The 892,705-nt window shown below is 44.1% G+C and overlaps 367 protein-coding genes and 3 non-coding genes across 370 annotated transcripts; 207 read left to right on the top strand and 163 right to left on the bottom strand.

Annotated features, from left to right (window-relative positions):
- On the bottom strand, window positions 1-881 carry V1516DRAFT_443907 (uncharacterized protein; the record flags this gene model as incomplete). Its single annotated transcript, XM_066919046.1, has 1 exon — window positions 1-881. A coding segment is annotated over exon 1 (602 nt), but the record flags the coding sequence as incomplete, so codon positions are not given.
- Window positions 882-2,481: 1,600 nt separating this feature from the next.
- V1516DRAFT_665239 (uncharacterized protein) lies at window positions 2,482-4,060 on the bottom strand (the record flags this gene model as incomplete). Its single annotated transcript, XM_066920661.1, has 6 exons — window positions 2,482-2,640; window positions 2,701-3,432; window positions 3,481-3,629; window positions 3,682-3,795; window positions 3,854-3,912; window positions 3,966-4,060. The coding sequence occupies 6 exons, from the start codon at window positions 4,058-4,060 to the stop codon at window positions 2,482-2,484; spliced, it is 1,308 nt and encodes a 435-aa protein (XP_066777080.1).
- A 1,660-nt stretch (window positions 4,061-5,720) lies between these two features.
- Window positions 5,721-7,098, top strand: V1516DRAFT_443352 (uncharacterized protein). Its single transcript, XM_066919045.1, has one exon. The coding sequence runs from the start codon at window positions 6,025-6,027 to the stop codon at window positions 6,919-6,921; it is 897 nt and encodes a 298-aa protein (XP_066777079.1). The 5' UTR covers window positions 5,721-6,024; the 3' UTR covers window positions 6,922-7,098.
- V1516DRAFT_639889 (mitochondrial 54S ribosomal protein uL13m) lies at window positions 7,060-7,948 on the bottom strand. Its single transcript, XM_066920090.1, has 2 exons — window positions 7,824-7,948; window positions 7,060-7,764 (listed from the first exon to the last, which is right to left on the bottom strand). Exons 1-2 carry the CDS (start codon window positions 7,842-7,844, stop codon window positions 7,291-7,293), a joined length of 495 nt encoding a protein of 164 aa, XP_066777078.1. The 5' UTR covers window positions 7,845-7,948; the 3' UTR covers window positions 7,060-7,290.
- A 151-nt stretch (window positions 7,949-8,099) lies between these two features.
- On the top strand, window positions 8,100-10,689 carry V1516DRAFT_677805 (uncharacterized protein). The gene is made up of 2 exons (XM_066922655.1): window positions 8,100-9,460; window positions 9,508-10,689. The coding sequence occupies exons 1-2, from the start codon at window positions 8,532-8,534 to the stop codon at window positions 10,439-10,441; spliced, it is 1,863 nt and encodes a 620-aa protein (XP_066777077.1). The 5' UTR covers window positions 8,100-8,531; the 3' UTR covers window positions 10,442-10,689.
- Window positions 10,690-10,749: 60 nt separating this feature from the next.
- Window positions 10,750-13,150, top strand: V1516DRAFT_665235 (P-loop containing nucleoside triphosphate hydrolase protein; the record flags this gene model as incomplete). The annotated part of the gene is made up of 2 exons (XM_066920660.1): window positions 10,750-12,040; window positions 12,795-13,150. The coding sequence occupies 2 exons, from the start codon at window positions 10,750-10,752 to the stop codon at window positions 13,148-13,150; spliced, it is 1,647 nt and encodes a 548-aa protein (XP_066777076.1).
- On the bottom strand, window positions 13,039-13,910 carry V1516DRAFT_677802 (uncharacterized protein). Its single transcript, XM_066922654.1, has one exon. It carries the CDS (start codon window positions 13,805-13,807, stop codon window positions 13,256-13,258), a length of 552 nt encoding a protein of 183 aa, XP_066777075.1. The 5' UTR covers window positions 13,808-13,910; the 3' UTR covers window positions 13,039-13,255.
- Window positions 13,911-14,185: 275 nt separating this feature from the next.
- V1516DRAFT_677797 (uncharacterized protein) lies at window positions 14,186-16,238 on the top strand. Its single transcript, XM_066922653.1, has one exon. It carries the CDS (start codon window positions 14,635-14,637, stop codon window positions 16,159-16,161), a length of 1,527 nt encoding a protein of 508 aa, XP_066777074.1. The 5' UTR covers window positions 14,186-14,634; the 3' UTR covers window positions 16,162-16,238.
- V1516DRAFT_677795 (uncharacterized protein) lies at window positions 16,239-17,071 on the top strand. The gene is made up of 2 exons (XM_066922652.1): window positions 16,239-16,693; window positions 16,761-17,071. The coding sequence occupies exons 1-2, from the start codon at window positions 16,321-16,323 to the stop codon at window positions 16,967-16,969; spliced, it is 582 nt and encodes a 193-aa protein (XP_066777073.1). The 5' UTR covers window positions 16,239-16,320; the 3' UTR covers window positions 16,970-17,071.
- V1516DRAFT_677794 (protein-tyrosine phosphatase-like protein) lies at window positions 17,072-18,585 on the top strand. Its single transcript, XM_066922651.1, has one exon. It carries the CDS (start codon window positions 17,377-17,379, stop codon window positions 18,415-18,417), a length of 1,041 nt encoding a protein of 346 aa, XP_066777072.1. The 5' UTR covers window positions 17,072-17,376; the 3' UTR covers window positions 18,418-18,585.
- V1516DRAFT_677792 (uncharacterized protein) lies at window positions 18,409-22,095 on the bottom strand. Its single transcript, XM_066922650.1, has 4 exons — window positions 20,889-22,095; window positions 20,723-20,838; window positions 20,595-20,675; window positions 18,409-20,545 (listed from the first exon to the last, which is right to left on the bottom strand). Exons 1-4 carry the CDS (start codon window positions 21,844-21,846, stop codon window positions 18,704-18,706), a joined length of 2,997 nt encoding a protein of 998 aa, XP_066777071.1. The 5' UTR covers window positions 21,847-22,095; the 3' UTR covers window positions 18,409-18,703.
- A 146-nt stretch (window positions 22,096-22,241) lies between these two features.
- V1516DRAFT_677791 (nineteen complex-related protein 2-domain-containing protein) lies at window positions 22,242-23,615 on the top strand. The gene has a single exon (XM_066922649.1). It carries the CDS (start codon window positions 22,357-22,359, stop codon window positions 23,554-23,556), a length of 1,200 nt encoding a protein of 399 aa, XP_066777070.1. The 5' UTR covers window positions 22,242-22,356; the 3' UTR covers window positions 23,557-23,615.
- Window positions 23,547-24,789, bottom strand: V1516DRAFT_677790 (uncharacterized protein). Its single transcript, XM_066922648.1, has 2 exons — window positions 24,220-24,789; window positions 23,547-24,168 (listed from the first exon to the last, which is right to left on the bottom strand). Exons 1-2 carry the CDS (start codon window positions 24,611-24,613, stop codon window positions 23,621-23,623), a joined length of 942 nt encoding a protein of 313 aa, XP_066777069.1. The 5' UTR covers window positions 24,614-24,789; the 3' UTR covers window positions 23,547-23,620.
- Window positions 24,790-24,839: 50 nt separating this feature from the next.
- V1516DRAFT_677784 (ribonucleoprotein LSM domain-containing protein) lies at window positions 24,840-25,747 on the top strand. The gene is made up of 5 exons (XM_066922647.1): window positions 24,840-25,024; window positions 25,076-25,147; window positions 25,204-25,278; window positions 25,329-25,361; window positions 25,412-25,747. Exons 1-5 carry the CDS (start codon window positions 24,992-24,994, stop codon window positions 25,427-25,429), a joined length of 231 nt encoding a protein of 76 aa, XP_066777068.1. The 5' UTR covers window positions 24,840-24,991; the 3' UTR covers window positions 25,430-25,747.
- A 283-nt stretch (window positions 25,748-26,030) lies between these two features.
- Window positions 26,031-29,479, top strand: V1516DRAFT_692037 (uncharacterized protein). The gene is made up of 2 exons (XM_066923870.1): window positions 26,031-27,249; window positions 27,305-29,479. Exons 1-2 carry the CDS (start codon window positions 26,303-26,305, stop codon window positions 29,322-29,324), a joined length of 2,967 nt encoding a protein of 988 aa, XP_066777067.1. The 5' UTR covers window positions 26,031-26,302; the 3' UTR covers window positions 29,325-29,479.
- Window positions 29,480-31,097: 1,618 nt separating this feature from the next.
- On the bottom strand, window positions 31,098-33,820 carry V1516DRAFT_665225 (uncharacterized protein; the record flags this gene model as incomplete). Its single annotated transcript, XM_066920659.1, has 2 exons — window positions 31,098-33,313; window positions 33,370-33,820. The coding sequence occupies 2 exons, from the start codon at window positions 33,818-33,820 to the stop codon at window positions 31,098-31,100; spliced, it is 2,667 nt and encodes an 888-aa protein (XP_066777066.1).
- Window positions 33,821-34,529: 709 nt separating this feature from the next.
- On the top strand, window positions 34,530-35,713 carry V1516DRAFT_665224 (uncharacterized protein; the record flags this gene model as incomplete). The annotated part of the gene is made up of 2 exons (XM_066920658.1): window positions 34,530-35,496; window positions 35,553-35,713. 2 exons carry the CDS (start codon window positions 34,530-34,532, stop codon window positions 35,711-35,713), a joined length of 1,128 nt encoding a protein of 375 aa, XP_066777065.1.
- A 1,636-nt stretch (window positions 35,714-37,349) lies between these two features.
- On the top strand, window positions 37,350-40,518 carry V1516DRAFT_443098 (uncharacterized protein). The gene is made up of 3 exons (XM_066919044.1): window positions 37,350-37,639; window positions 37,708-37,936; window positions 38,019-40,518. Exons 1-3 carry the CDS (start codon window positions 37,555-37,557, stop codon window positions 40,177-40,179), a joined length of 2,475 nt encoding a protein of 824 aa, XP_066777064.1. The 5' UTR covers window positions 37,350-37,554; the 3' UTR covers window positions 40,180-40,518.
- Window positions 40,519-40,559: 41 nt separating this feature from the next.
- V1516DRAFT_639857 (nucleotide-diphospho-sugar transferase) lies at window positions 40,560-42,430 on the bottom strand. The gene is made up of 2 exons (XM_066920089.1): window positions 40,920-42,430; window positions 40,560-40,852 (listed from the first exon to the last, which is right to left on the bottom strand). Exons 1-2 carry the CDS (start codon window positions 42,309-42,311, stop codon window positions 40,787-40,789), a joined length of 1,458 nt encoding a protein of 485 aa, XP_066777063.1. The 5' UTR covers window positions 42,312-42,430; the 3' UTR covers window positions 40,560-40,786.
- A 75-nt stretch (window positions 42,431-42,505) lies between these two features.
- V1516DRAFT_677767 (NO signaling/Golgi transport ligand-binding domain-containing protein) lies at window positions 42,506-43,742 on the bottom strand. Its single transcript, XM_066922646.1, has 4 exons — window positions 43,414-43,742; window positions 43,148-43,348; window positions 42,903-43,094; window positions 42,506-42,847 (listed from the first exon to the last, which is right to left on the bottom strand). The coding sequence occupies exons 1-4, from the start codon at window positions 43,471-43,473 to the stop codon at window positions 42,728-42,730; spliced, it is 573 nt and encodes a 190-aa protein (XP_066777062.1). The 5' UTR covers window positions 43,474-43,742; the 3' UTR covers window positions 42,506-42,727.
- Window positions 43,728-45,116, top strand: V1516DRAFT_653238 (WD40-repeat-containing domain protein). Its single transcript, XM_066920288.1, has 4 exons — window positions 43,728-43,968; window positions 44,023-44,076; window positions 44,124-44,196; window positions 44,246-45,116. Exons 1-4 carry the CDS (start codon window positions 43,849-43,851, stop codon window positions 45,067-45,069), a joined length of 1,071 nt encoding a protein of 356 aa, XP_066777061.1. The 5' UTR covers window positions 43,728-43,848; the 3' UTR covers window positions 45,070-45,116.
- Window positions 45,117-45,669: 553 nt separating this feature from the next.
- On the top strand, window positions 45,670-46,587 carry V1516DRAFT_616051 (uncharacterized protein; the record flags this gene model as incomplete). Its single annotated transcript, XM_066919341.1, has 1 exon — window positions 45,670-46,587. A coding segment is annotated over one exon (918 nt), but the record flags the coding sequence as incomplete, so codon positions are not given.
- A 1,119-nt stretch (window positions 46,588-47,706) lies between these two features.
- Window positions 47,707-48,674, top strand: V1516DRAFT_442945 (uncharacterized protein). The gene is made up of 2 exons (XM_066919043.1): window positions 47,707-48,080; window positions 48,137-48,674. The coding sequence occupies exons 1-2, from the start codon at window positions 47,784-47,786 to the stop codon at window positions 48,473-48,475; spliced, it is 636 nt and encodes a 211-aa protein (XP_066777059.1). The 5' UTR covers window positions 47,707-47,783; the 3' UTR covers window positions 48,476-48,674.
- A 1,493-nt stretch (window positions 48,675-50,167) lies between these two features.
- On the top strand, window positions 50,168-54,570 carry V1516DRAFT_665217 (PLU-1-like protein-domain-containing protein; the record flags this gene model as incomplete). The annotated part of the gene is made up of 3 exons (XM_066920657.1): window positions 50,168-50,545; window positions 50,623-51,315; window positions 51,370-54,570. 3 exons carry the CDS (start codon window positions 50,168-50,170, stop codon window positions 54,568-54,570), a joined length of 4,272 nt encoding a protein of 1,423 aa, XP_066777058.1.
- Window positions 54,571-54,738: 168 nt separating this feature from the next.
- Window positions 54,739-55,986, bottom strand: V1516DRAFT_625484 (mitochondrial 37S ribosomal protein uS2m; the record flags this gene model as incomplete). The annotated part of the gene is made up of 2 exons (XM_066919706.1): window positions 54,739-55,535; window positions 55,602-55,986. The coding sequence occupies 2 exons, from the start codon at window positions 55,984-55,986 to the stop codon at window positions 54,739-54,741; spliced, it is 1,182 nt and encodes a 393-aa protein (XP_066777057.1).
- Window positions 55,987-56,877: 891 nt separating this feature from the next.
- On the bottom strand, window positions 56,878-57,114 carry V1516DRAFT_626249 (60S ribosomal protein eL29; the record flags this gene model as incomplete). The annotated part of the gene is made up of 2 exons (XM_066919740.1): window positions 56,878-57,009; window positions 57,061-57,114. The coding sequence occupies 2 exons, from the start codon at window positions 57,112-57,114 to the stop codon at window positions 56,878-56,880; spliced, it is 186 nt and encodes a 61-aa protein (XP_066777056.1).
- A 1,825-nt stretch (window positions 57,115-58,939) lies between these two features.
- On the top strand, window positions 58,940-59,369 carry V1516DRAFT_606791 (Rdx family-domain-containing protein; the record flags this gene model as incomplete). The annotated part of the gene is made up of 3 exons (XM_066919277.1): window positions 58,940-58,998; window positions 59,049-59,203; window positions 59,263-59,369. Coding segments are annotated over 3 exons (321 nt in total), but the record flags the coding sequence as incomplete, so codon positions are not given.
- Window positions 59,370-60,114: 745 nt separating this feature from the next.
- On the bottom strand, window positions 60,115-61,582 carry V1516DRAFT_665214 (Metallo-dependent phosphatase-like protein; the record flags this gene model as incomplete). Its single annotated transcript, XM_066920656.1, has 4 exons — window positions 60,115-60,662; window positions 60,759-60,989; window positions 61,216-61,222; window positions 61,403-61,582. The coding sequence occupies 4 exons, from the start codon at window positions 61,580-61,582 to the stop codon at window positions 60,115-60,117; spliced, it is 966 nt and encodes a 321-aa protein (XP_066777054.1).
- A 512-nt stretch (window positions 61,583-62,094) lies between these two features.
- V1516DRAFT_625666 (uncharacterized protein) lies at window positions 62,095-64,734 on the bottom strand (the record flags this gene model as incomplete). Its single annotated transcript, XM_066919715.1, has 3 exons — window positions 62,095-62,557; window positions 62,603-62,873; window positions 62,928-64,734. The coding sequence occupies 3 exons, from the start codon at window positions 64,732-64,734 to the stop codon at window positions 62,095-62,097; spliced, it is 2,541 nt and encodes an 846-aa protein (XP_066777053.1).
- Window positions 64,735-65,763: 1,029 nt separating this feature from the next.
- On the top strand, window positions 65,764-68,094 carry V1516DRAFT_677740 (uncharacterized protein). Its single transcript, XM_066922645.1, has one exon. It carries the CDS (start codon window positions 65,878-65,880, stop codon window positions 67,807-67,809), a length of 1,932 nt encoding a protein of 643 aa, XP_066777052.1. The 5' UTR covers window positions 65,764-65,877; the 3' UTR covers window positions 67,810-68,094.
- A 1,007-nt stretch (window positions 68,095-69,101) lies between these two features.
- Window positions 69,102-70,675, top strand: V1516DRAFT_625760 (uncharacterized protein; the record flags this gene model as incomplete). Its single annotated transcript, XM_066919719.1, has 2 exons — window positions 69,102-70,337; window positions 70,394-70,675. 2 exons carry the CDS (start codon window positions 69,102-69,104, stop codon window positions 70,673-70,675), a joined length of 1,518 nt encoding a protein of 505 aa, XP_066777051.1.
- A 713-nt stretch (window positions 70,676-71,388) lies between these two features.
- On the top strand, window positions 71,389-73,641 carry V1516DRAFT_677735 (uncharacterized protein). The gene is made up of 2 exons (XM_066922644.1): window positions 71,389-72,140; window positions 72,186-73,641. The coding sequence occupies exons 1-2, from the start codon at window positions 71,514-71,516 to the stop codon at window positions 73,383-73,385; spliced, it is 1,827 nt and encodes a 608-aa protein (XP_066777050.1). The 5' UTR covers window positions 71,389-71,513; the 3' UTR covers window positions 73,386-73,641.
- Window positions 73,642-74,574: 933 nt separating this feature from the next.
- On the top strand, window positions 74,575-77,102 carry V1516DRAFT_677729 (PRMT5 arginine-N-methyltransferase-domain-containing protein). The gene is made up of 2 exons (XM_066922643.1): window positions 74,575-76,158; window positions 76,215-77,102. Exons 1-2 carry the CDS (start codon window positions 74,948-74,950, stop codon window positions 76,993-76,995), a joined length of 1,992 nt encoding a protein of 663 aa, XP_066777049.1. The 5' UTR covers window positions 74,575-74,947; the 3' UTR covers window positions 76,996-77,102.
- Window positions 77,103-77,838: 736 nt separating this feature from the next.
- On the bottom strand, window positions 77,839-78,723 carry V1516DRAFT_607297 (uncharacterized protein; the record flags this gene model as incomplete). Its single annotated transcript, XM_066919280.1, has 2 exons — window positions 77,839-78,392; window positions 78,615-78,723. Coding segments are annotated over 2 exons (663 nt in total), but the record flags the coding sequence as incomplete, so codon positions are not given.
- Window positions 78,724-79,225: 502 nt separating this feature from the next.
- V1516DRAFT_677726 (uncharacterized protein) lies at window positions 79,226-79,543 on the top strand. Its single transcript, XM_066922642.1, has one exon. It carries the CDS (start codon window positions 79,245-79,247, stop codon window positions 79,461-79,463), a length of 219 nt encoding a protein of 72 aa, XP_066777047.1. The 5' UTR covers window positions 79,226-79,244; the 3' UTR covers window positions 79,464-79,543.
- Window positions 79,544-81,574: 2,031 nt separating this feature from the next.
- On the top strand, window positions 81,575-81,648 carry V1516DRAFT_t50. Its single transcript has one exon. It is a non-coding gene; the product is annotated as a tRNA-Val (tRNA).
- A 1,921-nt stretch (window positions 81,649-83,569) lies between these two features.
- Window positions 83,570-84,910, bottom strand: V1516DRAFT_677717 (cyclin-domain-containing protein). Its single transcript, XM_066922641.1, has one exon. The coding sequence runs from the start codon at window positions 84,761-84,763 to the stop codon at window positions 83,804-83,806; it is 960 nt and encodes a 319-aa protein (XP_066777046.1). The 5' UTR covers window positions 84,764-84,910; the 3' UTR covers window positions 83,570-83,803.
- Window positions 84,911-86,257: 1,347 nt separating this feature from the next.
- Window positions 86,258-87,322, bottom strand: V1516DRAFT_677713 (uncharacterized protein). Its single transcript, XM_066922640.1, has one exon. It carries the CDS (start codon window positions 87,259-87,261, stop codon window positions 86,641-86,643), a length of 621 nt encoding a protein of 206 aa, XP_066777045.1. The 5' UTR covers window positions 87,262-87,322; the 3' UTR covers window positions 86,258-86,640.
- A 62-nt stretch (window positions 87,323-87,384) lies between these two features.
- On the top strand, window positions 87,385-89,408 carry V1516DRAFT_441600 (major facilitator superfamily domain-containing protein). The gene has a single exon (XM_066919041.1). The coding sequence runs from the start codon at window positions 87,509-87,511 to the stop codon at window positions 88,934-88,936; it is 1,428 nt and encodes a 475-aa protein (XP_066777044.1). The 5' UTR covers window positions 87,385-87,508; the 3' UTR covers window positions 88,937-89,408.
- Window positions 89,389-91,794, top strand: V1516DRAFT_677707 (uncharacterized protein). Its single transcript, XM_066922639.1, has 2 exons — window positions 89,389-90,052; window positions 90,116-91,794. Exons 1-2 carry the CDS (start codon window positions 89,881-89,883, stop codon window positions 91,639-91,641), a joined length of 1,698 nt encoding a protein of 565 aa, XP_066777043.1. The 5' UTR covers window positions 89,389-89,880; the 3' UTR covers window positions 91,642-91,794.
- V1516DRAFT_442046 (uncharacterized protein) lies at window positions 91,700-94,165 on the bottom strand. The gene is made up of 2 exons (XM_066919042.1): window positions 94,148-94,165; window positions 91,700-94,093 (listed from the first exon to the last, which is right to left on the bottom strand). Exon 2 carries the CDS (start codon window positions 93,870-93,872, stop codon window positions 91,758-91,760), a length of 2,115 nt encoding a protein of 704 aa, XP_066777042.1. The 5' UTR covers window positions 93,873-94,093; window positions 94,148-94,165; the 3' UTR covers window positions 91,700-91,757.
- Window positions 94,166-94,881: 716 nt separating this feature from the next.
- On the top strand, window positions 94,882-95,772 carry V1516DRAFT_677703 (mitochondrial 54S ribosomal protein bL27m). Its single transcript, XM_066922638.1, has 3 exons — window positions 94,882-95,195; window positions 95,247-95,314; window positions 95,377-95,772. Exons 1-3 carry the CDS (start codon window positions 94,949-94,951, stop codon window positions 95,692-95,694), a joined length of 633 nt encoding a protein of 210 aa, XP_066777041.1. The 5' UTR covers window positions 94,882-94,948; the 3' UTR covers window positions 95,695-95,772.
- Window positions 95,707-97,075, bottom strand: V1516DRAFT_677702 (Gtr1/RagA G protein conserved region-domain-containing protein). Its single transcript, XM_066922637.1, has 3 exons — window positions 96,973-97,075; window positions 96,874-96,920; window positions 95,707-96,816 (listed from the first exon to the last, which is right to left on the bottom strand). The coding sequence occupies exons 1-3, from the start codon at window positions 97,006-97,008 to the stop codon at window positions 95,889-95,891; spliced, it is 1,011 nt and encodes a 336-aa protein (XP_066777040.1). The 5' UTR covers window positions 97,009-97,075; the 3' UTR covers window positions 95,707-95,888.
- A 104-nt stretch (window positions 97,076-97,179) lies between these two features.
- Window positions 97,180-99,090, top strand: V1516DRAFT_677697 (uncharacterized protein). Its single transcript, XM_066922636.1, has one exon. The coding sequence runs from the start codon at window positions 97,311-97,313 to the stop codon at window positions 99,030-99,032; it is 1,722 nt and encodes a 573-aa protein (XP_066777039.1). The 5' UTR covers window positions 97,180-97,310; the 3' UTR covers window positions 99,033-99,090.
- Window positions 99,091-99,279: 189 nt separating this feature from the next.
- On the top strand, window positions 99,280-102,260 carry V1516DRAFT_439456 (kinase-like domain-containing protein). The gene is made up of 2 exons (XM_066919039.1): window positions 99,280-100,937; window positions 100,995-102,260. Exons 1-2 carry the CDS (start codon window positions 99,527-99,529, stop codon window positions 102,107-102,109), a joined length of 2,526 nt encoding a protein of 841 aa, XP_066777038.1. The 5' UTR covers window positions 99,280-99,526; the 3' UTR covers window positions 102,110-102,260.
- Window positions 102,215-104,537, bottom strand: V1516DRAFT_677693 (uncharacterized protein). The gene has a single exon (XM_066922635.1). It carries the CDS (start codon window positions 104,275-104,277, stop codon window positions 102,412-102,414), a length of 1,866 nt encoding a protein of 621 aa, XP_066777037.1. The 5' UTR covers window positions 104,278-104,537; the 3' UTR covers window positions 102,215-102,411.
- Window positions 104,538-104,622: 85 nt separating this feature from the next.
- V1516DRAFT_677691 (DNA-directed RNA polymerase) lies at window positions 104,623-105,501 on the bottom strand. The gene is made up of 3 exons (XM_066922634.1): window positions 105,231-105,501; window positions 105,085-105,182; window positions 104,623-105,025 (listed from the first exon to the last, which is right to left on the bottom strand). Exons 1-3 carry the CDS (start codon window positions 105,402-105,404, stop codon window positions 104,824-104,826), a joined length of 474 nt encoding a protein of 157 aa, XP_066777036.1. The 5' UTR covers window positions 105,405-105,501; the 3' UTR covers window positions 104,623-104,823.
- Window positions 105,502-106,016: 515 nt separating this feature from the next.
- V1516DRAFT_626233 (uncharacterized protein) lies at window positions 106,017-106,995 on the top strand (the record flags this gene model as incomplete). The annotated part of the gene is made up of 3 exons (XM_066919739.1): window positions 106,017-106,103; window positions 106,156-106,238; window positions 106,290-106,995. Coding segments are annotated over 3 exons (876 nt in total), but the record flags the coding sequence as incomplete, so codon positions are not given.
- Window positions 106,996-107,709: 714 nt separating this feature from the next.
- On the bottom strand, window positions 107,710-108,888 carry V1516DRAFT_677688 (uncharacterized protein). The gene has a single exon (XM_066922633.1). The coding sequence runs from the start codon at window positions 108,624-108,626 to the stop codon at window positions 107,814-107,816; it is 813 nt and encodes a 270-aa protein (XP_066777034.1). The 5' UTR covers window positions 108,627-108,888; the 3' UTR covers window positions 107,710-107,813.
- A 136-nt stretch (window positions 108,889-109,024) lies between these two features.
- V1516DRAFT_692006 (mitochondrial 54S ribosomal protein uL14m) lies at window positions 109,025-109,960 on the top strand. Its single transcript, XM_066923869.1, has 3 exons — window positions 109,025-109,151; window positions 109,198-109,261; window positions 109,318-109,960. Exons 1-3 carry the CDS (start codon window positions 109,110-109,112, stop codon window positions 109,602-109,604), a joined length of 393 nt encoding a protein of 130 aa, XP_066777033.1. The 5' UTR covers window positions 109,025-109,109; the 3' UTR covers window positions 109,605-109,960.
- V1516DRAFT_677681 (uncharacterized protein) lies at window positions 109,680-110,390 on the bottom strand. The gene is made up of 5 exons (XM_066922632.1): window positions 110,292-110,390; window positions 110,112-110,240; window positions 109,990-110,035; window positions 109,849-109,935; window positions 109,680-109,797 (listed from the first exon to the last, which is right to left on the bottom strand). Exons 1-5 carry the CDS (start codon window positions 110,318-110,320, stop codon window positions 109,753-109,755), a joined length of 336 nt encoding a protein of 111 aa, XP_066777032.1. The 5' UTR covers window positions 110,321-110,390; the 3' UTR covers window positions 109,680-109,752.
- Window positions 110,391-110,504: 114 nt separating this feature from the next.
- Window positions 110,505-111,303, top strand: V1516DRAFT_653173 (mitochondrial 54S ribosomal protein bL12m). The gene is made up of 2 exons (XM_066920287.1): window positions 110,505-110,659; window positions 110,718-111,303. Exons 1-2 carry the CDS (start codon window positions 110,604-110,606, stop codon window positions 111,163-111,165), a joined length of 504 nt encoding a protein of 167 aa, XP_066777031.1. The 5' UTR covers window positions 110,505-110,603; the 3' UTR covers window positions 111,166-111,303.
- V1516DRAFT_677677 (CTD kinase subunit gamma CTK3-domain-containing protein) lies at window positions 111,254-112,229 on the bottom strand. Its single transcript, XM_066922631.1, has 5 exons — window positions 112,014-112,229; window positions 111,789-111,965; window positions 111,637-111,725; window positions 111,512-111,584; window positions 111,254-111,458 (listed from the first exon to the last, which is right to left on the bottom strand). The coding sequence occupies exons 1-5, from the start codon at window positions 112,170-112,172 to the stop codon at window positions 111,300-111,302; spliced, it is 657 nt and encodes a 218-aa protein (XP_066777030.1). The 5' UTR covers window positions 112,173-112,229; the 3' UTR covers window positions 111,254-111,299.
- Window positions 112,230-112,345: 116 nt separating this feature from the next.
- V1516DRAFT_696445 (pyrroline-5-carboxylate reductase dimerization-domain-containing protein) lies at window positions 112,346-113,330 on the bottom strand (the record flags this gene model as incomplete). The annotated part of the gene is made up of 3 exons (XM_066924038.1): window positions 112,346-112,536; window positions 112,591-112,876; window positions 112,926-113,330. The coding sequence occupies 3 exons, from the start codon at window positions 113,328-113,330 to the stop codon at window positions 112,346-112,348; spliced, it is 882 nt and encodes a 293-aa protein (XP_066777029.1).
- A 315-nt stretch (window positions 113,331-113,645) lies between these two features.
- On the top strand, window positions 113,646-114,598 carry V1516DRAFT_677670 (uncharacterized protein). The gene is made up of 4 exons (XM_066922630.1): window positions 113,646-113,843; window positions 113,905-114,057; window positions 114,114-114,436; window positions 114,485-114,598. Exons 1-4 carry the CDS (start codon window positions 113,754-113,756, stop codon window positions 114,555-114,557), a joined length of 639 nt encoding a protein of 212 aa, XP_066777028.1. The 5' UTR covers window positions 113,646-113,753; the 3' UTR covers window positions 114,558-114,598.
- V1516DRAFT_677668 (uncharacterized protein) lies at window positions 114,229-115,530 on the bottom strand. Its single transcript, XM_066922629.1, has 2 exons — window positions 115,282-115,530; window positions 114,229-115,237 (listed from the first exon to the last, which is right to left on the bottom strand). The coding sequence occupies exons 1-2, from the start codon at window positions 115,399-115,401 to the stop codon at window positions 114,578-114,580; spliced, it is 780 nt and encodes a 259-aa protein (XP_066777027.1). The 5' UTR covers window positions 115,402-115,530; the 3' UTR covers window positions 114,229-114,577.
- A 206-nt stretch (window positions 115,531-115,736) lies between these two features.
- V1516DRAFT_686441 (uncharacterized protein) lies at window positions 115,737-117,829 on the bottom strand (the record flags this gene model as incomplete). The annotated part of the gene is made up of 2 exons (XM_066923662.1): window positions 115,737-117,589; window positions 117,637-117,829. 2 exons carry the CDS (start codon window positions 117,827-117,829, stop codon window positions 115,737-115,739), a joined length of 2,046 nt encoding a protein of 681 aa, XP_066777026.1.
- Window positions 117,830-118,245: 416 nt separating this feature from the next.
- Window positions 118,246-121,637, top strand: V1516DRAFT_677660 (alkaline-phosphatase-like protein). The gene is made up of 7 exons (XM_066922628.1): window positions 118,246-118,544; window positions 118,607-118,812; window positions 118,867-118,911; window positions 118,966-119,260; window positions 119,309-119,813; window positions 119,866-120,801; window positions 120,855-121,637. Exons 2-7 carry the CDS (start codon window positions 118,631-118,633, stop codon window positions 121,505-121,507), a joined length of 2,616 nt encoding a protein of 871 aa, XP_066777025.1. The 5' UTR covers window positions 118,246-118,544; window positions 118,607-118,630; the 3' UTR covers window positions 121,508-121,637.
- On the top strand, window positions 121,638-122,346 carry V1516DRAFT_677659 (DNA-directed RNA polymerase). Its single transcript, XM_066922627.1, has 2 exons — window positions 121,638-121,793; window positions 121,864-122,346. The coding sequence occupies exons 1-2, from the start codon at window positions 121,741-121,743 to the stop codon at window positions 122,171-122,173; spliced, it is 363 nt and encodes a 120-aa protein (XP_066777024.1). The 5' UTR covers window positions 121,638-121,740; the 3' UTR covers window positions 122,174-122,346.
- Window positions 122,153-125,165, bottom strand: V1516DRAFT_712822 (condensin complex subunit 2/barren). Its single transcript, XM_066924296.1, has 3 exons — window positions 124,637-125,165; window positions 124,009-124,585; window positions 122,153-123,961 (listed from the first exon to the last, which is right to left on the bottom strand). Exons 1-3 carry the CDS (start codon window positions 124,955-124,957, stop codon window positions 122,424-122,426), a joined length of 2,436 nt encoding a protein of 811 aa, XP_066777023.1. The 5' UTR covers window positions 124,958-125,165; the 3' UTR covers window positions 122,153-122,423.
- A 1,034-nt stretch (window positions 125,166-126,199) lies between these two features.
- On the top strand, window positions 126,200-129,843 carry V1516DRAFT_439729 (Sodium/calcium exchanger protein-domain-containing protein). Its single transcript, XM_066919040.1, has 4 exons — window positions 126,200-126,551; window positions 126,630-126,893; window positions 126,942-129,341; window positions 129,395-129,843. The coding sequence occupies exons 2-4, from the start codon at window positions 126,666-126,668 to the stop codon at window positions 129,761-129,763; spliced, it is 2,997 nt and encodes a 998-aa protein (XP_066777022.1). The 5' UTR covers window positions 126,200-126,551; window positions 126,630-126,665; the 3' UTR covers window positions 129,764-129,843.
- V1516DRAFT_677651 (serine-threonine protein kinase 19) lies at window positions 129,832-130,802 on the bottom strand. The gene is made up of 2 exons (XM_066922626.1): window positions 130,396-130,802; window positions 129,832-130,338 (listed from the first exon to the last, which is right to left on the bottom strand). The coding sequence occupies exons 1-2, from the start codon at window positions 130,595-130,597 to the stop codon at window positions 129,923-129,925; spliced, it is 618 nt and encodes a 205-aa protein (XP_066777021.1). The 5' UTR covers window positions 130,598-130,802; the 3' UTR covers window positions 129,832-129,922.
- A 514-nt stretch (window positions 130,803-131,316) lies between these two features.
- On the top strand, window positions 131,317-132,325 carry V1516DRAFT_677645 (uncharacterized protein). The gene is made up of 3 exons (XM_066922625.1): window positions 131,317-131,540; window positions 131,598-131,764; window positions 131,828-132,325. The coding sequence occupies exons 1-3, from the start codon at window positions 131,348-131,350 to the stop codon at window positions 131,978-131,980; spliced, it is 513 nt and encodes a 170-aa protein (XP_066777020.1). The 5' UTR covers window positions 131,317-131,347; the 3' UTR covers window positions 131,981-132,325.
- Window positions 131,975-133,395, bottom strand: V1516DRAFT_639757 (Tim17/Tim22/Tim23/Pmp24 family-domain-containing protein). The gene is made up of 3 exons (XM_066920088.1): window positions 132,799-133,395; window positions 132,565-132,741; window positions 131,975-132,513 (listed from the first exon to the last, which is right to left on the bottom strand). Exons 1-3 carry the CDS (start codon window positions 133,124-133,126, stop codon window positions 132,353-132,355), a joined length of 666 nt encoding a protein of 221 aa, XP_066777019.1. The 5' UTR covers window positions 133,127-133,395; the 3' UTR covers window positions 131,975-132,352.
- A 72-nt stretch (window positions 133,396-133,467) lies between these two features.
- V1516DRAFT_677639 (Sedlin) lies at window positions 133,468-134,416 on the top strand. The gene is made up of 4 exons (XM_066922624.1): window positions 133,468-133,610; window positions 133,665-133,753; window positions 133,803-133,864; window positions 133,910-134,416. The coding sequence occupies exons 1-4, from the start codon at window positions 133,515-133,517 to the stop codon at window positions 134,086-134,088; spliced, it is 426 nt and encodes a 141-aa protein (XP_066777018.1). The 5' UTR covers window positions 133,468-133,514; the 3' UTR covers window positions 134,089-134,416.
- A 223-nt stretch (window positions 134,417-134,639) lies between these two features.
- Window positions 134,640-136,059, top strand: V1516DRAFT_707986 (uncharacterized protein). The gene is made up of 2 exons (XM_066924185.1): window positions 134,640-134,927; window positions 134,985-136,059. Exons 1-2 carry the CDS (start codon window positions 134,858-134,860, stop codon window positions 135,962-135,964), a joined length of 1,050 nt encoding a protein of 349 aa, XP_066777017.1. The 5' UTR covers window positions 134,640-134,857; the 3' UTR covers window positions 135,965-136,059.
- A 227-nt stretch (window positions 136,060-136,286) lies between these two features.
- On the top strand, window positions 136,287-137,458 carry V1516DRAFT_677632 (histone-fold-containing protein). Its single transcript, XM_066922623.1, has 3 exons — window positions 136,287-136,595; window positions 136,752-136,784; window positions 136,849-137,458. Exons 1-3 carry the CDS (start codon window positions 136,588-136,590, stop codon window positions 137,117-137,119), a joined length of 312 nt encoding a protein of 103 aa, XP_066777016.1. The 5' UTR covers window positions 136,287-136,587; the 3' UTR covers window positions 137,120-137,458.
- A 1,199-nt stretch (window positions 137,459-138,657) lies between these two features.
- On the top strand, window positions 138,658-145,570 carry V1516DRAFT_665178 (acetyl-CoA carboxylase; the record flags this gene model as incomplete). The annotated part of the gene is made up of 4 exons (XM_066920655.1): window positions 138,658-138,780; window positions 138,896-141,535; window positions 141,587-143,168; window positions 143,220-145,570. The coding sequence occupies 4 exons, from the start codon at window positions 138,658-138,660 to the stop codon at window positions 145,568-145,570; spliced, it is 6,696 nt and encodes a 2,231-aa protein (XP_066777015.1).
- Window positions 145,571-146,048: 478 nt separating this feature from the next.
- V1516DRAFT_665177 (uncharacterized protein) lies at window positions 146,049-150,229 on the top strand (the record flags this gene model as incomplete). The annotated part of the gene is made up of 3 exons (XM_066920654.1): window positions 146,049-146,536; window positions 146,594-149,187; window positions 149,238-150,229. 3 exons carry the CDS (start codon window positions 146,049-146,051, stop codon window positions 150,227-150,229), a joined length of 4,074 nt encoding a protein of 1,357 aa, XP_066777014.1.
- Window positions 150,230-150,297: 68 nt separating this feature from the next.
- V1516DRAFT_677624 (uncharacterized protein) lies at window positions 150,298-151,981 on the bottom strand. Its single transcript, XM_066922622.1, has one exon. It carries the CDS (start codon window positions 151,777-151,779, stop codon window positions 150,493-150,495), a length of 1,287 nt encoding a protein of 428 aa, XP_066777013.1. The 5' UTR covers window positions 151,780-151,981; the 3' UTR covers window positions 150,298-150,492.
- Window positions 151,982-152,071: 90 nt separating this feature from the next.
- On the bottom strand, window positions 152,072-154,031 carry V1516DRAFT_437748 (aldehyde dehydrogenase domain-containing protein). Its single transcript, XM_066919037.1, has one exon. It carries the CDS (start codon window positions 153,789-153,791, stop codon window positions 152,277-152,279), a length of 1,515 nt encoding a protein of 504 aa, XP_066777012.1. The 5' UTR covers window positions 153,792-154,031; the 3' UTR covers window positions 152,072-152,276.
- A 298-nt stretch (window positions 154,032-154,329) lies between these two features.
- On the bottom strand, window positions 154,330-158,370 carry V1516DRAFT_665174 (uncharacterized protein; the record flags this gene model as incomplete). Its single annotated transcript, XM_066920653.1, has 3 exons — window positions 154,330-155,989; window positions 156,047-157,979; window positions 158,040-158,370. The coding sequence occupies 3 exons, from the start codon at window positions 158,368-158,370 to the stop codon at window positions 154,330-154,332; spliced, it is 3,924 nt and encodes a 1,307-aa protein (XP_066777011.1).
- Window positions 158,371-160,306: 1,936 nt separating this feature from the next.
- On the top strand, window positions 160,307-162,279 carry V1516DRAFT_677619 (uncharacterized protein). Its single transcript, XM_066922621.1, has 2 exons — window positions 160,307-160,995; window positions 161,051-162,279. Exons 1-2 carry the CDS (start codon window positions 160,601-160,603, stop codon window positions 161,940-161,942), a joined length of 1,287 nt encoding a protein of 428 aa, XP_066777010.1. The 5' UTR covers window positions 160,307-160,600; the 3' UTR covers window positions 161,943-162,279.
- A 295-nt stretch (window positions 162,280-162,574) lies between these two features.
- On the bottom strand, window positions 162,575-163,786 carry V1516DRAFT_625579 (uncharacterized protein; the record flags this gene model as incomplete). The annotated part of the gene is made up of 3 exons (XM_066919708.1): window positions 162,575-162,714; window positions 162,778-163,007; window positions 163,281-163,786. The coding sequence occupies 3 exons, from the start codon at window positions 163,784-163,786 to the stop codon at window positions 162,575-162,577; spliced, it is 876 nt and encodes a 291-aa protein (XP_066777009.1).
- A 933-nt stretch (window positions 163,787-164,719) lies between these two features.
- On the top strand, window positions 164,720-166,076 carry V1516DRAFT_677615 (uncharacterized protein). The gene is made up of 4 exons (XM_066922620.1): window positions 164,720-164,961; window positions 165,064-165,148; window positions 165,205-165,242; window positions 165,303-166,076. Exons 1-4 carry the CDS (start codon window positions 164,895-164,897, stop codon window positions 165,863-165,865), a joined length of 753 nt encoding a protein of 250 aa, XP_066777008.1. The 5' UTR covers window positions 164,720-164,894; the 3' UTR covers window positions 165,866-166,076.
- A 9-nt stretch (window positions 166,077-166,085) lies between these two features.
- On the top strand, window positions 166,086-168,671 carry V1516DRAFT_653109 (uncharacterized protein). The gene is made up of 2 exons (XM_066920286.1): window positions 166,086-166,393; window positions 166,463-168,671. Exons 1-2 carry the CDS (start codon window positions 166,235-166,237, stop codon window positions 168,527-168,529), a joined length of 2,226 nt encoding a protein of 741 aa, XP_066777007.1. The 5' UTR covers window positions 166,086-166,234; the 3' UTR covers window positions 168,530-168,671.
- Window positions 168,672-170,029: 1,358 nt separating this feature from the next.
- Window positions 170,030-171,547, top strand: V1516DRAFT_625752 (uncharacterized protein; the record flags this gene model as incomplete). The annotated part of the gene is made up of 2 exons (XM_066919718.1): window positions 170,030-170,746; window positions 170,798-171,547. The coding sequence occupies 2 exons, from the start codon at window positions 170,030-170,032 to the stop codon at window positions 171,545-171,547; spliced, it is 1,467 nt and encodes a 488-aa protein (XP_066777006.1).
- A 61-nt stretch (window positions 171,548-171,608) lies between these two features.
- On the bottom strand, window positions 171,609-172,832 carry V1516DRAFT_677608 (uncharacterized protein). The gene has a single exon (XM_066922619.1). It carries the CDS (start codon window positions 172,592-172,594, stop codon window positions 171,947-171,949), a length of 648 nt encoding a protein of 215 aa, XP_066777005.1. The 5' UTR covers window positions 172,595-172,832; the 3' UTR covers window positions 171,609-171,946.
- V1516DRAFT_677607 (uncharacterized protein) lies at window positions 172,793-176,960 on the top strand. The gene is made up of 3 exons (XM_066922618.1): window positions 172,793-173,118; window positions 173,193-175,651; window positions 175,703-176,960. The coding sequence occupies exons 1-3, from the start codon at window positions 173,043-173,045 to the stop codon at window positions 176,774-176,776; spliced, it is 3,609 nt and encodes a 1,202-aa protein (XP_066777004.1). The 5' UTR covers window positions 172,793-173,042; the 3' UTR covers window positions 176,777-176,960.
- V1516DRAFT_677605 (putative serine esterase-domain-containing protein) lies at window positions 176,961-180,159 on the top strand. Its single transcript, XM_066922617.1, has one exon. The coding sequence runs from the start codon at window positions 177,187-177,189 to the stop codon at window positions 179,842-179,844; it is 2,658 nt and encodes an 885-aa protein (XP_066777003.1). The 5' UTR covers window positions 176,961-177,186; the 3' UTR covers window positions 179,845-180,159.
- V1516DRAFT_436992 (uncharacterized protein) lies at window positions 180,049-182,424 on the bottom strand. The gene has a single exon (XM_066919036.1). It carries the CDS (start codon window positions 181,973-181,975, stop codon window positions 180,254-180,256), a length of 1,722 nt encoding a protein of 573 aa, XP_066777002.1. The 5' UTR covers window positions 181,976-182,424; the 3' UTR covers window positions 180,049-180,253.
- A 1,346-nt stretch (window positions 182,425-183,770) lies between these two features.
- Window positions 183,771-185,379, top strand: V1516DRAFT_612403 (histone deacetylation protein Rxt3-domain-containing protein; the record flags this gene model as incomplete). The annotated part of the gene is made up of 2 exons (XM_066919307.1): window positions 183,771-183,898; window positions 184,764-185,379. Coding segments are annotated over 2 exons (744 nt in total), but the record flags the coding sequence as incomplete, so codon positions are not given.
- Window positions 185,380-185,478: 99 nt separating this feature from the next.
- V1516DRAFT_677600 (uncharacterized protein) lies at window positions 185,479-186,632 on the bottom strand. The gene has a single exon (XM_066922616.1). The coding sequence runs from the start codon at window positions 186,485-186,487 to the stop codon at window positions 185,570-185,572; it is 918 nt and encodes a 305-aa protein (XP_066777000.1). The 5' UTR covers window positions 186,488-186,632; the 3' UTR covers window positions 185,479-185,569.
- Window positions 186,633-186,645: 13 nt separating this feature from the next.
- V1516DRAFT_677598 (uncharacterized protein) lies at window positions 186,646-188,109 on the top strand. The gene is made up of 2 exons (XM_066922615.1): window positions 186,646-187,435; window positions 187,502-188,109. Exons 1-2 carry the CDS (start codon window positions 186,683-186,685, stop codon window positions 187,874-187,876), a joined length of 1,128 nt encoding a protein of 375 aa, XP_066776999.1. The 5' UTR covers window positions 186,646-186,682; the 3' UTR covers window positions 187,877-188,109.
- On the bottom strand, window positions 187,944-189,662 carry V1516DRAFT_677597 (uncharacterized protein). The gene has a single exon (XM_066922614.1). It carries the CDS (start codon window positions 189,486-189,488, stop codon window positions 188,022-188,024), a length of 1,467 nt encoding a protein of 488 aa, XP_066776998.1. The 5' UTR covers window positions 189,489-189,662; the 3' UTR covers window positions 187,944-188,021.
- Window positions 189,663-191,500, bottom strand: V1516DRAFT_712796 (topoisomerase II-associated protein PAT1). Its single transcript, XM_066924295.1, has 2 exons — window positions 191,275-191,500; window positions 189,663-191,175 (listed from the first exon to the last, which is right to left on the bottom strand). The coding sequence occupies exons 1-2, from the start codon at window positions 191,346-191,348 to the stop codon at window positions 189,849-189,851; spliced, it is 1,401 nt and encodes a 466-aa protein (XP_066776997.1). The 5' UTR covers window positions 191,349-191,500; the 3' UTR covers window positions 189,663-189,848.
- A 202-nt stretch (window positions 191,501-191,702) lies between these two features.
- Window positions 191,703-193,027, top strand: V1516DRAFT_639703 (40S ribosomal protein eS4). Its single transcript, XM_066920087.1, has 3 exons — window positions 191,703-191,805; window positions 191,905-191,971; window positions 192,060-193,027. Exons 1-3 carry the CDS (start codon window positions 191,792-191,794, stop codon window positions 192,762-192,764), a joined length of 786 nt encoding a protein of 261 aa, XP_066776996.1. The 5' UTR covers window positions 191,703-191,791; the 3' UTR covers window positions 192,765-193,027.
- On the bottom strand, window positions 193,018-195,254 carry V1516DRAFT_677589 (Metallo-dependent phosphatase-like protein). The gene has a single exon (XM_066922613.1). It carries the CDS (start codon window positions 195,170-195,172, stop codon window positions 193,241-193,243), a length of 1,932 nt encoding a protein of 643 aa, XP_066776995.1. The 5' UTR covers window positions 195,173-195,254; the 3' UTR covers window positions 193,018-193,240.
- A 152-nt stretch (window positions 195,255-195,406) lies between these two features.
- On the top strand, window positions 195,407-196,799 carry V1516DRAFT_677588 (DnaJ domain-containing protein). Its single transcript, XM_066922612.1, has one exon. It carries the CDS (start codon window positions 195,456-195,458, stop codon window positions 196,752-196,754), a length of 1,299 nt encoding a protein of 432 aa, XP_066776994.1. The 5' UTR covers window positions 195,407-195,455; the 3' UTR covers window positions 196,755-196,799.
- On the top strand, window positions 196,799-197,969 carry V1516DRAFT_677585 (ubiquitin-conjugating enzyme/RWD-like protein). The gene is made up of 4 exons (XM_066922611.1): window positions 196,799-197,036; window positions 197,122-197,295; window positions 197,359-197,556; window positions 197,631-197,969. Exons 1-4 carry the CDS (start codon window positions 196,967-196,969, stop codon window positions 197,687-197,689), a joined length of 501 nt encoding a protein of 166 aa, XP_066776993.1. The 5' UTR covers window positions 196,799-196,966; the 3' UTR covers window positions 197,690-197,969.
- A 2-nt stretch (window positions 197,970-197,971) lies between these two features.
- V1516DRAFT_677580 (V-ATPase proteolipid subunit C-like domain-containing protein) lies at window positions 197,972-199,512 on the bottom strand. The gene is made up of 3 exons (XM_066922610.1): window positions 199,300-199,512; window positions 198,675-198,783; window positions 197,972-198,612 (listed from the first exon to the last, which is right to left on the bottom strand). The coding sequence occupies exons 1-3, from the start codon at window positions 199,353-199,355 to the stop codon at window positions 198,286-198,288; spliced, it is 492 nt and encodes a 163-aa protein (XP_066776992.1). The 5' UTR covers window positions 199,356-199,512; the 3' UTR covers window positions 197,972-198,285.
- A 176-nt stretch (window positions 199,513-199,688) lies between these two features.
- V1516DRAFT_677575 (CNH domain-containing protein) lies at window positions 199,689-204,044 on the top strand. Its single transcript, XM_066922609.1, has 2 exons — window positions 199,689-202,302; window positions 202,360-204,044. Exons 1-2 carry the CDS (start codon window positions 200,077-200,079, stop codon window positions 203,764-203,766), a joined length of 3,633 nt encoding a protein of 1,210 aa, XP_066776991.1. The 5' UTR covers window positions 199,689-200,076; the 3' UTR covers window positions 203,767-204,044.
- A 389-nt stretch (window positions 204,045-204,433) lies between these two features.
- Window positions 204,434-206,187, bottom strand: V1516DRAFT_677574 (uncharacterized protein). Its single transcript, XM_066922608.1, has one exon. It carries the CDS (start codon window positions 205,742-205,744, stop codon window positions 204,761-204,763), a length of 984 nt encoding a protein of 327 aa, XP_066776990.1. The 5' UTR covers window positions 205,745-206,187; the 3' UTR covers window positions 204,434-204,760.
- A 3-nt stretch (window positions 206,188-206,190) lies between these two features.
- V1516DRAFT_436359 (uncharacterized protein) lies at window positions 206,191-208,023 on the top strand. The gene is made up of 3 exons (XM_066919035.1): window positions 206,191-206,906; window positions 206,973-207,029; window positions 207,078-208,023. The coding sequence occupies exons 1-3, from the start codon at window positions 206,637-206,639 to the stop codon at window positions 207,936-207,938; spliced, it is 1,188 nt and encodes a 395-aa protein (XP_066776989.1). The 5' UTR covers window positions 206,191-206,636; the 3' UTR covers window positions 207,939-208,023.
- V1516DRAFT_677571 (N-terminal C2 in EEIG1 and EHBP1 proteins-domain-containing protein) lies at window positions 207,801-209,230 on the bottom strand. Its single transcript, XM_066922607.1, has 4 exons — window positions 208,797-209,230; window positions 208,691-208,737; window positions 208,555-208,634; window positions 207,801-208,473 (listed from the first exon to the last, which is right to left on the bottom strand). Exons 1-4 carry the CDS (start codon window positions 209,196-209,198, stop codon window positions 208,109-208,111), a joined length of 894 nt encoding a protein of 297 aa, XP_066776988.1. The 5' UTR covers window positions 209,199-209,230; the 3' UTR covers window positions 207,801-208,108.
- Window positions 209,219-216,058, bottom strand: V1516DRAFT_677568 (uncharacterized protein). The gene is made up of 13 exons (XM_066922606.1): window positions 215,820-216,058; window positions 215,379-215,759; window positions 215,106-215,328; window positions 213,025-215,052; window positions 212,439-212,973; window positions 211,679-212,391; window positions 211,432-211,622; window positions 211,156-211,378; window positions 210,411-211,098; window positions 210,231-210,355; window positions 210,094-210,179; window positions 209,827-210,037; window positions 209,219-209,775 (listed from the first exon to the last, which is right to left on the bottom strand). Exons 1-13 carry the CDS (start codon window positions 215,993-215,995, stop codon window positions 209,392-209,394), a joined length of 5,964 nt encoding a protein of 1,987 aa, XP_066776987.1. The 5' UTR covers window positions 215,996-216,058; the 3' UTR covers window positions 209,219-209,391.
- Window positions 216,059-216,189: 131 nt separating this feature from the next.
- V1516DRAFT_677565 (general substrate transporter) lies at window positions 216,190-218,122 on the top strand. The gene is made up of 3 exons (XM_066922605.1): window positions 216,190-216,740; window positions 216,788-217,077; window positions 217,129-218,122. Exons 1-3 carry the CDS (start codon window positions 216,335-216,337, stop codon window positions 218,098-218,100), a joined length of 1,668 nt encoding a protein of 555 aa, XP_066776986.1. The 5' UTR covers window positions 216,190-216,334; the 3' UTR covers window positions 218,101-218,122.
- Window positions 218,123-218,352: 230 nt separating this feature from the next.
- On the top strand, window positions 218,353-219,553 carry V1516DRAFT_691958 (ubiquitin-conjugating enzyme/RWD-like protein). Its single transcript, XM_066923868.1, has 3 exons — window positions 218,353-218,485; window positions 218,534-218,613; window positions 218,671-219,553. The coding sequence occupies exons 1-3, from the start codon at window positions 218,459-218,461 to the stop codon at window positions 219,344-219,346; spliced, it is 783 nt and encodes a 260-aa protein (XP_066776985.1). The 5' UTR covers window positions 218,353-218,458; the 3' UTR covers window positions 219,347-219,553.
- Window positions 219,444-220,148, bottom strand: V1516DRAFT_677560 (Rhodanese-like domain-containing protein). Its single transcript, XM_066922604.1, has 2 exons — window positions 219,929-220,148; window positions 219,444-219,874 (listed from the first exon to the last, which is right to left on the bottom strand). The coding sequence occupies exons 1-2, from the start codon at window positions 220,049-220,051 to the stop codon at window positions 219,575-219,577; spliced, it is 423 nt and encodes a 140-aa protein (XP_066776984.1). The 5' UTR covers window positions 220,052-220,148; the 3' UTR covers window positions 219,444-219,574.
- A 162-nt stretch (window positions 220,149-220,310) lies between these two features.
- V1516DRAFT_677553 (uncharacterized protein) lies at window positions 220,311-221,175 on the top strand. Its single transcript, XM_066922603.1, has 3 exons — window positions 220,311-220,504; window positions 220,676-220,803; window positions 220,851-221,175. Exons 1-3 carry the CDS (start codon window positions 220,454-220,456, stop codon window positions 220,900-220,902), a joined length of 231 nt encoding a protein of 76 aa, XP_066776983.1. The 5' UTR covers window positions 220,311-220,453; the 3' UTR covers window positions 220,903-221,175.
- V1516DRAFT_677548 (uncharacterized protein) lies at window positions 221,117-222,116 on the bottom strand. Its single transcript, XM_066922602.1, has 6 exons — window positions 222,045-222,116; window positions 221,927-221,956; window positions 221,715-221,871; window positions 221,491-221,631; window positions 221,345-221,440; window positions 221,117-221,286 (listed from the first exon to the last, which is right to left on the bottom strand). The coding sequence occupies exons 2-6, from the start codon at window positions 221,939-221,941 to the stop codon at window positions 221,258-221,260; spliced, it is 438 nt and encodes a 145-aa protein (XP_066776982.1). The 5' UTR covers window positions 221,942-221,956; window positions 222,045-222,116; the 3' UTR covers window positions 221,117-221,257.
- An 833-nt stretch (window positions 222,117-222,949) lies between these two features.
- V1516DRAFT_t51 lies at window positions 222,950-223,023 on the top strand. Its single transcript has one exon. It is a non-coding gene; the product is annotated as a tRNA-Ile (tRNA).
- A 1,009-nt stretch (window positions 223,024-224,032) lies between these two features.
- On the top strand, window positions 224,033-226,162 carry V1516DRAFT_435993 (uncharacterized protein). The gene is made up of 3 exons (XM_066919033.1): window positions 224,033-224,471; window positions 224,542-224,771; window positions 224,822-226,162. Exons 1-3 carry the CDS (start codon window positions 224,435-224,437, stop codon window positions 226,088-226,090), a joined length of 1,536 nt encoding a protein of 511 aa, XP_066776981.1. The 5' UTR covers window positions 224,033-224,434; the 3' UTR covers window positions 226,091-226,162.
- On the bottom strand, window positions 226,163-228,616 carry V1516DRAFT_436001 (major facilitator superfamily domain-containing protein). Its single transcript, XM_066919034.1, has 2 exons — window positions 228,292-228,616; window positions 226,163-228,231 (listed from the first exon to the last, which is right to left on the bottom strand). The coding sequence occupies exons 1-2, from the start codon at window positions 228,323-228,325 to the stop codon at window positions 226,235-226,237; spliced, it is 2,031 nt and encodes a 676-aa protein (XP_066776980.1). The 5' UTR covers window positions 228,326-228,616; the 3' UTR covers window positions 226,163-226,234.
- Window positions 228,617-228,802: 186 nt separating this feature from the next.
- On the top strand, window positions 228,803-230,391 carry V1516DRAFT_677536 (rab-GTPase-TBC domain-containing protein). The gene has a single exon (XM_066922601.1). It carries the CDS (start codon window positions 228,919-228,921, stop codon window positions 230,248-230,250), a length of 1,332 nt encoding a protein of 443 aa, XP_066776979.1. The 5' UTR covers window positions 228,803-228,918; the 3' UTR covers window positions 230,251-230,391.
- On the bottom strand, window positions 230,340-231,807 carry V1516DRAFT_677535 (P-loop containing nucleoside triphosphate hydrolase protein). Its single transcript, XM_066922600.1, has one exon. The coding sequence runs from the start codon at window positions 231,726-231,728 to the stop codon at window positions 230,466-230,468; it is 1,263 nt and encodes a 420-aa protein (XP_066776978.1). The 5' UTR covers window positions 231,729-231,807; the 3' UTR covers window positions 230,340-230,465.
- A 14-nt stretch (window positions 231,808-231,821) lies between these two features.
- On the bottom strand, window positions 231,822-234,679 carry V1516DRAFT_435184 (kinase-like domain-containing protein). The gene is made up of 2 exons (XM_066919031.1): window positions 234,171-234,679; window positions 231,822-234,117 (listed from the first exon to the last, which is right to left on the bottom strand). The coding sequence occupies exons 1-2, from the start codon at window positions 234,474-234,476 to the stop codon at window positions 232,051-232,053; spliced, it is 2,373 nt and encodes a 790-aa protein (XP_066776977.1). The 5' UTR covers window positions 234,477-234,679; the 3' UTR covers window positions 231,822-232,050.
- On the top strand, window positions 234,480-236,255 carry V1516DRAFT_677531 (uncharacterized protein). Its single transcript, XM_066922599.1, has 4 exons — window positions 234,480-234,676; window positions 234,730-235,102; window positions 235,151-235,259; window positions 235,314-236,255. The coding sequence occupies exons 2-4, from the start codon at window positions 234,795-234,797 to the stop codon at window positions 236,187-236,189; spliced, it is 1,293 nt and encodes a 430-aa protein (XP_066776976.1). The 5' UTR covers window positions 234,480-234,676; window positions 234,730-234,794; the 3' UTR covers window positions 236,190-236,255.
- Window positions 236,039-239,613, bottom strand: V1516DRAFT_712774 (rab-GTPase-TBC domain-containing protein). The gene is made up of 2 exons (XM_066924294.1): window positions 238,634-239,613; window positions 236,039-238,581 (listed from the first exon to the last, which is right to left on the bottom strand). Exons 1-2 carry the CDS (start codon window positions 239,354-239,356, stop codon window positions 236,275-236,277), a joined length of 3,030 nt encoding a protein of 1,009 aa, XP_066776975.1. The 5' UTR covers window positions 239,357-239,613; the 3' UTR covers window positions 236,039-236,274.
- A 545-nt stretch (window positions 239,614-240,158) lies between these two features.
- V1516DRAFT_625613 (protein bir1) lies at window positions 240,159-240,815 on the top strand (the record flags this gene model as incomplete). The annotated part of the gene is made up of 3 exons (XM_066919712.1): window positions 240,159-240,287; window positions 240,336-240,620; window positions 240,666-240,815. The coding sequence occupies 3 exons, from the start codon at window positions 240,159-240,161 to the stop codon at window positions 240,813-240,815; spliced, it is 564 nt and encodes a 187-aa protein (XP_066776974.1).
- Window positions 240,816-242,490: 1,675 nt separating this feature from the next.
- On the top strand, window positions 242,491-245,091 carry V1516DRAFT_677517 (uncharacterized protein). The gene is made up of 3 exons (XM_066922598.1): window positions 242,491-242,834; window positions 242,895-243,782; window positions 243,840-245,091. Exons 1-3 carry the CDS (start codon window positions 242,649-242,651, stop codon window positions 244,848-244,850), a joined length of 2,085 nt encoding a protein of 694 aa, XP_066776973.1. The 5' UTR covers window positions 242,491-242,648; the 3' UTR covers window positions 244,851-245,091.
- A 349-nt stretch (window positions 245,092-245,440) lies between these two features.
- Window positions 245,441-248,228, top strand: V1516DRAFT_625450 (SNF2 family N-terminal domain-containing protein; the record flags this gene model as incomplete). Its single annotated transcript, XM_066919705.1, has 4 exons — window positions 245,441-245,739; window positions 245,787-247,412; window positions 247,460-247,597; window positions 247,652-248,228. The coding sequence occupies 4 exons, from the start codon at window positions 245,441-245,443 to the stop codon at window positions 248,226-248,228; spliced, it is 2,640 nt and encodes an 879-aa protein (XP_066776972.1).
- Window positions 248,229-248,573: 345 nt separating this feature from the next.
- V1516DRAFT_677511 (uncharacterized protein) lies at window positions 248,574-251,129 on the top strand. The gene has a single exon (XM_066922597.1). The coding sequence runs from the start codon at window positions 248,701-248,703 to the stop codon at window positions 250,696-250,698; it is 1,998 nt and encodes a 665-aa protein (XP_066776971.1). The 5' UTR covers window positions 248,574-248,700; the 3' UTR covers window positions 250,699-251,129.
- V1516DRAFT_677510 (uncharacterized protein) lies at window positions 250,980-253,072 on the bottom strand. The gene is made up of 3 exons (XM_066922596.1): window positions 253,040-253,072; window positions 251,923-252,945; window positions 250,980-251,898 (listed from the first exon to the last, which is right to left on the bottom strand). The coding sequence occupies exons 2-3, from the start codon at window positions 252,611-252,613 to the stop codon at window positions 251,462-251,464; spliced, it is 1,128 nt and encodes a 375-aa protein (XP_066776970.1). The 5' UTR covers window positions 252,614-252,945; window positions 253,040-253,072; the 3' UTR covers window positions 250,980-251,461.
- Window positions 253,073-253,206: 134 nt separating this feature from the next.
- On the bottom strand, window positions 253,207-254,693 carry V1516DRAFT_665131 (uncharacterized protein; the record flags this gene model as incomplete). Its single annotated transcript, XM_066920652.1, has 3 exons — window positions 253,207-253,410; window positions 253,481-253,729; window positions 253,785-254,693. 3 exons carry the CDS (start codon window positions 254,691-254,693, stop codon window positions 253,207-253,209), a joined length of 1,362 nt encoding a protein of 453 aa, XP_066776969.1.
- Window positions 254,694-255,434: 741 nt separating this feature from the next.
- On the bottom strand, window positions 255,435-257,823 carry V1516DRAFT_665130 (uncharacterized protein; the record flags this gene model as incomplete). Its single annotated transcript, XM_066920651.1, has 2 exons — window positions 255,435-256,622; window positions 256,678-257,823. The coding sequence occupies 2 exons, from the start codon at window positions 257,821-257,823 to the stop codon at window positions 255,435-255,437; spliced, it is 2,334 nt and encodes a 777-aa protein (XP_066776968.1).
- A 1,101-nt stretch (window positions 257,824-258,924) lies between these two features.
- V1516DRAFT_677506 (uncharacterized protein) lies at window positions 258,925-260,464 on the top strand. Its single transcript, XM_066922595.1, has one exon. It carries the CDS (start codon window positions 259,046-259,048, stop codon window positions 260,237-260,239), a length of 1,194 nt encoding a protein of 397 aa, XP_066776967.1. The 5' UTR covers window positions 258,925-259,045; the 3' UTR covers window positions 260,240-260,464.
- Window positions 260,465-261,040: 576 nt separating this feature from the next.
- Window positions 261,041-263,302, top strand: V1516DRAFT_625646 (Nup53/35/40-type RNA recognition motif-domain-containing protein; the record flags this gene model as incomplete). Its single annotated transcript, XM_066919714.1, has 3 exons — window positions 261,041-262,877; window positions 262,968-263,147; window positions 263,229-263,302. 3 exons carry the CDS (start codon window positions 261,041-261,043, stop codon window positions 263,300-263,302), a joined length of 2,091 nt encoding a protein of 696 aa, XP_066776966.1.
- A 2,029-nt stretch (window positions 263,303-265,331) lies between these two features.
- V1516DRAFT_625689 (major facilitator superfamily domain-containing protein) lies at window positions 265,332-267,463 on the bottom strand (the record flags this gene model as incomplete). Its single annotated transcript, XM_066919717.1, has 2 exons — window positions 265,332-266,702; window positions 266,915-267,463. The coding sequence occupies 2 exons, from the start codon at window positions 267,461-267,463 to the stop codon at window positions 265,332-265,334; spliced, it is 1,920 nt and encodes a 639-aa protein (XP_066776965.1).
- A 1,547-nt stretch (window positions 267,464-269,010) lies between these two features.
- On the bottom strand, window positions 269,011-270,664 carry V1516DRAFT_434567 (uncharacterized protein). Its single transcript, XM_066919030.1, has 2 exons — window positions 270,064-270,664; window positions 269,011-270,009 (listed from the first exon to the last, which is right to left on the bottom strand). Exons 1-2 carry the CDS (start codon window positions 270,362-270,364, stop codon window positions 269,375-269,377), a joined length of 936 nt encoding a protein of 311 aa, XP_066776964.1. The 5' UTR covers window positions 270,365-270,664; the 3' UTR covers window positions 269,011-269,374.
- Window positions 270,665-271,246: 582 nt separating this feature from the next.
- V1516DRAFT_686378 (P-loop containing nucleoside triphosphate hydrolase protein) lies at window positions 271,247-272,547 on the top strand (the record flags this gene model as incomplete). Its single annotated transcript, XM_066923661.1, has 2 exons — window positions 271,247-271,387; window positions 271,504-272,547. The coding sequence occupies 2 exons, from the start codon at window positions 271,247-271,249 to the stop codon at window positions 272,545-272,547; spliced, it is 1,185 nt and encodes a 394-aa protein (XP_066776963.1).
- A 3,583-nt stretch (window positions 272,548-276,130) lies between these two features.
- Window positions 276,131-276,307, top strand: V1516DRAFT_608603 (uncharacterized protein; the record flags this gene model as incomplete). The annotated part of the gene is made up of 1 exon (XM_066919285.1): window positions 276,131-276,307. A coding segment is annotated over one exon (177 nt), but the record flags the coding sequence as incomplete, so codon positions are not given.
- Window positions 276,308-281,273: 4,966 nt separating this feature from the next.
- V1516DRAFT_435536 (uncharacterized protein) lies at window positions 281,274-282,769 on the top strand. Its single transcript, XM_066919032.1, has 2 exons — window positions 281,274-282,516; window positions 282,567-282,769. The coding sequence occupies exons 1-2, from the start codon at window positions 281,485-281,487 to the stop codon at window positions 282,603-282,605; spliced, it is 1,071 nt and encodes a 356-aa protein (XP_066776961.1). The 5' UTR covers window positions 281,274-281,484; the 3' UTR covers window positions 282,606-282,769.
- On the top strand, window positions 282,756-284,435 carry V1516DRAFT_677485 (uncharacterized protein). Its single transcript, XM_066922594.1, has 2 exons — window positions 282,756-283,153; window positions 283,220-284,435. Exons 1-2 carry the CDS (start codon window positions 283,052-283,054, stop codon window positions 284,225-284,227), a joined length of 1,110 nt encoding a protein of 369 aa, XP_066776960.1. The 5' UTR covers window positions 282,756-283,051; the 3' UTR covers window positions 284,228-284,435.
- Window positions 284,436-284,492: 57 nt separating this feature from the next.
- V1516DRAFT_626104 (glycosyltransferase family 20-domain-containing protein) lies at window positions 284,493-287,098 on the bottom strand (the record flags this gene model as incomplete). The annotated part of the gene is made up of 2 exons (XM_066919732.1): window positions 284,493-286,531; window positions 286,588-287,098. The coding sequence occupies 2 exons, from the start codon at window positions 287,096-287,098 to the stop codon at window positions 284,493-284,495; spliced, it is 2,550 nt and encodes an 849-aa protein (XP_066776959.1).
- Window positions 287,099-288,654: 1,556 nt separating this feature from the next.
- On the top strand, window positions 288,655-288,963 carry V1516DRAFT_626166 (uncharacterized protein; the record flags this gene model as incomplete). The annotated part of the gene is made up of 1 exon (XM_066919735.1): window positions 288,655-288,963. A coding segment is annotated over one exon (309 nt), but the record flags the coding sequence as incomplete, so codon positions are not given.
- A 1,729-nt stretch (window positions 288,964-290,692) lies between these two features.
- Window positions 290,693-291,770, bottom strand: V1516DRAFT_677479 (uncharacterized protein). The gene has a single exon (XM_066922593.1). It carries the CDS (start codon window positions 291,669-291,671, stop codon window positions 290,760-290,762), a length of 912 nt encoding a protein of 303 aa, XP_066776957.1. The 5' UTR covers window positions 291,672-291,770; the 3' UTR covers window positions 290,693-290,759.
- Window positions 291,771-291,811: 41 nt separating this feature from the next.
- Window positions 291,812-294,550, bottom strand: V1516DRAFT_677472 (Enolase, C-terminal TIM barrel domain-containing protein). Its single transcript, XM_066922592.1, is given in 7 exon segments — window positions 291,812-292,904; window positions 292,954-293,023; window positions 293,448-293,507; window positions 293,826-293,827; window positions 293,846-293,980; window positions 294,041-294,172; window positions 294,431-294,550. The coding sequence occupies 7 exon segments, from the start codon at window positions 294,474-294,476 to the stop codon at window positions 292,042-292,044; spliced, it is 1,308 nt and encodes a 435-aa protein (XP_066776956.1). The 5' UTR covers window positions 294,477-294,550; the 3' UTR covers window positions 291,812-292,041.
- Window positions 294,551-294,861: 311 nt separating this feature from the next.
- V1516DRAFT_712755 (P-loop containing nucleoside triphosphate hydrolase protein) lies at window positions 294,862-296,354 on the top strand. The gene is made up of 3 exons (XM_066924293.1): window positions 294,862-295,131; window positions 295,199-295,268; window positions 295,326-296,354. The coding sequence occupies exons 1-3, from the start codon at window positions 294,925-294,927 to the stop codon at window positions 296,288-296,290; spliced, it is 1,242 nt and encodes a 413-aa protein (XP_066776955.1). The 5' UTR covers window positions 294,862-294,924; the 3' UTR covers window positions 296,291-296,354.
- Window positions 296,276-297,551, bottom strand: V1516DRAFT_677465 (Peptidyl-prolyl cis-trans isomerase B). The gene is made up of 6 exons (XM_066922591.1): window positions 297,344-297,551; window positions 297,187-297,281; window positions 297,019-297,122; window positions 296,953-296,970; window positions 296,767-296,893; window positions 296,276-296,704 (listed from the first exon to the last, which is right to left on the bottom strand). Exons 1-6 carry the CDS (start codon window positions 297,476-297,478, stop codon window positions 296,452-296,454), a joined length of 732 nt encoding a protein of 243 aa, XP_066776954.1. The 5' UTR covers window positions 297,479-297,551; the 3' UTR covers window positions 296,276-296,451.
- A 181-nt stretch (window positions 297,552-297,732) lies between these two features.
- Window positions 297,733-299,280, top strand: V1516DRAFT_677459 (uncharacterized protein). Its single transcript, XM_066922590.1, has one exon. The coding sequence runs from the start codon at window positions 297,817-297,819 to the stop codon at window positions 298,831-298,833; it is 1,017 nt and encodes a 338-aa protein (XP_066776953.1). The 5' UTR covers window positions 297,733-297,816; the 3' UTR covers window positions 298,834-299,280.
- On the bottom strand, window positions 299,024-299,713 carry V1516DRAFT_626307 (adenylate kinase-domain-containing protein; the record flags this gene model as incomplete). Its single annotated transcript, XM_066919743.1, has 2 exons — window positions 299,024-299,567; window positions 299,664-299,713. Coding segments are annotated over 2 exons (594 nt in total), but the record flags the coding sequence as incomplete, so codon positions are not given.
- A 483-nt stretch (window positions 299,714-300,196) lies between these two features.
- On the bottom strand, window positions 300,197-301,893 carry V1516DRAFT_677454 (uncharacterized protein). The gene is made up of 2 exons (XM_066922589.1): window positions 301,591-301,893; window positions 300,197-301,524 (listed from the first exon to the last, which is right to left on the bottom strand). Exons 1-2 carry the CDS (start codon window positions 301,847-301,849, stop codon window positions 300,506-300,508), a joined length of 1,278 nt encoding a protein of 425 aa, XP_066776951.1. The 5' UTR covers window positions 301,850-301,893; the 3' UTR covers window positions 300,197-300,505.
- A 171-nt stretch (window positions 301,894-302,064) lies between these two features.
- V1516DRAFT_432629 (uncharacterized protein) lies at window positions 302,065-306,782 on the top strand. The gene is made up of 2 exons (XM_066919027.1): window positions 302,065-306,314; window positions 306,369-306,782. The coding sequence occupies exons 1-2, from the start codon at window positions 302,237-302,239 to the stop codon at window positions 306,470-306,472; spliced, it is 4,182 nt and encodes a 1,393-aa protein (XP_066776950.1). The 5' UTR covers window positions 302,065-302,236; the 3' UTR covers window positions 306,473-306,782.
- Window positions 306,783-307,295: 513 nt separating this feature from the next.
- V1516DRAFT_433439 (uncharacterized protein) lies at window positions 307,296-310,242 on the bottom strand. The gene is made up of 3 exons (XM_066919029.1): window positions 309,596-310,242; window positions 308,033-309,065; window positions 307,296-307,487 (listed from the first exon to the last, which is right to left on the bottom strand). The coding sequence occupies exons 1-3, from the start codon at window positions 310,055-310,057 to the stop codon at window positions 307,459-307,461; spliced, it is 1,524 nt and encodes a 507-aa protein (XP_066776949.1). The 5' UTR covers window positions 310,058-310,242; the 3' UTR covers window positions 307,296-307,458.
- Window positions 310,243-311,258: 1,016 nt separating this feature from the next.
- On the bottom strand, window positions 311,259-312,644 carry V1516DRAFT_432780 (nucleophile aminohydrolase). Its single transcript, XM_066919028.1, has 4 exons — window positions 312,314-312,644; window positions 312,101-312,225; window positions 311,777-312,031; window positions 311,259-311,720 (listed from the first exon to the last, which is right to left on the bottom strand). The coding sequence occupies exons 1-4, from the start codon at window positions 312,471-312,473 to the stop codon at window positions 311,667-311,669; spliced, it is 594 nt and encodes a 197-aa protein (XP_066776948.1). The 5' UTR covers window positions 312,474-312,644; the 3' UTR covers window positions 311,259-311,666.
- A 19-nt stretch (window positions 312,645-312,663) lies between these two features.
- On the top strand, window positions 312,664-314,884 carry V1516DRAFT_677444 (WD40-repeat-containing domain protein). Its single transcript, XM_066922588.1, has 2 exons — window positions 312,664-313,150; window positions 313,213-314,884. Exons 1-2 carry the CDS (start codon window positions 312,817-312,819, stop codon window positions 314,502-314,504), a joined length of 1,626 nt encoding a protein of 541 aa, XP_066776947.1. The 5' UTR covers window positions 312,664-312,816; the 3' UTR covers window positions 314,505-314,884.
- Window positions 314,885-315,933, top strand: V1516DRAFT_677440 (uncharacterized protein). Its single transcript, XM_066922587.1, has 5 exons — window positions 314,885-315,041; window positions 315,190-315,191; window positions 315,242-315,265; window positions 315,319-315,442; window positions 315,512-315,933. Exons 1-5 carry the CDS (start codon window positions 314,974-314,976, stop codon window positions 315,663-315,665), a joined length of 372 nt encoding a protein of 123 aa, XP_066776946.1. The 5' UTR covers window positions 314,885-314,973; the 3' UTR covers window positions 315,666-315,933.
- On the bottom strand, window positions 315,871-317,534 carry V1516DRAFT_677436 (insulin-induced protein-domain-containing protein). The gene is made up of 3 exons (XM_066922586.1): window positions 316,652-317,534; window positions 316,434-316,600; window positions 315,871-316,376 (listed from the first exon to the last, which is right to left on the bottom strand). Exons 1-3 carry the CDS (start codon window positions 317,360-317,362, stop codon window positions 316,250-316,252), a joined length of 1,005 nt encoding a protein of 334 aa, XP_066776945.1. The 5' UTR covers window positions 317,363-317,534; the 3' UTR covers window positions 315,871-316,249.
- A 180-nt stretch (window positions 317,535-317,714) lies between these two features.
- On the top strand, window positions 317,715-318,245 carry V1516DRAFT_696385 (uncharacterized protein; the record flags this gene model as incomplete). The annotated part of the gene is made up of 3 exons (XM_066924037.1): window positions 317,715-317,918; window positions 317,983-318,084; window positions 318,141-318,245. The coding sequence occupies 3 exons, from the start codon at window positions 317,715-317,717 to the stop codon at window positions 318,243-318,245; spliced, it is 411 nt and encodes a 136-aa protein (XP_066776944.1).
- A 5,097-nt stretch (window positions 318,246-323,342) lies between these two features.
- V1516DRAFT_677427 (velvet factor-domain-containing protein) lies at window positions 323,343-325,778 on the top strand. The gene is made up of 2 exons (XM_066922585.1): window positions 323,343-324,449; window positions 324,499-325,778. The coding sequence occupies exons 1-2, from the start codon at window positions 323,505-323,507 to the stop codon at window positions 325,369-325,371; spliced, it is 1,818 nt and encodes a 605-aa protein (XP_066776943.1). The 5' UTR covers window positions 323,343-323,504; the 3' UTR covers window positions 325,372-325,778.
- Window positions 325,688-327,381, bottom strand: V1516DRAFT_677425 (uncharacterized protein). The gene is made up of 3 exons (XM_066922584.1): window positions 326,713-327,381; window positions 326,532-326,649; window positions 325,688-326,470 (listed from the first exon to the last, which is right to left on the bottom strand). The coding sequence occupies exons 1-3, from the start codon at window positions 327,238-327,240 to the stop codon at window positions 326,004-326,006; spliced, it is 1,113 nt and encodes a 370-aa protein (XP_066776942.1). The 5' UTR covers window positions 327,241-327,381; the 3' UTR covers window positions 325,688-326,003.
- A 241-nt stretch (window positions 327,382-327,622) lies between these two features.
- On the top strand, window positions 327,623-330,481 carry V1516DRAFT_639584 (acyltransferase-domain-containing protein). Its single transcript, XM_066920086.1, has 2 exons — window positions 327,623-328,523; window positions 328,578-330,481. The coding sequence occupies exons 1-2, from the start codon at window positions 327,720-327,722 to the stop codon at window positions 330,339-330,341; spliced, it is 2,568 nt and encodes an 855-aa protein (XP_066776941.1). The 5' UTR covers window positions 327,623-327,719; the 3' UTR covers window positions 330,342-330,481.
- An 8-nt stretch (window positions 330,482-330,489) lies between these two features.
- Window positions 330,490-332,490, bottom strand: V1516DRAFT_626388 (Cupredoxin; the record flags this gene model as incomplete). Its single annotated transcript, XM_066919745.1, has 2 exons — window positions 330,490-331,293; window positions 331,372-332,490. 2 exons carry the CDS (start codon window positions 332,488-332,490, stop codon window positions 330,490-330,492), a joined length of 1,923 nt encoding a protein of 640 aa, XP_066776940.1.
- A 1,073-nt stretch (window positions 332,491-333,563) lies between these two features.
- Window positions 333,564-336,372, bottom strand: V1516DRAFT_626191 (kinase-like domain-containing protein; the record flags this gene model as incomplete). Its single annotated transcript, XM_066919736.1, has 3 exons — window positions 333,564-333,664; window positions 333,719-336,017; window positions 336,175-336,372. 3 exons carry the CDS (start codon window positions 336,370-336,372, stop codon window positions 333,564-333,566), a joined length of 2,598 nt encoding a protein of 865 aa, XP_066776939.1.
- Window positions 336,373-338,643: 2,271 nt separating this feature from the next.
- On the bottom strand, window positions 338,644-341,222 carry V1516DRAFT_665099 (uncharacterized protein; the record flags this gene model as incomplete). Its single annotated transcript, XM_066920650.1, has 2 exons — window positions 338,644-339,593; window positions 339,656-341,222. The coding sequence occupies 2 exons, from the start codon at window positions 341,220-341,222 to the stop codon at window positions 338,644-338,646; spliced, it is 2,517 nt and encodes an 838-aa protein (XP_066776938.1).
- A 2,201-nt stretch (window positions 341,223-343,423) lies between these two features.
- V1516DRAFT_677409 (lysophospholipase catalytic domain-containing protein) lies at window positions 343,424-345,855 on the top strand. Its single transcript, XM_066922583.1, has 2 exons — window positions 343,424-343,542; window positions 343,635-345,855. The coding sequence occupies exons 1-2, from the start codon at window positions 343,491-343,493 to the stop codon at window positions 345,626-345,628; spliced, it is 2,046 nt and encodes a 681-aa protein (XP_066776937.1). The 5' UTR covers window positions 343,424-343,490; the 3' UTR covers window positions 345,629-345,855.
- Window positions 345,856-345,935: 80 nt separating this feature from the next.
- Window positions 345,936-347,992, top strand: V1516DRAFT_677408 (acyl-CoA dehydrogenase/oxidase). Its single transcript, XM_066922582.1, has 2 exons — window positions 345,936-346,111; window positions 346,172-347,992. The coding sequence occupies exons 1-2, from the start codon at window positions 346,067-346,069 to the stop codon at window positions 347,795-347,797; spliced, it is 1,671 nt and encodes a 556-aa protein (XP_066776936.1). The 5' UTR covers window positions 345,936-346,066; the 3' UTR covers window positions 347,798-347,992.
- A 17-nt stretch (window positions 347,993-348,009) lies between these two features.
- V1516DRAFT_696377 (phosphoesterase family-domain-containing protein) lies at window positions 348,010-349,803 on the bottom strand (the record flags this gene model as incomplete). The annotated part of the gene is made up of 1 exon (XM_066924036.1): window positions 348,010-349,803. The coding sequence occupies one exon, from the start codon at window positions 349,801-349,803 to the stop codon at window positions 348,010-348,012; it is 1,794 nt and encodes a 597-aa protein (XP_066776935.1).
- A 1,369-nt stretch (window positions 349,804-351,172) lies between these two features.
- V1516DRAFT_677405 (uncharacterized protein) lies at window positions 351,173-352,586 on the top strand. The gene has a single exon (XM_066922581.1). It carries the CDS (start codon window positions 351,269-351,271, stop codon window positions 352,475-352,477), a length of 1,209 nt encoding a protein of 402 aa, XP_066776934.1. The 5' UTR covers window positions 351,173-351,268; the 3' UTR covers window positions 352,478-352,586.
- A 51-nt stretch (window positions 352,587-352,637) lies between these two features.
- V1516DRAFT_677403 (uncharacterized protein) lies at window positions 352,638-355,147 on the bottom strand. Its single transcript, XM_066922580.1, has 2 exons — window positions 354,701-355,147; window positions 352,638-354,613 (listed from the first exon to the last, which is right to left on the bottom strand). The coding sequence occupies exons 1-2, from the start codon at window positions 355,070-355,072 to the stop codon at window positions 352,799-352,801; spliced, it is 2,187 nt and encodes a 728-aa protein (XP_066776933.1). The 5' UTR covers window positions 355,073-355,147; the 3' UTR covers window positions 352,638-352,798.
- Window positions 355,091-357,101, top strand: V1516DRAFT_677402 (uncharacterized protein). Its single transcript, XM_066922579.1, has one exon. The coding sequence runs from the start codon at window positions 355,406-355,408 to the stop codon at window positions 357,008-357,010; it is 1,605 nt and encodes a 534-aa protein (XP_066776932.1). The 5' UTR covers window positions 355,091-355,405; the 3' UTR covers window positions 357,011-357,101.
- V1516DRAFT_677401 (GrpE-domain-containing protein) lies at window positions 356,935-358,287 on the bottom strand. The gene has a single exon (XM_066922578.1). It carries the CDS (start codon window positions 358,012-358,014, stop codon window positions 357,265-357,267), a length of 750 nt encoding a protein of 249 aa, XP_066776931.1. The 5' UTR covers window positions 358,015-358,287; the 3' UTR covers window positions 356,935-357,264.
- On the bottom strand, window positions 358,288-360,330 carry V1516DRAFT_712729 (glycoside hydrolase superfamily). The gene is made up of 2 exons (XM_066924292.1): window positions 360,024-360,330; window positions 358,288-359,931 (listed from the first exon to the last, which is right to left on the bottom strand). The coding sequence occupies exon 2, from the start codon at window positions 359,903-359,905 to the stop codon at window positions 358,598-358,600; it is 1,308 nt and encodes a 435-aa protein (XP_066776930.1). The 5' UTR covers window positions 359,906-359,931; window positions 360,024-360,330; the 3' UTR covers window positions 358,288-358,597.
- Window positions 360,331-361,340: 1,010 nt separating this feature from the next.
- V1516DRAFT_431159 (putative adipose-regulatory protein-domain-containing protein) lies at window positions 361,341-363,250 on the top strand. Its single transcript, XM_066919026.1, has 3 exons — window positions 361,341-361,778; window positions 361,840-362,036; window positions 362,098-363,250. Exons 1-3 carry the CDS (start codon window positions 361,764-361,766, stop codon window positions 363,128-363,130), a joined length of 1,245 nt encoding a protein of 414 aa, XP_066776929.1. The 5' UTR covers window positions 361,341-361,763; the 3' UTR covers window positions 363,131-363,250.
- Window positions 363,251-363,370: 120 nt separating this feature from the next.
- V1516DRAFT_625775 (uncharacterized protein) lies at window positions 363,371-364,221 on the top strand (the record flags this gene model as incomplete). The annotated part of the gene is made up of 2 exons (XM_066919721.1): window positions 363,371-363,881; window positions 364,013-364,221. The coding sequence occupies 2 exons, from the start codon at window positions 363,371-363,373 to the stop codon at window positions 364,219-364,221; spliced, it is 720 nt and encodes a 239-aa protein (XP_066776928.1).
- A 1,491-nt stretch (window positions 364,222-365,712) lies between these two features.
- On the top strand, window positions 365,713-367,467 carry V1516DRAFT_691899 (WD40-repeat-containing domain protein). The gene is made up of 2 exons (XM_066923867.1): window positions 365,713-365,985; window positions 366,041-367,467. The coding sequence occupies exons 1-2, from the start codon at window positions 365,761-365,763 to the stop codon at window positions 367,448-367,450; spliced, it is 1,635 nt and encodes a 544-aa protein (XP_066776927.1). The 5' UTR covers window positions 365,713-365,760; the 3' UTR covers window positions 367,451-367,467.
- A 38-nt stretch (window positions 367,468-367,505) lies between these two features.
- V1516DRAFT_430975 (exocyst complex component Sec10-like protein) lies at window positions 367,506-371,098 on the bottom strand. Its single transcript, XM_066919025.1, has 2 exons — window positions 370,304-371,098; window positions 367,506-370,227 (listed from the first exon to the last, which is right to left on the bottom strand). Exons 1-2 carry the CDS (start codon window positions 370,746-370,748, stop codon window positions 367,694-367,696), a joined length of 2,979 nt encoding a protein of 992 aa, XP_066776926.1. The 5' UTR covers window positions 370,749-371,098; the 3' UTR covers window positions 367,506-367,693.
- V1516DRAFT_677387 (vacuolar ATP synthase subunit S1-domain-containing protein) lies at window positions 371,058-373,010 on the bottom strand. The gene is made up of 2 exons (XM_066922577.1): window positions 372,831-373,010; window positions 371,058-372,290 (listed from the first exon to the last, which is right to left on the bottom strand). The coding sequence occupies exons 1-2, from the start codon at window positions 372,938-372,940 to the stop codon at window positions 371,450-371,452; spliced, it is 951 nt and encodes a 316-aa protein (XP_066776925.1). The 5' UTR covers window positions 372,941-373,010; the 3' UTR covers window positions 371,058-371,449.
- Window positions 373,011-373,425: 415 nt separating this feature from the next.
- Window positions 373,426-375,864, top strand: V1516DRAFT_639544 (chromatin remodelling complex Rsc7/Swp82 subunit-domain-containing protein). The gene is made up of 2 exons (XM_066920085.1): window positions 373,426-373,862; window positions 373,908-375,864. The coding sequence occupies exons 1-2, from the start codon at window positions 373,529-373,531 to the stop codon at window positions 375,719-375,721; spliced, it is 2,148 nt and encodes a 715-aa protein (XP_066776924.1). The 5' UTR covers window positions 373,426-373,528; the 3' UTR covers window positions 375,722-375,864.
- Window positions 375,865-376,303: 439 nt separating this feature from the next.
- On the bottom strand, window positions 376,304-377,838 carry V1516DRAFT_626113 (major facilitator superfamily domain-containing protein; the record flags this gene model as incomplete). The annotated part of the gene is made up of 3 exons (XM_066919733.1): window positions 376,304-376,367; window positions 376,431-376,595; window positions 376,646-377,838. The coding sequence occupies 3 exons, from the start codon at window positions 377,836-377,838 to the stop codon at window positions 376,304-376,306; spliced, it is 1,422 nt and encodes a 473-aa protein (XP_066776923.1).
- Window positions 377,839-379,358: 1,520 nt separating this feature from the next.
- V1516DRAFT_686336 (uncharacterized protein) lies at window positions 379,359-380,082 on the top strand (the record flags this gene model as incomplete). Its single annotated transcript, XM_066923660.1, has 2 exons — window positions 379,359-379,795; window positions 379,848-380,082. The coding sequence occupies 2 exons, from the start codon at window positions 379,359-379,361 to the stop codon at window positions 380,080-380,082; spliced, it is 672 nt and encodes a 223-aa protein (XP_066776922.1).
- A 168-nt stretch (window positions 380,083-380,250) lies between these two features.
- Window positions 380,251-382,939, bottom strand: V1516DRAFT_712720 (kinase-like domain-containing protein). Its single transcript, XM_066924291.1, has 4 exons — window positions 382,598-382,939; window positions 382,236-382,498; window positions 382,024-382,174; window positions 380,251-381,967 (listed from the first exon to the last, which is right to left on the bottom strand). The coding sequence occupies exons 1-4, from the start codon at window positions 382,610-382,612 to the stop codon at window positions 380,723-380,725; spliced, it is 1,674 nt and encodes a 557-aa protein (XP_066776921.1). The 5' UTR covers window positions 382,613-382,939; the 3' UTR covers window positions 380,251-380,722.
- Window positions 382,940-383,056: 117 nt separating this feature from the next.
- Window positions 383,057-385,526, top strand: V1516DRAFT_430186 (glycoside hydrolase). Its single transcript, XM_066919023.1, has one exon. It carries the CDS (start codon window positions 383,502-383,504, stop codon window positions 385,320-385,322), a length of 1,821 nt encoding a protein of 606 aa, XP_066776920.1. The 5' UTR covers window positions 383,057-383,501; the 3' UTR covers window positions 385,323-385,526.
- Window positions 385,449-387,018, bottom strand: V1516DRAFT_430359 (Thiolase, N-terminal domain-containing protein). The gene is made up of 2 exons (XM_066919024.1): window positions 386,348-387,018; window positions 385,449-386,299 (listed from the first exon to the last, which is right to left on the bottom strand). Exons 1-2 carry the CDS (start codon window positions 386,929-386,931, stop codon window positions 385,576-385,578), a joined length of 1,308 nt encoding a protein of 435 aa, XP_066776919.1. The 5' UTR covers window positions 386,932-387,018; the 3' UTR covers window positions 385,449-385,575.
- Window positions 387,019-387,105: 87 nt separating this feature from the next.
- V1516DRAFT_625416 (helicase) lies at window positions 387,106-389,862 on the bottom strand (the record flags this gene model as incomplete). Its single annotated transcript, XM_066919704.1, has 1 exon — window positions 387,106-389,862. One exon carries the CDS (start codon window positions 389,860-389,862, stop codon window positions 387,106-387,108), a length of 2,757 nt encoding a protein of 918 aa, XP_066776918.1.
- A 545-nt stretch (window positions 389,863-390,407) lies between these two features.
- Window positions 390,408-391,929, top strand: V1516DRAFT_677372 (uncharacterized protein). Its single transcript, XM_066922576.1, has 2 exons — window positions 390,408-390,859; window positions 390,911-391,929. Exons 1-2 carry the CDS (start codon window positions 390,524-390,526, stop codon window positions 391,877-391,879), a joined length of 1,305 nt encoding a protein of 434 aa, XP_066776917.1. The 5' UTR covers window positions 390,408-390,523; the 3' UTR covers window positions 391,880-391,929.
- On the bottom strand, window positions 391,922-393,103 carry V1516DRAFT_626074 (uncharacterized protein; the record flags this gene model as incomplete). Its single annotated transcript, XM_066919731.1, has 2 exons — window positions 391,922-392,464; window positions 392,516-393,103. 2 exons carry the CDS (start codon window positions 393,101-393,103, stop codon window positions 391,922-391,924), a joined length of 1,131 nt encoding a protein of 376 aa, XP_066776916.1.
- Window positions 393,104-393,652: 549 nt separating this feature from the next.
- On the top strand, window positions 393,653-396,234 carry V1516DRAFT_665076 (glycolipid 2-alpha-mannosyltransferase-domain-containing protein; the record flags this gene model as incomplete). Its single annotated transcript, XM_066920649.1, has 2 exons — window positions 393,653-393,726; window positions 394,056-396,234. 2 exons carry the CDS (start codon window positions 393,653-393,655, stop codon window positions 396,232-396,234), a joined length of 2,253 nt encoding a protein of 750 aa, XP_066776915.1.
- Window positions 396,235-396,256: 22 nt separating this feature from the next.
- Window positions 396,257-398,630, bottom strand: V1516DRAFT_677365 (NOL1/NOP2/sun family-domain-containing protein). Its single transcript, XM_066922575.1, has 2 exons — window positions 398,180-398,630; window positions 396,257-398,130 (listed from the first exon to the last, which is right to left on the bottom strand). The coding sequence occupies exons 1-2, from the start codon at window positions 398,486-398,488 to the stop codon at window positions 396,565-396,567; spliced, it is 1,875 nt and encodes a 624-aa protein (XP_066776914.1). The 5' UTR covers window positions 398,489-398,630; the 3' UTR covers window positions 396,257-396,564.
- Window positions 398,631-398,690: 60 nt separating this feature from the next.
- V1516DRAFT_677364 (uncharacterized protein) lies at window positions 398,691-399,221 on the top strand. The gene is made up of 3 exons (XM_066922574.1): window positions 398,691-398,835; window positions 398,884-398,974; window positions 399,025-399,221. The coding sequence occupies exons 1-3, from the start codon at window positions 398,798-398,800 to the stop codon at window positions 399,175-399,177; spliced, it is 282 nt and encodes a 93-aa protein (XP_066776913.1). The 5' UTR covers window positions 398,691-398,797; the 3' UTR covers window positions 399,178-399,221.
- Window positions 399,111-400,176, bottom strand: V1516DRAFT_677362 (actin-related protein 2/3 complex subunit 3). The gene is made up of 4 exons (XM_066922573.1): window positions 400,044-400,176; window positions 399,943-399,988; window positions 399,455-399,885; window positions 399,111-399,395 (listed from the first exon to the last, which is right to left on the bottom strand). Exons 1-4 carry the CDS (start codon window positions 400,047-400,049, stop codon window positions 399,336-399,338), a joined length of 543 nt encoding a protein of 180 aa, XP_066776912.1. The 5' UTR covers window positions 400,050-400,176; the 3' UTR covers window positions 399,111-399,335.
- A 78-nt stretch (window positions 400,177-400,254) lies between these two features.
- V1516DRAFT_677356 (cyclophilin-like protein) lies at window positions 400,255-401,903 on the top strand. Its single transcript, XM_066922572.1, has one exon. It carries the CDS (start codon window positions 400,320-400,322, stop codon window positions 401,805-401,807), a length of 1,488 nt encoding a protein of 495 aa, XP_066776911.1. The 5' UTR covers window positions 400,255-400,319; the 3' UTR covers window positions 401,808-401,903.
- On the bottom strand, window positions 401,830-402,849 carry V1516DRAFT_677354 (inorganic phosphate transporter Pho88). Its single transcript, XM_066922571.1, has 3 exons — window positions 402,574-402,849; window positions 402,334-402,455; window positions 401,830-402,280 (listed from the first exon to the last, which is right to left on the bottom strand). Exons 1-3 carry the CDS (start codon window positions 402,746-402,748, stop codon window positions 402,005-402,007), a joined length of 573 nt encoding a protein of 190 aa, XP_066776910.1. The 5' UTR covers window positions 402,749-402,849; the 3' UTR covers window positions 401,830-402,004.
- A 100-nt stretch (window positions 402,850-402,949) lies between these two features.
- Window positions 402,950-404,646, top strand: V1516DRAFT_677353 (Striatin family-domain-containing protein). The gene is made up of 4 exons (XM_066922570.1): window positions 402,950-403,257; window positions 403,333-403,415; window positions 403,494-403,597; window positions 403,669-404,646. The coding sequence occupies exons 1-4, from the start codon at window positions 403,203-403,205 to the stop codon at window positions 404,546-404,548; spliced, it is 1,122 nt and encodes a 373-aa protein (XP_066776909.1). The 5' UTR covers window positions 402,950-403,202; the 3' UTR covers window positions 404,549-404,646.
- Window positions 404,360-405,584, bottom strand: V1516DRAFT_677351 (PIG-P-domain-containing protein). Its single transcript, XM_066922569.1, has 2 exons — window positions 405,504-405,584; window positions 404,360-405,454 (listed from the first exon to the last, which is right to left on the bottom strand). Exon 2 carries the CDS (start codon window positions 405,319-405,321, stop codon window positions 404,644-404,646), a length of 678 nt encoding a protein of 225 aa, XP_066776908.1. The 5' UTR covers window positions 405,322-405,454; window positions 405,504-405,584; the 3' UTR covers window positions 404,360-404,643.
- V1516DRAFT_677348 (uncharacterized protein) lies at window positions 405,480-407,476 on the top strand. The gene has a single exon (XM_066922568.1). The coding sequence runs from the start codon at window positions 405,586-405,588 to the stop codon at window positions 407,284-407,286; it is 1,701 nt and encodes a 566-aa protein (XP_066776907.1). The 5' UTR covers window positions 405,480-405,585; the 3' UTR covers window positions 407,287-407,476.
- V1516DRAFT_428760 (glutathione synthase) lies at window positions 407,451-409,330 on the top strand. The gene is made up of 2 exons (XM_066919022.1): window positions 407,451-407,950; window positions 408,006-409,330. The coding sequence occupies exons 1-2, from the start codon at window positions 407,649-407,651 to the stop codon at window positions 409,195-409,197; spliced, it is 1,494 nt and encodes a 497-aa protein (XP_066776906.1). The 5' UTR covers window positions 407,451-407,648; the 3' UTR covers window positions 409,198-409,330.
- Window positions 409,331-409,462: 132 nt separating this feature from the next.
- Window positions 409,463-410,903, top strand: V1516DRAFT_665066 (uncharacterized protein; the record flags this gene model as incomplete). The annotated part of the gene is made up of 2 exons (XM_066920648.1): window positions 409,463-410,471; window positions 410,608-410,903. 2 exons carry the CDS (start codon window positions 409,463-409,465, stop codon window positions 410,901-410,903), a joined length of 1,305 nt encoding a protein of 434 aa, XP_066776905.1.
- A 777-nt stretch (window positions 410,904-411,680) lies between these two features.
- V1516DRAFT_677344 (major facilitator superfamily domain-containing protein) lies at window positions 411,681-413,972 on the bottom strand. The gene is made up of 2 exons (XM_066922567.1): window positions 412,966-413,972; window positions 411,681-412,907 (listed from the first exon to the last, which is right to left on the bottom strand). The coding sequence occupies exons 1-2, from the start codon at window positions 413,584-413,586 to the stop codon at window positions 411,738-411,740; spliced, it is 1,791 nt and encodes a 596-aa protein (XP_066776904.1). The 5' UTR covers window positions 413,587-413,972; the 3' UTR covers window positions 411,681-411,737.
- A 193-nt stretch (window positions 413,973-414,165) lies between these two features.
- V1516DRAFT_677343 (P-loop containing nucleoside triphosphate hydrolase protein) lies at window positions 414,166-415,563 on the bottom strand. The gene is made up of 4 exons (XM_066922566.1): window positions 415,443-415,563; window positions 415,328-415,392; window positions 414,976-415,263; window positions 414,166-414,913 (listed from the first exon to the last, which is right to left on the bottom strand). The coding sequence occupies exons 1-4, from the start codon at window positions 415,544-415,546 to the stop codon at window positions 414,282-414,284; spliced, it is 1,089 nt and encodes a 362-aa protein (XP_066776903.1). The 5' UTR covers window positions 415,547-415,563; the 3' UTR covers window positions 414,166-414,281.
- A 138-nt stretch (window positions 415,564-415,701) lies between these two features.
- On the top strand, window positions 415,702-417,159 carry V1516DRAFT_677339 (FMN-dependent dehydrogenase). The gene has a single exon (XM_066922565.1). The coding sequence runs from the start codon at window positions 415,751-415,753 to the stop codon at window positions 417,098-417,100; it is 1,350 nt and encodes a 449-aa protein (XP_066776902.1). The 5' UTR covers window positions 415,702-415,750; the 3' UTR covers window positions 417,101-417,159.
- Window positions 417,160-417,210: 51 nt separating this feature from the next.
- On the top strand, window positions 417,211-418,482 carry V1516DRAFT_626163 (P-loop containing nucleoside triphosphate hydrolase protein; the record flags this gene model as incomplete). Its single annotated transcript, XM_066919734.1, has 2 exons — window positions 417,211-418,006; window positions 418,163-418,482. The coding sequence occupies 2 exons, from the start codon at window positions 417,211-417,213 to the stop codon at window positions 418,480-418,482; spliced, it is 1,116 nt and encodes a 371-aa protein (XP_066776901.1).
- Window positions 418,483-419,569: 1,087 nt separating this feature from the next.
- V1516DRAFT_707907 (Alpha/Beta hydrolase protein) lies at window positions 419,570-420,944 on the top strand (the record flags this gene model as incomplete). The annotated part of the gene is made up of 2 exons (XM_066924184.1): window positions 419,570-420,237; window positions 420,280-420,944. The coding sequence occupies 2 exons, from the start codon at window positions 419,570-419,572 to the stop codon at window positions 420,803-420,805; spliced, it is 1,194 nt and encodes a 397-aa protein (XP_066776900.1). The 3' UTR covers window positions 420,806-420,944.
- Window positions 420,945-420,967: 23 nt separating this feature from the next.
- Window positions 420,968-421,776, bottom strand: V1516DRAFT_677336 (uncharacterized protein). The gene has a single exon (XM_066922564.1). It carries the CDS (start codon window positions 421,594-421,596, stop codon window positions 421,117-421,119), a length of 480 nt encoding a protein of 159 aa, XP_066776899.1. The 5' UTR covers window positions 421,597-421,776; the 3' UTR covers window positions 420,968-421,116.
- Window positions 421,623-423,146, bottom strand: V1516DRAFT_428466 (histidine kinase-like ATPase). Its single transcript, XM_066919021.1, has 4 exons — window positions 422,951-423,146; window positions 422,871-422,893; window positions 421,742-422,813; window positions 421,623-421,680 (listed from the first exon to the last, which is right to left on the bottom strand). The coding sequence occupies exons 1-4, from the start codon at window positions 423,089-423,091 to the stop codon at window positions 421,639-421,641; spliced, it is 1,278 nt and encodes a 425-aa protein (XP_066776898.1). The 5' UTR covers window positions 423,092-423,146; the 3' UTR covers window positions 421,623-421,638.
- Window positions 423,147-423,275: 129 nt separating this feature from the next.
- Window positions 423,276-426,884, bottom strand: V1516DRAFT_625304 (uncharacterized protein; the record flags this gene model as incomplete). The annotated part of the gene is made up of 3 exons (XM_066919701.1): window positions 423,276-426,530; window positions 426,586-426,675; window positions 426,744-426,884. 3 exons carry the CDS (start codon window positions 426,882-426,884, stop codon window positions 423,276-423,278), a joined length of 3,486 nt encoding a protein of 1,161 aa, XP_066776897.1.
- Window positions 426,885-427,180: 296 nt separating this feature from the next.
- On the top strand, window positions 427,181-428,142 carry V1516DRAFT_677331 (uncharacterized protein). The gene is made up of 5 exons (XM_066922563.1): window positions 427,181-427,355; window positions 427,414-427,454; window positions 427,510-427,538; window positions 427,591-427,630; window positions 427,690-428,142. Exons 1-5 carry the CDS (start codon window positions 427,332-427,334, stop codon window positions 427,778-427,780), a joined length of 225 nt encoding a protein of 74 aa, XP_066776896.1. The 5' UTR covers window positions 427,181-427,331; the 3' UTR covers window positions 427,781-428,142.
- A 132-nt stretch (window positions 428,143-428,274) lies between these two features.
- Window positions 428,275-431,413, top strand: V1516DRAFT_639473 (exocyst complex component Sec5-domain-containing protein). Its single transcript, XM_066920084.1, has 4 exons — window positions 428,275-428,593; window positions 428,656-428,790; window positions 428,845-428,990; window positions 429,047-431,413. Exons 1-4 carry the CDS (start codon window positions 428,404-428,406, stop codon window positions 431,330-431,332), a joined length of 2,757 nt encoding a protein of 918 aa, XP_066776895.1. The 5' UTR covers window positions 428,275-428,403; the 3' UTR covers window positions 431,333-431,413.
- A 36-nt stretch (window positions 431,414-431,449) lies between these two features.
- V1516DRAFT_677322 (Gcd10p family-domain-containing protein) lies at window positions 431,450-433,327 on the top strand. Its single transcript, XM_066922562.1, has one exon. It carries the CDS (start codon window positions 431,594-431,596, stop codon window positions 432,905-432,907), a length of 1,314 nt encoding a protein of 437 aa, XP_066776894.1. The 5' UTR covers window positions 431,450-431,593; the 3' UTR covers window positions 432,908-433,327.
- On the top strand, window positions 433,328-434,904 carry V1516DRAFT_677318 (beta-lactamase-like protein). The gene is made up of 7 exons (XM_066922561.1): window positions 433,328-433,531; window positions 433,596-433,746; window positions 433,805-433,932; window positions 433,992-434,080; window positions 434,129-434,145; window positions 434,201-434,503; window positions 434,558-434,904. The coding sequence occupies exons 2-7, from the start codon at window positions 433,675-433,677 to the stop codon at window positions 434,801-434,803; spliced, it is 855 nt and encodes a 284-aa protein (XP_066776893.1). The 5' UTR covers window positions 433,328-433,531; window positions 433,596-433,674; the 3' UTR covers window positions 434,804-434,904.
- Window positions 434,905-435,238: 334 nt separating this feature from the next.
- V1516DRAFT_625133 (uncharacterized protein) lies at window positions 435,239-436,237 on the top strand (the record flags this gene model as incomplete). Its single annotated transcript, XM_066919694.1, has 3 exons — window positions 435,239-435,461; window positions 435,699-435,923; window positions 435,984-436,237. The coding sequence occupies 3 exons, from the start codon at window positions 435,239-435,241 to the stop codon at window positions 436,235-436,237; spliced, it is 702 nt and encodes a 233-aa protein (XP_066776892.1).
- Window positions 436,238-436,268: 31 nt separating this feature from the next.
- On the bottom strand, window positions 436,269-437,608 carry V1516DRAFT_428362 (uncharacterized protein). Its single transcript, XM_066919020.1, has 3 exons — window positions 437,588-437,608; window positions 437,395-437,535; window positions 436,269-437,347 (listed from the first exon to the last, which is right to left on the bottom strand). Exon 3 carries the CDS (start codon window positions 437,333-437,335, stop codon window positions 436,301-436,303), a length of 1,035 nt encoding a protein of 344 aa, XP_066776891.1. The 5' UTR covers window positions 437,336-437,347; window positions 437,395-437,535; window positions 437,588-437,608; the 3' UTR covers window positions 436,269-436,300.
- An 800-nt stretch (window positions 437,609-438,408) lies between these two features.
- Window positions 438,409-439,539, bottom strand: V1516DRAFT_639463 (emp24/gp25L/p24 family/GOLD-domain-containing protein). Its single transcript, XM_066920083.1, has 4 exons — window positions 439,202-439,539; window positions 439,112-439,150; window positions 438,659-439,044; window positions 438,409-438,605 (listed from the first exon to the last, which is right to left on the bottom strand). Exons 1-4 carry the CDS (start codon window positions 439,421-439,423, stop codon window positions 438,587-438,589), a joined length of 666 nt encoding a protein of 221 aa, XP_066776890.1. The 5' UTR covers window positions 439,424-439,539; the 3' UTR covers window positions 438,409-438,586.
- A 283-nt stretch (window positions 439,540-439,822) lies between these two features.
- Window positions 439,823-440,258, top strand: V1516DRAFT_696345 (chaperonin 10-like protein; the record flags this gene model as incomplete). Its single annotated transcript, XM_066924035.1, has 3 exons — window positions 439,823-439,825; window positions 439,891-440,151; window positions 440,202-440,258. 3 exons carry the CDS (start codon window positions 439,823-439,825, stop codon window positions 440,256-440,258), a joined length of 321 nt encoding a protein of 106 aa, XP_066776889.1.
- V1516DRAFT_677306 (Flavinator of succinate dehydrogenase-domain-containing protein) lies at window positions 440,235-441,139 on the bottom strand. Its single transcript, XM_066922560.1, has one exon. The coding sequence runs from the start codon at window positions 441,062-441,064 to the stop codon at window positions 440,576-440,578; it is 489 nt and encodes a 162-aa protein (XP_066776888.1). The 5' UTR covers window positions 441,065-441,139; the 3' UTR covers window positions 440,235-440,575.
- A 177-nt stretch (window positions 441,140-441,316) lies between these two features.
- V1516DRAFT_677304 (uncharacterized protein) lies at window positions 441,317-447,492 on the bottom strand. The gene is made up of 4 exons (XM_066922559.1): window positions 447,161-447,492; window positions 445,786-447,087; window positions 442,952-445,731; window positions 441,317-442,901 (listed from the first exon to the last, which is right to left on the bottom strand). Exons 2-4 carry the CDS (start codon window positions 447,071-447,073, stop codon window positions 441,573-441,575), a joined length of 5,397 nt encoding a protein of 1,798 aa, XP_066776887.1. The 5' UTR covers window positions 447,074-447,087; window positions 447,161-447,492; the 3' UTR covers window positions 441,317-441,572.
- A 539-nt stretch (window positions 447,493-448,031) lies between these two features.
- On the top strand, window positions 448,032-449,175 carry V1516DRAFT_677301 (uncharacterized protein). Its single transcript, XM_066922558.1, has one exon. The coding sequence runs from the start codon at window positions 448,366-448,368 to the stop codon at window positions 448,960-448,962; it is 597 nt and encodes a 198-aa protein (XP_066776886.1). The 5' UTR covers window positions 448,032-448,365; the 3' UTR covers window positions 448,963-449,175.
- Window positions 449,094-451,552, bottom strand: V1516DRAFT_425990 (uncharacterized protein). The gene is made up of 2 exons (XM_066919018.1): window positions 451,061-451,552; window positions 449,094-450,997 (listed from the first exon to the last, which is right to left on the bottom strand). The coding sequence occupies exons 1-2, from the start codon at window positions 451,280-451,282 to the stop codon at window positions 449,225-449,227; spliced, it is 1,995 nt and encodes a 664-aa protein (XP_066776885.1). The 5' UTR covers window positions 451,283-451,552; the 3' UTR covers window positions 449,094-449,224.
- Window positions 451,553-451,748: 196 nt separating this feature from the next.
- V1516DRAFT_686304 (uncharacterized protein) lies at window positions 451,749-453,417 on the bottom strand (the record flags this gene model as incomplete). The annotated part of the gene is made up of 2 exons (XM_066923659.1): window positions 451,749-452,750; window positions 452,803-453,417. 2 exons carry the CDS (start codon window positions 453,415-453,417, stop codon window positions 451,749-451,751), a joined length of 1,617 nt encoding a protein of 538 aa, XP_066776884.1.
- Window positions 453,418-454,145: 728 nt separating this feature from the next.
- Window positions 454,146-455,188, top strand: V1516DRAFT_652835 (U3 small nucleolar RNA-associated protein 6-domain-containing protein). The gene is made up of 2 exons (XM_066920285.1): window positions 454,146-454,341; window positions 454,405-455,188. The coding sequence occupies exons 1-2, from the start codon at window positions 454,309-454,311 to the stop codon at window positions 455,101-455,103; spliced, it is 732 nt and encodes a 243-aa protein (XP_066776883.1). The 5' UTR covers window positions 454,146-454,308; the 3' UTR covers window positions 455,104-455,188.
- V1516DRAFT_677291 (Tubulin/FtsZ, GTPase domain-containing protein) lies at window positions 455,135-457,205 on the bottom strand. The gene is made up of 7 exons (XM_066922557.1): window positions 457,075-457,205; window positions 456,999-457,007; window positions 456,885-456,916; window positions 456,785-456,811; window positions 456,645-456,720; window positions 456,454-456,591; window positions 455,135-456,394 (listed from the first exon to the last, which is right to left on the bottom strand). Exons 1-7 carry the CDS (start codon window positions 457,097-457,099, stop codon window positions 455,352-455,354), a joined length of 1,350 nt encoding a protein of 449 aa, XP_066776882.1. The 5' UTR covers window positions 457,100-457,205; the 3' UTR covers window positions 455,135-455,351.
- Window positions 457,206-458,867, bottom strand: V1516DRAFT_677286 (XPA protein C-terminus-domain-containing protein). The gene is made up of 5 exons (XM_066922556.1): window positions 458,748-458,867; window positions 458,387-458,678; window positions 458,222-458,338; window positions 457,987-458,166; window positions 457,206-457,925 (listed from the first exon to the last, which is right to left on the bottom strand). The coding sequence occupies exons 1-5, from the start codon at window positions 458,781-458,783 to the stop codon at window positions 457,555-457,557; spliced, it is 996 nt and encodes a 331-aa protein (XP_066776881.1). The 5' UTR covers window positions 458,784-458,867; the 3' UTR covers window positions 457,206-457,554.
- Window positions 458,868-459,541: 674 nt separating this feature from the next.
- V1516DRAFT_625905 (uncharacterized protein) lies at window positions 459,542-460,285 on the top strand (the record flags this gene model as incomplete). The annotated part of the gene is made up of 1 exon (XM_066919726.1): window positions 459,542-460,285. A coding segment is annotated over one exon (744 nt), but the record flags the coding sequence as incomplete, so codon positions are not given.
- Window positions 460,286-461,559: 1,274 nt separating this feature from the next.
- Window positions 461,560-462,935, top strand: V1516DRAFT_677282 (Deoxyhypusine synthase). The gene has a single exon (XM_066922555.1). The coding sequence runs from the start codon at window positions 461,633-461,635 to the stop codon at window positions 462,752-462,754; it is 1,122 nt and encodes a 373-aa protein (XP_066776879.1). The 5' UTR covers window positions 461,560-461,632; the 3' UTR covers window positions 462,755-462,935.
- A 692-nt stretch (window positions 462,936-463,627) lies between these two features.
- Window positions 463,628-467,686, top strand: V1516DRAFT_677281 (uncharacterized protein). Its single transcript, XM_066922554.1, has 2 exons — window positions 463,628-467,165; window positions 467,223-467,686. Exons 1-2 carry the CDS (start codon window positions 464,102-464,104, stop codon window positions 467,396-467,398), a joined length of 3,240 nt encoding a protein of 1,079 aa, XP_066776878.1. The 5' UTR covers window positions 463,628-464,101; the 3' UTR covers window positions 467,399-467,686.
- Window positions 467,687-467,854: 168 nt separating this feature from the next.
- Window positions 467,855-468,864, top strand: V1516DRAFT_665038 (Brix domain-containing protein; the record flags this gene model as incomplete). Its single annotated transcript, XM_066920647.1, has 2 exons — window positions 467,855-467,994; window positions 468,054-468,864. 2 exons carry the CDS (start codon window positions 467,855-467,857, stop codon window positions 468,862-468,864), a joined length of 951 nt encoding a protein of 316 aa, XP_066776877.1.
- A 772-nt stretch (window positions 468,865-469,636) lies between these two features.
- Window positions 469,637-472,577, top strand: V1516DRAFT_604030 (uncharacterized protein; the record flags this gene model as incomplete). Its single annotated transcript, XM_066919266.1, has 6 exons — window positions 469,637-469,777; window positions 469,850-469,973; window positions 470,035-470,220; window positions 470,278-471,054; window positions 471,115-471,599; window positions 471,975-472,577. Coding segments are annotated over 6 exons (2,316 nt in total), but the record flags the coding sequence as incomplete, so codon positions are not given.
- A 2,324-nt stretch (window positions 472,578-474,901) lies between these two features.
- Window positions 474,902-476,635, bottom strand: V1516DRAFT_665036 (major facilitator superfamily domain-containing protein; the record flags this gene model as incomplete). Its single annotated transcript, XM_066920646.1, has 2 exons — window positions 474,902-476,262; window positions 476,320-476,635. The coding sequence occupies 2 exons, from the start codon at window positions 476,633-476,635 to the stop codon at window positions 474,902-474,904; spliced, it is 1,677 nt and encodes a 558-aa protein (XP_066776875.1).
- Window positions 476,636-478,688: 2,053 nt separating this feature from the next.
- On the bottom strand, window positions 478,689-480,572 carry V1516DRAFT_427086 (JmjC domain, hydroxylase-domain-containing protein). The gene is made up of 2 exons (XM_066919019.1): window positions 480,084-480,572; window positions 478,689-480,028 (listed from the first exon to the last, which is right to left on the bottom strand). Exons 1-2 carry the CDS (start codon window positions 480,209-480,211, stop codon window positions 478,909-478,911), a joined length of 1,248 nt encoding a protein of 415 aa, XP_066776874.1. The 5' UTR covers window positions 480,212-480,572; the 3' UTR covers window positions 478,689-478,908.
- Window positions 480,573-481,748: 1,176 nt separating this feature from the next.
- Window positions 481,749-482,686, top strand: V1516DRAFT_626198 (ketose-bisphosphate aldolase; the record flags this gene model as incomplete). Its single annotated transcript, XM_066919737.1, has 2 exons — window positions 481,749-481,835; window positions 481,898-482,686. The coding sequence occupies 2 exons, from the start codon at window positions 481,749-481,751 to the stop codon at window positions 482,684-482,686; spliced, it is 876 nt and encodes a 291-aa protein (XP_066776873.1).
- Window positions 482,687-483,392: 706 nt separating this feature from the next.
- Window positions 483,393-485,543, top strand: V1516DRAFT_677267 (uncharacterized protein). Its single transcript, XM_066922553.1, has 2 exons — window positions 483,393-483,894; window positions 483,950-485,543. The coding sequence occupies exons 1-2, from the start codon at window positions 483,698-483,700 to the stop codon at window positions 485,469-485,471; spliced, it is 1,719 nt and encodes a 572-aa protein (XP_066776872.1). The 5' UTR covers window positions 483,393-483,697; the 3' UTR covers window positions 485,472-485,543.
- A 201-nt stretch (window positions 485,544-485,744) lies between these two features.
- V1516DRAFT_686291 (Adenylylsulfate kinase-domain-containing protein) lies at window positions 485,745-486,397 on the top strand (the record flags this gene model as incomplete). The annotated part of the gene is made up of 2 exons (XM_066923658.1): window positions 485,745-485,857; window positions 485,908-486,397. 2 exons carry the CDS (start codon window positions 485,745-485,747, stop codon window positions 486,395-486,397), a joined length of 603 nt encoding a protein of 200 aa, XP_066776871.1.
- A 143-nt stretch (window positions 486,398-486,540) lies between these two features.
- On the top strand, window positions 486,541-488,009 carry V1516DRAFT_425113 (Phosphoadenosine phosphosulfate reductase family-domain-containing protein). The gene has a single exon (XM_066919016.1). It carries the CDS (start codon window positions 486,934-486,936, stop codon window positions 487,792-487,794), a length of 861 nt encoding a protein of 286 aa, XP_066776870.1. The 5' UTR covers window positions 486,541-486,933; the 3' UTR covers window positions 487,795-488,009.
- Window positions 488,010-488,269: 260 nt separating this feature from the next.
- Window positions 488,270-490,618, top strand: V1516DRAFT_425497 (major facilitator superfamily domain-containing protein). Its single transcript, XM_066919017.1, has one exon. The coding sequence runs from the start codon at window positions 488,680-488,682 to the stop codon at window positions 490,327-490,329; it is 1,650 nt and encodes a 549-aa protein (XP_066776869.1). The 5' UTR covers window positions 488,270-488,679; the 3' UTR covers window positions 490,330-490,618.
- A 229-nt stretch (window positions 490,619-490,847) lies between these two features.
- V1516DRAFT_677264 (ubiquitin fusion degradation protein UFD1-domain-containing protein) lies at window positions 490,848-492,148 on the top strand. The gene is made up of 2 exons (XM_066922552.1): window positions 490,848-490,909; window positions 490,966-492,148. The coding sequence occupies exons 1-2, from the start codon at window positions 490,907-490,909 to the stop codon at window positions 492,067-492,069; spliced, it is 1,107 nt and encodes a 368-aa protein (XP_066776868.1). The 5' UTR covers window positions 490,848-490,906; the 3' UTR covers window positions 492,070-492,148.
- Window positions 492,149-492,374: 226 nt separating this feature from the next.
- V1516DRAFT_652793 (chaperonin GroL) lies at window positions 492,375-494,745 on the top strand. Its single transcript, XM_066920284.1, has 2 exons — window positions 492,375-492,738; window positions 492,798-494,745. The coding sequence occupies exons 1-2, from the start codon at window positions 492,484-492,486 to the stop codon at window positions 494,283-494,285; spliced, it is 1,743 nt and encodes a 580-aa protein (XP_066776867.1). The 5' UTR covers window positions 492,375-492,483; the 3' UTR covers window positions 494,286-494,745.
- V1516DRAFT_677260 (histone H2A) lies at window positions 494,746-495,882 on the top strand. The gene is made up of 3 exons (XM_066922551.1): window positions 494,746-494,974; window positions 495,047-495,116; window positions 495,195-495,882. The coding sequence occupies exons 1-3, from the start codon at window positions 494,882-494,884 to the stop codon at window positions 495,422-495,424; spliced, it is 393 nt and encodes a 130-aa protein (XP_066776866.1). The 5' UTR covers window positions 494,746-494,881; the 3' UTR covers window positions 495,425-495,882.
- A 371-nt stretch (window positions 495,883-496,253) lies between these two features.
- V1516DRAFT_677259 (Six-hairpin glycosidase-like protein) lies at window positions 496,254-498,658 on the top strand (the record flags this gene model as incomplete). Its single annotated transcript, XM_066922550.1, has 2 exons — window positions 496,254-497,028; window positions 497,096-498,658. Coding segments are annotated over exons 1-2 (1,682 nt in total), but the record flags the coding sequence as incomplete, so codon positions are not given.
- V1516DRAFT_677258 (uncharacterized protein) lies at window positions 498,471-499,991 on the bottom strand. Its single transcript, XM_066922549.1, has one exon. The coding sequence runs from the start codon at window positions 499,679-499,681 to the stop codon at window positions 498,527-498,529; it is 1,155 nt and encodes a 384-aa protein (XP_066776864.1). The 5' UTR covers window positions 499,682-499,991; the 3' UTR covers window positions 498,471-498,526.
- On the top strand, window positions 499,757-501,328 carry V1516DRAFT_677257 (uncharacterized protein). Its single transcript, XM_066922548.1, has one exon. It carries the CDS (start codon window positions 499,857-499,859, stop codon window positions 501,069-501,071), a length of 1,215 nt encoding a protein of 404 aa, XP_066776863.1. The 5' UTR covers window positions 499,757-499,856; the 3' UTR covers window positions 501,072-501,328.
- Window positions 501,072-504,219, bottom strand: V1516DRAFT_677255 (peptidase family M1-domain-containing protein). The gene is made up of 7 exons (XM_066922547.1): window positions 503,946-504,219; window positions 503,649-503,889; window positions 503,411-503,594; window positions 503,200-503,364; window positions 503,068-503,146; window positions 502,806-503,018; window positions 501,072-502,757 (listed from the first exon to the last, which is right to left on the bottom strand). The coding sequence occupies exons 1-7, from the start codon at window positions 504,151-504,153 to the stop codon at window positions 501,178-501,180; spliced, it is 2,670 nt and encodes an 889-aa protein (XP_066776862.1). The 5' UTR covers window positions 504,154-504,219; the 3' UTR covers window positions 501,072-501,177.
- Window positions 504,220-504,332: 113 nt separating this feature from the next.
- On the top strand, window positions 504,333-505,439 carry V1516DRAFT_677250 (uncharacterized protein). Its single transcript, XM_066922546.1, has 2 exons — window positions 504,333-504,871; window positions 504,922-505,439. Exons 1-2 carry the CDS (start codon window positions 504,391-504,393, stop codon window positions 504,990-504,992), a joined length of 552 nt encoding a protein of 183 aa, XP_066776861.1. The 5' UTR covers window positions 504,333-504,390; the 3' UTR covers window positions 504,993-505,439.
- On the top strand, window positions 505,440-508,379 carry V1516DRAFT_677249 (RNA12 protein-domain-containing protein). The gene is made up of 5 exons (XM_066922545.1): window positions 505,440-505,738; window positions 505,794-507,293; window positions 507,351-507,581; window positions 507,638-507,871; window positions 507,933-508,379. Exons 1-5 carry the CDS (start codon window positions 505,519-505,521, stop codon window positions 508,241-508,243), a joined length of 2,496 nt encoding a protein of 831 aa, XP_066776860.1. The 5' UTR covers window positions 505,440-505,518; the 3' UTR covers window positions 508,244-508,379.
- On the bottom strand, window positions 508,007-508,976 carry V1516DRAFT_652772 (uncharacterized protein). Its single transcript, XM_066920283.1, has 2 exons — window positions 508,834-508,976; window positions 508,007-508,771 (listed from the first exon to the last, which is right to left on the bottom strand). Exons 1-2 carry the CDS (start codon window positions 508,951-508,953, stop codon window positions 508,280-508,282), a joined length of 612 nt encoding a protein of 203 aa, XP_066776859.1. The 5' UTR covers window positions 508,954-508,976; the 3' UTR covers window positions 508,007-508,279.
- A 184-nt stretch (window positions 508,977-509,160) lies between these two features.
- Window positions 509,161-511,350, top strand: V1516DRAFT_665019 (Cofilin/tropomyosin-type actin-binding protein-domain-containing protein; the record flags this gene model as incomplete). The annotated part of the gene is made up of 6 exons (XM_066920645.1): window positions 509,161-509,460; window positions 509,529-509,706; window positions 509,794-509,953; window positions 510,827-511,051; window positions 511,107-511,155; window positions 511,207-511,350. 6 exons carry the CDS (start codon window positions 509,161-509,163, stop codon window positions 511,348-511,350), a joined length of 1,056 nt encoding a protein of 351 aa, XP_066776858.1.
- A 554-nt stretch (window positions 511,351-511,904) lies between these two features.
- On the bottom strand, window positions 511,905-513,471 carry V1516DRAFT_665018 (uncharacterized protein; the record flags this gene model as incomplete). The annotated part of the gene is made up of 2 exons (XM_066920644.1): window positions 511,905-513,297; window positions 513,350-513,471. The coding sequence occupies 2 exons, from the start codon at window positions 513,469-513,471 to the stop codon at window positions 511,905-511,907; spliced, it is 1,515 nt and encodes a 504-aa protein (XP_066776857.1).
- Window positions 513,472-519,645: 6,174 nt separating this feature from the next.
- On the top strand, window positions 519,646-522,610 carry V1516DRAFT_424686 (OPT oligopeptide transporter protein-domain-containing protein). Its single transcript, XM_066919015.1, has 2 exons — window positions 519,646-519,893; window positions 519,945-522,610. Exon 2 carries the CDS (start codon window positions 519,951-519,953, stop codon window positions 522,519-522,521), a length of 2,571 nt encoding a protein of 856 aa, XP_066776856.1. The 5' UTR covers window positions 519,646-519,893; window positions 519,945-519,950; the 3' UTR covers window positions 522,522-522,610.
- A 3,531-nt stretch (window positions 522,611-526,141) lies between these two features.
- Window positions 526,142-528,233, top strand: V1516DRAFT_422236 (Sodium/hydrogen exchanger family-domain-containing protein). The gene is made up of 2 exons (XM_066919013.1): window positions 526,142-526,494; window positions 526,546-528,233. The coding sequence occupies exons 1-2, from the start codon at window positions 526,411-526,413 to the stop codon at window positions 527,977-527,979; spliced, it is 1,518 nt and encodes a 505-aa protein (XP_066776855.1). The 5' UTR covers window positions 526,142-526,410; the 3' UTR covers window positions 527,980-528,233.
- On the bottom strand, window positions 528,139-530,713 carry V1516DRAFT_677222 (general substrate transporter). Its single transcript, XM_066922544.1, has 2 exons — window positions 529,914-530,713; window positions 528,139-529,848 (listed from the first exon to the last, which is right to left on the bottom strand). Exons 1-2 carry the CDS (start codon window positions 530,275-530,277, stop codon window positions 528,488-528,490), a joined length of 1,725 nt encoding a protein of 574 aa, XP_066776854.1. The 5' UTR covers window positions 530,278-530,713; the 3' UTR covers window positions 528,139-528,487.
- An 817-nt stretch (window positions 530,714-531,530) lies between these two features.
- On the bottom strand, window positions 531,531-534,133 carry V1516DRAFT_696316 (uncharacterized protein; the record flags this gene model as incomplete). The annotated part of the gene is made up of 3 exons (XM_066924034.1): window positions 531,531-533,646; window positions 533,697-533,860; window positions 533,969-534,133. 3 exons carry the CDS (start codon window positions 534,131-534,133, stop codon window positions 531,531-531,533), a joined length of 2,445 nt encoding a protein of 814 aa, XP_066776853.1.
- Window positions 534,134-537,833: 3,700 nt separating this feature from the next.
- On the bottom strand, window positions 537,834-538,298 carry V1516DRAFT_625283 (mitochondrial 54S ribosomal protein mL59; the record flags this gene model as incomplete). Its single annotated transcript, XM_066919698.1, has 1 exon — window positions 537,834-538,298. One exon carries the CDS (start codon window positions 538,296-538,298, stop codon window positions 537,834-537,836), a length of 465 nt encoding a protein of 154 aa, XP_066776852.1.
- Window positions 538,299-540,294: 1,996 nt separating this feature from the next.
- On the top strand, window positions 540,295-544,404 carry V1516DRAFT_639358 (uncharacterized protein). The gene is made up of 3 exons (XM_066920082.1): window positions 540,295-541,361; window positions 541,513-542,552; window positions 542,613-544,404. The coding sequence occupies exons 1-3, from the start codon at window positions 540,577-540,579 to the stop codon at window positions 544,073-544,075; spliced, it is 3,288 nt and encodes a 1,095-aa protein (XP_066776851.1). The 5' UTR covers window positions 540,295-540,576; the 3' UTR covers window positions 544,076-544,404.
- A 746-nt stretch (window positions 544,405-545,150) lies between these two features.
- V1516DRAFT_665011 (uncharacterized protein) lies at window positions 545,151-548,440 on the bottom strand (the record flags this gene model as incomplete). The annotated part of the gene is made up of 2 exons (XM_066920643.1): window positions 545,151-547,192; window positions 547,249-548,440. The coding sequence occupies 2 exons, from the start codon at window positions 548,438-548,440 to the stop codon at window positions 545,151-545,153; spliced, it is 3,234 nt and encodes a 1,077-aa protein (XP_066776850.1).
- An 831-nt stretch (window positions 548,441-549,271) lies between these two features.
- On the top strand, window positions 549,272-550,055 carry V1516DRAFT_677202 (40S ribosomal protein eS30). The gene is made up of 4 exons (XM_066922543.1): window positions 549,272-549,346; window positions 549,442-549,499; window positions 549,672-549,734; window positions 549,791-550,055. Exons 1-4 carry the CDS (start codon window positions 549,344-549,346, stop codon window positions 549,859-549,861), a joined length of 195 nt encoding a protein of 64 aa, XP_066776849.1. The 5' UTR covers window positions 549,272-549,343; the 3' UTR covers window positions 549,862-550,055.
- A 169-nt stretch (window positions 550,056-550,224) lies between these two features.
- V1516DRAFT_665009 (uncharacterized protein) lies at window positions 550,225-550,856 on the top strand (the record flags this gene model as incomplete). The annotated part of the gene is made up of 2 exons (XM_066920642.1): window positions 550,225-550,728; window positions 550,791-550,856. 2 exons carry the CDS (start codon window positions 550,225-550,227, stop codon window positions 550,854-550,856), a joined length of 570 nt encoding a protein of 189 aa, XP_066776848.1.
- Window positions 550,857-550,899: 43 nt separating this feature from the next.
- Window positions 550,900-553,548, bottom strand: V1516DRAFT_422351 (ribonucleases P/MRP protein subunit POP1-domain-containing protein). Its single transcript, XM_066919014.1, has 3 exons — window positions 553,278-553,548; window positions 553,125-553,215; window positions 550,900-553,073 (listed from the first exon to the last, which is right to left on the bottom strand). The coding sequence occupies exons 1-3, from the start codon at window positions 553,429-553,431 to the stop codon at window positions 551,063-551,065; spliced, it is 2,256 nt and encodes a 751-aa protein (XP_066776847.1). The 5' UTR covers window positions 553,432-553,548; the 3' UTR covers window positions 550,900-551,062.
- Window positions 553,549-553,571: 23 nt separating this feature from the next.
- On the bottom strand, window positions 553,572-555,552 carry V1516DRAFT_677196 (CRAL-TRIO domain-containing protein). Its single transcript, XM_066922542.1, has 3 exons — window positions 555,356-555,552; window positions 555,129-555,136; window positions 553,572-554,853 (listed from the first exon to the last, which is right to left on the bottom strand). Exons 1-3 carry the CDS (start codon window positions 555,359-555,361, stop codon window positions 553,914-553,916), a joined length of 954 nt encoding a protein of 317 aa, XP_066776846.1. The 5' UTR covers window positions 555,362-555,552; the 3' UTR covers window positions 553,572-553,913.
- A 1,075-nt stretch (window positions 555,553-556,627) lies between these two features.
- On the top strand, window positions 556,628-558,178 carry V1516DRAFT_665006 (histidine phosphatase superfamily; the record flags this gene model as incomplete). The annotated part of the gene is made up of 1 exon (XM_066920641.1): window positions 556,628-558,178. One exon carries the CDS (start codon window positions 556,628-556,630, stop codon window positions 558,176-558,178), a length of 1,551 nt encoding a protein of 516 aa, XP_066776845.1.
- Window positions 558,179-559,076: 898 nt separating this feature from the next.
- V1516DRAFT_625202 (sphingolipid long chain base-responsive protein) lies at window positions 559,077-560,142 on the bottom strand (the record flags this gene model as incomplete). The annotated part of the gene is made up of 2 exons (XM_066919696.1): window positions 559,077-559,957; window positions 560,025-560,142. 2 exons carry the CDS (start codon window positions 560,140-560,142, stop codon window positions 559,077-559,079), a joined length of 999 nt encoding a protein of 332 aa, XP_066776844.1.
- A 2,203-nt stretch (window positions 560,143-562,345) lies between these two features.
- On the bottom strand, window positions 562,346-566,249 carry V1516DRAFT_665004 (uncharacterized protein; the record flags this gene model as incomplete). Its single annotated transcript, XM_066920640.1, has 2 exons — window positions 562,346-566,098; window positions 566,160-566,249. The coding sequence occupies 2 exons, from the start codon at window positions 566,247-566,249 to the stop codon at window positions 562,346-562,348; spliced, it is 3,843 nt and encodes a 1,280-aa protein (XP_066776843.1).
- A 331-nt stretch (window positions 566,250-566,580) lies between these two features.
- On the top strand, window positions 566,581-569,731 carry V1516DRAFT_707867 (glycoside hydrolase superfamily). The gene is made up of 3 exons (XM_066924183.1): window positions 566,581-567,307; window positions 567,365-567,464; window positions 567,521-569,731. Exons 1-3 carry the CDS (start codon window positions 567,024-567,026, stop codon window positions 569,330-569,332), a joined length of 2,196 nt encoding a protein of 731 aa, XP_066776842.1. The 5' UTR covers window positions 566,581-567,023; the 3' UTR covers window positions 569,333-569,731.
- Window positions 569,496-570,569, bottom strand: V1516DRAFT_677179 (GRIM-19). Its single transcript, XM_066922541.1, has 4 exons — window positions 570,417-570,569; window positions 570,245-570,351; window positions 570,015-570,185; window positions 569,496-569,967 (listed from the first exon to the last, which is right to left on the bottom strand). Exons 1-4 carry the CDS (start codon window positions 570,474-570,476, stop codon window positions 569,898-569,900), a joined length of 408 nt encoding a protein of 135 aa, XP_066776841.1. The 5' UTR covers window positions 570,477-570,569; the 3' UTR covers window positions 569,496-569,897.
- A 1,565-nt stretch (window positions 570,570-572,134) lies between these two features.
- On the top strand, window positions 572,135-576,021 carry V1516DRAFT_625398 (Mus7/MMS22 family-domain-containing protein; the record flags this gene model as incomplete). The annotated part of the gene is made up of 3 exons (XM_066919703.1): window positions 572,135-575,357; window positions 575,410-575,639; window positions 575,692-576,021. 3 exons carry the CDS (start codon window positions 572,135-572,137, stop codon window positions 576,019-576,021), a joined length of 3,783 nt encoding a protein of 1,260 aa, XP_066776840.1.
- Window positions 576,022-576,270: 249 nt separating this feature from the next.
- On the top strand, window positions 576,271-579,334 carry V1516DRAFT_686260 (dynein associated protein-domain-containing protein; the record flags this gene model as incomplete). The annotated part of the gene is made up of 3 exons (XM_066923657.1): window positions 576,271-577,443; window positions 577,492-578,470; window positions 578,517-579,334. 3 exons carry the CDS (start codon window positions 576,271-576,273, stop codon window positions 579,332-579,334), a joined length of 2,970 nt encoding a protein of 989 aa, XP_066776839.1.
- Window positions 579,335-580,165: 831 nt separating this feature from the next.
- On the top strand, window positions 580,166-580,603 carry V1516DRAFT_613542 (uncharacterized protein; the record flags this gene model as incomplete). Its single annotated transcript, XM_066919316.1, has 1 exon — window positions 580,166-580,603. A coding segment is annotated over one exon (438 nt), but the record flags the coding sequence as incomplete, so codon positions are not given.
- A 1,226-nt stretch (window positions 580,604-581,829) lies between these two features.
- V1516DRAFT_703142 (uncharacterized protein) lies at window positions 581,830-583,340 on the top strand (the record flags this gene model as incomplete). Its single annotated transcript, XM_066924138.1, has 3 exons — window positions 581,830-582,201; window positions 582,248-582,359; window positions 582,402-583,340. 3 exons carry the CDS (start codon window positions 581,830-581,832, stop codon window positions 583,073-583,075), a joined length of 1,158 nt encoding a protein of 385 aa, XP_066776837.1. The 3' UTR covers window positions 583,076-583,340.
- Window positions 583,135-584,271, bottom strand: V1516DRAFT_615033 (uncharacterized protein; the record flags this gene model as incomplete). Its single annotated transcript, XM_066919336.1, has 2 exons — window positions 583,135-583,321; window positions 583,382-584,271. Coding segments are annotated over 2 exons (1,077 nt in total), but the record flags the coding sequence as incomplete, so codon positions are not given.
- A 410-nt stretch (window positions 584,272-584,681) lies between these two features.
- Window positions 584,682-585,690, top strand: V1516DRAFT_677161 (Prefoldin subunit-domain-containing protein). Its single transcript, XM_066922540.1, has 5 exons — window positions 584,682-584,977; window positions 585,040-585,055; window positions 585,104-585,199; window positions 585,250-585,351; window positions 585,396-585,690. The coding sequence occupies exons 1-5, from the start codon at window positions 584,835-584,837 to the stop codon at window positions 585,603-585,605; spliced, it is 567 nt and encodes a 188-aa protein (XP_066776835.1). The 5' UTR covers window positions 584,682-584,834; the 3' UTR covers window positions 585,606-585,690.
- V1516DRAFT_664994 (Alpha/Beta hydrolase protein) lies at window positions 585,676-587,663 on the bottom strand (the record flags this gene model as incomplete). Its single annotated transcript, XM_066920639.1, has 13 exons — window positions 585,676-585,987; window positions 586,043-586,166; window positions 586,218-586,356; window positions 586,409-586,597; window positions 586,659-586,744; window positions 586,789-586,822; window positions 586,868-586,948; window positions 586,991-587,044; window positions 587,092-587,161; window positions 587,211-587,269; window positions 587,318-587,350; window positions 587,406-587,555; window positions 587,624-587,663. The coding sequence occupies 13 exons, from the start codon at window positions 587,661-587,663 to the stop codon at window positions 585,676-585,678; spliced, it is 1,371 nt and encodes a 456-aa protein (XP_066776834.1).
- A 182-nt stretch (window positions 587,664-587,845) lies between these two features.
- Window positions 587,846-589,028, top strand: V1516DRAFT_677151 (uncharacterized protein). The gene is made up of 2 exons (XM_066922539.1): window positions 587,846-588,793; window positions 588,858-589,028. Exons 1-2 carry the CDS (start codon window positions 588,260-588,262, stop codon window positions 588,939-588,941), a joined length of 618 nt encoding a protein of 205 aa, XP_066776833.1. The 5' UTR covers window positions 587,846-588,259; the 3' UTR covers window positions 588,942-589,028.
- On the bottom strand, window positions 588,893-590,782 carry V1516DRAFT_677149 (uncharacterized protein). Its single transcript, XM_066922538.1, has one exon. It carries the CDS (start codon window positions 590,594-590,596, stop codon window positions 589,274-589,276), a length of 1,323 nt encoding a protein of 440 aa, XP_066776832.1. The 5' UTR covers window positions 590,597-590,782; the 3' UTR covers window positions 588,893-589,273.
- Window positions 590,783-593,694: 2,912 nt separating this feature from the next.
- Window positions 593,695-595,820, bottom strand: V1516DRAFT_421232 (uncharacterized protein). Its single transcript, XM_066919012.1, has 2 exons — window positions 594,443-595,820; window positions 593,695-594,393 (listed from the first exon to the last, which is right to left on the bottom strand). Exons 1-2 carry the CDS (start codon window positions 595,578-595,580, stop codon window positions 594,161-594,163), a joined length of 1,371 nt encoding a protein of 456 aa, XP_066776831.1. The 5' UTR covers window positions 595,581-595,820; the 3' UTR covers window positions 593,695-594,160.
- On the bottom strand, window positions 595,740-596,681 carry V1516DRAFT_677139 (mediator complex, subunit Med21). Its single transcript, XM_066922537.1, has 3 exons — window positions 596,376-596,681; window positions 596,292-596,321; window positions 595,740-596,242 (listed from the first exon to the last, which is right to left on the bottom strand). The coding sequence occupies exons 1-3, from the start codon at window positions 596,509-596,511 to the stop codon at window positions 595,980-595,982; spliced, it is 429 nt and encodes a 142-aa protein (XP_066776830.1). The 5' UTR covers window positions 596,512-596,681; the 3' UTR covers window positions 595,740-595,979.
- Window positions 596,682-596,859: 178 nt separating this feature from the next.
- V1516DRAFT_677135 (concanavalin A-like lectin/glucanase domain-containing protein) lies at window positions 596,860-599,044 on the top strand. Its single transcript, XM_066922536.1, has 3 exons — window positions 596,860-597,139; window positions 597,269-597,608; window positions 597,665-599,044. The coding sequence occupies exons 1-3, from the start codon at window positions 597,007-597,009 to the stop codon at window positions 598,737-598,739; spliced, it is 1,548 nt and encodes a 515-aa protein (XP_066776829.1). The 5' UTR covers window positions 596,860-597,006; the 3' UTR covers window positions 598,740-599,044.
- On the bottom strand, window positions 598,869-600,239 carry V1516DRAFT_677133 (P-loop containing nucleoside triphosphate hydrolase protein). Its single transcript, XM_066922535.1, has 2 exons — window positions 600,079-600,239; window positions 598,869-600,020 (listed from the first exon to the last, which is right to left on the bottom strand). The coding sequence occupies exons 1-2, from the start codon at window positions 600,165-600,167 to the stop codon at window positions 598,982-598,984; spliced, it is 1,128 nt and encodes a 375-aa protein (XP_066776828.1). The 5' UTR covers window positions 600,168-600,239; the 3' UTR covers window positions 598,869-598,981.
- Window positions 600,240-600,368: 129 nt separating this feature from the next.
- Window positions 600,369-601,892, top strand: V1516DRAFT_652699 (uncharacterized protein). The gene is made up of 4 exons (XM_066920282.1): window positions 600,369-600,633; window positions 600,687-600,729; window positions 600,789-600,972; window positions 601,038-601,892. The coding sequence occupies exons 1-4, from the start codon at window positions 600,521-600,523 to the stop codon at window positions 601,610-601,612; spliced, it is 915 nt and encodes a 304-aa protein (XP_066776827.1). The 5' UTR covers window positions 600,369-600,520; the 3' UTR covers window positions 601,613-601,892.
- V1516DRAFT_677129 (Aldehyde/histidinol dehydrogenase) lies at window positions 601,702-603,795 on the bottom strand. The gene is made up of 5 exons (XM_066922534.1): window positions 603,427-603,795; window positions 603,109-603,375; window positions 602,982-603,053; window positions 602,821-602,933; window positions 601,702-602,774 (listed from the first exon to the last, which is right to left on the bottom strand). The coding sequence occupies exons 1-5, from the start codon at window positions 603,664-603,666 to the stop codon at window positions 601,808-601,810; spliced, it is 1,659 nt and encodes a 552-aa protein (XP_066776826.1). The 5' UTR covers window positions 603,667-603,795; the 3' UTR covers window positions 601,702-601,807.
- Window positions 603,796-604,566: 771 nt separating this feature from the next.
- On the top strand, window positions 604,567-606,455 carry V1516DRAFT_677128 (WD40-repeat-containing domain protein). The gene has a single exon (XM_066922533.1). The coding sequence runs from the start codon at window positions 604,644-604,646 to the stop codon at window positions 606,384-606,386; it is 1,743 nt and encodes a 580-aa protein (XP_066776825.1). The 5' UTR covers window positions 604,567-604,643; the 3' UTR covers window positions 606,387-606,455.
- Window positions 606,456-606,462: 7 nt separating this feature from the next.
- Window positions 606,463-607,281, bottom strand: V1516DRAFT_686244 (uncharacterized protein; the record flags this gene model as incomplete). The annotated part of the gene is made up of 1 exon (XM_066923656.1): window positions 606,463-607,281. One exon carries the CDS (start codon window positions 607,279-607,281, stop codon window positions 606,463-606,465), a length of 819 nt encoding a protein of 272 aa, XP_066776824.1.
- An 802-nt stretch (window positions 607,282-608,083) lies between these two features.
- On the bottom strand, window positions 608,084-609,778 carry V1516DRAFT_652692 (26S proteasome subunit RPN7-domain-containing protein). The gene is made up of 5 exons (XM_066920281.1): window positions 609,387-609,778; window positions 609,194-609,339; window positions 608,636-609,145; window positions 608,521-608,579; window positions 608,084-608,462 (listed from the first exon to the last, which is right to left on the bottom strand). The coding sequence occupies exons 1-5, from the start codon at window positions 609,720-609,722 to the stop codon at window positions 608,326-608,328; spliced, it is 1,188 nt and encodes a 395-aa protein (XP_066776823.1). The 5' UTR covers window positions 609,723-609,778; the 3' UTR covers window positions 608,084-608,325.
- A 161-nt stretch (window positions 609,779-609,939) lies between these two features.
- V1516DRAFT_677123 (peroxisomal biogenesis factor 11) lies at window positions 609,940-611,324 on the top strand. The gene is made up of 2 exons (XM_066922532.1): window positions 609,940-610,645; window positions 610,747-611,324. The coding sequence occupies exons 1-2, from the start codon at window positions 610,292-610,294 to the stop codon at window positions 611,098-611,100; spliced, it is 708 nt and encodes a 235-aa protein (XP_066776822.1). The 5' UTR covers window positions 609,940-610,291; the 3' UTR covers window positions 611,101-611,324.
- Window positions 611,136-613,380, bottom strand: V1516DRAFT_677121 (HAD-like domain-containing protein). Its single transcript, XM_066922531.1, has one exon. It carries the CDS (start codon window positions 613,065-613,067, stop codon window positions 611,508-611,510), a length of 1,560 nt encoding a protein of 519 aa, XP_066776821.1. The 5' UTR covers window positions 613,068-613,380; the 3' UTR covers window positions 611,136-611,507.
- A 313-nt stretch (window positions 613,381-613,693) lies between these two features.
- V1516DRAFT_677117 (uncharacterized protein) lies at window positions 613,694-615,034 on the bottom strand. Its single transcript, XM_066922530.1, has 4 exons — window positions 614,818-615,034; window positions 614,737-614,766; window positions 614,614-614,686; window positions 613,694-614,560 (listed from the first exon to the last, which is right to left on the bottom strand). The coding sequence occupies exons 1-4, from the start codon at window positions 614,822-614,824 to the stop codon at window positions 613,810-613,812; spliced, it is 861 nt and encodes a 286-aa protein (XP_066776820.1). The 5' UTR covers window positions 614,825-615,034; the 3' UTR covers window positions 613,694-613,809.
- A 467-nt stretch (window positions 615,035-615,501) lies between these two features.
- On the top strand, window positions 615,502-615,586 carry V1516DRAFT_t52. The gene has a single exon. It is a non-coding gene; the product is annotated as a tRNA-Thr (tRNA).
- Window positions 615,587-615,624: 38 nt separating this feature from the next.
- Window positions 615,625-617,594, bottom strand: V1516DRAFT_677116 (EAP30/Vps36 family-domain-containing protein). The gene is made up of 2 exons (XM_066922529.1): window positions 617,407-617,594; window positions 615,625-617,359 (listed from the first exon to the last, which is right to left on the bottom strand). The coding sequence occupies exons 1-2, from the start codon at window positions 617,508-617,510 to the stop codon at window positions 615,766-615,768; spliced, it is 1,698 nt and encodes a 565-aa protein (XP_066776819.1). The 5' UTR covers window positions 617,511-617,594; the 3' UTR covers window positions 615,625-615,765.
- Window positions 617,595-617,721: 127 nt separating this feature from the next.
- V1516DRAFT_639285 (Cys/Met metabolism PLP-dependent enzyme-domain-containing protein) lies at window positions 617,722-619,144 on the top strand. Its single transcript, XM_066920081.1, has 2 exons — window positions 617,722-618,032; window positions 618,092-619,144. Exons 1-2 carry the CDS (start codon window positions 617,831-617,833, stop codon window positions 619,078-619,080), a joined length of 1,191 nt encoding a protein of 396 aa, XP_066776818.1. The 5' UTR covers window positions 617,722-617,830; the 3' UTR covers window positions 619,081-619,144.
- Window positions 619,145-620,121: 977 nt separating this feature from the next.
- Window positions 620,122-622,944, top strand: V1516DRAFT_626345 (Muniscin C-terminal mu homology domain-containing protein; the record flags this gene model as incomplete). The annotated part of the gene is made up of 2 exons (XM_066919744.1): window positions 620,122-621,688; window positions 621,803-622,944. 2 exons carry the CDS (start codon window positions 620,122-620,124, stop codon window positions 622,942-622,944), a joined length of 2,709 nt encoding a protein of 902 aa, XP_066776817.1.
- Window positions 622,945-625,839: 2,895 nt separating this feature from the next.
- Window positions 625,840-628,525, top strand: V1516DRAFT_677107 (uncharacterized protein). Its single transcript, XM_066922528.1, has one exon. The coding sequence runs from the start codon at window positions 626,205-626,207 to the stop codon at window positions 628,086-628,088; it is 1,884 nt and encodes a 627-aa protein (XP_066776816.1). The 5' UTR covers window positions 625,840-626,204; the 3' UTR covers window positions 628,089-628,525.
- A 96-nt stretch (window positions 628,526-628,621) lies between these two features.
- Window positions 628,622-630,948, bottom strand: V1516DRAFT_664975 (Dihydropteroate synthase-like protein; the record flags this gene model as incomplete). The annotated part of the gene is made up of 2 exons (XM_066920638.1): window positions 628,622-630,244; window positions 630,298-630,948. 2 exons carry the CDS (start codon window positions 630,946-630,948, stop codon window positions 628,622-628,624), a joined length of 2,274 nt encoding a protein of 757 aa, XP_066776815.1.
- Window positions 630,949-631,180: 232 nt separating this feature from the next.
- V1516DRAFT_420438 (uncharacterized protein) lies at window positions 631,181-635,010 on the bottom strand. The gene is made up of 2 exons (XM_066919011.1): window positions 633,693-635,010; window positions 631,181-633,640 (listed from the first exon to the last, which is right to left on the bottom strand). The coding sequence occupies exons 1-2, from the start codon at window positions 634,568-634,570 to the stop codon at window positions 631,297-631,299; spliced, it is 3,222 nt and encodes a 1,073-aa protein (XP_066776814.1). The 5' UTR covers window positions 634,571-635,010; the 3' UTR covers window positions 631,181-631,296.
- Window positions 635,011-635,044: 34 nt separating this feature from the next.
- Window positions 635,045-636,477, bottom strand: V1516DRAFT_677101 (uncharacterized protein). The gene has a single exon (XM_066922527.1). The coding sequence runs from the start codon at window positions 636,347-636,349 to the stop codon at window positions 635,207-635,209; it is 1,143 nt and encodes a 380-aa protein (XP_066776813.1). The 5' UTR covers window positions 636,350-636,477; the 3' UTR covers window positions 635,045-635,206.
- Window positions 636,478-638,934: 2,457 nt separating this feature from the next.
- Window positions 638,935-640,830, top strand: V1516DRAFT_639271 (uncharacterized protein). Its single transcript, XM_066920080.1, has 2 exons — window positions 638,935-639,684; window positions 639,736-640,830. The coding sequence occupies exons 1-2, from the start codon at window positions 639,378-639,380 to the stop codon at window positions 640,692-640,694; spliced, it is 1,266 nt and encodes a 421-aa protein (XP_066776812.1). The 5' UTR covers window positions 638,935-639,377; the 3' UTR covers window positions 640,695-640,830.
- On the bottom strand, window positions 640,662-642,204 carry V1516DRAFT_639267 (band 7 family-domain-containing protein). Its single transcript, XM_066920079.1, has 2 exons — window positions 642,068-642,204; window positions 640,662-642,011 (listed from the first exon to the last, which is right to left on the bottom strand). Exon 2 carries the CDS (start codon window positions 641,890-641,892, stop codon window positions 640,966-640,968), a length of 927 nt encoding a protein of 308 aa, XP_066776811.1. The 5' UTR covers window positions 641,893-642,011; window positions 642,068-642,204; the 3' UTR covers window positions 640,662-640,965.
- Window positions 642,205-642,359: 155 nt separating this feature from the next.
- V1516DRAFT_652658 (Mob1/phocein) lies at window positions 642,360-643,798 on the top strand. Its single transcript, XM_066920280.1, has 5 exons — window positions 642,360-642,512; window positions 642,575-642,753; window positions 642,807-642,900; window positions 642,960-643,087; window positions 643,139-643,798. The coding sequence occupies exons 1-5, from the start codon at window positions 642,493-642,495 to the stop codon at window positions 643,384-643,386; spliced, it is 669 nt and encodes a 222-aa protein (XP_066776810.1). The 5' UTR covers window positions 642,360-642,492; the 3' UTR covers window positions 643,387-643,798.
- V1516DRAFT_677089 (OSCP/delta subunit of ATPase) lies at window positions 643,787-644,869 on the top strand. The gene is made up of 4 exons (XM_066922526.1): window positions 643,787-643,988; window positions 644,175-644,483; window positions 644,538-644,630; window positions 644,679-644,869. The coding sequence occupies exons 1-4, from the start codon at window positions 643,857-643,859 to the stop codon at window positions 644,790-644,792; spliced, it is 648 nt and encodes a 215-aa protein (XP_066776809.1). The 5' UTR covers window positions 643,787-643,856; the 3' UTR covers window positions 644,793-644,869.
- V1516DRAFT_677086 (NUDIX hydrolase domain-like protein) lies at window positions 644,678-645,903 on the bottom strand. Its single transcript, XM_066922525.1, has 2 exons — window positions 645,629-645,903; window positions 644,678-645,547 (listed from the first exon to the last, which is right to left on the bottom strand). Exons 1-2 carry the CDS (start codon window positions 645,831-645,833, stop codon window positions 644,889-644,891), a joined length of 864 nt encoding a protein of 287 aa, XP_066776808.1. The 5' UTR covers window positions 645,834-645,903; the 3' UTR covers window positions 644,678-644,888.
- A 187-nt stretch (window positions 645,904-646,090) lies between these two features.
- On the top strand, window positions 646,091-649,933 carry V1516DRAFT_703099 (Fusaric acid resistance protein-like-domain-containing protein; the record flags this gene model as incomplete). Its single annotated transcript, XM_066924137.1, has 12 exons — window positions 646,091-647,124; window positions 647,174-647,540; window positions 647,591-647,695; window positions 647,743-648,341; window positions 648,389-648,430; window positions 648,481-648,591; window positions 648,637-648,761; window positions 648,815-649,170; window positions 649,218-649,287; window positions 649,337-649,375; window positions 649,422-649,583; window positions 649,640-649,933. The coding sequence occupies 12 exons, from the start codon at window positions 646,091-646,093 to the stop codon at window positions 649,735-649,737; spliced, it is 3,108 nt and encodes a 1,035-aa protein (XP_066776807.1). The 3' UTR covers window positions 649,738-649,933.
- Window positions 649,934-650,059: 126 nt separating this feature from the next.
- On the top strand, window positions 650,060-652,044 carry V1516DRAFT_664966 (uncharacterized protein; the record flags this gene model as incomplete). The annotated part of the gene is made up of 4 exons (XM_066920637.1): window positions 650,060-650,262; window positions 650,331-651,498; window positions 651,544-651,957; window positions 652,006-652,044. The coding sequence occupies 4 exons, from the start codon at window positions 650,060-650,062 to the stop codon at window positions 652,042-652,044; spliced, it is 1,824 nt and encodes a 607-aa protein (XP_066776806.1).
- A 1,920-nt stretch (window positions 652,045-653,964) lies between these two features.
- V1516DRAFT_712612 (uncharacterized protein) lies at window positions 653,965-661,039 on the top strand. Its single transcript, XM_066924290.1, has 9 exons — window positions 653,965-654,069; window positions 654,127-654,210; window positions 654,264-654,463; window positions 654,517-654,628; window positions 654,675-654,751; window positions 654,803-655,466; window positions 655,522-656,374; window positions 656,424-656,704; window positions 656,754-661,039. Exons 1-9 carry the CDS (start codon window positions 654,022-654,024, stop codon window positions 660,999-661,001), a joined length of 6,567 nt encoding a protein of 2,188 aa, XP_066776805.1. The 5' UTR covers window positions 653,965-654,021; the 3' UTR covers window positions 661,002-661,039.
- V1516DRAFT_677067 (exocyst complex component Sec6-domain-containing protein) lies at window positions 661,006-663,749 on the bottom strand. Its single transcript, XM_066922524.1, has 6 exons — window positions 663,602-663,749; window positions 663,518-663,545; window positions 663,356-663,460; window positions 663,234-663,299; window positions 663,012-663,183; window positions 661,006-662,957 (listed from the first exon to the last, which is right to left on the bottom strand). Exons 1-6 carry the CDS (start codon window positions 663,631-663,633, stop codon window positions 661,051-661,053), a joined length of 2,310 nt encoding a protein of 769 aa, XP_066776804.1. The 5' UTR covers window positions 663,634-663,749; the 3' UTR covers window positions 661,006-661,050.
- Window positions 663,750-664,012: 263 nt separating this feature from the next.
- On the top strand, window positions 664,013-664,923 carry V1516DRAFT_686223 (CENP-Q, a CENPA-CAD centromere complex subunit-domain-containing protein; the record flags this gene model as incomplete). Its single annotated transcript, XM_066923655.1, has 4 exons — window positions 664,013-664,395; window positions 664,442-664,526; window positions 664,575-664,739; window positions 664,795-664,923. The coding sequence occupies 4 exons, from the start codon at window positions 664,013-664,015 to the stop codon at window positions 664,921-664,923; spliced, it is 762 nt and encodes a 253-aa protein (XP_066776803.1).
- Window positions 664,676-667,297, top strand: V1516DRAFT_418883 (uncharacterized protein). Its single transcript, XM_066919007.1, has 4 exons — window positions 664,676-664,739; window positions 664,795-664,884; window positions 664,956-665,040; window positions 665,292-667,297. Exons 3-4 carry the CDS (start codon window positions 665,029-665,031, stop codon window positions 667,047-667,049), a joined length of 1,770 nt encoding a protein of 589 aa, XP_066776802.1. The 5' UTR covers window positions 664,676-664,739; window positions 664,795-664,884; window positions 664,956-665,028; the 3' UTR covers window positions 667,050-667,297.
- V1516DRAFT_418884 (uncharacterized protein) lies at window positions 667,298-668,921 on the top strand. The gene is made up of 2 exons (XM_066919008.1): window positions 667,298-667,309; window positions 667,362-668,921. Exon 2 carries the CDS (start codon window positions 667,598-667,600, stop codon window positions 668,810-668,812), a length of 1,215 nt encoding a protein of 404 aa, XP_066776801.1. The 5' UTR covers window positions 667,298-667,309; window positions 667,362-667,597; the 3' UTR covers window positions 668,813-668,921.
- Window positions 668,922-668,949: 28 nt separating this feature from the next.
- Window positions 668,950-670,806, top strand: V1516DRAFT_677058 (uncharacterized protein). Its single transcript, XM_066922523.1, has 5 exons — window positions 668,950-669,121; window positions 669,181-669,235; window positions 669,289-669,386; window positions 669,434-670,097; window positions 670,154-670,806. The coding sequence occupies exons 1-5, from the start codon at window positions 669,041-669,043 to the stop codon at window positions 670,528-670,530; spliced, it is 1,275 nt and encodes a 424-aa protein (XP_066776800.1). The 5' UTR covers window positions 668,950-669,040; the 3' UTR covers window positions 670,531-670,806.
- On the bottom strand, window positions 670,591-671,022 carry V1516DRAFT_664960 (uncharacterized protein; the record flags this gene model as incomplete). The annotated part of the gene is made up of 3 exons (XM_066920636.1): window positions 670,591-670,674; window positions 670,728-670,868; window positions 670,921-671,022. 3 exons carry the CDS (start codon window positions 671,020-671,022, stop codon window positions 670,591-670,593), a joined length of 327 nt encoding a protein of 108 aa, XP_066776799.1.
- A 408-nt stretch (window positions 671,023-671,430) lies between these two features.
- On the top strand, window positions 671,431-672,163 carry V1516DRAFT_625295 (uncharacterized protein; the record flags this gene model as incomplete). Its single annotated transcript, XM_066919699.1, has 5 exons — window positions 671,431-671,513; window positions 671,572-671,685; window positions 671,749-671,814; window positions 671,865-672,020; window positions 672,070-672,163. The coding sequence occupies 5 exons, from the start codon at window positions 671,431-671,433 to the stop codon at window positions 672,161-672,163; spliced, it is 513 nt and encodes a 170-aa protein (XP_066776798.1).
- A 217-nt stretch (window positions 672,164-672,380) lies between these two features.
- V1516DRAFT_419439 (uncharacterized protein) lies at window positions 672,381-673,900 on the top strand. The gene is made up of 3 exons (XM_066919009.1): window positions 672,381-673,438; window positions 673,501-673,826; window positions 673,895-673,900. The coding sequence occupies exon 1, from the start codon at window positions 672,518-672,520 to the stop codon at window positions 673,436-673,438; it is 921 nt and encodes a 306-aa protein (XP_066776797.1). The 5' UTR covers window positions 672,381-672,517; the 3' UTR covers window positions 673,501-673,826; window positions 673,895-673,900.
- An 86-nt stretch (window positions 673,901-673,986) lies between these two features.
- On the top strand, window positions 673,987-674,690 carry V1516DRAFT_696284 (uncharacterized protein; the record flags this gene model as incomplete). The annotated part of the gene is made up of 2 exons (XM_066924033.1): window positions 673,987-674,061; window positions 674,169-674,690. The coding sequence occupies 2 exons, from the start codon at window positions 673,987-673,989 to the stop codon at window positions 674,688-674,690; spliced, it is 597 nt and encodes a 198-aa protein (XP_066776796.1).
- A 202-nt stretch (window positions 674,691-674,892) lies between these two features.
- Window positions 674,893-679,180, top strand: V1516DRAFT_677038 (trafficking protein particle complex subunit 10; the record flags this gene model as incomplete). The annotated part of the gene is made up of 4 exons (XM_066922522.1): window positions 674,893-675,689; window positions 675,738-675,834; window positions 675,885-678,595; window positions 678,661-679,180. Coding segments are annotated over exons 1-4 (3,659 nt in total), but the record flags the coding sequence as incomplete, so codon positions are not given.
- On the bottom strand, window positions 679,084-680,837 carry V1516DRAFT_677037 (domain found in IF2B/IF5-domain-containing protein). Its single transcript, XM_066922521.1, has one exon. It carries the CDS (start codon window positions 680,551-680,553, stop codon window positions 679,297-679,299), a length of 1,257 nt encoding a protein of 418 aa, XP_066776794.1. The 5' UTR covers window positions 680,554-680,837; the 3' UTR covers window positions 679,084-679,296.
- Window positions 680,838-681,035: 198 nt separating this feature from the next.
- On the top strand, window positions 681,036-683,208 carry V1516DRAFT_677036 (SCA7, zinc-binding domain-containing protein). The gene is made up of 3 exons (XM_066922520.1): window positions 681,036-681,368; window positions 681,459-683,081; window positions 683,131-683,208. Exons 1-2 carry the CDS (start codon window positions 681,314-681,316, stop codon window positions 682,850-682,852), a joined length of 1,449 nt encoding a protein of 482 aa, XP_066776793.1. The 5' UTR covers window positions 681,036-681,313; the 3' UTR covers window positions 682,853-683,081; window positions 683,131-683,208.
- V1516DRAFT_677031 (uncharacterized protein) lies at window positions 683,032-684,023 on the bottom strand. The gene is made up of 5 exons (XM_066922519.1): window positions 683,938-684,023; window positions 683,803-683,888; window positions 683,622-683,683; window positions 683,498-683,563; window positions 683,032-683,443 (listed from the first exon to the last, which is right to left on the bottom strand). The coding sequence occupies exons 1-5, from the start codon at window positions 683,950-683,952 to the stop codon at window positions 683,274-683,276; spliced, it is 399 nt and encodes a 132-aa protein (XP_066776792.1). The 5' UTR covers window positions 683,953-684,023; the 3' UTR covers window positions 683,032-683,273.
- Window positions 684,024-684,140: 117 nt separating this feature from the next.
- Window positions 684,141-687,110, top strand: V1516DRAFT_677027 (RHD3/Sey1). The gene is made up of 4 exons (XM_066922518.1): window positions 684,141-684,461; window positions 684,565-684,737; window positions 684,788-684,873; window positions 684,920-687,110. Exons 1-4 carry the CDS (start codon window positions 684,361-684,363, stop codon window positions 687,005-687,007), a joined length of 2,448 nt encoding a protein of 815 aa, XP_066776791.1. The 5' UTR covers window positions 684,141-684,360; the 3' UTR covers window positions 687,008-687,110.
- V1516DRAFT_677024 (Isochorismatase-like protein) lies at window positions 687,021-688,142 on the bottom strand. The gene is made up of 2 exons (XM_066922517.1): window positions 687,721-688,142; window positions 687,021-687,649 (listed from the first exon to the last, which is right to left on the bottom strand). Exons 1-2 carry the CDS (start codon window positions 687,840-687,842, stop codon window positions 687,100-687,102), a joined length of 672 nt encoding a protein of 223 aa, XP_066776790.1. The 5' UTR covers window positions 687,843-688,142; the 3' UTR covers window positions 687,021-687,099.
- Window positions 688,143-688,308: 166 nt separating this feature from the next.
- On the top strand, window positions 688,309-690,242 carry V1516DRAFT_707836 (Hydroxyethylthiazole kinase family-domain-containing protein). The gene is made up of 2 exons (XM_066924182.1): window positions 688,309-688,763; window positions 688,818-690,242. Exons 1-2 carry the CDS (start codon window positions 688,481-688,483, stop codon window positions 690,092-690,094), a joined length of 1,560 nt encoding a protein of 519 aa, XP_066776789.1. The 5' UTR covers window positions 688,309-688,480; the 3' UTR covers window positions 690,095-690,242.
- On the bottom strand, window positions 689,998-696,252 carry V1516DRAFT_677019 (chitin synthase-domain-containing protein). The gene is made up of 4 exons (XM_066922516.1): window positions 695,544-696,252; window positions 693,138-695,458; window positions 691,714-693,084; window positions 689,998-691,660 (listed from the first exon to the last, which is right to left on the bottom strand). Exons 1-4 carry the CDS (start codon window positions 695,777-695,779, stop codon window positions 690,300-690,302), a joined length of 5,289 nt encoding a protein of 1,762 aa, XP_066776788.1. The 5' UTR covers window positions 695,780-696,252; the 3' UTR covers window positions 689,998-690,299.
- A 388-nt stretch (window positions 696,253-696,640) lies between these two features.
- On the top strand, window positions 696,641-701,551 carry V1516DRAFT_686209 (chitin synthase-domain-containing protein; the record flags this gene model as incomplete). Its single annotated transcript, XM_066923654.1, has 4 exons — window positions 696,641-698,630; window positions 698,681-698,800; window positions 698,854-700,814; window positions 700,877-701,551. 4 exons carry the CDS (start codon window positions 696,641-696,643, stop codon window positions 701,549-701,551), a joined length of 4,746 nt encoding a protein of 1,581 aa, XP_066776787.1.
- A 33-nt stretch (window positions 701,552-701,584) lies between these two features.
- On the bottom strand, window positions 701,585-703,279 carry V1516DRAFT_677015 (mitochondrial carrier domain-containing protein). The gene is made up of 3 exons (XM_066922515.1): window positions 702,901-703,279; window positions 702,680-702,849; window positions 701,585-702,612 (listed from the first exon to the last, which is right to left on the bottom strand). The coding sequence occupies exons 1-3, from the start codon at window positions 703,082-703,084 to the stop codon at window positions 701,941-701,943; spliced, it is 1,026 nt and encodes a 341-aa protein (XP_066776786.1). The 5' UTR covers window positions 703,085-703,279; the 3' UTR covers window positions 701,585-701,940.
- Window positions 703,280-703,449: 170 nt separating this feature from the next.
- On the bottom strand, window positions 703,450-705,466 carry V1516DRAFT_677010 (uncharacterized protein). The gene is made up of 4 exons (XM_066922514.1): window positions 705,294-705,466; window positions 705,128-705,239; window positions 704,951-705,079; window positions 703,450-704,896 (listed from the first exon to the last, which is right to left on the bottom strand). The coding sequence occupies exons 1-4, from the start codon at window positions 705,380-705,382 to the stop codon at window positions 703,679-703,681; spliced, it is 1,548 nt and encodes a 515-aa protein (XP_066776785.1). The 5' UTR covers window positions 705,383-705,466; the 3' UTR covers window positions 703,450-703,678.
- Window positions 705,467-705,621: 155 nt separating this feature from the next.
- V1516DRAFT_677007 (regulatory subunit of cyclin-dependent kinase) lies at window positions 705,622-706,527 on the top strand. The gene is made up of 5 exons (XM_066922513.1): window positions 705,622-705,925; window positions 705,976-706,002; window positions 706,063-706,211; window positions 706,264-706,291; window positions 706,339-706,527. Exons 1-5 carry the CDS (start codon window positions 705,828-705,830, stop codon window positions 706,358-706,360), a joined length of 324 nt encoding a protein of 107 aa, XP_066776784.1. The 5' UTR covers window positions 705,622-705,827; the 3' UTR covers window positions 706,361-706,527.
- Window positions 706,396-708,119, bottom strand: V1516DRAFT_677005 (glucose signaling factor 2-domain-containing protein). Its single transcript, XM_066922512.1, has one exon. It carries the CDS (start codon window positions 708,014-708,016, stop codon window positions 706,712-706,714), a length of 1,305 nt encoding a protein of 434 aa, XP_066776783.1. The 5' UTR covers window positions 708,017-708,119; the 3' UTR covers window positions 706,396-706,711.
- Window positions 708,120-708,702: 583 nt separating this feature from the next.
- V1516DRAFT_703037 (pyridoxal phosphate-dependent transferase) lies at window positions 708,703-711,134 on the bottom strand (the record flags this gene model as incomplete). Its single annotated transcript, XM_066924136.1, has 2 exons — window positions 708,703-710,300; window positions 710,700-711,134. The coding sequence occupies 2 exons, from the start codon at window positions 711,132-711,134 to the stop codon at window positions 708,912-708,914; spliced, it is 1,824 nt and encodes a 607-aa protein (XP_066776782.1). The 3' UTR covers window positions 708,703-708,911.
- Window positions 711,135-713,281: 2,147 nt separating this feature from the next.
- V1516DRAFT_677000 (uncharacterized protein) lies at window positions 713,282-716,030 on the top strand (the record flags this gene model as incomplete). The annotated part of the gene is made up of 3 exons (XM_066922511.1): window positions 713,282-713,436; window positions 713,514-715,425; window positions 715,479-716,030. Coding segments are annotated over exons 2-3 (2,258 nt in total), but the record flags the coding sequence as incomplete, so codon positions are not given.
- A 1,044-nt stretch (window positions 716,031-717,074) lies between these two features.
- Window positions 717,075-719,064, top strand: V1516DRAFT_625583 (uncharacterized protein; the record flags this gene model as incomplete). The annotated part of the gene is made up of 3 exons (XM_066919710.1): window positions 717,075-717,152; window positions 717,223-718,879; window positions 718,940-719,064. The coding sequence occupies 3 exons, from the start codon at window positions 717,075-717,077 to the stop codon at window positions 719,062-719,064; spliced, it is 1,860 nt and encodes a 619-aa protein (XP_066776780.1).
- Window positions 719,065-719,197: 133 nt separating this feature from the next.
- V1516DRAFT_664940 (Alpha/beta hydrolase family-domain-containing protein) lies at window positions 719,198-720,600 on the top strand (the record flags this gene model as incomplete). The annotated part of the gene is made up of 3 exons (XM_066920635.1): window positions 719,198-719,534; window positions 719,597-719,699; window positions 719,751-720,600. 3 exons carry the CDS (start codon window positions 719,198-719,200, stop codon window positions 720,598-720,600), a joined length of 1,290 nt encoding a protein of 429 aa, XP_066776779.1.
- A 796-nt stretch (window positions 720,601-721,396) lies between these two features.
- V1516DRAFT_625770 (Alpha/beta hydrolase family-domain-containing protein) lies at window positions 721,397-722,671 on the top strand (the record flags this gene model as incomplete). Its single annotated transcript, XM_066919720.1, has 1 exon — window positions 721,397-722,671. One exon carries the CDS (start codon window positions 721,397-721,399, stop codon window positions 722,669-722,671), a length of 1,275 nt encoding a protein of 424 aa, XP_066776778.1.
- A 14-nt stretch (window positions 722,672-722,685) lies between these two features.
- Window positions 722,686-724,033, bottom strand: V1516DRAFT_676991 (uncharacterized protein). The gene has a single exon (XM_066922510.1). It carries the CDS (start codon window positions 723,835-723,837, stop codon window positions 722,818-722,820), a length of 1,020 nt encoding a protein of 339 aa, XP_066776777.1. The 5' UTR covers window positions 723,838-724,033; the 3' UTR covers window positions 722,686-722,817.
- V1516DRAFT_417274 (uncharacterized protein) lies at window positions 723,888-726,010 on the bottom strand. Its single transcript, XM_066919006.1, has one exon. The coding sequence runs from the start codon at window positions 725,622-725,624 to the stop codon at window positions 723,987-723,989; it is 1,638 nt and encodes a 545-aa protein (XP_066776776.1). The 5' UTR covers window positions 725,625-726,010; the 3' UTR covers window positions 723,888-723,986.
- Window positions 726,011-726,396: 386 nt separating this feature from the next.
- On the bottom strand, window positions 726,397-727,817 carry V1516DRAFT_696272 (peptidase M24, structural domain-containing protein; the record flags this gene model as incomplete). Its single annotated transcript, XM_066924032.1, has 2 exons — window positions 726,397-727,562; window positions 727,613-727,817. The coding sequence occupies 2 exons, from the start codon at window positions 727,815-727,817 to the stop codon at window positions 726,397-726,399; spliced, it is 1,371 nt and encodes a 456-aa protein (XP_066776775.1).
- A 190-nt stretch (window positions 727,818-728,007) lies between these two features.
- Window positions 728,008-730,671, bottom strand: V1516DRAFT_676988 (uncharacterized protein). Its single transcript, XM_066922509.1, has 8 exons — window positions 730,381-730,671; window positions 730,133-730,285; window positions 729,953-730,083; window positions 729,868-729,906; window positions 729,711-729,814; window positions 729,608-729,664; window positions 729,207-729,562; window positions 728,008-729,153 (listed from the first exon to the last, which is right to left on the bottom strand). The coding sequence occupies exons 1-8, from the start codon at window positions 730,428-730,430 to the stop codon at window positions 728,199-728,201; spliced, it is 1,845 nt and encodes a 614-aa protein (XP_066776774.1). The 5' UTR covers window positions 730,431-730,671; the 3' UTR covers window positions 728,008-728,198.
- A 211-nt stretch (window positions 730,672-730,882) lies between these two features.
- On the bottom strand, window positions 730,883-733,304 carry V1516DRAFT_676979 (EF hand associated-domain-containing protein). Its single transcript, XM_066922508.1, has 9 exons — window positions 733,173-733,304; window positions 733,109-733,124; window positions 732,638-733,058; window positions 732,477-732,585; window positions 731,703-732,430; window positions 731,530-731,649; window positions 731,356-731,484; window positions 731,087-731,307; window positions 730,883-731,035 (listed from the first exon to the last, which is right to left on the bottom strand). The coding sequence occupies exons 1-9, from the start codon at window positions 733,210-733,212 to the stop codon at window positions 730,915-730,917; spliced, it is 1,905 nt and encodes a 634-aa protein (XP_066776773.1). The 5' UTR covers window positions 733,213-733,304; the 3' UTR covers window positions 730,883-730,914.
- Window positions 733,305-733,449: 145 nt separating this feature from the next.
- V1516DRAFT_676977 (WD40-repeat-containing domain protein) lies at window positions 733,450-735,988 on the top strand. Its single transcript, XM_066922507.1, has 5 exons — window positions 733,450-733,727; window positions 733,827-734,949; window positions 735,000-735,285; window positions 735,337-735,516; window positions 735,569-735,988. The coding sequence occupies exons 1-5, from the start codon at window positions 733,580-733,582 to the stop codon at window positions 735,707-735,709; spliced, it is 1,878 nt and encodes a 625-aa protein (XP_066776772.1). The 5' UTR covers window positions 733,450-733,579; the 3' UTR covers window positions 735,710-735,988.
- Window positions 735,955-737,877, bottom strand: V1516DRAFT_676972 (spinocerebellar ataxia type 10 protein domain-containing protein). The gene is made up of 6 exons (XM_066922506.1): window positions 737,583-737,877; window positions 737,363-737,536; window positions 737,258-737,316; window positions 737,006-737,207; window positions 736,257-736,951; window positions 735,955-736,207 (listed from the first exon to the last, which is right to left on the bottom strand). Exons 1-6 carry the CDS (start codon window positions 737,744-737,746, stop codon window positions 736,029-736,031), a joined length of 1,473 nt encoding a protein of 490 aa, XP_066776771.1. The 5' UTR covers window positions 737,747-737,877; the 3' UTR covers window positions 735,955-736,028.
- V1516DRAFT_676963 (uncharacterized protein) lies at window positions 737,878-739,322 on the bottom strand. Its single transcript, XM_066922505.1, has 2 exons — window positions 738,824-739,322; window positions 737,878-738,763 (listed from the first exon to the last, which is right to left on the bottom strand). Exons 1-2 carry the CDS (start codon window positions 739,205-739,207, stop codon window positions 738,149-738,151), a joined length of 999 nt encoding a protein of 332 aa, XP_066776770.1. The 5' UTR covers window positions 739,208-739,322; the 3' UTR covers window positions 737,878-738,148.
- A 38-nt stretch (window positions 739,323-739,360) lies between these two features.
- On the top strand, window positions 739,361-743,327 carry V1516DRAFT_652581 (uncharacterized protein). The gene is made up of 3 exons (XM_066920279.1): window positions 739,361-740,010; window positions 740,065-742,574; window positions 742,637-743,327. Exons 1-3 carry the CDS (start codon window positions 739,614-739,616, stop codon window positions 743,033-743,035), a joined length of 3,306 nt encoding a protein of 1,101 aa, XP_066776769.1. The 5' UTR covers window positions 739,361-739,613; the 3' UTR covers window positions 743,036-743,327.
- A 32-nt stretch (window positions 743,328-743,359) lies between these two features.
- Window positions 743,360-744,950, top strand: V1516DRAFT_676954 (uncharacterized protein). Its single transcript, XM_066922504.1, has 3 exons — window positions 743,360-743,967; window positions 744,022-744,218; window positions 744,278-744,950. Exons 1-3 carry the CDS (start codon window positions 743,611-743,613, stop codon window positions 744,888-744,890), a joined length of 1,167 nt encoding a protein of 388 aa, XP_066776768.1. The 5' UTR covers window positions 743,360-743,610; the 3' UTR covers window positions 744,891-744,950.
- V1516DRAFT_676950 (nucleophile aminohydrolase) lies at window positions 744,922-745,994 on the bottom strand. The gene is made up of 3 exons (XM_066922503.1): window positions 745,752-745,994; window positions 745,216-745,683; window positions 744,922-745,154 (listed from the first exon to the last, which is right to left on the bottom strand). The coding sequence occupies exons 1-3, from the start codon at window positions 745,845-745,847 to the stop codon at window positions 744,966-744,968; spliced, it is 753 nt and encodes a 250-aa protein (XP_066776767.1). The 5' UTR covers window positions 745,848-745,994; the 3' UTR covers window positions 744,922-744,965.
- A 207-nt stretch (window positions 745,995-746,201) lies between these two features.
- V1516DRAFT_686190 (Spc98 family-domain-containing protein) lies at window positions 746,202-748,827 on the top strand (the record flags this gene model as incomplete). Its single annotated transcript, XM_066923653.1, has 4 exons — window positions 746,202-746,354; window positions 746,403-746,499; window positions 746,549-746,724; window positions 746,782-748,827. The coding sequence occupies 4 exons, from the start codon at window positions 746,202-746,204 to the stop codon at window positions 748,825-748,827; spliced, it is 2,472 nt and encodes an 823-aa protein (XP_066776766.1).
- V1516DRAFT_676948 (uncharacterized protein) lies at window positions 748,743-749,654 on the bottom strand. Its single transcript, XM_066922502.1, has 2 exons — window positions 749,501-749,654; window positions 748,743-749,453 (listed from the first exon to the last, which is right to left on the bottom strand). Exons 1-2 carry the CDS (start codon window positions 749,587-749,589, stop codon window positions 748,919-748,921), a joined length of 624 nt encoding a protein of 207 aa, XP_066776765.1. The 5' UTR covers window positions 749,590-749,654; the 3' UTR covers window positions 748,743-748,918.
- A 125-nt stretch (window positions 749,655-749,779) lies between these two features.
- On the top strand, window positions 749,780-750,936 carry V1516DRAFT_676942 (thioredoxin-like protein). The gene is made up of 3 exons (XM_066922501.1): window positions 749,780-749,991; window positions 750,057-750,688; window positions 750,747-750,936. Exons 1-3 carry the CDS (start codon window positions 749,860-749,862, stop codon window positions 750,790-750,792), a joined length of 810 nt encoding a protein of 269 aa, XP_066776764.1. The 5' UTR covers window positions 749,780-749,859; the 3' UTR covers window positions 750,793-750,936.
- V1516DRAFT_676941 (ABC1 family-domain-containing protein) lies at window positions 750,799-753,061 on the bottom strand. The gene has a single exon (XM_066922500.1). The coding sequence runs from the start codon at window positions 752,760-752,762 to the stop codon at window positions 750,924-750,926; it is 1,839 nt and encodes a 612-aa protein (XP_066776763.1). The 5' UTR covers window positions 752,763-753,061; the 3' UTR covers window positions 750,799-750,923.
- V1516DRAFT_676940 (uncharacterized protein) lies at window positions 753,001-757,026 on the top strand. Its single transcript, XM_066922499.1, has 3 exons — window positions 753,001-753,959; window positions 754,022-754,457; window positions 754,513-757,026. The coding sequence occupies exons 1-3, from the start codon at window positions 753,417-753,419 to the stop codon at window positions 756,714-756,716; spliced, it is 3,183 nt and encodes a 1,060-aa protein (XP_066776762.1). The 5' UTR covers window positions 753,001-753,416; the 3' UTR covers window positions 756,717-757,026.
- V1516DRAFT_676938 (eukaryotic porin-domain-containing protein) lies at window positions 757,027-758,878 on the top strand. Its single transcript, XM_066922498.1, has one exon. It carries the CDS (start codon window positions 757,381-757,383, stop codon window positions 758,533-758,535), a length of 1,155 nt encoding a protein of 384 aa, XP_066776761.1. The 5' UTR covers window positions 757,027-757,380; the 3' UTR covers window positions 758,536-758,878.
- A 22-nt stretch (window positions 758,879-758,900) lies between these two features.
- Window positions 758,901-761,092, top strand: V1516DRAFT_676935 (uncharacterized protein). The gene is made up of 2 exons (XM_066922497.1): window positions 758,901-760,595; window positions 760,661-761,092. The coding sequence occupies exons 1-2, from the start codon at window positions 759,264-759,266 to the stop codon at window positions 760,907-760,909; spliced, it is 1,581 nt and encodes a 526-aa protein (XP_066776760.1). The 5' UTR covers window positions 758,901-759,263; the 3' UTR covers window positions 760,910-761,092.
- Window positions 761,093-761,988: 896 nt separating this feature from the next.
- V1516DRAFT_686184 (PhoG like DNA-binding family-domain-containing protein) lies at window positions 761,989-763,563 on the top strand (the record flags this gene model as incomplete). The annotated part of the gene is made up of 1 exon (XM_066923652.1): window positions 761,989-763,563. The coding sequence occupies one exon, from the start codon at window positions 761,989-761,991 to the stop codon at window positions 763,561-763,563; it is 1,575 nt and encodes a 524-aa protein (XP_066776759.1).
- A 408-nt stretch (window positions 763,564-763,971) lies between these two features.
- Window positions 763,972-765,152, bottom strand: V1516DRAFT_625158 (Pex12 amino terminal region-domain-containing protein; the record flags this gene model as incomplete). Its single annotated transcript, XM_066919695.1, has 4 exons — window positions 763,972-764,394; window positions 764,443-764,712; window positions 764,761-764,996; window positions 765,050-765,152. 4 exons carry the CDS (start codon window positions 765,150-765,152, stop codon window positions 763,972-763,974), a joined length of 1,032 nt encoding a protein of 343 aa, XP_066776758.1.
- A 1,856-nt stretch (window positions 765,153-767,008) lies between these two features.
- Window positions 767,009-768,851, top strand: V1516DRAFT_413815 (EXS family-domain-containing protein). The gene is made up of 2 exons (XM_066919005.1): window positions 767,009-767,472; window positions 767,533-768,851. Exons 1-2 carry the CDS (start codon window positions 767,319-767,321, stop codon window positions 768,615-768,617), a joined length of 1,239 nt encoding a protein of 412 aa, XP_066776757.1. The 5' UTR covers window positions 767,009-767,318; the 3' UTR covers window positions 768,618-768,851.
- Window positions 768,612-769,820, bottom strand: V1516DRAFT_676927 (nucleolar protein 12-domain-containing protein). Its single transcript, XM_066922496.1, has 3 exons — window positions 769,616-769,820; window positions 769,364-769,533; window positions 768,612-769,301 (listed from the first exon to the last, which is right to left on the bottom strand). The coding sequence occupies exons 1-3, from the start codon at window positions 769,765-769,767 to the stop codon at window positions 768,850-768,852; spliced, it is 774 nt and encodes a 257-aa protein (XP_066776756.1). The 5' UTR covers window positions 769,768-769,820; the 3' UTR covers window positions 768,612-768,849.
- A 489-nt stretch (window positions 769,821-770,309) lies between these two features.
- V1516DRAFT_686181 (uncharacterized protein) lies at window positions 770,310-771,730 on the top strand (the record flags this gene model as incomplete). Its single annotated transcript, XM_066923651.1, has 6 exons — window positions 770,310-770,462; window positions 770,513-770,601; window positions 770,665-770,706; window positions 770,774-771,071; window positions 771,132-771,273; window positions 771,435-771,730. 6 exons carry the CDS (start codon window positions 770,310-770,312, stop codon window positions 771,728-771,730), a joined length of 1,020 nt encoding a protein of 339 aa, XP_066776755.1.
- Window positions 771,731-773,158: 1,428 nt separating this feature from the next.
- V1516DRAFT_686180 (uncharacterized protein) lies at window positions 773,159-775,654 on the top strand (the record flags this gene model as incomplete). The annotated part of the gene is made up of 1 exon (XM_066923650.1): window positions 773,159-775,654. The coding sequence occupies one exon, from the start codon at window positions 773,159-773,161 to the stop codon at window positions 775,652-775,654; it is 2,496 nt and encodes an 831-aa protein (XP_066776754.1).
- A 743-nt stretch (window positions 775,655-776,397) lies between these two features.
- Window positions 776,398-776,917, bottom strand: V1516DRAFT_676917 (uncharacterized protein). Its single transcript, XM_066922495.1, has one exon. The coding sequence runs from the start codon at window positions 776,817-776,819 to the stop codon at window positions 776,607-776,609; it is 213 nt and encodes a 70-aa protein (XP_066776753.1). The 5' UTR covers window positions 776,820-776,917; the 3' UTR covers window positions 776,398-776,606.
- A 703-nt stretch (window positions 776,918-777,620) lies between these two features.
- On the top strand, window positions 777,621-783,824 carry V1516DRAFT_664915 (uncharacterized protein; the record flags this gene model as incomplete). The annotated part of the gene is made up of 4 exons (XM_066920634.1): window positions 777,621-778,716; window positions 778,774-778,963; window positions 779,016-781,467; window positions 781,515-783,824. 4 exons carry the CDS (start codon window positions 777,621-777,623, stop codon window positions 783,822-783,824), a joined length of 6,048 nt encoding a protein of 2,015 aa, XP_066776752.1.
- Window positions 783,825-784,049: 225 nt separating this feature from the next.
- On the top strand, window positions 784,050-785,658 carry V1516DRAFT_676913 (uncharacterized protein). Its single transcript, XM_066922494.1, has 2 exons — window positions 784,050-784,294; window positions 784,357-785,658. Exons 1-2 carry the CDS (start codon window positions 784,244-784,246, stop codon window positions 785,359-785,361), a joined length of 1,056 nt encoding a protein of 351 aa, XP_066776751.1. The 5' UTR covers window positions 784,050-784,243; the 3' UTR covers window positions 785,362-785,658.
- V1516DRAFT_676912 (PQ loop repeat-domain-containing protein) lies at window positions 785,659-787,322 on the top strand (the record flags this gene model as incomplete). The annotated part of the gene is made up of 2 exons (XM_066922493.1): window positions 785,659-786,083; window positions 786,131-787,322. Coding segments are annotated over exons 1-2 (1,214 nt in total), but the record flags the coding sequence as incomplete, so codon positions are not given.
- Window positions 786,977-789,213, bottom strand: V1516DRAFT_676911 (pseudouridine synthase). Its single transcript, XM_066922492.1, has 3 exons — window positions 788,955-789,213; window positions 788,706-788,888; window positions 786,977-788,648 (listed from the first exon to the last, which is right to left on the bottom strand). The coding sequence occupies exons 1-3, from the start codon at window positions 789,080-789,082 to the stop codon at window positions 787,349-787,351; spliced, it is 1,611 nt and encodes a 536-aa protein (XP_066776749.1). The 5' UTR covers window positions 789,083-789,213; the 3' UTR covers window positions 786,977-787,348.
- A 17-nt stretch (window positions 789,214-789,230) lies between these two features.
- On the top strand, window positions 789,231-789,998 carry V1516DRAFT_691725 (uncharacterized protein). The gene is made up of 3 exons (XM_066923866.1): window positions 789,231-789,424; window positions 789,479-789,758; window positions 789,814-789,998. The coding sequence occupies exons 1-3, from the start codon at window positions 789,282-789,284 to the stop codon at window positions 789,934-789,936; spliced, it is 546 nt and encodes a 181-aa protein (XP_066776748.1). The 5' UTR covers window positions 789,231-789,281; the 3' UTR covers window positions 789,937-789,998.
- V1516DRAFT_676905 (uncharacterized protein) lies at window positions 789,946-791,668 on the bottom strand. Its single transcript, XM_066922491.1, has 5 exons — window positions 791,187-791,668; window positions 791,071-791,139; window positions 790,834-791,026; window positions 790,638-790,782; window positions 789,946-790,591 (listed from the first exon to the last, which is right to left on the bottom strand). The coding sequence occupies exons 1-5, from the start codon at window positions 791,547-791,549 to the stop codon at window positions 790,051-790,053; spliced, it is 1,311 nt and encodes a 436-aa protein (XP_066776747.1). The 5' UTR covers window positions 791,550-791,668; the 3' UTR covers window positions 789,946-790,050.
- Window positions 791,669-791,852: 184 nt separating this feature from the next.
- On the top strand, window positions 791,853-793,754 carry V1516DRAFT_696249 (P-loop containing nucleoside triphosphate hydrolase protein; the record flags this gene model as incomplete). Its single annotated transcript, XM_066924031.1, has 3 exons — window positions 791,853-791,884; window positions 792,146-792,215; window positions 792,240-793,754. 3 exons carry the CDS (start codon window positions 791,853-791,855, stop codon window positions 793,752-793,754), a joined length of 1,617 nt encoding a protein of 538 aa, XP_066776746.1.
- An 834-nt stretch (window positions 793,755-794,588) lies between these two features.
- V1516DRAFT_676900 (uncharacterized protein) lies at window positions 794,589-795,914 on the top strand. Its single transcript, XM_066922490.1, has one exon. The coding sequence runs from the start codon at window positions 794,937-794,939 to the stop codon at window positions 795,561-795,563; it is 627 nt and encodes a 208-aa protein (XP_066776745.1). The 5' UTR covers window positions 794,589-794,936; the 3' UTR covers window positions 795,564-795,914.
- Window positions 795,915-795,990: 76 nt separating this feature from the next.
- Window positions 795,991-798,248, top strand: V1516DRAFT_676899 (uncharacterized protein). The gene is made up of 3 exons (XM_066922489.1): window positions 795,991-796,080; window positions 796,137-796,389; window positions 796,463-798,248. Exons 1-3 carry the CDS (start codon window positions 796,060-796,062, stop codon window positions 798,109-798,111), a joined length of 1,923 nt encoding a protein of 640 aa, XP_066776744.1. The 5' UTR covers window positions 795,991-796,059; the 3' UTR covers window positions 798,112-798,248.
- Window positions 798,249-798,505: 257 nt separating this feature from the next.
- Window positions 798,506-799,991, top strand: V1516DRAFT_413720 (uncharacterized protein). Its single transcript, XM_066919004.1, has one exon. It carries the CDS (start codon window positions 798,900-798,902, stop codon window positions 799,971-799,973), a length of 1,074 nt encoding a protein of 357 aa, XP_066776743.1. The 5' UTR covers window positions 798,506-798,899; the 3' UTR covers window positions 799,974-799,991.
- A 170-nt stretch (window positions 799,992-800,161) lies between these two features.
- V1516DRAFT_676893 (PFK26 6-phosphofructo-2-kinase-like protein) lies at window positions 800,162-802,933 on the top strand. The gene is made up of 2 exons (XM_066922488.1): window positions 800,162-800,961; window positions 801,013-802,933. The coding sequence occupies exons 1-2, from the start codon at window positions 800,493-800,495 to the stop codon at window positions 802,845-802,847; spliced, it is 2,304 nt and encodes a 767-aa protein (XP_066776742.1). The 5' UTR covers window positions 800,162-800,492; the 3' UTR covers window positions 802,848-802,933.
- A 1,239-nt stretch (window positions 802,934-804,172) lies between these two features.
- V1516DRAFT_625671 (fungal-specific transcription factor domain-containing protein) lies at window positions 804,173-807,347 on the top strand (the record flags this gene model as incomplete). Its single annotated transcript, XM_066919716.1, has 4 exons — window positions 804,173-804,256; window positions 804,367-804,437; window positions 804,773-806,392; window positions 806,846-807,347. 4 exons carry the CDS (start codon window positions 804,173-804,175, stop codon window positions 807,345-807,347), a joined length of 2,277 nt encoding a protein of 758 aa, XP_066776741.1.
- Window positions 807,348-807,456: 109 nt separating this feature from the next.
- Window positions 807,457-809,559, bottom strand: V1516DRAFT_676887 (GPI transamidase subunit PIG-U). Its single transcript, XM_066922487.1, has 7 exons — window positions 808,999-809,559; window positions 808,880-808,944; window positions 808,648-808,826; window positions 808,487-808,587; window positions 808,030-808,438; window positions 807,850-807,974; window positions 807,457-807,790 (listed from the first exon to the last, which is right to left on the bottom strand). The coding sequence occupies exons 1-7, from the start codon at window positions 809,132-809,134 to the stop codon at window positions 807,558-807,560; spliced, it is 1,248 nt and encodes a 415-aa protein (XP_066776740.1). The 5' UTR covers window positions 809,135-809,559; the 3' UTR covers window positions 807,457-807,557.
- On the top strand, window positions 809,445-810,669 carry V1516DRAFT_676881 (uncharacterized protein). The gene is made up of 5 exons (XM_066922486.1): window positions 809,445-809,791; window positions 809,843-809,963; window positions 810,019-810,230; window positions 810,281-810,325; window positions 810,394-810,669. The coding sequence occupies exons 1-5, from the start codon at window positions 809,741-809,743 to the stop codon at window positions 810,616-810,618; spliced, it is 654 nt and encodes a 217-aa protein (XP_066776739.1). The 5' UTR covers window positions 809,445-809,740; the 3' UTR covers window positions 810,619-810,669.
- A 65-nt stretch (window positions 810,670-810,734) lies between these two features.
- V1516DRAFT_626391 (RNA pol II accessory factor, Cdc73 family-domain-containing protein) lies at window positions 810,735-811,933 on the bottom strand (the record flags this gene model as incomplete). Its single annotated transcript, XM_066919746.1, has 2 exons — window positions 810,735-811,379; window positions 811,430-811,933. 2 exons carry the CDS (start codon window positions 811,931-811,933, stop codon window positions 810,735-810,737), a joined length of 1,149 nt encoding a protein of 382 aa, XP_066776738.1.
- Window positions 811,934-812,533: 600 nt separating this feature from the next.
- Window positions 812,534-814,696, top strand: V1516DRAFT_625128 (thioredoxin-like protein; the record flags this gene model as incomplete). Its single annotated transcript, XM_066919693.1, has 3 exons — window positions 812,534-813,125; window positions 813,198-813,721; window positions 813,770-814,696. 3 exons carry the CDS (start codon window positions 812,534-812,536, stop codon window positions 814,694-814,696), a joined length of 2,043 nt encoding a protein of 680 aa, XP_066776737.1.
- Window positions 814,697-815,556: 860 nt separating this feature from the next.
- Window positions 815,557-816,609, top strand: V1516DRAFT_625904 (kinase-like domain-containing protein; the record flags this gene model as incomplete). Its single annotated transcript, XM_066919725.1, has 4 exons — window positions 815,557-815,967; window positions 816,016-816,164; window positions 816,213-816,444; window positions 816,496-816,609. 4 exons carry the CDS (start codon window positions 815,557-815,559, stop codon window positions 816,607-816,609), a joined length of 906 nt encoding a protein of 301 aa, XP_066776736.1.
- Window positions 816,610-816,661: 52 nt separating this feature from the next.
- Window positions 816,662-817,638, bottom strand: V1516DRAFT_676869 (Atp23p). The gene is made up of 3 exons (XM_066922485.1): window positions 817,370-817,638; window positions 817,043-817,299; window positions 816,662-816,986 (listed from the first exon to the last, which is right to left on the bottom strand). Exons 1-3 carry the CDS (start codon window positions 817,587-817,589, stop codon window positions 816,759-816,761), a joined length of 705 nt encoding a protein of 234 aa, XP_066776735.1. The 5' UTR covers window positions 817,590-817,638; the 3' UTR covers window positions 816,662-816,758.
- Window positions 817,639-817,875: 237 nt separating this feature from the next.
- V1516DRAFT_625102 (Aspartate/glutamate/uridylate kinase) lies at window positions 817,876-819,477 on the top strand (the record flags this gene model as incomplete). Its single annotated transcript, XM_066919691.1, has 5 exons — window positions 817,876-817,921; window positions 817,978-818,165; window positions 818,226-818,336; window positions 818,392-818,662; window positions 818,711-819,477. 5 exons carry the CDS (start codon window positions 817,876-817,878, stop codon window positions 819,475-819,477), a joined length of 1,383 nt encoding a protein of 460 aa, XP_066776734.1.
- A 684-nt stretch (window positions 819,478-820,161) lies between these two features.
- On the top strand, window positions 820,162-821,289 carry V1516DRAFT_676862 (40S ribosomal protein uS8; the record flags this gene model as incomplete). The annotated part of the gene is made up of 3 exons (XM_066922484.1): window positions 820,162-820,218; window positions 820,485-820,625; window positions 820,903-821,289. Coding segments are annotated over exons 2-3 (369 nt in total), but the record flags the coding sequence as incomplete, so codon positions are not given.
- A 114-nt stretch (window positions 821,290-821,403) lies between these two features.
- Window positions 821,404-827,297, top strand: V1516DRAFT_712548 (uncharacterized protein). Its single transcript, XM_066924289.1, has 4 exons — window positions 821,404-821,751; window positions 821,808-821,926; window positions 821,976-824,418; window positions 824,486-827,297. Exons 1-4 carry the CDS (start codon window positions 821,488-821,490, stop codon window positions 827,138-827,140), a joined length of 5,481 nt encoding a protein of 1,826 aa, XP_066776732.1. The 5' UTR covers window positions 821,404-821,487; the 3' UTR covers window positions 827,141-827,297.
- On the top strand, window positions 827,298-828,527 carry V1516DRAFT_652486 (acyl-CoA N-acyltransferase). Its single transcript, XM_066920278.1, has 3 exons — window positions 827,298-827,388; window positions 827,445-827,665; window positions 827,716-828,527. The coding sequence occupies exons 2-3, from the start codon at window positions 827,497-827,499 to the stop codon at window positions 828,087-828,089; spliced, it is 543 nt and encodes a 180-aa protein (XP_066776731.1). The 5' UTR covers window positions 827,298-827,388; window positions 827,445-827,496; the 3' UTR covers window positions 828,090-828,527.
- On the bottom strand, window positions 828,074-831,610 carry V1516DRAFT_652483 (uncharacterized protein). The gene is made up of 2 exons (XM_066920277.1): window positions 830,561-831,610; window positions 828,074-830,508 (listed from the first exon to the last, which is right to left on the bottom strand). Exons 1-2 carry the CDS (start codon window positions 831,320-831,322, stop codon window positions 828,148-828,150), a joined length of 3,123 nt encoding a protein of 1,040 aa, XP_066776730.1. The 5' UTR covers window positions 831,323-831,610; the 3' UTR covers window positions 828,074-828,147.
- Window positions 831,504-832,376, top strand: V1516DRAFT_625580 (methyltransferase domain-containing protein; the record flags this gene model as incomplete). Its single annotated transcript, XM_066919709.1, has 3 exons — window positions 831,504-831,565; window positions 831,613-832,208; window positions 832,273-832,376. 3 exons carry the CDS (start codon window positions 831,504-831,506, stop codon window positions 832,374-832,376), a joined length of 762 nt encoding a protein of 253 aa, XP_066776729.1.
- Window positions 832,373-833,519, bottom strand: V1516DRAFT_639082 (eukaryotic translation initiation factor 3 subunit G-domain-containing protein). Its single transcript, XM_066920078.1, has 2 exons — window positions 833,406-833,519; window positions 832,373-833,332 (listed from the first exon to the last, which is right to left on the bottom strand). The coding sequence occupies exons 1-2, from the start codon at window positions 833,420-833,422 to the stop codon at window positions 832,468-832,470; spliced, it is 882 nt and encodes a 293-aa protein (XP_066776728.1). The 5' UTR covers window positions 833,423-833,519; the 3' UTR covers window positions 832,373-832,467.
- Window positions 833,520-837,141: 3,622 nt separating this feature from the next.
- On the bottom strand, window positions 837,142-839,259 carry V1516DRAFT_676846 (uncharacterized protein). Its single transcript, XM_066922483.1, has one exon. The coding sequence runs from the start codon at window positions 839,068-839,070 to the stop codon at window positions 837,211-837,213; it is 1,860 nt and encodes a 619-aa protein (XP_066776727.1). The 5' UTR covers window positions 839,071-839,259; the 3' UTR covers window positions 837,142-837,210.
- Window positions 839,260-842,895: 3,636 nt separating this feature from the next.
- Window positions 842,896-845,435, bottom strand: V1516DRAFT_676840 (uncharacterized protein). The gene is made up of 2 exons (XM_066922482.1): window positions 844,901-845,435; window positions 842,896-844,768 (listed from the first exon to the last, which is right to left on the bottom strand). Exons 1-2 carry the CDS (start codon window positions 844,987-844,989, stop codon window positions 843,325-843,327), a joined length of 1,533 nt encoding a protein of 510 aa, XP_066776726.1. The 5' UTR covers window positions 844,990-845,435; the 3' UTR covers window positions 842,896-843,324.
- A 2,755-nt stretch (window positions 845,436-848,190) lies between these two features.
- On the bottom strand, window positions 848,191-848,567 carry V1516DRAFT_664887 (uncharacterized protein; the record flags this gene model as incomplete). The annotated part of the gene is made up of 2 exons (XM_066920633.1): window positions 848,191-848,359; window positions 848,434-848,567. The coding sequence occupies 2 exons, from the start codon at window positions 848,565-848,567 to the stop codon at window positions 848,191-848,193; spliced, it is 303 nt and encodes a 100-aa protein (XP_066776725.1).
- Window positions 848,568-852,049: 3,482 nt separating this feature from the next.
- On the top strand, window positions 852,050-855,119 carry V1516DRAFT_410538 (rab-GTPase-TBC domain-containing protein). The gene is made up of 4 exons (XM_066919003.1): window positions 852,050-852,240; window positions 852,313-852,430; window positions 852,492-852,668; window positions 852,724-855,119. The coding sequence occupies exons 1-4, from the start codon at window positions 852,209-852,211 to the stop codon at window positions 855,019-855,021; spliced, it is 2,625 nt and encodes an 874-aa protein (XP_066776724.1). The 5' UTR covers window positions 852,050-852,208; the 3' UTR covers window positions 855,022-855,119.
- On the bottom strand, window positions 855,027-857,376 carry V1516DRAFT_639069 (uncharacterized protein). The gene is made up of 5 exons (XM_066920077.1): window positions 857,202-857,376; window positions 857,076-857,142; window positions 856,929-857,005; window positions 856,756-856,879; window positions 855,027-856,696 (listed from the first exon to the last, which is right to left on the bottom strand). The coding sequence occupies exons 1-5, from the start codon at window positions 857,246-857,248 to the stop codon at window positions 855,218-855,220; spliced, it is 1,794 nt and encodes a 597-aa protein (XP_066776723.1). The 5' UTR covers window positions 857,249-857,376; the 3' UTR covers window positions 855,027-855,217.
- Window positions 857,377-857,978: 602 nt separating this feature from the next.
- On the top strand, window positions 857,979-860,459 carry V1516DRAFT_676812 (armadillo-type protein). The gene is made up of 3 exons (XM_066922481.1): window positions 857,979-858,284; window positions 858,456-858,561; window positions 858,615-860,459. The coding sequence occupies exons 1-3, from the start codon at window positions 858,222-858,224 to the stop codon at window positions 860,312-860,314; spliced, it is 1,869 nt and encodes a 622-aa protein (XP_066776722.1). The 5' UTR covers window positions 857,979-858,221; the 3' UTR covers window positions 860,315-860,459.
- A 1,475-nt stretch (window positions 860,460-861,934) lies between these two features.
- On the top strand, window positions 861,935-862,792 carry V1516DRAFT_613507 (dual specificity phosphatase; the record flags this gene model as incomplete). Its single annotated transcript, XM_066919315.1, has 1 exon — window positions 861,935-862,792. A coding segment is annotated over one exon (858 nt), but the record flags the coding sequence as incomplete, so codon positions are not given.
- A 97-nt stretch (window positions 862,793-862,889) lies between these two features.
- On the bottom strand, window positions 862,890-864,877 carry V1516DRAFT_676807 (uncharacterized protein). Its single transcript, XM_066922480.1, has 2 exons — window positions 864,364-864,877; window positions 862,890-864,310 (listed from the first exon to the last, which is right to left on the bottom strand). The coding sequence occupies exons 1-2, from the start codon at window positions 864,724-864,726 to the stop codon at window positions 863,090-863,092; spliced, it is 1,584 nt and encodes a 527-aa protein (XP_066776720.1). The 5' UTR covers window positions 864,727-864,877; the 3' UTR covers window positions 862,890-863,089.
- A 1,520-nt stretch (window positions 864,878-866,397) lies between these two features.
- V1516DRAFT_702865 (Sec39 domain-containing protein) lies at window positions 866,398-869,100 on the bottom strand (the record flags this gene model as incomplete). Its single annotated transcript, XM_066924135.1, has 3 exons — window positions 866,398-867,420; window positions 867,469-867,625; window positions 867,675-869,100. 3 exons carry the CDS (start codon window positions 869,098-869,100, stop codon window positions 866,685-866,687), a joined length of 2,319 nt encoding a protein of 772 aa, XP_066776719.1. The 3' UTR covers window positions 866,398-866,684.
- Window positions 869,101-873,196: 4,096 nt separating this feature from the next.
- Window positions 873,197-875,473, top strand: V1516DRAFT_676792 (OPT oligopeptide transporter protein-domain-containing protein; the record flags this gene model as incomplete). The annotated part of the gene is made up of 1 exon (XM_066922479.1): window positions 873,197-875,473. The coding sequence occupies exon 1, from the start codon at window positions 873,318-873,320 to the stop codon at window positions 875,469-875,471; it is 2,154 nt and encodes a 717-aa protein (XP_066776718.1). The 5' UTR covers window positions 873,197-873,317.
- Window positions 875,474-878,894: 3,421 nt separating this feature from the next.
- V1516DRAFT_676783 (OPT oligopeptide transporter protein-domain-containing protein) lies at window positions 878,895-880,995 on the top strand (the record flags this gene model as incomplete). Its single annotated transcript, XM_066922478.1, has 1 exon — window positions 878,895-880,995. Exon 1 carries the CDS (start codon window positions 878,929-878,931, stop codon window positions 880,993-880,995), a length of 2,067 nt encoding a protein of 688 aa, XP_066776717.1. The 5' UTR covers window positions 878,895-878,928.
- A 3,254-nt stretch (window positions 880,996-884,249) lies between these two features.
- On the top strand, window positions 884,250-886,351 carry V1516DRAFT_676772 (OPT oligopeptide transporter protein-domain-containing protein; the record flags this gene model as incomplete). Its single annotated transcript, XM_066922477.1, has 1 exon — window positions 884,250-886,351. Exon 1 carries the CDS (start codon window positions 884,284-884,286, stop codon window positions 886,348-886,350), a length of 2,067 nt encoding a protein of 688 aa, XP_066776716.1. The 5' UTR covers window positions 884,250-884,283.
- Window positions 886,352-888,802: 2,451 nt separating this feature from the next.
- On the top strand, window positions 888,803-891,206 carry V1516DRAFT_676760 (OPT oligopeptide transporter protein-domain-containing protein). The gene has a single exon (XM_066922476.1). It carries the CDS (start codon window positions 888,920-888,922, stop codon window positions 891,068-891,070), a length of 2,151 nt encoding a protein of 716 aa, XP_066776715.1. The 5' UTR covers window positions 888,803-888,919; the 3' UTR covers window positions 891,071-891,206.
- The last annotated feature ends 1,499 nt before the right edge of the window (window positions 891,207-892,705 follow it).

Here is an 892,705-nt window from a genome sequence, read left to right as displayed (position 1 = left end):
TGTTGTTGTTGTTGTTGTTGTTGTTGTTGTTGTTGTTGTTGTTGTTGTTGTTGTTGTTGTTGTTGTTGTTGTTGTTGTTGTTGTTGTTGTTGCTGTTGCTGTTGCTGCGCTGCTTGAGCCTGCTGCATTTGCTGCAACTGCAGAGCATGCTGTTGAGTCAGAATAGCTTGCTGTAAAGGATGAGATTTATGCTGGACTAGACTCGGACTGGGCATGGCATAAGAATTTATGGGCGACTGGCTGATACTCTGACCCGGAGCGGCAGCATTAGGGATGATATTGATTCCATTGGGGGACATTCCGACAGGAACAACTGGGGTCAAGGAAGATTGGGAAACAAGCTGCATGGGGTTGGCCGGTTGCTGAGCTACACCATTCATCATTTGCTGCTGCCGTAAAGCCTGGAATTGTAGCATTTGTTGTTGCTGCTGCGGGGTCATCTGAATTTGTTGCTGTTGTGATGGTTGCTGTTGTGGTTGTGGTTGCTGTTGCTGCTGATCAGACTGCTGCTGGAGAACAAACGGCCGCTGAGTGGACGACATGTCATGCTGTTGCTGAAGCTGTTTCGATTGGGGTAGATGATACTGATGTTTTATGTACATCTGCAGTAGCAGCGTGAGTTCTGTAGGCGAGACCTGGACAAGAGTTCAGAGAATCAGCGAGTAAATGCAGCCCCAGGACTAGTAGAGTGGGGAGATTCCTTGGATACGTTTGGCTCTGCTAAAGAAAAGCACATGCAAGCTTAGAAGGAGAGGTTCAAAATTGACTGGACGCCGTACACGAGATCAGGCACAGATTCCAGTTGTTCAGGGTCGCGTCGTTCTGGCAGGCTAGCACGAATAGACGGCGAGGCACTGCAGATGAGATTAGATTTTCAGAGCGAGGTGGAAAGCGAAACCGAGAAATAACATACCTGCGAGCAAGACAGACGTATGAAGAACGGAGTCAAGGCCGACAGAGGGACCTAGAGCTGAAGATCAAACGTCAAAAAGGCAGCGTGTGCTGATGGGGTGTCTCGACTGGGAAAGCCGATGGAGGTTATCAGGACGCCGAGTGGGACCTCCTCACGGGACGGTGAACGGGAGACAAGAGTACCGATTCTGGTGGATGGAGAGAGAGACGGACGGCGAGATCTCAAAGACGAAGTGCCAGTTAAGGAATGCGAACAATGAGTGAGCTGGGAATCGACTGTCCGGGTGAGAGAGGAAGGGAAAAAAACGTGGACTGGGTACGAGGGACGATGATTCGATGTCGCGACGACGGGGACCGGGCAAAGACTGAATGCGCCGTGGCTGGCCAAGTGGGTTTGTAGCAACTAGCTACCTGAAATGGATTTTTTCCGCGAGTATCTGAGAAATGTGGTATAGATCTGCTCTTAGAGACAGTCGATAGCCAACAGGATGTGTGTAAGCCCTACTCGACTTGTGGTCTTCAAGGGAACCAAGGCGGCGATTTTGCCTGTGATTTCGATGTTTCTGGCGCTGGTTACCGATGTGGACGGAGTTTGGATCTGGGATGCCAGCCACGACCAGGAGTTACTGGTTGAGCCTTGGATTGTAAGCAGCCGCGAACGGATGAGGGATCAGTGTACTTTGTACCATGTGCTGTTTTGATTCTACAAGTCATTAGCTGCGCAATTGCAGACCACAGATTCTTTCTCAGAAAAGTGCAGTAACAGCTAGCAGGGTTACTTCTAAAGCACGTAATAGTGCGGTAGAAATTGCCGATGTTAGGCATAAAATTGGAAAGGTTCGGAAAACCTGACAAGGCTGTGGACTCTCTGGACCAGAAAACTTTGCAAATATCGAGTTGATTGGCGTCGTTCAATTGGCAGCATCATCTGGTTATTCGTTTACAGTGGAATGTCAGACTATCGGCATGTTGGTAGCAAATGCAGCCAATAATTCGTCTGATTAGACAGCGACAGATCCAATCAGTCGAATACAAACGACCTTCTGCGTAGAGAAGCAACTGTCTACCGTTCGGCATCGTCTGAGTTCAGTCCCAGTGGAGGCTAGGGCTTGACAGTAGGGCTTCTTCGCAGCCAGAGAACGGCTGGGGATAAAGTGCAAATCTCTCGCTTCCAGAATTAGTTTCTTTTCTCTTTTTTTTCTACATCATCAGGTTCGTAATTTCCCCCCTCTTCTCCGCGCAGACGGTAGTCAACATGCCGTGTGCTAGAATTCCTCACAAGCTGATTACTAACTCGCTCTGCAGTAGTGGTTATACTTAATCTTATAATTAATGTATAATTACAACAGCGAGCTGCATCCATTGATGCACAGTTGAGGGCTTCTCTTTTTCACTATAGGTAGTCTTCCGTTCCCTGCTCCCTTGATTAACGGCGATTTTTATCATCCTTGATCCTTTCGGTGTGACTTTGTTTGTGTTTTCTATAGCAGCAAGGCGAGGGATTAATGCAACATTTTTTTGGCTTTTCTGTGTGCAGCGTAACAGTTCTTAAATATACATGTGTATTTGCTATTTTTTGCCTTGTTTGGTGTGCTCGAAAATGGTTTTGATCATCTCGTTTCCGAGCTTTGTAGCGTCCGCAAACCGCGGCGAGAAGAACTCTTGCGTTCGCTCGAACTTGTCCTTATATAAGTGGAAATTGCCGAACCCAATAATCTCGCTCCATGACTAGATAGTTCCCGCATTAGTTTCATTGTTATGGGCGTTTTGATATCAAACAAAACTTACTCGTGCAGCCACCGTAAATTCCAGATCGTCAGATCGAAATGTGTTATTCTCCAGGGCGACCTTCATGCAGTCCTCCAACAGGCCAGGTTTCTGAAACAAATATTCCGTGACTCCGAGCCAGATTCTGAACAGCGGCGTACTGCAAATCATGTGGTCGTACGGTACGATCCCGAGCTTCCACCAACAGTCGACCATCGCCAGCAGACTAAGATGTGAGTTGGGTGTCCGTTCCTCGGGCGGCACGTTTGATAGAGAAAATTGGTCAAGCAAATAGTCCGACAACAGCAGTTCGTGGCTGTCTGGCAGTCCACCGAACACAGCTTTCTTTGCGGCATAGATGCGGTCGCGGAACTGCTGTTGTTCGCCTTCAATCATGAGCTTGAACAGCTCCGTCACGGACTTTGCATATTGCATGATCTGTGCATGTGCAGCCGGATTTAGGATCGCAAGACCTGCATAGACGTGCCACTTATTTGAGAATATCCGTAGTGAAATGTTGATTTTTACGTTTTCGATCCCACCCACATACCGGGGAACTTCCCAGGGAAACTGTTGGTTCGCATGCCAGGCGAGTCCCATGCTCATGAAGGCGGCATGTGTAGCTGCTTGAGTGTCGGCCGTGATTTTATCGTGCTCGGCGGCTGTTAAATATACTATCTGCGAGTTAAAACACGATAGGATCGAGCGCACGAACTCCAGTGATTCGTCCGACGCTCGGTGTTGTATCAGAACCTGTAGAATCAGTACAATTAACTCCAAAAAGATACGCGTCGTTCTTACTAAGGGCTGTCCACGAGTGTCAACATTTGGACCATGTAAAGAGTGACATGACACGATCTCGACGTCTTCGGGTAAATGCTTCTCAAAAGCTCGAATTTCTGGCGCTTTACATGAGGTCTGGCCACCGACTATGCCTCCGACTTTGGTAGCTATTTCATTAAGTCCTGCTATTTGAAAATACTTGTTGAATGCTTGACTTACATGGACCGTAAGCAGCGACAATTTTATCAATATTCTCCGCTTCAACAGAATATATAATATAATCACTCAGGCGAGATACATAATGACCATTGCGAAATATATTAATTTTCGGGTCTAGAATGTCAGATGTCCGAAAGGAACCAGCTGGCGATGAGTCCTAGCTTCAACTTACTTTCACTGAACTGTTCCTCTAATGAATGAAATTTCTCTTCTCTGTCACAGGCGTTGATTCTAAATACTCCAGATTAGCTACTCCAGTCTTGTGTTGTCTTGATGTACCATACGTGAATCCGGCCGCTGAAAGACGACGGGCATACATGCGACCCATATCGCCCATGCCGATGATCCCTACTTGAACGTTTTCGAGCGCGATAGGCATTGTGAGTTGAACTAATGATAAATTAAATGAATGATGTTTATGCATACAAATGGACGACTGCTCAAATTGAAAATGGCTTATATTGTATGGAGTTAAGAAATCTTCGGAAGCCGCATTATAGGCTGGGACTGCTATGCTCTTTCTAACATTGTTGCAAACAAAATGATTTTGAACTGCACTAATATAATTAAGTGATTTAATATTTTTATTATTCAATATGAGGCAGCGAAGTCACCTGGTGATCCAAGACTTGCACAACATTGTAATCTAGCAATTCAATCCGACAGAGAAATATCCGTCTCTAATTTTTTGTGGGATTATCAATATCCATCACTCAAACTCAACGTTATAATCTGATCTCCCCTAGATGCCGAAGCTGAAAGCCTTACTTTTCTGACGGCAAGTCAGGGAGAGTAGTCATTATGCAAAACCTCATGTAAAGTAGCGCCTTCAGCCATGTTCCTGGATTTCTCAGTCGCGAAACATTGCGATAAGCAACTGCGATAAGGATCGGCAGTAGCGGTGTACCATGGACAATCAGCCGATATCGGATGATCGGACAAACAGTAAAGTAAACAAACATCGGGAATTCGAGAGAGTTGGCAGTCTCTGAGCTGGATTAGAGAAAGTGCTTGTCTGTCGTCGACCTACGGGCAGATGCGTGGACAACGTGCGGCGAAGTGCGCGAACAAGGAACATTGGGCATTGAACAGCGGTAAGGTAGGGAAACAAAAGCACCTAGCAGGACGAGCAGAGAAGAAATCAACGAAGATGAATCGATTGTGGAGTGATCGTGTGCGACAAGAATGCCAAATATTGCTTTTATTGCCATAGTCTGCAAGATGCAGAAGCGGAGCCGGAGGGAGCACCGAAAACTAGAACCTGGACCAAACAAGGATATGCAGAACTACCGCAGAATCAACGCCTGGCTAAGCCAGTTCACGGAACCTCCGGCGGCCGCTTCCATCGAACGGTCTGATACGAAAAGTTCAGCTTACATTAGGACCTGCCAATCTGCAGCGTCTGCTGATAGGCGTTCTTCTGATAAGAAGAAATTAATCTGGGTCTATGGACGAAATCTGTAGAGTCAAGACGATGTGTGAAACGCATATTACGGCGTTCACCGGGCATACAGTTGGTCCCTCTTTTCCAAACCAGGCACCTCAAAAACACAGGCCACTGATTCGTCGAACCAGGGCTACACCTAAGTCTGTCTGTCTCACTGTTTAATCGTTTCCAGCTAAATTATCTAATCCGCCGTCGTATAGCTATGATTATTATGATAATCATATTGATTGTCATTGCTTGTGGTATCGTCCACTGCAGCTCGTATTGATAGATCACATCACACAGTATGTCCATTTCGACATCTACTAAAGATCCTCCACCACCTTCACGACCCAGGGGAATCCAATTCTCCTCCTCGACTCGTCGACCCAGCTCCCTAGACGTACATTTTTACTACTATGTGCGGCCATATCCGAGACCCGACTCGCCGCAGACGGCTCGCCACGTCGGAACTTGACTCAACTATAATGGAGCTGGTGGCGCGCAGTTTCTGACCCGGTAGGGCGATGATCTTCCCCTTCTTCCCGTTGTTATCGATTCCGGTCCCAACTGCGGGCTTCTGCCATTCTCGTTTCCGTCATCGATCAGCTGGCTGTGCGTTTCTCGAGGTAGATTGAACGTCGCAGGACTGAATTAGATTCCGGACATTGGACAACTCGCCTTCGAGAACGCTCGTACGATCCAGACGCGCTCTTCTCCGCGTCTTATCGCTCTCTTTCGTCAACCCCTCCATATTCGACCCCTCCGGTATAACTTCTGAGCACTATATAAGCAGCACTTTGCTCGCCTTTAAATTAGTAATTGTTTGTACACACTACTTCTCATCATAAGCATTCCGCTCTACTCGATCCTCTCAGCTCTCTCAGTTTACACAAGTAATCTCATCTGTCCACACAATGGTTGCCCTCACTGCTACTCGCTACGGAAAAGACAACATCCGTCTTCTCAAAGTCGAGCGTCACCCTTCTAATCCCAAGCTCCAGTATGTCTACGAATTCACGATCAGAGTCATGCTGGAGGGCGACTTCGACATTGCCTACACTGAGGCTGACAACGCTCCCATCGTTACCACAGACTCGATGAAAAACACAACCTATATTCTTGCCAAAAAAAACCCCGTCTCGCCTCCAGAGCTTTTTGCTTCCATCCTTGGCACTCATTTTGTCACTACCTACTCGCATGTCCATAAGTCTTTTGTTCACATTGTCCAACACCGCTGGACTCGCTATTCGGTTGATGGCAAGCCTCATGAGCACTCTTTCATTCGTGACGGAAATGAAGTCCGGATCGTCGATGCTGAAGTCGAGGAATCTGGCAAGATCACGATCTCGGCTGGCATCTCAGACCTTCTAGTTCTGAAATCTACCGGATCCGCCTTCTACGGGTACGTCCAAGACAAATACACCACTCTGCCCGAGACCCGTGACCGCATCATGTCGACCTCTGTTGATGCAACCTGGAATTACGACTCTTTCGAGAATCTTGATGCTGTTCGTAACTCGCTTGGTGCTCTCGAGTCCGGATACCAGTCTGCTCGTGAAATCACACTCAGCACGTTTGCTACGCATGACTCAGCTAGTGTCCAGGCGACACTGTACCTTATGGGCAAACGTATCATTGAGGTCAACAAATCTGTCAATAATGTCTCGTACAGTCTTCCAAACAAGCACTACTTCGACATCGACCTCTCCTGGTTTGAAGGTCTAAAGAACACTGGCGCTGACGCCCAGGTCTTTGCTCCTCAGTCCAACCCCAACGGACTTATAACGGCCTCTATTTCCCGAACTGATTAATCTTGTTTCAGTCGTTAATGTATATATATGTTTTCTTCTTCCCCTCAGACTTATGGTTTGCGATTCTACCTTTGATTTCCCGCATTGTATAACAGTTTATGCGGTTGACTTTTTGCTTTGATGGATATGGGTGTTGCTTTGGTTTTTAATAAATTATAATCTATTATTTTTACTGTAAATGAATTTCATGTGATCCAAAAATCAATATTTCGCGTGATAGCTCAAATATGATCATTGAAGTAATTTTATAAATCATAGTTAGATCTTTCGATTCATTTAGCATCGTATATCCTGTATTATGTACAATCAACTCAACAAGTCAACGTAAATAATTTAATTAGTTACAACCAACTTGACAAGCACACATTATTATTCAGATTTCTGACTCTTCCGAAACACCTTGGAAGTTTCAATCAGCTCTGGTGACTCTGTCCAGAACTTAATTGTATTCACCAAGTGTGGAGATTCGTTTCCCTCCGCAGTTTTCAGCCTGCTCAACCGCAATCCTCGCAAGTGATTTTTCGGTAACATTCCACTAACTGCTTTTCGTAAGGCTTCACCCATACCTTGCTTAGCGGCTAAGCGCTGCATGTTCATTTCTTTAAGACCGCCGGGTCTCATCGTATGTTTCCTATACAGTTTCTGTTCAAACTTATCACCCGAGGTTTTCAGTAAATTGCAATTTGTAACGACAACGTAATCCCCACAATCATTTCCCGGATGAAATATTGGCTTGTGTTTGCCCATTAATGTGATTGCTATCGCGGAGGCCAGTCGTCCTAATGTTCGTTCCTCTTTCCGAAGGTCGACGTGGTGCCATACTCTAGAATAAGCAAGCCTTGTCTGTGTCGGTCAGTCACAATGAACAAAAGTCTGGGTTTGCTTGCCAGTAGTATACGTACTTTTCCTGTAATATTCGACATCTCAACTGGAATTTAATGCTCTTCGCAAACAGTTTATATTCTAATTCCTTTCGAGGTAGAATATTTTTTTGGATTTCCACCACCTCTTCCAAAAGGACATTCGATATATATGACAAAACCTTTCATGCTAAGAATTTGCCCTACTTGTAGGCATAATGCACGCACATTTGCTTAGATACGCCTCAAATACAAATGCTCATTCTGATTTCTGCACTGTCCCCTGCCCTCAAATCCCCAGCAAAAACTACATACACTAAGCAATAGAAGCAAATCAAGCACCACAAAACACATCCAAAAACAATATCACGCCGGCTCTAGTCGCTCTTTCGCTGTCAGTTTTCAGGAATTCAACCGAGAGACCTAGTGAGTGCTTTCTACCGGAGGTGTGCCATCAACAGAATTTTTTCGCCGTACGCGCTCGGCATCGAGTCTGGTCGGTTGTTGAACGAAGTTTGATACGCGTTGATTTCCAGCCGAAAAAGAGAGACAAATAGAAGAACCACCAGTAGCAGACGGATTTATTCATCTCCACGCGCCACATAATAATTGGATTTGATTACTTGAACTTGCTGGCCGTGTGGAATCATTTCCACTCATCGATACGGCAATTATTATTAATATTTCATTTCATTTCATTAGAAGTCAGATTTCAATTCACAGATCTTTAAAGCACTCCAAGAACATAGAATGGCTGTTTCAATGAATCGCATTGCTCTTGCTATCCGCTCAAATTTACCGGACGAGATGGATTGGGCGCTTCAAACACTAGTTCATTCGTCGTTCGAGAATCCAGATGCTCTAATATTTGAGAGATTTCCAAATCTAGCACCAGCGCTGCTCGAAAAACTGTCGAGCATAGATACGGTTTACGACTTGGAGCAACTCTCGAAATCTGATTTTGACGTTTCTGATGACGACCTTGGATTTGGAGTTGGATCGAAATCCAAAGGTAGACAACTGCTTGATAAAATTTTGGAAGCTGCCTTAGTCTTGAGAAATGCTGCAATCAATCCGGACAATGCTAGATATTTAGCTGGTATTAAACTTTGTCAGCTGGCTCTTATAAAGTGTCTCAATCTTCCTGAAAGACCAAGTTTGATTGAGCTGCGGCAATATTGTCTTGATATTGCTGAGTCCGTTACTCTATTTCTCCATCCTCGGTCGAGCCAAGATCCGCTATTCAGAACCTTAGTTGCATTCTTAGGGACCGAAGATCGCGGCGTGCTTATTCCTACAATGCGAGCAGTTGCTAGAAGTGTTGTCGCAGTCGAAACGAACTTGCTACAATCCGTGGATCCAAAACTAGTAGCCCGCATATGTTCTTTGGTGATGCTCGATGATGAGGATCTGCTTGCTGTGTCACTCGACTTTTTATACCAATACACATCATCCTCTGAAAACATCGAAATCAGTTCTGATATTGTCGACTGGCGTGACTTAATACAACAACTGATTCGTCTATTGCTTTACCAAGCCCAGGAATGGTCAACACAGGTGTCTGTGACCGAGGTTGCTCAAGTTAATCGAACTCCTCCAGCAGCTGCTCCTCCAGCACTGCCGCAGGATTTATTACATGGATTACTGCAGCTTGCAGAGCCCGAGCGTGCTACACAATGGTGAGCAGATTAATATTTTGGTTTCGTATGTAATTCTAACAATCCAGGATGCGTGCCTGTTTCGAAGAAGACTCAGAAGGGGATGTCACACAGATAGCTTTATGGAAAGCTTATGAATCACAATTTGAAGAATATGTAATTTTAGGGAAGCGTTTACTACCTGCCGCAGATTTCATCAAGAACGTCACAATGGCGTACAAACATGCCGCAGCCATGGTCGTCACGCTTCCCAATGGCCAGCAGAAGTTTATCATTAAAGGTATTCGACCAAGAGAAGCCCCGCTGTCTTTAAAGGGCGAACTATACATTGACTGCCAATGGACAACATCCCATGGACAATGTCCTAACAAGTTCCCTTCAGTCAAAGATTTGTATAAACATATCCTTACAGTTCATGTTCCGTTATCTCTACAGTCTCAGTCTCCGGTCTCTAACGGCAACGGAATTCTTTCACCAACGACTGCGAACACGAACGCAATATCAAATGGATCATCGGACGAAGTGCTGATCGCTGATGCTCCTACAATAGCTGCGATAGAGAAGCCTATATATTTCTGTAAATGGAAGAGCTGCACCAGGTTTGATCCTGATGGAGTCGTGAATCGACATATTGTGGCTGCGCATATCCGAACACATGTGCCAGACCCGGAAGACAACAAGCCCATTCCGTATGCAGTTCGGATTGGTATTATTCCCGAGACACCAAAATATCCCTCGACGAACCGGAATGACCTTAAGGTCCAACAACACGCATTTATCAACAAATCTACAATTGTCGACGAGCGTGGCGACGCAACTGGTATACCTGTAACGTCTGTCCTTGTATTGCGCAATATCGCACGTAGCGATCTCGGCAAGAAGTACGTAAAGGCATTGGTGCCAGAAATTATCAGTGTTGCAACTGTTAATGTACCTTTAAGGAACTACGTTGCCGACCTTCTCACTTTTGTAGAGGAGAAGCAAGGCGGCGCTATTCTATAGAGATCCAACTCCTCCTAAGAATGTCATATATATTTGTATTTGTATGTATGTTAGTGAACGATGCAACTGATTTAATTAAACTGTTACAAGTTTTATAGACCTCATCTGATATATGCTGCTACAGAAGATATGGTACTTTCTCTTATTGTTTATGCACCCTTCGGGATAACCCCTACCCTTGATTGGTTTGCCACTAGAAAAGTTTTTCCGCTGGGAGAAGAAACTCTTCCAGCTAGTAACCTCAGACTGTGCTGCAGGTCTGTTTGTTAGACAGAATTGTGAGAACTTGTGAGAATTATTTGTGGAATATGAGTTACAGAGGATCTTCATACGGTGGAGGATCACGCAATGGTGAACGCGGTGGTGATCGCTACAGTGATAGAGGCGGTGATCGCGGTGATCGGTATGGAAGCCGTGGCTATGGACATGGGGGTGCCCAAGGAGGCGGCTATGGAAGTGGAGGATATGGAGGAGGTGATAGAATGTCGAATTTAGGAAATGGTTTACAAAAGCAGGACTGGGATTTGGAATCTTTACCTCGTTTTGAGAAAAATTTCTATCATGAACATCCAGATGTCACTGCTCGCTCGGAGCGAGAGGTACAGAAATTCAGAGACGAGAAAAAGATGTCTGTTAGTGGAAATGATGTCCCTAAACCTGTGGAGACTTTTGACGAGGCTGGTTTTCCAGCCTACGTTTTATCCGAGGTCAAGGCCCAAGGTTTCTCGGCTCCCACTGCTATTCAGTCTCAGGGTTGGCCCATGGCATTGTCTGGTCGTGACTTGGTCGGCATTGCTGAGACTGGATCTGGAAAGACGTTATCGTACTGCCTTCCAGGTATTGTCCATATTAATGCTCAACCACTGCTTGCTCCCGGAGATGGTCCTATTGTTTTGATTCTGGCTCCTACCCGTGAGCTTGCTGTTCAAATCCAACAGGAATGTTCTAAATTTGGCAAGTCTTCTCGTATCAGAAACACTTGTGTTTACGGTGGTGTTCCTCGAGGACAGCAAATTCGTGATCTTGCTCGTGGCAGCGAAATTTGTATTGCTACTCCTGGCCGTCTAATTGATATGCTTGAATCTGGAAAGACTAATTTGCGCCGGGTGACTTATTTAGTTCTCGATGAAGCCGATCGCATGCTTGACATGGGTTTCGAGCCCCAGATCAGAAAAATTGTTGACCAAATACGTCCCGATCGACAGACTTGTATGTGGTCCGCTACTTGGCCTAAGGAGGTGCAACGCTTGGCCAATGATTATCTTCATGATTATATCCAGGTAAATGTTGGCTCTCTTGAGCTTTCTGCGTCGCATAACATCACGCAGATTGTGGAGGTTGTGACCGATATGGAGAAGAAAGATAGGCTGATTAAGCATCTTGAGAAGGCGATGGAGAAGAGTGATGCAAAGACACTTATTTTTGCTGGCACTAAGCGTATTGCTGATGAAATTACGCGTTATCTCCGTCAGGATGGTTGGCCTGCGTTAGCGATTCATGGAGACAAGGCGCAGAGTGAGCGCGACTGGGTTTTAAACGAGTTCCGCACGGGCAAGTCACCTATTATGGTTGCCACGGATGTCGCTTCTCGTGGTATTGGTAAGATATAATTCCCTACCGTTTTGTCCGTTATTTTTCAGATACCCTGATTTTGCTACAAACTGATTGATACCCTTTAAACTGTTTCTGGATTGATGATAGATTGGATCACCATGTGTGTGATACAAAGGTATACCTGAGTGTTTTAATGATACGATGTTCCGGGGTGAAGAGGAATTGGATATGACCGTTAAAGTTAGTACACTATTGAAAATTCTCATGCGGAGGATTGTCTGGCCCACTTTTGTGAGTGATATTGTTAATCTTGAAAGTGACTTTCAAGTTGCAAATTATCATGCAAACAGGAGAATATGAAAGACCAATCTGAGTGAGAGAAGTTATGAATAGGCGAGTAATGAGTTATCTGTCCTTGTACTATTCTTAGTGTTATATCCGATTAGAAATGAAGTGATTTTATATCATTATTTCTTTGTACCAAGCCAACCTCTTTTGCAACTCCATGTGAGCATGTCTGACCTTTTTTCAGAAGAATCTTAGTTTCTTGTGGATGAGTTCTATTATTGAAAAGCATAACTCAGGTAGTTTTACCATTTTGTATCGTAACCTGGCTCCGAGGACCCGCTTTTACTGTCGGGACCCGAGGGGCAATGAGTAAGGGCATGGTGGCCAGATTTTTCATTGTAAACAAAAGCAGGGAAGGTGTTAATAATGAAGACTAGCACGGCGGTGGAAGGCAATACATGCTGAGACTGCAGCAAAGTAAACAAGAAGGTTAATACTAACCATTATGCAGATGTGAAGGATGTTAAATATGTGATCAACTACGACTATCCAAATAACAGTGAGGATTATGTACATAGAATTGGCCGTACAGGACGAGCAGGTACGACGGGAACTGCAATTACTTTTTTCACATCGGACAATTCAAAGCAGGCTCGGGATTTGGTGACGATTCTGTCGGAAGCGAAACAAGAAATTGATCCTAAGCTTGCGGACATGGCGCGGTATTCGCGTGGAGGCGGCGGAGGTGGTCGTTGGGGTGGTGGGCGTGGAGGAGGACGAGGAGGTGGATACGGGGGACGTCGGGGTGGCGGCGGAGGGGGATACTCTGGATCGAATAACGCTCCATTAGGGAGTCGGAGATGGTAGGAGATCGAGCAATTTAGGTTGAAAATGTGTGAAAGTGTGAGAGTGATTTGGTTTTAGATGATTAGAATGAGTAAGGTAAATAAAGAAATCTGTTGTTTAATCGACCTATTTGCGTTCTACTGACTTGATCGCTGCTCTAATTTGATGTGGATAGACTGCTTTCGAAGATGTAGATGCGACTTTGAATTCCATCTCAGACGCATCTTTATTCGGTGTTCGTGAAGTTTTTGTTCTGCGTATCGCCTCTGCGAGGATTCGGGCGAATTTCTGGCGTTGATCATGTGGAGCAGGAGCATGGGGATAAACTGGTCTAATTATCGGAACCACGTCGTCTCCGTCCCCATTCCCGTCTTTAGCTTTGGAATTTAATTTCTGTCTTTTGTTCAAGCTCTGTGTCGGGGAACTGATGGTAGACTTCACGTTCCATGTGCTCTCCGCTGTGCTTGAAGGATCAACAGTACTAGCAGTTTCATCAGCACCAAAAAGCTCCTCCATGTCGATTTCAGTTCGCTTAGATCTTGCTTTTGCGTAGTCTTGTATTGCTATACTTTTTGAATCGGTTTTGATATTAGTTTTTATCCTGGAGTCTGCTTTGACATTTGAATTAGACAAGATATCAATTTCTGAATCGGCGGATGATTTATCTTCGATCCTCATTTCTGAAGTCACCTTTGGATTGATATCTGAGCTGATGTCCAAACTTAACTCTGTATTCAGAATACGTTCTTTCTTAAATAAAACATGATTGTGTGACTGTAAATTTATTTTGTCATTTGACTCAGTTTTCCGTTCTAAAATTGATTCTACTGCCACTGCCGCCGAATCTGAACCGTCAGATATTGCTGCAGAGACCACAGCAGCCTGGAGGTCGCATGACAAAATGGAGTGTTTGAATAAGCAATTTGGGATACAACAAGATTTGACATTCGGACAGGAAAATGCAGAATATAGCTGTTTACTGCTTTGAAACATTTTCCATTATATTTATTTGGAGAATTGGAGTTAGAGGTTTGAAGATTAAGGTTCGACGAAGTAGGCTCGAATTGGGACTTATTCGACTATATAGATACAATTACACTTCTTCCTTCCGATTTAATTAATGAAGAGAATAAGGGATGGCATATAGTGATTAGGTACTAATATAATGTCATCGCGATCATTTCTTGAGAGGATTATAAGAAGTGTAACAGCAGTCATAGAAGATCATCTGAATGAGAACAATTAGACAACGCAGTCATATCTACACTGAATTCCAAATCCAGCGTCCTTAAGATAAAATTGTAAATCATAGATACCAACTAAATTACATCTTTCATTAAGAAACTTAGAAATTGTGAGTAACTACTCCGCTAATTTAGCTACCAATTTATTCAATATCGACGCTCGCCGCAGAAGACTTCTAGTGCTAAATTGACACTCAATCAGTACTTACACTATTTCGGTATCATCGCATGATATTGTATTGTCTATAACTTAATACTCATATGCCAAAACACCATGGTAACTCCAATACGCTTACAAAGCACTACGCAGCCCTGAATCGCAGTGCAGCAGTCCGGACAGAACAGCAGAAAAAAAGACAACAGAAAGAAGTAAGTCCACAGACTGTAACCGACCGAATCAACAGTTCACGTTGGCGTGAAGCCCAAGTTGAGGCAGCTCGTGCCGCAATGGAGTCGTCGTCGTCCATTAATGGGGACGGGGAAATGAAGAGCGTGATTCACCAAAACGAGACGTATACTCCATCGTTGGTTGCGTATTTATCCGAGCTCGACTCGGTCGAGCAGACTTTGCGGTTCATTCTGGACGATTTTGACTTTACAACCGAGGACGATGCTGCATCGGTTCGGCAGACACCAACGGATGGAATTCCCTCGACATCTCTACCAGCTGGTCGACCACAAAGAAATCATCATAGACTAGCTGGACCTCCTCCGCCTCCGACATGGGTAGCAGAAGACCGACAGCGTCGAGCAGCGATGGCCGGCAGTATAGAACCTGTCGTCAATGGCCGGCGAGTCGTGACCAGGCAGCATCCTGATCATACGGCCATGCACGCGGTCCGACGTCAAGCTGCCGAGTTTCTCAAATTTCGCTCCGAGCGCAATGTGCTCCGAAGTAACTTGCCGGCTGAGCCCGGACTATCGGTTTTGAACAGCATTCTGCCGCGCGAAGGCAGTCTTGTGCATTGGAGTCTGGTGAAAATCTCCCGCGACTGGGAAATCAATGTTCAATATCTGAAATATTACTTACCGACACTTGAGCCCGGTATGAAAATGGTTCTCGTTTCATATCTAGGTCTCTACAGCCCGCATGGCGTTGGTCCCCTCGGACTCAAACTGTTGTTTGGCACAGAATCAGCGAACCAATCTGGTAGTACCTTTCAAGAATCAGGCCAGGACGCGTGGGAACACTGCGTTCCTGTCGATGACGATAATGACCGAATAACTTCTTTGGATCTTTCATTCCAGATCGATGACGCGCATCTTTCGCTTTCTTCACTGTCGAAATTTCTGGTCCCTTCGTCGAGCAAGTCCAAACTCGGAACTTCTTGGCAACACACAACACCTACACGTCGGATATTTCCTTTTCTATCTGCTCTCTCTCTCTCGTATCCATGTTGCAACTCTCCTACACAACTCTGGTCTAGTCTGCTGACTATTCTACGGAACAACCCGACACTTGTCGCGCTCGCTTTGGCGAACTGGCCTATCCCACCGGAAATGTTTTACACCACGCCTGATTCCAGTGCGCAAACATACCCACCGAAGTCGCCAATTGCCACTCTGCGAGGACTCAGTCGAAATAGCACGGCTTTGAGATGGGTCGATTTCAGCTACTGTTCTTGGCTTGACGAAAAGGCGGCAGTATCATTGGAATGGGACGGTGGCTGGAGACAGCTGCGGACAATTGTCATGCGAGGAGTATCGCTGGATGTCTGTGATAGGATACAGGCAGAAGTGGCAAATATTAGAGGGGTAAAGGGTGTTTCCATCGAGGTTTTGTCGTAATGTTGCATTTTTCATTTCGTAGATTTTTTGTAACCCCGCCGCAGTGTATGTCTTCTATTCCAATGCTAAAGCCAATTTTTCTAATTGAATTTCATTCTACAATCATTTGGATTCCAATTGATTTACCAATATTGTAAGTTTATTTATGTCCAGTGGGAAATGGTGTCAAGTCCACAGGCAACGAGTGCGCTTCCTGAGATAGTCGAGAAAATAGTTCTTGAGCCTGGGGTTCTGACAACAGCGTTATCGGCCATTGAAGTTGCCGATGCGCTTCCCCGCGGATACCAACCGCCCATGATTTTTAGAGAAAAATTAGTTCAAGAACGCGTACATGAGGCAATTGAGCTACAGAGAGGCTATTATTTGAAATCGAACAACGAGTTTGTTTGGATGTTATTGAAAGGTGCAATGAAGGACATGTTCACACCCTACGAGATTGTGAACATGTTGTCTGTGCCCTGCCTAGCAAATACATTCGCTGTGTCACTGTCGGCAACAACAGCAATTGCGTCAGTTACGTGGCTCACGGAACGTATGTCTTAAAGTTATTGCAAACTGCTAATCAGATGAATACTGACACATTCGTGCGTCTTTTCCAGGAAACCCGCTCCGTGCGCAGAAGTACGCAGCTCTCGCGCTCATGATTGTTCCTTTCCCGGCCTTCTATCTGTGTAAGAAACGTTTAGGCCAATCGAGATGGACGTCCGGTTTGGCTGAGGTGATGAGTTCGAAAGAACAGGGCTTCTATGAGCCTCCGCCAGTGGCGTCTGCAGAGTCGAGAGAATCTACGAACGACAGACCGCTATAGTTTGTGACATCTTGATAATCTACACGCAACTTGTACATAAAATTCTACCATTATTTATTTAATAATCACATTTTATTAATTTATAACATTTACCAATATTCCACTCACAGGTCCAATTTCAAGAGTCAACAAATATCATAAAAGGATCTGCGGCTCGCAATGACCAAATGCTATCATATCAAAATTCAGCTGTCCAAATTAATTATAAGAACTAGTTGAATGCTTAAATGGATAATTGCAGAAGTGGATGAATAGCGAATTATTTGGCATCAGCATGTGTGTTGGAGGATTTTGAAAATAATACTAAAAGGAACTAGCACTGATCTTGATTATTTTCTGGAATCCAGCAGCGACACCAATAGCAACTCCGATTTGGCTTTTTCGGTATCGTCGTAGTTGTTCTCGTGATGCATACTCGAAGACAATTTACCACGCTTCTAGTTTCTGAATCACCTTCCCATATTGCTCACAAATTTGAGCAAATCAGAGCAACTTGTACAGACCACATTTACTCTTCTGAACCTGACTGGACTTCGACTAATGCAGAGCTGCACCCTTCCAAGAATAGATACACTAACGTCCATCCCTGGGACCGCAACCGTGTGCGCTTGCCAACGAGTGATCCTTCTCAAAATTATATCAATGCATCCCATGTATACCTGCAGGCTCCCGGCGGAGAAATGCACTGCTACACGGCTGCCCAGGGTCCAACAACGCATACAACTGCAGACTTCTGGCTCATGATTGCGTCTGATGTTGGTGCGGTCTCAGTCATTGTCATGTTGACACAGACCTATGAGGGTCACGTTGAAAAATGTGCACAATACTGGCCGACAAATGATCGGCCGTCAGCTACATATCGGGCCATCGACAACTCATATAAGTGTGTTCTCACGCTTACCGAAGTTGATATTGACCGCACGGCAAATTGCACAATTTCAACAATGACACTCGACTTATATCGACCTGCTCTATCTCTGCAGCCAACTTCGTCTAAAACAGTTCGGCATATCCATTTTAAACATTGGTCCGACCATTCCGCACCAGGCGCTGCCGGCTCTGAAGACTCGGTTCTTGCCCTTGCACGCCTTGCCAATCGATTGAACACTGCCATACCACCGCCGCCAATAACGGTTCATTGTTCCGCCGGAATTGGACGTACAGGAACTTTCATTGCTATTGATTTCCTCCAGTCTTGCTATTTGAATCCCGCTCCTTCTCCATCCTTAACTATATCCCCTTCAGCATCGTCTGCGTCAAAGTACATTGTCAATTCATCTGCTCTGCTCTTCCCCAACTCGACTATCTCGGATGCTGAGCTTGATTCAGACCCTATCTACGACACGGTCTCCGCTCTGCGCCACCAGCGAATGCTCATGGTCCACAACATCGCCCAATACAACTTTATCTACAAGTCAATCGCTCGGCTACTGTGTACTGCTCCCTAGATAACTCATAATAGAAAACTAGAATTACACGTTTAATACTTTACACGGTAGCGCTGCCAAAATATAAATCCGTAATCACTTGGCCCTTGCTTGCAAACAAATCAATCATATCTCAAAACTAAAACTCCATGACCCCAGAACAACTTTAGAACAAATAAAACTGTGGCCGACCCAAGACGAAATCTAACATAACAAAAAAATAAAATAAAAAGCAAAAGCAAAGGCAAAAAAGCAAAAGCAAAAGTAAAAGCAAAAGTAAAAGCAGAAGGAGAAAGCTAGATCAGTCTCAATTAATCTTCTTCTTTTTTGCTGCAGGTATGTTTCCTATCGCACTTGCAAATGTATGTTCGGAACTCCTTTTTCGAACAACTGTGATTTTACCGGTCGGCGGCAATCGTGGCCGCTGATTCCGCTGTTTGGGAGGTAGAGCCTCATCCTCAAGAAGTACGTTATCCCTCTCAAACTTATCAAATCTCTGCATCAGAAAACCTCGTATCAGCCCGATCTGCTTCTCTACTCGCTCTCGCGTCATTGGCTCGAATGGCGGCGCGCTTTCAATCATATTCTGTGCTGTTGGAGCTATTTGGACATTCGCATTTGCATGAAGTCGACTATGAAGCAAATGTAATGGCACTGATAATGACGAAAGGCCAAATTCCTCGTCTAGTCCGAGTTCCTTAAACCCAAAGAAATCTTCGCCAATCTCGTCAGAGAATCCGCCGCTAACAAACTCCTGACTTCCATCATCAAAGGCGCTATCTGCAGATCCACCAGGTTTCCCTACTAAGGCTGGCCGAAGATAGTCCGCGAGAGACATACCCATTCGTTCCCTCACATCCTGTAGCTTTACTCCAAGCCGATCCACGTCCTCACGAACATAAGTCTCCAAATCTCTGAGATTATACACTCCATTTTCATACAATGTCTGCATCACTGTGTCCTCTAAAGAATATCTCGTTGCTCCCCGATTGGCCTCCAAATAGAGGCTCAAAGTCCGGCCGAGTCGTTCCATAAACTCACCTGCAAGCGCTGTTAATCCTTCCATGGCTAACAACTGGCATTCCTCATATCCCACATGCATGGCTACTTTCGAAATTGACCTCCGCATACACGCCTCCGCCACTTCTCGTGGAATATCTCCATGGCCTGGTAATCTCCCTTCGGGCTCCATATCCTTCTCGATAAGTTTCTCGGGATTGTACGACCGCAATTGAGCCGTATACAAATGTGCTTGTTGCTGCATTCGCTTGATTACTGCAATTTTAGAAGTGATTTTTCGAATTTGTTGGATCTCTGCAAGGTTTGCATTCATCTTCGTCGTCAGAGAGCCTTTGCAAGCTAGAAATGGTGAATCCTCAGATGACAAGTCAACTGCTGTCTCGAAGAGCTCGCTCTCCATCAATTTTTGCTTCTCGTCCACGTTCCACAATGATTCAGGCATATTTGGAATCACGTCGTAGACAAAATCCCTCATTAAAACGTCCTCACTGTCATCTAATCTTCCCTTGTCAAAAATACTCTTCTTATGGTCTGTTAGGTCCCCAGATTGAGAACCACTCGCAGTAGCTTCATCACCTTTTTCTCTCTCATCGGCAGCCGCAACAGCTTCCGCAGCCGCCTCGGCGGCTGCCTTTTCGGCTTGTAAAGCTTCATGTTCAATCTCAGCCTTTGTTCGGATAGTAATATCTGGAATTAAAGGCATCAAAGACAGAGTCTTCTTCTTCATAGCGAGAGCGTGCTTGCGTAAATAATGGTTGGGATCAGTGTTGAACTCGAAGCAGTTGTTCCAAATTAACATGAGATCGTCGACAAACTCCTGTTTACTCCGATACTGGAATAGCTTCAGCTTCTTCATGACGGTACTAAGATCCATAGGATTTTTAATCACGTTAAAATAATTCGGCGCGTCTCGCTTATTGACTCGATTCAGAAACGCAGTAGAATGCTCAGTAAATGCTCGAAGCTCAAGAACAACCTTTTCAGCAGCTTCGTATAGCTCTTCCTGGCCTACCCTCTCCTCACTAGCCCACTTGGAGCGGTTCTTTCGTACATCTGAAATGAGATTTCGAAGCTCTAGATCGGATATTGATAATCCCTGCCTTTTTTCGTCAATGACAGAGAGGAGATGCTAATAGTACTGTTAGTATACGCCTATATTTGCCAGCATTTCTAATCACCTTGAGACTTAAATTTGCGGCTCCAAAATTGACTTGACTTAGTTTAGTAATAGTGTCAAGTGATCTATTCGCACCCGGATCCTAGGATTGTTAAATAAAACTAGTTAAAATTTGATTTAGTGACTTACTAATGGTTTGGGTCGTGTGTACCGACCACTGTCAGTGTCCAATGTTTGATATGTGTTGTTCCAGTCAAATTGTTGGATAGCATCATCTAATTGTTTGATGTCTGAGGTTGGAGTGTCTGGGAGGGCCAGTTAGCTTTAGCCCAGCACAATTGAAATATTTACAAACCTGCTGGTGTTATTATGCCATCATTAATCTTTATACTCAAGTCATCTGATGACTTCGCCGGTGGGGTCACCGTTCGTGAATGTGATGCGGATGCCGATTTAGTTTCGGCCGATATAACCTCGGGTTGTAACACTGTAGAGGATTGAGAAGCTAAACTATCCGCAGGAAGTTCGCTCGGTTTCGAACCAGCCAGGTTATCGTTAATTTCGTCATCGTCATCGTCATCATAATCTCCTTCATCAACCTTTCGAATTGCGGGAGCATGGGTATCATTCGAGGTAAGTAGGTCATTCGAGGAATAATCGTCACTTTCGCTTTCGTCGTCAAGAAATGAGAAATCGACGTCGAACGAAGTAGACAATTGACGTACAGGAGATGCAAAAATGTAATCAATGGATTTTTCATAAAGCATATACCGCACCTTAAGTGAGAGATCTAGCATATCAACTTTAGGGCCGGTATCTGCGTCCGACTCTGTAGTGGAATTATTGAGTGTATGCAGAGCAGGAGGTGGCAGAGAAGGAGAAGCACTCCTCGAGGGTCGCTTAGATTCTGGTATGCCGTTTAGCCTGGGCGAAGGCCAGGGCGCAGCGGTTGCAGAAGTAGTGTCTCGAAGAACATCAGGATCAGTCGAAGGTGCGCCTTCGACCGAGGTAGCCGACGAAACTGGCTGTTCAGATGAAGTAGTATTTCCTGATATCGACGAAGAGGAGGACGAAGACAAGGACGAGGGCGATGCAGACGATATTACGGCAGCATAAGTGGCAGCCGGGGAAATCAGGTTTCTCCAAGCATGTCCGCCCTCGGCTAGGGCTTTAGCGAAAAGAGCATGTTCATATGGATTCAGATGAGTTCTCCAGGCATCGCGACTTTCAATCTGACGAGCAAGCTGATAAAGACGATCAGGATTGCCCGAGGACCAGAGTTTTGAAGCCGTCGCAGAGAGCGAGGACGCCATTGCTGGCTGATATGTATATACAGCTAAATATATATATAAATATGTATCGATATATAGACGGCTCCTTGCACAAACTCAAGCACGGTAGCAGTTAATAGACAGCGCGTATCTAGCTGGCCCAACCACACATCGCAATGCAGCAAAAAGGATACGAAATTTAAGCTTGCAGTCCACTGAAGATGGATCGCATAAAATAATAGATGGATTTTCACTCTTCGGCGCGATGTTGTTCTTCAAAGCTAGTTTCTCTCCGTTGGGCGGTGAATCGCTCGACAGAGTCTGACTGGCAAACAGCAGAACAAAACCCCCAAATTACCCAAACCCAGTTGTCTTGTTTGGGACTGGCTCCTTGGGACAATTGCGATCCGAATTTGGATGGCTTTAGATGACATTGAATGTTTTGAAAAGCTGTTCATAAAGCTTATGGCGATTTTACAGTGTTTGCAGGAATAATAAATATAGGCTAGTAAGAGAGGGATATTTACATATCTGGTTGCAAAGAGCTTAATAATGGCCTCAATTGGCCCTTCGCAAAGGTTTAGAAAGACGGCTGCGACCAAGGCTAGCAAGGCCAACCGCCGTGCTCGTATTTCGTTTGACCAGGATGTCGGACTTGATGCTGAAGTTGGTCCTATAGCAGAAGAAATTGACAAAGCTGTAGAGACAAAATCTGAAGAGCCTCAATTAATTACTGCTGCATTTCTAAGGAAGGGCCTACGCCGGAAACAAGGACTGACGGCAGATCTGTTGAAGGCGCGTCTACGCGAGCGACTTGCGCCTTCCTCTGACGAGACACGGCTGTCGAGTCCTTCAAGTTCGTCGATTAATTATTCGAAAGAATATTTGGAGGAGTTGCGGAGTCAGACGCCGAGCAGACCTCCGGAGCCATGCCTTGCCCAAGAGCCGAATGATAAGACAACTACAGCGGATGTCCAGGTCATGGCAGATCAGCAAGGAATTGAGACTAAAGAGTCGATGACAGAGGATATCGATATTCCGGACGAGGCATTCATAACGCATATTATTGAAAAACGAAGACAGCTTGCAGAGTCATATTCCGAGCGATCGAATGAGCGCAAGACCGACGAGTTTATTCCACTTGAAGATGAATATGGTGAAGGGCCCATTAGAATGGAAGGCATTGAACCTGCGGAACTGCGAGAGGATGATGACGACACTGAAACTACTCGGCTACAACGGGAAGATGATATTGGTGAGAACGAGTATGATATGATAGCCGAAGGAAGCGATGGACGTATTCCTCTCAGTGCCAAACAACAGGCTGAGCAACATCGAGATAAGCAGCGATTAATGCAAGAGGCTCTTGAAGAACACGAGGAAGAGGAGGAATATACTGCACATATAGTTGGTATCAGTGACGACTCAGATGATGACTGGGAACAGGCACAAATCATGAAGGGTGCGTTTGGCGTAAAAAGTGCATCAATCGAGAGCATTAAGTCTAAACCTACACAGTCGTCAAAGTCAGCTGCCACTCTGCGAGAAATCCCCGATTTTGAGACTGTTCTGAAACGTCTGAAATTAACACTGGAGAAACTTCAAAGACATCGAGATGATAAGATCCAGTCGCTGCGCGAGCTGACTGAGGAAGAGCATCGTGTTGGGGAGCGGAAGAAGCAGCTACAATTATCTCTAGAATCCCAGACGCTTGACAACCTACAAAACACGTCGACCGAAGGGTCGGATTAATATAAAATTTTTATAATCTATGTACAATAGCCGAAAATGGAATTACAATTTAACTGAAATGATTTTACCATTGCGCCTTTTTCACCTCCTTTCCGTCTTTGAATAATGTTAGCTGACCACCTTGGATCGTAACTGCGTTCATTCGATTCAGGTCAAGGTATCCTTGGAATTTCACAACGCATTTGGTATCATTTTCAGTAAGCCCGCTTTCCGTCGCCTGACGCCGTAGAAATGAGCCTTGGATCACCGCTATTCCAGTAACGTTAACCCAGGTTTTACTGTTCATCCTCTCCAATCGAGTCAGTAGTTCTTGCAGTACATCTTCCTCGTCTTCATTTGCAGTTATGCCAATGGCACTTGAGATTGGGGTAAGCAGAGCCGTGTAGGCCTCTTCGAGGGAAAATATTCTCACGCTGAAGCGAGTACTGGGAAAAACTGCATGGGCAGTCTTGCGATAGACTTCGATTCCCTTGACAACGTGTTCTGCGGGCCGATCTGAGGGGAACTTGAACTCGATATCAGAAACCGATTCGATCATTAACGGCAATCCGACGATGGCAGCTACGGTATCCTTATATGCTAAAGATTCCAGCAATGCATCCCGAGTTATGTCTACTGCTAGTCAGAACAAACTTCACTGTTATGAGCACATGATCTGCTTACTTCGTAGATCTTCCAGTTGGTCCTCCGTGAGAACTTCTTCAAACACATACGGCTTCACCCAATACGGAAAAAAAGCCTCGTCATTCAAAAAGTATATCTTATAACTACTGTATCCTAGTATTCCGAGCGTTACTCCGGACAGTAGCAGAGTAGGAATCCATGGACCAACACCAGCCTTCTGTTGCAGGGAGTGAGAAGCGGCAATGGTTTCCCGAAGACGATCCTCGGAAAACCGTCTCGGTGGGAGCATCTGAGATCGTGAATTCACAGTCGAAAAACGGCGGATCGACTCATAGATCGGAGAGCTGGCGTTCGAGATCCGCTGCGATCTGATCGAACAACCAAGACATGAGACCTGATCTAGACAACGAAGGACTGAGATGCGATTCAGCATTCGCAGTATATGCACCACAGGGAGTCTTGCTATAGGATCTTATATACGACGTCTAACCTCTTATATCTAGAGGCAATTTTTTTCGAGTCTTAACCGTACCTCTGCCAATGGAAGTTTGTCAAAATTAATGAGATCTCATAGCGGATCCCATTAACTATGAAGTTACATGCAGAGGGGTTTGAATACAGCAGAAGTCCCGAGTAAAAGATATAGAAGTATTCGAAGTTTGACTGAATCTTGTGGAAATTATCAGAAGATAGATAATTAATAAAATCAGGCAAGGAGAAGTTTAAGATAAAAGTCTAGACCGAATCTTCTGTATTTCCGTGCGTATTATTCTGTTTAAGCAATCTCTGCATACTTTCGGACACAGCCATCATGTCAAAGCCCTCCACGCCCGAGCTGAAGAAGGTAAGAAAATGACTGATTTACAGAAAGCAAGTTTTTTTCTAACATTTTAAGTACATGGATAGACGGCTGTTGATTCAGCTGAATGGTTCTCGAAAAGTGACTGGCGTCTTGCGTGGATACGATGTATATTTCACTGTGTGATCGGCTCTTAAACCGCACTTGTTAATTTTGATATATAGGTATTTTTAAATCTGGTTCTAGATGATGCCTTTGAGGAAAAATCAGGAGACGAAAAAATTAAAGTGGGAACAATTGTGGGTGAACTCATCTCAGACCAAGTTTTGCATAAAATTAACTATAGCAGGTAATTCGCGGTAATTCGGTAGTTACTATGGAGGTTAGCTGAAGATTTGTGTGTATTCTAAACATAATTCTAACATCAGGTAGGCACTGGAGAGGGTATAACAGCGAGCTTAAGCTCATAATTTTTTTATCTATTTTCGAGGTTATACTGGACCAACGGATTCTTTGACCTCGAGTTATTGCGAACGACATTAGACGCTGGCCTTTTTTTATGAACTTGAAGCAAAAGTTATTCATACTTGTACATTATTGACTCATTTATGCTAATATAAATGCTTGATACTCTCTACTTAGCTTTCTCTATCGATCTAAAAACCTGCAAATTGTTCCTCTAAGCCTGTTCGGCTCGCTCTCCAGCTGCATTAGTAGTCAAATCATAATTTTTATAAAGATAAGTTTGTTCTTTATACCAAAACACTCTCTTTATTTAGGTATATATTGCCGTTCATTTCACTGCGAACACTCGTTCTGGAGGCACTTGAAGCTTTACCAGTTGTATGTTGGATCATTGAAGCGTAGAACTGCTCAAATCACATATTGGAACATTTGTAAACTCTCCAACTGCGCTTGACAGTGCCAACTCGGACTCTAAATCGAAAATGTGCAGCATTGAAACATTTAATCTCTCGCCTTCCCACCTTTCATTCTATCTTCAGAGAATTTCACTCTCAGTTCATAAGGCCTACAAACTGGTAGGGTTAGGCTACCTCGGCTCGCGTCGGGATATGAATTTCTGATCTACGCGTTCTCCAAGGTGAAGTTTAGCCAGCACTTCCGGTTTAATTGACCTTAGTTTCGAGAGAATTTGTACAAGAATCGAATACATGGAACTGCTATTTGGTTTAGCTTTGTAAGGTATGCTGTGAGAGCAGTTGTGGCTCGCATTGATGTTCTGGAATTTTGATTCAATTTGCGAGCACTAACAAAATTTCAGCAATTTCACAACCTTCCTTTCATCTCCAGCACAGCACCAACATGGCTGTGGAAACACAGACGACCTCACAAAAGGAGTCTAAGGAGACTGTTGCGGCCAAAGCTCGTCTTGGTTGGGTCGTCAATGGCTCATTGCTTGTTCCGTTGTGGTTTCTATCTCTAACGGCTGTTGCAATTACATTGTTTTCGTTTGGATTTCTATTAACCCGTCCCACTTTACCGAACATTGCGAGAAAATCCGAAATATACTCGGATCCTGAGATTAATCTTCCTCGGCCCTTTAAGCGAGCGATTGTTGTAGTTATTGATGCGCTCCGCGAAGATTTTTTGACGGGTACATCTGATTCTTTTTACAGCAATGCGCTCACTACTCCGCTTGGACTTGCTGTTGCCGAACCTGACAAGGCCGCCATTTACAAACTTATTGCTGATCCTCCCACAACAACCTTGCAGAGACTCAAGGCACTAACCACGGGATCATTACCTACTTTTATTGATGCCGGCTCGAATTTCAATGGACAAGCTATCAGCGAGGATTCTTGGATACAACAGTTGATTTCGCGGCATGGTCCTAATCGAATTGCCTTTGCTGGGGACAATACTTGGACTTCTTTGTTTCCGTCTCTGTTGAATGGTTCCAAGTTGGAAACTCCGATCGTCTTCCCCTTCGAGTCCTTTAATGTTTGGGACTTGGACACCGTAGACACTGGCGTTTCGCAGAATCTGATTTCTCTGCTTGAAAAGAGGTCCGAATGGGACGTCCTAATTGCGCATTACCTAGGTGTCGATCATGCAGGTCATAGGTATGGGCCCGACACCGAGCCGATGAGGAATAAGCTGCTCGAGATGGACATTGCTGTTCGTAATATCGTGAGTGCGCTGAAAGATGACGATGAGACCGTTCTGTTTGTCTTAGGGGATCATGGGATGGACGAGAAAGGTGATCATGGAGGGGACTCGAAATCTGAAGTCGAAGCTGGATTATTTCTGTGAGTTTCATGAGATTGGGAGAATGTCTAGTGCAATATCTAACAAATTTTCTAGGTATTCCAGCCGACCGTTTTTGTCTCCTAAGCATGCGATTAGTACGATCAATCAAATTGACATTGTTCCGACACTATCTATTCTTCTTGATCTTCCTATTCCATTCAACAATCTAGGGTCGCCAATTGTAAGAGCTATGCTTGGCGTGGATAACAATTTTAAGCAGCTTGCGTATGCTTCTAGGCTGGTTACCGAACAGATTAATAGGTACCGCTTATTGCATCCATCCTTTGTTGAGGCAGCCGAGGCATCTATGCTGTATGAATCCGCGAATGAGATTATATCCACTAAGGATTATAAACTAATAAGCGAGATCAATCTTGCGTTTCACTATGAAAATCTCCGAGTCTGCAGAGCAAAGTGGGCTCGTTTTGATTTGATGAGCATGAGCTTTGGTATTGGAATATTTGCAACAGCTGTGATCTGCATGATAATATTTTATGGTTCCTCCTCGGGAGAGGATGAGTCTGTCCTAGACCATTTAGCTTTTATTTTTACTAGACTTGCTATATTGGGGCTCTTAGGAGCTGTTTTTGGTGGGATAATTGGGGTCGCCTATGGTCAACGGCTTTCTGGATCTCTGCTAGGTTATGCGATAGGGAGTATGCTAGGATTTGTTGGAGGCCTTTTTTCTGTGAAATCATTCTCTGCCATATCCTTACCTTCTCGCTGGACATTGCTTGCGTTTCTCCTGACACTGCTTCATGGAATACTTTTTGCTTCCAACTCATTTGTTGTCTGGGAGTCTCGTTCGTTAGCATGGATTCTCATTTCATTTGGTTTTATAGTTCTTTCAGCATCTTGTCGAATTGAAAATCCAACTCTGCGCGCATCGGCCATATATAATACAGTGATGTTTATCGTCTGTACACGACTGGCAGAATATCCAAAAATTTGCCGAGAAGAGCAGCTACCTTTTTGTCAGAGTAATTTTTACTCTTCCCCGTCTTCGACGCTTTCTTCTTTGCCGGCAATTGGTGTCATGCTTTCGGTTTCCATTTTTTTACCATCCTTAGTTCGATCTTTCTTGAGAACATCGGCTTCGTATGAAGGCTCAGCTGTGCTATGGATAGGTTCGGGTTTGCGATTGCTCTTGTTTTTCTCAGTTATATATTGGGCTTTAGATTACGCCGAACTTGATCCGAGATCTCTTTCAACAACAGAAGACATCCAGCCTTTCAAATTTATAGTGTCGCGACTAGTCATTGGTGTTGCTCTTGTCGGTGCTCCTTTAACTTGGTTTAGGGCGTGTCCAATCTGTATTCGCATTGAGATGACAAACAACCAAGACCGAATAAAGCGTGCTGCTCAGGAAGGCGATTATGAAACTGTGGAGAAACTGAAGCCAGTTTCAGTCGAAATCATTGGATTTGCAAATGCTTACGGAAGTTTGTATTTGCTGTTTGTGTTGTGCATTTTCGCAGCGCTTTTTCTATGCAACAAGCCTCTTGGAGCGATCTCGCTGGCTCTGATGTTATATCAAATTCTATCTCTGTTTGAAACTAGTGATGCTTTAGAAATTCCCCAGAAATCTCTACTCTTAGTTCCGACTGTCCTAGGAATGCTTGCAACACAATACTATTTTGCGACCGGCCATCAAGCAACACTAGTTTCGATCCAGTGGGATATTGCATTTATATTTACCGACAAGATAGTATTTCCAGTGACCCATCTTGCCTTAATTTTCAATACTTTTGGACCTTACATCCTCGCGGGTCTGTCGCTACCTCTAACGGTATTTTATAAACTTTCGCCATCGCCTAAAAACCTTCGGGCCTCCGAACTTATTGTCAGTAAAGTTGTCAAAGCAGTGTCTGGAGGAATGATTCACGTCGCGTTATTATCGCTTATTAACTGCGTGATGACAGCGGTTCTACGTCGTCATTTGATGGTCTGGAAAATATTTGCTCCTAGATTCATGCTTGCCGGGACAGCTATGTTGGTTTTTGAATTGGCGGCCTTGATAGGTACTTATGCCGCTGGTCATACTGTACGTGGCATATTTGATATTTTTGGGTGAACTTCCTTGGGGATGCCATGCTAGAAAATATTGAATTATCATTTGTAATTTGTGCATAATCTGCTACGTGTTATGAATATTGTACATCACATCTCATTTTGGTGACCATCTGTAGGTATTAGTCAATCAAAACGTGTACAAAATTGTATAGATAATTTCTGTTGATGCCGTAAGTTACATCTTCGCAGCTCTCGTCTCATTTCCTAAATAGATTGGCTCAGGGGTGACACATTAACGGGCGATGAAGCTATACGGGAACTCTGAAACGGATTCCATAGCTCCGTTTGCTATCATTTGCAAAATAAGAAGATTTTTAGTGTTTATGAACTTGCTTTTTATTTACAGTATTGAGAAGTGAAGTGATACGTGTTTGCCCGCTTAAGAAATCTTTGAACTATGTCTGTACTTGATTAATTGCCACATAACATTATGAACAAGTTAGCAGGTTAGAGCGGAACTATCAAAACTCTCGTGCAATGCCATAATACACTGCAAAAATTTATTTTTGTTGGATTCAGTCGAGTTGAAAAGTCTGTGATTTGTGCTCTAATTCGTCATGTTCTGCTAGACAAGACTGACTTTAGTAATATAATGCCAATATTAGTCTATAGATTCGTTAAACTAGATAACTATCATATCTATCAGAAATTATATTTATTGTCCAAAGTATTTCTGAAACTGACAATCAAACTTTGACAAGCCGATCTTCGTTTGAGGAAAAACACGAACTGAGTACATGGAAACTGCTGAAATCTAATAGACTTAAAAGTTAGTTGGGCAGCTCATACAGAAACAACAAAAATTTTGCTTTGCTCGTGTTATATATGCAAAAATATAAAATCAAGCTTTTTCTGAGAAGCACTGCATTTTTTACTGTTTCATCTTAATACATGGCTGAAGATATGAAAACCAACTCTGAGACTGTTGACAACAGAAGGACTCATTTGCTGAACTTCTGCTTGGTACTCTCTTCCGTTGGCAAAATATTACATGTTGAATAGAATCGATAATTTTTTAACACACGTACACACTTTGCAGAAATTTCTATTTATCAAAAGGACTTTCTTCTATCTAAACAGTTACTTATATCCGGCTGTCTCATTTTCGCTCCGCTAATCTGTACACTGACTCGAGAACACATCATTAATTTAGTAAACTAAGTTTTCGCTTAATTCATTTAAGCCATGGCGGATTCGTACCCTTGTAATTTACTGGTCAAGAACGGAATACGAAATGTGCTACCCTAGATCATATTCTGTTTATGCCTTCAAGATAGGAATAGCAGCCACTGATTGTAAAATCTGCTTGTAACCTAACATTTTCTGATATTTCTAGTCATGATTCAACAAACTTTCTGCGGATATTGAACAAGCTACGGTTTTCATTCAACTCCTCGTGTTCCTCGGTCATCACTGTTGCTCTCATTGCAAGTCTTCGCAAGAATACAGCCGCAACTATGGAGCGTACATAGAGTAGAAGACTATAATAATAGTAGCTCTGTGAGAAAGCGAAACAATTTTTTTCGATGCTGAACTGGTCGACAAGCATATGTGCAAACCAATTCGAAGTGAAATTTACGAACTAAAATATAGAATGTGTCTTGTTTTGCAAGATGAGTAAAATCAAGTGGAAAAAGATGTCAAATGGAAAGTTTAAAATGAGTGGACAGTCACAACATTAGCAAGAAAAAAAATCAATTTTGAGTGGATACAATTAAAACTAGATACTCATGCAATCGTCAAAGATCAAAGGTATCTGAATAAAGCATCATATCTACATGATCGAATATAATAGATACGTTTTCTTCCAGCTTACGTCGACATGTTTGGCAATCGTCTGGTATACTGCATCATCTTTCAGCTCGGCTTCAAGCTCGCCGACAATGATCTCTTTTAAGTTGTCGACATTGATAGAAAATATTTTGCCAAAATAAAGAACGTCGAATAGTAATTGTATCCAATGATCTTTCGCACCTTCTGATAAGTTTATATTTGTATCGTCGGATTCGGATGAGCTAGCGATGTGGTCTTTAGAATGTTGAAGAGGATCATTACCAGGATGTACCGTCTCCATGGTAGAATTTAGCTCTACACTGTCTTGTAGGGACTGCTCGGTAGTCGGCTCAACCTCGATATTGGTGTCCGAATGGATTTTAGTCAGTCCATCTGAAGTCTCAACAGGCGACTGGTCAGAATCGGCAGCGATTGTGGAGCCGTCAAAAGCAGTAGCATCTTGATTCCGTTCCACTGTCTCGGCATTAGTTGGCTTCACAGAGCACAAATATTTTGTCAAACACTCCTGAATCGCGTTTGACCATCTCAGACCAATACTTCGTCGACAAGTCTGCACGCCAATCGTCGCATTCAGAACTATATCTTGACAAGAATCTTGAAGAATCGGCCTGGCATAATTTTCGTAGACCCGTTCGGATAACCATGGCGACACATATATAGGAAACGGACCTGTCTCAGAATCTCTTTCCCATAGCGACTTAGTCACCGGAGCCGCAAAAAAACGGATAAAATCTTCAACAGTCACTGCAGTATGAAATATCTTGAACGAAAACGCCTGATAGGAATCCTCGACCATCTTGGAAACGCTATGCACGACTTGCAAATTTTTAATTGGTAGCTCACCAATTCGTCGAGCTATACGTACATGGGATTTCACCTTGTATTCGTCATCAGAAACTAACGGTAGCAACTGGTTCATCGTATCGAGAAGCTTCATTGCACCGCCTGGTACAACTTCTTCATCTATGACTATCTGCAGCTGCTGGGCTTCCAGCTCAGCACCTTCTCTTAAAGATTCAATCCACTCTTCATCCTCCGTACCTAGCGAATCGTAATCATAAACACTACTAATTTTGGATATGACTTTCTTGATACTTTCAATACCCGACCACCATGTCCTGATATCATCAATAACTGATCCGCAGTTTGTCGAACGACTGTCTAGAAGACTAGTGATTGTGTCTCTGAACTGCGATGCGCCTCGTGTAATGTCCAATGACATCCACTGATCGTCCCAGAATCCTGTGGGCCCTCGAACTGACTTGGTACTAGAGTCCATATTAAGAATTACAGACGAAATAGATTTTGAAAGTGTCTCCGAGTCTGTGAGATACATTAAGCACAGCTTCTTTAGCTCAGGCAACCAGGAATTATTCCAAGTCGTAGAACTGCTGAGCAACAAAGGCTGAACGGCATGCCTATCGACAAGTGAAAGGAAAATGGTTCGTCGAAGATTCAGTAAAAGTTGCAACGACGTCTCGACAGAGTTCCGCAAGGGGACTGTTCCGACGATGCTAGCCAATACATTTTTAATACCAGTGTCAAAGGCAGACACCACCTTGCTTTTAAAGGGCCCAAGAACTTCAGAGATCTTAAACGAAGTGCCAACATTGTTGGTCTGCAGCGTAAATCCTGATACTTTCTTGTCCGACCATACACTTAGCAGCGCGAAATCAATGTAAGGCAGCTGCCGGATCTCCGAATCCTCGAGCACGGGCAAAACTGTAGCGCGATTAAGAGATCGGTTGAATTGAGTTGGAAACAATGAAGCCGCGATGCTCAGGGTTCCATCGAACATTTGGATTGCTTCTAGCAACTTTTCAGAAGTGTTTGTAGATAAAAGATCATTGATCACAGAAAATCGCCGGTCAAGGAAGAAAGACAGTGAATTCGAGGCCGTTTTTCCAGTGAACAGACTATGGGAAATTAAAGCGTCTAGGATGTGAGGAAGCGTATTTCCTCGTAATGTGGATTCAATGCTTGCAGTGTACTCGTTTTGCAAGAGCTCTATCCGTGAGTCGAGTAATGACTTAATGTTTGCATCTGGATCGGATAGAGTAGATATAAATTGTTTCGAGAACATGATTAGTTTGGCAGCTGGCAGCACCGTGGTAGGAGATTTCAGCAGTGAGTGAATCGCAAAAAAAATATCGTCCAAACTCTTGACCAATGCCACAGTCTTTTTCAATTCAAGCTCTATTATAACCTTCGTTAATACGTGGCTCAGCCAAGATGCAGACGAATGTACGGACCTGAGTTCTGAATATTGTTTTCAAATGCAGAGACATTAGCAACCCGTTTGCGCAAGCTTCGAGATCCACAACCTGAACTAAGCTCTCTGAATTGCTTTTCCATGTCCGCTACTGTTTCATTCATTCCAATAATGGAATCAGCTGTGGATAAGAGATCCCGATAGCTCTCACCCACGAGCTTTCTCAGCTGTTCTCGCTTTGCCTGAGCCTCATTTCTGATTTGAAAGGCAACTACTCGGACTTGTGGAGGCTGGTAGTGTTCAAACACAGTTTCCCATGAATCTATCGAAGCCAGATCAAGGGGTGCTTGACTCTGGTGACCGACCGACGAGCTACTGACAGTTCGTCTTTGACCAAACTGAGGGCGCAGCGAGCGAAAAGACTTGAGTGACGAAATTGAGGTCGACGAGCTCGATGGTTTGATCGCCGGCGAAGAACTTGACGCAGCCATTACTTACGCCTACGTTTCGCTTTCAACAAACGCGTGACGGGCTGTTGTCGAACGATTTGGCAGATGCTGCTACCGTCGAGATATCAATAAAAATTTTGGACTATAATGTTTGACAAGCCAAATGTGTAGATACTCTTGCAAGAGTATTCAATCCGTAATTGGACTCTCACTTAGGAAATCCAGAGCAAGCAATTCAATGCTTGAGAGCTTACTCTGCTGCAGTCCCTGCCAGACAGACGGCTCTAATTTACAAAATATAACATTTTGAAGGCGTTTGTATTCAAGAGAAAGCGGACAATACTACAATTACCTGTTGATTTTCAAATTTCTGGAGAAAACTCTCAAAGCTGTAAGCTCGACTACTATAAACCTCAATATTTAAGTAATCTGCCAATTTGTTTATTTCTTATTCAGAGATGCATGAATAGCTGTCTATGGATATCCACTTCACACAATCCCCGTAATACTTGTCAGCGAAGCTCCCAAAGTTGAATCCGGACTAGTATTTCGGTCAACCCCACAAATCAATATCACACTGGTAGACCTTAATTTAGCTCTAATTAATCTGCACCGAATTGAATCCGAATATATTCGAACGAGAATTTTGCTAGAACGAGATAATTTGGGATATGAATGATAGAAAAAAGCACAAGGTTTAGGAATTAATACGTCTGGTGGACAGCACGGACGAACAATGCGAATTGGCATTATGGCGGCGAGAGCAATTCCTCAGAAAAGCATTGGCAAACTTGTTGGTTCAGGTTTAAGGTTGCTGAGAGTTGGCTCAGCTACAATATCCATCACAATTTTCAAATCTATACACACTTTTCCTTATCTACGACGGCCGATGAGCTTTCCTCAGCCTTCGAAAGACGTATGGATTGCACCAGGAGCCGGATCAACGGGCCTTACGGCCGTGTCGGCTGGACCAGCCGAGAGTAGCATTGTTAAATCAAATAAAGGGGTTCCTGCTGATGAGGATAATGTTAAGAAGCTCAATGAGCTTTCGAACGATATTATAGATGCTGAAACCCAGAAACCTTACAGAGATGTGTCTCTACATGTTATGAGCAGAGAGATTTCTAGCGGAAATATGGGTCCATCCGATGGACCCAATGGTGGAAGTCACGATTATGATGATCCGAATGGATCTGGCGTGCTAACTGTAATTCCACCGACTATTCGATATCCTCATCATTTTGATACCTATAAGACGTTCAAGCAGCTACAGACGGCAGGCTTTACCAATGACCAAGCTGTTGCAATAATGAAGGCTATTCGCGGACAGTTGGTCGAGCATCTGCAACAAGCTCAAGGATCATTACTATCGCAAGCAGAACTGGAAAACGAAGCATATTTGTTTGATGCAGCATGCTCAGAGCTTCGAATAGAGATACAAAATAATCGCAAGGCTTTAGCACAGCTGGAACAGACAGAAATGGCAGCTCTGCAAAGAGAATTTGGTACCATAGAACGAAACTATCAAGAAGTCAAAGACGTTATGAAGAACGAAATCAGCATTTCAGTGAATGACTACAAAAATGCAAACAAAATCGACTCCAAGGCTAAGGAAATCCAAATTCAGCAGCTACGAAACAGGATCGACATCTCGATAACGTCGGATCTACGCGGTGAGGTCGAGGCATTACGTTGGCAGACTACACGCCGAGGCTTAAGTAAGTATAATGTATAAGGGAGTGCAACCTTTGGGATGGTATGCTAATCGGGCTAGTAACAATCGGGTTCATAGCGATGCTGATCCTGACTGCATTATCAGTTCGCGAACGTCGAATAAAAGCCGAGAAGGCTAAAGAGAAGGATTCTGGCAAGGTGGATTCTGGCTCCTCCAGCGAGTTGCCAATAGATGTTCCGGAGTTGTTGTATCTCAAATAGAGCTCAGAAAGTCAGTGTGGAATATTGACTACTCATACAAAGAGAATGCTATCTGTAGAACATTATAGTTAGGTCACTCGGCACTTTATTTGCCGTAGATCCAAGGTCCCAGGAAGTCAGTCAGTCTCTTAGCAGAACCTAAACGCTGTATTACACGTGTACGGTCAGGTGCGTACTTACTATGGGTCTTGAAACCACCTGTACAGACGACGCTAGAGACTGACTGAGTAGGGCAGGACTTCATAGTGAGAAATGAAACTTTGCTCTGCGTATTCAACGCCTGCACAGAGAGAAGACTAAATCTCAGAAGCCGATCAATCTGACTGTGAAAGAGCGCCGCGTTTATAGCGACTCACCAGCTTAATGTACTTACCTGCCTACATGGACATGCATCGGCATAAAATGCGTAGATCTGATTCCGGATGAGCAGCCTCCAAGAAATAGCGGCAGATCCGAAGAGTTCGGGCAGATAAAGATCAGGCTGCAGACACAATCTATGGTAAGGAGTATACTATTTAGCACCATATTATAGCTAGCACAAACATTGCAGTTCACATCCCGCTCAAAATCGAGCCTACGGAGTCGCTATATGGTAGCTAACCGTAGCGGATTACTCAGTTTCCGCTGATAAACGAGCACTCGGCCGTTCGTGACTACACGCAATCCAAATATCTACAACCCAGTTTTTCGCATGCCTTTTAGCGTTCCCTTTCTGCGTTATCTGCGATTTTCAAATCCAATCCTCATCTGGTTATCTTTCTATTAAATTCCTGAACTAATCTTTCACGTAAATAACAAGCAAGTCCAGTGGCCAGTATCATACACAGTATAACACAGACCGGTCTGTGTTTTACGCTTAAACCTGGTCTCTGAACTTATATGCGCTTATGGCATAAATCGGAGATGCGAGGAGGCTTCTACCACGCCACACCCCGTCCGTCGCCGCCCGAGAGCGGGCCCATCCAACTTACTTCTCCCCGTTCTTTTAGCAGTCCTTGCGAACCAAATCCCCCCTCCAGGCCACTGTCAAGCCAGCCTTATCGGCCAATTTGCCTTGAACAGTCCTGAAAGCGCAATTATTCTCTCACGTCGCAACTTTGGCGCCCAGAAATGAACTCGGACACGTCCCTGGCCGCGTCCAGCGCTGGACCAACGAGCTCTTCTCACGGTCCTGTTGCTCTATCGCAGCAAGCACTGCAACAACAGCAAAATCAGCAAAATCAGCAGCAGCAACAAGCTCAGCAGCAACAGCAACAGCAAATCGGATCTTCCCAGATCCCGGGCCAGCAGTTGCAGGGTCAGCCGACTCCTCAGCAGTCCCAATCGCAGCAGATCCAAGGTTCTGCTAACCAATCCGTTCAGCAGCCGGGCCAGCAGCAAAATCCTAATGGACCTCAGAAGCAGGCTGGATCTCAGCCATCTTCTCATCATAGATCCGAGCAAGATTTTTTAAATGCCTACATCTATGACTATCTTTGCAAACACAACTTCCACCAGTCCGCCCTGGTCTTTGGCAAAGAAGCAGATATTCAGATCCACCCCGTTTTAAAAGGCGCCCCTATAGCCCAGCCTGGTTCAAATCAGCAAGCTTCTCGGGGAGATCAAGAACAAGCTGATTTTCTTTCAGATCTGAAACCGGAACCTCGTATGAATGGTGAGACTCCGAGTGGCCCTGGCAATGGCCCTTCTACCTCCAGCCAGCCTAAGTCCGATCCGGATCAGTCTTCCCACACTTCTTCGATTTCCAATGCCGAAGATCCTTCAAGTGTAGCAACTGGTTCTAGTAATACTCTTTCAAAGTCTGTTGGTATTATTGACGCTCCAGAAGGCTTTTTGTTTGAATGGTGGCTCATCTTTTGGGACCTCCTGTTTGCGAGATCAAACAAACCTTCTTCGCTTCCTGCACAGCATTTCATCCACGCCCAGGTAAATCTGTGTTCATTTTTTTCTCTGGTGTTATACCTTTTCTAACTAATATTAGCGTCTTCGTCAAGAACAGGCTGTCCGTGCCGCTCAGCTTCAGCAGCATTCTCTTGGTAACGGTATGGGTGCTCCTGGCCAGATTGTTGGTCATATGCCTTCGTTTGGTCACACTCCTTTTATCAATCGCTTCCCTAATGGCATGAGTCAAGACGGTTTACTTTCTGACCACGAGAAGCAACTTCGACAGCAGCAACTCGTCCGTCAACAGACCATGCGCAATCGTGCTGGCGTTCTAAACGCGTATGTATTACCCTAACATCACTGGTTTGATATCGCCATTTCAGCGACGGTACCAGAGAGCTGACAGAGGACTTTTATATAGTGCACAATTCCAGTCTATGAAACAACAGCAGCAACAACAGCAACAACAGCAGCTATATGCTAATCAGCAGCAGCAAATTCATCATCCTAATCAGCCGAACAGTGCGCCGCAATCTCAAGTTTCCCAGTCCGGCCAACCTGCCGACACGACCACAACAGCACGATCTTCTCCCGTCCAATCATCTAATTCACCTTCTAAACGGCAACGTTTGTCCCCCGATGGAACTTATGCCCAAGCACAGCAAGGTCGATTCGTTAATTCAGGTCAGCAGCCGAACCAGCATAATGCTGCCCTCACCCAGCAAATGCTTTTGAATTCGGGCATGAATAATATGAACTTGGCTCAAATGGGCGCTCAGCCCGGAATTAATGCACAGATGATGCTCAAGCAACAGCAACAGCAGGTTATGGCTGCTCAACAACAGCACGCTCAACAGATTCAGCAGGCACATCAGCAGGGCCATAATCCTCAGCAGGTTGGTCCACATTCGTCTGTGCAAGTGCAGCAGATTCAGCAATATTCAGCCAATCTTGCCAATAATCACAGGAACCTGATGAATGTTAACAAGGTTCCGGCAGGAAATTTTCCTCCTGGAGCTGCTCATCTAGCTGGTGGCCAGCCGATGGTTCCTCATTCATCTGGAGAGCAAGGCCATCCTGCAATGTATGTTACTGATTCGTACGGTGGTAATGTTGTGGCTGGAGGTCAGATGAGAATGCCTCCCACTGGTCAGCAATCTGTCGGAGGAAATACGAATGCCCTGCAAGATTATCAGATGCAGTTGATGCTTCTTGAGCAACAGAATAAGCGACGGTTAATGGTTGCTCGTCAAGAGCAGCAGGATGCTGTAATAAAGCAGCCTCAAAATGGTCCTAATAGTAACCCATCTGTTGGTCAGGCTAATGCGCAATCTGCAGAGAATACATTCTCTGCTATTTCACCACAGCAAATACGACCCGCACCGTCTCCGCAGCCTACAATGGGTATGGTTAAGCGTCCGACTCCTAAGATTGCTAATCAAGCAATTCCGGGATCTCCCATGTCTGATAATCAAGGCCATCCGATCAACCAAGGCCAGCCACAGAGTAATTCTCGCAACTCATCACCGAATATTGCGGGTAATTTCTCGGCTATGGACCAGTTCAACGCTTTGGTCGGTAATAACAACCAAGCGGGCAATATGATACAAGGACGGGGGGTTCCGCAGGCTCATCCAGTATTTAATAATATGCCTCAGCAAATGCCTAATGACCAGATGGCATCACGACAGCAGAATGGCGGTCCAGCTCGAGGACAACCAAATGGAGGTCTTTTGTGGAATCCTCAGCAAACCAATGGACAGTCTATGGCACAATCTCAGCCGACACAGTCTGCTGTTGCCCAAGCGAGCGGCCAGCAGAATTTGGCAGGCAATCCTGTTGCTGGTGCTAATCCTGTTGCTCAGGTGCGACAACAGCAGCAACAGCAAATGCCACCTCCACAGGCACCTTCTGTGGCGCCTCGAAATTCAGGTTCGCCGTCGCTAGCGACTACTCCGATCACTGCTCCAACTCCTCCGCCTGCTAAAATGGCACCCAAAGGAAAGAAAGAACCAAGAGAGCCAAAAAAGAGAACGAAAAAGCAATCCGCGGTGGCCGCCGCTGCTGCTGCAGCGGCGGCGGCAGCAGCAAATTCTACGAATCCTGTTACACCTTCTGCTACACCGGGACAAACCTCCGAGCCACCAACCCCGACTACGCCTATTACACCTCAGCATCCGAATTCGTTCTCCAACGCCCCGACGAGTAATATTAATGGAAGCGGTGCAGTTCCCGGTAATAGTAGTAACACTAACTCACTATTACTTAAAGCTACGACGTTTTCTGCTTCGCAGAATGCTGCAAACTCGACGGTTGCGCCGAGTGCAGTAACGACGGCGGGAATGTCGAATGCGACTATTTCTGCGCCGCAGATTCCTGAAGTACCTTCTTTCATGGATGCGGAAGCGCCATCATTGTTCCCTGATTTCAATCCTGATGCCGAAGGCGAGATGCAGGATTTAGATTTTGATATCAACACCTTTTTCAATACAGAAGATGCGACTGGAGGAGGGCTGGCGTTTGACTCGGCCGGGACATTTGCATCTTGGAATGAGAGTGTCGAAGCGACCGGAGAAGTCTAGATCTGAATATGTGCTTTTTAATTTTTGAATTGTTTTTGCCGTTTTTGGTTTCGTGCTTGCAGCAAAAAAAGTGTTTCGAATTGAAATTATGTTTAATCTGTACAGCGTGGTTTGCGACAGGAACAAAAGATAGCATCTCTATCGTATACAATTTTGGCCACTCGTTCGAATTTTGTTTTAATCAAGTTTTTTTTCTTTGAGTTTTCGTTTTTGTGCTTTGTGTATTATGCTATGTGCTATGTGCTTTGTGTTTCCATGTCTGTCTTATTGGTTTTAGTGTATTTATTATCTGTGAATTGTTCTTTGTCTTTTGATGTGTGAAAGTAATAAGTGACTCACAGTGTATATTAGAGTGCAGATATTATGTTGATTATTTATTTCTCTTTATTTTTTATATTTTTATTTATTTATATTTTTTGGGTGTTAATGGTGTTTGGTATAATTGTGCGAATATTTCCGACGTCTGTTTTGTTGAGTCATTATGTGATATTAGTAGTGACCGCGACGCCAGTCATATGAAGTTGGAATTGAATATTTATTTAGTATTTCTATGTAAATTGGGTCTCATTCAATGGCTGGAGAGTTGAGCATGCGTTAGTATTAACGATTATTTTGAGATCTCTTTCTCGGTGTCAAAAGTCAGTCCCTTCGTCCATTCCAGATTTTCACCTGCCTATTTATATAAACCTTGTTAGTAAACCTAGATGACATAATAATGGAGCAAAGAAAAAGAATCTTACGTAGGATAATAAAGGTGGAACTTCGACACCGAGTATGGATTCTGGAACATGAGCACCTGAAGCCAACAGCCAGCGCTTGCCTTGTTTCATAAGGTCAGCGCGAGAAGAGTCAGCATCATCTTCGCCGACAGTTCCGGCTTTGTTTTTGAGAGGGGAAAATTCATCATCTCTAGAGACCTCGAGATTTGCAAACTCTGACATATTTAGTTGCGGAAAACAGTCGAAAATGAATTGTTCGAGTTTGATTCCGTTCGGAGTTGAGGGTGTCAAAGTTTCGCCAGAGGAGAGATCAATACAGGGGATTTTCTTTTTCGCAACATGATACGGAAGATAATTTTCCCTCCAGGTTGGAATGGTTTCTAGATACGCTAGCGAGTAGTAATGATTAACGATGTTTGCGGTTCGGAACGCGAGGGCGCTAGTGCCCTCAACAGAAGCGACTGTGCGATGGGCCATTTCGTCGGAGATCTCGGAATATTCAATCACAGCGGGATGATTATCTTTTGATACGATCAAACCGACATTTTCCGTAGGATTCCTTTTGGGCACCGACTTAGTAGCAACACTGACGTTTCTGGAAGCGGCAAAACCAAGAAAAACCGGATCTGCCATTCGAACCAAACAGTTATCCACGCAGTACGCATGGAGATGCCTGATTCCACGCTTCTTGAGATCTTTCAGCACGCCGGCCTCGGTAAGCGCTCGATAGATTCCACCATTACCATCTGGTGCAACTGCCACTTTTGATTTCGTCTCTAGCATGATCTTACCGGCGTTATCGATACAAGGAAGTACACCTTGTTCAAAAAAAATGATGTTTTCTTCCTCAAGTCCAAAATACGAATGCTGCTGAAAAAAGGCCTGCGTAGGTGCTCTCGTTGGCCCCGAGGTCATAATATACCAAGGAATAGTCACCTTCCCTGAGCCTGTGGAATGTGCGACTACCTTCTGCAGTGACAGGATCCTCTCAGCTTGCAAGGCAAATAACGATTTATGCGACGGCAGACCAATGTCAAAACATCCCTTGGGGGCCGTTGATCCGAGACGAGTTCCCTGACCACCGGCAAGCAAAACTACCGCAACAGCGTTCTCTGCAATCAGCGCAGTTCCCTTTTTCTTCCAATCAACAATCTGATCCGCTGATGCCGTGAACAAGGAGGCAGTCGCGGAATCAGGCAAAGGAGTAATTTCTGGACCGACTGAAATTATGGATTCATTAGAAATTTCTGGTGCTAAAACTGTCTTTGCAATATTTGTAATGCGATGTGGATCAATAGACTTTAACTGCGCTAGAAAGGTAGATTGCTCTTCAGAACTGAGCTGGTCGTAGAATGTGAACACATGGTCTTGACCAGCAGCAGTGTATGCTGCCTTAATTTCATTATATGACATGATATTTGAGTTCCTATGTTGATACTAATGGACTTCGGTCAATTGTACTCTAATCTAGAGAAAATTAGTCGAATCAAAACACAACTGTGGTCGAATTAGAAGGATTACCCATAAATAGTTGATCCTACGCGGCTGAGCTGCTCTTACTACGTACATCTTATGAGCTCAGCCTCACAAGCCAGAGTGTGTTGAATGTTAGACCAAAGATGGACGAAGGATATATTAAAAATATCTGTATTTATAGTGCAATATCGAAATATCATGAATTCAAGGAAAGGTAAGAGTGGGCGATAGGGATGTCACGAAAGGAAACATGTCTTTAGAGCCGTAGAGCGAAATCTCCACGTAAGAGTACACTGATAGCAAAACAGTTAATTAAATATAAGTAGATATGTACTAATTGCTTCCATCTGTATTCACTCATCGCCAACAGGCATTTCATCTTCCAAAACGCGAATCAGTGTCAATTTCATCTCTGTAGTGTCTTGACCACGTAAAACATCGCTGACAAACTCGACTTCGACTTGTAACTGAACCTAATTCAAGTTAGATAAAAATTACTACAGCAGAAACATATATGAATCAGCTTGCCATTTCCAGAGCACCACGCAAGACTCCGCATAGCATGTTTGAAAACCATAGCTCATTCATGGCTTTACCGTCATCGGGGAGCTCGACAAAGTCTGCGAGAGGGTTTTCGTCGAATATTAGACTAAACTGCTTATTGTCTGACGACCAGTTCGCAACTACTGGAGTGATGTTTAAATATATCTTGAACCCAACCTTAACTTCAGTTAGTTGTTTGAATTGAACGAATCATTCATAGAAAAGTGTACTTTTGATATTATTTCTGCTGTATCTTTGAAAGATCGGCACCGATCTGACGACGTCCGCGCAAGAAAATCTTCAATCAATCGAATTCCAATATTGTAACCCATTTTGTCCAATTGTTCGTTCACTTGCACGTAATCATTACTAAAGTCTTTACACAGCTGGGCCACAACAGAGCCGTATGTAAGTGTCACCAGCTCGGCATTCTTGGAAAGTTGTTAGCAACGCGGACTTTGACATGGAACTCAAATATATGCGGATATTTACATACAACTTTCTCAATTCTTGTCTTCCAGACATCTTCACCAACTTGTCTTGGTGTTCTAGACATTACGGCAGATATTGTCGTTTTAACAGCCGTCCAGTTTCTGACTGACGACTGTGCCAGGGATGGATTAGATATGAGCGGAACTTTTCCGAATCAATAACTGCAGGAAATCAGACTAGTCTATAAATATCAATAGTAGCTGTAATATTTTATATGCCTAATTAAAGTTATTCGCAAGAATTGGCCAAATGTTAGAGAATTTAGTGGATCATAAGCCTTTACTCTGCATCCGCAACTTCAACTAGGTCTGCGGCTCTGATTCTGGGTGGATTAAGGACATCAAAGAATTCTTCACTGAGTACGACACGGGCGGAAACACAAGAAATACGACGGATCTGGTCAGCAAAATACCGAAAGTTCAGGGTAGTTTATAATTTAATGTCGGATAAACGAAAAACTGGTCCAGAACTGGAAGGTTCCGCTGCTAAACGGCCGAGAGCGACGTCATCAGTTGCTGTTGTCAACACTTCTGTAAGCTCAGGTCCATTGATTCAACAGGTATTTAAAGTGCACATACATTAAGTCGGATTCGACTCGCTCATCAAATATCAGGTTCAGCGTAGTTCTAATCTTCAAGCGCCAATTATCCAACTCTCCGGCCATCAGGTAGGACGCTCTGCCAATCTTTTTGCTGTGTATATTAACATTTCCAGGGAGAGGTATATGCGTGCCGCTTCGATACCTCAGGCGAAATAATAGCCTCGGGGTCACAAGACAAAACGATATGTAAGTTCGTAATTTTCTTTCTATTTTACAGTATCCTAATTAAACCTAGTGCTGTGGAATACCTATGGATCCAATGACAATTTTGGTGTGATCAAAGGTCATAAAGGAGCAGTTCTTGATCTTGCCTTTTCAAGGGATTCGCGCAGTCTGTTTTCGGCCTCTTCAGATGCGACTTTAGGCGTGTGGGATATAGACAGCGGTGTAAGAGTCCGTAAACATGTTGGACACGAAGATATTGTCAATTCCGTTGACAGAACGAGACGGGGTCCAGAGCTTCTTCTGTCCGGCTCCGATGACGGTTCAATAGCTCTATGGGACCCTCGGGTTAAAGAATCCATAGAATATATGGAAACTGATTTTCCAATTCTGAGTGTTGCCTTTGGAGAATTGGGTAATCAGGCGTTTTCTGCTGGTATCGACCATGAAATCAAAGTCTGGGACCTCCGGCAGAAAAACGTTATCTACACTTTACCGGGACATACCGATGCAGTTACTTCTTTGAATGTGTCTGATAATATGCAGTTCTTGGTTTCTCGCTCAATGGATAATACTGTGCGCACATGGGATATTCGACCGTTTGCACCCGAAACGCGGCAACTCAGCATCTACGAAGGAGCACCTTCTAGCGATCTTGAAAAAAATCTGATTCGCGCAAGCTTCAGTTCAGATGGATCTCGAATCATTTCCGGTGCCGCTGATCGTACTGTCGTAGTCTGGAACGTCGAATCAAAGAAAATTCTATACAAACTGCCGGGTCACACTGGTTCAGTCAATGACGCCCGATTATCGCCCACCGAACCAAATATCATTCTGAGCAGCTCCACTGACCGCACTTTAATGCTTGGTGAAATCTCTATTTCCGAAGCTTTTTGATTGCTGCTATATGTTTTGTGTTGTACAATAGAAGATTCCTCATACAAATAGTGATCGTAGATTAGATAATCATTACGATCACATGGCTATCTGCGGCGTTGGCGGTAGTTTGTCGAGAACTCCGTTGTTATAGTAGAGCGGTCAGGGCGACTTTGCAGCCTTAGAACCGAATCGTGAAGACAGTTTTCGAGGGCAATTTCTTTGGATAGAACTGCAAAAAGTGAAATAAGGTGGATCTGACGTTCAGACGTGGAGCAAAGAGTGAATTTTGATTGAAAACTATTTCCTCCTGTCCTCTGGTTCTGAATGGCTGGCGACGACGAGTCTGAATCTACTGCCGTCGATCCACTGCCTCTGAGCGGAGACCATTTTCCGGGCTCATGGAACGATGGATCTGACTTTGATGACCAGAATATAGGGAATGAATGGTCAAGTGCGATATCATCAAATTCTGCAGTTGCAAAATCACAACTCGTGGGAGTCGCCAGCGACACTGCCATGGATAGCGGTATCACTACCGGTAACAGTACAGTAACGACGGAAAATACAGCAAACAACATTTCCCCCCCTTTTACTGCGGCCGATAATGGCTTTGCCGACGAAGATGATGAGTTTGGTGATTTTGGTGAAATGCAAAGTGCACTACCGTCTACCCCCGCTCCAGTCCCAGTTTCCGTTTCGAGGTTTCAGACAACCGTCAGACCCTCAAATCAGTCGGAACCTCTACGGATACTCACTCTTGATGACTTTGCATCGCCCGAAACATTGGAAGAAGCAACAAACATAATTGCTGATAAAATTTATCCCGGCGTACGAATGCTCACCGCTACACGAAGCGGTGCGGAAGATTTACCGCCGATCCGCATGGGAACGTCGGTCCGTACAACTCGGCACGGATCAGAGTTCTGGACGGAACTCAATCAGAAGCGTACACCTCATGAAACTGATTGGCGGACCTCTCGTATCCGTAGAGCATACTTGATCAATCTCGGATTACCAGTCGATCTGGACCAAATTTTGCCATCGGCCGGAAAGCAAGAAAAGTTGGTTGTCCTGTCTGGTGTTTCTGGGGCTCGGCGAAAGTTAGGACAGGAATCTACAGGAAGTTTACTGAAAGAGTCCGGAAGAGAATCTACAGAACAAACACCAGGTTCTCCTTTGAAAAAGCTTGCCCACACTGCTTCAGCGCCTGTTTCACGGGTATCTTCCCCAGCTATCGACTTCGACCTCAACTACGCACGAAGACTATCACGGACTAGCTCTATCGTACTTGACAGAATGACTGTTCAAGACTTGCAATCACATATCGCCGAGCTCGAAAGAATCAAAATTGAAGCGGCAACATATCTAGGTTACTGGATCGATCTCCGGCAAAATGCTGAGGACGACAAGGAAAAGTACGAAGGTGTCATTGCAAGTTCAATAGATTACGCTGAACGTTTGCGCAAACATACAACTGATAAGGCATTTTTGCCGAGAAAGACTTCTCTTCTACGGTCCAAATCGCTACAAAAGTGATTTTTTTCCGACTGCAAGCGTCTGGTACGTTCGAACAATCGGGCTTTCCACTAATCCTTATGTATATTTTGGTTGAAATATGTTTCTTTAAAATTCATTCTGGTTCAATTCATGCTTCTGACCTTGTTTATAAAACCTTTTTCAGCTCTCAACGAGCCTATAACGCACGTCATAGTTTCTGCAAACATTTAAACTTGCAGAAATAGGAATTAGTAAATCAGAGATTTGCGACCTGTGTCATGGATATAAAAAAAAATCATCCCTAAGAATGCTGTATCGTCCTCAGGGCTTGCAGATAGCGAGATCAAACAATTCAAGGTATAAATAAACACCTGTCCTATCTCAAATCTAGATCTCAAGTATTACAATTAATTTAAAATTGTATTGTCAACTAAACTTTCATTGAACTAGAGCGCTGGATTCTGGTAGATTTGAACTCCGCCACCTCTATTGCTCCATGGAAAGTGAGCCAAAAAACTCCACACTTCTTTGCTTACTTTCAAAGAGGTATTGCCAGCTTGACAGGCAGATCAGGCGTTTTTCAGATGAGGACTACCAATGCAGGTATTTCTGTGCTGGTGACCAATGGGAGAAATGTTATTCTGAGAAGTAATGGCTGGGGCACGATTTGAAGTTCCATACTTTAGATAATATCAAATGACCAGTTAGATTTTTTAGGGAGTAAAATAGCATTGACAAAGCCTAGTGGACATTTAGTATTTCATCTCTAGTACGCTTAAGGCATTCAACTACTAGAGTGGAGGGAGCTTCATATGCCAGTTTGTGGATAGCACTACGAGCGCACGTGTGTCGTGTCCAAATATGGCAATCAGGGATATTGCCGAACTACCTGATCTGACGAAGACCTGATGTGAATCTTTTCTATAAATACCACACTTTCTTTATAGAAGAAATGCTAATTTAGATTATTGCCGATATTCAATAATCACATGGATTTTTCAGGCCATTATGTATTCTTGCTCTCGTGCTTAACGGTGTGATCTAGTTTCAAATTGAGAACACAGATACTGGCCAGAGGCAATATGAATCTTCCCTGTCCGTAAAAAAAATAAATCCCATTCGGCCTTTCATTGTTGTTTTTTTCTTATAACTTTTCCAATTCAAGTCTCTGTGCTTTAGATATTGACTTTCCAAGATATATGTCCATGCGTTGGCCAAGTTCATAGCTTCCTACCATGTTGGTTGAGCAGATAATGCCTATCATCCAGTCGAACGGACTGCCTCGACTAGCACCTAGAGAGTCTTCCAAGTTTACAACTAGAGCTAAAGCATCCATAGAGCTTGAATCTGGTCAGCTGGCTTTTTTAGATGCACTTGCTTTTGATAAAATGAGCGTTAGTCCGCATCCTCTGCAAAATTCGTGTCCTCCAGAGCTGAACTGCAGCTCAACTAATAGCTTTCAGATCAACTCAAAGATAGTCCCGGATAATTTGCACAAGCATTCACATAGGACAAAGCCTCGGATTTTTAATGTGAGTTTTAATGAGTTTCGCGATAAGTTTACGGTAGAGCTAATGCTGGGTTTTAGACGAAATCTTCTCAATCTGGAGCTCTGCTATACCGGGCCAAGCATTTTAAGAAAGTCAAGCGCAAATCTTTGGTTCCCTTCCTATTGGCAAGGCCTTCGAGAGTATCTGCCCCAAACTATATGTTTCTATCTGTCTCGACTATCAGCCGAGGAAGATTCCGGATTCATCTCAGACGACTGCAGCTTGACTTGCCTCGGGGCATCCAAAAGAGTGCAATTCTGCCTAAGTGGGAGGCTGCTGCTGCTGCTTCTGCTGCAGCCACTCTTATTCAATTTCGCAAGTCTCTTCTAATCCCTCCTCCTTCTCCGCAAACACCCACAATACTTTCTTTAACTTGATATCAAGTATTTCATTTTGGTGAAGTGATTTGTCTTCGCCGTGCATAACTTCATATAATAATTATTCGCTAGTTGGCTTTTATTTTAGTATTTTGTAGATTTTCTAAGCGCGCTCTGTGATATCCATTCCTACGCTGTAGTCAATAACAGCGATGGATATTGTCAACGCGTGGGTTCTGGTTCTCTACTTCACTTATCATAATATTTGGTGACTACTGAAATACTTTTGAGTCTATGAGCTTTGTCTATAGCAATTTGGGAAGTTTGTTTTCTCTGTTCATACCAAAAGTATTCAGAGCTAGTTCTCTAATAAAGTCGGCAGAAAGCACTCACTTTTTGTTTAATGGTTGATTTGCAGGATCAGATTATCTGCCTTTGAGTGAGTGACCATGACAACCTTACATGATACGGTTACAGATAGCAATACTTAGACAATCTAACAGTGTCTGTCTTGAGACTGGCAGTATCTTGAAGCTTACTGCTTTGTTAGTCGAACGAGTCCGACTAGCCGGCGGAAACAGCTAGTAAGTGTTTCGAATTGTAGACTTGGTGGCTCAGAGAGTAGGGTAATAATATCAAAACTTCTATCACTTAGTTAAAGTTTCATATGTCAAAGTCGATGGAAGTTTATTCTTTCAGATCTTCTATAGTTTCAAGAATGGATTTTCATATACTTGATATAAAAAGAACTAATGTATAGGTTAACGGTGTTGCAAGTTTACTAAATTATTATACATTTGGCCGAGGAGTAACTCCTAATGAACTACTACTGCAATATAATAAATATCAGAATCTCTCTGTGGCTGCATGTGGAAGTAGTTTGTCGTGCTCTCTCTATACTGCAAGATTATTGTGAACAAATCCCATATTCATTCTTATCTAACAGGATCGGATCCAGTCTGTAGCACCGAAATCCTCACCCTCAGGAAATAGGATGCAGCCTCACCTTCAGCTTCAAGCAAATATACTGGCATAGTAATATTGCTTCTAGTTACATAAAAATTAAATAAGACTTTGGTTTCGCATGGTTCTTGAAATTAACAGCAGGGTACAATAAGCCGACAGAATGATTACTTGATCAATCGTAGCTTCACGTGATTAAATCTCATTAGATTACTAGAATAGGATAATATGCTGTGACGAAGGAAAGCACCTTCAGGCCGTCCTCTTTACCAAGATATTTGCTATTGAGTTAATTATAAAAATATTCTCTTAAATTTTGGGAAATAATATTTTCTTGCCAAGAAAATCTTCTTTAAGTCGTATCGGCATATGATCGCCAGCTCTAGTAAATGTATAAATGCGAAGATACTGCTCGTTTGAACACTAAACGTACAACTTCTGTTTAGTTGAACTTGAGCATTTCATAGAGAGCGTCATCTAGATCCACTTGCACTAGGAACCTCTTTTGGACCAGACAATTGGTTCTGTTTCCTCTAGCTGTGACCTGCTGTCGACAGAATTCAGGCTGATTGAGCTCGTGTGTTCATTATTCAGTTGTTAGATCCTCCAAGAGCCTCTTTCTACGCCCGCGAAAGTTGCCATCTATCTTAACTTCTCGGCACTTATCGGTTCGCATAAGATCCTCACACCACTCTTTATATCGGGATTTCTTTGGCGGCTGCAACAGCTCTCCATTTCATATCTATACCACATCATTATATCGTTCAGCCTCTTCCGAGTGTTTAAGATATGGTGCCCGAGTTTGGATCTTCGCCGGCTACAGAATTGTCGGGATTGAAAGCTTTCCGAGCCAAGTCTCATAATACCACGCATCCTATTCCTTTGTCAGAGTTCAACTTACCGGCTGTTAATGCGCGTCCGCGCTCCAAGTCTCAAGCTCTGGATCTTAACTCAATAGAAGGTATTAAGCCTCGCGGAGCTAAGCCTGAGCCAAAGATATCCAGACCTCTTAATCTTCAAGAAGCTCCAACATACTACCCCACAGAGCAGGAATTCAAAGACCCTTATGCCTACATAAAGAGTATTGCATCGGAAGGTCGAGAATATGGAATTATTAAGATTGTTCCCCCGGATAGCTTTAGGCCTAGTTTTGTCCTTGACACGGAGGTATGAACATATACAATTATATGCATTTACGTATTTTCATATTATCGTTCTTTCGTTGCTGACTGACATTTTTCCAGAATTTCTGGTTTAAGACTCGTAGACAGGAGCTGAACTCCATGGAAGGAAGTACTCGAGCTGCTCTTAATTTTTTAGAGCAACTTCGCATGTTTCACAAGCAGCGTGGTATGACAATGAACCGTCTTCCTAGTGTCGATCGAAGACCTCTGGATCTCTTTCATCTCAAGAAGGCCGTTGATATGCGTTCTGGGTTTGAAGTTGTCTGTAAGAGGAAGCTTTGGGCTGAAATTGGGCGTGAACTGGGATACAGTGGGAAGATTATGACCTCATTATCCACCTCTCTTAAGGCGGCCTATCAAAGATATGTATATCCGTATGAAGTTTACCTACAAAGTGCAAAGCCAGTCGTTCAAAAACAACTTGAAGAAGAAAATGGTGGCCCGCTGACTCCTATGAAGCGACAGAGAACTATCTCTGGTGCATCAACGGTTTCTGAAGCAAGTCATCCTTCTCCTACTACACCGACAGATGCTGTTTCAGGTGACAATCGTCCTATCTTGATGACTGTTGAAGCAAGATCTGACAGAGATCTGACGAGTGAAGATGTCCATGCGAATAAACGGCAGCGTACAAATGACGAATCCACCGAGCAGCAGCATCCTACTGTAATGAATTCGAACGCGATAATGCATCGCAAAACTGGTGCCGTTAAGCGCCTACATAGTATGGCTTTAAACCGCCGGCCAGGCGAGGTAAGTAATCGATTCCTTCTGGTAGATAATTGCAATCCCTAACTTCGACTTTAGAATTGTGAAGTATGTGGTCGGGGCGATGATGCTGCTTCAATGCTGTTATGTGACGGTTGCGACAACGGCTATCATATGGCATGTCTCAAACCGCAGCTAAAGTCTCTTCCCGATTATGACTGGTACTGTGACAAATGTCTCGTTGGCACTGCTGATTACGGTTTTGAAGAAGGTCAAATTTACAATTTACGGCAATTTCAGGAGAAGTGTAAAAATTTTAAAGACCACTACGTTACCAATCACAGAACGAACGGAGGAAATGAGCTTAATTCGAACGAAGCCATGGAAAATTTCATCGAAACTGAATTTTGGCGGCTTGTGGAAAGTATGGATGAAACAGTTGAAGTCGAATACGGTGCGGACATTCACTCTACTTTACATGGTTCTGGATTCCCTACCGTAGAGCGACAACCGCTAGACAAATATTCGCTAGATCCTTGGAATCTCAACGTTATGCCTTTGACTGAAAAATCATTGTTCCGATATATCAAGTCTGACATTTCGGGGATGACTCTACCATGGCTTTATGTTGGAATGGTTTTTTCTACTTTTTGCTGGCATATGGAAGATCATAATACCTATTCAATTAATTATCAGCACTTTGGCGCGACAAAAACGTGGTATGGTATTCCAGGAGATGATGCGGATAAATTTGAAAATGTAATGCGGGAAGAAGTTCCAGAGTTGTTTGAAGGTCAACCAGATTTGCTTTTTCAATTAGTCACAATGTTGAGTCCAAAAGTATTAACCGAAAAGAAGGTTCGATGCTATGCTATTGACCAGCGGCCTGGTGAATTTGTTGTCACGTTTCCACAGGCATATCATGCGGGATTTAACCACGGTTTTAACTTCAATGAAGCAGTTAACTTTGCTCCGACTGATTGGGAACCCTATGGACGACTAGGAGTTGAAATTTATCAGGATTATCGAAAGTTACCTGTATTCTCACATGATGAACTTCTGCTCACCATTGCTACTCAAGATACTACCATCGACTCAGCAATCTGGCTTGCGCCTGCGTTGAAATCGATGGCTGATCATGAAGTAAAAATGCGACAGCATGTGCGAGATATGATTCCTAAGTTAAAAGAGATACAACTCGATCTAGAACTTCAAGAAGAGGAGTTTCAATGTGCGTATTGTAACGCGTATTGTTTTCTATCCCAAGTTCTCTGTTCATGTACATCAAATATTGTTTGCTTAAATCACTACGACGAGTTATGTGACTGTGAGCGGACAACACGAGTTTTACGAGTTCGCATGTCCGATGAAGAGCTAGAAAAGACTGTTTACAAAGTCAGCGCAAGGGCCACACAACCTGAGCAATGGATGAAGAAATACGAAAAGCTTACACATAGTCCCGAAGAAAAGCCATCTATACGGTCACTTCGGTCATTGCTAGCGGAGGCAGATAAAATTGCTTATCCGATCAAGCAGATAGATGATTTACGTAAAATTGTCGAGACTGCGAATGAGTGGATTGAAGAGGCTCAGGGAATAATAGCACGAAAACTACAACAGCGTCGACGGGCAGAGCGAGCAAATTCGACTACTTCTATTGCTAGCAGACGTGCTAGTGTTCGATCATTGAGCATTACAGATGATGGTCGGGAGACTTCGTTACCGCCTTCAGCTCCCCCTGGGAATAATCGGAAACCGGAATATATTGATGACTTGCTTGAACGTGTAAAGAATATGCCATTTGTAGCTCCCGAGATTGAGCAGCTTGAGGAGCGGCAAGAGCAAATTGAAGAGTTTTTGGAACGTTCTCGAGAGATATTAACGGAACTGCCGGAAGATATGAGTTTATATGTCGCCATGATTGAAACTGGTTACGGTCTTAACGTCGAGTTACCCGAGATTGAACAGCTGGAATGGCGACAAGCTCAGCTGCGGTGGAAAGAGAGAGTTATAGATGCGCGCAAAACTTATATGTACTTGCAAGACGTGATCGATTTACTAGCTGAAGGTCAAGTTTTGAAATTTACGGCTGATAATGAGCCTATTTATGCCAAATTGTTACGAGCCGAGCAGAGAGGATTAACCTGGGAAAGAGAGGCGAAGGCACAACTAGAGATGGAAGGAAAACCAGACTATGACTTGTTAGAGGATAAATACGACGATGCAACGACTACGCCAGTGACGAAGGAGACTTATGATGCGATAGGGCGATTACTTGTGAAGCATCGAGAAGTAAGAGACGCCTTATCAAATTTTAGTCGAGATGCGCAAAAAGATTCAATTTTTGAGCGCTCGAATTTGAAGGAGGTCAAAAAGATTGCTGAGTTATTAAAAGATCCCATGCTACGATTTGATCGGACGCAATCTTTTGACGAACTAGTTTCAGTGACTGAATCCTGGATATCTAGAGGCCAACAAGTATTTCCCAATTATGAGACAGGTTCTCAGTCATTTCTTTCTTTCCTCGAGTCGTTCTCGAAAAAGATTAGGACTAGTTTGGCAGCTGAAGATGTGCCAACAAAAAATCCGGAACCTGTTTTGGGCAAGCATCGATCTAAGCCATTATTTTGTATCTGCCGAATGCCTGAGTCGGGATTAATGATCGAATGCGAGCAATGCCACGAGTGGTATCACAATAGATGTTTGCGACTTCCACGAGGCGCAGTTAAAGACAATGATGATTATTTCTGTCCTATCTGTGTTCCATTAGCTGGTTGTACTTCAGTTTTTGGAATTGAACTGGAGCGTTATCGTGCGGATCTGGCGCCCATACGAGAATGGTATTTGGAAGGTCTGAATATTCCATTCATGACGGATGAGATGAAATATCTGAACCAGATTATTCAGACGGCATCTAAACTAGGTGATGTAATGGAACCGATATTGAATCAATCGCGAACGTTGCTGAAAGAAGGATTACCTGCGACTGAAGATTTGAAATCTTTAGCAAGATTTTATTTGCGGAAGCTGGCTGGGTCTGGAATATATATGGCTGATACGGGAGACATATTAAGATGCGTGTTGAGCAGTAAGTCAGGACTAGAAACAGATTCAGAAGCGCTAGTAGTCTCTACGGTCGTAGTACCTTGCAAAATGACATTGCCATTAGCAGTGGTCGACAGCGCGGAAGTAAAAATCCCGAAGGTGAATGATATTTCTGCCAATTCAATCGCGAAAGAAGTTTCGTGCGATGATGAAATTGTAGTGCACGATTCAGATATTGAAGTGAAGGTGCTATGAAGACTGATGGGTCATGGGAATTAAATGGGTTATGGAATATCTAATAGTTTTTTTCACGAGATCACGAGAAGCAATATTTTGTCTAATTAGATAAATCTTAAACAGAGATGTATGTACAAAAAAATAATGACAACCAAACCATAGATGCGGGTTGCAAGGGAAATTGACTTAAGATCTACGCTGTCTCCTTGCTTGGGATTGCCTTGCTGAAGTCTCACTAGTAGCGCCTACATCGGGATACAAGGGAGCTTTGAGACGCCTGTTGAGGCCCCTCTGGCCCGCCTTTGTCAGCATACTAAGGATGAGTTCAACGGAACGAAGCGAGTCGTCGTTGGCTGGAATAGGATATGTGACCCATCTAGGATCACTGTCTGTGTCGATTATTGCGACGGTCGGAATGTTTGAAACCGCGGCCTCGTTCAGCATGACTGTGTTTTCGCGGGGGTTTAGAGAGATAATCAGGTCAGGCTTGATAGAGTTGACAGTGATATCAGTGGGAACTTCATCGTACTCGCCAATAACAGACTCGTCATGCATGTCAACCAGTTTAACTTTATGAGTTCGATAGACCGAGCCAACATTTGTGATCGACCCAGGAATCCAGCGCCTTGTGATCGGATAAGCGCGGATCCTCTCTGACGCGCTGGTAACCATTTGTTCATGGCCGTCCCGCGTACCCACAATAAGGACAATACCACCTCTCTCGACTACACCTTCTACTACTCGACACGCCCGCCGGAGAAAGGGAATTGTCTTATCGAGATTGATCACATGAATTCCTTCCCGGATGCCCAAAAGGAATGGCACGTTTGCAATCTTGAGACGCTGAGTGTTATGACCCAGATGTGCTCCCGCAGAAGCCAGCATCGAAATCGTGACATTACTCGCATCGGGACTCTTGCGGAAATATTGGTTAGGCTTATAATTTCGTGCAGATACAGTCCCAATTGAATCTCCAAATGAAGCTATACATCAGGAAAACCAAGGGTTAGTAAAAAAAAACGCATGACAATTTCCTTGGGTATACATACCAATAAGCCTCTTGCGAAGATACAATTCATGAGAAGTGTACGGCTCGTCGGGTTGCGACCATAATCCCTCTTTACGCAAAGACTCAGATTCGCTTTCCTCGGTTGTTACTTTGCTTTTTACCGATCGCTCCTCCAATATAGAAGCCTTCGCAGCATTTTCAAACCCGGTCAGACCGCCTGACCCCTCTGGCTTTTCCCGAGAATAAAACAAGTCCATCTCTGTCGAGAGAACAGACGCAAGGTCAATCGAAGGGTCGGAGAGAAAATTGACAGCTTCTGTGAAAGACTTTTCGTCAAATGTGAACTTCTTTGCTGATTCTGAAGACGAATTCTCGACGTATTCGGTCAACTGCGCATGACGTAAACGGCCTGCTTCCCAGAACATGTCCTGTCGAGTTCGTTCGACCTTGATTAATTCAATTGCATCTCGCTGGTCATCGTCCGCAGCTACATGAGCGAATTCCTCGGAAGTCTCCTGCCCTTCCCGTCGTAGTCGCTGAACAATCTCCGCATCTGTTTCATCTAGAGTATCGGAACGAAGCTTTTCCTCAGCAGATGAAAACATCACGTCCTCGTCCAATCCAGCATCTTCCACATCTCGCAAATCCATCTCGCTCTCCATGTCGTATTTAGATACTATCCGTTCTCGCGAGCTACCCTTCTTCTTCGATCCTTTTAGATCCTTAGTCCCTGCAGGCGAATCGCTGCTACTCGCTCTCGTAAACGCAAGTCTCGCGACCCGAGTAGAGGGTGCTCGGACACTAGCAGACGACAATAGCAATAGGCGACGCGCGATCATGATGGTCCGGCTTCCTGCTTGTTTGAATTGTCAATTCTATTCTTGACGTCTGACAGAAAAACAAGCAATCGCGAGCCTTGGTCCAACAATTACTTCCGTGTCAACTTAAAATCTGGCTAGCTGAACTCGACTTAGACAGTCAATTTTTTTGGGCCGGCCCTTTGACCTACACCGTTCGAGTCACGTGAAAAATCTTCATACATTAATCGAAATGAAATATTATTCGAACTACTGTTCAGTAATATCCAGAACTATAAGCACTCATAGAGTAGGATGATTACTAACTTGGTATATATACTACGATAATAATAAAATAGAGTTGGCAAGCTGCACTAGCCGTGGCCGGGGATTGAATTATACATACGCCTAACAAACACATCTAAAGGAATACAGCTCCACAGTAGATCATTTTCTCCACAGAAGCCCTGTAAGCATTTTCATCGTCCAAACACGCATGTCCATCTAACGTAGTCAAACTTAAGCAGATTCCTTAGCCTCTCTGAGAGCCTTAGCAGTACCGTGGAGAGCGTGTCTGTGGTTTCTTCGGAACTTGGGATCAACACCCTTAAGGGAAGGATATCTCGAGGTCTTAGGCTTCTTGATACCGTTCTATAAAGTATGTTAATACTCAAAACAGAATGGACACTTAGAGAAACATACACGGTGAGCCTTCTTGATTTGGTTGTGATTTGTGTGATTCTTTGATTTAGACATCGCGAAATAATACTGTATAATCGACACCTTGACTGGTAGAAAAATGCCAGAATCGGGTCATGCCAAACTTGAGTGAGGGGATAGAAGAAAACTGATTGAAGTGTTGAAACCAGCTGAACTAACATCGACAATAAAAGTGCACGCTTATGCATTCCGTCGAATTTAGCTTGCCCACAGTCTCACAGTTTTAAATGATATCATTTCGAATACAAATCTCTGATGCAGTCTCACTTCATTGCATTTAATCTCTTGTATCCTCTTCTATTTTGATATCCAAATCTCAGCAGTTCACACCCGATTCCTCAGCACTTGTTAAACCAGTCAAGATAAAGAGCGTTATTAAATGTCTTCCACAAAAACAAAGGAAACTGGAAATACATACCTGAACTTCAGACGACTAGTGAATAATCTTCCAAATTGTTATTGTTCAAACTGTTAAACCAACTAAATTGGAAAGTTCCAAAGCCTTTTCGGCTGGTCGCTCACGCCGCAACCTCTAATTATAGCCCTACGCTTGTGTGACTGCTAATTGTAGGTCTTTGACTCGTAAGAACAAAGTGTCTGTGCTCAAACTCAATTGCTAGGGGTAGTTCTAGTGGGAACTGGAGTCTGGAGAACCTGGAGAACTGATGGTGAGGGGCGAATTCCATCTTAGACTGGACGAGGGATATCTGGCTATTGACAGACAAGTCGAACTGAACTGCCTTATATTTTTTGTATTTACTGTTTATCTATATGATTCGAATGGTTTGAATGTTTCAAAGATTGCGATGACAAGTAGGATTTACCTAAATAGCTTTCTTCTCCAGAAGTTTCGAAAGTTTACTTCTTCAGAATTTATCGTCATTGCTCATGATTTTCATTGGCTTGTTACTGGATCCAGTCGAATGCTGAGATATATATGTAGGTCAAGAGTATTTTTGAGAATGTAGCTTCGAAAAAACGCATTTCTATAACCATTTTGTAGGACTGCCGGTCATGAAATTCATCATCACTCGAATTCCGTCAGCCCAAAGCAGATGTGTATCTGACAGCTTACTGAACAGCAATAAAATTGACCATATATTCCGTAAAGAAACTTCATTATATAGAATTCGATGTTGTTTCCAAGCAATGTTCTGCTTAGTTGTAGGGGTTGGTATTGTTGTTCGATAGATGACGTTATGTAGGATTGTCCTGACATATCGAATAGACGTAAAGGATTGCGCGGGTAACTGCCTATATATGCTATTCAGATCTTCTCTTGTTCAGTTACCAAAAGAAATTTCGAAGCTTTTGAAAACAGAACAGTTGTGGATGTTCTGTAAGTTATATATCTATATCTGTCTTCGTACGGGAGCACTTACAAGCAAAGCTTCATCTCGCCAGCTCTCATTAGAGAGGCATGGAGTATAGATGAATTGAATTTTCGAAGCCTGACTTACATGTGCAAGCCCGTGTAATTATTTCTATTTTCTAGATTCGTTGTCGAACAGATAATATGCCTTTATGGATTAGAAAACCAATTCTGACTCGGCCAACTGCAAATCTAACTGCCAATCCGCCGCGTTTCTTATCTGCTCTAGTCGCTTCTTCCAAATATGGCTGTTTACTACATTATTTCACTACATATTTGGGAAATTGAACTTTATTGTATTCAGCATACTGTTGTAGCCCTATCTTGTAGCCACAGAAGCAGTATGTAGCTATTGCAGTAGAACTAGTAAGTTCCAACAGACGTCGTGAAGTTCCCAACCTCCCAAGTCTTGAGATCAATCTAGTCAACCATACGCAAACCAGCCTAGCAGACATGGCTGATAACAAATTTAAGGTCCCCACGTTACGATATCCGCGAATTTCGATCGAGTTCTGTACCGCTTGTAAGTGGAATCTGAGGGCAGCATGGTAAGTCAAGCGCATATAGTAAGTCAGCGGCGGACTAACAGCAGAATGAGGTACGCTCAAGAGCTTCTGTCCACGTTCTCGACCGAGATTGGAGAAGTATCACTGTTGCCCGCTACAGGTGGAACATTCAATATATGTATAGTTCCGGCGGAAGGTCAGTCCGAGATAATAATCTGGGAACGAAAACGGGACGGCGGATTTCCAGGTACAGTTTATTGTTTGAGAAACCGGTTCAAATCACAGCTCTCACATATATATCACTAGATTCTAAAGATTTGAAACGACTTGTTCGTGATGTCATTTTACCTTCGAAAGATCTCGGCCACGTCGATCGACACGTAACTAAACCAACGCCAGAACCGGAACTCCAACAGTCAGATATTTGCACAGATTGCCAGCCATGACCATCCTGCTTAGTTCTTGACTTTTCCAGACTTCGAAAAATTTGTTACTACTACTCGATTACATTTTTGCCGCCTAATTCGCTCACTGTCCTCCGGTCGTATTATCCTGTTACAGAACTTTTGACAGTCGATCATCGTTAGTCAAATTGCAATAACCGCCTGACAAGAAAAATCTACAAATCTAACAAACTCACAACATCTTTTATCCTAATTTCTGCCAAACCTCAAGAAAAGAAGGCCGTACCTATTCTAAAGTACGCGAGGGTACTATCTCCGACTAGAGGAACAAGGACAACGAGACTCGAGGATAACAATTAATAGAATACAATTACAAGACAAAACTCAAAATTGTATCATATTAAATAGAGAAAATGGGATGGAAAAAAAGCACGCAAAAAAAGCATAATAACACATAACAAATTTGTCATCCCGCCTCGAAATGCTCGCACAGTCGCGCGATACGCACGACACGGCTTGTCGTCCTTTAGACCTGTTCCTGCAACAAAACATATAACGGAAAACAAAACAAAACAATCAAACTCACAAACCCAAACCAGATTTAAATAAAAAAGGACGAAACACGCTATCCACAATAACCGAACTTGTTTATATAATAAAACGAGAGAATCGATCTACGACCCGGACAACATTGATTCTTCAACAACGTAGTTCCGTGATTGGAAATATAATAATTGGTGTCAATTTGTATGTCTTATTTAGGACCCTTCTTCACTTTGCGTGGATTACCGCCCATACCATATCCATATTTCACTTTCTTTTCTGCTGGCTTAAGAATCTGGAAAGAGCACAATAAGCTCTCATCAACACTCATCATAGCTCCGGCATTGTCAAATTCACCGCAATAATTAGGCGCGGAAAACAGCGTCACTAGCTGGCGCTTTGAGAAAAACTCATATCCATCTTCGACTACCTGGTGTGCACGGCAAATCAAATCAAGATCATGCTTCTGGAGAAAGCGGCCAACAACATCTGGACCAAACGTAAACGAAACGCCACGATCATTCTCACTCCAGCCCGTAATGTCCTTATCCGGATCAGACCAAAGCAAATCACAAAGGAGACCGCAATCCGGAATGTCAGTCGGTCTCATGATTCTGCGGATCTGTTCCATACTGTTGAGATCGGGCGACAGTCCACCATGCATAGTGAAAATTTTCTCGTCAATGATTGCTGCAATTGGCAGACAGTTGAAGCAGTCTGTAAACGTCTTCCATAATTTGATATTGTATCGTCGTTTGCCTATACCCAGGAAAAGAAAGCAATGGTTAGTTTCGGTGAGTGAGAGACAAGCAGGTGATTTCTATAAAATCTACCTAAAATAGTAATTACACGTACATTCATCATAGAAACCGTAGATACGATTGATGGCAGCACATTCGTGATTGCCGCGGAGAATAAAAAAGTTTTCTGGATATTTGATTTTGTATGCGAGTAGCAAGCAAATGGTCTCGAGTGATTGTTTGCCTCTGTCAACATAATCACCTAAAAACAGATAATTCGCCTCCGGAGGGAATCCGCCATATTCGAAAAGTCGGAGAAGATCGTAGTACTGTCCATGAATATCACCTAAACGGAAAAAAGAAAAAAATTGTTAGAAATTATTTGACCACAGGGTGAGACGAAAGAACAAGGATGCAGAAGCGAAAATGAATAAAACCTCAACCGGCACGGAAGGCGGGAAAGGGAATCAGGCTGACGATCACCCACAACACGCAGGGAAAAACAAAACAAAATGCAATAATTGTCTTGCGCCAGTATCCGAGTCATAAATAGAGGATAAAAAATCACTCACCACAAATCTATAAAAGCCAAGTCAGCAAGATGAATCGACACAGACGCGTCAAACAAGGCATGGATGCATGACAAACGAGAGCTCTCGCCGCCAACGAACCAACTGTGCTTGCTTCGGACGAATCCATCTCAAGCAAACAACACAGATATACCCTTAAGACAAAAGCAAAACAAATCTAAAAACATACCTTTATAGGAGCCTCCAGCTCTAATAGAATCGGCTGATGGATGAAAATCTCACGAGCCTTTGTACACAAAAAGCGGATTTCAGTCTCCTGGAGGTTGACCTGATTGCCCGGCCGCGACCCGCGGACTTCGAGCAGACGATCGATGATTGAGTCTAGGTTGAATTCTACAGGTTCTGCCATGTTATGGCAACTTGCGGAAACTGACTAGATGATGACGAGATATTGGAAGGTGATGAGCGGACGATGATTTGATTAGTGATGGATGGGAGGGGGAAGAAAGGGCCTTTCCCTCCCTCACCATAGCTCTCTCTCTCTCGCTCATACTCTTTCTTGTCCAGGCAGCCTAGCAATTTTGTAGTACAAATACCTCAGTATGTAACTACGCCCGCGTCCTCCTCCCGCTTACGCATTCAAGGGGACCGTGGCACTCCGGGCGGGTCGGCTGTTCCCGGTCGGACCAACTGTAGTCATTTGATACGGCTTGTTACTCAGTATATATACAAAATTTAACATACATACACAAAAACACAAAAATAGAGCATAAAATAAATACTAAGCATATACAAATCATGAACTCCTAAAATAACTCCACCCAAATAATACATAGTCGACTCCTAGCCCTGCCCTTTTGTTCCACTAATAAAAAATAAAAACAACGATAATCATCACTACAACCGCAAATGCAGTTTGACCTAAAATATCCACATGTCAACCGCCCATTCCTCAATCCCGCTCTCCAAAGCAACATCCCAATCGTTAGAATCCTCTAAAACAACCATGTCTCCATCCTCGTCACGATACTTCAGTCGATAGCCCTTTCCACCAGATCCGGTAACACCCGATGCTTTGTTCGTAGCAACCATCTCCTCGAATGCCGGTCCATTGCATAGTCGCAACTTCTTCTCAACCTTACTTACCATGCTGTCGAATGTGACATTATCAGGTAACAAAATCATATACGTGTCCATGTGGAATGAAAGACGCAACTTCAAAGTACCCGGAGGACGCGATGGACCTGTCGCCTCGGGGATACCATTCATTCCCGTAATGCTGGACGAGTAAGTCGATCGACTGCCAGCAGGCACCGAGCTAACGTTGGACATAAATGATGATGTAGATGCTGAGTGCCCATGCGTCGGTATAAAGACCGATTGACTACCACTACTCGCAGTACCTGTTTCAACAGTGCCATTACTAGACAATACAGAAGGGCTTTGCACCGATTCATGGCGCATCTGTCGGTCCATAATAAGCTTCTTCAGAGTAGACTCCCATTGCCGTAAGATTTCATCGTTTCGGAATCGGATGGAAAATTTGTTCGCCTCGCTCACTTCGTTTGTTTGGAACCTCCAAAAAATGGACAGTATGTATTCACCAGTTGCCATTAGATCGTTTGAATCTCGTTTTGTTGACGTGGCAGAAACATCAGTAAGATTTTCAACGTAGACCCTACCTTCCAATTTCAGCGATCCTGGAATAATTGGGAGACTTATGTGAAGATTGTGAATACTATGTCCGTGAGAACCTCCCGAGCCGCCGTTTAAAGATGTGGATGAAGATATTGAGTTAGCACTTGTGAACGAAGTAAGAGATGATTTCTTGCCAATTGAGCTCTGCAAGATATGCTTCTTCTTTTTCGCACTTTGTCCGCTGTACTGGCTTGATAGCGGATTCGATACCACGCTAGACACAGCACCTGCTGCGGAAGCCAAAGAACCACCAGAGCTGGAACGACCGTTAGCCCCTCCCATATAAGCTCCTAGCATTTCCTCTTTGCAGAAAAGTAAAATGTTCTCAAATAGATATATGTGGTACTCTTTGTCAACCTCTATCATTTGATAAACACCATGAAGTAGCAAATCTCCAAACTGATCTATATTGTGACCTTTCCAGTCCTCTATTCGCGCATTGAGAGAGGCTGCAGTTTCCTTGTTCTCTGTTTTGCGTTGGGTTTCATTAACACGGTCTGTCACGCGCTTCATGGCATGAAATCCATCAACAAGTTCTTGATGGTTTTCGTCCGTCTCCGCAGTATACTTCAACAATTCCTTGAGCAGAAGAGGATATCGACATATCCGCTGGATGGGCTTGATGAGTAAAGATGGGAGTTCATAAGTGGGCTCAATAACTTCAGAGAGTCGACCTAATTTTGGAGATTCTCGAATCGCTAGATCGGTAGACCTCTTTTGTTGTGAAGCGTAAGTTTCGTAAACAGAAAAATTCGGTTCAGCGGACACGAAGAGACTTCCAAAATGCTGCTGAGACGGTGGAAGCCGAGCATTTGTTTCGAGACCAACCAGAAATTTGCGTTGAAAATCCACGAGAGACTTGAGATTTGGAAATAATGAATGCACTGTGTCGGCAGGAAGAATTTCCTCTGTTCGAAGCTGATTCATATAGAGTTGGAGTCGTTCTAAGTCTTGAACATATTTACGTTCGGTTTGTAGGATCTCAAGAATAACCTTTGAGCGGTGGTCATATGCCTGCATTCCATCCGTGGAATCCGGTGGAGAATTATCTGCCGGGGAAACAAGGCCACCTTTGTGCGCGACATCCCAGAGATTCAAGACGAGATTAACCGTTCGAGTAACTTTGAGTAAGTCAGAAGTATCATCGGAGAAAACGGACGTAACAGTGAATAAATCTTCGTCAGAAAAATCCAAATTCGTTTTACAAGCAAGAATAAAGTCATAGACTGCGCGTTTACAAACTTTCAACTCCTGTTGCGACGGAGGCACCAGCTGAGGATTCGGGATGGAAAGAGAAACCGGTGCAGCCGAAGAGGATATTGAGGCAGGTGAAATCGGAGTAGGAGAATTAGCAACCAAAGCAGCTGAAACTTGATTGAATAGAACACATAAAGAAGTGCCTTGCCGGAAGAACCGCCATAGCTGGGTAACGGGATCTATGTCGTTAGCAAGATTGAAAAGACTCTCCTCTGAAGATTCGTCTGGCCCGCCATGAGGAGTAACGGCCGCATCGAATGCAGAGGCAGACAATAGCATGGAAGGAGTGTCTGTGGGCGAGGCGCTACGCGCATGCGCAAGATAAATGCGAAGAGCATGAACTGCAGAGAGTCTATCAATGAGAGAAATACATATTTGAAACAGAGATGAGCCAAAGGAGTCCAGACGAGGTCGCATGGATGATTGGCGAATAGCAGCTGCTGCTGCAATGAGAGAATGAGAGGACGAGGACGAGACGGTTGAGGTAGACGACTTGGATAGAGCAAGCGGTACAGAAGAAGGGCCAGAGGAAAGAGCAGTGAAGTTTGAAGAAACAGGAATGGAAGAAGAAGAATCAGACGAGTCGTGCGTGTAAGGAGGCACCATATCAATGGTGGACGAATCCGAAGAATCAGCTGCTGAAGAAGAATTGGACGGTGAGTAGAAGGAGAGAGGGAAAAACGATGAATAAGATGAGCGACAAGAGTGGTCTAGTGAGTAGGAGACACGAGACGAGTGTGAGGAAGGAATGTGGTGGTGACGGATACTAGAGCTGGAGCTAGTGGAATCTAAGCCAGCAGGGAGCGAGCTAAGGTTGCGATTGTGATGACTGCGGTAGAACAACAGTTCAGGTAGCTGGAAATGTTGAAGACTGCGACGAGAGATGCTGTGGGATGGATTTCCGCCGTTAGAGAGACGGTCGTGGTGGGAGAGAGAGCGATAGCAGTCCAATGGAGCTTGCTTCTGAAAAAAGGGGGGAAGAACAAAAAGGTTAGTTTACTGGGAGAAACCGCGACGGGAAGATCAGGACTTAGTGTTTGCAGTAGTAGCAACTACTACAGCTCCTTGATCTACAGAAAATGAAGGGATAACACACCATAATTGGCTATTGAATAGTAGAAACGAGAAGATTAAAATCTCAATATGTGTATAGTGGGCGGGAAAGAAAGCTACAAGAAAGAAAATCTACTGGATCCGGGTGTCATGAAGACGCTGAGTTTCTGTCTCGCATGGCAGCCAAAGCACTCCTGTAAAACAACCGTCCAGCGCATGTCTCGGCCTGTCTTGTCGCAGCCCCAGTTCCGCGAGCTGATCCACCATGGCTCCAGCCTCGGAACATCTTGACTGATCGACCGCCTTGAGCACTGCTGTTTTATTCTTCTATTGGGGCCGTCAGAAACCCGTAATCATCTTCTGACTGATCTGTATGTCGTCGTTCTGGGAAAAGCGACGAAAACCACGCTGTCTGCACGCCCCTGCAGCAGCCGGACATGGTAAACATGGCATAAGTCCTAATGCAGGAACAGAGATGGTGAGTAAACGCGAAGCGGCTCCACACTTATTTCACGCCGCATCTCACACAGTCGCGTACCTAGCTGGACTGTTTATATATATTTGTAGAAGGACAGAGAGTCCAGCCGGTCGTAAAAAAGCACATCGAGCCGAGTATTCAGTTTGCTTCGAAAGAAAATTATAAAGCAATCCCGTACGATTTTCGATTGCATGAGATCTGCACCGGCATAGTCATCAATGTTGGCTCTTGTCCGCGATGCCGTGCTGGACGCAGCTCTCAGCACTGCGGTTAGGCAGAAATCCACCCCTATACCAGCAGTACTGTCTGTAGCCCAAATCTCTACTCTTCGACAGGATTCTGAAAGTTTGGTTTTACGTCTGAATTCCATCACTCGACAGAGAGCTCTTTTGACTGCAGCAGAAACCGCGTCCAACCTCGATCCAGCCTCACAATCAGCTCCTGATCCTCTGCTGTTTGCTTTGTCGGAAGATCTCATTCGCGCGCAGCAGAAGCTTATCGACACTCGCGACATCCAACTAGGTCATTATCTTGCTTTGCTACAGTCGGTCGCCGATTCTTATGTGTTTCCTGTGTCGTCAGTACTTTCGGCAACCTTTGTCGAACATGGAGCAAAATCGAGGGCGGAGGATACCCCTAATTTCGATGCCGACTCATTGCTCATGTCTGATGCATTGTCTGACGTCCTAGGTTCAGAAGCTTCTGATTCTCCGGATCTTTCTCCCTGGATCATGTCTGGTATGCTGCAATTACAAAAACCAGATGTTTCCACTTCTGTCGAATCTCTGCGCACCCAGCTTCTTCAACGGGATGCTCAAATCCAGAACTTGTCAAGTACATCTCAACCGGAAACCGACAGACTTCAATCTCAAGTCCAAGAGCTGGAAGACAAAATAAAACAGATTCTGAAGAGTGATGCTCAACTTCAGATTGCTCACTTAAAGCAAGAGCTTTCGGAGGCCCAGCAAGAAATCATTGCTGCTCAAAACGAGCTAAAAATTAAGGAGGAAGAGCACATGCGTGACCTTGCTTCTGCGGGCACACTTCTTGCTGCCGCGGATTCGTCAAAACGGGAGGAAGTATCTAAACAACAGTACGAACAAGAAAAAGCTTCGCTTATACAACAGCTGGATACTTTTCGAAATGAGCGAGACGCGCTCACCTCCCAGCACGCCACGGAAGTTGCTACCATTTTAACGCAGAACGCTCAACTGAATGACCAAATTAATTCTATGAAAAATAGCCATGAAGCATTTGTCATAACACATCAACAGCAATTGGCCACTATTCGAAGTGAGCTGAAGCAATCCCAAGCAAGTTTTTACTCGCTGCAACAGCAATTGGAGCAAACTAATGTCCAGAGAGATCCACAAACTGGGCCAATTTCAAAAAGTATTGGAGGTGCTTTCACGGGAGCTGGTGTTGGCGGGACTGTATTAGACGGAACCACGTTGAATCCGGCAGAAAGGTCGCTAGCTCAAGAGAACACGTCTTTAAAGCGACAGCTTGATGATCTACAGGCTAAGCTGGATGAGAACACGGAGGAATTTCAAACTGTCCTAATGCGTAATGCAAGTCTGAATGAAAAATTAGCAACGGCAGATGCTCGATCGACAAATCGTAACTCGGTATCATCTTTGACTGCAGTCACCGCTATTTCAACTCCGATTGGCATGTCGCCCACTAAAAACTCTCCATCTAAGTCACCCAGCAGATCGCCTATAAGAGGTTTATTTGGAGTTAATAATAATAATAGCTCGTCTCCTGTGCCTATAGCGTCAGACGATGGCGGTCGCGATCAAAGAAGATTACAGGCTGCTTACGACAATTTGCTTAGTTACTCGCGGGAAACTGATCGAGAACGAGCTTCCTTGGAAAAGGACGTGGACAACATGCATAGTCAGATTTCAGCGCTGGAAACTCGCTTGAGTGATCTGCAGGTGCAAAATCTATCCCGTTCACAAGTTGGATCCCCGACTATGGGCGACACGACGTCAGTCGCTGTCTTGCGTCGTGAGTTCCGGACAATTGTGTCGGAAATGCGATCAAACCACGTGAGGGAGATGAAAGCGCAGCAGGAGGAGCGACGAAGGCTGGAGCGCACCATACGAGATTTGCGACGTGCTGAAGGTGGTGTGTTTTCAAGCTAAATGGAATAGATACACGGAATCAATGGTTTGATTGTGAATAATTAAATTTTTGTACATTAGAATAAAGAAGATTATATTTGCATATCCTCTACTGATCGTCACCACCAGGAAGCCCCGGAAGTCTTGGACCGGAAAGCACAGAGACTGGATTATGGTTGCTGGCAATTAGCATGTAAATAGAGACATATGGGTTCCGACGATATCGCCGATGAAGTCTATTGTAAAATCAATCGAAAGAGGATAGGCATTGCCGCAGGTACACGTTCCTGGGCCGGGGAAATGTGAATCACGTTTTCCGGATGAAACCAACACAGCGGAAAATTCTCTGATTGGATTTCGCGGAATAACGTCTGGCCGGATGCGGCATGGGATGACGGACTTGGGTGCAGCAGCCGAGTGCGTCCCATTACCGAGAATAAGCAAGCCGGAACTTGGATCCAGAAATCAAAAAGGAACAGATAACTTTATCCAGATCAACCATATTAGCCGACATAGACTCGTTCTGGAGCTTGTTCTGGGGTGTAGTGTCGCTAGGCCCGTTGTTGCAGGAATCCGCCACCGGACATCGCTTCAACCAATTTTCCGCTTTCCGGGACTTCTTGCCGTCACGTTTGCTGATCGAGCACTGGTGGTCCCGCAGTATTTGGCAAGCGATAGCAACGGACGAGCTGCAACGTTGGCTCGCGCTATTGACGGCAAACTAAGTTTCCTCTTCTCATTTCTGCAGTGTGCCTGTTCCTCACTCAATCAGCACAGCTTTTTGCTCGCTCTGGCAGTCTATCGCGCCACTCTCTACTCATTGGGCACGTGAAATCCTGCACAGGCAGCGCTCTTCCTTCCCTCTTCCCAGGCACTGTCTTCCCATCTCTCTGCTCTTCTCTTAGCATCTTGATTCCTTGCGTGACCTGTTTACTGCCCTCCGAGTAACTACTTCACGGCGATAGTCGGAAATTGCGTAGCGCAAAAAGTCCACCAAAGACGTGTCCAAAGCATGGCCTTCACCGCGTGCTACTTCGACCCTCTGGTCGCTTCTCCGGGAACACTTAGCTGCTCTACGATGACATTGGAGAAGTTGTCTCATTCGAACGGAGCTTTTAAGCCCAGCGCCATTGCTACGACGAACTCGCCGAATTCGATCCTCGAGCGGAATCTCACGCTTGTGTCTTCTCAATTTACTCAAGGTATGGCTTGTTCTTGCGGGTCCTTTCAAGACCTCTTGTTGTATTGTTTTCGATGGTTTCTCTTCGACCGAACTGATCCTTCGGCATTTCGGCGACTACCCTGCGGAACTTATGGACTTATTTTGGCCTTGTTATGTTTTACTGATACTAACACCCGATACAGTGTTCGCAGCTCCTTCGATTCAGCACTGCGTAGATTATATCCACAACTGTCATGGCTCTGCGCCGGTAGTTTTTTTCATTAATCTGCCTTCCAATCTCTCGACAGTCGATGTGTTTCGCCAGTTTCAGCGCAGTTCGAGGTCACCGATTGTGCTCCCAATTGCTCTAGTCGACGATGAAGATTCTGAAATGACTCGGTTGATTGCTCTCGGTGCCGTTGATGTCATGAACAAAGAAATCGACTCAGCTCGATTGAAGAGTGTATTTGTACAGGCCCACCGATCACTGCAGTCTGCGAGCTCAGGTGTGCCGAGATCTGGCTGGGTCAGTGGGCGGACATATCCTAGTCGAATTAGCACGGCGGAAGAGGATTTGGTCGCTTCATTATTTGACGAGATGTTTTTCGACATGTCAATTGAAGTATCCTCTATGGAAACGAAGAGATCCGAAGACCGAAAACGGTATTTGCAGTCTGTCGTCGCGCAGTGGGATTTCCCTGCAAATTTACTATCTGACGATGATCTTGCACAATGTGCATACTTAATATTCGAACATGCTTTCAAAATGCCAGAAGTTAGCGCGCTTGTGCTTTCTCCTGTAGATCTACAGGCTTTTCTGATGGTTCTACAGCGGACCTATCAGCCTCGAAATCCATACCACAACTTTCGGCATGCAGTTGATGTGCTGCAGGCTACATTCTGTTTTCTGCTAGCGATAGGAATAATACCATCGTATCCCTATGGAACCGAGTGGAGTCCCAAAGTTCAAAGCAAGAACTGCGAATGTGCCGTGGAAAATGTGTTTACATCAGGCGATGCACTAGTGCTATTAGTGGCGGCGATTGGCCACGATGTAGGCCACCCTGGAGTGACAAATGCTTTTTTGATTTCTGTTCGATCGCCCTTGGCCCGGATGTACAACGATCGAAGCGTCCTTGAGTCATTTCATTGCGCGGCCTTCAGTCAGATTCTGTCGAAATACTGGCCTGTCATGCAGCAGAAGGAGATGAAAGAATCGATTCTGGAAGCCGTACTGGCAACAGACATGGCGGTTCATTTTGAGTATATGAAGAAACTCGATAACTTGGGTGAACAAGTGGCCTCGGCGGACAAACCGGCCAACAACACCAAATTAAAGCACTTAGTGGGATCGTTATTGATGAAGTGTGCGGATATAAGCAACGTCGTAAGTTCATATCTCGTGAATTTTAGTTTGTAGGATGGTGGTATTGACAAGCATAGGCCCGTCGATTTGATATTTCGACACATTGGGGGGAAGTTCTTGGAGTAGAGTTCAAAAATATGGCTGATCTAGAAGTGAGTTTAGGACTCAAGCCGGCAGCCCCTCCTTCGACCGACGCTCCAAGAGTCGCGTTGGCCAAAGGTCAGATTTTTTTTATCGATTCATTTGCGTATCCTCTATTTTCTGCTATGAGTAAAGGTATTCCAGAACTTCAATTTGCCGCCGACGAAGTACACAAAAACAAGCAGCTTTGGGAGGCTGAATTAGTTGCTCTCAGTTGATATTTCTGAATTATTACGATTACTGTTAGTTTGATCCGTTGTTATCTTGCATACTATTTTCGACCGCGAGTCGTTCAAAAATAGTCTATCTGACTTTTGCGAAGTTTGCAATTTTTGGGTGAGTTTAAGCTTGTCGGGCTTCATTGTGTTAGTATTACCATTTTTTGGTATTGTTTAATCGGTACTTGGATTTTTCTCAGCATTTCATCGCTGCCTCGATGATCCACTAGGTGTAATTTTAGATGTTAGAACGTATATACAGAAATTGTATTAGTATGAATGATCTTGATATTAATAATATTGCTTTTTGATGCAATTATTGTAGCCGGCTTTGATTTATCGCGTCGGTAAACAAATCATCTCCAGTTGTCGACCAGATTTAGAGAGTAGCTAGTGAAAGCTACTTCTAGTCGCCTCTAACAACGTCTCTGCCAGTTTGCAACCCAGGTAAGGTTAATCTGCAAGGAATGATATCCTGAAGGCTACTGAGCGTACGACCGACGAGCTATTTCAACTTTACGCATTATGATTTGCAAAGGGGCAACAAAGCAAAGGATAACAGCCCTTTTTCTAATTTATCTTAATGTAATTGTCCTTTAGTAGCCCACCTGATAGTAGCAGAGCGAGCTCACTGACGATGGCAGTTTACCTGTCGATCAGTTTTGATAGATCCCAGCAATGTAGACTCAGTCCGCATAGTGGGATGAAAGTGTAGTTTGGGAATATAACAATTTGTAGATATATATACATATATATCAAAATATGCTGGTGCCGTTCAAGAATTTCCTTTCCTGTATCAATTATTAACCGGCTTTCTTAAACGACTTTCTTTGTCCTGATGAAAGTAGTTTCTTCCAGCCGTAGCTCAGCGGCTCCTGCAACCTCGAGTAGGTTAGCCGATCTTAGAGGTGTCGTCAAACATGGTGCCAATCGCCGACTAAGTAAAACTAATCCACGGCGCAAGCGGAAACGGAAAAGAATCTTTGCTAATTTCACACGGTCACAATCCGGCGATGATAGTGAGGATCTCGATTATTCTGACTCCGGCTCGAGTTCGGATGATGATAACGAAATTGGCGAAGGTAGTTCATCTACAACTAGTTCAAATACAGTTCACAATCCCTACGATGGCGAAGCAATGGACTATTTAGAACATTACGATGCTGATCAAGATTCAAACACTCCACTGCGCGCTCTCAGAGTTTCCCTAGAGCAGCGGAAAAGAACTACGAGGTCGAGCCAGGGAGCTGTCCGCCGACGAAACGTGCCTCAGGCTGCTGATCCCATTCCGGCAGCTGTTTCTACGGTCGATCCGGACAAATCATATATCCTTCGCCTACCAATTGAGCTTCTTCGCATGATCGTCGAAGACTGCTTGGACTTCATAAATTGGGAGTCGATGTCGTCTTTCGAGAAACAGCAGGTTGGTCATTATTCCTTGGTCTGTAAAAGGTTTGCAGATATCGTAAGTGGCTCTAATTTTGCTTAGTCTTTTGTCTAACAGGTACAGTTACAACCAAGACTGTTTGAAAAGCTACGTCGCGTCAAACTTAGAGGCTTGTATCAATTATCGACTATTCTCGAGCGCTCCCCTGTAATCAGCTCTTACGTCAAAGAACTTCATCTTCTTGTGAACTGCTCTGTCCCAGAGGAATCAAACATGGTCGCCTCCGCTATGATGTCCACAATCCCTCATATGCCTAATCTCCATCGACTGGAACTCGATCTTACCTCACCCATGGGCTATCAAGTCATGTTTCCAAACCTACCACATAATTTCCATGCACCGTCCGTCAGATTTCTCAGAGTATGTACCTTCAAATCTCCCTTCCAGGTCTCCTTCGTCTCGTTCGTCAGCAAATTCAGATCTCTGGAGTGCTTCTATATCGACAGCTTGAATTTCAACAAACTCGCCTTACACGAGAATCCCCATAAGACCTTGTGCAAATCCGTGAAAGAACTGATCCTAAATGGCTGCAGCATCACACAGACAATCGTCGAATTGCTCCCTACAATCTTGCCGAATCTCGAAACTCTAGTTCTCGCTTCTGTGGATGGCGACACCAAGGCCTTTTGTCTCTCTCTACTCAAACACACCCCTTCCTTCAAGCATCTCGTCATCTACAATACCACCTCGGCTCGTGAGCCGAAGCAACACTCGAAGCCAGTTTTTGTACTGCCTCTTGAACTGTGGACTTATCTGTCCACAGTCAGAATATACCAGAACGCAAATCGCGAGTCTGTAGTTTGTCCAATCTTACTCGACAATCAGGTCGATCTGCCTGATTTCTCAAATCTCGAAAAAGTTGAATTGATTTCTTCTGTCCATACCTTCTTCATCAGAAGCCCACTCGCACAGCATCTGGTCAACTTCGCCCGGGCCCTCAACAGAAATTCAAATATTGCTGTCCCTGCATTTACGGCAGCTGACAGGCTCAATGACCCCACTCAGTCTCTTACAAACCCACCCCCGATCTTACCAAATAGTAATATGCGGAGCTTCAATATTCGCATATCATTCAAACAGGCAAGCCTACCGGCATCTCAGAATATTCATGATATCTTGGATGAAAATTCGGACTATCTGTACAATATCCGGAAATTAAGCACACCAGTTCTAGATTCTTTTCAAAATAAGATTTTTTCTGGGACTTGGGCTGTGGTAGACAAGAGCGCTCTTAATCTATTCAAAAATGTAACTTACTCTTAGTTTGCTCATTGTACTTTGTTAGTGAATTAGACATCCCCATGGAGGACGTTTTTCCAAAAATTCGATGAATCAATCTAAGTTATAGATAGTCATTCCTTTCACAATTAGAGCATTTCAAACAAGAGAATTTTTATACTCACGGTATGAATACATATATTCAAACATACATATACAAACGTCGCCATGATCATAACGCATCTGGTCAAACAAGCCAACTGTTTTTGTCAGCTTTAATCCATGTCCGTGCAGGTGATGGATCTCAACCAGACGCAACTACATATCATATCAGAAGACATGCATGATGTTCAGACTACAAGTGTATAATTAGTTCTAAAACTCTAATCATACTAAGACGACCGCCATGAGACAAACACTGTATAGCATCCGCAGACCAGCCCTGACTAAACTTTTTTTGTTTCTATCCAATCAGACTGTGGAACGGTTAAAAAATGTCTAGTAAAGCAAAAAAACTTCCGCATGTTAGAATACTAAAGGTCATTATCTGCGCTCTCAGTTTACGAGTAAAAAAAGGCGCAGATAACTATGTTGACATAGTATCTAGTGAGGTTTAGCACAGATAGGCATTACAGCAGACTTAGTTAGAGTTTTCTTTGATGTCTACACCAAAGACGTGCTGGAGATTGCTGCCAACAGGAATCAAAAGCCCAGTCAGCCGGAACAAGCATGCGTGCCATATAATTTGCTTGGCTCAGTCAGTCTGAGAAAACAGGAAAGGCACCTCGAAGCATGGTTCAAAGACTAAGCACATGAAAACGCTGTTGAATGAAGTAAATCGAACATATGTAATCCCAATTATTCCGTCGAGAAACACAAAGTTAGCCGAAAGATTTACCCATCCAGCTACCAGCACAAGCAACTCTCCAAGCTCGCAAGCCCAAAAAGATGCAAACCTTGTAGAAACACTTAAGTCAACAATCAGGGTTGAGGGTGAGCCGACTGTCACCTCGGTCTCGCTTCTTAATCAGATAGAAGCATTTTCCGCTTCTGCATCAGTTGTCTCGTATGACGGTTTTCAGTCAGAGAATATGGGTGCAGATGTTGAGACTATAGCAGTAAACTACAATAACTGACGCGTGAAAGTGTTCGAAAATACCTAAATATCTTAATATAAAGGCACCTCGCATTTGATAAGACCACGGATCATCGTGAAATGGAGACTGAGGGAAGTGTCGGATCGGGCCGGTTGTTCTTTCAGCGGTTATTCATGGCTGTTACATTTCTGCTTTGTCTTACAATGCAGGCTGTAACAAACCAGTGTTGCCTCAATGGCACGAGTTTTGAAAATTGAAAGCTAACGGAGCACTATCAATTCTCTGCGAACTGAGATCAAGTTGAAAGAGTTCAGGAACAGTCGCGCTTTTGGGCCTTAGAAGCTAAATCTGGTGGGGCTCTCAGGGGTGAAGCGCGTATTCTCACGTGCTCTCGCGTCAAGCCCCAGGATTCCATCTTTACATTTAGTAAGTCAAGATAGACCATCCTTTGAGTAGACTCTCTGATTCTCCAAGTATAACTTTACTTGTTGTCTGGAAAAGACTTTGATTATGCAAAGCACTAATGAGCTATCTTTTAAGACTGCCAGTTGCGCGACAAATGCTAAAGCATTTATTGTTGGTTTTGAATTGGACAATACTGAAGAGCTAGTCGATTCTGATGCAATATGCGATGGCAGAAGACTTGGCTATGACATAGCTGTTGCGTATATTACCAATTTAAAATACAAGAACTTATTCTGCAAAGAGGAAATTTTTCAGAGCACAATTACATCGGAAGGATGTTCTGAGACTAATAAACTTGTGGTCCAGCCAACACTATCACATGTTGGAATCGATCCGCATAATGAGATGGCAAAATTTATATTTGGAATGACAAGTGATAGCACGCAGATCAATTCTCAAAAACATGAACAAATTTTGTTGAATGAGATCTCCTATGCTCTTTTCTGTGGATTATCTCATGTGATAATATCTGGTCCAAGCAGTCTCGCTACTGTGTTCTCTCATGCGAGACGAATATATGTGGCACTAATGAAGTTTCCGACTATTCATATTATATTACGACTTGAAATGAGGAATTATGATGATGTTATCAGTCAGCACGTGGATGAGTTCAGAAACTGGATAATTTGGAATAATATCAGAACTGTTTGTGCATATTCATCACGATTATCACTTGCCCTGGATATCCCCAAAATCTTACCTTCCACGAGTCTGATTTCAAGATGGTATTCTGAGCCTGTGTCAACTTTATTCATACCTATGGATAGGTTTATAAAAAATGCGAAAGGTTTTCCGGTATTACCAATTGCTACGCAGAAACTTCTGTACAAATTCTTCACTTTGAATCCATACGTAATCATTAGTCAGAGCACTCGAGCCGATCTTTCTGCTTCTGCTGATTATTTAATATATATCCGTCATTTATACAAAAAACAACCAGCTCTTAGCGCTATAGAGGAATTCGGTCGAGGATACGAAGATTATTTGCAGAATCCATTACAGCCGTTATCAGACAATTTGGTACGACAGACTTATGCAGTATTTGAGCAAGATCCAGTCAAGTATAACCAATATGAGCGTGCAATTCATGCCGCTGTACAAGAACGAGATGGAATCTCGAAATCGACTCAGATGGTGATTGCGGTAGTTGGGGCCGGAAGAGGGCCTCTTGTTGACCGGGTATTAAAGGTGGTTTCGGTCTTATCAATCGATGCTAGAATAATAGCTGTGGAGAAGAATGCTAGTGCTTTTGCATAGTGAGTATTTATAGTAGCTGCTGGATAAATCAGGATCAATTACTGATGTTACTTAGCTTGCAGCAACGGGCTGTTTCAGACTGGAATAACCGAGTTGAAATACTAAACATTGATATGAGGACCGAGAGATTTGCAGTTGACGATTCAAACACTGGACAAATTGATATCATGGTCAGTGAGCTTCTAGGCAGCTTCGGTGATAATGAACTATCCCCTGAGTGTCTAGATGGAGCACAACAGAGTTTAAAGCCCGATGGGATAATGATTCCTCAGAGCTACCTCTCGTTTTTTTCACCGATATCTGTTCCAAAACTCCATACTACATTAAATTCCTATAATAACCAAGATTTCTGGCATAGACCTTACGTTACATTCCTACGTTCATGCGATCTATTATCACCTAACATTCACACCGCATGGGAATTTAAGCATCCAAGAACACACCAGTCATCAAACGAGGCATTCGCAAGCAAGACATTTAAGGTCCCTAACCAGTCAGTGATGCATGGATTTGCGGGCTGGTTTGAAGCTTGTTTATACGCAAATATTCGAATAAGTACTCACCCCCAACGACTGAAAGAAACCGAATGCGAAGACATGGTTTCTTGGTTCCCCATCTGGTTCCCCATCCGAGATCCGCTGCCAATATCAGCAGACAGCGAAATCGGTATATCCATCTGGCGAAAGACTGACAAATTCAAAGTATGGTATGAGTGGGCTGTCGAGCTATTTTGTGTGACAAGCCTGCCAGGGGGAATGCAGAAAGAACGAACAGTTTTGTCCTGTACGCCAATACACAATTTTATGGGAAAGCATTACGCCATGAATTTGTATTAAGAATTTTGTATATTAAATTATTAAGTTCATTTCATACCCAAATGATTTGTAATTTGCATTATTCTGTAGCTTGCCTCACAGAATGAAAGAGCATGCTGATAATAACATTCGACGAGCCAAAAGCTTCAATCAAACGGTAGCTATGATTTTCTCAAGACCTGCTCGAAATAAAGTTAACATCGTTTTAAGAGCTAATGAAGAAATCCTGTATCAGGACACTCAATATTTTTCTGGTAAATTTGATCCGACAGGCGAATAATTCCGAAGAATTCGTGAACAGACTAGGAGCTCCTAATTTTCATTATTTGTGGGTAGAAGCAGATATGTCTGTGAAAAACGTAGACTCGAATAAAGAGAAGTGAGTCACAGTTCAGGAAAAGAGTAATAATTAACGATCTTGGAATATGATCGCACAGAGAAATGAATATTACATCATATTATCTCGTTTATGAAATCATACTCTGATTCATTAGTGATAAAAGATGACTTCCCTGTGGATGCTTTCCATTCAAAGGAAGGCATTCGAGCTGATGCGGTAGGTGATCGTCCACTAGCATATAGATCAGTACTTAAATCTTCAAAACAGGTTCTCTTATTATTCGTAAAATCAGGGATTGGTGAGCCCTCTGAACGGGCCTGATTATCGTCATCACATAAATGCAAATGTGAGCAATCAGCAATACGAGTCATATCCCATCGTCCAATGGCTGCCGTGGCCGACGATTGCTCAAGATCCGCTTCTTCGGCCAAATCATCAGGCATAAGAACACCATATCCTGATCGATCACGTTTCTCTCCTCCATAGCCATATCCAAGAGAAAACTCATCTTCCTCATCGCTCCGACGAGGAACAGCCACGGATAGACTAGCGAGACCATAGTCAACCAGTAATTGCTTCCGGGACAGAGCCGAAACCAGCGCGTTACAGCCGGCTCCGTGGGTTACAAGAATTATGACATTAGAACCAGAGGACGATACAGAGGAGGTGCTAGAATAAGACGCAATTAGATTTGACAGACCTGAAGCAAATCTAGTGTTCATCGTTTTCCAGCGTTCTCCATATGAGCCTGATTTTCCGCAGGCAGACAGAGGCCAAGTCAGGTCGAGGAAAGGTCGCCCGCCGTTTGAAAGTAGCCAGGACGACGAGGAATCTGCCAACGAAATGTGACCATCTTCAGGAGGAGGAGACGTATTAGCATAATACCCTGGAGTGAGCCATTCGCCAAGAAAAGCATCAAAGCGAATGCGGATATTAAGTTTGAGAGGAAACTGTTCAGATGAATCCGCTACTTGTCGCGCAATGCGAAGTGCAGTCATGGCACACCGTAGAAAAGGGGATGAATGTATGCAAACTGTAAGAGATTGTGTAGCAGATGTCGATTGAGCGATGTTAGATGCTAATGAGGTCGAATAAGTAGACCCAGTGGTAAGAGATGGGGAGGAAGAAACAACGGTAGCTGTATCGTCAATGCTAGGTGAGGATATTGGAGACTGAACAGGCGTAGATGTGGTAGAATTCGTAGAATTCGTAGCTGCTTTCGCAGCTGCTTGAATAATAGAATCATAAGCGGCAGAAACTTCGGCAGTTACTGCGCGCCCTAAAGAGTCCGCCTCTTGACACCCATTGTTAGAGAGCGGTGGGTCATAAGGTGTCGGGGAAGAATCGCGCCATCGGACATCTTCAGAGTCACGACGAGTCGCATGACGAACGACGAGAATACGTGCAAGAGACATCGTCGCGTCTATAAGTCCCTGGCAGACAAAAAATTAAGGACTATAGGCGGGTACACCGCATGAGAAGAGTAGACCAGGAAGAGAGTGTTGAGGAGGGCGAGCGGACCTAGTTTAATAATACAATAGATGGATGGTGAACTAGAGTGTAGTCCAGGTATTAGCGAGCAATGAGCAACAGTCGGGTCTTAGATAATCCTAAAATTATAATAAACTTCCAACAGTTTGCGTATTTGTGCTCGACTGTTGGCCTGGCAAGACGTTTGTACCACTATTAGAGTTTTTTTTTGCTTTGACGCCAGCTCGTGATCCTCCAAACTGCTAAAAACGTGCCAATAATTGCCTGTTTGAGTAATATCACATGCCTTAAATCTTCACATGCGAACCATTTTCACATGCGCTGCTGCGGCCGAGAACCCCCCTCTCGCAGATGCGACTTGCCGCAACAAGACAAAGGTTGCGAATATTGAATATTCAGGTGCGCAAGCGTGTCTTACATCTCGACTTGGATCTAAACTATGGGTAATTATGATTCATTCTCTACAATAATTTTTTTAATATCAGCGCTCTTCTGTTTAATTAATAATCTCCTAGAATGCAGTCAGAGTCAGCAAGTTTCAGCGGTTAAGTTGTCGTGTTCGGACTCGCTCTCCGATGGTATGTCCGCACCCATGTGCGGCGGTTATGGGTTCTTTATCGTGGCGCGTGTTGGAAACACAGGAACAACAGAGAACTGAGGATCCTATTGTTTGCGGTCCTTTCTTTGTTTCTTGCAATAGTCACCGATGATTACTACTTTCACTGGTATGATTCATTCGTTTACCTTTTTTATAATCTAGGTAGTGTTTAGCTGATAGGTCGGGAGATATCCTGAATGGCATAGATGGTGCCATTGAGTCAGGGGTCAATCTAGTTTTGGTTCGCGGACCCTAAAGTCCCGCCGGAATCCTTCAATTCTCTTACCGCGCGAATTTGTTCTTGCAATACCCACTGTCAAGGAGGATATACATCCCCCATTATTCTACCCCCAACCCCATTTGTGTTGGGATGTTGTGTTCTGTTCAGTAATGACACGTTTATACACTGTGGACATTAATACGCTTGTTGATCTAGATTTTCACACGTTTAGAACCTGTCAACATCTGTGAGCTTCCCAAGCAACCAGCTGTAGATGTTCAACAAGTAATCAGGTGTTTTATGTTGGGACAGTAAAGTCAGTAAAGCTGTGCTCGCTAGTAGTTTAGCTGTTGTCATATATTAGCTGATGGCAGGCTCGAGAATTTTTGATCTCCAGTATTATTTATCAGTGAAAGAACTTAAACTCACAAGTGATGTTTCCTCTTGTCATAGAACATCAGCTATTGTATTTAAAATTCAAAATTTCAAAGCTTTGCTGACATCGCCAATCTATTTAAAAATTGTTGATCTAGATTTGAAGAGTCGTGTTATACAAATTGGATCTATAGAATAGATATGTGGTATAAAATTAGATGAGGACATAGCAGAATAGTTTTATATCAGACTGTCCTCATTAATCCTACAATAATTTATATGTAAACTGGTGCGCGTCATAAACAGGAACAATGGACTAGCTTCATTGATCTAGTGATATGAGTAAGTGCGGTGGATCTCATCGTGATATCTCAAGCCGAATGTCGACTTGATATCCAAAAGCCGAAAGTTTTCTGCAAGATGCAAGAACAGGTATGTGAGATAAGTAAGCTGAAGGTTGCTATCCAAAATGGCCAGCAAAGGCTGTGAATTTAGTTTCGACCTGAGAGACCACTGGCTGTCTATTGAAAAAAATGAATAATTTTAAGAAATAATACTTGTCTAAATAATTTAGAATATTATTTTTGCGATTCATTGAAGTCGAATTGTTTCGGTAGATGCAAGGCCAAGGCGTAGATAATACCTACTATGTTCATTTTGGTTGCGTCCAACTTGGGAACAGGAGGATCTTTGAATAGAAACTTGAAATAGAAACTTTATAGCAATTTATCTACAGCATTTTACGATCTTACAGAAATCAATAATATTAGATAAAATAATAATAGATAAAATCAATTCTGTTAGTAATATAACACAGAGAATATTATTTTCCCAGTCGACCTTGAATCGTAATCACTCATGAAATAGGAAATCTATCCTGGAGGACTCCGGGTATATTCATCGTCTTCACTAAGACCAGCACGCGCCGAAGCCCAATCTGGAGAGCCAATACGTTAGCAGTAACCGCCACGATCACTGTTATAAGTCACTGCATACGACAAGAAGTACGTATAGCAGGAATTTTTATTATCCGGATCTTTTCGGACGGTGGAAGTTGGTCCTGGGGTTTGCCACCTATATATACTTCGTCGCACGTTTGCTTCTCTTATTTGGAAATATTACCCGCTCTCCAGTCAGTGCCGTACAAGCATTGGATTTTATTTCGGAAGAACATTTTTTTTAAGTCGAGAACTCCGAAGGAACTAGGATCCGATTCGAATTCTATTCTCCGAAATTCAGTTCAGCCGGTAGGACTGATTCTATGAATGGAATCGCCAATATCTGTATTTGATGGTTTTGTAAGTATAGGAAAGATCTGGTACTATTTGCTCTCCATAAACTTGCCACTATTTCAATCATCAAGTAAAAGAAGTGTTCTTGACCTACTCAGATTTCATGCGTAGCGCCTTAGCAGATTATTTGAAATCAAACCACAGCATAATTTATTTCATAATATAGAATTGATGATTGAATGCTCCGTAAAATTTACATTGGGGTCTACAAAGAACAGAAGGAAAATTACTCTGTACATTCTGAGCTTTATGATTGGTTCTAGATCCACTCTTATAAAACGATTGGTTCGATGGTCTAGTCGGTTATGGCATCTGCTTAACACGCAGAACGTCCCCAGTTCGATCCTGGGTCGAATCAGATTTTTTTTATACTTTCTCTGAATAGCTATCTAATTTTTCAAGATAAAAGAATAATTTAAAAGATATTTTCCAAAATTTAGTTTACCTGCTGCATTATTTGTCGTCAGAAAACAAAAGCATTAATCAAATCCTATCAAAAAATTAATTCTAAAGATACGGTTGGAACGTGACAGCTGCGTATTCGCAGATCGGGCCGCGGCCGTCAGAGACTACGAGGACCTAAAAAAAACCATCCGAAACAGGATCGACAGAGTATTTGCGACGAATTGCCCACTGTCGAACACAAACAACCCAAAAGAAGCTAAAATAAAGCAGATAGGCAGATGAGACATGGACATGGACCAAGAGTGCGAAGAATGAAATCACACATAAATAGTGTAGATCAGACAGGCACCAAGAAAAGATCGGTATGGATATGAAATAGAATGGCATGGGAGTAAGCAGTGTGGAAATGAGTAAACATGCTGGTAAGATTGACATTTTAGTGTGCATGTGTGGGGGAAATATGTGACGATGGCCCTCCACATCCGGGGGAAGGGAGCAGAGCATCATAAGAGGAAGCGACCGGTAGAGGGTCAGCACTACCCCAGGTATCCCAAACTAGCCGAAAGTGTAGAGAGCGCGGCAAGAACCGGGGCACGAGTATAGGCAAGATGTTAATTTTTTTTCCACGGATATCATAATAACGATGATATTGGGTGACGTTAGAGATATTGAGGAGATTGTTGTTGACAATAGACCTTCAGGTGTTGATAAATAATTGTGACTGGAATGTTCGGCTGTAGATCGGCTGGGCTCGAACAGTTCACAATGTGGAGCAGCTACCAAATAAAAAAACACAGGAGTGGCATATGCGATGAGATGAGCCGGCAGACAAGTGAACGAGAGAGATGAACGTGAAAATGACGACGTGGGAGCGAGACAGCGGCCGAGTCAGCCAAAAGAATAGCAGGATGAACGGGATGATGGCGACAAGTTGCCGCGGCAGAACGGTCCACAAGCGACGGTACGCAGAGAGAGAGAGGTATAGAGGAGCAAAAAAGGTGGCCGAGCTAGAGAAACAAAAGGGAAATCGGTGGGGTTACTCATTTGCCCACACACAGTACAAGTAGGCGGTAGAAATCACAGGCTCAATTGAGTGGGCTAGAAATAAACAGCAAGATCTCGTAGCATCAACACTAAGTGGAACTAGAGTAGAACTAGAGCAAAACTAGAGTAAAACTAGAGAGGACCGACATGTCTTGCAAATACGTCACGATAATATGTCGCGTGGCATAGATCCGGGGTAGGTATCCGAAAGTCCAGAGCCAGTCGCAGAAGCTGCCCATATTAAACTGCCTTGTTATTATCGCCAACTGTGTTCCTCCAGAACATTGCTTTCAGCCCTTCAAAAACGAAATTAACCAACAACAGCACGATCTCTTTTCCACCAATAGCCTTCTACGATTACCTAAGCCCGATGTCGACAAGACGATGAACCCTAAACTAGCGCATGCCTAGCTAGCTCAGGCATCATCTTGCTCAGTCGGGCAATCCAACTCGGGCGCTTAGGCTGCCGTGGAAGCGCTTACTTGCCCTGGCTACTGCTACAGATGCTGGCACGGCCGCCCGCACGTTTCCTTTCTTCTTTTCTATCTTCCCGCAGCCATCCCTTCCAGGTCTGGCATGGAAGCATCGAATCACAACTTTCGCGACGTTAACACTCAGACTCGTCCACCGGATGTTTCTCGGCCGTCGCTTCGCTGCTTCTTTCTCTGCTGGCTGTACGCACACAGCACAGTGGTCAAACTGCTGCTTCGAATCGCATCGTGTTTCCGCTGCAGCCAAACTCTATGATCGCACAGCGGACCGTAAGAGGGCCAACGCGACTGCTACTGGCCTGCTACTGGTCTACGCCTGACCTATTGTGAGCGATGATGTAAAGAGAGAGAGATAGCCATGGTAGATAGTCATGTTAAATAGTCATGTTAAATAGTCATGGTAGATAGTATTAGAAGAGTAAAACAGTCATAAATACAAACGTAATTCCAACCCAAATCATTATATAAAAGACCCCAGAAGACAATTACAACACATAAAATCAACGCCAACACCGGCCCCATGCATGATGAAATATCCAGATATAAAAATGAAAGATTGAGTGTACATCGTCATCAGTTGTGGTGGTTGGTTGCTTGTTCCATGGACGCTGCATCTTTCGCCGTGGCAAGACCTTCTAGAACAGCAGCCTGCTGCTCCAAAATGTCAACATCCACTCGTAAGTCAAAGCCCATCAAAAACAAGAAGCCGATCTCCAGTCGTCCAAGTTCGGCGTCCGATAATCCTCCTACTTTTGCGAACCGTCGCTGCGGATGGTTCACGTCCTCTAACGTCTTACTGGCCACCCGAAGAGCAGCGAGAACTAGTCGATGCACGTTCAACGGGGTCAAAGGAACAGCGCGATGCACGACGCACAATCTCCATAGATAAACAGAAGTAGTAAGATAAACAGCGGGGGAAATCGGACAATATTGATGGAGTCGCTCGACGTATTTACCGATGTCTATGCCAGGCACCGACTTTGACCAAAATCGACGCGAGATGATCACGCGTTGGTTCGCGCGCTCGATCTCGAGCTCTAGACGTTTCCGAGGCTGCTCGCCATCGACAATATCTGGCTGGACCCCAGTGCTTGCACACGCTGGCACGTACGAGGGCTCTGGACTGCTTGCAAACGCGGGGGCAAAGGTAGTCATGGGTGAAAGTTTTTCGGGAGTAGGAACAGTGGTGACAGTGGAGACAGTCCCAGGCGGAGAAGGAGACCCTGATGAGTCGGCATCTAATGGAGGAGACATAGGTTCTGAATGTGGAGGCGAAGGCATGTAGTCGGAAGGTGAAGTCGTAGATGCATTTGAATGGTTGCAGGGAAAGGACTTGATCCATGGAGGACATGAACTTGACGAACACGACAGGCAAATATCGCAAGATGCATCCTGACCAGAAACAACAAATAAATCGAGAATGCGCTTGATGTCCATGATAAGAAGCTCCAGAGCTGCATGCGGGTCTACATGGTCGAGAATAGCCGACGATGCAGGCCCCGAGTCTATAGAAGACGGACTAAGTGGTGTCATTGCGCACTAAAAAGGCACGATAGTACTCGGCGCAAATAAAAAAAATGAAAAAGAAAAAGAGAAATCCGCCAAAACAAAAGGCTATAGCATGAGTGTGTAATCGCGCTGGAAAAGATGAAAAGATGATTTGCAAACGAAATCTGGAGGAAGATGGTCGAATGAACAAATCCATGGGGAAGGCCAGATATTTGAGCCAGCGGACAGCCGGCGTGTCGTTCTATGTCGAAGCTCCAAGGCGGCGGGCGGAGGACACTGAAGCGGCTAGCGTGTCGGAGATATCGACAGAGCTGCCGATGGCTCCACACGTGACTGTGTCGGGAGCATGAGGAAACGCTGCTGAGTACGGGCAAGGCAGGACGAAAGCAGCAGGCGTTGTTAATTGCGCTTATGACTGTGATTAGTTTTTCTCCTGGGTGCGGCCGAATATAATTAATGGGGCTATTTTGGTATCAACGTATTTACAAACTGGGCAGAACTATGTCTGCCAGGGATGGAATGAGTTTCGAATTGGGGGTCGAATTGGGGGTCAGATTGCGTAGACGTGGGACGTAGATCTCAGGCAAAGTCACTAGGAACCGAACAAACCTCGACTGTTTAGGAAGCGCAGTCGTCGCAGTACATTCCGACCCTTACCCTGCTGGAGCTATTTTGGGCAAGCCTAACCTTGGTATGGCCGAGGAGAGAACAGCAGAGCTGTAAGTGAAGAGGGTCGGGGGTTGGGAGCAGCAACAAACTGGTGCTGCAGCAATGATAGGGATAATTAATTACGTCGATGCTATGAGCGGCAGGCAGAGCCAGCGGCGGTAACAGAGAGGAGAGGTCATAATAGGAGGAAGACCAGGAAATGAAGCAATTGTCGGACTCAAGTTGCTTCTTGCAATCGAGACTCGATTGTCCGTAAAAAGGGGAACAGAAACGACAGACACAATAATAAACTTGCCGTGGAGTAGTGGAGCGAATGCATGGACTGAATATAGATAGCGGCTCAGTGGACAGTAGCAGCATGGCAGCATAAACAGCAATTTGCAGCAGCAGTCTGGAGGCTATCTGTCGAGACCTGGCGCACTGTAGAGCTCAGAATCAACAGCAGCGGCAGCAGCAGCAAGAGTAGCAGAAGCGACTTGCCAGCAAAACCTGCCTCAGGTAAATTGTGGCCATGGAGCAGCTGATAGAGCTTCTTGGTTGGCCTACTACTAACCAGAACTGCAAAAGATATGACTAATCTAATCGGAGATAGTATTCAATCCGTCCAGTTAAGAGTGCCGAGCTGTGTCGACAATGAATTTAAAAAATTCAATGGAAATATAGTATATAGGATCTAGTTTGTGTACTATACATATATATATAAATATTATATATAATTTTAAATAGTCTGAACCCCCGTATTACACGGTCGCATCCAGTTAGCTCGACCTGGCTCGTAAGAGCTCCAAGCACCCTATCCACTTACTGCTCCTCTTTGCACTGGTCGGCCCAACTGCGGAGCCCACTAATCACCTTAGTCAGCCACTCTGTGACCCATCCTGACCATTCACAAATCACCTCTACACATTCTACAAAAACCTCATCTACAACATTTGTGATCCTGCTGACCGACAAAACACGTGACTATCAACAGCGTCAGCAGAGGGGTTTTTAACGATTACGGGGATCTCCTTCTGGGTTTGTACGGACGGACCTAAAGAGGTCAATAAAAAGCAATAGTTTCAGGATTGCAGCTGGGCTAGACAACGAAGAAAGAAAAACCGGTTTTGTAGCCAATTTTTTAAGCCTACTACTAGTTTTGCAGAGCCGATCAAATCGAGCCGTCCAGTTTTACTTCTCAGCATTGGCCTTTCCGCTCGTGTTTTCTTTCGTTGAATAGTCTTTCATGTACATTAGATTCCTTTTATCAATCTCGATGGCTCTTCTGCTCTGTTCAGCTCTCTATCAGCCGCCAGCCAGGGCTGGCTCCCTCGGTTGAGTCGTCTATCACGTATTGCAAATTTATTCTCCTTCTGTAGGCCCATTGTTGGCTTCCTCTTTGGCCCCTGCGCCCGACGCCACCCTTTGGAGCCACGGCTCATCTCAGCGTTGCCTGTGCGGCACACGATTATCCCAAAGACAGCATAGAGCGCAGTAGGCAGCAGGACAAAGCAGAAAGACAGGAAAATCTTCGCGGATGTCGTGCTCGCAGTCAGAAGGGGGTGGTAACTTGCGCTGCATGGACGAGTACGCAGACATGTGCGTGGATATTGCTCGGGATAGCAAAAGAGCGCATACATAAGACAACTGATAAGCGCAGATAGCCAGGGGACTAAACTCGGCAAGCTCAAATGGAAGCAAGAACCCAGGGCATGGCGGCGCCGTCGTCGATCGATCTCAGATGCTTCTCTGTTCATCCGTAACGTAATAGCAGTCGCAGCCGCCGACAGCTCTCTCCGAGCACCAGCGGAGAAAAATATGCCTATCACTACTGCCATGTGCTCAGCACTAGCACTCCTGTCGTGTCTCTCCATCTTGATTGCTTTCACCGGTTACAACAAACCTGCTCAGGCTCCACTATCGCTCGCTTTTTTCTTTCTTCCCTGTCTGTCTATATCTTGATCTGATTTTCCCGCCATCTCTGACTGGTCATTGTCCGTCCCCAGATGTCGCGCTACTGAGTTTGCTTAAGTTTCCCTGTTTCCCTGGTTCACATTTTTTTTCTTCGCTGCCCCCCAAGCTGAACTTCTGGTCTCTACCGCTGCAAACTAAAAATTCAATATGAAGTTATCCGTCGGAAAAAAATGGCCCATCATAGCCACCGGTGCTGGCCTCTTCTCAGATGGATATCTTAATAATGTCATTGGATCCGTCAACACAATTCTAAAAATTCTCTATCCCAAAGAATACGCTGCCTCTCCAGCTACTCGCAACGTCTCCTCCATTGCCTTCGCAGGTACCGTACTAGGACAGCTTTCTTTTGGCTTCATCTCTGATTACTACTCTCGCAAGCATGGCATGATCATCTCCACCTGTATCCTCATTCTCTTTTCAATTCTCTGCTCCGGCGCCTGGGGTGCTAACGGATCCATCCATGGCATGCTTGCTGCCCTCACTGCCTATCGATTCTTCATCGGTGTTGGCATTGGCGGTGAGTATCCTGCCGGCTCTGTCGCTTGTGCTGAGGCTTCCAACGAGGTCAAATCTGGCCAACGCAATCGCTGGTTCGTTCTGTTCACAAATTTCATGATCGACTTTGGTTTCGTTGTTTCTGCCTTTGTTCCGCTCGTCATGCTCTGGATCTGCTCCGAGAACCATCTCACTACCGTCTGGCGTGTTTCTCTCGGCTTGGGTGCTATCCCGCCCATGTCAATTTTCTATCTTCGCCTAAAGCTCCAGGAACCAGAGCAGTTCCGTAAGAACACCATGCGTCATTGCAGAATCCCCTACCTTCTGGTCTTACGCTTCTATGGTTTCCGTCTATTCATCGTTGCTATTATCTGGTTCATTTATGATTTTTCAGCGTACTCGTTCAGTCTGTATTCCTCTACTATTCTGGCTGCTGTTATTCCTGATGGATCTCTCTACAAGACCTTTGGCTGGAACGTCGTACTTAATCTGTTTTATATTCCTGGCTCCTTCCTGGGTGCTTTCAGCGCGGACTATTTAGGGCCTCGTCTGACTCTTACTATCGGCGTCTGGCTGCAGGCGATTGTTGGATTTATCATGGCTGGCCTTTACGACCATCTCAAACATCACATCGGTGGGTTCGTTGTCATCTACGGTATTTTTCAAACTCTCGGTGAGTTTGGTCCAGGTGACTGCATTGGACTGTTAGCCTCCAAGACATGTGCTACCTCTATCCGCGGTCAGTACTACGGAATTGCCGCTGCTGTGGGCAAGATTGGTGCTTTTGTTGGAACTTATGTTTTTCCGATCATCATTTCTAACGCTGGAGGTGAAGAGACAACGAAAGGTCTCCAAGCACCATTTTGGGTCTCGTCCTCACTCTGCGTCTTTTCTGGTATTCTTGCCATCACCTGTCTGCCGCGTCTTAGCCAAGATGTCATTGAGTCGGAGGATGAGCGTTTCAGAGAGTTCCTTGCTTCTCATGGCTGGGATGTTTCGCAATTAGGCGACGGAGGATCGATGGATGAGCTTTACAATCCCGAGCAGGAAATTGATTTTTCAAAGGAGTTGAAGGAGTAATTTTTAATTTTTAATTTCTTGCTTTCATTTTTGCACAATTTATTGATTTATTTCCACTTTAAATTCAGTAGTAAACTTTTTGAATTATATAACGGCCAGAATTCAAGCCTTCTGCAAACATTGAACTTACAATTTCTATACGTTGCAGCTGTTATTTTGACTAAGGCTACTAGACTGCTGAACTGGTTTGAACTTTAAACTGGATAATCGATAATTCATAATAACATGAGGCGTGTTGTATAGGACATGAATAATCGCTCACACTCGAGAAAACAGCAAATCAAAAGCAGCATTGACTTACACCTGGGAGTGTGGCAGATGGATCTATGACAGTACTATCAATTATTAATAGAGTTTATTCGTTCTGCGTTATTCTTCTCTATCTGCTTGAGGGCCGCAGGAGTACTAATTTTTTCCCTTGATTTTCACTCCTTCTCAGTTCAGAGTCGTCTCCGCACTTGATAAATGTATTGACGTGTGCAATTTCAAAGTGAGCTTTTGATAATAAGAATTCAGCGCAAATCCCAAAATAGACATGTCCAAATTTTCGAAAACTTCCCACGGCTGGAAAAATAGTATTTTCTCATCACTAGATGTTTCTGATCTTTTTAAACTTTTGGATCTTCCCCACAATCTACCCAATACGGATATTGATCCAAATCTTATAACGACAGAATCATACAGTTTTACATAAACAAAATTATAAAAGGTTCGATTTTTAAACCTCTCGAAACAACAAAAATCTCGTTAGTATCAAATGAACTTTGCACGACGACAAATTACTAGAAGTTTTCAAAACGCGAGAAACCCGAGAAAACTATAGTTATTATACAAACCCCATAATGACATATGGGCTTGTTTACACAAGCATCAGACGCGTAAACAAAAGGAACGACAAAATTATCTGATTTCATTATCTTTCCTTACTTCATCGGTAAGACATTATGGACACAGGAGACAGGAGCCTTTTGAATTCCACTCCGTCAACGTTGTATCGGTGGGCTAGCAGTGGTTCTAGTGATGAAGATAACGACGACGAAACTAACTCTCGAGGAAAACACCTATTTGATCACGGTAATTTTATTGGCTCTCAATCTGCTCAACGTGCTACAACAGGTATGTTAAGCTCTGAATTCAGAAGTACAATGACAAAAAGATTTACATGTTTACTCTCTGAAGATAAGAAACTGGGGGCCGATCGCGCTACTATTTTGGCGAAACTACTTGATACAATGGCTTCCCCTCGACATCAGACACGTCATGATCCACCACCTGAAGATTCTGCGGCGGATTTGGTGAATCTAGATGAGCGACCTACAGATTTGAAATCTCGATTTTCAACATCATTAACGGATTCTTTCGTGTTTAAGGCTGTGAAAGAGCGTCAAAAAGTACAACCTGAGCCTGAACCAGACCCGGAAAGTGTGGACAAGCTGACTGAAATGAGCCATCCAAAACCTGCGGCGACCCTGGCATCTGACACCCAGGAAGTCAGAAATTTGGAAGAAAAGCATAAGAAAGAAGATTTTACATATGTTTTGGACCAACTTCGGCAACTGAGTTCGCAATGCGACGCGCGAGATCGCTTGATTTCGGATCTACATATTCGACAAGAAGAAAATGATCGGCTAAATCTAGAGAAGGAAAAAAAATACGAACAAGAAATCAGCAGTCTCCAGAAGCAGTTGCAGAGCATTCAACTGAACTCTCAAGAGAATGTAGAATCCGTCCATGCTGCTCCGTCAATGCCTTCTTTTCCTTCTATGGAATCGCCGTTGCCGAAGTCAAAGGGTACTTCCAATGAACCTACTTCGTTTGAATCTGAAGAAGAACGGGTTTTACATCAGCCAACTCCACATCGACCTAGTCGCATATTGGAGCCTGATACGCCTATGCCTGAACGATCTTTAGATTCTTCAGGTCGAACGCATGAAGAAATGCGGCTTGTCGAGTCGCTGAACGAGTCACTTCGACGATCTTTAGCCTTAGAACAAGAACTTGCGAATGCACAGGCAGAACTTGCAGAGCTTCGAGCAACTGTGACAGAATTATTTTGCTCTACAACTGCCAGACCGTCTGGTCCTGATATGCCTCCGACACCACCGTCAGTTCGAGCATTGGACTCATCAGCTAGTTTGCGGTTGGGCTCGACATCCAGACAGCAGCACACAATATCCTCAAGCCGGTTGCCATCGTCCTTTTCATCCACTGAACCGCAAGATATCATCGACGAGCTGGAAAAACTTTTAGCGGAAGCAGATGAATCGATCAAGCATTTGAGAGGAAATGCGGACATCATGGGTCCAGGAACTATGAAGGACTCTCAAGATTTTCGGATTCCAGCCGAAAATAAAATCTATCATCGTCTGGAAATGTATCGCATAGACGACTTGGGTGTTTCCGAGCTGGGCAATATCGTAAAGGTGAGCTTCTTTTATAGAAAGGAGATATTGGTGGTAGGACTAATCGGAAATAGAATATCTTGTTACAACTTTCGGTTCCCTTCACACAACTTCAACAACGGATATGTTCACTATCTACGCAAAGCCAACGGGCCGAGTTCGTCTACATGCACTTTGCGAACGACGTGCATAGAGCACTGTACGATGGAGCGCAGCTTGATCCCACGAATGACCCACAGCTGCCTGTATCAGGCGATGAAGAGAAGTGCTTATCGGAGATGGCCCTGCGAGTTGAAAAGCTAGCTCGCGCTGCAAAAAGAAGAGATGAACGTGCAAGAAGATCATGAATGATCAAAAATTAATTGATGAAAAAAATTAATTGATGACTGTATAATGCGAAAGCAAACAACAAGACCCGATCACTGTATATTATTCTGTAGTTTGAACACATCCCAAGCGTGATTCAGCGCGACAAATACCGACTGCGCAATCATCTTCTGCTCTGTCGTTGCATCGGGAGCGACTTTATCAGGATGTGTCTTCGCGACTGCTTTCATGTAATTAATTTTCACCCTTTTGGGTACCACTAGATCCGCAATCGTTACTTTTTGCCACCCTGTTTCTGCCCACAAAATAGTGTCGAGCGAGCCTAGTAAGGCACGCAGATTTTCTTCTTTGCCATATTTCCACGTATTGACTTTGGCTTCTACTTTATCAAATAGACTGAATTTTTCTGCTTCCGCAGCATCATTCTGCTTGTCTGCTTCGCGAAGGCGCTTAAGCGCAGCTTGCGCGGCAACGCTATCTTCAATTGATGTAGCCAGAGGTTGAGATCGAGGAATTGCTGCAGAAGTAGGTTTCTTGGCCACTGGAGCAGGTGTAGTTCGAGCAGATGTGGCAGGCGAGGACAACCTTGACGATGCAGAACTACCTGCTGGAGATGGAGAATCTTTCTCTAGAGCTAGCTCACATCTTCGCCGACCATCGAGCGCAACCTTACCACCCATGCTATTCTGGACCAACGTATCCCAAGCTGTTCGAGCTTCTTTAAATTTTTCCAACTGCTCCAGCGCCTCCGCTCGCCGCTGTGCAAGCTTACCCCAGATGTCGACTAACGGCTTACCTGGCTCGACCTGTTCATTCGTTCCTCTAGTTGGTCCTATTATCGCAATACCCTCATTCGCATCAACCAATGCGGATTTGGGATCACCTAATCTGAGATGTGCAGCTGCTCGGTTGGAAAGTAGTACACAGCGGAGCAAATGCTGAGTCGGAGTCAGGTCTAATGCTTGCGTATATGTTGAACAAGCTAAAACGAAGTCCCCTCGTTTGAACGCCTCCGTTCCTGACTTACGCGCCAAACTAATTTCGTCAAGCGTCATCGTAGGAATAGATACAACAGGCCGAACAGGCATATCAGAAGACTTTTGTTTTAGAGTCGAGTTGGATGTTGATTTTTTAGGTGAAACGGGACCGTTGACTGTCTCGGGGATAGGTGTTGATCTAGATGTCGTCGGAGCGGAAGCAGGCGCCCGTCGAGGGCGACCTTGACGTGCGGATGATTGATATTGTGGCATATCATCGAATTGGGAAGCACGAGTCATTCGCTGTGATCGTAGCGAGGCTGCACTTGATGGTCGCGACGCTTGCACATCGGCAGTATCAGTAAACTTAGGTCGCGCCGGCATTGGTGGAGGATGTCGCGAACGATCATTATCTGGTAATGTAGCTAATCTCTGAATCCCTGGTGGTGGTCCTTGTTCCTCTAACAGTCTAGCTTCGAGGGTTTGTGCAATGCGGTCGTTGTGATGTGCTTTATCTTCTGGCATCGGAGCTCGAAAATTGATTTCCTTGGCGTCTTCATCATACGAGGAAGCATGATGCATCCAACGAGGCGTAGAAATATCACTTTCAGCTCGACGTGAATCTGCAACAGAGTGCTGATACTCCTCCATCGCTTTTGACGCCATTTCCTTGCCTTGCTTCCAGAATACTTCCGCGCGATTACGGAATTGCACCGAAAGCTCAGACGCTAATTTGCCTAAATCCTGAGCATTTGCTTGAGCCCGAATTTGTGATAGTTTCGATGCAGTAGAGGATTGATTTTGTCTTGCTCGAGTAGCTCGTGAGTCGCCGTCACTGTACGTCGGCATATCTTGCCATCTAGACTCTTCATCACTTGAATTCGCGGCTACCGATGCCCGATATACCTCTTCCTTTTTCTTCCATCGAGTGGATTTCTGATCCTCGGGATGCGGTGGAAGTGCTTCTCCGCTGTTTGCTAAATAATGAACACGCTCACTGGGATGAGCCGGAAGAATCTCGGAGTCTTCTACAATCCCTCTCGACCGAGGGGGCTGGCGAGAGCGTCTGCCAGACTCTATCGAGGATTGTACATGTTGGGACTCATATTGTTTTGTCCTGCGACTCTTGCCGTGTGCGTCGTCGAGTAGGATATCGACTGCTTGCTGCACATTATGACCAGTATCCGTTCTCCGTAGAGCATGACGGGCTTGCACAGCCGTGAATCCCATATCAATCAATTCTGCAATATCAGAATCTATTTTAGAAGTCTGCTGCTTGCTAGACGACTCCGAAGTGGGAACTGAAGATGTAGTAACGGAGTGCGGACGTGGTGGTTGAGTAGGCGGTCCTTCAGACTGAATACCCGATAGAGAAGGAGCATTTTGAGCAAGCGGGCCTAGAATATCTGCATATTCACCATCTTGCGACGCTGATGGCTGAACAGTTTGTTCTGAATATAAGTTGTTCTGACCGGAGACAAACCTTGTATACAATGAAAACTTACTTGTCTTGGTTTCAAATATATCGAAACCTGACGCCCAGGAATCATCCACCGTCGATGAAATAGTAGTCTGGTTTCCAAAAAAAGGAATTTCCCGTTCTTTCTGCTGCTGATTGAGACTCTTAGTTGCTTCAGCATTTCTCTGTGCACTAGAGAATGACACTAGAGATGCGAACGAGTCCTGTCCTGAGGTTGTGGATTTCGTCTTACCAGAAGCATCAGAGCCCAAAGTATTTGTCTTTGAAACAGTTGACGCTGGTCTAGAAGCAACCTGAGATAATAGTGAGTTTGAATTCCATGTTCCCGTACCAGAAATAGATAAACCAGATGAGGAGGTCGACTCTCCGGACGGAATCAGCGGCGGGGCATTGTTCGACTTTGGAGTCGAAGACCCGAATGAGAGATCTAGGAGGTCTTCCATAGGAAGCAGATCTAAAAATCAGCAAATACCAACGAAATACAGTGATCAGATCAAAATTATACCGCCCAGAATACCATTAGATATTGTGATGAAGGTGAATTGTTGATTGTTGGTTAATGGTGATCATTAGACTGGGCACCAAGGGTGCAGCGAAATGTACGGCGCGGCGCAGGGATATTATGGGTACTAATAAACTAAAATATTCACTATACAATGTGATATTAAAACCTAGAAGTATCCCCATAATAATGTAGTACAGCACATTCCGAAATTTATCTACAGTTTTCAGTTTTAGATATTCCGCTCAGACTTCGTAATAGGTTCTTACAGCTCAACAGCACCAGTTATTCTAGCATTCAATTTTTCGGAGTTTGTTAAATCCCATGTCTTTTGTCAAAAGCGCACTGAGCTGTCTTAATCGCGCTCCTTCGGCAGCATTAGCACGTACAGCTCCTGCTGTAAGCATAATTTTGGCTGATGTTCGAAATACAATAGGAATTATTCAAAAGTCAAGCTCAAAAAGCATTGGGCCTCTTCAATTTGTCCGATATGCTACTAAGCGAGCGTCTTCCACTCGCACTAACGATGAAAACTCGAGTGGAAGGAGATTAGGCTTGAAAGTTGCCGAAGGTATATTTCATGATTGTTTGTAACCGTTGTAATATAGTTTTGACAATTCAGGCGGATTTGTACTCCCTGGCTCAATTATTTTTCGACAGCGCGGAACTAAGTGGTATCCTGGGGAAAATGTAAGTCAAGGCATTATCACGAGAGAATAGAGAGACCGTTCATATATTGACAGACGTTGCAGACGACCCTGGGAAAGAATTATAATATTCACGCTAAAGAGCCTGGATTCGTTAGATACTACCGAGATCCTTTTCATCCGAAACGTAAGTTTATTGGAGTTGCACTCAGTCGTGATTCAAGACTTCCTTCTCCACATTGGGAACCTAGAGATCGTCGTTTCGGACGGTATGCGATCCAAGATGTGCTTGAAGCTGATAAGGAACGAAAAAGGCTGTCGAGAAAGGAATACTATGGCTGGATCGAAAAGACAAAGCAGTACAATGACAGAGTCGCTAAACGAGAGGTAAAGTCTGCCTCTGCTGAAAGTGATAGCCAATGAAGATGTTTCGAGTTTGAATTTGCAAAAATGTACATATAATAACAATCTAAAATTACAATCCCACGAGCTTGCGCCTATACAAAATAACATTGTAGAATCAAGTGAAAGAAAATAAAATGCTAAACTCCAAAGAAAATCCTTAAATGATGTGCACTTCACCTTGAAAGCTAACGAGACCAGTCGTTTCAATCCCTCTAAGAAGATTCTAAATTCATGTTCTCAGTTTTCTCAAACATTTTTCGTGCAATCTTGATATTCGCAAGAATAATATTATTTTCGGGCTCATCTGCAAACGGATCATCACCGGTAATACTCATTCCAGTCAGCAAATCCGAAGATTCAACGTTTTCCTTCTTATTTGTCATCACTACCATGATCATCGTACTTGAAGTCATCGAATCTAAATACGCTGAGCAGTCCGTGCCACGAAGCCATAAAGATTGGAACTGAGACCTAAGCTTGCCGCAGCTCTGCTTGAATTGTTTAATAATGTTACTGATTCGCTCGAACCTGGTCGAATCAGACTCAAATGCCGGCGAGCGCTCGTTCGTGACGTGCGAAATAACTAAAAATGTAGTCTTTTCAAATAAAATTACTTCTTCGACCTCCGATATTTCAGCAAACATAGATAGCAACTTTTGGAATGAAGCGACATTCGGAATCAGCGAACACACTATACTTGACCAGGCCTTGTATAACGACTCATCCCAAATTGTCGTCGCAAATCCTTGAACTTTGAAATGGAACATTTTTGACGTGTCTGATAAACTATTCATCAGAGCAGTATAGACATCTTGGCGCTTTTCCATCACAACTAAATCCATTTTGTGGACTAAAGCAAAAATCCTAGCTGAAGGCGAAAACTCATAAAGATTCCGTAGACAGTGTACAAACGTCTCAATATCTTTTCTCAGCTCTTTCGATTCCACGTCAAATACAAATATCAGCGCTTCCACCATCCGAAATATATTATCTCGTTGTGACGTGAAGTAGTTGTCCATATATGCGTCCTGTCCTCCGCAGTCCCAAAGATTAAGCATTAGATTCCCGAGAAATCGCATGTTCGCGTGCTCGACCTCAATGGTAGCACCCAATCGTCTAGTATCAAAAGCAGAATAATTACTGCAGAGAAAGTATTAGTTCTCCGCATTAGATGCATTTCATTGCGCACTCTCATACCTGAAAATGATATTCCTCATTGACGACTTCCCTGATCCACTACGCCCCTATGTTCGTTAGAACCAAGCAGCAGAGAGCAATAAAAATCACAAAGCACACCATCAGCAAGATCTTTCTTCGCACTGATCCCGACATCCTTGTCTATTTCACTCGATTTTGATCTCTGCAAATTAAAAATGAAGTTCATTGCTGAGACTAAGACAGTGATGCTAAACATGTCACCAGTCCCTTGGTTTCATGCAGTGTTCGATAAGAACTTATCGAGAGCACGCGATAACAGATATCATTTATTAGTATACTGAGACACAGCTGAACCTCCAGCTTATTCTTGCAGATGTGGAAATTTGGCCCGCGGGTTTCGTTGCGTGGTTGGCTTGATTCGAACCTGGAATATATCGGAATCAGCGATACCACCTCTTGCTCGCTCTCTGCGGAAGATGGAACCAACCGATCGAGTAGAAATTCAAGAATCTGCAATTGCCGGTTCACTTATAATGCACAATGATATGGCAGAAAACTCTGCAAATAGAGCTGGAAAAGCATATCATCTTTCCAGTTCTGATGACGAATATTGGAAGGACGTATATGGGCCTGTGACATCGGCGGAGAAGTACGGCGACGAGTCTTCAGACTATGATATCGATATATACTGGGTTGACAGGCCAGCAAACCTTCGTCTTCGAAATAAGCGACTAAAACACGTATGTCGCCGACTAAAACGTGAATACGAGGTTCGACTCGCAGAATCTAATGAAGAGCTTATTTCAGGACAGAAGTTTCCTGTATTTCTCTACGAAGAGAAATGGGGACTTATCCGGTCTCAGATTCCATTACGCAATGGAGAGTCGCCAATAGTCAAACTGCCGATGGAGATCTTGCAGAACATATTTCGTAAAATGTTTTGCCTGCTTGAACTTGATTATTACCGAAAAAGTGGCGTATCGAATGTCGCCCTGGTCTGCAGTCAATTCTATGAAGCGGTGAAACCTATCTTGTACGGTCGCCTGTCAATCTTCAAAGATCATTCTATGGAATACCTGGCTCGACTATTGGAGCGCGACATGAGCATAGGCCCGTTTGTGAAAATTCTTCATTTTCGATTTGAGTGTGCTAGCCATTCGAAAGCGACTGAGATATCAAGGGACTTACTCCGTATATTTAAACAGACCCCAAATCTGCAAACCGTTTCCGCAAATATGGAGGGCCAGAATGGTGTTATGGTGATACCAACGATGAAGGATGCCACTACTAGTAAGTACGAGTTCAGTGTGCGCAACCTAAAATTGCTATTTGGAGACTATACTGTGCCCTTCACAGTGTTTGCGCAGAGATTCAATAATCTCTCAGTAATCCACCTGTCCCGGGTCGATATGCGCAAAATGAAAGTAACTCCGGTTGATTTACAAACTCGATTAGACAGTGTTCAATGGTTACAATTAGAATCGAGCAAAATTGGAGAAGCTGGAATCGCGTTACTATCTTCAGCGCTTGGTAATGTCAAAGGTGTGACAGCAAGTATCATGACCGACGAAGTTATCGACTTGTTGGAAAGGTTAGCTGCAGAACATGATATCCTGCGGTACGTCAAATTATTTAAATGTAAAGAGGAAGCAAAACCAATTCGATTCTCCCGGAGACTCTGGGAAATGCTTGAAAGTGTTGAACTACGGTGGAGCGCGCTTTTATCTGCAGAAATGTTTCCCGGTAAAGAAATTGAGATCAGCTATTTACCTCGGTTGAAAAATCTGGTGGTTTTAGCCGAGATTAAGTTGCCAGCTCGAACTCAGGACTTGGATCGTCTACTCATAGCCGTGAATGAACTACCGCGAATAGTTAGCAAATCCTCAGGAATTTGGATTTCAAAGGAAGACCCTAATGCCTTACCTAGTGGTGTGAACGTCTCTGTTATTTGTGATACCTGTCCTGCGTTTGACGTGTTTGGAGAAATGGCACGAAACCCCCGGCACAAACGCAGGAATGGCGAGAAAGACAGATATATCTCAATGCCGTCATATCTGCACTGTACAATACTGGACACTGTAGGGACTGTAGAAGAACCACGGGTATGGCGAATGGACAGTAAAACCAGAGATAGATTCAAAATGGATCTTGGAACGTTATGGGCCAACGACCGGGCAGGAAACGGTCAATGGTGGTAGCTGTATATTGACTTTTTTATTTCTATTTTGCATCTGTAATCTAATACTATTTCAGTCAGTCAACCTTTCGTAAAATTGGAAGTCTGAAGCTAGCAGATAGACTTTCCAAACATGGCAATTCTTTGGGAAGCCGATATACAAACGTAAGCTAGCCCTGGAACCAATTGAACAAACACAATGGAGTTATGCCTTAAATTTGGCAGGGCGCGCCGCTTAAACGTTTGGCGAGCGGCACTGCAGTTCGCGAGACTTAGCTCGACTATGCCGTGAGACTGTGGTAGCAAATACAGACTTTTCTGCCCTATTTTGGTGATTGGAGGGGGATTCGAATGGGTTTCCTACGAACTAGTCGAAATACTCGCGATTTCCCGGTTTTTTAGAGTTTTTTGTAGCTTTTTCTCCGAGTGGTTGAAATAGTCTGCTACGCTCATAACATTTCCTCTCGAGTTCACTGACTGCACCCGTCTCCTTAATAGCCCACTAGATCGGCAAGTATGGCATCTCTCCAGCAGTCTGCTCGTTCGACATCAGCATCGCAGAATCTGGTCAGTTCGGCCTTGCAGTCGTCATCTTCGTCGTCGTCGTCCTCCTCGCAGCAATCAACACCGCAACAGCAGCAGCAGCAGCAATCTCACTTCCCTTCGCGAATTCGTAATTTTTTCCGATTCTCGTCGATGTCGTCGCAGATTAGTCTCGATTCCAACCCAGACTCGAACTCGAATAGCTCCTCACTTTCAGCGGGACCAACAGCACAAACGGGAACCGCGACTAGTCCGCCAACTTCGCCATTGTTGTCGCCTGAAGACAAGGCCAGCTACTCGAGCCGCCCGCTCTCACCTTCTCTGCCGGCTCCGCCGCCTATTCCAGTCTCACATAGCCCGAAGAACCGTTTTGCACGGCTGCGTTCTCCCTCGAATCCAACTCCTCGCGTTTTCGCTTCCCTAGCAGGAAGCTTTTCTGCGGCGCCCTCCGCATCCTTGTCGGACTACTCTTCTGTCGTTCCTTCGCCTCCTCAGAGTCCTCCTGTGCCACCTGTCGCTGAGACCCTTGCCTCCCTAGACCAGGTTACCGAGCACAGTCTAGGACCAGTGCCACCACGAACTACGACCCCCAAACCAGCAGACTCTTTACACATGAATGGCACCAGTCCATCGCTGCCGCCGTCTCAGCAGCCTCTACACTCTCCAGTATCACCAATGCCCCGTCCTCAAAAGTCATACATGCCGGGCCAAGTAGTCAAGCGCCTGCGACGCGTTGCCTCTGCTCCCAATGGTTTCCAGAAAACCCATGAACCGTCGTCTTCGTCTCAACAGACGTCGTCCACTCTTTTGGACTCTCTCGTGCTAGACGAACAGGATGAAACAGCTCATACCACTTCCGAAATTCTGATTTCTAAACCAATATCTACGTCGACGCCACCGAAGATTATCTCAATACCTTCTCCAGATCCAGGCTCCCCAGGCCCTCTGACTGTTCCAAATCCGACTTCTGTCGGGCGTGCTTCACCAAACGGACGACTAGACTATTTTGGCTCTGATAGTCCCCAGAGACTAACACCGCCAATTCAGCTTCCTGCCTTTCGACGGACTTACTCCTCGAACTCGATTAAAGTTGGCAATGTGGAGGTAACTCCAGCTAGTTTCGATAAGATCAAGCTGCTTGGGAAAGGAGATGTTGGTAAGGTCTACCTAGTGCGCGAAAAAAAATCAAGCCGTCTGTATGCAATGAAGGTGCTGTCCAAACGAGAAATGATTAAACGCAATAAAATCAAGCGTGCGCTTGCCGAGCAGGAAATTCTTGCCACTGCGAACCATCCGTTTATTGTCACCTTATACCATTCTTTTCAGTCTGAAGAATATCTCTATTTATGTATGGAATATTGTATGGGTGGAGAATTTTTCAGAGGCAAGTAAAATATGGTTTTAAATTTTGGAGATGTACATTACTCATATTCTTCTCTAGCTCTCCAAACTCGGGCAGGAAAATGCATTCCTGAAGACGATGCCCGGTTTTATGCTGCCGAGGTGACAGCTGCTCTAGAGTACCTTCACTTGATGGGCTTCATATATCGGGATTTGAAGCCGGAAAACATACTGTTACATCAGTCAGGACATATAATGTTATCGGATTTCGATCTCTCAAAGCAATCGGATGCCGGCGGACAGCCCATGATAGTTGGCGCAGCTAATGGCAGGGGAGGTTCACAACACGCCATGCCGGCAATAGATACGAAAGCATGCATTGCCGATTTTCGGACGAATTCGTTCGTTGGAACAGAAGAGTATATTGCCCCGGAGGTTATCAAGGGCAATGGCCATACCTCTGCTGTTGATTGGTGGACGCTTGGTATTCTAATTTATGAGATGTTATACGGAACAACACCGTTCAAAGGAAAGAATCGCAATGCTACATTTGCGAATATTCTTAAGCATGACGTGCAATTCCCCAATTATCCTCCATCGGCTGCGACGGCGCCGAATCCTCCTCCGCCTATTTCGAACTTGTGTAAATCGCTAATTCGCAAATTACTTTACAAGGACGAGAATCGACGACTTGGGTCTCGAGCCGGGGCCTCAGATGTAAAAGCCCATCCTTTTTTTAAAACGATGCAATGGGCACTACTTCGCAATATGACACCTCCTATGATTCCCACACCAGGAGAAGGGGTTGATGCTGTGAATTTCAGGTCGCTGAAGGAAAGTCGGAGTATGGATATAAGCAAGAGCAAGAATGCATCTGCTGCTGCCAGCCCATCTGTTCCTGTGAATAGCAATCTGGCAGGCAATGCTCCTGTGCTGTCTTCGAATGGTTCGTTCGTGGTTAATTCTATGAATAGTACGAACGGCGCAAGTGGTACCAGCAGCAGGACAAATACAGGTGCGCATGAGCGATTGATCATGAACACGACAAATGGGCTGAAATCTGGGAGCCCTACGACTATCAATAGTTCCAAGTCATCCTCTGACGACCAATACGATCCTTTCCATGAGTTTAATTCAATTACCTTACATCATGACGATGAGTACGACTACATGAACGGGTCCTACAACAGCAATTTAGCATACGGGTCTTCATAATTGTCATATTTCATTTTGTTTACGCATTTTCCATATATATATATATATATATATATATATATGTGAACATAGTTACCAGATTTCGACATATCTGTGACTATTGTCTCTATATTTTTACATATATTTTGTCATTCTTCATCTGCTTTGTGATTTTGTTTGTTTATAGGAGGAGGATGTCACTAGTGTTGTACAGCAAATATTGCAATTTTTTTGATTAGGAAGGCGCATGATATTTTGGGACGATTTACCAGTTTAGAAAGTCTTGGAGAACAAAATAAACATATTCAACTAATATTGCTAGTTTACTTGAACGAAGGTACAATAGAGGCACATGCATGGACATAATCTTGAAGGAGTTCGACCTCTCTAGTCTTTGTGCCAGTCCAAAATATCGTCCACTTCCGGTCTGGCTGCACTCTGAGAGACCCCTTTGACCGGTCAAAGTACCAGCGATTGATAGGGTTCTCTGTTCTCGATCTCCATATCAGTTCTTCGGGGAATAAATGTATCATAGCTTTAAACACTATGTCTGCTACACCTGCAGAGCCTTGGTTCTTGGACAGCACGGCAAACTTGTCAAGGTAGGCTACCCGTGTACCAGATGAAGGAAGTGTCTCCCAGGTAATGATTGCGCCACCCTCGTAGTCGCCAGCAATGATCAGCGCTGCGACTTTGCCATTGATTCGCGAAAGGTAATGCTCGACATCAAGCTCACGACGAAATGAGTTCTCAATCAAACCAACAAATTTCACCATATCGATCTCTGCGACTGCACCTTGAGCTACTTCGGCGGTGCCGTTGAAAATGCGTGAAGCGACTCCAGAGTTTCCCGGCCAGGAGTAGGTCGAAAGCTGTGGTAAAGACATGCCCTTAGGACTCGATAAGATCATTACAGGCATACCGTGGCGGAGGAGCGTGGTCGACTCAGCTGTAACCTTCTTGCCGTCTACCGGTAGGGACGACGAAATTACAGGTCGATCAGTTAGCAAATTATAAATCAGCGGGTTTCGCGTAGACTGCAATGCAGCAATTTCTGGAGTCGTGATTAGACCTGTAGTTGTACTCGGAGCTGCGGCAAGAACTTGGCGGAACGACTGCAAATTCTCAAGATGTATCTTTCGAGCAGCTGAATCGAGGCCAGACTCAGTAGATGGAAAACGCAACTCATTAATAATGGTTTCAGATTCTTGTTCAAGGTTGACGAGAATATGTGCACTAGACTTACGTTCCTCGCTTGGAATTCCGCCCAGCGGATCGATATATATGACTTTTTCCACATTGATAATTTCCGGTGCGTCAGCGCCTGTAATTTTATCTACAACCTGGTAAACGACGTCATTAGCATTAGTGAATGCATAACGAGACTCGTCTTCGACATAGACAAGCGGAGAGATAATTGGAACAGTCTTGTTTATCATGGCGATGAGAAGCAAATGCGGTAAAGTCCATTGGATAGGAGAGCCGATTGTCTGCTGCGTGAATAGGGCAGGCAGCGCTTCAGACGCCTGGCTCGGTTTTGGACCTTGATAGAAATCAATAGCAGTCTCAATCCGTCGGGGTGGAGTCTCAATAGATTTTGCAATCCGAAGACAAATATCGTTAAGTTGTCTGCACTGATCGAGGTTTGCGTACGGGCCTCTGCAGTCGATAATATCATCTTTAGGGTCAACAATAATGACCGGACTGAGGCCTAGTCTAGCCAATCTACGGATCGTACGTCCGATCTGAGCCAAGACGTCATCGCTAATGGCACTGAAATATCTCACTTTGATGAGTGCGACCCGCATCATATCTCTCAACTCAATCGGAGCAGACCCGTAAAGATCAAATCCGGCTGCGGCCTCAGACACAGAATTAAGCAATTTTTTTGCAAAATCATTTTTAAGTCTCATAGGATGCGTACCAGAATATTTGTTGATGTACGCGCGCGCATCACGCTTGGTTGCATTTGCGCGAAGAACGGACAGAATCAGCTCTTTGCTTTCCGCGACCTCAGCCAGCACGTTTTCGTTTTCTGATTCGTAACGAGCAGCAGAAATTTGACTATACCAAACATTGCGCGCAAGAGGCAACCGACATTGCAACTTCGACCGACCTGTGACGCCTATCCCGCCTCTCATACAAATCTCGTTCGCAGTACATATCTGTTTCAGGACAAAGTTTTTCATTCGCTGAAAATAGAGATGAATGTGTGTGATTTAGTTTAAATTCGAGTTCCAGATAGAGCGCTCGACAAAAACAAAGCAAAAACACAAAGCACAAAATACAAGCTGTCGACGATCCTAAGACACTAGAAATAGTCTTAAGGTCAAGGAAATAGTGAGATTGCAGTCTCTACTAATAATCAAATTACAGAGAACTTAGAAGATTCTCGCAGATTCTTGGATATTCCTTAAATTCCTGGAATTCCGTGGAATTTAAAAGAAATAATCGAAGCTTCCAGGAGGAATATAATTTTTTTTGTGGGGAAACTGGCCGTTAGATAGACCCTAACCAATATGATTATGTAACTGGTCTACATAATATTATATAATACGGCTTTAGCTATCCACAAATATGATTATAAAAATACTGTTGATACGACAGTGCTTTCTAACGCCAACACAGTTAAATCATTTACGAATTGACAAAAACCGATCAAAAAATTAGATTAAGTTAAAAACGCCGAATCATGACAGTGGACAAGAACAAAAGAGGATACCAAAGTGATCTAATTATGGTTCTGTTCTCGAATAATCCTTAGTCTCTACAACAGATCGAAATGAGTCTTCGACAACATCACATAAAGCCATCAGATCGTCTAATCCTTTTTCTAAAGCCTGCACAGCGGTTACCTCGCCATATGTCTGGATACGCAAATTCATAGCTGCTTCGGAAGGATGTGGGATCGAATATCCGCAAAATTCTACTTCTGGACTAGATATTGTTAAAATAACGTGGGCAAATAGAGATAAAAACAAATAACGGTAACTCACTTTTTCATGATGATATACCGCAGGGCATTACCGAGTGTGTGGTCTTCCTGTAGAATTCTGAATGAGGCTGCCGTGCCGTCTTCCGAAGCTCCTGGAAGCTGCAACTGTTAGCGTAAACCAAGACAATAAAATCAATTTAGACAGACAATCTGGATTTTATTTGTATCTAATTCGCTGTCGAAAAACTCCTCTGCGTCTTGCATGACTGCATCATCCTTTATTTCCTCTAACGGTAAGTGTATATTCTCTTCCGCCGGAAACTCTGTTCCCTTATTCAAAGAAGACTGAGATTCCATTCCTGATATAACTTCTTTCGCCATAGTTCTATCTAATTATCTTCAATTCTAATCGATTGTGTGGAATCAATAGAAATCGTTCTTCATCTCCAGGTCATCAAAAGCTCGAAATTTTTCTGAACTGGGAAAGGAAGTGAGCCGCGCCATTAATAGTGATCACATGACTGAATTTTGGGAGTGTCTTGGTACCGGGAAGGAAGACTAATTTGGCCTAAGTTAAAGCGAAACTACCAGTTGTAAAGGCAATTAGCTAGTACTGGCCAAATTAGAGATTGCAGATAATAATTAAACTATACCAGAACATACGATAAGAATGGCTTCGCAATTTGCGCGACTAGCCTCAGACGAAGCAGATCTTTTCATACTCCCAGCGCTGGATGGAGCACGACAGGAAGATCTTCGAGATCCGGCGGCAATGAAGCGAAACATATCCCAGTATCTTTCACGAATTCCTGTTCAACAGAAAATATTCGGCGGTGTTGTTCTTGCGGTATTAGGAACGGCTGGCTTGTTAGTGCTGATTTTTCACCGTGCGATATTCGAATGGATGCAGTCATTTTGTGAGGCCTGGAGGTGAGCAGTGATGAGATCAGATGAGACTGCAAGCTAGACAAGATTTTGCTAATTTCTGGCAGCGAATTGCGCGGAGGAACGTTAATCCTGTTTCTTCTGATTCTGTTGACTAGTTTCCCACCATTCATGGGATATACGACTGTGATCACGGTACGTATTTTACTTTGAATCAAGATCCCGCATGCTGACGTATTCCCTTTAGCTGGCTGGCTTGGTTTACGGGCTCGAGAAGGGGTGGATTATCTCAGCACTCAGTACTGTGCTATCATCTTATTTGTGTTTTGTGTAAGTTTCGTTTTCTGCAAAGATTCTATTGAATCAATATTAATAGAACAGCGCTTGCCGCGCATATTTCTTTGATTTTGCACAACGTCTTGCTCACGGCAACCGGAATTTTGAAGCGCTGGCACTTACTTTAGAACATGGTGGTTTGAACTTGCTTTGGTTGATCCGCCTGTCACCGCTGCCGTTTTCATTCAGTAATGCAGCGCTATCGACGATCCATACGATTACACCACATAGTTTTGCAATTGCGACAGCATTGTCGACACCGAAAATCTTGATTCCGGTATTTATTGGGTCGCGACTACGAACTTTGGGCGACGACTCCGTCGATACGACAGCGAAGATCGTGAATGTTTTGTCGATAATTGTCAGTGGCGCGCTGGCTGCGGGCACCGGCTGGATCATTTATCACCGGACTACCCATCGAGCGCAGTTGCTTCAGGCTGAACTCGAACGAACTCGTGAATTACGTGCTGGAGCTGTGCAGTCTCCATTTGAAAGTGGCAGGCCTTCTTTGTCTTCCGAATTTGATATCAATGCCTATGGACAAGGACGACAGCTCTCATATTGCGATGAACCCAGAACAGATGGCACAGGATCTAGTACTGGTCGAGGCTCGACAAGTTTGCACGATTTTGGAGATACAGTCTCAACAGGCGATGCGGAAAGCCTGCATGATGCTTTCATTCCTAGCACTGATGTGAACATTAACAGTGTACCTGACCGTGGTAATTCTGACAGAGCGGATTTGCTTTGAGAATTTTTGGGTCCGTTTGTCTCCTATTTCAATAGATATTATGCTCTATCCCCTAGTTGTGATGTTATAGTAATTAAATCCACCACAGTGCAAATAGCAGTAAATGGATTCGCCGCACCGACTGATCAGAATACCGTCCTAGATTGATATTCGAGTACAGCCAGTCCTAAACCGGTCTAGGATACAGCAAGACCAAGAAGAGAATCTTCCACAATGTTTAGAATACAGACGCTAAACGGTGTGACAATCAATGTGTCTGAAAACGCAAACATCTCGCTGCCATTGCGTCGAGGGTCTGCGTTCGAGGCTGCGGAACGAGATAGGATAATGGCTCGGGAGCGGATGCGTAGACTACGACAGAAACGCAAGGAGGAAGGTAAATTTATATTACATTTGAGATTTTGAGAAATTTTTCGGCAAAGATAAAGAATTGTATATACTGATTGAGTCGGAATAGCGCTGTTGCTATCGTCACTACGGAAAATCTCGCCGTCGAATTCGGCTCTGTTCCACAGACATGCAATAACACCGTCCAAACAAACAACCGTCCGAGGAAGTAGATCAATGTCAACGTGGAAGACATATTTTACTGGGGACGAGATATCGAAACTACTCGAGTTAGGGGATAAGGGATGGGAATGGGGACGGATAGCGCTTCTTCTCAATGGACTTAAGACAGCTGAAGAAGTCAGACGCAAGTACGAGGAAATGAGAGGCTATTCAAGAGGAGTACACGGATAAAATGGAAATTAATGGCATGGATTTCTATACACAACACATATACATCTATAGGCAGGACTGGAAAGGATGGTACCAGATCAATATACGTTTTCCGGTTCCTCGTCCAGAATGTCGTCCCAACGATTCATTAATTTCTTGCGCTTAGCCTCAGTTTCATACGAGCCACCATTTTCACTGGGATTAGGTCGAGGACTAGCATCATTAATGACCGAAGTCATAGTATAATCCCACCCTGAAGTGAGTGTGGTGACCTGAGATGCACGCATGGTATTGGTGAGGAAAATCGACGAGATGGCCGAGGTACTATACAGAGGTTTTGTGTTTGTCGTCGTGATGGTCGTTCCCGGCTGCCGTTGCATAGGGGCATATTTTGTAAGCCAATCAGCCTGGCTTATATATGGGGTCGTGAAAATGTTACCCGAGGTGATCGCTGTCGTGGTAGTACTGGTGTCGTGCACCTCACGATCTGGTCCGTCGAGAGAGTCGCCATACGTCGGCTCCAGCGTTCCCGTCATCTCAGTAATCTGAAACCGGTCAGAGTAATTAATCACATATCCTCCGGAAGAAATTATGGAGGTCATCTGGAAATAGAAGTATCCACTCGCTGCCAGTGCAGCATCAACTGTGAACGAGTAAGTCCCGTCTAAGCTTGACAGAGTCTGGCTGTTGAAAATTGTGTATAAAGAGTCGATCGCATCATCAGGCCCAGTGCAAAGATTCAGAGTAGCTGTCGTCAGGTCAGAGTAGGCCGGATCCTCACCGGAACTTTCCCAGGTAATAGTGATCGCGGAGGATGCGCTATAAGAGTCAGCTTTCGCAGGCGTGACAAACGACACATCGGCCACAACTGCACGACAAACCAATAGAGCAAGTACAAGGAATTGCAGCATTACTGTGGCTATCGCGTTTATTGCTACTGTAATTGCTGTTGTTGGTGGTAATACTGTAGAGGAAACTGTAATCTCGAGCGATTTTACCGACCGCGCGGCAGATCAGACTATTGATAGATACGACCGAGCAAGGTTAAAAATATTTGGTGCTCTTTTAATACTCCTGTTGATGAGTATATTTGATATAATAGCGATTCCGTCCCGATATTCACTGATCTAAGCAGATAATAAATAAAAATTTAGAAATGAAGGCTGGAAAAAAGTTGCGGTTCTTTAGACGCGTAACGGGATTCTTGTAACTATCTTTGGACCTTCCAGTGATTCGTGGACATGTGATTTGAGCAAACACGCTAATGATTTTGCATATATGCTTTTGTAAAGCAGATTAATTCTCAAGCTTTATTTGATATTTCACTGTATATGTTTGGTATATGACTTAAAATAATATTAATAATAGTTCGGTAATTGATTGACTTGAATAAAATGATTTTTCTGAAAACATTATTGAATGTTATTGACAATTCGGTGCGGTGATGCTGATAGGTGTAGATATCTTTCTAACAGTTTTCAGGGTGCAGCAAGAGTCGAATGTGTTACTATACTTCGAAAAAACAACCGCAATTTTGCTCGAGTCGGTATGAGTGTGACTGAATGTATAGGCTATTTCGTGATAATTTGCTAACGACTATAGGCGATCGTATAGTGGTTGTTGTCCAAGAATTGCGAGGTGCACGACTCCTCTCACAGACTTCGGCGGCTAATCGTGTTCAGCGCGGTGATATTCGACATGCCGTCGTTGTCAGGACAAAGAAAGAGTGGCAGCGGCCGGATGGAACAGTCGTTCGGTTTGACGATAACGCATGTGTCTTGATCAATAAGCAAGGCGAGCCTGTCGGCTCTCGCATTATGGGAGTTGTTGCTCGTGAACTTGCTTCTGGATATTCAAAAATCGCTTCTCTTGCTCCTAAGCTGGTTTAGATTTTTTTCCGACTGGTTGAAATTTTGTTCTTATTTGGGTTGTCCTTTCCTCATCTACCATCATTATTCTCTAGGGTTGCATTATCTGTACATATCAAATTCATATTCTAATCCTACAGCTCCTATCGTACATGTATTCCATCCCAGGCTAATTAAATATTTTGTTGCAATTTGTACATACATAAAAGAGAACCTAATATGATATTAGTATAATCTTAGTGCAATGTCAGAATCAGTATTATACCATGTTCGTTTCTGCCTTTCGCTGCTGGCTCTGAAAAAATACAGCTTCTTTACCGTGACAACGAGGGCATTCCTTGTTTGACCGAGGCTGCAGATATTAGTCTCTTGTGCTTGCTTAATTTGATATTTGATGAAATCTTACCAATGTTGGATCTGAAGCTACGTCGAGAGTGACACCTGCTGTTTCACTTTGATCTGTTAGCCTGATCTAGAATTGGATTTTCGTCTGAGAGCTTTGAATATGACAATCATAATTAAACACACCTAACATCAGCTAAGATCTCGTTCCTATAAACTCGCGCATCAGAAGCAAGTTCTCTATAACTGCAATTTCGACAAGCATATAGTAATCGTTGGTTTTGTTCGTCGACTTTGGGATACAGCATGTTGTTGCTACCTTTGTTAGCTTTAATGAGATGTCGAGCTTGGCTTTATCCTACTTACCATTCTGCGCAAAACCTGAATGACGCCATATTTAATGCTTGTTGTGAGGATTTATAGATTTTATTTACAGATATAGAAATACAGCCAAGGATATTACCATAATATCGAATGGATAGAGAGTTTAAGCAAATAGCAATACTCTTGCGCCTTAAATATCACACGATTTTACACTTACTTTGAACCAAAAATTCTCGAGAATCCCGATTCTGTTCTATAATAAAATACGTTATTTTAACGCACTATCATATTGCTTTGCATTATTCCCACTAAATTTGCCTTGCTTCAATACTTCGGCATTCAAAACAAATCATAATGTCTGCTTCTCTCATTCGATACGCTGTTCGGACGGCTTCTCGTTCCAGTTTGAGGTAAGTATTCTCGAACCGGAATAATTCCAGTCCAAATGCCAACTCTACGCGCGAACAGATACTCGGCTTACAGCTCGATTCGTTTAAATAGCACAGAAGTTAGTGTCGATCCGAAAATTTCAAGCATAGTGGACCAAATTGCTGGATTGACTCTGCTGGAAACAGCGGACCTCGTGTCGCATCTCAAGACAAGGCTGAATATCCAAGATATTGCGATGCCTGTTGCAGCAGCTGCGCCAGCTGCTTCGGCTGCTGCTGCTGCTGCTGAGGCCGAGCCCGAAGTTGTCGAGAAAACGATGTTTAATGTCAAACTAGAGAGCTTTGAGGCAGCGTCGAAACCGAAGATTATTAAGGAAATCAAGGCTCTACTTGGTCTCAACCTGGTAGAATCCAAGAAATTCGTTGAGAGCGCTCCCAAAGTACTTAAGGAGAACCTTGTCAAGGAAGATGCGGAAAAACTTAAGGCTACCTTGGAAGGACTTGGTGCAAAAATTTCACTTGAATAGATGTCTGACTGGTTTTGTTGGAGTGGTTCTACTTAGTAGATCTCTGGGTTCTGCTCTTGTCTTATGTCTAGATTATGTATATATTGAACTACATTCTATTGATATTATATAACATATATAATATATTATTAATCCTACTCCGTACACGATAGCTGCATTAATTCGTTCTCCTCCTGCATTTTGTCATAATCATCTTCACCCAGATCGCTAGTTGTGTTCCAGTATTCTTCAAACTCGATTTGAAAAGCATCACCCGATGGAATAACCCAGATGTTTTCTCGTAGACGTTTATGCTTCAGTACATTAGTAGGAAACTCTTTAATTTGCAAATAGATTCAGTGTATACTCTTTCGCGGTCTTCATCCATACGTTCAAGAATTTCAATTCGGGTGAAATGAGCATTTGCTTTTTGTTGCCGACTGTTCGTTAGATTTTTTTTGTATGTATATAGTAATCGTATAGTGTCCATACTTAGAAATCTCCCTTTCATCTAAAATCGATTCTAAATCTGTGACTTCATCGTCGTTGATGATTGCCTTGCCTCGTAGATTTTCCAAAGCCTTGGTCGATCAATATCAACCTAAGGCCAATGACATTTCAAATATGTATATCAAACTACACACCTTTCTTGCAAGCGCAATATTTGCCTGAGAGCCTTGCGACTTCGGAACGACTTTCTCAAGAATATCTTTTAAGTCACGCTTGATCATCTGTACGTAATCATCTGCGCCAGAGCGAAGACTGCTTTCGCAAAGCGTTTCGAGAAAATATAATATATTTATTCTTGAATTAAGCGAAGACTGGAACGTTAGTTTATAAATTTCACTTCAAAATCATTTTAATCTTACCTGGTCTAATTCCTCGACAATACAAGAATATAGATCTTCGCTGAGATCTTGATATCTGATCGCGAACTGTGCGCACTTCATGGCCGACTGAACAGAGGCGTTGAGATGGCGTAAAAGTTCCGTAAATGTGAGTCTGGCTTCGAAAGCGTCTAACGGCATTTTTGCTGTAATTTTAGACTGGTTACCATCTTTAGGAAGATTGTAAAGTAATGTAATTGGATACTAGATATAATAAGACAAAAAATGATTCTGCGGCGGACATTCACATGCAACAGTAAGCTTATTATTACAACATCTAAGAAATCCTAACAAGTTATTAACTATTTACAAATCTACTTTTTTTTTCCAAGTCCAGAAGCGATATTCGTCGCCTCTTGGATTGACCGAGCAATCGTACTGCGGATCTTGCCGTCTTCCATTACCAGCAATCCTCCAATCGTGCATCCGCCTGGAGTAGACACGGAGTTACGGATTTGTGCAGGATGATTACCTTCGAGAACCATTCTTGCAGCTCCTTGCATGGCTAGCTAAGTTAGAGACTTTCTCATATGATATAGCTTTCGTATTATAGACTTACTCTGAGCTGCCAGTTCCTGGGCTACCGTAAACGGAAGACCCATCATTACTCCGCCATCCGTCATGGCCTCAAGCATGACGCACGCAAACGCTGGTCCGCTTCCACACAGAGCAGTGCACGCGTCGAAATGCTTTTCATCAAGAAAAACGGCCCTGCCAATCTGCGAAAATATCCACTGGACCAGCGGCTTGATGCTGGCAGGAGGAATAGAGGCTGATAAATCTGCGCTTGATGACGCTGGAGAGGGAGGGGATGGAAAGCAGATCACAGTCATACCTTGCCGGATCTGGATTGTTAATCATTCTGTAATTATCGAGGTCGTACGAACGACTCACCTTGCATGGTGTGTTCGGCATCGCTCTTAAAACAAGCGTATCGGGTCCAAGTATGTCCTGGATCTGGTTGATCGTCGTACCAGCCAAAACACTAATCAGAAGCTTTCCTCTGAATGCTTCCTTCATGGCCTTGGCCGTTAAGATTTCCTCACAGAGTTGCGGTTTACATCCCAGAACAACGACATCTGCGGCAGCAACAGCTGAAGCATGATCATGTAGAAAGACCTCCACTTTGTCGCCATATGTCTGCTTGATTCTGTCGGCAGACTCCGGTCGCTTAACACATGCGAGAAATCGCCCTGGAATTGCTACATCCGTTCCAGCCTCTGTCCTGGACGACAACAATGCAAGTGAGTCCAAAACCCCACTCAGAACGGCAGAACCCATGGTTCCACATGCCAACATACATAAGGTATAGTTAGTTTGAATTTGAAACTGCGCTGATGAGACAGTCATTATAATTCTTTGTCTGATTTTAAGCTTGAATATTCCAATACGAGGTCGGCCAAATTCTTCTTAAGAATTTTGTATTATTCCTGGCAATTATTAGCGAACACTGAAATAAAATCCTGTAATATATCGTACTATTTTAAGATTTATTGATATTGCTTTGAATAATTGTCTGTTAGCGTAAAGATAGCTTAAAAATGGATGAGGCGAAATTGTTCTCGACTATCCGAAGTTGGGAATTCTTGAGATCGTGATCAGCTATGATCGACTGGCAGTTTAGATTAAATTCAACTTACACTGTCAGTATCAGTACAAATAGTAATCTTAGTATTTAACAATATTGGTAATACTAGTCTATAGTTCTTCAATATCCAAGCGATGCCAGCAATCACAGATTCACAGGCAGATACGCCTGACTCTAGCGTGCTTCCTCAAGACGTCATCAGTCTTCTCCAATCGACAAGATATGTTAGTATTTCTAGACAAGGACCAGCCAATGTAATTTGGTGATGGAAAACTAACAGACTAGCTTCAACTCGGCACCTCATATCAAGATTATCCACACGTTAGTCTAATGAACTACACTTATATTCCTCCTGGAAGTGCTCTGCCATATGATGCGGAAGGCGTAATTGTCATGACGACCGAGCGACATACGAAGAAGTTCTTCAATATCACAGCGGTGCGTATTTTTATTTATTCAGAGATCTTTGCCCGTGATTAATTCAACACAATCAGAACCCTCGAGTCTCGATTCTGGTTCACGATTGGGTCTCGAAACAAGCAAATCCGACATCCACTAGCAGTCCGACTAGCGGACCGCAAGGTCTTTCCCAGCTTTTGCTCTCTATGAACCAGGCCGAGTTATCGAGCATTTCAGCAACCTTAAATGGAATAGCAAGGATTGTCACTAATCCTGACGAAGAAGCATTTTTCAAACAACGCCATTTGGCCTCAAACCCCGTCGACGCGCGAACGTTCATCGATGCCGACGATATTGCACTAATTGTTGTTAAGATATCGAGCGCTCGCGTTGCTGATGTCGAGAACAATGTCGTCAAGTAAGATATTTCCGTCTGTCCTTTATAAAATTCTAACAACATCCTTAGATGGAAGGAACCAGGGGCGGCGTCTACTCCTCTACCCGGCGGAGTTTATCAAAATGGTAACGGATATGCTTGATCTACATTGTATAAAAATAATCACTTTTCACTTCTCATCGCGTTTACATATGATTGGTCCATCTCCAACCCATCACTGTTGTCGCCTTCGTCGTCGTCCGAGTAACTCTGCGCCGGTCGAGCAGATCTTATCGACTGATAACTCTCATTTCCTGTTGGAAAACTTTCCATTTGACTACCCTCTGGTATCTCGTCATCGATGTCGCTCTCCCCGTAGATATCCGTCGGACCCTCAAGATCATCGTCTTGGTCGTCTACTTTCTTAAATGCCCGTAGCTCGTTCATTGTCATCGTTACCAGTGGACGGATTTCGTTCAGTTCCATAGCACCAACGTTATCCAGCTGCACATACACTGCGTCTAGCGCTCTCAGTCCTTCTCGGACCTTTGACTGCCGAATCTCTCGCAAGTCTCTTAACAAATTTCTAACTACATGCGGAGCACAGTCCAAATCATCGGCCGCACTGCTCAATATCAATTCTCCAATTTCGATCCAATTCCACGGTAGATCAGACGAGAACCGGTGCATGTCTCGCGCTTCCGAGTCGTACGCTTCTAGTAACCGCTTCTCGTTCAACCACTCGGGCATTATAATGTTGCACCGAGACTGCTTCTTCAAAATCATGGCTATCCATATCGGAACTTCTACCCGCCGCATCGTCCGTAAACTAGACATCTCTCCCTATACTGTTAGTCTGGAATTTGTGTAATCATCTTCGCCCCTACTCCTATCAACTCGATCGACGACACATTCTGCCGCGGAATTATTGTCACTACACTGTCTTCCGCCAAAAATGTTAGCTCAGACGGTGTGAAAGTGCCCATTTGCTTTTCGGGTAACGCCATGGCAAATTATTTACTGATTTGCCTCAATCTTGGATAGCTAGCATTCAAAATACTTGTGGTCGTTTTTCACGCGTCTTCACGCGTTAGGACTATTTCCCAAAGGACCCATTTTCCTGTTTAGGAAGTCTCATCAGTAAAACATCATTATATTTTGGCATTTCTACTTTCCCACAGTTACTAACATAAAGCCTGTATCTCCTGTGCAAACAATAAATTCATGCATACCAAGTCATTCTAAATTAACATACTCATACTCCTTATAATCAATCAAACAGCTATCATTATGTCATCATCAACACGCTGACATTTCAGATTTCAAATCCTCTCTTCTTTTATCAATCTCTTGCTGGACTCCCATTCACCATTACAGCCCCTATCGTACTCGTCTTGTATCCATTTGTATTTTGTTGGAATCTGAACGAAATCTTGCGAACAGCAGTCGTCTCCATCGCATGTCTAACTCCAATAGGAAATGTAAATGCCTGAATCTCAAATGGAAAATTCAGATCATATTCATATGTCCCAACTTTGACAAAATTCTTGGGTAATATGACGCGGCCATGATTTAACTTCATTTCGTTATATGAGAAATCTGCTACGGATAGTTCAGATAATGCCCGCTGAGTATCCACATCGCTAACTTCGACAAAAACCTCAAACTTCGTTGCTATCGCTCGTCCCTTGGATTTAGATAGTTCTTTCGGTAAATTAGCGATGGCTACTTGTTCTATATAAATTGGCTCCGATAAACAGATAGTTAGTGTGGCTTCATCACCCTGAAACAGCCAACCATTAGTTATGGCAAGCTCGTCTAATAGTGCCAATTCAAAGGTTCGTTCCTCCTGATTGCTCAATAAATTTAGAATCGGATGATAGTAGAATCGACTAGACAATTTTCTCTCACATAGTGTTTCGCTTGTCAGTTCTCTATCTGTCTGAGATCCCCGAATATTTGACCCATAGTTGCCTTTACTCAAGCTCTTGCTTGCAAATTTGGACAGCGCTCGTCCTAGACCAGAGAGAATTACTTCCCTAGTAAGCTCTGTTTGTTTAAAGCCAATTTGGAATATTTCATATAAAACAAGCGTGATTTTACGAGGAGGATCAACAAAATTGAGAACGATGTCACCAATATAGGAAGTGAGCTCTTGATTGACAAAATTGATAAATTCATCTCGATTGAGCACAGCGGCATTAACCGCAGACGATTCATAAAATTGCAAGTACTCGACAGCTCGAGCGTTCGTGTATAAATGTAACAACCAAAGTTCATTGAAAACTCCGTCGGCTATTTCCGTGCTAGGATAGTAACTATCAAAGAATTCTTTCGTTGCAACAAGGATATCAAGAGAGCTATCGAGATTCTCATGTTCTAAAAGGGAAGACTGAAAGCTTTGTAAAAAATTCGGATCAAGGAACAGAGCTTGGCTGTTTGGTAGTCGTCTAACAGCTATGTATTCGGGAAGAGCCTTTGCAAGACTTTTCAAAACACGGTCCTGTCCTCTCTTGACAAGAAGCATTGCAAACCCACTTGTCATTTGTTCTGTAGGGTGTACGGAATGTCTGTACGATTCTTGAATTGACTTAACAATATCAAAATATTCAGTCGACGTAGAGGAAAAATATTCCCCATATTCTTGTACAAGGAAACCAATATCGTCTAAATCAGCTTTGTGAGCTTGCTGATCAGCAGCAGAGAGAGCATTAAATTTAGCAATTCCTTGCTGCGTTGCTTCAATATAGTCCATCATTCTTCGGCGATGCCGCCAAAGCTCGAACGATGCAGAAGAAGAAGAGTTTAATAAAGTTTGTGCTTGGTATGAGCCCTTAAGACAGTTTGCCAAAGCTTTGACAGCTTTGTATCCGCTAGCATCAGAAAAGTGGGATACACAAACAGATTCTGAATCAGCAATCTGGGCAATATCTGTACGAAGGGCGGAGTCAAGTATACCCGCAAATTCAAGTCTATTTTGCAATAATGACAGGGCATTCCAAAAATCAGTAGAATTCTCGATTTTACATTCTTGGCATCCCAAGTAATGTTTTATACCACCTTTCAGCTGTGACAAATTGGAAACGTGAATAGCACCGGCAACAAGGTAAAGGATAAGAGCGAAGAAGGAAACCAAGAGAATCAAAACAAAACGGTTTCCCTGTCTATTTCTATTACAAATAGAGCTATGATAAGCTAAGGATATCAGTTGTTTATCGTTGTAGTTTGAAGGACGAACAAACCAGAAGCTGGGAAAACGAACGTCTCGGTGGAACAAGAATCGAGACTAAGCTGAGAAGAAGCAGAACATGAAACAGAACGCGTGGTATAACGATGAGGAGGAAGCTTGGCCTGCAAAAGATTGAGCGATTGGTGAGAATAGGTAGGAGTAGGAGATGAACGAAGGTTCATTTGAGCGCCACGGCGGATTCCCATAATGAAGCAAAATCAAAAATTCAATAGACTCAGAATGGAGATCAAAATTGGAATCAAGGGTGATGTATGAAGACAAATAAGACAAAAGACAGAAAGAAAGAGCAAGTCAAGGAATGAATATACTCAACAGGCGGCCACCATATGGCAATGTCGCACCAAATGGTAGTCCTCTGCAGATTTGAAATCGGCCCGCAAATAGTCAGAACAACAACAGCAACGGCAATAAAGCTAGCGCGTCAGCACAATGACAATGGATCAGTAAAATAATATCCAAACGCATTGTTCTGTAGAATCGATCGAAAAACATATACAGTGCTAGTCACAGTGGTATCATGAATGTCCGTAGTGTTCAGTTGAATTAGTGATATGTCAAACAAGTAGCGTCAACCTTGACCAAGCGATGCTAGCAGGGATGACACACGACAATGCTTGCTTTTAAACAAAACTGTTACAGATTGGTCAAAAAATGACTTAACTTGCTTTAAGCAGCACGCTTGTAACTTGTAATCTTCTCCGACGGTGATCTCAAATTCTTGACTTGAATTTTGGGACTTCCATGCTTTCATGGAGCTGGAATTCCACGTCGACCAATTTCAGTTCCACTCCTAATAACCAGTGAATCTATAGAATATTGAATTTATAGTTGATTAGATCGCTGAGACAACAATTGTCTTAACATTGCGTCTTTTTTGGCTCAATTGTTAAGCAGAATCTGGTAGGCATTTTTCATAAACAAACCAAATCTACAGTCTTCCCCTTCTAACTGAACTACGTCAGAGGTCTAACCGACTGTGATCTGCCATGGTTTCGTATAGTTTACTCACGGCTTTACTGTTGCCATTACAATGCCTGGGCTTGTTATATTTTGCAAAGGGATTTTTCCCGTACAAACCAGTGTTCCATGGATATGCGCCGTCAGAAGTGGAAACACCAGCGGCAGTATTCGACGGTGTAATTTTTATGCTAGTGGATGCGCTGAGAACGTACTAAGTGGATTTTTATATAATTGCTGTTGAATTGAATCTGATATTTTTTAGCGACTTTGTATATTCAAATGAGTCCTCCATGCATTTTACGCAAAGGTATGTTCCGGACTCCGTGGTATCAAGATGAACAATCTAATTGCGATCCTCTAGTTTAATAGCTTCGGGTCATGCTGTGCCATTTACTGCTATTGCCTCCCCACCTACTGTGACACTGCCCAGAATCAAAGGAATCACTACAGGATCAATACCAAACTTTCTCGACGCAGTGTTGAATATTGCCGAGTCTGACGAGACTTCATCCTTAAAGACACAAGATAGTTGGCTAGCACAATTGAAACGCAGACCAAATTCAAAGAAGCAGATCATGTATGGTGATGATACGTGGTTAAAGCTGTTTCCAGAAATGTTTGACCGTTATGAAGGCACTTCAAGTTTTTTCGTCAATGTATGTGGTTTATAGTCAAGAGATTTCAGCTTATAACTTACCTGTTAGGACTTTACGGAGGTTGACAATAATGTGACCCGACATATAGATAAAGAACTCTCCACAGAGGACTGGGACTTGCTGGTTCTACATTATTTGGGTGTTGACCATATAGGCCACAAAAGTGGTCCAAAGAGTCCGTTTATGCCTGCCAAACTGGCAGAGATGGACAGAGTTGTTGAGAAATTATATGCCTATACTGAACTTCAGATGCAGAAGTACGGTAAATCGATATTATTTATATTATGTGGAGACCATGGCATGAACGAAGTTGGAAATCATGGTGGCTCTTCATCGGGAGAGATATCGGCAGCTTTGCTCTTTGCAGCGCCCTCGTTTGAAAGGTTAAATTTAGCCAATGCGATATCTCCCTTACCTGTTAGTTCAGACTTTCATTACTACGACAAGGTTTACCAAGCCGATGTTGTACCTTCTATTTCTGGACTTCTAGGAGTTCCATTTCCGCTCAACAATATTGGAGTATTTATTCCGCATTTTCTATCATTATTTTCAGGTCGGTTTTTCTTGAAACTTAGTTTACTCTGATTTTTTGCTAAAGTATACAGAGGATGACCAGATCCTGGTGCTAAAACAAAATGCAAAGCAAATGTTTCGAATACTCAAAGCTGCGTTTGCAATATTTGACAGACCAGTGTACAATAGAGCAAAATTCTTGAACAGTGATGATGCACTGGAAAATATTCGAGGAATGTGGGACGAGATAGAAGAGTATGAATTTGATAATTGCGAAGATGCTATTGAGAGAATGTACAGATTTTTGATTCAAAGTCGAGAATTACTTAGCCGAACTTCATCTAATTATGATATTCCTAGTATGATCTTCGGAATATTTACTGTTGCCTGGATAGCTTCTATCACCGTTCGACGTGTATTTACAGCTACATATGAAGACAAAGCTAGTCGACTATTTTTCACTGTTCTATTAGCTTTGCATGGAATTTCGCTTTTTGGAAGTAGTATGGTTGAAGAAGAGCAATATTTTTGGTACTGGATTGCTTCTGGTTGGATCTGGACACAAATCACAATTAGCGCTCAAAGTAAATCAAGAGACTCTTTATTGCTTTGGTTTGGTCAATTTTTTATGTTGACATTCGTACGACATTACCACCATACTGGACAGAAATTTGTACCATCATTTGATATTTGGCAGTTTTTTTCCGAAGACTGGTCGCGGGGTTTATTATGGACTCTTGTGATAGCTGAACATCTCCAAATAGCAAAAAATTTGCGATATTACGTTTTTTCTGATTCGGCCGCAATTACTGGGTTTGTATGCACTTTCACTCCAATTATTAGTTTATTTACGTTTAAATTATCGGTTGCAATTGAGCAGGGAGAGAATCTGCCCCCTCTATTAGCAATGATATCCTCTTCAAATACCGATAACGATAGCATTCGAAAGCAAGCCCAAGCTGCCTTTATATCTGCAGGTCTTTGTTTGGTATTTCACGTTACAGATACGATATGGAACAAGAGAAAAAGTAAGCTTGGCGGTCAAGATGGTTCTTTCGAGAAACTTGTTAACCCACTATAGATCCTTTCAAATTCATACGTGGAGTGTTCTACATCTTCGAATTAATACTCGTTATGCAGACCAGTCTTGATAACATTCCGCTATTTCTGGCATTCAACGGGGTCCACTCGGCTTTGAAGAGGTACTCTAAGCTATCTGGCGCATCTCCACTAGCGATTGCAGTGTCTGGATTGATCTGGCAGCATGTTGCCTTCTTTGGCTCGGGCAATTCGAATTCACTTGCATCTCTCGACCTGACAAATGCATATAACGGAATTTCCGGGTATTACATGCTCCCAGTTGGGATTCTACTTTTCATCAGTAATTTCTCGGGGCCTATATATTTCACTTTTTCTGTGTTAGTACAATTAGGTACATGGAGCATGTCACGAGCCAAATCAATCAGCATCAGATCAGATCCCGACTCCCCATCAGAATCCCAGATTTTGATTGAAGATCTGGTGACGTCGAATTATCTAACCGTTATCCATGCGTTCAGTTCGGTTTCATTGCTCTCGGTCATGGTTGCATGTACAGTTCTTAGGACTCATTTATTCATCTGGACGGTGTTTAGTCCCAAGCTACTGTATACGGCTGCTTGGTTCGTGCTACAACAAGGTGCTATCGACACTTTAGGCTGTATATCTCTGTCAGTGATTGCAGAGATGTTGTAAAATATTTGTATTATATATTTGTGTAATGTCATTTTGCCTACTTCGAATTCTGTAGTGACTCTCTTGATAATTGAATAATATCCCTGAGCCGCTGACAAGTTCGGTGACATTTCTGTCAGAAACTCGTGATCTTTGATCCCATGTGAGATCATCACTGTTCGATTTAAATGAAACTTGACATTTGTTATGTCCAATCCAAGAGAAGATAGGAATAGAAATCGCTCTAATCTAAGATGAATCAACCAGACAGGTTCGAGCTGTTTCTTCTGCCAGATGGCATGAAGAAGTGAGTACTCTTATTTCTTAAAATCGTTCGCGCAAAAAAACTCTGCTAACCTAAATCCTACTACGTTTAGACTAGACATCGTCGCCGATGCACGAATTCCAAATGCAGTCAACATCAAGTTTGAGCGAGAAGATCATACACTGGGAAACCTACTACGGTGTGCTCTGCTACAAGATCCTCGAGTTATTTACGCAGCTTATAAAGTCGAACACCCCCTTTTCGCGAACTTCGTTCTTAGACTTCAAACTGAACCTGAACATCCTCCTACAACTGTATTGCGCGACGTAATTATGGTCATTATTAGTCAACTCGAGGAGTTCAAAACGGAATTTATTAAAGAATGGGAATTGAAACGAATTGCTGACTCCGATACTTATTAATCTCGCTCTGGCTCTGACTCCACTCACATCTCTCTCAAATTGTATACTAGTTTCGACTTTGTTCATTATTTTGTTTTCATGATTCGGATTTCGGAAAGTATTTTTCAAGTATTTGCTTGTATATTAATAGATCTTAACTTTGGCATGGTATTGCTCAATTAACTGTATCCGTTCTAAATTACAATCTCACATCTTTCTGTTCACAAACTCGAGGAATTCTACCTCCTTATATCTTGCCTCTCAAAGAATTTCAGTATTCATCTATAATTGCTGTCGGATCCTTCCGAATCGACAAGTCCGAAAAGGAGTCATTATTCTCAATTGTCAATCCTTTCTCGTTTGCGAGATGTAGCAAACAGATAAAGCAAAAACTTGTGGAAATATCGCTCATCGCCTTGTTGGAATACAAACTTTCCAGTTGTCCCACAATTCCGGAAAATGTCTTCTCGTGCTCGGTGATTCCCCCGCTAGACTTGCTCAGACTTTTAGAATCTGCAGTAATGTATTTATTATCATCTTCGTAATCTAGCTTGGACCAAATGTTCTCCTTCAGCTTCTTAACGTCAACTTTCTTGGCCACCCGTGCATAATTAACATATTCCGCCTTGAATCTTCGGTTATTGTTCACAACCAATTGGCTTCCAAATTCGAACTCTTCCTGCGCTTCTTCTCGTCTAATCATTGTAGTCAGATTTCCAGGATGCATTTGAGTAATATCGGGAATAGTTTTATCAGATTCTAGGATGGCTGGTTCCTCTTTCACTGGAGTCATTTCTGCACTTCGATCTAGTGACTCTAAAGCATCGACAAACCCATCATCATCGAGCTCATCATCTGCACCTATAGATTGATTCTTAAAACCATCATCTTGGAAGAAGTCGGCATCATAATTTGGTAGAGCTCCATTGTTATCAGTATTGAATAATGGCACATCTCTATTGTTGTAATCGGAATTGGCAAAAGATCTGCTTTGTGTGCTTTGAGGCTGCTGGAGTACAAATTTTGGTCCTTTGGCCTTGGTTTCCTCAGGCTTCAAAAACCGAAGCTGCACTTTCGGCTTCAAGAATAATCGTAATAAAATCTTTGAATTGAATCTAATATCATCTGGTAAAAGATTTCTTGATTCCGACATCCACTGGGACTTGGGCATTGAAGTACTGCTAGAACTTGCAGGCTCAAAGAGAGTGTCTTCACTGACTGAGGAATCAAAATCCGTGAAATTTATTACAAGCTCTTCCTTCTTTTTGGTTTGCTTTGATTGTGCAGATTTTTTTGCTCCTTGAGACTTGTATCTTTGTATCTTCCAATGTAGAGCCCCAGTCCAGTTCTTCTTAATCCGTTCGTCAAAGTAGGCAAAGAGGTCGTCATCTGCTTTTTTTTGCTCTTGTTCACGATTGACAAACTGCAAAATGTAAGATCCTGGGACTTGAGCACCCTCGTTCTCCATGAGATCTTCCATTACGACATGTTCATCATCAAAATCAGGTAATTCGGTACCTGCCTTTACATTGGCAAGCCATTCATCACCTCCTGCGCCAAACTCCTCCTTTGGCAGAAATGTGTCGTAATCATCCATACTTGTCTCCTGAATAGGATCATTGTAGTCTTGGTCGCCAAAGGAAGCCATATAATTATCTTCAAGCCCCTCTTCTTCTAGATTCTCAAAAGTTCGCAAAAATGAAATATTTGCTGGAACTTGATTTGGATCAGCGGGAAATTCAAAATCCTTCAATGAAGGACTAATGAAGCGACTATCTAGATTCTCTAGATTTTCTCCAAAGTAACGGTCTACTATGTTTGTAAATGATTAAGAAACTCAGAAACTTTGTGCTTACCTCTTAATGAGTTTAAGTCTAGTTCCTTAAACTGTAAAGTGTCAAGTGGAAGAACAGACTCGTCGTCGACATTAACTTTTGCATCCTGGCTCGTATCAAAAACAACTCTACCAGTACTGTCTATGTCAAGTTGATTCAACAAGAGTCCCTTGGTACCACCTTCATCAAAATCGGCTGTAGCTTTTTTGAATAGAGGATCGACAGAAAACTCCAAATCGAGTTTCTTTAACTGAAGAGCATTAAAATCTTTGGCTAGCGTATTTTCCGATCGAACCCGGCGTCTGGATTTGGACTTTGTATTGTCTTCACCCCCGTCCTCCGTGTCTTCTTCCACCGTCGAATCATCATAGTTCGCATTTTGTTGAGAATGTTGTTTGGATGCATTTTCAGAAAGTCCACTCAGAAGTTTTCCAGTTTCGCTAGCGACGGAATCGATTCGAGAAGTATATATTTTTACACATCCGTCGAGTGTGCACGAAGCCTTTTGAAAGTTTATGCCATTTCCTTCCTTTAATAACGACATATCATGAAAGTAGTCGATTAAAGCAAAATTCCATGTATTTGCAGCATTGATTTTCTGAATAGTGTGAGCTTCTCCCCCTACGTCCAATCAAAGCTCTAAACTTACATTATCAGTGGCTAGTTTCATCCATTCTTCAAAATTCGAGAGACTTGGAGGACGAGGTGTACTGTCTGCAGACGAACCATCACTGCTTATACGCCGACTTGGTGTAGCAGCCGCGATAATACTTCGATTCATTTCTTCCAAGGCAGTTCGTCTTGAACTTGCTCGCATTAGCTTTTCCGATTGATCGTCATTTAGAGCTGAAGAATTCGACATTGATGATAAACGCTTGTTTGGTGATAAATTTACGGTTTTTTTAGATCTGCGAGAAGTGGCAGCTGATGCATTAGGCGTTTCAATGGTCGAGTAGGACAAGCGTGGCATTGTAGAAATCGGGTAACGCACAAACGAACAATAGCTGAATAATAATAGCCTCTCGTTCAGGTATTCTCAATGGCCTGAAACAATAAATAATATATAAAAAACAAAACGAACTTAAGAAATTTTGACGAGATCAAGGATCCAGTTCGTTTAGAGCTCAAGACCTGTGATGGAACTCGCAGCTCTAGTTTCGCGTAAGGGAAGTGTGGATTTGTTTACCCAAGATACAAGGAAAGTGTTTCCATAGCAACAACTGAACCAAAACCAGCCCCATTATGAAACCGAACTAAAAATTCCCAGCAAATTCTCTGCAAATGTCATATGATCGTTGGGACGGATAACTTTAAAGCACAGGCAAGCGGAGACTGAGCATGCCTAATTGGGTAATTGTTACCAGAAAAATGTATTGCTGAAGCAAAAAGCAAGACATAGGAACTGTCGCCGAAGAAAATTACTGCATGCGTACTATAAAAATACTGAGAAGGCTAATTGAAATAGGACAGCCAGCAATTGGGGAAATGGGAGATAATATCGAGATTCATTGACGACTGCGTAGGGTTGCAGAGAGAAACTGAGAGTCGAAGTGCACCCATCTCATCTCGTAATGTATACTGTGCTATTGTTGTAAGAATTCCGCTGACCAAAGCCTGTTGACTCTAAGAATCGGGAGATCCGAATTCTGTGCTAATTTGCATCAAGAGGTGAGCTTTCTTTCGTCTCCTACCACAACTCATACGTAACAGAGCAATCACGAGATATCTGCTATTATCTATATTCAATATTACTATATATCTTCTACATCTCCTCCTCTGCCAAGCGATCTGTTGACAACTATTTCATTATACGCAGTCCCTGTCGTCCACCCGAGATTATAACCTAAGCCGGGAATAAATCTTCGGTCAGATCGAGAGACTGCGCCACCATTAGAAGAGCATTGATGTCTAGAGCTCGAGATATTACAAACCCGAGATATACAACGACGTTCCCTTCAGATTTGTGTTGTTGTCGCACTCTCGATTTCTTGTCAAACTTAGTCCTGCGATAATTGCTGTCTACAAGTGCCATGTCTGCCATACTCCGCGCGTTCTATTTCGCGAGCTGCACGAGCGCTTCTCGAGAAGTTCTCATGCTTGTAAATGCTGTGCGTGTGACAAGCTTGTTCGTTCGTCCCATCTTGCACGTGCTTTCCGAAGTCTAAGCATGTGCATGTCCGAGATCTCATGTATTTGAACACCTTCGTTCTAATCGTAGTTGTAGTAGTCCCTACTCTTCTCTTACCGTCAGCATTTTCAAGGAACAGATCGATAATCACATAGACTGAGAGCTCTTCTGGTGACAGTCTCGTCGGAACCTGGAAGAGAGCGTCGAGCGCGTTCAACGGAATATCAGTTCGTTGTTCTCTACGTCACATCGCTTTGGACGTTCTTGCGCCAGCTGCACCTTCTCCACATAGAGCCCTATCAAGGAGCAACAGTGCACGAATTTTTTAGCGTTTTCAAACGAAGAAGTAAGTCGACTGTGCTTGCTTTTTTGAATTCCTCTTACTTGCTGGTTTTCCGTGACCGTTACGTCGAAACTTAATATCCGGTTCTCAATTGTAACTACTCTATCCGCCTTGTCTTGTTTGTCTCTTTCTCCATTCAAGGGGACTACCGACATTTTTCGTTCTACTTAGTATCTTTTCAGACTATTTTTCGACCAGATAAAGGCAATGATCCCAAGACATCTTTCTTTTAAAAGGCGCGAGAGCCAGAAGGAGCTTTTACCTCTTTTGCGACCTTTTCTTTTGCTCTTGTTTGTCCTTGGCATATGGTACACAAAATCGGTGCTCACTGCAGCGATTTCCAATACTAAAATCGCCCAATCATCTCCATTCGCGACTGTCCAGAAATCGCCTCACTCTCTCTTCTCTTTCCATACTGCTGAAGACGGACTCGAGGTATGTATGAAATTAGCCCTAGATGAATCACGATAATGACTTGCTCAGTGTTTAGATGTCCGCAATGCGACAGATCAATGCGCGTTCGTCAAGCAATATTGCGCTGAAGATGTAATAGGTATATTCAATTACATTGAATTCTATTACTGCGTACTACCCGATTTGAGAATAGTTCCGATTGTTATCATGGTGGTCTGGCTCATCATTGTGTTCACCACCATCGGTATTACTGCTTCGGACTTCTTATGTACAAACCTGAGCACGATTGCGAATATATTAGGCATGTCTGAATCCTTTGCTGGTGTCACACTTCTAGCTCTTGGAAACGGTTCCCCTGATGTGTTCAGTACATATGCCGCCATGAAAGTCGGAAGCGGATCTCTTGCTATCGGCGAATTAATTGGAGCTGCTTCCTTCATCACTTCTGTTGTTGGTGGTTCCATGGCCATTATTTGCCCTTTTGTTGTTCATGGAGGTTCCTTTATCCGTGATTTAGCTTTCTTTACCATTTCCATCGGCTTTGCGATGTATTGTTTGAAAGATGCGCGAATTACCTTATGGGAATCGGCAGCTATGGTTGGTCTTTATATTGTTTATGTATGTTTCGTTGTGGCTTGGTATTGGTGGTTGGCTCGAGTGGAACATCTCGAGTCACTGCGTCAGGTTACTACAGATCACCAAACTGCCAATCACGCTTCCACGAACATTTCCAATGATTCATTACCTTCTTATCACTCGGATGTGATCAATAGTGGCGGTATCATTGAGGAGGAAGAGGAAGTCCCTCTCCTTGCTGGCGAGGAAGGCGACGAGCATACCTCGACTGTCCATAATGAAATAGAGCGAGCCATTGATAGATATAATTTTCGCGGCCAATCCGAGGAAATTGGACATACTATTCGTCCTCGATATAGTGAGTCACCGACCAGCATCACCTCTTCTACGCCTATTCGACCGTCGTTGATGAGCGCTCTCGAATTTCAGTCTGCTGTCGAACGAGGTCGCAAAATGCATCATCAACTTGATGAGGAAGTTGTTTCAAAGCATTTCAAGCGCTATCGATCTTCTAGTCAAAGCGGACCTGTCCATTCCACTGAGTATAGAAAGGATCGAATTGGACATCACAAGCACAGCAATTCGACTATTTCTCACAAAACCCATAATAGACATAAGGCTAGTGCCCATGTTATCAGCTCCTCGAACAAAACGAAAAAGCATTCGCGTCAAGGTAGTGTGGATCCGGATCTGGCTTATTATAGCGATAGCTCGACGCGCTCAATATTGAGCCCTGGAGTTCGTTCGGGCCATCCGTTTGTATCCAGAAATCCTTCTACCAATCCTAGCGGTGCCAATGAAAGAGTTGCCTCCTCGCTTTACTCTTCTGATACTCTGTACACCGTTAGGCGGAATTCACCAAATAGACCTCCATTATCTATTGTCACAGGAGGTCGTCATCGATCGGACTCAAGTTTAACAGGATCGTCGTTCCTCACACCATCATCTCCACGGAGAAGCCGAAGGTATGCAGGATCTAGGTCAGCTCGGTCACCGTCGCCATACGATCGTTTTCTGGCGTTCCAGCCTGCTTCGGCTTTTGTTCAAGAACACCACGAAAGCCAACTCCCTGTTGGGGCAAGTAGGCTGCATACTGATGACTTGGTTAATGCAGCACCGGATCGACAATTAGAAGCACAGACGTTATTGTCACCTCTTTTACCATCAACAGCGCTACCTCAGCAGTTGACTATTCCGGCTCAATCTTCCTCAACCGATTTGCATTCCGATGTTTCAATGGATGACACTTCATTTTCGACCATAGACAAGAACCCCTGGCCATTTGGCTGGTTGCCCTCTCCAAGTGAACTCAAACAAACCTTGTTTCCTACGTTGGAGCTTTTAGAGGAGAAAACGTTGCTCAACAAGTTTATCAGCATCGTTGCCGTTCCAAGTGTTTTTTGTCTTACCGTTACAGTTCCAGTGGTTGAAATCGAGCATGCTGAGTCGGAGCCAGAAGTCACCATATGTTCAGTTCCAGAATTGCACATCGAAGAAGCAGATAGTGACCATAGGTCCGAAGATATTAGTATCAAGGAATGTTCTGAATCCTCTGGCGGGAAATATAAGGGATGGTGTCGGTGGCTTCTTGCGATACAATGTATCTGTTCTCCGATGGTTATGTATTATGTCAATATGTATGACGACGTAGAATTGTCAAAGCATCTAATCTGGATGTTTTTGATTGGTCTTGCGATGATGGCTGCGATTTTATACTTCACAGAGTCGCGTGATCCACCATTGAAGCTGCTTCCTATTTTATCTTTTCTAGGATTTTTCGTCAGTATTTCATGGGTTTCCGCTATAGCAGTTGAAGCAGTAGGCGTTCTCAAAGCGTTTGGAGTTATGTTCGGTATCAGTGATGCCATTCTAGGATTGACAGTATTTGCCTTGGTGAGTTCGACATAATTTAGGCCGGTATTTGAATACTAATATTCATGCCTTAGGGAAATTCGCTTGGTGATTTTGTTTCGAATGTGACGATTGCTCGGATGGGGTATCCAATGATGGCGATATCGGCATGTTTTGGAAGCCCGATGTTGAACATTTTGATTGGAATTGGGGTTTCAGGATTGATTATTCTTCCGGGGATTACTGACTACGAGGATGACGACGCGTATGAACTGGATATCTCGCCCACACTGGTTGTTTCTGCATCCACGCTTTTCTTGAACTTACTCGTTTATCTGTCATTAGTCCCCTTGAGCGGCTGGCGAATGACAAGACTGATTGGAATTGTTAGTGTTTCCTTGTGGTGCGCGGGGACAATTGTGAATGTACTTCTTGAAGTTCTGGAAGGTCGGAATACTCCATGACTTGTATGTCCTATCATTGCACTGTTGGTTTGTTCCGGCGCTTTGGGTTTTGGTGGAGTAATTTCTGATTATATATAATTAATTTTATTGTTTTACTATTTACAAAAGCTGAATTCCAGTTCTTGGCTCTCCCAAATATGGTTCCAGTTTCAGCGTTGATTATCTCTTTCCAGTTAATCTCCAACCAATTCCTATCGGAGTTTCAAAAGGCTCTACCCAGCCTGCGCCTTTACATTCTAACATGACCCACTCGAATCTAACACCTTTAAAGTCTCTCCAATGAGCATTAACAGCGGCATCCCATCGTTCATGAATATTTTTTTCGAGCATTTCTTTGAATTTTGACCGTTGGAGTAATGAGATGAGCCATTTCCTGGTGTTAAAGACAAGTTTATGAAATAACCCAATATTCGGTAACGACACTTTGTACACGCCGGCGTGTCCTTCGAGTACGAGAAATCCAGACATGGAAAGTAGCCCAACATCAGAGTCGTTGGAAATAGACACAATCTCGAAGTCGTCGTTAGTTAATTGCGTTGACTCTGGTTTAGACCTGAGTAAGGCTTCAAACCGGTCTATAAGAATTAGTATGCCGAATCCGTCTATGAAAGGAGGATCTAATACTGCCCTACCAAAAATTTCTTGGCTCGGCCGCGGATATGATTTTTTACTCGTCCGTAGAATTCGAAAATAGTATTTGCTTTCGATAACGATATCGCCTGAATTGTTGTTTGTGGTTATCTTCCGGACTGATCCGGCCTCGATAGCTCGTTGCAGCTCTCGATCGATGTATGTCGGATCCGTAGGGTAGATGGCGTGTAGATGTGAAATCATAACTATTGGCGGAATTGACTTCAATGAAAATTAGTAGTGAACTGAATGCGGTGGCTGAGCTGCTCTCCTACCTTTCTGAATCGCAATAAATTTGCAATTCCCTCGCCGTTCAAACGTGATCCTCGCTCAGGAATATCATCCCACATTTGGATCAGCGACGAGTTTATTCCAAGAATAATATCGGAGAGTTCGTTCAGTTCGCCTTCTAGTTCACAGGTTAATCATGGTCGCATTTGTAAGGAACTAGATGTCTTCATACTGATCTTCACAATGCGCTCAATCACTATTAGCTTTGCCTCTTTGACTCTCGGTCTCTTTGATGATAACGTCACCTCATGTGATTCAGTATCGCTTTCGTCATCAGAAATAGGTCGAGCTGTTTCAGAACCGGGTTCGTTGTTTGTTGTGGCCTCACTGACGAGGCGGTTGAGTTCGTCACCGAGATTTGAATCAAGTTTGCGCTTCTGCCGGATTGTGGAAGATTTGGATGCAGTTAGGCGAACTGGCATATCTCTGTTTCTCGCAATTGTGTACTTGTGCGTTTCCGGATCCCTTTTCGTGCAGAGGTTTGATTTTGTTCAAAAACTCGCTTAGCACAATTATGAAGTCACTTAAAGATTCAAATGTCTCTCAACATAGCTACGCGATTGTGCGGCTAGTTCACGAATATCGGTAGGTTAAATCCAATCCAACATTTCCTTAAAATCTTTTCATCGTCGTCTTCTCAATAAAGATTTTAAAAGCACTAAAATGGCTCGTGGATCATCCAAAAAGCAAGCACAAGCTAACATCGAAGCTCTTAAATCGTTGCATATTTCAGCAGCAGCCATCAATGGCTTGTATCTACTGTCGCACTTTCTTCTCCGTCGCCCAAGTTCCATCAAGCCCTACATCATTTTTTCTCTGCCTGCTTGGATTATTGAATATCAATTGGAACGGATAGGTATGCACTCTATATCAGAGCGAAATTATGAAATATGAATATTTAACATCCAATCAGGTCGACCAAAGTTCTCGTCTTCAAATGGATCATTAATCTCAGCTGGCGAAGATCTCACACAGGCTGGACTTACCGAATGGCTATTCGACATTGTCTACGTGACGATGATCATCGATATTTTGGCAGTTGTATTTGGGCGATCTTGGGTCTGGTTTTTATATCTTGTGGTATGTTGCAAAGTTTACTCTCTGACGAGCTATCGGGAAGACGTTAACTTTAATGATTTATAGATCCCGGCCTATGGCTCTTATATGGCATATTCATCTTTCATTGGTCCGATTTTGAAACAACGAGCAGCTGCTAGTCGAGTACAGGAGGAACCAGAATCGGAGCCTAATAGTCGGAAGAAATCAAAGAAGGAAAAAGTTAAATATATCCGTTAGTTAGATTACTCGAAGCGAGCTATCCTAAAAGATATCACTTGAGTCTCCAAATAGGAATTAAGCTGCAATTGAAGTTTTACGTTTATAAGGAGACTTCATAAAGGGATTAATATGTACAAATTTCGCATCCTCAGTACAGAGAAAACAAACTGCGAGAAGAAAGACGTAAACAAGAGGAGGAATTCAGAAGCAGAACAATTTGTAACACCCAAGACTAGAATTATAAATACAGCAGAGCCAAAACTGTATTGAATATTTTCGTTTTCGTTACAAGCCGAATTGAGTTTGGAACTGAAATGAATGCGTTTGGCTCGATCACCATCCAGGCCAAAGGGAAAGTAGACGGCATTTCTAGAATGAAAAATTAGCCTTTTAAAACGCGCTGTTGATATAATTCCATAGACCCATTGTCCCGCCCATAACTGCAGCTGAGATAGCCATGGGTCTGAAGCCATGACCAAGACGGTAAAAACCACCAGTAAGAGCACCTGCAACCACCGAATTATATATATCATGATAACTCCGCGTAACATCTATCTATACGTTAGAACATATTAGATTCCGCAAAAGTACAAAAAGTATACCTAAGAATCCATTGATCATATTGTACGAAATAGCAAGAACACCAGTCGTATTGCCAAGAAAGGGACCTCTGCGAGTGATTCCATTGAGAACCGAGTTCAGTTTAAGCTTCGCAGGGGCATTAGGAGGCTGCTGACGGAGACCTTCTGCAAAACCATATACACCACCGATACCAAGACCTGGGTTGTTCCATTAACATGAGACCAAATGGGGAACATAAAATATAAGTAACATACCTCCGAGATATAGGAAACCGGTTCCGTAGCACAGATCGTCGACAAATCCTCGAGATGCAAAAATACCGTTGGAACCCGGTAATGAGCTAAGTGCATCATCCTCAAAATCCAGAATTTGGAGATCATTTCCCAGACCTGCTAGAGGATGCAAAGTTGAAAGGTCAATGTCAGTCATAAACGAAGGCAATTCTGGTGTGCCTGTGGAAGCTGATGATGAGCCAGTCGTAGTTGTAACAGCGGGTGAACTCGCATCGTTGACAAACTCAGAGGGACTTGCAAGCGAAGGTTTCTCGCTCGTGGCCGATTTAGATCCAAATGGCCAAACCATGATGGATTTCAATATTGAATTATGAAGGCGCAGAGTTGTCGATGTCTTACGACAGATTCAATCTAGATACTAGACTAATATATAATACTCAGTCGCCACGGAGAAAAGCAGCAAATTTTCCGAGTATAACAGGTTAAAACAGATTATAGCTCCAACGCTGTTGAACTATTTTCTTTAAGAATATTCAGCCAAATGTCTGGTCTCGCTCTCGATTCTGCGCTGAGAGTAGGTCGCGGAATTTTTTTGGGCTTATGGCATGGTAAACAATGGGGATTGTGTAGAGTGGCCCTATTGAATCGAAGGCAGCAGCAATTTCTGCTGAAGACTGATACAATCAGAAAGAAAAGAACTGATCGGCAGTTACTTTCTGGAGAAGAAATATACGGCAATGTCGTTTTATTTAGCTATAATTGGGTCTAAAGACAACTCTGTTTACGATCTTGAGTTTGGCACGTACAGACTGGGTGGTGATGGTACTTCAAGAGTAGGTTTATAACATGAATGCCATGTGAGGAGAGCTAACACTACAAATTATCAGTTCGCACCAGACATGAAACAGTTGTGTCCATTTATTGTTCATTCTTCTTTAGATATTGTCGAGGAGGTTCAGTGGACGAACAATGCAATGTGAGTCGCCAGAGTGAATCACTGAATTACATGATGTTTACTTTAATAGGCATTTGAAAGTTATCGATAAATTCTACAATTATTTAATTTCTTCATACATCACTGCTGGAAGTATGCTAACCGCGTATATAATCTGAATATTAGCTAACTCTTTAGATATAAAATTTCTGCTTCTGCATGAATCGCGTGTCGACGACGCGATCCGACAATTTTTCATTGATATCTACGATCTCTATGTGAAGACTTTGATGTCTCCTTTTTATTCAGTTGATCAACCCATAACGAGTAAAGTATTTGATCAACGGGTCCGCATGCTGGCCAAAAAGTACCTGTAGGTCAGACCGATTACGAATTGGTATAATGTAGACATTCAAAAGGCGTTAGGTGCATTTAAGGTTTCGAGTTTTGTTTTGATAAAAATACATCGCGATATTATTAAAATTATTTTATCAAGCTCTGAAAAACGATAGTGACTCAAGGTAGCGAACGTGAATGGCGGTTTGTGTTCTCTAAAAAGGTTGCAGAGAATTACTAAATTGCTCCTTTTATCCACAGACTACCGGTATATGTGATGTTCTCTGGCTTGATTCTTAGTAGAATTCCCGTATATTGTTTGTTTTCAATTTGTTACTGAATATACAATAAATGTAATATTCACCGGAGGGCCTTCGCATATTCATTTAGCTCTCATTTGGCAGCCACGGATTGGGCATTCAAGTTAGCTTTATTTCCAGAGTTCCAATCAAATAAATTCCAAATCTTGATTCCTTTGAATATTGTCAGACTCCAAACTTCAACTATCTGTTCTTAATTTGATAGATAGTTGAGGCTTGATCCAACGGACAATCTTGCACTACAACGAATCACGTGCACAAGCTATCAAGCTGGGATCAAGACTGTTGAACTTATCAGCGATTAAAAAGCTCGGGAGAATGGCTCGAGCGTAATAGGCAAGAGGATATAAAGACTGATTGGAGACACGTTTGCCTACAATTTAGTGACTTTGAGTCAAGTTCAGACTAGTTTCGGCTGAAATCAAACACTCAAGTAAAGTGAGAGATCTGTTTAAGAGGAAAACGTGGTATTCGTTATTAACGCAAGCAGATGGATAAGAAAACAAAGTTGCAGTTCATTCAAGACCTTCCAAAGGTGGAGCTCCACATGCATCTGGAAGGTAAGAAGATATTCACGGACTACGACTAATTGGCTCAAAATCTAATGACCAATCCAGGATCGCTTGAGCCCGAATTAATGATGGAATTGGCAACCAGAAACGAAGTTCCAATTCCATTCAAGAGCGCAGCCGAAATCCGCAAGGCTTGTGAATTTGAAAGTCTGGAAGAGTTCCTGAAGCTCTACTACCTTGGCCATTCCACTTTCAAAACACGTAAAGACTTTTACGACCTGATCTACGCCTATTTCAAGCGTGTTTCGACTGGCAACTTGAAATACGCAGAATTGTTTTTCGAAGCACAGGAACATTATGAACGTGGTGTTCCTTTGGAAGAAATTGTCATGGGCTTGTACGAAGGATGCCAACAGGCGGAGAAGGATTTCGGAATCAAAAGCGGCCTAATCCTCACACTTTTGAGACAATATTCTGCCGAGAAAATGATGACTTTACTCAAGGATGCTGTGAAGTACAAAGAGTACATCATTGGTGTCGGCTTATCGTCTAGCGAAGCAGGATGTCCTCCCAAATTGTATATCGAGGTTTGCGACTTTGCTCGCTCTGTAGGGTGGCACGTAACATCTCATGCGGGAGAGATCGGTCCCGCAGAGTACGTTCGCGACAGTATTGAATTGCTGAAGATCGAACGCTGCGACCACGGCATTGGATGCCGTGATGCTCCTGAGGTCGTTAAGTTGCTCGCAGATAAACAGGTCGGAGTTACCATGTGCCCGATCTCAAACGTTCTGCTTAAGGTCACCGAGTCGATTCCCAAGTCTCCCATCAGACAATATTTGGACGCAAAAGTCAAAGTATGCTTCAATTCTGACGACCCATCATACTTCGGTAGCACGTATATCGACGAGAACTACGAGGCGGTCGAATTGGAGATGGGTCTCTCGGTGGCAGAGTGGGTGAAGGTCGTCCAGGACGCAATCGATATGAGCTGGGCCGCAGACGACATCCGAGCCGATCTCCAGGCGGATCTAGACGCTGTCAAGGAGAAATATAATCTGAAGGAGCTGTATGGAATTGCCTAGACAGACATGCAATGGGGGCGTAAATAGGTGGTTTTTGTATAGAGTCGGAAAATCGAACACTACATATTGTATAATGAATGTTGTATAGTATATTATGATTCGTATGAAATCTTGTAAAGTAGCTCATATTTACTTCGGGCATACAGACTCTTTCCCAGCTAGCACAGTCGCCAGCAATAATCAATCAAGGACTCAATCCCAGTCTCCTTCCTCAAAAATCCACGTGATCTGATCCATCACAAAACACGTGACCAAACATTGTCCGAAACTTCAAGGAAAATTGCGCTCCCGTTCGTCGTGCAAAAGTGAGCTTGTTATTTGAGAAAAAGCGGCGGCGAATTTGGGAATAAACGACTGCGCTTGTGATTGGCTCATTGTGGGCGCGGCCGGCCGCGGGGAGGCCCTGCTGATGCGGAATGATCGAGTTTCAGTATAAAATGGCAGGGATTTCCCACTTTTTCTATTTTGTTTTTCTGTTGCCTGTCGTGCTATTTTCTGTGCTCTGTTTGTGTGAGAATCGCATAAACGCAGCTAAATTTATTTAATTTCCTCGCTTTACGATATTCTGTTTAGCCGATTGTTTTTTTAATTCCTTGTTATTTTATTTATCTGATAATTAAATCATGTCTGGGTATGTATTTTTGTGTTTTTCTGCGCGGCCGGAGCTGGTGTTTGAGTTGGTATTTGCTGCTTTATCGTCACCGTCACCTTCGCTGCTGCTCTCAGCGTCAGCTTCTCCCGCGGTCTTCCTCACTCAGGCAACAAAGCAACTAACGCTCCTTCATAGACGTGGCAAAGGAGGAAAAGGACTGGGCAAGGGGTAAGTTAACATCTTGTTACATAATATATATGTCATCCATCACATGACTGACGTTCACGTGCAGCGGTGCTAAGCGTCACCGTAAGATTCTGCGGGACAACATTCAGGGCATCACGAAGCCCGCTATTCGTCGTTTGGCTCGTCGTGGAGGTGTCAAGCGTATTTCTGCGCTCATCTATGAAGAGACCCGTGGCGTTCTGAAGTCCTTCCTTGAGTCGGTCATTCGCGATGCGGTTACCTACACTGAGCATGCGAAGCGTAAGACTGTGACTTCGCTTGATGTTGTCTATGCACTCAAGCGCCAGGGACGCACTCTTTACGGTTTTGGTGGTTAGTTTTCTCGAACTGTGTTTGATGATGTGGTTTGTTGTTTACTATGGCTGGCGTTGGTTTGTGGTTATTGCTCGTGTCGGCTGTGCTGTCGATGGAGTTCTCTATAATGTACGATGGTGAGGGTAGTAAGGGTAGAGAGGGTAGTGGAGGTAATTATGGACCTTATACCTTATTTTTTTTTGTTTTCTTCAGATATCTACAGCTGCAATGCAATACATTCTTATATAGTTAGTTTACTTTCTCCTTGCTGCTGCCGGATTTGGCTCCGTTCCGGCTCCCGGATGCTCGCTTGTCTGTGTTTGCGCTGGCGTTGCGCTCGTCTGCCGCATCCCAACTACGTACTCGGTATCAAGCTTTGCTCTAGTACTGTGCCGTACTCTACCATGGTTTACCTTACTGTACAGTAAAGTGCCATACGAAGTGCGGCGACCACAAGGTGCCGTTCAACCAACCTCCAGCAACTGCTACACTACTGAGCCGGAGATCGTAGTTGCCAAAAACCACAGCCAGCCTGGGTGGAGAAAAAAGTGGAGGGGAATTCAGACAGGGTCTTGCTGGGGACGCGCAAAGCGTCCCTTTCCTGCTCGCCTTTTTTAATTCTGTAATTGTTGAGTGTCTTTTATTGCGCAGCCGATCCCTGTCGAAAGGCAAACAATAGTAGTAATTTCGTCATCTCTTATCGTCGTCATGGACATGACAACCTGTCTTGCATCTGTCTCCGCGCGCCGTCATTCACCGTAGTAGTTGAAGATCGACCGTCCTTACTTCCCGCTGGGGCATCTTTGTTGAGCCCATGCCCCCGCCGCCGTTGTCTTTATGCCCCATTCTTCCTGGTCGCTGTGGCACGAATCGCTGTGCGGCTCCGGATTCGTGCGCAACTCCCCAATACAAGCCCCGGTAGGACAGGCGCAAAGTGCAGGCGTTCCCCAAAGTAAAGTTTGATCAGAAAGAGGAAAAAAAAAAAGTGATCGCGTAGCTCTTGTTTGTTAGGCGGCGGGAGAACAGGGAGCTTTCTACTACGTCGCGTACTCGCACTGCTACTGTCGGCACTGGTCTTGCTACATTTTTGGCTCACTCGTTCTCCACCCCATTATTTGTTCTTTCCTTCTTGTCTGTTCTTTTTTGTTTTCCTCTTTCCTCTTCATTCATATTTTTGCTGAGTTCTGCTTGGTTTCCCTCTGATCAGTGCTTTCTGGCATTTAGAGTCTCCTGCTGCTCAGTCAATTAGCTACTCTCTGGTCGATCTGCCGGACTATACTGCAACTGCGAGGTACCTCTTTCTGCGCTAGATAGTACAGCACAGAATCTCTGCTCCGCTGTTGCTTCGGTCCTGTTTGCGCTGGTGCATTTCTTCTATAAAAGACCGCCCTTCGCTCACCTTCCGGCACTCTCGGTCCGCCTGTCTGCCAACCACCCGTACTCGTTCACGCGTGCCTCCTTTGTGAACCAGCGCCAGCAGTTTGGGTCCGTCTGCCACTCCCGGCTTCTCCAGCAGCATCTCATCTGCCTGCCTCGCAATTCCTCTATATCTCTCTCCGCCATGGCTCCCTCCTATGCAGGACTCCCCGCCCACTTTATCGGTCTCAATACAGTAGATGTCGCACCCAGCGGCGCCGTCAAAGACTTCGTGCAGGCTCACGGCGGCCACACGGTTATTACTTCTGTATGTGCTTTCACCCTTGTCGAGATTGTCTTTGCGCGCGAATTTCTAGGATCTCTAGACATTCGATCGCTCGATCTTGCTTCTTACTTACCCGTCTCTCGCTAATATATGCTAGATTCTCATCGCCAACAATGGTATCGCTGCTGTCAAGGAGATCCGCTCAGTCAGAAAGTGGGCGTACGAGACTTTTGGTGACGAGCGTGCAATCTCCTTCACGGTCATGGCCACGCCGGAAGATCTCAAAGCAAATGCCGATTACATTCGTATGGCAGATCAGTATGTCGAAGTTCCAGGCGGCACAAACAACAACAACTACGCCAACGTCGAGCTCATTGTCGACATCGCAGAACGTATGAACGTTCACGCTGTCTGGGCTGGCTGGGGTCACGCATCTGAAAATCCCCTGCTACCCGAGTCTCTCGCAGCTTCTCCAAAGAAAATCGTATTTATTGGTCCTCCAGGATCAGCAATGCGTTCATTGGGTGACAAAATCTCCTCCACCATTGTCGCTCAGCATGCATCAGTGCCATGTATTCCATGGTCTGGCACAGGCGTGGACCAAGTTATTGTTGATCCAAAGACAAATCTGGTCACCGTTTCTGATGATGTCTATGCTTTGGGTTGTACCGCTACTGCCGATGCAGCCCTCGAAAAGGCTCGCAAGATTGGATTTCCGGTCATGATCAAAGCCTCAGAAGGAGGAGGTGGTAAAGGTATTCGAAAAGTCGATGGCGAAGCGAATTTTAGATCTCTTTTTGCTCAAGTAGCTGGAGAGGTCCCTGGATCTCCCATCTTCGTCATGAAGCTTGCTGGAAATGCTCGCCATCTCGAAGTTCAGTTACTTGCGGATGAATACGGTAACAACATTTCCTTGTTTGGTCGTGATTGCTCGGTTCAGCGTCGACATCAGAAAATTATCGAGGAAGCTCCCGTCACAGTTGCTAATCCCATAACCTTTAATGCCATGGAACAAGCCGCTGTACGTCTTGGAAAACTTGTTGGCTACGTTTCCGCTGGAACCGTCGAATATCTTTACTCTCATGACGATGATAAGTTCTACTTTCTTGAACTTAACCCACGTCTTCAGGTCGAGCATCCCACTACAGAGATGGTTACCGGTGTCAATTTGCCTGCCGCTCAACTTCAGATTGCTATGGGTATCTCCCTCCACCGCATTCGGGATATTCGTCTCTTCTATGGAGTTGATCCGCATACTGCAACTGAGATTGATTTTGATTTCTCAAAGGAAGGCTCTCTACAAACTCAGCGGCGGCCTGTTCCGAAAGGTCATACCACAGCCTGTCGTATTACCTCTGAAGACCCTGGAGAAGGGTTTAAGCCGTCCAGCGGTGTAATGCATGAGCTGAATTTCCGTTCAAGCTCCAATGTGTGGGGTTATTTCTCCGTTGGAAATCAAGGAGGTATTCACTCCTTTTCAGATTCTCAATTTGGTCACATTTTTGCATTCGGCGAAAATCGAAGTGCTAGTCGGAAACATATGGTGGTAGCTCTCAAAGAACTTTCCATTCGTGGTGACTTCCGTACAACTGTTGAATATCTCATCAAACTCCTGGAGACACCTGATTTTGAATCGAATAAGATCACTACTGGTTGGCTTGATGAACTGATTTCGCATAAGTTGACCGCCGAACGTCCCGATCCGATTATTGCCGTTATTTGCGGTGCTATCACAAAGGCTCATCTCGCCTCCGAAGCTTGTATCCAGGAATATCAATACTCTCTTGAAAAGGGTCAGGTTATGTCGAAAGAGATTTTGAAAACTCTTTATCCAGTCGACTTCATTTATGAGGGTCAGCGGTATAAATTTACAGTCACGCGTTCAGCTATTGAAACGTACCAGCTTTTCATCAATGGCTCCAAATGTCAGGTTGGGGTCAAGTCTCTCAGTGACGGTGGACTTTTAATTCTCATTGGCGGTAAGAGTCATAGCGTCTACTGGAAAGAGGAGGTTGGGACTACCCGACTTAGTGTGGACTCAAAGACCTGCTTGCTTGAACAGGAGAACGATCCTACTCAACTTCGTACCCCTTCTCCTGGCAAGCTTGTCAAGTATCTTGTCGAGAATGGCGAACATATCCAACATGGCCAAGCTTTTGCTGAAGTTGAGGTTATGAAGATGTATATGCCTCTTCTAGCCCAGGAAGATGGTATTGTACAGCTAATTAAGCAACCTGGAGCAAGCTTAGAAGCTGGTGACATCCTTGGAATTTTGGCTCTGGATGATCCTCTGCGGGTTAAACATGCCAAACCGTTTGAGGGCCAACTTCCTGATTTTGGTCTTCCCTTGATTACCGGTAACAAACCAGTTCAGCGATTCCAGCTTCTTCTTGGTACCTTACAAAATATTTTAAAGGGTTTTGATAATCAAGTTGCGATGTCAGCAACTTTAAATGAGCTCATGACTGTCCTAAGAAGCAGTGAATTGCCTTACAGTGAATGGTCCGCTCAATCTTCAGCCCTGCATAGTCGTCTTCCACATACTCTTGATCAGAATCTGTCAGGCATTGTTGATAGAGCAAAGTCGCGAGGATCTGAGTTTCCTGCGAAGCTTCTTCTGCGCTCTATTGACAAGTTCTCAAAGGAGATTGTCGGTCAGGATCTACAGATTTTCCAGCAGACAGTAGAGCCATTGATGTCGATTACTAAGCGATACGAAGATGGCTTAAAAGTTCATGAGTTCAAGATTTTAGGAGATTTACTCGAAGATTATTTGAACGTTGAAACGCTCTTCTCCGTAAGTTGAATTGTTCTGCTGATTCGTGAATTTGGTTTTTAACAGATATAGGGTTCAAATATTCGTGAAGAAGATGTAATTCTCAGACTTCGGGATGAAAACAAGGAAGACGTCGCCAAGGTTGTCATGACTGTTTTCTCGCATGGCCGTGTTGGTGCGAAAAATAATCTTATTCTTGCTATTCTTGCTCTTCTGAGATCTGATAAAACGGATTTATCGGATGTCGCGAAATATATGCGCCCGATTTTACAACGATTCACAGAGCTTGACTCTCGAGCCACAGCTCCTGTGGCGTTGAAGGCCCGTGAACTTCTTATTCAATGTGCTTTGCCATCCCTCCAAGAGCGTACTTCGCAGCTTGAACATATTCTTCGGGAATCTGTTATCGAGTCGCGATATGGACAAACCGGGTTTGAACACAGACTGCCCAGTTTAGATGTTTTGAAGGAGGTCATTGATTCGCAGTATATTGTTTTCGATGTCTTACCAAAGTTTTTTGCTCATCCTGACCCATACATTACTCTGGCAGCTCTTGAAGTTTATACTCGTCGAGCTTATCGAGCTTATAATATTGTTGATTTACAGTATCAGAATGCTGGCGAGTCTTCTCCTGCTGTTACATTTAAGTTCTTGCTGTCTCATATTGCAAATCCGGCGTACAACATTGTCGGGCAGAGTGAGATGGTATCAGAGAATGGAGAACAGGTTCGTCGTGCAGCATCAGTGTCTGATTTGACTTTCCTTGTTGGCAAATCTGACGGCGAGCCTTTACGGTCCGGCGTAATCATTCCGGCCGATGATATTGATGATATCGATGACGCCTTACCTCGTGCACTTGAATATCTTCCCCGTCGACCAGGTGCTCCTACCAGTGGAGGCCTTTCCTTTGGTGTTCAATCCATCTTGGATTCTGCACGTCGGCCACAACAGCCTTCGCAGCCTCCTGCTCTGATTAACGTGTGTAATATTGTCATCAAATCCACTGCCAATGTCGACGAAGAAGAACTATATGCTCGTATCAAAGACATTGTTGACGACAACAAGGAAGAATTTTTGGCTCGTTCTTTGCGTCGTGTCACTTTCGTTTGCGGTCATGAAGACGGCTCCTACCCAGGCTACTTCACATTTCGTGCCCCTGATTATGTTGAAGATCAGAGTATTCGCCATATTGAACCTGCTCTTGCCTATCAACTTGAATTGGGAAGATTGTCGAATTTCAACTTTAAGCCTATTTTCACTGATAATCGTAATATCCATGTTTATCAAGCTATTGGAAAAGATGTTCCTAGTGACAAGCGATTTTTTGTGCGCGGCATCGTTCGTCCCGGTCGTCTGCGTGATGAGATCCCTACTTCTGAATATCTCATTTCGGAGACCGATAGATTGATGTCTGATATTTTGGATGCGCTTGAGGTTATAGGACCTCAGAACTCTGATATGAATCATATTTTCATCAATTTTTCGCCAGTCTTTCATCTCGTTCCGGAAGAGGTTGAGGCGGCCTTTGGACAATTCCTAGAACGATTCGGACGAAGATTATGGAGATTACGTGTAACTGGAGCTGAGATTAGAATTATGTGTACAGATCCAGAGACTAATGTCCCTTATCCTCTTCGAGCGATTATCACTAACGGTAAGTTTATATTCTATTTTTTTTCGCTCCGATGCTAATGAAAATGTTTAGTTTCTGGTTATGTCGTTCAGAGTGAGCTCTATGTCGAAGTTAGAAATGACAAGGGCCAATGGGTTTTCAAGTCACTTGGAAAGCCCGGAAACATGCATCTTCGGCCGATTACCACCCCATATCCTACAAAGGAATGGCTCCAGCCTAAGCGATACAAAGCTCATCTTATGGGTACCACATATGTTTATGACTTCCCCGATTTGTTTACCCAAGCCATACGTGCTAGCTGGAGATCTACGAAGGCTAAAGTACCTGAGAAAATTTTATCGTACAAGGAGCTCATTATGGATGATTCAGGTGAACTTTCAGAAGTATCTCGTGAACCAGGCGCAAATACTTGTGGTATGGTTGGTTGGATTTTCACAGCTATTACTCCTGAATATCCTCGTGGTCGTCAATTTGTTGTCGTTGCCAATGATATCACGTACAAGATTGGCTCGTTTGGTCCTAATGAAGATAACTACTTCAATGCTGTTACAAATTTTGCGCGTAAGCTTGGCATTCCCCGAATTTACCTTTCGGCAAACTCTGGCGCTCGGATTGGTGTGGCTGATGAATTTGTTTCTTTATTCTCTATTGCTTGGAATGATCCCGAACACCAAGAAAAGGGTTTCAAATATCTTTATCTCAGTCCGGCGATCTATAACGGACTTTCCGAAGCTGCAAAGAAAACTATTGCTGTTGAGCGTATTGTTGAAGATGGAGCCGAGCAGTTCAAGATTGTTGCCATTATTGGTGCTGAAGATGGTCTTGGTGTAGAGTGTCTTCGCGGGTCGGGCTTGATTGCCGGAGCTACTTCCAAGGCTTATAAGGATATTTTCACGATCACTCTCGTTACTTGCCGGTCTGTTGGTATTGGTGCTTATTTAGTCAGATTGGGTCAGCGCGCTATTCAGATTGAGGGCCAGCCGATCATTCTTACGGGCGCTCCTGCTATTAATAAGCTTTTGGGGCGCGAAGTGTACACATCTAACCTCCAGTTGGGTGGAACACAGATTATGTATCGCAATGGTGTTTCACATTTGACCGCCAACGATGATCTTGCTGGTGTAGTCAAAATTGTTGAATGGATGTCTTACGTCCCTAGCAAGCGGGATGCTCCTCTTCCTATTCATCCTACAACTGATTCATGGGACCGTGATGTTGTTTATGAGCCGCCTAAGCAGATGACTTACGATGTCAGGTGGTTAATCGCAGGTAAAACTGATGATGAAGGATTTGAGCCAGGCTTGTTCGATATAGGCGCGTTTCAAGAAACGCTGAGTGGATGGGCTAGGACTGTTGTTGTTGGCCGATCTCGTATTGGGGGTATTCCAGTTGGTGTCATCGCTGTCGAAACTCGATCAGTGGAAAATGTTACTCCTGCTGATCCTGCTAATCCTGATTCTACTGAGCAATTATCTATGGAAGCTGGCCAAGTCTGGTATCCTAATTCAGCGTTTAAGACTGCACAGGCTATCAATGATTTTAATTACGGTGAGCAACTGCCACTTGTGATTCTGGCTAACTGGCGTGGCTTTTCGGGTGGTCAACGTGACATGTACAACGAAGTGCTAAAATATGGCGCCTTTATTGTTGATGCTCTTGTTGCATACAGACAACCAATCTTTGTTTATATTCCGCCTAATGCTGAACTTCGTGGTGGTTCCTGGGTTGTAATTGATCCTACCATCAACGCTGATCAGATGGAAATGTATGCCGATGAAGAGGCTAGAGCTGGTGTTCTCGAACCTGAGGGTATGGTTGGTATCAAGTATCGGCGAGAGAAACTTCTCGACACTATGGCACGTATTGATCCTGTCTATGGCGATTTGAAGCGTCAATTGGCGATAAAGGATCTGGACCCTGCAACTATGTCTCAGCTGAAGGCTAAACTCGTTGAGCGGGAAGCTGCACTTTTACCTGTTTACCGTCAAGTGAGTATCCAATTTGCTGATCTTCATGACCGAGCTGCTCGTATGAAAGCCAAGGGCACCATTCGGCAAGTTCTTCATTGGCGCAATGCCCGACGATACTTTTACTGGCGTATCAGTCGTCGTTTAGGTGAAAACTACATACTTCGAGATCTAGAGACCGCTAATCCCAAGTCATCTCGTCTTGAACGGAACTCGCGTATAAAGGCATGGTATGCGGAAGCCGGACTTGACGAGACTTCAGATCGGGATGTTGCGGAGTGGATCAAATCCAACGATTCGACTATTAAGGCTAAGATTAGTTCGGTTCGCAAGGATGCTAAAGTTGCTGATTTATTGGCGACTGTCCGCACTGATAAATCGGTTCTTGTGGAGTCTCTTAAGGCCTTGTCTGTGTCTGATAGAGAGGCCATTTTGAAACTTGTAGATAAAGAGTGAACACTCTAGTTTCTGATTAATTCATTTGTGTTGTCATATTTTTGAGATGTAATTTATTTTTTAATTTGCTATAAGTTTGATACTTGAATAAATATATAACTCTATAAGTTAAGAGTTTTTTGAATTAGTTTAGGCAATAGAGCGCTATTTTATCGATAGCTTTGAAGGACTTTTATTCTTAGCGAACGCCAAATCACGTGCAATTTGTTTACTTATTTGTTTACATTCAGACTGAATTTGGGTTTTCTCAAAGGTGATGAGGTTGCAATTCTCTTGATTCAAATTGGCTTGCTGATAAGTATATACAAATTTAGACTATTCTCGTTTACATGATCTACAGCTGTCCGTGAAAATAATTTGGATTGAAAAGTTTTGAGAGTTAGCGCTGAAGCATACTGTTCAGCGACCTGAGTATAATTCGACGCGTGGACAGAACAAAGACAGTCAAAATTTCTATACCAACTATTGAACATCGGTCATGGAAAGCTCTTTGATATCTCCAGTAATGGAGGAAGATGAACCGAGTACATCTGTTGCGTCACTCGATGTGGATATTTTAGGTCGTCGCGAAGATGGGCCAGCCCGAATCAAGAGCGGGCAGGAGGACCAACAAGTGGAGGAAGAAGAAGAGGAAGATTTGCTTTCAAGATATGAAAGATCAGTACCTGAATGGCAGGATCCGGAGCTGTCGGAAGAATGGGTCGCGAAACCTGCCAGACCTGTTCGACAAAGTGGAGCTGTTGCTCAGAGCAATGGATCGCCAGATCACAGCAGCGAATGGGAAGTTTCTTCCGAGGACGATCAAGAGGCAGACGGAACAACTAGAATCTTACCGGATACAAATAATGGAGTGGCCGGAAAAATCGCTCAGTCACACTATAAGTGGATGGCCTCCGAGCCAAAGGATTTATTCAGTCCACTTGATTCGGATAGCACATCCCAGCAAATCCATGGCGGTAAAGATGGGTAAGTCAAGCCATTTCGCTAACTCTGAGGCTGCATATTAACGAGATGCATTTTCAGAAATTCGTCAAGTATGAGGATCCGCCGAGCGAAGGACATTCAGCAAAGGACAAAACTCAGTCTTCATCGACTCAAGACACAATTGAGCAAGGTCAGCCCAATCCCTAGTAGCTCTTCTCGCCGACTTGTCTCTGCAAGTATTACTCATGGTACAGAGCGCGGAATCAGTCGGCAGTCGAATTTAGTTAAATCTAGTGTTTCTTACGGAGAAAAAGACACAGAGGATGAAGTCGCTCTACCTGGAGGCAGTGATGCCGATGATGAAAGTGAAGAAGATGAGATAGATGATCGAGCAACTAGGCCGAAAGACATTCGAGCAGACCTTGATATAGAGCCTTCTAAGCTTTACAGCAGTCCGCATCCACCACAACGCAAAGATTTTGAGTTCAGAATTTTTGAAGACGAATATTCCAAAAACAGCCATAATATGGATTCTTCTGGACCTGAAATGGAAATTGTGAATAACAGTCCTAGTCCCCAACGAAAATTGAAACTGTTTCAAAAACACGACACATATACCAATTCGAAATTGGATGGACTGATTAACGAGAGTGCTGGGCAGGATTTAAAGCTACGGACAGACAGCCAGCAAGAGCCTGATCCAAAGTTGGAAGAGGATGACTTGTTCGATTCATCGACTCAACCATCGTCAAAAACTTCTCCAGTGAAAGAGAGAACTCCTAAACGATTGAGGATTGGTACTTCCCCAGATATTCCACAAGAACAAGAGGCGGTGGGGGAAAAAGACGAAAAAATGAAGGCAGTTGCACCTACCGAAAAAACATCGAAAGACTTTTTGTTTGACGCTGATAAAATGATGGATTATGTAAAACTTCTGCGGCCCAATATTGCTGAATCTATTACTACAGACGATGCTGACTATTCGCAGCGCCAAAGTGAATTTACTGCCTCGACATTTTCCCAGCGCCGGCCCGAAAAGCATGAACATCGTCTTAGCATAGCTTATTCGCAATCTGCCCAGGACGACGAGGAAGACGAAGACGAAGACGAAGAAGAAGGAGAAGAAGAAGAAGAAGAAGAAGAAGAAGAAGAAGAAGAAGAGGAAGAAGAAACCCGAGAATACAGAGCTGGGGAGCAATCTGGGCCACAACACTCCCAAGGTTTTCCGAAGAATCAGAATTCAGCTGTTTTTTTTGATTCTATTCGAAATAGGTATGAGACAAGTAGTGCAGAGTTGAAACCAACGAGAACAAAATCGAATAGTACTCGATCCAAACGATCGCTCGCTGAGATCGGCTTGAGTCCGATACTTAGCGAGAGAGCAGGAGCTTCTGCCCGTCGGCCCACTCAGCAGTACTATAATTCAGGCGCAAATGATATGCCACTTAATGTCAGAGATATCAATGAGCAATCTCGAAGGTCAGAATCTCAGAGACCAAAACAGCAAAAACCGAAACCGCAAGAAGGCAACAATGATATAAATCCAGGGCTGCGCTCTTCTGCTATGTCAGAGAATCGAGGAATGATCCGACCAGAAGACTATGTGGAGCCGACAGACGGTACAATGATTTTTGATGTCGATCAGCACCGTTGGGTCCGAAGAAGGCATAGACAATCTTCCGGAGGCTTTGATGATAGCGGATTCCCCGTTTCTGATGATGATTGGGAAGGATCTGACATTGATCGTGAAGATGAAGAGGAGATTCCGAGCGAGCATCAGAAGCAATCAGCTGTACCGTGGGGAACAGTGGAGCAGTACAAAAATTCCTTGCGCAAAAGTTTGACTTCATTAGAAGAAAAATTTCAGCAAACTGATAGTTCTGCTGCGCTGGCAAACCAACGTCAAGAGGATCCATCGATTGGACATAGCGAGAGTCGTCAAAAGTCTGGACTGGAGCGAAATACAAGAGTAGCAGCTCCTCGACGGCGTGCAGAAGTTGGAACTGTTGTATCGTTTGCACCGTCGCCCTCGGAAAAGTCATTCGCCTTGAACCAGGAACAGCATGCTGATTACTCTCTCGATATGTCTTATATCGGGGCACGGCATGAAGCTACAGAAGTATCGCAGTTAGAATCATCGTTCAGTATCGCAGTTCAATATCTTGTGAAAGTTCTTTCTGATAAGCATTTATCAGTTTTATTCTGGGAAGAACTCACTTCTGTGGAATTGCGAGGACAGGATTTGGAGACTTTAGTTAGACTCGATGAGTTCTGTCCAAATATCACGGAGCTAGATGTTGCACAAAATAATCTAGGACACCTCACTGGAGTTCCACTGACGACTCGGGTGCTAAAAGTATCTCACAATAATCTTTCTCGACTGACTGCTTTTGGACTATTACAGAACTTGCAGTATTTAGATGTTTCACATAATCAATTAGAAAACCTCGATGGGATGTCGAAGCTGGTTCATCTCCGAGAATTGAATGCAGATGACAATGAATTAGTTGATATCACAGGGATATCACAATTGGATGGATTGTTGAAACTGAGCTTAAAGCGGAACCGACTGGAAACCGTACGTTTGGAGAAGAGCCGGCTGATCAGACTGGAAGAACTTGATCTATCGTCGAACCGATTGAAAGATGTTACGGGCATCGAAACATTACAAAGTTTAATGGTTCTGCAATTGAGTAGGTGCTGTTTCATTATTTCTCTGTGATGAGAGACTAATAAAGTATAGATAATAATAAGTTACATCGATTTCAGATGAACACTGGTCGGCTACCGAGGTTGCGAGTTTTAAAGATATGCAGAAACGAGCTTAGGGAGCTAAATACAACATCATTTCCAAAACTTCGAGTTCTTTATGCGGATGAGAATAGACTTGGATTAATCAATGGTCTCGAGAAGCTAAAGTTTCTTGAGAATCTTAGTGTTCGAGATCAGAAAAAGGAAGCTCGAGAGAGCAGCCAAGTTGAGCACCAAGAGGCAAATTTATCGGTTGGCTCGATTTCAGACGTACGAAGATTATATATAAGCGGGAATCTACCGCGTGAGCTACGCTTTTCGAAGACTCTTCCATTTCTGAATCTTCAAACTTTAGAGATGGCGTCGATTCAGCTCGAAACACTACCAAAGGGTTTTGCAACAGCAGTCAGTAACTTACGAGAATTAAACATTTGCTTTAACCAGATCAGCAATATTGACAGACTCTGCGGCATTCGCAAGCTACGGAGATTATATCTTGCCGGAAACCAACTCTCAAAACTTGAGGATGTTGCTGGTGTGATTTCTACATTGCCCAGTTTACAAGTGATGGATCTTCGAATGAATCCATTGACAGCGCAGTTCTATCCAGCAGTAGTTGGATCCGACTCTGATGGACCAGGGGGCACGGCTAATGCGATCGAGTCTCGAGTTCCACGAGCCTTGAAGGCCGAGTCTAAGTCAGCAACTTTTAGTCGGCATCTGCATCGCCAATATAGTGCAGAGATGGGTACCCCGCGTGCACAAGAATTATGGACAAAGCGTAACCAACTGTTTGAATCACGGTTATCGAGAGCTTGTCTTGTTCGTGTCCAGGCCTATCAAGGATTAATGTTTTCATGTGCTGAACGGCTGGAATGGTTGGATGGAGCCAAGTTTGACGCTCGTGCTGTTACAGAAGTAACAAGGGTTTTAGACAATCTTGCGGTGAAACTTGACCAAAAGAAGAATCTGGAGTATCGATGAAGAGAGATGAACAATTGATCGGCTGGTTGTTGGACTACATGGATGAATGGATAGCACTTTCAGGTCTTGGTAAATTGGATCTGTACAAACGAGAGTGGATGATCATTATGTATTAAGTAAAGAAACTATGTAAGATAGTCAGGACAAGTTTGGGCTTTTTTAGTAAGATAAATATTCAAATACTTTGTAAAATATATCATATATTACAGCTTTTGTTTGCCTTTCGGAAGACTAACTTGCGCTGACCTATAGCGCAATCGAAATTACGCACGACGAGTCTGTTTGGCACGCACGCGACGCAATTCCTTCTCTCTTTCCTTTGCCTGAGCTTTACGTTGTTCCTGAGGAGATAGCTTCGAAATGGCTTGTTTAGCGGCTTTCTTTTCTTGAGCTTTGACTTTCGCGGTTTCCTCTGCACGAGCGTCTTCCTCGGCCTTTTTCAGCTTGTTTTTCTCTTCCGTTCGAGTGGCAGTAAGCTTGCGCGTGATTTCGGAGCGGAATTTACCCTTTGCAGAAACAAAGTCAATGAGACCAATGAAAGCGGCAATGATTTTCGAGGTAGCTGCAAGGTCGTCGGCAGATGTGGAAAGATGCAATACCATATGTGCCCGTTTGTGAGGGACATACTCTTCCGAAGTCTTTGGACGATCAGGAGGAAGATCCGATATAACAAAGTATTCTAGAACGTTCGATAATCCAGAGAGTGAGGAAACAAGATCGGGAGTTGTTAGAAGCTGATCGGAAATCTCAGCGGCCTCAGACATGATTGTAAACGTTTGAGGAATCTTTGCAGAGTCCGTGGTCCGGGTGAGCGAGATATCGTAGTTTGAATCTCGGACACTTTTCATGTAGTTTTTGTTGACAATCGAGAACACAAACCCATCGTAAGTATCACCAGAAGATGGCGAAATTAGAATCTCGACCCTATCTGAGGGGAATGGAGTAGACAGGAAGAAAGAGAAAATGTAATCGAACGCAAGCAGCACAGGATTATGCCAGGGCAGAAGTGTGATCTTGATATGCAGACAGTAGGCGTTCAGCCGGCCGGTCGCATACATAGCATAATCCACCGGCCCGAGTCTTTTTAGAAATTTGTTTACAGGCATGGATGCATACGCAGCCTCAGTCTCTGCTACTGCGCTGGCGTCAAATCCAACCTGGTAGAACTGCTCTCTCAACATGGGGACCATCGCTTTGGCCCACTTTGTAACTCTTCGTCGATTATAATACGAACCGATAAAATGCGCGAGTAAAAACGCCGTCACTACAGCAAAAAACGAAAATTCATTCATCCAATTGTATACTAATAGACGGCGGTAGATAGGCAGCTTATAGAACTGCTCTGCTGAAAGATTGCCGCGAACTGGTAGCGGGAACGACGACACAGATGCAGACTCTGCAGCAGCAGCAACAGCAGCCGAAGAAACAATGTCCGCTGCTGGCGTAAAGGCTGCGAAGTCATCTTGAGCACAAACAACTGTCGGAGTAAGAACCAGAGCGAACGCTGCCAATGCTCCGAGACCTGCAAAAGTAGAAAACACACGAGTCATGATGGCAGTGTTCTTGCAGTCGATAACGATCAGATGAGCTGCAAAAGACACAAATAAAACACCAGAGTAGATGTTGTACCCTAACAAAGACTGATTGCTCAAATATACGGTAATTGTATCTGCGGAATTCGCTGAATCTGAAAAGACTCTCTTTAGTTCGAGGTGGGTCGACCTAATCTCCTCTCTTTGTTATGGCTCGGCTCGGCCAATGCAATCTCTAAAATCTGCCCTGCCTTTTCAGTCCAAGCGCTTTCAACTACAACCCTGAATATGTGATACACACGTGATACTTAGCGTGACCAAATAAAAGGATATTACTAAGCTACGACTAAACATATTCTCCAATATTCTTCAATTCAAATTCATTTGTCTGCTATCGAGCGACTGCCTGCAGTAGCCACACATTTGAAATTTTGTGATGATTTACGCAAAAGAAAAGGCCCAAACTCCTTCAATACAAATAGGAAAAGAAATGATACTTCACAATCTCAAAATATTTAGGCAAGATTGATATTGACAGTCTTGACCTGGGTGTAGTTGCGAAGGGCCTCCTTTCCGAGTTCACGGCCAATTCCAGACTCTCCGTATCCACCGAATGGCAACGCAGAATGGAAAGAGTTGTAGCAGTTGACCCAAACAGTACCGGCTTTGAGGCGGTTGGAAACCTCAATCGCAGTGTTAAGATTCTTGGTGTGGATAGCCGCTGCAAGACCATAGTTAGTACCGTTACCTTTGGCCACGACATCATCGATATCTTTAAACTTTGCGATGGTGCAAACAGGTCCGAAAATTTCCTCCTGCATGACACGCATCTTCTCGGTGACGTTTCCAAGAATGGTGGGCTTGATGAAGTAACCCTTCTCACCATGACGTTCTCCACCGGCTTCGACAGTAGCACCCTCCTTCTTTCCGATGTCAATGTAGTTCAAGATGCGCTCATACTGAACTTTAGAAACCTGGGCTCCCTGGAAAGTATTCTCATCGAAAGGATCGCCAACAACATTCTGGTTTGCACGCTTCTTAAAAGCAGCAATAACTTTATCATAAATACTCTCCTGAACATAGACACGAGAGCCAGCGGAGCAAACTTCTCCACCATTGTAGTAAATACCAAAATTGATCCATTCGACAGCACGGTCGATATCGACGTCATCAAAGACGATATTAGGGGATTTTCCACCAAGCTCAAGAGTGACCTTCTTAAGATTGGACTCAGCCGCATTCTTCATAATAGTGCGACCGACAAGGGTAGAACCGGTGAAAGCAATTTTCTTCACCTTCATATGACGAGAAAGCGCGTCACCAGCGATACGACCAAATCCGGAGACAACGTTAAGAACACCAGGAGGGAAACCGGCCTCCTTGATGAGCTTGCAGACGTAAAGAGCTCCCAAAGGAGTTTGCTCCGCAGTCTTCATGACAACAGTGTTACCGCAGGACAAAGCGGGTCCAATCTTCCAAGCAAACATAAGCAACGGGAAATTCCAAGGAATAATCTGACCGCAGACACCAATGGGCTCCTGCTTGGTGTAGGTAAAAGTCTCTGATCCGGTATCAACAACTTTGCCGTGGATTTTGTCAGCCCAGCCAGCGTAGTAGCGAATGCAGCCAATGCATCCAGCAATATCGCCCCGAGCGAGCTGGATGGCTTTGCCGTTATCAAGGGCCTCAATTGAAGAAAGGATGGAAAGATCTCGCTCGAAAAGATCAGCAAGCTTGTTAAGAAGAACTCCTCGCTCAGCGGGAGCGAGACGGGACCAAGGACCATCGTCGAAGGCACGGGAAGCAGCATCGACAGCGATATCGACATCAACCTCAGTACCCTCGTGGACTAGGGTAACAAGATCGCCAGTACTAGGGCTGTGGACTTCGAAAGCCTTGCCTTCCTTGCCAGGAACGAATTCGTTATTGATGAAGAGACCCAAAGGCTGATCGTATTCAATGCCATTGGGAAGTTTCATGTGAGTGGAAAGTCCAAGACTTCCAGCGGGAACTGAAGCAATACCAGCCATTATTTAGTATTATAGATGTGAGGTAGAAGAGAGGTAGTGGTGGATTGATTATTAGTGGGTCAAGAACTAGGAAGAAGTTGGATTGGAAATATAGAAATGAGGTAATAAGATCAGGAGGGCCACGATGTTTATATATAAAATTGCATGCCTGAATGTCCGAGATCATAGGAATATGCCGGATGGGCGGATAAGCGGGGTAGAGGGGAGACCTTTGGCCATTCAAACCTCACTGGTTGTGCGACGGTTCCTGGACTTGAGTTCGAGATCTGATGAAGTCAGAGGACGAGGGTGAGAAGGAGCGGGGTGCGGGGGAAGCCACTGACCCGTCGGGGGAAAATTGGGTCGGAAGGGTCCTCACCCGAAGTATGGTGGAGGATTCGGCCTGGGTTTGCCTTATTGAAGGCGGGGTTGGAGCCCCGATCGCCGAAAGTAAGTCACGGGGATGGCTTGGTCAGAAGTACGCGAGCTGGGAGGAAGGAGGGGGTAAATAGCCTGGCTGGAACAGGTTGAGGTTCAAAATACGACGGAGATCCCTTCATCAAGCTCGTGGAAATACAACTGTGGACGATCGTCGATAGTTGAGCGCACGGCGGGAAGGATGAGATGACGAGTTGTCATTGGCTGGCCTGTCCGCTACAGGTTCCTGACTATACTGTTGCTGCTTGCGCTTGTCTGAGCTAGTATTTCTGAACAGTCCCCGTCGACGTCCAGACATGCTTCGCTCTACCGACATTGTAGGCCGCTCAGCTTCGAACAAGCTGTGGGACACTCCTGTTCCTGTTTCCGAACCCGTTGTAAGTACTTTTTCTGCGACCGCTACCGCTGCTGCTGCTGCTGCTGCCGTCGACGACGATCCACTCGTAGGAGATGTAGTTGAGAGTTTTGATAGCGAAGACGCCCTATCCCTCTTGGATGTAGATGCTGTTCTAGATGTCGAATTGCTTCTACTCATTGAGTTCGTGGCTGCTGAGGGTGCACTACTGTCGCTTGCTGCAGAAACTGCAGCGGCAGCAGCAGCGGCAGCCGCTACTACTCGTGAAGTGAGACTTTCTTGCTGTTGCGGTAGCTGCTGCTGGTTGGAATTGCTGCGTCCTCCGCTTAGAAGTCTCTTCATGCTGCCTACCCCACTACGCAGCAGCGATGGCTTTCGGTCGATAGATTTACTTTTGATCCCCGATACGCCGACTGTTGTTACTGAGCTGACACCTTGTGCCGAAACTGAATTCTTTCGCGGCATTGCTCCTGAACCCGTAGTAACTCTTGACGTTCTCCCGGTTGCTTGTCGCGCCGCTTCCACCGGCTCTGAGTCTCTTGATTCGCGAACTCCGACCCCGCTCTCTTCACTAATCTGTGCAGCAGCAGGAGTAGGCCCGTGAATAATCGTTCTTTCGCGTCGAATCGCTTGCTTTTCGCCGACGCCGCTATTATTGTCATTGTCTGTAGTTTCGTTTGCCGAAAGTTGAACTGCTTGATTATTATTGTCGTTGCTAGATTTCGGCCACACAGCTGAAGTAGCAGCGTTGCTGGTGCCCTCGCGGACAGTCCGAAGAGAGTCCATCCGCTTAGGGTATGCAGGTCTCTCTCCTAGTATGTGGACTTCCTCCTGATGTTGTGGAACTGCTGCTCTAGCTCGTAGTCGCGGTCGATCATTGACCAGCGTTAGAGTCAAATCAGGTCTCTTCCGCCTTCGCGCAGTCGTAGTCGTCGATCCAATACTGTTGCTACTAGTGTTGCTACTGATACTACTACTTAGGCTCTCTCGAGTCTCTAGCTTCGATTCGATATCAGCCTTTGTTTCACCGATATCAGCAGGTATTTCGCCATCGCCTGCTGCTTTGATGATCATGGGTTCTGGTTTCTGGATCCCCAAGCCTGCATCGCTACTTGTTCCCGTAATTACTTCTACCATCGGACTTGCCTCCACTCTTTCAATACTATCTTGGACACTTCGGGCGGGTGTCTCAACTAAGTGATAATCCTGGGACCTTGATTCTATCGGACTAAAATCAATTCCGATAGATTCTGTAGTGACAGCAGAAGTCCGATTATCTGAGGAGACATTTGCGCTCACCCACGCTAGAGCGTTGCGACACCGAGTAGCTATGCTTTCGGCTCCGATATCCATTGCATGCCTTTGCCATAGATCCAGCAAGCCAGCCACAGGCAATCCAAACAATAACGATACTAGCGTACCCTCTCTGCAAACTCAGGTTAACTCAACTTTGCTGTTTTGTCATATATCATTTTGAACTTACAGATAATAGGCATTATCAACCAGTAGATCTCGAGCTTCCGCAAATGACCCAGAAGCTATTAGCATTCCTGTTGACAAATGCACAGCTTCTACATCGTCACCGTATCCGGGACGATCACGACCAAGAGCGCTTACAATAAAACTGTGAACCATTTCTCTGATGCTCTCACCATTGGAATTACTTCCAGCAATATACATTGCGAATATGAGCCAAACCATGGACACCGTCATTCCTCGTGTAGTCGCGTCAGACTGAACTTTTGTGAGAGCATCTCTGAAATTTGACTGCAGTTCCTCACTAGTAGTAGCTTCTACGCCAGCAAGCCATTGGTCCAAGACGATGAGAATAAACATTGCCATTCTGTTTCCATCTTGTTGTTCCTTGGCCACACATTCACGCTCCCACTTGACAATTTCAAGGGCAGTCTCGGCCTTTATATGACTAGGAATTCCAAATAAAATTTCCAGAAATTCTCTACGCTTTCCAAGAGTTGACTCGTTCGGCGCAACTTCAACGTCAGTTGCATCTACTTTGCTATTCATTTCAAGTCCAGAAGGAGAATCTTGCATGAGTTCGCCCACATTCATGAACATACAATCTGGTAAAATTGCTTCGGGTAGGTGCTGAACAGCACTCCCACCAGAACCTGCTGGAGACATTGGAGTTGTAGGTTGCTGAAGTAGCTGATTTTCTTCGGCACCAGCTCGAGATAACGGTAGGGCCGGCGATTCAGAAGGCGAATCTGAAATTCCACCAGACATTAACGGACCTGTTGGGTCGAGCAATTGCTGTTGTACCTGTTGTACTTGCTCAGCAAGCTCTTGGCGAGTTGCCAAAATGCTCTGTTCAGCAAATGACATCAAAGGTGATGCTGTTGCTCGAATAGCCGTGACTGGATAAACTACTGAGGTAGTCGGTTCTCCTGTGATCAGTTGTCGGTCGCTAGCTGCCGAGTGAATTGCTCCTTCTGCTCCTACCTGGGGTGTACCTGGAGATGGTTCGTCAAGATAATACGATAGCAACCCAAACGATGATCCTTGAGCTTCTTCGCGTGCATCAGAAGGTAAGTCTTCGGAGACATCATTACTAGGTTGAGCACGCGAAAGTGTTGCGACGGACGACTCAGCTTCATTTTCGCTGATATTGATTCGCACATGCTCAATACCTTCGAGAAGATCATATACATGCAGATCCATTGATGCATCTAGTACCCAAGCGACACCTGTTTCGCGCATGAGATCCATAGCGACAATAGGCACTCTAGCCGGTATAGAAAGGGTTTCTCGAGCGCCGTTATTTCTTCTAACGTCGTAAATTATGATTGTGCTTTCTAAATAATGTACAACTCGGCCATTTTTACTCCACTTCATCCAAGGATGAGAAGTAATGGAATTGGCTGCCGTTTCCTCGGCGATAGTAATGTCTTGTGGCGGATGTAACCTGCGGATCAAGCTTACCGATTTGCGCTCACTCACACACCATAGCTGGATCTCATGCTGAGGGGATATTGCAGTCAGTCCACCAGATAATCCCTGCTTTGCCGACAAGGACTGTTCTTCTGGACCAAAACAGATAGCAAGCATCAATGCGTCGGGGTCGACAGAAGTTGGATGGAAAGCAAGGGCAAGAACAGGTCGACTGGACAAATCAGTATCAGTATCTGGGATGACGTGGAGAATCTCAGGGTCGGAGGTTGAAGCATTCTCTGTAGTTGCATCGAAAGAGGCATAATAAGTTTTACCGGATGCACAAGCGACGGCAAAGAGATGAGGCGAATGAGGAGAAGCACATAGAGCTAGAACATCTGAGTTGTCTGGTGTGTTAAATAGCTGGATGGACACCTTCGACGCGGCAGAGAGAGGAGAATTGCCACCAGATACGGACGGTGGTATGAAAGGAATATCCAATAGGGCTAAAAGACTGTCGGAAATGACTAGAGAACATGTTAGTTGTAGTTCATGAGTTAAAAGTAAAACTATATGGTTCAAAATACCGATCAACATCTTTGATCCATCGTTGCTCCAGCAGGACACCACCGAGGATGGACTTGACAAAGAAACATCGACTCTGGGAATGACGCAAGTGAGATCATCCGGACTGTTTCCTGAAACAAATCGCCAAACAGAAAGAGCGAGATTTGGCTGGACCTGGATGCAGGCGAAGGCCGAGGGATCATGAGGTCGGGGACGTATGGAGGCTAGGAAATCAAAGGAAGCGGGCTGACGTTGCGGGATCAGGGTCGAAGGAGCCAGGAAATGGAGGGTCGACAGATCGCGCAGGAGTATAGTGCCGGAGGGCAAGATATGAAGAGAAATGTCGGTCATTTGGCGCGAAAGGCTCGCTTCTCGAGCTCAGTCTGTCTTCAGGGCTCCTGGAATAGCATCCCAGGTCCCAAACAAGAAACGCGGCGGTTGGGAAGAGAATGGGATCCAGGTCGCGACGGAGCAGGTGCGAGTAGGTAGCTGCGGAGAGTGAGCGATTTTGCGCGAGATAATATATGGGAACACACACAGGCTGGACAAGAGCGGAGGAACAAGTGGACGCGGATTGTTTGATATAGGAATTTATGGTCGGCGAGGAGGAGAAGAAGAGGAAGGAAATGAGCGGCAGCAAAACACGGCGGGATCAGGGTGGTCGGCGTAGGTGGGATCGCAGAGTGTGGCATCTGCAGCCTTGCTTTTAGGATACAGCCAGAATTGACGACCAGGTTCGAGTCAGATTACGTCCAGATTACGTTGAGATTACAGTCAGATTAGCAACGTTGAAAAGCGTATTTTATACCAAACCGCGTTCAGTCTTTCTCGGACCGTAAAGTTAGTAGAGATATCCGTGCTCTGAACAGCCCAGATTATTTATTGATTCATGGAGCGACTTGGATTACTGTTCCGTCGTATCACCACCGTGTTCCTGCAGCACGGAGCAGGGCGTGTAAAACTAACGAGACCAATCAAACAGAGCCACTTTTGCTTTCTTTCTCCGGGCTGCTCATTTTAAATGACATTGCGCGCGTTCACGCTTGGACGGAGAAACCACGTTTGGAGTCTGCACAAACGCCTCCTGTCTCCCTGAAATTAATGCTGTTCCTGAGTTTATCTGTCTCTGGTTTCGTTGTTTCGATCTTTGCCTGCCGTCTATCCTCCGACCTGCTGGACTAACGGTCGGCAAGATTTAGGTTCCAATGGACTTTGAACCTGCGAAACTGGTATTTTGCACCGGTGAGCTCTCATCAACAAACTAATCCAAATCTATCCAAAACCAAAGCAATCCCAAACAAGTCCAAACAAAACAAAAACAACACCTCAAGCCTCGACCTGCGCGGCGAATTACTGACTGGCTGGCGTCCTGGACGGCACGCCAGCACGCCAGCACGCTCGGCAGCAAGAAACCTCGTTTGGTCACCACCATTCCTGTGCTTCAAACTAATGAGACCATCTCGTCTCGCTAACCTCGCTCCGGGAAGGTCGTGCTAAATTCGAAATCATCGCGGAACCGTACCTGCATCGATCTAACGGTCCAAACCTCATAGGTCTACTTGACAGACTCTATTTTCGCGATATTTACTAACTAGCCCCGCATTCCGAGCGTAAATAATAAATAGTTTTTAGTACTGAATTCTGTTCTACACTCCGTCCCTTGGCTGATTTATTATTGTCCTCTTGATCTGTCCCATTGGTCCCTCCACTGCATTCATCAAGTCGTGCCATACACTCTTACTGGACCCTTCTATTCGATCTAGCACTCGGACTAAACCACAGCAACCGTCTTCTCTTCTCTTAAATCCTTCCCCTCCTCCCTAGTGGCTATTGACCCCCTTCTCTGCGCACCCAGGCAGACGCAGCAGAATCGATTACATAAGCATCTACAATGGGAAATGTATAACTAGATATCGAAAAATATATATATGCTCGAAATTTCCGTTTTGTAGGACATTTGGGCTTTTCCACAAGCCAGATATGGCCGGCCAAACGTTGCAATCAGTAGAGACAAAGAAACACAGTTTTCGGTTATACCCATACTGAGAAGCCTCATGGTGTTGGTATACTCTACAGCAGCCTTGCAACGAATCAGTCGAAATCGTGCATCTCTCGTTCAACCAGATGAAATCGTAATCTAAATTGTTTGCAAGCCTGCTGGGCTTGCAAACAATTTATATAATGATCCATTTTTAAATCTAATAATAAATGTTTCCAAACCTGCATTAAAAAATGTATAGTCTTTCGCTAACTGCCGATTTCCATGCTATAGGTATATATCAAGATAGAAGTTGGGCACGTGTGTAGATCCAGCCCGGGGTCACCTACCAGTGGTTGAACCGAAGTTGACATACTAATCTGGCCAGCCTTCGGTTCGTCCTTTCCTTCCTTCATTTTTGCAGCAATATTACAAGTATACAACTTGGCTTCTCTCTCTAATGTTCTAGTGCGGGTGGATCTGCCTACGTGCGCTTTATTGGACCTGGCGACTGGGAGATCAGACTTGCATCAAATAGTCATTATCTGTTATCAAGCTCTAGTTATTTTTCATACACAAAGCCAACTAGTGACTACCTGAGAGATGGCTCCAACTGGCCAGTCATCTTCCAGGGTCGGATTATTGTCACTACCTAATGAGATCCTTTTTCAGATTTTTGCGGATTTCCGAGGAAGTGATTTCTACGGACCGGTGCTTGTTAACAAGCTGCTGTATAATCTGTTTACTTCTGAGATGTATCGCCATCTAAGACTCTATCTGCCACTTTGCCCCTCCAACGTTGAGAACCTCGATCTCAACTCAAAAATTGTTGAAAATGAGCAATCAAGCGATGTTTGGGGGACAGACGATGATTGCATTCTAGATTTGTTTGAAAACTTTTCTATAGATAGCGAGCAGACGGATGTTTGTGAATCTACGCGAGCTCAGGGCACATTTCGAAAAGGGAGCGGAGCGCTTTTGAAAAGAACATTTAAAGAGTACGTCTTTACTTCGAATCAGTTCAATCTTGCCTGATATTAACTGATGCTTTAGAAATGCCTGCTTGGCACGTTTTGTGAGGATGTTGACGATCATTGGCCATGATCTCAAGCCGGAAGATATAGCCACCACCGCGGACGGCATTACTATACTTCCTTCTCCGCCGGATGGAGCATTACGGGGCGTTCGGAATCTTCTGCGTCATTTGACTGATCTGGAGTCGCTTACGTTTCGAGGCGATTCCTCACAGTTATCTGCAATCATCGAAAGCATTCCCAAGACGATTTCTTCGCTCTGTCTCGAACAAATGTCTAGATTGCAGTTTGGTGATTTATATTGTTTCCATAATCTACGGCGCCTGACAATTCGTTCTAAATCACCAAATGATTTGTTAAACACCAAACTAAGCAAATCTTCCTTTTGGGAATGTTTTTACTCGATCCGCATGCTTCTGGAGCAAAACGCACAAACTTTGGAACAGCTTGTTTTTGGAAATTTGAATTTGGCCATGCTTTTTGAATCGTATATGCCACTCTTGCCACGTTTGCGCTGTTTGGCTGTCGAATTTGATCCTCCCTCAACACTTGTTCCCTCTGGCGATCTTGTGCGAGGAGGCGAGCTCGATCCTCACATATCACAGCTATCGAATTGGTCGTGGCTTCCTGATTTCGTTTGCACAAGCCGTACAACCCTCAAAATATTTATCTTAGTCCGCCCAGGATTAGCGCAGGCCGAGAACGTTGTGGACGAATCTCATTTTGCTTTGATCAAATCTCTAGATTGGAAGGCACTCAACAAATTAGGTCATGGGCGGCGACTTAAAAGAAAATCCATTTTCAAAGGTCATTCAATGTCCTCTTTCATGGATTGGTCCACAGAAAAACCATCTGAATCTTCGACTCTTATGGAGCTCACTATTCGAAGACATCGGTCTCGCCATTCTTGATTCATGTACGGGGGACAAAAAGTTTTGGCTTTTAAAATTTAGTACGGCTTTTGGAGTTTGACTTTTATTTCGGCATTTCATCATTTTTATAATTTTCTGTTTAAACTTTGTCGACCTCTCGATTGTATGTTGAAACTTGAATCTACACTATCCTGTTGGTACCTAAGAAAAATCTATATAGGATAAATCAAATATAATCTCAAAAGTTTACAAATAACTTATTAAAAATAACTACACAACCATCGTCCCATGACGCGAGACGTCTAATCGAAACAGAGGCAAATTCATCAAAACACCTTACACAAAAGGGAAAATGTACTAATACAACACATTGAAATCACAATAAAACAAAAACGCACTCATACAGATGTACATAAAAAGCGAGTGACTAGAAAACTCCGTTCCAAAAAAGTTGATAAATGTAGATGCATACATCTAAATAGGAAATAACGAAGAGGCTTTTGTGGTTCGTGAACCTGACCTTGTTCAAAATACTTTGAGGTATGCTATGATTTTGAAAGATTGATAAAGCAAAAGGCAGCCAAATCGATGATGCAAGAAAATATGAGGATAATAGGTCTGTAGAAGAATAATATGAAAGCGGTAGATAATCGAGAGTTATGAGATCAATCTTAATCTTGATTTACAACTCGCAAGATCTTCCTACTATAATCTTGCTCGTCTGAAAGACTGCCATCGCTAAAGCGTCGCTCCGTCATCATCGGATTAAGACGCTGGTCGACAATTGCAACTCGACCAGAATTCAGTGATCCTGAGGTGGCGACATTCTGTCGCGCAGGAGCTGTGTCTAGAGCGCTTCCGCCCCGAGTAGGACGATTGGAGCGATTATAAGCATTCTGCGCTCCTGCATACTCTGGCCAGTCGTCATCTTCCTCGTCTTGTTGTCGTCGTCGTCGTAGGAAGAAAAATATCAATGCAGCCAAAATAGCAAGACCGAGCACAACACCCACAACAATACCTCCAATAGCACCTCCACTAAGACCTGATTTAGAGCTTTTCGAACTGGAACTGTTGGAACTGCTTGAATTGCTCGAATTATCAGCACTACTAGAGCTCGAACCAGATGTCTCCGTGCTCACATCAGCAGATGAAGACGAATCAGCAGTAGACACGCCAGTATAAGACGTCACAGTCTGATCAGCAGAAACTAGAACAGACGAAATAACAACAGAAATAGGAGAAGTAGATGTCGCATCCCCAGTTGTTGCGGGGACATCTGAGGAAGACGTAGACGAATCGGTTTCAATAGCAGACGAAGTTGTCGACGAAGTGGTTGAGCTGACTGACGTAGTGGAAGAATCAGATGTAGTGGAAGACGTGCTCGAAGATGAGGTGGAAGAAGTTGTCGAAGAAGAAGTTTTTGCCGCGGTGGAAGAAGTGGTAGTTTGAGTTTTACTTGACGTAGCAGATAAAGCAGTGGAAGAAGCAGTGACAGTCGTGCTGTAAGCTAATGCAGACTCCAGTGCTGCAGCATTTTCGACTTCGCCCACACCTGTAAGATAAACAGAGTAATAAGTGAGCCCACCGCACATATTAATACCATATCCATAACATCCCACATCGCACTCATCGTCCGAAACTTGTCCTGACGGGATTGCGTTGCCACAGTAACATGTAGAACCCTGAATGAGACCCAAAACAGAGCTGTCAATGCCAGCACATTGTTCTTGGCAATATCCGTCAGTTTGAAATTCATAGGTATCGTTAAACACTAAAGAACCGGCACTGGAAAAGCAGCCGACATATGTCAGAACTGCAGAAGTGGACTTTGCTAGAAGAAAAACTGCTGTTGCCGACGCGGTAAGAGTCGATCTTAAAAACATTTTGATGGTCGAGAAATTTCAGACAAATAACCAGAAAGTCGAGATAGCTATGTCGGTTCGCGTCAGATAAATCTTAACGGCAATCACTCGTCTATATTATCCAAAAATAAATGACACGCCAGTGAATGTATACAGACTGCTACAAGGGTTCAAAATGTTCGGAGCGATATCAAAATTGATGTACGAGCAAAGAACCAGCAGAATACTATACTGAGAATAAAAGACAGGAAGTCGCAAAAACCAAAAAAAAACTGCGGAAACTAGTCTGTAGGAGTTGTCGCTGACGCTTCCAGAGTTGGAGGAGTTGCGAGATTAAACGGGGGAGGAAACGTTAGCGAAGAATAAGCAGTAGCACGCGCCTCGAATAACACGCGTCTCAGATTCTTGTACAACACAGCCAAAACGAGCGCTGATTATTCGACAAGTGTCGGCGACAACACGAGAAATGCAAAAGCGATCTTGCGGAAAATAACGAAGACTAAAGAGCGATTCAACTTGAACACAACGAGATATGGAAAGGAGGCGAAGATCGTTGTTTGGAAGGTGGACCGAACGACCGCCTGGACATCGAACTGGGGCAGAGAAGATTTGCTCAGAGGGCAAGGGTGCAAGGCAAAACGCGCCCAGAATTGTGCTCTTCGGCAGTTGCGCGTCAGCTCGGCAAACTTGGGTACTGGAAGCAGTCTATGAATAGTAGCCCCTGTCTCGGCAGAGTGAAAATACGATCAAAAGCATAAGGCATAACTGTGAAATTCATCACTCGAATAAGGAATAATGCGCAAGTCCGTAGCACGAGTCATCGTTTTCACATACCAGTCACCAACTCACGGTGTTGGCGCAGGGTACGCGGCGCTTGTGACTCATCACGTGCCTACACGATTCCCTCAAGAACGAAAGCCCAGCCGTACCCAAAACCCGTACTGTTGTAATCGTGCACGTTCGATTGCTGGTCGAGTCGATTTTTTCTCTTGAAATCGAGGTCAGACCTGCTTATACGAGGGATCCAATTATTTGCCAATTCATCAGTACTGTTCCTGATTTATTCACACACTCATCTATTCTGTCATTTGGTTTTGGAGTAGATTTACTCCATTATATTTGATTCCCCATGAGCACGTCCGGCTACGCGACACGCTCGCGAAAGCAGAGAGTCGAGCCCGAACCTGAACCTGTTTGTACGTCTACTCCGATGGAAATGTAGTATGGCTAAATGGGTGCCAATTGCATGACCAGCCTGATTTCGGTGTGAGACAGAATTTGTGCTAACAGATCACTAGCTGACCTGGCAACCGACCCCGAGGTCACCAAGGCACAGCAACTCCAGGCCTTCAAATCTGATCATAGACATCTCAGTCTTATCAGGTACGTCATATCGATCTACCTGCAGTTTGTTTATTATTTTTACTGATCTCAAATAGAACTCTTCATCTTGCTGATTTTATCACTCTTCTCAATGGTAGTACTCTTGCTTTTAGTTTATTCTGTTGGTTTATCTTCAATTGTACTGACAAACTAGGTCTGTGTGGAGTTATGAGCATATTTTCTTCTCTCCGGTACTGCCTTGCAGACGAAGACGATTACTATTATCTTTGGCTGGCTATAGGATTTACTCCATTTGGCCTGTTTTTTGATTTTCTGGATGGTAAGGTTGCCCGTCTTCGCAAGAAATCATCTCTTATGGGCCAAGAGCTTGATTCATTGGCTGATCTTATTTCCTTTGGGGTTGCCCCATCCGCTTGCGCATTCTGCGTCGGTTTCCGTACTGCTGCTGACAATATCGTTCTTCTCTACTTTGTTCTTTGCGGCCTCCTTCGTCTGGCACGTTTCAACGTAACCGTGGCCAATCTACCCAAAGACAAGTCTGGAAAGTCAAAATACTTTGAGGGCACTCCTATTCCTACCACCCTGTCAATCATCTTCCTCATTGCTTATTGGGTCCATAGAGGTTGGATTCACGACGATATTCCATACGGTGTTATTGGCGAGGACGAATGGTACGAAATCCATCCTATTATCATCCTGTTTTTCATCAGTGGTTGCGCTATGATCAGTAAGAGCCTTCATATTCCAAAAATATAGCCTCAAAAGAATTCCTTTTGGCGCTTAATTTTTTTCGGTGTTTTCTGTGATTGGTCTATATCTATTGTCACCTTCCTATAGTAGGTCCACCTCTTCTATCTATTTCCTTCTCAAAAAGTACTTGATTTTCGGTTACTCCATATTCAATTTCTCTCCTGTAGACTGGTCCAGTTCGCACAATTATCTAATAATCTGATTTTCATCAATTAAATCATAATCACGTGATCCAGTCCGGGTAATCGAATTGACTCTTGCTAGATGAGTTGAGAAATTGGTTCACGCAAAGACAGGCTCTTGCTGCAGAATTAGTCAACTGCGATCGAATTTAAGTCACAATTGGTCCTACAAGTTGAACTTTTTTTGGTCATAATGGCTACTGAACCGATTGAAGAAGTTGCTGGAAAGGTTGCCGAGGTTTCTCTTACTGAGGTGGATTCTACCGCGAGCAAGACAGTCGCGCCCAAACCGAAAGCACCTAAAGCGAAGAAAGCAAAGAAGGAAGTTTCTGAAAGTTCTTGTCCTCTAGAGGTGAGTCAATTGTTCGCTGAAATATGAAAAAAAGATTTATTGAAAGTGTATTGACTAGGATATTACTAGATTTCTCCTCCCCCCGCGTATATTCCCCATCGTATTGAAATCTTTGAGGAGCTGAAGAAGCAATATGATAGCGAGATAGCGGCGAAGCCTCGTGTTGATATTACTATCACCCTCAAAGACGGTACTACGAAATCTGGTACAGCATGGGAAACTACTCCGATGGCAATTGCTCAAGGTATAAGCAAATCTCTTGCAGACCGTACTATTATCTCAAAGGTAAACAATATTTTATGGGATCTGAATCGTCCATTTGAAGAAGACTCATCAGTTGAGTTTTTTGATTTCGAAACTCCTGAAGGCAAGCGTGTTTTCTGGCACTCCTCGGCACATATTCTGGGTGAGGCTACTGAAAGGCATTACGGCTGCCATCTATGCGTTGGTCCACCTACGGAAGATGGCTTTTTCTATGAAATGGCAATGGCTGATGAACGCGTTGTCACTCAGACTGATTTTAGTGCTCTTGAGACCATTGCAAAGAGTGCAATCAAAGAAAGACAGCCATTTGAGCGTCTCATTGTTTCAAAAGAAAATCTTTTGCGTATGTTCAGTCACAACAAGTACAAGCAAACGATTATCAATTCTAAGATTCCTGATGGCACCTCTACCACTGTTTACAGATGTGGGCCTCTGATTGACTTGTGCGTAGGACCTCACGTTCCCAACACTGGTCGAGTGAAAGCGTTTAAGGTTCTCAAGAACTCTGCTTCATATTTCCTTGGCAATGCTGAAAACGATTCGTTACAGCGTGTCTACGGTGTCAGTTTCCCAGATTCGAAACAGATGACCGAGTATCTCAAGTTTCTTGAAGAGGCTTCTAAGCGTGATCATAGGAAAATTGGTAGAGATCAAGATCTTTTCTTTTTCCATGAGCTATCTCCGGGCAGTGCGTTCTGGCTACCGCATGGTACTCGTATTTACAACAGCCTTTTGGAGCTAATGCGATCCGAATATCGTATTCGTGGTTATGAGGAAGTCATTACTCCTAATATGTTTAATTCGAAGTTGTGGGAAACCTCTGGACATTGGCAACATTACAAGGATGATATGTTTTCAATTGCAGTCGAGAAAGAAACATTTGCTTTGAAGCCGATGAATTGTCCGAGCCATTGCTTGATGTTCAAATCTCGAGAGCGATCGTATCGCGAGTTGCCATGGAGAATGGCTGATTTTGGCGTTCTCCACCGAAATGAATTTTCGGGTGCGTTGACAGGGTTGACGCGAGTGCGTAGATTCCAACAGGATGATACTCACATTTTCTGCACGCAAGATCAGATAGAAGATGAAATCACTGGTGTTTTTGAGTTTTTGCAGCATATCTATGGAATTTTTGGATTCCAGTTCAAATTGGAGTTATCTACTCGACCAGAAAAATATCTCGGAGAGCTATCTACCTGGGAGGATGCAGAGAGGAAACTCAGTTCAGCCTTAGATAAGTTTGGTGCTCCTTGGGAAATCAACCCAGGTGATGGTGCCTTCTACGGTCCAAAGATTGACATTACTATTTCAGATGCTCTGCGCCGCCAGTTCCAGTGTGCTACCATTCAGCTAGACTACCAGCTACCTCAGCGATTTGATCTTCAGTATCATATTGCTACGTCGGAAAACAAGGAGGAAACAAAGGAGGGAGAAAAGGCGCAGTACGCTCGACCAGTTATGATCCATCGCGCTATTTTAGGATCCGTGGAGCGAATGACTGCAATTTTGACAGAACATTTCGCAGGCAAATGGCCATTTTGGCTGTCACCAAGACAGGTGCTGGTCATTCCAGTCGGAGTAAAGTACATAGAGTATGCAGAACAAGTGCGTCAACGTCTCTTTGAAGCTGGACTCTATGCAGACGCGGACTTGGGTGGTAATACTCTCATGAAGAAGGTTCGAAACGGTCAGCTCCAGCAGTACAACTTCATTCTAATTGTCGGAGAAGAAGAGCTGAACGCTAAGGGAGTTAACGTTCGCAACCGCGACGACCAGAGCCAGCAGAGTAAAGGTGAAATGGTTGGGCTAGACGAAGTTGTAGAGAAGTTGGTTGCGCTCAAGGCCAGTAGACAGCTAGAAAATAAGTTGTAAGGGAGACCTGTTGCGCGTATATTTTGCTCTTATATCTACTGTTTTTAAGCTCTGCTACTCTTTAAAAAACATCTTTTCTGTATTTTTTTTTAACTTGTTTGTCGTACGTACATATAGAATCAATCAAGACAGTGATACTCATCTTCTGGATCCCATTACGTGAACACTCGTTTGTGCCCAATCCGGGACGATCATGTGATCGCCAGCCACTTGCGTTTAGCCAAATGACCAGGACAGAGGCAGGGCGTCGCCGCTCGCGGCTCCAGATCCCAGGAAGGCGGGCGCAAAGCGGTGACGGACTTTCTTTGCTGCTGCTGCGGATTCTTACTTCCTTGAACCAGCTGGAAGGGCCACGTTCTGCGTCCTTTGTTCTTTCGTCCTACCTCCATCGTACTACCACGGACTGAAAGATTTATTTTCTTCGGGCTTCGTTGACTTACCGACGGACTGTTAATTTCTTCGGACGCAGTTTCTCCGCTTTTGTGCGTGTTCCGTGATTTCTCACTTTTGTCCCGCTAGTTCTTCCACCCAAGCAGAAGGATAAGCAGCAGGGTTTCGCTGAGAGTTACGATAACTGTGCATACTCTCTTTCTCTTTCAACTATCTACTTACTGCTTGCAATAACATTATTCTTCGTCCTCTCTCGTCATGGTTCTTGAAGCCCTTTCCCGGACAGACACAGTTGTGCATCGGTCTGTGTCACCGTCTCTCTCCTCAATGCACTCTCATATCTATTCTAATAATGGTCCTCTCGCCGGCGGAGACTCGAAGTTGTCACCGACCAATACAAGCTCCTCGGTGGGATCATTGCAGCGCAGGAATCAGGACCCCGATCTTCTAGCACCCCGTGCTATTATGCCTCCGAATCCCAATTCCGCTATTTCTCTCGAGCCTAATTCCCCTTATGATATTAACGGTCGGCGAGACCAGGAGGATTCCCAATCCAGCGATGCTCCAGAAACCCATGATTACGCTTTAGGCGACGAAGACAACTCATATTCTCACCGTGGCCCCTACAATTCAGACGTCTACTCGCCGTATAATGTTTCCGACGATGCTTACAACCGTTACAGCACAACCATTCCGCAAGGTGCAGACTCTGGTCTTTATTCGAACGGTATCTCGAACAATAATCCCTCTCACAATGATAATGATGACGACGACGACGACGATCTAGACGAGGACAACGATGCTCGATCTTCCAGTTCGACTAGGCCAATGACCTCATTTCCTCAAGTCCCTATGGTTCCTTTGTCCGCCCATCAACACCAGCCAAATAGTGAATTGGACACGCAGCCTCCTCAGTCCGATGGTCATATCTCCCCATACAATGGCTTCCGAACCCCTAGTTTGAACCCTCAGCCAAAACCTCAGCAACAGTCTCAACAGCAGCAAAATTTTGTTTCAAGCCCTGCTCTGGGACCGTCGTCGCCTACTGTTGTTGCCAGTCGTCCTGCTGTTCAGCAAGCTACCCAGCCTGCTTCATCAGCTTCCCCATCAATGCATCCTGTTAAGCCTTCCGCAATCACTCGGAATGCTCCCAATCGTGTTTCAATCCGCGTCTCTCAAACTGCTCGAGCTGCTCCGGCTCACAATGGTGTTTCCGCTCCGACCGGTCCTATCTCAGAATCAAAGTCTGTTGACGAGCTCACATACGCACTTCGTACACCCGTACCCCTCAATGGTGCGCCAACTGACGTTCTGTTTCAGCGTTTCTCTATTTGGAGAAAAGTCCTGAAAGAGATTATTAATTATTTTGATGAGATCGCCTCTGCTCAGGACGCGCGTGCTCGGTCGTATCATAGACTCGCTGGTCTAATTAATGCTCCCTATCCAGAGACTGGTGACATGTTTCTGCGTCGCGGTGGAATTCAAGATTCTAGCTTTTTTCTACGTGACTATCATAAGCAGGCATCACTACATTCTGCCGATGCTGCTAAACAAATTAGTGAACAGATCGTGCCTCGACTCAAAGATCTTCGTCGTGATCTCTCTTTCAAAATCAAAGAGATCAAAGGATTGGCAGGAGATTTCAAGAATTCTGTTGCAAAAGAGCTTGAACTTACGTCGAAGCAAGTGAATTTGCTAAGTGAGGCTTTGAGTGCTACTGCTGTAAATCCTCACCTGGTCTCCGGCAAATATGATCCTTATATTGTAAAGTTGAGTGTCGAGAAGCAGCTTCGGAAACAGATCGAGGAGGAAAATTATTTGCATGAAGTAAGTAATATCAGAATAAACGAGAGTAATATCTATACTAACATATATAAGGCATATTTAAATATAGAAAAATCAGCCAAAGCGCTTGAAGAAATTGTCGTTAATGAGATACAGCAAGCATTTAATACTTATTGCAAATTTCTGACTCGCGAGGGAGACGATAATTATGGAACTGCCCAACGATTGAAATCATCTGTTGTGGACATACCAGCTGCCAAGGAATGGACTGAGTTTGTTTTGCGAGACAAGAAAAATTTCATTGATCCTTCGATTCCCGTTCGTAAGTTTGAGAATCTAGTATATCCTGGTCGCGACGATCCTTCGACTGCGTTTATTCGTGCTGGCCCGCTAGAGCGACGAACTAAATATTTGAAATCATACAGTAGTGCTTGGTACGTTCTGACGCCAAACTTTCTGCATGAATTCAAGACGCAAGACCGGAAAAATGATTTAACACCTGTCATGTCTCTGCTGTTGAAGGACTGTTATCTCGCGGATCATTCTGACAGTACGTCGCATTCGTTTAAATTCCTGATGAAGGGTAAGCCTTCGGGCCAATTTCATAGGGGACACTCATGGTTGTTCCGAGCGGAGACTTATGAGCAAATGAAGAACTGGTACGACGATATCAAGCGATTTACTGATGACACTTCCAGTTCATCTGTAAGTCATACCAAGTCTTCCTCAGGTCGTCCTTCGAGTGAGTACTATCCTCGTGAAGGCACAACAGCCCAAAACTCGGGCTCTAGACTTGCTGTCGTGGACAGCCGACGGAGCTTCGAAAGTGCCAATTCTGCATAGTTTTACTTAGTCATTGATTTGGAGGAGAACGATTTCACTACTTTTTCTATTTATATTTTTGGGTTATTATGGTGTCACTGTTCTGTCTATATTTATTATTGTGTTGTCTATAGAGCTATAGCAGCTCTGCTTAGCTGCGAATGATTGATGTTCATGTAAATTTTCTCGCTTTTTGTACTTTATTTACGGCATTGTGATTCTATCTCGATTCCCTATGGGGCTGAGAATATATTGGAATTTCACCATATGTACCTTTATCAAGATCATCAGGTATGATCGTAACTGGACCGGTTAAGATTGACTTATCCCTTGTGGATCTCCGAAGTTTGAGAAATTTGAGTCCCGCCAGCTGTATTAAAATCAAATTTAGGCGGCTGAGAACGAAATCTAACTGATTCTTCAATTCCTAAACTGCGCTTGAACGTGCCAATCAGATTGGTCTGGTGTCCGAACGGTTCCTTGTGGTTTTCGAGCAGCGAGAGAGTCCTGCCTCTGTTCGTTTCGATATTGCTGGAGCCTTCGGTTTTGTTCTAGTGCTTGCTCACGCTTGTATTCCTTTTCAAGCTCTGCTTTCTTTTTGTTTTGTCGCTGCTTCTTTGTGAGCGCTTCGGGTTGATCAGGTTTTACTCGTGCTTTAGCAACAGCAATAGGCTTCGAGCTGATGATGCGCAATGTCGGTGGTTTTGCCGCAATAGTAACGGGGATGGAGTCGCTAATAGTAGGATCAAGCTTTGAAAGTTGCGGTTTTTCTTGTATAACTTCCGGATTTGCTTCCCGTGCGGATTCTAGATTTTCTGTAGGCTGTGGCTCTATGAATTCCGAGGAGCTGGAGTGCTGGAAATCGACGCCGTTAGGAAAGGCAGAAGCACCATGATCTGACTGTTTAGCAGATTTTTTCTTGTTGTGTTTCTTGCTTTTCTTTTTCTTTGAGAGGGTAGAGTCTTCAAATCCTTTTGATGACTCTCCAGGACTTATATCCGCACCAAAAACTTTCCAGACAACAAATCCAACTACAGCAATGAGGAGTAATGAACTGAAAAGAGACATTACTTCTCTGTGTAGTCACCTCAGAACTCGTCCTAGCTTAATCTAGTATCAAATATCCAATCCACCAAAATTTATTGGCATAAACTAAACAGTATCTTATTTATTTCTGCCAACTTTTACCATGTGCTTGCATTCTTTATCTGATATCGATCAATTGACGGTCATAGCCCGAGATAGTTGCTGGGAGAAGGATCGCCACCAACACCCTCCCCGTGTAAGTGATAGCGCAATGGCTCGCCCTCCTTCCAGATCTGTCGAGGACGAGTTTAATCAGGGCTGCTCACGACCGTGTAGACGAGGCAGAAGACCAGATTGTGCAAAAACTTGAATAAGCGTTGTCCAGGCGGCATAAATAGACACTCTTGCACTCCTGCTACTTTAAACTCGTGCTTAAAAGGGTTTTCTGTGTGCCTCTCGCCTAAATTAAGTGCTCATTAGCTCCGGTCTCATGTTGCGAGCGTTCGCTCCAATTCCGGTAGTAGACCTCAATTCGAAGGAGCGAATAGAGTCGCTCTACAGTCTTGGTATGAATTTATTTGGAGGGGGGAGAACTTTATTGGCTTTCTTGCGAGTTTCAGGCGACTAATATATAAAACAGAACACAAGCTCTATGTGGGCTTGGCTTCGGGTACTCTCAAGGTCTATGACCTCTTCTGCGAGGACGAGGGGAATGCTGATGACCCAGATAGCACAGTGACTTCTGCTCCAACAAGTATTCTACCCGATTCCTCGGCAATTCTTCGTGAAACTGTTGAAAAGTTTACTAAGGGCCCGATAGAGCAATTGTCGGTTATTAAAGAAGCAAACGTGCTCGTCGCCCTTAGTAATAGCTATGTCTATCTCTACAGTCTCGAAACGTATTCGCTCCAAGAGCGATTACAGCGAACTAAAGGTGCTGCTGTATTTGCAACTTCATCGACAGAGGATTTTGACTGTCCTTTCGTTCCACCACCCATTATCGGTCAAGAACCTAAGATTGCCGACAAATCAGCTCTTGCAGTCGACTCTAAGCGAGTCGTCTCTCGACTAGTTGTGGCATCCAAAAAGAAGCTGCATTGCTTTGAATGGCAGAATTCGGAACTAATCGGCTCCCGCGAAATTGCGATCCCAGAACGTCCTCGGTCAATTACTTTCATTAAGCAAGATCGAGTTATTTGCGGTCTAGCAGTAGAATATTTCATTGTCGATATCTCTGCCTCTTCAGTATCTCCTATCTTTGCTGCTGGTAGACCTGTTGGTGCCATTGATGGTGCTCTAGCTGGTGTCGCGGCTAATATTGGAAGTTTGACACTTCCTGGCTCAGTGTCAGCTCGTAAACAGAATTCAGCCCTCGCTACTCTATTGCCGAGAGATAACTCTGTTGCACTGGTAAACGAGTTCTCTTCGGCCTTCATCTCTGCAGATACAGGATTATTCATGAGAAAAAAGCGACCAATTCGATTTAAAGATGTTCCTGTTATGCTCGGATATTCTTATCCTTTTATTCTCTCAGTTACCTCGAGTGGAAAAAAGTTCGAAGTTCGAAACGCAAAGTCACATTCTGTTATTCAAGCAATCAATTTCCCGCAGCTGCTGCATTTCCAAGATGGCAGATTTCCCGTCGTTGCCTCATCACGTCAAATTTGGCAATTATGTCTTCGACCATTCGAAGATCAAGTTCAATCATTGATTCGCACTAACCAACTAGACGAAGCGATTAATCTTATCGAGGATATGGGTGATGCTTATGTGGCTGACCGTTTGGCTAGACTTAAAGATCTCAAAATGCGCAAAGCAGAAGAGCTATTCAAGCGAATGAAGTTCTCGCATTCGATGACTCTGTTTTCAGAGGTTTCGGCACCTCCAGAAAGAGTCCTTGCACTCTATCCGCCATCTATTTCAGGAGGTTCCATTGATGAAGATGAAGATGATGTGTTACTTCAAGGATCTGAATCTGGATCTAAAACTCACGCACCGAGCAAGGCCGAGGCAGCTTCTGAACAGTTAGACTCTGGCCGTCAAGACTCTGAAGTAGCTGGAGCAAGAGATAAATCTGGCATTCAAGAAGAAAACACGATGAATGATACAGATAAATCGATGCAGCAACCTACTACTATGGAAAATAGGGCCGATAGTCAAGGTCAGGCAACCTCAATGGCAGCTACTACAGCCTCACCGGAAGATAAGGAAACAGGCGAGATCGAGAATGCAGAGAATCAGACGCGAGTAGAAGTTCCTGCCGTAGTACTGGAGCCAAATGAGAATAGTGATTCGCAAGGTATAGCACCTGAAACTGCCTCTATTGCAGAATCAATGGGAGAGTCTCAGCGAAAGAAAGATGTTGAGATATTTAATCGATTTTTACGACCGTCGACAAGTCGGACGTCTTCTGTTAAAGTGGATAAGCAGAATTCAATTCGATCTCGATTACCGAATGGAGATTCCACTACAGTCACAGAAAGCTTAATTAATTTTCTATCGGGAAATAAAGGAACTTCCAAAACTTTACCATCGGAGATCACTAGTGTAGCAGACTATTTGGGCCCCGAAGCTATGGATATTCGGACCCTCAATAAAGCTGTTCGTTGTTTACTTATTTATCTGATTGATGCACGACGGAAACTTGGGCGTTTAGCGTCGGTTGAGTCTGGTGCTATTTCTCAAGAAGATTTTGAGCGTGTTTCTAGTTCAAAAATTCTATCAAATGCTTATGGTGAAGATATTGAACATGAATCAATTGTGGTTGATACAGCGTTGCTAAGATGCTATATGCTCATTAATCCGCAACTAGTAGGTCCGCTGGTCAGACTATCAAATCATTGTGACAAGACCGTTGTTCGCAAACAGCTTCTGATGTACGGTAAGTACTCAGAGCTAATCGATTTTTACTTTTCAAAGAAATTTCATCGGGACGCGTTAGAGCTGCTAAAATCTCTCAATGGCAGCAAGAAGATACCCGAGTTTGATGGCCCGGAGCCAACTGTGCGATATTTGCAAAAGTTGGATAACGATAATCTCGACTTGATCTTTGAGTATTCGCCAGATGCAATAAAGAAAGATGAGCAGTATGGCATAGATGTGAGTAATTGACTTGATCACATTGTTGAATGGTTTAATAATATTATTTAGATATTCATGTCTCGCACGCCGGAATCAGAAGGCTTATCGCGACCTTTCGTGGTCAAGTTTTTGAATTCTCAGTCACGGAGTTTAACAATCAAATATTTGGAGTATCTTGTATTTGAAGTTGGAGATTTGTCACCAGATTTCCATAACGATCTTGCGCTAGCGTATTTGGAAGAAATCAAGTCCACAGCGCAAGATAGCACTATTGACGATCCGAAACTGATCAAATCAGTTGAAAAATTGGAAAATCTCCTTCGTGATTCCAGGCAGTACCGGCCCGAAAAAATATTGGCTGCTATCCCGCGAGCTTCGGAGTTGTTTTTTGAATCGAAAGCAATTCTGTTTAGTCGAATTGGAGAGCATAGACGTGCTCTTGAAATATATGTGTTCAGAATGAAGGATTACAAAAAGGCTCAAGAGTACTGTATGAATATTTACGACCGCGATAGCCCGACCGATAAGACTGTGTTCTATACTTTATTAGAACTATATCTACGACCCCCACTTCAGTCTGTGAGCCCGGAAGGGAAGATAGTGGATGACTCCGCTTCAATTCGGAATTCAGTAACTAACGGTATAGCAAGTGAATATCTGCAAGTACAGTCACCGGATTCGTATAATCAGGCCACTGATTTAACGTATGCAACACCACCTGTCAATCTTGACGCTGCTTTGGATCTTTTGTCCAACAATGGATCTCGACTGTCGGCTATTGACGCTCTCGAGCTTCTACCTCCGAATATTAAGTTGACGTCGTTGAGTCAATTTTTTCAATCACATTTGCGGGATACTACTTCAACAATGAACCAGAATCGTATTTCCGCAGCATTACTTAAATCTGAGCTTGTGCGCACGCAGCAGACTCTTTTGAATTTGCGAAGCAAGAATGTCGTTATCACGGATGCTAGAGTCTGTCCTGTGTGTATCAAACGAATCGGCAACAGTGTCATATCAGTTTTTCCAGACCAGACAGTAGTTCATTATGGATGTGCAAAGGCCTATAGGGATAGGATCGGAGCCCGTCATGACCCAGGGAGCGACATCGGTGTCAAAGATGAGGTTGCAGTTCTCTCATAAAGCCTTCTGCAATTTGGTAGAGTGATTTGTCTACGTTTTACTTACTTTCCTTTTTTTTTTTGGAAAAGCCGGGAGTCGTTCAATCTGTTTTACATGTTTGCGTCGATTATTTCTGTTTATTTCTCATACTATCTTTACCTCGAATTGTCTAATTCTAATAATATATTTCATATCCAACAGCCCAACAAGATCCAGCGTAATTGAGTGCTTTGTAGGCTGGCAATTTGGGCTTAGGGTCGATAGAGACCTGGGAACAACGGAGCCGAGATTCAGTTGGGAAATCAAGCGAGGATCCGGGATACTTTCCAGGTTCAGTAAGACCAAAAGAGAATCAGAATTTGAACTTGCCCGAGAATTGCTGGAAGTGATATCAGTTTAAACATCACTGGTGGATAGTTCTCCTAGGCAGAATGCTGTTATACCGTGCGCGGTCATCTGTGAAAGTTGGTCAGCTGCAGCGATACATCATCACCTATATTCCAGCAGCAGATAATGTGTTTCCTCCGCCCAAAACGCTCTATCTCCGGCTGCGCAACAATGAGATGCTTCCGTTGCGGGCAGCATATCTTAACGGCCCATTTATGCTGAATGTTGATGTTAAACCAGCTCATTATGATCCCTTTCTCGACACCCTCAATCCATGCGACAGACCGGCCTACGATGCTCAAGTCAAAGCTGCCCAATCGTTCTATACGGAACTACGGATGGATCCGGAACGTTCCGAGCATTCCTGGACTATAGATGTAGTCAGTCAAATGATTTTTTCTTCCTCAGCCAAAGTTTCGTTTGAATTATCGATTGGAAGGGATCGAGAGTCGCTTGGTATGGACTCAGATCCCGGCATTTTTTCAAACGGTTTCACTGTCATCAATCATGACACGGCCGCAATTTGGAGCTCGCCAAAACCGGATCTTGAAAAGCCAGTCCATCTGGTTGTTTTGAGCCATGGCCTTCACTCTAATACTGGTGCTGACATGCTCTTCCTCAAAGAACAGATCGATAAGGCCTGTTCGTCGAGCGGGGAAAACGTTATTGTCAGAGGATATTTTGATAACGTGTGCCGAACCGAGCGAGGAATCAAATATCTCGGTAAACGAATGGCCACACATATAGCCACAAGTCTAAGAACACCCGAGGTGAAGCAAATATCTTTTATTGGACATTCTCTGGGTGGTCTCGTGATGACTTACGCTATTGCTTATATACATGCACACTATCCAGATTTCTTCAAGGAAATTGAGCCTATAAATTTTATCACACTTGCAAGTCCTCTATTGGGGCTTTCAAATGAAAATCCGCTTTACGTGAAGTTCGCCTTAGATTTCGGTTTTGTTGGCAAGAGCGGTCAAGATTTAGGACTCACTTGGAAACCAACGCCGCCGTTTGTTGCTCCTCTAACGGGATCCAAACCTTTACTTCGCATACTTCCAACTGGCCCAGCAGCAGAAATTCTACATAGATTTAAACGCAGAACCGTGTATGCGAACGCTGTGAATGATGGAATTGTTCCTCTGAGGACGTCTGCACTCTTGTATCTCGATTGGAGAGCGTTGTCAAAGGCAAAGCAGGCCCAGTCAGGAAAGGAGGTTGCTAATACAGATAGCGACTCTCAGACAAGTTTGTCGCAGACACAAAAGGATGCTGAAGATCGTGCCAGCCATGGCGGCGATACAACCGGAGAAATTCAAGAAGACACTGGTCCGCTAAGTCCATCGGCCGAAGCTCCCTCATCATCATCGGCTTTTGCTGAGACCTTGAGGCCAATTCAAACAGCGCTTTCTTTCTTGAAGCCACCGCCCGTTAAGCGACGGCCAAGTAAGATCTATGGACGGAGCCAGACTATTAGTACGGATGATTCTGTGGAAGATGACGATAGCGAAACCAAGATCTTACCGAAAACATCCGTGCTAGAGTCTGCTACCTCACTGATAAATCCACCGACTCCGCCAGACTCGTTTTTAGTAGATGTTAAGTCGCGGCCGAAGACTATCTTTCATGATCGAATATATTATCCTGAGGACCTGCCGCACAAGCACTTGTCGTCACATCGACGTCAGACGTTTCACACTCTTGAAAAAAGCAACAAGTCAAGTAGTACGTTCGACCTGGAAAGTCATCATACGGATCTTTCTTCCAGTGTGGACAAGAGGAATACTACGGAGGAAGGCAACTCCGCCGAGCATCGTGAAAAGGCCATGGTGGAAGAAAAGCTAGCCCGCGCATGGCACGATGGTGTCCCATGGAGAAAAGTTTTAGTTCAGCTTGAGCCCGATGCCCATAACAACATAATTGTAAGGCGAACTTTTGCAAATGCGTACGGGTGGCCGGTAGTGGACCATCTCATTGAGCATCATTTCAGAAATCCATACGATTCCGAATTGTCACGTCCCAAACGGATCGAGCGGTTACAGGCAGATATGAAGGCAATGGACGATGGGTCAAGAAATGGATCTTTTTCGGCTAAGGATGGAACGACATCGTATGATATGCAAAGTCATAGTACCGACGAAGTGGGCGGAGATCGGCCGGCAGGTCATAATATGCCCTCGCCAACACTTACAATGATGTCTACAGCTACGATAGATAGTGTCCAATGGGACGAATCCGCCTTTGAACTCAGTGAGTCGGACAGTGAAGACGAAGGGCCTACGGTAGATGTTAGCGATGCTTCTTCTGCTCCAGATCAGTCCTATGGGACGGACGAGCAAACTGTAGTGGCTGATGGAAATGGGTATTTGCAGAATTTCATGCCTACAGGTGTAGCAAATTATTTTGCCGATTGGGCACCTATGAAACTTTACTCGGAATTAGTCGCCAGTGTCTCCGCCGCTTCGATATCGTCATCGCCTACCTCTCCAGGAGGTACACAAGAATATTCTCCTCTACAGACTGAAGATGTTCAAGTTTCTAACGAGGCTGATGAAGTAACTGACGAAAGCGGCGAAGATGACGAAGGTAATACTCAACGAAGGAGAGTCCAGGTCAATATATTTCCGGAGACAACAGAGGCAGTAGAAAATGAGTTACGCCAGGCCATGACTACTAGGCTTAGTGTTGCATCTACTTGATTTATTTCTACTCTATGGCAAGCAAACGTTTAATGTATTCCTTCGTCTCGTTTAAACTATTTTTTTTAATTATATTTGTTTGGAAGATTGCATTTTTTTGCAGGTGCTATGTTGCATAATGGATGGTTGCTTGGTTTCTACTTTTTGTAATCCGTTTTGATCTGTTTTGTACTGTATTGTATTGTAAATTACATCATGTATTCAAATTCAGTCCTGATTCCTGTGATTTACATTAACAATACCAACTCCCAGAAAACACCAAACACCGATTAAATCCAAAATCCCGGCCATGCCCTTGAAACCAAAAGTTATGCCTCCAAAGTGAAGTATGAATGATATCTCAAACGAGGGACTACATTGAAGACATATGTAATAAAATATGTGAATAGAAAAATTTGGAACAGTAGGATCATCGCCTGCGACGTCCAATAAGAGGATCAGGACCGCTCGATGGAGGAGGCCATTGACCAGTGCTTTGCCAGCCAGCCACAAGGATTTTCGTTGCGTCTGCTAAATTCACTGGCTGTTTTAGTCTCCTACCTTCGTTGACAAGTATGTGATAAACACGAGCATATGAATCCTCGCTGATAAGTTTAACCGGGTGCGGAGGAGCATCGACTTCGGATTCCTTTGTAGTACTCGGCACAGTACGTGTAGTCCAGCGCTTGCGCTGCGCTTTCCAGTGACGATAGCCGGGATTCCAGGCCTCCTCTTCATCAGAGTATTCAGCGGTCTCGTCGACAGGAGAAGCATCAAGCACAACTTGCGGTGGAGACTGGGGTGGCGAACCGTCGCCGTCCATGGATCTAGAGGCATTCTGAGAAGCAGAAGATATATTATTGTTTGCGATAGATGCGCCCTGTGTGTTAGAGTCCCTTTGCTGCGGGGTACTGGACTGCAGCGAAGTTGAGATAAAAGTGTTGGAAGCAGAACTTGGGTATGAGTTCGAGTATATGTCGTCATTGGGATCCACAAATAAATTCTCAATCAGCTTGCGATCTGATTTGCGCTTGAGTACACGAGCATGCAGTGATGAGAGGGCTGAGGCTGCATGGGAGGGCTGAGAAGACTTCTTTTTCTGCGAGCTTGTAGCAGGTGCAGAAACAGGAGCAGCAGTGGGTGGTGGAGGCACAACAACCTGCTGGGCGGTGGGTGCGGGCAGGGAAGGTGCAACCAGTGCTGAGTGATATGAGGACATTGAAGTGGCACTTGTTCTATCACCGACCATGCCACTAGAGCGGGTGTGGGACGGCGAGACAGTAGAAGAGGATAGCCCTGGCTGGGCAAAAGAAGGCGAGGATGCAGAGGGTTCTGACGAGGAAGAGAATATTGCTGACAGAGAATCCTTCAAGAACTTGATAGAGTGGAGATCCGGTAGGATATCTCTCTTGCGAGACTTGCGCGCCATGGCTTCTGAATCAGATTCCAGGATAGCAGCAAGAACAGTGGCGGTAGGCGAGCGTGATGAGGTAGATGGTGAAGGATAGGACGGGGAGACAGGAGACGGCGCCGACGTGAGGAAAATAGATTTGTAGGTGGAGGAGGAAGGTGATGGCTCGGGTAGAGCTACAAAGCAAGTTGCAATGGTGGGTGGGGCTACCTCGCCCTGAGAAGAAGCAGCTGTGGGAGATGAGGAGGAAGCAGGGTCAGCTACAGCAGCAGGACAACAGGCAGTGGATGAAGAAAGAGGAGGTGCAGGAGAAGCAGGAGAAGCAGAAGAAGAGCACGAACTGTGACGGGAGGGAGTGGAAGGCGAGGAAGCAGAAGGCAGAGGGAAGCCAGACGAGCGGGCTGAGGAGCGGACGAGACAACCGTTGATTCCACAGACGAGTTTGGACGAAGATAGTGCGGAGGAGGACGTGAGCGAGATGATGGTGGTCGACGGCGACAGCTTTGTTCTGAAGCAGGTGCAGGGAGAAGCAGCGAAGTCTGGAGAACAGAAGGCCGAGCCCGCAGACGGAGCGGTCTCGACGCAGCTCGCGGAGGGGGAATTTACGACGGTCGTGGGTAGTGAGGGGGAGGATGGGGAGGAGGGGGAAGAGGGGAATGGAGCGGCAGTAGACGGCCTGGCCAAGGAAGCTTTTGTGAGAAAGATGATGTTTTGTTGAGGTGTCGACGAAGTAGTGCTCATCGTCGAGAGAGCGGGATGAGGAAAGGACGTGGATTGTGAAAGGAGGGGGGAAGACTGAGAGGTAGAGAGAGTAGACGAAGAGTGTGAGCGGGAGGAAGTGCGAGCATGCGAGACCAAAATAGAGAATGAGTGGGCGATAAGAACAATCTATATCGCGAATGGCTTGGAGATCAAAAGTGACGGCATTGATACTTATTTTTGGTTTCGGTGTCTTTCTTGGGTACTTTGTCTGGCTTCTGGTTACTGGCTACTGGCGCTGTAAACTCCGAGAGCCCTTGTCTAGCGCCCTTTGGTCTTCTTGTTTTCCGGTCCATCAAGACTCGAAGCCGGTTACTTTCGCCGTATTACGATACTTGCACAAAGACCTCCTTAAGCCGAGACCTGTCTACTGACCAGCCGCACTGCCCGTGACGAAGGAGCGAGATAATAGGAAGCTCGACCCCGCCTGCCCTGACCCTCAACTTCCAGATCTCGCGTCCGCTCAGCACCCCCTTCTCCGCCGAAGAGACGAAGAGGTCTGCTGGTCTCTGGAACAAATCCCGCGTCCAGGAATGAATTGCTGAGTCATTACTTAGTAATGTCTTTGCTCACACATCCCGCGCTCTGCGTGCTGCCGTCCTGACCAGGCTTGTCCGTCTGTGCGAGCGTGTGTGCTGATATATAATGAGGGTATTGTACTAGATACAGCACCCTCAAATCTCCACCAACGCAAATCTGACGTTCATCAGCACGCTGAAAGTCTGGCAGAGCGGTTTCCCCGACCTGACAAGATTTGTTTCTTTTCATCTTGTTTGGTCCATCTTCCACTGGATAGCTCGACACCGAGGATTTTAGTTCCTTTCCAGTTGTTCTCCTTCGCATCTGTTTCCTCCATCCCTTGGCCTCGCAGCCACCGCTGATGCCCGATTCTTCCTCTCGCTCGCCTCCCGATAGACCCTCTCCTGCGTCCTCTGCCACGCACCCGTCTACTCCCTCGCCGTCTGCTTCTCTAGCTGATCTCGCAACCACCGCCAGCAACACCCTCATCGCTCAGTCTTCCCCAGAACCGTCGCTCCACCACTATCCTCATCACCACCACCACAATCATAACCATAGCCACAACCCCCTGCTGCACTACCATCATCTCCACCACCATCATCATCCTGACCCTCTTGACTCGCCTGACTCTGTCCCCGCCTCTGCCTCGCAACCGGAGGAGCTGTTGCAGGAGCAAAGCAGTCCACCGAACCCCTCCGCGCACCACCACCACCACCACTACCACCACCATCACCACCAGCACCAGCATCCAGCTCACCATCACCGCCATCTCCATTCTCCTGCTGCATCTACCATGGATCCTCCAGCTTCTTATCCTCCTGTCTCCTCCGCCCTGCCTTTGCAGGATCCACGGACCAGCTCCTCGGCAGAAGCTCCACAGCAACATCCGCCGCAACCTATCCTCCAGCAGCATCCCTCACACACTACCCAGCTTCCTTCCTTGGTCGCTTCCGTTGGCTCCCCGGCTCTTACTTTGCCTCCCCTGACCGGGCAGCCCTCTCAAAGAGATCTTCCTCCTCCGCTCCACGTCCGTCGGCCCTCAGGCATGTCCATCTCGTCCATCCTGGGCTCCTCTTCCCCCCCACAACCCGCAATCCACGGCTCTCTTCCAAAGCCAACATCCCTCCATTTAGACCAGATGTCTGGTCTTTTTCGTCCGAATCCTCCGTCCTCGTCTGCCTCCCAATCAAATGCTGTCTCGCCTTCCCCCATCTCTTCCCAACCCGCCTCGTCGTCTTCTCTTCCTGCCTCTGTTTCTTCTCCGCATTTCCATCATCTTCATCATCACCACCACCATCATCATCATTTTCATCCTCATGCTACCCACTCTCACTCACCCCACGATCCTTCGGGCCACCCTCTTCCCCAAACGCCTTCTGAATTGCCGTCCTCCTCGAATTCGTCGGCGTCTGATCTTATTTCTGTCCGACAGCTCCAGCAGACAACGCCTCCTCTGGCTACTCCTCCTATCACTTCCCAGTCGGGCTCTCCTTCGCAGGCTTCGCAAAATCTGCCCGTCCAGACTTCTCCCGCCCTGTCGCCTATGAAACTGCCTTCAGTCACGTCCACCTCTATTTCTGCCTCTTCTGTTCCCTCTCCCTTTACTGTTGGCCCAACTCTTCCTCCAGTTCAGTTCGACCCTAGTTTAACTGCGCGCCGCACCACACCACAACCATCCCAGTCACAGTCAAGTATTCAGCCTGGACAACTCTCCCAATCTCCTTCTCTCCCCAGTCTTCTTCCACCACAACAGCCTCCTTCTGCTCCTACTGAGTACGAAGCTTCTCAATCTTTGCAACCGCTTGATTCTAACTCGGATCAGCAACGGCAAATTCAGGGTCACCAGCAGTACAAGCAGGATTTCCAGCAACAGAATCCTGGTAATCATATAGGCTCGAATCTGCTCTCGGCCTCTGAAGCCGCTGCTGCTAAACAGATACCAGCAATGACTCAGTCTGTTTATCTTCCTCTTCCGCATTCCACATCATCGGTTATGAATCAGCAGCAGTTTCCGGACACGCCTGTTCGAGCAGAGGATGCTGTCGCGCGTGTGGTCAAGAAAGCGCAAGCTGCTGTCGCGTCTGCCACATTTTCCGACCCTTCCGCCGAATCTCTTGCTGTATCCTCCTCTGCCCTTGGATCTCCTGTTCACGATGATAGACATCGGAAGCGAAAATACCATCGACATCGGTCGGAGTCTTTACATCATGGTGATGGATCGTATGCTTTCTCTTTTGAATACAGATGCAAGTTTGCAATTGGCTAACTATCAATCTAGATATCGATCAGCGTCCCCAATTTCGGGTTCACCCACGCTTCCCGTCTTATTGACTGTTGAAAGTTCTGCTGTGTTTGAAGCTGCAAGTATGTTTCCGGCTGATAATCTTGGATTTTTGATTTACACGCCTACTCCTGCGAAGCGACCCTTCTTACCCCGACTTCCCACAAAGATCAATTCAACTATCCAGATCCGAATTCCGCGACAGTTTTTGCTGCGACATGCTAATCCTCACATCGGACGACGTGAAGTCTGGGGTACTGATATTTATACAGATGATTCGGATATTGTCGCAGCCTTGTATCATACAGGATATTTAGCGAAGCTATTCGAACCGGATGTCGACGACGTTGTGACCAAAGGGGATTGTCTAGCAACTATTCGGTTATTACCATTACTGGAAAGGTATCAAGGATCTTGTCGAAATGGAATGAATTCGCGGTCGTGGATTATCCCACACGATGGAATTAGTTACAGTATAGAGGGAGTTGAATTTGTTGAAAAAGGCAAAGCTCAAGATCGAGGTTGGGAAATGAAGAAGCGAAGGCTAGAAGAATGGCGGACCATTCGAGAGCTTAAAGATGAGCATTGGATAAGCGAAAGAAGCGCTGTAGATGAAGCTGCAGAAGATGAAATGGATACTACATCATAATGTACGATACTAATAGTTTTTGTATATCTTGTTTGTCTGTATAGTTACTACAAAAGTTGTGTTTAGCTTGGGCGTTGTTATGATAGATATAATGTAATTTATAGATTTGGCTTAATATTTATTAGCTTTAAGGCGAGTGCCAATGTATGGCTAGATCATTTACACTCGTCCACCAGCTTTCATTTCGTGCAAGTTCGTCATTCAATTTCACTCTGTTCCAGCCCCAGCTTTCGCCGGCACATTGATGAATGCAATTTCGTAAGTTGTCGTACACTAAATCAATATGACAGCTTAGCCGTTCCTTGTAACCCAAGACATCATTCGCAAAGACAAGCTGGACACCTTGTAGACCTATGATTTTATCCATGAGGGAAATAGGTGCGTGGGGCATGTAGTAAAGAGTTGCTGCTCGCCGAGATCGATCAGAAGAAGGCGAGCACTCCTCTAACGACATATTTTTCAGAAGTGCTTCGACGGGTGCGGTAGGATTTGGTATATCTGTTTGTTTAAAAATTTCCTCCTGGTCCCATATACCAACTCTGTAACCTAACTTGTTAAACACATCGATATCCTGAGCTATGAAATCAGGATCGTATAAGGAGATGTTCTCAGATGGCAAATCCCAGTACTCTTGCATTATTTTGAGCAAAGCCAGCTGGAAAAGCGAGTTGTCGCTTTCCGTTATCCGTCCCAGAGCTAGACATCGAATATACGAAATTTTAGAATCCAGTTTCTGCATCGATTCCTTCAAAATTCCGGCTGTCTCGCTGAACAAGTGGATATATATTGGATGTCTTTTCACAGCTTCTACTTTTTTATCCAACCTGGTGCAGTAGTCATCAATAGTCAATGGCGTTTGGGCTCTGTATTTTTGACGTTGTGCTTTCTGTCGCCGTCTGCTGGTGCTTGACTGCTGGCACTTTTCTCCGGCGAGGTCTCCCCGATACTGATTCTTCCGGGAAACCACAAGTGTAAACTGGTCGCTTTCTCGCAATGCAGAAGCATCCAGCTCTGCAGAAAGAGTTAAAAGCTCGCTATCGGCCATTTCTCGCTATTTGAACAAATTTTGTTCCTCTCTAGAATTTGCTGAACGTGTCTGTAAAGTATAGTAATTACATTGTAGTGTGCGATCTGGTCATCGGATGGGAGAAATATTTGAAGCCGCAGGATGTATATTCATCGATTCTTGCACAACCGGTCGGACAGTGTACCAATTGTTTCCTCGAACGAGGCAGACAGAATGGATACGAACAGCGAATTCATAGCATTTGAAGACAGTGACGAGGATCAAGAGAACTCGGTCGTTGTCAACTTAGAGAGCAATGAATCTGTGGCGGCAGACCAAGGTCAGACTCGAGGAAAGAAGCGGAAGCATGACGAGACCGAAGAATCCGTAAGGTCGAGTCCCTGGACTCAAAATAGCGATTATTCACTTGAGGGTGAGGTATCTACGTGGCTACATCGGGAGATCTTGGATCTGACCGAGTATTTAAGTCTGGATGGGAAGGCGACTGCGGTTCGTGGCGAGGTCGTGGCTAAGATCCAAAAAACTGTGAAAAGACTGTGGAGTGACGCTACTGTGTGCGTGTTTGGGTCGTTTGCCACGAACCTTTGTCTACCAGAGTCCGATATTGACATGGTTATCATCTTTGCTTCTGGAAAATATGGAGATAAGTCAAGGCTCCTATATCAGCTGGCTAATGCTATTAAAACAGCCGGGATCGCAACCAAAGTCGAGGTAATTGCCAGAGCACGGGTACCAATTATAAAATTTGTCGACAGCACGAGTGGAGTGAGCATTGACATTTCGTTCGAAACCTATAGTGGTGTTGTAGCAGCTGATACAATTATGCATTGGCTAGCAGACACCCCTGGCCTTCGTGAGCTTGTGCTTGTCGTGAAATATTTCGTCGCAAAACGAGCTATGAACAACGTTGCCTTAGGAGGGCTTGGTGGGTTTGCCATTGTTTGCATGGTTTTATCTTTTCTACAGGTATGAATTCTGAATCTTCAATACTCTACTTTTGTTCTGCTTGCCTTCAGCTGACAAATATCCTAGATGCATCCCAAAGTCGCTTCAGGCGATATACTGGCCGACAAGAATCTAGGTGTATTGCTCATTCAGTTCTTTGAACTTTATGGGAAACATTTCAATTACGATTCTGTCGGTATATCAGTCGTTGGAAGCGGCAAATACTTTCGGAAGAACACCTCGTTTCTTCAAAATACCCGCAGCAGATACGGCATATACATCGAAGATCCAAACGACTCAGCTAACAATATCACCCGTGGTACTTACAATTTAGCCGGAATCAGGAGGATTTTTAGCGGTGCCTACGATCTGTTAACTTCAACTTGCTATGAAATGGATGCGCTAAGCAGGAAAAAGTGGAAGAATAGATCATTACTGGCTTCCTTGCTGGGCTTCAAGTGAGTTCCACTCGTTATCGGTCCACTCGCGCCTGCAAAGATATCGAAGAAATTTCTTTACTTGTATAATAAGCTAAATACTGCATAATAGATATAAAATATTAATTTATGTTGAATACAATCCCAATACTTTCCTGACCGAACAAAAATTACTCAACAGACCGCTCGTTCTCAATACAGGCCAAATACTCGTCCCAATACTTCACCAAATCAGTCTTCTCCTGTCGTTCAACTTGCAATTGCCTTTCCAAATCGGTGATTTTTGCTTCACTTGATCCCAGTTTGGCCGTGAGCTCCTCAATCCTCCGGCCGTTTGCTTCCAATTTTGCTCCCTCTTCTGTAAGCTTTGTTTCCTTAGCCTGCAGACTGTTTTTTAGCTCTTTGATGATCAGTTCGTTTGTTTCTAAGGTAGCTTGCCTTGACTCGCTAGTTTTCATGGTCAAGGCTCGTTCCTCCTCCGCAGCTTTCAATTTCTCCTCAAGAATTTCGATTTTTGACGCCCACTTCTGCCCAAGCTGTTTCCGAAGCGCCGTGATTTTCAACTCGTGTTTTTTACTATATTGCAAATGTAGTTCCTTAGCAATAAGCTCCAATCGCTCTGTTTCATGTTTGGCGCGAGTTTCAAGAAGTACATTCCGTTCTTCAAACTCTCTTAGTGATTTATGGAGTATCCCAAGCTCTGTTTGCTTGCCCTTGAGTTCGGCTTTCAAATAACGTATCTCTGATAAACTACCGGCTTGAGTTTGGTTTGCATTTGCTTCAGATGCAGCATCTTCTTTGTCTATCAAACACTCTATCGGACTTAGAACAGACCTTGAAGTATGTGATGCTTGAATGTTTGAAGTTTCCTGATTGTTGGTATAAGTGATACTAGAATTGGGTCTAGGAGTCCGAAAGTCTATCAATAAATCTGATGATTGAGGCGTGTTCTTAGCTATAAAATTCGGTTCTGTCAACGTACTATTCTTGACAGGTTTAGGAGTGTTGGAAGCTTGTTCATGAAGATTGACTGCTCGAAGTATAGTTCCTGAAGACTGCAGCTCACGTTCTGCAAATGAATCTTGATCTGCGCTCCGTTCATGCTGAATTCCCAGGGTGTCAGACTTTCTAGGTGTTTCAAAATCAATCAAAGGTTGTCCTGCCAATTGCTGAGGCGACTGCTTGGATTCAAACAACTGACTCGGTAATAACTTTGCAGGTTCAGAACTAATTTTTTCTTTGGATAGTTTTTCTCCGATAGGTGAATCATATGTCAGAGACATTCTAGGTAAATGCTCTCGATCAGTGGAAGGATGCTCTTCAAAAGGCGAAGACAGCATTAGATTCTCCTTATCCTGCAAAACCCGCCTCCTGGACACCACTGCGGATTTGATGATTCGATCATCTTCTTTATTAAAGCCACTACCTGAACCTCGTCGCTGGATCTTGCTTTTCTGTGGCGTCTTGAACTGTTTACTATCTATTGGTGAACTCATTACAGGCAACGATGTCGGTCGAGATCGTTTGCGTATTCGCACTTCTTCTACCAATGACAATTTGTTGGCTGCTTGCATCTTCGAGAGTACCCTAAGATCAGCCTGGTGACTCTCTGCCTTTTGACCATTCCGTTCGCTCATCTTTGTGATCCGAACCAACCGCGAATCAATTCAATATTAAACATATCTGAACTCAGAATTGAATGGTGTCGAATTGGGATTTCTTTGTTTTCAATTGTTGCTATGACAACAGGGCCTGCGCGCCGCACTTGATCACGAGAAAATGATTATCTGAAGATCTTTGATAGATGAAGCAGTACCAAATTACTTCCATTAATTATTAATTAATGCAGCAGTCAAACATCAGCTACCAAAAACTCCAATAGTAATAACAGCAAAAATAATAAGAGTAATAATAATAATAGTAACAATAATAGCAGTAATAGCACCAGTACTATTAAAAATGAATCATTACACATGATTGTAACTACAAACAGTCTTTCAAGACTTTGATTCTTCCATTGGTCTCTTGTTTACATCAAGAACCTTCCTCGGTGCGTTTCCGCTGGCAAATGTCAACTTTCCTAAGGCACCCTCTAGAACGTAATGTTCATGTTTAGGATGAGCCTTCGCTGCTGCAATAGCACGTTGCTGAATTCGCTGCATGCTTTCTTGTTGTTTGCGTAGACCGTTTCGAGACTGACGACCATACTCATTCAAATATTTCTCTGCTATCTCTCGATTACTAGCTCCAGCTTGTCCATCTTTAATTCCATGCAAGGCTGTGTGCACTTGATAATAAAAATCCTCCGCAGAAGGATCCTCAAACACAAGTTGCTGAAGCTGAAGCTTTGTAATGTGGTTCTTCTCATAAGGTGTCATTAAACCATTAAAACGTGCAAGACGCTCAGCTTGCGGATCAAGTGGTTTGGGCGGAGCCAGCGGTATTTGATGTTGTTGGTTAGGATATATTATTTGATAACTGGGCTGCATATTACGAGGAGCAATAGGGACCGCTTGTCGATCTTGCGAGTTTCGCACTGACACACTGGTTTCTTGCCGGCCAACTTGAACAGCTTGATTGAGTAATGGCGTTGTTGCAGAATTGGAAAATTCACCCGGTAATGTCCTTCCTCCGATCTGGGGCATTGGTAGAGGAACTCCCCGTTGAAAATCCAGAGCCTGTGTTTGACCTGACAATTGATCATTCACAGGACCAGGTCGGAATGACGTTGACATCGGAAATGGAGGCATTGTCTGTCCGACAAATTGTTGTTGCTGAAATTGCATCAGAGGATATGAAGGTTGTTGAAGTGGCTGAGCTTGCGATTGAGCTAGAGCCGGGGATTTAACATGAGTCTGAAATTGAGGTTGGAGAAGTGGTTGAGGTTGTTGCTGTGTTTGCACGGACTTTGGTCTGGCTGCAGCTTTAAGCTGAGCTTCAACCTCTTCAAGACTCAAAAACTTCTTGGGCTCCGGTTTCGTGGGCGCAGGATTCAGAGATAAGGTGGCAGAAGCCGTTGCACCTGATGAAGGTGAAAGATCAGAGCTCCATAGTGACTCCATGGGCTTCAGATCGGGGATAGTAAATATCTGCTGCTCAGCTGGTGCTGTCGGTGTCTGCGTGGCACTATTTCTGCTCGGGGGCACTTGGATCGGACTTTGATATCGGCTCGGACGGTCTAATGCGGCGGCTGCAACTGCAGTCTGTCGTGAAAAATCAAAATCTCTGCCCACATGCTCGGCAGCGGAACCAAAAGTCTCGTCATTCAGATCATCGTAATCTTGATCTAAATCTTCAGCCAGACCATCATATGCATCTTCGCCACTAAATATGAGTTAGATTCAGAGACTGCAGCTATAAAAGAAGAAATTATCAAGAAATTGGCAAATGAATTGCATGAGCGAGTATCAGAATAAGACTTACTCTGCTGTGGAATCGAAAAAAGACTTGGCTTTGTCCTGTGGACCTCGTGTCGCGTCGAATCCAAAAAAGGACATTATAGCAAATCTAGGCAAATGAATAATAAACAATTTCAATAGAAATCTAGTTCTGTCTGGGACCTGATCTCGGTAGCATAATCAATACAGAAGATGAGCTGGTCAGTCTCTATCTCCCTCATTCCATATCCACAAACACCATATAATATAAGCCATACCAGCCAGCCGAAGTAGCATAACAGAAACACCACACTCTTCCTTATGCTCAGGACTAAAGAGCTACTAACGCCTTGATATAGAGCATTTATCACGTGTGTGTAGGGCTTCTGATAGGGTTACGTGACTGCTATTCTGTGTCCCCGGTCGCAGCGCCCTCCTCGAAACGCATGCTCGAAATCCCAGTTAGCCGTGATCGTGTCTAACAAGCATTTTGGTTCAACAATTGATATTGCACTTTCGATCTTTTTGAAGTACCGTTACAAAGATAAAAAGGATCAGTCAAGATGGGCAGAGGACCGTAAGTAATACAGTTATTTCCGTCTTATCTTTTTATAAGAGAATCTGAAGGGGAAATTTGACAAAGAGCTATGAGTCGTGAATGCTAACCATCAAATAGAAAGAAACATATGAAGCGCTTGGCCGCGCCTTCGCACTGGCTTTTGGACAAGCTTTCCGGTGTCTACGTAAGTTTCTTGTTTTTGGATTTCACAAGACTGTTTTTCCGTCGAGCAACGTGAATTATTTTGACCGTTACTGACTTTGGAATCTTAGGCACCCCGTCCTTCTCCAGGTCCACACAAACTTCGTGAATCTCTTCCTCTTATCATTTTCTTGCGAAACCGTTTGAAATATGCTTTGAACGGACGCGAGGTCAAAGCCATTCTCATGCAGCGTCTTGTTAAAGTTGATGGAAAGGTCCGCACTGATTCTACCTACCCTGCTGGTTTCATGGACGTCATTTCTCTTGAGAAGACCAATGAGCATTTCCGTCTTGTTTACGATATCAAGGGTCGGTTCACTATCCACCGCATTACTGAGGAAGAAGCTTCCTACAAGCTTGGTAAGGTCAAGCGTGTCCAGCTCGGTAAGAAGGGCATTCCTTACCTCGTTACACATGATGGCCGCACCATTCGCTACCCAGATCCTTCTATTAAGGTCAACGACACTGTAAAGATTGATATTGAGTCTGGTAAGATCCAGTCTTTTATCAAGTTTGACACCGGCAATTTGATTGTTGTTACTGGTGGTCGTAACATTGGCCGTGTTGGTGTCATCACTCACCGTGAGCGTCACGAGGGTGGTTTCGATATCGTTCACATCAAAGATCAGCTTGACAATTCATTTGCTACTCGTCTTTCTAACGTTTTCGTTATTGGTGAGGGCAGCAAGCCTCTCATCAGTCTGCCCAAGGGCAAAGGTATCAAGCTTACTATTGCTGAGGAGAGAGATAAGCGGCGCGCTCAGGCCCTTAAATAGATTGGTGATTCTTAAAAGACATTCATATAGAGCAATTGCTTGTAACGAGTATATTTAAGGTTGACTTTCTTATTTAGGGATCATACTATTTGTTGCGTTGTTTTTTTTCACTTTTAATGTTTGGTAGTACGCTTGTGTGTAGCATTTATGTAAAACTATGCTATGTCTCCTATGTTGAATAGGAAATGTAAATGGATCTAAAAAGTTTTTATTCCTGTTAAACTTTATAATTCTTCAATAAAATGACGAATTCCTTTATTTAATATTGGTGGTCTTTATCCTAGAGCATCTATATGCCTATAAAAAGATTTATATTTTCGTATGCTATACTATTACTGTAATCTTATCGTCAGCTCATTCGTGTACTCATAATCATGTCCTATGCCTCCTCACAACCACTTTCCTCTACCAAGAAAAAAAAAACAGAAAACAATAAACTATTAGTCTATTCAAGTTAAGAAACGAAGGAAATGAAATCAACGCAAGCACTCCATGCCCCAGCCACGAACATAGGCCTTGATCAATTCCTTGACTGAGATGCCGCCGTAAACCTTCACATCCCATGCTTCTTTCGGGATCGATTTATCGAGATCATAAAGAGCCTGAATAATGAAGGGTTTGAGGAACTCGACAAAGACGACGTCAATAACTTCAGGGTTGGAGCCGTCTACGGGAAATTTGTCCTTTGCGGCGATAGCGTTCGGCAAGTAGTATAGTGGGAAAGGCTTATGCGGAGTATCATCTCCATCCATACCATAGTCATCAATAGTAACATAGCCAGTAGTCATGAGATCTTGCTTGGACAGTCCATCCGACGATGTCGACGAGACGAGCGAGGCAGTGTAGGCATCCATCACATTAATATCAAAAGTATCTCCTAGATTCTGTTGTCGGACGAGCATGGTTCGGGAGATGGGAGTCGTGAGCTCCATGAAAATGTAATCCAACGCATTAAGACGATCAAGAATCTTCTCAGCAAGATGATATGGAACAGCATGAAGGTACAGCCACTCGTTTTCAAAGGGAGAAACAATATATCCAGAGTCCAGAGTAAATATACCCTTATACATGTCGTATCTCATGCAACCTGAGTTGACAAAAACCATCCGTGCTACTTCTGTCTTCTCCTTTGTTTCGCCTACTAGATTTTTCAAAACCTCATCCTCTAATAAGGAAAGTAACGAGTTGGGTCCAGGATATTTCGCTTTCTCAAGCAAATAGTCTCGAGGAACACAGCCGTACAGAAATGTAAGATTGAGGTTCTCACGCTCTGTCTCGATGATCTTGGAGATACTATTTCCAAGCGTAGTACCAAAAGTTCCAGCCTCACCAATGGTCTTCTTTGCATGATATGCAAGTGAGTAAGGGTTGAAATCGATATACCTGCGAGAATACTTGAGCGGTTTGGCATATGCCGGGTCGGATTCCTCTTTACTGAAATCCAAACCGTCTATGGATAACCAGCCAATAGTTTCCAAAAATCTGCCGGCCTGAAGTGCAGTAGCACGACTATCAAGAACAGCAAAATCACGAACATGGGAGTGTCCGCCAAAGAATTGGATAGGAATATGAGGGTGCACTGCACGGATAGCCTTGTGAATCGCCCACATCTCGGGCCAGAACCGGATAGGGAAGTGGCCGAATACAATGAACATATCAATTCCTTCTTCGCGGATCGCTGATTGGAACCAAGCTTGTTGTACGACCGTCTCGACGTCAGAGACGCGAGAGTTGTCGCAGTTTAGCTTGAAATCAAACAAAAACCCGAATGACATGATGTCTATTCCAAGGTTTTTGGTTTTGAAACGATAGGACCGCTTTCCAATGTGGACCCATTTACCATTTTTTAACCGAATCTCAACATTAGCGGTCAAATACCTGCCGTCAAAGTGTGGAGCGACAATGTCATATGTCTGCTGAGTCACGTCGCAATTATAGAGTTCGTGATTTCCAATGCTCATCAAATCAATAGGAGCCATCATGAGAATCTGTTGCGAGATAGCTCCATTGGGAAATGTCGCATCAGAAAGTCCGTTTCCGTCGTGCTGGTCGCCGTCGTCAACGACAATCACATCGACTCCGCGTTCATCAGCCTCGGCTCTAATGTGCTCAATGAATGAAGCGTAGTCGCCCCAATCAGCAGCGTACGAGGGCTGTAGAAGATGACCAGCCAGCCAGCCATGGGTGTCTGTGGTGGAAATAAAATTCAGTTGCCCCCATTCTATCATGCGAAGATCTGGGCCAGAGGTAATCGGTTCTGCTTCGGGCTGCTGAAAGCTGTTTAGCTCTTCCTGGACGAGAACCAGCGGAGTCTGCTTGTTCTCTATGCCAGTAACCGACACCGCGCAAACCAGCGAGCTCACAAGAAAAGCAACAAAAGATTTCTTCATAAATGTAGTATCAATCATTTTATCAGAATCTCTTCTGGCTTCGTACGATCGCTGCCAACTCTTCGCGAATATCTAAATTTTCGGCCAATTTGGACCAAATCGTCGTTGTCGCAATTGATACCCGCTGCTGTGGAGAAATTCCACCCAAATAGAGCAGCCGCATACTGCACGTGCAATTAAGTCATGTGATATTAACTAATTCCGTGGCAGTTGAGTTGCAGTCTTGGGGAAGAAATAAATTTTTCTTGGATTACAGATTACATGTCCTATCTGTTGTTGCAGATTTTTGAACACGTACAAAATGGCTACTGAAGTGTTACCAGCTGGTGCAGCTGGAAGTGATGCGTACTCAGTATTTTCTTCTTTGTCTACACATGTTCCGCGTGCAATTGAGCCGGTAGGGCCGCAATATCTAGCTCATGCTCGCCGTGTTCTTAGAGGACGCACATGGTCTGAGGACGAGCGAATCCAGGCGCTGACAGCAGTGAAGCAAGTCGAGGAGGAAGCGGATGATGAGGAAGAGGAAGAGGAAGATCCAGCTTTGCTGACTCGCGATCCTAAAGACTGGAAGTCCCAGGATCATTATCAGGTTCTTGGCCTTTCGAAGTTCCGCTACAGGGCAACGGATGAGCAGATCCGTCGTGCTCATCGAAAGAAGGTGTTGAAGCATCATCCGGACAAACGTGCTCAGGCGGGAAGCACAGAAGACGATGCTTTTTTTAAGTGTATTCAGAAGGCTATGGAGATTCTGTCTGATCCCGTTCGTCGTCGTCAGTTTGACTCTGTTGACGAAGAGGCTGATGTCTTGCCTCCTTCCCGTAAATCTAAGGGTGATTTTTACAAGCAATGGAGTGCTGTGTTTGATTCTGAGGGTCGTTTTTCAAAGAAGCAGCCTGTTCCTCTTTTTGGTGATGTGAAAGCAACCAAACAGGAGGTAGACGCATTCTACAGCTTTTTCTATAACTTTGACTCATGGCGTACTTTTGAATATCTTGATGAGGACATTCCCGACGATTCGGACAATCGCGATCACAAGCGCTATATTGAGCGCAAGAACCGTGCTGCAAGACAGAAGCGAAAAACCGAGGACACTGCGCGATTGCGAAAGTTGGTTGATGACTGCTTGTCGCTTGATCCCCGTATGAAGATGTTCAAAGAAGCAGAGAAGAAGGCCAAGGAACAGCGCAAGTGGGAAAGAGAAGCTGACTCGCGGAAGGCAGCAGAAGACGCAAAGAAGAAGAAGGAAGAAGAAGAACGTCTAAGGAAGGAGGAAGAGGAGCGCGCCAAAGCGGATAAGACGAATTCTAAAAAGGCCAAGGAGGCAGCGAAGAATGCAAAGAAGAAAAATAAGCGTGCTATCAAGGCTGCTGTTCAAGATGTAAATTACTTTACGGGAGATGGCGCAACTGCTTCTGCTGCACAGACTACAGCTGCTTTGGACGATGCAGACCTCATCATGGATAAGTTGGATGACTCGGAACTGGCAAGTTTTGCTTCCAAGTTGGCCGACAAATCTGCCATACAGACTGCATTCGAGGAAATTGCAAAAGATCTAATTGCAGCTGGTAAAGTCGCTTCCTTCAAGGTAATTAAATTGTAATCTATTTTTTGATAGTTCTCTATACACATTTATATAACTCCCTACATATACTACTTGTAGATAGCCTGGTGATGCTGTAAGGAGGAAGGGATTCGTGGAAATTGAGTTCCCCCCTCACCAGCTCGGTCAGACGCGACCATCCGGCACAGACTAGGAACAGCAAGTTTGTATACGAGTTCGTCACACCAAGGACAAACATTGCAGAATTCACAATGGCGTCTACCGGTTCAGAAACTATTTTACGTCGTCAACTCAGAGATCTCTCGCGAAATGGAGTTCCAGGTATGCTCTACTACAGCTGTGAGGGTCATTGCGGCCCTCTTCGAAGTCTCAATAATGAGTATGTTGTTAACTTACTGTCCCACAGGCGTGTCGGCTGGTCTTGTAGCAGATAACATCTATGAGTGGGAAGTAATGCTTATAGGACCTGAAGACACTTTGTACGAAGGGGGATTTTTCAAGGCTCGATTGTCATTCCCGACCGAGTACCCTTTGCTCCCTCCAAAGATGTCTTTCGAAACCCCAATGTGGCACCCGAATGGTAACGTTCTCGTCACTTATATCTCCAGCTTTTGCGATCCGTTATTTCTAATATCTGTCACAGTCTATCCCGATGGTAATGTCTGCATTAGTATTTTACATCCTCCGGGTGAAGACAAATTCGGTTACGAAGATGCCGGAGAGAGATGGTTGCCTGTCCATTCAGTCGAGAGCATCCTGCTTTCCGTCTTGGCCATGCTATCCGCACCCAACAGCGATTCACCTGCAAACATCGAGGCAGCCCGCGAATTACGCGATGATTGTAAGTAGATGCACTCCGCTCCTTAGGTAGACTTTTTGCTATGAGCTGTGAAACTGACTCTCGCCTCACTTTAGATCCGGCATTCAAGAAGCGCGTTCGCCGACTCGCCCGTCAAAGTGCAGAAGCCATGTAGAATCATGGCTCAGTATCATATAATCCTGGCTAGTTTGGAATTAAGTTTACATTCCTAAAGCCAGTTGGGTTTCTTGCGTGCTTACTGGTTTTTTGGAATTTTTCTGCTATGGTTTGAAAGTACTTTGGCCGGCTTGCTTTACTTTCATGAATTGGACGGATGCATCAGATACCGGATAGGATTTCCCTTTGTTTTCGATCGGTTTTTATATTAGGCGGCGTTATTTGTACTGTTTCTCTCACTCTAATGTTGTTTTTAATACACTTCTACATTCTACCCATCTTACCGCAATAAAAATGCTTGCATTGTAAACTCGACCAACACTCAATAGTATGGGAAACCCCTAGTAGATGAGAACATAAAAAAAGAAATTTTACACCAAGACTGAAAGTAAAAAGAAAAATAATCCAACCTCTCTAAATTAAGAAGACCATCTAATCCAGCACTGCCCTCTAAATACCAGAACTCCCCAATCGATTTATGAGATGCATACAACATCTTTTGATTTCTCCTATCGACAACATCAATGATAGTATATTTGTATATGGGTTAAAAAGATGGAAAGGAAAAGAAAAGTTAAAGCGCTGATCTTGCGCTTAGTTGTTTGCAGTAGCCTTGGTGTTGAGGATAAGAGCAACAATAAGGCCGTAGAGACCAAGAACCTCAGCGAAAATGAGAATGAGAACCATACCGACGAAGAGCTTGGGCTGCAGCATGAAATTACGAACACCGCAATCGCCGACAATGCCAATAGCATATCCGGCAGCAAGTGCAGAAAGACCAACAGAAAGACCGCACGCAAGATGCATGAAACCGGAGTAAAGAGAGTACTCCTGGTTGGGATCCATATCACCAGCAATAAGAACGGAGACAACGAGACCATAGACAGCCAAGATACCAGACATAATAACCGGAATCAAACTCTATCATAAATGTCAGTGAATCTCTACTACCTAGAAGCGAATGTCTGATAGATTACACATACTCGCATGATAAGTTCAGGCTTGAAGGTACCGACACCAGCAATACCAATGCCACTCTTAGCAGTGCCAACGGCAGAGCCGAGGGAGGAGAGAATGATAGCGGAAGCGCATCTATAAAAGTCAGTCTAAGAAATTCAAGAGAATACAATAGACTCAAAGCTGAGCGAAACATTCTTGCGAGATGCTGAGAATAAGATGACAAGGAAGTATCAAGTCGTGAAAATTAGATAGCAAGGGAAAATACTGTGTGCACCAAATATCGAAAATATGACAATATTGAACTATTAGATAATAATTCCAAATGATTAACTTAAATCAAATTAACGAAAAAGCACGGAGACAGCATCACCAATATAGATCGGCGATTGAAATCTGGTCACACACTCGGACATTCAGTTGATACTCTCCGCAATATATCGACAGCTAAAACCCATTCATCCTCTGATATTTAATCTAGATATCACAATGCATGAGCTGCAATGTCCAATCTTGCTATCCATTCCTCGTGCTGTAGACTGATTCTATTCTTCCTGGACGATCCCCTTCGTTATCAAAACGGTCTCGAATCTCGCAAAAGTACTTGCACACAGTTCTCGTCGTCCGAAACACGCGATAATTTCAACTTACCCAGCGAATCCAAAGAAGGGCGCAAAGGCCGGAGTGAGTTCGTTTTCCAATTCCATAGTGAATGCCGGTGTTAGTGAAAGGACAGACGACGAACAACGAAACAACAGAAGGGTGAAAAGAGAAAGAAGGAAAAGTTAAGATAGGCCACAGTGCAAGCAGCCAGCCCGCAACGGACCCAAACTCATTCCAAAAGGGAGCTCCTCCTACCACGCAAACTAAACCAGGTAGGGTAAAGTGGGCAAGGGTTATGACGGCTACGCGGGCGGCCAACCAGATTGAAGCGATAAGAAGAAGTAAAAGAATAGTCGTTGGGCATTTATGCCTTATAATTAGTTGCGAGCTATAAAGCATAATTGTCCAGACATTTCGAGCTACATATCAGGGTAACTGTTCTGACTACACGTGACACAGTTTGGTGTGCTTGATTACAGTCTGGTTAGTAGGTGAAAAGCCCTAGAGCGGTTCATGGTAGATGTTGAATTGCTGATGGCACTTTTCTGTCTGATTTCCTACTATAGATTCTCGTCTCGGTTCAGAGAAGATCTTGTCTCGTGTCATATTGCAATCCGGCTTGCAGACTGCAGACTGGGGCCTGTTTCCGAGTAGCTACGCCAGACCGGGTTGCGAACAGGGCACTTCGCGAGTTACAGTTCCGCTGCTCTCTGCCTCTCCAACTGGTTTTATCCTTTTAGTATCAAATTTGATCTCGGATCAGGCGAATCAATTCAGTGATCTAAAGTCGCTATTGACTTTGGAATTCTGTTTTTGCTCTTGGTCATGGTTGAACTCACAGATCCAGGCGTTGCATCGCCTGAGTATTTCCATCCTTTTCCGTCTCGTCCATTGAACGATTCCCACAAACAACAACAGCACCAACAACCACTACAACAACATGTAGAGCCCCAACGGCTTGCTCACCAGTATAGTCAAGGTCGTCTTCAACCTCAGTCTGCAACATCATATTCTACCCAGCCTTCACATCAGCAATACTCAGCTTTCTCTGTTCAGTCTCAACAGAATCAATCTCACCATACTCCACAGCAGCAGCAGCAGAGGTATAGTACTGCACAATCTCTCCCTCCCAGCTTAAATGTACAAGTTCGAAAGGCGTCTCGTTCTTCTATACGTGACGAAGCTCATCAGCAACACAACCAGCAGATCGCTCAGCAGTTAGCTCAGCAGCAGGCCCGCCAAGCGCTGGTTCCCCGTCCTGTCCATCATAACCCCAATAATGTTACATCGCGTTCGGTCTCTACTGCTTCGACACCTTCAACAAACATATCCTCAACCCCTCGAACTCCCGTGGCTCCTGCTCCTACTCTTCCAGTATCGTCATATTCCTTCCTTCATCACGACGCTCCTTCTCACTCTACAATTGTGACTGCTTCTCGTGGGAGACCATTGGTTTATCCTGCTCTTTTGTCTGCCGTTGCAGGCGTTTTTGTTTCACTTATTCAACCTGGCGATCGGATCAAAGACAGTTTGACGTATAAAAATTCGTTTACTGGTGCCGAGGCTGTAGATCTCCTCACTTACATTCTGCAAACTCCGGATCGAACGTTGGCGTTACTCCTGGGTCGAGCTCTCGACACTCTCAAGCTTTTCCATGATGTGACTTATGTCCATAAACTGCGCGATCATCAAGATGAAGTTTATCAGTTGCGGGATGCCCCTGAGGTCCCAGAGTGTGGTCCATCACCTTCATCCGGGATTGTCGAACTCGAAGACGATGAAGATTTTGAAGAGACTGATTCTACGCCAACCTCTTTCTATCCTGATCAGACGCAACAAGTCGCATTGCAGTCTCCTACGGAGGCAGATTCAGCTGAGACTGCCCAAAAAGAGGCAATCAAACGTATCACCAGTGGAGTTAACGGCATTTTTATGTTAATGACCGAGTGCTATTCTCCTACGTGTACAAAAAATCAAATTTGTTATGCTGTTCACTGTCCGAAACGTCTCGAACAGCAGTTCCGTGCCAAAGAGCATCATCCTTCTTCCTCTTCTTCTTCTCATGGCACTACTTTATCTTCCATGACTCAGGATTCGGTTCAAACGCTCGCTACCTCTGGTACGATTCGGCGTCGCGAGTCGAATATTTCTATAAGCTCTGAAGATGAGAAATCAGACAGCAAGCTTTGGAGTCTAAATGTCCCTAAAGAAGTTCTTGATTCAGTTGACGAACGTGAGAAAAAACGCCAGGAGGTTATCAGTGAAGTCATTTACACGGAGCGTGACTTCGTTAAGGACCTTGAATATGTTCGCGACTTTTGGATTATTCCATTACGTCGGTCAAACATTATTCCCGATCATCGGCGCGAGAAATTCGTGCGAACTGTTTTCTCTAATATTATGGAAGTTCATTCAGTAAACTCACGTCTTGCAGACGCGCTGACAAAGCGACAACAGCAAGCACCTATAGTTCGGCAAATTGGCGATATTCTTTTGGAGCATGTTCCTCGATTCCAGCCCTTCATAAAATATGGTGCCAACCAACTGTATGGCAAACATGAGTTTGAGCGAGAAAAATCCACGAATCCTCTGTTTGCTCAATTTGTCGCTGAAACTGAACGAAAGAAAGAATCGAGAAAGTTGGAATTAAATGGTTATCTTACCAAGCCAACTACTCGCTTGGCGCGTTATCCTCTGCTTTTGAACGCAGTCTTGAAACATACACCTGAGGATTCTGTTGATACTCAGGATCTCCAGAAAGCTGTTGACATGATCAAAGATTTGCTATCTAAGCTTAATGTTGAGACCGGAAAGGCATCAAATAGATACGAGCTGATGCTCTTGAGTCAGAGCTTGGTTGTACAGCACGGTGAAACTTTTGATTTGAAACTCACCGAAGAGGGACGAAGGATACTGTTTCATCAAGATTCAATGAAAAGGAGATTGCAGGATCAGCAGGGTGATATTACTATCTATCTTCTAGACCACTGTCTCTTTTTTGTTAAGAAGAAGGTGGTCAATCGTCGTGAGCAATTAAAGGTTTTTAGAAAGGTACTTATAATTTGATGATTTACCATTGTGGAGAGGATGAATTAACAGTTAATACAGCCTATTCCGCTTGAGTTGTTAGTTCTTTCGTTGTCGGAAGAGAGTCTTACAAAGCGTAGCTCGTCTTCCATTCTGCCGGGTAGTTCCAGATCCACACCTTTAAGGGCAGATAGTAGCGCTGGGAATAAGTATCCGTTGACTTTTACTCACCTCGGACGACGCGGTTATGATTTAACTCTTTATGCTCCCAATTATTTCAGTCGAAAGACTTGGGCAGACTTGATTGCTGAGCAGCAAACAGTTCTGAGAGATAGGTCCAAGATATTTGAGAAGACAATTCTGTGCTCGAACTACTTCAGAGACAGCAATCGCGTGAAATGTGCTGTTCCGTTTGACGGGGGTCGGAAAATGCTATACGGCACGGATTTGGGTATTTACATGTCGTATACCAGACCAAACCGTGGGGCTTCACGTATTTTGAAACCACAGCGATTGATTTTGATTCCAAATGTGACGCAATTGGATGTATTGGAGGAGTATTCCATGCTACTGGTGCTGGCTGATAAAACTTTGTATTATTGGTCTCTAGACGCTCTGGACACTGAGCTAAGCGGCGCTTATAACGGAAACAGTGCTAATGGGCAGACTTCTACCGCGCTTGCTGCTCGAAAACCTAAGAAAGTCGCCACTCATATCAATTTCTTCCAATCTGGTTTGTCTCTGGGACATGTATTGGTGTGTACAGTGAAAACCAATGGTATGACAGCCACAATCAAGGCTTTGGAACCTGAGCAGCCTCAGGCAAGGTCCAAGAAGCAGGCCACGTTCAGAAGATTCCTTCAGGGTCAGTCTGAGGGCTTAAAGTCATTCAAAGAATTCTATATTCCTTCCGAGGCCTTTTCGTTGTCCTTCTTGAAGTCTAAGGTCTGTGTTGGTTGTGCTAAGGGATTTGAGCTAGTATCCTTGGAGACGCTTGATACTCAGTCTTTGCTTGATCCTGCTGATACTTCTCTTGACTTTGCTATGCATCGGGAAGGTCTAAAACCTATTGCAATTTATCGCCTTAATGGAGATTTCTTACTCAACTATTCTGATCTGTCGTTTTTTGTCAACCGCAATGGATGGCGAAGTCGGTCTGATTGGATCATCAACTGGGAAGGTCTGCCGCAGTCTTTTGCGCTATCCTATCCGTACATTCTTGCGTTTGAGCCGAGTTTCATTGAGATCCGTCATGTTGAGAGCGGTGCATTGGTACATATTATTACTGGGACGAATATCAGGTTTTTGCATGAATCTACGAATGAGATTCTGTATGTTTACGAAGATGATGATGGAAACGATGTTGTTGCATGGTTGGATTTTTGGGGGTCTGCTAAAGAGCGACCTTCTGAGAACGGTGATGAGCATAAGGATGTTTTGACAGGTAATGGAGTGCAGTCTCCAGGAGCTCAGCGACTGGAGGATTGATTTGATTTAGTGATATGATTTGAGGATGTATATGTATAATTGGGTAGTTTTATTTGTTACGTATTTGAATTTTGAACCCAACTAATTTGTACTTCAACTAATATCTTTTCTATTCTTATGATTTTAAATATTTTTGGTCATTTTATTGCATTGATATCATTTTGGTCTAATAAATTTCTGGTTATGTTTTTAGTTCATTGATCTGTCAGTACGAGATTTGGGGCGTGATTGGGATAAATAGGGATAAAGTTCAATTTAAAGTGTTTCGACCCTAGAAATATGTGCGACGCTGATCAATTTTACTATTTTTGCTATACTCTGTGACAGCTTTCTCTTTCTGTTTCGTGAATTTTTTTGGGCAAACTGTGGAAGGCCAAGGGACTCAGCGTGAAACTAAAGTATGGATTCCTCTTCGGAACACAGCAGCAACGCAGAGCAAGAATGCACGTCGTCATCTGAACCGGATCTCACAAAGGAGAAAGAGATTCTGGAGGTTATTCTTGCAAAGATGGAGAAGAGTAAAAAACTAACTAGCGAAGCCAAAATTTCTGGAGAAAATTCTGTGGAGAAAACTACTGGGCTTTGCAACAAACTTGACCAGCACGAACAGGACGGTGAAGACGACCAGGAAGACTGGCGAGAAATGATAGATACAGCAAATACGATTCTAGAAAAATGGAAAGCCGAGTGGCATCAACTGGAAAGTACAGCACGAAAAGGACTTCAGGGTCCCTAATAATGCGGAAAAAAAAAGTCTATCCGCACAGGCGTCTGTACGAATCAATGCACCCCAGTCAGACAACTCAGTTGCGGCAGTGTTCGCACAAGAGCAAGCTGTACGAGAAACAGGTTATATTATACAGGCAATAGTTGCTGATACCAAAGAGGTTGCAACATTTCAAACAAATATTTCCAAAAGGTGATTGGCTGACTGGGATGAATGCCGAGAGTGCTACACAGAACTTAATGAGATAATAGAAGCGTACTCGATCCGTCATCTAAAAATCGATGTTTTCAATTTAGAAGTGCTATGCTTTGCAATTTCCGTGACTGTACGAAAGGCATACGTGACCTTCAAACCAAGAGGTTGCCTTTCAGATGATGCTTTGGAGCTTGAATTTGCTGGACATGCGTTCAGCGGTGACATGTCGGTTGGCGATGAAAGCATGGATTGCTCTGAGGAGCGAGTAGATGATGACAGAGTGAGTCGGGGAGGGGGTGACACAGCTCGCTCCTGAATTATACGCTCTAGCCTAGAAGTACTTCTCAGCGGAGATTTTTCATCGTCGTAGTATCCTGATTTTGCTAGCAAACACATCAGCTCGTCATCTGGGTCCCCTGGAGATTGTTCCGAAGAATTCTCAACTGAAGGCGGAGGTGACGGCGAAGGGTTCAAGTGCTCAGGCCATCGTACGACATATTGAGGAGGTTCAGATCGGTCGAATGCAACATCTATGATAGAGTCCAGGACCTGGTCCAGCTTGTCAAAAGCTGCTCTGGTATCAGTCTTTGTCAGTTTGGGCTGCTCTCGATCAACTGACTGATTTCGACTTGTGCGTTTCAAATCAAGACTGAGTCGTTCTGGTTCAAGCTTATTTTGACTTTTAAGCGTGTTCCGCAGTTTTGATGGCCCATGCAAAGCAGCTAGAGATCGAGAAGTTCGCAGCATTGGCTCACTATTGAGACGCTTTTGGTTCCCAGATGGAGGTACGGAGTACCCATCAGCGTCCAGAGATCGAGAATCATGACGCAACGAAGGCAAAGACGGATGTGAAACTAGTCGAGAATGAACAGATCCAAGCACATCACCGCCACGGTGACTGTGATGCTCTTTACGATGTTTTCTGCCGATTTCTAAATTCTCCGTGGATGAGGTTCCGCCAGCGACCCAGTACGTCTTTTCGCCGGCAGCTGTATTAATCCAGTATCCGTTCTCATGATTCTGCGAATCATACGACCGTCGAATAGAGTCTGTCATAAAGACCTTATGAATGAAATGTAATGGAAACTAGATGGATGGTTTAGACTGCAACAAAATAACTGTCACTAAAATTTCAAAACGCAATGGAGAAGGGAGCATGGGCAATATTACTCTCTTGGTAAGCTGAGGTCAGATATATAAGATGAACCGACAGTCGTAGAAGCTGGAAGGCGGGACAGGGAGGAGAGAAAGCAAATCTCGGTCAAATAATAGATAATTTGCGCACAGATGCGTAAGGGACATGGGATTTATTTCCAGACGGCTCCATTGTAGGCTAGTACAAAGCCTGAGCATCCCGTATGACGAGATAGATAACCTTTCTTGAGGAAGTCACCGGATCGGGACGATGCCAACAATAATGCGGTTCAGATTGTCGGACAGGTTGATTTCTGCTTGAGTTGAGGCATTCGTCTTCGTATTTCGATCCTGTACGTGCTATTTTCTCCTCATACGGTAACTCCACAACAAGCGAGCCCAAGCCCTCGATAGGCGAGAACACAAGCACCTTGCGGAAAACGTTGTGCGCCGCGCGCGCCGCATTCCTACTTTGAGTTTGTCAACAACCCAAGAGCAACGCGCTTTCTTTGGCTCTCGAGTTTTGCGCGTCGAGACTCGGGTTTGCACGCTCTTGTTTTTCTGCTGGTTTGAGCTGGTATTTCTGTTTCTGTTTCTACTGTTGTTGCCGCTATTTGAGTACGGAGACACCAAGGAGCACAAACTTAGCCGGGTCCCATAGTGCCATTTCCTAGCTGTGTTTGGTCCAGGCTTGTGATCGCGTCGACATCGCTCGGTTGTGCTGTTCTGTGCGACATCTCTTTTGTCTGTTAGTTTTTTGCATCTGCCATCGCGTGCTATCGACCAGCAGTTCGTGTCTGGCCCTCGTATCGCTATGCCCCAGACATCGACGACACCTCGTCGGGCTCTTTCGGATATTTCCACAAATGTTTTGCCCTCTCCTTTGCTCTATGAGAAAGCACAACCTCCTACTCGTTTAAAGGAGGGTCTGAAGTTGACTTCCAGAGCAGCTGACGCTTCTGCTGCTGGAGGCCGCGCGGTTCCCCCTCCTGGTCAACAGTCTAGCTCCCTTCTTCAGGAAGCGCTTTCGTTGGCAAAGTCTCTTCCTAGTAGTCCTGATAAGATTACGCGTGAGGCCGATCTTGTAAGTGATTTGTTTACGTCATGCTTAGTTGCGTCAGATCAGAACTTGCTCCTAACAATCCGCCAGCCTGTCAAACAAGAACGTCCTGATCATGATATTCAAATAAGCCCGCGAAGTCGACAGGTACGCGCTTTATAATAGAATCATGTATGATATTTCTAACTTCGACAGCATGCTGATACTCTTCGTATGCGTCTCCGTCTGGCTTACTATAAAATCCAAATCGATCGCGTCTCTACCCCACTCTCAGAGTTGCCTCTTCCTAACCGTACCAAGGACAAGTTAGAGCAGCCAGAGGACAATGAAGAAGCATATACACGCAGCTATGTAGCTTCTCCCTCAGCCGCGAGGGTGGCTGGAAGTCTTACGTCCCTCTCGACTATACGCGACTTTGCACCCCTAACACGCCAACCATTCGGGCCGCGTCCGTCTGAACCTTCGCGAGCTGCTGCACGACTCCACTCGCTTCCTGCTGTGATGTCCGAAGCTGCTATTAGAATGGCATCTTCGGGAGATTACAATCTCCCCAGTCTGGGCAAATCCACACGTCCGTCGCTTTCGCGACCGATTTCGTTCACCTCTAACACCACAAGAAAAGTCATTCTTTATTCACCCATCAAACGCCATGGCAATAAACAAAACCGATCTGGAGCTAGTCGGAATAATTCCGAATCGACTAACCGGCGCCGTTCTGCATCATCTCACACTAGCACCAAGGCAGCGAAAAGGATATCATCTGGTCGCGTCTCTAAGGAGCATAGATCATTCAGCAGCTCGGCAGACTCTTTCACAGCGTCAAAGGGGACGTCTACGAAACCACGCAAAACTGGAACTACTGAATTCGTCACGCCAGCTCGAAAGACACGCAGTAGACTATCTGATAGCCAGCTTACTCAGCGATTTAGAAACGAATCAAGCAATGGCCAACAGTTTAGTAGCCCAGTGAAAGCTGCCCTTCCCAGCTCGGCTATTAAAGGGACTCCTAATCAATTGGGAGCAGCACGCAGTCTTTTGGATCTCGGAGCATTCTAGATGAAGTTTCAACCATTATTGTTATTCTATACCATTTTGCTAAGTCATTGTTCACTTTTGGCTCTCTTCGTCTCTCCCTCATTTTTATAATGTGAATAAGAAATTAAACACAACATAATAGTAATAATTCAATTGAACAAAGAAGAAATTATCATGTTTTCAATTCCACTTCATTTTACTGTAACATCTCCTATTACCCAGCTTTTCAAATCATCTCGTTCAGCCCAGGCCAGAACCTCTCCGTTTCTGTTTCGCGACCGGACTCCAGCATCGGGAACACTACCCTTTCTTCCTCTTCTTGTGCCAATATCCATATCTTCGGATTCTGTGGATTCGACACCAATAACCCAATGTAGGGGTCTAGCCGCATTTCCCTCTGAATCTTTACTCCAACCATCGCCCCCGGAAAAAATGTCCTCAATGGATTCTTCAGCTGGTAATTCACCTTCTTGTCGTTGCCAAGACGCAGTCAATGTTTTTCGATACAGAGACGAAGAGGACTCACTCATCACATTGGTAGAGCCAAAGGCCGAATCTGAGAGTGGATTTCCGTTAGTCAGAGTGGATTTCAAAAGGAGCTAAATATGTGTCGATTAGGACAATGCTAGAAACTTACGATGCTCGACTTCCTTGTCCTTATGCTCTCCCATGACACCTGTTATACCGCCAAATACTTGACCAGAGGTTAAAGGGGGACTAGATATATTGATATTAGCTGAATGAGGAAAGCATTAAAACAGGAAGTCACGTACACTGAATACGAAATATCTCCGGATAGCTGCCTCAAGTCTATGGTTATCTTGCACGCTGGTTACTCAACTGTCGAACGAAGGCACAATTTTATTCTTATAAACATACTCTGAGTGTAGAATTCACTTTACTATCTTGAAGCAAATATCTTCTTGCTGTCGGTTGTTGTTCTTTAGCGTATTCCGCCAAATTTAGTTTCAATTGACCCAATTCGACTCTATCATTATCGTGATCCGAAACAACTTCAACAACGATCCACTTCGAAGACAGCATACCGTCTTTATCAATAACCATCCGGACTTTCTCGATCTCATGGGTATACGACCACGTAACTTTATGTTCCTTGATCGGTGCTCTGTCTGTTCGTCCGTGAGAATCGCTCCGGGCGGAGTCCTTCAACTGCCACCGGACAAAGACGTAGCCGCTCACTAGAGGAATATTTGATAAATCATGGATGATTAAATTAAGTGAAAACTTCGGCCTTCTCGTCCGAGGTATTAATACGTTCATTATCTTTCAGTCCGGCTGACCCTGTAAACAATTCAAGTAGTTGTGATAGGGAATTTGAACTTGTTGAAACACCACTTACTGTATTCCCGCGCTCATGAACGCAGAAATGGGAGAATACAAAATTAAACTTTAATAGCAACCAAGCAAACTCTAATGTAACCTCTACCTCAAACTCACAATAAAGAAAATAAATCTACCACATTGAGCACCATCCTATGTACATAGAACTGAGACGACCTGGATCCGTAGCTTCTTTGATCAGCATATCTACTTGAGCTTCTACACCAAGTGCAAACGAATCCGTCACTACCTGTCCATCTAACCGCTGTTTGATTCTTGTCAGCGCTTCTGAAGGTCCTTTCGGGGATGGACCTTTCTTCCTCTTCCAGTCGACAATCGGATCATAAAGAAATGTCTCAAGAAAAGGTAATAACACTTCTTGATGCTGCCGAAGGATTTGCAGTGTAATCTCGCAGCACTTGCGGAACGGGCCTTCATAACCGTACGGACCCAATGCATCGACAATGTTCTGAGTTAATCTAAATGGAACACACTCCGGGATTTCCAATTCGAGACCCTGCCTATGGTTAAACCAAATCGGGATTATGATTTCATACGAGACTCATACCTTTTCAAATAGACAGCTGTAGTCAACATGAAGTATTTTTCCTGTCTCTTCGTCGCACAATATGTTGTCTGAGTGCCGATCACCTAAGCCGAGAATATATCCGACAATAGACATTACAGCCGCTGTTCGCGCAAATGATGTTCGTGACTCTAGCCATGACGAAGGGACTGGGAAATTCTCGATAAACCACTCGTATAATACTGGCGGGAACCTGAATTACTTCCTGTTAGTTATTTCAAGATCGTCTTGATATCAGAGTGGACTTGCATTGGCAATATCTTGTCTGTAAATGTTTGGCTACGTTCTTGACGGCTATGCTTTTTTGTGTCTAACATCTCCCGCAAAATTTGAACCTGCATATAAATAAATATCAAAGCCAGACACTTCCATAACAAATTTCTTACTGGAAAAGATATATTACGAGCTGAATATCCTGCTCGAATTATATCTCTCACTGTTCGCGTATTATCCACCCATTCAATCAATCCTGTATCCTCAGTGAGAACCACAACTGCATAAGTCATGATTTCTGTAGATTATCAGTAATCCAAGTCAACGAACAAGTCCATTCAACCATAGCCTACCTAGATTTCTCTTGCTGGATTCATCTTCCTTTTGAAGAAGCTTGTTGATCATATCGTTGAACTCCAATAATCGAGCGTCCTTTCTTAGGTCGTCCCCTGGTTTGCACAAGATTGTATAGTACTTGCCATCAGTGCCTATGAATTTCAACTTTTTAGGTCTCTGCATAGAGCCCATGACATCGACAATGTCAGAGATTTTGTGAATAGTCACTTTGTGGGCAAACGGAGTATGTTCTTCGTCAGATAAACTCTGCAATTTGCTTGGCCACACTATTGTCATATTCCTCTGGACTGGAACTATTAAGTCAGACGTAAACAAGCGATCCACATCTAAATTCTTATCGAAATTTTGACGAAACAATCTTCGCAGATCAAAGGAAGTATTGGCATCGCATCTAACTCCACAAAGCCAATCTAATGCCTCCAACAAGCGACTTGCTGAACTTACAATATCCTTCACAGCTGCAAACTTACCAACACTTCGTGATCTTAAATGACGAAGAATGGGTTTACCGAACTTGACTCGCTCAGCATCGCGTCCTAAAGACAGCGCAAGTATCTGCCAGAACGACTGTGAAGGATAGTATAATCCAACTTGAGTCAATACATCTCGAATAATTTTGAATACTGTGCTGTCTTGTTCAAGTCCTCTAATTCGAGAAATAATTTGAGACAATACAGGAAAAAACTATGAGATTCGGAATGAGCATGTGAATCAAGTCCTTAGACAAAACAAGCCACTTACAATATACTTTGGCAAACTTGCAAAGGTACTTTTAATCTTACCCGTCAATTCATCAATGTTTTTTTTCAGATCTCGTTGCTGGCCACCTTCATTTGCTTTCGGATCGGCTAGCAGTAACCACAAAGTAAGCAACTTTGGTAATGTTTGATAGACATGCTTGACACCTCTAACAAGGCCTTCACAATACGCGTTGACTGCCATAACATGGTATTTTCCTTTGATACTATGAATATTTTTAGCGTTCATCCGAAATAAGAAATCATATGTAATATGTACTATTGTGAGTTCCTCTTATCTTCAGGAAGCAAAGTCTGAGCTTCTATGATTTTCACGCAGTATTTACCATAATGATAATATCCGCTCTCTAAAGAACTGGTGGTCTCCGTGACAGTTGCATATTTTAATAGCACTTCGGACCATTTGCCTTGGTTTGATCGATCAAACCATTTTGCATATTTAAGTTGCATCTAGAATAAAAATGAGCATTTTTCAAGCAGCTAGCTCTAAGTTTCCGTAAACTTACCTTGGCTTTGAATAAATTATCTGGCAATCCATCCGCTGATAAAAAATCTCTCGTCTGCAGTAGTGTGTCTAACTCTCTAAGGGCCTGTTTTTGATCTCCTTGAATCCATTGAAGTTTTGCCAACTCGAACAATGCAAACTTGGACGCACTCGAATATCTGCTCGCTTGCATACAATATCCGTAAGCTTGATCGTAATAATGTGCTTTGTACGCTTTCTGTGCCAGAAGGAGCCAAATATCTGCCGCTGCGCGAGTATTTGCTGGGTCCAAGCTGATAACAGCTTGTTGTAGAGTTAACATGTATCGAGTCTCTGGGTAAGATCCCTTAAACTTCTCCATTCTTGAATGCAAATTCGACATATTGTCCTTCCCACGCAGTCCAGATAAGTATATTTCCTCGATATGCGAGAAAGCTTGGAGCTGAAATATTAGATTACGAGTCTGCTTCAAAGAAGAGCTCCCCGATAAGGCGATGTTATTCGCAAGTTGAGACCGTCCTTCCGAAATCGCTTTGTAGACACCAAGCAAGTCACCAGTTTGAATTGAAAGTAAAGACTGGCCAACGTAGGTCTCAAAGCTTGGCTTAGGCGCATTCTTGATCCATTCTGCAACATTCTTCCACCGCCCAAGCGTCCATGCCGATTCTATCGCGAAATTGATCGCCAAGGACTTCTCTCTCTCAGCGGTTACGTTCATCCTGTTTAACAGAGCATCTGAACTGAGGTCAGTACTAAATTATCCAGTATAAAAGGTCTCTTACCATGGTCATTAAGATTTCTAAGGCACTTGATTATGTTATACTCTCTTAAAAGTTGCTTGTCTAGCTCAGATGACTCGTTATCAATCTCATAGCATTTTAAGGCCAAATCCCATCTTCCAAGCGACTCGTGCTCCAGTTTCTGGTTTTCTAGATTAGATGACAGAATCATAGTTGACATTCCTAGCACGGAATCAGAATCGCCTAACTGAGAGTAGATTTGCTGCAACTGACTGTACGCTTTATCCAAAGAATCTCCGGCTGTCCGATTCAAGTTCAACAGATTTCTCAGAGCTTGCTCGTTGTAAAACAACGCCCTTGCATAAGATTGAGACTCCAGAGCTCGAGTAGCGACTAGTTCTGTTTTAATCTGCGATAATGTACTTTCTGTAAGAGTCGTAGCATCGTCCTCCCGGATAACTGGAACTGGGTCTATTGGCCGACGTGTCCGTTTCGTTGAACTAGCAATCAGGGCTCCGTTTGCCTTCCGGCGGATGCGAAGCCATCGACTGCAGTAATCTAAAATTGAAAATACAGTCTATTGCTGGTTAAGATAATCAGGGGTTATTGAATACAACGAAATACTAACCTCATATGATAATCGAATATCAGTTCGCTCAATCTGAGTCTCGGTTTCGTGTTGTTCAGAATTCAGGCTGAATTTTGATCGGTCGCTCAATACTTGGTTTAACTCTATTGCTATAGCCCCTCTCTCCTCTTCAGATCCATGAACAATCAAATATTGGACCACAAATGGCAAAATAACGTTCGAAACGCGCGGATCTTGAACACTGATTGCTTTAGAAATAACCAAGAATATGTTTTGCGATGATCTAACGAGGTTATTTTTTTTTTGGATTAGAGCAGCCCGGCAAAGGCATTCATATGTAAATTCTCTCAGCCAGCTTCTGTGATCTGGAGTGCGCGTAAATAATGGATATCCCGATAGCGGAACTAAAACATGACCGTCAATGCAATCTTGAACTTCCGACGCCTCCTCGTCTTCTCTGCGAGTGAGTTCGTATCGCGAAGATAAAAAGGGAAGAAGGGTGATTTTGGAAATCTCAGAAAATGCAGACCACGTTCCATAAGCAAATCCACCAATTTTCACAGAAGTTGGACTCATTCCAGATATTTCCAGCAGCTGTTGCATGGCATAAGCAAGAAATAGTTGATATTTAGGATCTGCAGAAGACACAAAAGCTGGCACTATATAGAAGTCTAGCAAAAAACATATAAATTGGTCATTCTCCTCTTTAGCATCAAAGTTTGTGAACAATAAAATATCGGTTCTAGATGTCGACTGTTTGAACTCAGATAAGTCCTCACATCCGACAAGTCCAATACATTCTGCAGCTAGCTTGGCAATCCGAGGATGCCCTTCAAAAAACTGTTGAGTTGCTCTGATACACACCTGCAAAATTCCCGCTGTATTGTTGGAAATTGCTGAAAGAATGGACGGAATAGTTGAGTCATGAAATTGAGATTCCAGCAGCAATTTTCGTAGTTCCAATAACGCTTCATGAACAATACTGAAATTCTCACTGCGACAACGGACAATAATATCGCTCAATCGCTGTTCATCACTAGTAGGCTCCAGCATCAAACTTCTCAACACACCAATAGTGCCACGCAGTTTTGCTATGTGATTATACTGAGAAGGGATCTCTGAGCTTCTTAAATGTGGTTCTGAATTCTTAAGCCTGTCAACTAAAGTTTGTAAGACGACCAGGGCGACTACCTCGGATCTAGGTGAAAAGGATTTCCAATGAAATAATATCAAGGACATACTCAAACCCAGCAGGCTGATAACCTCTGTCAGAGGAAAATATTGAATCATTGTCTTCCAAACAAGCAGAGTTGATTCCTGAAGGTCGCTGTCTGTTATAGTAGTTTGTAAGATCGAGCAGACCTGCAGTTTGAAGTCGCCAGCACAATCCCTGGCTAACCGGACAGTTGCTCCCAATCCTTTTAAGTAGTGCTGCTTCTCCGGCCAATGTGGACTTTTGTATAACACATCTGAAAACCTGCATATTATGCCAAGAATATTTTTACTCATGAAGAGATAGAGATTACTTAAATCATCAGCTTGGACGTCTTGCCGATCTAAATTAGAGAGAAAGGTCATGGACTCAAATATTGATACTTCATGATCCAGTTTGGAATCGTCTTCTTCTCGATACATTTTTAACAGCTCGACCGAAACTACTATAGAGTTCAAGCGAACAAAGCTCTCATCCACCTTTGAAAAGGTGCTCGATATTTTCATCAGACTGACCTGAATATCGCTTATTGGATCATTGCTGCTATTAAGCAAGAAAGTGGCCATTATCTGACAAATCGATCCCCTGCATAATGAAGCTGCCCTTACACCAAGAATTTCTGCAATTCGTTTGATGTCATCCTTTCTGTGCTCCCAGACTAAGAATGGAATGATATAATCTTTGGTTTTGTCCAGAAAGCAGTCTAGATCGACGTTCAAGAGTTCTGAGATAATTTCGATTGTTTGAAATTGATGAGATTTCTGATGCTTAAACAACGAAATACTAATAGTTTCCCAGAATGGGGAAAGTAGATCGAGTGTAGACAAACGGCGAAAACGAGCAATGGATCTGATCTGTAAATAAAGTTAATTTCCGACACTGACTTCCAATTTTATAGCATTAGTACCTCATGTATTACAAGTGAAACCGTGAAGACATCGTTGGAATCGAAAAAGGCTATTAATTTCAACAATGCAACATTGAGATTTTCACCATGCACTATCTTCGCTATTTCAGACCAACATATTATAGAGGTCTCCACTAACTGAGGAAATTGTGGTAGGTCAGTCAGCTTACTAAATACAGCTTGACTGGATTTGAAGTCGGATATAAACCATGGTAGCGCTCGGCTGAGTTGTGTTAAAACCGGTGAACCAATCTCGGATAGTCAACAAATTACCTTGCCATCATTCTGACAGATCTTGAATTATTACTCATGCTCTCTATGCAAAATTTGAATAAAGAAGTAGATCTTAGATCTGCCACACTGTCCGAATAGATAAAATGTAAAAGATAGTGCCGGATAGCTGCCAAAATCCCCACTATCCATTTTTCATCGTTAATCTTGAAATTCAACGCAATCAGCTGATCAATGACTTTATATATCTCAATCCAGCTATTCCGTCTAAAATAAGGACCACGGTAATACTGTGAGTTACACTGGATACAGTAAATGTCACCATTATTTCGTATAGTCACTGCGCGGGCACAAGGTAAGTAGCTTATAGCTCGTAAAATACGTAGCTTTGCAGATAGATCCAATTGAGAAAAGTCCTTAGAGCTATGCAAAGAATATTAGTCAAATGTATTCAATAACTAGTATTTATTAAGTAGATCTCACTCTAAGTAGTGGCAAAGAGCCTCACAGTTCAGAACAGTTGATCCATCTTTGTAGCAGTAGAGCGGTAACGAGGATCGCAAAGATTCTAACCCTGACACCAACGAATTAGTATAATTATAATTGTCGATACCAAATGCTAAACTATAGTTCCTCTTTCCCAAAATATTTTCATTCATTTCATCATTATCTGATTCTAGGTAACGATATCACGAAGGCAATTTATAGTACTTTCGTTTTTCAATCTCGATCTGCCAACGCGTGTTCCAGTGAATGACTCTCGAGAGTGCGGCTCACACGCGCTCATGTTTTGATACCATTCTAGTGGGACGCCGCGGGCTCTTTAATGGACTTGTCCAAATTAGGAGATCACTAAACAGCTTTCAGACTGAATCATAATATTATAATCTACTTAAATTAGAGAGTGGTCATTTCTCTGTTCTTCCATTCCATATTCATGATTGCAATATTCTCGTTCCATTTGTTCCATTTGTTCCATTTCGTTCAGGGTTATCAGAATGAAGTTACCAGACCGGATTGACCCTGAAAGTATTCCTAGACCACCACCAGGAGGGATTCCTGAATGTGAACCAAATTATCCAGGAGGATTTCGGGGACTCTTTAAATCTCGCATTATTCTTGGATGGGCGATATTTGCCAGCATAGGTAGTTTTCTGTTTGGCTATGACCAAGCTGTATTTTCAGGAGTCTTGGTTTTACACGGCTTTCAGCATCAATTTCCTCGCATCGCTGGCAGCACCCAACTCCAGGGATGGGCTGTATCCGTTTTACAAATTGGCGCTCTCATTGGAGCATTTGTCAATAGCCCCATTGCAGATAAAATATCTCGTCGATACAGTATTAGCATTGCCTGCGTAATCTACTTGATTGGAACCACTCTTCAAGGAGTTGCCCTGAACGAGAGTAGGTCAGGTGTAAATTGATCCCAGACAGCTCCTAACGGCCTTTAGTCATGCTTCTTATCGGCCGAATTCTGAGTGGCTTCAGTATTGGTCAACTCAGTATGGCGGTTCCTCTCTGGATTGGAGAAATCGCACCGTTGAATATCCGCGGCTCAGCTCTTGGTCTCCATCAGTTGGCAATCGCGATTGGTATTATGACCGCTTTCTGGATCAATTACGGAGTACAGTATGTTCATAATGACCAATCCACATTACTGGAAGCAGCTTGGCGCATGCCTCTTCTGATTCGCGCTCTTCCTTGCTTGGTTTTGTTAACTGGAAGTGTGTGGTTTATGCCAGTAAGTCATTGTTTTTAGAATCGAGGACATTAGCACTAATATATTCTGTAGTTCTCGCCTCGTTGGTTGATCAAAGTCCGCCGTTCTAGAGAAGCTCTTGATACTATAGCAAGATTGAGAAACTGGTATATTGATGGTAGCGAGGCAAACAACGAATATTCCCAAATCAAAGCAAGTGCTGTGGCAGAGGAGGAAATGATGTTAAAGAAATTCCCAAACGCTAAGACACACTTTCAACGTAGCATCAAGCTGTACCGAGAAATGTTCACTCAGCGACATCTACTTAGGCGAGTAATTGTCGCTTGTGGACTACAGGTATTTCAGCAGTTGAGTGGCATCAACGCCATCGTCTCCTATGCGCCTCAACTATTTTTATCCCTTAAATTAGGGAACACTTCTGTATCTTTGTTAGTTACAGCAATGATTGGTATTGTCAATGTGTTGTCTACATTATTCGCTATTTCTGCAGTGGATAGATTCGGTCGTAGACCGGTACTCATTATTGGTGCCACGGGAATGACCATCTGTCACTTGGTCATTGCAAGCTTGTACGCCTATTATGAAAGTAAATGGGCGAGCAATCCAGCTGCTGGATGGACGACCGTGATCTTTGTCTGGCTATTCGTTGTGAATTTCGCCTATTCGGCTGGATGCATCAGCTGGATTTATCCATCCGAAATCTTCCCACTTGGTGTCCGATCTCAGGCTATGGGTGTAGCCGTTGCTGCTAATTGGGCGTCTAATTTCCTGATTGGCTTGTTCACGCCGGTGTTACTTGCGAAAATCCGCTATGGCACCTTCTTCTTGTTTGCTGGATGTACACTGGCCCTCTTAATTTGGGTCTCAGTTTCGTTACCAGAAACAAAAGGTGTGTCGATCGAAGATATGGATAAACTTTGGGGAGCTCCTTCGAACGAAAGCTTCGACGAAGAAGTCAAACAAGAATGCCATGTCTCAGAAGCAGAAGACAAAGAAGAAGTTGAGACTGCAGCCAGTTCGATCGTAGTAGGCCCCAAAAAATAATCAGGGGATTACTGAATAAATGTAGCCTTTTCTGTATTGTAAATTAAGTTTGTGATTATCAATATTGTACTTGTACTGAATAGTGTTGCATTCAGATATATAATTAATTGCCGTAGAGTGCCTTCGGAAAGATTCTCTTCCAATCTGCAGTCTGTTCTGGTTGACTTTGGCCAAGCACGTGCAGGGTTAGGCTGAAGCGAGTGTAAGATAGAAGGAGCTCAAGGGTGTGCGACCTCACTAATGTTTGAATGGAATACTTTTATCTTAAAAATTCAAAGCCCTACGATCTTTTCTTTTGAGCTTGTTTTAACTGTACTGGACGGTTCTTATTTGTTATCGAGCAGTTGCTTTTCATAAAATGGCAACTCGAGCGGCCCATAAAAGAGTATGCTGATTTGTATTATTGCCAGACAGATTCTGACATGTTCTACAGCTAGTGAGAGATTATAAGCAAATAGAGGAGAGTCCACCGCCATATATTGTTGCGCATCCCAGCGAGAAGAATATATTGATGTAAGTTTATTGGATCGTTTTAATGATATTTGTAGATCGACATTAATGCATTTCTAGATGGCATTACGTTATTACGGGACCTCCAGAGACGCCATACGAAGGAGGACAGTATCACGGAACATTGACCTTTCCGAGCGATTTTCCTTTCCGACCGCCTTCAATAAGGATGATTACACCTTCAGGTAGATTTCAAACTAATACTCGCCTCTGTTTATCGATGTCGGATTTTCATCCGGATACTTGGACCACATCGTGGTCCGTCAGCACAATTTTAGTCGGCTTATTAAGTTTCATGACTTCCGACGAGCTTACGACTGGCGGACTAAATACCCCAGCTCCAGAAAGGCGGAGGCTTGCAGAGATGTCTAAAGAATGGAATGCACTTCATAGTCCTCGATTTGCAGAGCAGTTCCCCGACCTTGTAGAGAAGAATTTAGCAGAAGTCGCTGCACAGAAGAAACTAGCTGCTGCAAAGATTGCTAATCAAAGAGTGACTTCTCGCGGTCAAAATTGTACTTCATTAGACGGGTCTAACGAATTTTCGAATGGCCCTAATGGCACGGCTAGAAGCACTGATGGTGCAGTTACAGCGAACGGTTCAAATGCGGGCGAAGGTGGGAAGGAGTCTGGCGATGAGGCAAATCGAAATTGGATGCGCTCACATAAAGTAATGTGTGTGCTAGTAGTATTATTTGCTTGGTTGGTAGTATCTCGGATATCATCGAGCATATAATGTGAGAAATTGTAGAAGCGTGCTTTGGAGGATAAAAATTTATGCATAGGTAGGAGCTTGATAGTCGGGAGGTTTTAAAGGTATCGACAGGAAAAGATCTATTAGATTTTAGTGTATTATGGAGTTCTATTTAGTTGACTGGAAATATAACTGTACATTGGGTTTGGCCATTCTCTCTGCAAATCAACAGTTAGGATGGTAAATTGATCAAAGGAATGTAACTAGAGGTTATCGCCATATTGTAGGGTCATAATCAGCCGTCAGTCGTTCATCATCTCCAAAATCTTGCTGCCACTCGGTGAATCCCCCCTTCAGAACATAGATTTCTTGTTGCGGTTTCTCCGAATTTTGTAAGTCGCCTGTCATTTCTAGATAACGAGTATACATTGCAGCAGCAGTAGGCCCACGTTGCTGCGATAAAGCACAGTGGAATATCACAGCTGGATGCTGCTCAACTTCTTTCTGGAGGTATGGTAGATTAGAGGCAAAAGAAGAAGATGGGTGGTGCAGTGCGCTCACAATATGGCCCTAAACAGAAGCATGTTAGAGATTAGACCTGGAAAGACGCGCATCTGAACCTACGCCTATGAAGTCATCATCGCGAACATCTACAATGGCAAACGAAGAAGGCCGTGTAGCTGAACTCTGTGGAGCCGAAAGCATCCACGAGCTAAGCGTGTGTTTGTCAATGACCTTTACTGGCATTCGCACCTAGAATCAATAGATCGAGCTAATTTCACTATCCAGGTTGGACAGTGCTAAATGAGAAGCGGCTTCCAGAAGGCTAGGAAAATAAGTCTCATTAAGTCATGCCTATAGTCATGTGATATAACCTAACATCGGACAAGTTTGGACCAACCACAGTGCAGCAGCAGTGAGCCGGCAGTCTACGGGTGCAATCGACATTCTACTCGAACCAAGTGTTCTAAAACAGGTTTTTCTTCTCATCGACAATCCATTTTGTTGCTTTTAATTGGGTAAGCTGCTATTACATCAGAGTGATGTTATCTTCATTGATTAATTGGAGGGGCATTTATTCTGCTATTTCCTTTGGTTTGTACTAATGATCGTCATCCATTTAGATTCATTTCAGATTATATAGATACAATGGCTGGACAGATTTACCACATAGCAGGTCGTGCATTCAAGCCTCATCAGGTATGTTTTATCTGATTGTGTCATTTTGCTTGAGTGCCAGCGTATACGAGTTTGAATGTAGATCAATTGCAAGTGCAATGTCTGTCGCTCGGACTCACCCTTTCCATTGATCATTATGACATGACATTGTTTCTCTAATGGATATGCTATCTAACACTTATTGACTGACAGCTTGCTATTGCTACTCTTTCATTAGGAGCTTTTGTTGCGGTTGCTGCAACTTCTGGCAAGAAGCCTGAGGAGGCTACCACACTCCCCCCGATCAATGCTTCCAGCCCTGAGGAAGAGGACTTTGTTAAGTATGTTTTTGTTAACGGGTAGTGATGGAGTACTAACTTTGAGTTAGGACTTTCCTTAAGTCGCTTGACGCCGAAGAGCCCAAACCTGCTGCTCATTGAATCGAATTTGTTGAATAGACCTATACTTTCTGGAATTGGCAACCTGAGGATCGTCATCCAAAATTCTTCTGATCTGATTCTAGCTAATCTCATAACACTAGTTGGTTTAATAGAGTTGGATAAGAATTATGCCTAGTATGTTGTAGACTGCTTCCGCGTATATCTTATTTTTGTCTCAGAGATTTCTCCGATTCTCTACTACGTCACTGTTGTCTAGAGGCTTTAACATTATACTCGTGTATTAAACAACGAAAACAAACCGATACATAAACCATTTAATACCTATTACAACATGGTAAACATTCCAAAAGTCACCAAGATAGCTTCCGTGTTTGAGGCTACTTGTATGAAATTGCTAATTAGCAAGGATCATACGCACGAAATCTGTTCAAATTAATGTTGGAGCTGTCTCATAAGTAAATTCAAAGTGTGATAATCATACCTGTGTAGTTTACGTTACCATCTTTGGTAACATTAACGCTTTTGAGAAGCTCGTCAACTTCGTCATTAGAGAGCTTCTCTCCGAGTGATGTGAGAACTACATTTATATTAAAAATAGTCATTTGTATGTGCAACAATCTAACTTACTGTAACGCAATTCGCCAACACCAATGAAGCCAGATTTATCCTTATCGAAAACTTGGAATCCTCTGACGTAATCTTCTGGCTCTCCAGGAGCACGGAATCCATCTGGTCTGTTAAGGACTTGCAAGAAAGTATCAAAGTCAACTATCAAACGTCAGTTTAAAAAATTGCGACAATAAAATTTTAATTCAGATTATAGACGGAGACATCTGATATCTCGTACTTACAATCTCCGCCAACCGATTCTTCAAGTTCCTCAATCTCAGCTAACGTGGGATTCTGACCACAGGCCCGTAACAGATCTCCAAGAGCCTGGAGGGAGACCTTTCCAGTTCCGCGCTTGTCAAAAAGTGCAAATGCATTTTGATAAGCTTTTGTGGATGCCTAGTTCATTAGCAAAATGCTTACTAAATTATATCTAGGCATATGGGTAACATACAGACTTCGACGACATTTCGCTCGATATTGACTAACGATCCTTTGTTAATACAGTTCGGCGATAAATCCGGTGATCTATAATATAAAATTATAAAGAAACCAAGATAATATAAACTAACCTCGTACAAGTTTTTGTAAAAATAGCCGCAAATTTTATGTATAAATCAGTTTCTGCGTGAAAGATTCTAAAACTGTGTAACTAAAGAGTAAATAAATGTAAACAAACAATGCTTAGACGCTACCGTAACTATGACCCTAAACCTGAAATACTTCACCGCGGCGCGTATACAATCACTTTGACGCGTCCTGCACTCTCTAAGGAGACTTGGAATTATACAAAAGGATAGATATGGGTCGATAACTGAAATATTGTATGGTGTAATGCCACGAATCGATATCTCTGAGGTGGTCGATTTATAAATGAATGTATTTCTTTATCTATCTTAATCGCGATGGTTTCATATAGTGGTACCATTGAGTGCAGCTATATATAATGCAATAACATGTTTTCGACTAGGAACTTGGAAATATCATTTCTCATTAATTCGTAACTTATTGTCCTCTAATCTAGCGACTATTTGTTTCACTTTTCATCAACTATTTTATTCATATGTGGCTGACTGCGCGTCAATATCTTATCCACCAATCGCCCCCTTTGGTCTAGGTACCTTTAGCAACGTTCATATGAAACTAAAGATTACTCGCATGAGAATTTGAAGATTTCTCAATTATTTTACTTCATGAGAGTAGAATGCCAACCGAGCCCAAGATCGATCTTTTCAATAAAACTAGTCTTCCAAGACAATATGATTTTGCTGGCTCTTTGACAACCACCAAAGACAGTTTCCCTTAGTTTTACAAGCATCATTCCAAAGTTTTTGATGTATTTTGAAAGTTCGAGAAAATAAATGTTCTGAGGTATTATCATTGCGTCACAAAAAAATATTTATTCTGTAAACAACATTTTACTGAAACAAATTCACTGAAGATTATGTAGATTCTAAAATTGCTTCAATTCGTAATTGGTCTTATGGCCCAGTTGGTTAAGGCATGGTGCTAATAACGCCAGGATCCGCGGTTCGATCCCGCGTAAGACCAGCTCCAATTACTATTTTTTTTTCCATAGAATTCTCAATTTTTGCTTGCTATATAATCGCATTACATGATATTACTCCTGAATTTTGCTGGAGCATTCATTGATCACGAGGTTCTTTCCATTCTATTGGTTCTGTTTTTGAACAAATACGAGTTTTATTTGCGCTGAGCTTACTCTGTGTTGACATGGAGTCACATTATAATTGTCATAGTAGTTTAGAATACTGTGATCGGCAGCCTTGAACAATAATTTAGGCTTCCAATATAATTCCAACTAGAGTTACAATTGCTTGATATACTAAGGGATCTATCAGGGTGGCCTGAAAGAATGATCAACTTCCGTAGTACACTAACGTTAAGTACGAAGAAAGGTCGAAAAGTCTAGCACAGAGAGGCATCGATAAACATATGCTTTCTGTATAGTTCGCTATTCTATCATCCAATACTAGCCTTGAAAACAGAAGACCCTTTGCGACTGGCGGTGATGAAGACCCACAGAACTAGTGAGGTAATTCTTTAGAACCAAGGAAAGCTTGGATTGATGGAACAAGATGATATTGATAAGGTAGCAATAACTTCTATTCCACAAAACAACCCACGCTAGAATCATGATAGTAAACTTAGGTGATATATAAACCGAATTCAGGTTGAGACCTCAAAAGTACTACATTCTATCGGATATATGATAAGAAAATAAAATTAGTTACAGAGGAAAGTCGAAAACGCATACGAAGATTCGGCAAGCCTGGCGATCTAGAAGGCTGTTGGCGGCGGATCGATAAGCAGATAAGATGCATGAGAAAGCTAATCAGGACGAACTGACTTTAAATAGTGAAATAAATCACATACAGACATCAACAGACCAATGTACCAAAATATACAAATTCTATCGGGTTGGTAGGTCCTCTGTTAACTTAAAATACATTCGTCTCTGTTGAAACTTTCTTACAGTTTCTCGCTTCCTTGTTGTCTCTTGTCTGAGCAACTCTCGGGCCCATTATGAAGACAGTGCACGAGCCAAGGAGGTTGATATTTCGGGGTTTGATTGCAAGCATTCAAAAAGCGACTACCAGAATGATAGACCGCGCCGTAGATCAGACAACTATGTATTACAATTGCTAGTGACAAGCCTATAAAATCAGAGTAGAAACAATAAAGGCGATGGCCAATCAAAGGAATCTGGGACTGGGCAGAAGCTTCGGTGGTTGAGGCGTCGTGCACGCGATATCAACGAAATTCGACGAGTCATCCTCTCATTCGAACTATGGCCAAAAGAGCACGCAAGGGAATTGTAGCCTAAAGTATAATATACCTGGCGATATCCGGTGGTCTGCTTTTATATATTCCTCTATCCACTAAACTGTCTACTGCTGCCTTGTTTTGTTCTCAGAAAAGTTTATTCTCTAACTGCATTATGACATTCGGTGCAATTAAGCGAGTAGCCGTCATTGGTATGTTATATTTAAATCCGAACGCATGTAAATGCTGGAAACATGTGTATTAACTGCAAAACACTTCTAGGCGCTGGTGCAAGCGGTATAATAGCTGCAAAGGCATTTTTAGAAGAGAAAAGTTTTACCGAAATCAAAGTGTTTGAACGCAATGGCTATGTCGGTGGTCTTTGGAATTATAGCAGCGATGTCGATGCGGAAATTCAGGTACCATCTACAAATCCTCACAAGTCGTTCCAGCCGAGCCTGAAAGACCATGAAGAGAAACCGTTTTGGCCCTCTCCTGCCTATGATTCTTTGGTATGGAATAATTATATGCTTACAAGTGAGGCAGTTTTGACCCGCGCTAGATTACCAACGTTCCGGGATACCTCATGATGTATACGCCTCTATCTCCCAAAGAAGACCGACCATTTTTCATTCATCGATCCGACGTCGTTGATTACATAGTATCATACGCAAAAGACATTGAAGATCTGATTGAGTTTAATACGAATGTCGTCGACGTTCACAAGAGGGACGGAGAATGGGTCGTCTCGTTTCAAAAGTACGAGGGAACAGCTCCGGGACCAATCGAAACGGAAACTTTCGACGCTATAGCAGTAGCACCTGGGTATTTCAACATTCCATTTACTCCTGAAGTGAAAGGCATGAAGGAGTTTAATACACAATTTCCCGGTCGCATTACCCACGCCAAAACATTCAGACGTGCGGATGAGTTTAAAGACAAGATTGTACTAGTAGTTGGGAACGCGGCCAGCGGAACTGATATTGCAAATCAACTGGTACATGTAACAGGCAAAAAAGTATACAAATCAGCACGAAGCGAGTCGACTGCTCCTGGACGTCCGTATGGCGAAATTATTGATGTCGGAGTTATTGAGGAGTTTAGGCCGGACGGATCGATTCTGGTCGCTGGAGGAACTGTGCTTGACGACGTCGATGCAGTTATCTACGCTACAGGCTACCTAAGAAGTCTACCGTTTATGAGTGACTTAAACAAAACAGACAAGCCTCTCATAACCAATGGAATTTATGTTCACCATCTCTATCTACATTTCATATATATTCCTGACCCTACTATTGTCATTCTTGGTACTCCTAGATTCGTACTACCCTTTAGAGTATCCCAAGCCCAAGCCTGTTACATAGCTCGTGTGTGGTCCGGCAGATTGAAGCTTCCTCCGACTCCCATTATGGAGAACTTCGTATCGAGGCGATTCAAGGCTGTCGGGGATTCTTATCAATTCCATGATCTGGCAGCGCCGTTGGAAGATGCCGACTTCTGTGATTGGATATCAGAACTATGTCGCCTTGCGCCTGGGGACTACGGCATGTTTCCTCGACCATGGCCAATCGAAGAACGAGAAGCACGAAAAAATATCGGCAAGCTAAGGATTGCATTTGCGGAATATTATGACGAACATGGCGTTTATCCCTCTTCAATAGAACAGATCAGATTAGCCTTGAAAGATGAACTTGAACCAGTGGATACTGATCCAAACTTCGAATCGTTCGGAAAAGTCATCCGCGGAGACGAGTATTCCCAAGAGGATATTTTACAAGCTGAGCAGGAATTAGCGGAGACGAACGCATCATCAGGTAATAAATTTGACTAGATCTTGGAGTAAAAAACAAGTGAGCCGCAGTATGGGGAACTTTTAGATATGGTTATAGATTATTATAAGTAGACTAGTAATCATACAACCTGTACTAGTAGTAGTAGATTGGCAGCCAAATCAGTCAGTTGTTTCCAGCTAATATCAATTCAAAGTGTCGCTGCTAGAGCGTGGAGTGTCACCAACTGACTTTGTGATCGAAACTGAATCCTCACTAGACTCTTCAGGAATGACAGAATGTGATGCAGTATCAGGGCGTCTGAACGGATCCACCAGCTCTGGATGTGCGGTTGAATCTAATCTACGTAATTCGATTGCTGCTTCTCCATTTTCCCTTAGAATCTTTTTCTCCTGTTCGTTCGTCTCCTTGTCAAGTTTTCGACGAAGCTTAGCTTTCTTCCGTGCATCGTGACGTTCTTTACGCTCGTCCATACGCTTATCGTTCCAGGCCCGAATAGACTCTCCTTTGTAATATACCACCAGGGGGAATACTGTGCCAATTCCGATAGCACAGAAGGCCAGCATTGTATTTCCCCAGCCATAGCCCATAGCAGTATACATTTGGCTTGCAAACAATGGCATTGCAAATCCAAATAATGAACGAAAAGTTGTCGCTGCAGCAGTAGAAGACGCAGCGTATTTTGGGTTCATGTCAATCAAATATGATTGGATACATTGGAACACGGAAATCAATGCTATGCCAAATAGTCCAGCCCCAATAAGAGGCATAATCCAAAACAATTTCTTTTCCGCCGACCAGCCATACCAAATCAAACCAATGGGCATACAAACGGCACCAATGGCCACAGCTGGAAGACGAAACTCCGGTTTCGACACGTTATTGTTTCGTTCCACAAGTTTGCGATAAATGCGCTGCGAAGTAGGAGTAACAGTCAAGAGCCCAATAATAAAACCTATTCCTGGACCGATATACAAAAGTCCGCAAATACTGATGCTGTAGTGGTATTCAGTTCGAAACACTGAAGTAAACGTGACTAACAACAGATAGAGGAACCCATATGTAAAAGCCATATAAAGTCCAAGACCAAAGACGATTGGGTTTGTAAACAGCATAGTAATTGGTCGAGTAATTGACGTAAGAATCCTATCTGACAGTGACTCACCCGTAATCGCAAAAACAGTATGAAGAGAACGATTTCCCGACTCCTTACGTAAAATGGCCGCCTTCCGCTCCAAGAGAATCGGAGCATACGTTTCTTTGATCATAATGAGTCCAATCATCCAGACAACGCCAGTGACGATAGTCAAGATCCAAAAGACCCAGCGCCATGATAGATATTGACTAATAAAGCCAGAGATAACAGGTGCAACAATAGGACCTAAAGTCGGACCGACTGAAAACAAACCAATGGCTGCAGTGCGTTCATTGTCATTCCAGATATCGGCAACACAACCAGCTCCAATTGCGAGAGGCCCTGCACCACCACAGCCGGCCAAAAAACGGAATATGAGGATCTGTGATAAAGACTGAGACAACGCGCAAGCAAGATTAAAGACGAATAAGAAAAAAATGGCAACAGTTAGTACAATGCGGCGACCGTACAGCTCAGACAGCGGAGCAAGAACAAGAGGCATGATTGCCCAGGCCAATACAAAGATCGAAACTATAAGAGAAGCAAGAGTAGTATTTGTGATATTAAATTGCAGGGCAATTGACGATAAAGCAGGTGAAAGGATGGATGAGGAGAACGGACCGAGAAATGTGTAGAGAGAGACAGCAATGGTAGCTCTCCATTTCTTCGCCCGGGGCCAATTTCGAGGATTGGCTGGATCATCGGCACCTTCCCAGGTGACGAGTTCTGGATCAACAGCAAGAAGACTGCTGCCATCAGCTGGCGTGGAAAGTTCACCTTCATCCTTAGTCAGATCAGGATAGAGAGTCAGAACGGTCTCGTATGTCTTGAGACGTTCAAGCTGAATAAGATCCTCTGGGATATCTCCATAGAGATCTTTGACAGAGAGGCCTGTAGCAACAGGAGTGAGCGCAGTGGAAGGTCTTCGTGAAATTGCACCAGCTGTGTTTACCCGTCGAAATGAGGGTCGTCTTGTATACGACTCAGCAGTCGGAATCGCCGACGAGGACTCTGCAGGTGTTTGTTGCCAATCAACGGGTGAAGGAGCTGAGCTTGATGAGACACTAGAAATTCGAGAACGCGCACGGGTCAAAGGTGGTGCCTTGCCTGTTGAGGCGCTTGCTCGACGAGGAACTGACATTAGTTATAGAAGAGAGTAGTAAAGGAGGTTGACGACAGTTCGACAGCTTGTCTTTATTGTCTGTTCTCGTCTTTGGTTGCTTGATTCTTTTTTTTGGTGATTCCTTACTAGCCAAATAGCACTGGAATCTACAAATTCAATAGATGTCTGCACTGAAAGCTACTCTATATAGTCCTCTTGCAGCCTCTTGCAGTTTTCTCGCGCAGATCAGCGTTTTCTAGTCGTACTTAGGCGCACATTTGCTTCTTCTCCGAGCGACTGCTTCGTATCCGACCGAGCACAATCGTCAACGTCTCCGAGCTTGCGACGCCTCACGATTGTTTGCGGGGCTGATCACAGATCAAAGTGTCTTGTATCATAATCACGTGATACGAAGACATAATAGTGATCACGTGAATGCGGCGAGGTGATCCAAGACCCAAGATTCAAACGCGCGTAGGAAGCAAGAAACTGGCTGGCGGGCTGAGACTGTTCTTACTCGTGGAAATTTTTGGCGGCGGATATCTAGATTCCGGACGATCTTGGTGAAGATATTAGAAAATTTTTTGGTCGTACGAGAATCTAGTGTTCTGTTTGTTTTCAATTGCGCTCTTATGGGCGCCTCCGCAACTGTGCACCCTGGCCAGAAGGCTGGGGAACAAGTTCCCGCGAGGGTTAGCGGAGATCATCAGCAGCATTCAATTAACCATAACTCAAAGACCGCAAACGCAGTTGACGATACAGTTGATAAGAAGGCTTCTAGCAAATCGCGTGCGTCTCAATTGTTTTTGTCGACCAGCATTGCGAAGACGTTATTAGAGAAGTACAACTCAGCTTCACCGAACACTGCTGCAGACGGGAATGGTGTGGATCCGAGCACTGTTGATCGGTATGGCTTCATCAAGAGCAAAAAAAATCAGCATTCGTACAATCTTACTTCAGATACCAAACGAACTCCTCTGTTGCGTCGTGTTGCGCATCCGACAGATGTTGTCGTTCGAGCTCCATCTGCGTTAACGCCTTCGCGGCCCCTTTCCGTAGAGCGCGAAACGCGTCGCCAGGCAAAATGGCAAGCAATGGCTAAAGCTGAGTCGACCTCACCTGGATCCACTGTTTACTCCTTCCAGATCGATAACACTCTCATATCACGCACCTACAAAGGAATTCCCGACGCCTGGAGATCAGCTGCTTGGTATTCTTCAATTACTTATTCCGCTAGAAAGGAGAAAAACTTTGTCACGGACGAACAACTACTCAGTCGCTACGACGAGCTTCTTACTACCGACTCTTCTGCAGATAACCAGATCGACTTGGATGTTCCCCGAACAATTGCAGGCCATGTACTGTTTTCCGCTAGATATAGTGGCGGACAGAGGCTCCTATTCAGAGTGCTCCATGCATTCTCTTTAACTCGAGAGGATGTTGGTTACGTACAAGGTATGGCACCTTTAGCTGCGACTCTACTTTGCTATTATGACGAACGAACAGCATATATAATGATGTGCCGCCTTTTTTCTGTGCGACATTTCGACATCCTTTATGCGCCTGGTTTTGGAGGTTTGTTCGACGCCTTTGAAGTCTTCAAGACTGCTCTCGAGGCTCGTCCGGCTGGTCGCAAAATCTTGAATTTGGGTATTGATCCAATGCTGTTTGCCACCAAGTGGTATCTTACTCTTTTTCATTATGCCTTACAGTTTCCTATGCAACTTCGCATTTGGGATGTATTCTTTCTGGGTCCTCCTAATGGTGACTCCTCTGTCGCTGCTACTTTTAATATTCTTCATGCCACTGCTTTGGCTATCGTCGATGTCTTTTCCGCTACAGTTCTCTCACTTGACTTTGAGCATTCTCTTACTCTACTGAGCACGATAGTCGACGTGAAAAATCCTGATTTGTTTATGCGCGTTGTGAAACAAGAGTATAATGGTCTTTCTAATGTATTATAATGCTTTGCCTGTTCTGACATCATCATCTTTTACCACTCAAACTAATTTGTTTTCCTTTACAAAGCTTCTAGGCTTTCTACTACGTTTAATATGAATCTCATTATGCATTTAGAAAATTTCCTTATCTCCTAACTCAAAGACAGACTCTTTATCCTCGCTACATCATTGTACATATCAAAACAAGTCAGAAGGCATGATGCCACTTAATTGTCTATTCATTTGTAGAATTCAAACTTATCTACATCGCTAGATGTCTTAACTTGAGAATTATAGGCCTCCTCTAAATCAGAGTTTAACACAACATATCGATTCTTGCGAACTGCCCGTAGTCCAGCTTCCTGCATGATAGCAGCGATAATGGCACCTGAAAGAGGATCATTCCGCACGATCAGTGAATCTAAGTCAACTTCAGGAGCAAGTGACATCTTGGCAGCAATGGTCGAAAAAATCAATCTTCGTTCTCTTCGATCTCTTAAAGAGGGGAACTCAATCTTACGATCAAGTCTCCCGGGTCTCAGCAAGGCTGGATCAAGTGTATCAGCTCGGTTGGTAGCCATGATAACCTTTACGTTACTGGACTGGTCAAATCCATCCATCTGATTCAGCAGTTCAAGCAGAATGCGCTGAACTTCACGATCTGCGCCGGTCTGCGCATCAAATCGCTTGGTTGCAATTGCGTCGATCTCATCAATGAAAATAATAGCGGGCGAGTTTTCTCGGGCAAGTCGAAAAACATCACGAACCATTCGAGGACCTTCGCCGAGATATTTTTGAACAAATTCAGACCCGACCACTCGGATGAAAGATGCCGTGGTACTGTTTGCGACTGCCTTCACAAGCATTGTCTTACCAGTACCAGGAGGACCATAGAGTAGAACGCCACGAGGCGGATCAATACCAATCTGCTTATACAGTTCAAAATGTGTCAATGGAAGCTCAACAGCTTCTCTAATTTCTTGCTTCTGCATGTCCAGACCGCCAACATCTGCGTAAGAAACATCCGGTTTCTCGTCAGCACCGAGCATAGCAATCGATGAATCAGCCTCGGGCGGTAGAATGTCCACGAGCGAGTTGGAATGTCGATGAAGAGCAACACTGCTAGATGGTTTCAACAGCTCGCGGTCAAGGGTGGATAGAATGCGAACAACATAGTTTGATCCGGTCGTCGAACCAACAATACCAGTATGCGTATCAATCGGCTCCAGAAACTGACCAATGACTAGCGGAACAGACTGGATTCGCTTTACTTCTTCCTGCGCGCGCATAAGCTCTCGCTTGAGATTGCGCTGTTCATCCTTAATGTACTCTTCCTGAAGATTGATGTATTCCAGATCACGCTCCAGCTTTTTAAGTCGACTGTAAGGATCTATCGACATGATCATAGGCTTTGTAGCCGGCGAAGTTGACACCGCAATGTCGGTGACGAGCGCCTTTTTCGGAGCGATCTTACTCTCTGTTATAATACCTAGCTCTTCCATTTTGTGACTTCGCAAGATCGGACGTTAATATTCGACGGTTCAGCGACAAATAAGACGGTAGATTTATATAGATTGAGATAAAACCTCAACACTATTCGACTCTGTCTGTTCGCCGCCACAGCTGTCTATGAGTGCAACTAGTCACGTGCCAATACACTACGTTGCTGGGGTTTCCACGCTTGCTGAAGCAATATTCTACAGTGCTCTAACAGAGGAAATCTGTATTATCATATATAAAACCAACCTTACAATGCTTCAGAGAATAAAACAAAATAGCGAAATACAAAGGAAATGATTTCGGTAAGCTTCACGTTTTAGAATTCTAGCGGGCGTGTACAGCGCGTGAGTGTAGACTATGACTGGATCCAGACTGATCACTGTTACTGGTGGGCCCTTCATCAGCCTCTTCCCGTTGTCGCTTCTTGGACAAAACGTCGATTTCTTTTCCTGACGGCCAATTAGTAAAATCTTTTAATTTTCCGTCTTTGTCCGCTATTTTGATTCTCGACTTCTTCGTAGTTATTTTCCCGTTAGGGCGACGCGGGTGAAGATACTGCTTCGGACGGCGCAGTTCGACTTGAAAGGTTAACTTCTCATTTTTGTTTGTCTCTCGGAACATGTCAATGACATCACCATTTTCAAGCTCAACCTCATTTCCCTGACCAATCCTCCTTCCGTTGACACTGCAGCCGTTCAGAGAAAAGTCGCATAGCAGCATGCGATACTTTGCATCTGCATTCGGACTATAACTAGTAGTCGAGCCTTTGGTATCATTAACCTTGTAATGCAAAATACAGCAATGAATCTTCGACGCTCGAATGTCATTCAATTCTATATCACAGTTCGGCGCTCTTCCAAACCAAGATATCTCTGCTGTAATCACTTGATCCTTGTAAGGAATGCTTTCCTCCATTGTCCGCAAAAGCATCCACATAGATGGTGGAACTTCTGCCTCCGGAACTATACTATCATCACCATCCTCTTCATCATTTCCATTGTTCAAATCCGAAGCTGGCTGCTGACTAGGAATGAAGTCGCGAACCCCATCATGATATTCGTGGGCAACTGCCAGTGAAGATTCGTCTTTTTCGTCACTCTCTATAATCATAGATGTCATTGGCAGTTGACTACCTGACTGGACAAGTATTGCTCCTGTATAAAGAGGCTGTTCTAATGATAGATCCGCCGTCGCTTTCTGGATCTCATTAGGGATATTCGCGGCAGATGTAAAATCTTCCAAAGATTGAGCTACGGGATTATGAACCAGCTGACTAAGTCCCTCATTTATAGGCATTAACCACCTCAGCAGCATAGCTGATTTTGCAGTAGGTCGAAGGCTAGGATCCACTTCAATCAAAGCCCGAATAAAGTCACATGCGTCAGAAGATAGCGAGGAATGCTTCAGTAAATCAGTATTATACTTCCCAGTCATGATTTCTGTACATAAACCTCCTTGTGTACTTGCAGGAAAGGGCAAATAAGTAGTTAGAAGAACATATATAACACATCCCAAGCTCCACATATCTACCGCACTAGAATACGACTGTTTATCTCGTGGCTGCTGAGATAAGCGAGCTGCTTTTGCAGATTCCCGAGTTCGAATGACTTCTGGTGCTAAATAGGCCAATGTTCCGCAAAATGTTTTTAGAACAGTTCCTGAATCTGCAATCTTCGCTAGACCAAAGTCCGCAACCTTGATCTCGACCAGCTCCGGCGTCTGCTTGCCAGCTCGAACAAGCATAATATTATCTGGTTTGATGTCTCGATGTGAAATTCCTAAACTATGTACGTAGGCCAGCGCCTGCAGCGTCTGCTTAACAATCACTCTGGTCAAGTCTTCCGTTAGAGCACCATACAGCTCGATATAGTCCATTAAATCTCCGCCGGCAGCATAGTCCATGACCAAGCTAATCGTTGACTTGTCTTCATAGTAATCTTGTAGGCGAACAATGTTCTTATGATCGAGCGACTGTAAAATCGAAATTTCTCTCGCAACGGTGAGTCCTGCCATAATGCGTTTCCGAGGAATTCTCTTAACAGCGAATATTTCACCCGATGTCCGATCTATTGCTTTGAAGACAGCTGCAAAGGCACCCTTTCCTAATATCTCTCCAATGTCGTATTTTCCATGGATTCCTTCTTCTCCTCCAATTGCAGTCGAAGTTCCGGAACGTCTAGAGTTCATATTCAAATAAGCGGAACCCATTCTGAACAGAAACCGAATTTCGTCCGTAGGAACACCCATAGCTACTCCTATTTCGTCTCCATGTGTAAGAACACATGATCTACCTTTCGGTAATCGCTGTTGGTTAAGAAACGTTCCGTTCGTAGATAGATCCTCAATCAACACAATTGGAGGGTCATTAGGATGGTCTTGAACAGGACCTCGCTTAGAGCCAATCAGTAAAACAAGACAAGTATCACAGACTGCTAGATACTTACCGTCCATATTCTGAAATGTCTATTGGAGACTCTTTTAACGTTTCCTAGCTGCCCATCACAAGTATTATGTCGACCAAAGATCCACTCTTGCTTAAATCTTATAGCGTGTTCTTCGTCCTTTCGCTTGAGATCCTCCGATACTTCGACTTCACTAGCCGGCTCCTCTATCATTCGCAAGTCCATGCTTTGAGCATTTTTGGTTAAGCATGTGAGTGTGCAGAGAAGAGTTGGATCTGCTGCTGTGCTAATTGATTCTGCAATCTTGACTTCTGGTGCCGTTGAAGGCTGGGTAGGCGTATCATCCATAGCAATCTGCAAAAAGCTGAAACCTTCCGCAATCACACGGAATGTAATATCAACAGCAATACTAGGCAGCTAGTCAACTCTAATAGCAGTTCCCGTTCATGTGTACTGGATGCTTCCCAGTCGTATTGTTTACGCGATGGGCGACTGTCTTAGAGCGGCGCGCCGTTCGACTACAGAACGCGTCTTTTCTACTGCCTCATGTAAGCCAGTTCCTGTCTTTGGTCGTAGCACTGACTAAAAAGGTGTAAAATAGCTCTGACGGGCCTAATTATTGCGAATACTGAGCGACTAAATGGATAACTGAACAAGAGATGAACTATGCTAGGTTCCTATACTTCTCCAGTGAATTCATCATTGACCTCAGCAGCTTCTTCATCTCCTGTTTTGCTATCACCTGCTACAAGACAGCAAAACACAGATCCTCCTGTGATTCTTGATATTGGTGCACGAGGCATCAGAGCTGGAATTGCTGGGCATTCTTCACCTCTTGTTGATTTACCACTAGCAAAGGATCCTCGTGGCCGCATCAAGACTTCCGTGATATGGCCGCTAGATCTGACAGATAGCCAGGCGGAGTTGAAGATCAGAGACCATTTATTTGTTTTATTACAAGAAATTTATTACAGGTGTGTCAAATCATTTCTTACAGAAAAGCATGATAGTGATAAATTTAGGTGCCTTCTTCTTGATGGACGAACACGAAAAGTGGTCATTCTCGAAAATCCCCGAATGTCTCTCGTAATCAAGCGTGCCATAGCCTTTGTCCTATTCAATAACTTCCAGGTAAACAAACATTAGGCATGCTAATTTCTTTGATTTCTCTCTTACGTACTCTAGGCTATTTCAGCAACTTTTTTTTTGTCTCCTCTGGCAACCACGATCGCTGCTGGTTCAAATTCTGCGTTGGTTGTGGACATTGGCTGGCATGAGACCACAGTGACGCCCATACTTTATCATAAGCCTTTGATTCCTGGTATTGTATCGACACAGAGAGGCTCATCTTACCTACATTCATTAGTTCATAAGGCGCTGCAAGAAGCTATCTCCGACAAAGTATCTGTGCAGGCTGTAGATGACTTTGTGTCCTCATCTCTATTCATGACACCACTCTCCTCCCCGATTCCAGCGGACAGTGCATTTACAGCTGTATTAGACGGGGTCACGCATTATGTTTCGTCCCTAATGACTCGCTATCAACCTGTATTTTCATGTTTTTTTGCTCGGGCACAGGATGGATTTGATGACTTTGATTCTATACCCCTTCCAGAGTTAATTTTATCTTCAATGCGTCGGCTTGGTCCTGATGCTCGCGCTAGGTTATCCGGACGAATCGTAGTCACCGGAGCGGCAGCGGCTATCCCTGGCCTACGTCTGAGCATTCTAGATTCTCTGAAATCTGCGCTGCCATCTTCAGAGCCAACGAACTCCAGAAGCTCTATACCGATATTTAGACCAGAAGACTCTGTTAGCATGTCTTTAATTGATTCACTGGGTTCTTGGGTAGGCGCTAGCTTATATATCACTGCCGAGCGTGACTATAATCTGCGTCGAACTGCAAAATCCACTTCATTACGTTCACGATCGACTGGAACGTCTTCCGCAGCTACATTTCGTATTCCGGGAGAAATTGAGCGCGATAGATTTCTAACCGATGAGGAATATTCATATTACCTTTACGACTGGACCCAACCTACATCCACGAACAAAACATAACCGGCAGACAATTCTATTAATAGCAAAACCAAAAATTCAAAGTCAGGAATCGCCCAGTAAAAATCATAGCCTGTATAAAAAATTTTTATCTTGCCCAGCCAAATTTTTTTGACCAGCCTGCTGGATTAGCGGTGTGTTCGCTTGCGGAAGGTGCATGCTGAAATCGACCTGAATTGCTCAGTCGACGTGACGTAACTCGCGGCGGTGGAACGACAGGAGGGCGTTCTCGTGTCGAATTTTTAGCGTATTCTGCAAGGTCAGATGTATCAACAATCATAGAACGTTTAAGCTTCTCCAGTTTATTCCGCATTTCATCGCATTCAGATCGAGCTACTGCTTCAGATGTTTTTGCCTTAACAAGCTCTTGCCGCAAAGACTCGCAAGACTCACATCCGCTAGATATTTGTCGACGCCGTTCAATGTGCAAGCTATCTGAAGTCTGAGGCATGGATGCACTTCTAGGAACAAGGCTAGGCGAGAGTAATGAATTTTTCATTTGCTCTTCCTGTTGGACAGCCAAAGCTTCGACCTGCAAAGCCACAGCAACATCATCTGAAGCAAAAAGAGAACTGCTACGTTTGCCAAAAGAAACAGATAAAGACCTGGCTCCTTGATTATGGCGTGCAAGTCGTAGCTCACGAAGGCCAGCGCTGGACGCACGAGCTGGTGGAACTGGCGGCGGAAGCGGAGGTGCCACCACTGATTCTGGTGAAGTCGGATCGTAGTACTCAAACTCTTCAGCGCTTTCAGCGAAAGTTGGTGGAACAACAGCAGCAACATTCTGTCGTTGACGAACTTCATACAATGTTCTCTCTAACTTTGATCGCTCATTTTGCAATTCTTGGCAACGATTCCGGACTTCGAAAAGACGGTCCTTCATATCACGTACTTCAACACACTTGGAATCAAGATCACGCTTCAAAAATTGAACTCTCTCTCTTTCAAAATCAGCTTCTTCTCTAGCGATTTCGACTTGCTTGACCATATTATCATATGCATAGATATGCGCGGAGGTGTTTTTGTCCACCATTAGCTCTTCACGAAGAGTATTAGACATATTAACTAGGCTGAGTGCATTTTGACTTTCCGTGCCATCTAGCATTGCCGGTGTCTGAGTCAAAAAATCGACAAACCTCGACCTGTCTTCGATTCGCTGTTCTTTTTCTGCTTGGAACTGTTCACTCAACGATGCATTTTGCCTCTGCAAAGATCCAAGAGCAACAACAAGATCTTCGATTTGCTGGTGTAGATCTACAGTATTGGATGCTTGGCGAACCAGACTCGCAGTTTCACTATTTTGACCACTTCCACTTTTGAAGAATTGCGCTCCAGAATTTTCATCTCCATCGATAGAGTTTGATGTAGAAGCAATCGAAGACCGAGAATTAGTCCGTCGTAGCCGAGCTCCATTGGAAGTCAAACCTGAAGCAACAGAACCTATAGAGGTTGTTTGCGGTGAACTATAGCTATTCCAAATCCGGCCGATGAAGCGAGATGCCACTTGATGAAGTTCGGAAGTTTGATTTGCTAATCTTGTGGGTGAATTATCCTCAGCGTTAGACGTTTGAGACACGCCTGATGTAGAAAATCGAGCTGCAGTCGTTTGCGCATAATATTGTCTCTCAAGTTCAGACAAAACTTCCTTCGTTGCGACTGAGGTCAATGACATTGCATTTACAATCAGTCTATCTTCATTGTCTTCATATATTTTCCACAAGTTGCGTCCAAGAAAAAAAGACATCACCTCGTCTTCCTCGTTTAGCTGAAGTAATTGCTCTTCATTATCCTTCATAAGAGAAAGAGAAACGCGTATCAAAGTTTCAATCGCTCCTTCGGCAAATAAAACATCATATATACGAAGTAAAATATTAAGTGGACAGGTGACTGCGAAAAATGATAAAAACCACTGTGTAGCATAAATTGACTGCACTCCCAAATCAGCCAAGTGCTTTGAGATCTGTGGAAATGTTTTCTCTAACAGATTCGTAAATTGGAATATACGTAAATGTAGCCCTCCCATATCAGCAGTGAACATTGTTCGCAAATCATACTCATCCATAAGTCGTACAAGGACACAGAAGGCTGACCGCTCGTCCATGTGCATAAGAAGAGGTCCTACAATGAAAGCGAGGCCCTGGCAATAGCCAACTTGCATATCGTAGAGAGAAAAAGCGCGGAGAACCTGGCCCAGCATTTGTTGACCGTGGCCTCCCCGTTCACGGAACATTGGTACTTCTGGAAATGTTCTGTGCAGGTCCCGCAAAATCACCTTGTCGTACGGGGATGACTCTGCTATGAGGGTATTGAATAATGATTGCAAAGTAGGGTCTGCTGCTCCAGACATGCTTTGCCATACTACTCCGCGAAGCGATGGGGGAACACCTTCTTTGATCTAGAAATAAATAAGTAAGAATATATCTAAGAAAATTCCAATGAGTAAGAACCTTTTTGGAAAGAAGGCATGGCAACTTAGCGGTCGTTCGAGGATAATCTGTGATCAAAGCAGCCCAAAATTGGAGATCAGTAACGATAGGCGAGGTTGATTTGGAAGTGTGCATAGCAGGAAAATCCGCAGCCTCAATTAATTTGTCCAATTGCTCAACAGAAACCAACAGAGATCGACGGCCAGGAAAGTTTGATAACCGTGAACTTTTTCGGCCTTTATCGAATCTTGAATTTGCCCTCTCAAGTCTGGCAAGAAGAAAAGATATGTTTATATCATCGTCTGCCGTATTACGCATCTGTACTGCTTCGGATTCTTCGAGTAAGCTCCAGTCCACTGATTGTCTATTAGGTTTGTGCTCCTTGCTTTGTGCACCGCTCCCTGAGGTAAGAATTGCTTGATCTGGATGCGATTTGCTTGCAGATATAAGAAGTTCAAGAGGCTGCCGAGTATCAACTACAGTGACAGGAATAAGATCTGCATCATATGAATCCGGATCAATATCGATATCAGTATGTGGTAGTGATGCAGGGAGGCTCGAGCAGTCTGAAAGCGAAGAATGGGCGGTAGACGAGCTGTGCGACGATGGCTCTGATTCAGAATCAGTGGATGGAAGCTGCTCGGGTGACATCTCAGTATGCACTGGAGGCTGTTCTATGGGAATCTCCGGAGAGAAAGCACTGATGGAAATCCTAGTGGGTTCCTCCGTAGCCAGTTGAGCCATCTCAATGTAAGATAGTCCGTTATGAGTGGGAGTATGAAAACGAGATTATCATGAGCGAACAAATTGATATCTGGTCAGTCGGCCGATTCGTCAAAGTACTATTATCACAACTAGATCGCAACACGGTAACGATATTGCCAAAATTTCCGCAGATTAACAAAAAAAATCACTTTTCAGCGACGATCTCAAGGAAGTGGAATGAATTTGTAACAAAGACCAGGAGAACTTACGCTGGGAATGGCGACGGGGCGCGCGTTCACAGTTTCGCGCGATTTCACAACGCACGACGCTTCAGGATCTAAATCGTAATTGTTATGTGTTTAAGACTTTAAAGGTTGTACAATTCCGCGTTTGCGCTGATCTGCGGCGCTAGAAGGGGCGCATTCCCCTTGTCCAGGTGCCCCCTCCGCAAGTAACAGCTGTATAGGAGAACCTAGCTTAGTAACAGTCAAAACTCATTTTTCAAAAGGAGATTTACGCGAAGTAGAAGATCTTGAGAACTGCAAGAAGTTTCCTGATGCTTAATCCGAAAATGGATAAGTTTGTCCAGCTCATCCCTCAAGGGAGCTCCAACCTGTTTCAACGCGTCTGCCCCGCGTCCAAGACCCTTGTCATGTGATTATGTTTATTTCGCAGTAAGTTGCCGTGGCAACTGCTACGTTGTTTGCACGCCGCAGGCCGTTTTATCCTTGCAGGCATCTAGTGTACTGATTTTAATGTCGCTGGAAATATAGACATAGCTCGAAGAACAGATTCATTCAATTTGATCGGATCCGATTTCCCTCCTGTGAAGCTTCAAATAATGACAGCCGCGAGAGCTTTAATTGCTTTCGATGATCGAGTCGCGTCTTTCAGAGCACACCGAGCGAACAATGGATCTCGTCGCACCCAGACTAAAGCCTGGCCTCACTCAAAGCCTAGTGCGATTCAGGTACGATTCTACTCATAAATTCTGGAAAAATTCTTATGGAATGATTAGATGGCAAAGGCTGGGTTTGTTTTCACTCCGTCTGCTAAAGCTCCCGACAACGTGACTTGTTTTCTGTGCGACAAAAGTCTTGATAGCTGGTCTCGCTCTGACGATCCCTTTGCCGAGCATCTCTCTCATTCTTCAGACTGCCCATGGGCGTTAGTACATTCTGACTGGAGAGCTGATCTTAATCACAATCCAGATAGTACAGAGATGTTCAATGCCCGGCTAGATACTTTCGAATCATGGTGGCCACATGATGGAAAACGCGGCTGGGTTCCAACAAGCGCTGCGGTAGGTGATTGAGTTCCAACTTTGACTATACACTAAATAGTCTAGATGAGTCGCGCTGGCTTTTATTATAATCCCAGTCGGGCAGGCGATGATTTTGCCGCTTGCATGTACTGCGGCATTGTTCTTGATGGATGGGAACCAAAGGACGATCCTATGTATGTTGTCCTGATCAGAATACAATTAGTTAAAATCTAACACACATGCAAGCGAGGAGCACAGACGCCGAGGTGCAAACTGCTTTTTCTTTGCTCATGGACATCAGAATCCTCTTCAAGTGAAGAAGCGCAATTCCAAAGCACGGTCATCTTCATTAGCAAAGGATTCAAATCGCAAACGTTCTAGTTCGGTCTCAGTCGCGGACGATTCGGAGAACGAAGAGCCTAAGCCAAAAAGGCGTCTCAATAAACGCAATAGTCGGGCTCAAATACGCACGATAGCTGAGAATTTGTCGGATGCAATGGCTGGATCAGCAAGCCGAACTTCAGCCCGCGCTACCATCTCGAAAGCTGCGGTCCCTACAATCGCTTCCGACTCGGTTTTGGAAGTTCGTAATCCTCAGCGCGGTACTGGCAGAACAATGCGAGGACCTCGTCCGCTAGTTGATCAACCAGTATTCAAATCACCGCATACAGAGCCTGCCACCGAATTGGAACTGGCACCGTTATCATCGCAATCAAGTTTAGCTCCCTCTCAAGCAAATATTTCACAGAAATCTTCACCTTTATCTGATTCATCTCAAACAAAGAGCCTTGAAAGTTCTGTAAAAGAGTCAACAACGGAATCGGATGATGATTTGGATGAGTTTATAGCTAGCTACTCTGCGAACGATGAGTCTCAGACTAACTCAACCACTGTCGGGTCTGAGTCACCCACAGTGAAGCCTGCAAGATCTCCTGATAATTCGATGCAGAGCGGCAGAGTATTGCGATCTGGAAATGTTACAGCTTCCTTTTCAAATATTCCGACCGGGAGTGCACATAGAGTACCAAAGGTCGCTGCGGTTGGCAGAAATGAACCAACTCCTAGCAGACCTCCAATCGTGAAAAATTTAATACAAAATGAAGTGAACGTGCCGTTATTTTCTCCTCAAATCTCGGGTGCGACACCAAAATCGACGACTCCAAGAAGTGGCAGATCTGGGGTAAAGGGACCTCGGGCTGCCCCCGCTAGTACGAATCGTCCCTCGCCACGATTAAAAGAACATTCCGAGATCAATTCTGCTTCAAAGGAGATTACACCATCAAAACTCGGCCGAACTCTTTCACTGCGCAATAATAATATAATGGCATCACCACCCAAAACTGAAGAAATCACACGACTTGATAGTGGCAAAATTGACCATGAGACTTTTAAGTGGGATTCCTGCTATTTTGGGCTTTCAAAAGATCTTGGTACAATCGACTCGCTTTTAGGATTGGCATCCACCGTGCCTGAACATAAAATGAATATGACAGTGGAGGAATGGATACGAGAAAGTGCAAAGGAACAAGAAAGGATGCTTGCTGATGAACTTCTTGAGCTGGATAACCAAGTTCTGGGTGAATTTGCCCGTGCAGGAAAGTATTTAAGAGATATTCTACAGACAAGTCTTTCAAGTAGGGAGATGACATTGGGAGATATCGGGCTGGAAGCTGAACCATATTTTGAGTGACAATGCATGATATAAATTGATTTTGTACGATTGATCTAAATATATAAGAATTGGCATCTAAATGCAGCTAACATGGCTCACTACCACAGGATGATCCGGTTATGGTTCGTAGAGCGGAGCAGTCCGAAAAAAACGTCTGTTCTGGTGCTCATCGAGCGGCGCACTAGCCCAATTTTGGTTGTCCAGCGCTGCCAACACCGTCATAACCAATCTCTTTCCTAGAACGTAATTTACTGGTGCACCTAAGCAGGACTGAGTACCAAAAAAAATTGAGCTTGGTGTGTTTCGCCAATTAACTGAAGAGATTATTGTATCTTCTCTCTCTTCTATTTCTTTGGAGCTGTCGCCTGTAGTCATATTTGACGGAGAAGCAAACAATGGCTGCGGGACCGGTTGCTGCAAACACTAGTGCCAATCTGGCAATCGCTGCCATGATGCGTCTGAAAATGGGAGCGACATCTGAATTGGATCCGAAAATTGCTTCTGCTATTATCAATGGTAGTGGCTCAAGAATGACCCCTTCTCGTGAAGACAATGGCGAAGACGGCAAGAAATTAACACATGTACTGTTCCCCTGCTCTACGTAGAAAACTGGGAATTCACGCTAACATTTTCTCGACTAGATGACTAAAGGGCGTGCTCGCGGACCGAAACGAAGATTACCGAAGGCATCGACTCTACCTCTTGACAATCTTTCTTCTCCTGTCATCCCAGCGAAGCCAAATTACTTTGCGGAGACTTCGAATGATCACGAGATAGCATCCAGCAGCGGTATCTCAGACAAGCCTCCAATCACTCGTTCGAAGTCTTATCCTTCTAAAAGAAATGACGGGTTTTCTAGTGTCAGGGATCGCATGGCATTGTTCACCAATTCAGATAGTCAGGCATCTGAACTCGTGGAGAGAAAGAACAACGCACAGTCAAGTTCCAGGCTAGCGCCATCAGGGCCATCCTTACCTCGAAAGCCGGAATTTGTATCTACAAAATTGGGCGACAAGCCTCGTAGATTTTTTGATCCCATATCGGACGATGATGATAGTGGAATGCCGTTAATAGTACGGGCCAGTCCTAGAATGGATTTCAGCAAGCCAGCTACAAGGCGGTTCAATATGTCCAAACTGGATGAGCGTCGGGAGATTGCAAAGAACAAAGTAGTTCCTGACAAAGAAGCTCCTGGACATATAGAATCGAAGTTAATTTTGAGACCTGAACCTCTTGAAAATGAGTCTTTGTCAAATAACGATGTTTCGTTGAGTATCTCTCAATCAGATTCTTCGGCATTGGAATTGGAAGGTAATCCTACTAAAGTAGAAACTCCTGGCAAAACTAATTCCCGAATATCAGTTCGTGAATCCGATGAAGTTGCGAGTTCAGTACCATTTTTGTCTTCAAAGCCTGCGGGACTAATTCAAATTTCTAAATCATACGACAGGCCTCTACTTACAAGCCAAGTATCCCTGGATGACGTAACACCCCAAAAAAGTACATCTACTCCATCTGACGTCTCTATGGTACGCAATCCAGTTCTTACTACAGATTTGCGTGGAATACCGTCTTACATTGAAAAGTTTAGTGAGTCATCGCCAATCAACCAGTCAGCATTACGAGATATCTTTGAGCAGCATTCTAGCAAAACCACTCCTCCCAATATTTCTGCTAAACCAAAATTAAGGACTGAGCCGAAGAGATTTGACATTAGCTCAAAGACTTTCAAAGAGAGTGAGACTCAAGGGAGAACAAGAGATACACAAGATGAACTATTGGTGAAAACTGTCAAACTAGATCTCGCGAATTATTCGGAGACTGCACCAAGACCGGCTGCCATTCCCAACCGAATTAAAGAAGTTTCAAAAGAAAAGTCAGCCGATTTGCTGCCAACACTGCCTTCGAAGCCGGTGAAATCTTCATTTTCTCGCGAATCGTCTACTGTGCCATCTCTCCCTTCTAAGCCTACGTTTGCAGCCGGCAGGGAAGCAAATCCTTCTATATCACTTAAATCAGGTATTGACAAGAACTCTGTTGAGGCTTTGCTTCCTGCAAGAAAGGAGAAGTTTTCACCTAGGAGTTTTGTTTCAAAACAGGTTTATGATGATATTTCCAACAATCATAGAAGTCTAAAGCGGTTAGACCGGAGTTCGGAAGAAGCCCAAGAAGCCAAGTCTGTTAATATCAAAGACCGAGTTAGTAAACTGAACGGCAATCCTGCTTCCAGCAAGGCCAGTTTGTCACCTAAGCTGACTCCTAAACCGAACAAACCAGTTTTGTCTTCTTCAACCCCGGTTTTGAGTCCTAAGCCATCGCCTGGGAGCTTTAAATCACCGCATCCTTCTCTTACTCCGAGACCGAGAGCGGCAGCAAAGGTTAAAGAGGATGCCCCGACATTGTCTCCTAAACCAACATTAAACGCTTCGAGATCAAAAGTTAATGGACCGTCTCGAACCACAACTGACGAGCCTGATATAATGCTGCTTTTTAATAGGCCAACCAGTACTTCGACAGCAGCATTGGCTAGTCGATTCGAAGCTGTGGACGCGGCTGCTAGTCGTCCTAATTCTACCCTCTCTGTCAAACCTCGTTAAATTGTCACTAGAAATGGTTTTATGAGTTTTTAAAATCTCTATTGTTATAATAGGCGTAGTTTTCGATACTTATTGTGTTTTTGATCGTCGTGAATAATATGATTTTATAATTTTGGGGTCACCGATTTAAGAAGTCCAATTATCTCTCACAAGCATTTACTAGCTACGGTGTGCTGCTCTTGTCTTGGGAGTTGAGCTCGCTCACGCGTAACTAGTCGAAACGCGTAAACAGATATTTTCTCCCATACTTTACACATTAAGCTTAATATTTTAAAATCATTTACATTCCTTGCAAAACGAAGAAATCGCACGAGTAGACGATTTTGATGTATCGTCCATTCAAATCACCTTTGCTTGTCAGGAAGTCTGACCTAGTGATCAATTGCGATGACAACTCGGTGAAACGTCTGACTCTCAAGCGTCCAGTGTCCTATCACGGACCTTTTGAAGAGGACAATAGAAATGTGATAGAGGATGATGCGAATTCAGAATTTATAAAAATCCCGAATTTGGGACAAGCGTCAGCAGTGAGAACTGAAAAGATTGCAGAACGATCTGTCGCTCAGTACGGATCTACCAAGCGACTCGCCATGCCATTCACAGTTCCACGAGTACGAAGAACAGATTTCAATCTAGAAGCGAAATCCACCCAAAACTCTGTGGTATCATCTAGCCCAATCATCATTGACGAGCTTCCATTGATTACAAGCGAAAGTTTGAGTTTTCCGCAGCTTTCCTCTGGCTCACCCAAACCTATCGATGAGATTACTACTTGTTACACAGTGTTATGGCGGAAACCTTCTTCCAAAAAAAACAAAACCTGGGAAGGAGATGGTTTTTTAGTAGCAAGAGAATCAGGAGTGATACTGTATGATCAAAATGGGAAAATGTAAGTTTCTCTCGGGATAGAATCAGAATGCAAGCTCACTTTTGTAGAATGGGGAAGTCGAGACGATCAATCGCAAATCTAGAGGATAGTACTATTATTTCAATAGGTAGTTACGAAATGCAGATTGATTATAAACTTGACTCTCAGCCGAGCATAATTAAGAATGGCCTATATTCAGATACTTCCAAAATCGATATTAAGGCACCTTCACCAATTTCCATTTTTCAGCACAAGTTACCTATTGCTCAGTTCGACAGGCCGTCCAAGCCAACAGCATTTCAGCCCCCATACGTTAGAGAAGATGTCAAAGCTAACCTTCCAAAGTCAGCTATAGCTCCAAGGCATGATCCTAGTAGACCTGATGCACTGGTAATGCCGCGGCCTAAAACAAGATCAAATGCCGTCCCGATCGTCGATGTTGTCGTCGATCCTCACATTTGTCAATATCTACGAAAGCATCAAAGAGAGGGAGTGACTTTTTTATATGAATGTGTTATGGGTATGAACGGTCTGGGTCATGGAGCACTGCTGGCTGACGAGATGGGACTGGGTAAGACTCTTACTACAATTGCGCTGATCTGGACTCTCCTGAAGCAAAATCCTATTTCAGATCGATTGCCTGTAGCCCAGAAGGTGATTGTTGTTTGTCCGGTGACACTGATTGGAAACTGGAAGCGCGAATTTCGGAAATGGTTGGGTCGGGAACAGATGTCACTGTTCGTAGTTGATGGCAAGCTCGATATTCGCGATTTTTCGAGAGGGAAAGTTTATCAGGTTATGATCATAGGGTATGAAAAGCTACGTTTGGTACAAGATTCCTTAAAGAACATGAAAATCGACTTGATTATCTGTGATGAGGGGCACAGAATAAAGAGTGCGTCTAATAAATCAGCGCAAGCACTACGTGCATTGGACTGCGAGAGACGGGTTCTTCTCACCGGTACCCCAATCCAGAATGATTTAGGCGAATTTTTCCGTATGATTGAGTTTGTGTCTCCCGGTCTGTTCGAGAACTACAATGCCTTTAAACGTGAATTTGAACTACCGATTGTACGATCTCGGCAGCCTGAAGCTACAAAATTTGAGATTGAATTAGGACGAGCACGATCAGAAGAATTGTCCGGACTCACGAAGAACATCGTACTTCGACGTACGGCAGATATTTTAGCTACTTATCTACCACCGAAAACCGAATTGGTGGTCTTCTGCAAGCCAACGATAGGCCAGATCGAATTATACAGGCATTTGTCGCAGTCGACGGCGTTTGAGTCGCTGGTAGCTAGTGATGATATTTCTAATCATCTACGCGCAATTACATCATTAAAGAAAGTTTGCAACAGTCCGGGACTCCTAGTGAAGGGGCTAGACCTGGAAAAATCAATGATGGATCCCATAGACGTAGAACTAGCGCGACATGGCAAGAGCGGAAAGCTTGTGTTTTTGGGCAGCTTCTTGAAACGGTTACATAATGAAACAGACGAAAAAGTTGTACTAGTTTCTAGTTTTACGCAAACACTCGACGTACTTCAAAACTTATTAATGTCGATGTCTGCATCGTTTTTACGCTTGGACGGGACTACGGCGACAAAGAAACGACAAGAAATTGTCGACACGTTCAATCGTCAAGATCAACAAGCTAGTTTTGCTTTTCTACTGAGTGCAAAAAGTGGGGGGTGAGTAGCTGAATAAGGATTATAGGATCTCTATGCTGACATTGAAGGGCTGGTATAAATTTGATAGGAGCTTCAAGATTAGTACTTTATGATACAGAATGGAATCCATCAGTCGATTTGCAAGCAATGGCGCGGATCCATCGGGATGGTCAGACAAGACCTGTTTTTATTTATCGACTTCTAACGTAAGAGAGATGAACGTAATTCTAATCTACAGAGAGTGACCTAACAAAAAGCAGAACGGGATGCATCGACGAGAAAATATATCAACGGCAACTCACCAAAATTGGACTGGCAGATAATTTAGTAGATGGCAAGATTGACTCAGCAGAAAACTCATTTTCTACGAGTGACCTTAGAGATCTCTTCACGTTGCACTTGGATACAAAATGTCACACACACGACCTATTAGGATGCCAATGTGATGGGTCCGGAAAGAGATCCGAGCATGATGTAATAAACGACCAATTGGAGGTGGTACTTGAAGATCAAATGGAGGAAGACACAGATCAGGCTTGGATATCGGCTTCGCAACTACTGGCAGGCCAATCCAAGATAAGACAACAGCCACAGTCGCGAATGAAGTCATTATTGGACTTTGCACACATTGATATCGAGAAGTTACGTGCTAGAGAGAGCGCAGGATCGGTGGCTGTAGAGGACGTGTTTCACGATCGCCAACTGCATGAAGCGATACTACAGCAAGACAAGGGGATGGAAGTTGTGTCGTTTGTGTTTCGACGCCAAACTGGGCAGTTATCAACGGTCAACGATGCGGATAACCTGCAACATATCACTGTGGTTGGCTCCGAATAGAGGACTTTTCGTCTTGCTGTCGTGCACCCATACGGGGGCTGTACAGTGGATATGCCGGTATTTCAGCCGTACTGTTTTAAGCTCATAGTTTCGAGAAGAATGTCTAGATCGCAGTTAGCAAGGCAACGTTAGAAGAACAGATGACGAGCCGTGCGCCACAAGATGGAGATCTTAGCTCATATATTACGTAAATTTAGGGTTTAGATTAGATAAGCCTGCAAGAAGTTACTCCACTGAGAATAGGTCGGGTGGTGCCTGACACATGGCCGCTGGCTTTGGGCATCACTGCTGGGGCACAGGCCCTCCCATCTCCTTTTCACAGTTTGTTTTCTTGCACTTCGTCGTTTTCTGTTTGCACGACTTACTTTAGTTCCGATAGTAAAGTAAAGCTGTTTTGCTTAGTAGACTTGTCAAGTGTGCGTTTGTCTATTTCAACCGCTGAATTTTAATAGAAGAGCCAGGTTTCTAGCAAATGGTCATGGCCATTTCTTCTTTCGAACTAGAATATCGTCGACGATTTCCCGATGCCGCTGGCAGTCTGGACGATGATAATGCTCAGTTGCTTCCAACAGCTGAATCATCGAGCACACATCACCAGCCCATCTCTGCTCGACAAATAACGGATGTTGCGCTTAAAATCAAGGTTCTGGTCGACACAATTATACCCATCGAGATCAAGGAAAGTCGGATTACAAGACCTGGTAGCGCCAATGTGATCACCGACGATGTCATTAAGCTTGCTTTGGATGCTGCTAAGGACTCGAAGGGTTGTATTATCTTCGCTATCTTGACGGTTCACGATTGGTATAAAAAAATAGGTAAACTCGAGCTATTCGATGCTGACCTATACGCCCTCAAGTGCACGGCATGCGAGCGGATTGCTAAGCTTATCATCGAAAATGAAGAAGATCAGGAATTTTTATTTAAGCAAATGCTTTGTCGTAGATACTCGACTGTTATTGATGGAGGTGAGGATATTTCGGAGCCTAGATCAGCGATAGAATTGGCAATTGATATCCATTGTGTCGCAGTCATTGGTTCATCGGGATATCAACGATGCATTGACTGGATTTGGCGCGGTTGGCTTATTCCGAACCCTCACAATACCTCAGAGTACATGAGCTACAAGAACGTGGCGGATGTTGATTTCTGGGCTCATTTTGATCCGGATCGGATAAAAACTCCTCTTTATCAGAACGGTTTGCAGCTTTTCATTTCGATCTTGTATCTTGCTCTCTATTCTGGTGCTGTCAACACTGCGAACCCGGGCGGCACATTTGATCCTGTCGAAGGTCTTCTGTACATCATCACTCTCGGATACATTGCAGATGAGATCAATAAGTTCTATCATATTGGCATTTACTACTTCAGTTTCTGGAGTGTTTTCAATGACACCTTGTACTCTCTCCTCGTTGTTTCGTTTATTTTCCGGTTGATTGCGCTTGCAAGTCCTGATGGAAGTCATACCCGTGAAGTCAACGACATTTTGGCATATCGATTTCTTGCTTTCTGTGCTCCTCTTGTGTGGTCGCGACTGCTTCTTTATCTTGATACTCAAAAGTTCTTTGGAGCGATGCTTGTTGTACTAAAGGAGCTTATGAAGGAATCAGCAGTGTTCTTCGTTTTACTGATTATTATTATGGTTGGGTTCTTGCAAGCATTTGTTGGACTTGATTCTGCGGACGGATATTACGATGTTGGCTCTATGTCTCTTGCATACATGGTTCGATCAGTGCTGGGATCGCCGGAATTCGAACCGTATGAGTTTTTTGCTGCACCATTTGGAGCACTTCTCAACTACTTGTTTACTTTTGTTGTTTCAGTATTGTTGCTTAACATTCTCATTGCGTTATTCAATTCGGCATATGAGAAGGTTTACGACAACGCTATCGATGAATTTATGGCACTTTTTGCAGGGAAGACTCTGCGCTTTGTTAGAGCACCTGACGAAAACGTATTTGTGCCTCCACTTAATTTGATAGAGATCACTATGCTCATTTCTCCTTTCGAGTGGTGGATGTCACGCGAACGATATGCTCGTCTGAATGACATTGTTATGCTGATTGTTTATTCTCCGGTTCTTGCGATTACTGCTTCGTATGAAGTTATAGTAGCTAAGCGAATTGTTAGGAATCGTGCGATTGGCGAAGAAGATGACGATGTGCGCCATGATTGGGAGGATGCGAATGCAGAAACAGCTATTGAAGAAAGTGGATGGAGTGAAAAGGTTGAGAAATGTACACCGCATGCAGAGCTGGAGCCCGGAATGTTCGAGCTACTGGAGCTCCGCAAGGAAGTTGCCGAATTGACTAAGCTTGTGAAGGCACTGAAGTCCGAAATGGATGGTGGCTCAAACAGCAAGTCTTTGAAGTCTGCTAGTGTTCAAGATACTGAGACTGAGACCGATACTTTATTGGATGTATCTGAGACTAAAGGCTCAACGTCATCTTCAGCGCAGTCAGAAAATTAAGGTGAATAAGGCTGTATAAGATACTGATCATGTAGTTGGTTTTACAACATAAGAAGATATTGGTTTAATATCACATGATGGCACGTAGGGTTATATATGATTTGCCGATTATTAGGATGGAAGGCGTTATTATTCTTTTATTCATTTCATTAGATATTGTTTCAAATGCTAATGAAGGACAACACGACGATTTTATGGATATTCAAATACTTCTGGGAAGATAGTTTACCAATGAATTCCAGCATGTATCTGATGAATATCCGAAAGATATGAGGTTAAGGTATACACAAGATTTTTTTCGATTTAGTTTGAAATAAAGAACACATTTTGCCTACTAATAGTAATTTGGAGGTTTTTGGACACAAATAAGTACATGCAAGCTTTGATCTAGAACTAGAAATATATGAGCTATTCCAGCGAGGTGATAGCAGACGATAAATAGTAAACAAAGACATGGTCTTGATCGTAAAAACACTAATATACAACAGGGACATGGACAAAGCTAAATGCCCACAGAACAAACGAGAAGAGCAGCTAGTAACTAGGCATGTAACCAGAAACTCATACTAGATATGAGATCGGTGATCAAGATGAAATAAATGACACCACAAAATAAATGATAAAATACGTGATAGAAGCTAGAACAGCAATCAAAACAAGAAACAAAAAAACTTGAACTCCTTAAACAAAATATAATCTAAGAAAATATAAAATGCCGATCTCTTAATTCGTAGAAAGGGTCTGATATAAATGTCTGAGAATATTACAAAGGATTTTGCTGGTAGGCCTGTAATTTCTGCTGTTGCATTTGCTGGAGCAAACGCTGCTGTTGCTGCTGAAACTGCGGATTAGCTGCCGCTGAATTTGCACCATTTGTTTGTGGCCCTTGTTGCTGATGTTGCTGTTGCTGTTGCTGTTGCTGTCTTGGAGTAGCCATATTCAGCTGCATCTGGGACTGCTGCTGCTGTGCAAGCTGCTGTTGCTGCTGTTGAAGACGCTGTGCAAGTTGCTGTTGTTGAAGCTGAAGCTGTTGCTGCAACTTTTGCTCAGTCTGTGGATTATTTGCCTGGCGAATCTGCGCTTGTAAAAGCATTTGCTGCTGTTGGAACTGCCGGAATTGTTGTTGCTGCTGTTGATGGAGTTGTTGTTGTTGTAATTGGAAAAGTTGCTGTTGAGTTTGTGGACCTGGCTGTTGTTGTTGCTGTTGTTGTTGCTGTTGTTGTTGCTGTTGTTGTTGCTGTTGTTGTTGCTGTTGTTGTTGCTGTTGTTGTGCTGTTTGTTGTGGTGGTGCCTGTTGGTATTGCTGCTGTGATTGAAGAGAAGCTTGCTGCTGAATATTAAGATTGCTAGTTTGCCCTGATATGCTTTGTTGAGGCTGTGTTTGTGGTTGCAGTTGCTGTTCCATTGGCAGTTGACCAGGTAGATTTTGGTTTGTCTGAAGCGGACTCTGCTTCAGTCGCTGCTGCTGCTGTCGAATCGCAGCTTGCACCATGATATCACCAAATAGTTCTTGCAATTTTCGATATGGCTCTACCAAACTGGCCACATCAGGTGGCGGCACGAGAATCACTGGAAACGGGGGTGCGGTCGTAATTTTTCCGCGATCCGCTACACCAGCAAGATATGCCAAATTGCACTGGAGCCGCTTCATACACTGCGCAAACATGGGGTCGAAACGCGCTCGCTCTAGTTCGGATGCTGTCGCTGTGGTCGCGGTTCCGCTTGAAGTCGCCGCGCCGGCCAAACGCTGTTGAATTTGCATGGTTTCACGGAACAGCTCAAGATTGATTTCTAACACAAGAGTCACTCGCCGACGATCAAGCTCGAGTCGCATCGCCGGAGTCATATTCGCCTGCGACAACTTTGAAGAAGCAAGCGCCGCCTGAGGAATCACACCCGACATCCCAGAAGACATAAACAAAAGAGATCTGGAAATTCCGATCCAAAATGAGCCAAGTTAGATAAAACTCTGCGGACGGACCAACTTGGAACGAACAAACTCAACCAGCCTTAACAGTGAAGAGGAACCAAAAATTAGAAGTTTCAATAAAAAGACTAGCCCGTGCCGACGAGAATAAGAATTGCAGCTGCTCAATAGACAAGCAGACACACAAACAAACAACAATCTCCGCCAGCAAAGCCGTCGACGCGTAGATATCTCTTCTACTTCTCACCGTTTGTGAAAACCTTAACGAGAAAGAGCAGAATCGGAACGCCTTAAAATGCGAAGACGCGGATTACCGATTTCTACAGAAGAGCGTTAATAATAGTACGTAGATCCCATCAGGCTTTGCCGCGCATGGGCAATACTCAGCGGCGTATAAGGACTATTTGCACATACTTATCCGCATTTATACCACAAATGAACATATAATTTGTCGAGAAGCAATTTCACTTCCGCGTAGAATCGATCAATACTGCTACTATCTTACACAAACGACTACGAGTCTCAATTAGACCATTAGCATATACACCACGAAGGAACTCAAAGCATAGAACAAAATACAACTATTGCGGGATCTTATTGGCCAAATAATGCTGTCGTTTCCTGTAAATTTTAACCTCCTGCTCATCAATCTTAACTGTTTGGCTGTCATATTCAAGTTCGCCGCTTACAACTCCATGGTTCCACTGGTTCGTGGGAATGAAATTGAAGTTGTTCGAAATTGAGTAGGCAATTGATCGGGTCCGAAAATGAATGATACCTACTTTCTGCAAGTTTCTCTATTAGCCACAAAATTCCCCTTCCTCCCTGGATCAAACAAGAGAATTGTCTACTTACGGGATGTTTTTCTCCCTCACTATTCGTCTCAAACAAAGAAGAATCTTGTTCTGACCAGCCTGTAATATTGCGTCGTAAAAACTTTTTTATTTCATCCGGGTCGCTGATAATTTTCGCTGTGCCGGCAAAAGAAGCCCATTCGGCAGTCTCACTATTTTGAAAAGACAGATTGACGTGCGAGTCTTCGTCAAGGTCTTCCACCTTACAGGTTCTTGTATTAGCATGAAATAAAAAGTCAATGCCATACTCCTATAGCAAAGTTAGTTGTTCTATATATAAGCGGAAGTTAAACCGTATGTCATACCACTTCTGCAACAGCAATTGAACTGGAAACAAGCCAGCCCTTGATATTCCGAGTAGTCATCATTCCTATTCGCTGCTTGCTCACAAACTCTAACAAATCTCGCAATTGATGACGAGTATGACGTTCTGCGTCTGTTTCTGGCTCACTGGGATCGAACTTCTTGCCGAAGAATGAATATTTTGGCTTTCGTTCACGAGATGTAGATTCCTGGGTTGGCCGTGCCCGGCTCCGATGGCCACCCGAAAGAGCGGATGGAGCAGGCGACACAGCAGACCTCCGCTGACCGCTCAAGGTATCATCGCCCAAAAAAAAGCGGTTAGTTCGCTTCTCAGAGGAATCGCTCGAGGAAGCTGCTGCTCGTGGAGTAAGCAACTCTGAGTCTCCTTCGGCCCCGTCGCGCTCGTCGTCTTCGGAAGTCTGGTCTTCATACTTCGATCTGCCAGCAGGACTAGGGCTTCGACCCGACCATCGAGAGACTAATCGCTCACCGAGAGACTGGTGTGAAGATTGCTGTGACTGGGTCTTTGAACGGGTCTTGTCTGAGCTCTCGGTCCGTTTTTGCCGGTGGTGTCGGGGATCATCAAACGAAACGTGCAGCGATGCCTGACGTCCACGATCAATAACTGATAGATCCGATGAAGCAGACGTAGTCCGGGAAAGTAAAATGCTTTTGTTGTCATTATCCTCTGAATCTACAGAGTGCGTAGAAGGCACTCTACTCTGGGGAGCCGGCGAGGTCGTGATAGAAATTTGTGGTGCCGGAGTCTTGGAAGAAGTTTGCTTGTTTCCGGAAGGTGTCAACGAAAACACAGCAGGAGATTTTGAGCGTGATTTGGAAGATGCCGACGACGACGAGCCAGATGTGGATCCCACCACAGGGCTTACGGACGGTCGGACTAGATGCGACATTCGCTCAAGATCAGAATCGGCGGAGCGCGAGTGCTATGCGCTGAAACGCAAACTCTCGCTCTCAATCAGCCCGTCCAGAACGACAGAACGGGAGCTGAAGTACTTAAAAAAATATCAAAGTGAAACCTTGGGCAACAAATAATTGCAAGAACGCTCGTGGCCGCGTAAAGGAGCTCAGGAAAATGGCAGGGGTTTTTTGTTCCCTCCGCCTCAGCCTGCCTCAGCCTGCTCCGACTGCGACAAGAAAGCTAGAAGTGGGAACTTGTCGCGGTGTCGTGACGATCGTCTAGCCAACCGACATCTGCTTCAGCCAGTATTTATCTTCTTCCTTCTCCAGCCAGCTGTTTACACAACTCGCAGCTGCTCGTTCCCGTCGCGCTGTTCTGCTTGTTGGACCTAAATTTAAATCCATGCACGCGCCAAACTCGTGCCAAAGTCATCCCCCTACGCCGTCTCGGATCCGGACGCCCCGGTCGATATGTCCCTGTCACGTAAGATCGTCCACGTAATTTTTTTATTGGCAGATATTTTCTTATAGAATGTCGGTGACCATGGGTAAATCTTAATTTGAGGAATAGTTGGTTGAAATCTTTAGCCCGTCTCTAGATAGCTATCTGCTCTCTTGGTACTGCCTAAATAAGCTCATTAATGTCCAGGTTAAGAGCCAGCTCTACAATATTATGTTTAAGTCGTTCACAGCCAATTAATTAATTCCATTTCTTTCTCCATGCTTTCCTTCAGCTAGTATCTAGGACTTCGTTCCCCAAGATTCGTTCCCAATGCATTGTCGAGCCACGAATTGCCCTTGCTGCCGTTGTGAGAAGGAGAAACCCATTTTCCAGGAGACAGTGAGCCCGACCGACTGAGTCCTAAAATGCTGTTTCGATTACGTAGACTTGGTGAGGGAGTCTGCACGCAGCCTGTCTGGCTCGTCTTCTCCACATGATTTCGTCCAGGTGAAGCCATATCGAGTCCTTCATTCTCTTTGTTATGCGCTCTCGTTAATGAATGGCCGCTCCCGCTGCTTTGCCGTAGCTGCGCTATACCCTCATTCGAACTATATTGTGCATTGGCGCGTCGTAGCTTGGGAGTCCCTACTTTAGACTGTGACTCCGGAACACGCCTTGCCTCACTGACTTCCGTATCTAAATCTAAAAGTGCAGTGCGTACTGGCGTAGACTGTTTACTGTCTTTCGGATTCTCACTGGTATCTAATATGTCTTGCTCCTCAGATACTCGTACTAAATGCAAAGTCGATGGGGAGCGTGGCAGTAGATGACTGCCTGCTCTCTGCAGCAGCAAATGCGATCTTCTCGGCGAGGGCGAATGTACAAGTCCCTCTACTGGTTTCTGTTGAGGTTCGACATGGGAAGCTGCCGGGTATACAGTACTACTCTCTGGCTCGTCTTCTGGAATCGGTTCAGAAATTATACGCTCGTTTGCAAGCCTGATCTCGCTTCTCGGGCTTTTCATATCACTGCTCTCTCTGTCTTGCAAATCCTCCTCTTCCATTATAGCTTTCGCCTGAGTAGACTCCAAAATTGCCGGTGCCGGACGTAGATTTGCAATAGACAGACGCTTGGACAAAGGACTGCCATCTTTCTTTAACATCGCACTCTGAACGAATCCAACTTTGCTCGGACTAGGTGACCGTGTAAGTGTGTACGCTTGCGGACTGTTTGGCGAATCTTCAGTTTCAACAGCTTTTTGAGATGTATTAGATAGCATAGAATTGCTTCGGCGATGTGATCCTTGCGCAATATATGCTCCTCGTTCAAACTCTGCGGGGGAAAATCCATTATTAGCATAGAAGTCTGAAGAAGAGAACGTTCCAATGCCGGAATACCTGCCGGACCGAAATGGAGACGGCTTTTGCCCTCCAAATGGCCGATCTGGTGATGCAGATGGACTTCTCGAAAGCGCTTGAGCCTTTGAGCATTGTTAGAACATCCAGGTTACCAGAAAGAAGAGCTTATATACTTACAACTGAGGGTGAGGGGAATATGGGACTGTATGCATTGTGTATTTCTCGTGCTGGACTCGATGGTGCTGATCGCACGTTCATGGTACTTGCTGAATGGCGCTGAGAAGCTAGAGGAGAGCGCATAAATTTGGACAGACGCTCTTCCTCTCGAACATCGCTTACCTCTGACAAAGCCATAGCGACCGCATGATTAGACGACTCGACCGGACTATATCCGCCAGACCTTTCTCGTCGATGGCTAGAAAGGTCAAGACGTGACATTGCACGAGTGATACCTGTAGTTGGGGATTTTACCATTCCCTGTTGCAGCAAGATTTTGGACGGCGGACTTCCCAAAGTCGACGTTGGGGAGTTGGATCTTTCGGCATCTAGGCGAGCCTGCTGAACACTTCGTAGAGGTATACGACCAGCGGATTTAGTTTTAGGAGAATTTTCTGATTCGTCTGATCGCAATTGGCTGATGTTCTTGGGCGATGAAAGAGATGACTGATTTGTAGTTGTGATACCATCGATGTCAGACGGGGATTCTTTGGCCGTCTCTGAAAACTTCAGCGCAGCCGTTTGCATTGCTAGTTCCTGAGCTGCAACTTTGGTACTTGGCGAATGTTTAAACTTTGGAGTGTAATTCACTGAATTAATGGAGAATATTTCGGACGGGAAATCTGACCGAGCAGGTCGATTCGCATTCGTGGGTGATAGGACGGGAGAATGCTCGAGAGCTAGTTTCGGGGTAGTTCCTAGCTTTGCGGTTGCTCCACTATTGAATCGAGACGCGATAACACCAACATTTGAAGTGGGAGTGCGAGGTCCAGATTGAACGGACTCTAGCTTCTTAGGTGTCGAAACTTCATTCTCACAAGGTGACTGCAACAAGGGTTGTGAAGGGCTCTTGATTGTCGAAGCAGTAGCAATGGGCTGTCGCGTATCCTTAGTTGGTGTTCTAAATGGAGTAGATTTAGCCGGAGAAGTTGATCTCGACCGAGCAATTTTTCTGGCCTGTCGTTGACGACGAGCTTCTTCTATTTCCTGCTCGAGATTCCGAGATCGAGCTTTGGCACGTTCCGTATCTGCTTGAGTCTTCAGTGCCTCCAAATGCCTGAGAAACTCTGTGGATTCTTGATCGTATGTCGATTCAGAAGAAGCCATTGCTAGCCCCTACTGAAAATTTATAAAAATGGTATTTAAAAAAATTAAGCTCCCCCGTGTGTCCGGTCAATTGGAAAAAGTGGAAATTCGTTTAGTGGAGGAAGACCCAGAGATAAAATAGAAAATGTAAACAAAGTCCGTGCGGCGGATTGTGGACCTTTATCTAAAAACGGCAATATCAAAACACCACGAGTACAAAAGAACCAGTTCAACCCCATAGGTTCATAAAGCATAAAAAATCGATAATTAAATAAAAGTTTTATCTTTTTTCAGCTTGGAAAGTTCAGATGTGCAAATAATCGTGTACGTTAGTCTATCTGTCTATCTGCCGAGATTCGTCTAATCTTTCTAGCTGTCTGCACGACGCCAGATTGTGCAGACAGCTATACATCAGAATTTTATTTCGTCAAAAACTTAATGAGGCTATTATTTATAAAACTATGGAATTGCAGATTTCCAAATGTTTCCGAAACTTATATTCCTGGAGTGTTAACTCGATTTTTGATACATGTAATATGTTCAAGAGTATGCAAAGGAAGCCTTGATTAGACTCCAAGGTTTTTATTTGCATCAGAAAATAGTCCAAATTTGAATTTCCTTGCCTAGATCGCGGTAGTTTGCTACATTGAGACTGTTTATGGAAGGTTTATATACTGAGTCAGTTTGCATAAAATATATAGGGTCGTTGTAACTGTTCTGCCATCAGTTATAACAGTAAAAAATTAAACGACAGTAACCAATCCTAGTTTTCATTATAGGATGCTGCGTTAGAAAGAATCTGGCCTTTACTTAGTATCAAACAACTACAGATTGAAGTAGCGTTAAAATCATTCCGCCGAGATAAATCATGATCAGCGGATAAATATCGTAATCTGATATAAAAAACCGCTTAGCTCTAAAGCTTAAGACTAAAGTTTCAATACTAGTCATTTACCGTAACGAATTTTTTCTGGCTTGTTCTTTTAATCTTATGGTGCTAAAATATGATCACCAGTGTAGTTGGAGAGTGTGATATTTGGACCAAGTGTTGCTTGCCCTCAACCCGGAGACTACAAAGTCCCAACCCAGAATCATGCCAGAAACTACTCGTAATCCAAACACCTTTTCAATCAAATCGAAGAATAGCAAGGATTTTATTAGCGGTCTAAGATATTATCGTAAGTAGCTACTGTGTCTAGCCTTTCAAGCTTATGTGGTTTTTTGTGTTCAGACTTGTAGAATCATGCTGTCTGTTGGACTAGACTGTTCAGAGGATCGCACCTGCAGGTTGCAAGATTGCTTGATCAGAACTACAGTTTCGCAATGTTCTGATTCAGCTTCCACAGCCACCACAAAAGAGTCCTTAGATATCAAGGCAAGAATTAGTACGCATTGCTTATCAACAGGAAATCTGGCCAATAAAGACTCCATCGAAGATGAAGATCAAATAGTGTCGTCAATTGTGGAAGTGTTTTTGCCTGTGGAAACAGATGACCGCGAATGCCGATCTACATCATCTACAAGAGACGAAAAATTGAGAGATTCAGTACCTGATTCTACAGCAGAATTTGAAAGATTTAGATCGATTAGTGCGTACTCCGCTGTTGATAAGTCCCAAGGATCAGAAGGTCACAATTCGCTACACCAAGAATCAGATACAAACTTGCTCCAATGGTCTCAAGAGCAACCTGAACGCCTACATAACCTTGGGCAACCCAAATCCCCTGCAACTCTGTTTATTCGTCATAGGTCAGGCGCAAAAAGAAACAAATTTTCTACAGATTTTGAAGATATACCAGGTGATAGATCGCAGATTCCCAGCCGTTTTGAGGGACATTTTCGCCGAGGAGGATGGACTGGACTTCTTCAAAACTCGTTAGACGAAAGGGCAGATAATTTTTTTACGGGATCTCGATCAATAGATGGATGTGAATGCAGTGCGGTAGATGAACTACTAGCTGCTTCTGAATTGAATTTGGACGCGCAAATGATTGCTCCTTCAGGTTCGGAGTACTTAGTGTTAGATAACTCTGAAAGTGATTCTGAATTATCAGGGGAACATGATTCATCAGATGAACTCTTTGCTTCAGGATTGCATTTAGACCAAGATAATGGGGACGATTATTTTCAAGACTTTGGATCTCTGTTGAGTGGATATCAAGACATTTCACGCCGCTCTTCGTCAAGCTCCTCTAGCTCCACAGGACATATGAACGGCCAAATTGACTACGAGATACTTCCGGTAAATGAGAATACCGAGGGCTATCAGATGGTAACAGTCAAAGGATCACTGGATCTTCCTCTGGCGATGATCCATTCTTTTAATAATGAAGCCATCTCAGAAAGTGAGATCTCTCTCGGTCGTCAAGCAAAACTCGTCCATAATTATTCATACAATCCTAGTCCCTCAATAGAAGCGATAATGTCTGTGGAATAATGTTGAATCTCTTTGTCTTTTTATTTATGCATTCTCAAAAGTTTGTTACAGTCAAGTGGGTCAATTGGCGTTTGTGGATTGCATATTGATTTAATGTAAGATATTATGGTTTTGGGGATTTCTGGTAGTTGGCATATTGTGCACCCAGAATGGGATTGAAGTATTCTATTAAACAAGATTAGACAAATCAGATGTCTGCTCATTCAACGTATACCAAATGTATTGCTCGAAACAATGGAGCTCTGAACTTTCCCGGCACACTGTAGGCGATACTATCTGTTCACGTGACAAAGTCTTACAAGACCATTTTACCCGGTTTCCGCGACCTTAGAATCAGCCAGAGCAAAACACGCAAACTTGTTTTTTCGCGTCGAATGTTTACAAGATCCATCGCTGAAACGGAAAGAAAGACGAGAAGAGGAAGTGCAATCTAGAACGTTTTTCTGTGACAGGATATGTGCTTATATATTAGAAATTATTGAGACTTCGATTAGCTCAAAAGACCGTTTTGACAGCAGACGTGAAGCAAGAAGATAGGCCACATTAGCAATCTGATTTTTGATTTGGTGTTTCGTGGCAGACTTTGCTCAACCATTGATTTTCGCACTGAGTTAGAATAGGGGACTTAAAATCACTGTATCAAGGATCAAGTCAAAAAAAGAATTCATGATGTTTGGCTCTCCATCGAAGCCAAATAACTCGTTCAGCTTTGGAAACCAGGCAGGATCAGGGACTGCGCCTGGATCTAACTCGAGCTCGTTTGCGTTCAGTCCAGTAGTCGGACAGGCAAACAACACCAGTATGGGTTTTGGTCAGAATACTGCTCTGAATTCAACAGCACCAAATACTCCACAATTTGGAGCGAGTAACAGTAGCAATAATATCAGTAATAATACTGGAAATCTCTCGTTATTTGGAAAGAGTGCAACACCAACTACATCGCTCTTTTCGAGCTCCGCTCAGAATGGCAATCAAGCCACTGGTCAGCAGTCTAATTTCTTTGGATCAGGATTCCAGTCACCACAACAACAGCCTCAGCAGCAACAGCAGCACCATACAAACACGCCCGCTTTTGGAGCCTCTGCATTTGGAAACTCGAGAAGCACCGGCGGTCTGATGCACTCACAATCTTTGTTTGATATTCGGAGCAGCATGACTCCACAGCAGCAACTGCAACAACAGCAAATGGCGAATGTGAGCCAGCAATTTCAATCACAAGGCCAACAGCAACTGCAGCAACAACAGCAATCAACGGCAGCTTATTTGACGTCATCCCCCACTCGACATGCACCCGAGACGCCATCATGGGCAACTATGGGCGACCATAGCCGACGCTACGTACAATCTCACTTAGCGCATATGCGATTTCGTAATTCTCCAGGCCCCGACTCACAGGGATCTTTATATCTCGGTGGAGGATCATCGCTTTCTGGAATGCCAATGTCGCCTGGCACACCATCTGCCGTTCCCTCTCCGCGCACCGCTGGTACGCCATTGTCGGCAACCAAAGGGTCATATGGCCGTAAGTATGGTGGTCAGTCATTTGGGACACCAAAGCCACATAATTTACGATCAAACCATCCTTCAGTTGGTACTGGATCCGCCCAACAACAGCAGACTGCTGCATCTTTACTGGGTGGCGATTTTGCGGACGATCTACCGCCCACAGAGTCTATTTACGACTCGAGCACCGCATCACCATTTGCGTTTCAGGTTCCTACAGCCGCAGGAACAGCGTCGACTTCAATGTCAGGCTTGCGAACTGGTAGCATATCGGTCACGAGTCCAAGTGCTGCATCTGGAGGAACTCTCCCAGATGTTATCGCCGAAGCGAGCTCTCCATCAGCGGGAAACAGTGGACCTAAGAGTTTGTTTCCACCAGATTATGTACCAACTAGCGTTATTGTGTTTGGCTTTCCAGCCGAGATTACACATGTTGTTGTCGATCATTTTGCCCGTTTCGGGAAGATCATGGAGCATCTGTCAACCAGCTCTGAAGTCCAAGCTAGACAGCAGGAAAAAGCTTTGGCCAATAGTGGTGTCAGTAATTCAGACACTGGTCCAGCGCCAGTTGTAACGGGCAAGAATTGGTTGAAACTCACCTATACGACCTCGACAGCTGCCAACCGGGCGCTATTGGAGAACGGTCGTGTGCTTGGTGGACAAGACGACTTTGTCATTGGATGTATTCCCTTTGCAGGGAGCGGATTCGCGACCGAGAATGGACTTTCGCCCAGTAAAATGTATTTCCAGTCACCTGCGAATGACGGTAACTCAGGAAGAGGGATGCGGAGAAGTACAAAGTCTACGGGAGCTAGCTTAGATATCCACGGGTTATTGACTACAGATGGAGTAACAAATGGAAGTGAAGCTGGTAATAATAGTGGAGGAAGAGAAGATCCAAGTACACCGGCCGGACGAAGCAGTTACGTGTCGACAATTTCTCGTCGGCGAGCAGCAGGAGGAGGAGCACGAGGAGAGCCGGTGTCTCACTTATTTACGCCGGTATCAGGTGGTGGGTCCAACGAGAGCGGCGAGGGCGATGACAGAAGGCCAGGAGTGAACAAGATTGTGAACGCGGGAGGACTTCCCCGGACTATCTCTATGCCTGTTGGATTAGCAACGGTAACAAGCAGCGGTGGCGGCGTCGGACTGAGCGGTCGAATGAGCGCGGGAATAAATGGTTCATCCGGGTCGAGAACAATTGGGGCGGGTCGCAGAATGGCAGTACGCGGTGCAGAAGGAATTTTTAAGGAGAAAGAGAGAAAGGGTAATGGGATTCTTCCTCAAAGTTTGTCTCTTCGAGGGCTTTCATCACTGTTTGTTGGTGGTGGAGGTGGAGAAGAGGGTGGAGTAGCTCAGGTTGGAGCTGGTCCGGACAGCCATAGAGGACCTGTTGGCGGACGTGGTGTTAAGCGAGATGCCAGTACGCAGGAAGACGTTAACCGAGATGGAAAGAAAGCGAGCACTAGTCAGAATGGTGGTGGAGGCGCAGGAGGAGGCATGTGGGGCTCATTAAGTCGGCGGGCGACAGAAATGATTTTTGGATGGGATGACCTTTAATAGAGTCGAAGAACGAGAAGAACAAAGTAGCGACTGAGAGAAGTGAAGAGTCTGCAAGTAAGGGTCATTAGAAGCTGTTTAAAGAAGAAAAGTTTTGTATTATAAACATCTCAACAATTTAAAACCTCATGCATAGAAGATATTTTCGACATCTTGCTTTTTTTTCATTGATCGAATGTAAGATGAACGATTGTCAGGTCGGAAATGAAACTCATGCCCACCCGAATTATTGCTATTGTCGTCATTATCCATTTGTTCCCGGAAATTCGCTGCACTACGTCTAGAATAACGGTGAATAACTTGTGAGTTGTATCAGCAAGAGGCGATATATTGTTTTTTTGATTGTGAATTATGTGAAGTGGTGAAATTCAACTGAAATTTAGATTAAGCCGTTGTCAATTGGGCAAGTCGAATCTAGAAGGAAGGCAGGCGGCATAACATACTACTATATGTATGGAAAGTGCGCAATTCTGTGCAAAAATTGAGTTAGTCCACCTGTAAGATGACGAATCATCTGGGATACCGGCTCCGGTGATCCTAATTACAAACTTTTCACATATTAAAATATGGTTGCTTTCAACGGAAAGTGGGTATCTGAAACGGCTCTGAAAGTCAACAGAAGTTAGGAGGAAGTTGAGATGGCGGAAGAAGCAGATGGGAGAAGGCGGAACAAGGGATTTCCACTTTATATGAGTAGATGTACAAGCTATTTTTGCTTTTATTCTTTTTGTAGATTATGTCGACTAGGTGTCGTATAACTTTCCCGAATTCAATAGGTTTGGACCCAGAATCCCGAGACCTGTCTGGAAGATTGAACATCAACGGCCGTTTACCGGCCGCGACCTCTTTTAATATTTCACTTGCTAAAAGTCCAATATTTATCCAAGTCAGAAAACATCTTTCCCATCGCTCCTTCCCCCTACCCATCTGTATAACAACAGCAGCAGCAGATCGGGCAAAATGTCGAAAAAACGTGCAAGTCTGTTTCTGAAAAAAAACCCACCAAACATCAGGATTATATAGCATCTTCTAAACGTGCAACAAATTCATATCACATATCTATTTTGATATATATTTATTTCCCTTGGGCTAGCTGGAATTTTACGCTAGTAGTGAATTATTTTCTCAAGACTAATTTGAATTAAAGTGAGCAGTGAGGTCGCACCTGCGACCACAAGTAAGGAAATTCCTTGAACTCGCTTTCGCCCCGTTCTCGCTTCTAGTCTTAACTTTCGGCCATCGTTCCTCTATAGTCTTGGCTTGTCTTACATTTCTTATTCGGGTTCTCTTTCCGCTAAACTGTTCCAATCAATTTTTATTGTACAAATAAGTATCTACTTTAGCAACTTCGTCAAACTCGGAACGGATCGGATCGGATCCTCCGCTGCAATCTATCAGTCCGTCGATCGTGGGCTCGAAAACATGGTAAACTTAAGGTTTTCTCGGCTCAATTAAAGTTTTAGCAGTTCCGGATTAACTTCCTGTCGATCACTTATTTTCGTGTTTAGAATTTTATGTTTTGATTTAGTCAACCCTGCTTTGCCAAGCTTAGGCGTCCGATAAACTGGCCAGTAAACAATCCACTTCTCACAACAATTCATAAAACAAATCATAGATAATGCAAAAAAACATATAAAGTCTATTATTATTAAATGCAATCAAACATAGCTAAACCCTGTAAAATAATATCTGGTTCGTTAAAACTAAATATATGTATATCATCAAAAAAATCCACTCAGTTCTCATGAATAATCAGGGTAGAAAAAAATTAGCATGTCAAACAAAACGTAGTATAAAAAACGACTGTGAACGATTGGAAATAAAAACACAAAACTCCAATACAATAGGCGAGGAAAATGGATATGTTGATTGTGGTTATGTAAAAAATTAGGCGAGAAAGATAAACCACTCAGAAAATGTCTATGCGAAAAATTCATGTCGACAGCTCGACCCACATAGAATCAGACCCTCTATCCCAATTTCTTTTTTTGGTCTGGTTAGCTTAGATCGCTCCCTTCTATTTGTGAACTTAAGCTTTCTCGGCTACTGGAGCACTAAGAGCGTATTGCGCACTATTGCCCCAAATAGAACGTAAATGACTACCAAATCTATAGAAGCAAAACGGAATTAAAACCATTGCCAGCGAAATGAAAGCAAGCAGCCATGAAGCCCACTGAAGACCTAATCGATGATACATCTGTGTAGTGAACAGAGGGAACGCAGCACCACCGGCTGAACGAGTGAACACTTTTGCGGCTAACGCAGAAGCGGCGCATTTCTCATAGGAATCGATAATGTAGTTGTTCACCGAAAAGTAAATCAGAACCATACCGTATCCGAATGCCATACCCGAGGATGCAGGACCAACCCAAATAATATGTTTATACGAAGTAGCACCCAGAATGAACAGAGCAATAGGGACAAAGGGAGCGCCAAGCATAGATCCAACAAGACGATCTTCAGGAGTAGGAGGTCTTTTGGAGATAGTGCGAGTATAAATTTTCTCCAGATAAGGAGTAGTAACAAGTGCAAACATAGCTCCCATCAAAATAGGAATGAACATAAGCCCTATATAGCCATCGTTGTAATCATGAAGTTCACCAAAGATCACAGGATAGGCAAAGAAGAACGCGTACAAAAGCGAGTAGATCAACACAATGTACATATTCATCAGATTCAAAACTGGTTCAGTAGCAATCAAGTATACTGGCTTAATAAGAACCGTACGGATAATCTCAGACAAAGGCTGTTTAAGACGTTCTTGTTCAGTCATAATCAACGGGTTGCCTGTTTCCTTTCGAAGCTTCTTGGCTCGGTTCTTGAGCACGACAGGAGCGTATGTCTCAGGAATAGCAATGATGATAACGAACATCAAACCTGCGAAAGCCAAATTAACCCAGAAAATGATATCAAGACGTCCACAGCCAATTTCAATCCAACCACAGATCAAAGGACCAAACACGGGGCCGCAGTAAGGAGCAGCAGCAAAGTACGCAATAGCATTTCCTCGCTTAGCCATGGGCCAAATATCGGCAATAGAACCACCGGCAAGCACAAGACCAGAGCTTGCAAAAACACCACAAATGAATCTGCATGCCAATAAACCACCGATATTAGGTGATAACGCGCAAGGGATGTTAAAAATGGTGTATAGTAATAGGGAAACGAAATAAACAGGACGACGTCCATATTGTTCAGACAATGGAGACCAAGCAAGCGGGCCGACAGCGAAGCCGACAACCATTAAAGAACATGTCAAAATAGCGACTTCTAGCGAAACATTGTATTTTTCCTCTATGAGGGGAAGACCACCAGTAACACAAGAAGAACCAAAGGCCACTGCAATAACGAGCAGGGACACCATAAGGGTGACATACCATTTGTATGCGGTACTCCAATTCTAGAAAAAATAAGTCAGCCACATATTCATAAAAAAAACGAATCAGTAGAAAATGCCACAGAACAATGGGAGATGAATAACAAAAACAGTCAAAGCCTCGGCTTAGAGCGCCACGTCAATGCGGGCCTAGTATAGAGGTGTACCCAGAGTGTGACGACAAGAAAAACAGAAAACATTGGAAAATAAAAGGAACTAAAAAATTGAAAACTTACCATTGGATTACCAGGATCATCAATTTTGAAAGTGACGTATTCAATTTCACCTTCTTCGCCTTTTTCTTCTTCTTCTTCAGAAATATTAGGCCCACCTCGGAAGGACCGGATGGTCGAGACAGGAACAAGACCAGTTTCGGTCTCAGTAGTATATTCTTCCGGGAACTCTGCACGATCTGTGTTGGCAGTGGCAAACTGGAAGTTTATGTCTGTAGTAGCCTGGCGCGATAATCGGGAGCCAATGGTTTGGACAGTCTCGGTGCGATAGAGGCGCGGACCGGTCGATGCGGTGTTTGATTGTTCCAGATTCGCACCGCCGTAGGAGGCAACAGTAGATGCAGGAACAAGACCAGTAGGAGTTTCAACCTCATATTCATTAGGGAACTGTGAGCGAGAAACGTCGGTGGTATCGAAAGGATAAGTAGTATCTGGACCAGAGAGCCCCCCGGCAGAAGTGTGTGTGCCAGTAGGACCAACTGAAGCGAAATCGCGGGCGGCTACACCGTGAGGTTCATAGTCTAAGCTAGCGTCGTCCTTCTTGTCTGCCATCGTGTTTGAATCAGTGGCAGCGTAGTAAGTAGAGGAATCAGAAGAGTTGGAAGCTTTCTCGTCGTCTGCAAGAGCCATAGAATCGTGAGTGCACAGCGAAAACGTGTGTATTTATAGTATAGTCTATGCGTCGAGAGTGTGATGAAGGCCGGTTGGGAGGAGTTGGGCTTGAGCGACGGTGATAAATAGAGAGTCTAAGATCGCAAGGCGACCGTCGAAGCCGGAAAGGTGATAAAGTCAAATGTGAATGTAAAGCAGTAAGACCTATTGTCGAAATCTACTTCTGAAAGAAAATTAGACCAGGTCCTAAAAGTAGAGAACCTCGTGTTTAAGTAGTCGCAAGCTCTCGCGGGCTCTCGTCGGAGGCCTCGTCGCGGTCTTGTTTCGTGCCGGGCATGACGCGGGACCAGACGTTGGCCCGTGCTCATTGACTGTGCGGCGGCTGCGGCGACTGCGGCGCTAGGCGAGATCACGCGTGGTGAGGGTTTTGAGTGCGCGGAAATGAGATGGGACTGTTATTGTATGAAAAAGCTAGATGGCCGCGGTCCACAGGGGACTGAGGGTGTAGTACAGAGAAGAATCGAGATGGATATTCAGCGGTAAAATGATGTGCACACAGCGACAAAAGAGGAGGAGCGAGAGTGTGATATGGGTCATGGAATGCCGAGTAATAGCGATCCATGTTGGACTACTGTAGAAACGTGAAGCACAATTGTCTATGAGGATATATTTTTTCGCAGTCTTGTCTTTGGCATCCAATCTGGAATCTTCTGTTTTCTTGGCTGCTTTTAGCAGTCAAACTACGGTCGTAGCTGTCAGTAGAGTTTCTACAGAGATGATGCACCGCTGGCGCTGCTGTTAAGGGTGCAGCTCTCTCATCGTCACTGTCTTTTTCCTGGTCTGCCACAAGCTTCTAGCTAGCTCTCTCCGAGCGCTCGCCGAGGCATCACATTTCTTCGCTTGTGGCAACAACAAGCACATGTTCGCGCATTTGCGCCCCAGCCGACCAGCAATGTGGTCTCAAGCTCGGAGCTACGTCGGCGCCACACTGCTCTAGATTGAAGTTCGCCGCGTGGACTGTGGCGTGGACGCATGAGCCACTCGATGAACCGGACGCTCCGGACGTTCGATTTTGCGCTCGATTTCCTTTGTTTTGTTTGTTCCTTGTCTGAAAAGCGGCCATGGGGCGGGAGGACAGCCTAGTACACAAGGGATCGCGGGTTGTGTCTGGATTCCGAAGAACTAGCTGCAATTTGGTAGTCCATTTTTAGTTCTGTGCCGGAGCATTGCGAGCAAACTAGCTATGTGCGAAAGATCCCAGTATCCGCATTGTCTTGCAATCGGCTATTGTATTTTTTGCTCGTTCGCGCACAGTGTTCTTGGTTGTTGGTCCGGTAAGACAATACTCTGCTTGTCTAGACCCTGCACTCTCGACCTGGATTCCCGCCGTAGAGGAGAAATGCTTCTCCGATCCAGCTCGATCACTGGTAAAAGTTGACAATAATATATTTTGGCGGTCTCATGCCCTAAGCTGTTCCCGTTTTCTTATCCAGACCTCTTCTGATCAGATCTTATCCAGCTCTCTTCCTCTCCCCTCACTACCAATAATTCTTACTTCTCTATCCACGCGTTCCTCCTCTCCCACTGACCACAATCCAGATGCCAATTCTTCCCCCGTCTTGTAGTGTGAGCCGCGCGCTCCGCCTACTCCGCCAGACTTTAATGTCGTAGCTCATCCGCTCGTTCTTGCTCCTCCTCCACGGGTGCACAAAGAACAGAATGTGACTAGTTGGTGGTCTGCTGCCGACGCACACTACACTTTGGATGCTAAGGATGATTGGAATTTTAAATTAAATAACTGCTTTCTATTATAATTCTTGGAAATCAGCAAGCGCTCATTGCACGACTCGCTCAGATACTGTCCGCAACACTGTGGACAAACTCGTTTTTCTTCTCCGCAGAAACGTCTTCGATCACCCCCGCGCTCTGTAAAATGGTCACAGTGTTGTCGATAATGCTGCCAGTGTCCACTTCGCCCACGTTCCGCACGAACTCAACCGTCTTTAACCACGCCTCCGCGTCCTCCGCAGTGTAATCAAGGTTCTGCGAAATGTAAGCTACCGCTTCGTCCGGATTCTGCTCGAAATACTCGACCCCCAGGTTGACGGCTTTCAGCCATCTGGCCAGGGTATCTGTTTCGGGAGTCTCTTTAGCAATCAAGTCTACGTGAGCCGTAATGGTCCAAGAAGGCCATGGTGTATAGATTCGGTCGACGTATTTGATCTCCTTCGTATCATAATATCTCTTCGATGTGAACAGCTCCCACATAAATGCATCTGCACGTTTGTCATTAACGCCATCTCGAAGATTTTTGAAGTTTGTGAGCACCTCGAATTTGAATGGCTCCGTCCATCCCCTTTCTTTGGCAAGCACAAACGGCATCACATATGATCCACTACCGATCCGGCTGATGCCTATCTTACCACCCCGTAGATCATCAATCGACGTCACATCCGTTCGGTTGATTCCTGTGCTGATAGCCCAACCTTGTTCCATTAGTCGCTCGCATATCGTCATCACCGTAACCGATATTCACTTACATAGCGGTGATTTAACATATGTTCCCACGATTTTGAACCAGTCCTGGCCTTTTCCCAGCCCCGCAACAAACCCTTCCGTCAGGCCGACCGCGACGTCAATATCTTTATTGCGCAAGGCTTCAATCATATGTCCTGTCCCAGATACATATGGAATATACTCAGGTTGGACTTTTGCCGCAGCGTAGTATCCTTGTTGTTCCGCGAACGCCAGTGGGGTTGAGAAATGTTCAGGCACATAGCCTACCTTGAAAGCTCTGGCGAGTTTTGATTGTCCGATTTTACTTGCTCGAAGAAGAGACATGGTCAATTGAATCCGTCTTCTAAGGTTCTGTTCGATTTTTGTAATATCTGCGGATCTACCACTAATGTGGAGGCTACAATTGACTAGTAGATTTGGTGGTTTATCGAGCAAGAATGATAGACATAATTCGAACAAAACGAGGAACAGCGCCGCCCGAGATTTCTTGAGTCATCTGTCCCAACAATGAACGAGGAATGCAATTTTGAATAAGTCAAGAAATAATTGGCTGCGTTTGAATTAAATACTCACAATACAATAAACAGGTATAAATGGCACTAGAAATGCCTAAAATTGATATGAAATATAAGAAAGCAACAGGGAATGACTGAATTAGAAATAGGAAGCAAATAGCCGACAGAAGCTACGTATAATGGTTGGTGCCGGCTGAATAATAGTGCGAATTCTTCTAGAAGTTACACTACGCTTGCTATCATTTAATAACAATACATCAGAAAAAGTGCACAATAAGTCGAGTAATCAGTTTCAGACCAGTTAATTCTGAAGTTATGCCTGGCTCGTTAGATCAATCATTGACAAAGCAAAGATCCAGTGATCCTGGATTCACAGCTCACAGATTTCCAATGAGCGCACGTGACAGAAATGTCGAAAAACTTTTTGCGTGCAGGCAGAAAATATTCTCGGAAATTCGTTTACGAGACTTGCCAGCGATCCGAATTCTGTATATTGTTGATCTCTTTTGATCAGGAAAATTGCAGAAGGTATTCATTATCCACAACGTCGACTCTAATTGGACGCAATTGCGTACAAAATAATTATTGCATTTTGCTAGGTCATCGGCAAGTTACTGCACAGTTCTGTCATAGAATTACGTATCAGTCTCAGTATTGGTTCACAAGAAGTTACGCAAAGAAAGCAAAAAAAATGGGTCCCAAAAAAGTCGTCAAAGAAGAGAAAATTCTGCTGGGTCGACCAGGAAATAACTTAAAAAGTGGTATTGTTGGACTCGCTAATGTTGGTAAATCGACATTTTTCCAGGCTATTACTAAATCGCATCTTGGTACTGTAAGTATGAGTTTTTCTGTTTTTTTTTGGTAAGGAATCAATAAATTCCCTACCTGAAATTCGAAATGTATTAGAAAAGGAGGAAGAATTTGATTGCTTACCTATACGATGATTAGCCAGCAAATTATCCTTATGCGACGATTGATCCCGAAGAAGCTCGTGTGATTGTGCCCTCTCCGCGGTTTGACTGGCTAAGTGATCTATACAAGCCAGCATCCAAGGTACCGGCTAATATCACCGTATTCGACATTGCCGGTCTTACAAAGGGAGCATCTACAGGAGCAGGATTGGGAAACGCGTTCTTGTCGCACATCAGAGCCGTAGATGCTATCTATCAAGTTGTGCGATGCTTTGACGATGCAGAAATCATTCATGTGGAAGGTGACGTGAACCCTGTCCGCGATTTACAAATTATTCTGGACGAGTTGAGATTAAAGGACATTGAGTTTGCGGGCAAATTCCGCGAGGGCGTGGAGCGATTGGTGAAACGTGGCGGTCAATCACTGGAAGTCAAAGCGGCCAAAGAAGAGCTTGCGACAGTGGATAAGGTGATCCAGTATCTGGAGGATGGCAAGCGAGTCGCTAAAGGCAGTTGGACATCAAAGGAGGTGGAAGTAATTAATCAGATGCAACTGTTAACAGCCAAGCCGGCGATCTATCTAATTAACTTGTCTGAGCGAGACTACGTCCGCCGCAAAAACAAAAATTTGTTGAGTATCAAGGAGTGGATCGATGCGAACTCTCCGGGCGACACAATCATTCCACTCTCGGTGTCTTTTGAGGAGCGTTTAACTGAGTTTGAAACCGAGGCAGAGATCGAGGAGGAGTGTAAGAAGGTTGGAGCGCAAAGCGCGTTACCTAAGATCATCACGACGATGCGGGCGGCGCTGAACTTGATTTCGTTTTTCACATGTGGACCTGACGAGGTGCGCGAATGGACTATCCGAAAGGGCACAAAGGCGCCACAGGCCGCGGGGGTTATTCATACGGATCTCATGAACACTTTTATTCTGGCGCAAGTGACCAAGTATGAAGATTTGAAGGAGCTGGGCGACGAGACCCAGGTCAAGAGTAAGGGCAAGCTCATGCAGAAGGGTAAAGACTACGTAGTCGAAGATGGCGATATCATCTACTTTCGGGCAGGGGCTGGAAAGAATTGAACTGGCAGCAAAGAATTGAACTGGCAGCGTTTTATTTCTTGCCTTTAAGGAATATGATTGAGAACGCGAGTGCGTACGGGGACGGCTACCGATGGGGGGGGCGGGGCGACAATCGCAGAAGGTGGAGATTGAGCAGGGGAGTAAAAGAAAAAGGCAAAATACAGAACTAAAATTTGAAATAGAATAGGTTTGAAATAATAAGATTCTGACGAGAGACGCATAGCAACGATAATAGGAGGTCAAAGATGCAAGAGGTGCATGAAACGTAGTTTTTAACGAGCAGACGGAGAGCGATGGTGCGATTGGAGGTTGACAGCAAAGACTGGCCGGAGCCAAAAGCGAGAGAAGTGGATAAAGAGTGACAGTTAATATTATATAATGTCAGTAATGTGGAGCATTAGTGGTGATATTGGGTATAGCATGTCTATGTGCATATTCCGTATTATGAAGAGTTGAATGGTAGGAGTGTCAGTGACTTGACTGACGTGCAGGATCCCGGACTATGCAAGATCCCAGTGTGCGTAGTTCCTAGCTGGCTAGATATATGAGGCGCACAGGAAGTCGGATATGGGATTAATCTGCAGAGGGCGAGGACAGGAAGCAGAAAGCGGAAGCAGTAAGCGAAAGCCGGAAGGGGGAGACTGGGCAGGTATTATCGAGAATATTATCGGGACTGGGAATGTAGTGGTGCATTAATAGACGGCAGCTACTCAGGAAGAGGGATGAATTTTTCTACACTACTGCTGGATTGCTGTTGTAGGCCCTAGCAGCGGGAGCGGGAGCGGGAGCAGGAGCAGCTACAGCAACAGCAGCAGCAGTAGCAGCAGCGGTAGCAGCTGAAGAAGAAGATCCGAGCACAACGGAGCCGAGCACAACAACGATAGCACACCAACAAACTGCAAATAAAAATTCAGCATAGCGCAGATTTGCATAGTGTTCTTCGCATTCTTAGCTCTATCCTGACTTTCCACCCCATCGATCCATCATCTCTGCCCATTTGTCTCTCGTAGACCCTACAGCCTCGACAACCGGCCGCCCGTCGCAGCCGTTACTAAGGCCAGACATAAGCAGAGCCAAGTCGCTTATTCAGCTCAGATCTCCTGCAGATCACCCGCGGCCCCATTTCTGGTGATCTGCAGCTCCACGTGACTGCAGTCTCAAAAGGGCAATTTGCTGCGCGCTTGGGGCGGGGATCGGCAGGGCGGATGACACTAAAGGGGAACTGGGGCGATCTGTGCTGTGTTGAGTGTTGTGTTTTGTACGGGCAGAACGAGGATGGCGGGTGGGTAAAGTTGGATAAGATGAGATTATAGGATTCATGAGGGGGTTTTGGGGGGTTTTGGGGGGGTGGTGGTTGTACGGAGGGGCGGGCACTTTATGCAGCGCTGCGTATCACCAAGCTATCGCTACAGACGTCTGTCTGCTGGTCATTATGTAGCGCGAGAAGAAAGAAAACCAAGTCTCGCACAACTCATAGCCGGACAACAGACAGACAGCACACGGTAGGCCTCCTCCCCTCCAGAAACTAAGTCTTTCTCCCCTCCCTGCCCATCGCACCCCCGTCTCGTCTATCGAGAACTTATATCTAAAAAAATAGGATTTCCTACTCGCCCATCTAACATCGTATGGAAAAGAACCCTCGACCCGGTCCGCACTCATTTCACCACCATTCGCAACAAATCAGGCCACTCCAGCAGCCATAGCCACCCGTTTTGCTGCCTACGCCCACTACTACAAGCACAGGTCGTGTCGACCGGTGTGTCTGCGACACAACGCTTAGACCTCCCCCGTAATCCAGGAACCGCCTGCCGGGTCCTCAGACTGTTCACCCCCTTCGACTCGATTACCGCGTGTCGCCGAGCCAGACACGCCGCCCGTCGTCTCGACCGTCCTCGACTCGCTTCTGCTAGTCTAAACCTTGTACTGATTCTCCCGAGAATCAGCCCTTCTGAGCATGGGTACCATACTCCACAGTCTGTTTATTATACAACATTGCGGTACTAATACTTCTCATCCTCATCCTCCTCCGCCATCATCTCCCTCCATCCTCGTCTGCCTCTTCACCATCTTGCTCTGCTTCCTGCTCAATCTTCCTGCTTTTCATATATATATATATCTTATCGCCTTTATCGTTCATCTTTCTTTTTTCTCCCTTTCAGTCTTTTTGTCCCGGACCTCTGCCGTCTGCTACTCGAAAAGAGTGCCCTTAGTCCCAGCTTCTGCACCTGTCCTCTTTGCACTTGTCGCAACTGTTCTTCGGCCTCGCCCTTTTTTTTTTTTCTACTCTTCTTCCCGCCATTCATGCGCTATCCTGATGGACTCACTAGTTGCAAGACTTCCTCCGTTCTCGGACTCGCTTTCCTCCTCACACCCTTTAGCGAAGCATACTGATGTTTCTTCGGCATCGCGTCCTTTTCCGCCAGTATCTTTAGCTGCCTACCATCTTTCGTCATCGTCGTCATCTTCCTCCTCGTCCTCCCGTTCCAGCACACCAGCTCCCTCTTCCGCCTCCTCGCCCACACACATGACTTCTCCATCCAGTCGTCCCAGTCTTCCTCCGATATCTGCGATCTTCGGTTCGACTCAGCTGCCTGCTCGCAAGCCAGACCTTGGCCAGCACGCCGAGTTTGTTCCTCGAGACCGTGCTCTTTCCTGGCCAGCACCAGACAACCTCCTTTCAGATAGCCATCCTCACCACCACCACGCCTTCTCGCAACAAAAACAGCAGCACCAGCAGCAGCAGCAGTCTGGCACATCTACACTTTACAATAGCCAACCTCATTCTCATCATGTCGGATTACCTGTCCACCACGCCTCGTTCTCTGGAGCCTCGTCTTCATCCTCCTCGTCTTCATCCTCCTCATCTACGTCCTCCCATGTTCCTGCCAACCCTCCTTCTCGACAGTCATTTTCAGAGCACTCGGCTTCATTCCCGTCTTCCCCTACTCCTTCAATGACTTTTTCTGCAGGCTCTCCTTATTCAGTTGCCTCAGATCTGCCATCTTCTGGGACTAGTTCGACGCAGACTGCCCCACAGGCCCCACCTCAATCCCTGCAACCAACCCAACCAGCATTACCAGCACCTCCAGCATTACCAGTATTACCAGCATTGCCAGCGCTGCCTGCACGGCCCGCTCTGGCTCCTCTACCGGCACTACCCGCACATGTCCAAATATCACAGCCATTACCGCCGACCGCACCCGGTCCTACCTCCCCGTCGAGTTTGCCATCTGTCGAGTATTCGTTCCCCAATCCAACACAGCAGCCACAACTGCAGGTCCCACTTCAGCGACCGCAAATGCAGATGGGTGTTCATGTCGTTTCGTCGCTCCCGTCCTACAGTGAGCAGCATCTACTACAGCATCAGCATCAGCATCCGCATCCGCATCCGCATCAAGTCGCGCACCATCATGGACACCATGTTGCACATGCTCCGGAGTATACTACCGCGAGCGGCCAACAGCCACAACAGCATTATATTGTTGGATCTCCTTCTCGGGGACCGATTTCAGGGCCATCCTTGACGGCGTGTCAGATCGCCAACTCAACACCACGACTGCGCGTGTCGTCGGGGCCATCACTGGTTGTGCCGCCGAGTTCAGATCGATACATCTGCGGAGTTTGTCTGCGGGCGTTCTCTCGACCAAGCTCACTACGGATTCACTCGCATTCCCACACTGGAGAGAAGCCGTTTATGTGTTCACATTCGGGTTGTGGAAAGGCTTTCTCGGTGAGATCTAATATGAAGCGTCATGAACGGGGATGCCATGCCTAGATGACCGGGTTTCTGCATGGATATATGATACGTATAAGAATATAAACAAAGAAGGTTATGAAAAAATTACGAGAATGTGATTGTGGAGTGTTCAGCTAGGGTTTGACCTTTAAAAGTGCACAGTGAGAAAAAGGGAAAAGAGTACAGGCAGGACGCAGTTACTACTAGTGGAAGGGCAACGTTTTGTTTTTTTCTTTTTTTTGTTTTATTCATGTTGTGTTTTGAGTTTTAATCTGATCGAATTGTGAAGTGTCGCGTTTCTATTTCGGTTTGATTATTTTCTATTTATTTTTTGATATCTTGGATGTTTGAGGAGTCCAGCTGGGGATTGATGTTATTTTATTTTTGATATATTTGTGAGACCTGTTTAATACATCACTTGGGTTATGAAAGTGCATTAAAGTCAAGGAGCCGTAAATTCCTAGAATTATAAATTGCTTACCGCAAAATTGGATACAAAAATTTGATTAAGTGAGACAGCCTGCAAGCAGAAACATATGGATGTAAAATACAACTTTTAGACCGCACTGAGGTAAAATATACGCTGCCGTAGCCGAGCAAGCAAGCCAGCCAGCCAGCCAGCCAGTGTCGATCAACGAGCTTTCAGCGCGCCCACACAAAACACATACACCCATATGCACCTTCAAGCCAGGGCCGCGCGAGTCTCAGATGTGTTGCTGGCCCCAGACTCGACGAGGACATTTTGTCCAGAGTCCAGCCAGCCATCCCCCATGAGCCGGCCAACCAGCGAGCAGACAGACAGCGAGCAAATAGACAAACAGACAAACAAACAAAAACAGTCAAACAGTCAAATAGACTAGCAGAGAAGAAAACCAAGCATACAGGCAGGAACACTAGAACGAACGCGACCAGAAAATGGAAATCAGGTCTGTGAAAAGTTTATTTTCGCACGTTTGACTAGTCTTAATTCTGCTTCTCACACATCATAGTATTTTATTTTTTTTAATCTTGTCGATTTTTCCTGACCAGCTATTGCCAGCGATCTAGTGTGTTCACGTGATGGCATTAGCCGAGAACGTTTAGGTTCACGTGTTTCAGAATTAGTCTGTGCTATATATGTGCGAGGTGATTGAATTTATTTGGATAAGATTTCTCTGATTTTATTTTTCTTGCTTTCTTGCGGTAATGCTAGTCTGGGAAGGGAACAGCCGGTGGGATAGTCTTGCCTGAGTCTGGCGGACTAGGAATAACTGGGTGGGTGGATGTGTTTCATAGAGAACCAGAGGAAAGGGACGAGGGATCAATAGATGAGTTGGCTCCTCCGTCCCTCGTCGGTGGGCCCCCTCGCAGTTGGTCGAACGAGAAAGCGAGATGGTCTAACCAACAATCAAGCCCACCTTCCGCCTTCGTTTACTTGTCACGTTCTGAGCAGCGCAATATGGCATCCGAGCAGCAACGAGCGAGCGAGCGAGCGAGTGAAGTAATGAGATGGGGATGGTGACGGTTGAGCTAGACGGTTTTGCTGGACGGTTGAGCTGGCGGTTGAGCTCGTGCTAGTAGAAGAGCTGTAGTGCTGTAGTGCTGTGGTGCTGTGGTGCAAATAATGCGGTGGTTGTTGCCGGTAATCTTGGTGGTGGTGGTGGTGGTGCCGCTGCTATTGCTGCTGGTCGTTATGTCGGTGTGAGATGAGTGCTGGCCGGGACAGGATGGGATGACAGGTCTCTCGTCTCTCGCCCCTATTTAATTTTTCAGTAGCATTTTATTATTGTCTGGATGGAGGATTGCAAAACACAGGCTGGCCATCGTGCATTTTAATGAGAAGAATGACAGATGGTCAGACTGCAGGACTAGCTGCACTAACGCGCACCGAGTGTCTGCTGATCGGTAGGAATACGTACGGCCGCTCGTTCTGATAGCGCTCTTTGGTGCAAGTCGAATGCAAAGACACATGGGTAGATGTGACATACGAACACGTTGACTGCAGACCAGCCAACAGAGCGGACGAGTCAACAAGCAGGCAATTCCCTTGGATCTCTGGTTTGTTCTGGTCTGGGCGGGTCTGGTCCGGCCCTGGAGAGAGGAGAACTGGGAACACGGCGAGCGGCAAGCTGCGCGGAGGGGCCGACCGCACCGGCAAGCAGCTGGACGCAGAGGATCTGTGGATCTGGCTGCGGAGCCCAACGTAGGAAGGATCTCTGTACATTTTAGCATCAGCTTCTGCTGGCTTGAAAATCTGCACTCGCGCGAAACAGAAAACGGGTGCCATAGCAGAACCGGCTGGTCCTCCCAGCTGACTTTTTTTTTTTCCAGCTGACGACTCCGTCCTGGTAGGTCTACGTCGACGGTAGACTGTAGGCGTCGGAAACAAGCCCCAATTTTGTTTGCTGCTTGTACTATTGCTGGAGTGTACTATTGCTTTTACTGCAGCTTTTACTGCAGCTATTACTGTTGGTAGTGGTAGTGGTATTGGTATTTCTATTCTATTTCTACTACTAATACTATTTCTATGACAACTTCTAGTACTATTACTATTACTATTTCTATTACTATTTCTATTACTATTTCTATTACTATTTCTATTTCTATTTCTATTTCTATTTCTATGCCTATTAATATCATTACTATTGCTCTTACTAGTACTGATGCTACCGCTGCCCGCTCGCGAACTCCCACGTAAAGACCTCCTACGTAAAGGCCTGTCTGGTCTCGACAATTCTGCTGGCCAGTTAGAATAACAGAAACATGCGGTGTTCCGGTAGCGCACCTGCATATCATTTCAGACATTCCCAGACTATTCTTCACCGTTCACATATACGCACACAGATCGATACATATATCTGCACGGCAGCAGATATATCGCACTGGATCGGAAAGTGCTAATTAACCAGCCCATGCATCAAATTAGGAGACCGTCTGCTCTGGGGCTGCTGAGCACGTCAACGCAGGCTTGTTGGATGTACCCTTTGCACGCCTGGGTTTGCATCTCTCGATAGTCCCGGCCGATGTCCAGCATTCCTGCATAGCCAACTACGTGTTTCACTTCATTTTATTTTGATCCTTTCAATTTTGTTTGATTTTAATTATTTTAATTATTTTAATTATTTATCTCTTTATTTTTATACTTTATACTTTATGACTTTATATTTTCTTTCGGGCCTTTTTGACGGGTGGAAGGGGGCGTAGGGGGGAGGCGGGTCAATGTGTTCGAGTTCCAATCTTTGATCTATTAGATTACAGATCGATTGTTTTTTAAAATAATTGCCATTATTGTTGTTTTTACTGGCACTGTCGTCTGCAGACGCATCTTCTTTCGGCCACTGTTCACGCCCCTGGCTGGCTTTTTTAGGAAATATGACCTGTGCGTGCTGCCGTATGCAGTAACTAGCCCCCTTTCAGGGCAGATAAGTCTCTCCTGGCTGGCCAACAGAGAGTTTAGATTGGCAAAGTGCCGCAGCAATTTGGCCATTTACAGTTCAAGAGCTCGAGATGAGTTTGCAATATCACAAACGCGGATTTTTATCATTTCATTACAGTCGATTCAAATTTCAAATCATGTTATCCCGCGCGGACTCTCAGCTTCATTTGGGCTGTACGTCTGGGAGATCAAGTATGTAGCGGCAGCAGCATCAATCAGAAGAAGCAGCAGCAGCAGCAGCAACAGAAGAAGCAATATACGCGCGATGCGACTTAGAGCCGTACTATAATATATTATGCTCTATGGGGCTCGCTCGGAGTCCGTATATGCGCTTGTATGCTTGTATGCCTGTATGTCTGTGTTCTTGTGTTCTTGTGTTCTTGTGTTCTTGTGTTCTTGTGTTTTTATGTTCTTGTGCGCCTGTGACAGAGTGCGTTTTTTTCCTTGTTATGGAGATCGCCGTGTTCTGTTTTTCCTCGGAGCTGAACGCGGCCAGTGGGCAGACTGCAGACAGACAGCATTTACTGTTCAACAAGCCAGTGCTCATTATTGTGCCGGGCCCGCCACGACTATGACGAAGACGACAATAGCATTCCGACCAATCCAAATGCTTATCTATATGCAGCCGACTGTTGACGGGATTGACGGGATTGACGGGATTGGCCATCTCGCTTGTCCGCTTGTTCCTTAACTATTTCCGCCGCCTGGCTCCATGCTTGTGTTGGATGTTGACTATTTACCACATTCGGACAATCGTATGCGATCGAACCGTAGCATGCAGGATTCTGGTCAAAATTGCAGAGATCGGCAAATATCGATCATTTCCAGAATTCAGCTCTTGTATGCTCCACCAATGCTGATCCTTTCCATTCTACCATCTTTACAACTCTGACACTGAGACTTGTCAGGAATTCTGTTTAGACCTTGAAACTGATTTTTCCTACTCGATCAAGACCTGCTGGTCGTTTCTATTGTTCAACAGCATTCGTCTAGACCCACTTGGGTGTCTGGACAAGGCATCAAGAAAGCAATTTAGAGCAATATATTCGTTGTTTTGCGTCGATGTTAACGTGGAATCGTGCGAATTGTAATTATTATCGAAATTACAATTGTATTTATAATGACCATTATCAACGAAACAGCAGTAATTGACTGTCAGACGTACGCCACGGCCGGTGACAAAAACGACCACTATCCAAACTTTACGCTCGCTTATAACCTGTTCCTGACAGCTTCCTCTTACCAATTGTCTAAACATCCGTCCTGTCCAATGCAATATCGTGATAATTCAAATAATCATACTACGTCAAAGTCTTTGTTGTCATGGGCCGCCCACAATATCGTATATTAGTGTGCCTTAGTTGGTCTGGATATTGGCATCTGCACATACTATCTCTGAATTCGATTCGACTCAACGACTGTCCCAGCAGCTAGCGCACGTTTAATCTAGAAGTTTCACCGCTCCATAACAGGCAATCATATATGCCGATTTCTGTTCGAACATACTCCCAGAAATCTTCCTAAAACTGGTTCTGCTAATTATTGTGAAACTTGCCCATGCAACTAATATCAATTAATTTTGGTCGTACATCGTAAATTCTCTCGTAGTCTTCCGTACAATCAAACTGTCCCAATCTACATCATTGTCAGGGTCTAGTGTGTCGGTCTAGAGTTCCAGCGGACTCGATTCGACGATTGAATGGAAATTAGATCGAGTTTCATGTTGATATCTTGTCGAACTATCGTGCGATTGTTGAATACTGATTGAGCAGCTCGACACAGTCGTATGGACTTTATGGTCGACTCCTTCAAGTTTGACCCGGCCACCGTTATCGCGGAAGTGCACGAGTTCTTGGTGACCACGACTCCGGGATGGATTCTTACCTGGATGTTTATTTTGTTTGGAGGACTCGCACCTTTGGGATTATTTCTCGTCACAGTTTCTGATGACCGCAGAGAAGAGTTTTATATACTTGCAGACGAATTACGTCGACGACCGACTCTTTTGGGAACAACGCTGTCAAAATGGTGGAGAGACCAGGCCAAACAAGAGATCGCTACGAATCAACGACAATCTTCGATAGAAGTAGATCACCTGGTTCATGATGACGAGGCAGCAACACACGATTTTAGACTTCATTTTGCCGCTGAAAACTGGATCAAAGATGTAGCCCAGCCCGGATTTCCTCCCACCATCAAGGCTCATGGTATGTTCTGGCATACGAATACTTCTACAACAGCATCGTCTTCTTCAGCGACTACCACTATCAACAGCAAGCAAGACACATCTACTCCTATCATTACATTCACTGAATCACCATATCTTTCAGTTGAACGAACTACAGCCTTGCTTCCAGGCCGCCATGTTGTTACACTGCGGTTCCGTATGCGACATTTCTCTTCCTCATCTCAATCCGCCTCCTCTCTATTTTCGAAACTGAATTCCTGGTTAGGTTCTGGTCCGGACTCCTTACCCACTGTCAGTTTCTACGCTCATTTGCGCCCTGACGATGCGTCTGAGATCATCGACGAAGAACACTTACAGTCTGATTGGCTTGCTTCTGCGACAGCAGGCCTGGACACTCCAAGTGTTACAGACGACACCTCTGCTGGGTCCAAACATAGAATAATTTTAGTACATGAAAAACGGATCGAGATGTCGATCATCGAGCACATGGCCCATTCACCTGGTATCTGGAAAGAAATTGAGGTCGCCACGATCTCTGTTCCACACAAACATGATCTCGGAGATGTCCAGCCAAGGAAAGTAGCAGTGGGGATAATAATCTGGGACCTTCATTTTCGATATTACGAATTGGTAAGTTAGACACGCGACAAGATCACGACTTCACGTTAACATTTGTATAGGACATGGATTATATCGGTTTTCGTAGTATTTCATCTTAGTATTTCATAGCTAATTTTTTTCTTTCCTATTTCCTCTTCTGAATGTATGTACATTTGGATCCCTCAAAGAGGAGTGAACGTAGATTGCCCAACGCTCACGTGGTGACGCATACCCATTAAGGATTCACGTGGCGGAGCGCCTTGGGAATGCGGTTGTTCGTTTTCTGATGAGGAATTCCAGGTCTTTGTGCCCCCTGTCCCCGACCGCCATCGTCATTACTCCATTGCTTTCTTTTTTTGTTTAGTATTGCGGAAAATCTGGTGTTACTGCTTATAATACTTTCTCTCGCGGTTCCGTAAGTCGAAATAGAATTGCAAGGATTCAGGCCTAAAGTACCTGCATCGGCTTTCTTGAACTGAAAACAATAATCGCCGCGCAGCGCGTTTCTCGCGTACTCATTCTTTACGAGCACCTATAACCGTCACCGAGCTGCAGGCCAACAAACATGGACCAATCACATTACCAACAGGCACACAAGAAGCACAAATTTTCTATTTCTCTACTGTTAGGTGATCCGTTTGCCCTATCGACGATTTCCGTTGCGATTGTGAGATTTGATTTGTTAGTTGAAACAGTGAGGAGTCGTGCTAACCGAAGTTCTTTTTAATCTTAGATTGGATGGATAATTGCGTTTGCTGCATCAGTGTCATCAGATACGACTGGGACTTATCCACAGTTTAGTTGGTGGGGACTGGCTTATCAGTTTGCACTCATAATTGGTATCACCTATGTTCTAGCATCGGACGCTGTAGACCTATACCGGCTTGCGGTGGTTGGGTTTGCTTCTGCGGGACTTGTTTATTCGACGAATTCGACCAACAACTTGGTTTATACTGGACGGGCAGCGGACGCCGCTGCAGCAGCAGGGAATATCCTACTGTCGATCGTGAACTGCTTATGGATTTTTTATTTTGGAACGTCATCCGATGCGCCGCCACATGCGTTCATTGATTCGTATGCTCTTGGAAAAGACTCATCTGTTGGAACTAGGTCGCATCGATCCGTCACTTCGTCTGCCCAGGGCGGATATGCTGCCGGTGCTCATACTGGCAGCGGGCATGCGCATACGGGCTCCGGCTCGGTAGTAGCTACATCGCGGTCACAGACAGCGGGACCGACTGGAACCGCGCCAGGAATTGATCCATATCGATATGCTCGTGGGATGGCTCCTTCAACGGCTTCAGCGGTTCCAACACCCACATACCCTCATTTCCCACAACAGCAGCAGCAGCTACAGCAACAACAGCAGCAACAGCAACATATGTTTACCTCTGCTCAACTCTCTGGATTTGAAACTGCATCTATAGGCGGTCCAACCGGCACTGGAACAGCCACATCTTCGTCAGCACCAGTATCCGCAACGCTACTTAGGCCCTCAGGGATTGACGCCAATCCTGTCCCTGCAGCTGTGGTTGAACCACTCGATGCACCCACTGATTATCCGCTTCGCGCGCGGGCTATCTATTCATATAACGCCAATCCCGACGACGCAAACGAAATCTCTTTCTCCAAGGGCGAAATCCTAGAAATAGCTGATGTATCTGGCCGCTGGTGGCAAGCCCGCAAAGCAAACGGTGAAGTTGGCATTTGTCCGTCGAATTATGTGCAGCTTTTGGATTAGTCTTCGCTAACAAGTCAGCTTGGGTTGTTTTTGATTTATAGTCATGGGTCTGGGTCTCCTGGGGTGTTGTATTATATATTTTGTATTTTTTCCTATATCCCGACCGTCGTCATTCTTTTTGTATCTGATATTAGTTGTTGATTATGTTTTGATGATTAGATTTATGATTGTATGTTAAATATACTTGAATAAATGGATACCAAACAAACAACAGGACAACACAACAAAACAAATAAGTAACACTGCTTAATCGCTTAAAGCACAATCACTCTCCACACTTCTCTTCCATGACTTGCAATGACCCCATTTCAGCAGCAATGTCATCCATACCAACCAAAGCCCCCACAGCATGAGCTACCTCATGAGGATCTATCAGATGCCAAGTGGCTGTCGTCATCTTACTAGACGGCCCGATGGTTACTGTGAACGTGCTTTGCTGATCAATCTCATCAAGTTTTCGTAGAGCTCGGAACATATCTTCATCCGTAGAATCATCGCCCATACAAAGAATGAAATCGGGTACAGTCGCTGCAGTCTCGGCTTGCGCATCACTTGAATGTTTTGTTGAGTACTCCTCAACAAGCCGTTTTGCAATCTCACCTTTGTTTACAAAACGAGGCCGAACTTCCAGGTTAGCTTTGCCAGTCATAACCTCTACGTCGTATTTCTGAGTCACAGTGTTTTCTAAATGATTCTGGCACTCCCGCGCTTGAAACGCACCGAAATCAGGATCTGCCCGTCGATAATGCCACGTAACTGCTGCTCTCTTCCGTTCGATAAACGAACCTTGCGTACGCTCCGTGTAGTATTGAAATATATCAATCACATCTTTTTGCCATGACATGTCTGCTTGCTCGGTCAGATTGATCCAGTCAGTCGTGCCGATAGAGCGCATAAAACACCCGTGCTCAGCTGAAAGGCCTAATCTGGGTGAAATTGATCCTAGATATTTCTCTAAAAAGGCTTGATCTCGACCGGAAATGATCCATACTTGATTCTTGGAATCCTCGCACAGTTTCCGCAACATATCGATGACTCGTGGATGGGGGAGTGCTGCCGCCGGATCTTGTACTATCGGCGTCAACGTGCCATCATAATCAAACATAAACAATCGCCGTTTCGCTGATTGATATGATCCCAGCATTAACGGCCGGTCGAGAACTGGAGTCATATGCGACAAATCATATTGTGAAAGCACTTCTACTAATCCGGCTAGAAAGTTGGAGACCCATGACTGCACCGTATGTGTGGTTACATGCTTGTAGAGCTTTGCCTCCAGATTCGATTTCTGTTCGGCAGACATGAATAAGCATTCATAAATTGCTTTTGCAACTCCGATCGAATCCCAAGGATTCACGGTAATTGCATCTGTAAGACTTCCTGCGGTACCGGTAAATTCGGAAAGAATCACCTGGCCATGTGCATCTCGCTGACATACGACATATTCCAGGGAAGTTGTGTTCATGGCATCTCGAACGGAAGTAATTAAAGCGAGATCTGCAACACGCAAAAGTGCAAAATATTCATCCCGAGCTATTTGTTGAGGATAATGCTGGACAGGAGTGAAGTGCAGCATTCCATAAACTCCATTAATATGCGCTACCATCTCGGAAACCTTCTTTTCGATCTTGGCTTGATACGCTGACGCCGGCGCAGTGATCTGGATCAATACTACTTTCTCGACTAGTTCGGGATACATCTGACAAAACATTTCGAACGCGTTGAGCTTCTGGATCACACCTCTAACTGAATCAAGACGATCTCGACCAACAATGATCATTTTTCCTGGATACAACTCCCGAATAGCATTCATGTTTTCTCGAACGGCAGGTGTGTCCATGTCTCTCTCGACGCGAGCAGCGTCGATACCAATGGGATATGCAGTGATGGCGACTCGGGAACCAAAGGCATCAACAGAGTTGGCAGTAGACTCAAAGCCCAGAACTCGCGTGCATGACGAAATGAAATGCCGGGCATATGACTGGGACTGCAAAGAAACCATATTGGCACCCAGCATGCCTTCTAAAAGCTGTCTGCGTTTGGTTAGATATCGAAAGTATTCCGAAGAAGGAAATGGTGCGTGGAGGAATAATCCAATGTACGCTTTGGGAAGCCTCTGGCGAAGTAGCTGAGGGAGTAAAAGGAGGTGATAGTCATGGACCCAGATAATATCGCCTGGACGATAAATTGAACAGATTTTATCTGCAAATGCTTCATTAAATTTGACGTAGTCGATCCACCACTGTTTTTCGAGCAATCCGTCGGATGGTTCACCCATGATATAATGCAAAAGGGGCCATAGAACTAGAAAGTTAGCAAAACCGGCGAGAGGAGATCTTGGGCTTCAAGCTCAAGCATACCTTGTTCAGCGTACGAACGCCAGCGAGACTGTTGACCACCGTAAAGAAAGATAGGCGCGATGGTCGATCCATTTTCAGCGGCCTTGTCGACCAGCAAGGATTCCGCGCGAGCCTGCTCGGAAGCGGAAAGCATGAAGTCAGTGGAGGGACAGTTCTGTCCCGGCTGAGCAGCGATTTGGGCAGCTATGCGATCGTCGTAGTTGACCAGCTCGCCGGTCCAAGCAACAAGAACAGAAGACCATTTTGTATCGCGTTCAAGAAAGGACTGGGCCGAGTACAGCGCGGAGTTGCCCCGCCGGTTGTGGACGGAGAGCGGTAGCTCAGAGGACGCGGTGGGTCTGGTTGAGGATGTTGCCGCGAGGTCTGGGGAGGGAGAGCTGGAAGAGGAAACGGAGGACACGGAGTTTGAGGACGATAAGGAGGAGTTGGAGGAAAATGCAGATGAATCAGTCGAGAAGGCAGACAGAGCAGCGGGGATCTCGGTGCGCAGCTCGAAGGGGAGCACGTTCATGGCCGTAATGACTCTGCCAGAGACTGGAACCGGCGCATGAGCCGGATCCAGAGGGTCATTCATGGCTACGAATGGGACTGGGAAGCTTGACACTGCAAATAACTAAAGAAAAGAGTACGAGAACGAAGAACTGAGTGGAAACTGACGAGAAAAGAGGGTCAAGATGGAGTCGAACAACGAACAACAAGAAAAGGGACCAGCTTGAGTAGGCGCCGGTCAACCAGTCTGCATTAACTGGGGAACATGTTAACGGCAGCGGTGCGGCGAGTTAGTTAGCACTGCGGCCGATTGTTGTATGTGGGTTTGTCTCTCTCTGACTACAGTATGGGGGAACCCAGTAGGAACAGGGGTCCACAGGGCAGATAGTGACCAGCTCAGCGGCCAGCAGAGATGTGTGCATGCGGACAGACAGCCTAAGAGCAGCATAAAAAATAATGCATACTATCAAGCATAAACGAGCCAAATCCAAACTACACGGGAAACACACCAAAAAAATTCACCCAGCAAAATCAGCACATAGATCAAAAATTCATCCTCTCTTTCCTCTACTACCACATCTCTAGTCCCAACAAAACCCTCGTCCTCAACTCCTCTGACACTCCTAATTGACATTCCAATAAACGATTACTTAATCCTCTAGCACCATTTCCCGAATCGGCCAAGGATCTGCGTCATGTGACATGATCGCTAGGCAAGGTACGGGACGTGGATTTGGATATTTGTGGCTGTTGTTCGTACAACCTTACAGGCGACGCACTGGTGGCTATGAAGCTGAGATTCCCGGAATAGGCAGCACAAGCCTCAACGCACGCTGTTTACCTCACTTTGGACCTGGTTAGCACGGAGGGTCACCGCCACTGATAGACGGCAGAGGGGGGGGCCGAGAGCGTTTTTTTCTTCTTTTCCAGGGCCAGAAACAGGACAGCTCGTATGTTTGAAGTTTCTATTATTAATTAGGATCCTAAATTCTCTGGGTCGCATTGTAAACAATATTGGCTGCCGTTCGCATGCATTATCATTAATCCGGTGCGCAGACAACCACAAGTGTAATCCACGAAAATGTGCTGAAAATGCGCCGGGACCGGCAATTCTATAGCGCCAGTAGATGTCCGGCGAGACACGATCTGAACGTGATCTTCGCTGCCAATGCCGCCCGCCTTACATAATTATCCGTCGTTCCTGAACCCACTCTCAACGACACACACGGCGGAACACGACTCCCTCACGGACGTTTCCTCCTTCACGCACACGCTTGCCTCTGCACGCTCACCTCTCACTAAATGAGACTAACACGACCTAAAAAGCCTGTTAGTCCGCCATCGTCACCCCTTGTTGATTCCGACTCCCTTTTCCAGTTTTCTATTTCTGCCCTCTCACTCTCTGTTCTCCCCGTCCCTCTTTCTTTTCTCTTTTCTCTCTCTCTATTCTATTCCGTCTCCCTGCAAACCCCATTCCGTGGGTCATCTGCCTGTCAGTCTGCCAGCCTCGTCCCGCGTTCCTGCCCGATGTCCGCTGTCGCGTCCTCTGCTGTGCCCGCGACCTCCTCCTCCGCAAGCATGTCCTCTACCTCCCCCTCGTCCTCCGCTCCCGCTGCGACCGCGCTCGGCTTCTCCAGCACGTCGGCCTCGGCCGTGGCCTCGCAGCAGCAGCAGCAGCAGCAGCAGCAACCATCTACCGCCCGGCGCTCGCGCTCGCGTCCGCAGAAGGTCTTCCAGTGCACCGGACACGGTGACTGCAGAATGACCTTCACCCGGTCAGAGCACCTTGCCCGTCACATCCGAAAGCACACTGGCGAGCGTCCCTTCAGATGCCATTGCAACAGGACCTTCTCCCGTCTCGACAATTTGCGACAGCACGCTCACACAGTTCACGCAAACGAAGCGACTGTTTACACGACAGATCCCTCGTTGGTTCTGCCTTCCACATCGACTTTCCCCACTCACCACTCCATTCCAATTCAGCAACAACAGCAACAGCAGCAGCATCGCCAGTCGCAACAACAACAACAGCAGCAATCACAGCAGTCTCAACAGCATATCCAACTTCAACTGCAACATCAGCATCAGCACCACCACCATGCTCAGCACACTTCCATGCCCTATGTGATGGACCCTCTCTTGTCGACGTCCCAACCCCTTTCAGCCCCTCCTCTTGATGTTCACGATATCAAGTCCTCCATCGTCAGACCTGCGCCAGCCTCTGCTGGTCTGCCGAATTCGCAGTCAAGGACGACTGACATTTCATCATCTGCCCCTCCTCCGCCGCCTGCTCCAAACGCATTTTCCTTTCCTCCTCCGCCTCGTTTCCGTCCCAATCAACATCGTCCAGGGCCCCTTAATCTGCTGCCATTCCATACCTCTTCAGATTCCGGACTCGCTTCATCTGTGAACTCGGCTCCTCTTCCGCTCTCGGGCTCACCTCCCATCTCTCCTGCTGCTCTTCCCCCTACCTCGGCCTCTGCTTTGCTCACTAGACCGCCGTCCTCGGCCACATTTCCAACTGCCGCTTCTCATCACAATGCTGCGCAGATCCTCAGAACGCCGACTTCCCCGCGTTTTCCTTTGCACCAGGATGGTCTTGCTCAGTCTTCGTATTCTCCAATCGGACCCTCCCGACTGTCTTCGACTGCTGCCACTGCTTATACCCCACCGACCTCTGCGTCTATAACACCGGACTCTGCATATCCACCCTCTGATCCCCGTCACAGCGATCCTACTGCCTCAGTGCCTACTCCACCTGATTCAGCTAATTCTCGTGGTATTTCCTTACCTCCTATCGTGTCTCATCGCGTGGATTATTCCTCTCACCCTTCGTCGTCTCCCGGCCAACAGCCGCAGCGCCAAAACTCCCCATACCAGCAAGCTTCGCATTCTCCATACGATTATCGTTACAACTACCGAGATCTTCGTCCGACTTATTCGCAGCATGTTACTTCGTATCCTGCCCCTCCTCCTCCTCCTCCGCCACCTCCACCACCAGCGCAGCAAGTTGTTCAGTTCAGACGAACGCAGAATTTAGGCCAGCCGAATGGCGATAGTAATGTGACCGCTGGAGGAGTCGATCCGGATTATTCGTTACCTCCTCCTTCTAACTTGCATTCGAGACACGCCAGTTTACCGGAAAGTTTGCATAATGTATTGTTACCGCCGCCTTCGGATTTGGTCGCAACTCCCCCGGCCTCAACTTTGCTTCCACCGCTGTCGCAGCTTTCCAGTACTTCAACCGGGCATTCAGACGGCAATCTTGTTCTTCCCCCGTTGCGGTCTCCGGCAGCACTGGCACCTAATGGTAATCGAACAAGTTCTCCCCGTAATGTCGACATGATTTCCTCTGATATGAAGGGTGTGAACGTATTATTAGAGGCGGCCGCTAATATGTCAAATACTGCGTAGCCTTTTGGAGATGCTATGTATATATATATATATATTACGCTACTATCATTACTGCTTTGTATTGACTTTTTACATAAGTGCTATTTGAAAAGGCTTTTTGTTTGATGTTTTTACTGTATTTTGCATGATATTCTTGACTCCTTTTTTTTTGTTTTCATGATCAACGGAGGGAGGAATACTGGATTTATAATGGAAGGTGAAATTGGAACATTGTTTTTTTTATATTATGATATTTTGGAGAATTTTTTGTTCGAAAGCATTTCGTAATTTTAGTTTTTTTCTGATATATCAAATGACAGTACGCAATTTTCCAGGATAGATTTGACCGGTCCATATAGAAGGAGTTGATTCCAAGACTCAAGCTTGTATACCACCTTTTCATCAGTTGAGGATGCTATTTGACTGTACGGAACTATAGTATAACCCAGTTTTTGTAGAGCGGTTATCAGACTAGTACTGTCACCGATCATGATCCCCCAACGAGCAGTTATTAGAGGCTTCAAATCACCAGTGCTATCACCTATATACATGCCATCTGACTGCCAATTATGGATACCATTTGTCCATTTCAAAATGAAATCTAGCTTATCATGACTTGTATATAGCTGACTATCTGATCTTGGCCGATATCTGACTGCACAGGGTGTTAGTGAAGTCATAGATCCCGTAGAAGTTGAGCTTCGAACTGTCAATTCGTTGGAAATTATCTCTGGCTCTACGGCTGCGGATTCTCGCTTGATTGACGATCTGATGAATTGTCCACTCCAACTCACGCTGACTATTTGGACTTGAAATCTCTCACATTTAGTTATGGCCTCTAGCACATCGATTGCGAATGGTCGGAATTCAGTGCTTCTGGCCGCGATATCTAGAGCGGATTCGACATTTGTTATACCTCGGAACACACCCGCTTCTTCGATTCGAGTAATCGACTTTTTTTCGACAACCTCCAATTCTTTGTAATATCTCAGTAGTCGAGTTCCAGCGTCTTCTCCGTTCTGCGCGGGCTCTTTTTCCCAATTATCACGGAATTCTTCTAAATCATGTAGGTACGAGTCAACTATCAATTCCCATGGTACTAGCTTTGTCCGCCGTCGTTCATCTTCATATCCTACTTTGGCGATGAGTTCCGTAGTGTCCTTCGCGGTCAAAGTTCCGTCAAAGTCAATTGCAATGTACATATCTATACTTTTCGAAATCCACCAGGACTTATGTTATGATCTGGTTAATGCAAAAACTGCACGATTTTCTATGGCACCTCACCCAACTAGATAACCCGTACATCGTTTTATCATCTCAAAGCTCGAAATTCTACGAAATATTGTGCCAAAAATTGATCTATATAAAATACTATTCTAATAGTGTCCAGCACTAACTTCAATTCTATGTAAAAATGATAAGAAAGAGACAATAAGTCGTAACCGATATTAGATGTCCACCAATCAGCTTACGATTTCTCGTCGGAATAAGAAATAATAAAGAGTTAAACAGAAATATGAAAATTATGGACACATATAATTTCAAATCAAATCAGCACTCGACAGAAAGTTCTTATAACTCTACAGCGGTACGGAACTTCTCACCGGCATAAATTGCCTTGTCTCCAAGCTCCTCCTCGATACGCAAAAGCTGGTTGAGCTTAGCAAGACGTTCAGAACGAGCAGGGGCACCAGTCTTAATTTCGCCGGTCTTGAGTCCTACAACAATATCGGCAATCGTAGTGTCTTCAGTCTCTCCCGATCGATGAGAAACCATGACACCCCAGCCAGCAGCAAACGAGTCTTGGGCAGCCTTGATCGACTCCGACAATGTACCAATCTGGTTAACCTTCAATAGGAGCGCATTAGCCGCCTTCTTATCAATGGCAGTCTTGATACGCAGGGGATTCGTAACAGTCAAATCATCACCAACAATCTGGATGTCGGTAGTCTTGTAAAAATGAACCCAAGCATCCCAATCATCCTCGGCAAAGGGATCCTCAATAGAAACAATAGGGTATTCCTTGCAGAGTTGAGCATACAAAGCTGCAAGCTCCTCGTAGGACAACCATTTGGAAGGATCAGAGTCAGGATTCTTGAAATCCATGTCGTATTTGCCATCTTTGAAAAACTCAGACGACGCGACATCAAGAGCAATCTTAACTTTGCCAGTGTATCCAGCAGCGGCAATAGAGTCAGAGATCAAGTCCAAAGCCTCCTTAGGAGTCTGAATATCAGGAGCTACACCACCCTCATCACCGACATTGCCAGCCGACAAGCCATAACGCTTTTTGGTAAGCGACTTCAAGATCTGGTAGACCTCAGCTCCCATCTGAAGACCTTCATGGAACGAACTTGCGCCCGTGGGAGCAATCATAAACTCCTGAAATGCAAGACGACCACCAGCATGCGATCCACCATTGAGGACATTCAGGACTATAAAACTCTGTTAGTTTCCGATTACTAAGAGAAAAACAAAACCTACAAGGAACTGGGAGAACTACTGCATTCTTGGAACCGGCCAATTCAGCAATATGCTCGTAAAGAGGTACTTTCTATCGGACATCTGTGTTAGTAGCCTAATTCGCGAATAGTAAAGACGAAAATGTGTCGGGACATGGAAATATAGCAACGTCCCGATTTCACCCGAACCGCTTGCCGGATGTGTGGGGATAGACGGACACAATCTGAGGCGTTTGATGTAGTAACCCCTGAGAACACAATAACACAAAGAACGGGGACAGCGCTCTTCAGTTTCCCCACATCAGTGGTTACTGTGGTTGTCGGCTCCAGACATTCAGGATCGTCAAACCTCCTTTGCCCAATCCTGAGTGCCGATGGCGACAATCCGAGTATTCTCCGGGTATGGGCCACTCCTTTGCTTCTCCTCTCTTCATGTGTCCATAATTCCACAAATCTGGCGCCGCATCAAATGATGCCTTCGACGGGTTATATCGGGGACGGATCGGATTCACTCACTTTTTCACCAGCGGCAGCCTTCGCGACGGCAAGGGAAATTCCAAGGATGGCATTGGCACCGAACTTGGCTACAATACTTGTCAGTCTTCCGTTCTTAAAAAAAAGTGGTGGGCTATGACCAAAACAAGTCCCGTCGGAGCCACAAGAACAACCGAGACGGAACTTGCTCGGCTGCTGTGCGACGGAGTGGCCGCATCACTTCCAATGCCGGACGGCCGGATCCACCACTCTCTAAACATCCTAGCAAACAGGCAAACTGAATAGCAGCTCAAAAAAAAAAGGTCTCAAAATAGATTAACCATTGAGACTTTTATGATCCAAGGTAAATTTTCTGTAAGCTGGAGGGATCTCTGAGAGCGGAACGGAGCGGTGGTATGATAGAAATGAAGATTGAGATTACTTACATTTGTTAGGAGTACCATCCAGCTTGAGCATGAAATCATCAATAGCAGCCTGGTCCTTAACATCAATATCAGCTTTGATTAAAGCAGGACCAATGATGTCGTTGACATTAGCTACGGCCTTCAAGACACCTTAATCAAAATAGATCAGTAAGATTCAAGCTCGCCTTACATCATAAAACAATAACTCACCCTTTCCTCCCCAGGCTTTCTCCTTATCACGGAGCTCAAGAGCCTCGTGAATACCTGTAGAAGCACCTGAAGGAACAATAGCACGGTAAAGACCAGTCTCGGTGGTTACATCAACCTCGACGGTTGGGTTTCCTAAGTTGTGTTAGATGATTTGAAGACTCGGTAGTTAAGATTGCTAGTATAGCCCACTAGAAATCCAGTCCGACAATGAGACCAACCAAAATTGCCAATTGGCAATCTTGTCTATCACAAATTGATCAATTGCCAGAAAAAAACTGCAAAACCCCCCGAATCAAGCCAGTAATATCACAGCATAGTCTCGGAGGAGGAGGGGAAGACTATACCCCTCCAAGGTAGCACATTCAGACAATTGATGTTAGAAAGACTTACCGCGCGAATCGTATACGTAACGAGCAAAAATCTTGGAAATAGCCATATTCAATTCGATAAAGAAGTCAAAAATTAGTCACTGAAAATTAGTTAAACTGAGCAAGGCAGAACGAATAAAGTAGAGGGGAGAAAAGGAAGACGAAAGCGTGTTTAAAAAGACTTCTGAAGCTCGCTTTGGTCCAATGCCGCCTTGCAAGCTGATGCCGGTGCGGCGCACACCGATTGGCTGACCCCGCTTGCATGCGTATGATTAGTCACGGGATTGTTCTGGGAACGTCGCGCTGGTAGGTTACTATAGCGGTAAATATCAGCACTAACTAAATATGCTCTCCCAGAAAGGCACAAGAGATGTGAGGCGAATTACCCTGCTGGAAATGGATAGGTGTTGGTGTTGCCATGCAGGATCAGTAAGAGAAGGCAGATTAAGCACCTTGATACAATCGCTCTCTGCTGAGATCAGTATTTGTCTTTACCTTGAATCGATCGAATGAATCATGGCAGACTCCGGTGAATCTTTTCCTCTCCTTTCGGGAGAGTCTTCAGAAGCGCAGAATAATGTACCTCCTGTTGACGAAGAACGCGAACGTGCTTTGGATGACTTCAAGCGGAAGCTTCTCGAGCACAGAGAACTAGAGGCAAAGGTCAAAGATCTCCGCATGGGCATACGTGGGTTTCAGAAAGATTTTGAGAAAACAGAAGATGTGAGTTATAAGAATTCTTCTAATTTGGAATTTGAAATGATTTATTCTAATACAATTTGGAATTCAGGATATCAAGGCACTTCAAAGTGTTGGACAGATCATCGGCGAAATTCTGAAGCAACTAGACGACGAGCGATGTAAGTAAATTTTCTCCGATCCATACAGTGGAATCTGCTACTGACCGTAGAATAAAGTCATTGTTAAGGCATCTTCTGGGCCACGATATGTTGTTGGTTGTCGCAACAAAATCGATAAGGATAAACTAAAGCAAGGCGTTCGCGTGGCTCTTGATATGACAACCTTAACAATTATGCGCATGCTACCTCGCGAAGTGGATCCGCTCGTTTACAACATGACTTCTTATAAGCCAGGTGATCTTTCATTCGCGGGTATTGGAGGTCTTAACGAGCAGATCCGTGAGCTTCGTGAAGTTATCGAATTGCCGTTAAAAAATCCAGAGCTTTTTCTTCGCGTTGGCATTAAGCCACCGAAAGGTGTCTTGCTCTATGGACCTCCAGGAACTGGAAAAACACTCCTTGCTCGTGCAGTTGCCGCTACTCTTGGTGCAAACTTTATCTTTTCTCCCGCGTCTGCTATTGTCGACAAATATATCGGCGAGTCAGCACGTTTGATCCGAGAAATGTTCGGCTATGCCAGAGAGCATGAGCCGTGCATTATTTTCATGGATGAAATTGATGCGATCGGTGGTCGAAGGTTTAGTGAAGGAACATCAGCGGACCGAGAAATCCAACGGACATTAATGGAGCTTCTCAATCAGATGGATGGCTTCGATTATCTTGGAAAAACCAAAGTTATTATGGCAACCAATCGGCCTGATACGCTTGATCCTGCGTTATTACGAGCTGGCAGATTAGATCGAAAAATTGAGATTCCATTGCCTAATGAAGTTGGCAGATTGGAAGTATTCAAAATTCATGCCTCTGGAGTCCAGAAACAAGGAGATATCGATTACGAGGCTTTAGTTAAGATGAGCGACGGTTTCAATGGTGCTGATATCCGAAACGTGATCACTGAATCTGGTTTCTTCGCTATCAGAGATGAGAGAGATTATGTAATCCAAGATGATCTCATGAAGGCTGTTCGCAAGGTTGCGGAGGCCAAGAAGCTGGAGGGCAAACTTGAGTACGAGAAGCTGTAAAGCAATATCATTTATATGAAATACACATAAGCTAGTTATTTGTAATATATATTTTCATACATAAGTAAGATGGCATTCCAGCTGTCTAAATCGCATAAGTTAATCTACCAACGAGCGGTAAAGAGGTCATAACTTTGAAGCCAGTTGCGCCATCCACCTAGTCATAACTCATCTTTCACCTGCTCCTGAACAGGAGGATCAGATTCAGCAATAAGAGAATCAGATTCAGTAGCCGAATCAGCAGATTCCTCTTTCGTCTCTTCCGTGGCAGGCATTGGAATCTCACCCGACTTAGCAATGATGATATCGACTACAGGCTTGTCACCGCGCCCCTTCTTAGTCTTCTCAATTTTTGTGACGATGTCCATGCCTTCAAGAACTTCACCAAACACAACATGGCGGCCATCAAGCCAGCTTAAATCAGACGTTGTCAATATAAAGAGAAATCATACGCAGCAGAAGGAATGACTACTTACACGGTAGGTACGGTGGTGATAAAGAACTGAGATCCGTTAGTGTCACGACCGGCATTGGCCATAGACAGAAGACCAGGACGAGTATGCTTGATGGTAAAATTTTCATCAGGGAAACGGGCACCATAAACTTTCAAAATTAAATCAGTATAAACTTAATCAATTCCGAATTTTGACCAGATCACTCACTCGACTTGCCACCAGTACCTGGACTGTGTTAGAACTGAACGAAATAGACTTATCTTCAAAACATACCATCGCCACGAGTGAAATCGCCGCCTTGAATCATGAACTTCTCAATTACACGATGAAATTTGGACCCCTCAAAACCAAAGCCCTTCTCTCCGGTAGAGAGAGCACTTGCAATTGTCAATATCGCAGACCAATGATCCCATGAAGGACTTGCATTATGCTGCTACTCACCGGAAATTCTCAGCAGTCTTAGGAACCACTTTACCAAAAAGACCAAGAACAACAGTACCAAGAGGCTCACCACCTTGCTCGATATCAAAGTAAACCTGCAACAAACAAGTGTCAATCGTGACGGAAAGCAGCTTGTCACCGAATATAAAATGCGTACCTTCGTTGTCACTTCAGGGCGATCAGGGCCGGGTTCTGCAGCGGCAGCAGGTCCGCCAAAGAAAAGGAACGCGACAAAGAACGCGACAGTTAACGTTAAAAATCTCCAAATTATATCCATTGAGGGCTCGAACATCGACAATTGTGTAATCTTTAACGTTCAATTCACTGGATATGGCAGCTTCGTGAAGGAGTGATCTAGTTTGTTGAACTTTGTCTGCCGGGTCCACTCTTCTCTATGGCCAGGTGTCGTCCTAGCTTTGGATCACAACTGGCATACACTAGTCTCTCACGTGATATATTAGTCATAGGTTTATAAGCATGGTATTGTTCTGCATTGGGCAGCGCATCCACGCTGAATGCGGCTTTCATACTGGCTATCTGCGATATCGAACAAGGCATTTTGATAAACCATGTCTTGTGCGCTTCCGATTTGCAATTTGAGCGAGGATAGTGAGCCGAAATAAGAGGCTGATGGATGTGATTACGACACTATTAGGTGGACAGGCGAATCTGGGTGGTCTGTCGTTGACGGAAGGGTCAGAGAGACAGGATCATCAGCAATCGGCGCTAGAAGTAGCTGGCGAAAGGTACCCTTTCGCCGAAAGATTTCTAGTTCGTGTTGCAAACCAGTCCGATTTAGATGACAAGTTGCAGATTATATCATTTACTCAGGTTCCTGCACGGTATTATCTTTTTGTGGTGTCTTGTGATGCGTTATTTGGTAAGATCGCAGCGACATTGACGCATTCTGTTGACGACGAAGGTCTGGAAGGGCCGCGGTATCGACTTTTGGCCCAGATGGATGCCATGCTAGATGACTCTATTCCTTGTGTGCTACTTCGACCACATAAGCATAGATCTTTGTCGGTGTCTACTTTACTAGCGCTATCAGCTAAGACAAACGCCTCTGCTGAGGACGAGGGCGAACTAATTTCAAAGCATCTTAGACCTAACTCTGCAGTAGAGTTCCCTCTAAACAATGCTTCCCCTGGACTTCGATCTGTTCTTGCAGACTCCTCTCTATCTTTTGCATACTACCCGGAAGATCTTCGGCGGGATTGGGTTGCTGCAGAATTCATCTCCGCGAATGAGTCGGAGCTGATTTGGTTTGCGCGACAAGTTCTCGGTCGCCCACAGAGCACTACCGACTGGCATGACCGATGGTATCGCGCAGACATGGTCATTGCTGTAAACACCTCTGAAATTGGCCAAGGAATTGTGACCGTGTTATTTCTACGACTGAACAACAAAACGGAGCTAGTTGTCGCAGATAAGCAGCGCGTTTACTACAGCTCTGCGTCGCTATGCTTTGATCTTGATTTGATGGGCGTTCCGCGACTTCAAGACGAACCTAGTCTAGATGAATCTGCGGTTTTCCGATTTCCGGGTTTATGGATGCGAGAGCGATGTCGGAGTCGGGTCTTTTCTCTTGATGAGCGATATGTCAAACTATGGATAGCAGAACTCAACGGAACACGGTGGAATTAGCCCGTTCATGTTCGACTGACAGAGTAATACATTAATTTTTCATCAAGGGCGTTCAGGGGCTGAATAATTATATTAATGAAATTTCTATTTGTTACACGAGTAGCTAGTCTGAGGACTGAAATCAAATCCCCAATGCCTGTCTATACATCAAACCAACTTTTCTTCCTACTTACTGCAAATTGAAATAATTCTATATGTCCATACGATCTCGGATCTTGTCTTTCAACAAGCTATAGACCTCTTCTTGGGATTTATCGCACGGCACTACAATGACTTTGTTCAAAGATCGGTAGTAGTCAACAACAGGCATGGAAGTTTCTATAAAGGTCTTAAAGCGTTTTCGGATACTCTCGATATTATCGTCCGAGCGGCCGCTCGTCTCTCCTCGTTTCAATAGTCTCTGCAGCATGATTTCCTCGCTGCAATCAAAGTAAAGAGTAAACTCGGATAGCGCAACGTCGTCTTCAAACTTTACGGCTTGATCCATTTTTCGAGGGAACCCGTCAATGAGGAACTTGGTACGGCCTTGCGACACGGCTTCCTGCATAGCGTTGCGTAATAAAGCAATGGTAATCTCCTGCGGAACAATGTTGCCTTCTCGAATATAAGTTGAAATGAGCTCGCCAAACTCGGAGCCTGGCCGTGCCTGCTCTGCTCTGAGAAGGTCACCAGCCGACAGATGGACGTAGTTGAAGTCGCGGACCAAATTTGCACATTGGGTGCCTTTTCCAACACTAGTTTCAAATAAGATGTTAGCTTTAAATACATAGGGCGGCCAACAATTCAATTGCTATCTCAGCATTCTCTCACACAACGAGAAGAGAACTTACCCAGGACCACCAAGAACAAAAATGACTTTAACTTCATCGCGCTTGAACGCACGATGATCGAGGATTTTCTGAGGAATCTCCGGATTCCCCAGTTTTAATTCGCGTCGTGCTTCTCGTTCTGCGTTCAAGCCAATCGGTTAGCAATCTTTCTATCCGACTTGCTCGTTCTGCGCTCGGAAATTCATACCTTCTCTCATTGAACGAGTGATTAAATAAAATATAGCAGAGGCTCCTAGTGCAATTCCAACCAGTTTCCACCATGCGGGAGGCTGCCGTGAAGGGTCTGTAGAGCGCTTTGGCGGTGTAGTCGACTTCGCTGGCGGCTTGTCTGCGCGCAGGGCTGCCTGCGCAGAAAACGCGCGACCAGTGGTGAGCAATGGAGCGACGCGACCGCGGAGACAGAGACGGGAAGTGCCAATGAGTGACGACTTCCAGAAAAGTCGAGGAGGAGAACGGACACGCATACAAAACATGTTGTAAACACAGAGATTCAATTGAGCAGAATTCAGGCTTTCACAGATTCCGGTCGCAAATCTAGTCGCGATAAACAAATAAAAAATGAACATTGTTAAGAGGATGCTTCCGCCACGTGAGGACATAAATGTAAAATTCAGACACAGTTATGCTTTCTGCAAACAATAGCAGCTAAACAAAGGCAAGGACAGCATTTACTAACAACGTATTCACTAATATTTAATACATGGATGCGTTCACACAGGCTAAATATTACAGAACAAAAAAAAAAGATAACAATAATTTCCCCCATAATAGCGTAAATGACAAGACTGGATCTACCATTCTCTTTGAAAATAATTCATTCAATCTGCATGTGGACTTGGATATTAGGCGGCTACCGCATCTCCGTTGACAAGCGCAGTTTTCTCTTTTTCTAGATTAATAGCAGACACCTTGTGTTCGACCGAAACTCGGGCGTTCCGTACAACTCCCTGGATATCACGCAAATTTGTCCTCCACGCGTCTAGCCGACGAGCAATCTCACGCCATTCAGGTTCGCCAAAAGTACGGGTAGCTACCCGATGAATGAACAGTTTGCCTTCTAACTGTGACATCTTGCCCTCCAAGAGCCCTGCCCGGATTACATCGATGATCCATAGTTCGACATCTTCCTCAGAAATCAGCAAAGCAGAAGTAATAGCAGAGTAAACTACTGTCAAGTTGGGCGAAGAGGCAGCAAGGGAAGCTAGAGTGAGTAGTCGAATCTTCGTTGTCAGATCCTCTTCGGAAAGGGAATAGGTTGAAAGTGTTGTAGGGTTCGAAGCGATGAAGGCTCTAAACTCAGATAATGTACCGGAAACAAAAATCTTGAGTAGCTCTAGAAGATCGGAAGGAATGGCTGCTGCTCCAATTGCAATCAAAATCGACTCGTACTCGCTAAACGCTATATCTCTCAAAGAGCAGAGAACTAGTTTCAAGCTTGATTCTACATTAATAGAAATGCTTGAAGAGAGAGCGACTGAGTGAGCTTCCTGCAAATACTTGAGAACATACTTCGATTCGACCGACTCGAGAGCCAGTGCGATCTCCGTCAAGAACTTGATCTGGGCGGCCGCGTCCAAAGACCATTCCTCAAACCAGGTAGGAAATTGTTTCAGCTGCGGTAGTAAAAGATCCAACTTGTCTGTGTCTACACAGACCTTGACAACGGTCCAAAACACAACTTGTCTGTCAGGGGAATCAGGAGTGAGAAGATTGAATACATTTGTGAGGACCGAGAGAGTAGGAAGTGGTAATGTCTGACTAGCATCCCTAAGTAAAGCTAGTAGAGTTTCCAAATGAGATCTCTGGTTGGTAGGAACCAATGTGATTACATGAATGACCAGATTATAAGCGGTTTCAAAATCTAAGGACAATTGATGTCAGTAGGACTGGACCATGCTATTGTCTTCGTAATCTGCAATTATCTCACCTTTTTCTGACGCCTTTGTAAGTGATCCCGCCGCATTGAAGAAAAATCCAATAGCTTCTGCATACTTTTCATCCGCTACTTGTTCATCATCTGCAACTAAAGGTGCAATTTGTGAGGTTAAAGGTCCTAACTGCTCGTCTGACTCTGCGACAAAACCATTGAGCACATCGACGTACGCGGCAAGCTCCAGCAGATGATCCGAGAGCGATCCGTTAATCGTCAAGTATCCCTCCTTGTAGCTTAGACTCGTGCTATCCATTATGTGCTCTTCTTGTCGTAGGCACTACAATTCATACGATTTTCTATGTCTTTGAGAATAATTTTCTAGTTCTGGGAAAGATTTTGCTCCAGTATGTAAAATCAGGGTAATGCACGTGAACGTGCCGAAGTGTACGCATGGCAGTCTGGGATGTACCCAAAAGTCGCGGTTTTTAGTCCCGGTTCAATCAATCCCTTGTAATTAGCTTCCCTGATGGACCTTTGTCTTTGTGGAATAGTTATAAATTCTGTTTTCCGGTTCACAATAACTAAATTGACTAGTTGTATTTGGTTTTAAGCAGCCTGTTACTCGGCTACCGACAGCATATCGCAATTATTTTTGTGCGATAGCTTTTATCGGTTTAGCGCGTCTAGCAGGCTTCTCGCGATGCCTCCGCCGCGACCTGTTCGCGCTGGCCCGGATTTGTCTTCGGGCCTTGCTACGACCGGCTCAAAGCCTTCTGCTACGAGGTCTTCGTCAAAGGCAGATTTGGCCGCCTTTTTTCCAGATCGTGTGGTGGATTCATCGTCTCTTCCTGAATCTCGCAATCACCTTCACCGTCATCATCACCCAAGCTCCTCTTCCTTCTCCCACAATGGTGGTGATTCTTACCGTCGCCCCAGTAGCGCTGATATCGAGTCTTCGAGACTCAATCATACCGAATCTAGGAGTCTGGTGTCTACTAAATCTGACAGAGTTTCAAGCAGAACGGTAATTGTCTCTACAAGGGAGCCTGCCTCTATGCGTCGAGATCTGTCTCCACGACGTCCATCCTCTCGTGATCAGTCTGAGAGATTGGATCGTTCTTATTCTTCTCGTGACGGCTACGATAGATACAGTTCACGCGATAGTCGCCGAGAACGTGAGAGAGAGAGGTCGAGGGAACGAGAACGCGAACGAGAACGAGAACGAGAACGTGAATGGGAGAGCAGAGACAGAGTAAGACAGCGAGACAGGGACCGAAGTAGGGAAAGTGAGTATTCTCGAGATCAAGATAGAGAGAAGGGAAGGCATTATATCTATGAGCTTGAGAGAGGTCGTGAACGTGATCAAGATCCAAGTCGAGACCGGGACATTGAAAGTTCACGGGCGCGGCCATTTGCACTTGATAGAAGTCATGATGGTGACCGAGACCGGGAAGTCTCAATGCAGACTCGCAATTCTCAATCGGATCGTCCATTTCTAGGAGACAAAAATCAGCCTAGTTCGGCAAGCGACACACGAATTTCCCAAAGGCCTTCTCGTCCTTTAACATCTACGCCCTCAGGTGGCTCGACAAATTCATCTGTCAATTCTTCAAGCTCTCATTCGTCGCCTCCCGATGATGACGCTGATCAATTTGTTCGCGACAAGACATCTGAAGTTCAGCTATCCGCCGTATCTTCTGAGAAAGCGCCTGGAAACGACTCTGAGAATTCATCTAGCAAGCTCGAATCCTCTCACAGTGAAGTCCTTTTGCCATCTTCTGCGTTGGAGCTTCTTGGAAAATCTTACATTATTGATTATGATCCAGATCTGGATAAATCCAAAAGTAAAGGAAAAATTCCCACTTATCGTACCAAGGATTCCTCACAATCTACTCCCGTTCTAGATCCCAGAGTGCTCCTGAACCGCTATCCTCATTCTGGAAATGTTCGTTCTCGCCGGAAAGCGTTTCTCACATCTTTACATAGTCTTAAGTATTCATATGATTCTCATTCAATTGGTCCTCAACCTCCATGTCAAATTCTTGTTTCTAATTTCTCCAAATTAGCTACTGAAAATACCTTAGCTTTGCAATTTAAAAAATATGGCGACTTTCAGAAATTCACAATGCAAAAAGATACAATTACAGGTGCGTCTATGGGGATGTGTCTGATTCAGTTTCGGAATAACACTCGCACGACAATTGGCAAAAATGGAAAAAAGGTAAAGGAGGTTGATTTTTTGTCTGGTCATCATGCGGCCAAGAAGGCTTTGAAAGATGGCCAAGACGGTAAAATCATGGTCGGTTTGGATACGGTGGATGTTCAATTCGATGATGATGGTAGCATCTGTTCTAAACTTATTTCAGAACTGATCAGGGCACAAGAGAAGCAGCTGCTTGAAAATACATCAAAGCCAGCACCTCTTCCGAAAGTGCTAGATCGTGATGAAGTAAAACCTTCTTTGCAGCAATCTTCGAAGACAAAAGATCTAGTTCCTTTGACCTCTTCTTCTCGCGAAGATGGCTTATTTGGACTTATTGGTGCGCGTCCATTTATTTTTGTTTCAGACAGATACGTGCCTGTCGCGATGGTGTATGCATCTGATATAAAAGATTTTTTAGCCGATTACGATTGGGTTTCAGTTTATGTCGTCAAAACATCTCTGCCAAGTCACCTCGAACTCCGGCATAGATACCATCCTGGAGGCAGAGAGCTTGCTGGCTTCTACGTTGTATTTGACGATGATGTTGAAGCTAAGGCTTGTTTTAGACATATGGATGGACGAACTATGAGCAGATTCCGATGTCGAATGAATATGGACCTCAACATACCGAGAAATGTCGTCAAGAAGACTGATTCTCGCTCAACGTCGCGATCACCAGAACCGCGCCATTCGTCAGCAACTGCGCGCTCATCTACTAGGACTCGCAACACAGTTGAAAAGCCGAGAATTAAATCGAAGGGAGATATGATCCAGGATGCCACAAACTTGATTTTAAAGGAGCTCCACGATATGCTTCAAAAAGATATCAAGGAGCGTGTTACAGTACCTATTATTTATGATCTTTTGGACCCGTCGAAGTTACCTGTTGTACCAAGACCAGATTCGGTTAAGTCTGAGCTTCCTGAGACACTTGAGATATCTAGACCAAAGGAATTAGCGAAAGCAGAATTCTCTGTTAATGCTGTTAACCAAGGATCGGGTATTGAAATTCACCAGTATTCAGGGAAGTTACCTCTTTTACCCCGCTTTAAGAAGCGGAATGCAAAGAAGTCGACCGATTTATCTGTGTCTGGTACAAAAAAATCGCCCAAAATGGGGCGACTAACAGTGAGCAAGGCACGACCTATGGCACACCGTCTAAATCGATTTTCTTCAGATCAGGAAGATGAGGACAAAGATCTAGATGAAGACATGGAAGATCAAGGTGCTGAGATGGAGTCCGATATCGATTCTAATCTGAATATCGACTCGAAAGAGATTGCGGCGGATAAATCATCTTTAGAAGATGAGTTATTGGCCAGTACGGTATCTGCAAAAGAGAGGAAAGTCAAAAGTGTCATGAAGAAATCTAAACGAGTAGTTGATTTCACTTCATCTGAGGACGACGACGAGATGGTAGCTCCACCGCCTACCAAGAAGTCGAAGTCCAAGAAGATCAAGAAGGAGACAGGACTTGCTGCTGCCGAATCTGACGAGAAGGAGATTGTTCAACAGCTTCCAACACCTGAGGATGAAATGGCCGTTGATAACGACGTGAATTCTGATGTAGACAATATTTATTGGGATCCATTACCAATAATAACAGAATCTGCGGTGGATATGGACAGGATATTTGATTTAGACGAAGTGCAAGATTTAGTGACTGATGCAGAAGATTTTGAATTTCTTCAGCGAGCACTGGATGACGCCAAACCAGATCCACGGATTGGGGAAGTTGAATTTTGGGCTTGGCGCCAGAAGGAAATCAAGGCCAATTTCTATGGTGACAGACTTGGAGCTCCACGACGAGGAATCACGAAAAAGATTATCCCTCGCGAAGATGAATATGAACGAATTAATCCATCTGGATGTGCGCGTACTGAAGGGTATTATCGAATTCCTGAAACAGACAAGACTGAATACCTTGAGCATCGAGCGCGACTTCGCAAGAAGAAACAGGCTGATGCTTTACTGCATTCAGAAGTCAATGGTGATGGAATTCATGCTATCGCCCCCAGTGAAGATACTATAGATCCTACTGATGCAGCCCATGTAGAGACGGCATCGGATAGTACTAAGCTCACTCAGCCGGACACCGGCACTGAAAAAGATAATACTTCATCGCGGTTGAGTCGTATTAACAATCGTCGTTTAGTTGCTGATATCAATCTTCAGAAACAGCTTTTCTCTACTACAGACTCAGATGTTTCAGACGTGTTGCGATTTAATCAACTGAAGAAGCGTAAGAAGCCGGTTAGATTTGCACGGTCTGCAATTCATAATTGGGGACTATATGCAATGGAAAGCATTGCAGCAAACGACATGATTATCGAGTATGTTGGCGAAGTGATTCGGCAACCCGTGGCAGATATGCGAGAGCGCCGGTACTTGCGAAATGGCATTGGAAGCAGTTATCTTTTCCGGATCGATGAGAGCACGGTGGTCGATGCCACCAAGAGGGGTGGCATAGCTCGATTTATTAATCATTCGTGCACGCCTAGTTGTACGGCGAAAATTATAAAAGTTGAGGGCCAGAAACGGATTGTGATTTATGCGCTACGAGATGTTTCCGCAAGTAAGTATCGGTGACAGATGGCGGTCAGGAACGATGTGTTAACAAGAGAATTAGATGAGGAGTTGACGTATGATTACAAGTTTGAGCGAGAGGTTAATTCAGATGAGCGGATTCCTTGTCTCTGTGGATCTGCGGGATGTAAAGGATTTTTAAATTAGAGCTCCAGAGAAATATTTGAAGAGGAGCACCAGGGTGTGTACTACTACTACTACTACAGCAAACGAGCAAGCATGATGTATATGAAGATTTCGGGTTTGTTAACTGTGGTTGAATATGACGATGGCGATGACGCTCATTTGAAAAAGGCTGGAGAAGGAATTGGGATAGGCACGACTTTGTTTTCGTTTAGTATATCTTGCATTTGTCTTTTTTGTTGTTTTTTGATTGGGCTTGTAAAATTAGTTTCAGCAGGTTTTGTTGCTTTGAATATGTATTTGTAATATAAGTTATCTAGTCTTATTTCGGAGTCTGATTTAGCGAAGTCCTAAGCATTTCATAAGGAGTGGATGGATGTCAAAAAGGAAGTATCGTAGATTAAACTAATAACAAAGCAAGTAAATGAAATGAATAATGGGCGGAAAAGTGAATGAGTAGTAAAATAATAACTGTAGACCCAAAAACCAGATAAATCAAAACATTTTATATCGGGGTAAAATAAGCACGACGAGAAGACAGATGCAAATGAAAAACAAATTCAGGATAAGTCTAAGAACATGCACAAGTGGACGACACAAAATGATGATGAGTGTAAGGCAATCGACAATGCATACCGTTGATCTATTCATGATTGTCTCTAAATCCATGAACAGCAAGATCATCAAGTGGTGGACTCAAGACCTCAGCTGGTTGATGATCATGTATTTCTGTAAAAGTGCTCATCAGTGGAGCAGTGGAGTCGAGATCCGAACCACATGCTAGACCATCCGACATGAAGAGCTCAGCAGCCGTGGCATGCATATCGTGGAAGAAAACGCCATCATGGCCAAGATTTGTTCTAAGGTCATCGAAGTTCGTGACTTCGGAGATCGGAGTTGAAAGCGCTAATGGCGTCGGACCCTCGGATAAAGAGAACTCAAGCGGACGCGCAGAAAACGGCGACTCAGTGATTGGCGTCACCAGTGGCGTGTTGGAAAGCGATGAAACGTCATACATAGTAGCCGGTGAGGCAATGATCGCGGCACCAGTAGAAGTTGTGTCAAGATAAAGACGATGGGGAAACTTGTGTCTACTGCCTGACGAGCCTGGCCTCTGCTGCTCAGGGGTCTGCAAAGCACTTTTATCGGAGCTCTCTTCTGCTACTACAGGCTTCTCCTCGCTGGTATCGCTATCAGAAATGGACCGCATTCGTTTACTCTCCCGCCCAGATTCACCAGTCTCGTCGATCTCCATCTCTTGTAGTGTGGTTGACACGGACGACGTCGGCGTCATTAACACCGGAGATACGGCACCACTGTCATTGCTAAGTGAACTGATACTCGAGCCATGACTGCCGTGGCCCGTAGCTCGACCAGTAACACTGAGCTTCCGACTCCTCATGACGGGTGGCTGGCTCTGAACAAAGGAAACGCTCTTAGATCGTCGCATGGAGCTTCGAAGTGAGTCAGGTTCGCTTGAAACTTCGGCGCCAGATCCAACTTCCGTCGATGCCGTCATGTTGTCGTACTGGAAAACAGCTTTTCCGTCTACTTCTGTTAGAATGACTGGATATCCAGGTATCGTAGTTGGTGGAGTAAGCATTCCGGGTTGTAGTGGCGTCGAATAACTATGTGATCGGTGTAATCGCACAGGAGGAGGGCCTTGCCGACGACGACGCGCCGCAACTTTGGATTCATTTAGAGTGCTCTGTGGAATGCCGAACATGTCTTGCATTACCATATGCTGTTGTTGTTGTTGTTGTTGTTGTTGTTGTTGTTGCTGCTGTAGATGTAATTGTTGTTGTTGTTGTGTGGGATCAATCTGACGCACAGCCATGGATTGTTGAGCATGGAGCAGCAGCTGCTGCTGAAGCTGCTGTTGAAGGAATAATTGCCGCTGCTGTATCTGGTTATCTGGCTCATTACCTATAGGTGTAGAGTAAGTGCGCTGCAGGGGAATCATTTGTATAGGACTGGCCATGGGATGTGGAGAAATTGTCTGTAGAAAGGGAGACATCATAGGGGTTCCATGGACTGGAGTTCCATAGGCTGGCGACTGTACAACAGGAGAAAAATAATAGCCGGAACCATTAGCAACAATGCCTGCATATGGAGACTGCACTGCCATGACAGCTGCCTTTTTTGCGGCCTCGGCAGCAGCAGCAACCGAACGTTCAAGAGAAGCATAAGAAGCTTCCGAGGGAGAGGCATATTTAGGTGTCGATGACGAGTCCGTCCCAATCCTCTGCGCGGGCGTGACTGGCGTCTGCTGAGCTGGAGGTTGGGAACGACTGATCAGTGTTGACGCTCGTTGACTTGGTGTCTGTGTAGGTGTAGCAGGAGGATGCGCAGCAGTCGAGCCGACTTTGGTGGCATTTAAATCAGCTTCTGGTGTGGAGTGCGGTGGAGTATTTGGTTGACTTTGAACGCGGCCAGACTGATTTTGGCCACTTCTAGCAGAGCATGTGACGTGCTCATTAGCAGTCGGATTAGGAGGAGACATATTCGAAGAAGCAAACATGGATGCGTCCGAGGCCTGCCTCAAGATCATCTCCACGCGAGAGGATTCAATCTGTTTCTCATCCTTTGCACGGCGACGACGCTCTTGAAACCATATCTAGAAGCCACTAGTTAGAAACCACAATTAAAATTCGCCAGGATCCAGCAGAGTAATACACATATTCTTCGAACTCTGGACTTTGAATATCAACTCCGATCATGGATTAGAAGTCTGAAAAGCAAGAGATGGAGAAGGTAGCCAGAGTCAGAGCCAGAGCACGTGCTCAAGCTAGCTGACATTTTGGCCCAGAACAGACAGGTGGTGTAGGGATACAGCAAGCAAGACGACGCGTGAGTTAATTGAGCTGAGTAAATATTTTCTGAGCTCTAAAACTCTAGCTTGAACAAAGCCATACAGAGTGCTCGACCTTCTGCCTTGCTGTAGTTCAGTCCCGACAATATTCAGATATGGCGCGGCTTAGACCATTCTCCAGCCCCTCGATTCTGGCCGAATCCAGGGATGATTTGGTAGTTTTGGTGTACAAAAAACCTAGTATCCCTGCAGATCAGAGAGCAAACCAGAGGAGACGGAAGGAAGAAATTGTAACAGAGACTATCATAAGACAGAGATGGCAGATCTAGACATACCTGGACAGCTTTTGGTGTAATGCGCAGCTGTGACGCAACGGAGTTGCGAGCAGAAGCTTTGGGTCTGCTGTTTTCCGCAAATGCAAGCTCAAGAACCGCAACATGTGCGTGAGTAAGATTTAGAGACCGCGCACACTCATCGACAGGATTCGGATCCGACATAGCAGGCTGTTGCTGAGTAATTTGAGAAATGTACTGCAGTGGTTGAGAGGCATGCTGCTGTTGTTGTTGGAGATGGTGGTGGAGTTGGATCTGCTGTTGTTGGATCTGCTGTTGTTGGATCTGCTGTTGTTGGATCTGTTGATGTTGTTGCTGAACCTGTAGAGCGTTGATCATGCCGTAGTCCTGGGGAATACCGTACTGGGCAATAGGAGCGCCGAGTACAGGAGCATAGTAAACTTGCTGAGCCGGGAGCAGGTGCTGCTGACCCTGCGAGCCTGCTTGAGCGTCTATAGGCAGCATGGGACCCGAGAGGTGCCGCTAGGCAGAGTTTGCAGACGGCTAGTGGACAGGAACAGTTTGAGGAGAGAATGGGAGGGAGGAAAGAGGTGATGGCGGAGAATGAGAAATCAGAGGAACGAGAAAGATTATGAGGAAAGCAAGAAGGAGATCAAGTCGACGATAGACAGCCGGAAAAGAGGTGCAAAATGGAAAGAGCAGAAGTGGCCCTACAAATATTGCACGAACGAAGGAGTTCGGTATCGAAAGCAATCCCTCGACAGGTAGTGATTGTCGGAGAGGGACCGAGCAGAAAATCAGACAAAGAAAGGCTCGCTGAGCACAGCTACACCCGAACAAGTGTGCAATCAACAGAGGGGCAAGCCCAGCAGCGGTCAATCCGTCACCAGCTCCAAAAGTTTCCCATCCTGTTCCAGCAGCAGCTTGCTCTTGATTCTGTCTGCCTGTCCGTCAGTCCTCGGCTTGCTCCTCGTCCACTCGCTGGTCACTAACAGCGAACGGGTCCGTCCAAAGAAAGGGATGAGCCGCACTATCGTCGGTTGTGGAGGAGGTCCGACAAGAGTGTGCATTGGTGGTGCGGAGGCCTGAACTTTTGGCTGACTGAGACTGCTAAGTGCGGACTGGATTCTGGGTCCGACTGAGGGTGGTGGTGGTGATATCTCTCCTGTCGGTCGCTTTTGATAGCGTTCAGCATACGCTTTGCTCTCGGGCAGTTCACGGGCAGCATGAGAGAACCGCTGATCTGCGCCATGACTGACCGATCTTTGCCTCCAAGTCACTCCTCTTACCGTCAGCATCAAAAACAGATATCGCGCCTGGGCTTAGGCCAGACTTTCCTCCACAGTTTCCGCTACCGTTCCCACCAAAGTTTCTCCTTCGTATTGCCCCTTCATGTGGACGGTCCTGCTGAGCCGCGCACACTTGGACTGACCCAGCGTCTTTCATGGACATTTTCTTTCTTCTTAGAGCCTTCTCTACATGAGATGTTTATTTCTTAGTTTGTTTGGCTGGCTCCTTGTCTCCTGGCTGGCTTTCACCGCGCTCTACTTTTAGAGTATTCGGTCTCACACTATCCATAGTATTGATGCTCACAAGATTGACTCCCACTATGCTAGTCTGGGTCTCCTGCCCTCATTTCCCTCCTCGGTTCTAATATGCCGACCGACCGACCGACCGACAAGAAACGAAGGTCAAAAGTCGTAAAGCTGCTGTGACATTGCTGCTAATAATACCTCCATGTGCAACTGTAACCATAAGACGACTTTGACTTTCTCATGTAGTCATTCCCTCTGTCATTGCCTCTCCACTGTCTGGTTTACCAAGGGGTTACTGAGCCAAAGTTGCATCAATATCCAGTCTCCAAAGTGGGCCGACATAATTGTTTTTTACCAGGTAACTGTTCTTGCTATTTGATTGATTTGCTTGGACTGCTTCTTTCTCTCTTTCTGCTTTGGTTTTATTCCCTGTACATTCGGCTCTATTTATCTCTAGAGATATGTCTACCTACTCATGTCTCTAACCAGAATATTCACTAAACTGACTTTCATCTATTATATACAATTGCACATAACATCCTATGACTCGGAATTGTAATCTTTATGAATTAAGTCAATCACAATGTTTCAATCTCGACCAGACGAACACCATCCTTGTCTACCACTTTCACCTTCAGATCTAGTCAGTATTCTACGATTCGAACGTTTCTTCTCAGTATTTACTTACATCGACACCCTTAAAATCAATCGGTAACCTTCGTCGAAGCTCTTCCACGCATTTTTTTGCAACATCAATACCCTCGACCAACGTCAAATTAGGACGGTGCCATCGATCTAACAATGATAGAGTGTAATATGCCGCATATCCATGTGCAGCATATGGAATCTTCACTCGTGATGCAAGATAATCCACCCAGTTCAGCTCCGGCTTGCCTTCTGCAATATCATATCCAGCTATCAGTACATTAACTTGATATGGTTTCTAGACAATATGTAAGCGATTATTCCAGTCTCACCAACAATTCATCGATTCCAAATCACATAAACGTACCCGGCTTCGCAAACTTGTCGCTAGTTGATTACGTGTAAATGAAGTAATTGCTGAAGGAGATAACTCAGTTCCATTACGCATCTCATGCAATTGCATGTTTGCCTGTATGTACTCGGCGAACTGAACTAATGGCCAGATATGTCAGCAAGCGACCCATGAATCTCTTAAACACCAATCAAATCGTAAATATTTGGTTTTCTATATCCAACTCACCTGTGTCACCAGCTTCTCCAGTGTACGCCAGCAACGCATGCGGTGCAAGCAATCTTGTTTTGTCGTCATCAGTCTTCAACACCGAGACCCCGCGCACGGCTGCCTTTGAAGTGACGACGATCACCTCCTCCTTGGTGGTAATTCCGATAATAACATCCATGATCAGAGTTATAAAATATTATACAAGCACTTGGTGGTTGAAACAGTGCAAAGAAAGAGCTAAAACGATGTGGATTTTGCCCTGATCGCCTTTCCTCCGTTCGAATTCAATGATAAAAGCTGGATAGTTTACCACGCACAACACTTCTTTCAATGATCGCTCGATCAAGTTATGGTTACCTGTACAAATAGCTTAATTTCCTCTCTAGGACGCGTGCGGCTGATTCTTTCAATTTTCATGTCGTTTGCTCTCCGTGGATACATAGAAAAATCTGAAGCTATATTCCTACTGTTGATTATACATCTCGTACACCTGGATATGGTAATATATATGCCTGTGTATAATGTCGGATCCTTTTTTTGCAAAGAAAAGAAAGCGTAATGCTGGTCCCGTTGGCAGAAGTTCTAGGGGAAGAATGGCAGATGCTAGACTGCCTGCGCGGGTTCCTCGACTAGTTAATGAGGTCGCCGAGGAAGATGACGAAGAGATTACTGATCCTGAGTCTTCAGAAGACGAGGATATGCAGGATGTTGGGGATTCGAGCTCGACGTCGCAAGAAAACACTGACGAGGATAGCGAAACTGAGTCTTTGAATGAAGACGAGATCAACGAGTCGGCAGCAGATAAACGACGGCGGCTGGCTCAGCAGTATTTAGATAATCTTCAGTCGGAAATAGGTTTGTAATTGTTTTTCTCGTTTCCCTAATTGTGTTTTAATGTGCTCACTCGTACTTGGCAGATCAATCCACGGGCTTTGACGGTCGAGATGTCGACAAAGACATTCTCGCTGCACGATTAAATCAAGATGTGGCCGAAGATCAAGGCAAGCTCTACAAATTCATTGCTCGCCAATTCAGCTGCAAACAGCCGATTCGCCAATTCATGTCTTACAAAGCCATGCTGTCTGCTACCGGCGTCGCAGTCTCGCAAACACATGTTTTTGCCATTTCTAAAGACAGGATATTGTCTAAGTTTGATCTGACAACCGGAAAGCGCATCAAGTATGTGCGAGGATTTCATGACAAAGAAATTCTATGTATTTCCATCTCCAGTGACGGCAAGTTCGTCGTGACCGGTGGTGGGGATCATAAAATCAACGTATTTGATGCTGAGTCCCTAGAGCATCTCCGGACATTCACGCAACATAGAGATGCTGTGCTGGGACTGGTTTTCAGAAGAGGTACTCATACATTATATTCATCTAGTGCCGATCGTACCGTTAAGAGCTGGTCGATTGACGGCTTGGCATATGTAGAGACGCTGTTCGGTCATCAGGACGCGATCAGCGATATCGCGTCTCTTGCCGAAGAGAGATGTATAACTGCCGGATCACGAGATCGGACGATTCGTCTGTGGAAGATTGTTGAGGAGTCGCAGCTGATCTTCCGTGGAGTAGGTATGGGCAGTGACAACAAGAGGTCTGGATTCGTGACGATCGGGGATACAGCTTCCAAGAGGTTTGCTGAAGGCAGCATTGATCATGTTGCGATAGTTGATCGCCACATCTTTGTCAGTGGAAGTGATAATGGAAGTATATCTCTTTGGACCTTGGCCAAGAAGAAGCCTGTTTTTGTTGTGCCACTTGCGCATGGATTCGATACACCTTTAAGTGGTTCGCAATGGTCTGCCGAGCAGAACACTACCGCATTACAGACGCCCTCCCCGTCCCCTCGTTGGATAACAGCTCTGTATGCAGTTCCATATTCTGACATGATTCTGTCTGGATCTTGGAGCGGATCTGTCAAAATCTGGCAGGTTGTAATTGACGAAATCGAGCGGCTAGACGATTCTGGCGTTGCTACGGGTAGTTTGCGAAAGAACTATCGATTGCAGCTTGTTGGAGAACTCAGAATTAGCGGAGTTATTAACGGAATTGAGGTTTTAGAAGCAACCGCTGATGAACTAAAAGTTTGTCTGGCAATCGGCACGGAGATCACGGGCGGTCGATGGATCAGACACGAGGCTCGACATGGCATACAGGTTCTCACACTACGGCGGAAGGATGTCGATGTCGATGTTCTGTCCGAGTAAACTTCAATTTTTTCGATATTCTAAATCTGGGCTTGTTTTAATTTGGAATTTAAAAGTTTATTTGCTTTTCTCAGGATATTTGTGTAGTATTATTGGAGATTCAGAGGGTCGTGCGGCGGTTTCTAGGCTGATGTTCTATAGCGAAATCTCTAGATCAGATAGTTGTTATAACTTTACAGACTGGGTGATCTAGCTTGAAGAAGGTTTTGGTACATTGTGCAGATAGAGTATTAAATTGAATAGTTCAGTAATCATCAATTCGTTTTCTCTATCGAAAACTATAACCGAATGGCTAGGTATGGCTCGAATCACGTGAGTATCCAATGAAATACTCACAGCGAGAACAAAAGTGGGTAAGCCATTACCGGACAACTTAGCCCCGGTCAACTTCAAGGATCGAGTAGTTCTAAAAGTGAAAATTCAATTTTGAATATTTTTGATAATTATATATTTTCAGAGCGATTCAACCATGTCGTCGTCTTCAGGAAGTGTGACTCAGCGTCTGCAGAAGTTTATTTTTTCGAAAGACTTTGTTAAGTAAGTTCCCCAGTGAGAAATGATCTGCGATATCAGTTAAATTTGCCAATAATAATTATATATATTTGTATGTATGTACATGTACATATATAGAGAGATTAAATTTTTCGAGTTTAGTTAATGAAAGAGTGTACTGACTATTATTTAGATGTATGTTGAAGGAATTTTAAGTTAGCAATGCTGACAACCTGTCTGGATAGATATCTGCTCAACTCATTTCTGGGGTAAGTCGAATTTGTCTACTTATGAAAACTCAATCAGCTAACATCCTAATTAGGACCTGTTTCCAACTTTGGGATTCCAGTTGCCGCCATGATGGATATTAGAAAAGATCCCACGTTGATCTCTGGTCCTATGACTGGATCACTCATTATTTACTCTCTAGTATTCATGCGCTACTCGTACGTTTTAATAATCCTTTCAGTTTATTTTATTTTTATGCTTGTCTCAACTAGGTCTGACTTCCTTAGTATGGCAATCACTCCGGTAAACTATCTTCTATTCGGCTGCCACTTTGTGAATGAAACTGCACAGCTTATCCAAGGTGGTCGTTTTGTAAACTACTGGTATTTTGGTGGTCGAGAGCGGGCTCTTGTTACTACGCCATCTGTTGAACCCAAATAGATGTCCTGATCAGAGCCTAGAAATGGTCGTCTTTGTTCTCCTACACGATTTAGTCTTGCAGTGCGATCCTAGATTATGAGCTCCTTGGAGGCAAGGCCATTAAAGTTGAAATGTTTAGAAATTTTCTGTATACGTATATTTTTTCGACTGGATTTTCAGTAATGTATTTCATTATATCAAGTGTATACGCATCGTACGGGTTACGTATGTATACATAAATATATTTATATATATATAATTTCACAGAACTGTGAAAGCACAGAAATCATTGATGCGGTCCTGATTAAGATACAACTAAATCCCCGTATATAGCTTCAAAACGGCTGTTTCAAACGGTCTCTCTCCCCTTAAATAAAAAAAACAAAAAGAAGCAGATAGCAAGGAATTGAATCTCAACGCTCGGATCAAGTTAGAGTATATACCAGATCTTACAAGACCGACTCTCTCGACTTGATTCACTTTACAAGCGAGAAAAATAAATGTACCAAAAAATAATAAAAGGAATTAAATGCAAACAAAACCTGAAATGAAAAGTTATATGGAAATCAAACGCCGGATTACGTAAAAACATTGAATCTCAAAAGCTAGACTTCTGTGGAGTTGCCCAGTAGCTTGCGACCAATCGCCCCAAAGCATATGGATCCACAGAAAAATATGGAAGCTATCCAAGTGATAACTGAAATATAATCCTCAGACCACTCCGATGAAGATCTATGCTTGTCAGAACTAAAAGGAGAAAAGAGGGGAAAAGAGGAACAAATCACATACGGCAGATGGCTAGGATAGAGCCAAGCAAGACAGGAAGAGCCGGCAATAGCGGTTAACGAGGAAAGTAGAAAGCCATTGACTGTAGTATCAATCATGAACCATAGCAAAGGATTCAAGGCTGTTATCGTGAGCGCTCCTTGCAGAGTAGACGTCCAAGGCAAGTGACGCTGGAAGAAACATTAGCAAAACAACTAAACAATGTGAAATACACTACTTACTACTCCGTAGGATACCCCTATGAAAACGCCTACGGCCCTCAAAATAGGATACAGTGCCGTAGCAGAGCCCTCTGAGGTATTTGTGACCGAAAGCCGAGGACCCATAACTTCGGGTAGCATGTAATCAATAAGAGGCAACAGAGCACCTGATAATAATCCGAGAATCCCCCAGCTCAACGTGAAACTGCCCATGGGCTCGACATCCAAAGTAGTGGTTGTTACAAAATGATTATCTTGCAGCTGTGTAAGCAAATGGCCATAGGCCACACCGAGAGAAAACAATAGGCTGCATCTCCAGATGAATTGCAGGCGGGAGGCGGATTTTTTCGAGTCACCAGCAAAAGACATACTGCCCGACGCACTGGAGTGCCGACGATGTCGTAGCTTCGAATTCTGGTTACTTTCGGTAGCCAACTGTCTCGCGCGCGCAACACCACTGCTATAGGTATTGCTGTGGTCAAGCGGAGAGGGGGAAACACGATCCTGTAAGCTAATATCTGGCGTAGGGGCTCGGCTAGGGTCGCTCAGGTTCGAGCCAAATATACCGACGAGCGTGGATGACATGAGCGAGGTAGTTGATTGCGATTTTTGTCCAAGACCGCCACTGTTAGACTCGTTCTCTGCAGCGGTGGCAGAAACATCCTGGATCGCTGATGACAAGGGAAATTCTCGCTTGGGGGTGGGCTGAACGAGGTTGCTGCTAGTGGACATGATGCGAGCTGAACGGTGAGCTGACGACGAAGCACGATGAATCGGATCGAGACCGATAGCCAAATAGATTAAAGCGAAATTTAGCGTGCTATTTAAAGTGCTGTTGGATAAAGAACAGAACTCTCAAAACGAAAACTAGTTGATAAACTTACTAGCGATGGGCTCTGTCGGTAGTATCTTACCTAAGTCCAGCCGCAAGGAAAAACTGACCACGGCATTTCACATGAAATTCGACAATTTTTCGACGCCCAATATTGTGACTTTTTTATATTTACTGTAATTTTTTTTACCAATTTCCGCTAAAACCACATACTTCTTCTCTAGTTGCCTATTATAGCTAACCTGCCAAGATATGAAACTTCTCACGACAAACTTCGTTCAATGCACCGTCAAGGCTTGTGCCTCTACCCCCAACTGCTTCCCGCTTCATTTCGACCAGCAGACTGATGAACTACCACTTGAACTCGTTCACGAGGATATTGAATTCAGTCCTGAGTTCATCTACAACATACTGCCGAGAATTGATTGGCCTGCTCTATTGACTACATCCCGAGAAGTATGTGTTTGGTATCTTTTTTTTGCTAAGCTCATCAAGTTAGTCTACTGACTTTAATTAATAGCTAGGAAATAATCTTCTCCCCGAACAGAAACCGAATATTGAAAATCCGAATGCGCCTGAAAATGACCAGATCCTTCGTGACCTACATACGCTTTTATTGGAGGTATGCACCTGTATTTGTCCTGTTTCGGTCTTATCATTCTTCTGACATTATATTAGACGCAGATAATGCAAGGCTCGATGCGGTGTAACAGCTGCGGACACATATATTTCATTCGTGACTCAATTCCAAACTTTCTCCTACCCGGGCATTTGGTGCAATAATGATGCTCCTTTGGATTTTTAGCCAGTGCCAGCGCCAGGTTATCCTTTGCAAGAAATTCGCAATTATGGTAGCCCCCTTCAATATTGTATATACACACTTAGACGCTAGGTTAATGGCATAATATTTGAATATGGGATTATCTTTTTATTTTGATACTTAAAGCGAATGAGGATTTGAATCCAGTTTTTTTTTGAGTGAGAGACTCGATAGACAAATCTCTGATTCTCGGTGGCTACATCTGGAGAAACATGCGGTCTGGGCAAGTTCACCATCGACATATGCCACTGATCCACCCTCACTACCCGAAGTGATCTTTGAGAGATTTTTTTTGGATAGCTATTTATTTGGAAAACTTTGACATAATACAAGGGGGGTACTCTACCTTTCAACATGCGCCTGTACATATCCGGATCAAGAAACTTTTCACGAGCTAACACGGCTAGCTGTCTTGATTATGCCTAATAACAGTCATGGCTGGCTCCAGATTAAACTATTCTGCGCTTAGCTATCTATTTGCTTACGTGGAGATACTGCGGAAGTTGATCGCGAATGATAAACACGTTATGCCGAACCACTGCTACTCACTTGCTTCTGCAAGCCTAACCTATTTGGCCTGCTCTCGATCTATCAACAGCGTGTTCGCTTTGATGCTGCACTATGATCTTCCAAGCTTTAGTATAGTCGAGTTTTGACATATGCCATTAAAGACCGAAAAGCAACAATTTGCGCAGTCTATTTGTCAAGTTCTATGCATATTATTTCTACATGTCGATGTTTTGATATATGTGGATCCACGCTGATTGGAGAGACGGTCTATAGAGTCTCTGGCTGGGTTACTGCAAGATTATTAGTCCAAGAATTTAACAAATTCTCATAACCGATTTCAGAAATGAAAAATGGAGATACCTCAATCATATAGAAATTGCTTGCGTAGAAGTCTCCGGAAGCCGTTTTAATTTGACTGATGTCAGAGCGCGCCAGCAGATCACCGCGACAGCAAGGGAACTCTTCGTGATCCAAGAGATCAGTGGCAAATTTGTGAAATATATTTGTTTTTCACGGATATGATCATCGAATAACTAGACACGAATACGGTTTTGCATCTGCAAGGCAGTCCTATTGGTGCATCGATTGCATACATTGAAAATGCAGCCCAAAGCTAATCAATCAGCTTCTCTATATCGGTTTGACGGAGAATGTCAATATCAGGAATGAACTGATGTATGCACTATTTGAGTTTATGCAGAATTGCTGTGCGCTTCTATTTGTGAACTTATACGGCAAATCTATTTTCAAGGTTTTACCTCTCTTACCGATCAATGAAACCTGCTGCTCACAATTTCTCAATGCGACAGTGCAATAATTGAATTTTGAACTTTCAGAAAAAGAAACGATTATTACGTATGGAAAGTCTGGGTAATTGCAATTCTACGGACCGACGATGAAAAAGTGGGATTGACAGATCCATTGGGATCTGATTTAGGAAACTGGAGTGGCATAGACATGTCTTTGATTTCCTGATTAGGAAAAACCTTCACGTGAATATCATGATTTGTCTCTGTTCATGTATTGTCTACGGAACATATTTTCGCCATTGGAGTTTCTTTTCGGTTGGTTACGGGGATACATGCTTTTGGCTTCGTTAATTCGATGCTCATCGATGATCCGTGGCATCAGAACAGGAGCCTTGGAAATTTTCAGGTACATCCAAAGTTCTCTCTAACAACATTCACTTTGGATCAATTTATGATCTACTTTGGTTGGCATGCCATGTCTATGAACTCCTATTTGGCTCCTAGGTACTGATCCTCGTATTGGTGTATACTAGTGACTTGTGAGCACTATATTTCTCAATCTTGTGCTTTCTTGCATCTCTGAATGTCTATACCTACTCGGTAAAACTCCCGACTCCTCTCCGTCTCACCAACCTTTTGATACTTTCTCAACTGACTGCACTCTCTGCATCGTAGCGTTACACCTTTAGGGCTCTTGGACATCATAATATTTAAAGTCCTCTGATCTCCCTCTTTCTGTTCTTGTTTTTCCACATCATCGCACAGTATCATTTTCCAATAACCAGAAAGCCAACTGTCAACCTTCTGTCTCTTCTTCTCTATAGCTGTCTTCTTTTGAGCTTTCTGTATTATAACACTCGACTTCTTCTGCGGCCTGTCTTAAATTACGCGAAGGATGAAGCTTACTATTTTGATAACCATGCTTATGACGGCGTCTTCTGTCATCGCTGCTCCATTTTTCGATGGGTAAGTCTGATTTACATCGTTTTTGCTGGTTACTTAACTCCAATACTAAATTTCTATCAGAAATCAATCTCCTGTGTTTGTCAAGCGGACAGCCGCTACTTCTGATTCGGAATCATTACAGCGCAGGGATGCCATTTTGGGCCGAGAAGCTTCTGTTGAATTAGAAGCCCGTGGAGGAAGACCGCTCTGGGGCCGCGCTGGCGAGTCAGAACTTGAAGCCCGTGGTGGCCGACCAATCTGGGGACGCAACGCTGAGCCTGAAGCAGGAGGTCATAGAGGAGGAGGCCGTCCGATTTGGGGAAGAGATGAGCATGCATAAGCTATAACTCGGACTTTTTATTAGGTGTTTTCGGATTTTGTTTTGCTAATTTAACACAAAAGAATCATGGTATAAGTTATGTTTTTTATTGCTAGCTGATGTGCTCGAGAATTATCTTGTTTTTGGGGGTCTTGGTTGATTTACCTATATTGGATATCTTTTTCTAGTCGAATTATTCGATCTTTCGGAATTTTTAAGTGATGATTCTTTTTATACAGTTTACTGTTCTATGCATTCATATTTAATTTAACCCATTTACCTCAGTTGCTAACTGCGTCAGTAGTTTATGTGTACGATTAGTAGCGGAGATCATTTGGCCTCCTGGGTAAATTTAATACTCTTGTTACCTCCAAGTAAAATTTTTGCTATCCCAAAGTTATGTGAATCATATCAACAAGCGCAAATATGATTGGCCCGAGCTAAGATTGAAATGAAAGATATACACGACTCAGCCTCGTCTGCAGCTAACTGATAGTATGATGAAAGATAGATAGAATGTCCACATGAGGAATTTTACTCTTTAGACACTTCAAGTTAGAAACGATACAGTGTGCTGATTGACTAAAGTATCCGTCAAACTTTAGGCCTAGATTAGAATATGAACAAGAAAGTCGAAATAACTTTTATTGCTTCCTAGTTAGCACGCAGAGACTGAGCATTAGACTAGAGAATTTTATAGTAAAGCCATGCAATATATTTCAAAGATCGCATTTAGGTCAAAATACCAGTGGAATTTGCGGCTAGCAATGCAATGAGATAAAACAGAACAGATTCCTAGACATCACGAGATACATAGACTCATGTAGGAGCGATCAAAGACGATATCATAGATACCGATCAATCGAACGATATCTTCGATATCCCAGCACTAACTTTGAAATTTGAAATCAACAGAGGAAATTTTGCTTCAATAGAAAAAAATCAGTCTTAGTCCTGATATTTACCGGATGATACAATCCTTGAATGAACAGAAAATGATTTCTATTCCATATGCTTGCAATCATGAAATCAACGGCAAGTCAAGGGCCCCATCAGTAGAACATGCTCAGATTGGAGCTGAGCCATGCAAAATGGATAGGGGATCACAAGAACCTATTTAAAAACTTTCAAAATTGCGGTATTGCTCATTTGGACATGTCTTTACCATTTGCATCCACAAGCTTTAGATACAAAAAGGCGCCCATTCAATTGTGCATTTAAGCAAGGCAAAAGATGATCTTTCAATAGGTTTAAAATAAACCCGTTTTCCAGCAAATTAGATCTTTATAGCTATATAAGGACCACGTTTGCGGAAAACTTCACAATTATATTTGCGTACAGATTCCGAATCCGAGCTATAGCGGGCAATGATATATCGGGAAGTACTACATAAGAGACAGATCGCTTTGCTTTGTAATGTAAACGAAGAACAAGATTTGTACCTGTAATACCAACGCAATCCTCAGTATTAAACTTCAAAAATGCGACATAAAGATAACTAAAACGTTATATTTTGCAGAGAATGAGAAACGTCGTGATTGTATTCTCCAATACCAAAGCTCGAACGATCACAAAAATGAAATCAACTGCCCGAGATGAATTAGCCATTACAAGCACAAAAGCGTACACGTTTATGGCAATGCTACTGCCAGGTCTCTTTATTAAAATTGCAACTGCATTTAGTTCCCCACCCTCGGACTCGAAAGAGATCAGACGATTGTGAAAGAAAATTGGTAGATCTCAAGAGCGACAAAGGGAGATTAACGATATGCAAAGGCAGACACAAGCACAAAGATCAATTGACGTAATGCGAGATCAAGTTAGGAATAGTGCCATCAATGGCACGACATATGATGCTTAGGGCAGAGAAAACGTCAAGCGAGCTGTAATTTAGGCGACAGCGACAACCTGAGCAGATAATCGCAATGAAGCATGAGGCTGACTGAATGGTGAGACAAGAACAGACAAAAATGAATCTTGCAAGTCCTCTACGCAGGCTTATAGGCGTTAATACAGAAGAACAAAGCTACCACTAACGAAAGCGCTGGAAATTTGGTGGAAGAAAGCCCTCTGAGAATTAGGCTCAACTCAGCTCAGCTCAGCGCAGCGCAGTACGGGAGGATATTGTCAGATGAGCAAAACCGTTAAAGTGTCTCTTCAGTGCGGAAAACCATATGAGGCTGCGCGTAAACGAATTAAACAGCTGTATAGTGCAGCACAATTGACACCGGAGCTTCTAATAGCTCGCGAACGTTATTTCTGACGGAGACACTAATTCAAGGGTGGAGTATTTAGCTGCTCCATGCTGCGACACTAAATTAATACTTAGCTGCTGTTGCTTCAATTTACTAGGTGGTCGCTGTGTCAAATAGGTAGGGCTTGCAAAGATAGTCAAAACATGACGCAGATAAGGCTCGAGCATAGAAGCAAGCGAAGCTTATGCTGCGGCGATCCGATAAAGGCCCTGCCGTCAAAAGCAATGGCACGAACACAAGCTCGATATTTGACTTCTCCTTTTTAGCTCAAGTGTCTCCACCGTTCTTTCAAGATTCCTTTCGTCTTGTCTTCGTTTTTCTGTCAAAAACAGGGCAGACCACTATCTTTACCTGTGTAATACTCAGCCGAGTCAGTTTCTTTGGCTTTATTTTATGGCCTGTTCGCCTTCGCCTGTTGGCTGTTGGGCCTGCTAGTTTTTATCCATGACACCTCCGTCAGGCTCTGCCCCGTACGCCCCTGCCACTGCAGGCAGTACAACAGTTCTGTCGCCTATACCTACAGTTTCTGCTCCACAGGCAGCTTATGTTCAGAACCAATTCGTTCCGTACGGCTACCAGTCTGCGCAATCTTATCCGACTTCCAATCCTCCATCTGGTCCTTCGATTCTGCCGCCTAGACCCTCGCCCATGGCAGCATCCTCGGCTCAGAAGGCACCTCAGCCTGGTCTTCCTGGTCCTGCTTTTCCACACCAGTATTCATATCAAGATCCATCCCTACAACAGCAACCACCGCCTCCACCGCAGATGACCCAACAGCAGATGTCCATACCGCAGCAGCATCAGCAAAGCTCGCAACCATTGTCTCAACAATCTCACCAGGTGCAACAACACCAGCAACTTGGTGGTGTCCAACAGTTTCCTCTACCCTCTCCTAAATCGTTTGTCACTCCATCCCTTCCTCCCATGTCGGAACAAATGAATCAGCAGGGTCCTCATTCACAGGCATCGGGACCTACACCAAGTACTCAATCACAGCAGCAACATCAACAACAACAAAAACAACAACAGCAGCAGCAACAACAGTCTCAGCAGTTTGGTCATACTACAATGCCTTCCATAGCCTATCGCCCGTCGACAGAATATACTCATCAATCATCTCAGCAATACACGCCTACGAGACATGCCCCCCTCCTTCCGCGTCCCCACTCTCCAGTTTCTGGAATGATTCTTCAACAGCCCGCGCATAACACTACAGGATCCCAACCATCAATTCCAAACGCGATCGCCCTTGGCCAGCAGAGCCTTCCGCTATATTCTTCAACGTCGATCCAGAATGGTGTATACGAGGATCCTAAAGATCCCTACAGATATTCGCTGAGGGTAGTCCAGCAGCCGATTCACGCGCGTATGTGCGGATTTGGCGATAAAGTAAGAACTAATCATTTTGAACTGGATATTCTTGAGCTAATTTATGCAGGATCGCCGTCCCATCACTCCACCGCCTTGTATTCAGCTAATCATCACGGATAAAGCTACTGGACGAGAAGCAGATATATCACGACTTGATGTATCATTTTTTGCATTAACAGTCGAACTTTGGTCTGTAGATGAAACACGAAATTTGTCTATTGTTTCTACGTTGCCAGTGTCAGCGGCATCGGCGTCACCGTTTCGAGGCCAAGGATCTCGAGCCTCAGGGCTGCCAAATACAACAAACGCATCCACAACGGTACCGGCGTTAGCAAATGCACCGCCCACACTTACATTCGTGGCACCTCCTATCAAGAATCTGATTGGCAGCGTTGTTGCTACAGCGTTCAAGCTCCATGATCCAGATGGAAATCTTGGGGTTTGGTTTGTATTGCAAGATTTATCAGTTCGTACCGAGGGTGAGTTTAAGTTAAAGGCTTCCTTCGTTAACCTTGGTGCACCATTAGTGTCGCAGCAATCATTAGCAGCTACGCGATCAATAATGACGCCAACTGGAGCGTTAGATGGTCAACTTAGCGATAGACAGCAGCAGCTGATACCAGGATCTGTTAGTGAGAGCGATCCATCCAATTCTCAGCAGCCCGTACTGGTCGTGAATACTGGGACAGTACGTGTTCAAGCAACTACGTTCTCAGCACCGTTCAAGGTGTATATTGCAAAGAAATTTCCTGGAGTGATTGAAAGTACGAGTTTAAGCAAATGCTTTGCGATGCAAGGAATCAAGATTCCGATTAGGAAAGATCAAAAGAGTGGTGCACGAGAACGTGAACGAGAGCTAAAAAGAGAGCGGGAAGTAGGCCGAGAACGAGATCGTGAGACTCGAGAACGAGAGCTTGCGTATCAGCAACCATCACGGTAAAGAATCGAATATGACTGGGGATGATAAGAGGTTATAACAAAAGGATCAAGAATAGGAGGAATTTATTTGAAGCTTTTCGGATTTGCGAGTCATTTTTTATCTTTTTGTTTATTGATATATATGAAGTTTTCAATTGATTTAATTTTTATTTGAGTGATTTGATTATTTGATAGTTTGATTATCTAACTTTGTGTTCTATTAGTTGGTGTATTATTTGTTTTATTAAGGTTTATGGAGTATGCTTGTGAGTCCGATCGGCATTATTGCGGTTCTTGAATAATACTGCTAGGAGATTGGAAGGAGAAATACTGTTGGATTTTTGGGACAAAGAGATTAGTTTATTAAGATTATAAAGACTTGAACAATTAGACATTTGACAAATGGAAAATAGGAATTGACGAACCCAGATCTAAATCTATGATACCCATGAACAAAAAGAGACAATATACATGTACCTGACCTAGAAAAAAGCTGACAAAACAACCAAACCGTTCGTTTAGATTACACCTATCATATATACCTCTATACCGAAACGTTCCCCAATAAAGACGATTAGAACGAGCGATTACTAGAATCGAAAAGAGACAAAACAAAAAAATCTATAAGAAGGAAACCAAGAGAGATGGGCCAGCTCAGGATATCCACTTCTGGCACCAGCTGCATAATGAGTGGAGATTTGGAATAGAAGATGATGCCGAAGTATTAGAAAAGGTATCAAATTGGGAATAGAGCGGTGATGTCAAAGAGACAGCTGACATGTGAGACGATAATGGTGAAGAACTATGGGATAACTGGGATGTAGAGGGAGAGAAGTTCATAGCTGATGATGAAAGTGGAGGTGAGGACGACATAGTTAATGAAGAAAGGTCTGGGACGGTTATGCCAGTGAATGAAGAACAGGACGACAAGGAAAATGGAGGAGGGCCTAGTGGACCGGTAGGAGGAGAACTAGAAAATAGATAGTTTGATCGCGGCTGAGGAGAAGATCCTGCGACTTGCTGTTTGCAAATGTAGCATGAGAGAGGCCGACCAGTAGATAGCCACAAATGTCGACGATCACGCGATTGCTCGGCTTGATGGCAGGGTGGACAGATCCAACCTAAGACAAAAGAGAGTCAGTCGATAGAAATTAATAACTAAAATAACAATATAGAACTCACGCTGAGATATAGAGCATTGACAGTTGCCGATATAAATGGAAGGGTAGCATAACAAACAGACAGCTCGTGAGCGCGGCGAGTATGCGGTTGCGACCGGAGCCTTTGCAGGCAAGCAAAACTACGACGTAATCAGTCACACGGCGGACAGGGAGATAACATAAACACCAGAAACATAACATACCCTACACATGACTCGCTCGCAGAGATGGCATACTCCTCGGTCGTGGTCCGCAGCAAGTTCGCATTGCAGTTCGGGAAAGTCGCATTTGATAGCTTCACCTATGAGCATCTTCCAGTAACCGCTTGACGAGGCCAATGCATCGTTGGCAAATCTACAAACAAGTAGCAGCCGACGTAGATCTGTATGCGAAAGATGAGGGGCAATAGTCGAAAGAATAGGAGGCGTAGCCAGCAAATCTAGAAAGGTAGGCGACTTCCGGCCATGAGGATGGAGCGAAAGTGAACATCTTTCGTCTTCGTCTTCATTGTCGCCGTTCATGCTTAGCGCATGTCTACTGGCTAGGCCCTCATCGCCACATATGTCCAAATCAAGCCTTCTGTTCGCTAAACATTCATTTTTTGTGACGTGTACTGAAGAAACTAGCGAGGAACTCGTGCAAAAGGATGAAGTACGGGAGAAAGCAGGCGACGATAGGGGAGTCGACTGCAGCGATGCGCAGTCTGAGTCCTGCTGGGACAAGTCGAGCATTTTCGTCGAAAGAAAAGAACTAGTGCCGTAAAAGACGAGTTGTAGCTAGTATCCAAGAATATCTCTGCAAATGTATCCTCACTGCCGTTCTTCTGCTCGAAATGGTCTGTGATTTCTCTCAATATCGCGTTCTACGCCGTCTTATCGGCATCAACAAAGAAGCCGCCAGACAGCGACCGCCTTCCGTATTTAGATTCTGGGTACGGGCAGACTTCCAGTTTGGGCGACACCGCGCATCGCGGGGCTGACAGTAAAAACCTTAACAAACTGTGGGGACTGGGATTGAAGCTGAGGCTGGCGCTGAGGCTGAGGCTTGAGGCTTGGGGCTTGTGAGGGGAAGATGGCTCAGAAACGGCTGTTGTTCGATGAGATTTTGTTGAACGGACGGATTTGGACATGCTGTCGAAGATCGTCGGGCGGAAGGCCAGATTTCAGACAAAAAACTACTAAACTCGTGGGAATATCAGAATTAATACAAGATGTCGCGGCGTCGAGTCGACCTTGATCTTCTTCAGCGCGACGACGCGTCGGTACTGGATCTGCTCCGGGATTCCTCGGCCGGTCTAGCGCTGGAAGACGACGGCGGCCAGCTGCAGCCTACATCGAGTAGACAGTCTGCTGCAGGGTCTACGAGCTCGACTTCAATTCTGACTGAGTCAGCTACCCGTAATTTGACATCTGAATTCACTCGTTTCCGCGAGAAACCTGCAAGCTTCCTCACCGAAGTCGGAAAACATATCGCTGGCACATCCTACCGCTCTTACGACAACTATGTTGGCCGCCGGATATTTTACCGCGGATTTACAGACCAGATGTTGTCTCGAGTCCTAAAAAATCCGCTTCTAAATGAGCGTATAATCACTTTGGCAGATCAGTTCATGGAAAGTAGTCCCGTGGCTGAGGCTAGCTCGCCAGAGGACCGACAGCTCAGACGGGATAAAGTTGTACGCTGGCTCCAGGATGTCACAAGACAGCTTGCGCAGACTATGATTTGCAAATTCGAGTACAAAATAATAGGTCGTGTGGCCTATTATATCGTCATGCAAATTCTTGGTCGTTCTTATAACCAAGGCCTACATGTCAACGCGGAGGAAATCGCAAGCTTGAAACGGACCGCTGCAATGGCCGCTTCAAAGGGTCAAAGTCTAGTGTTTTTACCTTGCCATAGAAGCCATATCGATTATATTTGCATGCAAGCAATCTGTTTTCGTCTCGGAATTTCGCTACCAACTATAGTTGCAGGAGATAACCTTAATATTCCGGTTGTTGGTCCTGCATTGAACGTAAGCTCCAAACCTACTGTTGTACATGCACCATACTAACTTGATTTTTTTCAGCGTCTGGGTGCCATGTGGATGCGCAGATCCTTTGGTGATGATCAATTATATAGCGCACTAATTCAGGCTTATGTTGATACTTTACTTTCTGAAGGCTATAATTTCGAATGCTTCATCGAGGGTGGACGATCTCGTCTAGGAAAGCTTCTTCCGCCTAAATTTGGGATCTTGAAATTTATTTTTGATTCCATTCTCTTTGGTCGAGTTGAAGATTGCTGGATTGTACCTGTTTCAACACAGTATGATCGGGTTATTGAAACAGAAAGCTACGTTAGCGAGCTTTTGGGATCTCAGAAACGCAAGGAAACTTTAGGCCAATTTTTCGAATCTCGCCAAATATTGTCGTTAAAGATGGGACGAGTCGACATACGCTTCCACGATCCTTGGAGTTTACGCGACTTTATTTCTTCACAGATTGATCACTATACTGCAGCTGGCACAAAGCCGCCTACATTTCAGCAAGTCACTGAAAATTCCGCATTTAGAACTCAAATTTTAAGATCTCTTGGTTATCGGGTACTTTCGGATATTAACGAAGTGTCTGTAGTGATGCCTACTGCACTTGTTGGGACAGTGCTGCTTACACTACGAGGACGTGGAGTAGGCCATACGGAGCTTCTTCGTCGTTTAGAATGGCTCTGTTTGCGAATTCAAGAACGAGGTGGCCGAGTAGCTGATTTCGGAAAATTATCTATGGAGCAGATTTTAGATCGATCACTAGAAGTGCTGGAGTCTTTGATTGGAATAAACGGAGACAATGGATCATTGCTTGAACGTACATACTATGCCAAAGACCGATTCCAGTTGAGTTTCTATCGAAATATGGTGATTCATCTTTTTGTGTCGGATGCAACAGTGGCAGTGGCTATGTATACTAAGATCAAACAAGGTGGAGGCCCTTCGAATCAGCGTGTGCCAATTAAATACCTTCTTGAGCAGTGTAAATTTTTATCTTCATTGTTTGCAGCTGAGTTTGTATATGCCCAACAGCCAGGCGGTATACGTGCGAATTTCTGGGAAAGTATCCAATTACTGAGAGACCAAGGAGTCATATCTATTACCGATGACGCTGCATCTATCGAGTTAAGCGTTCGGGAACGGGAACGAGGCCGCGAGTATTTCGATTTCTATTGTTTTTTGCTTTGGCCTTTTTGTGACGGATATTGGCTTGCAGCCGCTTCGCTGTTCATGTTGACTCCTCTTGAAAGCGATTTAGCTGATCAATCAAGTGCAACAAGCACCGACGAAACTCTCTGGGTCGCTGCGACGGAGTTTCTAGAAACAGCCCAACTACTGGGAAAGACAATTTATGCGCAAGGCGACTTGTCATATTTCGAGGCTGTAAACAAGGAGATGCTTAGATCTGCATTTGCCGCATTTGAGGATGAAGGGATCATTGTTGTTCGGCGTTCGAAGTCTGGACGATTACCTTCAATCATGTCTCTGGCTCCCGATTGGCTCCCAACTCGAAATAGAAAGGATGCACTAATGGCACCAGGAGATAATAGTACGTTTTCGGGAACGTCTCAGATTCAACCCGAGGGTAAACTGTGGACTTATGTGGAACGAATTTCGATATTCAGACGGGAAGGCAAGAACCGCCGTGACTCGCCGAGCGTTAGTATGCGAGTATTGGCCCTGGCCGATGAGGCAGGCCGCAACCTTAAGCATCGAGATATTCTGTCGTACGAAAAAGTCGAGCGGCCGGAAAGTGATGCATTGGTTACGATGAGTCGAGCGACTCGAACGAATACGAAACTTTAACTTACACACCAGAGAAAAAATTAATAGGCTCAAATGACATTACGATATAATAGTTATAATGTTTGTCTGAGGTTTAGCTTGAATTGAAATAAATGATAAGAGTTTCTTTCATCAATTAATAAATCCTATGTATAACATAATATGTACATCAAGCCGGGATCATGCCGTCGCGGTATTGATATCCCGGCAAAGGTTTCAACAAGGCGGAGCCAAGGTCGCGTTCGATTTTGCAATGATCTTTCATCACTTGGTTGACCATGTCATGCTGTAAATGTTCTACGCCAACTGCAAACTGCATCATCATACCGGCACGAAGATGCCAGAGAATATGGCAGTGGAAGGCCCAAAATCCAGGGTGGTCTGCGACAAATCTGACGACTGCATGACCGAGTCTAGGAACCGTGATTGTATCACGAGGAACAACATCTGTCAAGTTATATAAGTTTGCATAATCTTCTTTCCAGGCACCAACACCTATCCGGGCACTATGTGTGCGAACAAGGTACATTTCAAACCCATGCAAATGGAATGGATGTGCAGACTCGTCTGGATTATGAATAACAAGTTCAATAACTTGTCCCAGGCCGACATTGGCTATAAGGTTATCTCCACCCCAGAATTCTGTGTTGGGCTTACCCCCGACAGTAGGAACCGCAACAGTTTCAGTTAAGGCATCAACTAATCCAAGCTGCACGTGTAGATTCGGTGCGCCAATCGCAGATAAGTGTGAAGTACGGTTGATGAATCCAAATGGTGCTAGATCGACGCGTTCGAGCTTTAACGTTTTTGTATGAATGTGCATGCGTTCGTCAAAGTCGGGTACTTTTGATATCTGTCGAACGCCGTCGATCATAGCAGTGACTGGTTTCAAGTATTGCGAATCTAAATCGACGCATGCAGTCGGATCTAGAATATCATCCCATCGATGCGAAATGGAAACATCGTGGGTAACCTTAAGAGCACGACGACGTAAGATTGTAGTCACTGATCGAACCAGGTTCTGCATAGGGGACGAATGGGTAGCAGAAACCAAATTCACAATCGCTTTGACTTCTGGATCTAAAACAACATTCGGATAATTGAAACACGCCGTATTCATTTCAGCCCGCAATAAAACGGAATCTGAAGATTCTCGTCTAGGTTCCGCTGTAATTATAGCAGAATATCTCTGTCCTGGCGCGATGGGAATGTAATGCACGTCAATCGGCATGACATCCGAGGTATCTGCTTCGATCACAGTCAAAACATGCCGATCAAGAGAAATCGAAAATTCTGCAAGTGCGGCAATGTTTATAAATCTCAATCTGTATTTTCTTCCACGCACAAATTGAAACTCGAAAGGGTTGTCTTTGGCCATGGTTTCACAAGGTGTTAAATGATGTGCCCTGCTACAGATATTTTCCCACGCATGGCCATTGATAAGTCCATTTTCAGGTACAGGTTCAAACCCAGCAGCAGTCCGCGAAAGATAATAGGCAAATCGGTCTTCACCAGGCGCATGATAATAGTCCTGTAGCAAGACCACGACGTCTTCATCATAGTCGCGGCCAATTAAATAACTGTCGTTTTCTCGGTCTTGTACAATAAATGCACCTGCCATACCGTCAATCCGCTGCGTATACGAATGTGAATGCCACCAGAATGTCCCGCTTTGGTCGAGCTTAAACCGGTACTCGAACGAATGACCAGGTGGAACTCCACACTGAGTCACCCCGGGGACACCGTCCATTTCGTTCGATCCGTAATGATGGATGCCATGGAAGTGCAGAGATGTAGACTCGTTTAATCTATTATGCAGTCGGATTACCATCGTGTCACCTTTATTCGCGTATAAAGTAGGTCCAGGAAACACCCCATTGATTAGACTCATTTGTTTGATAGCTCCGTCAGGACCAGCTCCTACATGATATTCTGCGGTGAAATCAAATTTCCGAATTGCAGGCTGTCGCTCGGAAAAAACCGAAACTAATTTCTTGCGGTCATTCAAGTGACAAGATCCTGTACAGTCACTATCCAGCTCTAACTGCTGCCTTAGGTCGTGATTCTCTTCACTTGAAACCAAGCTTAACACAGTCAATAGAACAACCAGAATCACAAATATGACCAACACTCTAACCGTAGCCGGTCGAAACAATCGTCGTCGGTTCATTCCTTGTATGTCTGAAATTTAAATTCCAGATCTAATTAAAGATAGAAGACCAAAAATCTAAGAAACTTTAGCAATGGTCATATTCAAAATGCCTATTTAGCTCAGCTATATGCAACAGTTAAATCCACTTCTCGCCATATTTTCTTCTTCACTACTTGTCTCATTTACAGGATAATTGTATGTTCTCCGTGCGTGAATGACTTGGTCAATACGCCGAGAACTCAAGCGCCTATTTCCAATATTCTCTTACACGTGTGGGAGCTGGGTACACGTGGGGTTCGCTGGCACTGTTATCATTTTCTATTCTTCACTAAAGTCCCAACTATACCTGCTCATGGAATTTGTTTCGTCGTGAGAGATCTTCAATTAACATTATAATTGCTAGCCAAGCAATATAAGAGTATATAAGATGACAATATTCGCGGTTTGGAGATTAGAAGAGTTCATTATCGAGCATAATAAATAGACCTCTTCTGGTACGCACATATGATATATTCCCTTTACAAGGAAATACTCGGTTTGGAAGTTATCTTGGCAGTTGCTCTTAATATTAAACTCGATTATCTAACATATTTTCCTTCACGTAAACTTAGCTGATCTGTGGTCGAGTACATGCAGAATGCTACTCGAATGTTAAGTCATCAGTTAGCGAGAATCCCACCAACGCTCAAGATCCCAATAATGACTACACTAATCCGACAAACAATGTACAGACAAATAAAGTTCAATTAGCAATCTCTAAGTTAACCCAGTATTAAAACAAAGTACAAAAATCAGACAGCCAATAATGCTCCATCCGTTAAACCGTACCGGACACCTTCATTACTCCTGACCAGACAAAGCAAAGCTGCGAACGCTCAACAAAATAAACAAGTTCACAAGTACATATATGTATAGAAAAAAAAATCCAATAAATTCATAGACAATAGTGGAGAGAGCTAAAGCTTTAAGCAAGTATAGCCCGAATACATAACTCAATTCAAATATAATCCCGAATCCTAAAACTCACGAAATGCGCCAACACACTGATAATGCAAATTATTTATTCATCGAGCAGAAACATATCATTGTTGTCACATAACTTGTGAACTGACAGCTGACGCAATGGGCGAACTAATCAATGTTTCAATCTTTTTATGAAGCCCAGCCAAACGCCCTTTGAGACTTCGGATTACTACTCAGTTATTAGTACTAAAATTCTTGGTCTGAACTCATAACCACAACTTACGTGTTTCAACCATATGACGATCATCTGAATCAAGATTGTCTCGACCCGTACCATCGTCTAAAATAGCCTTCAACATCCAAATAGAAGTTTCATACATCGTTTGACATCCTCCCAGATCTTCTTCTACAATCTCATTCATGACTGCCGATCGCGACATTTCCACGGCCCGATCATAAAGTAATTTATCTGCTGTAACATCATTCCGAGTCCGTTCGTTGTCTGATTCAATTTGCCTTACGGCTGTGTCGCTAAGCTTGATACGAACAATTTCGGCTCTGTCCAAAGTCTCATTAAAACGATCACGAATCCAGCCCACCGAATTCAAAACATCCTGTGAAACCGTGCGTGACTTATTACGAGACCACCAGCCCGTAATTTGATCCATCACAGAAGCCAAAAGTGATAGACATTTCACATACAAAGCAAGCGCCTCTTCTGACAGTGCCCTCACAGCTTGGTGTGTCAATCCAGTCTCTGCAGTCGAAGAACCGGGCATTAACTGGAAAAATTTCACATTCGCGAAATCGTAGACAGCACTAGACTTTGCGGCAGTCTCTTGGAGCTGTGACAAAATATCGGCTTCTGATTCATCCATCGCACCATTCCCAATGAATGACATAACTGGATCCAGATTTCGCGACGGGCTCGTGGGAGAAAAAAGTCGAGCGCTAGCCATAGCTAGAGCTCGTGCAAGAGTAGATGTTGTTTCTCCATGGCGAATCTGATCGGGTGATATTCCAACTCGCTGCATTGCAGCTCCGGCGGTAGATGAAAATGATTGGTGACGGGATGAACTTGCACGACGCAGAACCGCAGCATTTGACAGCGGATTTGGGGAGTTCATCATTTCATCAGCCAATGCGTTGACAACGACAGTACGCTTTTCCACAACCACATATTCCTTCTCCAGAAGGATGTCTTGTTCGGCTCGAGAATGAGGATTCTGCTTGCCAGTCGAAGGAGTACGGGACAATGGATTAGAAATTCCAGGCTGACCGTCAATACTAGCTCCGGACGAATGTCGACTTCGTGACCGTGACTTGGACCGTTCAGTCGTCATCTCGGCGACAGGAGATTTTTGTACATCCGGAGAAATTGCAGCACGTTGTTCAAGTGACGAACGTCGATTCCCAAATGACGAAACAGGTTTCTGTGGTGAGCTTGAGCCAGGTCCAGAAGCATTTTTGATCGACGCTGTACTAGGCTTCCGCTGAGGAATAGGAACCTGGGGTGTTCGCACTAGAGGCGAAACTTCAACTGGAGTATTATTCGATGGACTTGCTGGCTTGGCAGAACGGCTAGAGATTGATTCAGACTTTCGAGTAGACACCAGAGGTTGAAGCTCGGCAGGAATGACAGAGGAAGGAGCTGAGGGAACTGGCTTATTGTTTACTGGAGATATAGAGGTAGAAGGAGTAGGCTCGTTGTCGACATTTTGTACAAATGGGTTGGAGTCGACAAAATCGGGGATATCACCAACGACAGCTTCAGATTGAAAGAAATCCTGAAAACTCATACGCTCGACTGGATTGCGTTTCAATAAACTTCGAATAAGTTGCTTGACAGGCTCTGAGACGGGGACGGCTTCTGAAAACCGAATACGGTCTTCATTCTTGTCGATTTTTCGGATCAACTCAACATAGTTTTGAGCTCTGAATGGAGCCTTGCCCATCGAAAGCTCGTAAAGAATCGCACCGATAGACCACAAATCAGCCTTTGCGTCATACTTTTCGTACCGCAAAATCTCTGGAGCCATATATAACGGAGAACCACAGAGAGTTTCGGCCATAGAGGTGCTGGGCAAGATTCTCGCAAATCCAAAATCAGCCAGCTTCAAGACAGGCAAATCCCATCTACCAGCGTAACCAAGCTCGAGGGCCTCAGATTCGGATCTGCAGGGCGGACAAAGAAGCAGATTTTGAGGTTTCAAATCCCGATGAACAAAGTTCCCGGTGCGCATGAATGCAATGGCACTTGAGATCTGCTTCAAAAAGTGGCGAACCAAAACCTCGTTGAGCCCGCCTTCAGAAGGGCAGGGAAACTGAGCCATGACCTTCGCAATAATCGGATTGCTTGATATGCGATCGCGGCGACAGATAAAAGTGTTGAGATCACCCAGAGCACAGTACTCCATGATAAGATTGAAATGCGAAGTGGTTTGTACACACTCATATAACTGGACTACATGTGGGTGCTTGAGCGATTTCATAATATGGATTTCTGTGTCCAGATTGTCGAGCAGACGCTTTTTAAGGAGAGATCTGACAATCGCCTTGACGGCGACAAACTTGCCAGTTTGCTAATGTTGGAAGTCAGCACAAGACATCAAACATAAATCAGGGGCGCCGCCGAACAAATAAAATCAAATAAAAAGAAATTCTAGTAGAAAGCAAATAGAAATCCAAGATCGATCAAAGCAGACGGGTAAGAGATAGATGCAGAGAGAAGATACGTACCGTATTGGTGGCCTTGAACACACAGGCAAACGAGCCTTTACCAATCTGCTCGCCAATCTTATAGGTTCCGACCATGTTTTCCATGGGAGGGCCTCCAGTAGGCCGATCATGACCATGACGATGACCATGGTCGTGTCCTCCACCACGACCACGCCCGTGAGTCTGGCGGATCGGCGGCCGACGAGAATCATGTTCCATGGTGCCGCGACAGGCGGAGGGGCAATTCTAGGAGGAAGATAGAGGAGCGGGTTGAAGAGCTAGGCGCGGACGAAGAAAGTGGGAAGCCAAAACAAGATCGCGACAAACCGGAGCGCACAGTGGAACGGCCGAACTGTGGAAAGAAAAGTAAACAAAAAAATGCAAATGTGCTGTACAGAAACGAATCCGAAGATATCGCGATAAAGAGATCCGAACACAGGCAAACAACAGCAAGCGTCAGGGAAGCAATCGTCCTGTGAGTGCTTGCTGGGTGACTAAACCGGTCCTGCGTGACTCGATTTCCTCCCAATCGGTCCCAGTGGCACACACTCCCGTTAGGGGCATTCTGCCTATTACACTCGTGCTCGCGCCGAAACACGGTGTGTGCACGTGATTCTCTTCACGTGCTGCGGCGATCACGAGCGATACCATGGCGACGTATTTTCAAGATTACGCGATAGTTGCAAAATATAGTGTTGTGATGAGTTTGATATGACGATAAGAATGCTTGAGAGAGACAGCTATGTGTTTGTGGTTGGCTACTTTACGGTATGTGTGTCGGGCACGGTTTGAGGGCGACAGCGAAGAGGTCCTTGATCTGTCAGGATGACCTGTCGGTAGCTACTCCATCTTGTATTGTCTTGACCGGCCTTCTCTACCTGTTCGCCTTGGCTTGATGGAGTGCATGGCGATCGATCCTACTTGCAGCTCTCTAGACGCTTGTTGCGAAGGGTCATATGCGTCAATCCAGATGAGTGGACATCCGTCCGTACGATCTGATCCTGCGCCACTGCACATCACTTCAATCACTAGCGCATCTATTGTTACTACTAGTGGTCTGCATCGCTCCCAACCATCCAGTTCGACTGTAGCGTAAGGCCCTTTATCGCTGTTCTCTATGGACGACTTCCTTGCTCGCGTGCACTATCCTCACATCTACAATCTTACAATTTAAAAACTGTAGTGCATCTCATTTTGCAGGCTATTATAGCGATTTGTATAACTAGAGAATGCTATCATTCTTCAATTTTTCATATTTTTCACACTTCAGAGATACTGTCTGGAGTGTTGTCACTGACCTCATCAGCCCATTCTGAAATTCCCAGTCTTGGTCTCGGTGGGAACAACTCGAGCTGGAACATACAATATTGGAAATTAATCACTGTGGATCCAGAGATCTTCTTCTCCTCCTGCACAATCCTTGCAACTATTTTCGCTCTATTCCGAGCTATGCCTCTTGCATTATTCAGAAATGCATTTTGCCCACTTAAATTTAAACCAACCGGATATGCTGCAAATCCCTTGACAGATGTCTTACGTTGGCCGTTATCTCTCCTCTGTGACCAGACTAGCTATGTTATCGAGCGATCGAGCTCTGCAGATCGTCTACCTTCCCCTCCTCCCCTCCCCTCAACCTCTTCTTTGATGGTACGGCTGCTTGCAGCTTCACTATCTATAAATTTGCCAACAAATCGGGCTGTTTAGCTGTCCAAAACTAGAGATGCCGCACTGGCGCTGTGTCTCAGTGATCTATTCACAAGTCTCTACCTGATCGGTCCACTTCTCGACGCGGCTTGTCCGTATGCATTGTGTAATCAGATTCGGTTCTCCTCAATCGTGTCTTTGTCATATTCGCTGCTGTCGATTTGTATTAAGAGCAAGTGACGCTGATCACAAATGAATCTATGCTGCGCAAATCTGATCATTTTCCTCAGAGGCATTACAACGAATCAACGACCAGTTGTAATAGCACCTGGTATGCACCTGTCAAACAAGTTCGCGATTCTGATCTTGATTTTGAAACTACAATCCCATGCTTGTCCAGCAGCATGAGCTGGTTCTCGCTGTCTGAACGCGTGTCCTAGTATCTGGTCTTTCTCACGGTACTAAATCATCCAAAATCACATTTCTCACGCATTATCTCGGTCTAAATCTCGCTTCCCATATTACCGATTGAAGTATTATACTTGCACTGGTCTACCCGCATTAGCGTTCGCAGCATCGACCGAGACAAGTCACGTAAAGTCTCTTGAGTTCTCCTATGCTGCAATCGCAGTCCATAGTAAATGATTTCTCAGACCAACAAAGTGCTGTTGGAGACCTTGCCTACGAGCACGATTCAAAATTTCAATAGACCCATTCATTTTTATACAAAGTAATAATTTCAAATGCAAATAAATAAAATACAATCAAAACAAACACCAATTCACCTATAATACAAGTATGTGTATGCTGTCCGTCTGGAGCACTTTATACCAAAACCTGCTAAACTCAAGACGCAGCAGGAGTAGGTGGAGCAGTAGACACCACAGGGGATGGTGACGTGGCTTCAACTGATGAAGCTGAAGAAGAAATTTGTTTGGGCAGAAATGGTGGTCGTGGAATATTAAACTGTGGTCGTGCTGGCGCAAAGGCTGGACGCCGAACGGGCGCAAAGGAAGGTCGGGCGACAGAGTACAGGGGCCGAGAAGGCTTGCTAACTCCAGCTGAAGGTCCAGATTGATCGGATTTTTCTACATCACCAACAGACGTTGAATCTTTTTGAGCAAGTCCAGATTGACCGGAGCTGTCGGAATTGGAAGAAGACATCTGCTCCTGCGGAGTTTCCGGAACAGGAGATGCCGCTTTTGACAAACTCTCATTTTTAGCTCGCGAGATGTAAGGCGGCGGAGGAGGTGGTGCATATTCCGGTCGAGGGCCCGCTGGCGGTAGCTTCGGAGCCAAATATGCAGGTCTAGATCTAAACACACCTGCACCTGATTCCATTGCGTCGAACGTGCGTTTTCTCGACTCGCTGGCTTCGGAAGTAGCTTCTGCTATAGAAGGCAAAAGCTGGGCTAAGCTTGGATCATCATTAGCCAGCTCCAGCTCCCCGGAATCTTTCATGCGGTCCATTAGGGAGGTCAAGTTTGTAATCAAGTTCGGATCTCTAGCTATCTGAAGTAGCATACTATTGAATCTTTCAATATCTGCCTCTCGACCCATGATATCAGAGAGCATTCCTTGTACCTCCTCTCCCAGTCCTGCCTGCCCAAACAGACTAGCCAGAATACCATCTGCAGTTCGCGATCGATCCCGGCCGTTTTTGGCCATGCTTAGTCTTCTTTCGCGACGAACTCTGTATTCCTCCTCAATCCATTTCGATTTGGCATCAGATACTTCTTTGCCAAAAATAGCGTTCGCTCTTCTATGGACCCTTTGTCGAAGATCATTATCTTTATCTGCGAGGAGAAGATTGGTTAGTACTTCACCAATAACGATGCCTCCACACAACTATACATACTTCGTTCATAATTAACTTCCCGCCAGCGCTGCTTTCGCAAGCGATTCAGCAAAGTCAGTTTTTGCTTTTGAGCTGGAGTAATAGGTGCTGCTTGCTTTCTCAGAATTTTTCGCCTCGGTTGGCCTGGCTCCACCTGTTCACTCTCCTCAGCTTCTCCCTCGAGAACGGAAGATAGAACCTGAGTAACAGCTTGCAATAGCGTAGCAGTATCGATGTTGGTGGCAGCCTGTAGCTGAGCTATTGCAGATGCAGGATCAGATAAATCCATGCCGAGAATAAGGCTATTGAGATTGTCGAAGTCAATCGCTGTTTCACCCTGTTCAGCTGAGGAAAGTACAGCCATCGACTCATTAGAAGTTGCCTCAGACAATGGCTCCACAGCGGTCTCTGTTGGCTGAGAAATCATAGCAAGCGTAGGATCTATCTGAATTTCGTTATCCGACATAGATTCCTTTTGCGATTCAGCTTGAGTGTCCACTAGGGATTCAAAACTCTGAGCAATTTCACGCAATTCATTCCCTTCCATTACCGCATTTTGATCGATCGAGTCAGCTTGAGCTTCGACCTGCTCAGGTATAGCGGCAGCAGGCTCAACCTCAGTGGTATCCTGACCCTCCTCACTTAACAATTTAAGATCTCCCAAAAGAAAATCTCCTGATAGAATCTTTTGCATCACTTGTTCCTGGAGTTCCTCAGAAGATAGCTCTTCTAGCCCACCTTCCTGTTGGAGCTGAGCAGCTAGAATTTCGACCTGGTGCTGGAGATTCTTTAAAGTGTCTGGGTTACTAGACGCAAGAGCTAACGCATCTTCAACTGATCGATGCTCCTCGAGCGAAGTTGGCTCCTCAGAATCAGCGGCATTCATAGGTTCTGTGAGTTTTTGCTGCTCTTGCTCTGTTTGCTGTATCGGGACATCTTGTGCCCTTTCAGTGTAACTAGTGACTTCTGGCTCAGCGTCTTGTAGTACAGCAACATCTGTTGCTGCTTGACCCTCTTGATTTCCTGATGATTCCTCAGTAAGATCATTAATTCGAGAATGCGAAGCGCCGTCTGGATTTGGGCCCAAACTCTCAGTGGCCTCAGGCACCTGCAGAACCGAAGGTTCATCACTGAATGGAGGATCAGAAACTTGTTTATCTGGTAGACCATATTCGGGAACAGAATCTCCAATATCTTGTTCTTCATCCTGTTGAACGTTATTTTCTTCGATACCAGCCTGTTGAGTGACCAGACGATTGACCTCATCCAGTAGTTCAGGATGCGTCTGCGCAATAGTCTGAATCAAAGTATCCAAATCAGAGAGATCTTGGAGACTAACTCCAGCAGCCTCTGAAATCTGTAGAATGATTTGGCCAAGATCATTGTGATCCACATCTTGGTTCTCGGCCGGTTCCAGTTCCTGGCCAGACGCGTCGTCAAGATTGTCAGGAGCTTGATCTGCGTTCAACTCTGTTGATTCAGCCGGAACATGTCCGGGAAATTCATCATGGATAGGTGTGGACGCGGTAGCTGCATTTACACCCTCCTGAGCACCGTCATTATGACTGCTGGACGGAGTGTCGTCCATGGATTGCAGCGATCAGATGTGATCAGCAATTGTGCTCCGTCTGAGACGCGACTGACGTCGATGTTTACAAAGGACCCTGAGAACGAGCCGCCAACAGGGCGGCTAAGATAAGCAAGTTCTCTCTTAAGATCTTTGTACTGCTCTGGGACGAAAGAGCCAGCTCGCAACCGAAGTAACACGAACACGTTCAAAAAAAATGTAAAGTAGGGCCCTAAATGACTGAATTCTGGGACTGTTTTGTGACTGCGGTGCGAATTCGTGATGAGTAAAATTTTCAGCAGCCCTAGGTTAGGTCACGTGAACAAAAGTGTCATCCCAAGGATCACGAGGGAAGCGGGAGGTAGACTACTTGCTGAAGCAGCGGCGTAGGAATGAAGGGTTACTTTTTGGCACGTGATTTCGTGTGGTGATGTAGCTAAGCCAGGGGGACTGATGGTCCAGACGCAATCATGTTAATGTATACGATGGAGGACCTGCTATAGAGATGGTGGTGGAATTGTGCTGAAGAAGATTTCTGTTGCAAGTCTACGAGTTTCTTGTGGACAAAATGGAATGTAATCCTGAAGGAGCAGATATGCTTGGCCGCTTGACCGCTTGAACGCTTAAAATCGACCGTGAGAGTTAACGGTATCAAAAATCCGAACTTGATTGCGAAGAACCAGATATGCTCGGAAGATCGCAAATCTTTCTTGATCGACCTCGAAATTGTGCCGTAATTTGACCAATTTTCTATGCAATTCATGTAGTCCGTACTGCCACTAGCTGATTGATTGATTAATTGACTGCATTTTTTGGCTTATATTCTTGCCGGCTGTGACTGCTGTCTACTAGTTTGCAGCTCTCTCTATCTCTAGCCTGTAGCGTTGTTTCTACATTCTCTGCTTCCTTCGCGCTCAGAACAAGTTTCTATGGCCAGAGCGTTCACGACCCAGCCGCACTAATAAGGCCATACGCGTAAGCTCTTCCTCCTTTTGTGTTTTCTTTCAGCATCTTGATGAGAAAAGTCAATATGGAGAGCACTTCAACGTAAGGACGCAACCAGTCGACAAAAGTCCATTAATTGGCAGACATGTTGTGGGAAGAACAAGCTGACAGACAAAATCATAGACTTACTCGCTCGCTGTATAAGCTGCTCGAATGGCCAGTCCTGATGCTGAGTACTCGCCTTAACGTCCTGTCCCCCCTCCTCTTCACAATAGAACGCCGCAGGAGCTAGCAAGCCTAATATGATGACGTTGTATGACTGCTGAATCGCCGCCGCATCATCACGAGCGCACCTGTAGGTTATTTATTCCGGTACGGCCCTGAAGACGATCTGGAGCAATTCCGCAGTGGTGAGGGCTATGGCATAAAGTGCGGGCTGCAGCGCTAGATGTTCCGTCAGATAACGTGAGATGGGACAGAAAGATTTGCTCGCCGTACAAAATTTTCTGCAGACAGTAGCATAGTGCTTAATTCGTCGTAATAGACTGCCATATACGACCGACATGGTAAGCTCACCGAACAGGACGGCGCAGGAAGGAGAGCGAGCGAAGTTGTGCCGCGCTCGAAAAGGCCGAACCAATGTCCAGAACAAATGAATCAAACTTAAACACGGGCAACCACAGACAAACATAGATAGATAAACAGCAGATTCTGGAATAGCAATGGCATTCGGAATTGAAACCTCCTTGCTAACTATGAGTTCGCATTGCTTCTCCTAAGCACTACATACAATGTGCTACAGCCTAAGCTCTGCCGTACTACACTATACCGAGAGTGCCCAGACGCTGAACGGTCGTTAAATTGAACTAACTTCCTGCTGGCACGGCAGTTCCAGAAGAAATAAAGCGGAAAGACTTACACCGAGTTTCCGACATCGTCAGCATTACTGTAGTTGCTGTATAGCGATACCGTGCACTAGCACCTGAGCCATACCTCTCCGTGCTCACGGTGGCGCAGACCCTTCCTTTTGTTGAAGCCTTCCTCCGCGTTTTCGTATAGGTAGGTACTCCGTAAAGCACCAAAGTATCCGGTATGTTTATGTCCGGCTCGTAAACAGAGATTCATCAATCTTAGAGCGCGAGCGCCTCACAAGCCGGCTCGAGTCAAGCTTAGAGCTCTGGTCGTTGTATTGACGGCATCGGCGGCCGTTCTCTCTATCCTCCGTGCCTCATCGGGCTGCAAATATATACTCGCAACCCTGCCGGCCTCATTCTTGATACCTCGTAGATTTTTGTTAGATTTCTGCAGAATCGTCCGCCTCGAAACGAGAATAAAATATAAGTAATGCGATTCTGGCTTACCTTCACTCTCGCAGCGCTTGCTGCAGAATCAGTTTGTAATTAACACCTATCCCTGCGTTTTGTCTGCGCGCCGCCCGACAGCGCGAGGTAGATCCAGATCTTAACTGACCTTGCTTCTTATTTCTAGTTGCTCAGGTCGCCAATAAGCTGACCGCCGAAGATATCGAAGAAATCAACGATGAGCTGGTGTATTCAGATACCGCCGCCGCACTTGGCTACCTGCAATACAAGCGAGCGATAGAAGAAGATGATGCTGTTGTGGTTCATGATACCCATCAGTCGCAGCCCGGTGGCTACGCGCCTTACTTCACAACATGTCCGACCAGCAAAAAGTCCTCGTCCTCGTCCTCGTCCTCGTCCTCGTCAAAGGATCTTGTTCGTAATGCTACCTCGCTTTCTTCGGGCGAGCTTGAATTTTTGGAAGGGCGTCGTGCGGTCGCTAATGATTACCTCGTCGAATACCTTGATCGACTTAATATGACCGATTTCAATGCCACTGATTTCTTGCAAGACACAAATATCACCATCGGTTTGGCCTTCTCTGGCGGTGGCTTCCGGGCTATGCTGTCCGGAGCTGGTTTCCTCGCTGCTTTTGACGATCGTACTCCTAATGCTACGGATTCCGGTCATATTGGAGGTCTTCTTCAGTCATCGACTTATATCGCAGGTCTCTCTGGTGGTTCTTGGCTTGTTAGCTCTTTCGCCTTGAATGGCTTTGTACCCGTAGTTGAGTTGCAAGGCGATGAAAACATTTGGGATATTTCATCGTCTCTACTCAACCCCGATGGATTTGCTCTCTGGGACACCGCTGAATATTATACCGATTTGATTGACTGGACTGACGACAAGTCCGATCTTGGGTTCAATCTTTCACTAACAGATTTCTGGGGTCTTGGCCTTGCTCTTCAACTCTTAAACACTACTGACATGGGAGATGATGGTCCAAATGCTACTTTCTCCTCCATCCAGAACATCTCTGCTTTCTCCACTTATGCAATGCCAATGCCAATTGTGGTAGCTGACGGAAGACCCTACAATACCGATATCGTGTCTCTGAACTCCACAGTCTACGAGTTCAATCCGTTCGAAATGGGTAGTTGGGATCCTTCTTTATATGCGTTTGCTCCTACTGAATATTTGGGCACTAACATGACAAATGGTGTACCACTTAATGAGAGTGTTTGCGTTCGAGGCTTTGATAACGGTGCTTTTGTTATGGGCACCTCTGCCACTTTGTTCAACGATATTTTGCTGGAATTAAACTCCTCCGGTCTTAGTGGTGTTCTGTATACAGCTGTTCACAGCGTTCTTACAGACTTGTCAGAAGACAACAACGATATCGCTCCATATGAACCCAATCCGTTCTATGGCGTTAATCCGGATCTTTCGTACATGGACAACGAGACGATTCTTAACCTTGTGGATGGTGGTGAAGACTACGAAAATATTCCCCTTCATCCTCTGATCCAACCAATTCGTGGGCTAGATGTTGTCTTTGCAGTGGATAACTCGGCCGATACTGACTACAACTGGCCAGCTGGCTGGGCTATGACTGCTACTTATGACCGTCAATTCGGTGACCAGGCTAACGGAACTAAGTTTCCCGCAGTTCCTGACATGAACACCTTTGTTGGCTATAACTTGACTGCGCATCCTACCTGGTTCGGTTGCAATTCCTCCAACATTACCGGCGAGAACGGAGGAACTACCGTTCCTCTGATTGTGTATCTTGCTAATCATCCCATCTCTTACTATTCCAATACTTCAACCTACAAGCTGTCGTACTCAGAGGAAGAGATGGAGGGAATGATCACAAATGGCTACAATGTTGCTACACAGGGTAATGGTACTATTGATGATGAATGGTCCAAGTGTCTTGGATGTGCAATCATCCACCGAGAAGTCGAGCGCCGAAACCAAACCCACACGAGTGAATGCCAGGCATGCTTGGATACGTATTGCTGGGATGGTACTGTACTTTCGCAGAATGCTTCAGAGGCTACTGAGGAGCCCGAAGTTGAGGTTAGCTCTGACAACACAGGTGCAGCAGGAATCTTAACATGGCGCGAAGCTCAGTGGGGAGTTGTTGCTCTGGCGATGTTGCTAGCGGCCTCGATGTAAGATATGTGGTCGTAATTGAAAACTAATCTATCAATTTAAAATACAATGCATTTTGATTCGATTTATTACTGAAATTTTGACGTCAAGCTTCGTAAAATCCAATCAGACGACTTCTATTCGTCGGCATTTCAACTGCTTGCTTAGATGTCCTGATGCTCAGGGACTTGTTTCACAGTTCACGTGATTTCTTGCGGGGTAGGCCAATGACGAAAAACATGTGATCGCGTCTGTGATGGGAAGTCCCAAAAGTGAGCATGATTCGCGGGGCTCTCGTACGGAGGAGCGATCGCCTCGGTTCAAGATCAGAAGACATTTGAAATGATATAAGAGAGCGCTCATTCGCTCGTTTGAATTTTCAAGTTTAACGAATTCTATCGGTGAATTTCGGCACACATTTTATCTTTTGAAAATTTGTATCGTTGATACTGCTGACAAAATATGACTTTGGCTGTGCAGAGTTCTAATCAGAGCTTCTCCGCTGAGGTAAGTTGTGATTATGATTGCCTCGCTTTTGCCGCTCTTAACTGACCTGTTTGCCTCTAGGACGTCTCAAAGCATGGATCTGAAGAATCTTTATGGGTTATCATCGATGAAAATGTATTTGATCTTACAAAATTCCAGAGCGAACATCCAGGCGGCAAGAAGATTCTCAAACGCGTAGCTGGACAGGATGCTTCGAAGATGTTTTGGAAATATCACAATGCGGCCATTCTAAAGAAATACACTCCCAGATTGCAGATCGGCTACATAGGAGGCTCTGGCCAGTCAAATGCAGCGCCTGCGTCGGCTCCCTCGGCCGCTGTTAAGCCTGTGCCAAAAGCTGTGAGCAAACCCAGTTCTGCTCCGAAGGAAGAGCAAGAGAGACCGACGGCTACCGCATCGGAGCCCTATGGTGATCTTATTCCGTACGGAGATCCTTCATGGTACCAAGGCTACGTCTCACCTTACTACAATGAGACACACGTAGCGTTACGGGAAGAGGTTCGTGCCTGGGTTGAGAATGACCTCGAGCCAAATGTTGAGGAATGGGAGACCAAGAAAGATGTGCCACCGGAAATATACAAGGAGCTTGGACGTCGAGGATATCTTGCCGGAGCTTTAGGAATTCATTATCCAACGGAGTACACCGACATTCGACCTGCTTCCGTTCCTGTTGAGAAGTGGGATCACTTCCATGAGTTTATCCTCACCGATGAGATTTGTCGTGCGGGATCTGGTGGTTTGGTCTGGAACTTACTCGGCGGATACGGTATCGGCTGTCCTCCCGTGGCCAAATTTGCTACTCCTCAGGTTAAAAAGCGTGTATTACCGGAGCTACTCAGTGGAGAGAAGCGGATTTGCTTATGTATCACCGAACCCGATGCAGGTAGCGACGTGGCCAATATCACTACTGTGGCTAAGAAATCCGACGATGGAACTCATTACATCGTGAATGGAGAGAAGAAGTGGATCACGAATGGTATTTGGTCCGACTATTTCACTGTCGCAGTTCGAACCGGTGGACCGGGCATGAATGGAATATCTTTACTTCTTCTCGAGAAGACGATGCCTGGAGTTAATGTCCGTCGGATGGACTGCATGGGCATGTTCAGTTCAGGAACAACCTATGTTTCCTTTGAGGACGTGAAAGTGCCGGTTGAAAATCTTCTTGGCAAGGAAAATCAAGGATTCAAGGTTATCATGACTAATTTCAATCATGAGCGATTAGGAATCATCATACAGGCAAACCGATTTTCTCGTGTCTGCTACGAAGAGTCGGTTAAGTATGCGCATAAGCGCAAAACTTTCGGGAAGCCGCTGATCGAGCACCCTGTGATCCGGATGAAACTGGCAAACATGGCCATTCGCATTGAGGCAACACACAACTGGCTTGAAAACATTCTATACCAGACCAACAATATGTCTGAGAGAGAAGCCATGCTTCGCCTGGGCGGAGCAATCGCAGGACTAAAAGCTCAAGCTACTCAAACCTTCGAGATGTGTGCACGTGAAGCTGCACAGGTGTTTGGCGGATTGTCTTATTCTCGTGGCGGCCAAGGTGGCAAGGTCGAACGCTTGTATAGAGAAGTACGCGCATATTCCATTCCTGGAGGCTCGGAGGAAATCATGCTTGACCTCTCTATCCGTCAAGCGCTTAGAGTCCACCAGATGTTGGGAGCAAAAATTTGAATTTAGCTGTCCTTTGGTACTAAACGTAGTTGAAGCGGTTTGTGGAGTTTCTGTTTTCTGATTGGGATTTCATAGGCAATAAATGGTATGAACAATAGTAGTCTGAGACATAGCATCATTTTCTTACATAATTTTAAAAATGCCGTTGTTCTTATCAAAACCAAGATTGAAATTTAAGAATATAGCACATTTCACTCAAAAAGCTATGTCACCTAGTAGGTGACAGAATAAATGTTCCAATACGAAACGGAATTTTTAAACTTGGCAGTACCACTAGCCAGAGCGGACAAATATAGTCCAGACGAAGACTGAATTGTGTAACCGAGTCCAGGAATAAAGTCGATCGTATAAGCATCTGCTTTCGACAACGACTTTACAAAAGCAGTATTATCTACAAGATATACTGGACTCTTACCATACGCTTCGATATGAAATTCTGTGCTGAAGGCGTCGCCAATTTGATGCAAGATGAACCGCTGAGTAGCACTCTTATATCCTCCAGTCAAAGGAACGATGCAATCAAGGGCATCTGATGACGTATTCCTGAACAACGTGTAGGCCGAATCTCCAATTATTTGCTCAAACACAAGATATCTGCCCTCCGTGAGCTTGCCACATACTTCCTTATAGCCAGATTCGGTCCACAGTGAAGTTTCCTCTGTCTGATTGCCATATGGTACAGGCGGCCTACGGTCTTCTAGCAGAGCATATTTCAGAACGCATTTCGCCATTCCATCATAGACGCCGAGAAGGGTAGAAGGCGTCTCGGCCTCTGGAATTGAGGGAAGAGTATAGTTAGGATGATCAAAGTCAAACATATTGACGAGATTGGACATATGCTCGCGTCGCCAGACATTCATATCTGTGCTTGTGAAAGAAATATTCAAAGCTTGCTTAGCCCATTCTTCGATAAATAGAATCTGCGAGCTGTGATCTGAGGGCTCAGTGAACACTTTACTCCCACGAGTGTAAGGTGAAATCGCATAGAAAGGTACGCGAAATCCCGGACCGGAAGGAATATAGCTTGTCGTATCTTCAGGATCAAATGCCCATTCGCCAATAGTTCCCCGGGGCGAGACAAATGGCTCAACATGATCCGCCAGTCCACCAGTCTCGTCGTACATGATGAACAATACTGAATTGTTGTAAGATGGTGAATTGACAAACTCGTCAACAATCTTCTTCTGCAGCCATGCTCCATCCTTTGGCTGGAACGGCGGATGCTCAGATAGCTCCATAGGTCCAATGATGTACGACACTTGTGGAAGACTATTGCTCTGGCAGTCGGAATAAAATTTGTCGATGCCCGCGTAAGATAATCCCTTCTTTCGTAGATCACTCCAAAGTGAGGACGTTTGGTACTGCTCGAAATGGGCAAACGGGTTGTCATCAAAGTTATCCACATCCTGATAAACAAACCAACTGATATTGTTGGCCTCAAGATATTCTGGCGTGGTTTTCCATTTCAGAGGATAACATGCATATTTCACGTCGCCATTACTCTCACATCCTGGAAGTTCATAGTTTTCGATATACGGACCTCCATTCACTTCTGGATCCCCGGGCGGAGATCCTTCAAAGTTGATTGTACCGCTAGCCCAAGACACACGGTTAGGATTCGTGGGTCCGATCACAGACTCGGCGTACATGTCAGCAATCGTCCAACCCTCCGCTATGCCAAAGTGAACTGGCAGATCCGAGCGGCGAAAATGACCCCAAGACCATGCTGTGTTATTAACCACCCAACCGTCTACTTCGCCATTATCCCATGAATTGTGATTAGGAGTCCAGTCGTTTGATCCAGCGATCATACATTGCGTAGAATCAGTATACTGAGGGTTTTCTGTCAACCACCATGGCAAGAGATACTCTGCAACAGTAGAAGTTGTAGGCTGATACCAAATTGGCTTGTTTGTGTTATTGCTGATATGAACATTTGGATCTTTGAACCCACGAACTCCGGCCATGGTACCGAAATAATGATCAAAGGCGCGATTTTCTTGCATGAACAGGACAATATGCTCGAGTTTCTCAAGCCCAGCCGCCTCCACGACTGCGCTGAAAAAAAATGCGCAGCTGAGAATGAGGCCGGCAGCAATTGAGATAACTGGAGTCATTGGCAAGAAGTAAGCAATCTGATTTGCAAAATAAATCGAAAACAGCAGCCGACTGGCGGAGCTTGCACATAACTATATATGAACGAATCCATACGTTCCTTCGCAAATCTCCTATCACATCTCTCTAATACAAGTAGCAATCTTATAGATATGTTCGGAACTCAACAGACGAATAACAGCCTCCAATGAACATTCACACACACGGCTGACCTCCAGCGAGACTATGATTGAATGGATAGAAGTGATCGGCACAAATCTCAGAAGGTCTGTGCGGTTTCACATGCTAATTCTTAGCTATACAGGAACGAAGCGCAGGCCAGACGATACAGCCCTCCTGCCGAAAGCAAGCTTTATCTTCCCTTCTGAGAAATACTCAACGGTCCCTTCATAAGAATTGGAGTCTTGGGAGAAGCAAGTAATTATTCAAGAAGCATCTTTCAGATCCTACACGATCTGCGTAGTATTTCCATGCTTTTTCGAAGTCAATCTTGGTATCAAATAACGAACAACTCGAGAAATTTTCACCTCATAGACTAGAATCTCAGCGATAGCACCCATCTAATCGACACAGACATTGGTGAGCGCCTCCGTTCAACCATGCGATGCTTTAAACGATTAAAATGGAGAATTCCCAAGGTACGATAGTCCACAGAACGATATCATCGTTTCTGCCGACACGTGCCTATGGTGGAAGGGTCTGATTAGCCAAACAACAGATCGATCCCTGGTTAGATAATTGCAGATTTCTCGACTGGAGTATTTCTGGCAGAATTTCTACTCAGATGTAGACATGTCAAGCTTATACAAATTGCAGCATTGAGGGAGTGCAACAACGTTTCAATTGCGCTTAAACCAAATGCTAGTTCTAGATCTCTTTCAACCAACCGACTTTCCGATTCAACATTATCTCTGTTCAGATTCGCTCAAGTCATGAGTTCCGGAAGCAGTCTTTTCCAAGTATTGTGGTTTCTGTTTGATTTTCCAGACAAGCTGCAGTGTGCTTCACTGATTGCCTCTTACGTGGGACTCTTGAGAGGTTTTGCATTGATTATATCTGAATCACAGAGCTGGTCTGACTTAGATCTTTTCTGCTTTGCGAGCTTCAGAGCAGCTTTTGCTTTGTTGGCTCTATTACTTTTCATTCGGATACTGGATTTCGCAGTTTACAACCTGAGTTTACACTCAAAGTCTTGCTGTGACTGGGACTTCGAATAAATATACACTTGGCCGGTTTTCAAATCAGCGTGTTTGTCACTACACTTTGCTCACGCTTTGCTCAACGAAACAGTGCATATAGCCAATTGCGATGGTTGTGCGATTACATTTTTCAATCAAGAGGCGTGAATAAAAATTAATGGAAACAGAACATACAATTGAAACGGTCTTGCAGTCCCCGAGATCGACTGTTCCTGAGGTGCAACCTCCTACTATGTCAAAAGTTGAGCCTGTCCTGAGTCGCTTAATGGATCCCCAATTGATATTCAAAAAGATCCACGCTCCGTCCAACATTGATACAGAAGAAACCCAGGCTTTCAAGCAAAACGTAATGATAGGGCCGGATCAGAAGTTTTCGTCTTCTGAACTTCATATGTTAAGTTCTTTAGATAAATCCGGGTTTGATTTCAAGACAATTGACCGTTGTACAATTGACGCAGCTGATCTTCCTATTAACTCGCACTCACAGAAGCTTCCAATAACCGATATTTTGAATGAAGATTTGAAGAACATTGCCAATCCAGATGAATGGACGCCGGAATCGATGACAGATTCGAGCGTGTTATCTGAAGAGTTTTCTGTCATCGCGGACAATACATTCAAAAAACGAAAATTGGATTTTGATTATGATTTTGATGGTCCAAATGATAGTCCGTTTGCATTCAGCCAAGTTCGGAATAGTAGCTATTCTTCACCTTATGATGCAGATTCCGAGTTCGAAGAAGATTCCGAAGATGACACTTCGTCTGGGTCGGAGAATAATTATCGCAGTGATATCAAAAACATCAATTTTCTTTCAATTCTGGGAAAACTAAAGCTTTTACAAAGATCGTCAGCGTCTCTGGATACCGAGACTCAGTCTCAAAACCTAACGGGACTCGATATTATTTATACTCATGATACCCATACTGAATCGATATTACCTCTTGATCTCGCTGATTCAGACCTAGAATCTCTATCTTCTATCAATTCTGAACTATTGGGACAAGAAGACCGTTTTGGATATTGCTCTGATGTTCAAGATTGTAAAACAACTTCGTATGACGCAGACAATCTCTACGACATGATCGAATCGACGTCCGAGAAACCAGTTGGCAAAATTGACGCCAGAACTCACTTAGTCGATCAGGATCACTCTGTCCGAAAAGCCACTACACTCGCAATGCCGAAAAATTCTCAGTTGATAAATGGTATTCAAACCCGTCGTATTCAAATACATGAGCCTGTGCAAGCTGACGGCCGTGCTGATCGCAGACGCGATGTTTCCTGCGAGTCCAATAGAAGCTCGGATTATAAATTAACTGACGATGAAGAAGATGATGTGTACCACCCAATAATCCAAACTTGAAACTGAGCTTACATTTTCTGTTGAAGGTGTATAAGTTCAAGTGATGATTCAGACAATTCTCATTATACCTACAAAGAATAAACTGTTCAGCAACTCCTACTCATCGTCCTACTAAATTCACTGCTAGTTTGAGTTTTTATATGAACGGCTCAAGTTATAATTTTATCTGTTACTTGCACACATTATTATTACTATTCCTACTGATCGAATACAATAACACGTACGACAAATATACATAAATTAGAATAAATTTTGAAAATCATATCCCCACTCAGACGTCAAGCTTTTAAATGTACTTTCATTCGATCATAAAGTTCCTCTTCATTCAATGACTTCTTCCTTTTCGGATACAATCTCTTCAACAATCTCCTCGATAACCTCGTCTTGCTTGTCAGGCTTTGCGAGCGCCAAAGGAACAACTCCGCCACGTTCTTCTTCGAGTTCGGCAATAACAGCCTTCCGCCAATTACGCCATTCTTCGAGCAAGCGAAGTCGAAGATTGATAAGCTCCCTGCTGGCTTGTGATTGTTCGGCAATATCATCTTGCTCAAAGATCTTGGAGTAATCTCGCAAGTTCTTACGGACTTCAGCCATCATTTGCTTAGTTAACAATGTTGGCGGGCGAGGGCGCCAGAGAAACTGCTTGAATCGCTCAATACGCTCATCCCGAATAAGAGCTCCCTTCAGATCCCAAATACGATATCCAGTTTCCAAAGCATGTCCCCAGAATGACGAAGCAGACGCAGCATACCGACCAGTAGGATCCCAAGCAATATCAGTAAGCTGATAGTGCTGGCCAGATGCTAGTAATGTCAAATTCGTAGGAACATCCTCCGCACCTTTAAATTCCTGCTTTTCACCTTCGAAATCGAAATCCCAAAAATCAATCTCACCATTCTTGTCGGTATGCACACCAACTGAAGCAACAATCACAAAACGCCCCTTAGGTGACCAGAAAATCGAATTAGTGGACTTACGCTCAACACTCGTAATCTGACGGAACTGGCCATGTATACCCTTCGATCTTTCAAGACCGTAGAATGATACATGGATCTTGATCGGACCCTGGCTAGGTGAAGGGGCGAATCGTGCCGGAGGTTGTCCTCTGGATCCGGGCATAGCAGCAATGGCCTGGGGAGGTGCTTCTGAAGTGGAAATAATGACTAGTCGGTCTCCATTGGGTTCCCAGGCAAAATTCATGACTGTATCCTTCAGCTCCACAACTTCAATCGGAATATTCTTTTCAGTAATACGGAAAAATTCAAGATTTGTAAAAGTCGATTTTTTAGTCTTTGTAAAACGAACAACCTTTACACACAAGAAAGCCGCTTTATTTTGCCAGTAAAGCTTGCAGTCGGCAACATTGAACAAATTACGAGTTCGAATAATTTCCTTGGAAGGAATAATCATAAGTGTCACACGCGCCGACTGATTATTGATTTCAGGCGTCCAGAACGCAATAGCATATTCAGCGCCTTTCCTTCCAGCATTAGCAATTGGTGCAGGAGAGAATTCAAAATCAATAACTCCTTCGATCTTGATGGATTTCTTATCCACTAGACCCATATCCGGGGTTTCATAGACAAAAATTTGGTGGCCCGGAACGACACGCGCCAGATAGGTTCCATCAGAAGTCCATTTGAAGGCAGGCCAGCTAATCTTACGAGGCCCATCGGAAGGGCCATGCTCATCTTGAACAATAGCAGAAAATGTTCTCATGGGCATTCCTGTCTTGACATTCCAAACGACGATCTGTTTCCCTTCATCGGCAGGAGTAAAAGGGAAAGAGGCTCGGGCAGGCGAATCATCAGGAATCATTTGGATCGGTTCAGGAGACCATGAAACAAGGTACTTCTCACATGGAGAAAAATCAATCAACTGAACGCCAGGATGCATAAATCGTGCCTTTCGGCCAAATTCTTCACCTCCCCATAACTGAATGCCTTGGCGATGGATTGAGCAAAGATAGGTTCCTAGAGGGGACCAAGAAATGAAAGTCTCCGTCCACTTGTCACGGGAGACAATCGACTCAGGCTTTTCAGTTTTGCGGTTCCATGAAACTGAGGCCACTTCGTTGCGTAAAATAGCATACTGATCAATACAATTTGGCTCCTTAAGCCAGCTTCGAAGATATTCCTGTAAGAATGCAAATTAGTAACTATTTCTCTTAACAGCCTGAAACAGTCTAAAACAGTCTGAAACAGAATGATAGTTCAAACTTACTTCTTCATGGTACGGCTCCTCAGGAGGATCTTCGTATTCCTCCTCTTCGTCGTCGTCATCTTCCCCATATCTCTCAATGTCGGAAAAGTGGTTGACAAGCAGAGTGTGCTTGTTATCCAGACGGCGGTTATTTAACCCTCGGATCGCACGTTCAGCCTGTTCGGGAGTATCAAAACTAATGAAGACGTATCCTTTCGACTTGCCATCACTCCCCATAGGCATGTAGAAGCCATCCTCCTGGATTCGCCCGGCTTCAGAGAAGAGCTTTTTCAGGACTTTCGTCAACGCGTCGACCTTCTTGTCGTTCACGATCGGGCATCCATCAACCACGACGATTGAGTCGAGAATTCTATCCTCGGCCATATCAACCATTTTGTGTTAATGCTCGATCCAATATTTGTTTACGTGGCCGTTTGAAACAATCAGTACAACTAAACTATGCTAGAGAGGAACGCTCAAACAGATTTTACTGCTCTTAAAAAATTTGACTTGTGATCGTTCCCTGAAGAGGCGATAGAAGCTTATTGTGGGTTGCGGGGTACAACTTGATTCTATTGACAATTCCTACAGGCCTGGTTCATGTATACCCAAATTAAAACAACTCAACTAAGTGTTTGGTGTTTCCAAGCATGAAATCTACTCAGATCCAACATCATGGCTACAGCTGTATAGCGCGTTCCTAATAGATTATATTGAACAAAGCAAATGAAAGATCATGGCTATCCTAATGAGCCTAGCAAGTCTCAGTTATCGTTCCGGCCGAGTGGGCAATTTGAGGGATTATCCAAATCGGAATCACAAAGCGGCGGATCTTCAAACTGCAATACTAAGCGATTCAGGACTCGATTCCCCGATCCCAAAAAGTCATTATTGCAAATCCTCAATATGACTATAAGTCATTACACGACACCATTGGACGATTTACAGTCTGTGCTCAAAGATCTTCAGTCTCGGAGTTTCGGATCCACTAGGATAGATCATATTGAGAGAATACAGAGTTCTCGAGACGTAGAGGGCCAAAGCAAGAGCTGGTCAAGGAGCCTGAAATCGAAATCTTATCAAGTTGAAAGCCATTTAGATCGACTAGAAGACATAGATCTAAGAATTTACGCACAAACAACGCTGAATAAGTCCATTCTAGCAAAAGCGCTACGACCTATATATCGTGAACGAGCATTGTTAGTTTACAGACAGATTCTGATCGAAATTGAATATTTCTTTGACCGCCAGACCCGCGAAGTGATTCGTCATATTATTCGTCGAAAATTTCGGAAAAAAAGGAATCTCATTTTCAATTCCGATGCTGCTGAGTTTCAATATCGCGAGGCAAAGTCATTCTTACTACTGCTTCGTCGGGCGAACGTATGTGAAGTGAAGCCTTGTTTGGAGTTACTGAGATTAGGTTGGGGACAATCTGGGATTTTGAAATTTCAAGTGGTAGATCAGTTATTCGCGTATCACAGGGTTGAGAACTGTGCCGAGTTAGCTGGAGGAAGCTTTGAATCTCTTGCGGAATGGATTGAGAATATAGATGAGGAATCTGTTCACCAATTGATCGAGCAGAGTGATGAATTTAATGATAGTCATACCGAGGTTGAAGACTTAGTTGAAAATGCTAATTGCAAACTACTACAATTTTCTGCGAAAGAATTGAAGGAAATTCGTTGTATCATGACAGATTCTAGAGGTCCGATTTTAGATCGAAATTTGCGATTAGCATTCACCCACGAACCACAATTGGAACTGAATTTCATAGGCCCCGTTCGTGCTTTAATGGATTTTAGCAAGCTTAAACCTGAACCGGCATCTATTCGTAAAGGAGCATCGATGTTTGCACAAGGATTGCCAATTGCAGTTAAAAGACTGAATAAGGCTGCAAAACGACATCAAGCCAAGATTAAAGATCAACTTCCTGTTCCAGTACCTCTATCTTGGGTTGTGGATATCCTCGAGAGACTCTCGCATCATTCCACTGCAGATCCTCCGATGTTTCGTTTCAATATGGCTTTTCGCTTACAGTATGCTAGTCTTCCACTTCCAGGTCATCCAGGTACTAGTAGAGGGGTATACTACTCTCCGTATTTTGATTCACATAACCAGTTCTGCTTACAGACAAAAATTAATTCTTCACATCTAGTAACACGCGTTCCTGCTAGAATGCCACGAGCAATTTTTATTCGCAGGTGTTACTTGAAACTTTTAGCTGAAATACCTCTGCTCGCGATTTCTCAAACTGGCAAGTGGAGTGCGCATCATATCCCTTTATTAGTCAGACCTCCACCCCTAGTGCAGCCGTGGATGATTCAATAAAATTAATATTTAAAAGATATGAGTAAATAGGCTCTAAATGCAGTGCGTACATAATGTACATACTTATCGATCTGTGATTAGCATTACTAGTTATATATCACACTCCACACGAAGAGACCAAAGATAAAAAGAGTAGAGCTTATATGTACAAAAATAAGAGACGAAATACTATCTCTTAACGGTAAAACACAAAAAAATGAGCACCACAAAAGACAACCACGCTTTTATTATACAGTAATAATATGAGAATCTTGTTACTCCGAACCCTTCACCACACCGACTTTGGCCGGTCGCAAAACACGTCCGTTAAGGGTGAACCCGGATTGCTGAACAAAAAAAACTGTTCCCGGCTCTTTGTCTGGCTGTGCAATTTCAAAAGTAGCTTCATGACGGTGAGGATCGAATTTTTCACCGATCGGATCGACTTTGGCAAGGCCGTGTTTGGCCAGAGTTGATTCGAGAATCTCCTGCGTCATTTTTAAACCGTCGAACAAAGCGATTAATTCACTATCTGTTTGCTCTTCGACCTCGGACTCGGTTTGCTGCCCTTCAGAATCTTGGGAATTTTTTATATTGTGTACAGCTCGATCGAGATTGTCGACCGAATCCAACAAGTCTTTGGCAAATCTCTGAATAGCGAAATCTTTAGCTGCCTGGACCTCTCGCTTCGTTGTCTCCTGCAAGTTCCGGAAATCGGCTACTTGGCGGAGATATTTATCCTTCAAATCAGCATTCAATTTCTTTGCCTGCTCGACTTCACTCTCAAGCTCCTGCAACTTCTTCTCGATATCGCTAAGTGGCTCCTCAGCACTCTCATCACCGATCTCTTCTCCAGCCTTTTCAGATTTCACTTCTGTAGAGTACAACATTGCTTGCAAAACACTGGGTCGGACAGCAATAGTTGGCTGCGGAACGACGATGGAAAGTGCATTTCCAACCCTTCTCGGCAAAGTTGAACGAGCTCGAACATTGCGAGCCACAACAGCAGCAGTAGATCGTAGCATTCTGAACTAATTATATCGATGAACCTTGATACTTCTGCTAAATTTTGATCTAGTCTAATTCTAGGTAGAGTATAGTCGTCCAAAATTGAAACCTTGCAATTAAATTGTTGTGACACTATTGAGTACGTTCGTTACGCTTCCACAAACTTTTCGTGGAAGAATGCCTCGAAGAATCCAATACGATCCCCTTCATCGCTTACATATGGCAGAGTCCCGATCACTAAACCAACTATTTCTAGCTCAGCGAACAAGAATTTAATGAATGAACAGCAGATATTTAACATAAAACATTTATTCAACATAACAAGGGATATCTCATTAGATCACTACTAATTGTGTATCTCGTTGAGTGAATCGAGTAAAGCAAAATAAAACAAAAACGTCAAGAATGAGCCAACTTTGGGTAAAAGCCCTTCCTTTGAAAGATCATAAATCACAGTAATAAACAAAACGAGCATATCAAATAAATCACTAAATAGTAGTCAACTTTATAGACAACTTCATAAGAAAGTTATGTTGGAACACATCTAGTAGTCCTGAAACTCCATTTTCACAACACCTAGAAAACCACACTTCATGTTGCTTAGTTGAGAATACCCCAGTACTGCTCAACTCCGTAGTCGCCAGGAGATTTCCAGAGATCATTGAAAGCAGTGAACTCAATGAGCGTGCTGCCAATGGCAGCCTCAAGCAAAGGAAGAACAATCTCTTGGTTAGCTTTGGAAGGAACGCCAACGCCATAAGTGTCTCCCTGAGTAGGCCAGCCAGACTCGGTGATGATAACGTCCTGGTCAGGGCAGGCAGTGTTAAGACGACCAACCTGCTCAGTAATCCAGGTTCCGGTCTGGTCTGGATATACACCACCATCGAAATAGGGGTGGCAGTTAGCAGCAACATAGTCAGAAGCCTGGCAGATCTCAGGATTAGCAATGATAGCAACAAAAGTATCGACACCGACGACAGGACCGGTATAACCAGCAGCACGGAGAAGAGTACGGGTTTCAGTAATCTTGGAGGCAAGCTCAGAAGCAGTCAAAGATCCAGAGTTGACGAGCTCATTACCGGCAGAAACAGTGTGAACGGAATCCCAGTCATCACTGAAAGTGTCGGCAATAGTAGAGACAGCACTACTGAGGTCCGAGACATCATAGATACCAACGAAAATTTTCTGGCCTTCAGCCTTGGCAGCATAGACGTTAGCGAGTTGCGAGCAGTCGATACCGTAGAGACGGATGACACTATAAGAAGTGAGTTCGGAAAGGTCTGAAGCAACATCGGAAGCAGATTTGCAGGTTCCATCGTCGTTGTAAGGAGAGTAACTGATGCCCAGAGAAGCAGCAGAGAAAGAACCGCTAGAAGAGGCAGAAGCGGAGGCAGACGAAGAAGTGGAAGACGATGAAGAAGAAACTTCAGAAGTCGACGAGGTCGAGGTCACATAAGTGGTAAAGGAAGACGAGGTAGTAGAAGACGACGACGAAGTAGTGGACGAAGAAGTGCTCGAGGTGGTGCTCGAGGTGGTCGGTTCGACGACAGCAACTACTTCGGACGAAGTAGTGCTCGAAGCAGAAGTCGTAACGGGTGTAACCGAAGTAGTGGAAGAAGTGGTCGAGGAAGACGAAGTAGACGAAGTTGACGAGGTGGTAGGCTCGGCAGTGACGACGACAACATCAACCTCGCTAGAAGACGAAGTAGTAGCAGCAGCACCGGGTGCGCTGATGATGTTTCCCCACTGATCAACGACGGCGGTGACTACTTCCTGGACAGTAACAATGATAACATCGCGCTTGTGGGCAGCGTTATGGGCGTGACGACGGGTGATGTCGACGGGCTGAGCAGCGACGATGGAGGAGACACCAAGAAGGAAGGCGAGAGAAAATACGGAGCACTTCATGATTCAAAAACAATCGATTCGGAAACCTGATCCAGTGAGAATTTGCGAGACAGAAAAACACGCGATGCAGCGAACAGCAGCAGCGAGGGAGCCAAGACAGGCAGGAAGGGGGTCTTACGTGGAGACTAAACAAACGAACAGCGACGAACAAGAGAGTCGGAGAATCGATTGCGACGGTGGCGAGCGAAAGGAACGACGATTGCCTGAATTGAGCGATATAGAATATGTTGACACTGAGTGGACCACTCTAAACCGTAGGTAGCAATGCGAACAAGGGAGCGACACGGAGACAGTTGCGAGACCGGATAAGGGAACGACAGAAGTTTCACGAGAACGAGAAGGGAGTGACTCGCAGACGGAAACAACGAAAATAGTGAAAATCTCTTGAGAGAAGAAAGAGAAAAAAAGAGTGAAAAAGGAGATAGAGTCCGAAATAGCCAGAGAGAAGAGCGGGAGAGCGACTGACTGAGTGAAGTGGATGAACCCAGACGGTGGGAGTGAGTGGCCGACAAGCAGAGATAGGGTGAGAGAAGCACCAAGCGAACAGACACACTCACTCCGGCGGCAGAGCGTGCCTACGCTCTGTCTTGTTACACATTTTGTGAGAGAAAATAAAAGGTCGCACACCAACGGCCGCCTCAAATTGCGCCAAGAAGAATGGTGGACTGTGCGTATATGTTCGGGTTGTCATGGCAACTGCACGGAATAATCTCAGTCTGGCTTTCCAGTAAACAAGGTTAAACTCGTTTGGGTAGCATCGTGCGCGGGTGTGGTTCGGGCCCCTGATTACGTGAATATGTTGCTGCTGGAACAGTGCGGGAGTTCTTGCGAACACGCTCACTTTGCCCTGCACGTGGTTTTGCCCGCATGGAGCGTGGCTTCTGGTACGGTAACAGTAATCGAGAGAGCCGATAGGACTCACTATGCGTTTATGTGTTTGTCTATGAGTGTGAGTGTGTATGTGTGTGTAAGTGGACCACGAATGGGACCAAGCTGGGCTAGGTCGGACCATTTGACTCTGGGAATGGATTAAATTGTACTAAATTGGACGAAATTGGACGAAATTAGCATAAATTGGATGATCTTTAATCGGACTAGAGATGCAAATCCTATATTGAACATCAAATTGAACATGAAATGGAACATGAAACCGAACATCGGAAACCGTAAATTCTGTATGAAATGACAAACGAGAGTTTGAGGGTAAATATTCGAAAGCCGAGGCCGACTGATCGACAACAGATCCCCTCCATGGTTCTCTACAGCTCGTCTGCACTTCACCATCCGCAGTTCCGGATACCGACGATCTGGCTCTCTCGTTGCAACGGCAAATAACTTCCCAGTCCTTGACTCACTCGTCCTGTCAGTAACTCCCGTAAGCCCAAATCTGTCTGCCGTTCACAACCAGATCTGTCTGTCATACACACAACAACAACATCGCCCAGTCATAATACTTCTAAAAGCCATTCAGCGCCCATTCCGCCAAATTAATTTGATAGATCCACCGCGCAGGAATTAGCTCGAGCGCCCTGTCCTTTTTCGGTATCTTGTCGCATTTCGCGCCGCTGCGTAAATATATTCGAAATCCAGACGACATTCCCAGATCATGTGATTGTGCGTGTCACGTGTAACCTATTGTCTGGGCTGGCGGTCCAGCACGCGTTTCGATCGCACGGGAGGACGAGTGTGCTAGGCAGTCGCGTAACACGGTCAGAGAGACAGAGGCAAGAAGAATACAGGTTTCAATCACACCGATGTTGGATTCTCATCAAACTAGAATAGCTGTTATATAGGAATATTTTCACCAGAATTTGGTTCTCATGACTGCCTTCTCCAACAGATCTTCGTAACAATCAGCATGGCTTCTCTATTCGTACGTTCGCCCAATAACCTCGTTCTTGTAACCTCTGGGTCCTCTCTAATTGTTCGCACAGAGTCCCATATGGACAGTCCTCTTTAGCCCAATCCGTTTCTTGACTTCAAAGCTTTTGCTGAGAACATATTTACGGGTCGTCCTGCTCTTCGTCGTTGCGACCTCTACGTTCGTCTTTGCAGTCTTAACTTATCTGGCATGCTATCACACATATATCCCGTTTGACTCGGTTTCTATGCCTGTCTATTTCGATTATTCGTGCGTTTTTTGAAATCCGGACATTGCGTATTTATATCTTTGCCAACTAACACATCTCTAGCGAGCGTAATTCTCCTTCGTCCTTTGTTATTCTGCCCGAAGATTTATCCCTCTTCCCAAATCAGGATTATAAGCTCTCATTACACCTCGTTGCCCCGCGGTCTCCACATAATTCTCAGCTGGGAAATTTTATGTGCTCTGTACGCATATATTCAACTGACCCCCTCGACGCAATTTCAAAGTCGACCGATATTCCCGTCTCCCGATTGTCCTCCCAGGTGTCCAGATCTAGTCTTGAACTGCTCTCCTCATCATCTGAACTAGTCTCTTCTGTTCTTCACAATATCACACTCCTTGATGCACATCGTCCAGGTATTCTTACTTACAAATCTGAATTGTTTGAGACTCTTTACACCTTAGTTACGTTCCCATTACTGCTCGCTGGCTTTACTCAACAATCTGATCCGATTGTTATCCCCATGGCCTCAGATTGGCAGTATTCTTCATCTTCAAATTATCCCCGATTTGTCGCCGCTCAGATCGATCGATCTATCCAACTGTATAGTGCGTCCCTAGTTTGGGAGGTTCAATGGAGTGGTGTTCGCTGGTTAATGCGTCATTATTATGTACTAACTTTCTGTCTCGGCGTTATCTCCTTCTGGTTGTGTGAACTGACCGCAGCTCTCGTGTCTTGGGTCCTCTTCTCTGCAATATTTGGAATAAGTATTCCTGCATCTGAGCCCTCCGCCCTCGGACAGTCCGTTAAAGAAGAGGTGAATAAGCCAATTGCACCCTCGAGCACATATCTACAGAGCCCCTCCTCGTTTTCAACTTCGCCTACCGCATCTACATCAGGCGATGAACCATTGGCATCTCCAATTTCAATTTCTGGATCTTCCAGTAGCAGATCTAAAGAGTCTGTAGTCAAGGATCTTGAGTCGTCCGGCTCTGATTCACCAGATTTAGTTGCCGAATCTTCGACTACGCCGGCAACTGCCACAGGATCATCTATTCTCACTGAACGCACTGATGATTCAAATTTTTCGCGAAAACGAACTGTTCAGTCAGCAGATGCCCCAGAAAAATCTAAATAATTATTACACCTGCTTATACATCGATCCATCAGCAGTATGAAATCTGATAGATTCAGTTTTTGTCAGACAGAATGACATTGTTATGAACACGTGAGAGCGTGCGGCTGTAGAATGACTCGGATTTCTGGTTTTTGATCAAAGACCCCGATATTAAATAGAGCAAGATAAGGAATATTTGTGCCTTTTACGCCTCGTTGCAATTCTAAGTCGCTACAATTAATTTCCAAAAGCTCAATTCCGATGCCTTCACCTGCTGACTACGGTTTTTTTTCTGTTCCACGAAAAGTGGAGGAATTGCTGAAGGGGGAGAAGTATTTGCATGCTCCTACACCTGTTGATGTGTCGAAGGAAATTGCCTTTCCATCTACTCCAATTGTGAATGCTGCTCGGGAATTTGTTAAGCAAAAGCTTCCAGAGCACACATTTAATCATTCGCATCGTGTCTTTTACTACGGAGCAGTAATGATCGCTCAGCAGTTTCCTGAGCATGCAAATAATGAGACTCTATTGGAAACCTACGCGCTTACTTGTCTGTTCCATGACATTGCCACGGCTGATGAGTTTCTTTATGGAACACGTATGAGTTTCGATTTTTACGGGGCGTTTATTGCGCGTGAGTTTTTGCTTAAGCAAGGCTCTGTCCAAGATTCTGCGGATGGAGTTGCGGAGGCTATTCTTCGTCACCAAGACTCTGAGGTCGACGGGACGATCACGTTTCTTGGATTAATTATCCAGTTGACAACTTTAATGGGTTAGTACCAGACAGAGCCAGACTAATGATAGCGTACCCCCTATCAGTGGTTTTAGATCACCAGTTTGCTCTTTTGTTTTTTTTCGTTGTTCAAAGTTCGCTAACGTTGGGTGTGTTTGCAAATTCAACAGATAACGCTGGATATTTCTTGCCCATGATTTCGCCCGAAACGATTGACTCGGTTATTGCCCTGTATCCCCGTCTAGGCTGGTCTGGGTGCTTTTCTACGTTTGTGGCCAAAGAGATCGAGATCAAGCCATGGTGTCACTCGACTGCAGTTCCCGAATTTGTGCGGACCGTAAAAGAGAACTATTATTTTATTGACAAGTACGAGAAGTGAACAGATTGCCGGGGCTAGGTGGCCAAGAAGGTTTTCGGTTTGCGGGTTGGCTGCATAATGCGGCTTCGCAAGCGGGAAGGCCAGGCTAAGTGTTTTTTTGCTATGGTGTAGAAATACGTGGCTGTTGCGTAAGCTGCATTCGAATAGTTTCAATTTGTATTTTTTGTTCATTTTCAATTCCTAAAGATCATTTTGATATCACGAGTTAGCGTCATTGGAACAGTTACTTCGGAAAGCAGCAGTATAGGCTCTAGATAGAAGCGTTTTTCTGACTAGAATCTCATTCTAGGCCGCAGTACTAACTTAGCAGAAGCAAATCGATGTTGTTATACGTAGATACGTAAACCTAGTTTGACCAAACAGGGACTAAAGCAAAAAGGAATTGCACTTATGAATGTTTCGACAAAGAAGGACAGAGATGAAAAGGAGTCTGAGCTTACGACTACATTTCCTCTCCCGAAACAAATTGCTTTGTTTATATATTGCCTAGATTGTACAACAAATTGAATTGGACTGGACACTTGGAGGCTTGGAAGTTGACTACCGGTATGGCTTGCAGTAACTAGAGTAATCTTCTAGCCTGTGGCCTATCAACTTTGAGTTGTTTCTTCTTGGAGATGGCTGCAGCTAAACATATTCCTGTGCAGGCCCAGAGTGCTTTTTTTTATTTACGTTTTGTTTTCACAATCAAAATATGATATAGTGTACGTGCATATATAATGATTAGCATTTTAGTGATGGACTATTCTTTATTTATTGATTTCCCAAAGTGGCCCCAATAATAACAATTGTGGTAATATATTAAGATACTGCTCCTCCAGACCGATATACTCTGAACAAGGCAAAAGGTAAACAAACGGTTTCTTCCTCACAACCCCCTCCACCCCGTTAAAGCACGTCGGCAGAAAAACTTTACGAAATATCTACAGATATTCTTTGGCGGCTCAAAAGTGCATAACAATGCCTATATTATGCAATATTGCGCCTTACTGGTATTAATGCAAATTTGGGATAGTTATAACAGCAAGTGATTTTAATGTGTGCCCGAATATTGGTAGATGCAACCTGCGATATATATATAAGTTGAAGTCGACTCAAAACTTTTTTCTACGAGAAGGTCAAATACAGCGACTCTTGGTCTACGCTCTTCTCGCTCTTTATTCCGCTAATTGGGCACTGTCTTCATAAAGACCTGTACATCACGACTATAAGTTATCAACCAAGTTGAATTTGTTAAAGCCTTTAAGCTTCTCTGAAAACCTTAGTCTGTTAAAAAATTTACCAATCTGAAACCTAAATGCAAAATTCAAGTATGGAATTGCCTCTTGTTCAGCACCAGCTCAGATAAATTAGTAATTTAAGAGTTTCTTTGATCAGTTATTTCATAGTCGATATAGTCAATATTAAGTCACATGACATTGAGCCGCACAATGAACTCCCAAATTTAATCCCCAAAAAAAATCAAAAGTTTAGAGATGAAAATGATAATAAAAGTCGCTCGAGTGATATATATCTATTGATAGGTACACAACAGAAATCATGGCGACGACGCTACCGCCTCCATCAAAGCGTGCACGACGTGAAGCACAACTGCCACGAGATACAAATGTGATTCCGTCCGATTTACCGTCAGTGCCGGTTGTATTTCAAGCAGCTGCAGATGCACAAAACGACAATGAGCCAAGTGGACTAGGAATGGTTCGGATTCCTGGTGGAAGCACGGTCGCACAAATGGAGATGCTTTTGAACACTCTCTTAGAATCTGTGAGTGAAAGATTTCTGCCGAAAATGAGATTGGTTACTAACATGTAGGAATTAGACTGATGATCCGAATCCATACGAATTTCGAGTAATTCTGCCAGATGGAAAATCAGTGAATTTGACAAGCGATTTATACACAAATATTATTCGTCCGGGGCTACGTACCTCTGAAGATGTGTTTAATATCGAGTATACTCCGCAAGCCGTATTTCGGGTATCCGCAGTCTCGCGATGCACGGCGACCATGAATGGTCACGGTGGTACTGTGCTTGCAGCTTGCTTTTCGCCAGAACCAAATGCGGGCCGTGTTTTGACTGCATCTGGAGACGGAACTACTCGTGTATGGGATACTGAGACTGGCACACCTGTTGCAGTTTTGAAGGGTCATGAAAAGTGGGTTCTATCCGTCGTGATATGTCCATCTGAACCTTGGCTCGTAGCGACCGGTAGTATGGACTGCTCTGTTCGCCTTTGGGATCTTCGAACAGGAAAGCCTGTTGGTAATGCGCTAAGAGGTCATTCAAAATTTGTAACCTCTTTAGCTTTTGAGCCTACAAATATGCTTGCCAGTAGTAATAGTTCTGCAAGACTTGTCTCGGCCTCTAAGGATGGAACAGCTCGAATATGGGACACTACCAGTAGAGTCTGCTTACAGGTTCTCTCCGGACATACCGCGAGCATCACCTCTATTAAATGGGGTGGTTTAGGGCTCATTTATACCTGTTCTCAGGATAAAACTGTCCGAGTCTGGGATGCATCCAGGTCTGGCTCTGGCAGTCAAATCACACTCCTGACAACTTTGAAAGCGCATGCACATTGGGTAAACTTTGCCGCGCTGTCGACGGATTATGTCTTGAAAACTGGCGGGTTTGATCCAGTACGTCCTCCACGCGGGAAATCAACAGACGAACAGCGAGAAAATCCATTATCGGACGGCCCAGTCAACCTGATAGCTCGCGCAAAAGAGCGATTTAGCAAGTCAGCCACTCACCACGGTATTCAAAGCGAACGAGTGGTCACTGCTAGTGATGATCAGACAATGTATTTATGGGACTTGTTCCCCAAAGGATTTAGGTCGGATTCCACTCCAAACATGAAGCCCGTCGCTCGAATGGTAGGCCATCAAAAGGCTATCAACCATGTCGCATTCTCTGCTGATGGCAGAATACTAGCAAGCTGTTCATTCGATAATAGCGTGAAATTATGGGACGGCTTCACTGGTGCTTACTTGGCCACTCTTCGAGGACACGTCGCGGCGGTCTATATGTGCAGTTGGTCGGCAGACTCACGATTACTAGTCACTGGCTCAAAAGATTGCACAGTTAAAGTTTGGGATATAAAGAATGCTAAACTGTACGAAGATCTGCCCGGCCATAAAGATGAGGTTTACGCGGTGGAGTGGAGTCCGGATGGCCGCTGTGTAGTCAGCGGGGGTAAAGACAAGACGGTTAAATTATGGAAGCATTAATCTAGTTTTTTTTTTATTCCTCTACGTAGTCCAACGCATTGCATGGTCTATTGGACAGGCAATTGAGAAACGTTGCTACCCAAGCCTCCACGAAGCAACTTGTCCAACACAAATCATATTCAAACGGTATATTATTTACAATTCACATGCCAAAATCCGAACAAGCTAAATTCTCCTTACATCCAAAAAAAAAAAAAAAGGCAAGAGCAAAAACACTCAAATGCAACATATACGTTCAAAAATTCACATAACCACGCAATCCGTTAATCCAAGTCCATAAACAGCCTTTTCGACGCGCCGTTTAATTAAGAGCCAATCTGCACGTCTCTCGACGTACTCCAGAACGTCTTCTGCAGTAACAAATCCTGCAAATTTCTGCACAACATCAGACATAACAATACCTATCTCCTTTGCTGAACGAGTGTCTATCAAATATAATTGTGCAATTTCTCGCAGGGCCGTGAAATATGGAATCAGCGTTCGTTGGCGAAGTTGCGTTTCGACAAATTGATAATAGTAGTTTAAATCCGAAATCAACAGAACGGCACCTCCATCGACCGAAATCGTCTGTCGCTTGATATGCTTACCTAGAGAACCATAGAGCCGCAAACCGACTTCTCCTAGAAATACGTCCAAAGTGTTTTTATCTGTACTTCCGACAAGAAGCTTGGTATGTGTTCCCACAGTCTTGACTACCTTCAGTGCTGCATTTGTCGGCCCCATTCGTGAATCTATAAATGACTGATCTCCTGAAACGGTCGTGGTCGTGTATCCCAAGGTGGTTGCATTCGCAACAACAGTGAAATGGTCAATGTTAAACTCATCCTGCTTTTGCTCGGTTCGTAAAATAAAATCAACTTGCTCTATAAGCACATCAATGCCTCGATTCAAACCTTGCGCAACTTTTTCATCAAGCATTTGCTCGAATCGTCGTTTCTCATTCACGGCATGACTCAGAAAATTTGTTCGATCTACAAACTTCCGACTCACGAGCTCCTTCTCATAAAACACCTCTACCATCTGCTGAATCAGATCTCCAACATTCACAAGCTCAAGAAATGTGACCAAAGGCTCCACATTTTCAGTCCGCCGCTCTTTCTCTTGGATGTGCCTTCGTCGCAGTTGTTGTCGCGCCTCAGGGCTCAAAGAACTCATTTCGTCATCTTCGTCATCTTCGTCATCTTCGTCAATAGCATCCTCCAAATTCAAAGAGTTCTCTCGGACAGCTGGAGGATGGTACTCAGTCAAATGTTGCAGAGCTTTATCAAATCCATTATGGATATGCCTGAACCCTAATGAATCTAGTAAGGCAACAAAAATCGCTTCACATAACTCCACGGCTTCTCTTCCTGTCGGCCCAGATATTCCTGCAAATAACGCTGTTCGCTCTATACTTTCACGGGCTGCTTGAATCAGTGATAACGCAACTTCCAGAGAAAAAAGCGTCTTAATAGATTCCAGTCGCGAATTCAAGATTGCCGCGTTTGCTGCCAACTCGTTCGCTGGAATAGGATACTTGCTACTGTTACCACTGGAACTTCCAGCGCCACTACCCGCGGCAACAGACTGACGATCCGACACTACATCCAGTTCTGGAGCTGCGTCTGGGGTGAGTTCAGTAAGTCCCGGTCTAGCCATCGACGAAGCATGTGAAGAAGCCGTAAACGAGCTACCAATACTAATCACAGGTGTATTTCCAATGGCAACAACTGGCATCAGCAATACCTTTTTGAACGAAGTCAGGAAATCAAACTTTTCGGCTCCTGGTCCGGCGTTCGGATCCACAGATTCCTTATATTTACTCCGTAGGACACTTTCCTTTGTTTGCTCCTGTCTTTCAGCATCGGTTTCAAACCGATTCAACTGCTCGTCACACTTCTCTTTAAACCGATCTAACTCCTCTTGATAATATAAGTCGACGTGCTGTTCATATATTCCGTCAACGAATTTGCGGATCTTTTCGTGAAATATTTTCATGGATTTTTGACCTTCCGCATTCTCGCCATCGTCATCGTCATTTGCTAAAACATGATATGTCCAATCTAACAAGGCTTCATACAACCCGGACACAACAATCAAATGACTGTTTCTATTGCCCGTATTCCGCGATCTCTCTACAAGAGCGGAACAATAGTCACCAAGGATATCATCAACCACTTTTTCGATCAGCATCAGGACCGTTTTCTCTGCAATATCATGATAATCACCGAAAACTTGCCAAATAGCATGGTTTTCATCCTTTATTGCATTTAATAAATGGCGAAGAAAATCATCCACTGGTGCTAGATCAACTTTGACATTTCCACCTTTGTCAAGAAAAAAGCAGGCTGAAGTACTTGGTGTGCTGGTCGAGACAAGAATCTTGCTTCTTTGTAGATAGGTTTGAACAGCAGTCCCGCCACCATTTAAACCGATCAGGACTTCGGCATATCTTCGAGCACGTCCATCGAAATCGGACTCATCAAGACCTTGCTCTAGTTCACTTAACGCTGCATTCTCAAATATACCAGCGATCGATAGTAAACGCAATAGCCGATCTTCAGCGTCGTCGTCCAATATTCCGGCTGCAAACTGTGTCATAGTCTTAAGAATAAGAGCTTGAACCTCGGGGGACCGATAAATCCGGAAGACTTGCGGATCAAGATGTATGGCTCGTATAGGGTTAGTGAGATCGCGATAGAGAGGCCAGAGGATACTGTAGACGCGTGCGAATTCCAGGCGAGCATAACCAGGAAATGAGTGGACTGAATCCAGAACATTTAGAGGAGACAGTTGTTCTAGAAATGGAGAAATGGTTAGATTTGAAAAGTTCATCGGGGAATCATCACACATTCACAATGCAGCAACACTTACGTTTAGAGAGATCCGCGATGATGATCTTCTTTGCTTCCGAACGTTTCTTCTCGTCTATGTAGTATTTTTCAGCGACACTGTCATCCCAGACCTTCATTCGGCGGAGCCGAGCTATCCAGCCAGCATCGTCATATACAATCTGGCGGAAGGAGCGACAGATGCTTGCACAGGTCACGTACTGAGCCAGCGGAAGATATTCAAGAATTACCGCATACACCGGAGACGGAAGAAGCGGGACTCTAGCGTAGCCATCATATTCCTGACTTAAAATTGGTAGCAAGTTTGACGACGACAATCTCCTTGGTCCCTTTGGATGTGGAAGTTCAAGCGAGTTGCCAGGGGCGTTCAGTGTCGACGTAGACGGCGACGATCCAAGTGGATTGCCATGTCGGTCAAGACCACCAGGAGCAGCAACAACTGCTGCTACAGGCGCCTTCGAAGGCATTTATCCAGCTCTTGTAATAGAACAAGCTTGAGTAATTGTCCTGCTTGTGCCTTGGATACGCGCGAATCTTAAACTCTTCGGTGTCGGTACAGCTCACCTCGAAAGGGTCAGCACAAAGCCAAAGCAGTGGGCAAAAATCTCCACGAGCCGCGAGACTGACTACGAACCGCAAACGCGTCTCAACAGACCTTAAAATTACAATAACAACCGATCGATATTTATAGAAATCAGCATTGTTCAAAGTCACCGAAAATAACCTGATTGTATAATGCAACAAACTAAAACTACTCACAAAATGTCTACGACCAAGCAATTAAAGAATTCAAGTCTTTTTGTAAAGTCTATCTACTCCTTCCAACCCAACCCATGAAAATATGTAAAAATAACAAGTGACGACATTAAACCAAAATGGCATATAAATATGTATGACAACCACCATCCTTTGGAAATAAAAAAAATGAGAGAAAATAAAAGAAAATGTTCGACAATGTTTATTGCCAAAAAAAAAGGCAACCACAAGTCTAAAATAACACCACAGAGACGCGCGCATCAACTTCTTGGAAATCATAAGACACTGTAAAAACCGTCTATATAAGATATTTATACAGACCGAAAGGGAAAAGAGAAAAAAGAACGATAAAACAAACAATCAATGACATGAGGTTTTGCGTATATGAAAACCATTATGCCCCTGAAATCGCTTATTTCTTCTGCGGAGCAGCAAAGTTCTGAGGTCCCATATCCTTCTCGAAAGCCTCGTAAGAAATCTTGATGGATGCAATGGACTTAAGGCCAACACCAAGAATAGCAAGGAGAACAATCGCAGCAATGATAGACATGAAGAGGCCAGCAGTGAAAAACTGGTATCGAGTGAAGATTGAGCCATCAGTGCGAGCACCCTCAGGAATCATGGTAGGATAACCAGTACCAGTAGAAGTTGGGTAAACGATGGTACCGTCAGGTAAAGTGCCAATGAGTTCATCGACATACGAAGGAGTAACGTCTTCCTCAGTAGCCGTGTTACGCTTAGCAACATAAGGCCGAGCAATAGGAGTGGAAGAGTAGACAATCGCAATGTTCTCAGAGTTAAGGAGTGACAAGATAGAAGCAAGGAAAACATCGTTGTCAACAAGAGCATTGCTGCGGGAAAGGTCATTAGGAAGAGCGGGAAACTCAACACGTACGACCTGAGTCTTCTCAGAAGTAGGCTTAACTTGAGCGGAAGCATCGGAAGCCGAATCGACAACCAAAGTATCAGCACCCCAGGTATCGACAATATGCTTCTCAAGGAGGTCTACATCGAAGTTGCCATGGGCGTTGCGGATGGCATAAGCAGTAGCAGCCTTTTCGTAGAGCGAACGGAGGTTAGGTGTCTTTTGTTCCTGACCAACAGCAGAAAAATCAGAAGCGTGAAGACCAGGCTGAGAAACAACGACGTAGGCGTCAGCCTTATGGTCTGAAACCATCTTGTGAGCAAGGTCCTGGAAGTGAGAAGCAGAGACAATTGAGGCACCGGACATCTGCTCATGGACACTAGGGATCCTACATCGGTGTTAGTATATGATAAACTAACCAAAGTCGTTGATAAAGAAATTTTTATGCTTGATAACCAAATTCAAAATCTTCTATGAATAATCGGATAGTGACGGTTTCGGCGGATTAAATAGTTTCGATAATAAGAAAAGCATAAACTCAGAAAGAAGTGCCAGAAACAAAAGCTAAAATATGGTATACAGATAGCATGCAACTGTAAAAAGATCTGAATTATTTGTCGAGTATCTTCGATATGAACTCTGGTTTAAATATCCAATTGTAGTTCATTCAAATAAAAATGAACTAAAGAAGCAATGCAAAACTTAAACGATCGATCCATCACAAAGATAAGACTGTCCGATTCTAGTTGACACAGATTTCCAAAGCATTGCGATGAATTGTCTCCTTTTCATTTCCTATCAAAATCCTTCCAAACCGAAACCGTAACTAGTCGCACCGATACTCACACAGTAATAAAGAGATCACAATATTTCTCTGCAGACACGAATCGAGGAAAAAATTTAAAAACAAAGCAAAGCTTATACATACATCTGAGACGCGAGAAGCATCAAAGGAGAGGTATCCTCGAAAGCCTGAACAGCAGTGAGAGAAGCGGCAAGCGCGAGAACGGCGCCCTTGGCAGCGGAAGCGAACAACATGTTGATCTGGATGTGCAAAAAGATCTTTGGACGGGCTCTTGACGATGGTTGTTGTCTGCACAGAAACGGGGACGGCAGAGTGGTAGAAGAGAAAGAAGGGTGCGAGAGGAGCGAGGTGGACGACACAATTCGAGCGGCCGGCGCTGCGCGACGATTGGCGAGCCGGCCAATCCAGTCTAAGCTCAAAGCGGAATGTCAACTTCCTGATAGGGCTGTGCTTGCCCGGTGCATGTCGAACATGAGAGTTTTATGGCATAGAATGGTTCACCATTCTCCGATTATGCCAGCTCAGATAACAGTCCGATAAGTCTTGATCACGTGTTTGCTGATTCAGTGCATATCTGCAGATGATATGTGACTATACTGGTGAATTTCCGTATTGGAAATTAATGCTGTATTTGTCGAAGAAGTACGTTTTAGGAAACAATGTAATATCTGAGGGACTTGAGGAGAAACCGAGGGACTGACACCCACAAGCTGAAAGTATCGGTGAAGACTGTTTTGAGTGTTAAGAATAGATCAATCCGAGTGATTTAGGTGCGACTTTGACGCGACAAATAGGACCCAATTCTGTCGAAACTGTAGGCAATGGCTTCTTTGGATTCAGAAAAGTCGTCTCCAGTTGCTTCTGAGAGTCCACCTCAAGATCAGCAGAACAACAGTCGCAAGCGGGTCAATTCATCTGGGCCTCTGTCTCCGGCGAAACGCGCGAAGGTGGCCGATGAATCTGAATCTAAATCTGATTCGCCATTAGATCTCCATTCGCCTTCTAGTATGCACACTTCCGCTTTAATAGCAAGTCCGGTGAAGGACGAACATACAGGATCTGGCCCAGCAGATGTAGATTCTCTGGCAAATTCGTCAGACGCGGAGGAAGGCGAGCTTGTTGAAGAAGACGACCAAGAAGGTGATGTGACCACTGGTATGTATCAAGGCTGATTCAAGTAGCACTAGATTAATTTTTTAGTGAACAATTCGGCGAAATCGCCGGAGTCGGTTGCAAAAGAGTCTTCACCCGGCCGAACTGTTGAGGAGGCCGATAATTCTAGTGATGAAATTGTCGATGAGAAAGCAGATGACAACGGTGACGTAAATAGCGATGTCGAAGATTCTCATAGTCGAGATCCGAATATTAAGTTCGAGTCCACAGCTCAGTTTGATGATGGTGATAAAGACGACGATGACTATCATTCCTCTTCTGGACAATCTACTGATGAGGAAGACGATACTCGCGTTGACAAGGAAGAAGGAGAAATAGAGGAAGGAGAAATAGATGAAGATGATGATGCGAACGAGACAACTGAACACCCTGCAGAATCAGACGAAGACAGTGATGCTGGTGATCCTCCTAAAGCTGAGGACGAAGATGAAAATGATAACGACGACGAAGACGAAGATGAGGAAAGCACGCCTTCTCTTAGAAAGCGCCGACGAACTACTTCTAGTTCGCCTTCCGTTTCAGTATCTAAACGAGGTCGCGGAGGGTATAGAGGACGAAGAAGAGGCACAGGACATCCTGTGGTCAGTGAACACATTGTTAAGGTGGAACCAACGACTACTCCAACGCCTGCACCTAGTACACCTGTGGTTCGGCACAATACTCATCGGTCTAAATTTCAACCTCCAATTCCTGTTTCCGATCATACTACTGATCGGCTTAATTCTGAGGGTGATGAATACACGATCAAGTTGATAGACCCTGAAGGTGAAAAGAAAGTTGCATCGGACGGGACACTACTCGGTGGTCGCCAATATCGAATGCGAGTCTTCAAATTACCGCAGCATGGAGATAAATTATTTATGATGGCGACTGAATGTGCTAAAGAACTACAGTATCGTGATTCTTATTTATTATTCAATAAAAACAAGTGCTTGTATAAGGTGATTGCCACTCAGACAGACAAGGAAGCGTTAATCGAAATGGGCAATTTGCCGTATGCATATCGTTCTCGACAAATCGGAATAGTATCAGCTCGAAGCATGTTTCGTCATTTTGGATCATTATGTGTTGTTGATGGCCATCGAGTGAAGGATGATTATTTTGAACAACGCGCTAGAGATGATGGATATACAGAGAATGATCTGGCTGTAGAGAAGAAAACGTCGCATCCATCCTATCGAGACCAAGAACGTCGAGAATCGCCGATGACAATGGCTAATAAGGAATCTATTCTTCACTCGGGCTCGATAGGCAGTTCAGTGGAGGGTGTTGTTGTATCGTCGCAGGCGATAGCGGCCGGAGATACGATTGTCGGGACTTTGCAGGACGACCTCAGCGGTCAGATTGTTTTTGGTACACGTGGCCAGCCTAAACTTTTGAATGTTCCTGTGCAGCGGATCATTGGCATTTTTTCTGCATCTTCGAGCACAACCACCGATCCCGAAGACGAGCCGATCAAGTTCCAGGCGCACACTGCGAGAGGAATTAAGGTCGATACCACACATCGTGCGTCGGTTCAGCAAATGGTAGAAGCTGCTGCAACGGCCGTTGAGTTTAACGAGTATATCGGTCAGAAACGAAAAATCCGAAATCGGTTTTGGCAAGCATTTTGGAAGCCCGAAAAACCACAAAAGCTTGAGGAAATTGAGGGGTCTGAAAAAATTGATAAGATAGAAAGTAAGGAAGGTGAGGGAGTAGATACTAAAGTAGAAGGAGAGTCAATTGTGGTCGAGAGAGTTGAGGACGTTACTAAGACAGGCTCGATTGCTCCGATAGGAAGTGACGTGGAATCTGAATTACTGGAGAAAGATGTACCTCGAGCTATAAAGAGCGAATCATAAGAACCAGGCTGAAATAATTTATTGGCGGGTCATAGTTTGTATAGTATGTTTTTGCAAAATCGTTGAATTGAATGGATGGGGCCGGATTAATTTGTACACAAAAGTCGTCAGTAAAAATAATCATTGCCAGTAAGAAATTAAACCAAATTCAGATATTCTGTTAAAAAAATATTAATGACAGGAAACGTCATGCTCTGCTTTTTGCATTGAGAGTCACTCGATAGCGAGAGATCCATATAATTGATCTAAATTGGATTCTGCAGCCGAAACTATCTAAGCAAGCTTTCCCGATGAATGTCAATCATTTGGATTGTTACTGCGATTTGCCTGAAGATCTTATCTTGTCAATTGTATTTCGGATCGTAGATGTCTAGAAAATCACTGCATGTTTCTTTGAAGACCACCATAAAGTCTACGAGCAAAATGACCCAAATAGGAATTTACAACACGTGATTTAAATTCTGCGACTACATTTACCTTAACAAAGATTACCCAATTTATGTATATAACCCAATGAATTTCCAAAATCTATCCTACCCCGATGAAAAACAGTGAACGCAATTCCAAATAAATGCAGTTTAGTTATCCGACGTAGCCAAATCTACTACGACCTCGTAACACCTTTCCGTACTTAAAAAACAAAAATCTTGATTGAGCAAAGTCAGTAATTCAGTCATATCAAATTATGACATCATGATCGTGTACTTACGGAGCAGGAATCATGCCGACAAGAATAAATCCAAGAAGCGCACTTGCCCAAGGATATGTAAGTTTGTTGTACATCTGGATTCCAAATAGAGGAAATGCAGCTGCAAAGGAACTTCGCATGAAGTTGTTCGCAGCAAGAACCGAAGCTGCGTAAAGCTTATACGACCTGAATTAAGTTAGTAGACTCGAATCTAAGATGAAGGATGCAATACTTACTCTACAAGATATGTGAAAATGCTGGTTAATAAAAACATGAGGCCTATGCCAAAAAAGGAACTCATGCAAATAGGAACCATGTAATGTATAGATTTGTATGACGTAAACCCAAATAGGAAAACGCCGATAGGCATGCAAATAGCTCCAGCCATAAGCATAGGCAGACGAAACTCGGGTTCAGGCACACCGCCATTTTTCGCTTTCAGTCGTTCATATATGCCGTTCCAGATCGGAGTAGTGCAGACACCGACTGAAACACCTACGGAAATACCTAGAAAGCAAAGTCCAACGAACTCTTGTTTAAATCCTTTGTTTGTTTCGAATACTAAAGGAAATGCGTCGAAAAACAAATAATTTATGCCAACACCTAGGGAGGTGTGAAGACAAAGCAAAAACACCATTGGATCTAGAACCATGATTTGAAACGGGCGTTTACAAGAGACGAGAACAGTTCGCAAGACCGACCGTTTGAGATGTTCAATCGGTGCCTTGAACCGATCGTCTCCAGTTTTCTTGCGGATCCGCTGAGCTCGCCAGCGTAATAGAACTGGTGCATACGTTTCGGGAACACAGGTAATGATGAATATCAAGCACGAGCCAGTGAAACAAAGCATGACTCGAGGCACCCATCGCCAGTAACAGTTTGCCGTAATGAAATTTCCAGTGATAGGACCTAGCGATGGGCCAAGCAAAGGTGCAGAGGTATATATGGCCATTGGCAGTCCTAATTGATCTTTGGTGTACATATCAGCGATTGTTCCTCCCGCAGTAGCAAGGAAAGCGCTACCCGCGGTCCCGCTGAGAAGTCTGCCAATTAGGACGGCGCCAATATTTGGAGCAAATGCGACCAAAAAGTCCATAGCCACAAAGAAGGTGAAAGACAAGATGTAGATAATTCTTCGGCCATAAAACTCCGAGAGCGGTGAGTAAACCATGGACCCAGCACCCATACCGAAAATGAAAAGCGTGAGAGTAATAATTGCAACTTCTTGGGAAACGTGAAATTCTTCTTCGACGCCGGTGTATGTGGCCGTGAAAATGGAGCTGGACCATGCGACATTTAGAGTACATATGGAAATCCCGACGGTGATGATCCATTTGCGTACCGAACCGATATTGAGCGGGTTCCCTTTGTCGTCTGGCCCATTCCAACCTACATCAAACTTCTCGCTTTGAGGATCACGGTTTTCCATATCGCAGTCATAGTCGCGGCTGTCACGCGAGTCTGCCTGGACTTCTTTCTCGTCGTCTGCATCTGGAAAGACAAGAGATGGACTAGGAGAGTCTGAGTCCGCCGAGGATGACGAATGGTGTGCAGCCGAAACACAATGAATGGACGAAAGGTGGGAATAAGTATGAACTATTGACTCAAGATCATTATTGCCAGACATATTTGGCGACTTAGACCCGGCTACGGACAGATGAGCAGGTCTATTTACTGGATAGTCCGAGAACAGGCAAATACCGTTTAGAAAGCATGAATATTTCAGAAGAAACCAGAGACAGAGTAGGAATTCGGCCAAACATATATTTTATATCTAGATATCCAAACGTCTCGTGAGGACAGCGACAATCGGCTTGATTACCATTCTAAGGCCGATATGGCTATAGAATAAAAAGCCCTAGCGAAGATTGCGGCAGGAAAAGTGATTATCCAGGACTCGGCATTTGCGGACCTTTCCTGTGTAGCGGGTCTTAGCATCGCCAAAGAGCTTATCCGGTGGCGCTGCAAATAACCGTGAGCATCTTAAGCATTTAGTGAGAAAACCATCGGATTTGTCTGAGCTATTACAATTAGTTGTAATTAGCCGACAGAAAGTTCATAAGCAATTTCTGAATTAAAAGCAGAGATAATTGATTACGATTCGTTGGTTCTCGATTTTTCTTTTCTGTGCATCGTCCGCTCATTTTCGGGGATTCTGCTCGCATAAATACTCTTGAGCGCCGCAAGAAACAGCATTTATTATCAACTTGGGTTTGAAATCACTGAGCCACAACAAATTTGATAAAAATTGTTAATATTATTAGCACGGATGTAATCTGCAGAATTATTATTAAGATCATGAGCAATTTGAAATGGACAACGTCAGACTCGCAAGATATAGCACTCAAGCTACCATTTGTAATGTCTGGTTGCGTACTCATTCGTGAGTACTCTCTACAAGACGTCTAGCTTTCTTCGTTGTCTTCATACGCCATTAAAATGTGCTGATAGATTACAAATTCGCGGTCTAGGCATCTTTGATGTTGAAGTAGCTTCATAGTCTTTCACATTTTAAACGATTGTACGGACTTGTGTTCTAGTCGGCTGTTTTCAATTATTGTCTCTTCGCCGCTCCATCGATTGCTATTAGATAATGTGATTTATTTTTGCCATCTAGGCTGGTTCTGGACTACAAAATCACCAGAATTACAATGATAAAGCCATTACATGCCATAATAAAATCGCAGACACTACGTGTTCTCGTGTATCACGAAATCAGGGCTAAATACTACCGAAACCAGTTGCTGAATCACAGCACCCCTGTTGGGAGACTGGTTAAGTCGGCCTTCGTCCCAACCAGTCCTAGACAAGAGAAGAAGGGACCGACTGACTGGTTTCTGAGCTGCTTTCAACCTGTAGTTTTCTCTCATTAATTTTTGTTGTTGGACATATTTCATTCCCACTGAAATCTACTTTTAATATTTTGATTCGTCTCACTCCATTATTATTATGTGGTTTTTGTTTAGCTGTTGCACGTCGCCCAGACCGAAAAAAATACCACTTTCCGGTATTGATCCACCGCCGTACGCTGATTATTTCAATTTCTACTCCGAGCAAATGCACAATGCTGCTCCCCGTTTGCGTCGAGTAGAATCTTTTGAAAGCCTGTCATCGTCAATAGCCAGCAGTGATGTTAGCAGCCAATATGGACAAGACGGAGGTCCTCCCGAGAATAGCGCTGCCAATGGAGCTACTAACCGCGGATATCCTGATTGTCCTGATAATATTGAAGGACTTGATGATCCTGAAGGTCTAGAAACCAATGAAATGAGCGAGCTTCTCAGTTCTTCTCATGCATGTTCTCAGAAACGATCTGAGCAGCGTGCCAGTCGAGATCAGCCAAGTTCTTGGTTCTCATCGTGGTGGTGGCCCTGGTCAAGAAGGAGGTATGACTACTAGAAAATGATCTTACTTTAATTTCTTTCTGACTTGGTTTAGCTATGACTGTAAATCTTCTCTGCAAATGAGCAGAAGCTTGTCGAAACCATCGCGTACTTCGAGCCTGATATCTACCGACAGTCTCGCTGGTCTTGTCAGTCCACTCCCTCCCCGCTCCTCCAGAGCTCTCCCAGCAGATCGTGCATATGAGTACGACGATTTAGGTCTCGAAGATGCTCAGATCGTTCCCGATGCATTTGTCGTATCAGTCCCTTTAAAATCCACGAATCATTAATTTTCGATTACTTTTCTCCTCGACGCACGTTCGCTTCTCCTGTCGCTGCCCATTTTTTACCCTTACTGATCCGCATTCAAGCATTGTGCACACTTCAACTCCTTGGAATTCTCTGCATTTAGTATCACTTTTACAGCCTAATGTCTAATTATCTACTGGTATTTCCACTGATTTGTTTACTTTTGGAATTTCGTCGATCTTGCTTTGTTGTTTGTTTTCTTGGTCGTCCAATCTCGTGTTTTAATTAATTAATACTTCCCAATATATTGCGGCGTTCCAGCTGCATTCCCACTCAAACGTCCCAAGAGTTGATGAGCACATTCAGGTAAGAGAAAAATCTTCCACGATATTCATAATATATATATATATGTATATACGGTAAATTATATAATGATTTCCATATAATGCTCTTGACTCCGCACGAAGACAAAGTTCAGCTCGGCTAATTCTCAAGGAAATAAAAAAGACAAAAAAATAGTAAAAAAATAACCAGCCAAACGTCAAACCAACAAAAACAAATCAAAATATTCATAAGAAATCCCAACGTCTTATAACTTGTGTAATATAATAAATGAACAGAAACGATTTATCGAATGCAACAAAAACAAAATCTTATTTAGTGAATCATTCCAAGCAAGTTTCACGATACCATTACTGGTGAAACCTTGAAATGCTGAGCCTTTTCACGACGACGTTCCAGGAGCGTGGCTCCGTCAAGAGATAGCTCGAACATGCCCTTTCGCTTATGATTGTTTGACGTACGCGGTGCCGCATCCTGCCGGCTATGACGATGACCTCCTGACCGATTAGACATATGCACATTGCGGAGTCCAGCCTCAACTTGCTGCATCCTGGATGGCGAGCTTGTTGTATTGAATTCACGCTCCTCATCTTCATCCTCCTCGTTCAACATGCTCAAATTTTCTGCCTGGCCCAATCGTCTGGCACGTTCTTCTTCCATCCGGTGCACCGCATATGAAACATCGAACGCTTCCTTCAGTGTATTGGCAGCCGGCGAAAGCGCTGAGCTCCGTGCTCCAGGAGTCTCAAAAATATCCATCATTATTGAACTTTGAGCAGAGGAGCTTGTATCAAGTCCGAAATGCGGAGCGTCGAAAGCAGGCACGGTAGGTGCATTGCTCTGAGTAATCCATGGATGATTCAAAAACTGTTCGATCGAATATCGACGATCGGGATCGACAGTCAGCAGATGCGAAACAAGATCCTTAGCTCCCTTGCTGATTGGATCCCACCACGGGCTCAGAAATGTATATTGTCCTCGAGCAACCTTCTCAGTCAAGGCCTGGATACTTTCGTCATAGAAAGGAGGAAACCCGCACAACAACGTATATAATACGCAACCGAGTGCCCACATGTCAACTGACTTTGAATATCTTTCGTCTTTCACGATCTCTGGTGCAGTATAACCAACTGTACCACAAGGCGTCATGGTCTTTGAGTCCCAAATGACTTTGGAAAGACCAAAATCAGCAATCTTGATTTGGCCAATACCCCCTCCTCCAACTCCCGGGATGAAAATCCCTTCGTCAACTTTATCCTCATCGCCTGGCCGAAGATGCACCTCTTTCGATGGAATATACTCAATTGGATAAAATAAAATATTTTCGGGCTTAATATCTCTGTGAACAACGCCCATTTCTTCGTGCAGATATCGGATGGCCTCCGCAACTTGTACAATAACGTGGCGCGCGAGGTCCTCCGAAAAGTATGTCAAACGCACAATCTGGTGAAATAGCTCTCCACCGGGAAGAAGCTCCATGATGATGTAGTAAAAGTTATCGCTCTCGAAAAAGTCGATGAGACTGACAATATTGGGATGGTTGAGCTGGCGAAGAATCGTAACCTCTTTTAGGATGCTGGCGCGCTGAAAAGAAATTAGCGTCCAAATTGTGAAAGAACGAAATCTTGGAAAATACTTACATCAACCGTTTTTTGCTGCTTTTTAGCTTCTTCTCCCAAATGATGTCGATTAGACTCTACTTTGGTAATATCATATTTGCGTACAACCTTGATAGCTGCCATCTCGCCCGAGACCTTGTTCTGAGCTTTGTAGACGTTTGAAAAGGCGCCGCTAGAACAATGAGATTAGAAACAGTATAAATAGACAAAGGTGCGATTGTAAAAAAACATACTCGCCCATCTTTGTCACCAAGGTCCATTCTTCGAGACCAGGATAGAGAGGAAGCTTAGACCGCTGCTCCTTCTCCTCGGCCACTATCTGCTCAATTGCCGAAGTGAAGTTCTCCTTGCGCTCTACATACTCCTCGACCGGCGATAGATCGTCGATATTCGGATCGCTTAATATAGCAGTTGACTCGACCAACACCGGGCTCGCATTTTCATAGTCGTCGAAAGCGTGGGCCTGCTTGCCGTGGCGGATAAAGTTTTTAAGATTCTAAATTCTAGTGTCAGCAGGAGGAGATACATGAGTAGGACGGCGAGAAGGAAACTGGCCGGACCAAGAGCGCGAAGACGAGAAAGGAAAATAGCTTACATCAAGAACGGGCATATTAATGAGCTAACGACCCGAGGCGAGAATTGGATGCAGATGAAGAAATCGGGAGCTCTCAAACTAGATTGGGCGAGGGAACGTTGGTGGACGATAGCCGGGGCTGTTCAGGACGAGTGGAGAGAGAGACTGCGAAGGTGAACCTGAAAGACCGCGAGAGAGTAGAAACAAAATAGCGTATGACGGACAGTAGAAGAAGCCGATGTCTCAAGATCCCAACAAAAGCCCATGCAAACACAGCGGAAAAGGATGCGCGGTCGATGTAAGCGCAAATGTTCGTGATAATCGTAGGCAGGTCTCGTAGCTGTGCTCTTTTGGGCTCAGAGTGTGTGTCTTTGCTGATCACAAACTGGTTAGTCGAGACAATGGCCACAGCAGAGTCACTGGTGTAAACGTTATAGAGGCGTTTGTACCAGATATGATTATATAATAGATCTACAAATTCTGAGATTTTAATTACATAAGAATGTTACATAATCATACCCCGGACTTCGAGAGCTGAGTCCGCGCCGCCCGCCCTGGACAAAAGTAGCCCAGGGTCAGACAGGGATGGCTGCTCAGCAGCTAAGCCGGCCTTGATGGTCTCGAAATTACGCGTTGGAAGTGACGACAACTAGGACAAGCACACCACGATCTCAATCAGAATAGTCGGACACAGACTCAATTGGCCGATTCTTGAATTGATTTTTGCATTCTGTTCCTTAACCTCCTTGCAGACCAGCGCAGGTCCGAGAACTCTGGCAGATTATCTCATCGTCTCCCTGTCTGCTGGCTGTGCCTGGAAATATCCTCCGTTCTCTGTTATCCCTCTTTGCGCTGAATCGGCTCGTCGAAGCAGCCAAGCGCGCTGCAGCCAGCTCAGGACAGTGGCTATACTTAATTGTTGATCATGAGTTTCAATCTCCCGCAAAACGTGCCTGACTTTTCATCCACTGCTCGACAGGTAGAGGACTTTGTGTGGACTCACGCCAACGGCCGCGGCCGCTCTACTCCCCGTCACCGAGGTGGGGATAGTGATTTACCGCTATACAAAGACAAACCTCGCCAGTTTGTTCCGCGAAATTCCTCGATATCCGGAGTCAGACCATTTCCTGTTCTCGCCCTTGTTGGAATTATTCTCTTCATATTTTTTTTCCTTTCAAGATCAGAGGATGATGACTCGATTACCCCTGGTTCCAAGTCTAAATCGACTTGGTGGTTCAGTGAGCCATCCTCCGAGCTCTCGTCTCGCGAAAAGCAGGACGCCATTCGAGAGGCATTCTTAGAGTCCTGGGAAGACTACGCGTCGCATGCACTAGGAAAGGATGTATATCATCCTCTCAGCAAACGGTCAGAGAACATGGCACCGAATGGATTAGGTTGGATCGTGGTTGACAGCATTGATACCATGATGATCATGAAACTTCAGGAGCCTCTTGAAGTCGCTCGCAACTGGATTGCAAATAACCTTACGTATGACCAGGACTACGAGGTCAACACGTTTGAGACGACGATACGTATGCTCGGTGGTCTACTTTCAGCCCACTATTTGTCAGGTTTTGATGATTTATACCTCGAGAAGGCTGTCGACCTCGCTAATCGCTTACTTGGAGCCTTTGACTCGACTTCTGGAGTTCCTTATGCCTCTGTCAATTTGCACACATATATGGGGGTTAAGTCTCACGCCGACGGCGGCGCTAGCAGCACTGCCGAAGCCACGTCACTCCAGCTCGAGTTCAAATATGTGTCCAAGCTCACGGGAGAGGCACTCTACTGGACCAAAGCAGAAAAGGTCATGCAAGTCGTGGACAACAATCAAGTCGAGGAAGGGCTTGTGCCTATATTTATTCATCCCGACACTGGCAAATTCACTGGACGTCTTATCCGACTTGGTTCACGCGGCGATTCATATTATGAATATTTGCTCAAGCAGTATTTACAGACTAATAATCGAGAAACGGTGTATCGACAGTTATATGACGAAGCAATGACTGGCGTGAAGAAACGACTGATTCACAAGTCATATCCGAATGGATACACGTTTGTCAGCGAATTAGAGCAAGGCATTGGTGGTCCTGTATCAAACAAAATGGATCATCTCGTCTGTTTTCTTCCTGGTAATTTGGCTCTTGGTGCTACTGATGGAATGTCGCTGAATGATGCGAAGAGAACAAGCTGGACAGTGACCCGAGCCGCGGATATGCGTTTGGCAAAGGAACTGATGAAGTCCTGTTATGAGATGTACAAAGCGACTAAGACCGGAATAGCTCCTGAAATCGTTGTCTTTAATACTGATCCTTCGATTCACGAAGATTTAAAAATCAAGCCGGCCGACACACACAACTTACAGCGTCCTGAGACTGTTGAGTCGCTTTTCATTATGTGGAGAATCACCAAAGATCCAGTATATCGAGAATGGGGATGGAATATTTTCCAGGCATGGCGAAAATATGCAAAGCTCCCCGATCGTAACGGATATTCAAGTCTTGAAAGCGTCAACGATATTCCTCCGCGATTCCGCGACAATCTCGAATCCTTTTGGCTTGCTGAAACGTTGAAGTATTTATATTTACTATTCGAGGACGATGAATCCGTCTTACCGCTCCAAGAAGTTGTTTTTAATACGGAGGGACATCCATTTCCAAAATTCAATATGGAGCCTTTATTTAAGACTGGATGGGAACGAGGGGCACCTCGAACAGCACCTCATCCGGATGAGTTACCGGAGTAACTAGTACTTTTTGGATTTGCTCTTTTCAGGATCTGCCTTGAATTAGGCATTAAGGAGATGCTCTTGCATTCATATTTTCGTGTTTATGTTGGGTTATGTATGCTAGTCATGATACTGTAGGGGCTATGGAACTTTGATGCTTGCCCTATTGGTTTTCTTCTTCTTCTTTTTCACGTTGTTTTTGTGTTCATGTTCATTTATGTTTTAAACGTGTACATAGGACTTCTCATCAATTGATATTTAAACTGATCACTTATAATCTTTGAACTACAACGGCACTAGATCCACCACCGCCATTACAGATTGCCGCGACGCCAAACTCGCCCGGCTTCAAGGAATGCAATAGAGTGACAACAATCCGACAACCGCTACTTCCAATAGCGTGACCCAGAGCAACTGCACCGCCCTTTACATTGACCTTCGCCAAATCGAGGCCTAGGATGTTCCTATTGGCAAGAGCTACAGCCGCAAAAGCTTCATTGATCTCGAACTGAGCAATGTCTGCAATCGCCAAGCCAGCTCGTTCCAAGGCTCTAGGGATCGAGATGGACGGTGCTATGGTGAAATCAATCGGCGTTGTCGCAGCATCTGCAAATGAAATGATTCGGCCAATAGGACTAATGGGGACATCAACAGCGAAGGATTGGAGATGAGATAAATACGATTTAGCAGCTAGAACAATAGCCGATGCGCCGTCATTGATCGGACTTGCGTTGCCGGCAGTCACGGTACCTTCCTTATGAAAAGCCGGCCGAAGTGTCGGAAGCCTGTCCAATGAAACTGACTTTGGTTCTTCGTCCTCAATAACAAGTGAATTGCCCTTCCGAGTTTTGAGAGTCACAGGAGCAATTTCATCTGTGAACAAACCATTATTGATCGCCGCAATTGCTCGTCTATAGGATTCCTGAGCATACTCATCTTGATCTTCCCGACTCAGACTCATATTTTTAACTGTATTTTCCGCACATATTCCCATACTAGCTATTAGTTATAATTCCGTTAAACTCTTGCTCAAGACCACTCACTGGATATCTCCATAGACATCCCACAATCCATCTTTAATGATTGAGTCAACGGCCTGGAAGTGACCGTAAGCCTGGCTTCTCGGTAGGTAATACGGAGCATTACTCATGCTTTCCATGCCTCCAGCAACCATCACATTAGCTGAATGAGTCTGGATAGCTTGAGATGCCTGCATTATGGCTTTCATCGCCGAAGCGCAGACTTTGTTGATAGTCGTCGCTTCTGTGGACTCAGGTAGTCCCGCTCCAAGCGCTGCTTGTCGGGCAGGAGACTGGCCTTCATTTGCTTGTAATACATTTCCCATATAAACCTCATTCACTTCCTTCAAAATCCCGGCTGATATTAATCCGGCGCGCTTTAATGCTGCGGAAATAGCAATAGATCCAAGTTGGGGTGCCGTGACACTTTTTAAAGTGCCATTGAACTTACCGACCGGCGTTCGCGCTGCCGATAATATCAGTACTTCTTCAAACGAATTTAGACAACTAGCGTGAAATTGTCTCTTGAATATAACCGACATTTCTACTTTGAGCAATAAAATGAAGCTGAAACTAAATTGTTTGAGAGATTGACGATCAGACGACATACCGAGGATTAAATCGGAACTGGGAATGGATCGTAGAAGCTGCCGCGGTCCACGCGGCGAAGCGGGGAACCTGACCTGTGCAAAAGTTGACCCAATTAAAAAGTTGAAAAGGTGCCATTTGACCTGAATTGCCAATCTACTTCATACATTACTTTTCAAATATAAAAATACAAACTAGAAACCTCGTCTAACGCTTGGAGTTTTGGTTCTCTTCAAACCCGCAGTTACGATCGCCGACATTTTGCGTGCAGTTTTGGCTCTCTCAGATTTGGCCACCTCCTCCTCCTCCTTCCGCTTTCGATCCTGCGCAAACTGCGCTTCGATTTCCATACGCCTCGAGAATTCTCGCTCAGTTGCTCGCTTGTGAAGAGAAATCTGGCCTTTCTCTTTGACACTATAAAAAACACCACCGAGATCCGCAAGCCAATGTGGATCCACAGCTGTGACAGTAGACATATATTCCTTCGAAGTGAGGACAAGCTCGTGGTAGACAACGTAGTCGGGCAAATATCCCATCCCATATAACGCGGATGTAGGATGCAGTTGGATCGTGACATTTGTTCGCAGATTCATGTATTCACCCAGTCCTTTGACCTTGGCGGCCTGAAGAAAATAACCTGAGCAGACGCATTTGCGAATAATGTCCCAGTCGTTACCACAAGAGACGATTTCAATTTTCTGGAACTTCATGATATCAAGCAATTGTTCTCGAATCTCTTTTGCTCTTCGCAAAGTTTTAGGATGCAGAAAATGCCTCATGCACCAGGCGTCCGATGATCCATTCGATTTCCATAGAGAATAGACATGGAGCAACGTCAGATGATCAGATTCAGGAACAAAAAACTTCTCTCGCGCAGCATCGCTTTCTTCTTGTCTCTCCTTTGGTCGATAGAACACATTGGGAACTGAGAGCATCGACACAATAGTCAACATCTCTTCCACGCATTCGTACTCAACAGACATGATCAGCAGTTTTGACAGCGATGGCTCCATCGGGAATGAAGCCATTTTTACGCCCAAGCCGGTCAGCTCTCCAACATTATCCAATGCACCAAGAGCCCATAAGTCGTACAAACTACTGGTCATCGTGTCCGCTGGTGGAGGATCCATGAAATCAAACTCCATCAAGTCTTTGACTCCTAGTGACTTCAAAAGTAATATCGTATTGGACAAATTTGTCCGCTGGATCTCGGGAATGGTTTGAATGTAAAACTCGTTTCTAAATGCCGGCTCGGTGTATAATCTATAGGCAATTCCAGGCTCCGTCCGTCCGGCCCGACCAGACCTTTGATTTGCATTCGCCTGCGAGATAGGAGTGATCTGAAGCGTATCCATTCCCATTCTAGGATTATACACCTTAAGCTTTGAAAATCCGCTATCAACCACAAACTTGATTCCATCTACGGTTAGTGAAGTTTCAGCAATGTTTGTAGCCACGATTGCCTTTCGCGATCCTTTCGCAGCACGATCGAAAATCTTCGCCTGTAAGTCAGCAGGCATTTGCGAGTAGATCGGTAAAATCTCCAATTTTGGCGGATCGTCAAGCTGTGCTAGTCGTTGCGCCGTCACTTCGCATGTTGTCTCTATATCTTCTTGACCAGTCATGAAAACTAGAATGTCTCCTGGTCCTTGCTGCATATGAATTGTCAAGATCTGCTTCACGGCAGCATCAACGTAGTCTTCGCAAGGCGATTTTGAATACAGTACGTCAACAGGGAATGTACGACCCGGAATCGTGAACTGCGGTGCATTGCCATAGAAACGAGAAAACCGATCTGCATTCATAGTCGCAGACGTAACGATAAGTTTCAAATCCCGTCGCCGCGCGAGAACCTTCTTGAACAGACCCATTAAAACGTCCGTGTTTAAGGCACGCTCGTGAGCTTCATCCATAATAACACAAGAATATTTGTCTAAATCGCCTTCCTGAAGCGACTCGCGCAAAAGGACACCATCTGTCATATACTTGATCACAGTCTCATTGGACGTACAGTCTTCGAACCGAATAGAATACCCTACCAAACCACCAAGCTTGACCCCCATCTCTTCACTTACTCGACTGGCTACACTCATCGCAGCTACTCGACGAGGCTGAGTACACCCAATCAAACCTCGTTGTCCATAACCGTCTTCATATAGGAACTGAGTTAATTGGGTAGTTTTTCCAGATCCTGTCTCCCCAATGACAATTACAACCTGGTTATCTCGGATGACGCTGAGCAACTGTTCGCGAACAGCAAACGCAGGTAAAGATTGTCTTTGCTCTTGGAATGTCTTTTTGCGACTGAAATCAGACTGTCCTTTAGTCTCTCTTTTTAAATGCGAAGAGAATTTGTTGTCAGACTTCTCAACGCCACCGTCGCCAGCAAGAACACTGTCAGATTCATCATCTTGCTGGTCTTTTATCCCAAGAACATTTCCTAATGCAGTACCAGCCATATTTAAAGCATCTCGAGCTTGCTTTTGCCGTTCTCGCTGCATCCTTCGATTTCGGACTAACAGACTGCCTCTTTTACTGAACTCAGCCATGTCAGATTGTGGATCGCGGACTGCAGAAATAGGATCACGCTGTCGAGTAAAGACATTTCGACCGTCCAAAAAGGGTGGCGTCAAGCTGTGAACCAATAAATGGACTCTATTAGCGTTGCCATCTTCATCAAAGTTCATATCAAGTTCCTGAGCTTCTCCGACTCCTGATGTTGCCAGACGATTTTTCTCCCATAAGTCTGAATCCTGTTGCTTGGCCTTTGCTCGCATACTGACACGATTTGTCATACGCGCTTGTAACTTTTCTTCAGCTTCCTCGATATTGTAGTTTGAGGACCCAAACGGATTATGAATTTCATCTCCTGGTACATGACCAAACTCATCTGTTGCATACCAGTCCCGCTCAAGAGCGGCTAAAGTCTCTTCATCATAATCCGACGGCATTAATCCTCGGGAACTCATCTGTTCTCCTGATGGCGTAGGCGCCCGATTTCGACCCGGAGTGATCATCTCTGTTCTTCGTCGAGTCGACGCTCGAGTCGACGCTCGAGTCGTGTCTCGTCTGTATACACTAATTTGGGGATGAATGCCCTCGTCATCGTCAACATAGCCACCCATTGATCGTTTCATTGATGTTCTGCTGTCTGTATGAGAGGAAATACCTTGGTGTTGCCGATTACGATATAAACGCGATCGAGCTTCTTCTGACAGACCGCTACCATGACTCGGTGTGTCCATTCGCTGTCTTCGGTTTGAATGACCTTGAACGGGTAGCAAAGGCCTCTTAAACTCAAAAGTTTCAGTAGAGGTTCCCTCTTCAAGAGGCACAGGAAGAGGCCTAGGTTTTGTCTCGGGCTTCGAGTGAGAATCATCGCCATCCTGCTGCTGCTGTTGCTGTCTTGCCTTAGGAATGATCAAACCTCCGCGAGCCTTTGGAGGGGGAAGACGATCATCCAACGTACCAGGTAATCTGTCCGCCACTCCTGTAAATGCTATTCGTCTCTCAGTCATGTCCATTAATAATCTAAATGTCCGGGAAGTGGTAAAATTCGGCTGCATTTACTGATTCTACTGAATCATATCCAGTTCCAGGTCAGCTGATCAGATGGGACATTTGCTCCATCCACAGTTCATCAAAACTTGTCCAGATTCCCCACCGCGTCGATCAAATAACTTGATCTTCACTATCATAGAGAGGACAAAATCCTTTGAGGGATTAACGATGTCTCTGGTGGATGAGTTGCTTGCGGACTTTTCGCCATCGCCATCACCGACTCAGTCGCGGTCGGCGTCGCCTGAGCCTGAAGATGATCTCAATCGACCGAGTATAGGTGGAAGCAAACGGGCCGAACAAAACAATGATAGGATTGACCGAGTTGGAATATTTGCGGAGATAGAAAGTTCAGCTAGATTGATGGATCAAGTTAAATTGCTGTTAGAGGTATGTTATGCATTATTATGGCTAGATTGGATCTAGGAGTAACAGATCTAGAACATCGAAAAATATTCTTTACTGTCGGATTCGGTATCAGGCACTATAGAAGACAATCCGGAATACAAATTACTTGTTGAAGTGAATGCTTTAGCAACTGATATCACTGGTGAAATCACTGTACTACACAAGTATGTCGCTGAAAAGTATAATCCTAGATTTCCTGAACTTGAATCACTAGTGCTAAGCCCAGTTGATTACGCTAAGACTGTCAAAGTAATCGGAGCAGATATTGCGACTATTAAAGACAAGCAAAAGCAACTCACAGATTTTCTTCCTGCTGCGATAGTCATGGTTTTGACAGTTTCAGCTGTCACCTCTAAGAGTCGCGACCTGACTGATGATGAACTCAAAATTATTATGGAGTGCTGTGACGTTTTGTTGTTTTTCGACTCGGCTCATAAAAAATTCACACAGTACGTTGCTACAAAGATGACTGCATTTGCTCCAAATACAGCTGCTCTTGTAGGCTCTGTCACAGCCGCAGAACTGTTTGGGGTCGCTGGAGGTCTAGCTGGTCTGTCTAAACTGCCCTCGTGTAATATTCCATCGCTAGGTGTTAAACGCAACCAGACTAATATAGGCCTCGGAAATACAGGTGTACGACAGCAAGGGTTTTTATATTTCAGTGCTTTGGTCCAATCGACACCTATGGATCTGCGTCGTCAGGCCCTAAGAATATTGGCTGCAAAAGTCTCACTTGCAGCGAGAATCGATATTGCACGTTCGAACATGGACGGAATGCGAGGGTTGGAACTAAAAAACGAGGTTGAAGAGAAACTAGAAAAATTGGGAATACCCCCCTCGAATCAAGGACCAAAGGCTTTACCGGCTCCTGATGATCGTCCATCAAAGAAACGGGGAGGGCGTAGAATCAGGAAGTATAAACAAAAGTTTGCGATGACTGATCTACGAAAGGCACAAAATAGGATGAAATTTGGGGAGCAAGACGGTGACTATATTTCTTGAAATGTAGAACTATGTAAAACAGCATATAGGACTAATAAATACTTACCACCTATCATCATGAGCAAGGGAAAGTGAAGCCGAATTTGGACTTTCTTTCTTTTCAGTCTGAGTCGGCAAAGCAATATTGCTTTGGAATGGAGAAGGTGAGGAAGGCTGGAAGCGAGCCGAAAATTCTGGCTTCACATATTTGTCAGGATATGAGGCGGATGGAATGTTGATTGGTTCGCCATTATCCGTAAACGTCGCCCAATGAAAAGTATCGCATCCTTTTTCTTGCTGATATGAAGCTGCACAAGACCAGAAATAACGACCTAGACTCTCCTGTTTTTTCGTTACGCATCGGAGGACCATAGGAATTCCGCACTTGCACAGAGGTGTATTATATGGCGCGTGACAGTCACGATACATGCGGTATGTAAGATTGATACGGGAATTTCCAGAGATAGGATGAGCGTCGACTTTTCTGCAAGAAATGACAGAATGCTTATATTTCTCTTGGCATGGGGCGTGCATAATCAATAAACTATTATGCGGAAGATGTAATGAATATGTCTGTGCTGAAGAAGTAGTTTCCCGCAGTCGAAACTATATCGATTAGAACTTAACTCTGAAAATTTCTGATTTTCTGAAACTCACCTCACGAGTTACACCAAGAGAAACGCTCGCAATGACAGGCATAGGCCCGTGATAAGTGAGTCTGTCAGAATGATATCCAACAGATTCAGAAGGTCCATTATAGCGGTTGCAAAAAGTGACATCACCAAGCCACTTGCCTTTATACTGATACTTCAAATATCCACGCTTTGATAATTCTTCATTCACTAACTGTTCGACTATTTTTTGCACTCTCAGCATATTATTGCTAAAAGGACGAACAGCCTTAATTGGTGCACCATTGTAGCGATAGGTATCGATAAAAAACTCAAGATGCGTCGAGTTGACATAGAAACATGTGGAATGGGGAGACGTAACTTCACGGTTGAATAATCGGAACTGATTGGGCGACCATTGAATTGAATCATTCATTAAGTCTCTTAATAGCTGATTGGCAAGCTCGAACGGAAGAAAATTGGGATGAAAGGTGCATGGTGTGTTTTGTGCAATTAAGTCCGGGGTATAAAGGTGTATAACTTTCCAAGGGACAGAGTTTGAGGATGACTGGACCAATGATGGAGCCCCTCGGCCATAATATTTCGGCTTGCTTGTATATCCAGAAGGAGTCATTAGATCCTCAGAATTCGTCCTTCGTCGCACCACGTGCTGGAGAAGAACACGGTCTGGATCTTGGTCGCCATCATCACCGTCACCATCACCATCAGTTGGAAATCGCTTTCGACTCGAGCGTTTAGTAGACATAAAACGAGTCACAGGAGCTTGCAGAGCAGATAATGACGGGGAGAAGGAGGAAGAGGAGGAGTTCGTGCAGGGTGAGAGTGTTGTAGTATTTCGACTTGCAGTGTTGTTCCGAGCAGTCGCGTAATTTTCAGCCACTCTAGAAGCTCCCGATATAGACCCATCAGCTGAAACTAAAAGTTCCAATAGTAGGTCCTGTGGTAGATCGGGATGTAACGACGCAAAGATAGCCAGTCGAGTGTCAGTGTCGAGATCGTCGTCGAGATCATCATCTACGTTCGCCGCGGAGTTTGGGTCTGGAGCAGGAAGATCTAGAACAGATCCCTGAAAGGCTCGCTTCACCATTATAGGCCATATCCAAAAGCTGCACTAAACAGCCCGTAATTCTCCTCCGAAATCAATTTGGTATGCAATCAGAAGATGTTCTCCACCACATGCACGCTGTACCGAGCTGAGCGCTCCAGGACAGACTACTCTCCCAACGCAGTGTGCAGGTGATTGAGCGCCCGTAACATGTGTTTCACGTGATCTCCAGGGGGAAAGGGGATAAGAAACGGCTAACGAAGTATGAGAAGGCGGCTGACATAAAGAAACAGAGTCTTCGATTCTAGTACTATTTTAGGTCTTTTGCACAAATCCTACTTGTCTTTGTTCAGTAAAAATCACTTTCTTTTATCTCCTCGCTTATTTTTGGTGGGTCTCCGTCGATTTGGATCCAATTGTCCTTACACGAACTCTTTTTGGCACCAGTTTCAGCGCCGTCGAGCCCAAGATCTGCTCTTAGTGTCGTTGTTTGCTATTTCGCCAGCTAAAATACCGCCAGGCTGTCGTCACCACCAGAACCTCCAAAAACCAACAATTCCGGCCACGCTAGTTCGCGTCCTGCGAATATCTTAATCGCAAAACCTTATACGTTTATAGAATCGGCTGCTACTTCTGCTACTTCAGAGTCGTTTTCCTCGTATCAAGGCTCCCCGCTCTACTCTCTTGCGGGAGCATCTCCTGTCCCCGATCCACAGTACGAACCCCGTCAGAATCAGCAGTGGCAGCAGCAGCAGCAGGAGCAGCAGCACCAACTCTACCACTCAGCTGCCCGCTCGGTTTCCTCACCTTCACTTCCTGTACCTGACCAGACTTCGTCCAATCCTCCTCCAATCCCGCGTCTGCGCAGCTTTGCCTCTTCCGTTCGCGGTCTTGCCTTGACTTCCATTGACTCGGGCTCCGATCAGCTCCCGGTTCCGGTCACCTCGCGCTCGTACTCGCGCTCCTCTTCAAACAACTCCCACTCGCGCTCACCATCGCCTGGACCCTATCGTTCCACATCCTCGACTTCGCTTCGCTCGAACTCGTCTTCTACTTCTCGTTTAGGGACATCCTCTTCTCGACGGGCTGTCTCGCTTTTTGATACTGACGCTGGCGCCTCGTCCTCCTCTGTCGTACCACCAATCTCGTCTGCTTCCAAGCGGCAGCTTCACCCAGGTCGCACACCTAGTACCCCTAATTTTAAGCTCAATTCGACCTTTGATTTCTTCCAGTCTTCTCCCGCTTTTCCTCCTACGCCTGGTTTTCCTCCTGATATTCTGCCAGATCGAGACCTTGAAGAAGACGACGACGACATCAATTACACCACTAAAAGAAAGCCCGTTTCTTCTACGACGGCCGCTATAATTTCTCTAATGGCTTCTACCACTCCTGGTGCAATCGTTTTGCGCTATGTTCGGCTCTTTGCTGATCGACTAAACAAATTATGGGCTTTCCGGCCGCCGAAGGTTTATACTCGTTCTATCCAATATGCTATAGCTACTTTTCTAGGCCTGCTGCTTCTTATATCTGTCATTTCCAGCCGACGCAGTCCGCGGATCACCTCTCCTTCTTATGCCGCTTTGAATGATGCTATTTATCAGCCATATGCGCAGGACACCTTTCAGCCGATTGTGCCAAAACTTGATACAGACGTGCCAATTGAGATTTTGAAAGCTCGGCCGAAGCAGAAGGCTGCTTTGATTTCACTTGTCCGCAATTCTGAGCTCGAAGGTATTGAGCAATCAATGCGCCATCTTGAGGCACATTTCAATCATAAATATAATTATCCTTGGATATTTTTCAATGACGAGCCATTTAATGACGAGTTTAAGGCTCGTACGCAGAACATCTCCTCGTCAGAATGCTTTTATGCCGTTGTTCCTCCTGAGCATTGGTCGCTTCCAGACTGGATTGACGAAGATCGGTTTGTTTCGTCGCTCGATTACTTGGGCGCAATTGGAGTAGGTAAAGGTTGGATGATTTCATATCGACACATGTGCCGTTGGAACTCTGGTTTTTTTTACAAGCATCCGATATTGGCAGATTATGACTGGTATTGGCGAGTTGAGCCGGATGTCCACTTTTTCTGCGACATTGATTATGATCCATTTACTTTTATGGCAGAGAATAATTTGAAGTACGGTTTCAATATGAACATTCTTGATGATGCACGATCGTTTCCTTCCATGTGGCGGCAGACTCAGGAGTTTATGTCAGAATATCCGGAGTTAATCCATCCTGAAGCAGATTTATCATGGATTATCGATCACAAGAATGATGGAGAGTACAACAACTGCCAATTTTTTTCTAACTTTGAGATTGGGTCTTTGGATTTCTATCGTAGTAAGACATATAACACATATTTTGATTATATCGATCGGAAAGGAGGATTCTATTATGAGCGATTTGGTGACGCGCCATTGCATACTCTTGCGATAGTGCTATTTTTACCGAAACGGGAGACGCACTTTTTCCGAGACATCGGCTATCAGCATGATATCAACAAGCAATGCCCTTCTCACATGCTTGATAAATGTTCCTGTGAGCCTACGGATATTGACGAGAACTTCTACAAACTTGTGCCCATGGAGTCACCGCAGCGTAAACCTGACGACGCATGCATCCGTTTATGGCTAGGAGGAGATTGGCTAGAAAAGGATGAAAATGGAAATTACATAAAAGGAGGATTTGAGATTTGAGCCGAGATTCAAATAATTTGTATCTCTCTTTTGCATATTTGGTCGTTAATTTTGCTTTTATTCACAAGCTTGGCTCACAAGCTAGAGTCATGTTTCAGAATGAGAATTGATTTCGGTTTCCTGAAGATTTCAGGGAGAAATGTTGTTTTCAATGGAAAGGCTTGTAGTTCAAAAGTCGATTTTATTGTATTATAGGAAACAATGGAATTAGAGAAGCTGCGCCAGAAGCTTTAAGGAAATTTTATAGAAGTGTAATAGTTATTAGACCTGAACCAAAAAATATAGTAACAATGAGTGAATAAGCAGACAAACTTTTTGAAACAAATATAATCATTCGGCGTCATCAAGCGAAAGTTCCTTGCCTTGCTTGTTCAGTTTGCCATTTGAAGATGATGCCTTTTGATCCTCGGCTTTCTTAACAACCTTGATTTTTTTAAATTTAGCAACGAAAAATCCGTCGACGTTATAAGTGTGCGGATAATATCTTTTGGTGAGGCTTAATTTCGAATTGAAAGTCTTGCCTCTGAAGGAAGTGAAGCCGGGGACACCGAACTCGAGTCCTGTATCTACCAGCTTTACATTTGGCCGTTTGCGGAGCGCATAATCGACCACGGCTTCGTTTTCGTCGACGGTGACGGAGCAAGTAGAGTATACGATATATCCGCCAGTTTTAGAGGCGGCATCGACGGAGTCGATAGCTGCAAGGAGAAGCTGCTTTTGTAAAAATGGAAGGTTGATGAAGTCCTTCTCGTTTCGTGAGGTCTTCACAGAAGCATCCTTAGCAATGACGCCAGTACCGGAACAAGGTGCATCAAGCAAGACGCGATCAAAGCCACCCATGACACGAGGAAATTCTTTTGCGTCGTAGTTGCAGACGACAGTATTTGTGCATCCAAGCCTATGGATGTTGGCGATGAGACTCTTGGTTCGAGCCTTGTTGGAATCGTTGGCGAACACGCAACCTGTGTTTTTCATCAACGCAGCAAGATACGTTGTCTTCCCACCGGGTGCAGCTGCCATGTCAAGTACACGTTCGTTTTCTTGTGGAGCCAGTGCAATGCAAGGCAAAAACGAAGACGCTGCTTGGATGATGTAATGGCCCGCTAAATACTCTGGAGTTGCACCAATAGGCACCTGCGAGTCGAAGATCTGAAGCCCGACTTTGGTCCAGTTTCCAATAGGCTTGAGATTGACTCCTCGGTTAACAAGAGCTTGGGCAAGATTCCGACGCCGGGTCTTTAAAGTATTCGTCCGAATCGTCACAGGTCGTGGAACTTCGTTAGCTTCAAAAAACTCAAAAGCTTCTCGAGGGGAAAAGAGGTCAAACAGTTTACCGGCAAGAAACTCTGTGTACCCGTAATAGTTTGCAATATCTGCAATCAACTGCTGGACGTATTCGGCACGGGATCTGCCCTTTTCAGCGAATTTGCTGAAATCGTCTAGAACGTTAAGGATTTCTTGGATCCTGATCCGAGAGGTTTGGATATCGCCAGGATTTTTCAGAAGGGAGCCTTCTTCATCTTCAACTGAAGGCAAAATTGAGTTGATTTTAGGGTCGGAGTTGATGTTATCTTCGTCTTCGTCAGATTCTAGTGCAAGATTTCTGAATTCGTCGTCGTCCTGATCGTTGTCGTCGCTGTTCATCTCATCATCTTCAAATTCTTCCACATCTATTTCAACCTTATCATCCTCCTCGTCTTGGTCAATATTAAATTCATCTCCCATGTCATCTTCTTCGCTTTCATCCTCTTCGTCCGGACCTTTAAAAGCCTTGGCCAAGCCTTGCTGGTTAGCAGCTTCCAGCAGATTTTCATCGTCCTCATCATCACTAAACATTGCCTTTCCAGTCTCCTCTTCCTCTGCCGAATCATACACCTCATCATCTTCTCCATTGCTCTATTTCAGGTTAATATCCAATTATAAACAATAGCTAAAACCAGCGTACCTCCTCGTCTGACGAATTCTGATCTCCCTCATCCTCACTACCAAACGAATAAAAGTCATCCTCTTCGACTTTTTGCTCCGTCACGACCGAGACGGACTGATTGCTATTTTTTCTGTTCATAGACTCGATGATAGGGGTTTTTGAGTCACTTTTCCGCTTCTTGAGCCCATCTCTGTCCTGATTCTTTTCCGCTGACCGTCGCTTCTTACTTGGATCTAGAATCCCCTGCTTGAACTCGTCCAGTGTCGGCACCGAGCCCTGCTTTGTTCTCGCTTTCCGACCAAGCTTAGGACGTGCCGTTCTGACCATTTATCTCCGTTTGTATGTTTGTTCTAGTTACTTTGTTCAGTAGCCGATAGTCAACCAAAAACACGTTGTCAGTTCGAATTTCTGGAACCTAAGCTGCAAAAAATTTGGAACATTGGGACAAAAAGTTTTGGAACTCCCAAGCTGTACGATTGAGCCTGCGCTCCTGGTTGTTGGTTGGTCTTGTGAATTTGATAATTTTCAAGCAATTATTGCCTTAGTATTTTTGCTGCAGCAGTATATTAGAGATACTTAATTAGCATATCTAGACCTGAAATATTTGAAACAACGAGATCCAAAGTAAGGAGCAAAATGCCGCAAGGTTCCATGAAAATTACAAAGCCAAAAGTGTAAGTACAGACAGTCAGATCCGAAACAATATTCTCATAAGACAACAGTCCGTCAAAACCTAGTGGACAGAAAAAAGCTGCCAAGCGAATAATTGCACCGAAAAAGGGATTGACTGCAACATCGACAAAGCTGGCAAAGGTACTGTAATAGTATTAGTCTTCGTCGAATTGTACTAAGACATTGTTTAGAAACACTCTGGCGCGATAGCGGTCAATACGGAAAAATTGCTGTCGTCCAGAGTAGGGCATTTAGAATTACTCAAAGGCTCGCGTCGAGAAATTGCAAAGAAGGATGCATTGAAGGCTGCTAAAGAACGGATTGGGAAATTGAAATCAAAGTGAGTAAAGCGACAGAGAAATATCTACAAATGCTTTATAATAAAAAGGAAATTCAATAACCATATAGCAGGTAATACAATACATTTCTAATTATAGTCGGCAATAGGGCGTTCACATCTAACCCTCAACATCATACATAAACTCGACCACTATAATCAAACTCATGCAGAACTAGAAAGGGATTTGTTCATAAACCGTCTTCGAGTAAATGCCAACCAATACTAAATGAAATTAATTCTCCGCTTTGAAAACTAAATATTGAGAAAAACCAATAACATACCTTGCTGGGAACGTCTCCATTCGCATAGACCCGGTCGATCAATCGAACAGCCAGCTCCTGTCGAAACTGCGAAAGATATCCACGCAACATGTCCGCCTCCGCTCGGTCACGAGGAGCAGCATACAAACTATTGAGCGGAAATCCAGGATCACCAGGAATGGAGAAATGCTCAAGTGCAAACGTGTTTAAAATTCGGCCTGCCTCTGTGCGGTCAGCCTTGCCAGCTTTCGACGAAATGGCGGATAAACAGTCGGTGATAAATAAGATTCCGTAGATCAACGTGCGATCAGCTGGTCCTTTGATTTCAAAGTTGCGGAAAAAAGAATTTGCTCGGAACAGGTCGAGAACCTCATCAATGATGTCGTAGTCTTCCGAGGTGGGATACGCCGGTCCACGGAACTTCGTGCGCAAAGGCATCACGGCAAAGTTTCCTAACGAACGTCAGAGTTAAATTCATTATTTGCCAAAAAACCGAATTCAGATCTTACCAATTAGTCTCGTGTCTGGATCGGCCAGAAATGTCGAATGATAGACCTGCAACAGATGTTAATCCTGGACTGGACAGGGATGACTTTCAAGTATGACCTACTGGCATTGTTGTGTGTGAGAAAACAATGGTAGAAGAAAATCAAAAACTAGTCAAATCAATAGATTCACGGTCAAAATGAGTCTGATTACGACGCCTGAGTCTGATTGTCTCAGGTTTAGACCAATTTAAAAAGCGAACATATCAATAATAACTCTCCTCCTTCTGGGCGGCGCTGGTTTGGTCGTTGTTTCTCCCGACAGTGTCGCTTCCAAATTGGCCTGATTCAGTCTTATTTTTCAGATTCTAAGTAAAATACTTAAAAATAGAAATACGTTCATGTCCTCTGCCTTGGAACCGCCGACCACTGCAAAGGTCGTGTTACACACTACCAAAGGTCCAATAGAAATTGAACTCTGGGCCAAAGAGACGCCGAAAGCGTGTCGCAACTTTCTCCAGCATTGTCTCGATGGATACTACGATAACAATCTGTTCCACCGCGTCGTTCCTGGGTTTCTCGTTCAAACCGGAGATCCCACTGGTACAGGACACGGTGGTGTCAGTATTTATCACGACGAAAATGGCGCCGGAACAGGAGGATTTCCTTCTGAGTATCACTCCAGGCTGCGATTCAATAGACGCGGACTACTGGGCAATGCAGAGGCGGAGAATCTGAATGATAACTCGCAATTTTTCATTACTCTGGATGCGACGCCAGAGCTGCAACGGAAGAATACTTTGTTTGGCCGAGTCATGGGTGATACGATATATAACGTACTCAAGATTGGCGAGTCGGAACTCGACAGAGACGACAGGCCGTTATATCCTGCGAAAATTATGCGCACAGAAATTTTAGTGAATTATTTTTCAGACATGGTTAGCCATGCGCAACCGACAATAGCCGAAGATTCGACAAATAAAAAAACAAGCGCAAAGCACAAGAAAAGAAAAACTCGGCCGAAAATTAAAATGTCATTTGGAGACGAGGCCGAGGAGGACTTGGCGGTGCTGCCCAAATTCAAAATGAAATCGGCTCATGAGATTCTTAATGATTCACGACTATCCAATGCAATACCCCAAACTCCACCGGAGAAGAAACAAATTGATTTGAAGCCAGTGACTCCTCTTCGATTGCCTTTTACTACCAAGCAGTCAACAGAACAGACAGCAGTCCAGCCATCGAACGCTTTACATTCCAACGAGTCGAAGTTAGAATCAAGAGTCAGTGAGACAGCTAAAAAGGAAGATCAAACTGAATCGTTCGATCAAGTTGCAGAGAAGCCGTCCGAGTTCGATAAGATCAACGCTGAAATCGAGGCCATGAAAGAATCTCTAAAACGACGTCACGAACGCACTGAATCAGAGCCTAGCAACATAAAGAAGACGAAACGCATATCTGCTCTTGAGCTTGAGCGTGAGAAATATCTGGAAAGCAAAACTGCTCTAGTGGGCCGCCGAAAATTCCATAAACGAACCAAAGCCGATAGAGAACTAGAAACGCTGGCCCTGCTAAGTAAATTCACAGATAAACTGCACGCTGCGACGGCTCCACCGATTCCCTCAAAATCTGTAAAACGAGGGCTCTCCAGTTCTGAGATCTCCGTCGATGAAAGCTTATGCGAACTTCATAACCTACCTCATTGTGAATCCTGCATGTATTATGACCGTCTAAGTGAAGGAGAGGATGATACATTGGATACCATCATGACACATACATTTACAGATCCTCTTTCACGACGACGGAGAACAGCGGAGTTCGAGGAAACTTTGGTCACAGTTCCACCACCGCCTCCACCGCCTCGTCGGCATCGAAGGCGACAGGAATGAAAAAGATATACGATATACGATATACTATGTACTATATAATGTATTAACGAGCGCGGCCGATTGAACGATAGCATAAGAGAACAATTTCACAGACAACTATTTTATGTAAATTAAAAACAAAGTGCGGTGTGAGCACAAGAGAGGTTAATATGCAGTATTCCAGAATATAGTAGCAATCGCCTATAGGAATTATTCAATTATTCATCCTTGACTCCACCCGAACCGCTCTTCTCAGCTTGACTGATAGCCTTCTTATCAGTCTCGACATTTCCAGAAGACGGATTGAAAAGACTGGGAGCAGCCTTGAACGGACGCTTGAGGTCGCCGGAAGCTGCTTTGCCTAGAACATGGATCTGAACAATTTTCTGCTCAAACAAACTCTTGATGGGTAAGATGGACTGGAGTACAAGTGGATTTGTATAACCCATCTTAAAGTGCATAAAAACAAGAATGGCAATACCAAAGAAAGACGACTGGCCAAAAAGTTAGAATAACCAAAGGTGAGCAAAACAGCAAGAATACATACACGCATAGCAGAAGACACCTGGTTGTTATCGTACTCCTTGACAGTAGTGGTAATTAATTTCTTTTCAGTCGAACCTTGACCAAAAGGCGAACTGGGCTCAACATATTTAAGAGTAGTCAGGTCTAGAAACATTAGTACTGTTGTAGAGGATGAAGACAAATATATGGCTTGCCACCGAGATAGCAACCTCGAAAAAAAGGGCACCAGCCTGACGCCCATCACTACCAGTAAGTAACGTACCATTTTTCTTATTAATCTTAAACATCGTAAAGAAATAAACCGCAAATATAATAACATTGCTGAGAAGATACGCACAACGAGCGTAAAAAACAACCATAGGGTCCTCGAACGGGATTTTTTTGGCCAGCTGCATGAGACCAAACATGAGCACCATATTACTAATTGCGGGATTCATTCTGATGACAGATGATGAGACAAGAATATTATACAGTTGTCTGCTAAAATTGGTCGGATAAAATTGTCTGTAGATGACCTAAGAAAACAAACCAATTTTGTGGGAGATTGGTGAAAGATATGTCATGTCTATAATATTGCCAGAACAATCGCTTGCGAAGTGGCTGTGTCAGCACAGTACTTTGTACCGAAGTCTGACTTGTGCTGTATTCATACTCGGTTCCAAACCAGCTCAGAACCGGTCCAACACCTGGAACGGGGTGTCCTCACACAATCCTCAATCGCGATCTACGGGAAAGCCAGGGCTGTTAAGAAATTACAACTGTAGAAACCTCAAGCCGACCAAATCAAACAAGAATACAGATTAATATTTAAGTCAAGCTAGGACTAGTCAATAGCGTTGATTTTCCTGGTTTTGATTTGGCGGCTCAGTCTCTGCTGTCTATTATTCTGTGATGTCTGCGGTTAACGGGGGTGGGCCTGTGGCCCAGCAGGATTATACTCTGCAAGGTAGGCACCTATTGCTATTCCGGATGAATGGAGATTATGATACTTCCAAGATCAGCAATAACAATTTCTTGATAGGTGTTATGAGATTTTTGCAGACCGAATGGCAGAAGAACGAGCGGAGTCGGATTCAGTGGGAAATTGAGCGAGCGGAGATGAAGGTGTGTCTATAGTCTTGTGCTTTTATAGTTAATATTCAAGGCACAAGGTTCCGTACTAATGCTGACATTGGATGCTAGGCTCGAATAGCACGACTGGAGGGTGAAAAACGCGGATCAGAGCAATTACTAGAAACCTATGTTAAGCGTATAGCGATGTTGGAACGCGCTCTCGAAACACAGAGGTATATAAACTTTGGACCTGTTTGACAGGGAATTTTTATTTCTATGCTAGTCTAACGCGTCTATCTTCCAGATCAGAATCTCGCTCGACCTCGGAGGCCCCAATGTCACCTGCAGATTCTGATGAGCCTATCGAATCTGGTGATAATGCCCAGTCCAATATAGAGATCAAACTGGAAGCTGCAGTCCCGGTCGACTTCGAGCCCGAGATTTTCGATCCGGACAACCAGGCGCTGATTGAGGCTTCTGACAAAAAAAGAACACGAGCGCGGGAAAATTTGGAAAAATGTCTACAGGAAGTTGCGTATTTACTGGTGTTCGCAGATTCGATCCCTCTGCCATTGCCTTCCCAGACTGATCCGGGCTTAATGTCGATTGCGCAGGCGACCAAACAACACGCTAATTTACAGCATCAGCAACAACCACAACAGCCACCGCAATATCATTTACAGCAACAACGATCGATTATTCCTACTTCAAACCCTGCTATAAATCCAACGCTAACCCCAACGACAAATTCGATGGGATCCCCAATGACGAATGGATGTACACAGTCGGTACCAACCAATGATTCAGGGCCAACTGAAGATCCAGCTCCGATGAATGGTGTTTATCCAAAACCGACACTTCCCCCCAGTGCCGAACCTCGGTTTCCAGAGCATTCTCAACTTACTCGGATGCATAATGTCACCTCAGAGCTGGGACACATAGTCATAAGCGAAGGCGAGGTCAATGACGACGAAGCAGATGTAATCAATGCGATATCGACTGACCCATCATCTCAAATTATTCTCGCAAACGAAGGCTTTGAAGATGCACCTGTTTCAGTATCCATGGAAACCACAGAAAAGTCAGCCACAGGTATGGACAAAGAACCTAATACCGACCTGACTGAACGGGATGCCCCCGAGCTGGATGAGACTGGTCCTCCGCCACCTCATTACGAAAGTTAAATATAGGCATTACTTTAGTATCATTTATCATGCTTTATGTAAATATTTTAGAATTCAATGGGTCTATTATACAATGTTATACAAGAATGTGCTCGCTATCTAGTTTCGCTACGTCCGTTTAGTGATAGTTCTCCTGCTCTCTGCCGAGGTGCATACAGCACAAAGTTGACCGACTCGAGCGGGATATCCCAGACGCCGTCAGAACCTTTCCATAAATACGAATCATCATCCGATACAACAGCATACTCGTCGGTGATTGTGCATAGCTGGTTGAGATCAGATGTCAACATCTCAGTATTATAAGTCAATAGAGCAGCGTAGATATAGACGATGAACATGACTAGGAACGCCGGAACTGCAAGTGCCCACCATCGACTCGGATAGTAGTAAATTTTCAAGCTATGTAGTACGCTTTGCGGCAGAATTGCCCATACAATATACAACAGAAAAGCGATGGTGGACGATACGTAGAGTGCAAACCCAAAATACTCGCGTTCCGGAGGAACTGCGTCGCCGCCAACCGTGACGTCGGACTGCTTAGCAAGTTTGTCGCCAGCAGGAATATCAGTCTCTGAATCTGACACCGTCGAGGTTGACCTAGTCAATGATATCCGAGGTGAGGATCGACCTGAAGTGAAGAGTGAAAATGCGTTGTTCGCTGGTTTCAGTGGTGTTGGCGGATGGTTGTAGAACGGCGGTTGAAACTGGCGCAGATTGTCTTTCATCGACTCCAAATTGAGCGACGACGCTGCTGATTTGCTGCGTTTCATCATCTTTCCTCAGTGTATGATGACTGTAATCGTTATTGACTATCGTGTCTGTTTAGTTCGCAAAGCGTATGGTTTACCTTTGACATGCGGAGAACTTAATGGATCTTTACTGCCTTCTCCAGACACATTGGGACATCTGGGACAAGATTATTCGGCTGTTAGGCAAATCAATTCTATTGAACTACCTGACTTGTTTTGTTTTTCTGGGCCAATTCTTTTTCCTCCGCTGGTCACTTGTTCACATTATCTTTGAGCGAATGCTCATATATGTCAATGACCAGTCCTCAGAATACGGACTTACCTTTGGCTGGAACATGGACCGAACCCGATGTCGACCATGTCGGAACGTCCCAATCACGAATTCCGGTCAGCGATCTAACCAAGCCTGTGGAAGAAACCGTGGGTGGTGTTGACTTATCGCAAAAGGACTCATTTAATTCGCAAGATGGTTTGCAGGATTCCACAGGTACCGAGCTCCTCGAGACAGACCAGGCCGATGGGAAGCAGCCCGATGATACTTCTTCAATAGTGCCCGATTCGGATAGCCGTCCAGCAGATCCAGCTTCCGTATCGTCTCAGAAAACTACGTCTTCCCAGATTCGGGGAATTCCACCAGTCGAAGAGAGCTCGTTTAATATGAAGAAAATTAAGTGGCTCGATCCGCAACGCCAATCTAGACAGGATTCCATAATTTTACAGAATGAAAACGGACCTTGTCCGCTGATTGCGCTTGTCAACACTCTGATTCTCTCTACTTCGAAAACGGTGCAAACACCGCTGTCGCAGCTCTCGACGCGCGATGAGATTAACGCTAGCTATCTCATTGATTTGTTGGCCGAATTACTGCTAACTAAAGACATCACTGGTGCTGCTGGCGATGACATTACCAGCGTCTTATCCCTGCTACCATCGCTTCACACGGGACTGAATGTGAATCCAAGGTTCGACGGCACATTCGAACCTTCCCCTGAATTGGCCTTATTTAGAGTCTTCGATGTTGATCTTGTTCATGGCTGGATTTCTGACCCTGATAATCGATACTTTGACAAAGCGGTTAACTCGGCTATGTCGTATGAAGGTTCGCAGAGTCTACTAATTCAGGCGTCAGAGGTTACTTCCAAACTGGGTACCCAGGCTTCTTTGACTGCCGAAGAGTTAGAGGTTGTTGAAAATGCACGGATCATTGAGATTTTTCTGGAGCGCACAGCGACTCAGATGACTGCATTTGGGATCAAGTTCTTAAATGAGTTGTTATCGCCTGGCTCTTTTGCAGTTTTGTTTCGAAATGACCATTTTTCAACTGTGTACAAACATCCAGATACTAAACAACTATTTATGCTTGTCACCGACGCCGGATTTGCTCAGCATTCCGCTATTGTCTGGGAAAGTTTGAATGATGTATCGGGATCTGCGAGCTTGTTCTTTAATGGACTCGGGGTTCCTGCTAAGCTGAGTGGATCCGTTGGAGATGACCAGCTCGCTATTGCAAACTCCCTGGCTGAGGCGAGTACAATCTCTTGTCATAACGACGTTTCAGTGTCGACTTCGCAGACAGCAAAAACAGATAATACTGATTCAGATACATACTATTCTACCCCCGATCTCGACCATGCACTTGCAATGGAGCTTCAGAGCGCGGAAGATGCTGCATATGCTCGACAGCAACAGGAAGCCGAAGACCGCGCCGAGCGACGACGACGAGAACGAGCGACTAAAGCTGCAGCAACAAATACAAGAGTAGCCGGTAGCTCCAAGAATAATCGAGGTGCTCATGGAGCTCCCCGATCAGGGAACCGGGCAAATACCAGTCTCTACGGGCCATACGGTCAAGAAGCCACAAATTTACTTACTGAGATGCAGGGGTCTTCTTCAACCAGAAATGCTTCTGTTACTGTTAGAGATAAACGAGCAGCTACCGCCAGCAGGAAAGAGAAGGAAAAGGAAAAGGAAAAGTGCAGGATCATGTAGATTGTTTTTGTAGTTTTTGTGAATTTATTGGACCAGATTGGATAATGCTTGATTGTATTGGACTAAACTGATTCAATTATCATTCCTAATGTCACAAATTCTATTGCATAGCATTATATTTACCCTATCATTTCGCACGAGTTCATATTTTTATTTGAATTTTTATTCAAATTTCAAAATTTGTTTTTAATTCGTAATCTGTTCGGTATTTGGCCGTTATAGGAAGGAATCCCGAGATGCCTGCGGCGACCGATGACGATAGTAAGATGCTTAGTGAGGATTCTTGCTAATCAATTCTTTTGGTCGCCTGCGATATCCAGCGATTTAGCCAGCCCAATTCTGAATATCAAACCCCAATTGAAATGTCTCAGCTTCTTTGTGGGAAGACGTACCCTCCAAAGTTATCTCCAGACGAAACAGCGAGTTTATCTGTTGCCTTGCGCGATTGGGCGCTCTCGCATGGTCTGGTTATTCGAGCGCATCCTACTTCTGTTTCCACGACAACTGACGCGGATATACTTGCTACTCATGTTCCACTGACATTGTTTCCCTCACCATTCCCAAAAGCACTGTTTGAAGAAGCTCGAGAACTTCAGCTCGAGTTTCAGAACTTATACGCTCGAGTCGCAGATGATATGGATTTTTTGGCTGCCATCACAGAAAAGTAATGTAGTTTCGAGAATTTTACTACCCAAGCTCTTTATCTAACGGAGCTCTAGATTGGCCGGTGTTGACGAATTTATGCACGGCCTTTGGAAATTACATCTTGAAGTCTCTGCGGAAACTGGGGGAGTTCCAGTTCAACCTTTGACTCTTGGTGTTTTCCGTTCGGATTATCTTCTACATGCACCCTCTCCTGACGAGCCCATCTCTCTTCGCCAGGTCGAGCTGAATACAATATCAGCGTCTTTCATGGGTCTTTCATCGCGTGCTGCAGATGCGCACAATTTTCTTCGCAAAGCGGGCCACTATCCTGAAGTTAGTGACATTCCCGTAACTGCTGAAACTAATCCGGTCAATCCTGCGTCAACCGGAATTGCTCGAGGATTAGCTTTAGCTCATAAAGCATATGGTGTAGCTAATGCAGTCGTTTTGTTTGTAGTCCAGCCTACTGAGCGTAATGCTTTTGATCAGCGCTGGTTGGAGTATTTGTTGCTGCAAAACCACTCAATACGAGTTTTACGGGCAACGCTTGCTGATATTGCCGCTAACGCTGTCCTGGATAGATCAACACATATGCTAATGTTTAAGGGTCAGCGTGTTTCGGTTGTCTATTATAGATGCGGTTATACACCCGACGATTATCCTACTCCAGATACTTGGGAAGCTCGCAAGACCATGGAACTTTCGGACGCAATTAAATGTCCGAGCATAGCGACACACTTCGCGGGTGCCAAAAAAATCCAACAAGTCTTAGTTGAAGAATCCATTCTTGCAAAATATTGTCCTGATGTTGAACTCCGTGCCCGCATACGTGCTACATTTGCTGATATTTTACCACTCGACGACTCACCACTTGGTGAAAAAGCCCGGCAGCTCATCAGAAGTTGTCCTGAGAAATATGTGCTGAAACCACAACGCGAAGGCGGAGGGAATAATGTCTATCGCGAAAAGATTCCTGAATTTTTGGCTTCCTTGCCAGATGAGAGTTATTGGAACGGTTATATTCTAATGGAGCTAATCGAGCCTCCTATCGATATCACGAACTCGATTATGCGTCTGGGTGAGATCCGCCAAGGACCAGTAGTTTCTGAGTTAGGCGTGTATGGTTGTGTATTATGGGATACTACGTCATCCACTGTCCTGGAAAACTTTGAGGCAGGATGGTTACTGCGGACCAAGTTTACGGACTCAGACGAAGGCGGCGTCGCTGCTGGATTTGGTAGCATCGATAGTGTTTTATTGGTTTAATAGCATTTGATTTACTTGATTAAAATTATTTTGGATTCTCCTAAGAATTTGACCGTATCCTGGTTATTGCTTGTTGTTGACTGCCGCACCGAAACCTCTTACTCGGCCCGTATTGTCCGACAAGGGTAAATAAATATGTTATTTTTCATGTGAAGTTATACAGCACTAAAAACCTGATGTCAGTTTTTTGCTGAAACTTTAGTGATTTGTACGTCCGCCAATTGCGTCGCAATTAATAAACCAGTTACTCTTATTTTTGTCTATAATGGAGGATGAAATGATATTTCGGATGGATGAGGATATGCCTGACTTCATCCCGCGCTCAAGTGAGAACCCGAATAAGCAAGCCGATCGAGTCGTCAAATTGAGAAAAATAGGCAAGGTTTATAATCATGTTGGAATGACCGAGGGTAAATTAGACGATTCGCTAGGAAGTACTGTATCCGGACGAAAGTTGAGAAGAAGCCCCCGACAGACGATCAGTCAGTTTGCTATGGATATGATTCTCTACAAATTGCCAAATCCGCAGATAGAAGTGGAGGTGTTCGCGTCTGATCCGAACATGCTGGCAAGTGTACCTTCTTCCGACGTAGGAGTAACATCGCCGTGTGATGATATTGGACCGAATCCGGGAGATCTGTTAGCGCAGTTCTCAGCTTATTCAATTGAAATGTCTGCTCCTCAATTTCCGCTGGCCAAGGGAGAATTATCTAAACTAACAGAGTACAAATTTCGAGGCGAATACCCCACATACGACTCAATGAATCTTAATTCACACCTCTCCTATGTTTGTGATTACAGCGGATGTGCAACGATGGCCGCAGTGGATTTTACTAAATACATGCTATATGTAATACACATGTCCGAAGAACGCAAAAAGTCTAGCGAATACAAAGATTGCTTAGCAAACAACATCCAACGAAATGATACGTCGAATTCTACTACTACTGACTACCTCAGAGCGAAATCTGTTCACGCGGATCTGCATGCCCGCGCGCTCGATGCGTCGGTCAGTGTAATGAGGTTCCCGGGCCTTAGAATAACGTTCGAGCCGATAGAGCTCATTGTGTTCGCAGAACTTCAGGCAATAGCCGGAGACTTAATAATTCTGGTTAAGGAACTAGAACTTGAGTACAAAAGCTGGTTCGACCAAACAAATGAGTCGGTTGCGGCATCTGGTAGATCCGCGAAAGATTCCCCTGCCTACCGAGAAATTCTCTCTAAACGATTGAAGGTCCAGTGGGAGCTGTTTAATCTGTCTTATATGAAATTGTGTATGTGCAGAGCCATCAATTTCGGGAACAGGTATCTGTTGTTTGTGCCCGTCCTTAAATATTGGCAAATAATCGATGGCGAGTTGAGATGCATATTTGATAATGCGAAGTCTGTTGCTGATTGGCAGCTCGATAGTAGTAATCTTTGGTGGTGTTGTCCATGACATTGTGCCTACATCTTTGTTTTCGATGTATTTAAGGATTTCCACGTCCTTTACGAAGGTATTTGCTATCAAAGTTGTCGACATTACTTACTACCATCTTCTTGATACAGGATTCTATTATACCATTGTCTATATGAATCTGATACCCGTTATACCTCAAAATGTGTACTTTGTGAAGTCAGCTAAGATATCCGACAATAATGATACTGATTTTGGAATTATTTTAATATCAGAAACAGATTCTGATTCCGTCGTAACAGTAAAATGATACAGCTGATAAAGCGGAGTTAGAGGATAATGATTCTATTTCCGCCGACGCAGTCCCGTGTTGAACTTGTATTTTTTTTCTGGCCAGCGGAAAAATTCAAAACAAACCTAGCCAGATATCGGTCAATTCCTTCATATTAAATATATGTTTAATATTTCATAGTAAGGTCTAATATGATCGTTTACATCTTGGATTTATTTACTTTTAGACAGCTGTTCAGTCTATCTTATTGATGGCTAGAATACCGCACAAACACTACGTCTTCTACCGGACGAGCTCTTGATCACTAATCGTTGCAGCCTACGGCCGGGATGCTGTACTATTCACCAACATCGCGCTGGACATTCTATAAAAAGAGCTGATATGACGCGGCCGAACACAAAGGCAGTAACACTTACAATAACGGCAGTGGCGCGGCGCAGAAGCAACTAATTATCAAACTTCTCGATCTTTATTATGGCGCACGTCGAGCCCGACCGACGCTGCCAACTAGGGACTTCAACTTTGTGCAAGTCCCCGAATACATCCGACTCTATTTCAAGATTCTATGCATCTGGATTCGTGTTCGACTCGGCATTCGCCATGCCTTTTTCTCCGGAGATTACTGGTGATAGACTTTGATGCGTCAGGTAGAGCTCATTGGTGAAGTCATTTAAGCGGTCTTGGATGAGACTCCAACGTAGACTCACAAAAGTTATAGTTGATACAGCCGGAGGACATTATTATATTGAGTCACACCTTCAGTTTATAGTTTTAACGGATTTAAAACTGATAAGATTAACCAACAGAAACCAAATTTATTTTTAATTCAAACTATAATCTCACATTTAACCTCTAGTGTGCAAATCTAAAATCCAAACGCGCAGACCCTTCGTCAGTCGTGTATAGCTTATAATGGTTTTGCTCTTCCTCAGTCATTGCGTTCCAAATCTTGTCTCGGTACTGATTACGGTAAATGTAATAGAACTTGACCAGAATGTAGACCACCATAGACATACAACCCAAACCAATCAACACCGTATTACCTCTGTGATAGAGTGGCTTATCATCCGCGCGATAGACGTACGAAGTGATAATTCCACTCAGCTGACAAAACATGTTGTACATCGCTGCTGACAATGTCCTTGTACGGACGGAGTTTGAGTTTCGCGATGTCCATCCAACCTGGATAGCATGTGTATACGGAGAGGACAACAGCACTGTAGTAACAGCGTACTTCGCCCATCGACTTGACTCCGCAGTGAATGTTCGCAGAGGAATCAGGCAAATCACAATCCAGAACTGAGCGGCGAAGCCAATCAACGAACGCTCGTTCAATCTTTGTGCAGCATATGTTGTGAGCAGAAGAATAATTAAGTGCGCAACCTGATATGGCAGCACCATCAAAGTACTCTGCAAAGTCGTGAACCCGATGGATCGAAGCGTGAGAGTCAAATAAGTCGATACTGGCGATGAAGACATGCCGAACACAAGACCAATCAGATAGATTGGCCAGAGATCATAATCAAGCAGCGACCGCTTAAGCATCCTAAAATCCAATGCTTGGCGATTATGCATGTCGCCTTTCGACGGATCATCGCGTAGAACCCGATTAACAATAATTGTTTCTTCTCTCGCATCGAACCAGCCTTTACGACCGCGGAACCAGGAAGCTGTCTTTGTAGGCGACGGGGGCATCATGAAAAACGAGATAATTCCAATAACACAGGTAATGCATCCCTCAATGAGAAACAGCCATCGCCATCCTTCCTTACCACCGGCACCATTCATATGAAGAATTCCAAATCCAAGAAACGCGGAAATAATATCGGAACAGGTGAGCGCGGCCCAAAAGTACGCAAGACGTACCGGCAATTCGGATGCAGTATAGAAATACGACAAGTACAGACAGATATCAGCAATAAATCCACCTTCCCAGGCACCAATAAGTCCACGAGTAATGTAAAACGAAGCAGCACCATTCAGCCAATGCTGCGAAAAAGCAACAATACTCCAAGAAATCATCTATGCTAAGTTAGCCTTAACCGTTCAGAATTTAGTTACCTTAAGAAGTTTCACTTACCTGGATCGGGATCCAAACATCAGGACCAAGCTTTTTGCTGACAAGTTGCGAAGGGACTTCGCAAATCAGGAAGCAAACCTTGAAAATTGTATTTCCATTATTATAAACGTTTGTGCTCAGATTGAGATCGGTTAACATATCACCTGCGACAGCTTGCGAGATATTTCCACGGTCGAGCTGAAGAGCCATAAACATAATTGCACACCACAACATGATACGAAGATCCATTTTACGGACAATCTTTTTTTCTTCGTTCCATGTCCAACGTGCAAGAGGATCAAACCTATGCAAATTTTCGTACTGGGGAATCGGTTGGAAAAGCTTTGCCTTGTCTGGATCATCAAATACAGATGGCTGTGTGGCGACTGTATCCAAATCACGGTCAATTTTGGATTTAGGTGTCCAAAAGTAATATTTCAAAGGACCTTCTGATGCCAATTCAGGCCAATCCTTAGGGATATTCAAGCGGGCCGTGATACCTCCGTACAGAGTATTATCTGCCGAGCTTGTGGGCGACAAATCCTTATCAAGTGACTCTCGCTCATTAAATTCAGTCTGAAAATTCTTTTCCTTTATTTGAGATTTAGATTCAGAGTCAGACTCAACCGTGTGATCAGCCATTGTGTCTGCTTAAAATGCTGCAGTATCATTGGAATGAGCTTCATTGAGGGGTATGCATGCGTATTTGTAGACACAGAAGGACTAGTCCGTATCTTCAAAATTTCTCAAAATCGACTCTTTATCACGGAGACAGTAGCTCGGATTGCGAAAGAGCAATGCTTTTCTTGGTTTCATGATTTGGAACGCATTACCGTGATTTCTATCGTTTGCCATCAGATTCGCAATCGATCAGCGCTTGCTCGACTCCGAGACCAAGCACGGCGACTTAGACCGCCAACAAGGCGCCAACTATTGCATTCTCTTAGACGAACTGCATATCAACTGTCTTTCTCCGAAAATTTTCAGCAGAACCGTAGTCCAGCTCAACTGCGTTAGACTTGGCCAATATCGCGTAAGTTGTAGAAAGATTGCGTCAGATCGTGCTGGGATTAGCATCCTAACGTTTCAGCGTACTAGCACTTGCAAGCATGTCAACTGCTACTGATAAAACTCTTATCGAATATAACGATAGACTAACTACAAGCTTAAAAATTACTTTTTTTATAATTCTCCGCTAAACGTTTACGCCACTAGAGGAAAGCAAACGTAAAGATCAGGATATGTATGCATGTGAGGTGCTGGGATTCGTTTTTCTGTACGCACATTTGACGAAAATATCCATAATAAGTTAGTAAAAGATGTCAATTCATAATTAATTAAGAAACAGAATGAAGATCCACACAGGACTTTACAACTCCAATCATTGCGCTTGTCTGAATGGTTTCCGATCCACCACTAGACAGACGATACTCGATATCAGCTAAGCCAGCAATTGTTCGAGCTCTTGCGTTCGGCAAAAGCTCGATTGATTCAAGTTCCTCAAAAACCGCTTGCAAGATATCTGCCAAAGCCAGGCCATTAGAAACTTTGATATTCCGAACGGTGCGAACGGCGGTTCCCCACTCATCCGAGAGCATGGAATCCAATATTGACCGAACATTGGATGGCTTAGGATTGCCCACACATTCGTAGATGTCATTTTCAGAGATCGCATGAGACGAATCGGGTCTCGAGCTCGAAGGCTCATCTGTCGCAACATGACATGCTTGCAAGACATTCAACGCCCGTCGCATATCGCCTTTAGAGAGAACCAGCAAGGCGTTAAGCCCGTCGTCGGAGATGGACACGTTTTCAGCTTCGATAACTTGTAAAATGCGCTGCTGAATAGCATTCTGCGCAATCGGAGAAAACCGAAATCGTGTGCATCGGGACTGAATTGCAGGTGTGAGCTTGTGGATATAGTTGGCTAGGATGCAGAATCGTGTGTGCGTGGTATACTTTTCCATGACTAACAAGCCTCATTAGCATCTCGCTTAAATGCGTTTTACAACAGAAATCTATTTATCGTACTTCTCCGCAAAGCTCCCTGAGCTGCTGCAGTCATGGCGTCGGCTTCATCCAGGATGATAAGTTTGAATCCTTTACTGAACATCTGCTGAGTCGATGCAAATGTCTTGATCTGTTCTCGGACAACATCAATTCCACGATCATCTGAGGCATTCAGCTCCAATACCATATTCTTGAAATTATTTCCGTAGATTTCCCGCGCAATCGCCAGAATTGTCGTCGTTTTCCCAGTTCCCGGTGGACCATAGAACAGTAGATGTGGAACTTTGTTGGATGTAATAAACGTGCGAACTAAAGATCGAGGTTTTTTAGAATTGTTCAAAGTTATAAAAGTGTTAATATATCTGTAACGTACTCGTCGAAATAATACTATCATGTCCTGCAACTTCATCTAAAGTACTTGGCCGATATTTTTCTACCCTGGCGGATTAGTTAGTTAAATGACAGTCCTGAAAATAATTTAACCATACCACGGCAGTGTATCATCCTTGCTTCTATCAGACGATTGATTCTTTTTCCCCTTATTGATTAATTTCCGAGTTGGAATATCCTCGGCCATTTCTGCGTCTGACATTTCGAATTCTTTTCGTCTCTATAGGAATTATAGAGGTTCGCTAACGCGTCGAGATTAATTGAACGCGTATTGGGAAGTAATATCACGTGAAGCGTCACATGTCAATAATATTGACGGCTGATCCCGTAGTTAGCATTATGCCACAATTATTCAAGAAAAGAATCTTGAAATGCCGGATCTGAAAAGATCAAAATACAAAGCGGCATGGGTGAATTGTCTGAGTTAACTCGAAGACCAACCAATTCCTGGGATAAATACCAGGTCGACATTTACAGTGCTTTGGTACCGCCTAAGCTTCCTACTGATCTACTGAAGTTAGAGGAGCAAGCTCGAGCAAGACTATCAAGTCGCCAATTCAATTATATTCATGGTAACGCGGGACAGGCTTTAACATATCAAGCTAATCGGGATGCTTTCAAAAAATATGCATTTATTCCTCGGGTGCTTCGAGGCGTGGACCAGCGCAATCTGAGTGTGGAGCTATTTGGAAAGAAATATAAATCGCCAGTTCTTCTGGGTCCAGTGGGAGTACAAAAGATAGCTCATCCTGATGGAGAATACGCTACAGCCCGAGCAGCTGCTTGTATTGGTATTCCCTTTGTACTGTCGACCGCAAGCAGCACTAATTTGGAAGATGTTGCTGAAGTGCATGCCGAGGCATCGCTCCATCAGGTTAATTCATCGCCTAACGAAGCAGACAGTACGTTTGAGACGGCAGATCGCTGGTATCAGCTTTACTGGCCACGCGATGACGATCAAACCGAGTCGATACTTCATCGAGCTGAAGAAGCAGGATATTCTGTTTTGGTAGTCACACTGGATACTTTTTCCTTGGGCTATCGGCCGGCTGATCTGGATCAAAGCTATCTTCCATTCATTTGGGGAGAAGGATGCGCAATTGGATTTAATGATCCCGTGTTTATAGAAAACTATTCAAAGGATCTGGAAAAAAGGCCAAGCATGAGCTTGCTCACCAAGGTCCAGTTGCTAGTTTCGCGCAGTCAATGGAGTCCTCGATTGCTACTCAGTCTTTTGTTTAGACATAAAACGATTTTCAAATCTTTAGCATGGCTAGCTCAAGCTTTTCCTGGAAAACAGCGCACCTGGGAGGACTTGAGGCGCCTGAGGCAATATTGGAAAGGTCCGATTGTGTTGAAAGGAATACAGAGCGTAGCAGATGCAAGATTAGCAAGCCAATTTGGGATGGATGGAATTATAGTGTCAAATCACGGTGGACGACAGCTCGATGGAGCCATTGCCTCTCTAGATGCTCTAGCTCATATTTCAGCAGATCTTGAGGTCCAGAAGAGTGGGATTACAATCCTATTTGACTCTGGAATTAGAACAGGCTCGGATATCTTGAAAGCTCTTGCCCTAGGAGCAAAGGCGGTATTGATTGGAAGACCTTATATTTATGGTCTTGCACTCGGAGGATCCGCAGGAATAGAACATGTAGTCCGCTGTCTGCTAGCGGAAGCCGATATTTCTTTAGCAAATCTGGGACTTCAAAGCATTTCCGAGCTGAATCGCGATGTGTTCACAGTAGAGCGGTAGCTAAAGAACATCAGTCACGTGATGATAATAATATTCTGGGGAGTTTCGATTGATCGAGCTTGTGGCGTGTAGTTGATGGGATCAGAGATGATAGAGTCCGGTGTAGAATTATGACGGATGTAAGTCAAATCGTGCCGACACTAGACGTGTCGCGCTGCAGCGAACAGCTATTTAATTCGTTTGATGAGGCCAATTTGCAATGTGCGGATATTGCAGCTTTGAGCGAGACGATGGGCCAGTTGACGACGCGATTGCGGCGACCGGCAGATGAAATCAACGGATTTGTAGACGCGCTGCGAGCGTCGACTGTGCCTAAACGACCGCAGAAGATGTCGGACTTTGCCAAAGAAGTGGAGTACTTTACGAGCGGCGATAGCGAGCTAGATAGGTGTTTGTTTGATGGTCGTGGGATAGGAACAAGAAGTATTACGGAGCTGTGCGGAGCAAGCGGAGTAGGGAAGTCCAATTTTTTGACACAACTGTGTGTCGGAGTACAATTGCCACGCCTATTTGGTGGACTGGATAAAAATGCAATCTATATTTCTACCGAGGCGGGTCTGGAAACACGTCGTTTGAACGAAATGGTTCGAGCTGTACGCGAGCAACATGCACATTCTCCGGAAGTGACGGTTAGCGCAGGCAGAGTGTTTTGCATTACATGTTCGGACCTCGAATCGCAGGAACACATTTTGACGTATCAACTTGTGCATGCTATTAGAACCCGAAATGTCGGACTAGTTGTTTTAGACAGTATAGCCAGTCATTACCGTGCTGAATCAGGCGGTGGTCAAGGTTCAGCGACGAGCAGACGCACGATTGATCTCCTACGGTGCGAGGCAGCTCTTCGACGCGCAGCCCGAGCAGGATGTGCGGTTGTTGTTGCGAACCAGGTTACAGATTTATTTGGTGCGGACGAACTTGCAATTGAAGCTCGGTACTGTGCGACGGCTCACGTAGTGCCGCAAGAGTCTCCTAATGGCGAGAAAGAACCATATTTTGTACGAGCGAGCAATCCCGAGATAGAAGAGGATAGTTTGCAGAGAGACGGGTTTGCACAGTCAGGAAGCGAAACAAGTCTGAGTCCGCGTGACTACGAAACACATGGCGATGTATTTGCGCTGGACATGCAGACTCGGTTTTACTCAGGATGGAAATGGCCCGACGGAGATGAACGGCCGAAATTGCCTGCTATGGGCCAAATATGGGCTAGCAGCGTGGACACTCGACTGGTCATGCGTCGACAGGGAATGGAGGACGATGACGGACAGCCCAGCTCTACGGTAGGCCGACGTACGATGGCAGTCGTATTTTCTTCTCGTCTTGCTCCCCATGAAGCGACAGTTGAAATTTGGACCGGCGGTGTGCGATACTGCCAGGCTTAGATTTAATTCTTGTCGACATCTGCTCAGGCATAGCCATTCTCTGCATTCCCACTATCATATCCACCTTCGCATCTGTCTCTTCTCCAACCACGACCGCAGGGCGTCATCCACACGACCACTAAACAATCCCAATCACAAAGAGCCAGCTGACAATAGTCCGCTGATCGCCACAACGGCAAAGAGTTTCTCCGGTCACGAGTAAGCCACCACGTGACGTCTCTATCCCAACAAGGACAAACGGCCTGGTTGTTTCCCCAGCCAAACAAAACAAGCTCGACCAAGTTTCCGACACGGTGTGCGAAAACTGGGTTCCGAAAGCTCGCCGTCGGTTCGGTTTTCGAGCAACAATCAGGAAACTTTTTTTTTTGGTTTTGCCATTCTGCGCGTGTGTTGGATAAGTTTCGACTGTGCACGATTCTGCTCGGACAGCTTGTCTCCTGGTTCTTCTGCGTTTTGTTCCGGTTCAATTTCTGTCCGTCTGGCGGACTGGCTGGCCCAGTCCATTTTCATTCCCATTTCCCATCGTCAAAACTCCCTTTCTTTCGTCCGCTCTCCTTCCCAGAATTAACCGCTCTCCGTCATTTCTAGCTCTAATCGCCCTACTTCCACGCCTATAAACAGCTAATTTTCCCCGCCACCGCGCCACGCGGCTGTCAGCTTCTGATCGACTGCTGTTTGCACGCGGTTGTTGTATACAGTTGTTTTGTCTCGACCTCTAGAAGCAATCGTGCTGACTTCAACACTGTCTTTCGGCGCGCCGCCATCGCGGCGGGCTTGGATTGTCCTCACCAGTCTCGCTCGTCTTCCGCTTGCTGTCAGCAACCCCCCCCGGCGATCGTTCTCCTGTTCGACTACATTAAGATCTGCCGCCGCCGCTGCTGCTGCCTCCCCTGCTTCTGTCCAGTCGTCTTCCACGTCGCGTCCGTCCTCCACTCCTCGATACAACGGACCTTCTCTCGACGACGTTGTTCTTGAAGAGAGCTCTATGGCCTCCTCTACCGCTTCATCTACTCAAGCATCCTCTAATGGCGAGAGCACTGGGGTTCGGCCTCCTGCTCGCGGAGGTTTTATCTATCGTTTAATACACATGCAACTGCCGCTTGATTTTCGAACTGCCGTCGACCAGTGGTGGAGCCCTCCTTCTTTAGAGGTCGCCGAACGCCAGGTCTTGTCTTTCCTGCCCTTCTATCCTGAACCAGATGCGACTCGCAAGGCCGAGTCGCTTGCTGTCGAGCTTTCTCCTGGTCGGATTATTAACGAGTTCGAAATCACACGTACGACAGAGGAGTCCACTGACGACCTGGTCATACTACATGGCTACGGGGCTGGTCTTGCATTTTTCTATCGGAATTTTAACCGGTTATCAAGTGTCCCTGGCTGGCGACTACACGCTCTGGACTTGTTAGGATACGGACGGTCATCTCGACCACGATTTCGCATAAAGGCAGCCGACAAGTACGACGCTGTGTACAAGGCAGAAGACTGGTTCATCGATAGCTTGGAACAGTGGCGCATAAAGAAGGGTCTTGAGAAGATTACGTTGATGGCGCATTCGATGGGCGGATATATCAGTGTAGCGTATGCTCTGCGATATCCCGAACGGATCAAGCGTCTAATATTAGTATCTCCAGCAGGTGTTCCGCGAGATCCTTTTGTAGTCCATGACGACGCCGCGTACGAACGTGCAATGGCTCCTACGGTTGAGTCGACGATCTCTGAGCTAACCACCTCTCAACGAGAGACGACGCAACCCAGGTTTAGCAAAGAGTCCGAGTCTGTGAATTCGGATGTTCTAAGGCCTGATCCCCTTCGAACACATCCAGTCGCCAAAGCTGAGCTTAAGAGACCGCTTCCTAAATGGCTGGTCTTTTTATGGGAGCGACACGTATCACCATTTGTATTTGTGCGGTACACGGGACCGCTGGGGCCTCAGCTCGTATCTATGTGGACGAGCAATCGGTTTGCAATGCTGCCCAAGCCTGAGTGTACTGCTTTGCATGACTATGTGCTTGGTCTTTTCACGGCGCGGGGATCTGGCGAATACGCCATAACGCGACTACTGGCACCTGGCGCCTATGCACGGATTGCACTCATTGATCGAGTCAAGAATTTGAAGGTTCCTACATTGTGGATCTATGGTTCTAATGACTGGATGGACTCATCAGCAGGTGATCGTGCCGCGTCTATAATGCGTGCGAACGGAGTTCCGTCTGAATGCGTCATTGTTGATCGTGCAGGTCACCATGTTTATTTGGACAATCCTGCTATGTTTGATAAGGTAGTGACACGTCAGCTTGCACAGGTTCGAGGAATTGCAGAGTAGTTATTGGTCATGTTGGTTTTAGATCAACGAAAAAATTCAAAAGCGGCGGTTGTGATCTATTTTGTTGGAAAAGTATCAACTGCAATGAGAGTCATTTGTTTTGTGTATAGATTTTAATAAAATAATATTCATCATTAAAGTGTGTGAGAGTGTGTGCAAGTGGTGAGTTGAGGTTGGTGCGATCCAGAGTCTTGCCTCAACTCGGTGCTTTGAAATTGACAATTTGGTTGCTCAGTGTCAATTAGCGTGGAATTAAGTATTGAGGATGACTGTTATATAACTTGATTTTTGTCAAGTTATTTTCCGAATTATTAGCGCATTCGCATATACTGCTTCAAGAAAATGGTTTGGACAAGTACAGCAATAATGGTGGCAATCGTCGCGGTCCAAGTCTTTGGAAGAGTGATCGATCTTCTCGAGATCGAGCCACGAGGATTTCTAATTGAAAACACAGTCGTCACGGAAACGTCGACGAAGTTTATACAAGTAGAGACTACGATTACGAGTTCGGTTGCGTTGGCTTCTTCTACTTCCTCATCTGTTGCCGGTAGCAGCAGCAGCGGCTCATTGTATATCGTGTTCTCTGACTTGACTTGTTCTACAGGATCGACCACATTTAGTCTGGCAGATGATCCTAGTCTGGCGATGGAATCAGCTACTGAGAACCAAAGTCTGAGTGCGACGTCAACAACAATGATAACAACAACTTCACCGGATAGGATCATAGCAGGAACAGGAATAATAATTTTTGGCAGTACTTCGACAGAAGCGGTAATAGTATACAAAGCCATGCCAACCTAGGCTTCTGGCTGAAACTGTCGAAAGAGAAAACATCAAATGGCTTCCGGACATCTGATCGTTACGTATGCATCCGTCTAGAAGACTAAGGTTAGCAGTCAATGTAAATACGAAATCAAGTTCAAATGCGAAACCTACTCCCCATCCAAAAATACTTTCTAGCTCAATCTTGCCTCCAAAATATTCCGCATAGGCTTTACTTAGCGGTAGTCCATAACCAAGACCACCCATAGAACTTCCGCCAGTACCAGTGACGCTTGGTGGAGGCGTGTTAATCGTTTTGAATCCCTGGTCGCGATCATCTTCTTCAAACGTCGACTCGGAATATTTCCAGATCTTCTCCAACTGCGCCGACGGAATTCCACCGCCTCGATCTCTGATCCTGATCTGTACCAGATCGCCCGATCGCGTGATTGTGATTTGCACCGGGATCAGTGGTACGCTGCCGTGCAACTTCGTGGACACGTCAGCAGGCTTCGAATCCTCTGCTGCGGTTGCTCGTGCGGCAGGCGTATCGCCCACAGAATGCTCGATCGTTGCTCTGAACGAATTTTTCAACAGCTCAGTCAAAATATACTCTAAGTGCTCGCTAACATATATGCCCGTGATATCCTTGCCCCTTTCAATTTCAATTGTAGGTCGCACGCCATACTGAAGATCAGATACATCCGCCAATAAGCTGGCGATTGTCTGACACAGTTCGGCAGGTCGTAACTGAGTATCGACCATGCCGATAAAACTTGCTCTGTTAAGATCTGGCTGCTCGCTCTGTTGAGAAAGCATAATGTGGTGTTTCGCGGCCAGCCGAATTCCGAGTCGTGCTCGTAGATGGGTGTCCAAAAACTCAGTAGCCCGCCGCGAACTGATGTAATTTTTGGCTTCGTCTATTCCCTTTGCAAGCACAGGGATTGCATCAGTATGTTCCGCGACCATTTTCTCAAATGCTTGCACAAGCGCCTGATTCTCGGCCGCCGGCGTCGACGCCAGCTCGTGCCGAGATCCGTAGACAAAACTGATCGATGCAAGATACTTCAAGTAGATCTGCGATATATTTGGATTCAACATTACTATGTAAGGCAGATTTCTCAGCGCGATAGCTCGCTGCGCCAAACTACATAGAATCTCGTGTTTCAATACTAGAGCATTGCCCAGCAGCTCCTCGGAACTGATCGGTGGACGTCCGAGTCGAGTCAAATCAGATAATGTATATCTATGTGAATATTAGGATCATCTAGAATATTTAGAGCAAGCACATCTAGCGGCTTACTTGCTTGCGCTTCCTTTCGAATACTGTTTGGTTAACATTTTCTATCTACAACATCTTATGAATCCACAAATATCTCGTACCTCGGAAATGACCTTCTCCATATCAATGCCAGGGAATACTGGCTCGTCCAGCGAAAACTTGGAGTAGTTTCGTCTACTCCGTCGGCATAATTCCGCAGCCAACTTCATTGACCGTTGCATGCTTAGATCTCTTATCGCCATCGTGAACTATTACGACAAACTAGTTTGCAGTCCAATGTAGAAATGCACTCCACTCTTATGCAATTAATGAAATTTATTCCAGGTGGCTCGCGCGGCGCCCCGCACTATGACTCCATGTTTTATTTACTATTAACAAATATTGTCTGTCCTGTGAAAATGCAATGTAAAAGGTATGATACAACAACTAATCCTCTTCTATTCTTTGTCTCTTTCCTCTTCCACCACTTTTTCCCGCTATTCGTTTTCCTTGTTTACTAAAATACTCTTTCTTCTCCTTCCTTTCTCTCTCACGTCTCTTTTCCTCTCCTTCCTGAATCTTCTTCACATACGCGGTCTTGTTCTGCTGTTTTTTCTCCTGTCGTTTCCGCTCTTTTTCATTTCGGATCGTCATAACAGTCTGCATTAGCGCACGTTTCTTCTTCTCGTCTCCTCCCAGTACCACAGCTCGTTTGGACAGGTAGGATTCCTTGCGCTGAGGTTTCATCATTGTAATCTGTGATTTAAACGGTAACTCTGACTGAACGCTCTTCGGAACCCTTAGCGGATTGAATTTGCGCGTCGGCCGTTCGATCGTTTTGTAATATGAATCTTTTGGATTCGGAACCGCAATCTCATTCTCATACCGCACTTGACCCGTAAGCCTCATCCCTTGCCATTCGGTCTTGTTCTTGATCAACAAAGACGTGACAGGGTTGTAAAATTTCCGCGGCTGAATAGGATACCATGCTCTCAGAATGATAATGTCACTCATTAGAATTTTGTCTTCGAACGTAGCCCGGAAACGGCCCTCAGGCTTCGCAAGCGCTCTCTTGATCTGACCTCGGATGCCGGACACAGTTTTGATAGTCGCACCTTCAAATTTGGCTACCTCGAGCGCAGAATTGAACATCCCTTGGATAAATGCAGTATTCTTAAAAATCTTATACGGTGTTCCGACTAGCTTCAATTTCTTGACAATCTCCACACTTGCATCCACTTCCTGGACAGTTCCTGTCGCCGCAATTCGAAACGCTCCAGTCGCAGAATTATTAGCCACGTTTTGGATAGCACAGAATCCCGTGTTTGGAGCCACCAGTGGACCATAGAAGGTTGCGAGACAATGAAGATGCTCCGGCGTATACTTCAGCATACGATTTCGGGTCCGCGAATCCGTTGTAGTATATATAGGAATACTTTGAAACCGGCGCCAACCAAGCGAGAAAATCAAAGGGTCGTTAGTTTTCAAAATCTTCCGATGCCATCGGTGCCGTTTCAGCCGGACTTGCAGAAATCCGAACCTGTCCTCGGACGCCAACAGACTGCCCATCACAACAGGAAATTTTGGATCGAATGTCTCGATAAACTCGCAAGAAATATTGTCAATTACAATGCGAACGTAGCATCCGGACCGAAACCCTTCAATTCGGTCCCGTGTGTCCGAATCCATCTCATCGAACTCTGCTTTGTTTATTTCCAATTGCTTTGAAATCTTTGCCTTTTGCGCATCATGCCAAGTATCATAAAGCTGTTTATCTGGATCATCATCTCCCAGCCCGTCATCTTCTTGTGCTTCTTCCTCTTCGAATTGTAGACGGAGCTTTTCTTTCTTTTTTGCATTCAATGCTCGCTCCTTCTCGTAATCAGTGTCCTGTTGTCCATTTTTTGTATTATTGTCTTCCCCCACCTTCCCTTCTTCTTCCTCCTCTAGTTCCTCATCAGACTTCGATTCGAATTTCTCGCCAGTCTCCAGATCTTCAAAGTCACCCAATTCGTCGTCATCATCCGAATCAAAATCACTTGAATTTATCTCATCATCTTGCCATTCGGACTGTCCAGTTAAAAAGCGACCACGTAGCTGACTAATTCCAGTTCCGGATTCACCCCATTTCTCTTTAAGCAGTTCATAATCGTAAATGGGAACAGTACGTTCAACTTCTCCCTCGTCATTGATCAAAATGGAACTGTTGGCCCGTCTTTGGAAAAAGTCGCCATCTTCGGCCTCGGAATCCGGTTCACTGTCTTCCCCCTCTTCTTCTTCTTCATTATCGAGTTCTTCATTTTTCCAACGTTTGATAACTTTATCAGGTGAAATATTTTCCATGTATATCAACTTTCCAATATCCCACTTACGATGACCGACTTTGAAATCTTTATTTGCTCGTTCAGACAAATTGCTCTTCCATCTAAGATCGCTGGGATCATCTTCAAATCCATCGAATTCATCCTCATAATCGCCCATATCCGAGTCACTATCTGCAAATGCAAATTCTTCACTCCTTTCCTCGTTGTCTTCATGCTTAGACCGATGCGACAGCGATCTAGCATATGCATCTTCTTCGGCATCCACGTCGTCATCTTCATCTTCATTGTCATCAGAGCCGTCATCCAAATCGCCATACAAATCGCCGTCACCGTGGTCAACGGTTTCACTTTCTAAACTTCTACCTAATCTTCGCTCAGTACGACCCTTATCAAGATTATGGCTGTCTTCGACAATCTCATTTATTGCATTAGCGCCGGAGAAAAGTTGGATTCCACGATTATCTTCTCCGAGGGTCTTCTTGGCATTCTGTAATTCAACAACTAGTCGTTCACCAACTCCTTTCTCCTCACCCGCTGTGAAGCTTTTCGAGCCAACATCGATATAGACAGCATCCTTATCGATTAAAACACCGCCGACGTCGCTCATAGGGGCGTAAATAACCTTCAGTCTGTCGTCAAGTCGCTTTCGTCTTTTTATCTTTCCTTCTTCCAGCTCCTTCTTTTCTTGATAAGGAGTAGGACAAGGATCAGGCATCCGCTCAACTTCCGAGATCGTCAAATCACCAATACCAGGAATATGAACCCTAGCATTTGTGGCAGATAATGCTGTGCCATGTACATATCCATAGATTGTAATCTTGCGGTCAACCTTGGGATTACCTTCTAGCTCGTTTGGATGAGTTATATCCACAACACGGTCGGCTAATAAATACGAGTGCTCATTCCGCCATTTCAAAGGCCGGAATTTCATGACGCTAATGAAACGAGCTAAATTTAAGATTTCTCGATCGGGATACCGCCCATTCATAACACCCGACAGATAAAATAATTTAGCTCCTTTATAAACTTCAGTCCACAACCTATGCTTTAGTCGCTTTTTGGATGCCCGAAGAGTAGATGGAGATTTGAACAAATCAAGATGTGTAGCAATCCCCAAAATACGGGGGAATCCGTGCGGAGCAAGAACATTTAGAAACTCCATTGTTTCCATCTCAAAACCAAAGTTGCCATCTATTAGTAAGAGAACGAGATCTGCAATTTTCGCGATATCGATCATACTGTTCAGATCATTGGGACACTCCAAAAAAGTCAGGCGCCGTCGCTTCCCAGAAACAAGAGTTACTGGTCCGCGAATATCACTCAAAGTATGCTTTGTGTACCTTCGAACAAGACTTTTGATCAGAGTAGTCTTGCCAGTCTACATAGTTCATGTTAGTCCAAGCAATCCTGCCACAAGTCTGCGGTCTACTTACCCCAGGAGGGCCAACCACCGCAACAATGATTGGAGGAGGCTCCTCTGGTGTTCGATCAACCATTGGAACATGATATTTCTTTTCGTTCATCTATAATAAATTAGCATTTCGCCCTTTGTGTGGCTATAACAGAAATGTTCATATATATAATCCCGTACATCTTGAGAACGTCTTGCCTGGCGCTCCATCTTACGAGGGGCCGACACGGCAAACGCCTTCGCATTCTGGCCATTATTGTGGAGACTTCTTTTGGCAATTTTGGTGCGAACCGCTCGGTGAGACTTGTTTTCTTGTTCCATTGCCCCTGCTTTTGCTCTTTCTGCCGCCAAATCGAGTTATTTTAACTGCAATAGCTATCTAAGCTCGGGCGAACTATTTTCCTCTTGAAATTTCTTGTGAGTTTAAAGTCCCAATGCACCACTATTTTTCAAGTTTATGGAATAATTATATATCTTTAGACTGCATATACTCCTGCACAACTGCACAGCAGTGCCATAGATAACCCTTAAACTCTAAATTCCCCTTCACACTTTGTTTGCGTCACCGTGAAAGTGAGCAGCTCGGGCTTCTCCAGATCGAAAGTGATCATCAACCAAGACAATAACTTTTCTGGTATTCAACACTTATTCACAAAAACATCTGTTTGTGTCTGATTTTCTACGCAGAGATTTGATTTAGTCAAACTGAAGCTTATTCAACGTTTTTACAGTAAAAGAAGCTATTCCGCAAGTCTAACTGTGCCCAACATGACTGCAGAATCAACATATATCGTATGTATTGGATAGGGAAGGTTCATGTTACTGAAATGCAAGCTAATTATCATCTTAGGTTCGTTTTAGCCCTGATTCTACGAAAGAAGAGATTGACGAGTATGATATATGAAATCGTTTGCTGTTTTTTGAGTGCGGTCATTAACTCAATCAGGACCAAGAGTCATCTTACTGACTCTGGAGGTAGGTTCTATTAAGGTCATGATAGTCAAGAAAGCTATTAACTTCGCGTTAGCCGAAATAGTTCATGAGTACACGCTTATCAAGGCTGTAGCGTATGTTCTAGTTCTCATTGTACAGTGAAGTGAAACTAGATTATGCTGACACATTTTAGTGTTCGTCTTCCCGAAGCTCAAGTCTCAGCACTCGAGGCTCTTCCCTCCGTTGAAGGCATTGAGAAAGATCAAGAGGTCAAGGCTATCTAATCCCAAATTCGCTGCGAACTTGATTAGTTTTTTTAGTGCTGGTCGCTTTCATTTTTGATCTCGAACTGAATGGTTCTGTCGATCACTGCTTCAGTATAGTATTCGCAATTTTCTACATTTTGTTTTCGGTGGTTTAAGTCGATGCTGTATTTGTCCATCGTTTCTTTGCTTTTGATAATATATTTCCTTAACGTGGGATATAACTAAACTCTATGAGCTGTGTCAATGCGACTGCCTTGTTTGCCTCGCTTTCTGGTATTTCTCTTCGAAGTTGATGCGAACAACTTTGAGTTAGCAAACTTTGTTAAGAGGTTTTATACCAAATATAACACTTATACCTATCAATAAAAAGTTAAACCTCTTTCAGATTAATAATTTCGGTGCTTGCTTTCTAAACTGTGCACTTGTAAACAAACCCCACAGTCGTTGTAAGTTCTATACTAAGGTGAAACAGGCAGGGAATCAAAAGTGCCCCTTCACCAAACAAGTCATTGCGTCTAAACAGAGAATGCAATTGCTAATTGACTGTCTTACTGTTATTGATTGTAAGAGTTTTCTACTCGCTGAAAAACATCGTTGCTAAGTAGCCCGGGTGGGGTTACAGACTGTTGGGTCTGTTAATCATGGACTCGATACCTGATGATGGGCTGGATCCAGTATTTGTTGCATACGGACTTAGCACTCCGTTCCCGGTCTCCTGGGAAGATAAAGATCCGGATGAGAAGAAATTTGTCTTTGTTCTAGGGAGTGATACTGGTTTCGACTTTAACAATGGAGGAACAGTCGACAGGAACAAGGATGACGAGAGGAACAGTGAGTAGTCGCGCCCGGACCGAGATAGCTTATGGTGTGTCAGAGCTGATCCTTCCAATCAGGAATAATGCAACGAAGTTTCGACGCCTTTATTAAGATGAAATCTTCTGTCGATATTGCGTACGGCGAAATGACAAGGGATTTTTTGCAGGAGAGAAATAACTGGGGTATAGGGGGAATAGCACAGACAATTCAAGGTAACAAAAACGTTTACGATTCATATTCAATAGTATGATTTCTAATTAAGGTAGAGGCAAACCAAAGGAGTGCAGATATTATGGAGCCATTAATTAATAATAAAACTCGATCTGATACGCTGAAGGCCACTCTGTCTTTGATCGACAAGCATCGGTATTTGTTTGATCTCCCGGCAGCACTTCAGACTAGTATCAATAAGGTATGCGGTAGTAGATTCTATATGTATTTGGATGGTCGGAACTTACAATTGGCAAGAATGATAACGACTTATTGCTGCGTGACTATCGTCGAGGACGCGCCTTGACGGAGGAAATACGAACGCTCCCACATCAATCCGATCTAACCGAATACAATATTCAACAACGAAGAGTTATCGAGAGAATATGGCAAGAAGTAGAGTCAGTAGTGGAAGATTATAAACAAGACTTGTGGATGCGTTTAGTTCACACTTCACCTGACGATAACTATCTTCTTTATATCAATATTTTACTGGAGCTCGGTGTTGACGACAATCCTATATGGGTATATCTCAAGGCTCAGTTTGAATCTCTTCGTCAAAAAATCTCAGAAGCATTCTATGATCTGAACACTTGTGTTTGTGTACTGCAAAAGGATCTCAAGGCTGTAGAGAGACCTAATCTCGAAGCACTGTCAGCTATGCTTCTGCACTCAATTAAGCTCGTGAATAGCAAACCCAGAGCAGATGTGATTCGCGATACTCCCGAAATTGTCTCTACCTGGATCAAGCTCCGTGCGGTTGTTGAAGAGGTGGTTATATATTTTGGGAATCAGATTAGTTTATTATGGAATTGCTGTGAAGGATTTTTAACTGGCTCCACCCAACGAACCTTTCCTGACACGATAAATCCAGAGTCAAGAGTGCATTTGTCATTTTCCGAGACAGAGGCAAAGGAACTACGCGATGATGGAAACAAGCTGATCGAGCGATTGGCTTCCGAACTGTCTGAGTTTTTCTTGCGCACTGTGCCACAATCGGCCGAGTTAGCTGCTTCTCCAAGTCCAAAACGACCAGAGCGAGCCGATACATTTGATGTTGAGGATGGCGACGGTATCAAGCTAAGTGGCGGCTCTACACAGGATACTGGTAACAGAATTACCAATTTGTCCAACAATAGCTCTGTATCTATATCAGCTAGTGCAATGCTTGCAACTAGTTTAAAGAATGACAAGCCACCTGAGGTGCCTCGGCTCTCGCCTGCAAACCAGAATCTTGTTTCAGCGGAGGATTCGGACAAGGCTTTGATCCTTTATGCATTTTTACCGGAAGGGTCAAATGCTCTGAGTGCGTCATATTATATCTCTTTAATTCTTGGAACTGTAGGAACAGTTGCAAGTGAATTAGCTGGGCTGACAATTTCGTCAAGTCATATTGAGACCTTGAGAGAGATGATGTCTACTGTGCGAGAACGTTGTGTCAGTGCTGCATGTCTTGCATGGCAACAAGACGCCAAAAGATTTCATATTCTTGAGGACTGGAGACCGTTGAGTTTACGCAATAATACAATGCTGCCGTCGATATTTTTTCAGTATCAGATTAGACTACTCGAAAGTATTGGCAGGGTGATTCTTGTTTCGGATGCCGAGCGGCGGTCTAAAGTGAAAGTCATTTCTCCGCCTTCGTCACAACTATTAACAAATATTCAGATTCAGTTTACAAACTCTATTCTATTAGTCCTAGACGGGCTAATGAAAGATGCGACGAACGTAGATGGGCAAGTAGCAGCTGATAGTGAGGCTGCAAGAGTTTCTACCGATACTCGAGTGTTGATGCTGATTTGCAACATTGCCGAACTGTCAAATATTGTGATTCCTCAGCTGTTTGATAAGTTTACGGATGTATTTTCAATCAAGCTTACAGACAAAACGCATATCATTGACGATTCACTACAGAAGCTTGATTCGCGATTGTTCTATATCTTTATGAAATCCAAGCGTGGTACAATTTCTAATATTGTTCGGCACGGGATTTTGAAATCCGGAGCTGATTGGGGACAGTATCCGAGTCCGACGTCAGTTAGTCCGTTTGTTTACGAAGTGTTACTCCTCTTTGTGCGCGTTCATGCACAAGTATCGTCCGTGGCTGAAGGGTTGATTAATCGTGTTGTCAAGGAGCTTTTGCTACTAGCTGTACAAACAATGTTGGATTGCTATCGACAAGTAAACAAATTTTCGTTGGGAGGAATGTTGCAGGCTACAATCGATGTGCAGTTCATAGACCAGGAAACGTCTTCATTAGTGACGGATGAGATCATGAAGCTGTTTGAAGCCACTTATGCGGCGATTCAAGATGTGACTGACAAATCTGCCATGGTTCCGACCGAGATGGCCGTCCAGCTAGATCGGATGAAAAAGCTTTTGCTGCAAAGCCATAAGAACTCTAGAGTCGAGTTTCTATGTTTTGCGAATGAGCGAAAAAATATGTCGAGGTCGCGATCCCAGTCGCGGGGTGGACAGCCGAGAAAGCAGTATAGTGAAAACAATGCGGTGCCGTTACCCACAACTCCGGGCAATTTTCTTTGATTGATGACGTTGGTGTTTCTGTATTATATATAGTATTTGATGATAATATGACTTAGAAAAGATTAGAGTTCATTTTACCAATATTCTCTAAATTCATTTATATTAGTGAAGATGGCCCTGTTTCACTTAAAAGCAAGATTTTGGAAGTCCCAATATGCGGCTTTGAGCCAACCAAATTTTCCGAATAGCAAGATAGCTTTGCCCTATGCCACACAAACGAGCACGAAACAGGGTCGACCGGCTCGAAGTAAACGGCAAGAGATGGACGAAAGTGTAATAATTGCGAACAGTTTTGTTTTGATCCGGTTACCGTCGTCGACTTTGCGTGTGGTCAAGATGGTACCGAATACAACAATTCATTTGGGCAAGTTTGGATCATTCTTTGCAGACGAGATTATCGGCAAGCTTTACGGATACACGTATGAGATCCGAGATGACAAGCACGTGGATACAATATATTCTTCAGAAGGCTTATTTTCCTCATCAGTCGTAAATGCGGACGGTGATGTCGGTGAGGATGAAGATCAAGAAGAAGGAGAATCAATGGAGGAAAACGGTAACGAAGAGAAAACGCCCGAGAAGGAGCTAGAGATCAATACAAATGAAACAACGACAGACGATCCGACTGTGCAAAAATTGAGTATGAGTGATATTGAGCAGCTGAAAAAAACGGAAAAAGGTGAAAGAATCATACAAGAGATGATCAAATCACATGGTGCATTCGAAAAGAAAAGCATATACAGCAGGGAAAAGTATACGAGACGGAAGCAGGCAAAATTTCTGCGTCGATTCACCCCATGCTTTTTGGGTAGCTCTGAGCTGATTGAGTATTATATGTATAAAGACCAGCACCGGATACTGGACATGACAAGCGAGTCATTGGGCTTAATTCTGAGTCTGGCGAATGTTCACGAAGGAGGCAATTATATCGTGTTTGATGAGACCGGAGGATTGATTGCTGGCGCAATGCTTGAGCGGATGGGAAATGAAGGAACTATTTTATTTGTGCATGAAAACGAACACGCGAATATGGACGTGATGAAGTTTATGAACTTTGATGTCGAGCAGACAAATCGAATGGTCAAGACCATTAATATCCTCCAGCTATTTCATCCCGAGGAAGAAGAAGTTGTGAGAACATTGTCACCAGAGTATTTACAGAACATGAAATCCTCACGACGTGGACAGTACTATCGAAAGCTCGAACGCAAGGGCGAACTGGATACGATTTTTAAACAACTCAATAATTCGGATTATGACGGTCTCATCATGGCGACAACTCTCGAAACAAAATTGCTTCTTGATAAACTGATACCTGCGCTTGCCGGATCGCGCCAGCTCGTAATATATAATGTATCGAAAGAACCTTTGGTCGAGACAGTACATGATCTCATGGCCGATCTGCGCGTGATTGCTCCTACGATGTTGGAAACTAGAGTTCGTAAATATCAAGTTTTTCCTGGACGAACACATCCAATGATGACTTCGAGAAGCGGTGGAGGATTTCTTGTTTGGGGGACGAGAGTCCTTCCCTCGGCAGTGCAGGCCGGAGGAAAGAGACGTCGGAAAAACTAGAGCCCGGACGGGCTGAATGTACCTGACTTCTGGAACTAGGTTTAAAATAAATATTCATTATTTCGATGTGCTCATTGTATTCTATATGACAGTTTGTCTATATTTGATTGTCCAGGTCTGAATTCTGCCAATTCATAGTTCTACTCTCATTGCAAGAATCAATTAAATCAGTAGGCTGGACTTCACTTGGTAGCTTATGCTTCATGGGTCTCTACGTACGGATCTTAGATTTTCATGCGGTTTGATATTGCAAATGACAAGATTTTACATACATACTTCAATTCCAACATTGCATTACCAACATGGTGTTTTTAAACTAGGAAAACATAATCATTATTATATGAGTAGGTCTGCAACTGGTAGAGACCATTCCTATCTCGGGTATGAATCGGGTAAGGGTCAAGGCACCGAATGAAGTCGCTCGGTTTCTAAGCAAGCCGGTCAAAGTTCCGATAAGACGTTGAAAGTCTATCTAGTATTGAAAATAAAAGGGCTAATTAATATATAATACTCCACCGCTGTATAATTGCACTATTTCGCAGCTAGATGTTTGCTAGACGTGTTTTACAAAAACGAACTCAATTACCACGATTTCAGCGATTACCTCAATTTCAGGCATTTCAGGTATGTCTTCCCCACTGTGTCAGCTGCGAACGTCGAGCGACCGGAACACTCTAAGATCGTCAAGCCAGACAACAGAGGAAAGCCAGCGGCGGTCAAAGCTGATTTCGACGAAACTGTCTGCAATCTTAATAATATTTGGGTCGATGACTGCTGCTGTCTTGTTGCATGGGCTTATTTCTAGAAGTGGTGTTTCCGAGTCTTCACCCGAGCAGAGTGTATGAAGAGGACGTGATTATTGCATCCGGATGTCTTGTTAGCTAACGAACGTGCCAGCAACCTCGTCGAAATATGCAGATCCAACATATAAAAATGCGCTGGGGAACGGGCGATAACTATGCTTATCTTGTAACCGATGACGCGACCAAGGAAACACTTGTGATCGATCCTGCAGAACCAGATGAGTATGTCATTATCTCATTTATCTTCACATATCACCTAGTCAAGTTTTAACTGGGTCTAGAGTACTTCCAGTCATCAAAGATCTCGAGTCAAAAGGGGCGATCAAGCTCACGGGAATCGTGAATACTCACCACCATTATGATCATTCTGGTATGTTTGGTATTTTATTGCTACATGTCATTTGCTGACAATCCTAAGGCGGTAACAACAAGATGGTAAACCCATTTCAGTATATCAGTCACATTCTGTCCTCAAGCTTACACTTTTTAGCATCAAGAGTATCCTTCACTACCAATTATTGCTGGTTTCAACTCACCCCAAGTAACCAAGACGCCAGAAAATAGCACGACGTTTGCTTTGGGCACCGGGATCAAAATTACCGCTCTCCACACTCCATGCCACACGCAGGACTCAATCTGCTATTTGTTTGAAGATGGCACCGACCGCGCTGTTTTCACGGGTGATACATTGTTTATCTGCGGTTCAGGTCGGTTCTTCGAAGGTACTCCGAAGGAAATGGATGTTGCTCTTAACACCGTGTTGGCTGGTCTTCCCGATGATACAAAAGTTTACGTATGTTTGAAAGTCTTTATTCAACAAACTTAAGTAAGCTGATCTTTTTCTTAGCCCGGGCATGAATACACCGCGTCGAACGTCAAGTTCGCGAAATCAGTACTCGACAATGAAGCGCTTGCAGCATTGGACGCATTTACTAAGGCCAACGAAGTGACGACAGGCAAGTTTACCATTGGTGATGAAAAGAAATACAATCCTTTCATGATGGTCACAGATCCAGCTATCAAGAAGGCGGTAGGCAAAGAAGACCGAGTCGATGTCATGAAGAGACTAAGAGAGCTCAAAAACAGTTTCTAAATAATGTTCTGAAAATTTTTTTACGCACACTCCATTTTTATTTTTTGTAACCAAAATCTCCTTTTCATGTACAAAATATATCAAATGTCTGCCTCATCTAATATTACTTCAAGGAAAAATATTCGCTATAGAACTATCCAAACAGCGAACGCGTTCCATGCAAACAAGGCAGAAAGGTCGCTATATCTCTACTGTCCACACCCATATTCCTCTCCTCCGAGTGGCGAATACGAGTTCTAGCTAAATTTAGAGACTGAGATTTCTCTCAATTTGGAGAAGGAAAAGGAAAGGATAGAAAGGGAGGAAGCGAAAAACTTGTTAAAATTTAGGAGGGGAAAATTGTAAGCATTCGAGGGGACAGTGTAGATGTATGGCACAGGTATCTTAACCATCTGTATTCTCGATTTGCCTCACTTTCTGAGAAAGGCGCATATCATGGACAGTGATGAGTATGATATTGTATTTGAAGACGACGAGGAGATAGAGGGTGAGGGTAACGTCGAGTTTGAGAGTTTATCAGATCTAGAAGAGCGGGACCAGGCAGCAGCAGCAGCAGCAGCTGCTGCTGCCGCTACTGCTAATGCTTCAAGAATCAAAGCTGAACCAAACGAAATCGAATTATCTCAGACCAGTTCTATGGACTACGAAAATGCAGTTGGTATTTCTGAATATTCCAGTCGAATTAATTCTGATGCCAAGTCTGAGAAGACCTCTATTCAAGATCATGAGAGTACTACATCTCAGATCGCTTCAAAATCTCCAGATCACTATTTTCCTGTCGAAATAGTAGTTCAGCACAATAGTCCTGCTGCTCCTGCTACTCCGACAACTCCGGCAAACTCTGACCACAAGCAATCGGCTGCTTCATCTCAATTTCCGGCTCACTTTATTCAAGATGAAGTTGAGGAAGTATATGCGCTCGCTCTTGATCCAGATAATCAGGTTTTCCCGACCAGCTCTCTCGAAGACGCGATCGCTGCATTGGGTTTACCACCTCTATCCAGCACAGACCTCCTCGCTCTCCAGCGAACAGTTGACCCGCGAAACTGTGGAGCCGTGGAACACGATCTTTTTCTCGAAATTATGGCATACCAGTTGTTGGAGTTCCGAAAAGAGTCTGGTCATCTGCGCCATCCGGACGATTCAGCAAAACCAAAATCGGCCATCTCGGCCTCATCAGCTTTCATTCGTCGGAACCGTGACGAACTCGACCATGCTTTCGACCTCTTCACAGGGAGCGTTCCAGACGCCTCAGGAATCTCCATACAGGATCTCAGAAACGCTGCCAAAGCAGCCAAAGATAGCTCTGTCACTGATGCTCAGTTGATAGAAATGATTAACGTCGCCAGCGGATCCGCTCGCGGAGGACCTGGATCCGTAGTTGGATATGATGCTTTTGCAAGGGTGATGGAGTTGTCAGGTGCTATTTTATAAATCCAATCTATGTTTTGTCTCATTGATCGACACAAAACGTATTAATCAAAGTCTCTCAGGCCTTCAAGTCTTTAGGCCTTCTGTCAAGTTGTTTTCTTCTTGTTTCCAAACCTCAACCATATTGTCGATCCGCTCTAGTAATCGTTCCACATGCATATTGCCTGCCATCCCGGGACGGGATTCTGCTGAGGCACCTGCGAGCTCTGCAACAGCTTCCACAGCTCCCAGATACTGTTTTGCATGTGCTTTATAATGCTGTGAAATGCATTCTCGGCCTTCTGTCGAATTCGCGTTCGGAATAGTCATTGTACACATTTCTTGCGGACATGTCCATGGTTTTACGGGTAGATCTGTCAGGCCGTAGAATTTCATGGGCGGCAGATAGAAGGCAGAGTTCAGCCGACGCTGTATCGTACTCGTGATTGCTTGCACCATAGACCCGTCCATCGGCCTTCCTGCAACCTTGACTGCTTGCACATTTTGCGTGACCTCATCGTCTTCCTCTTCGTGATCAGCTAATGTAAGCGATGCTCCTGGCGGACGTAATTTAGGCAGTGATTTCTGACTATAGATGAGTTTCCGCTGCGAATCCAGATCTTCAATATCGTTAGTAATAATAAGCTCGGTTTGCTTTGAACCGACTCTGTGTGGAGACCCAGAAAGCCTGTCTTTCAGCTTCTCCGCATAACTTCGATAGATTTCGTAATCTTCTTCTTGTTGTAATTGACTGAGCTCCTCGTCAAGACATTTACAAAATAACTGTGAACTCTTGCCATCCTTCTCTAGCTCCGCCCATGTACCGGCCCGACATAACAGCTCTCGTCTAAGAAATAAATCCGCATTAGCAGGAAATGTAGCTGATCCATTTTCATCTGTAGTGTCCGGCGCAAGATCAGATGCATGCGGCCCGTATAACAGTAAGACCCGAGCAGATGATTTGATAACTTCTTCTGTTGATAATACATTCTCGGAGCTCTTGGAGTTCTTCTCTGTGTGCTCTAACTCGCTAGTATCTTTGCGTTTGCGCTTTCGGGACGTCCGATCCAGTAATTCCGCATCCAGTGAGATCGCTACTCCCTTCATTTGATTTGACAACATAACAACGTGAGCCTATATTTATCAATAAGAAGTTCAGAATTTATGACCTTCAAACTCACGCCATATTCAGGACTCGAAAGAAAGGCCCGTAGAAGAAGATTATTTTCCCAGTATTTGTCTTTCAGCAGCCGTGAAATTATGAACAGATTATACTTCTGCAATAAAGCTGGGAATGTAATCAGATTAAACTCTTGCCGATACTGAGATTGGATTAGTATATATTCAGAACCCAGCAAGTACGCGCTTACTCGCTCGCTAAGAGTATCAAACAGATCATAGCAGGTAATATCAGTGGAGTCGGCAATGTCGGACATTTGATCTGTTATCCATACTAAAATCGTATTAGAACACGCAACAACCAGTAGTATCCAAATTTGTTGACATACTCCACAGACTTGCTTTCTCCAAAACCTGTTGAAACATATCTCGATAATCGAGTGCTGCAGATAAGCATCGATACCAAGCAGCTTGTCCCAAAACTTGAAAATCTACCGAAATTTCAGTATTACTCTCGTCATCGGAAATAACTAATTTCTGTAACAAGCTTGTATTCACATTCCGAATACGAATACAGACTCCGGAAATGTCTCCTTTCCATGATCTAGCGACCTCTGAAACGTAAGTGAAACGAAGATCAGGTAGTAGCAGTTAAGAGGCCTGGGGTTACATACGTAAAGCTTCCTCGTCTAACACATCCGTAATATACCCTTCAACGACATAAAAACCTGAGTCATTTTCCTGGTCGTCAAAATCGCTTTCTGTGATATCGACCAAGACCTGGCCCGATTCGTCGGTGGGATCACCAGAATCTCGGTATATACGGACGTTAGACAGTAATACACAGGGCCACTGAAGAACATCGATTTCTGGGTCGCTTGGGTCAAACAGTGTCAGCTCGTCCACAATGGAATTTGCGCCAACTTCTAACAAATCCATTTGATCAGGCCAATTTTGTTATGTGATTGTTCCCTCAGATGGAGCAAGATTAGAAACAAAATTCAAATTTATGAAATTGATCGGCTGTGACTTTAGTGTTGGGACGTTGGTTATATCTACATAGGGCTTCCAATTCCCTGTAGTAAAAGATTGAAATATACTCAATATGTAGACAGAATATTTGCTCATATTATTATAAATAAGGGATGCCTTGCTTCTTTTTTTATAGATATACATAGCTCTATCTACCATCACGCTTACGAATTTGCGAAGAATGAATAATGTAGAGTTTATGAAAAAACAAATATGAAATATTTAGATAAGATGTTTTGACCTAGATAATGTCAGTAAGATGGCCCAGCTTAAACCATTAATTAAGAAGCTTACCGGAAAAATTGTCGCAAATACGTGATCTGCCAGACTGATAAGCCTGCTAACGCTATAAGGGTGCCAATAGAGAAAAACTTGACTCGAGCGTTAGTCGACTCATTTGTGTCTCTTAATTTCTCCTCTCGGGCGCGAAGATAATCCATTTGGGCGACGATCTCGTCCACATTCTCTTCAATCCGTCGCAATTCAAGCTCCATGGGCTTGAGCTTCTCTGTCTGACCAACTACATTCCAGTCGCGAGCATCAGCGCCAATATCGATATCCAAATCAATTTCTCGCTCTGTTCCATGGGCACTTAATGTCTGCTGGACATTTTCAAAACATACATCAAACGCAGAATCTTCAAGTGCGGTGAACACTGAGCTAGTTTCTCCAGCAACGTCCTGATTAATACTGTGTCAGACCTCTAACATTGCCGATTGTTCTTCCAAATATATATAATAAATTTACCTTATTGCGCCCGTATTCATTTCCAAGATTATCGACAATCTAGATTTTTATCAGCCAGTTGCGCGCATCAGTCCGCAGTCTCCAACTCACACTCATATTCAAAACCTGACCATCTCCCTTAGATCCGCTGGTCTTGACCTTAACTACAACCAGATTACCCTTTTGCACAAAATTGCGAATACATCTTGGTTGAGGTGAATTTGCAGGACGCGCTGCCACGCTCAGCTTGAGCGCGCTTACTGGAGGAACAATAACCAGAAATACTAGAACACATACGATGGCTCCCCAGTACTGCTGCCAGCTCGCAATCATGATCTCTGGCAAAATAAACAAAGATCACTATATTTTCTGCAAAACGAAAAGCAAGTGTCGCAAATATCTTGATTCGAACCAATCAATCCCTCTTGATCAATTCAATTCCAACCTAAGGCCAGCTCATACATGAGAAATTCAAATGTAGCACGCGTACAAAATATCAATCACGTGAAAGATTACTATGAATCATGGGATATTTGCATGACATCTGAGGTCAATTCGTCGAGAAAGTTCCTCACAATCGCAATGTCATCAATTACGTAATTTTACTGGGACTAGGAACAGAATAAATTTCGCTCCAGTAGCCCATCGTGAGCGGCACTCTCTAATTGCGTTACTGGTTCGGTGAAAAATATAAACGCAATTGACTCGACTTTTTGAAGAGACTTTGTACAAATGGTAAGTTCAATCTTGTTGGTATTGCTCTTCACATTGCCACGTTCGCCTTCTGACGGCTGATCTAGGCTACTGCTCTCCGTTCTATCCGCGGTGTTACTCCGCTTCTTGATCGCATTCTTGTCCAGCGTCTGAAGGGCGAGAATAAGACTGCATCCGGTCTTTATATTCCTGAGAAGAACGTCGAGAAGCTTAATGAGGCTAAGGTTCTTGCGGTTGGACCCGGTGCTTTCGATGCAGAGGGAAAACGGGTCCCCGTCTCGGTTGCCCCAGGTGACCGTGTCTTAATTCCCCAGTTCGGCGGAAGCAACATCAAGGTTGGAGAAGAGGTATAATTTTTTTGCATAAATACGATATTATGATTTCTAACAAATTGAAGGAGTTTATTCTGTTTCGTGACCACGAAATTTTGGCCAAGATAGCGGAGACCAACTAGAGGTAGACCAGACCTAATATGATTCCAGTATGAGGTTTGCTGAGTTTTCCACGACTTAGACTATCTCTGCGCCTTCTACTGGCTTTTTATGTTTTCCTTCTTCCAGCTAAATCTTTCAGAGATGTGCTAAAAGCAAATTTATTTCTTTTCATATTCTTCTGGATCTTTGTTCCTGTACATAGTCATTGTTCATTCAATATAGTCATGCGCATGCAAGTACGCATGCACGCACGCACAACTCCAATAAAACTGATTTTCCTCGAGCAAAAATAAATCAGTAATTCTGCTATAATATATATATCAAAGCCTGTAGTCTATTACAGATCTGGCATTCTCATAGCCGCTTCTCCGGATTGTACCTGTTCCTTAAGCATTGTAAAAACCTTTGCATTCTGCCATCGTTCTGGAACTGGTTTTTTATCAGTAACCCAGTAGTAGATATCCCAATCATACTCGTCCAAAAATTTGTCGTATTCCTCAAGTTCCTGCAGCGAAAAATCACTCAAGTACGTCTTCGCAAACCGGCTTAGAAGCAAGTCGGTCTCCAAGATTCCGCGCTTACGAGACTGATACAACAACCGGGCACGTTTATGTTCCACACTCTCACCCGGTCGCGGAAGCGGTTCAATTCGAAACTCGATATTTACTGAACCATCATCCGATTTTTCGTCCTTCAAGGCTGCCATCGAACTCGACAAATGTCGATGATTCGTCATGAACTTTGCTGTGGCAATAACTCCTCCTCGAAAAGAGAGGGCCCGACTTACTTCCCGACTGCCGCTCGTAACAAACACCCGGAACGACATATCTCTAACTGAAATAATATTTGAATGCGACGATTGCAAAGTCCAGTCAACTGTCTCTATTCACCTCAGTTATGCTCAGAGCTCTAGAGTAAAGAAATACCTTTCTACTTCCTGCTACATTCTAATGTTCTGCTCAAGTTACCCGGCCAGCCCACTATGTCTGCACACTATCCGCAGGCTCCCGTCAATTACATGTTTACTAAACAAATATGAATATGAATGTAAATATGAATATGAATATAGAGATAACATATAACATAAAAATTCCTAATATAATACAATGGATCTGACTGTCATACACAATTCTTACAGTTAGAAAACTTCCTCCAGTAGCATCACACAAAGATAAAAGAATAACCACCCTAAATCATTATACAATCGGAACTGCCTGCTATCGTACACATCCTTTGAAATTGCGGTGACAAAAAAATACAAGAAATTCAAATAAAAACAAAAGATCAAACTATAAAAACTAATACTTGAAACAAGAGGCTCTTCTCAACTTTGACTATACACCTCGTTCATTGCTCTCGCGACTCGTAAACGGCTGAGATGCAAAAAGTGAAGAGATACCTGGAAGTTGCATAGTAGGTACCTGTTGCGGTGGTCCAGTGGGGCCAGGCGGTCCATTCATTCCATATCCGTACCCCGTTTGTCCAACTTGCTGTCCCATAGACGAAGAAGGAGGCGGTTGCTTTGCTTGATGTGGTTGTCCATATGGCTGTGCCTCCCCGTAATACTGCATGGTTGGCGGCGGCGGACCTTGTACTGGATATAGAACACTAGGCTGAACTGGTTGTGGAGGAATATATTGCTGGCGTAAAACAGGCGGCTGTGGTGGTCCTATGGTTGGACCTGGTTGTTGGATTGTAGAATTCGACATCTGAGGGCTACTTTTCCAAGTAGAAATGGGGGGTCCAGACGACGTGTCATTCAATAGACTCGCAAGATTAGATCGTCTCGGTGGCTGTGATGAGAGAGGAGGTGTAGGTGCAGATGCCATCAGCGCAAAGAGCGGTGGCGGTTGAACTGGGGTTGCCACTGGAGACGGTGTCGAAGCCAGTAAAGTAGACATCGGCATTCCTGCTGAGCGCTGGTGATTCAGCATAGGCAGCGAAGGTGCTTGTGGAGGTTGGATTGGCATAGGCTGAGGAGTTGATTGTCTCGTTAGTCCAGCAATATCCATCTTCGACTGAATGCTCTGTTGTTGGGTCTGCTGTTGCGAAATCGTCTGCGTATCTGAATAACTCGCCAGTGGATGTGGAGAAACAGCATTTGTTTGCGTTGGGGTTAAAGGAGGCTTCCCACTATCTAAGAAAAATCCTAAGCGCGGCCCTCTATTCGCAGATGGAACGGGAGTAGCTATCTGCTGTTGGCCACTGAGTACGTTCGGAGGCAGATTCGGCGATTGCACCGGTGAAACACGAGCAGAGTTATGAGATGATGTGTCCGACATAGCCCCTGCTGGTGAAGATACAAGACCTGATTCTGACTTTAATGGTGGTTGGAATATAGGCTCCTTCCGAACAGATGCTGGAACAATCGATGGCATAGTTGGTTGAGGAACATTAGATGTCACTCCCCCATTACTCGTAGAAGGATATTCTTCGATGACTCTTCCACCTCCATTTCCGGAAGGTGCTGCGGTCAAAGCTGCATTATGAGCATTCTCCTCCTCGTCACGAATGCGTTGCTGAGCTTCGTATCGCTTACGAACAGGCATGAATTGCGTCGGAGGAGCTGGTGTTTGACTGCCTTGAGAAATCAATCTGTTTGCTTCCTCCGTCACCTTGTCCCATCCGAATTTCTCTGCATTGCGAGCGTAATAGTTTTTTACCTAGATCATGTCAGCAACTTACATCCTCCAGTCCATACGCAAATAGTTACCATTGTAGTCGTTTTTGCCTTCAAGTGCTTAGAAACCTCTTCCCACTGAGTTCCATACGACTGTAACAATTTTGGGAACAGATCCATTTCATGGACGCTCCAGTAGCTTGAAATCATGTTATTTCTGCGGCTACCTGTTCCCAGACCACTTGAACCCGCAGCTGCAACTGATGCTGGGGTGGCAGTCGTTTTGAAAGCTGTTAGAGTAGTTTGAGGTTTCCTATCAATTTGAAAGTCAGGATGCTGATGCTCTATTACAGAAGATGTTGAAACTGCAGGCGAGGTCACATTCTGCTCGTGCACAGACGCAATTGAAGATGGCTGATACGCAACTATTTCCGGTCTAGCAGGAGCAGAGACTGCAGCAGCAGACAAATAACCGAGTGGGGTCTGCTGTGCACCAGATTGCACTTCTGTTGCTGCTCCTGCAACTTCCGGCGGGACTTCAGAATGAGGCAACTCCATGACAGGAGCTCCACCAAAAAGTCCTGCCAAAGCACTTATAGCATCGACTTCACTGTCTTTGAGGTCCTTAGACTCCCTGGCTAGTTGCTCCTGTAAACGAGGTGCTGCAGTTGGAGGTACATAAGCATGCATATGGCCCTGTTCAGAAAATATCTGCGCTTCTGGTGTTTGTCCCGCAGTATAATAAGCTGTCGGGTTATCAGGCATGACCGTAAATCCTCCACCAGCAGCTTGCACGGGTAAGCCTTCAGATAGTTGAGAATTGGCTGACTCTCCAAGAGCAGCATTCGCAGAATCAGTCCGGGATCTTCCTGGCCCCTTCTTTCCTGCTCGTGCACGCTTAGGTTTAGCTCCATCTGCACCAGATGCCGAACGCTTATGCTCGCCGGGTGGTGTAGAGACTGTAGGTGCTTGGGAACCCCCAAATACAGGTGCTGCCGCTCTTCGCGGTCGGCCAGAGTATCCTAGTTCCAGCAAAGCCGCAACCTCTTCATCTGGCATATTTGTGCTGGTATCTCGTACAGGCTGCTTCTGTGAAACTGGGCCTAGCTCTTCAGCACCCGGCGTACGAGCCGGCGTTGACTGGTCCGAGTCTCCTGGAGCTGGAGAATCTTTAGATTCGGTATCCACTGTTGGACCATGAAGAAGAGCTGCCTGACGCGCTTTTGCTGCTGCCTGGGCAGCTGCAGCAGCTCTACCTCGACGGCGACCCTTACGTCCCCCATTGCGACGACGGTTTGTTGTTGACATGGCCTTATAATCAACTGACTTCTTAGTACGATAATAATGAAGCACACACTCTTCAAAAGAGCGCCTGAATTCCATGTGTTTGGATATAGCTCCAAATTGCTTTGGCGCCAATTTGTAACCTTCACAAAACAAACGATGTTCTTCTTCGGTAAAAACGTCAATACCATCCACGTCAATTCGTTTGTACGGTATGCTAGGATCAGTTACAACATTATTGGTATCGACGAAAACTCTGTTCCGGTCCTCTTGAAACAAAATCATGTTTGGAATTTTTGCGGAAGTAAGTTTGGCACGATTTTTTGGATCTCGAGCATCTTCCCACTCTAATGAGGCAAGAACTTCCATAAACTCCGCTTCGCTACGAACGGCATCAGCATTGTGGCCAACGCTACCTCGGGCGCGCCGAAAAACTCCTGTCTCCTCATCTTCATCATCAAAATCATTGCCATTATGATGATTATGGGAGTTATCACGATCTCTAGTTCTCGAGGACTTAGATGGAGGAGTTGTATGCAAATTGCTTAGATCTTGCTCAATTTGATTGCACTCGGTCAGCCATTTCTTATAGCGCTCCTTATATTCATACTGAAGTTTCCGACCCAGTGTATATTCGGCCTTCCGCTTTTCTTGTACGTACTTCAATATTATATCATGCGTACGCTCAAAGGACGAGCTGTTTTGAGCAACAAAAGGATATTCAGATAATGATAAAAATGGCTTTTCCTGTTCATATTTCATAACGAGAGCGGTTTCGATATTGGAAATTTTACCTGCTTCCCCCTTACCTTCAGTGATAAGAGAAGGTATATCTGCTTCTCGACTGCGATCCTGAATAGACAATAAGGACTCTTCCAGAGTAGACACGCTGGAAGGTAAATGACAGTTTGTAAGAGCTATCTCAGTATTAACTTCCGTATCTTCCTGCTTCAGCGTGCTGGACTGATCTAATGAAATATCTGGCATTGTAGGTTCCAGCAATACTTCTCGTTCAGAAGGCTTTGGCGAAGATTCCGGAGAGACTGCAGGGGTGTCGACTGATTGGTTCATAAATTCTAGTTCAGCCCCTCTGAGTTTGTCAATTTCTGCCAATCGTTCAGTGATTTTGTTGATTTCTAGGCTAATAATCTCCATATTTCTGGCCACATCAGCAGCCTTAAGGCCCTCTTCCTCGTCATCATCTACTTTAACGTTATCCAAGTCATCACGATGTGGAGTAGAGGGAGCATCCGAATGCTTTAAAACAACAGTCTCCAAATTCTCATTACCGTCCACAAGATTAATGTCTTCTATACTGGAAACTTCGGCTTTCAAGATGGGTTCCAGATCTGTATTCGACGTTGAAGTTGAACTGACAGTAGATTTCCTTTCGTCATGCTCGTCGCGAGAGGTTCCTCTATCGGGAGATGTCGCTGCAAATGGACTTAATTCGGTCCTATCCGATATAGTCGACTTGGAAATCTCAAGAAGAGGAACTGGTGAAACGAGAGAATGCGATTCTTGAGAAACAGGCTTTGATGAGAAGTAATCGCCGGCTAGTTGGTGTTCAGGCTGAGAGGTAGTAGAGTCTGGAAATAAATTAGTAAGTGAACAGAAGTATACATTGAAGTCGCAAAACATACGTAAGGAAGGAAGAGATGCCTGACGAATCGGTTGAGAGGAAGTATTTTGGTTTGCAGGTGACTGACATTGATCTGTAATTGCACCTTCAGAGCGACGATGGGAAATGACCTTGTTAACTGGAGAGATATTATTTGACGGTGAAATGACACGAGGTGCTGATGAAGTTTTGGACGGCAGAAGTGGACTAGAAAAAAGGGAATTATTCGGAGATTTTTTTGCCCCAATCGCAATTTTATCCGTGTCCGTAGAAGTTGGCTTCAGAGATGAGGATGGCAGGGCAACATGAGATGGTCCACCGAGAGAAGAGGACTGACGAGAACTCAGGCCGTATTGCGTTTCATAAGGGCCACTGGGCTTCCGCGGCAAAGGATGAGTGGCAGACGACGAGGGAGATGCAACGGAGGATCTTTCTCGCTCACGCTCTCGTTCGCGTTCTCTGTCACGATCACGGTCACGGTCGCGGTCACGATCACGGTCAGGAACATACCTGGGCCTTTCTCTGTCTCTTTCCCTATCCCGTTCCCATTCACGTAGTGGAGCTCTGTATGACGACTGAGAACTCGAAGGAGAATTTATTGGTCGTCGCTCATAGTAGGATTCTCGGTCGCGATCACGTTCCCGCTTTCGATCGCGGTCCCGGTAGTCACGGTCGCGATCCCAATAATCTCGAGAACTGTCATAGTATTCACGATCACGATCTCGCAGTCTATCACGGTCACGGTCTCGTTCTCTGTCGTGTTCTCTCTCTCGTAAGCGGTCTCGTTCTCGTTCTCGTTCGCGATCGCGATCTCGGTCCCAAGTAGATGTAGACCTATAGTCTCTGTCTCGTTCGCGGTCTCTATCACGATCTCTTTCGCGGTCGCGGTCGCGGTCGCGGTCTCTGTCTCTTTCTCGATCGCGTGTTTCCCAGCGAGTATCTAATCTGTCTCGATCAAACCCTGGTCGATATGAGACCGGCTTAGTGTACGATACAGAGCGCGAAGGGTAGGAAACGGGCGCGGAAGAAGGGCCATTGGAGGAATAGCTACCAGCGGTTGACACAGATGTAGATGTAGTCGAGGGAGTGTCGGTGGAAGTGCTCAAATGAGGAAGATGGGAGGACGGAGATTCATGTCGATGACCATGTTGAGGACCAGAGGGTGGAAATGAAGAGCTGGAGCCAGCTGAAGAAGTGTGGGATGCACTAGGAACGGAGGCAAACGGAGATGAGTGGTAGGAGTCTAATATTGGCCGAGAGCTCAAGTGATGTGCTGGTGGCCCTGGAGGAGAAGGGGCGGGAGGAGGCATCTTTCAAAGCGGTCCTGTCCTGGATGATGAGTGTTGGCACGGGAAAACAGAGCAAACGGCTGACCAGCCAGACATACATGGACGCACCGACTAGCGGCAGTTCCGCGAAAGGGTAAAAAAAGGAAAAAAGGAGATTAAGGGAAATTCAGCTCGAATAGCGGGCGACGGTGATGTCCTCTTCCAATCGTCAACGCGTTCAGCGAGACCGCAGAAAAGAGCAAGCAGCAGAATAGAATGGCCAGCTCAGAGCAGCCCGTCTCGACAGAAACGAAACTCTCCTTGTTGGAGATGTTGGTATCAATATCACGAAGCGTAAAGCAAAAGTTGGGCGGGACGCGCAAATAGAACGTAGAAAAAAAAATTAAATTAGAGGAGGGAATGCGAGACGCAATGCCGGCCAGGGAAAAAGCGAGAATCGCACAAGGACGGGTAAAGCGAAAAGACTACGGAAGGGCGCGATGGCGCGGCGGTCCAGCGTCGCATACATCGAAAGCCAAAACAGCTAAACCTTGTTTTGCACATCTGTAGCGAGCACGTGTGCATAAAATTAGGCGCTAGCCAGATGCAGGAGGAAGGTATAAACCTACCCGATGTCAAGTCCGGACCCAATTCGAGATTGCCGTTTTGGTCAATGGCTCTGGATCCAGAGTAGGCGCGAATTGAGCAGCTAGAGAATAGATTAAAGCTAAGTATTATTATACAAAAGTCCTATTATCCATGGATTCAATCGGCTGCAGCCTCTTGTAAAGTTCAGATTGCTTGTCATCGTTGTTGCTGTTCGAGATCTGTGATATCATCTCATCGCATAAATTTAGCTCACGGGTCCATACAAGTCCTTCAAATAGGTCAGATATCACAAATCTTCAAACCTTAATTTGACCAGTGCGAACACATACTATTACGTAATGTGCATTCCGGAAATGGAAGATACCTGTAACAACAAATATTTTTGTTTCGATATAAACAAGCCAAACTAGTTGATTTGTATAATCTACTTATACTCTGCGTTCAACTTCTGTGCAGACTGTTGAAATAACTACCATAAGTGATAACCTCTACAGGAGTCATCACGTGCCTATGCCAATGCGGATCTCAAACCACATAGATCAACTTCTAGGCTTTCAGGACAAAATATCTCGATAGACGTCTGGAGGGGGATCGCATGCCCGCCAAAATTTCGTGCACACTGTCGTTTTACCTGCGAATGATTTGTTAGCAACAACAGAACGTATTATTGCAACTGTGCTGATGCTTTCTATATTGTGCCTTCTTTTGTTAAATCCGTGATCGTTATGGACTTTGTAAGTGACAGCAACCAGCGTGGTCGGCCGAATCTTGCAGTACCGCCACCACCTTCCCCACAGGCTCCGGCCCCGCCGGCCGATTTCGACCAGCCGGGTGCAGTTCGATTTTCGTTTTTGGCTGCTCCATTTCGAATTCATCTTTTGTGTGGTCTGATTTCGTCATTGTTTGCGATATTCTGTTCGCGCGTTCTCGGCCGAGCGCTGCAGTTCATTTTGGACCAGCCCGAATCATTTTCGGCATATTCTCCCACAGCAACAGCTCTTCCAGGTTCTCTTAATCCTTCTGATCAGATCGTCGCTGGTCATGTTACGCTGATTGACAAATTTGTTTACGTTTTCCAAGAAGAATTTTCCTCTTCCTCGTCAGCTCAAGCAGGTCCTTCGCCGACTGATGCCTTTTTGTTCCGTTTGTGTGGTGTTCTTCTCTACACAATCTATGCTCTTGTCATAGCCTTCGCGCTCTCATTTTCGGCGCTATTCCATTCTTTTTTCTTCATTTTCTACGTATGGCGGAAATGGATCGGCTTAGGCCAGGGCCTTTATGGGGTCTGGAATAGCGACGCCATGATCCAAGGTGTTTGGTGATGCAACATTAATTTGTTTTAGGCTCGTCTGTACATTTTTAACATGTTGGTGGAATTTTTTCGGTTCTTATATTCGTGCTATTTGGTCGGTAATTGGAGTTTCCTGTTTTTTTTGTTTTATTTTGTTTTGCGCTTTGTTAGGTCCTTCCTATTTACTCATGATCTCCTATCTCCTCCTTGGTATTGCCCATTCAGCGTACGTTTTCAAAGTCATAATATTATAATTTTATCGTACACTCGATATAATGTGCTTTCAAAAACTATCAGTACACGTCTGCGTCTTCATCTTCGTGCATAGCCATCCCATTCCCATTTTCCTCTTTGCCAATACCTTGTCTCCATTGATCTTCCGCGGTGCCAGACTGTTCCAGGTATCCTCCCAGGTCATCAGCCATGTCGTAATCAACACCACCGGGAGTGGTGGTAGATTTATTTGTCTCTGTCGTAGTTGTATGCGGCGGATTATACCATACACCAGATACTTTGCCAATGCCAGGAACCTCGTTCGCCAAGGATCCAGAATATAGAAACCGCTCTGCAGCTGGACGATCTTTGAAGGAGATAATCCTGACCTTCGGATCAGTAGGATGGTTCTCCATCCCGCTGTATAGATCATTGGCGCCTAATTCGGTAATCAAATGGGTAGCGAAGGCTTCCGCTGCTTGATCGTTATCAATTCCTGTAACAGCAATTTTCTTGGTCCGTAGATCTAAATTAGATCTTGCAAAGCCGGTAGCAAAACCACCGCGGCTGCCTCGAAATGCACCTCGCACTGCTCGTCCTCGACCACGACCTCGCAAGCCGCCTCTGAACGAATATGGGTTGGTCGAATCTTTGCCCGCTACAGAAATGCCAAGTCTTTCTGCTTCCTTTTTTAGCTCGTCCAATTTCTTTTTCAGTTCATCTGTAGTCGAATTAGTAGTCGAGCTGACTGGAGCTTGCGGATTAATGTCCAAAGAGTTGCTGGCTGATTCAGAGCTACTCGCTTCCTTAGCCTTGATCTTTTCTAATAATGCTGCACGTTCTTCATTCTGTCGTCGCAGTAAATCTGCCTGCGCACGATTCATTTCTTCCAATCGTGCTTCATGCTCCCGTTTCCGAGTCATACGTTCCTCGTATTCTCGTTGCTTCTCAGCTTGTCGTTGACGGATCTCCTCGATATAAGTCTCTGGTTGGGTTGACATTCGCGATGGAGACGCACTACGATCTCTCTGTTGTCGTGCTTTCCAACCCGCTTCCCGACGGCCATCTCTGCCAGACATATTCCCACGAGAGGAGCCGCCATTCATCGCCTGTAGATCCGCATCAGTCTGCTTCCAGTAAACTTTGACAAATCTATTCTGAAAAAATGGAACGGCTGAAGACCATGCTTTTCGCGCAGATTCATGATTTTCAAATATCACAAGCGCCGTGTTATGGCGCTGCCTACCATCATCATTGAGTTCAATGCTAGCAATTGTGCCAAATGGTTCAAACGCAGTTCGGATAGAGTCAATATCAAAATTTTCGTCTGGAATTTTATCCACAACTACAGAAGTATTACTCTTGTCTACCGTTGACTTCGTAATGTATCGCATATTATCAGAGGGAAACCTGGAATTTCCTTGGCCTCCACCGGCTTGTCGTCTCGAACCGTTTCTGTTATTCCAATCGTTCCCGGATCCAGCAAGGGGTATAGGTTTATCAAGCATGATCCGTTCCGTTCCATGTTCATATGGACATAGATCACCCTTTAAACAGTATCCTTTCTGTTCATAGCTCCTGCACTTGCCACGCTTGCGGAAATACGGATTTCCAGATTGTCTCGTCGAGTCATTGCTTCGGGTTGCAGTATTCGACTGCTGTTGCCAGTTCTGATATCCGCCCTGCTGGTGTTGTATTTGGGATGTAATATTTCCCGTAGCAAATCGAAAGTCGTTCCCAGATCTGACGAATTCAGGAGCGTTTGGATCATATGCAGGCACGCTAGCCGATTCTGCGGGTAGTTCACTTTCTGCCGACATAATGATATCTCGCGAGCCAAGGTAACTTTTTGACTAATAGATGGAACAGAAGTCAGAGAAACGCTTCTTATGCATAATAAAGTATATCCAACATACCTCTAAAGCAAGTAACATATCGTCAACAAACGCTTTCGTATTATCCTGGAGAAAATCTTCCAGTTGTTCCACACAGAGAATTTTCAACTCTCCTATAGGCAGATCATGCTGCAGTAATGCCATCACATAGTTTGTCAAGATCTCCGAATCCGCATCCGAAATATCTTTTAGTCGTTGCTCTACCCAACCGCGGAATTCGAGAGAGTCAGCTCCTTCAATCATTATTGTATGTGGGTAGCTTCGGAGTCCTGGTTCCTTCTTTTCCTACTTTCAGTCTGCTAGAATCCACCAAAGTCGACTGATAATAATCGATCTAAAATTTGTACGTTCTAGTAAACTTGATCCAGTGCTGATTGCAATGTGCATTCGATTCCAAAATGGGATTATTCGCTTCTGTGCTTATAGTTTACTCTGGTCAATATTTTTCAGGTTCCTCCCATCTCTGGCCAACATGGGACAATCTACTACTGCAAGGATCTCAAACAAGTGCAAACTACAGTAGATGTTCAATAATTTCCCTTCTAATTCAATAAACTTACAAAAATCCAACTCTTTGTGGAAATAAATACAATTACAACACCCAAAAACTCCAAAATTGAAAAGCCAAAAAAACAAAAAAAACAAAAAAAACAAAAAACAAAACTCTACACAGTCAAAAAATGTAGAAATCCAACGTACAACCAAAACATCACTGATTCCTATCGTTGTCCCCCCAAGACTGAATACTTCGTGCAGTCGGACTGCTTAAAAACATCAAACTTTCGATAGCCTCGACCTCGCTCTTCTTCCTAGACGCGTCATCGTCACCAGTAATGCTCCGGCGAGAATCTCCGCTAAGTACCGTGTTAGTTTGGAGCGGACTTTTCTGGATGTCTGATTTCAAATCACGCGCAGCTGCTACAACAGCTGCCGCCGCCATAACTGCTGCAGCATCTGCTCGCTGTTGGGCTGTTGTCACCGGAAGGCTAACATTAGTATTACGTTGCTGTTGATAATGTTGTGACTTGGATTTCCGGCGGTTCGGCGTAGGGCTAGTTGATTTCCGAGTGACTCCAGGTGGAACTTTGTTTGAAAATGTTCCTAGCACTGGCAAACCACTAGCAGGAGAAATCGCGACTCCGCCTTTGGTTTTGATCGTCATATTAGGCGCTGGATACTGTGTCGTTCCGGATGACGCTGGTCGTGAGGTTGGATGAGTCGAAGCCGTACCATTTCGGGAAGATGTGGCCATAGAAAAACGAAGCGCAGTGGAAGCCGAATTACGACGGTGAGAAAAGTGCGCATGGTCTAGAGAAGTATCCGTGTCGAGTGCAAGTGAAGACTTCACAGGCACTGTTCGAGTAGAAGATGTATGAGCAGGTGCAGAAGCCGTTCGTTTGTGGCCATTCATACTCTCCGGTGATGACTCGAATGAATCAGCGACACTGCCATGACCCCGTTCATCCACCACTACGCGCGTTCGTGCGTAAGGTTGCTCGGGAGATCCAGAAAATGAACCCGATATGCTGAGCAAGCGAGGGCTAGATGTACTGATTTGCTGAGAAAAACTATTGCCGCGATTTGATTTAACCGGAGAACTATTAGGCGACGAGCTGACGTTGTGCTCGATCTCATCCAATGACTGAGATGCCCAGCCATTTTGGACTTTAAGCATGGCGTAAGAAAGACGAGTACGGAGATTGGTTGAAAGCTAATACAGTCAGATTTAAGAGTCAGTGTACTGCGAAAAGTATAAGACCCACCTCATGAATGCGATCTGGATGGGATGGTGACAAAGAAGGGGTAGGAGAAGGGGGCGATGATGGAGGAGAAAGCGCAGCCTTAAAAGGTGACGAGACGGTCGCGTCATTAGTTGAAATACGTTCGGGACTCTGCTTCAAGACTCCGGACACAGTTCTCTTCGGTCGGGGAGGCGAAAGTGGATCGGCTTTGTCGAGATCAGTAGATGGGGCCAATGGCGCGGCAACTTTTCTCGAGTCTGTAGCAAATAGACTGAGAGGCTGTTTAGATGGATCCGCGGCCGACGACTGACTAGTATTTGATGACTTGTTTGACGGCGAAGTTACAGCAGACGTGCTTGCTTCATCTCCATCGGTAACAGTAGTTTGAGAAGACATCAAAGCATCGGTCCCCAAGATGTCTGCAGTCACTATGGTCGTCAACGACTGCGATTCCGGGGAAAGATTGATATTCGAGGGAACACTGGGAGGTACTGCTGCGGGTGACGGAGGCGATGGAGTCGACTTCTGTGCTCGGTCTTTGAGATTTTGCTGTTGCGGAGAAAGCGGGATGGGCTCAAAAGCCTCGAGCAGTCTGCCGCTGCTCGAGCTATCGTCCTGGCCGGGGAACGAAGTCATGGACTGATATTCTGCGAGACAGAATATTGATCAAAATATGTCAACGAATATCAAAAACAGACACAATAAACGGACGACGACGAATGGAGTCTGCTTTACCAAAGACGTTTGTAGGGAAAAAATAAACAAAATTATTTGAAAGACAAAACAAACTTGTGTTTAAAAATAAACGAAACAAATTTTGAAGTGAACAAACAAAAATGCCGTTTGCTCCAAGAGGTGTCCGGCGAGGTGCGTTTTGGGTCGCGCTGTTTGTTGCTGTTCAGTTTGCGTCTGTTGCCTCTCCGGAGTCTTGTCCAAAAACGCGTACAAACGGATCTGGCTGGCGACAAATGTTGATTCTATCGATTTACCGGCTCTCACAAATCAGGTGAATCGGCGTATTCCAGTTGCGAATCTACGAAATCGGCAGAAATCTCTTGTCAACTGCAGCTGCTACTTTTCTTCTTTCTACTGCTGCTACCGACCATTCGCGCGTCCGTCTGCTCTCACTCTATTTATTTACTCGTTTCGTCAAACGCCTCCAGCGCGCGCAATCACTCCCTTCCTGACCTCTTTGCCCGAAACCGGAACCAGCCCAGCTCTGTTCCATACTTGTACTGCATATCTCCATGGAAATGGCTCCTATATGCCCTATTCATACAGCTTCAAGGTCTCTCGACGCGCGCATCACGTGAGATCCTAACCCGCACTGAAACGCGACTACTGCTTTGCTGAGAAATTTTGGGACTTTCCTCGGTCGGATCTGTTTTACAATGAACTCGAAGCGGAAAATTCGCTGAACAGTAGCTTCGCTGTTGGTTCCGGTTTTCAGCAAGAGTTGGCTGAATTCAAATCTGTGGTTCAGACTCAGTGGACAGCGTCTACAGAATCAGCAGTTTAGTCGTTCAAATGTCTGAAAAAATCAGATACTATCTAGAGCAGGTATATACTTTTTTGTTCCCCACACAGTTTTTTCTGTACTCAATGACGTTCTAACATGTCCAGACTCTACCAGAGCTTGAAGCACTCCAGAAGCTTCGCCTATTTTCTCGGGAAGAAATCAACAGTATTACTCGTCGACGTACTGAGTTCGAACACCGCATCGGTAATCGCGGTACAGTTCTCTTAGACTATCTCAAATATGTCCAGTTCGAAATGAATCTTGATCTACTTCGGCGGAAACGTATAGGCCGACTGACTGCTGTAACCGCTTCTAATGACGGTGATGAAGCTGCTCAGAAAGTTGCCGCCTCAGTTGCTTCTTGGTCGGGTAACCAGCGTATTCTTTACGTGTTCAACAGAGCTACCACTCGATTCCCCGGCAATATAGATCTGTGGACCCAGTACATCTCGTATGCGCAACAGATCAAAGCTCGCAAAGTTCTCAATCGGATATGTCGTGAAATGGTCCGCCTACATCCAGGAAATCCAAACGTTTGGGTCATTGTCGCAGACCATGAACTGATCGATAATGCCAATCGGTTAGCTGCTCGACAAACCTTACTCCGTGGCATGAAATTCAACCCAAATTCAAAACTCATTGCTCAAGCATACGAAAAACTTGAAGAAGATGTTCGACAGGCTGTTCTCGCATCTAAATCTGCTGAAACTCAATCTCTCGAGCAATCTTCGACGCCAACCGATATCTCGAACTCTACTACTAGTGGTTCTTCATCTTCTCCAAGTGAAGACGAAAATGAATAATTTTTTAACTTTTGTATAATATTTTACGATGTTCTTTGAAAAAGTAGTAACGATATAAATCAATTAATTCTTAACAAGAACCTAAGGGGAAATAGCATAAACGGTACATAGTAACCTTCTTCCGTGCTCTTAAAAATATCCAGCAATCGTGCACGCACTTGTGTAAAACAAAGATATAAAAAATACGCTAACGAAATAATAAAATAAAAAATAACAACAATATACTAGACTCGTTCTCAACTCCTTAATTAATATTCCGCCTCCTCATCTTGGTCAAAGTTCGAGTCCGCTCCAACATCCTCGTAATCTTTCTCGAGCGATGCAAGATCCTCGCGAGCCTCGTTAAATTCTCCTTCTTCCATGCCTTCTCCAACATACCAGTGCACAAATGCTCTCTTAGAGTACATCAGATCAAACTTATGATCAAGACGAGACCATGCCTCGGCAATTGCTGTCGTATTGGAAAGCAAACAAACTGCACGCGAAACTTGTGCAAGATCGCCTCCTGGAACGAGCTGTGGTGGCTGATAGCAAATACCAATCTTAAATCCAGTTGGACACCACTCCACAAACTGAATCGTTTTCTTGGCCTTGATCGCAGCAACTGCTGCCTGCACGTCCTTCGTGACAATGTCGCCACGATACAGGAGACATGTAGCCATGTACTTGCCATTGCGAGGATCACACTTGACCATCTGGTTGTTTGGCTCGAAACAGGCATTGGTGATCTCGGCAATAGAGTTTGCCTCATGATAAGCCTTGGCTGCAGAAATTACAGGCGCATACGTCACCAACGGAAAGTGGATACGAGGATATGGAACCAAGTTTGTTTGGAACTCGTTCAAATCAACGTTCAAAGACCCATCAAAACGAAGCGACGCCGTAATTGAGGAAATAACTTGCGCTATCAATCGATTCAAATTCTCATATGAAGGTCGAGCTATATCCAAGTTGCGACGACAAATATCATAAATAGCCTCATTGTCAACCATAAATGTACAGTCCGAGTGCTCGAGTGTCGTGTGAGTGGTCAACACAGAGTTGTAGGGCTCGACAACCGAAGTCGAAACCTGGGGAGCAGGATAAACCGCAAACTCGAGCTTGGATTTCTTTCCATATTCTTGCGAAAGACGTTCAAGAAGAAGAGCACCAAATCCGGATCCAGTGCCACCACCAAACGAGTGTGTGAAAAGGAATCCTTGGAGGCCATCACAAGAATCAGCAGCTCTGCGAACTCGATCAACGACTTGATCAATCAACTCTTTCCCAACTGTGTAGTGGCCGCGAGCATCTAAAATGATTTGTTAGCTTCAACAATCATTCGAAGTAAGTCGGCAAAAGTCGCCTTACAGTTGTTGGCAGCATCCTCCTTGCCACTAATAAGCTGTTCCGGGTGAAAGAGATTTCGGTAAGCACCTGTGCGAACCTCATCAATAACATTCGGTTCCAAATCTACATAGATAGTGCGAGGAACATATTTGCCGTTGCCTGTACATCTGTGAGTAAGCCTCCTTTAAGGGTTAGTTGGAGAATATTCATACTAGTCTCGGAAAAAAAGGTCGAAAATCCTTCATCACGAGGACCGCTCTGCTTTTCTGCAGTGAGATATCCATCAGGCTGAATCATGGATCAGTAATCGGGAACAACAAAAATCTCAGCCATCTCTATTTCATTGACGAACCTGAATACCGTGTTCAAGGCAGTACAGCTATAACGGTGGTTAGAATAATCAAAACAGAATTTCGATCTCACGCGTTACAGATCAAAAGCTCAATACTCACCTCCCATGAAGCATTACCGATCTGGCAACCAGCTATGAAAAAAATTATTAATATCAATCACAAGAGCTGTTTACTTGATTTTCGGAATTAATTTTCTTCCGGACGTGTCCATACCTTGGCCGACTAAACAAGCGCGACAGGTTAGTAATTAGTGCTGCTTCGTGCAAGCTTCGAACCAAGACAAACATACCGTTAATACTAATAACTTCTCTCATGGCTATATCTCGATTTAACTATGATCTGCGGGTATAACAAAGCAAGAAAACGTAGGAACAAACCAAAAAAAACAAGAGCAAAACAAGTGGACTACGTGACGCGAAGGCCTAAACTGAGTCGGTGGACATCAACTTCGTCTACAAGCGCAGGGGTTGTATCCATTTGTTGACCCCTATCCCTTGGTTGCCCTGCCAACCAGCGGAAATAAACAGACCACCATCCTCGATTAGCTCTCTTAGAAATTCGAATTCTAACTCTGTTACTGGAAGTATATTTAACTAGATTTCAAAAAAATAAATTCCAGAGATCGTTACTGACAATATATACAGCTTCTCATTCTTTCAATCAATGAACAATATGTGAGACAACCAGACATCACAATCAAAAAGAATATATTACACAGATCAAATGCTAAACCAGGATCCTCCCTAAACTCCAATCACTATGGTATCAATCAAAACACTATTTCTTCGGTCTCCATCCCGCATTCTGTACATTGCCTAACGGCCATATCCTTTCCAGGCAAACGAGTCTCAGGTCCCCAGACATGTTCGTGAGCAGTCTCGTGCAGTCGCTTATTCCAAGTCGCAGTGCGAGTGCGCTGACGCATCTGCCTCAGTTTTTCGGTGAACTTCTTTCCCTTCTTTTCCTTTTTCATTTCGACACGTCTCTCATACTCTTTGTCTAAACCTTCTTCTCCACCCCATTTCTTGAACGAAAATTCTTCTACTTGATATCTTAGATAAAGCATCATATTGCTGTATGTGTTTTTGTGTGGATTTGGTCGTTCCAAATGAGGAAGATCCTCCTTCGAACGGAGCTCAGCTTTTTTGATAGTCAGAACGATCGAATAGCTGTATGCGATTGCAAATTAGGTCAAACTTACGATCTGTCAGTAAATAGTCCTCTTTGCATTCAGTCTTTGTCAAAAGCGAGTATTTTTCTGGAATCTTGTTTTTGCAGGTTCGACAAACTCTGCAACCAAATGTATTGTAAAATTCGTAGTCGATTTCTAAACTGTCACATTCAAAGCATTTGGGGTTATCATCCGGATTGAGTGCTCTCACTTGGAAGAAAAGTTAGCATATATCAGTGAATCATGAAGAATCGGTGGAGCTTACACGGATCTTCGACCGTCTTTTTTTGCTTTGCCTTCCATTCTTCAAGAGTCATCCCGCTTCTTTCATTTTCCTCTTCAGGCATGAATCCTCCTCTAGTGTCCTTCATTTTTGAGAGATCTAATACATCAGTACATGGCATCTCCATATAAATTAATAATGTCTTACCATATTCAATAAAATTCTGAAACATTTTTGCAGGTCGTATATTATCATACGGCCGCTTTCTTGCTCCATCCTGCCCATTTGCAGAATCAGATTTACCATCGTTTACTCTTTTTGGTCCATTTGAGTGCTCGGTCACCGTCTGTCCAGCGTCACGAACAGAAACTGGCAATGTTCTCACTGCGGGCTGTGTAAGCGTCACAGGTGCAGCCTCTACCGCGCGATTTGCAGCTTCTTTGGCCTTGGATTCAGCACGTGCAGCAAGTCTCTCCCTAGCTTTCTTTCGGTTTTCCTCCTGGATATCTGTTAGATCTCTACATCTACTGGAGTATTTGATCGAGTCGAATGCCCTTCAACAACTTACAATCCGAGCCAGTTGATCCGCAGTAAGGCCGACCATTCTTAGTAGTCAACTGATCAAGCATTTGAAAAGTCTGATTTCGAAAAGACTAATCAATCTTTATGGAATTACTGAAATTACCATATATCAGTTTAACTAAGCATAATCTCCACGGACATACATGGTATATATACTACAAGCCCCATGACCGTGGTACAATGATACAAATCTGGGTATTTGCTTCGTCAGTCTACCTACGCTATATATCGGCAATAAATTGATATAAACTCAACAGGGAGAATCCTAGGTTTCGCAATATGTTCATTCTAGAGTTCAATCAGTAAGACTAATTCCTAGCGAGCTTTCATCCAGTTCTTGGCTTGGTCAGAACTGAGTATTGCAAGAATTGACTCACGTGATAAATAGATGAGTAGATATTCGGTAGTTCCAACTCTAATTGAGCAATACTGTCTTGTTTAATCCCTATATACCATAGATTTTTTTCCGCCACCGGACCCGATGATCCATTGCGCTGACATTGACCAAGATCCGTTAATTATTTCATGAAATTACTGATTATGCTGGCAATCAACATTAGCTAATAGTGTCTGTATTCGTACATTTAAATTTTCTGTCAGGTTTTTAGTATTACCCTGTCCGGTATTTTACTCGGCCCGTTTATTTTATACTTTTGCTATTTCATCATCTGCTTGAATATACTCTTCTTTGTGCTTCTCTGAACGAGTGTGCTGTTTTTGCTTATAGATCGGCACTCGGCTGCACAATTTGAACGAGAACATTCTATTTTTATTTGCAAAATGGCAGCATCAGATGCTCTTGCCAGTGCATTACTCAAAGCTACTGCTTCCACGCCAGCTGGATTGAAGCAGCGTCCTGCTATCACTGCAGGCAACACCGTTCCAGGCTCGATCACCGCTCCTCTACCTATTCCCTCTATTCCTCCACACGCCAACTCTCGCAAACCCGCGAAACCTCGAAAAGCAATCACGTCTGCTCCTAAAACTCGCCCAGCATTTGTCGTCAAATTATGGACAATGGTTAATGATCCGGCAAACGCTGCGCATATCAACTGGATGCCTGATGGATCAAGTTTTCAGGTCGTAGGACGAGAGCAGTTTGAGAGAACAGTTCTGCCACGTTATTTTAAGCATTCTAATTTTTCGTCTTTTGTTCGACAACTGAACATGTACGGATGGCATAAAGTTCAGGACGTGACTGCTGGTGCAATGTTATCTGGAGAAGAGACTTGGCAATTTAAGTCTCCAAATTTTATCCGTGGCCGGGAGGACTTGTTAGATAACATCGTACGAAATCGTGGCTCGAAGGGTTCCGATGATGAAGATGAACCGGACATTCATCAGGTTGTTGAAGAAGTCGAAAATCTTCGACAGTCGCAGCAGCTAATTGCTGAGCAATTGAAGCAGATAAAGCAGGATAATCAGATGTTATGGCGAGAATCCTACCAGACTAGGGAACGTTATCAATCATTTTCAGAAACTTTAGAAAAAATACTGCGTTTTTTGGCATCTGTCTATGGAAATCCTTCCAAGATTCTTGGGTCGAGCGAGTCAAGCTTAATTCCTGTGGTATCGAGTCCACAGCCTTCTCCTAGAAACCGTTTGATGCTTCGAGATACAGAACACTCGATTTCTGAATTAGATGCAGATGCTAAATCTACGGCTCCAAGTACCACATCGGCTAGTTCACCCGTCGGTGTCGTGAGCCCCGTACAGCAATCCATCAAAGGATCGGTCAACACAACTTCACCCTCATTCGGACTAAGTCCGCGGATTTCGAATGCTACGGATGTTCCATCTAATTCAGCTACCGCTTCTGGAGGATCTGCTCCAAGTGCTCTTTTCGACCAGTCTATGTTTTTAGATATGCCTTCGTCAGGAGGCGTAGCCTCTCACTCCGATTCGATGCTGTTCCCGGATCTACTTAACTCTCCTTCTGGCTCTCTTCCTTTATCTCCAGGCATTCTAGCTGATAGAAGCAAGGCCATGATGGTTGGATTAAATGGATCGAATCCAGCTGATGTTCAAGCACAACTTTCTCGAAGTAATCAGACGATTGATGATCTGTCTGATCAGCTTGATCTCCATACCCAGTCGCTCGATCAAGTCGAAGATTGGATAACAAATAATCTTCCGTCTTATAATCCTGGTACAGCAGATGAGTCGATAACTACCGCAACAAGCAAGCTTCCCTTGGATATTGACAGTGTACAGTCGCCTCAGACTCTCATGCTAGAAGATGGACGTTCGTCGCTGCCGAGTGGTAATTTTAACGTTCAAGATTTTTTACAAAGTCCCGGACCGTCTAATTTCTATGATGACGATTCGATTGGGATGTACATTGACACCGATTCTCAACCAGAAGTTGCTGCGAAGCGGCGGAAACTGACTTAATTCTTTTGTCAGCTATCAATGACAAGACTACGTTGCACCCAATTATGTTTTGCATCGTTAATTAGATTTGCGGATTTTCTGTTTCTTTCTTTTTGAAATTAATAATAGCCCCGGATGATATTGTTGTGTAAGGCGTTTTTACAGGATTTTTCTGTTTTCATTACCAGTTTGTTCGGCTGAGCAGTTCTTGTTTTTGATATGGGGTTGTAGTTGCAAAAAAAATAATTCATCTCTTCTTTCTGTCGTTAATGCGTTGATCACTTTTAGTAATTTTGAATATCGTTTTCGTTGTAAATTCGCTCGAAAGGAATATTGCTTCAGCGACGAGTAGATTGATTGGGAGTTTTTTGGTATTACGTAGAGAAGATTGGGATAAATTATTTTTCCTCTAGTCAAAGTAAAATAGATTTCGTTGTACTAGTCGTATTAGAAGATAGAGCATATGATAAGATTAATAGGCCAAAAATTGGTTAGGATATGAGTGAATCGAAATTGCCACCGCTAGCTTCGACTGCGGTCTTGAAAGCCTCCGAACCGGTACCAGATGGAGTGGAGCAAGTTTCCGGCATAGATTTCAATGCGAAGGGAAATGATGATATAACGGTTTCGAGACTAGTGAGTGGTCTTCGGAAAATGGGATTTCAAGCTACCTCAGTGGGAAAAGCTTGTGAGATTATCGACGAGATGAGACATTGGAGAGGGAAACCGAAAGAAGAACAGCAAGGTGAAGAGGAAGAAGACGATCAGCAACTCTCTGGAGATGAAAACGGTTCTGCCAAATGCACAGTATTCTTGGGATATACCTCGAATTTAATATCCTCGGGTTTAAGAAGCACATTGAAATATCTAGTACAACACCGACATGTTTCTGCAGTTGTAACTACTGGAGGTGGGATTGAGGAAGACTTGATCAAATGTCTTGCACCCACATTCTTAGGAGAGTTCACGTTACCAGGAAAATCTCTACGCGAACAAGGAATGAATCGGATCGGGAATTTACTCGTTCCCAATGACAATTATTGCAAATTCGAAGAATGGATTGTACCTATTTTGGACAAGATGCTCGAAGAACAGGAGGCGGACCCTGAACTTGTTTGGTCGCCGTCGAAAGTGATTCGCAGACTAGGCAAGGAAATCAATAATGAAGACTCGGTTCTATACTGGGCATACAAAAATGATATTCCTGTCTTTTGTCCGGCGCTTACAGATGGAAGTATCGGTGACATGCTGTTTTTCCACACATACCGATCTTCACCGCTGCAATTAAAAATCGACATTGTGTCTGATATTCGGAGAATCAACAGCCTTGCAATGGCGTCTGCTCATGCCGGTATGATAATTTTAGGCGGCGGACTCGTGAAACACCACATCGCAAACGCTTGTTTAATGAGAAACGGCGCTGACTATGCAGTCTACATAAACACAGGACAGGAATTTGATGGCAGCGATGCAGGTGCACGTCCTGACGAGGCAGTCAGCTGGGGAAAAATCAAGGCCAACGCCAAAAGCGTGAAAGTTTACGCTGATGCGACCATTGTCTTTCCTATGATCGTGGCAGCGACATTCGCAAGGGATGGGGATAAAGACGCTGAAGCATAAAAGTCTTGTAAGTCTTGTAAGTAGTTTCGTTTTGTGAAAGAGAAAATGTCAAGAAGAGTAAGATATCGTGTATATACTTTCTTTGGAAAAGGTAGAGTAGTCATAGAAGTCCAATTAATGTCTATCTGAGATTGAAACCCTTGCCGAGTATGAAGATGAATAGAAGCTTAATTAACGAAAGTGTGAAGTATAGATCACTGTAAACTAGCATTTTCTACAATCTATAGAATACAAGACAGCGAAGCCCGAAGTAACGGTCGGACTGTGCGAATCCAATAGGCTTCTCGACCAAATGAACAGCAATCAGAAAACTTAGTCACAGAATTGCAGACTTCGAATGACGGAACCGTCAAGAAACTCTATAACAGCGCAGAAGCTTGCGAGAGAAACGAGCCAGCCACTACTACGCCGACCTGAGTAAAGTGCATTTGTAGGAGTCAGCCGGAAATAGCACAGTCCAGAAGTCCAGAAATAATATCGGAGAAATATCTGAAAATATCTGATTTAACCAAGTCAATAATAACATCTCGAACAAATGGATCTAGAGCGATCTCCATTGCGCCAACTACCTTCGCGAGCTACTAGACCATTCAGTTGATTTAGATTGAATGCTGGCAAAGAGCGGGTAGATCAGAGTTAGTCCCAATATTAACTTTGACAAGAACATACTACCTACGACAAAGATCCGAATACGATACGATAGCATAGATGTAGCTCTGTAGTTCTAGTTAAGCCGTAAATAGAACTAATTTATGCGCATAATCCCAATAGCTCGCATCTTTGAGTCCTCGCATCAGGTCATCCCGGCTTTGGTTCTGCTCCGAATAGCGAACGAACCTTGCCGCCGTCTAAGAAGAGAGTTCTCCACAGAATCACAACTTTCAAAGACCGCACCTTTTGTGCTCCACCAAAAACGCTTTCAAGTTGTCGTGACCACAGCCAGAAGCTCGTCCACCTCGCTAAAAGTAGAGCCTGGTTGTGCCGATATTGAGCCTATAGCTTGACAATCGTCGCCAGCCAGAGTGCGAGCGCAGTAACTTGCATCGTACAGCTACATTGTCGAGACTTGTTTCTCTTTCTTTGTTCCCTTCTGTCGGCTGTTTCTCCCGGGCTGTTGCATAGTTTTCATATCTCACCTCCTCATCTTGAACAAAACCCTGCGGCGACCATCGGTCTCAATTCTTGCTGGCTTAAATCACAAACCCGACATACAATCAGCAAATAGTAATTTGTTGACCTTGCTCGGTCCTCCTTTCGGCCTACTCGGTCCTGCCAACGAGACACCCCTTCCATCGCTGATAATCATCGCCATCGTGGTCTTTCAAGCTCTGTCCTTCTTCTCTGTCCATGCCATTATTTTCCCGGTTCCAGAGCAAGCAGTCTTCCCCTCCACCTTCTCCCGCCCCCGACTCCTACCGTTCACTTTCCTCTTCTTCTCCCTCCTCTTCTTCCGTGCGAGCAAAAGGTCACCGTGACAACGAACCGGTATCGCCATACTCTTCGGCTGCTGCTATATACGCTCGAGATCTGAAGGACTCAGACTCGGATATCTTCCTTCCAAGCGAGCCTTCTCAATTTCATATTTCTACGCTTTCTGCACGCTCGAAGCGTGCTTCTTCAAACCAAACGTCGTCGTTTTTTAAACAGTCCGTCCCGCGGAAGCTGGACGCTTCCGGTAACGTCCGCTCGGACTCTTTAGAGACGTCGTCAGGATCTGCTAAACCGGCTCCATTTAGAAGCGCCCCGACCTTGGTGGAAAGGAAAAAGTCGTCTTCGTCTCGTGCTCGCCGGGAAACTGTCCCCTCTCCTAGTCAGCCCCAATCTCCTCTTCGTCGTGAAACTCAGACATCATCGTCTTCATCCAATCCTTCCTCGGAAGACGATCTCTCACCACAGGAGGAGAAATTTTCTGAACAGCCGCAAAAACCTGCAAAGTGGTCTTGGTTCAGTAGTAATTCAAAGTCGGAAACATCACCTTCAAAGGCAACTGTGAAGCAGGTTATCTCTTCTTCAGGAAATACTGTTTCACCTCCTCGTGCGCCTTTGCTTCGTTCGCAATCTTCAATTGCCCACAACGTCAACGGGTATCGAAAAGATTCAACTAGCAGCGAGTCTTCGTTCGACTCCTCGACTTCTGACGACGTATCTACAGTTTCTACGATAACGGACATGAGTTCTCGAAAAACAATTAAGCGTACAAACAGTTCCAGAGATGGCTACTTTGCGCAAGGAAATGGCTCTTATTCGGATTCCCCAACGTCGTTCGAACAGTTTCCTGCATCCGTGGAACCGCCGTATTCTCCTCCGGACTCTGAAGATTACATAACACCAGAAGAAAAACCTTCCTGGTTCAGTGGATTTTTTTCTAGGAAGCAACAACAAGAAGAACAGATCCGCAGCGAAAAGGATCAGGTTTTCAGAAATGGTCCACCATCTCCTCCTACTTCGGTTCTGTCCACCGCCTCTACAACTACTGTTCGCCAGAATGTAAATATGTACAACACCAATCGCAGCACAACGTCTCTTTCTACGATGTCAAGTGCCAATATGTATGCAAGTGGCCGTTCGAGGAATAACAACAATGGCCTGTCTAGTCCGACATCGTTATCACCTTCTTACGGCACAGCTTCCACTTCTCCGCCAGAGCAATCGTCAGTCAGTGGCGGCAGCACAAACACCTGGGCATTTTGGTCTCGTCAATCCAAGAACGACAAAGTCAATACAATCTCGGAAGACGGAGTTGTGGCTTTTTCAGGCCCTTCTGCGCAATCTTTTATCCGTAATCAAAGAGGCAAGCCTGTTGTGGCAGATAATGCAAGTGTCATGACTGCAGACACAACTATTCAAGTGTCTCGCAAAAATACTTTATCAAGGAATAGTTCAAAGTCATCACTTGGTACCAATACTTCAGCATATCCACCTAACTCATATGGCTCCGCAACTAGTCTGCCTGGCTATGATAGTCCTTCGGTTTACAGCAATTCTCGACTTAACCGATCGGAATCTTACAAAGTGAAAATGGAAGATAGCAGATCTGTAAGGACAATTGAAACAATTGGCAAACCAAATAGAAACACGGTCAAGTCAGCTAGTGGTGCGAAAGAAACAGCATTAATGGCTCCTCAGCCTACAAATACTAGGGATCCTAATATGATGAAAGCGGATGGTTTTACTCAGCAGCAAGAGAAGCCAGAGAAGCCAGAAAAGCCAGAAAAGCTCGAAAAGTCAGATAAGGAAAAGAGAAAGAGCAAGAAGAAGGCCAAAGAAGAGCGGATGCGGTATCCTAACATGGTTGTGCCGAAGTTGAATGATTGCTTGTCAGTAGCACAACCTCCTAGCGCACTTTGGTCATCCTTCAATCAGGCTGTTAGCCGGTTTTTTGAGTCGACAGAGAAGAAGCCAAATCCCGGAGACCCCCTTCGGGTCGAATTGACGACACCACCACGAATTAGAAAGGCCGTTGCTATTGGCATTCACGGCTTCTTTCCAATCCGTATGGTACGTAGTATTATTGGGGAGCCCACCGGCACATCTGTGAAATTTGCCAATGAAGCTGCAATGGCCATTCAACGCTGGGCGGAAGCACATGGCCAGAGTGATATGGAAATTGAGAAAATTGCTCTTGAAGGTGAAGGTATAGTTCTCGATCGAGTTGAAAATCTTTATAGACTGTTGTCGAACTGGATGGATCATCTTCTTGAAGCCGATTTTATTCTAGTAGCTGCACATTCACAAGGAACACCGGTTGCTGTTCAGCTTGTAGCTAAGCTGATTGGTGAAGGTTATGCAGATAATAAGAAGATTGGTATCCTTGGAATGGCTGGCGTGTCGCTTGGACCATTTTATGGACTGGATCAAAAAATTGTCATGCGGGCCTATTCATCATTTGAGTCAGATTCTCTGAAAGAGTTATTCTCATTCCAAAACCCAGAGAGTTTGCCAGCTCGGCGATACATGGAAGGATTACGAACCGTGATTGCGCATGGAGTGAAAGTCACTTATATCGGTTCAGTGAATGATCCATTAGTACCGTTGTATTCAGCACTTTGTGTTCATGTGACGCATCCCCATATTTATCGTGCGATCTATGTAGATGGAAAAGCAGTTGCTCCATCGTTTATTATCTACTTAATTGAGCTTTTGACAAAGCTGAGAAATTATGGATATACAGATCATGGAATCATTCGCGATATCAGTGATGCACTTGCCGGAACGTTTACTGGTGGAGGCCATTCGACTATCTACAACGAATATGCTGTATATGATATGGCTATCAAAAACACTTTGGAGACTTCAGAAATTCCGGATATCCCTGTTCATATTGATGAGAAGTTCGAGGTTCCAATGCCTAGTAATTTTAATCCTTACCATCTTCCGTGGAGTGTTCGAGGGATGCTTGAGAATAGTTTTGGTATGTTTGCTCTTGGATAATTGTTGATTTGATTAAAGTTAGCTAACCATGATACAGTTCAGGAGAATCTTCGCGAGGATGTTGACAAGGTGTTAGACCATTTCGACTACTGGGAGCCCGAGTCAAAACCATTGAAGGATATTAAATATCGATTAAGTGCGATCAAGAGATCAGCAACCTCGGATGGAAAGCTTGGATCTATCCCACCGCTACCACCTGCGGTTAGTACTTAGAGAGATTTTTATATTCATTTTACATTATAGTCACTCTTTTATTTATTAAGTTTTTGTTTGCATATAGAATGTGTTTGGCGCAGAGGTGAAGAGACTTCAGACAGCTGGTGGAGTAGGAGAGGAGAAAGATTGGTACGCTCTTTTTTTCATTTACATGGTGTCGGGGTTGTAAGAGGTGTTTCAAGTTTACAATTGTTCTAATAATTCTGTTGATTTCTATTGATTTCAGTTCGTATTTATCTGATTCTGTACTAATTCTGTTGTACGATAATTTAACATAGAGTACTAGATTTTTATGCCTTGGATCATGTAGGCGGGACCAACGTCACATGACTGCTTTGGGAGTTCCTTCTAGTTTGGAAAAACATGAAAATTCTGTACTCAAGAAAAGTTTTGAGAGGAGAAGTGACATTTACAGTAAGGAGTCGAACTTTATATAGTTATTTAAGAACAAATATGGCATCGCTATATAAGACGCTGTCAGGGACAAAGAGGAAGAGAGGCGAAGATGCTGAGAAAAGCAATATGACTGCCAGTGAAGGAATCAAGAATCGACAGCGAGTACTGATGCTTTCTTCTCGAGGAGTTACGTTTAGGTAGATAGCCGTGTATTAATTCCAGACGAGGATACTAATATGAGAAATAACACATACAGACAGAGACATTTAATCAATGACCTTGCCGTAATGTTGCCGCATGCGAAGAAGGACTCTAAGTTTGATTCAAAGTCCAAACTATACTTGCTGAATGAGTTGGCAGATATGTATAACTGCAATAATGTATTATATTTCGAATCTCGCAAACATCAGGATTTATACATGTTTGTTAGCAAGACGCCTAATGGGCCTACGGCAAAATTTCACATTCAAAATATGCACACAATGGCAGAGCTCAACTTCACCGGGAATGCGCTAAAGGGTAGCCGGCCGCTACTTAGTTTCGGAAAAGAATTCGACGAACATCCACAGTATCAGCTTGTTAAAGAGATGCTTGTGCATGTGTTTGGAGTACCCAAGTCGTCGCGCAAGACCAAGCCATTTGTTGATCATGTTCTTGGGTTTTCGATTGTTGACGGCAAGATCTGGTTCCGAAACTATCAGATCGCGGAGTCAATAGATACGACATCCGAGACGAAGATAAATTCAGAAGATCAGGAATTGGAAAACGATGGTAACAGCGAGAAAAAGAAGAAAAAACTCGCACTATCGCTGGTCGAAATCGGTCCTCGCTTTGTTATGACTTTGGTATCTGTATTGGAAGGCAGTTTTTCCGGGCCACTCATCTTTGAAAACAAGGAGTTTGTATCGCCAAATGCCATTCGTTCAGATACTCGGAAAAACAAGACTGCAGTCAGAGTCCGACGACAGGAGCAGGAACATCAGAAAAAGATCGAGAAAAACCTCAAAGCCAAGCAGCGTAAAGCAAGGGGCGCTGATCCGCTTGCGGATAATATCTTGTTTGCCTAGACCATTAGTCATTGCGGAATCGAGAAAAAATTGGATAAAAGATCAAATGAAGTTGCATTGATCCGAATAACTTTGTCGTTTGCTGCAGGCTCAATGACTTTGCAGCACACCTGTAGAATATATGAGATATACTCGACAAATCTTCGGCAACTTTCAGTTTCAAATTTTTTATAACATCACTTTTTCTAATTGCTTTCCTTTGAATCTAAATAATATTGTGTATCAAGTCTATCTTCTTGCCGTGACGTCACAAATCTCTCGTAGGTCTCTACCACGAACGACGACAGGGGTATCGGGCACAATAGCTCAGAATGCAGATGCAGCAGAGAGCTAAGGTAATTAGTGTATATTCCTGTAAAAAAAACTACCTGATTATATCATTAGAGCTGCAGAATTTTGATGTTTTTTCGAGCAAGACTCGGCGGACCCGGAACGGTGCCCTAGCCCACCTGGAGAGACGTTCCCAAGTCAATGGACGATGATACTTCCAGTCGTGGACGAAGAACGATACTTTCTGCTGTAATCAGTCGCAGCTCAGCACGAAACACGAAAAGGCGCATCGTTTCGTGTAAGATTCATTCCGTTCTTTGCTTGTGAGATTTCGCTTCGAAAGTCAGCTTGTTATCGTTTGTCCTCCGTCATGGCATCCGCCGACCTTTTCGACACTCGTAAGCTCCCCTTCTCACCCCTCTCGTTGTCCCGTTTCCGGGTACTGTTGTTACGAAGACTTGACTGACCTTACTGCTTTCGTTTAGCTGCTCCGCTTCCTCGCATCTCTCTTTCCTCTGAAGAGCGGTCCTTGTATTCCCAACTTTTTAGATCGCTTGATGTCAGCAATTCGGGTGTCATTTCTGGAGACGTTGCGCGCACCTTGCTAGAGCGCTCTGGTCTCTCTCCTCTTGTTCTCGGTCGTGTCAGTCTACCCCTACTTTCTGCAATTGGTATAGAAGAATTCAAATACTGACATACGCCTTTTATTATGCAGATTTGGCAAATAGCTGATGCTCAGAACAATGGATTTTTGAATCATAACGGTTTTGCAGTCGCGCTCCGTCTAATTGGCCATGTTCAAAATGGTCAGCGATTGGTCCCGGAACTTGCAGCACAGCGTACGTTCGATCAATTGCTTGTTACTACAATCTGTTTTGATCTTGACTGATCTTAATATAGCTGGTCCTTTGCCTCGATTTTCTGCCGGCTCGTCTCGTGTATCATCCATCTCCGGTCCGCAACCTCCTGCCGCTGTTATTCCTCAGCCCAACAACAATGCTGTTATCGTCCCGCCTTTGGCACTTGAGGATAGAGCAAGATATGTACTTCTATTCACTCGCAGTACTTCTGAAAGTTTAATGTCTGGTGAGCTATCACATTTCATTCTTCTTTAGTCAATTCTTTGCTGACATTGAATTTCAGGTGCTATTGCACATGATATTTTCATTAACTCTCAGCTGTCTAATACAGTCTTGGATCAGATCTGGAATTTGTCTGATATACATCGTCGAGGTTCTCTGGATCTTACAGAATTTGTGATTGCAATGCATCTTATTCAATGTACTCGCAATCATACTTTGCTTTCCCTTCCAGCATCTGTTCCTCAGTCACTTTTCACGGCAGCGGCAGCTGTTCACGAACGTCCTTCATCCCGTGCTAGTGTCGCCAGTGCTTCTAGTGTCCCTCTGCCTCAATTGCCACCTCCTTCTAATCAGCTCCCCGGTCACGTCCCTTCCGTTCGCACGAGAGGAGCTTATGCTAGCGGTACTCAGTCGCCTGCACCTGGGCAGATATCGAGAGCTGCAACTGCGGATAGTACTTTTAGTGGCTCTCAATCTACACCTCCCTTGGGGCCGCCTGCAAGAGTGCTATCTATGCCCGTTCAAGAGGAGTGGCTAGTGTCTCCGCAACAGAAGGAGCAGTTTGATGCTATATTTGCTTCTGTTGATAAGGAACACGCTGGCTTCATCGGTGGTGACGTTGCCGTTCCCTTTTTCATGACTTCTAACTTGCCTGAGGATGATCTTGCTCATATTTGGGATCTTGCTGATATTAGAAACTCTGGGAGCTTGTCGAAAGATGAATTTGCTGTTGCGATGTATTTAGTCCATCAGCGTCTTGCTGGACAGGATCTTCCACCTACGCTGCCAGCTGCACTTGTTCCTTTATCGATGAGGTCTGGTGCTTCTACTTCAGCTGGTACATTTGGCTTACCGGCACAGAACAACATGCCTCCTGCACAATATCAAATTCCTTCAGCTACTGGTCCGCAGTCTAATATTCCTTCCTCAGGGCCTGTTCCGTCAGCGCCGTCGGGATCAGCACTACTGGATCTAGTCGATCTTAATGATGCATTTTCCTCTCCAGCTACATCTGGTCCTTCTGAGGCTACACCATCGATAGCGTCTCCTGGACCTTCGTACTCTACGTCTGCATCTCCACCACCTGCCACAAGAGCAGTTCCATTTGGATCGAGTGCAATTTCTGGCACAGTACCTAAGCCTCTTACGCCCAGTTTGACTGGCCGGGCTCCATTTAAACCCTCATCTGCCTTTGGACAATCGCTAGCACAAGGCACTACATCTCCATCAGATGTACCATCTCTGCCTTCAACAGCTCCAGTAAGCCCACCCTCAATTCAAGCCACGCCGGAGCCTGTTCAACCAACTATTACTGGAGTAGTTGGATATTCATCAGCTCCTCCGTCACAACCAGTGCCTGTATCGTCTGTTTCGACGGCCCCAGTTCAGGTTCCTGTTTCCACTGGCCCTTCTGGCGTTCAAATCTCTCAACCTCCTCCGACTTCTTTTGGTGTTCAGTCTGCTTATTCAGCGCCTACTCCAGTTCAGAATCAACCTGTTCCTTCGGTTCCATCTTACTCTTCCTCATTCGGCTCGCCGTTTGAAGCTGCAGCCCCCCTTTCTGCTCAAAGCACAGGAATGCAATCTGCTCAAAGCTCTACTCGCAATATTGGACAAGTTTCGACTGTAGGTTCTCCTTCCACAGCATATCCCGCTCCTATTGCGTCCTCACTATCCACTTCGACCGAATCTGCTCCTCCCGTCGATGATCAAGATATTCGAAGAAAAATTGCTATAGAAACAAATCAGTTTGGAAAGCTTTCGGGTGAGATTACAACTATGACTTCTCAAACCCAGAGCCTGAAAGATAAGCGAGCTAAAGCTGAAGGTGAATTGAGCAAAATGGTTTTGCTTCGGACTGATATTGAAGGAAAGCTGAAGCAGCTTCGCGGTGTTTATGAGAGTGAAGTTATCAAGGTTCGTACTGTTGAACAACAACTTGCTGTATCTTCAACCGAAACTGCCAAATTGCGCCAGGAGCATGCTGAGCTTGAGGCATCTCTTTCTTCCATTCAGACCAACTATCAAGAAGTAATGGCCAGCTTGGAGGCTGATCAATCCGAAAATGCTGCTCTTAAAGAAAAATTAAAACTTCTCAAAGAACAGACAGCTCAGATTCAGGAATCATGTGAGAGGGCTAAAGATGAAGCCCGACAACATAAAGGCATGGCCGCCATCAACAAACAAATGATTATTAATGCCGAGAGTGACCTGGAGCGAGCTCGATCTGAACTAAGCGCCGCCCAACTGGAAGCTAGTTCAGCGGCGGCAGAAGCAGTAGCGATTTCTCGTGCGCCCGTTTCTGCGTCGGTCTATCCATCTACCGCACGCTCGATGACAGCTTCACCATCTAATCCTTTTTTGAATTATAGTGCCTCATCGTCAACTGAGACGCATGCGCTTGTGTCGCCGACTGCCTCTCCTCCAATTTCCATTTCTGCTAGTTCACCTTCTGTCTCAGCTCCAACTATTTTTGATAGTATGTTCGCTGATTTCCCCTCTGTTGGAGCAGATTCATCATCAACCTCACCTGCGGTGGCTGCTCATGATATAAATGCTCCTGCAATAATTCCTGCAGCTATAGAGACAGATAACATTACTATGGAACCTTCGCAAGCTCGCTCGATTGAGTCCTCAGAATCTGACTCACTGGGCCGTACTGACGATCTGGATGACGACAATTCTGCCTCCTCTCCCGCAACAACTACAACTGCAGCTACTGGCCTGGGCGCGGCTACCTTAGGAGCTGCTGGTCTGGGCGCGGCATCTGCTTTGCTGAATGGACCTCGTGCAGCAGATCTAGAGTCTGTATCTTCCTCTGTAGTCAATAATGCGCCAGAGTCTGTACGTGATGGTCTTTCTCGTCCAGATACACCTAATCCTCCTCAGAGTATTCATTCTCATCATTCGTCTGTGTCTGCATCGGTTGTGACTGCGTCTGATTTAGGTTTGGAAGACGATATTGCGGATTCCCCCAGGGAACGAGTAAAGTCGGTTGATTCTAGCAGTGCCTTCGTTGATGCTGTTGAACATCCTTCGCTTGAGGACGATCTGCCTACTCCCCGAGTAGAGAAGACTGAGATTGAGCAGTCACTTGAGACCTCGGTTGCCGTCAACGACTCTAACACGAATCAAAGCCATACTATTGAATCTGCCGAAGAAGGAAAGGAGATTGATCCTTTTGGACTCAAATCTAAGCCTAAGAGCGACTATGCGGGAACAAAGGAGCAATTTGACGCTGTTTTCGCGAATCTTGGATTCCTCAACAAGAAAGAATCCAACGAACCTGCAACTGAATATACTGAAGAAGCTGCTGCGACTTCATTCCCATCTATTGAAGAATTAAACACATTGCCGTCTGCCAGTGAGACATTTGGATCTGGATCAAATTCTGTGGCTTCTGAAGTCTCCGTGAAGAAGATTGATCAGAATGTTGGATCTGCACCTGTACTCGCTGATGCTTCTTCTGAGATTGTGCCATTTGCGCCTGACGCTGATGAATCCTCAGACGACGATGCTGATGGCCCTGAGATTCCCGGTCAAAGTATGCGACCTGATGGATACATACCAGTTTCAGAAAGACAATCCCCGGTGGCAACTGCGCCATCAGCCGAGCAAGTATTTTCGACTCCTTCTAATACACTCAAATCTAGTCCCGTAAGGATAGCTCCTACTCCTTCTATCATGCATCCAGGAATCTCGAAAACCGCACCCTCAGCTTCTACGACAATTCCTACATCTGGTCAAGATGACATTGACATGTTTGCTTCATTTGAAAATGGCTTCCACTCAGCACCAGATGCAACGCAAGGCTCAATTCCGCAGCCAGTTGCTAATACATCTACTTCGCCATTTGTGGCAGGTGGTTTACCGGCTGGGCAGGCTACCTCTGCATCATTGGCCAATGATTCTTTTGATTCTATGTTTGCAGCATTTGAGAAACCAGCAGCTGCAACTGCAAGTGCTCCGCCCTATACGTCGTTTTCACATGCTGGAAGCAGTGACTCCGGAGCTATTTCTGGTCCTCCATTGCCGCCCAAAGTCCCACTTAGCAAAGATGGCTTTGACCAGTTCGACTCTGTGTTCGGAGATGGAAGTTCTGGATCTTCTGCTGGTCTTCAAAACGCTAAATTGTCGGCGCAGCCAGTATATAGTCCACATGCAGGGAGTGGATTTGACGAGAGTGCGTTCAATGATTTTGGCAAATTTTGATATTGCAAAATGTGAGCTTCAATGCTTTGCTCTTGAGGGATCCAGCTTTATCACCTTTTAGCTTTTTGCTAAGGTAAAGTATTTGGTAATTCCCTCAGTGATATCTAGTATTGTATCTTCATTTTCTGTTTGTTTCTTTATTTTTTCAGTGTGCAGATTTTGTTAAGCGAGCGAAAACTTTTATAAATCACTTTTAAGTATCAGACAAGTGTGAAATTATTGTGTATCATTATATGTGTTTGTTAATATTTAAAATCGTTGAATTTGGATTATTATCAAGATTTAGAAGGACAGTTGCTTCAGCAACTTAAAACCGATTTGACCGAAACTAATGAACTTTCTATTTCTAAGCTGTAAGACAAAGAACAGACACAAAAAACCAAAGCACAAACATTACCAACACAGAACCAAATACAAAAATTTTGAAGATTGCTTAAGGTCACAATAAGTGACAGGCTAGAAACAAGACTACTTTAAGGCTTAACGGCGATAATATGTTGAAGATCACTTTTCTCGTCAATTTCATCAGCCAAATCGTGCTCTGCAGGAGGCACTTCACCTTGATCATCGCTATGGAGATCACGCACTTGCCAGTCTGCGAGTTGCTCCTGCGCTGCGTTCCACCGTTGAAAGTAATATCTTCGTTCGTCGCGTTTAAAGAAGTATAGTACAACAAATGTCCAGCAGATGAGGGTTGCGGAGACACAGGCTCCCCAAATGAATCCACGATGATAGGAAGGTGCCGTAGAAGAATTCCAGAAAATCAGAGGTGTCCAGGCGGTGGATTGCTGAGCAATGACGTTGACAATGAGAAGGACAACCGAACGATACTCGTTGTCGTGGCGAACAATATCATTGATCCAGCCATAGAGTACAGATGACATCGCATTCGAGTTGTATTCAACCATGTAAGAATACCATTTGGCACTTTCCGGAACATTCCAAGTTGCGAGGATAACATGATTAGTCCAATTGATGAACTGTGGGAGACACAAGAAAAACCATCTCGAACGGAAAATGTCGGCTCCAAAGCATGCAATCGCAACATATGCAATACCTAGAGCGGGTGGAATCGCAGATAGATCATTCAGTTTACTCGTCGAGTATCGATCAAGTGACTTGAGCCATTGCAAAAACACTCCATATCCTTGAGCGCTTGAGTTCCAAAACAAAAAATTCCAAAACGATAGAACAGGTAAATGCCATGATGAACAGGCTTTCTTGACAAGAGCCCAGGAAAACCCTGCAGATTTCTGTACCCCAGACCGTGCCGCCCGCCGTCGCGCAATGGCGGCATCTTGCTCTGTGAAAAAGTAAGAATGAAGTTTATCTGGAGTTCCAGGCCAGATGATAAACCCGATGAATCCGACCGGGATGGTGATGATGGCATCGATGATAAACATCCATCTCCATCCTGCAAGACCATTAGCTCCATCTAAGGTTCGAAGAATCGCTGCTTGCAGAAGACCTGCTGTGCAAGAACCCAGCATGAGACCCATGTAAAAAATACCACCTCGACGCTGGATCTCATGACCTTTGAACCAAGAACCAAGAACATAGTGTACACCAGGGAAAAAGGGCCCTTCTGCACAGCCGATAAGAAATCGGTAAGCCATCATTTCGCGCAAACTCTTTGCTCGATACTGAGCAAGAGTAAATAATCCCCACACAATATCCAGACCAGGAATAAGTAAATCCATGCGAACTTTGGGGAATAGGTAAAGAAAAGGAAGCTGAAATACAACACAGCCAACATTGTACATGACTTGAAGTTTGGTAAGAGCATTGGAAGGCAGAGAAAGCTCCTCGCTCATGCCAGACACATATGCGTTATCTAATAGGGCGATTAGTATTAACTCCTATTCGTTGGCATTGAGTCAGTGTAACTTACTGACATTGGTTTGATCCAAATTCTTAACCCAATAACTGAGGAAACAATAACTTGTGATTAAAAGGTCGAGTTTAATAATATATCTTCGCTCTTCTGGTGTATCAGTCTCATCGAACCAATGATACCACTTGTGGCCAGCACCGTTGCGTTCGTATAAATCTCTATATTCATACTCATTGAAAAAACTCCACCAATGGCGTTTTTCGGGCAAAGGCTTAACCGACAAAAGCTCAACTTCGCTTGGAGCGACAGGTAAAATATTGCTCTCGCGGTCGTCGCGCTTGAAATCTTCGGAAGAATGAAGGGAAGCGGTCATCTTGTTTGAACAAAGAAGATAAAATGCACAAACTAGTGCAATATCGAGACGACAGACTAGAGGATATAATCAAGCTTTATATAGAAACCTGAGCCATAACGATATTTTCAACCTACTTGTGCGAAATACCATTTATGGAATGCATTACCGCATGAACCACTCTTGGAAACGGCTCCGTCGATGGTACTAGTCAGGGAAAAAATATATACGCACTTGTGAGAACGCACTGTTATCATGATGCAAGGAAAATTCGTGATCAATCAGCAACAAAAAAAGAGACCTGAACCGTGGCTGGTGGGGGGAGAGGGCTGAATTAGTGAGATGTATGAGACCTGTCAAGCTGGCACCGCTAGAAAGAGACCAAAGAAATCAAACCAGCTGTTAGAATCCGCATATTGGCTCTAGCTTCTGATAAACGACAATTGCGTCTTATGTGGCTTCTGTTGTAATTCCCTGTAACTACTATTTCAGACTAGAAATCCTTAGAGTAGACGTCCGGATGAAAGACATACAAAATAAATGCTTGGATGGCTTGGAATCAATAACTAGGCTTGCCATTGTCCAAGAATTGAGTCAACTTGAGTCACCAGAGATGAATGCCCTTATAATAATGGACCTCTTCGCGCTAACATTATACAAAAGAGTCACCACACGGGCGCAATAGCGAACTCATAGAGTCAATGTCAGATCCCGCTCATTTCTCGACCGTTCAGGCTAATGAATCTAAAGGTAGTCTGACCAATACTCCACTTGCCACTATCGCTCATGAAAAACCTGCGAAACTAACTTTCTCTTCTAATTTCACAATATTATTGGACAAAGGTAGGCAGACGAATAACTTGATCAGAGCACGCCGTTCTGGTCTCATACAGCTGCTCCACTATACAATCGGATCAACTATTCTACACCAAGTATTAAGAGAGCAATCCTCATGCTCGGTGTTGAAACTTTGCTTTACGCGCGGTCCATGGCCCGTCCACAATAGTTAGGCGCCGCATGCACACGGACGGCTCGCACACCATCGACAGGTTCTCACTCGTCATTCTGCGCAGATCGGAACCTCGCCAGCTTTTGGCCGCGCAGTTGCCGGGATATGCATAGTTTTTGTGCCAGCGCAGGAAAGGGGATGGAGCAGTAAAATTCTTTTGAGCTTTGGTCGCAGCACCGTGATTGCGTGATGCTCGGGTAGTAAAGATAGCACTGATAGGGATAAGACGTGCTGCATGCGATAGTAAGCTGAGACAAACATATCTAAAGCTCGTTAAATCTAGACGATTATTCTCCAGAGTTAATAGATCACAAGCAAGTCTACATTTACGTCTAGCCATGGAGATCCCGGATGATTCGAAATCTCGGCTATCCACGCTAATTTCATCATTTGAACATTTTACGAGCTAAAACTGTAGGGACAGCGTAGCGCATCTGACCGCATTTTGAATTCGGGATATTCTGAACCACCAGATCTGTAAAGGAAGAGCCTAATATCAATGTTATAGACCTTATTGAGAAATTTTGCTTTTGTAAATATGACCAGACCGAGATTTGTAGTAGTGGTTTCGAGTCATCACCCGCGCTGACCCTTGGCTTACCTTACACTCAAGTCACTTTTGCTACTAGTTCGTTGAGACCCTATTTCTGTTCTCTGTGGCTGGTAGATTTGACTGTAAATTATTAGACTGCCTGTTGTTCTCTTGACCATACTAATACCGAAGTAGCACGACAGGTCAGACTACTCTTGATGGAGTCACCAAATTTCGCAAAGTAGTAGAGTGCTAAAATTACAAAACTACACTGATCCATTGAAGGTCCAATACAATCGTACTCTACATTCATCTGTCCTAAATTTACTTACTTCGACCTGTTTGGACCTCTGATCTGAATTAACAGACGCAGCTGCCACCTCCTTTGGATACCAGCCAACACAAAGTTAAAACGGCAATATGCTGCTCACGCTATTCAGTGGTCAATGTTTAATAATATAATATTTGATGGTAGATATTTTGTCATTGAAAATTAAATGGAGCCATTTTACTATAAAAGACTGGCTGTGACCAGACATACTGCTTCTTCTTGAAATCAGAATTCTGTCGCTAGGGTGGCCAAGCCACTTTCTCGGCTAACAGGACGATTTTTTAGTAGAGAAATAAATTCCTGAATTGAAATTATTTACTCATTTATCTAAAACCATACATGAAAGCTAGCCATGCGGTATCTGCGAGCTACAAAGTCATAATTGCCCTAACATATTGCCCTAGTATCATTTGTAAAATAGACTATGATATGTAATCTTCTACCACAGGTTGGGTCGATTCACTGCTCGAGCTAGAAATATGACTTTCGCGGCTTTGAATATGTTGTTTATCTTGTTCATGCTCTTTGAACTTCTGCCGTCGTAACGTTCGCTTATAGGTCTTTACTCTCTTAGCCAACTCAGACACATCGATTCCGACCGCATCATTGATGCATTTGCATATTTTAGCCCTCGCACCGTAATGTAACCAGTCTTCGGTCGCAAAGTTCACGCTTTCCGCACAGTTGTATCCGAGATTATACCCTGCGTGATACCCGTATGGAAATGTGATTACAAACTCGCCTTGACGATGGACGAGCTTATTGACTTTAATATTCGATCTAGCAAGAAACGTAGGAGACATGTTGAAAGTCTTATGCCTAAGAAACTCTTTACAGCGCTTGAATTCATCAGGGAATGTCATTCTCATCAAGTTGAAAAACTTTTCAGAGTCAGATTGCGAAATCGAGTACCATTGCTTTGGTGCGCCGAAGTGGATGTAATTGATTGAATAAAGATCCATGTCTTCAACATGCCAAGCAAATGTAGATTTCCACATGCCAAAGTAGAGGTACGCTGTATTGACTCCCGGTACGTCTTGATCAAGATGGTTCAAAATGTTTTCCAGATGTGCGACATTCCACTCTTTTGTTTTTTCAGTAAATAAGCTACCCAACATATCAGCTCCATAGAGCGGATTGTTGTATAAAATCGACCTCCAATACGCCGGCTCCAGCTCGGCGCAGCGCTCATCCGTGAATTCAGATGCATCGAGCCGATAGTCAAACCCTTCGAATTCGTCTGAGTCCTTCATTCTCTTTCGAGGAGGTTCGCTATCTTCTTTCGAGCCAGATTTCGTGAAAGATTTCCTACTAGCGGTGTGACTATTTCGATCAGCTCGTCTTTCTCCTCGCCGGGCAGGAGGTTGGTGATTAGTCTCTTCACACAGATTACGCCATTGTGGAATAGTGTACGAACGAGCCTGCTCGATATTTGTTTGAGAATAAACTCCACTCTTTAATTGAGAAATATGCTGGACAATAGGATTTTTTATCCGTATTGATCGTATTTGCTCTTCAGTAAATCCTGGAAGAGCGGCACTCCTATGTGGACGTTAAGACAAGATACCAACAAGACCTTCCTTTTGACAATACATACCATTCAGCAGGAGGAATCACTTTAACAATGCCAACACACATACCATAATGATTTATCTTTTTAATGAATTTCGGGAATGAAGAAAATTGAGCCATTGTCTGTGAATAATCAGTATGCGAATTCAACATGAATTTGACGAAAAAAATACCGGTTTGAACACTGGGACAGTCCCTTCATAGTAGTGATCTGGTAAGACTTCCTGTCCATCATCTTCGTCTTCTTCTTCATCATAATCCGATTCTTCCTCTATATCCGTGGCATTGGCTTGATCTTGGATCGCCTCCTGAGAACTGGCAGTCTGTGGCAGTTCTAATTTAACATCCTCGTGAACTCTGTGCGGCGCTGAAGACGAGGATAACGTCGAATTGAGATTTCGAATAGATGTACCAAGACCGGAAGACGAGGGTAAACTGATGGGAGGAGATATAGGAGAGCGCATATTAGAACCGGAAGAATCAGACGAGAAAGTGGCATTGCTCTGCGTCTCAAGGAAGTATGTGGAACTATGGATAGACCTTAATTCGACGGAAGAAGTTTGATCAAACTCTAGCGTGGAGTTTAGAAATTCGTGGGGTCTCGTCAGCGTACTGCTAGATTGATAAGACACAGGAGTTAAATCATTTCCAGAATATGGCGTAGCTGCGGAGTTGTCGTAAGTCGAGGTAGCGTCAAGTTCACTTGACCCAGGAACCTGTGCCTGAGCGATTTCAGATTTCGAGAAATCGACAGTAGATGATATTTGACTGGAAGGTAATAACGGCGAACATGGTAGCGGCGAGTGATTCGAGCTATATTGAATATCAATAGATGAACTTGATAGATTTCGTAAATGGCTGTGATCGTCTGAGTGAATGATGTCGGTAGAATGGCCTGACATGTTCTTAGTCGGAAGAACATTGTCCGCAGAAGGTATCGCCATACCCAGCATCGTTTCTTTTGCGACTGATAGATCCTTGAATCACGCAAAATATGCCGATTGTAATTCTAGTAAACACAATGAGACTAAAGTTGATCGAAAACAACAGAAATTCGATATCCAGATAAGTCAAAGTGAGGTCCAGGTTTCAAATTGGCCGTCTAGATTTTGTCACGTGATTGTAATTAGCCTAACGACGCATGGAGTGTTTTGCTAAGTTTTCGTAAAGTTGATGGAATTTCAGGTTATGAAGATCCGTAAAGGTAAGATCAACCTTAGAAACTTACGGCTGAGTAAACTGAATTGGTTTGTAAGTCAGATTTGGTTGCTCGTCAACGATCTTAGAACAGTCGTTTGCATGTTGGGAGTTTGGAGGTCTGTATAGTTGTCATTAATAATTGATTAGAGTAAGGAGTGCGCGAAATGACGTCGTGTATTGGTAATTTAGACAGCAATCTCAGCTATTTTATAGCATTATTACTGTATTTACAATGATATGTTCCGCAGGGAGAGACAGTAGATTGTTAAACAGAATAACCTAGACTCTGAGCAGTATCCGATTTGAGTACAATGAGGGTTAGGTATCAAGCAGATCAGTTATCAAGATTCCACATCGAGCATTTGAAGAGGGTGATCTGGAATACGATAACCGAGGACTGACTTGACTGTTTGACAACACTTGACATAGACGAGGTTAAACAGAAGATACTATAGCTTCCGGATTAAATAATTCCTTAAGTAACCTCTAAATGACGAGCACATTACAATCTAACAAGGCGATCAAGATGATCAAAGCTGCTCGAGAGGGTGGCTATGGATTCCCTGGAGTCGTTACAGTCAGTGAGATCCGCTTCTAGGTATAATCTGATATCGTGAGACCAACAAGAAAAAAATATAGTACAATCTTGAAACCATCATAGCAACTGTTCGAGCTGCAGAGGCCAAGCGGGCGCCAGTCCAGATTTTGTTGTTTCCCTGGGCAATTTCTTCCTCGGATGGATTACTAGTGAAAGCGGCGGCTGCAGCACGAGACTCTGCAACGGTGCCTATAGCAGTTCATCTTGATCATGCGCAGGATGAAAATATCATTAAGCTGGCTGCGGATATGCCAAACGGATTTGACTCGATTATGATAGATATGTCACACTATGAAAAAGATGAAAACTTAAGACGAACAGCGAAATGGGTGGAGTATTGCCATGAACGCGGAATCGCAACTGAAGCAGAGCCAGGCCGTATGGAAGGCGGTGAGGATGGAGTCGCGCATACCGGAGATCTGGAGGGAGTTCTCACTACTCCTGAGGAGGCACAACGATTCATTAATACCGGGATAGATTTTCTTGCACCTGCGTTTGGGAATATCCACGGGGACTATGGCGGGAGAGACAACATCAAGCTTGATTTTGATCGCCTGCGAAAGGTTTCAGAGACCAGTGCTCAGTCCGGCGTCGAGATTGTCCTACATGGAACCAATGGATTTCCTGACGACATCATGGCAAATTGCGTTAAACATGGCATTACCCGATGTAATGTGAATAAGCTGGTACTTAAGCCATATTCTGAATATTACCGTGCACATGCGGCATCTACAATTCTGACCGAGCTGATTGATGAGGGAATTCTGCTGATCCAGAGAGAAGTCGAGCATCAGTTGGATGTTATGGGAGCCTCAGGAAAAGCTGGCTAGTCGACCAATTGATCTTGGAATCGACACGTTTGCACGACCTATGTCGACTCCATTTTGCCCACGCGTCTTTGCATTTGCACTAGTTTGTTCATGGCTTGAACCCGACTGGGTTGGTTCTCCGAGAAACTTTATTATTTTTACGATCTGTGAATTGTTAATAGACACCTCAGTAGTGAATTTCAATATGCTCCTGGCTGACGCTCAGTTGGTGTTTGCGGTCGGTGGACATTGCAGAGATTGTGTGCCTGGATCAGAGCACTGGCTACGCACAACTATTGAACTGTCCACAAATGGCAGCCGAGTTCAACAATTCCAACGCCTTTTCTAGCCTTATTTTATTGTAGATGACTTCTAGTATTTTCCTGAACCGCCAGCCCTAGTTAATGGGTCTATCGAGCTGTCGAGTCCTGTGCAGACAATAAAACTCTCAGGGTTGCTTGAAAGAGAAAAATTCATTTTCCAAAAACAGAAGTCAAAAAATTTTCAGCCCCACGCATTCGCGCGGCCCAGGGATGATGTTGTGGCTTGATGTTGTGGCGTGGTTTGATTACTGAGCGAGTCATCTCCGGGGGAGCACTTCCGAAGAGAGCGAGAAAGTAGAGGGAAGAGTAAGCAGACAAGAGAAGATGAAGGAAGAAAAGACAGACAAAGTCCAGAATTTTAGACAAACTAGATATATCTAGTACGTAAGCGCTTAAAATAGCTTAGATAATCTTACATTCTCTATTTTTTGTAACTTCCCGCTGAAAATGCCGTCAAGTATCGGACGAACGCGGTTGCACTATCGCGACCAAGTGGCTTGAAGACGCAATCGCAGTTAACCAAATAGAATTTTTTTTTTGCCCTTCTCCGAGCAAGACCCTCGACACAACTTTTTTATCTCTTGCTTTATTGTTCTATCGCCAGAATCTTTTTCTCTTCTCGTGGTTTACCTATCAGTTAATTCCCGAATTGCCTTCTAATCAGTGATATCGTCTCACTTTATCCTTAATATCACACAATCACAGAACAATGGCCAATACTCCTCATGGTGGTGTTCTGCAGGACCTTCATGCTCGCGACCTTAATATCCGCGAGCAACTGCTCGCTGAGGCAGAAGGACTCCCTGACCTTGCGCTGACTGAGCGACAGCTTTGTGACCTCGAACTTATTTTGTCAGGTGGTTTCTCTCCTCTCGACGGATTCTTGACTGAGGAAGACTATAATGGGTATGCAATGATCTGGATACAATGTAATAATACATATACTAATCTGTATTTTTAGTGTTGTCGATAATCTTCGACTTTCTTCCGGAGCTTTGTTCTCCATGCCCATCAATCTTGATGTCTCAGCTGCTGAAATTGAATCCGTCGGAATCAAGGCTGGAGCCCGAATTGTTCTCCGTGATTTCCGTGACGAATCTCCTCTTGCTATCATCACCGTCAAGGACGTTTACAAGCCTGATAAGCAAGTCGAGGCCACAAAAGTTTTCCGTGGCGATCCTGAGCATCCTGCTGTCAAGTACTTGTTCAATACTGTCAAGGAGTTTTATGTCGGCGGTTCTGTCCAGGCTCTTAACAGACCCAACCATTATGATTATGCTGGACTTCGTTACACTCCTGCTGAGCTCCGTGCAGAATTTAACAAGCTCGGATGGAACCGCGTTGTCGCTTTCCAGACACGTAACCCCATGCATCGCGCTCATCGTGAATTGACTGTTCGGGCCGCCCGTAGTCGTCAGGCTAACGTCTTGATCCATCCAGTCGTTGGTCTTACCAAGCCCGGTGATATCGACCATTTTACCCGTGTTCGTGTGTATCAGGCTTTGTTACCTCGCTATCCCAATGGAATGGCTCTGCTATCGTTGCTTCCGCTTGCTATGCGTATGGGCGGTGACCGTGAAGCTGTTTGGCACGCTATCATTCGCAAGAACTTTGGCGCAACCCATTTCATTGTTGGTCGTGACCATGCTGGTCCCGGCAAGAATTCCAAGGGTGTTGATTTCTACGGTCCTTATGACGCTCAGGAGCTTGTCGAGAAGTACCGCGATGAGCTTGGAATTGAAGTCGTTCCTTTCCAGCAGATGACCTATCTTCCCGACGCCGATGAGTATGCACCCAAGGATGAGGTTGCTGCCGGTGTCAAGACTCTTGATATCTCGGGCACGGAGCTGCGTAAGAGACTTCGTCTTGGTTTACCTATTCCCGAGTGGTTCTCATATCCTGAAGTCGTCAAGGTTCTTCGTGAGAGTCATCCTCCTCGAGTTTCCCAAGGATTCACCATTTTCCTCACCGGATATCACAATTCTGGAAAGGATGCTATTGCCCGCGCCTTGCAAGTTACTTTGAATCAGCAAGGAGGCCGTTCGGTGTCGCTGCTGCTGGGTGAGACTGTTCGTTCTGAACTATCGTCTGAGCTCGGTTTCTCGCGTACCGACCGACACAAGAACATTCAGAGAATTGCATTTGTCGCTGCAGAGTTGACTCGTGCTGGAGCGGCAGTTATTGCAGCACCTATTGCTCCGTTCGATGACTCGCGAAAGTTTGCTCGCGAAACTGTGCAGGCCGCCGGATCATTTTTCTTGGTCCACGTTGCTACAAAATTGGAATATGCTGAGCGTAATGACCGCAAGGGTGTCTACAAGCGAGCCCGCAGCGGAGAAATCAAGGGCTTTACTGGTGTAGATGATCCCTATGAAGTTCCTACAGATGCCGACTTGGTGGTCGACATTGAGCAGACCAGTGTGCGGACAATTGTTCACCAGATTATTCTGCTACTAGAGTCACAGGGGTTCTTTGGAAACTAATGATATTGCTCGTATATAAAAGTTTAATGTGCTGGAACGATAGAATGAATATTAAATTAATTGAATAACAAATCAGTAGAGAAAAGGCGTATACTGAAAGCGTCAATCTATTCGGCCAAGTAAAGATAATGATCTCGGTAACCCTAATCCGATGTAGATGGATAAAAGGAAGGCGCTACCCGTGGAAGAATTTCTTCACGACGTAACAAGTCTGTTTAAGAACTTTTGTTATATAAGACTGACTGTACAGGCGACGAGAAAATCAATTACAAGATGGCAACTAATATCACTTGGCACGCTGGATTGACCCACGCAGAACGGTCGGAATTGACTGGAACCAAGGGCCTAACTATTTGGTTGACTGGACTATCTGCGTCTGGAAAGAGGTAGGAAATGTAGAATAATAGACAAGGCGAGCTGAGCTAACCAACCATAGCACGATTGCGACCGCGTTGGAACAGTACTTGTTGAGTAAGCACGTTCCTGCTTATCGTCTTGATGGTGACAACATTCGATTCGGATTGAACAAAGATCTTGGATTCTCCGAGGCGGCCAGAAACGAAAACATTCGCCGAATCGCAGAGGTAGCAAAGCTGTTTGCTGATTCTACTACCGTCGCAATTACCTCGTTCATTTCGCCCTACAGAGCTGACCGTGACACAGCTCGTAAGCTCCATGAGTCTGCAAACTTGCCGTTTATTGAGGTCTACATCGATGTGCCGGTCGAAGTTGCCGAGCAGCGCGACCCGAAGGGTCTCTACAAGAAGGCCCGCGCGGGCGAGATCAAAGAGTTCACAGGCATCTCTGCGCCCTACGAGGAACCCGAACACGCCGAATTACACATCCGCACAGACAAAATCAGTGTCGAGGAGGCCGTGATTGTGATTGCAGACTATCTGAAGGAGAAGTCGCTAGTCTCGATATAAGATATTTTGTTAGATTAATGAATGAAAGTGGGCTCTCCACGACCGTGTGGGTGCGCACTTGAACTGTCTAAGAAGCTGGTTTGAATAGAGCTAAAAAAATCGATTTTTAAATCAGTGTGCACGCCACATGTCAGCCAAATAAAGTTCAGGAGAAAACGCCTCTGAGCCTCGCTCGCCGCAGCGGCTCGATTGCGCAATTCGCAAAAATGCTTGAATAGGATAAAAATAATTCCTTTTCTGGATGTCTGGATGCTCAGATTAGACTAGCGCGGATGGCGCCATTGACGAGGAGGAAGACGAGCGGGCGACTCGAGAATTTCTGCGAATTCTCTGCTTTTTTGCTAAATTTCTGGTTCGACTCGTGCTTGATGGCCGGCCGGACTTTTCATGACCGTCCGTAGTCCGAAGTCGAGCTCTTTCTCGCTCTTTATCTTCTTATCTTTTTTTTGAGCAGACTTTTGGTGCATATTCAACTTTCATCTCTACCTTTTCTCTTTTATTGGTTTTCATATCCATCTGATCCTATTTTATATACAATGGCCCCCGTCGCAGTTGTCGAATCAGCTCCAGTAGCTCATCATCAGCAAGAACAGTCTGCTGAGCTTAAAATCACGCTTACTCCCGACCATCTCAGATTCATCAATAAGCAGCTCGCCCAATTAGAACCACAGCAGATCCTTCAATGGGCCTTGCTTACATTTCCTGGTCTCTACCAGTCAACAGCCTTTGGCTTGACCGGCCTTGCCACTCTGGACATGATTTCTAAGCTGAAGCCTGAGTACACTCAGCAACATCCTGTCCCGCTCATCTTTGTCGATACCCTGCACCACTTTCCTGAGACTCTGGCATTGGTCGATCAGCTTCGAGCTCGTTATCCTTCTGCAGATCTCCATATTTATCGTCCGGAAAACTGCGATTCTACGGATGACTTTACTAGAATACATGGTGAGCGATTATGGGAGACAGATGAGTCAGCCTATGACTTTCTCGTCAAGGTTGAGCCCATTCAACGTGCTTACGAAGAGTTGGGTGTTCGCGCTACGCTGACTGGACGACGCCGCTCACAAGGAGGGAAGCGCGGAGACCTTGATATTGTTGAGATTGATGCCTTCACGGGTCTTATCAAAATCAATCCTCTTGCTAATTGGTCTTTTGCCGATGTGCAAAAGTACATGAAAGACAATCAAGTTCCATATAATGCGCTTTTGGACCGCGGTTACCGCAGCGTTGGGGACTGGCATTCTACCCAGCCCATAGCGGAAGGTGAAGATGAGCGTGCGGGCCGCTGGAAAGGCCGGGCAAAGACTGAGTGTGGCATTCATGAGACCTCTCGATTCGCGCAATTTTTGGCGCAGAAGAAAGCTCAAGAATCACACGCTACCGAGCTAACCGCTTGATCGTACAACTTTAGATTTCTGCAGCTAGCTCGATGGCTGTACTGTTACAAATTTTCAGAAAAGCATTCTATTAATTTTCCATTCATCATTATTTCCTTTCATTTTGGGTATGAATTTGTTCACGGAGCGCGGGGTTTTGCATTTAATATTGTTTTCAGTCCTTTTTTTTCAGACGTATATATCTTATCCTACGTTTCCCTTAAATCATTTTATATGAATAACTAGTTAATGAAAATTAGTTGAAACAGATAATCTAATTGTGATCTGGCTGCTGAATAATCCCTCGGTTGGAATATTGCGTGGAGTGTGCATGACCACCAAATCCGAATAGACAGAAATGTCACTCACCTCATCAGCCAATCTCCTCCAGCACATCACCTGAATATTCACTCAGCCCCTGGCGATTTTATCAATCTGAGTCATCCCTTATCATGACGATCTATTCGGGTCGAGCCGATGGTGCGGCGAGTTCGGAGGGCCCGATGACTCTCCGGGACAATGAACCGAGCAAGAGAACAATTCTCTGCCGAGCAGTCTCGAAACGGCGTTGTTATAACCAAGCTTGCTTAGTTGTGCTGGAAATTCCGATCGTTCTTGATAATGATTTCATTTCCTGATATCTGGTCTTACGGAACCATCTCGTCCGGAAAAGACTCTGCTTTATCCGGTTTCGTGGACCTATTTTAACCGCTCAATTAGCCCTCCAGACACTTGTACATATCAGATTGTTCAAGGTTCCCAACCCTCAAACTGAAATCAAAACCCAAAGAGTGCAAGCCTCGGACTCGCTGCGGATATAAGATATATTCACTTGTTCTGTCTTTTTTGTTCAGCAAAGATTATTTATCTCAAGTTCATGTCGTTTGGAATAGCTCAAAGATAGTTATGGCGATATATAAAAACGCCAATGATCCTGAAATCGATGTCAACAGTTTGAGCTGTCCAAGCGATTCTGATAATGCGGTCGAACTTCCTGTCCTCAATCTTGCTCGGTCTCGGATCTCCACGGTAGTGGATCTGGAGAGTCAACCTGAAAAACAGGACTACAGGATTTCATCGGAACTGACATCTGAAGATGAGCAAAAATCTCCTGGCTCGACTGCTGCGACGACTCCGTCGGAAGAAAAGTCTGAAATCGATCCGAACCTGGTTACCTGGGATGGTCCAGATGATCCTAAAAATCCACAGAATTTTACCAAGTTACGGAAAATGCAGATTATGGTCACTATCTCGCTAAGTACGTTTATAATACCTCTGGCTTCGTCCATGTTTGCGCCCGGTGTTCCAGACATTATGGTTGAATTCAACTTCCAGTCGCAAATTCTGGGTTCGTTTGTTGTCTCTATCTTTGTATTGGGCTTCGTTGTCGGTCCCATGTTTATTGCCCCCCTGTCGGAAATGTACGGTCGCACTATCATGTATCGAGTAACTTCCGTCATTTCCACAGGACTTATTATTGGTTGTGGCGAATGCCATAGCTTAGCAGTACTGTTTGTGCTGCGGTTTTTGAGCGGTTCCTTTGGCTCGACCGCTATTGCTCTTGGTGCTGGTGCAGTGGCAGACATTTTTCCAGTAGATAAGCGAGGACGTTACATGGCAATTTATGTTCTTGGTCCCGTCTGTGGACCTGCTGTTGGTCCTATCATTGGAGGTTTTCTTGCTGCAGTCAGTTGGCGCTGGATCTTCCGGGTTATTGGAATTGTTGCTGGTCTTCTCGCTATTGCATGTTTCTTTCTCGACGAAACTTATGCACCTATTCTGCTTCGTCGAAAGGCAGCCAGATTGCGCAAAGAGACTGGTAATGCCGCGTTATACAGTATATACGAGGACCGAGTAACGTCACCCTTCTCGATTCTTTCTCGAAGTATCATCCGGCCCGTGCAACTTTTAATCGCTTCGCCTGTCGTTCTAATCCCTTCGCTGCTTTCTGCATGTACATATGGCGAACTATATTTGCTATTTACCACCTTTACCGATGTTTTTGAGACGCAGTATGGATTTTCGACCGACATAGTAGGACTCGCATATATCGGTCTCGGACTGGGCTCACTGTCGTCCTGTTTTATTATGATTTTTTTTGCAGATAGAATTATGATCCATCTCGCCAATAAAAGACCCGATAAGAAACGCCAACCTGAGTTTCGATTGCCTCTTGTTATCATTTTGACGCCGTTCGTCACAATAGGATTGTTAATCTACGGCTGGACAGCTGATAAACAGGTTCATTGGATCGTTCCTATTATTGGAACTTACTTTGTGGGGCTTGGGATCCTTGCTTCCTTGGCTCCAATTACAGGATATCTTGTAGACTCTTATCATATCTATGCGGCATCAGCGTCTAGCGCATGCACTATGATTCGAAGTTTAGGCGGAGCATTTCTTCCATTGGCTGGCCCGAAAATGTATGCTGCCCTAGGCCTTGGTTGGGGTAACACTCTTCTTGCATTTATCACTCTCGGGATGTGGCCGGTTCCTGTCGCTTTATATTTTTACGGTGATCGGCTGCGAAAGAAATTCCAGCCTGATTTTCATTGAGCGCAGTTTGTTTTTAGGGAATTTTTTTGATTTTCGGTTTCTGAATGTTATTTACGAATGGGTTGGGTTTAGTGACAGTTGTATAGAAAGTAAATATACGATAAACCAATCTTCAATTCTCTTCCGGAATTGAGAATGGGTGAATGGCCTGATCTTCCGGCCTCATGACTTCAGTCTACGCTGATCATTTGGACTTACTGGTTTTGCTAATTCTGAAAATATATATTCGTGGTCAAGCATTATCTTACAGTCGATATTTTTTCACCGTTTCTTGCATATAGCTCAACTAGGAGGTTTGCGAGCAAAGTGGAAGCAGATTAATGTCGCCCACTTTGGCTCAGCTGGCTTGACCAGTATAGACTGTTGTACTTCTGCTCAGCCCAATCCAGCGACTTGCGAGTAGAGATATGCGATACAAATACCTTAAGTGATACACTTTGTTAACGTAATGCGCTCGTGTGCTGGGAGGTTCCACAATAACCAGACACCTTCTCCAGTCATACAGAATCAATAAGATACGGCACAGATCAGTCATATCTAGGAGACACTGTTGCCCACTGGAATCCACATCCACATAATGGTAATTATTTAAAATGGAATAAAAAATTTGTTTGGATTGTTTAACTAACTAGATAGCAATTCGGAGGCTTCTATGATGACAACGACAACGACGTGCCTATGGGCGGCGCGCCTTTCCATCCGTCGATGATGTCTCGGTTTGGATTTCCAAATCGAATGGAGCCATTCAAAGAATATTTCCGATGCTATCCAGTTGCTATGCTTCCTGGTCCCGTTCGAGAGTCATTGAACTACGGAGGCAAAATTATTTTACCGCCATCGGCTTTAAACAAGCTAACGCGGCTGAATATCTCATATCCTATGCTATTCGAGTTGTCGAATGAAGAACTCGAACTTACCACGCATGCAGGAGTTCTTGAGTTCATCGCAGAGGAAGGCCGTGTGTATTTGCCCCAGTGGATGATGGAGAGACTTGCACTGCAACCTGGATCATTAGTTGTCGTGGCCAGCACTCGTCTACCCATGGGTTCGTTCGTCAAGATCGAACCTCAGTCGCCAGATTTTCTAGACATCTCGGATCCCAAAGCAGTTCTAGAAAATGCATTGAGGAACTTTACTACTTTGACCATCGACGACATTTTCGAAATCAAATACAATAATAAGGTCTATCAGATCAAAGTTCTCGAAATCAAACCTACTCAGAAATCCGGTATCTCCGTCGTGGAAACTGATCTCGAAGTGGACTTCGCTCCCCCCGTTGGATACGTTGAACCGTCTGCTGCTAAATCTGCTGCAAACACTCATTCTGGGACTATGATACACACCCCGGATGGTCAATCCATGGCTGACATTATTGGTTATGCGGATCTGGTGTCTGCATCTCAGTCAGGCCGGTCTACTCCAGCTCTACCGTTCGCTGCTCCAGCTGGTTTTGGTGGTGGTGGTGCAGGCCACAGACTATCGAACAAAAAAGGTTCGTCTAAACGTAGTTCGGCTTCATCGCGACCATCTACATCTGCTACATCTTCTCCTCTATCCGCTACTCCTCCACCGACCTCAGTGCCCAGTCTAGCAGACGCAATGAGCAAAGGAAGCCAGTTCGCAATCACAGGCAAGGACAAACAGGACGAAGATCGAGCGATTCCAAAACCACTAAGGCTCCCTTTCGGCCAGTTATTTTTCGGATATCCAGTTGTACCGGTCAAGAAGGCTTCCGCATAACTAGAGATCATACATTTTAATGCACTAAAATTTCTGTATGTATTTCGTCTTCATAATCTACTAGCCCACTTGCCAACTATCCGACCTAATTTCCACGCTGTAGCTTGCCGTAGCTGCCGTAGCTGCTAATCTGGACAATAAAGCACGAGTGACTTTACATTTCCAAGTCATCTTCCTCAGTAGAATATACCCCACAATAGAGCTCGAGAGACGACTCGAAGTTTCTATGAAGAGCTTGATCCCTAACCTTCTGCGGCGTGTTAAGACTATTTTTTTTCCCGGTTCCCCGCGCCAAAACTAGGAATATTTAGTACTCTTGTTCGAAAGAATTCAAAAAAAGTCATTAGAGACGTTTCGAAATTTTGTTTTTCAACAGGAATAGCAGATCGTGTCGTTCTATTTTGCGCGGATACAATGAACCGTTTAATTGCTAGCCAATCGCCTGTTTTACGTCGTCAGGCCGCTCTGAGCAAGCAGCTTCAGCAAGCCCGCTACTTTTCACACAAGGAGCTCAAGTTCGGTGTAGAAGGTCGTGCTGCTCTTCTTAAGGGTGTTGATGTCCTTGCAACCGCAGTAGCGGTCACCCTTGGTCCTAAAGGTCGTAATGTTTTGATCGAACAGAGCTTTGGGTCGCCCAAGATTACCAAGGATGGTGTCACGGTCGCAAAGGTAAGATTCATATATTGATCTTCGAAGAAGTAATTGGTGTGCTAACATTAACTCTGTAGAGTGTTGTTCTGAAGGATAAATTTGAAAACTTGGGTGCGAAACTTCTTCAAGATGTTGCTTCCAAGACCAATGAGATTGCTGGTGACGGAACTACTACTGCTACTGTTCTTGCCCGTGCCATCTTCACAGAATCAGTCAAGAATGTCGCTGCTGGTTGCAACCCCATGGATCTTCGTCGCGGCACTCAGGCTGCTGTTGACAAGGTTGTTGAATTTTTGCAGAAACATAAGCGTGAAATGACTACTTCCGAAGAGATTTCTCAGGTTGCTACAATCTCTGCTAACGGCGATGTTCACATTGGTAAGCTCATTGCGAATGCCATGGAAAAGGTTGGAAAGGAAGGTGTCATCACTGTCAGAGAAGGGAAGACCATCGATGATGAATTAGAAATCACTGAGGGTATGCGTTTCGACCGGGGTTTCATTTCTCCTTACTTCATCACCGACGTCAAGACCGGCAAGGTTGAGTTTGAACACCCCTTGCTGCTGCTTTCGGAGCAGAAGATCTCGCAGCTCCAGGATGTCATTCCTGCTCTTGAAATCTCGAACAAGCTCCGCCGTCCTCTTCTCATCATTGCGGAGGATATCGATGGAGAGGCTCTTGCTGCCTGCCTGCTCAATAAGCTTCGTGGACAGGTGCAAGTAGCAGCCGTCAAAGCTCCTGGCTTTGGAGATAACCGTAAGAGCATTCTTGGTGACATCGCTATTCTCACTGGCGGTACTGTCTTCAATGAGGAGCTTGATCTCAAGCTTGAAAGTGTCTCTGCTGAACTTTTGGGCTCCTGTGGTTCTATTACTGTCACCAAGGAAGATACGATTATTTTGAACGGAGAGGGTGATAAGGATAAAATTATTCAGCGCTGTGAACAGATCCGTTCTACTTCTAGCGATGCCTCGACTACCGAGTACGAAAAGGAGAAGCTCCAAGAACGTCTTGCCAAGCTTTCTGGTGGTGTTGCGGTTATCCGAGTCGGAGGTTCGTCTGAGGTCGAAGTTGGCGAGAAGAAAGATCGATTTGTTGATGCTCTTAATGCGACTCGCGCGGCAGTAGAGGAGGGTATTCTTCCCGGTGGAGGTACTGCTCTTTTGAAGGCTTCCCGCATTCTTGATGAGGTTGAGACTGCCAATTTTGACCAGTCTCTTGGTGTTTCTATTGTCAAGAGTGCTATCACTCGACCGGCTCGTACGATCGTAGATAATGCTGGTGGTGAGAGTTCTGTCGTTGTTGGAAAGCTCGTTGATGAGTTTGGTGAGGACTTCAATCGGGGTTACGACTCGTCGAAAGGCGTGTTTACAGACATGATCGCCAGTGGAATCATTGATCCTTTTAAGGTCGTCCGGACAGCACTTGTCGATGCTAGCGGTGTTGCCAGTTTACTTGGTACCACCGAGTGTGCTATCGTCGAGATTCCTGAGGAGCGACCCGCTGCACCTGCTGCACCTGCTGGTATGGGCGGTATGGGCGGTATGGGAGGCATGGGTTTCTAAGCCTACATCCAAAATGAGCAAGATTATGAGATGCAAAGATCAAATTAGCATCGGTTGTATAAAATAAAGGTGGTGTGGAGAAAGCAGTCACAACCTTTTTGGATCTACATATTATTATTATACTATTTCGATTCTCTTATTACTGTTTTATTCATCAATTTTCTGTACGTACATAGTATCATAGTAGCATGGGTCAACAACATGCATAGTAAATATTCCAATCCTCCACTTATGAATACAATTTATTATGAGAATATTCAGACCCAGTATTGGCACGATACAGGTTCCTACGGAACTGAGTTATGTAAGCATTCCATAAACGTCACACTGGGATTGGGGACAGGTCGAGGGTTCCGGATTCGGTCAGATCAGCCACGTGAGGCTGGGAGTTTTGTCTGTTTTCGCTTGTAGGAGGCGCGGGAGAATATAGTAAAGCACGCAGACACGGGAACTTAGATTTGTTTTGTTTACTTCTGTTTGCTCAAAGTGTGAATTTTGTCGCGAGATTCTCTTTGATTTGAACCAAAGCGGATTACAAGATTGTATCCCATTTTATTAGCTGTTATAGTTTTTATATAAAGGAATTAAAGCGGATAATGTCTGGAGGAAAGGGAAAATCTCACGGTGGAAAGGCAGGTCCTAGAGAAGGACGCGCGCAGATCTCTCATTCAGCTCGAGCTGGACTTCAGGTATGATATCTGCGTTTCTGCGTGCAGGCACGATTTTTAAAATGATTTTGTTATATTAACAAGTTGGATTAGTTTCCTTGCGGACGTGTTAAGCGGTTTTTGAAGAATAACACACAGAATAAAGTGCGCGTCGGAGCTAAAGGTAAGCAAAGCAGTGCGGTCGACTGCGTGATGGACTTGCCACCTGAGTTTTGACGCGATGACTAACTTTTGTCGGTAGCTGCCGTCTATGTCACTGCTGTTTTGGAATATTTGACCGCCGAAGTTCTGGAGTTGGCCGGCAACGCGGCGAAAGATCTGAAAGTCAAGCGTATCACTCCACGTCATTTGCAGCTTGCCATCCGTGGCGACGAAGAGCTTGACACGTTGATCAAGGCTACTATTGCCTTCGGCGGTGTTATGCCGCACATCAACAAGGCGCTTCTCAAAACTGAGAAGAAGAAGAAATAAGGATAAGCAAGGTGGGATTTACTTGTGGCGATTGAATGACAAGCGGTTTGTTCCTCGGAGGCGGCAGAAATGGTTAGTGTCTGTCATGCACTGAGCGTGTATTTGTAGTGTATTTTACTTTTATATTTTATTTGCTGAATTGATTCTACTTGATCGATTATAATTTAATCTACTCTCTTGAGTATGTGTATCCGTCGGGTAGATACGCTACCAGATTACCCTAAGAGTTTGCAAAGGAACCTGTACGCGTCTTACACCTAGTTTGTCAACTCACTTTGAACTAGAACAGTCAACAACAGGAAAGATCACTATAAAATGCACAGTCATTCTATGATATGATGAAAACTCGAATGTTTCTCAACGCACGCATGCAAGCACATGGACAAACGCGGCCAGATGGAAATGATAACGTCATATCAAGTTTCAGTCGATATAGCAAATAGAGATATTGCAGATATCACGAATTACTTTCTCTCGTAGTATAATCATAAAACTAAGGAGATACATCGACATTTAATGGCTATGTCAAGGAGATCGCTAACCAGAATAGGCCTGATCCTTCATTCGTGTTGAAATCCGCAATAAACTAGGTTTGGAAACGATGCCTCTAGGATACTTACGCAAACGCATGTATCCATTAAAATTAGAATCATACTATCCACTCAGTTAACCAACGAGCCAACATTAAACACTAACTGTATACAATTTATAGCCGGAATCGCATACGCAATGCTAATCCTATTTCTGCTATCAACTGTAGACCAGGCTCATCGTTGGGAGTTTCAGATCGCCCCGCGTACGCGTAGATCCTGCGAGGTTATCTAATCATCAACCACCTCAGCAGCCCGTTTCACATAGTCTGAGTTGGTCTTGTAGGTTCAGCTGGCTTGTGTTCGATCTATACAGTATATATCTATATATATACAATAAATATACTTGAGGATCTCACATCTATATTTTTACTCGCCTCTGCAATATATCTTTACTTGAAACGATCCGAAATCTAGTCCATAATGCGTTTCGATGCCGCCTTCATTCTCCTGGCGGTCACCGCTACTGCTTCTACATCCTCTGCTCTCTATATCTCTCCGGCTAAACATGAGCAAGTCTCTTATCTTCGCAAACAGCTCGAAGTAGAGTTCATTGCGCCGATTCACGTCCAATCGTCGTCATCGCTGTCATCGTCTTCGTCGCAGTCGCAGTCGCATTCATGCAAAACTGCCGCACTCTCATTGCCAGACTGGCTTCAGGTTCAAAATGATGCGGCCTTTTCGCATATGCTGGCCAACATTGGTCCTGAGGCACTCAGCGATTCGGATGTACTTCCAGGCACTCCGGTTGCCTCGCCGTCCCGCCATCTGCCGAACTATTATTATCACTGGGTCCGAGATGGTGCCATCACTATGCGTGCGGTAATAAAGAAGTACCGCTCTACAGGATCTCCGCGGATGCGCGAAATTGTCGAAAATTATATTGCCACTTCCAAACGTGTTGCGGCGATAGATAATCTCTCTGGACTACGCTTCAATTTAGAAAATCTCGGAGAACCAAAGTTCCATGTCGACGGCAGCGCATTCAATGCCGAATGGGGACGGCCCCAGAGAGTAAGCTTTTGATAGAGGTCATGCATATCTTATGTTGCTATTTGACTAACATATTTGTTTTCCTTAGGATGGTCCGGCTTTGCGAGCGATAGCTCTGATCGAGTACATTGAAGCACTTGATATTCACGATGATGCTTCATTCGACTATCTTGAGAATCTATATCAATCTCTAATCAAGCCCGATCTGGAATATGTCTCTCATTTCTGGGCTGCTCCAGGATTTGATCTCTGGGAGGAGGTTAATGGTCTGCACTTTTTTACGGCCATGGTCCAGCATCGGGCTCTTGAAATGGGCGAGTCTCTGTCTAGCACGGTTTTTCAAGACATAGGCGCTGCACAGTGGTACCATTCGCAAGCGGTCGGGCTTAGTGCATTTATTCACTCATTTTGGAACAAGGAACGCGGTCATCTTGTGGAAACTTTGGGATCCTCTCGGAGTGGACTGGATTCTGCGCTTCTTCTTGGCGCGATTCATGGGTCCAGTGCGAGCACGTTTGAGCTTCATTCTGATGAAATCATTGCTTCTTTGAATGCACTTGTGCTTGATATGCGGACTCGGCATCCAATCAATATTCTTGATGCTTTAGATTCGGATGGTGATCTACCCCCTTCTATTGGCATCGGTAGATATCCCGAGGACGTTTACTATGGGGGAGATCGTGAGCGTGACACGAAAGAGGCTGGTAATCCCTGGTTTCTCTGTACTGCGACTGTTGCACACACTCTGTATGCTCTTGCGGCACATATTTTGAAACTCGAACATCCTTTGAACATTTCCAATGCGACCTTAGCTTTTTACGAGCCACTGCTTCCCTTTGCTCCGTTTGTAATCTCCGACGAACGTTGTCTGCCCGATTCTTCCATTTCTGTATCACCAAACGATGAGTCTTCGTTGCAACTCGTTCGCAACATCATTCGCTATGCAGACGGGTTCATGCGGGTCATCAAGAAGCACTCCGATGAGCGTGATTTATTTAGTGAGCAGTTTGATTCTAAGGATGGGTTCATGCGGGGCGCCGAGAAATTAACCTGGTCGTTTGAAAGTGTCTGGAGCGCAGTCCAAGCACGTACTCATGCGTTAATACTTTTAGGAGAGAAATGTGATTCCTTGGATTTACCGATGGCTACTTATTTGCGCGTGTTTTCTGGAATTTTTGATTAACTGTTACTGTTATTGTTGTTGTTTGCTTTACTTGCTTAGGGGATTTTAATGCTTGGCTTTTGTCAGCTGGATTTGGGTCAATAATGGTTAAGGGAGTATCCTGATTTATATTGCAATTTTTTTGGTTGGTTGCTGGGTGATTTTCGTCACTCTCGAAATTTCGAGCAATTACTTCCTTTTGTCTAGGTCTACAGCTATTCCATCATCAAGAGCTTGTAGTCTTCATATTGGATTGGATGGGTTTCCTCCCATATAGCGACCGTTACAGTGTTCGACTAACTTTTTGTACAATTTTTATTAATAATTGGTAGTCTAGAGTAACATTCATAACTTTACTTAAAGGTCGAGAACGGGTTTGCTCTTGAACTTCCGTGCACCTCGATCAGCGGGTCGATATTGTAATTGAGATCCATGAAGTAAGAACGAAAATTCCTGGTTCTGATAACTTTTACCATCGCTTGATCCGGGTTCGAGAGTGGTTCCAACTTGGAATATCGTTGCTTCTTTCGGGATTGTTTTAATTTGATTTTGCTCCGTGACAATTACAAAAGAGCTTTTAGTTTCCCGGATTACTATGCCGGATAAACCGACTCGCGACACACATCTGCTACGCTGAACGAGAATCTTGGCTCCATGGTAATCCGCACTGGCGAGTTTACTAGCTGCTTCTTGCAGTTGGTGAATCGAAATAGGAGTTCCAGCTGAAGATCCAATGAGTTCGTTAATATATGATTTCCATAGGTCGTGCAATGGTGTATATACGTCGTAAGTTGTAGGATCCGAATTAATAGTGTGCAGTCTTAGTCTTTTCTTGGTTGCCGACGAGAACGGTTTCGGACGAGTCACCGTCGATATTATAACCTGACGGTTGGTATCAGGGTCAGCTTTGTCCTTTTGGTTCAAGATTTGACTTGTTGCCAGTGAAATCAATCTGCTTCGTTCACCTTTCAAGATTTTGGTCCTCGTTTGTGAGTTTTGTCTGTGATGTACAGTGTGTAGCTGCTTTGACTCCTCATCTGCTTCAGGATTCTTCATTGTAGTCTCCTCACACTCTAGCTCATTATTATGATCACTATTTTGCTTCTTCGCCAATTTGTTATTCTGCCGCTGGCGCTTACGCATGTTCCGCTTTTTAGCAAGGGTCTTGCTGATCTTCTTATTGTTCCGTTCCAGTCGTCTCTGTTCACGTTTGTCGAGCTTTGTAATTCTCAGCTGTTCGATCCCTGCAATTCCCACCGAACTTGTATTACGTATTCCATGTACTCCATTATTATGCCTCAATAGTCTTTTTGTTCTTGGATCAAAGATCCTTTGCAGTCTTCGTTTATTGCTTGATTTTGATACCACACCACCGTCCTCTCGCGTTGGATGTAGCGGCAGTGGCTTGTTCTTGACTCGCGTCTCGTACGTATCCTGTGCTTGATCGGCCGAGGCATTTGTAAATCTAGTTATGTGCTCTAGTATAATTTTTCGTCCAAAGTCAGAAGACATTATGTGAATTGTTGATTTTGTCGCTGCTATAGTAGAATGGAGAGACGTTGCGATCTACAGCCATCATGGTTCTGTTGAAAATTGGGACAATACAGCTAGGGCTCAGAACTCTCATACTCGGATCGACTCAGTCAGGACATTGGACAAGATTTTCAAACAATCAGAAGGTAAAATAATGTCGTCATTAAAAAGACAGTTACCATCGTCCGACGGCCCTTCGAAGCGTGTCCATTTTGGAGCTTCTTCTAGCGGAGAGCCTGTGCCAGATCACAAAGACGACGACGAATTACTCGAACAAGATATCCCAGGCGGTACACGAAGACCAGCTAGACGCAACAGATTAAAAAACGTCGATGCATATAAATCAGACTCTTCTGAAGATGAATTTTTTAGTGTTTCGCGGGCTAAACGAAAAGCAGGTGTCTCTGAGGAAGACGACGACCAGGATATGTTTGCAGATGAGCCACCCAGAGAAAACACTCATCTCCACGACAGTGACAACGACAACGACATGGGATCGTCATCAGATGAAGATATCGACGGCGTATCAAAGAGGTCGCGGAAAGTCAGATTTCTAGATGTTAGCCAGATCGAAGGTCAGGAACTACCCAGCTCAGGAATATATCAAGATGACGACCAGCAAATCGACACCGAAAGAGTGAACAGAGAAGTCGAAGCCTTCGCGAGCCATCATCGTACAACTGATGCTAAAGGGAAGCGCCAAGAGTTAGAAAGCGACATAGCAATTCCTAATATAGATAACCTCGATGACGAAGAAGATATCGACCCTGAAATTGGTCCCGCAGGGTCCCATAAGCACGCACCGATTCTAGATCCGTTCAACATGATAAACGACGTTTCTGAAGATCCAAATGAGGCATTCGATGCGTCGGGAACATACATTGTGCCTACTCCCGCAGCCGTCGCGGCTGCCTCTCAAGAAGCTCTCCACGATGCATGGCTAGCTGATGTCTCATCCAGCTCACAGATCAAAGCAACAGCAAAGGCAGAAGCTGCCCGACAGGAACGGGAAAAGGAAGCAGATTCTCGCGCTCGCTCGGACGAACATCAAAGACCAATATCCGTTCACCTGGACTCGTTGATTCGTCTATTGGAACCTGCGGAAACTCCTCTTGAAGCTCTGGCTCGTCTAGCTCCACAAAAGCAGAGAAATCGGTCTCGCAGAAATAGAAAATTACAAGCTGCTGATAAAACCCAACTTGATCCAGCTGCACTGGAAAACGAGAAGAACCGTAAACAATTGGTCGAACAAATTTCAGATGCTGCTGATAAATTGCTCAATAGAGGATTCAACGATATCTACGACATCTCGAGGGAACAAGTCATGAGACTCTATTCTCGCCATGCTGGAAGGCCGTGGTCTTCCTGACGCATATTTTGTATTATATATATATATATATTTCTAGTCTGTAAACTAACTAAAATGTATAGTATCTTAGTGAACTTAAGATCAAAGCAACTTTAGGTGAAAACTGCTAATAGCTATGATCAGCAAGCCATTTCTCGACCTCATTTCCATCGCGCTGAACCCATGCTGCATACGACTTCACTATATCAAGGCCTTGTCCAACAGCTCGGTCATAGCCATGAGTATCTTTATCCGCGAAAAATCCTTCAATGTCTGTCACCGCCTCTGTCGAAGAAAATACATTGATCGAAACTCGGACATAGCGTTCTAAAATAACCATGTTTCCTGACATCAGTTTGTAGATACTTTCCCAGTGTGCCTTGGTGTACTTCCAAAGCTCCCATCGCGCTTTACCGTTCGCAGCTAGCGAATTCGCGAGCGTATGAAGATCTTGAACTGCGACTTCTCCAGAAAGAAGCATCGACAGTGCCCTCTCAATAAGTACAGGTTTCTTTGTACGACCAATAGCAGATAGTGCGATCTCCTTACCGTCCACAGATGAGGGATTCAAAATCTCACCTAAAATAGTATTGAAAATACTTTTCGCTTCTTCATCGCTCAGATCTTCCTGGGACAAAACAATCGAAAAAACAGCACGTCGTAAATTGGGATGAATCGCCGTCTTATCACCAGCTGCATATTTTGCAAATTGCGCTTTAGCTTCAGCAATAATCTCTGTATCACCACAGTTTCCTGCGACACTGATTACTAGTGCACGAAGCTGGACAGTCAAATAATCTTCATCATCGCTAAACTTCCAGCCAAGCTTCTTTGCAGTAGGGCTTACAAGATCGCGCGTAAATGCCTTCAAGCCGTTCTGAATACTCTCTGGCTGCTCAAACCAAGCCGATCGAAGAGTACCCAACCGGGACGCAACTTCTGACCAAACAATGTACGAAGTCTCGCCTTTCAAACCACTAATCAATCCGAGAATGCCCGCAGTAGATCCTAATCCAGCAAGTGCTAGAGCGGATGCGTCCGCAACCAAACCAACTTTATCTGTGACTGAAAGTTTGTCAGTTGCTTGACCTAACTTTGCCAGTCTTTCTGGCGTATAATTAACACGATAAACTCCTGTCTGATTGCGATTCAACTTGTAAAAGTCATTCGGACCAAGTCCAGTCAAAATAGTTTGTCGATTAGAAAATGAGGAAACTCCTGAAAGAGCACCGGCAGTTGTGCTGTCTGTGAAAATTCCAAGAGGAATCCACCACTGCGTTTCGTTTTCCTCATCGGTGACATCACCAGAGGCAAGGAACCGGTCTTGACGCAAAGAAATACCTGTATCTGACTCATTCACAGTCACAACAGGGAAACCGATCTTGCGAATCCAGTCATTCATAATTTCATTAACATCAATTCCACTAACTTCTCCAACGGCATCCCAAAGGTCTTTTGTGGTCGCATTCCCATAAGCATGAGCCTTTAGATAGCTTGAAACTCCCTTGAGAAACGTTTCAACACCAAGATGAGATGAAATCATTCGAATGGAACTCGCGCCTTTAAGATACGAAATGGCATCGAAAATCTGATCGATATCGAGAGCTGATTTTACCGGAACTTCAATGGGATGGGACTGTCGCAGAGAGTCCAATCCGAGAGCTCCCTGAAGTGACTCCGAAACAAAGACACCAAAAACATCCCAATCTGGATATCATTAGGCATGAAATAGCTTTTCTACAATTTAGAACTTACCGGGATAGAGATGATCCATGGCCAGCCAGCCGACCCAAGTCGCAAAGCCTTCGTTCAGCCAAAGCTCGCTCCACCATTCCATAGTCACAAGATTACCAAACCATTGATGAGCTAATTCATGAGCAACGACATACGCTACACGATTTTTGTACTTAGCATCACTAGTCTCGGGATCGAAGAGCAGGGCGGTAGTCCGATAGGTGATAAGGCCCCCTAAGTTGTTAGAACTGAAGTGTGTGATGTCCAAGTCTGGTTTACTCACAATTTTCCATTGCGCCATGCGAAAATTCATGAACAGCCAGCAAATCCACTTTGGGAAGAACATAATCAATCTCGAAAATCTAATCTCTAGTATCAGCGAAGATTCGCCCTGAGCTGAGCAATTTACCCATACCTCAGAGAAATAATCTACAATTTTGCGAGCGTTTTCTAAAGCAAATTCACCTTGCTTGACAAGTCCAGTTGTTGTATAAACTCTGACTGGAATCTTCTTTCCATCGTAGAGCTTATCAGTGAAAGCTTCGACATACTCAAAGTCACCGCATGCCCATGCGAGTAGCTTGCTGATGTTAGCCAGGCATAGACTGTAAGTAAACTTAACTTACATAAGTGCTCATAATAGGGGTAGTAGCAAAAGTCACGGTTTTCAGCTTTGTTCCTGCTAAGCCAGCTTTTTTCCCGTCTTCGGGGGTTTTACTGGATACCTCGGGCATGTTGCTGAGAGCGGTCCAGTCTTCAGGAATAGTGATAGAAAAATCAAAAGTTGCCTTCAAAGCAGGCTCATCAAAACTAAGCATTCCAATAATTAGATTTAACGAAGTAAATTAAATTCTCTGGTCTTACCAAGGGAATGCTCTACGAGCATCAGTAGCTTCAAACTGAGTTGAGTACATATATGCTTCCTTTCCATCGCTATCGGAGTACTTTGATCGATAGAAGCCAGCCATGTTATTGTTAAGTATGCCTGAAAACGTCAACGTAATGGAAGCTTTAGTCGCTTCGCCAGGGACTGGCTCTTTAGGAGTAAGGGTGACGATCTCGGCCTTGGTATCAGTGGAAATACTCAAAGGCAGATCGGAAGTCGCTGCCACAGCATTAGCTGACTCAATCCAACAGAAAACTGAGACATAATCGACGTACTTTTTGTCAACTCATACTCCAGAACGGCCTCTTGTACCTCGACCTCGCGAACATTAAGTTGGATCTCAGATATGGGCGACGAACTGACGACATCCACATCAATCTTGACTGAACCTTTATAGGTGAAGGCGGAGAAGTCGAGGTCATATATTGCCAAAGTGTAGTGCGTTGGCTTTACGAGTGCCGGGAGAATCTCGCGATCTGTCATTTTTGTGTCAATTAACAATTTTTGAGATATAACAGAGGAAAAGTAAGCTTCTTTTGTTCGCAGAAATGTAGTATATAACGAAGTCAGCTAGAATCCATTTATCATCGTCTCAAAATGGTAAGCTTGATCTCACAATGTCGTGCGGCGGGTTGTCCTTTGTTTATTGTCGGTTTTAGTACGTCAGACTACGTGACCAGGTCTTCGTCACAGAAGAACAAGAATCAGAAAAAAGAGAGAATGTTTTCAGTTCCACTTGTTGTACCAAACGACTCATATGAGCTATGGTATAAACCTGCGCAGCGCTCGCATATCTTGCAACGCAAGATAAAACCCAAGACCCGGTTTCTGCCGTTTTTCAGAGGATCAAACGACGAAGACGATTCGGTTCCAGATCCTGAAGCACTGGCTTCTAGCGCATTAACTCCAGATGAAATTCAATATATCTGCGAGATGGACGCCATCAGGAACTTTGGATTCACTTTCCTCAAGCCTCCTGGATTTACAAAGACTGCACAGGCTGCTAGTGAGGAGGAACTGATGCATGACTCTGAATCAGAGGATAACGCGTTTATTGAGAATCCTAATGGAGAACTGGTATCACTCGATGGAGAAGATAACGATGAGGCTGAGGAAGATGAAGATGGAGAGGGCGAAAGCGGCAGGGAAGACGGCGAGGAGGAAGAACTTGACGAAGAGGAATATGATGAAGTGAGTGCAGGTGAGGAGGAACTGGATGATGAAGAATATGATGATGATGGTGATGCGCAGGCAGCTTTAGACGGTTGGTCAAGACGGCAGCAGCGTCGACGAATGAGATCGAGTTCTTACGTTCAAGATAACGAAGTTGATCTTGACGCAGAGATTCCAGACGGTGAGGATATGAACTACGAGGAGGAGGAGGATGAAGAGGAGGAGGGCATTCAAACTGAAAACATTGAAAATGCATATAATTCCGGCTATCGTACCCGGCTTCTTTCTGGGGAAGTTAATTCTGAAGCCGAATATGAGCAAGATAGCTTTGACATAGATCAATCGACGGACGGCATCGCCTTTCAACGGTCGTCACGCACGGAAGAGACCTTAGCAATGTCTACCGGTGGAGTCGAAGATGATGATTACGAAATGGATATGGAATCCGACGAATAGTTATTTGTATTATGAAATGGTTTGGAGTTTTCTGGAGTTTTTTTTCTTACTCGCGCTCTTTGTGTTCAATGTATGGATCGATATGCGGCGTAACCCATCATCCATTGCTGATCTGGTAGACAACATAGATTTGTAGGCATATTTACATTTTTCAAGTAACCTAAACATATTTGCGATTTTCAGTCACATCCGATTTTGGTATAAGGCCCAGAACTAGTTATGTTTAGCCTGCGCGGTAATCTGGTTTCCCGTATGTGTAGGCCTCGGTCTAACGCGGACTTGTCATCACGAGCACAACTTCTTGTAAGACATGTTCCATTGACCGTAACTCCGTTTCGGCTTCAGAGGATTAGCTCCTTTGTTATGCCATTCGAGAAGCAGGTCGAGAGTACAGGAGTTATTGACCGAAGCGAAAAAGAGGGGCTTCTCTACATCGACAGTAAGTAGCTCTTCATAGTAGAGAATAGTTTGATCCGATTCTAACCATTACCTAGACGTCTATCCGGTTCGATATAATATATGGGATTTCAGACAGCATATTGTAAACTTTTTTGCTCGAGAACTGAAATCCGGAATCACGGATTATCTGAAAGGAAGATTAGTTCCAGAAGATCTCAACATCGAAATAGAGAATGTGATTCCTCGACTCAAGGACGGTGGGGTCTATGTCAAGTTCATAAATAAGTCAGGCTTTTCTGAACAAGAAGTCGAGTCGCGGATCCAAGAATTTGTCAATGAGACCTCTCCGAGACCTTGGTTTAATCCTTTGCATACCTTACGGGCCTATGCGGTTCAGGGTATTCCATGGATCGAGGACTTGCATACATTTCCGTCTAGTCGTTTACGCGTTGAGTTTGAAGGCCCGGATCTTGATCAAGAGACGCTTTATTTTCTTTTCCGCAGGTATGGCCTGATCAGAAATATCACTCCCCTTTCACCAGCATCAAAAGATCTGCCGCGATATTCGATTATTCAATTTGTTCGACTGCGATCCGCTACCTCGGCCCGTAACTGCTTGCATGGATTCACGACTAAGGGAACTAAGATGCATATTCACTATGAGTCTATCCTACGGCGGAATTGGTTCAAAGAATGGTTTACTAACCACCCCCGTATTGTTATTCCTGTCCTTGCCGCACTTCTTGCCGCTTTAACCGTCGTCATCTTCGATCCCATTCGGATCTGGTTTATCAAGCGTAAAATCACTAAACGTTACATGAGCGAGAACGATGTGGTCAAGTACGCGCGATCCTGGTTAATTGATTTGTATAACTTTTTGACGGGGAAGAGCTCATTCAGTAATCTCTACACGCATAAAGATGACCATTTCAAGCTTGCAGTTCAAGATCGACAAGATGTGGTTGACAATTTACATATGCTTCTGAGTGAGATTCCGGAGACATTTATCGTAGTGTATGGACCTCGAGGAAGTGGAAAATCTGAGCTAGTGCATCGCACACTTGAAGGAAGGGCAAATACTCTTTTCATTGATTGCCAGAAAGCAGCGGAAACTAAAACCGATGCTGCATTCATCAAAGAGTTTTCGCGGCAGACAGGATACTATCCTGTTTTCCCGTGGATGAAGAATATCTCTGCCATGATCGACTTGGTTGTTCAAGGACTGATCGGACAAAAAGCGGGGTTTTCGGAAAGTACAGAAACCCAGTTCAAAAATATTCTCCAAAACGCGGATTATGCAATTAAAAGTATCGCTATCGATGCGCAAGAGCATTATTTAGAGACTGCTCCGGTGAAAGCCGCCGAAGTCGCATCCGACGATGATCCCGAAGCTTCCAAAAGCGAGCGCGATTACTTTACGTTATCACAGACCCCAAGACCAATTATTGTATTTGAACATTATTTATTTAGGTCAAATAGGAACTCGATGTTTTACGAATCTCTGGCTGAGTTTGCAAGTGGACTAGTATCTGAGCAGGTGGCACATGTTATTGTGGTTACTGATGATACGGGGTATTCTAAATATCTGGAAGATGGTTCGTTTTTTTGATTTGTGACTGAAGTTCTGAATTTTTGCTTACATTTTAATCTAGCTCTACCAAATCGAGTCAGTACTGTGGTTCCAGTCGGAGACGCCAGTCCGGAGGTCGCACAGTCCTTTGTGGAGCGACACGTCCATTCAGTGATCGCTCCCAATCAGCGTCTGAATGTTAGCCCGGATGGTACTATTCCAGGTTTAAAGGCGGCTTTAGTTCCGCTAGGCGGGCGGATGACTGATCTACTTGCTTTGGTCCGGCGAATGTCTGTTGGAGAGACCTGTCAGCGTGAGTCATATAGTAAATCTTTTTTGCGATTCAGTTTTGTTGATGATTGATTATAGAAGCTGTGGACGAAATGATTCGGCAGAGCTCTGCAGAAATTGTGAAACGGTTTCTACGAGCCGAAGCGGATCAAATCTGGAAATCTGAACAAGTTTGGTTGCTTGTGAAAGAGCTGGCAAATAGTGAAGATATCAGGTACAATGAGCTTATGCTGAAACCTGTCTTCAAGAATAAACCAGATGTCATACAAGCTTTAGAACATGCTGATTTGATAACTGTCATTGAACGAGATGGTAAGCATTTGGATCCGCGATGTTTCTACGAAGAAAATTTTGGAACTAACGAACATGTCAGGACGGCCATATTCGATCAGAGCAGGTAGACCGATATACCGAGCAGCATTCAAGAAGTTGATCGTCGATAAGGGATTATATGCAGATCAAGAAATCAAGTTTTTAACTGCTACATCAAACATTCTTGCGACTTCTATCAAAACGAGTGAAGAAGAACTGTTGAATTGCTCAAAGGTTATGTTGGCTCGAGGCGCAGACTTATCTGATCGAATGAAGTTTTTAGCCGACGATATCAAGGCTAAACAAAGTGTTATTACGGAATACGACAAGAGAATCAATCAGCAAAAGAAAGTCCTTGCGGTTGAATATTGACTGAAGATTTGAAATCAAGACATTGCTGTTTAATTACTATCTTGCAAGAGTATAGCCTTTGCGTAATCGTTCTAATACACGATCTCCCTTCGTCTTTCCTACTTTCGCGACTAGTGCGGTTGCAATTGTGCCCCATACAGTTTCATCGATTTCAGTATCAGTTTCAGACGTAGTTTTAGATTTAGCATTTCCTTCCGCAGCATTCGATAGCGACTGATCAGTTTGACCAGCAGAGACCATGGCCATAAGCGAAGCTTTCCCGTCTTGATCGACGATGTCTTCTATTGACCGAGCATCCGAGATAACTTTCCCTTTGCTGAGCAATTTTAGAGATTCGATCGAGATGTGCGCATCCGCCGCCACTTGGGTCTTTAGACTGAAGATTGTCTCGGTCACGGGCATTTCCACTTGGATGGAAAACTTCGGTGGCCGAAGAGATTTAACAGTTATCGATGCCGTAGCTGGCTCTTGGGATTCGCTCGAAGATAACATGTGCAATTTATCGGTCGGCATTTTGAGAAGGATTATCTAGTTTAATGTATTTTTAGTATGTCCAAGATCATGAAACATCCAAGTAGAAGTTCACATACCGGGCCACGTTGACCGAGAGATTTCGTGTTCATAACAAAATCATCTTGATATTCAATTTGTTTGTCAGATAATAAGTGAAGATATGCTTTGGCAAATGTAGTCTCGTCGATAGAAGCCATTTTATAAGGAGCGAGAATCTTCTATGTCGTCAAGAGTGCTAGAAGTTGTAGTGCTCAATAGAAAGGTCGAAGAAAGTAGTAGCCATCACGTGAAAGAACTCCCATTTTGGTGTGGATATGTATATCTGGACGAACCTGCTCAGATTAATATATAGTTTAGATCAGAACACAAATACGATTTGGTTTAATGGCATTTCGATCATAGTTATGTGTCGGCTTTTGATTTATTTATTCATTTATTCCTGCTTGTTGCAGCTGGCGACAGCGAATATCGAGCAAGTGCGATTTTTTGCTCCATTTTCCACATCTGAGCCATCGCTGGGTAGACTTTCAGCATTGCCGTCGTCTGTTTCGCTACTATCTATGGATAATCCTGCGATTGTGAAGACAATTGTACCAGAATTTTCAACTAGAGACGACGGATCTTATGCAATTGAGGAATATTACCTTCTCACCGATCTCATCAAAGGCTCTTTCTACGAGTTTCGGGTCTGCTGGCCAGCAAATGTGAGCTAGTAACAAATTTGTGTCGTGTTTAATGGGTAAATCTGACATTTTCTTTTTATTTTTTACAGAATCCATTGGATTTGAAAGTCGGTGTTGTCAAGGCGTCATCGCTAGATCCGACGTCTGCTCTATACGTGTCTGCGGACTCGGAAGATGTCATATACGCGTACATCAAGTACTCGTCCTTTTATTATTCACATATCCCACAATTGATGGAAAAGCCATCTCCCGTTACGTTTGAACTAAGTATGTATTTGGATTCGGAAATGTCGAAACTTGTCTCTGCTCGACGGAGCTAGAACAGAGGAGATCTAGGATACTAACACAACGCAGTCCTTTCGAAATGCACTTTTCTTGTCGTTTTAGGTGACTCAGTGATAATGCAGAGTTTGCTTGTCATTCTGGGTGTTGTGGGCTGGAAATATGCATCTGTCTGGTATTATCGAATGTTGCGAAATCTAGCTTTTAACACTCGTGAAGACGTTAAGGAAGAGTAGTACTGTGTAACAAACGCTGACATACTTCCGCGACTACTATACAGAGCATAATGAACTATACATACAGTATTATAGCCCCCTAACGATCCAGAAGACAACGTGAGATCAACAAGCAATATCACAACTTACGCGTCGATTAATGCTGGCTGTGTAATGGCTAATGCCGTCAGAACCTTACCCTATTTTATCCACTACTATGGCACAAATTGAAATACTTTTATTCACATATGCGCTGAGCCCTAGTAGTAAACATGTAAACTCGAATAGACGGATCTATTGAACAAGTATTTCACATTGTACGATTGATTAATTGATTCCGTTGTTAATTCATCAATTTTTATTTACGATTATAATTTTAAGAGTCAATTTTATTTCACTAGTTTAAGCCAGTAGTTCACAATGGTAAGTGGTATTCCCCTTGTGCCGGCCAATAGCAAGGAGTTGTTGAATGTGCGGACTGGCGGACGGATTGAGTGACTGGAGCTTAAACCATTGCAAGATCAAAACAGTACCGCTTAGATTCTCAAAAAACAAACTGATATCAAGGCTTTCAGTATAGATTCAGATCAATGGGGCGGATTAGCGCTTGTTTTGAGTTTGTGAAGTCTGCCAATGATATGCAACGTCAACAATAGATCAGCCCTGCATTTTCCTTCTCTTTAATATAATATAATTGTTGAAACAGATGCTAATATCTTTGTTTTCTATTAATTCAGTCCAGATCCGGGTATGTTCATCAAATTTGCTTCTCCTCTTCGATTAGGCGGATTCAAAATCAATCTGCGGATAATATATCCGCAGGATTCCGTCGTCGACGGCCGACCCCAATGATTCCAAATCACTAACCATTGTTTCTCTACTCTCATTAGAGTTGCACTTAACAATGAATGCCAGAGCGCCTTCCAAGAGTTGAAGCTTGGAAAGAGTTTAAAGTTTATCATCTTTGCTCTCAATGATAAAAGAACTGAGATCGTCGTTGCCGAAAAGTCGAATAGCTCGTCGTATGACGACTTTCTGGCTGAGCTTCCCGAGAACGACTGCAGATACGCTATTTACGACTTCGAATATGAGCTGTCGGGTGGTGAAGGAAAAAGGTATAATTGATCACTGGCAAAATAGTGATTTTTCTGGTTTCTAATCTGTATTTAGATCCAAGATCTGTTTTTTCACTTGGTCGCCTGATACCGCTCCTGTGCGAGTAAGTACACTCAAATCCATCATACAATTGAGCTTAACTGACTCTTTCCAGAGCAAAATGACTTATGCCTCCTCCAAAGATGCAATCCGTCGCGCACTTACCGGTATCGCCGCCGAAATTCAAGGTACTGACTTTAGTGAGGTCGCCTACGAAAGTGTGTTGGACAAAGTATCTCGGGGTCCCGGATCTCATTAAGCCTGTTTCACTTTAAGCTTATTTTTTCTTCTATCATGATTCTTTTCTTTTTTTCTCTTCTTTTATACTTCTGTTTTCTGGCTAAAAACTATATCGTCCTAGTGTTTTAACATTACATCTAGAAAAATAGGTATACCAAAATCATGAAGTTCTGTTTTCATATTTCCATTATTCTAGTTTATATTTTTGTTTTCATTAAAAGATATGACATTGAAATTCCGGTTATTAGTTCCACTGTAGGTTTTCCAGCATCTGAGACTTTCTTGTCAAACCTTGACTGTAGCACGGTCTACATCATAAAATACCTGCAATTTACAGTTTACAATATAAATAGTATATACTTTTAAATTAATCGCTCTTCACAAGCGGAGTGTTTGTTGAGATACTACAGAACGGAGTAACACAAGATTCAGAGAAAATATTGAAGAATCAAAACACAGAGGAAACACAAAGAGTGATATCATGAGTGAGTGTGCATATAAATAACAAGAGGAGTCCTCATAGATAATCAAGCGTATCCAAAACTAAATTCAAAATCAACAATGATATTTTGATTATCGATTTCGAAGCTCGGAATTAAATCTATGGCATTCGTCCCATGCATCGCCTTTGGAAAGCTGGCGACTGTCTGGCCAGTTTGTAATTTTTCCTCGAACTTCAGTACCGCCCGAAGCACGGAATAGATAATAGAGCATCATGTTATTATACAGATACGAGTGGGGATTGAGACCGATATGCATGTCATCTAGGAAAATGTCAGTGTAACCGGTCACCGTCAGACCCCATTCCATGACTTCGACGCTCTGATGGTGCGCCACGAGACGCGCCATACGATCTAACTCGTACATTGGCACGTCATTTATGCCTTCTGAGCGATGAGACAGAGCTGACCGATAGAGCATAGGAACATCTTCGCCAAAGATATCTTTCAGAGTGCGGATGAACTTATTCAGTCGATTTTTGTAAAAGACGAGCTCGCTCCAATATAGCTGGCGTGAAACATACGTGCCCCCGCGCACATGATTTTTATATTGTTCACTCTTTGCCCAGCCACGAATGTCCCACAGCAATGACTGGAAAATAATAAGATCCGGAGCTCGGCCGTCAGCTCCAATAACAGAGTCCAGAGTAGGTTTGAAAATTGTCTCAAAACGCTCTTCGAATGGAACATGGTCCATATAGTCCAAGCCCCACCACTTTGGATTATTGTTGAACATGGACGGAATGTGCCAGTGATAGATTGTCATGTTCAATTCAGGAATGGAACACCATGCAGTTGTGTGGCGGCCCTTAGTACTGATCTTGAAAGAACTTTGCTGACCAACTATCTGACACAAATGAAGTGCCATGAAGCGATCAATGGAGTCGGCAGCCATTAATATACGCTTGCCACGGAGCCAACTCACATATTGACCCCATTTTTTGAGCTCTGAGCTTCTCTGTTCTCCTTCCTCCATGTTCCGCGCGCGTACGTAACTTTTAATATATCTGACCCAGTTTGTGGGGGCCTGTGCAATTAAATCCTGATCGATGGGCTTCTCGTCGAAAAGCAAATTGAAGTCTGTGGGGTAGTCCGACCATTCCGGAACAGGCATATCAAAGAGATCATCGTAATATGGCACATAGGCAGATTTTATGACATCCTCAGGACGATAAAAGTAGCCAGGCCTAAGGTACGGGTCGTCGCAGTGTGGAGGTTTGTAGTTGGAGTATGACGAAGAGCGATCTCCGTCGAGTTCGTCGTCTAGGTCACCACTGCCGGAAAGTGTGTTTGCGATCCGTGTCTCGTCGTAGACAGTATAGTTAGGACAGAGAAATCCGGCCAGACGGTCTTTAACAGCACTGCCTGCACTTTCGAGAGCACTTATGCTAGACAGTCTGTTAAGGCTTATGGATTTCTGGTCGGCGTCCTCCTCAGTTGCCGGGCTGGTCGCAGAGGCATCGGTTCTGGAATAGTTAGCGGGAGATCGATCAACCCAAGCACATGAAATATACGGACAAGACTGGCTTCTGGACAGGCAGCTCGTTGTCATTGCGCGCAATGGAAAACAGAGGCACGCAAAGCACGATTATACCTGCAACGAGGATGAATGGGAGGAACCACGAGCGCCGAAGGGCCATGCTAGCGATTAATTAGCAGAGAACCGCGCGCTGCGAACGCGACCGAGGACACAAGAGGACGGCGAAGGAGCTGTACAAGCAGTCGAAGGATGGGAGAGTCTTTACTCGGAAGCACACGGTGGGAAGCGGAGCTGAGCTGAGCTGACCGGGACAGAACAGGCGTGATAATGTGCTGAGAGAAGAAGAAATGGAGGGAGAGCGAGAAGACTGGGCCAAAAAAGAAGTCGTAGATGGGCCAAAAGGACCGCCAGGTCTGTCTATGCCCGTGCTCTCTTCTTTTTTGGCCGCCCCTTTGTCGCCCTCCTCTCCGGCTGTCTTTAGTGGGATAGCCGCGCTTACTTAAGGCAAGATGAATCAAGCAGGCTGAGCAGTCGCAGCCGCATATGCATGTGTCCGTTTCGCGTAATGCATTAGCCCGATATGGAAATAAAGGGTATTGAACTGAACTGTACTGGCAATACAGTTTAATTCTGACCGCTTGAGAGGACCCATTTGAGTTTTCCCCGGAAAGTCTAAGCCCTCGCGTCGTTGGGCTGGTCCTGGAAGGGCTGTTGCATAGGGAAAAAAATTCTTCGGACTGGAGGTTGCCACGGTGTTACCGGGGTTCAGTGAAAAAGCTCTATGAATAGATATTTTAAAAGCATATCGAGAGTGCATCGTAAAGAGATCTAAGAGACGGTTGTCCAAAACCAGTTTTAAAAGCATTTCATGTCTCGGAATTAGCCAGTTACGGCAGGAATAACGACCGACGAAATAGCCACTGATGTCTGCGCTCTGCTACGCGTTGGACCGCGTGTCTACGGTTTGTGGAGCTCTAGTCGTAGCGGCGACTAGATTGGACTTTTCTTCTGCTTCTGCGGAAGACCGGTGCCCCTACTTTACTTTGTTCGTTGCTGCGCGTTTCCGTAGTTCTCCGATGCTGCTAAGATCTCGTAAAGTAAAACAGGCAGAATATGAAGAAAAATAAACAAAAGCCAGTAGAACTGTCCGTTCCAGCTGTCCCTGCATGCCAGATCCGACTGCTGCGCCCTCTTGGATTGTGACTGCAATGTGCTGCACCGAGCCACTTTGGCTGCACCGTCGTCACCTACTCAGCCTACGCGACCGTAGTAGAGTTCCTACGCAACAAGCGAAATACCTCCCGCTGCAAGAGCCGACTCTTTATGACGTCTCTTTCAGGTCGTGGCCGGAGCAACGTAAATTCGCTAGAGCAAGGCTGCAAGGGCGGCAGCACTGCCAGTGCTGCCGCCATGTCACCTTAGGGTCTGGTCCGTCACCCGAGCCCCAAAATTGCCATAGTCAACATTATTATGGGGTTTATGGCGGTTCACGAGAGTCCTGCCGAACAACAAACAGCAGGAGGAAGTTGACGCGTGCTGTCTGTCTTTCGAGACTTCCAGACCTGCGCATTAGATTAGATCTAGCTCAGCGGCACTAGTGGAAATCACCATACTAAGAGATCGTAATTGTCCAGGGCGACCTGCATATCTGTTAGCAGGGGATGTTGGCTGAACGTTGTTCCAGTTCGAGAATACTTCCTACGTGCTCTCGTTGAAAAGGCCCACTCAAAGGTTGTGCCAGCAGCACTCTGGCCCTAGACCCTCGTTGGCTCTCCAGTGACTTAATGAGAACTAATGCCAGGATCGAAGCACCAGTCTGGGTCTTTCAAGCCTCTGTTACTCTGTTACTTTACTGATCTTTTAATAGTTTGGAGGATAATATGTAAATTTAAATATCGTGAAATTTAGTAGGCAATCTCTTGGGCTGTAGGAACTGAACTTCGATTTTCTGAAACTTGCAACAGCTACCGGCAGTCAGTCCGTTGGACATGTGCTCAGAACGGTTCCGTCGGGACTCTGGCTCATCTTGCTGGCTGCTGGTAACGAAGAGGGCACTTCTTCCTAACCCGCAAATTACGATGACTATGAATTATAATGCTAATCTCCAAAAGTGAATACAGAGCGTAGCAATTGCATTGATGAATTGATCACTATGTAGGAAACTAGATGATAATTTGACAGTCCTAATCCAACAGACTGAAAGAGCGGAAGTTTCTACCATTTGCAGGTTCTCTTCATGAGCGCCCCACTCTCCCAACACCAGAATTATTTACTGCAATATCAATTTGGCTTCAACTCTTGCACTCTAAAATATAGTCGATTTATGGAAAACAGAGAACCATCTGGTTTAAATGGCTATTCTTTGAATGAATTCCAATAGTATACGTGATCAAACAAATTTACCATTCTCACTAGCAACAGCGAGTCTAGCCTCTCTTGAAACCTCACAGATCTCATTCCAGAAATGACTTCATATTTTAGTCATAGAGCAAAATTGGCTGTTAATATTTTTGATGAAAGTTGCCGTTAATATTGAATCTGCTCTATCTTTTAGAAATTCATCGTCAACAATTCAAAGTCCGGCTGATCTCACAAACACAGTGAGAACACAGTGAGAACACAGTAAGAACACAGTGAGAACACAGTAAGAACACAGTGAGAACGCAACAATTTTTATCTCAAGTTAGTACAAAAATTACTTAACTTATGAAGGAGACTTTCTCTCTTCTTTAGCTGAATATTATTTCTGGTATCGAGTCTCAGGCTTGTAATCTCTCATCTTTTAACAGCATCGGTTCATTCACATATACCCTATTTAGAGCCAAATCCATTTTAGTCGAGTGCTTGCTCCTAGATTTGTGGCACATGAACAATTTGCACCGCAGCCGATCCAATGAGTTCCGGAACCAGAACTTGGATCTGAGACTGCGAAACTAGACTCATCTGTTTTATGGCTCACTGGTACCTTAATAGCCTACAGATTGCTTCTGAAAACTCAGCCGTATATTTGAGATCATCTAACAAAGTCATCGACCACCGTTTCCTGGCCCTCAAAAACTCGATGAGCCACAATAAAAGTAATAGCCGACTACTTCAAAGTAATGTCGAATTGTCCAGATTGTAGCACTTGTTGGAATTTAGACAAGTCTGAGCCATTCTGTGGCAGTAGGCGAAAAAAGGGCCTCAAATATATCAATTTTCTTTTTGTATTAGAAATCTGGAATACCTATGGCAGACCATAACCATTGACACTCCCGATATTAGTTCACTTTCTTGAGACAAAATTGGTAGCAGAACTTCTAGCTCTGACGATTAATTTCAATTTTGTTTTGCTAACGTGAATTCTACGACTCTATACAGGACTTGTAATAATTTGAATCGATATTAATAATCTTAATAATATGATGGCCTGGATAAGGACCGAAGATAAGGACATCTGCGACGGCCAAGGCCAGGAGTAGTAGCGTATATGGATTATTCAGCAGGAAGTTATTCTACTTGCTTATCATAGGAATTCAAACTATATGACAAATCCAAATATTGCTGTCCACTAGCTCAAAATCTGTGAAACAGGTTGTGATCAACCACAAGCTAATCTTGACTTCAATTGAAGGCCATTTTAAAATTCCTTGTAATATCACCTCCTTATAGACGCGCTAAAAAAATTCCTGCCAGAGTTGCTCTGCAACAATATTGAAAGGCTGTACGACCCTTGAACCCGAATATGCACTCACATTTCAAATAGATAACATGTTTGGCTACCCGGTAAAGAATGCTACTAAGACTTGTTTCCAGGTAATAGGCATTCGTTTAAATATACTATTGAAAAGGTTCTACATCGAGATCTATCGCTGAACTCACGTGGTGAATTAATGACTCACTTTACTCACGCTATGATAACGGGCAGGAAGCAGGACGTAGTGATAGCTGGTTGAGATAAAAGTGATAAATTTGCGGATAAGTAATTGTCCAAGATACAACAAAATTAGCCAAGATTGCATGATACAACAAAATCTCAAAAATGAAAGCAAATAATGATGAATAAACGGACAAGTCTCTTCGACTTCCCAGGAAGCACTGCATAAGACGTTTCCTTTCGGCATAACCTTTTTTTCAATAAGCTACAAATTAAGTAGCTCGAGACTGATACCAACCAATAATTATGCGGGGATTCACAGAAATACTTTCCCCCCCCCCCGCGGCTAAACAACAATTCACACGATAACAATTCAAACCAAAATTCTGGGTTAAGTCCTCGCATTGATTTAGTCTCAGACTGTTTACGGACAAGTGATACTCAGTTAACGCGCTGCTCGAAATTGGTCTACTCGCACGAGCCAGGAGGAGCAAGCACAAGCAAATATGGCCTGTGCCATCGGAAGTAGCGTCGGAGCGGAGGACAGACCCCGGGCTTTGAACTCCAACTAGGTGCTCGCTTGACCGTGCTTTCTTACAAATAGGTCGACGAATTGAACACTTTCTGATCTTTAATATTCTAAAATACTTACAGGCAAAATAAATTGGTAGTCATGAAAAACTAGCACTCAGACAATGAGTCTTTTCATGAACAGAGTGGGCATTTATCTCCACATGCCAAGGCTCTGATAAGCTGGGGAATTTAGTGTGAGCGGCAAGCTATCCCGGCAGAGCCTGATTGGCGGCTGGACATACAAGAAAGCTGAGCGATAGTAAAATTGTCGGTAGTTGCGCTAGAACTGGCTGGCTAGAAAATCCAGCCACAAGATAGAGAAGTCTACAGACCTGTCCGGGGGGGAGAGATCCTTGGGTGTTAGCCACCGTGTCCTCGCGCTAGAGATAAGGACGCTAAATTTGGATCCACTCCTCTTTCATTCGAAAGGAATTCGTCCAGTATCAAAAAAAATGTGAGAATTACCTGGCATTCGTTTTGCAATTAGAATATCCTACAGTCCTTCTCGTCTGGCCATTCTGTCGATCGAAAACGCTGTTTCGGAATATCCGAGCACAGATTCTCTTATCGATGAGTTTTCGATGAATTATCGCTGAATTATCGGTAATCATCGTTCAGTTACTTCCCAAGACTGTTTGAATAATCTGCTTTCCCTCGATGCAGAAGCCACCGTTTTTGACTAGCTATCCTGGCTGCAACCGAGCTCCACACAGATAACAAAGTCTCCCAGCCAGACTCAACTAATAATGAAAAAAATCTATTTTTCGTTAAACTGTAGCTAATAATATACGAGAAAACACTGACACATTAATTCAATGTCAGCACCGAAAGTTCACAATGATCTACTTTCTGGATGTGCTCGTATTCTGTCCTCTGCTGCCCCTCAATCCATCAGTATTTGCCTTCGCCCTCCCCTTGGCTCGTGCTGCGGAACTGTCCATATCCCGGATGTACTGTCCATGCGTTCACCTTATCTGTGCTATGGTCACAGAGGCTTCCGAAGGAAACTCTTAAGCTCGGGGAGTTAGGAGCAAAGATAAACATTTGTCTACTTTGGTCTCCGAGTACGAAAGACAATAAGACTATAAATCTTCTGCTTTTTTCACGCTATTGTTTGTAAAATGTGCAATCATCTGTTCATGTTTTCGAGTCGCCATCTGTGGGCTCATACTATTCCCGAAATAATACAAGTCACTTAGTCAAGTCACATTCCATGGAGGACGAGAACCACATCTCAAGCAGCCAAGCAGCCAGCCACCACCGAACTGTCCTCCAGGATGCTCTCGGTGCCTCTTACTATCCTGTTCAACAAACGATCTCGAGCGCCACAAGGATATTAGACTATTTTTTCTTAAACTCCTGGCTGTCTGAGCTTCCGTGAAACCAATGCAAAGTTCACCCGCTTGGTAATTTTTGTGAATAAATGGTAATCAAACGGGTGCGCAAAGAGTACTTATTTTCCTACAGCTCTTTGACCCACTTTTGCTTCTCATTCTCAGATGGTAACGTCTCGGACTCTCCGTGTTGGTACGTTCAGCATTGCTCGTTATCGTGCTCGTCTACCAAGTCATGCCCACATTCAAACGCTCTTCAGTTATCAAAGATCGTTGAAACGATGTACCATGACATCTCGAGAATGCCCTCTGTCTAAGCATTGACCGAGCCAATCAGAATCCAAACTCATACTGATTTGGGCTTTTAATTAATTACGCGTCTCTATCGTCTTGCTTCGGTAAATCTTATCTGCGGGTACTTCTTCTGCATGCGTTTGGTCTGAGACTAAGAGTCGTTCAGAGTTATACGATACATTGTTATCTCAAATCCCAGCTTGAGCGGTGGTTTGACATTTCAAGCAAGCCTCCGGCTAGTATCTTTTCTCGAAAAATCAAGTTTTCCCGAGCTGGCGCCGTCTCCAATGTTCTTGCCCATCGTATCAAGAAACCTTGCTAGACGGCTCTCAAGCAGCTTTGAAATGCCGAGAATTCTATATATGCTCTCCACTGCCATCTCTTTCCTCGGCCTTGTATCTGCATTTCATCCGTCACAGTTATCGTTGCCTAGCTCTCTGCCTAGATAATTCATCATTTTATAGGCCGACCCTATTTCTTCTCCGTCTCTCATATTTTGCTAAGATTTGAGTCGACGCACATTAGGTGAATATTTCCAAGACAAGTACTTGATGTTTCTGTTCCTAACCTCTCCAGCTGAACATGGAGTACGACGAGAAAGTAGACGAAAAAAAGGGTATTGCCCAAGTCGGCATCCATGAGGTTTTCACAGACTCCTCTGGGATTTCGGAATCTGAGCGTATCGAGCTCATCGAACGACTCAAAGTCATGAACCAGACTGGTCAGACTGTTGGTGATGACCCGTTTGCCGATGCTGCGTCAGCCTTTTTGTATGACCGGTTTCTCGAGCTACCTCTAGACGAGGCTTTGGAAGTCCTTCAGACAACTCACGAAGAGCATTACGACGACGTCAACTTTCCAAAGGATCTGCTCGATAGAATTGAGCTTATTCTTGCTGGTCCTGAAGCCTATGGCACCGACGAGAAAACTCTTGAAGTTGATGCCAGACTGGAGGCGGCTGTTATCAAATATCATTCTCCTTATCCTGAAGTTCGTGCCGTCACCGATCCTTTTGATGATACAACAGTTCTTTGTGAAACCTTCCGTGCCTATGTTCTTGGCTCCATTTGGGTTGCCATCGGTAGCTTCGTGAACGAGTTTTTTTATGAACGCCAACCCCGCCTCACTCTTGCCTCTACTGTCCTTCAGCTTTTTCTGTTTCCATGTGGCAAGGCTTGTCAATTGCTTCCCGACTGGGGCTTTACTATCCGGGGCATGCGTTTCAGTTTGAATCCAGGTCCATGGACAAACAAGGAACAGATGCTGGCTACTTTGATGGTCAATGTCGGTTCTCAGATGTCTAATTTCATGTCTTTCACAGTAGCCATGCGCCATGAACTATTCTTTCATCTTCCGTGGGTCAACTTCGGTTTTGTCTTTCTCATGAACTTTGCAAGTTTGTTTTTCGGATACGGTCTTGCTGGCATTGTTCGCAAATTGGCAATTTATCCGGTCAAAGCTGTCTTCCCAACTGTTCTCCCAACTCTCGCACTCAACCGTGCTCTACTATTGCCCGAGACTCGTACCTCCGTCAATGGATGGACGGTTTCTCGAGAGAAGCTTTTCTTCATCGTTTTTGTTGGTTCCTTCTTGTACTTTTTCATACCTGACTATCTGTTCAAGGCTCTTAGTACGTTTAACTGGATGACTTGGATTGCACCTCAAAATGTAAAGCTTGCTATCATCACCGGCTCCTACATTGGTATGGGCGTGAATCCTATTCCTACTTTTGATTGGGCTGTGATCAACTACGCGACTCCTATGACTATTCCGTATTTTGCATTTATGAACAAGTTTGCGGGTGTTATTCTTTCTGGCTTTGCTTTAATTGGCATTTATTGGAGCAATATGAAATACGTTGCGTATCTTCCTCCCAACTCTAACAATATCTTCGACAATACTGGAGCGGTTTATAACCTGACCCGTATTTTAACAGACGGTGCTTTTGATTTGGAGAAGTACAAAAACTATTCAGTTCCTTATATGTCAGCTGGCCATTTAGTCTACACGGGTGGTCTCTGGGCTCTTTATACTTGTGCCTTCGTCTATGTGATCATTACTGAATATAAGTTGATTATTCATACGGGCAAGAGGATGTGGATATCTATTCGTCATCCTTTCAGAAATGCCCTCGATGAATTCGATGATCCCCACTCAAAAATGATGAGATCCTACCCTGAAGTTCCTGACTGGTGGTTTGCTGTCATCTTTGTGGTGGGTGCTGTTACTGGAATCATTGCTCTTACTGCATGGCCGACTACAGTTCCGGTTTGGACAGTTATTTGCATTTTCTTCTTCAACATTGCCATGTATATTCCGACTGTTATTATTTACTCCATGACAGGTTATGCTATGGGCTTTGGTGCATTCTCTGTAATTCTCGGTGGTTATATGGATCCTGGTAATGCTGTCACGAACATGATGATCCGTATGTGGGGATACAATGTTGATGAGCAAGCTGAAAGTTTCATTGCCGATCAGAAAATTGCTCATTATGCGAAACTTCCTCAACGAGCAGTCTTCCGTGCGCAATTATTGGCTACTCTGATCCAGTGTTTCGCAACCATCGGTGCAGTGGACGCGCTATTTAGTTCGGTCAAAGATTTTTGTTCGCCGACACAACCTGATAAGTTTGTATGCCAGTTCCCTCGCTCAGTTTACTCTGATGCGATTATGTTCGGTGTAATCAATCCTGAGCGAGTACTGAGCACGCTTTATCCTGCTCTTAAGCACTGCTTTTACATCGGACCTCTCTTTGCTATTCCATTTGCGCTTTTGAAATTGAAGTGGCCACAGAAGGCCAAATACGTTCATCCTGCACTTATTTTTGGCGGTTCTATTATCTGGAGCTCCAACTACAACTACAGTTACTACATCGGCGGTTTTTACGTAGCTACGTTTATGATGTACTATGTACGTCGCAGATACACTGCTTGGTGGACAAAGTACAATTACATCATCACTTCTGGACTCACTGCCGGAGTCGCGTTTTCTGGGATTGTCATCTTCCTTGCTCTCCAGTACACTCAAACCAATCTTTCCTGGTGGGGTAATAATGTGACTCAAAACGGCGTAGACTACGCCCGTGCTGCTTCATTGCTGCCTATTCCTGAAAGTGGAACATTTGGCCTGCAAGTTGGTCAGTTCGATTAGTTCAAAGTACTGATTAAAGAATCTAGTAGGTTCTTCGTTCTTGCAGTTTTTTTTCGTTTGTAATTTGTTTTGTTTGTTCTTATGTCTTTATGATTTAGTTATTTTTTGCGAGTTTTGGATCTTCTGTCCAGTCTGATTGAACGAACTTTTGATGTAAACAAGATAGATGGAAATCTCTTTAAATTAAGATATAAGGAAGCTTGTTCCTTCTCTTGTCTCCAGTATAATGCATTTCACTCCACCTTTTAAGCCTAATAAACCAAGAAGTAACGTCTAAACTTCTTATTATGATGCTCATAATTGGATTTGAAATAACATACTGAAGGGTCTCATAGTTGATTTCAATGTAGCTCTGAATAGCTCTCCAAGGTTCAATCCATTGACCCGCTAGCTTCTTTAGGCCCTTTTTAGTCTTACTCATTGAGACGATGAAATATAACTAAGCCGCCAGCTCTGGGGTCTGAATAATATATTTCCACATTTCAAGAAGATGTTAGATGGAGTAGCATTGCATTTGGCTTTGGTTGACTTCTCCCCAAAATACTTTCCTGTTTATCAGACCTTGAACATCTTGTTATTGGATTTTTTTCAGACTGGATAGCACGCGTCATATTTCACGCCAGCTTTTCATATATCGTAAGAGAAAACATTTAGGATTGGTTACTCAGATATAATCAATGGGACTAAAGATAGAAGTGATAAGAGTGTTGGATTAATCATTGATCTTGTAGGTAATTATTGTTCTCTATTTGATCATTACATAGTCTGGACTTCTTCCTAGTTGACCTGGTTCAAGTTTTTTTATGGAATTAGAATGTGCCCATGTATCTATCAAAAGTAAAGGAACCAAACAAGTTACAGCTTGTTTGGTTCTAAGTTCAGCAGGACTATCCATTCTTAGTGCAGCTTTGTTCCAAGACACTAGCACAGCTGTCTAAGGAGGTGCTCATTAAACTGTTCTGGTTCAAAATGACATAAATCAGGTTTTGATACACAACAATATGGTGCACTTGTAAAAGTTCAAAAAAATAAATTGCAGCACTCACGATTCCAGCGTGGTCTCCCACCGCAGTACTAAGTGAGCCCATAGTAGCTTAACTGGAGAAAATCTGACGGGGTTCTGTGCTTTCTACTAGGTATGACCGCAACTGGATATTGTTATCTCTTATTCATTTATACCCTGTTCAAACCTTATAGTGTTGATTTCAAATTTATTTTTGTTTCATTGTTCTATTTCATCATGGAACTTAATACAATTTGCTCTGATCCATGTATTTATTTCTCATACTCACTCTATTCAATTTGCTGATAGCACCAGAATTTAATAATCTGTGTAAATTGAGGATGAGTTCAAATTGTTCTCATTCTGTCATTGTTCTGATCAATTTGCACTCTTGATGAAATGTTACGCAATTCCCAGACGTCTTTATACGTAGATAAAATATTATTGTTCCTTTCTGTTTGTGCTAATGAATTATTTCAACTTATTGCTACAGTTAGAATATCTGGAACCGGCAAACCTCAAATTTGACGGCATTAAGTAAATTTTTATCTGCTGTCGAAAGAAGTTGAGTAGACCTAAGTTGCATTTCGGTGAAAGCAAATTGTACCCATATGTTTATCGATGACGCGTAACAAATCTCCACTGTCCTGAGCCTGGGATCCGTTCAAATACAATCAGATCAGTAATGGCTCTCAGTATAGATATTAGGAATAATTCCATCTTATTTCTCCCATCCTCTTCGTCAAATTTATTGTTTAGTTTTACTGTTTTCAGCTCCAATAAATCGACCGAGCAACAGTTCAGACCATGGCCTATTGTAATGTTGCTCAAACGACACAACACGTGATTTCGCATCTTGACGCGATCTTAAAACTCTCTGTCTTATCATCGAATAAATAGCGCTGGTTCTTATTGACTTTTAGTTGATGATTTAGTCAAAGAACAAACTTATGCAAGCAATTGAGCAGGAGTTTCCTTTTTGAAGAAATTTTTTTCTTAAATAAAAACTATTTATTTTGATTAACAAATCAACATTTTATTGATCAGCATAAAAATTATGACTGTATTATTTAAATCCTCCTTGAGCTATCTAAATAAATCTATATTGGATGACTGGAGATAAAATGTCGTAATAATAGCAGGTATACTATGGGCTGCAGGTTTTATCTTCAAGCACCAAGGACTCTTCGTTTCGCTGGCTTTATGTCCTCATCAACAAGTAGCCAAGTTCCCTACAAATTGTGAAGGTAGCTGCATCTGACAATCTACTTGGATATCGTAACTTCGTACAATTTTATTGCGCATGCTGAATCGACTCAAATCACTTCTATTTTAGATAAATCTTTCGAATGAGCATTTGCTAGAAATCGCTTCAAAGCCATAAATGCATGACAAGTCATTTAAGTTTGAAAGAAGTAGAGCTGATCTTTTATAGCGTATTTTCTACAAATCCTGCCATTAATAGATTGTATTGAGTCAACAGCAAACATAGCTAGGAAAGTTGACTAGTGTGTAGATATAACTGCTTTAGATTTTTTCACATACTCAATATATTACTGAAGAGCAAGAGAGCAATCGTGAAATTCCGTCTAACAGCTAAGGGAAGGCTGAAAACATTTACAGGTAAAATGAATGCAAGCACTTTTTGGCATGCGCACAGTTGAAACCAATAAAATTGAAGCTCACCATAAGCTGGATCCGGTTAGATACTTTATTGAATTGGCGCGACTGGACAGGGACTGTAAACAAAAAACGAGCGCGTTGACATATTCCTTGGAATCACACAAGACAAAATACGGCTTGTTTACCGAAAGGCACTCCATCACTTCGACTAATAGGTGATAATCATTGGTTTTTGCAAGATTGCAAACAATACGTTCCAGAAAACAATCAAATGCGATTGTTTTACAAGATAATGACATCATTATCATTGAAATGTTCGATCCACAATCTTCAGAATACGGGCCCGTGCGAAGATGAATATTAGTACTTGCCGCACAGGACCAGGCACTTCTACTATAGAAGTCTAATGTCAAATGTCAGCAGGCACAGTAAAAACTTGAAAAACAGTGTAGATCATTACAGAATTGCAAGTTCTACAAAAAGTAATAACTAAAAAAAAGAAAAAAAGAACCGAGTAAAATCGAAATATATATGGCACTTCTCATTGCCTCGTTTGTATGCTAATTTTGCATGTTAATTTTGCATGCCAATTTTACGGCAGAACATCGCAGGAGCTGCTTCGGTGTTTACTAGATTCCCTATTGGGACAGATAGGTTTTAAGATTGAAGACTTGGAACATAGCCTGCTGAAGCCAGAAACGACTGAGGATGAAGTTCTTTCCTGAACATGTACAACAAATTATGATTCTGAACGTAATTATTTCACAAAGAAATTTCAATCTAGCTTCGCCTGTGTTCTGTTCTGTCTAGCTAATACTACACAGCATAGCTCGCCCAAGATATGACGACATTGATACTGTATCCACTAGATTCAATCCACGTGACAAGACGCGGTCTAGCCAAGCGTAACAGCACAAAGCCGAGCAAATTGTTGCGCAGTCCAAGACAGGGGTTTGTTTCTTCTCGTCGACGGCGTTGAGAGTGGTGCAGCTGCGGTTTCTTCAGTACCGTGATGTTTGTTTCACTGTTATCACCCGGACAACCCCTCTTGATTCGCCTCCTTCCTGATTATCGCTTATAAGTTGTTGTTCTGCTGTCGTACATACTTTACTGTTGACTTGCGCTATTGATATTTCATTGCTTCAGCATCGCTTCAGCTGAATATCGCTTCTGCTACAGTTTTGGCTGGCGATTAGATTAGCTGCATTGCATTTATTTTTTAGCTTCACATAGTTCACAGAGCCAACAACCGCAATAACTCAGATGGCGACTTCATCCAGTGTCTTCAGTGGGCGCAACCCGACTGAATATGACAAGTCTGATCCTCTGGTTCTGTTCATTATACAGGTAGGTGAAATAACTATTGAATCATAACTGCCCATGCTAAGGCTAGACTAGCTTGTCATCATTCTTGTATTCTGCCGCTTGTTACATTTCCCTCTGATGTATCTACGGCAGCCGAGGGTGATCGCAGAAGTTATTGGAGGGGTCCTTCTTGGTCCATCTGTAATGGGCCGCATTCCTCATTTCAAGAATGCCATTTTCCCTACTGACTCTATCCCAATGCTCACTCTTGTCGCAAATCTTGGCCTCGTTTTTTTCTTGTTCTTGGTCGGCCTGGAACTTGATCTTTCCTTGATTGTTAAAAATATTCGAACTGCTTGTACAGTTGCTGCTCTGAGTATCGTGATTCCGTTTGGTCTCGGCGTTGCTGTTTCCGTGGGTCTTTACAATGAGTTTTCGCATGAGGTCGATCAGCACATTTCCTTTGGTCTATTTGCTCTATTCGTTGGTGTCGCTATGGCTATTACAGCATTCCCTGTGTTGGCACGTATTCTCACAGAATTGAAGCTTCTTCAGACTTATGTTGGCATTGTTGTTCTTTCCTCTGGTGTTTCAAATGACATTATTGGTTGGATTTTACTTGCGCTCACCATTGCTCTTACGAATGCTACGTCGGGTATTATTGTCCTGTGGATTTTTCTAGTTACAATCGGCTGGGCTGTTTTCCTTTTCTTTGCTGTGAGGCCTCTATTAGAATTTATCGCAAGGAAGACTGGGTCCTTGGATGAGGGTGAGCCTTCGCAGACTTTGATGCTCTCCATATTTTTGGTGGTAGTAGTTTCGGCTTTTTTGACCGACGTGATTGGTGTACATGCAATTTTTGGGGCATTCCTTGCTGGCATGGTGGTTCCGAAGGACAAGTTATTGCGCGAGAACATTGCCGATAAGATGGAAGTGATTATCACACTTTTATTTTTGCCACTTTATTTTGCTCTATCTGGACTTAATACCAATCTTGGACTTCTTGACAACGGTATCACCTGGGGTTATACTATTCTTATTATTGTTGTGGCTATGATTTCTAAGTTTTCCGGAGCTACAGTTGGAGCGCGTATGAATGGATTGCAGCTTCGCGAGTCGTGTGCCGTTGGGGCACTCATGTCATGTAAAGGACTAGTTGAGCTTATCGTGCTAAATGTCGGTCTTCAGGCCAATATTATTTCGCAGCGCGTATTTACTATGTTTGTTGTGATGGCACTTATCTGTACATTTGTGACTACTCCATTGACTATGTGGATCTATCCCGAGTCATACCAGGAACAGGCTCAATTGTTACATCAACGTAATGAAGGCGAGCCAGAGTTTTCTCAGTCAAGTGGAGCCGAGCCATCTCGTCCAGGATCAGCACATCTCCGGTTCTCGCAACCTGTCGAAAACGATTTTGCAGCTGACGCTGAAATTGAGCTGGAACCTTCGCTCACTCATGAGAAACAAAACTGGTACCATCCTTTCCAGAGAATCCGGCAAAAATTCCCTAGATATTTGTAAATTTCGTTTGATTGTTTCTGTTTTACGTTTTGTCTTATGGTCTGCATTTCCTTTTTTTACAATCGCTCCTGTTTATTGAATTTCTACATTCCAGGTTTAAAATTAATGAAGTCAAAATTCATGCGATCATTGTGCACATGATTTATTTATGAAGAGGAGGTCAGACTTATCATTGTCATTTTACAGGATTGGCTTCACGGTACTAAATTGAATGTGGTTTGGTTATTATGGTTTTTTTTTGGTTTGATACATATATACATATACATATACCAGTTCTTCACGAGAGTAGTCATTATTTCGGGGACAAATTCCTGTTAGCATTTGAAATACATATAATGTGGAAATACATATGTATTTAATTTCATATAATTTGTGTACAATCCCAAATGCAATCTCAATCTAATCTATCCAATTTATAATCCACAGGTCCGTTCTAAAGCCCAATAAATCCGAATTCCAACAGAAAAATAGTGAAATCAAAAACAAAACATTGAATCCCTAGTCAGACTCACCTTCTCCATGGACTATGATCATTCAGGTTAGTGAGCTCGTTGGCATCTTCATCGCCGGACAAGCTCTCGGAATCTGATTCTAGGTGATCAAGTCTGTCTGTGCCTACCGGTACTTCTTGAACGATAGATTCGTTAAATTTGTTCGGATCAGCGTGTGTGTGGATAGCCACCGATTCAGCAGCGATATCGATGAGCAATTCCGGATCGACAATTGGTTCAACGTCATGGCTGAGAGCCAAGGTTGATGTGGGTTTGAAAGAAGTGGACTGCCATGCTAGAGGGACTGTGTTGTAGACTTCATCAATTTGTTCGAGCGTTAGTCCTTTGGTTTCGTAAACAAAAAAATATACGAAGATAGAGCCCAATAAGGACGATGTTCCCCAGATGAAGAACACGTTCGTACCCATATTCAAGCTTCCTGGCGCATCATCAACCAAGAATGGTGTAAAATACGAAATTAAGAAATTGAAAAAATAGTCGATCCCGATACTCAACGCTATACTCTTTGCTCTCGTTCGCAGCGGAAACGTCTCGCCAATGACTACAAGCAATGGCGGTCCAGCACCACATGATTCAACTGCAATGTAAAGAATAGTGAATATAACTAGCATCTTGTGCGAACTTTCCGAGTCCCTACCGAACACAATGCCCGTAATGGAAATTATGTACTGCGTAACAAAACATGCAAACAGACCCAAAGAAAGAAACGGTCGTCGACCAAGTCGCTCAATTAAAAACAATGACGGAATCGTCATGCAGAAACTAACCGAATTGGTAGCAATCGTCACTAAAAACGAGTTCGTAATACCAGCTTGAAGAAAAAAGTCTGTGCCGAAATACTTGATGAAGTTGACTCCTACGAGCTGCGACATGGCTCCAGCAACAATACCGATTACCATTCTGTACCTTTGCCGATTCGGCGCCTTCTTGAAACAATCTGCGATTGTGACTTCAGATTGCGAACGTTCCAGCTCTATGGAAGCCTCGATTTCAGACAGTTCATATGTGACTAGACTATCATCCGCTGGTAGATGGCGAATCCTCGCAAGGGCAGTCCGAGCATCATCCATCCGGTTTGCCTTGACCAAAAACCTAGGTGATTCAGGCAGAAATAGAAACCCGCATAGCATGATCACCGCTGGAACAAGCTGTAAAAACACCGGAATAAGATATGAGCTTTTCCCTGGTCGTGAACGTGCCCAACTATCGACAATAGAAGCTGTGAGAACTCCAAAAGTCTTAGCAGAATGGTATGCAGCCGTGATAGCTCCTCTGAGATGTTTAGGAGAGATCTCAGCCTGATACAATGGACCCATAGACGATACTTGACCAACACCAAAGCCCGAAACTAACCGACCTTAAATAATAGATTGTTAATTTAAAACATTTTTAGTCTGAAAATGGTAAAACATGAATCCTTACCGAGAGTAAAGTACAGAAGACTTGTTCTGCTGCCCTGCATAAAAACGCCGACCATGAAGACAAGGCAAGCGAGAATTAAGCCTATCCGTCTACCGCGGACATCGGCAATGCTTCCAGTCGAACAGGCACCGGTAAACAAACCAATCGACAATGCAGACACAATAATCGATTTCCGCATGGGTGGTAGATAGAAGCCTCCATGCGCTGGGTCAAACACTCCGTAATCTTGTTTGAATGTATCCATAGCCAGAACTCCGGCAATTAATCCTGCATCATATCCGTACAAAATTCCACCGATTGTAGTAAATCCTCCCATAAGAACCGACGGAGCAATAGATCCTCGTTCAAACCACGGTTCGGCCATTTTTGAATCTTTTGCTGCACAGTAGTTCTTCTCTTCAAGTCCTCTCGTCACAATTCACAAACGGATTAAACGACGTATCTACAACCAAATATCACGCTCAACACAGAAGAGCTCGAAAGTGTACGCTGATAAAAAAAGTAATTAATAATTCTCGCCAAACGAGAGGTGAAAAAGAATCTCTTAACAAAAGCTTCACACTCGAAACAAGCTGACGGACTTTCCGAACGTCTCGTCGTTTACACCCACAAAACCAGGCCCGTGGTGTTTACCAATCGATGAATTTCGCCTCCCTTCCCCGGCGCCGCGATAAAATCCGTTTGAAGATTGTTGAAACCTTAATCTTGAACGCGCTCTCGGCAAATCAGTTTGTCGACATTACTTTCTAAATCGACAGCTACCAGTTTACAGAGTCTTAGGTAAATCTAAATATCTAAATTGCAACCTTTTTTCCTTGATTTTACTGCTGATTGATTTTCTCTTCTGAAATCCATAAATAATCACACCATTATCTTGTTTCCTACTGAGCTTCTTTATCAGTTGCTCCCTCTCCCAATCTTCCATTCTCTGAGCCTGTCTTAACGGCCCGTGCTTGGTGGACTAGCAGATTTCAAATCTTGCAGAGATATCACATCACCACAATTCCCTACATTATAATCTTTATGCAACAATATTCTGATGATTAAACGCTAAAAGTAAAGAATAAGAGTAAATTACAAGAATAAATACTCTTGAATGCTTAGAAATCTCCATCTACCTCCACACTCGCGCGCCCGCGTAAAAGAGTACACACCGGGAATGACAAAACAAATCGGAAAAGGAGTGACTGCGAACAGAAAATGATCAAATCAAAAGTAAACTGAAAATGAGCGACAAGTACAAATGTATGTGAAATTACAGATGTGTATGAAAAACCAACCAGACAACTATTCAAAACAAAAGAAACCAACTGACGAAGACGAACAAATTTGTTCTGAACGTCATTGTTGCTTTATCAAGCATGCACCAAGTGATAGAAAACGTAATGAAACTGAACAACAGAAAGTCAAGTCTATAAGATAGTTCAATAAATGAAAGTCATGCCTGTGTAACACATGAAACAATAATTTCTTAAACCATTCGCATGGAGTTCTAAACACATGCGGGGAGAGAATATCCTTTAAATTAGCAGGCATAACGTCGACGAATATTATAACACTCCTCAAATGCTCTAGAGTGCGAAAAAAACAATAAGTAGCAGAACTCAAATGACCATATTAAAACAATATATATAAAATCCCTCCCATTCCGGAACAGACTATTGCTAGCATGGACAAGAAAACCACCATTTGATGTATGAACCCTGGGACGTTGCGCCGCCAAATGAAAGCAATCACTCCAGCAAGGGCAATACACTCCGCAAAAACAATTCCAATCGAAGCAAGAAGTAGAACATACACTGGCGCTCCGCTTTGTTGGCCACCAAAAATAATTCCATCAAGAATGCCAACTAAAGTAAGAGAAATGCTGAAAGACATAGCATAAAACATCGTCAGCGCACGGTCAATCGCCTCCGAATTGTTCTTGTCAAAAATACTACCATTAGGCGAACCATGCAAACTTAGCCCAGACAAACCAGATTCGAGATCCTCTGTAGAAGGAAGACTCATCAACTCAGTGGCAGCAGCGATAGACTCATGATTCTCTTGATTCGACAGCAGACCCTCTCGCTCAGCATCAGCAGCAGCCCGTCGAGATGGCGGTAAATTACTTTCTTCAATCGCATCTTGAATAGAGTCAACCTTGTTTGAAACACGAGACCACAAGCCGTTCGACCATCCGCTCAATTTTTGGAGCGGCTTGGTTGACGCGTTGGCCTCGGGCTCATTAGACATATCGACATAAAATGCTGATTCGTTATCCTCTGGATTATCAAACTCATTCCAGTACCCATTATCGGCCGGCCCAATCGACAGCTTCCGAGGAGCTCGCCCAGGACCTCGACGCGATCGTCCTACACGAGCAATCTCTGCCGCTTCCGGGGGGATTTGACGTTTCAAAACACCTGAAGGAACGTTAACCGGTTCAGGCCGGGGACTACTCCGCGAGAATATAGAAGAAATTATTGAGGCAGCGCGATTATGTTTTATGGGTGTTACCTGCCGAGGGATGGAAATCAAAGGACCAGCAATCGGGCCACCTTCTTCGGGAGTCTCAACACTGCTTGTTCCTTCGATAGTAGCTTGCGATGATGACGATGACGAAGAGATGGTATTCATTTGACCCTGGTTCCGGCTCGAGTGTAGCCCACGAGTTCTAATGCGACCTTGCTGCGGAAGCTTGTGGATGTCTTCATGTAAAAACTTAGACCAGTTTGGTTCCGCTTCTGATAGACCTAATAACCAAGTCGCATGCGAAAAATAGCTGTAGGACTGAACTTCGTAAACCGTATGAGAATTACGTAACTCGAAAAGCCAAGTTGGCTCTGCTCCTTGCCACTTAAGTTCAAGAACAGAATAGGAGAAAGGAGTCCAAGAACCTGAATCAACCGATTCAGTCCATCCAGACAGAGGTGCCGCTTTTCTAAAACGAACAGATTGATCAAGAGTTGCCCAAACATTGGTGCCACTAGTACCAATCAACTCGAATCTTGTCCGTGATGAAGCAACTGCGACAGAAGGATGAGCAAAATGCTTGGAAATCCAGGAAACCGCTGACTTTCCTGAGCTATCAAGCTGTTGGAGTTCAGTAGTGCTGGCAGTGGAATTGACAATACTTTCAATATACTTCCGCTTTCCAGTAAGCGTAGCTCCAGCAGGGGGAGTACAAAGTATTGCCTCGGGACTTTCGCTACTGATATTAGTCAAAACGCGACCAACCTCATCATAAAATTTTTTCGGAGAATTGCTGTTCGTGAGGGCATTAGAAGAGTTGATATAAACCATTCTAGTGTTGCATTGAATACTGTAATCTGCTGACTTTAGAAGGTTGCGACGAAAGTAGGATTCGTTGGGTATAATTGAAAGGTATTTGAGAAGGAATATCTGGAGCTCAATGAAATTGTCATCATGCACCCAGAAAACGGTAGATCCCGTAGCAAAAGAACTTTGGGTTTCAAAACTCGTGTCGTCAGTAGCGAATGAAGCATGTGCAGGTAAAAAACGCATGGATGACTGGAAATATCTGCGAATAGAGTCATATAGGGAGGAAAGCTCAACAATAGTGGGTGTAAAGTCACGTTTGACAAAACACTTTGGATTATCCAGAACAACGCTAAACCGAACCGAAAGAGAAGTTGTACCCGACCATTTGTTATACGCCTTGACAAGTTTGCGGAATGCAATCTTATGCGCCGAGACGAATCTCGCCAAATTTTGAAGCTCATGGTAAATACTGCAATAGTTAATAAACGAACGCGATTTCAATATGAAAGATAATCATACTCATCCATTTCCGATTCTATCTTTACGACGGGCTTTTGACGTTGTGCGTTTGACACAGGATATGTTCTTGCAGCATCATTATTGGCAACAGTCTGGATTGCCTTGTTGCAGTTACTTATTCTTCGATCGAGCTCACCAGTCTTGGATCGAACAAAAATATTTATCTAAAAAAAAATTTAGTTAAAATATGCACTAAATTTGTATACGTATGTGGATATAGAGTGAAGGGCCAGAGAAAAAGAGGTAAGGAGACGGTTGTAAGATGAACATACCCGTTCTAGTTGCTCGGTAAGAGCGGCGAAAACAACATCTTCATGACTAGGACCCGAAGATCGCAGAGAACACTGTTTAAATAAAGCTTTTAGTTCGTCATAGTTGACAGCGTAGGCTTTCCACTCCGGAACAGCATACTGAGCCAAAACGTAGCCGTAACGCATATCGACCAAAAAAGAAGTACGTTGTGATTGCTTGCCGAAGTACTAATATGGGAAGCTGCGAAACAAGGTGACGAGTAGAAACACCGCAACGACACCGATGAAATAAATGGAAATACAATAAATGCAAGATCCAGAAGGAGAATGAGCGAAAATGCGGATCGTCCAAAGTACACGAATAATTCTGGGACCTGACAAGTCAACAAAGAGATAGTAGTTGCCAGATGCTGTGCCTCGCCGTGCAGGTTCGAAACAGATTATGCGAAGGCTAGACTTGGAGAACGACAGCAAGACAACACCACCGATTAGTCTGCGCCTATGAAGTCCTCAATGAAGAGCGATTACAGTTAGATAAACTGGAAAAACGCAAGACAAGGAGAGTAAAGAAGAATCAGGTGAAGTCAAGTACAGAGCTCGAGATTCCTGATTACTGGCGGAGAACGAGCAGGAAAGCGAGATGGGGGGAGGACTGGTGCCGAGGGCAGTGTGTTTGGTGGAACTGTGTTGAAACCAGCCCTGTCGCGGAGCGAAGCTATTTGTGTAGTGGGGAAGCGCGAATACGAGAAACAAGCTGCGCACGAAGGTAAGCAAGATAGACAGATTCAGACGCCTGTTGGCAATACAAACTACAACTGCTTGTACTATCTATACAAAATCTGCTGCAAGCGGAAGGAGATTGGTTTATGGCCTCAGCTATTAACTTACGCTGGCTATAGCCGGACTGCTGAACAAATAGCACGAGCGACAGGTGACTGTTGTGTTCAAAATTATCGACTGGTCGAGACCGGTCCTGCGAGTTCCATCTACGCCGCACTGTCAAACCGGTCTCAGTTACAGAATCGGGAGTCAAAATCCTGGTTCCGCATTCAGTCCGTGCACACTTACCTTTTTTGGAACAGTACTAAAGTCCTCCCGTCGTAAGGAAGGAAGAGTGAAATATAGTGAGCGAGGAAGACGGATTACCAGATCAATGATGAAGTCATGTAAGGAAAGACCATGTCGGTGTGCAATGATTGGCATTTGACTTCCAGGTTTGGTGACGAGTTCCCGGCAAGATGTTGCTAACGTTTAAGAGTGAAAGAAAATATGGTCCATTAGGACATTGTAAGAGATTTGGGCAGTGAGATTTCTGTCAGGGCTGGAGCAACTTGTTTCGTCGCTGTTGTGTCTACGCATCTCTCTCTCTTGCTTCTCTCTTGTAAACCTTACCGAGCTGCGCTATTTGTCATTCACTTACAATCCTTTCCGTCAGTGTCTGCTTTCCCACTTTACACAATACCCAGTCTATCTTCCTTCTAGAACTCTACGCCGCGCTGAGCATTTGGGCCTTCGTGGCGCCGGATTAGTTAGCAGTTCTACTCGAACAGGCGGACGGCGGTCCAGACCAGTCGCCTGTCTAGATTACATACTTTGTGTAGAGTAGTAGTAGCAGCAGGCAGATGCTAGTGACATCTCGAACAGAGAAAGCTAGGTTCAGAGACAAGCCGAACAGAGATGCCAATGTCTGTTCTCACGATGCTGGATTATATAGAATAACGTCGAAGGCCATTCTGATGTCCAGCAGCGCAGACCTAATGTTTTCTCGTTCCAAGATTGGCCATCTTTCTTCGCGTTTAAACGCTTACTAGGTGTCTTCTCCTCCTGTAAGACCGGTCGCATAGTAACATCTTGGACCACCAGTTGCTCGGACCCACCCACAGTAATAATAATAACAGCAATAGCAGTAATGTCAGCGGCCGCCGCACTTGCGACTCACTACGTAGTCGTTATTCTGGCCGTGCTGTCGACTCACTCGGGGCCGTGTTAGTTTTGTGTGTGCTGAAAGTACGCACCGATCTGATTTCTTAAACGTTATTGTTGCTCTCTGTTTAATGACGCAGTTGTGAAAATATTTCTATCGCATCTGAGTTTGTCTGCAGAACTTTTCTCGCGCCGTAAAAGAGCGGCGCCATGTTGCTTGAATTTAAGAGGCAGACGAGCAATAAAACATCAAAACAAACAAAACTGTTGCTCCCCATGCGCCCCCATATCGCTGTGTCTGGTGGCCTCGCTCGGTGGCGGAATCCGGTTCAGTTCCATATCTTTTAGTGCAAGCCATCGAGTGTCCATCCCCATTGCGGCCTTCATTTCATCCTTCAGTTCCACATCTCATATATTTGTTTGATCTGTTTTCATTTCAATCTGGCTTTGGTTGGTCTGAATTTCTCGATCACGTATTTTATTACCTTGGTCCAATAATTGACTAGCAGTATGCATTTACTTTGCACGAATGCTCTATTCAGGAGCTCAAAATGTCCTTATCAGATTACTAGCCTGAATGCATTTCATTTGGAGGTCCTGAAGGCGCCACGTCTCGTGCATTTTAGCTTGCCTCTCCAGATACCAAGAACGAATAATAACTCGGAGAGGAAGGATTTCTAATCAGATCTGTCTTTGGTTGGCTGCTGGTGGAACTCCCCTGACTTGTTATTTCCCGTTTCCATCTAAGCGAACGCGCCAGGTTAATCTCTTGCCTTGTAGAACTATATGTTTTCCCTGTAACTGATGTTACTTCCAGGTTGCCTAACCATCGTCAGAATACTGGCTTTGTCACATCGCATCTCTCTTGTTCATAGTTCTTTACATGATGCGCTCTCAGCCAATTATGTACTGCTTCTACAAATCTTACATCTTCGCTCCAGTTTAAGACCTCAATCGATTGTCCTCATCTGTATTTTTGTATGAAAGCAAATTGTAGCTTCCGGACTCGAAAAATTAGTGGAGTATTTTTGAACTGTTGACGATCTTCGATGTTTCTAAAATGACAATAGAAGACTGATCAGTGATAATTTTATTGAGAAGTTAACTAATTTTACGTGTATTGATACTCTCGTTACAGTGGATGTTGTAGCAATAATATGTCCGAAAGCCGAGCAAACGCTTATGAATAGTTCAGATGTTGGTGACCAAGTATGATCAGATTGCTTGGAGTTATCCCAAGAGACCATGACTGCTCTAAGATCGCAATTTCTCCCACGTTTAAGAGAGTAAAATGTATGTTAATTTGCACAAACAAACCAAAAAAACCCAAAAATTGAAGAGCAAAAATTCTATTAAAATTCTAAAACCAAAAAATGTACTACGAGATTTAAGGTGAGTAAGCCAGATCTTGGAATAGATCTGGTGGAGCAAATGACTCGCTCGCCATCTCCTCTCACTGCTATGCGCATTGATTAATGAGTTCTCGCGAAGACAGCAGGAACAACGTTCCATGTATGATAAGTGGCGAATCTGACAAATCATCTATCTTTACAAGTTATCAGCGGATAATTATGGAGTCGAATCGGCAGTCTAGATTCAGCAATCATGCACGAGACCAAGACATGTAGATCCCTGCAAAATCGGAACTGCTAATATTGTGCCAGCAACATCATCTTGATCTGGCAGACTGCCTTGTCATGCCACTGATTTTCTTTCTTGCACCTTGTTATATTCAGATAAGTTTGTTAAAGCTGATTCCTGTTACAATTACAACGCATCAGCATATTCATCGCAGCGGCAGGCGTAGTAAATCAAGAATGTGATCATGCATACCGCATATCACTGCGCAAATATCGAACCGACGTTTACTGGAAGCAAATAACCTTTGAAATCAGACTGAGACAATAATATATTATCTCACACCTAAACATATACACACATGAAGATATAGAAATATATACAATTAGAAGAGATTTTTCGGGAATTTGCGCTTGTTTGCGATTCTGCGTCTGTAACGGTTGCCCTTGACTTTGGCAATTATCTCATCCATATTTGCAATCGCTTTCTCACGCTTTTCAATACGATCTTGCCTAGTACGCATGGCAACAGTTCCCTTCGGATACTTGACACCTCTCATGATCGGCTTCAAACGCTTCTTCTCCTCGCCGAAGCGCTTTTGGATAGGCGGAAGCATGTCTTGGATATCGAACTTTAAAGCCATTTTGTACAGGTCTGACTGGCGACGAAGCGAATATACAGGATCGCGATATGCGTTTGTCGCGGGATTGAATGTGGGGAGAAATGGGTTTTGGGTGGGGTCATCGACGGGAACAATTTTGGAAGAGTATTTCTGAATCTGGCGAGGCGGATATCGCTTGAAAAAATTCGATAGAGGCCGCGGCAAAGTATCAAATACTGAAAGATACATTTTCTGAGCGGCAGATAAATCTGCTGGCTTTGTAGGGGTCGAAGAAGGCGCTGCGACTGCGAGACCCCTGTTGAACTGCAGCGGTCTCGATAATGCATGTCTAGATACACAAATTGGCGCTCTCATCCAAGCGCCAGACGACCGTAGTAAAGCCATCGCCAAATAAGGTGCCAAGAGAAATCTATTCAAGCTCAATCGACTGCACCAACAGACAAGGAAAAATCATAATATGTCCAGAGTGCGAAGTCTGCTGTAAATAAATAATTATGTCTTGAAAATCGTCGAGTTCGGGGCCACTCAACTTGCCAGTTACCCTGATCACGCATTACCTGGACATGTAACCACGGCGTTTGTAGAGGGCTACTATTAAATGGGGTTTAAACTAGAGAGCCCAAGTACAAGGGCCCCGTTAACTTGTCTTCACTTCTTTACTCTGTTCGGCCGCTCAAGCCAGTCGGACGTTCTAGCAGAGATGTGTGTGTTGTTGCCAATGCAAGGCTTACTGGTATTCTTGCGAGGCGGTCACACCAAGCCAGAACGGGGAGGAAGCTTAGCAGGACCGGTGACTACGTACAGCGGCAGCTAGTGCTAGCAGTCGCTAGCAGTCGCTACTAGTCGGCACAGAGAGAGAAGTCCAGCAGAGCTAGCGTGCGCTTCTTCTCGTCTTGAGACGATGGCGCTCCCAGCCAGATAGATCTTCTTGCTCGAGCAGTGCAGTGCGCGCGCGGGGGCACCGGAGAGAGAGGAACGCCCATGACCAGCCGCTAGTAGACTAGTCAGAAGCACAATACAGAATAGCTCTTCACTAAGAACACTGCCAGAACTGGCGGCGTCGGCGTCGTCGTCGTCGTCTTCCAGGCGGCGAAGTTAGCTCGCCATCTGCTCGAAGCACTGCCACTTCTCGACCCAGGGGAGAATTCGCTCTTAGCGGCCCTCAAGTTTGAGGGCAGAGGGTTGCTAGAGCAGACTAAGGGCGGAGGCGAGGTGAGGCGAGGGCAGGGCAAAATAACAAGGAAGATCGGCAGGACTTTTAGAGCGGGAAAGTCTAGAGGGATCTGAGATTATCGCAAAGAAAGTCGCTTTTATCGGTAATTTAGGCTAGAACTCAGCTATTTATTTGTGCTGTCAGCGCAGGTAGAACTGACACTGCAGCGAGGGCAGTTAGCGCTTTTCGATCTGGCTCGATGGTCTCCTGTTCGCTTTGAATACAGTTGAGACATTCGCCTGAGCCAGCAACAAAAAGCACACGTTTAGACGGCATTTCCTGCTAGCAACTCTGAATGCAGATCTGAACGCCCCGGCCCGCAACAGCACAAACATGCACGTGCTACCACAGGCAGTCAGGTCCACGTAATAAACTTCCGCATACAAAAACCGTAAGCAATCAAGGGATTAGTGTGAACGGGAAGAGTCGGAGCCTGGGCGATCGTTGGTGCAGTTCTTCGGGAGAGGCGTCGGGCGCTTGCCAGAGACAAGAAGTGTCACGCGCTGAGCTGCTAAGGCTCTCGTTCTATGGTTCCTAGCCAGCGCTCTCAGACATCGTTCTGTTCTTTCTCAGCCATGGCGATGCCAAAGTTCTAAGAGTCCGTTGTAACACTTTTGCGCTGCTCTACGCTGGTCTGCCCAGCTTTCTCCAGCTGGAAACCCAGGACCATCTACTCTGTTTATTGTCATCCTCCATGCTCGGAGTTTGCCTCTGCAGCTTGTTTTGAGATGCTGCCCTGGACTTCTGGGTCGTCCTCTTGCTGCTTACCTCTGCGCTCGGAGCCAACCACGGTCCTTGAATTGTCGCTGACGGGTCCCATTTGATCGCATCTTCCCGACCCGCAGACCTCCTTTTGTGCCAATACCCTTCCGTTTCGCTCCTAGTCCGAACTCTATCTCAAACTCTGTTCCCCATTTGATATACCCTTGCCCATATACTCTGTCTCCCCTCCACCACTTGCCGCCCCATCATCGCGGCCTTTCGCAGTCAGTCGTTTGCTTTGCAGTTGCCTGTTCCTGTAGCCTATATTCAGTCTCTCGGGCAATAGCTGTATTCACATTCCTTCTTGTTGTGTCGGCCGACTAGAGAATTTTCAACTTGCAAACCCACCGCAGCACTCTTTTTCCAGCAGTTTTTTTCTCTTGCACATGAATTCATAGCTGCTCCGTCGTCGCTGCACTCTCAACCTATATTTAACATTGATCGATCCTAGCTTGCTTGCTAGACACGCATACAACCAGCTCGACAGTCTGTCATTTCGTTTCCGTCTCTCGTGATTTTTGCCTGCCCGGCATGGAACACGACTCTCCAATCATTCCAGATGATCTTTCGATGGTCGACGCAATGTTGAATCCCTCATTCTCCTCCTTTGAGAACGCTGATGGCTTCTCCAGTCGGTCGCCCGACGACACCACTGCAACAGAGACGACCACCGGCCCAGATTCGCTTTCCTCCTCCTACTCGGCCAGACTCTCCATGCTTTCCCGCTCGACTATGCTCAATTTTAAGACTTCCAACGACCTTGTTTGCCCTACAGACAGCGACTTTTCGTCTGACGACCCGCTTGCCGCTCGCATTTGGCGCATATATGCCAAAGCAAAGGCATCCCTGCCCTACCAAGAACGTATGGAAAATCTCTCCTGGCGCATGATGGCAATGTCTCTCAAGAAGAAGGAGAAAGCGGCCGCTTCATCTAAGTCTTCTACTCTCGACCTGTCTACAAATAATATTCCCAGTCCAGTTTTCTCTCCTCGAGGCTCGGCTTCAACTTCGGCATCCACCACCACCTGCGCTACGACTAGGACAAGTACAAACGCTCCTACCGCTTTCTCGTCTACCAACGCCCCAAGTTTCTCCTCTTCCCAATCTCCCTTCTCCCATCGCCCTTCGACGACAAGCATAAACAACAATACTGCTTCGCTTCGTTTCTCATCATCTTCTCCTCCTGTTCATTCGCCTTCGATCGTTCCTTCGACTTCATCTTCGTCCACCACGACCGGTCAAGCCGCTTCTGCTTCCTCTGCCCTCACTGCTATAGCAGCGCCCGCCGCACCCGCCGGCAACTCGCCCGCACATCCGTATGTCTCAACGTCCTTCCCACCCTTGTTTTCCTCTCTTTTTTCCTCACTTGTTTCTCTTCTCCGACTGCCTTCCATCTCCCTTCCCTTTTTACTTCTCATCTCTCCACCCATTTCGTCATAGGAGCTCTTTACTAACCACTCTCTGCAGTTCTTCTGGACCTATGTCTCTCGCAGACAGCCCTCTAGCGTCCGAACTTGGAAGTGCTTTCATCGACGAGCTTACCTACACTCCCTCTTCTATTGTTGGCTCACCTTCTGGACTGAACACTACTTCCCCATCTACAGACCCACAATTTAATGCCTATCATGCCACCTCAAATGCTATCCCGATCTCTACTTCAACGGTATTAAATCCCTCTTCTCGCAAACAGCACGATATTTCTCTCGATCGCGATTCTATTGCCGACGGCTTCCAGATGAAGGACGAGTTTGGCTTCGAGTCGATGTCTTACAAGTCTGCCATCGACGACGACAGAGGCAAGAAGCGGCCTGCAAATTTCTCTCCAATGATAGTTACTTCGGACCTGCACATGGACGGACACGTGCCGGACTATAGTCTTGACGATCGGCTGGCTGACGACCACGACTCTTTGTCCTCTTCGTTTAATCCCTCCGGTAATCCTTTCGCTTTAGTTGACCCTTACGTTAGCGGCAATCGAGACGATTTATCGTCATCAGTTCCTCAATCGCTCGGGTTTTCTCCAGTTACTTCTCCAATAGCTACTGGCCATCACGCTTTTCCTTTATATGGTAATCAATCTCTTGCCTCTTCGGTCACTTCACAGTCTGAACTTTATTCTCCTCCGCCATCAGGTCCGCATTCTGCTGTTTCTACACCTCATCCGATGAACGAAACTCGGGAGTCTCTGTTTTTTGATCCTATCACCACCTCCACTTCCCTTTCTGCTCAATCTTCGTCTTCAAATTCGCGTGACCCAGCTCCTAACCGACGGTCTCTCAGTTTCGCGCCACCAAGACAAGGCCACCACTCCGCCCGACCTAGTATTTCTCAATCCTTTAGCTTCTCTGCTGTCCACGATGCCTTTCCTCCACCTCCTCCTGGTCAACATACTCCAGGTGTTGCTTCAAACAATAATTTCTTTGGCTCGAGCGCTGGCGCCCAACAGTCTATCAACATGCAGCATGTCGACCCGTCGCAGGTACTAACTGGGAACGACTTCTCTATGGGTAAGTATTTTCTTATTTATCATTTATTATTGCCTGTTAATTTGAATTAACTTGTTCCAGATGATGAAGATGAAAGTTTATTACATCATCCACAGTCTTTACCTGGGCGAAGCTCCGATTTTCTTAACTGGCGTGGGAATAACGATATGGGTAATTCTATTATTTCGAATAATTCTCCACATGAATGGCTACATGGCGATTCTCGAAATCCTGATTTATCGAGCCCTTTTGATCACACACTCGCGAGTTCGCTTCCTGTTTCATCTTCAGCTCAACAATTTGCGTCTGGTATACCCGCCCTTGCGGACCCTTGGGGTCCATCGCCGACATCTAATCAGGGATCGTCTTTACAGTCTCAGCAGCAAGGTTCTAGTGCACACTCAAGTCTTGTTTCTTCTGTGCATGATAATCAGAATCGTGTCAGTCAAGATGCGTTTGGTAGAAAGCAGAAAATAGCGCGGACACAGTCTTCTACTAATACTGCGTCGTTACTGCAGCAAAACTTGGTGAGACGGATCCAGTCTAATCCCGGAACTCCACCTGAGCAGTTCAGTCCAAATTCGACTGGTTCTGCAGCTGCCAGTACGGCCGGCAGTGGAACTACAACAGCACCCACTTCAGCTGGTGGAGTGTCGGCGACTACTTCCCCAAATAGCCTTAATGCTTCCCTTGGATCAAGTGGTATTGCAGTTGGTGGAGCAGCTTCCAGTAAGATTGCTGGTACTGGTGGACCGTCAAATGCTGTAGCTGGTCCGGGGGGTAATGGGGGTGCTTCGGTAGGGTCTCCGGGATTAAGTGGCGATTCCAAGAATATTGGCGGCGCTGGAGCTGGTATCAATGGGAATCTTCAGCCTAATGGACAACCTACAACATGCACGAATTGTCATACTCAAACAACTCCACTTTGGAGACGAGACCCAGATGGTCATCCATTGTGCAATGCTTGTGGATTGTTTCTTAAACTTCATGGAGTAGTACGGCCTCTGTCACTGAAAACTGATGTTATAAAGAAGCGGAACCGAAGTGGAGCTTCGGTGACAGGAACCGGCGGTGCGACTTCAGGGCTGAGTCGATCGGGATCGAAGAAGACAGTTCGAAAAAATTCGATTATTTCTGGCTCGAGTTCTGCGGCTGCAGCCGCGGTTGCCGCAACTGCAAGTGCAGGATTGTCTGGAGGTGGTTTGACTAGTGCGTCAGATGCTGGAGCTTCTCCTAGTTCAGTTGGTTCGCAGTCTGGATTCAATAATTTAAGTGTGTCGTCTACGGCCTCTACTCCTCCAGGGACGCAAGGGCAATCACCACGTTCACCACGACTGTCTAGACAAATAAGCTCACCACGAACGATATTTCCACAAAAGCAGGGTGATCTTGGAAATCAATCGCAAATGCCTTCTCAGCAATTGATGAATAATAGCAATAATAGTATTGCGATAAAGGCTGAGCATGAATCGGATGGTAGTGGTAAATCGACGAGCAATGTTTCTCAAGGGAACCAATGGGAATGGTTGACAATGTCATTATAATTACTGATTACTTTTGATTTAACTGGACATGTTGATTAATCTTGTCCACATCTCATCTTTTTCCTCACTTTTCATTTTGGTTTGGTGTATTTTTTTACATTTTCATCTTGTTATTTCTTGGTGCAGTTTTGGTAATTTTTTTGTATGTTTTGTATTTTTTTTGCCGGCTATTTTGAATCTACGAATTTGTTTAGGTTGATTTGATTTGCTTGATTCCATGTTTGACCATGTTTGATCATGTTTCCTTTCCGTTGCGTTTAGATTTTCTGGTTATTAATTTTTATGTTTTGGATTGTAAGGTAGATAAACACGCTTGATATAGTATATTACCTTTTTGCGTAGAACTCTGCCGATCTGCTGGAAATAATGATCAATTTCCGTCAATATCAAGCATATTGAGAATACAATACCTTTGTCCATGGGAAGTATCCGACCGTGCGTTAAGTTTATAACGATCATGCCACGCTGACAGAATGAGCTTGTGACAGATGAAGATCAGCAGGTAAAAATCTCGTGCAGATTTTTAATTTCCACAATTTTGTTCCCATCTTCTTGGTGATTGTACTCGATTCGGCTTGCAACTTACATTGTACTTTAAAAAGAAGATTTGACTGGCGCAGCACGGCACAGACAAAAGGCCATATCAATGCGGAAAGCCGGCCTGGAGACCGATAAAACACGCTATCGTCATTTCTAACAACCGAGAAGCACGAAAAACGTGCTCTTAACCTCGTGATTTTAGTAAAACTTTAAGAATGTAATAAGGAACTATCATTATTAGAAACCCGTCAAATTCCGCTCATACTTAAGAAACTTTTTATCCTAAAATCAATTATATTTTAGATAAACTCTTGCTAATCTTTAGTATCACGACCGATAGAAATTAGATACAATAAATAGAAGACAGAAAGAATTACTCTGAAGCAAAAAACGCTTGCAACATACCACAACATACCAAGTCTAACTAACCAAACCAGAAACCGAAGAACGGCACAAACAAATTGTAAAAAATCCAAAACAAACTTAACCTAGAGCCCTACAATACATGCAAACAGTACACAAAGAAAACAAAGCATTAAATATCTATTATCTCATGGTGGTCCGGAGATACATAGTAATCCATGCCGTTCAAATTGAGCTCTTTCCAAACTTCCACCAATCCAACTCCACTCTTGGTCACAGCCGTCCAGCTCGGCCGATATTTATCTAATTCGTCTAATGCTGGAATTTGGCCTGGTAGCCACTCTGCCCACTGGCAGCCAACATAAACTTTCAAATAATCATCATCGATCGTTTGCTCGGCTGCATCCTCAACGTCATCAACATTTGCATCCTTCCACATCAACGAGACAAGGAACGGCGAATCCCAGTCAAGCTTGAATAGTGTAATCTTGTCAATTCCATCCTCCCATTCTAAAGGCTCCGTGAAATTTGCATCGGTATAATTCGTACTCACGCTCACACTAGTAACGATATATTTTCCAAACGTCGTCACACCATCTGCGTAGGTATTATAGTCCTCACTATATTCCTCACTTGTGGAATTCGGGCCGTATCCTGTGAAGGTGAAAGGCTCGAAAGGAGGCTCAAACTGCACTACACATGTACGACTATTATTGGCAAATATCTCAATAGTAGCGTTGTAAGTGTCCGTAACAGCCTCAGCGACGTCCAAAGGAAGGGCGTTATGACGAACTTGAAGTAAATCCGCTTTAAAGAATGATTCCCACTTAATATCTGACGAAGGCTCCTCCGTTGCAGTTGCAGTTGCAGTCGCACTAAAAGTATATGTCGCAGTGGGATCTTCAGTAAAATTGAATGTACTATTAGTTGCTGTCACGTTCAGCCACTCAAATGGATATCCATAAGTAATATTGGGATATAATCCAGGATATTGGCACTTTTGAATCCCACTGACACTCGTATCAGTGCAATTCACAATATAGCTATCGTATATGTCATATGTAGGAAATGAATACCATGATTCATTCTTTACGGAAGGTAGATCCCGCACAGAGTTCTCAACATATGGCGATAAGCCGGTCACGGTGACAACAGCTCCTGCATCCAAATTATCCAAATCAATTTGTTGCAAAAATGTCATCTTCATTGGCTGCTGTGAAGAAAACGGGAATATAAAGCAAGATGCAATATATGTACCGATGAACGCAAGCAACAGCACAAAAGGAACGACAACATGGATCCGATGCATGAATGGCAAAATAGGATACATCAAGATGATCAAAAACACAAACAATGACAAATAAACATTGTACATGGAGGGTCCTCCTTCTTGAAGTGTCTGTCGAACAGCCGCAAGTGCCAGGAATCCAATCTGCGAAGTCAAAAAGACCGAAAAAGGAACAAGAATCAAAAACTCAAATAACCACACAAAATCAATGCGCTTATCAAGCTTCTTCGCAAATCCAACACGTTGCTCACTAGCATCATCCCCCATCAATGGCGAGTCTTCCGAGTCATCGTCATCATCGTCGTCATCCTCTTGCTCACTATGTGGAGCAATATGGTCAATATCACCATCATGAGCCTCCATGTAATGCTGATCCGATCCAATAACCTCCGCCCGAGACATGAAGTACATTGGAGCAGGAGGTTCAAAGTACAGCGCGATGATATCCAAAAGCAAGGCAACGGAAACACCAACGAAATTGAATGTAATCCAATATAGTCCTGTTCCAGACATGCGATTCTCCTCAACATTAGCATATACAAGTACAATCCACCAGAGGAAATACAGCTCAAGAAGAACTTTAAACTTCTGATGACGAACAGGTTTGAAACGATGTGCCCCGGCAAGAATGAACCAATTGAGCACGAAGTATAGAGAAAACAGCGCAATGAATGGAAGACCAACATGGCTGTAGAGGATAAATCCGTTTGCTCGCCTAAGACCCATCATTACACCAAACAAAATAGCAGTGGAAATGATAATCGAAGCAGGGAAACGACCCCATCCACGTTTTCCAAGGTTAAGTTTGCGGGATTTAGCAAGTCCAAAGAGAAGCAGGAAAAGAATAATAGGCGTAACAACAAGCATTACGGTATCGACAACAAAAAACGTTTGAACGGGAGCAACAAATAAAGCCTCACCAAACACTAGAAACAGTTAAAACTTGGAACCAAATCGACAAAGTACAAAATTCAATACTCACAATCAAAAAATACAGCTTTACTCTTCGAAGAATTGTCCAAATTAGGATCGTTAGCCATAGAATCAACCGTCGCAGCAGAAGTAGTAAGCATATGCTCAACACTTCCCCGGGTAGTTCCTTGAATACTATCGCCCTCCGTATGATAAACTGAACGAGGTGTGTAGAATGCAACATCCATACCACGAAGACCATGATCCTCATATGCACGGTAGTCAGTCTCGGATCGGATTACTCCATGTTCGAAGCCATCTTGAAGAAGAGAGTTCGCATGAGGAGTGTCAGCAGCAGAGTAATGATCCGCTACACCGTAATCGGAAGCACGGAAAAGAACTGAACGGCCACCCGCACCAGTGCCTTCAAGATTATAGAATGTAGAAACCATTTCAGACCAAGGATGGAAAAAGAAGGCCTCAGCACCGTAAAGACCGACCTCTTCAGCATTGTTGAACAAGAAGATTATAGTTCGAAGAGGTTGGTCGCCCGAGCGAGCATATGAATCAAGCATGGCTAGCAAAGTAACAACTCCAGTTCCATCGTCTGTTGTACCGTAGGATGTTGCAACGCTATCGAAATGAGCTGAGGCAAGCACAGCAGGTAAATTCTGATTGGATCCCTGTACTTTGACCAAAATATTGTTCGACTCATAATAAATGATCTTTCCGGAAGGGGCGTCAGGATTCCAAAGATCAGCTTGGCGGAAGGTGACATTGCGACCATAATCATCGTATACTTCAATATATCCAGGAGTAGTGGAATAGTTTGCGATCTCGTATGTACGATTCAAAATATAGTCGTGGACCCACTGGTTTGCATGAGAATTATAAGGGTGCATATTTTCTGAGATAACTTGAAGATCGTACCAAGCCTGCTCGACTGATGGAGAATACGATCCAGGTGCAGCAGAAATAGCAGCCGGCGAAGCAGTCTGAGGATTCGCATACTGAATGACAAAAGTAGTGATAAGAAGAGAAGCATATGTAGCTATAGCAAGAATAGTAACCGGTAAAACATTGAAACCAAGAAGAGTGATAGCGAGTCGACGGAGTGTAGCAGGAGCCCACCAACGACGCTTCTTGACGGAGGACAAACCTGAGGTGCGATCTTCTTGGTTACGTTGCCAAAATCTGAAAGGCTTATGGACGAACGACGAAGCCGACGAGATCGAAGGCAACGAAGTTGCTCGAGCGGGCATGGTCAAAAATTAGTGCTTGATTCTGTTCGGATGGAAGATATGCGGTAAAGGATATGTAGAGGATGCGAACTATCGCGCTAAAGGAAGATAGCCCCAAATGTACGTAAAACCACAAGCCTAAATAGGAAAGAAAAGGTATCTATTCCAAATTTGCCCAGCAGTGGTCTAATGAACGATGTACAGGAATGATGACGAAGGTGATAGAATGAATAACCGGGACCGTATGAACAAAATTCGAGATGGCAATGGACGAGCTCGTTGCAGGACGGCGGAGCAGAAGGAGGAGAAGGAAAACAAGCTGCTCACTGTTTGGGACACCCTAACCTCACATACTATATACACTAACCTGATTGGGAATGCGGGCGATAAGCCGGCCAAGGCGGGCGATGATAGGCTTCACGTCAATTTATAAACTTGCTTTCGTTTTATACGTCGAGTAAAGCGAAAAGAGTGCAAATAAGTGATTGCGATGGCATCTCCATTTACGGTGCTGTCAGAAGTAAGTCTTGTAAATATTTCCTACAACTATTCTATGACCAGTCAAGTGAACCTCGTCTAATCTACTTGCCGCATGCATCGATAACCATAATACTATTTTGATCATTAGACCTACCTACCGTTTGTTGATACTACAGGCTCATATAAATTACCCAGCTGCTACCCGGTAATACACGAACCCCAAATTAACTTAGAATTTGTTCTTTCAAATTAACACGTGATAAGACCTATGTAACCCTACTATAGCAGTCATGATTAGTGCTCATGTGACATGAATGTGAATGTCTTCCTTGTCTCAGCCTGTGGCGATCGTGGTGTTGGTCTGTTAGATGGTCGACTGACTGAAATTTCAACTTTCATTCTGACTGTCCTTCGGATATTGTCATTTATTCAGCAGAAATCAAAATGGTGTGTGCTATGTTAATTTATTTCGTTTTGGTCTATGATTAATTTAGAATAATCATGGATTGTAATTTTTCTCGCCAATGTACTAACTTGCACAGGCTAAAGTTCACGGATCTCTCGCCCGTGCCGGTAAGGTGAAATCGCAGACTCCTAAAGGTATACTAAATCGATTTATCCTCTCTTATGCGCTTGGTCAAGTTCGATTTATGATCTGTATTGGCTTGCCTTTATTCCTAAGGTTTTAAGACAGACTTCTCGAACTAATTGGCTTAACTAAGCGAGATCGGAGAAAGTCTCGGAGATTGATGCAACTAACACGTCTTTAAAGTCGAACCCCAGGAGAAGAAGAAGAAGCCGAAGGGACGTGCTGGCAAGCGTATTCTTTACAACAGTATGTTTTATATGCTATTTCATTTTTCTGTGGATATTAATTGACAATTTTATTAGGACGCTTTGTCAATGTCACTCTCGTTGGTGGAAGACGGAAACTTAATCCCTCGCCCAACTCTGCTTCGTAAACTATTTGCTTTACTGTCATCTTCTCAGTTTTTGAATATTGTTTAAGAAAAAGTATTTTTGCGGTCAGGTCACAAGAGGTCATTTTTTCATGTGGATATTTCTTTAGAACATGACGTGATTCGACACGTACAACAGTTGTATCGAGTCATGCTTTGTCTACACAAAATATAATTTATATATATTTATCAAATTATGCTGTATTAAAAATAGTAATTTTATAAGAATATGTACTTGGTTTAGTATATGTTTAACAGCCGTTATGTTTTGTGCCGCGGCTTGTATAAGTGAAGTGAACCTCATCCCAGTTTCGTTCGTGATATTTCGTATTGTGACAGCAGTCTTAAATTTCCGAACATGATAAAATGGCTTTTCCAACAGTAGTTACTACTTCTGCAGTTGTAGGAAGTAACAGCAGTGCTAACAATCAGACTTCTTCGGTGCAGTCGCCCCCCAGTTTCAATCACTTTCACTCCTCGAATCATAACGTCACTGTGGATCAACTGCATCAACACCCGGACACTGAGACTAGTCCTCGCCGAAGATCTTCCGAGTCTTATGAAGGGCTCGAGTCCAGACTTACAGTGTCCGACCGGCTCGCTGATCGAGAAATCGATGCGCTCGTGGCAAGGATCAGTGCACGCCATGAGGTGTCGGGATTTATTGTAGTCGATCTGGAAAACGGAGCGATCGTGAAATCGTCGATGGTTAGTCCGAACGGGGACATTATATGGGGAAGCAAGAAACACGAGAGAAGTCAAGTCCAGGATCAAGAACAAGAAGGTGATCTGGTCACTTCGTATGCAAGAATGATTGTTAAATTTGTCAATTCTGCGAGAGAAGTGTCATCTCATTTCTTCGAAGAATCGGTATGTTAGGGGTGTGCTTGCCGCAGCCTAATCATATTAATATTAACCGAATGAAATATTAGGACCCTATGAAACTTCTGCGACTACGGACAAAACTACATGAACTGATGATAGTACCTGGTATGTGATTTCTTGACAATAGTGATTCTTTGCTTTTGGTTCCTATACTCATTACTTGTAGATGATCGCTTTGTTTTGGCCGTCATACATGACGTTCATTCAAAACAATTATGACGTTTGACTTTCAATAGTCATTTTTGTACATTACACGTCGTTAGTCTCCCACGGGCAGGTTGCGAATATATCATTCTCTTCTAAATATATATTTGCTGAACTAGATCGAGATAGGCTGAAAGGAAGCTAGTCGACATATGGTTTCTCCCACGTCTCGAACAACGCAATACCTGTTTTCTAACAATTTGAATTCGCGCACCTTTGCATACGACAAGCTAGCAATCGAGTCGCCTTTGCCCTGTCGCAGATTAAATCCACCCGTCGTAACATAACCAATCAAATGATCTCGAGGAGGACAGCCAGGATAGTTTTCAGTTCCACTTACAAACTTGCGATCGATTCGAACAGCTTGCCACTTGTTATAATCTACTCGTGGAATCGCATATACTCGTGCATGTATCGCGGGACAACCGCGTCCAATCATGGACAACTTCACCGCGAATAAGGCTCTATCAGCATTTTTCGAGACTTGTTTTAAATTAGATATCATCCAGGGAGGGGTTTCAGAGCCAAGTAAGAAATTCCAGTCGGATGCGAATGGTGTGCCCAGTTCGCCTCTGGAATCACCTTTAGCTAGTCTTAAAGAACTGTACGCCACTCTTCGATTCTTTGGTCGGCGCTGCCATTTTTGCTCGCTCTCTGTTGCTAACTCAAGTTGCTGCTCTGCATAGGCAAGTGTACCTGGAAAATCATCGGGAAAATATAATAGATCTCGTTCCTGGAGAAGTTGATGGTACTGCCTCATTCCTCCAAATATTGTATAGCCTGGAATAACCAATGATTTGAAAAAATATGACGTCCATTGCCAAGGTAACATGACTGTCAATCCTCCGGATTGTCGCCGAATCACAATGCCAGGAATACTCACGTCATCAATAAATGTAGGTATTTTGCGAGTGCTGTGTTGCACTCCAAAGGGATCTGGAATCTGGTTCATGATCGCCTTTCGTTTGCGAAAGCGGTCGTTGGCTAATCTTGAATGCTCGACTTTGATTTTGCGTCCCTCGATTGTGAATAAAGGTGACAGAGTAGAAGATGATTCCCTAGCGCTGGAGATAAATTCATTATATTCGTTATTTGTCGCAGCATGAATATCGCCCGGCATTTGATATTTGTCGCTCATCCAGAACTTGTGCATTCTACTGGATGCCACGACAGTTCTGGGATCGAAAAATGACAGTCCAAAAACTGTACCGGGACGCACAAATTTAGGATCCTTGGCGATGCAAGCTGAGATCCAAGATGAATCCATTTGGCGAACTGGTAAACAGCTTGTAATAGTTCTAAGAGACTTTGGTCCAAATATATCAATGCTTCCAATTGCAAATCTGCAATCTTGTACTTGTAAAGAAGGATCGGACGATCCTTGGAGCTCGCGCGAAATTGTCAAGATAGTATCCCAAACTAATTTGTAAATCGCAGGATGCACACGAACAATAACTTTATCTTGTTCAAAATATACTAAACATTCTCCTATCAAATGTCCTTCTTCAGAATTATAGATAGGACCTTCATATGCACGTTGGCCGTTCACAAACACATCATGGCATGCGTTCGATTGAGTCAGAAGTCGAACAATTTCAATCAGTGATTGCTTAGTACCAAGAATAATTATCGTTCCAAAATAGCTTGTATCAAACACCACGCCGGACCCTGAATTGCTCTGCCGATGTGTTGGACGAAAACATTTATCATTAGGATGATTCGGAATCGAGTAACCCCATTTTTTAACCAGATGTGCTCGCTTGGCATGCCATAAATGTGTGGGCAACCAAACTATATCCTTCTGTCTTCTTTTGAACTTTTTTTCTAGAATTGCCTTTGTCGCTAGGGTGTTGATACCGACCGGCATTTGATCTTTCTTACGATTTGCATGATATGACTTACGTTTCCTGATCAGCTGCCTTAGTCTAAGAGCTGTTTCCCGACGCAAAGTGAGTCGCGTAATTCTTCTTCGTTTCTTAGGTTCCAATGGTGGATTTGTTAGTTCTTGGATTTCCTTTAGAGCTCGCTTTCGAAATCGAGGTGGAAGTAAATGAACATGATGACTAGCTGCTCGACGACGTAATGATCTTGGCACAGACTGAAATGTCTGCTGTTTCTGAATAGCTCTGATTATGTACTTTTAATAATTGCTTCCAAGATATCTTTAAAAAACATACTTTGATCGTTTCATAGATTTCGCAAATTCTTGGATTTCGAATTCACGAGCTTGAACAAACTTTGCAACATCCAATTTTCCATTTTCAAGACCTTATTTTTCATCAACATTAATAAACTATTCCGCCGGAAAACTAAACCAAATTTTTTCTTACTAGCATCGCTGTTCTGTGAAATAATTGATCGTGCATTTGCAGTTTTGATCCGCTTTATCTTAAGTCGTTGATTAGGACTTGAGTCAATTGCATTGCTAGGCCGTTTGTTGCCTCGGCTTTGTGATTCTTTAATTAGACGTTTCTTGTCGATCATCTTAGATTTCTGCAGTGACTAAGACTAATTCTGTAGAATATATTCATTTTTTGGATTACGTGAAGAGGTAGGGACATTACAGAGTTTCTCACCAGTCCTGTCCCAACATCTTTAGTTACTCTGCCTAGTCTTCAACAAAATTGAATTTCAACGATTAATTCAGTTTTATTTTTTAAATATTATTCCAATAGCAAGATCTTTATCATATCATGCTAAATCGCAACAAAAACAAATAATAAAATTGTAGACAAAACATCGACAACACATAACAAATTAGACATATACATACATACAATGAAATCGATCAAACAAATGACTACAACCACAAGAGGTCTGAGATATAATCACAACGCAAGAGCGAATCCCTCCAAAAATATGAAAGCTGAAAGGAGGCAATGAAAAATAATGGTAGAAACTCGCAATGTAGACACGATGCACAGATTAAGTCAAAAAGATAGGGATAAAACTAGGATATAGGGAGATTACATGTATGTCGGATCGTGCCATGGACCAGCGTCAGAAAGCTCGCATCCTCCGGGACAATCACAAAGTCCACCAAACTTTTTAGGAAGATTTTCAGCAGGAATTTGCTTTCCCAGCTCTGATTGGTACGAGGAAGAAAGAATAAAAATCTTTGACACAGTAACAGGATCGAGCAATGGTCTGATAAGGCGGAAGGCGGTAGCAAATCCAAATGGCGCGTTGATCATATAAAATTTGCCCATACGCTCGGGATAGTAATTCTGACCAATGACAGAAGCCTCGCGAACATATTGATAAACCTGCTGGATCGAAGAAATGCCCACACCCTTAAGATCCATAATAGTGCAGGAAGTTTCAATAAGGACACCGGCCTTTCGTGAACAGGCAGGCAATCTCTTCAAAACAAACTGCTCATATTCCCAAACAAGATTTTGCAGCATACGCTCGAACGTAGTAATCTTGTACATTTCTGTCAAATTGACAGAGCCTAGTTGCTCAATATACACTGGCCGACCCTCGACATCAGTCTTATGGTAATATTGAGGGTAATACTTTGAAACTAAAGGCTTTTCATCATACGAAAAGCTGGAAACAATCTCGTCAACTTTAAAGTCTTGGCGCCACTTTTCGCACTCAAGGAACATCTCCTTGGCCTTTTGAAGATCAAATTTTCGTGCACGAAGGAATCGCAACAGCGAAGCGTCGTCAAGTCGCTCGGAACAACCCTCAGCACTTAGTTCATTGCGAAGCATGCCTACCTTTGCCTGCTGCTCAGGAGAAACATTACCAAGAAAGCCAGATGGTGCATTAGGACCACAAGTTTCTGGCAAAGGAATGGACGAGGTTGAGGTCGAGACATCGGTGGCAACCGTCTCTTTAGTGGGAAGAATGGGTGCAGGAGCAGAAGTAGAAATAGTCCCTTCGGGAGCAAATGATGCACTAACATATTGTTAATAACAGCAAAAAAGCTAAATAGCATACGGATTGCACAGCAAGACAATAAATCCAGGAATATATAATAAGCGAAACACAGGAAACAAGAGTGTGGGTATACGCGACCAAAACGGCGAAAGTGATTCAATCTGAATCGATTCAGACTAGTTGAAAGCCCAATCAACTCAATTCCATCGAATTCGAACCTTCAACAAAAAAGAAAATAACTCAAGCAATCGAATACAGAACAGAGCGAAGAGAGAAGAATTAAGGAAGCATACCTTGAGTCCTACATCATACAGTTAGCACAAGATCCACACAGGACAAATAGGCCTCAACAAGTTGTAACACGCATAACCTAGCAAAAACAATAACGATCGACCGCATATATCACAAATATTCTGCGTGTATTTTCCACAACAACGAGAAAATATACGATCAAGTAGTGCACGCGATTGGTAGAACGTTGATCACAAGTGACGCGTTCAGGGAGCAGTAGCAGACTTACAGCCATTATAATTTACAAGCGGCACAAGTAAAGGAGAGTCGAGCAGTAGACGGAGATTCAAAGCACAAACCAAGCCCAAAAACAGGAATCGCAATGATGTATTAAGCAAAATCCGACCGCAAAAACACTAAACAGCACTAATAATAGCAAGATAAAGACAGGAAATCACAGAAAAGCCTGGGAAGATAGACAAGAACAGGCGCAAGAAAGAAAAGCCAGAAGAGACAAAAGAGCTCAGCCTAGTTAGCGGCAGCGGCGGCGGAATGGGGGCTAGGTTTGTCCAATGCAGACACGACTAAAACATTTATGAGGTGTTTGTGTAATTACATCATACATTAGTAACACATGAAGATCCTCTGCTCAGACCGTCGATAGTGTTTTTTTATAGAGCAACTGGGAACTGGGGAACAGGTTCACTACAGGGGAGGAGATCGTGCTATTAAAGCTTGGGTTTGATTGGCAAGCTGAGGGGCGCTAGAGCTGTACTATCTTCGAAAGAGGGTGACATTCGGCTAAACAGGGGATTGATCCGTTTCTAGACGAACGTATGGAATTGCCTTCTACTATGGCGGGAGGAGGAGAGGACTAGTAGAAGAGAAAAGTAGACAGACTTGTGGAGCCTAAATATGTCTGCTAAAGGACAGCAAGAAATATCGCACATCTTGCTTAACTCCATCATGGATAGGTTTACCTTTATTGATGCGAGATATTTGAAGACAATTATAGCAACTTGAAAGGTATTTCCCGCAGAAACAGTCCCACTTTGTATCTTTCATTCTCAAAATTAACAAAATCTCGTGATTTCATTAGAGAACTATGGCTGACAACAAGCTTAAAATCCTTTCAATATAAGTTAGTCCATTAGTGAATGAATCATAGAATAATCCATGCTCCGTAATGACCCGAGCAGAAACCGAATCTCAAGTGGTGGTGTCAATTACAAACCGAATGAGCACATGCCTGCCAACTCCGGGGCCCATCGGTGTTCGTCCCAAAGCACGTTTCCCGCACAACTGGCTGTTAGAGGCCGGTGCTTGAATGTGCCCCTCAATCCGGAGACGCTCCGCAACATAAGCTAAACCAGCTCACATGGGCTCGGAAAGCGCAGAGAAAAAATTTAGTTTAGCCCCATACATAAATACTCTACCAGTCCTCTTTTCGTGATCAATGGCAGATCAGCCTGGAACCTCCAGCCGTGCCAATCTAGTGGATCAAGATCAAAATAGCTGTCGTCAAAATATAGTTGACGAGAGTAGGAAAACAAAATCTATCATGAGTCGTTTATCTACTGTCGCTACGCTTGCTGTTTTCCTAGCCTTCGCATCTGTAGTGTTAGCAGCTGCTCTATCACCTAACCAGGTTTTATTTTCGTACGATGATAATTCAAATGGCGAGTGGAGCCTGTTCGACCATCTTGGCGGTTATTCGCCTTGGATCCCACACACAGGAATCAAGGGTGCTGCAGACCTTGATAATTCTTCGATTCCTGCACCGTTGCCTGAATCATGCACAGTTAATCAGGTTCATTTACTTTCTCGACATTTCGAGCGATATCCCACTCGTCGTGTTGGTATGACTATGAAGAGTCTGGTTGAGCGGATGCGGCTAGCTGATCGTTTACATCGCGAGAGCCATAAGAATACACCTTTATTTCCCTTTCTCAAGTCGTGGAAGCTATTTTTCGACGTTGACATGGCCACTGGACACAGCGAGCAACTCGAGCAATTAACTACGCGGGGAAAGTATGCAGGAACAGTTCGTGCTCGAGAAGCCGGGAAGCTGCTTCGGTCACGATATTTGCATTTGATCCCGATGGATGCGGAGCCCAACCCCTACGACGTTCTTGAAGAATCATATGTTGACGACGAGGAAGAAGACGGCTGGCCAGAGACTGGACAACATAAGCATACGTCTATTTATTCTTGTTCATGTGATCGCGTTATGGATACCGCGCGGGCTTTCGGGGCGGGATTTTTCGGTTCTCGTCAGGTTCGCAAGTCCGTCCGTCATGTTGTTATTCCAGATTACGCACCATCCCGAGGCGGAGACACGTTAACTCCAGTGAAAGCATGTTCGGAATATCGAGAAGATCCAGTTGTTGGTCGGCAACAAGGGCCTGCGATGGCGGAAGCGTATAAGTCCGAATATCTCCGGCACACCTCGAGTCGTTTGAGGGATTTATATGATTTTGAATTTTCCCACTCGGATCTATGGACGATGCAAGAGCTTTGCGGATTTGAGATTCTTGCCACTGGTAAAGATACGAACCCATGGTGTGAAATGTTTACACATGAAGAATGGGCAGCTTTTGAATATGCGCGCGATGTGCTACACTACTATCGCACGGGACCTGGCACGCCTTACTCTGAGGTCATGGGATTTTTATATCTCAACGCGACGGCATATTTGCTTGAGCACCCGGACGAAGTTGATTCTAAATTATTTCTTTCGTTCGCACATGACGGTGATCTTGTTCCCTTAATCACTGCACTTGGACTTTTCCGTGATCAAGAGCCCTTGCCTGCGTCTCATCTTGTACCTGATCGCGAATGGCGACTATCAACGGTTGTTCCCATGGGCGGTCGTATTGTTTTTGAACGAGTATCTTGTGGTACCGCGTCATCTGCTGATTCGACTGGTGTCCGATTATTAGTTAATGATGCGGTTACGCCGATCCCTGGTTGCCAGGATCAAGAGATTTGTCCATTAGACGAATTCCTGGATATTATTAAGGCGACTGGGCTACGGTTACAGTCGTTCGAAGATGTATGCGGAATCGATAGTGAGGTGACAGGTAAACGACCTTCATTTTTCTTCTCTTGATATTCCTAGCTACTTCTCTTTCCTTTGTGTTCTTTTCTGGTCATCCATGGAGTTTTCGGAGTTTTTCTGTTCAGAGCTACCAACTACAATAATTTTATAATTCTAATATATTATCTGTACATGTCCCTTCTATGCTTATTTTTTCGAGTAGGTTGCTGGTAACAAGAGTATGCTGTCGCAGATGTTAAGGGCCTTGGCCATGTGACGTCACAAGCGTCGGCCCTCGGCGATGAACGTACACTACGACGTAACAAAGCGCACAAACACAGAATTAGACTATCTTCATTCTCAGCGTCATTCCTTGTAAGCGATAACTGAAGGTACCATTATCTAAATTACCGGTTATCGGTACGGTAGACCCTTAATTAGTTTTTTACTTTTATTTTCGACGTTTGTTTGGTTTCAAACAATAGTCCACAACCTCAGAAGTATGTGCAATATGCATAATGCACTGAAATGTCGTCATAGACCTTGCCGATCCGCGATCCAATCTTGCATGACGCGCATGAACTTGTTATACTATTGCAATTATCTGCTAAGAGCATAGATAGTAGCTTACATAAAACATATTTCCACACAGCAATTTTTAAGGAGTTAATTGAGTTGATTCATAATAATTCAGATCATTTTCATATTCTCGTAAGTATAAGAGATATTGCTAGCTAATACAAATAAGAATAAAAAACAGAAAAAGGATCGCTCCTTAAACTTAACCCATCATAGCGCCGAAAAGAAAAAGCACAATAAAAAAGGGAAAACAGAGACATGGCACAAGTACAAGTAAATGAATATAAAGGAAAAATATCAACGGGCAGAATTACATATCAAGGTGTGACGAAATAGTAAGTCGACACACTAAACTAAAAGCACAGATAAAATAGTATAGAAAATCGGATTTTTAAGCAGTAACAGTCGTTGGCTCTGCCTCAGTGACAGATTCCTCAGCAGCAACTGCATCTGCCTCTGCAGCCTCGACAGGCTTCTCCTCTTCTTCTTCACCAGCCTCGGCCTCTGCCCACTCAACAGGATCCTCTGGAACAGAGTCATCAAGATCAAAGGCAGCACCAGAGTGCAGAGAAAGAGTAGGCTTAACGGCAGCAGACTCGAAAGTCCAGTTGGCAAGAGCAGTTTCACAGTCAATGATGATCTGCTTAGAGGCTTCGAATCCATCATAGGCGGGTCTGATCTCACCAGGAGTAACAGGCTGATCATCGAGAAGATCAAGCAGTGAAAGTCCGTAGTTAGCAATAAGAGCAAGCTTCTCAGAGTTCTCACGGAGAGCATCAAACTGGTAGGCAAAGGCAGCTTTGAGTTTCTCACGGGTAATGTTGGAAAGCTGAGCTTCGGCAACAAGAGATTCGGCCTCGGCGCGAACAAGCTCCTGTTCGAGAACAACAATCTTGGGCGACGAAGGATCCTTGTACTTAAGCTGGGCGATCTGATCGGTGATCTTTTGCTTGCGCTCACGAGAAGGCTGGACGGAGGCCTCGATATTACGCACAGACTTCATAGTGATACGGTACTGGTCATAACGATCAATGAACTGATCCTCAAGCTCACCGATTTCGTAGATCAAAACACCGAGTTTGTCGGTAATGTCAGAGACATCGTCATCGCAGTCCTCACCCCAGAGTGAGAGCTGCTTGGCGACCTCACGACGTTCCATGGAGACCATCTCGATCGAACGCATAAGGTTCTTTTCCATCTTGACGAGCTGCGCGAGCTTGCGAGAAAGCTCAGGACCGAACTGGCCTGCGGTAGAACGACGGAAAGAATGAGCTACGAACAATAATTAGTAACAAGCTCAAGATCCGAGACAGATAACTGTAATCTTCAGCCAACTTACATAGTGAGCCCTTGCCGAAGAATCGACCGCCCTTGGTTGATGATGGAGGAGGAGGGGGGGTAGCGAGCTGCTGGGCGGTGGGAGCCCGCGAGTTGCGCATAGAGTATGTACGATGCATGTTGCTGTATGTGTATGTGATGTAGATTAGACTTAGAATTCGAGATCAAGAGCTGTAAGGTCTTGAAGAATAGTATAGATCTGAAGCTAATAAAGTAGTCTTCTGGGGATAGGAGGATCAATATAAATCACCATCCGGTGACAGCGGGAACGAGGTTGTTTATTTATCTTGCGGAGGGCCGGGCAGAATGGCTGACAGAGTGCTGATATAATATTCCGGATTAGGCAGGGAGGCGTCGAGCCGTGGCGTCACGAAGACGAAGGGCGCGCCCGAGCCAGAGCCATAGCCAGAGTCTGCTTGGGAGACGGCAGGTCCAATAACCGGCTACCGACGAAAGAAAGGCACAGAAACGATGGATAACGTGCGTGCAGATTATGGAAGACAGCAGAGGACTATGATGATGATGATGATGATGATGATATTGATGATGATACGAGGTGAGAAGGTGACGGCGGAATGACGCTGCTTGAGCGATGATGGCAGTGGCACAGCGGCAGTCGTAGTAGTGGAGGTGATCGTCGAAGCAGCATCAGTGGAGGCCGTGGCAGGCCGTGGCAGGCCGTGGCAGCGGTGATGCAGAGCTGTTACGATGATATCTGTTGTGGGCGCTGTTGTTACGGTTGTGGAGGGCACTTCGCTAACGACAGCCAGACAAGGTCATAATGGGATTGTCACATCCGACAGAAGTTCAACAGGACGATGACGTGGAGAATAGAAATGTAATTGACTTTTTGTTCTTGCAAGCACATATACTTCTGAGACCGCTGGTATTACCACCAGATTGAGCTCGAGGGAAGATATCTCTTGCAGAGATCTAGATTTGAGCTCTGCTGCTGTTGCTGCTTAGCTCCCTCGAGGCCGTCCGGTATCCTGTCCCTCCCACGAGCGCCCCAGCCAACAGCTAGCATTGACGTCAGAGCCGGCTCCGTGTCAAAAGGGCTTCTTCCATAGATCTAGAAACAGCCCAAAAAACCTAAATCTCGTCACATCAATTTACCGTATTCAATCTAAATGAATATGAATTTATTTTTTGTCTTGTCCGTTTTGTGCTGGCTGCTGTCGTTTGTTACAGATCCGAAAAGTCCACAGACGATGATCGATTCTTGCGAGCGCACTGGGCTCTCTCGTCCTTGGGGTCCTTGGAGTCTTTGGGGACTGCAAAGACTTGAGGGTCCCCCGGGCTCGCGCAGACTGTCCACAGTCTAGTCGTTCGTGCTTACCTCACCATATCCTCTCCTTATTGATATAGCACCTGGCGCTGGTATTGGTGCTGTCCTGCTCTGCTGTAGAATGCTCCATCACAGACCTTTAACCACGCGTATAGTTCGCTCGTGCTCCGCCATAATACTTTGCCGTTCCAGCTGGCTTCACGTTCTTGTCGCCGAATTCCTGGATCCGCCGTACGTTTGTGAGCTGGCTCTACGGAAGGTGTTCTTTGACACGCAGAACATGCAAATCGTCTTTCGCAGCATGCGCGCTAGTGGACTAAAACCACCCCAGCTGACTGAACGAGAATGCAATTAATAAATGCAAATGCATGCATGAACAAATCCACAATATTACACAGAAAAATTCAATTTGCCAGCCTAGCTCATACACTATCCGACCCCTCTCTTCCCTGGCTTCCATCTACCCTCTCACTCATCTTTATGCCGTACAAGCTCATAACCATAGACAGCGAGCGACCGATGCCGTCCAAGCCACACGCACTTATTGCATCCGCCCCGAAAGAACCGCCCAGCCACAGCCGCCCGCGGCGTAAGTTCCGCGTCCCTGCGCCTCCAAAACTTAAAACTATTTACAATTTTCCTGTTTGGGCAGTCACTCGGCACTACGCCATCACAGACTTCTCCTACTCAACTGAGTTGTGCACAACCAACCAAATCTTATTGGCATTAGCACATGGCTGTCCCTCTCCAATCTTTCCGCACAGATTCTGCAAGTCCAGCACAGTTTATTAGATTACAGCCCGAGATAAATCACAAAACATACATACTACTGAACGCCGGCTCATTACAAGTGTGTAGCAAAGGAACACCACCAACAAATAGCACCAACTGCAGAGAACAGATCGCATGCATAATCCTCAGAAGAGGCCTATCCAGACAACGAACACAAATACGCAGCGCTAAAAAATCGAGAATAAATATCAAATATCAATATCAAAAGTCAAATAACAGAAAGTAAAAAAAAACCTTAAATTTCAATGCCCGCAAAACTCCTGTAATATTTCCTGCAATTTTGTACGTTGAATCGGCTTCGTCAAAAAACTGTTCATCCCACACTCCAAACACTCTTTCAGATTCGATTCGTCCGCAAACGCCGTCAGCGCAACTATCGGATCTTTATAATTCAGTTCGTGGCGGATCGTTCGGGTAGCCTGTAGCCCGTCCAGATTGGGCATCTGGATATCCATGAACACTATGTCGAATCGCTTCCCGCACAATTTCGCTTCCTTGATCCATTCAATTGCCTCGTACCCATCCTGCGCTATTACAACATCCCCAATTTTTTCCAACTCCAGCATCCGTGAAATAACCTTCTGGTTTACCCAATTATCCTCCGCAACCAATATCCTCGTGTTCTCATACTTGCTCTTTATATGACCCTCCTCACTCTTCTGCCCGTCTAGTTCGGCAGCTCTTTTTTCGTCCAAAGTAGTCCAAGCCGCACAACCCCGGTTCTCGGTCCCGTCTTCATCTTCACTTTCGCTTTCGTCCTCCTCTTCCCAATCATCATCATCGTCTTCCTCGTCTGCCTCCTCTCCACGGGTTCGCAAATCTCTCTTCTCCAATTCCTCGATTGCCTCTCCCCTTTCATCTCCAGTCATCATAGCTGGCCCGCTTAGAAACAGCGACGTGGACCCCAAACCAGCAAGCGTCCCCGGTGCCTGCTGTCCTCGTCGGGCTGCTATCCTTCCGGAGTTCAATCTTTCAGGTTTTTCTATCCCTACCTGTGCTTCCCTTGGTTCCTCGAAAACAGACGCCGCAACATCCTTCAGATATCGCAGTGTGACTCTAAACGTAAACGTAGACCCTGAACCTTCCACGCTTTCAAGCTCAATAGATCCTCCCATCATCTCAGCTAGCTGCTTGCAAATAGATAATCCGAGACCTGCTCCACCGTACTTCTTTGAAAGCGCTTGATCGCCTTGCACAAAGGGCTCAAATATCCGTTGGCGTAATCCTTCAGCAATTCCGGGTCCGGTATCTTCGACTTGGAACTCGAATAGTAAATATTCTCCGCCCTTCAGTTCGGACGCCTCTTCTTCTCCCAGAATTGATCGGCGGCCCGGTGAGACACCTCTCGTTGAACTCAACATTTGATGCCGAAAGAATTCAGCGTGACTAGGACTTCTTCGGCCCGCAGCATTATTCATACTAGCCGGTCCCGATCTAGATCCTGATCTAGATAGTCCAGCGGCATGTGCCTTCCACCAGCGTCCACCGCTGCTAGTATTCGGTGAGGCGCTATCAATAGCAGTATTTGATCCACCAGGCGACTCAAAATCATTTGCCTTCTTGATATCAATATATCTTGATGGAGAAATCCGTGTTGATTTTGAGGTGATCCGGTGTAATGATCGTCCGGTCAATCTTGGAGCGAGTCCTGTCATCACTTCCTTCGACCCTGTATCAATGTAAAGTTCCTTTTCATTAGTATAGATCGACTGATCTCCACCGCTGCTGAGACCACTACTTGTGCCACTACTTGTTCCACTACTTGTTCCACCTTTCAGTGTTTCTTCTTCGGAAGATGAACTTGCCGCTTGTTTCTCACTATCAGAGAAGAAATCTTTGCCATACTCTTCATTTACTACTTGATGTTCGGAAAGAGAATTTTGTGCAGTAGACAGCTTAGGGTGAATTCCAAACGTCGTTTTATCATTTAAATTTCCAGGAAGACGACTGCCGCTCAGAGCTGGTGGCATCGTAGACACTGGAGATACTCCCTGACTCGAGCCGCCATATACATTGCCTGCAGAAAGCTCACCTGCAGATTCAGAGACCCCAGGGTGAAGAACAACTCCCAGACAGATCACTCGAACTTGAACAGCGCCATGCTCTGGTGTGAACTTAAGACCATTAGAAACTAAGTTCATAACAATCTGCAATATTCTATTCGAATCTCCCAACAGAACCATGTTTTCGATACGCTCAGGCAAATGACTGATGGACAATGCGATATCTACTGATGACGCCTGCTTCGCAAAGATAGCTCGCAGCTGATTCACAATATCAACCATTTTAAACTCTTTGATCTCTAAAGTCATTTGTCCAAGCTGATTCCGCGAAAAAATGAGTAAATCTGTCAACAAATGAAGTAAAAGCTCACCCGATTTGTAAATGATCTTCAAGCTCTTGCGAATTTGTCTTGGATCATTTTCCGTCATCAGCACCGATGTCATACCTAGAATACCATTCAAAGGTGTTCTCAGTTCATGCGTGATATTGGCTATGAATACTGATTTAGCATCGTTTGCTGCTTCGGCCTGCATCATTGCAGCCTCCGCTTGAACAATTGCAACTTCCAATTCTCGAGTTCGCTCTTGCACTCGCTCATCCAGTGTTGTATATTGTTTTAGCAGCTCTCGAGACATTTTGTTGAACGTGCTAGTTAACTCAGTCAGCTCGTCCCTAAAAAAAGGCTTTCTTTCAGGCACAGTGCCTGGAACTCTAAATTTTGTCCGACGCATATGAGGTTTTTGGGTTCTCCTTCGAAATGTTTGACCTTCAATCGAAACACGATTATTATTACTATTTGAAGCAAATGGCTGACGTTTACCTAATCCAACTTCTTCAGTTTGATTAAGACTGACCAGGTCCTCTCTGCTACTATCACTGTCATATGTTGGAGCTGCAGTTGTTTGTTCCGTAGCGGCTCTAAGCCTAACAATTGATCGAACAGAATAATGGGCAATGGGTAAAGTTATCACACACATCGCAGCAGCAAGCGAAAAAACAGAGGCTAGTGCAATATCTCGCAAGTGATTGATGGGAGAATAAATGTCGCTTCGCTTGACCTCTATCATTACGGCCCAGTCAACATAGTCGGATGAAACCGGCGAAAATCCAATCGATATATCACTCTGAATAGGATCGTGCCCTTTGATAACACTTCCACTAACAGATTCTTTCAGCGCCGCCTCAGCACCAGTATAATTAGCAAGTGGAAATTCAGTCCGAAGGAGAGATGGATGACCGATAGGAGGAATGATGTAAATGAATTCTGTGATAGTAGCATTCGAATCAGGATCGTCTTCGTTCGAAGGACCGATGACACTGAGTCCTATGGCACTATCAGAGTCTCCCGACAGAGCAGAGGTGTTGAGACTACTAAGGAGTAACTTCGAGTCGAACACAACTGTCAGATAGCCTTCCGTAACAGTCAAACTTTCCCTAGAAAAATAAGACATATTAAATATCGGAATTGTAATCGAGTGTATCAGTGGAGACTGATGATTGATACCTGTGAGGGAAGAATTCGAGTGAGTGCCATTATGGCCAGACAAAGAATCGGTCAGCTTCATATTTGACAGGAACGGACCTTCAAAAACCGACTCAGTCGAATTTAAAGTCTCCTCAATATTTTCGAAATGAGAAATAGGAAACAACTCAATTGGCAGATCATCAAATGTCGAGTTATAACGTGCATCTAAACTTGAATTATAAACACTGGTATAGTTTCGATTATAAACGGACAAAGCCACAATCTCTTCATCAGTGTCAAGCATGGCCATGAAAGACTGAGTTGTAGAATACCAGTTTCGAGGATCTGTCCTATTCCCTCTGTTATATCTTTGAATTGCCATTTGTAAAGTTGAGTGCGATGCTATTGAAAATGAGCTCGCTCGATAGAAGTCAATTGTCTGAACTATTTGCGAACTTTTTAAGCCGGCCATGAGCTCCAAGCGCTCCGCACGTAAACCCATAACATAATTTCGTGTAACAACAGTCTTGCAAGTATTATCAGAAAACCGAAAAGGAAAAGCAACAGGCCCAACAAAAATTACTCACAAGAACTATGGCCAGTATGCCCAAAGAAGAGAGAACACATAATGAAACGACTGCAGAGAACTGCGTCCGGATGCCTACGCGAAGCATCATGGACGAGTGCTGTTTCCGGTGTAGAAATTATCGATTCAGTAAGACATAAAAAATGAACTAAAAGGATAAATTTGGTTGAGCCAGCCGAGTTTGTCGTAAGTCGGAGATTTCTTGAACTCCCCGATGACTGTGAAGATGCGATGGCAAAAGAACAGTGTCAGAAATCAGCAGACAAGAAGGCTTAGCCTCGACGATAGTTAAGATTTAATGTGTCTCTAGACCTATCACTTGCGTTTGCTAAATCTATCCGCTGTGCTATACAGTCTATCGTTGATCATAAAATAAAGCTCAGCCCGTTTAGTTCCAACCGTTTACGTTAAGTGAGTTGGACCAGGAGAAAGCTGAATTGAATCTCAAAAGTATTGGCCAGCTCAGCTAAACTTAAGATAAATCTTCTCGGGTGCAAACAAACGACGCAATCCTGCACTCAGCACTCTCTCAACAATGTCTACTATAATCGCCCAACTACTTGCATCTACAAATCTCTATTTTGATATTAATACAGAACTGACACCATCCCCGAAACGCGCGTAATTGCTTTGGTTCTTACTTTGCCTGCTCTGAGTCGAGACCCACTTTCACCTGACTATAACCACGTGATACAATATTGTTGATCGAGGGACTGGTGTATAGAGCGCGGGACTTCTAATTGTGGCATATCGAAAGGAAGCTTGTTTTATGCCTCTCTATAGCATAGTAGCCATAACACTGAAATCAGCTTTTCTTTTACATTCGAAAAGACAATAGAGCTGTTAGAATACAGTGTAGTTTGCAATGGTGTTTCGTGTGTCGATAGACCCTGCCGGTAACTTCCGCGACGAAGATAATCGCGTTATCACGTTTCGTGGAATCAATCTTGCTGCCGATTCTAAGTTGCCTGCGAACCCGGCTGTTCCAGCTCATGTCCACGAACAGTTCTTTAAAGGTGACTCAGTGTCGTTCGTTGGACGTCCTTTTCCACTTGAGGAGGTAGATGAACATTTAACTCGCATTAAAAGTTGGGGTTATAATATTGTGCGGTACATCTTCACTTGGGAAGCCCTCGAACATGCCGGTCCGTAAGTGAAATCTAGCACTTTTGAAATGGAATGATAACCAAGCTAATTTTACTGCAGTGGAAAATATGATCAAGAATTTATTCAATTTTCAATCTCAGTTTTACAAAAGATTAAAGATTTTGGATTCTATTGCTATATGGATCCACATCAGGATGTTGTAAGTGGTTAGGTCTTACATATTATACACCTTTCTAACGATCGATTTTACATTAGTGGAGCCGTTATTCTGGCGGATCTGGTGCTCCAATGTGGACCCTATATGCTGCGGGATTGGATCCTCGATCCTTCATCTATAATGAGGCTGCTATAGTTCAGAATACCTGGATCGATCCTATTACATTTCCTAAAATGACCTGGCCGACGAATTACGATCGCCTGGCCTGTCTTACCATGTTCGCGCTTTTCTGGGCAGGAAAGGATTTTGCACCCAAGGCTATTATTGACGGTGTTAACATCCAGGAATTTCTCCAGAACCATTTTATGGCTTCTGTTCAGGAATTTGCTCTTAAAATCAAGGACTCTGGTATTGACGATGGTTTTATTTTAGGCTGGGAGTCTATAAACGAGCCTAATCGTGGATTCCTTGGCATGTCAGACCTATCCATTTTCCCTCCTGAGCAGAATTTGAGATCTTACACTTCGCCTACCCCTCTTGAATCCTTACTTTTGGGTAGTGGCCGAACTCTTGAGATTCCAGTTTACGAATTCGGCACACTGGGTGCCTCAAAGAAGAGTTCGAAGCTGGTCAACCAGAAGGAGCGCTCTGCTTGGCTCCCAGCTGATTATGATGACTCCCGTTATGGCTGGCATCGTGATCCTGGCTGGAAATTGGGCGAGTGCCTTTGGGCTCAGCACGGTGTTTGGGATTCTGACTCGGGTGATCTTTTGATTCCAGATTATTTTTTTCGAGCTCCAGATGGATTTGAACTTTCTGGCGAAGCATGGGCAGACAAGTATTTTATCAATTATTGGAAGGTATATGTGGATGTTATTCGCAGCGTCAATCCGGATGCAATCATGTTTGCCCAAACTCCTGTAATGGCTATTCCTCCTGATTTCAAAGCTTTCGATGCTGTCGTTCCTCGAATGGTGTTTACTCCACATTTTTACGACGGTCTGACTCTCGTCCGTAAGCACTGGAGCAAGTACTGGAATGTCGATGTTATTGGAGTGCTTCGCGGCAAATATTGGTCACCGATGTTTGGCTTACGATTTGGAGAGACAGCAATTCGTAATTGTATTCGCGATCAGCTAAAAATTTTGAAGGAAGAAGGAATTGAAAAATTCGGACCTAATGTTCCTTGCTTTTTCAGTGAGATCGGCATTCCTTTTGATATGAACGACAAGAGCGCTTATAAGGATGGAAATTATGAGGTGCAGATTGATGCTTTAGATGCAAACATTTTCGCACTCGAATCATCTAAACTTCATCATACATTTTGGGTTTATGCTGCCTGCAATTCTCATAAATGGGGTGATCATTGGAATGGCGAAGATTTGAGCTTCTATAGTGCTTCTGACTCAAAGCATAGCATGCTGAATAGTTCCGAACCAGAATTCTCTCTTCCTGCCTCTATGCGTTCTGATACAGGGGCATCAGATTCTGATATATCTTTGATGTCAGCGAAGTCATATGGAGTATCTTCCCCATTCACTAACGAAGCTGGCTGTCGTGCAATTGAAGCGTTCGTTCGGCCCACTCCTCTAGCTACTTCCGGCATTCCTCAAGAATATGGTTTTGATATTAAAACCGCAGTGTTTAATTTGTCGCTTTTCGCTGATGATTGCTTATCGAAAAATATTCCTACCGAAATAAGCATTCCCGATTTCCATTTTCCTAATGGAGACATGGAGATTGAGATCACTTCTGGTCGCTGGGAGCACGATAAGCCTGCCCAACTGATTCGATGGTACCATGATGAAGGTCTGCAAAAAATCAAAATCACAGGTCTTCGAGGTCCTCAGAGAGTTGCGATCGTTCGATCGACTGGTAGCTGGGTGTCTCTGTGCTCATTTTGTTCTTAAGCTATCTATCATTTGAGATATTAATTTTTTATGTTGGCGATATATGACTCAGTTCTGATCCAATGCCAGCAACCTTTTTGTGCAACTTACATCAGGACTCTATATTGCTAGAGAATGATTTTATTTTATTTTATTTTGTCTTATTTGGGTTTGTATGGTTTTTTGGCCGGTCATTTTGTTTGGCGCTCGTGCAGGATGGGAAGGATATACACGCATGCAAGGTATAGATTGATTTTCATTTTTTTTTATAAATAGAGCTTATTTTGTACTCTTTTAAAGCTGTAGAAGTTGTGATAGTTCACAAGCAGAAATTTTGAAACCATGCGAATTTATTGACTATATTGATACCCGGTGCCAAAACCCCAACTATGAAACAAAATAAAGAAAGCTAAAGACTAGTAGTGATTGCTAAAATCGAACGCTCTATCTTTCATCGATCGTAGAGTTGCCAGAATATGTATTTGTTTGTATATTCAGTAGAATGAACAGCTTATATTAGTTCCTTTCAGTCTATTGATTCATAGCATACCATTATGCTATTAGATCAAAAACTTCAATAAATATTTTACTCCGCCTTTGGAGGCTCCGAGAGCTTCTTCAAACCACCAGGGAAACCGAACGCAGGGAGGCGAAATCTTCCTTGTTAGTAAATAAGTCAACTCGTAGAAACTAGTGAACTAACCTTCCATCGTGATAGACAGGCTTGCCATCAGCCCAATCGGCATGGTCCTTCATAAGTTCCTGTTCACGTTTCTGAGTAGCGAATGTACGACGAACGCTGTCGCGATCCATTTCTGCTTGGAGCAGAGGCAAAATATGTAATCTAGCCCAAACTTTCTCACGATTAAGTTCTCTGACTCATAGTTAGCTTCAGTAGATCGGATAGGTGGAAATGAAAAAGAATTGGCATACCGTCGCTCCCGAATACCCTTAGTTAAAGGAATCAAACCAAGAACCGTCGTTAAAAGCATAAGCCCAATATAAATGGAAGGCTTAAATCCACGCGAAGGAAGATTTCGCTAGATCGCTATTAGCATCCTCTGTCTCCAATGAATATGAGAAAACTGTTTCTTGCTCGACCTACTTTCCACTGAATATCAGGATATCCACCCTTTGGGGGCATATCTTGCACGTTCTTGGCCATTGCGAAACAATTAAACTTCTGGCAAGGTCAATAGAGCTATTCGACTAATCAAATCAAAGAGAGCACTAACATCAACGTTTTCTAATAATTTTTCTCGTCACTAACGAAAGTCCTGACAATATCGTAAACTGAGAACACAGCAATCATCCAATAGGAACTCACTGAATAAAATATTAATCACGTGATATTATCGACTGATCTCGGAACGAGTTGAGAAAAGTGTCATTGCATGAGCCACCTGAAAGTCATGTGATTGAATGACTTGTTGACCGCGACGCGTCGCTGTTCTGTAGATCAATGGGCATCTGGAAATTATTGATATCTACCATCGTCAAATCGAAAACAACACACTCGATAGACAAATATAATATTGCGAATTTATTGAGGAAATAATACATTGGTGTTTTAAATGGATGCATTTTAGTTTCCATGACGCTTTCGGAAGGATATATTTCCGATTCGGATAGTCACTGGGACTCTTCCTCGACATGCTCTAATCAAGAAGTAACCTCGTATGCTGATGGAATGAGCTACGATCTAGATGAACTTGAGTTTTTGCCATTTGCTGCCTGTTCCAGTAACAAGGTATTTTGGTTTCAACCAAGGTGCTGCTTGAGATTTTGAACTAATTTTGTATTAGACTTTGTCCGAGGTTCCTCAACATTCTTCTAAAAGCGTACAGCTTGGTTCAAATGAGATGACTCTGCGAGATTACAAACAAAATGAAATTCGCAATATTTCGCAGGTGGACTCAATTCCTGGCCAATTTGACAATGTATGTTTTGCTAACTTTTTTTTTGAAATGATATTGACATGGTTGTCAGGTAGCTCCAGGCGGGGACACTTTTGCTAGACTGCTGAATTTGATGGAGACTGCTCGCGCTCGAGTTCCTCTCTCGCCCACATCATTTTCTTCCCCTATTTCGTCGCGATTATCAACGGAGCAGGAAATAACTGCAGTAAACAATATTTTCTCCTCTTCACCTCTTTCGAGTCCCTTGTCAGAGGCAAGCCTTCAAGATTTTGATTCCTACTTCAACGATTCTTCAAAGTCAGATAAATATGACCAAACTTCTGGAATAGACCAAACTTCAAGTTTAAGCAATTCAGTTTCGGCAATCAACTCACAGCAGGACAAGCAAACAGATTCTGCTGAAGATGTATCCGCAATTAAAACAGTCTACCCACCTGATGGTCGTCATCATTATTTTCGCAAGCGAACGGCTCAGCAGATCAATCCATATTTGTATGAGCGGCGGAAATATGAAATGCAGTTTAAGCGCGGCGGTATTCGACCACTAAGTTTGACGCTAGAGAAATCAATTCGAAGGAATCCAGATATTGCAGACAGCGATTCCGCATTTGAACCACCAGCATATATAGATTCACAGTCGCATTCCGGAAAATCTTACTCGACTTCTTCTACTCAGGAAAGCTCTGTAGTATCTCTTCAACCGTCTCTGCGTTTGGATCCAAATCGGACTAACATAGTAGCGAAAGTGAGTGGTAAAGAAAATTTGTCTAGTTATGACCAATTTGTACCTAGCTCGATGACGATTTCACCGCCAGAGGCTTCGTCTGATCCGTCCATATCCAGAGCAGAAGAATTGGTTCTGAATCACCAAGGAAACCAAGAATCAGAGGAACTACCAATCGCGATGGACGGAATCTTGTCTGAAATTCAAGCAAAAGCTACATCTAGCTCCCGTTCGTCTCATTTAGAATCGTCATTTTCTAATTCCCACTCTCAACCTCTAGGGCAAGAAGATTTCAGCCGATGGCGTCGCTCTTTGAAAGGAGTTTTGCCTCCGTCATATTTATTAAATGAACAACATCACTCATCGAAACGTCAGGATCTTACTCAGCAGCGACGTTCTAATATGACTTCAACGCAGTATGAGGAACCTCGCAAAGGTTTGGCAAGAAGAAAAATAAGAGCTAGTCGTACTGGTTCGGGGATGAATTTTGATAATATAGGTGATGATTCAGACAGTGACGAAGCGATTGAGAATTCTGTTGATAGATCTTCATATCGCACTAATCTGTTACCTCTGTACGATAAATATTCGAAGACTGGTGCGCTTGAAGTACCTGAGCACGTGGATCCAATGCTGGGTCCTCGAAATAGGAGTGAAATTTTGAAAATGTCCTCAGAGAGAGCTGGAACAGCCAATAAGCTCAATCGTAAACGTCAGCGTTCTTTGAAGTTCTATTCTCATTCTGGCAGACGCAAAAATTTCAGTCGAAGAACATCAGGATGTGGGCACCGATTTCCGCCTATTGGTATTATCGATGCATATTTAGCGGAGACTTCTACAGTTAGATCAAATAATTTATCTTCTTCTCCACCTTCGTTTATCAAAGTAGCTGCACGGGAGGCTTCGAAACGTTCCGGGTTTGGAAGAACATCTCCGTCGAGAAAGATTTTTGAATTTGATGTTGAAGAGGATAACGAAACAGTAGACTATGTTCTACAAGAATGGGCTAATGGTTCACATAAAGCGTTTCAAACTGCTAACATGACGTTCAACAGAAGGCACTCACCTCAAAACACTGTCCGGTTCCAATCGAAGCGGGCAAGTCGACTTTGTGTCCCGGGCGGTTTAATTGCTGTTGTTCCGCCGACTGAAGAAGCTCATTCAATCCAAGAAACTGTCCCCGCACAAAAACTGAGACTCCACCAGATGAACTACGAAGAGGTAGAGACTGGAGACTATTCAATTCGGAAACGAAATCGCATTAATGTGGATAAATTGCTTGAGAACACAGATAAGCTCAAGAAAGTGAACATGGCTAGACAAGACACTGTGCGGAAGTCTCATGAGAGAGTTGCAGCCTTTGAATGCGGTCGTGGATCTTGTTCAAGATCTACCCACAAATCAGCCAAAAAGAATACGCCTCAGCAAAGAATCAGACCAAAAAAAGAGCTGGCATCTTTCCAAAAATTTGAACCTATTTTACCTGCAGCAACTCATGCTGTGCCTCTTGAAACTTTCCATCACGAAGGTAGCGACAATTCTGCTCCCCTTGTTGTGAATACAAATCTTTCCAGCGCAACTTCTGTGCAACCTGGAGTTATTACGGAATTCAATCTTCCGTTGCTTAACTTCTCAGTTACATTCGATATTTTACCAATGCGCCATGAAACTAGATTTAGTCCTGATACTTTTATTGGGGTAGGCAATTTTGACAAGATTTTAAACATTCCTATTGCTGCTGAAAGTCGATCATCTCTTCAGTTAATGAGACACTATTTTCCGGAACTTGGCCATACATTTTTATGGACCGACAGTACTACAGTGCTGCTACAGGAATTCGAATCTGCCATAGATTCTATTATTGCATGGGCATTGAACGATGAGCACAGTGATTCGGGGCCGGTGTCGAGCAAGAGCATATATGACCAAGCATATGAGTTTTTCTGGTTTGTGGCCAAATACATTAGGTATAATTTAATTCACGACAGCAACGTCGCGATTTTAGATTTCATTTACGCAGTTAAACGTCTTAACGTTAAGGTCAGCGGTCTGTTTGCTCAATTTCATGGACGAAGTACGACATTTTCAAAGCTGTCATTTAGTTTGCTAACTTTTCAAATGATTTACGTATACGAACTGTATGCTATGCAAAGAGACAATATGAACGATTTCGCAGCTTCGTCTCTCGATCGTGAGTTTGAGGATCTGACAAATTTGTTAATGCAATTATTGTTAAAACATGAAGCGGATCATCTATTTCTGTTTTTACGAACACATCGTAATCGTATTGACTTTCAGATCAGTCGAGAGTTTAGTTTTGTCGAAGCTTGGCTCATGACTGTACACGTTTGTGATTTTGCTTCTCGCTTGTATCCATCTACTGTGAAGTCATTTTGGGATTCGCTTTATTACAAGATATTAGATGGAGATAAAGTGAGCAGCGCATTTTCAATCGATATATATGAAAGATTGTGGTTTATCACTTTTAATTTATCACCACTCTATCAATTTAATACCCTTGGTATTTCAAATATTGGCAACCAATCTCAAAATTGGTCAGTAATTGAAAAAATGATTGGGACTCTTGTTTCGGTTCCAAGATCGAGCACGACCAGCAGAGAATTTGCTGCGTACTGTCATGCTTGCTTTGCGCGCTGCTTAGCGTTGACTACAGCCTGGCACTGGCAGCCCACTAAATCTTTGATTACGACAATGTATCGCTTTTTCGCCAGCAGGATGTTTGAAAATCTCGAAGCGGAACAGAGTGCTGGGTTTCCAGATTTTCTCCAACATTATGATTCTCTACTAGACTTGTCGATCACAGACACAGTGTTTACGATTTTTCTAAAGCTATTAGCTTTGATGATTCAAAGAATATCTGTCCAAGAAACGGCTTGCAAAACATTGCCCGGACTAATAGGACTAGTCACTCCTCTAAATGGACGACTTTATCCTCGAGAGGTCGAGCTGAAAGTTTCAGATTTAGAAGCCCTAGAAAATAACTACAGTTTGCTATTGACATTATTTTGGTCTGCACCGCCTAAACTAAAGCCACCAATTGGATCCTTACGAGATGTCATAATTCTTGGTCAGGCGCATGCTCAAGCACGTATCTTGAGCGTGAATGCATGGTACTATCTTACTCGGTTACAACTTCGTTTGAATGGATCACTAGACGAAATAGGGGAATGGTACAGTGAGCTTCTTAAATGCAGCCTTGATGAGTACCTTCAACTTGACGGGATTAGAGGAGATATGTCATCGGAAGTTCGAAGAATACGAAAGAATAATCGAGGCTGGTACGAGGCTTTAATGACAAACTCGTTGAGATATGTTCGATTGATCTTGCAAGGTCAGGAACTGATACAGAGCTGGCAACAAGCTGCAGAATTATTTCGATATGGTAAACTTATTGATTTCCCATTGATGAAATTCGTTTACTAATGTCCTGATAGTGAAATTAGTAGATTTTTTGATACATGGGATTGATTTACCAAACAAAGTTGTTCAAGAAGTTCTTCTAATTATTAAAAATTTTGTGGGTATTTCCGATAGACTAATTGATGCTATCAAAACCGAAGCAGATGAGGGAAATCAGTCGGACGATAGCTATCCTATTGATAGCTTGGCCCAAGAGACTATGGAGTATGAACTGAGGCAGGAAGCGAGAGAAGCGATTGGCAAGGTTGGTGGATTAAGATCACCTGCTTAATGTTTAAAAACTAATTTTGCTTTAGGTGCTTGAAGTGCACATACTAAAACCGTTTTATCAGTATTTATGTGATCTAATTGGAGCGTCATCCAACGAAGCAGAAATCCCTGGCATGGGTGAGATTGAAAATTCAGAAGAGAAGCTGTTACTTGAATCAGTGATTGTTATTTGGAGCGACATGGCAACATTTATTGTATCTGCTAACATTGCCAACTGGGCCATGTTTACAGATATTAATGGCAAATATACATGGAATTGGATTCGGACAAGCTCAAGAAAGGAAGTGTACGGCCCAAAGTTGCAGGAATCTTTGAATAAGAGAAAGATTGCTTATGAACAGGAAGAAATTGGTTAGAAAATTTTAATGACTTGGAGTTCCGGTGTTTATGTTGCATTTCAGTATTTAATTGTAAATAATTGTGCTGTCTATGAGAATAAAATTGTTCAAATAGTAACGAAGTAGAAAGGGTGTGTGGATTTTGGTTCGATATTTAAATTCGATCATGTGATTCAATATAGGACGCGTCTATATCCGCGTCAAGTGCTATATTTCCCTATAACTCCAAACCATAATTGAGTCTGTCGATTTCGTGGTTGTATCATGATGACTGATTCATCAGGAGTGAGTGGTCATAGTAGTGAGATCGCCGACTTGAAATCCAAGCTACGTATTTTGGAACGCAAGCGGCAAGATGATCTCGCAAGACTTCAAGATCTGGAGAAGCTACGGTATGATCGAGCAAAGCTTGAGTTGGTAATTGAGCGTTTGGAAAGTAAAATCAAGCCGATGTTTGATTCACAGCAAGATCTTCGAAATCGGTTGAGAGAATTAGACACAGAGAAGTCGAAAGTCGAGGAACAACTGAAACAGCGAGATTCGGTTGTGGAGCTGATTACGCTCGATCGAGAAGTCGCTGAACAGAATAGCGAAAATCTCGCCGCGGAAATAGATGTTTTAAAGAACAGATTGGAAGAGTCGGAGATTGAACTTGCTATTTTGAAGGAGGAAAATGGTTTACTACGTCAGTCAGAAAGTCTGTCCGAGCCGTCACTGACTGATCCCCAGCTTTCGAGATCTGCAGTGACAGAGGAGAATAATATGTTACGAGAGGCTTTAATGAGATTACGAGATCAAACTGCTGCGGAGGAAATTGAATTGAAAAATGAGATCCGTAAATTGCAGCGAGATTCCGATGCACTTATTCAACTCAGAGAAAAGTACGACGATCTTGAGCAACGGCTTAAGAGGGCCGAAGATGCGAACCAGAGTCTAAGTGAACAATTGGATTTGGCTTTTGGAGCTGAGAAACTACTCGACGAGATCACATTGCGCAATTTACGTTTATCAGAAGAAGTCGATGATCTCCGCGCAAAAATGGAAGATATGTCAACTTTGAAAGAGATCAATGATGAACTGGAATCAAATCATTTGGAGACGGAGAAGCAGCTACAAGAAGAAATTGATTATCGGGATATGTTGATTCGAGAACAAAGCGAGCGAATCACCCAAATTGAAGAATCCTCTTTGGATGATGAATACACAATGGCTCGATTTAGAGAGCTAGTGGAAGAACTACAAGCTGATGTTGAGCGGCTACGAGTCGAAAAATCGTTAGAGGAAACCGAAGCCACAGAGATGGAACGCAGAAATCGTGAAATGTATGATTTAAATAGAAAGCTGCAAGATCAGGCTCAACGAAATCAAACCAAAGCTATTGATTTAGAACTTCGTAAATTGGAAGCCCAAGAAGCTCTAGAAAACTTTGAAATAATAAAGGTAAAAGGAACCCTTTCTCAACGACATGCTGCTAATAAATATTTACAGATATATATGCCTAAGTCGTTAGCAATGGTCCGAGAATCAGTCAAAGTATATTTGAGATTCCGTCGTATTTCATTCAAAGCGAATCTTGTGCTTTCTTTGGTCAGTCAGGACGATTCAATGACAATTGCAGAGAGATTTGAAATATCCGAGCATTGCCAATATATTTCAAGAGCGAGTAGCCTTTTTGCTACTGCTATGAGTATTTGCTCAGTGACAGAGTTTGAGAGCTACGGTAGTGCGATGAACACAGAAATTAGTCCTGTTGAAATCTGCCTTGACAGTTATCTTTCAGCAGCCCGAAATCGAGACTTTAAGGTGCACGACATTCTGGTATCCTTCGAGCAAGCAGAATTAATATACCGCGAAGTTAGCACAAGCATATTAGATAGCTCAGAAAGTAAGGTCCTGGAGAGTGGTGAGGTTAAAACAGAGAAATTTAAAGCGAGCATTTCATTTCTTAGAGGGCATACAGAGAGTATTGGCTTGATTCTCGACAGCATTGTGAAATCAATGAGCTCAGAGAAGGATGCTGAAATCACTTCTCAAAGTCAGTTCCAGCCGCTAGTGCTTAAAGGGGCCGAGCAGATTATTAGTATTTGTAAAACTATTAAGATGCTGACAGGAAGAATTGATAAGAACATTGATAAGATCAGTAATGAGGCTCCGCTGGATCTCATTTCAGATGAAGCTGGACAAAGTGAAAAGATTCTCAGTGAGATATCGCTATATTTCAGAAGAATCAGTTACAGCCTAGCGGGCGCGACTGAAAGAGCGCGTGAAGAGATTGGTGAAAATGCAGTGGTCAGTTGGAGTCAACTTAGATTTATTATGGAGCGCGAGATGGATGAAGACTCGACAATCTTTGAGACGACAGATCCAAATCTTTTATTTGATTCCGTTTGCTTGGCTTTAAAGAGAGCAACTGATAGAATAAGAGATATTGCCACTAAAATTGAGAACGGACGTGGGACTGAGAAATGTAAGTTTGTTGCTTTTGTTGGTTCGTGATATGTTGACCAGAATAGATATTGAACGTAAGAAGTCTTGGCAAGTCAAATTGGAGGAGGAGCGTAAGGCTCAATTAAGGAATACAGAGATCCAAAGTCGGTTGATAGAGTTAGAATCCGAAGCCAAAGAAACAGCAGCTCGTCTTAAGCAACAGCAGATCGAGCTAGAAGAAGCGGTACTGAGAACTGCTCTTGCTGAATCTAGAGCATCAAAGAGTAAGGCACGTTTAGTTCTGCTGGATGAAGTAGAACGAAGAATGGCAGATCAAGAGAAGAAGATGAACGAGCAGCGCTATGCTGCAGAACGTCTGAGAGAAGAGGTGGAGAAATGGCAAGAAGAGGCCGCACGGAATGGAGCGGAAGCAGCACGCAATGCAGCTGCCGCCGATGAGCTTACAAGACTAGAAGGTAGGGCAATAGCGGTGAGCGCTGAGGAAGTTCAAGTCCTCCGAAGTCAGGTGGATGCTTTGCAGGCTACAGTGAGGTATCTTTCTAGTAGTGAGGGAGAAAAAGTTACGGGTGCTCAGAACGATAAGTCGTCTGTTCAAAATACAGTAGCATTTCTACGAACGGCTCCCCTCGCACATTTTAGTTCTGAAATATCACGACCCATGACTGGACAAGATCAGCGGGTTACAAAGTCTACGTTGGATAGTTGTGTTCGTGGGTTGGTATCATTGACGTTGCAAAGCCAGCTATTTCAAGTTTCATCCACAATTTCTGGGCGTCATGGAACAAGAACATCAGCAGCCAACAAAGCACAATATGAAAGCATCTTAAATAGACTGAACGAACAGATCGTTGAGACTCAAAAGGAACAGCACTGGTTCAATTAGAATACTGCCAAATACACTTCTATGTAAGGTACTGACCTTGATTCTCGGCTTCAGAAGATCTGTTGCGTCATCGTCATCTGAATAGGCGGGGAAATCAAAACGTGCTGGCGCATGCCACAAGAAATGGAGGAGATCCAGCCGCACTGAGTTCTCCGCTCAATACCAGTTTGGAAATTCTACGATCTAACAAAAGAGAAGACAAGGCGATGCAACAGCCTATTCAGTGGGTGTCTTGTCTCGTGTTCAAACTCGCCGATGACTGAATGAGCTTCATTTTCTATATCTGTACTCTCTTTCCAGTTGGGTCGATGTTAGATGTGAGCGGGGAACGCGTTCCTGACGCGTGGGCGCGTGATCACTGCATCGCTGCGGCGCTGTGACTCCCCGCAAATTCAAATATGTTGGCGGTCCCTCGAGCCACTAATATTGTTATGATTACGCTATAACGAACAGCACCTTATATTCCCAGTAGCACCGACCAGATTTTTTATTTTCCATTTGTTGAGTATCATTATTTCATAATATCTTTTAATAATGGAGATTTTACATTCTCCACAAAAACGACCGTTGTCTCCTCCCTCACCACTGACACCGTCGTTCAGGTACCGGTCAGGAACTCGTTCGAGGTCTGCATCTCGGTGCTCCTCGCGCGCAGCTTCTCGGGTCTCATCGCCTCTGCCGTCGCCCACTCGATCAAATAATTCGCAATGCGGATCGCCCACTAAAAAATATTGCAACTATGGTGCTGCTGCTGCTGCCGTTCTTCGACGACCATCTTACGTGTCAGCGATTTCACAGACGAGTTCGGAGATGACGTTTGACGACGGCCACTTGTACATCTTCGGTCCGCATTCAGCCTCCTCTGAACCATTCAGTCCACGGGATTTGAGATCTACAGGTCCCTCGCCGACGATTCTTGTTTTTCTCTCATCCAGAGAAAGTTCTCATGTGCACGCGCTAGCGCGTATGAGTGTCTCGTTTCGCGCGAATTTTGCTGCACGCATGTTTGCAATATCTACAGGTCTACCGGAGGAAGTTGAAAATCCGTTTGATATTCCGTTGATATACGACTCGCGAGCATCTGTTACCAAGGCAGCACGTGCACTTCATCCCCTTGCCGGTGGTCGGGATGCAATGGCAGCTATTTTAATTTTGGACGCATTCGGTCGTCGACGATGCTTTTTGCCGATTGGATATGGTAGGGCGGTATCCAGACCGGTGTCTCTGGATGATTTAATTCCCACTGTCGAGGACGTTTTACGTTATTTATGGGCCGAGCACCAGGCGATGGTCTAGAGTTACTTTTTTTGTTATTTATCATTTGTAGGCGTTGGTGAAAAGTTGCTTTGTGCATAATTGCTCGGTTGTCGAAAATCTTATGAAGTCCAGTTTTATACATTATATAAATTTCCCTGTTGTACAATTTCCATATCAACGGAGATTTTAGCTTTCATGGTTACGCTTTGCCCATTCCAGACCAATTCTTTTTCGCACGTCGGGCAAATAAACATTTGATCCGGCACGGAGTGCGCGATCCAAAGCTAAAGTTAAGCCTGCTTGATCACTTGAATTAGTAGAATCCCGAAGCGCCTGCAACTCCTCAAAAAATTCTTTTTCGACGGTAGACTTGTAATACTCTAAAAACGCAGTTTCGATTTGATCTGGATCCATGTCGTCGTTGATGTTGGGCACTAATTTCTCGGCAATCTAATATGATTTAAATTAGAAATCAAGTTATGAAGAACCAAACAATTGAACCAACTAACTTTGGAAGTCGTAATTTCGTGTTGTTCAGCTTGATTATCGTGGTCATCGTCAATACTAGCTATATCGGAAGCAATGTTTTCATCGGCACTATTGTCACTACTGCTATCTTCTGACTCAATTTTATCAAGATCATCATCCGTCGATTTGCGAGTTTCTTCTTCTCCCTCACTACTGCTGTCCGAGGAAATATCTATGAACTAGTTAGCCCTCAGAGTAGCATGTTCTAAAACGAATATCTTACTCTCAGTCCGAGACTTTCTCTGGCGTTTTCGTTTTCGTTTTTTGTCTTCAGATTTTGCCATTAGCGATTTGTGGTATTGATCAATATTGCGAACAGTAAGCTAGCATTAGATTTTTCTGTATAAAATTTATTACGAATTGGTACGGATCACTTAGTTTTACACGTGCATGCGGCGTTAGATATCCCAACAAGAAGTGTTTACATACTTCCGTATTCTGCCACCTAAAGAAATTGGTTGAAGAATATAGAAGAGGATATGGCTAATAGATGAAACCTAGTTCCGATCCCGACCACAAAATAAATCTATCTGCTAAGATTTCACAAAAAAGAAGTAGTTTCTCCAGATCTGGAGGGGAGCCAAAATTAAAGACTGTTACTTTTCCAGATTTGAGGCCGCGTCGTTGGTGTTGCTATGAGGCTAAATGCATAGTAAGCTAAGTGCACGTTGAAGAGTTGATCTAGTGAACTGAATTACTGGTATTATAAGATGGATACAAAACAGATTCAAGCATTGGATGAAAGTGATGTTGAGAAAATGGATACAGGATCACATTCTGGACTAGCAGATTATCGGAGAGAACCAATGCAAATTCAAGTCGTCACTCGGGAGCTTGAAGATTACATTTCTTATTTCCAAAATCGAGATATGCGTGAGATTGAAGTTGCTATTGCGCAAAAGACTTATACACTCATTGAGACTGCAAGAAAAGAACTGAAATCGGTCATGATAGTGCATGCATACTTAGATGTTTTTGCAGGCTATGTTATGGAGATTACACAGCTACAATGGAGAGAGAAAAACGATGACAATTTGTTTCATATATTTCTGAAATGCATAATACACTTATTGACATATCAAGTATGGTGACTTCGCAACTATCCCAGAGGATTAGCTAATATTTTAGCCTGAATCATGTCGTTACCTTAATCCGAGTCTGGTTTCATCGCTTACTCTATATCTATTTTCACAGAAGAAGCCGATCGTGTCTGATAGATATTATATAGTTAAATTTCTAGGTCAGTACACTTGCAGTTAGTAGAATCAAGCTCACCAGTTAGAGTTGTATATTTCTTGTGGTCCATCCACTTCGCGAACAGAGAGATCTGCTCTCATTTTGGAGACCATCGAGTCTACACAGAGCGAAGGTTCGGGTCCAGACTTCATAGTAAAGAGCCATTTAAGACGCCCTTATAAAAAATGGTATGAAGAATGTTTTAAAATTTCACGCGACTTTTATTGGATATTCAGATACCAGGAAGCTACTCTACAAGTTCTTGAATACCAGACACCAAAAATGGTTTTTGAATCGAGCCAAGAAGCTGAAACATATTCGCATCAACTGCAACCGAAAGAACAGGTAGAAAGTGTCGTAACACAATACCTAGCCGCCCATATTCGTTTAATCAATCTCATCATTGTGTCGTTCGACTCTCAGGAAGATAGATACCGGATCCGAAGTGAAATTTTAAGAGACAGTAGGTTTGAGCTGCTCATTGGATTCGATCTCCGAATGGCAAAACAAAATAAGCCCAGCTCCGCAAATCTGAAACGGAATTTGGAGGTTTTGATCACGTTGGCTAAACAAGATGGGTGGGATACTGCGTTCATGCAGACTGGTCTAGGAGGCGATCATTACCGTCCGGTCGGCACAACCAAGAATCAACTGCCTCCGAGATTACCCCAGTTATCAACATTTGGAGATTTTTCGGAAAGTTTGTTTGAACTAAAATAATCTGACATTTGAAATTATATACAAAAATGAAATGCACTTCATACAACCAATTAGGATGAATGTGATCTCAGCTTGTCCAGGTCGATGGTCAGCTTTGATCGTAGCTGTGATACAATTCTAAACTGCTCTGGAGATAGCTTGTTGTCTGTTATGAACTGTTTGATGCCAATGTCTTTCCATTTCTGGTTGACTATGAAAATGTACAAGCGAACACGTTTCTCCTCAATTGATAGATCAGACACGATACTGGAAAAACGTTAGTAGGAAAATCAAGAAAATTCGAGATGATAATCGCAATTTACATACCAGCCACGCTCTAATAACGACCAATTCAGTTCGCGATCGGTCATCTTCCACACTCCTCTCCAGTTTCCGATCAGTATGCTATCAGCTCGCAAATATTTCATGTGCCAAAGTAAGGCCAGTTTGACTGCCTGCCGGTAAACGAGACTAGCGGGGATCCAAGATGGAAATATTCCGACACTTTTGCCAGCTCTAACTAATTCGTCAGTAGAGCATTCTGCGATTCCAGATTCAAGATTGGAGATGTCGACGTCAGATTGAGACCGATTATTTCTAATGATCTTTTCCCAGTTTAGAATGTATGGTTTTAGTTCGGCATCTGAGAGATCTAGAGACGCCGTCCAACGCGGTCGAAGCCACTTCGAGGCCAATGCATTAAGATTGAAAACTGATAGAACTGCAGGATAGACTAATCCTGGGGAAGCCGTTCGACGAAGAATCTGAAATTCTGATCGAGTGAGTTCATTCGACGAAGGAATATATACCTCAATATCTGTGCGCTCTGTCTGTTGGTACGGATCTGGTCGAGTGAGGTTTCCTGTCGCTGGATTATAGATCACGTCTGAGGCGACAACAGACGAAGCCAAGTCATGGAAAAATATCCCTGTAGCGTTTGTTCTGTCAGATAATTGTCTACGAAATCCCACAAATGAGTTCCAGAATTTGAAAACATCAACCAAGTGCCGTGGATACCATAGGACTTTATGTAGGGTCGAATAGCTTGAGAGGGTCGGCACTGTAAAATTCGAAGCCACATTTAAAGGGTCGATGCCCACACCTTTTGCTTGGTTATCGATCCAATGTTGCCAATCGATGAATGGATATGATTTCTGCGGACAGCTTTGCAAAAGTACACTCTCTAAACACGAGCTTTGGCCGGTGGGCGTCAACGGTGAATTGGCAAAACCAGGGATATCAGATGTCCTTGGGTGTTTGATGGTACGTCCCGAGGGCCGAGGAATCACAGTCTCTTCAAAAACACCTCTATCGAGACTAGCCGTGCTCGTTGGAGTAACAGGAGCAGGAAGTTGAGTATAAGATCTACTCATTTGGAATCTCGAGGTCAAAGTCGGTATACCCAGTGGACGGGTTCGTCCTTGGATCCGAACTATTGGTTTTCGGCCGATCATGTAGAATTAAATCAGAGGAGTTCCAAAATAAATGTTGCAATTGCGAGACCGACATGAGATCTAGTTTACTCTCAAACCTGGATCTACGTAGTAAGTAATTCGCAGAAGAAATAGTGCGACCAGAATTGGGTTATGCTCCCGCCGCAGAACTATTTTTGCTCTCGGTTAACAATCGTAATGATTTTGCTCATTTCAAAGATTTTCTAATTTACGCTCTAATATAAGAAATCATCTGCATCTGGATATTGAACTACAGTCGCCATGTCAGAAAATGCGTCATCGTTGCTGAAGCCAGGAGATCTGTATGGCTCACACTGCGTGCGGTAATGATCCTTATACTAACACTGTGCAGAGGTTATGTCAATCCAAGAGGAATCCCACAAGCTCCGTTCGTAGATGTCGTTGAGGATTATGTGCGGAGTAGAGATCAGGTTGAATCGATTTTGCAGTCATTCCAGGAAATGTTGAGGTATAGTAGTGTTACTGCATAGTATCAAATGTCTGAGGACTAATGGTAGTCTAACTTTGCAGCAAATACAAATACATGGTACGACAGCCATATCCTTCGCGGAATGAAATAAAACTTATTTTTTAGGAAATGAGTACATTACGTCGAGCAGCTGGCCTTCGAGAGAAGATCCCAGATATCCAAAAAACTCTCGACACCGTTCGGTTTCTTGACAAGAAGCGGGCATGTTCATCTTTTGAATTTGCGCAGCAAGGCTGTTATTAACGTTTTAGGAATCTGACGATCCAGCCATTGATACTACATTCGAACTGAACGATACATTATATGCGAAAGCGACTATTACCGCCACAAACTCTGTCTACTTATGGCTCGGAGTAAGTCGAACTTCAAACTATATGTCGGAGTCTAACATTACTAGGCAAATGTCATGCTGGAATATCCAATCGAAGAAGCTACTGAACTGTTAGAAACTAAATTACAAAGCGCCGAAAATTCTTTAGATTTATGCGATCAGGACTTGGAATTCTTGCGGGAAAACATCACTACTGTCGAAGTCAACACGGCTCGGGTATATAACTGGGATATCCAGAAACGGAGAGAGGAAAAGGACGCCGCAACATCTGCCTAATGTTCATTATTTGTATCATATAATTAAAAAAAAAATTGCAAATAGACGATCTTGAATATCTATGTAGCTTCTATTCAACGTCACATTCGAGAAGTTTAAACAGCCGACCTAAAACTCTAGACGGATTCACAGTCAAGCCATTATGCAAAAATTCTGATGTCACCCATTGTCTACAATTATTGACTTTTGACGCCGCTTCGACAGACAGGTCCAGGTCAACATACATATCATTGAAATACGATACAGCTGCAACGCGGGCCGTGCCTGATCCCAAGACCTCCTCATCATATAACTTTCCCCAATCTTTCTTTTGAGCAAGAATATCAGCTACTCTTTTCAGAGGTTGCAGCTCAATATAGTCATCGAACATCGATTGATAGATCTATAAGGCCAGTTAGCATTGTACTTATGTTAATATTGAATACGTCCATATTTACCATTTCACCGGTAAAGTAGATTGGAATAGTCTTGTCTCCTTCATTCGCCCTCGCAATTTGGTCGTAATCGAAATACTCGGCATATTGTGGACGCATGCGATCGGCCGACCAACTGCTTGACTTGCTACTCCTGGTTTTAGTGAAATTTCATACAGATTGCTCTCAGATATCGTACCCTTGGCAGTAAATTGCTTCATGCATGCAAGCATACAACACGTTCGTATCGAATCCTTGCTCATGCTCTATACGACTGAGAGTATTGTACGTAATTTTCCCAAAAGTTTTGAGGTCATACGCTGTTTTTAAAACTAGTTCTAAAGAAATTAAGTCATCCTGTTACCATTATAGGCTGAGACCAATACTCACGATGAACAATATCCAGGCCTTGATGTCGCCCAAAGTCCAGACCAAGCTGTTGAAATCTTTCGACGGAAAGAGTTCCTCCGTTTGGAAGCGTTGTTTTGTTCAATGATAAATAAGCGTAGATCTCGTGTAATCTGACGACGTCGTTCGGAAATTTAGTGAAGTAAGCCTTGTTCCGTTTGAGAACTCGTTCTAGTCATTCGTTAGTTTTAGAGTCTTTGTAAAAAGTGGTATATATATGGAATGCACTTACTATATAAAGCTTCATACACTGGATCAGCACTGTCGACTAGAGGAGGAACTCCACCCGTAATTAGAACGTCTTTCAAGCTCGATGGACTAACATGTTAAGAGTTTATCTAATATCCAGTCAAATTACTTACAACAGAGATAGATAAGTAAAACTGCAAAATCCGCCTATAGAGGTTAATACTATCCTCCTCGATATAGCTTTTAGCTCACCAAAAGACTGGCCTAACAACGACCATTGCTTTTCGGTAGCATTGGAAAGCAAAATATGTCGAATCTCCTCGCAGTCGCGAACTACAAATTAGAAACCGAATGCCACAGCTCTTGTTTATTTACCTATATTATCGGCACGAAAATAAGTCATGTATTTGGCTCTTTCTTCGTCTGATCCTGCGAACTGTTAGATACACACGCTTGGCTCTCCTGGCTTAACAAACCCATGTCCTCTAACGTAGACCATGAAATCGGCGTGCTATAACCTGTTCCACGTTGGTCTACATATAGAATCTAACCCGGTAAGCATTCAAGCGCTCGAAATGATTATTTGTAAAAATACCTGATATCCTCTATCCAGAAGTTCCTTCGTCCGCCCAGATTTCGATAGAGGGGGTTCACCTAGAATTCAATTAGCATTGCAACCGTAAACTAAATCAACAAACTCACACTCGAACCCGGGACCTCCTTGTAAATAAACAACTAGATAGTTATAACTAGTTAACAATAGAAACAAATTCAGTTCCAGGGTGCATACTGTAAGGACGCTTGCATTTATCGGGGTTTTTCGCATCTCCCTCGTCCGGCGGAACAACTCGACGTGCAAATACTTTAATCTTTGAAGCCGAAAGGCCAGAGTCGTTATGGTCTAGATTCACAGAGAACGTATATTCGTAGACAAAGAGTCCTGAACATTGTTAACTTGGCCATCTCGGGTTTGCATTTTGTGGCCGCTCTAAACGGTCAAAAACGTACCTTGAACAGCATAGGTATCTGCAATTGCAAATGGCGCCATGAGCTGAAATCAAAATGATACCTAATATCTAATTACGGTGTCGTCAAAATTTCGTTACTCGTGAATTATCCGACGTAGCTGCGAAAGACCGGGTGTAAATTGTGGATTGGCTATCTAGAAGACATATATAGCTGCTGGCTAACTAGAGTCACTTTTCCGCAGATCTGATAACATGCCAACAACGCATACCGTAACTAGAGTCATGTCTCACGCTAAGCACGTCTGGTTTATGATATTGTGTTATATTTATGAGTTCCGGTTTGTATTTTGATCGTTCCTTAAAATTTACGCGATAGATGGAATTTACGTTGCCGCCCAGTCATTTGCGGTCCCTATTTGCGAAGCGTATCAACTTTAAGAACCCCGGAGGAACAACACATTATAATAAAATTTTAAAAATAATTTAAAGGTATTCTCCTCAGTTGAGCTGATTTGCAACATTAATTTCGTCTCCGTGAAATCGGAATATTTGCAAGGGAACTTGTCTAGCTCAGTTCGATGGGAGATTATCAAGGCCGATTTGCAAAGAGCCTCTCTGCAGATCGAAAACTGTTGAAAATTCGTACAGCTAGCTAGGAGAATAAGGTCTAACGAAAATGACGATATTACGGATAGCCTCGAATTTTAAACGCATTTGCGGTCCTGGAAGCAATCTACGAGCTCCGAGAGTGGTATCTCGCATGGTGGTTCCCAGGTATTTCAATTCGTCTACTTTCCTGACGAAAGAATATCTAGAAAACCATGCTATTGCGATCACGCCATCGGATAGCGGAGCAATTCAGGACTTCGATGTTCTACAAGATCTTCCTCGTCCTCCAATGGCTATTGATATCGTTCTCGACGACGGATTCAAACTCTCCGACTCTTCCATTTTCAGTTGCGAGGACGGCACGCTTGGGCTCGCTGTGATCGACGGCGTTGCTTTTGCATGGGACTTCGCAAAATACTGTAGTGGCCTTGATATTGGCCTTGTCGATATCTCTGAACAGGGCTTAGGTATGCTCGATTTGCTTCAACCTCGACCGGAGATGGTCTTGATTGGTTTAGGCGGGAAGAAGGGAAGAATACTGGCCGAGAAATCCCGTCAAGCGCTCATGAGAATGGGCTATCGCACTGAAGTTAGTGACACAGTATGTTTCTTCCTTAACGAGTACATGAATTTGTATATAGACAGATATAATGCTAACTATATAGACAAGTGCTGCGAACAACTTTGAACTCCTTGCTACCGAGAGACCAAGACAAGTTATCGCTCTACTACTACCTCGAAGTGCATAAATGCACACCAGCTACACTTTTTTCGCATGTAAATAGTCACAGATATTTAAATCTTTGTAATATAAATTAATTATTATTCATCCGCTAACCAGAAGCCAAATATCAGACTAGTATACACCGAATTTACTCCCCATCCGATCCTTTGAAGTGTGTCAGATCAATCGTACTGATAATACAGCGCACCTCCAGATCAATATGAACAAGCCGTTATGAAAAAGAAACAAAAAAACCCAGCAAATTCTAACCAAAATCAATGAAAAACCATGGAATATCCAATCATCTATGTCCCTCCTAATCCTCTAGCCTGGTCAAAGCAGTAATACTTTTGTAAACTATCTTGCCTCTCCATAAATCAACTGTTCAAGAGCAAGTGCAGTATCGCTTTCTAACAGTCGAAGTTCTCGGCGAGCAAGTCGAATCAGCTCGAGGCGAACATCGAGAGCTCCAAATCGTAGTGCCAGAGCTCTCACTTCTGGGTCGCTCGAGTCTAGAAATGAGTTGATGCTGTCATCGCTGTTGTTTTCATGAAGTCCAAACGAATATGGATAATTAGAAGAATTGGTTGCTGCAACATCTGCCGAACGTCGAAGCCTTAGTCGACTGCTGTAGAACCCGTCAAGGTCCAAGGGAGAATAATACCGAGACGAATTATTCCTACGAGAAATTGGCCATCGCCCGGAAGATGGTCCGGAACGCATCGTTGCTCCTCGATGAGAATGACCGCTAAGATCATATACGGACTCAGAATCAGAAATATAATCATCGTGTGCTGACATCTCCAATCGATCTACCGACTGTAGCATCGAATCATGAACTACTCCAATAGAGCGGATCTGGTTTCTTATCGAATCGAAGGCCGTGAGGCCGGAAGAATTCCGATGATCAATAGGCGGTTCATAACCAGTTTCCATAAGAGTCGTGCCTGAGGCAAGCGGATAGCTTCTGTAATTATTCCGTGACTCGCTCTCGGACTGTGTCCGTTCCATCTGAATAGAAACAAGATCCTCGATTTCACGAGCTCGATCTGCGGCCTCCATATCAAGATGGGGGTCTGCATTCGTATATCCGGACCTTCGCAAGTTTTGGAGCCGCTGGACATACTCTGCTAGTGTGCGCGTGAACTCCAACTCGGCGTCTAGAGATCGCTGCGACTGGGAATGTGTGAGCTCCGACGACTGCCGCCGTTCGAGTCGATTATCTCGACGAGCTACATAATTGCGAGCACCCGAACGCGAAAGATGGTCAAGATTGTACTGACGGGCTACGTAAGTGCGTCCGAGAGGCTCCAACTCAGTAGCAGGCTCGCTTCCAATGCCGAAGGAGGTATGCTCTGGCTCCATGTCCCGCAAACATTCAGTCGCAGAAATGTATTCTGATTGCTCATCAGCCGTCAAAGCCAAGTCGGCCGCTTCCGAAAACAAAGTAGCTAGCAAGAGGTCTTGAGAGTATGCACTAGATTCAGTAGGATAGATGGGACGGCCACGAACAAAAGCACCTGAGGATGACGACGACGACGACGACGCTGACGGCAAACCCGGGGAGTGCAGAGGATGCTGCTCAATTCTTGATAATGGATAAGTTTTGCATCGCGACGGAGTTAACGTGCTTTTCGTGAGGGGAACTTCGTCTCGGGGGGTATAGAGTGGAATACCCATTATGATGATCTGTCGATTATCGATTGATCTGGTCTCGCGAAACAAATCACAACCCGTGAGAGAGGACTAGGCTAGCCCGGGACGTCTTCCAAACGAAATCTGTATTTTCTGCACTGCGAGTCAATATAAAGTTGAGAGCCAAACAAAACTAACTTCACACCAACAATTATGCACAGAATAATTACCGAGAAAAAGTTCTTCCTCCAGTTGGCAAGACTCGACCCGCTCGTTCTCTGACCATAACCAGACGACCGACCGCCACTGCTGTCTAGCTCTGCGACACGTGATCCCGAGCTCTGACGTAATGCTGCGCGGATGACCGAATTGTACAGCAATCCAGGCTTTGATAAACTGAGTAGTCAACACTGGAATGAGTGTATTCTAGTATTATGGAATGAGCTAAAAGCATATAAATTTTAATTATCTACATTCATATTGAAATGTAGTAATGTTCGCACTATATAACTGCTTAACTATTACCTCTGGCCAGCTTGTCATGTGATTGTTTATCTTTCAGCTTCCTCGCATTACATTGAAGGTAGTCTAGAGGTTTGTAGTATACTGCCGAGAAATAAAATTCTAAGAGAAATAACAGATTGGATGGCGTACTATTGTTGATTCGTTTGCCAAATAGCAATAGCGGCCATCCTAATCGTGATATTACGCTTATTCCGTTCACATCTAATTTCTCTTCTCCATATTCTTCCGGCAGATTGCCTTTAGCAGGATCTTTGAGTGACCCGATATTTTAATCACTACGAGACTAATCGTATATAATTTCTATATACACAAACACATGCTGACTAGCTTATTGTGTAGTCGATGAGTTCAAAGTAGGCAAAAAAATTTGGCTAATTATTGTGATACTTGAACAGCAAGCTTATCATTGAAGGTATACTAACATTGCCTCGACTGCCAAAATGAGATGATGAAACCCCAGTAGGCCATAGACCGACTCGCTTACTAACACTCGCATATGCAAGTCACAGTTAGATATTTATCAACAATTGCTTTCCTTCCTTCAAGAAGTTATCTTACTTGCTCTTCTGACCACAGCCTACACATTGTCTTGTACATCCCAAGACGCGACTGCCGGTACAGCTTACTGTGAAGCCGTAGCATATGTCAGGTGATTCAACTCGAAGAAATATCTAGCAGTCCTATTAAACTTTATCTATTCGAATTTGAGAGTAACGACATATAGCGCAGTCTAAACAAATGCAATAAATATCAATGTATTGGGCTTCTACTAGGGTTGCATATAGCTGTCATTTTAAAATCTGATCAAATTAAAACTGCAGACGAAACAGAGATGGACATAGATGATATCTAAAAGAATATAAAATCTTACAATTTCATGAATAACAGCGATTAATGCATTGGGGCTGTTCTGAAACGAGTTGAGACCAAAAAATAATATTACTAATTTGTTTTGGGTTGCGGTTGAAATAACCATTTCATAGTAAAGTGACAATAACTTATTCCTTGACTGCTAAAGTTCATGTATCAAGTTTTCGAGGACCAATCTCTGAAAGCCCTGCTGTCCAGTAACATATTGGAGAGTTATTCAGGTTGACCAAGACTAATTTGTAATAAGCCAAAAATTTTGGGAAAATATTTGCTGTTAATAGTTAGCCTTTAGGCCTGGATCAAACTCACGACATTTGAGTGCTCTCGATTTCCAAACAAGGACATCAGAACTATGAGGATTGGCACCCGCAATCAGTTTTTTTTTTTGATAAACAAGTCTCTTAGTCTTCTTTTAAAAACGTTGTTAGAGATGAGGGATGACCAAAACAAAACGGCAAGGAAGCTCTGTTAGGCTCCGTCTTTGAAAGATCTGCTTATTTTTGGAAGTCTGAAATTTGTCTGTTCGCTCCTCGACCCTGATTTAATAGCTTGTATAAGCAAGTGGGCATTTTTTTCTTAGTATTGCAATCCTCATCCAATACTAATATGAGGAAACATACTATATGGGCAACAGATCTATTTACATTTCTCCAAAATACGTAGATATTGGAGGTATGATGCTGGTTCGTCTCCAGCATCAAGCTTCAATCAGCGTGATCCCTTCTTGCGGTACTAGCACGCTTTATGTTGCTTGAATATCACAATCTTCTCATCATGCAGTGGTATAAATAGCGAGGTGCTTTCAATTATCCTTTCTTCTCGAATAAGTCCAAGATTGTGGAGCATTTTATTGTCAGAAGCACCCTCAATCCGCGTGATGACAAATCCTTTGTTACGTTGCTGAGACGACGTTCCACGTGAGCTCGCATTTTGTTGCGGCTTCAATAACTCTTCATATTAGCCGCTGTCTAAACGCGAATGAGTACACTAGAATCATGAGATCTCATTGCAGCCAGGTTGATGACAAAGTTTCTAGTCAGAATGGTGTCTGCGAGGTTTTAAGAGTTTCTACATTGTTTTATCTCGCCCTTACGGACAGACTAGTGAAGCGATTTGGTATTTAACTCCGTCGGGAAGAGCTATGTAGTTGCCGAACTTGATCGGCTACATGATCAATACTGAAATAATTGCAAAAGCCATTGATGATCGGCATAAATTGGAGATTTGTAACTCCAAAATTCCCAGATTCTACTGCTCTGGTACCTCTCTTCCTAGGTAGCATATTGGCAGGAAGATTATTAGAAATGGTAGTAGTTGTCCTGTAAAGTAAAAGTTGGAAGTACCACTCGCCAAGCGGCGAATCAGTAACAGCCTGTTCGGTCAAATCGTAAATTAGAAATCACTCAATGAAAATCTCAATACTGAATTCGGAGCACAAGTAGGATCAAAGTGGTAGATAAGACAAAGTCTGTCGGATAGAGCATCGAAGTGTGTCCGGATAAAGCTCTGTCCAAGCGATCTGCTGGATTAAAAACCCTTCTATTTGTTGGAAATAGTCGACAAACTACTGGTGGCCCTTCTGGCACATGATATTCGAAAGGTCACCAGATTGTAGTCGAAGAGTTCTGAATCAAAGCAATGGGAAGGACCAAAGTACTCCTAGCTCGTGAGACTACAGTTCGGATAACTACACTGAGCACATATATCACTAGTAAAACACAAAGTGATATAAAAAGCCGGATTTAGATAAATCTCTGCAGCTGCTGATATAGGCATTGGCATTGAGTCGTATATCGCAACCGGAAACACACGAGAATTTAGGTATAGAATGTTATTTGTATAAACATATAGTACACTAAAATTACTAACATCAGAGTAAATCAGGAAGTCAAGGAGAATCAATAAAATAATAGTGAGGTCTACCCTCCATTAACTCACTATCTGAGGTGCTTATTGTACATCTGTAAAAGTGAAAAAAGAGTATGTACAATCTGCTTAGCCATGCTTAAGAGTTCAATTTGGTGCCAAACTCCGAAGATACTGGAATTATATTATTGAATCAACGATCTGCTTCAAAAATTTCAGTTTCTACTATGCAACTGAAAAAATCTTGAAGAATAACAGGCTTTTAGTCGGACTTTATAAGCATAGACCGTCAGGGCCATAAATCATGACAAGTGCAAAATATTTGATACCGGTAGAAGGTATAACGAGCTAATCGACTTTGCGAGGTGGTTGAGCATTATTCGAGCGCTCGACCCGTCGCTTTCCGTTTTGTTTTGTTTGATATCGTCTGACAATTTTGCGAGTAGCTCTTTCAGTAGCTATTGGTAAGATCAGAAACGACAGCATAAGTGTGATAGCAGACAATGTGAGCATGATGGTTGCTACCCACCACTTAGTCTGGGATCCAAAGACGCAGAGAGTGAACTTGAATTTCGAAAAATCTATTTAAATCAATAACTGTGCTATGAAATACGATCAGAAGAAGCATACCTTCTCGATTATCACTATAAGAGCCATAGAGCAAACCTGAATTGCCACCGTATTGTCCCATCATGCTACGAACCGTAACTTCGAGCACGCGACTGTCATCCTCGGGCTCAAATGTATAATCGTAAGATGTTTCACCTTTTGCTAGAGGTTGAGCTTCCCATTGCTGCTCCATTTTTTGGTGGATCACCATACAGCCCTCATGATCATGACCGTTGATGATCAATCCATGGCCATATCCAAAAAAACCTTCCAAAATCCATTGTGAAGTTTCCCGGGAAATCATGTTTTGCTCCCGTATTAATCTGTTGGTCCCCTCATCATAATAGCTGAAAAAGGGAGGATCGACGCAGGCGCCTTGCTCCTTGTGAAACGGAACATGAGTCAATAGAATCGTGGTCCCTTGAAAATCGACCGCCATCTGCTCTTCCAAAAATGCACGGACAGCCTTTGTCCTCAGGCCCTGTCCAAAATCCAAGTCGTCCAGCGAACCATCGATCGACATTGAATCAAAAATTATAGCTCGCCATTTGTAGCCGTAGTAGACGAAATTTAGCTTCCCAAAATACTTTTCGAAACGTTCGACCCGTTCATCTGTAACCTCATGAGCATATCCGATGTCATGATTTCCAGACAAATTCCAAATCAATGGTCGGTGAGGACCTGGACCATCAATGTTACCATATAATTGGCGGAAAATGCGTTTCCTATATCTGTGTTGTCGATGTTCAAACTCTTCATCGTCAATCCATTGACTTGAAAATAAATCCCCAAGAACCACAACATGACTAGGGTTTAATAAATGGAAAAGCTTCTTATGCAAATGACCAAGAAAAAAATCGTTTCCAAATATATCCAACTTCGTGATAGGTGAACTGAATGATGAACCTCCCCGAATTTGCGGGTCTCCATGGAGTAACATCCGAATATCATTTGGATGATGCTGCTCATTTGGCCAGTCACACCTAGTATCGAGATAGGCAAAATAATTAGTTTTCACAAACAGAGGTATAGTTATAAGCGTGATTATTCCGGATAGTGCCATTAGCAAAGGGTTGATCGTCAAATAGAATGGCAATTCATCATTAGGGTCAAAATGATGGCTCCTTCGCAACACTCTTGTGGGGCCGGACGAAGCCATTTTTGATTTAAACTTCGCTATTCTATACACTGAATCCAAATATGTAAAACCAAGTCATTCGACAAGACATATTAATTCACTTCAATCGATGCAGGACAGTATGCAAGTTCTCTGTTTAGCAATAATTTTTCTACGCGAGGTAATGAACGCGTAAACAAGACTGGGCTAAAGTTAAACGTCACCTGACTTGGGCTCTAAGTGTATGCCGACTCGAAGCTGCTAGTTTTATGGAGTAAAATTTCATATGAGCGCATATATTAGGCTGTTTGAACGAAGGACAATAATGTACAGTAGTAGCTGATTAATCAATCAGCCAGTGAGATGTCGTGTAGATAATGCCGAGATAGGTAGCTGCAGATTCAAAAATCAGAATTGTTGTAATATTTTAGGAAGCAAAGTTCATGGCAGCTCGGTGGTAGTATCAATTTCATTTTTGGCTCGAGAAAGCTGAAGAACAACACTATCACATTTAGCTAATAGCATGTCTCTTTCTTCAAGCCATTTCTTCTGCTCCTGGTCGGCTTCGATAAGTTCTTCCTTCAGCCGTTCTACTCTTGCAAGCTGGTCCGTTTCACTGACACCTGCACCAGGGAGGGAGTCAATCAGTAGATCAATTTGGCGCGTGCGGATCATGATATCTCTTGCGAGTTCATTCTTAGTAGCTGTAAATTGGTTAGTCTCAGCGCTCTTTAATCATCCGATAGCTGTCACCTTCAAACACAGCCGGATCATCGGCAGTCCCTAATCAGATTAATTCAAAAACTTCCTTCCCTCAAATGATTTCATGAAACTTACATTGCGCATCGGATACCTTCTGGTCATCTCCTAGCGGAACAAAATCATGATGAGAAGACAGATAGTGCAAAGCCGAGTAAAACTGGACCGCCAGCTGATCAACAGCATCTTGGAGCTGCGTGAGTCTGTCATTCATCCTTGAGTCTGAAACTTGGAATCTACGAATTTAGCAACAAACTGACAATCACGAACGATTTCGGTTCAATCTGGATCTGGCGGGGTATCGTATAATCAAGAATAGCATATTTCTCAACGTTCAACGCGTGAAACGTATCTGCAATATGACTTCATTAATGTGGCTTAAACGATCAAACTCATTTCATTTATACATTCTCAATTCTCTAAGACTTCCCTCTTGAGCCTAATTATAGTGTCTCAATGTTTACAGGGTTCTATTTTCAGCTAGCCAGTCCCGTTGCTAGGGGCCATCCCATCAACGCGCGTCTCTTTTCATTTCCTCGGACTAGGATTTTGGTATATATCATAGGATTTTCCTCTCCAACTTCTCGTTTCTTTCTTTCCAGATTAGACTAAAAATTTTGGTTTGCCTCAAAAGTTTTTTTATCTTTTCATCTAATTTCGCTTACGTTTGCTCGGTCGAACAAACTTTTGCACGTCGCTCTTGCTCATCATGGTCTCACTCCTTCGTCGTGTGCTCGGTATATCTACTCTTGGTTTACTGTCACAAGCTCTTTTAGTCCGTGCAGATACGATCAGCTGTGATGAAAATAATTTGTGTCCTGAAGACACTCCATGCTGCAGTGGTAAGTAATACATTCCTGATATATGGGGACGAAGCCTTCTCATGATCTATGAGTGAACGAGGCATTCAGGTCGCCTCTTGCTCTCACTTTTGGTTTACGCTCTCTATTCTAACATAATCGCTTTATCAGAATACGGCGAGTGTGGTACGGGGACCTACTGTCTTGGAGGCTGCGATCCTCGTTTTTCCTATGACATTGAATCATGCGCTCCTCAACCTATTTGCCAGAATCAAACTTATACTTTCACTAGCATGGATGACATCGTTATTGAAACTGATTATCTAGGCGATGCTGACGCTGCAGGATGGGTCTACACAGGCTACTTGACCACCTCTGACGACAATCTCTTACTCACGATGCCTAATCAAACTACTGGTACTGTTCTCGCGAGTACAAGATATATGTGGTATGGCAAGTACTCAATTACTTTGAAGAGCTCTCGTGGCCGAGGTGTTGTTACTGCTGCTATGTAAGCATATTATTTCTTTAGCAAGTTTGCAACTGCCATGTACTGATAATATCTAGTGCTTTTTCGGATGTTAAGGACGAAATTGATTACGAGTTTGTTGGCGCAGATCTCGAGACTGTCCAAACCAATTATTACTATCAAGGAACTCTTAACTGGACGCACAGCGTCAACATTTCCTTGAGTGATACCTTTTCCAACTATCACACGTACGAGGTCGACTGGACAGAGGATTCTATCACTTGGAGTGTCGATGGACAACAAGGTCGTGTGCTGTATAAGACAGACACTTACAATTCTACTTCGGACGCTTACGATTTTCCTCAGACACCTTCCAGAATCCAGATTTCGCTCTGGCCCGGTGGTTTAGATACCAATGCTCCAGGTACTATTGCTTGGGCAGGCGGTGAGATCAACTGGGACAGCGAAGACATTAACGAATATGGTTACTTCTACGCTATTCTCCAATCTGTGGATATCACTTGCTATGATCCTCCATCGTTTGCTACCTTGTCGGATTCTAGCAAGTCGTATCGTTATACGGATCGAAACGGTACTGCAGAATCTGTAGCTATTACTGATGAAGATACTGTACTTGGCTCTGATTTGGCAAATGGCCAAGATATGTCATTAGGAGCCTCGTCCGTCTCGTCAACCGCTACCTCTTCTTCCAGTACACCTTCATCTTCATCTAACGAGTCCTCATCTGCAATTTCTACTTCGTCATCTGCGTCATCTTCATCTGCCTCCTCTTCCTCTACCTCCTCCTCCTCTTCCAATTCTAAACGTTCTACGGAGAGTGCTTCAGGTTCATCTAGTTCCTCGGTCAGTGTAGCCAATGTTTCAGAAGAAGATGCTTCCACAAGTTCATCGTCTAGCTCCACAAGCACGTCAACAAGTACGACTGCTAGTAGTACTGAATCAACCACTGATTCAGAAACTTCGACCTCATCGAGTAGTGAAGCGTCATCGAGTGCAGATTCATCGGCTACTTCCGCGGATGGAAGCGGATTCACGCAAAATACGCAGGAGACGACTTCTGCGAATGCTGCCAATATTGCTGTACTTCCTTTGTCATCTATGGGAGTTATGCAGCTTGTTCTTTTCTTATCTGGATTTTTGTTTGTCTTCTAAGCCATTTTAATGGCAAAAGAGAGCAAGAATGCGTCGAAGTCGGCATTGTTTTTGGTTGTACAGAATACTGGAATGGCGTTTCGATTCGACTTGATATGTGTCTTTTGAGTATGAATTCCACCATGACATGTGGTATGATATTGTCTCCTCTGGGGTCGGGAGTCACGTTTGTCGGTGAAGCATTATGTGGTGATACAAGGAGTGTACTTTTCCGTAATTAATTTTTAGTAATATAGCTTGTATTATGGCCGTAATACTGTGGCCATGGTGACAACTAGGTCTAGAATAGATATGTGTTCATCAGCACCGTCGAGCAGACGTTTATCGGTTTCTGAGAAAGCAGCTACCATTTTGTTCTTCTGTGCCGGCGAGTATTCGTCACTCAAAACGAACGTGTCATGAAGTTGAAGGAGAATCTGTGTGGCGCTCCAGCCATCTAGAATTACATCTTCGACTGTTTCCTCTATCTGTTGTATACCATGGCCGGAATCTGTAGGCTCTGTAGACGCGGACTCGAAAATCTTAGTTATGACATCAGCTGGTACTCTACCTGAGATTTCTTCGATACTTGAGACAGTGATTTCGGTCTGATCTGAGTCCATTTTCGTATCACCCTCATTGTCCTGGCTATCGGTTTTCAGAGATCCGTGTAGCTTTGCAGCCGACTGAAGAAGCGTGATTGCCTTTCGAAGATCTCCATCTGCGGCATTTAAAATTGAGGGAATAACTTCTATTTGACAAGAAAGAGATTCCTTTTCACAGATATCTTGCAATCTGGTCGCGGCGTCCGTGGAATCTAGTGGCTTAAATCTGAATTTCGAGCAGCGTGAAGCCAGCGGATCGATAATCCGAGTAACATAGTTGCAAATCAAGCAAAATCTAGTTATTCGAGAATATGTCTCCATTGTTCGTCGTAAGGCAGATTGTGCGTCCTGTGTCATACTATCTGCCTCATCCAAAATAATCAGTTTGTACGGTGGGCAGGGATACTGCTTTTTAGTCGCTGCCGACGGTGTCGATACGGCTGTTCTTGCAAAGTTCTTCACTTTTTCACGTACAATTGCAATTCCTCGTTCATCTGAAGCGTTAAGTTCCAGTACTCTCGATTTCATAAGATCGGGACCGTACAACTCTCGTGCTAGTGCAAGAATCGTAGAAGTCTTGCCTGTCCCTGGCGGACCGTAAAATAACATATGCGGAAGATTTGACGAAAGCAGGGTGCGTTTTAGAACACTCACTGCATGATCTTGCGATGAAATGTCATTCAAAGATTCAGGCCGGCTTAGTTTATCGTTAGAAAATTTATTTCTGTTCTCTGTGGACCAGATCAGCAACTCACTATTTCTCGACCCAGGGAACTTGCCGCGGTGGTTGATTTGTCGGTCTAAGACTCAAATTTGAATCTTGTTTCGTGAAAAATGCTTTCATGGCTGGTAATTAATCTTGAGTAACGTCAATTTCTTTTGTCAATATGAGTAGCGAATATATTCTTCTTTTCTACGGCTGATTCCTGACGCGTCCAAAGACGCGCTTAAATTCTCAGTCTGTTTGATGTAAGCAACGATGGTGTTTGTATCTGCATTTTGAGATTGTCATTCTTGATATACCAAGTATTCAGCAATCATATATACTAAAAGTTCTTTGTCGAGCCTGGAGTACTGCTTCTACATTACTGGAGATACTGCCATTTCTGGGAGTAGTTTAGGTAATTTTTTGAAAGCTAATTATCTCCCGTTCTTGTCGACCACCGAAAGTCGGTGGAACGCTATAATATATGGACCATGGTTTCGACAACCAGGGTGCTCGACAAACGCAGAAAGGAGTTTGAACGTCATTTGATTCGTTCACTTGATGTTTTATGTTATTGTCACCTTTTATTTGTCTATTACTTAGAGTATGCGAATGTATTTCATGATGTGCTGCTAGATTTTAACTTAAGGTTTCCAGTATTTCGATATTACGCCTACTGCTCAGAAGCGTTATACAACTGGTATTGTGTTCCTCCCCTCCTCTTTTGTGGACCATGCAGTTTTCTCTAACGATATATAGAACTATTTGACCCCCAAACCGTTTCCAATAGCTCACGCGATTCGCACTCGGGTTGTCTATCTCTTTATTTTGGGTGCTAATGCATACTGCTTTCTGATTCATATGGTCACAGCTTTGCCGACGGGGCGAGAATCCTCGGGAGGATATTTACATGGTGGTTTGACTATTCAATTTATAGGTCAAAGTGAGTATTCTATTATAATTTTTGGAAGAACAAGAAAGAAATTCCGTTGTACTAATCTATACTAGAAGTGCCCGTGTCTCGTCCGCAGTTATTATTTTCAGATCTAGTGATAGCAGGTTTACAAGTCATCATTTTCACAATTACGAACGTGGACTTTGAAACAGCTTCTTTGGCAGCTAGCAATACTTCTTCACCATTACCCACATCACTTTCTGCGGCAGCGACATTAGCGGCGCGGACCGCAGCGCGCGCCTCACTACAGCAACAAATGCAGCAAGACCACGATCAACGAAACGTTATTGGGTCCTCAACCTCTCCGCCCCCAGTTGAACCACATCCTGCACAGACAATAGACGACGAAGAGTTGGGACAGCGGACGGTTTTGTTCAACAGCGATGCTCGACGAGTCCCTACTAACACCTCCGATAATGACCCCGGCTCGTCTTCTAATGTAGATAACATGGCGCTGATTCAGCCTCAAGATGAAGAAGACGGATTTTCGGGCGAAGTTCTGGCTGCAGAGATCCGACTTACGGATCTTCTTGGACGGACTACGTATTCTCGTCTGCGAGTTACAGGTAATTCGTCCACCTCATCTGCGACATCACCCCCAACAGCATCACCAGCAGGAGGTTCATGATTTATTTTTGCGTTTTCTTTGGGTATGTTCGGGTTGCTGATAATTGAGTTTTGGGTGGTATTTGAATATGATATTGTATGGTGAGTATAGGACAACGGATTGCATATATTAGACACTCGCAGGATAAAATTTATGATATATTGTAATATTATTTTCTTTTAGGAAAGCTGAATAAACAACCACAAAATTGGAAGTTTAGCTTTGAGTAGGCATGTTGACGCTGGCTTTTTCGGCTTCCGCGGCATCGGCAGATCTCCAAAGCGAAGTGACAGTTTTTGGTCGAGTATAGAACTCGAGACCTGATTTACCATAAAAATTCAGATCTCCAAGGAAAGAACCTTTATTACCTGTGAAGGAAAACATAGGCAGAGGAACAGGGATCGGCACATTTATTCCGACTTGACCTGCGTCAATTTCTCGCTGGAATTTTGCCGCTGCAGAGCCAGACTGCGTAAAAAGAGCGACTCCGTTGCCGTAACGATTACTATTGACTAGTTTGATCGCTTCATCCAGACTGTCAACACTAACGACAACGAGAACAGGTCCAAATATTTCCGTCTCGTAAGCTTTCATGCCCGGTTTGACTCCTGTGATAATGGTAGGTCCGACAAAGTTGCCGTTTGGAAATTTTTCCGGACGATATCCACGTCCATCAAGATCGACAGTGGCTCCTTCGTCAGCGGCAGACTGAATCAAATTTTCAATTCGCTCTCGACTCTGTGGGGTAATAACAGGTCCTAGATCGGCATCGGGTTCAAATCCACCAGTGACAACCAACTTTTGGGCCATTGAGATGAGATCTGGAATCCATCCATCGGTCGAGCCTACAGTTACAAGTACTGAGACTGCCATACAACGCTGACCAGCAGCTCCGAACGCAGCTCCCGCGACAGCATTTAACGCATGAGTTTTACTCGCGTCGGGTAACAAGATCGCATGGTTTTTGGCACCCAGATTCGCCTGGACTCGCTTACCATTTGCACATCCCCGTGAATAAATGTAGCCTCCAGCCGCATCGCTGCCCACAAATGAAATAGCCTTAATGCGGGGTTCATCCAGAATAAAATCGACTGAATCACGAGTCCCGTGAACAATGTTAAATACACCGTCCGGAACACCCGCTTCTTTCGCTAGCTCAGCCAGTATCATAGCCGCCCCAGGACTTTAAGATTAGCATAAAAATAATGAGCAATTTGTAACCAGCTTACTCTTTTTCAGAAGGTTTCATGACAATTGTATTTCCAGTGATGATAGCAGGCGGTAGACACCAAAGCGGAATCATTGCTGGAAAATTGAATGGGCAAATAGCAGCTACTACACCCTAATTGCAGTTAGATGCGAGTGAGAACTACTGATTCCGCATACTGACCAGGGGTTCTCGATAATTTCTTGTTTCCATATCTGTCGAAACCTCCAAGAGTTCGCCTGTGAGTTGGCTAGTCTAAGTAAAGTCAGTATTACCTAGACAACCGAAGAAACAAATAGCGCATTCATACAACTCCACACGCAGTCTCTGCTACTTGTAAACCACGCAGTACATCTCCGCGAGCGTCTGCAAACGTCTTGCCTTGCTCAACGACGATGCTGGCAGCAAGCCTATCCCAGTCACGACGTATAAGCTGTACAAAATTAAACATGATCTGCTGACGCGTGAGCACTGTCGTTCGACGCCATGATTTAAATGCTTGTTCAGCTGAGTCGACTGCTGCGACGAGCTCGGCATTGGTACAGTCGGGAACAAGAGTAACGACATTGTTAGTGGCCTTAACAGGAGTTAGCTGAAAAATCAGAATTCTGAAATGAGTCGCACTTACTGGATCCAGTACTTTATTCCATGTTGAAGATTTACTGTCAACAAATTTGTTGTCGAGAAAAAATTGAGTCTTGAGCGGTTCTTCGATTTCATCGTGGTTGGTATTGTAGATGCTTTGCGCAACAGAGTAGTCCGTACTCAAATTCCGAGACCTTGTCCCCGACCAGATCGCACATAGCGAAGGCAGAAATCCTAGATTTCGCGGTCGAACAAACGGAGCTGAAGTCAAGCGAAAAGCCATTTAGTCGCCTCGTTCTATAGCTCAGTTTATTTAATGAGTTAGATTATTCTACCTGAAGAATTTGGAGGAGATTATGGTATCCCATCTAATGCGGGGTTGGGACATCCCAACTGGAAGTACTAACAATTTAGGATCAAATTCCCCCCCCGTTTCCATTCTCCCGCTGTTACGACCTCTTGTTTCCACCTTCATTACTAACTCAGATGATATTGGTATAATGCTAAATAATTTATATAAGTAATAGTGTCCACTAGATTTTTATACTCTTCGCTCACAATATGTGCAACGATCTATTGATAATATGCATCTATTGCAACAGCAATTGCTAGCTCACGATAACGGATGAGATGCGAATTTTCGATAAGCTCTCGATGCCATACGGATAGAGCAGCATGAACACATAGTTGTTACCAAATCTAATGATCATTGCGATTAGGAGGATGCTATCCTCAACTGATTGACGTATTTAGACCTGTGGATTTGAAATAACACGAATAGATCTACAATATCTTAAAATTTCGAAATATAGCCAAATCACCATCTTTTAAGCTTAATATAATATAAAAATAGCCGACCTTCGGTGAATTTCTCTCTCTGGACAATTTTGCGGAGGTTGATCGTCTTGTCTGATTGTGCAAGATGATCCGCATGCAAATGAATTTTCGCTTTACAATTAAGATCGATGGCCCAGAATCTTAATTTGATACCGAAAACATCGTTAGAAAGAAAAGAAAACAGCCATTATGTTTAGTTTTAGAATAATTTTCAAATAATCAGAACTAAATGATAGCTCTTTGTCCTCCCCTTGGATTAAATTTCGGTTTTGGGACTAACACCCGATCTTCCCAATGAACAATGTTTTTTGAGGGTTTGAATACTCGATACTTCTCCCAACCAGGCAAAAAAAATTGAAATCAGAAGACAAAATTTGTATATTTTGAATTAAACGCTCCCTGCAGAGGAAGCCAGATTTAGAGATGGTACTTAAATCAACATCTGCAACGAATCATACTGTATATCAAATCTCGGGCACAAACACCTCAAGGGCGTTACCGGACTGGGTTGCCCGAAAGCGAAAGCGCGAACTGCGAAACGATCTCGAATACAGCTCGCGTATCGAACTGCTGCAGGATTTCGAGTTTTCAGAGGCTTCAAATAAAATAAAAATTTCTCAGGATGGAAACTATGCGATGGCCACGGGTACATATAAGCCACAGATTCATGTTTACGATTTTGCAGATCTGTCGTTGAAGTTTTCGAGGCACACTGATTCCGAAAATGTAGATTTTGTGATTCTTTCAGAGGACTGGACAAAGTCAGTCCATCTGCAGAACGATAGATCTATTGAATTCCAGGCTCAAGGTGGAATTCACACTCGTACACGAATTCCAAAGTTTGGCAGAGCTTTGGCTTATAGGTATACAAATTGCGACTTGTACGTTGGAGCATCAGGAAACGAAATCTACCGTCTCAACTTGGAACAAGGCCGCTTCATGAATCCGCTAGATCTTGGTGCGGATGTGACGGCATGCAACTGTTTGGATATTAATCCGATTCATGAGCTTCTGGCATTTGGATTGGAAAACAACACCGTTCAGTTCTGGGACCCAAGAAGTAGGTCAAGATTACTTGAACTGCAGATGGACAGTTTACAACCGGGCAAAAGAAGTTGGCGAGTTGGCGAAGGCATCACAGCGTTGAAGTTCAATACGGACGGATTATCTCTAGCAGTTGGCACAAGCGAAGGGGAAACTATATTGTATGATTTGCGCAGCTCGCATCCTCTATTGAGAAAGGAGCAGGGCTATGGCCTACCTGTCAACAATTTGATTTGGCTGAATGGTACAGAACGGGAAGGAACTGATCGCCGGACACGAGTTTTGTCTGCAGACAAGAAGATTGCAAAGATTTGGGACGTCGAGGGTGGCAAGCCATTTACCTCGTTTGAACCGTCCGTGGATATCAACGATGTCGCATATATTCCTGACACGGGCATGTTTTTCCTTGCGAACGAAGGAATGCCGATGCACACGTATTTCATTCCTTCGCTGGGACCAGCTCCTTCATGGTGCTCATTCATTGAAAATGTTACAGAAGAGCTGGAGGAGGCCCCTGTTACTTCCGTTTATGATAATTACAAGTTTGTTACTCGCAAGGAACTCGCGGCACTGGGACTTGGACATTTGTTAGGTACCAACGTGGTTCGAAGTTACATGCACGGATATTTCATTGATATGCGTTTGTACGAACAAGCGAAATTGATCAGTAATCCGTTTGCGTATGAAGAACATCGGGAGCGTGAGGTCCGCAAGAAAATCGAGAAGGAGCGCGAGTCACGGATTCGATCTTCGTCGAAACTCAATGTCAAAGTCAACAAGTCGCTTGCGGAGAAGCTTGCTAAAGCTGCAGAGAAGAAGGCTAAGAAGGCGGTGCGAGAAGCACGGATGCGGGCTAAAGCTCAGAAGGCAGCTGAAGGCGAAGAGGAAGAGGAGGACTCCGACGCCGACGTTCAGGACAAGACTCCTAGCGAAAACAAAAATTTTCTGGACGATCGATTCAAGACCGTGTTCGAAGATCCTGAGTTTCAGGTTGACGAAACCACAGTCGAGTTTCAGCAACTTAATCCGACAAGATCTGCTACAAGCATTTCCAATTCGCGGTTTACCTCCATGTCGGATGATGAAGAGTTGTATGGCGCTGCCGGCTCAGATGAAGAGTAAAGCATTAATTATATTGTACAATACAAAAGACTTTTTTCAAAATCATTATTTATCCATAACAAGGGAGCACTTGGAACTACCGATATCGATCAGATGCCGGGTCCAAAGAATTGTAATTCCATCGTTGATGTACGGGTCTGCGAGGTTCTAGATTATGGTTTGCAGACTTCAAATAGGGCAGGAACTCCGCATAGTGGTTTTCTGCGTACCGTAGCTGCCACTCGCGCTGTTCGAGTTCGTAGTTGGCAGCATAGTCAGCCCACAACTGTGAGTCTTGTAGTGCTTTATCTGATTCACGCTTCTTTGCGGTGATCTGGTATGCTTCTTTGAGCGCAGACTTGGCAATACCCGGATCTATAGCGACCGTGTGCGCATCAAGGCATTGCTCTTTTACGCTATCTGATGGTGAGCGGCGAGGAGATGACGTCCTGCATTTCGCATCCACTGTATCAACGTAAGTATCGACGAGATCGATCTCATGGTTTAGATTCTTGCAGTACTCGCAGTGCATGCTGTGGTTCCGACACTCATCGTCGTCCGACCGGAATGGATTCCAAGGTACTGACCTAACCAATGACAGATACTTCCAGTCCGCTCTGTCGACAGAGCTTGTTCGATCGGCAAGGTCATCTGGAAGAAGATTCTTGCGATCAGTGCTGCACACGCTATCGAGTACATTCTGGATCCGAGAAAGTCGGGACTGAAGTTCCAGTCCATACTCGTGCTGGGCATAACTTTTGTGCTTGCGATTCTTGGACCGCGGCGTAGACGTTCCTGATGAGGGTTGACTTTTACTGCCCAGCTGCTCGGACGAAGACCGCTGGGAACCCGCGTTGGGATCAGAGAAGTCTCTAGCTGACTTTGGTCGTAAGTGGAACAGCGAACGGCTAGTCATTATAGTAATACGGGCATGAGCATGACTCTGTAGTTCGTTCTCTTCAGACTATGCAACAGATTTTGCGAGAGAGTTGCTCATCGTTGGCTATCAAGAGCGAGTCTCCATGATATATATATATATGGCAGTGCTGCTGCCTAAGAGATTCATAATACGGGTGAAGCTCCGGGAGTAGTTCAGAGACCGACCATCGAGCCGACGTTTCCCAAAACTCCCTAGCTCATGTCTTAGTTTGTTCAAACCAATAACGTTTGAGTCGTTCTGCGCGGTTCTTAGCAGTTCGATGTAGTCTTGCGCTTCGTTTCTCTGTCTATCTGCGTTGCAATACGTAGTTCAGGTTGCCATTCTTCTGCTGTCCGGGAAATCGCCTTGGTCCCAACCTGGCTAAAGTGGCGCGTCCTCATCGTTCTTCTTGATTTAAACTTCGCCGCCGAAAAGCCGGTAGATTGTCATGTGATTTACACCATCTTTGTCGGCGGTGGTTCGATAGAGAACAGCCAGGAAGGACAGCCGAGGCAAACCAACACATCGATCTGGCCGAAAAATTAACAAAGAAGATTTGCGCATTGTTTGAGCTAAATCTGTCTGGGTTTCGTCCGGGATTATTCAACCGATCTATCGGAAAAAATCGGATAATCGGTGGGCCAAATTAATTATCTGTCTTGCACGGTATTGTGTGGAATTGGACTACTCCGTACCGAGCAGTACCTTGCGGTCCGGCGTTCACCCGCCATTGACCTCGCTGCCAGGTCGATCATGCGTCGGTTTCTGCACCATTGCCGAGGTTTACAGTCTACTTGACCCATATTTGAAGAATATGATTCCTAAGGACTATCTAATCGCAGGAAAAATAAAATAATAGATAGCTTATTTTGATTGCCTATGTCGTTGCAAACTCAGGTCAATATTATATAAATATAGATACATAGATAGATCAGTAACATATGCAAGTGACAGACTATTTGCCTCAGCGATCGGATCCGCGATCGACTGTAAATGTACCGACTACTAACAACTCGAAATGAGTCAACGGCACTAATCAGATCACGCGACTCGCTCGGATCCACTCATGCGAACAATAGTACCGTACTTCTGAAGTCTCGTAAGCAGAACATCACCTTGCTTCACCAGCATCTGGTACTGTGCATTTTTATTGTCTGGCCGATTCGTTTCGATGATTCCTAGCCCAGCTATGTCAACACTTTCTGCCTTGGCATCGTAATAGTATACTATACTCACCATTTACTCGATCAATGACACAGTTGATCTTTTTCTGTCTAATGAACATCGACAAATCACTAAATAGTCAGTCCCTAAACGCATATTCGCTTTGCAAATGGATAAAAAAGCTTACTCATCCAGAAACTGCACGCTCACTCCAAATGCATCGGCCATACTTGACAGACTCAGGGCACGATACGATTCAAGAAGTTGTGCATAGCCCTTTCTCCGCATTTCTTTCACATAATACTTCGCATGTGGTGCCAGGTAGCGGTTCACACGCATAAACGCATAATCCACCTCCACAAGTGACTTAAAAAATGATGCATAGTCGCAGGTATACAAAGAATTCGTCATCGTTGCTAGAGGTTCGAGAGAAGGAGTAGTAGAGAGCAGGGAGAGAATCTCTGGCGAATCAATTACTTTGGTCTTCAGCGGAACTCGGCCCAGGGCAACTCCTGAAGCAAGCATGGCATATTGCATAACTTCTTCGTATATACAAAGTTCGGTAGATGTGAATGTGGCCAGACTATCGAGAAGAAGGTCGGCAGCATCAGAAAACTTACGGATCGATAGATAGTATAACCCTTCATATGTTTTCAATCTATTGCGACGATCCCAGTCCCCACCCCGATCAATCAAACTTGATTCCATTAGTGTCATCTCAGTGGACATTTGAAACTTCACTTACACTTTTACATTTTCCAGCTCTCGTCCAACAGATGGCTTGTCATCGAAAAACAGCCCCAATCGAATGATCGTGAAAAGAACATCGATCTTTGCTCCTAAACCTGGGGATAAATCATGGGCTTTTCTCAAAGCAAAAACTGCTTTCTCCTGAAAAAAATTAGCGAAATGAACTATGAAAAAAAATATAATCATACCTTGTCGTTGAGGCCAGCCCAGAATTCACCGACTTTAACCCAACCTTCAGCAATCTCCATCTCACCGCCAGCTTCCTCAGCCTCTTCGATAGCCTTCTCTAAACTCTGAACCTCTTCTAAATTCTTTGCAGACATAGTTTTGTACTTTTCCTCGTCCCATTTGATCTGCGGAACGTTGAGCTGGCTGTGGAGATAGTAGTACAGAGGAGCCATGTTCTTGTCATCGATTGCAGTCTCTAGCCGAGCCAGCGCCTCCGTCTGTACATCTGTCGAAACGCCAGGCGTACGCAGCAAGAATATATCCTGTGCCAATGAAAGCTGTGGAACGGATGCCATTTAGTTTGATTGTCAAGGACGAGATCTAATAGTCTTTATTAAAATGGCTGATGACTATCCTGATTCAGAAACAGCTCTCAATTCTTAGTGGTAATGCCTGTGTCACGTTAACTCCGGGATGACACATAGTATAATTCACGTGAATATCACGTGCCGGAGAGTCCCTCGGTCTCGTTGACGGTCGCGCGGAGAGGGACGGTCTCAGAACCGAGTTTGTTGAATTTGAATTTCAATAAACAAAAGCCAATTAAAGGATGAATTTGAGTAATCTATAGAATATATGACTACGCCGAATTCAAAGCTCCGATAAGCTGTACTCGCCCAATTTCTGCGAAAGCCTATATCAGAATTCACGTGTTAGCGCGTAGAGGTCGAAATCCCCTTCCCTTCGTCCCGCACGACACTTTCACGCGCCGCTTCGGCTCCCCGCCTTCTGGGGTACGTTTCTCGCTATCTCGGCTCCAGTTTTCGTTCTGATTTTTCATTTTCCTTCCTCTTCAACTTTTTGTCCTCTTTGATATATCGTACTATTCTCTTTTTCGGGATATCTACTAGTCAGCATCTTCACAATGGTAGTAAACGCAGTCGTATATCATCCTACTCTCGCGCATCTTTTGCGCTACTTCGATAGCACTGTTGGTCGCGACAAGCTCATGCGAATTGTACAATATTTCGCTAGATTCTATGCTGCTTACCTTGTGCGCAAGAAAACTGTTGATCCCGCTGAAATTTCAAAGTGGCGTGCATTCATGTCTCTTGTTTCGACTGCTCGTAAGATTCTTCGTGTCGGTAAACCGCTGCAACATTTGAAGGCTGCAGGCGTTGCGTTCGACAATAAAGCTTCGGATGCGTTTATTCGTTATACTGCTGTCGGCCGTCAGCTTGCATATGCTGGATATCTCACTTGCGATTTCGCAGTTTTGGTATGCTTGATTTTACTGCTGGTAACGATTGTTAGATCTGATGTGATCTCTCGATCTCTGTTATGGCGCACGGTTCGATTACCCATCTAACAGTTACATAGGCCCATTCTACCAAGCTTGTCACGTTGAAAAAGCCCGATTTGATTCAGAAACTTTACTATCGTTTTTGGCTTTCCGGAATCATTTTCTCTGTCGCCGGTGGAATCTACAAGCACGTCGGACTGTACCAGCGCGACGTCTTCTTATCCAAACAAGCTGAAAAGGACGTCGTTGCCGTAAAGAAAGTGCAAGCTGAGCGTGCGAAGGCGAATACACAGCTAGCTCTTGATATTCTCGATTCGACTATTCCGATCAGCGGCCTCAATTTGCTTTCCATCGACGACGGCTCCGTCGGTGTCGCCGGTATGGTGTCCAGTTTTATCGGTGCTTCAGAACAGTGGAAATCTACTGCGTAAATTTAAAGTATATTTCATATTGGTTTCTTGCAGCACTTGATATCATTTTTTTCCTTTATGATTATACATTAGTTGAATTTCTGATTACTTTTAAATAAAATGCTGACTTCGTATCTCTAATCTAAAATGCTCTCAAGATGCAAATATTGGAAATCGTGCGCAAACGCATCGCATTCGCTATTGGTATACTATACATTTAAAAATAGATCTCCCTAAATCTCAAACAAGTAAGAACTGTAGTTTAAGTTTTGACCCATCTCCGTTCTATTTACTTCAATATCAATCATCGTCTTCTCGATTGATTGCTCGTTCTCATGTCTTCAGCGTTCCATTCCCAATACTTTTAAATGGGAATTGCCCTATACACAAAATGTAAAACTTTTACTACATTTCAAAATCTCAACTCCTTAGGTAGACCCCGTCGTGGGAGCAGCAGGAGCGGGCTGACCACCTCCCTTGACAAGATTCTCAAGAGTGAATTTTTGTTGGGCAAGAAGTTCTTCCTCCCTCTTTTTTTCTTCTGCCATCAAACTCTCACCATGCTCCTCAACGAATTTAATGATTCGCTGGTACTGTTCAATTCCCTGTTCTCGAACCATATCCTGGAACAAAACTGGCTTATCGGTTGCAGCTGGCTTCATACCAAATAACCACAAAATGCTGCCTAAGGCATCGATTCCTGTACCCTTACGCTCGAGCCATTGTTTCCCTACTCGCTCACGTAATTCCTTCTCTCGCTTTAAATACTCGGCGCCGTAATCCTCCGTGTCAGCGTAAGTCTTAAGAACGGTTCGGACATCCTGGATGGGGGCAGTTGCAATATACTCCAATAAGGGAATCAACTTTACAAGCTCCCGATCTTCTTTAGAACCATCCCAGGGCTTAATTGGAATTCCGTTTTCTGGCTGACGAGAATATGCCGCTTGATCTGTATCAAGCATGATAACAGAATTGAGAGGTCGATTTAAGGTAGAAATATCCTTGACAATTTGTCCATCAATATAGTAGGTTGATTCACGGAAAAATGCTCCTTGTAAAAATATATGATAAGGATCGAGCTTTGGAAGCATACGCTCCACTAGCATTTGAGGCTCCCGTGAAAATAAAACAATTTCATAATGCTGTGAAAGATAGATCAAAAAGTATTCACATCCAGGTCGCAAAAAAGTTCGCCAGCCATCTCGGACTGACCACTCCGAATGAAGAAGAAGATCTTCTACACCGATAACCAAAGTTTTTTGAGGCATCATCATGGCTTGTTCTCCGGTTGGCCTATCAGGAAGGGCCGGGATCGTGGCTGGACTCGAATAAAAATCGGCAATACCTGTCATCCGAGCTTTGGAGCGCTTGTAAATCAATTCAGGCGACCATCCGTTAGGAATATCGCGATGTGCCAAAGCTTGCTCTTCATCCCAATTGCGTCCGAGATATAATGCTGTCAGGCCGCTGAAAAATCCAATAACTCCAAACGCGATCACCAAACGACGTGTACGAACGGAGTCACGACCAGCTTGATAGTCCGCCCGCTTGGCTGTACTGGACCATTCGGTTCTAGCTTTGGCCTCGCCTGTGGACGGTTCACTATCCGTCTTGTTTCCAGTTGAAGAAGACGACTCGAACGATTTCGAAACAGGAGCAGCCTTCTCAGCAGACTCGGCAATATATTCCTTCGATGCATCTCCTGGACCCTCTTTCTTGGCGTATTCTTTCAGCATTTCGCTGAGCTGCTCGTCAATCAAAGTGTCTGCCTTCGTCTCGGCTTGATCTTCCTCAGGCTTCTTCGCCGATTTATTGCCATCCTGCTTTGAATCAGACGCGTAAAACCGAACTGAATTCAGACCGAACTGCTCTCCGATATTCATACGCTGATGAAACGGCGAAATAACCGCTCGTCCAGCTACCACTCTCTTCGAGATAGTGACTGCAGTCCGAGCCATCAATGTCCGTGTGAGCATTGAAGCATTCATTCTTAACTATTAGATAACAGTATAAATTCAAACACAGTCCTATAATGGAAATTGTTCTTGATCAAAAAAAAATTTCCCAAAAAGGTTGATCGTATTCTGACAACAAATTCCTCGAAAACTAGCTTAAACCACTCTTTGTTTGCTAGCGCTCAGCGACTAATATTCTCAAACACCTACTGCTGATTCTGCAAAACTCTCAGGTCTCAGTTCAGAATTTGAATATCAAAATTAAAAGATCAAACAACTCTAATAATTGAAACAAATTCCCTTCAAGTTTGGCGTAATTATTTGAAAACCTTTCGATCCATCAGTAAATTTTCTAAATTTATCACGTGGTTCGAAATCCTTGTTGGTCGAATGAGATATTATTACCCGGATTCCAAACGACCTTGAAGCTCAGCCTATTTAAGGGAGCGAGGAGCCCGGCCCTTTCATTAATCTTTTTTTCTTTCTTTCTTTGAAAGTTGTACCCCGTCTGCAGAGGGATTATCATTGTTTTCGAACGGTGGTTATCTTTGGTTGGATATCAATTTCCTTTTAAGGGCATGATATTTTGCTACCGCTTGCGGGAAGACGGACCATCTGTTTCCTTTATGAACAGACTTGCAGAATTCTATCTCTTGGCTGTCCCGTTGGGCTGATACATTTATGAATTATACTAAAATGTCTTTCGAGTAATTATTATTTTCTCCTTGTATATATTTTTTCAAACGCCGATGCAAGTAAAATTTATTCCCCTTATTCACTGAAGAGCTTTTCTGCCTTTGAGGGAATCCCTTAATCCGACTAATCCAGTTTTTTTTGTTTTGACTGCTTGACGGTTTTTGAACTGTGTTATTTTAGATATCTTCCACGACAATTCATCAGCAACATTTATTTTCTCTTGCTCCGATTTTCCTTGTCCTCTAAACCGTTTACGTAGAAGCTGATTCTTCTCGTAGGGATTACCCCATCTGCTCATGCTGTCTTCGTACAATTCCTCTATTCGCTGATTTCTTGATCGCTTTTTGGTTTGGTCAATTTCTGCCTTTTCTACTTGAGCAAACGGATCATCTGGAACACCTTTCACAGTTTCTAGGGCAACAGAATCATTTGTATCATGTAGTAATCGGTCGATTCGTAATACTCCTCTCCGCTCTTCAAACTCCTCGTCTTCCAGATCTGCTCCTCCATTGGTACCATCGTTTTTACTCCTTCTTGCGCCTTCGATTATAATATATCTTGTTCTCTGTGGATCAGTCCGTATCTCAATAACATATTCTCGACTTCGTACAGATTCTGGATCTATGCCTGCTTCTGCTTCTTTGGCAATAGCAGCAGCAGTTGGTTTCCCTCCACATAAGTGGCATTTCATTCGGAAAGAAAAAATCGGAGTACTGTAATATGCTCCAACTTTCTTCTTCTCTGCATTGTATCGCGTTCCTTGGGTAACAAATCGCAGACATGATAAGCAGACTATATCAAACGGGAGCTCAAATCGGACTGTCAGAATTCTAGTTCAATTCATTAATAAGCCTGCATCTGCTTAGAACAATGATTAACTTACCCTTGATTTAGCTTACGAGCTCTGTTTCCGAGACTGTGTTTTCCCGCTAGTTTGTTGAGCGACGAGGTGCCATCTTCTATGCTTAATACAACATCGTCATATTTCAAATGAGCTAATACATACCATACTCTGGAGGATAATATTTATTGTATCCTAATGCACATTAATATCATTTCCAGATTGGTTTAAGATCGATACGCTCACCTTGCATTTTGAAGACAATAGGTAATTCAGTGCAACTGCGTGCAGTTTGAATGATCCAAATATATATCTTGTATGTGTTCTTCAATCGCGGTAAGATAGATTGATATATTACAAGTCGAAATTAAATAGATTTTCGTATCATACGACATCTACAATCCTAAGCAATTGTATTCAATATCTATTCATTTCAAAATCTTCCGACTGCGCCCAGAGAGGTATGATATTCGTCTTGTGAATTCCCAGCAGAACCCATTACCACCTAACAAACTATTCCGCTAATACAGCCCCTAACAATAACTGTACAACAGAGACGAAGTTAAATTTCCTTGCGCCTGACCTATAAAACGCTCTCACCCACAAAGTCTTTTTTGTCTTGCAGCAGTCTACTATATTTGATCACTATATGCTCACAATCTAAAAAAATCTTTAATAATTAATTACCAGATCCTTAGATCTGATCAGCTTCGATCTTGAAATACTTGTTCCAAAAAGACTGCAGAAGGGACAATTTTACAAACTTGGCATAGCTTAATTGATTGAAGAGCAATTCAAATTGTTGAATCAGTGAGGGAATTTGCGAAGCAGCTTTAAGAACAAACAAAACCAGTTGGCATAATTCTTCAACTTGAATATCTAATATCAAAGATTTATTAAAGCCAGTGACACCATTACTTCTAAATTTCTGCCTCTTTAGCTTAGTTGGTAGAGCGCAGCACTTGTAACTCTATAGGAGATGCTGAGGTCAGCGGTTCAACTCCGCTAGGGGGCATAAATATTATTTTTTTTGTCTACTGAAAAGAAAGAATTGTTCATTATTTTGTTACATAAATGATTATTGCCAGAGATCTCAAATGCCACTATTTAATTATATCAATTTACAGGATATATTGGATTAGTAAAATAGGATAGCTTGGTAAAATCAGATATTAAGAGAGACCAATTCTCTATCTAATCCAATTTGGACGAGACTATAAGATTCAAGTAAAAAGAGACACCTTCAATAGAAGCATCGCGACATAATTGACCGGAATTTTCCGCTGCTTCCAGTTCTTCAAACGCAACCATAACACTCCAACCAAACTTCTGGTTTACTGTTTGAGGCGTCACACCAACAAAACTCTGCCCCTTAGCGGTAGACAGTGCTGAGATCCAGTCATATAGCATCTTGTTGGTAACTTCTTCGGAGTAGAAAGCTTCTTGTACCACTATGACGCCTGACTTGAATCGACGAAGACGAAATGGTAACTTCAGTTTATCAAATATTGAGCAAGCTTGATAAAAATCCTTGGGAGATATCAATGAGATCCCTCTAGCTCTATTGTATAAGGCATAAAGATCAAATAAAGTTAAAATCCCACCTTCACGTATCAATACACCGCTATCCAAATACTCTGCTATATGGCGACTTAATTCAGAAAAAAATGTACCGTCGGTTGTGCCAGCCATCTGACGCGTTATGATCGGAGACGAGAGCGATAAAGCTTCCGATGACATAACAAGCGCATTACGAGCCTGCTCAGGTATACCTTGTGTATTCACCAATTGCTTCGCAAGAGAATCAGCTAAATTTATAAGATCTTTAGCTTTACCCATCAAGGATTCAAGATCATTAAGAGAACTGAGCAGTTCGGTATTGTGCTGAAGCTGCTTAGCATTTTTCTTTTCTAGATCCTGAATCCCTGATTTCGGAACGTGGTTGACATGAGATAGGTGATGACCACCATGATGATGATAGTGTCGATCCTGGAAGGTGCCGGCGTTTGGTTTTGAATGCACTCGCCTACTCCAAGCTCGATCTTGGAGTACTAACTTCAGACTATCGAGGAACTGCCTTTCACCACCAGAATGAAAACTGATTTTAACAATCGTAGACTCTTCAACGTTTGGATTATTCAGCGAGGGGGAAGATGCTGAAAATTGTCTATAGTCGTGGTCCGACTGATTGACTAGTACTGGTGGCAAGTTATGAGAGACAAGCCTAGCACCACATAGCTCACAGTTACGCAAAGAAGGATGATTAACAAACGTGCACCTTGGACAGGGGAATCCGCTTTCTATCTCTGTACCGCTGGGTAGTGGTACCGCATAGGTATGTCTGACGGCCTGCTGAGCTTCTTCAGAAGCAGCTCTTGCTTTTTCAATAACTGAATTCGGCGGCTTGATACCACAAGTCAAGCAAACGGGAATAGTTCCTTCCATGGCACTCATGACGGTCATAGAATTCGAATAAGAGCAAATAGGACAAATCCAAGTAAATGCGCCATCTAAAGCGCCATACCTTCCTAGTCGCTGCTGAAATTCCAAATCAGGTGTCCCTCTACCCGAAGATTGTGGAGATGATGCTGAAGAACCATCTAGTGTTGTATACAAGGCAATTTTTGGGGAACTGCGGAGCATACGAGGAGTGAATTGGATACGGACCACGATCGACAAGTCTAAACCAACCGCATGTGATGATACGGGATGTAGATTATCAACATAACAGAGCCTATGCGTGGTCAAATAGACACGACCATCCTGCAGCTCATTCACCTTTGCATTACTACCATCCGTTAAAATACTATTTGATTAAGCCAGGAAATCACTCACCCTTCGTACAGTCCGATGCCGTCTTGAACAAGAATGTCAGTCTCATTAGGATATAACAGCGGTCGACGTGCCGACGTAAGATCGATAGGAAACCAAAGTGGCATTCATACGTTACAAATTAAAGATGAACACCTTATAATTTTGGGCTTCCCCTTTTTACTGTACTGAAATTTTGATTTGTATTGAAGGAGTAGATTCAGCCTAGCTACCAATCCAGCGGAAAGTCTACCTCAGTCATCGCGTGGGATAATCACATGATCAATGTCCCAGCTCGCGTCATTAGAACGGAAAGCTTTTAAGAGTCAAAGGAAGTATATAATATATAACAAGAAACTTGTTTAGATCCTTAATTGAGAGTCGGTAATATAATTCTGAAGAAACATTTTCAATCTTGAATAAAATTTGATAGATCGAGTATAGCAATATGGCGCCTTTGGACACTGAGACTAAAGAACATAGGAAGCAGTACAAACTGGAGACTGAAATTGTCTACACTGCTCCTACTGATCAATATCGTTCCTCCTCTACTCCAATATACCAGACAGCTACTTTCAAACAAGCTTCAGGTACTGAAATGGGAGAATATGATTACACACGTAGTGGTAATCCCTCGAGGACAGATCTAGGTCTGTGATTCCATATTAGATTTTGAGTTGAATGCGGAAATCGGGACTAATTCAAGCAGAGAACCACTTGGCAAGAATCATGAGAGCTACTCGAGTTTTAGCAGTTACTAGCGGGATGAGTGCAATGGATGTTATTTCTCGTTTGCTCAAGCCAGGCGATGAGGTGATTGCGGGTGATGATCTATATGGTGGAACCAATCGTTTATTGACATTCTTGTCTGCGAATTGGGGTATTACAGTCTATCATGTCGATACAACTATTGCCGCCAATGTGATTGACAAGCTCAGCGAAAATACTGCTCTTGTTCTATTGGAAAGTCCAACGAATCCTCTGATCAAAATTTGCGATATCCCATACATCACAAAAGTCGTCAAGGAAAAGTATCCTAATGCTTTGGTGGCAGTCGACAATACAATGATGTCACCCATTGGGATGAACCCTCTCGATGTTGGGGTCGATATCGTATATGAGTCTGCCACAAAATTTTTGGGTGGTCATCACAGTCTTATGGCTGGTGTTCTGGCCGTAAAGAGCGCAGAACTTGGTGACAAATTGTATTTTGTCATCAATTCAACAGGATGCGGATTGGCTCCCTTCGACTGTTGGTTATTACACCAGGGACTTAAGACATTGGCGATTCGTTTTGAAAGAGCGCAAGAGAATGCACAGAAAGTTGCCGAGTTTCTGGAAGATAGAGGATTCAAGGTCCGATATCCCGGTTTGAAATCACATCCTCAGTATAATCTCCATTGGACTATGGCTCGCGCGGCTGGCTCTGTGCTCTCTTTTGAAACAGGAAGCGTAGAGATGAGTGAGCAGGTTGTATCAGGGGCCAGACTTTGGGGCATTTCTGTTAGTTTTGGATGCGTAAATTCGCTGATCTCCATGCCTTGCAAGATGTCGCATGCCTCCATTGATCCTAAAGTTCGAGCCGAGCGCGCCTTGCCTGAAGATTTGATTCGACTTTGTGTTGGTATAGAAGATGTCACAGACCTTATTGATGACCTAAAGACTGCTTTGGTATCCGCCAACGCATTAAAGGAGTAGCGATTAAAAGTTTATTGTTTGTCATAACTAGAAGAAAAGTTAGAATATATTTTTGTTTACTCGTTGCTCTATTGGGTAATCTAACTATCGCGTGGGCACCAATACCTCGGTAGGTAATCAGGAACTAGCAAACCACTCTTAGCGACCGCAATACCCGAAAGCCGTGCACACAAACGCCATTGTCTTACATAAGCTCATCGTGGTCGAGCATCGCACAGGGCGGAAAGGTTGGTCTCCAGTAGTGTTCATCTGAATCCGGGCCAGCCTCCTCAGCGCATCAGCTTGCTTGTACTCCCAGCCTATTTCTGTTTCTTGAATCCAATTACCGAGTAATTTTGTCTTTATTCTTGAAAACTAGATTATTCAAAATTCTTTGAAAATCAAACGATATCTAAGCTGCAATGGACGCCATTTCGCGGACCGAATACGCTGATTCCATTCTGGTATGTAGAGCTTCCCAGTTTCTCTTCTCGAGCTTTCAGTTCTTCGCTTCGGGGAGGACTCCATGCGCATTCCGATTTTCTTATCAGTGTATATGTCTGGTGGTATTAGTTTTATGCGGTATTCAGTTTGAAGGGTTAGATCCAGTAAGGTTGTACTTTGTGCTAGTATAACTGGCTAACTTGAGCTATGCTGAATTACCCATTTGACCGTACCGTGCCCAGTTGCGCTCCTATTTAATCCTCTCCCTAATCGTACTAACTGAATAATTAGACCTCAGTGGCTCCAACTGGCGTTGCTTCCTTGGTTCGTGACCGTCTTGCTAATGCTCGGGAAGCGAATCTTGAGCTTGCCGGATGGATTGAAGAGCGGTGCCGCATTGAACAAGCTTATGCTGAAGCCCTCGACCGTCTTTCTAATCGTCGGCTGTCGGCGAATGCAATTACTATCGGCCTTGGATCTTTCAATGATGTATGGCAGAAATTAGTAGAATCTACTGCTGTTCTTTCCGGTGCTAGCCAATCATTTGCGCATAAGCTTTCCCATGAAGTCGCTGGTCCTGTCAAGACATACGCAGAAGTCAACCCTCAATGGAAGGAAATGAATATAATCAAAAATAGTTTTGATTCTTTGGCAAATGACACTGAGAGTGCATTCAATCAACATGGTGGATCCAAGAAGTTGTTTGGTTCTAGGAATGCCGACCAATCAGCTGACACTGCTGCTGAATGGAACTCACGAGCTCCACTTGTTCTCGAAAAGCTGCAAAGTCTGGATGAAGCACGACTTATCATGCTTAAAGATCTTTTGACCAGATATCAAACTTCTGAGGTGGACAAAGCACAACGTACTGTGTCGCTATGCGAGAAGAATCTCAACGAACTTCTCTCATTTGAGCCTCAGGACGAGATCAAAATGTTTGCCGTGCAGATTCAAACCAATGGCTCTATTTCCAATGCACAGCCTTCTTTTCCACCTAGAACGCGATCGTCGGCTCCTCCTCCTCCTCCGGCCCATGGACATCATTTACCAGCAGCCGCTATGTCGCCAGCTTCTGCTATTGCCAGCTCTTCGCCAGCTTCTGTTGCTTCGAAATCCTCGAAGAAACGTTTCTCACTGGCACCTTCGTCAAACACTTCCGCAGACCAGCCACATCACTCCAGTCGATCACGGATGAGTCTTTTTAGTAAGAGCGAAGGCGGCCGACGAAAGCTTTTCGGAGGAAAAAAAGACAAATCCCGCAATAAGTACAATGAGCAAGTGGATCTTGAATCCACCGCTAGTGGTGGAAATGCTGAAACCGATTCTATTGCTTCTTCACGCTCTCAAGCGTCTTCTCGACCTGAATTTCCCGCGCGAACAACTAGTGGTGCTATTTCTGTCAAAGCATTGCCTTCACCCACAGAAAGGCCTCAATCTCAATTGACTTCACCAACTTCTCCTACGGGCAACGGTGTGCACGATGACGCAGATTCTATTAATGTTATAGGAACAGGAAACTATTCTGGCAATATCGATTCGTCTGCTGATTCAACTGTCCTTTCTTCTGCATCTAACACGACAACAGTACCGTCGCCGGTTCGAGTTCAGACATCTTCGTCTGGAGATCGGCCACTTGCAACTGCACCTGCGGTAGATGATGAAGGCTATTCAGTTCCCCCGCCTGTAGCACAGAGTTCAGAAATTGCTCAGTTGGATGAAGCTTTCGAAAGTACTCAGCAAGATCAGTCACCATTTAATGTTGACATTCAGTCTCAGGCTATTCAAGAAGATCAAAATGATGCTCAAGCTGCTATGAACCACGTTGCTACTTCTTTACGAGCCAAACCGACAATTTCGGGACGCTCTATGAGGGGTAGGAGAAGCGAGATTTACAAGCAGTACTCGGTCAGTCCGCTCCCACAGCTTCAAAATCCTCAATCAGCATCAGTGTCGTCCACCAATTCGCATGGCGTGCCACCACCACCCCCTCCACCCCATAAGGGTGTTGCGGATGGTGTATTAGCTTTTCCTACCACTACTGAAAATAGAGAGGCAGTGATAATCTCAAGTTCTCAGAGCTATTCCCCTCATATCACACCTGATACGACTGTTGAGACGTCTGCTGCTGTTACAGAACCAGTTCCAGAACCAACGAAGGAAGTTGAGAGTTTTCCTAATTCTACTGGTGACACGGCTATTGAAGCAAGTGCAATGGGTACTGGGGTGCTTGGAGCAGGTGCCATGACGATTTCATCTACTGAATATAATGATGACGATGAGGATACTACATCTGCAGAAGCAGAGAGCGTCTCGCCTCGAGATGAAGAAGATATAAATAGTGGATTGATAGAACCAGCAACGGGAGCTTCAGGTATGCCGGGGGCTTTCATTGATGAACCTGCAGTCCATACCTTTGAGCCTCTTGAAGAGGTTAGTGAGACGGAAGAAGAGCCTTATCCTGATTCACGTGAGCTTGGAAACCAGACGACACAAATTACGGAACCTTCTACGGTCTCAGAACCTGCTACTGAGACTCTTGTTTCAGGCCAGCCTCGTGTTTCTACGCCAGTAGCAGAACCCGTGAATGAAGTACCACCAATCGCAATTGCTCCTGACTTGTCAGGTAGCATTGTGGAGACAGTGAATGTTAGCATCACGGGAGGTGAACCCGCACGAGTTTATGTTGTTGGCGATGTGGCGCTTTCATACAGAGGAGACGAAAGTGTTTTGTCTGGGCGTGAACCATTGCCTATTCGACTCAGCGGCCAGTCTCTGAAGCATCTGGATAGAATTCAAGCAAATGGAGCGTTGGTGAGCACCATAGAAGGGTCTAGCGAGGAAGGCGAATACTTATTACAACCGAGCGGTTTGTCTGCAGCACCAATGATTGCCTTTAAGTATTCTATGAGCGAGTCGAGTGAAGTTCCGGTGATTGTTGAGCCAGTTTGGAAGTTTGAGCCACACCAGACTTCTGTTATTGTTCGGTATTGGCTGAACGAGGCATACGGTGTGGACGAGCTTGCGATGAGCGAGTTCAGCCTGGTTATTGGAATTGAGGGAGCCGTCGCTACGCAATGTCAAAGTCGCCCACCTGGTGTTTTCAACGCTGAGGCTGGACAATTGGCGATTGTCTTGACTAGTGTAGATCAGCCCGAAGTGGTGCTAAAAAAGGGCACTGTCGAAACAGCATTGGTTCGGTTTTGGACAGATGGACAAGCCCGAGAGGCTGCAAATGGACGCGGTACCGCTATCTCATTCAGGTTTTCGCCGGCAAGAGAACATGCTGGAATTCAAATTGAAGTCAAAGAGGACATCAAGGAAGAGACCAGCGAGGAAGATCCCTTTGCAGATGAACCAGCTGGAGAGGGATGGACAGATGTGGATGCTATGCGATCAGTTGTGTCGGGATCGTATTTTGCAAGCGCTACTGATAGCGTTTGAATGCGATTACTGTTAATTATGTCCTGATTATTGTTTGCTATATTTGTTGCTAGTAGGTGACTGATCTATTTTGAATTTTTGATTATGTTTTTGTACAGTTATAGTGTTTGTCGTATATATTTTATATATTTAACAGGTAAATAAAAATAGGCTGATTTACAGATTGGAAGGCCTCTTATCATAGGAGAGAAATGGTTGACTGACCTGAGACCTATGATGCAATGGATGGCCAATTGGTTAAAACCTTAGGATATATCAAGTGAGAGCTTCAAACTTTGTCTCAAATAACATTTAATTTTAATTAATAGAGTTTAATTTAATCACGAGGAAGCTTTACTGCGCTTGATGAAAGACTTATTTATATCACGAATTGAAGCCGATTCTAAATACGAAAGTGGTGTATATAATATGATAACACATTTCATTTCAAACAGATTTTTATTGGTTGTGAAATTAGTTCACTGAGATAAATTTACAAAGGGAGTGGTAGAAACATGAGAGCAGCTCAAGTTTGCAAAATCAAAGGTAGGACCAGAATTCAGGCTGGATACACTGTATCACTAAGATTACTGTTGAAAGACATTAATCATAATATTGCAAATCTGGAAACCCATGAGAAACTACAGGAATAATTTTTGAAAATCCAACGGAGCAGAACAGCAGCTGTCAATCAGAGCGCCGCAGAATTGAACAAGACGACGCTTGACTCCCGGGCAGGGCGATGTAAGAGCTATTGAAATTTATCCAGACACGCTCGACTACGGCTGCTTTACGAGGTGGACTATAGCGCAAGTACTAAGTCAATTTTGCTCGAGGGCTGAAGATAGAAACAGGTTGGTAGTGCAGTACATTGCATGAGTACGAGGATTCGTTTAACAGGGACCAACCGCTACTTTGTGCGTGGCCAATTACGTTTCAAGCAAGAATCAGGACGATGAACCTGTGCAAGGGATAAGTGTCGACGGCTACAATTCACGGAATCAAATTTTTGACACAGTAGAGCGCAGTGAGTGTCTCGGTGGATTTGAATTATGGCTGTCAACGCCTGACAAACAAAAGTGAGGAATGTACGAACGTTCATTTCAGCAGGCACCAAACTTAGCTATAAACAACACAACTGTTGTGTATGATCACAGCCACGCTCTCGTTTGCTTGGTCTAGTAACTCCGAGTGAAGCCAAATTTTGGACACAAAAGTATAACCTGCTTGAATTGACTGCGATTGGAAGGCGCGGCGGATCTCCCTTATTGACGTCATCCAGAAGTCTCGTGAACGACCAAGCTTAGTTCATATTTTTAGAGAGCATACACCTGGGATCATCTCTGAACTGCAGTGCTACGAACAAGATATATATGTTGCTCACTTATTTACAATAGATACTATGTGAATGAGGAAGTCTATAACCTAGCGACAAGACTGATTCTGAGCAACTTGCGGATGTTAAGCTGTTGATTCTGTCAAGTATCGCAATTGCTAGATTTGTAGTGCTTGAAGTGTAAGAGACAAGATCAGACACAATCGAGGTTGATAGGACAGCATTCTTTGAATGGAAAACACACTGAAATCAGTGGGTTTGGTAGATCGATATCAAAAGTCTTCGAACCAGATCAGAGAGTTCTGATAACGCGAGAAAATCCGTTGCCAACATAGCGGACGCAACTATTAACTTCAGCAAAAAATCAAATTGGAGGCATTTATTGTTCAACGATTTTTCCCCGTCTGTCTATTTTGGCTTTTATTTCATTTTTTTCTGACTTTTTCTTCAGGGAGGGGGTATGTACAGTCTACAGGACTGGAGATACCAACGTTACTGACTGCGACCAGTGTCGCTGTCGACAGCTGGAACGGGATAGCTGATTGAGGAAGACAACGATGAGCTTGCGCTGAAGGAGCGGTGAAATTAGAAAATCGTTCTGGAGTGCGGAATTTGGGTAAGAAGATGGATGAAATGGAAGATTTAATACTTTTCCAAAAGAGAGTTAAATTAAACCATGTACGCGTGAGTAAGTCGACTGGCGAACGTTTTTACAGAAAGAACGTAGGGATAGTTCTGGGAGGAATGTGCGATGGCCGATGAACGCGAAGATTACCTTAGAGGCGGAGGGATTTGAGGGCTGTAGACGTGTCTACGTACGTTGTTTGGTTAGTATAGGTTATTTACTAGTTCTACTAGTTTTGAGGTAAGATGGATTAGACTGATCATGACTGGACGTATGGGCAACAAGAACAATATACTAGTTGGTATTGTGTGGTGATATGTTTATGGAGCTAGCCAGATGGACCGAATCGTAAACAGATGTCAGATAGAGCGAAGAATGTTTGTATATTATATAGAGTAGGTTGAGACTATGGATGAGACGAGACAGGAGAGACAGTCAGCAGAGACGGCAGCGGAAAGCACAAGAAAGCATTTACAAACAACAAGAATGAAGGAATGAATTGAACGAGAAAAAAGAGATGAGACTAAGCGAGATGGCGATCAGGGGATCGGAAGGTGTAGAGTCAGGTAAGACGCGTTGGACGCGTCGTGGACGTGAGAGTGACGCGTCGATAGGACAAAACAGCAAGACGAGACAGGGGCCGACAGCGGGCCTGCATGTGGAATGAACTGTAACCCTTAATTGTGCTCTCCAGTGCTGGTTCTATTCGGCTAGTATGTACATCTTGTGGCCATCTGCTTGGAGGCAGAATACTCACGGAATGCGCCCCGTGCGCCAGATGCGCCCCTGGTGAATATTGGCTCGTGCTCCATTAGTACTGTTCCGGACACGCGCGTGTTTCGGCTCTGTTGCTACTCACAAGGGAGGCTCGCCCCTAACAAGGCGATGTGAGCGCGATTTCAAACAGCTGGTTTGTATTACTACTCCTTGGGCCCTCTGATTCCTGCTTCACGATCTTTTTTCTCTTTTGTTCTTGCTTTTCAACCAGGATTTCTCTTCTCTTCCTTCTGTGTTTCGATCGCGCAAGTCTTAGCTCCTCAGCTCCGGATCATCGCTGTCTTCAATCATTCGGCCGCGAAAGTCCCTACGTTCCCTCGACTTGCTTTTGCGTTCCACAATCTGTTACGCTTCTAGAATATCTGCCCTTCCTTGCCAGTCTAGATTTCTCTATCGCGCTCCTCGCATCTTTTCGTCTTCGAATCTATCCGAATCGCTCGTTCAATTGCTTCCCGATATTTCCGGTAGCATTTTGATCTACTTTTCTCGTCTTTCGAATCAACTGTTCTGTTCTCAAATACGCAAACTTCTGTTCTGCTTACAATGACTGGTTCTGTCTCTAGACACCATAGTCACGCTATTCACGCGCGCGAGGCCAAACCCGAGCCTGAGCCTGCCGCTCCTGAATCTTTCGCAGCTGCTTTCGCAGGTTCTGGTTCCACGCGTTCCCTATTGATTGAGAAGCGCGCTGCTGATCCCGACGCGGCACCTGAATCTTTTGCTGCAGCTTTTGACGGCAACAACGCGCGCCTCAACCATCTTATGCTCAAGCGAGAGCCTGAACCTGAACCCCAGCCAGAGCCTGTAATCGAAATCGATGCCGACGCAAAACCTCTTGTGCGTAGACGCGTTCTTACTGTCTATCAGACTATGACCGTCACAAGGGGACAATCGATTGCCTCCGTTACCCCTGCTCAGAAGTTAGACGTAGATGTTTCTACATCTGCTTCTGCTAGCTCAGCTACCGAATCAGCTAGTGCAGCTGTTTCCTCTGCCGTATCGTCTTCCGCCGAATCGACTGCTTCTGCCTCTACTACATTCTCTGCTGCTGCTTTTTCAACGACTGCTGCAAGTGCTACTACACTTCAAACCTATACTCGGATTTCTTCTACGATCACCAGAACTACTACTTACTCTGTTTCGTCTTCATCTGCTTCCGCCGCTGCAGTAACGAGCAGCAGCTCTAGTAATTCGTCTGGCTCTCGTTCTTCCACCGGTAGCACCGACTCTGGTAGCGAGTCTAGTGCTGTTGACTCTGGCTCTCTTAGTGCTGGTGCTCGTGCTGGTATCGCCATTGGAGTTATTGCTGGTACTTTTATTTTATTATTCCTTTTGTTCGTTCTTTTCCGTCGTCGTCGTCACATGCAAGAGGCCTCTCAATTCAGCGAGAAGTCTTACACTTCCTCTGGTTCCTTAGGTTCTACTTCAGATTTCTCCTCTACTGTTCCTGCTCGTCCAGATCCAGTTGCTCATACGGCCATTACGGACAAAGCTCCTCGCCTTTCGATTCGAGTCTCTCGTCCCATTTCTGGCTTGCTTCCGTTATCTCTCTTGTCTGGCCGCACAGCCACTAGAACATCTACAGGAGCAATTGGCCAGCAGTCGGTCGCTACTCCTGCTCAATCGGCTGCTAATACTTATTCTCCCACATCTCCAGCCTCTTCTTTCCGTACTAGCAACGCTTCCTTTGATTCGCTTAAAAGCGAAGGTGGAATCTATTCTCTTACCAAGTCTGCTTCTATTGATTCGTACTCCTCTAACAGCTCGGCGGCTGCTTCTGAAACTTCATCACCAGTCTATGTTGTCTCATCCCCTAACGATTCTCTCGATGCCCCTGTTACTGTTGCTAATGCGACAGTAGCTCACGATTCTGGTTTTGCTCCCGCATCTGACCCTGCTCCTCTTCTTGCTGCAGATATTTCCAAGTCTAATACAAATGTTCACCGTGCGGTTATGGATTTTGCGCCTACGATGCATGACGAGCTTGCGCTACAGGAGGGCCAATTGGTCCGTGTTCTTCATGAATATGACGATGGCTGGGCGCTCTGTGTGAAGCTAGATCGCTCTTCTCAAGGTGTGTGTCCGCGATCCTGTCTCTCAGTCCGCGCACTTCGCCCTCGTCCAAAACGTGGCGTTCGAGGAAATACTGTTACTACGACTTCCGATTTTGGTGTAAAGGTTGCTGCGTCAGCGGCCTCTGCCAAAAACACTTCTGAACATGGCCAAGTGGCTGTTTCTAGTCCAACTAGTGTCGGCACAGCTCCTAAGGTCCGTCCTTTGAGTGGAGATGTGAAGTCACCTATATCATTGCCAGCAATTAACACGAACATCAACAATCAGCGTTCCCAATTAGACTCTCCTAAGGTTATGACTCCAACTATCCAAGTGTTTGCACCCGATAGCGAGAAGCCTTTCGAGCTCGCCTGAAAATGAATGTTATACTTGTTAATTGTTTTTGTTTGCTTCGGTTTTAGGTGTTCCCGCGATTCTGGTTCTTTTTCCTTCGACTATTTGTTTTTATCATCTGTGATTTTAGTTACGCTCACTTTTTTTCCGGTGCCTCACACTCATTTTGCTCCGCACCTTGCAACAGATTACGCACACTCATTTAATTAGGCAGTTATTTTTCACTCCTTTTTGTGTCCTCAGCCCTCTACTTTCATTGATATATAACACTCATTTTTTATATTTGTCGATCCTTTCATATATTTCGCCTAAAGTTCCTTGCTCTATGCAAGGGTGTCTCCTTTTACCTCCTTTTTTGTTTTTTTCCGATGTTTTAGGATAAGCTGCGACTTATCTGACCATGAGATTTTACTATGACGCGCTAGACGTAGATGCAATGACAATTATTATATAATTTATATATTGATTATATATATATATACATATATATATAGAAAATTAAATAGATTAAAAAGTCGTTGAAGGGCGGTAGTGGGAGCCCCTATTTGGAGGAATTAGTTCCTGGCGGCGATGGCCATAGGGTTGCGATAGATACTGTCGAGCACTTTGACTGCGTCAGCGATTTGTTCGACATCATGGACGCGAACAATTTCAGCACCGCCAATGATCGAAGAGGCAACAGCAGCGGTCGTTCCAAATACGCGTTCTGCAGGTGACTTGGAGCCGGTGATTTTTCCAATGAAAGCTTTTCGGCTAGCTCCTACAAGCCAAGGAAGTCCAGTAAAATCTGGACTTGAATCTTGAATCAAATATGGTAGTTCACGAAGTAACTGAATATTTTGGTCTGCATTTTTAGCAAATCCGATTCCGGGATCTAGGATGATGTTCCAGCGGCGGATGCCTGCCTGCTCGGCAGCACGAACTCGCTCCGAGAGTTCGGCTGCGACACCGGCAACCACGTCACCGGATTTGTAGTCGGTTAATGAGGTCATTAATTGTGGTGTTCCTCGCATATGCATTAGAATTATTGGAACATCTAGCTTAGCAGCCGTAGAAAGCATATAAGGGTCCAAGGTGCCTGCGGAAACGTCGTTGATTATATCTGCTCCTGCTTCTATTGCAGCTTGTGCAACCGAAGCATAATAAGTGTCGATGGAAATAACAGTGTTCTGGAATTCAGGCTGAGCCCGAAGAAGTTTGATGGCAGGTACGATCCTCGCAATCTCTTCTTCAGCTCCGGGATCGACAGATTTTGGATTAGTGGATTGGCCACCTATGTCAAGAATTACGCTCGGATAAGCATCGACAAACCCGCGAGCAGATTTCAGCATCGAATCGGATGATACGTGCTTGCCACCATCTGAGAACGAGTCAGGAGTAATGTTTAGAATACCCATTATATAAGTTTGAGAACGAGCGTGATGGATTGTATCGAATACCAGCTGACGAGTTGTGCCTCTGGGAATTTTTAGTGGAACAACTGTAGTCATTTCAGAAATAAATTTTTTTCGTGGACATAGCCGTGCCAAGTGCTCCGCGATGGTATGTGTAGAAACTGGATGTACGTAATCTGGAGCAATTTCTACCAAGGGACGAAGTACGAATTCTCGTTCAAGCATCAATAAGTGAGGTATCGATAATATTGCACCATCTCGGACGACCACATCGTCATATAGTTCAATATCAATATCAATCGACCGTGGGCCTTTGTCAATCAGTTTCACCCTGCCAAGTGCATTTTTCTCCACGTCTTGAACAGCGGCAAGTAATTCATGCGGACTCAGACTAGTAGACACTTTACATGCCGCGTTCAAAAATCTCGGTTGGTTCTCAACGTACATAGGTGCAGTTTCAAACATACTGGACGTGCGAAGTACTTTGATCCCTCTAGCTTCAAGCTCACCCAGGGCAGCTTCAAGCAAAGCTGCGCTATCGCCCAGGTTACTTCCTAATCCTAGATATGCGATATGTTCATTTTGTTGTGTTCTTGCAGATGTCTCGGTAGAATAGTATCGTTTCTGGCGAGTGATTTCAACACTTGGTCCGGAAGCAAATGCAACTGCACGCGGCTTGCGAGCTCGGATTTTAACCTCTTCAAGCTTCCGGTCGACGCATAGATATCGTGAAAGCTCAGATACCAGAGCCTCAATTGTTTGATAAGTCGAGTTCTCGACAATCTAATTCACTGTTAAACCACACACACTTCTGAAGTCATCTCACATATATGTACCTCAACAATTTGATTAGATATGTCCACAATGGGGATAGATTTAGAACCAATGGCATCACGCATTTCGAGATCGATAGAAATTTCTTGTTTTTCGAGTCGCTCCCATGGATTTACTCCAATTATTGCAAATATCTGTAAACCAGTCACGAAAGCAGTTTCATCCAAAACTTTAACAATTGGCTCGCTTCCATATGGTATATATCTTTGAACAGTGATATCCCAACCAGCACCATTACCTCTAAGTAATTTTTGTAGCAGTGTAGCACGAGCACGAACATGATTTGCACCTATCCCTAGCACCGCGGTCAATATTTCATGAACCAGCGCCTTCCCTGAATCATCATGGGTAGTTTTCTCCTCCGACGAGTCTGGCAGTAACTCAGATTCCACCACTTTTTTTACCGCTTTACTTAATATTCCGTAGTGTACACTTTCTTCCACCAAATCCGAGATCCCTGCAACGCTTATGGGTGCGCGTGCCCAAACGTCGATCGACACAGGTTGCTGTCGACCGGACCGATGCCAGACATCAAAGCCTCCTTTTGAAGTTGCCAGCCGCAAATCATTCACGCATATAGTGTCCAAAGGAAGTAGCGGTGCATTAGGATCGTCAGTAACTGTTGCTGACGGCAATGTAAACGGGGATCCCATCCTGAGTTTGAATTGGCTGCTAGCTTCGACAATAACTAGCTGCCGTGACGCTCGGTGCGCTGCTGCTTGTGAGGGAAATGAAATGAAATTGAACGAATTATGTAGCCCCAAACGCATCCACGCAATATGCAATGCCGAGCTGTACTAAATGAAAGCTGGAAATAATTAGAATAAAGCTGATTATTTGACCTATTTTTGCTGTTCACGGAATTTTTCTAATCTCAAGCTAAAGGTGTGCCGGTATCCCAGACGCCGCATCAACGTGCCTGAGTCAGCCATTACCATATCAGGCACACGCACCTACTATGTGTTCAACCTATGCTAAGATTTAATTGCTATACAACGAATTTAAGATGACATTCCATCATGACTGCCAACAAGCATATCAACATTTTGAGCATTAGACACAAACATAGATGAGATATCATCCCAAAGAACACCCATTTCCTGCCAATCAAGATATAAGTGATCGAACGCGACGGCGTCATTATCTAAAAAGTTGACCAATTCGTCGGTGCCCATATTAGATTGTTGCTGTTGCTGTTGATGCAGCTGCTGTTGTCCTGGCAATTCATCTATTATGGGTAAGCCTGGAATGGTGGGTTCAGAATGATCGGTTGACGGATCTATAGGTAGATGCGAAGAAAGAGAACTCAGTTGCTCATCTGATGGTGTCAGTGACGATGGCAGAGTGGAATGTTGTTGTTCAAAAGTTGGCATATGGTTAGAATTTGTGCTGTCTAAAAGAGCCATAACGCCTCTAGTGTTTCGTAACTGTGGAGCTTCGTCCATCTGTCTCGCCCTCAACCTCGGCGATGGTGCTTTACTTTGCGGTTGTGAATTGGTTGCTCGCTGCTGTTGAAAATACTGTTGCTGCCGCTGTTCAGCTTGCTGTTGTAGATACGCAATTGGATGTTGTTGTGCTGCACGGGTGCTCGCCGGTTGGACTGGAAAAGTCCCATATCGTTCTCTCCAGACCCAGATACTATCAAACAGAATGCTTTGAGCCATTCGACTTCGGAGTTTCAATTTTGAAGAGACATACGGCGCCTTCCCTTCACGTTGCGCATCGGCTCTATCTTTGGCGCGTAGCTTCCATAACTGGAACATGATTGTAGACACGCGTATGCAAAAGTCATTCTCTTTAACAGAAGACTTTCTCATGATGGCTATAGCAGATGCAAATGAGCGCTTGCCAGCAGTCGTATCCAGGGACTCGCCGATCTCGGAAAAGTGAACATTTAGGATGATAAACGCGGCAAGACAAATATCAATTTCAAGATATAATGGCAGATAGAGAAGTTGCGAAACACTGCTGTCTGGCTTTCCGTTGGCGGAAAACTGCGAATTTAAATTTGTTCCGCTGCTGTTGGCAGAAGTGGCAATTCCATTCGATCCGTTTGCTCCACTTACACCAGTAACACCTGATACAGATCCTCTCGCTGAAGAGCAGCCGTTGTATACAGGTTCATCGAGTTGTTCTGCACAAGTTATTGTTCGAATTGAAGTCTGATAAGCTTGAATCAGCGTGTCAACATCCTTTTCAACATCATCATCGAGAAATGCATAAGCATAAAGCTGTGTGCGCGTCACCATGATGAGCAATTTACTAATGTTCGAAATTGCTATTGCCGACAGTGAATTTTCCAGCTCATCCAGTTCTTGAGCTAAAACTCGAATTACAGTTTTTCGGGTCTGCGAGTCGACGTTTCCACATACATCTCTGACATCACGATTCAATAATTTGACCATTCGATCTGAAAATTTGGCCAGGTGAACCTGAATTCGTAGTTCGAATGGTAAAGCCGAAGCAAACGACATATTCTGAACGGCATTGTTAATTGTCCAGTCGTACATTGAAAAAGTTGGATATCCAAGTGCCATGGACAGTAACTGTGACACAATGTTACAGGTGACCCAAGTCTTCACCTGCTCTTGCGTTTCCGAACTTGTGGAGGATATTTTGACGCGCCCAAAATCCTGCGTTCGGCCTGTACAGTGTAATCCAAGTTTAACCGCGTTGAACATCGCCAAACCACATGAGTTCCAGCAAGGATCAGAATTTAATGATCCGGCGGGCGGTGGCCACAGAGTAAATATGAGAATAGCTTGTATATCATATGCCGTCCTGAGAGGCTGATTTAACTGTCGCGAAACAAGTTCTTTCACAGTCGTTGACAGAATAGGAAACAATGCGACATCGGAGTATATACGACTAGCAGTCTCCAGGATTATCCAAAAGAGCAGCTCGGACCGAGAGTATATATGATCAGGGCCATGAGATAGATCGACCACAGGAAGATATGGATGATAGTGTGTTCTATATTCTGTAAATAAACCCTCAATCTGCTCTTTTGTAGCTGTGAAACCATTCAGAGTACGAGGGGTAATCAGAAAGCTCTCACTCTTGCTCGGTCTAGGGCTCGATATCAGACCGGTACCTAAAACTTGACCAAGAATACCGAGAGATGCCACCTCGGTTTGATCTTGAGCAGTTGCTATCGAAGAGACGTTACCGACAATTGCATTTGCTTCAGCAGATGACGATCTCGAAAGACTGGGCCTTGTTGATTTTCCACTAGCTAGATCAAGCAGGGTCCTCGAAACCATGTCTTGATCTGAAGTTTGGGAATGCTGGACTTCCAAAGATCGGCGTAGTTCTTCGACTTCTTTTTCAACTTCCGCTAGACGACTGGAAATCATTAGAGTGGAACTTACGAAATATTGAAGGAACAAATACTTACGCCCGTTTGTATGTACGTTTAAAATTCGTTTCTATAGAGCACTGCAGATGCCTCTTCATGCATCGAGTACAAGCTCCAGGAGCACGTTCGTGAGCATCGCACTTGACTTTCTGCTGTCGACATTCTACGCAGGCTATTTTCCGTAGTCTAGATGATATCACCAAGTCATCTGGGGAGGTAGTATTATTCCGTTCATGATCTCCCGATGACCCTCCCAGATCATCAGAGAAGTTTGAATCAATAGCACACTTGGTGTGTCTTCTTAAACAGTGTGAGCATGCATCAGGGGCTTTTTCGTAAGCATCGCACTTGAGTTTTTGTTGCCTACACTCGAGACATGCCTTTCGAAAACGTGAGCTTGAATTAATATCATCTGGAGAAGTCATATTATTTTTTTCGCTGTCGTCGTTGTTTGAAAAGGTTCCTGACGAGTTCGGAGTATCAACAGATATTGAGGTAGGAGAAGGACCAGTTAGCGCTGTTGGCGTATTTGACTGAGACCGGGGTCGATGCGAATATGGAGGCGGGGGAGGAGGAATAGGTGAGCTAGACGGAATAGTTGGCTGATACTGCGGACTTGGCATTGAAACCAGAGGAGTTGAAGAGGTAAATGATGTCGGCACTGTGCCGGAAACTCCAGTTCGCAGAAGAGAGTGTGGAATAGGACGAGGCAAATGTGGCGGAGGAAGCTGAGGAGTAGAAAACTGGTAGAAAGGACCTGAGCTTCGTCCTGAAATCGGGATTGGAGGCGGCAGTGAAAGTGCCGGCAGGGATTGCTCTTGCCTTTGGCCAGAGTCCTTTTGTGAATCTTCCTGGCTGAGCTCCTGCTGGAGCTGTTGTGGTTCCGTTGGAATCTTATTGCTGTTCATGGGAAGCATGACGATGAGTCAGAGAGCGGAGACAGAGGCACCCCGCACAAGACAGTAACAGCAACACACTTTGGACTGACATACATCTAACGAAATTGCATCAACCACGACAGATCTGCGATTTCTCGAAGCTGTCTTCAAACTACGGTTGATGGCCGAAATCTGGAGACCTCGACGAACTGTATGGGAGCTGGACAAGTCAGAACCGAGTCAGAATCGGGTCAAGATCAAGTCAGGGGAGAGCAGATACCAAGCTGAGCCGAAATGATCGCCAAAAGAAACTCTCCGCTTGTTCTTTGTCTTCTTTGCTTCCGCCGGCAACGAACGGGCTCCGTTTATTGTCTGGAGAAAACGAGATAAAATCGCCGAAACCGGGCAGCACGTTTTTGCGATGTCGCTCGCCCAGTCGGCGTCCGCTCCGGGAAAATAGAGCCGCGCCTACTGGTCAAAGACCGCTGCAAATATTAATTACGTAATAAATATGATGATTACTAAGCGGAGCTTTATTACTTGTTCAGATTTATTTAGATGTATGCTTCAAAACTCCTCATTTTCCTTAACCCCTCCTGTGATATACCCTCTCCATAATAACTGTGATATTGAAAACGATAGCCATAAATCGGCCATATGAAGACTGATTCCAATCTATTTGGACTCTTCCTCCGGCTTCTTCTCCTCAATGTTTGCAATCGGACGCTCAGCTTGTGGAGTAAGACGGAAAGCATGACGGCGCTCACCCGACTCCCAGTCAAGCAAAGCGGAGTGAACAGAGCGACGATTATCCCATACAACCACCGATTTCGGTTCCCATGAGGCACGAACTTGGATATCAGAAGCGCGAGAGATAAAATCGTACAGGAAGTTCAAGATCGAGTCGGATTCTTCACGCTTTAGTCCCTTGATGTAACGAGTGAACTGCGGATTGACATAAAGAGCCTTCTTCTTAGTAACTGGATGCTGTCTGATCAACGGATGGAAATGCTCGACAGGATCTCGGCGGACAACACCGCCTTGCTTCTTTGATGACTCAGCCTGAATCACACCTGAGTGAAGAGCCTCGAGACTTTCGAGGAAATCACGGAACGCAGGGGACAGTCTGTTATAGGCCTCGACAGTATCGGCGAAGATAGTATCACCACCCGTATCTGGACCGTCGAGCATACCGAGGAAAGTAGTCCCTGGAGGTTGGAGCTCGTAAGAAACATCTGAATGCCACGCTATCGAGGAGATATGGTCATTGAAAAATGTGTTATAGACGCTATCATTTTTGGAACGGTAGACAAGATGAACTTCAGGATATCCAAGCGGAGCACCGGAAGTAGGATGGATGTGGTTGCGACCGAAATGAGAAGAGAATTCAAGAGCGTCGGCAATTGGCAAATCTGCAAGGTCCTGCTCACGGAATACAACAACACCGCGCTGAGCAACGTAGAGTGCAAGCTCATCGCGTCCAGCTGCAGACAGCTGCGAAAGCTGAACACCTCGAACCTCAGAGCCAAATTTAGGAGTCAATCGCTTGACTTTGTGTGACTCGTTGTCAGCAGGGAACAAGTTGGGCAAGCTAGGATCAGCTCTCGTTCCGGGATCAACGTGCTCAAAAGGCTCCAAGGGACCGTAATGCTCCTTAGTATTCCACGTAGGAAGATACTTGGGGTAAGCAGCGTCCTCAAAAGCTTCGCCGGCAAGTACAAGACGACCTTCCTTCTCCTGGACGGTAGTACTTCCGTCCGTGGTCTTGCGGAAGGTTGATGCGGCGATGGCCTGAATAGTAGCAGAGGAATTGGACATTGTTACTACTAAATCTGATTAAGAAGTTTTTGGAGAGAGAAAATTTAGAAGTTCGGCTTGAAGGGAAGACGGACTAGCTTTATAATGGAAAATCTGACCGATGCAGGACGGTGCTCACATAATACAAGGTCTACGCCTCAAATCGCCTGACCGATTGTTGTCAACCACGGTGTGCACGATTTTGCTCTCCATTTTTTCTTCCGTAACGTTCCCCCATCATTCTGCTAATCTCTTTCGTGATAGGAAGTTGGTCTCTTTGAGCTTTTACCTGCGTTACGTTCGATTGCGCAATTCGCACTTCTGATTTTGTGCGTTCCCGGCGGGCCTCACGCTAGTCCGCGGCGGGGTTCCCCTGAGACACTAGTCTTATATAGGACTAGTGCAGAACCTAAATGATAGAATAGCGGTTCACTATTTTCTCAATTTGGGTAAAAATGCTTCTTGAAAAATTTGAAGGGCAGAGTATAGTGGACTGTTTGATTGGAAAAGCTAATATGTAAAGGGAGGTCGAGAAAACTGTGGGAAATTATCTTGTGAGATGATGAAATTCACGCGCGGGGATACGTGTCGTAGCGATTGAAAGCGAACGAGAAGAGACGACTCAAAAGGCGATGACTCAAGAGCAACGCCGCAAGATTGCGCCAGTCGAGCTGATTATTCATGAATGTCGGGGGAGCGGTATTCTCTTTCGCTGCTGCAGCGACTGCTCGTATGAATAGACTAAATGCCTCTTTTATGTATCATAACTAAGGAGATTATAGCTGAATGCTGAAGATTTAGACATCTACCTACTCTGATGAAGACGCTTGCCTCTGTACCCTTTTAAGCGTCGAGTTGGTAAATTTCGCGTATTGGATACAGATTTTTCGTAGATTTCTGTCCGAAAAGTTTCGCTGCTTCTGCACAGTGGCATTACTATCGAAATATTTTTAATTCCTGCTTTACTGATTTCTAGCTCCTGGTTGCTCTTCGCAGTCTCGTAAGTTTAATAGTAATTCTTTGAAATTTATGAGCGGAGTAACTACAAGCTCATCTGGTATATTCAATCTGATATCAAGTCTTTGATTTAACTTGAAACTGCTCCTACCATCAGGTAAAAAATTTCCATTTCTGTCACGTTTGTAGCTTCCCTGACTCTCTGTCGCCCGTATAGGAGTCTAAAACGCAGGCACTCGAACTTTGCATTTGATCTTATCAGATAATTGTTTATGTTGAACCACATACAGTCCCTTAAAAATGACGTAATCTGATGGCCTATTGCCTGGACTGAACCTTACATTAATCAGAAGATTAACTTTGTTATCATCAAAGCATAGAATATTCTAATAGCCGGTGGGCTTCTAATTGTGCATCGCCTAATACTATACTTCATCTACAATTTATATGTTCTTTCTTCATATTACTTCGTTCGGCGGATCCATCCATGAGAGTCCTCTCATGCATTCAATGATAACTGATTGTTCGGCCAAAGAAGTCCTGCTGCAGCGAACGTATCTTCAAAACAGCACAGAATATAACCAAATTAAGCACTAAGGACAAACTCGCCCAGCAATAAAATAAACTACGAGTGCAAAACAACTTATCTTCACTTGCTTGCTCTTAGGCTGAAACCTCCATAAGTCGCTTCTGCTAATTGTCGTAGACCTAATTTCTCTGGTTCTTAATTGTACATGACTAAACTTCTAGGGTGTCAGCAACTAGAGTGCGTCATACGAGGAGAATTTCGAAGGCAAAGGAATTGTAAGATAGTGGAAAGAATGGCACGTACCCCCAGACAATAAACTTACATCTTCCTTCCCTAGCCAATAACAGTGAACATAAGCGCAAAAAATGCAGACGTCGATATAGAGAGTTCATCAATATATGCTCTTGAAGGTCATTATATCGATTCTTGGCAGGAATTAAAGAACAGGAAAGAAGGACATTCAAGACAGTCATCGCGTGAACGACGGGAAACCAAGCAATGCTCTCAGTTTTATGCGGAGAAATAAATAGCAGTCCGTCTGCCAGTAAGAATGTGGCAATCTAACTACGATGACTGAACTTATTAAACAGAGAGCTCAAGAAGGTTGAATTTGGGGGAAAAGAAAAGCAGAACTATTATCGAATTGGCAATTAGGACAAACAGAGCTTTTCTTAGTTAGCTAAGAATCAGCATATTTTAAAAGAGTGGTAAATGTCAGAAGGCCGATGAAGCTCACACGGAAAATATAACAAAATATATAAAATCAAGACTTCGCATTGATCTTCTGCACTAGCTGATTGTCTTTTCTCAAAGATCAGCTTGTCGAAATAGCAGGAATGAGCGGCGTACAGTGTGAGTTAACTCTAAGAGCTTCAGATTTCAGCGGATCTTTCGAAGATTGATCTCTGATTTGGCACACAACTCAAGCTCCAAATCTTCCTAGTAACTGATGTCCATAAATAAAAATTTGAAAACCATTAAATAAGTTCAGGTTTGACCATCGGAATTTTGAGCATGCTTACATATTGCTCGTTCAAATCGCTGCTTAGGGCTCGGAGAGAGAAATGTCCCAATCAACGTGTCCAGTTGAGACTTCTGATTTAGATAACTTCTCTCAAGAGACCAAAGTTAACGTCAAAGAGTATCTAAATGACGACGATATTTATAGTCAAAGGTACGATCTTTAAAGTCCCACGTGCATTGATTCACTTTCAGTTCATCAATCAAGAAGTCTGAGCAGTCAGAATTCTACATAAGAGGAACAACTTCCCAATTAGTAAGCAGAGGCGTTTGTACGGATATCAGCAGCGGTTTCTTCACACTTAAAGTAGCTCTTAACTTAGCATGGAAACCAGCGAGATAGGAGCCAGCTGTATTAGTCGAAGTGCTCTAATCACTGAATGCCAGCTTAATATTTGACTTGATTTATTTAGTCAGAATTTATAATCAAAGATAGTTTACAAATATCAGCTTGGAGTTTATCTGAGTTCGGTAGCAGACAGACATCGATCCAGCCTATCTCTCCGCTATTTCCACATTGAATACAACAATCATCAAATAGAAATGGCAGATCAACACCCATCCTCAACAACAATAGTCACTGAGCGCGCTCCAGAAACGGATGAAGACAAAGATAATCTATGGATGTCGACTCTGCTATGCACAGTCTCACATCCTCAAAAGGAACAGGAAGGAACCCAGAATGCGTACATTTCATATTTGGTCACGACCAAGTCCGATTTCCCTGCGTTCCAAGAACCTGAGTTTTCGGTTCGTAGGCGGTTTTCAGACTTCGTGTATTTATATCATGTCATTGTTAGGGATCACCCTGCGTGCGCGGTTCCGCCGTTGCCCGATAAGCAGCGTCTAGGTGAGCTTTTGTGTCTAATCTGATTCGGCTAATATCTGACCTCGATACTAGAATATATCACAGGCGATCGATTTAAAACGGAGTTTACGATTCCTAGAGCCGCTTCTCTTCATAGATTTCTCACACGACTGTCCAATCATCCTATTCTTCGGCGAGCTCCAGTACTGATTGTTTTTCTCGAATCGCTGGAATGGAATGCTTACATGCGATCGCGCCCTATAAAGGCGCCTGGCACAAATGAGTCGACTGGTGTTTTCGATGGCTTTAGTGACGTTCTAATAAATGCATTTGCCAAAGTACCGAAAGATAAAGATGAATTTATTCCTGCCAAAGAGCGAATAGAGAAGTTAGGTGAAGACGTTTCGCATACAGAACGAGTATCGACGCGATTAATTCGTCTTCAACATGAATGGGAAACAGACTCGTTTGAATTTGGAAGCCAGATGGTCAATCTGTCACATCTGGAACCTCATATGGCTGACATGTTCAAAATTTTTGCCGAGCAGTTGAATTTGACTGGAGATGCCGTCCACCAACTCAGGGAAAGCGTTGACACGAATTATGTTGTATCGTTGAGAGACATGGAAAATTACGTTGGATCTGTGAAACAGCTTCTAAAATCCCGAGAACAGAAACAGCTAGATTATGAGGCACTCTTGGATTATCTACACAAGGCAACCGTCGAGCGCGATATTCTGGCATCCGGTGGTGGGAATGGATTTCTCCGATCCAGAGTTGAAGACCTTCGTGGTGTCGATCATAATACTGCTCGGATTGAACGTTTGCGGAAACTTGACGCTAGACTAGAGGAATTGACTGTGGAAGCCAAGTCTGCAGGTGAAACCTCGCAGATTTTCGATAAAGAAGTGTCTAGAGATTTGGTCGATTTCGAACGAATAAAGGCTTTGGAGCTGAAAGAAACGATGGGAATTATGGCTGAAGAGCATATCGAGTTTTTCAAAAAGATTTTAAATGCCTGGGAAACTGTATTACCGGAACTTAAAGGTTGATCTATTTTCTGCATTATGGCTGTATTTGTTTGCCTTTCTCAAGCAATTGTAATTTACAGTTGAATTAATACATATGGTTATTTTGAATGAAGTTCAATGTGGTAAGATAAGCTATATACATGATAAATAAGAGAACGAGTAGCTCAATTCGCAGTTAATTTTATCATTCTAAATGGGAGTTGGTAAGGGAGCTGGCGATATTGATTGAATTCAATCCTTAAATTCTGGCCTTGACAAATAGAACAGGTGAACCCTCTTTGGCTAAAATAACTCACTTTTTCTTTTCGCCAGTTCTCAAATCCGAAGCGACATTCATCAACAAGGAATCATTTTCCAATATCATTTTATTACCTGACTGGCTAATGATAGTGGCGATTTCCCGGGCCGTGTCGAGACGTTTGAGTTCGACGTAGTCTTTTGATTTCTTAATAGCCTCACCAATCAAAGTTGCAGATTTTGCTTCGCCCTGGGCTTTGACAATCATTCCTTGCTTTTCTTGACGAGCACGATCAACGATAAAGGCAGCCCGCTGAGCTTCCTGCTGAGCTATTTGTTTAGACTCGACCGCGGCCGTAAATTCTGGACTGAAAGTCATGTGTGTCAAAGATACATCATCGAGCAGAATGTTGAACTTGAGTGCTCGCTTGACAAGATTTTCGCGGACTAAGCGGGAAACACGTTCACGCTGCGTGATGAGCTGAGATGCATTGAACTGAGCTACAACACTTTTAAGAACCTCGTTGACGATGCTGGGCAATACACGTTCATCGTAGTCAGCACCGAGAGTCCGGTAGATGGTCGTCAAGGCATCAACCCGAGGACGTGACAACACACGGCATGTGATGTTGACCATCTGCAAATCTTTCGTTCCCGTCAGAGAAGCAATGTTACGCGGTCGTGCTCGAACGTCATACGTGATCGGATGTTCAAGCCAAGGAACTGCAATATGAGTTCCCTCGCCATAGATCTCAGGCTTAACTCCACTAACCCGCGAATACTTTATGGCACGATGCCCTCCTTCAACAGTGAACAACGAATTTGCAATTGCGGCAACACCCGCTAATCCAAGAATCGAAACAACAATAAACCCTCCACCTCCAGGCGCTCGATTGAATCCTCCTCCATTCGAGTTAACCTGTTTCTGCAACGACCGCGCAAATCTGCGAAACGCCTCATTGGGATCACCTCCTAATGACATTATCGATTTCGTTGATTCTAAAGCTTCTAACTCGTACTTATCAAAATTATTTTTCTCCTCAGCTCAGAAAATTGTGGACAAAGAAGTTTTTGCACTAAATCGGAATCGTACGGAAATATCTTAAAAGTCATCATCGGGCCTCTTGATACTAGGTACTTCATAGCCAATGACATACCCTAACCACCACACCGGAGCCTTGATCTACCGAATGTACTTCAGACTTGGAAATTAACGATAAATGTGGTGTTTAATGTGATATTTCATATTGCTTTTGCATAAATTGCGAGGCTTTTGTATTTTTTACGTAGTGAGCCCATTATTTACGTACAGATCGAAATATGAATGATAGCAGTTCACAGAGTACATCACATGATGTCACATGACGTAATTTTGACACGTTGCTGAAGCAACGCAGAGCTCGCCCTAATTGTTTGTGTGTAAACAAATGCTGGCTTGTATGGGAATAAATGATATCGAGATTTTCGATTGTCGTATACTGAATCATTTGACATTTGAATCTCCTATTTCTTACTAGAGATTGAGAGTTTTGAATAAATCTATTCTTGGACTTAATAATTGTTTATCTAGTTGCTATAGATTATGTCGTTTTTGCAGTCACTGTAAGTACATCCAAATCATTGATCAGTCACGGTTTACGGATCATTCTGATCATAGACAATAGTCCTCGCTCGAGCAAGTCTCTTAAAACCGCCACTATGGCACGAACTGGACCAGCGATACAAGCTCCTTCACAAGCACAACTGCGCTCATTTGCGGAGGCGACTCTGGGACCCAGTTCACTGCGTCGAGCAGTTCAGGTTCCCGAAGGCGAAGATCTACTTGAATGGCTTGCGGTGAACAGTATGCGATTTAATTAATATGCTGTATTGCTACAATACGCTAACAATACTTAGCGGTCGATTTTTACAACCAGATCAATATGCTTTATGGTACAATTACAGAGTTTTGCTCCCCTCAGTCTTGTCCAGAGATGACTGCCACCGAAGAGTAAGTGATCCTTTGGAAGCCTTTCAGAAGTTCTTGTCAGAAATACTAATAATGCACAGATATGAATATTTATGGCAAGACAGTGAAAAATACAAGAAACCAACAAAGTTATCCGCCCCAGAATATATTGAGAACCTCATGAATTGGGTGCAGAATTACTTTGAGACCGTGTTTCCATCAGAAATCGGTAAGTTGAACGTATAATATGTAGGAAACAAAGCTCCTAACTTTCGCAAAGGAGTTCCTTTTCCTCCACGATTCCTTCAACTTGTTCGAAAGATTTTTAAACGGCTCTACAGAGTATATGCGCACATTTACTGTCACCATTTTGAGGTCATTACAAGTCTCGGTATGCAGCCACATCTGAACACATCTTTGAAACATTTCGTCTACTTTGCCGATGAGTTTGAACTGATCGACCGGAAAGATTATGGTCCCTTAATCGAGCTGGTAGATATGATGCTTGCCGACAGCAAAGCCTCATGAGTTGCAGGTGTTTACCCATGCTGTCTGAAATGAGTGGGATTACAAATAATTTTAGAAATCGAGATTATGTTTCGACTCTTCGGCGTTGGTTTTCTGTGCATTCTGCGTTTGTTTTGTTGGGACGATGATGAATATATTCAGCCAATGTAGTGATATTTCATTTCGATTGGCTTGTAACAGACTGAAAATCAATCCAGCCAACTCGAAAAGGAAATTTAATTTTTTCTCATCTTGCAACTAGACTGTAATGTAGTGTATTTCCTGATTGAGTAATGCTCGTGGGGCTCATATCCACTCGGCATTGTGATTGGCTGAAAGTACGGACTAGAATGTACCGCTGGACTAAAAATTACGGGGCGGCCTAGCTCGGGACCGCAAGCCAGGCTTCTTTTCTTGACTGGCCAAATTCAATCTTTAACTGCTAAGTTGTTCTTTTGGTTTAAAGCAATATCGAAACCGAACAAACTGAGATGGCTTCTCGATCGCTTTTCCGTACACTTCCGATTGCTCGTCGTGCATTTGCTGTGCGTTCATACGCGACTGCTCCTGTCACTCCGCCTGTTCAATTGTTTGGCGTGGACGGTACCTATGCTTCTGCTCTTGTAAGTGGAGATTTGTCAATTGGTTTGCGATATATGGATGATATGAGACGGAATTGAAGTCCTGTTTTTTGTTTTCGTTTGTCTTGCGTAACCTCTGTTCATACTTCGTAATGGAAGGGATGGATTATATACGGATGGATCATCCAAATCGAGACTGATCAGATACTAACCTTTCCTTTCGTATAGTACACTGCAGGCGCTAAGGAGTCGTCTCTAGATGCGATTTCAGGAGCTCTCACTAGTCTCAAATCATTGATCGAAAAAGATGGTGCCCTCAGCACTGTGCTCGCGAACCCTGCTCTTTCCGCCTCCGACAAGACTTCTGTGGTTGCCTCGCTGACCAAGACAGTTCCCAATGTTCCTGCCGTCGGGAATCTTCTTTCTCTACTTGCTGAAAACAACAGACTTAGTCTGCTTGGCTCGATCATTGACAGCTATGCTATTCTCATCAGCGCTTACAAGGGTGAAGTTGAGGCTACTGTGACCACTGCTGCTGTATGTTGATCCCGAACATTTTTTTCGGAGGCAAATTACTAATGTTTTTAATAGCCTCTGGAGAGCAAGTTCCTTTCTCGTATCGAAGCTGCAATCAAGAAGTCTGAATTCGTCGGTGCTGGAAAGTCATTGAAAGTCGTTAACAAGGTATTTAATATGATTAGTTTTTTAGGATACTACTAATTCATATACAAGATCAACCCTGATATTCTTGGAGGTATCGTTGTTGAGGTCGGCGACCGTACAGTCGACTTGTCCCTTGCGAACAAGATTGCACGTCTCAATACTCTTCTTACAGAAGCTATTTAAATAGAGAATATATACTATCTCTTGGTTGTTGTGCCAGCCTTACTTGTATAGAGACAATACACTTAAATTACATTTTATTTCGTAGTTATTGAGCGCTTATAATCGAGATTTCAGTAACTGGAACTCGTCCCCGAACAAATCCGAAAATCGCATTTCCATTTCTCGCTGGCGATCGCGCTTAGGTCCTAACTCTCCTCGGTCGATCATTTCTGAGATAAGAATTTCGTCACCGTCCTTTTTGAGATACTGCATCTCGGGTTCTTGGGCATATGCTAACGCAGCGGAATCGACCAGCATCCGTGCAGTCAAACCCCAGACTGGATATTTTTGGTTCGAATTCCTTTCCAGGCCATTTGTGACGATGTCTTCTTTACTACTAGGAGGAACAGAAAAGATATGTTGTCTCCATCGCAAACCAGACCAGTCTTGCCAACTGCCTTTATACCAGCCCTGTTCGGAGCTCAAAAACTTGTGGAATGGCACAGTGAAGACGGCGGCAACTTCCTCGGAAGCTGTGTTCGTGTCAATTGAGAGCAGCTCTTGTAAATCCACCGAATCAGGTCCGGGCCCCTTCTTCGATATGAACGCGACGCAAGGTCTGACTACAAGCCAATTGCGCGCTAAGTAAGCGGGCAATTCTGTCAATGATTCGAAAACGTATCTATCGTGGTCGATAATCAGGGGGAACCCAATCTCCTCATAAGCTTCGCGACGAGCCACGGCAAACGCTGACTCTCTAGTGAAATCTGCCTTCCCTAGAATGAAAGGTCAGTCAGAGTTTGGACAGTTTCAGACTAACGCTAAATTATCCCAAACAATTTTATCGAAATGCATACCTCCCGGAAAAGCCGCCTGGCCGGAAAACGAGCTCAGATTAGATCCTCGAAGAGTCAGTACTACATTAAGATCGCCTGAGGCATTTGGATGCAGTAGAATCAGAACTGCTGCTCTTCGAGTGTACGGAAGATTGTACCAAGAAGTGGTTGGTGGTTTGTAACTTCGTAAACGATTGAGACATGCTTTTGAGATATTGTTCAGCATGGCTATATTTATGTCTATTTAATTATATTATACCAGAAAATTTTATTATCCTATTAAGTTCATTTGAAGCAATTTCTCTAATAAAATTATTCCGTTCACTCCGCTCTACTGACACGACCTCAACGAAAAACGGTCCTGCGGCGGTCATGTCCCAGCTGCCCAAAACCCATGATATTTACGTTGTGAACGAAGGTAGGCTCTGAGTTTACTGTTCGTACGCGATACGCACAAGCACGGTCTGTAAGCATAATATGACCATGGATCCGATTTCGGAGCAGTCTTCTGATAGTACGAACACAGTGGCAGAAACAGTTGCCATGCGTTCGCTATCAAAAGCCAAATCGCTATCAATCAAGAACGCCCCTTTAACGATACCAGAACACTCCGAGATCAGCTTCGGTGAATCCTCTACGCACCATGATCCCTCCGGAGTTGATTCACTCGACACACAGATGGAACATATATTGGGTGACTCAAATATCCGAGAGCGTCTCGTGAGAAACTATTCGCTGATCTTGCCAGAATCAGGAGAGCGCGTGCGCAAGCAAATCACTCTAGATATATTCGATGGAGTCGCAGGTCCAGCTCCTGCACACGACTCTGAAGACTCAGATCAAGAAGAGTCGACCTCGCTACTACAGCATGCAGCTGATATCCGAACACCGTTCAAAAGGTGGCTTGATTCTTGGACATTTTCCTCACTGCTTACAATTCCCTGGATCAGGTGGATCTACGTCCATGTCTTCTACTCCCAGTTTACAAGACCACTTAAATGCGCGTTAACTTATTATATTGCCACGTCGGCTGTGTTCTTCCATCCCCTTTCTCAGTTTTTGGGATCAGGCGATGGAAAGCATTTGACAGCTACCGTTACCGTCTATTTTCACCCTTCTCGGACTATGGGTAGTATGATCGAGGCCACGGCATTTGCCGAGATTGGATTGCTCTACGGCGTTTTTTTGTCGTTTTGCGCTATGGTTACGGCGTCGGTTTTCAGGAGCATTGACTTACTCTCTCTTGGTCACGTCATCGTCATCATCGTTTTTGGTGCGGGCGGACTGGGCAGTATAGCTCTGATGAAAATGAAAGTTGGCAAGCAGACATTCAATACCGCCTGTTCGCTCGCTTCAACCCAGTTTGTTAGAATTCTAGTCCGAGAAGGCGCGGTGCAGGCGGGTCGAATTTCAATCGTTAAAATGTCTCAGGTCACTTTGATTGTTCATCTTGGTATCTTCATCTCCGCATCCATGTGCTTCTTAGTGTTTCCTAGTTCAGCTATCACTGTCGTCAAGTAAGCCTGATTTGTTCTTGTAAAATTTCATGTCTTCTAACTCGAGCAGGAAAGATTTGAATCTTCTCATGGATACTTACTCCCATATGCTTACTATCATTGCGAAAAGTTTTCTCACAGGATTAGATGTAACCAAGACCGAGATAGAAGAGCTGTTTAGAAGTTCTCGTGGATTGGTAGTTTCTCTTGATTCTTCTTTACAAGAAGCGAAGTATGAGCATTACTTGCGAGGAACGGAATCTGAATATTTTCTTCAGATGAGACTAGCAAAATCTATTCAGAGTATGATGCAACATTTAGGTGGTCTCCGAAGTTCATTGATTATGCAATGGTCATTGACAAACCAATCTGACCAGACAAGATCGAAATGCAGTGAAATTTTTGACGTGTTTGTTTATTATTTAGGTCCCCCTATGGTATATTATAATTGGAGTTAAATTTGTGGTGGGTGCTAACGAGAATCCAGAAATCTCTTACATACACGGTCAAAAGTATAATGAGGGCTCTTCCTTACGATGACAAGACTTACAATCTCTATTCGAATCCTCATTTTGGTCAGAGTCTTGAAGCGGTAGGCTTTTTCTCGAATTCACGTTTGGATTAGACTGACTTCGCTAGGCTCTTGATTTGTTTTCCACTGCCCGGACTAAATCCTTGCGACAAATTTATTCTCATAAGATATTTACCAGCCAAGAAAATCGCGAAGAACTTGCGATTCATCTTGAGAAAGTAGCAGCTATCTGTGGCCAATTTTCTTATGGTTTGGAAGATCTGGCACGCGAAATAAGATCAATGATCAGAATTCTCGAAGAGTATGATGACTATATAAAGGCCGGAAGACCTAGGTCGTGGTATTGGTTGATCTTCTGGAAATCAAATCCGAAAGATATTGGAGCAGTCAGTACTGCCGCTGATCAAGTCACTGTTCCTCCAAAGCTGGCACATCTTTTCAATGAGGGAAATGAAGAAAAGTATGCAGAAGCAAACTCGAAGATCCCGCTTTCGTTGCGCATATGGAGAAATCTTCGACTTTTCCGGAGGAATGATGTTAGGTTTGGTCTCAAAGTTGCACTTGGATCCCTAGTCTTTTTAATTCCAGCTTATAATCCGAAGACAGCAGCTACATTTTCCCATTATCGACTAGAATGGGGTCTTATTGTTTTTGTTCTCATGATGAATATATCTATCGGGGGTACTACGAACACTATACTTTATAGGTCGGTAGAATATTTTGAGCCTGGTTACTGCTGCTAAAATTTGATAGGATATCTGGAACTTTTATGGGCTGCTATGCTGCTTGGATAGTGTAAGCTTACTGTTCTGGTTCTGAATAGTTGTATTGACAACAGCGTTTAGGTGGTATTTTTTTCCGTCTAATGCAATTGCTATTTCATTGACCTGTTTTCTAATGGCGTTTCCTTGCTTTTGCATCATTCTTGGCTGGAAGCAAAATAGCGCATTTGGAAGGTATGTAGGACTCTGACCCCTATCAGCGCAGTGTTAATTATGCAGATTTATTTTACTTGCGTTCAATCTTACCGCTCTGTATTCCTATAGTTTATCACAAAACGATATCGACAGACCGGATGGAAACGAAGACGAAGGAGGAATAAATCCAATTGTTTCGGAAATTGCATGTGAGTACACTTATATCGCTGTAATAGTGAATATTATTTTAATAAAGATATAGTCCATCGATTAATTGCCGTTTCAAGTGGAATCATGGTGGCAATTTTTGTCACTTTGTATATTTGGCCGAATAGCGCGCGAGCCAATATCAAGCGCCGGCTGAGTATCCTGTGGATTAGAATGGGATTGATTTGGAAAAGTGATCCTTTGTCTAGTCTGAGTCACCCGGGAGAATCAATCAAGCCATATATCAGCATTCAAGACGAAACAACACTGCAGAAATCGTTACTGAAAATTCAAGGCCAACTTGCGGCAGCTAAAAATGAGTTTCGATTGAAGGGGCCCTTTCCTTCAAAGAATTACGAGTCTATAGTTACGCACACACAAGGCATTTTAGATTCTTATCATAATATGAATGTAAGCATATAAACCCTATCTATCGAGAAAGTTATTGATTTGATTAGGCGATGATCACTAAAGATCTGTTTGCTTCGCAACGGGAAGCAGAGATTATAAGATACACCACAGACGAAAGTATGTACAACTATCTTCTAACGTTTCTCGCTTTCTAACTCTACTGTAGGAGTAGAATTGAGTAATCGGATATTTTTACTTTTTTATCGTAAGATTATGGAAATAATCGGCTAGATCATTACTAATAAATTCAGTTCTTGCGTCCGGAATTCGCTTGAATCTTCCGATCCCCAACCATCTTCCAAACACAGTGCACGCGCGAGATGGGATGATTGTCAAAATTAACGAGTACAGAATGAAAGCAGTTAACCAGAATCCCGGCTCAGACGACGATTTCGTCTTGTTTTATGGATACAGTATGTCTGAATTCTACTCTTTGCTTTAGCTTTATTCTAATGTCGGATGTGAATAGTTCTTGCGACAATGGCGATATATGATAATTTACTGGAGCTGATATCTGCCATACAGGCAATTTATGGTTCAATTGAAGAGGAGGCGTTGTCGATTTAAGATCGATTTGTATGTATATGGCGGATATCTGTACAGAGAAATTCCTGTTATTTAATTTCGAGAGATACATGGTCCTGCATTGTAAAAAGAGTTGATAGTATGATGGTCGACTAATAAATTCATTTAAGTATTAATAGCATTTGCACATCGTGAAAAAAACAGTTAGACCTTGTTAAAAAAAAGGTGATGTGTATTTACTCAGTCATTGTTCACGGCTTGTTTTGGGAATAAGTGAAGTCAATTCCTTTCGAAATTTCTTGGCTCTTAATTTCCTAAAGCCGACTGTCACAAGCACAGCTAAATAAATAAATCATGACAAAAAATGAATAAATCTCGAAAGACTGCAAGAGAAACTGTTGCCTCTGATGCACGCAGAACGAATCGCGCAGTCGCAATTTCGTCGTCAGTGGAAGATTCGCCAGAACCAGAGAACAGGATCCGTCTGATCAAAGTGAGTGGACTTCCAGCAGATGAAACGAAAGCGAACTACGAGTACTTGAATGCACCTGTTGGAGTTGACGAGGCGTAAGTAATTATCTGAAATTTTTAGCACCATTTTGAATGGCTTATTAACTGGGTGGTGTTGGATATAGTCAGGTTCTAGCAGTTTCACTCGAACGTTCTAGGAGAACTTGGCTCACCGGCTGCGCGTTCGAAACGTTCTGGAGTAGGCCGCAACGAGGCCGAAAGAACGGAGACGGTCAGAATGCGCGTGATCGAATGTCGAAATTTTGTGAGTGCAGAGCCCAGATTGGGCCTCATATATTCGATTTGCGGTTGTTCACGGCCAAAGATGAGTCGCAAAAGTATGAGTCGGCAGCACCTGCCGGCAGTAGTGCTTCCACAAATGGGAGTCCTGGTTTGACAGTCGTGTCATCACCTTCTCAAGGCAATATTCCTGCATCTGCGACTAATATTACTAGCAAGCTGCCGGAACCTGAGAATCAAAGCCATGCAGAGCGATCAGATCTTCCACTGTCAGCAGAAGGTAGAACAGATAATACTGCTACACCAAATAGCCCACCTGCCGACGTATCACGCGCAAGCAAGAACACGGAAATCATGCCGACTTCTCAGGAAAATCTGTCTACTAATCGTCAGAGTCTTCAAACCTCGAAGTCGGCTAATGAGCCTATGAGCACCTCTTCGTCCATTAACATTTCGCCAGCTTCAGATTTGAAACCAGGGTCCGACGCATTAGCGCCATTGAATAATCCGTCAACCTCGCACGTTCTTTCCGAGCCAGTTCCCCAGTCTACACCCGAGATAGAAACACATGCATCCCAGCCAGTATCTCAACAACCCATTTCGGGGGCATCAGTGACTCCGAACACTACTTCCTCAATCGCTTCTTCTCGCCCTATGACGCCGGTAGCTCCCCAACCGCCGCGACATCCCAACGAAAACTTGATTAATAGACTTCATGCACTTGCTCGAGCGGATGCCGCGTTTGGAGACCTCATGCGTTTAGTAGCATCAGGAAAAGCCTCGGCAGCGCAGATTCGGGAGTTCCAGATATATATCAACCAGAACAGCAACAAAGAGCCAATCATGACATATGGCTCGTCGGTCCGTCCTACGACACCGATTTATCGACCTGTTCAGCGTCCGATCCCGAGTCCACGGCCGAGATCAGAGCCGAAGCGGAAAGAGAGAGAGATTCCTCGTGATCAGACGCTTGTATTTGAATTCCGAGAAACTCCAAATGACCGCTATTTGTTTCCAAAACTTTCTTTGCTGGACTCGTTGCCAGATGGATCCGTAAGTTCATCATAGCTGGATATTGATTCATTCTGACAGAACTAGATTAATGTGTTATTTCTTGTTTTGAGTGGCGATCCGCCAGAGCTCGTCGAAGAGCCAACCGAGACTGGTTTGGAGAAGAAAACAAAGAAACGGAAGAAATCAAGTGTGCACACTAGCGAGGAGCACAGAAAAGTAGAACTCAAATACTACACACCCGTCCGGATCAGATTACTAGGGATTTCTAGACGACTGCACGAAAGCTTTCTCCGCGCGGTCAAGCCGAGACAGGAAGTTTTAGATCACATGCGTAAGATTACGGCAACGCTGCAACATAGCAAAGATTTTTGGATCTACTACGATGTAGACGCAAAGGATACAGAACTTTTAGATAAGTCTGTTGAACCGATTGGAATTAATCATCCAAATCTGAAAAAGAGACCCTGGTCTTCAATTAAAGACAAGGACAAGGAAGTAGTAAGTTGTCTTGATGAGCTTTCTTTGCAGTTAGTTAACTCTAACTAGGAAGAAAGCGTTGTTTTCATAAAGCATGTACCCTTGTAGGTATAATCGCTTCTGATTCAATAGGTTTTATGGATTTTTTTGGGGCTAAGCTATATATTTGACATGAGAAAGGCAAGCAAGTTCTATTCATAAGAGGACTCTATTTACAGAATGCTACGCTTGCCTCACATATCACCACAGAACATTTGCACTGATGTAGCAGGATATTGACCACACTAAGAGGATGCTTTGTTTTGCTTGAGTTTTATACTTTTCCAACTCGGGGTTATATGTTTAGTTTTTCAGCACACTTCAATTTTATAACTGACTTTGCGACCGAAAATATCTCAAACTACTGCTCTGCTTCTTGCCTCCTAGAAGTAGTAGGTCAAAATTTGAGTCTCCAGTATTAATTGGATAATAAAATAATGCAATGCAGTGGTTTATGCTCAAACCACTAATGTATAATGCCAATGTGAAATGTCCAGATTAGCTTGTCGAGTGGATTATCGTGCATTCTTTCATTTATTAGGTGAGGCTCCAAGACACCAAACTGTCATTTCTTTAAAGGAATATTTTATGGTGTAACTAGGACACACATTTTACGGAATTGCCTGAATATTCAGACTCTCTTGCAGCCCATCGGGAAAAATACACATCTACCTTGTGTTTCTCGGTAAACTCTACTCTCCACTCTGGACAAAGTAATTTAGGCGCAGTTTTCAGAACTCTCTAGAAAAAACGCTCACTTATAGTGTCATATTAGGTGTTAAGAGTTATTTTGATTTAATTTTCTTAATTGTTCCGATATCACTCTGTTAGCTGTGATGTCCCAATAGTGCTTTCATCTAATGAACTTCAATTCCAAAAGTATTTCAGTCAACAATATTTTAATAGGCATTTATCTACTGGTTTTCTGTTTCTTGATTGTTAGAACTGCGAACGCTGTTGTCTTTTCTATTTTCAGAACTCACTCACTCATTTGATGCTGATGGACTTCATAAAATGGCTTTAGTGGATTGGCAAAATGGTCTTCAAGAACTAGAACATGTGTCGTACTTATGCACTCAGCGAGGAAATTCTGCAGATTGATCTCTTCAGACTTTTGCATGTGGGATGGGCTACGATAACTAATTATGGGTATGAAGGTTGATAATACTCTTGCTTAATGAAATTAATTTATATGTTTATAAACATCTGCCTTATACAATATTTGAATTGCTTTCTTTACGGCCTTGTCCCTCCCTTTCTGCTATACATGATCCTCAAAATTCTATCTCAAGAGTTAAAGATCACTTAATTCTTCAGACCAGCCATATACAATTCTCAAATTAATTATGTTGTTCCATCGAATTTCCGATATCTTGGACAATTAGAATAAATAAATATCTGCGGACAATTGGATATCATATCCACTTTTGTTCGTAACCCACTAAGCATATCCTACTAGTCCACAGAAATCGATAGGTGAAGCATCAATCAACGTAGCAGCCCAAAATTCAGCTTTGCGTGATTTCTTCAAACTTCATCGAGAGCAAGAAGTTTTGATACCAACAAGGACTACTTTGAATTCCGCTTATATCGTATGTGGCTTTCTAAGTGCACAGAAGTGCTGGAAGAAATGGGAGTGAGTTTTTCTAGAAATAACAGGAGAAGCTCAACACGCAAAGGGGTTTTGTGTAATTTGGCATTTTCGAATTTGGCATTCATGAATTCCGTCATCTCACAAATAAAGTTATCAGAAAATTTAGATTTTTGAACTTCTTAAAGATTTTCACGAATTCTGAGCAATGTTTTGTTTATCTAGCGTGGAGAGTCGCTTCCAATTAATAATTTTACAACTCGACATCCTAATTAGGAATTTCTGCGGAGTAGGGTATGATCAAGTCCCAAATGTGCTAAATGTATATTTCACTTCACAGTTGTGTACATAGCCTGTGAATCTCCCAATATTTTTTTGGATTTGTTTGCAGGATTTGCCTAAAAAAAAATGAGACCGAAGCCATTCTATTAAGGATTTGATACAGAGATTCAGTCATGATTGTGAAGAAAAAGGAGGCGATAGTTGCCAAGCGGAGAAATAAGGTAATTTGCGGCTGGAAAGAGAAAGTTTGTTTCATTAAAGATGCTAAGTCAAGATAGTTTTTATCGTTTCGCGAGAGAGTAGATAGGATAAAAATTGATCCGCTTCGGAAATCGAAGAGACAAGATGAATTAGACGGAAAAGTACGACGCAATGCCACGAAAAGACATTTCAAAGTTGTCTAACAATTATATAGGAGACCGAGTCGTACCTACACGTGGGATTGCAAAAATGGAAGGACTTGAGTACTAGTGCTGCGTTTGTTCAGTTCAATACAGATGCTTCGCCTATTGCACAGTCACTTCCACAAGTCATGTATCATAAATCAGAGATATTTAACTATTTGGAAAGTGCAATTTTGATCCAAGATCGGTTTGGTTTGCAACCTTTACTAGAGTATGCGCATGGCCACCTACAATGGAAGATCAAATTAACTAAACTTCATCTAGTTTGTTAGTCCAGTTTGCACATGACCTTGGTCCTGTCTTCGAAGAATTTTTCCCTCGAACCGTGGGTTTTCTCATCACAGTAGCATCTCATGAGGAGCTAGAAGTAGTTGAAGTAAGATCTCAATTTACTTTTATAACTGGCATGCTAACTTTCTCAGTGGACTTTTAATTGTATGGCATATCTTTTCAAGTATCTCTACAGATCTCTTTCTACAAAACTTTTGGATACATTCGAGTAAGATAAAATCAGAAAACATATTTGTAAGCTGAAGCTAATTTATACTAGCCTGATTTGCCCTTTGTTCTCGCAACATGAACGACGACCATACCTTGCTCGATTTGCTGCAGAATCGTTTTCGTATTTCGTTCGAAATGCGAAGTCTGTGGATTTTTTTATTCCTCATATCTTCGAAAAACGATCGGAGTTGAACTCAAAAGGATTTGATACTGCGATGACAGTCATGCTTGCGGAGGCAATGAAGGGTCCGGATAGTACGCTCCATTCAAGAGCTGCTCGACTATCAACAAGATTGCATGAATATTGTCTAGATACGAGCTCAGAAAGTAATTATTATATTTTTCTGGATGTGCTTACTGATGTTTTACATCATGTCAATCATGAGACTTCCACAGCACTGTATCATTCAAGCCTGAAATTTCTGAAAAGTCAACTTCAATCAACTGAGATTTCTCCAGAAATAATTTGCATGATTACCAAAGAACTTGTACTTTTAGTTGGACTTCGAAAAGGATCTCGGGTTCCTTCATGGGTTGATATCAACGAGATTTACGATCTTTTAGCGTCTAGACTGACTCAATTCGATAATTCTTCTTCTAGAGATCTAGCGACTTGGGAATTTTGCAAGCTGGCTCAAGAAAAATTGCAATTTTATCCGGATCTAGAGGAATCTGAAGTCACTAAAGTCATTGACTCTGTTTTCAATCTATTTGTAGGTTTCCAATATTTCTAATATCGATCTCCTGCTCCGACTAACTAAACTCTAGAACGGCGAATATTTTATACCTTTTTCCGACCTTAGCCTTGAATTTTCCAATGCCAATGATCATTTCAAGATTCTGTCTTTGTATATGCAGCGTTTTTTAGAAAAATCTGTTTCTCTCGACGGTTACAGTTTTATGGCTTTGACCGAAATTGCGCAGCATCCTTCGATATCTGTCCAAGGTACTAAACTTGTGAAGAGCCATATTTTACAATATCTGCAATCCGCAGCAGGCTTTTTCAATAAGAATGATTATAGTGATGGCAACGATATTCTAATTCTAGAATCAACCGTAGATTTAGCGCTCAGCTTACTCGGCTCTACAAAAGATCTTTGTGAACCAAGTGTGAGGCTATTCATGAATCTATGTCAGAACGCTAGTTCGGACCTATTAATCGGCATATCTGGAAAACTCCTTTCGTTAATTTCTGGCTCAGTGGATCCTAGATTCGACAATAATCTAATTACAGCGATCCTTACTGCTTGCAAGTCGCAGTGGGACACTTTAAGTCGCAATTCTTCTTTTATCTTTGGATTTACGAAGTTTTATAAAGCGGCAGCAACAGTTCAAGCTGATCTAAATCAGTTGGATATATATCTTACCGAAAACCTACACAAGAATTTAAAGAGTGCCGATCCGAAAATGAGACTAGCGACTTTGAAATTGCTCGGTTTACTCATGCGAACTGATTCGGATTATATAACTGAGATGCTCAATTTATGCTTGAAAATAGAAGAAACTCCGTTCGAAGTTTCTACCGTGCGAAATATCACAATGAATATCCGGCGAATAGTAATCGATTTTCCTGGCCTTGAAAATAAGAATTTTCAGAAATATATGATTAACTACGTATTTGGTAAGTCACTGATAAACGATAAATATGACAAGAATTTAACAATGCATAGGATTGATCAAGTCGCCATTTCAGCCTATATGGCAAGAAGCATCGATTACGTTTTCCAAAATTGTATCTGGCCACAGAGAGGATGCTTGGAATTTAATATTTGATTCGATAGTGGAAGATTCTAAGCCAAATTTGGAAATAGAAGAAGATTTCAGCCTCCTTGAACCTTGCTCTGCTTACGATTTTAAATGCACTACTGTGCAAAATTTAGAAGACATTGCCTCGCGGAAGATCATCAAGAAAAATCAGTGGCTGATTTATATCGCAAAGTGTCAACGACAGGTATTTACTTTTTAAGATGGTCTGAATACGACTTCTAACTCCAAATTAGGCAAGGTTTGTTTCAAAAGTTGACCATAAGCTCTTTAGACATCGCTGTTTTGATGTGCTAATGAAAATTGATCGCCTAGCTGAATCTCACTCGCACTCGTTGATTCCGATTTTCCACTCATGTGCACATGCTTTTGGACCTCAAAAGCCTCTCTTAATCGATTTATTGAAGCTCTTTGCAATGTTTAATAGGCCTGCCAAAACTCTTTCAGAGGGCGATGTTTATTATGAGATTACTAGATTACTTGCGAATCCGGATTCGGAAATCCAGAAGCTGGCTCTTTCTTGCATTTTTGCATGGGGTAATGCATCAATTAATTTGTATAGGGATCATTTAGAGAATCTTCTTGGTGGTCAGGCCTATCGAGATGAACTTAGTAAACTAGTATCGTCGAATGCCGAAGATTCAGTTATTTCGGCCGAGCATGAACATTATGTTGTTCCATTGATAATCAATATTCTGTATGGATGTGCAGTTGGGTATTCTGGAAATAGCACGAAGGCTAAGGCGAGTAATCGGAAAGCAATTATCTCCGCGATCGGCAGCCTATCAGAAAGTTATATTAGGCTCTTTGTAGATTTGGCTGCAGATGGCGTACCACCTGAAATTTTACTGGATTTTGACTCGGAAGAATTATCGATTCCGAATTACTCACAGATCGAAATCAGTCAAGGCATGCTCCGTCGAATAGTTGGTTTTATGACAATGGCGGAGGACATTTTAGATATTCTTAAGGGCAAAATTGGAGAGACTGGTGATATTCTCCTGCGCTACATTTTGTCATGTATCGAATTTTGCAGGCTAGCGGGAAGAGAGGGAAATATGCCAATAGAGCATCTCTCTGCGCTAAGAAATGGTCGAAGTCTGGGATTTAAGTGCTTATCTGTTTTGTTCCAAAAATTTCCGGAGATCGACTGGCAATTATACCAGGACTTCATTTTGAGTGAAATCATTCGACCTCGAATGGATCATTTCAATGATGAAAATTCTCAGGAAGTTTCGCCGATCATGAAATTGTTTTTGATTGCTAGTCAATCTAATGAGTTGATTCACTATTTGGCTGCAGATAATTCGTTGGTTTTGGCTGTTAATGGTCTGTTAGACTCGACTACGAAAGATGTGGTTTTGCTTGCAGCAATTCAATTCATGACTAATTTAATGGATATCCAAACCGGAAATGCAAGGGATAACATCAAGGAGGTTGCAAGAAATATTGTCAAATCAAATATGTCAACATTTTTACCCAGGTTTGTTAGGACACTTTCATCTTCTCGTAACACTGAGGTTGTGCAGTCTGGAATTTCAGCTTTGCGGAAGATTATCAGTTTATTCAACCGGGAACTCATTGAAGATGAGTTCTTGTTGGAGCAATATGTGGAGATGTGCATGACTGGTGTAACATCTTGGAAGAACAATGCTTTGTTTATTGCTGACGTGTTCGAAGTATTGTCCGTTCTGGTTAAATCGCTGAAAAATAATATCTTGCTTCGGAAATGCTATGGAGATCTGTGTCCGCTATTACAAACTGTTCGTGAACGGCATACTCGAACAGCACTAATCAATATTTTTGTCGTCATTGATTCAAAATGCCCTGATATTGGGTTCATTGGGGAACTACTTCAGAAACTCAATTCTTATGCCGCGGTTCGAATAGATGAATATAATTACGAATCAAGGTTTGAAACATACGCCGCCATAAATACCGATCTCTGGAAAACATTCTCTGTGATTCAGTGGACTCCATTATTACATGACTCCATTTTCTGTTTGGCAAATTACGAAGATATCGCGCTAAAAAGGGCAGCTTCCTCGACCTTGCAGCGATTCATTCAAGTCACTGAGAAGAAGGCTATGACTGAGGATTTAGATCGAGTTGAATTTTACTCTCTGATGGAGCTTACTCTTGTTCCTGGAATCCGTCTGGGTCTTCGATTAGAACCAGAGATTCCTCGTTACGAATACATCAATATTCTGAAGCTACTAGTTCAGAAATCACTGGCTTTTCCCACTATCAAAAATCTTGAAGTCCTTCTCAAAGATGGGGACGAAGAAGCTGACTTCTTTTCAAACATTGTACATATTCAGTCACATCGTCGGCAAAGAGCTATTTACAGATTAGGTCAAACTGCGTTGGTGAATGATCTGGGTGATTTTAACATAGCACATTTCTTACTCCCAATTTTGGAGCACTTTTTGCACGATGTCACACAAGTCACGATAAATATGGCTGAAGAAGCCATCAGTACGATAGGAAAGCTTTGTCTTAACCTTTCAATGAATCAATACCAAGCCGTCGTTCGACGCTCAGTGATCAACTTGGATAAGTCACCGGACAAAGTGCGATTTTTTACTAGGCTGTTGGATTCCGTTAGCGAGGCGATATATTTGCGATCGCAGTTTAGTGAGGAACAAAAAAATACCATTCAGCCTCGTCCCTATAATCTTAAAAAGATGGATCAGTTTCTCAGTAATGAAATCATTCCGAGATTGCACTCTATACTGCGGCAAGCAAATGACAACAATTTAAACTCTGTGGTTGGAATTGCTGTTCCAATGATCAAATTTCTTTGTGGAACTTCGCAAGAGAATATGGAAAAACTCCTTTCTACAGTGATTTTGGAGCTATCTCATCATCTTAAGCATCGACTGCAAGATATTCGAGACGCAGTGCGAAAGACGATTTCTAGGATTTGCATATTGGTTGGTTTGAAGCATTTGAACTTAATTCTAGACCGTATGAAGTCAGTACTAGTTAGAGGGTCGCATAAACATATTTTAGCGTTCTCGGTTCATAGTTTCTTAGTTGCGCTAATGACTGCTGATTCCAGTTTAGTTGCCGCTTCTCTTCATGGATCTCTGGATAACTGTGTGCGAGCCATTGCGGACATTGGAATGGATGATATCTTTGGGATATCCGGTTCCGAGAAAGACGCGGAGGAATATCGAAGTAAGGTGATTGAAGTGAAGGAACGTAAGAGCTATGACTCGTTTGAGATTCTGGCAATTAATATTTCTATCACAAAGCTAGACGAGTTGATATTGCCTATTCGCCGAATTCTGCAAAATGAAACGATTACGCTGCGTATGGAGCGCAAAATCAATGATTTGTTACGACGAATAAGTAACGGTCTTGCAAAGAATGAAGAAGGTAATACGCATCAAGTAATTGAATATTGTTTGAGGATTTGTCAGGAGAAACCAGAAGAATCAAAAAAGGCATCGGAGCTGATCTCTGAAAGGGAAAAGCGGTTTCTCCTCACCAAAAGAGCGCGGATTGCACGGAATACAGTAGAAAATTTACATTTCATTCAGCGATTCGCTCTGGACGTAATAAAAAATTGTCTGCGGAAGAACCGGCAGTTGGTTGAAGGCTTTGAACTCCAGGAATTTGTCCAGTCTTTTGGTCCGTTTTTAAGATCTGAACATGAAGATATCCAGTTGTCGTCTCTTCGACTTCTGACAACAGCAGCTAAATATTCGTCATTACTTGAAAAGCTGGATACAAGATTTCTATTTACTTATGTGGTCGGATTGATTCAAAGTTCTACGTCGACTATTTCTGAAACCTGTCAGACTGGACTGAAACTTCTGGCGACGTTGATCCAGAAGAAACAGTATACCAAAGATGACGAACGGTCAATAGGATATATAGTTGAGAAAATTCAGCTTGATTTTGTCGAACCCGACAAGCAGGCGCATTCGTTTGCGTTTATCAAATCATTATTGCAGCAGAGAATCAAAGTCCCAGAACTATACGACGCCGCGGACAAGATCCGCGAAATCATGGTCAACAGTCAATTGAAAAGTACACGGGAAGTCTGCAAGTCGCTGTACTGCATGTTTCTCCTGGAATTCCCGCAGGGTCCCAAAAGAATGAGTAAGCAAATGCGCTTTTTAATCCACAATCTTGATTATCCACATGCCTCGGGTCGAGAAACTGTCCTAGAAGTTGTGTACGTGCTGTTATCCAAGGGGTCAAGCGCGAAATCGGAGGTGGTGCAAACTATCGTTGAATTATTTTTCATTCCGTTGATAATGACGATGGTCAACGATGACTCAGAGGATTGCAAAGAGATGGCACTATTATTATTCCGGTCGATTGCACAAAAATCGTCGGTGGCCAATTTGACTGCGATGGAGAAAAGCTGCTCAGAGTGGCTCCAACAAGGAGAATCACCTGCATTGGTTGATGCTGCAACCAAAGTTTCAGAAATACTGAACAGCATTAATTATGATCTGGACAAATAGCTTTTGCATTTACAATAGATGTTTTATAAATTGTTTGATTACTGTAAATTCAAGTCAAGTATAAGCGTGACATGAACGTATTATTTTCCTCTGAGGTAGCCGCTAGCAATGAAGAGCACTCGTGTCGAATAGCTTCCACATATTCTTTGACTGCCTTCGATTCCAAATCCTCCCTAGCCTTTAAAACGTCGATGACAAACTGTAATGGCGCATCGGGGAAACTTTCTTTGAGATTACGAAATTCCTCGACAACAGCATACTTATCTCCAGAAATCAGACCCATGAGGACCTCAATGCCGACAAACTCAGCTTCAATATGTTCCTTATCCGTGAAACGCGAGAAAAATGGGTACAACAAAGACACGTCGCCTTTGATTTGATCAATTGATCGTGCGGATAGCGACGCATTTTTATTGCGGCTAACAGCACCAAGATAACCGATCAAGGTTGCATCTAGAAGATCGTCAATGTAGATCGAAAACAAGTCTGGATTCAGATGTTCCATCAAGTCGACGTTGTAGTCTTCAAAAGTTCGGATACATTCTTGAATATAAACACTGCCACCTTGAGGCGGAACAGAGCTTGTATCGGATGACACGGGTGATGGGTTGTGCCAGCTAGGTCCAAACAGATTCACTAGTGAAGGTTGGATGTCGTAAATAACCATACCATTGATAATTTCCCCGATACATGACTTAGCAGTGCTGATGAACCCATCCATGGCATCCTCTAGCTCTTGGATCATATGTGATTGTTTGACTCGGTCTTCATCAGAATGAACTAAAACATCCACATTGGTTTCGATCTGTCGCGATATAATGCTCTCGGTATAATCGGCACCACGAACCTGATCGTTGGCAACTGCAATACAATACTCTAAAAGTCCGCCGGGCACATCATCCGGACTTGTATTAGACTTGTCGATTTCTGTATGAATTGCGGCCACCCACTTTTTTTGTCGTACCAACAGCTGTCGTTTAATTTCCGTAACGACTCCATCCACGACCCTGATTTCATCAGATTCTAAACTCACAGATATCTGCTGATTCAGCATTTGAAACGCAATTGGAGTATTAGCACAGCCGTATTTTGACTCAGGATCGAGTTCTGGCGGTGACTTTCTTTCAACAAACTCCTTGAATTCAGAGCGCATTAGTGATTGTGTCCATTCATCAATCTTCAGACAGATCAGTCGCATATAATCGCCAAGAATCTGATCTTCCTGGCCGTCCAGAAGAGGAGGCACTAACTGCTTGCGAGCAATTTTCAGTTCATTGGTCATGGTATCATTATACTTTTGAGCCCAACGCACAACCTTAAGCAGCACTCCAGCTTCTGTGTCTTTGGTCACGAGTGATTTCATTAGTAAATACATTTCTTGATGGTAGGCAGCGATGAACCGCTCGGCAATCTGCCATCGCTCTGGAACACATTTCGTCAAATCTGTCTTTGCAAATAAAATATCCCGAGTAACCCAATATAAGTTATCTAACAGTGCTCCAGGGTCGTCAGGGAAGGATTCCACACAATTTCGAAACACATCTTGCGCACCGAGCCGAATGCAGCCGGTCAATTTGTCGACATAATTGCGAGGCGTCCGGTAAGCACCTGCTCCTTGAATATTAATCCGTATAACACTATCCGTTCGTGAACGGGCCGATGTCGGCGACTTAGCTTTCGCATCCAAACACTCGTCTACTTCGATAACCTTGGCCCATCTCACTATGAGACTAGCGTTTCCCTCCCGAAGAACCTCGAGAAGATTCTGTGCAACATCAAAAAGGATGTTGTCAAATTCTTTCACCAAATCGTCCAAAAGCGAGAAATGAGTAGTTAACGTAGCTCCAAGGTCTGCTCCGGTCTTCGTGGCTTGCGCTATTGTTTGATCTCTAAAGTCCCGTAAGCGCGAAAGACGGTGATGGATCGATAGAAAATTCGTCATCGGACCAAAAATATCTGAAAACGTTAAATCATGAACATTATAAATAGTAGTAAATTCACAATAAATACCTTTGCCGTCCGCGGTAATCATACTTTCGATCTCTTCGACTTGTGCTGGTAGTTGCTCTAGATTGCGGATCACATCTTCGACGGCTAAAAAATTGTGCCGGACTCTAGTCACCCTACTAATCTGTTCAAAATCAGGGACGACGGAGCTAGCCTTTCCGAACAAAGCATTGAGCTGCGGAATCCCGTCAATGTCCGCATCTTAAAAGGTTAACAGATACATACATCACCTAGCTGGTCTCCAAGCGAAGATACAGCGGTTCTAGCGTCAAGAAGATTTTTAACTCCACTCTGACCGTATATTAGGTTTTATCATCTTGGATGCTTAAAGAACAGCGCAGACATACCAGGGTCAGATTGAGCTGGGTCTGAACACCGCTCTTGATTTGAAGGTCAATAGCAGCTTTATCTCGTTGAAGACGTTCTTTCAGTGACGGAATCTTCGGCAAATCCTACCACCATTAGATATTGAAGCAAACAACAGTAGACAGATATCAACATCATCATACATCAGGATACCGCAGAAGCTCAGCCAAACTAAGAAAAATAAGTCAGATCTAGCCAGGCTAGTCAAAAGATTTCTCAATAGCTACCTGCTAATTGCACTGCCGCTTTGATCGCCCATGCTGGGACGAATAGAACAGATCACACAATCACAATGGAAACACTTCTGATTAAAATATACCCGGAAATTCTGATTATCCGCAATGTAAATTGAGCAGCGGAGTCCAGGTTAAGCTGAGACAAACTGTAGTCAGTTCTGATCAAGACCTTACAAGTTTCCCCAGTCTCAGAGAAACGATCACGTGATATAAGGGAGATAGCCCGACGCGTTCAGGGACGCAACAGACCACGCGTAGAAATTCCTTGATTCGTATGAACATGATTTGGAGAAAGCCTCCAGGGTGAAATGGTCAGTAATTTACTTTCTGGTATGTTTTGCTTTTTACAGAATTACTAATTTGAACGCAAAGTCGAAACAACGCAATTTTAGAGAAGAATCGATGGCTAGAGGGAACAAGAAGCGTGGCAGTGTGTCGAAGAGAATCACGAAGGATGATTTGCCAGCAAATGCGCGAGTTACTAAAAGTTTATCACTTAAAATTTCTGGATATTTGGATCCACAAACTGAGAAAAATGATGTCAAAACTCGAAGTCATCTGGAACAGGAGAATATAGAGAGTCATAGTCGTTTGCCCCGAGTTGAGCCGATTATCAAGAAAGTGAAGCAGTCGATTATAGAGCATGAATGGAAATCTTTGCACGAGCCTACCCTCGAAGAAATTTCAGAAATTTTACGTAAAGAGTCGTTTGCAGTCTACGAAGCATTCAGATCGGAAGCCAAGCAACGCCAATCTCAAAAGCTTTTAAGTAAGCTCACTGCTACGTGAGTGACTCAGCGCGATAATAATCCACTTTCTGATATTTTTCAGGCTAAACCGTCGGCTCAGAAGATTGCCTGTTCCGCGCAATGCTAAGGACTGCAGCTTTCGATATGACAAGATAATTGATCGAAACGTTAGTGAGTACTATTACTCAAGCTGCAAAGTTAACTGACGTCATCAGATACAATTAGAATCTAAGCTAGTAGCTTGTATGAATCAAATATCTACGCTCGAAGCGGAGCTTTGTAATGAACAAAAGCTTTTAACTCGGGATATGGATTATGCGGAGAGTCTGCGACGAAATGCTAGGGCACAAGAGACTGCGCGGGCTTTGCAACAGAAAAGGGTACAGTGTTGCGGTACAAGCCTGACAATTGACAGGGACTGATTTTCTTTTTTAGCTAAATCATCTTCTGCAGAACACTTTTGAAGCTTCTGAAAATGCAGATGACCCAGATGAGATCAATCTCACAACTACTAATGAATACAGTGTAGGCTATGACTCTTTCTTGTTCCCCTTCTTCCTCTAGGCAGTGTCCTCCGATACTAACAAAGGTATTAGAACCCAGAACTCGACCCAGACGAATCTATTCTACTGCTTGTGGACAAGCTTTCACCGCACATTTCCAGTATGAATGCAAATATCGGTGACCTCGATAGAGTCCTATCGCTCATACGCGCTATCACGTGTCTACAGTCCGACATGTGACCGGGGTAGAGGGTAGCACTATACTGGGAGACAGCCGTTGAGCTTTCTGTGTCGAAGTGCATATTGTGCTAGAATTAGATTGTTTTCCTCACTGCAGGAAACACGCGTTCGTGGGATCCGGGAAATTTCACGAAAGAACTTGTGTCGAACCAACAGATCGATTAGCGTATGAGCGACGCGGATAAGGAGGTTGGCTCAGGTGTAGGCAGCGGAACAGCGACAGGCACGCGGTCGTCAAGTATGGCGATGAAAGTCGACCGCCAAGCGGAACTGCAGAGGTCACCCTCTACTGATGGACCAAAAATCGCGGACAGCCTAGGTGGAGGCGGATGGATCAAGCTCACCAGTGATGCAGATCCGGATTCGCTGATTGGTGGTATCAAGCGTCGCGGTGAGTCGTTTGTGGATAAACCTAGCAAGTCGCCAGAACGACAGAACGATTTCAACTCCTCTCCTCAGAGTCATAGAGAGAGCGTGAGTGGTGGGAGTGGAGGAGAGTCACCCGAACTTACAGACAGCTCGAAAGGTCGGAAATATGCAGATAGTGAAAGTTCGTTACAAGTAGCTAAACCGACTAAAAGACGCAAAGTGGAGCATGCATGCGTTTATTGTAGAAGATCACATATGACATGTGATTCTGCACGTCCGTGTTCACGCTGTGTTAAGCGAAACATAGGCCATTTATGTCATGATGAGTCCAAAGACCAGAAACCACGGACGGAGAATTTAGGCGAAATCTCAGTGGCAAGTGAAAGCAAGTCCGAGACCATGAAACTGGAAGGCTCAGCTAAAGCGCCTGCAACTATTGGGATTTCCAGTCAAGGCACTTCTGCACCTTTATCACTGAATACCAGTGGAAATGTATCTCCAGAAGAATGGAACACGGCGAATAACTCGACAATTCTTCTTTCGAATTTGACACAGTATCAGCAACCATTATTCTATTCTGAGGGCGCCGGAAGCGAATTTTCTTCTTTGAACGATTTTTTAACATTGATGGATGATCCAGTCCCAAGAGCGGATATTTCAAAGGAGCGGACTGGGGTGAATTCAGACGCAGTTGTGCTATCCGGACAGACGAATATTGCTACAGCCGTATCCGACTCTGCCGTGCCAACAGCAAGCGCGATTCTCAGAGTAGGTGAACTACTAGAGGGCAATGAGGCGGCACGATTGTCGCAGAGTACGCCCAACCTTGGAGTTGAGCCTAAGATTAGCCATCTAAGTGCTAGGGCGAATGGGAATCTGACTTTGACTACGGGAACGAAGCCAGTACAGGTTCCGGAGACGGCGAAAGACAAATTTTTTTTGACGGCGGCTGATCCCGCCGATGGACCTGAAAGGACTCCAGAAGAACGCCTAAAACAAGTGATCAATGCTAAATTAGAGGCTGGTCTGCTGGCTCCGTTTAATTACGTGAAGGGATATGCTCGTTTACAAAGATACATGGATCGGCATATGGCGCCGGCCTCTAGGACCCGAATATTGAAGCCGCTGTCGATATTCAGGCCAGCGTTTCGCGCGATTGCCCAAACTTTGATTGACGTTGATCTGGTGCTTGTTGAAGAAGCTTTTGAGCGGATGCTACTAGACTATGACCGAGTGTTTACTTCCATGGCGATTCCCGCCTGTTTGTGGCGTCGTACAGGCGAGATTTATAGAGGCAACAAAGAGTTTGCGGCGTTAGTCGAAGTGCCAGTAGAGGAATTACGCGATGGACGGCTAGGAATATATGAACTGCTAAGTGAAGATTCGGCAGTGAACTATTGGGAGAAGTACGGAAACATAGCGTTTGACTCTGGTCAAAAAGCAGTATTGACCTCGTGTACATTGCGGTCGCGGGACGGGCGCACACGGCGAACATGCTGTTTTAGTTTTACTATCCGTCGAGACAGGTACAATATTCCCAGCTGTATTATCGGGAACTTCATTCCTATGCATGTCTAGGAAAAAGAGTAATTGAGTTGCTTGAAGTGGAAATTTTTGGCTGGAGTAAATTGGAACAGGATTAAAACAGGATTGGAACTGCTAAAAGGAAGGTGTAGACGCGGGACGTCTACAGCCCTGTTGTAGAAAATTGTTTTAGCTTTTTGTTTTTTGCTCAGACTCCTCCGCTTTTTCTATTGTATATATTTTTAAGTCTAGACTCAACAGTTTATTAGTCTCCACCTTCCAAGTGAATGTGCTGTACACGCGTTCAGGCACGCGTACGTGTCACGTGAAATGTTCTAAGAGAAAGTTCGTACTAACGTAGATTAGAACCGCAGAATTTTAGGCTTGCGCGAGCGGTCGAGACGGACTTCGAACTTCGCGAGAACGAGAAGTGAAGCAAACCTCCAAATATAGAGCAGGATTTGATAAGCTAAGTTCGAAGAGTTGACGGAGTATTGTGTTTTGGCTGTGCTCTGGCTGGACAAGTTCATCGATTGGCACCGCACATCTGAGGTCGAGGAATATTGTTGTTTTCGTGAGAGTTGTTGTGAACAATTTAAAAAATGGTTTTGCATGTTCGGCGGACGCAACTCGCCGGAATTATTGCGACGGTAATGATAATCGGACTACTTTTACTTCTTTTATTCGGCGAAAACGACCGGCATGGTTCGAACAGTCTCAAGTTTTTGACATCGCAATTGACCGACACGAATTTTGCGGGAGATCACCTGTCGCCTTTCCGGTTTGTCGCGAACGAGGTCGCTAAGCAGCCTGTGCTTATAGTATTTGGAGATTCCTGGTCAGATGACGCTACGAGACCGAATGTGCAACATCCGTCGTCAAAAGATTTTCCACGCGAACTACCTGACGATATGTTTTATCCCTCTGAAGATACTGAGAGTTCAGGTTTAGATGAAAGTGCAAATACAATGCAAAAACGTCGACAGCGTCGCTACGGCTTAGGTGCCGATGGTCGGTGGTCAGATGGTCAGATCTGGCCGGAATATCTTTGCAACTGGGCAAACTGTCATGACTATATCAATCTAGCCTATGGCGGGGCCAAAATCACAAATGAGTTTGTGCATTCTATGGTTCCGGACTTGACAGACCAGCTGGGCGAATTTTATAGAATTAAAAACAGTACGGATGATATTCCGCTGCGTACAACTCAAGACGTCCTGTCTGATAACCGGAGCATGCTGTTTTCTTTTTGGTTTGGTATCAACGATATCGTACAGTATATGACGATGCTTTCTTCGGTTGATGACCGAACAGATGCTGTGTCTGCTTCGTTATGGAAATTGTTTGACATGGCCGGTTCTCTGGCACTGCTATATCCGCAGTCTAATTTCCTGTTCTTCAATACCATTGACGTCACGATTCTTCCTGTGTGGAAAGAGAGGTTCACAGAGAGTGACGAGGCTATGCATAGATATAGAGAGGCAGTTCATCTTGTGCAGGCTTGGAGATCTGAATTTTTGATTCAGTTTGGCGCCTGGAATCAGACGCTGGCTTCTGCCCAGGCATTTGAATCGAACACTTGGTTTGCACGGTCCATTTCTGGGATCATGAACAATGGCTTCTCAGATGTTTCGAATCCCTGTTTCGATCATGACACGAATACACTTTGTAGTTCTCCGAATGAACATTTTTTTTGGGACCATGTCCATTTGACAACTGCCGCCCACAAGTCGCTAGCGCAGCGATTAAATAATCTGAATCTGTGGCCTTCGGTATCAAGGATTAATGAATACACTGGGATATTTGAAGATTTTTAGAAGAGGTTACAAGGAGATAGGGCGCAGGTGTGTCCTATTATCAGTAAATATACACAGCATGCATATTTGATATATCTGTTTCGCTTAGAATTAGTTTTCCGTGGGTTGGTTTGGGATTTTTTGCATCAATTTCGGCTTTTTTGTATGATTAAATTGTTTTGTTTTTTTAGCACGAATAGTATTATTTGATTATGAATTCAAATATCTCTCAAAAATAATGACGCAAGTATGAATAGAGAACTAGATTGGACCGAGATTCAGATAGCTGGGAGGTTGATAGAAATTGAAACAGATCTTCGTTATCCACCGGTATTCAAAATTTCTGGCAATAAATGGTGAAATAGTATTGTTGACAGGTCGAATTGCAGACAATGGCCGGGAATCTTAGATTTTCAGAGCCTGAAATTGGTGCGACAGATAGAAGTACGATCTGGTACTCATCCAAAAGTGATTTGGTTAGATGCTAACTGGTATAGAAGGGGGCATCGAACTTGAGACCTCGTTTCCTCCAAATACACAAGGAACACAAATGCCTCGAGAATCTCGAGCCGGAGGACTCGCAGAAAGAAGTAGAGTATGCATCGTGGACAATGAAGTGAATGTAGATTTAACCATATGCAGGCGAGATCCAGACAGCCTTCAAGTCAACCGGCAAACTATTTGGAGATGATGATGGGCTCTATGCGACCAGGTATTACGAAAATGGAGAGAAGTAGGGCTGATCGTACGAAGCGAAGACGAAGTGGAGATGATCGAGAGCAGAACTTTTTGGATGTGGATTCTAATGCATATAACCAAGTCGTGGTTCCCTCTCATAGGCCGGTGACCGTTAGCGTATCTGAGGACGATATAGAAGTGATCCCTTCAAGCGTTCCTGAAATGGTTGACTTAGAAGCAAATTCAAGTGCTATGGATACCTTTATTATATCTGAATCAAAACTTCGCCCATCAGATCAGTCTGAGACCTACCACCAGGATCAAGATAATGCAAACCATGACAACTACGAGCGAAACAGCACTGACAAGAATGACAAGATATCTTATTCAATAGAATACAGCTCGGCCATACTCCGTTCACAGCCTGCGCTTGGTAGTTCCGATCCAAGCCTGTGTACTTCATCAACCAAGAACCCGAACTGGACTGACCGTCCAAACTACAAAAGGTTCCGAAGAAGCAAGTATTTTCATAGCGACAGCCCACTATTGAGTACTCAATCAATGCAAAAAAATAAAAAATCAGTTTTATTGGTCGAACATAAAATCGAAGATTATGGACTTGGAGACGGTCAGTGTTTGATTTGTTACTTAGCCATTCGTAATTTATTAGGGCTGATTTGTTAGTTTATTGGGCAGATACTTTTGAATCCGGTTCGGTTAAACAGATTCGGACTACTAGATCAGATGAATCAAATTTTCAATATGAGAATCTTGTGTCTTCCGAGTTCCAAGACCGCGAGGATAGTCTTCGATTCCAAATGCCGGTCGGATCTGACCGGGACCACATTGCGTTAGGTATGCCGGATGTAATAGAACGCAAAGACCAAGCCGAGCAGACTGAGAACGGAGCCAATACGTCACTACAACCTCGGACAAATAAGTCTAAAGGTTTGGGAAATCAACGACAGCATAGCAAGAGCTTGCAGGCGACAATTCTGGCCGAACTCTCTAGTGGGGGATCTGACGACGACAACGACGATGGACTCAGATTCAGACTATAACTGTAACTGTATATACAATATCATACAAAACAAAAAAGCTATGATGAGGTCAAGTGATAGTCATCGAAGACCAGACCGTGACAATAACTCCGAAGTCATTTCAAGCTCACGCCGTCCTCGCGAGATATGAAACTTGATCGCGTCCTATCCCGTAAATTAGTCATCATAACTAATTATTTTATTTAACAAAAACTAACCAAATCCCGTTCATGTCGGTGTGCTTCGAATTGCGTTCGCGCCCAATGTGTCATTTCTGTTCTCGTGATTTTATCCGGCACTCGTTTCAATGAGCGCAAGCATAGTCGCCAGAGATGTAGAGCAGCAGATCTTTGAATAAACTTTTTAATCGTTAACTGCAAAATTCTCCAAGTCGACTTGTAAGGTGCTTACATGGGCGAGTGAAAGCTGTTCTCCTTTCATCATTTTGGCACTAGTAGATGTCGTGTTCGTCGACAGTTGCCGCGAAAACCTTGGTAAGGATATTATCCACATGGTAGAAGGCTATTCGGAAAATCGGACTATCGTGGATCTATGTCGTCCAAATATCAGCTAAAACATTTGAAAACATTTGCTAATTTCGTCGTCAAGTAATTTTGCGGCGGCGGATTTGAGAAGCTCTTGCGACTGATCCCAACCCAACTTCGTTCATCACTTACTTTTCAAGTGCACACTTGCTAGGCCTGGGACAAGAAAGTTGATATTTAGATGATTCTTCAATCCACTCAACTACCGGTTACTGTGACTGATGTACCAGGAGAACCTGTCGGAGAAGAATACGAAGACATTTTGCACACGTATGGACCGATAGTTCGTCGATTGACTTACGCGACGACAGCTGATTTGAATGAGGAGTTTGCTGGCCAGTTTGAGGTTCCCCGGAACTTCAAAGATTATCTAGTGATGTCAATTGTTAAAGCTGAAGATTTATTGGCGATTGATTTTTTGAATTGTTTTGAGCTACAGAAATTGAATATGATGCAGATGTATGCTCAGCATTCTGATTTGATTTGACTGATTTGACTGACTGATCTGATTGCTTAGGTACAAATTATCGAGCCTAGGATGGTCTAGCACCGACAAACTGCTTGAAATGAAAGAACAAGGTCTAATATACATTTTGCTGAAAGCGAAAGCATTTCCAGATCCAGGCGCATCGTCATTCTCAGCAGCAGTGAGGTCTGCTATGAAAGAAGCCACAGCCGAAGAAGACTCTGTCAGCGAAAAAGTGGTCGGATTTATAAGTTTTAAAGCTACTTGGGAAAACGAAGAGCCTGTGGTATATTGGTACGCGCTATAGGGCCTTGATTGGGCTTGTGAATGCTAATTCTTAGAAGCTACGAGCTGCAGTTGCGGTCGCAATTGCGAAACTTTGGACTAGGAAGGTATCTGCTAGATATCATTGAATCCTTTGGATCGAAGTCTGGACTTCCTAAATGTATGTTGACCGTGTTTGGCCATAATCCTGCTTATGAATTTTATCAGCGTCTAGGGTAAGATTTCGGTCCTAGAATATTGGCCATGCTGAACTGATTTGCATAGATACACGCCTACATCTTTCTCTCCAAAACCTACACAACTCCGTAAGAGGATCATTCCCCCATCATATTGGATTTTGGAAAAAGCTCTCTCGTAAAGATTTTTGGTATCCATTTCAAGACCTAATACCCCAACTACAGATTAGTGGTACAGACACTGTTTTCAGTGGTCAATGAATCCGAAACGATTTTATACAACTGTTATACTGCTTGAACAATGTCACTTTCATTTCAGCTCCTGAATGCTGTGTATTCTACCTTTTTCCTCCTTCTCCGATCCATTTAACCTTGCAATCAGCCTTTCATAGACATATTATCAATCACGTGACTTTGAGTTTTTTAGACTCGATCTACACGTGAAATTGGTGAGGACGCGTTAAACAAGGGAATACATTCTAGTTGCTCAGAGTCTGGTTTCCCCCCATTTTGTATCTGTGCCATTTTTATGGAAAATGTTTTCGAAATTCAAGGAATACTGTAAAGATACTTGGCGCCGAACGATAGAAGAAGTCGAAATCGACTCGGCACGTCGGTCTCGTCAACGAAGCGAAATTACAGCGCGCGCAAAGCGCAGAAGAACTAGTTCTTCATATGTGCAGGCACAGAGTGTCAGACAAGAACCTGGACCGGTGAATGCGTCTACAAATTTTGAATCGACGGCAAAGAGACGTAAGGTTGAAACAGGCTTAAAAAAACAAGAGTTTGCTGGTGGAAATGAAACTACGAACAGAGTTTTGACAAACGAAACTGTTCCTGATGAAAACAATTTCATAAACGTAAGATCCGGATCGCATTCTATTACCGAGGTCAGTAATATATCCACAACCGTTTCACAAATTGTTCCAACTGGACGGAATCTCGAAGCTCTGCTCTTTAGACGAATCAGATATTTAGAACTGAAACTGCAAGACGCAAACGATATGATTGAGAGGTTGAGGGACTCTCTGAGTGAACAGGACGACTTTATTAGGGAGATGGAGTTTGAAGCAAGTAGGATCGAAAGAGATTCAGGTGCAGAGAAAACTCATGATCTGCTTGAGATGGATCAAAGTATGAGGAGTGAGCCACCAACTGATCTGCCGATTCAGGTGTCGTCTGAGCCGGAGCTAATAAAAGCTGAGAAATCTCATTCTCAACTTGCTAGTTCTCCGGAATTGAATAGATCAGACAGCCTGGAATTAAAGACAACCAGGCACAATTCCATCAGTTCCGAGCATGATCAGTCGGTCGTTTCTGATCAACAGAGCTTGGAGCGCTCGGGTAGTCGGGACGAAGATGATGATCAAATAGATCAAGATGACCAAGAGGACAAGTTTGACCAAATGTCTCCTATTGAATTAGAGCAGATTTCTGCATTCATTGATCGGTCTTAGGTATGTTGCTGCTCCAGATATCTGGTCCGCATTGTTCTTGAGCTATATACCTAATTTCACAGCCAAATTGCGCTCTGCCAAAGCACTTTCTCTACTAGTACCATTATCATTATTACTACTATTGGGACAGACAAATCGTCTCTCGCCTCTCTTCTCCTGTTCTAGCTCGGTTGGATGACGGATCCCTCTGAACCTCGGCCCACGATCACTCCAAACTCTAACGTTCCGGACCCCTGACTCAACTGCACAAGCTTTTCGCGTTTATGTCAGATACGTCGATTATCACGTTCAACCCTGGAATAAGTCGGGCGTTTAGAGGAAAGAATACTCTTGGTGGAAGCTCAACAAATTCGATGGCAAGAGCTCGAGTCGAGGACCCCCAAAGTCGGTGAGAATTGACTTTTGTTCGAGATATTGAGTCAGCATTCTAATTTCTTACACCTCTTTCTGCATTAGACCACGCTGGCTTCATAGATTGTATCGACAACATAGACAGCAGAACTATTACTGATATACTGCACGGTACCGAATACGCGCAAGTTCCAATTATGTGGAGTTTGTCATCATTGTTCACGGCCTTTTCAGTCGTTTTTTGGGTGCTTAATTACAAAAACATTCCTCTAGTGTGGTAAGTGAACATGCACAACTCCGGGCGTCCCGGACGTCGCTAATCAGATTTAGGCATGGCAGATTTTACAGGTCCTTAGGTTATTACCTATTTATTCATAAGACGCCGTCGGAGGAAGTAGGCAACGTGTTCAGGGTCCGTACCTATACGACCCGTTCTCCAGCTATGGAGTGCGACTTGAACGGACACAAATCCAATTCAACGTACTTTTCTGACCTGGATATTGCACGGACAGATCTGATGGTTGATGTGTTCCGAAAATTGATCTTGGACCTTAAGAAGAGAGATGGTCGCTGGGTTTATATTCCTCTTGGAGCAGTTGCTTCGGTGTTTCGACGCGAAATCAAACCATACGCGTCTTACAATATCCGTAGCAAGATTGTCGGCTGGGATGACAAATGGCTATTTGTTGTGTCCAAGTTTGAGAGTCCGCAAACGAAGAAGCTGCACGCGATTTCGGTTACTAAGTACGTATTCAAGATGGGCCGCAAGACTTTACCTATTAGAGAAGCCCTTGAACGTAACGGAACTTGGTCTCCGGAAATCGAACGTCAAGGACGTGAAGGAATGAAATGGGTTCAAGGAATCGTAGATCTCGACCAGATAGAGGAAATGCCGTTCTGAGCTTGGCTCGTTCAAGTGCACGATTGAACGGACAAAAAACGTTTCGCAATGATGCATTGATAAACTGATCAGATCAGATTTATTGTTATATAGATATTATGATACATTACCTAGACTATTCTATTGTAAATTTTTTAGATTTGTCAAAATTCGTCTCTTCTGCTGTCGTCGCCGCACAATCTACTCCAGCCAAAGTCTGTCTTAGGTAGCGCGCTTCCTCCAATTCGCCTTCTCGTTCTGTGGACCTGATCTGCCATCGCTGCAATTGGAAGCCGGATAAATCTTCTTGCTGTAGGAGCTGGAGCGGCGCTGAAAAGTTCTGACACTAAAATGGCGACTCCGAGATCAGTTTCGATCGCATACTACGATCCATTCGGAGTCGCTCCGCTGATTGTTCAGGATATCCAATCTCGACTACCGCTGCGAAATGTACATTGGCTAAAATCAGCTGGTGAGCCATCGAGATCTATCCCGCTTCTTTCGGTCACGTTGGCGCAAGATACGTCAAAGGCTGAGCAAGTTGAACCGCAACACCAAATCCGAGGGCTTTTAGATACACCGTACATGAAGATTATTCTTGTAAAATGCGAGGATAATGATACCTATCGATCGTCGGTCCGCAAGATTATCCGAGATTGGCTTAATACTAAAGTCTTATCAATGCGAGACTCCTTAGAATGGCTTATTTTTTTTTACGATCAGTCGACGTCGTCTACATCTTCGACGACAACAGCCAGCCTGCGTTTTAAGACCGGACTCTTCGATAAAATCAAGGCTGATTTCAACACAAGCAGTAAGGAAGACCGTTGTATTCAGATCAAAACCGGCTTGGACCCCACCGAAGATAATAAAATGTGGGCTGAAGGAATGACAAAGATAAGGGACGGTCTGATCTCAGCATTCACTCTCAGAGTCCAAGCCTACGACGATGAAGTCAAAAAGCTCGAAGCAAAAAAAGCTGTTCCTGGCTGGAATTTTGCAACTTTCTTCGTGCAAAAGGTAACTTTACGTTGCTTGGTTTGATCTTCTTCTAATAACTCTCTATAGGAAGGCTTAGCTTTGGCGTTCGAAAATATGAGTTTATTAGAAGACGCGCTCATCCAATATGATGAACTAGACAATACTTTTCTACAACTTCTACAAGGCAAGTAGAACAATTCTACGTACATGCAGAATAACTTTTAACCTGACTAGGGAACACAATTACATATTTTCCAAACGTAGGCTTCGAACCAGGAACCATTTCACCGCTTCTGTCTCGAACAGATGATTCTGCTGTCAGACATCAGATTCTCGAAAACCATATCTCTCTCTTCGATTTTCGATGTTATCTGTTTTCTCGTCAGGCTTCTCTGCTGTTACTCCTAATGTCTAGTGCGCCATCTCCATCCCTTGCTGCACTGCGTATTTCTCAGCTTCTCATTCGAACCCGTAATTTTGCTTTAGAAACAAGCCGCTTGTTGATAACTAATGGGAAAAATAGGTTCTTAGTTGCTAATTGGGTATATACCATCTGCCAGGAAGTAATTGATGCTACCCAGGTACAGCCGCGAGTGATACAAGGTGCTCGGACTCGAGATGTGGCAGAAGGACGAGCAGAAATATTACTACTTTCCCGTTGGGCTCTTGAGCAGTTAGCGAAGCGAAAGGGATGGCATGTTTACACCGGCGAGGAATTAGAAGATGTGGATCTTTCCACATCTTCACCGAGTGAAACTGGCAATGATACCGATGATTTGGTTGATATGTACCTGAACGATAAGCTCAAAGAATCTTTAGAGGCACAAGATTCATTTATGAAAACTTATATGGATATCACGACGTCCGTGTTAGCTAACTTCGAGCTAGCAGATCGAACAAGATCCGTTGATAAATTGCGAGCCCAAATGGCCCTGATTCAATATTCCAACCAAAACTACAAAGAAGCTACAGAATACCTATCGTCTCTACCCCAATTATATTCTCATCAAGGATGGGATACCATTGCGACGAATTTATTTGTCATGTATTCTAAATGCTTGTATCATATCAATCAGCGAGAAAATTATTTGAAAGTCGCACTCCAAATTCTTTCAAATCCTGCAAAATCGGCAAACGAGCAAGATTTGACTGAGATTTGTAATCGTTCTTTAGATATATGTCGCGGATTAGATTCTGAAGTCTTTGTTGGTTTGGAGTCTCTTTTTCCTACAACAGTTGGCGATCGAATAGTACTGTCGCGGGACAAAGAGGATGCGTTTTACTTCGACGTGCATTTTTTTAATTCTTTTCCTGTATCATGGACATTTAACTCGGTATCGGTTCGTCTGATTGCTCCAAACGGCATGAAACACACCGTATTATTTCGAACACCTGATTTGGAACAAACTGTGCTGGAACCCAAGCAATCCACGAAAGTTGTTCTGCAGACCTTGCATAGTGTTCCGAGTTTATACGAAGTAGATAACATCGAGGTGAAAATTGGCATGCTCACGCTCACGAAGGATTATTTGAGCGAGCCAAAGCTACCAAACAAGATCTTACGCTTATTTCAGCAGCCTGGAAACTTGGATGTTCAGCTAGTATCGCCTCGAAATATTCAATTTGAGGCAATGAAGCATGTTATCGTGGAAATCCATACGGGTTGGAATGATATTGCCGATATGAAGGTGATGCTGCGGAGTGCTGTGAATGGGCTGAAGTTGTCTTTGAACAATGTTTCTGCTATGTTAGAAAGTGCCGGAGATTCACAGAAAAATTTGGAGATCAAACATCCGGCTGAGACGCCACAGCAACTGGAATTGAGCGACCTACCGCAGAATAGTGTTGTATATATCACAGTACCTTACAATATTGATCTAGATAACCGGGAGCTCATGATTCGGATTCTGGTCGATTTTCAAACAACGAACGAAAGAATTTATTCGTTTTCAGCTCTACGTCGTCTTTCCAACTCTCTTTCACTGCTCGTTAATGTGCACGACATATTCAAGACAGAATACCTTTTTTCCAAATTCTCCATCTCATCGAGCCATGCCACTGCGCCATTGCGCGTCTTATCCGCTGACCTGGTCGAAACGGCAGAATACCATGTACAAACCTGTCAGCCTGATTCAGAAGAAGGTTATATTGCGTTTCCAAAGCAGGCTGTGTCAATCGTGTATCGGATTTGGCGGAGTCCTGAGTATTTGAACCTTGTTCAGTTGGGTCCACCGGCCCCATTGTCGCTCAGCATCAAATATCGAAAACTAGAGGACGAAGTCAAATATACTTTGATCCAGCAAGTTGACTCGGTATTTGGGGCACAAAAGAGATTACAAAAGTATGTCACGCTAATTTGCGAGCACCTGCAGGAGATCGCACACCCAGATCTGACCGTATATGGGTTCTTGGATAAGATCGACTTGGGCCTTTACGATGCCAGTCAATGGGGCCAGGTTTTGTCCTGCGTTGATCCTGAAGATGTCAAACTTGTGGAAGATAAGATTGCAGAGTTTCATACTGAGATTGCCAGAGTGTCAGGCCCGAGTATGGCCAGACATACACGATGTTTGACTATTCCTGTCGATGTAGGCACAACTCAGGTATTATTCAGACTTGAGCTTATATATGCTCCGAGCAGGAAAAATGATGTAAATCTACCAGCTGCAAGACTTGCCCCGGCATCGGCTAAAGCCGGCGCAAGTATGCCCCGGTTTTCGGATCGTGTCTTTCATATCGGCGAGCCTATTCCAATAGTAGTTCGATTATCAAGCTGTCGTAGTTGGCAACCCTGGATGGACGCAAAGACAGCTGCAGAGTTGGATGGACTTTTGGAAGCGGGTAAAATTGAGTTTTTTTACGAAGTAATTGCTAGTCCAGAATCATGGATCATCAGCGGGAGGCGAAAGGGTAGATTCTCTGTTCCAAAAGGGGAACATGAGCAGGTATGTTGCGTTTATCTTCGCTGAAAGCAAGAAAATGAGGTTGCATCTGACTGTATTCAATTTAGATTTTCGATTTACCGCTATTTATAATACCGCTCAAACGGGGTCATTTACTACTCCCAATCATCGATGTGCGACCCAGTGAATCTGATTCAGAGAAAATTACGGCTGAAATTGAATATGCAAATAGTGCCGAGTCGATTATGGTCTTACCCGATAGCTCAAATGTCCTGCTTGCTGTTGGTGAATGAGAGCATATAATATAATAATTTAGCAAAGACATTTGTCTGATTAGTCTTCCAGTGTTATTAGTAGAATAATATCGGAGAGAATTTCAAAGAAAATCATAAACCTTCATGGTTACATTGTGAGATAACGATTCTCACTAGCTAGACAGACATAAAATAATCTTGATGAACACAAGGGTTGTGTTCAATCTCCAGCAAGCACTATTAACGATTCATAAGAGGTCGCCGATACGACGAAAGTCAATTACTAAACAAAATCCTCTAAATTATTTTAACATCATAAACATAATAAATTATGAAATAACTATATACATTATATTTATATGGTCAAGAAAGCAAAATGAAGCATTCCATTTAACTAGAAAGGCGGAGTGAGGCGTAAATGGGAACGAAATCATGAATGATGAATCAGAAAATCGGAGTGACCTAAGAAATTCTAGAAATCTCTCCAGTCTATTCATCCTCTTCTTCTTCGTCATCATCTTCCTCCTCCTCATCGTCGTCTTCTTCTTCCTCAGATGCTTCCTCAAGCCAGGTCAAGAACGGCTGAGCCGCACGACGAACTTTCTTACTGATGTCCTTGCTCACATACTTTTTGCTTGCTCGTGAACCCCATTTCAAGATGGCTTCTTCAGAAACGATATCGTTATCATAATACTGATGTAAGATCTTTGGTACAGAAGGAATTAATTGCGGATAATTCAATCCAATTAAACGCTCGGTGCCACCCAAAAAAGCCTTTTCGTGGTTGTCGCCAGCCATAAGTTTCTTCAACAGAGGCGCTCGGGACTTGATCTGCGAAAGAATATTCTCGTCAAAAAGCGATTGAGCAAGAACCTGCAAGGTACGATGTTTATTCTCGATACCTAATTCCTTAATTTTTTTGAAAACTTCGACGTTATCTGGCTTCGCACTCTGCTCCAGAACCCAGTTGCCAAGCTGAGAGTAAGCATTATTCCCATCATCCTCTTCGTCGTCACCGAGGCTAAGAGAACCCATCTGCGCTTGCAGCTCTTTCTCGCGAGCACGAACAGCCTCGTCCGATGTATCAACAGCCCAGTCGTCGTCATCATCATCGCCGTCACCAGAACCATAAGCGCCGTTTATCTCCGCCGAAGAAGGTGGGAGTGCCTCGGCCTCGGAGGCAATACGACGGGTTAACTCGTCGTCCGAGTCATTTGCGTTAGCATTATCCGCATCGTCCTCGTCAGCTCCAGCAGAGGCCTTGCGGCTCTTTCTGCCAGCAGACGCTGTTCCCTTCTTCCCTCCCTGACTAGGAGGGTTCTTAAGAATGACGCCAGCCAATTTATGGCGAATATCAATGGGAGACCGTTTACCACAGGCCTTGCAGTCCTTGTAAAGCATCTGATCTTTTGTGATCACAATGTCGGTCTCCGGGTTGCGGCAGGCGTCGCAGAGAACAAACTTAGTGATGAACACATCGAGGAGTTCCTGCAAACGCTCGGCACCGTGAGACCCATTCACCATGTATCGATCGGTAGTCTCATTGACAGACGTCTGCGCACCCAGCTCTAGACCAAAAAACTTAGTGACGTACATAGGAGGGCGGCAAAGGGCTCGGGCGACGTCTGCATTGTTAACGATGGCGGTCTTAATGCCATTGCCGCGACCCTCGATCTTGGAGATGATCGGGGGCATCTTGTAGCGATAGAAAGGATCGCGGTTATCACGCTGAATATTGATAGACATTATTTCGAAAATAACAAAAATAACTTTCAAATTCAAAAAGTAAATGAAATAATAAGAAGTCGAAAACTAGTGCAATATTGAAGGAGCGCGGGAGATAAAAAAAAGATGAGCTAAGACGGCGTATTCGCGGGCTGAACGAAGCATAACACGGCGGGTCGCGCGAGTCCGAATTTTAAGCGTAGAGTTATTGAAAAGGTCGTCGGAATACGATGAGTCGAACACGATATAATTCGCGTGTCTGAAAGCCGGACTGAATAGTTGATTTGTGTGCTATTTGACCAAACTCTAGCGGAAAAAGTAGCGGATTACCACACACAAATATTAAAATATTCCAGGGTTCGGACACCGGCCCAATCAGGAAATTAAGGGAAGGGGTAATATTGCTTAAACGGTAGAAGAGAACTAGATATATGCCATAATATTGTGACTTTATTTGCTGTTATGCGACTCGTCTCGTTCGTGTTCACCGTAGGTTAGCGAGACGTGGAATGAATTGCAAATGAAATGGCCCAGCAGCAAACTTATTTGTTTACTGTTGGTCGTTTTGTTCAATAGATTCCAGGATTTTGTCTGTGGTGACAGCTTCTGATCTGTTTGTTACATTACTATTTTGATCTGGATTGTGCTTGGGTTCTGCGTTTGTCTGCCGCTGTTCCTCTGTCTTCTGGTCTCCGTTTGTTTATACACACTCTCTAGTCATTGTTTATAATTTCAATCGCTTCTAACGCGTGTCTATCACTATATTACAAGCGTTGTCGACATGGCTACCGCAGCTACCTCGTCAGTCACAGACTCGACTTCTTCTCTTGTTCCGGGTATGTTCTACTCGTGTGTGCTTAGCTCACGCTACCTCCATTTGTTCTCGTTGTACCATCTGTGCTATTACTGACACGATGATTCGAAAGTAGAAGGCAAGATTTCCCGTTTGGTCTCTGATTCGGTGTTGAATCACGTATTCGGAGCCAATTCGCGTTCCTTGTCTACTCTTCCTTCTTGTATGGCAACTTTGACATCCTCCTTTTCTTCTGCTGGTCCATACGTGGCTGCCGCCGCAGCATCCAATGGTGCATCTTCGTCTTCATCCTCCTCTACTTCTTCCAATAGCTCCTCCTCTTCTATCTCTTCAGTGGCTGACTCAGATCCTTCATGGCAGGAGTATGCTCGTATGCTCGATGATACTCATTCCAACAATAGCCCCGCTTTGGATGCTAGCTCAGACTCTCCTGATTCCACGGCTGATGATTCCTCACCTGGTCCTCGTTTATATTCTCGTGATCGTCAGGCTCTATCAACCACACACCCCCTAACAGATAAATTGGAGTACGGTATATGCTCTATTTGCAGCAAACCGTTCCTCAAACATGTCATCGCTGCACATATCCGATCCTGTTTGGCCGAAAACAATACTACACTCAAATCAACCATTGCCTCCTCTACTGCTTCACAAACCAAATCGAAAAGACGTTCAGGCCAGGATTCTGTGGGTGCCTCAGGTGAAGATGCTAAAGACACCATTAAGCTCAACTTGGCTGCTTATTCAAAAGGCTCAGGGTCGAACTCAAATAGCAGTGGTGTACATGGTTCTGGAAATAACAGTAGCGGATCCGCAAACCATAACTCCTCAAGCTCAAATGGGTTGTCTGGTGGTAGCAATGGAAAATCATCTTCTACAAAAGCTGGCACTGCAGCCAATGGTGACGGTGGGAACGATGATGACGATTTCGATGATTCACAAGTTGGTACTGGACATAGTGCGAATTCTAAGATCAATAAGCAGAGTAAGTCTAAGAAAGAATCTGCAAAAGATAATGCGAAGAAGCGGAAGGCATCGGATGCAGTTTCAGAGGCTATTGAAAAGCCTGCACCAAAAAAGAAGAAGAAGCAGCCACCCAAAGTCGCTCCGAAACCTAAAGGCCCGGTAGATATCGAGCGTCAATGTGGTGTGCCATTGCCAAACGGAGGGTTCTGTGCCCGGTCTTTGACATGCAAGTCTCATTCTATGGGTGCAAAGCGGAACGTTCCTGGTAGATCACAGCCTTATGACGTTTTACTAGCCGCCTATCAGAAGAAGAACCAGATGAAGCAGGCCGTATTGTCATCAACTGCACAACTTGCTGAGGACATGGAACTCGCGAACGGACCAGTTGATTCGGACGAAGAAGTGGACGCTGTGATGGATGGGGTCAATCGATCTTTCCCGGTTCCTATAGAACGGACAGTGCTCATGCCTGTTCGAGTAAAGCATCATTTCTTTCGAATGCGGGAAATGTTTGCTAGTGCGTTTACTCGACCTATTTAAGAATGGATAATTGGTTCTTGGATATATATATTTGTATGCTTTTCATTCAGTATGGGGTTCTGGATTGTATATTTATGGGTTTCCTATTGCTTGGTGTGCTCATTTTGGTATATGATTGGGCGTTAAAGGTTATGTTTGCGGTATTTGAGTGTTTTACGAGACCCTGCTGAAGTTTTAAATAAAAGCAAATGCAAAATGAAATACGAAATATCAAATTTTAAACGAACAAGTAAATTGTCCTAAAATGCATGAGAAAAATTAGAACTGACACCAACCAGATCGCCAACCTAAACCCAGATCATCTAAAAAAACATCCTCGTTAAAACAGTAAGATCAAAAATAATCGGATTTTTCAGATATCAAATTGAATCTGCATTGAATTGTGAAGAGTGATCAAAAATAAAAAAAAAGAATAAAAGAACTAGAGACGGAAAATCTCCGGGATAATGGCAATGTAACCAATGACGCAAATAGTGGTCATACAAGCGACAACAGTTCCACTTGTTAGAAAATATTGGGCGGTCCGAGTACTCATAAGATGTTTGTTGTTTGCAATACGACGGCCCAAACCGATCATCATAAATGAAAATCCTGCATAGCCGTGTTAGTGAATACGATACTAAAAGAGCAATTAGCGACAAGTACCAATGATGGCGAACCAAGCCCCAATTGGATAGAACTCGATATCGAATATTCGGAGTAAGGAAAGTGCTGGGAATATTAATCATCTTAAAAAAAAACTTGCTGCAAAATATCGCCCTTTACTTACAAAGAGTGACCTCGAGCATGGCTGTTCGCAGATAAGCTCCTTCATATGTGCGCTGATAAGCTGGAGGAAACAGTCAACATCGAGTTTTCCTCATTGATTCCATAACATAAACCTCACCTCTAACAATACGTTAATATCCTCTGTTACTTCCATTTTTGGGGTCTAAACTGCGAGAACCTACCTGATGTCGATAATCTCTGTATGGTCTTTGAGAACGTGCTCAGCATCGCGCATGAACACCTGGTCCTCGGCGTCATCCTCAAAAGTCTAGCTAAGTCAGAATAACTCTGTATCAGCTATGTTTCTATCAACATACTTCGACTTGTGGCATTTTGCATATATAAATATATATATATATATATATAATTTTTAACGAGATCGCGATATTATAGTCGATTTTTCTTTCATTTTACATATACATCTAGTCCTTCTAGAGGCTGCACGTGAACAATCATGTGATATAAAATTTAACTCTTGAGAGGGCTTAGTTTCATTAATGTAAACAATTATTGAGATGCTGCTCGACGACCTATTAGCCAGTTTCCACAGGCTGGACAGGGAGGATCGGATAATTACCATTAGTTATCTGATTTCGAATCTGAATTTATTGATACGTTCTGGCTGAAACAGATACTAGATTAGTAAATTTATTTTAGTTCTGTTCTGCTGGTGAGGTTCTATCGAGATATTTGTATCACATTCTAAAGCTTCGTTGTCGTGGAACTATTCAAGCACTGATATGTCGACCATGACTCCCGCTGCATTAAATGGAGCGAGCGAAGTGGCTGTATCTGGATTTTATAGTCAGGTTCAAGTGATTGACGAGGACAAGCAATTTTCGTAAGTGATTCTTGTATTTCTGTGATGTTCCGCGCGAAGTCAAGACAGATCAGTTTAGCATCATTTGGCATGATAAGAAAACATGCTAACGCTCTATAAATAGAAGGGATATTGATGGATATTTGAAAGAAGTCGGAATATTTGACGCTGGCCTGAATTATCATTTAATCTCGGTTTTTGGAAGCCAGTCTACTGGAAAAAGTACTTTACTAAATGCACTCTTTGGAACTCGTTTCGACGTTATGGACGAGACTCGACGCAAGCAGACTACAAAGGGTAGGTTTGTACGAACCTTGATTGTAAGACTGCATTACTGATTGATATAGGTATTTGGATGTCTAGAGCGAAGCAAGATCAAGTCTTGATCATGGATGTTGAAGGCACTGATGGTCGGGAGCGTGGAGAAGACCAGGTAAGTACTTGGAGTCCAAAATCGATTCATAATTAACAGTCAATAGGACTTTGAGCGCAAAGCTGCCCTTTTTGCGTTGGCTACTTCTGAGGTTTTGATTGTAAACATCTGGGAACATCAAGTAGGTCTCTACCAAGGGGCTAATATGGGTTTGCTTAAGACTGTTTTTGAAGTCAACCTTAGTCTGTTCAGTGAACCAAACAAATCTTTGCTTTTGTTTGTGATCCGAGATCATATTGGCATCACACCTCTTGAAAATCTTGCAGCTACATTGACCGCAGATTTGAATCGAATTTGGGACTCTTTGATCAAACCGCCAAACCTAGTCGATTCGCGAATTTCTGATTTTTTTCAGCTGCAGTTCACGACGTTACCTCATAAGATTTTGCAGCCAGACAATTTTGCTCAAGCCGTTGGTCGTTTGAGCCATCGTTTTGAAATTTCAGCACATGATCCGAATTACGTGTTTGAGAAGGAGTATCATCGGAACGTTCCTGCCGACGGATGGTCTATCTATGCAAACAATGTCTGGGAACAGATTGAGCTTAACAAAGATCTTGATCTGCCGACTCAACAAATTCTCGTCGCACGTTTCAGATGTGAGGAAATCGCCGAACAAGCGCTCGAAGCATTCAAGGAAGATATAAAACCTGTTCAGGATGCCTCATTGGTCGGAGAATATTCTGCACTTGATGGAGGGATTGGTTCCTCAATGGCACTATCCCGATCCAAAGCGATTGAAATTTATGACAGTCAAGCGTCTCGATATGCTAGCTCTGTTTACGACTCCAAAAAGAAAGAGATGCTCGCCAAAATGGACAATGAGCTTGCCCAGTTGTATAGCGGATATCTTACTTCGCTTCGCAAACAATCAGTGGCGGAGTTTAATCAGAGTACAAAAAAGTCTCTATCTAAACCAAATTATAAATTTCTTGAGTCTGTGAATAGCGCGAAGAGTAGGGTTATTGGGACGTTTACGAGTGCCGCAGTAGCAGGACTTGTTGATGGTGCATCTCTTTCCTATGATCGCGATATACTCGAGTTGACAAATGATCTTGAAGAAGCCACATCGCGATTAAGGCATACAGAGGCAAAGAAGATGACCACGCGGATCATTCGAAATGTTTCGGATGAATTGGATGATCGGCTACCTGGGATCTTGAAGAAACCTGAAGATGATCTGTGGGATCACGTCATGCTTACCTTCCGAGAAATTGTGGATAAGACAATGAGCAAATACGAGAATATAAATGAGCAGAGAGGCGATGAAGTTTTCCGGTATGATCTCGGTATCGGTGGAACAGACGAAGAGATCTCTTCACAAGTTGAATTAGTGTTTGTGGAAGCCTGGAAAGCGTTGTATCGTAAGATGCGGGAGTTTGGTAAATCTGAGAACTTGCTAGGAAGGCTACGAGAAATATTTGAAGATAAATTCAAATATGACGACCATGGAATTCCAAGGGTTTGGAAGCCAGCAGATAACATCGACGAATTGTATTCCGCTGCGCTGTCGAGCACTACCAGCTTAATTCCTTTGTTTGCTACAGCGCGGTTAGCGAACGGCGATCGAGTCGCTCCAGATACGGCCATATTGGCTGCACTCGAACAGGATGAAGAAATTGACGTAGATAAGTTCTCAACATTACTAACGGAAGGCCAAGCTTTACAGTTACAGCACAACTTCAAGAGGATCGCAGATTCAATGTATGTGGATGCAAAACGGAGCACTATTCAGAGTATCAGACAGGTACCGCTATATTTCTACCTAGTCACTCTAGCCCTTGGTTGGAATGAAATTGTATCTGTTCTTCGAAACCCTTTGTTTTTTCTATTATTGCTTATTTTTGGAGGCTTCATGTACACGGTTTGGAAGCTCAATTTACTGGGGCCAATGGTCAAAGTATGCAGCGCAGCGATCGATCAAGCATTGCAACTGGCCAAAGATAGTTTACGTCAATTCCTAGAAGTGGGCCAAGAAACTCCACGAATGGCGACGACGACAACTGCGATTTCTTCTGCAGGGTCAGGATCAAACGGAACTAAAAAGGAAGCGGAAGAAGACATCCAACTTGACGAGCTGAACGAGCGAGGAGAGTTAAAACGGGCAGCTTCACAGACGCCGGGAGGATTTTAGGGAAATTAGTACGGTAACGATTCCCTACATTTCTAGCAGAAGCGATAAATAAAAGAAAATACAGAATCTATTGCATTAATGAAAAGAACAATTTAATTTTTACTATTATGAACTCGTGTAGCAGTCATAGAGCGATGAAGTTTACGATTTTCCACCACTGGAACAGGAAGGAGATGGAGAGCAGACATAAGATTTGCGACGGTGGTGATTTGCGCGAATCCAAATCGCAAATTAGTTAAAGAAGCTTCATGAAAAATTGCAGTATGAGTCGCAGTTCCATCCGAAGGAAAATAGACATAGTAGTCGAGGTTAAACGCTGTTCTGGCGGTTGTTTCGCAGCAAAGGTTAGTCAAGGTTCCAGTGATGACTACTGAAGTGACGCCGAGAGATTCGAGAAGCCTATCCAAACCTGTATGAAGAAATGCATCGTAACGGTCTTTGTTGCGAAGAACATGCACATTTGGAATCGATAGATCGTCCGAAAATGGAAGCAGTTCGGGCATTAGTTGCCAAGCAGGAGAGAAACGCTTGATCGACCCTTGAGCTCCCCACCATTTTACTAGCTGAGAGTTATCGGTGTCTAGAAGATGGCCATGCTGCGTGAAGATCACAGGCCGACCATGCTTGGTAAATTCAGAGATTCTATTTGGAAAACCAATGTTAGAACATTTTAATAGGCCGATGGGAATTTGCAAAAAGGGGAATGCACAAACAATGGAATCAAGGTTGGTAGTAGTCGCGCAGCTGTGTGTCGGAATTGCTGTTGCATGTCGATGACCAGCAACGCGGCGGATTCGAGCTTGACCGGAGCATTCTCTGCTAGTTTATAGGCCATGACTGAAGAAATTCTTTAAAATTGTCGCCGAAGACATTCATTGTTGTCTTTTGATGGACTTTCGCGATGTACTCTGCTTTTTGCTCTCTCTGACTTAGCCAAGAAATGAGAATCGGGAGGTCAGTCTATCAGACTTAACTCTTATGCGGCGAAACCACGTTCAGAGTCTCGCGATGCACACTGGCCACACCGCCCTTCTAAAGTACCTGATTAAAAACTACGCCGTCGCCCGCGATCAACCACAAGAATTAGGAATAATGCAATCATAGATTGCTAATTCCAAGTCACTTTGTGTAATCCTCTACCCATCTCAGTATATGCATTAATTGTAATGATACAAAACAAGCAACTCCACACGTGACTACACCGACCGCCTTCCGGCGTCAGCGATGACCTCATCGGTTACCATGGCAAGCCGTCAGGCACTGCTCGAAAAACCCGACTCGAGAAAGAAGTAAACAAGAGCGCCAGCAGCTGTTTCTTTCATTTTGCAAAAACCAAGACAGTCCAGAGCCAGACATTTACTCAATTGCCTGGAATGCCCCCGTTTGCTCGATCTTATCGCTTTTAGTTTGCTTTTATTACCTACTCTAGAACAGACAGGCTTACCCCGCTCCTCGTTACCTTGCTTTTCCAAAATGGCTCCTCCGACGGTCGACTACTCGCTCTATCTCGTCACAGACCCGCACCTTTCCCCTCCCGACACTACACTCGAAGAGCAGGTTGAAAAGGCAATTGCCGGCGGTGTAACACTAGTTCAGTTGCGCGAAAAAGATGCCGAGACAAAGGATTTTATCGAGCGCGCAAAGAGAATCCATGCTATGACACGTGCAGCAGGAATCCCGCTGCTCATTAATGATCGGCTAGATGTGGCTCTTGCTATCGATGCCGAGGGCGTCCACATCGGTCAAGATGATATTGGTCTGTATAATTTTGTATAGATGAATTTGCATGTCTACCTACTAATTGTTGCAGATGTTGCGACTGCTCGCAAACTACTTGGGCCTGATAAAATCATTGGACTGTCCGTCTCATTCGTATCTGAGGCAGCGCAAGCTGTCGAAGCAGGAGTTGATTATATCGGAGTCGGTGCAGTCTACGACACCGCTACAAAAAATCCAAAGAATCCCCCTATCGGAATATCTGGTCTGCGAAAAATTTTGTCATATCTTTCATCTGTGCCAAAATATATGCCTGCCGTCGCCATCGGCTCGTGCAATCTTCATACCACGCGTAATATTATGTATCTCTCTGCAGTTCCTGGTCGTTCTCTGGATGGTGTCGCGGTTGTATCAGCAATTATTGGAGCTGAAGATCCAAAAGAAGCGTCCTCAAAACTTCTCGCTTTGGTTAAAGAACCTCCATATTGGATGTCTGTGATTAACAACCGCTCAGCCGAATCAATCGTGCAAGCAGTTCCGGCCGTGATCAAAAAAGTATTCATAACTACTCCACTTGTGCACAACATCATCAATCGGGTTGCAATCAATTTTGCCGCGAATGTTGATCTCGCGATCGGCGCCTCGCCGATCATGACCGAAAACGAGCCTGAATTCAATGACATAGCGAGTATTCCCAACGCAGGTTTACTACTCAACATGAATATGGCGACAGAAGAAAAAGTCAATCTTTTCATTTCTGCGATCCGTGCATACAACGGACTCTCAAAAACAACTGTTTTCGACCCTATTGGTGCCGGAGCGTCGACTCTACGTCAGACCGCCGTGAAAACCTTATTAAACTCTGTTCATTTCGACGTCATCAAAGGTAACGAGGGTGAGATTTTTTCAGTAGCTGGTGAGGCCTCTTCCATGCGTGGTGTAGATAGCACTGCCAACTCGGCACTCGACAAAAAGGTTCACGTGGTTGAGGGCCTTGCATCAAAAGAAAAATCCATCGTCGTCTTAACCGGTGAGCAAGATATCGTTTCGGATGGTATATCGACGTTCATACTCTCTAACGGCCACGAATATCTGGCATCTATCACCGCGTCAGGATGCGTTCTAGGTTCTATCATTACCGCGATGTCTATCGTCTCCATAGAAGATCGCCTACTTGCCTCCATTGCTGCTATCTTATTGTACACTATCGCTGCTGAGCGAGCAGCCCAACAGCCCTCCGTTCGCGGACCAGGCTCTTTCATCCCAGCCTTAATCGATGAGTTATATTTGCTCGTCAAAGCTACGGCTGTTGAAAATGACACAGAATGGCTCAATGACGCAAGATTAACTCAGTATATCGTACCAACGTGATTCTCTCTTGGCTCTATCTCAACATTCCATTCGTTTATATATACAATTTGCGCTATTCTTTTTCTGATACATATTTAATAATTTATCAGATACATGTTCATATTATATATTCCTTCTAGAAACTTACAAAGAAATTTATTTATATAATTTCTTTATATTTCCATGCTCAAACGCCAGAAAACCATTTTATTGTTCAACCTCGAGACTACAGATCTCCCGCCAGTATTGCCTCAATTGCGGAATTAATGTAGTCTCGCTTAGTCGTCAACGAAATACCACCGAACCGAACCTCAAGCTCGAGCCGAATACTCTTCTTAGTAATTGTCATCAAGTCCGAGGTTCGGATAATTTCTCTGATCTCTGATAAAATTAAGTCGTCACTCGGCATCTCAATCGTACCTAGCTCGATCTCCCCCTCAGGGGTTACTATACTAGGACGTGAATATGCGCTATAACCCACTCCCGGCGCTTCCGGGTATTCTTGCAATAGTGTGCTCATAGGCCGAGCAGACAATGGTCTGCTGGATGCCGCAGAAGCGGATCGCCCAGCTTCTAGAGGATAATACGATGATACCATCGACATCGCATCGCTCTTCCCGTCCATCATAGTCTCATTCTCATACTGTTCCCAAAGCTCTGCCTGGAAATCTTCCCAACGCTTCTTTGGAATCATAGCTGGATCAAATTTGCCTTCTGCGGTAACTACCATGGTACCCTTCTCTCCGACAACAACTCGCGTGTTACCCCACGAGAAGTCGTCCATATGCCAGAATGAATACACTGGAACAGCTAAGCTGAAAACTGGAATGGCCAATATGTAGAAAAACATCCAGCCAATCATTTCCCATTTACGTCGTAAAATGAAAATGATCGCCTGCAGTCCATATACTGAAACCAAAATCAAAATCGAAGTAAGTGGAACAGAAGAAGCACTTGATCCCAATAAGTAAAACAAATAAATCAGATAACCAACTGTAACAGGCTGGACAATAGTACTCAATAAATCCAAAAACACTACAAACCGCATACTGAAACAGCAGAAGCCACATAATTGCGATAATGGCACTAACTCTACTAAATTGTGAACTGTAGAATTGATCCATCGACGACGTTGAGAAATAAACACATTCCACGTATCAGGTGCGACTGTCCTACACTGTGCTTCTCGAATAAACTTTGTTTTATAGTTTGAATGATATTTTAGTAGCAACGTAGTCAGATAGCGGTCTTCTCCCAAATGCAGTAGATTTTTCATATGCAGCGTGTCTACTCGGATTTCAGCGTAACTGTTGACAACAGCATTGCTCACAAATAAAGGCTTCTCATTATCAGCTGTTCGAATCCGGTACATCGAAAAGCATCCAGGCAGACATGTCACCGTGCCAAACAAGCTTTCGAATGCTTTCGCAAGATGATGAGAAATATAGTACTCATAGACTTGAATCATCGTAATTATAGTTTGCTTAGCGTTAGAAAGTGACGTCTCACCACAAAGAGCAATGATTTTCTGGTCATGTAAGAATGCAGAAACCATTCGTGTAGCAGAGTCAGGTGCCACCTCTGTATCTGAATGAAGTATTAGTTTCTATCAATCGACATATTACGTCACCTCAACATACCAGCGTCAACCTGTAATAGCAATTCATAAAACGTCGGACTTACTCCGATCACATTTCTGATCTGATGATACAATTCAAGTTCTAATGGACTCATCGGAGCATTATAGTGGACTCTGTTTAAGAAACGCATAAGAAGCATCTGAGAATCACGCTTACCGCGATTTCCAGGTCGACTGATTTCAGATGGTTTGCCAACCTTTACAATAACGACAAAAGGAACAATATGACCTGCAACCTCATATAATCCAGAATAAACTTTACCCATATTGTGTTGCTTCAATCCCTCGCCTAGGCTTTCAAAACTTAGCGGTTCAGGGTCAATTTCAGGCGACACACCCAGAATGTCGAGAACGATACGAGGAGTGGGCCTATCATTACCAGCTCCAATGATCATACCATCACAAATAATACACAGTAATTTTCGTTTATCATCATATTTTAAACGAGCTAATGAATCAATTGCTCGTCGCAGTGAATCTTCATCCTCAGTGTAGGCAGGAACCTGGCAGATGATAAACTTATCCAAATCTTCCGGAATTCTGGATTTGGAGAACTGCAAAGCAGCGAGAAACTTGACTCCTATCACAGACACTAAAAACAGAGATACAACAAGCAAGAAATATCTGGAAAATTGACATCGAACAGAATTTCGGTGATCAAGTTTACCAATATAGAAGAGATTGTGAAGACAAGCGTCCATTCGACTTCTAAGATCAGAATCTAGATCAAGTTCATCCCATTCTTTGGATATATCAGTACCTGCTCCCGACTGAAATATATCGACAACACTAGAATCCATGAAATCAGTGCTGATGTCTTCATCGGACAGGTCAACGCCATCCGGGGCTAAAAGTTGACGACCGCCTGCAATGTAACTGGTAAAATCATAAATATTCCCGTGTATAATTGCCATTACTTTGCTCTCGGAATTAACTTCCTTTTTAATAGTCTTAGCTGTGTATCCAACGTCCGCTTTCTTGTACGGTTTGAAATTCATTATCATCTCCATATACCAATCAGGCCGATAATCACCTGTGAACCAGCGGAAGTCATGATAGATCGAGTTCTCATCTGTCGTGTTCTTTCCCTCATAATCAAACGTGACTGCAGGGTGTATTGAGCCATTCACACCTTGGCAGAGAGCAGACACTTGTACAGGAAATAAAGCTGTTGCATCTGTACCACCGTAATCAAGTACATCAGTTTTGGAAACTATTGAAGGGTAATGACCTAGATATGTCTTGCTGAGATCAAATATCTGACCGCGGATAGCAACATACACCTTGTCAGTAGAGTCGTCTGAATTGTATGAAGACAACTCTTCTAACGATAAAACATGTTGAGTGGGACAGAGAAGACTTGGAAAACCGACTACCCTACCGTTAGTCTGGAACACAGAAAGTAAAATGAATACTCTCACTTACCGACAAAGAAGACTGTCATAAGACAGGCCGTAGCTATAATCATATTGATAGTGAGCTTTTCTCGCCAGGCAAGTCGAACATCAGGTCGAGGCATTTTACCCCAGCTGGCTATTAAACGTTCAGGAACCCACCAGGTATGCCATTTCACTAGGGCCAGCCATATTTTTCGGGCCCTGGACGTAGCTACCAGATCAATTTCTTCTTCATTTTCAGCAGTTATCTTCCCAGGTACTTCAATAGGAGTCTCGATATTATCAAACATATCATTCGTACCACTTCCGCCAAGTGTTAATACATCAGTTGACCGGCCAGCCTCTTCATATACATAAGATCCGAGACCGCTAGGTGAGTTCTCTGGAGGAAGCTGAAGAGTTGATCCAAACGGATTTTTATCAAAAGGTTCTAAAATTGACTGCCTTGTCGCTCTGATATAACTATCCGAAGGGTCCACCAGATTTCGCCAAGCGGTCTCAGATAGAAAAACACCGGTAGACCCAATCAAAACATCCCGATCACTCCAGGAATGATCTATAATAATTTGACGTACTTTATCAGCATCAGAGGCACCAATCATACTCGACTCATCCAGTCCAGAGAGGCCAAGAACTTCACCAAATGATAAAAATAAAGAAACATCAGTCATCTGGACACGTCTTGCGACATCTGATAAACCCAAAGCATGGACCTGGTGACGAACACACTTGACATCAAACTGATGATCAATTCGACGTTCATTCGGCTTAATGCAATGTACGAAGTAAGGATTTGAATTTTTGAATGAGGCTGTCATAACATCAAGAGCAGCACTGAATTGACCAGTTGCAGTGTACGACTTCTGTTCTTTCTCAGGAGGTGGTGGGGGTGGGGGAGGTGGTTGAGATGCAGCTTGTCTTTCTAGAACAGATTGCTTACGCAATAAGGAAGGCTGGCGTAGAGGCTTGGAAGATAATTGGCCCTGAAGAATAGTAGAATGCTGCCGAGGATGTTTTATGGCCACAACAGCTTTAGTGCCGCACAAATTTTGGAAAAAGAAAGACGATGAAGTAGCAAAAAGGTTCATGAGATCTCCAGAAATATCATCTGAATTTGCATCAAGAAGACGATCAACAGTATAGCTCACTTCTCCGTCGTAATGCTTGATGATGAACGATCCGGATTGCGGACTAAGCTCTAGTGCAGGGTTTTTCAAATATCTTTTCCGCATATGATCGAAGACAGAAGTCGGGGATTTAAACCGCCGAGTTTGATCATCAAGTAAAGGCAAGATTCCAGAGCGAGGTTTTGTCAATAGCTTTACAGTCTCGGTATTATCGAAATATTCTGCAGAAGGAAGCCGAAGATCTTCAATTTCGAATTGGTCTGTCATTCTTTGGAAGCAAGCATTGATCATGTAGTTGTAAAGCGTCTCATTTGCCGTATTATATAACAATTGATTTAATATCTCAGGGCCAGAAAGTGTCACTCCGAACAACTGAGGAGTGAAGCCCGGAAAATCAATTATTGAAATAGTATTATCGATGAGCGAATCATCCTGTGTGAGCTTGTCATTAATTGCCTCCATGACCCACTGTTCCGTCATAGCATAAAGAGTACGTGCAAGATCATCAGCGTGTGCACGAGCACCAACATCATCTAGAATAATAGTGACACGCTCCTTTTTGAACGATTTTAGTTTGTAAACCAATGCAGCTTCAAGATCATCGGGACGAACACCAAGAAAAGAAGCAATAATGGTCAAAGACGAACGATTCTTAACGGTAGCATGATTTTCGTCTCCATCGGATTCGGGACTTGCCGGCGCAAATTCTAACTGTCCAATATGAAGAATAGCCGCGAAAATTTGAGACAACTCGGCAATTTCAGTTCTCGAAAAATTAAGACGACGAAGAGCAGTTCTGAAATGTGAAAACCCCTCGTTGTCGTTGATTCCAATCTTTAATTGAGTAGGATGTCCGAGGTATCTATAACGTGTGTTCGGGTCGAGTCCAAGATGAAGGCGCTCAGATGGACTTGTACCGGCCAGAAGATAGTAAAATATGTGGAAGTTACGTTCGCCCGGAGGAACATGAGCAACTCTTTCACGATCTAGTCTGTAGGTAACAAATTTGGAACCAGTGAGAGCAGCATCAGAGTTATACTGATATTCGAGTAAAAGACCGGCTTTTGAAGATACCGGAGTAGACTGGTTTTTCGTAGTTGTTAGAGCCGAGAAGATAAATATAGCGGCTGATATGCGACTGCTGAGATCGCCATTAGTAAGAGAATGAAGTCTTGTCGAAACGAGGTTACGAAGTTCTGACTTTCCGGAACCGGACTCTCCGCTAAAAAAAAAAAAGGTTAGTATGTAGCTCGACATAACAGAGGCAGACACAGTATTCAGAGTATATGTGTGTTCGAAGAACCTACAGAAACACGATCAGCTGGGACTCTGCCCGTCTGCGTAGACGGTCAAAAGCGCGAGAAGCAAGCGCCGAGATCTCGTTGTCGTCAGGAGAAGAAAAAGTATTTATGGAAATGATAGTGTGAGATGATATGGAAGATATTGGCAGGCCATTATGGAATCTTGCGCCGAGATGAGCGGTTATACCCTGGTCAGTGAGCGCACCTGCTGGAAGCTGCGAGATATCAGAAACAGGCGGCATGACCGCGGCTGCACTTTTGAACTATCGGACGAAAAGTGCAAGCAACGTGAATATCCCTCAATTATAACGATAGAGTTAAATATCCAAAATATCCAAAAAAGATCGTAGAAATGACTGAAGATAAACGACTGGAAACGAGTTATATGTGGAAAAGTGAGCCTGCTGAGAGGGCCGATGCGATCCAATCCACTGAGGCGCGCGGAGACACTAAAAGCACTGAAAATAAACAAATAAGCGGTTTCTACTTTATATAGAGCAGCCGCAGCAGACTCAACGAGGTGGCGGTTGTTCCTGGCGATGCCGACCAGCAAATCCAAATATAGCAATTGGTTCAGTACAAGAGCGAGCAACTCGTAGCAAGGCAGTTCAAAAGTCTCGTTTAAAGCTCTCTAAATTTCGGAATTCGTTGATTGTATATCTTCGAGGCTGTCGGCTTGAGATTCAGCTGCAACAGGGTCCGCCAGACGCTCGCTAGTGAAGAAGCTGAACACGAGAACAGAGTGCGGCGGAGAAACACTAGATTCGGGTAAACTGTAAATATGCACCGCCACAAGGCTCCGCGTCTATACCGCTGGGACATGTTCCTGCGAGATCTAGCAACAACTTGACTGGTCCTTCCGTTGGATATCTGAGGTGCGTATTTTAATCTCGCAGAAATCTGCTGTCTGGGGTCTTTGTTTCCAAGGGCTTTGGCGTTGATTTATTGAAGTCGCATTTATCTGGCTCCGGAGTGCAGAGTTCTCTATACCGACCCTCTAATTCCAATACATATCCCGAAGCAATCATTGGGACGCGTTTTCACAGCACTTGATACTTGCTGATATCAGCTTTTTCCAGTTCGACAATCAGAGAATATACAGCATGGACTTCACTCTAGCGACCTCGATTGCCCAGCCGTCTGTGAATAATGTTTGTTCCTCCATGCGAAAATGGGCCGAGGATAACCTTCCGGTCCGCCTTACCTCGTCTGTATTGATTCTCTTCGATGCTTTCAATCTTTCGTCCTTACCCGATTTCCCTGCGGAAAAAGTCAACACCGACGACCAAAATTATCCCTTTCTGGCGGAAGTATGGGAGCATGCTCGCCGGCGAGCAGAGGACCAGACAATTCTTCTTCTCAATCCAGAGATTTCCCCGTCTGCTCCTGCATTTTGCGCTCTTCAACAACTTCTTCCTTCATTCCCAAACATCCCAGATCCAATTTTCTCGACTCTCAGAGTTTTATCTCCATTTTTTGGGCCTGGCAGATCATCTGTCGCTCTATCCGTTGAGATATCGCTTGATCTCTCCGGTGATGTCCTTGCTACTCGACTACGGCTGGCTGATGACAAACCAGATCGCGCTCGCATACAGTCAATTGTTGCCTCTGCCTCTGCATTTGCCTATCTAATCCATTCAGCCTCACCCGCAGAACAAGAGACACTTTCACTTCAGAATTCAATTGATAAATATATCGTATTTTCTGAAAACTTGCAACATAGACTTCCTCCTACTCAAGCTCAAGTCGATTCCTGGAGACAAGCACTGTTAGAGTGCTCCCTGACAGGCACCTCTGCCTTGGGTTCAATTTTCGCTATTATGTCTGGCATCTTGCTCTTGGCGAATTCTGATCCTGATGACATATTTGAAGGTGCTTCTCTGCTAGGTCTAAGCCCAGAAAAGTTTGATCCTGACTCCATCATTAATGATTCCTCAAAACGGTTTGATATTATTCACTCTGCTTACCAGTCTCTTTTGATGGCTGTAGTATCGACACTCAATAACTTTCTTTCCACTATTGATTCTTCTCAAAACGTTCTTGAGACCGATGCCGTCTGTGCTGTTGTGTCAGTAGTAGACGCCCCCCTGTCATATCGGCCCCTCTCTCTAAAGCCCATTTTTGAATCCGACCCTTCAGAAGGCTATATTTCGTCAGAAATGGTTGCAGATGGCATCAATATTCCTCAGACACCTTTGTGGATTACACAGACTCTTAAACACCAAGAGCCTACGTCTTCTCTCATTAATACATTTGCTATAGATTTGACTAGCCTGGTGGAAAGTGATTCTCTGCTCGCTCGTGATCTGCATTCCACTTCATTCAGCATGAGTTCACTTATTGCCTCGTCACGAGTATGGCATATGATCAATATAGCTACTAATGATCCCTCTGGCTCCCCATATTCTCCGGGCAGTCTTAACTGGTCTCAGTCAACGGTGATGGCCCAGATTCGATCATGGTTCTTTGTTAATTGGCTCCACAAGTACAGCGCTACTGATTTCACTGCTGATTTCAGTATTGATGAATTTATCGATAGATACTCGTCAATCTTGCACTCTAGTGGTGTTGATCCCAGTTATCCATATGCATTAGAGACTTGGGCGCAAACACAGCGTGGCTGGGGCGCCGACGGTTTTTTCCATGGGAAGCAGCGCATTTGGCTGCGAGAGGATGTTTGGAGAACTCTCGAGGGTGAATTGGATGGCATGCTTCTCAGCCAGAGACAAATGCCTTATGGAGTTCCTGTGCAAGAGTTCTACTCTTCTCCTCCCGAACAGTCGACTATAAACGCTTCAATGTCACGCGATAATCTGCTTGGCTATTCACAGAATGAAGATTTGACCATGATGGGTTCTGAATTTGCAGCGAATGATCCTGAAGCGATTGGCAGAAAGGTTGAAGTTGTACAGACAAGTCGTAAGCGGAAACTTTGGTTGACGGTTGTATGGGCAATGTCGTTTTTCGTTCCTTCATTCCTTCTGCGATATATTGGACAAATGAAGCGGCCTGATGTTCGAATTGCTTGGCGCGAGAAGTTTGCAATCTGTGTATTGATTGTATTAATGAACGGCTTTATGATTTTTTATATGAGTATGGGATAGAAAGATGGTCCAGGAAGTTATGTGCTAACCTTCTGCTAGTCTTTCTGGGTAATTTGATTTGTCCTGAGTATGATAAAGTGTGGACCGCACATGAAGTGTCACTGCATTCTGGTACCTCTGATTTTTATGTCAGCATCCGTGGGGAAGTATATGATATTAGTAAGTTATGAGGGTGTAATTTAGCTTTGAATCTTCATCATAACATCTATTAGCTAAATTCTGGAAGCTTCAACACTCAGACACTGATATAGAAACCTCAAAGTCAACAATGGAACCTTTTGCCGGTCTTGATTTAACTGAATATTTTCCTCCTCCGCTAACCGAAGCCTGTTCGGGCCTTGTGAGTAATGATGAGGTTTGGCTTTTGCCAAATAATACGCCGACCTACTCTTCAGCCATTCATTATTCAGGTCCTTATAAGCAGTCTGACGAAGATTCGAAATTATACAAGATAACGTGGATGGAAAAGGTTTTCAAGCCCAAGATCAAGCAGTATTACAAAGGTGGTTTGGTGGTGAAAAAGAGCGTTTTTGAAAGCTACGGGAGCGATGGATTCAACAATTGGGCAATCATTGATGATTCTATTTATGATCTGACTGATTACTTTAACACAATCGATACATATTCAAGTGACGACTATGAATTTATGAATACTGACATTTCTGATCTGTTTAAGGATTATGCTGGTGAGGATATCACTGAAAAATTTAATGCACTCTCGGTCAGCAGCACAACTAAAAGTGAGCATTTGACTTGTTTTAAAAACGTATTTTATGCTGGAAAGATAGACTTTCGTAAAAGTGCGAAATGTCAGACTTCGAATTACATTTTATTGTCAATTGCTCTTATTCTTAGCTCAGTGGTTATTGTGAAGTTTCTGGCATCATTACAACTAGGGTCTAAGCCAATGCCCGTACTGCAGGAAAAATTTGTGATTTGTCAGATTCCTGCCTATACCGAAGGAGAAGAACAACTGAGAAATGCGATTGATTCTCTAACTGCACTGAAATACGACAATAAGCGGAAACTTCTATTCATAATTTGTGACGGTATGATTACGGGAGCAGGAAATGACTTGCCAACTCCGAACATTGTCCTAGACATCTTGGGTTCTGATCCACGACTTGATCCACCTGCACTTCCTTTCAAGTCGGTAGGCGAGGGTTCAAAGCAATTGAACTACGGCAAAGTTTATTCTGGATTGTATGAATTTGAGGGAAATGTTGTTCCATACATTGTTGTTGTCAAGGTCGGCAGTCCAAGCGAAAAGTCACGACCTGGAAATCGAGGCAAGCGTGATTCCCAGATTCTGCTTCTTGATTTCTTAAATAAAGTTCATTTTCAAGCCGCTATGTCTCCATTTCAGCTCGAACTGTTCCACCAGATTAACAACGTGATTGGAGTTGATCCCGAGTTGTATGAATATGTGTTGATGGTTGATGGTGACACGTCGCTTGCTCCCGACTCTTTGAATCGACTTGTTGCTTCTTGTGTTCGAGACAGCCGAATAGTCGGCACTGCAGGTGAAACAAGTTTGCAGAATGAAGATGATAGCTGGTGGACAATGATTCAAGTTTACGAGTATTATATTTCACATCATCTTTCAAAATCATTTGAAAGCTTGTTTGGTAGTGTGACGTGTCTTCCAGGATGTTTCTGCATGTACCGTATTCGGACAGCAGACAAAGGTCGGCCTTTGGTTATAGCCAATGAAATTCTCCAAGAATATGGAGATGGAAATGTTAACACTTTACATAAAAAGAATCTATTGGCACTGGGCGAAGATCGATATCTTACGACACTCATGACGCGGCATTATCCGAAGATGAGATTCACGTTTGTCCCCGAAGCACATGCACAAACAGCTGCTCCTGAGACATGGTCGATTTTGCTTTCTCAGCGTCGCCGATGGATCAATTCAACAATCCATAACTTGTTTGAGCTGGCGTTATTGCCAGATCTTTGCGGATTTTGCTTGTTTAGCATGCGATTCATTGTCTGGGTTGACTTGATTGGCACACTGATGCTTCCATCAATAGTAGTATATATTGGGTATCTACTTTATGTTATTATTTCGAAGTCAGGAGCTTTCCCTTTGATTTCGGTATGTATGATCGCAGGCGTGTACGGTCTCCAAGCACTGGTTTTTCTTATTCGGCGGCAATGGCAACATGTAAGTTCAAACGGGAGTGAATATGCGTTAATGTAAGAGAGTTGCATATTAACCGACACTAGATTGGCTGGATGATTATTTACATACTTGCCTACCCTATTTATTCGTTTGCGCTACCTGTATATTCATTCTGGAACCAGGATAACTTTAGTTGGGGTAATACGCGTATTGTTGTTGGAGAGAGCGGTGACAAGCAACTGGTAGCTGTTGATGACGAAGGTTTCGATGAGCGAAGTATTCCACTGCAAACCTGGGATGAGTTTGCGGCGATAAATAATCTTCCAGGTCGGCAGCGACCCCAAATTGCAGGTTTGAAGGAAAAGCCCTATGCGACAGTTCACGCCAACCAGGCAGCTGCCGAGGAATCCTACGAGATGGATGACATGCAATCTATTTACTCTGGCCATCCACCTAGGCCCGTGTCCATGTACAGTGGACTTCGCGGGGGAGCACGAGCGCCGCCTTCGATACATCCAGACCCTCGAAACTCGTATCAGCGTCCGGCCTATACGCAGTCATACATTCCCAGTGTCTACAACGCGCAATCTGTCCAACGGCCCGGATCACGGCTTGACGGATACAATGGCTCCTCGATGGATCGACGGATGTCAATGATGTCGGATATGACGTTATATCAACAGCAGCAAGCAATGTTGCAGCACCGTCAGGCTACAATGCATCAACTAACAGAGACCATGTATGATAATTCAATTGCTGGAAAACCCAAATATTTATAATTTTGAATTTGACTTTTTGGATTTATTTGATAATTATGTCGTTTAATAAGGATTTTATTTTTGATTTTTCAAGCCAGTAGCAAATAGGTCATGCCGTGTAGGTGGATTTGTCCTAGTCTCCTTGAAACAGTTCGTACAATATCTCTAGCAATGTTAAATACAATAGAGTAGAGGTAATTCAAGATAACAGTAATGGATTAATAAAGACAAGAAATAGATCAACAGAATTAAGATATATTATTATCCATTGATTAGTGACAATATATTGATCACTGACACTTCAGATCATTCTGCGGCTTGCGACGGACTGGACCTATCTTGTATTAACATTTCTAAGGATAAATCGGCTTTATTAAATAACTATTGCGCGGACTAAACAAACGGAAATGTTAATGACCGCCGGTAGTAGGTAATCCGATGAAGAGCTTGAACGAGTCATAAATGAGCCACTGCAAGCCGGTTAAAGTGCCGAGCATAACTATACGAACAGGTAACCCATTCCAGAGGCCCGCGAATCCGATTCGCTTATATATTCTACCAGATACTTCTCCAAGGGATTCTTGGGCACCTCTTTCGGCGTTGATTTTAGAGACCATTACGTCCGCAGGATGGGAAACGATTGCGCAAAAGATGCCGGCGATGTAGCCGCCGAGGAAAGATACACCAGTTTGGCCGAGAACGGAGTAGTCACTTTTTTTACCTGGGAGCAATTCGTATAACTTTTCTACGGTGGTTTCGAACGTCGAAAACTTGACCATCGTGTACGGTACCTGTCGGAACCAGAGCGGTGCTAGACCTTTGTAAAGGCCGCCGTAACCCTCGGCCGAGGTAATTTTCTTGAATCCGTCGAAAACTGAAGAAGCGAAAGGTGGAATCGTGGTCTGGGTACGGACCTTGATGGCTTCCCATGGGCAAAGAAATAGATCGGCAATGAACTCGGCGCTGGCAGACGCGCCCAGATAGATCAAAGTCCGGTAATCATAGGCTGCTTGAGCTCCGACTAGGACAGAATATGTCTGCTTAAAGTACTCGTATCCGCCGTATTTGAATGCTCCTTGAAACTATTATAGTTAGACAGGAATCCCAAACAAGTATATGCAATACTTGAGAAAACAAGATTTTCATTACCGAATATCCAATGAAAGTTGCGCCGACTCCGGTCCAAATACCTCCAATACCTTCTGAACTAATGATTTTTCTCCATCCCTGGATGTTGGATGTGTACAGTTTTGGATCGACCTGGCGACGGCATTTTACGAGATCAAGAGGCGTAACGAATGAATGCGTCGGTCCGCAAGCTATTATCGATTAGTAACATGCTAATCAAATATTCAAGATTATTCACATACCTACAAGGCCACCAATAGCACAAGCGCCATAATAGTCAGGAGTGTAGAGCTTGATACCAGGTTTCACTGCTGTCTCTGCGGCAGACGAAATCCAAAAGTCCTTACTAGTCCTTCTATCTTCCGGACCAGCCGGTGCTAATGTCTTCGCGACGACGGCAAAATTGCTCGCAGGGAAGAGCTGCATGATTTGCTCAAATTAAATGTTGATCTCTGATAATGAAGAACTATCCACAGAGAAAGGTGAGCGGGAGATTTAAAAATCGTAATATGTGCTCGAATACAAGAGAAATTGAAATCTGAGATGATCTCTAATCAAAATCACGCAGGAAGTCTCCGCAAGACAGCTGTCGACCGAGGAATTGGACGTCGTATTTATTAGCGTTATTCTTTGATCCGGTAATAGCCGGGGCTTTTGATTCAGATTACAATTTTTTGTTACTACGTCCCGGATTGGCCGGGTTTGATAGCCGCAAATCCGAGGAGGGAGTGAAGTGTGCAGCTGATTGATTGACATGTTATTCAACTACTTTTTTATTACAGTTACTATTATTTAGCTTAATTGAAATGAATTATCATTGTAATCATACAGCTACCATTAGCGATTTGGAAAGTCTAAAGCTAAGCCCGAGTTGGGAGCGATGTGATGGGACATCTCAATTGCCAGAGAATCAGTTTATCCGGCCAACCCGTAGCAGCCTTGTATTAACATAACAACACACTGTAGTAAGTACACTTCTAGACTAATTTACAAAAATAGAACTAAAATTAAAACATAAACTCACGTCCGTTGAAGAATTATCCAAACTACTATACGCTCCTTTTCACTACCCTCACCGTTCATCGCCATATTGGGACCTCCGACGGTGGGCAATTTTGGCGAGGCTGCTAACACCGGCGTTCCTGGGGCGGGCGAAACACTTGCATCCAGTGGGACTTGATTGAGCTGTGGGAGTTGTGGAGGCGGCGCAGGAGGAGAAGCGTGAACTAGACATTCAATCACGTTCACGCCCTGAGCCAGATTAACCTCGTAGAAACTTTTTGGCGGCTCATTTGCTTTCCGGACGCCTCCATTTCCAGGTACAATGGTCGGACTAAGACGTCTATTGTTGAGCGACATGTACAAATTATAATGACGGGCAAGTAACGAGAATGATAGTGTCGGCGAAATCGTTACTGTGCTATATGCCGGTGGTAGAATTATCGTGAACGACTGGAACACTTCGGACTCATGCGGTGGGAAAACTATATGATACGGAGTAATCGTGGAGCCTTTTGGATGCGACGACACTGAGAAGTGCGTGATAAGCGCGTCGTTAATGGTTTTCCCAGGCCCTCGTAGGCGCGAATCGTCGGGCTTTGCGGGTGCAGCTGTCTCTGCATTGGAATCTGTTGCACCTGCAGCACTTGCCGAATCAGTCCCAGCGCCAGCGTCCGAGTTATCTACTTTCGGTGCAGGAGAACCCGTAGCTGAGTCTGCAGCTCGATCGTTGAACCGGGACGATCTGCGAATAGGAGAATTATCGTCTTCCACACTGGCAGCTCGACTCGATTTCTTTCCGGATTTCTCTTCTTGCTCTTGCTGGTAAATCCTCGGACGACCTCGGCCGCGTTTACTTGATGGAGGTGGTGGTGGAGGCACTGCTTCCTCATCATCATCTTCTTCATCCTCTGCAGGTACGTCTTCACCCTCGTCGTCTTCCCCAACCTGCTCCTCTTCGTCTGCTTCTGTTTCTTCCACGGACTTAGCTTTTTCTTCGACTTTAATTTTGGACCGCGATAAATTAAGCTTGATTTTCTGTGACTGCGGCTTCTCAGCAGGAGCAGGCTTATGAAGCGATATCTTGAGTTTCACACTCCGAGTGTGATCTTCTCCTTCCTCAACTTTCCGCTTCTTTGCTGATTTCGATGACGATGTCGGTGCCGATGCCGGCATAGAGGTGGCGAGATAATCAGCAAACACTTTTTCTTGTTTTTCCAGACGGCCCACAGAGGCTTTCTGATGTCTTGGTTAGCTGGTAGAAGTTGAAATTAATCTCTTGAACAGGCCTACCTGCAGATGTTTGGCGTCGTTGTAGACTTGACTTCCTTCCTCGTTAAAGTACATTGCATTACTGAACACTAAATTGAGATCTTCTGAAAACGCATCAAAGGAAGTATATTTTCCTTCCTGTGCCCTTTTCTATTTCGGTTAGCATGGATTTTGTAAGTTGAATTTGGAGATTCATACTCGAACAGTATTCAGCGCCATCGGCTTTTGAATGATTTGATAGTACTCTGGATATTCATCTGCGGATGGCTCATCAAGAAATATATCGGCATAATATCTACCGCCTCGTTTACTATTCTGTTAGCCTTTGGCGTGCATTTAACAATTGCCAGTCTTGTCCGCATACCCTGCTTGAAGACGGGTTAGTTGGTTAACGAGATCGACCATGAGCCGGTTTCGCTCAGTAGCTGCCTCGCCGTCCGTCCGTTTCGACATAATTTCTGAATTATTTGAGGAGAATATTTTAGAAACTCGCGCTATATTTAATTTCTACCTCAAACTTATATTTTAAGTCCGCCGTGGATATTCAGATTTAAGGACTACTAAAGTCTAAAGACCCAGAACTCCTTGGAGAACTCACATGACTACACAAAGTCCTCATTATTACATTTGCATAGTACGCGACTCGAACGCGTGGGGTTTCGTCGCGCGATCCAGCTCATTTGCAGGAAATAGTCAACAAACACAGTCAACACCGGGAAAAATTCGCCTAGCAACGCGTTAATTATTTTTTTTTTCGTTGCTATTTGGCAGCTTTATTGTTTTTCGTTTGAAGTTAAACAATACGAGAGTATTGCTAGAGAAAGGTGATCGTTAGTTTAACTGTCTGATACCACGCCGACAAAACACTTTGGAATTCAGCCGAGTAAAAACCAATCAAATGGATCAGAAAATACGCAGTCGGCAAGCTCGTTTACTGTCAGAAGCTGAGCGTGCTCGACTAGAAGAATTTCAAGATATGATCCACTATTCGAGCAGGTACATTTCTTGATTTTTTAACAATATTATGCGGCCGGCTAACAGTCCAGATACTCCGACGATCATTTTGAATATAGGTATGTTCATTCTGGTCATCATCCATTATGCATATCTGCAATAGTTGCTGACAAGGCCAGACACGTAACACTACCGAAGAACATGCTCAAAGTGATCCCGAAAGATTATTTTGACCCAGAGGCCGGCACTCTGAGGATTCTTCTTGAAGACGAATGGCGAGGTCTAGGAATCACACAGAGTTTAGGATGGGAACATTATGAAACACATGGTAATTGGATTACACTTTGATATTGTTCCGAACAGATCTAACTTTTAACCAGCTCCGGAACCGCATATTCTACTTTTCAAGTAAGTCAGCAATGATTTTCCTGACCTACTCTGCTAACAAGTCATAGACGATCTAAAGACTCAAATTAATCAGTATGTAGACACGACAATTCTCGAGCCTTTCGGCAGACAATTCGGGACTATTCAGGACCAATCGTTCCTGTCGCAAATAATATGCACAGGTACTGTGCAACAAAATAAATAAATTAAATTGAATACAAAGCGGGTGTTTTCGGACCCACATGCTGAAGCAGCAACAATTAAACTATACAGATACAAAGACAGTTCCACTCAGGATACTAGATGACATGATAAACGTAGGAATCCTCTCCCCTTTCAAAAAAATAAGAAACCAAGATAGAGATTATACATACTCAACCAATGAGAAACTTGAAATATTGTAACATGAACAAATCAATTTTTGGGAAAGCGCTTTTCAATTTAATCGTTCTTTTTTAATCCAAGCATTTTATTCATCAATTCTGGACGACCTTCTAGTTTCTTTCGTAGTTCGTATTTGGCAGTAACTTCATCAGAACATACAAGTGGACCTGCACGACGCCACTCTTTGAGAGCGAGTCCAACAGTATCTCCTAACTTCATACGACGAGAAATTTCCGCACGACGAGCTTTGGTGAGCTCTTCTTCATACTCCGGCCCGAGCCTCCAAAGTACGGACTCCATGTCTATACCTGCAAACGGGTCTTGACGACGGCGAGGTGGAGGAGGGGTTGTTGCGACAGCAGAAGCAGAGTCAGCCTCTTCAGCATTCGCCAGGTTCACCGCAGGATCAGAAGCAACGACTGGCGCAGGTGGAATGAGAATAGCAGGCTCAGGATGGACGTAGTCAACAGGAGTATCCCATCCTTCACCAGGCTTTAACGAGCAACCGGCCGTGCTGAGACCCAACAAGATGCCCTTTTCGTACGCCTTGACAGCGCCCCCAGCTTCATCGACTTTGCGAGATTTGTTTTCCTCACGCCATTCGTCCGGGGTAACTCTTCTGGCGCCTGTCCAGCCAATGGCTCGGAGCTGGTCTGCGGTCACGTCGACTGATTCATGGAAGGGATTAAACGAAATAGGATTGTAGCCTCCGAAGAAGAAAATCAGAAAAATGACGATAACTTTCAGAATATGGAAAATGAAAAAGGCCACGTCGATTGCTTTGTCAGTGTCTGTATGCTCCTCCGGCGGGGCGTCAGGATCTGGCGGGTAGAAAAAGGTATACAATTTATGCGACACAGTAAACAGTGAGATGCCTGGGGTTGGCGTCAGCCATTCGGGCAGGTCGGTATACAGCCATAAAAGAAGAAACGCAATTACCGAAACCCAGCGACGCATGTTATGTTTGAAAATTGGTACAAACAGTTGACCTTCGCGAGCGACCTGCGCGATGGTCTTGGTCTCATCGACGGGGACAAGACGCTGGCTGTGGTCAAACAACAGGGCGCCTTCTGAGGTCACGAATCCGGGCGATGTGGACAGATGAAACGAGGCGGGCCGACGATAATAGAAAAAGGTCGGTGACAACACTAATGGTAGAGTATTGAAGATGTTATGAAGAATAGAAACCGGTTCGTCTCGAGGCAGACAGAAGCAGTAGTCTTTCTCAGTATCGCCGTTCAGACGAACATAGATATCAATTAACTTGTCCTTTTTCTTCTCAGTGACCGCCGGCGTTGTCGCAGCAGCTACAGCTGCCGTCGTTTCGGTTACCACAGGCGGATCTTGCACAGACTCAGACATTATCTTTCTGATCGTGCTCGTCGTCAATTGCTTGGTTCTGGCACTCGTTCGTAGCCTCGTTGTCCGATTTGTCCACTATTCAAGATAGGAAGAACAAAGGGTGGGGCAAAGCTGCTACAAGTGCAATCGGTTCCTCATCCGCTCTTACCTGACGAGGTGTTTGTGTACAATGATTATGTAATATTTCGCTATAGAGGGCTGTATTATTTGCTACTATTACAACTGATTTAAATCTCTTTCACCAAACTCAATTTAGCTCTTTACAACCTATTCCAATCTGGTCATAATTTATTGTTTCCGTCTTACAAAACCAGCATTCGCTGGGGCTTGGAACTTCCTTCTAGGGAATTGCCGATAACCAGCTATCGGGAAACTCTCCACATGACTGTCTGCTTTGTCTCGTATTTTATCTTACAGATAAAGCTGACAATCGATTATACAGAAAAACGTAAAAATATGATTTCAAAATATCTTTAGGTCATATTATTCTCCTTTGCCTAATTAATCGAACACTTTCACCAGATTGCCCCTGCTAAGCCCGTTCGGCTGACGGCTCGCTTAGATATACGCCAGCTCGTCGACCCTCTGACCGTTTTCCCAATCTGACTTCAAACTAACTACCAAACTATCAATCCCATCTACAGGCATAATACTTTCAAATCCAAATACCTATGCTTACAGCATTAGACTAGAACAACCAAATGAATTACAGTAACAACAATACAATAAAAAAAATAAAAATAAAACCCGGCTACAAATAGTAATTAGTATAAACTAATGTGTACATGAAATGATTGTTTGTGTATGGCCACCATTATTAGCCAGTTTCGAAAAATAATCCTTGATTTCCCTTGCTGTCCACCTTCACCGTGCTCCTGGTAACAATCCGGTCAGTTCAAGCATCTAGTCGAACGGACCGTTTCGTGTCAACAACTCCCTTACGAATCACATCATCCACATTCCATCGTAACTTCTCTCCCCGCTCATTAGCAGGTCTGATCTTCAACATTAACTGATCTCCTAACTCGTCGCACGCCCTCAAAATAACATCCAAATCCTCCTTATTCAGCGCAGACGATAAGCAGAATCGCACACGCGAACTCACCAGTGGTGTTGCCGGGTATCCCACTACAACTACTCCAATATTTCGCTTAAGCATTTCTCGCGAAAACGCAGGCATCTTTGCAGGACAGAAAAGTAATAGCGGAATAATAGGAGAGTCATCGTGTCCATATACAATAAATCCAAGACGCTTCAATCCTAATCGTAAATACCGAGAGTTGAAAGCAAGTCTCTGCAATCTCTCTTCTCCTTCACCAGGAACTATTTCACCCATAATAGTGCGCAACGAGGCCTGAATCTGTGCAAGAATAGGCGGAGAAATAGACTCTGCGTACACATAGGCCATGTTGCCGTATTTAAGAGCGTCGATAGTCTTCTTATCAGCAGCAATATAACCGCCTGAAGCACCAAATGACTTGGTCAAGGTGCCCATCAGAATATCGACCTCCGCTGGATCAATTCCAAAATAATCACAAACTCCCCGTCCACGCGGTCCCATAGCTCCAATAGAGTGAGCCTCGTCAACAAATAAGTAGAATTTGTATTTCTTGCGTAATTCCAGTAATCCAGGAAGGTTACACATAGTACCCTCCATAGAATAGAGACCTTCAACAACAATAAGAATTTTCTTCCACGGTCGGTGGTGTCGAGGTTGTCCCTGGCTTATTTGCTCTCTCAAAAGCCGCTCGAGATCATGCATATCATTATGCTTAAACGTGCGGATGACGGCACCAGATAGACGGGCACCAAATCGAATAGATGCATGGTTAAGCTCATCCGAAATAATCAGACATCCCTTGGACACAAGTGAGGGAAAGGCAGCCGCGTTTGTGGCATAACCCATAGAAAATATCATGGATGATTCCTTGCCGACGAAACGCGCAACCAAATCTTCGGTTTCAAGATGTAAGTCAGTAGTGCCTGCAACCGCACGAGGACCACCTGAAGAAGTAGAGTATCGTTGAATGATATCAATCGCGGCATCAGCACATTGGCCTTCTGATTGAGCAAATCCAAGATAATTATAAGATGACAAGTTAAGAATATCAGTGGTTGTTCCTAGATATTCAAAGGTGTCACAGTTGTCATGAGTAATACGATCAAAAATCCGAATGAAGCGTCCAGGAACTCCAATAGTAGGACGAGAGAAACAGTCGTCTAATCTACGCTTCAAGCGGCGAGTATAAAAGGAGTCAAAATCCGAAGTGAGTGCAGCATAGCCCTAAAAACATCGTTAATTATGAACTGATCATTATATCCTTTCACTAATACTAATTAATTGTATTGGGATATGGGAGAGCTTTCAAGGTCGTCTGGAGATCAACGAAACGCGCCACCCGCACCATATCAGCTGGAAAGCGGTCGGTGCGCGCCACCGAAGCAAGGAACTGGAAAACAACATTGAACGCGTTACGACAAAATAAACACTTCCGCGTCCATTCGTTATAAAGAAATGAATAGACTATAGTGATAGAAAGTAGAAATCAAACGTAGAGAGGCACTAAAAGAGCAAGAAAAAGGCCTTTCAATTTGCTCTGAACGTATGGACGCGGAAGTGGACGCCTTGTTGGGGAAAATCCAAACACAGTAGAAAGCAAAAGTGAAGAAGCTGTAGACATACATTTTTCTGAATTAACGGAGCAAACTGTTCCTTTCTAAACCGTTTGCCGAAAAAGTCCTCTATGTGACCGATGATTATAAGAATTAAGTAGGAAATGAACGTAAAGATCAGGTGAAAGAGAGGAGGGTCTTCAATGACGACTTCTGGAACGGGTTCTCCCTTGGGATGCTGAGAGACATATTTATGCGAAGGATGAGTGAGCGGACCAAATTGCATTTCCCTCCGTTTAATCTCCTCAGGAGAAAGATCTAGTTTCGAAGCTCCAATAGATTCAGAGATGGTTCTGCTCAGTATAAGTGCAGGCGAATCTCCTCCGGACATGCCGTCGGCTGAGTTTGCAGTGCTACCCTGTGACGGAAGAGTCGCTGAAGGCAGCTGGATCTGCGCCTGCGCCTGAGCAAACAGGGTAGCCAGCTTCGTCTGATTTGCAGGCATTATCATCTGTTAAGAGGCAGGAAGACGAAAAAGAATGACTTGCCCCGGATAAAGATGGAATAGGAAGACAGTAAAATGCGGGTTGCCGGGAAGGAAATTAGCTTGCGAAGTAGACGTTGCGTACTGTGGATAGAATCATAAAAGGTGGTGCTATTGTGGCATATACGCAACTACTTACTCATATCTATGCTCCATTGCCAACCCAGCATAGGCTATGCCAGTTCCGGATGCGGAACATTCCTCAGGTAGAGCTGTCACGTGCATGACTTCATTTGGGTTTTTTTGCACGTGAAGAAATAGATGACAACTCTGGCCGGTGAGAGGAGGTAAGAGGCATTGTTATGGGAGACCGATTGAGCCAGACTTGAGCCAGACGACACGGAATGGCCGGCTAATCCGACAGATATCTCAGCTAATCTATTGATTTGCCAGGTCAATATTGCTTTAATCTCTGACTAGTCAAAACTAATCCGTCCTCTCAATCTCAGATATGAAAAAAAAAATAGAAAAAAATAGACCATAAGATATATAAATGGACCCCAAAAGACTGGTCTTGTTCCTGAGCCGGTCTGAGTTTTCGCTTAGCACACAGACTAGTCCTGAGTTAGCATCTGCCTGCCACCAAGCTATTACATAATTCCCAGATCTATGTATAATTTGAGTAGAGTGCAGGAGCTGAATAGAAATATGTCGACCGCAAAAATACATTCAGTTTGATTAATAGATACTTACGACTGAGTTCCAAAATTTGGATTGCAAGCTCGTTGCTGGAGGCGTACGGGTTCTAGAATGGCGAATCATTACTTCGATGCACGCAGTTTGGACAGTTCAGTGACCCTGCGTCCGTACGTCGAACCCACAGTAACCATATGCCAACAGCTCAGTGACTACTAACTGAAAAGACAGTGACAGACTTTATTGATATTTATTCGCAGCCTCTGAACTCTTGCAACAAAATCACCGAGAAGCCATCACGTGCTCGTTATTACCGATGATCGCAGTTCATCCATTGACCAGGCGGAAGGATAGAAGTGCCCAGCCCAGCACGGCTCAGTCGGCATAATCGCAATTGGTAGAGCCGGCCAGATGGTGACAACAATTCAGTGCTATATTTGTCGCACATATGCACATGTCTGTTTACCACCCTAAGAGCTTACAGAGGCACGAATCTACGACAACCTGTGCCGTAATAGCTCCTCTAGAACGATTAGTAGCCAGCCAGATGTATTTGGTCCGGCCAGCCAGCCGCCTTTCCATCCCACATCTGATCCAGTCAGACACAAACACTGCTATTGAACTTATCTCCAATATAATTAATTGATCCCTTCTAATCCCTAGCCGGCTATGGTTCTTTCCAGTTCTTTAAGGTCTTATTTATCTCGTCCGGTGTCTGGCTCGACTTCCTCCTCCGGCTCACGTGGGTGCAACACCAGCCACGACTGCTACTATATATGGAACTCCAGAGCCATAAGATGCACCCCTTGATAGCATCCGTGCACGTTACACTGCCTGAAGCGCCCCACCATACGCCGCACTAATGCTACTAACAGGAGTCACAAACGCCTTGAGTTGTCGGTGTCAACTTTCAAGATGCTGGAACAGTGGATTATCTGTGGTCAGATTCGGTAGATTTGCGAACAGCTTTGTCAGTATATTAATTGGAAATAAACAGTTAGAAATATAATGAGCTACTGGATGTGATAGTGGCTATTCAAAAGTAAATTTGGACAGACTGGAGTGAGCAGTGAGGAGAGTTTCATGTTTATAAGCATGGCGCTGGAATGGGGGCCATATGCTTCGAAAACCGCTCGTTCGTCGAAGCCGATAACTTCGTCATCAATAAAATCATTCAGCTTTGGCTCTGTTCTCATCCCTGTTCAGCTTTTTCTCCGTTGTTTTATTCTCTTCCTGCTCAACCTCTTCTTTCCAAATTTTTTATTTCTTACTGCTGACTCTTGCCTGATATTCCTTTGTTGTCTGCTGTCGCCAGCTGAATTCCAGTTATAGACAGGTTGATAGTCACCCAATCTTAGATCAAACTTTGCCGCATCCGAACCGTTCTTGTCATGTTCTTGACTTTTTAATCAGTGTACATAATTTTCTAGTTGGTTCGTTTTTCCTCTTTTTTGCTTTTGCTCTATTTTTCAGTTTTTTGTCGCTATCCACCTTGATGATATGTTGTTGGACGTGATTGCTGCCTTACTTTGGATTGGTTGTTGTGGTAGACCCCGCTAACTACTTATTTTTAGACGTCCCCCTTCACGTCACTTGTTTCTTGGGACGCCTCCAATCAACTGTCTCAGTAAGCAAAACTATTTGCCAAATTCTGGTTTTATTATCTTTGGATATCTAGTCTTTCAATTGCTAACCATTCTGCAGACTCGCATACTCTCCAGAATGATGCACTTCCAGCAGGACTGGAACGGCGCACAACAACATTCTGTTCCCGCTCATCCGTCTGCAGCATACAATTCTCACATTGAATTGCATCAGACCTATCCTGCGCAGACCGCCCAAACTTTTGGACAGAGCTATGCTCAACCCAATAATATGGCACCGAAACATGTTCGTCATATTCCTCACTTGCCATCCAAAACACTTCTTTCTGGCCAGTCTGCAAATCGACCTGGATCTCCCAGCATTCAGCCTTACTTTTCTGGCAATGGAAACTCTGAGCAGCACCAGGCACCTTCTATTGCAGCTCGTTACCGTCCGGGATATTCCCGCTCTGATTCTGCCACTCCTGTGAATTCCACAAATCCTAGAATTCGTAGTGCCTCTCAGCCGGTCTATTCAGCTCCGACTCCGGCAAGTCATTCTCGCTCTGTATCTAGCTCTGCGGTTAACCAATCCGAGTTGCCTTGTTATACGCATGAGTCTTCTTCTCAGCAGCGGCCAAGATCGATGATCATGGCATCCAATCCCATATCGCAGTCTACTGTAGCTGCTGCTACTCCGCGGTCCCCTCAGCTCTATTCTCTCGATACAGATCTCTCTCCGTACCAAAGATATGCTTCGCGAGACCCATCACCCTCGAGCCCTGCCGTACCGTCGCCTCAGCAAGCTCAGCATGTTTGGAATCGATCTCAGTCGGGTCTCATCCAATCTCCTCCAGCGATTTATGGCCGCCAGCAACGACAAGTCCGTCCAGTTAGTATGATTATTCCGCGAGACATTCAGCCTTCATCCTATCAGCGTCATTCTCGGAACAGGTCACTCGACACTGATTCTCCTAGTGCTCCTTCATTGTCACCATCACTGACGTCGCTGCCTCCTTCCGATAGGAGTTCATCTCCTCTTGGATCTCCATTTTTCTCTCGCTCGACTTCGTACAGCTTTCCTACATCTATGGGTGATTATAATCGCCGCAAGGCACTTCAAAATATGGAGCAAGCTGCAGTAGCTGCCACAACGACAAATTCTTCATGCTCTTCTTCGAGCTCTTCTTGCTCTCCCGTCAATATGCCGCTGACTTACCCCTTGACATCACGTGCGGCTCGACCTATGCAACAAGAGCCGTCAATGTTTGAGCCGCGCGTGGCTCTGGCCGCGAGCGAAGGGCTGAGTCGCGAGGCTGACGCGATGACGGCAGAGAGCATAAGAGAAGGAAGAAGTAGGCTCGACGGATCGAACAGATTTGGTTCAGCAAGTGCAGCTGTAGGACGAGGAGCAGCATGTATTGAAGTCGATCGTGCGAAGTCTAAGCAGATTCCGACAGCAGCGCCTGTCCGTAATTCAAGCACAAACACCCCAGCTCTTTCTGCTAGCGCACTGACGCCTGGAATAGAGTCGAATGTGTTTGTTGCCAGACTAAAGAAAGCGATTTCGTTTACTAGTCTAGAAAACGTCGAAGATAGTAGTCTTATAATGGTTCCTTTGACTAATCGGTCAAATTCATTTCCGTTGGTTGCAAATGCCAGAGACAGATCTAGCGGAGTTCGCTACACTGAGAAACCGCAGATTGATGCAGTCCAAGCAGGCGGAGTGAAATCAACCAATAGCTCCAACTCGAGTTCATCAGTTTCAGCAATGTCAAAAGCTTTGAAACGGCTTTCATTTGGTGGACTACGTCGATCGAAGGATGTATCGCCTACTGAATCTTCGAATAATATACATGCTGAAATGGTTTATGAGACCGCAACAAGCGTGTCTAACGGAGAACATGAAGAAAACATGGACCCAGTTGAGGTTCATAGCGACGGTGAATGCCAAAATGAGGATGCATATGGGAGCGAGTATTTGGACGGGCGCATCGCAAGAACTGGATTTGTTCCGAAAAGTATTCTTAAGAGTAAGTTGCAAATTTTGGTTGGATGCAAGCTATCAGGATTTTAACGCGTGCAGTTTCCACGATCACCCCAGCAGAAAACAATTTGCCTGAACTAGTTCGTGATTCGTATCATTCGCGATCTTCTTCTAGCAATTCTGTATCAATGAGTATGCTGGCAAACGAAGGTGGCAATTTACCTTGCCATCGATCATCGCCTTCCCAGTCGTCGAGCTCGACGACTGGATCGCCTGGCGTTTCATTTTCGCCGCACATCAAAGTCTATGATACGTGGACTGCGGGCGAATATGACCGCAAAATAGCAGACCACGCGGTAACCTACTCCCAGCATGTTATTGATGAGATTAAGAGAGAGATGAATGCATACAAGATGGAGATGGAAGTGCATGAGGAGTCGCGGTGTTATACATGTTTTTATGAATGATTATATTTGCATTAGAGCTTGTTTGTTGGTTTTACTGAGTTATCGTGATTGGATGTCACTTATCGGTTTAATTGTGAGAATGACGAGGTCATGGTATCCCCGAAGATAGTGAGTGAGTTTAATTTGTTTTGTTTTGAGCTATTACGAATAGCATAGTATCTTTTTAATAATAAATAATACGGTATCAACTTATCCAGTGGCGAGATGGGAGTTACTCTATTGGGCAGTGTGATTGGGACTGATAGTGTACCGACATCAGGTAGTGTAACAGAGTCAATTCAGCAGCGGGAGTCAGTACCGGGATTATGTTACCATATCTCACTCGTAGCACTTCAAAACGCTTGAACGAGATAGGCTGAGAGACCACAATTTGGAAAATTCAGATGCACTTGGGTTCAGGTTTGAATGACATAAGAGCTGACTGGCTCAATTGTGACCCTTCGCAAGAGACAGATTCCGACTAACGTTCGAAACAGGCAGTGGCAAACGTGACTACATCGAGACGCTCGCGGCCCATAAGGTATGGTGAGGCCCGGGAGGGGAAAGAGCCACGAGCTACCGTAGAGGTTAATCCAGGCTATAAGATATATATCTATCGAAGTGCATGTACATAATGTACAAAAAATATATATATGGATACATATGTTTAGTTTCAATTCGATGTAGCCGGTTGGAGCATGGATTCATTAGATGTGCATCTGTGTCTGTGATTACGAAGGTAGTGGGTCCTGAATAGTTGAAGTATACTGAGAAATCAGTCTTGAGCTCAAGTACACATCGGACCACGTTCGGAACATTAGTCGGCCAGTGTTTGTTCCGACAAGCTCCGAAACTCGGATTACTCTTATCCTTCATCTCTGTATTATTTATTGTCCGGTCACTTTTCGGAATTATCTACGCATAAAGTTCAAGGCTAATCAGGCGGAAAGCGCAAACATCAAGATAGAAGATTACCCAGTTTGGTGATTGCTATTACCCCATTATCGGTTGGTCCATCATCGGTTAGCCCATCGTGTGCTGGCTCATCGCAGCACAATCGGATTGTCGTCCGCGCAGCCTTTTCACGTGCAGTTCCGGAATATCTCCCAATTCCTAGGCGCCCCTTCGCCGCACGCACCAAACACCCAAGCAGGTCGGCTTCCCGACGGCACTTCCAAGTTCATCCCTTTAGAATACTTGACACAGCGTGTTGCGATAATACGTAAACATAGCAGAAAGAAGAGCAGCTATGTTGCAAGAAACCTACAGTGCGACTCCTCAACTGGACAAGCTGCCGGTCGAGGTGTTGTGGCGAATATGTTCAATGGTGAGTATCTATTTCCCGCGTTCGTCCCAAGCTGCAGAGCCCGGCTTCTAAGCAAGTATTGGCTTTCTAGGTCCAGCAGGCATCGCTCAGTAACCTGTCACAAACAAGCAAATTACTACATAAGAATGCAGTTCCTGTGCTATATCACGACGTTACTTTGCCGCTCTTTGCGTCCAACGCAGCAGGTATTGTCAACACAGTGTGTAGTCTGCCGTTCTACGCGCTACCGTACATCCAGCGTCTGAGGTTCACTTCGTCCAACAGTCTCGCTCAAGACGGTCAACATGCCCGCGAATTTCATACTCTACAGGATATTTGGGAAGCACATTTGCGCGGCATGGACGACTCGGTCGTCCATCTTCCCTCCGAGGACGCAGTAAAAATAGGGTCAGCTGTGTTGAATATGCCCTCAGTTCGAACTTTTGAATGGAACGCTTGTCGCGTCGCTCTCCCCTGTGAGCTTCTCGAGGCCATTTTGCAGCTTCCTACATTGGTCGGCCTGCAAATGTGTTCGGTTCCTCCTATCTTGCGCGCCACAGGTACAGCTCTTCCTCGTCTAAAGTCGCTTCGCATTCTACGACTTCGGTCGCTCGACGAAACGCGAACCATAGCGGGTATTATCAACGCCTTTAGCGATTCTCTGTCCTATCTCAGTGTGCGGGTCGCTGACAAAGACGATCTCGACAGTAGTGTTATTGATGATATCAACCAGCAGCAGTCCGATGTGTTCGACCTCTTTACAACACACAACAAGTCGGCATTTTTAGCCGTTTTGCTCTCTTACCTTTCTTATCCTCTCCAGCTAGATACACTCGCCCTATTCAATTTCCCACGAATTAATTTCGAGTTGCTGTGTTCCCGCATCGATCTATCAACTCTGACCTCGTTCAGACTCGATACTCCAGATTCACTGGCTCTCCGTACGTTGTCAGAGACTAGCATCCTACCAAGCGAGCTTAAAACTCTGGATTTGACCTTCAGCAAATCCTTGTTTCCCTTACATAGAGATGAAGAATATGAATTTTCGCCTCTGATGACAACATTGCTGCGGAACGTGCGCGCGGTCGAGAATTTGAATTTGAAATTAGTATGCGAGCCTCTTACTGAGGATCGCGTTTTAAATCAATTTATAGTTCCTTGGCTACTTTCGCTTGAAACAACAAGCAAACCACAACGACGACGACGAAATCACCATTATCACCATCGTCATCTCTCAAGCATGACCGAATATGAGAAACCAATCACGTTGCACAAATTGTCAGTTCACGTATGGTCAATTTCAAACTCTCAGACAATTGTTCTGGCACCTTGGAGTTTACCTGATCTTCAACGATTGGCAACTAGTTCTGCAGGGAGCCAGATCCGCTCTTTGGCAATTGATTTTTCACGCGCGGCAGTGCGGTTTCGAGATCTGGTCGACCATATGCAAAAATTTTCTCGCTTAAGAAGGCTGTTTCTGAATTATACGCCGACGGTGTTTTATGGCGCTGGCGTGTACGATATCTGCCAACGCCAAGCAGCTATGCTCAAAGGAGCTCTTCCGCGTCTCGAATTGCTGTGGATGAATTCCGTCGAGTTAGCAATGCCAATCCGGAAGCGACATTTATCGCCATCCGAGAACTCAAAGAGTCCGAAATTAAAACGAGCCGCTAACAAAATCAGTAAGAGTGGCATAGCGACGCCGATTGTGTCTGAGACTCCTGTTGTTCGCGCGCAGAATAGTAATAGTATTCTTCCTTCGCGGCCATCGACGGACGATGTTGGAGACGACGAATGGTATAATTCAGACGATCTGGATGAGGACGATGAAGATGAAGAAGACGAAGATTATGACTGGGATGAACACGACGGCGATGAATTCTTTGCAGACGACAATAACTTTAACGTGTTCACTGCCGCAGATCTGTTCTAAACAGCCAGTCGGCTAAGACGTTATCATGTGACGATTGCGGGGTGCGGGCGGCAGCTGATGTAGAGATATAATACAGAATATAACGACCTAATCATGTGCAAAGCACCAGTAAAACAGTAGCAGCAGATTAACAATGAAATTTGCGATAGAGAAAGTAGTGCTGGAAGCTACGTACCCGCGTACATATGCGACTAGTACGCAGTCAAATACAGATCGGCTGTCGATTGCTGTGAACCGGTACAAGCCAACCTGGACTGCCGCAGAATATCCGGAGAAAGACTCCAGGCCGGAAATCACAATTGTTGCAGCTCATGCGAATGGATTTCCAAAAGAACTGTATGAGCCGTTGTTTGAAGATCTCGTCGCATGGCTGGCAAGCAAACGTGTCGTCGTGAGAGAGCTGGTGATCTCAGATGTAGTGAACCAAGGTGAATCGGGTGTGCTCAACGAAGCAAAACTGGGAAATCGAGGTAAAGTCTAGATGCTCTTAATTGTTCCTGTGTAAGTTCAAGGCTGATAAATGGTCGGTTAGTCTGCTGGTTAGACTATGGACGAGACATCGTGTTTATGATCCAAAGCTTGCAACTGGAGGGTCCGTTGATAGGTCTGGGCCACTCGTTGGGAGGCAGTCTGCTGTAAGTTTAATGATTGAAAACCAGGAGGGATGAGGAAACTAAGCTGGTCAGGCTCTATATTGAATCTGTTCTTCAACCAGGTCTGTTTGCAGGACTGATCTGCATCGAGCCGATAGTCGATGCCAAAGAATACGATGCCGATCCAAATAGAGATATAATGGCGACCGTTTCATCGATGCGGCGAGATCTCTGGCCGTCTGTGGACGAGGCTCGGAAGCATTTTCTTCGTAACAAGTTTTATCAGGCTTGGGATATACGTGTATTTGATAGATGGATCAAGCACGGCTTGCGTCGGCTACCAACACGTGTTTATCCTACGATCCCAGCGAGCCTTCAGTTAATTAACGGTGAAAACCCATTGACATTGACGACCACGAAGTACCAAGAGGTGTTTACTTTCACTGGACCTTCGGAGGATTGGACCAAGTTGGGCATATCCTGGACTGACAAGCCTGCAATCGAAGCCGCGTTGGATACTGGTGCAAAGGGCGACGGACCCATGCCAGTGATTAATCAGTATCACAGTTATATTTACAATCAACTAGAAAACCTCACTAAAGCCGGCAAAGATCGGGATGTGCTACTGGTCTACGGCAAGCTCAGTAATGTGTATCCGCAGCTGAGTCGACAACTCGGAAAGCTTCCCCACGCTCGATGGGCCGTACTCCAGGAAACAGGACATTTAGCACCCTTAGAACAGCCGGGAGAAACTGCCGCGTTGGCGGGCGAGTTCATAATCGCGGAGCTTGACAGGTACGCGCGAACCGTGGCGGTCGCGGACTCTGAAAGCCGTGCAGTTGATCGAATCACGCCGGCTCACGAAACTATGTTTTCGCATGTCCGCCAGCTGCTGGAGCGCAATAGAACAACACAACCTCCCGGCCGCAAAAGTAAGTTGTAGTGGCGCTATTGTGTCTGTTCGCAAGTGTGGACCATGAAAGTGGACTGCTCTTTCTCACGATTTCATGACATATCTGTAGTAAAAGGATCTGCATGTGAACTACAACAAACTAGTCGTAGATAGAATTTGCAACACTTCATCTTTAAAATCTTCAAAAAGAAAATCAGTTTCTCGAATACAGCTTGCTTAACAATCGATTACTTCTGACTACTGAGCCCGGTCTGTGCTCAGGTCCGAAGGGGTCCATGTCGTCTACGGAAAGGCTGGCTTCGCTAAATGTTTATGCTGTTGTGGTTCTTTCCTCAACGAAGCACAACGCGGTCTGGTTGCCTGTTGAACCGGTCGACGATCTCGATGGAATAGTCCATGAATCCCGTACGTCTTTTACCAAGGGATAAAAGACCCTCTCCCCCTTTATACTGTCGCCGATGTCTCGGACATAAATTTACTACGAGATGCGCCACGACTGCCAAAGTTTGCGTGACGATTACTCTGTAAACACTCTTCGCACGAGAGAGTTATGCGAAGGGGTTGGCACTGTAGCGCAGAGACCCGCACTGCATGAGCCGATTCTGATAACGATATTGAAGAACTGACAGCTGTTGCAGCAGAAAATTTAGCATGGCGAGATCGGCAAATGCGAGGAGAGGGGGGCGACAGTCCGAACTAGACTCTGGCGCTGTGTCTGTTTAAATACTTTCGACCGAAGCATTGCAGCACTTCAACTGGCTTTCAATATTAGACATATCCGGTTTATATATTAACTTGCCCTTCCACGATTTCTCAATCTTCTTCAATGAACTGGTCTGCTGCGGAATATTTCACAATAGTCCGACACGTTCTACCGGCGTCGCATCCACGATCGAATCCCCGAGCGACTCGTACACCGACAGGTCCACGACTTTCGATTGTTGCAAAGGAGTATCTTCCCAAATACGAAGACGACGACGGCTACAGCTCTCTTCCTACGCTGTCCATTGCGTTCCAGCATGGCTCCGGTTTCACAAAGGAGCTCTACGAGCCGCTGTTTGTTGAGTTACTGTCCGCCTTGAAGGCCCGTGGTGTACGCGTTCACAGTATCATCATCTCAGATGTGTTCAATCAGGGCGAGTCATTTGTAGAAAATGAGGACCGTATAGGAGATCATGCTAGCTGGCTGGACATGGCGCGCGATGTTGCTTTAATGCTGCAGCTTGTATCACCCCCTGTACCTGTTCTTGGTATCGGTCATTCGATGGGAGGGGCAATCTTGTTCCAAGTGGCCGCCGCAATTTTACCAAACCAGTTCATTGCTCTGGTCGGCATGGATCCTATGATTGAGCATCCGGATGACCAGATTTTAGTCACTCAACCTATTGCTCAGGCTCTTGCAGTCCGTAAGGATCTTTGGCCGAGTCGTGCTGAGGCAGAGAGATATTTCCGCGATCGCTCGATATACAAGCGCTGGGACAAAAGAGTCTACTCACGATGGATTGATTCTGCTCTTCGTGACTTGCCGACTCAAGTTTATCCTTCATACCCGTCTTCGCTGCCGCCTCCTCCCCCTGGTGCAAAGCCTGTGACACTCACGACACCTGTCGTGCAAGAGGTTTACTCAATTGCGTCTCCGAATCCTATGCGGAATCAGTCGAAACACGTCTATCCTGTAACTTGTCTTGAGTCCGGCGACATCTATAAAAACATCCGCAACATTACCGTGCCGGTGATGTTTGTCTACGCGCAGAATTGGAACGTCATTTCTCGAGGATGGCGGAAAGAAAAGCTTTTACCGGACGCGCAAATTGTAGTAATTGAGCGTGCAAGCCATTTCTTCCCATTCGAAAAACCGGTTGAGACCGCCGCTGTGCTTGCCAAATTCTGTGCTGAACAGCTCCAGATCTGGGCGAAGGCTAATTCTCAGATGAATCCTAATCGGCATTTGACTGAGTTTGGCGACCTCTACAAAAAGGCGCTTGGAATCCCGACCAAGAAACGAGTTCCGGCTTCTAGCTCCTCATCTCGCCCTGCTGCAAGTTCTTCTTTACCCGTGAAGACTGCCGCGAATACGTCGACAGTTAAAGCAAAGCTCTAGATGTTACCTATTACTTATTTTATTCTGCTTTATTTGGTGTTAGGTGAAATTAATATACATGTGTCATAAATTTTATTCATCTCCCGTGGATTCAGTTCCCAAAAATAAAAAAAAGTGAAATTGGAAGCAAAAGCCTACAAATCAGATTAATTTCCGACAATAGTCGCTCCCCGTTCCATATCGACAGCGAACTTGGCTAACCACCCTGCTTGCTCGCTCAATTCTTTTGCCAGCCGCGCTCGAGTCTGCAATTCAATCCGACTTGAAGTGTCAGCCTTTTGCAGTTTTGCCTCAAGCTCCGATACATTAGCCTGTAGTCTACTTTTCTCCGCGCATGCTTGCGAATGGTCGGTCTCGAGCTTCGAGACTATTTGTTGAAGTTTGCTCGCTTGAGCTGAACGATCTATCACTCGTAATCTGAGCCGTTCGAAAACTGACTCTATATCATCTCCGGACAGGTCGACGACACTTCGAGTAGAAATGACACTATTGCGGTTTTCGTTGTCGTCGACTTGTAACTGCTTTGCAGCCGCCATGCGAATCCGCAGAAGCTGCTGTTTCATATCGACCAGCGAGTTCTCCAGCTCGGTTTTTTCTCTTTCGGCAGCGGACAGTCGCGCTCGGATAACCTCTGCCTGCTGGCGAGCCAGTTCCGGTGACGCTACGCCAGTAGTCCCAGAACCAAGCTGAGGTAACAACAGATCGTTCGGCTTTGGAACCATGGCCTTAAAGAGATTCCGAGTCTCTAATACCTGTCGACGCATCACTTCTAGTGATTGAGCATTGCGCTGTGTCTCACTTTGATATCGGGTCCGTAGAGAATGAAGGGATTCCTGTAATGCAGTTCGCTGCGCTTCGACTTCTCTCAGGCGTTCTTCCAAATTGTCCCCTTCTGTCAATTCAGACGGAGTTACTTCTTTTAGCATCGACATTCTCAATCTAGATTGCGGACGCATGTGTGCCGCAGCAAGCTCAAGTCGAGTCTGCATGGCAGCTATCGACTCTCTTCGAGGATCGTCACTGCCAATCGTACGTGTCGCTGGCGATAGATTCCGCGCTCGGGAGCCACTTGCTGGGCCGCTGACTGTTGCTCCGGTTTGTGAAGCAACTTCCTGAAGCTCTTCACGAATCGACATGAGTAAAACTTCTAAATTTTGCGCATTCATGCGTTCGGTATATAACTTCCGTTGTGAATCATCCAGCGCTGCCTGAAGCGCCTTAACGGTCTCGGTAGATTCCGAATTTGCTACTGCAACTCCTTCGTTCTTGCCATGTCTGGATTTATTCTAAGTCTGCATTAGTCACAACTCTGATTCTATGCAAGATCAAAGATACATACCTTCAATAAATCTTCCAGTTCCCTTCGTTTGTCGTCTGATTCACGTCGGCCCCGACGCTCCGCATTTACCGTAGCTTGGAATTCGAGTCGTAGTCTCGCCTTCTCCTGTTGTTCCGAACGGACTTGCTTTTCTAAGTCAGCAAGCCTTTTGCGCACGAGAGGATGTTGCAAAGCAGGATGATCTGATACCAGATTTCGCGAGTGGCGCATGCTATCATCTGACGAGTCATCATCAACATCGAGTTCTTCGAGCTCGTCATCCCCCGCAGTAGTCGCGTAACTTTCTAGCATCATCTCGAGATCAAGTTCGCGCTTTATCGACGACGCCAACTCTACGCTGACATCCGTCATCTCGCCTTGAAGTGTTTCGACCAGTTCGTATATGTACGTAGCTGAAGACACGGTTACTGATCCATCTTTCGAATTTTGATGCGATTTGAACGGCGCAGTTGAGGCTTGTTTGATCTGGTGAGCCGTAGAATGTATGTCAGGCATATGTAATCGACGCATAGTAGAATGCGTTCGTCCAAAGAAAGTTTCTAGTTTCTTGTTTTTGTCCTTCTCCAGTGAAGCCGAATTAGGCAATTCTGCACCGACATCTGGAGAGCTCGCAGGCGTTGAAGAATATGTCCTAGGGAGATTTGGTGACAGTGGGTCCGACGGCGAGGTTGGCATCGAAGTTGAAGATTCGGATGTAGTCGAGATCGAACTAGAGAGCGAATGTCCAGCGCGAGCAAGGACCGGTGAAACTGGACTTTGTCCAAAAGCGGGATTATTCGTCCGTCGAGTGGGACTCGTCATTGGTGAATATCCTTGTTGATGGCCTGTTGAGATTTGGATTCGACGTGGAGAGTCTATTTTAGTAGTTATAAACGAGGCAACGCTGACCTGCGCGCTGTCTATGCTTGAATCAGAGGTAACTCCACTATCACTGGCAGTATTGCTCATAGGAACGGCACTGAGAGCGTTCGGTGGTGAACTGGCCGTAGCAGCAGATGAAAACGAGCTTGAGTTTGAGCCAACGGAGCTCTGTGTTGTATGGTACGATATACTTGAAGTCGAGCCCGATGAAGCAAAATTCAATTCTGATTCTTCTTGAACGTTCTCCACAGCGGGTGCAGTTTTGAGAGTCCCCGCTCTTGTTAGCCCGTCTCTAGAAAGTGAGAACACGGAATGCTGAGATCGCACACTTGATTGCCGTCGCGGAAATGCCGGCTTTGAAGTTGACGCGACAGAACCAGTAGCCGTAGACGTCGAAGAAACTGGAGGAAGAACCGGGGCTGCCAAAACAGTGTCCGGCGGAGCGGTCGGTGTAGTGGGTGACACAGCTTGAGAAGAACCAGACCGGACAGACATGGACAGACTAAAAGTCGACTCGGTGGGTGAGCGAGTAATCTGTGGATAGCGATCAAGATTTCTTAGGACGACTGAGGATGGCAGCGAAGAATTGCTACCTTGCGCGCTACTATAATTGAGATTATTAATAATTTTGTCGCGAGAATTTGGCGGTGGTTCTAAGGAAACCACTGTTGTCGTTGCGGAACTAGGCGCTTCCAGGTCGGTTCGACGTAGACGGCCGGCAGAAGTACGTGGACGAAGACCAATGGAAACCATCTAATGCGAGTAGATCCCACGGGGAGCGACAACAGAAAGGAGATTGCGGAGAAGCACCAGAAGAATGCAGACCAGCTTCAAGAAAGGGATGACTGTTGGATCGTTTGCTGAATTGGTATATTTTTGTGTTCCCGATAGAGCGCAGTAGTATCAGCAATAATAACAACAGCAGTAGAGACAGCAGTAATAGCGGCAGTAGCACCAGCGGGGAGAACAGCAAAAGGAGAACCGAGAGGCTTATTACAGGGGGAATTTCCAGCCGGGCTGTTCGAGCGCCTCCTTCGCAGCAAGGGACCTATAAATATAGCGATATAGACAGTGTCTGATCGAGCAATTTATTATCGAATTCCAGACGATCAGTTGTTCCAATTGTTTAAAATCAAATATTCCATAATAACGAATCTGCCGGTTTGTGCGAGTATTAAATAAATTCTCCACGCGTCTAGCCGGCCAAAACAACGCGACGCGCCCTTACTGTTTTCGGTCAGTGGCGCGTCAGAAATGTGCAAGCGTTGGCTCTTGTAGAGCTCCTATTTCTTCTTTCCGCCTACTATAAGCAAGATTATTATGTTATTAAGATTCTCGTACGATCAATACGGAACCAGTATATTTTGATCTAGGCCTGTAAGTTATATAATATTTTTGCTATGCATGCATTTTTGTGTTCCTGCATGATCTGCTTCCGTCGTTCATGATATGTTCCTGCAGATATCTCTTTCAAGCTGCATGAGCCAATGTGTACATGTACATAGCATTCCATCCCGCCGCCAAATCAAGCCTGTAAAATACGCTGACATGCAGCTTCTACGTCTACAACCTCCTTCACAGCTTCAACCGACAGCACAACCGGATTATGACCATTTACCGCGACATTGTCCTCAATCCGTAGACCCATTCCCCTGAACGCTTCCGGAAACCTCGAGTCGTTCTCAGGGACATATAACCCCGGCTCAATAGTGATGACGTTCCCACTCACCAATGGTATCCTTCGAGATGTCAACGGGACGTCATGAACATCTAACCCAAGATGGTGACCAACGTAATGAGGATACAGAACTTCGGAAAGGACTGCTCGACTGACTTCAAATCCAATTTGCTTGATTTCGTGCGCAAAGATCTCGACCGACTGTGCATGCAAAGATTCTAAGCTCGTGCCGGCGACTACTCGATTGATCAGCGCCTTTTGTGTAGACAGGACAGCTTCATACAAATCACGTTGTGCAGCTGTAAACCTCCCATTGACAGGCCATGCCCTAGATATGTCGGCACAATAACCTCCATATTGGCCGCCCGCGTCGATCAGCACCAAATCTCCATCGTGAAGCACATTGTCATTGCGCGTGTAGTGTATTGCAAGTGCGTTCGTTCCGCCGGCAACGACTGGCACGTAGGCACTTTTCTCACATCCTCCTCTCCGAAACCCATAATCAAGCGTCGCATCAAGTTCGCGCTCGGTTTTGCATTTCTCTCCTGAGGCCCAGGATATTGCTCTACCTGAAATGCGACCGGCAGTCCTCATCACAGCAATTTCGGCAGCGCTCTTGACTGCTCGCAGTGATTGAACTAGAGGTGCAAGCGGTTTGACGGCTGAAGCTGGAATTTTGTATTTCTTGATTAACTCTGTTATATGAGCCTCAGTTGTTGCATGTCGAGCATTTCCTACTGCGGCACTGAAGAAGCCAGCCAACTTAGAAGGGCCAGGTCCATAGTCCATAAAAACCTGCTTTGCTCCTTTTAGAAGACGTCCTAAGTATACGGGTGCATGATCTATATCTCCCGCCTCGTCGGCATTAAACACATCCAAAGCACCCTGAACACCTGTTCGAGGACCTTCCCATAATTCTATTCGTTCGTTTTTCGGCTGCACAAACATATGAAAAGTATAATCATCATCTGTGCTTTTCTCGATTATCGCCAGCGCCGTCGGCTCATTGAATCCTGAATGCATTTAGTCATCCTCTTCTATTTCCTCGGAAAAGTTCAAATACCTGTCAAATAATAAAAATCCGGGTTCTGATGAAATTCGTAAAAAACAGCGCCTGATCTCGTTTTGATCTCGTTCCCGACAAGTATTGCGATGGAGCCTAGTGGCATTTTCGCTGCGAGTGCAGCTCTCCGTTCATGATATTCCAGAGCCGAGATTCCTGGGGTAATTTCTCCTGACTTTAACAAATGTGGATGTGTTTCGTGCATTGGCTGCCCTATCAATATTGGTTCGCTACTCGTACTATATCGCTGTAGAGAATTTGTTCGCAATAATCCGCGGTGAGCAGTAACTACATACTGCTTCCCCAACACTCGCCATTGCACGCTTCTAATTACACGACCACAACTCGACCGGGCTAAACCGCGCATTATCGATTCTACGAAAATCTGCCGAATCTTAATTCCAGCTTTCAAATTCTATTCAAAAAACTAAGACATCAATTCTTTTTCCTACGCTCTGGAAAGTACATATATACTCCCGGTTAGGGCTCGAAGAAATCCCAATAGGCCATTTCCTTCACCGTGGACAAGACCGGCAATTTAAAGCCCATGGCTTAAATCTAATCCGCGTAGTTGCAAAATCGTTTTCTATTGTGGACTCTTAGTTCCCGGAAGTAACTTCAGTCGACGAGCTGCGTCATCGAAAAAATGCGCTCGCGAAGATCGTCCACCGCTGGTCGGCTGCCCGTAGGAGTTCAATTGAACAGCGGAAGAGCTGCGAGGAAGCGCGCCTGGAGGCGGTGAAGACGCTCGACTCGGTGGACCCGACGAGCGCGTGGATTTAGGAACTTGTTCAGCCGCCAGAGAGCCATCATACAAGGGTGGCTCGACAACTTCGTCTTCACGAAGTGGTGTTCGTAAAGCAGTCGAATAACTCGGCACTCGCGAGAGAGCTTCTATGTCCAGATCACCTTCTCCAGGTGTACTAGGTGTCATCAGAGGAGATCCAATTGGCGATGTGCCTCGAGATAGATGCGGTGATGTGCCTCTCGACAAATGCCAGTGTGCAGTCTGGTCAAGGCCGGCTACATCAAGTGTGTTGGTCAGCGGTGTTGAATGGCCCATTGGCGTAACACTTCCAGAGTGCCGACCGGGGAAATAAGAGTCCGTTGAAGGCCCTGCGCCGGGAGGTCCCCCACTAGGGCTGACAGAACCGTGCAGAGCTTGTGTTAGGGCTAACGCTGACAACCCAGCGTGCAATTGTGCTCGCTGCGCATCCAAAGACATCATGCCTAATCCTTCGGGACCATCCATCGAATTTCGACGACTATGAATCCGTGGAGTATTGGCTCCACTTGCGCTGGGAGTGTTGAAGCCGGAAATCGGAATGTCTTCCCATAATTGATCATAAATGTGTTGATCGTACCGTGGAGGAGCAGATCCATCCGCAACGTCCGCAGGAGCTGGCTCGAGCATTACAGGGGCTTCACTATTTAAATTACTAACCGCGACATGTGGTGAAATAAATAGAGCGATCGGTAGCGATGCTCGTAATTCGGACACATGTCCATCTGGATTCTTCAAGCTAATTGCAAATTTAAGTCTAACATGTTAGACAGAATATTAAAATATTAAAAGTATTATGTCAATACATACTTATGTCGCACCTCAATATATCCTGGAATATCGCAGTCCTGAGTGCATTTGGATAAACTCGGAGGAATCGCGAAAAAGTCACGGATACTCCAGACTGATTCTGGCTGTTCGTCCTCGAGCTGATCTGGTGCTGGTATAGTTAACTGGACAACGGTACGGACACCAGCATGTGCTGGACCATGAGGAATATGAAGTGTATAGTATTCTTTGAGCACAATCACTATCTGGCCAAGTCGTAGTCCTTTGAGAAGGGGCTGTAAAAGAAGATTAACTTCTGTAGCGCCTCCAATCGGTACGGCTTTGGAAGGGATGCTGATAGAATAATCGACTTTACTTGGCCAGACGTTCTCGATTGACTAAAGCAGTGAGATGGTGTATGACTAATTCATTAAAAAACTTACCATAGTTTGAGAAAGCTCAAGAGCTTCAGGACCGAGAGTTCGAACGACTCGCATATGCTTGATTATTAGAACGGACGATAGTGAGAATGTCATGAAATCTTACTTTTTTCTTCACAAGGTTATTCGCAAATCGTCCCCGTTCAACAATCGCCTTCATTCGATAGACAACTGAGCCTCCATCGAGACCTTCAACAGATTCACATAATGCTAAACAATATTATTATTGATTCGATGCAATACAAGAAATCGTATACACCTACAGCCAGGAAGAACCATTTCAAAAGGATATTCGTAGTTTCCTATTTAATGAGTATTGCACCTTCCTAATTTATGTAGATAAAATACCTTGAGAAAGCGTATGGCTAACGTGCTTGTTCTCCCATTCCAGGAAGTTCCATGTGTGTTCGAAAATGACTTTTTCATATCGATTAGATCGCGGAGTGATTCCCCGGGCGCTCTGAACAGTGTCCTGCCAGCTAAAGGAGTCAGTGATTTGCATACTGAACAGTAGCAGGATATACACACTTCATTCGAACAGTTCCGTACAACCGCAGAGAAATGCGTTTTACGGAAACAGACTCCATGAAAGACAGTACAATAGCTCCCTTGACAAGAACACCCGCAGACTCCTCCGGAGTGCCACGAACGACAATCACATCATGCTCAGCAGAGTAGAGTCTAGAAGAGAAATTAGAATATTGAATATAGGACTGCAATACCACACGCAGAAAAAGGACAAAAGCAAATACTAAGCGCAATACACATAAACTTACCTAATATCAAACAGCGATAGCGAGCTACTCGACCGCTGGAGAATATTCATCGCCACAAGATCGTATCTAATGGTCCCGATCAAACAAAGCGGTGGTGCAAAAGGACTAAATTTGATCTGCAAACAGCTGGCAGACACGTGAATCGCAATCTGACTTGACTCACTCACTCGGCTTCTCAGTTCTGTCTGCTGTCGATGCTGATCCCAATTCGGAATCTCAACAACAACAACCAGTAGTCTCGTGATAGTTGCCGTGTCTGTCCGCTTATGCTTGTTGTATCCGTTCAAAATCTGCTCGTCCAAAGCTCTGTTCTGTTCTGTCCGCGATGGCCGGGAGGGTTAAGTGGCGGAGGTGGGGGGAGTCATGTGATGTCATGTGATTATTGGCAAGTAACGTACGCAGATTGATTGACCATCTGGTGGATCTAGATCATCCATATGGTATAGATAGTGTTTTTTTTATGATTATATTTAAGTGGACAGATCAGTATCTATCACTATAGACAGTCTTAAATATAAGGCCTCAAAAAATTTCCTATACACTATCTCGATTACTCGTGCGAAACATCCATGCTACTGCGGCAACCATCACCGCCAGAGCTGACGATGCCAGGACCATGGGCACGAGCGGGCTTTCCTTTTCTTCCGGTTCCAGTCTGACATTTATGTTAGTCAATTTTCAAATTATAGAAAACTAAGTCACCTACATTGGAGTCGCAGTGCTGGGAGACTGGGCTGCTTCAGCTAACTGAACAAATAATTCCGAAAGTGAAGATGTCCATGCAGAACTAACATGCAAAGGTGCAGATAATCCCAGTTCTCTTGTGTAAAGATCTGGTTGGACATCGCATCTCTGCTGTTGCTTGTCCAAATCAGCTTTTAGTGCTGTAAAAACCACTGGAAGTCGGTCTAATTGTGGATACTTGGTCTGACGCTCCAATTAGTAGTAAAACCAAATAAAATTTTTCAGACTTACACGAAGATCAACAATATATTGAAAACTATCCGGGTTTGAAGAGTCGTATGCATAGCATATAACATCACATTCATCTAATTTCGAGGTGTTTTCTAATACTGCTGGTTCCAGTTCTCCCAGTTCTTCAAGCTTGTAAAATGTTAGAAAGCTAGACAGCTAAATAATTACACTCACAATTAAATAGCATTGCTTTCCACCTTGCATCTCGACACTATTAACAGCTATGCGTGGCTTAATAGTCGGCATGTATAAAGGATAAAATTGTCGACTTAGAAATCGATCCAACAAAGCACTCTAAAATGATTAGTGAACTTTGTATATCAAGCTATTCAAGATCAAGTCTTCACCTTTCCAGCAACGGGAGCCCCAAGAACGTAACAGCTAAATACATTTCGATCAACTTTGCCCACTTTTGGCCGAGTGTTGCGTCGTCGTCGAGGTTTTGTTACTTTCAGTGCATCTGTCGTTCCGCCACGTTCTGATCCTTCAAAACCCAGCCATGCTAGATACGCTAGAGTGGTCTTATGGTCTTGAAAAGTCGTCATGCTCCATTGAGCAAGCCAGCCTTGCAGAGTGATATAGCCAGCCTCATTACAAATAGTAGTCCGAGGAAACAGAGATTTTGCCCAAGGCTCCGGTAGCCCAGGCGTGGGTGCGAACAAGGCTTCTAATTCTTGATCACTTAGTCCGCCATCATTATCTTTATCAAATAAAACAAAAAGATCCACGAAAAATCTATATCCTGCAGGACTCAGTTCTACCGAAGAATATTGTGGAACATCAAACCGGGGACAGAGAAACTTGTCGCTGAGAGATAAACTATCAGTGTAATGAAACGTTCGGAGAATACCCCAAGTAGTTTCATGTCGACCGTTCTCTGTGAATAGCTTGTTCAGCAAAATAAATCCTTGCTGTGAAACTCCTTGCGATGTGCCCGATCCAGGATCGATTTTGTCAATAAACGACTTCAGCTCACCAAGTTCATCAGCATCGAACTTTCGGTTAAAACACTTCATTTGTAAATCATTCATTTCCTTGTCGTTGAGGAAGCCATCTTGGTCCCGGTCACACAAGACTGGATGCAGGTGAGAATAGATTATATAGACGGGCAGCAAACTTACAGAAAATTCGCTGCAGAGCAGCGACTGCAGGAGGTTTGAGATTGAGTTCTTTAGAATCAAAAAGTGGCGCAATTGGATATCCTACTGCTCGTTGGCAAAGATAGAAGACCTACATGAGATTAGTCTTAAGTTGTCAGACAAGAGGTGCGACAATAACATACTTGATTGACGTTGTAATGATTTTTTGCGCTGGCACGAATGCAGGCCTCTATTTCTTTGAATTCCTCCATGACGGGAATGATCTCGTCACCTAATAGCTCTGACGAGTCAGCATCATCAAAATCGCATTTGTTTGCACACAGAACAATCGGCACATTCACACCAAGAGTACGGAAATGCGGGAGCCAAAACAGCGAAATACGTTCGAACGTATAATGATCAGAGTAAACTAATAGAATGACATTGGCACGCCGAATTTCATCGTTGAGTGTCTGCCGCTCCAGAATGTTTGGCGAACTGTCAACGAGCGTCATAGACATGTTCTGTCCTGTTGCCGTCAAAAGCTCCTGTGGAATCGTCACTGGAGGTACTACATGCTGGATGTTTGGCACAAATGTCTCTTTCACGAATGAAGTGATCAAACTGTACTGTCAGTTGCCACATCTGCAATCAGAATAAGGAATACATGGTACCTCGACTTTCCCACACCTGATCTCGTTAGGTAAGAACTCCTTCACTACATGTCGATCGGCTCACCTTCGTCCCCACAGATCACAAGTCTCACATCAGAAGACATTGTGGATTTTATTTTGGAATTCAGTATCCAAGGGTCAAATTCCCTAAGCACCGCCCAAAACCAACTAAAATTCACCAAACGTATAATTAAATCCTTAGAATTCGAGCAACTCTAAGCTCCCACCTCATTCCTTACTCCGGCCCCGCCAACTCTCAAGCTCTCACGTGACCACTCCAGACCTTTCGTCCCCGCAATCTTTGGCGGAGTTGGTCTCCAATAAACTCTCTGGTTGTATGGGTTTCACTTAGACGAAGGCGGATAACGAAGGCTTTGCGGTCAGTTTTGGTCTTTTTTCGTTTTTTTGGCAGAGATTCCTTTCTTTTTTTTGATATTTTGAATTGTTTTATCTTTTTCTGCCTCATTGATTATGTTTGTTCTTCCTCCGCCGCCAAAGTTCCCCACAGGAAGCCCGGCTTATGCAGCTGCCATAGCCCAGATGCGAGATAACAATGTCGACGCACACAACACGCTGAAGTTTCCCACCGGTGATGAGTTCATGTTTGCGACAGGTGAAGGTACTACTGTCTTTGTCGTTCGTGTATCTCATTTTTGAGAAAACTGAATTTCTAGTATCAATGAATCTTTTATGAAGCTTGGCTAACCTGGCTCTCTAGGAACTTATGTGCTTCGAGAAGATATCCGACTTGCTACTCCTCCTCCTCATCCTTCTGAGATCACTATTATTAATCCAAATCCATTAGCTACTACTCCTGCACCTGTTTCAGCAGGTGTCCGGATATCGCTCTGCTGCATCAAGTATCGGAACGACTCCAATCCGAGCGTTATCTATCGGACCAACACGAACCAGCTTACGGCTACTGACACCCGTTCATCGGGTGGTTCGGATTATGACGAACGTCTCAGTGATATCAATTCCCTTGCTGCTGCTACTACTAGAAGTATGGGTTTATCAGCCTCGCTAAACTCTCAATCGCAAATTAGCTCAACTCTAGAATCCATCGACAGTGCTTCAAACAACAATGCTCTTATGGTCATGCTGTCAAATGCTAGCGGTTCCTCTTCTAAAGACAAGAAGCGCCGGCCGAAGATGAACATGGCCAAGGGAAATTCGTCTTTCGTCTCGAGATTAACTACTCATGAACATCTCTCTAAACGGCTAGCTGAACGCAGCTCAGAAGATCTATTTTTCTTTGCGAACGTCAATCGTTCCTTCAATTGGCTAGACTTCGCCTCGCCAACTTTGAAACATGAGCCTTTGACGAAGATTTTATTTACTAAAGCTCATGTGATTAGTCACGATGTGAACCAGGCGACTAAGAGCTCGAGTCATATAGACCTCATCCTGGGATTCTCTACTTCTGACATCATCTGGTATGATCCGATAAGCGCACGCTACAATCGACTCAATAAAGCAGGTTGTATGAATTCGAGCGCTTGTGTAGATATTCGGTGGATTTCTGGATCGGAAAATTTGGTTATGGCTGCCTTCTTGGATGGCTCCATCATGATCATACATAACGAAAAGGAGGATTCGAATTTCGCAGACGACTTCGCGGCTGGGAATTTGCCCGATTCTTGTAGAAAGCCCGCGAAGGATGGTTTTCAGGTCGTCAAAAGTATTCATTCCGCTAACAGAGCATCGAAATCAAATCCCTTAGCATACTGGAAAGTGTCCAGACGACCGTTGACGTCATTTGCTTTTTCTCCGGATGGACAATACATCGCAGTCATCTCCGAAGATGGATATTTGCGGATAATTGATTTCCTCAAAGAAAAGTATGTAACTTCTATGTCTTTGAATCTACTCAAATGTTCTAACAATGCAGAGTTGTGGATGTTTTTAGCTCGTATTACGGAGGCTTTCTATGTGTGTGTTGGTCTCCCGACGGACGATATCTATTGACCGGTGGACAAGACGATTTGGTATCTGTGTGGTCATTTGCCACACGCACCCTTGTAGCGCGTTGTCAAGGTCATCAATCGTTTGTGCGCTCTGTTGCCTTTGATCCATGGCGATGTGACGAACGTACTTTACGATTTGGCAGTGTGGGTGATGATTGCAGGCTGTTGCTTTGGGATTTATCTATAAAGGCGTTACACAGACCTAGAGGAGTAAGCTTGTTTTTTTGTTTCAAAAGTGTTTCGTTTTTTAATTCAATCTAGAGCGTTAATAGAGGAAGTGTATCTTCTCGATTTTCAAATACAAGTCGGCCCTATTTAGACATTCAAAACATACGGTCAACGAGAGTTCGATCAGATTCAAACGCTGTAGCTGCAGACGACGACGACGCTTATCATCCAATTGCATCTAAATCCAGTGTTCCTATTATTCCTCCAGTTTTGGTACTGTCTAACCTTTGTTTCTCTTTTTCTTCTCAATACTAACCGACGATAGTCCAAACAAGTCGACCCCGATCCGGTAACCTCACTTCATTTTTTGGAGGATAGTATTATAATAACATGTCATGATGGTCATATCAGGACTTGGAATAGACCTGGTGTTCGTACAGTCGAAGGTGTAATTCAAGCATCTTAGACTGATTTTGTATTGCCTGCCTCTTCGATCATGATATGAATTGAGGAGATGTCCAGCTAATAGCCTTTGATGTATTCTTAAATGGTTGGCACACTTATCTTCTTATCTTTATATTGTATATTTTGTTATTTCAGATCACTTTGATTTTTTGGCCAAATTTCATTTTGTTTATCGCGGAGTTGTTATCATTGGTTGATCTCATTGTCGAGATATATTTTGAGAATATTAATGTTGGATCATACATGTTTTCGATAGTACAATAACATTATTATATTACTATATCAGTTCCATTAGAGCGATTTCAAGACTAATTGTATTACTATTGACTAATCCGCTTCAGCGACACTTTTCCATCCACAATCGAAGTTTCATATCCAGCTTGCTCAAGCGCATCAGATGTAACAACTTCTTTTGCTTCCAAAGCGGCTACAAATTCCTGATTAGCAGCATTATTTTCGAGCAGTGCTTTAATTAGCAAGATACTATGTTCTCGAATGACTATGAGCGTTAGCAGATCCTAAATTTCTTGTCAGGCGTTCTAACTCACAAGGATTGTTGTTATCGATATTGGTCTGTGAAAGAATAGCATTTAGACCACCTGCCTTCCGTACAAGATCCTGACCTGCAGGATTTTTAACAGTCAGGCCAGTAAGTAGCACGACCAGCTGCCGTTTCAGCAGCGGAAACTCGAAAAATACGCCCTCAGCATTCAAGCCCGACTTTAGTGTCCGGCGAGGAATGAGTTTATCGGCGCGTTTCAGCAGGTCGACGAATTCAGTAATACATCCTAATTGGATGAAGAAATCGCGCTGGCGCGCTGAAAGAGTAATCAAGCTGTTGATCGACTCCAAAATTAATATCGTTATTGCAGATAATCTCTCCGTTAACTCGCTATTTATTTTAAAAGTCATCGTTTGTATGATTAATGGCTTGCAAGAGTCAGTAAATAAATGTGTATAAAGAAATTGACATAGATCATGGCAATTTGTGTCTGCATTTCGAGGTGAGCTCAAATATCCGTCAAGGATTTTCATGCAGGTAACCTGGCTCTCACTTGGCCACTCATCAAGAATTGCGCAGGAATTAAAAATGTCAGGAAACCAATCATGTTGGATGAATACAGTCATTAACGAATACATCAGCTCAAAATTTTGATCGCCTTTTGATTCCATCCAATCGTCTACTTGCACCAGAAGATCCAGCACAATTTGCCGACCACACTCGGATTTCATAAATGTGTTTCTATGTTATTAGCTCAACTATTTCAGTCTACTCCTAGACTCTCGACTAACTCACTCGATGCTCTCGGATTGTTGAACAATTCCAATAACGAAAATCAGCACAGCAGAATACCCGTCATGGTCAAATGAAGCCATAAAATTCTTAACCAAAGACGAAGAGAAATAAGAAATGAAATCACTCATAACCTGCTCTCGAACTGTTCGGTTTCCAGCAGTAAGATTAACAAGCCCGCGCATGCTATTCATTCCCAGATTGACTATAGAAATCGTTAGCTCGGAGCTTCCGAGTTTACAAGTAACTACAGACATTTCAACAAAACATCGTCCGTAAGAACCGAGAAGAGCTCTGGCTGAATGTAGGTTACTCTGGAGCAATTAAAATTAATCCACAACCAGCAAAGCAGAAACTTACGCTACCCGTTGTACTTCATCCCCAGCTGCCAACAAATTCATAGAATATGATATCAATACTCTCATACATTGTGCCTGTCTCGCTTGGTTCTTTTCGAGAATGTGCGAATTACGAACTTTCTGCATACATTTGGCTAATCTCTGCCACACAAAAGATCGGCGACCAACGGCAGGTCTGAGCTAAGTTAGATCGGATCTGATGGACTGACATGGAGCCATACCTTATGCGCTCGTTCAGAGGATATGAATATAAGCCTGAGCTGAATTGCTGGAACGCAGATTCATTTGATAGTAAATCCTCTAAGTGATTTTCCTGAAGTATGTTTTCGTCCAGCAGCTGCACAATATTGTCAATCTCGACTTGATACTCGCCTGCTTCAGCCATGATCGAGTTGTTTTCCACAATCTGAAGCAGGACTTCCCATAAATTGGACGCTATAATCCAATTTTATTTTTATTCGCGCATGGACTAGAACACTCGCCACCTTTTCTGATAATAAATATATCCTGAAATCTATCTGGCTTAGATCGGCAGCTTTGCAGTAACGCAAAAATTGGGCTCGTGACGTGGGTTCTCCAGATTTCTAAATGAAACTCTATTCTACAAAATGACTATCAACGAAAGAGACCATAATAACAACTGCTGGAACACCATTAGCCATACTACTAAAACTAATCCGACGATGTTCGGAGGTATATGCTAGTCGTCCTGCATATTCAGCCTTGTTAAAACGTCACTCCAGCATCGATCAATCGTCGTCAACTAAGTCCTGATCAGTTATAATTTTTATCTTCGCGAACTCTTCCTCACCAGTTGCAGAAATTCAGGATTCCGTAGTTTCTCAAGTATCAAATCTTGTATTGGTTGGTTGATATCTGTGCTTTTTCTATTGTGTAGCTCCTTTATAGATGTTTCGGTGGAAGAATTCTGACGGAATTGACTGCCTGTTAAAGAGTTAAATTGATCGTTTCTAGGAACTTTAAAAGCAATTTGCTTGCTTGGATTTTGGAGTGGACTGCCTGCACCGATATAGGGACTTTGTACGACAGAAGTGACACCGACATTAGTTGTTGCCAAGATGTTAGAGGAATAGCCATTGTCCTCCAGTGGGACCGGATGAGCAATGGTAGTATGTAAACCAACCTGATGTTGTGAATTCAGCGGACTTTGGCCGTTTCTCGCAGCGGAATTTAAATTATCTAAAGCTAACGATGGATAAGGAGAAAAACTATTATGTAAATTGGACGAATAATGAGCCTGCTCTGGGAGCTGTCGTTGGCTATATATCATGGATGAATCGGAAAAGCCGGTATGTTTGATAATGCAGTTGTACTTCGAAAACTCATTCAAGCAAGTCTTGAAATTCTCTTCATTCTGGAATCTCAATTGAAATCTCCGAACCTAGTATGTCTGTCAATTGATCTGAATCTGCTGATTGATGACTAGACGACTTCTCGCTACCTCATTCTGCGGTTCAGATTCTAAAGAAATGACTTTTACTCCGATCAGTGGGGATCGTGCAAGAATCGAAAAGGCCGGTAAACTGCCTTTTTCTTCCACAACTACCTTAGATCGCAGCACTGTATCGAGACAGATGTTCTCCTGCAAGTACATGTCAGACAGAGTACTCATGTTCCACGTTAAAATACAGACTAGATCCTTGTTCTGCCATATCAGGCGTAATCGGGGTATATCTGAATATCTAGAGTCAAATATAATAAACAGCGAATCTCTGTACGGGGAATGAATCCATGGAAGCTGCTGCGACGAGCGATTGTCCTTTAGACTGGTCGAGCAGTAGGTGTATCTCTGAACCGGTATCGAGACCACGTTATCCAGACCCATTCTGAAAAATCTTTGCGTATTAATTGATAAATTATTAATTATTAATTCAGTGGTATTTTTGGAAATTTTGAATATAAATTATATTGAGATCTCTCGCGTAAATAGTGTTTAAGACCTAACATAATCTAGAGTACGGAACACAAAATGGTGAGTGGTAGTGAGGCTTGGGAGACCCTCCATCCCTGAGAGTATGTTTCTGTCAGGCTAACTTGATTACTTTCTAAATAAACGTACAATTTGATTTTAATTAAATTCTATCGTTTGGTGAACGAGATTGGATTATTGCGCAAATTTCGATTTTTATCTACCTAAGTACGTACTCGTTTCAGGGAAACTGAACTAAGATCCTTTGGTTTTTGGCCTCTTTGGACTACTTACCCATCTCCCTCCATTTTTTGGTCGGCAGATGATGAACGCGATTTCGCAGATTGGGAAAGCATTAGTCGAAGAAGTTGAACAGGCACGAGCTCAGTCTTCGGCAGTTCGCGCACGTTCAATGTCACCCGCTCAATCTGCTCTTAGAAGTGGATCTGAGGATGGCTCTCCTGCCAGTTCCGTTTTATTCGATGCTTCAGATGACCAGCATAATGGTGGTTCAGCTGTTGAATCGAACAGTGACTTAACCACATCACAACCTTTTCAGAGTAATGGAACTTCTTCAGCCCAAGGCACTCCACAGCTAGCGTCACAGAGACTATCTAGGTCGAATACACCCATACCTGGATTGGCAAGTGACCCGAATTTGTCACCGGAGATCCGATCAAAATTGAGAAAGCTTGCAAAATACGAAGCCAAATATCCAGGTCTGTTATTATTACTGTTGAATCTAGAATGGGGATTTTATCTAATTGGCGCAGAACTCCATAAGGCCTACGAAAACGAGCATAGACGCGCTTCGTTAATCACACCGTTTGAGCAAATGCTCCAGGAACATACACCATGCTCCTCGATTGAAGAACCTCAAGCCCTTGTTGAATATTTGCAAAGTCTTACTATTCGTCAGGATATGCTGATGGAAGAGATGAAACGCATGACCAAAGAAAAAGATGATGTTAATGCGCAATTGACTTTTCTCAAGAAACAGATCACAGACAGCGATGAGAAGGTGGCCTCTCTCAATGGAAAGCTAAGAGAAGCTGAAACTAAAATAGATTCAGCTAAAAAGGAGATTGAAGATCGCGATGCCAAGATTGAACAATTTGACCAATCTGTAGCGACAGCCACTACCGAAGCGCAACAACAGGAAGCAGACTATAAACGCAAAATTAGTGAGTTAGAGAGCAAAGTTTCTACAGTCGAAAAGCTTGCACAGTCAGCGGAAGAAGCGGAGGCGAAGTATTCGTCTACACTTCAAGAAGTTGTGGAACTTCAATCTCAATGCAATTCTGCCGCGACGGAGAATGAGAATCTTAAGCTGACTATAAAATCGTTGGAACAGTCGCAACAGAGAGTGGTGAACTTAGAGAGTGAAATTGCGGACTTACACGCTAAACTTGCAGATTTATCACAACCTACGACGATCGCTGATCCGGAAACTCTGCAGAAACTTGAAGCTGCAACCAATCGTATTGCTGAGCTGGAGAATCAGCTCAAAGATTCCGAAACTGCTACCCCAGTGATTCAGGAGGAGGATTTACACCGGAATATCGAGGACCTGAACGTTTCCAACTCCACTATAGGCAAAAATAAAAAAAAGAAGAACAAAAAGAAAGGCAAAGGAATTGCTTTGGCTGGCTCTAGTCCTGCTTTAGCTGAAGCTGCAACTACTTCCGCCAGTGATTTTCCTGTTTCACATGCTTCTTCAGTTGCTGGAGATGAACTCGAAGGTTACAAGAGTCAGATTTCAGATTTAGAAATGCAAGTTGAAAAACTGAAGAATGAAAAGACCGCAGCTTTGGAGGAGGTCGAGAATTTGCGAGAAATTGTCCGAAGTCTTGGTCAAGAACTTGTTGAGGCCAAAGATCAGATCAAGAATTTGAATGAACAACTGTCGAACACGGATGAAGCAGATGAGAAGTTTGTGGAATTGACTAACAAACATGCGGACCTTGTTAAAAAGAATGATGAGTTACAACAGTCATATACTGATCTTGTGAAATCGCACGAGGAACTGAAGGCAACATACAAGGTATTGGTTTCAGATAGCCAAGCAGCCGAGAAAAAATCGCAAGCTAAAGTAGCAGAGAGTGAAAGTACAATTTCTGAATTGAAGAAACAGATTCTACAAATGGAACTTCAGATTCAAAGTGTTGAAGCTACTATCAAAGAGAAACTCCAATCTCTTGAAGCTGCCCAAGCTCAACTTAGTGAAAAGGAAGGAACGATCGCGGATTTGAATGGCAAATTCCAAGCAGTCACTCAAGATTTGAGAGCTGCGCAGCAGGTCAGTCAGACTCGATTCAAAGATCTGAATGACAAAACGGACGCGTTACAAAGATTATCTACAGACTTGCACAATGCCCGTGCTGAGTCGACTCAGTATAAGGAGCGTTGTGCCACATTATCTGGCCGCATTGACGAGCTCGGAAAAATCGAGAAGAGCGAAAAACAATTACGATTGGAAATTAGTAAGATTCGCGCTTCTTTGATTGACCGGGACTCGGAACTGGGCCAGCTACGTCCTCAGATCCGAGAACTTCAAGCGAATAAGGCTCGATCTGATGACCGCATTGTCAGATTGAATCAACAACTGACCAGCACCGAAGGAGAATTGAAAGGAACGACTGATGCAATCGATAAACTTTCAAAGGAGAAAGGAGAAATGGAAAAGGATCTTGATGCTTTACGAACAAGAATACCAGCATATACGAAACAAATTTCGAAATTGCGAGAGCAATTAGAAAATGCTAAAGAAGAGGTACAGCTAGCATTGGCGGAGAAAGATAGCGCAAAGACGATGATGGAAGAAGTGCGCGCTCAAGCTTCTGAGCTCAGCATGCAAAGCAAAGAAGCTCGTGATCGGTACCAATCGCTAGAAGAGGAACTGTCTGAAGTTCACAAGATGTTGAGCGAGCGATCGCGCGAGGCGAATACTTTACGGCGATTATTGATGGAGGCCGAGAGTAAACAAGCCTCAATTGCGCGTGACAGCAGAGAACAGCTTGAGACAATGTCAGAAGCGCGTGAGCGAGCTGAAAATGATGCTCTTTCGATTTCAAGAAGAAAGAATAAGGAGATGGAAGAAATGAAAGTGAAGGTCCGCGATATAGAGCACAAATTAGGATTAGTCGAGGAAGAGCGATCTAAGCTGACAGCAGAATTGAACGACCTTAAATCGGCAAGAGAACGTGCTGAAGATAAAGCTCGATTGGCTTCATCGGAAATGGAAGAAACACGATCTGTTTTGGATGAGCTGCGCAGCACCTTGGTGAGTTTCGACTCGAACTTGAATGAAATGCTAGATGGCCTGGATAATGACTAACAAATTAGGGGTCTACGGAGGATCAGTTACGAGAAGTGGAGACGAATCGTCAAGAACTTAAACAATTGGTTGAACAAACCCAAGGCAAAGTAGAGCGACTGCAAAAAGTTAATCGAGCATTGAATGATGAGCTTCAAGGCGGAAAGATAGGACGCCCGAACCGAGCCGACTCGAACGTAGGATTAACTGGCCAATCACGCCGATTGTCTACTAGTACCACAACAGGGCCATATATTGCACCTGATGACAGTGAGAACCTGAGTATGCAGTACGTGAAAAACGTATTGCTTGGATATTTGGAGCGAAAGGACCAAAGACAGCAGCTTTTGCACGTTTTATCGACACTTTTGCAGTTTAAAGGTAGCGACGAGCAGAGGTTTCTTACGGGTCTGCAGAGCCTGAAATGAAACTGTACAATTGGATTTGTGAGAATAAGATTAGTGGAAGGAGTTTGAGTTTGAGAATGTGTTCTATTGAGTAGTGTACACAATGATAGATTGTTTTGATATATGTCGGCTTCTCGAACAATAGACTATAAGTAAGTTAGTAAACTTGTAGAATTGAGCATTTAAATAGAAATATTATCTGCTTTCTTTGCTTTCCTTCGTTATGATTTTGTAGAGATTTCTACAAGGTTTGCCTTTTTCAAGTCTTCCTCATACATGTAGTCAGATATCTTCATTCCCGCGTAGGCAACCACCATTGTAGAGATGCCAATCCATAGGCGACCTGCCTTTGGGATGGCCAAATAACGTTCCCAGAGTGACGCCATCTCGAAATATATTCTATTTGTTAGTGATAGCAAAGTACTGAGGATAATTTACGCTGGAAAGAGATAAATATCTGCTAGATTTGGGTGCGGTTCGCGAGGGTCTAGTTCTGGGATTTTCTAAATCTTTTGGATCTGTACGGTAGACAGTACCGTTAAATTATAAACGAGACTAAACCAAACAGACCTACCAATGGTTTATGAATAGCAGTAATGATCTCTCCAGCTCGCCACTCTGGGCCAGGAAATCGTGTGAGGGTCGTCCGTCGGGCTCCGCTACTATCGCGCTTAAAAGCGTATCCGTTCGATTTGTATCTGCAACTGAACGAAGAGCTGGAGACGCTCGACTGGGATAAACTAGCGACGACCATTGCGTTTCCTCTCGGCGTCTCCCTTGATGCATTACTGATGTTTAGTCGATTTTCTGCTCGAGCGCTAAAGAAGGAATCGGACCAGCGTGCAGTTGTATTTGCGGATCCATCCAGTCTGAGACGCAGTCCGCTGGCCACGGATGTACTTGCTGGTCAAGCGAAAACAGGTATCAATTTCGCTTCATGGCTACATGCTTTTGTATGTTTGATTTTTTTTGGGAAGCTACTCAAAAGTAATAGCTGACATCTTCAGTTTTCAACCTTGTGCCTCTGCTTGTTCCTTACCAGTTTGCTCAACACTGGATTTGTGTTTGCTAGACGCAAGAAATATACCCTGTTCTCTCGTGCGGCCGATGACAAGAAAATGTCTTCATATTCAAAGACTGATTCGGCTCTGAATTTAGAATCAGTGGTGGCCTCAGAACCTTCTACGCCAGCGGCAAAAGTAATGTATGTTCTGGCAGTATTCAGGCTCGTTTCACGAATTTGAGAATGATCTGACCTTCTAGGCGAGCGTTTAAACTTTCAGGCAAATCAAATGAAGACCAGGAATTTTGGGAACTAAAAGTTTGGAACCCCTCTCCGTTCAATTTAAATCTTTATACCACTTTTTCGCCGCTGCATGCTTATCTCATGAACACTACGACATACACCACATTTATCCGTAATGTGTTGCTTTGCGTATTCGTTTCTCTGCAGACGTATATCTTGATCCGTCTCTTCACTCAGTTTTCGAAAGACAAGCAGCTGCTTTATAGTGAGATGTTTGAAGAATATGAGAAAAAAGTTGTGCGCCCAAAAACGAGTATCATCAGACGAGAGGTCGCAGTCGGCACTGATGGCTCCGTCGAAGTTCATACTCCACAGCTTGACCGTACATTTGTGACTCGCGATATCCGACCAAATGCTTCGTCGTCGTCGACGCCATCGCTGTTTGCTACTCCGATATTCGTTTCTCCCAATAAACCGTTTTCGACCTCCAACTCTCCATCGCTAGAAGCACATTATTCTGCTGCTTCTGCTCGACCACGGCATTCCGCAGTTGATGGGGTCAGACAATCGATGCGTTTCGGGTCCTCACCTCTTGATTCTCCTGTCCGCCGACAGTTCAACCAAAAATAACAACGGACTTAATCAATTGCTACGTAAAAACTCATGTAGAAATATATTACATTTATTCGAGATAATATTATCCTATTATGCAACTGGAACTTCGCTACCTTCAAGTCGTTCGACAACAGTTTTCATCTCATCGTCGGAATATATTCTGAACCCACTACTGGTAGTTACGCTGGATAACTGCACATTCTTGGAATCGAGCTTTTCCTCCATGACTTGTTTCAAAGTCTTTAAAACAAGTTGCTCAGCTTCCTCGAGCGTCAGAGACTATTGATAAATGATCAGCAATTCCCAGAAACAGAAAATTTAGGATAGGTGATGAACTTACACTGTGATATTCATTTTGTAGCTCTGCTTGTGCTCCTTCACTGCCACTCCCAATAGCCTTTGCATCATAACGATAGAACGTTCCGGAGGGATCTGCATGGTAAAGCTGAGGTCCATTTTCATCTACACCAGCGATCAAAAGCGCAACACCAAAAGGCCTCGACATTACCGATTCTTCACCATCCGCACCTTCGCCAAATCGCAACGCCAAATCACATACCGACTGCGTCACGGATTCAACCTTCATAGGTTCGTCAAAAGTTAGATAGTGATTCTGGGTTTCAACCCGCGCATGATCAATCATCGTCCGTGCATCAGCAGTGAGACCACTCATAGCAGCACCAATATTAGTATCAATTTCAACAATCTTCTCGATCGAGGAGGATTCCAGTAGAACAGACGTGGCACGCTTTTCAACACCTAAAATGACACCTTGTGAGGTTGCAATTCCAATGGCTGTTGAGCCAAGCTAGTAAAAAATAAGTAGTTAGTCACTGCAACATCACAGCACATCTAAACCAGCACTCAAATATATACCTTGATTGCCTCAATGGCATATTCCACCTGAAAGAGTCGGCCCTCGGGGGAAAAGGTGCTGACACCTCGATCGTACTCACTTCGGGTCAAAAACATTGTACCACAAAAATCAGTCCTTAATCCGTATTTAGCTCGACCCTTAAATATAAAACAAAATGGATCTAAAACCTACTTTTGAGTCTTCAAGTGAAAAGATAGATTTTCTGCCGGATTTTGTGATATTTTGGCCAAGTCTAATTGAATATGATTGATCTTAGCCGTATTATACAGGTTTAGTTGCTATGCGGCGATTTATTTAGTTCTGCATTTTACGCTAATATCTCAATGGTCGGACTGAAAAATACTCAATTCTATCACGTGATATATTGTTTACCGAACGCGTCCGACACGTAAATATATTGAAGCGCTGGATCACCCGTCAGATATTGAAAGGAGATGGATTCGACAACGATGAACCGAAGAGGTGATGTGCGCGAAGTACTTTTGCAGTCCGAAAGCGTGAATACTATTGCTGGAAATCCTGATTTGAAAAGCCGAGCACAGAGATCAAATCATGAAGCCATGGATTTGAAAAAGCCGTCAATCGACCGTGAACGTGTTTTGGTATGCTTTAAGTAGTTTTTATGATGTGTCTTGTATTCACATGGAAAGAGTCGGGCAGGTTCTAGGAGGAAGTCACCAGCACTGCCGGAAAGTACAAAAGAACCGACCGAGGCAATATCAATGACTATAGATACTGCCAAATATGGTACTCTAGCAGATAAGACTACTAAGCTCTAGAATCTAACCTGCTGTAGGCTGGAATCCGGAAGTGAAATTAATTGACAGTACATTATCGGCTTTGGCAAGCAGAACCACGCCACCGATAGTGTCATATCAAATATCGGGACTGAAGAAACCACTAGGACTTGACAAAATGGATACTGACACTCAACAAGCTGTGATAATGGACGATTTATTATATGTACTCGTGGTGGGTATTTTGAAGTTGCAAACACCTCCAACACCTACATAATCTTACTCATTATAGGGCTCGGAAGGCCAGTATATTCGATTTCATGAACGGTACAATCCTACCATCGAAACCGACCGATTAGCTGGTCCTGAGTTTCGACTTGCTCGGGGCTTGGATCCTAGTCTTCGAGACCTGACGAAGATTATTTTGAAGCTAGCCACTTATCATTCAAGTGTGAAAGCCTTTGTTGAGCTACGCAGTAGAACTGAATTTGGGGTGGTCAATCATGCGTTATGTGCGGCCATGAGAACAATACTAGATGAATACTTGTTAGTGATGTCTGAAATGGAGTATAAAATGCTAAAGGAGCCTTCTTTTACGCTGAACCGGTTTCATATAGAAACCATGCCTTTGCTCCGGAAACTGACTGAACTGAGCCATATAATTCAGCAAGTATCTCATTATGAGGAGCCCAAGACAGACTTCTACGAAGATGCCGTGACCGATTTTGACAAGATTATGGAGACTCTGAAAGCCAACGATGGAAATTTACATGCTTTGAACAATCTAGGTGGTTCTAAACAAACTTCAACAATTACAAAAGGAGGTGACGTAATAAAGATTTTAACAGATCGATTATATTCCGTTTGTGGTGACCCGATAGCTCGTGAACTGTCCACGTTTCTTCTGGAGCAGGCGTCGAAACCCTATATGAAGATGCTAAATCTGTGGCTCCATAAGGGAGTAATTCAGGACCCTTTCAATGAGTTTCTAATAAAAGAACAGAAAAGTATTAGACGGGATAAGATTGATGAAGATTATACAGACGAGTACTGGGAAAAGCGGTACTTGGTACGGAAGGAAGCTGTTCCGCCGCAGATCGCTGACCCTCAAATCTGCGACAAGATTCTATTAGCTGGCAAATTCCTTAATGTAGTTCGTGAATGTGGAGGAGTGGATGCGAGCAGCGAAGTGAAGGATGCTCCAGTGACTATCGACGATGACGGATTACTGGCTAATATTGATGCAGCGTACCGTCATGCAAACGAATGCCTTCTGTCATTGCTCATCAATGCCCACAAATTGGCAGATCGACTAACATCGATGAAACATTATTTTTTTCTGGATCAAGCGGATTTTTTTACCAACTTCCTCGATGTGGCGAATCACGAGCTCAAGAAGTCCGCGAAAAACGTGTCGGTGTCGAAGCTCCAGTCTTTGCTGGACATTACAATTCGGCAACCTGGAAGTATCACAGCGACGGATCCGTTTAAAGAGGACATCACGGTTCAATTAAACGAGGTTGGATTGACCGAATGGCTAATGCGGATCGTAAGTGTGAGTGGGTTGGATCCAAATGACCTAGTGAATATGAAGATGTTTAACACATCGACATCTGCGAACGAGAAGGACGAGAAAAAAATAATTACAGGTATTCAGGCGTTACAGTTTGATTTTATGGTTCCGTTTCCTTTGTCATTAGTTGTTTCTCGCAAAACTATCCTGCGATATCAACTCCTGTTTAGACATCTAGTTGCACTGAAACATATCGAGCAACTGCTAGGAACCGGCTGGCTTGAGCAAGCCAAAGCAATAGGATGGCGACTGCGAAGTAGGCATGAGAAACTACAGAAATATAAGTCTAAAGCGATAAATTTAAGGGCTCGCATGCTTGTTTTCATTCAGCAGGTGCTATACTTTTCGACCACGGAAGTGATCGAGCCTCGCTGGGGAACCTTAATGAACAGTATTCAAAGCATTGATACGGTGGATGCGTTGATGCAAGGACATGTTGATTTTCTGGATACATGTCTGAAAGAGTGCATGCTGACAAATTCCAAACTCCTTCGAGTAATGGCGAAATTGATGGCTGCTTGCAAGATGTTCGGAACATATATTGGCCAACTATCAAAAGCACTACCAGCGATCGATAGCGACGGAATAAGCCAGGAGGAAGTTCAAGCAAAGATTACAAAATTGGAGAGTATACTACAGCAGTATGAGCAAAATTTTGATCATCATTTGAAAATCCTAATGGATGCACTGAATTATTATGCCGCGACAGAAACTGTTGTACTGTTGAGTCTATGTGCACGATTGGAAGTTTGCATTAATATTTGAGTTGGTAATGAATAACACTGTTATAATTCGGGATTATAGAGAATGTACAGGGTTTGAGTTCTCAATTATATACAAGCGAGCATAAGAGTGGCTATAGAAATATGTTCTTCGGTGCGCTGGGGGAATTTTTCGGTTTGGAAGGATCCGACATCACTCGACCTGACTCGACCTGACTATCGATGACATCAAACTCGTCTTGCAGAGATTTCCCGACAACTTCTTTTTCCTCAAAAGTTTTCAAAAGATCCTTCCACTCATTTTCCTCACGTGGAACACCTGTGCCCAGCTCTTCTGCTACATCAACTTCTTCGCCGTTTCGCAGTTTGTTGATCACGGTCTCTAGGGCATCGATTTTTCGGTTATATTTGCGTTCCATATCATTATAGTAATGTTTTTGCCGCATTATATTGATGTTTGTTGAGCCAAGAAGTGTAAGAAGAATGACAAATCCCCAGACCCAATTCCATCGGAAATATCTCTCTCTTAAGCTTGGGCGCCGGCCGTTAGTCTTGACTTGGAATATTTCAGGAGAGGATGAATCAATAGGCACGGTAGCATGTCCCGAATGTGGTATAGAAGTAGTTGAAGCTGTGGAACTACATCGTATCGCAGTAAAATACGACAGTCTAGAAACATTAGATCAGAATCTCTATAGACATCTTGCACCTAATACCTCGAACATAGAAAAAGCAACCGTTCAGACTTATTCAGAGACTGAAACGTGTGCCGCCGACCGCGTAGCATCAACTGAATAGAGGACATGATGGCATGAATATATTTCAATTCTAATTAGTGGGATCTAGCAATGATGAACGATCTAAAGAATATGGGTCCATACATCCCAAACACAAGTATACATATCCTCTATCATTGGACATCTACCGTGACATCACATGATATAAACTTTATTGCGCAATCGGCTTCGACGAGTGATTACGGAAGAACCCAGACCTTGACTGATAAATAATTATCTATCGTGTATATTTCTGCTTTAGGATACATTCGATTGCTGTTTTTATAATCTAAACAACGATGGCTTCTATTTTGCGTTCTGTTTTGTTTTCTGCTCGTTCAGTTGCCCCTCGGGCAACTGTTTTCCGTCCAGTTGTTGGTCGAACTGCAGCAGTAGCTCGAGCGTTCAGCGTTTCCCGAGCTTCATTCGAGGTACTCTTTGTTCAATTAATTTTAATTCAAGTGAAATATAATTCAGAATGTTGACAATAGTTTAGCAATCTCTCCGTCTTGGCTCACCTGCTCCTAATTTTCAGGCCCTGACTACCGAAGGTCCTATCGACTTTCATGAGTTTATCGGAGATTCTTGGGTTATTTTGTTTTCCCATCCTGCCGATTTCACACCGGTTTGCACGACAGAACTCGGAGCATTTGCCAAGCTAAAAGATGAGTTCACTAAGCGCAATACGAAATTGCTCGGTTTGTCCGCAAATGGCATTGAAAGTCACGCGGACTGGATCAAGGATATCGAGGAAGTGGCTATGGACGGTCCCGGCAGCAAGTTTTCCTTCCCGATCATTGCTGATCCCGAGCGAAAAGTTGCATTCCTCTATGATATGGTTGACCATCAAGATCTTTCCAACATCGATAAGGCTGGCATTGCGTTCACAATCCGCGCCGTATTTATCATTGATCCGGCGAAGAAAATCCGCCTGTCGATGCTCTACCCTGCTTCTACTGGTCGCAACACTGCTGAAGTTCTTCGTGTTTTAGACTCGCTCCAGACTGGTGATAAAGCCGGTGTTACCACCCCTATCAATTGGATTCCTGGTGAAGATGTCATTGTTCCTCCCTCCGTTTCCGACGAGGCAGCTAAATCGAAATTTGGCGAGTTTGTCGCCGTCAAGCCGTATGTTTTATTTTGTTGCTTACTCACACAGAAAACGCTAACTTTTATGTTAAACCAGTTACCTTCGTTACACCAAGTATCCCGAAGAACTTCTGAAAAAATAGACTTTGAGCGGTTGGTCGGTACAAGATCCCCAATTGGATGGTAAAAGTTGACCCATTTCGGAATATTAATCAAATTTCAGATGATTTTTTCTATCAAAACAATAACCCACTGACCCCAAATTAAGTATTAATTACATATGCAACAAATTCATCAACCAAACCGTAATATCAAACATTTTCACTTTTGTAGTTCGCTTGTAGTAAGTCCAATACGCAGTTGTTTCACCACTGATCCAAGCCCAGCTATATACGGGATACGCTTTTAGTTTCTCCGTATCATCATCAAGCACTGTTCGAGCACAGTACATTGCCATGATCAAAAATGTCCGTTCAGGTCCTAGGGAAGTGTCGAGACATTCGTCTAGAGCTCTAGTAAGATCATTGGTTTTCAAAATTAACAACACAATGTTCGGCACCTGTGCCAAAAGTTTCATAAGACTCGGCATGAGGCCACCTTGGACTGCGTTAACCATTTTCTGCATTTCCTGTTTACTTCGACGAGTCATTATCGATCCTTTAGCATGCTCAAAGTCGCGTCCTGTGATGGCACTCGCAAACAGGGGGAATTGAGAGTCTGAAATACCCGCAAACTCATTAGCGTATTTACGCATGCTGGATTCATCGGAGTCGATTACAGCTAACCAAAACCTAGCATAGCTCCGACGAAGCAGGGTAGGAATCTCACGATATAATCCATGATCGTACAATACAATCTCAAAATTTCGACCCCGGTTATACCATGGACCTTGTTCGGATTTAGGGAGTGGCCGAATGGCCAAATTTCCGCCATGAGGATCACAATGAAGGCGCACACCTGGAGTGAAGATCATAGTATTGAAAATATGCGAAAGACATATCGACACTTCATTTCTCGATATATGATGCTCATTTATGAAAACCAGATTGTCAGGTCTTGCCCCGGTAATGTACTCCATGACGAGTATACGGGGTTTGGCCCAGATGATGTCGGGTATTCTCAATGCGGTGAGCTGCTTGCGCGTTCGAAAATACTCTTGAGTGAAAATCGCATTTTCTGCTTCTTTGGTGAAGTCTAGTTCCACAAATATCGACTCGTTCAGTTCATTATACAACCATAAAAGTGAATATTCCGGAAAAAATCGATCGATGGCGGAAAATACTATCTTCGTAAGCTTTACATCGAGCGGAATGAACTCTGCCAGAGCGGGATGCTGAAACTTGACTGCCACTTCTTCACCGGTGTCACGTAACCGGGCTTTATGAACCTGGGCCAAACTGGCCACGCCAAGCGGTTTCGGATCTAAATCAATGAAAACCTCATCCAATTCTCTTCCCGTATCGTATTTAAACATCTGTTTGATGCTCTCCATCGATGAAGTTGGACACTGATCTTGCAGTGGAATGAAGGTGTTTGTCCATTCAGGAGGAAGCAGATAGGTCATAGCACTGATATGCTGTCCCATTTTAATGTAGATTCCAGCATTATCTTCTATAACTTTGTAAGTTCGGTCTGCGCACCGTTGATGGCATTTTGATAGCTCTCCCGCGCGTTCTTCATCAGTGTCGAATTTTTTGTTCAAAATATTACGATAATCGTTAAAACATAAAGCCGCCGCTACAACGACCCGAGAACTACGTTCGGACACCATGGAAGCATGACCAAACATCTGTTCGAGCTCGTTGTAGTAATACGACACAGATCCAGTAGCTGCTAGACCTAAAACTGCAACTGTCTTGCTCAAGCCGGTCGCTGGAATCAAAATCTCGGTCGCAAAAGAACGCCGTCCTCTCCGCCGGTTCTTACTGTCTCGGCTATTGGAATTACCTTTTTTTGAACTATTGCTTCCAAAATATGTGTGTCTATTTGTCCAAAAATGCATCTTTCGTTTCGACGGGTCAAAGGCTGAACGCGTAGAAGAACGGAGCAAGACTCGCGTCGCAAACGACCATAGTCCACCATTGCAGCTGCTTGGATTTCTTAGTGACCACATTATAAGAAATGTCGCGGGCACAGCCTTTCGAATTATGATCTGCCAGTCTGCTACACTTCAGCTCTCTCAGCATGTTCGCGTAGAAACAAATATTTTCTCACGTGAACCACGGCAGAAGCCGGACGCCTCTCCGAATAGACCCGAAGTCAATAACAAGGGTTTAGTGTTAATCCTGGGTTTCTGTCCCGATAATCTATGTCCTGATCAGAAGAACTATGGAACAATTTTCTACGCTGAGGGAAATATGAGCAACGAGCAGAGAGTCCACGATAAGATCAGACTTGAGACCCCAATAGCAAATTCCTGGACAATATTTCGTAGAATTTTTATAAATTAGCTTGTAACTGATTTATAGGTACAACTTAAAACTTGCACCAAGATCGTTTTCGCGGACTTCGAACGACTGTGGTCGAGAGCGTCTGCTAACCATCGTGGCGCTGCTTCGTTGCTCTTCCTTGAATGAAACTCTGTTTGAAAATCTCTAAAAACCTCGATTTTTCTATCCTTTCTCCCTTAATTTGCGCTCTGTTGTCGAACGCAGATCGACTCTGTTGCTCTGTCGTTTGTGCTGTTTCCTCTAGACTTTGTCAATTCATAATTTTTCGGTCGTGAATTCTTTTGTTTCTTCGTCTGGATCTGCTCTCTTCCCCTCAGATGAGGCGTCTTCGCTCTCAAGATAGGTTTCTCTGGCCTGTCTCTGCTTTTGACTTCGCCAGACTCTTTATTGTTCTTCTATTCTGCTTTGCATCTTTTGCAGCGACTTCGCAGAACTCGAGCAATCGGAGGCACCGAGACCCAGGCGTAGCACTTGCTGATATTTACTCTCCAGACCCCAGACCTCAGAAGCAACCTCGCACTCTCCCCAATAAATCTCCAGCTACGGATGGCCGAATTGGTCACTCTATCGCATCTCAACAAGGAGCGGCTTTTGAGGCTCCGGTCCTAGGCGATCAGCGTCAGATCGACGACTGGAAACTAGAAGATTTTCTTCTAATTGCTACCGTTGATGGATCACTACACGCCTGTGAGCGTGACACCGGCACAGAAATCTGGACGCTCGAAGGGGAAGAGTCTGTAGTGAAGGCCCCGCCAAAAAATCCTTTGGCCTCCAAAACTGAAGACGACGACATAACCTGGATCGTTGAACCACTCGGAGACGGTGCTCTCTATTATTTTAAACCCGACACAGGACTACAGGTAGGTTGTTTTTTGGATTGCTTCTGTCAGTGGAAATAACGCATCCATCGCTAACATGCTAGAAACTCCCTATCTCTATCAAACAACTAGTAGCTGAATCGCCATTTTCCATTTTCGGCGATGACAAGGTTTACACAGGATCTCGCTCTACAACTCTCTACTCGGTCGATGCACATAATGGTAAGGTCTTGAAAGTCTACGGCTCGGGCTCGGCTTCTCCGGCACTGTGTCCTAATGATATCGACGACTTTGATGATGATGACTGGGATAATATATTTGGTTCTCATGAGACATTTTTAGTTGGACGTACGGAATATCGCTTGCAAATCGAGTCTCGAGTTGGCTCAAAGGACAGCACGATTTGGAACGTGACATACTCCAGTTGGGTCCCCAACAATATGGATGCTGATTTGCTTGGGCAGCATACAGTCACTCCCGATAATCTTTATGTTTATCCTTTGCATGACGGAGCAATATTGGCGGTCGATCGCTTTAATGGTATGTTCATCCTTACTTTCGCTATGCAAGATCATTCAATCTAACCATGAATCAGAATCCCGTTCATGGTCTCGTGTGTTACCTTCGCCAGCAATCACGACATTCGATGTTTTTGCTCCCTATGAACACAACGGCCATCATGAAGAACCCTTTGTCATTCTTCCCCAACCAAAATTGCATGAAGTGCATCATGGTCCGGACAGCACAAGTCTATCTACCTTTGTGAGCAAAACGAATGATGGAGGCTGGTACGCTTTATCAGCACAATATTTTCCTATTTTGGTTAAGACAGCCCCCATTGCCAGATGGAACCTTGGTATCATGACCCCGGACAGTGAGAATCCCCAGCAATCTCTGATAGGTGTTCATGATGGCAAGAGGTCCAGTTTCATCCCGTTGCGCGGTATCGAGGCTCCTCATGCTCAACCAGCTCCTCAGATCGATGGCTCTGAGCGAGGTTATGCAAAACAAAATTTCTCTCTTCCACTACGTGCATTATACGATGTTATTTTGGCTACTCCTTTGCTTGCTGCTGGATTCATCTATTTACAGCGTAAGCATGGCATCTCTGTTACGCTGTCACAAAAGTCCTCTATGCGTGACTATTCGAATTCCGAAAGCATGAATAGTAAATCCGCAACAGATACTGCTGATAGGGCAAGTAATGACATTCAATTCTCCTATAATAATGATCCAGTAGCTGCAGATGCCAGTGCGGAACCGGACACAACTAATAAATTGACGGTCCAAGCCGGTAATATCACTCCTGTCAAGAAGCGGAAGCGAGGTACACGTGGTGGCCGACGTGCGAATACCAACAAAGACAGTAATGACCGCCAGGAATTGGTTGCCGATAAATCGAATAACAGCGAAGGTAGACTACGGATAATATCTGCTGAAGGGAGCTCTGGTAGTCTTACGCACAAAATCAATTCACTTGAAGTTACAGACTCTGTTCTTGGATACGGGAGTCATGGAACAGTTGTTTATAAAGGAATGTTTGAAAATCGCGAAGTTGCTGTAAAGCGAATGCTACTTGACTTTTATGATGTTGCATCGCATGAAGTCTCTTTACTGCAGGAAAGTGATGATCACCCTAATGTTGTCCGTTACTTTTGCAAGCAGGAAAGTGAGAAGTTTTTGTACATTGCTTTAGAGTTATGCCCTGCCACTTTACAAGATATTGTGGACCGCCCGCAGGACTTCGAGATGCTCACGAATCATATGGATCCACAGAAGGTGTTGTATCAGATTGCTAACGGTCTTCAATATCTTCATTCGTTGAAAATTGTCCACCGGGACATCAAGCCGCAGAACATCCTTGTAGCCCCTCCAAAGGCACGACGAGATGTGGATCCTTCAAATGCGTCCGTAAGGCTTCTGATTTCAGACTTTGGTCTTTGCAAAAAGCTTGAAGGTGATCAGAGCAGTTTTCGGGCGACTACTGCTCATGCCGCCGGAACATCTGGTTGGAGAGCTCCGGAACTACTAATCGAAGCTGAGGAGTCTACCGGTACTTCTAGTACACATACATTGTCGCAAAGTAATCAACATACTGGAGGTTCGACCTCTGAACCGGCGGTCATTGATCCGCTATCCAATCGTCGTGCGACGCGTGCTATCGATATATTTTCTCTTGGCTGTGTTTTTTACTTTGTGCTATCAAATGGAAGCCATCCTTTCGGAGATCGATATTTGCGCGAAGCTAATATCGTAAAGGGAGAGTTTAGCTTGGACTATTTAGAGGCGCTGGGATACCAGGGAGTCGAAGGAAGAGATCTGATTGAGCGGATGCTTGACCGGGATCCTAAGAATCGGCCTACGGCAGCCGAAGTTATGATCCATCCATTTTTCTGGTCCAATCAAAAGCGTCTGGATTTTTTGCTAGAAGTCTCCGATCGTTTTGAAATCGAACCTCGTGATCCACCGAGTATTTTACTAGAGGAGCTTGAGTCGGAGCCCCAGAAAGTGGTCTACAATGATTGGTATAAACGGCTAGACAAAAGCTTGATTGAAAATCTGGGCAAGTACCGGAAATATCACACCGACAAAGTTTTAGATTTATTACGGGCTTTGCGGAATAAAAAACATCATTATCAAGATCTTCCACCTAATGTTCAGCAAGCTCTCGGTACAGTTCCAGATGGTTTTCTGGCTTATTTTGCACAACGGTTTCCTAATCTGCTGATGCATGTCTATCACGTTGTGAGTCGTAACCTGCGCGACGAACAGCAATTTCGGCCCTATTTCACTGTATGACGAAATTGAGCTTTCACAAATTTTATTTTTATAATTTGTTTTATTTATTTCTGTTGATGTTCATATGGGAACTGAGGGTAAACAAAAGCGATGTGTGTTACCTGCTAATGCTGGCGTTTTCTGAATTTTGGGTAACTTTGGGTGTTTTATCCTTTTGCATTTATTGGTCTGTCAATTTAGATCGAATCAAATATTTTCATATATTCTTACTCCGTCTTTTGCATAAATCGTAATTGACTATTTAGTTAAACCAAGTCACTCACTAAGTACGTCTTCCTGAGTTTAACTCGACCACTGGGAGGCCGGAAGACATTGTAAGCAAGAGGGATTTAAACCTGACGGTCCGAAATAATTTTCCAAATATTCCCAAAGGCACCCGAAAGCCGGGCATTTTCCTAAAAGATTTTGGAGGTAATAAGCAGTTTAATTTCAATCTAATTTCGTGCGATCCAACGAGAAGAAAGTCTTTGAACAAGCATAGTTTGGATTAGCTGACAGACGAATTGCGACTAGGTTACAGTTTTGCCGATTAGCCAGATATTTGTCACGAGCCGGGTTGACACACATACTTGGCCGATAATTTGAGACAGATTTGACGGGAGATAGTCGAAAATAAGACAAAAGAGCAATTCTTGAGTTGGATTGAATTGATATCAGATACGTGATGGCGACAATAGAAGATCAGCGATTGGAATCTATCCAAAAATCGCTGGCATCGCTTGCTATTCCACAGAGTGTTCGGGAGACGAGCTCATCATTGACGAATACAGTCAAAGCTGCGCCAGGAGTGTCGCATGTGCTGGGATTGTATAGTGCGATGGCCAAGCGGAGAGCAACATTTGGATTGACGACACCGTTGAAACTTGACGATTACGCGCGTGAAGTCGAGCGCGACTTGCTGACGTCGTATTTTTTCTCGTCCGGTCTGCGAGCTGATATCAACCATACCCTAAGCGTAAAGCCCATGTTCAATGTCATGCACACGTTTCTAGTTAATAATGGTCGAGGAAGTCCATATACGTATTCGATCAACTGGGGAAGCGATGAGACATTTTTGCGGGGTTCGCTAGACTCCGATTTGAATGTCTCTGCACACATTGCTGCTCGTCTGCCTGAAGGCATGATTGGCCGTATTCAAGCTCATTCGTCGAAGCAGGATACTCAGGGAGTCTATGAGCTTGATATTCCCGGAGCAGACTCGCTTTTGACTCTACGTGCGGCAAATCCATCGCTGATTGATAGCAAGGTTACCGGCATGTATGGATTCTCGTTTTCACAGAGCATAACAAAATTTTTGTCTCTTGGCTTGACGAGTAGCTGGCAACGTCAGTCTGCTCTATATGGAGCGAGCACTTCGTATACATTAGGTGGCCGCTATGCGAAGGATTCGTATGTCGGGTCTGGTGTACTTTCCATGGAAGGAATGCTTGGCCTCAATTATTTTATGAAATTCACTCCCATGATATCTGCGGGTGTGTCGACCAACATCGATCTGACTGGCGTTTCTAGTGCTATGATGGAAGATCCTTCTGCAGCTTCGTCGACGACTATTGCGTGTAAAATGGACTTCCCCGATACGTCGACCCTGCGTACACAGGCCGACTCGACCGGAAAGCTCACATTCACGCTCGAGCGACCCCTTTCAGAGACGACAAAGTTTTCTATTTCTGCGGAACTTGATCAGGCTAAAAACGCGTGCCGGACTGGTTTATCAGTGCAGTTTGAAAGCCAAAGCGAGGGTGTTGAAAACCTTAGTCGAACCCTGCAGACCATGCCTCGTGAGGAGCAGCGGAAGTACATGGCCGAGCCGCCTCAATAAGCGAATCGAGATTTTCACTGTATTAATCGTTTTTGCATGCTTGGACTTTTAGTATTGTAGATTTTGAGGGTGGCCTTTTATATGGATAAAGACCCTGAACGGATTTATCATACTGGAAGACGGTTATGTTGTATCTACATATTCTTGTCCTGTTCATCGATGCAGTCTGGTTTCTACAGTTTTGTCTGCTTATACTCTTCCATGTATTTAGTACAATCTCACATCTTACGACCAACTCATAGCTTTGATTTAACCGAAAGATGTCGTTCTGTATAAAAAAATCCTATTTTCTGTTAGAAAGATTTGTAAGGATAATATAATGATAATAGATACTATTGCCCAATCTTGGGAACACAAACAACTCGAGCTGACATTCTTGCTCAGTAAACTTTGAACACTTTGTTTGGGACCGACCATTTTGCACTGTGGAATGATTCCTGAGAAAAAGTTGTGAATAGATTTTGGCACCGACTGAGACAGCAGACAGCACTAACTCCGGCAGACAAAAGCGGTCCGGAAAATGATATTGGTTGGACGGAGGATACGCCACTGATTCCACAAAGTTCAGCTTAAGCGAAATAGCAACGACAGTCTATCTCTGGGTTTTTCAAGAACAGTGAGCAGTAAATGTTGTTCGACCGATAGTATTCCTATTTATCACTTCTTTGCTGCTTTTTCTTTCTTTGATCGTTGACGTGAGCGCGAGTTGATTGAATTTTCAAAGCAAAATGCAAAGATGGACAAGAGCAGTGCATTTTCAGAGACTGATTTCAAAGCAGCTAGCAGCTGTCAAGAACTACCGAGAAAGTCTACCGGTTCATCGGAGATGGAAACACGGTGGACGCAGCCAAGTCCAATGGGGAAAAGAAAACAGACAGCGAAGAAAGAATGACAATTCACAATGTATGGTGGATTCTATTGTGAGTTCTGGGTCCGAAACAACAGACGGAGAATATAGGGCCCAAATCCCGGCTGATCACTCAGATTTCCAATCACTTGATCAACAATTCGACCAACAGCCGGATCCACTCGCCAGGCAACGCAAAAAAGTTCAACGAAATAAAGAATCAAGAATTGGAAGTAGAGAACGGAGAAAATATGCAACACTCGACTCGATGGATTCACACGACGCAAGCGACTCCAAGGAAATGGAACCCTTCATATCGCGATATGGAGCTTGGGTAAAGACAGTATGGATGAGCGACAAGTCCCAAGCGGACGAAACTTCTCCACAACAAGTTCGCAAGAAATTCAAAGAATTTCTGTATGGAGAGCACGAAGGGAAAAGTCTTCGATGGCTGGCAGAACAACACCACCAGAAATACGTGGACGAAATGACTAAAGGTACGACGGCCGATCAAGTTCTGGGACCACATAAACTGGATACGGCGGTAACGCAATGGCAGGAATCTGAATCTGGTTCTGAAAACATGTACAGCATTGGAAAGCGCAAGCAAATTCGGCTTCTCACGTGGGAAATAATCGATTCTCGCCTCAATCGTTTGGTCCACGAAAAAAACTACCGACAAGTGATGACTTTGGCAAAGCAACTGGGCGACTCTGAAATGCTCGTCTCCTTATATATCTACAACACAATCTCCCTGGCCTTATGCCGCATGGGAAGTAAAAATGGCGTTTTCACAGAGGAAATTTTAAATCTGATCAGAAATATCGAGCAGATTGGACGCAAGCCAACAACACAGATTTTGCGTAATCTAGCTCTGGCGACGAAAAACTCTTCGAGTCAATTATATCGATACGAGGCGAAGAGGTTTGCTGAGAAATATTTTCATAAACTGGATAGATCCGAACTGTCAGCTTTAATCAGTAGCTGCATTAAATCTAATAGCTTGGAAGAAGCGTTTGAAATTCTTCAGTCTACACGAGGATTGGTCGAGATCGAGATAAGCGTTATTACCGATCTCATCGATAAATTGCTGATCCGTCGAGAAACTGAAACTGCTGTGAGAATCGTGAAACTGTATTTTAGTGACAACCAGTTGCCCGAAAACAAAATCGTTTTTCAATACTGTCTGTCATGTGCAGCAAGAGATTTCATGGTAAGTTTGCTATGAGTTCGCTTTTCTTTAGGACGACTAATACTAATGATTTGAATGACGCATAGTACTCGGAAACCAAATGGATATGGGATAAGTATGTGGCTGCAGGAGAGCTGGTGCCTGATAATGGAACTTGCGAAAACGTCGTCATGCTTTGCTCTCGGGAACGAGACCTAGCACTTGGTCTTGATGCGCTAAGATACCTTGTGGCACGAGGGGTAGAGGTGAATTCTTTCTTGGTTCGCTGTGTGGCTGCTATGTATGCGCAAGCAGCCCTAGGAAAGCTCGAAAACAAGGTGGTGGAAGGTATATAGTGCTACAGTTAGATTTGCCAATCCATGGATGTGTTGGTCTGTGGACTGCTAGCTGGAGAGGAACAAAGAAGCACGAGAATGAGTAGAACTGTGGCGCCAGCTGGGCTAACAGAGTCGGAGGGGCGTCCACGCAGAACTTGAATTGTATATAGAAGAGGAATTGAAATGTTGGAGCATCAAAGGCACTCTGCTTTTTGCCAAAGCCACTGGATGCGCAGGGGTACGTAGTCAGGCCAAAGAGGTCGAGCAAGCGACTTTGCAGGTGAGCAGAAGCACAGAAATATCCGGAAATAGCAAAATGGCTGGCCTTAGTGTCTAAAGGAAGTTATTACATAACCACATTGGGAAACACGCCATGGCCTCTCCAACCGTGAGAGGAAGGAATGATCCGCAGTGGATGGCTAGAACAGGCAGTAGCACAACCCAAATATGTGCAATTCCTGCCAGCCACTGTCTTAGATCCCCATAATTCAACGAAGCTCCTTCACACCGGAGTCTCGAGACAAGTTCCACCTTTCAGGCGAGGTTTTGCCTTACTCCTCGACCCGTGCGCATCCATTGGTGTGTGCTCCCGTCCGCTCTCGCCCGCTCTCGCTCGACGTTTTTGACCAGGAACATCCGAGCCCGTGAAGGTGCGGCGGTGCGGCGGTCAGATGTAGCAGTAATAGCAGCCCCAATTGCTACTTCTGCACCCGCCACAGTGCAGCCCCATGCGGCGATTTCCTTATAAGGAAAGATAAGTGCGGCGCGAACGGGTCTCACAAACCGGAAGTTGCTCAAGGGTCGACGAGGGCTGCGAGATACAGCGTATGATGCTGGAGGAAAAATGAGGAGGACAAAGGCGATGATTAGTTCTGGGTTTGACTAAAAGAGATTACATCGTATTCGACGAGAACAGGGATCTGAACTGCGGATTTGAACGACTGAGATTTTTGCTGTCTGTTTTACCAATATCGAGTGCGCGTGCATAAATAGACCCGTACTCGCTTCTGCCGATCCGCAGTCATTGATCTGTTACTGTCTATCGCAAGCTTTTCTTCCTTCTTAACTTTTCTCCACCTCCGTGCTTATTACAGATCATGGCCCTCACTTCTCGAACCTGTGCTCAAAACCTGGAATCGTTGCTCTACAATCATAATCACATGCCTAAGCATAGCACCCCGCAGCAGCCATACCTTTCTTCGAATGCCGCGAGAGTTGGCTACTCCCTGGCTTCGATCCTGGCTGATCCCATCGATGACGCTGGCAGCCACCACGCCAGACCGACCCATGAATCACCATCGTTTCGGAGCTCTATTCAGTCTACCAATAGTACCAACAGCAACAGCATCCACGATCCAACCATCAACTTCGATTATTCCTCGCAGTCGTCTTCGTCGTCTGGTCTATCATCGCCAGCTTCTCAGTCCTCACCGAAGCCATCGAGTCTCGCGAGCGCTGCTGCTGCGTCCGCGGTCGCCTCGACTCTTTTGCCTACAGCATCTGGCTGTGGCCGTCCCTCGGCCTGGCAGCAATCACTACTGCGAGTTTTTGAGGAGTCCATCTCTAAGCAGTCGAGCATTCTTGTCCAGATGTCCAGCAGTAGCTCCTTAGACGAACCTCATTCTCAATTTATATTTCCCAGTGTCACTCGTCAGCTACTGTTTGCCGCCACTGATGATTGTTCTGGATCATTTAACGGACAGTCCTTGCAGCCGGTCACAATCAGAATCAATGCTACGATTCCTCGAGGGTTACGGACTGAAGGCTCTTACGGTCTTGCCTATAGACGTAATTATCTCTCATTTATGACCTCGGTTAGCTTTGAAGTGCCATCTGCTGCACCCAATAACTTTGGCAAACCCGAGTCGCAAGACAATATAAATCATTTTACTACATTGGAGCGTCTCGATGGATCTTCATCTATCGTGCGAATTAAGTGGTTTGGTATCGGCATACAGGCTGAAGATGACAAGGGATCTCCCGTTGAGTTGATTCAGCACACTTCTAAACGAGATTTCGGACCACGGCGCAGTCCTGTACTAACTGCTATCAATCCAACATATCGATTTTCACCTGTTCCGGCCACAGTACTTGCACATAATGTACGACCAGATCCTCAAGGCATTTACTCTAGCTCCATTCCGCGCTCATCTCCTCATTCTAGTCAGTATTCCAACAGTCCGTCGGGACTAGCCATGGTTCCTTCATATCCCGGTTGCCGAAGCGTAGGATATGCAACACCTCCTCCATCTACTCTCGATATGTCACATTACTCTTCTTCCGCTTGTCTCGCGAACAGACAAGTTCAGGTGAAGCAAGAATACGATGACGAGTCTGACGAAGCCGATGCTCAAGACGATTTCCAATCTGTCGAGTACCAAGAGAACTCGGCACTCGACGTGACGGATGTTGTTGTATTTGACCGGATCCAGTTCAAGCGAGCAACAGCCAATAACGGGAGAAAAAATACTATCCAGCAATTGTTCCGGATCAGTACGATTCTCTATGGCGCCGCGGACGAAGAAGACTGCTTAGAATGCACATCTGTCGGAACAGTCAGTAATGGACGAGGTATCCGATATATTGAGCTACAACGTATTTCCACTGGCGGAATTCTAGTTCGAGGCCGGTCTCCGGGCCATTATACAGATCGCCGACTGGATATGATTTGATTAGAATTAATTTACTAATCCTCTATATTTACTTTGCTATTTGATTTATTGTTAACCGGCGTTAACTTGTATGGAGTCATATTTGCTTTGCGTTTGAACCATGGCTGCTTAATATTTGCCGATTCATCTTTGCTAGTTTTGTGTATATTTGTTAAATTAATTAAATCTGACCTTCCACAAGTTGATTTTAAGTAGCTAGGCATTTGGCATCGCTGGGTTCCTCGCAGAAATATTATTGCCTATCGCGCTGTATACTTTCTCTACGTGAAACAGTTTTGTAGATTTAACCTGTAAATAATTTCGCAGACAATATCAGAAAATACTCCAATGAACTTAATAAAGTCGAAAGCATTTAAATGCTAAACCAGTGTCAGATTTGCACCTATACCATTTTACCTAAGAATGACTTCATGCAGCTAAAAGCAATAGATTCTGTTCTCGCGCAGGTTGTCTGCATAGTGGACATTCAGGTTTCTCGCCACACCATTCGCAGATACATTCCCAACAAAACAGATGTCCGCAAGGCGTACAAGTTGGATTAGTCATATAGGACAAGCAAAGAGAGCATTTCCGAGAATGTTCTGAGATGAATGTAAATGTCGATTCGTCTGATAAACAAACCGAAGATTGTCTCTGCTCGTTATCCTGAATTTGTTTATTATCAATGACAATTGTCGATGCTTCAGGGATCGATTCTGTCTCGCGATCTTGAGGAGAGAAGACTAAACGAAACTCGCCAGAAGCTTTGAACAGTAGCCGGATTGCCAATAATAATCCAAGAATCTCATATCCTGGTCTTTGCTCATGCTCTTTTAATTTCCGAGGAAATATCTGTAATAGTTAGTGGTAAATCATTTATCTAAAACACACCAAACTTACATATCGAATTCCCAATAGCCTGTTTCCAAGATGATAGTAGCTACCGTAGAAATAGAAGACAGCAAGATGCAAAATAGACAGGACTTCGCCAGACAAGATGATATTTAAATTTCGCAACAAGGACTTCCGAAGTCTATGTTTCCAGTCCTTAGGATCTGAAGAAGTGGGCCACGCTTCCAGATATTTCTGAAGCTTGTAAGTAATTTTCGATCTGCTTTTGGCTAGGATGTATGGTATTATTGAGTTTGCAGCAACATATGCAATCCGTTTCTATTTTGTTAGAATCGTCTTGATTTTAGATGATCTTGCGATTCTTACTTTTGCGCTAGGTAACTTCGTCATCGAATTTGTCACTTGAAATATATCGCAGTACTCTTCGCCCAATGTCCTAGCTTTAGACCCAGACGTTAGCCCAAAGTACATGAACGGGACCGCAAACGACAATTCATCGGCATGTGTCTGCACAAACCGCGATCCATACAAGATTCCCAATGCAGTCGATAGTTTGTCATGTAACACAGATTTCACTTGGTCATCTTTTTCGGTCGACCGAACTAGAATTGACGGTTAGTGAATTCCACCATTTCATCCCGAACGATTGACATACTAATATCCGCCGCTGTGGCATATGAAAACAGAGATCGCGTATGTGTACTGTGATCTGTCTCCTTTATAGTATCCGTGACTTTAATCTCATTGTTCTTTTCCATGTTTTTATAAGTCTAAGCTCTATCGATGGACAGATTAGATCTCATTCGAATTGGTGGGGAAATAGAAGCCTTCCATTACAAACACTTGATAAGGTGTATGTACTACCTATGCATGTGAAATTGAGCTGGTATCCAGTTTAAGGAATATCCAAGTATCGCAGGCAGGCTTGTCATATTGAGCTATTCAGGTCATTTGTTTTGATACAGTGCTAGGAGATGGAACAATGAAGATTTAGATGTGATAAAATGAATCGATTATTTGATTAAGATGAACATGACTTTGTCAGGCTTTCCTCCTGCAGACTTCTCTCTTCCTATATATATTTAAGCAGATCTTGGCATTCTAGATCTCACGCTCGAATATTCTGACAGGTCACTTTATTTTATTACAATATTTCTGGGCTTGTAGTCGTGGCAATTCTAATATTGCTGGGATATGCTATCCCTAATCTGATGACAACAACATTTTGAGTGGATATGATGGAAATCAAAATCGAAGCACTCCACTACTCTGCCGGATCTTTGGCGCAGTGATGAGAAAAAGACCATTGATCTATGATAATTAAAATTCGTTGGAATATTCAGATAAGTGCTATCACTGGATGCGTCGCAGCTCCTCTCACTAAGGACTTACTAGCTGCACTGCCGATTCTGCAATAACAAAGTCACTGTATAAAAAGCTCTAATTACGTTACTGCAAAAGTTAGATAGTGGTCGTCTATTTGTATTCAAGCTTCGGTAAGGGTAGAATCTTATTATGCTCGATTCATAGACTCGTTCGAACTAGATTGTAAAAAGAGAAGCAGGCTGTAAGAACCTCAAAGCATAGAGAGCCCGGCATAGAACTTTAAATTAACTAATTTAACAATGCTTTCCAACATTGTGATTTGTTAGTACACTATACTTGGAAATTTACTTCAAGAATCTAGACCCGGAAACCAGGTTCGGTTGCGTAACGATATCGAACTCAAAAGAATATTCAAATCGGAATGTTTATGTAGGAGCAACCAAGTCTCGAGTCATTGAATCAAAACCAAGATTCAGTATAGTGTCGAATGGAACTCCTTCATAAATGACTCGTCATCTAAACACTTCACTATCACCCTAAACATTCAGCGCACATAAGATTTCGAAAAGTAGTTTCTATTAGAGCCAGCTAGCGCTGCTCGGGTTGTTCTCTGACCAACAAGACTACTGCACACGGCCCAACTTGTGCCAAATTCCACCTCTGGCGAAAACAGCCGACAAAGCCCAGCCAAAGAGGCCCAGTAGCTGATAGTTAGAGTTTTAGATGTGGGTGCCTTGAACGGGACAATTTCAGGTCTCGAGAGCCGGCAAGATCTAACGCAGAAGCAGCTACAGCTTATTTAAGATTGCAAAACCTTAAAACTGTTCCTGGATACCTCCTTTTTCATGCATGAAATTCTCACGCGAAGCTGATTATTTTTGTTGCACACTATATTAATGCACTAATACTTGCATTTGGTCGAAGAAAATGGCCAGATGTTGAACAGAAGCTGAGAGTCGACCTTCGTGACTAGTTCTGACTCTGAGGCATGGAAATGCGAGACCGACTAACTGGCCAGGTTCCAGGAACACAGATCAGGGGAGAGCGAGCAATCCTGTCAGTATTGCCAAAAAGATAGGCGTAGGCTTGAGAATTTGATATATACTTCGCACCGAAAGAAAACTCAGATGTAAATCAAATTACTAAATATGAAAAATATCTATTGCTCTGTCACTTTGAATAAAACTACTTGGTTCTCCAGATATTTTTCTGTTGATACGACTTGTTGTCTGTCACTGGCTGAGCTTTAACTCTAATGTGGCACGGTGGCTGCGAGCCTCTGCTACTTTTTGGTTGCAACCATTTTTCGTCTTCGGTGCCTTTTCATGTATCCCTATTCCGTGATTTTGTTGTTGTGTGCACTATTTTTTCTGCAAATTTTCGCCCGTGAGAATCACAGGAACTCTGCTATCAAGCAGCTGGTTTCAGGACTTCTTACCTACGTACTCTCACGCGTCACAGAGTGTCGGTCCCAATTGCTCTTGTCACGTCGGGCTGGTCGCACGAGCGTTGAAGATATGCTCTCTGCTTAGTTGCATATTTTTTTGAAAGCAAACAAAAATCCAGGTCGTCTCGGGCGTCGTATCAACTGAATCATCATGAGTTCGAGTGCCCAAGTGGATAGTGAGCATCAGCTTGCTGATCCGGTTGTTCTGGGCACCGGAACGGCCAGACAAGAAGTTACAGATGTATTAGATTTGTTCAGCGCTTACTTCCCTCTTCCTTATCGCGTGATAGCGACAGTTACTATAGGTATGTAGATTTCGATATTAATATCTATGAATCTCGCGAAATTTGGTTCTAACATCCTAGGTGTTTGGGGTTGGACTTCGGTATTGTATGTTCTAAATCGGCACAACATTAACGTTGAATATCTTCTTCGCTTCAATTTCCAGCCTGGATCTGCTGCTCCATTATACAGATCTGCATATCAGATCGCTACAATGCTTACAACTGTCTACGGAATATGCACTGGATTTATGTGGCTTATTTCTATCTTTGGCAAATCGCTCATTTTTTTTGGCTTTGATGTTCTTCCATTCCTCTGTCTCATAGTTCTTCCAGTCTTGATTTTTTATACCGGTCACCAAGGACACCATCGAGCAGCACGATACCGGCTTTTCCAAACATTTCGACGAATATCTCTTGGAGGCCTTGGACATGAGACTCGGTTTGCGGATACCATTGCGGCAGATGTGCTGACGAGTTATTCGAAAGTGCTCGCGGACGTTTGGATCATGATATGTATGCTACTTTGCGGCAGATCTGTCGCAGGGATCCCCGACCGAACATGTGGAGGCGAGTGGACTATTCCAATGATTATTTCTGTTCCGTATTTGATCAGATTACGTCAGTGCTTGACAGACTACGTTCGTTCAAATTATAATCGTTCGCATCTTCTGAACGCAGCCAAGTATGCAACAACATTTCCAGTTATAATTCTTTCAGTAGCCAAACATAAATTTGATGAATCTTTTGGAGCTGCATACCTTGGAGCAATCACTATATCTAATCTATGGGTGCTGTCGATGCTGATCAACTCGTTATTCTCGTTTTATTGGGACGTTAGCCGGGACTGGGACCTGAGCATATTCCAACTCTCCAGAGATAGCAAGAATGAGGTAAGCCGGTCTGGGCTCAGAGAAATCACATATTTCCCTAAACAGTTTTATTATCTTGCGATAGCTTTCGATTTTGGTCTTAGATTCACCTGGAGCCTGAAGTTGTCTCCGCATTTATACTTTTTTAATGATTTTGAAGGAGGAGTGTTCGTGCTCGAGGTGATGGAACTTTTCAGACGTTGGATTTGGCTCTTTCTTCGGATCGAGACAGAATGGATTCGGTCTACTAAAACAGGAAAGCCAGGCAACGTGATGTCAGACGTTCGAAACGCCTAGTATAGAATTGGCTATTAATTTCTAATTTTTTTTCTGCGCTTTTATTTTTGTTTAGCATTGTAGGGCTTCAGCTGTATAGACGAGGAAGCTAGAGAGGCGTGTAAATAATATGTTAATAATCACAATTTCATTCATAGCGTGAAGGTAAAAATTTTTAATAATGCTGGACTCCGTCATATTCCATATCTGGTTGCTATTGTACAAAGATGGACTAATGAACTTGGAAAGCGAGTTAAGCTCTTCTATTCCGTTGAAATTCCTTCTTTCGGTTAAGAGACCTTTCTTGAGAAGTTAAATATTTAAACTTCTTTTTCTTCTGCTTTGGTGGAACTGGGATTCCATTATTGATTTTCTTCACTCTTTGAGCATAGAACCCAGCTTTGACAAGACTATTTCTGAGAACTTCTTCAGTCGAAGGTTCTGGTACCGGAGGTCTTGGCTTAAATTCGAGAGCAGCAGTAGAGTCGTATGCTTCAATTACCACTGTTGTCTTCGAATCTGTGCCGGCTTCGTCGTCGCTTTCGAAAGTCTGTGTCACGGACTTGCCCTTTTTTAAAATGCTGTTTATATCAGGTGTTACCGACTGTTCAACCTTTTCGGAATGGTCATCAATACCAGTCCATTCATCTTCGTTCTGGTCGTCATTGCTCGAAAGGTCACCTTCACTATCTAAAATACTATAGTCTATGATCCGTTAGATCAACAGTCTTTACTCTGATACAGAAGAAATCACACATATTTCATACCATTATACAAATTTTGTGCAAACTGCATTTTTTCTTCAAGTTCTTGTTTTCTTTGCTCTCGAATTGCGCGACGCTCCTCTAGTTTTTCTCGTCGCTCCTGTTCGACTGCTTTAGCTTGTGCGTACTCACGGCGCTCGACTTTGCGTTTATGGAAGCCCGTTAAGTATTCTCTGTAGCGAAAATCAGCCCAAAATTCTTCTTCTTGGAAGCTGAAAAAATACAGCAGCTTCTCGAAAGGGTTAGATCACTTACTGTCGTGCTTCCGAATCAAATGTGATCTCCCTCGGTCTTCGATCTCGGCGTCCTCCTGGTCTCCCTCGAAAATTACCAGAATTATGGCCTCCTCGACTTCCGCCGCGACTTCGACCACGAAAACCACTGCTTGATTCCTTGCCGAGTCGCATTTTTATTCTGTTATCTTGTTTCAATCTTCAATACGTGTGACAATATCAAAATTACCATAGGCCAGAGCCGCTAAAAACTTGCTCCCCGAGTCGCTCCCTGGGACGTTGAATTAGTAACCCTAATCCGATGTTTGTCTCTTCTGCTCAATTCTCTAACTAGTAAAATATAGGCAAGCAAGATGAAACGAGCATCCTTGCATACTAATACAATCTTTAAATCATTTGAGATTGTATTTTGATTTTAATTATTTGTCATATTATTTGCCTTTAGTTCTGACCGTTCAAAGATTTGCTAATCACGTGATTGAGCGACAAAAATCAACTATCATCGGTGCAGTTCACTTACTCGCAACATTTGACTGCGCCGTTAAACATTAGTGATTGACCATTTTGGTTAAATTCTGTGGAGTTCCGATACAGCGACATTTGAGATAGGATATATTTTGATTTAATGCATGTTCTATGAATAATTTATTAAGCTATGCATTTGATGCTAACAGTAATTGATACAGTAAGATATAAGAACGATCAATTTTTCGAAAATGACAGACACCGTTCTTCCGATTGTAGATATTTCATCAGATAACTCGGATACTGTCGCAAAACAATTATTTGAGGCAGCTACTACTCTTGGATTTGTCTTTATTGAGGGATCTGGGTTCTCGGATACAGAAGTAGAGAGAATGTTCAGTTTGGTATTTGCTTGATGATTCTATAAATCATGAAAATACTAATTAAATCGAAGTCTGCGGAGTTTTTCAGTACTTCTTTGGAAGAAAAAATACAATTTCCCATAACATATAATCATGGATACGCTAGTTTAAATCAAGAAGCGTGAGTTGCTGTGGCAGCTTTGAGGCAGTTTATGACGACCCGAAGAATAACATGAACAATTAGGCTGGATGTTGACGATGACAAAAAGAAGGGAGATCCAAAAGAGTGAGCGTTCTTTCTCTCGGACAGGAGTTGATTCTTGTTATGAACCATACTGATGGAATTTCGATAGGATATTTAATTTTGGGCCTTTTGAACCTTCCGCCGCTTCGGTTGAACAACCGCTTCCTCCTACGTTTGCCTCAAATAGGTCTGAGTTGGCTTGTTTTGCGTCGAAATGTCATGATGTTTCCAAAAAACTGCTAGATTTGCTCAGTGTTGGACTAGAGTTATCGGATAAATCCTGGTTTTCATGTCGACACGATATCAAGAAACCTAGCGGAAGTGTTCTGCGATTGCTACATTATCCAGCAATGAAACCCGGTGAAACTATTATGGATGAAATTCGAGCAGGCGCTCATACCGATTACGTATGCAGAGAGAAGTCTAAAATTTTAAATGTGTTTCATTTTTAACTATGTTTCGTGTAGGGATCTCTTACATTGTTGTTTCAGCGAGAAGGACAAAATGGCCTTGAGGTTTTGTCACCGATAACCAAAAATTGGGTTTGCGTACCTGCTCTTGGACCCCAAAAAACTGGAGTCTGCCCGCCAATTGTTGTCAATATTGCAGGTGAGTTGTGCTTCCGATTTTATGATTTTGTTCAAGGGATGTGTGAATTGACGTTGTTTGTCCTTTCTGCAAACTTCTTCTGCCACGTGGAGTCTGTGCGCCGATTATTTAGGCACATAGCACCGTGACTGAGATGATTCAGAAAGAGATACCCCAAATAGATCAATTAAGTTTCTGGACGGCAGGCTTACTGCGGTCCGCATATCATCGCGTTCGTTTTTCGTCTGCAGCAGCAGGAACAGGACAGGACCGATACTCGATGGCTTATTTTTGTCATCCAGCCGATGAGACAGCGTTGGAACCTGTTCCAAGCGCACAGGTGGAAGCTGCAAAATTGAATGGCGATGAAGATCTGTTTGAAGAACGCCGTAATGTCGAAATTAGACGAACAGAACTTGATGGTCGAATACTAACAGCAGGAGAGCATCTTATGAGGCGGCTGGCTCTATCGTATTAGATTCTCCGTGGGCATTAAACTTTGATATAAAGGCCCTGTTTATGTGGCCTTGGGACTTGATGAGAGGGGCGGGAATTCAGTTGTGCTCGAAATCTGTTTGTATAGAGTCTAGAATTCCATGGGGTCTCTGTAGATGATTTGAACATCTGTGCACATTCAATAAAATTAGAGGCTGTATGACAATTCTTGATGGATTGAATCTCTGACGACATTCTGATGACCTTCGGATATCATTTTGATAGATTGCAGCAGCATTGCAGTATTGAGCTGTTCTGCGAGCTGCTTCCGAGGAATACACCGATACAGAACGCAAGCAAGGATAGCCTTCTGAACCTGAAATATATATTGGCAAATTTATACTGGCTGGCAAGCGAGCAAATGTGTTGTCGGCTCGCCACTCACCCGCTGGAGGACTGAACTTTGTAAGCCAAGTCGGGCCCCGTAAGCTGACGGAGCAGACTCTCGGTTGAATCGTGTAGCGAAAGCCGGGTGGGACAGACACTAAACCTGATCCATCCCGAATTATTTCGTCCTCAATATACTGATTCTCTAGCTCATAATCTGTAAACAACGTGCTAGCGCCGCCACATTATCAAAGGTATCGGACGGTGGGAGCGAGCAGAGCATCGATCTCGTCCCTTGCGGTCGAGCAGCAGTACAGTCGTAGACAACAAATCGATGACCTCCCGCACGAATTATTAACTCCGCAAGCTTCAGTTTTCGGTACTACTGGCCAATTCTTTTGGAACGTCCGATAATAAACACTCCACCAGTAAATCTGAGTTATCCAACCTGATCAGTTTACTCGCTGATATCCGTCTCTTGCTTGGGGCATTCAGGTTACTCCTTCGGGTTAGGGAGATAGAGGCTAGTACCATAGCCTCATATTGAGGGTGAATTCTCGGATCATAACTGTATGTAAAACAGCCATATCGCGAGGAGTTTAGATTAGTACCGACCGGCGGACTTGTTGGTGCTTTGACAAATCGAGACAGGCGAGGGATAAGACGAGACGTGAGAATTCAGATAAGTCATACCTCATTTCGTCGGTTGAGCGTTGATTTCCCTGAATACGACGCAGTTGGCTGGAGCTGAGTAGATGCATGTGGTGCTGTAGCAGTAGTGGCCCTCGTCGTCGTCGTCAATATGTGTACCGATGAATGCAACGACAATAATATTGATAATATTATACCAGTATGAGAGAAGGGGCTACGAGGAATTAGCATCTGTGATAAAGTAGCCGAGTGATTGCCTTTGCATGTCCAACTCTATAGGTATTAATTCTGTTTTGTCCTTGAGATGCGTAGACCCGGAACATTTCTGACTGTTCGGCAATGCGCCAACCGCTACTCCGCAATCGCTCATGTATATAGATATGTCTCTTTACCCAATTCCTCGCCTGCTTATTTGCACTCGTCTGAATTTCTAATGACACTCCAAAACTTTGCTATGGTCAACGTTACTGGCTACAGTAAACTGTCCCACGATCAGCAACTACTGTACGAGCATATGAATGACAACTATCCCATACTTCCAGTAGACCAGTACTATCTACCGGACACAGACTCGAGATATCCATATCTACAGACCTACGAGCAATCTATACCGGAACTGGACGTTAGCCCCGATGACTGGCAGCACAATGCAAACCTCACGTCAAACCAGATATGTTCTGATGTCTCCTCCATGCACTATTTCACCATATACCCATCACCAATCCCGACCATGATTCTCTCGCCCCGCCTCGATCATCCCATACTCCAGACACCATCACCACTTCCCTATGGGTGTCAGTATCCTCAAGAAATGCTTCTGCAATATACCCAGCCAACTAGTTATTCTGCTCTCAGCGTGCCCTCGGGTACAGCTTCGATTGCTGGCGATAGCGACTGCTCGAGCTCACTTTCCACTTCATCAATCACTTCCGCGACTAATTCCACGGTTTTAATGCAGACCCCTACTAGTCAATCGAAGTGCAGAACATCCGTTACTCGAACACGAACAGGGTGCTGGCCATGTCGAGCGCGTCACAAGAAATGCGACGGCCGGAAACCGTTTTGCCGGACGTGCGTACGGCTCAAAATCTCTTGTATGTACGGAGAATGTCCTGCCAACATGAGATCAAGCGAGGACAGACGGAGAGTCGCCAGAGAGCTAACGATCTCCATCAAGGCGGCTTCTAAAAAGAGGAGCGGCGTGGGCGGCGGGAATAAGAGTGAGGACAGTAGTAGCGATGGAAATGTAGATCTCACACTGTCACGGTTTCGGCAGTGTAGCGACCAGGATGAGACAAAAAACCGAGAAGAGCACGACAGTGATCAGGATCTGTATTTGCCGGATTTCCTATCCATCAATATCGATAGAAGAGATATTGAAAACCATCAGATTTTTGTGAGAATGCTTGAGCAGTACGAGACTGATATTCCTCAGAACATCTACATCGCCAACATGCCCTACTCGCAACAGCTGTTTTTTGTTCTCGTCTACATGCAGTATGTGATTCCTGCCACTTTGGGATCGTCAAAAGAGGGAGAGCACATGGTTGGGAGGCCAGCAACGATGCCAACGTCGGCGTATTATGGAGCTGGGCGGCAAGAAAAAGAGCTAATAGACGTTGCTTCACGAGACGCTCTTGTTTGGAGGTCTGCTTGTGCACTGGGATCAATCTACGTGGAACAGACGACTTCTAAACAAATTGCAGAAGTCGACGGCGAGTTCAGATCTACCGGCCCAGCATTGTTCAAAAGTATAGCCAAACATCTAATGGCTGCGGAAAGTCGAATATCAGCACGGACAAGGAGAACCATGCCAGCAGGCTCAAAGGCAAAGGACAAGATGAAGTCGCTTCAAATTCGAACGGCCATGATCATCGGTTGGAATATCTACATACTTGCGTCTGTGAATGACAGTTCAATTGTTGGAGGCGAGGTAGATTTAGATACCTTGCGTGAACTGCTGAACTTGGTCTCACATTTCTCATTAATTATGGCTGGCGAAGAATACGGAAGCCTGGTAAGTGCAGTGACAAAACGAGTCGTGGAGGCAGATATCTTGGTTTCCACCTGGAAAATGGATAAGCCGCTTCTGGTAGCTAGTTACGGAGATATAGTTGGAAAACTAGACCGAGTCAGAGAAAGGGGTGGCGAAATACATCATAGGGGAATCGAAGAGCCGTTGTCGATCGTCATGGTCCTTTCGCTGGTGGTGGAGGTAGAAGACGAAATGTGGCGGGTTCTAAGCACAGGTCAGGATGGATTGAGCGATTGGAATGAAATCACGGAAAGATTACAGCTGGTGAATCGATATCTCGATCGTTGGAACGTTGGAGTTGATCGTAGAAGCTGTCAAGATCCAGATTGCGATGGAGACTGCGACGAAGAGGGCCAAAGTGATACACTGAGCGCGAAACTGTTTAAAAATGCTGTGCGAATCTATATGGAAGTGTTTTGCGTTCCGGAGGAGATGGCGATGACTAGGAGGCGGGGCCAAGTGTCAGTGAGGCGGCGGAAGAACGACATAGTAAAAGGATGCGTTCAGGAGAGTTTAGACTTGCTGTCCGAATTGCTGATAGACTCTGACAACATTTGGGACGGAATAAGTGGCCCAGAGATTACGGGCGAGGAAAACGAAGACCTGCTCGAATGGGCGATTGTTATGTTGGCTAATGTCATCGAGCCCTGCAGTTCGGTCAGTGTTCAAGATGCTGCTGACGGACGCAGAGTGGTGGCTGAGGTTCTACGCAACTTAGGGCAATCGAGATACGGTCTGATTTGGGATAGAAGACGATCTGCGTTCCGAGATGGAAGGTGGGCGCAAGCACAGAAGCTAGTCGAGGAACTTTGGAAAGAAGAAAATTGGACGATCGGACTGGGCTGGCAGGAGCTAGTGTGGACGTGGAAAGGGAGATCTGTGAAGTACGAATAGGGTGGAGAAGCAAGGCCGGATTAAAAGTTATGTACGAAGAGCGACGAAGTTTATGGCCGCGTTTGTGTTTGTGTGTGTGTACGTGTACGTCTATACAAGGTTGCTGAAGTGCTCGGAACCTTATGATGAGCTAGTCTTTCACTGTTCTGCTAGCCCAAAATATCAGTGCAACGTGATGACGGTCGAGTCCCGCTCGAGCAGGGTTTTCGTTTGTCGCTATAGTGGAGCAGACAGGGGGATGTGCGGGCTGTATATTAGGAGAATATCGGACGGGTTATAGCTGATGTGCCAGTAATAGACAGCGATTAACGATGTTCATTTATTAGGAGACTATTAATACTATCGACAGATTCAGACAAGAAGTTGCCGATAGATTACCATGAAAAACAAATAAATCGGCAAACAAGAACAGAACAGTGGGTCTATACAAGACAACTTCTAGATAATGGAAATAATAGGGGGCGGTCAGAGCAAAAAATAGGGGAGAGCGGGCATGATCAGAGTCTGTGTCTGCGTTCGGTTTAAGCTTTGCAGAGATAACGGTCGCCATCTTGTACATATTTCCTTAGTAGAAGCGTGAATCTCAATAGAAGCTGCTTGTCTTTATGGTCTATCATTTAGTTACAATTTACTACTGTTTGGTTGATGACGGAGCATGTTCGGTCAGGTATTTCTGCAGGAATCAGAAGAGGTCGAGAGAGAAATCAAGAGACAAGAGGGACAACGACATATTGACAGGTGCTGTAAGGGGTTGGGCGGGTATTGCCTAAACGAGTAATGTAATGTAATATCGAAGGATCACCCTGAGGCGGTGGACCTTCGCAGTCACCCACCCGCCCCCCTGGCGGCTGGACAGAGGTGAAGGAAGGACAAACAAATAAACAAGAGCAGGATATTTACTAGCAGTAGATCGAGAGCGGTTCAAGAACTGTCTGTGACGCCTTCTCCGGGACTAGAGAGAAGTTGTGCAGGAATCAGCCGACCTTGTCAGGCGTGGTTTGCTGGGTGTGTGAACTACAGAGGGCAGACAGGTGGGGTCGCAGACAAGATAAAATGATAGATGAGCCTCGAAGCCAGGGATAGCCGAGTGCCCCGAGATGAGATGGCATTGAGAAGGCAAGGCAGGCAGTAAGCAACAAGCAACAAGCAGCAGTATACTGCCCATGTAGAGCAGCAGAACTGCAGCAGGGTAGACCCAGTAGCGGATCAGAGCCTACGCTGTAGTCCGACAAAAGACACTTTTCGCGATTATCTCGTCCAACGCTGATGGAACTGGATTTTCAAATAGGGGGTAAGCAAGCCCGCTACTCTGCAAATAGGATCTCGCTCCACGGGTTCGGTGCAGTAGTTGGTATGCATACGGATTCTCCCATCTCTGTCATGCTCTGTTCGCCAGAAGGACATAATCTTTTCCTTGCTCTGGCTGGTCCAGCTGCATGAACAGCATGAGAAAGATGTAAGGCGACAGATTTTGCTGTAATTTTGCTATTAATTAAATCTTTAATCTTCTTTGAGCTTTCGCTCTCGAGATCCGCAAATAGGAGCTCGTAAACACGGGGTTAGACTTTTGGTTGTTAGGCCAACGCCCGGCCAGCGCCTTCCCTTTCTGCCCAGGGGCTTTCCCACTGCGTCTGTACTTTCGTCCTATTTTGCACACCCCCGAGGGGTCGCGGGCACTCTTCTTACCACACACTACGACCACCTCTCAATATCCTCCTCGCTCTTTCTCGATTTTCCTTTCCCTCTTTTCTTATATTTTTTTGCTCTTTTCTTCGTCTGTTCTTTGTCTGTTTTTCGTTCGTGTAGCTATTATTTCAGGCCTGGTTTTCTGCTTTCTCGTCGTCGTCGTCGTCGTCCTCGCACTCTCGGTTTCGATCTCTTCTGTCTCGCGCCTTTCTTTGTCTTCTTCACTCGCTTCTTTGCCCTGCGCAGACAAGCGAGCTTTGTATAGATAGCTGCTGCTGCAATGAGCGTTCCTCCGCGCGATCCTTGGTATCCTTTGCCGTCGTGTGCTATTGCTATCGCCAAAGCTGCGTATCATCCCGCGGTTTCTACGCTCACTACTTCGCTACCACTCCGCTTGGGCGACACTGTTCTTGTCTTTGAGCAATCCGCACCTGAGAATCCAGAATGGTACCGTGGTTATCTCATTTCTCCCGCTGTCGTTCAATTCAACGAGCAGGGATCTTCTCATATTGCCCCACAGATCTTTATCGGTGCCTTCCCTGTTGACCGGGTAGCCTTTCAGAAGGTAGCTAATACGGATCTCCAAGCGGCGCTCTACGCAGAGTCTAACATTTCTCCTACACTGGCAAACGCATCCACCGCTTCGTTCGCTAGTTTGACTGATGCGTCTCTTTCCGAAGGCCACAATGTTCTTCCCGTTGTCAACGAAATTGCTGCCGTTCTCAGAGAGTGGTTTCCTGAGCACACGCTCGCTCTCTTCTCCTCATCTACTCATAATTACTCAAAATTAAACACAATCGCCGCCCTCATTTCAGAACTTTCCGCCACTCGCAAGAAATTGCTGCAAAATATTTTGACCTCCGCAGAGACTCATGACGCTGTCCGTACTGCGGTCTGGTCGCTGATTCGTGGCAATAAGCTACTCTCGGGCGATGTCATTGTCCGTTCAGAGCTCGACGGCCACATTCGCACAGGTGAGGATGGGGATGACAATATCATTTCTCTTTTCAAAGACCAGGAGGCCATGGCTCTTTCAACTCACAATACATCCGCTAGTGCGGCCGCTATTTCGGGCAGTCGAAATGCTGCCGGTGGTGCTGCTGGTAAGAATCTTTTACAATTAACTGCCAGATTGAAATCAGTCAATGGTTCTTGGACAGATGGTATGTTTGCAAAGGTTTATCTCTGCGATAAGCACAAAATTGTTTCCGAGTCATTTGTCACTACAGGTGGGCAACTTGATCAGTGCGCTTTGTTTGTTGATTTGCCCTTGACTCTTGCTTCCGACGATGCTCTTCTGGTTGTTGAAGTCTACGAAACAATTTACATGACCACTCAGATCGTCGGCAATGAACACATAAAAACTGGTAGCCCTCGTAAGTTCTCTACTTTGTGATATTGCTTTTTTTTTGTATTAACGTTTATTCTTTCAGAGGGTTACACTATTAAAGCCCGACGCGGTGTTGGTCTTGGTGTTGTCGACATGGGTCGCATTCTTCGTCAAGTGGCTGATGTTGACCGTGATTTGACCATCCGTTTGTTCACCTCGTCGTCTGGTCCAGGTGTGAACCGAGGATGGGGATCTCTCAGAGATTCCCTTGTCCGAGGCAATCTTGTCGGAATGTCAGTAGACCGCTTAGCTTTCTAACTATTCTTGTTCTAACATCCTTCATAGCCAACGTTCTCCAAAAATTGATCGTTTGGTGTTCAGTGTTCGAGCCTTCGAAGCGGCCTCTTCAAGCGAACTGATTGCATCAAAACCCTCATTGTTCACCGATTTGGTCAGTAAGCCCCGTACAATCTTCACTACTTCCACCACCATTCGAAGAGACGAACTCTATCTTACCCTTGGGGGAATGCGCTTTCTTTCGCATCTCATTACTCCTGAAACCTTATATTTCGTGACTTTGTCATCGGAAAACTCAAATTCTCCTCTCAAATTCTTCAGTGATGCTGGCTCAGAGCCACTGGAAAAATGGGTTTCCGCTGTAGTCTCTCGAGACGAGTCGTTAGCTGAGACAGTCTATATTTCTCCGCTCGTGCAAACTTCAGATGTGGTCGTCAGAGTTCATATGGCTGATGGTAAGGCTATCGGACAGGCTTTGTTCAAGTTCTGGAACGATGGCATTATTATCAAAGACGGTATTCGAGATATTCAGCTCACTGATTCTCAAGGAATAGTGATGGGCTCGATTGATATCAAGAGCATTGTCGTTTCGACTGAAATCTCTTCTGATGAGTCTCTTCTAACAATTATCCGTTGGCGAACCGCCCGTATTCGACGAGGAGAAGAAGATGGAACAAAAAAGTTGCTCACTGCTCTTAAACAACTTATCTATGTGGATGCTAATGAGATTTCTAAATTACTTCAAGAGTCGTTTGACGCATTCTTTGGTATTCTTGCCTGGAAAATTGGTGACAAAGAATTTGAAGATGCTGTTATGGTTGCTCTAGTTCACGTACTCAATGTAGTCGTTGACAAAAAGGAGTATCTGTTAATTGAGGAATATATTTCTGGAAGATTTAATTATCCTTCGGTTATTGGTCCGCTTGTCTATTCCGTACAGAGGCTTCTTTCCCGCAGCGATGACGGTCAGGTGGGAAGTACAGTCCGAGAATTTTTCAATGTCGGGCGTTACATTTTCAGACTAATTGATAGCTGCTGGGCCAAATATCAGGCCCGTGACTCGATTTCGATAAATCTGATTGAGTTTCGAATCGGAGTCTTCAAAATCTACGAGCATCTTGGGACTATCTTTGGCACTGATCCTGCAAAGCTCACAAAGACTGGTCTGCTCCAGGATGCTGATTTGGCTTCCACAGTAGAAACTAATCAGATTTTGATTCTCCAACACTTTCCTGAATATATTGGAGAAATCCGATCCATTGCAGAGGAAGCGGATATTTTGAAGTTGGTGATTGATTTTGTCGGTGCTACTGCTTCATCATGCAAGTCTAGTCCTAGAATGACTATGTATCGTCTAATGATGCTTCAATCTCTTTCTCGTTGCTGGATTTTCACTTCATCTTCTTCAACAGTTCAGCATCAACTAGTTCTCAACACTGTTGAGTGGATCCGTCCTTATATGGTTCCTGCTTCTGATGCTGATGTGGTCAGCACACCTACTTGGCAGGCATGGAAGGATCGGATTCGTGCTTGCTGTGCTGTTCTGTCTACGCAGTTCTCCATTCTTTGGCCTACTCGGGTTGAAAATGCAGACACCTGTGTACTCTATGTGCGTCTCATGAGAAATATTGCCGCCGTCTTCATGTCTGTTCAACAAGAGCGAAAAAATAGTGCTGTTAAGACAATCACTTCTCCCAAATTCAAGAACGAGTATTCTCCTTTGTTCCCCTCCGATTATCCATTTCCGCCTAATAAGCCGGTCGATACCAGTATCAAAAAGCTTCCTTTCGATGAATTATCGGTCGAACTTTGTTGTATGTTGGCAGTGACAGTTGACTTCTCCCGATATGAGGGTAATTCTTCATCCGAGGGTGAGACACTCACTGAAGAGGAGGCTATTGAACTTATGCGTAATATATTAAAGATGTGCGATGCAGTACTAAAGGGCAAAGGATTTCCTAAAGTGTGGTTTTCTATATATATGATTATGCACAATGCAGTTTTGGCCAGTCTGCAGTTTATTTCCCTGATCTTGTTGGAATATTTCATCCCAAGCGGCAGTCAAGATTCTATTGCTCTGGACGAAGGTGTTGCACATATCTGGTTTATGTTTTTCGAGAGGTTACTAGATCTTGCATCATCTGATGCTTTGCGAATTGAAGATCTTCCCGAGCAGAAGCGTGGAATTGCAATTGCTTGCTGTAATGAGGTTAGAGATAAAGCCGCTGAGCTTCTTGTTCGTATGTGGAATGCAATTGGTCATGATGCCGACGAAGAGACTGCTAAAATGTACGATGTCGAAACATTTGGAGGATTGCAGTCAATGTTTATTTCGAAGAGCAATGGCAGAGGCATTGCATTGACCGGAAAAGTCATTGGTCTTTGGCGTTCGAAACATTCTGCGGTTAGAGCTGCAGCTTCCCATATTTTGAAGAGCATGATTATTTCTGAATGGACCACTTCCCACACTTTAGACAATATCAGGAGTGATATTGTTGATGTAAGTTATTTTTGTTTTGATTTAAAGATACATATTAATGATAGTAGGCTCTTGACTATATTTTCCAGACAAAGAACTATCCTATGCATTCTGTTGATGAGAGTATGAAGAAGAGTATTTTTGAGCCGATGCATGAGACATTCCTCAAGGGAGTGACCAATCCTGAATTAGCCACTGAGGCTCGACAGCTATTGGGAACTGTCGCTCATGTTTTGGACCTCTTTGTTGATCTTCACTCTTTGCCTGAGAATGATGGTTACAGTGATGATCGTATTGAGCGAACTCTAACGCTCATGGAATCTCTGCGAGACATCAACCGGGAGGATACCTTTGTTCATTATGTTCATCAACTGATTCGCATTCAAGAGGCGAGTGGTCATTTTGTTGAAGCTGGTTTGACTCTTGGACTTCATGCAAAAATTTTCCCTTGGCGCATGGATATCGAGGTTCCTGCGATCAGCGATCCTGAGATGCCTGCGCAAACAGCTTTCCAGAGACGTGAGACACTCTGTCTTCACATGATTCGTTATTATACGATCGGTGGTGCTCCTGAACTTGCATTATCTACTTATAAGGAGCTTGCAGAAGCCTATGAAACTGTTTCATTTGAGCTTGACAAGCTGGCTGATACGATGTCGACGATGTCAAAATTGTACAAGGAAGAATTGTCCAGTGCTGTTGCTACTAGACCTCTTCCTCAATATTTCCGTGTTTGCTATTCAGGTCTTGGATTCCACCAAGCATTAAGAGGGAAACAATTCATCATTCAAGGAAACAAGTGGGAAAAGTTGACTGAGTTCAGAGATAGAATCCAGAAAATCTATCCTCATGCAAAGATCAGTTCGGCTAGCTCGACTACAGCATCGAGCAGTGCAAGCGCACGTCATTTATCAGTAGTTTCTCAAATGTCTTCTGCGTCACAGGTGTCTGCTGGCGATTCTCTCAAGACTCTCGATGCGTCCCTGACGACTATTGGTGCTGAGACTGAAGGTCAGCATGTTACTATTACTGCTGTCACGCCGGAGCCTAGTCAACAGTTGGCTGCTTCGATTGGTACACCTTCCAATGTGCGGGATTTCCTTCTTGGCCAGAATCTGCGACGGTTTTCGCTTGCTCGGCCAATCAAATCTGACAAAGCGGGAGCTCAGACCACCAATTCGAACAATCCTGTTGATATTTGGATTGACAAGACGACGTTTGAAACTCGTGATTCGTTCCCCACAATTCTTCGACGAAGCGAAATTGTTTCAGTTGAGACTATTTTGGTTTCACCTATGACGAATGCGGCAGATGATGTTTCGCGAAAAACTTCTGAGATTTTGTCGCTTGCACGTCGAGCAATTATCACGCCCAACGACGAGATGAATAGCTCTCAGCTTGGTATGACGGTTTCTGGAGCGGTGGATGCTCCAGTTAATGGTGGTATCCAGGTTTATCGAAATTTGCTTGAAGTTTACGAGAACGATTACGAGGAAGACCTCATGAACCAGAAAGAACAACTCCGAGGAGTAATTGTTGATTATGCTGCTGTTCTCTTGTTTGCGCTAAATGTACATTCTAAGGTAGTCGCTTCGGCACTACGTCCTCTACATGATAGTCTTGTCGTTCTGTTTTACAAGAACTTCGCAACTGAGATACATGTGATTGAAGATGAGGGCAGATATATTGATGGAGTCAATGTTGGCACTATTTCGCTTCGCCGTGCAGACGACCGTGCAAGTTTGGCACTGTCCCCGCAATTCAGTTCAGTTACTAATGCGTCTACCGAGCATACGCTAGGCACTCCAATGAAAAGAACAGTGACTGCTAATACGACAACGTCGACATCTTCGTTGACTTCGAAGACATCGAAGAAATACCCGATGGCAAGTCCTGTTGTTCCTCCGTTGTCGGAGACCGCATCCACAACCTCAACGGCCACAACAGCGACTGCTAATAAGAGAGCATCAATGAGCTCGATCAATGCTGCTTCTATTACGGCAGCAGTAGCAGCTGCCACTTCTTCTCCGTCTTCCCATAGCAGCAGTACTGCACCTGTAGCTTCGCCGGCTTCAGTGCATGCGCGAAACAATTCTAAGATTGTCGAAAAGAAGACGTCGTCTCTCACTTTGGGATCTCTACGATCAGGAACGTCTACGGAGGATACAGGAAACTCTGTTTATACGACGACGACCAATAGCACTGCGGATCATAGTACGAAAACATCCAACAGCCTTGCATCGCGGATGGGCAGACGTTTCAGCAAGATCAAGCTCTCTTCTAAGAGTAGCCATCATTCTAGTTCGTCGTCAAGTACCCACGGAAAGGCAGGTCGCAAGAATTCGAGCTACCGGCTAGGAATGTTCCACGAGGAATAAATGTTTGCTGTTTTTAGGAGATTTTTGGGAGGTGTTTGTGTATCTGATTACGTTGATTTGTCGTCCTGGTTTTCTCGAAAGTTCATTGTCCTTTGTTCATGTTTTGATTTTTTTGCTTTGCGTCTTGTTCATCGTTTGTTTCTTTTTTAGGATTAGTAATGCTAATGAATATAATGAATATTACAAATCTTTCGAAGAGCCCGTGCGGAGGCGGCTGGAAGTGAGAAAATGTGGAGTGAATCGGAGAAATTGATCCGGAGTAGACTTGATTACTAAATGGGTTTGGGTGAAATTATCCCATATAAGTAAGGGAAGTGATCCAGATAGATGGACACAATCAGTCGACTGTGATTGATTTTGATGCTTGATTTAGCTCTGGATGATACATACCAGCAATAAATAGTTAACGAGTAATTAGTATGGTTTTGCAAAACAAAAGCGTGCTGTATGAAAAATTCCCTGTTGGTGTGGTGAGTACATGGAGTACGATCTGTTAGATCATGTCAGAGTGGACTACTGACAGTTTTCGAAGCCCGGGCCCGAGAGTTTGGTCGTGAAGTCCGCTGAAATTGAGCCCGAAGCTCCCGAAGGCGGAATGTTTGTACAAGTGCTCGTTTTATCTTTGGATCCATATCTTCGCGGAAGAATGCGGGATCCTAGTTTGAAGTCGTACAGTTCTGCGTTCGAGTTTGGCAAACCAATATCCAATTTCGGGGTTGCAAAAGTTCTTAAGTCTGATACACTAGCTTTTGCAGAAGGGGATTTGGTTGTGAGTCCAACTACAGAGTCGACGATATATCAGGCTGTTGAGAAACAATTTGTAGGATTCTACCGTAAGATTGAGAATCCGCACAACTTTCCCTTGTCGTATTTTGTTGGTGTACTTGGGATGCCTGGAATGACAGGGTATCATGGTCTCTTGGAAGTCGGGGGACCTCTTAAGAAGAATGAGACGTTGTTGATTTCTGCTGCTTCAGGAGCGGTGGGCCAAATTGTTGGTCAGCTGGCGAAGCGGGCGGGTATGCGCGTTGTAGGATATGTTGGATCAGACGACAAGATGAAGTATCTTTTAGAGGAACTAAAGTTCGATGATGCATGGAACTATAAGGTCGAGAAAGACCCTTACGAGGCGATTGCTAATCATATACCTGAAGGAATTGACCTCTACTTTGACAATGTTGGCGGTGAGCTGCTTGATGCCGCTCTGGTTCATATGAAGGATTTTGGTCGGATTGTCGCATGCGGGATGATATCCCAATACAACAACAAACCTGGAGAAGGATATCGCTTCAAGAATCTTAATCTCATTGTCGGAAAACGTCTAAGGATGGAGGGTTTTATCATTCTCGATACAATGCAATCGGATCCCACTTTCATTGGCCGGTTTGAGAAAGATGTCTCAGACGGCCTTCTGGATAAGTCCATTGTGTATAGGGAATATGAGGTTGATGGACTGGACAATTTGCTCGATGGGTTTTTAGAGTTATTGTCTGGAAAGAATTTTGGAAAGGTTTTTGTCAAAGTGTCTGATTACTAGGTACTGCTTAGGACATGTAAATAATATTCGTCCATGTGGCTGTTTTTCTTCCCTTAATCATTCTGCTTACTGTATTGATTCTTATTCCTAATTTTCTTATTGTCTTGTCTTTTATAATATCATCCTCAACAAGATTACGCAAATTAGAATAGTATCTTCACAAACGAATGTGTTCGCCAGCAAATATTGTGGGATCTTAGCACGTGAAAGGGACGGTTGTGACTTGCGTGAGCAGTATGTGAGCTGATTGTGACTCCATACTAGCTCAGCGGGAGAATTAGTCCGCCACAATATACTGGTTTTTGAAAGGATTTTCAAATTTGCAAATTACGGCCGAAACCGGAACAGATCGTGAATAGAATAGCGGTAGAAGAGAAGTAAAATAGAGGAATATTAGCGGAACATCAGCGCAATAACGATATCACGGTTTTTAAATCGCTGCTGGAGCTGTCTGCACTGTCACTATTATTTCGATTGAACAGAACTGAATTCGATATATTGAGACCTCCAGCAGATTGATTTTTAGACGATTTATAGCCAGTCTGGATAGCAGACTATTGGCTGTTCGTTCGGCAGTTTTGCATATTAGGATATTGAAATGGACAGATCCATTCGAAATTGTCCGCTGGTAGACGATCAAGGTGAATATCTTGTTCGTTGGATCGCAAGAATCGCTGGCTCTTGCGTCTATGATTCCATGGGCGAGGCGTCTTTCATTTTTGGTAATTATTTATGATATCAGTATCCTAGCATTTTACTAATAATTTAGGATATATGTCTTTGTTTTCATGGCTAGGCGCTCAACTTCCTCAAGTTATCAAAAACTGGAGGAATCACTCTGTCGAAGGAGTCAGCTGGCTGTTTCTCTTCAACTGGTTGCTAGGCGACGCGACCAATCTTCTAGGTTGTTTACTGACGAACCAGCTATTTTTCCAAACTCTCTTGGCTACGTATTATTTGTCTATCGACGTCATTCTATGTAGCCAATATGTATACTACACTCGGTTTCAATCACAGACTTACTATGTGCTTCTGTCGCCCCCCGACCCAGGCTCTTCTGCGTCGTCGATCTCGTCAGAGTCGACATCATCCACTCGCTCCTCGCAGACTATTCGAAGCACAAATCGCCGGAGAGCTAATGTCATGCTGTCTCTTTCGGCAGTTGTTGCCATGATTGGATTAGCTGGAGCTATGCTTATTCCTCCTACTTCCGATTCTCAAGTCACAATTACCTACTCAACACCGCTTATCGCTGCTTCAGAGGAATTTCATACCATGGCGGGATTTAATGGTCTTCGGAGGTGGTTCAAGTTGGACAGTAAGGAATCAGTGGGCCGTGTGTTTGCCTGGATCTGTACAGTTATGTATCTGACCTCACGGATGCCACAAATATACACCAACTTTGTTCGACAGTCGACCTCGGGATTATCTGTCATGCTATTTGTCGCTGCATTTTTGGGCAACACGTTCTATACACTTTCCATTCTAACCAATGCGGCTACCATGGAACCCCTGGAACGATCTGACTTTTTGTGGGACGAGCTCCCTTATTTGCTTGGATCTGCAGGAACAGTTGGTTTTGATTCTACGATTTTTATTCAGTGGATCTATTATGGTGAGGGGAAACAGTTCTTCCATAATCTTTACTACGGCCGGAAGTCCTGGGAAGCTGTCGAGCCCGCGCGGGACCGCGAACTCGAGCAGCACGAGTCTGAAGAAGAAGATGCGTCTTTACATTTCACAAACTATGAAGAAGATCCGATTGTCATCACTGGCAATAATAGAAGTAGCAGCAGTAGTAGCAGCAGTGAGAATAGTAACAAGACGTATGTTGCAGGACCGCTGAAGTCCAGTGATGAATGAAGATTTGTATTTTGATTGTCAAATATGCACGCAAACGATTGCACAAGGAAGCATGCATTGATACGCACAGAGGTAGCTGGTAGGAAATAGCATGAAATAATATATATAAATATGTCTTAACGGTTTAGCCTTCTCGATCTGAAGCTTGTGCGTCGAGTTCTTCCCGGTCTTCTTCATCTTCAAATGAAGTCTGAACAATTTCTTGCATGCCATTTTCACGCGCGTACTTAGCGGTAAAGAAATCCAGAAACGTAGCCCCATTGAACATATCGAGATAGTTAAAAAATGAGTGAAATGTGTGTTCTTTCATTTCGATGTCGAAAATTTTATCATAAATATGGTTTTGTTTGAAGATTTCGATCTGACTATCGAACGGTTTAAAGTCGATTTCAGAGTGACCGTACGAGGTCAGTCGATTGTTAATATCGTCAAATACAGGGCGCTCGAGCAGTAAACCCAGAGCCGGCGCTTTGGGGATACTTACTCTTGTTTTTAAGAATGCGTCCATGATATGGTCGATGGGTGTTCCGGCGCGAACAGTTTCCGCAGCCATGAAAATCATTTTACGAATCTGATGCAGCATAAACGATTGTCCGTGAATCTTGATAGATAGCCATTCTGTATTGTCGATCAGCTTCGGATCGCTAACGGTGATATTTTTCATGAAACGCTTAGCACTGGGATCCGTGAAACTCTTTTTTAGAGTAAAGTTGTGAAAGTTGTGAGAACCTTCATATATCTTCATGGCTTGACGGACAAGACCCAGACGTTCGGGTGTGATACGATATTTTAACCGTTCGTCTAGCTCAATTTCTCTTAATGTTTTATACGCCTGCCAGTCGACTTCAGTCAATCCTGTTGGTTTTGCATCGTCTTTGCCTTCGCCAGGAATTTGTATCTCTTCAGCTGACTTGGTCTTATCAGTAGCGCGGGTTTTTTCAAATGCGTTAATCACTTGATTAACATCGATCGATTTCGCCGCCAGTCGTTCATCAATCGATTTCCAGAATTGTTCTCCTTCTGGATCAGCTCGCATAACTCCCGGGTAAAGACTATTCATTTCTCTAAGTCTCAATCCAAATGGTGATTGCGGCCGCGGCGAGATGAATGCATACGAGGGAATCAAGTACTCGTACACTCTCGACCCACAGTGTTTCCGACAATCAAATCCACCCGTTACTCGACTAATTCCCCAAATACGGATAGTATCCGGTAAATTTGCATTTATCTTCTCGAGAATGTCGTCGTCTTCAATGATCAGTTTGACGGAAATCACATTCCCAGCAGCATGAACACCTTTATCTGTCCTCGCAGATCGCAGAAATCGAACTTTTTTTGGATCGTTTGCGTTGTCTTTTGAGATCGCACCAGCTTTCACCATGGCGTTGAAAATATCTCCCTCTATAGTGCGTAACGGGGGATTGCTGATTTGGTCAGCATCCGTTTATTCAAAAACAGAAAAATGATTAAATGAAACTTACAATTGCATTCCATAATAGCCAGTACCGCAGTATCCAATTAAACAAGCAACTTTCCTCTTCGGCCGTCTAGGCTCGGGTAAAATTTCATTCCCTTCTTGATCAAATACCTTTGGCTTCGGTCCCCAAGGCTTTCTATCGAACTTTGCGCGCGGTTTTTTGTTTTCTCTACCGGATTCATGATATCTTGATCCTTCCAGTTAGCTGATCTGCCATAACGCAAGGAAAGTGAAACAAAAACTGGCAATTCACCTTACATCCTCCTTGCCATGCTGATTACGGCCGCGCTTCTTGGCCTGTCGGCCACTGTGGTTCGTTTGAATAGAAACATCGTGCCCGGCAACAAGTTCAGAACAATTCGGTTCATCGCTAGTCGGCATTTCTATTCCTGTTTATTTTTGCCAGTTTTATGTGATCAAGGTAAAGAAAATTTTCCGTTTCTTTAGGTCGTTTGGCTATTTGCGTTGGGAAGTCCCAATAAGTCTAGAAATCTTTTCTCAAATTAGGCAATCAAAAATATTTATCTGTCTATACTATCGAATTTAAGCACTTTAAAATAATTTCTGGTACGGACGCAAAATGAGACCTTTGACAGAAGATGAAACGAAAACTGTTTTTGAAAAACTAGCAAACTACATCGGTAGGAACATTACACATTTGATTGACAATTCAGATGATCCGCACTGTTTTCGGCTCCAGAAGGACAGAGTTTATTATGTCAGGTAAGTTTTCTGCTAATCCGATAACAGATACAGCTCAGAACTAATAGCGACCAGCGAAAGAGTAATGAAATATGCTACTGCGGTTGGAAGAACAGAACTTATGTCCGTCGGGATCTGTCTGGGCAAATTCACAAAATCAGGTAAATTCAGACTACATATCACCTCTATCGATATTCTTGCCCAATATGCTCGGTACAAAATCTGGATTAAACCAAACGGTGAAATGTCGTATTTATATGGAAATAATGTTCTCAAAGCGCACGTTGGCAAAATGAGCGATGATATTCCGGAGCATAGCGGCGTCATTGTCTATGCCATGAACGATATTCCTTTAGTACGTGGTTTCTCTTCTATCATTCAAAGAGTTTATAAAGTTCTAACTGATCCAGGGATTTGGAGTGACAGCAAAGTCAACTTCTGAAGCTCGACGACTGGATCCGACCGGCATTGTCGCTTTCAGACAAGGAGACATTGGCGAATATCTTCGTGAGGAAGATAGTTTGTTTACTTGACTGTCTCTTGGCACTCCTATGTATCATGCATTTGTATATTAATAAACCCACCACTAAAAACACTTTTCGTAGCTTTCTAATAGTACAAGTTATACATCAATGAAAAGAAAACACTTATTTCCTCATCTGGGCAATTTTGATCTGCTTGGCAACAGCATCAACTCCAGGATATCTCACACCTGCATCCAGCATGCTATTCATGACTTGGGCAGCGCGATCAACGTTATGCTTTTCTATCAACATTTGAATGATTGCGAGGCCTAAACCAACATTGCTGGGCTCCTTCGCAAAACGCTTCAACGAGCGCCCAAGAAGATTTTTGTTGGAGAACTTACCACCAGTACTAAAACTATCCAAGATAGGTGGCCGGAACGAGAGAATACTAATTCCACCATCTTCAGGGTACTGTTCGAGGTGAAGTTTTATACCGCGTTTGACAGCTGCTTCTTTACCAGCAAGATATTCAATTGAAAGACGATTCCGAGAGAGCATTTTCTTCTGCAAACGGATATATGCACCGCTCGATGCTTTATTCTTCTTGACAGAGTCTAAACGACGAAGGGAGATATGAGGATTCTCATTCGTATATCCGGGAGCCGATCCTGCAGCAAGAAGATTGTTAATCACCAAGTCTCTTGTCAACGGATCAGAGGTACTATTAATTAGTGATGTGGAATTAATTTTCTAAATGAAATTCATACCTGTTGAGATCTATGGTCGACAAAATCTCAGTAGCTTTCTCCGGCTCGCCAAGCGCAAGATGAACAAAAGAAGCTTGAATAAGAATTGGGTTCAATTCCTCTTTAATCTCCTGCGCCGTGAAATCTTCCAGCGCTAGTGTCAATTCTAAGTTTCAATTAGTATTGTCTTCCTTCACACTCTAACCATCTAACCTACCTTTTGCACGCTCCAAAAGAGAAAGCGCCTCTGAGCAATTTCCTTCAGATATCTTCACAGTGGCAAGATTAAATGCTTGCTCATGCGACGATGCTTGAACTGCTGGGACATCTAGCGTAGTAGCATTCCACCAGCGCTGTTGTGCATTAATGGCTAATTCATTCACCAAAACATCATGTGCTTCTCCGTCGACCTTGACCTGTTAGACGCTCCCCGTACACGTCTGACCGCACTTACAATGAAAGAGCTCTTTGATAATTCGTCGTAAACTTGGGCTGCATCAGCGAATCTCTCCTGGCGATAGGCCTAAATTTAAGTCAGTCCAGCTCTAACGCGTCAGATAGGCAGCTTACAACTTGTCCTTTGAGATGCTTCAATCCTCTGGTTTGCACCGGTCCAAGACTCGAGCTTACCAGTGCCTCGTCTATCTTTGCGCTGGCCTCGTCTAGTCGACCAAGACTATACAAACAATAGCAAGCTTCCAGTATCGCATCGGAATATTTCAAAGCTAGTTCCAGAGCCGAATCGAATCGCTCTAGTTTAATCAGCGCTACTATCTTTGATTTCAATGCTTTTCTGTCGTCCGGATCTTGCTTGAGAACACGGTCTGCAAGATCAATCACACTGGTGTGTTCTTCATTGTCAACATGAACATTGAGCTTTTCTAAGAGCTCCTGAAGGGACGCTCCTCGAAGTCCTCCTTTTTTGGGCGGCATTTTAGGCTGATTGTAGTAGATTTGAGAGGATAATGGAAGATAGAGATGATGCTCTTTGAGAGACCGAGAGAGCTTTACAGTAGACTCTATTGTTATGGATGAAATATGGCGGCGGAAATCAGGAAAAGCCAATAGTTACCTTAGGATTTGGGTGTACGAATGTAACCAGTTTAAATGCCTCGTTCTACACCAACTCCCAAAATTTTCATACGCAGACTTCCCATAGAGTAGATCTTATTTTGTCCATATTTTTTCGGACGGGCTGGGTCATTTCCACCCTAGCTGACAATGAATTTTAGAATCATGTTACTACAATGGACTCCGGGTGTTTTGAAGTGCGCTCGGATTTTATCTGTAGGTCCTACAAGGACCAATCTGGCCGCAAGAGTCCTCCAAGCTCGCTTGATCAGCTCGATGAAAGCAAGTCCAAGTCGAGGAGGGCAGCAGAGCACGAGCCGAAAAAATCAAAGTACGCGAAAAAAGCTATATTCAAGAGGCAAGCCGAAAACATTCAAACGAGGGACTCGAAACTTCAAGTCTCCCGCTGCTCGACCGGTTGAGAACAGGGCAAAGCCGAACATATACTATTCGTCAAGCCGTTTGAAACCCAGTCCGACGCAGCTATCTAGGTTCACACATGATGATTTTCGAGAACAAGGAGAACGAGTGCGTGATTTTAATCTACGACAGAAAATGACACCCGTGGTAACAGGTCCACCCAATGCGGGCAGTTTTTCAGTTTTGGAGCAGTTCAAGCCTGAGGAGAGATTACCTTTGAATTTAACTGCCGGTCGACTTGATTCGTTCATGGCTCTCCGGATCCATCCTAAAGTTCGTGAGGGGCTAGCTAATTCAGAACGATCCAAGATTGCGGGCCATAAACCGACAGTGATTCAGTCATTGGCGATTCATAGACTTATGCGTCTAGCACCGCCTGAGAAGCGACGAGCTGTGCTCGCACTTCCTCCTCAAGATCTAGAGACAGAGCCTGATGCAGATTATTATCAACGTATCAACCGGCGTCGCTCACTACATCTGGCGAAACCTCAGAGAAAGACCTACTTACTCGCTGCAGAGACTGGTTCAGGAAAGACACTTGCTTATTTGATACCCTTATTATCACAGTTAAAAGAAGAAGAGGAAACAAACGCCCCGCAGATTTGGAACGTTCGCGATACTCCATATATTCGATCGATGATCATTGTTCCTACGGCTGATTTGGTGAAGCAGGTTTTAGATATTGTTAAGGATATGTGTCACCACGTCAAATTATCTTCGGCAATGCTGACAAAAGACACATCACGTAGAGAACAGGATAACATGGTGGACAAGCAAATTGATATTCTTGTTACTACTCCTGTTCCTCTGAACCGCTGGGTAGAACGACATGCACATAAGAATGTTTTGCAGCATTGCCGGAAAATTGTTGTCGATGAAGCCGATACTTTGATGGACCGCGGGTTCAAGGAAAAAACTGATGAAACAATCAAGAGCTGTAAAATGCTCGAGACTTTGATTTTTTGTTCTGCTACTATTCCTCGGAAATTCGATGTTACTCTGCGCAAAGAGTACCCGGAAGCGCAGCGCATAGTAACGCCACAGCTCCATCAAGTTCCGCGAACAATTACGTTGAAAACAGTCAATATTGCAGATCGACCATTTATGGGACAAAAGAACAAAGCACTTCTGGCGACGCTTTTTAATCTTGAAAAAATGTTCAGCTCAAAGGCGACAACTCATCGAGTAGTCATTTTTGTCAACAAGAAGGATACGATTCCGGAGCTGACTCGCTATCTAGAGAGTCAGAATGTGATTACAAATATTTTATTGGGCTCTGATGATCTTGAGGAAAGGTCGCGAGTGATGCGTGAATTCCGACGGTCGCACAATATGGACGATCTGTTTATTAGACGAAACGGTCGATATTTCAGCAAGAGCCATAGTATCGAAGAGCCTATGACCCCTCATCTGCAAATATTGGTGACAACAGATGTGTTTTCCCGCGGAATTCATGTCGTCGGAATCGATGCAGTGCTGCTGTACGATATGCCATATTCGTCTATTGATCTGATCCACCGAGTTGGTAGGACCGGACGAATGGGGCAAGAAGGACGTGTATTTTTGTTCGCAGATAAGACCGAGGCTAGTCAGCCTTGGGTCCGAGGATTAAGGACTGCTGTTAACAAGGGCCAAGCATTAGGCTAATCTACTGAATATTTGGTTTGATAGTCATGTAAATAGTATAATTGGGAATGGATGAGATTAACCGTGAATTTAGATCGTGAGGAACTAAGGTAGACAAAACCGACAGCAACTTCATCCACAGATTAGCTATGAGCATATGTCTGATGTGATTATACAACGTCGGAAAATTAAGCTCTTAAGAGCAGGGACTGCATTTGATTCAGTCGAGAACTCAGTGTTTTGATAGTTTTTCGACTCTACGGCAATCCGTGCATGTAAATTGAGATCTGAAATCCAGATTGTATGTCGTAGTATCCCAACTGCGAACGAATGTAATAATTAATTGTTCCGCATGGTGTTGAGATTACTTCCAATGTCTGCAACCTGATGAGAGGGAGACGGGGGTCGATTTCAGCACTAACATCGGCTCACTAGGCAGATAAAGTTGACTGCAGAGTGGAATTTGACAAGCGTGCTATTCTACAAATTATAGCATATATGACCTTTTCATCTAAAGAGGCTGATATAAAAATATTGTTAGAATAATGTTATTGGTATTGGAATGTTGTAACATTAACTATGGTCAAGATCGAACAAACAACAACTAGCCCGCGAGGGATCTTTAATTCTCTAAACAAGTAACAATATAAAGCAGAACGAACTCGCACAAGTTAGTTAATTCACGAAAATTCAAATATAAATTGCGAGAATAACACGAAACCAGTATATCAGAAATCCATGAAATTTAACAAAGCTTTTTGATGGAACAGAAATTTCTATAGAAAATGACTTACGTCTGACTGTCTGTTCTTTTAAGGGGTTGATATCCGGGCAAGGGCATAGCCAAGAGGTACCATTTGAGTGGCTAGTGCTCTGAATGGTTCCGGTCTCAGCCGAGTGGCGGTGACGTTTGATGTTGAGGTCATTCATTGTCACTAGTCCAGAAGGTCTATGGAGGAAGTATATACGACGAGCAAAATAAAACGATCGGACTTGTTTTGGATAAAAGATTATCGTCGGAATTTTGTGGATATAAATTCAGCAGATTTCTACTAAAAGTTTACGTTTACTACTGTTCGCTCTTCTTTTTGCAACTGTGTCCCTGTCTGAGTAGAACTGTTCGTTCTATCGGTCTTATTACTTTGCCTATACTTCCATTATACAACCGTACTTTAAGTACATATTCTCCATAACTCACACACGATGAGCACTCCAAACGCAGAGAAATTCGAAAACGCCCAAGAAGGTCTGTGGCCTTACATTTTGAAGCGTGCTCTTCCTGCAGGTATCTTCACAGGCTCAATCGGATACGCCATCAACAGGGCTATTGTGTCACGATCGGCCACAGTGGCCGCTCGCAGTGTATCCGCCCGGAGTTTGCTTCTCATGGGATCGTTCCTCATGGGCTTCGTCACGACGACTGAGGTTTACTCGCTTAAGTACGAGCGTGCCGTTCTCAATAAGGTGAACGACATCAGCGAAGATCGTTTAGGCAGTTACATTGGCTCGGAACAGAAGCTTCCTGAAACTGTGACTGACCGTGTTCTTAATTATGTCAACGAAAACAGATTCAAAGCCTTCGTTACTGTTTGGGCAAGCTCCATCGGTGCTGCGGGATGGGCTGTTTCACGCGACAAGTACATGACTGCTGCTCAGAAGGTTGTTTTGGCCCGTATGTACGCGCAAGGGTTTACTCTTCTTCTGATCGTCGGCTCCGCAGGTATTGCCATGATGGAGAGCGACAGCGACAAGCCTAAGCAAACCAACCACGGATACGCCGACAACTCATGGAAGAAGCTTATTGAGGAGAACCCGTCAGAGTCGAAGTAAAGTGACTGGTTTTTAGATTACTGTGTAAGATTTTCGTTCGAGATCGCGGCTCACCCTTTGCTGTTAATCGTTTGATACTTTTATCTTCACTACTCTCAAGTTCTCTCTTTCAATCTCCTCTCTGTTATTTGATTAATTCCTGCATCAGCTCCAAAAGTACACCTAGATTATCAGCAAGTGCTTGGTGTCGGCGTTTTCTCTTGTCCTCTGCTATTCTTCTCTTCTTCTGTTTCCATAACTTTACTCGCTAAGCCCACATTATTTGGGTTGACTAGTGTGATGGTGCAGCTTGTAGTTGTCTGTATTCTCATTCTGTAACATAAATCCAATTTAATATTTCTTGTCTCCTGATTTTCACAATACTTTTAAGTCGTTGATCAACGGCGATGAAGCAGCCGATGACGAAATCGTCACGTGTAGAATAAATCTTTCGGCTATAGTCACCGAGGAAAAGTACGGTAGGGCTGAAGTTGGAGCTTAAGAGATAGAAAATCAAATGTTTCGAAAGAAACCAAATGTTAGTACAGTCTTGAGGTTGGCACGGAATAAACTAATGTGAATATCACAATATAGATCAAACCGTATTCGCCAGTGCGCAGTTCCGACCGGCGAAAATTACTGGCCGGTATAGTCTCCGTCTTCATAGACAACAGCGCAGAACTACCAAATGAAACGAAAGAGTTGCTTGTTCCTAGCAAAATTCAAGTTGCGAAATTCATTGCACACGCAACGGGAGAAATAGGTGCGATTTATGTTGGAGACAATGGATCTGGATCCCAGAGACCTTTGTGGATCATGCTAGGCAATGACCAACTGGTTCCTACGGGTATGTTTACACAAAAATACAAATAATTTTCAAAGGTCCGGAGGAAACTTTAAAAAGCTAATATTAGATCTAGTGTTCACGCTGTGGAAATGTCCTTGGTTAGTGCCGATCCTGCATACCTGGCCTCCAGTAATCCAGAAACTCCAGAACGGCGCTGATATGATGCTACCTGGTCTTGTTCCTCCATTCCCAGACGCGGCTAAACAAGGCGCGATCGTCGCAATAGCGAGTACAGACAATCCAAGCGTTCCTATTGCAGTCGGAATTGCAAATCTGCAATTGGCGGGTGTAGCCCGAGTTGTGGGACAGCATGGTAAGGCAGTCTTAATTGTTCATTGTTTGGGTGATGAGCTACCGATTGGGCGCGGGACCGGGAAAGTTGTTGTTCCAGAAGAACTTAGCCTGGAGCGACCAAAAGTAACAGAGGGAGTTATTGAGAGTGGTAGTATCACTGATCTGCAGGATAGCCAGGATCAGGCAAAAAACGATGCTACCGTAGAGTTATCTACAAATGATATTGGCACTGATACTGTCACAACAGGCCTAGCACATATTGAAATTCAAGATGAAAGTCAATATCAAGATCCTATTTCTGAGCTTGAACCAAGTGCTACAGAAGAACAGGTGATAAAACATTCAACATTTGAAGTCGACAATGCATACACACAAGCACTTCTGGGCACGATCCACGAAACTCGGACAGGAAATAACGAGATAGATCTGCCGATGATTTCAAGCACATTTATCAGCGCACAACTTCAGAGACATATTCCAGCCGGCATGGGAGGGCTCACAATGAAGCAGTCTAGCTGGAAAAAAGCAAGTAAATTTTTGAAGGCCATGGAAGACCAGGGTCTCGTTAAAATCAAAGAGAACAAGGGCAAAGGCAGCAGTGGCGATGACGTCACGATCATTTCGATAGCAGGACTTGATCATCCTGAGTTACGGGAGTTCAAAATGTTCCGAGTTGAGAAGCGAGAGATGAATAGCTCTAATTCACAGGCAAGCGGGACGACACGCATGGAGGTTGTAGAGTATTTTCAAATCCGCGATAAAGGAAAGCCGATTTTGGAAACCGTTTTACGCTGGAGAACTTTGCACGCGAACTCAGGAGCGAGTCCTGGCGCTAGTAGAAAGACATATTTCACACCGGGTGAAGTCCGACAGGTCGTGTTGGACTATATAACGGCCGAAGGTCTTGTAAGCGCGAATGATCCCAAGATCATTGAGACAGATCTTACACTTGTGCAGGCGGCAGGAATTAAGAACGGGGGCAATAAGCAAACTCGCGAAACGTTGATCGAGGGGTTTCGCAAAACTTCGTGCTCGAGCTACTACGGCGTGGTGCTGGATGGCGTTCTTGTTAGCGGACGTAAAGGAGGAAACAGTGCCGTTCCTGGAAAGCTCGTCAAGGGCTCCCCTCCCCGGATCGAAATACTTGTGACTACAAAGATGGGTCATAAGGTGACTCGAATCGGCAAAGTCGAGATCTACGGTCTCGACGCGGCAGAGGTCGCTGCTGCGCTGAGAACAGAATGCGCGGGGTCGACCACGGTTGGACCGCCGACAGAAGGCAGTAGCAATGGCGGTAATCAGGGTCTTGAGATCACAGTCCAAGGACCTCAGTCGCGGGCCGCAATTGCTGTGTTGGAACGATGGGGAGTCAAGAAGCAGTGGATCGAGATTAAGGAGACTGCCAGCGCAAAGAAGAAAAAGAGGTGATTTAATATCTTCCGCAGAGATCATGATTAGATCGACTTCTATTGTTTCTATGTCCAGAGTAGATTTTCCAATTGAATGTGCTCCTACTTCTAAATATTCTACTCTATTTGAGGTTAATAGTCAATGTAAATTCCTACCAAGATCAATCGCTACGTCAACCTACGGGTAACCTACAAGGCGGAAATCAAGCAAAAGCCGTCGAACAGTGATCTCATTTCCGTACCGGTTTCCGCTCGCGCCCCGCGTTCAGGGGGAGATCCAGGTCTGGCCAGACATACAACCGCCGGGCAAAGCAGGCCGAACCGGTCAAAGTGCCAGTAGACGACAAGAGCGACCCGAGACGACCGAGATCATAACCGTAACCGCGACCGCGGATAAACGCAGACAAAGATTGAGGAGAAGTCAGGCGGATAAAGGACTCGGAAAACAGGCCGGAAAAGACAAGCTGCCGGTCAGTGTTCGAAAGGAAGGCGAAGATGGCGAAGCGTACGGAAACAGAGCGGACTAGAAGCGGAATAAACACGGAATAGAGACGAGAATAGAGATTGAAACAGAGATTTATCTTCAAACAAGTCCTGATCCAGTCTCGAACACGTTGGCAAGATATCCGTCTAGAAATCGTATTTAAGCTGGCTCAGTTTCCCTTCAGAGTAGATATATAGCCTACATCTGTTTCCCAGTCAACTTCTACTCTTATATTTCCGCCGCATCCTTCTCACACAAGGCAGGCCAGTTTTTATTCGCCAATAAAATTCAAACTCATTTCCAATTGTTTCTAACTCGCCATAATGGTGTATACTGCAAAATGGGGTATCGTTGCCACAGGCTGGATCTGTGAGCAGTTCGTCAAGGACGCTGTTCTCGACCCTGCAACTCGCGGGGTAAGCGACGTCAACCACAAGATTGTCGCGGTTGCCTCGCGGTCGGTCGAGAAGGCGAGAAAGTTTATTTCAGACTACATTCCCTATGCTTCTGAGGTCAAATCCTACGGCGATTATGACGCTCTGTTCGCGGATCCGGGCATTGATATCGTCTACATTGGTACTCCACACCACCAGCATTATCCCGTTGCTCTGAAGGCCCTTCGCGCGGGGAAGAATGTCGTTTGTGAAAAGCCGCTCACAATCAATGGTTCCCAGGCGGCCCATCTCGCTCAGGTTGCAAAGCAACAAAAGTGCTTTCTCATGGAAGCTATGTGGACTCGTTTTTTCCCTTTGACTCATAAAGTCCAGGAGCTGGTCTTCAAGGACAAGATCATTGGTGATATTTCCCGAGTGCATTCGGACCTATCTTTTTCCTTCACGCCCGAGGCTAACGCCCGCTTGTTCAATCCTGCTTATGGAGGTGGTGCTCTTCTCGATATTGGTGTTTACGCGATTACCTGGATCCTCATGTTGTGCTATGAGCATCCCGACAATGCGCTTACGCCTCCAACGTCCACGAAGTCCCTCATTCTACCGACTCGATCGACAGGCGTAGATGAAGAAACGACTATCATCCAAACTTGGGAAAAACCTCATATCATGTCGATTGCCTCCATGTCGATGAACTTTGAAAGCTCCAAGGACTTTGCGGTTCGAATCGAAGGCTCTAAAGGTCAAATTGTTGTACCGGCATCTTCCTGTCGCCCCGAAGAAGTTTGGGTTCGTGTAGATGGAAAGCCTGAACAAATTTTGAAGTTCCCTTTACCAGGACACGGCATGTTCTACGAAGCTGATCAGGTCGCCCGCGATGTTCGCGATGGACGTCTAGAATCCTCCGTATATCCTCTGAACCTGTCTTTAGTTTCTATGTCTCTTTGTGATGAAATCCGCAAACAGAATAGTTTTGCCTACTCTGCGGAAATCGAAGCGACTGAGTAGTTTACTAGAATATAGTATTTTTGACCTCTAGTACTCTTAATTCATGTAGATGTTGTCGTTCCTTCTTGCCCCGCACGTGCGGCACGCGATATTCACGTGACTTTGAATTTCCCGATTTGGAAATTTTCTATGTCCGCAGAAGGAAGTAGCTATAGATTTCTAATTTTTTTATTTATATTTATCCGAAAGTAGAAATTTCACCAATATTTGATATTTGAATCAGACAGGACGCAAGTACATGAGCGCGAACTTGCGATTGTGCAGTTTTGCTTCCTGTTCAGTGAGATCCCGAGATCCGTTCCGTCGGCTTCTGTTGTTAGTTCCTTGCAGGACTGACCCCGCTTGAATCATCGCCACTAATATCGCCCGAATTACTACGGTAGGCTGTGTGTACGGTTGAAACTTCACAGCTACTCGGATACCTCTCGTCTTCTGCTGGGCAAAGGATCGTTCGAGTGAATTTGAATTTAGATATTTTTTATTTATCAATTACGTTATTCCGAGCAGGAAACTACAGTGATGGGATCGTCGATCAGGAATAGTCATCTTGATAATCAGTCCGCGTCTACCACTCACCCCTCGTCTCTATCAACGCAGCGAATACCCTCGTCTTCATCGTCTGCTGCACTCCATTCGATTGGGACACCTTTGTCTGGGTCGACGTCAAATTCGCCGTCCGCAACTCCATCGCCTGCTTCGCCGTCTTCGGGATCAGGAACTCCAGCTCATGGCACTTTCGTGCCTCTGCCGCTTACCGCGGCCACCGGCCACTTTGCTATGCGGTCGTCGTCCTCAACTCCAATTGTATATCCCGCGTTGTCAAGCGTTAGGGCTGCCTTGACTGATACTCCTCTTCCGTCGGTCGCGAATTCGCCTCGCGCTTTGCAGCCCAGTGATCCCAATATTAATCTGCCTCCCTACCTTGATCTCCCTCGCCGGGCTACCACGCTAGATGTTCCTGGACTAACCAGCAGTCGCGTTTCGCCAAGTAAGTTTCATTTTTATTTCTTTGACTTTTCCTAATTCTTACGATTTTTAGATGGCACAATATCGCAGCGCGATGTGGGTTCAAAACTAGTTATTGTCATGGTAGGTCTTCCGGCTCGGGGAAAGAGTTACATCACGAAGAAACTGGCTCGATATTTAAACTGGCTACAACACGACACGAAAATCTTTAATGTCGGAAATACGCGACGTCAGTCTAATCATCGCGTTGGTCCCGCAAGTCATCCATTGCCCGACTCGCCTCTACTGAAACCCGCTGACGTCGAGGCCGCTCTTGAAGATGCGCGAACGGCTAACTCTGGTAATCAACACGATGAATTGAGTACTTCTCATCCTGCTTCATTTTTTTCTCCTGAAAATCGAGCTATGGCTACTCTGCGCGAGAGCTGGGCTATGCAAACCCTTGACGAACTGCTGGACTGGATCTTAATCGGCAACGGGAGTATTGGGATTCTCGACGCAACTAATTCTACTATAAAACGTAGAGCATTCATTCTGAATCGAGTGAAAGAGCGATCTAATGGAGAACTCAAAGTATTGTTTTTAGAAAGCATCTGCAATGATAAGGAACTTCTGGAACAGAATCTTCGGCTCAAATTGTCCGGTCCAGATTATCGCGGACAGGACCCGGATGTGGCCCTTGCGGATTTCAGGTTACGCGTGAAAAATTATGAAAAGACTTATGAAACGATAGGGGACGAGGAAGAAAAAGTAGAAGGGTTTCAGTATGTTAAGATGATCAACGTGGGCCGAAAAGTGGTTGCATACAATATTCAAGGATTTCTTGCAGGTCAAGCAGTTTATTTCCTGTTGAATTTTAATCTGGCCGAACGCCAGATCTGGATTACGCGTCATGGTGAAAGTGAAGACAACGTGAAAGGAAAACTGGGAGGAGACGCTAGCTTGAGTCCGAAAGGTATCAAATATGCGAAAGCCCTTACTCGATTCATAGAACACGAAAAACAAGCGTTTAGGAGGCGACAATTGGAGCAGCACGCAGAGGATGCGGCCTCTAATAACAAGCGACCCCAGATCTCGCAGCCTACGACACCGACAGGTGAGCCCGTTGAGCGGCATTTCTGCGTATGGACAAGTATGCTGAAACGGTCGATCGAGACCGCGAGATGGTTTGATGAGTATAAATATGATATCAAGCAGATGCGCATGCTGAATGAGCTTGGCTCGGGTGACTATGACGGACTCACCTATGCTCAGATCCGCGAACAGCATCCCGCCGAGTATGCAGCTCGAATGGCAGATAAAATCTCCTACCGGTTCCCCGGTCTTGGTGGTGAAAATTATCTGGATGTGATTAATCGGCTTCGACCTGTAATTACAGAGGTTGAGCGAATGCATGACCATGTGCTTATTATCGGGCACCGAGTTGTGTCGCGGGTACTGTTGAGCTATTTCATGAATCTCGGCCGTCATGCTATCGGGGATCTCGAAGTGCCTCTAAATACACTATGGGTTTTGGAGCCAAAACCATACGGCGTTTACTGGGCAGTGTATCAATACGATGAAGAACGAGACTGGTTTTTCAAAGTGGAAAATTCGGATAATCACCATCACGCCCGCCATTCGATTGCGTCACGACATCCGCGGCAATATCAACATCAGCACCATGCTACTTCAGCTGGTGCGTCGACCAGGCGCGGTGCAGCCGCCGACCTACCATCTCGAGTGTCTGAGCTATCTTTGGACGCGATTGAGCCGGCAGGTCGGAAACCAGTTTACGATGGAGACGCGTCTCCTCCGCCTGAAAGAAGGGCGGAAGATCTCAGTAACACTCTTGAGCAGGATAGCATAGCAATGCCTCCGCCAGCTATCCCGATAGCTAGGATCACAATCGAAGAAGCGGATTTGTAGATAGTTTTAGAATATTTGAGTTGCGCTGGTTGCGACGGTTGAATACACAAGAGATATATATATAATAGATTGAAACTTTCATATTATGTGAACCCAGGCCCGGTGTGATCGCCGCATTTGTAACGGCTGCTTCTCGAGCCAACGAGAAACTCAGATCCGGTGGAAGTCGGTACAGATGATCAAAGGTATGGAGAACGGCTGTTTTTGAGCGAGAAGCTTGCGTATGCGCTTGTGTATTGCATGAAATATAAGCATCAGTTTTTATAAATTACGTAGAACGTCATGTCTTACAAGTAAAAACAGAATTAATGTGTCTTCAGCGCTGTGAATATTCAAGTTAATTTTGACTTGGCTGGGATCCTCCAGAATTGGCTGGCTTGGCTGTTCAGCTGATATTTCTTTCTCTATTGATTCCCCATAATTCCCATAATTCCCATAATTCCACCTTCCACCTAGTGCTAAAAAGACCAGAGGAATCAAGTCAGATGCGTACTCTGAGAGTCGAGCCATCTTCGTCCGCCTCGGATTGGCCTGTCCGATGATCTAAATGTCCGAATCTAGTAGTGCTGCCGTGGAACATGTTATTGACCCCATTTGGGTCTCGTGGACAAAATAGACTCCGGTCGTGCTAACAAAGCTCCACACACACCCACCGCAGCCCAGCCAGCAGAAAAAAACATCGTGACCTTATGACCCTTATAGCAGACAGCCTTGTTCCCGCCGCCGACTGTGTGTGTGCTGGTCGGTGTGCTCGCAAGGCAAGGCAAGCTATCAGCAGTGTTAATTCGAACTCATTTTTAGTTTGGCCTGTTATTTTGCTCTCGTGTTCCAGAAATTACGTTTATTTTTTTGCCATCTGTGGCTTCTAGGCGTTGCTGCCGTCGTCGTCCATGTCTGCTCGTCTGCTGTAAAAGCTGTCCCTTGATTGTCTGGTCGCGCTGTTCGTCGTCCATTTTCGCGCCGTTGTAATCAGACTCCAGCTGCAACGATCGAACCGAAAAACCTCAGTATAACGGCACTTTACGTCCCAGATTTCTTAGAATAGCACAATCACTCCTACTCTCCTGCCCGCTCCTGCCTGTTCTCTCTCTCGTGGCAGTCCTGCGCCGCGTCTCGCTCTGCTTTCGTCGTCGTCCAGGTTCTTGCCACTCTAACCGCACACGGTCTCGCTCGATCTTTCTGTCTCTTTCTTTTCGGTTCCCGCGGGAAACCGATCAAATTTCCTTTCTGTCACACCCCTGTCCCGCCGGTTGTCCTATCGTCTTCACACGAAAGTCTGCGTCTGCTGGTCGTCTGTTCCATTTCGTCCTGTTCAGCGCCGCTCAATGTTCGTGTTCCCCGCAAACGATGAAGGATATCGCAAGCGCAAACGGGCTCACAAGGCCTGCGAGCAATGCAAGCGCCGACGCGTATGTTTTTCTTTTTCTTTTTCTTTATTTTCTATTGGTTTCGTTTTTGCTAGTTTTAGCTAATTCGACTCTGTTCTTCTTTTTCTTGCTCTTTCTAACAATTACTCCAGAAGCGATGTGAAGCGCCGTTCAGAAATCATGAACGCTGTGCTCCTTGTATGAAGGAGAACATACCCTGCAGGTCAGTTTTCTCTCTCAAATTTCTCAATCACAAATAATTTGGCCAACACAATCTAGTCTTGTCCCGACATTTGGTGCTACTCCCTCCGGAGCTGATATTGACGAGCAAGAAGATTCTCGTTTGTCTCCAGCGAAAATCGTTACTTCCAGCTCACCTTCTTCCAATGCTTCTGCTGCTTTGGTCTTTCCCACCGCCGAATCCTCCTCTTTACCTCCCACTAACTCACCTTCACCGCCAGAGAAAATTTCTTCGAAAAAGAAATCTTCTTATTCTACCGCTCGTAGCAATACTGCTGAGTCGCTTCAATCCCCGATCGTTCGTAATGTGGTCTCTAGCATCGTTGACAACGGCAAGTCAGCTCCTCGATCGGTTGCCAAACAGATCGTCTCATCTGTGGCAGATATTGCGACCTCTTCCACAGCTGCCGCTCGTGTTAACCTTGCAGTTGCTGCAGTTCCAGCTGTTACTGCTGCGGCGTCTATGAACTCGGTGTTGAATTCTGCCGTACAAACTACATCACCTCAGACTAAACTCTCCGATGCTGCGTTTTCGTCCGCCACTCTTTCCTCTTCTACCTCCACTGCATTTGATAATGCAATGTCGATCCCTCCTAATCACACTACCACGAGTCTTTTCTCTGGCCATTCCGTCACTGCACGGCCTTTATCATCCACTTCCAGGTCCGTGGCCTCGGGTCAAGGCGCCGGTCGCAGGTCGACTGATGCCTTAAACGATGATATTGGCTCCACCCGTTTTATTGGTGATCTAGATCCGGCTTCTGTGTTACTAACACTTCGCAATATTGATAAAGATCGCATAGGTGTCTGGGTTAAAGGTGCGGCTGTTCATCATCCGGTGAACCAGTTTTTGCTGTCCTATCTAGATTCCATTCGCGCGTTTGATTTACCTTCTCGACAAGACCGAGATGGCATAATTAGCTGTTACTTTGAATACGTACATCCCTTACTCCCTTTACTGGACAAGTCATCGTTTCTACAGTTACATCAACGAGATGAATGTCCAACACTTCTTCTACATGCGGTTCTTCTTGCCGCGTGCCGGCATCCTAAGGCTCGCAGATTCATACGCTCTCGTTCCCCGCGCCATTTCGCAACAATCACGGCGACCAAGATTCGCGCTCTGATATACGCTGATATAGAGCGTGATAAGCTTACCATTGTGAGGGTTCTTGCACTTCTTTCTCTACATTCCGAGGGCTCTGAAGGTCTCGAAAAATCGTGTTCCAATTTAGAGCAAGCATTCCATTACGCGCATTTTTTGGGTCTACATCACGAGCGCAGCTCTTATCCTGAAATGGCCCCGATGAGACGCATCTGGTGGACTCTATGGTGTCTTGATCGGATATCTGCATGTGTATGCGCACGTCCTGTAATTTCTCGTCTAGACGACGTGGGCGTCACAGGTTTACGAGCTGGCCATGAGCCGCCTGAAGATGAATGGCTGACAAGACTCTACGATGTGTGCAACATTTTAGATAGAGTCATTGCCATGTATCGGCCGTTAGGTTCTACTCTACCGTCCGAAGTTGACTTCGAGTTATCTTACGGCAATACAGAATCGTCTCCCCTGGCCGCATTCCTCCATCTCCTTCGGCATGCTGCGTGCATTCTTGCGCATAAAAGGGCACCAGAGTCACCAGAACGGAATGTTGCTATTCTATTACACTCGACAAATGAGATCATTCGAATAGTTCGGTCAAATCCATTGCTACCTCCATTCCCTGCTGTACCATATGCTGTTTCACTCACTTTGACAGTCTATTTACGTCTATACCCTTCTCCCGAAGCCATCCAAGGTTGGCACAAAAGCTGCGAGGTACTTGACGATCTTGCGCCTACTTGGTGGGTCGCAGAGGCGATGGGTAGTATGGCGCGTAGTGTTTTCCGGAAATTAGAAGAAGACCTTGCAAATCGGCAATCTGGTTCAGGTAGCCAGTCTGACGATCTTGGCAGCGGCAACTCGACCACGAATGGGTCCAATGATGGCTCCACTTCTAGCAGGAATTCCAAGAATAGGTGGTCAAACGGAGCTCCTGTGCAAACGACCTCGAGTCAGATTCCTGCTTTGGCCACTGGTTCTAGTGCCGCGGGCGTGCGACCGACTATCTCAGCAGTGAGAGGTAGCCATAGCCCGTCAGGCCGACAAGAACGTGGGAGTAAAGGCCTATCTAGTTCCAAGTATGAAAGTGCTCCTAAAGTAAAAGAAGCTAGGACTGGTACAGGATTGAGTCCAATTGCAATTGGGCGTGGAGTAAGTTCTGTTCCGATTACATCAGGAGTATCGCCGAACTCAGGTGGTGTTTCTCGAGGTAAAGAGCCGTTTACATCGCGCTGGACGAATACCAACAAATCAACGAGTTTTGCGCCAATCGTTAGTCAGAAGCCTAGCAGTTCGTCATCCTCTTCTTCGTCACGGAATACTTCAAGTTCGCCCACTGGGCATCCTGCGCGATCTTTACAGAAGACACAATCCGCTCAGCCGAATGTGCTGATGAGTACGTTGGCCAACGATATTCCGTCGGCATTTTCTTTGACATCGCCGTCATCTGTATTATCTGTGCCGGCATTTACTCCGCCTCCTCTGATTCATGTGCCGAGCGAAATTATACCGACAGCAGACTCGCCAGCCTCCGGGGTAGCATCCCAACCTAATTTAGAGACGCAGTTTTTGGAGATGTTTTCAGACCTGCCTAACCCGACCAGCTTTCTTGATCAAGCGTTTCTGCTTGATGATTTCTCGAACATGACCGATCTGCTGAGCAGAGATTCGTTTCTGTTTGATAATTCGGCGACAGCCAGTACATCGGCTGTAGTTGCGAACCAGCAAGGAAGCAATGTGGCAGATGAACTATCGAATCCAATTACTAGTCGCTCTTTCAGTGGCATGTGATATAGACTTTTGGGAATGTATATATATAACAATATCTTATTAGATGTATCTGATTAAGATGATTATAGGAAACCGAGGAATACTCAGGATATAAAAATGAAATGAAGAAGTTGATTTGCTTTTTGGTCTATTTGTGTTTTGGTTTATTGGTTCAAGGATAATTACAGAAAAGTTTTCAATTTTTGGTTAAGATTTGGTAATAAAGAGGACTCAGATTTGGGAGACTTGCTTTGCAGAAGGTCCACCTCCGTCAAACTCGATTCTCAAAGTCGCGCGAAGAGTATCCGAAATGATGACTGTGACGCCGATGGTGTAGACGAGTGTAATGGCGTAGAAGAAGTTTGCGTTGCCTGAACCGAGATATATCCAGAGATGGTAGAACGAGGGAGCGAGCACAAGCGCATGGAGAATAACAAGGACTGACAGAAGGCTGTAATAAGTATCTGCGAATCTAGTTAGCAAGGCAAATTTTTGCTTTCATTTTCACTTTAGAAATTCTCACTTTCAAAGATATTGGGGTAGAGAAGAAGAAGCGACAGATAGACACCCAAGTCACCTAGTTCCGGATAGGATTTAGAAATAGTGGTTAGTCCTGCGATGGTGATGATTGCAAATAGAGGCTGTTTACTGTATTTTGTTAGGCAGAGATACATATTGAACTGCTTATAAAAGCAAAACTTACTGCAGTCTTATAGAGATTGGAAACACGAAAATAAACGAGTAAAGCTGGAAAATGTATGTGAATAGTGGTCTGAATCCATCAAAAATCTCCATAAAAAAATACCACCATAGACCCATGTTCGGAGTGAGATCACCAAAGTAAAGTAAATTCCCGTACGTGGCAGTTAGATACTGCAACATATAATGCGATTTCGAATTTTCTGTGTTACGAGAGGGTGTAGATACGTATAGTCCTAGAAAACTTAAGTTGACTAGTATCAAGATGAAGATGCATATCTGCCGGAAGCTGAATGCGATACGGGAAATACCAGGCTGCCGCCATAGCAAGACGAACGCAGGGAGGAAATATAAAGAGTAGAAATTTATGTGCGAACTAATTGCAAGGAACAGCACGGACATGTACGTCTTGTCTAGTAGAGGTTAATATGAGCGAACAAGAGAAACTCGAGAGTACATACTGTAGAATGCAAAATAGATAGCCCCGATAGTAAAAGTGTTTGATATTACCGCAGTAGACCGTGCTAGCGAGGTTATCAACAACAACGGATTAAATAGGAAACTAGAAGACTACGGTTAACATACATAGAGTAACTGTGCAGTACAAAGGATAACTACTCACCATGCAGCTACGACCCAGGTGGCGGGCCGGCCAGCAAACTTCGGCAGTTTATTTGACGCCGATAATCTGCATAGCGCATATGCAGAAAACAGATCTAATAGACAATACACAGCGTTAATTGTAAAGCTGCTTGCTGACACAGGACTCAGTCTGTTAAAAAGTAGGAGCAACAATGGAGACTATGTGTCACTATTAGTGGCTTGCTCTGTGTTCATGTAGATGTTGGACGTACTTGCTTATAAACCCCTCCGTCATACGGAGAGATTCCAAGATTATATAAATGCAACCCTTCTTTCACTAGGTCATATTAGTGTTTGTGTTCAGACAGAAATAATAAAGTGGGCCCGATACATTGCTTGAAGGAAGTCGCAGAAGAAGTTACCTCGACGCGTTGATCCAGCAATTCGTGGACATCTGGCCATATGTAGCTCAGGCCAAATCGCAAAAAACTGGCTGATGCAAATACTGCCAGCAAATTTCTATCCATGAGGGTCTATGTAGCTGCCGAAATGAGACTTAAAGGTAGTCTAGAAATGATATTGAAGAGTTAGAGAAACTATTAAGGGAAATTGCTCGGCCCTTTGACAAACGGTCGCAAACAGCACAGGTGATCTCAGTCAATGAAATTGATTGAGTTAACAATGAAAAATTGAATAATACAGGATAACTTTTGAGTAATGGAGCATCAATCAACGAGTATTCCTGTTGGCTTTGGTAGCTGCTGGTAGTTTGCTAGATTGTGTACTTAGAGTTGGCTGGTTGAAAACACTGTCCAAGCAGGTTCGTAATATGGCGATATTGTGACAATTTGCACAAATGACGCAAATGATTAAATCTGGACCTGTCCAAAGTCTACTCTACTCAAACGGTTGTGAGAATCAGTTTATACGCAAGAAGTTGAAAGAAATTATGAGATCATTGATCAAAGAATTAAGCCCCTAGGATGGTGCAGATTACTCCCAATCCTCTACTCGTCAATATCCAAACTTCCATTCGTATTGGAGGCGGAACTTAAGCCTTCAGACGCGGTTGAACGGTAATCTCCAAAAGCAGATTTCAATTACAGTACATTCACTTGCTGTATTCATCCAGAATGCCGCCAAAAGTTATCGCGCTCGTCGGCGGTGGCCAAGCTGCAGGAAAGGTAGGATATCTTGCCTTCAATCTGGGTTCTAAGCTACTAGCTGACTGCCAGAAATCAATATGCAACGCTATTTCAAAGCGATTACAAGATTGGCAAGTATCTGATATAGTTATCGTTAGCTTATCCGACTTTGCTCAAGCTGTCGACGAGGCTTCAAATCCAGAGGGACCAGGTGCGTTATCATATTTTCTGCACAGTCCTATCGGGCTCGTACTCATTAGTTCTAGAAGCAATAGACTTTATCAGAGCGGAAAAGTACATTACGGCTTTATCGAATTCTCTCGTTATCGTGGAAGGAATGTATGCCTTATATGCTCAGACTCTTAGAAAGTTGGGCAATATCCGGATATATGTTGATCTGGATGCCGATCTACGGTTATCTCGAAGAATCACTAGAGATACCGAAAGGGGACTTGACCTTAGCTTCGTTCTAGATAACGTGCGTCATTCCCCCTACAGCTTTCTATGTGGAGCTCTAACTTAGACTAGTATCTTAAACATGCTAAACCTGCCATGGAACAGTTCATCATCGGAGTAAGTTGTCCTGCAGTCCAAATCTAAGAAACAGTACAGAGTAATTGACCAATCGACCCGACACTCAGACCAAACCAACCGCAGACGTGGTTTTAATGCGTGGAACTGAACCTTCTGGAATCGAGCTAATCGCAGGCGCAATCTTCGACTTACTAACGGCCGAGCGCACGGCAGATGTCAGGACAGTGCATTCTGACTCGGGCGGACCTGCATGGCAAGCATCCTCGCTTAGAGGTTTTAAACAGAACTTGCTAGAGGCGGACAGAGCCATTAGCTTTTATGAACTTGCATAACCAACTAAACACAGTTCTAAACGAATACTAAAATTACATACTTTCTTGGACAAAGATTTCATAGGATATCATTCCATAGCATATGGTTAGACGAATTGTTGTCTAGCATATTCAAATTATCGTCCACGAGTTCCCCAGCCTCTTGCTTCCATCCATTTTTCCAAACTATCCCACATGCCTTCAACTGTTTCCCTATCTCGGAACCGGTGCACTTTATCTACTTGCACAACATCCACGTTCCATGAACGAATGTTCTCTGGCAGTGGATCCCCCGAGTAACTAACGCAGAAACCTTTAACTTTTTGAAAGAGTACGTTAGGATCATTCATGCCTCTGGCATATGATCGGAATTGCCAAGTCTGGCCGGTGGTCACGACAGCGACAACTCGATCCCAATAATCGGGCTTAAATCTTTCTACAGAATCGACAACCACAAATCGTAGCTGTCCTAGCCTCTGTGAATGTCTCGTGATCATTTGAATGTTGACTGCCGACGATGAAGCAGGTGTAGACGTATATGTACCTCGCTCAAGAAAATCCTTGACATTAGACATCGTGATCAGAGCTGAGGCAGATGGTGAAAGCAAAATAATCGGATCTCGTCGTTTTCCAGAACCGGAACGCGCTTGCCCACTTATTCCAGCTGCGGAAGATGTACTAGTAGTGCTTGTTTGGGCTCGACTACGAGATGTCGGCTGTGATCTCTCTCGAGCAGCTAATAGAAACGATGCAAACGCTTCCTTGCGAACATAATCGAAATTCTAAACGTTGTTAAAATGAAAATATCATCTTGAAATATATTTCAACATACGGTCGGCTTGGAGCCATGTAATACTGAATTGTGGTTCAGTAGAACTCGTTCCTGAGAATATATCTTCACTAGATGTGGATCCAAAGGTGCTTTTGACTTGGGAGTAGCAATAAGTTTGGTTTGCGTCGAAGCAGAATCGACCACCGAAGTCCGGGCGCTTTCATTTTTAGTGGTTCGCTCGCTTTCTAGAGGAGTAATGAACTCAGAATTTTCGTCAGCACCTTGCAGCCAGGTAACAAGTGAGGTACGTTCGATGAACGACAGATTCGTTACACCTTTCTCCTCGCATAATCTAAGATAAGTTGCCACATTTTCATCCCTCTGCTGCCAGCAGAACAATATAGCTCGTAGATCGACCGCATCCTGAGTCTTCTGTCTGACAAATCGCGTGGCTACAGAAAGATCAAGCGCTGCCGCTACTGATGGATCCGTGACAAAGGTCAAATGTGTTGCTTTAGCTATATCGTCGACTGGATCCGACTGCGGATCTGCAGAAGCCAGCATTCGCAGAGCGGAGCCCGAAGACACCGCATGACGGAGCGAGCTCAGCGGATCTTGCATTCTATCGCACTTTTATGCTCTGTTACCCAATCGTAAAGAGCGACTTTCGCAGCAAACTTTCGAGAGTAATGATATCCTCTGTCTTCTATACCAATCCCCTAGTTACATGCTTACACAAAAACCAGCGCTTACAATCACGTGATCTTGGCGGCATCCAACGCTGAAGGATGATTATATCTGTCCGCTCAGTGGAGCAGCGATCGAGCAACCGAGAGGTCTTCTTTGCTGTCTGTTTTGTGTTAACTCGGCGATCAAATCGAAAGAGTTCCGAATTGTTCTGGATTCCATACTTTTCGTTGTCTAAATTGTCCGTTCATTCTTTTGCTAGGCTCCGAAAGGTCACGCCGCACTTCTGTGGAGATCTCCCGTCTGCAAGTTCGTCACCAGCTTCCTCGTTTCGTCAACAACGCGAAGAACCGCGTATTTTTCTCGGAAACAGGATTGTTGGACACTAATAGTTGCCTTAGTTTAGTTATCTGATTCTTTGGTATTATTGCACGTATATTTCCACGTTGAAAACTACTCGGTTAGATTTCCTTCATAATGCGTCCCGTCGTATCGAAATCACCGGTGACTTCTGCCTTCCTTTTGCGACTTCTATTCATTATCGGCTTATTAATCACGTTCGCTGTCGGTGACGTGACTGAATCAAGTTCAGAAAAGGAGCATACGGACTCAATCCAAAACGAGGATGCTACTGTCGATTTGGACCCCGATCGGTTTAATGCTATGGTCATCGAAGGCCATGGTACTTGGTGGGTAAAGCACTTTTCACCTTATTGTGTGCACTGCAAAGCTTTGGCTCCAATCTGGTCTCTGGTCTCCATTGAACTTGCTGAATCTGCAGCTGCTCATGATTTCCATTTCGCTAATATCGATTGCTATGCAAATGGTGACTTGTGCCAGCAAAACGGCATATCAAAGTATCCCACTCTTATTCTTTACCGTGATGGAAAACTTGTCGAACGCTATGCCGGCTCTGCTTCTCGCTCAGCAGAAGGATTGGCAGCCTATGCAAAGAAAAATTTTATTGCCGGTGCCGATCAAGCAAATGTCGGTCAGGATGCTGATACTGCTGAAACTACTGACTCTAATGGCACTAATGACTCTACGGTGGACGATTCTATATCAGATAGTTCAGTGCCCAATTCAAAAGGCCCAGATGAGTCTCTTCTTCATGCTAAGCTCACTGATAATAGTGCTTTAGATATTTCAGTCGAATCCGAGTTGGGTACCGAAAAGGTTATGGAAAACGCTGCCGCTCCAGTGTCTGATTCCGCCAAACCGCCAGCAACACCTAATCCTGAGGGAATTTCTGTTCCATTGACTAAAGCATCGTTCAACAAACTTGTTACTTCATCCGGTGATGGGTATTTCATAAAGTTCTATACTCCTTGGTGTCCCTATTGCAAGGCCTTGGAACCAGCCTGGATTGAGCTTGCTCGCCAAATGAAGGGTAAACTCAATATAGCTGAAGTCAACTGTGAAGAAGAAAAGAGGCTTTGTAAAGTCGCTCGAGTTCAAGGATTTCCCGATTTAATGTATTTCTTGGGCTCTGAGCGAATCGAGTACGATGGACTTCGTGGCGTCGGTGACCTTGTTGCTTTTGCAAATCAGGCCATGAGTGCCCGTGTTCGCTCAGTGGACGCCAGCGAGTTCGAAGAAATTGAAAAGAAGGAAGAAGTCATTTTTCTTTATTTTTTCGATGAAACTACAGCTAAAGAGGATTTCGTAAGTTATTTCGTCAGGCTACTCGAAATCATACATACTAATATGTAGGTTGCGCTGGAACGTGTGTCACTCCCTTTGATTGGTCATGCTCCTATCTTCACTACGTCTTCCTCTATTCTCGCCTCTCGCTTTCGCGTTACCACCTTTCCCCGTCTCGTTGCAACTAACGATGGTCGTCCTTCTTATTACCCAGCGCTGTCACCAAAGGAAATGCGCGATCATCTTAAAGTTCTCGCTTGGATGAAGACGGTCTGGCTCCCTCTTCTACCTGAACTGACTGCCTCGAATAGTCATGAGATTATGCATGGTCGAACTGTTGTCCTCGGAATACTTGACAAATCCAAGGAAGAGGAATTAGAGGCAGCCAAAAAAGAGCTTAAGGCGACAGCTTCCAAATGGATTGATTACCGTGCTGTGTCCGAAAAGGCCGAGAGACAGTCTCAACGCGAACTGAAGGTAATGAAAATCGAAGAAGCAAAGGAGAAGGGTGATGACAAGGCTCTAAAAGAAGCTAATAACATGCATATCGTGTTATCTCCTCGAAAGGAGGTCGGTTTTGCTTGGGTCGATGGACTATTTTGGGAACGATGGCTTCAAAAGACATATGGAATCAATGTTCGCGCTACTGGTCCCCGTGTTATTATTAATGATGAGGATAACAAGCAATACTGGGATCAAGATGTCGAGGGCCAAAATATTGTACCAACAGCCAGTGCGAAAATTTTCGAGACCATTAAAGTCATCTTCCTAAACGAGAACAAAATCAAGGCCAAGTCGACCACCAGTAGATTCGTCAATTTTGTGCAGACAGTCAAGTCTATCACAAGCGGATATCCATTCGCTTTCCTGAGCTTTGTCGCAGGTATTATCCTTGCTGTTGCCTGGTGGTGGAGAGGCAAGATGAGGCGATCAATGAGAGGAATGTCTACAACTTCTCATCCGGTTGCATCTTCAGCAGGAGGCAAGTTTGATTAGACTTGTAGAATGATCTTGATTTTCTCTTTATATTGTACATTTCTTCCAGTATTTGGTGTTGTTGTTTTCTCATTTTGTGACCGAGTTGGTCGTTCGGTTAAATTCTATTATGACATATATTGTGCGTGTTGGACCTAATCATTCATCCAAATATATTATTATATATTTACGATTGAATTATGGCATCGTAGTGATTTTCTAGAAGAATCTGGCATAGATTACGAAGCTGACAAACGAGTGTATTTACAGCCTATAATTGGATCCTCAGTCGCTGGAATAAAATCGAGATGCCAGCTACACATCATGTGACTGTTGTCTAGGAAACGTAATTTATGACTACATTAGGAAAGTTGTTTTCTGTGTAAATAGTGAGAGCCGCACATTCAGTTAAAAACATAGTCTGTTCAAGTTTCAAGTTCCTTCTTTTTCTTTTTAAAAAAATAAAACTTATCAATTGCTTTCAATAGATTTAGCGAGCTGAAAAAAATATATATAGAATATCATGGCGGCCATCAGGACTCTAGAAAATAGGCTGTCTCGAACTACAATTCAAGATCCTCATAATTCGTACTATGGGAATCAATCGCAGATCGGTGGATCTGCAAAATCTAAAGTGAGTATCTAGAGTTATTTGAAATCGTCTTTTGTTCTGATCCTTGGTTAAGCTTTCGTCTTTGCATTCTACCTCACATACTTCTGCGCTCCCCGTTGGAAGCAATGGGACAAACAAGGAAAACGCTTCAAGCAATAATACCATGCGAAATCCTCTACTAAAGTTAGCGTTGCATAATAGCAATGTATTATCTACTTCTAATACCTCTTCGAGAAACACGCAGATGCCCCCTCCGGCTTCGCCTAATATGCATAAGCAAGGCGCCTCTCAGGTTCCATCTGGCTTTGTTAGTTCGCATGACGTTGCAAATTCCTTGCAGGCTTCTCCGAGGCAATATACATTGGAAAACTTTGAAATCGGAAAAAAGCTAGGGAAGGGCAAATTTGGCAAGGTTTATTGTGCAAGAGATAAGGCTACGGGATATGTGTGTGCCTTGAAAGTTATGGAGAAGAAAGAGCTGATCCACTACAAAGTTGAAAAGCAATTTCGGCGCGAAATTGAAATTCAATCAAATCTTAGACATCCAAACATTTTACGACTGTATGGTCACTTTCATGACGCATCTCGCGTGTTCTTAATTTTAGAGTATGCTGGCCAAGGAGAAATGTTCAAGGTCCTTCGAAAGAAAGGAAGGTTTGATGACGTCTTGGCTTCTCAGGTAATGTCTCTGACTTCATGATTAACTATGGATCACTAATTTTTAAAGTACATATGTCAAATCGCTGCTGCCTTGGCATATTTGCACAAAAAGCACATCATCCATAGAGATTTGAAGCCGGAAAACTTGCTGATTGGTCTTGACGGTGAAGTAAAACTTTCGGATTTTGGTTGGAGCGTCCATACGCCTACGTCGAGGTATGTTCTATTGAATTCTACTCTAATTCAGTACTAATGGCGTTGTAGGCGCAATACGATGTGTGGCACCCTCGATTATCTTCCTCCTGAAATGGTCGAGGCGAAGGATCATGACAACAAGGTCGACTTGTGGGCTCTGGGCGTCTTGACGTATGAGTTTCTGGTCGGAAGCCCACCATTCGAGGAACCAGCACATAAAGCTACATATAAAAGAATTTCGAAAGTGGATCTTAAGATTCCAGGCTTTGTGAGCGTCGAGGCTTCAGATTTGATTCGAAAGGTGAGTTTTCTGCGTCTAAATATGCGAATCAGAATTTTAATTCCATTACAGCTACTTCAGCACAAGCCAGAAAAGCGATTTCCACTAGAACAGATTCCCGAACATCCATGGATAATGAAGAACCGACCACTTTGGCCCAAGAGTCAGGCTGAGAAGTTGCACTGATTCTATCTGGCATAGAGTATGGGAAATTGATGCACTTGTAAAATTTCTAATATTTTCTATGGTAATAGTTTTATTTAAAATCATGCTATCGTACAAGTAAAAGTAGAATTTGTGGGAATATATTTACATTCTAGGATGAAAGTTACACATTATGGGTATATTTCGTCAAATGGTCTAGTATCGTTAAAACAAGAATCCCAGACGGAGTCAACGACTTTTGCAGCGTGAATTTGATCTTGACAATTTGGGTTTCCAGAGACAGAAAGAACGGCGCGTCGTCGAACACAGTCCTGGTGGGCTCTGATAAATTTGAATTGGCTGTATCTGAACATTTGGTTCATCATCCTGCATTCACCACTCAAATTCGACGCGCGGATCTAGAAAAGTTAATATATGGTATTCATAAGCACTTTATGGCAATAAGAATGTGTACCTCCGAGCAAGCATGGTGTTTTAGATTAAGCCAATCAACATTGAACTTCAATTCGTCATATACATGAATAAGTTCATGCGCAATAGTGTCTTCAACATGCTTTTTCCCCAAAACATAGTTCTGACAGAGCATGATACCTAGATCTGGGTTGAAACCTCCAGCCACAGTTTGATCACAATTCGTGCAAATGATGTCGTTTCGAAGTACTTTTCCACCTAATTTCTCGATATGGTCCCGCATGAAGGTTACAATTGGACCTTACATAATGGTTAACACTGATGTGGGATTCGAAAATGGACAATAGAGGGAAAGGGAGATCAAACTTACTATATCGAAGACTGAAATCTCTGAATTCTTCGCAGGATTTACACTCGACTTGCTCTTTCTTTGCAGCAGCTACTCTCTGGAAAAGATCTCGTTGCTCCTCAGTGATCAGACCCGTGTAGTTCGCAGCGACCATCCGAAGCCAAGTGAAGCCAGACGGAAGTTCTGGCGTTGAATTAGAAGAACTCTCGGAAGAGCTAGATGTATCGGCGGAAGTTGGCATTTAGCTCTAAAGATTGTTAAGTAAGATTGGATACGAGATAATAATTTACTATCTGCTGTAAGCTATCTACAGAATTTCGAGAACTGGGACAAAACGATCATCCACAAGAATTACTGTCCCAAATTCGACAGGCTGCCATACTAATTTTGACGCTTGTGTGAATACTAATAAATCTAGACTCAAATCAAAACAAAAATGATAATTCAATAGCTTAGAAATCATTAGTTCAGATTTGAAGTTTCATTTAGGATTAGCTACAAATTTTTGCGAGGATATTATGGAATCTATGAAAGGGAAGGAACAAAAACATTTCACCATCGTCATAAAGTTAGGTACGGAGACTGCTTTATAACCAATTTACAAGTTCAATCATTAATCTTTGCTAAAGGGACGTCCTCCATCTGTGATGAGGTTACTCATGAACCACGGATTGCGAATATGTCCCTAATTGTCGAGACCGTCGTAAAATTACGGCGAGAAGGTCATCGGGTGATCATTGTTTCTTCAGCAGCAATAGCGATGGGCTTAAAACGATTGGATATCTCGAAGCGTCCAAAATATCTGGCAACTGTACAGGTATAATATCCGCATTTTATGAGATAGTGAAGTGCTGCTGGTTAGTTAACTTGCTTCAAGGCTATAGCCGCCGTCGGGCAGTGTAGGCTTATTGCTCTTTGGGATGATTTGTTCAGACAGCTGAACCAGCCGGTTGCGCAGATTCTTTTGACGCGAAACGATATTGCAGATGTGAGAGGGTTGTTGGATATATAAATTTTTATGCGCATTTCTAACTCCTCTTCAGCGAGCACAATACTTAAATGCTGCAAATACCCTCTCAGAGCTGCTCCACATGGGCGTGATCCCAATTGTCAATGAAAATGATACTTTGTCAGTAATGGAGATTAAGTTTGGCGATAATGACACATTATCTGCGATCACTGCGGGTATGGCAAATGCTGACTATCTTTTCTTAATGACGGATGTTGATGGACTATATACTGAGAACCCTCGGTTAAATCCAGATGCGAAACCAATAGAAGTCGTAAGCGACATTAGTCAATTGCATGTGGACGGTAAGCATTTTATTGTTGTTTTCAAATTTATATAGTAATCCATTTCAGTTTCGACCGCAGGAAGCAGTGTTGGAACTGGAGGAATGGTCACAAAACTTATAGCTGCCGAACTTGCTACTTCAGCAGGCGTAACTACAATCATCACGAAATCTTCCGTGCCTGGGAATATCCATGCGATCATTCACTATCTACAATCTCGAAAAGCCGATGAACAGACTGGAATCAAACGTCGAAATCCTACGATTCCCTCTGATGATTCCACGATCGACAAAGAAGCACGCGATACCTCGCGGACTTCTAGTCGACAAGGAAGCCATTCACCCTCAGAATCGCTATCATGTAATTCGTCTGTTCAGGTACCTCAGCACACTAGGTTTCTTCCACAAACACATCCTATTAGAGATAGATTGTTTTGGATCTTGTATGGCCTGAAAGCACATGGAACGGTCTACATCGACAAGGGCGCATATAAGGCAATCACGAGGACAAATAAAGCTGGTCTACTTCCCGCAGGGATCGTTGATGTTAAGGGTAACTTCAGTGCTACAGAAGCTGTGGCTTTGGTCGTTGTCGATCGTGAAGCTCTTGACAGGGCAGGCAACGAGAACTCTACGGATGATATTATCAAATCGAGTCGAGAAGCAGTGCTAAGGTCAGGTGAAGATGTTGGAAAGGCAATTGTCAATTACTCTTCGGTTGAAATTGCTCGAATTAAAGGTTTGAAGAGCTCGAAAATTGAAACCCTACTAGGATATTCGGACTCGGAGTATATTGCGCATAGAGATAATATGGCTTTTTCTGCTACTCACGCATAAGCTTGATTTTCAAAATATGTAACCTTAATGACATTATATTTCAAGAGTTATAATTTTGTAAGTCTACTCCATTGACAATCTGCTCAAGGTAAATTACTAAATTTGCTTCCGAGATAGCTCTCGGAAAAGATATTGAAATGAACTTGAAGTGTTCAAGCCAGATTTAGAAAAATAATTGAAAAACTCTAACCAATCAAACCTGTATTCTGATTGACCAAAAAGCTATCCACTAATTGCTTTTATAGGAATCAGTCTTGACAGAGTTCTCAATTGCTCTGCACATTTGTCTTAAATTCTTTAGCGGTATGAAGTCTCGTTCACCTGGGATGATTTCGCATTATAAAATGAAATTAAAGTGATTATGTTTATTAACATTACTATCAATTATAATGGTGGTATTGCTGCTTCGACTCAATTTGCGCAGAAAGCTGGACATTCGGCATATCGAGGTCTATTTGATTCGACTCTGGCATAGAAAGTGTTCAGATTTCCTCACCCAAACAGGGTGATACCGCTACGAGTTTCATTGCTTATATAATCATATCTAGTTCACGTGATATTTAACCCTACAACTGATCTAGGGCTACGTTGTGACTGTTTTCAAATCGTGTTGTGAGCCGCAGACTACTGTAGACTCCGGATTGCGATGCTCGGGCGAGATATGCACAAGTCAAATTATTCTGGTATTCGTCTATACTAATCTATTTGCCATCATTGACGTGCTCAACAAAAAGTAAACAGGTAAGCAGTTGCTTTGCTTAATAGCAATTAGGACACCTTGTCGGAATGAAATAGTTGAAAGAGTCGGCTGAAAGCGATATCGGGATCTGTCTGCTGGAGGAGAACTGCGTCGTCCTATGGCAATCAAATGCTGAAAAGGATACGATGCAGTGTTGAAAGAACTGCGACAGTGCTTTCTGAATCCTTGTTCTGGAAACATATTCTTCCGACTAGGACACTCAGTTAGCTTAATGGACTTCGGCGATACTAATATTTATATCATTTAGAATTCAACATGACTCGCACTTCAGTTCTTAATGATGCGCTGAATGCCATCAACAACGCAGAGAAGATGGGCAAGCGCCAGGTTCTCATCCGTCCCTCAAGCAAGGTTATCATCAAGTTCTTGACCGTTATGCAGAAGCATGGTATGTATTAAACTGGTTCATTTTTACCGTAGGGAGTAATGTGCTTGGATTTCGAGAAAATCTCACTTGTCACGGTACCCGAGTAATAACTGGACGGAATCTGTTATGCTACTATCTTATTTTGTCTTTTAATATCTCGGAAGATGAATCTCCGAAGAAACGCTTCTTACACGCTGACATTTTAATTATCATGATCATGCGTTTACTTTTCTCCGACATTCATTTTACACGTTACTTCTGAACTCAATAGTAAATATGTCTTTCTAACTAGATTTAGGATATATTGATGAGTTTGAATACGTTGATGACCACCGTTCTGGAAAGATCGTCGTTCAGCTCAATGGTCGTTTGAACAAATGTGGTGTCATCTCCCCACGATTTAACGTCCGCATTGGAGATTTGGAGAATTGGGTCACAAATCTCCTTCCCTCCAGACAGTTTGGTTACATCATTTTGACTACTTCTGCCGGTATTCTGGACCACGAGGAGGCCCGACGAAAGCATGTTGCTGGCAAGATTCTCGGATTCGTGTATTAGGCTGGTGATGTTCTGAGTAGGGTGCGTGGGGTTTTCAAAAGTGTATATGTTCCGATAGGTTGTAAAAGTCTCTCTTGTATTTGTCATGACAGTCAGATAGTCAATCCACCTGCATTTAATTATGTAATATGCCATTATGCTGTTTTTTGGTGTAATGTACCGTGTAGTAGAATTATTTATGGCTGCTGGGACTTTCGTTGATCCCAAGAGCGATAGTAGAATAAAATTTTGAAATCCCACCGTAAATATTCTTTTCAAATTTGGTTGGTCCACTTCTGCTTTTTCACTAATCCGTAATTCTTAGGCGTGAGTCAGGACTTTCGTTATGGCTACTTCGCTAGCAAGACAACTGTCTGTAATCAAGACCAAGTCTTTGGCCGTTTCTACACTCGACCGCAAGAAGCGTCAAAAAGCCCATTCGGTCTCGCTCTTATTTTCCCCGGCCGATGCTTCAAAACAGGATCTTGACTCTGTGTTTGTCATAGCATATTCTGGATTCCAGGAACTTGTATCGTTAGACTCCCGATTTCGTGTATTTGAACGGAGCTTGTTTGCAGAGTCAAGTATTACGATCGATCGTCATGTCCAGGTGCGTTATTTCCCACTCTTTGCGTGGTAGTTTTTCTAACAATTAGCGTTCTCAAGACCGAAGATCAAAACGCAAATCTTGACAAAGCTATTGAACACTTTCTTTCTCTTATTGCTTCTCGGATTCTTCTACAACCTTCTCTCAAGGCTTTAGAGTGGCTTATTCGGAGATTCCAGTAGGTACCTCTAGTTCCGGCTGTTTTGCTTTAATTCTAAATATCTTAGCATCAATGAGATGAACAGAGAGTTACTTCTCCTCACATTTCTTCCTTATTACTCACATTCGATTTTCTCACGCATACTGGATGTAATTTCAACTCCTCTTCCGCCTCTCTTCAATTTTCTTTCGAATGCCAAAGTCACCACCACTGTTGTTCCCAAAAACCTTCTCATTCGGGCGCTGACTAGGGATGCACAGTTATTCAATCTCGTGTCTGATTTCATAGTTTCTCAAGTTTCTCATCATTTTGAATATCATACTCTTCTTTCATTTTGGACCTCTTCAACCATCGCAGTCATTTTGAATCTAAAATCAAGTAATACGTCTGAAGAAGTCATTTCTGAGCGCGTGATCCCTCACCTCTCTGAGGTGTTGACTGCCCACAAATCTCCTGAAGCTCAGACTGCTGCATATATGATTGTTATTATTTTAGTTGCTCAATGCTCGTTGAGCGCTGAGGTTTTGAACGCGCTCTCTCTTACTATAGCACTCAACTGGACGAAAAAATCATCTACAGCAGGTCTTGCTGCGCTGACTCAGTGTTTTCAGTTCGTTGACATTTTTGACAATCAATATCAACCTTTGGATGATAGGATTTTTAAATCTGTCAGCAGAATCGAAGATCTCTCTTCAGATTTAAGGAAACTGAGCCAAAAAATCAAAGTTAATAAATTTTTGGTTTCCTTTTCTCTTTCTATTTTGCAGAATCGGCCCGAAGAATCCTCGAAAATTATTGATGTTCTACGTATGTTCCCTCTTTCAGACTCTCAGGCTCAGTTCATAATCGAAAGAATGTTCCAGTTGTCAGCGCTTGTAGATTCGGTGTCGGAATTGAAGTCAGTTTTGAGTCAGTTAATATCTGACTCTGAATCTGACTTAAAGCTTCAAAAAATGGTATTTACTTCTGTCAAAGCTCTTGATATGAATTTGGATGACGTTGAATTGAAACTTAATGCCAAGTTTCCTGTCGAAGTGAATATTGAACCGAAGGACATCAATTTTGATAGAGACTTGAAGCCTGACCAAGCTGTATTTACGGAACGTATTCGAACAGCCTGTAAGGTTCATAGTGTCTCCTATCTGGGCCCAAATACATCTGCGGAATTTCAGGAAATTGCAGATATCTTTGTGCAAGGAGTTTATGAACACCAGCCCCTGTCGTCGATGCTTATCAAGAACGTTGTTTTATTTCCTCCCGAGTCAGATCTTGCGCTTACATTTCTCATGCGTTTTTGGGTCGGTGTATATCCTACACTGGCTCGTTTGGAAGCTCTTGTTATGTTCGAAAAATTTATCGAATCGGTACCCGTTGACCTTGATCTTCAGGCAACTATTCCTTATCTTTTGATTGCTTTAGATGACTCTTCTGAGGCGATTCGCGAAATTTCTTGCCGCATTCTTCGCTACTTACATACGAGATATAACCAGATATCAAAGTGTTCAGGTATCTGGGGACTTGACACTCTCTATGGCTCTGGCTCAGAGACAAAGGAATTAAAATGGCTTGGACTGAAAGAAGTTAGAGTAATGCTGGCCAACTACATTGATCCCAGACTGGAGGAATGTTTACTAGATCGGCACTACGCCAGGACTGTTATATCCCAGTTAATTGATACCAGAGTCAAACTCGGAGCTGAAAAGACGAGGAAAGAATCGAGCTTGAAGCAGATTGTATTGACTTCATTTGCTAGTCATATTACCTCGTGCCCGGTTTTCAAAGTAAAGTATGTGTTGTTGTCTTACATCATCACTTCAAAGACTTCTGTATCATTGTCAAGTTTATGTGCTCCCCTTTTATCATCATGGATAGAAAGTCGGTCGCACAAGATAGAAAGCTTAATTGCTGAACGTCTATCAGTCACTAATTTTGAAGCACTTTTGAGTAACATAGTTTGCGGTGGTGATATACCTGAAGGAAAACAGTTTATATCTAATTGTATCAAGGCAGATATCTCGGGTCTCAGTGATGTTGCAGGAACTCGTTTGGTGGATACTTGGAATGAGTGGGATTTCGATTCCCAGATAGACTTTCTGGAAATTTTAATCACCATTGCGTTAGATGAAAACGCAGCATATGGAGCTATAGATTGTCTGACTAAGTTGAATATTTCAACACAAAATTTTTCACGACTTCTTTCTTCCTGTATCCTTACTGTCGACTCCAGTGATTTGCAAGAGCAGCAGCAGTCGAAGCGACGTCGTCGTCAAAGTAATACAGCTCGTTCAGCGGATGATAGATTAGCGTTACTGCAAGCAAGCTTGAGAAAAGTGACTCTTATTCTTGATTTACTTGAAGATAGTAAGCCCGAAACGCATAGCAAGTTATTGAAGCAACTATTTTCGATTTTGGGAGAGCTCTTTGTTCTGAAAACTGATAGCTCATTACCTGTTCAGTATACTCAGCAAGTACTGGTGGATTGTATTTTACCAATTATCAAAACTCTATCGGTAAGTTTTGGCTTTTTCGAGCGATATTCTAATATCTAAATATGCTAATACTTTTATTTTTCTCTAGCCGGCTCAGCTGAATCCAAGTATTGTGCGCATGGACATTATTGTCAGCTGCATTCGAACGACTACAGCTCCACAAGTTCAGAATAAATTTTTACTTTTGGTAGCTTCTCTTGCTTCTGTGTCTCCAGAGCTTGTGCTCCATAGTGTTATGCCAATCTTTACCTTCATGGGAGCCAATACTATTCGTCAAGACGATGAATTCTCGGCCCATGTTATTCAACAAACTATTTCTAAAGTAGTTCCTGCTCTCGCTGTAAGCACTTCGTCTGGTGCCGACTCTGGCAGCGGTTTCGGAATTGCTGAGCTGCTGCAGAGCTTTGTGAGTGCATTTCCACATATCCCCTATCATCGACGGATCCAGCTTTTCATAACGCTTGCTCGGACTTTAGGTCCAAATGACAGTCTTGCATTAACTTTGCGCTTGTTGGCGAAGCAACACTGGGATTCGGTGCTAGCTGGCGAGACAGAAGTGGCATCTGAGCTTTCTGAGTTTGTTGAAATATTCTTGCGTGGATTCACTATTTCTGAGCGTATCTATGCTGTTAGTCGCTATTTCGATTTTGTTAAAGCCACACCAGCCAATTTGGATGACGAGGACAAGCGAGAAGTTTATGTTGAAGATCTTGTCGGTCTTGGAAAAGATAAAATTTTGCTTTTCAAGATCGATATGCTGGTGTTTATTCGAGGAACGCTTAATGAGTCTGTTCGTTTACAGTTGGTAGAGGCGTTTTCTCCAGCATCAGGAACATGGAGCAATACAGATGTTTTATCTCTTCAATCTTCGTTTGCCTCTGCGATTGACATTTTGACTGCGATTGTTGACAGTTCTGCTGGTGATAAGAGGCTGAAGAAATACCAAGACGAGGCATATGAGACGCTTGAATCGGTATTAAACGTTCTGCCTATTCAAGATTTCGTGCTAGTTATTGAAGAACTTATTTCTCGGTCTGGCGATCCAGCTACTGTTCGCCGCGGCCTTGTTATCATTCGAAGCAAATTTGAACATAATGTGAAAGCCAATGATGTCTTAGGACGTAACTCAGCCTTGAAAATTTTACCTAGCATCTGTGCAGCAATTTCGGACTGTGCATCGGATGATTTCGAACTCTGTAAACTTGGCTTTCAGGTATTGGAGTCTCTGTCAAGTCTGTTTGGAAGTATTGAACCTGATGCATTTGAGGGAGAAGTTTTGGAACTCACTTTAAGCATGCATGGCGTGCGCAATCCAGGTGAAGGTGCTGCTGTTTCGGCATTAGTATGTCTAAGTTCGCTGGTCACAGCTCTGGGAGCCAGGATTTTGTCCAAGCTGCCTGAAATAATCCAGATCTCCTTAACTATTCTTGAACGAGCGATAAATGAGGGTAAGACCTTGGTAGTCATCGCTGTGTTTATGTTGATCGATTCCTTGGTGAAGAGGATTCCCATGTTTATGGCAAGCTATTTGAACAAGATTCTGGGACTTGTCTTCATATCTGCTAGTGACGAAGCGAGCGTGAGATTGGAAGATAGCGAAAGCGCGCGGAACGTATTACTCGAGAATGTGATTTCCAAAGTTCCAACAAAGCAATTGATCGGAGCCTTACTTGCTAGTGCTTCTGAAGTTTTAGCTAGTTGGGATATTTCTATCACCAAGCTGTATTTATCTTTAATGACGCAAGTTGTCGAGCGAGGAGCAAGGAAGTCCGTGATGTCGGAGGCTAGCAATCTATTTTCCTTTTTGATTGCTGGATTCAATTCTCGAAACGACGCTGAGAACGATCCGGAAAAATTAAAAATTGTCGGAGTGATCGAACAAGACTCCATCGATTTAGCAATGCAAATCGTTCTCAAGATGAATGATAAAACCTTTCGGCCGTTGTTTGTGAGGGTCACGAGATGGGCTATGGAAGATCCTGTTGAATCGGATCTGGCGCGTAAAAATAGATTACTAGTCACCTTCAAGTTATGCGAGAAACTGTTTGGATCTTTAAAATCGATTGTGACGAATTACTATGGCTACATAATCGACAACACAACAGACCTATTAATATCGTTTGTGTCAAATCCAACTGTGGATTTCGATCGTCAACTATGGGATGCAATAGTCGGTACCTTGTACGCTGCGTTTTCGAATGATCAGGAAGAGTTTTGGCAAGCACCTGTGCGATTTGATAAGATCTGTGGTCCTCTTATTGCGCAGTTAGCGCTTGGACTTCATGATTCCGAAATTCTGAGTCAAGCCATTCTTGCATTTGCAGTGTCTTGTTCAAGTGAGGAGCATTACAAGACGATTAATAACTGTGTGCTAGGCTATATGAAAGATTTGAGTGACTCAAATGAAGACATGAGCGACGATGAGAGCGCCAGTGAAGATGCACAGGATAGTGAGGATGAAAATGATTATGCTGTCAAATTATTGCCTTCGAAGATTTCTCGGATTGCTAGGTCTAACACTGGATCCTCAGCATCCGACGTGAAAATTGCCGCCATCAAAACCTTGAAAGCAATTTACGAGCGACTAGGTGAAGAATGGCTAGGCATGCTCCCGCAGTTAGTTCCTGTGGTGGCAGAGCTGTTAGAAGACCAAGACGAAACGGTCGAAACCGAAGTCCAGCGTGATTTGGTACCTGTCATCGAGGGCGTGCTTGGAGAAAGCTTAGATCGCTATTTAAATTAGTTGGACTTTGTATATTCAGATCTAAAAGTTATGTATATTTGTTATAATGCATTTGAATTTTTAAAATCTTGGGCGACTTTTAATAGTATATGCTCAGACGAAAAGTGTGGGTAGAAACGGCTTATTAAAGGTTGAATAAGCAATTTTTTTCGAGAGGTAGCAGATAAATAGGCCGTCCGTCAAACTGACTGCTTTATATTCCAACTGTTTCGTTGGAAATATCTGCTAATCTTCAATTTCCTACTCAGGTGGACTTATAATCAACCGAAGGGTGTAATGTTCATAGACTAACTACTCTAGTTAGCGATTACGAACGAACGATCCATTCTGATTTAATTTGAGTCCCGCTTCGTGTAATGGCATCGCTAAAACCCTTTCATGCCACAGATCTATTTCGTCTGAATGCTGTCAATTTGGATGTTTTGACCGAGAACTTTCACATCAGTTTCTACTTGACATATCTCGTTCAGTGGCCGACATTATTTTTCTCCACTGAAAATCCGCAGGGACAAATTACAGGTTATAGTAAGACTTCAGATATATGCTTAGGTCCAGTTTGAATACTTACAGACTAGTGATGGGAAAAACAGAAGGCAAAGACAAAGACTGGCATGGCCACGTAACCTGCCTTTCCGTAGCAGATGATTACCGTCGTATCGGACTAGCGCGGCAATTGGTGGACAATCTGGAACGGCGCAGTGAGGATCCATATGATGCCTATTTCATCGATCTGTTTGTTCGGTCGAGTAATACTCAGGCAATCAATATGTATAAGGGATTCGGATATAGCGTCTACAGACGTGTGGTGGACTATTACGGGGGCGATCCAGAAATCCCCGATGAAGATGCCTTTGATATGAGAAGACCGCTCAAGAGAGATAAAAATCGAGAAAGTATTCGTGAAAATGGCGAAGAGTTCAGGATATCGCCGGATCAAGTGTTTCAATAATGTTCTTCGTAAAGTATTGTACATAACTATTTTTACAAACTTTTGCAAACTTTTGTTCCTACACTACCAAGTACGTGTCTACAATCGATCGTGCATACTGGAAGTTCCCGCTCATCATATACAGCCACTGCAAATTATACGCAGTCTCAAGTCGCAAGTTGTAGGCCCTGACCGTTTGCTTTACATTGACATCATTACTAGTAGGAAGAGTAACTTTCAAAGCCCGTTCGTAGTACTTGGTGGCTATATCGTGGAGTCCAAGCATTTGAAATGCTCTTCCAAGATTATAGTTGACTTCCTGCGCCTCGACCCAGGCGTCAGTCTGCGATTTGATCGTCGCTTCAAGCCGGATTTCATAGTAATCCATTAAGTAGCTCATTCCTTCGATGATTTGTAAATGCCGGTTATCTGTCAATCGCTGTATAGCTCTGTGGATATGTGCTAGCCCAATCGACAAGAGGAGCATTGGGTCTTTCGGAGAAATTGCAAATGCACGCATATAATAACTTAAACTAGGGACATGACTGCGCGAACTTGCAAGAATCTGACCATACAAAATAAGCAGCACAGAACTCTCAGTTTCTGCTCGACTGGAGTCCACTTTAGAGTCGTCAACTTTGATTGCACCAGTGATCGTGCACTTCTGAATTATTGAATCAATGCCTTTCACATGTCGAAGAAGATATTTCTGTGTCTGTGCAAGGTTGAAAATATCGACCGCAGCTTGACCGCCGGGAAGTGCGCAAAGAAATAGTTTGTACATTTCAGGATTAAACTGGGTATCTTGCATGGCAATAATATTTCGGACTGTGTCCAACGCAAGCTTATAATCGGAAACATGCAATGCGCAGGAAAGCTGCACAAAAGATATCGTGTTGAGCTTTAACTTGTCTTGAAAAAAAACATTTGCATCTCGAGCTCGACTTAAAACTGAATATGCATCTTCAACTTCTTCATGCCACGTCAATGTCAGTGCATATTGCATAAACAAAGAAAACCAGTCATCAAACGGGACTCCTCTAAATTCCGTTGCATTCTGTTCTCCATTGTCCTTTTCGTCGCTGATATCTTGCTCCAAGGACTCCTGTAGTCGAGACTCCATGCCTCTTAGTCGGTCGTTCATAGTTTGTCGACCTGCGCGTTTCTTTGCAGCCACAAAGAACCCACGGAATAATCTCTGTCTATCAGAAGGAAAAAATGCCTTTATGTTTATAAACATATCAACAAGTTCCGATGCAGTTTGCGACCATTCGGTGATAGCTACCATATTTCCGGATTTCAATCCTTCTTGATATTGTCGCAGTCGCTTCCATTTTGTGGCTACAACTTTGGCCGCTATTTCTTCTGCTTGCATTCGTTCGGCTCTAGTTGGACGCTGACGAGATGCAGGATTGGTTCTCGGTCTACCGGAGCCACTACCAGCTGATCGTGAGTCGGCATTGGGAATGAACGACATTACTTCATCCTGCTGTGATGTTAGACCGTCCGGTTCCTGAGATTTATCTTCGGCTTGCATGAGTTCAGTCACTGTTGTGCTTGCGTGTTCTTGCTCTTTGCGAAATCTCATTACTTCATGCACTAATTCCAATGCCTCCTGACGTCTTCCAGTAGCCTCATAGACCTCTGCCAAAGCGATTCGAGCATCTAAATTATTCTCATCATTTGCAATTACAGTCTTGAAGGCAGTCTCAGCTTGTGCAAAGTCTCTAAGTCCGTGCAGACACCGGCCCATAGAAAGTATTACAGCGGGTGTTGAGTATTGATCGAGCTCTGCAATCGGTAGATACAGTACTAGCGCTTGCTCATATTGCTCTGCCTCTAGTAACGCATTTGCAACGTCGATAAATAAATCCCCATACTGATGTGCATTTTGACCATCTGCGATATTTTCAGCGAGATTCAACACGAATTTTGCATGATTCAGCGCCGCTTCGATGTTGCCCAACTTCAGACGATAGATAATCAGTTTTGCGCGTATATCCAAAGGTACTGAGTATTCTGCTACAGCTTCACTATCTTTCTTTCTTGACGAAGTAAAATGTCTGTTTAAAGGCGCCCTGTCAGGGTCAAATTCATCGTCGTTGTCCTCAGGCATATCGTCCCAAAACCGTTCATTGGAGCGATTCTGAAGCCATCTGCTAGTAGTCTTTATTAATCTGATAGCTTTCATCCAGTCTTCTTGTTCGCCATAGAGTTCAGCCAAAATGTTTAATTGGGACCAGCCAAAGGGAGGTGGAAGTGACTTGTTAGGATGAGCCAAAAGATAGGCCTCGGGGTTCCGCGAGGCAAATAAAATGTCTTCGTAAAGTTTAGCTGCGGATCGTATGTTCCGTTGCAGGACATACACAGAAGCTAGTTCACGTATGACTGTCAAATCATTCGGCAGCATGTCATGTAATTTCTTGAACGCCTCGAGAGCCTAGAGAATGATTAGAACATTACATATTCAATATGAATTACTGGTATCATACCTTCGAGACAGTACCCAATTCCTTGAATATCAACCCCCGCTCGAAAATGGCTTCGACGTCGTTGGAATTAGCTAAAATCGCTCGATTATAGCAATACAGTGCTTGGTCGATTTGATTGATCTGGAACGACAATTTTCCACAAATCGACCATAACTCTGCGTCCTTCAGCCGTAAATGGGCAGCTAAAATCCATGCCAAAAGGCATTTTGAGATATCTCCTCGCTGCTTGTGGATTTCTCCTAAAGTTTTCCAAGCAGCGTAGACATTATGATCAATTCGAATCACCTCAGCAAGGATTTTCTCTGCCTCATCGAGATCATTAGTCGCGTACGCCTGGTTCGCCTGACCAAGCAAAATTTTCACTTCCTCTGATGGTTCCTGTTCCCTGGGAGTGCCACGCTTTTTTTTTTTTTTTTTCAACTGTCGAGACTTGAATCCCGCAGCTCTTCTCAGGTCATCGTAAAAATCATCTTCGTTGTCGTTCTCTTGTCTATCCGACTGTTCATCGCGAATGTCATCCGCTTCACTGTCCTCGTCTTCATTGTCTGTTAAGTTAATTTCGTTTCCATTCTCATATTTTCCTCTACCGGGTTTATACGAAGTTCGAGAAGTATCTCCTCTCAACGCTGGATCAACCGCGTTTTGATCGTCGACATCCATGAAATCATCGGTACCGGCCGATTCAGAATCTGTATAGTCAGCAGCAATGAGCTGGCGCATTCTTGCGACTTCGGGATCTATGTCATCGTAAAATCTCGACATCCTTGTGGTTTGTATTGCTTGCAATCGTCGGAAAGCTGACTAGCTCTCTGGGATCGAAGTGACGTACAGGCACTGCTTAGATTTGGGAGAAATGGCGATTACTGTTCTGGGAAATGTCTTCATAGTGCGAGTGAGAAAATGCTCAAACCGAAATTTATTTCCAAGACTCGATGCTCCAGAAATGATTGCGGACAATGCTGAAGTAGAGAAACTTAATAGCTCCAAGTTGGGTACGAAACAGTAGTATGTTAGTTCAAAAATTCCGGTGGAGCTGCACACTAATCAGCCAGCTGGAACGATTTCTACAATGTGGAACAGACGAATTTTGCAGACAATTCCGACGATGAGGGCGAAATTTGGTTTGCTGATTCAGATGCAGAAGACAAAATAGTTGATTTTATAATTGACCATACTTCCTCCAATGAGATATCCGATGAATTTCCGTTTTCAAAGACAACTACTACAGCTATTGATTTGGGCACCGGAAACGGCCATTTGCTGTTTAGAGTGCGCAGCGAATGCGGTATGGCTAATCGGTTATGTGGAGTGGATTATTCGGAAACATCTGTTGAGTTTGCGATTCAGATTCTGAAAAAGAAAGTCAGCTCCGGCGAAATTGATAATCCCAACGGTAATATTGTTTTTGAATGTAGCAACTTCTTGACGTTGCCCGCGGAATCCGAAAATCAAGGCTGGGACTTAGTCCTGGACAAGGGAACACTGGATGCTATTGCATTGAGCCAAGATATAGTCAAAGATGGTATGACTGGCGTAGAGCTGTATCCATTGGCTGTGCGTGATAAACTAGTTCGCATTGGTGGGATCATTCTAATCACGAGCTGTAATTTCACGGAACAAGAACTCATAAAACTGATGACCGTCAGTGGTACGTGACAAACTACTGGTAGTATTACCACCGTTATAATAAAACTTCGAGCTGACAAGTCTAGGATTGAGTGTATGGAAAACTATCAAATATCCAGTTTACGAATTTGGTGGAATTAAAGGCCAGAGTATATCTAGCGTGGCATTTATCAGATCCAATGAGACTTGACAGAATGTATGTATGGTAGAATGTATTATAGATTTCAAAGCAAAACCCAACCATTAGCGTGAAGAACAAAAGTGAAGCCAAATCAAAATAACTATTTACGCTGTTGAGCAAACTCGACCCGCATAATCAAATTCTGGAAGCCCCGTCCATTGAGCATCTTTATAGCAGTATCGGCATCTGAAGGACGAATATAAGAAACATAGGCATATCCCTTGGAGTTACCGGTCTCTCTGTCGGTAGGAAGGAAGATACGTTGGATCCTACCGTACTTTTCAAATTTAAGTCTAAGTTCATCCTCAGTCACATCCTCGCCAAGATTGGAAACACGCAATGAAGCACTATCGTCTCGTTCGCGCAGCATACTACTCCGATCGCCAAACCCACGACCACCAGTAGCACCGCCGTTACGGAGATGTGGAGGAACGTAGCGTCCTGTAGTAGCACCGCCACGGGCTCCCGCAGAAGTAGGTTCTGGAGTACCACTGCGAGGAGTAGAAGAGTTGGAGTCGCTTGCAGCCGGATCGGCCGCAGAAAGTCTGTCCATGTATGGACATCTAGCTGTGAAATGGTCGCCTCCGCAGGTTCTGCACTTGAGACCCTTGGACTTTGGAGCTTCCTTCGGTTTTAAGTCTTCGTCGTCTTTGGATTCCTTCCAAGAAACAACGAGCTTCAGCGGGATATTTTCAGCGACGGTAGTAGTCTTAGTATCAGGGCCAGGCGCAGAGTTCCGTTCAAGACCAAATTTTGCCCAGCGCTTGCGCTCAGCAACATCTGCGTTGACGTGCTCCTTGACAATTGTGGTTTTAATTTTCTGCGTAACCTTGACTTTCTTTCCAGTTTCAGGGTTGACTCTAAACGAGATGACTGTCTTTGTTCCGTCTGGATTCTGCGTGACGAGAGGTGCTGGAAATCCATTTTCGTCGTCCTCGTCGTCAGCCCAGCTGCCTAATCCTTTCCTGCAGGAGCGGTTAAGATTTTTGCATATAAAACACGAACTCGATCAGAGACTCAAGCAAATCATAAACTTACGTAGCAATATCTGGCATTTTTTATTATTCTGCTATCTTTTCGACCTAATCAATTATAGATCGGCGCGTAATAAAGCTGCCGGAAAGATCTGGCACCTAGTAAAATTTATCAGGTACAAGCATCTCTGTTGCTTACAGCTCTGCACGGGGAAAAATGGTCAAGGTCTGTGGGAGGAGGGAGGAGCCTCCCTGCCTGCTAGCAAAAAGAAGGCGGAGAAACGTCGCAGCTCGAGGGATTCTGCGCGTAAATCCCAGAACTACTCGTCAAGCTGTAAAAGTATGCAGAAAGAGAGCGATTAAACGAGAACAAATTTTTTCCCCTGCGCATCCTTTTCTGCTGCTTTCCCTCATGTTTCTGCTTTGACGACGTCTGGTATTCTTGTAGGTGTCTTTCTACCGGCCTGTAAACCCGCGGGCGCGTCCAGGCGTACCTCATTCCCGCATCTGCGATGATGGCGGCAACATCTCTGTCCCCTTCGGATCGGGTGCAAGTGGTAGACCGAGCGGACCAGTTCGTCGAGACAGTGACTGCAGCTTCAACGGCAGTTGCAGTAGCAGATCTGCCGGCGAGGCGCGGTCCGACTCGTTTGCTGTCTTCATCCTCGTCCTCTGCGACCGCAATTGAGCGGTCACATTTCAGTATGACCCATTATCAGCGTCGAATGTTGTGTGAGCATGCGGACGAGAATCCAGACATGAATCAGCGCCAACTGATCGAATGGTTCGAAAAGGAGTTTGAATTTGCTCCGAGCCAGGCGGCTATTTCTCGATGTCTGAAGCGCCGACATGAGATTCTGGGCTCTGCGAGTGATATGCGTGATCCAAACTTGAAGCGACTCAAAAAGGTCACCTATCCACTTATGGAGACTGCTTTGGCTAAATGGTATCACTCGTATCAGGGAATTATACCTGTGGATGGAACGCTGCTCAAGCAGCAAGGTGCTTTTTATGTGAAGACTTTGTATCCTTCTGCAGAGATCGACTCATTCCACTTCTCGGACGGCTGGTTGACTCGCTTCAAACTCCGTCACAAGCCTGGTCCAGCTGCTGCATCCATGGGTCGCCCTGGCATCCCTAGCTCCCGTTATGGCCCGAATGTTTTGTGCGCAAATGCTCCACAGCGCAATATCAAAAATTCTCTGCTCACAATCTCAAGACGGATTGCGAAATATGACTCGCGGGATGTATTCAGTCTAAGTGAGACTCTACTTTATTATCAGTCTGCTGGCGGTGACTCTGTTCGTGAAGCATCGGAGGAACTTGACAGTACTGCTACGTCGTCTTCTTCTCCGTTCAAAGATATGCCGTCATCTGAGCAACCCAAACAGTCTTTCTCTTTAGCGGTTTGCGTGAACTCCGATGGATCTCAAAAACTTCCTGTTTGGGTTCTTGGCCAGGTTTCCAAGCCGCGATGTTTCATTAATGTCGACCGTACTACAGTTGGAGCTGCATATGCATATGCAGAAGGAGGAATTATGACTCGTGCTCTTTTTCGAAGTTATTTGAAATGGTTCGATGCTATGATGAATGGTCGCAGAGTTGTTCTTGTTGTCGATTTTAGTGATGCGCATGCTCGAGCGCTCGACGTTCTCGACGGAGGTGTGGTGCTGCAAAATACAGAAGTGATTGTGATGCCACAGAGTGTAGGCATGATTGGGCTTTTACCTTGTGATCGAGGAATCTCGAGAATGCTCAAAGCTTGTTATAGAAGACGATATTCGGAGACCTTGGTTGCGAGACAGCAAGCAGAAATGGGAATTGTTTATCCTCAATTGCCGACTACGTTGACTATATTAGAAGCGATGAACATGATTGCGCTAGCTTGGCAGGAAGATGTTTTGAGAGTGTTCATCATCGAATGTTTTCTGTCTAGCAAGATTTTTAGTTTATGTAGTAATAGCTCTGCATATCATCAACTGATTGCGGCTACTACTGCAACCGGAGATTCACAGTCAGTAATGACTACGAGCGACATGTTTGATCCGCACCCGTTGAACAATATCGTTTCCGAGCTGGAGTCGACGTTGCACGTGCTTCGTGCACAAGCTACAATGGACATGTTGCCTTCGACGACGGTGCCGTTGCCCTCTATAGACCCTGGAGCGTTTCCGACTGGTTTTTCGAACCAGCAAACTTCTAGAGGGGCAGGGTCTATCCGGGTCGGGTCAGAATTGTCTTCCTCATTGCCTGCTACCTCAACGAGGACGGTAGGAACAGCGAAATCTGTCATGATAGCGACAACATCTTCTCGTTTGACGGTAGATGAGAGTCGAGATTTGGTAGTTAGTTATCTTGGTGGCCCGGGGTCTTACGAAGTACAGTTTGCGGTTCCTTTGTTGGAAGAAGTATTGGATGAAATTGATATTGAGGTTGCAAATTTTATATCTAAGCGCGCTGATCATATTGATGTCGACGCTGATGCAACTTCGTTGGATTCGTTGGCTTCACTGAATCCGTTTGAGAGTCTTGCAGTGGACGGTGACGAGCTGGGCTTGCTCGAAGAGGCCAATAGTAATAGCAACCTGAGCGAGGACGATGGGGCGGGTAGACCTGAAGAGATGTTTGTTACTACGACGTTTGATGACGACGAAGCTAATATTCCGCGGACGGCCAATCCAGCGGACTTAACGACTGCTCCTTTTGATATTTTTTCCTCTACCAGATCCGGATTGGGACCGCCAAATGGCACAGCAGAAGGTGGGATTAGCGGGACCGAATTTGTGCCAAGTGAAGATAGCGAAATGGAAGTTGTCGAACTGGTTAACCGCAATGAAGGCAGCCGTGGGAATGGAGACGAAACGCAGGAAGAAATAGATGTGGACGATGAAGGAGAAGACATTATATTTCAGGATAAATCTGTATCCATGGAGCGTGGTCTGCCGTTGATCTCCACTCGGGCAGCGCTTCGAGCTTTGGACACTTTAGAGAGGTTTTGGATGGGTCGACGACCAGGGATGAGTCGACTGGCGCTGGATGTCCAGCGTCGCGAAATCTTACGACATAGACGCTTACGCAATTTGAGATCGTGAAGGGTGTATCTGTATCCATGCTTTAAGCATCACATGTTTATACTTTTGTGTTATAGTTTTCCTGGGCTAGTAGATCGATTTTTCTCTTATGTTTTAAGCGGTGGCTTCTTTTTCTCTTAAATAATTTCTGTGCGTTATGACCTGGTATTCTATCCATGGGGGCAGAAACGAGAGCTGGCTCTTGTCCAATACCGAACAGGGGCGACGCGACCGCTGGGGATTACGCGGTTCTTTTGCTCCCACTGGACTGTGGGGCTCGCACTTACATGAGGGATTATCCGGTATTGGGTGTCCCATCTGGCCGTGCTGGGATGTCACCCGGCAAGTTGCCCGCATGCTGGAGGACGAGCCCTTCCTCGTGCTAGCTTTGAGCGATAAAAGTGTCCTTGAGAAGCTGTCGCAGGATACGCGCAATGTGATACGTTTAACCACGAGCTGAAAGGAATATAATAGGCAGAGCTCAGACACGTTCTCCCTCTTTTTCCTTCTCTCTATGTTCGTCCTTTCTTCGTGTAAAGACAAAAATTTATATACATATATATATGTGCGTGCATGTGCCTATGGAGGTGAATGAGGGTATGTGAAACTGCACTCTCTGTTTACTCTAGACCAGTTTCAGAAAATTCAGCGTACAGCAACAAAGAGGCACCGGATAATTTATTCAGTTACAGCCCAAAATACAACCGACTGAGAATATCCAAACCCTACCGATAATTTATATTTGTTTATATTTATATATACTTATTTATATGATATTAGGAATATATGGATGAGAGCTTAAGGGTTTACAAGCACCATGTTCTGTTCATGGCATTCGTTCCACAAATCAGATTTGCTCGATGCTAGAGATCTCTCTACCGGCCAAATGGTGACCTCGCCTCTATATTCGACCCCACCCAACGCTCGGAAAAGATAATGCAGCAGCATGTCGCCGTACAGAAACGACAAAGGACTTTTGCCAATATGTATGTGATCTTTGTACATTTCAGGAAAGCCTTGCACCATTCGTCCCCATTCAAAAGTCTCGATCGAATGGTTGTAAGCGATGAAGCGCGCCATACGGTCGAGCCCGTGCACAAACAATGTCGCGTTGGTATCGGCCTGCTTAGGAATCGCGGTTCGGTACATTATTGGAACTTCGTTGCCAAATATCTTTCGCACAAACCCGAGAAATAGGTTCAATCTGTCGGCATAGAACCGAAGTTCACTCCAATAGGGTAGTCGAATACCGACCTCTTCCTCAGATATGGTACTTGGCGTTTGTCCTTGAACAATCTCTTGTTGTCTGATCGCGTACAACTGAGATCTGAGAAACATTTTTTCGTCCCATAGAAGCGACTGGAACAGAATCAGATCTGGCGCCCGCCCGTCCATGCCGATCACTTTTGGCAGTGTTGACTTGAAAATCTTTTGATAACGATCCTCAAAGGAAACATGTTCCATGATTGGTTGAAACCACCATTGAGGTCTGTAATGGGCCATCGACGCGACATGCCAATGGAAAATGGTGAAGTTCAAGTGCGGAATCGAGCACTCGGCTGTGGTATGAACGACTTTGGATTCGTACTGTGCTCGCAGCGATTCGCACATAAACTTGAGCATAAACCGATCGACGGAATCGGCCATGATTAAGATCCGCCTATTACGCAGCCAACTGATTTGGTCTTTGTATAGTCTCAGCATGTTTTTCTCCTTATTGGACCAACGGCGTTCGAGTTTGTCCTGTTTGGTCTTGGATTGTTTCTGGACGGCCAAGGGCTGCTTCTCATCATTAACTTCTTTGGTGGGCTTGTCGACATTGGCATGCTGGTTCGCTGCAGCTGCGGTGGGAGAATAAGGTTTGGCTGTTCGACTGGTGGTTGTAGATGTTGAGAGCGACGAAAGCGACAAGAGAGAGTTGGATGGGTGTGGATTGAAGATGATTGACGAGGGCTTGACCCGGAGACGATTCGCAATAGGCTCAGGAACGGTTTTGATCGGATCGGTCTTATGGTCGTGGCTGTAGAAGCTTCCTCCGTATGGGTGGTAAAGTAAATCGATGTAGTCCATCAGGGAGGTCGTCCAGGAAATGGGAGCGTGTTCAAGCACTGCATCGTCGAGGTTTGACTCGCTAGAATCCGGATCAAAAAAGAGGCCAAACTCAGAGTAGTCTGGAGTGTTTGCGAGGTCCTCTTCATAGAATGGTAGCCAACGAGCACGTCGATCAGGAACGAGGGGGGGAAGAACCAAATGACCGGGCCTCCGATAGGGATCTTCACATCTTTTCGAATTGGGATCATTTGACTTTGATTTTTTTGATGACTTTGCTTGGGGCTTTTTCTGTGAGGATTCGTCGAGAGGGTTGGGCTGTGCAGACGATGTAGAGGATGTTGGCGAGGCGAGGGACTCACTGATCAGAGTCGCTGGGGAGTGTGGAGAGATATCGAACAGATACTCATCTTCGTCGGGCACTGTTCCTTTGAGAAACTTTGAAGGATTTGCCTTAGCGAGGACGTCTGACGGGTTATGAATGAGATCTGAGATGGTTCCAGCGGCCGATAATGAGGTCTTGGCTGTAGAAAGAGAAGATACTAGGATGGTGAATAAAACGACATTAGCGAGCGCGACGAGTAGAAGCAGGCAATGGCGTATCCTCATCGCGACGGACGACGGATTAGTCCAGGCTAGAGAAATGGGTGAATGCAGAGAATCAGACGTGCTAGCAGAGGAAAATACAACGATGAGAGATGAGCCAGCAGAAAAATCGGTCGGTCCTGCTCAGACTCTTTTCTGGGCTGGGGATAAAGCAGCTCCCTGGAGAAGCAGCTGTGCGCGCAACACATTTACACCTGTTTAGGCTGCACAGGCATACCCACTTCATCTAAAGAGACAGTGTCAGGGCGACGAGCCCCATATGACCGAGACCGCGGTGGGTTTGGTGCTGCTAATTAATTTTCTACTTGCTACTTTTGGTATATTCATTGTTCATGCTGGGGCTTTTCTAGGCCCTGGTCTACGGATGATCGTCTACTATCGCATTCACTACGCTGCTTAGTGGGTCCCATCGGACGATCAGGTCGAGGTCTAGGAGACGGCAGGACTCTTGGCCAGTCCCAAGAAGAGCAGGAAAATTTCGGTCGTGTGCTCTTGTCTGCTACATACACTCGTGTTTGCTTGCTAAGTTTCATAACTCGATATGCTGTGCAGAGTGAAGTGCAATTAGCGGAAAGTGGTTGTGCCCCTTTATAGCAGCAACGTTCGAGCGCATAGCCGTACGTGCCATGAGTTGTAACATTATCTTGAATAACAAGAAGACAAATGATCACTAATAATAGTATATAGCTATTTGAATCCCGATTGTTTCAAGCTACACTTTCTCGCTGTCGCAGCTGTCGCAGCTGCTGCTTCTGGCTGCTGCGACAGGTTGTCACGGAGTCAAAAATTTAGGCTAAAGTCCGCTGCTCGCTTAATGCAGCTCGTACTATTCCCTATTCCAGCGTAGCCCGTTATGGTTCTAATTGCAACGATCTCTCGTCTTCTCACTTTGCAGTACAGCAGAACATATTCCGGGGTAATTCCATAGATCTGCTCATCTCCGATGACTGCTCTCCCTTATTCCCGTTTTCCTCGACCGTGTCTCTTGCTCTTGCCCTGGTTGAAAATCTCTTTCGGCCTTCGCCTGGCAATCTTATCCATCCTCCCAGTCCCTGGTCCGAGAGTCCTTCCGGTGCCGCAGCCGTCATGCAATCAACCACCCCCAGACGCCCCTTATTCGTTAGCAGGATACTTATGAGGGGTCGGTATACACAAGTGTGCCTGTTGGCAGATTCCGAGGTCTTTGTGTCGGTCGTGGGAAGAAACCCCCTGTATGCTGACGTGTGCTGTGGAATGAAGGGACTTGCGCCTCTGCGTGGTCGGTCCAGGCCACGAATCTCCAATGCAGGGCAAGCACTCCACAGAGTCTAGTCCACTTTAGCAGAAAGGGCTTGATCGCGATCAACACTATTCCTTCCGTGTACGCGTCATTTATGAAAATCTGGACGAGAATCATCGCGTGGATTTCGCTTGCACAACGTCCATGCCACGTTCTAGCTGTACGAGCCCTGACCTATCAATTACCACGAGGCCCCCTTTGCGCAGCTTCTCGCTTCCGGATAATGACCGCCTGGTACCAAAATTCCATGCTTCGACAGTCGTAAAAGCCTTGGGCTACTTCATCCGTCCCATAGCAGACCAATATTAGCGAACCTGTCAGCATCATGATTCTGATATGTTGTCTTTACTCTAACAACTATGGTTGTCAGTTACAAAGATAATTGAGTCAGAAGCCAAAAGTCAGAAGCCAAGCGTACATGCAAAATAACAGGCTCAGCATATTAGAGCAATCTCAATCCGCGCCGACAGCGCAGTTCCTCACCCTCTAGATCGTTTTTGGCATTCTTGTCGTGTGATCACCTGAAATCCGGCTAGACTGTTCTCTCAGAGTTCTGCAATCACTTGCCATCTTGCCCTCGCACTTGTCTGTTCCAGTTCATCAAACCCTACTTTGCCCAACTTCGGAAAGATCCAGTGCCTACACAAGTACAGAAATTGATCAGAGCTTTGTAGCCCTAAACAGACCTTAGCCACTTGAATGCAGCAGCCAAACAATTCCCTCGGTTCTGCTTGACTGGCTGCCAGATTGGAAGTGCGAGCACGACCTGAAAAATCTCTATCTGCGGTCTCGACCATCGAGCTGAACCTCTTCAGCTAGATAAGATTGTCCTTTTGTAAAGTGTTTGCGTCATACGTAATATAGCTAGTGTTGAGCAAGACAATCGTACGAGTTATTCATATTATAGTCAAGCTGTGCTTTGTTCTCCGTATGGATTCTCGATTACGCGTGTCCAGCTAGTAGGGGCATGTAGTCGTTTCCCCCATCATTGGTTTTGGAATCGTCAACCTATACACGAATCTTTCTATATCAGGTATTGTAGCCAAGCTAGATAACCTTTGAAATTCTTTCAGACAAATTCCGTATCTGTGAACAAGCAATCAAATATCTGGTGCGTACAGAACAGTGTTCGCCCTAATTGTGCTAGATTGTCCATAATAGAATCAGCACCATATAGTGTTACATGCAGCAAATGACACGTTCTTTCGGCCAACGGTGCTTGACCAAAAATGATCTAGTGGGATACAAAACGTCTTCGGCTAGCTTAGCGTATCTCAGGGGTTTGAAGCCTGGACCAGTGTGTCTGAATCAAGCGACAGCTGCCGCGAAAAAACTGGCTATCTTTGCTATATTCAAAATCAGTCCTGTATCTACTAGTAATACAGGGTCTATTTATAATATAATATAAAAAATATTGATTTCTAGACCAGGGCTCTATTTAACTGGTTTTTATGTTCTGGCAATCAGCGAGTTTCCGACGCTGACCAGCACATTCTGGACACCTGGACTGTTCCATTCCATAGCCACATTGATCTAGCAGCTTCTTTGGACAAGGCTAATCCAGAAAAGGTATAATTCTACAATTCCAAATGAAGTTCTGGTATATTGAAAGCGATGTGGAGATCTGAACTCTTTAGGTGACACTGCTGACAAGTGGCGCCCTGATTGAGGCGAAGGCTCACAGATAAATTGTGAAGTACTGGTCCATCAAATATGAATCTGCAGTTATTCTTTGTACTGCATTCGGCGAGATTTTCTTTAGACTTTACAGTGACTTGGTGGTCGCTTGATTGGCGCAGTCATGTAAAGAATGGAATTTTCTCAATCCTCGCGATGAACTTGTCATTAGATACTGTTAATTGGACTAAAGCATTTAACATATTTTATACAATATTTGGGTTTAATTTTCTTGTGTGCCTTCGTGTAAATTTTTTGTACACTATTAGAGAACAAATATACAGCAGACGACCAGAAAAGCGTCCAAAATTTTCCCGCTTGCTGCGCTCTGGTCTGATAGGCTTTCTTAATTACGTAAGACTTAATTTGATTACGATAACTTCCAAAATGCTTTTACAATATTTGACCTGTAAATTTCAAAGGATCAAGCACTTGAAGACCCAGAAATATCCTGGAGCAGTTAGAATATATGGATAAGGCCCTTAAATTCAGCCGCGGGCAAGTAGTTCTGAGGGTATGAAGTAAGCTATGCCAAAGATCTTAGTTCAGTGTACAGAGACTTGATTAGAAGACAGACATTTAAACCGCAGGGAGGAAATTAAAAAATTTCAGAGCGGTCATAAAACTTGCAGTTATTGGCTTTGGATCGGTACGTTTTGCGGTTCAAACCTGTTTGATGGCTGCTGCTGTCTCAAATATCAGGTCAGTGGTTCTGATTCACAGCCAGTTTGGGCGCCATTTAGTTCGAACAGATTATCTTCAAAGAGCGCCCCTGATTTCTGAGCAGATCCTTCAGCTTGAAAACCTTCCACCGAACACTCGTATGTAGATTAATTGGTTTGGCTTTACAATTTCAGACTTGTAAAATGGATATTCAGCCTTATCATTTTTCCATCTATTTTGTGGAAATTATCTACAGATCTTGAATTCGCTTTAGCAATTGTTTACTGAGCCAGTGCAGGGTAAAACTGTCAAACAAGGACAGAGTTTATGCTATTTTCACGAGCGCAGAAACTATCATAGCGAATACACATACAGCGGCAGTTTAACATAGCCCTTGGTTCGCCTCAAGGAATTACAAATCGTCCCATTTAGAGAATTTTATGTCAAAACACACAAGAGACGTTTAAATTACCGTCTAAGGTAGAGTTGAGACATAAACATCAAAGAGTCAGTTCGACCCCTGGATCTTGGACAATGTTCAATATCTCAAAGCTCCAAACCTAGTTATTATTCCTATATTAATGAATATACAAAAACCCGCTTGTCCGAATAGCTAGAATGAAGTGTCTGTTCATCCATTATCGGTTCATCATAATCATGTTGCTTTCGTGACACTCCGCCCATTTCTGGCTCTGAGTCAAGCCTGTCCGTTGACTCGGCCATACTACAACTTCACCGCGGAATTCTGCTCCGCCGGCTGCTCGGAAAAGATAATACAGAACCATGTCGCCATAAATATAAGATAGCGGTGACCGCACGATGTGCTGGTTGTCACGGAAATACTGAGGGAATCCCAGCATAATATGCGACGCCTCGAATACCTCTATACCTTCGTTGTTTGCAATGAATCGCGACATCCGGTCCAGGCCATGCAAAAACAAATTTTCATGCGACTCTTTCTTCTTCGGTGTCTCCGTCCGATACATCATTGGTGTATCTGCACCAAACAGATTTCTGAAGAAACTGATGAATTTCCGCTGTCGATCCCGATAGTATTCGAGCTCACGCCAAGTGGGGAGTCGGTACGGGTTGGGACTTCCAAAGGATGCATTTCGAGCATGTGCAAATGCCATAGCATCCCATAATAACGATTGATAAAGAATAAGGTCAGGGCCATGACCATTCAATCCAGTCACATTGGCCAATGTGGGCTCGAACAGCTTTTCATATCGAACCTCGAACGGAACGTACTCCATAATAGGCTGCCACCACCAATCTGGTTTCGTCCTCAACATACTTGCAATATGCCAATGGAACAAGGTGAAGTTTAACTCAGGGATATGGCATTGGGCAGTTGTGTGCACTACACCTTGCGAGAAGTATTCATGATGACCGACTTCTTCGCAGAACCAGAGGAGCATAAATCTGTCGACTGAATCGGCCAGAAACAAGACTCGACGCGAACGCAACCAGTTGAGCTCTTTGGAAAGCTCGTCCATTCGTGACATCTCTTGTTCGGTCAGAGAGCTGCTGCCTTCATCATCCTTACTGCTGTCGCGTTTGTTGACAAGCTTCACATATTCTGCGACCTTTGCTGTCCATGAAATTGGAGCATGGCTCAACATGTCTTGCGGAAAAACTGCAGTCGAATTGTCGGGGTAAAAGGTTAGATCTTCAAACTCAGGAAGTTCCTCTTCAATACTAGCCACAGAGTCCCTAAACATATCATCTTCATAAAATGGGATCCATTGAGATCGCAATTCATCCGTGACCGGTGCTATAGCGAGATGTCCGGGTCGTTTGTATGGATCATCGCAGTATGCTAGCGGAGGCGGCGGAGCATGTGTTGCCGTCGCAGTTGCGGTCGCAGTTTCTGTTACTGTTACTGTCACTGGATCTGGAGCAACGTATTGGTGGTCATTGGGAAAAGGTGGTGGAGGACCATGTGGAGGAGGTGGTGGTGGTGGACCATGTGGAGGGGGCGGTGGAGGATCTTCGAAGCCAGGATTGTAATAATTTTGGTCCTCGAAATTGTCACCATATTCATCTTGCAGAGGAACAAGTTTGGTTTTAGATAGAAATCTAGATCCCGGAGACTGTTAGTATGTCCAGAAGCTTGAAACGACAGAGGTGTCTTCGAACACAAGCACGTAACTGGCTGTGAAATCGCAGGATCACCGTGAACACGAAAAGAGGACACTAATAGACACATACGATGTTGGGCTTGTGTCTGAAATTATAAATAAAGCAACGATTACGTTCAGGGCTATGATGCCTCCGATAATATGTGGTTTCTTGAACATTGCAGGATCAGAACGACGGACGAGAAAAAGAGAGTGGATCAGCAGAAAGCAAACCTAAGAACTGATCTGGCTGGACAGGTGTGCGGATATATTAATACAACGGTAGATATGATTAAAAAGGAAGGAAACTGAAAGCAAAGAAGACAGAAGAATACTAGCAAGAGAACACGAAAGAGAATGCGAAAGAGAGAATGGACAGAGAAGAAGCCAAGAAGCCAGGCCTTACGCGCTGCATTTTGGCTGCGCAGCCAGCGAAGGAAGCTGCCAAGTCGCGTACAGTGACTTTAAGGTTGTACAGCTGGGGAAGAGTTTAAAGCATAATGAGGGAGCAGCAGTGCAGGTACGGATGTGATTACTGTGACAGGTTAAAACCGAGGCGGTTCTGGAGAGTGGAATCTAAAAGCCATTTCAGAGTTTTCCGGACTTAAGTTTTAACGACTCTACTTCAGGTTTAAATTCTCTGAGTATCCTGGTTTAGCAATATTAAGATTTATTCGTCCATGTTCGAATATAAAGGACTAGCTACCCATTGTCTTGCTCTCTCAAAGTCTGGAAACTACTTCGGAGTCTACTTCTACTAGTTTACACTGCCGTCTGCCGGTTCTAACCGGATTCAGACCCTGGCTGTGCACTAGATTTTCGCTGCGTTGACAGCTGCTAGGGGGAGACCAGACGTGACTATTCTCGAGGTCTGGACGACTACTACTTTCGCACGGCTCAGCCCACAGATGCTTGCACCTACATATACTCACTCGCTCTCTCGGTGACGATTTTTGTTATTCCACACTTCTGTTGCAGCATCTCTTGCACTTATATTTGCATATTTGATCGTCTCTACTATCGCGCAAAATTGTTGTTTGTTATCCATGCAGCTGACGCTCCTAGGGATACATCCACCATTAAGTTCCTCTCTGTGCTTAGGTGTAAAACTCCCATTGAAGCCGTCAACACACCGAAACGCAGCACTTGGAAAAATAAATGTGCACGGCTGACTGAGCCAGTAGTACCCCTTATCACCCTCATTACTTCGGCTGGTCTGGCTCGGTCCAGAGGACCGAGCAATGCACAGCCATAGCCATATTGTAGCCTCGCCTGGCTTCATTTTAGTATTAACTATGCTGGAAATTTTTCAAATCTGTAGATTATTTGACTCCAGCTTCATCTACAAATTTCTACATAGCTGCTCGCAAGAAACGGTGAAGCTCTTTCAGCATATCGTGTCTAAATGACATCGACAGCTCCAATTTTTCGATGACGACAGTTCCCGGCTCATGAACATCGTTGTGCAACGGCGTCTTGAAGAAATATATCTGTCGCCGTAAATGATACCGGAACTCCCCGTCTTTGAGTATTTTACATCCAATTCCACCACCTCCGTCAGGTCTGCTATTACATCTCCTGTCCCCATTTGTCTGGCGATTTTTTTCGTCCAGACATCTCCATGTCACACATGACTTTCCTAGCATTCAGCCAGCATTCTTCTGCTACAATAAAACCTGCTGCGTCTCTCTTTCGCGCGATCATCGGGGCCCTAGCTCACCATCTATAGCTGGCCTTACTAATCCATTATTCCCTTACGACCCTGGCAGCTAAGCACTGCCCTTCCGGAGGACCCCGTCGGAAGGGACCTTGGAAAAGGGCTCTTCCCGTGGGGAAAACCGTAACGCTGAGATGCAGGCCAAATTGCCTTCTTTGATTGTAACCTCCCTGGACCATTTCTATCAATCCAGCCCTAACTCCGTCGTTTGCACGCTGGCGTCCGCCGTTGTTGCATCTAAACCCTTCATTAATCCCAACTGCCCAACATGAAAGTTAGTTAAATTCCAGATACAAAAATAGCAAGGGGCTGGGTGATTTTATGGGTCTGGTTCCAATAGGCCTGGCTCTATTAATAATGTAATGTCTTACACTGTCGACAGTTTGATTCGCTATTCTGAGAAAAGGCATGAGTTGGTAGCTGTCTAGAAGTGGCGTTTGTGTCGAAGCGCGAGTTCGCTGTGCACATTCCGATTACAAGCAACTGGCACTCTTCTGCAGATCGTCATGTGACGTTTATTCAGATTAGGACTTGTCTGCGAATCTCTCTTCTGGAAGATCAAGGGTTTATTTCTATCTGTAGGCCGATGGAATTCTAATGGCAGGCTTTTTACCCAGCTCTACTTTGTACCCGAAGAGTGGAAGACGGATGAGATCGGATTTGCAACAAGCAGTGGAAGTCGGATTTCACTATTTGATAGCAGAATAACTCCTATCTCCTCTGTTTTTCTGATTTCTGTCTGTTTGTTCTCATCTGTCAGGCATATTTGCGCACTTCTTTCACCTGTCGACGTTACGGGCTGCCATATGTGTTTCATTCCCACTCCTGCCGTGACCTGCTCCAGCTATGTCTAGCTGTGTCCTGACAGGAGCAGCAGTCTGAAATTCGGAAGCATTTTACCACCAGCCTTGTAGATCAATTTAGGCTCCTGAGATGTGCATTTTCAAAAGTGCGAAGTTGCCAGCGTTTTGGTCGTTTAAGCGTTCAAAGTTTAAGAAGTTCGGCAGCTCTGCTCAAATATGTACCTTGCGTCGGTCGATTCTAAGGATCGTCTCGTTCTGAAGATATTCTTGTTCAGTCTGCAACTCAACTGCAAGCTAATTGTCCTTTCCGAGCCTCGCACATTCGCATCCCTCATCGCTGTCTACTAGACCCTCGCTTCGTTTACTAAAGCCCTCTACTGCTTCTGTGACTAAACGCAATGTAAAAACAAACATCTCGCGAAGTATAATTTTATTTGCTAAAACACCGCAAAAAGGTGGGCCGACATTCCTACATTGTATCAACTGCTAAATGTGACGAACATTACAGATTAACAATTTTACTATTTACATCATAACCGTAAGTAATCCAAAAAATTCTCTACAAAAAATCCGGTCATAACTAGCACGTGCATCTACTTCAAACGCAAAGTCCTTGCAAAACTAAGATTATACCCACGCGACAAATACGCGACGCGCGGCAATACTGTTCCACATTTATCAACTACACAAAATTGACGTAAATTATCAATTAAATCTAGATATCCAAAACCAAATGTACCGACATCAGTTAGAGTAATAATACAATGATCATATACTCCTCTGTATATGAAACTCCCGCGACATGGCTAATACATAAGCAGGCATCCAAAGCAATTCATACCGCCCATCGAGCTAACACGCTTAGAAAAGGTAAGCAATGAAGCCGAGAAGACCAGCAGCACCAGCAGCGACAATGCCAGCAGGAGCAGCGGCAGCGGCAGCACCAGTGAAGGTAGAGATGGCAACGGAGGTGTTGGAAACAACGGGAACAGAGTATGTGGAGTTGGCGTAGCTGCTGGTAGATCTGGCACTATAACATAACCTCTTGTTAGCAACATATTCAAACGCAAAACAAGTCATGCGAAAGCCAGGAGAATAACTTACGGGCAAGCAGTGATCTCAGGAGCACACGAGGTGATGGTGTCGAGAGTGGTGACGGTGACGATAGCACGCTGTTCGATAGAAGCAGCGACGACAGCGACGAAGGCGAAAAGAGCAACCAAAGCGAAGAACTTCATTGTGTAAATGTTCGTGTAGTGCGGGTATTATCTGCGTAAGAACGAAAGACTAGGGTGAGTGTGTATGAGAGAAAGAAAGGAAAGGAGAAAAAAGCTCGAGGGTAATGGAGGATCCTCGACGAGTTTTTATACCTGTTACGCGGAGTTCGGTCATCCCTGTAGCCCCTAAGGGTAAACACATATCAAACGAAGCTCAACCAATATAAGCGGTAATAAGAACTCTATCGGAAGGACCTAGTATTAGGCAAATCACTAAGAAATCCAAAAGAATGGAAATATGAGAAGCCAGGCTTCATCCGGAATGCGGCATCTTACCTGTTCTGTCGCAGGCCCGCAGGTGCCATTTCCCGATTGGGGCTGCCGTTCTATGAGACCCTTGCCAAAAGAAGCTTCAGAGTGAGATTAGTCGCATGTGCATAGACCACTTTCAGACAGTTTTCTGTGGACTTTCGGCACAGATCTGGCGATTTGGAGGTTGGAATGCAGCGTTTTTTCCCTGTCTTTCCTTTTGTTATTTCTGGCCTGTTGTTGTTGTTGTTGTTTGTTTTTGTAGGTTTTGTTATGCTCATATTTATCGTTTGCGCTTCGTTTCGCTGTTGTTACTAATGGCTCGTTGGCAAATACGATCGCGATGGGCCCCTCCCCTAATTAGCATCGTATCCGCAGATCTTGTATGCTCGGTACTTCATCCAATCCATGTCTCCCTGGTTATGTTGGGCACAATACGGCGTAAGCTCACAAGTACGCGTTCAGTCCGCGAGACCGAGAACCAGCAACTGACCCTGCGCGTCCTGATTTTTACTCAGATGGATCGTCGATCATCGCGACCATCATTTATTATTAATCTTCCAGGTTGTAGACACGAGTGGGCGCGTCTGCCAAATCAAGACACCCCCCCCCCCGGCGCCGGACAATTTGAAACAGTTCACGTACTTTTCTGGACGAAAACCTTCCATTCCTGAACGGCCAAATCTCCTTCCTATCGTCTGTCTGTCTCTAAACTTTCCCCTCTCATTACATGCCCGGTAATTTACTATGTCCTTCGTGCTGTTTTGACTCTCCCCCTCTAATTCTTCTCACATCTGGTTCATATCCCTTCGTTCCACTGTCCACTGTTGCTCAGTATCGTCTGCCCCAGTCACAGTCCCGGCAAGCCACGGGACCTCCGTCTCCGTCTGATAACTGCTACTCTTCGCGTAATCCTCTGCTTTTCGGAGCTCCTGCTAGTCGACTCACATACCAGCAATCTCACTCACTCACACGCTCTTGCGTATCTTCGGCTTGCCCGTCCCAGATCAAACTCTTTCTTGCCCCTCACTGTCCATAATTATAGTGCTCTTTATTTACTCAGGAATGCCGATCCCGTCTCGTCATCCTCTGTTCCGTTTGTTCCTCGTCTGGTCTCTCTCCCAAGATCTCCCGCACATCCCCCTTCTCCAATCGTCCATCCGCTCTCTCGCTACACACCTCTACTCGCATATGCTGGATCTCGAAGCTCCCCATGGCACTCCTATGCGCCAATTTCGGCTCACATCTCTCAAGCACAAAATCTTAACCCCCGCCTCCTATCTGTAGTGTATTGATTGGCCGCCCCGTCTGCTTCCGGCCGTCATCTGTATCCGTCCTCCCGCCCAACTTACCGGCTCGACGTGGACCCCTACAGAAGGCAGGCCCCTGAATATCGTTAGCTCTTGTCACGTGTGTATGTGTACGTGTGCAGGTCTGATTAATTGCCGCAAAGGACGTAGTAATTCTGGGACGATTAGTTTTGACAAATTATTATTAATGTTATGATTACTGGTATTTTTGGGTGGCTATAAAAAAATAATGGATTATATCTAAATTAAATGTTTGATTTAATCGTCAAATTGTATTTTTTTTTTGGATCAGTAAGCAGAAATTAATTAGCAGTTTGTACGTAAACAGTGGCTCTTTTGTTTTGATTTCTACTGTGTACTGGAGCGAAATGGCGCATGGTGCATAGAGTTTCAGTGGAATAACTAGCCAAGTTCATTAAATTTCCCCGAACAATCTTACTTGGATGTCGAACATTAGCTACACAACGCATATTGCAGTTTAATTTATTTATTCTCTTACCTGCATAGCCATTGTTATCTGATGTCTCTTAACATTTATCATATACCACAAAATTATTATTATATTAATAATCGCAGCATAATTTGCACGGCTAAGTAAACTAAGTAAACAAAGTAAACAATGACTCCTGGTATACTGTTGCTGACCAGTAGTTACGTAAGCTTATCTCATGCGAGACGAAGCTTGATCCTCCGTCTTGGGTCCCCAACCAGAACCGTGTCTCTAGAGCCGACTCCGAGATTTTTTTAGCTCTATCTGTCTGCCATGGAAGATGTGATAAGTTTACACTGAGAGATTCATGCTGGATCATGCGGGATTAATTGACTCTCCGACTGTTCCATGGATATAGCATTGTGATCAGTCTAACAATAACTTGAGCAACAGCAAGCAGCAATAAGAGAGCGCGCCGGTCTATCCGGTTGGTGAGACGAGCATACATATCTCAAGACCTTCATACGGAGGAGATGACTCCTACAGCGCTCCAACAGCGCACCGAAAGCAGAAAGTAGAAGCTACGAAAAGGATACACGTGAGACTGTTCAACTCGGTTACACTGATGACCGCCGTAACTACGCGATAGAGAACAAAAACCTCAAGGTAAAGGTCATCTGCGCATTCTCAATGACCATTCCAGCTTTTTGAACGACTGCTGTTGAATGACCAAGACAGAAATTGCCGGGGGTGAGAATGCGGCGGCCCCACTGAATTAAAATCAGATAAATCTATGCTAGACCGTGGCGGAAGATATGGATGAACATATAATAGAGCGCTCATCCCTCTCTTCAGAAGGTTGATATCGTATTAGCGAATATCCATATAGTTGGCAATAGACCGTCAGGTCCGGATCTCACTGCTGTTCGGAGAGTAATCTAGTCAGCTATATATCTTTTCTATACTACTTTGTCGTATTGAGATATGCAACTGTTAAAGTTCTCTAGTTGGTTTGACCAACCATAGCCAGGAATTTATTTGAGGAGTCAGAAATGATCGTCACAGTCTATGTCCATTCGTTTTCGTTTGTCTTCAGTAAATTGCTTCTATTGGCAAATCTCTCTCTGACACCACACCTCCTCCTCGATATGGAAATTCGTGGGACCGAGAACAGACAAGGCTGGCGCAAACGCAGCCGCATGATGAACACCTCGGAAGAGTCCAAAGCAAGTGTATCTGTCCTTATCGCAACAGTCGCGCCAGCAGACTGCATTCTGATAAAATTCTATAACTAGCCGGTTTGAATAAAACCAAAAAGATTAACACGAATGTTGGCTATAGTTATATAACGCCGTAGATTACTTTTTGACCCGCGGAAGATCTGAGCCGAGTTGGTCATTCTCTGTCCACGTCTAATATTTTTTTCTGGCTGTGCGGCCAGCGCCTCTCTTAACCGGAGGCCCACCATCTGATATCAGTCACCAGCGCAGAACAGAGGCAATTCTTCATACATACTCGAATTGGATTTAATTTGTCCGAGTAAATTCAATATCGCCGCTTAATACCTCTATAATCACGTATTTTCTATCTATTTATTGAATAACTGGCGCACAATGGCACCTAGCCGGTCTGTTGATGAAACCCGGTAAGCAATGAATTCGGTCCGACCCTCAACCCGACATGACGACGAATCATCTAACAAACAATCATGAAAAAGCCAACTATGGCAGAAGCTGTTAACCTCGAAATCTATTCTGTCACTAACTGCGCTCAAATCGAGTGTCATTTCAGGGAATCAAATATGTGATTCGACTCTACGATCAATGTGCTGGAAGGTAAAAAAATCCAATGCGTAAGGCTACGTTTACGGTCTGGTTACTAATATACATCTTAAAGTTGTTCATGCTGTTACCTGATCTGCAGCCAGAAACATGGGGTAATACTCTTGGATTGTGTCGCGAAAAGTACACTGATCTAAAAAAAAAATTCCTTACACACAATCTCTCTGATGATGCTGATGGTGAAGCTACCGAGGATTTGAATGTTGCTAATCCACTTAGTCAAGATGAGTCTGTAAGTTCGTATAGCTCTTTTTCTTTCCTTCATCGACTTGACTAACTGGATTTAGAATCCTTGGAAGACCTTCTGGAAAGATGAAGATGCCAGAAAAGATATCTTACAAGACATCGAGCGTACGTTTCCCGACATTGAGTACTTTCGAGATCCAAAAGTCCAAGAAACATTACTCGATATTCTGTTTGTTTTCGTCAAGATGAATCCTCAAGTTGGATATCAACAGGGCATGCATGAGCTTCTAGCGCCTATTTTCTATGTTGTGGCGACCGATGCGATTGAAGTGGGAACTGAAGTGTCCGACGACGACAAAGTCATGTGTGATGCACTTTCGTCAGAGTTCATAGAACATGATTCGTTCACACTATTTAATTACATCATGGAAAACGCTTGGGAATGGTTCGCAGCGCAAGGTAAAACAAAGGGACCGACTGAAAACGGTCGTGTCACTCCGCCTATTGTTATCAAATCAAGAAAAATTCAACAATCATATCTTCGCAAAATCGATCCAGAGCTCGAACATCATCTGCGGGAGTTGGAAATTGAGCCCCAGATGTGGGGAATGCGATGGATTCGCTTGTTATTTGGTCGAGAGTTTGCCTTCGATCAAATGATGTCACTCTGGGATTGTTTGTTTGCAGCTGATGCACAAACTTTAAAGATTGTTGATTTTGTTTGCGTGGCCATGCTCATTAGGATTCACGATCAATTACTTTTAGCAGATTATACTGGCGCACTAACATTGCTGCTTCATTATCCTGTGACCGAAGCAATGACCCCGAATTCATTTGTCGAGGATGCTCTATATCTTCAAGTTCATATTAGCTCCGAAGGAGGACGCAGAATTATGCAACAATACGGAGTATATGAGGAACCTGAGGATGATCAGCAGCCTTTACGAATTGTGAACGGCGTTCTAGTCCCTTCAACTAGAGACATGTACCAGCGACGAGCAGCGGCTTCTGCAGCAACTGTGGAAAAGGCCGTTCAAGGAATCGCACGGAACGTGTTTGAGAACGGCGAGAAATGGTCGGGTGACGTCAACAGGTTTGTCCGACAGAAAGTACAAGACGCAAAAGCGAGAGGTGTTCAGTACTTGACTTCAGAATCATTTGCCAATTCAGCTAGACCCTATTTAGCTGCCGCACAAGTTCCTGTAGGAAGTTTTCCGCCCATTGCGAATCCTAGAGTAATGGCTTCTTCGACTGGAAATACTCCAAGAAAGCGCGCCACACCTCAGAGACGTTTGCCAACTGGTGGAGCGAACTTTCAAACGCGGTCTCCAGCAGGTAATGGATCAGCGCATGCTTCTCCACAAAGTGCGAAATCAATCTCGAGTCTTAAGAAAAGTTCAGCTTTCGATGAGGAAGAGTATATGAGAGAACGAAATGAGGCACTGGCCGCTATTCTTGGCACAAGTTTGGCTGCATTAAGTGATGGTAACAGTAGTGACATGGACAATCGGAGAATGCACAAAGAAGCTATTGCTCGAATTGAATATGTCCGCAAATGCTTGATTTTCGAGGACATGAAAATCGACAAGTCATATACAGTATCAATCACCGCTTTACAACAATCAGAAAATAAGAATGACATCCGAGACAGGTCGCTGACTGCATTACCAAGAAACGAGAACAGTAACAACCAAACTGGATCTTCGAGAATGCAGTCACCGATTGCTCCATCTTCACGGTCATCGCCATTGGTAAACTCGACAGATCCTTTGGATCTAAATGATCCGTTAGACAGTCTTGCTTCTTCATCCGCCCTTCTGTCATTATCGAGTTCAACCAATACCACTAATTCTTTATCATCAAGGCTACCAGTGTCATTGCCTCCATCGAAAACTATCTCTCGGGTTGCATCGAAACAAGCATTATCCGAATCCGTTGAATCGGCAAAGGCACTCTTATTTGGGGACGCAGATGACGGCGGTTCATCATTCAATAGCAAACCGGCGTCTGGACCTGAAATTCCTTCTGTTGCAGCTGATGAAGATGCCGGCGATTTATCTTCAACGAAATCGCTTGCAGATGCACCTTCATTATTCCATGAACCTACACTCTCATTCGAAGCCTCGCCTATTTCAACTTCCTCGGCGTCGTCATTTTTCTCTCCAAGAGCTCCGTCCACAGCACATAGTTCCCCATTAAAGGAATCGCCTACTGATCCCATAACTCCTTCTCCGTCCTCTTCAACCAACATTACGTCCGGAATAACTGCGACGACCAGCAAAAGTGCTGATGGAGATACGAGAGATTTATTGTTTGGTGAAGCACATGCATCGGCCATATCGAACACTTCATCCGGTACGATGTCTGTGGAAGAAACCAAGCTATTGTTAGGATTATGAGATTTTTCGTTCTTGTAAATTCATTATCATATAGGTTGTAAAAATTACAGTTGAATAAACAGTGATACTATATAAGAATAGATCTTAGCAATAGACTAACTATACGTTACTTTTCTACTCGAAAAAATTCTAAAAGACTAATGAACAAAAAAAGCAATGAAAAAGAACACAAAATAAAAAGGGAGAGGTAACAAATCTAAACAAATGGCTCGATATTGATCTCTAGAGCAGAACCAACCACAGAAGGTAGTTCGAAATATTCCAAGACTTCCGGATGTAAAATTCCAAAGGAACCAATTTTAATAGTTTTGCTTGAGTCCTTCTTAGACTTGTAATATACGTCCGCTGCTCTACCTGGGAAAAAAGTAGGATTTTCGGCTTCCTTTATAAAGTAACCTGAACCAGCGGACGAGTTTCCATTTCCTAGCCAAGGAACACGGAGCATCGACATCAATCGATCGAGTAATCCATGGACGATTTCGAATCCTGACGTACGACCAACGTACACAGCAGCCCAATGGCGCTCGTTATATGATTTGCGCTCGAGAGCTTCGTTTTTGAACGCGACATCGGAAACTTCGAAAACTTTTAAAGGAAGAGCATGGTTCCGGTTTTCACGTACAGTTTTCAGAATTCCTGGAAGAAGACTTGTTCGTACGACTTGATATTCAAGCGTTTTGGGATTAGCAAGCTTGACAGCAGTCTTATTATCGTCTTCCCGTCGAAGATATTTGAAGTTCTCATCATGTGAGCATAAGATTAGTGGTAGAACCTCAGTCCATCCAGCCATGGCCACTTCGGTACGGATAATATCGCTAACTTTGTTGATAACAAAAGGATCACCAATTGTGCCGGATTTTCCAGGGAACGTGCGCTCAAGATTATTGAACCCATATGCAATTCCGGCGTCTTCCATGATATCGCATTGGTGTAAAATGTCTGGTCGTGTACAAGGAATCACAACGTTCAAGATATTCTTGTCTACTTTGTCAATTGTGGCTGTGATTGACATCCGATCTAAAAGTGCACACAACTGCTCTGCACTTTGCTCAAATCCACAGCATCCGTTGATGTAGTCAACTTCCGCTGTCATCGAACGTGTAGATAGATCTGGTGAAATTCGGGACTCCCCGTTATGAGGTGAGATAATCTCCACAGCCTCAACAGTGAATGGTTCAGTGCAATATTCAGCGAACATGGCAACAAGCTGGTTGGTAACGATTTCAACTTTAGTCTTGTCAGTCGCGGTGACTTCAACGAGAACATTCGTAGTATTCAACGAGATCTTGGATCGCTCCGAGTTGATGATCGGAGGGAGCGAGCACACACGATGTTGCGCATCGAAGACAACAGGATATGTAGGAGAGTCTCGAATAATATGTAGAAAACGTCCGAGATGCTTGTCATTTTCGTAAAACTCCATCAGTTCTTTGCCATTTAATTCCTTCGTCTGATTCAACGGGACAAACTTGAAAGCTTCTGGATCAAGCGCTTCATAAGTGAAAGGACCCTCAATAGTGTCAAGATCATGAGTGCCCATAGAAACTAATGTCCGATTCCGACAAATGTTGGAATGCAGCTTGTCTTGCAAGGCGATGAAAGAATCATACCTCCGTTGAGTAAATTTAATTCCACGTAGAACTGCACATGAAATGTACTGTCTCACTTGAGCAGTCTGATAATCAGTTAGTTTCAGAATTACTTTGGGGAAATGGGGAGAACTAGATCTCTGACCTCAGGTTTGACAATCATTTGGATCATCTTCTCGGGTTTAACAACCCGATAGTTTGGTAGATTTTCCCGTCCAAGAAAAATATTCAGAGCTCTAGCAATACCTTCATAGCAAAGCATGTCATATCTGAAAATGTTAACATACTCGGAGCAAAATCAAAAAAAATCCAACCTACCGATTTGCCGGAATTTCGATTTTCAATTGTGCTCGTTCTTGTACTCCATTGACAATCGGAAGCTCACCCTGTGAAGTCTATTTATCCAAGATTAGGACCACATCATCCGAACCAGTCAATTGACTGCAATGACAGCAACAGACATACATCTTCATCAAGTTCAATCCCAAATTCGAAGCAAAGCTCATCGAATTCCTCGGTCGTATACGTGCGCCTTCAAACACGCTTGTTAGATTGGTCTTCCACATCTGACAAAAAAAGTCGAATACACACCCCAGCGCCTTGTACAAATCTTCTTTGTCCACAGAGATCGTCGGCATTTTCAACTAGTAGACAATTGAGACTGAATGTGTTTATTAGTTTCGGCCCTAAGTGTTAAGAGCTGAATGGGTGAATTAATCAGAAAATAATAATATTTCGAGTCAGTCAACGAGTTCCCAGTGAGCATCTGTCTGAGTGAGTCAATGATAGAGTTTACACTGTTGTGGACTTATCCAGGCCAAATCGAGGATATTCTCAGTCGATATTTTGTCTATTCTATTCGACTATAACTGGGCAAAGGCTTTATTTACATCAAATTTTTACTTAATTTTGTCATATTTAGCGTCGGTACGTAAGTGCTAGGGCTAGTTGATGTGATAGCTGGAAGTCCAGAATATGCTACTATGTGCACACAGCTCTACACGTGTTGACCACAAAGAACCGTGGGCGATATGTCGACATTTTGGGCAGCTCTTTTCGCAACAGATTGTAATTTCCGAATATACCCAATATTCATAGCTACAAGCCCAATCCTATTCACTTTAGTTTACTCCTCTAGAATCACCAAAATATAAAATATGAACATCCACTGAACAACCTTGCCTTGTCGTTGCCCATGAACCCTAAAAAACAAATCCCTTTTAACCATAAAGTTGCTTAAAGCCAGAACAGTGGTGTAGATAGTCCATAATTTTATACAATTTTGACAGTTGCACTTCGTCATTCGTCCTACGCTGTCGTTTGTCTCGCTCGCGACAGGCAACCTCTGAGCTCCTTTTAGTAGACACTGCTATTAACATCGTCACCAGCCCTCATTGTCAGTTATATCGTCCTTCCTGATTAGAATTTACTCTTGTTGCTCATAGTTGGACTACTTTTGGGCATATAATTCATTGTTTTGCAAAAATCCTTTCTTGATCTAAACGTTAATTGGTCGACACGTCTTCCCCTCGTCTCCTTCACTCGATCTCGGACTAATTTGTCCTGTTTTATCTGCATTTTATCTTTCTAGTCTACACAGATTAATAATTAATGGATACCAGTTCTACTTCAGATGATCTCTATCCTATTGCGGTGCTTATTGATGAATTAAAGGTTTGTATTTTCTGTATGCAGAGTGGGTTGTTGTACTATGATACTTCAATACTTGAAGAAAATTGGCTGTCGTGATTCATTAAAAGAACATCGAATCCCTGATTATTGCCTCTCTCGACCGCGGCTACTTTTATTGTTTTAAGATTATTTCTGAGCTAACATGTCGAATAGCATGAGGATGTCACCCTCCGATTGAATGCTATCCGTAGGTTGTCGACGATCGCATTGGCTCTGGGTCCCGAACGCACGCGTGCTGAGTTAATTCCTTTCTTAGAAGGTGATTCAATCTTTTCGTCATCTGTGAGCTTCATGTTACTGATCATTTGATAGATTCTTTGGAAGATGAGGATGAGGTGCTGACGGTTCTGGCTGAAGAGCTCGGAAAATTTGTGCCATATGTTGGAGGAAACGAATATGCATATGTGCTAATCCCCCCTTTGGAATCGTTTGCTGCTATAGAGGAGCTATTGGTTCGTGAAAAAGCTACCGAGTCATTAATCCTTATTTGTTCAAAGATGACCGATGATCAAGTCGAGCAGTACTATATGCCTCTGATCAAACGTCTATCGTCAGGAAATTGGTTTACAAGTAAAGTTTCCGTGACTGCTATCTGCCCATCAGTATATGAAAAAGTTGGCGAGGAAAGTAAAAAGGAGCTTTTGCAAATATACAGACAACTTGTCACGAATGAAGCCCCTATGGTTCGTCGGGCGGCTGCTACACATTTGACCGAACTTACCGGCAAGGCTGATCGAGAGATAGTTGGTACAGATATTCGCCCAATGTTTAGCTATTTCACCAGCGATGAGCAGGATTCAGTGCGACTATTAACTATTGACGTTTTCATTGCGATCGCTAAAGTTCTTGGTCCTCAAAATGTTCGCGAGACTTCGCTAGCATCGCTAGAAAAGCTCTTTGCCGATAAGAGCTGGCGCGTTCGTTATATGATTGCTGATAGGTTTGAGACGTTGGCCGAAGTAGTTGCTGGTGAGGATGAGACTGTGCTGAAGGAAGTATTTGTACCGACCTTGATCCGATATTTGAAGGATCACGAGGCTGAAGTACGGACGGTGATTGCTAAACAGATTTCCGGCTTCTGTAAACAGATAGATGCGGCTACAATAATTGAGGAGCTGATGCCAGGGATCGAGGATTTGGTGAATGATCAATCACAGCACGTTCGGGCAGCGTTGGCTATGCACATTAGCGGTCTAGCGCCATTGCTTGGAAAAGAGGATACGATCAAATATTTGCTGCCAATGTTTTTGCAGATGCTAAAGGACGAATTTCCAGATGTACGACTGAATATTATTTGCAATCTGGAGCAAGTTCATAAGGTTATTGGAATCGATTTGCTTTCACAATCATTGTTGCCTGCCATTACACAGCTGGCGCAGGATAAGCAGTGGCGTGTACGATTGGCAATCATTGAATATATCCCGTTATTGGCATCTCAATTGGGCGTTGAGTTTTTTGACACACAATTACGGGATTTGTGCATGGATTGGCTCCACGACAATGTGTACTCCATTCGAGAGGCAGCGACCAAGAATCTTCGAAACCTTACGAAAGTGTTTGGAGTTGAATGGGCTCGGGAGACGATTATGCCGAAGGTTATTGAGGCTGGAGAGAACCCGAACTATCTTTATCGAATGACAAGCATTGCAGCTGCGACGACGCTTGCTGATGAAGTAACTATAGCGGTGATCAAGGACGAGATTGTGCCATTCCTAGAAGGAATGGTCGGTGATCCCATTCCGAACATACGCTTTACTATTGCGCGGTCATACGAGACGATAGCTAAGATGTTGAAAGAGAAGGAAACTGGAGCCGAGGTTGAGGCCGAGGCGGAAGGCGAAGGTAAAGGCGAAGCAGAAGCAAAAGGTGAGGTTGAGGGCGAAGGAGAAGAGAAAGCGGCTGGGGAGGCAGTAATTACAACTATGCTTATTCCTAGTTTGGAGAGGCTAAAGGAAGATGAGGATGTGGATGTCCGGTTCTATGCTGAAAAGAGTTTGGCAGCTATCGGTTGAATAGAGAGATGAAATAAATAGTATGTGAGGCTAGAGAGTTGAGGAAAGATGTGGACGGAGCAAAGCAGATGGTTTTAGTTGTATTGTATGTTTTATTTATTTCCACTGTAAATGTTAATAAGAATTTCAGCTTAGTATTGCGGAGTATTGCGGCGCAGTGCGATAAGTGCGACAGATTTTTTTTTTTTGACTGTCCGACTGCGAGAGATTTCGATTGCTGCACTAGAGCAGAATTGTAGAGTGTGTTCAAGAAGAGTCTCTTGTTCGTTGCTTTCCTCACTGCATTAATCACTATCTCAGTCCTCTAGTTGGCGAAATTACTGAGGCCAGCCAATCGACTCCATCTACAGTAATAGGCCAGACAGGAACGAACGGTCAGTAAGGGACCTGGATAGAGTGCGGCCGACAGAACAAGACGCCACAGAACACTTTCTTTCCCCTTAGGTGTCGCTGTCCCCCTGGCCCTGTCCGAGTTCTAGCAAGGGTTTAGTTATGTATGCTAAGGAGCGACTGATCAGATACAGATTTCCACGGAGGGCAAGAGAACTGGCGATAGCCGTTCGGGGACGTACTTCTACATTGGGTGTTACGTGGGTGAACATATGGAAGACATACCCAGGAGCTATTTCGAGCAGAAGCAGCTATGGACGGAGAGTATAGAGCGTAATCGTGTAGTGCCGTGTAGTGTGGTGGAGCTGCAAAGGGTCGCACTGTAGAGACGCGGCGGCACAGAGAGGCTATTTTCAGCTTAGATTTAGGTTTGGAGATGAATTTTAATCAAACCAAACAGAGTAAGAGATTAATTTAACGGGAAAATAAAATAATAAACATAAAAGGACAACAACAATAAGCCTTGTTTGCAGTATCGTTTAAGTTTCTTTTTTTTCTGCGCGTTTGCTGCAGTGCGCTGCGTTTGCCGGACGGACTTGGAATTGGTTGCTGTTTTGTAGGAGATCTTGTCTGGTCACTGTGTGTGTGCTCTACAGTCACGGTAGTTATAGTTGTCCCTGTCACTGTCGCTGTCGTTTTTTCGTTGTCAGACTGTAATTGACGTAGTTGCTCAGCTCTCTTACTCGTCTTGTGTGCAAGTATTCTCTCCTCCATTCACCCGCAAGAAAGTCACCAACAGAGTCTACATAGACTTCTGCGTCGGTAGCCCTCCTTCTTCATCCTCTAGCTACACCAGATTATCGTGACTTTCTTTGGCTGTCGCTCGCTTACTTCCCTGTCTCCCTTCCCTTTCCCCGTCCCCAGCCCCTCCTTCTCGTCCTGCTTCCCGTCCTTTCTACCTGTCCATCTACAAATCAACAAGAAGTCTTACTCCGACAATTATTTCTTCTATTCTTCTAACGGCAGCGAATGCCACCGCTGCCTTCGCCTCCTTCGAGGCGCCCTTCAGCTCTCAGTTTAGATACCTCCTGCTCCACCTCCTCTGCAGCGACTTTGTCGACGTCCGTGACTACGTCTGGGACCACTGATCATGTACATTCGCCTTCATCATTTGCTGCTCCGGCCACATCAGCATCTATCTCTATCTCTGGCGCTGGCGCTGGTGCCGGTGCCGGTGTCGGTGCTGCTGGTGCTCCTCCGCTAGCGACGCTTCCCTTTCCTCCTCCCCCCTCTGCACGACGACGACCAGCAAATCTGGTTCTGAGCTTACCGTCCGGCCGATCTGGTTCTACGTCTACTGGTCCATCTTCCGCGTTCCCTTTGTCTAACCCTGCTCCTCTGTCTGCTGCGCTTTCAAGCTTGGTTCCTGTTACTGCTGCGTTTCCGCCGTCGTCTCTCTCTCTCAATTCTGCATTTCCAGTCAGTCCATCGCGGTATTCGCCTACTCCAGACAATTCTGATCCAAATCGGCCGCCAGCCTATGCTAACGGCCCCGTCGAGGTCTACGGATCTAACATATATCTGTTTTCTGAGCCCACTCGCTCTGTCGCTGCTCAATTCGATGTCGTGATCAATGTTGCAAGAGAAGTGATAAACCCATTCTTGGGATCTGATCCTTCGTCGTGCTTATTGCCTTCGAGTTTGCCTGCCATCATCGATAGTCCGGCAATTAGTTGTCCTCAAACAATCAAAGCCATCCCCCCTCACGAGCAACTGCTTTCACCCGGATCTCCTTCACATTCCCCGCAGCCTACCCAAGTGCCAGAATACATATCTGTACCTTGGGATCACGGTTCCAAACTTACTTCTGACCTTCCTTATTTGACCTCATTTATGGCTCTGCGCTCTTCTCAAGGGAAGCGAGTTCTCGTGCATTGCCAGTGTGGAGTGTCTCGTTCGGCTACCTTACTCGTCGCTTTTGTCATGAAGGAAAACGGATGGGACGTCAATCGAGCCTACACCTGGGTTAAGAGCAAAGCGCCCGCAATCGGTCCTAACATGGGGTTAATCTATCAGCTGATGGAGTGGAGCAAGATTCTTAATACAGACCAACAATTGGACTCGTCTGTGTTTCGAGAAGAAGACGAGCATATGTAATTTTTTTTACGACTAATGTTTCAGGTATTTTGATTTTGATTTCGGGTTTATTTTCTGCATAGTGATTCGCATTATCTGTATATTTTCTGCTTTATTATTATTTTCATGCCAGTTTCTTCTATTTGCATATTATATAATGTATTTTTATTTGTTTTGGACAAGAGTTTGGAGATTCCCTTGATCAGTCTTATTTGGCATATTATGTATTTTACTAGACGTTATATCGAATGTATTCCTTTCGAACTTAGTCTGTGATTAGTTTTATTCGAATCTATCGTACAAGACACTTCACTTTTTGGTCACGGTTGGCGAAGACATGGTAGACTCTGATTGAATATCGTTGTCATCGGTAACATCATCATCACTATCATTGTTGCCATTACCGTGACGGATGATCTGATTTGAGAGCTTGTTGGAAATTATCATGCGCTTATGATTTTTGCCCAAGCCAGAATAAGAATCACGATTGTCATCGCGATCGTGCTCAATGTCATAACCCAGAGGATCAGAAACAGCTACGGGTGAAGAAGGAGAAGAAGGAGGAAGATTATTTCGCACTGCCATTCTAGATATTGCACGGAGCTCTAGTGGTAATTGTCTGATTTCCAACGAGCTGAGCATGCGAGACGCTGCTCTCGAAGGAAGACGGTCAGCTATTGAGTTTGTCTGGTTTTTCAAAGATGATGATCCGATTGGATCTGAGTGAATTACTGATGCGGTCGTGACACTAGCTGCTGTCGGAAATACGGTAGAGTGCGCTTGATATGTTCGATCCGCTAGTTGACTGGTGTCTTGCTTGTGCTGTGAAGAGCAGATAAATAGATCTGTCAGCGTATTAAACAAAGAATCGATTTTTAGTTGAAATAGTTGGTCGTCTGTGGGTAAAACAGATGCCAAAAAATTGATAGCTTCGGCGGCGGTGTCAATCGCTGAATGTATATCTGCCGGAATATTGTCTTGCACTTGTTCCATGACGGTACGCAGTAAGTCGTGACCTGTTCCCTGTATGTTGTATTGAGGAACAATATCCGATTTCTCATTCGAGAGTTCGAGTTTTGAAACCCGAGATCGTAAATCATCGATAGCTTGCCAAACCGCGTCTCTCTGGACAACCGTCTCATTGGACATGTTCCGGCTAGGCGATGTCGGAAGGTTTTCAAACAGTACATTCGCATCTGAACTGGAAGTCGCTACTGGCCCAAATATTCGCTCATATCTCTTCACAGTGTCGGCTGGCAAACTGTTTCGTAATTGTCGCTTTGCAGTTGTCAACCGTATAGGTCGCTCGTCGTCATCAGTAAAATATTCCGAAGAAGTGCGCTCGGCTAATTCGCCTTGTCCTGAACTCGGTCCCCGGAACTTAGTCGATCCAGATCTACGTAACCGTGCATTGGAAAAACTTGCAGTGCTGGGATATGTTTGCTCGGACATTGTAGGCTTAAAGAAAGAACTTCGGCTTCGACGAAGTGGCGAGGATATGTTCGAGAGCCGATTCGAAATAGTGCCATTCTAGTGCAAAATTAGCTCTGCCCAGTTGCGGATGCATAAAAGGAAAAATTTACCTCAGTTCCTGAACCAGAACGTAGAACAGAAGTTGATGCCTGTGATCGCAAAGAAGACGAAGGTGAAGACGACGACGGCACGAACCTGGTTCCGTCGTCTACCCCATTTATCGTCCGGCTCGAGATACTCTCAGGTGGAGACGACGACAGAAAAGAATTCCTCATTCCCAGTCGTGCTCTTGGTACTGTATCCAAACCTGGTGCCGGTCCAGTAGCTCCCCGTTGAAGGCGCGTTCCTTGCGGCCGTCGATCTACATCTGTCGCCAATTTCAATCCTTGACCGCTCTCGTCACCAATTTCATTGGTAATGGTCCCCTGAATCAGTCGCAGCCTCGCAGACACACTCGGTGGAGACGCACTCATTTCGCAATTCGTCACAGAATCATGGGCTGCAACTGGTAAGTCGTAGTGTACTTGTCCTTTCGAGATTTGTTGACTGCAGGCTTGTATGGTTCGTCTGTTTGCCAGTCTCGCACGCGCAGCCTAACTTTCTTCCAAGTTAAACTATTTACGCTCTCAGTCTTCGTCTTGATCGACAGGAAACTAACATTAAGCCGCAGCACGTGATAATAGTTAAGATCTTAGGTAATAGAGTAGTGCGAACTGGGACGCGTTTGGCAAATTGGGCAACCATGTTGGATGAATTCATGGCCTGGTTGGGTTTGTTGGATCAATATTATCACGTTATCAAACATCAGCTAGAATACGCTTACTTTTCCTTTTATAATATATTTGAGTCTGATTCTCTTACCTGGCTTGCACAGGGGAAGTGAGGAGGGAGTATTGGATTAATCAAGAACTGGCTTGGTTTGCAAGCCTACCAGAACAGACTAGCTCAGTGCTTGCAACCTGCAGGAGTAGCCGGAAATAAAATGCTAATCATGGCTATCGAGATCGTAGGTCCCATTCGGAGGTGTGGTGATTTACAACCACTAAATAAGAGAATGGCGCTTTCAATAAGATCTCGGATACATTGATAGAGGGAGGGGAAGAAATCGTCAAACGTTCAGAAATTTCGCTGTAAAAAGTTTATTACCACTAATCATAACCCGGTGAAGCTAGATAGATATAGCTCACAAGTCTAACTACTCGTTGAGTATAGCCTGATTTTTGCTGAATAGATCTGTAATTCCCCAGATTCGATTCCTTTTGAAGTCTTGATTCATTACCTGACTCAGTATTATATTGCCAGGACTGCATTGTTCTAATAATTCAAAACTGAGATCACTTATCAGTTGCATCACCAAAAAGTGGTTTCACCGGGAAGGAAAAAACAAAAAGCAAAAAGCAAAAAGCTATGTAGGCATGTCATTGCAAATTCAAGTTAGTCAATTCTGACGAAATGTCTAATATATTCCGCTTCTAAACACTAATTTCTCGAATCAAATACCTTTCCCTGCCTACTTTCCAATTGAGAACCACAAATCCATGGAGGTGCTCCACGCTTCCGTATATTTGAATACAGGTTGAACTTTAATCTTGAATTTTTAAAGCATTGGTTGATTGAAGATTGCTGATTCTTGGGCTGTATCAGTTATCTCCATGAAACTGCCAATTGAGGTTTCTAAACCTTTCGTATATGCTCTTTAGCACGAAAAGCTTTAAACATTGCTCCTTGGTGCCGAACCTGATCTGAACACAATGACCGTGATATTCGGAAGTAGTTTCTGAATTTTTCGCATATGAATATAGAAATATTATAAGGCAGGAATATTCAGCTGTAAAGCTCCTCCTTAAACTATTTAGTCAACTTTGGGCATGATGGTTGCAATTGGTTCATTGGTTCATTGGTTCCCTGATCTCAGATTAGAGATGCAGCAAGCTCAGAGTCGTGCTATGAAAATCTGTTGCAATGGTTTTAGTTAGTCGTGTGATTGACCCATAATATTATTCTCCACTACCGACCATTTTGGTGACAGATTGTTGAGTAATCAAATCGGCCGTGTCGGGTATATCTCTCAAGACGAGATTAAGCATCCGCGTCGGTCCATAAAAAGCAGATAGCAGTTAATTGATCACAAGCTTGAAAATAATAACTTCATATCCGATCCTCTTCAAATTAAAAAATCGATCATAGTAAAGCTATTAATCAAGTCAAATCCCCTTGCACAGTCACTTAGATCAAGCGATTTCGAAGTACGCCTGTAGGAAGAAGCATATTGATAGAAAATGCTACATCGTGGTCTTAAAATATGAGCTTCGACTATGAGCGCTAAAACCTAAAACAATGTACAATTCTTTGTCCAAATCCAACAAGTATCATAGAAAAATCCATGCTCCGCTCAGTCTGAGCAAGGAATGACCGATTCTAAATATTAAAATCATCGAACGCTAGCAACAAGTTGCGTTACTTCTAACTCAAAGTTATGCCACACATTTAAAACTTCTCTAATATTTTGATCTGGACAAAGATCCATAGCTCGGGCTAGTAGATCCATCTGAAGCCGCATTGCCTTGACGCGGTTGGAAATCTGCAACATCATCATAGGCGGAATACCTCTGCCCATCAGCGAAGTCCGGTTATTTCCCATTTCTCTGATCACCTGGGGTGTGAGTTGAGGGGAGTTAGGCGATACATAGCGACCCGCTGCATAAAACGTCTGCCAAACTAAATCTACATCAGTTTTGCTGATCTCCTCAACACGTGTCCAGAGTCGAGCCATGCAATAATCGTAAGCAGTTTTAAAATCGTCCGACGCAAGCGCGGAATATATGCACATCCGGGTTATACGATCTGCAATCACGCTCGATTCCAGTTCAAGATTTTCCCCTTTCAATACCACCGACGACTGCAGCGCCTCTAGACCGAATCCTACGGTCAAATTTTGTGCGATCGAAATCATCACATCGGCTTGTAAGTACGCCTTTTCGTTCGATTGAAGAACTTGGGACACTATTTCTTCGGGATTCCCGTTGGTCCTTAACTGGTGTGGCGTCACCGGAATCCCTGGAACAAGAGTCAACGAGTACTTAGATATCTCGTGCGTCGCCTTCAATAAAATATCGGCCTTATACAGGTTTTCAGATGCTGATATTGCTGGATAAACCAGATGCAATCTGCATAAACAGTTAATAAAGTTAATCTACCGATTCGAATTTACTCACATTTGTGAAGCCACTTTCAAGCTACCTCTTGTCGCATTGCAGTTTGAAGCAGTATCATAATGTTCTTGGAATGATTTCAAAACGTGTTTCTCCATATCTTCAGGCGCCAGTGGTGGATGAAGTGGGTCTACATAAAGCTGTGTGGCAAGTGAGATCCCTAACAGCTTGTAAGTAAAGCTTTGAGAAGATTATAAAAGAAGACATACTTCCAGATTCCAAAAGAGCCCCCAAAAATATGTTATCAATGTCAGCTTCTGACAATTTGCCTAAAACCAAACTCTTGTTCTTAAGCCATCGAGTTCCGCTGCGAAGTCCCCGCCAATTGGTATCGTCCCGGTAAGCAAACTGCTTAGGATCACCTTTGACCATCTTTAACAAAAACTGGAATTGAGATTCATGCGAAGAAAAAAACCTTAGCTCAGTCATTTTTCGGATATTTACTGGAATATAGGCGGAGATCATCGATGCGGATGTAAGAAAGTGGTCCAAAATCTGTATACTAGCTGGTGACACAGAGAACAAAGGCGATGCAGGGAATTCTAGAGCCTCCTCAATATTCGAGAAATGTTGCATAGATTCCACGATTGAAATGTCAGTGGATGCAGATTTAATTCCAGGATAAGAAGATAATAGATTAGATGCACGCTTTTGAATGTGCCGCAAGGAATCAAAAACTTCGGTCGAACAATCTGGACATTTATAACATGCAGCTATCATCGCAGACATGTATTCAAGCTGGACTTCAGCACCAGCATCAGGTCCATCCCAAGATCGAATTAGGGACCCTACAACATGTACATTATGACTTTCAGATGCTTGAATTATCCACTCAAACAATCGTCGCCATGCGTGAAGTTTCTGCTGTCCAGACTCTGAAATCATCTCTATATAAGGAACAAGCACCGTAGTAATATCGCGAACAATAGTTTGAGAGTTGCAGTATTGAAGTAAATACGCGATAATCTGAGCTGGATCAGTAGAAGTAAGGTCATGTAGACTGAAGGGTCTAGGAAAATCACGAGCCTCAGGATAAAGATCGCAAAATTTCTTCAAAGGCAACAGAACGCCATTTCTCCATCGTACTACTGTCTCCGGAATCGAGGATACAGACAGAATTTTGTCCACAACATCTATAATACCCACTGTCGAGTCTACCATATAAATTCGGGCAAACAACCATGAAGAGAAAGTCATGGCTGGATCGCTTTCATAAACCACTGGTTTCGTGATTGTGACAATATCTGAGTCATTTTGGTATAAAATAGTATTTACAGTACTTGATAAAATGGCCATTCGAGTAATAAGAGTCGACGCTATAGATTCGTCGAGGTCGTATAAAGCAGCAGGGAGCGCTTCTGAGGTGAAACGAGATTCAATTTCATCATCCGCCGTCGAACTCAACGTTCCATATGAAATATCAGAAACAAGAGAAACATACGGTTCAGGATCTGCTGTTGGTGGTACATATTTCAAAATGATATGCAACGCGTCGGCTGTAGACGAAGTGGAAATCCAACTTGAGGAACTAAATAGCACGCGCAAATTTTCGTAATTTTCTATCGACGACCAATACACCGCATATAGCAACAACTTGGCATTTTGAATCGATTCAGCCATCACCAGCAATCGCATTGTGGAAGGGAGCAGATAATATTTGTTCTGACAAATATTGTTAGTGACGTAGACAGCTCCTTCATCAAAAGATTTGAAAATAAGGGGTTTAGTTCTAACCCTTCAAGACGTGTATACCAATGTAGTTTTCATTTATAATCTGTTACATAATAATTACAGTTCAAAAGCCGGACGGAGGGTTTTGTGCGGGGGAATATGTGTGCAAAATTATATTATTTCGGAACATTGTGTATACACAAGCAGTTTGAAGCAATATCGGCAACTGTATAAATTGTAATAATAAATATTTGATATATAAGTAGACAAAATCATTCAGTGGTGGCCTATGAAGATATAGTCCTCGAGATTAGCAGAATAGTGTCGGCCAATGAATCATCGGGATCTAGCGAGCCAATAACAGGAGACTAATTCTTGCCTTCATAAATTTGCTTACTGACAGATGGATAGACATAATGTATGTAATTTTCGCCTTGATAAGAGGCCCTGCAAGAAGAGATACGTACGACCTTATCTTCTTGGAATACGATGATTCTGTTTCAGATTCTGCTTGGCCCAGAGTCGACTCGGCTAAGACTGCTTAAGATTCAGAGTACATTTCGGAAGGGTTCCATCCAATCAAACGGACCGAAAATTCGCAAGGTCGGTGGCTGTTGCTTTGAACGGCGATTCCTGATAACGTTAAAGCAGGAAGGTCAATTCGATGTTACCAGGTTGGAGTCGACAAGCTCGAAGACAATAATGTAGTTGATCTATGTATATCGTGTTGAGAATATGGACATCAATTGAAAAAAGTTGCCGTAGAAGTCCATATGATTGATGCCATTTCCTGTCATTTTGTGTCCTATCCTCTACTTCCCCACAGTTCTACTGATATTTTCCAATCCAGTCGACACTCCGGTCAGCTGCACAGCAGCGCTGCGGCCCCGGAGTATGAGCTTCCGAGATAAAAGTGGATCTTTGCTTGAGTCTCAATTCTATCAGCCTTCGTACTGAAGTATAAACCAGAGTGAGTGCGCTTGGACCAACGAATGCAAATGCCAGAGATAAGAGGAGAGCTAGACTCTAAAATTCCGAGTGAGTACGCAGCGAAAAGCTGCTCAATGTGAAAACCGTCGAGATAATTGGGGATTTCGGATCAGCTTTCGGATCAGGTTTTATTAGGAACGTACGGAAATAAAATGGCTAATGCAGCAAAGTCAGTCTTAATAAATATCTCCCAGACTGCAGCATATTAGCAGATATCGGGCTCAGAAACATTTGTAGCAGCTAGTCAGAAGCCGACCTCCTCTAGGAACCCATAGAGCACCATGCGTCTATCAAAGCTCCAAAATTATCCAAGCTCTTGGAGGCAAAGGTCATTCGACTTGGACCAATTTTCTGCATGGATTAAGGATGCAAAAGTCTCGAGAGTCAAAGCTTGGCGATAGAAAGGCAAACATGGCATTTATTGGCTTGGAGAAGAAGAAGGAGGCGCGTGGCAAGATTGGGTCGGAGTTTGAAAAAAGCTCAGATACTGATACGAGCAACAAACACGAGTGGTCCAAACAGTCGCACGGGCACTCACGAGCTGGTCTTCGGAAGGGGGACACTGGCGAAAAATTCGTGGATCGAAATCATTAAGCACTGGTCAATCGGAAAGTTTTTCGGTTTTCTCGAAGAAGAATCGCTTGCTAACGAGAATTTTGACGACAATGCGTATATTAGTCTACAAAATGACGATTTCAGGATGCCGGTCTGCAAAATAAGTGCATTATAATATGGAGAAGCAGTAAAATTGTTCATTTCTAACATCGACGGATTGGGCTGCTTGGCTGTTGACAGTTGTGATGCCAGATAAATGGTGTCTCAAAATCATGGCTGGCATCCCATGGCGATTGCTAACGAGTCGCTGTTCGTTGAGTATGAGCCCCCTTTGCTCTGCTTAGCCGTAAGTCATAAATAGCCTAAGTGGCGAACGAAGAAGCCTGAACGGGTTAACCGTGGGCAGTTGAGCCGATGCATGTTTACAGCTTTTGTCAACGACTTTCAGCTAGAATCCGCAAATTAGTCTAGTTCTCTTTTGGAATTAGAAATAATTCGTAATTTCGCCCAGATTGCACTTTCATCCTAATAAAATACTCACAAACGTACGTAATCAAATAGTGCCCAACATACAACATTATAGTTGTTATCTTTGCTCTTATCTCAGAGCTGTGACAACACTCAGCATTGTGGTCAAAGCTTCGACTCACTATGGAGCTCTAGATAAGGAAATCTGAGGGCCTTCTTATCGATCCGCTTCACGGCACTTGTAAGACCGACTTTAATCTAATATTGCGATAGATGAATTGAAGAACATTTAGCTGAAAACAAGAGCAGCATATTTTGTGAAAGATGACATAGATAGCGAATCTGAATGCGAATGCCGATATGTAGAACTGCTAGACCCTCTCACAGCGAAACTCCGGCATTCTGATCATTATGCTGTGACCAACCGGCCCGTGTTGCCGAACATATCTATTTTCTGGCGGGTCCTCTTGATTCATTAGGGGCCTCAAATCTTGGCACAACGGGCTCCGCTCGACTCACAGCCACGCGATAAGCAAAGCCGACACAGCATCAACAGCGAAGGTACAAAGGGCAAGGGGATTGTTTGAACCAGCCACAAAAGTGCTCGAAGTATGCCTTTGCTCTCAAGTGGATGGGTCTATAGGTTGCTCAGGCTGCCTCGGACCATCGGTGGGAATACACTCGGGAACAGATAGTCAGACAGCAAGGTAGTCAGTCAGTCAGCTAGTATGGGGACAAAGGAAGAACCGCACAGCCATTGGCAATGCGGTCGTCCGTCGTCGACTCGCTCTATTATCAAGAGAATCTCATCTATTGGCTGGAACAGGTCTATTCAAACAATGTCATTATTATGCCTGGGAGCTCGATCTCCCGATATTTGCAAAGCGGTCGTTATCGTTTTCGCTGGACTGTCCAGCCGATTTACTTCCAACTCTAGCCCTGAAGCTTATCGGACGAGACGGCCAGGCATACCAGTTTCCCTCCCTTGCCTGTGTGTTCTTGCTACGTAGAGTCCGTGCTTGTCTCTGAGCTAGTTTATGCTTGTTTGCGAAATTTCAAAGTGCAGATGCCGGCGCGGCTTCTGCTCTACACGTTCGTGGTTTCTCCTCGCTCCTCCATCAGAACAGTAAATTCGTAGTTTTTTTTGTGCTTTCTGGTTAGAATAAAATTATCTGACGTGTCAGATGCGTATAATAATCTGTCCCGTTCTAATTTCTGCCTTTTCCGCAACCCAGAATTTTGAACTTGCTAGTCCAGGCATCGTGACAAGCGCCACTACCCGCTCGACTCCATTCGCCATTTCTACAGTATGTTCGTCCTGCAGGAAAACACTGCATTTTGATAATCTGATACCGTTGACATGCCCGATAAATGTTGAGGCCATTTACCGTTTTCCCAGGCTGCCAGCTCTGACCATGACTACGGGATTCCAACGAAACTTGAACCTATCGGTTGTTCTCCACGCCCTTCGCTCCCACCATCAGGTACTTTGTCTGCCAAACTTCTGAAAACCACCTCAATTTGCAACCAGCATGAAAATATATATATTAATACGCGAAATTCCCTGTTCCCCGACAAAATCTATCTGCATCTCGCATTCATCTAGAGAGGACTTGAAACATCTTTGTTGGGCATTGTTTCTTATGTAAGTTTATTACATGCCTTAATTTCTAATTTATCTTCCATATTAACAGAATATCATATTAGCCTCCATGATAGACTTTGAAAAGAATGAGAAACTCGACGAGTATGTCATTGGTGACGCTCAGACGGTTACTGACCTCACGACCGACAAGCGCGAGGCCACCATCACTGTCGCAGACCTTGATATCCCTGATCTTCGCGAACGTGCACTTCAACGTCTAGGCAACGAAGTACATTTGGATTTAGTCGATTTGTTCGACGATGAACAGATTCTTGAGTATCTTTTGGACATGCTGATGACCATCACTGTGCAGGAAGCTGTTGAAACTCTCACTAGCGCATTTGAATATCATCAGGATGATAATAATTTCTCTGCTCATTCACTTGAAAAAGTTACTCAGCTTTTAGAAGGTGAGGAGTCTTACGGCCAGGGCCGGGAATGCTATCTTCTCGATCTTCTAATTGAAGGTACTGTGCTTAAATTTCATTCGCCTTATCCCGAAGTTCGCGCTGTCTGCAGTCCTATGGATGATCCCAACATGCCTGTTGAGACCTTTCGTGCCTACTTCCTTGGTTGCTGCTGGGTAGCCATCGGTTCTTTCATCAATCAGATGTTTACTTTCCGTCAGCCGTCGCTTACAATTGGCTCAACGGCTATTCAAATCATGCTTTTCCCTTGCGGTCAGTTTTTGGCCAAGGTTCTTCCAGATTGGGGATTTACTGCCTTTGGACGACGACACTCGCTGAATCCTGGACCTTGGAACAATAAAGAGCAGATGTTGGCGACGTTAATGGTCAATGTTGGATCGACTTCGTCTAATTTCATGAGTTATGTTGTTGTCATGAAGTTGGAAAGATTTTTCAATCAGTCTTGGGTCAACTTCGGATTCATTTTCTTGATGAATTTCTCTACCCAATTTTTCGGATTTGGTCTTGCAGGGTTATTGAGACGATGGGTTGTATATCCTGCCAAGGCTATTTGGCCATCGCTTCTTCCCACAGTCATGTTGAATCGTACTTTACTTCTTCCTGAAGACAGACATTCCATTCATGGCTGGAAAATGACTCGCTACCGATTCTTTTTCACTGTTCTTATTGCTATGATGGTTTACTACTGGCTTCCTGGCTTCCTGTTTACTGCTCTCAGTACCTTTAACTGGATGACCTGGATTGCTCCTAAAAATCTCAATCTTGGTGTGATTACTGGATCCAATCAGATCGGCTTGAATCCTTTGACCACATTCGATTGGGGTGTGATCGGATACTCTGCACCTCTTGCTGTTCCGTTTTTCTCGATGGCCAATCAGTGGTTTGGTATGCTTATCTCTGCGTTTATCATGATTGGTCTCTGGTATAGCAACTACAAGTGGATGGGCTATCTGCCAATTAACTCTACTTCGTCGTTCGACAACACTGGAGCCAAGTATAACGCATCTCGAATTATCAATGAGGATCTTACGCTCAACGCTGAGAACTACAAAAATTATTCGCCTCCATTCTTGTCTATTGGATATGTCATGATTTACGGATCCGAATTCGTCATGTTTACTATGTCAGTTGTCTATATCTGGTTGGCTGAACGAAAGGCCCTAACTACTGCGTTCGGCTCATTCTACCGCAGTATCAGACATCGTAAGGATAACTCGAACTTCAAAGAGTACGACGATGTTTTCTGCAGATTGATGTCGAAATATCCTGAGGTTCCAGATTGGTGGTATCTGTGTATTTTGGGAGTATCGCTTGCTTTTGCCATCATCGCTGTTGAAGTCTATGATACCCATACTCCTTGGTGGGGTGTTATCGTTATCATCTTCATTTGTATCTTTTTGATAATGCCTTCAGCTATTGTGTTCTCCATTACAGGATATCAGCTTGGATTCAACGATATTGCGATTATTGTTGCGGGTTATATGGTTCCTGAACATGCTATTGCTAACATGATTTGCCGTGTATTTGGCTGGAACGTGGATGCGCAAGCGGAGAGTTTGATTGGAGATCAGAAGCTCGGACATTATGCTAAGATTCCTCCCCGTGCATTGCTCAGGGGCCAGCTTCTTGCAACTGTTATTCAAACATTTATTACGATTGCTGCTTATAATGTATTGACTGAATCGTTCTCTGATCTCTGCGCCTCTGATCAGGCTAACAAATTCGTTTGTCCGTTCCCCAATGCGTTATACACCGCTACACTGGTGTGGGGTGTTGTTGGACCGAAGCGAATTTTCAACACTTTGTATCCTATGCTTAAGTGGTCATTCTTGATCGGTGTTCTTGTTGGTGCTCCGGTCTATTATCTACGGTGGTTCGGCATGAAATATGTTCCCTTTATCAAGAACTGGAACCCAATTATGATGATCGCAGGTATGAGTCTGTGGAATTCTGGCTATAACATGGCTTACTATACACCTGGTATGGAAGTTTCGTTTGTGTTTATGTATTACATTCGTCGTCGTTACCTTGCCTGGTGGACTAAGTACAACTTTGTGCTTGCTGCAGCTCTTTCAGCTGGTGTTGCACTTTGTGCTATTTTGGTGTTTGTTTCTCTACAGGTTACTAATGTTTCTATTCCCTGGTGGGGACGCACAGTGTCTGGCGCGGGAGTTGACGGCGGTACTTATCCTGCTGTAAAATTCACTGTCGCGGACGGTGAAATCTTTGGGCCTACTTACTGGGAATAAAATATGCTTTGAAATCCAGTATCTGTTTTGTTTGTTTTTGTTTTTGTTTTGTTTTGTTTTGATACTGGTAGATTATCAGATCTTAGGTCATTTGTAGAATATATATATATTTCCTTAGAACGATTCGTATGTGATATCTGATTGATTGAGGGATTTGATTTTGGACAGTCAAATTACTGTTCTTCCTTAAACTTCTGTCGTTTAACGGTTGATCTTATGTTTATACTGTGCGTAACGTACTCTAATTCGGGTAGACGGTGACTCGTTCAACTGTATGCTTCATAAGAAGACCTAAAATTGAGCGGAGTCAGTATTCGGTTGAAAGGACCGAGAGACATCTCTTTAGTTGCATCACGTGGCGCATGTCTGTTTGCAGTAAAGCCGAGAGCCGAGCACGGGCCATGGCTCCTGAACAAATTTCAAACGCTCCTACTGGTCAAAGATCTGAAAGTTGGAAGGGAAGTTGAATCAAGCTGTTGTTACCGTTAGCCTTTGATAGACATGCGTATAGCAGAGAAAGTAAGGAGCTAAAGTTCTGGTGAGAGTGCACGGATTGAAATCATTAAATGAGTGTCAGACAGATCCGAGAAAGCTGGATTCAATCGCTTGGACGAAGTTCTTGATGTAAGGAGGCAGACATCACAGAGAAGTATTATGATTCTGTGAAGAATAATAGTGTTGAAATTTCCCGATAAACTCATATGCTCTGAAATTTGAGCTGGTTTATTTCTTGGCTGTATCATTAGACATGGTCGCTAGACCAGGAAGTGCACCACTGGAGGACCCAGGCCGCGTAGCACAGAAATCCGAACAAGGCTGGTTTGACCCTGTCATTGTAGTCCGAGTATTGAACATTTCGCACGGAACACTTTTGTTCTAAATACGAACTAAGTTAAAATAATAAAAGTCGAATTTATGCGTGGCGCAGAGATGTATATTCCGGTTGATGATATGTACTGCAACGAGGTCCAGTTAGAATGGGCATTACGAATCAAAAAAAATTGAGAGCGGAGCTACCTCCGACGCACAGTATCGAAACATGTTATAACGGACTGAATACTGGCAGAGAGTCTGCTGGGAGCGATTCACAGAGAGAGCGAGAAACCCAAATCGGACTGCGGCTTATATCCGCTTCTTTCTTATCGGCATCGAGCAACAAAAGAACAAAAATAGGCTAGTAGAGAGCGGAAACTTTAGCTGATGGGCCAATCAAGATAGATTGTTAGCAGATGGCCATTGCCTCGACAGGATATGAAGTCTGATGGCCGAGAAGAGAAACCGATTAAGAAGCGGGTTGGTACAGGACAAAGAACCTTCGTTCCGGCCTTTGAGCCAGCGAGATTTTCTTCCAATGACTACAGCTATGCACGTTCAAAAAAAAGCAGTCAAAAATTCAAAAATTTACACGTAAGCTCCGACGCCAAGATTCACCTGAACTGTGATTTCGACGCGAACCATCTGGGTCGAGCTGACCGGGGAGCCAGCGAGGCAGGTTCATAGCTGTCTGGGATCTTCCAAGTCTACCTTCCTTGACGGACACTTCCCATGGATAGCATCGCCGTAATCTACACACAAAGGCCATAAACTAATGTTTCCATGGATAACGAAACAAAGAAAAGCAGACATAAGGAACACAATAGATATAGACAATAAATGGCTGCCAGCCTTGGAAATACTCGAAGTAGAAATCTCTGGGTCTCGGGTAAGCCGTGGGACAAAAACTTTAAAAATCCCAAGACAGGACAGGGGACTGGGCCGTGAGTCTGGTTTTGTTTGCTTTGCGTTAGCAGCAGCTATCGAAAGGAAGATGGTTCAAGCAGACTTGAGTTTGAGCTCGGAACAGAGTATTAAACAAACATCCTTTCGGCCACAACCGGCTATCACCACCTCACTGGTACAGCGCTGGAGCTCTAATTCAACCAGCTTTACATCGAGATGTCTAGACCAAAGACGCAGATACATTTCTATTATATTTGTCAACAGCATAATTTTTGTTCACTGTGCATCCATGAATCCGCATCAGTTTCCACTTCGTGCTCTGGTTCTGTACACTTGCGGCGAGTCTCGACGTCCTCTCTCCCAAGACGCCACTGAAACCTGTATCAAAGCTTCGACAAATATCGAAGCTCAACAGAGTTTGGCTCTTTGGTCAGCTTTCTCTATCTCCATCCTTCAGACAGCTTGGTTTTCCAAGAAGCATGCGACTTAGCTCTGAATCTACGACTTATGGCCTCCAAACACGGTTTTGCAATAGTCCAAAGAAATGAAAGAAAGTGCAGCTTTGCTATCCACAGTTCTCTCGCAAACATCCATCTCTCCATCTTCAAGAGTCATTGATTTCAGTCTATGGAATGGCCATTTGAGAGACTCTCCACCAACTGCCGGCTGCAGTCCTACAGCGCCACATCCGAGTCTAACAATCATACGCTCTTACGATTTCGGACCCATACCGAACAGCCCGCGAAATGACAGACAAACCAGTTTCGAATTGATCGGGGTTTCGGTTTGACATGAAGATTCGAATTTCGTTAGAAATGCATACACAATTCCTTCACAGCCACATTCTTTTAGATCCATGCCGAATCGACAAAATTTTGGTCAAGCCAAGCTTTTATTATCGACATTCGTTTCATTTTCATGGTATCTATCTCTGGAATTAGTTTTCTGATCCTAGCGAGCATCTATGAAAATATATATAAGACCCTCTATTCCAGCCATGACAGGCATGTAGAGTGTTATTCAATTTCTGGATAGAGACCGTCGAGATACAAGTCCTAGAAACAGATGAACCACTAAATTCATCCTAGGAAGCTAATATATATTCCCTGGTCATTTATCTAAAGTAGAGGTGAGAAGTATTGGATATCCCTAATGGGCATCTGTGCTTATACTGGACAATAGCAAGATGACAGATTTTGTCAAGAACGAAAAGGCCGATGAGTATGTCCTTGGTGACGTTGAAGACGCTCACATGTCCGTCGAGCCTACTTTGTCTAAAAAGGAAGCTGAGATTACTGTTGTTGATCTTGGAATCCCAGACTTGCGCGAACGAGCTCTTCAACGTATGCGCGATGAAGTCCATAATGATATTATTGACTTGTTCGATGATGAACAGATCTTGGAATATCTTCTTGACATGTTGATGACTCTTACTGTTGAGGAAGCTGTTGAAGTTTTGACATATTCTTTCGAGTATCATCGTGATGATAATAACTTTGCTGCTCCATCATTTCAAAAGGTGGAAGCCTTACTTGCTGGTGAGGAGTCTTATGGTCATGGTCATGAGGGCTATCTGCTCGATCTTCTTATAGAGGGTACTGTCTTGAAATGGCACTCGCCCTACCCTGAAGTACGAGCCGTCTGTAGTCCTATGGATGACCCCAATCTGCCTGTCGAGACCTTCCGGTCATATCTTCTAGGTTGCTGTTGGGTTGCTATTGGCTCTTTCATTAACCAGATGTTTACTTTCCGTCAGCCGTCCCTTACGATTGGTTCGACTGCTATTCAGATTATGATCTATCCTTGTGGCAAGTTTTTGGCGAAAGTTCTTCCGGACTGGGGAGTAACCGTTTTTGGACGACGACACTCACTAAATCCTGGACCCTGGAACAACAAGGAGCAAATGTTGGCGACGTTAATGGTCAATGTTGGATCGACTTCGTCTAATTTCATGAGTTACGTTATCGTTATGAAGTTGGAAAGATTTTTTAACCAATCTTGGGTTGACTTCGGATTCATTTTCTTGATGAATTTCTCGACCCAATTTTTCGGATTTGGTCTTGCAGGGTTATTGAGACGATGGGTTGTATATCCTGCCAAGGCTATTTGGCCATCGCTTCTTCCCACAGTCATGTTGAATCGTACTTTGCTTCTCCCTGAAGATAGGCGTTCTGTTAATGGATGGACCATAACACGATATCGGTTCTTCTTCACTGTTCTTATTTCTATGATGATCTACTACTGGCTTCCAGGCTTCCTGTTTACTGCACTCAGTACATTCAACTGGATGACATGGATTGCGCCAAAGAATTTGAACCTTGGAGTCGTAACTGGTTCATCGCAAATAGGAATCAACCCGCTAACTTCGTTCGATTGGGGTGTGATCGGATACTCTGCACCTCTTGCTGTTCCATTTTTCTCGATGGCTAACCAGTGGCTTGGTATGCTTGTTTCTGCTCTAATTATGATTGGTTTATGGTACCGTAATTACAAGTGGATGGGATACATTCCGATTAACTCGACATCGTCGTTTGACAACACTGGTGCTAAATATAATGCATCTCGTATTATCAACGATGATTTGACATTGAATGTTGAGAACTATAAGAACTACTCTCCACCATTCTTATCTATTGGATATGTTATGATCTACGGATCTGAATTCGTAATGTTTACTATGTCGGTAGTATATATCTGGTTGGCCGAGAGAAGGGCTCTGACGACAGCATTTGGTTCATTTTACCGCAGTATCCGATATCGGAAGGATAACTCAAATTTTAAGGAATATGACGACGTATTCTGCAGATTGATGTCGAAATATCCTGAGGTTCCAGATTGGTGGTATCTCTGCATTCTGGGATTGTCTCTTGCTTTTGCTATTATCGCTGTTGAAGTCTATGATACTCATACACCCTGGTGGTCGGTGGTTGTGATTATCGTTATTTGTATCTTTTTGATCATGCCTTCAGCTATTGTGTATTCCATCACTGGCTATGAGCTTGGATTCAACGATATTGCGATTATTGTTGCGGGTTATATGGTTCCTGAACATGCTATTGCCAACATGATTTGCCGTGTATTTGGCTGGAACGTGGATGCTCAAGCGGAGAGTTTGATTGGAGACCAGAAGCTCGGACATTATGCTAAGATTCCTCCCCGTGCACTGCTCCGATGCCAGCTTCTGGCGACCATTATTCAAACATTTATTACTATTGCGGCATATAATGTTGTCACACAGTCGTTCTCTGATCTCTGTGCTTCTGATCAGGCTAATAAGTTTGTTTGTCCGTTCCCCAATGCGTTATACACTGCTACACTGGTGTGGGGTGTTGTTGGACCGAAGCGAATTTTCAACACTTTGTATCCTATGCTTAAATGGGCGTTTTTCATTGGCGTTGTAATTGGTGCACCTGTATACTATCTCCGACTTTATGGAATGAGGTACATCCCGTTCTTAAAGAACTGGAATCCAATCATGTCACTTGCGGGAATGAGTCTGTGGAACTCTGGCTACAACATGTCATACTACACACCTGGATTTGAAGTTTCGTTTGTGTTTATGTACCTGATCCGTCGTCGTTACCTTGCTTGGTGGACTCGATACAACTTTGTGCTTGCTGCAGCTCTTTCAGCTGGTGTTGCACTTTGTGCTATTTTGGTGTTTGTTTCTCTACAGGTTACTAATGTTTCTATTCCCTGGTGGGGACGCACAGTGTCTGACGCGGGAGTTGACGGCGGTACTTATCCTGCTGTCAAATTCACTGTCGCGGACGGTGAAATCTTTGGGCCTACTTACTGGGAGTAACTGGTTGTTTGCAGTTCAAAATTTGCTCTTTTTTGTTTTTGTATTTTTGTTGGCAAATAGCTGTGATTACTGTTTTAGGACGTTTTGCCGGCACATTAGTATGGTGTTTTTCGTATTTCACAGTAATACAGTTTATTATTGTAATATAATTTTGTTTATAGATGACTGATATGGTATATCCAATATAGAAGTCAATAGTTGATGCGAATTAGAGTATTGATGCTGAGTCATGGTGGCTAAATAGGGTAAAATTAGAGCTTGAGTCATGCCGAATCAGTTCCGCGGACGCTGTTCAACGCACGGGCCGAAGTTTTATCCCTGAAAGCTGAGACCAAAATATTTGTCCCGGAGTAAGCGCGCGCAAGAGTACAAGCTCTTTGGCCATTCTGTTTGGCGAACGGATTAAAAAGTAGCATGTTAGTTCATTGATTCAATTGCTCAGAATTGTATCATTGCTGAGAATAATATTCGAAAGAAAGCGAATTGAGATATTTCAGATCTAGATTTCATTTCGGTCAGTAGGCGAGATACCAGTATTGCACGGGATACTGGCTCAAAGGAGAGTCGGTGGAATATAGTCGACTCCAAGTTTGGAAGCTGCTCCAAATGGACTGTTAGATGAACTATTATATGAAATCTGTGTCGAATATGGCAGCTGCTTATGATCAAAGCAGCAGACAATGGACCGCTTCGTCTGGGTTCAACAGCCGAACAGGGGACCTGGAAGCAAGCTAAGTAGGCTTTTGTTTTCTCTGTCAGATGTGTACGTTCCGTCTAAAAATGGGTTAGAGCTGCTAGAGAATTTTACTGCTCTATCAGGACTGGCTGGTTTCAAATTTTTAGCTAAAGAATTTCTCTAGATTCCGAGCTCTGATGACCAGCCCGTGTGGATCCGATATTCGACCTGCACAGCACAAACATCATTACCTCTTCCGAGCTTTCAGCAGCACTGATAATTCTGATTCAAATACAAATATCAATAAAATTACCTGAATTAGAAATATCAACTATGATGACAATCAAGATCCATTGCTTCTGTGCCAAAACCGTATCTGGTGCGTTACGAATTTTGTGTGGCGTATGTTCGGCATCTACGGCATTCAGCTCGAAGGACACCCCCGAATCTAAGTAGCACCTCGCTATAAAGACAGTGAATATTTGGAATCAGAGACCTTCACACTTAGTGGTCAGAAAATTTCAGAAAGTTTCTTTTCAAAGATTTCATCTTTCGACTTCGACAATTGCTGCTTGAATGGGCAGCTCGCAGATTTTCTAGGAGCCGTCATCGAAGCCGTGAACAAAATCGCGCAAGAGCCTACATATACAATACTCAAAATGAAGATTGGCGTTCCAGGTGTCGTAAGCTGAAATGATAGCCAATAAAGATGAACGATCTAATTATGTTTGCTAAGCTATTCTTTGTCTTGAATAGATTGCCAGCTCTTAAAGCTGTTTAAATGTAGTTATATTGAAATTCACCCGAAGTACGACAATTTTATATCAAATATAAGACAAACGAGGCCTTTCTAATTTCTTTTTTCAGAATCTCACTGGCCAATGATAAACCAGGTTGATTTGCTCGTAGAGCCAAACACCGTCAGTACTGCACTAACTTGTAGACCCTAGCCACCGAGTTTTTCTGTTTCGGGGAGTACCCAAAGAGCAACAGTTCGGCATCAGCGCGGTGTCTACGAGGTTTAAAAATGCTGAAAGCTAGAGCTCTTCGAAAGCAGGCGAGATACATGCGAGCCTCAACAAAATTGAACCATTTCAGCAGGTTCACGATTTGGATGCCCATGTTTGATAGTACCAACCCTAGCTTGTGTAGCAAACGCGCAATTGAGCTCAAGATCAGCTATGATTTTCCTTAGTTTTGGCGTCCCGGGTCGGCTCTGATCGGAGACGCCATTTTGTTATCTTCCAGTTAACCCCACAGGGCAAATTAAGAAATGAAATTTACAGAAAAAAAATTGATCCGGCAATCGCGGCGTCGGCAAATCGAGAGAAAGCATGCTCCAAGCGTTCCTCTGTGCGCTGTTTAAACATTATCTGGCTGTCTCTTATCGCAATGACCAATACCATGAGCGGGTTCGTGCGAGGAATACGGGGACTGAACGCAGTTTTACAACTTGTGCTACCTTTATCTGCTCTACCTGGCTGTGTGCAATTCGATCCGGACTATAAACTAGAAGTTCGTCATGTCACGAGTCACTGTTTCATGGCTTATTCCTCTTTGCCCACGCGAGTATAAGGTCGAAGGACCAAGCTATTTGACTTCTGAAGCATGTAGTCTACGCCACTTACTCACGTTGGGCAGTTCAAATCTCATTTAACTCTGAAAAAGTTCGATTTTTCCGCCTTGATCCCGACCCAGACTAGTCGTACTGCTCAACAGAACCCGGCAAGCTAAACGACTACCGCATACTGACCCTATACAGCCAGAAATAAGCTAAACCGCCACTCAGTTTGCTATCTCTGGTTTGTACTCTTCTCTTCTGGATATAAAAACTCACTGTTTAGCCCACTTCGCTGATCGTGTTCCGAATAGCTATTACTGAGATAGAGGTATGAACAAGGTATAATCTACCTTCAGGAAGCTCAAGTGGCATTACTTATCTCATCAGATTAGTTAGAACTAGACTTTGATATTTGACATTTATGTATGTTCTTGCTGGAAAACACTTAATGTTGAATAACGACTGACTGGTTATCTAGTCCACCATGATTAAGTTTTTGAAGAGTGAAAAGAATGAAAAAAACTCTGGGGCGTTCATAGATGAGTCTCCAATCGATGAAACCGCAGTTTCGGAAGAAATTAGTGTTTCGAAGGAAGAAGGCACTGTTACTGTTGTTGACCTAGACTTTCCTGATTTGAGGGAACGTGCATTAGAGCGTCTCCGCCATGAGGTTCATAATGATTTCATTGATTTGTTTGACGATGAACAGATCCTCGAATATCTGCTCGACATGATGATGACTGTCACTGTCGAAGAAGCTGTCGAGACATTGACCTACTCGATGGAATATCATCAGGATGATAATAATTTCGCTGCTACTTCTCTTCAGAAAATTGAAGATCTTCTGGCTGGCGAGGAGGCATATGGACAGGGTCATGACGCATATATTCTTGACCTACTTATTGAAGGTACTGTGCTCAAGTTCCATTCGCCTTATCCAGAGGTTCGAGCTGTCTGTAGTCCTCTGGACGATCCAAACATGCCAGTAGAAACTTTGCGCTCTTATTTCCTTGGATGCTGTTGGGTTGCTATTGGCTCTTTTATTAATCAGATGTTTACTTTCCGTCAGCCGTCCCTTACGATTGGTTCGACTGCTATTCAGATTATGATCTTCCCTTGCGGTCAGTTTTTGGCGAAAGTTCTTCCAGATTGGGGAGTAACCGTTTTTGGACAACGACACTCGCTGAATCCTGGGCCTTGGAACAATAAAGAACAGATGCTGGCGACGTTAATGGTCAATGTTGGATCGACTTCGTCTAATTTCATGAGCTATGTTGTTGTCATGAAGCTGCAAAGATTTTTCAATCAGCCATGGGTTGACTTCGGATTCATTTTCTTGATGAACTCTTCTACTCAATTTTTCGGATTTGGTCTTGCAGGGTTATTGAGACGATGGGTTGTATATCCTGCCAAGGCTATTTGGCCATCGCTTCTTCCCACAGTCATGCTCAATCGAACACTACTTATTCCCGAAGATAACCATCCTGTTCACGGCTGGACTATTACTCGTTACCGTTTTTTTTTCATTGTTCTTACAGCTATGATGATCTACTACTGGCTTCCAGGATTTATTTTTACTGCACTTAGTACATTCAACTGGATGACATGGATTGCGCCAAAGAATTTGAACCTTGGAGTCGTAACTGGTTCATCGCAAATAGGAATCAACCCGATCACTTCGTTCGATTGGGGTGTGATCGGATACTCTGCACCTCTTGCTGTTCCATTTTTCTCGATGGCTAATCAATGGACTGGAATGCTCATTTCTGCTCTGATTATGATTGGTTTATGGTACCGTAATTACAAGTGGATGGGATACATTCCGATTAACTCGACATCGTCGTTTGACAACACTGGTGCTAAATATAATGCATCTCGTATTATCAACGATGATTTGACATTGAATGTTGAGAACTATAAGAACTACTCTCCACCATTCTTATCTATTGGATATGTTATGATCTACGGATCTGAATTCGTAATGTTTACTATGTCGGTAGTATATATCTGGCTAGCCGAGAGGAAGTCATTGACGACAGCATTTGGCTCATTCTACCGCAGTATCCGATATCGGAAGGATAACTCAAATTTTAAGGAATATGACGACGTATTCTGCAGATTGATGTCGAAATATCCTGAGGTTCCAGATTGGTGGTATCTGTGTATTTTGGGAGTATCGCTTGCTTTTGCTATTGTTGCGGTTGAGGTTTACGATACTCATACGCCCTGGTGGTCGGTGGTTGTGATTATCTTCATTTGTATCTTTTTGATCATGCCTTCAGCTATTGTGTATTCCATCACTGGCTATGAGCTTGGATTCAACGATATTGCGATTATTGTTGCGGGTTATATGGTTCCTGAACATGCAATTGCCAACATGATTTGTCGTGTATTTGGCTGGAACGTGGATGCGCAAGCGGAGAGTTTGATTGGAGACCAGAAGCTCGGACATTATGCTAAGATTCCTCCCCGTGCATTACTTCGAGGACAGCTTCTGGCGACCATTATTCAAACATTTATTACTATTGCGGCGTACAATGTTGTTACGGAGTCATTTCCTGATTTGTGTGCGTCTGACCAAGCAAACAAATTCACCTGCCCGTTCCCCAATGCGCTATACACCGCTACACTCGTGTGGGGTGTTGTTGGACCGAAGCGAATTTTCAACACTTTGTATCCTATGCTTAAGTGGTCATTCTTAATTGGTTGCCTTATTGGTGCACCGGTGTATTATCTCCGATTCTTTGCTATGAAGTTTATTCCCTTTGTCAAGAACTGGAATCCAATTATGTCACTGGCCGGAATGAGTTTGTGGAACTCTGGCTACAACATGTCGTACTACACTCCAGGAATGGAAATTTCGTTCGTGTTTATGTACTACATCCGTCGTCGTTATCTGGCGTGGTGGACTAAGTACAACTTTGTGCTTGCCGCGGGTCTTTCGGCCGGTGTTGCACTTTGCGCTATTTTGGTATTCGTCTGTCTTCAGGTAACTAATGTGTCTATCACCTGGTGGGGACGCACAGTGTCTGGCGCGGGAGTTGACGGAGGCACGTATTCCGCCGTCAAGTTCACTGTTGCGGATGGCGAGACGTTTGGTCCTACATACTGGGAGTAAAACTTTTTTTAATTGTTGTATTTGCGGTTTTTCTTTAGATGTAATATATATGTTCGATGTCTGTTCGAGAAGGAGTATCGAGAAAGAGTAGTCCGAAGAGAGTTAACGCCACAGACTGGTTATCCCTGAAGTCCAAAAAGTATAGATTTGCACTCGAGATGGATCCACATTACGGAGATAACAATGCAGACTAAATATTTGAGTCAACTGAAGTTATCAGAAACTGCTACTGAAGGATAGCTTTTTAGGATATTGGGAGGTTGAGAAGGTGTGCCGAGAAAGCTAGGCTGGGTCGACTGTAAGCTCGGGAAAGAATCACTGCCAAGCTGGATGCGACCATCATGCTTCGAGCAATGAGTCAAGGCATACATTGATGATTGAAAATGAAAACTTAAAGAAAGAATACGAAGCAGATGTAGCAAGAAGAAAAAAAATAGACATCCGCATTTCATAGAACATGAATTGCCATGAGTTCCTTAGGGAAGCAAAGAAGATTTTCTGATTTGTTGACTTTATCATTATCTGACAATTATTCAAGTTCAAATAAATTCTTCAAATAAGTCAATTGTGCTCAATCAAATGATTCATAATCAGGATTTAATCTCCTTCTTTTTGAACTAAAAGATCGAAATGCCAGAACTTATTTGATTCTTCGAGGACAGGACTTGAGTGTACTCAGCCTAAGCCAAATAGCAGCATCGTCAGTATAGCGCACCAGTGCGAAGACCAAACCAGTTTCAAAAAATAGTTTTAGCAATTGCGATCAATATCAGAATATTTTAGACTACAACAGGTTCAAAGAAGTTGCATGACCGAAGTACCCATTTAGTAGCCCAGCTGAAGTAGACCAATATAACCTCCAAGCATTGGCAGTGCCAATCTCTCTTTGATCGCGCTCTGGGTAAGGATTTCCGCACCGGCGAGTCCATTCGTTATTACATACGAAAACAAGATATATATATGCTTTGCGTTAACTGTAGCTGTGGTTTTTATTTTTGTTCTTGCGAGACTTTTGAAGCAGGTCACAGCCAAAATAAAACGGTAGCCGATTAGTCTTGTCATTCTTTTCCATGGTGCTAAAAATCCATCTCAGGTTTTGAAATATAATAATGCTTATCTATTGAGTCCTAAATACAATCAACAAATTAAATGCATTAGATTATAATCTAAAATTTAAATCTAAATATCATGCTGTTTGAAACCTTCGCTGTGATCATCCATTCATATGCTGGGCTCAGCTCCTCCCACTGACTACTTCTGTGCAAACAGTGAACGCAGGCGATCCGTGTGCAAAGCACAGATAAATGTACAAAGCTCCGGGCGCCGTCCCTGTGTCACTCAGTCCCCGAAGAAACCCACAGCCCCCTAGCAATATCGGCAAAAGGTCTTTGTTGCATGGACCGCTGCTATCAGAAAGCCCGGGCGATTGCATTGTCCTTGTCCAGCCTTGGCGAAGAGTGTATCGAACCAAGACTAGGCATGAACAGAGTACTGCGGCAAATTTTCCAGGAATTACCAAGTGAGGTCATGGAATTAATAGTCATTTATGGTATACAAAAATCATTCGAGTGCGACCAAAAAGAGATATAATTGCCCTTCACGTTTGCAGAACTTGAGCTATGCTCACTGTGCTGGGTGGGAACGTGGCCGAAAGTTTGACCAGCACCACGCTCACCAAGGCTTCCTTGACCCGGAATAGCAAAACATTTTGCTTGGCTCGACATTTTTGTTATCCGTGAGCGAACTCCTATGAAACTCAGTGGCCGAGATGTCCCCGCACCACGTTTCGTTGATATCTTATGGCAAAGTAAATCTTTGCGGGCTTGGCTCGACATGGGTCCCGAAGGGAAATTATCAGAATCACCGTGATAGGCGAGCGTATTCATGTTTATCCTTATCACAGACTTCGCCACGTTCTTGCGTCTATTGAGACTCCTGTGCGAAGATTATATATAGAGCTCCTGACCCTCCTGGGGTTGCAATTCATCTGGTAGCTTTCATCGAGAGACTTATGCCAACAGGATAGAGTGCTGGCTTATAGGATCAGGAATAGATGTATGAAAATTTTATGTCTCAGTGAACTTCCACCCCACTGACAGATTATTAGCTAAAAATGACCGACTTTGTCAAGAATGAAAAGACAGAAGAGTATGTTATCGGTGACACTGCGCTTGCTCCTGTCTCGAGCGTTGCCAAAGAAGAGGCTGATATCACGATCGTCAACCTCGATATCCCAGACCTAAGAGAGCGTGCACTGGAACGGCTACGCCATGAAGTCCACGGTGACCTCGCAGATTTGTTCAACGACGACCAGATCGTCGAATATCTTCTTGACATGCTGATGACCCTTACAGTCACCGAAGCGATAGAGGTCTTGACTTATTCTATGGAATACCATCGTGATGATAATAATTTTGCAGCGGATTCTCTGAAGAAGGTAGAAGACCTTCTCGAAGGTGAGGAGGCATATGGACAGGGCCACGAAGTCTACCTGCTCGACTTGCTTATCGAGGGTACTGTGCTCAAGTTCCATTCGCCTTATCCGGAAGTGCGCGCCGTTTGCAGTCCTATGGATGACCCTGGGCTTCCAGTGGAGACTATTCGCGCTTATTTCCTTGGATGCTGTTGGGTTGCTATTGGCTCTTTCATTAACCAGATGTTTACTTTCCGTCAGCCGTCACTTACGATTGGTTCGACTGCTATTCAAATCATGCTTTTTCCTTGCGGAAAGTTTTTGGCGAAAGTTCTTCCAGATTGGGGAGTAACCGTTTTTGGACGACGACACTCGCTGAATCCTGGACCTTGGAACAATAAAGAGCAGATGCTGGCGACGTTGATGGTCAATGTTGGATCGACTTCGTCTAATTTCATGAGTTATGTTGTTGTCATGAAGTTGGAAAGATTTTTTAATCAGTCTTGGGTCAACTTCGGATTCATTTTCTTGATGAATTTCTCTACCCAATTCTTCGGATTTGGTCTTGCAGGGTTATTGAGACGATGGGTTGTATATCCTGCCAAGGCTATTTGGCCATCGCTTCTTCCCACAGTCATGCTGAACCGCACTTTACTTCTTCCTGAAGACAGACATCCTGTTCACGGCTGGACTATTACTCGTTACCGATTTTTCTTTACTGTTCTTGGATGTATGCTTATATATTACTGGCTTCCAGGCTTCCTGTTCACTGCACTCAGTACATTCAATTGGATGACATGGATTGCTCCCAAGAATCTCAATCTGGGAGTGATTACCGGGTCGAGTCAGATTGGATTGAATCCTTTGACTACCTTCGATTGGGGTGTGATCGGATATTCTGCACCTCTTGCTGTTCCGTTTTTCTCTATGGCTAACCAATGGTTTGGTATGCTAGTTTCTGCTCTGATTATGATTGGTCTTTGGTACCGCAATTACAAGTGGATGGGCTACTTCCCAATTAACTCCACGTCGTCATTCGATAATACCGGTGCTACGTACAATGCATCTCGCATTATCAATGAAGATTTGACATTAAATGTGGAAAATTATAAAAACTATTCACCCCCTTTTTTGTCGATTGGTTATGTCATGATTTACGGATCTGAATTTGTCATGTTCACCATGTCAGTAATATATATCTGGTTGGCCGAGAGAAGGGCCCTGACGACAGCATTTGGATCGTTCTATCGCAGTATACGGAATCGCAAAAGTTCGAACTTCAAGGAGTATGATGACGTCTTTTGCAGACTGATGTCGAAATATCCTGAGGTTCCAGATTGGTGGTATCTTTGCATTCTTGCGGTTTCTTTGGCGTTTGGTATTGCTGCGGTCGAGGCTTATGACACCAATACTCCATGGTGGAGTGTGATTGTAATCATTGTCATATGTGTGTTTTTAATCATGCCGTCGGCTATTGTGTTTTCCATTACAGGATATCAGCTTGGATTTAACGATATTGCGATTATTGTTGCGGGTTATATGGTTCCTGAACATGCTATTGCCAACATGATTTGCCGTGTATTTGGCTGGAACGTGGATGCTCAAGCGGAGAGTTTGATTGGAGACCAGAAGCTCGGACATTATGCCAAGATTCCTCCCCGTGCACTGCTTCGATGCCAGCTTCTGGCGACGACGATTCAGACTTTGATTACCATTGCAGCATATAACGTATTGACACAATCTTTTACAGATCTTTGTTCTCCCACGCAAGCGAATCGATTTGTTTGTCCATTCCCTAATGCCTTATATACTGCTACACTTGTATGGGGTGTTGTGGGTCCCAAGCGAATTTTCAACACTTTATATCCTATGCTGAAATGGGCGTTTTTCATTGGTGTTGTGGTTGCTGCTCCCGTCTTCTATCTTCGGCTCTTCCTGATGAGATACATACCATTTGTAAAGAACTGGAATCCGATCATGTCTATTGCAGGAATGAGTCTGTGGAACTCTGGCTACAATATGTCCTACTACACCCCTGGATTCGAAGTTTCCTGTATTTTTATGTACTATATTCGCCGTCGATATCTTGCATGGTGGACTCGGTATAACTTCGTGTTGGCAGCCGCGTTATCTGCGGGAGTAGCTATTTGTGCGATTTTGGTCTTTGTATCGCTTCAAGTGACAAACGTCTCTTTGCCATGGTGGGGCCGTACTGTTTCTGGAGCAGGTGTCGATGGAGGCACCTATCCTGCCGTACGATTCACAGTGGCAGACGGCGAAACGTTTGGGCCGATCAGCTGGGAGTGATTAGAAGAGTTATATCGCCTATTACTTGTGATTTTTTTATAGTAGTTTTAAATGCACTCGTTTGTCCAGTTATTAGAGATATGGAAACAAGCTTCGCACAGACCAATCCGTGATTGCTGCTGTATACTGGTAAGTAGTGAGCACAAGAACTTTCCGCGGCCATAATGACCAAGACAATCAAATCTGGAATCATCATTGGAATTGCATTGTTTTAGTAGCATTTTAGCAGAAACTGTAAAAATGCAACTCAGAACCCATTTATATAAGGTGAAGACTAAATTCGGAAGAAACAGATGAAACGCACAAACATCATACGGCATATGAATCTGATGGATTATGTCGAGCCAGAGTTCTGGGCTAGAAACTGCAGAATATTTGGAGGTCTGGCATGTTCAGAACCGTCCTGAACAGGTCGGGTTAGCATTGCGCTCGTGACAGTGTCCATGCTGGTTTCAGCTGGATCCGGATTGCCGATAGAGGACACTTCGCACATGGGAAAGTCTAATTCGAAAGACCAAAAAAACTAGAGACATGGCTTATTATTATTCGGTCTACCGTTTCCTAGTTTGATGCTGAATAGATACTGATATTGAATTTCACCTATAGAAAATTTTCAGTTATACAGTCAGTCGGCTGGTCCCGGGAGTGCGACCAAAAAAGATTCAGACTACACCAAGCAAGACAACTCTGCGGCTGATGACTCGGAGACGAGTCGCGACTCAACCCCAGATCTAGAAAACCGGTCGAACAAAGGAAGCACGAGCGTAGCACAGAACGGAACCCGGACTGCTAAAGATCTAGTCAGAGGAATTTTGATATATTCACCCACAATTTGAAAGAAATATTTATTAGATATTTGAAATCCTACTGAAATCTTGACAACAATAGCTGCTAGACCGGCTATGAGGTTGTCGGCAAATTGTTCAAACAAGCTTAGACCTCTTCAAACAAACTGATAAGGCTCTGCTGAGGCCGTAAACCCTACCACAGCTCAGGAAAATATATCTCAAGCCAGTTCAGTTCAACACTACACAGATTGTTACTGGTTCGTACACAAATGTCATGCAAGTGATGATATACAACAACTCGGATTTAAATTTGTAATTACCGCTTAGTCAGATATATGATCTACTAGAATTTATCACTAACATCGGATTGCTTGCGCTAACATTCAATATCTGCGAAGCTCCTCCTCGTATCCCTCAGCAGATTTAGCATACAATATAATTCCTGAAGCCTGAATTAAAGAATAATTTACGCTACATATAACTCAGCGGAAAAGAAAATCATGAATATTCGTCTGTAATCCTCCTATCGGCTCGAAGAACAATCACTGCCTCAGCTGTTGCTCCAAGCGCACGCATCCGAGCTTTTATGCTATCTTATGATCGATGCTTATCTCGCAAGACCAAGTATCGACTGGGCATTGGCAAAATCACTCCGATGGGTTTAATTACCGGAATCCAAATATTGACGGAAAGAAAGTTGAAATCCAGGTCTCTCTGTCAAAGAAGTCACTTTACTTTGTTCTTTCCTTCCCTCCAACGACGCAAACAGTTTATCGGCGGGAGTTCCGCTTCGAGTCATGATTTCATGTCTAGTCCTCTTCGGCTCTCTTACCCGCTGTGTGGCGGT

Source organism: Lipomyces oligophaga (genome assembly GCF_038497815.1).
Source record: "Lipomyces oligophaga strain CBS 7107 unplaced genomic scaffold V1516scaffold_5, whole genome shotgun sequence".
Classification (NCBI taxonomy): domain Eukaryota; kingdom Fungi; phylum Ascomycota; class Lipomycetes; order Lipomycetales; family Lipomycetaceae; genus Lipomyces; species [Lipomyces] oligophaga.
This window is presented reverse-complemented; position numbering and strand designations above follow the sequence as displayed.

Bases quoted from the DNA above. Each gene is read 5' to 3' on its own strand.
- V1516DRAFT_443352 (XM_066919045.1), top strand. From the start codon at position 6,025: ATGGTTGCCCTCACTGCTACTCGCTACGGAAAAGACAACATCCGTCTT.
- V1516DRAFT_639889 (XM_066920090.1), bottom strand. From the start codon at position 7,844: ATGTCGAATATTACAGGAAAA. The intron at 7,765-7,823 runs GTACGTATACTA...TGACCGACACAG, and splicing joins TGTCGAATATTACAGGAAAA to ACAAGGCTTGCTTATTCTAG.
- V1516DRAFT_677805 (XM_066922655.1), top strand. From the start codon at position 8,532: ATGGCTGTTTCAATGAATCGCATTGCTCTTGCTATCCGCTCAAATTTA. The intron at 9,461-9,507 runs GTGAGCAGATTA...CTAACAATCCAG, and splicing joins CCCGAGCGTGCTACACAATG to GATGCGTGCCTGTTTCGAAG.
- V1516DRAFT_677802 (XM_066922654.1), bottom strand. From the start codon at position 13,807: ATGAGGATCGAAGATAAATCATCCGCCGATTCAGAAATTGATATCTTG.
- V1516DRAFT_677797 (XM_066922653.1), top strand. From the start codon at position 14,635: ATGCCAAAACACCATGGTAACTCCAATACGCTTACAAAGCACTACGCA.
- V1516DRAFT_677795 (XM_066922652.1), top strand. From the start codon at position 16,321: ATGGTGTCAAGTCCACAGGCAACGAGTGCGCTTCCTGAGATAGTCGAG. The intron at 16,694-16,760 runs GTATGTCTTAAA...CGTCTTTTCCAG, and splicing joins AGTTACGTGGCTCACGGAAC to GAAACCCGCTCCGTGCGCAG.
- V1516DRAFT_677794 (XM_066922651.1), top strand. From the start codon at position 17,377: ATGCATACTCGAAGACAATTTACCACGCTTCTAGTTTCTGAATCACCT.
- V1516DRAFT_677792 (XM_066922650.1), bottom strand. From the start codon at position 21,846: ATGGCGTCCTCGCTCTCTGCGACGGCTTCAAAACTCTGGTCCTCGGGC. The intron at 20,839-20,888 runs GTTTGTAAATAT...TGGCCCTCCCAG, and splicing joins TGGCATAATAACACCAGCAG to ACACTCCAACCTCAGACATC. The intron at 20,676-20,722 runs GTAAGTCACTAA...TAACAATCCTAG, and splicing joins ACACACGACCCAAACCATTA to GATCCGGGTGCGAATAGATC.
- V1516DRAFT_677791 (XM_066922649.1), top strand. From the start codon at position 22,357: ATGGCCTCAATTGGCCCTTCGCAAAGGTTTAGAAAGACGGCTGCGACC.
- V1516DRAFT_677790 (XM_066922648.1), bottom strand. From the start codon at position 24,613: ATGCTGAATCGCATCTCAGTCCTTCGTTGTCTAGATCAGGTCTCATGT. The intron at 24,169-24,219 runs GTAAGCAGATCA...GACTAGCAGTAG, and splicing joins CCAACTGGAAGATCTACGAA to ACATAACTCGGGATGCATTG.
- V1516DRAFT_677784 (XM_066922647.1), top strand. From the start codon at position 24,992: ATGTCAAAGCCCTCCACGCCCGAGCTGAAGAAG. The intron at 25,148-25,203 runs GTATATTTCACT...TTTGATATATAG, and splicing joins GCGTCTTGCGTGGATACGAT to GTATTTTTAAATCTGGTTCT. The intron at 25,279-25,328 runs GTGGGTGAACTC...TAACTATAGCAG, and splicing joins AAATTAAAGTGGGAACAATT to GTAATTCGCGGTAATTCGGT.
- V1516DRAFT_692037 (XM_066923870.1), top strand. From the start codon at position 26,303: ATGGCTGTGGAAACACAGACGACCTCACAAAAGGAGTCTAAGGAGACT. The intron at 27,250-27,304 runs GTGAGTTTCATG...CAAATTTTCTAG, and splicing joins GTCGAAGCTGGATTATTTCT to GTATTCCAGCCGACCGTTTT.
- V1516DRAFT_443098 (XM_066919044.1), top strand. From the start codon at position 37,555: ATGGTGGCTCATCTTTTGGGACCTCCTGTTTGCGAGATCAAACAAACC. The intron at 37,640-37,707 runs GTAAATCTGTGT...GTCTTCGTCAAG, and splicing joins AGCATTTCATCCACGCCCAG to AACAGGCTGTCCGTGCCGCT. The intron at 37,937-38,018 runs GTATGTATTACC...ACTTTTATATAG, and splicing joins CGTGCTGGCGTTCTAAACGC to TGCACAATTCCAGTCTATGA.
- V1516DRAFT_639857 (XM_066920089.1), bottom strand. From the start codon at position 42,311: ATGTCATATAATGAAATTAAGGCAGCATACACTGCTGCTGGTCAAGAC. The intron at 40,853-40,919 runs GTAAGATTCTTT...TTATATAAATAG, and splicing joins TTCCACCTTTATTATCCTAC to GCAGGTGAAAATCTGGAATG.
- V1516DRAFT_677767 (XM_066922646.1), bottom strand. From the start codon at position 43,473: ATGTCTAGAACACCAAGACAAGTTGGTGAAGATGTCTGGAAGACAAGA. The intron at 43,349-43,413 runs GTATGTAAATAT...CAACTTTCCAAG, and splicing joins AGACAAGAATTGAGAAAGTT to AATGCCGAGCTGGTGACACT. The intron at 43,095-43,147 runs GTACACTTTTCT...ACTGAAGTTAAG, and splicing joins CAGCAGAAATAATATCAAAA to GTTGGGTTCAAGATATATTT.
- V1516DRAFT_653238 (XM_066920288.1), top strand. From the start codon at position 43,849: ATGTCGGATAAACGAAAAACTGGTCCAGAACTGGAAGGTTCCGCTGCT. The intron at 43,969-44,022 runs GTATTTAAAGTG...ATCAAATATCAG, and splicing joins CAGGTCCATTGATTCAACAG to GTTCAGCGTAGTTCTAATCT. The intron at 44,197-44,245 runs GTAAGTTCGTAA...AATTAAACCTAG, and splicing joins GTCACAAGACAAAACGATAT to TGCTGTGGAATACCTATGGA.
- V1516DRAFT_442945 (XM_066919043.1), top strand. From the start codon at position 47,784: ATGTTGGTTGAGCAGATAATGCCTATCATCCAGTCGAACGGACTGCCT. The intron at 48,081-48,136 runs GTGAGTTTTAAT...GCTGGGTTTTAG, and splicing joins CAAAGCCTCGGATTTTTAAT to ACGAAATCTTCTCAATCTGG.
- V1516DRAFT_677740 (XM_066922645.1), top strand. From the start codon at position 65,878: ATGTTGGCTCTTGTCCGCGATGCCGTGCTGGACGCAGCTCTCAGCACT.
- V1516DRAFT_677735 (XM_066922644.1), top strand. From the start codon at position 71,514: ATGAAAGTAGTTTCTTCCAGCCGTAGCTCAGCGGCTCCTGCAACCTCG. The intron at 72,141-72,185 runs GTAAGTGGCTCT...TAACAGGTACAG, and splicing joins GTAAAAGGTTTGCAGATATC to TTACAACCAAGACTGTTTGA.
- V1516DRAFT_677729 (XM_066922643.1), top strand. From the start codon at position 74,948: ATGCAAAGCACTAATGAGCTATCTTTTAAGACTGCCAGTTGCGCGACA. The intron at 76,159-76,214 runs GTGAGTATTTAT...GATGTTACTTAG, and splicing joins AATGCTAGTGCTTTTGCATA to CTTGCAGCAACGGGCTGTTT.
- V1516DRAFT_677726 (XM_066922642.1), top strand. From the start codon at position 79,245: ATGGGTAATTATGATTCATTCTCTACAATAATTTTTTTAATATCAGCG.
- V1516DRAFT_677717 (XM_066922641.1), bottom strand. From the start codon at position 84,763: ATGACACCACTTAGTCCGTCTTCTATAGACTCGGGGCCTGCATCGTCG.
- V1516DRAFT_677713 (XM_066922640.1), bottom strand. From the start codon at position 87,261: ATGGAGAGACACGACAGGAGTGCTAGTGCTGAGCACATGGCAGTAGTG.
- V1516DRAFT_441600 (XM_066919041.1), top strand. From the start codon at position 87,509: ATGAAGTTATCCGTCGGAAAAAAATGGCCCATCATAGCCACCGGTGCT.
- V1516DRAFT_677707 (XM_066922639.1), top strand. From the start codon at position 89,881: ATGGACACAGGAGACAGGAGCCTTTTGAATTCCACTCCGTCAACGTTG. The intron at 90,053-90,115 runs GTATGTTAAGCT...TACTCTCTGAAG, and splicing joins TGCTCAACGTGCTACAACAG to ATAAGAAACTGGGGGCCGAT.
- V1516DRAFT_442046 (XM_066919042.1), bottom strand. From the start codon at position 93,872: ATGGGATTCACGGCTGTGCAAGCCCGTCATGCTCTACGGAGAACGGAT.
- V1516DRAFT_677703 (XM_066922638.1), top strand. From the start codon at position 94,949: ATGTCTTTTGTCAAAAGCGCACTGAGCTGTCTTAATCGCGCTCCTTCG. The intron at 95,196-95,246 runs GTATATTTCATG...TTGACAATTCAG, and splicing joins AGGCTTGAAAGTTGCCGAAG to GCGGATTTGTACTCCCTGGC. The intron at 95,315-95,376 runs GTAAGTCAAGGC...CAGACGTTGCAG, and splicing joins AGTGGTATCCTGGGGAAAAT to ACGACCCTGGGAAAGAATTA.
- V1516DRAFT_677702 (XM_066922637.1), bottom strand. From the start codon at position 97,008: ATGTCGGGATCAGTGCGAAGAAAGATCTTGCTGATG. The intron at 96,921-96,972 runs GTGTGCTTTGTG...TAACGAACATAG, and splicing joins GAAGAAAGATCTTGCTGATG to GGGCGTAGTGGATCAGGGAA. The intron at 96,817-96,873 runs GTATGAGAGTGC...CTTTCTCTGCAG, and splicing joins ATGAGGAATATCATTTTCAG to TAATTATTCTGCTTTTGATA.
- V1516DRAFT_677697 (XM_066922636.1), top strand. From the start codon at position 97,311: ATGGAACCAACCGATCGAGTAGAAATTCAAGAATCTGCAATTGCCGGT.
- V1516DRAFT_439456 (XM_066919039.1), top strand. From the start codon at position 99,527: ATGGCATCTCTCCAGCAGTCTGCTCGTTCGACATCAGCATCGCAGAAT. The intron at 100,938-100,994 runs GCAAGTAAAATA...ATTCTTCTCTAG, and splicing joins GGGTGGAGAATTTTTCAGAG to CTCTCCAAACTCGGGCAGGA.
- V1516DRAFT_677693 (XM_066922635.1), bottom strand. From the start codon at position 104,277: ATGAAAAACTTTGTCCTGAAACAGATATGTACTGCGAACGAGATTTGT.
- V1516DRAFT_677691 (XM_066922634.1), bottom strand. From the start codon at position 105,404: ATGGCGAAAGAAGTTATATCAGGAATGGAATCTCAGTCTTCTTTGAAT. The intron at 105,183-105,230 runs GTCTGTCTAAAT...TAACAGTTGCAG, and splicing joins ATACAAATAAAATCCAGATT to CTTCCAGGAGCTTCGGAAGA. The intron at 105,026-105,084 runs GTGAGTTACCGT...AACAATATCTAG, and splicing joins CGGTATATCATCATGAAAAA to TCCAGAAGTAGAATTTTGCG.
- V1516DRAFT_677688 (XM_066922633.1), bottom strand. From the start codon at position 108,626: ATGCTGCAATTCCTTGTACTTGCTCTATTGGTTTGTCGTGCAGTTGTG.
- V1516DRAFT_692006 (XM_066923869.1), top strand. From the start codon at position 109,110: ATGATTTTTCTGAAAACATTATTGAATGTTATTGACAATTCG. The intron at 109,152-109,197 runs GTGCGGTGATGC...AACAGTTTTCAG, and splicing joins TGAATGTTATTGACAATTCG to GGTGCAGCAAGAGTCGAATG. The intron at 109,262-109,317 runs GTATGAGTGTGA...TAACGACTATAG, and splicing joins CCGCAATTTTGCTCGAGTCG to GCGATCGTATAGTGGTTGTT.
- V1516DRAFT_677681 (XM_066922632.1), bottom strand. From the start codon at position 110,320: ATGGCGTCATTCAGGTTTTGCGCAGAATG. The intron at 110,241-110,291 runs GTAAGTAGGATA...TAACAAAGGTAG, and splicing joins TTCAGGTTTTGCGCAGAATG to CAACAACATGCTGTATCCCA. The intron at 109,798-109,848 runs GTATAATACTGA...ATATCATATTAG, and splicing joins GAAAGGCAGAAACGAACATG to GTTCTCTTTTATGTATGTAC.
- V1516DRAFT_653173 (XM_066920287.1), top strand. From the start codon at position 110,604: ATGTCTGCTTCTCTCATTCGATACGCTGTTCGGACGGCTTCTCGTTCC. The intron at 110,660-110,717 runs GTAAGTATTCTC...ACGCGCGAACAG, and splicing joins GCTTCTCGTTCCAGTTTGAG to ATACTCGGCTTACAGCTCGA.
- V1516DRAFT_677677 (XM_066922631.1), bottom strand. From the start codon at position 112,172: ATGCCGTTAGACGCTTTCGAAGCCAGACTCACATTTACGGAACTTTTA. The intron at 111,966-112,013 runs GTAAGATTAAAA...CTAACGTTCCAG, and splicing joins TTGTCGAGGAATTAGACCAG to TCTTCGCTTAATTCAAGAAT. The intron at 111,459-111,511 runs GTATACACTGAA...AATGTACTGAAG, and splicing joins TGGATGAAGACCGCGAAAGA to CATAAACGTCTACGAGAAAA.
- V1516DRAFT_677670 (XM_066922630.1), top strand. From the start codon at position 113,754: ATGCCAGCAATCACAGATTCACAGGCAGATACGCCTGACTCTAGCGTG. The intron at 113,844-113,904 runs GTTAGTATTTCT...CTAACAGACTAG, and splicing joins TTCTCCAATCGACAAGATAT to CTTCAACTCGGCACCTCATA. The intron at 114,058-114,113 runs GTGCGTATTTTT...CAACACAATCAG, and splicing joins AGTTCTTCAATATCACAGCG to AACCCTCGAGTCTCGATTCT.
- V1516DRAFT_677668 (XM_066922629.1), bottom strand. From the start codon at position 115,401: ATGGCGTTACCCGAAAAGCAAATGGGCACTTTCACACCGTCTGAGCTA. The intron at 115,238-115,281 runs GTAGGGGCGAAG...CTAACAGTATAG, and splicing joins CGTCGATCGAGTTGATAGGA to GGAGAGATGTCTAGTTTACG.
- V1516DRAFT_677660 (XM_066922628.1), top strand. From the start codon at position 118,631: ATGGTTTCGTATAGTTTACTCACGGCTTTACTGTTGCCATTACAATGC. The intron at 118,912-118,965 runs GTATGTTCCGGA...GCGATCCTCTAG, and splicing joins TCCATGCATTTTACGCAAAG to TTTAATAGCTTCGGGTCATG. The intron at 119,814-119,865 runs GTCGGTTTTTCT...TAAAGTATACAG, and splicing joins TTTTCTATCATTATTTTCAG to AGGATGACCAGATCCTGGTG.
- V1516DRAFT_677659 (XM_066922627.1), top strand. From the start codon at position 121,741: ATGAATCAACCAGACAGGTTCGAGCTGTTTCTTCTGCCAGATGGCATG. The intron at 121,794-121,863 runs GTGAGTACTCTT...TACTACGTTTAG, and splicing joins CTGCCAGATGGCATGAAGAA to ACTAGACATCGTCGCCGATG.
- V1516DRAFT_712822 (XM_066924296.1), bottom strand. From the start codon at position 124,957: ATGCCACGCTTGTCCTACTCGACCATTGAAACGCCTAATGCATCAGCT. The intron at 124,586-124,636 runs GTAAGTTTAGAG...CACACTATTCAG, and splicing joins TGAAACTAGCCACTGATAAT to AAAATCAATGCTGCAAATAC. The intron at 123,962-124,008 runs GTAAGCACAAAG...CAAACATAGTAG, and splicing joins AGACTTAAACTCATTAAGAG to ACCGTTACTTTGGAGAAAAT.
- V1516DRAFT_439729 (XM_066919040.1), top strand. From the start codon at position 126,666: ATGATCCCAAGACATCTTTCTTTTAAAAGGCGCGAGAGCCAGAAGGAG. The intron at 126,894-126,941 runs GTATGTATGAAA...TGACTTGCTCAG, and splicing joins CTGCTGAAGACGGACTCGAG to TGTTTAGATGTCCGCAATGC. The intron at 129,342-129,394 runs GTGAGTTCGACA...TTCATGCCTTAG, and splicing joins GATTGACAGTATTTGCCTTG to GGAAATTCGCTTGGTGATTT.
- V1516DRAFT_677651 (XM_066922626.1), bottom strand. From the start codon at position 130,597: ATGATTTCACATCTACACGCCATCTACCCTACGGATCCGACATACATC. The intron at 130,339-130,395 runs GTAGGGCAGTAT...TAATTCTTATAG, and splicing joins GCCGAGCCAAGAAATTTTTG to ACCGGTTTGAAGCCTTACTC.
- V1516DRAFT_677645 (XM_066922625.1), top strand. From the start codon at position 131,348: ATGGCTCGTGGATCATCCAAAAAGCAAGCACAAGCTAACATCGAAGCT. The intron at 131,541-131,597 runs GTATGCACTCTA...ACATCCAATCAG, and splicing joins ATATCAATTGGAACGGATAG to GTCGACCAAAGTTCTCGTCT. The intron at 131,765-131,827 runs GTATGTTGCAAA...AATGATTTATAG, and splicing joins TCTGGTTTTTATATCTTGTG to ATCCCGGCCTATGGCTCTTA.
- V1516DRAFT_639757 (XM_066920088.1), bottom strand. From the start codon at position 133,126: ATGGTTTGGCCATTTGGATCTAAATCGGCCACGAGCGAGAAACCTTCG. The intron at 132,742-132,798 runs GTATGTTACTTA...GGAACAACCCAG, and splicing joins CGGTTTCCTATATCTCGGAG to GTCTTGGTATCGGTGGTGTA. The intron at 132,514-132,564 runs GTATACTTTTTG...ACGTATAGATAG, and splicing joins TATGATCAATGGATTCTTAG to ATGTTACGCGGAGTTATCAT.
- V1516DRAFT_677639 (XM_066922624.1), top strand. From the start codon at position 133,515: ATGTCGTTTTATTTAGCTATAATTGGGTCTAAAGACAACTCTGTTTAC. The intron at 133,611-133,664 runs GTAGGTTTATAA...ACAAATTATCAG, and splicing joins GTGGTGATGGTACTTCAAGA to TTCGCACCAGACATGAAACA. The intron at 133,865-133,909 runs GTATGCTAACCG...CTAACTCTTTAG, and splicing joins TTCATACATCACTGCTGGAA to ATATAAAATTTCTGCTTCTG.
- V1516DRAFT_707986 (XM_066924185.1), top strand. From the start codon at position 134,858: ATGGATAAGAAAACAAAGTTGCAGTTCATTCAAGACCTTCCAAAGGTG. The intron at 134,928-134,984 runs GTAAGAAGATAT...TGACCAATCCAG, and splicing joins GCTCCACATGCATCTGGAAG to GATCGCTTGAGCCCGAATTA.
- V1516DRAFT_677632 (XM_066922623.1), top strand. The intron at 136,785-136,848 runs GTAAGTTAACAT...GTTCACGTGCAG, and splicing joins GGAAAAGGACTGGGCAAGGG to CGGTGCTAAGCGTCACCGTA.
- V1516DRAFT_677624 (XM_066922622.1), bottom strand. From the start codon at position 151,779: ATGACTCGTGTGTTTTCTACTTTTGCAGGTCTCGGAGCATTGGCAGCG.
- V1516DRAFT_437748 (XM_066919037.1), bottom strand. From the start codon at position 153,791: ATGGCTGGTATTGCTTCAGTTCCCGCTGGAAGTCTTGGACTTTCCACT.
- V1516DRAFT_677619 (XM_066922621.1), top strand. From the start codon at position 160,601: ATGGCTCCAACTGGCCAGTCATCTTCCAGGGTCGGATTATTGTCACTA. The intron at 160,996-161,050 runs GTACGTCTTTAC...CTGATGCTTTAG, and splicing joins TTGAAAAGAACATTTAAAGA to AAATGCCTGCTTGGCACGTT.
- V1516DRAFT_677615 (XM_066922620.1), top strand. From the start codon at position 164,895: ATGAGCACGTCCGGCTACGCGACACGCTCGCGAAAGCAGAGAGTCGAG. The intron at 164,962-165,063 runs GTACGTCTACTC...ACAGATCACTAG, and splicing joins GCCCGAACCTGAACCTGTTT to CTGACCTGGCAACCGACCCC. The intron at 165,149-165,204 runs GTACGTCATATC...GATCTCAAATAG, and splicing joins AGACATCTCAGTCTTATCAG to AACTCTTCATCTTGCTGATT.
- V1516DRAFT_653109 (XM_066920286.1), top strand. From the start codon at position 166,235: ATGGCTACTGAACCGATTGAAGAAGTTGCTGGAAAGGTTGCCGAGGTT. The intron at 166,394-166,462 runs GTGAGTCAATTG...GGATATTACTAG, and splicing joins AAAGTTCTTGTCCTCTAGAG to ATTTCTCCTCCCCCCGCGTA.
- V1516DRAFT_677608 (XM_066922619.1), bottom strand. From the start codon at position 172,594: ATGTCTCTTTTCAGTTCATTACTCCTCATTGCTGTAGTTGGATTTGTT.
- V1516DRAFT_677607 (XM_066922618.1), top strand. From the start codon at position 173,043: ATGTTGCGAGCGTTCGCTCCAATTCCGGTAGTAGACCTCAATTCGAAG. The intron at 173,119-173,192 runs GTATGAATTTAT...TATATAAAACAG, and splicing joins AGAGTCGCTCTACAGTCTTG to AACACAAGCTCTATGTGGGC. The intron at 175,652-175,702 runs GTGAGTAATTGA...AATATTATTTAG, and splicing joins ATGAGCAGTATGGCATAGAT to ATATTCATGTCTCGCACGCC.
- V1516DRAFT_677605 (XM_066922617.1), top strand. From the start codon at position 177,187: ATGCTGTTATACCGTGCGCGGTCATCTGTGAAAGTTGGTCAGCTGCAG.
- V1516DRAFT_436992 (XM_066919036.1), bottom strand. From the start codon at position 181,975: ATGAGCACTACTTCGTCGACACCTCAACAAAACATCATCTTTCTCACA.
- V1516DRAFT_677600 (XM_066922616.1), bottom strand. From the start codon at position 186,487: ATGGCCGATAGCGAGCTTTTAACTCTTTCTGCAGAGCTGGATGCTTCT.
- V1516DRAFT_677598 (XM_066922615.1), top strand. From the start codon at position 186,683: ATGGATACGAACAGCGAATTCATAGCATTTGAAGACAGTGACGAGGAT. The intron at 187,436-187,501 runs GTATGAATTCTG...CAAATATCCTAG, and splicing joins TGGTTTTATCTTTTCTACAG to ATGCATCCCAAAGTCGCTTC.
- V1516DRAFT_677597 (XM_066922614.1), bottom strand. From the start codon at position 189,488: ATGAGCGAACGGAATGGTCAAAAGGCAGAGAGTCACCAGGCTGATCTT.
- V1516DRAFT_712796 (XM_066924295.1), bottom strand. From the start codon at position 191,348: ATGTCCTTTTTTGGATTCGACGCGACACGAGGTCCACAGGACAAAGCC. The intron at 191,176-191,274 runs GTAAGTCTTATT...ACTCATATTTAG, and splicing joins TTTTTCGATTCCACAGCAGA to TGGCGAAGATGCATATGATG.
- V1516DRAFT_639703 (XM_066920087.1), top strand. The intron at 191,972-192,059 runs GTAAGTTTCTTG...TTGGAATCTTAG, and splicing joins ACAAGCTTTCCGGTGTCTAC to GCACCCCGTCCTTCTCCAGG.
- V1516DRAFT_677589 (XM_066922613.1), bottom strand. From the start codon at position 195,172: ATGATTGATACTACATTTATGAAGAAATCTTTTGTTGCTTTTCTTGTG.
- V1516DRAFT_677588 (XM_066922612.1), top strand. From the start codon at position 195,456: ATGGCTACTGAAGTGTTACCAGCTGGTGCAGCTGGAAGTGATGCGTAC.
- V1516DRAFT_677585 (XM_066922611.1), top strand. From the start codon at position 196,967: ATGGCGTCTACCGGTTCAGAAACTATTTTACGTCGTCAACTCAGAGAT. The intron at 197,296-197,358 runs GTAACGTTCTCG...TATCTGTCACAG, and splicing joins CCCAATGTGGCACCCGAATG to TCTATCCCGATGGTAATGTC. The intron at 197,557-197,630 runs GTAAGTAGATGC...GCCTCACTTTAG, and splicing joins CCGCGAATTACGCGATGATT to ATCCGGCATTCAAGAAGCGC.
- V1516DRAFT_677580 (XM_066922610.1), bottom strand. From the start codon at position 199,355: ATGGAATTGGAAAACGAACTCACTCCGGCCTTTGCGCCCTTCTTTGGA. The intron at 198,784-199,299 runs GTAAGTTGAAAT...TGACTTTTATAG, and splicing joins CCCTTCTTTGGATTCGCTGG to ATGCGCTTCCGCTATCATTC. The intron at 198,613-198,674 runs GTATGTGTAATC...CATTTATGATAG, and splicing joins AGCCTGAACTTATCATGCGA to AGTTTGATTCCGGTTATTAT.
- V1516DRAFT_677575 (XM_066922609.1), top strand. From the start codon at position 200,077: ATGGTTGAACTCACAGATCCAGGCGTTGCATCGCCTGAGTATTTCCAT. The intron at 202,303-202,359 runs GTACTTATAATT...CAGTTAATACAG, and splicing joins AATTAAAGGTTTTTAGAAAG to CCTATTCCGCTTGAGTTGTT.
- V1516DRAFT_677574 (XM_066922608.1), bottom strand. From the start codon at position 205,744: ATGACAGACTCTATTCGACGGTCGTATGATTCGCAGAATCATGAGAAC.
- V1516DRAFT_436359 (XM_066919035.1), top strand. From the start codon at position 206,637: ATGCCCCAGACATCGACGACACCTCGTCGGGCTCTTTCGGATATTTCC. The intron at 206,907-206,972 runs GTAAGTGATTTG...ACAATCCGCCAG, and splicing joins TTACGCGTGAGGCCGATCTT to CCTGTCAAACAAGAACGTCC. The intron at 207,030-207,077 runs GTACGCGCTTTA...TAACTTCGACAG, and splicing joins TAAGCCCGCGAAGTCGACAG to CATGCTGATACTCTTCGTAT.
- V1516DRAFT_677571 (XM_066922607.1), bottom strand. From the start codon at position 209,198: ATGAACGTATTAATACCTCGGACGAGAAGGCCGAAGTTTTCACTTAAT. The intron at 208,635-208,690 runs GTACGTGACTTC...CAATATATCTAG, and splicing joins GGAGATATTTCGTATTCAGT to TCCCCCTTTAACCTCTGGTC. The intron at 208,474-208,554 runs GTAAGTTTCTAG...ATCCACTCTCAG, and splicing joins GGACAAGGAAGTCGAGCATC to ATTCGGCCTTTGGCTCTACC.
- V1516DRAFT_677568 (XM_066922606.1), bottom strand. From the start codon at position 215,995: ATGAATGAAAATATTTTGGGAAAGAGGAACTATAGTTTAGCATTTGGT. The intron at 212,392-212,438 runs GTAAGAGACCTT...ACCTCAGTTCAG, and splicing joins TAGAAATCTTAATGACCATG to ATGCTCTGTTAAACAGGATG. The intron at 210,180-210,230 runs GTAAGAAATTTG...ATTTATATGCAG, and splicing joins CTCGTAATATATCTTTTCCA to GTTCAAATTTTGCGGGAGAT.
- V1516DRAFT_677565 (XM_066922605.1), top strand. From the start codon at position 216,335: ATGAAGTTACCAGACCGGATTGACCCTGAAAGTATTCCTAGACCACCA. The intron at 216,741-216,787 runs GTAGGTCAGGTG...AACGGCCTTTAG, and splicing joins AGGAGTTGCCCTGAACGAGA to TCATGCTTCTTATCGGCCGA. The intron at 217,078-217,128 runs GTAAGTCATTGT...TATATTCTGTAG, and splicing joins GAAGTGTGTGGTTTATGCCA to TTCTCGCCTCGTTGGTTGAT.
- V1516DRAFT_691958 (XM_066923868.1), top strand. From the start codon at position 218,459: ATGGCAACTCGAGCGGCCCATAAAAGA. The intron at 218,486-218,533 runs GTATGCTGATTT...CATGTTCTACAG, and splicing joins CTCGAGCGGCCCATAAAAGA to CTAGTGAGAGATTATAAGCA. The intron at 218,614-218,670 runs GTAAGTTTATTG...ATGCATTTCTAG, and splicing joins AGCGAGAAGAATATATTGAT to ATGGCATTACGTTATTACGG.
- V1516DRAFT_677560 (XM_066922604.1), bottom strand. From the start codon at position 220,051: ATGCCAGTAAAGGTCATTGACAAACACACGCTTAGCTCGTGGATGCTT. The intron at 219,875-219,928 runs GTAGGTTCAGAT...GCTTCTGTTTAG, and splicing joins GCGATGATGACTTCATAGGC to GGCCATATTGTGAGCGCACT.
- V1516DRAFT_677553 (XM_066922603.1), top strand. From the start codon at position 220,454: ATGGCTGGACAGATTTACCACATAGCAGGTCGTGCATTCAAGCCTCAT. The intron at 220,505-220,675 runs GTATGTTTTATC...ATTGACTGACAG, and splicing joins GTGCATTCAAGCCTCATCAG to CTTGCTATTGCTACTCTTTC. The intron at 220,804-220,850 runs GTATGTTTTTGT...ACTTTGAGTTAG, and splicing joins GAGGAAGAGGACTTTGTTAA to GACTTTCCTTAAGTCGCTTG.
- V1516DRAFT_677548 (XM_066922602.1), bottom strand. The intron at 221,632-221,714 runs GTAAGTACGAGA...GACGTTTGATAG, and splicing joins AGAATCGGTTGGCGGAGATT to TTGACTTTGATACTTTCTTG. The intron at 221,287-221,344 runs GTATGATTATCA...TAATTTGAACAG, and splicing joins TGGTAACGTAAACTACACAG to ATTTCGTGCGTATGATCCTT.
- V1516DRAFT_435993 (XM_066919033.1), top strand. From the start codon at position 224,435: ATGACATTCGGTGCAATTAAGCGAGTAGCCGTCATTG. The intron at 224,472-224,541 runs GTATGTTATATT...AAACACTTCTAG, and splicing joins TAAGCGAGTAGCCGTCATTG to GCGCTGGTGCAAGCGGTATA. The intron at 224,772-224,821 runs GTATGGAATAAT...GACCCGCGCTAG, and splicing joins CTCCTGCCTATGATTCTTTG to ATTACCAACGTTCCGGGATA.
- V1516DRAFT_436001 (XM_066919034.1), bottom strand. From the start codon at position 228,325: ATGTCAGTTCCTCGTCGAGCAAGCGCCTCAACAG. The intron at 228,232-228,291 runs GCAAGGCACCAC...CATCAAGCTCAG, and splicing joins TCGAGCAAGCGCCTCAACAG to CTCCTTCACCCGTTGATTGG.
- V1516DRAFT_677536 (XM_066922601.1), top strand. From the start codon at position 228,919: ATGGGCGCCTCCGCAACTGTGCACCCTGGCCAGAAGGCTGGGGAACAA.
- V1516DRAFT_677535 (XM_066922600.1), bottom strand. From the start codon at position 231,728: ATGGAAGAGCTAGGTATTATAACAGAGAGTAAGATCGCTCCGAAAAAG.
- V1516DRAFT_435184 (XM_066919031.1), bottom strand. From the start codon at position 234,476: ATGGATGATACGCCTACCCAGCCTTCAACGGCACCAGAAGTCAAGATT. The intron at 234,118-234,170 runs GTAAGTATCTAG...ATTGGCTCTAAG, and splicing joins GACATTTCAGAATATGGACG to CGAGGTCCTGTTCAAGACCA.
- V1516DRAFT_677531 (XM_066922599.1), top strand. From the start codon at position 234,795: ATGCTAGGTTCCTATACTTCTCCAGTGAATTCATCATTGACCTCAGCA. The intron at 235,103-235,150 runs GTGTGTCAAATC...TGATAAATTTAG, and splicing joins TTACAAGAAATTTATTACAG to GTGCCTTCTTCTTGATGGAC. The intron at 235,260-235,313 runs GTAAACAAACAT...TACGTACTCTAG, and splicing joins TCCTATTCAATAACTTCCAG to GCTATTTCAGCAACTTTTTT.
- V1516DRAFT_712774 (XM_066924294.1), bottom strand. From the start codon at position 239,356: ATGGCTCAACTGGCTACGGAGGAACCCACTAGGATTTCCATCAGTGCT. The intron at 238,582-238,633 runs GTTCTTACTCAT...ATTTATTTCTAG, and splicing joins CATGCCTTCTTTCCAAAAAG to ATCAAAGAAGGTGTTCCCCC.
- V1516DRAFT_677517 (XM_066922598.1), top strand. From the start codon at position 242,649: ATGGCTGCGGGACCGGTTGCTGCAAACACTAGTGCCAATCTGGCAATC. The intron at 242,835-242,894 runs GTACTGTTCCCC...TTTCTCGACTAG, and splicing joins ACGGCAAGAAATTAACACAT to ATGACTAAAGGGCGTGCTCG. The intron at 243,783-243,839 runs GTACGCAATCCA...TACATTGAAAAG, and splicing joins CTCCATCTGACGTCTCTATG to TTTAGTGAGTCATCGCCAAT.
- V1516DRAFT_677511 (XM_066922597.1), top strand. From the start codon at position 248,701: ATGGTCATGGCCATTTCTTCTTTCGAACTAGAATATCGTCGACGATTT.
- V1516DRAFT_677510 (XM_066922596.1), bottom strand. From the start codon at position 252,613: ATGTCTTCTGGGATGTCGGGTGTGATTCCTCAGGCGGCGCTTGCTTCT. The intron at 251,899-251,922 runs AACAACAACAGC...AACAACAACAGC, and splicing joins ACAACAGCAACAACAACAGC to AACAACAACAGCCAGGTCCA.
- V1516DRAFT_677506 (XM_066922595.1), top strand. From the start codon at position 259,046: ATGCTGTCTGTTGGACTAGACTGTTCAGAGGATCGCACCTGCAGGTTG.
- V1516DRAFT_434567 (XM_066919030.1), bottom strand. From the start codon at position 270,364: ATGTCTCTTCTTCGAGCAAGTAAAATCGGACAATCAAAACTCGCCAGA. The intron at 270,010-270,063 runs GTAAGTGAATAT...TAATGGAACAAG, and splicing joins ATATGTTAAATCACCGCTAT to GTTGGGCTATCAGCACAGGA.
- V1516DRAFT_435536 (XM_066919032.1), top strand. From the start codon at position 281,485: ATGGACTTTATGGTCGACTCCTTCAAGTTTGACCCGGCCACCGTTATC. The intron at 282,517-282,566 runs GTAAGTTAGACA...ACATTTGTATAG, and splicing joins ATTTTCGATATTACGAATTG to GACATGGATTATATCGGTTT.
- V1516DRAFT_677485 (XM_066922594.1), top strand. From the start codon at position 283,052: ATGGACCAATCACATTACCAACAGGCACACAAGAAGCACAAATTTTCT. The intron at 283,154-283,219 runs GTGAGATTTGAT...TTTTAATCTTAG, and splicing joins CGACGATTTCCGTTGCGATT to ATTGGATGGATAATTGCGTT.
- V1516DRAFT_677479 (XM_066922593.1), bottom strand. From the start codon at position 291,671: ATGTACATTGCAATTGACTTTGACGGAACTTTGACCGCGAAGGACACT.
- V1516DRAFT_677472 (XM_066922592.1), bottom strand. From the start codon at position 294,476: ATGGCTATTTCCAAGATTTTTGCTCGTTACGTATACGATTCGCGCG. The intron at 293,981-294,040 runs GTGAGTTATTGT...ATTTTGATTAAG, and splicing joins GAAAGCCTGGGGAGGAAAGG to GTGTCTTGAAGGCCGTAGCT. The intron at 293,024-293,447 runs GTGAGTGAATCC...GATGTCCGATAG, and splicing joins AGGCTGCCGCTGGTGAAAAA to AAAGTACCTCTTTACGAGCA.
- V1516DRAFT_712755 (XM_066924293.1), top strand. From the start codon at position 294,925: ATGGCAGACTCCGGTGAATCTTTTCCTCTCCTTTCGGGAGAGTCTTCA. The intron at 295,132-295,198 runs GTGAGTTATAAG...TTTGGAATTCAG, and splicing joins ATTTTGAGAAAACAGAAGAT to GATATCAAGGCACTTCAAAG. The intron at 295,269-295,325 runs GTAAGTAAATTT...CGTAGAATAAAG, and splicing joins GCAACTAGACGACGAGCGAT to TCATTGTTAAGGCATCTTCT.
- V1516DRAFT_677465 (XM_066922591.1), bottom strand. From the start codon at position 297,478: ATGTTCGAGCCCTCAATGGATATAATTTGGAGATTTTTAACGTTAACT. The intron at 297,123-297,186 runs GTGAGTAGCAGC...GACAATTGCAAG, and splicing joins AAGACTGCTGAGAATTTCCG to TGCTCTCTCTACCGGAGAGA. The intron at 296,705-296,766 runs GTAAGTAGTCAT...GTCTGATTTAAG, and splicing joins ATCACCACCGTACCTACCGT to CTGGCTTGATGGCCGCCATG.
- V1516DRAFT_677459 (XM_066922590.1), top strand. From the start codon at position 297,817: ATGGATGTGATTACGACACTATTAGGTGGACAGGCGAATCTGGGTGGT.
- V1516DRAFT_677454 (XM_066922589.1), bottom strand. From the start codon at position 301,849: ATGGATAGCACGAGTCTAAGCTACAAGGAGGGATACTTGACGATTAAC. The intron at 301,525-301,590 runs GTGAGATAATTG...AATTGTCCTTAG, and splicing joins TACAAAGGCGTCAGAAAAAG to ATTTTGAAACCGCTTATAAT.
- V1516DRAFT_432629 (XM_066919027.1), top strand. From the start codon at position 302,237: ATGCCTCCGCCGCGACCTGTTCGCGCTGGCCCGGATTTGTCTTCGGGC. The intron at 306,315-306,368 runs GTAAGTATCGGT...CAAGAGAATTAG, and splicing joins GCTACGAGATGTTTCCGCAA to ATGAGGAGTTGACGTATGAT.
- V1516DRAFT_433439 (XM_066919029.1), bottom strand. From the start codon at position 310,057: ATGCTGCCTATAGACGCTCAAGCAGGCTCGCAGGGTCAGCAGCACCTG. The intron at 309,066-309,595 runs GTATGTCTAGAT...AGTGGCTTCTAG, and splicing joins TTACACCAAAAGCTGTCCAG to ATATGGTTTCAAGAGCGTCG. The intron at 307,488-308,032 runs CGATACCTGGAT...ACTGGTGCCGCG, and splicing joins AATGCTTACTCCACCAACTA to ATCATTGCCTCACCGGCTAC.
- V1516DRAFT_432780 (XM_066919028.1), bottom strand. From the start codon at position 312,473: ATGGATGTTATTATCGGAATTACCACCAAGGAGGAGGTGATCGTCGTC. The intron at 312,226-312,313 runs GTGAGTTGGATA...TCTGGCCATTAG, and splicing joins TGGAGAAGCTGGTGACACAG to TTCAGTTCGCCGAGTACATA. The intron at 312,032-312,100 runs GTACGTTTATGT...CATATTGTCTAG, and splicing joins CGACAAGTTTGCGAAGCCGG to AAACCATATCAAGTTAATGT.
- V1516DRAFT_677444 (XM_066922588.1), top strand. From the start codon at position 312,817: ATGTCGGATCCTTTTTTTGCAAAGAAAAGAAAGCGTAATGCTGGTCCC. The intron at 313,151-313,212 runs GTTTGTAATTGT...CGTACTTGGCAG, and splicing joins TAATCTTCAGTCGGAAATAG to ATCAATCCACGGGCTTTGAC.
- V1516DRAFT_677440 (XM_066922587.1), top strand. From the start codon at position 314,974: ATGTCGTCGTCTTCAGGAAGTGTGACTCAGCGTCTGCAGAAGTTTATT. The intron at 315,266-315,318 runs GTAAGTCGAATT...CATCCTAATTAG, and splicing joins CTGCTCAACTCATTTCTGGG to GACCTGTTTCCAACTTTGGG. The intron at 315,443-315,511 runs GTACGTTTTAAT...TGACTTCCTTAG, and splicing joins CTAGTATTCATGCGCTACTC to TATGGCAATCACTCCGGTAA.
- V1516DRAFT_677436 (XM_066922586.1), bottom strand. From the start codon at position 317,362: ATGTCCACTAGCAGCAACCTCGTTCAGCCCACCCCCAAGCGAGAATTT. The intron at 316,601-316,651 runs GTAAGTAGTGTA...TGTTTCTTCCAG, and splicing joins TAGGGGTATCCTACGGAGTA to CGTCACTTGCCTTGGACGTC. The intron at 316,377-316,433 runs GTATGTGATTTG...TGACAAGCATAG, and splicing joins CTCTATCCTAGCCATCTGCC to ATCTTCATCGGAGTGGTCTG.
- V1516DRAFT_677427 (XM_066922585.1), top strand. From the start codon at position 323,505: ATGACACCTCCGTCAGGCTCTGCCCCGTACGCCCCTGCCACTGCAGGC. The intron at 324,450-324,498 runs GTAAGAACTAAT...TAATTTATGCAG, and splicing joins TGTGCGGATTTGGCGATAAA to GATCGCCGTCCCATCACTCC.
- V1516DRAFT_677425 (XM_066922584.1), bottom strand. From the start codon at position 327,240: ATGCTCGACTTGTCCCAGCAGGACTCAGACTGCGCATCGCTGCAGTCG. The intron at 326,650-326,712 runs GTATGTTATGTT...ATTACGTCGTAG, and splicing joins GCGAGCGAGTCATGTGTAGG to TTTTGCTTGCCTGCAAAGGC. The intron at 326,471-326,531 runs GTGAGTTCTATA...CTTTTGTCTTAG, and splicing joins TCAATGCTCTATATCTCAGC to GTTGGATCTGTCCACCCTGC.
- V1516DRAFT_639584 (XM_066920086.1), top strand. From the start codon at position 327,720: ATGTCGCGGCGTCGAGTCGACCTTGATCTTCTTCAGCGCGACGACGCG. The intron at 328,524-328,577 runs GTAAGCTCCAAA...GATTTTTTTCAG, and splicing joins TTGTTGGTCCTGCATTGAAC to CGTCTGGGTGCCATGTGGAT.
- V1516DRAFT_677409 (XM_066922583.1), top strand. From the start codon at position 343,491: ATGCGATTCTGGCTTACCTTCACTCTCGCAGCGCTTGCTGCAGAATCA. The intron at 343,543-343,634 runs GTAATTAACACC...TCTTATTTCTAG, and splicing joins GCTTGCTGCAGAATCAGTTT to TTGCTCAGGTCGCCAATAAG.
- V1516DRAFT_677408 (XM_066922582.1), top strand. From the start codon at position 346,067: ATGACTTTGGCTGTGCAGAGTTCTAATCAGAGCTTCTCCGCTGAG. The intron at 346,112-346,171 runs GTAAGTTGTGAT...GTTTGCCTCTAG, and splicing joins ATCAGAGCTTCTCCGCTGAG to GACGTCTCAAAGCATGGATC.
- V1516DRAFT_677405 (XM_066922581.1), top strand. From the start codon at position 351,269: ATGGAAACAGAACATACAATTGAAACGGTCTTGCAGTCCCCGAGATCG.
- V1516DRAFT_677403 (XM_066922580.1), bottom strand. From the start codon at position 355,072: ATGGTTGATATGGCCGAGGATAGAATTCTCGACTCAATCGTCGTGGTT. The intron at 354,614-354,700 runs GTAAGTTTGAAC...GCATTCTTACAG, and splicing joins AGGAGCCGTACCATGAAGAA to GAATATCTTCGAAGCTGGCT.
- V1516DRAFT_677402 (XM_066922579.1), top strand. From the start codon at position 355,406: ATGAAAGATCATGGCTATCCTAATGAGCCTAGCAAGTCTCAGTTATCG.
- V1516DRAFT_677401 (XM_066922578.1), bottom strand. From the start codon at position 358,014: ATGCTACGATCTACTGCTGCTGTTGTGGCTCGCAATGTTCGAGCTCGT.
- V1516DRAFT_712729 (XM_066924292.1), bottom strand. From the start codon at position 359,905: ATGAAGTGCTCCGTATTTTCTCTCGCCTTCCTTCTTGGTGTCTCCTCC.
- V1516DRAFT_431159 (XM_066919026.1), top strand. The intron at 362,037-362,097 runs GTGCGTTTTTTG...ACACATCTCTAG, and splicing joins CCTGTCTATTTCGATTATTC to CGAGCGTAATTCTCCTTCGT.
- V1516DRAFT_691899 (XM_066923867.1), top strand. From the start codon at position 365,761: ATGGCGACGACGCTACCGCCTCCATCAAAGCGTGCACGACGTGAAGCA. The intron at 365,986-366,040 runs GTGAGTGAAAGA...TGTAGGAATTAG, and splicing joins TGAACACTCTCTTAGAATCT to ACTGATGATCCGAATCCATA.
- V1516DRAFT_430975 (XM_066919025.1), bottom strand. From the start codon at position 370,748: ATGCCTTCGAAGGCGCCTGTAGCAGCAGTTGTTGCTGCTCCTGGTGGT. The intron at 370,228-370,303 runs GTAAGTGTTGCT...CTCCATTTCTAG, and splicing joins CATCGCGGATCTCTCTAAAC to AACAACTGTCTCCTCTAAAT.
- V1516DRAFT_677387 (XM_066922577.1), bottom strand. From the start codon at position 372,940: ATGTTGTTCGCTTCCGCTGCCAAGGGCGCCGTTCTCGCGCTTGCCGCT. The intron at 372,291-372,830 runs GTATGTATAAGC...ACACCGATGTAG, and splicing joins ATGCTTCTCGCGTCTCAGAT to GATCCCTAGTGTCCATGAGC.
- V1516DRAFT_639544 (XM_066920085.1), top strand. From the start codon at position 373,529: ATGGCTTCTTTGGATTCAGAAAAGTCGTCTCCAGTTGCTTCTGAGAGT. The intron at 373,863-373,907 runs GTATGTATCAAG...TTAATTTTTTAG, and splicing joins AGAAGGTGATGTGACCACTG to TGAACAATTCGGCGAAATCG.
- V1516DRAFT_712720 (XM_066924291.1), bottom strand. The intron at 382,175-382,235 runs GTATGTTTTTTT...TCATTGTTCTAG, and splicing joins TTGGTGACAAAGATGGGCGA to CGGCGCCTTTTCAAACGTCT. The intron at 381,968-382,023 runs GTAAGTATTTTC...ATTTCTTTTCAG, and splicing joins AGCAGCAAAAAACGGTTGAT to CGCGCCAGCATCCTAAAAGA.
- V1516DRAFT_430186 (XM_066919023.1), top strand. From the start codon at position 383,502: ATGAGTTTCAATCTCCCGCAAAACGTGCCTGACTTTTCATCCACTGCT.
- V1516DRAFT_430359 (XM_066919024.1), bottom strand. From the start codon at position 386,931: ATGTCGTCTGATCGTCAATCTCTCAAACAATTTAGTTTCAGCTTCATT. The intron at 386,300-386,347 runs GTGAGTGGTCTT...ACTAATAGCTAG, and splicing joins GATGTCTATGGAGATATCCA to TATGGGAATATGTGCGGAAA.
- V1516DRAFT_677372 (XM_066922576.1), top strand. From the start codon at position 390,524: ATGGGACATTTGCTCCATCCACAGTTCATCAAAACTTGTCCAGATTCC. The intron at 390,860-390,910 runs GTATGTTATGCA...TAACAGATCTAG, and splicing joins AAGTTAAATTGCTGTTAGAG to AACATCGAAAAATATTCTTT.
- V1516DRAFT_677365 (XM_066922575.1), bottom strand. From the start codon at position 398,488: ATGGTCAGAACGGCACGTCCTAAGCTTGGTCGGAAAGCGAGAACAAAG. The intron at 398,131-398,179 runs GTACGCTGGTTT...AACCTGAAATAG, and splicing joins AGAATTCGTCAGACGAGGAG to AGCAATGGAGAAGATGATGA.
- V1516DRAFT_677364 (XM_066922574.1), top strand. From the start codon at position 398,798: ATGCCGCAAGGTTCCATGAAAATTACAAAGCCAAAAGT. The intron at 398,836-398,883 runs GTAAGTACAGAC...ATAAGACAACAG, and splicing joins AAAATTACAAAGCCAAAAGT to TCCGTCAAAACCTAGTGGAC. The intron at 398,975-399,024 runs GTACTGTAATAG...GACATTGTTTAG, and splicing joins CATCGACAAAGCTGGCAAAG to AAACACTCTGGCGCGATAGC.
- V1516DRAFT_677362 (XM_066922573.1), bottom strand. The intron at 399,886-399,942 runs GTAAGATCTGAA...GACGTTCGTTAG, and splicing joins TCCAGACACGAGACTAATTG to GAAACTTTGCCGTGATGCCT. The intron at 399,396-399,454 runs GTATGTTATTGG...AATTTCATTTAG, and splicing joins ATGGAGACGTTCCCAGCAAG to TATTGGTTGGCATTTACTCG.
- V1516DRAFT_677356 (XM_066922572.1), top strand. From the start codon at position 400,320: ATGTCCTCTGCCTTGGAACCGCCGACCACTGCAAAGGTCGTGTTACAC.
- V1516DRAFT_677354 (XM_066922571.1), bottom strand. From the start codon at position 402,748: ATGAATCCCGCAATTAGTAATATGGTGCTCATGTTTGGTCTCATGCAG. The intron at 402,456-402,573 runs GTACGTTACTTA...TAATGTTTCTAG, and splicing joins TAAGATTAATAAGAAAAATG to ACCTGACTACTCTTAAATAT. The intron at 402,281-402,333 runs GTATGTATTCTT...CTTTTTGGCCAG, and splicing joins AGGTGTCTTCTGCTATGCGT to TCGTCTTTCTTTGGTATTGC.
- V1516DRAFT_677353 (XM_066922570.1), top strand. From the start codon at position 403,203: ATGTCTGCGGTTAACGGGGGTGGGCCTGTGGCCCAGCAGGATTATACT. The intron at 403,416-403,493 runs GTGTGTCTATAG...ATTGGATGCTAG, and splicing joins TTGAGCGAGCGGAGATGAAG to GCTCGAATAGCACGACTGGA. The intron at 403,598-403,668 runs GTATATAAACTT...TCTATCTTCCAG, and splicing joins CGCGCTCTCGAAACACAGAG to ATCAGAATCTCGCTCGACCT.
- V1516DRAFT_677351 (XM_066922569.1), bottom strand. From the start codon at position 405,321: ATGATGAAACGCAGCAAATCAGCAGCGTCGTCGCTCAATTTGGAGTCG.
- V1516DRAFT_677348 (XM_066922568.1), top strand. From the start codon at position 405,586: ATGTCAATGACCAGTCCTCAGAATACGGACTTACCTTTGGCTGGAACA.
- V1516DRAFT_428760 (XM_066919022.1), top strand. From the start codon at position 407,649: ATGTCTCAGCTTCTTTGTGGGAAGACGTACCCTCCAAAGTTATCTCCA. The intron at 407,951-408,005 runs GTAATGTAGTTT...ACGGAGCTCTAG, and splicing joins TTGGCTGCCATCACAGAAAA to ATTGGCCGGTGTTGACGAAT.
- V1516DRAFT_677344 (XM_066922567.1), bottom strand. From the start codon at position 413,586: ATGGCTGATCACACGGTTGAGTCTGACTCTGAATCTAAATCTCAAATA. The intron at 412,908-412,965 runs GTAAGTGAAACT...AACTTAGCATAG, and splicing joins ATGTTTGGATCCCGATCCAG to ATGATTTCTTGGAGTATTGT.
- V1516DRAFT_677343 (XM_066922566.1), bottom strand. From the start codon at position 415,546: ATGTCAGACGCAGAAATGGCCGAGGATATTCCAACTCGGAAATTAATC. The intron at 415,393-415,442 runs GTATGGTTAAAT...CTAATCCGCCAG, and splicing joins AAGGATGATACACTGCCGTG to GGTAGAAAAATATCGGCCAA. The intron at 414,914-414,975 runs GTACGATAAATA...GAGGCTTGTTAG, and splicing joins TCAGGGAGCTTTGCGGAGAA to TCATGGAAAAGTATACCACG.
- V1516DRAFT_677339 (XM_066922565.1), top strand. From the start codon at position 415,751: ATGGGTGAATTGTCTGAGTTAACTCGAAGACCAACCAATTCCTGGGAT.
- V1516DRAFT_677336 (XM_066922564.1), bottom strand. From the start codon at position 421,596: ATGGCTTTGTATACTATTACCGCTTCTGTCGAAGTACTGCCAAAAATT.
- V1516DRAFT_428466 (XM_066919021.1), bottom strand. From the start codon at position 423,091: ATGGCGATAAGAGATCTAAGCATGCAACGGTCAATGAAGTTGGCTGCG. The intron at 422,894-422,950 runs GTACGAGATATT...TTAACCAAACAG, and splicing joins TGGAGAAGGTCATTTCCGAG to TATTCGAAAGGAAGCGCAAG. The intron at 422,814-422,870 runs GTAAGCCGCTAG...ATATTCACATAG, and splicing joins TCGAAAGGAAGCGCAAGCAA to ATATACATTATCTGATTTGA.
- V1516DRAFT_677331 (XM_066922563.1), top strand. From the start codon at position 427,332: ATGACTGCAGAATCAACATATATC. The intron at 427,455-427,509 runs GTATGATATATG...TAACTCAATCAG, and splicing joins ACGAAAGAAGAGATTGACGA to GACCAAGAGTCATCTTACTG. The intron at 427,631-427,689 runs GTATGTTCTAGT...GACACATTTTAG, and splicing joins ACGCTTATCAAGGCTGTAGC to TGTTCGTCTTCCCGAAGCTC.
- V1516DRAFT_639473 (XM_066920084.1), top strand. From the start codon at position 428,404: ATGGACTCGATACCTGATGATGGGCTGGATCCAGTATTTGTTGCATAC. The intron at 428,594-428,655 runs GTGAGTAGTCGC...CCTTCCAATCAG, and splicing joins CAAGGATGACGAGAGGAACA to GAATAATGCAACGAAGTTTC. The intron at 428,991-429,046 runs GTATGCGGTAGT...ACAATTGGCAAG, and splicing joins TTCAGACTAGTATCAATAAG to AATGATAACGACTTATTGCT.
- V1516DRAFT_677322 (XM_066922562.1), top strand. From the start codon at position 431,594: ATGGACGAAAGTGTAATAATTGCGAACAGTTTTGTTTTGATCCGGTTA.
- V1516DRAFT_677318 (XM_066922561.1), top strand. From the start codon at position 433,675: ATGACTGCTGCTGTCTTGTTGCATGGGCTTATTTCTAGAAGTGGTGTT. The intron at 433,747-433,804 runs GTATGAAGAGGA...CGAACGTGCCAG, and splicing joins AGTCTTCACCCGAGCAGAGT to CAACCTCGTCGAAATATGCA. The intron at 434,504-434,557 runs GTATGTTTGAAA...TCTTTTTCTTAG, and splicing joins CCGATGATACAAAAGTTTAC to CCCGGGCATGAATACACCGC.
- V1516DRAFT_428362 (XM_066919020.1), bottom strand. From the start codon at position 437,335: ATGTTGTCAAATCAAATGAAGGGAGTAGCGATCTCACTGGATGCGGAA.
- V1516DRAFT_639463 (XM_066920083.1), bottom strand. From the start codon at position 439,423: ATGATTGCGAGCTGGCAGCAGTACTGGGGAGCCATCGTATGTGTTCTA. The intron at 439,151-439,201 runs GTGAGTTGGAGA...ATAAAAATCTAG, and splicing joins GTCAGGTTTTGAATATGAGT to ATTGTCGATAATCTTGGAAA. The intron at 439,045-439,111 runs GTAAATTTATTA...AGTATTAATCAG, and splicing joins ATGAATACGGGCGCAATAAG to GACGTTGCTGGAGAAACTAG.
- V1516DRAFT_677306 (XM_066922560.1), bottom strand. From the start codon at position 441,064: ATGTCGTTCCGGGTGTTTGTTACGAGCGGCAGTCGGGAAGTAAGTCGG.
- V1516DRAFT_677304 (XM_066922559.1), bottom strand. From the start codon at position 447,073: ATGCCTCCTCCCGCCCCTTCTCCTCCAGGGCCACCAGCACATCACTTG. The intron at 445,732-445,785 runs GTATGTTTTGCG...ATTTATTTCCAG, and splicing joins GGCATCTCTTCCTTCCTTAC to ACTCTACTACCTCTCAGCCT. The intron at 442,902-442,951 runs GTAACTATTTGC...GACATGATCTAG, and splicing joins AGGCAAAAACGACTACAATG to GTAAAAAACTATTACGCTCG.
- V1516DRAFT_677301 (XM_066922558.1), top strand. From the start codon at position 448,366: ATGGACTTTGTAAGTGACAGCAACCAGCGTGGTCGGCCGAATCTTGCA.
- V1516DRAFT_425990 (XM_066919018.1), bottom strand. From the start codon at position 451,282: ATGATTGAAGGAGCTGACTCTCTCGAATTCCGCGGTTGGGTAGAGCAA. The intron at 450,998-451,060 runs GTATGTTGGATA...TCCATCTATTAG, and splicing joins ATATGTTACTTGCTTTAGAG to TCAAAAAGTTACCTTGGCTC.
- V1516DRAFT_652835 (XM_066920285.1), top strand. From the start codon at position 454,309: ATGTCTGAAAAAATCAGATACTATCTAGAGCAG. The intron at 454,342-454,404 runs GTATATACTTTT...TAACATGTCCAG, and splicing joins TCAGATACTATCTAGAGCAG to ACTCTACCAGAGCTTGAAGC.
- V1516DRAFT_677291 (XM_066922557.1), bottom strand. From the start codon at position 457,099: ATGAGAGAAGTTATTAGTATTAACG. The intron at 456,721-456,784 runs GTTCGTCAATGA...TCCATGATTCAG, and splicing joins GCCTTGAACACGGTATTCAG to CCTGATGGATATCTCACTGC. The intron at 456,395-456,453 runs GTAAGGCGACTT...AAATCATTTTAG, and splicing joins GGAGGATGCTGCCAACAACT to ATGCTCGCGGCCACTACACA.
- V1516DRAFT_677286 (XM_066922556.1), bottom strand. From the start codon at position 458,783: ATGGTCGGCCTTACTGCGGATCAACTGGCTCGGATT. The intron at 458,339-458,386 runs GTAAGACATTAT...CTGATGTATTAG, and splicing joins TCAGAATTTTATTGAATATG to ATCTCTCAAAAATGAAGGAC. The intron at 458,167-458,221 runs GTAAGCTCCACC...TTTTCTTCCAAG, and splicing joins AAAGACGGTCGAAGATCCGT to TGAGAGCACTCAATCCGGAT.
- V1516DRAFT_677282 (XM_066922555.1), top strand. From the start codon at position 461,633: ATGAGTGAATCGAAATTGCCACCGCTAGCTTCGACTGCGGTCTTGAAA.
- V1516DRAFT_677281 (XM_066922554.1), top strand. From the start codon at position 464,102: ATGCCATTATTTTCCCGGTTCCAGAGCAAGCAGTCTTCCCCTCCACCT. The intron at 467,166-467,222 runs GTATGTTTGCTC...ACCATGATACAG, and splicing joins GATGCTTGAGAATAGTTTTG to TTCAGGAGAATCTTCGCGAG.
- V1516DRAFT_427086 (XM_066919019.1), bottom strand. From the start codon at position 480,211: ATGTTGAATTCGCATACTGATTATTCACAGACAATGGCTCAATTTTCT. The intron at 480,029-480,083 runs GTATGTATTGTC...ACGTCCACATAG, and splicing joins GTGATTCCTCCTGCTGAATG to GAGTGCCGCTCTTCCAGGAT.
- V1516DRAFT_677267 (XM_066922553.1), top strand. From the start codon at position 483,698: ATGGCCAATACTCCTCATGGTGGTGTTCTGCAGGACCTTCATGCTCGC. The intron at 483,895-483,949 runs GTATGCAATGAT...CTGTATTTTTAG, and splicing joins ACTGAGGAAGACTATAATGG to TGTTGTCGATAATCTTCGAC.
- V1516DRAFT_425113 (XM_066919016.1), top strand. From the start codon at position 486,934: ATGGCCCCCGTCGCAGTTGTCGAATCAGCTCCAGTAGCTCATCATCAG.
- V1516DRAFT_425497 (XM_066919017.1), top strand. From the start codon at position 488,680: ATGGCGATATATAAAAACGCCAATGATCCTGAAATCGATGTCAACAGT.
- V1516DRAFT_652793 (XM_066920284.1), top strand. From the start codon at position 492,484: ATGAACCGTTTAATTGCTAGCCAATCGCCTGTTTTACGTCGTCAGGCC. The intron at 492,739-492,797 runs GTAAGATTCATA...TTAACTCTGTAG, and splicing joins ATGGTGTCACGGTCGCAAAG to AGTGTTGTTCTGAAGGATAA.
- V1516DRAFT_677260 (XM_066922551.1), top strand. From the start codon at position 494,882: ATGTCTGGAGGAAAGGGAAAATCTCACGGTGGAAAGGCAGGTCCTAGA. The intron at 494,975-495,046 runs GTATGATATCTG...AAGTTGGATTAG, and splicing joins CAGCTCGAGCTGGACTTCAG to TTTCCTTGCGGACGTGTTAA. The intron at 495,117-495,194 runs GTAAGCAAAGCA...TTTTGTCGGTAG, and splicing joins AGTGCGCGTCGGAGCTAAAG to CTGCCGTCTATGTCACTGCT.
- V1516DRAFT_677258 (XM_066922549.1), bottom strand. From the start codon at position 499,681: ATGTCTTCTGACTTTGGACGAAAAATTATACTAGAGCACATAACTAGA.
- V1516DRAFT_677257 (XM_066922548.1), top strand. From the start codon at position 499,857: ATGTCGTCATTAAAAAGACAGTTACCATCGTCCGACGGCCCTTCGAAG.
- V1516DRAFT_677255 (XM_066922547.1), bottom strand. From the start codon at position 504,153: ATGACAGATCGCGAGATTCTCCCGGCACTCGTAAAGCCAACGCACTAC. The intron at 503,595-503,648 runs GTAAGACCAGAG...TGGAATGCTTAG, and splicing joins GCTCGTAGAGCATTCCCTTG to TTTTGATGAGCCTGCTTTGA. The intron at 503,147-503,199 runs GTATGGGTAAAT...ACTAGAGATTAG, and splicing joins TTGTAGATTATTTCTCTGAG to ATTTTCGAGATTGATTATGT.
- V1516DRAFT_677250 (XM_066922546.1), top strand. From the start codon at position 504,391: ATGTTTTCAGTTCCACTTGTTGTACCAAACGACTCATATGAGCTATGG. The intron at 504,872-504,921 runs GTGAGGAGGAAC...GGTGATGCGCAG, and splicing joins ATATGATGAAGTGAGTGCAG to GCAGCTTTAGACGGTTGGTC.
- V1516DRAFT_677249 (XM_066922545.1), top strand. From the start codon at position 505,519: ATGTTTAGCCTGCGCGGTAATCTGGTTTCCCGTATGTGTAGGCCTCGG. The intron at 505,739-505,793 runs GTAAGTAGCTCT...ACCATTACCTAG, and splicing joins GGGGCTTCTCTACATCGACA to ACGTCTATCCGGTTCGATAT. The intron at 507,294-507,350 runs GTTCGTTTTTTT...ATTTTAATCTAG, and splicing joins TTCTAAATATCTGGAAGATG to CTCTACCAAATCGAGTCAGT.
- V1516DRAFT_652772 (XM_066920283.1), bottom strand. From the start codon at position 508,953: ATGGCTTCTATCGACGAGACTACATTTGCCAAAGCATATCTTCACTTA. The intron at 508,772-508,833 runs GTATGTGAACTT...ACATTAAACTAG, and splicing joins CTCTCGGTCAACGTGGCCCG to ATAATCCTTCTCAAAATGCC.
- V1516DRAFT_424686 (XM_066919015.1), top strand. From the start codon at position 519,951: ATGGAGTACGACGAGAAAGTAGACGAAAAAAAGGGTATTGCCCAAGTC.
- V1516DRAFT_422236 (XM_066919013.1), top strand. From the start codon at position 526,411: ATGGCGACTTCATCCAGTGTCTTCAGTGGGCGCAACCCGACTGAATAT. The intron at 526,495-526,545 runs GTAGGTGAAATA...AGGCTAGACTAG, and splicing joins TGGTTCTGTTCATTATACAG to CTTGTCATCATTCTTGTATT.
- V1516DRAFT_677222 (XM_066922544.1), bottom strand. From the start codon at position 530,277: ATGGCCGAACCGTGGTTTGAACGAGGATCTATTGCTCCGTCGGTTCTT. The intron at 529,849-529,913 runs GTAAGGATTCAT...CTATTATTTAAG, and splicing joins TCTTCTGTACTTTACTCTCG to GTCGGTTAGTTTCGGGCTTT.
- V1516DRAFT_639358 (XM_066920082.1), top strand. From the start codon at position 540,577: ATGGAACACGACTCTCCAATCATTCCAGATGATCTTTCGATGGTCGAC. The intron at 541,362-541,512 runs GTATGTCTCAAC...CACTCTCTGCAG, and splicing joins GGCAACTCGCCCGCACATCC to TTCTTCTGGACCTATGTCTC. The intron at 542,553-542,612 runs GTAAGTATTTTC...AACTTGTTCCAG, and splicing joins TGGGAACGACTTCTCTATGG to ATGATGAAGATGAAAGTTTA.
- V1516DRAFT_677202 (XM_066922543.1), top strand. The intron at 549,500-549,671 runs GTATACTAAATC...ACGTCTTTAAAG, and splicing joins GAAATCGCAGACTCCTAAAG to TCGAACCCCAGGAGAAGAAG. The intron at 549,735-549,790 runs GTATGTTTTATA...CAATTTTATTAG, and splicing joins CAAGCGTATTCTTTACAACA to GACGCTTTGTCAATGTCACT.
- V1516DRAFT_422351 (XM_066919014.1), bottom strand. From the start codon at position 553,431: ATGATCGACAAGAAACGTCTAATTAAAGAATCACAAAGCCGAGGCAAC. The intron at 553,216-553,277 runs GTAAGAAAAAAT...ATGAAAAATAAG, and splicing joins TTCACAGAACAGCGATGCTA to GTCTTGAAAATGGAAAATTG. The intron at 553,074-553,124 runs GTATGTTTTTTA...GTACATAATCAG, and splicing joins AAATCTATGAAACGATCAAA to AGCTATTCAGAAACAGCAGA.
- V1516DRAFT_707867 (XM_066924183.1), top strand. From the start codon at position 567,024: ATGGTGTTTCGTGTGTCGATAGACCCTGCCGGTAACTTCCGCGACGAA. The intron at 567,308-567,364 runs GTAAGTGAAATC...ATTTTACTGCAG, and splicing joins GCCCTCGAACATGCCGGTCC to TGGAAAATATGATCAAGAAT. The intron at 567,465-567,520 runs GTAAGTGGTTAG...ATTTTACATTAG, and splicing joins TGGATCCACATCAGGATGTT to TGGAGCCGTTATTCTGGCGG.
- V1516DRAFT_677179 (XM_066922541.1), bottom strand. From the start codon at position 570,476: ATGGCCAAGAACGTGCAAGATATGCCCCCAAAGGGTGGATATCCTGAT. The intron at 570,186-570,244 runs GTATGCCAATTC...ACTATGAGTCAG, and splicing joins AAGGGTATTCGGGAGCGACG to AGAACTTAATCGTGAGAAAG. The intron at 569,968-570,014 runs GTTAGTTCACTA...CTAACAAGGAAG, and splicing joins CCTGTCTATCACGATGGAAG to ATTTCGCCTCCCTGCGTTCG.
- V1516DRAFT_677161 (XM_066922540.1), top strand. From the start codon at position 584,835: ATGATCCTTATACTAACACTGTGCAGAGGTTATGTCAATCCAAGAGGA. The intron at 585,200-585,249 runs GCATGTTCATCT...TTAACGTTTTAG, and splicing joins GGTTTCTTGACAAGAAGCGG to GAATCTGACGATCCAGCCAT. The intron at 585,352-585,395 runs GTAAGTCGAACT...TAACATTACTAG, and splicing joins CTGTCTACTTATGGCTCGGA to GCAAATGTCATGCTGGAATA.
- V1516DRAFT_677151 (XM_066922539.1), top strand. From the start codon at position 588,260: ATGACGATATTACGGATAGCCTCGAATTTTAAACGCATTTGCGGTCCT. The intron at 588,794-588,857 runs GTATGTTTCTTC...CTAACTATATAG, and splicing joins GCACTGAAGTTAGTGACACA to ACAAGTGCTGCGAACAACTT.
- V1516DRAFT_677149 (XM_066922538.1), bottom strand. From the start codon at position 590,596: ATGGGTATTCCACTCTATACCCCCCGAGACGAAGTTCCCCTCACGAAA.
- V1516DRAFT_421232 (XM_066919012.1), bottom strand. From the start codon at position 595,580: ATGGCTTCGTCCGGCCCCACAAGAGTGTTGCGAAGGAGCCATCATTTT. The intron at 594,394-594,442 runs GTATGCTTCTTC...TGATTTAAATAG, and splicing joins TTATAGTGATAATCGAGAAG to ATTTTTCGAAATTCAAGTTC.
- V1516DRAFT_677139 (XM_066922537.1), bottom strand. From the start codon at position 596,511: ATGAATGACAGACTCACGCAGCTCCAAGATGCTGTTGATCAGCTGGCG. The intron at 596,322-596,375 runs GTAAGTTTCATG...TAATCTGATTAG, and splicing joins GAAGGTATCCGATGCGCAAT to GGACTGCCGATGATCCGGCT. The intron at 596,243-596,291 runs GTGACAGCTATC...ACCAATTTACAG, and splicing joins TGATCCGGCTGTGTTTGAAG to CTACTAAGAATGAACTCGCA.
- V1516DRAFT_677135 (XM_066922536.1), top strand. From the start codon at position 597,007: ATGGTCTCACTCCTTCGTCGTGTGCTCGGTATATCTACTCTTGGTTTA. The intron at 597,140-597,268 runs GTAAGTAATACA...TCGCTTTATCAG, and splicing joins AGACACTCCATGCTGCAGTG to AATACGGCGAGTGTGGTACG. The intron at 597,609-597,664 runs GTAAGCATATTA...GATAATATCTAG, and splicing joins GGTGTTGTTACTGCTGCTAT to TGCTTTTTCGGATGTTAAGG.
- V1516DRAFT_677133 (XM_066922535.1), bottom strand. From the start codon at position 600,167: ATGAAAGCATTTTTCACGAAACAAGATTCAAATTTGAGTCTTAGACCG. The intron at 600,021-600,078 runs GTGAGTTGCTGA...CGATAAACTAAG, and splicing joins GTTCCCTGGGTCGAGAAATA to CCGGCCTGAATCTTTGAATG.
- V1516DRAFT_652699 (XM_066920282.1), top strand. From the start codon at position 600,521: ATGGTTTCGACAACCAGGGTGCTCGACAAACGCAGAAAGGAGTTTGAA. The intron at 600,634-600,686 runs GTATGCGAATGT...TAAGGTTTCCAG, and splicing joins TTATTTGTCTATTACTTAGA to TATTTCGATATTACGCCTAC. The intron at 600,730-600,788 runs GTATTGTGTTCC...AACGATATATAG, and splicing joins TCAGAAGCGTTATACAACTG to AACTATTTGACCCCCAAACC.
- V1516DRAFT_677129 (XM_066922534.1), bottom strand. From the start codon at position 603,666: ATGGCTTTTCGCTTGACTTCAGCTCCGTTTGTTCGACCGCGAAATCTA. The intron at 603,376-603,426 runs GTAAGTGCGACT...ACTCCTGTTAAG, and splicing joins GGAATAAAGTACTGGATCCA to GCCACTAACAATGTCGTTAC. The intron at 603,054-603,108 runs GTATGAATGCGC...GACTTTACTTAG, and splicing joins CAGAGACTGCGTGTGGAGTT to ACTAGCCAACTCACAGGCGA.
- V1516DRAFT_677128 (XM_066922533.1), top strand. From the start codon at position 604,644: ATGGTACTTAAATCAACATCTGCAACGAATCATACTGTATATCAAATC.
- V1516DRAFT_652692 (XM_066920281.1), bottom strand. From the start codon at position 609,722: ATGGCATCCGTTCCACAGCTTTCATTGGCACAGGATATATTCTTGCTG. The intron at 608,580-608,635 runs GTAAGCTTTTTT...CTGACTATTTAG, and splicing joins AGCGTGCAGTTTCTGGATGA to TGATTTGTCGATGTTCATTA. The intron at 608,463-608,520 runs GTGAGTATAGTA...TAGCTGGGCTAG, and splicing joins TGTCATTGATCGAGTAAATG to GAATCATCGAAACGAATCGG.
- V1516DRAFT_677123 (XM_066922532.1), top strand. From the start codon at position 610,292: ATGGTAGTAAACGCAGTCGTATATCATCCTACTCTCGCGCATCTTTTG. The intron at 610,646-610,746 runs GTATGCTTGATT...ACAGTTACATAG, and splicing joins CTTGCGATTTCGCAGTTTTG to GCCCATTCTACCAAGCTTGT.
- V1516DRAFT_677121 (XM_066922531.1), bottom strand. From the start codon at position 613,067: ATGAATGCTTCAATGCTCACACGGACATTGATGGCTCGGACTGCAGTC.
- V1516DRAFT_677117 (XM_066922530.1), bottom strand. The intron at 614,687-614,736 runs GTATGTATTAGC...TAAGCATAGAAG, and splicing joins ATATTATCCTCCAGAGTATG to ATGGCACCTCGTCGCTCAAC. The intron at 614,561-614,613 runs GTAAGTTAATCA...GAATTGAACTAG, and splicing joins GCTCGTAAGCTAAATCAAGG to AATTCTGACAGTCCGATTTG.
- V1516DRAFT_677116 (XM_066922529.1), bottom strand. From the start codon at position 617,510: ATGCCACTTTGGTTTCCTATCGATCTTACGTCGGCACGTCGACCGCTG. The intron at 617,360-617,406 runs GTGAGTGATTTC...AACGGATGGTAG, and splicing joins GGCATCGGACTGTACGAAGG to TAATGCAAAGGTGAATGAGC.
- V1516DRAFT_639285 (XM_066920081.1), top strand. From the start codon at position 617,831: ATGGCGCCTTTGGACACTGAGACTAAAGAACATAGGAAGCAGTACAAA. The intron at 618,033-618,091 runs GTCTGTGATTCC...TAATTCAAGCAG, and splicing joins TCCCTCGAGGACAGATCTAG to AGAACCACTTGGCAAGAATC.
- V1516DRAFT_677107 (XM_066922528.1), top strand. From the start codon at position 626,205: ATGACTGGTTCTGTCTCTAGACACCATAGTCACGCTATTCACGCGCGC.
- V1516DRAFT_420438 (XM_066919011.1), bottom strand. From the start codon at position 634,570: ATGCTTCCCATGAACAGCAATAAGATTCCAACGGAACCACAACAGCTC. The intron at 633,641-633,692 runs GTAAGTATTTGT...AATGATTTCCAG, and splicing joins AAACGTACATACAAACGGGC to TCGTCTAGCGGAAGTTGAAA.
- V1516DRAFT_677101 (XM_066922527.1), bottom strand. From the start codon at position 636,349: ATGTCCAATTCCTCTGCTACTATTCAGGCCATCGCCGCATCAACCTTC.
- V1516DRAFT_639271 (XM_066920080.1), top strand. From the start codon at position 639,378: ATGGCAGATCAACACCCATCCTCAACAACAATAGTCACTGAGCGCGCT. The intron at 639,685-639,735 runs GTGAGCTTTTGT...CCTCGATACTAG, and splicing joins GCCCGATAAGCAGCGTCTAG to AATATATCACAGGCGATCGA.
- V1516DRAFT_639267 (XM_066920079.1), bottom strand. From the start codon at position 641,892: ATGTCATTAGGAGGTGATCCCAATGAGGCGTTTCGCAGATTTGCGCGG.
- V1516DRAFT_652658 (XM_066920280.1), top strand. From the start codon at position 642,493: ATGTCGTTTTTGCAGTCACT. The intron at 642,901-642,959 runs GTAAGTGATCCT...AATAATGCACAG, and splicing joins GAGATGACTGCCACCGAAGA to ATATGAATATTTATGGCAAG. The intron at 643,088-643,138 runs GTAAGTTGAACG...ACTTTCGCAAAG, and splicing joins CGTGTTTCCATCAGAAATCG to GAGTTCCTTTTCCTCCACGA.
- V1516DRAFT_677089 (XM_066922526.1), top strand. From the start codon at position 643,857: ATGGCTTCTCGATCGCTTTTCCGTACACTTCCGATTGCTCGTCGTGCA. The intron at 643,989-644,174 runs GTAAGTGGAGAT...CCTTTCGTATAG, and splicing joins GTACCTATGCTTCTGCTCTT to TACACTGCAGGCGCTAAGGA. The intron at 644,484-644,537 runs GTATGTTGATCC...TGTTTTTAATAG, and splicing joins CTACTGTGACCACTGCTGCT to CCTCTGGAGAGCAAGTTCCT.
- V1516DRAFT_677086 (XM_066922525.1), bottom strand. From the start codon at position 645,833: ATGCTGAACAATATCTCAAAAGCATGTCTCAATCGTTTACGAAGTTAC. The intron at 645,548-645,628 runs GTATGCATTTCG...CTTTCATTCTAG, and splicing joins CCAGGCGGCTTTTCCGGGAG to GGAAGGCAGATTTCACTAGA.
- V1516DRAFT_712612 (XM_066924290.1), top strand. From the start codon at position 654,022: ATGATTGTGAAGAAAAAGGAGGCGATAGTTGCCAAGCGGAGAAATAAG. The intron at 654,629-654,674 runs GTAAGATCTCAA...TAACTTTCTCAG, and splicing joins AGGAGCTAGAAGTAGTTGAA to TGGACTTTTAATTGTATGGC. The intron at 654,752-654,802 runs GTAAGATAAAAT...AATTTATACTAG, and splicing joins AAACTTTTGGATACATTCGA to CCTGATTTGCCCTTTGTTCT.
- V1516DRAFT_677067 (XM_066922524.1), bottom strand. From the start codon at position 663,633: ATGGGCGATCAAAGCGGCAGTGCAATTAGCAG. The intron at 663,461-663,517 runs GTATGATGATGT...TAATGGTGGTAG, and splicing joins AGCTTCTGCGGTATCCTGAT to GATTTGCCGAAGATTCCGTC. The intron at 663,300-663,355 runs GTATGTCTGCGC...ATATACGGTCAG, and splicing joins CCCAGCTCAATCTGACCCTG to AGTGGAGTTAAAAATCTTCT.
- V1516DRAFT_418884 (XM_066919008.1), top strand. From the start codon at position 667,598: ATGGTTTTGCATGTTCGGCGGACGCAACTCGCCGGAATTATTGCGACG.
- V1516DRAFT_677058 (XM_066922523.1), top strand. From the start codon at position 669,041: ATGAATAGAGAACTAGATTGGACCGAGATTCAGATAGCTGGGAGGTTG. The intron at 669,122-669,180 runs GTATTCAAAATT...GTCGAATTGCAG, and splicing joins CAGATCTTCGTTATCCACCG to ACAATGGCCGGGAATCTTAG. The intron at 669,236-669,288 runs GTACGATCTGGT...TAACTGGTATAG, and splicing joins AATTGGTGCGACAGATAGAA to AAGGGGGCATCGAACTTGAG.
- V1516DRAFT_419439 (XM_066919009.1), top strand. From the start codon at position 672,518: ATGTTTTCGAAATTCAAGGAATACTGTAAAGATACTTGGCGCCGAACG.
- V1516DRAFT_677037 (XM_066922521.1), bottom strand. From the start codon at position 680,553: ATGTCTATCAATATTCAGCGTGATAACCGCGATCCTTTCTATCGCTAC.
- V1516DRAFT_677036 (XM_066922520.1), top strand. From the start codon at position 681,314: ATGGCTACCGCAGCTACCTCGTCAGTCACAGACTCGACTTCTTCTCTT. The intron at 681,369-681,458 runs GTATGTTCTACT...ATGATTCGAAAG, and splicing joins GACTTCTTCTCTTGTTCCGG to TAGAAGGCAAGATTTCCCGT.
- V1516DRAFT_677031 (XM_066922519.1), bottom strand. The intron at 683,564-683,621 runs GTAAGTAAAGGG...TAATATTCCCAG, and splicing joins CATGCTCGAGGTCACTCTTT to CACTTTCCTTACTCCGAATA. The intron at 683,444-683,497 runs GTACTTGTCGCT...ACGGCTATGCAG, and splicing joins GGCTTGGTTCGCCATCATTG to GATTTTCATTTATGATGATC.
- V1516DRAFT_677027 (XM_066922518.1), top strand. From the start codon at position 684,361: ATGTCGACCATGACTCCCGCTGCATTAAATGGAGCGAGCGAAGTGGCT. The intron at 684,462-684,564 runs GTAAGTGATTCT...CTCTATAAATAG, and splicing joins GACGAGGACAAGCAATTTTC to AAGGGATATTGATGGATATT. The intron at 684,874-684,919 runs GTAAGTACTTGG...AACAGTCAATAG, and splicing joins GGGAGCGTGGAGAAGACCAG to GACTTTGAGCGCAAAGCTGC.
- V1516DRAFT_677024 (XM_066922517.1), bottom strand. From the start codon at position 687,842: ATGGCCTATAAACTAGCAGAGAATGCTCCGGTCAAGCTCGAATCCGCC. The intron at 687,650-687,720 runs GTTTGTGCATTC...TTTTCCAAATAG, and splicing joins CTACCAACCTTGATTCCATT to AATCTCTGAATTTACCAAGC.
- V1516DRAFT_707836 (XM_066924182.1), top strand. From the start codon at position 688,481: ATGGCTCCTCCGACGGTCGACTACTCGCTCTATCTCGTCACAGACCCG. The intron at 688,764-688,817 runs GTCTGTATAATT...TAATTGTTGCAG, and splicing joins CATCGGTCAAGATGATATTG to ATGTTGCGACTGCTCGCAAA.
- V1516DRAFT_677019 (XM_066922516.1), bottom strand. From the start codon at position 695,779: ATGCCGCCTGTTTCTGATATCTCGCAGCTTCCAGCAGGTGCGCTCACT. The intron at 693,085-693,137 runs GTAAGTGAGAGT...ACGGTAGGGTAG, and splicing joins TATGACAGTCTTCTTTGTCG to TCGGTTTTCCAAGTCTTCTC. The intron at 691,661-691,713 runs GTATGTTGAGGT...TACTTCATTCAG, and splicing joins GCTATTACAGGTTGACGCTG to ATACAGAGGTGGCACCTGAC.
- V1516DRAFT_677015 (XM_066922515.1), bottom strand. From the start codon at position 703,084: ATGCAGCTCTTCCCTGCGAGCAATTTTGCCGTCGTCGCGAAGACATTA. The intron at 702,850-702,900 runs GTATGTGAATAA...AATCGATAATAG, and splicing joins TGCTATTGGTGGCCTTGTAG to CTTGCGGACCGACGCATTCA. The intron at 702,613-702,679 runs GTAATGAAAATC...TAACTATAATAG, and splicing joins CAACTTTCATTGGATATTCG to TTTCAAGGAGCATTCAAATA.
- V1516DRAFT_677010 (XM_066922514.1), bottom strand. From the start codon at position 705,382: ATGTCGAAACGGACGGACGGCGAGGCAGCTACTGAGCGAAACCGGCTC. The intron at 705,240-705,293 runs GTATGCGGACAA...CTAACAGAATAG, and splicing joins CTAACCCGTCTTCAAGCAGG to TAAACGAGGCGGTAGATATT. The intron at 704,897-704,950 runs GTAGGCCTGTTC...CCAAGACATCAG, and splicing joins ACGACGCCAAACATCTGCAG to AAAGCCTCTGTGGGCCGTCT.
- V1516DRAFT_677007 (XM_066922513.1), top strand. From the start codon at position 705,828: ATGGATCAGAAAATACGCAGTCGGCAAGCTCGTTTACTGTCAGAAGCT. The intron at 706,003-706,062 runs GTATGTTCATTC...TGACAAGGCCAG, and splicing joins GACGATCATTTTGAATATAG to ACACGTAACACTACCGAAGA. The intron at 706,212-706,263 runs GTAATTGGATTA...ACTTTTAACCAG, and splicing joins GGAACATTATGAAACACATG to CTCCGGAACCGCATATTCTA.
- V1516DRAFT_677005 (XM_066922512.1), bottom strand. From the start codon at position 708,016: ATGTCTGAGTCTGTGCAAGATCCGCCTGTGGTAACCGAAACGACGGCA.
- V1516DRAFT_676991 (XM_066922510.1), bottom strand. From the start codon at position 723,837: ATGAATGCGCAAAATTTAGAAGTTTTACTCATGTCGATTCGTGAAGAG.
- V1516DRAFT_417274 (XM_066919006.1), bottom strand. From the start codon at position 725,624: ATGGTTTCCATTGGTCTTCGTCCACGTACTTCTGCCGGCCGTCTACGT.
- V1516DRAFT_676988 (XM_066922509.1), bottom strand. From the start codon at position 730,430: ATGAATATTCTCCAGCGGTCGAGTAGCTCGCTATCGCTGTTTGATATT. The intron at 730,286-730,380 runs GTAAGTTTATGT...TTTCTCTTCTAG, and splicing joins CTATCGCTGTTTGATATTAG to ACTCTACTCTGCTGAGCATG. The intron at 729,815-729,867 runs GTAGGTGTATAC...AATATTGTTTAG, and splicing joins TGAAATGGTTCTTCCTGGCT to CATTATGTGAATCTGTTGAA.
- V1516DRAFT_676979 (XM_066922508.1), bottom strand. From the start codon at position 733,212: ATGTCTTCTGATGTGAGACTTGTGATCTGTGGGGACGAAG. The intron at 732,586-732,637 runs GTATGTTATTGT...AATCTCATGTAG, and splicing joins ATCATTACAACGTCAATCAA to GTCTTCTATCTTTGCCAACG. The intron at 731,650-731,702 runs GTGAAGACTTGA...TAATCATTTTAG, and splicing joins GGGCTCCCGTTGCTGGAAAG to AGTGCTTTGTTGGATCGATT.
- V1516DRAFT_676977 (XM_066922507.1), top strand. From the start codon at position 733,580: ATGTTTGTTCTTCCTCCGCCGCCAAAGTTCCCCACAGGAAGCCCGGCT. The intron at 734,950-734,999 runs GTATGTAACTTC...CTAACAATGCAG, and splicing joins ATTGATTTCCTCAAAGAAAA to AGTTGTGGATGTTTTTAGCT. The intron at 735,517-735,568 runs GTACTGTCTAAC...AACCGACGATAG, and splicing joins CTATTATTCCTCCAGTTTTG to TCCAAACAAGTCGACCCCGA.
- V1516DRAFT_676972 (XM_066922506.1), bottom strand. From the start codon at position 737,746: ATGGCTGAAGCAGGCGAGTATCAAGTCGAGATTGACAATATTGTGCAG. The intron at 737,537-737,582 runs GTATGGCTCCAT...AACTTAGCTCAG, and splicing joins CCTCTGAACGAGCGCATAAG to ACCTGCCGTTGGTCGCCGAT. The intron at 736,952-737,005 runs GTGAGTTAGTCG...CTAATAACATAG, and splicing joins CAACAATCCGAGAGCATCGA to AAACACATTTATGAAATCCG.
- V1516DRAFT_676963 (XM_066922505.1), bottom strand. From the start codon at position 739,207: ATGGGTCTGGATAACGTGGTCTCGATACCGGTTCAGAGATACACCTAC. The intron at 738,764-738,823 runs GTAGCGAGAAGT...CAGACATACTAG, and splicing joins AATCTGAACCGCAGAATGAG to GTTCGGAGATTTCAATTGAG.
- V1516DRAFT_652581 (XM_066920279.1), top strand. From the start codon at position 739,614: ATGATGAACGCGATTTCGCAGATTGGGAAAGCATTAGTCGAAGAAGTT. The intron at 740,011-740,064 runs GTCTGTTATTAT...TAATTGGCGCAG, and splicing joins ATACGAAGCCAAATATCCAG to AACTCCATAAGGCCTACGAA. The intron at 742,575-742,636 runs GTGAGTTTCGAC...CTAACAAATTAG, and splicing joins ATGAGCTGCGCAGCACCTTG to GGGTCTACGGAGGATCAGTT.
- V1516DRAFT_676954 (XM_066922504.1), top strand. From the start codon at position 743,611: ATGATCTCTCCAGCTCGCCACTCTGGGCCAGGAAATCGTGTGAGGGTC. The intron at 743,968-744,021 runs GTATGTTTGATT...TGACATCTTCAG, and splicing joins CTTCATGGCTACATGCTTTT to TTTTCAACCTTGTGCCTCTG. The intron at 744,219-744,277 runs GTATGTTCTGGC...CTGACCTTCTAG, and splicing joins ACGCCAGCGGCAAAAGTAAT to GCGAGCGTTTAAACTTTCAG.
- V1516DRAFT_676950 (XM_066922503.1), bottom strand. From the start codon at position 745,847: ATGTTTTTGACCCGAAGTGAGTACGATCGAGGTGTCAGCACCTTTTCC. The intron at 745,684-745,751 runs GTATATATTTGA...ATTTTTTACTAG, and splicing joins ATGCCATTGAGGCAATCAAG to CTTGGCTCAACAGCCATTGG. The intron at 745,155-745,215 runs GTAAGTTCATCA...ATTTATCAATAG, and splicing joins TACAAAATGAATATCACAGT to TCTCTGACGCTCGAGGAAGC.
- V1516DRAFT_676948 (XM_066922502.1), bottom strand. From the start codon at position 749,589: ATGTCCTCTATTCAGTTGATGCTACGCGGTCGGCGGCACACGTTTCAG. The intron at 749,454-749,500 runs GTATTAGGTGCA...TAATGTTTCTAG, and splicing joins TTGCTTTTTCTATGTTCGAG to ACTGTCGTATTTTACTGCGA.
- V1516DRAFT_676942 (XM_066922501.1), top strand. From the start codon at position 749,860: ATGGCTTCTATTTTGCGTTCTGTTTTGTTTTCTGCTCGTTCAGTTGCC. The intron at 749,992-750,056 runs GTACTCTTTGTT...ACAATAGTTTAG, and splicing joins TTTCCCGAGCTTCATTCGAG to CAATCTCTCCGTCTTGGCTC. The intron at 750,689-750,746 runs GTATGTTTTATT...ATGTTAAACCAG, and splicing joins GAGTTTGTCGCCGTCAAGCC to TTACCTTCGTTACACCAAGT.
- V1516DRAFT_676941 (XM_066922500.1), bottom strand. From the start codon at position 752,762: ATGTGGTCACTAAGAAATCCAAGCAGCTGCAATGGTGGACTATGGTCG.
- V1516DRAFT_676940 (XM_066922499.1), top strand. From the start codon at position 753,417: ATGAGGCGTCTTCGCTCTCAAGATAGGTTTCTCTGGCCTGTCTCTGCT. The intron at 753,960-754,021 runs GTAGGTTGTTTT...CTAACATGCTAG, and splicing joins AACCCGACACAGGACTACAG to AAACTCCCTATCTCTATCAA. The intron at 754,458-754,512 runs GTATGTTCATCC...ACCATGAATCAG, and splicing joins GGCGGTCGATCGCTTTAATG to AATCCCGTTCATGGTCTCGT.
- V1516DRAFT_676938 (XM_066922498.1), top strand. From the start codon at position 757,381: ATGGCGACAATAGAAGATCAGCGATTGGAATCTATCCAAAAATCGCTG.
- V1516DRAFT_676935 (XM_066922497.1), top strand. From the start codon at position 759,264: ATGCAAAGATGGACAAGAGCAGTGCATTTTCAGAGACTGATTTCAAAG. The intron at 760,596-760,660 runs GTAAGTTTGCTA...AATGACGCATAG, and splicing joins GTGCAGCAAGAGATTTCATG to TACTCGGAAACCAAATGGAT.
- V1516DRAFT_413815 (XM_066919005.1), top strand. From the start codon at position 767,319: ATGAGTTCGAGTGCCCAAGTGGATAGTGAGCATCAGCTTGCTGATCCG. The intron at 767,473-767,532 runs GTATGTAGATTT...CTAACATCCTAG, and splicing joins GATAGCGACAGTTACTATAG to GTGTTTGGGGTTGGACTTCG.
- V1516DRAFT_676927 (XM_066922496.1), bottom strand. From the start codon at position 769,767: ATGCGACTCGGCAAGGAATCAAGCAGTGGTTTTCGTGGTCGAAGTCGC. The intron at 769,534-769,615 runs GTAAGTGATCTA...TTTTCGCTACAG, and splicing joins TTTGATTCGGAAGCACGACA to AGAATACTTAACGGGCTTCC. The intron at 769,302-769,363 runs GTATGAAATATG...AACGGATCATAG, and splicing joins TGCACAAAATTTGTATAATG to ACTATAGTATTTTAGATAGT.
- V1516DRAFT_676917 (XM_066922495.1), bottom strand. From the start codon at position 776,819: ATGGGCAGTATACTGCTGCTTGTTGCTTGTTGCTTACTGCCTGCCTTG.
- V1516DRAFT_676913 (XM_066922494.1), top strand. From the start codon at position 784,244: ATGGTTTTGCAAAACAAAAGCGTGCTGTATGAAAAATTCCCTGTTGGT. The intron at 784,295-784,356 runs GTGAGTACATGG...CAGTTTTCGAAG, and splicing joins AAAAATTCCCTGTTGGTGTG to CCCGGGCCCGAGAGTTTGGT.
- V1516DRAFT_676911 (XM_066922492.1), bottom strand. From the start codon at position 789,082: ATGCCGACTAGCGATGAACCGAATTGTTCTGAACTTGTTGCCGGGCAC. The intron at 788,889-788,954 runs GTGAATTGCCAG...GGAAGGATCAAG, and splicing joins CATGGCAAGGAGGATGTAAG to ATATCATGAATCCGGTAGAG. The intron at 788,649-788,705 runs GTAAGTTTCATT...TGACCAAATCAG, and splicing joins GGCTATTATGGAATGCAATT to CAATCCCCCGTTACGCACTA.
- V1516DRAFT_691725 (XM_066923866.1), top strand. From the start codon at position 789,282: ATGAGACCTTTGACAGAAGATGAAACGAAAACTGTTTTTGAAAAACTA. The intron at 789,425-789,478 runs GTAAGTTTTCTG...AATAGCGACCAG, and splicing joins GACAGAGTTTATTATGTCAG to CGAAAGAGTAATGAAATATG. The intron at 789,759-789,813 runs GTACGTGGTTTC...TAACTGATCCAG, and splicing joins CCATGAACGATATTCCTTTA to GGATTTGGAGTGACAGCAAA.
- V1516DRAFT_676905 (XM_066922491.1), bottom strand. From the start codon at position 791,549: ATGCCGCCCAAAAAAGGAGGACTTCGAGGAGCGTCCCTTCAGGAGCTC. The intron at 791,140-791,186 runs GTAAGCTGCCTA...ACTTAAATTTAG, and splicing joins AGCATCTCAAAGGACAAGTT to GCCTATCGCCAGGAGAGATT. The intron at 790,783-790,833 runs GTAGGTTAGATG...ATTGAAACTTAG, and splicing joins TCTTTTGGAGCGTGCAAAAG to AATTGACACTAGCGCTGGAA.
- V1516DRAFT_676900 (XM_066922490.1), top strand. From the start codon at position 794,937: ATGAGCACTCCAAACGCAGAGAAATTCGAAAACGCCCAAGAAGGTCTG.
- V1516DRAFT_676899 (XM_066922489.1), top strand. From the start codon at position 796,060: ATGTTTCGAAAGAAACCAAAT. The intron at 796,081-796,136 runs GTTAGTACAGTC...ATCACAATATAG, and splicing joins TGTTTCGAAAGAAACCAAAT to ATCAAACCGTATTCGCCAGT. The intron at 796,390-796,462 runs GTATGTTTACAC...TATTAGATCTAG, and splicing joins TGACCAACTGGTTCCTACGG to TGTTCACGCTGTGGAAATGT.
- V1516DRAFT_413720 (XM_066919004.1), top strand. From the start codon at position 798,900: ATGGTGTATACTGCAAAATGGGGTATCGTTGCCACAGGCTGGATCTGT.
- V1516DRAFT_676893 (XM_066922488.1), top strand. From the start codon at position 800,493: ATGGGATCGTCGATCAGGAATAGTCATCTTGATAATCAGTCCGCGTCT. The intron at 800,962-801,012 runs GTAAGTTTCATT...TACGATTTTTAG, and splicing joins CAGCAGTCGCGTTTCGCCAA to ATGGCACAATATCGCAGCGC.
- V1516DRAFT_676887 (XM_066922487.1), bottom strand. From the start codon at position 809,134: ATGGATAGAAATTTGCTGGCAGTATTTGCATCAGCCAGTTTTTTGCGA. The intron at 808,827-808,879 runs GTACGTCCAACA...AGTGACACATAG, and splicing joins ACGGAGGGGTTTATAAGCAA to TCTCCATTGTTGCTCCTACT. The intron at 807,975-808,029 runs GTAAGTTTTGCT...AACAAAATACAG, and splicing joins CCAATCTCTATAAGACTGCA to TAAACAGCCTCTATTTGCAA.
- V1516DRAFT_676881 (XM_066922486.1), top strand. From the start codon at position 809,741: ATGCCGCCAAAAGTTATCGCGCTCGTCGGCGGTGGCCAAGCTGCAGGA. The intron at 809,792-809,842 runs GTAGGATATCTT...GCTGACTGCCAG, and splicing joins GTGGCCAAGCTGCAGGAAAG to AAATCAATATGCAACGCTAT. The intron at 810,326-810,393 runs GTAAGTTGTCCT...CCCGACACTCAG, and splicing joins TGGAACAGTTCATCATCGGA to ACCAAACCAACCGCAGACGT.
- V1516DRAFT_676869 (XM_066922485.1), bottom strand. From the start codon at position 817,589: ATGCCAACTTCCGCCGATACATCTAGCTCTTCCGAGAGTTCTTCTAAT. The intron at 817,300-817,369 runs GTAAGTTTGATC...CCATTATGTAAG, and splicing joins AGATTTCAGTCTTCGATATA to GTCCAATTGTAACCTTCATG. The intron at 816,987-817,042 runs GTACACATTCTT...TAACTTTTCTAG, and splicing joins AACACCATGCTTGCTCGGAG to ATCCGCGCGTCGAATTTGAG.
- V1516DRAFT_712548 (XM_066924289.1), top strand. From the start codon at position 821,488: ATGGCTACTTCGCTAGCAAGACAACTGTCTGTAATCAAGACCAAGTCT. The intron at 821,927-821,975 runs GTAGGTACCTCT...TAAATATCTTAG, and splicing joins TGGCTTATTCGGAGATTCCA to CATCAATGAGATGAACAGAG. The intron at 824,419-824,485 runs GTAAGTTTTGGC...ATTTTTCTCTAG, and splicing joins CAATTATCAAAACTCTATCG to CCGGCTCAGCTGAATCCAAG.
- V1516DRAFT_652486 (XM_066920278.1), top strand. From the start codon at position 827,497: ATGGCATCGCTAAAACCCTTTCATGCCACAGATCTATTTCGTCTGAAT. The intron at 827,666-827,715 runs GTAAGACTTCAG...CTTACAGACTAG, and splicing joins GGGACAAATTACAGGTTATA to TGATGGGAAAAACAGAAGGC.
- V1516DRAFT_652483 (XM_066920277.1), bottom strand. From the start codon at position 831,322: ATGTCGAGATTTTACGATGACATAGATCCCGAAGTCGCAAGAATGCGC. The intron at 830,509-830,560 runs GTATGATACCAG...ATCATTCTCTAG, and splicing joins AATTGGGTACTGTCTCGAAG to GCTCTCGAGGCGTTCAAGAA.
- V1516DRAFT_676846 (XM_066922483.1), bottom strand. From the start codon at position 839,070: ATGAGGATACGCCATTGCCTGCTTCTACTCGTCGCGCTCGCTAATGTC.
- V1516DRAFT_676840 (XM_066922482.1), bottom strand. From the start codon at position 844,989: ATGTTCAAGAAACCACATATTATCGGAGGCATCATAGCCCTGAACGTA. The intron at 844,769-844,900 runs GTATGTGTCTAT...TCCGGGATCTAG, and splicing joins TCAGACACAAGCCCAACATC to ATTTCTATCTAAAACCAAAC.
- V1516DRAFT_410538 (XM_066919003.1), top strand. From the start codon at position 852,209: ATGGCACCTAGCCGGTCTGTTGATGAAACCCG. The intron at 852,241-852,312 runs GTAAGCAATGAA...ATCATGAAAAAG, and splicing joins CGGTCTGTTGATGAAACCCG to CCAACTATGGCAGAAGCTGT. The intron at 852,669-852,723 runs GTAAGTTCGTAT...AACTGGATTTAG, and splicing joins CACTTAGTCAAGATGAGTCT to AATCCTTGGAAGACCTTCTG.
- V1516DRAFT_639069 (XM_066920077.1), bottom strand. From the start codon at position 857,248: ATGCCGACGATCTCTGTGGACAAAGAAGATTTGTACAAGGCGCTGGG. The intron at 857,006-857,075 runs GTATGTCTGTTG...TTGGATAAATAG, and splicing joins GGATTGAACTTGATGAAGAT to ACTTCACAGGGTGAGCTTCC. The intron at 856,697-856,755 runs GTCAGAGATCTA...ACTGATTATCAG, and splicing joins AAATGATTGTCAAACCTGAG to ACTGCTCAAGTGAGACAGTA.
- V1516DRAFT_676812 (XM_066922481.1), top strand. From the start codon at position 858,222: ATGGATACCAGTTCTACTTCAGATGATCTCTATCCTATTGCGGTGCTT. The intron at 858,285-858,455 runs GTTTGTATTTTC...CATGTCGAATAG, and splicing joins TGCTTATTGATGAATTAAAG to CATGAGGATGTCACCCTCCG. The intron at 858,562-858,614 runs GTGATTCAATCT...ATCATTTGATAG, and splicing joins GTTAATTCCTTTCTTAGAAG to ATTCTTTGGAAGATGAGGAT.
- V1516DRAFT_676807 (XM_066922480.1), bottom strand. From the start codon at position 864,726: ATGAGTGCGTCTCCACCGAGTGTGTCTGCGAGGCTGCGACTGATTCAG. The intron at 864,311-864,363 runs GTAAATTTTTCC...ATTTTGCACTAG, and splicing joins GTTCTGGTTCAGGAACTGAG to AATGGCACTATTTCGAATCG.
- V1516DRAFT_676760 (XM_066922476.1), top strand. From the start codon at position 888,920: ATGGATGACCCTGGGCTTCCAGTGGAGACTATTCGCGCTTATTTCCTT.